This window comes from Lynx canadensis, chromosome C1 (genome assembly GCF_007474595.2).
Source record: "Lynx canadensis isolate LIC74 chromosome C1, mLynCan4.pri.v2, whole genome shotgun sequence".
In the NCBI taxonomy this organism is placed as follows: Eukaryota; Metazoa; Chordata; class Mammalia; order Carnivora; family Felidae; genus Lynx; species Lynx canadensis.
This window is the reverse complement of record NC_044310.1, coordinates 131,685,094-132,838,526: the sequence shown is the minus strand read 5'-3', so window position 1 is coordinate 132,838,526 and position 1,153,433 is coordinate 131,685,094. Positions and strand designations below refer to the sequence as shown.

Here is a 1,153,433-nt window from a genome sequence, read left to right as displayed (position 1 = left end):
AGTTTCTAAAAGCATATTCATTGCAAAAGGTCTTACTCAATTTTTTTTTTCTTTTGATAGCCTTTGCCTTGTATAGCTTTATTGGCTTTTAGACCACTTCCATCTGTCTAAAAGACAGTTAAGTAATGACTGCAGCTCTCTATGTATTGTAAATTCATGACAATTAATTACTTTAAACAAATTTTATACTGAGAAATGGAGAACGCCAACTTTGTATTCAATTCTTGATATGTTGTCATCTAGAAAATGAAGACAATAATAATACATGATATATACATACATATAAATAGTGAATACATGGAATTTGTGAAATACATATTTGTTGTTACTCTTCTTTTTTTCAAACACACTTTTTTTTTCAGGTAATACTCCTATATGTTAGATAGAACTAGTATTTTCTGATACTGAACATAATTTTTTCAGGTCCCAAAAAAGATCAACAAAACATAATTTGAAAATATTGAACATTCTCATAATTGAGAACAAAAGTGTTATATTAAAAATATCTGGGTATATGATACTTTTAAATCATACTTGTTTTTCATACCTTTGTAAAGATTGCAAAGCACAGAAATAATATTGACAAATGATATCTTACTCTCATTAAAGGCCCTGTTGTCTGATTATTGTAAATCAAGGAGTTCATTTTACTCAGTACATTCCTTAGGCTGCTTCAAATTTAGTTGTCAAAATTTCGATGTAGTAATTGTCATCAGTTAGTTCACAGGAGCCTAAGTGCTGTGTCATCCCTGATAAATTGTGCTGCCATAAAGTAACATTAATTATTTCTGGTCCACCTAGTAGACATCAACATCAAGATTTTTCCTCAGCTTTCATCTTATGGCTGAAGTAGCCCATTCATCATCTTTTTTAGAAATGAATGGGATTGGATCATGAAATATTTTTATGATTGGCAGGCTTCATGGTGGATGTGAATAGGCAGTGGTCAGCAAAGACCTTGCAGATTTATTTTACTGGTCATACTGCTGCCTCGAATAACTCACTACTTCTTCATGATGGAAGCTTTTAGAGGTCAGAGAGGTGGCAGTATGTGAGTAGAAGCAAGCATGATTTCTAGATCATATCCATAGTCCCTTTGATTTTTTCTGAGCATACAGAGAGCACCTACAGACATAAAAACAATAGCAACCACTTTACCATTCAAGTCCTCTGGATCCAAGTCTGAAGATTGTCCAAGGTCATAGTGTGTAATGGAACCTGTTGGAAGTTTACGTGTGAAGAGCTAAGTTCTTGAATAGAAACCATCTAGGGGAATCACCCCAGCAGATTCTTAACTAATATTTAAGGAGCAACTCGTGGGCAGTAGAAGCAGCACCCTCATCGAAGGTTTTTCTCAATGACAGTCTGCTGTGCCAGAGAGATCCAACAAGGTAAACGTTGATCAAAGTAGGGAGTAATTCCAGATCTCCCAATGTGCCCTCCACAAATTTATTAACCTGAAATTCCCTGTTCTGAACCCAGAAGAGTGAAATTTTTTTGAGGGCTGTGGAAAGCAGCCTAAATGAAGTTCAGTGTTGTAGGTGTGTCTTTTTTGAAATCTATTTGCTATTAAGCTCATAAGACTCATCATCTTTGGCCCTCAAGTTTAAGTAAATACTGAAGAATATACATTGTCAGCCCTGAATTTTTGACTTGATTAAACTTGGACTCCTATTCTAGTATAATAGTCATTTAACTTGATTATGTTAATGCAAAATATATCACAGAGGGTATACTGAAATGCTTTGCATAAATTGAATGTTTTCTAGTGAATTTTACTAATATTTTACAGATGTTTTAGTGCTGCAGGCTTGTCCATGTTCTTTTCCCTGCTTGCTGAACAATATCTTGTATTATGTTCTTTGGTATACATTAATGAGGTTTATGCTTTATTATAGGCATAGTACTTTATCATATTCCCCAGAATTTTTCACTGCATTCCTAATAAATTCTCTATCAGAAATATGAATTCAGGAAGAGACCTGAAGGGTCTCCTATTGAGGGTCCACATTTCCTGGGTAAGAATAAAAATTAGATGAGTTTTGTTCACCTTCTCACTTGATGGTATTCTTTCATTCCAAAACTTAAATGAAAATATTGTCATCACAAGTTCTCCAGACATTTTTGATATACATTTATCCACACAAGCACTCTGAGCACAGATCTGTGCTATTCATCCCGAGTGGCTTTTTAACTCATTGTTTTCTCAAAGTAATGTGAAAAAAATAAAGTATTTCTTAGGGGATATACATTGAATTTGTAAGATAAATTAAGAACGATTCCTGCCAGATGGAATTGAATTTCTCTCCATGTCTTTGTTGTGCTGTTATTCTCCTTGGTATAGTGTTCCTTCCATTCATTAGAATTCTTTTATGTCTCAGGTTCTAACTTCACTTCTGTTCCCTTAAAAGCTCATTCTAGGGCAATACCTCCTTATGAACCCTAATCATAGTTTAATTAGGACCATACCCTGCCATTACTTTATGTCTTATATTTCTCAATGTGCTTATCTGAGTAGGTGTTCAATAAATATTTATTGACAAATTAATTTTTCTATTAACCCAGTTACTTTATTTTAAACTGATTTTACACATTGGCAATTGTACATGTAATTGTGTAATTCATGACTGCCAAAGGAGCAATGATCGCCTCTAAATATGTCTTCTCTTACAATGTAGACACTTTTTCATGAAATAAAAACACACATACAGATTTTCCAAAGGATAACATTCGTTGCAGTATTTTGTCTAGCCAAAGCTATATTACTACCCTCAAGGAGATATAAGACAGCAATGTTACTATTTTTTCTTTGTTAAACAATGAAAAATAAGCCAGAATAATCCAAAAATAAACCCAACTTATACCAGGTTTTAAAATCTTTGACATACCCATCCGCCTCTTATGGATTTTCTAACTTTCAAAGTAAGAGGGAGGATCAGAGAGACAAACTCTGCCGAGCTGGGAGATATAATACTCCTTGACAACAGATTTTTTGCAGTCTCCTCTTTAAAAGCCTTTGAGGTTCTTGCATTTAACCTTTTCAGAGGCAGCGCATTCCTGATGGAGCTCCTCTGACATCCAGCATCTCACAAAAGCACGCAGGCTTAAAAACTCCCAGGTCTGGCACTGCGAGCCCCAACTTATGATATGGAATGGGATCTCCTATCACTAGGAGGGAAGAAACACGATTCATCTCAAACATACGCAGCTGAACCATTTCTCTCTCCTTAATCTCTTTGTAGAAAATGTCTTCTTCAGGAATTTGATTTAGATATTGAATAGAAAAAGTTAGAAGGATTTTAAATGCATTCTGAAATTTTGTTCTGGCAAGAACTCCTGAGATTTTCATCTTCTCTTTAAATTACCTTTTTTTTTAACCTTTCTAAGAAATGGTAAAATGTTTTTGAAAGCATAATATAAAAGAGTGAATACCCTTTTGTAAGTATGGGTAAGGCATTCAACACTCTGTAAATAGGATCTCATTCAACTTTGTACTTCACATAAAGACATATTTTGATGATTTCAAGAAAAATGTAAAATGATTCCAATACTTTTAATGAAAAGGTCCTTCCTTTTAGCTTATAAGGGATATGCTCCTTCTAAAATGTTGTCTATGAATTATGGAGATAATTGATCTTCAGTATCTCTAGCTAGCATCTCTGACTCAGAAATAAAAACAGAGGAGCCATAACAGAAAGAAGGAAAGAAGAGAAGGAAGGAAGGAAGGAAGGAAGGAAGGAAGGAAGGAAGGAAGGTAGTGAAGGTAGCAAAGAAGGGAGGGAGGGAGAGAAAAGGAGAGGAAGGAAGGAAGCAGACATTTCATGGCAAAGAAAAATCTATTTCCTTTTGTTTGTGTCAAATTTTTATTTAAATTATAGATAGTTAACATATAGTGTAATGTTGATTTCAAGAGTATAATTTTAAAAAAATAACATTTTATTTAGTTTTTTGAGAGATAGACACAGAGCATGAGTGGGGGAGGGGCAGAGAGAGAGGGAGACACGGAATCTGAAGCAGACTTCAGTCTCTGAGCTGTCAGCACAGCAGGGCTCGAACCTACAAACTGCAAGGTCATGACCTTAGCTGAAGTCGGAAGCTTAACCGACTGAGCCACCCAGGCACCCCTCAGGAGTAGAATTTAATGATTGATCACTTACATATTATACCCAGTGCTTGTCACAACAAGAGCCCTCCTTAATACCCATCACCCATTTAGTCCATTCCCTGCCCACTTCCTCTCTGATAACCAAGTTTGTTCTCTATAGTTAAGAGTCTTCTTATGGTTTGCTTCCCTCTCTCTCTTTTTTTTACCCCCTTACCCTATGTTCATCTGTCTTGTTTCTTAAATTCCATATATGAATGAAATCGTGTGGTATTTCTCTTTCTCTGACTGACTTATTTTTCTTAGCATAAGACACTCTAGCTCCATCTACGTCATTGCAAATGGCAATATTTTATTCTTTTTGATAGCTGAGTAATATTCCACTGTGTATGTATACCACATCTTCTTTCTCCATTCATCAGTCGAAGGACATTTGGGTTCTTTCCATAATTTAGCTGTTAATAGTTCTGCAAACATCATGGTGCATGTGCCCCTTTGATTCAGTATTTTTTATCCTTTGGGTAAATACCTAGTAGTGCAATTGCTGGATTGTAGGGTAGTTACATTTTTAACTTTTTGAGGAACCTCCATACTGTTTTCCAAAGTGGCTGCACCTGTTTGCATTCCCACCAACAGTGTATGAGGGTAGGTCTTTCTCTGCATCCTTGCAAACATCTGTTATTTCCTATGGTGTTAATTTTAGCCATTCTGACAGGGGTGAAATGGTATCTCATCATGGTTTTGATTTGTATTTCTGTGATGATGAGTGATGTTGAGAATTTTTTCTTGTATCTGTTGGCTATCTGTATGTCTTTGGCCCATTCATGTCTTTTCATGTCTATTCATGTCTTTTGCCCATTTCTTAACTGGAGAAAAATGTATTTCTAATCTATATATAATTTTATAATGGCTTCTCTTAATACATAGACATAAAACAACTGTTAATTCAAATAATAAGAATTTTTTTTTTAATTTTTGTGTCCTCTCTCACAAACAACTAAAATGTTTCCACGATTAGATTAGGTAATTCTATAGCTTACCACCATATTATCTATATTAAGTGCCTTCCTAGAGAGTAACTCTATCATTTATCATGATCAATTTAAACATAAACTTCTCAGGTTTCCTGGGTGGCTCAGTTGGTAGCACATGGGACTCTTGATTCCAGGGTCATGAGTCCAAGCCCCCTGTTGGGTTTGGAACCTCCTTAAAATAAAAAATAAGCAACAACAACAACAACAACAACAACAACATGAACTTCTCATTTTTCTATAAGGAGGTGGCAAAGATAGAATAAAAATTATGTACTTTGAACTCAGACAGACCTGACTTGAATCCTGGTATTATTATTATCATTATTATTATTTTAATTAACAGCTAAATTGAAATATAATTTCCATACCTTATAATGCACCCATTTTTAAGGACAATTGTAAGACTTTAGTATATTTACAGAATAGTGCAACTATCACCACAATCTAATTTTAGAATATTTCCATCACCCCCAGAAGAAACTGTGTACCATTTACAGGCACTCTTCATTCCTACCCCAATCCTAGGCAACCACTAACCTACTTTATGTCTCTATGAATGCTGGTATTGATAACCCTCTTTCAAAAACATGCACATTGTCATTCTGAGAAGTGAGGCAGTCTTCTCAAGAACAAATAGGTAATAAATCCCATATTTTATATGTAGAGAATGCTTGTAGCAACCCCTATAAATCATTCCCTGCTATTTTCCCTATTTTACAAATGAGGAAATTGTGATAGAGAATGGTGAAGTAACTTTCCCAAAGTTACACATTTAGAGAAGAATGAAGGAGTGAGAATAGAAAGACAGATTTCCTATATTCCTAATCATGGTGCTGTTTGCTAAAGCTGATCAATACAAAAGAGGTTATGAAAATGAGAGAGATTTAAATTTGTAAGATTTTAACCTCTAATTTGTTTTTTAAATAAAAATGGACTTGACACCAATTGTATGCAAAGCATTATGCTAGGCATTAAAGAGAAATAGAACTGAGAGTAGAACTAAGGTATATCTCAACAGACAAAGAACAATAGGATAACCACTAAAGCAATGGAATGGGTGAAGACTGATGGAGTCAAGAATAGGGTAGGTGACCTGCTGTGGGATGAGTACAGAAGCAGTCAGACTGGAAACACGAGAGGAAATTTTACTATAGTAAATACCACTTTAAGATCAAATCCCAGTAGCACAAATTATTAACAAAGTTTATCTTCATCTATGAGGCAGGGACAGCTAGCTAACTGGGGTTGCTGAGGGTAGAAAAGGCAGTTCTAAATATTTTAAACATCTTAACAAAATAATGGAAGCATCATTTCTATTCTAAAACTTAAAAGGGGCGTAATAGTGTAATGTAAAAGCAAAAATACATTTTAATCCCCATTTCTGCATTTTAAACACCCTGAATTGTCTTATTGGCCAATTGGGCAAACAACCTTTCATTCCGCAAATATGCACTGAATGCCACTTTGAATAAAAAGAGGTTAAGACTCGGACCTTGCCCTGTAGCAAGTGTTCAACTGTAAGTAACCATGACACTTGCTGTGGAAAGCTGAGTAGACACAGGCATATTTTAAGGAAGGTTTCTTTGAATCTGTGGTAGTGAATAAGTGAATAGGTAAAGATTCTCAGAAAGGAGTTGTTTAAGCTGGATCTTAAAAGATCAAGAAAACAAAAATTCAGGCAAAGGGCTTAAACTGGGACACAAATTTAATGCACTTCATAACTTCATGATACACTAATTCCATCTGTTTATGAGATAATGTCCCACAGCCTAAATAGTGTTATACCCTTAACACTATTCTCAACAGCATTCTTAACAGTATTTTTTAAATAAAAATATGGACAAAGCAGTGTGGGAGTATACTGGAACAAAGCAAAGAGAGATTATTAAAGCACAAAAATCCCAGTTGTTTTTATTTTCCTAAAATTAATCAACAGTTTTGGAATCAGTAGTTTTCCATTTTCCTCAGCAGCATTCAATATCACTAGACTTCAATATGGATGTGAACATTTGGAAGAAATATTGGACCGTCTGTTCTTTTCTCCACTCCCCTTTTATTGCACATAAGAGAATTTGAATTTCCATTGCCATAGAACTTGGATTTTTCAGGTCACTGAAACACACTCTGCTGATTTCATGGCCCTGATCTCTGATTGCTTGGGCACAGGCACTGCTTTCTTACATAAGTGAAACAAGAAATGGTTATTCCCATTCAGGCTTTCTAAATCAGGCCTAGAAATAGGGATTGGGGTAATTAAGGTATAATGTTCACAGTAGAGAAGTATATGAAGCAATAAATAGTGGTTGAGGTTGGTTAAACGCCAAAATGAAGCGGCGATGTTTGATAACCACTAAAGCTATTTATGGTAAATATACTCCTAAACCAGGAACATTAGTCCCATTAGATGACAGAATTTAAAAAGCAATAAGAATCCATAAAAAGTAAAACATGCAATTTTCTTTCTTTGTGAGGGATGTGAAAATGCTGAGTTGTCTGTTTTTTCAATTGATAATGCATTTAGCACATAATTTAGGTGAAAAGGTAACATAGTATAAACAAAAATATTTATTGGCAATAAAAGGTTATTAAATATAAAATAGATTGCTGGGGCTGAAATTATCATAGCTGGAGAAGAGAGGTATGTCAGGAGAAAAAAGAGCAAATATGCAAAAGAGATTTAAATTTTGCTCATATGAAATTTTATAAAATTGAACAACTCCTGATTATAATAATCTCATACATTTTGCAAGGGAAGGGGCCATAAAGTCTTAGCAAGGGAAAGAACACAGATTTTAGCAATTCCTGAAATTTATTTCATCAATGTTTTCTGATAAACAGAGGACCTCCGGGCAGTATTTTTGTCTCTTGGTTTTATGATTATGTTTGTGTTTGTTTTCTACTGAACCATTCCCCATGCAGAATAAAGCTTAAATGCCTTTATATTACATTCAGTCACCTCCAGAGGATGCTCAACCTTTCTTAATAGATTTATATATATTCATATGGTATAAACCATACTCTCAAAATTGTAACGATTAAAGGTTTTACAAATTAGCATGATGGATGTGACTCATTGTATAATTGGTGCAGACTTATTTTATTCTTCGGCAGTGTCTAGGGAAGTTTTAGTTTGCCTTTCAAACTTCTGCCCACCATGTCCTTTCTTTCGGTTCTGTCACACGAGACAGAAGAGAGTTCATTCCTAAAACATTTACAATGACAAAAAGTCCAAACAGTGTTTTCTTGTAGGAAGCAAGGGTACAAAAATCTATTTTAATTTATTGTGAACATTTCTAAAAAATAGTAAATGTTCTACTGACATAAAAATCACTCAAAAACTTTTAGTAAAGTCTTGCAGTATCAGGAGCTGATATTTTTCAGCAAGCTGTGGGTGGGTAATAAAATGTGAGGTGAGCAGAGTCAGTGCTTCATGGACATTTTGGATAATGATGTGAGTAATGTGTCTTCAGGATCCACAGTTGGAGAATGTTAACGATTGTTCTTAGGTTCTGATGCAATGGTACAAACATGGGAAGTTCTTAAAGGTGACTGAGATGTGAAACAATCTCATATAATTAGGTGAACAAGGTGGAAAAAGAATGTATTTAGCAGGGTTATGTGTAAGACTCAAATATCTATATGGAGTAATTAAACAGTCAAGCTTCAGTTATAACTCTAGGAGGTCTCATATCTTTGGCTATTTTTTCTTTATTTCTTCCCATTACAGTTTTTTTCCTTGATATTTATCTTTTCTCCACAAATAGTCTTCTAAAGTCTGTAAACAATATGATGAGCTCTTTAATATGTCATTAGATTATCCTGCTATCCTCAAGTTACAACATTTTTCAGGTCTTGGTTTACATTTTCTATCACAGAGCGTATTTCCTAACCTTCAATCCAAAGTTCCTTCTGCCTCCTATTCTCTGTGTCAATACTCTGTTTATTTCATAATACTTACAAGTATTTGTAAATATCTATATTTACCATGTCTCCCCTATTTGCCTCCAAACTCTAAGCTCCATAATGGAATCTCTTCTATCTCCTTCACTATCATATCCCTAGCACTTAGGATGGTTACTTATGCACGCGAATGGCATAATATATATTTGGTGAGAGAAAGATGGAATGAATGATGTTTTCTCCCACACAATGAGCTTTTCTCCATGGCTCACTAACTCTAGAGACAAGAATTGAGTTACTTGTAAAATTCACTGATGTGAAACATGGTATTTCTTAAACAAGATTATGTAAAAGATTCCAAATTTGAAGGCGAGTTGAGCTTAAAAAATTCATACAACATTTTTTCTGTAAGTGGTTTTGGAGTGAAAAACAGGCCACAAAATCTCAAATTTGAGTTAGACTGAGGAGCTGTTTTACAGGCTGCATGCTAATTCAGTTCAGTTCAGTTTAATTCATTGTTATTTTAAATATCAAATAAAATTCACTCTGTGTTGCATAGAAAGGTGAAGACAGAATTCACTTGCTGTGGGAGCTTCCAATTAGGTGGGCGACTCTGATGATTACATATATAAAATAATATAATGCAAGCCAGAGTTTACTATGTGTCATCAGAAATATGTATGTAAAGAACTGTAATCATCTGACTAAGGGCTTAGAAGTCACTGAGGAGATGGGCCTTATGGAATAAGAGCATAGGCAGAAAGAAGACCATAGCACATGTAAAGATGAAAGAGTAAGAGGTGTTCAGGGGATGGGATGTACAAGAGTTTGCCTAGAATTTATAGCATATTTAGGGAACTACTGAGAAATAAGGCTAGAAGTGGGTTGGAGCAACCTAGGGGAGGATCTTAAATTCTCAATATTCTTGGGTTCCTCTGCAGTTTTAAAGCTGGTACTCCATTCACTCTGTATAACACCCACTATTTTATTTTTATATTGTTTTATATTTTCTCTGGGGGAAGAGGACAAATTAATTTAAACTTTTGTGCTTAAATGGATTTTAAATTAGCATCTACCAGTGTCATTTTTTTAAAAACTTGTTTCTTATAGGATAATGAACTGAATATTTTCTCCTACATTCAGAGACATATTTGTCTTTATTTAAAAATATGACTAAATAGAATCAAAAGTATCTAATGCTCCAACTATTAGCTTGAACTAGATCCAGTGTTTCTTCCCTGAACTCTGGGTCATCCTTCAATCGTCAGTTCAAATTTAGTTTCCTTGGGTTTAATTCCCTTCCCGGATGCACTTGGTGTCCAGCAGAGCTCCCAGTTATGTATACTCTTATATCTGGTCTTTTAGGACACTTTACAACATTGGTAATTGCAATCCTGACTTATTCACTGAATAAGTGAATAAGTGAGCCTTCTTGGTCAGTGCAATATATCCAGCAGCTAACAGAGACTGTGTTACCAAAGACAAGTCAGTAATGGTGTGCCTGGGTGGCTCAGTCAGTTGGGCCTCTGACTTCACCTCAGGGCATGATCTCATGTTTCAAGGGTTTGAGCCCCACGTTGGGGCTCTGTGCTGACAGCTCAGAGTCTGGAGCCTGCTTCGGATTCTGTGTCTCCCTCTCTTTGCCCCTCCCCTGCTTTTCCTCTGTCTCTCTCTCTCTCTTAAAAATAAATAAACATTAAAAAGAATTTTTTTAAAAGACAAGTCAGTATTTTGCATAATTAATGAGTGACCAGTGATTTTTTTTATTAATAATTTTAGGGATATTACTTCTCAAAATTATCAATATCCCGTATAATAATATAGATAAGTTTTTATGAATCAGAGGATCTTAGCATGCAGATCTGCATTTGTACACATTCATTGTTCCAGCTTGAATAGGTGAAATAAAATTTGTGCCTGGAAATCTTTGGTTTTCCAGGTTTTCCTGCAAATCTTTGGTTTTCTATTTTATACACACATGTATGTATGTAGATATATAATCTTCATTTATACAGATCTGCTTTTTAACCCTGGAGTCTAGGAGTGGTATCTTATAGCAGTGATCCTTTGAGTTAATTTCTGCTATGCTTCTTTAGTCCTAATGATAATCTGCATGAAATAGTTATGTGTGCTTCTAAAATACTGAGCCAAATGAAATGAATACATTTTTAAATGGAAGTTGCTAATTGCAACAATGATGTTGTCTTTAACTATTTTCTATATTTAATAACCTCAATTTAGCTAAATAAATATCAGAGTCCTGTTTGAAAGTAATGTTATATATAAGTTTCTGAAATCTGTACATTCAGATACTGCAACCAATTTACCTCTATTTGCAATGTTTCTCAGTGAAGCAAACAAGGGATCCTGTTTTATTTTGTCGGTCTTTATCCTGCAGATTAGAACACTTTTCCTTTTGTCTTATGACACATCTAAGCAACTATCTAAGCAGTTGGATTTAAGATTTAAGTAAGCTCAAAATTTGATTCCTTTTGTGTATTCATTAACTTCATGCAGACAAAGCAGATGGTCACTTGTATGATTGCTTATACATTTATAAAGAAAATCAATTAGCACTACCTCTGTGGAGTTCTTACCTTTTTTCCTCCTTAAATTCTCATCAACAAATGTATTGATAGAGTCAGCTTTTGGCACGTGCAAATTCCCATACTTGTGTGCAAGCAGAGAGATCTTTACACATGTTAAGGAAGCTTGAAAAGAATCAAGAAAAGCACAGGGGAGAGAGTGAATGAGAGGCAAGGGAAAGAATGAGAGTGATAGATAAAAACCCTGAGGGATCAGAGGAGCACCCTACAAGCACACTCAGGAATCTGCCATTAATCATAAGGAGGAACACTTTTTCAGCAATTCCTAAGAAGGCTTAAGAAAGGGTTTATTGGCTGGACTGTACCTGAGCATTTTTAAAAAAATAGGAAAGTAATGTACACAAATACTGAAACTCCGTGAGGATAACTGAGGTGCATGCAGAGACTTGTTCCTGGAAGTTGATCACTAATCAAGCTGTCTGGAGTCAAGGGTAATGGGACTAAGGTTCTCTTTTCAGCTTTTTCTGTGCAGTTCATTTTTGACACAAACCAGCCTGCTACTACTAAAATGTGGGCAAATAGCCTGCCAAGCTCTTTCAAGTGTGACGTGGCTGTGGGGACTTGGGGAAAATGTTTATAGGTGACTAAAAGTTGAGTTTCCATATCCATTTATTATTTTGTTTATACTTATAATGAGGGGGGTGTCATTACTCTAAGATAAGAAAACAAAATAATATTGCATGAGACTTTTTGTTTATTTTTAGTTGCTTAATTCTTTTATCCTGCAAAAATTTAAAAATGAGGGGAAGGACTGATTCTGCTTTTTGTTTGTTTGTTTGTTTGTTTATTTGTTTTTTAGATTCCACATGTAAGTGAAGTCTTAGGGTATTTGTCTTTTTAGTCTAATTTACTGCACTTAGCATAATACTCTCTAGGTTCATCCATGTTTTTACAAATGGCATGATGATCTCATCTTCTGTATGGCTGTGTCATATCCCATTTGTGTGTGTGTGTGTGTGTGTGTGTGTGTGTGTACCACATCTTCCCCATCCATTTGTCTATCAGTGGACACTTAGCTTGCTTTCCTGTCTTGGCTATTGTAAATAATACTACAATAAATATAGGGGTGTTTTTTTCTTTTCATATTAGATAACTACTAGACAGGAGGGGACAGGGAGATGGGTAAAATAAGTGAAGAGAAGTAGAAGATAAAGGCATGAGTAAGTTAACAGTTAAAGCATGAATAAGTCGCGGGAATAAAGGTACAACATAAGTAATATAGTCAATGATATTGTGATAGCATTGTATGGTAGCTATGCTTGTGGTGAGCATAGTATAACATAGAAACGTGTCTAATCACTATGTTGTACACCGGAAACTAATGTAACATTGCATGTCAACTTATACTAAAATTTAAAAAAAAAAGAAAAAAAGGAAACAAAATGAAGGAATGTAGTTCTCCCAAAATATTCATGATCATTTCCATAGGTCCAATATTTAAGTACCGTGAGAGAAATGTTGACAAGTTTATCGCAGTTAGTGGTCCTTCCACTATAAGGATGTAAAGAGCACAGATGCTTATTGTCACAGTTCCAGCATTATTGACTTGTTTGCTAGTATGTTTGAGATGTAGTCATGGTTTCAACCATAACCACATTTCCAAAATAACATTACCTAGAACATGTAACCTCTACTCATATGATTTTAAAATATTTCTAGATACGTAAATTCTGCAAAAATGGCATATCTGCTCTTCATAACTCTTCAGGTTGCAAATGGGTGAAACTCCAAATTTCTCATTCTGCTTTATCTTGTTCTTAAAATCGGTTGTTTTTACCCCATGTTATTATGTTAACAATCAACAAGTATTAATTTTGTTATTAAAAAGTTCCTCCAACAAAATATATATCTATTAACTAAACAATATTGACTTTGTATCTATTATAAAGTATGAATACATCTTTAATAATTTCTGTGTTTGTTGTCAATTAGGATTTTTCCATTATTTCACATGTTGAAACAAGTTTTTAGTGAATTTGATGAAAAACTATAGTTATGCAACTTTGATTATTTGTGTATTTTTGTACTCGAGTTTCCTAAAAGTAAAATTTGCCAGGTTATGGAGATTCCATATGTACAAAAAATTAGTAAATCTAAAGAAAATAAACTAAATTAAAAAAATAGATAAATATTTGATAAGTCTTAATTGCTCTCCAAAATATTGTTATCAGTTTATAAATTCACCAATATTACATATGCTTGTCTTTCCCTCACATTCTCACTCACAATGTACATGTTATAAAGGTGTCTTCATACTTCAACCATTTGGATATCACTATTTTACACTCTCCTACTTAACTATGCTCTCTTCAGATGTTTATATCCTCATTCATGGTCTTAGTGCCAGAACTTAACTTTTCCCTCCCATCTTAAGTGTCATTTTGTGCCTCCTGTATACCCCAAAGTGTGTTTGTTGAGACTTTCTGCACATAATATTTCTTAGAGCCATAACTTAAAACAATTTTTTTAATGTTTATTTATTTTTGAGAGACAGACAGAGTATGGGTGGGGAGGGGCAGAAAGAGAGGGAGACACAAAATCCAAAGCAGGCTCCAGGCCATGAGCTGTCAGCACAGAACCTGACACAGGGATTGAACTCACAAACCGTGAGATCATGACCTGAGCTGAAGTTGGGCGCTTAACCACTTAACTGACGAGCTACCCAAGTGCCCGTAGGGCCATAAGTTTTGTGTTAGTATTACTTTTATTCCTGGGAAGCTTGACTTGGGAATAAACTCATATATTTTCTGAGCACATATTTATTTGTTTGGTAGACTCACATCATGGTGAAAAAAGTATTTAATATAAATAGGTAAAATTTAGAGTGTCTCCTAATATCCTATATAAAATTTATCTGGGAAGGGAGTTCACAAGAAAAAGACTTCCTCAAAGCAAGAGGTAAACAATCTTCACGCTAGTATCCTCAAAATACTGTGTGTTTATGTTGGCGGTGGGGGGGGGGCATAGAGGGATCCTTTACTACATAAGGACTAACTTTTCAATAATTTTTTTCCTGGCCTATTGATAAAAATTGGAATCAAGTAAGCTGAGTCATTTAAAATATTCTCTTCAATTCAACGTAAGCTTCTAAGAGACCTAAGTAGCGAATGATTTTATCTTGACACTGAGATTTTTTTATAGCAAAAGTAGAATTGTAGGAGATTTGATGTTGTGATACTTCCCCCTCATCACTTATTTAGATTGGCAATTATTATATTCTGTACTAAAATAGAACATTTATTGCATAATGGCAGCTGTCAAAATAATGTTTTCCTATTGTTTTAGTATCTTTTATGACCTACATGCAAGCTAGAAGATAAGATTGTATACCTAGATTGGAATGCTTAAGGTTTCAAATGATATTATACTTGTTACAGCACTAGGAATTATTTTTGTTATTTTAAGCTGGTGAGAAGTACAACATTTATTACTATTTTATTGGCAATTGCACATGAATATATATGAGATACATAATGTACATACAGACATAGGCACACACATACCTATAGAAATTAATTATGTAATTTAATAGAAAAGAACTATTAGGACATTGATAAGCATGAGCTTTTTGAAATATTTCAATCAACTAAATATTTTTAAAGCTTTGGAGTCCAAACTGAAAAGAATGGTAAATAATCCTGTTAGACCACATAGGTTTATATCTTTGGAGTTTCCCAGTTTCTTCAAACATAAATCTTAGTCACAGAGCTGGCATTGGCAGCCAGGTAATAGGTGGACTTAATAACTTTTATTGTATAAAGTATTTTATACTTTACTAAGAAAGTAAAAAAAAAATTGCCATAAATATTGCTTACTCTTACCTACTTGACGATAGAATGGATTTTAGACAATCTTAAATGATTTGGTGTTTCAGTAATTGCCTATTTGCTTATCCATCTGTCTTTCTTTCAAATATTTGGTATAAATTGAATGGATAGGGATAGAGATCTCATTCAGAGCAGTAGATAGAATCTTTTCAAGGTATTTGGCAATCCTGAGAATTTTGAAGTGTTGTATTGAATGAAAGAAGAGAAACATTGTCAGTGGAAAGGGCCACCAAACACTGATATAGTCAAACCGTGTAAGTGCCTTGGGAGAACCCAGTATTGGCAGATATGTTTATGTCAATGTAATCTGACAGTGCATAGTTCATATAATGTTTGCCACTCTTACTGCCATTATATTTTGTCTTGAATCTGAATCCTGTCCTGAGGGCGATATATATTGAGTTTCCTTGATACCTTTATAAAAGTTGGAACCAAGCAATGGTAGGATGGGTGGATAAAAGCTATTCCTAAGAGTATAAGGAAGAGAAAGAACAAACATCTGGAGAAAAATATGATGTGGGTTTCCATTAAAAAAAAATCTCTATGATAGTAGAAAAGTTCACTAATTGCATATAATAATGAATGGAATAACTGGTATGATGTTTTTCAGTCTTTTCCTGATTGTTCATGCACTTAGTATGAGGACTTTTCTTAGAAAAAAAAAAGAGTAATTTCTTTTAATAATCAACACTCTTTCTGGTTTCTTAAAACATCATAGCTCCATAAGTTTAATAGAAATGATCTTGGGTCAAATACAACCTTTAGAATTGGACTGATGCTTTGAGATATTTAGAAACTCTTGACTTAAAGTATTCCTACATTAAAAAAAATGAAAACAGTTCCACATTTTAGTAGAATGGAGAATTAGTCACCCAAATTACACATTTTTTTAAAACAGGTTCTGAGGTCTGACAATATATAGTTCCAGGTTTTCAATAAAGGCAGTGAATCTTCTCTCTACAGGTTCATTGCAAATATACTAATCTTTTGAGTATGCTATTTTCATTGCACAATAGTGACTCAAATGAGACCATAAAGTTCTCCTTCATCCACTTTAGTGTCCCATCATCTGCTTGGAAGTGGAGAATGTTGGAGGAACTTTCCATAATAGCAATCTTTAATATGAAATACAATTTTTAAATGCACTACAAATAACAATGGCAGGTACTTCAGGCTGCTATCAAATGTAAATAAACAATTTGAAATTCTGTCATATCTTTGTGACAAAATATTTTGCAAATGGTCAAAAATATTGGCTGTATTCAGTAATATTTAAAGTGTTTAAAAGTCATGTACATGGTGGAGTTTCATCTTTTAAGAAAAAGCTCAGAAAAGAATCATTTTGGCAGTTGCTGAAGCTGCAGAAGTAGGGTAAGTAAAAATCAGTTATTTGCAATTCAGTACTTGTGAGTGGAATCTAGGTGCTTCAACAGGTCTGGAAAACACTAGCAAATACTTTTACAACAGTAAGTAACAATGTACAAAATGCTCATTCATGACAGTAGAATACTGGCACAGAGGAAGGTCTGGGTTTGGACTACTATGTTAACAATAATAGACAAAAATACCTCCCTCACAATTGCATAGAGATTAGATTGTTCAGAGTAGGAAAGTTGCTGTAACAAAGAACCCTAGAATGTCGGTTTCTTGGAATAGGAAATATTTATCTATTTATTGCCTGATGAGTCTAGTGTAGACTCTGGGGGTGCCAGAGACTTCTATTAGCTCTTTTCTCCCCTAGGGCCTTGGTCTTGTCCTGGATTCTCTGCAAAGGTGAGGGAAGGAGCAGAGCATTTCACAATGTGTCTTTATGGGCCCGTTTTAGAGAGATGTCCTCTATTACTTGTGTCCACAATCCATAGGCCAGAACTCATTCAAATTTCCAAACTTAAACAGGCAAATTTGGGGGATATAGTGTAAATTTCTACCCAGAGAGTGAGGAGAAATAGTTTGTGAACACCTAGCCAGTCTCCATCAAAGCTCTTTGTGGTACAGGCATTCATTTCATGCCATTGGATCCTGAAAACCACCATATAACGTTCTTAAGGTGGTCATTTTACTCCAAAGAATTGATAAAAATTAAACACATTAACAGAATTACCAATAATCCAAGCTAGAAACCACTAAAGATCTAACCACTAAAGGTCTATGTTCTGTGAAGAAACCCAACATTTTTTTCCATGCTGCAGTATGTGAACTACCCTTCATAGGAGATTTTTGGTTTAATTGTATGTGACAACATGTTGACCAAGAATGGACAATTGGTCAATATAGTGGCAACACTCTAGGGAACAGATTTCCATAGACCACAATCTGTAGTCTCCTAAGGGTTGGGCCTGAATGTCGTCTATAACTCTGTAAGGCAGCTCTGACCTAAATACAGCAATTTGCACAATTCAGATTTAGGCTAAAAACGATCAATCTCCATGCTAAACTTAAGATTTGAGGTATTGTTAGATCACATACTGGGTCACAAAACAGCCCTTCATAAGTATACAAGAATTGAGATCATACCATGCATACTTTCAGACCACAATGCTATGAAGCTTGAAATCGACCACAGGAAAAAGTCTGGAAAACCTCCAAAAGCATGGAGGCTAAAGAACACCCTACTAAAGAATGAATGGGTCAACCAGGCAATTAGAGAAGAAATTAAAAAATATGGAAACAAACGAAAATGAAAATACAACAATCCAAACGCTTTGGGATGCAGCGAAGGCAGTCCTGAGAGGAAAATACATTGCAATCCAGGCCTATCTCAAGAAACAAGAAAAATCCCAAATACAAAATCTAACAGCACACCTAAAGGAAATAGAAGCAGAGCAGCAAAGACACCCCAAACCCAGCAGAAGAAGAGAAATAATAAAGATCAGAGCAGAAATAAACAATATAGAATCTAAAAAAACTGTAGAGAGCAGATCAATGAAACCAAGAGTTGGTTTTTTGAAAAAATAAACAAAATTGATAAACCTCTAGCCAGGGTTCTCAAAAAGAAAAGGGAGAGGACCCAAATAGATAAAATCATGAATGAAAATGGAATTATTACAACCAATCCCTCAGAGAGACAAGCAATTATCAGGGAATACTATGAAAAACTATATGCCAACAAACTGGACAACCTGGAAGAAATGGACAAATTCCTAAACACCACACACTTCCAAAACTCAAACAGGAGGAAATATAAAGTTTGAACAGACCCATAACCAGCGAAGAAATTGAATCAGTTATCAAAAATCTCCCAACAAATAAGAGTCCAGGACCAGATGGCTTCCCTGGGGAATTCTACCAGACATTTAAAGCAGAGATTATACCTATCCTTCTCAAGCTTTTCCAAAAAATAGAAAGGGAAGGAAAACTTCCAGACTCATTCTATGAAGCCAGTATTACTTTGATTCCTAAACCAGATAGAGACCCCGTAAAAAAAGGGAACTGCAGGCCAATATCCCTGATGAATATGGATGCAAAAATTCTCAATAAGATACTAGCAAATTGAATTCAACAGCTTATAAAAAGAATTATTCACAATGATCAAGTGGGATTCATTCCTGGCATGCAGGGCTGGCTCAATTATCGCAAATCAATCAACGTGATACATCACATTAATAAAAGAAAAGATAAGAACCATATGATGCTGTCAATCGATGCAGAAAAAGCATTCAACAAAATTCAGCATCCTTTCTTAATAAAAACCCTCAAGAAAGTCGGGATAGAAGGAACATACTGAAACATCATGAAAGCTATTTATGAAAAGCCCACAGCTAATATCATCCTCAATGGAGAAAAGCTGAGAGCTTTTCCCCTGAAATCAGGAACACGACAGGGATGTCCACTCTCACTGCTGTTGTTTAACATAGTGTTGGAAGTGCTAGCATCAGCAATCAGACAACAAAAGGAAGTCAAAGGCATCAAAATTGGCAAAAGATGAAGTCAAGCTTTCACTTTTTGCAGATGACATGATATTATACATGGAAAATCCGATAGACTCCACCAAAAGTCTGCTAGAACTGATACATGAATTCAACGAAGTTGCAGGATACAAAATCAATGTACAGAAATCAGTTGCATTCTTATACACTAATAATGAAGCAACAGAAAGACAAATAAAGAAACTGATCCCATTCACAATTGCACCAAGAAGCATAAAACACCTAGGAATAAATCTAACCAAAGATGTAAAAGATCTGTATGCTGAAAACTATAGAAAGCTTATGAAGGAAATTGAAGAAGCTATAAAGAAATGGAAAAACATCCTGTGCTCATGGATTGGAAGAATAAATATTGTTAAAATGTCAATACTACCCAAAGCTATCTACACATTCAATGCAATCCCAATCAAAATTGCACCAGCGTTCTTCTCAAAGCTAGAACAAGCAATCCTAAAATTCATATGGAACCACAAAAGGCCCCCCAAATAGCCAAAGTAATTTTGAAGAAGAAGACCAAAGCAGGAGGCATCACAATCCCAGACTTTGGCCTCTACTACAAAGCTGTCATCATCAAGATAGCATGGTATTGGCACAAAAACAGACACATAGACCAATGGAATAGAATAGAAACCCCAGAACTAGACCCCCAAAAGTATGGCTAACTAATCTTTGACAAAGCAGGAAAGAATATCCAATGGAAAAAAGACAGTCTCTTTAACAAATGGTGCTGGGAGAACTGGACAGCAACATGCAGAAGAATGAAACTAGACCACTTTCTTACACCATTCACAAAAATAAACTCAAAATGGATGAAGGACCTGAATGTGAGACAGGAAACCATCAAAACCCTAGAGGAGAAAGCAGGGAAAGACCCCTCTGACCTCAGCTGCAGCAATTTCTTACTTGATACATCCCCAAAGGCAAGGGAATTAAAAGCAAAAATGAACTACTGGGACCTCATGAAGATAAAAAGCTTCTGCACAGCAAAGGAAACAATCAACAAAACTAAAAGGCAACCAACGGAATGGGAAAAGATATTTGCAAATGACATATCGGACAAAGGGCTAGTATCAAAAATCTATAAAGAGCTCACCAAACTCCACACCCGAAAAACAAATAATCCAGTGAAGAAATGGGCAGAAAACATGAATAGACACTTCTCTAAAGAAGACATCCAGATGGCCAACAGGCACATGAAAAGATGCTCAATACCACTCCTCATCAGGGAAATACAAACCAAAACCACACTCAGATATCACCTCACGCCAGTCAGAGTGGCCAAAATGAACAAATCAGGAGACTATAGATGCTGGCGAGGATGTGGAGAAACAGGAACCCTCTTGCACTGTTGGTGGGAATGCAAACTGGTGCAGCCACTCTGGAAAACAGTGTGGAGGTTCCTCAAAAAATTAAAAATAGACCTACCCTATGACCCAGCAGTAGCACTGCTAGGAATTGACCCAAGGGATACAGGAATACTGATGTATAGGGGCACTTGTACCCCAATGTTTATAGCAGCACTCTCAACAATAGCCAAATTATGGAAAGAGCCTAAATGTCCATCAACTGATGAATGGATAAAGAAATTGTGGTTTATATACACAATGGAGTACTACGTGGCAATGAGAAAGAATGAAATATGGCCCTTTGTAGCCACATGGATGGAACTGGAGAGTGTGATGCTAAGTGAAATAAGCCATACAGAGAAAGACAGATACCATATGATTTCACTCTTATGTGGATCCTGAGAAACTTAACAGGAACCCATGGGGGAGGGGAAGGAAAAAAAAAAGAGGTTAGAGTGGGAGAGAGCCAAAGCATAAGAGACTCTTAAAAACTGAGAACAAACTGAGGGTTGATGGGGGGTGGGAGGGAGGGGAGTGTAGTTGATAGGCATTGAAGAAGGCATCTTTTGGGATGAGCACTGGGTGTTGTATGGAAACCAATTTGACAATAAATTTCATATATTAAAAAATAAATAAAGTTCAGAATCAGCAGAAAAAAAAAAGATTTGAGGTATTGTTTAGAGTGGAAAGAGCCTTTTGTTCAGTGTAAGATGCTTGGGTTTGAATCCCTACTCTGCCAGTTACTAACTGATATTGAGCGTGTTAGTTAATCCATAAGAACTCCACTTTTTCCATCTGAAATATGGGGATGTATAAATTGACATACTTCCAATGTCTGGAAATGAATAGATGTTCAATAATTGCCATATTCCTTTCCTCAACAAGCCAAAAAAATAGAGACAAAACTTTATAGATAATGCCTACTTTTGTAAGATGAATGCAAAGGGGAGTTTGTATGAATTCTGGTAGGACATCATGGTTCCTTAAGCTAATGGAAACTGACAAAGGGGAACACTACATTATATTGAGCATCTTTTAGTATATGTGCTGCCAAAGCAAGCACTATTGAGCATCTTTTAATTCAGTGGTCAAAGAGTTTTGAGAGTCTATAATGCGCCAGAAATTTTTCAGGGCAATTTTATAATATTTTCTATTTTTATTAACTCAGAAATTATATATCATTACTATGTTGTTTTTCTCCCTCCTCTCAAACTTTTACTTAGAGTGGAGAGAAAATCAGTCTATGTATATGAACAAGCTCCATTCCCATCTATGGGCATGGCACCCCTAAAAGTAAAACCCGAATAAACTGTGTCAGTTGCCAGTTTAAACCAGTTTTGTGGTAATGTGTCATAGCTTTTGTTCAGAGTGCTGAAGTCATTCACAGTAGTCCAGATGTTGACATTGGAATGGCCCAGAGTCCAGAAGTTCTTTTCTTTTTCTGTTTGCCATTACTTGGATAAGTATGATCACATGCTTTATTTAATTTGACAGTCTTACAGAAACTGTCCCCCAGCCCTCCAAAAGAGAAAGAAATTCAGTCAATGTCTATAAATACTAATTTTTCATACCAGTAGCTGAAGGGGCAGGGAAAGGAGAATTCTGTAATATCAAGACTCTAAGAACCATGAACACCATGCACATTTTTTTTTCAGTCCTTTCTTGACTGATGTGACATTCTATAAGTATTCAGTGCAGCATTTGACTTCAGTAGTTGGGACTCAACATTACAAATTACCTGTCTTATTTCCTTAACATAATGCAGGAGAAAGTGAGATCAGAAGTCATGCAGTACTTTCTATTTTTTTTGTCTCTTATTCACTGTTATGGTCCTGTTTTACAACTTGTCTGTTTAAGAAATACTTTGTGAAATTGAAGCAAGTCATTCTATCATTACCCTAAATAGTGGCCTTCTGTTTTATCTATATTTCACCTTGAATAATTTCAAAGCAGAAGATAGATTCCATTGGTATTCATATAATGAATGTCAACATGTGTTCCATACTTTTAATTTCCTTTCCTCAAATGTGGACTTTGTTGCCAATGCAATGAAGACTCAAATGCCAGGCTTGACATTTACTGACCATGTGGTCTTGGACAAGGGACAGAATGTCTCTAAAAACCTGTTAACTCTTTTGCAGAATGAAAACAATTAGATCATACTTGTGGGTTGTTTAAAAGTTAAAGATGACATATAGTAAGCAAGATATGTGCATGATCTATTAGATTGCTAAATATTATTCTTGTCAGAAGTTATTATAATGGTTTTGCAATAAATAAGCTTATTTACATTGACCAAATATATCAACATAAGCAGAATCCCATTGATCACTAATTGCCTACCTAATTTTTTTCCTTCAACAATGTTTATAAAGTAAAGGGAAAATTTTGACTCTGAATGCTAGTTAATGCCAGTTAAAAAATATTACAATCCAAATTGATAAAAACAAATACATTGTTTTATCACATTATTTGCAGTTGTAATGAGACTTTTCCTTGAAAAATAAGGATGGTGATGATGGGGGAAGTTCTTTAATTTTTAAAATGAGAAATTAAGATTCAAATTCTCAACCAATTTTGGGAAATGTAATAGGAATAGAAGCAACTTAAAAATAGAAATTTGAAAGACAATCCTGAAGCACTATGAGAATGGTACAATCCTGGGACTGTTCTATTCCTTCTTACTCCTCCACAGGCACTTCCTTTTCTGTTGTTTTTTTCCTTGGGTAGTATTGTAATGTAGAAAATGTATATTTGCATTTATAGAATGTCAGTAATCTTGAAAACTAAAATACATAGTGTTATATGCAAGTTTCATAAAGGAAATTACATTTAAAGACAACTCATTTAAATTTTTTTTTGTTTTTGTTTTTTGTTTTACTTTTTATATAAGTCAATGCATATAGAGATGGAGAAACTAAAAGGTTGCCTATTGAAAATTGGCTCCATCCAGCCACTGTCAGGTATTTTTATATTTAGCACGATATAAATATTACCATGTGTCTCTATGCCCAAGAAAGAAGTAAAATGGGTCAAACCTAAAAGAGATTTTATCAATTTGAAATCTCCTTTCTGTTAGCTGTTACATTTTCATGATAATTATGAGTGTTTCTGTATCAGGATGCCCCTTAATGTCTTTTTATGACTTAGGGTACAGGAGGAAATAGTCATGAAGAGAAAAAATAGAATTGAAGAATGTGCCTGGGGTTTTAGATTTTGTACTCTGGAAAAAAAATCTTGCTTGTTGAAAACTTACTCTGTTAAATTTGGATTTATGTTATGTAAAATAATTGAAATTGTTGGTATGTGTGGATTTATCAAATAACTTAGTACATATAAGTGTTTCATCATTCTCAGACCTTTTTCAGAAACTTACTGTGTGCACATATCTCTGCTCTCCAGAAGCATGCAAAACCCAGCTCTGGAAGAGATCATTGTTCTAAATTATATGGGTGGATTGTCTCCCTAAAGTAGCAGGTACTAGCCAGTTTATTTCTAGACTATGCAACATGGACCAACTCATATTTGGCTTTGTCATGTGAACTAATTATATTGCCTCATTCCCTGACCTAGGACTATGTGAAAATTCACCCATAGATGGAAGAATATAACTCCTTTTGATTTCCATGTGCGTACAAAGGAAAGGGTTGTAGTATCTTGTAGTGTTAGCAAATAAGGACTGTTTGTCAAGTTCTAAATAATGGACATATAAATAATGGACTCTATAAAATTATGATAAAAATTATAGTTAACATTTGTTTCTAATAGTGAAGAAGCAAAATTGTGATAGGCATATATGAAATATAATGCCATATGTATATGTATGTATATATATATGTGTATATATATATATATATAATATTGAAGATTAAAAATACAGCTCAGATAATCATGCATATTTTGGAAACATAATGCTTCCAAATCGGGCTACCAGTGAGCTACTTAGATCACAACTTCACCATATCAGAGAAGTCTATAATTATTATAATTTATTTATTCAAAATATTTATCAAGTATCTGTTGTATGGCAGGCCCTTTAGGTCTAAATTGCATTTTTTCTTTTCCATATGTCTGAATGGTAAAATATGACCCTGCAAAATTACTGCTCCTCTCCATTTGAATGTCAGTGTTAGGGAGGACTTGAAAGAATGAAAGGCTAATTATTTTAACAAAAGGATCTTAGCAAGTGAATAACTCTGCACCTGTATGCTATTTCACACCTTCTGGAGAAAAGACTTAAAATCATTGAGCTGTTGAAAAATGGACTGACAGCTGATTTTTAGAGTAAAGAAAAGGATAGAGTTGGTCAATGTAACAGTTAATAATTTTTGGTTGATATGGTGCCAAATAAAGTGATAATGTATGCTCTCTCTCTTTCACTTATTTGGTGTCTAGTAACTGTCCAGCTGACATCCAGTATATAAATCACTTACTGTTTCTGTTTTAAATTCTTTAGATCTATCTATCCTGCTGTGGTAAAGATATGGAGGTGTTGTTGTTTTTGTTTTCTATGTAAAACTACATGTCAGCTGTGATCAAAGTTTGAAATTGTCATTTAGTTCTAAAAGATGATCAAAGGCCATCTATTGTCATTGCTGTCACACCACAGGAAATCTGAGGAATTGACTTTAATAGTGGTGGACATGAAAAAATGGGAATTATTTTGCGCATTAGTTTAAGTACAGTGCATTCATTATAACAATAATGAATACAGAAAATTCGTATTGATTGTCTTTCAGTTGATGGTATGTCTGGCTCTTGAAAGAAATATTTTTTTTTTATCAGTTTTACACTTGCTTAGCTAAGGAAGTCATTCCAGTTAAATCCAGTTAACCCAGATTAGTGAGCATATGGGAATATTTAAGATGAAGTTTTCAAGTAGATTAAAGTTAGGCAGGGATAAAAAAAAAATCATGTTATTACTAGTCCAATGTTTCCCAAATTTAATTCCATAGACCAATAGTGTCCCTAGAGACACTAAAAATGGAAGGTGATGAGATTAGTTGATATGTGGATTGAATTATATCACCTCCCCCTTGAAAGATCATACTCCATAGAAAGATGAATGAAGAATCCTGGAATGAAGGCACATGCTTAATTTGGTTAATGTACCATTCACCCAAAACAATAAAAGTCACAACAGCCCCTTTCTGTGTAAGCTCATGAAAGAAAAATAAAAAAGAAACTAGAGTCTCCCTTCCCTAGATAAATGTCCACATGACTAATTCCAAATCATGGGGGTTTGGGTATGATTTAGGTGCTTAGGCCAACATATTCCAGTATTTTTACCAGGAGAGACACATTATAGGTTTAGATTTAGAAAGGCTATTCTGGAAGTAGAATATGTATAACTAAGGTAATCCTTGCCAGGCCTGTTGAAACATTGTCCATTACTGTTATTGCTAGTAACGGATCTTTAAATAAAAAAAAAGGGCTTAATTTAGAACCACCTAGGACAGTAGAGGTCAAAAGATATATTGATTAAATATGGAATTATTGAGTATATTATTGCTTTAAGAAGATACAACTTCTGAATTTGCTTGCTTATTCCCGGCCATTCTATTTGGAATGCTCAGAAAAGAAATAATGTATTTCAACTTCCTGTCCTAATTAGCTCAGCCTTCACCAATGAACACAAACATTTTAGAGGTCATTATTATTCTTACCTACGTTTTTACAGCACACTGACCTATGTGCTACTTAAATTCTGGGGTTTTAATTTCATCATCATTATTGCAGCTTTCCAAATGCCACTGGATGTAGATTACTGCCAACTAAGGCTTATTATCAGCAGGCTGGGGTTATGATGTACTGCAGACAGTAGCATTCAGTTAAGGCCAAAGTCATTTATTTCATGTGGCTAGCATACAGCACACATTATGCAGAAGAAACTATTGACAAAACTATAGGAAAAAAAGTGCTCAAGTACAGTATTCTTTTTACCATTTTTCTTTGAAGTTACATCCTCCAGTTTAATACTTCTCCATTTATTTTATCATAATGAAAAAAAATTACCATCTTTTTTCCCCCACAATGAAGAGCAGTGTAATTGTGTTGACTAATTTTAATTTAGATTTATGTTTTCTATAAGTTTAAAAGATGTGTAATATGTAAGTTTTAAATTAAAAAAAATGTACTGAGAAAATTTGGAGAACATATAACTTAAAATCCACATAGTATCTTTGTAAGAGTAAACTCTTGGACACACTTTGTATCTACTTTCACTGAATTTCAGAATTTATCTTCCCCACTCCCCAGTGGGCTGTGTTACTGAAAATTAGAACACTCACAAGCCAGCACAACAAAAGTTCATCCTAAAATTCTTGAGTCCATAAGTTCCTACAGAATTTAGTTCATATCAAGAGACATAGTATTTGTTTAAATAAGTTCTTTGGGTTTCAAATCTAGTCAAATGGAAACATGAAATGAAAAGTAGGATTTTGTTTTATTTTGTTCATACCTAGGATTTGTTTTTCATTTAAAGATAGTTTTCAGGGGCGCCTGGGTGGCTCAGTCGGTTGAGCGTCTGACTTCGGCTCAGGTCACGATCTTGCGGTCCGTGAGTTCGAGCCCCGCGTCAGCCTCTGGGCTGATGGCCCAGAGCCTGGAGCCTGCTTCCGATTCTGTGTCTCCCTCTCTCTCTGCCCCTCCCCCCGTTCATGCTCTGTCTCAAAAATAAATAAATGTTAAAAAAAATTTAAAAAAAAGATAGTTTTCAAAAATTATTGCCTCAATCAATATCATTGACCTTCTTTTCATATAATAGACCTACACTTGCTACCTAATACCTTTTCTTTCTACATCTTCTCTATGTTTATCCCAATGAAAAGTTGTTTTGGTAACATAACTTCATTCAGCTTTCACATAGCTAACTAGTCAGATATGACTGTGCCTTGGAGTGGCCAACTACTCCTCTGAGCTTTTATATAATGGCGTCCTTGTCACCAACAGATCTCAGGGATATTCCACCAGAGGCAAGTTACAAATCTTCTCTCTATCAAAGATGCAGTCTTAACCAAAAGCATGTGAATTTGAATATAGAAGTAAATACAGGCCCGGGAAGAAAATAAATCAGGAGAAAGCAAAGATTGATATTGGTTGTATGACATTTACAAATACATTTTCACGAGCTAAGGAAGTGTCTCAGTAGAAGTGCTCTTCTAATTGTTGAAATATTGAAGTCTGTAGACGTGTCTTATTGGACTCTACATACATGGTGGTACCAGAGAGATTAGCTTAAGGTTGTAGGTACTCACTAAAATCTTTGGGTTTAAGTCTTTTCAGTTAAACAACTAAAAATCCCTCTACTTCTGTCATATATATCTTGACTGTTGATCAGCTAAAGTGCAAGTAATTCATTTGGAAAAGAAAGGAAAAAGAAAAATAGGTCTAACTCATTTGACTGCCAGGCTAAATAGTTCAATCTTCCCTTTTCTTTGAAAATGTGATTGGCATTTTCATAGACATGAATCACTCATAGACATAGGCTATTAAGTAAAAACATTATTTGTTGATTGTTTTATTTTCAGAACAAACTTACCAGGTTATTTAAAAAATTCTCAGTAGAACTTTTTTAAAAAAAATATTTTTTGGGAGATTTCAAGCAGGGGAGGGTCACAGAGAGGTGGACAGAAGATACAAAGCAGGTTCTGCACTTACAGGCTGACAGCAGTGACCGGATGTGGAGCTCAAACTCACGAACCGTGTGATCACTCAACCAACTAAGCCCACCAGGTGCCCCTCAGTAGAGCTTTTAATGTGCATTTTATCCTGGATTTAAAACTGCATCCCTTTGATTCCATGGGATGATACATAATTGTTTTTTTGGCCTATTTTGTTTTCATCTCTATCAAAGAGAATACATTTTCAAATGGTAAAGGCAGAACAAATACTCAGGAGGAAATTGAACTAAAAAAAAAAAAAATATGAGGAGCGGTGCCTGGGTTGCTCAGTTAGTTGAGTGCCTGACTCTTGATTTCGGCTCAGGTCAAGATCTCATGTTTGGGAGTTCCAGCCCTGTATCAGGCTTCCTGCTGGCAGTGCAGAGCCTGCTTGGGAATCTCTCTCCCTTTCTCTCTCTGCCCCTCCCCAACTCACTCTCTCATACACACTCGTTCTCTCTCTCTCTTTAAATAAATAAAAACTTTAAAAAAAGAGAGAGGAGGAAATTATAAAAGAACACAGTGTTCCTCTAAATGATTTCAAGCCTTTTCTTCAGAATGAACTACCTCTTAGGACATGTAAATGTTATTTTAGAACCCTTTTATTCTTTGAAGAAAAACACATGGAAGAGATAGAAGAAGACTAGAAACAGAAGTGTTCTGATTTTTTTAAATGTTTTTTATTCAATTTATTTTGAGAGACAGAGACAGAAAAAACATGATCAGGGGATTGGTAGAAAGAGAGGGAGACACCAAATCCGAAGCAGGCTCCAGGCTCTGAGCTGTCAGCATAGAGGCCAACATGGCGCTCAAACCCATGAACTGTGAGATCATGACCTGAGCTGAAGTTGGTCACCTGACTGAGCCACCTAGGTGCCCCAGAAAATTTCCGATTTTTAAAAAATGAAAAATACTATGAACTTAATTATTATTTCTGAGCACACATTTAGGTTGTTCAATAGATGGCTGCAGCATTATAAAAAAAAAAAAAAGAAGTCAATCACTAGAAACCAAATTATGTTCACCAAATGTATAAACAAACAAAAATACATTCTAATCCAATCTCATTTCATTTTTTTATGGTACTAGAGTACTCTGAGGAGAAGAATCAGTATTGGGGAAGATACACTATATCAATTGCATCATCTTCATATTAACAATTAATTTAATGGATCCCAATAGCCCACAAGGATGAACTATGAAAAACAGAATTAGCTAATTTTTATAACTGGTTGAATAGTAAGTTTCTTGAAAGTGCGTGTTGATTGATGGATGAAAATCTATAGGATTGTCCTGTATCCTCTGCTTTAGTCAAGCATTTTCAAAAATTTTAGTAATGATTTAAATGAAAATATTTTTGCCATTTCTAGGTGATACAAAACAATGAGAAATAGTGACTACAATGAATGACAGATGGAAACAGTCAAATATAAAGTAGCTGAATTCAGATTTATAAAAACACATTTTCACATTACTGCCTCTACTTTTTTCTGACCCACCTGTCATCCCCACATTGAGCTCTGAAATGTGCAATCAGACATGCTCTACCACACATACACACATACACACACATGCCACCACCCCTCCCAGTCCCAGGAATTCTTTTTGGTTTGTGTTTGGGTAAGGGTTCTACTTGTTGCCCTTCTTTTAACAGGAGCATTATAAGGAAACCATTGTTCCTCAGCACATATTCTATTCTTTTATTCAGGACCAGAGTCTCTTAACTACTGTTTCCAGTACACCTGGTCTGTCACTTACTCACATACACACATCACACTACATTCTATGGAATTCTAGAAGAATACAGGGATGACTGAGATTGATGTGGCTCACAGGATCACAGGGTTTAGAGATTTTATTGGTATTATGATGCTTATTTGCAATGTAGAAGAGACATCCATTGTTAATCTCCAGCTTGGTTCACTGAGGTACATTTTGACCAAGCTATTTAGTATAGAGAAACTTCCAATGACTGCATATTTTATAATTATTCTCAGTTAAAGTTTCTCCTTCCATGATGAAAAACCCACCTTTCACGATGAGATGAAGGATAGTACTGAGGGAGGGAAGAAAGTATGCCTACTAATCATTGGCTGCATCAGAAATGTTGAATAGAAGTCTTCAGACAAATAATTTCTTCTTGTGGGCTCTTGGTATATTGTAACATAAAGCCTACATACATGAGCAAGAAACAAGCAGCAATTGACCTAGACTTCTTGTAATATCTTGTTATCAAGTCTACACTTGAGTCTTCTCTACCGTCCAGCGTGAAATTATCAGACGAATACCAAAGCTGGAAAAAAAAAAAAAAAGCTACATCTCACTTTAAGTTAAAGGTGGCGAGTAAATATTTGCAGATAAAGAGAAATGGGATATCACTGGGTGATACCCAATTGACAAGGGCACAAAGATGACAGATGGTTTTGATAGGCACAAACCTTTAGATCATAGAGGGAGGGATGCTGTCCATAGTAAATTTAACTACAGACTTGACTTTGTGCAGGATGAAGGGCTGCTTCCCTAAGAACCAGTCCTTCCACAGTAAGTGAGAAAAATCTGTTTTGTCCAATTACCAGTTTTCATTAAATGATGTAAATTATGAAAAGGGCTTGGTATAGTGCCTGACCCTATAACTGTTGAGTATTGTTATTGATGCTTTTTTTGTAGAGTCACTGTCAGTTCTTGAGACTTGCGTGCATCAGATATCAGCCGTTAATGTAGTTTAATCTCCTATGCTTTTCCTTGACTTTGTTAGCAGCTGGGCTTAGAGGGTAAGATTTTTTGTGTCATCTTTGATACTAATCATGTGGGATTATTTAGAATTTGGGGTCCCTGTCTCATCCATTACATTCAGGGTATCACCATTGAAAACAGCTGACAGCTTGAGCCTGTTGAAAAGTCAGCAATCCTTTTGCTTTTCAGGTTCTGACATCATGTAAATGAGCAATAGCTGAAGGAAACAAGAATGTTCATAACCTAGATATAGTAAAACTTAAAGAGATGAAATGTTGTTTTAAATATTTAAAGAGGAAATCTATTTCCTTTATATTATTTGAGTATAGAACTGGATTCAGGGGTAAAAATTGGTAGAAAATGAATAGCAAACATAAGAACACTCCAGATGCAGAATATCTGCCTCATTAGGTGGTGCCTTCTCTCACTGATGTGGAACAGTCTAAGATCTTACACCAACACTCAGGGATGCTGCACAGGAAATTGATGTAACCACTCTAAGTTTCTGTTACAAGCCTATGGTCATTATCTAATGAGTGTCTGATATTCTTCTTTCTTTAGCTCTCTAAAAATGTTTATACTTAGAATTTATAAGCTTTAGAACTGTAGAAAATGCATAATTGCAACTTGTAATCTGCTGTTGTCATTTTAAAGATGGTCCAAAAGAGGGTAAGCAAACTCGTTCAAGTCATACAAGTCAGTGACTGACTAGAACTGGAAGTTAGATGTCTGCATTCAGAGTGCAGTGTCATTTACCCTACACCAGATTTCACCACCTTTTAGTTCTAAGTAACATTCTACAGATCCTGCTTTTTCCAGATTGGGGATTTCAAAGTAGAACTTCAGTATTGTGTCTTGTTTCCAGGCTATGTTGTCACACCAGGGTTTTACCTCAGGTGCTGAACTTTTTCTTTTGCTCTAAACTTCTTATCCTGCTAATTCTCATTAACTCTTAAGTGACTTTCTACCTGCTGTGTGTCTGCAGCTGCGCCCCATCCTTATTTAGTTCTCAACCAGACATAAACAGCGCAATGTACATGGTGTTAAGTCTTTGTAACTCGTTTTCCGGCATTCCCTGGAGGATATGATAGTGGCCAAAACCACTGTGCTGGATGAACTTAGGAAACCCAGGCTTTCTAAAGGGGAAAGCAGTATGGAAGTGAATCCAAAATAAATCTCCACTTTATCATTTTTCTTCAGGAATACAGAATCCAAAATAGCCCTGTGGTTTTGTTTTTGTGTTTGTTTTGAGTATTCCTCCATTTCAGACATTGTGAACATGAAAAAAGAAAAAAAAAAGAAATAGATGACTATCAGCATTAATTAGTCTTTCTTTTTTTCATCCATGTCACAGATAAATATAGTACTCTGTGTGACCCAATATGAGTGCCAAGTTAGCAAATTCTTTGTGAATATGAAGGTGTCCTTGTGTTAAAAAAATAAAAAAATCTGGCTGTGACTGGATGGCTCAGTTGGTTAAGTGACCACCTCTTGATTTTTGACTCAGGTCATGATCTCAAGGTCCTGAGATTGAGCCTTTGCATTGGGCTCCACGCTACAGGGAGCCTGCTTAAGATTCTCTCTCCCTCTCCCCTGCTCGCACTCTCTCTCTCTCTCTCTCTCTCTCTCTCTCTCTCAAAAAAAAAAAAATCTGTTGAACTATGTAGTGCCAATCTGTATTGCAGAACATATAATAGAAGTATTACAATGGGTTAGGAATCTTAATCTCTTTTATTAGGAAAACATGATATATGTAATACTTAGTGATTTCAACACTTTTGAGTCTGTGTGAATAAAACATATATAAAAGAATTTGTGAAAGTTTTTGGATATGCATATTGTTTCTGTGAAAATTTTTAAGTTTCACAATTAAGCCAGAAAACCTCTGTGTCCACTTTAAATTTAATATTTATTACTTTAGTGAAAGAAAATTCAATTTTTTAAATATGGAACACATTTTAATTTATAAGGAGATTGTGGGGAAAATGTTACTACTCTAACATTTTCTTTGTTGATGATAGTTTTGAGAATTTAAAAACTGTACACTCTACACTTCTTAAAAAAATCTTTTAGGCTTCATACTGTATTACCATAGAGTATAACAATAATAGGAATTAGGCATTTGAAATGGTGGATAAAGAGAATTTCAAATATGTAGTATTAAGAAATAAAGTGCAAGGAAGATAAAAAATGTATAGTTCTTCAAAAATGTCTTTTATAGATCTTATGAAAATATCTATACTTATTAACTGAGATCTATACTTATTAACTGAGAATTGTGTTTAGAAATGTCAATGGCCAACATAACTTCCTTATTCTTAAATTGGCCATAAAAAGCTTGGGTTTCTCCCTGTCTGATGACAGATCACATCAAACCGTCCCTAAATGGAAAAATAATAAATTTTGAAGGCTTGTATGTTCACCATCTTTGCTTCTGATTGGGCAGACTGGAAAGGCAGTATTAACAAGGGGTGGTCTGTGGCCATGTTCCCAGCGTGATGTTATATTAGCTGTGGACGATATGGGAAAAAAGTGCAACTGGCCTATAGGTGCAGAGCAAGGAGTTAAAGGAAATTTAAGAGACAAAATCCAAGGATGAAATTCTCACCAAAACAACTGGACCAAATTCTGAGTTGTAGAAACAAAACTCATAAAGCATTGGAGCTTATTCTGACCACATAATTAGAATAAAGGAAGTTGACTTCAAAAGGATGGTCAGAATGTAAAGGTTAAGTGTTACAGTGGTTCTCAGTTTAAGCTACACATTAGAATTATCCATGAAGATTTTAAAAATACAAATGAGTGTGTTCTGTTACCTGAGAATACTGAAATCAGCTTCTCTTGATAATTAGGGCCTAGGCAACTGTATTTTTTTAAACCTCTACCAGTGATTTTGATGAGCAGCCAAAATTTAGAACCACCTGTGCTGGGAAAATTCCTTAAAGTGGCTGGAGTATTGCCATGGTGGTTCTCGATATAACACCTGCACCATTACCCACAGATGAGGAGGAAACCATTAAGGGTGTCCTACCACGGTGTATAGAGAAACTGATTCCATTCAGCATCCAAGTCCATGTGATTAAGGTGTAACTAGGATTTTTTTCTTGGGAAAATAAATCAAAACACAGATGGATTTAAAAAAGAAATGCTGAATCTCATTTGTCAACTTGGTTTTGGATAATAAATGGCATTAATTATTTTACTGAAAAGGAGTAATGCACCCATTTTAAATGATTGATAAGTGAATGGAATGGAGTTTAGATCTTTGCTCATCCATGATTATTTAATTGCATTTCTATAACAGATATTCTTATTCTACCAGTAAATTATTTATTTTCATCATAATTTTATAACTTTTCAAAAATGTGATGTGTTTTAAATATAAATCAGGATGAATTCATTTTAAAAAAGCAGTTATTGAAGTGCTAGTATTTGCTAGACACCGATAGGTTTATAGTTACATTGATTATATGAACAGTCCCTATCCTACTATTACTATAGTGTGGGTGGCTACCCATTATGAATATTATTGATTAATATTATCATAAGTTTGCTTATGGTTTCTTAGATTTCTGAATATAAAGATTTATTTAATAATTTTACATTTGAATAATGAAGATTATAGTATCTATTTGGGAGTTAGTAAAATTGTTCAATACAAGGTAATTCAAACTACAATAATTAATCACTTAAACACTAAAATACAAACGATACATAATATAGTTGTAGTATGAACAAAAAAAATACTTCCCCAAAGGATGATTAATTCAAATTCTAAGGAGTATATGTCCCAAAATGTTTACAAAGGAAGCACCACTGAAAGTAGATTTTGTCAGCTTAATAAGAAAGCATTATGTACAGAGGGAACAATACAAATAATAGCATATTTGTTCCCACAACATATTTAGGGAATGATTAGGAGATAGCTATAGTTAGAGTAAGTATGAATACGTTTAGGGATTAAGCAAAAAGGCAGGTTAATAAGCAAGTTGGATATTATAGCATTAAGAGTTTATTCCAAAAGGCAACAGGAAAAATATATCTGGTAATAATATCCTACAAATATATTTTTTTAATTACTAATTTTTAGAAGCATAACTGTGAAAACAATGGGCAGAGTAGATTAGATAAGCGACAACTGGGTGGTGAGGAGGCACAAATATTCCAGGTAACACTACAGAAAGGATGGTAGATTTGAGAGATGTTTTGCATATAGAATTATCAGGACCTAGGGGCCACCTGGGAAGTGCAATGTAAGGGAGATAGAGATGACTCCAAGTTCCTGGCCTGGATTTATAGATTGTAATCTTGAAACAAACAGCCAAAACAAACTGAAGCAGAATATCAGGTTGAGTTTATGGAACAAAGTGAGTTCTTTTTTGAACAAATTATATTTGGGGTCCAAATTATATTTGAGGGCCAATGGTATTATAGAGCCAGGTAAGAAGAATTTTCTCAGGGAAGGAGAATAGTAGACACAGTCTATGCAGAATAGTGTTAACATTAAAACAAAACAAAACAAAACAAAAACTGTCATCATTTAGCTAGCAATTGAGAGAATAAGGAGTCGATGGCATGAAGTTTCTGTCTCCTATATCTCTGCAGTGTATGTCTTGTCCGCTTTGAGCTGAATGGGGAGATGACCTCAGGTGGGCCCAAACCACAAAGTCAAACAGCCTCCATGTCCTCCACAAAGGAGAGCCCTATGCTGTAGTAGGGCTCAAAGTGCTGTATGTCTACATGTAATTATAAGCAGACAAACAAATAAATAAGAGGGATATTACTGGCAATATATTTGGGGACCAAAAATTGAAAACAGTGAAAAGATGTTTAAGAATGTTTTTTACCGGAAAATTAGGTGACTGCTGATATTTAGGAAAATAATTTCCATAGGTAGGAAGGATGAAAGCCAGATTTTGTTCAATGCTAAGAAAGAAGGAGCAGCAAGTCTCTCTAACCCTTAAGGCCTCTCTAACTTTTAAACAGACAGCCACTTCACCATGACTGTAAGCTGTGGGACAGAATTCAGCAGAGATTGAGATATTGGTGATAAATCATTCAGAAAAAGGAATATAATCGACAGGAGAAGATGGGATGAGGAGCAACGGTGAGGGAGGTTGCATGGTAGGAGAGAAGGATTAACACATGCATCCAAAGAGCAGAGAACAAGCGAAGCTTCAAATGGTGTAATTGCCAGGAAAGAAGTGGACGAGTTGTCTCCTATCTGTTGACGTCTATAGGAATCTTGGTTAGATACTCTATTAGTATGCTAGGGCTGCTATAACAGAGTGCTGCACACTGAGTGACTTAAACAACAGAACTTTATTCTTACCATTTTGGGGGCTTAGCAGTCGAAGATGCACGTCTATGCTCCCTCTGAAGGTGCTAGAGAAGGATCAGTATCAGGCCTCCTCATGGCAGTTCTTTGGCTATGGTAAGGCAATTTCAGTCTTCAGGAAGCATTCTCACCATGTGCTTGCCTGTCTGTTCACGTGACATTCTTTTTTATAAGATTACCAGTTATATTTAACTAGGGACCCACCCTGGTCCAGAATGACTTCATCTTAATTAATTGCATCCATAATGAATATTTCTAAATGAGTTTATATTCTGAGGTACTGGTGGAAAAGGACTTCAACATATGAATTTGGGGGCACAAGTCAACTTGTAACAGATCTGAATAATGGATGAAGGAAACTGTGGAAAAGCAGTTTCAGGGAATGGGAAGAGCAGTTGGCAATATGCCATTTTTCTTTAGAAAATCAATACATTAAGTGAATCCTATCAGTGAATAAGGAAAATCAGTTTTCTCCAAATACATCATCTTTTACCAAATATAGTCAGTTTCGCAATAACATGAGAATACAAATTATTGCAGTGATTTGATGGTATAAGTCTGTCTATCTAGCTTGTACACATTTATCTCATTATAAACACACAAAAAGAAAGTCATATCATATTGTGGGTAAAGTTAACACAGAAACAGAATAAATAGAAGACTGGTGTGCAGACTTGTAAAAAGCCCATATGTGACAAACAGTTAAAGTATATGATTCAGAGTAAAAAATATGTGGTGGTATAAGAAATAACACAAAAAGCTTGAAATTATGCTGCAACCCTAAAAAATTGTCTTTGACAGGTCTATAAGAACAAAATTGCAACATCAGCTGAGATAAAAATAGGTTTGAGCGGGACTGAGGAACATTTGGATTTCAAATATCTAATAAATTGTGGCTGGGAAAAGCTAAAGTACTTCAGTGACACTGCTTGGTACTAAATATTTAGAACAACCAGCTCCAATTCCAAGATAACTAACATCACCAAGGCTTGTCCTCACCATCAAGAGTGATTTCTTTCTAGGTCAGGAGTCCTAGTGATATCAACTCTAATAAAAATCTTATACAAATAATTTTCTTATACTTGTCCTTTACTGCACTCCATCCCTAACACAGATCTATCCTCTGCCTTTATTAGTTCAGTCCCTGGTTTTAATATGTGCTCTGAAGGATAGATTCAGTAATTCAGGATTTAAATTGCCCTCTACTAAAGCTTTTGTTTTTTTTCCAAAGTATTCCTTCATAATATTCTAGCCCCCAGATATCTGCCATCTAATTTTTGTCATTTTCTTTGTATCAACTTAATTGGGAAAATATTCCAGGGTCATTGATCATTTAAAATTTCATATAATGAGCAAAGAATGAAAATCATTACTAAATATATAAGCCCTCTGATAGGCTAGTCCATAAATTTACTTAAATTACAACCATCAATATGTTTAGTAGTGGTTTTTCAATTCACATTTCTTGCCTTAATGAGCATGAGAAGTAAATATTGACTGCTTTTTAATGTGAATCATTCTTTTATAGCCATCTTCATAACTTTGATAAGAAGCATAATTGCAACTGGTTTTATGCAAAATGTCTTAAGGAAGTGCATTCTACCCAGTCAGTCCCTCTAGGAGTTTACCATTTAAGAAATACACATAGAGAAAATACGTGCTCACCACACAGATGCATTCAATTTATATATTTAAGCATAATGCAATTAAAACATGCAGGTTTTTTTTTTTCTGTAGAGAACAGATTATTTTTCAAAGGTTGGGGGAAGAGTAAAAACGGATATAAAAGGAAAAAAGAGTTTAAAAGTCTGTGTCTAGTCATTTGATTAAAGAACAGGTCTTTGTTTCAGGCTCTAATACAGTCACCTCTTTAATCTTCCTGTCACAACAGAATTTAATTGCATCAGGTAGTTTTGAGAACAGCAGAGGAGAAAACACAAATAGGGCAATGTTCAGAAACCAATAGGAATCTAGAGTTAGAGAAGTACGGATTAGAGTTTCATCAAAAAGTATTGCAGAAAAATGGGATGGGCTTCTAGAGGGTCAAATATTCTGGGCATATGTTGTGGTTGGGCATTTTGAAAATGAGAGACATTTGTAGAGTAACTTATGAGCAACTTTGTACTAAAGGACAGGTGTTAATTCTTGTCCTTCCTTTCCCTCCTCCCCCCCCCCACCTTTTTTTTAACTAAATGCTTTTTCTCTTGTAGTTACACTCTCTGAACTGAACTGAAGTAGTTCACTTCTCTGAACCCAAGTTTGTTTGTTGGTTTGTATATGAAAATAAATTGAGAGTAAATGTATTTATCATGTCCATCCCTATCATTATATGTTTAGGTAATTTTAAGAGTAGGATAAAATAAGTCATTGTGATTGTGAGATTAAAATCAACAAAGCTTATATGTTGATTCACTTATACCTTTCAACGTCCAAGAAAGCTTCTCTGTGTCCACACCAGAATTTGATATTTTCACTTTGAAAAAAATAATTATTTTAGCTCTTCTATTAGGAATGTAATGGTATCTTAACATGTTGTTAATTTGCATTTCAACATAGGGAGGTTTTTTTTTTTTTTTTTTAATTTGTGAAATTCACCCTCTGAAGATTCTGACTCAGTAACTCTTGGAACGGGCCAAAAAACTGTGTTGAACAACTTCTCTGGGTGATTTTGATATTTGGTCAATATAGGGACAGGATATGCAGAATCACTCAAGAATTTAGTCATTGCCAATGATGAAGAAGGGAGTTAAAAAGTGGATGAGCCAATAATGTGAAAAAAACAAAAGAAAACCAAAACAACACAAAAAGATTTGGCAGAAGATTTGAACAATACTTCTCCAAAGAAGATATAAGGATAGATAACAGAGTACGAAAATATGCTTACCATCATCATTCATTAAATTAGAACTATAGTGAGATACTAACACACACCTATTAGGGTGGCTGGAGCGGGGGGAGAAAAAACCTATCAATACCAACTGCTCGTAAAAAATGTGAAGAAATTAGAGTTTTCATACATTGCTGATGAGAGTGAACAATGTTATGCTCACTTTGGAAAACAGTTTTATAGCTCCTTATAAAGGTAAGGTGAAGGTAAAGGTAAAGAAAAGGTAAAATTATAATTACCTTATGACCCTGGAATCACACTTGTAAGAATTTACTTAAGTGAGATTAACCTAAGAGTAATTTGATGTTAACACAAAATCTGTTTGTGAATATTTACAGCAGTTTTGTACATGATTACCAAAAATGGGAAAGAATCCAAATCTCCTTCCATTGTGAATGGGTAAAGAAACTGTTGGGTCCATCTATACAATGGAGGAGTAGTACTCAGCAATACAAAGGAATGAACCACTGACATGCAGCAAATCACAAGCATATTAAATTAAGTGAAAGAAACCAGGATCAAAATAGTACATATTCTGTAATTCCATTCATATGACATTCTGGAAAAGACAAAACATAAGAATGAAGAATAGATCAATGTTTGCCAGGGGTTGAGGACAGTGGAAAGGTTGAGTACAGAGGAGTAGCACAAGGGGAGGTAATGGAATTGTTATGTATCCTGATTAAGGATAGCGCAGCTATCTACATAGCTCTACATAGCTCTACATAGCGCAGCTCTATGCATTTGTCAAAATCATAGCACTGTACACTAGAAAGAGAGAGTTTTATTAGAGCCAATTTTATATTTTTTTAAAAAGTCAACCAAAGTATTCCCTCTGTCCAGCTCCTTAAGGACCAGGACAATCTTTGTTTTTGCTCATAGACTAGTACTCAACTTTAGACATGATAGGGACTCAGTAAGTAATTAGTAATGAAATGAATGATTAAGTTGATTTTAAAGGTTAATATGAAGTTAAACTTTTTAAAGTTCTGTGTTATAATTAATAACTAAGCACAATCCACTTAGCCAGTGTTCCCTAACATGAGATAATGAGTCAAAAGTTGAAATAGGTACTAGTCGGCATAATCTAACCCAGACTTCTGAAAAGACAGCTACCCTCAGTCAATGAGCAAAAGGATAGATTTCAAATAAAATAATTGTTGTCACTCTTTGTATCTATTTCAAAGTCACGAGCAGAGAGTGTACATCACTGTGAAGGTATAAACTCTTAAGTTTCATCCTGGATACGACTTTCAAACCAGTTGGTCTTGGAGACATTACTAAACTTGTGTACCCCTACCTGTTTTTTAATCTAAAAAATGGTAGTTATACTACTCACTTCAGTGGGTTATTGCAAGGAATAAATGGATATATACATGTGACGAAGTTAGAACAGGTCCTAGCACATAACAAGCACTTCATAAAGGTCAGCTACTGTGAGACTGTTTGACAGTATAGTAGATGTCTCATTCATATATTTTGGTGCCATTTTCTTGACAGAGAAAGGTAGATATATGTCCTCCCTATTATATTTGCTGTACAATCTCCTTATTTATAGACTATAAATGTATGTCTTGAATGTGTAGTGGAAAGATTAATAAAACAGTACTAATATTTGAGTTTACAGTATTTCCAGCATAGTATTTGAAAAAGGAACAACCTTTAACAAATCTAAATCTCTTTATTTACAAAATGAAATGATTAGACTAGACTGTTGGATCTCTTAAATTCTGGGATTCTCATATATGCATCAACAATAGATGAACACAGCAGTTTGACCAGTCTATAGGAAACAGTGTCACATGGCTAGATATATGTTACTCATTCTCTGCACACAAAACACATGCAAATTCCCTTCATCTGTTTCACCTGAGTAAGGGTGACCTTTCGCAATCTGGTATGAATTACAAAATCTTTTCTAGCCGCAACAAGTGAATAGATCATATTCTTGTAGCACCCATAAAAGTCATGCTTGCTGTCAACTTGAGAAATTTTGGTTCAGTGCTCATGTTTCTCTTTCCCTGTCATAGGAGAAAGGCAATTCTTCTTATGAGGAGGACACGATGTACCATGAGGAAATATCATAAAAAATAACTCACTCCTGGCCCCAATAGCTCCAGAAGCTACATATTTGAAAACAAAAATATTTATATTTTTATGTAAATAGTCAAGCTACATGTTTTGATCTTCTCTGCGATGTTGTTTATTTCAGATAAGATTGAGTTATACCCTTCAGAAAATAGCACCCTCCCCACTCCTACCAAAATATAATTTTTACTGCCTGAAGGACTTTTTATTTGTTTGGCTATAACATAAATGTCAATTCACTTCACTATCTGGGGAAAAGGGTTTTAAGTTAGCCTCTCTGTAAATTTACCTAATTGAATATAGCTTATTAAGTATAATCACTAGGGGTTTGTTGGGATAGAAAAAAATCATGTGTGTGCATATGTGTGTGTGAGAGAGTGTGTGTATGTATTTATATAATGTATTATATATTATATATTATATAATGTATATATGTATATAATATTATATGTATATATGTATGTATATATATATATATATATATATATATATATAAACTCCAAATACATTTCATAAGAAATGATGATTTCAAAAAGACCCAAGGTACTATTTATCACATAGATTTATCCCTGTGGAACGTGACCATTATGACATGACATGGCAGGCCTCATTGTTTTGAGCTATCCTTCAAAACAATGAATATGGCATTGGGCTTTTCCTTTCAGCTGTCTCAATATGGTTTTGCATATGAGCTGAGAGAAAAAAATGGTGTAACTTGATTGAAGCAAAGGCATAAAACTCATATCTTAACAGATGTTTTCTTTAAATTTAAAATGGAAGTAAAAATGTGAATCATCTTCTATCAAAGTTTGTATAGCTGCTGCTATGTTTTAAAGGTGACAGTGTCTTGACAGTTCCCAAGAAATAGGCAAAAAATAAAGCATGAGGGATTTTTTTGGACAAGATTTTGGAATGTTGATCTTTTGAAAGATTTTAATGTGTTTCACGGGCCACATAACTATCAGATCTAGTCAATGTTTTCTTTGCCTCTTGTCTCTTCTCACCCTTGTGAGAGCTGGGCTCAACCTGTTCACTCTCTGTGAGTTGGTAGGGAATGTATGGTGGAAATTTATGGGAGATGCCAGCTATCACTATATTCTATACCTGCTTTAGCCTTACATTAAAAAATGAAACACATTCCTCATCATAGTATGTAAACCTTTTTCCTATTTAGATGTTACTGAAAATCAAGTGACCAATGAACTCATCAATGTATTATCACCTACATTGTGTGAAAGTTATTTCTCGAAATAAATTTGTCTTTTTTAAGGAATTTTTAACCTGAGACACAAACTGCCAAGTGACAGAGGAACCACCCAAGTGACCTCTTCCCAACTCCTCTATGAGGAGTTAGCATCCTATTCTTTGCTGTCACATCACTTTATGTTGTTCCTTTGTAATCAGTTATTGTAACAGCCCTATTATTAAAATCCCAGGTTCTAGAAACACTGCCTGGATTCAAATTTCTGTGACTTCGTAAAATACTTTAGTCTACTCTTTTCTAAATAGGAGTACTAAAAGTACTTGCCTCATAAAATTGGTATGCTGATGGAATAACATTAAGATCCTAAAGTGTTGTTTTTGGTTAAGTATCTTCTATAGGGAATTATGGTGATGGTTAGCTATTAAACTGTTCATAGTTGGGGCGCCTGGGTGGCGCAGTCGGTTAAGCGTCCGACTTCAGCCAGGTCACGATCTCGCGGTCCGTGAGTTCGAGCCCCGCGTCAGGCTCTGGGCTGATGGCTCGGAGCCTGGAGCCTGTTTCCGATTCTGTGTCTCCCTCTCTCTCTGCCCCTCCCCCGCTCATGCTCTGTCTCTCTCTGTCCCAAAAATAAGTAAACGTTGAAAAAAAAATTAAAAAAAAAACAAAAAAAAAAAAAACAAAAAAAACTGTTCATAGTAAAAATTACAAAAAAAAGACCAAAAATGGTTGTAGTAAAACTACATATAGAAAACATTCTGTGGGATTGGAAATTGCATGTTGAGTGACTGAGTGGGGAACCTGTTTGGAGTAGAGAGAAGGTTGTGAAGAAGAAGGAGAGGCAAGTTGGCTGACAGGGTAATAATGGTACTCAATAATAGATAGGAAAATTCTTATTAGGAAAAAAAGAAATTGTATAATTAGAAGCATATCACACACACAAAAAAATCAGTTTCCCTGCTTTATTTTTCTTCCACATGCTACCTAGATTATGTTCAACATTTGTTTTATTCTCATTTTTCCCAACCAGAATATAAGTCCTGTTATAACAGAAACACTATTTGTGTTCTCTTTATCTCCACTTAGAAGATATTTAATAAATAGCTGTTGAATAATTGGGTGGAAGAATGAATTCAAATGTGAATCAAGGAGCAGGTGTAGATTTTGTAGTGGAGTCTCAGAAGAAGAGTTGTACCTCATCTAATAGAAAAGGAAAAACAGATTACAGAGTAGCAGTGAAAATCTGGAAAATTCAATTAACATGAGTTTGTAGATGGCTAAGTAAATAGGTTTTAGTATTTTTTTCCATAAAATTCTGTAGCTTAAGAGCAACCAACCAAAGAGAAACAAAAAGGTTCACCTGATAATTGACTTGACAAGCATACAAGGAAAGTGAAGGAAGTTGGAGAAACTAGATCTTAAGGCAGCTATTCCTCAAGTTTGCTTCCTGGACTAGCAGCATCAGAATTACCTGGGAAATGATGGGACCCCATCGTTTTGGGGGATATCACCCTATATCTACTGAATCAGAAAATCTGAGTTGTGGCCAGCAATCTGTGATTTAATGTCTTCCAAGTGTTTCTGATGCAGGCCAAAATTAAGAAGCAATGCCCTGATTTGTTGGAATTTCTGAAGTGTGAAAGCTTAGCTGAGAAAAGAGTTAGGATACCGGCAGAATAGGGAGGGTTATTAGTCACCATGCTCTGGGAAACCCTGACTGAGGGGCAGATCTGATGTTGGAACAGTGATTGTAAAGTCTAGGGATTACAGTTGTGTTGCTGGATGGTTGTGGGATGAGAGAGGAGACAATAGGCACTCCTGCTCTGGGAATATGGCTAGTGCCTTAGTGGGTGATGTATCTTAAAGTGGCATAGCTAATTAATATGATTATAGTGAAAGTAGAAGCCATCTGCAAAATGGATGTGGAACTGTTCTTTGGTTAACAGCTTCAAGTTGCCACCAAGATCTTCCTTGGTCACTGTTATTTCCCTTTGGCTTTGATGTCAGTCACCAGGATCTCCACCCAGTGCTTCCATATAGCAAAAACATAACTTCCTAAAGAAATAACAACATGAGTTAAATTCATCCAAAATAAATCATGTCCCTCTATATCTGAAATCACCAATGGCATCACTTGCTTAGAAAACAGACTAGATTTTTAGCAAATGCAACAAGGATGACTACAGTTTCCTTCTCATACCATAAAAATCAGTTACTAAGTGTATTTCAATGGTTACACCAAATGATAACCTGATTCTTACAATTAATTCCTTCCTAGCACAATGTAACTCTACCCCCACTATTCATATGGCTACTTAACCTAATAGACAAACAAACCTCTCCCATTCACAGCTGCAATGTGAGGCTAAAGTCATTCACATACTTTTTTTTTTTTTTTTGCATAGCTGCTTCATAGCATATACCAAAATGGAATGTATACTCATATGTGACCATATCCTGTTTTGTTGAAAGTTTGAGAATATGGGGCACATGTGTGGCTCAGTAAGTTAAGTGTCCAACTCTTGATTTCATGGGTTTGAGCCCTACATTGGACTCTGCACTGGCAGATCTTGAATTCTCTCTCTTTCTCTGCCCCTCTCCCACATGTGCTCTCTCTCTCAAAATAAATAAAATAAGCTTTAAAAAAGATGAAGAGTGTATGTCAAAATACATATTAAATAAAAGTCGTGTTTTGGAGAAGCAATAGGATTACTTGAAAAATGGAAACCAACCCTTGAGGAAGAAGGGAACGAAGATACCTACTTGATAACCACATAAATCCTCTGGAGAGACAGGGCTTGACTGGCACACAATAGAAAAAAAGGAAGATACTTACATGGGATGTGAGAATTAAAGGTAACTCTTCAAACCTCAAACTATCTTTTCCTCAGCTTTCAATTTTGCCTGGAATTTTACTATTAGAGATCCATTCATTAAATTGAGGCATGGTGTATCTAGTAGTCTCATGTTAAAATATCAGCAATCCTGGAAGAAGTACTATCTTTCCTTTACACCCAGTCATTGGCCCCATATCGTGAATTAGCTTATTTTACCTTAATAGGGGTATTTTTGCAAAATGAACAAAAGAACAGCTCTGCCAGAGGTTCTAAAGTGCATATACTCTTGGTAAGCATATGACTTTATTGGAATCTTTACTCCAGACATAAAATAGGAATCCCTTATTTAAAAAAAAAAATGAGTACACGAGTTTGAGCCATTTACCTCATGCCCAGGAGCTGAGTTATAAAGTCACCACAAGACAACTGAAATGAAGAGTTAAGGTGAATACTAAGAAAGGAAGAATTGAACTGAAAATAGTTATAGGCCGAGTTGGGACACTGATGCTGGGTTGGGAAGGAGGTAATAATATATTTATTGAGTCAATTTATTATACGTAACAAACTGTAGGAAAGGGTAAACACACAAATCAGATACTATGGAATATTTTAGCTCAAGACTGACACGGAAGTAAAAGTAAGGTTGTTGAAAGAGGCGCAGGCAACAGTAACTTTACAGTAGATTCAGATACAATCCTTCTGATAGGGTATGCTCCCTTTTTGCACTGTTGTAGCACCTGGCATCCATGGATATCTAGCCATGGTCTTTTAGTCACAGCATCATAAAATTATGATATTTGGATACTAAGTGGTCTTAACAGGACTTAATGAGAACCCATTCCATAGAATTAGCTTCAGCCTATAGTAACAGAAAGTTTAAGGAGTATATCTAGAATGTCTTACACTTAAATTAGTTTAGACTTGAAAAGTTCCTTTTAGTATGTGCGATTAAAAAAAAAATGTACCTCTTATAGAGACTACTCACCTTTTAAAGCAAACCACAAAAAAAAATAGTAAATGCCAAGTGTTTCAAATTCATATAATTTACTTTTGAAGTGTAAACACAGCAGAGATTATGCTATCCATTCCTAATTGAAAATTATTTCATTGTTGATTGTTTTACATTATGTTTTTAAAAGTTCATTGTAGAGATGCCTGGGTGGCTCAGTTGGTTAGGCAACAGACTTGGGCTCAGGTCATGAACTCATGGTTTGTGAGTTCGAGGCCCAAGTCAGGCTCTGTGCTGACAGCTCAGAGCCAGTAGCATACTTCGGATTCTGTCTCCCTCTCTCTGCTCTGCCTCACTCACACCTTATCTCTCTCTTGCTCAAAAATAAATAAACATTAAAAAAAATTAAAGAGTTCACTATAGAGTGTTGATTTTCCATCATTTTTTTTCTTTCTCATGTTGGAAAACAAAGTGAGATGATTTCATTGGTCCAGGATTGGCCCCAATATAGTAAACTTTCATTATATGCCTATAAAAATAATAATAAAAATATACACTTTTGATCTGACATTCACAAGTTCTAATATAATAAGAAGAATCTTAGTTTCATGCTTCTTGTGTTCTAAGAGTATAAATCACTTTATGCAAATTTACATTTTTATGAAGTAGAAATTCTGAATATTTTTAGCCTTGAAATGGCTTTAAAATGCAATAATCTTTTGGCACCAGAGCTTAACAAGGACAAATATCATGCAATGAAACAAAAGGTCAACTGATTGAGAGTATTTAAATATGTTCTTCATCTTTATGCAAAAATAGTATATTTTTTTCTGTCTTATAAAAGTAAAACTTATGAACCTTTGTTAATTTTTATTATATTCTATTTTTCCTGTTAAATATCATTGCAACATTCCATAAGGCTGCTAATTTTTTATGAGTAAATTATATATCACCAGAAGTTCTTTATAGGAAGTTATACTCTAATTAGGGCTAGCACCAAATCATGAGTATCAGATTCAGATACATGAAAACTCTCCTTGGAGCAGGAGGTTAAACTTGTGCCTATTTTCCTTAAATATCATTAGCTACTGTGATACTTGCAAAATAAATAGTATATAGTTTATTAGCATCAATATTTAAAACACTAAAACACATTTAAAAATATATTTCTTCAAGTGCTTTTCTTCTCATTAATTTGCTGTATGAATTTTAACATAGGCTCAAAAAGCCAAGTAATACTGTTGTGGATCTTTTCAGTTTCTGGTGTGACACAAAAAAATTGCCAAAAAAGTCCCAAAAAAGCTATTTAAGACTTAATTTACATGAAGTAAATAAACTCAAGTATTTGATAGTACCATGAATAACATTGCTTGCTTCATTGATCCTTGATTGTGAATCATTGTAACTTTAGAATGAAAGGTGCATATAAGAATACCAAGTATTAAAGCCTTGTAAAGAAGAACATGTGTTTTCTGCATTGTCAAACATTTGCTGGTTTGTTTTTTCACCTAAGTTAATGTGAATCTAACATTTACTATGATATTGATATTCAATCACTTTTTATTGGAATGAAATGAGAAAGCTTTATTTTGTGACGCCAGATGTACTTACTGTCACTCACGGAAGTAGATTTTGCAACTTTGCAATTAGTGTCTAGAATGAACATTTACTAGCTGCTTTGCTTTTCTAGCAAGAATCAAGAGAGCGAGAAAGTAAAATTGACCTGAACTTGCAGAAGAGCTCAGATGCTAAATCCTGAAATTAATTAGAAGATGTATGACCACCCTTGATCTTGATTCTAATCCAATTCTAATTAAACCTACACCATAAACCAAAAATTCACACACTGGGAAGGCTTATTTTTTATTTATTTTTTTAAATTTTTCTATTTCATGCAAAGGCTCAAAATAAGTTCTAATTAGCTAAGTTACTCACTGAACATTCTCTGTGGATAGAAGCACAAAATAAAGTTGAGCCAACAAATGGCAGAAAACATGCAATGATTCAGGAGATGGTATGATTTGATAGCAAATACTTTTGTATCCCCAGTTTCATTCTGAATAGTTTTACCAGCTTAGTAGCCTGAACCTATGAGTATGCTATCTTATAGACTATCATAAAGGGAAAAAATAAAACAAATATATATATATATATATATATATATATATATATATATATATATATGAAGTATAAGCTCTCATCCTTGGCATTCAAGACCTTATACCAAATACTTTCAATATGTCTCTGTCATCTTCCAAAACTCCCTTTGGCATCCTCCCGTTCTGGGGGAACTAGACACTTCTGAGCATGCTTTGGGTTTTCCCTACCTATTATACTTTTCTGTCATCCTTCAGGCTTTATGTCAAATGTCACATTCTTTCTACACATTTAAAAAACTGTTTATGACCATTTACTCCTGTGACCCACTGTAGCCCTTTGACTGTACCTACCTATTCTTGATGGGCTGTATGCCAGGCAATTGGGGATACATCAGTGAGCAAAACAAAACAAAAGTATTTGCTCTCTTGGGGACTATATTCTAATGTGGTGAGACAGTCAATAAACATGGTACATAATAAATTACATATTTTAGAAAGGTATAATGGCTGTGGGAAAAATAAAGCAAGGGAAAAGCGAGTGGAGATTTTGGCAATGGGGGGAATTACAATTTTAAATCCGATGTTCCAGGAATACCTCAATGAAAAGGTGACATTTGAGCAGGGATCTGGAGGGTTGTGGGTATTTGGAGAGGAGCACTGGAGTTAGGAGCAGCCATAGAAAGCATTCTGAGGTGGGCGTTGAACTAGGGCATAGTGATCTAGGAGGGGAGTAGGTAGAAGTCCGGGAGTTACCCTGGGTCAGATGTTATAGAGCTTTGCTGGCAATGCAAGGCTCTGCTTTTACACTAGTAAGGTGGAAGCTATTGGAGATTTTGAGCAGGTGAGCACCAAGATCTGAAGTAGGTTTATGAAGCATTGTTCTGGATCCTGTTTTGAGACAGACTATAGTGGGGAAGGATAGAAACAGGAGTCCAGTTGGAATGTACTGTAACAAACAGGAAAGTGACAGTAGTGACTCCAACTGAGTAGTAGCATTGGAAGTGAAACAAAGTAGTCACTTTGTGTTTAAAAATGGAAGATAAGGCAAAACAGTTTTCTGACAGATGGGATGTGCACTGTGAGTGAAAATGAGGAGTCAAAAAACTCCTCAAAGTTATCTTGTATTAGTGAATTTACCTTATTTTTCCTTCTACTACTAAACTATTGAATTAACATATGTAGTTACACACATAATCATACACTTGCATTCCTCTTCAATAATTTAGACTAACTGTTAGTCTATACAATATGGTTAATTTCTCTGTGGATTGTGGAAATTAAAAATGAAATAAGGGTTAGTACCAGTTAAAAGATTTGAGAGGGCTAAAATCTTTTATTTTAATTTTGAATTAGATGTAATTTTGCTTCAGGCTAGCTGGAAGAGTTCTGTAAGTGACAATTTAAACTTAAATTAATTTCACTTTAAAGCCTTTTTAATAAAGCTTTTCTGCAAAGCACTGAAAAGCCAGCAATATGAGGGTTGTAACATTCCCAGGAATATGTAATCTAAAACTATAACTTAATTTGAATTTTACTGTGCTTTTTAATTAAATTCCAGATTTTTACAATTAGTATACATGTATAAGGCATATATATCTGGAAAGTGATGTGAGGTGGAGAATTTAGGCATTTATCTTGATAGTGAAAGCTCCAAATCTGGCTTCTGAGGCAAAATGTGTGACTCAGGCTTAGAATTTCATTAGATAGAAATACTAATTCAGCAATTATTCAATTCTACATTTGACTTAATCTTTCTGGACATGTGCACATTTTCAAGATGGATAAAAGTCTGATTTGTATAGACTTTGTGGCTTAAAAAAAAGAATTATATTATGTCAGGATTGATGCATTTATTTTCAACTTAAACTGGATAAACTTAGACAAAAACAGCTTCATTAAATGTGGGTTGGATTTCATTCTTGGAGAAGCAATCTAAAGATTAAAATATACAATATAAGAAAAATAAAAGTTATAAAATGAACCACAGAAAAATTCTACAGTAAATTCTTTTTTATAATTTTGAATAACATTATATTCTGTAAAGGGAGTTATTACAAATGGATTGACTGCAATTTATACTTCCATCATATGTTATAAAGTTTGAGTCTGTCTAGATCCTAATATGGCTGACTTTTGGTTATTCATTTCCACCTGAAGGGAGATATTTATTTAGAAAATGGCATGGCTATTCCAGGAAAAGGAGACAGCATGATTTAAATATCAACTGCAACTTAAGAAGAATGATGACAATAATGTTATTATAGGCACATTTAATCAGAGAAGGTGACAAACAATTTGTTGTAAAACACATAAATACTAGTTGATAACTCATTCTAGCCACATAAAGGGTATTAACTTTTTCACACCAAGGCAGAGGAAATCTTATGTATAGCACATAATTATTTAGACTACAAATGATAGAGCATTGAAATGCAAGACCCTGCTATCTTGTGTTCATGCTTTGAAGTTAGAATAGCTATGAAAACACTAAAAAAATGACAAAAGCATGTAAATAAATAGATGAGCACAAAGAGAAAAAATGTTTATTCACACCAAACAATTTACAAATATTTTTCTATAATTCAACACAATATTTACTGAGTACCTACCCTGTGTCAGGCTGTTACAAGATGGGGAAAGTTGAAGATTGAAAAATGACAAAAAGCGAGGAATTGCCTCATTTAAAATCACATAAATCTAGAATGTAGTGTGTATTATAATACTGAGAACGAATGGCTTATCACTTAATACATCTTTGATTATCATTTGATATTTGTTATATAAATATATTGATGAATATAGGCTTAATTCTCATTTTAAGTAATATTCACATTATGTTCTAATATTTCCATGTAAATGTTAACTAAAGTGAACTACCTTGTGGAAAGACAAAGATATACACTAAGTTATGGCATCAATTTCATCAAATTTTGGTCTCAGAGGATTAAGTGCCAATCTTTCTAAGGCTAATATTTCTTTTATCTTTACATCACTTCTTGTTAACTCTTTTAAGTATCTATTGACTAGTTTTCATATTTTTAATATTTAATATTCTTCTCTACTTTTTTTTTCCTTTTCACAAACCTTTAGAGGAGCCCAGCCACCTCATCTAGATACTGTCTTCTTGCATTTAGATCCATAACTGTTTTTTCATAAGGGCAATATTCTCTTTGAGTCATGTACTTTAGAACTCCACCGACAGTAATATTTATAAAAGAAACTTTAAGAAGTCATTTATGGTTGCTAACATTTTTGTTTTGCCATAAGAAAACAATTATAAACAATTATATCTCAAAAAACAAACATACAAAACAAAAAACTTTATCTTTCATTACTATAATTTTCTTTAGGAAAACATTTAGCCCCCCCCCCAAAAAAAAAACTAGGCAATAAATATTCATAGAATTTTTTGATTTCTTTTTATTTACCTTTAACTTGTCCTTCTCTCTCTCCAAATTTCACCATGGACATGCGGTGGAAACTATGACCACACATTGGCCAAATCTAGTGACTGTCAGTTTTCATTGTACTCTATGTGCTTCCAGTGTTTGACAGTTAACCATCCATTTGTTTAAAAGTTTTTTGTGAGACTGCTCTAACCTGGTTTTATGCTTTGTACCATCTCCTTTTTTGTTTCCTCTTATTTTCATGTAAAATTGGACATTTAAATTTTTTGACAACAGTTTCTAACTTGACATGCCTTTTCCTTTTCTGAGGTATTCATTTTCAGAGTTTCAACTATTTCTTGAAATTGACTCTAAAAATGTGTTTTCAATAATAATTTCCTTATCATCATTCATAATTCAGTAGTTCGTTTCTAAAAACATGCTACTAAATAGGTGCTAATTAGAATTCCAGACCAAGGCCATCAAAAATGCAAATATATTTCATCATCTTTTCTATTTCAACTTCTTCTACCTACCCGGCATTCCAGATCTTTCTAGTCATGTTTTTTTAATTCAATTAATATTCCTAAAATAATCCATTTACATGATAAATAATAATTTCTGAGATAGTTAGTTCCTCCCTTATTAACCAGCCATCAAGTATTTTTTCTTAAAATGTTTTCATAACTCTCTCTTTCCTTCACCTTCAAGCTATTTGTTGTAATATATTCTGTAAAATGGGTGTGATACTGCATGTCTGAAAAAGTTCCTATACTTTTTTATCCATTGGTGTATGCTAAATGCCTGTAAAGTTCTTTAAATTTTTTTTTTTCAACGTTTATTTATTTTTGGGACAGAGAGAGACAGAGCATGAACGGGGGAGGGGCAGAGAGAGAGGGAGACACAGAATCAGAAACAGGCTCCAGGCTCTGAGCCATCAGCCCAGAGCCTGACGCGGGGCTCGAACTCACGGACCGCGAGATCGTGACCTGGCTGAAGTCGGACGCTTAACCGACTGCGCCACCCAGGCGCCCCAATGCCTGTAAAGTTCTTATTGATAGATGTGTGTTAGTTCCCTCTCTGTCCTGACTCTTTTATAAAATTCTATTACATCTTTTCCTATTATCAGCAAGGTAATTTTTTTTTGTAGATTAGATACCATCATCCATAATAATCTTTCTATACTAGTCTGCGTCTCAGAGCTCTTTTTTTTTCTTAAAAGTATTTAATGGTTTACCATTGCTAGTTTTAAGGACTTCCAGACTATACCTTTCCCACCTGTCTAGTCTTATTCCAGTCTTATCTTATTGAAAGGAAAAGAAAAAAAGGGGCACCTGGGTGGTTCAGTCAATTAAGTGACTAACTCGATTTCAGCTCAGGTCATGATCCCAGGATGGTGGAATCTAGCTCTGTGTTGGGCTCTGTACTGAGTGTGGAGCCTGCTTGGGATTCTCCCCCTCTCTCTCTCTGTCTCTGTCTCTCTCTGTCTCTCTCTCTGACTGTCCCCTGCTTGTGCTCTCTCTCTATGTAAAAAATACAATACAACACCATACAATAATTTTTAAAAAAGAAAAAGAAAATAGTAATGATTTTGAATCCTATTTTCAGCCATATTGGTTAAATGAACTGAACAATTTATTTTTTTAGTGTTTTTATCCTCAGCATGAGCATAGCGATTGGCACATAGTAGGTACTTAATAAAAATATGTATATTATGCATCCATTCTGTTTTTTTTTATTTAAATATGCTGAGGATTTTCCAACCTCAGTGTCTTTCCTAATTGCCTCCACTCAATAGACACGCTAAAAACCACATTGTAGATACCATATTATATAATCCTCCCCAAATTTAGCTTCATTTTACTAATGAAAGGTTGACGCCTAGAGAAATTAAAGACTTGACAGATTAGGGATCTTGTTGACTGTTAACACAGAAAAATGTTTGATCCACTATGGTAGAAACTCTATTGATTTTACTTGTCTTTGTAAAATCTGAAAATTCTGTTTATCTTATCCATTTAATTTCTAAAAGCGGATTGTAAATTCCAATTACAGGAAAGGAAATAAATAATAGTTTTATGAATTTGAATGGTATGGTGGAATACTTAAACTAAGCCAGAAAACCACACTTCATTAAGTTTTGTCACTAAATAACTGTGTGATCTTGAACATGACATTTGATATCTTATGGCATCATTTTTCTTTTCTGTTAAATGATAGTGCTGAAATAAGTAGTCTCCCTAAAGCTCTAAATATTATGACTGTTATTGTCATAGTCTAATGAGGACTAGGTTGCAATTCAATTTCTTTATAAAAACCACAAAGAATATATATCTGATCTATGAGATCATAATTTGACCCTGCATGAAGACTTGAGTGCTAAGAATATAATTTATGAAATGAAGAATATAATCTTGACAAAATGAGAATATGAAGTAAAAATTGATTTAATATAGTCAAACATCTGGATATGTGACTAAAATTTTCAGTTTCCTTACGGATGTTTGACTTTGTGTGAATAATATCAACTTAAAAAAATAGAACTAAATTTATGTCAAAATAATCAGGCTTACCGAATTTGAAAAATAAGCTGTAACAATTTGATCAATTTATTCTCCTCTGGGATTTTGATGGTTTCCTGTCTCACATTCAGGTCTTTTATCTATTTTGAATTTATTTTTGTGTATGGTGTAACAAAGTGGTCCAGTTTCATTCTTTGGCATGCTGCTGTCCAGTTTCATCAACACCATTTGTTGAAGAGACTTTTTTCCATTGAATATTCTTTTCTGTTTTGTTAAAGATTAGTTGACTGTATAGTTGTTGGTTCATTTCTAGGTTTTCTGTTCTGTTTCACTGATCTATGTGTTTGTTTTTATGCCAGGACCATACTGTCTTGATCACTATAGGTTTGTCACATAACTTGAAGTCTGGAATTGTGATGCCTCTGGTTTTGCTTTGCTTTTTAAAGATTGCTTTGGCTATTTGGGGTCTTGTGTGGTTCCATACAAATTTTGGATTGTTTTTTCTAGCTCTGTGAAAAATGCTGATGGTATTTTGATAGGGATTATATTAAATGTGTAGAAGAGAATATGGGCAGTAACCTCTTTGACATCAGCTATAGCAACTTCTTACTAGATATGTCTCCTTAGGCAAGGGAAACAAGCAAAAATGAACTGTTGGGACTTAATCAAGATAAAAGTTTCTGCACAGTGAAGGAAACAATCAACAAAATTAAAAGGCAACCTTCAGAAAGGGAGAAGATATTTGCAAATGACATACCTGATAAAAGGTTAGTATCCAAAATCTATAAAGAACTTATCAAACTCAACACCCAAAAAACAAATAGTCCAGTTAAAAATGTGTAAAATACATGAATAGACATTTTTCCAAAGAAGACATATAGATGGCTAGGACACACATGAGAAGATGCTCAATATCACTCATCATCAGGGAAATGCAAATCAAAACTACAATGAGATACCACCTCATACCTGTCAGAATGACTAAAATTAACAACACAGGAAAGAACGGGTATTAGTGAGGATGCAGAGAAAGGGGAACCCTCTTTTACTATTGGTGGGAATGCAAACTGGTGCTGCCACTCTGGAAAACAGCATGGAGTTTCCTCAAAAAGTTAAAAATAGAACTACCCTACAACTCAGCATTTGCACTACTAGGTATTTACTCAAAGGATACAAAAATACTAATTTGAAGGGAAACATGCACCCCAATGTTTATAGCAGCATTATCAACAATAGCCAAATTGTGGAAAGACCCCAAATGTCCACTGACTGATGACTGGATAAAGAAAATGTGTGTGTGTGTGTGTGTGTGTGTGTGTGTGTGTGTGTGTACAATGAAATATTGCTCAGCCATTAAAAAGTATAAAATCTTGCCATTTGCAATGACGTGGATGGAGCTAGAGGGTATTATGCTAAGTGAAATAAGCCAGAGAGAGACAAATACCATATGATATCACTCTTATGTGGAATTTAAGAAACAAAATGGATTAACACAGGGGAAAAAAAGAGGCAAACCATAAAACAGACTGTTAGCTATAAGAGCAAACTGAGGGCTGATGGAGGGGAGGTGGGCATGGGGATGGGTTAAATGGGTGATGGGTACTAAGGAGGACACTTGTGATGAGCACTGGGTATTATATGTAAGTGATAAGTAACTAAATTCTACACCTGAAATTATATTATTATGCTGTATGTTAACTAACTGGAACTTAAATAAAACCTTGAAGAAAAATTGATTAATTTAGACTTAAAGATAAAGACAATAATAAATTGTCTTTTTTGACCTTTTGACCTCAAGAAATTGACCTTTCTTCATCTTTTTTCTATTATTTAATAGTTAAATATGTTTTAGAAAAATGTACAGGTATTTGCAGAAGGATAAGTGATTCTGCATAAAATACATTTGGTTTTTTGTTTTGCTTTGTTTTGCTGTGTTTTCCTTCTGGTTTACTAAATCCTAGACTTTCATCTTTTCTTGGAATCCGACCTTCTCTGCTGACAAATTTTCACCTAAAACAAAACAAAACAATTCCTGAAATTCAAAAATTGTTAAATGTCACAAAATATGAAATGAAAAAAGAAGACAAAGAGAGTCAAAGTATATTTGTGTATTTCTTGGTTGATACTCTTTTATATTTCATGGATGAGGAAAATTAATAACCCAAGACTTTCATTTCATTTCAGGAGTTGTAGAATGGTGGAGTGAAGTTTCAGGCACCTAGAGTATCAGTAGCTTAAAAATATTGATTACAATGGGGATTAATTTGAAAAGCACAAAGGCAGACCTTTAAACTATTTGGCATAAAGCATCCAGTCTCTATGGTGGAAAGAAGTATAATTAAAAAGCTATCAGTAGTCTTGGATTGTCAAAACTACTCTGTCACCTGAAGCACATTCCTTGTAATTATCTTTTAGGCTTTAAGCTAGATCACCATTAACCTCAGAAAAGAAGGGTTACTATGCTTTCTGGTGTGAGAAATTGTATCATGATGTAAATTAAACCCCATTCGACAGTCAAATTAGATTTGGGAAATGATTGAGTATTAAACCTATTCATGTATATTATCAAATGACACAAAGTCTGAGAGCACGGAGGGAAAAGAAGGCTTCCCTCCTTTTGAGAGATTTTGAGATTCCTTATGTGCATAGAACATGATTTTGATTGTACATTAAAGAAATAAAATTGAAGCAACACAAGGAAAACTCAAAGGTATTTTTAGGCTTTCCCCAACGATTTCTTTTCAGCTCTCAGACAGTACAAAATGAGTCAACACTTAAGTAAGCCAGAAATAATATAACAAATCTGCAAAATTATAGCTACCTACAGCTCAGATCTTCAATCAAGTAATTGTTAAATGCTCACTAGAAGGAAGAACATGTGTTGTCAAGTGAACTTGCTTAATATTTTTAACCTTATTGTCAAAAAAAAGGAGTCATAATTAAGATAGCACAATGCATGAGGCAGAGAGCAGCATGATTGCATCTGATGATTAATGTTTATCCTTGAGGTGGTATCTTCAGTTATGGATCAAGAAAAGCCATGTAGCCTTCTATTCCTGCACAAAATGTTGGTGTCTAATGCCAAATAATCAACCATCGTCATTCTCAGGTGATGGTGAGCTGAGTACAAGTTGTGAAAAGTTATGTCAGTTGATGTAAGTGATTATAAACTGTAGGCAGAATATAGCCTACAGCTAAATGTGTGCTATCATACTAATCTAACCCTGGAGATACAGGGGGCACTGGGATTTTCTATTATGTCCACTATTTGCAAAGAAACCTGTAACTCAAAGTTTCTCAACCTCTATATGGTTGAAGTTTTGGCCAGATAACTCTTTGCTATGGGACTATCCTGTACATAATAAACATAGTAACAAATTCCTGACCTCTATCCAGTAGATGCCAGTAGCAGCCCCTCACTCTTATTTGCAACAAACACAGATGTCTTAATATTGGCAAAATGTCCACTGAGAGGCAAAATTGCCCCCAGTTGAGAACTACTGCCTCAAGAGCTTTGGAAATGACCTACAGCATAGATTATATCTTTATCTTTTTATCTATGTGAATAGGCACAGACACACATTGTCCTCCACACACATATACATACTAACACCTTTTTATATATACCATTATACATATCTACATATGGCCAATAATATACATATATCTATATACACATATGTGCATGTATATACATACATATATATACTCACATGTCTACATATATATCCAATTAAATGTTTTATATTTATAATATGTTTATATATACCATTATATATGTACAGATTTATATATATGTATAGAAACAATATATGCAAATGAATATATAACACACGTGTATATATACATATATCTGAATGCATATATATGTCATAAATGATAAAGTCTGAAAACGTAGATTATATTATTTTAATGTTTTTACAGATTTAAGATGCCTTTGAAAACATCAGGTATATTTGGATATGCTTTCAATTTCATTATGGACACTCTTTAGATTTGAAGTTTTTCAGGAACAACAGAATTGAGTGACAGGATTCCATGTAACACATGCAAAAATAATGAAGGCCTCCAATCTTGTAGAGAAAAATAGAGACTATATGTAGGTCCATGTGTCAGGATATTGGGATGGATATGTGGGGCTAGTGCAAGATAATATACAGACTTTGGCAAGAGCCAACTCATATTTACCAAGTAAAGCTCAGCATGGGTTGGAGAGAGGGATAAAATAGGGTATCTTCTTGGTTGCTCATGGAAACAGTAGGGAACAAATCAGACAAAAGGAGCTCTAAATAACCAACTACATATTACTTTCCATTTTGACATTGTCATCTACTTTGTCCTTAATTCTATGTTTCAGCCATTAAGATACCTTCTCGTTCAGAGACTTTATTTTCAGGTAGAGAATAGAGTTTCTTTCATGCCATGATGTGAGAGACATGAGATTAAGACTTTTCCCAAACCAACCTCAAAAACATGTAGCCTGCAACAAGTTCTCAAATTCTTCCTTTTGAGTGAGTAGAGTTATAAGTTAAAGAATTTAGAGTCCAGGAATGGGAATATATCTTGGCTCACCATCTCTTAATTTTTTTAGTGCAGTGTTTCCCTGATCTTCAGAAGCCTAACAGTTTTAAGAAGTTGGGTTTGGGGTGGCCAAGCTGCAAGGGAGAATAAGATGGATAGATTTGGAATGTGGAGTCTGCACACTGGTGCATGGAAGATAAGAAAACAAAATGTATTAAATAATATATTAAATATCTACTGTGTTCCAGGAACTTTATATATAAAATGTGGGGCAGGGCTCTGTTGAGTAAAAACTGAGATTCCAGTAGACCAGGATGTGGACCTTCTCTACTCCCTGCCCCTTCTGACCAATTCTTTAGAGCACCATGGGGAAAAAAAAATTATATATATATACACACACACACACACATACACATACACACACATATATAATATAAAATATAAATATAAAAATATAAAATATAAAAATTATATATATGTGTGTATATGTGTATATATATATATATATATATATATATATATATATATATCTTCACAGTGATAGTTACATACTTGGTCAGAAATAGGTAGCCAGCAACAATTTCTGATTCTTCTTTGGAAAGGTTGGTCACCAAAAGCGATTTAAAACTTTTAATAACTGGAGTTTTTAGGGTTGAGGTAATGGTGGCCAGGTGGCAGAGAAGGAGAAAGGCCCCCTGAAATAAAGCCAAAACAATCTCACTATATCTACATATAACAGCTGGCAGTATGGGCTACACTCTGCACCTTGACCCATGTGTCCAGAGAAATCAGTAGAGAATCCAATATGAGACTACATTTGACTCTTCAATACATTTGAATCTAGGCTATCCTATCCACTGGGCAGGAGGAGAGGTCTAGGCCATGAAGCAAAGTTGACAGACTTTGTCATTAGTACCCTAGAAGTTGGTGGGGCAACACAGGGAGCCCAGCTATAGAAGACAAAGGATCTTAGTTCAGTAGTGAAACAGGGCTCCAAGTCCAAAGTTAAGTTATGTTACTACTTGGTAGCCTAACATTACCACTGGCGTTAAAGCCCTAGTCATGAATGAATCCCTTTCCTTGTTTCCTTTTAGGATTTCTTGCAAGGATACAAAAATGGGAGAAAGCCACAGTATGTTCAACTGGCCCATAAAGGAAAATGACTAGTGGATTATAAGTAAACTGCATAGAGACTGTACTAGGGTTTGGGCAACTGGATTATACAAACATTTTGTTTAATTATCCTCACAGTCCACTGGTATGGGGATCATTATCTGATTTGTAGATTTGAAGTCAAAATCAGGCTGAGTGAGGTTAAATAATTTAATTAAGTTTACAGACCCTGTAAGGGATAATGGTGGGAATCATACCATTGTCTAATAGCAAAGCTATTACATTATTCTGACCCACAACAGACTCACACAAGCTGTTTAATGAAGAACAAGGGGCCAACAGTGGTTTTCGGATGGATTATGAAAAGAAAGAGGAATTAATTAAAGGCAATTTTGTCTTGTTCTAGCCCTCCCTGAGATCCTTTCCTCCATGAAAGTAAACAGGCCAAATTTCAGTTGTCAGTCAGAGGTACGGAAAATAAATAGGATGTTTCTCTTCTGGATGGCTTTAAGAGTTGATACATAAGGTTCACTTTGGAACAGTTTGTATTTTGTGGCTGAATGCACCCTATTTCTAATTTTGTTTGGCAAATATTAATGCCTAGACAAGCAAATCCTTCTTTTATCAAGATCCATGTATCTTTACAAATGCTTATGAACATTGAATCCTTGTTATTTTATCATCAATTGGACATATCTAGGACTTTGACACTAAATTTTAACAAAAAGCACAAATTCTTTAAAGTTATATTGCTAATGATTTGATCAGTAGCAAGAGAAACTGTCCTACAAGAAAGTTACAGCATTTTGCCTCTAATTATAAAATGAGTAGAGAACTAATTAGATGTTTCAGAACCCAAAGGAAAGAAGATTCCATATCTATTCTAAATTTAAAATCATCTGAGTTTAAAAGACCTGATCTTAATTATTTAAGGCCCGATTTCGTGAGTTTAGATGTTACTATTGTTATTAGAGACAAAAACGCAACTATGAAGGCAAATGTGTTGCCTTGCAGAAATGGTCTAGGACGTTTTTCCTACCTTTTGACATGGATGAGTTAATTGTTGAAAAAATCCAGAAAATTCAGGTTTTTAGGTTCCAGTTATGAACATTTTTATAAATATATTTTAAAACAAATTTTGGAAACACTTTGTAAAGTGATTCTCTACCTCCATTTGTATTGAGAAGACACATTAAAGATAGAGTCTAAAATCCCATGTTCTCAGCATTAGAACTCAGAAACAGCAGCACTGCAGGAAGACAAATCACTTTCCATGGAAAGCATACTAGTATACAACAAAGGGACTAGTCTTTGTATGTATTTAAACAGGAAATAAAAAATCTAACCCCTTTTAAAATCTTTTGGGCAATTATAGAAACCATAATTTAACTAAACATTTTAGCTTTCTGCCAAATTAGTTTAAGTTGATGGCAGCTGGCTGCCAGGAACTCCAGCCTTCCACTTTATTTAGGTTACAGAATGGATAATCAAAGCTGTGAATGCATAAAAGGAGAAGGTGCAAGAAGTTTCACATAAACTTCTAAAAGCATCAAAATGCACAGTAAGTCACAGCGATGTGAATTGCATATGAATGCAATTAATTTGTACATGAAGAGAAGATTTTTAGTGTGCTATTAGCTTCATAACAGCCTAATATACCAGAAGCCAATCATTAGCTAGCTTGCCAGAGTATGACAAACTGCTTGTTACACATTTCTTTAAAGGTTGAATGGATAGATGTTGTTTTCCAGAATGTTTTGATTAACCCTTCTATTGCATATTTTTAATTATGCAAAAAATTAATGTTAATTGAAAAACTTTATTGGGTTACAAATGACATAACAAGAATGCAAGTAATCCTCATTTAGGTGCAACTAGAAATTCATGAAATGCAAGGATTAAAAACAACACATGATTTTTTTCTAATGATGATAATCTTTCTTTACTGATGTCCTCAATTTTTTTTTATTGTTGATGGGAATATTTAGGAAGGAGGGTGGGAAGGAAGGGAAATGAAACAAAAATATTTCAAACAATTTTTATAATGAAAATTTCTCCCCAATTTTCAGAAGGTAAATGTTGTCAGCAGTGCCAATTTAGGTATTCCTTTGTTCTTGTTTTTCCTATTCACTTATTTGAGCAAACTTTTATTAGTTTTAATACTCAGTCTTTTCATGAGGAGAAAAAGAAAGAAAATGAAGAAAAAAAGAGAGAGAAAGAGTTCTTTCCCAAACCCTAAAGTGTCTTCCTGCTTTAGTGGTTTGAGTTTGGGATATATTTTGTCAAGTAAGTTCCAACACCAGACTGAGAAAGATGGAAAATTATAGAATAAAATTAGATTTCACATGTTGAAATGAGTTTACAAATTTGATGAATTATGTTTAATAAATTATTTATGAAAAACAAATGAATTATAGCATTACACTCCTCATAATTAATAATGCTGAGATTAACATTTATTCATGGTTTTCTTTCATTTATCACTATACGAATAAAATAATTAGTAGTGACTTCTTGCTCAGAGTAACTTGGTCTACATTAAACATTGCAAAACCAGACAGGCAGGTCGTATGAAAACTAGGGTGCCTGCTGCCTCATTCATATATTAAGTATACTGCCAATAAAAGGAGAGTAACTTGAAAATATCAACTGGTAACAGAACATAGTCCCTAGGGTTTAAGAGAAAACTGTCTGGCATTTAATAACCCAGTTCTCTCCACCCTGAAAATGCCCAGGTTGTTACAAAACTGTTGCTAGTCAGTTCTCCATGAGTGGCTATTGTTAGCTACCTATGTTATTTGAAAACATAATTGTCTGTGCCAATTCGTCTTATAGCTTTGTGCCCCTTCTACAGCTGATTGTGAGTCCTGAAACCTAGTCATCTGCACTAAATGCTATATAGGGTGTGTGTGTGTGTGTGTGTGTGTGTGTGTGTGTGTGTGTATTTTTTCTCCTCAGCCATTCCACATACACCTTTTCCTCTATTCTAACCTTCAAAATTAGAATAGAGACGTATTCCTTGCTGCTGTAAATCTTTCCTTCAAAGACCTTCTATACAGGCTCACCTGATTAAGTCTGGCCCACCTAAGATAATATCCTCTTTGATTAACTTTTTCTTAATTTTTTTAAAAGTTTATTTATTTTGAGAGAGAGAAAGAGCAGGGGAGTGGCAGAGAGGGAGGAAGAGAGAGCTCCGCACTGTCAGCACAGAGCCAGAGCAGGGCTTGATCTCATGAACCATGAGATCACGACCTGAACCTAAATCAAGATTTAACAGTTAACCCACTGAGCCACCCAGCTGCCCTTAGATTTGTAACTTAATTTCTGTATTTCAATCCCTTGTTTGTAAATGACCATAACAATAACACCTACCACATTACTGGAAAGATTTAAATGAATTTAAGCAGCTATAGCCTGGCACCAAGAAAGCTCTGATCAGTTTTCGTAGCAGTTTGCTCATTTTTTAATATATATGTGTATATATATATATATATATATATATATAGCAACACCTGCTGAAGACAGTTATATGCTGACTACAGTCCCTTGTACAGATGAACCAGAATTGGAAAATTCATTGCAAATATCAAATAGTAAAATGAAAATTCAGGATAAAATCTACAAATGAGAGGGGTTGTATTGCAATGGCTACTGATTTACTTGTTGAAGCAAATATATTTTGTGAAGTAAATATAAACTTCAAATTATAGTTTGGAAAAAAAATTGAAACAACTTAAGGAATTGCTGTTTGAAGCACTGGCAGGACTTACTGTTGTAGCAAAGAGTTTGAACAAGTAATTCGTGAATTTTGTGACTGTATTATAAGTATAAAATAACCAGCTAATTAATAAGGAGTTAATATAAAGAACTTACAGAGCTCAACACACACACACACACACACACACACACACACACACACACTTCAGTTAAAAAATAGAGGGTCTGAATAGATATTTTTCCAAAGAAGACATGCATATGGCCAACAGACACGTGAAAAGATATTAAACAATACTAATCATCAGGGGAATGAACTCAAAACCACAATGAGATATCATGTCACACCAGTCAGAATGGCTACTATCAAACAGGCAAGAAATAGCACGTGTTGGTGAAGATATAGAGAAAAGGGAATCTTTGTGCACTGTTGGTGGGAATCTAAATTGGTGCAACCACTGTGGAAAACAGTATGGAGTTTTCTCAAAAACTTAAAAATACGTGAACCAGTAATTCCACTACTGGATATTTACTCAAAGAAAACAAAAAAACGAACTCATAAAGATACATGTACCCTATGTTTATTGCAGCATTATTTATGATAACCAAGATATGGAAGCAACCCAGGAATCCATCGATAAATGAATGAATAAAGAAGATACGGTGCGTGCACACACACACACACACACACACACACACACACATTAGAATGTTACACAGCCATTAAAAAAATGAGATCTTTCCTTGGATAAATATCTAGTACTGCAATTTCTGGGTCCCAGAAATTGCACTACTAGGTATTTATCCAAGGGATACAGGTGTGCTGTTTCGAAGGGACACATGCACCCCCATGTTTATAGCAGCACTATCAACAATAGCCAAAGTATGGAAACAGCCCAAATGTCCATCGATGGATGAATGAATGGATAAAGAAGATGTGATATATACATACAATGGAGTGTTACTTGGTAATCCAAAAGAATGAAATCTTGCCCTTTACAACTATGTGGATGGAACTGGAGGGTATTATGCTAAGTGAAATTAGTCAGAGAAAGACAAAAATCATATGACTTCACTCATATGAGGACTTTAAGAGACAAAACAGATGAACATAAGGGAAGGGAAACAAAAATAATATAAAAACAGGGAGGGGGACAAAACAAAAGAGACTAATAAATATGGAGAACAAACAGAGGGTTACTGGAGGGGTTGTGGGAGGGGGGATGGGCTAAATGGGTAAGGGACACTAAGGAATCTACTCCTGAAATCATTGTTGCATTATATGCTAACTAATTTGGTTGTAAATCAAAAAATAAAATAAAATAAAAAAATGAGATCTTTCCATTTGCAACAACATGAAAGACCTAGAAAGTATTAGGCTGAGTGAAAGATGTCAGACAACAAAAGAGGAAGACCATATAATTTCACTTATATGTAAGAATCTAAAACAACAAAACAAATGAACAAACAAACAAAAAACAGGCTCTCAAATGCAGAGAACAAACTGGTGATTGCAAGTGGGAAGGGGGTGGGGAGACAGGCAAAATAGGTGAAGGGGATTAAGACTTGCAAACTTCTAGTTTCTTAAAATAATTAAGTCACAGACATGAAAAGTACAGCATCAAGATATAGTCAATAATATTCTAATAATTTTGTATGGTGAAAAAAAAATAATCAGCTCTAAGTAATTCTAGACATTTGTTTTCATTAAGGCATATTTTAAGCAATTAAGAAAAGGTAAAGGGGGGTGCCTGGGTGGTTCAGTTGGTTAACATTGGATTCTTGGTTTCAGCTCAGGTCATGATCTCATGGTTCATGGGATTGAGCCCTGCACTGTGCTCTGAGCTGACAGTGTGGAGCCTGCTTGGGATTCTCTCTCTCCCTCTCTTTCTGCAACTCCCCCACTTTCTCTCTTTCTCTCAAAATAAGTAAATATTTTCTTTTTAAAGAAAAGGTAAAGGGGAGAAAAAGACACTATTGATTACTATAATGACTGATCAGATTACTGTTATGTGTCACAGAGTCATTGTGGCTGAAGAGTCTGTTTGGTAAAGTGACCCTCAAACTTAAGTCAAGGCCTATGCTTGAGTACTCTAAGGTTTCAAGATTTAAATTTCAATTTTTCAGTGAGGAATCTAAATGTCGGGAAAGGAAGACCCAAACCTGAAATAAACCTGCCCTCCCAAACCCAAATGCCACTAGGGAAATTGATGCAGGGAAATTGCAGGTGGAGGCTGGGTCCATCTTACAACTGTCCCAAATACATGCCCCCTTGTTTCATTGTTATTTATTCCAGAATGGTGAAAGGAAACAGCATTCTGAAAGGTGTTTCATATGAAATGCTTGAGATCTTAATATCATAAAACCCCACTAGTTCAGAGATCATCTTTTTCAATATTTCCAAAATGTCTTTGGCCTAAGTTTCTTCTTACACATTGTTTTCTGAAATGAGGATTCTGTGCTCAAATAAGCCTGTACTACATTGCTGTATTTCTCCCTTGGAGATTTAGAGATTTTAGCTTATTAAAAGCCTAATATGTTGGATGTTCTGAGGGGAAAATATTTGGTTTTAAAATGTTGCATTTCAAAGTTTTTTGAATGTAGAACTATTTGTTTACCTTTAGAAATAAATGTATTCTAAGAGACTGGAACTTAAATATTCTCATCAAGCAAAGAAAATAAATAAATATGTGAGGTTACGGAATTAGGTGGAAGAAATCCTTTATAATTATATATATATATATATATATATATATATATATATATATATGTAATATATAATATATATTCAATGTGGACACTTTAAATATTTTATAATTTTATTTGTTAATTATACCTCAATAAAGCTAAGTTTAATTACTTCATGCAGCAAAACATCTTCAACAAACTTAGTGTTTCTTGGAGCACACATGTAATTATGATAGTGATAATAATTGCTACAAGTGGATTTCTAGGCCCTGGGCCCTTTGCGTAAAAAAACTTAAGTTAGTACTCACAGCAATCTGATGATGTAGGAACAATTAATTACTAATCCTACTTCCTGCCATAGATAGGAAACTGAGGTTTGGTGGGCTAGATAACCTGTCAAAAACCATAACATGGTGATTCATTATATTGCATCTCAAATTTGGTAATACTGATATGTTTAAAGTATAAATAAACTGAGACTCAGAACAGTATTGATAACTGTTGCCCACATTTATGTTGTTACTTTGAGGCAGAACAGAGATTACCTAGTTATGTTTATTAGCAGTTAGCTGCATCTCTTGCAACACATCACAGTGATTCATTTGTTTTATTTTTTTTCCCAGTTATTTTTCTTCTATATTACATGATCATCTCATGGGTATATGCATCACCCATCTACACTTCTCTCTGACTTCTAGGAGCATAGGATTAGAATACATATTGATAACTACTATGCATTTAGTATTAGATATATTTCATTAAACAATTTATAGTAACACTTTGTAGAGGGCCTTGTAAGTGTTCAGTAAATTTTTGGAGAATCACATTGATTCATACTGCCCAGTGTCCAAGACCTAGTGCCCTTCAATGACATGTTAGATGTCCATTGAGAGAGTGATGTAGCCTATTGGTATTTTTGTTGCCATAAGTATGCATGATAGCCTTTGATGTGCTCTATAATCAACTGAATTTTTAATAACTGAAAGGTGTTTATCACTTCCTTTCAAAAGAAAGGTGTTGTAAGGACTTGTGAATTAAAATCTGTAAGCATGTTCACATCCTCATTAGAAAGTGCAGCAAGAGTACAAAGACACAATCATTTCTCTAAGTGTCAAGATAAAATTCAGACAGAGAGATTGTATTGCCTCCTGACAAAGAGTGGCTGGAAGAACATCTGTTCCCTACCGCCCACAGCATCTCTCTCTCTCTCTCTTTCTGCTTGGTCTGGCCATTGCCACATGCACGTCTCTTAAAGAGACTTCACGTAAGTTGAATAACAAAATGGAACTCTTACTACTATGGCAAACACTGATGTTAAAGAATTCATAATTGATCTCAGGTAGTTAAAAGAGGTTTCAGAGAATTCCTGCCTGAATGTTATTTCAAATTGTGACATGTATAATTGTACACAGCAATGCAAAATTTAAAGACTTGACAGTCCTCAATGAATTATGTGACATATATAAATCTCCCATATGAGATAGACTTTAAATTGATGGTATCACAGCAAGCAGTGAAAGAAAAGAACTACAAGCACATATCCTTATAGGCTAATAGCTGCAAATGATTTTATGAATCATTAATTAGAGATGTGGTCCCACCCATTTTTAAAGCCCAATGTGAAATTAACATATTTTGTATGTGATCTGATGTTAATAGTTTTTGAGAAAAGAGGCCACCTAATAAAGTAAAAATCTCCCAATTTTGTGCCACTGGATTTTTGATGTTGTAATTAATACAATTGCAACTAATTAGAATTTTTTGACTGTAAAGAACAAAGATTGATTGGTTATTAGACAATACTGCTTACTGACTATCCCAAGATACAGTACTTTTTGAATCATGATACATGAAATATATAGTTAAATAAAAAATCGTTTTATAGTGGTTCCTATTTGTGATATTTTATTAAAGCATAAGAATGTTGAAATTAAACAAAACCAGACAACATCCTTTTGGCTAAGTAATTATTTAAGGGTTAAGTAATTATTTTCCTTTTTTAGTTCAATTATATTGCTTTTTGTTGGGTAGACACAGTTGGGTAAGTGTTCAAAGTGTTTTGTAGTGATTTTACTGTGCAACTACCATTAAAATAAACATGAACTGCATTAGAGCATGCTGCTTTGAAAATGTACCCCACCATTTTCAGCATATTAACCTGTCAAAACTGATAAAATTGGGCTCACATTCCTAATCTGAGAGTATGTTTATAATGCATTTATATCCTTCTCATCCAAAGTTGGTATGCAATATAAATGGTAGAATAACCTAGTAATAGACTCATCTATAGTACATGATACCAATGTATATTTAAAAACCATTCCTGAACACATCAAGGTTTAATGCATCTAGACTGATGAATAGATTGCAAAATATGTCCAACAAGTTCAGAATGATCTGAACTTGTTTCACCGTTTTTGTCGTTATTTAATGTGCATGGCACATTTCTTTACCTTTCTTTGAGCTCGCAAGGGTGTTTTCGCAGTCAGTCCATTGAGTAGCATGCTCACTAATCAATTAACAAATAATTACTAAGCACGGACTGTGAAGCAAAGCAATGTGCTGGCCTTCTCCCTACACTTTACAGAACTCTCTATTTGACACTCTGATGCTCAGTAAATATTTACTGCTTTGCATTTTTCTTTTAAATTGAAGAACAGAATTTCTAACAAGGAGACAACAGTTCTAATGCACAATGAGGATTTGGAGATAGGTTTAGGCAGGCATATCTACCAGAGAAAATAGATGCAATTAAAACCATGGCCTTTGAATCTAAGTCAAATTTAGCTGCAATTTTCATTTGCTCACTTACTTTGGGTGACTTTGGACTAGTTGTTTAACCTTTCTCTAGCTTCTTCAGTGTAAAATGGGAATAATAATCAAATTCCCACACAGTGGTCTTTTGATGGTTAAGTGAATTCATATACTGTACAGAGCTTAAAACTGTTCCTGGCAAAATGTAAGCACAATAAATGTGTTTTGATGTTACTGACACCACCACAGACTCTGATTTTAATTCTCTTCTCCCATTTAATAGCTTAATGTTATTGGGTATAATACTGCAAGGGACCGAGTCTGATCCATATTTGTCTTATTCTTAGTGAATTAATTTTATCATTCTTATTTTTATAGTTCTTTGAAGTTTGCTCTTTCTTCTAAATATTGGTAGAAATAATTACCTCGTAGAAATAGCTACCTCACTGTTGTTCTGAGGAATAAGTGGAAATATGTGGTAAATCATTTAGGATCACATTGGCCTGGTGTAACTCAATCACACAAGATCAGACAATAGGATTTCCCCAGGCCACTTTAATAGGCACCTCATATCAATACCCATAGTGTAAAGGTGATAATCACACTGTTAAGGCAAGGAACAGCACTCAATGGTGAGTCAATATGGCTAACAGTGCCTTCGGGTCATTATTGCTACTGTTTATTTTCAGCTTCGTTACACAATGTTCCTTTCATGGAACCATGTTATTGTACAAAATCCATGTCCCTGGGTCTTTACATTAATCCACGGATTTAATATTAAGTATATCTATTACTATCACTTTGTATTTTAAAATTATTGAAGGTTGTATAGATTAATACATATACACAAATACTTGCATGCATGTCTGTGTGTGTGCTTCTAAATTTTGGGAATTTCTGTAACTTTAATCTAGAATTTCTTAGCAATTTAAAGTCAACACAAAATTGATTGTTTTAATTGCTGAATTAGGGAAACAGTGCATAGTTGATCTTAATTAAGCATTAGGTAATTTTAAGTGAAATTAAAAAAATATATTACAGTTAATAGAAGTAGTTTATGTGTATAAGCATAGAATTGGTTCTCATATATGATTTCTAATGATGTTCTCAGCTAAGAATTCTACATTAAATCAGGAATTTCTTGCTTAAACTTAATGAGAAAGAAATCGATTCATTATCCACATAAGGTTTCATTACATAGTTAAAAAGAAAAAATATTCAGCAAAATTAAATAAAAGCATATGACAAACTATTAACAATCTATACTTTTAATTTTATATGGGTTTATCTTTAAAGCCACACTAAATCTTTATTTCTTTAACAAAACCAACTAAACCTAAATAAGCCACATACTGTATTCTAACATATAAAAATCCTTGAATTTTCATGGAATTATTTAATCTATACCCCTCCTAATCTGGGAGAAGTAATGGGACAATTGACAATTACATAAATTATTAAAAATACTTATAGAAATAATTCATATAAACATACATTTTTTAAAAAGTTATGTTTTGCATCTTTTCTCATTCTAAATCAAATGGAAGACTGAAATTTATAATAATTTTAGAAATATATAATTTATTGGATAAAAATTTATTAGAACTACAGTATCACCAGAGCACATTACTGTAGTTCAGATTTTATCTGGTAATTGTAGCTATTCACCACAAAGTTTTAAAATTTAATATGAGTTCAACGAGCACTTCTGTGGTGAGCCTGAGGTCTCTCAGCCTACCCAACTGGATGGCTCTGGACTGGCCCCCTGGCACTGTTACATCTGCAGAGTATTGTCACCTCCAAATCTTATAGATAAAAACTCTAAGACACTCATACAGTTTGACACATTGAATGCAGGTATACTTATCTCTGTAAGAGAATAAATCATTTATAAGTCAAGATAACTTGGAGTTGAAGAGTGGATCCACTTGTGAGTCCTATTTGTTTCTTCATACATTTCATTAAATAGTAATTGATTTTTTAAATTAAAGTGTATTTATTTATTTTGAGAGAGGCAGAGACAGCTTGATTGACGGATGGGAAGAGAGACGGAGAGAGAGAATCCCAAGCAGGCTCCGCACTGTCAACACAGAGCCAGACATGGCACTCAAACTCACAAAATTGGGAGATCAGTACCTGAGCTAAAACCAAGACTCGGATGTTTAACCAACTGAGACACCCAGTGCCCCAGTAATTGATTTTTTAAAATCCATATTTCAGAGTACTAAAGGCATTCACTATGTGAGAGAATCCTTGCAGTGAATTATTATTTTAAAAATTTTTTTAACGTTTATATATTCTTGAGAGAGAGATATATATAGGGGGAGGAAGAGAGAGAGAGAGGGAGAGAGAGAGAACATGCGGGTGAGGGGCAGAGAGAGAGGGAGATATAGAATCCAAAACAGGCTTGGGCTCCAAGCTGTCACCTCAGAGCCCAACCCGGGGCTCAAACTCACAAACCATGAGGTCATGACCTAAGTCGAAGTCCAAAGCTTAACCTACTGTGCCACCCAGTAACGTGTTTCAGTAACTTGTAGGGAACAAAATAAATTCAAATACAAGAAATGTTTTCAAAAATTAAACATAAATATATTACACATGGTTTGAGCTGCAAATTGGGTACTGTTATGTCATGTCCCACCTTGTCTTTATTAGCCAGAAAATTCAGCATTAGATCCTGTGCAAGTGGCAATAATACTTGTGATAATAAATATTATCAATTGCTACAGTTTATTAAGCACCTGCTTTGTCCCAGATTATTTCCCCATCTTATCTCATTTTACTTAACTATCACCTTGTAAAGTAAAAAGTACTAAATCGCTTTATTAACATGGAAGCTGAGACTTGAAGAGGTTAAGTGATGTTAACGGAGGTCTGGGGAGATAGTTTATAAATGAAATTATTGCATATGCTATTTAACAGGTTAGAGTCAGTGTTGATTCATTCATTTGCAACTATATCATTCAACCACTCTTAGACTTTAGAGATTTTCTTTTAAATTGGAGTATAATTGACACAGGAGGTCTTAGAATGTTGAATAAGAATTTTTTTTTACTATGCCCAAAGGCTATTTAAAATAATATTCATTTACTTCTTAATGGATCCAAAGTCTTAAGTATCCTTTTTTTTCTTTCTCTTTTCCACAAAACTGAAGCTTTTTAAACCCATACTTTAGGCATTTTATGGTTTTCCCAAAAGCAAATACTAGAGTTTCCTTTTAATTTTAATTAATTTTCTTTTTCAGATAAAAAATTTAAATAATTCTAAGGCTTTGTGTTTATAATTCCTAAAAATATGTACCAATAGAAGCTAAAATCCCTAGGATATTATTTCCTCTCTTACAAAATAGAGCAACTACATGCTTTCTGATAGGTTTTTTGAGACAAATAAATGAAACTATGGGAGCATTTATATGTATTGTTACCTTTATTGTCTATGGCAGGAAGAATAATGGTTTCCCCAAAATGGCCATATTCTAATCTAAAGAGCCTGGGAATACATCAGTTAAAAGGCAAAGGGGATTTGAGATTGCAGATGGAATTATGGAATTAAGTTTTTCAATCAGCTGACCTTACAATAGGGAGATTATTCTAGATTATCCAAGTAGGCCCAATGTGATCATAAAGGTCTCAAAAATAGAAGAGAGGCTGAAGAGGGGCGCCTGGGTGGTTCAGTTGGTTAAGCGTCCAACTTTGGCTCAGGTCATGATCTCATGGCTACTGGGTTCAAGCCCAGTGTTGGGCTCTGTGCTGACAGTTCAGAGCTTGGAGCCTGTTTCAGATTCTGTCTCTGTCTCTCTATGCCCCTACTGACCTACTGAATTATAAGAAAATAAATTGGTTTTAAGCTACTATGTGGCTGTTTTTTATATCAGCGATAGAAAACTAATTCACTATCATTACTATATAAATTACTGTTTTCTATGCTTCTCCCAGTAGTAAAATTCCCAGGAGTTTCAAACATGGATTCCTAGAGATTTAGGCTTTCTCCCAACTGTGTCACTCATCAGCTGTTTTATTCTGGCCTAAAGGACTCTACCTCAGTGCTTTAAATGTACAATAATGCCCTTTCAGCTGCCACAACTACTCAGAGATAAGAGCATGATAAAGGCAACTTTGAGATGTCAGTAAAGCTTAATCTTAATCATTATTCATGGGAGCTAATTATTTTCAGTACTTGGCATAAGATTGTAAATGTAAGAAGATCCAAAATGTAAGGCTGAAAGAATTACAGAAGCAGGAGTTAAAAGTAATATGTTATTTTAGTATGTGGACAATTAATTGTACTAGGTCATAATGTCCTACTGTAGGGCAACAGAGGGATGTGTCAAAGTTTCCTTGATGATATCATTAGATTTAGGGTCATTAAAACTATTTCCTTTCTCAGTTTTGCCCAGTTTCTGATACTCCCTATTTCCCTGCCAGTGTGCAAAATCTGTGATATATAACGTGTGTGTGTGTGCGTGTGTGTGTGTGTGTGTGTATACGTATACTTGTATACACGTATATAGACACATACACATTTATTTAATATAATATCTAGACACAGGCATAAAATATTTGTGTGATTCCCTGATTCTATAAGCTCCTTTTTATAATCTACAAAGCACAATAGACTTTTGTAAATTTGCAAAAGAGGCCATGATTGTATTCGTAAAGAGAAAGGATTTATTTCTCTCAATTATGGAATCTTTTTATGGGATGAATCATTCAGAACACACTTCAGGCCATTCACAAATTAGCCTGTTGTTGCTAGCTGGCCGATGATATTACATTAACATCTCAACTACCTGGAGGGTACTTAGCAAACAACCATGCTCTTGAAAATAGAGGAAAAGATAGAATAGACAAAATGGTCTCTGAACAGGTGCACTTACTCATGGGGAAAACCCTCCTCACAGGGATTCATTTAGATTTCCTCTTTGTAAAATCTGACTTTAGAAAATTTGGTTATCTTGGTTCCTGACACATAACAAGTCATTGAAATAAATTGTAAAAAATTAGGAGCTGTAAGGATATTACTAAAAGGGGTATACACGGAAAAGTACACAGAGTTATTGTTGACTTCTTGTCAGTAAGGCATAGAGAAAGAAAACCGGACAACACAAACCTTAAAATAATAGCAGTGTGGAATCCTTAGCATTGGGGCAAACATCATGCTACATCTCAAAACCATTGAAGGCAGTGGTCCCAGTGTAAATGCTGATATTCTAAAGTTAACCTTGAGCCATCAAGAAAAAGTTAAATTATATTTAGTCTCCTTTGTTTCAGAAGGCAAGAAGTATAAATTGATTTTAAAAAGACCTTCACCTATGGTACTGACATTTCTTATATGCCTATATAATGGGCAAAACACTGCCAAAGGCACTTTGTGGGTATCATTTCAATGAATCAATGTAAGAATGAAATAGAATTATAAGATAAAATAAAATAAATTGTGCTGAGTTGTTTCTTTTGCCTCTTGTCTCTATGTTTCCCCTCAAAGCAGGCAACTAAGCTCTCCAGGCTACTTTTCCTAGCTTCCCTATAGACACTGCCAGTTGGAGCCACTGCTGAGAGAGGAAGATGAAGAACATGGAAGGAAGAGGACAGTATTGTTTTTGTCTTCTCCTGGTAGAGCCTCCAACAGCAGCAGACAGTAAAGAGCAACCAGGTGTATTTGTAGACCTCAGTGAGGTCCAAGGTTGTCTGAGCACACTCAGAGGGAAAGTAGGCTCCTAGATTCCTGCTCAGAGGCACTGTGTGTGTCAGTAGTCACAAGGCAGGGACACTCCTGTTAACTTCTGCAGGCCTGCAGCAAATACTGGCTTCTGGTCCAGGAGCAGTATCAGATCCTGGTCTTTATGTATCCAGTCCTGATTTTACAGTTGCTACTCTGGGCCCCTCCCATTTCTTCTTTTTACTCGTTATCTTCTTCTTACTCGTTAAGCCTTTTGAACACCTTTTGAAACCAATTTCCTATCAAAACTCTTTCTGCTCCAATGTCTACATAGTTTCTGGTTTCCTATCAGAACACCAATAAATTTAAAAAATAAGGTGATTTAAAATATAGTTTTGGGGGGCACCTGGGTGGCTCAGTCAGTTGAACATCTGACATTTGGTTTTGGTTCGGGTCATGATCCATGGTTTTGTGGGTTTGGGCCCCATGTTGACCTCTGCTCTGGCAGTGTGGTGCCTGCTTGGAATTCTCTCTCTCTCCCTCTACCTCTGCCTCTCCCCTACATAAGCTGTGTCTGTCTCTCTCAAAATAAATAAACTTGAAACAAAATAGGGGCACCTGGAGGGCTCATTTGGTCAAGTGACCAACTTTGGCTCAGGTCATGGTCTCATGGTTTGTGAGTTTAAGGCCCACATCGGGCTGTCAGCTGTCAACACGAAGCCTGCTTCAGATCCTCTGTACCCCTCTCTCTCTGCCCTTCCCCCGCTTGTGTGCGTGCTCTCTTTCTCTCTTTCTCAAAAATAAGCATTAAAAAATTAAAATAGATAAATAAAATATAGTTTTTTAAAAATAAAATAATAAGATGGTTTAAATATAAATAAAACTGAAATGTGATTTTTTTAATAATTAAGAAGGTTTAACCTGTCCAGGAAATTCAACCATCCAGCAGTGCTCACCAAGTAAAACTTACTGTTCAATCTTAGCATTGGTACTAGCTGAAATTAAAAGAATGATTTACAAAATTGTCAGCAAAAACTCTTCTTAGAAATGAAAACGACTTTGATAGTTTCCTGAGGACTGTAAAGCCCTGAGCATTGACTCCAGTCATTTCATAGTAGGGCCTTGAGGAAAAAGAAGAAAAAGTAGATGTAGGTACAACATCATGCCAGAAGCCTCTGGCACTGCACCCTTAGCAAGTGACAGTGGATAAATAGCTTCGACCCAATTAAGTCAACATTCCACAGACAACATTCATTCCCCAAGCCAAGCAGCATGAAAGTTCAGTAAGCAAGATCCATGACCATAATACTACAAGTGCCTGTGTGGGGCCCTCAGATGTTTCATACTCATGATGCTTCTTTCTTTTCTTGATGTATTTTTTCTCTTCAACAAACTGAAGTGTTTACACACTTAAGTTAACAGAAATGTTAAACAAACATTTATGTAAGAAGCCATTGTATTCATTTTTGCTAAGAATAGCTTTTTCATTGGAGGGGGGCAGTGGGGAGGGAAGTCACTGGGAAAATGATCCATTCTTATTAACAGGAGCAAGGTGAGGCATTAATGTGCTGACTTGGTGCTTGTATAACTAGTTTCCTCTTAGCGGTTTCATCTTTTCTATCTACTCATACCATAGTTTACATTGAAAATATCCCCTTGAGAAGATTGAAATCATCCATTTTGAGAGGCTGAATGTATTAAAATAATGGCAAAGACATATATTGTCACTTTTCTATTGCATATGCAATAGAGAGTTTTTGTCAGTTTTCCTAGAAACCATTCCTGAAGTTTGGAGTAAGCAGTGTGAAAAATCAAATAATACGGAGCAAGTGTTGAGTGACTACCTCATACAGAGAAGCATGGTGAAGTAGAAAGCTATAGGCTTTGTTATCAGTCAGCCTGAGTTTGAATCTTCCCTCTGATTCTTCCTACCTATGTGAATTAGGTCAAGTAATGTTAAGTATTCTAAGTTTGTTTCCTCAGCTCTAAAAGAGGAGCAGAATATTTATTGAGGCAAATGATTAAAGCCGATGTATACAAACTGCTCAGCATTGTGTTCTTAACTCCATAAATAGGTAGGGTGGTTTTGTATTTTAAATATTATAGTCATATAGTATATATATGGATGTATGTATAAATTCATATGTATGTGCATGCATTAGGTTGAAATATTTGAACTTCCTTATATGGAACTGTATTTGACCTACAAAAATATTTTTTTTCCATTAAGGAAATTGTAATACCTTATAAAAGGATTTTCATAGGGCATGGAATTTTTGCCAATCGTTGGCAATAACTGGATATTGTGTTTCCTATGTTAAGGGTGAAAGCAATATACTGGCCATGAGTGTAGCATTAGATGTTAAAGGATTTCAGAGATTTTTCCATTGAATCACCAGGTAAAGGTATGGGGTTTTTTTAGTCATGGTTGACTTAGAAATGTTAAAAATAAATATTTGTGTTACAAATACATTTAGATAGTGACAAAAGGTCTAAACACTATGTGAGAATAAAAGATTCCACTTGTGGGGCGCCTGGGTGGCGCAGTCGGTTAAGCGTCCGACATCAGCCAGGTCAGATCTCGCGGCCCGTGAGTTCGAGCCCCGCGTCGGGCTCTGGGCTGATGGCTCGGAGCCTGGAGCCTGTTTCCAAGTCTGTGTCTCCCTCTCTCTCTGCCCCTCCCCGCGTTCATGCTCTGTCTCTCTCTGTCCCAAAAATAAATAAAAAACGTTGAAAAAAAAATTAAAAAAAAAAAAAGATTCCACTTGTAACTGTTAAATGGAAGATGAAGATAACTCCCCTAGAGTAATCAAACACAAATAAACAAATAATTTGCAGTCTTCATAACGATGTCATGGAAAATTTAGAATATTTACCCTGAAAACTAAAATGCTAAAATTAAATTAAAGATAGGTAGGGGCCAAGATGACAAATACCCAAAGACCACTAAATCTGCAAGTGTTGTTGGAAAGGTAACTGAAAGATTGTATTGAATGATTTAGCTTTAAGTAGAGTTGCACTGATTATAGAAAATTGCCACCTATCTTGGTCTTAAATGAGCTGTTATTAAATGGATTTTCCTTGAAGTGTTATATAAGTCCAAAGGAATGACAACTAATTTAGAACAGCAGTAAGCAACTACACATGCACACACACACATCACTCTTAATTGTTGTGATGTATGTATTTTAAAAAGCACTGCTTTTCAATTTGTTGGCTTAATTGTTGTTACCTTAACCGTGAACATATAACCTCTACTACATTTTTTGGAATATCCTAGCTTTGCATGTGTAAGACTACAAGGATTGTCTGAGACCAAAGTTCAGTTTAGTGGGTTTAAACACTAAGATAATTACTTTATATATAAAGAAGGTGTGTTAATTTCAATGTGTTACAAATAAGGACTGTTGCAGCAAGTAAGAATTAGCAAGTGAAACATTTAGTGTTCAATTTGAGCAAAGATGACTGCTACAAATTAAAATTTTAAAATCATAAGGAGCTGTTTTAACTCTATTGCATACAAATACTCCATGTATGATTAATATTTTTATATGTGAAAGTCTTAGGTATTATTTAATTTACATAAAGTACATATTCTTTCATGGTGCTCTAACTTTTGGTCCAATTGTCTTGTACTACTTTTTTTTTTTTTCAAAAAATTTAAACTTGGGGCGCCTGGGTGGCTCAGTCGGTTAAGCGGCCGACTTCGGCTCAGGTCATGATCTCGCGGTCCGTGAGTTCGAGCCCCGCGTCGGGCTCTGTGCTGACAGCTCGGAGCCTGGAGCCTGTTTCAGATTCTGTGTCTCCCTCTCTCTGACCCTCCCCCGTTCATACTCTGTCTCTCTCTCTGTCTCAAAAATAAAAACTTTAAAAAAAAAAATTAAACTTTATTTATTTTTGAGAGGGACAGAGAGAGAGACAGCATGAACAGGGGAGGGGCAGAGAGAAAGGGAGATACAGAATCTGAAGCAGGCTCCAGGCTCCAAACTTTCAGCACAGAGCCCGACGAGGGACTCGAACCTGCAAACCATGAGATCATGACCTAAGCCAAAGTCAGTTGCTTAACCAACTGAGCCACACAGCTGCCCCTTGAACTACTTTTTTTTTTTTAACAAATATACTATATGTTTAGTATAGTATTTATGATTATAAACCTTATGCAGCTTTTTAATTGCTGTAATGTAGCTATGAAAATTTGTTTCACTTCTGAGGATAAAAGAATATCTTTTGGTGCCTATATTTTAGGACAAATCTTGAAAACAGGTATTGTAATTTAAATTTGTAGTGCTTGGAGAAACACTAGGTATTCACAGCTTTAAATTATAGAATTTCAGCATGTAAGGGAAAATGTAAGCATCTAATCAATAGATTTAATTCCATACGTAAATCTAAAGAAGAGAAAATGGGTTATGATCTATAAATTGATTATTACTGTGGTGTGTCTGCTAAAACTGTAATTGCTAGATGAAAATCAACTAACTCAAAAGAATGTGAAATACAGAAACTGGCATATATTTATATGTCAAAAATAAATTTTCCTCAAAAATATGTGTCTTAGTGATTTCAGTGTTTGGTTTAGTTTTGTTTTCTTGTGAATGGTGACACTTGACTTTCTTCTTTCTCTGATATTGAATTATTTCATCACTCCAACTTTTGAAGTCATCAGAGGAGAAAAACATGGAGCTCATTAAAATAATAATATGAGTAAAGTTACTGAATTTGTAACAAAAAAAATACTAAATGCCATCTATCATGCAAATCATTACCATTTGTAAGTTATTCATCATATGACCAATGGCACCAAAACTGATAAAAAATGGAAGAGCCAAGTAATCTGTTATTTTGTTTTTTAACCGAATGTAAAGAATATTCAGGAAGGTTTCAGAAAGAAGAGGGATGTTGCAAAATATTTAGGTATACTGAAGTGGAGAAACAAGTTTCTCAAATTATTATATGAAATGTATCATTTTGAAGAAAATTAGTTTGTTAATATAGATATTAAAACATGATGACTGCTGAAATTCATATCAAATAGATTTTTAGACATATCCATTCCAAGACTCTAATAGAAATATGCATACAATATATAGGCCCTTATTAATATTGGATAATTATAAAGCTGTTATATTATTAATGAAATGAGAGCATGCCCCAAAGTGGGAGAACAGACTAGAGGGAAATGCGGAGAGTCCCAGAATTTGAGTTCTTTTGTGATTGAGTAATTTTAAGAGGCAATCTTATGCCAATATAGCTCTGTGAAATTATGATTATAATCAAGGGAAATTGGGCTGCTATAACCATGGAGCACCAAATGAGGAACACCAAAGCTCATTGCAGATATTATCAGATCTATATAAGACTACAAGAGTCTTCCAGGGAGATAAGTCAGGCAATTTTGAAGTAAAAGACCTCTTACACCAAGAGATGAAGTGATTCATCAGGGTATATAGGGAATCTGCCAAGATGAACACATACCCCACAGCTGGTTATATACATCAAAAACTAGAATTACTTTGGCCACTTCTACAAACTCCTGTATCACAAGGTAATGTACATAGGGATGCTTGATAAATATTACTCATAAATAAAGTGAATGGATTCTGTTTTTACAATATGTAGATTTTAACATTTTAGAAACCAACAGTCTCTACTAAATATAAATGCCAATTACTGCTTTAATCTCTTCCACAACCTGAATTCTCAAATTTTAATAAAGAGAATAAGAGAAACACACAAGGAACCAATAATGCATTAATAAGCAGAGCAACACTTGTTAGATATGGTCTGTTTTAATTTTTTAAATCACTTTACATTTAAATAATAACTATATTGTTCTTCTTTATAATATTAGAGTTTGGCAGAACTAATCTTTCCTCTCAGCTCCTTATTTTGTATAGTTAAATTTCAAGGGCAGGAGTTGTAATTTGATTTCCAGAGTGGGATATTGATTCTACACCCTTAAGCTTTTTTTTAGATATAGGAGTAATTGATCAGTGACATTTAACTGATGTACTCTGGGGCAGATAATCAACAAAGCAATAAGAAAGGTAAGGGATGAAAACTAAAAGTAATACCTGTTCATAGACCACTTACGTAACATACATGTTTGATTAACTATGAGATTATTACTTTGCATGCAAATCATATTTTGTCCTGTTCATTATGATTAGAGAGTCTAAAAGAAAATTAGTATATTTACTTTGCCTGAAAATAATGGTAGTGTTGATCATATGCAAACAGTGAAATAAGAAATCTTATGCATCAATTAAATAAAGTACCCAATTCAGAAAGCAGGGATATGATAAGTATTATTTTTGTCAAAACTTTATGAAATAATAGGGAAAATAAATCTTATGTAAAACATCCATTGGATTTGTCGTAAGTGTATTAAAGAAAAATCCCTGCAGACTGAACTTTTTCACAAACCCTAGGCTATAAAGGTACAAAGAGAGGGGAAAAAAAAAAGAAAAAGAAAAAGAAGAGCTTAAATCAGCTTTTTATCAGTTTTCTATAAGGTTAATCAATTGTTGCTAATTGCAGCATGCCACAACAAGAGACAGAAGCTTTGTCAAAGATAATGCAGTGGGGAAGAACAGGGAGAAAAGAGAAGTGTCTGTAAATTTGAACTTTTAGAACTTACTTTCTCTTCTCTTGTGCTTAAGATGCAAAAAAAAAAAAAAAATTGCCACTTTGTTTATTTGATCAATGTAATAATCAAATTCTATACTTCAGTTTCCTGAATTCATTTTGAGCATAATAGACACAGTCATTACCTAAATGTATTATCATTAGCTTTTTCACACCGATAAGAGTAATGGTGAATAACATTTATAAAAGCTAACGCTGTGTCTGACATTGTTCTAAGAGAGCTTTAACTCATTTAATCTCCTCCAAAACTAATGAAGTAATTAATACTATCATCCCTGGTTTACAAGTGACACAGAAGAGTTAAATAGTTACTCAGGGTCATGAATGATAAGTGGTAGAGAAGAGACTGGAACCACTATACCATGCTGTGGTAACAACTTCATTGCTTGCATCTCAAAAACACGTATTGGAAGAGATGCCTTTATTTTCATGAAGATCAACTATAATTGAAGAACTGTTGCTAGTTTTCCAGTTTGGCCAATTATCACTCAGGGAAATTGTAGAGAAGTAGATTCAGAAAGGAACTCACTTTTTGAGTCCACACTTATTTGCATAATCATACTTGAAGCGATACATTGTTCTGAAAAGGACCAGGGATAATTATAGACTTACAAAAAAAGGGGTAAACCTAAAGGAAAAAAGTATCCAACTCAAAAGACTGTTAACTATTTTTTTCTCTAGTGGGTGAAGTAACTCTTGAAACACAGACTTTAGGATAAATGGCTTATTACATATATATATATATATATATATATATATATATATATTTGCAATGCTTATTTCTATATGATTAGAAATAGAAATCATAAAAATATCTATGATTCTAGAGGATATCTATAGATATTTATTAGGTATTTATATGTAAGTATAAATGTAAGGAAAGCAACATATACTTTTTTTTTTTTATATATATGAAATTTATTGACAAATTGGTTTCCATACAACACCCAGTGCTCATCCCAAAAGGTGCCCTCCTCAATACCCATCACCCACCCTCCCCTCCCTCCCACCCCCCATCAACCCTCAAGCAACATATACTTTTAAAAAATTATTGTAGGTGGCTCAGTCGGTTGAGTGTCCAACTTTGGCTCAGGTCATGATCTCACAGTTTGTGAGTTTGAGCCCCACATTGGGCTCATTGCTGTCAGCACGGAGCCCACTTTGGATCCTCTGTCCTTCTTTCTCTCTGCTTCTCCCCTGCTTGCACTCTCTCTCTCAAAAAACATAAAATGTTTTGATAAAATATACATAACAAGATCATTTAAGCCACTTGTAAGTAAATATTTAGTGGTATTAGGTACATTCACATTGTACAACCATCACCACTATTGTCTCCAAACATTTTTCATTAACATCGACTTTTAAAAAAAATTCCTTTTTACATTTATTTATTTTTGAGAGACAGAGAGAGACAGAGCACAAGTGGGGGAGGGGCAGAGAGAGACTGAGACACATAATCCAAAGCAGGCTCCAGGATCCAAGCTGTCAGCACAGAGCCCAATGTGGGGCTCGAACCCACAAACCGTGAAATCATGACTTGAGCCAAAGTTGGACACTTAACTGACTGAGCCACCCAGGTGCCCCAATTAACATCTAATTTTAAAGATGAAAGAACTAAGAATTTAAGTATTAAGAATCTAAGGCCTCAGGCAGTTAGCTCCAAATTATAGATATAAGCATTCATTTTCATTTCCCCGATGAAGTAGAAACCTAAATTAATTATGTCTACATGATCTCCACTGTTTCCTACATTCTCTGCTATGAGGTCATTTATCCTTTACAAACAAGAAATGAAATATCTACTTAGAGTTTTTCTATTTTCATAATTGTAAAATGCTCCCGGAACTTCATATCAAAGTTATATTCATTTAAATTCAGAAGAAGCAATTCTAATTCATTACAGTCGCAAATCATTTGGGGGATTCATTGAGGTGAAACATTTTCTGTATACAGGAAAATATAATAAGAAAGCTCCTTAAAATATTATGCTTTTTGAAAGGTGTGTTCTGTGTTTTAGATGACCTGAACTCGGGTTAGCTATCTGTCCTTGAACAGATAAAAGTTTGTTGGTAGGAATAAGGAAATGAGTAATAATGATAGTGTATTACATGGTTAACTATGTCAACATGTGAGAACCTGAAAATCTCATTGAATTTTTACCTGTCTGATCTAATTTACCTCAAAGAAAACAAATTTGAAGAATCCTACTAGGGAAAAAATGGTGCTTTTTGTTTCATTTTTCTTGTGAGTAGCATATTTCTGACTTGAATATTTTTAAAATGAGACACAAAACATGTAAATTATCTATTTTCACCTTTGAAAATAATTTGACATGTCCATTAGAGTTTCTTGAAATTGTCTTTTGTAAAGTACTCTGAAGGACAAAGTGTTGAAATCACATTACTGTTGCTCAACCAGAGTATAAAATTGTGATACTTTTTGATATGTCCTGGCACAAAATTCCAAAGTTTTTAATCTCCTCTGCATCTTTGGAGTGAAAATTGGTCATTTGCCAATACTCATGTTGCCAAAACTCAAACTGTTAACCTAATTTGCTATTTGTCTAAATGATAACAATTAAAAGTCATTCAGCCACATGCCATCTTGGTATTTTTAACTAAATAAAGAACATTTGATTCTTTCATCATGGCCCTCAACCTCCTTGTAGACATTGCCAATTCCCTTAGCTCAGATATAAATCATATTTCAGTCTTCAGAGTGGCTCTATATTTGTTCTGCTTCTTTGTTAATGTATGAATGAAAACTAGAATATTCATTCACATTTAAATTAATAATTCGTGTTAATAGTAAATTATATTTTTCAAATGTTTTCCCAAAGAGAATCTTGCACTAAATCTCAGCAAAACATCAATATGTTCCCAAGAACCCAAGAGTCTTTAGTAAGTTTTTGTGCCAAATAATGTAATAAAACCAGTATTTTAGACCTCAAAAGGTAGCCTGCTTTAGGCTACCTAAATGCATACATAATACAAAACAAGATTCACAGATAATATATTTATAAATCCATTAATTAAATAATGGCCTCCACTTTCTTGTGTAGACTGTATCCTGAAGTAATACTTTAGATAAATGCTTTAAAAGTTACATTCTATTGATCTTATGCTTTAATACTTGTGTTTTTATCAATAGCAAAACCTTGATTAAAAGCATTAAAAGAAAATACCACCATAGCAAAATTCCCCACATAGGCATTGTATGAATGGGCATTCAGCTTTCTAAAGACTTAACAGTGGCAGAGTGGAAGGATAGGATTAAAAGTCTACTTTGTTGTGGTGGTGGTTATTAATGATTTCTTTTTCTTGGTTGGATATACCCTCTTAACATATCTATTTAAACCAACATCACAATACTCATTTGCCAACATACTATAATTAACCATTGTTTTTTTGAGCTGGTCCTTTCAAAAAATCTTGCTCCTTCCAAACAATCAAAACCTATCTATAAGAGGTATTTACTAGCACTCTTGAACCATATTATTCCTTTTTTCCCCCTCCTCTTCCAATGTTTTTTCTTTGCCATTGTTGATCTAAATAACTCCTAGTAATAATTCAAAACTCAGTTTAGATGTTTCTTTTTCAACAAGCCCTTCTTTTCCCATCTTCCACCCACCATTTTGGCAGGCTAGGCTAAATGGGCATGTGTATCTTTTTTATTGTCATTGTCACATTGTGTTTGTTTAGTAGTTATTTTCTACCTGCCTTTCCCATATCTGGTAGTGAATGCCATCAAGCATGTTTTAAACTTTTATAGTTTGTTTTCACTGTTTTAAGATATTTTAAAAACAAAAGTCCCTTGAAAGGATTATTTATTTCATTAATTTGTTTATTGAAGTAAATTCGTTACCTTAAGACACTAACATACAAATTCTGACAATAGGTAGTGGATGCCTAAAGTGTATTGTGTTATGATAGATTGAGTCAGTACCTTGGGCTCAACAGGAGATTGTTATAACCAACTGCGATGGCTGTCATTGAAATGGAAGAGAGGTGAGATGGGTTGCATGGGTATCCCTGACCTGATGAAAGAATCAGATTAGATCATGTATTGGGGATAAAAGTAATAATGATAATGGGAGAACAATTTATGTTAGAGAATGGAATATATAGAGTAGAAGAGTGAAACCCAGTGAAGAACTGTGGGCATCCAGGAAATAACATGAGGGGTGTGTGTGTGTGGGTGTGTGTGTGTGTGTGTGTGTGTAACAAGAGATGGGGAAAGGAAATCGCAAAGTATCTGTAGGAAAACTAGCTATTTCCCAATTTGTCCTCAATTTTTTCAACCTCTGTCTACTTATTTTTGCTGCACCATGCAAATACTATCTCGACCAAAAATGTCTCCCGCAATAGTCCTGTGATTTAAAAAATCTTCTACATTAGATTGCTGCAGGAAATCATTGTCTTTTCTGTTCCCTATTCTAGAACACCATTTAGTGTTTTAATTTTTTCCCTCTCAGACTACATTTATTCTTAAATGTGAATGAAATTAGTCATAACATCAGCTCTCTGAACATATAATCTTGCTGAAATGTGGCAGAAATGCAAATGAAATGTAAAGCTTGTTTAGCATAAAAGAAAATGGGTGCTCTTTTTCAAATACTGTATTGTTCTAAATAAAACCTTGCTGTTCATAAATCTTCTCAAAGTAAGTTTTGAAGTCAGTCTGTCTCGTCCATTGAATTGCCTTTATTTTCAGTCAAACATAATTCTGTTATGTGAATAACTAAGGTGAAAGACTGTGAGACAGTGCAGGTTCTGATGATTGTTCAAACAATTTAAATTTTTTTTTTTTCAGCGTTTATTTATTTTTGGGACAGAGAGAGACAGAGCATGAACGGGGGAGGGGCAGAGAGAGAGGGAGACACAGAATCAGAAACAGGCTCCAGGCTCTGAGCCATCAGCCCAGAGCCTGACGCGGGGCTCGAACCCACGGACCGCGAGATCGTGACCTGGCTGAAGTCGGACGCTTAACCGACTGCGCCACCCAGGCGCCCCTGTAATGCAAATTGGGGTTAAAGTACAAGTTTGTTCCCTGAGATTACAAATACATAATACTTGAATATTTCCTACTGCATTCTTTCTATAAGAAGATCATGATAACAGAGTTGTTCCCATATATAAAGAAAAATTAGCTGTGATTTTAGTGTTCAAACATAATTAAGAATGGAAATATTTTAAGTGGCCACTGCAATTTGCACTCGTGGAGTTTACATTATCTAAAGTTACCTAAAGTATTGCCTAATGACTTCCTCCTAGATAGATATATAGATAGATAGATAAAAATTCTTATCGCTAATGCTTTGGTTTTATCACGAATCAGTCAATTTCTATATTATGTGTTTTTTGTGGCTTCATACAGATCTGCATAATAAATTTTTCAAGCTCTACTTTTTGACAATTAAAAAAAGTGATCCTCTTTGGTGTCTTTTTTTAAACTAGATCTCCAAAGAATTTGTACCATGGGTTTAGATTTCAGTCAGCCATTAGCCCAGTAGTGTCTTAAGATTAATTTCCACTTGCACATATGAAGAATTATACTGGGTGAAAAGTATGTATAACATGTGGCCCAGGCATTGGTATATAGGGGTTCTTGGTTAATTAGGGAAAGTCTAGCTACGGTAAAAAAAAAATCAGAAGCATAATACCAAACAGTTTATTTGGCCAAGTAACATTCTAACATGAGTATTTCTAGTTGTTGGGTCTGTGGGAGGCTCTCCTCGTGCAGTTATTCAAAGACCCAGGAGAATAGAGGTTCTGCAATTTTCAAAGACATGAATTTTAGGGTCTCCCTAATGGAGGTGGGAGACATCCAGCAAACAAGGGAAAGGGGAAAAAGCATGAAGGCACACCTGTGTCTTAATCACATTGACCCAGAAGAGAGAAGCATCACTTATGCTCGTGTTCTTTTTATGAAAACTACTCATGAAGCTGTACCTACATACAAAGGAAACTTGGAAATTCAGTCTTTGGCTGAGCAGCCACTTCCCAGTATTAACTCTGCATCATGAAAGGAGAATAAAAAGCTTTGATTGATGGTTAGATATTTTGTCACATTCCCTTATTTGAATAAATCTATGTGATCTCTTTGAGAAACCAGAATAATATCCTGATAATACTAGTTACCCAACTAGATTATATATTCAGACATGATTAAATGTTGCAACAGCATTCTGTGAGATTTCCATGCTTCCACATTTGTTCTTTCTATTGTCTATTCACCAAATAGCAACTAGAATTTTACTTGAAAAAATATGAATCATTTTATTAAGTCCCTGTTTTTGATCTTTTTTGGCCTTTTTGGACATGGAATAAGATGCATACTTCTAATCAAGGTTATCAGGAGTAATTATCCGATAATCAATAATAACAGTGGTCCTGCTTAACTCTCTACTCTGATATCCTATTCCTATCTCCTTTATTCTCCATATTTTAGCTACACTTCTTTCTGACTCATGCCCATTTCAGAAACTATGCACTTACTGTGATTTTTGCCTAACTGCTCTTCCTCCAGATTATCCCATGGTAGACTTCTCATTTAGGTTGCAGCTCTAATGTTGGATCCTCAGAGAGGTCCATTCTGACCACTCCTTAGCTAAAGGAGTAACCTCTCAGTCAGTTACTTTATACCATGACCTTGCTTGATTCTCTTCCTAATACCTATCAGTTCTATTATACATATATACATACATCCTGTGATACCTATAAAAATAATGAATATTTTTATAACTGATTTTGGCCTTAGATGGTCTATTCTGACCTCTCATTTTATGATGAGGAAACTAAGACTCAAATTAGTACTGACTTTCTTAAGGTCATATAGCTATTAATGGCAGAGCTGAGTCCCAGAAACCATTAGGTATTTCCAACATTTGCTTTATAAAATAACTTGGAGAATGCAAGATGTGATAACCTTGTATTTGCTTGAATGGATTGGTATTTTTTTTTCAAAGAAGGAAACTTGCTGCTTGTTAATAGATAATAGGTAGAATATAGCTTTTTAATAAATACCGGGTTGAGAGACAAGTGAAATGTAAAAGTGGACATAGAATATAGCTGTGTTTTCCAATATAGTAGTCTTTAGCTATATGAGGCCATTTGAATTTAAATTAATTAAAATTAGCAATTCTTCAGTCACACTAGCCAGATCTCAGTTCTTCATAGCCACATGTGGGAATGTGTACTGTATGGGATAGTTCAGAGAACATTTGAAACATCCAGAAAGTTCCATCTGATAGTGCTAATCTATAAGTTTGTCTTATGCTCCTACCTGGCTGTTTTTTCTTGATTCTGAATTCCATAATTCCCTTTTTCTTCCTAATAATTTATATTTAAAACCAAAGTTCCATTTTCTCTACTCACTGTCAGAGGCCAGCTTTCAAAAAAGTAGTTGAGGTGAGATGGAGAGTGGCATAAATGCAGTTCACTATAAATCGCTATGAAAGATGGTACTCATAATTTGTATTTATTTTAATTTATGTATTGATGGTAGTTTATAGTTGATGGTTTTTGTAGAAAAAAACAGGACTGCAAGAACTTAAACTCACATGGTTGTACAAAACCTTTCTAGGGCATTATTTTATAACATGGGGGAGCTGCCTAATAAGATTGCCCACTGTGAGGTGGGAAGGGATTTTTCATGCTATTCCCTTCTACCTTTGTTCTACTTCCTGGGTGCCAGGGACACAATTACCAATTTATTACCTATTTCTAAGGTTATGAGTATCATCCCTGACCTCTCAAGGGCACTTGCTAGTAGATCAAGAATAAGCAGCCCAGCGTCATTCTCTTAGGCTCTGTAAAGGGTGATGCTCCTGTTTGTCTCACTTAACTAGAAAGGAATAATTTAGGATATTCAATGATTTGGACTATGGTTTTAATCATGCAAGGTGACCTCAAATATGAAGTGGTTTTGTTTATTCTTGTTGAGCAAAATAGATTAATGAGGTCATATGGGGGGCACAGATGACAGAGTAAAAACCAATTACAAGAACTGGAAAATCATGTCAAACTTAATGTTCTTCTGATAATGGGCATGATGATCACTGTCATTTCTGAAGCTTGGATTTGTGTGGCTTGCACTCCAGATTCATTTTTTCCTGATTCAATTTAGTAAAGAGTTCTAAGGCAATTTCTGAATTGTAGCATTTTTATTCCAATAGTTAGACTTTGCCTAAGTATGTTAAGGTGACTCAAATCAAAGATTCCCTAGGTTGTCACTTATAAACAAATGGATATTATATTTCCCAATATGTAATTTAAAATGGAACATTGACTAATTGCAGAGGAAATACCCACAATGTTGAGAGAGCTGATAAGGGAATTAAATATGAATATGAAGACACATAGAAGGAGACAAGGGCACTTATCAAGGATAAGAGAAATCTGAGAGGGGACATAAGGTTTTTAACATGTTTGTGAGCCCATGATGAAAAGGTGGTTCTACTTAATCTTTATAATTTCAAACATCTAAACTGCGACAAATGGATGAAAATTCCATGAAGATAGATTTTACATTAATATAAGCATTCAATGTTGGTAGGGTCATCTTCCTACAAAACTTGCTTTTTTTTTTTTTAGTGTTTATTTTTGAGACAGAGAGAGACAGAGCATGAATGGGGGAGGGTCAGAGAGAGGGAGACACAGAATCCGAAGCAGGCTCCAGGCTTTGAGCTGTCAGCACAGAGCCCAACGTGGGGCTCCAACTCACGGACCGTGAGATCATGACCTGAGCCGAAGTCGGATGCTTAACTGACTGAGGCACCCAGGCGTCCCCAAAACTTGTTTTTAAAACTATTTTTGTTTAAGCAGAAATTAAGTTCCAAGCAATTAGGAAATGTTGAAGTATTCATTTTGGGGAGAAGTGGTTTTCTCTTAGAAATTTCTATCTCTACACTTCCTTCAAATTGCAAGATACTATGTTTAATAGATAATTGTGAGTTGATGGAAAATCTAGGGTGAGATTTAAAGAAATATAAATACTTAGGTGGACTTTATTGCTGATAGGTAATGTTATCCATTAAAGTATCATCTATCCTTAATATTTCATAGTGAGTAGTCTCAAGAATAACTACTTCATAGAAATAATTGTTTGACACTTTATGTGACTCTCTTAGATCTTTTCTCATCATTTTCAGGAATCATAAAGTTTAGTTCATTGGTTTGCTAGAGTTTCCTATTGTTTCAATCTTCATTCAGTTAAGAATATTGGCCTTTTATGACTTACCAGGAAAAAAAGAAAAAAAAACACACTTTATTTTGCTCTTTAGATTTCCTCTATTATCAGAAGAAAATTAGACAAAAATCGCATATGTACACATGTATTCACACATACTCCCATACCACATACACAAAAGAGCACATATACAAAAAAAAAAAGCAATGTATAATTTTGGAAAACAGCTAGCATTAATGAAAAATGGTAATGATCCTTCATGAGACAAAAAATCATTTTACAACCGTTCTACCCCTTTATATTCCACACAAGTACCTCTCATTGGGTATTTTGAGATATGTATTGATTGCCTTTATCAAAAGCTTTGAAAGCTTTTAATATCTATGATTAACCTGTCCTGTATTTTGATATTTTGAGTATTAGTTTCCTTTTAAAAGCACATTTTAAGACAATAAGATTTTGAAATTATACATAAAGTGATTTGTCTCAATTTAATCTCTCCTTTTCTCTTACTTGAAGAAAATAAATTGTTTATGTTTTAGACACTTGTTAAACTCTTCAAGTTACTCATATGGTCCATACCTCCTTGTTTGGGACTTTGAGGAAAATGTAAATTTCCCAAGAATTATATTGAGAATTTTACCCCCAAATACTATTTTAATGTGAACAAAATTCATAGATTGCTTGGCTTTCCTCTGACATTCCAACATAATTTACTGGAAATTGATGAGCAAAATCACATTGGATTTTTTAGTAATTGGCAGCAGTCCCCAATGACCCAATTAATCATAGAAGGTATGTTTTTCAGAAATGTAAGTTTAGCGAAGAGATAAGGGAATAAATTTAAGCACTACTTGTATCACAATTGTAAACTTTTATCTTATTAGTATTGAAAAGAATCTACTAAGGTGAGGATAAATAAAGTAACAACATAATCAAATACCGTATCCTCACGTAAAAACACTATTTAGTTTTAGGGGCACCTGGATGGCTCAGTCAGTTGACTGACTCTTGATTTCAACTCAGGTTTTGATCTCAGGATCATGAGTTCAAGCCCTGAGTTGGGGTCCATGCTGGGTGTGAGGCCTCCTTAAAAAAAAAAAATGTATGATATACATTATAAGGTAAACAGAGTTGTTCAAAATATTTTTTTTTAATTTTTTTTAATGTTTATTTATTTTTGAGACAGAGACAGAGCACGAACAGGGGGAGGGTTAGAGACAGAGGGAGACACAGAATCAGAAGCAGGCTCCAGGTTCAGAGAGAGAGGGAGACACAGAATCAGAAGCAGGCTCCAGGTTCTGAGCTGTCAGCACAGAGCCCGACGCGGGGCTCGAACTCACGGACCGCGAGATCACGACCTGAGCCGAAGTCGGACGTTTAACCGACTGAGCCACCCAGGCGCCCCTAAACAGAGTTGTTCAAATGATATTTTCAATATAAAATATATATTGTATTTCTACTAATACTAAAATATGGAAAATGCAAAATGCACATATAATCTTCTTACATATTATAGTTTTTGATTGATATTGCAGTAAAATAGGAATAATGAATACTTTAAATTAGCCCTGTATGAATCACAGACAGAATAGAAAAAATGCATCCTGGTATGTATAACACTGAGGTTGAAAAAAGACTATTCTTCACTGTATAAAAATTTTATGATTCGATGATATGTTGATCTTCCTTGTTTCTTGTGCTGCTAGCTTCAGTTCCTTTTTGAAATGTATTTAGTTATTAAACCCAAAATGATATTTAATATTGATTGTTTAACCAATGTCCAAATAGTCAATAACAATCAGAAGATATATAAGGTAGCAATAATTAAAAAAATAATATTTGAGGGGCGCCTGGGTGGCGCAGTCGGTTAAGCGTCCCACTTCAGCCAGGTCACGATCTCACTGTCCGTGAGTTCGAGCCCCGCGTCGGGCTCTGGGCTGATGGCTCGGAGCCTGGAGCCTGTTTCCGATTCTGTGTCTCCCTCTCTCTCTGCCCCTCCCCCGTTCATGCTCTGTCTCTCTCTGTCCCAAAAATAAATAAAAACGTTGAAAAAAAAAATTTAAAAAAAATAAAAAAAAAATAATAATATTTGAAAGGTAGGAGCCACTTTCAATATAATGGGTGAACAATATGGGTTATAGAGTTAATAGATATAAATGAATACCACAGCTTATTGGATAATTTTAGTATGATAGAAAGGTGATTTTGAATTCAAATATAGTTACTTCCTCTCCAAGAGATTAAAAATTAATTCTTAAAGTTGATTTATTTCTGAATATACTGAATTAATTATATGAAAGAATAAAATTCCTTGAAACTTTGTGTAGCTTTTTTACCACCCACCCACCCACTTGGTGGCCCCATCTCAGCATCATGCAACACTAAAACAATTAAGTCAAAATATTCCAATATTCAAAAATGTTTTGAAAAATAATACTATTTTTGGTCATAATGCACAGCTTGCCTTCTTTAAATCGCCTCTCCTCATCTTAGCTCCTATTCTTTATTTTCAACCATTGTCACAGTATCTTTATCTTCTCAACTTAGGAACTCCCTCAAACAATTCCACTACAGTAGTCCTGACAGGTTCTTGAGTTTCACTTCCTGCTCTTTCACAAACACGCTCCTTCCCATCATTAACTATATACTCCTCCCACTGTACATCAATTCCACTCATGGAGATGGCTATCAGTGCTTCCACTCATCCTTAGACCTGTATACTGAAGTCCCAGACAAAGAATACTTACTCTGTATCTGGTCTAGACATAGAAAATAACAGTGGATACAAACAAGTCATTATTTGTTACTTATAACCACACATGTCCAATATATACACTTTGTCGAGTCCAGGGGAGTGGTTGGTTCTGCTAAGGCAATTTTCATTGTCTAGACCAGATTCAGAGGGTTATGAACCCCACTGGAGCAGAGAGCTCCTTGCAGGCGACTTATATTTCCTTTGTTCCAGATGAGTTCTTGAGTTTGCAGAAATGTGTGATTTGAAGATTGAGTATATGAATGGATGGCTATTGATAAAATTAATACATGCTCCTTTTAATAATTTTTTTAATGTTTTTATTTATTTTTGAGATAGAGCATGAGCAGGGGAGGGGCAGAGAGAGAGGGAGACACAGAATCTGAAACAGGCTCCAGGCTCTGATCTGTCAGCACAGTGCCCGGCACAGGGTGCAAACCCACAAACTGTGAGATCGTGACCTGAACCAAAGTCGGACGCTTAACCGATGTAGGACGCTTAACTGACTGAGCCAACCAGGTGCCCCAATACATGCTCCTTTTAAAGCAGGAAATGAAAACTCTACAATAAAGAAATGTATTTAATTTAGCACTTTCCAGCCCTCTTTAGCCACACATTTACCTTTTTTTCTCTGAAACCTATTAACCTCTTGCAAAGTTTAGTGCATATTTTGCATTTTGTACAAAAAAATGTTTACAAGGTGTTGTAAAAGTTGTGTTAGGTGATAAAGTTGACAATCGGAAAATTGTCTCTACATATAGCAATCTTTTTCATTTCTCTGACTTGAGGCAGATGCAGGAGAAATAGGAACGAGTGGACAAAAGAATAATAAGTATATTTAATTTCTACTTTAATAAATGAGACTAAAATAATAGGGATACATTAAAATTATACTTTTTTAGACCTCAATGTTGGCTGTTAGCATTCCTTAAAAAATAGTATATTAAATATTTTAGCATTTAAAAAAGCACCGCACATAACACAGAACAATGAGTGGATTTTATATGGAATAGTGATTGCATTATATCCTCACTCAATGAAAAGAGAATAAAAATCTTTCAAAAACATGGACCTACAGAAACTACAGTTTCCCTGGACTAAGGTCTTAACAGTTGAATGCTTAAGAGATTGTCTAATGCCTTCAAGAGGCCTAATAGATACATGGCTTCATTTCTTTCATTGCTGAATATGCTTAGGATAATCCTGACTCACCACAGCTTAATGCCTGGTCACTCTCAAGCATCAAACACAAGTGGTAGAGATGAAGAGAAAAAGACAAAATAGCCACCTACTCTACAGCTTTGAAAGTGGGTCAACGAACTGTGTTAATGCATTAGAGCTGCAGTGTCCCTAAGACACTTAAAAGGAGAGAAAGGAATAAAAAGAATTAGAGCATGCTATCCTATGGTCTCTCTTCCTTCATACATTTATATGGTCTGTTCTGTTGCTCTGCTTGGGCTGGGACCTGCTGAAAATTGAAACCAGCTGCAGAGTTTTAAAAGGTGATGGTTGTCTTCATCTTTCCTTGGAGGAGAAGGCTAGTGTTACTTTACCAACAAGCAGACAAGGGAAATTCTATAACTCTTAAATAAATCTATTTAAACAAACAAGCAAATAAATAAATAGGGCATACACACAAACAAAACTATTTCCTTTAAATGCACGTTAAGTTTTTACTAGATGTTAATATCAGAGGATAATGTCATTTTGGTCAAAAATTTCACAGCAAGTGACCGGTATCATATATAGCAGTCTGTGTATCAGTCAAATTCAATCAGTGATGTAAAACATGACTAGATATAGGCCAAACTTCTCTAATTTAATTCCGATAGGTGGACAAGTGTAGCACCTGTGCGGATGCGATGCACATGATGCAATGTCACAATAGATTAGCTTGAATCACATTATAATGAGATGTGAGGGAATATAATACGCCACATTAAAATAGAATGAAAAAAATGGATATACAGCATAGCTTTTTATGGGAAACAAATTATGGAAGTCTGGGCAAACAAACTGTGAAAGCAAGTCATTTCAATCTATTTACAGGTCAAATCTTCACTCTAGTAACACTCAGCAGAGGTACCATCATCAATAGTCAAAGCTTAATATTACTGCCATTTCTAATTGCATCGGTTGGAGAATTGGGACGTTAGTTGTCAGGCCTAGATGTCACTGTTTTTTCCTTTGAAAATTACTGATATTGGTTCAGGTTTATTCACTGAACCAGGAGGCTAGTTTTCTAAGTAAAATATTTTCTAATTATATTCTTTCTGTATTTTCCTGTATAACATATGTTTGAATTTAAATATATTGTCTTAATGGTGTATTAATATTCATCCTCAGACCCCAGCCCAGCAGCTCCCTCTTACTACCACGTTTATTTTGGTCTTAGCAATCAGAAGCTATAGTGTTTAACTTATCATGGGCTCTCTGAAAACTTGAAAGTTTAGAGGCCTGTTTTGCATACTGTATTTGAAATCACTCACTAGGCACACTAAATCCTCATGAATCAATTTCTTAGACTGTTCCTTGATCACTGACCCTAGCTGAAAATGATACGGGGTAGAGAGAGGAAGTAACAGTTGGTATTCCCTATCTTCCTGTCATAGAATTCTGGTGTCTTTCTATTGGAAGGTCTCAAATCTACAACACGATAAATGGTATTGTAATCACAGCCAAAAAAGTAGCATTGTACTCATCTCTTCTGGGTATAGAGTTCCTCAACCAGCTCTTTCTAATTTCCAAAAGGAGTTCCTGAATATATAGTTTAGAGTAGCTTGTTCCAGAGATTTTGTTTAAAAATATATGTTGAGTGCGTTGGGTGACTTCTTATAAGCAGTAAGTGTGGCATAATTAATTCATGTCTCTTAATGGGAGTTTATCAAGGCATGTTTGGTACATTTTAGAGTAGGAGTGGAAAGCCAAATTAGATTATATTTTTGAGAAATAAAAATTACGAGTTGAGAAGATTGAGTTTCATCCATTTGCCTTGAAGAGTCATTCAAGCCTTCTGTGCAAAAGACTGACATGTAAATAGAGTTTTATGAAGGACAATTTGATACTCTTAGAATAAGTTGGAGTTAGGCACATGCTTAGAACAAATGTATCATAGAATGTTTTATCAAAGTATTCATCCATAATTTGTAATATTTCAATAATTAAAAACTTTACAACAGTATTTACCTAAAAACTTTACAAAAGCCTTATTTTCTCCCTAATCTGGAGGAGTTTAACTACTTTGCCCAAACAATTATATAATATATATTCATCTATCTCGTAATTTTATGATGACAAGAGTTGAGGTAAAATATGCACTCCTTGAAAGGATGGATCATCAATGTATTGATCACCTTGTACTGCCAGTACCTACCACTGTGCCTGAAATGATTTGGAGTATTAACACAGGTTAACTGTCAATAAATGCAAAATAAGCGAATATAAGACTTGCTTTGCTTTTCTTCTAATATGGTATGTATGGTATGGGAGGATTTTTTATTCTTGTTTTACATACACACTGTATATATGTGTGTGTATGTGTGTGTTTGTGTGTGTGTGTGTGTGTGTGTGTGTGTGTGTGTGTATGGACAAAAATCAAGTCCTACTTGTTCTCAAAGGTACTCCTACTAAATTCCTATCATTCTGAATTATAAATCAATAGAAAGTAGCTAAAAACACAGTTTCCTGTGGCTAAAATGTCCTTATTTTTTACTTGGCAATGATGTTGATTTTAATCAATAGAAAGTTATTAAAATACATTTTATTAGACTTGCTAATAGGATTTAAAATGAAAAAGATATTAAATAAGCACAATATTAGATTCTATTCATTCTTGGTCTTTTCACATGTTAATTCCCACTACAGTTAGAAATGAATTTCTTGTTTACTTCCATGATTTGTGAGTCAATGAAATATATTGATAGAGCACTACATAGTAGATACAATATGAAGTTTAAAGTAGTATAAAAAATTTGAGATGAGAAATATCTTTAGTATAATGATACATCTGAAATTTGTCAATTGTAGAAGTAGTATTTAAGTATTGCTCTGATTAAAAAATTCAATTAAATTATTAATTTATGAGGATTCATCTATCTGGAAGTAGAAAAATAGAGCTTATTAAAATTATAGAAGGCATAATTTTTATCAGATTTCAATGTTGATACTCATGGATTCAAGTTAAATTCAAGTACTAAATTTCTTATAAACTATAATTTTAAAGTAAAACCATACAAGATACAATTTCCCATTGAAATGGTGAAATATGAATTTTTTAAAAGATCTAGAAACATTTTGTTTCAAGAGAGAAAACTTAGAATCAACATTTTAAAAGCTCAGCTTTTTTCTCATAGGCTAAATATTTTACAGGTGTGATTAATTTCAGACACAATTTTCTGCCCCTGCTCTCACCTGCTGGTGGATTTAATTAGTCATCGGTGCCTAACTTTGAGAAGACAGAACTTGAAAATAACACCTGGAGACTTCCACTTCATTTGACATAAAATTAGAAGAATGTGTCCTTAGTAAAATGCTTAGAAACTTCAGTAATAGATATTATTTTCCTAAAAGAGAGTGGGAGGGTATATCGTGTAAAGAGGCAGTTTTGAAAATGTTTCTGCTAAGATAAATACCATATGATTTCACTCATATGTGGAATTTAAGAAACAAAACAGATGAACATAGGGAAAAGAAAAAGAGAGAGAGAGAGAGAGAGAGAGAGAGAGAGAGAGAGAGAGGCATTGTATAAAATAGACTCTTAACTATACAAAACAAACTGAGGGTTGTTGGAGGGGAGTTGGGTGGGGTAATGGGTTAAATAGGTGATGGGGATTAAGGAGAGCACTTGTGATAAGCAATGGGTGTTGTATGTGATGAATCACTAAATTCTACAACTGAAACTAATATAAAACTGTTTGTTAACTAGAATTTAAATCAAAACTCGGAACATTAAAAGAAAAAGAATGGTTTGTATTTGGAGAACGATTCACATTTGTTTGTTTACATATTTAAGTTTAGGTATTAAAACATGAGACACATATTTCCACCAGCTTAATCTTATCATTTTAATAAATCTGTCTCAATTATGGTGATGGTATGAATGAAGAGAAAAAGAGATGAGTAAAGTTTTAAAGAAAGAAAGAACAGCATTGAGGACAGAAGTGGTATAAAGGTGTGGAGTGATTGACTTCCCTCTGAGAAAGTGAGTGGCACTGACACATCGTCGGTTCCCCAAAAAAGAACTGTATGAAGTTCAGTCAATATAAGAAAGAGTTTTGGGAGGGACGGAGGAAGCAGAGGCTAGAGGAAGAATAGGAAAAAAGTGAAAATTTTTATTTAAGATAATAACTATAGCTGTGAGGTACACCATTTTTACTGGTAACCTATTGCTAGGTTCTAACAACATCTTTTACTAATGCCTTATGGGCCCTCTTTATAATATAAATCATCATACCAATTCATTCACTTATTAATTTTTAATGTTACCATTGACAAAATCCCTCTGGGTGCCTATACGTAATTACCAAAATGGAGTACGATCATAAAATGAATAGAAACTAAATTCAAAATTAAATAAAAGCAGGTCACCTACACATTAGGAAATGCCCTGATACTGAACAAGCTAAGCCATTATCAAACTGGAAACAGATGGCCTAAAACAAAGGGTGTATGAAGACAAGGATGTCCTCAGGACAAGGTGTCTTTTATTGAGGAGAGAGGGAGCTTTCATAATATAAGAAATTTTTCTTCTGGGTAACCTTAAGGGAAATGATATTTTCAAAGATATTTTATTCATTTTAAATTTACCAGTGAGCATATCCTTCTAATTCATCCCAGGATTCATGTGTGAAATATCAGTAAGAACAACAAAGATACTTGGGATGTTTTAACCTGTGTCAGTTTATTGGGCAGCTGTTCATTTTTCTAGAACCTTGCTTTAAACCGGTTGGTCCACGCGCAAAAGGATTTTGGCACTTCAAAGTTTCTAAATTGTCTGCAGCAATCTAAGGCCATCCTCCCCTGATATTTACAATGCATTGCCTGGCCAGACACTGGATTCACTCTTTCAGATAACTAAATCACAGAGAAGGATTTTTTTTTTAATTGTTGCTTTATCTTTTAATAATTGGTAGCTTTTGAGTTTTCGTTCAGATTCTCAGGAACTTTGGCTTTTCTATGAGACTGAGATTTCTAGCACAAATATAGATATAGACATTTTTGCCTAGCATGAGTTTTCATAAACTGAAGTCATTATAGTGTGATTTTCCTTATTCTTTATTAGTTTTTAAACATCATCCAAATCTGGAGCTAGATCTTCAAGAGCAGAGGGAGACTGTGGTCACCAGGTAAACATGGAAGTTTTCACTTACTGTAAGGGGCTGACTGCTCTGTTGGCTGAGATCTCTTTAATTTAGTTGCACTTTCTCTTCTTTCTTTATTCTTTGGAGATATGAACTGTACTGCAGACAAGATTCTAAGGAAGGGGCTAAAGGTGATGAAGGAGAAGGAGAGGACCTTGTAAATGTAGAATGAAGGAATCATATTTGTGGTGTTTTCCCAAATTTGATCAGGCTATTTATTGCTTTGAGCTAGAAATATATACTGTACTTATAACTATAAATACATTTACCAGTGACATTTCTTTAGAATAAAAAAAGCAGATCTGAAAGTCTGTAGCACCAAATTTTGCTTTTCACTAAAATATATTGTTTTCATAACTAGACATAAAGTCTGTCCAGAACAGAATGATTAATGTAGGCCTCTGGCATAACAGGCAAAAACACACACTTACCTGTGGATGTCTCACATCCTCAACTATCATGTCACTGGGTTTCTGCTTCTCCAGATGCACATGTTAATATCTCTGTATTATTCAATTCAATACATTGTTGATAATAAAAAAATGGATATATTGGTAAAAAAGACATTTTTCATTTTATATTTACTTATATATTGGTATGTAAAATGTTCCCTTCAGAATCAATCTGAGGAAAAAAAAAGGTTTACTCTGAAATTTTGAAGGATAGGGATTTAAATGTGTTTGGCCCTTAAACATTTAATAATCTTGGATGATGAGGGGCACCTGGGTGGTTACGTTGGTTAAGCTTCTGACTTCAGCTCAGGTCATGATCTCATGGTTTGTGAGTTCGAGCCCCGCATTGGGCTCTCTGCTGTCAGCCCAGAGACTGCTTCATATCTTCTGTTCCCCCATCACATTGCTCCTCCCTTGCTTACTCTCTCTCGCTCTCAAATGAATAAACATAAAATAATAATAATAATAAACTTGTTTAATAATCTTGGGTGATGAAATTAAAACTCATGAAATGAAGGGTAGCACAACACAGTATATACAATGAGCACTAAGTTGACTGATACAGATAGAATGTCCCCGAAAATAAGTGAAATTGGAAGGAGATCAGTGATTGCTAGTAGGGCCACAGAAGGCTGGAGTGGAACTCCAAATTGGTACTGACATAGTTAATATTTGAATAGATACAGGAAAAAAAGAGGTATTATTTCAAAAAGGAAATATTCATGAAACATCTGTGGTTGAGCTGAACCAACCTTTGTCAAGTATATATTCTACCAGATCTGTGAAGGCTAAAAACATGAACAAGTTTCCTCCTTACCCTTAATGAGTTTATAACCTCAAGGTGGGAACAGACATACCAAAGTAAAGAGTGGGATAGCTGTGATAAGTGTGTTAAAAAAGACATTATTTTAATGTGCTAAGGGATAAAAAATAATATAAAAATAATGACTAAAATATTTTTGAACTGGGAAAACTTCAAGGATGCAGTGACTTGAATGAGTAAGAACTCAAAAGGTAAGAAAAGGGAGAATTATCCTAGGCAGAAGGGACTGCAGGGAAAGAAGGGACACGAAAATGTACTAAAAGGGTCATGGTAATGAATGAGATCAGGGCATAACTGCCCAGCATGGCTGGGATTTAAAATTCATGAGAGGCTATGGTGGGAAAGAGAAGTCTACATTGGAGTAGAGAAGATGCAGAAAGCTTGTAGACCCCTTAGATACCTTGAGTAGTTGTCTGGATGTGAACTGGGGAGTGGCCATTATCATAGATAAGATGGCAGAAGTGCAAGACCGGCTGCAAACTGGGCAACTTGCGATGACCAGTAGAAGATAAGGAGGAACTGAATATTATCCCATAGCTATAGAAGTTGGTTCGGGTTAGTTATAAAATCATGTTCAAGGTGAGGAAGTAAATAAGAAACACATTTAGTGAAAAGATAATAAACTTAATTTTGGTCAGTTGGCCAAGTTGTCACAAAAATCAAAGATAATTGTATGTTAATAAATACTGTTTAAAGTAACAAAATCCCTCATTATTATTTTTTTTCTAAATATCTCAAGGCCACTTGGGCTGTGAACAAACACAGAATTAGTCGAGCAGTGAAACATAAAACAAACTAGAATAGGTAGCCAAGTAGAGATAGTGACTATAGAACATAATGCAGACAAAGTTTAGAAGGTATGGGATGAAGGTATGTACCTGTGAGACAGAGAAAAGAATTGAAAAAGAAAACTGACGATGATAATTCTGGAAGAGTGGGGAATCATGATTGACTGAAACATTGAGGTCCCATTTTTGAGAACCTATTAATAATTCAGGAGAGATTAAGCAACTCTGGAACTTGTTAAAGTAGTGGTATTGAAAATAATATAGTGAACAATTAAGGGTGAATTTGTACAGCATAACACCAAACCAGAGCAAGACAGCACATATATAGTGACTGATGTGGAACATATACAGAAAACAGAAAAGTAAGGGCATTTACATCAAAGTACAGTCTTGTGTTATGTAATCTCATTTCTATGTGACCGTACCATTTATTTTCACTTAGAATATTTCTGTATTTTGGGAACTCCTTTTTATTCATGTGTACTCTGCACCTAGAATAGAAATACAAGTCAAGATAAATGAGTCATCTAAAGCAGTCATAAAATCATGTCAGAGGAAAATACTTATTTTACATTTTTTTTCATGCGGCCTAAAGCCTATAGGCTCTAGAAAGGCAAATAAGCCAGGATTGTGGATTATGAGTGAAAAGAATAAAGAAATTCTGGAGCAATATGTACAAAAGATCTCACTTTATGTTGAATTTGAGGCTGCATTTCCAAAGCAGTGAGATTAAAATTATAAAGCACTAAAAGGGCACAGTTAATTTCTCCCACTGATTCATCATGAAAATTACAAAATACGTTTATCATCAAGGAAACGACATTTATGTAAAAAAATGGACAAAGGCTTTCTGTCGGGATGTTGTTAGATCATCTTCCAAGTCAAAACAGTTGTACATTTTGTTAATATGTTACTGGAATAAAACAAGACTTCACATTTAGCACTGGATTATGTGGCCTGCTGCCAAAATTTGTAGCTCTGATTACAAGGTGCAAGTTTAAGTAGTTCCCCATTGATTTATGTCTGATACATTATAATTCACAGAAACAGTAAGCAACTAGATTTGTTAATTAGAGAGTAAAATATATTTTTGTTCTGTTTTAGTACTTTTAAGTTTTGAGGCTAAGGTAAAACAAAAATACACAGTGTGATAAAAACCCACCACATTAAAAAATTCATAGCAACTTAAAATCTTGGATATGGAACTTAGTATAATTTATTTTTTAACTCTTCTTGCCAAACAAGCATAATTAAAGGGATGCAAACTCACCTGTGTAAGTTAACAAAGCTTATAATAAATACCATTTCTGTATTTAGCAAATCAGTTTATATTAAATAAATAATACATACACTTCTGTTTTAGCAAGTAGTGTTATAATCACTGTAAAACCCCAGAGGACACTTCATTTTTAAGTATGCTTAAAAATTACTTACTTACATTACTTACATTACTTTTGGGGGTTTTAACCTCCTATCAATAGTTTAAATACAACCCCCATTCAACATGGATTATTTTAGTAGTTCTTATTTATAACCATCTAAATTATATTTTTCAGAAGATAAAATGCTCAGGTCATTATCTCATGGCTCGTGGGTTCTAGCCCAGCATTTGGCTCTGGGCTGACAGCTCAGAGGTTGGAGCCTGCTTTGGATTCTGTGTCTCTCTCTCTTTTTCTCTGTCCCCACCTGCTCGCACATTTTTTTTTCTCTCTCTCTCTCAAAAATAAACAAACATTAAAAAATAAAAAAAAAATAGATCAAAATGAAAGAGAACCTAGTGCATGAATACGAAATATGTTGAAATTTTTATTTTAAATATTGCCATCATATGCTACATTTCATCCAGTAATTCTTAATTATACTCTTAAAATGAATTCAGCCGAGCATTTTTTTAGAGGTGAAATTTTACAATACCACTGATATTTTTACTTCAGAGACTTTCCTCCATTAATCCATGTTATTGTGACACCAGAAGATATCCCCATTTTTAGTAAAGCACTTATGATTTACTGTGTTGGCCAATAGCAACTAATAGCTTGACCATGGGGAATTTGTTTAACTGTCTGGACAGTTAAACCACATATTTTTGCGTGCAGCCATCTAGTCTGAATACCCAAGATGTAGAGAAAATAAGAAGCAGTGAGAGACGAGCAAGAGCCCCAAAACAGATAATAAGAAAAAAATGAAATTTATGTGGTACAACTTGGGGCCGATTCTAACCAGCTTCAACTATTTAGGAGCGAGTGAGAGCTGGAAATGAGGCAGTCATCTTCAAGGAGCAGGACAGGGTCAGTGTAATAGGTGGAATTGGAACAGTTGGCCATGGGACACTACGGATGTAAGTGGAATTTGCCTACCCCAGGGAAACTCAATTAGCATGAGTATGGAGGCTAGCACCTTTCTGTCTAATGGCTGAAATACAAAGAATTTCTCTCTTTGCTTTTCTGCATACAGGACCCAGGGGACATAGAAAGAGAATGAATCCAAGAGACATGGAAACAAATGTATTGGAATGGGTTGTATGGGGTGCTGTTATCTGACAGTGTTACAGAAATATAGAGGGGTCAGATAGACTCCAAGACCTTTGACTTTCCCTGTGGAAGACTATTTCAGAATCTTACTGGTGAGACAAGGATACCAGAGGCCTCCTAGGATACATTCCTGGGTCAGTTAGGGGCAGATAGGTAGGAACACTCGTAGATGACTAGGTATTCTTTACAGAGACAACCTCATGATGAAATGTGTCATCAGGAAAAAACCTGAATTCTAATGCTGATTATTTTCCATTTTACTTTGAATTAAATTGAAATCCGCCCTCGTCTGCTAGATGCTGTATGAACTCACCCCCTGCTCTTTGCTTGACCTCATCACCTAAAATGCCCTTAGAGCTCTCTGCTCCAGTTACTCTGGCCCTTTGTTCCAGGTGTTTGTTCACCAGAGGACTTCCCTAATCACCCTATCTAAAAATAGAGCACAACCCCCTCCTCATTACTCACCCTGACTTGCTCTATAACATTTAGCACTTCCTAGAATATTATATATTGCTTTGCTTGCTACCTGGTTTTAGTAGATTGTAAAATTCCATGAAAGAAAAATAATTGAGTCCTGTTTTATTACATGTTGTATGCTGTAGATGCGGAAGTATTCACTGAATGAAATAATGAATAAAAGCCTCATTCTACTTAGCTACTATTATCCTTCTTTACCGTAATAAAATGTATTAAGTATACTGATGTGAAAACATAGTTGAAAGTTGGTAGGTAGGAGATATGTGTATGGGTATTGATTTAAAACCAATTTTGGGGAAGGAGGCACCTGGGTAGTTCAGTCAGTTTAGCATCCTACTTCGGCTCAGGTCATGATCTCACAGTTACTGGGTTCGAGCCCCACATTGGGCTCTGTTTGGACACCTCAGAGCCTGGAGCCTGCTTTGGATTCTGTGTCTCCCTCTCTCCGCCCCTCCCCTTCTCTCACTCTCTCTCTCTCTCTGTCTCTTTCAAAAATAAATTAACATAAAAAAATAGTCTTGGGTGACAAAGATACTATTTGGCAGAATTACTCGGAGGGGTTAAACAGTATATCCATTCCTCTCTACTCAATAGTTTAGCACCTAAATATTCCAGCAATTGGATTATAACATAAAATTTGTCTCCGTAAATAGAATAATATCACTTGTAAGTTGGCAAAATCTTTACATTTCCAAAAAAAAAAAAAAGGAATGTTCTTCCTTAGTCTGACATCTTACCTTAATATAAGTAGGTCAAAAGAAGACCCCCAGAGGGTTGGTTGATTATTCTCAAGCAATATTAAAATGTACTAATTGCAGATTAAAACAATTAAATGTACTTGATGTGTTTAGATTTCATTATACCTCCATAATAAAAGAAGAAAAATATTTCCTTCATCCCTATCACCTGTGGTAAGAGAGTTCAAATAGGAGGAAAGTATTCTATCTAAAATAATATCCTATATACCTAATATTTGGAAAATATTAAATAATCCTTTGATAAGTATATAAATATCCCAGTTCTTTGGCCTAATCTATTTTTAGATAGAAAAGCATCCTATATTATCCAAGGTCACTTTAGCTTAATATAACTTTCAATGTTTAGAAACCATATTTTAAATCAAAAACTATATTTATCTTTGTATCTGTTACACAGTGACTTGCTGGAAAAGCATGACTTACAGTATGCTATTCTAGATCATGAAAAGAATATGAAAAATGAATAAATAATAGCCCCTAAAAGATTGTGAAGGAAAATGTATCATATTTTCTTCAGCTATCATTGCACAGGAAAGAGGAGAGGATAGATAATAGAAATACATAAGACTATGTCATTCTCATTCCCAAATAATATATAAAACAATCATCTTGACCTAACTTTTTTAGCTTATAGTTCAGTATTGTATGTTGATAAATTATTAGATACTTTTATAGTTAATCTTTATTCATTCTCTTTTGGGTACAATCAGATCTCTTGGAATATAGTTTTTATGGATTACACATATGTTGGAATCCAGTTACACTTTTGAGTACTTAAATCTTTATTTGATTTTAGGAAAAACACAGTGTAGGCACCTGCATTCACTCTTAGAACTCTGCTATGGACTGTCCTTTGATAATTTATATAATTTTATCATCATTGACTAAAGAACACTTTCACAATCTAATCCTGAAACATCTTCACTCCAATGCAGATATGTCTAAATGGACAACATCAGTAATTTTCTAACTAATTTTAGAACTATGGTGGGAGAAGTTGAATGATCCAAACAAACATCTTTCTAACCATTAGGAGGAATGTGTTGACATCTTTTACATTCCAAACAAAAGATACCTGTGTTGAAATGAAACTTTGACTTATTTTTTCTCCACATGTGCTTTCTTCGAAAATATTTTGGCCCTATGATTATTAGATAATGCTATCATCTGTGAGGAGAACTGATGGATAGTGAAGGAAGACGGATATCCTTATTACTTCAGAGTGAACTGTGAATTGTACACAACAAATGAGCTGTGCCTTTCCACACAAAAAACTATTAGTCTGAACCATATAAAATTGTCATTTTTGTAGGTTGAAAGTTGTATACCAGCAATTTCATATGGTTCACTGAAATAACTTGTTACCTGCCTCTATGAAGGTTAACCATCATCTACTAAAGATCTTCAATATTTCATAGGCAATATGAATAATCTATTGAGAAATCTATTTTAAATGATCTTGAAAGATACCACATGTTAAGTATAGTTTTTCAGTTGTAAACACAGTGCAAAGGCTGAATCTAGACATAAATATCATTATTTGCTTTACCTTCATGTAATGATTACCTTCATGTAATTGACCTTCATGTAATTGACCAAATTAATTAACTTTCAAGGGGGCATTGATGACTTCATCTGTTAAATAACAAGGGAGATGTAAAAAAAAGTTAAGGTAGATAAGAGGAAGCAACAAAATACTGGATTTTCATGAATGAATATTATAGTTACCTGAAAATATTGGTATTTCTTACATTCTCGGAAATCATACCACTTCAAGTTTCATTATGAAGACATACTAAAAAGAACTGGATAATTTCCAGTTTTTCCTAATCTTTTCTTCTCACTATTTTCCACTACTGTCTCCCATACAATAGAGAGAAGATACCACTCTCAGGTTAATGGAAAACTCAAAATAAAAACAAAAATAAACACAGGGTAGTGTACATCTTATTTTCCTTCTGTTGTCGGAAGCAATTATATATTTTAATTTAAAGGATATTTAGTTGAGCTGTTGACCATGTCAGCTGAAGACATCAAAAACCTGTAAGACATACTAAAATAAATTTTCTTTTAACAAATATACCTTATAAGATAGTTTAAAATGGAAAACCACTATCATGTATTTTCAGAGTTTTGAATCTACTGGTCAAACTTTTGTCCTGCCCCCTGTCTTTAAACAGTCAAAATGGAAGAGAGGGACAGAAAGAAAGAGACAGAGAGAGAGAGAGAGAGAGAGAGAGAGGAGAGGAGAGAGAGAGAGACTGCTTGTTAAAACGTGGACTAGTTTTTGTACATTTAAACTAATGTCAAAGAGCAGGATCCAACACAATGAGCCGAGAGTTCATATTTACCCAGAAATTCTTTGTTCTAATGACTCATTGAAAAGAAGGATTATAAGTTTAGGATATTCATATAAATTTAATTTGACCACATTACCTCTTAGTTGGCTCATAATTATCTCCAAGTAATATTATAAATAATTACTTGAAATGCTTCATTTTGCTATACATCATGAACTAACTAAATTAAGAATTTAAATTATGCTGCTTTAGTATTTATAGTTAATCATATTTTCACTTCATGAACAGCTAATTGGGAATTTGAGTTTAAATTTAATAAAAGCTGAGCTGATTCGAGTTATTGTTGAAAGAGCTCTTCAATTTAACTATTAATTAAGATAATATAGTTTTTAAGTAGTGTCCCTTAAATGATTTTGAGCCCTAGTAAATTTTATGTGATCTATCATCTTTAGATTATTATAAAGATTGTTCAGGTTTTTTTTGTTTTGTTTTGTTTTGTTTTGTTTTTACTTAATGTATAGGAAGGTAGTATTTATTTTTTTTCCAGATCCACTCATTGGAAATTAAAGTGAATTATAATATGAGAATGGTAATATTATAATTCCTTTTACCAAATAAATAGGAAGCGAACTTGAGAATTAAACATTTCTGATGCCTTAAAATTTAAAAAAAATTTGGAAGCATTTAGAAGATGCATGTGATGGGCTTGTTAGCTGTAGCATTTTAGAAAACTCAGTTCATGTCTACCAATCCCAGTGTCTTCACCATATCCAAATTACATGCTTACCTCTTCCATTAAGCATGTTTTAATTCCCACAGCTAACCTTTCTCTCGCCTACAAAATCCCAAAACATATGTTTTTGTGAATCCCATTGCATTTGTCACTTTCAACTTGTATTGTACTTCTCTATGCATGTGTCTACATACATATGACTCCAGTGGACAACGAACTTCCTGAGAGGAAGATCTATTTTTACACACCTTTATGCTCTCTAAAATACTTAGCAATTTCCTCAGAGAAAATTTATGACTATCTGCTGTAGAAGTAATTTTATTACTTACTTAAAATGTAGATTCCAGAGATCACTCTTTAGTGCTATGCTGTGAAACACAGTACCTACTACCACATGAGTCTGTTGTGGACTTGGCATATGCTCAGTCTTATTGGTGATATTCTATAATTGTGAAGTGCACAACTTTTAAAGACTTAGTACAAAATATGTAAAATTTCTCATTAGTAATATTTATGTATTGACTGTGTTGCAATGATAATAATCCATTTAATATATTGGCTTAAGTAAATTTTTTTAATTAATTTCATTTGTTTCTTAATGTGGCTTTTGGAAGACTTAAATTACCTATGTGTTTCACATTGTATATCTTTGGACATTATTGTTTTAGATATTTTTATTCAATTAAATTCTGTGTAGTACAGAAATCTATATAATTTTTTTAAGACCCTCAAGTGGGGTGCCTACATGGCTCAGCTGGTTAAGCATCCGACTCTTGATTTTGGCTCAGGTCATGATCTCCTGGTTTGTGGCTTGAACCCTGCATGGGGCTCAGCACTGACAGTGTGAAGCCTACTTGGGATTCTCTTTCCCTATCTGCCCCTCTCCCACTCATGCTCATCTGCCCACACACTCTGTCTCTTAAAATGAATAAATAAACATTAAAAAAAAAAGAAAATAAGAATACACATGCGCTCTTTCTCTTTCTCTCTCAAAATAAATAAATAGGGCGCCTGGGTGGCGCAGTCGGTTAAGCGTCCGACTTCAGCCAGGTCACGATCTCGCGGTCCGGGAGTTCGAGCCCCGCGTCAGGTTCTGGGCTGATGGCTCAGAGCCTGGAGCCTGTTTCCGATTCTGTGTCTCCCTCTCTCTCTGCCCCTCCCCCATTCATGCTCTGTCTCTCTCTGTCCCAAAAATAAATAAACGTTGAAAAAAAAAAATAAATAAATAAACATTAAAAAAAAAAAGACCCTCAAGGGATTATCTTGTATTTAAAAGTTTAAAAATGATCAGGTTGGTAAATTCTATCAATGAAGAAAAGTCCTTGCATTAGGCAGTGCTGGCTTGATATACTTGTAAGGCAAAAAATAGAAAAGGTTGCCACCTTTCTGAATGGCATACTTAATGAATAACAAAGCTTACTTGAGGTCATTAGAAACAATTAGCACCTTGTCTGCTATAGTAAACAGGAGCTCTGTTTTCAGTAAATGATGTTTCTTGCCAGGTTCAAATGAGGCTAGTATCCTAGGAAAAGACCAGGCAGGGGAACATAGAACTAGAAAAATTGTGCTTGAGGGTTTGGCTGTTAATGTTAGGTGGTGAGTAAGCTTGATTAATTTACTTATTGATCCATTATTGTTGTAAATTGAACATATTTGAATGGATTGTTGGAAGAGTAGAGAATACAGATAAGAGACATTAAATTTTTGATTCGAGAAAAATCAAGAATGCATTACTTTCCCTATATGGAGGGAGTAATAAAATGGAATATTTAAACAAAAATACCTTTAGAATTAATTTAATGAAAAGCAGAGTTTTACTCTAGCCTGAATTTATAAAGACACAGCTGCAATTCATCCTACCATTCAGATATAACAGAATGGACAATATTGTAAAGCAGAATGTCGATAATGATGCTTTTAGGGAAGGAAACACATCTATTTTAAAGCATTTCACTTTATTCTGATTTTACCCTACAGACGAAAAAACAAAACTTATGTTCTTGAAAAGCAGCTTGATTAAAAATCACCCACAGGACAGTTATATTCTTCCTGAGATCCTGGCTAAAGCACAGCAGATAGATTTTTAAAAATATAAACAACAATATGTATTCATATCAGTTGATTAGTCGAGCCTATCTTCTTCCCTTTAAACAATCCCTTTAAGAAAAATAAACTACTTTGGCATCTTTGCAAACACAAGTGGGTGTTGCACTGCAAAGAACCCTTTAGTGTTTTAGATTCTCGACAAGGCTTACTGCGAATGACTTAATAGCCTTCTGAGAGAACTGAGGTTGCATTTTGTGCCACTGTGAATTTAAATCCAGGTCACAGAGATGTTAAATAGCAAATGACACATTTACTGTGCCACCCAGCTGCCTCCTCTAATGCACCAGGACTGCCTCCTGAACAAAGTCAGCATGCCAATGCTAGAATGTGTGCAAGTGGTTTTGTTGATCAGAGTAATGCTAAAAGAAGAAATTCTGCCCACAATTAGAAAGCTACTTAGCTCAATTGCTAATTCACCCCTGAAGTGTCAAATAAATGACTTGCCTCTCTGAAGGAGCTATAACCCTGCACCTCATGAGTGAAAAATTTTCAAGCTGTTCAGTGAGTCAGCCTTGAGATTGAAATACTCGTAGAGAATGTTCCCTATGTTAGAAGACAGAGGTCACAGGCTATCGTCATCAAGCTACTGTAATTAATCTTTTTAAAAGATGTTTTGCCTCAAGGAAAACTTGTTAAATTATAATCATGCTTATTTTGTGGTTGTGTATGAAGGATTATCCATGTTGATGAAATCCTAAAAGATTATCTCTTTAATCATGCTACAATTTCACAAATGCTTTCTTCAAAATACTCTCTCTGGTTGGTATAGCTCCCTTCTGCGAATCAATGCCATATCATTGATTAATTTCAAAGTTAAAATTGAGAGGCAGATAATCTGTGAAGGGCAAGAGCTGGAGGCATTCATTCTTGATGTCCTCTGAGAGCCATAGCATCATAGGAATCATAGGAAGAGAACATGGAATGTGTCTGTCAACTGGGAAGAAGACAAATCACCTACCTGAAGATATTTTTCACTTGTCAGACCCGTTAATATAGCTCAATTGTGAATGATATCTCTTGACGAGGCATGTATTTGAATCCTAATAAAAGTGTTTCTTGATATGGGTACATGGGAATGAGCTGGGGAATGCCATATACACAGGCCTGGCACTCATCCTATTTGCTGACCTGTGATTTCTGAGTTTAAGGCCTTGTTTATAAAATTTTCAAATTCTGAGATTCAGCTAGATTAGGGAAATGCCAAGTGTGTGTCGTATGACTGTTGTTCATTCACAAAGACACATGAGCTGTCTCATTGTTTAAACCAAGCTCACATTTCCTGAACCTGTAGGACCAAAGTTATTTTGCAAGATAAAGTTAAAAAAAAATAATATATTGTGAAAAAGTAAGCATACATTTATTTAGATTCAAAACACCTGCTCTTCAAGTATACTGAGGTGTATTGTATACAAATTTGTATTCCAAATCAGAGAACATCTTCAAAAGTGTCTTCCAAAAAAAAAAATAATAATTAAAACAAAAGTGTCTTCCAGACTAATCACACTCGTTCCCATTAAAAATAGGAGAGGAAGAAATATTTTTTCCACTGATATATACTCTTCTCTGTTTCTTCATTATCTTTGGGGTATTTCAGGATACCAAAGAGATTACTGCATGTTGGGAAATTATTCTAAATAGAATCCTGGTATTAGTTTTTTACTGAGAACTGGGGAGATACGGTAAAGTGGTAAGCTCATTTTCACTCATTCTTTGGACACTATTTCTCTGCATTCTGTTTCTTCTGTGTGCAAAGCATGAAGCCAAGTGTTTTGAGAAACATAAAGGTGAATCAGATATTTATATATTTATCCTGCCCACACAGAATTTATAGCACTTTAGAAGAGATAAGCTATATACATAAATATCTATACTACAACACAAAGTATAAACCATGAAGGAAAAGCCTTATCAATTTAACTACATTAATATGTAAAAATTCTAGGCATCAAAAGTTATCATTTTATTATAGTGAAAATATAAATCACAGAATGTAAGAAAGTATTTTCAATGGATATTGCTGACATAGTAATAAAATCTAGAATATGTAAAGGACTTTCAAAAAAAAATCCAAACCAAGATTAGAAAATAAGGTAAAAATATGATCAGGTAATTAATGAAAACCGAATTGCCAATAAAACATGAAAGGTTACTCTAACTCAATAATCATCAGATAAATGTAAATTGAAACCATGAGATAAAATAAACATTAATTCCACAAAAATTTTAGGTCTGATAACACCAGCATTAGAATGTAATGCTATGGGAAATCATAATCACAATCACAAATATATATACATATATGTGTATATATATATGAATGTGTATATATATATACACATATGATTACATATGAATGTATACATTCATATATATACACATATATATAAATTCGTATATACATATATATTCATATAAATACATGACTATATATGTATATATATAGCCATACACACACACATATATATATATATATATATAAATATATATGTGTATATATATATATATACATACATACTTCTGGTGGAACCATAAACTAAGGAGAGCAGTTTGCCATTATCTAGATAAATTGAGGGCATACATACGCCAAAAAGAAATTCCATTCCTGGGCTTATGCCTATATTAACTAGTGTTCTAGCTGGAAACAGGTGGGAAAAATAGATCATCTACAAAAGTTTGAGTAGGCTTTAGAAAAATCAACAAAGAATTGTAGTATATCCCAAGGACAAATGTCAGCAGGGAGTCACTACCAGTTCTAGGCTGGAAGATGCAGAGGGGTTACTGGAAGCAGAAGAGAGTGCGATGGCTGTAAAACAAGGCTATCCAACAGGAGCTGTGGTTCTCAAGAATCAAAAAGGCAGCCAAATGAAGTGATTCAGGTGGGAAGTAGCCTGAGGTATAAATAACCCACACTCATTCTCCTTTTGTCTTCTGATAACCTATGAATGCGACCTAGCGAACCACAAGACCGAGTAAGAGAGCCTCTGGGTTAAGTCACTAAATGTCAGACACCCAGGGCACAAAGCAGAATGGGGACCCGGAGAAGGCAAATGGATATATTCGGTATAATGTATAAGAAAACTCTTGCTAATATACATAAAGAACCTTCATCCTAGCACTATTTATAAAGGTAAAAAATAGAAATAACCTAAGTATCCATAAACATGGTACAATCTCACAAAAAGGTTCTGAGAAAAAAAGGAAGCAAATACATACAGCAAATACCATTTATCATCTAAAACATGTAAAAATATCATGTAGTTAATGATACACATAGTAAAAGTGTAAATAAATTCAGGGAAGTGATGAATGGCAAGTTTATGAGAGAGGTTACCTAGCAGAATTCAGTATTTGGTACATACTTACACTAAAAAATTATGTGTTGTTTACCTGAAATTCAAATTTGACTGGTTATCCCAGATTTTATATGGCAACACTAGTCAGGGAAGGATATATAGCAGTTTCAGAGGACTGTGAGAATTGCTAATATTTTCTCCCAGTCTGTGGTTTGTCTTTTCCAATGTTCTGTTGTTATAGTGTCTCTTGATGGACAGAAGTTATATTTCTTTAGTTGGGCAGTGGGAACACAGGTATTCATTTTGTTATTCTTTATAGCTTTCAGTATGTCTGAAATATCCCATAAGTAATATTGAAAATTTCTATGCAACAAAATGAGAACTGAAGCATGTCATAAGAAAGGTCCTCTGGATAAAGTACTTTAGGAGGTTAGAAAAGATAACTCATAGCTAGCTGAGGGGCTCACAGAGGCTCAAAACCTCGAGCTATGAATAAGATAGAGAAAGAAGGCCAGTTTATTCTAAGCAAAGGAACTATATGAAGAAAAGCATGAAAACATGAATGTCTAATGTATATTAGGAGGAAAATGAAAATAGTAATTATAATCATAATGATTATAAACAATGTATACTACATATGTTTTAAATAGCATTTCTGGAGTGCTATGTGCCAGACAATATTTGATTTTTTGTATGTTTCACTTAATCCTCTCAAAAAATCTTTGACATAAGTACTGTAATTTTCTACTTTAAAAATAAGCTTTAAAGATAGGTAATTTATGCAAGTACACATAGCTAGTAAGTGGTAGAGACAAAGTTTGAACCCCTGTTGTATGGGTTCAATTCACACATAATTGTACATTTACCCATAATAAGTACTACATCCAGCGCTGAGATATCCAATGCATCTGTCCTATACTAGCTTTTATGTGCTTTGTGTTTCCTTATTTGATCTTGCAACAATCTTATGAGTTAGGTACCATCCAACTTTATAAGATGAAGCAAAGTAAGTTGCTGAAGAGTCACTGGCTACAAAGTAACGTAATTGGTATTTTAAACCAGTCCTGTAAGACTCCAAACCTGTTTACCAAGCAACCTGTTCAATGTGGAAAATACGAATGGTAAGGTAAAGGGGAATAATAGAAAATAATGCCAGAAAGTAAGATACTGGACATAAAATCATGAAATAAAAGCTAGACTTTCTTCTCTCAGTAATTGCTTGTGGCAAGGGTTGTAGAAGTGATCATTGGGAGTTTTTGAATAAGGAAATTAAAGGATCTGATCTATAATTCAAGAAGATTAATATTAAATTAATATGGATTTCAGTTGACATGTTATTACCATACATTTGGGTCAGTGAGGTTTATTTAATTCACCATGCCCTTAATTCATTGTTGTCTTGCCTTAACACTTACCAGAATGTTTTACATATGTCGAGTACTCAATATTTACATATGACAGGTAATCAATAATCGCATCTTGCCTGAATAAGTAAATGAATGAATGGGATGTATAATCTAATTAATGATTAAGCCAACATGCTATTTTGTGGTTTAGAGATGTTGGGATGCAGGAACTCTAACGGGGGTTCCGAAAGACTTTCCAGATCTGCCGCTCTTGCTTTGTTAGCATAGTGTCTGATTCTAGAACTGGGTGACTCCCGAGGGTTCTTGTGAGATTATCATTACGAGATGTTAAAAGAAACATTTCCTGAGTACCCACAAAGTAAAGCTCTCCCAACCCCCACCAAAGCAGATAGTCAAAAATACAGGGCTTTGGACTTAAATTTTCTTTATAACAATGCTGTTTGTTGTCTAGTTTAATTCTCTCCCAGTAGAAGGGCGGAAGTGGTTTGCTTTTTTTCCAGTTTAACAGCCTTGCTTCAGTTGAGTTTTAAATACATCTGGACCTATAGGCAGTTGGTATTCATTTCAGATCAATGCATTGAATTTGAGTTCACTCAATAAAAAGGTAATTATATGAATAGGGAAGGAAAATGAATTATTGTTTGTGGTTCTATTCTAAGACAGGATTCTGGTGAAGTATAAGTTTTAGAATGATTGATGACATACATTTCTTTCCACAGTGTTTACCGAATCTGACTCTCATTTAAGTGTTTTTCACACACTCAAAAAGCTTATTCATGAAGAACCATCTAATGATATGTACACAGACACACACTCCCAATCACCTTCAGCAAAGTCTAAAACAAAAATGATACCACCAAAGTCTCTACTGAATTCCTTCAATACATTCAAAAATTGAATTTCTTTCCATGAAATTGTCAACCTCTAGAGTTAATGAATTTATATAATTTAAATGTTTCCAAGTGAACGGGCTCATCTGAGTACATGGGGGGAAAAAAATCTTAGCTCAAGTCTCTGACGACAGGCTGTTCTCTAAGAATATTTCTTCATGGAGAGAATACTTTTATTGAAACTTTAAAACTACCATATGCAATAGCCTTATTTTTTCAGTAGTAAGCCAAATACTGACTAAATTTGAAATGAAATGTATCTTAGCTAAATATCAATGTATATATGAGCAAGTGTTTATTTGTTTTAATAGTACTTTTTAACGTGCTATTTGCAAGTCCCTGCTCTTCTTAGGAAACACATTTCAAGATTTTTATATCCAGAACTTCCACTTATCATCTGTCACTTCAAAGTATTTCTCCTAAAGCCTCTATCTTGAAACTGATGTCTTTAGTCCCAGTGATTTCCACACCAGTTTTCAGAAGCAGTTTCTACACTTAAAATTCTAAGTGATGAAAACAAGAAAAACCATGTTCCACTATATACTGTATCAAAACTACACATTAATTTGCAGTTCTGTCTCAAGGTTCTTGTGGCATAGTTCTTTAATAAGCATGTTTTCTTCTGTACAATACTTCAGTTGTTTCTAATGAAGACTCATCTAGTGTTAGGTTAGTATAACTACCCCCATGTTTTAGAGATATTTTCACTTTCTAGCTAATAAAAAAAATAATGATAGTACAGTTGTCTTTACATATATATAATGTGAAGGAAGTAATATTAATTTAGTTTTTAACCTTGAGCTGCAATGATAACTATTCAGATTATTTAGCAATTATTCAAAAACTCAGGTTTGTGTCTTCATTTTGTTCAATTCTTAAATGCTCTACTTCACCTATATAAACAAGAATCAAAAGCATCACTTCAAATTTTTAATTTTTTTACTTATTGTGGCAATGTGTTATAGGAAAATCAATTTTGATGCTCAAGTTATTGAGTTAAGTAATGAAAGGAATTACCCATGGGGGGGTGGACAAACCTATTAAATAAAAGAGAAATATGGACATCTTGGGATTATCACAAAGTGACAAGAACAAACATTTCCAGAGGTGGTGACTTTCTGTCTTGGCAATATTTACATTTTAGGCTTTATTCGACAGAAATAAGATCTGGAATTCACATATTTGGCTTTAGGTACCTCACCTCACATTTGGCCCTTGCTCAACTCAACCTTCAGACTTCAAGTAGACGAATTTTACAGAGGTGGGGAGGGAGACCAATTTGTTGCCTTGCCTATCAAAGAATTAGGCTTTCTGTACATCTCTGCATAATCAATCTCCAAATATTTGTTGACTCTCATTACTCCTTTAGAATTTTTCTTTTTGTCCTCTCTTAAAAATACTGGTTATGTAAAGTTAAATATTTAGCATACTATTTTTAAATCCAAAAGGAGAGGAAATAAAGTGGAAAGAAGTAATGGAAGAAAATATGACTGTTCAAAGCTGGGACAGAAGTAGGATAAAGTTTCTACAGAAAAAAATATATTTAATATTTATTTTGTTATCCAAAATTCTACCAAGTGCTATGAATGTCCATCAAAGTGATATTCTCTTTACTTATTTGTGTTTCTGTTTTTGAAGTTTTCATTAAAGTACCCACAAGATGCCTTCGTTTTCAAAGGCTATAACTCACCTAATCAAAGATATGTTTAAATTTTTTCTTTATTGAAAAAGAAATAACCCTGGGGCGTCTGGGTGGCTCAGTCAGTTAAGCGTCCGACTTTGGCTCAGGTCATGATCTCACCGTCTGTGAGTTCGGGCCCCGCGTCGGGCTCTGTGCTGACAGCTCGGAGCCTGGAGCCTGTTTCGGATTCTGTGTCTCCCTCTTCCTTGGCTCCTCCCCCGCTCATGCTCTGTCTCTCTCTTTCAAAAATAAATAAAAACATTAAAAAAAAAAAGAAAAAGAAATAACCCATACCTTTCTTAATGAATATCAACTACTCATTTCATTCAGAATTTGTGAAAAATGTTCAGTTACCTGACAACCATTAATTTTTAAAAATTACAAGTGAATTTTTAGCGAGTGAAATTTTCTTTAACATCAATCACTATCTACAAAAAAAGTCAGCCTAAAAATTAGATGGATTTTCTTTAAACACCATACAGAGCTGGAATTATATTGTTAAATATTTTCAGAAGTTTCATTTGGAAAATGAGATAAATTATTTAAAATTAAATCCTACCTAGAAAATATGTTTGTTATACAGAATTATAAGCAAATATTATATTTTTTTAATTTTGTAAACATAGACACATTGAAAGATTACAGTCATATCTAGTCATTACCCAAAATTACAGCTAAATTTGATATCTAAATTTAAACATGCAAGTATACATTTTAACCATATAGTTCCTTAACAGAGTCTATTAGCTCTTTTTTAAATAATCAGATTCTTGTATTTCACTTAGAGAATTTTAATTTGCTGAGTTCCAATCTTATTGAAATAGTGGTTTATTCATAGGAAGGAGAAATTATATTGTCTCTCTCTTTTTTGTTTGTTTTTTTTTTTTACAGGGTTTAAAATAAACCTCTTATTCATTCTCCACTAACATGAAGTTAAAGGCATATCTTTATTATGGATTAGGAAAGAGAACAGAGGATGAGGTGTAAAATATGGAGAGATCTAGTCCTCTATTTTTTATGCTTCCATCATAAATCCTGGCAGAATTGGCTTTTCAATGGCATGGAATTATAAGGTATATGATTTGTTAAAAGATAAACAGTCATATTACATATTTTAAAAGTTTATTTGAACAAAAATATAGTTTTATACACTTATAGGCTGAAGGGAGCAGGAACAAGGAAATTATACTAGACAAAAAGAGGGTTGTTTGTTGCTAGTTCAGTTCTTTTTGAGGATGGCAAGGTCTATAAGGCAGATTACCTAGCTGGTACTGATCAGGTGATTACTGAGTGGTTTGAGATTCCACTTCTGGGAGGGCTTAAGTTGTGATTAAGTCTCAGTGTTGTGACATAGGACTTAGCATAAGTGACTCCGTTTCAGGCATGTTTCCTTGTTTTTAACACATTCTTTTAGCAACTTCATTTGAATTAGATGGAGGAGCAGTTTCCTTTATGTTAGTAGCTGGACGACTAAGTTTTAAATCCAAGTCTGTATAATGACTTTACATTTAAATTTTGGTAAATTTCTGAGTAACAGAATGAATGCTGACATAAAATGAGCAGGAATTTGGAGGTGGTGGGGATAGTCAAGAAAGAAAGGGTGTGCCTTACATACTTGTAAATAGGTCTGTAACTTTCCTCAATAGTGCTGTGGATATTTGGACACTAACACCTATTTTATTAAGGAAATGTTTTTGTAGGTCTTGTTTGCAATGTGCAACAAATCAATTAGCAGAAATTACATACTATGAGTGGGAACAGTGATAACATGAGCATTTGCCTTCAGAACATCTATAATTTTCCTTGAAATACCTTGGTTTTGAATTTTTGTTTACCTTTATGTAATTAAATATGTATGTGTGTGTATATATACATATATATGTATATATATATATATATATATATATATATGCTTTTTGTGTTTGTGTGCATGTAATTTATACTTTTATTTATACTTTTATTTCTCCAATTATCAATAATGAAGTTTAAGTTGAATCTTTAAAATTCTTTCCATGTAATATGAAAAATTTACATTAATTTTTTTCTTCCCCATCATTTTCAAATATTTGTAAATATAATCTGGGGTTTTAGTACCTACTATTTTTATTAAATTGTTATTTTTGTATTTTATGTCTTCTCTTTAGGAATGATTTTGACACAATAAATTTCATTTCACAATGAAATTTATAGCTTGTAGTATATACCTAACATTTGGTTAATTTACTAAAGACCTTTTCCTAACCAGTTCCTCTATTACATGATGTTTCTATTTTTGCACTCTTAAATTTAATTATTCCTTTAGCGAGATGAATATATTATTTTTCAAGAAGTGTAAATGAATGACAGGTTTTGCAAGCTGTTGAGACTCAGAATGTTATTCCACTGATACAGAAAGCATCTGGGTCTGGCATAATGTTATTGGGTCAAAACTCTCTTTGTGCTATAGTGATTACTATCAGATATGTGCGAAGAATTATGCCAGTCATTTCTAGTCATTATCTATATTGCTTATCAGTAATGGTACCAGATGGAGGACTTTTATTATCATTATATATTATCATACAGATGAGAAACTGAGGCTTAGAGAGGTCAGATGTCTTAATAAAGATTATACATAAATAAATGAATGAGTCAGGTCTTTCAAACACCAGTTCTTTCTACTTTTCCAAAATCACAGCCCAGTCAGTGTGAATTTTACTGTTTTGGGGCAGGGAACTCTGAAGCTGCCCTCTTCAAGCTCTTTTTCCTCTAGTTGGCTTTTTTATTTTTGCCTATGTAGATATGTGTAGTATTTTAAAAAGTATATATTAAAAATACTTACAATATGTAAGCATCTTGCCAGGCTGTTTCTATACGTTTTTCTACTTTCACTGAATTTTTGCCTGGAAGGGGAAGGGACTCTAATAATTATAAGGAATTAAGTATGTACATTGGTTGGATTCAACTGCATCGTGAATACAGCATATGCTAAAGGAAGCTTGCTTTCTCCCTCTCAAGTAGCCTCTTCTTTTTTAGTGTGCTGAAACATACTCTCAGTGGCATTAGTGTTATATGTACCTTTGTAAAATTTTGGTATTTTGGATGCAACTCATTCTCTTTTCCTTTTTTTTTTTTTTTTTTTTTTTGTAAATTGTTCTCATATTGATTGTCTCATCTGTTTCCCACTAATCCCACTACCTCTGTCCAGACTCGATTTCCTCTTATCTCATGTCACTGACATCACAAACTTACTTTACAAATCTGGGACAAAAATTATTAGCTTTAGATTTCAGCTTTACTGTGTTACTTTTTAACCTAAGAAGTGACTTTTGTTATTGTTTTCTTGATATATTTCCCAATTTTTTTTTAATTTTTTTTAAATGTTTATTTTTTGAGAGAGAGAGACAGACAGAGTGTGAGCAGGGGAGGGGCAGAGAGAGAGAGGCAGACACAGAATCCGAAGCAGGCTCCAGGCTCCAAATTGTCAGCACAGAGCCCAATGCAGGGCTTGAACTCACGGACCGTGAGATCATGACCTGAGCCTGAGTCAGACGCTTAACTGGCTGAGCCACACAGGCACCCCGAGATGTTCCCCAATCTTGATGAACGTACTTCCCACCTTTATATATTTTACCATACTACTGATGTTTTTCTCAGTTGATTTACTTTTTTAAAACTCTATTTTAGTCTTTTCTTCTTTTCAGTGAAATACAGATGAAAATAAATACATGGTTATGGCTAAAATGTAATTCTTCACATACTATCTAAATAATAAATCATAGCTTATTTCATTTTATTTTAGGTTGCACGTGTGACAAGCGTTTCAGTGACTGAATCTGTCACTCGCTTCATGCAGTCCATATTTTTCTCACTCAGGAGCAACTTGATCTGCTGCTCACCATCTCTGTCAAACTGCGGTTTACTCCACCCGGTTGGTAGTCAGTATCTTTGGCAGCAGAGATACCTTCAGTTGTTTTCCTTATTGTTTTCTACTTCTTCTCCCCTGTTGCTGCAGCTACCTAGAATTTCTTTCTTCTATATCCTCTTACCCAATTTTGGCATGTGGAAAGTTGCATCATGCCAAGTCCCAGAGCCTTTTGAAGTATTCTCTGAGTGCTCCAGACGATAGGGCATTTTCACTTGAATACACTATATCTCTTATGACAAGTTTTTTTTCCCCCTAAAATATTACATTTAAAAATCCATTTTTGAGTCCTGCAAGAGCAGAGGGGAGGGGATTGGATATGGAAGAGAGCTGTAGTGGGGGAAACATTCAAAAGGAAAGAGCAGGAGCAGACCAGTAGAGCCTTCAGTTGACAGAGCAGGTAGAAGGCCCATGGAAAGGGGAGGGTGAGGAAGTAGGACTGAACAGGAAGGGGATCAGACTGCAGTACAATCATAAGAAAGTCTCAGCCCGGCCAACGGTCCTGTGCACTGGTACCCCCTACATGCTCATTCACTTGATAAAGCCTCCTAGGAGTTTCTCCTCCTCTGCTTGAAGGCTGTGGTAGATCCTGTTGAAAGCAATTACATGAAAAATCTGCTGGTGTCCCATCACCGCATTCTCCCTCAGCAGTGATTCAAATTGGCTGTGAATGGAAGAAAACAGACTGAAACAACATTTTGGAATTTATCCACTTCTAAAATATGGTTTATGACTCAACTAGGCCAAGTTGTTTGATCTACTATTACAAGATTTATGAGACAGATGAAATTCATTGATTTCTGTGTAACTTTGGGACAGAGGAGACAGAGAATGGGGGGGAAGCCTATAATTGAGTTTAAGATGAATTTTTAGTAATGAGTAAAATAGGTTAATCATTATTTTTAAGAATTGTTAAAATGAATACAGAGACAACATTTTGATTTGGATTTATATGTTTAATTTCAACAAATTTCAGCTATTTAGACCAATTAAGGATCTGTAATATCTTAACCTGAACGTAAAATATCAGTCAATTTTGGGGTGCCTGGGTGGCTAAGTGTCCAACTCTGGATTTCGGATCAAGTCATGATCTCATGGTTCCTGGGTTTGAGTCCAGCTTTGTATCTTCTGCCTCCTTCTCTATCTGTTGTTCCCCTGACTAATGCATGCGCGCTCTCTCTCTCCGTCAAAAATAAACATAAAAAAAATTTAAAAATCAGTGAGTTTTGATAAGATGATAATTCTCTGTAAATAATAATTAAATTCAAATGTATAGAAGTGATACTACATCTGAAAAGATGTAAAGTGAGAGTGGGCTTTTAAAGTTTAACTCTACCATTTGAATGGTTAATAAATCATTCTCTGTGTATAAAATACGTTTGGAGGGAAACTACATCTCCTGAAACCTTTGGGATTGTGTATGAGGAACTGCTACTTCAGTGCATTAGCCACGAAGACAATAGTATCTTGCTCATTAAAATACCATAGAAAGCAAAGGATGATAGCGACTTATGAAACTAGAGATGTTAGCTTTAAGACATAAAATAAAGCATGAAAAATGTGGGTAACCAAGAAGGAAGATAATATGGGGCTAAGATAGAGAGAAATTGTTGCCTACTCAAAAGGAGACTTATGTTTTGATCTAATGACAAATGAAATTTGGAATTAAGGACAACAAAAATATAACTGTTACATAGAATACATAAAAATTAAAGACTGGATATAAAGAATCTGCCTCATAAAATGCAAAAGAGGTGAATTGCATGACTTTAAGAAACAATAAAAATATTTTTCAAACATTTACACTTAGTATTTGGTAAGTGACAAAAATTAGTGAAAGCAAATAGGAAAAAAATTAAATGAGGACACATGGTATGTCCGTGTGTGTGTGTGTGTGTGTGTGTGTGTGTGTGTGTGTGTGTTAGAGGCAGATGTAAGGGCATGGCAGATTTCTCAGAATTCAAAAACAAAAAGATGCTACTAATCTCTGTCATCTCAACATCCTGCCAAATATCTACACATCTTCTCATTTTATAGCCCAGGTGACTCCACTTGACCATGTGGTCACATTGCAGATGGAAGGTGACAGCTCCATAGCTCTGAAATTTATATTTTCTCTGAATGACTATTGACTATTTCTCTATTCCTGTTCCAAAGTCAGAGGGAAGAGTATCTGATTGGCCGCGTTTGTGTCAAATATAACATTTTTTTAAAGTTTATTTATTTATTTTGAGAGGGACAGACAGCATGAGTTGAGGGAGGGGCAGAGAGAGAGGAAGAGAGAGAGAATCCCAAGCAGGCTCCATACTGCCAGCACAGAGCCCAATGTGGGGCTCAAACCCACTAAGCCATGAGATCATGACCTGAGTTGAAACCAAGAGTTGGACACTCAACCGACTGGGCCACTGAGGTACGCTTCAAGTCTAACATTCTAGAGCTTAGTAAGTCAATTGCAGTAGCATGCCAGGGCGGGGGTGGGGGGAGCGTTTTCTGTAGAGTATTAAATTGCTATCATAAAGTCCAACTAAAAGTTGCTCTTCTTGTTATCATCATCATCTATGAGAAATTCTAAACAATGGCAGAGATAAATACTTCTCCATACTGAGGTAAAACTCTCCCAACCTCTAACCTCCTTGGTATGCCATTGTCACTTTTAGCAAACCTACCTGAAATGGGACAGAATACCACTACCCTGCTGGGGCAGGAAGACAGAGATGATGTCTATTAAAGGCTTTTCTATTCTATTTAGAGAAATCTATTAATACTACAGTTGACAGAATTGTACCTGTGGTTATAGTAAATGGAAAATGGATCAAGAAACTTTATAATAGATGGTTTTGCCCTAGTGGTTTTCAATAATATGGAGTTTTAATGAGCAGTAACTGAAGGAGTTAGTGCAGGTTGAGGGAATATGTAACAAACTCACAGAGTGTCACTTGGCTAATGGTAAATCATAGTTACCGTTTGGTCCTTTAAATATAAAACTATTATTACTTATGTGAAGAATAGCACTTCAGAAAGTAAACTCTTAAACAGGTCAGAACCCTAATGTGTATCCATTTATTTTACTTAGCAGGGGGCTGAAAGGATAAATGTAACATTAAAAAGCTTTCAGAAAGTGAGATGCAAATTGTAACCATTTTATGAAATTGAAGTCCAGTACTCATTGTTATAACACTTTGGGATATATACAAATGTAGGAAACTGAAGTATTTAGAATCCACACAATAAAAATATAGGCTAATTAAAGGTTACATATCTTAAAAATGCCTATTTTAAGACGATTTCCTCTAAAACAAGTAAAGGTAATAGAGGGGATTCAAATTTAACGTAACATTGAAGCTTCTGAAATTTCTTAGCTACTTACTGCCATTACAAATCTACAAAACTCTCTATTTTTAAAATCTAACGTGTATGCAGAATTACACTGAGTCTAGCTTTATTACATATCATTAGATTCTGGATCTAATTCCAACATACCTTCAGAGGGAAAATTAGAGTGTTAAATTCAAGTAAAAAATAACGTATTCTTGTTTAAGAAAGTGACTCTAAGATATTCTTCAGTAGACCTGTACCGACCCCACCGAATCCCTGAACCTAGTAGTCTGTGTTTTAAAGGCTCTCCCCTCATGTGGAGGAGCCATAAAGCAAGGCTTTGCCCTCTAATAGGAATGTGGTCTGCTATAGGGCTTCCTGCTCCTAGTCTCCAGGAAAGCCAGTGCTGTCCACATTAGTAAAACTTAAAAGTCCCCTGAAGTGCTGGTGCTTAGTAAATGCAGTAAACAGGGGGCACTGTATTAGAAACTGCTGTACAAAATCATTGCAGAAGGTGATGAAATCTTCAGGAAACTTATTGATAAATATATCACTTAAATGAATTGGGATCGATTGAATTGTAATTTAGGTTTCTTTCTCGAGGCAGGGGAGAAGAAAAAAACATGCATCAGAGTAGGGTCTTTAAAAGTTGTGTTCTCTTGTGTGAACAGCAGCGTGTTTTCAGGGAAATTGAGTCTGCACCACTGTACTGTAAAGGAAGTAAGATTGTTGGCAACCAGGAACCACCCAGTTTTGGAGAGAATAAACACACAATTTGCCAACAAAAAGGTTGACTTCAAGCTGCTACTGTCCTTTATATACATTTCGAAGAAATGTCCGTATAGCTGTTTACTTCATTGAACAGAGTTGCCTAAAGAACCTGTTAATCCTGTTATAGAAGAAAAGAAGATGTGTGGGCGGGCAGTGCTGCACATCAAAAACACACCTGTCTGTGTATTTTGATTGAAGAATTTTAACTCAGATGAACTGATTGTTTGCCTGATAGTCAACGAGCAACATCCTTGGAGTGTTTACCAGGAATAGGTTACTGTGCTAGGTGCCTGGGCCAGGTAATAGGTAAGGATGGTCAGCAGATTAAATTCCAGGCTTTAATTATCTTTATAATTCTTGTTCAGAAATTAACATTGCAGAATATTCCAGAAAAGCATTAGCACTTACAAACTAAGTATTATGTAATATTCTATACCCTGAATCCTGCTATAGTCACCATTTTATTGGTAAGGAAATAGATGCAAGTAACTTTTTTAGGTCTGCAGAGACTGTGGTTATTTTTATTTTATTTTTTTTTCAACGTTTATTTATTTTTGGGACAGAGAGAGACAGAGCATGAACGGGGGAGGGGCAGAGAGAGAGGGAGACACAGAATCGGAAACAGGCTCCAGGCTCTGAGCCATCAGCCCAGAGCCTGACGCGGGGCTCGAACTCCCGGACCGCGAGATCGTGACCTGGCTGAAGTCGGACGCTTAACCGACTGCGCCACCCAGGCGCCCCTGTGGTTATTTTTAAATGCATAATTAACACAATCTCATAGTTTTAAATACATTAATGGTTTCTTCTTGCTCTTAAGATAAAAAAAAGTAAAATTCTCAAAATGGTCCTCAAGGTTTACCTCCTACCTTCATATTATTTCATAATCTCCCAGGTTGTATGAGCTCTGGCCTCATTCACCTCCTTATATCTGGCCCTGGAATATTTCTTTCTGCTGTGCTGTAATGAATTCTTATCTTTAAAATTCAGTTTACCTTCCATCTATCTTCCCAGGAGGCCAAGGTACAGGTCAAAGACCTCTGACTCAAGCTTTCCCAAACACTTGGCCCTCTGCTCTAAGCATCTATTACAGTTGGTTGACTGTTGTCCCCCAGTAGACTGAGCTCCCTGAGGCCAGTGACTAGGTCTGTATTTGAATTAACAAATGCACCATCAAGCATGTCCTGTATATACGCATGTCAAACAATATTGTACTTATAACTAGGGCTTGCAAATGCTTTTTTATAAATTTTACCCAGTGAGGTTTTTAATTCCTGTTTTGTGGTTAAACTCATCAGACATACTGTTTTATTTTATTTAAAAATTGTTTATTTTTGAGAGCAATGGGGAGGGGCAGAGAGAGAGAATTTCAAACAGGCTCAGCACTGTCTGTGCAGAGCCAGATATGGGGCTCGAACTCATGAACCGTGAGATCATGACTTGAGCCAAAATCAAGAGTCGGTGCTTAACCAATTGAGCCACCCAGGAGCCCCAGACATAATGTTTTATACCAGAATAAACATAAGTCTGTTTATTTTCTGCAGTCCTGAAATAGTGAATCTTTTATCAGGCTTAACTGGAATAGAAGCTTTACTCTGTCAGGCTACAGCTATCTGTTTTTAAACTGTAGCCATGATGTTCTAAATCATGTTTAACGAATTCAGCTGTGTAAAAAAATCCATCTGGAAATCGGATTTCAATGTGAATTCAAGTTATTTCTTTATAACTCTCACGCTGAAATACATTGATTCATATCGAAAGCTATTACCTTGTCACTGGCTAACAGGGTGACCTTGGATAAGTAACTTCCTCTTTCCAGATGGGGTTTCCACATCTGTAACATGAGGGATTGGGAGAGATCATCCCTAAGGTCTTTTGCAGTTGTTAAATTCTGTCTCTCTTAGTTCCTCTCTAAGGAATTTTAACTCTGAAAACTGCTGCCATCTCATATTCTACGCTCCTTGCAAATGAGAGATTTTCAATTCCCAGTGATGAAATGAATCTGCATACACACTTCTATTTTATTGCACTAGAGTAAAAGGATTTAGGGAAAATATATAAATATATATAATATATTTATATATTTTTTCAAACTCTTCTCCTAAGGAAACAAAATTTAGTTGAATTATGAATAGAAGTCAGGAAATGTGGATTCAACATTTACCTAGAGCTCCTTTTCCCCAACAGTCTGGTTTCAATTTTTAAAACATAGTCACATTTCAGTTAGAAGCCATAGTGACTCCTCTGTAATTTGTGAAGAGTGCAGTGTGAGTTACATCATAGTTAACAGCATTTCAGCACTTTAGATTTCTGCTCCCCCCTTTTTTAGTGGATGTTTATGAGTCCTTTGGGCTTCAACACTCTTATTCATTAGTTAGTGTGACATTGCAGAATAGACTCATGAAAATATTTCTAATTCCGTAAACAATCATATACCTTTGTACACGGCAGATTCTATAGAGAGTAGTTGAATTTTAAGTATTCAAGTTATTTTGGAAAATAAGTCACCTTTGTGAGCTTCCCTCATATCATCTTGTCATTTCTTTTGTTCACATAGGTTTTTTGCAAATCTCCTCTTTTACTCCGTGGTTTGTCTTTTTTCTGCCATTGTGGTGTTGGTGAATAATTCTTGACTGCAATGCAACTGAATTTGTCAAAGATAGTTAGTATTTTATGTGTAGTGTTTAAGAAATCCTTTTTTATACTAAGGATGTATATGCTGCTTGTCTATAGAAATCTAATGTATAAAATTTTTGTATATACATTTTTAAACACAGTAGTCTTGGTAAATTATTTTTCTTAATTCTGATCATTAGGCTATGGTTTCTTTTAGATTTTCTGCCATAATCATATCTGCAAATAATAACAGGCTTGTTTCTTCCTTTCTACTCATATTTTCTTAGTTTTCTTTCCTTATTGTGATGGGTAAGATATTTTTTAATAGAATGTAAATGGATTTGGTATAGAATTAGAGATCCTGACTTGTTTCTGATCTTATAGGGAATTCTTTTAACAGATTCTTCATTAAAGATGATGATTATTATAGTTTCTTTTTTGTAATGATATCTATTTATAGAAATTTCATTCTATTCCTTCTTTGCCTTTATTAAAATCAAGGAAGGATACATGTTGATTTTTACCCATTATTTTCTCTGCATCACTTGAAATGACTTTCACTTATCTCCTTTGGTGTGTTAAGGTAGTAAAATTCATTAATTTATTTTTTAGTATGAAATTTATTGTCAAATTGTTTTCCATACAACACCCAGTGCTCATCCCAATAGGTGCTCTCAATACCCATCACCCACTCTCCCCTCCCTCGCAACCCCCATCAACCCTCAGATTGTTCTGTTTTTTAAGATCTCTTATGGTTTGGCTCCCTCCCTCTCTAACTTTTTTTTTTCCTTCCCCTCTCCCATGGTCTTCTGTTAAGTTTCTCAGGATCCACGTAAGAGTGAAAACATATGGTATCTGTCTTTCTCTGTATGACTTATTTCATTTAGCATAGCACTCTCCAGTTCCATCATCAATTTACTTTTTAATGTCAAACAATCTTTGCATTCCTGGGAAAACCAACTTGGCTATAATTTTATACATTAACTAATTTAGTCAGATAATATTTTATTTAGGATTTGTGCATCTTTGTACATGAGTCAAGTCACTCTACACTCTCTTTTTTTGTCTCCAAAATAATATATTCTTCAGTTTTGGATTCAATGCTAAGATTCACATTATATCAAGTCTAATGTTGTGTTTTTTCAAATCATCCTCTATACCTTTATTGACTTTTTTCTCTGCTGAATCTATTAATTATTGAGAAAACTATATTAAGTTATACAATTATAATGATAGACTTTTACTTTTTGCCTATATTTGCAATTTTGTATTAGATGCAATATTATATTGATGCATGCAAGTTTTGATTTATATCTTCCTGGTGAAATTTTCAGCATTTCATAGTTATCAACGAACTTTAATAATAATTTTTTGAACTTTATGTCCATTTTGATCAGGATTAATATAGAAACAATTGTATGCTTTTATTATCTGCCTACTATCCCCTTTTCCATCACTTTCCTTTCAAAATTTCTTCATCATGACATTTAAGACACATTTCCTGTTAATAGTATATAGCCACATTTGTTTTTAAATCCCACTCTGATCCTTGTCATCTAACTGAATTATTTTTTTCATTTGTATTTTCTAAGTATTAAGTAATAATATTAAGTATTGAGAAGTTTAGATTTATTCTTCTTACTTTTCATTTCTTTTCTTTCCTTTTTATTCTATAATAATAATTATTTTTTTTAGAGAGCTAGAGGGAGAAGGAGAGAGAGCGCCAGCAGGAAAGGGGCAGAGAGAGAGGGAGGGAGAGAATCTTAAGCAGGGTCCATACCCAGTGAGGAGCCCAACTAGGGTTTCAAACTCAGGACCACAAGATCTTGACTTGAGCCAAAATCACGAGTCAGACACTCAACCAACAGAGCCACCCAGGCACCCTGATTTATTTTTCCTTATTATTTTGTGCATGTTGCATTATAATTTATATGCTATATTTTATGCTATTCTATACCTTTTCTTGATTAATTTATATTAGATTAAAAATTATAGTCTATTTCTATAATTTTAATAACCATCTTAGAAATTTAAAAATGCCTACCTAATTTACCAATGTCAAAAATCTCTATTATTAAATTTCTTTTACGTAAAAATAATTTAAAGTACCATTATCAACTCTGTTTTATCTTTTATACCTTAGTAGTCAAATATCTAATTTTTATATTTTTTTAATAAGGTATAATATGTTTATATTTGTTTATGTATAAAATTATGTTCAGTGTTTTTTGGTCATATGTTTAGCTTTCTTTGTCCTAAAATGTTTTACTTTCTTTTTGTTCATAAAGTCTTTTGGATTGATAGTTATTATTTCCCCATACGCTGAATTTCACTCTCTTTGCTTCTCATTTTTGTTGTAGACAATTTATCTGTCTTGTCACTTCTTTATAGGTGGGATCATGATTAGATATATTGTCCTGTGATGGTCTTTACAATGCCAGTTGTGTTGAAGTAGTAATTAATGTTCTTTCTTTCACTCCCAAACTTGCTGCTTTGGACAGTAAATTCTGTGATCTTTTTACCTAATCTGGATTTTTTCTCTGAATTCTTTAAAGAATGTTTCAGATATTTTATTTGGTTGGTTCTATAGATTTGATGTAATATACATAAGGGTGATATTCTTTATATTTTTATTCCTCCTTTGTTTGGGCTTCCTGATTCTGTGTGTTAATATATTTTATCACTTAATGGACATTTCTCACTCATAATCTTTTCTTTTTTCACATTTTTTTAATGTTTATTTATTTTTGAGAGAGACAGTGAGCGGGGGAGGAGCAGAGAGAGAGAGGGAGACATAGAATCTGAGGCAGACTCCAGGCTCTGAGCTGTCAGCACAGAGCCCGACATGGGGCTCAAACTAAGGAACTGTGAGATCGTGACCCGAGCCGAAGTTGGACGCTTAACCAACTGAGTTACCAAGGTGCCCCTCACTAATAATCTTTTCTAAGAATGCATCTGATCCATTCTTTGTTTGCTCTTCTTCTGGTAATTTAATTAGCTTTTTCATCATTACCATAGTCTTCATTGCTCTTAACATCCATTCACTTTAAATATATATGAACTAGTGCTCCCTTTAATTCTCTAATTACCTACATTTCCTTAGTCTTTGACCTCAGAGTATTCCTTATACTTTTACCTGGTCTATTTTAATTTTTTAATGTTTATTTATTTTTTAAAGAGAGAGAGAGAGAGAGAGAGAGTGAGCAGAGGAGAGGGAGGAGAGTGGGAGACACAGAATACAAAGCAGGTCCCAGGCTCCGAGTTGTCATCCATTCATATTTAACATTTCTTTCTCTTTCTTGGCTATATTTGATACAATTCCTAGAGATGTATTTTCCAGTTCACTAATTCTCTCATCAACAGTAATCTGCCATTAATTAGGTTTGACATATTAATATGAAAATTTTCACTTCTAAAGAATCTATATATTTTTTCAAATATGCTTTGTTTTTTTATAGTCAGTTGCTTTTTACGCATTTTTATTCCCTTTTGTCTCAGAATGTAAAATATTGCTTTATTTTGTACCAGATAATTTCACTCTCTGAGTCTATCTTTATAGCTCCAATTCTTCTCTTACTTATTTCTGCCAGTTCTTACTTGTGATGGCTTGTTTTATTGTGAGATTAGTCACTTATTTTTTAACACATGAAATCATATTACTCATAATTTATGTGTAGGAATTCTTTGAGGTCAGGGCTGAAGAGATTAGTCCAGAGAAGATTTTTGGAACCTCTACCAAATGATTACAACTTAGAAATCAAACTTTTAGCTTGAGTTTTTGTTTTTGTTTTTATTTTATTTTAGTTTTCACTCTTAGTAAATATACAGACTGAAAGCCCGAGTCAAGGCAGAATATTTGTTACGAATTTTCACCAGCAATTTTCTTCTCCATCCCCTTGCAGCTGGTGTTTGTTTTAATTAATCTTTTATACTCAAGATGTAGCCCTTTGGTTTAGTCATTCTATCAGAGGAGTAGAATAGTCTTCTTATGTAGGCTTTTACTTTTATCTCTCGACATTTATTCCTGGAGGACCTTTAAAACAAAACCAGCTTCACCTTATTTCCCAAATACTCACTTTAAATGTGTATGAACTAGTGTTCCCTTTAATTCTCTAATTTCCTGCATTTCCTTAGTCTTTGACCTTAGGGTATTCCTTATAGTTTTACCTGCTCTGTTTTTTTTGAAAATTTTTAATGTTTATTTATTTGAGAGAGAGAGAGAGAGAGAGAGAAGCAGATAGAGACAGAGCGTGAGCAGGGGAGACAAAGGGCAGAATCCGAAGTAGGCTTCAGGCTCCGAGTTGTCTGCACAGAGCCCAGTGCAGGGCTAGAACCCACAAACTGCGAGACCATGGACTGAGCCAAAGTTGGATGCTCAGCTGACTGAGCCACCCAGGTACCCTCCCCCTTTTTTTCCAGTTTTCAATGGGGTGATTTTTTTTTTTAGTAAGTAGGTTTTGTTTGTTTGTTTTTGTTTTTGTTTTTATTTTCAAAGCTGAAATGCTAAACTACTAAGAACAAATTAGAAAAATAAAAGTGGTTTGGGGCAGCTGGCTGGCTCAATCTGTAGAGCATGTGGCTCTTGATATCGGGGGTCATGAGTTTGAGCCCCATGTTGGGTGAAGAGATTACTAAACAAATAAATAAATAAGTTTTAAAGACACATATTAAAAGAAAAAAAATGGCAACATTTTCCAAAGAAAATTGCACCTAATGATTTTACTTCTTTTAATTTTTTTTCCCCAAATACTAATTTATGTGTACACTCATCATAGATGTAGGTATTTGGACCTAGTTAAAAAGACAATGGAATAACTACCTGGGAATCCCCTATAAAGATACTCTAGATAATATATCTGAAATAGCCAGCAGATTACATTGATTTTGAAAAGAGGCCCTGATAAAATATATTCCTATTGAATATTCTGATAGATTTTCTTTTTTATACTCAGTGTCATTTTTTTAATTCTACTTGGAAGAATTTAATTCTACGTGGAAGAATGGAAACATAATAGTGAATTAGCTACTACATAAAGAAGCAGGAAATGAAAGGTCAAATTTGCTAGCCGTACATTACAAGTCAAAACAAAAAGGAATTACATTATTCATAAATGATTGAAGGCCTTGGTAATTTAGAAGTGTAAAAGAAAAACTGTAATTTTGGGATAGTTATTTTTCATTTTATATAGATTTGTCACCTAACAGAAATGAAATCACGTATTTCTTAGTTTGTGTAACATTGGTATATTCTTTTCTAAAATACAGTTCCCTTCAAGAAACTGACAAAAGGTAGCTAAACATTTATGACTGGGAAAATTAGAGCCATATAAATATTCTAAGATAGTCATGAATTTAAAGTCTGTATCAAAGTGTATCTGAATTTACATCTTTTTTGAGGTTTGTAGTTAATGCTTTGTAACAACTAATACTTAGAATATAATTTGAAATTTCTTTTTTTCTTATGAAATCTACTTACATAAGCATTACATGGCTTTGCTGAGAAATCTTTTATGTATGAGTCTGAATATATTTTATATGTCTGATAGAAAATGTAAAATTGAGGGCTTACATGGATTAAGGAAGGAGACTCAAATGTTCAGAGGCCCTAAGTCATCACTTTGCTTCTCATGTTAATAAGAGAATATCCTTTGCTTTTATTATAGTGCTTTACAATTGCAAAGTAATGAACAGTGTGTTCTGTCATTTCTTAAAATGTCCTATTTTCTTAGGCTAAAATGCTTTAATACCTTTAATGTTTGAAAACCAGCTATAGCTTTCTTGAAAAGAAACAGTTTTATTTAGGGAGTTGATGGTCTGATAAACTCATGAAATACAAAGTACTACTGAAATACCTACATCTTCGTTTCAGAATTATAACTAAGTGAGATAAAAATTGAAGCTGTCTTTCTCTTCAGTTTCAGATTTAATAAATCATAAGAATGTAACTTTTCTCTCTTCCCCTAACTAGACTATTCCCAAACCAGTCCTGCTACTTCCTTTTTGCTGGCAGTTATCTCCCTAATGGTAAAGCTGATGTTACGTTCCTTCTCAAATACCTAAGTTTCCATTGCTTACAGAAAAAAATAAAATAAAAATAAAAATAAACAAATGCTCTAGATTAGGAAATGATACAATCGGTATCTCCAGATTTTGTTATTGCTGTTTTGTTCACATCACTGTTCATCACATACCCTGTGCCATTGCCCTACTAATCTTCTCAAAGATACTTTTCAACATTTCATTCATTTGAAATTAGGGAGTTTTAGCACAAAATGCATTTCTTTTTGAAATATAGCACCTGGCATTTTTTTCCCAGCTCTTTGTAATGGGATTATTCATGTAATTGTCTAATTACTTTATCACTCTCCACATGCACACCATTAAATTATAGACATGTATTCTAAGATATGTTTCTTGCTCATCCTTATATCCTTCCAAGTACCTGATTCTGCAGTGTGCTCACTGTAGACAGTCTATAATAATCATTTCTACTTGGTACATAGGAAAATATACATTAAATTAGTCATAACAATTATCAGAGTTCTCTAGACTTCTGGGGGAAGAAAAGTATATATATATATATATATATATATATATATATATATATATTCTGATATCCTCATATACTGTAACATATATGTGTTCAAGTGTGTTTGTTTTGGTGATGTAAGCTCCAAGAGCTACATGTAAGCTACATGTAAGCTAAACATGTAAGCCAACATGTTTAATATCTCATAGGTGTGGAAGCACAAATGACTTCTAGGAAACTGAAAGGAAGTTTTTCTTTTAATGAAAAGCAGTTGAAATAGCTTGAAATAGCTTGAAAATCTATTTGGTAAAAATACCAAAATATAAGGGAAAGTGCATAGGGACTGTATCTTAATGAGTATGATAACATTTGATAAATAATTTTCTTTATCATTTTACAGATAAATGAGGGTTTAAAGTTTTTTTTTTTAATTCTTCCACTTTAAAAATGCCATGAGCTTAAATTCATCACATAAGAAGAAAGGAATACTTTTTTTCTAAATTGTAGCCAAATTGATCTAAATCCCAAACCAACAAGATGAGTTGATCCCTGACCAAATTAACCACTTATCCCTTCTTCCTACCCACCATGCTGATTGGTATGCATTTTGGAAGATTGCTAATTTTCTCAAATGATTGATATTTGGACTATCATTACAGAGCATTCTACTGCATAAATCAGTCAGGCAGTTCACTAAATAGTCCCCATGTGTCTTGAAAGGTGATGTAGCTCCGAAGTCCCCAAAGAGTAACTTACTTGGCAGAGTTCTGTGCAATAATTATGGCATTTAGGACAGATAGATGTATTCTGTGCTGCAATGAGTCTCACTTGCTGACTTAAAATGTCAAGTTTTGTTTTTAAAAATGTTAAAATTAAACTAAGGGGAATATAGTCATTATAATGATGCAGCTCAAGTACTTAAAATCATTAATATATTTTATAGAGGAACTGGTTGTTAACTAATACTTAGATTAATATTTAAAAGTCCCAAGATGTTAGCATTGGCCAGAATTTCAGCATTTTACATCCCTAGAGATTTTAAAATCTAAGATGTGGAGACTTGAATATGTCAAAATGTGCCATGTGTTTCTGGAAAGGATGTGGACACTTTGGAAAGCTTTCTTTAGGTAATGGGTAGATAAAACAATTAAATTCCCATTTTCCATAGTCAGCTACTTCTGTGGGTTTTGGGTACTCACAGTACTTTGAAAGTCATCCCTTTCTAGGATGTTTGTGCTGTATTACACTGTTATTTTTCACCTCTGGGTCACCCTGGCTCACCCTATGAGCTTCTAGAAGGTAGAGACTATATTTTACACATCTCTGAAACCCAGATGTTAACACTGTGCTCAGTTCATACAAAATCAGTAAATATTTGAGAAATAAATGAAATGAGTGCTATTTCCACTTGTTTGGACTCTACTGTAAATGTCTACTTAATTTATAGTGTTCTAAGAAAGAAATAACTTAAATAAACCAGTGTATATCTGAGATTTAGGGATTTTTATTTTATATTTTGTTTCCATTATAAGGAAGATAATGGAAATTTCAAATTAAAACTCTAACTTACAAAGTTTGCAGGGATTAAAGTAACTATTTTCCTATGAAACAGCAAACATGCGGACCCCATATGTAAGGATGAGTAGGGAAATGCATACTTGGAATATTGTGATTCTATTTTTTTAATTTTTTAATGTTTATTTAGGTTTGTTTTTGAGAGAGAGAAGAGATAGAATGAGAGCAGAGGAGGGGCAGAGAGAGAAGGAAACACAGATTCAGAAGCAGGCTCCAGGCTCTGAGCTATCAGAACAGAGCCTGACCCAGGGCTCAAACTCATGAACCGTGAGATCATGACCTGAACTGAAGTCAAATGCTTAACCGACTGAGCCACCCAGGTGCCCTGTGATTCTGTCTTTAAAAAAATTGTTCAAAAATTTCTGAAAATCACTTTATATGTATATTATACATGATCAAATGTATGATCAAATGCAGGTAAGTAATTACTGAAATGATAGCTTAGAAAACAGACTGAAAGTTTGGCAAAGCAGATTAAAAAGGAATCAAGAGAATCTTATCACTGATTAGGATAGCTCTGCTGGATGCTTACCATTCATAAGAAGCTAATTGATGAATGTCTGTCACACAATGAGAAAAGTATTATGTGATCAGCAAAATCTGGGAAGGTTTTTTTCTAAAGAACCAAACACTCATTAAAAGATGAAGAAATGTATGGAGACAAAACTTTGTGAAAATGTTTATATTTTAAAAATTCAAAACATTTTTCTTTTGAAACTCTTTTAGAACTCTCTTTTTTAGACTATGGGAAGCCTGGGTTGCTCAGTTGGTTAAGTGTCTGACTCTCGATTTCAGCTCAGGTCGTGATCTCATGGTCGTGAGATCGACTCTCTTGTCCGCCTTCACACTGAGCATGGGGACTGCTTGGGATTCTCTCTCTCCCTCTCTCTCAGCTCTCCCCAACCCGCCAAAATAAAAATAAACATTATAAATAAATAAATAAATAATAAAGATAGAAATTTAGACTATGAGACAGAGGAAGTGGTCCTGAGGATTATTGTATCAATAGACTTTTATTCTCAAAATTCAGGACATTTATCCATGGTTCATACAGTAGGTGACCTTTTACAATGATTTTTCTTTCTTCTATTTTTTTTTTCAATTCCAGGATAGTTAACATACAGTGTGATATTAGATTCAGGTGTACAATATAGTGATTCAATACTTCTGTACATCACCCACTGCTCAATTACAAATGTACTCCTTAATCCTCATCACTCATTTAACCCATCCCTCCCCACCATTGTTAACCATTGTTCTCTATAGTTAACCATTGTTCTCTATAGTTAAGAGTCTGTTTCTTGGTTTTTATCTTTATCTGTCTCTTTTTTTTTCTTTGATGGTTTGTTTTGTTTCTTAAATTTCATATATGAGTGAAATTATATGATATTTGTTTTTCTCCACCTGACTTACTTCACTTAACATTATACTCTCTAGCTCCATCCATGTCATTGCATATGGTAAGATTTCATTCCTTTTTATGGCTGAATATACAATGATTTTTCTTTTTTTTTATTTTCTTTTTTTTAATTTACATCCAAATTAGTTAGCATATAGTGCAACAATGATTTCAGGAGCAGATTCCTTAATGCCACTAACCCATTTAGCCCATCCCCCCTCCTACAGCCCCTCTAGTAACCCTCTGTTTGTTCTTCATATTTAAGAGTCTTTTATGTTTTGTCCGCCTCCCTGTTTTTATATTATTTTTGCTTTCCTTCCTTTATGTGCATCTGTTCTGTGTCTTAAAGTCCTCATACGAGTGAAGTTATATGATATTTGATATTTGTCTTTCTCTGACTAATTTCACTTAGCATAATACCCTTTGGTTTCATCCACATAGTTTTGCAAATGGCAAAATTTCATTCTTTTTGATTGCTGAATAATACTCCATTGTGTATGTGTGTGTGTATGTGTGTGTGTATATATATATATATATATATATATATATATATATATCACATCTTTATCCATTCATCCATCGATGGACATTTGGGCTCTTTCCATACTTTGGCTATTGTTGATAGTGCTGCTATAAACATTGGGGTGCATGTGTCCCTTTGAAACAGCATAGCTATATCCCTTGGATAAATACCTAGTAGTGCAATTGCTGGGTTGTAGGGTAGTTATGGTTTTAATTTTTTGAAGAACTTGCATACTGTTTTCCAGAGTGGCTGCACCAGCTTGCATTCCCACCAGCAATGCAAAAGAGATCCTCTTTCTCTGCATCCTCGCCAACATCTGTTGTTGCCGGAGTTGTTAATGTTAGCCATTCTGACAAGTGTAAGGTGGTACTTCATTGTGATTTTGATTTGTATTTCCCTGATGATGAGTGATGCTGAGCATTTTTTCATCTGTTGGTTGGCCATCTGGATATCTTCCTTGGAGAATTGTCTATTTTTGTCTTTTTTTTCCCATTTCTTTACTGGATTATTTGTTTTTGGGGTGTTGAGTTTGATAAATTCTTTATAGATTTTGGATACTATCCCTTTATCTGATATGTTACAATGATTTTTCTCTCAAACTGATTTATGACTCAGATTATAGAAATGAGTCATAGTATTCCTCCTAAATTTATTGTGATCTAAAGGCTTTTAGGAATCAAGCAATAGCTATTAATTGAATACAGAGTATATACAACATAGTACTTAAGGTACTATATAGAACCCCTACATATAAGGTGTTTATAAATCAGAGGCAAAAGCTATAATTCCAGATCATGAAATAACAATGAACTATCAAAAACAAATTAACTTTTCTAAATAAAGTCATGTTAAAAATGTGACCATTATTCTTGACTTGATTTTGCATCATGTATACATGTATTTCATTACTATTACAGTAAGGAATTTTGAGGAAAAAATAGTTCATGTTGTTAGGAACATCACTATTTGGACTGAAAAGATTCTTTGTATTGAACAAGGTTATTTATGATATAACTCAATGCTTAGAAAGATTGAGCATAAAAAATAAGATGGAATTATATATTTAATAGAAATGCATGTTAATTCCAATGCAGATCTTACCACCACTTATGTATTTTTAATTTTTCTATTAAATAAAGAGAAGTATGTGAATTTTGCTTCAAAATTGAATTCCAATATGGGTAATCAAGGCAATCCTTAAGACACTGGCTTAAGAAGTATGTAAGGTATACATAGAAAGTTGTGTGTGTGGATTATCTAATAGGTGAAAAATGGTGACAGTTAAGAAATGAAGCTGGTTATGGTTTCTGGTTATTATTTGGTTTGTTTGTTTTCTTCAGAGTTTGCAGGTCTGGTATCTTGCAAATAGTTCACTTGGGTATGTAATTTGTAAGAACCGTGCTCATGAATATGATAGAGGAGAAAAAAATCAAACCTTCTCCCTCAAGGAAATGGAACATATTAACCAATATATGCACTCAGCAAGTCACAAAACCTAAGGCTGTGGAGACATTTGTTAAAGTCGCTTCCTCATTGACTTCTGTCATGTGAACCTATAGCTATCTAAGCTTCCTAATCACAGGTTTGGCAGCACTTCTTCAATTATTTTCAGAACAATTTACATTATGCACACTTTTCATGTATTTGTTTTCTCTATGTGTGTTAAGATAGCATTCAATGTAACTGATAAGCAAAACTATTTCATTGTTGATTATTTTGTGTATCAAGATGACATCAGCATGAAACAGGAATGAGCAAAATACTGTGAGTGATAATAATAATTTCCACTTAAATGTCTATTATGCTTAAAACACTCTAATAACTGGTCTCCCTGTGTTGTTTGTTTGTTTGTTTGTTTTTTCATAAATATTCACTATTTTTCTATCAGATAGAAGCTATTATCCTCCAACTGAGACTCAAAGGTGTTAGGTAATTTGCCAAGGTTACTCTAGAAATAAATACAGGGCCAAAATTTATACTCAAGAAGTCCAAAGTCTGTACTCTTTCCACTAGGTTTTGTGGAGGTTACAAATGACCTAATAGATTGCTTTGCCCAGCAGAGCCAGAAATTGCTTCCAGAAGCATATCTATATTAGCAGCATGAAGTTGATCCCTATGTGATAATTGTGCCATTAATGTAATAGAAATATCGAGCAGTTCAGATCTTCCTGACCCCAGGCTAACATGTAAAATGGGAGAGAGATAATAGTTTCCTGCTGGTTTCAACTGGGGTCATTTCCAGGACATTGTCTAGCCTAGACCTTGAGAATCAGATGCAAGATTGTAACCACCTGGTTTGATCTGTATGGCACATATGGGTTTATGAAGTCCTTTCCTTTTAATTTAGTGTTTTATAGAATTCAGATGGATTCTTTTTATCTCAATACTTAGCAGAGCAGTGTTGTCTTGATGGGGTTAGCACGGTCTTCGTGTGACCTATCAGCTTCTTACTGTATAATTTTATAATCTTATAACAGAGAACACAATCTCCTATTCCCAGAGCCAAGTCAACTCTTATCCAGAAGAAAATATATAGTCGTCTTTTTTAGAATGTTTTGGAAAATATTTTCTATCAGTCAATCAAGTTTAGTGAAGTACTTGATATTCAGTAACACACAACATATAGACATATGAACTTAGCATATGAACTTAGATAATACCTCCTATTAAGAAAGGAAAGAATTTATCAAATGGTATAACCTTGATTTATTAATCTGAGTAACACCTTTGCCATTGTAATATCTATTCCATGTTGAAAAAGTCTGCTTGTCAGACTTGTCATATGCTGTTTGTATAACTGGTAATTATGGAATCAAGATGAATTATCCTCTATTTTTAAAGGCTATAAAATAGACACCAACCAATTAATATAACTATTCTCTCACACTTGAAGAAAAAAGAGAAAAATCAATCCCATTTCAAAGTCATTTATCTATTCCCCTCCTTACTTTCTACCTATCTCATAGGATTGTACATTAAAGCTTGTGATTCCACTTGTTACCATTAAAAGAAGCTTCCTTTACACAAGGTGTCACAGAATTCTCACAAAGCATTCTCTTCCTATGAATAGCTAATCGGAAACTTTTTTGCAACCTGAAAGATATTTGGGAGCAATGCTCAAATTTACTTTCTTTAACTTGACACTTTACCGATGAAACACTTGTTTTCCTAAGTTGGCTCATGCTAGAAATAAGATCGAGGGAAAGAAATGTCTGTTTAAACACCAAAAGGCCTAAACTATATTTTTTGCTTATTTTCAGCAAATGACTAACCACAGGTTAGTTCTGGAGTTCCAGATTTAAAAAAAATAATTATTATCTTTCATCATTAAGGAAGGTCTTAACCCATGAATACAAATCATTAAACATGCTATATAATTACTCTTTATAGAATGCATGCACTTAAATCAGTATAAATTCAGGATTTAATTACCATAAAGGGAAACTAAAATTTTGCTTTTGTAGAAAACAGTCCAAATTTTATTTGGATATATTTATATGTATATATGTGTGTATACATTGTTTACGTACATACACTTCATAGTGTCAATGAACAACTCTCTTAGAAATTGATATTAGCAATTTGTCATTATGGCGCTTTGCCAACTGTTCCATAGACATTAAAAAAACTATATGAAAACAAATAGAATAAGGTGAATAGTAGAGATGGCAAGTCACTGTGTCTCTTGAATTATTTTTTCAGAGCTGTTGTAACAATCCCCTCTGTCTTCATTTTTCTGACTTGTCTCCAATTTCTTGACTTCTAAAATGTGTAGAACTCACAATTAGATAAACAATAAAAATAAAATAATAGGAATAAGAAATTAAAAATAATGCTCTTTGATGGAGAAATGATGCTCTTTAACAGGATGCACAGATACGGAGCTTTATGTTCTTTATGTATAACATCTCCCTTAGTTCTCACAGCTAGAAACTGGAAAAGGTGCAGGTATTATTTTTATTATTCATGATTTGCAGCTGCAGAAACAGAGGCAGATGAGAGCACTGGGCTAAATCTGAGTAATTCTAGAGTCGGGTTCTTCACTTTAATGAACGATCATCAATGCTTCTACAGTTGTTGATTTAAAGACAGAATTTTTTAATTTCCTAAATAGTCATTTTATGACATTTAGACAAATGTTTAAATACCGTCTGCATATAAACATATTAAAAACAGGAATGGATACCTGGCACTGAAAAGGCAAAGATCAGGCTAGAGAAGAAAGAAAATGAGTAATAGAAAATACTTTTATACACAATATATAATCTTAATTGCTATAGGGAGGTAATTTTACTGCTGTAAACCATACATTAAGTAGGAGGTGTCATTTTAACTGAAAAGTAAACAATTGTGTATGTTTTTGCCAGGTGGCTAAAGAAAAGGGAACAGAATGTGTAAAGGCATAAATCCTTAGGGTAAATGGTGCATGTAGAGAATAAGGAAAAGTTTGTTGTGCATCATGTGGCTTGGTACAGGCAATTGGGGCTCAGATGATGAGTGCGGTGTTCTGTGTCTGATGTATTTATTTCAACATGTAGTTCACATCATATTACGCTGTCTGTGGACAGCACTTTTTATGACCTAAGATTTTTTCATTAATAATATCCCCTTCACATGGCAATTATGGTCTGTCAGACACCTTAATTCTTAATTCTGACTTTAGATTTCTGGGTTTGCCTTCTGAACACTTTTCTGGATCTTTCTTTATACTGTATTTCTCTTCATGATTTGAGGTGAATCAAAAGATTCTTATGACACTCTTTTGGATGCTAACTGGCTTAGATATTCTTGAGAAGTTTTTATGGTCTTCAAGACTACATTATAAATCCTGAAATGAATCTAAGAAAAAAATATGTATTTTAACACTTCAAATCACCAACTTCTCGACTTTTACATTTTTCTGTAATGATTAGATTTAGAAATTGAGCTAGAGTTTTTCTTTCTCATGATTTTTCCACTGATTTTGAATGGGATATTTGCTTGATATTAAATTACATTATTTTTTAAGAGTAGAAGATATTCATTTTAATTGGCAAATAAAAACAAATTATTTTATAATTAGTGAGAGTCTTTATGTAATGGGATAGGTTTAAAAATGCAAAGTAAATTTCTAAGCTGTAGTGGTTATTCTCTACAGGAGGATAAACATGTAGTTGCAATGCTAGGATGTATAAATGAAAAAAAATTAAACATAAATCAGTACAGTGTTGCAAAGGATAACATTACTTAGAGACTATATTTTTCAGTAGGTGAATACACATCCGCACACACACATACGCACATACACACACACACTGCCCTGCATTTTGTCTACAGACATGTATGAAATTTGATGTAAACAGAATTTTAAAAAATGAGAATCTTCAGATTCTTAAAGATCTATTTTCATAGACTATAATCTACATATACATATACAGTGTTAATTTAAGTTCTGTCAGAAAGCTTGTTGAAACTAAAATATTTTTCTTTAAGCATATGATTTCATTTATTTTTTTCAAAGACTCAAGACAAATGTGAATTACTCAAATTTTATATGCATAAAATATGCCATTACAATGGAGTTCTTTCACTGCAATAAGAAAGACCACCTTACAAGGATGGGAAATTCTAAAGGCATATTCAATGTGGAAGTGATTGTGCAGCCTCAAAGGGAAGTAATTTGCTATTAAAAGAACACAGCTTCCTGAAATAATATTTTAATACAGTTACACACTAGACATTGAAGTTTGGATATTTAGTTCTGCTCTTACAGGCTGGATGAAGGAATGCTCACAGGGCTCAATCAATATATATATATATATATATATGTATATTCTCACAGATATTCTCAATTCATAAATTCTGAAAATGTTCACATTAGGAGTAAAAGTGTGTCATAAAAAAGGAGAGAACAAATACCAAATGTTTAAAGGACAAGTGGTGATTTATATTTTTGTCCTAAGTTTATACATTAGAAAATATGAATCCATACTGTTAAAATGTAGGATTAACACAATATTAATGACAAAGTTCCTATTCATTTTTTGGCATTCATAAATTAATGTAACCAGAATTAATGGAATATCTCTGATGTGTACCTAGTCCTTTAAGCTCTAAGAATACTGTACACACTCATACACACACACACAGTCTATAATCTAAAAGTTTATAAAAATTACGCCACATGTAAATTTCACTTTTGCTCATTCATCTCAGTGTTCTTAGGCGAAGTAGCCAATTGCCTAAGACAAAAACCTAAACCCATCCTTTCTCTTCTGGCACACTGAGTTCACCTCCAAGTTCTGACAAGTCTGTATCTTCATTGTTTCTCATTTTAATCCCCCTTTCCTATTCTCATTGCTGCTGCCAGTGTTTGGAACTTGTAATCTAACACATTTGTTTTCATTCTGTCATGTTTATATGTGATTAAATGGCCAAATGACTGACTTTAAAAGTTTGTTGTTGTTATTGTCACTGACTATTATGGAAATTTGAAGTTTAGAGAGAGGGAAAGAGAGAGAGAGAGAGAGAGAGAGAGAGAGAAGAGATCACCATTCTGGCAATGTTTGATCTAAACAATGCACAGCTGAGAGGGTTTTGATAGAGAATTTTAATAGACAGGGTGGGGAGAAGCAATTGAAAGATGAACAATGTCTTGAGGTGTGGTCCCAGACTTCATGCTAAGAAACCACTTAAAGTACTGGCAGAAGCAAAGGTTGATACTAAGTAGAATTTGAACCTTTGAACAGGGTATATTTTCCAGAAGGAAAATTTAAGACTCTCAAAGTACTTGTTTTAAAATACAAGCTCAGAGGCCAATTAGAAATTAGTGTGAAGAGAGGCGCCTGTGTGGCTCAGTTGGTTAAGCGCCCAACTTCAGCTCAGGTCATGATCTCAAGGTTCATGAATTCAAGCCTCACATCAGGCTCTGTGCTGACAGCTCAGAGCCTGGAGCCTGCTTCAGATTCTGTGTCTCCTTCTCTCTCCACCCCTCCCCTGCTCATGCTCTATCTCTCAAAAAATGAATAAGCATTAAATTTTTTTTTAAAAAAGGAAATTAGTGTGAAGGAAGAGGATTTTGGGCCTTTTTTTTTCATATTTCTCTATTGAACTTTGTTTTGAAATGGTTATATGATCTTACTGTAATGTATTTCATAATCACAATTCACATAGAATAAGTAAGTCACTCGGTACTTTCATATCCTAACAGTAAAATGAGCTATATTACAAGTGAAAGCATTTTACAAACTGTCAAATGGTATTCAAATGTAGTTAATCAAAAACAAAAACACAACAACCAAAACTTATGGGATTCAGCAAAAGCAATTTTAGAAGTATATAGCAATAAATGCCTACATTAAGAATAAAGATCTAGGGGTGCCTGGGTGGCTCAGTCGGTTAAGCGTCTGACTTCAGCTCAGGTCATGATCTCATAGTCCATGAGTTCGAGCCCTGCATTGGGCTCTGTGCTGATAGCTCAGAGCCTGGAGCCTGCTTCAGATTCTGTGACTCTGATCCTCTCTCTGATCCTCCCCCATTCGTGTTCTGTCTTTCTCTGTCTCAAACATAAATAAATATTTAAAAAATGTAAAGAATGGAGATCTCATCTAAACACCCTAAATTCACACTTCAAGGAATTAGAAGGAGAAGGAAAATGCCAGAATTTAGCAGAAGGAAGAAAATGAAGATTAGAACAAAAATAAGTGAAATAGAGACTAGAAAGAAAATAGAAAGAAAAAAAACAACATTGAAACTGAACTGGTTTTTCAAAAGATGAACAAAATTGACAAACCTTTAGCTACACTAACCAAGAAAAAGGCAAAGAGATTTCGAATAAACAAAATTATAAATGAATGAGGGGGCATTACAACTTACACTGAAGAGGTACAAAATATCATAAGAGGCTACTAGGAATAGTTATACACCAACAAATTGGGTAACTTAAAAGAAATTAGTAAATTCCTAGAAACATACAACCTACTGAGAGTAAGTCATGAAGCAACAAAAAAAAATGTGAACAGACCAATAATCACTAAAAAGATTGAAGCAATAATCAACATTCTCCCAACAAAGAAATGGTCAGGGCCAGATGGTTTCACTGGTGAATTCTACCAAATATTTAAAGAATAATTAACACAAATCCTTCTCAAATTCTTCCAAAAAATTGATGAGAATGGAGCTCTATCAAAATAATTTTACAAGGTTACTTGTTACCCTGATACCAAAGTCAGAAATAGGCACTACAAGAAAAATACAGATGAAAAATCCTCAAAAAAATTCAAATTATTGAATTCAGCAGCACATTAAAAGGATTATGAAACATGATCCAGTGGGATTTATCTCTGCAATAAAAGAATGGCTCAATATTAGCAAATCAATCAATGTAATACCCCAAATTAATAGAATAGAAGGATAAAATCATATGACCCTCTAAATAGATGCAGAAAAAGCTTTTGACAATATTCAAAATCTTTTCTTGATAAAAGACTACAACAAATCAGGTAGACAAGGAACATACCTCAACATAATTAAAGCTATCTGTGGCAAGCCCACAGATAACATCATACTGGATGGTGAAACACTGAAAGCTTTTCCTCCAAAATCAGGAAGAAGAAAAGGTTTCCCACTCTCCCCACTCATATTTGGCATAACACTGGAAGCCCTAGCCAGAGAAATTAAGCAAGAAAAAGAAATTAAATGGCATCCACATTAGAAAAGAAAAGGTGAAATTGCCTCTGTTTGAAGATGGCATGATGTTATAGATAGTAAATTATAAATACTCCACCAAAAACTGTTAGAACTAATAAACAAATTCAATAATTTTTCCAGATACAAATCAACATATAAAAATCAGTTGCATTTCTATACTCTAACAATGAAATATCTGGGAGAGAAATAGAGAAAACAATCTGATTTACAATAGCATCTAAAATAGTGAAGTAATTATGAATAAATTTAACCAAAGAGGTGAAAGATCTATGCCCTAAAATCTATAGGACACTGATGAAAGAAACTGAAGAAGGCAAAATAAATGGAAAGGCATTCATGTTTATTGATCAGAAGAATTGATTTGCTAAAATGCCCATAACACCCAAATCCATTTATAGATTCAATGCAATCCATAAAAAAATTCTAATGGCTTTTTTCCCAGACATAAATTTCTGTGAAACCACAAAGGACCTCAAATAACTAAAGCAATTCTGAGAGATAAAAACAAAATCAAAGACATCATACTTACTGATTTCAAACAATACTACAAAGCTGTAGTATTAAAACAGTATGGTTACTAGAATAAAAATAGACACATAGACCAATGGAACAGAATAGAAAGCTCAGAAATATAGTCAAGTAATATTTGACAAAGTAGTCAAGAACACTCATTAGGAAAAGTATAGTCTCTTCAACAAATGGTGCTGGGAAAACGAGATAACCACATGCACAAAAAGGAAATTGGACCCGTATATTACACCAGTTACAAAAATTAACTTGAAATAGATTAAATACTTAAATGTAAAACATAGAACCATAACTCATTGAAGCAAACATAAAGAAAAAAATTCCTTGGCATTAGTTCACAATAATTTTTTGCATATGACACCAAAAGCAAAAGCAACAAAAAAATGGGATTATATAAAACTATAACACTTCTGGATAGTGAGACACACAATCAACAGAATAAAGAGGCAGTCTACAGAATGGTAGAATATAATTGTTAACCGTATATCAGATAGTAGGTTAATTTGCAAACTATATAAGAAACATAATTCAATAGCAAAAAACAAAACAACAACAAAAACCTAAATGATCTGATTTTAAAATGGGCAGAAGAATTGAATAGATTGTTTTCCAAAGAGACATACAAATAGCCAGCGGGTACAAGAAAATATGTTCAATATCACTAATCATCAGGGAGATGAAAATTAAAACTACAATTAGATATCACCTTACACTTATTAGAATGTCTGTTAACAGAAAGATAAGAGGCAACAAGTATTTGGTGAAGATGTGGAGAGGAGGGAAACTTTGATCATTATTGGTGGAAAAGTAAGTTTGTATAACCACTGTAGAAAGCAGTGTGGAGGTTCCTCAAAAAATTAAAAATCGAACTATTATATAATCCATCAATCCCACCTCTGGGTATATATATATATGGAAGAAATGAAATCACTATCTTGAAGAGATATTTGCGCTCCCTTGTTCATTGCAGCATTATTTACAACAGCCGAGATGTGAAAATAGCTTAAGTGTCCACTGACAGAAAAATGGATGAAGAAAATATGGAATGTACAATAAAATATTACTCAACCATAAATGAAGAGAATCCTGTCATTTGTGACTACATGAATGGACTTTGAAAGCATTATGCTAAATGAAATAAATGAGACAGAAAAAGATATACTGTATGATCTCACTAATATGTGGAATCTAAAAAACCCAGACTCATAGAAACAGAGGAGAATAATGGTTGCCAGGAGATTGAGGTGGGGGAAATGTGAACATATTGATCAAAGGGTAAAAACTTCGAATTATAAGAGAAATAAGTTCTGGGGTCTAATATTCAGCATGATGACTATAGTTATTGTATACTATATTCATTATTTTGAAATTTCTAAGAATAAATCTTAAATGATCTCATCACAAAGAAAAATTAATTATCTGAAGTGATGGATGTGTTAACTAAACCTATCATGGCAATCATTTAGCAATATATACCTGTATCAAATTATCACATTGTACACCTTAAACTTACACAATATTATATATCAATTAGATCTTAATGAAATGAGTTGAAGTAGACAAGCGTAGAACTGCCTTTAACTTTATGTCTGTTTATAAGAATTTTATCAAGTTTAGAGTAACTTATTGGTCCAATACTATTTCAAGTGTTGTATTAAAGTACAGGAAATACATTATACATAGGATATATTATTATCAAAACTAAAACCCAAAACCTATTTGGCACTAAGCATTATATATATTTTAATTCACAAAATGTATGTGAAAATTTAGCATTCCAGTTTTGAGAAAATAAAATTCTTTAAGTAATTTCATGCTTTCAAAACATCTGTGTGTGTGTGTGTGTACACATATGCTGATGTTTACACACACACACACACACACGCATATATCTTCCACATGCATGCATGCTAATATATATGAATATTCCAGATACAAGTGTAGAAGTTCATTCTCTTTTACTTACACAAACACACAGATATTCATAGAGGGCATTTATTTAAACTTTTTGATTTCATGCTCCTGGATAGGAAGAGTAAATATTGTTAAAATGTTGATACTACCCAAAGCAATCTACATATTCAACATGATCCCTATCAAAGTAACACCAGCATTCTTCACAGAGCTAGAAGAAATAATCCTAAAATTTGTATGGAACCAGAAAAGACCCCGAATGGCCAAAGCAATCTTGAAAAAGAAAACCAAAGGAGGAGGCATCACAATCCCAGACTTCAAGCTATGCTACAAAGCTGTAATCATCAAGACAGTATGGTACTGGCACAAGCACAGACACTCAGATCAATGGAATAGAACAGAGAACCCAGAAATGGACCCACAAACGTATGGGCAACTAATCTTTGACAAAGCAGGAAAGATATCCAATGAAATAAAGACAGTCTCTTCAGCAAGCGGTGCTGGGAAAACTGGACAGCGACATGCAGAAGAATGAACCTGGACCACTTTCTTACACCATACACAAAAATAAACTCAAAGTGGATGAAAGACCTCAATGTAAGACAGGAAGCCACCAAAATCCTCAAGGAGAAAGCAGGCAAAAACCTTTTTGATCTTGGCCGCAGCAATTTCTTACTCAACCTGTCTCCAGAGGCAAGGGAAACAAAAGCAAAAATGAACTACTGGGACCTCATCAAAATAAAAAGCTTCTGTGCAGCGAAGGAAAAAATCAGCAAAACTAAAAGGCAGCCGATAGAATGGGAGAAGATATTTGCAAATGACATATCAGATAAAGGGTTAGCATCCAAAATCTACAAAAAACTTATCAAACTCAACACCCAAGAAACAAATAATCCAGTGAAAAAATGGGCAAAAGACATGAATAGACACTTCTCCAAAGAAGACATCCAGATGGCCAACCGACACATGAAAAAATGCTCAACATCACTCATCATCAGGGAAATACAAATCAAAACCACAATGAGATACCACCTCACACCTGTCAGAATGGCTCACATTAACAACTCCGGCAACAACAGATGTTGGTGAGGATGCGGAGACAGAGGATCTCTTTTGCGTTGTTGGTGGGAATGCAAGCTGGTGCAGCCACTATGGAAAACAGTATGGGGGTTCCTCAAAAAACTAAAAATAGAACTACCCTACGACTCAGCAATTGCACTACTAGGCATTTATCCAAGGGATACAGGTATGCTGTTTCGAAGGGACACATGCACTCCCATGTTTATAGCAGCACTATCAACAATAGCCAAAGTATGGAAAGAGCCCAAATGTCCATCGATGGATGAATGGGTAAAGAAGATGTGGTATATATATACAATGGAGTATTACTCAGCAATCAAAAATAATGAAATCTTGCCATTTGCAACTATGTGGATGGAACTGGAGGATATTATGCTAAGTGAAATTAGTCAGAGAAAGACAAAAATCATATAACTTCACTCATATGAGGACTTTAAGAGACAAACCAGATGAACATAAGGGAAGAGAAGCAAAAATAATATAAAAACAGGGAGGGGGACAAAACAAAAGAGACTAATAAATATGGAGAACAAACTGAGGGTTGCTGGAGGGGTTGTGGGAGGGGGGATGGGCTAAATGAATGAGGGACATTAAGTACTCTACTGAAATTATTGCTTTACCTATACTAATTTGGATGTAAATTTTAAAAAATAAAAAATAAAGTTAAACTACAAAGTTAAAAAAAAACTTTTTGATTTATTATCTTTTTAAAGTTCCATAATGATCATTATTTCTAAAAAAGTTAAATAATTGTTAATGGTCATCAGATTCAGTTCTTCTAATGTCTTAAATATAACAAGAATGGCGATACCTGGGTTTGGATTTCAAAGCCTTTGCATGAGAAAACAGGGAAAAGAGTGACAACCTCAATATAACTGTTCCTCATTATACCCCCAGCAAACCCTTTTTTTTTTTTAATTTTTTTATTTTTTAACATTTATCTATTTTTGAGACAGAGAGAGACAGAGCATGAACAGGGGAGGGGCAGAGAGAGAGGGAGACACAGAATCTGAAACAGGCTCCAGGCTCTGAGCGGTCAGCACAGATCCCGACGCGGGGCTAGAACTCACGGACCGCGAGATCATGACCTGAGCCGAAGTCGGACACTTAACCCACCGAGCCACCCAGGCGCCCCAGCAAACCCTTTTTTGAAAGAACAAGGTTGGTGGATAGGTTTATCATAACTAATTCAATGGTGACTGCTTGCACTCACTGAGGCATGGGGAAATTTGAAAAGAAGAGATTAGGTGATAAGTAACAAGTATTACTGGGCTATTATCTTGACTATTTTCTATACTCCTAATACATGTCTTTCTTTTGTATTAGAAGGCCAACAGTTAAAGTGAAATAACCAATTCACAAGAAGAAACTAATTCACCAATATAATAGAATAAAATTGATTTGTAAGATAGGAAAACTCTGTGGTTTGTGAAATGGATGTTATTAAATTCCACAGAATGATTTTTTTTTAAGGGTATGCCCTCGTAGCAGCTCCCAGATGTTTGAAGGTTATCTAGTTTCCTTTTCTCTCTTTGCATGGCCCCTGCCTTTCAAAACAACCAAAAAAATCACTCAGGACTGAATGAATACACAAGAAAGATCAGGATGAAAATAGTTTTCCTCCTCAGTAGTGCCAATAGCTGTTATATATTTGAACAGTTTTTAGATACCATAAAACTATGCATATATTTATATGTCATTTTTTTAAAAAAATTAAATTTTCTTAAGTAGCACATGCTCCTTGTAATGTCTCAAATAAAGCAGAAGCATATAAGAAAATTGTAATTTATCCTCCCTTTCTCAGAGTACTATTTTGAAGTCTAACGCCAATAACTGAGTTAATCAAGCTCTTTAGTTTATGGCATTTTATGATCATTGTTTAATTCAGGTTTTCTCTTATGGAGTTTTAGCTTTCCTCTTTCAACTCCATTCATTAGTTCCTTTATCTCTCTTCAACATAAAGTTAGATATGAATATTATATTATATTTTAGTATGTTATATTGTATTTTAGTATAATATACAAATTGTTATTTGTAATAAATATGAACATACCAACTTTTTTCATCTAAACATAACTTTATTCATATAAAGATATCAATTTCTACATCTTTATCTTTTCTTATTGTCTTATTTGACACTTCAGCTCTGCAGTTTATCCTTTGCCTGGGTCTAGGGTATTAGTCAGCCTGTTTAACACATTTGATTTTAGCTATTGTATTTTTCATACTCAGTATTTCTAGTTGGTTTTTGTGAATACTTGCCACAACTTTTAGTTGCCAATACCTTCCTTTGTTTTTTTGAAGATCTATATAATGCTTATTTAGCATTTTTTAAATCATTGATCATTAATTTAGATGTGCATGTTATAGGTGTTCTAGTCTTTTATCTTTTATAAGTACTTCCCTAACCAAATATTACTTTGTGATCTCATATTCTTAGTAGCTGAATGTGGAACTAGGGGTGATGGACAAAAGGCCAGGCTTATTATCCTTTTGGTAAGTTTAGGAGGGAAGAGTTGTTGAGTGCAAGCAATATACTTGGCTTTGCAATCACTCACTGTTAGCATTCAGTTCTCAATGGGAAGCCCTACTCTTATTGGAAACTCCCTTTACCTCAACCTCTGCCATTTCCCTTTGTAAGTTGGGTCTTCTTTGGTTGTCCTCAACAAAGATTGGCTTCTGCTAGGGTAGAGTAGGAAGAAACCCTAGGGGCCAGTGTCTGAACCAGTTGTTGCCAGTTTTCTATCAGAGGGTATTCTGAAGTCTTCATAATTTTAGCCAGCTGACAGTGCTGACCTCGCCAGGCTGTTTTTCAGCCTCACAGTTTAAGGGGGATGGCAAGGATCCCCACACAGATTTCTAGATTGAGAAAAGAAAACATTACATTCATTTTTGCTATTCCGTCCTTTTGCATACAAAAGGATTTTTGTGTGTTCAAATGTAATTTTCCGTCTCCCCAAAACTCAACCAGGGTCTGGTAACCTTCTGTGAGTTTCCTCTAGTATTTATGGAAGTTTCTGAGATCTATCATCCTCCCTCAGGCTTGTGGCTTGTTAGATGATTAATCCACAGCCTATTTTAGTTGCCTTTTTATCTGGAAGTCTCCCTTTTTCTGTGATGATGTTGATCTTTATTGATAAGCTCAACTCTAAATTTCCTAAACACTAACAGATACTACTGACCAAATGTACAAAATGGCTTATTTGGTAGGTGTGGTTAATTTCATAGTTTTAGTACCTACTTTAGTGTTGAGATAATGCATAATGATTGATGCAATTATACATATGATACCCCAGCTTTCACCCTACCAGGAAATAAACACTGCAGGTGAGTATTTAATCTTTGGCATTACTCTGAGAGGGATTTTGACAAAGGAAAATTTATACAGAGATGGCAATCAAAATGATGAAATGCGATACAACTTTTACAAATGTGGAAGAGCTGAAGTAATGATTGTGTTTATTGTGGAAATAAAACTCAAAGGATATAAATAGCTATATTTTGAGATATATAGAGCCCCATTACATGGGAAGGAAAGACATTTCAGAGGGTAAATCAGTTAAAGGTAACAGCCATTAGAATGCAATAATTGTTAAATGAATTTATGTACACATTGCATGCTTGTTGGGTTTTGAGCGATTTGACGCCTGATGAAGGAAAAAGAGAAGACCATGAGGTGGCAGTAGCATGTACAATCTTGGACAGTTTGACATGGTGGCAAGTCCTTAACAGCATGAGACTGTCCAGATACTTAAGACATAGGGTTTATCATCCACTTCAGAGGAGAGCAAGGGAATTTCCAAAGAGAGGGGTTCAGAATCAGAGAAGGTGTTTATGTGTGTTGGTGATGTCACTCAGTGGCACAGTGGGGAGTTTCTGGGTCACCAGAAGCAACAAAGGATAGTAACAGCTTGGAGACTTTATAGTGCCTGGCCTATCTTATCTATGGCCAGCAGATGTTGGGTGCAAGTTCATGGGGTATGCAAAGCAGATAGAGTCTAAATTTCTCAAAATCTGCTTATTTGGGCTTTAAAACAATTGGTTCTGTAAGAAAAAAAAAAAGAATTTGACACCCATGGGCTTTAAGCCAAAGAATCTCAGACTACCTTGAAGAAATAAACAACTGAGGGGCCAGTATACAGAGGCCATGTTTAGCTGGTATCTATAACGTTGATAAAGACTGTATTTACCTAATACAATTTCATTCAGTTTTAAGAAATATAGTTTCAGTCCACAATTACAACTAGAATTTCTCCAAAATGAAATGACCTGCTTTGGAGTTACAAAAGAGGTTAAATGGAGGTTGGATTAAAGGTAGTATAAAATCCATTCCAGGTCACCCTTGTGACAATATTTAACACATGTGGGAGCATAATCCAGCCAAGCTATCCTCGTGAATAGTAAAACATACACATGATTTCATCACTAAAACATTTTTATCACAAAAAGATCCACTTAATATTGTCTTTTGAGTAAACAATTCAGCAATTTCTAGTTCTACGCAAATACAGGTGTGTGTGTGTGTGTGTGTGTGGTAAATTTTATCAAATTGCTCATACTCAAGTATCTTGGCCAAATTTATTATTACGTTTTTGAAGTTTAAAATCCACCTTGTTTGGCAAAATATGGAAACAAAATTCCTTAACATATAATGTTTATTTAATAGTGCTTTTCCATATTTTGTATATATTATGTTGTAGATCCTGACAAAGTGACCCTTAAAGTCTGCTAGTTTTCTTTAAAAATAATGTGAAAAGGGGCGGTTCAGTTAGTTCAGCATCTGATCCTTGATTTCAACCCAGGTCATGATCTCATGGTTCCTGAGATAAAGCCCCACTTAGGGCTCTGTGCTGACAGTGCAGAGCCTCATTGGGATTCTCTCTCTCTCTTTATCTCTCTGACCCTCCCTCAGTCTCTGTCTCTCAAAATAAATAAATAAACTTTAAAAAATAATAATATAAGAAACAACATGTAGATCTATTAGATTATCTTCCTTAGGTGTATTTATGATTCAAGTTATACAGAAAAACCAGAGTGTTTATTTCTCCCTTCGTGGCCTCAAAATATAATATTTTCTACTTTATGGACATATAAAGTATGTATGATATCACTTCTTATTCATGTTGCAAGACAATTCCAGTGTTGTTTTGCAATTGTAATGCAATATAATGAGTAGCCAGCAGTATCCGACCTTACCAAAGTTTGTCAAATTTTAATAATACTGAAAACTATGTGTTTTAGCACATTACAAAAAACTATCTGAGATGTCAGGAATACTAGTAGCAACAAATTGCATATCTTAGTAATACTCATCTTGGTTATAAAAGACTCAGTCTTACCCATGGGTTTGACATAAACATTGTGTAACAGGGTGAATTATCTTAATGGCTGTCAATTTGGCAGTGCATTAGCTAATAATATCTTTCACTTTACCCCAGTACATTTTTGAAAGCACATTGGTTGTTTCTTGGCAGGTAGATTATGACAATCTTGTAATCTGTTGTTGGAAGCCTAAACTGTTAAAAGTGTTGTAGTTGATTAGGAGTAGATGCTGCCTTTAAAAACATGCATAGCTTTGACCCAGTCATTTCATTATTAGGAATCTTACTTGAAGGATATAATTAGAAATGTACACATATATTTATGTAACTAGATGTTTATTGCACTTTATATAAATACTTTTTTTTAAATCACAAGAGAATAAAGGCAAAATAGTGCATACCCCTTCACATCTTTTAGTCACTATCATATTAGCTAATTTTACTAGGAGCACAGCTCTTTTATAAGCCAAGTTTATCTATGTGTTTTTTTCTTTGCTGTCTCTTCAGTTACAGTTTAAGATCTGTAACAGAAGGGATCTTATCTATCTCTTGCTATATCCTCAATGCGTAAAACAGAGATGGCCCCTTAGTAAAACAGTCAATAGACTTCACTATTTATTTAATAAAGGCACAAATATGTAAACATTTAATGAGGTTGTAAATGGCATTTAATCACATAAGAGGGCACTGCAATCGCAGATAAAGAAGGTATAAATAGCATGTGCTGTGGTATCAAATTTGAAATTTTATTTTGCAAATATTTTGTAAATATTAGCAATGCTTATTCCTGAAGATTTTGATGTTCCCCTGTCTTTATTTGCTGCAGTATATTTTATTACTTTTATAAAAGAAAGAGATTAAAATTCAAGTTACAATTTTTGTGCTTTTCCTCATTCCTTCCTCATCTAAATTCATCATTTTTCTCAATTAAGCATTTAACAAGCCTCAAAGGAAGAAGTCAAAGTAGTGAGTTTTAATTAGGGATCAGGAAAAGCTAGAGCTTACCTGGGCAAGCCAAGCTTGGTAGAGGTTCAGTGAAGGCAAACTATTTATGGATCCAAGAGGCCAGCAGAGAAAGAAAATCACTGGCTTTCCAAGGGCTGATGTGGAAATAGGATGTGAGTGAAACTAATGAGTAATTCAACATGTATTTTCTCCCACTGGGGCCATTATTTGAACTCATGACAGTATATAATTCAATATAAGTCCATTATATGATTCAATTGTTTATTGATCACTGACTCTGGGCAAAACACTGTCATAAGCCCTAAGAATAGCAAGATAAAGAGAAGAGAGTTCCTCCTGTCCTAAAAGCTCAAGGTTTGTTTAGAAGGGACAGGGAAAGGAACAACTCACAGGTTTGGTTGTATAAGAGAATATGCACATGTATGCTAAATAGCATGGTAGCACAAAGCAGGAAAGAGAAGCACTGAGACAAACCAACCAAATGTACTTTGTGAAATTAGATCTGTCGTAACATATAAACTTGGCTATCTTAAACCTCCCCTCCAGTTCTTTGGGACTATCATTTATTTTCAGAGGCTTCTGATTGCCAATGGTAAGTACTCAATAAATACACAGGTCAGTTTGAAAGGGACATTTTTTCAAATAGCCTCCTTGCCCTACTTTCTCATCATCCTGAATTTTATCATTTTGGAAATTTGCTTCTTAAACTATTTGCTTTCCTTTTTTTAAGTTTATTTGTTTATTTACTTTTGAGAGAGACACAGTGTGAGTAGAGGAGGGGCAGAGAGAAAGGAGATAGGGAATCTCAAACAGACTCTGCACTGCCAGTGCAGAGCCCAATGAGGGGGCTCGAACCCATGCAACTCCAAGATCATGACCTGAGCCGAAACCAAGAATCGGATGCTTAACGGACTGAGCCACCCAGGCACCCCTCAAACTGTTTCTTTCTTAATAGGATAACCTTCCCGTGCCCCCGACCCCCCATAAAAATTCTTCCCTGGTTCCCAATTCACATGCTAACACATCAAACACTTCTAACTTCCCAATGCATCTCTCAAACCACCAAAACTCCTGAGATAATCTAGGCCAAGTGTCTGCAAACTATAGTCTGCAGGCCAAATTTGGACCTCCTCCTCCTGTTTTTATAAATGGTTTCATTGGGATACAGTGATACCCATTTATGTATTATCTGTGGCTGCTTTAGCACTACACTGGTGGCAGTGTTGAGTAGTTGCCACAGAAACTGAATGGTCCCCAAAGCCCAAAATATTTACTATCTAACCCTTAGAAAATGCTTGTACTCACCTTATCGAGGGCATCTGCTTTTTTAAAAATCATGTTAGATAATTTTTTAACCAAATATAGTTTCCCTTTCCTCCCCTAACGTGACATTAAAGATCAAGATTGTTCCAAGTCCAAAGGATTGAAAGCGTTGCTTTGAGGTAAATGTTTATGTTTTCTTACTCCAATGAAAAATGAGAGAAACAGGAAAAAAGATACAGATGAGTAGTATGAATGCATTACTTTTAAAAATGTGTAAAGGAGAGGTATAAATTTAGAAACTTATGTGAAAATCTGATGACTCTAGTTGACTTTTAAAAGTTATATTCACAGTCAGATTTAAAATTGAGTGGTTATTAGAGTCTCTAAGTGTCAGTATGCCAAGTTAAAACATGAGTGCTTAAAAAGCAATGCTATCACTAAGAATTGAGTTTTGTGAGAAACTTGAACTTCAGTTTATATTCAAAATAAGTTATTTGGCATGCATACATTTGTTAAAAGTCATTTGAATATTGCTCTGGAAATAATTACTCAGGGTTTATTAAAATGCTATAAGTGGAATAGATACACAGTAAAGCAGTTGAGCTAATTTCATGTCCAAAGTTTTGTGTTAACTGTACCATACATTTGATTGTACTGATTTTGAAATACGTCTTTTGCACCACCCCTGTTGAGTTGCACACATCCCTCTATAAATACAATCTGTTTTGAAGGTGTAAGTCGTTTAGTTATTTTCTAAAGTTTGCCAAAGGGGCATGTGCATCTGCCAAAATGAAAAACATGGGACAATTTTTGCGCCTCTAGGTGGCTCTAAAATGGCATGCCACCATCTGCTACTGGGCATGTTCTAACGATAAACATTTAAAATGCTGTATCTAGTTTTACAAGATTACAAGTATTCTGAATTGTCATCTACTTTGGAGCCATAAAGGCAGACTGTTAAAACACACACACACACACACACACACACACACACACACACACACACTTATACAGAACATACAAAATGAAGCTTTTACATCATCTGCTTTACTTACAAAGCTTAAGGAGGAAATTATTTTATCATAATACATTGCTATATGTCTGTGATGATAGCATCATAATTAGTATGCTATCAACAAGAAGATGAATAAAATAAAATTTATACCACCATCTCCTCAGGTAGATGATTTTTATTTAGTCTCTTATTGGTAGATGTTAAAATTTGCAGTGTAAAATTTATAAAAATTGAGATAAGAAGAAACTTTTGTCTGACTACATGCTGATTCAGATTTCTATAATCACACACTAGGTAATCAAAACCTTTTTGAAAAAATGTGTGTCAAAGTTTGAACCACAATTTACATGAGAAAAGCATTTTGCTTCTTATATAAATGATCCAATATAATGAGTTGGATATATGAAGAAGGAAGAATTAAATGCATTCTCATCAGGGATGTTCTGTGACTCAGTGTCCACATTATATATTTCTGGGTTTTTTTTTAAATAAGAACATGAGGTGCATTTTTTTTAATGAAATATGATTGACATACAATACTCTATTGGTTCCCGGTATACATCATACTGGATGATATTTTTGTGTGATGAAATGATCCCCATGATAAGTCTAATTCCCATCTGTTACCATACAAAGTTATTACTGCTGTATATTATAGCCTCATAACTTATTTTAGAACTGGAAATTTGTATCTCTTAGCCCCTTCATCCATTTTGCCTGCTCCTCCAAAAGCTCTCCACTTTAGTAACCAATAGTCTGTTTCTTGTGTAGATGAGTCTACTTCTGTCTTGTTTTGTTTTGTTTGTTCATTTTGGCTTTTTTAGATTCCACATATAAGTGAAATAATAAGGTATTTGTCTTTCTTTGTCTTACTCATTTCACTTAGTGTAATACCCTCTAATTCTGTCCATGTTGTAACTAATGGCAAGATTCATTCTTTATTATAGCTGAGTAATATCCCATTGCCTATATATACCACATCCTCATCCATTCATTTATCGATAGACACAGACTGCTTCCATATCTTGGCTATTGTAAATAATACTGCAATAAACATAAAACTGTATATATATATATTCTTCAAATTTGTGTTTTTGTTTATCTTCAGATAAATACCCAGAAATGGCATTGCTTTTTTGTAAAGTAGTACTATTTTTAATTTTTTGAGGGAACTGCATGCTGTTTCCATAGTGGCTGTACCAGTTTAGAGTCCCATCAACAGTATATTAGGGTTCCCATTTCTCCATATCCTTGCCAACACTAATTTTTGTCCTTTTGATAATAGTTAATCTGATTGGTGTGAGGCGATATGTCATTGTGGTTTTGATTTGCTTTTGCCAATGATTAGTGATGTTAAGCAGCTTTTCATGTGCCTGTTGGCCCTGTATATGTCTTTTTTGGAAAAATGTATATTCAAGTCCTATGCTCATCTTTTAATCAAGTTTATTTTTTTATATCAAGTTGTGTAAATTTTTTTATGTATTGTGGATATTAATCTTTTATTGGATGTATGATTTGCAAATATCTACTCCCATTCAGTAGGTGGCCTTTTTATTTTGTTGATGGTTTCCTTTGCTACACAAAAAGTATTTTTAGTTTGATCTGGTCTCATTTGTTTATTTTATGTTTTTATTGCCCTTGCTTGAGGATACTGGTTCAAGAAATATTGCTAAGACCTATCCAAGAGTTTGCTGCCTATGTTTTCTTCTAGAAGTTTTATAGGTTTAGGTCCTACATTCAAGTCTTTAATCCATTTTGAATTTATTTTTATATAAGGTGTAAAATAGTGGTCCTGTTTTCCTTCCTTCCTTCCTTCCTTCCTTCCTTCCTTCCTTCCTTCCTTCCTTTCTCTTTCTTTCTTTCTTTCTTTCTTTCTTTCTTTCTTTCTTTCTTTCTTTCTTTCTTTCTTTCTTTCTTCATGTAGGTACCCAGTTTTTCAAACACCATTATTGAAGAGGTTGTCTTTTCCCCCTTGTATAGTCTTGCCTCCTTTGCTATAGATAAATTGATCATATATGTGTTGGTTTACTTCTGGGCTTCCTATTGTATTTAATTGATCTTTGTGCCTGTTTTTGTGCCAGTTCTGTACTGTTTTGATTACTATAGCTCTGTAGTATAGTTTGAAATCAGGGACCTCCAGCTTTGTTCTTCTTTCTCCAGATTGCTTTGGCTGTTTGAGGTCTTTTGTGATTCCATGTAAATTCTAGGGTTCTTTGTTCTAGTTCTGTAAAATATGTCATTGGTATTTTGATGGGGTTTGCACTGGTTCTGTAGATTGCTTTGGGTAGTATGAACATTTTAACTATTAATTTTTCCAATCCAGGAGCACAGTGTATCTTTTTGTTTCTATCATCTTCAGTTTCTTTCATCAGTATCTCTTAAGTGAAAGAATACAGGTATTTTACCTCCTTAGTTAAATTTATTCATAGATATTTTAGTCTTTTTTATGCAATTATAAATGAGATTGTTTTCTTAATTTCTTAATTTCATTAGTGTTTAGAAATGCATCCAACTTTTGTATATCAATTTTGTATTCTGCAACTTCACTGAATTCATTTATTAGTTCAAAGAGGTGTATGGTTAAGACTTTAGGGTTTTCAGTATACAGTATCAAGTCATCTACAAAGAGTGAGTTTTTCTCCTTCTTTCCAATTTGGATGCATTTTATTTATTTTTCTTGACTAATTGCTCTGGCTAGGACTTCCAATAACATGTTGAATAAAAGTGGTGAGAGTGGGCATCTTTGTCTTGTTCCTGCTCTTAGAGAAAAAGCTTTCAGCAATTCAGTATTGAGTATGATGTTAGCTGTAGCTTTTTCATAGATGTCCTTTATTATATTGAGATACTTTCATTCTATATATACATTGTTGAGAGTTTTTATCATAAGTGGATGTTGAATTTTATCAAATGCTTTTTCTTCATCTCTTGAGATGATCATGATTTTTATATTTAATTTTGTTTATGTAGTATGTCTTGTTGATTGATTTGCAAATGGTGAACCATCCTTGTATCCCTGGAATAAATGCCACTTGCTCATGATGTATGATCCTTATTATGTATTGTTTAATTTGGTTTGCTAATGTTTTGTTGATGATATTTGCATGAATACTTATCAGTGATACTGAACTGTACTTTTCTTTTCTGTGGGTGTGTAGTGTCTTTGTTTAGTTTGGTTATCATGGTAATCCTGGCCTTGTAAAATTAGTTTGGAATCATTCCTTCCTTTTCAATTTTTTGGAATAATTTTTGAGAAGAATAGGTATTAAATGTTTGATAAAATTTATCTGTGAATCCATCTGGATGTAGGCTTTTGTTTATTTGGAGTTTTTAATTATTTATTCAATTTCATTTCTTGTAATCATTTTGTTCAGATTGTCTCTTTGTTATTTAGTCTTGGAAGGTTGTATGTTTTTAGCAACTTATCCATTTCTCCTAGGTTTTCCAGTTGGTTGCCATATAGTTATTTTAGTATTCTCTCTTTTTTTTTTTTTTTAATTTTTTTTTTCAACGTTTATTTATTTTTGGGACAGAGAGAGACAGAGCATGAACGGGCGAGGGGCAGAGAGAGAGGGAGACACAGAATCGGAAACAGGCTCCAGGCTCTGAGCCATCAGCCCAGAGCCCGACGCGGGGCTCGAACTCGCGGACCGCGAGATCGTGACCTGGCTGAAGTCGGACGCTTAACCGACTGCGCCACCCAGGCGCCCCATTTATTTTAGTATTCTCTTATTCTTTGTATTTCTGTGGTATCATGTGTTAGTTCTCTTATTTCTGATTTTACTCTTTGGGTTTTCTGCCTTTTTTCCCCCTTTCTGAGTCTGGCTAGAGGCTTATCAGTTTTGTTTATTTTTTCTAAGAACCAGCTTTTAGTTTTATTATTCTTTTCCATTGTTTTTCAGTCTCTTTCATTCATTTCTGCTCTTTATTATTACGATCTTTATTATTTCTTTTCTTCTACTAACTTTTGGATTGCTTTGTTGTTTTTCTAGTTCATTTAGGTGTGAGGTTAGATGGTTTATTTGGGATTTTTCTGTTGTTGTTTCTTAAAGTAGGCCTGTACTCTATGAGCTTCCCTCCTAAAGCCACTTTTGCTGTATCCCATAGATTTTGAAAATTCCAGTTTCCATTTTAATTTGTCTTTATGTAGTTTTAAATTTTAATTTTTTTCTTTGATTTCTTTATTGAGCATTGGTTGTTTAGTAGCATGTTGTTTAGCTTCCACATGTTTATTTTATTTTTTTTCAGTTTTCTTCTTGTAATTGATTGCTGGTGTCATATCATTGTGGTCAGAAAAGATATTTGATGTGATTTCATTCTTTTGAAGTTTATTGAGACTTCTTTTGTGGCCTAACATATGGTCTATTCTGGAGAATGTTCCATGTGTACTTGAAAAGAATGTGTATTCTGCAGTTTTTGGATGAATTGTTTTGTATATATCAAGTCTATCAGGTCTGGTGTGTCACTTAAGGCAAAAGTTTCTTTATTGATTTTCTGTCTGAATGATTTATCCATTGGTGTAAGTGGGGTATTAAAGTCCCCTACTATTATTGTATTGCTGTCAATTTCTCCCTTTATGTCTATTAATATTTGCTTTATATATTTAGGTGCCTCTATGTTGGGTGCATAAATATTTACAAATATCGTATCCTCTTGTTGTATTGTATTTTATCACTATGCAATGTCCTGCTTTGTCTTTTGTTACAGTCTTTGTTTTCAAGTCTATTTTGTCTAATGCAAGTATTGGTTCTCTAGCTTTCTTTTCATTTCTATTTTCACATAATAGAATATCTTTTTTTTTCCCTTCACTTTTAGTCTCTGTATGTCTTTGGATCTGAAGTGAGTCTTGTAGGCAGAATAATATAAATGGGTATTTGTTTTTGTTTTTGTTTTATCTATTCATCTGCCCTATGACTTTTGACCATTTCATTTAAAGTAATTATTGATAGATACGCACTTATGACATTTTGTTAATTGTTTTCTGGTTGTTTTTGTGGTTCTCTGTTTCTTTCTTCTCTTAGTCTCTTCCCTTGTAGTTTGATTGTATTTTTAGTTATGTTTTGGTTCTTTCCTCTTTATTTGTGTATATATTGTAGGTTTTTGGTTTGCAGTAACCATGAGGTGTGTATGTACGTGTGTGTGCATGTCTGTGTGTTGCTAGTTGTTAGTTGCTTAAATTTGAATGCATTCTATAAGCATTATATTTTTACTTCTTCCCCATTTGGTTTTATGTTTTCGATGTCTAATTTTACATCTATTTATTTTGTACATTCTTTCACTACTTATTATAGTGGTAGTTGATTTTACTGTTTTGTCATTTAACCTTCACACTGGCTTTTGAAATGGCTGACCCACTGCCTTTACCGTATATTTGCCATTTACTAGTGAGATATTTTTCATTCATATATTTCCTTATTTTTAGCTATGGCCTTTTCTTTTCCACCTAAAGAAGACCCTTTAACATTTCTAAGATTAGTTCTGTGGTGATGAACTCCTTTACTTTTGTTTGTCTGGGATCTCTATCTCCACTTCAATTCTGAATGATAATCTTGTTATCAAGATTGTCTAAGATTTTTCCCTTTCAGCTCTTTAAATACATACTGCCACTTCCTTTTGACCTGCAATGTTTCAGCTGAAAATGAGTTGATTTCTTGGGGTTTCCCTGTATATGAGTATTTTTTTCTCTTGCTGCTTTTAAGGTTCTTTATCATTAACTTTTGCCATTTTAACTGTAATATGTTTTGATGTAGATATCTTTGTTTCTGTATTTGTTTTTTTAATTAACATTTTTTAAGTTTATTTATTTATTTTGAGACAGACAGAGAGAGAAGAAGACCACAAATGAGGAGGGAGTGGCAGAGAGAGAGGGAGAGAAAGAATCCCAAGCAGGCTCTATGTTCTCAGCACAGAGCCCAATGCAGGGTTCGATCCCACTAACAGTGAGATAATGATCTGAGTGGAAATCAAGAGTTGGACGCTTAACTGACAACCACCTACGTGCCCCTGTGTTTGCTTTTATTTGTTTGTTTTGGTGTAGAACTCTTTGGATTCATCTTGTTTGAGACTGTGTTTTCTGGACCTGACTGTATGCTCTCTTCCTCATGTTAGGGATGTTTTCAGTTATTATTTCTGAAAAATAATAATTGAATGATAAAATAATAAGTAAATAATAATAATAATAATAATAATAATAAATAATAAATAAAATAATTTTAAAAATAAGTTTTTTGCCCCCTTATCTCTCTTCTCCTTCTGGGGCCTCTATAATGTGAATGTTAGCATGCTTAATATCCCAGAGGTCCCTTAAGCTATATTCATTTGAAAAAATTCTTTTTTTTTCCTTTTGCTGTTCTGATTATGTGATTGGGTAATATACACTATTCTATCTTCCAGATGACTGATCCATTTTTCTGTATCATCTAATTTGCCACTGATTCCCTCTAGTGTATTTTTCATTTAAGGTGTTGTATTCTTCAACTCTGATTGATTATTCCTCATGTTTTCTAAGTCTTCATTGAAGTTCTCACTGTGTTTTTGTATTTTTCTTCCAAATTTGCAGAACATCTTTATGCTCATTACTTTGAACTCTTTATTAATTAGATTACTTATTTCCAGTTGATTAGGTTTTTTTTTTCCTGGTGTTTTCTCTTGTTCTTTCATTTAGAACATATTCCTGAGTCTCCTCATTTTTTTTGACTTCCTGTATTTATTTCTATGAATTGGGTGGAACAGCTGCCACTCCTGGTCTTGAAGAAGTAACCTTGTATAGGAGCATCCTCTGTGTAGACTGCATACGCCTGGCAGCTTTGGCACATCCGCTTGAATCAGCATAGGCTAAAGGGTTCTCAGGGCACACTGTGCCAGGACTACCTTGGTGGGATAGCCGGAGCTGTAACAGGTGTGGATTAGGGGATTCTGGAGCACACTGCACCTGTGTTGGGATGACTGAGTTGGACACAGGCCAGGGGGCTCTTAGAACACATTATGCTGGAGCAGTCTTCTCAGGATGACTAGAGTTGTTGCAAGCATGGCAGGAAGGTCGGGAGCGTGGTCTGCTAGGCCTCTCAGCAAGGACACCTGGAGTTGGTGTGGTCCAGGGGCCAGGGGCACACTGAGGCAGCCCTAACTAGTCAGCTAGAGTCCCTGTACTGTGCTACCCTCTGTGCTATCAAATTGGAGGTAGAATATAAAAAACAATGTTGCTGGTGCCTCTAACCCCAGTAAGAATTCCAGTAATTCCCTCTCCATTTGGTTGATGCTCTAGGGTTAATGAATAGATTGTCTTCCCTTATAGTCTAGTTGCCCTTTAAGCCACTGTTTCTTTGCTTTGCCCCACTGTGGGCAGGCCTACATGTTGGCCCATCAGTGATATCCCTCACTAAGGCAGGTCACTGCATTGGGGATGGGGTTCTCTTTGTTACTGCATTATTGTCTTTCCTACCCTTCTCTGTGTGGTCTCTCTACATTTGATGTGCAAAAGCTATTCAATCAGCCCTCAGTTCTTCTTCAAGAGGAATTACTCTATTTATAGGATTAAATTTGATGTGTCTGTGGAGGTGAGTTCAGAATCTACCTATATTGCTATCTTGAAACTAATAATACTTTTGATTCTACAATAGCAGTTATGATAGTGTACATGATTTAAACTCAGGCAATTTGACTCCAGAGTCCATGGTTTTTATCATTGCAGATTATTGCTTCTTTGGAATATTAACACTAAACCTTCTTAAACTTAGATCTCTGAAGTTATCAGAGTCTCTGAGAGTCCATTTTTTTAAGGACTATTTTTATAAACTTTTATTTTAGAATATAAACCTAAATGTATATTGTCACAAACTGAACATGTCCATGTAATATCACCAAATTCTAAGACTCAACAAAAGGCAATTGTTATCTTGATGTAACAGCCCAGATGAGTTTTGCCTGGTTTGATACATGAAATAAATGTAATCATACAGTATAAGATGCGATTTCTTTAAATGTTTATAAGAACATATGTCTGTTTTAGAAAGTTTATCATTGCCTTTTTAATGTAATTAATTTATTTATTTTGAGAGAGAGACCAAGCAGGGAAGGGGCAGAGAGAGAGACTCCCAAGGGGTTCCCACGATGTCAGTGCAGAGCCTGATGCAAGGCTCTAACTCACAAAATGTGAGGTCATGACCTGAGTCCTAAATCAGGAGTCGGACATTTAAGCAACTGAACCCTGGAAACTCTAGCATTTAAAAAAAATTATAATATTTATTGTTGAGAGACAGCGAGAGGCAGAGCATAGCAGGAGAGGGGGAGAGAGAGATACAGAATCTGAAGCAGGCTCCAGGCTCTGAGCTGTTTGTTAGCACAGAGCTCGACGTAGGGCTTGAACTAATGAACTTCAAGACTATGACCTGAGCTGAAGTCCGACACTCAACCAACTGAGCCACCCAGGCACCCTTGGAAACTCTATCATTTTAAAATGGATTTTTATGTACCGTTAATTTAACTTTGTTTTTTTTTTTTCTATAGTAAGTAACTAACTGACCCACTAGTGTTTATTGAACGATTATTTACTTGCTCATTATTTAATAATTTAGAAAACAGAAGAATCCTCAAAGGAAAAAAAATAAAATCTCTCTTGATTGGAAGATCTTTACAGCATAATGTCATTTGGTTATAATTCAATTGATAAATTTTAAATGATTATGGTTTTATTTACACTTTCATTTCTTTCTCAAAAATTTCTAGAACTAAATATCCTGTTCTTATTTAATTGTTTTTGATGGTTTTCTTTTGTAACCAGGTAAAGAATAAAGGCTATGATTAACTTTAAAGCCATGACTCTGCAGTGGGAGTAGCTGACACTACTAATTGATGCTTTAGGATGCTCTGGTGGTTAAGAGCCTTATATAAGTGGCATCTCCTTTAGCTCTTCCACAATCCTATGAACACAGGAATAGTACACTACTGGCATAACAAGTGAGGAAACTGAGCCTTTGAGCTAATAGCACTACTAGGATACGAGAGAGAGTAGAAATTGAAAGTCAGGTTTGTCTGATCCAGAGCCAGCCCGGTGCCTAATTTGCATATTTGTGCACTGATACTCAAGTACCATCATTGCAGCTTCCCACATTCATAAGTGATTTGGTAGAAAATAGAAGGGATTTTTGAAGGGCTGCAATCTCCTAACCTTCAAAACTGAAAGCCACTCTATGCTTTCTTGAAATTATTATATTCAATATAATTCATATTCAAAACAATCACATGCATTCAATATAATCAATAGGCAAAAAAATTTATTCATAAATAATAATAATATCACCATACTTTTCAATATTTACATAATTGGAAAATTCATATCATTAGCATTTTTGTATTTAATTATTTTTAGAAAAGGAACTTTGGAAAACATTTTATGATATAAGGTAAGAAAACTGCATATAGCTTTATTTTCTAAACAGAACTCTGATTATCTGGTGGATATTTACAACTCAATTTTATTGAATGCATAGATTTTTCAATACAGAGATGTAATTATGTACTATTCATCTTTTACCTGAAAATTTGCATTAAGTAGTGGTTTAGTTGGAAGTTTGGAATGTTTAATTACTGTTTGTTTGTTTTTTTTTCTTTTATCAGTTGGATACATGTCTTCTTCAAATAAATCCATTCCTCTTTTAACTTCCATCCCTGCTTCCATCTCTCACTTTCTTTCCCTTCTTCCTTGTCTGGTTCTCTTAGTGATATATAAACACAGACACACATATGCACACATCACACCCAAATAGATCTTTTTTTCTACCTTGCAAATGGTTATATGATTGAGATTACCTTGAATTTAACATTTACTCTCTTGTTGATCTTCTTTCCCCCTATATCCCACTTTCCTTCTTATCCATCTCTAGATTTTTGTTGTTGTTAATCACTATCTATATTCACTTTCAAATACCTTTAACTCTCTTTCCAATCTCCCCATCTGTTATAACTTCTACCTGAAAATTGTCTTAAATTTTGCCTGCACCAAGCAGCTGATGTTATTTGGGAAAAAAAAATGTATGAAACCTTGCTGCCTGGACTCATTTCATATTTATGGCCACAGATACTGAATGGACCCTCAATATTGCTCAGTACTCAACCATCTTCTCTAAATAAATTTATCTTTGCACTTCAAAAAAAATAATGTATGTTTGTTTATTTATTTATTTATTTATTTATTTATTTATTTTGAGAGAGGGACAGAGTGTGAGCAGGGGAGGGCAGAGAGAGAGAGGGAGTCACAGAATCCAAAGGAGGCTCCAGGCTCTGAGCTGTCAGCGCAGATCCCAGTGCGGGGCTCGAACTCACAAACCATGAGATCATGACCTGAGCTGAAGTCAGATACTTAACTGACTGAGCCACCCAAATGCCCCTATCTTTACACTTTTTAAGTTAACTCTGCCAGGTTTTCCCTACTTTTCTACATCATCTACACTCACCTATTGAGCCTGTCCAATCATTACCATTAAAGAATACGCCCTTGTGGGTAACTCTAATATTCCGGATCTTATTTTCTTTCTCTCATATTTTGTCTCTACTCTCAAGGGTTTCATTCTAGCCATTATCCTCTTAGTTTTTCTAAGTATCTCTGTGGGATTTTTTGTTTCAGCACACAGGCCTACTGTAGACTATCTTAAAGAAAAACAACTGTTCCTTCGTGTCATAACTCTCATTTCTTTGCTCTCCTACTTAGTTGTACTAAAAAAAAAGTCTATACTCTGTATATTTTCTTCCCTCACTTCTATTTATCTCCTTAATTCACTCTGATAGGGCTCTAGCTTTCAGAACTTAACTGAAAAGTCTTAATGAAACTGAAAAGTCTTAACTGAAAACTCTTAATGAAAATGACTCAGAGTTTTTCAAGTCAGTGGTCAGGTCTCTACCCTTATCTTAGTGGACATCTTAACAGCAATTAAATCAGGTGATATTTCCCTCTTTCTTGAAACTTTTTGTTTTATAATCCCCATGACATGACACTAACTTGGTTTTGTGTTTACCTCTTTGGTCGTTCTCTTTTTAGTTTTTCTAATTTTTTAGAAATTGCTTTGACCTACAAGATTTCTATATGTTCAAGTAACCTAGGCTTTCCCCCAAACCCCTTCCCAGTTATCTTTCCCTTGCTTCATTCTTTCCATAAGTGATAACATTAGACCACAGTTCTCTATGTAATACATTGATGATTCTAAAATTTATATACCAAAGCTGGACCTTATACCTTAGAGTCAGATTCAGTATCCACTGCCTCACTGAGGTCTCCACTTGTATGAAGAAAAAACTTCCAAAACTAACATGAAGAAAGAATATAGATACCCAAGCCCTAAATATCATCTCCTCCACAAGCTCTTCTCATTTTAGGAGTTGGGGCAATTGCCCTCTAATCTACCCTCTAATTCAAGATAAGGCTGAAGGTACATCATTGATTCTTTCCTTCCTTCTTGCTCTATAACCTTGCTATTAGTAAGTGCCATTGGCTGTATCTTTAAAATGCATCCCTGATTTTACCATTTATCAACTTTTCCACTGTTGCAATTATAGACCAAGCCACCATGGTGTTGTCTGGATTACATATACAACTTCTTAACTACAATCCCTGTTTTCTTGCTTGACTCCCTACAACCCATCATTGGTACTACTATCACTAATCTTCTAAAATATGAATTAAATAATTTCATCTGTGTAAGATCTTTCTGCATAAGATCTTTCTGCATAAGATCTCTCCACTCTCACTTAGAGTAAGATATGAGGTTGTACTTTGGCTCCAATATCATATTCTTCCATTATCCTCTTTATTCTGTGTCATTTATTAATTCCTGAGGCTCCTGCCACTGATCTTGTTTCTGCTTGGAATATTCATTCTCCAAATATTTTCATGGGTGCCTGCCCCTCTTCATCTTCATAACAAAGCTCAAATATTGCCTTCTGATTACCTCCAAACAAGTAGCTGGTCCACCAATTATATCTACTAAATTACTTGTTTCATCAATAAGACCATTTGTAATTGAAGTTATTTATTTATCATATTTGTTGTGTGTTTCCGGCCCTTCACCTAAAAATGGATAAACTCTTTGATGGCGAGAACTCTATTTCTAGTTCAGCCCTGTTTCACCAATGCGTGGTACACTGTCTAGAACATAAGAAATACTCAATAAATTTAATTTCTTGACTGACTGGAATGAAGTAGATTTGTTATTTCTGGTATTTTTTTAATTAAAAATTCCATCTTTACTCACAGTCTTCCAGAAAATAAGATATTAATTGCCTTTTCTTTCCGGTACTTACCTAATTTTGCTTATGCTAACGAAGGCTCTAATAATTTGCTTTTGTGAATATTTTGTTCATGGAGTACTAGTTGAGTGACAAAATTATGTGTTTTAAAATAGTAGAATTTCATAAGGAAGACACAAGTCTAGAGTTAGATATGGATCTATGAGCTGGAAGCCCAGAATCCAATATGAACTTAACAATGGCTTGTTTTATGGTAGAGAGAAGTTACTTTACCTTCCTGTAATTGTTTCTCCTCTAATCTATAATATAGATTCAGTAACACCCAGTTCCCAACCTCACAGAAAGAGATGCTTGAGGATTAATTAAAGAATGTCTGTAAGATTCTTTGATTTTACTTTGAAATGTGTCATTAAAGTAGCAAAAAATAATTTGCACATTACTATAATTAGGATTTTTTTCCATCTCTTACTGCTAGTTTACACTGTCAATATTGAAGACTAATAAACAACATTGGTGTACCGAGGATGGGGGGGTAGAAGCAATCACCTCCTTGTGCAGGCAATAAGGGAAGGGATAGTCTATAGAGAATTAAAAATAGAATAAAGTTGGCTCAAAGTTAGCCTTTTTTTATTATCAATTTGTACTAGCAATTCTGAACAATGGCAAGGATAGAACATTCTTCCCTGAAAATCTTTTTTGATCTAATAGACAATTGCCACAGATACAGCAATTTTAATAATATAAACGTAAGCTTCATATTTTATGCCAATTTAATATATATTGTAATCTATATGGAAGTTAATATGGAAAACTCCCAGTTATGTAGTGAGACAAAGCTACACCTATATATTCATTTTGAAAATGAGTTCTTGTCAGCTCAAAATCAATCTAACTCCTCGCAGGGGAGGGGCAGTTTGAATGTGCTACATGTGGTTACACATACTTGCATTTAAACAATAGATTTGAAATAAACAATAGTAGCACAGAATTGTCAATGTGAAGTGAAAGAATTTGACTTTTATCAATTCTACTCTTCTCTATGACCTCTGGAATTTTTTGTTTGTTTGTTTAAAATGTTTCAACTATGAAGACAATTGAAAGCTAGAACTAGCTTACATAAAACAATATGTAAGATTTCAAAAAGGTGTAAATCTAATTAATACACATTAAAAATTGCTTTTCTGCACTGTAATATTTATTTTTTAATTGTTATGATCATTTGATTTTATCAAAAATTCAGTAACAGAACATTTTACTATGTCTTTTGGCCACTATTATTTGTTTTATTTCAAGATTATTGTTAAAAAACAATTTTGTTTATAGAGAAAGAATATAAAAAATAATCCACTGTAGACATCTGATATTTTAGGTATACCACACACGCACACACACATACACACACACACACATACATTTATGTATTTCATTTAATATCACTTTCTCTCTATGAAATTCTCCCAATTGCATACACATTTGTCTTCTTGCTAATCACCAGTTTTTAGTTTTCAAATCTAGAGAAAAAAAATGAAGTCTTTCAAATCATTATGATTTTTTTTTTTTTATGAAATTTATTGACAAATTGGTTTCCATACAACACCCAGTGCTCATCCCAAAAGGTGCCCTCCTCAATACCCATCACCCACCCTCCCCTCCCTCCCACCCCCCATCAACCCTCAGTTTGTTCTCAGTTTTTAACAGTCTCTTATGCTTTGGCTCTCAAATCATTATGATTAATCAATGTCTTACACTTGTATTAAGTTTAGAATAAACATATATCAGTAAAAGTGGGGACTTTGCCTTTGCCTTATAAACTTGATAAATACTGATTTTTGACATTAAAAAATGAGCTCATTAATTTCTCATCCTGATTTACTTCCTCTTATTTACAATAATGGCAAATCTTTTGAGGTGTTTATTTTTTTTTAACGTTTATTTTTTTATTTTTGAGACAGAGAGAGACAAAGCATGAACGGGGGAGGGTCAGAGAGAGGGAGACACAGAATCTGAAACAGGCTCCAGGCTCTGAGCTGTCAGCACAGAGCCCGACAGGGGGCTCGAACTCACGGACCGCGAGATCATGACCTGAGCGGAAGTCGGCTGCTCAACCGATTGGGCCACCCAGGCACCCCTCTTTTGAGGTGTTTAAATCACATGGCTTGATCTGATCTGATTATTAGGTTTGCAATTCTCTATACCTATAAGTATGATTGAAATATGTATAAAGAAGTGCTGATCACATTGTCATCTTAGATACATATTAGAAACAAAAACAAATAATAAAAACAGTGTAAATGGATACCCTAAATACCTGAAATTATCCATGGTAAATTGTCATGTTTTCCAATATTATCACCTAAAATTATCCTTCAACGGACATTATTATATAGTTGGTTAACTAGGTTACACCATCGGATTTTGCTACATATTATAAAACTTGATTTTTCTTTTCTCATCTTACTCTTATAAGGAAAAAAAATACATCTGTCTTTTAATGTAATACAATTTCAATACAATAATCTCTTCTTTCAAATGGTTAGTCTTCTCTATTCCTGCCCATCACTGGGGGATTGAGTTCGTTCTCTAATATTTTGTTTTGGCTTGTATCAGTGTGTTGGAAAAATCTGTGATGCATTTTCTGCTGCATGAAAGAAGAAAGAAAGAGAGAAAGTAAGAAAAAGAAAGAAATTCCTTAGTGCATTTATACTGTGAGCAAGTAATATAGTATGAGCTCAGTGAATATCTATGTACTGGATGGATACATATAGCCTAGAAAATGTATTCAGAGGTCAGTTACATTAGTCACTTTGCTCACTCTTTTCCTGACCATCATAGCACATTCTCAAGGCACAATCTAGAGTGAGTATCTGAAGCCGAAGAAGGCTGCCAACAGCATGCCTATGCAATTCCATTTGCTTCTTCTCCATCTCTGTGTGCCTTAAGGAAAAATAAGTTTTTGGACTTAGAAGGTTCCTGGCAGGTAACAGATGGAACACTCAAGTTCTGATAATTTGAAAAGATTATTTGTAAAGGGATTACTGAGAAAGGGATTATTTAAAAATGTAAAATTTTAATGTAATAATTAAAATAAATTGGGTTACATTTAAAACTAGAAATATTATAATAGTTTAAATTTGTTTTTAAAATGTTTGTATGTATAATACATAAAGTTAATAATATTTAAAACTTTTTAAAAAATGTTTTATTTTTATCTTTAAGAGAGAGTGAGGGAGAGAGAGCCAGCACTAGCAGGGGAGGGGCAGAGAAAGGGGGAGACACAGTATCCGAAGCAGGATCCAGGCTCCGTCTGAGCTGTCACCACAGAGCCCAATGTGGGGCTGGAACTCAAGAACCATGAGATCATGACCTGAGCTGAAGTCAGATGCTTCACTGACTGAGCTACCCAGGTGTTCCAAAGTCAGTAATCTTTCATTTGCAACATGATTTTGATTTTAGGAAGTTATTTAGTAAAGTTTCCCTGTAATTAAATGGAAATGGTCATTTCTGAACTTCCCAGGTTTGCCATGAGAAAATGAAATAATCTAGGTATTAAATTGCTTTGAAACTATAAAGATTTATATTGAAGGAGAGGATGATAATGTGGTGTATATTATAACTGTTATTTTAAAGGTAAGGATTTATTTATGAGGCACCTGGGTGGCTCAGTCAGGTAAGTGTCTGACTGTTGATTTTGGCTCAGGTCATGATCTCAGGATTGTCAGTTGTGAGATCGAACCCTTCTGCGCTGGGCATGGAGCCTGCTTAAGATTCTGTCTTTCCCTCTCCCTCCCCCTGCTTGCATTCACTCTCTCTCTTAAAATAAAGGTAAGGATTTATTTAAAAATATTAGTTCACACATGCAACTTTTGAGGAACATGCATTGTGTAACTGGAAGGATAACAAGATTGCTAATTTTCATCTACAAAAAACAAGTCACACAGTTTTAGAAGTCAGGTTATGATGGAAGAGCTAATGACCCTTTTCAAAGGAATACTTTCATTATTTTGGTTGAATAATTATATCCTGTGTCCACCATTAATTCTATTACTTTGACTTGTGGACAGTACACGCCGCATTGTGGTTACTTTTTCTTGACAAGCATCAGTTTATTAATGCATATAGTTTTCCAAATCAATTGGAGTTGAACTAAATCAGTCAATCACCGATGTAAGTCACAAAAAAATATTCTGGCACTTGGAGACAGCAAACTATATGTCACACAAATTGCCCCATGTAATTCTAGGGAGCGTGTTCATCTGCTCAAGTATTATCACGGAGACATCCCAGGATGTACTTTGTACTTCTCAGCCCAGTAAGACATTTGACTGCACAGTCAGTACAATGCTGCACAGGCAGGGGGTAGGGATTTCACTTAAAATGCAGGGAGTTGTCAATGGAAACTCAGGGGGTGGCCAGATACCCACAGCGTATCAGGGCAAAGCTGAAGTGTTCTTCGAAATGAAATCCATGTCTGAGGTGCAGTGTCATATTTTGATATTATTCTCTATTTTTGTTATCAAGAAGGAGCTCTTCTGTTTTACTTTTAATTTTCCAAAAACAAAAACAAAAGAACTTGAAAACAAATGAGGGGGAAAAAATAAACTTAATGAAGCCTAGGTCTACAAAGTAGATTATTTGCCTGTATTTTTCAGAAGTACAGAGACAAGTCCAATTTATAGCAGTAAAGGAGTGTTGTAATTGGAAATGTTTCAAACGCTAGCTCTCACCTGAATCCCAGAGGCCCAGAGTGTTTATAGAGAGTGCTGCATGCTCAGCTCTCATTTATAAACTTGGCAATTTCTTCTAACAGAAAAGTAGGCAAAGAGGCAGGTGTATGATTCCGATTGCCTGGAGTTTATTTAAATAGTCTATTTACTTTTCTGTTGAATGTAATAAAAGATATTTACCACAGCATATGCCACATGACAGGGCACTTTTGATGTCTTAGAAATTGTTATGTTTTGGGGAGAGACAGACTTTGGGAACTAAATCTTCATTAAATCTGTGATTTAACTAGCAGGTTTTGTCGGCGTGCAAGCAGTCTCAATTAAAGCTAGATGAAAGCGTTTTATTAGCGTGTCTCTTTAGATTTCAAAGAAATAGTACCTGCACCACCACCCTCCATAGATTAGAATGAAATAATTTCAGCTTCAGCTTAGCATCAATATTTTTGAGAAGGTGATTCTTTTTGAGTAATTCGTTCGGCTCTCATAAATCATGAACACACACATGGTAGTGATGGAGGACAATTTGGCTAACACGTTTCTGTACTGAAGGCTGTGGCCTGATAATAATGCAGTTGGACAGTGGGCTTCAACCATTATTTGAATATACTACACTAAGGCAATAAATTATTTTCATTTTGAAATGACAGGGTTGCACATCTTCCACGCTGTGCCTCACCTGGTTGTTGTTATCACAAACCCCTTTATTCTCTAACAAATTATGGCAAATGGAAAGGGCTTTATAGTGATGACATTCAGGTAATATCTCCTGATAATAAGGATGTAACACTTGCTGCCACAACAAATGTACTTCCTGCTGGTATTTTTTATGTGATGTTGCCTGCCGTTTTGCTCATTGCCCTTAGATGCAGGAGGCTTTCGTATATGGTCTGACAGGTGGACAAAGATAATATATCCTGTGAAGCACTTTTAATGTGAAGAATACATCATCTATCATATGTGGACTTTAATTGGTTTCATTCTCATTTTCTTCTTCCTGGTATAATTAATCTTCTGCAATTAAGAATGTGTCAGATTGATCATTGACTTTTAAGCAGGAGAATTTACCACCCTAAAACAACGTTAAATATGATATTCTAGCCCAGGAGCCAAAGACTTGACTTCAGTGAGTTTTAGCCAATCTCAGAGACCGCAGAAATATTTTCATAGTATTAAAGTGATTCGGTGCTCTGTTTTTACCACCTGTGGGAGCCCTTTGTAGCTCTGGGCATCCTTCTAGAGGGGGAGTCTGTTCCTAAGACCTGGCTCCCTCACTCCCCACAACCTTTGAGGAAGGGAATGCCAGAAGCAATGGAGGGTAGAGACAACATATCAAGGATTTGTTTGAACCAGGTAAATGCCATAGCTTGATCAGGAAATCTCAGAAGGGAAGGAATCTGACTTGTGTCATAAGGAAAAGAAATAGAAAAATCAAACAGATCAAGCTAAAAGCTTAACCCCAAAAGCCTGTTTCGAATAAATGTTTTTATTCAGTTAATTTGAAATTGGATAGAATGTGAGATATTTGCATTTAGTGACATGGCCATTTGAATGAGACATCATCTATGAAATCCCAACTTGTCACAGTGGTTATATTTAGATTCTTATGTACACATATGTGTACATATGTGTATATGTGTGTGTGCACATGGCGTGTGTGTGTGTGTGTGTGTGTGTGATCCTTTTGGTATATATACAGCTAACAGAAAAAATGAAAACTTTGTTTGAGGAGAGTTTTAGAAATGTGCTGGTCTGTTCTGGATATCTTTGTGAATTATTAGACAAACTAAGCTAAAGTATCCTATTTGTCAAATAAGTCTGGATATTTTAAACAAATAATGAATTTCTTTATATTGGACTGTTTTCTACCTCAAAAAACATCAGTTAGACTTCCTGATGGTTCTTCAACATGTGTCACTTCTGATGTGACACATACACACATATATATAATTGGAATATAGATATAATTTGAATATATATAATTAGAGTATATATAAATGGAAATATATAATTGGAATATATATAAGTGTATATGTAAATATATATATATATATATATATACACACACACATAGAGAGAGAGAGAGAGAGAGAAAGAGAGAGAGAGAGAGAGTTGGGGGGGGAGACCTTTCTGTGTTAGTGTAGAGGTAGCACTAGAAGAAGCAAACTCAATTCCTTTTCATACTTTTGAAAAAGATTCTCACCTTTTATTCTGACTTTTTCATCTAGTGCAAAGATTAGATATTGCTAACTTGGTCTTACTTGATGATGCAGTATCAGCCCCGAGTAATATTCTCCATGCTGATTTTCACAAAAGTAATCACTTGACAAGCCTAGACATCCCAACAACTGAGTGAGAGCCTCAGCTACCTGTTCACTTTATTTTGTGTCCTTCTCCTCCCTTAAAACTTTTAAAAAATATTTCCTTTGCTTTATCTTATATGTTTTTCCTGAATGACCTTTTGAGTTTGTTTGACAAGATTAGACAGCTACTTATACTGAATGGTTTGGATTTTTACTGACCTAAAACCAGAGGACAGAGATTATATTTTAAGATCTGTCCTCAATTTGGGGTGCCTCTTTGGCTTAGTTGGTTCAGCATCCGAGTTTTGATTTTGGCTGAAGTCATGATGCCAGGGTCATGAGACTGAGGCCATTGTCAGACGGCTTTGTGTTGCGTGTGGAACCTGTTTGGTTCTCTCTCTCTCTCTCTCTCTCTCTCTCTCTTTCTCTCTCTCTCTCTCTCCTTTTGCACCTCACCCCCACTTATGCTTTCTCTCTCTAAAAATAAATTAATTAATTAAGTAAAAAAGATCTATCCTCTCTTTAACTCTTCATGATTTATTGATTTTAGAATAGGGAGTATATAACCTAATAGCATGTAATTTATGGGCCAACTTCATAGGAAATCAAGCAGTGATGTAGCATGTGTCTAGGGCCTGTCTCTAACTTGTAATGACATCAAATAGGAAAGGTTGATTAGAAAGGGCTCTTGGGTTCTGCAGATATAGCAACTTACTAAGGGACAAGTCCAGTATTGTGATTATCCCCACGTCCATTCCCGAGACACTAAATGTGCATCAAATGATCTATTTTTAGATTTGGAATTCACTTTCCTTCACAAATAATGTTTTAGATCAGGGTTTTAAAAACTGGCCCGGAGAGGCCCCTGGGTGGCTCAGTCTGTTAAGCATCCGACTTCAGCTCAGGTCATGATCTCACGGTTCGTGAGTTCCAGCCCTGAGTCGGGCTCTGTGCTGACAGCTCAGAGCCTGGAGCCTGCTTCAGATTCTGTGTCTCCCTCTCTCTGCCCCTCCGCCTTTTGCACTCTGTCTCTAGCATTGTCTCAAAAATAAACTAAACACTAAAAACACTAAAAAAAACCACTAAAAAAAATTTTTTTAAACTGGCCCAGAAACTGGAAGTTCAACGATTGACTCTGGTAATTTTCATTTTGAGCTCCTATGTCAATAACAATCTAAAAATATTATAATGAAATAAGGCCAACAATTCCAGTGCCTGCATTTCTGTTGGTATTTGTGATAATTTTGGTATCATATCTTAAATATCTTGGGCTTATTTGTTCCATCCATATCAAATGAAGGCTGAATAATTTTAAATGATTCTATATCAATAAGGGTTTAAAATGTTTGGAAAGATGAGATGATGTTAATATTGCTGTTTATATACACATGTACATATGTAGTATATATTATGACATATAGAGCCATATGCATGTTAGAGAAGCAATATAGTTTCAGGTAAGCAGCATCATTTGCCACTTGAGTTAGAGTTAATTTGGATTTTGTTGTCATTGTTCCATTTTTATTTAATTTTAAAATTTACAAGAACTATAATATGTTGAGATTTTACCTAGTTTTTAATTTGTATGCAGTTAGTACAAGGTGATTAAGAAGTGTTTTAGGTCAGGGGCACCTGAGTGGCTCAGGCAGTTAATTTTCAAACTCTTGATTCTGGCTCAGGTTATGATCTCATGGTCTATGGGATGGAGCCCCGCCTGCATCAGGCTCCACCCTGACAGCACAGAACTTGCTTAAGATTTTCTCTCTCCCTCTCTCTCTCTCTATCCCTCCTCTGCTTGTGCTCTCTCTCTCTCTCAAAATAAACATTAAATTTTTTTAAAATAAACATTTTTTTAACTTTAAGTCAGTCCTAGGAATTTGAAAGGGTTTTTTTTTTTTTTAATGTTTATTTATTTTCGAGACAGAGAGAGACAGAGCATGAATGGGGGAGGGTCAGAGAGAGAGGGAGACACAGAATCTGAAGCAGGCTCCAGGCTCTGAGCTGTCAGCACAGAGCCCGATGCAGGGCTCGAACTCACGGACCCTGAGATAATGACCTGAGCCGAAGTCGGACACTTAACCGGCTGAGCCACCCAGGCGCCCCAAAAGGCTTTTCTTTTCCTTAAAACTTTTTATGTATTACTCACATTTTAAAAATACTAGCCTCGATGATATTCAGAGTAAGATACTTTAAATATTTTTTGGCATCAGTAGGCATTTGAGGGTTATACGGATGCTCTAAATACCTTTTAGAATGCTACTTCTGTTGGAAAATAATATTCAAACTTTTGTGCTGATCCTAATGGAAACAACATACATTTCTGTTTCGTTTTATCCAATCTGAATCATAGAAAATAAGAATTAAAAAAGGAAAAGAGGAGTTGTCTGTCTCAGTGAGATACTCTAATTAAAAAAAAAAAAAAGACTTCTTGGCTTGGGAGTGTAAAATGAATGATGATGTAAAATCTAATTTGCTTAGAGAGATAGTAAGCAGTACTTTATTGGAGTATAATGGAGGAGCCACTTGCACTAAATATTTTTTTCCTTTACTTCAATCCTCACTAACATTGGTCTGCTATTCTGACCCTTACTGTCAAGTGTGACCCACAGTATTTTTCTCCATATACTAAAAAGAAACTAACAAACCAAATGAAAAGGTCATAGCATTTACCAAATATATTTGTTTGCATGTTTATCATGTTTCTCTCCCAAGTTGATCATGCATTTTCCATATTAACCAGATTTTTAAAAAATGTTTCTGTATTTATTTTGAAGGGGGAGGAGCAGAGAGAGAGGGAGAGAGAATCCCAGGCAGGCTCTGCACTGTCAGCATGGAGACCAATGTGGGACCTATCTCACAACCTGAGATCATGACCTGAGCCAAAATCAAGAGTTGATTCTTAACTGACTAAGCCACCCAAAAACCCCAATAATGGCCAGATTTTTTTGTCCATGACTATAATCTCATTGTCACTGATAGGGTATTTGCTGCCTGACAGTTAGGTCATGGGAACTAGCCACATCATAAACCTAGCCTTTGTCCACACTTCACACAAACTCCAACCCCTTTCCAACCAGAATGTTTTCATTACCAAGTAATGTGCAAAAGTTTCTATAGTTTGCTAAAAGTTAAACATTTGTTAATTTTGTTTTCTTTGTTTTTAATGATTCTTGTCTATATATGTTTCCTCATATTAAATGAGTCAAATTTTTATGTACTGGTTAGGCTTTATTTGGGGACATAGATTTATAAAGTGTTTGTTGCCACCTTTGACGATCCAGATGAAATATAGATAAGCTTTATTTAAAGTATATTCTTGTTTATTTGTGTTTTCCTCATGGTTACCAACATGAGCTTCACTCATGGTTTTACAATTTCCTAAGTGCTATGTCTGTATAGGTGTAAGTGCATTACTATGAGGTGGTCTTGGTCAAATCGAACTCACAGTTCATTCGTGACAATTAAATAATCCAATATATATTTGAAACCCAGTAGCAAGGTGTCTAGTATAGGGTCTCCCTGAAGCACGCTCTGACAAAATGATTCAAGTTCAAGTAGTTTATTTGAGAGTTGATCCCAGAAATAGTGCTAGCCAAATTGAAATATTGAGACAGTAAAGTCATCAGTAAAGCTCAAAAAATGAAGTCTGCTATCACAGTGGAGGACTGGAGCTCACTTCCAAAAGCAAATCTTGAGAAAATATATTAGTACATGCTTCAGAATTATCCCACTCAGAGGGCAAGGGGGCTGAGGGGTTTGTGTACAGACCTCTGCCAGCCCACAATTGAGGTCTGTTTGCGGAAGGTTTTAATTTCCTGGCAGGTCTAGATTCCCTGGGTGGTGGAATAACTCTGTGGTTCCAATAATCAAGGGCTTTGACACAGAGATGCACATAGGTAACAACTGGAAGTTGGGAGAACACTGAATGGTTCAAGTGATGTAAGTGGGGCACTGATAGTGATTACCATGGTTGGTTTCTGGGATATAATAAGTGTTCATTGTAATTAACTCATTGTTATTCATTGTATGCCCTCGTACCAGCTTAAATGAGAATTCCCAAGTGACTTCCCAGGAAAAAAAGAAAGAAAAGAGAAAAAGGAAAGAATGGAGGGAGAGAGGGAGGAAGGAAGGAAGGAAGGAAGGCAGGCTAGAACAAATGAATAAATGAATGAACTCAACTTTTCACAACTTAGGGAGTATGTTAAGACTTGGAGAAAATATTTTATACGTTTTATACATTTTTAATGTAATTATTTTAAAACCATATAAATACATATAAATGCAAACCCTAACATCTGTTAATAAATTGTTTTCATGAATATGGCCTTTTTGTTAAGTCACATGGCTTCTTAATCATGAGATAATTTATTCCTTAGTTTTTTTGACATAATTTGTAAAGACAATGATACAAAATATTCGTATTCCAATGCAAAAGTTCCATAAAGGTCTAATTACAACTGTTGAAGGGATGGCAGAGAACTCAAACATCCACTCACTAGGTATTCGTTCTTAAGAAAAAGAGAGGTCTATGAAAAGCAAAAAAACAAAAAAAAAACAAAAAGCAAAACAAACAAACAAATAAAACCCAGGAGTAAGAAGCCATGTTTTTCTGTTTTCCCTTTAATTATTCACAGATAGCCAAGTTATTTTAGCTCTTGGCATGTAAGGCTTATTTATTTTCATTGCTACTTCTTAGCTCATTCCAAATAAACAGAGAATACCAAATAGATTTTAAATGATTACATTTATTTTGAAACCCACATGCTTGGTAAACATAGTGGTTGTACAGCCCGCTACCTCAGAATGATTTTGTCTACTGGACAACTTACAAGCAAATACTCCATGGCTAACCTGCTTCTTGGATTCTGTCACTTTATCCACTTTGTAATAACTACCAAAAGAGTGGCTTCTTAGCATAGACTTTTTGTATTTCTTCAAAGTGTGACATATTTATAAAAAGTTTGGTTTACAAATTAGAAAATGAGAAGCAAGCATATCAAAATCACTTGCTCAAACTGACACATTACTTAGAGAATTGGAAGTCTAGTAGATAACATGGTTTGACTTAGAAAAAAATTTTTAAATATCTTTGAATTTTCTTATTTATGAATTATTGAAAATGAATCAGCAGGTTTAAATAAACCCAGTTGGAAAATGAAATCAAAGATCTGTATGAGATTTTAATACAGAGGAGTATTTTCAAAAGTAAAATTAAGACAACAATATGGGTTAAGATTTAAATGCCTTGTCTGAGGCAACTGGGTGGCTCAGTTGGTTGGGTGTCTGACTTTGGCTCAGGTCATGATCTTGCTGTTTGTGAGTTTGAGCCCCACTTCAGGCTCTGTGCTGGGCTCTGTGCTGATAGTTCAGAGACTGGAGCCTGCTTTGGATTCTGTGTCTCCCTCTCTCAGTGCTCCTCCCCAACTCATGTCTGTCTGTCTGTCTCTCTCTAAAATAAATGAATACAAAAAAAAAAAACACACAACTTTTTAAAAAAATCTCTTTTCTAGCTACTAAAGCAAATGAACCAAAAACAATAGTTCACATTTATCGGATGAGGAGGAGGCTCAGATTGTCATGTCAAAGTGGTGGTAAATTTCTCAAGCTTGTATGTAAATTTCACATAGATGTAACTTCACATAATGCTTATGTAACTGTAAAATTCTCAGTGTTATTAAGCTCTTTAGCAACTGGGAAATAGATTCTTGAACATAGAATCAAGAGAAAGATTGCTTATTGTTTTCAGTTCCGTAATCATCTCCAAGTCATATTTTATCTCAAACTGTTTACTCATCTGTAAGATAGACATCATAGTAGCTTACCTCCAGGGTTAATATGAATATTGAATGAGTTAATGAGTATAAGGATGAATTGCAAATTGTAAATTATATAAAAATGTAGAAATTATTATTATTATTATTACTACTACTACTACTGATTTCCTGTTTTAGGAGTTACTTCTCTATAGGGATTAGGCCTGGAGTCTCAATGTATTATTTTTTATTTCTGTAAGCAAGACACCAAAGTGTGTGTCACTGAGTCACATATAATAGCTTTCTTAATATAGATCTCATTTCTTCATTTTAAATGCAAGAGTTCTATGACTTATTTTATTTTTTTAAACTTCCACTTAACATGGATAAGAAAGACCTTATCCATGTATTTTTATTGTTGCCATATTTCACTTTTATAATCAATCAATTTAAATCCTCACTTTGATTTCCTGGATAAAATGTCAGAACCTAAACATATTTAGTATAATTTTCAATATCATATTTAACTTCTATTATTAAAACCTTCGCAGTGTATATACATTTTTTTCTTAGCTTTTTCCGTCATGTTTTATATCTGATTCTTTGTTATGGTTATTTATGGAATAATGTATATATATGAACTACATGTGATAGAAATAATAGTGGGTTCTAGTAACCATTTGGTTTCATGACTTTTCCTAGATACCTCAGCATAACAAATAGCTTTTTCAGATCAATAATTTTTAGTGAATGTTACCATTGTTTTCAGAGTGATGTACTTGGTAGGGATGTGTGAATTTTGTTTTGTGTCATTTTTTAAAGATCCAATCTTTTTTAAAACACTTATACTGTACTAAAGGTCACATTGCAAATACATAAACTAGTTGTGGACTAGCAATAATAATAACTAATATAAAACAAATTTTGACAGGAACTTTCAATAATTTTCTTCCCCAATGTGATATCTAACTTAATATCTACCATCACCTGTTACAAATTTCCCACTTCATTTTTTGGTCTATGTTTTAATAACAAATGATCTGTACATTACTACATATATTTACACAATTTTCACCTTCGAATCCTCTTGGACATTGTTTAAGTTTCACTTTTCCTTCAAATCTCAACTTACAAGGTAGTTCTTCAAGAATATTTCTCAAATTAGTGCATTCTTCAGCATTGGAAATCTTTTATTCTATTTATCTCTGGTTTTTATTTTTTTAATCTTTATTATTTATTTTTGAGAGACAGAGAGAGCGAGAGAGAGAGTATGAGCAGGGGAGGGGAAGAGAAAGAGGGAGACACAGAATCCGAAGACTCCAGGCTCCGAGCTGGTAGCCCAGAGCCCGACGCGGGACTCAAACCCACCAACCGTGAGCTCATGAACTGAGCCGAAGTCAGACACTCAACCGACTGAGCCACCCAGGCGCCCCTATTCTGTTTATCTTTATGTATATGTTCATTTTCCCTAAATATAAATATGCCTTTGCATGGTAGAGGTTGTGTTTTATAATTATTTTTATTCTTAGCAATACTTTGTACAAAGGGATATCACTCTTCATATGTCTTTGATTAACTTTTTTATTGAAAGTTTTAAAAGCGTTTTAGGTGTCCAAATCAAAAGTGTATAGCTCAAGAAAATTTTCTCAAAGTGAACACACCTATGTAACTCACACCAAGATCAGGAAATACAACACTATCAGGGCATCTGAGTGGCTCAATTAAATGTCTGACTTTGATTCAGGTCATGACTTCATGGTTCCTGAATTCAAGCCCCACATCGGGCTCTGTGCTGACATGCATTGGGCTCTTCTCTGACAACTCGGAAACTGCTTCAGATTCTCTGCCTCTCTCTCTCTCTCTCTCTCTCTCTCTGTCTCTGCCCTTCTCCTGCTTGTTCTCTCTCTTTCTCTCAAAAATAAATACATAAACATTAAAAACAAGAAATAGAACATTATCAGTAAACCGTATCCTTTTTCTGGTTCATTTATGTTTTATATGAAAAAGGATGTCTATGCTTCAGTCATATATATGATATATATGTGTATATATATCAGAAAGTAAATATTGTTTATTTTATGTTATCATATGGAATTATTCATGTTATCATTAATTTACTTATTATTTGATCAAACATATTGAACACATGCTTTTTAACACTAAAGATATGGAAAGAAAGGGCAGTCTCTGGCCTCACCATTTATGAGATCTGTGATGAAGAGTAGATGATTCTGCCCTTCTTTACCTGCAGATATATTCAGATATGCCACCCAGAGTGATATTATTCTTTGGTAGAGTTTATGCCTTTGTTCTTGGAGACCAATATCATGGTGTGTGTAGAATAACACAGGAAAAATATCAAGGCAGTATTGTGAGGTGAAAAGTAATAAGAAGATGAAATTTTCCACTGGACTCATTCAAGGCTTTTTACCCTGGTGGTTATTGATAAAAGGGAATAGTTACATGCATTTCTGTAACTGCAGAAACAGGAAAAAATATTTTGCAAAATATTGGTAGCTTAAATTCACAGAATGCTTTGGGGTTTCCACTAAGTAACATTAACACTGACATTACCCTATTATATTTCATAATAGAACATTCTGAAATAATAAACCCTCATAGAGCTATTGGAAGGGTAAAGATAAAAGATATTATTTTAAATCATCTTAATATTTTAAGAGAAGTACACATAAAATTTTAGCTAGTTTTATTACTTTTATTGGATTTGGGGGGATGTATATGTCACTTTTGCTCGAGGACTCAGGATAAGATGTAGGCCTGAGTGGGAAGATGCACTCATGCATGACGAACAATAATTTAGTATAGGGGCAGCGATGTTGACAGTCAGGATCTGTAAATCATTAGGTAAGAAGAATTTTTTTTTTTTTCTCACATGGGCCCTTCATTTATTTTATTTATTTATTTAAAAAAAATTTTTTTAACGTTTATTTATTTTTGAGACAGAGAGAGACAGAGCATGAACGGGGGAGGGTCAGAGAGAGGGAGACACAGAACCTGAAACAGGCTCCAGGCTCTGAGCTGTCAGCACAGAGCCCGATGCGGGGCTCGAACTCACGGACCCTGAGATCATGACCTGAGCCGAAGTCGGCCGCTTAACAAACTGAGCCACCCAGGTGCCCCGTGGGCCCTTCATTTAATGCACATGTTTTTCTTACCCAACCAGTTGCCTTAAATGTTTGCAATGAAATAGTTGACCTTGAGGAATTCATTTGTCTTTGAATATTTTCATTTCTCTCTCTGCTTTTTCCAGTTCATTCCCACCCAACACTCCTTGGTCATTAAGCCTTCTGTTTTTTTCATCTGGTGAATGTTGTTTAAAAAAAAAAAAAAGAAAGAAAAGAGAAAAGAGTTTCTGTGATTATTTCATCCAATGGAATATTGTAAAGTGTAGAAGGTTAGATCTCAAGAGAGGTAATCTTTGTCAAATTAAAAAAAAAAAAAAGAAAAAAATAGGTCATTCCCTCAAAATGGCTGCTTAGTCCCAGGCTTTTAAACTTGATTTAAAGAATGGGTACAGGATTGTATGGCTGCTTGCAGAGAAATTCCATAGCTATTATTTTGTAAAGGTGTGTAAACAGTGCTTTTCATTGGTAAATAAATCATGAATGGGTTCAAGGAAAACAGTGTAGTATTCCATGGATGGATTCCCTTGAGCTTCATAAATATCCTTTATAATACAGCAACATATAAGAGTATGGTAGGATTAGATACTAGTATCGTTAATACAATGTTTGTCTTATTTACCAATGTGTATTAGTACATAATGTGCTTAGCATCAGAAATCTGTGTTGATAGAACCACAGAAATGATTGATCATCTATGCTGTGGTGTTCTTTTGTACATATTCATGAGCAAGAGTTACAGTTGAGTTGCCAGTTCATGACCCATGAGATAAGCTTCTGGGTAAAAACATCATACCTTCTACTATTTGCTAACTTCTGTTGGCTATGACATACACTTGTAAATAGAAACATGTAATTACTTGAGAAGAACATTTTTCTCAGTAGGATCCAATGAAAATATTTGATTTCAATTTAGCATTTATTTATTGAGCATCTACTTTATGACAACCACTGTGCTGAGTCCTTAGAGTATAGTGTAAACAGTAGGGATACGGCTGCTGATTTCTAGGAGCTCACTGAGCAGTGGATTAATTTTGTGAGGAAAAAGCTATTAAATTAGTGCTGTAAGTGCTATCAATTCTGTGTAAGCACCTAAACTATAGAAAGTTTTCAAAAGAAATTCACACCTAAAGTTAGATGTAAATGATGACTTATAGTTCGTTAGCCAGGCTAAGAGGATGGAGATGCCTAGAGACAGATGGGTGGGAATGGAAGACTGGCAAGGGTAATGTGCCAGTAGAGGCAGCTTGTGCAAATATCAGTAGGAAGGAGAGATAATGACATCTTCGCATTACAGAGAAGTGGCATATCCTGTCTCATTTGGTGATGGAGATGTGCCACTAAGTAAAGACTGCATGTCAGGCTAATGAGGTAAAACAAAGTTGGCTGCAGAAATGAGCAGATTTCTTACTAAAAGTCCAATTTTTGGCGTTCTGTCTTAGATTTCTTTACTTTTTCAGGGATTAGTGCAGTGTTCTGCTTCAGTGTATTAATATTTACAAATTGTTTACTTTTTAAAGATAAAACTGGAATATTGTAAGTTTGGCTTGCCTTCCTTACACCATAATGAAAAATAATTAATATTCATGGGGATAATAGTAATTATGTAAAGTGTGATAGTCACTGGGCTAAACCCTGAAGGTATAAAGATATAGGCATGATCTATGCTCTTTAGTAACTTATGGCCTATACAATATGCAGAAGTCTAATTAGCCCTATTCTTTACTACTCATAGACCTTTCCAAGCATATCATTGTAGGTATACCTAGGTAGAGGAGCTCTATCCTTGCTCGAACTCCAGAGTCTCGTGTTATGTCTTCAAAACTTTGCTACTCTTTTATGATTGTTCTGCATAAAAACACATAAAGTCAGAAGGAGAAACATGAGGAACTGAAAATCGTTTGAATGATGATATTCGTTGACATAATTACAGAATTGCATTTTAAAATGGCATTCTTAGGGCGCCTGGGTGGCTCTGTCAGTGAAGTGTCTGACTTTGGCTCAAATCATGACCTCATGTTTCCCGAGCTCAAGCCCCGCATCAGGCTGTCTCCTCTCAGCACAGAACTTGCTTCAGATCCCCTCTCTCTCTCTGCAACCTCCCCTGCTCTCTCTCTCTCTCAAAAATAAAATAAACGTTAAAAAATAAAAAAAAAATTAAAATGGCATTCTTATTACTACAATGCCTTCTTAGATATTTCTGGGAATAATATTTATTTTGCCTGAGGTAAGTTTTACTATCGGTTTATCTCTTTCTCTCTCATGCTAAAGGTTTTCTTCACATGTTTGGTAATCTTGTTTCCACATTGTTGAAGAGAGGAACAGATTGCATGGGAGTTGTCATGCTTATCAGCACAGTGTATAGATTGGAAAACTTTGACAGGAAACTAAGCATAATACAATTGTCTGGAAAATACTATAGTGACAGAGGATCTATTCTGGGGTATCCCAAACCCACTGGTTTCTCTGGTTCTTTCCAGATTATTCAATTATTATAAATTTCTTAATTTTTTGCAGTTAAATATTTTACTTTTTTTTTTTTTTTTCCTGAAGAAGATATCTCTAGCAGTCTGGTAGTTCACAGCTTTGAATATACACAATAGACACAAGCAGATGTGGAGATGAAATGCTTAGCCTTTAAAACATGACTCTGTTTTCTGATTGATTTTTCACTCCTGTCCTGCATCCTACTTTCTGTTTCCTAATCCAAAATTCCTGTCATTGTTTTGTCTCAGCAATCACCTTCCTTTCTAGTTCCTCCACATACCCTTTGATCTCAACTCTCCACTTCACTTCCTCTCTTGCTGTTTATTCTTCAGTCTCCTTTCTGTTGTCCAGAATTTTGTGAAATTTTCTTGTCTGCTGATATTCTTTCGCCTGCCTTCCTCCTTTTTTTTTTTAATGTTTATTTATTTTTGAGACAGAGAGAAACAGAGTGCAAGTGGGGGAGGGTCAGAGAGAGAGGGAGACACAGAATCTGAAACAGGCTCCAGGCTCTGAGCTGTCAGCACAGAGCCCAATGCGGGGCTCGAACCCACAGGCTCGAACCCACGAACCGTAAGATCATGGCCTGAGCCGAAGTCTGACGCTTAACCGACTGAGCCACCCAGGCGCCCCGCCTTCCTCCTTTCTATAATAAGCCTTTCTACCTCCCCAATTCTCCTTTTTTATTTTTTTATTTTTTTTTTAACGTTTATTTATTTTTGAGACAGAGAGAGACAGAGCATGAACGGGGGGAGGGGCAGAGAGAGAGGGAGACACAGAATCAGAAACAGGCTCCAGGCTCTGAGCCATCAGCCCAGAGCCTGACGCGGGGCTCGAACTCACGGACCGCGAGATCGTGACCTGGCTGAAGTCGGCCGCTTAACCAACTGCGCCACCCAGGCGCCCCATCCCAATTCTCCTTTAAAGAGCCTAAATGTCCATCAACTGATGAATGGATAAAGAAATTGTGGTATATATACACAATGGAGTACTATGTGGCAATGAGAAAAAATGAAATATGGCCCTTTGTAGCAACGTGGATGGAACTGGAGAGTGTAATGCTAAGTGAAATAAGCCATACAGAGAAAGACAGATACCATATGGTTTCACTCTTATGTGGATCCTGAGAAACTTAACAGGAACCCATGGGGGAGGGGAAGGAAAAAAAAAAAAAAAGAGGTTAGAGTGGGAGAGAGCCAAAGCATAAGAGACTGTTAAAAACTGAGAACAAACTGAGGGTTGATGGGGGGTGGGAGGGAGGGGAGGGTGGGTGATGGGTATTGAGGAGGGCACCTTTTGGGATGAGCACTGGGTGTTGTATGGAAACCAATTTGTCAATAAATTTCATAAAAAAAAAAAAAAGGGCAGAGGAGAATATAATGGCAAAGGAAGTGACCTTTGACCTCTGTCCTGGTAAAAGGGCAAGAGTCTGGATATATGGAGGTGGAGGAAAACATCATCTGAAGAAGTATGAAGAAGCTGGCCTTAGGCAAGCAGATAGCACAAAGTGCAAAGTATGGTAAGTTTAATGGCTTGGCCAAAGAGAAGGGAGAGTAAGAAGAAAAAATGAGTGATTAAGCTACAGATTTAAGTTAGGCCACAATCTGTAGAAAAAAGTAAAGCAAGGGTTTTAAAAATAGGAAAAAATATTCTGTACATTTTCTTAGGTTGACCAAAAATAAAAATTTTCAATGAAAAAAAAAAAATAAATAAAGATCAGATAATCTCAGAAACAGAGCTACAGAGAGTGGATTTAGCCCTGATTAAAAAACAAAAACAAACAAACAAACAAACAATTTAGTCTGCCCCAGAAAGACAGATGGTCTAAAAATTACTGCACAATCTTTGTGCACAATGCTGTTTAGTTGGGCCCAGGCTTCTTCTAGATTGCAGGACCTCAATGTTTTCTACCAACTGATGCCTGCTCCTTTAGCCTTTGCTCAGGGATGAAGTAGGAGATTGGTTTCTCAGATCATCATATTGAATCAGAAGCTGGCACAGTTTGGAAGGAATATATAGAAGACTGGACAGTGTATAATTTTGAAATAGCAATATTATTCTTTTTTTAACTTAATGTAAACTCTACTCTGTTCTTCCTGAGGAAGCTCTGTACCTGTGGACTTCAGGAGAGTAAATCAGATGAAAATTTGGACCAGTTATTAGGGTAGAGTCCATACAATTTCTGGAGGAATTCACTGCCACCCCCAGCCCCACAAGGAAAGAAGGGCATTGTAAGTTTAAAAAATGACTCATTATAGGGTAGATTAAATTTCCAATTCATGATACTGCCAAAATCTTTGAATTCCAAAGATACAGACATATGAGAGTGATAAGAGGAAACATGCCTTCAGTTTTTAGTGGGTGTTATACCTGAATTTCTTACTGTGGCTGAAAATCAAATCTAAATTTTTTCATAGTTGTTTGTTTGTTTGTTTGCTTGTTTTGAGAAGATAATGTTCACATAGAAGAAGAAGGCAAATTCGTTCTTTTGGTGGCTTTAATTGATTCCCATGGCAATTATAACAAGTGTGAGTATGATTTTGTGACAATAGGTGATGATTGATATGCTTGGACAAGAATCTTTACTGAAATCTTTTACTTATGGAGAAAACCACAACTTAACCTTTCTTCGTGGAAAAACATCTCATTTAGAACCCCAGATAGATTGCACAATCAAATGTAATCATACATTCTGGTACTTAACAGAACTCTTTTAACCAGTGTCCTGCCTTCAATTTGATTGCTTTATATGCATGTATTTTTGGCACCAGAAAGACCCATGTTTTTAAATAATAGATTTAGGGGTGTCCGGGTGGCTCAGTCAGTTAAGTGTCTGACTCTTGATTTTGGCTCAGGTCATAATCTCACGGTTTTTGACGTTGAGAGCCCCGTGGGTGGTTCCATGCTGATGGTGTAGAGACTGCTTCGGGTTCTCTCTCTCCCCTCTTTCTGCCTCTCTCTCTCTCTTCCTCAGAATAAATAAATAAATATTTAAAAATATGGGGCGCCTGGGTGGCGCAGTCGGTTAAGCGGCCGACTTCAGCCAGGTCACGATCTCGCGGTCCGTGAGTTCGAGCCCCGCGTCAGGCTCTGGGCGGATGGCTCGGAGCCTGGAGCCTGTTTCCGATTCTGTGTCTCCCTCTCTCTCTGCCCCTCCCCCGTTCATGCTCTGTCTCTCTCTGTCCCAAAAATAAATAAACGTTGAAAAAAAAATTTAAAAAAAAATAAAATAAATACAATAACATAAAATAAAATAATAAATTTCATAGTAATATCCTGAGTATAGTCAAGGGTGGAGACAATACAGTATCTCTGGCAAAGCCCTGAGATACAGGAGTTGCACTTGCTAGCAAAAGGAGTTGTGCAGATGACAGCATTCCCAAATAGAAACAACTTTTCCTGCTCATTCAAAACAGAGGTGCAGTTTTACACAGATAAGAGCCTATCCTTATCCTCCTCTCACACAAGAATTAATAGTTATTCGGCAAGCTCAACCAACATCTGCAAGAAATAGGAGGTTAGCATAGGTCACCTATAAATGTTAGCACTTGTAACTTATATAATTTGAAGAGGAAGGCAGAATGTATGGAAAGTGATGAAGGCAAAAGCACAGCATAGAAGTTAGATACAAGTTAGAGGGAAAAATCCACAAAAATGAGTATTTTCTGTTTTGGTTATTAAATGAAGAAAACAATAATAATTTGACTTATTTTAATGTCATTCTTTCACTGTGGTCAGATACCTATGTGTAGTAGATATATTGGAAAGTATTGGTACTGGGCTTGAATTCCAAGGACAGCATATTCGAATAAGCAGGAGATTTTTATTACAAAGTAACGTTACACTAATGCACTCAGCCTACAAAGTGCATGGAATGAGGCCTTATTAGATCTAAGTTATTTATGAAGATGAAAAGTCTGAGAAAATCACTGTTACCTATTGCATATGATTAAAAGAAACTGATCCCCTTTATTCAGGTCAAAAGCAATTTAACTCACCCATTTTCAATGGAAGAACTCAGAAAATCATGTCTTGAGTATAATTCTTAAAATATGTAAACTTATTTTATATGCCATTAATGTGTTTGTTTGCTTTTTTGGAGAAAAATGTAAGGCAAATGTCCTTTCCAAGGGGAAAAGTACTAATAATATTTTTAATAAATATGTAGCCCTACCTTATAATTATAGTCATGACAGTAGGAACCTTTACACAATATCCTATGTTTAGGCAATTGTGATTACTATCTTACATACCTATCTCAGTGACCTTCTAAATATACGACTTAATGTCCTGGTATAAATTCTTCAGAAAGTTTGTAGAAATTTTAGTATATTTTTAATTGGAACAAGCCCTCGTTCTATTTATCTTCTTCTGTTATATTAATTTATCCCTTATTTCTTGGTCTTCAGAAATCTAGTGCTGGTGACAGGAACCCATTGACCTAGATCACATATATCCATTAACAATTATTTCTTGCTAGACACCATAGAGCATATGGTTATATGCTCTTTGTTTTACTATAAGCTTTCAATTCTTCCCTTGAATTAGATTGATCCTAAATTCTTTCATTGGGCAAAGATATCTATGGTTTGAGAAAATAGAAAAGATGGAGATAATTTTCTCTTGTCACTAGGTCTTCAAATTCAATCGCAAGTTAACGGTAACCCACTGTGTCTATATATCATAAATCTGCCGCCTGCTTATGGCGATGCTTGATGATCCACAACAGGATTCTCATATAGACACTGGTCATCACTCCTTGGTAGTAGCTGTTTTACCAAAACTACAACAGTGAAATACTAACACTTCTCTGTCATCCTCTCCATTCATAGCATTTCCTTTGAAATAAGATAGCATCATTAACTTACAGAGTGAGAAGGAGCTTATATTATTTTTTCTCTCTTTACATTGTCTATATCAAGTAGATACTCCTCTCCATATTTAAACAATTCTTAGTTTCAGCTCCACACTCTCTATTAGCCATGCCCCAATGCCAATAGCAGTTCTAATATTGGTAGCCCATCTCTGGTAAGAGAATGAGCCTGTCATTATTCTTTATGATCCTGTATTGTAATTTTCTGTTATCTCTTCTCTATTCATACTGTATAAGAAATTTCACTAATAAAAAAATGAACCAGCCTGCTATTATTGTCAATTTAAAAGCAATATCCTCATATACTTCATAAAATTATATTTCATAAGCACATAACAATTTGAATATTTAATATGAAACTTTAATATCAATTCATAAGCATATAACAATTTGAATATTTAATATGAAAACTTCATATTAACCTGAGATGATAATGAGTTACCTACTGCTGCATAACACATTGACCTTGTAAAATTTATCAACTGCTTTTTCTGAGCCAATCAATCAATCCACATACATTTTCAAGTAATTTTTTTTCTCTGATGAATCACTTTTCAACTGATTTCCTACTCACTAAGTCGGTGTGACCTCAAAGCTGATGTACTTTCTCTTGTAAATTAAAATACTTTATGGAACATGCAGCTGGGAGTTGGCTTAGGGGCAGTAATCTCCACAGAGTCAAAGTAATTTGTAGAAAATCTCCCATATTCCACATTTTCCCATTCATGGTACCTTCAGGTTATGACATTGCAAACAGATGATAAATGTATTCAGACATTATCAGCTGCTGCTATTTTAGCATGAGTTGGTTTAAACAATTACTCTGATAACAAGTCTATGAAGTGCAGAGAAAGTCTGTCTTCTAAAATACTGTATGGCAAGTTAGTAAGAAAATATAAAAGGAAAGGGGGAAAAAAACAATGTGGAAAGACAATTGCAATATTAGTGATGTAAATAATTTTTTTGAAATATAACTTTCTCATGTGTCTTACCATAGGTTCTTTTGATTTTTAGTGTTTCTTGGATCCAGTTTCCCTGTCAAGAAGTAGAATTACCTTGCCTCTTGACTATATTATTGTACATTTTTTAAGAAGTAAATTTTAGATAGGACTCCTCTTATCCCAAATGCTAAACATAAACAATGAATCCTAAATTTGAGGGGTGCCTGGGTGGCTCAGTCAGTTAAGTGTCCGACTTCAGCTCAGGTAATGATCTCATGGTTTGTGAGTTTGAGCCCTGCGTTGGATTCTCTGCTGTCAGCTCAGAGCCTGAAGCCTGCTTCCTAGTCTGTCTCCCTCTCTCTCTGCCCCTCCCTTACCCACACTCTGTCTCTCTTTCTCTCTCAAAAATAAATAAACATTAAAAAAATGAAAAAAAAATTAAAGTAAAAGCAATTTGGTTGTTGGAAATTATAAGTGGTCATTTTTCTTCCTATTATATATAATTTAGACAAGATAACATTTCAACTTAAGTCTAGTAAAAAATACTTTTATTATTGGTGCTGATATTTTGTTAGTTTTCTTTTTCATCAATTCTGAGTAACTGTGGGTTTAGAGAATTTTTATATTAAAATAATTCAATCGAATTACTTCATCATCATCATTTTTATTATTTAACTACTTATGGTCACTCAAATACAATTTCTGAAGGGAAAAAATTGTTTCTTTTCTTTGAAATAGCTTGACATAATTTTGAATTACTATTTAGTGGTTTTTATTATTTTTTTTAGCTCTAGCAAACTAGTGAATTGCATCTTCTACTTTAAATCCTTTTTCTCCCCACCTAATTAAAAGATATCAAGAACGCTATTCCTATCCCTCCTTTTAACTCCTTCTTTGTTTTATTGTAGTGCTATTATAAATACAAAGAATACTGAAGCAAAAAAAAAAATTACATGCCTTTACCTATAAATACATCTTTCTGAACATCATACAAAGAATAATTCTCCCTCTTGGCCTGTTCAGTTTGAGACTGGCTGGGTGGTCATTTAACAGCTAGTGGCACTGTTAAACTTTGCAAATACTATTTATTTTCTTTCTTCTCTTATTCCGTCCTTCCTTTCTATACTATTTTATTTATTTAATTTATTTTAAAGTTTTTATTTATTTATTTTGAGAGGGAGAGAAAGCACCCAAGTGGCAGAGGGGCAGAGAGAGAGGAAGAGAGAGAAAATCCCAAGCAGGCTCCACACTGTCAGTGCAGAGTCCAATGTAGGGCTTGAACCCAAGAACCATGAGATCATGACCTGAGCCAAAACCAAGAGTGTTAAGCCACCCAGGCGCCCTTATTTTATGTTATTTTAGAGAGAGAGAGACAGAGAGAGAGAGAGAGAGAGAGCACAAGCTGGGGAGAGGGGCAGAGTGAGAGGGAGAGAGAATCTTAAGCAGGCTCCATGGTGAGTATGGAGTCCAGTGTTGGGTTCATTCCCACAACCCTAGGATCATGACCTGAACAGAAATCAAGAGCCCAATGGTCAACCAACTCAGCCATCCTGAAGCCCCTACTTACTATTTAAAATAAAATTTATTAAGTTTCAAATTTTAATTATAGTACAGTTAATATACAGTGTTATATTAGTTTCAGGTATAGAATACAATGACTCAACAATTCTATACCTCATTACTCAGTGCTCATCAGGTAAGTATATTCTTAATCCCCTTTACCTATTTCACCTATCCATCCACCCACCTCCCCTCTGATATGGTTTATTTAAAAGGAGTACCCTCAGTTAAAGTTATTTTTTTTTTCTAACAAGAAGCATATTTCAGAATACATGGTTCTAAAAGATATATATAAAAATTCCATCTGAGAAAAAAAGAGTATGCCGTTTCTTCAAGTACACACAGAAGAATCCCCTAGGTAAATCACATAAAAATAAACATAAAAAATATTACAAATTTAGGAAGACTGAAATCATACCAAGTATATTTTCCAACTACAGTGGTACAAAATGAAAGATCTACAATCAAACAAACCTGGAAAATCTACAATGTAAATATTAAATATTTAATATTTAAATATTAAACAGACACTATGCGCAAACAATGGGCCAAATAAGTAACCAAATGGCAAGACAAAATGTATCTCAAACAAAATTAAAAGAAAACATAATATTCCCAAACCTATGGGATGCAGCAAAAGCACATGTTAGAGTGAAATTTATGCTACAAATGTTTGTGTTAAGAAAAAGCGTTGAAATAAACAACTTAACATTACAACACAAAGAACTAGAAAAAAAGAAACTTAGCTGAAATTTAGAAGAGGAAGGAAATAGCAAAGAGAAACCAGAAATAAGTAAAATAGAGAAAAGAATTAATAACGTAACACTGAAAGTAATGACTAATTCTTCAAAACAAAAACAAAAACTGAATTGGCAATGCTTTAACTACATTAACTAAGAAGAAAAAGAGAAGACACAAAAGCCAAAATGAGAAATGGAAGAGAAAAACAATACAACAGATAACTACAGAAATACATAGTGTGATAACAGATTACTATAAGCAATTATACACTAAAAACTCAGATAAATTAGAACAAAAAAACAGATAATTCCTAAAAACACACAAGTTACCGTGATTGAATCATGAAATTTGAATCCAAGAAATAGGAAATCTTCTTAGACCAATAGCAAGAATGACAACTGAATTAGTAAGACAAAATCTCCCAGCACAGAAAAACCAAGACCATATTATTTTGCTGATGAATTCTACCAAACATTTATTTACTATGAATTTAACCCACAGATGGGGAGGTGGGCCATTACCTATTTTGGAAGTAGGTCACTTTTTGTCCAACTACTTTAACCATAAGCCAGCTGAATCTGTATAGTTTTATAGTTTTGTACTTTTATTTCACTTTGTATTATATTGTCTGTCTCCATCCACATCATTGCAAATGGCAAGATTTCATTCTTTCTTTATGGCTGAGTAATATTCCATTATATATACCACATCTTCTTGGTTATATATATATATATATATATCTCCCACATTTTCTTTATCCATCTCTCAATGGACACTTGGGCTGCTTATCTTGGCCATTGTAAATAATGCTGCTATAAACATATGGGTGCATTGGGGGCACCTGGGTGGCTCAGTTGGTTAAGCTTCCAACTCTTAATTTCAGGTCATGTCATGATTTCACAGTTACTGAGTTTAAGCCCCACTTTAGGCTCTGCACCTACAGCAAGGAGCCTGCTTAGGATTCCATCTTTCCTTCTCTTGCTGCCCCTCTTCCACTCATGAACATGCTCTCTTTCTCAAATAAATAAACATTAAATAAAAAGAAATATATTTTCCAATTAGTGTTTTTATTTTCTTTGAGTAAATACCCAGCCATGTGACTACTGGATTATGGGGTAGTTCTATCTTTAACTTTTTGAGGAGCCTCAATACTGTTTCCCAAAGTGTCTGCACCAGTTTGCATTCCATCCAACAGTGCACAAGGGTTCCTTTTTTCTCCACATCCTTGCCAGAACCTGTTGTTTCTTGTGTTTTTAATTTTAGCATTTCTAATAGGATTGAGCTGATATCTCATTGTAGTTTTGCTTTGAATTTCCCTGGTGATAAGTGATGATGAACATCTTTTCATGTGCCTGTTGGCCATCTGTATGTCTTCTTTGGATAAATGTCTGTTCATGTCTTCTGCCCATTTCTTAGCTGCATTCTTTATTTTTGGGGTGTTGAGTTTGATAAGTTCTTTATAGATTTTGGAAACTAGCCTTTTATCTGATATGTCATTTGTAAATATCTTCTCACATTCCATAGGCTTCCTTGAGTTTTGTGGATTGTTTCCTTCACTGTGCAGAGGCTTTTTTATCTTGATGAAGTCCCAATAGTTCATTTTTGCTTTTGTTTCCCTTGCCTGAGGAGAGATATCTAGAAAGAAGTTGCTATGGCCAATGTCAGAGATATTAGTGCCTATGCTCTTTTCTAGGATTTTTATGGTTTCAGGCCTCACATTTAAGTGTGTAGTCAATTTTGAATTTATTTCTGTGTATGGTGTAAGAAAGTGGTTCAATTTCATTCTTTCATCCAGTTTTTCCAACACCATTTATTGAAGACACTATATTTTTCCCATTGGATATTCTTTCACGCTTTCCTAAAGATTAATTGACCATATTTCTGGATTTTCTATTCTGTTATATTGATCTTTGTGTCAAGGAACTTTTAATAATATATTTAATATATTTGTTTTTTCTGTCATAAGATAGTCATATCTCTACCTTTCTTCCTCTTCTTCCATGTGATTTCACTAATACCTTTACTTTTATACCAACAAGGATGACAATTTTTCTCTTTTTTTTAAAGCCATGATTAAGTTTCTCTGCTTTGTCTTTATATTGACATCCATTAAAAATTTTTATTTTGTTTTATAGATTTAAATGTTGTCAATTTAAACCTTAGTACCATGCCAAGGTTTAATTTTCTTGTCCCCAGATTCATTGCCATAACCACAGTATCTTTTAAAGGAATAGCCCTGTGTGGAAATTTAATTCCTTCAATTTTTAAAGTATTAGTTGCTCAAAAACTGTGTTTTGTTTCAGTTTGTTCAGCATACTGTCTTGAATTAAAAAAGAAAAAGAATAAGTTATCTTCATAATTTTTGTATACTATTTCATACTGTGGATATACCACGATGTAATCACATTAAATGTATACCTTTATTGATGACATCACATTTTGAGAAGGAAAATTCATTTAGAATGGCTACTGTCTTTCATCCCTATATACAGTAAGGGTGTGAGTACCACACATAGTAATTTGCTTACTTAGTAATTACTATACATAGTAATAGTATAAAACATATATATATAAATATAAACATATTTATATTTATAAACATGTAAACATATATATACACACATATATATACATACATATATGTGTATATATATATATATACAACATATATATATATATTTCTTTTTTTGTGGGGCAGAGATATACTGAGACCACTCTTTTTAGTCTATAATTTTAGATTTGAATTTTTAAGACAACAGCCAGTATTTATATATTACCTTTATGATAAAAAAGAAAAAATATTATTTTTAAAATTTGTCTTAACCAATTTGAACTGTGTTGAGGTTCTAGAGTTATCAGATACATTTTTTTATTTATAAAATAGTTTTTCAAAAATACTAATTTTAAGTTGCTTATTTTATCTCTGCAATCATAATTATGAAATGGTTTACTAATCAGGGAAATTGACAAGGTTTTTGTTTTTGTTGTTTAATTCCAGTTTACTCTTTTTTGTCTTTTTACTTTCCTGTTTTTTTTTTTTCAAAAACAATTGAAAAGTAAGCTAAATTACTATATGTGGTACTCACATCCTTACCTTATATAGGGATGAAAGACAGTATCCATTCTAAATGAATTTTCCTTCTCAAAATGTGATGAAATCTACTGAAACTTTCTGTGATGAAGATCTTGGGTAGAGAAATTACTTAAATTTTATATGCTTTATGCAGAGTTTCAAACAAAGACATTCCTTTTTCTTTGAAGTTGTAAAAACTGACTTTGTTTACAGTCTATGTTATGACATAAGAAATTTGTTATTTATGCATGTAAATTTTCATATATCAGAATCATACCTCTGTTATTGGCTAACACACACAAAAAATCAATACTTAATGAATTTTTTTCTAAAATATGTTATATGGGTCCTTACAAAGTAATGGCATTTCTTGCCAAAAATAAATATTCCTGAATTTACATATATAAATAAATTTAATTCCTTGATGTTATGTAATAGTATTAAAAGAGCTGAATATATTTTTAGAAATCTCATTTTATAATTTACTTTGAAGTAAGTCAGAATCAAATATCTTTGTTACAAGCATGATATAAATACTTCTCTCCCCAAAAGTTAAAGTTATCAAAAAAGGATGGCAGTGATAGGTGGGCTTGGAGGGTTTGTTTTTTATTTCCTATACTTTAGAACACATTAGGATTATGAGAGTGAGGAGGACTGAGGAAGGGAGTGATAGTTCTTCTGTTCCATAAACTTTAAAGAGTTCCAAAAAGATTTGAAGATCTTTTCACACTTTTAAGTGCAGTTAGACCATTACTTAAAATGTAGAACTTACAAACATTTGTTCTATTTTTATTTAAATCATTCATTCATGATTTACTACTTTACTGTTTTCATAAACTACTTCTGAAAAAAAATTAAAAGAGTTAATTTATTTACTCTTAATATATAGCTTTATCAAAACCTCAAAACAGGAAATATTTCTTTCTTTTGAAATATGTCAAAAGATAAAGCCCTTTGTTTTCTTTCCGTGCTTCCTGTTTTTCTTCTATCTTCTGTCGGTGTATCTATCTCTCTGTATCATCTATCTGTCTATCTATCTATCTATCTATCTATAGTGTGGTTCTGTCAGAAGTTACCCCTATTTACTTTTCCTTTCTTCACACATTTTGTCAATTGCTCTGGGGCTTCTTTGCTAATGCCTTAGAATCTGCTCACTGTTTGATAGAAAAGGAGCCCTTTACAGTTATGTTTACCCAGAAATAGCCTGTTGTTTGAATTCCTTTATATCTCAGCTCTCTGGTGTCTTCTTAACCCACTCAACGGCTGTGGTGAGGAGTCTGGCTGGTAGCCATATTGTGATCTACAGCTCTTGCCTAGAGGAACATTCTAAAGAATGTGTGAGGGGAACAAAAAAACCCAAAACCAAAACAAAAAACCCAAACACCTCTCACTGTTTGATTTTTTAAGAAGTAGATTTGTAAAGATTTTGAGGAAGGCGATTTATTTTATTTTATTTTATTTTATTTTAGTCTTCACCAGTGTTCCAAAAGTGAGTTGTTAGAGAATTTATTTTTAAGAATGCAAACATTTGAAGCAATGAATGTCAAAACAAAATTTGACATATGCCAAGGAATATGGGCCTCTTCTATCTTTTTCTTAGTTAAAAATATGTCCAAATAAATTGCACTACAAGCCCAGGTACATGACTCTGGTTTTAAATATCCATTTTATAAGTAACTGCTTAACTTCATTTTATGTGTTTCTATTGCCTTAACTGAGTCCTTTTATGGACCATTCCAAATGCATTTTTCAGTGAAAACACTGACTTTCCCCAGAAACCAGAAAAATCTTCCCATTCAATACCCCATCTCCCCATCCCTGCTGAACACCATATGTATCAGTTTGAGTATCATCAACTGCTATAGAAAATATAACCTTCAGTTTCAGGGTTTTACAAAGGAGAAGTTTGTGACAATAAAATATGGGTGTTCTTGGCCAGTTGGTCTTTGTCCTCTACATAGAGATTCAGGGACCCAGACTCTTTCATATTTTGACTCTTGGAGTGTCAAAGCTTCTTGTATTTACCCTGAATATGAGAGAACAATGGAAAAGGCACACTTTCTTTTTAATTAATTTGAACTACAAGTGAGTGATACATATCACTTCCACTCGTGTCCCATTGCAAAAAGTAGCCAAAATGGCTTTACAAAGATGCAGTAAAGATTCAGAAATGAAATTCTTTTCCTGGACTATTGCTTTTCAGGAACATTTCCATCCAATAGCTGGCAACAGAAACAGTAGACAGTTAATTATCTTGCTATCCCAGAATGAAACCACATCTCTTTATCTGTTTATCACCAAAGTTTGGGAAATTCTTCATAGTTGAAAAAAAAAAAAAGATGTTTCACTCTCCACAGCATATTAAAGAAAGCTTCATGTTAATTTCTGCTTGCTTTGATTATACCGTAGATAGAAAGCTTTAAGTCATGGTATAAAACTTTAATATTGCAACTTTGAATTATACTAAAAAATAAATTTATTTAAAAAATCTTCATTAAAAGATGAAAATATTTCTTTCCTGTTCATTCTTATTTTTAATTTACAAATTGCATAACCTTTTAAAAAGAACAATTTTACTTTCTAATATAATACAAGGTTGTTTTAGCTTGATGCAATACTATTATCTGTGGTAGAACTGGAATTTGATAAAGTAATTATGGCTATACATTAATTTTGAAGTCATGCTCTGTGATAAAGACATTTGTAACTTGGAAGAGAAGATGCTTATCAAAGTTTCTAATTACCATCCCATAATAACAAATGTATATGTAAAGCAAAAGTAGTAAATGGTTATTTATATGCCATATGAACAACTTTATTTTTTTTTTATTTATTATATTCTCTTAACACTCAGCATGCTTGAATTGAATTAAATCATAATGCCAGCTTCTATGATTAAACAGAAAAAAAAGGAGGGGAGGTTTCCTGGGTGGCTCAATCAGTTAAGTGTCAGTCTTTGGCTCAGGTCATGATCTCACAGTTCATGAGTTTGAGCCCCACATCAGGCTGTCTGCTGTCAGTGCAGAGCCCGCTTCAGATCCTCCCTCCCCCTCTCTCTGTCTCTCTGTCCTTCCCTCGTTCATTCTCTCACTCTCTCCAAAATAAATAAAAACATTAAAATAATTTTTTTTAAAAAAGGAATGGTAATATTCCATGTAAGAAAGATTAGAAATTAATGGAGTGCCTAGAATTAAAAGAAATAGCACCAGCCCCTATGAAATGAATTTTAGGGGAGGTCAGAGTAACTACATAATCTGTCACATAATCTTTTTGTAAAAGAAAAAGAATAACTTTGTATGGAGAACAGTTGATGTATCTCTTAGTTACTGAATATTTTCTATTATTTGAACCATGGCTACTTTGAGTTCATTCTTTTCCAAGTCTTAGACTCATTAACTGGTCTCATTTACTGTCTTATTCTAATATCACTGCTACTGTAAAGATAATTGCCTGTTTGGTGTCAAGGCAAAAATTGTAAATAATTATTTTTTTTAATATATGAAATTTATTGTCAAATTGGTTTCCATACAACACCCAGTGCTCATCCCAAAAGATGCCCTCTTCAATACCCATCACCCACCCTCCTCCCCTCCCACCCCCCATCAGCCCTAAGTTTGTTCTCATTTTTTAAGAGTCTCTTATGCTTTGGCTCTCTCCCACTCTAACCTCTCTCTTTTTTTTTTTTTCCTTCCCCTCCCCCATGGGTTTCTGTTAAGTTTCTCAGGATCCACATAAGAGTAAAAACATATGGTATCTGTCTTTCTCTGTATGGTTTATTTCACTTAGCATACTACGTGGCAATGAGAAAGAATGAAATATGGCCCTTTGTAGCAACGTGGATGGAACTGGAGAGTGTGATGCTAAGTGAAATAATTATTTTTTTAAAGTCAAGAAAATGATATGGATATTTGGAAATGATGCAAAATAAAGGTAAATATTTCTATTTGAGACCAACATTTGTAACTATGTCAGATTTGAAAGAATTGAGGCTTTTGGGAAATTATCATATTCTCTAACCATAAGTTATTCCTGACTGGTAAAATAGAAAACTTTTACATCTTCTATTATTCATGTGTCCTTCCAAAAGAAGTTAAATAAATATCTACTTTCTAATTTTCATGAATAAACTAAGTAACCTAGGTCTCTGTAAAGACCACCTTTGTTAGGATATTTCCTCTACATTAGTAAGTAATTTTTCTTCATTCTCTGAGGGAAAATGCTAATGGATAGGATTTAATCATAATTTTATCAAATTGTGTAATTTTCAAAATATTATTTATTGATGTGAAAGCATTGCTCAAGATTTTACAGGAGTCCTTCCTGTCCCGAACTTTTAGAGATACTAGAGATGTATCCTATAGGATAAATTCATAATAATAGAAAACAAATATGTGGTGTCAATAGTAATTATATTCTCAAATACACATTTCATGAGAAAAACAGAAAATTGTATGGATTTATATGTTAACACTGTTAAACATGTGATATGGAAGGATGAATTTCTTCAAAAATATATATGACAGGGGCGCGTGGGTGGCTCAGTCGGATAAGCATCCGACTTCAGCTCAGGTCATGATCTCATGGTTCATGAGTTCAAGCCCCACATCGGGGTCTGCGCTGACAGCTCAGAACCTGGGGCCTGCTTCAGATTTTGTGTCTCCCTCTCTCTCTGCCCCTCCTCTACTCATGCTCTGTCTCTCTCTTTCTCAAGAATAAATAAACATTAAAAAATATATATGACAAATATTAAGATTTGAAGATTTCTCTATCGTGTGTGGTAATGTGAAGGAGAAGCCACACTTTAACTCTTAGGGTCTCCAGCTAGAGCTTGAAAAATTAAATTGATATAAAACATTAATAGGATAAAATCATGCAGATTTATTTAATATAAACTTTACATGACATGGAAGCTCAAATAAGAACATGATGACCTAAATGCTTTTATACCAGGTTGAAAAAAAGAGAGGCAGTTGTGGAAAAGTCACTAAATATACAAGAAAACTAAAGGGAAATAATTAATTTAACTAAGTTTGTGTCAGAATTCTTTTGGCCTGAGCTCTGTGTGTGGTGATAAGAATGTTTCTTTCTTCCTGGTATAGGAAGGGCATCTTTCACACAAGAGTTTTGTCTTCTGCTTTATGGAAGAAAAGACCAGGTCAGAGTGCCCTTCTTTTGCCTGCTGTTTTTTAAGTGCCTGTAGCTCGAAACAATCCTTGTGCCAAAGTGGTATATTTTAGAGTGGCATACTCTTCAGATGGTATTTTTTCATACTATTGATGTTTAAATTTGCAATAATGTCATCTTCACTAGGATGCAAATATGCAATATCTATTATTATAATATCTATGTAAGGGTTTATGTAAGTTTCATTTGCCTTTAAAAGAAAAATATATATGGGCAAATTTATAGTTATTTTCAAATAATCCATTGAATATTAAGCTCCTCAATGTCAGGTAAAAGTGCTTTTTTAATCTTATAGGAAATTATCAATAAGAATTAAATATTACATGTCATTTTCTTATTTTTTTAAGTTAGACATAGTTTATTGCTAGTTTATTGTGACCATTAATGACTTTGAATTGTGGTTTCTATCATTTAAAGTTATAGAACACTTTTAAGTTTTTTTTTTATACACAGTTTGCTAAAACCATGATCCAATTAGTGATTCTTAAAAGATTTGTTTGCTTTCTCCAAAAGCAATATTGGTGTATTCTTTTTTTGAAGGGGGGGTTGGAAGGAGGGAATGGTTTTATAAAATAAATTATATATTGTTTTGGCAAGCAGTAGCTAATATCATGGGAATATTAGCTCTTGAGTAGAGCTAATGAAAAATATAAGTTTAAAGTTGCCATGGAGTCTTATTTGTTTGCCATTTGATGAAACTTCAAAAAAAGAATTTACCCAGAACCATGTTTTTCATGAATAATAGTGATTTATAAATTTGTGATATATAAGGAGAATAATATAATCGATGTAAAATAAAAATTTAAGGTTATTTTAAATAATCTAAAACTCATGATATATCTGTATATTTATTCTATAATGAATATATGCTAACTAATAAGTCAATTAAAGTTAGATTTGAAATTCAGAAACTGGGTAAAGAGATGTTTTTTGATTTACACGTTTAAACTATGAAAAGACAATGTTAATTGGTGGTTCATCTTTTTTTTACTATATTGAATTTTAAAAACAATCTTGAATCTTTGAAAATGTTAAGATAAATGTGTTTTGGTCTCATCTTTCAAATCTACAGAAAAATTAAAAGAATAGCACAAATTATTACCTCTATATCTTTATCTGATTTCCATTCTCAACAGCTATATTTATTTTTCTTTCTTTTCCTCTGATTTACGTAAAAAAATTGGAAGTTACAGGTTCTGGAATACTCCTTCTAAATACTTTCTAACTAAGACATTCTCTACACAAATTTAATACCACTATCACACCCAAGAAGTTCAACATTGATAAAATTATCTTATCTAATAAATGTTCTATATTTAAATATCTCCCTAATTTCCCAGTTGTCCTTGAGTTTTTGTTGCTGTTGTTCTAAGATCCAAGCAGGATTACAAAGTTGCACGTAGTTGTTACATCTTTTTACATCTAGAATAGCAGCTCCGAAACTACTTTGTCCTTTTTTTCATGACATTGAAAAAATTTAAATGTCTAGGCCAGCTGTCTTATACAATGCCTCACAATCTAGATTTGTCTAATTGATTCATCATATTTAGATATAGGTTTAACATCTTTGGCAAGGATACTATTTACATGATATTGCATAGAATCATGAAATGTATTATTTATAATTCTGGTTTTGACGATTGCAAGATCTCTCCATTATAAGGTTGCCACATTTCCTTTGTTATTACTAAGTGATATGCAGGCTGATACTTTTGTATTATGTGAATTATGTGAATTATGTGAATAACCTGTTCTCCATTAGCATTTGACCCAGTGATTTTAGATTCATTGGTGATCTTTTTTTGAATAGATTATTACTTTGATGGTTACACTATGGCCATTTTCTCATTCTGTCATTCTTTGTACACTTATTTGCCTGTATAATTTTGTGAATAATATCTCATTCTCCCATCTGCACTTGTTAGTGTGTCACTATAGACTTAGGGATTAAAAAAAAACCAATTTCTTATACATATATTTTTACTCAAGTCATCCAAAATTTAAATTGTGATATGTACTTACAGTAGAATACAATATTGCAATCAGAATGAATAATTCCAATATACAACAATAGGGGTGAATCTCACAAAAATAATACTCTTTAAAATAAGTCTGAGACAAAAGAGTATATTCTGTGATTCCATAAGTTACAAGACAGACAAAAAAAAAACTATGCTGTTAGAAGTCAGGAGAATGGTGGCTTTTGATGATGTATGAATGTGGCTTCTAATGTTTTTATAATGTTCTATTTCTTGATCTGGGTCTGGTTAAGAAAGTGTGTTCTTACAATGAAAATTCACCAAATAATGCCCTTATTTTTAAGTTGGTATTTTTCTGTTTATGTGTCATACATCAATAAAAAGTTAGAAAAAAATTGACCCCAATTTGCTCAATTAGGCGAAGTTAGCTCCTTTGATTTTCTGACATGTTCCCACTAGTCATTAAGAAGTTCTTTGATTATCTGGCCCTAGAATATATCCCATTTTCAGTTTGTACTTTTACTCCCCAGACTTGAAATCATCATTTCTCTAAATTAGAGTCCTGATTGTTTTCAGAATCAAGAACTGGGCACTAAGTATGTTAATTGCTAGTGGAGAATCATTACCTTTTAGATTCTTTCAAGGGCTGGAGACAGCTAATACTCACACACATGCATACATACATACATACACACACATACCATGTTTGTGGGACTTTTGTCTAATTAGGGGGTCATACTCTTATTTCCAATTCAAATTCTACCTCGGGGTTTTTCTCAACTTTCCTCTCATTTGTACTTCCCTTTCCCACAGTGATAACTCTGATCCAAGAATATCAATGTTCTTTTCTTACTTAGCTTTTCCTACAATACACACAAAATAATTTTAGAATGATTCTACCAATAAAACTACCATAAAAAAGCCTACAAGGGAGAGTTCAAAGTTCGAAGCAATATTCAGTGAGGTCATACTAATTTATCTTTTTCTCTCTCTGTTATTTTAATTGTTTCTATTTTGTCAGGACATGTGATAATTGTATATTATTCTTTCACCTTGTCCCCACCTATATTTTGATGATAAATCTGAAATTAACACAATAAGTGCTCACTGCTAGTCATTTACCAGGTTCTTCCCAATTGTCCTTGGAATATATGAAATCAGTTTTCTAGTAGATTTCTTAGGAAGGACTTGACTCCAGCATTCCCTGAATTCTCGAATGTCTTGAACTTGTTTTGGATATCCATGGAACTTGAAGGAAACATTGGCTGGGCAATAGGGCTTTGGCTGGCTCTTTCCTTAAATTTTTAAAGTGTATTAATCCCATGTATCTTATTTTGTATGTTGCTATAAAGAAATGATACCTCATGATTTTGATCTATTTATTATTATTTTTTTATTTTATGTTAGAGAGAAAGAGAAAGAGCATGAGCAGAAGAGAGGGACAGAGGAAGAGAGAGAGAATCTCAAGCAGGCTCCACACTCAGCATGGATCCCAACATAGGGCTTGATCCCATCCATGGCCCTGGGATCATGACCTGAGTGAAAATCAAGAGTCAGATGCACAACTGACTGAGCCACCTAGCCATCCTGATTTTCATCACTTTAAAAAAAATTTTTTTAAGTTTATTTATTTATTTTGAGAAGACAGAGACAGTGTGAGTTGGGGAGGGGCAGAAAGCAAGGGAAAGAGAATTCCAAGCAGTGTCTGCGCTGATGTGGGGCTGGAATCCACAAAACCGTGACATGATGACCTGATCTGAAATCAAGAGTTGCATACTTAACCAACTGAGCCACCCAGGCACCCCATCCGAAGCTTTTATCTCTTTATAAGTCACTTGCTTCTTTTACTACATAACACAGATTTTTTTCTTTATTTTTATCATTTAATTAGTCTATTAGAATATTAGTCCCAGAGTTGGACTTTCTGGGTAAATTTTTCCAGTGATATTTAGGCTATTTAAAATGCTAAATTAGAGCTTTTGTATTTCCAGAAAAATTTGTTAGATTATGATTTAAATTTTTTTAATATTTTATTTATTTGAGAGAGAGAGAGAGAGAGAGCGAGCACAAATGGGGGAGAGGCAGAGGGAGAGGGAGACACAGAATCCGAGGCAGGCTCCAGGCTCTGAGCTGTCAGCACAGAGCCCGACACAGGGCTCGAACTCACAAACGGTGATATCATGACCTGAGCCGAAGTTGGATGCTCAACCAACTGAGCCACCCGGGGGCTCCAGATTATGATTAAATATTAGTTCTCTTTTATTTTCTTCAAAGAAGCCAATATTTTAAATATTAGTTCTCTTTTCTTTTCTTCAAAAAAATACGTATATATGTACATATACATATATATGTATGTATAGAGTCATTTATATCTATCTTTTTATATCTATCTTTTGTATCTATCATTTTTCTCTCTAATTATTCTCTGCCCTTTTTTTAACGTTTATTTATTTTTGGGACAGAGAGAGACAGAGCATGAACGGGGGAGGGGCAGAGAGAGAGGGAGACACAGAATCGGAAACAGGCTCCAGGCTCTGAGCCATCAGCCCAGAGCCCGACGCGGGGCTCGAACTCACAGACCGCGAGATCGTGACCTGGCTGAAGTTGGACGCTTAACCGACTGCGCCACCCAGGCGCCCCTCTGCCCTTTTTTTAAAGGTAGTTTTTGTTTTCTCCCTTGTCTCCATTATGTTACTAAATGCTCTTTGTTATAGTTTAAGTCAAATATACCTTTTTTGGGGAACCTTGGATTTAGTCTTCATTTCAGAAGGTTTTTTTGTTTTGTTTTGTTTTGTTTTGTTTTGTTTTTTTTGCTTTCCTACCTAAATTCAGTCAAGTCATATCATGACTTACTTTTTAAAATCCAATTTTGTTCTGATATTTTGAATTTCAGATTCAAGGTAATAAACATACATACATAAGTGAATATTTACTCTTTGCTTTCCAGATGTTCAGGGAGACTTTATTTCTCCTAGAAGTAAGTGATGCTTACAAGACTGACACTCCAAGACCATTTATAGTTCTGTGTTCTTTAGAGCGCTGTCTTTCAGTTCCAGAATAGCTAATGCTGTCATCCATCAAGTTTCTGACATGGTCTTATGTATTCTGAGAATCTCTCTTTGTCAGAATGAGTCTGTGTTCTAACTCTTAGGTTTTGTTCCCCTCTCTTTTTTCCCCATATACTCTGTTTTAATGTATACTTCAATTGATTGTTCTTGTTAGGGTATTTTTCCCCCTGTTTGGACATCATTTGAAATGTTTAGTATTTTTAATCTCCCCCTTATATGCAACTGCAGGTGAAGGATAGTTTTCATTTCTTTTCTGATCTATATGACGTTTGGAGGATGAGTGAAGCTATTCAGATCTCTATGGCCTCTATCATCCTACATAGATGAAACACTTAAGATTAAAATGATAGATTCATCTATTTTCAGTTACGATTTTTTGTATGCATGCTGTGTAGCATTATGTATAGTCTCACATGATTTAACATTTGAAGATCATGTATTAAGAACCTATTATGTGCCAAGCACATGGATTGTTTCTTTTAACTGGAATCTTTAAAGCCTTTTCATGGGTATAATTCCTTATCTTTGAGCAAAGGCATAAGGGTTATTCTCATTTGTTGGTAGACTATGTTCATAAAGTGCTTTGAAATAACTTTATTCATTCCCACAATAACCACTATTAGGAAAGCAGTCTTTGCCTATTACATTTAAGAAAAAAAAATGACCTGAGCAATGTTCACTTAGTAAATGAAAACATGCAAGAAATGGGATTAAAAATAATCCCTATTGTAACCTGAGCAAGTGTGGAAACCTAGAGAAAAGGAACAGTTCATAGAAAGTATAATTTAAGGCTCTACATGCCAAACACCATCCCTTTAATAAGGCTGAGAAACTGATAACACATGGAACAAGAGTAAACCATGCAAGATTCTAACTGAGTATTCAGTAAACCTCAGAAGAGGTCAAGTAGAGAGAGCACTGCATGTCAAACTGGGTGGGTGTAGAAGGATTTTGTTGATAGTTTTATATTGTTAGAAGAATACAAATGACTAGAAATTTTATTCACCTTTAAAATCTAGAAGGATCATTGTTTATGCATTAGCTAGTGAGGGATGGGTTTGCCTACTTGAATGATGGGAGGTTTTGTGAGGAAGTTAGAAAACTGTAAGGTCAAAGGGGGACTAGTATACTGACAACCTTGAAAGTGAAAATGAGATGAAATTAATACAATGAGAAATAGAAAATATTTGGTTCTTAACCTGGAGATGCTATGATCAAAGCTGTTAATTAAGAAGAAATGAAAATATTTTATATCAGGGATGCTTTAATATGTTTTCCACTGTGAAATCTGACATAAAAGTTTTTCAAAAGAGGCACATCCCCACCTATGTTTTCTGTAGCAGAGGTAAAAATGGTGTGGCCTTGACCTTATTCCTGTGCCAGGGCAACAACTTGTTTCCTTTTTCTCCTTTTCTGGAGAGAAAATGCAAATGCAAGCAAATAAGAGCAACACTTCTATTCTACATTAATAAATTTATAAAACTTGAAGTTTATTTATGTTTGAAAACAGAGCAAGGGGCACCTGGGTGGCTCAGTTGGTTAAGCGTCCAACTCTTGGTTTCAGCTCAGCTTCATGATTCTGTGCCCCACATCGGGCTCTGTGCTGGCAGCATGGAACTTACTTGGGATTTTCTCTTTCTCTCTCTCTCTGCCCCTCCCCCACTCATACTGTCTCTGTCTCTCTCAAATAAATAAACTTAAAAAAAAAAAAGAAAACAGAGCAAAAGCACAGCTCCCCTACTTCAGATGTGAATACTTTCATAAATATATACCTACGTGCATTTGCATCTAAAATATTTACAAATATCGATCCCCCTTTATGGGTAATAATTACTGCTGCCTCCATACCACTGAACTTGTTGCCACCCACTGGAGAATGGTTTGCTTCTACAGAAGATAGTGTTGATGGTGAAACTAGCTGTCAGCTAGTAGTTACTGCATTTATTTGTATAGGTCATCAGGATAGAGAATTTGCATTATTAGTGGAGAGGAAGAGTGAAAATGAAAGGCATTTAGAAAGAAAAGTAACAAAATTAAGAGACACTGGTTATGAGCAAGAAGGGAGAATAACTAAAGCTATATTCTGAGTTTAAATCAGACTTTGAGATGGTGAAATCTAAAAAACTTAATGGAGTATGATTACACATTTGCTTACACCTTCTTTACTCAACAAATGTAGTGAATGGCTAATATACAGCAGTAACTTCTCTAAACACAAGAATTTAATGATTAACAAAGCAGAACGAATTCATGCTCTCTCATTTAAAAAAACTTATAGTTGTTATTAACTGTAATTTTTATAGTTACAATTAGCAAAAAAATGATATTGGGCTAAAGTTCTTCATCTCTTTGATTAAAATATTTAAACTTTCTTTTAGAGGGATGAAAAGAGGAACTTTTGTGTGTGATAAAAGTTTGTGTAATTAATATACTTTGAGAATTGAGAAATTTATCTAAAACCTATTATGTGCCTAGAATTCTGCCCAATATCTGTATATATACATTATCTCATTTAGTCATTATAACACTGTTGTAATGTTAGAATTATTTCAACCTCTCACAGGTAATGAAAAATGAGCCTTAACACAATGGATAGCTTGCTGAGGCACATAGTGAAAAACTGGATGAGAAACTGAATGCAGAACTGATTCTATGAATTCGTATATTTTTTTATTAAACTGGGTTTTTATGGTAAGGCACATACCATAAGTCACCTAGGCAGCTTTCCTTATTTGATTATATGCATTTGAAAATCTTAAAAAATGTGTTAGTCTGGATTTCTTTTCAGTTAATAATATAATTTTAGTTAAATATACCTTTTCTTTCTTTCTTTTTTTAAGTAAGCTCTACACCCAAGATGAAGCTTGGACTCATGTCCCTGAGATCAAGACTAGTGTGGCTTTACTGACTCAGCCAGTCAGGTGCCCCCAAAATATGCTTTTTCTTTGAAGTTTGAGACTATGTTAGAATCCTTATTCTAACCTTGAATATTATCATACATAACAATAGATAAAAACAGTATAGAACTGCACTGCACTTATACTACAAAGCTATAGTAATCAAAACATTATGGTATTGGCACAGATATAAATACATGGATCAATGGGAAAGAGTGGAGAGCCCAGAACACACTCATATTTCTATGGTCAGTTAATCTGTGACAAAGAAGGTAATAATATACAATGGGGGAAAGATAGTCTTTTCAATAAATGGTGCTGGGGAAACTGGACATGAAAAAGAATGGCTACTGAACCACTTTCTTACAGCATATACAAAAATAAACTCAAAATGAATAAAATACCTAAACACGAAACCTGAAAAAATGAAAATCCTAAAGAAAAACATAGTAATGTCTTAGACATCAGCCTTAGCAACATTGATAGAAAGTAAAACAAAAACAAGGGAAGGGAAACAAAAGCAAAAATAAACTACTGGGACTACACCAAAACAAAAAACTTTTCTATAGTAAAGGAAACCAACAAAATGAAAAAGCAGCTTACTGAATGGGAGAAGATATTTGCAAATTATATACCAAAAAGGGCTATTATCCTAAACAAAGACCTTATAAAATGCAATACCCTCCCCCCAAACCAAATAGTCTGGTTAAAAAATGGGTAGAGGAAATAAACCAATATTTTCCCAAAGAAGACATATAGATGACTAACAGGCAAATGAAAAAAAAAAATGCTCATAATCACTAATCATCAGGGAAATGTAAATCAAAACCACAATGAGTTGTCACCTCATATCATCAGAAGTATGAAGAAATGAAGAAATAACAGTGTTGGAGAAAATGTGGAGGAAAGGGAACCTTTGTGCCTGCTTGGTGGAAGTGTAAATTGGTGCAGCCATATTAGAAAACGGTAATGAGTTTCTTCAAAAAATTGAAAATGGAGGTTTGCCTGGGTGTCTCTGTTGGTTCAGCGTCTGACTTCAGCTCAGGTCATGATCTCACAGTTTGTGGATTTGAGCCCCATGTTGGGCTGTGTGCTGACAGCTCAGAGCCTGAAGCCTGCTTCAGATTCTGTGTCTCCTAAAGCCTACTTCAGATTCTGTGTCTCCGTCTCTTCCACTCCCCAGCTTGTGGTCTGTCTCTCAAAAATAAATAAACATTAAAAAAATTGAAAATGGAAATGCCATACAATCTAGTAATTCCACTTCTGGGTAATGACCCAAAGAAAACAAAAACACTAATTCAAAAAGATATATGTGCCCCCATGTTTATTGCGGTATTATTTACAATAGCCAAGATATGGAACCAACCTAAAGTGTCCATCACTACATGAAAAGATACAGAAGATGTGATATATATATAGGGAATACCACACAGCCATAAAAAAGAATTGAGAAGCCATTAGCATCAACATGGATGGACCTAGAGGGTATGATGTTGAGTAAGGTTAATCAGAAATGAAAGACAAATACCATATGATTTCACTTAATGGAATCTAAAGACACAAACAAAAAACAAACGAAAAAAAACAGAAGCAGATTCATAATTCAGAAAACAAACTGGTGGTTGCCAGAAGGGTGGAGAGTACAGGTATAGGAAAAACAGGTAAAGGGTGTCAAGAGGTACAAACTTCAAGTTATAGGGGCACCTGGGTGGCTCAGTCGATTAAGCATCTGACTTAGGCTCAGGTCATGATCTTGCGGTCCGTGAGTTCAAGTCCCGCGTTGGGCTCTGTGCTGACAGCTCAGAGCCTGCGGCCTGTTTCAGATTCTCTGTCTCCCTCTCTCTCTGACCCTCTCCTGTTCATGCTCTGTCTCTGTCTCAAAAATAAATAAACATAAAAAAAATTAAAAAAAAAAACTTCAAGTTATAAAATAAATTAGTCAAAGATATGGAAACTACAGCATATGGTATATAGTCAGTAATATTATAGTAACACTATATGGTGACAGATGGTGACTACACTTATCATGGTGAGCCCTGAGTAATGTATAGAATTGTTGAATCACTATGTTATACACTGGAAACTAATATGATGTTGTATGTCAACTGTAATTTAAAAATCATATGGTCATTTCAATGGTTACAGAAAAAGGCTTTGACAAAATTTAACATCATTGCATGATAAAATTCAACAAATGAATATAGAAAGAATGTACGCAATATTATAAAGGCCATTTATGATAATCCCACCAGTGACACCATATTCAATAGTGAAAAGCTGAAACCTATTTTCTCTAAGACCAGGAATGAGACAAGATGTCCACTGTTGTTATTTCTGTTGAACATAATAGTAGAAGTCCTGGCCAGAGCAATTAAGCAAGAAAAAGAAGTTAAGACTTCCAAGTCAGAAAGGAAGAAAATTACAAAATTTTGTAAAAATTTATAAAATTTTTATAAAAGCTATGCAGTTGTCTCTATTTGCATAGCACAAGCTGTGTCCCACATACAGAAAGATGTAGTCTCTACTTAAAAAAAAAACTGTTAAAATTAATAAACAAGTACAATTTGTAGAATAAAAAATCAACGTACAAAAATCAGTTATATTTGCATATACTAATCCAGAACTACTTAAAATAGAAATTAAGAAAACACGTTCACACATAATAGCATCAAAATAATAAAATACTAGGAATTAATATTTTTAAGGAGGTGAAAGGTCTATAAAGACCTATAAACTTAAACATTGATGAAAGAAATTGAAGAACACTAATAAATAGAAAGATATCCCATCTTTGTGAAATGGAAGAATTAATATTAATATTGTTAAAACCATAAACTCCCAGGCGAAACCATAGGGGGAAAGCTCCTTGACACTTATTTTTTTGGATATGACACCAAAAAGACAGGCACCAAAAACAAACCAAACAAACAAAACCCCAAAACCAAAACCAAACCAAACCAAAAACAAATGACACTACATCAAACTAAAAAGTTCTTCACAGCAATGAAAGCAATCAATAAAATGAAAAGGCAATCTACTGAATGGGGGAAATGTCTGCAAATGAAATATCTGGTAAGGAGTTAAAATCCAAAGCGTATAAGGAACTCATACAACACAGTAGCAATAAATTAAATAACTTGATTAAAAAAATGCTCTAGGACCTTAATAGATATTTTTCCAAAAAGTCATACAAATGATCAGTGGGTGTATGAAAGATGCTCCACACACTAATCATCAAAGAAATACAAATCAAAGCCACAATGAAGTATCACTTCCCACCTGTTAGGATGTCTATTACCAAAAATATAAGAGAACAATTTTTTGGCTAGGTTGTAGAATAAAAGGAAAACATGTACACTGTTGGTGGGGTCATTATGAAAAAAATATGGAGTTTCCTCAAAAAATAAAAAATAGAGGGGCGCCTGGGTGCTCAGTCGGTTAAGCGTGCAACTTCAGCTCAGGTCATGATCTCACGGTTCGTGGGTTCAAGCCTAGCATTGGGCTTTGTGCTGACAGCTCGGAGCCTGGAGCCTGCTACAGATTCTATGTCTCCTTCTCTGTCTGCCCCTCCCCTGCTCACACTCTGTCTCTGTCTCTCTCAAAAATAAATAAAACATTAAAATAAATAAATAAATAAATAAATACACAGATACATAGATCGATAAAATTAAAAATAGAAATACCATGTGATACAACAGTTCTACTTCTAGGTATATATTCATAGTAAATTAAATCACTATCTTGAAGAGGTAATCTGCACTCCTGTGTTTATTGCAACATTATTCATGACAGCAATGACATGGAAGCAATCTAAGTGTCCTTTGTCAGAAAAATGGATAAAAAAAATGTGTAATATACAAGTGTAATATTATTCAGGCATAGAGAAGAAGGAGATCCTGCCATTTGTGACTACATAATTGGAGCTTGAGGGCCTTATGGTAAATATAATAAATCAGAGAGATATAGGTATTACTTATATGTGGAAAGTAAACAACAACAACAATAACAACAACAAAGTAGAAAACAGCATGGACACTCCTCAAAAAAAAGTAAAAACAGAAATACCATATGATCCAATAATTCTACTACTGGTTGTTTACCCAAAGGAAACAAAAACACTAAGTTGAAAAGATATATGCACCCCTGTGGTTATTGCAGCAGTATTTACAATCGCCAAGATATGGAAGCAACTTAAATGTCCAACAAATGATGAATGGATAAAAAAGATTATATATATTTACTACTCTGCCATAAAAACAATGGGATCTTGCCATTTGTGACAACATGGAAGGACCTAGAAGGTATAATGCTAAGTGAAATAAGTCAGACTGAGAAAGACAAATTCCTATATTATTTCATTCATCTGTAGAATCTGAAAGCAAAACAAATTAATAACAAACAAGCAGCAGAATCAGACCTGTAAATACTAAGAATTCCCTGATGGTTGCCAAAGGGGAGAGAGGTGGGGGAACGGGCAAAATGGGTGAATGGAAATTGGAGATACAAGCTTCTAGTTAATGGAATGAATAAGTCAAGGGAATAAATGGTTACAGCCTAGGGAAAATAATCAATGACATTGTAATAGATGTTGTATGGGGAGAGATGTATGTATGTAGCGTTGTATGCTACTTGTGACGGTAGCATAGTGTGTAAAGATGTCAAATCAGTATGCTGTGCACCTGAAACTAATGTAACATTGTGTCAACTATATTTAAATAAAAAAAATAAAACATAAAATAAAATATTACACACACATATGTAGAAAGTTGAACTTATATAACAGGCAGTGGAAAGGTAGTTGCTAAAAGGTAGGGCACAGGCAAAATGGAGAGCTATTGATCAGATGGTACAGAATTTCAGTTATAAGATGAATATGATTTTAGGATTCAACACACAGTGTGATGATTCTAGTTAATAACAATGTATTGTATACTTGAAATTTGCTAAGTGATTAGATCTAAAATGTTCTCACCACACACGCACACACACACACACACACACACAGGCAACTATATGAGGCAATGGATTTGTTAATTAATTTGATCGTCATGTATCTTTTACAACATAAACGTGAATCAAATAGGAATATTGTATTCGTTAAATATATTGCAACTTTATTTGTCAATTATACCTAAATAAAGCTGAGAAACAATTCAGTTTCTCAGTTGCATTAACCAAATTTCAGCTGATCGATACCTACATATGAATAGTGGCTGCTGTAAATAACAGTTGAGATACGGATCATTTCCATAATCACAGAAAGTTTTATTGAACAGTGCTGGTATAGTATAGAAAATTAGATAAATACCAGTTGTGGTTTAAACACTGAATGATTTTTGTTTCATCTATATTTGACTAACTCTTTAACCAAACTTTATTTATTTTATATTCTTGCCTCCTTCAAGAGGAGTATAACAAAACCCAATTGATGGTTCCTATTAATTAAAGCCTGCATATTTAACACATAGCCTTCTCGTCTAAAGTTGATAGTAAGTTTCAGTCATCTCTAAGATTTCTGTCCATCAGTGATTGAAAGGCCTCAAGTTATCAGTCGGTAAAAGATGTTAACTGCGTTGACATTTTGCTCCTGTATACCTCTGAGCCTGGCTGCTGAATTCATCAACTTACAGACATTTAACATTTGAGCATTACCATAATGCGTACTAGTTACTTTAAGAAAGGAGAAAAAAAAATACATGGTTAAATCCTTAGTTTGCTTGACTTGACAAATCCAGTTTTTTTTTTTTTAATTTTTTTTTTCAACGTTTATTTATTTTCGGGACAGAGAGAGACAGAGCATGAACAGGGGAGGGGCAGAGAGAGAGGGAGACACAGAATCGGAAACAGGCTCCAGGCTCTGAGCCATCAGCCCAGAGCCCTACGCGGGGCTCGAACTCGCGGACCGCGAGATCGTGACCTGGCTGAAGTCGGACGCTTAACCGACTGCGCCACCCAGGCGCCCCGACAAATCCAGTTTTAATTTAACAAAATCATATTTCCTAGGTCTCCGATTCAATAACAGTAACAGAAACAGATAAAGATCAGGTCAGTACTTTTCCCCCACTAGTCTTGTTATCAACAATATCCAACAACCTCATCCTGTCAATCTAAAATTGTGAATAAATAATTAAGTTTCTGTTGTGTGGTATTACATTGTGCAAAAACGACGGGTAGATTTTACCAAATTTGGAATAGCTGGAACTGAGGTACAACAAAAGGCCTGCATGAATATTACTTTTGGAGACACCTGCCATATGGATTTTGATGCTTTGAAAAGAGAAAACAAATAGTTTCAAATTGAAATCTAAATCAAAAGCCACAAGTGCAGATGGTTGAAATAGTAAAAAATGTGACTGTCAATTGGACTGCTTTTCACCTGGGAAGTTCTCGGTAGCCGGTTCCTGAGTGAGTACCACTAGAGGCTGGGTTATTTAATAATGTTAAGAGATTTTCCAAGCAAGTCTTATGCCATAGTTACCAAAACTTCCTCTGGCCATAAATAAGGAAATGGGGTATATAGGGTATAGTATTTGGATAAAGACATTTCTAATTGTACTTCTCAAGGATTTGGCCGTCAGAATAACGTTGGCAGATGATTCACGAGACTAGGAAGAACCATATTAAGTGACTGCCTACTTGGAGATGATGGTGAGAGAACATCTGTGGGTTAATGTTTAAATTATTTCCCAAATCATCTGATGTTTATTTCCTTGGCAAGCTCTGGGGTATCCAAATAAGCCTTGCTTTCTTACCCTCCACAAAGAGAATTAAACTTCAATTTGTGAGACTTGTCTTAATCTTCTCTTTAAATCACTTAATAAATTTACACATGCAGATGGAGACAAGTAAGGTTCTGGCACTGAAATAAATGGAATATACTGCTGTTCATGCCTGTCTGAAAAGTAAGAAGAATATTATACCTAGAAAAAGTCTTAGTTTTCTATTTGCATATCAGTCATATGACAAGATGACTTAAAGGGATGTGTCTTAAATCTCATTGGAAGTATAATGCTGATAAAAATGTAAATGCTGACACTTTACAACTGAATGGTAAATGATTAGATAATCTTATTTCCCTCTAGTCTCCTCTGATTTGTAAACTCGCAAAGAGTGAGTCAATATGACAGATTCAGGAATCTTAAGCATTATATAAGTTCATGGCTTTTTATTTGAAAACATACAGTGTAATGGAAATAGTCACTTCTGTAGATACTATCTCTTTTTTTTCCCATGGGAGAAAATACGGTTAGGAAAATTAATTTTGCTCCAGTGGAGTAAAAGGTAGATTTTTAAAACTGGAAGTAACTCTTGGGAACATACTGTATGTACCCATCATTTCAGGACATAAAACCAAGATTCATAGAAGTTGAGTAAATTACACAGTATATTAATTAAATAGGAGATCAGTATTTCTGGGACTGGGTCCCAAAACTTTATGGTTGCCAGATGCTTTTCATTAGACTTCATTTCTTCTTTTTCTGAATTTTCTTACATTATTTCCTCTAAGAACTTTTCAGTTCCTTAAGTTTTATGTAATATTTCTTCTCATTGACTAGTAGATATGTGAGGGCTACTTTTATTAATCTAAGGGAAGTAATGGAAGTTGGGATCCATGGAAAACCTGTTTCCAGCCACACCTATCCATTCCACAAATACCCCATAGCAAAAACAGTGAGTTTGATTCATACCTCCTTTCTTTCCTTCCTCCTCTCCCCTCCTCTTCTTTCTTTTCATGTCTTTTTAATTTCCTCTTTTTCCTTTTCCTCTCTTTTACCTCTTTCCCAACTATCAAATACGAACTAGCATTGTGTTAAGTCCCTAAAACATGAAGAAGTCAAGACAAGTTCTCTTTTCCTATGGAGTTAACAGTCTCCTAGAAGTTCTACTGGCAAAGTAACTGTGGATCAAATAGTACTAATATTTTAGCATTTGTTTATTATTTATTCATTATTTATATTATTTTTATTTCAGTTTTACTGAGATATGACTGACATCTAAAATTTTAAGATATTTAAAGTATACATCATGACAATTTGGTATGAGTACCCCCCTCCAGTTTGATATGAGGATTCCCCCCTAGTTAATTAACACATCCATCACCTCACTTTTCTTTTTCTTTTTTTTTTTCTTTTCTTTTTTTTTTGGTGACAACACTTAAGTTCTACTCTCTCAAGAAATTTCAAATATGCAATACAGTGTTATCAACTACCGCTACCATGCTTTACTCTTGTTCATCTTATAGCTGAGATTTTGTACTGTTTTACCAGCCTTTCCCAATCCCCACCCACCACCCCCTGGCCTTTGGCCATGATTATTTTTCTACTCTTGGTTTCTGTGGATACCAGGCAATATATGTCTTTCTCTGTCTAACTTATTTCACTTAGCGAAATGCCCTCAAAGCCTATCCATGTTGTCACAAATGATAAGATTTCCTTCTTTCTCATGGCTGAATAGTACTCCATTGGGTTTACATACAATATCTTCTTAATCCATTCATCTGTTGATGGCCACTTAAGTTGTTTTCATTTTAAAATGCAGGCACTGAAATTACTGTTCTATTATTTTCTACCTTTCTTAAACAAGTGATATCTCTTCTGTACATACCAGTTTCATTACATGGAATGAATGTGAAGACTATGACCTCTTCCCATTGTTGTTAACTGATACATCTTGGAATACATGAAATTTGGTAGTTATTTTCACTTCTATAGTTAATTGTTCTTCATGAATAGCTTAAATATCACTTTTATGTATTTGACCATATTAACTAGAAAGTAATCAAGAAGTCCTAGAGTCTAGGGAGCCTTTAGTAGTGCAGAAGTGGGGAAGAAAGCTTTTTATTTTTCTTCATTCCCCACTTTTGTGTTTTTCTCTGCAGAGACTTAGCGAATGGAAACAATATTCTACATAATTGCTGAGGGAAGAAATTTCTATTCATACATCAAAGTAACATATTTTGAAATTTTTGACAGAGGTGTCACTATGGATAAAAACATGGCCTGTGGCCCACTACCCAGGTGGTCACTACAATCTTTAGGGACACAACTTCTCACCTGTCTCTGTTCTCCAAACCTACTCAATGGAACTGAATAAAGAATCATTCTTTGGGGCGCCTGGGTGGCTCAGTCAGTTGAGCGTCCGACTTCGGCTCAGGTCATGATCTCGCGGTCTGTGAGTTCGAGCCCTGCATCGGGCTCTGTGCTGACAGCTCGGAGCCTGGAGCCTGCTAGGGATTCTGTGTCTTCCTCTCTCTCTGCTCCTCCCCTGCTCGTGCTCTGTCTCTCTCTCAAAAATAAATAAATAAACATTAAAAATAATTAAAAAAAAAAAAAAGAATCATTCTTCATTCTTGGAAATGCTGGAGCCAAAATGGGAAAACTTTAAAGTTATATCCACTATGCCAGAAGATTTGAGTGCTGTCAAGTCCAGAAGAACACAACACATTTTGTTGGAGAACAACTTAATGTAGAGGAAAACTAGATTCTGAAATTAGAGTTCACATCCCAGGTCTACCATTTTCTTTCAATATGACCTTGGATAAACTCATTTTGCCTAAGTGTCAAATCACCATCTGAGAAATGAATATCATGTCTTTCTCACAGGATAAGTTTGGGATTAAATGGAATCATTTACATGTAAATTTCTTAACATAGGACTTACTAGATATTCCATAAAATAGTTCCTCCTGTTGTAGGAACTATTGCCCTCTCTTTTTTTGGACTAAACTTCTACCTTGATACATCCTTGATAAGTCCTAAATGGGTCTTTTCGTAAATTCCTTGGAAGGAATAATTCTGGTTATAATTAATCACAAAGTGGAGTGGTAAAGGAGGAGAGAGCATAACCATAATGCTGAAGGAAAAAAAAAACATACAAATAACAACAAAGAAAAGGAGGCAATAAGACTCAGGCACAGGAAACATAGTGCCTCTTTTCCCAGTGCTTTGTCAGTCTGATAGAAGAGTAGTGTTTCATATGTAAAATGGAGATGTCTGCATTATTATAATCATCCCAATTTTCATTAGCAAACATAGGTGTCCTGTAAGAAGATTCACTGCCAATATAGAGAAATAAAGAAACTGTGTTTTGTCATGTGCTATATTAATGGTATACCACCACATTCCTCCTTTTTGACTATATATATAGTCATACACACACACACACACACACACACACACACACACCCTCATGATTTTAACACAAAACAAATGAGATTGGGTAGAAGGAAGAATGTATGCCTGTTTTACTAATTTCTGAACATTGTTGTTGAGTGTACATTGCAGACTCCTTTCTAGCTTGTTCTGGGCCTTGTCTCAGATCTCCAAGGAATTAAATGAGACAGTAATATAAATATTGGTGTTATGATAATTATGAACATGTTTTATCAAAGCAGACATATTTTAAAATAAACAAGATACACATTTCTAATCCTAGGAAATTAAAAGTAGTTTCTATTGTTCCATGAACTTGAGGATTTAATTATTAGTTTTAATCTCAAAAGCCTGTTTTAAATGAATTAAAATTCAATTTGGTTCTTCAGCACAGTCTTGCTAACCTCTTTCATCATTTACAATAATTACATGACTCATTGTTTATACTTGGGACTGGTCGGATTTTTTACACTTGATTGCTTACCCCAAACTTAGTTATAGTTGCTGTTTATCCAAAGCATCAAAATTCTATAACTTATAGTTTCTTGCTTATTACTGGCACTGAAGTTCTCTCCTTTTGACAACTGTTTGCATTTGGAAATTCTGAAAGTTACCTAGGCTATGATTATATGTTTTCATTAAATTAGGTCAACTACTTTTCCCCTTTAGATTAAGTAAATATATTGTGTTGGACTCTTGATAGCCATGGTCTTCCTCTATTACAATAATAGTTGTTATGAAGTACCAAGCATACCATTATACTATTTGTATGGTGTAGTGTGAGGGGAAGAAAATGAAATCTGAAGGCTGGTGGATTTATGTTTAATTGACAGCTCAACAAGGAGTGGCCTCTTGTTGATTCTTCTGGAGACCACTTTGGATACTTCTCTAAGACTGAGTTTCATAATCCATTCAGTGAGGGGAATTGGTGCCCATTCACACTGTTTATATGATTTCATGGTATAATAGCCTCCAAAATAAAAATTATTTGATCTCCTATCACAAAAATAGGCAGTACAGTTTATCTGTACTCTAAGAGGTACTATGCTATTGGAAGACATAATTGACAAATGAATATTATAAGTACAATTTAAAGCTGAAACTAGATTCTACTGTTCTTTGCTCATGTGCCTCCTTCTCAGCCAGACCTTCCTGGCAAACTACAGTAGCCTCTTTGATATTCCCCATACCAGTCTTCATTTTTGTATCATCACTTACAACCATCAGGAATTATGTCACATATTTGCTTTATAATTCTTTCCTCACCCAAATATAAAGTCCTTGAGGGCAAAGAGTATATAATTTTTCCACCACTATGTTCAGTGCCTACTGGTACTGGATATATTGTAGGGGCTCAATAAATTTTGAGGGGTAAATGAATTCATAGCTAAATATCTAACAGATACAAATCACTGTGTTTGGTGTCATGGGAGTTTTAAATATGATTATTTAAATTATATATATAAATATTTAACCTAGAACTAAGTGTAGGTACTAATCCAGTTGGCAGGAATAGAAGTTCAACATACAAAGAAAATAATATATGTACAGCTCACCACTATACTTAAGGCTCAAAGATTGATAGAGCTTAAGACACAGGAGGGAGCACAGAATAGGAAGGTGTATTTAGTCATCATGGAACCATCTACTACAGTTTATTTTTGTGATGGTGAGAGATATCAGGGTGCTACTACAGAAATATAGGCTTGTGTTTCTCCAGTGTTGCTCTGCGGACTATCAAGGGTGGAGTTAGTGAATATAGTCTCTATGAGAATGCTTCAAAGTGTGTTTTCATTTGTATTATATCAAAATTAACACGTCTATTCTAAGTTATCTGTTTGACTCTGTTATAACCCAAGTGTTTTTACATGATTTCAGTGGCTGAAATTTTATTGGCATTTATGGTACATAGATATCCAACTCTAGTATCTTAATGTTGTAGATGAATGAGTAAACAACAGTGGTGCTAATGTGTAAATAATGCATAGTAACCAAAGGAAGTTTCAGGCAAGTTTCTATAGAGAAATTAGAGGAATACAAGGTTGTGGGGGTGCTTACAAATTCAAGAGAATTTATACTATGGCAGCTAATTCATATTTTCATCTCATGATGAGAATGTTTTAGCAGTGTATTGTCATTTCGCATACTATATTAACATCATTGTTAAAGTTCTGTTTTGCACTTTAGTTTGTATTCATTTGCAAATGTATTTTGGCTTTTGATTGTACAGCTATCCACAGAGATATTTTACAACTAGGTTTGGATATGTTTAAGTTATAGTTAAGTTACAATATGAAAATATATTTGGGGGTCAACACTAGGTGTATGTAACATTTTTACATTAGAAAATTTGTACATTTGTGCATACCATTTGAGAAGTAATGGCAGGCAACTCTAATTTGGTCCTTCCTTGCTTTCTTCTATGACAATTCTTCAGTGCCTACATGTTGATGATGAAAACCCTATTAGTGGCAGTAGGAAAAGAAATGGTGAAAAGAACTAGTCACACATTGGAGGAGTCTTGGTTGCTTGGCCTGGAATGATTTCCAGTTCTAGACGTTGTGGGAATGACCAGACCATTTTCCAAAATATGGAAATGCCACGTGGGGAGAGTTTAATTAGTTCCTCTGCTTGGTGCATGCTGAGTGTGAAACCCAGTATATTTCATGGTGGAGTTTTATAGATCTAGGACTCAAACAAAACAAAACAAAACAAAACAAACAAAAAGGAATTACGATTTAAGAAGAGAGGGTTTAAGGGACATTTGTGAAGAGAAGACAGTTGAGGTCATGACAATAGATAAATCTGCCAAAAAGAGCCAAAGGCAGAACTTTGATGAAAACTGCATTTAGGACTGTGAATGAGAAAAAAAGAAATCAGATTACCAGACATTTCTTATTCAGGATTTATATCCATTCTAGGAATTTTTTAAATGTTATTTTTAAATTTTTCTATATACAATGTTATTTTTTTAAATACAAAATCAAACCTGTTTACCTAGAGGAAAGCAGGGAGAAGAATTGAATGTTATAGGGAGTGGCATTTGAAATGGGAAGGAAATAATGTAGTAAGAGAAAAAGAAACAGAGAACATACAAAGGACATATTTACCATATACATTGGTCCTAGGTCAGCCTTTACTTTCCTTGGAGATTTTTTCTTTTTTCTGTAGGATATAAAAAATATGTATATTACCAGGTTGCTATGAAGATCAAATGTAATGTTACATATCAAAATGCTCTGGAAAACTGTTATTACTGTAGAAATGTTTATTACAATTTTCTCTGGGCAAGCTTCTTAAAAGTGATACATTACCATGCAAACATTTTTTTCATGTTTCATTATTTTTATTTATATTTCTATTTTTACCATCTAATTATTTTTCAACATTTAATATTCATGAACGTAAAGAATATTCTATATCATCTGCTTTTATTATATAGATTGCACAATGTGAATTACACAGCATGATGAAGCCATTAACTTCATTACTAGCAAAATGGCTCAGGTTTGAAATATAGATGATTTGCAAGTGGTAGGAGAAAGAACGGTAAAGGTAAATTGCTTCTCCTTGCCATCTTTAAAGATCTAACTCGTACTTTCTAGAAAGCTTAAAGAATTAAATAATTACTTTGAATTTTTAGAGCCAAGATGAATAATTCCATCAATATGGTAGGATTATGTAAGAATTTGACATGTACTGCATATAAATACAAAAGTACAGTGAATATAGCCTTACTGGAAAAATAGCTAACTTTTGGGACAGTGGTAAAAATTGGTGCACAATTACAAGAATATGTATCTTATTTTTAGAAGACCATCTAAATTTCTTTTTTAAGTTTTACAGTTTTCTACTCCCACCCCAAAAGCCACGTGTAGATTTGTCTCTAAAACTCTCAGCAGGCATCAGTCTGAAAGATAAATTGAGTAATGAACTAAAATATAGGAATACAACATTACTGTAGAGTCAGAGTGATGTTTTCAAGATGTGTATGATACATGAATAAAACTTTGTTTTTTTTTTTTAGAAAACAAACATATAAATAAGAAACACAAGACTATTTGGTATTTAGCTATAAATTCTAACATTGTGAAACATTATGTTCTTATGCTAACGCGAAAAGGATGGTTAAGTACTGCACATTGCAAGTGAGAGAAATGTACAAAAAGAAGAAAAGGATCTCACACAAAACACCTGCCAACTTCCCTTTGCCGTATCATGTTTTAGAAGTAATATTTGTACTGAAAATATATCTTTTAACTATTCCTCTGCAAGTTTTGTGTTCCCCAACCCTCTACATAATTTATAAACTATCTTGGCAACCATTTGAGGACCTAATTTTGCATTTCCATTTCTAAATTATTAATATTTTCATGTTTAAGAGGAAACCAAAAGATAATTCTATTTCCTGTGATATTTATATTAAATATGAATATGCTGACTTATTTGTGGCCTTGGAATGCTAAGGCTTTAGCACAATGGCTTTTGTGATCCCCAATATTTTCAAGAGGTTGAAATGTGAGGAGGAAGAGAATGATGCCCAGGTTGCTAGTTCTTACCTGACTCAAGGATGTAGTGCAACAAATTCCAAAGAATAATGGTAAGCAACAACAACAAATTGAAAGACAACACAACATGGTAGACCCTAGGAATATTTAAAAGAAAACAAATATATGAGGGGAAAAAGACAATTTATTTCAGGAAGAGTCTTCTTTTTTTTTTCTTTTTTTGTCTTATATAGTAAGTTCAAAGTTATTAGAAGAGTTTGTAAAGCAAAAAAGCAAAACTTAAATGTACCAGATGGATTAAATTAACCCTAGGGAGGAGAAAAGAGAAGGTAATCAGTCTTTGAATGACTGATTGCTGTGTTAGAAATCATTCCAGGGGCTTTCTGTGATACTCTCTCTTCCCCTATGTCCCGTTAATCTATCTATCCTCTTGTTTGCCTCTGACCACCACTCTGTTGTTTTTTTTCCCTCTTCCTCCTATCTTATTGTTTTAATAGTAATAATTGTCTTCATTTCTTATAGTTATGTCATCCTGAGAAAATTTCTTAATCTCTTATAGCATCAGATTTCTCATTCATAAAGGGAGATCATAAACTATAGCATGGACTTGTTGGTATTAGTATGCAAAGCACACAGTACAGTGCCTGATACATTTCTTCGTGTATGATTTAGTATGTGTTGGGAAACTGGTGTGTGTTTACTATTATTGTTAATGTTATTATTATTGGACAGTTCATCAAGACAACATCCAAATTAAATTTAACAGCAATATTCCCTGTCGGTAAGTTCTCTGAGGAAGAAAAGGAGATTTTTTAATTTATCCTTAATTTTCTGTCTTTGGCTGTGTCTGTTTCAATATTTGCATGTGACTTTGTATCTATATTTGGATCTATCTTTATATATCTGAATTGGTATCAGCATGAATTCATTCATTCAACCAGCATTTACTAATCATTGAAAATGATTGAAGATGCAAATGGGAAGTAGTTTGTAACCTTAAGGTATTTTCAATATAGAGAGAAGAAATATATAAATAAGTAGATTCCATAAGTTATGGAAATTTGTAAGGTAAAAATCTATACAAATTACACTGGTGAAGAATAACAACAAACAATTATCAATTTTACAGGAGAGTAAAAATAAATGACAATTAGGAAAAGCTATCCAAAGATTCTGACTGACTAAAATTTGGGCCGTCAAAATATGATGCACTTTTTTCTTCTGGTTATCCTAAAGAAAAGATAATATGAAATGGTAAAAGTATGGCCAAAATTAGAGGAACAGTTTGAATTAAGTTACCTCCTTGGGTCATTTCTAACTAAATTTCACAATTAGATGTAAAAACGAAGCCTTGCTCAAAAATTCCAGCAATACTTATTTTATTTAAGTATTGCTGTGGGCTAGATATTGTGGAAATACAAATACAGAAAAGTAACATGGATTTTTATTCAGAGGTCTCAAGTATAGTATGGAAGATTTATGGACAATAATTTAGTTTTACATTTAATAATATAGATGGTACAAAATGGGAAATGACTTATTCTCCCCGGGGTAGGGAAGGGGTTTGAGTAACACTTAAGGTAGACTGTAAATATACATAGTAGCAGGCGAAGGGTATCCTCCTGTGAAAGAGTGCAAAGAAGACCAGTGCCCTGTAATTATGAATTAGGCAGAGTCTTGCTAGTCTGTGAAGGCCTTACATAATGTCAAATAACTTGAACTTTACTTGGTAGGAAAAAAGACTTACATGTAGTTATATTCTGTTTTTAAAGTCTGGAGTTGACTTGCATTTTCTAAAATGGGGATAGAAGAAGGTAGAGGAAAGAAAACTAGTTAGAAATTTACTGCAATTTTCCTATTGAATAACAATAAGGCTTGAGATAATATTGTAGGGATGGAAGGGGAAGAAATAACTGGATATGGAAGCTGAGAATGAAGGAACAATGAAGGTTGGCTTTCGTATTCGTAATATATGATCAGGCAGGGACTATTGCAAGAAGAAGCAATTTAGGGTAGAAAAATTGCTCTAGTTGAGCAATGGCTATTATATAACATACACTGTAGTGGGTACTTTACATGTAGCTTGTAAGACAGAACCACAAATAATCTAGAAATGTAGAGAATAATTTTTCCATTTAACAATTAAGAAAACTGTAGTCCAGTCCATACAACTAACAGGGATTCATACCCAAGACGCTAAGCAAATTTAAACAGCGTTGATTAAAAACAAACAAACTTGAACAGATGACAGGTTTTGCAAAAACTAACTGGAGATCATTGAAATGGGGAACGAAATCTTATTTTCATCACGAACCTCAAGATATCCCCAAGTCTGCATTACGGGAGCTACTGTGAAAGAAGTAAAATCCATTTTGTAAGAAGATATTCTGTCAATTTTTTTTTTAAAGTTTACTTACCTATTTTGACAGAGAAGGAGAAAAAGTGTGACAGGGGCAGAGAAAGAGGGTGAGAGCAAATCCCAAGCAGGCTCCGTGCTGTTAGTGCAGAGCCTGACACAGGACTCGATCTCACAAACCATGAGACCATGGCCTGAGCCAAAATCAAGAGTTAGATGCTTAACCCACTGAACTACCCAGGCACCTAAGAAGATATACTCTCTATTCTAATTTGTATCACCTTCCCCTTTTTTACAGTGTTTTGTATACTCTGGGTTTTCACATTTAAAAATTATTTAAAAAAGAAATTTCAATTCTCCAGAAAATAGTAACAAAAATACCTTTTGTTCAGTGAGGAAAGGGCTAAAGATTTTGTGTTCAGATTTGAGAAGAGTGATCTATTGGTTGCTTTCAAACACTTTGATGGTTGCTAGGTGAAATATGTTTAATGGTCGTTCTCCATATCTGAGGAAGCACAAATACAAAAGAATAAACGGGCTTCCTACTGTCTAGAATACTTTGACAAACTCTTGCCTTAATGCTGGATCAGATGATACCTTTGAGATCCCTTCCAGCAATACTTTGAAACTCAGACTATGGAATTGCCAGAATAAAATTATTTCATTTTTGAGCAGCAATTTGTGCACTTTATATAAATGGAAGATTTTTGGATAGGCTATACTTTTCTTTTGCCAATAGCTAAGAAGCTTTGGTATATATTTGTAAACACATCAAATGTAATTCAAGAAGGTTGCATAAAATGAAAAACATTTATCACGAGAAGACATTTTTTTTTATGTGTGGTATTTGCTTCTACATAGTTTAAGCAAATTCACTTTTGGATGAGAAAGGGAAGCACTTAAGGTAATTGTTATTGCATCTATATAGCACCTTCAGTTAAGACACCTGGGTATTTCATGCTATTGATATTGGCATCTTGTTTTGTTTAAACTGATTTTAATTTGTGTTATAAAGTATGATTATTATAGTAGTAGTTTTTGCTTCCAAGATTAATTAACACTGGAAGATCCTTTATCTCACGAATTGTCATGAATGCAATTGTCATGAATGCAAATTTTTTCTCTGTTTTCTTTAGTTATCAACTCAGCAAGTACTTATGGAGTATTCTATGCCAAGAACTGATATTGCAAATGAATGTATTTTTAAACCAAAACATCAGATATTTGGGTGTGGGAGGAGGGGGGAATCACTTGCTTCTTGATATCCATGTGATTTTTGCTTTAACCTATTCAGTACTATGGTGAAGGTAAATCTTAAACTTCCAACAATCTTCGCCAGTGCCAACTGGTGGATGGGGGTGGTGGCATAGGTTTATTCTTGGAATGTTCCTTTAGTTCCAAATCACAAAATATCTAATATGAAGCAAGCCTTCTTTTAAAATTCGCATTACTGGAAGTCACTTATACCAAGCAGACATGAGGGTAGCAGATTTTGTTGGAAATTTTGGGGATCACAATGCCTTTGCCCTCGTATTTCTTCCCACTCACCTCTGCTACAATCTCATTCTAGGATTGTACTCAAGTATGCCCAATCCTTTTAATTCTGTTACACCAGCAGGTCATGGCTCTTCAATTTCATTTTCCAAATTTGGACATCTTACCCCATCCAGGCACTAAACGCTTACTGTTCTTAGAAGGCAATTTTGTTTATAAACTGCAGAAACAAGAAAATCAGTTAAACCTCTTTCTATCAAAATTAAAATTCTTAATGAATTGCTATAGTTCAATGGTCATTGCAAGCTTTGAATGGCTGCCTCATATTTAAAACCAATTCTCTGTTTATACAAACCTGTCAAATAAAGGTCACCTATTGGTCACCCCTTACTTTCTCCCTGATACCTCCACCTACTTTTGCCTTTTCAATTAAGGAAAACAAATAAACAAACAAAAAAAGAAACAAACTTAGGTCATCTTTTTCTTCCTCTACAGAATTAGAATTTATACTTCATTTGCTATATTATTTATCACATTACTCATGTTTATATAAATTGATGTATGTCCTTCTTGAGGAGGTCTGTCCTCCCTAGAAATTACAAAGGCTAGGCCCATTTTTTAAGCTCTTTTTTCCTAAGTAAAAAAAAAATGAGGCCTATTTCAATAAAGATGAAAACATGTCTGAACAATATTTTTTAAAATTGTTATCAAGAAGGAAAAATTAGTCACATAACATTGTTTACAATTCATTTTATTTATATACAATTCATTTCTAGTTTGTTTTCTTTCCAGATTTTTTCAGTGTTAGATATTTGTGTTTTCAATTTTCCTACTTATTATATCATTGCATCCATAATGTTAGAAACTAAGGATAAAGGGAATATTTTAGTTAACATTCCAAATGATGGACGATGGATTAGTTTATCTTTCCTGCAAATTGAACTTCAACAGATGTGTAATGCAGGTGTAGGTCATCAACACTTCATGATATGCCTGCTTTTAATTTTCATATAATGCCTTGATTGCTTATGAGTTAGTCATGTGTGATGTTAGAAAGATTTTGAAATGCTGCCTAATCAGTTGTTAATTAAGAATAAATCATCACATTTTAAAGAGATGATAAAATACCCTTTTCTGATGAAATGTCAGTTGGTTGTTTTTTTTTTTTGCTTTTGTTATACAAAATTGAGATTTGGATGATGTGAGATTACCAACCACAATTATGACGATGTTCTGATTTAACATTTTCCTCCTGTTTGTGAGAGAGCAGGAACTTGTTGATGTATTTTAAAAATATAAGTGCTTCCTCAATGTTTATATGATGAATATAAGTTGTGATTGATATTTGGAAATTAGTTCACAGAAGGATTTACATGAATGTAACATAATTGCATTTCTTTTTGTCCCAATTGATTTTATTGCTATGTTTAATGATTTGTTTTATACTTTTCAGGATAATGAATTTCATTTCCTTGTATTATCCTATAAATAACCTGGCAATTGTTAAATTAGTATTATAATATTACCTGCCTTAACTCTTGCAAACATGTACTATTCCATGCATTTAAGAACTGGAATATATATCTGCCTCAAGCCAGGCCAGATACAACATAATGTGTATATCTGCAAATGTACATATTTACATATGTGTGTCGTGTGTGTGTGTGTGTGTGTGTGTGTCTGAAATGTTTTCTCAGAAATGTTCTTTTTTACTGTGTTCTGTCTTAAACTTGTGTACTTACATGATTGGAGATATCATTTTATATTAACTTCCTCATTAATTTTTACCAATTCATTAGACAAGGGCATAACTCCAATTGATTTTTTTAAATGAGTCAAAAACTTCAGTGTAAATATGAAGCCTGTTGGCACTCTTAACTGGTGGGTTCATAGTGTATAGTTTGTATTGATAATTAGCATTAAGACAGATTTTTTTTTTTCTTTTTGGCCTTGGTAACTAAACTGACACTTTGCAATGTGCATGTACATGTTAAATTTTTGATTAATAGCAAAGAAAGTAATACTTTTCTCTGTGAAGTACTTGAAAACATATAAAACATTTATCTGTGTGACTTGACAAAACACTAACCTAAACAGAACAGGCACAATTGAAATTCAGCATTAACAATTAAAGTGCTTTTCATTATCTTTCATGTGCATGATCCTTCATAATTATCATTTCTTGGTAAGTGGTGGTGATAGTCAGATTTTCAAAAACATACTGTTTGCAGGGTATTTACAATCCACATGTTCCAGGTATTTCAAGGTATGATCCTCCTCACCGTTTATAGTCCTTAATACTAGGATTTGAGGGAGTGAAATGCTTGGTAGAATGTATATATTTTAAATCTATGAATTTATTTGTTCATTTTAATTATTCTTTGGATGGAAAACTAACAATCACCAGAAATATCAATATTGATATAATAAAAAAGCATATTTTAATGCATATTATATCTCTGGGAAGCAGCATAAATTATTATTTTTCTTTTTTTTCTTATTTTCACTATTTATACAGCCTTTACTAGAACACCTCTATATTACCTAAACTAGAATTAATAAGTTCATCCAGTTATTAAACAAATATTTATTTCTCATTATATGGCAATAGTATGTTCATCATTTACTCTGACCTCATTTTTTAAAAATTGTACCTACAATGGCTTTCTTTTCTGTAAAAAAAATTAAAAATCATATCTTCCAGTTTTCTTTTGATATTTTAATTTTCATATTTTTATTAAAATATTTGATGCATTTATAATTTAGTTTTGTGTGGGTTAGCTTTTTTTTTTTAATTAACAACTAGCTCAGTAGTAGAACCAACATGCTGTATGGAATAATTTTTATTTTCCCAAATGATCTAAAATACCTCCTTTATTGTATACTAAATTTCCACACGTGTATGTGAGCATCTTCTCACTTCTAATCCACTGACCTATTTATTATTTTCTTCACTGCTAAAATTGTTTATTTTTCACTATTTTATGAAAATTATTGTATCTCAAATTTTAATAATTCTTACATTGTCAGGCACTACATTACTATTTTAATTTACCTAATTGATTAATTAATTTATTTTTATTTATTTTTTTCAGAAAGAGAGGCAGCAAGCAGGGAAGAGGGGCAGAGGGAGAGAGAGAATCTTAAGCAAGTTCCACACTCAGCACAGATTACAATGTTGGACTCAGTCCCGTGACCCTGGGAATATGACCTGAACCCAAATCAAGAGATGGATGGTTGGGGCACCTGGGTGGCTCAGTCGGTTAAGCATCTGACTCCAGCTTAGATCATGACCTCACATTTCATGGGTTTGAGCCCCATGTCAGGCTCTGTGCTGACAACTCTCAGAGACTGCAGCCTGCTTCGGATTCTGTCTCTCTCTGCCCCTCCCTTACTCGTGTTATGTGTCTCTCTCTCAAAAATAAACATTAAAAAAAATTTTTTTAAAGAAAAAAAAGTTGAATGCTCAACCGATTAAGCCACTTAAGCGCCCCTATTTTTATTGCAAAATAATTTTAAGTATTCTCACCTATTTGCCTGACTTATATCAACACGTTTTAAGGTTACTGTATATGTACATGTATATATGTGTATATATATACAGGACTATATATATGTGCATATATATACAATACTATGTATGTGTATATATATATATATACACAGTACTGTATATATGTATATACATATATACATACATATGTATGCTGTATATATATATATATATATATATATACAGCTATATGTGTATATATAATTTTTGCTATTAAAATAAATTTGAAATTTAAAAATCAATTTAAAAATCCCCCTATCAAATAAATGTTGAATATATATTTGAAGAATATTCATTTCAAGGGATGCCAAGTCAATAACTTCTCAAGCCTCAGGATGCAAACATAGGTATTTTATAATTAACAAAAGATTAACTTTTTGTTATAAGAAACCATCTAATAAAAATATCATGGTTTTATTACATTTTGAAACTGAATTCAATGGAAATCAGGCATATTGGCACTCTGTCTCTTTAATTACAATAATTATCTTTTCTGGGACCCTGTTTTAAAAGGTTAATTTATCAATTTTTGTCTGGTTCAAGGGAGGTGAAAATGAGAATTTGGGGGGCATCCCCACTTGATAGATTGTGGCTAATCCCTCAAGTATGTTTGGATTTTAGGGCCATTTTTTTAAAGTGAATTTTGCTGTATGAAATTCAGAAAAATCAACCCAAGTTACCAGTGCACACTCTCTTAGTGGGAATTGTTAGTTAGGAAAGTCTAGTGTATTTTAGATTTTGTTTACAGGGACATGTGACTGTCCATATATGTATGTCTACCTGGCAATAGCTAGGCTGACCTTGCTGATGTGGTAAAAGGTACTTAGGTAAATTCAAATTCCTTATTGTTATTCTTTGGAACTTCATTGGAAAACTAAAAGAGTAACAGACTACTCTCTAATTTGGAACTGTTATACTGCCTTTAAAGATATCTAAGTAAGGTACTCAAATGCCCATCTGATGTTTTCACTGCTTTACTTAATATGCATATTTCCTGGGAGATCTAACTGTATTCACACATCGCTAATGCATTGCATTTCAAGCTGTGTTTTCATTTCTCAAACTGGCAAATTTTCACACAGCTATCTATTTTTTTTTTATTCAGAGGAATAGCTATAGAATAAAGCCTAATATGAATATTCCTGAACACAATTTAAGTATGTGGCAGAAAAGAAAATAACATTTGTGAAACATCTGCAAACTAAATTTGGAAAAAGGGGGAGATATGTTGTATATAACTAGAGGAGGTGATATCACTAAGGTGACCAACCTTCTCATTCCTGCCAAATGTAATATTATCAATTTATTATTCATATATTCCTTTGGGAGCAGAACTTTCACATCTTTTTTTTTATCTTTTAAACATTTGCATAATGAATATATGCTAGTGATTTTCATGCTTTTTTATCCACCTATGTGAAGCCTGAAAACAACTGTAGCAAGGGAATTCAAGTCAACCTGTTAATCAAAATTCATTGTTGAGGGCTTCCAGATTCTTTCTACTAACCTCTCACTCCTTGTGAAGGGATTTTATTGTAAGTAGTTAATATTTTATGGGAATGCTGTCAGCTTCTTACAGAGCCCAAAGGAGTTATATATTTTTCTGACATATGATCATAATTCTCATCAGTATGTTTAATGTCAGCATTGGTAGGATTCCTTTGATTTTTAAGGAGAAAAAAAATAAAGAATTCCAAACTCGTCAAGTAAGAATAACTATGCATGCTTCAGGAAATTCTTATTACTCTGGGCGAATGCTTGGGGACCAGAGGGACAGAAAGGCAATGGATAGCTCTTAGTGGTTTGCTGGTTAATTCTTTTTTCCTCTGCCTATTAAACTGTTCCTGGAGTGAGGATTTTGAGGATTGTTTTTGCACATACTCACATACATAATTTATTGTAGGGTGAAACACACACAGATACACACACAAAATAGTATAGGGTATTATATTACCTGAAATTCGATCATAATTTAAAAGTAAAATGAGAGTTTTGTTAAAAAAAAATTGACAAGGGGCGCCTGGGTCGCTCAAGTCGGTTAAGCATCTGACTCTTGATTTTGGCTCAGGTCATGATATTACTGTCTGTGGGATCCAGCCCTGTGTTGTGCTCTGTGCTAAGCAGCGCAGAGCCTGCTTAGGATTCTCTCTCACCCTCTCTCTCTATCTCTCTGCCCCCCATTCTTTCTCTCTCTCTCTCTCTCAAATAAGTAAATGAACATTTTAAAAATAACAACAACAAAAACATATTGACAAGATATTAAAAAAATGGAGTAAATCTGAAATGTTTAAGGTTATGGATGATGAATGCTTCTATAATTATTGTATAAAAATAAAATCTCTCCAGAACACTATCCATGTCACAAAAGACAAGACCAGAGAAGAGTCTTGGATTTTTTTTTTCCACTCAGACTGGTTTTTAATTCAAACAGGTTCTAATCAATTTGTTTTGCTAAGTACCATTTTTTTCTCATTCTTCTTACCCAGAACCATGAAAATGATCTGTACTGGCAAAGAGATAGTTGGCTTGATAATTAACCTTTGCAAAGAAAACAAAACAAAAAAACAAACAAACAAAAAAAAAACAGCAACTAGTTTAAAAGTGAAAAATTATTCAATTTATGAATTATCCAGTTTGGGCACTAAGTAAACTCAGGAGCTAAGCATATACTAAATACTTGATCCATTGATGGATTTTGCTGTTGGGAATACATTTACCTAGTTTATCTTTGGGAAAGGTGTTATCTTTTGTTTTCTTCTAAAAAACATGTAAAACCTTCACTTATACTAAAAGAACTCCATCAAAAGTGGATTATTGGCCATCCTTTGACTATGATTTCTTAGAATCAGAGGTTTAAAGAAATTTTTTTTTTGTAATTGGTATGTGCTTTCCGGATAGAATTTTAAAAATATTAAGATCTGACTACAAAGTTTTGATGTGGCTATGTAATCATTAAATTTGACTTTCTAATGAAAAGTAGGAAGTTTACAGTATATTAATTCTGTTCTATATAGAGCCTTTATATATTTTGTTTTAATTGCTTACAGTCGTATTTAGCACATTCCCTAAGTTTGGCCCAGCAACTTTATTTTTTCATGTAAAATCCTATTTCCTTTTGTCACTTGATAACATGTTCCATAGTGATTATTGTGAGATGTTTTAAATCATGAGCATGTATTTCCTTAGAAAGGTTGTAGAAGGCAGTAGGAATGAAATGAAGAAAGCTCCAATGTAAAACATCTAGAACTAGTTTCTCCCTTCCTACCTTCCTTCCTTCCTTCCTTCCTTTCCTTCTTTTCCTTCCTCCCTTTCCCTCTTTTCCTTCCTCCCTTTCTCTCCCTCCCTCCCTCTCTCTCCTTCTCTCTCTCTCTTTCTCTTCCTTCCTTTTCTCCCTTTCTTTCTTTCTTGCTTTCTTGCTTTCTTTCTTCCTGACTTTATATTTAGGTAATCTCTACACCCAACGTGGGGCTCCAACTTACAACCAAGATCAAGAGTCACATGTTCTATGTACTCAGCCAGCCAGGTGACACTGGAACTAGTTTCTAATTAAAAAAAAAATCCTCAGAATTTGGGAATAGTATACTTCTTTGACATGTTTAAGATCTGCTAAGCCAAAGCAAAAACCATAATGAAAGATGTAAAAAACTAGTAATAATTTGATTATGCTCAACAAGAACAACAACAAAAAAAAACATACTATCACAATTAATATTCTGACAAAACAAGGCAATGAAATGATTAAGAGACAAAATTTTCATTATTTGTAGACAATGTGATTATACACCAAGAAAACTCAAGAGAATTTGCTGAAAAACTTTTAGACGTAATGAGAAAATTTAGTTAAGTGTTAGATACAAGACATTGTAAGCCTGAGTAATTAAAACAGTTGATATTAGCACAAAAATGGACAGTTCGATAGACTAGCCCCCATAATCATGTTTTATAGTACGCTAATTTTTTTATTACTGTGCATTAAACATTAATAAAACAAAATGAAGAAACCAAAGTATTTATTTTAATTACTCTTTTTAGCACCTATGGCATACAAAACTTCTTTTATTATAGTCCTTTTTCAGTCATATTTACTGAGCCCTTACTATGTGTCACATACTCCCCTAGGCATCTAGATGGCATCAGTAAAGATAATTGGCAAAAGCCCATGTCCTTAGAGATTTCACCGTCTACTCAGGCAAAACCCTTTGGTTATTTAATTCTGTTTTATTGTTTCCTCTTGTTTTCATATCCTGATCACATTGCCCTCCCTGCATGGATGTCCATTCTAATTTCTACACTATATATTCTCTTAATTTACCATAAATTGTTAATGTATTTGTATGTGTCTTCTTGAAACTGTATAGTGTTCATGTGGGCACATTTATTTTTTAATGTACCCGAATGGTATTGTTATAAACTTAACTCTCCGAGAGACAGAAATAACTTAGAAGTTTAATAGTTTCAAAAACTTAGAATTTTTTTTCTGCATTTTATTTTTTAGATCTATCATTTGGCCGTGTTTCTCCTGGATGTAATTCCATCATATGCGTATGCATACACCACATATAATTTATAGTTTTCCCAAGTGATGAACACCAGAGTTGAATCCAACACATTCTGAAATAAACATTTGTTATCATGAATTATGAATAGCTTTTATATATGGCATGGCCAGGCAGTATTAGGTTCACCTGAGACATCTGTGGCTCATGCCTGTGTCCCAGCATGATATTGAATCTCCCTTTATGCTCCTCCAGTGTTCTCCAAGACACCTGTCTGGGTGTGCATACCCAGTGTTAGAATTGCTTAATACAGGATATATGTGAAAAATACTATTCTTCAGAATACCTTTACCAGTTTTTTTTGTTTATTTTATTTTTGAGAGAGAGAATATGTGTATGCACATGCATGTGGGGGAGGGGCAGAGAGAGAGGGAGACAGAGGATCCAAAGCAGGCTCTGCACTGGCAACAGAGAGCATGACACAGGGCTCAAACTCAGGAACCACAAGATCATGACCTAAACTGAAATCTGACACTGAACCAACTGAGCCATCCAGGCATCCCTGTGAGTTTTTATTCCATCCAGTTTATCATGGCTTTCCGTTTTCCCAATCCTCACAAATAATTGATATTTGTCATTTGCTTTTTGATAGAAATAATCCATAGGCATTAAAATTGCAATTTTTTTTTCTTACTAGTGAAGTACATCATCTCTCTATATTTTTCTTGTCCCATTTTAGCTTCTTCTTTTATGAATCATTCATATTTTTTGCTCATTCCATATTGACATGGCCTTTATTTTGCTAATTTGAAGGATTCTGTATGTATTAAAGACATACATCATTCCCTTTTTAGATTTAGAAAAGTGCAAAATAGCTTTCCTAGTTTGTTTCTGTAATCTTCACACTAAAATCCTTAATTACACTCAGATATATTAATTCCTTTAATTAACACAAAAGCATTCTCATATTTAAAAAAAAATTAATTTTTTTTTTTTTTTTTTTTTTTTTTTTTTTTTTTTTTTTTTTTGAGAGGAGAGACAGTGCGAACGAGGGAGAGGCAGTGAGAGGGAGACAGAATCCGAAGCAGGCTCCAGTCTCCGAGCTGTCAGCACAGAGCCCATTGCTGGGCTCGAATCCATGAACCATGAGATCATGACCTGAGCCTAAGTCGGACCCTTAGCCAACTGAAACACCCAGGCTGCCACCGCCCCCCTCATGTTTTAAGCTTTAGTAACTTCACATTTGGGTGAGGATTTGGAGCTGCTTCTTAAACATGGTGTTAGAGAATTTTCCATGCATTGAGTCGTTTTCTACCACACATCTTTTACTAATTTAATGCTTAAAAAATAATCCATTCCAGTTTTTAATACCATCTCTACCTCAAGTTGCCTTATGCATACAAATATGTTTCAGGGCTTTCTATTTTGTTTCATTACATTATATGGTTTTCTGCATCTGCCCTACACTCTTTTTGTGACTTAGTGATCTAATATCTGGTAGGGAAAAGTTGATAATTTTTGTCATTTTCAAAAGTAGTTTTAGCTATCTATAGACCTGTTTGCTTCCATAATTTTTTTTTGGTTCTTTTTTGTTGTTGTTAAATCAATTTTCAAGTTTCAAAAAAATATGTGGGATTATGAGTAGACTTGATTTGGATTTATAAATTGCTTTCATGAGAATTTACTTTTTTTCATAGTATTTAGTCATATCACTCATAAAAGGTATATCTTTATACTTACTCAGCACTATTTAAAAGTTTATTTATGATGGCCTTGTGCATTTATTGTTAGGTTAATTCCTAGATAGTATATATTTTGTTGTTATGGTAAACGGAATCTTATTTTCTAGTAACTGTTGTAATTGGCTTCAGCTGTAATAATCTCACAAAATTGCCGAGTTCACTTATAAATTATGATAGTTTTTAAAATGCATTCCCTTAGGGCTTTTTATGTAAATGATCATATAATTTGCAAAAATAAAACAAAATACAACCACAAACCATCAGACTTCTTTCTATTTCATGTTTATACTTCTTTCTTTTTGTGTCTTACTAGGTTACCTATAATCTTGGGTAGCACATGAACATTAATGGTGATTGGAAGCATCCTTATGGTATCTTAAACTTCAAGAAATATATTAAAATTTTATTCTTCAAGTATGGGATTTGTGATAGAATTTTATAAGTAACATTGTCTAGTTAAGAGAAATGCTATTTTTAGATTTCAAAAAGTTTTTATTTTTGTTGTGAAAAGATATTGTACACTATTGACTACTTTTTATGCCATTCTAGGTGATAATGTAATTGTGTTGTCCTTTAGTTCATTAACACAAATAATTGCATTAATGGATTTTCTGACATTAAATAACTAACTCTTGAAGTGAATTCTAATAATCTATTATTTTTAATATTCTGTTGGATTAGTTTAATTATTATTACATTTAAGATCTTTATTGCTCTTGTCCTAAGTGAAATATACTGTAATTTACTTTTCTTGTACAGTCTTTACCTTGTTTGATTCAAGGAAAGATAGATTTTTCCTTTTCTTTTTTTAAGAAAAATTTATGTAATTTAGAGATAACTTGTTCCAAAAATGCTAGTAAAAAAATGTCTATAAAACTGTGGAAATAATGTGAGAAATCTGGGTAGAGACTTGATTGTCATTTCAAATTATTTTGTGATTAATGGTTTATGTGCATTATCTAATTTTTTGTAACTTATCACATATTTTCCTAGAAACTTATTGTTTTTAGCTAGGTTTTTAACTGTAATAATGCACAGTTTACTTTATTCTTTCATAAATATTTTATATTTTATTCTTTCATAAAATAAGTTTTTAGCAACATCTATAGCTATTTCTTATTTTTCTCTCTGTATTCTTTGGCCTACTAATCTTTTTCTTTTCTTTTTTTTCAGTTTTGGCAGGAATTTCTCTTTGCTAAGCTCGTAGTTTTGTTTATTATTCCTATTATTTTTTGCTGTTTATTTCATTAATTTTTACCTTTATTTTCTTTTCTATTCTTTACATCATTGACTATTCTCTGTCTTCTTTTTAATCTCCTTTTGATACCTTCTAGGAAAAATAATACCTGATGTATCAGCTCATTATTTTTTTTCCTCAGGTTAATCTGTCCTACTATTCAACCGATGCATTGATTTTTTTATTTCATTGATTACATTTATAATTTTACCCTCTCTATTTAAAAAAAATAACTTTTCTATTTGTTTTATATTTTCCAACCCTTCTATATCTTTCTGGGGGTATTTATAATGTTTGTTTTATATTCTTATTATTCTTGCTGCCTTCAAATCCGTATTTTTGTATCTGCTTCTGGTATAAGTTATGTTCACTGTCTTCCCTTTAGTTTTTGCATTCCTCTGATATGTCCTACTTTTTCCTTTTGAAGAATCAGCCTTGGCTAAAAATATTTACCCTCAAGGAGGCGGAAAAGACTAGGATCTTTAACATTTTTTTTTTCTTCTAAGATTTTATTTTAATGCAAGTTAGTTAACGTATAGTGTAGTATTGTTTTCAGGAGTAGAATTTAGTGATTCATCACTTACATATAACATCCAGTGCTCATCACAACAAGTGCTCTTCTTAATGCCCATCACCCATTTAGCCTACCCCCCACCCAACACCCCCTAAACCCTCAGTGCATTCTCTGTATTTAAAAGTCTTTTATGGTTTGCCTCCCTCTTAGTTTTTATCTTATTTTATTTTTCCTTCCCTTCCCCTATGTTCATCTGTTTTATTTCTTAAATTCCACGTATGAGTGAAATCCTATGGTATTTGCCTTTCTCTGACTGACTTATTTTGCTTAGCATAAACACTTCAGCTCCATCCATGTCGATGCAAATGGCAAGATTTCATTCTTTTGGATGGCTGAGTAATATTCTGATATATATGTATATATGCGTGTATATATATATATATACATATGTATATATATATATATGTACATATACATATACATATACCACATTTTCTTTATCCATTCATCAGTTGATGAGCATTTGGGTTCTTTCCATAGTTTGGCTAGTGTTGACAGTGCTGCTATAAACATTGGGGTGCATGTTTCCCTTCAAATCCGTATTTTTGTATCCTTTGGATAAATACCTAGTAGTGCAATTGCTGGGTCGTAAGGTAGTTACATTTTTAATTTTTTGAGGAAACTCCATGCTGTTTTCCAGAGTGGCTGCACCAGTTTGCATTCTTACCAATGGTATAAGAGGGTTCCCCTTTCTACACATCCTCACCAGCATCTGTTGTTTCTTGAGTTGTTAATTTGAGCCATTCTGATAGATATATGGTGGTATCTCATTGTGGTTTTGATTTATGTTTCCCCAATGATGAGTGATGTTTAGCATTTTTTCATGTGTCTATTCGTCATTTGTATGTCTTCTTTGGAGAAATGTCTGTTCATGTCTTCTGCCCATTTCTTAACTGCATTATTTATTTTGGGGATGTTGAGTTTGATAAGTTCTTCATAGATTTTGAATACTAGCCTTTTATGTGATATGCTATTTGCAAATATCTTCTCGCATTCTGTAGGTTGCCTTTTAGTTTTTTGGATTATTTCCTTCACTGTGTGGAAGATTTTTATCTTGATGAAGTCCCAATAGTTCATTTTTGCTTTTGTTTCCCTTCTGGATATGTGTCTAGTAAGAAGTTGCTGCGACCAAGGTCAAAATGGTTGCTGCCTGTGTTCTCCTTTGAATTTTGATGTTTTCCTGTCTCACATTTAAGTCTTTCATCCATTTTCACTTTATATTTGTATATGGTGTCAGAAAGTGGTCCTGTTTCATTCTTTTGCATGTTGCCATCCAGTTTTCCCAGCACCATTTGCTGAAAGACTGTCTTTTTTCCATTGGATATTCTTTCCTGTTTTGTTGAAGATTAGTTGACCATGTAGGTGTGAGTTCATTTTGGGATTCTCTGTTTTGTTCCATTGATTTATGGATCTGTTTTTGTGCCAGTACCATACTGTCTTGATGATTACAGCTTTGTAATATAGCTTCAAGTCTGGGATTATGATGCCTCCTGCTTTGCTTTTCTTTTCAACATGGCTTTGGCTATTTGGGGTCTTTTCTGGTTCCATACAAATTTTAGAATTGTTTGTTAGAGCTCTGTGAAAAACGCTATTATTTTGATAGGGATTGCATTGAATCTGTAGATTGCTTTGGGAAGTATAGACGTTTTAACAATATTTACTCTTCCAATCCATGGGAATGGAATGTTTTTTCATTTCTGTGTGTATTCTTCAATTTCTTTTATAAACTTTCTAGAGTTTCAGTGTATAGATCTTTTACCTCTTTGGTAAGGTTTATTCCTAGGTATCTTATTTTATTTATTTATTTATTTATTTATTTGGTGCAATTGTAAATGGGGTTGATTCCTTGATTTCTCTTTCTGCCACTTCATCATTGGTGTATAGAAATGCAACAGATTTCTTACATTGATTTCATATCCTGCAACTTTGCTGAATTTTTATAACATTTCTAGCTATTTTGTGGTATACTCTTTTGGATCTTCTGCATCGAATATCATGTCATCCATGAAGAGTGAAAGTTTGACTTCTTTCTTGCTGATTTGGATGCATTTTACTTCTTTTTGTTATCTGATTGCTGAGGATAGGACTTCCAATACTATGTTGAACAACAGTGGTGAGAGTGGACATCCCTGCCCTGTTCAAAACCTTATGGGAAAAGCTCTCAGGTGTTCCCCATTGAGGATGATATTAGCTATGACTTTTTCATATATCGCCTTTATGATGTTGAGGTATGTTTCTTCGATTCTGACCTTCTTGAGGGTTTTTGTCAAACAGCTGTATTGTGTCAAATACTTTTCCTCCATCTGTTGAGAGGATCATATGATTGATTTGTGGATATTGAACCACCCCTGCAGCCCAGGAATAAATCCCACTTGCCTGTGGTGAATAATTCTTTTAATATACTCTTTGACTTGATTTGCTAGTATCTTGTTGAGATTTTTTGCATCCATGTTCATCAGGGATATTGGTCTGCAGTTCTTTTTAGTGGGGTCTTCATCTGGTTTTCAAATCAAGGTAATGCTGGCATCATAGAATGAGTTTGGAAGTTTTCCTTCAATTTTATTTTTTTGAACAGATTCAGAAAGAATGGGTATCAGGTATTCTTTAAATGTTTGGTAGAAGTCCCCTGTGAAGCCATCTGGCCCTGGACTCTTGTTTGTTGGGAGATTTTTGATTACTGATTCAATTTCTTTACTGGTATGTGTCTGTTCAAATTTTCTATTTCTTCCTGTTTCAGTTTTGGTAGTTTATATATTTCTAGGAATTTATTCATTTCTTCCAGATTGCCCAATTTGTTGGTCTATAATTGCTCATAATATTCTCTTACTATTGTTTATAGTTATGTGGTGTTGGTTGTGATCTCTCCTCTTTCATTTGTGATTTTATTTATTTAGGACCTTTCTCTTTTCTTCTTGATAAGTCTGGCTAAGAGTTTATCAATTTTGTTAATTCTTTCAAAGGACCAACCCCTACTTTTGCTGATCTGTTCTACTTTTTTTTTCAATTTCTATATCATTTATTTTTGCCCTAATTTTATTATTTTCCTTCTTCTGCTGGTTTTAGGTTTTATTTGCTGTTTTTTTTTTCTAGCTCTTTTAGGTGTAAGGTTAAGTTGTGTATTTGAGACTTTTCTACTTTCTTAAGGAAGACCTGGATTGTTATATATTTCCTTTTATGACTGCCTTTGCTGCATCCCAAAGGTTTTGGACTGTTGTGTTTTTCATTTTCATTTGCTTCCATATGTGTGTGTGTGTGTGTGTGTGGACAAAATATATAATTTTGTCTTTAATTTCTTGTTTAACACATTCATCCTTTTTTTAATTGAGAGAGAGAGCACGTGAGCAGAGGAAGAGCAGAGAGAGAGGGAGAGAGAGAATCCCAAGCAGTCTCTATGTGCTCAGTCCCACGAAGTGTGAGATCATGACCTGAGCCAAGGTCAAGAGTCAGATGCTTAACTGACTGAGCCACCCAGGCACCCCACCTCCCTTCATTCTTTAGTAGGATGCTCTTTAAACTCCATGTATTTGTGGTCTTTCCAATTGTTTTTTCTTGTGGTTGACTAAAGTTTTATAGCATTGTGGTCTGAAAATATGCATGGTATGATCTCAGTCTTTTTGTACTGGTTGAGGCCTGATTTATGACCCAGTAAGTGATCTATTCTGGAGAATGTTCCATGTACACTTGAAAAGGATGTGTATTCTGCTGCTTTAGGATGAAATGCTCTGAATATATCTGTTAAGTCTATCTGGTCCAGTGTGTCATTCAGAGCCATTGTTTCCAGGGTGCTTGGGTGGCTCAGTCAGTTAAGTGCCCAACCCTTGATTTCAGGTCAAGTCATGATCTCACGGTTCATGAGTTCAGGCCCTGCATTGGGGCTTGAGATTCTCTCTCTCCCTTTCTTTCTGCCACTCCCTGCTCATGCACTATCTCTCTCTAAATAAATAAATAAACTTAACATAACAAATCCATTGTTTCCTCATTGATCTTCTGTTTAGACGATTAGTCCATCACTATAAGTGGGGTGTTAAAGTTCTCTACTATGATCGTATTACTATCAATGTGTTTCTTTAAGTTTGTTATTAGTTGATTTATATATTTGGATGTTATTAAGTTAGGGGCATAAATGTTTACAATTGTTAGATCTTCTCATTGGATAGACCCCTATGTCTTTTTAAATTTTCTCCTCCAGGGGCACCTGAGTGACTCAGTCAGTTAAGTGTCTGACTTTGGCTCAAGTCATGATGTTCCAGTCCATGTGTTCAAGCCCCGTGTCAGGCTCTGTGCTGACAGCTCAGAGCCTGGAGCCTGCTTCAGATTCTGTGTCTCCCTCTCTTTCTGACCCTCCCCCGTTCATGCTCTGTCTCTCACTGTCTCAAAAATAAAATAAATATTAAAAAAATAATAATAAACTTAAAAAAATCTTTTCTCCTCCATATTGCTTTAGTAGGAAATGTGGCTTAAAGGAAGAAGCCCTCAAGTATGACATTCTGGCCTCAACACCTTGCTATCACCTTCTCCCTATTGCTCTACAGTTTTACACTAGTATTTTCATAGATTTTTATCTACCTGAAGACAAGCAGGACTATCAACTTATAGGAAAATATACAATATGCTGCATTTGTTTAAATGAACCAGAAGCTTCTTTGACATTTCCAAAGATCATTGTATTTTTTTCTATGAATGCTCAACCATATCTATGTAGAGTTTTTATTCATATTTAACTTTAATCCTATTTGCTTTCAGTTTTTAAGCTATATAATTGGTTTATTATAAATTACTGAAGAGATCTTATAAGGAAAAGAGAAGTTGATATTACATTGATAAATTTAGTCATGTCTTTTTATCTAAAAAGAACTGTGAAGATGAAAGATTACCAAAATACCCATTAGTGGGTTTTATCACTTTTTCTGGACATGATGAGTATAACAGTGCTGAATTTTTTACAGGAAATTTTTGCCATAAATTAGTTAAGATTACTTAATTGTGAAGCTGATGAAAGACAGAATATTTAAATAGAGTAAAAGAGGTAAATTTCTTGACTAGAGAAAAATTCAAGATGTGGAGAAAGTGCCAAATATTTGTAAGGCAAACATGAAGAAATTCTGGTAATTCCATCCTAATTAGATAAGAATCCATTCTTCCATATTATCACAGAATCTAATGTTTTTAGAATAAGGTATCTTTGGTCTATTATTAAAGATATCTAGCAAGCAAATCACTAAGTTCTCATTATAATTTAGCACCTTAAACAATCATGGAGTTTCCAATATCTATCAAATTATTACTTAATTATATAACTTTATAACAGTTTAACGCTATGAAGATACTCTCCAATGATACTTTAAGTGATAAAGTTGGATAAAAAATGATCCAAGACAAAGGTTTCACTGTATGTGAGTCTTCTATATTTTTGTCATATACATTTTAACTTGATAGGCAAGATTGACACTGTTTTTATTACATTTCTTTATTTTTGAGAGGCAGAGAAAGACAGAGTGCAAGTAGGAGAGGGGCAGAAAGAGAGGGAGACAGAATCAGAAGTAGGCTCCAGACTCTGAGCTGTGAGCACAGAGCCCAATGTGGGGCTGGAACTCAGGAACCATGAGGTCATGACCTGAACCCAAGTCAGATGCTCAACCAACTGAGCCACCCAGGTGCCCCAGTACTGTTTTTAAATCAGGCATAAATGAGTGTGTTCATTCACTTATTTGTCTGAAAAATGTTTATTGCACATCTACCATATGTATATGTATGGTATACTATTGTAAGTGCTGGCTTATTAAAAGTGCAATTAGAGAAAATCACTGCTGTCACAGGATTTGTAAGTTAGTAAGAAAGATAGTCACTCACAGTTAATTATACCCAGAGTTATTTAATTTCAGTTTTCATAGTAGCAAAAGTGGAAAGTTTTGGAGTCCTATAAAAGCATGTGGGAGTGGAGGTGTGAAGAGATTAACTAACTCTGAGTGAGCAGGGAGTGCTTTCCTGAAAGAGTAAAATTTAAACTTGGACCTGAAAGATGAGTGAGGTATATCCAGGAGTTAGGGTAGGGGAGAAGGGGAAAGAAAATTTTTTAGTCTCCGGAATGTCTTTATCCATACTTCTAGCTGATTCTTAGAGTGAGGTCAAAATCTAATGGAAGCTATTAGCTTTTCTTTCTGGTTTCAGTTTTTCATTGCTCATAAGTGCATGGGAAGGGAGGATGTGATTAAATAGGATCTAAGGCAATCTGCAAGGAAAGAGTGAATGAAAGCCTTACGATCCCCATTTGTATTGGTAGATTTAAATTGTCATCCCTGCTGGCTGATGTTATTGTTTCCTGGGTAAAGCATTTGTTGAGTAAATGAGGTGAAGAGCAGACACCATTGCCTGTGGCCTCTCTACCCATACTGACTGCCTCAGCATGGAAGCCAGTGATTAAAAGGATATGGAAATTTGCTGCTTCCAACCCTGAGAAGGCTCAGTGCAATAACTTGCAGCATGATAGAATATACCTTGTCTTCTCGTTAAACTCTTATACTGGGGAATATCTGGTTCAGGCTGTTCCTATATTATCTCTGAAATGCATTCTAATTTGGAATTATTAAAAGGGTAGTAATCTATAGAGAAAATATTTTACCAATTGTGTTTTTGAGATTGGCCTAGGTGTTTATTTGTAGGTTATTTTTAGTCATTCAAACAAAAGTTTTGCAATTGAGTAGAACATAGATGAGCTGTGCCCTCACAACGTTATATTCTCACTCTGCACAGCTTCGTTTGTGATCATGCATTTAATTAAAATACAGACATTAGCCATGGTATTATCTTGTATACAATCTGGTTAACAATTTCTAAAAGCTTCACTGGAATTACAGAGTGACCTCTTTAAATGAATGAAGTTCAGAATGGCATCATTCTATAACACTGATGGATTATATATAACCAACTTCTATTTTACTAATGTATTAAATGCATGCTTCATTTTGGAGCATTGTACTGTATGAAAATTACTGCTAAAGCTTTGCCACAAAGGTCAATATCAAAGATATTTCAAGCAGGTTTCTAAAAATAGCTAAAATAGTATGTGCAAAATATTCATTAAAAAAACAGAAAAAGAATGGAAGAAACCTACTGATTAACGTGCTAAGTTTCTTCATGAGATTTCTAGCAATATATTCAAGTAGACCAAAAACATTAGAAGAGTTGAGGTCTAATTGTTCCTCTTATTTTGATAATGATTAAATATTTTAATAGCTTTAGATACATAAATATGCTCATTTTTAAATGATCTGCATTTGACATGAACTATTTCTGGGATTTTACTTGCAGCATTTACTGTAACCCTCTAACAAAATGTGGTAAATATAATTGATCCGAATCAGTTGTTCACCCAAACCTTCTAAATATATTTGGTAGATCTGTTAAATGAGATATGTATTGAACTAAATGGGCAATGTTTTTTGGTAAAATATTTGAACTTTAAAAACTGTTTCTCTTGGGGCGCCTGGGTGGCGCAGTCGGTTAAGCGTCCGACTTCAGCCCGGGTCACGATCTCGCGGTCCGTGAGTTCGAGCCCCGCGTCAGGCTCTGGGCTGATGGCTCGGAGCCTGGAGCCTGTTTCCGATTCTGTGTCTCCCTCTCTCTCTGCCCCTCCCCCGTTCATCCTCTGTCTCTCTCTGTCCCAAAAATAAATAAACGTTGAAAAAAAAAATTTAAAAAAAAAAACAAAAAAACAAAACTGTTTCTCTTTCAGATTGTTTTTATCCATCCATCCATTTACCCAAGAATGAAGAGTTTCTCCTACAAGGCATAAAAACTCTCATTTTAGGATTTCTTTCTTTTCTTTTTGTTTTGGTTTTGATTTGATTGTTTTGTTTTGTTTTGTTTTCTTTAACCAATGCTGGAAGGGCATATGTGTGAGGATTGTTGTAATACATAATTATTAATGTCTTTCATTTAGATATATTTCATTAGAGGAGGATTTGAAGTAAACAATTGAAATGTGCTTTATATTAGGGTAAATCTATTGTGACTTATTTTTTAGCAAATTAGGCTAATTACCAACTAGGATTAAACAGTGCAATTATTTTTCATTAGTTAATATCTATAGGGTTTCATTCAGGTTCACTTCCCTTTCAGCAGAATGTAAGGTAGATTTTCTTTTCTTTCAGCGGTCTTACTAAAGTTGCAATACAATCTTGGGTATTTGGTGTCTAAAAATAGTCAAGAAAAGGAACCACTGCTTAGGCCTGTTATAGAATAATAGGGTGGATGGATGTACAGGCCTCATTTATCTGTTTATAATGGCCAGTAGCAAAAGAAAATCCCCATGAGAATCTAAATTTTGTGTTTTGTTTTATAATCTAAATTAATTCGGAATAACCTCTGACATAAATCCTTGTGTCAGCATTTGGGTTGCAGTTATAATATTTAAGCATGCTTAATGATGCATGTATGGGTGTATACATATGAAAATTAAGTTACTTGAAGACTTGTAATTCTGGCTTTATATAAGTAATATGTAAGCAATAATCTATTTTTCCTATTTGACTGGCGTTTCCATTATGAAAAGGTACATAGGTAGCAGTAATGCCTCATCATTTGCTTCGTTTATAGCGTCTTCTCCCATATAATTAAATTGCTCAGAGACATAGGAAATACAATTTGGGCTTCTCTTAAATCCAGTAAGAACAGCATGAAGTCCTCTTCAAACATAAAACATCTTTGTCGCGCCATAATTCGTGTTGTATTTACCAATATAGGCACCTTAAAGAGAAACAAAACAAGACAACAATCAATATTCTTCCTTTATCTAAATTCAGGAGTCTTAGCTCCTATGACTCAGTAGTTCCCCTAAAGCACACTACTAGTCAAGTTATTCAGTTTCTGCATGATAATATCCCTAACAGAGAGTGGAGAGTGCAAATACTAATATCAATTTCAAGTTTCACAATCAATTTTCTCTGTTCTATAAAATTGAAAAAAAATAAAATTCCAATTAAAAATACTATTCTATATGCTATAGAAGCATCTGCAATCCAGCTCAAACATAAAACATTTAGTGTCCTAGAAAGTGAATGGATTTCTGGCCTGAATAAATTCAGCCTGCCTTAAAAAATACTTTCTCCACTGAGAGAGTGAATAAGTGAAATTCATCCTGAAAGGTTACAATTTGTGTATCAGTGCTCAATTATCAAGTCATTGAGGCATGCTGAAGCATTCAACCAAAATATAAGGAAATGTCTTCTACACAAGGATCATTGAATATGTACATGAGGAGTCAAATGTCCAAATATATTGACTACCAATGTGCTTATCATTTATTTAACGTGCTTATCATTTATTCTCTAATTTTGTCTTCCCAAATGCCAAAAGGAATGCAGACTATCATAGTTCAGCAGAATGATGGGAGGGAGGAAACCAATAATCACTAAATTAATAGCTGAGAGATGGAAAAAATAGGACAGGGAAAGTTTGGCAAATAACATCAACCACAACTTCTATCAATTCTGTAAGTTATGTCCCTGGTACATACAACGTGATGGCTATAGCTGACAGCAATGTGTGGTGTATAGGAAACATGTTAAAAGAGTAAATCCTAAAAGTTCTTATCACAAGAATTGTTTTTTTTTCCTTTTTTTCCTAATTATGTGAAAAGATGGATGATAGCTGAACCTATTGTGATCATCATTACACCTGATTAAATCAAACCATCATGGCTATATACTTTAAACATATACAGTGATATATGTCAATTATTCTTAATAAAACTGGAAAGAAGTAAAAAATCTCCAAGGTAAATGTGTTGACCTGTAGATCAGGAGTTGTTCATTATCTTTTTGGTACACTGCATTTTGTTCTTACCTCCAGTGGCAGTAATTTGATTTGTTTGTGGTTTGGTCTCTGTATCCACCAGACTGTGATAGAGTTTAGGTTGTAGATTATTATAACTTTGCATTTCGGTATCCTCCACTTCTAGCCCAGGATCTACTATATAATAGATGCCCAACAGGACGTGCTTAGTAAATAAAAAAGTAATGTGAAATGGGCGGTTAGATTAATAAACCACACTCTTTGTTTTCCTAAGCCTATGGGGACCTACTTGGGTAACATTTGCTCCTAACTATTTCCCTGCTTTGTGCTCTGTGCTTCAGTTTTCTTTGACTGTATTTGCAACTACATGCCATAAGTTTTTAATCATATCTAGCACATAAATATTGTAGACATTTGATGTATGAAAATTAATTTCTTAGTTGCATTTTGATGGAAGAACATTCAGGTTTAATGTGTTGGTGAGGTTTAAGAGTCTGATAATACAAAAAAGAAACATTCTTGGTTCATCCATCTTGGCTTTATTATTCATTAATTTACTCATTCCAACAGCATTTATTGACTTCCACTTACTATGTACAAAACATGGTACTAGATTCACAGCTCCACAGATGAAGAAAAATTCTATTTTTATAAAAAACTTTCAAAGTAGCGGGTTCATTTGATCTGTCCTTGTAAAAATCACTTTATTATAAATTATATGATTGAAATGTAAAGATAACAAACCAGTTCTTCTGGTCTTTCTAAGGTCAGGGATGCCTTTAAGATTGTGATGAAAGCTGAGGGTCTTATCATAATTACATATTGTACATACATAAAAAAAATATGTGTTGTTTCAGATGGTTTACAGAAAAAAGAAAGTCTACCTGTGGGTTCAACATTAAGAGAAATCCTCTAATTTAATCTAAAACTATATATCTTAAAGATATGTTAAAAATGCAATCAGAAAAGAAAAAAAAAGTATTTTTTCTTGGTCCATCACTGTTAATTTCAGTGCTCTTCCTTTTAATGGCAATTTCTATCCATTCACCTTTAAAGATTCTCTCCTTCCTGTTTTTCATTACCCTTAGAATAAACATCACCTGTACTAATTTTGCCTGACCGTGTATTTCCTGATGATATTCTCCAAAGTTCCAGTCATTCTAACTTTGGTTGTGTTTTTCAACCCTGCATTACTACTGTTCTGAATAATGTTAACCTCAGGTAAAATTCCTTTTCTCGATCCTCAACCACCCCTACTAACCTAAAATAATAAATTAGTTGTTGAAGACCCAAGACTATCTACTGCCATTGTGGTGGTATTTAATTTACATAAATTAATATTTTATGGAAAATCACTAAGCACAAATATATTCTTAATGTGCAAATCAGACAAAATTACTTTGTTATGTAATACAAGTAAATAGCATAACTGCACTATAGATTCTAAAGATTATTTATAAATAAGATAAAAAAAACTTTCTACTATTAGATTTATAGACTTCTAATAAATTTCACCAAACAGCTTAGATGTATTTCTTATAGGACATATTTTGATCTTCAGATAGTCATGTTCAGAACACATACATAGCAATTAAGATAGCAGCATGAAGAAATATTGTTAGCTGTTAGTGTCATGTGTGACAGTAATATAAAATTAGTTGATATATGAGTTACAAAATTATACTGCAGGTTATTGCTTGAAGGCCTAATGGTGATCCCCATCTTCTACCAGGTGACGGTTTTAATATCTGCCAGTTGATGCTCATTTTATCTGTAGCAGCTGCTTGATTCTTTCTGCTTAGAGGAAGGATTTCAAAGAATAAAACATCATGAAGTATTTGGAAGAAAGGAGAAAAAATTATAACAGTCAGAGGATATAAATTTTATTTATAGAAATGTATCATAGATATACTACTGACATTGCACATTTTTTCATTCTGTTTATATGATTGAAAAGCTAAATGCTTTTAGTTATAAAAATTAACAACACTATATAAGCACTTCCAAATAGTTTTTAAACATGAAATTTTTGTAATGTTTTATTTTTATTTTTGAGAGAGAGAGAGACAGACAGAGACAGAGGATCTGAAGTGGGTTCCACACTGACAGCAGAGAGCCTGATGCAGGGCTTGAACTCATGAAGCACGAAGTCATGACCTGAGCTGAAGTCAGATGTTTAACCAACTAAACCACCTAGGCACCCCTAAATATAAGTGTTTGGTGCCACATTTAATCATCCTAATAAATGGTAAATTTCATCAATATAATTTTTAGCATAATAGCTATAGTATTTTGACGTATCATTCTACAATCATTTCAATTCAAGATGCTTACAGGCTTCAGATATTTTACTTTCCCAATGGGTAAATTAATATAGAGGGTTCTTTTCCCAGTACACAAAATTTGTTAGGTAAATGCCTTAGCATATATACAGGATTTTTTTATTGTATGTAACCTGAAAAATACCATGTCAAACAAATTACCAATGTTTTTGATTCTATACTGCATGATCAACAGTTGCATCTCTAATTAAAATATATTTATAATTTCTTAATCTAATTGGAATCTAACAAATTCTCACATGTTCATATATGTGTGTATATATATATATATATAGGTACACATGTATGTATATATATATGTGTGTGTGTGTGTGTGTGTGTGTGTGTGTGTATTGTGGTCATATTTGCTTCAAACATGTACTATTTATACATATAAATCAACACTTACTACTTTGTAATCATATAGTAAGTTTTGTTTTTGAATGAGTGCATCTCACTATCCCTTCAGTACTATGCTAAATTTGCTTTTAAAAAAAATCAGTTTCTTTAAATAAAATATGTCAGTAAAAGAAGAAATAAATAGAAAATTTAGTTATAGAACTGAAGAGACTTTAATCCCCATATCATAAGTCTTCTGTTATACTCTTTCACTTATCCAAGGACTTAACATACTCATATCTTTTTGTTTTGTTTTGTTTTGTTTTATAGGCAATTTTAAAAAATTATATATTAAGGGGCGCCTGGGTGGCTTAGTTAAGCGTCTGACTTTGGCTCAGGTTAGAGCCCCACATCAGGCACTGTGCAACAGTCCAGAACCTGGACCCTGTTTCAGATTCTCTGTCACCTTGCTTTCTGCCCCTCCCTGGCTCTCACTCTGTCTGTGTCTCCCAAGAATGAATAAATGTTAAAAATTAAAAATATAAAAAAGTTATATATTAATTGTCACCCTCACTCCTCTTTGGTAAGTCTTTTGTATGGTGAAGTGTCTTTCATTTGGGTGAAGGATTTCCATGAGAAACCCTGGGAATTTTATAGATGAATATTTGATAAAGGATTTTTCTGGGTTGGAGTTTGGAGCCAGATAACGTAACCGATTTAGACTCTATTGATTTACCAATAATAAGTCAGTTCCATGTTTACTCCACAGCTGATTCTCACACAAGCATTTCCATCAAAGACTTAGAAAATGATGATTGATTTAGATCAGTGGACACTATCTAATTTAGAGAAATTAGTTACTTTGTGTCCTACCAGTTCAGGATAAGTGTAATATTGTTCCAAAGTTCGTAATATTTTCTGCTTCCATGTAATGTGTCCAGTGCTTAGACGCATCACATAGACAATTAGGTAAAGGCTATTTTTATGACCTGATGAGAAGAGTAGTATGACAACATGGTACCTAGTTTCATTCAAAGAAATAACTAATTTTCAAAAAAAATTGAAAAATAATTTTAATCTGTACTGGATCCTTTGAAAAGGGGTTGAAGAGAATCCGTTACCTAAAATAGAGCAAATGGTACTAAATATCTTAACATTTTCTCCAACAATTTCTACAACGTGGCAGTTACTCAAAACTCCTATTTCTCTTCTCATTCTTCCTAGTACCAATTTTTCCCTTCCTTCATTCACCTTCTGAATCTTTTCTGCCCTTCATCTAGTGACTTTTCTAATGTAAATCAATTGTACTGTTTTTGGTTTCTTCAATTTGGCACATTTAGTGATTTCCATGATGACCAAAAAGACAGGAACAGAGCATGACACTCACGTCTTAGATAGATGGGAGTGGATAAAGTGAGGCATCAGTGAATGCTAAATAGGGATACAATAATACTTTGTCCCAGTAAAATGTACCAAAAAAACATCTGCAAAAAGCTTATATCTCCTCCTTATGTATCAGCCTGTATATTTCACGTACATTCTTTAGCTCACTTGATTTTTCCGATAGCCAGTATACCTATAATTCCTAGTAATGGGAAAGCAATTTAAAGAGACAAAAAGATGCAGAACAAGTAAATATACGGACTAAATGTAAACATAGGTCCCCTGTCCTGGACACCACACAGTCCATGCCAAACAATGTCCAATGATGATATCAACATTTTTCCAAGGATGATATGAATCATATCATTAACCATTAGAATAATTTGTTCTATGATAGACAACACTTAATGATTCCCAAAACAATGTGAAAGGAAGAGGAAATATTGATGACGAAATGAAGATTTTGATAAGAGCCCAATGTAATAATATAGTTCAAACTATGGGTAAGTGTTATTAGAGTTTGCTGAGCTATATGTGAGAAAGATTAATATGACTTTGTGAACAAATGCCATCTCTGAGATCTTGTTTCTATCTATTAACTTTATCATTATCTTCCCCTATAAAATTATCATGATTTTACTCTATAATATACCTATTAATCTTTACACATCCTTGGATTTATTTCCTCAGTCTATGGTCTTTTTCCATGTTTATCTTCTGTGAAAAAACAACAAACATAACAAATGAGCAAATATACCCCTTCTAACCTCAACTCTCACTTTCTCACTTTCCTACAGGTTCTTCCTTTATTCTGGAAATATCACTCTACAGTTTCTTTACTGTCTTAACCTCCTCTGGCTATTGTAACTATTTGTCATACAGACACCATGAACAACCATGGTGTCTCAATCCTTCCACTTTTGTCATGGAATAACATTTCTACTGCTTTTGGACACCTTTCCCCAGATCTCATATTATTCCTTTAAACTCCGTATGCTCAAAGCATAATTCATTGTCTTTCTCACTGAATTTTCCTGCCCTATCCCCCTTATTTAATGTGTATCCACTCAGGAAGACACTTGCGTCAGATATAACTCTGTGTCCTGCAGTCTTTTTATACTGATCTATCTGGTGCCATCCATTTTACCTCAGAAATGGCCACTTTGTTTCTTTCTCTCCTTTCTTTTCGTTGTCTGAGTTTAGACCCTCTTTGTTATATGGCTAAGAAGATATTATAGTTCTTAATTAGTTTGTCTATATGAGATTTTCTATCTCTGACTCATTATCCAAGCTACTGACTGAGGTCTCCTTCCATAGCATAATGAGATGCTTCTTCTTTAAAACACCGTTTAAGGGGCGCCTGGGTGGCTCAGTCGGTTAAGCGTTCGACTTCCGCTCAGGTCATGATCTCACAGCTTGTGAGTTCGAGCCCCGCGTCGGGCTGTGTGCTGACAGCTCAGAGCCTGGAGCCTCTTCAGATTCTGTGTCTTTCACTCTCTCTCTGTCCCTCCCCTGCTCACACGCTGTCTCTCTCTCTGTCTTTCAAAAATAAATAAACATTAGAAAATAAATAAATAAAACACTGTTTAAAACCTTCGTTAAAATATTCAGTATCTTCCCCCTACTGACAAAGTGTAGTCCAGACACTTGAGCACATTAACTACAGCCTTTCGAGAAATAATTGCACAATCACTGTCCAGCCACATTTTTAAACTCCCTATCAGGCACCCTATAATAAAGTAGCCCTGGACTACATACATGGTGGACAGATTGTGTGGCTTTTATCTGTATGCCTTTTATTTAAGTTATTTATTCTTCCTGAAATACCCTTTCTTTTCCTAATCCTCTCTGAGTGGTAAATACCACTTCTTCCATCATTCTCTTCTATGCCTGGGAAATCCATATCTATCCTTGAAGCCCTGTTAAGGATTTTCTCTTTTGAGAATTGCCTTATCTCATTCTGCCTTCGTCTACTCTTGAAGTAAGGGAACGGTACTTCCTCTTTTTCTTCTTAGACCCTTGTGCCTATTTCTCTTAAAATAAACATTCATTATTTTTTTTCCAGTAATATTTATTGAATCTGTATTATGTGCTAGAAGCCAGTATAGCTAGGAGATACAACAGTGTCATTTCTAGTCTAATGACTTTGCCCTGGGACACTTGCATTGTCATTTTTAGTTTATGCTTAATCCTTTATCTAAATTGTTGTTGTCTTGAGGTCCATCAGGTTTGTGTGAGTGTAGGGAAGACACTTGACTCCAAAAAAGTTATACAAATTTTTATCAGTTAATGAATATAGTATTCCTTTCACTCTGTCACTGTTTTACTCTGAAATATTTTTGATGAGACTCTTCCTGTAATATTCATATTGCATTGAATCTACTTCTTCATGAGGCCCCAAAATATATTCATTGTCCTATAATTTCCTGAATTGTGACAAAGAACAAACTTAAGCTAGTAACATACTGTAAGTCAGACAAATTTTTGTTTAAGTTTAAGTTCTAGAGACAATGTCTAACCTGATATTTTTTATACTTCATCAAAAAATTAAATAATTTTAGAGAGGAAGATATTTATATACTTAATGGTGCAAGACTAAATACAGAGGAAGAAATTACATATATATTAAATTATTATCATTTAATTGACTTAGTGGAGCTACCTTATTTGATTTAACTGGAACAGCATAAAGAATAATAATAATCAAGAAACCTTATTAATTAAGTATTTTAGTATGTGCATCTTGCTTTTTCTTCAAGACATTCTGTTTTCTTTTTAGGGAGAGAATTTTTGCCCATATTTAAAGACATGGTTGAAATTCAAAATAATATTTGTAGTAAAATTACGTATATAAAATTTGTGGGAGAATATTGAGATGATGTAAAAAAAACACTCAGCATTTTTTCCTAGAGTTGTGAAATTAAAGGTAATTTTTTAAATATTTATTTATTTTTAAGAGAGAGAGAGCATGAGCAGGGGAGGAGCAGAGAGAGAGGGGGACAGAGGATCTGAAGTGGGCTCCGTGCTGTGCTGACACAAGCGAGCTCAATGTGGGGCTCAAACTCAGGAGCTGTGAGATCATGACCTGAGCTGGTCAGACACTCAACTGACTGAGCTACCCAGGTGCCCCAAAAAGCACTATTTTTAAATGCCTGGCTTAATTCATTTTCATAATAAAAATAGAAAAAAAACTTTTAATTTGAATGAATGATTGCAAGTTTGTTTCCACAGTCTTAACTATATACATTTTATTTGATTTCATGGAGGGAAAACAAGAAAACAAGTCTTGGTAGCTGAAATATAGTGTATCTTTACTATTATTTAGATCCAGTATGTTTTTTGAAAATTGCATGAGGATTCTTGTTTTATGGCATTTGAATGTCTCTATGACTGTGATTCTACCAGGGAGTCTAGTAGTCACAGAATGATTGGACTGTTTGATTGCATTGTCAAAATAGTCAACACAGTAATTCCAATTTAACCAAACAGCACAACCTTTTCAAGTTCCAGAAAGACCATTTGGATGAAAGAAAATTGGTATTTTTGTGAAAGACTATATTGCCATCCACTTATATCTATTTACATGCTACTGCTTTCATTTGCCTATTCACTCCTTTTATATAAGTCATTTGTTCACTTAACAAATTGTGTGTGTGTGTGTGTGCACGCAAATAATTATTGCCCACCAAAGGCAACCATTTTTATGGCAATTTCAGCTGTCAGAATTTGATTTGAAAGAAAACTATAATTGTGAAAATGGATTAGTTCTTAAGGAAGAGAAATAAACCAGAGAAAAAGGATTTGTTTTTTAATTTTAGTGATAGTCATTCTAACAGCACTCTCAACAGAGGTTGTTATTCCCTGTAAAAGTAATGTGGACAAGAAAATCCTGGTCAAGAACAGAAGAGCATATGAGAACAGAGAAAAGAATTAGTGTAAGCATAGAACGAGACTTTACCACTGGTCATTGTGCCAGTCCCATCAAGTGACTGTTGGCCAAATATTACCAGGGCAGAGAGTCCTTGAACCAGGGGAAAAACGAGAAGACTTAGGATTCCTTGTACAGTGTTTTGACAAATGAAATCATGGATACTGTTTTCAGCTAACCAAAGTTAAAACACTTTAAAGGAATGCAGATATAAATCCAATTTTTTTACAGTAAATAATAATAATATCTTTCATTTTTTGAGTGCTGCCAGTGTGTATGCCACATACTGTGTTAATGATTACTATATCATTTTATATAATTTTCACAATGCAACCCTGAAATGTATACTCTTATTCCTGTTTTATACATGAGAGAACTGATTTATGGGAAATGTAAATAACTTTACTGAAGCCATAAAAATTTCCCAGTATGTCTGATTCCAAATATTTTTCATTATTTCAGTTTCTTTATTCCAATAACTACTTACTGAGTTTATATAAATTTGGCAAGGAATGATGAATAAGACAGAGCTCCTGCCTTCACTTAGCCTTATAGTCTAGGGAGAAGGAGAACTGAACAAGGTATGAAAGGAAACAAATTAATATCGTCAGAGTAGAAATACAGAGAGTCATTGCAAAGCACAGTAGTCAGCTGTCCTGAAAGATCTGACTTTTAAATTGAAACATAAGGTAGATCTGATATAAGAAATGGGTGAGGAGAGAAAAGTGGTGCAAGCAGACGGTACAGAATCAGTCAAGAAACTGAGGCAAGGAAATACATGTAGTGAAAGACCAAAAATAAATCAGTTTGGGCTGGATCCCAGAGTTTGCAGGAGGAGGAGGTGAATGGTGAACAAAGGTTCAATCCTGGAGAGCCTATATATATATATATATATATACCTATACATATACACTGTGTTTACTGAAATCATAAATTTTATGGTAAGTGTAAGTTTTTGAAGAATGTAAGCAATGATTTAAAATTATTAGATGTATTCTAAAAGTGGATCACACCTGGAAAATGAATTGGAGAAAAACAAAGCTTAATGCAGAAAGAGGCAAGAGATACTCATAGCTTGGACTGAAATTCCAATCAAAATGGAAGAAGAGATGATACTCTAGTGCCATGTAGGAAATAGAAAATAAAATTACCAAAATTCAATGATTCATCTGATGTGTGAGTTGACTGAGAAGCAGAGGTTTAGAAACAGCCCTATGTCCCGGGCTAGAAATAATAATAGAATGCAGGTGAAATTTCAACTTCTAAGAATACACTTCTTGGTCTGTCTCCCCAGTACCAAACCAAGTAGATATATGTAGTTAAAACTGTGAAAATAAAGTTTGAGCAATGGGTTAATGGTGGTACTTACTACTGAGAAAGGTGAGAAAAGAGATGAGAATGAGTCAGGTGTTGGGGTGACTAAGCATTTTTGGAGTCTGATTTCAGCGAATCGAGTGCACAGTATATTTAATTTGTGTTTAGTGAGATAATTTATGTGTGATTCACAGTCACTTCTAAGGATAGTTATTTGTAACCACTGTAGTGTATGTTTGGCTTCCAATCATTGTGTTGATATATCCAACATCATGATAAATGAGTGCAGAGCTAAGGGGCATATCACTATATGAGTGTGCTTAATGACATTTGAAGTATGTAGGTAGTACAAAACAAGAAACTAGTCAATGGAAAAGTATGGTTCAGATTTTTGACTTTCAGTCTATTTTGCTGACATTCAGTGCAATATTTTGCTGCCACTGTTGGTAGCATCCTTTTGTATATTGTCTATAATATTTAGTATATTCTAGCTGCCCATGAAGGAACTGAAAATTCCTTTATTCAGTTTTTTAAATTTGTAAATTTGTAAGCTGAATTACAATCCTGCTACCATTTAAATATTGATAAGTGTGTTACTCTCTTTTCTGTGTTTTTCCTCAGTAAATTTTTTTAATAATTCTTTTACCATGATTAATTAATCTATTCATTAAAGAATGTCTAAGACATATAATGATATTTACAAAATTGTGTTCAGAATTCATATCAAAGAAACCACAAATACCCTTTGGAAACAAGAGCATGAATGTATATAATGAATAGTAATTAACAGGTAGATAATTAAAAACATGATGAGATATTGTGTTAATATACCTACTTTAAAATTGTAATAATTGGAATCCATTTAGTCTTCTTTGAATATAGAACATAGTTGGGGAAGCTAAAAATTTAACAAATATGAGATGGCAGGTTCTTGTATATATATTTTAAGTCTTCGTTGTCCAAATGTTAATTTGTTCTTAAGTTTAATTCATTTTTTAATATATTTTAAAGTAGCTTAAACATTTAAGTACTTCAGAAAAGTTATTTAATCTAGTGGAATATATCAACTTTAATTGTATAGTTGTCAGGACTTATTCATAGTTAACATCAGTAAAAGACCAGAGTCCTTAAAATTTGTTTGTTTTCCTCATGTTTGCCTACACTTTTATCTTCCCAATAATCTGCTAATAGTCTCTCAAAAGATATATATTATCTCAAAAGGTATGTATTATCTCAAAAGATATCTATATATCTATATATCTATATATCTATATCTATATCTATATCTATATCTATATCTATATCTATACATATATCTTCGCTCATTCTTAAGAAGAATATCCTCATCCATTACAATGTTATAAAATTGCAGCAATTCAGTCACATCTTCAGACTCCACTTCTAATTCTAGTTCTCTTGCTATTTCCACCACATCTGTAGTTAATTCCTACAGTGAAGTCTTGAACCTTTCAAAGTCATCCAGGAGGATTGGAATCAACTTCTTCCAAACTCCTGCTAATATTAATATATTGATCTCTTTCTACAAATCAAAAATGTTATTAATGTCATCATGAATGGTGAATGCTTTCCAGAAGGATTTTGATTGACTTTGCCCCGACCTAGCAGAAAAATTACTTTCTATAGCAGCTATAGCTTTATGAAATGTATTTCTTAAATAATAAGACTTGAAAGCCAAAATTACTCCTTGATCCATGGGCTGTAGAATGGATGTTGTGTTAGCAAGCACGAAACATTAATCTCATTGTACATCTCCACAGAGCTTTTGGGTGACCACCAGGTACGTTGTCAAATGAGCAGTAATGTTTTGAAAGGAATTTTTTTTTTTCTGAGTAGGTCTCAACCGTGGCTTAAACTATTCAGTAAACCATATAGTAAGCACATGTGTTGTTACTCAGGCTTTGTTGTTCCATTTGTAGAACACAGACAACATAGATTTAGCGTAATTTTCAAGGGCCCATGGATTTTTGGAATGTAAATGAGCAGACTTGAACTTCAAGGCATCAGCTACATTAGCCCCTAACAAGACAGTCAGCTTATCTTTTGAAGGTTTGAAGCCAGTCATTGACTTCTCCTTTCTAGCCACAAAAATCATACATGACATCTTCTTCCAAAAAGGACTGTTTTGTCTACATAAAATATCTGTTAGTTAGTGTAGCCACCTTCATTATTAATTAATGATCTTAGCCAGATCTTCTGGATAACTTGCTGCAGCTTCTACTTCAGCACTTGCTTCACCTTTTACTTTAATATTTTGGAGATGTCTTTTTTCATCAAACCTCATGAACCAACCTTGGCTGGCTTTAGATTTTGCTTCTGCAGCGTCCTCACCTCTCTCAGCCTTTGGGCTTTTCTCTGGTTTAGGCTTGGACTTAATGGAATGTTGGAGCTGGTTTGATCTTCTCTCCAGTCCACTAAAACCTTCTCCGTATCAGCATTAAGGCTGTTTTTCTTTTTTATCATTTATGTGTACACTGGAATAGCACTTTTACTTTCCTTCAGGAACTTTTCCTTTGCAATGCATCAGGGGCGCCTGGGTGGCTCAGTTGGTTAAGCATCTGACTTCGGCTCAGGTCATGATCTCATGGTCTGTGAGTTTGAGCCTCGCGTCGGGCTCTGGTGCTGATGGCTCGGAGACTGGAACCTGCTTTGGATTCTGTGTCTCCCTCTCTCTCTGCCCCTAACCCACTTGCATTCTGTCTCTGTCTCTCTCAAAAATAAATAAACATTAAAACTGGTCAACCAAACAGCAAACTGGCTGATCACTTCTGCAAAATGGTTATTCAACAAAGGAACTTTAAACCACAGGATTGCATAGGTACTTCATTCTTCCTCATGGCAAATCTGGAGCTGTCTTTCTGGGAAGGATGCTGCATCTTAAGAGTACAGCTTAAGAATGAAGCCACAACTCACTTAAAACTCATACTTCCTGAAAAACGGGCAAGCACCAGGATGTCCACGCTTCATGGAATTTTTCCAAGTTCTATTATCATGGGGTCTCTTAAAATTAACAAGCTTTTGAAAATGGTCAGAAAATATGCAGAATATGTTTGAGGTCAAAAGAAATAGAAATATCACAATGATACAATCTCTTGTACTGACATTCAAAAACAATAAGAAGTATAGTTTAGGGTGTGGGGAAAAAAGTAAGGTTGGGGCTTAATTTGACACTATATTTGGAGGGCAGTGCAAGCAGGGGAGGGGCAGAGATAGAGGGAGACAGAATCCCAAGCAGAATCCCTGATGTGGGGCTCCAATTCATGAACCTTGAGATCATGACCTTAGCAGAAATAAAGAGTTGGATGCTTAACCGACTGAGCCACCCAGGTGCCCTATCACGAAGTATTTTTGAGTAAAACCAAAAAGAACAATATTTTGAATATTTAAAAAAATCCAACAATTTATATGTATAGAAAAACCAACAGAAACATTTTTAAAAGTAGTTGCAGTTATTGTCTATGAGTGGTGAACTTCAGAATATTTGATTTTTGTCCCGTTATTATCTTCCATTTTGTTTTGTTTTACTTAAATATAACTTGTGTAATTATAATATCACCAAAATTTGAATGATAGAAAATAATAACAGTCTAATACAGAGTCAGGTAATATGATTTAATACATGTTTTATTAAATTATATTGTTTGTCAGTAATTTCTTAATTTGGGGGAAAAATGTAAAATCATTGGCATAATGTGAGAACATGTATGCATTTATATCTCTTCCTGAAAACATTATGAGGCTTGATTTATATTCCTTTTGGCCCCCATGGCTACCTTTTCTAATTTCCTATTAACATTAAAATGTTACATTAGACCTTTCCTTTTGATAGAGTGATAATTACTTTCACAAGGATTCATTTAAATTCTCATGACATGTGTCTTCTGCAGAGAAGTACTTAATTATCTCTGTTACTTATAGTTATGTTTAGGAAACCCATTGAACTTTCATTCATATTTCACAATTATCCAAATAACATAAGCCCGCCTAGCTGGGACCTCTGTCCTCTACCACATTAACTAATAAAGATGCTCTTCTCATTTGATAGTTTGGGGTTTAGACATATATCTACAAAAGGGTAACCATTCTATGAAAACCACTATCTCACCATATTTTAATTTCCCCCCTAGAGGACTTTCATACATTTTAAGTATTTGTTTGATGATGGAGATAAAATACAAGGAGCTGGAAAGTTCATTTATTCCATGCTTTTGATTGTGGAGAATACTAAAGAAGGAAATTCTTGACAATATCCAACCTTTTGTGTTCTTAATATTCAGTCTTTTCATCTGTGGTACACCTTCATGATTGCCTCTATCTCCACAAATGCCTTCTTTTTTATTTTTTATTCACAAAGCTGTAAATAAATTATAAACAAAGATTCATTCTTTCTAGGGACAGTTGCTGCCTTTATAGATCTGAGACTCAAACACACCGAATTTTAGGTATCAGCCAGAACTTGGGTAAGGTTTGAGAAGAAGGAAGCACTGAGGCCTATTTTGGAAGTGCAAATTTGGTGCAAAGTCACAACATTTAAAAAGAGGGTGAATACCAATGGTTTATATGACTTCCAGGTAGATTTTTAGTGCAACATCTGTAGTGCCTGCACATGTATGTGTGGAATGTTTGGGGCTGTTGCAATGACTGAAGGCACTGCTGGCATTTAATCTCTAGAAGTCAGTGATGCTAAATATACTCACAGTGCAAAAATTGTTGCTCTCAAAATGCCAGTAATCTCCAAACTGAGAAAAAAACTCCTTTAGTGGTAATGAGAGCAGCTTTGTGTCAGTCAGATGAGTATTTGTGTTCTGCTTCCTAGTTGGGTAATATTAAGAAAGTCTTTCAACTTTCTAAACAGTCTCGTATCTGATTCGTTGAACATAAATAACAAGTTTTTGTGAGTATTAAATAAAATAGATAGATTGTTTATTTTAGTATGTGGCAGATAGTGTACATTCAATGACTATTGCCATTTATAGTATTATTATCTTCCCCACAAGAAAGTCTTTTAAAAAATGTATCAACTTAAAATAACAAAAAGTCAAGGGTGCCTGGCTCAGTCATTTAAGCATCCAACTTTGGTTCAGGTCATGATCTCATAGTCCGTGGGTTTGAGCCCTGCGTCGGGCTCTGTGCTGACAGCTCAGAGCCTGAAGCCTGCTTTCAGATTCTGTGTTTCCCTCTCTCTCTGCTCCTCCACTGCTCGTGCTTTGCCTCTCTCTGTCTCTCAAAAATGAATAAACATTAAAATTATTTTAAAAAAATAGCAAAAAGTAAGAAGGCTTACTGCATGAAGAACATATTAAAATATTGACTGCACTCAAGTCAAACAATGTGAATATTCAACCTATTTTCCAGGCTATCTTTGACACATAAACTAAACTTCAGCCATAGGAATCACTTGATGTTCTAGTAATATACCATGTGTTCCCTGTATGATCTTCCTTTTGTTTGGAATGTTATTCTTCCACCTAGTGAGCTTGGCAATCTCACTTTTTTATATTAAAATGACTTTAACATACCTTTTTTGGGGGGAACTTCCCTGATACCTGTATCAATTTCTTCTGGTTGGTAGTGAAATTATGCAACATGCCATGGCCAAGTAATAAGGATATTTGTTGCATAACATGACAAAATGTGTACAGATCCATGGGATGGAGTGCAAAGGCACCTCAGGGTAGTCCAACACTATCTTCTAAAACCTAGTGATGAATGTCTTTCTGCTATTGTCATCCTCACTGTATTAGCCTTTGTCCTCAGGCTTATTTATTCTCATGCTCTGATTATGGCTGTGGCTGCTTCAGATTTCAAATGCTGACAACCTAAAGCAATGCAGAAAGCTCTTCCTCTCCTCCTCTCAAGTCTTTTTTTTTTTTTCTTTTTAATAGAAAGAAAATTGTTTCCTGGGAAAGTCTTAGCAGACTCTCAACCTTGGTTGTCACTGATGAACTCTAGGACACGTGTCCATGCCCTCGCCACAAGGGAGACAGGGAAAGTAAGCAAATGGTTTTCCCTGCCTCTACAGTGGGATATGGGGTTTTTCAAAAGTGGTAAAAGTAGCTGTTGTGTAGGTCACAAAAAAGGTTTCCTGCCTGCCTTCTCTGCATCTCTGCTGCAGCTGTCTACAACACAACTCTCAGCTGTCCACAGCACAAGTTCCTCCGTTTGCAATGCTTTTCCAATACCCTCCACACCTATATTAACACTTATTTCACATTACTGTAAATATTTCTACATTTGCCTCCCCCTCAGCAACTTATGGGTAGAAATCCTGTTGTCTTCATCATTATATTCCTATTTTGGTTCACCATAAATGAGTACTAATTAAATGAGTAAGTTTAAAGTCTTTTAAAATAGGAAACAAGAAATTATCGTTGAGAAATATATTTTAAAATCAAAGTTGGAACTTGAGATAAGTGAAATTTTAGTCTTTGAAGAGCCCTTAATGGTTAAAACACAGCATAACAGATAGGAGATATTGCATCATCCCCGAAAGAGCCAAAGCCTAACCATCTGCTTCATATCTCACTAAGCCTAGAGATGAGAAAAAAGATGTGAATTTTGGTACCCCCTGGGAGATTGGAAGAGGATCACACAGGATTTAGAGAATAGAACTTGCAAGGAAATGTCAATAATTTAGGCTTTTTCTTTTACATTTACGAAGGAGACCTGTCAAAATTTTCCCTTTCCTTAACAATGTAGTATATGAAATAACTCTGCAGATTCATTTCACAGGGCTTTTGAGAAAGGGCAGGTAAAAAGGAAATAGAACATTTCTACTGAAATTTCAGAAAAGAACACTGAACTGCAAAGCTTTAGTCCAATGATAATAAAAAGTGGAGTCGACCATGTTGAATGTATCAGTTTTATTCCACTGAAAAATACAACTTTTGTCTCTTGCTAAATAAAAGACAGTGTTTTTACTTTGGTACTTTTTTGTTTTTTTCTTGATAAAAAAAGCAGTTCTACGCTGAGTGTGTTACAATTTTCCATATCACTTCCTGAGGAAAAACAGAACAAAACAAAACAACAACAACAACAACAGGGAGGCTAAGAATATTTAAATGATCAAGGGAACAACAAAACAAAACAAAAAAAACAAAACAAAACCAACTTTCTGAAAATTAAATGTCAAATTGGATTTGAAATGTTTACAGAGATACTTTTCATTTGCTCATTATGATAGAAATGATAAATGAGCAAAGCTTCTTCTGAAGATAATGTACTTCTTTAAATTTCCAACTTTGTCCTGGTTTTACATAAGGTGTTTTGTAAATACAAATTGCCATTTGCAGCACCAAATCCACTTGGCGTTTAATAAGGCATAGGGTGATTGCAAATTTGGTAGCCAGCAGAAAACATAAAAATATACAATTCAGTTACAATTTTCTCATAATACAAATATATCACATTTTGGCATTTTCTCATCTCATGAGAATAAAAACATGCATGCGCGCGCGCACACACACACACACACACACTCTTCCTAATTCATATATTTCCCAGAGATGGCATTTACTTGAGCATTTATACTGTATTTTTCATAAAGTCTTGTCATGTGTTTCTAGTTATTATTGTTGGCCTTAGTCCTGTCATTTGACATCAAGGAGGAGAGGCATTTTACTTAAGCAGGTAGCGTTGAAATGAACAGAACGCAACTTAGGAGAAAATGGCCTTAAAGTAATGGGAAAGTACCTGACAGCTTGGCTAATCAGACTTGAAAAAAAGTGATGTTTGGGCTGTGAGATGTAATGGTTCTAGTATTAGTTTCCTATTGCTATTGTAACAAATTATTGCAAACTCAGTGGGTTAAAGCAACACAGTTTTTCTTATCTTGCAGTCATGGCGGTCAGAAGCCTAAATCCTGTCCTTAGGACTGAGTCTTTATGCAGTCTCTGGATGAAAATCTGTTTCCTTGCCTTTTTCAGCTTCTAGAGGCTGTCCCACATTGCTTGGTGTGGGACATCAGATCGTTCCAACTTGTGTTTCTGTTTTCGCATCTTCTCTCCTCTCTGACTTCCCTTTTATAAAAACTCTAAAGATTGCATTGGGCTCACATGGATAATCGAGGCTAGTCTCCCTACCTCATGATCCTTAGCTTAATCACATCTGCCCAGTCCCGTTTACTATGTAAGGTGACATTCTCAGGTGTGGGAGTTAGGATATGAACATTTTTGGGGTGCCATTATTCAGCCTGCCAAAGGACTCTTATTCAAACATTTGGTTTGTCTGTCTTAATCAGTCTTCGCTTCAGGGATAACAGAGTTCTAGGTGGAGTTGTATGCTCATTTTAAAATACCATAATATATGTACATACTGTATGAGTGTATGTGCACATATGTCTGTACTTAGAGTAATTAAGTGTCTAAATTTTCAATAATGACTCAGCAGGACAATGGGAATTATTAACTAAAATTCATGTTATTATTGAAAGGTGGGTACTCTTGTAAAAAGTTCAGGAAAGAAAAAAGAAGTAAAAACCAATGAATTACTGAAGTGGCGGTTAGTAAAAGTTTATTGTGCCTACACCAAAAAGATAGTTTGCAAACTGAGAGTTGTATTCCATGTGGAATGAGGCTTAGAGCTATATTGTTATAAAGCAGCTTATATAGTATGGAGGCAAGGACTATTCTTCACAGTGATTGTTTACAATATTATGATTTTCTTAAATATAAGGTAATTGGTTAGCAGTTACTTCATATCCATTTTGGGGAACAATTTAAGTTTTGCTTAAATTTTCAGAGGCATAAGCAAGAAGTGACCCAGGTCAAATTAGTCTCCTTTGTCTTGCCTCGCAAATAAGCTAAATTAAGCTTTGCTTGTATGACTAAAGTAGTTTGTCTGTTCAGGGAATTTTCAAGTCTGGTCTCTTGTTTGATTTTAGCACTCTTCATTACTAACTGTCCCTCTAATTTAAGCTTGGGCAGATTGTTAAGATGGATTTAAGAAAGACAAATAATACTATGAATTATATAGTCTTATAGTGTATAATATGGTTTATTTTTAATCAACCAGGCTTTTTGTGGAGGAAAACTAAGTACTTGGTAAAATTAAACTGCCAGGTTTGACCATTTTTGACCGACCTTTCTTCACACAAACCTTCTTAATATAATCCAAATATATTTTCCTATTTCTATTAAACATAGACTTAAAATGATGAGTTACATTTTATCTTACACTTACAAAGATGGTATTTTTAAAAGAATTATCTTAAAAAATACCACTATCATAATATATTTGGCTAAGTTAGCATTGCATAACCAGGTATTGTAAAAGTGTAATTTTCAGTATAGTCTTTAAGAGACTCTGGAGGATAACACTGAATCTCTCTCAAGTTTGATTTTTAGTTTTCATGGATGCTTTAATTTCATATGGTATAAACTTTAGTATTCAGGTTATTTTATTTTAACCAGGGGATAACTTCGTTTTAATTTTGGTGATTAACTAAATAAAGCTATTTATCATTTTGATAATAAAATATAAAACACAGTATTGCTTTGTTTTTTATCCCCCACCCTTTATCAAAAAAAAAAAAAAAAGAAAAAAGAAACAAAGAAAGAAAGACAGAAAGAAAGAAAGAAAGAAAGAAAGAAAGAAAGAATAATTCTTTTCAGAAAATGTGAGATTTTTCCATTAAAGTCACCTTGTTGGGGCAAATATAAAGTCTTAAGACAGAACCTTCAGCCCCCCAGGAGCTCATTACCAGTAGCTACAATACATACGGTAAAATACAATAGGAGCTTTTTGGATGGAGTGTTATAGAACTGGTGATGGAGGAAGAAAAAAGTTTCTTGGGGAAGTTTTGATTAAAGGAGGTAAAATGTCATTGACTTTAGAGGAGAGACTAGAATTTCATTGTACGGGAAAGGGCATTCCAAGCAAAGCAATAAAACAGTAAAGACACATAAAAGTATATATTTAGGGAAAGTGAATAGAAGAGCATAGAGAACTAAAAGTGTTTGTTGGACCAAGAACGGATAGTAGAAGAAAGCATTGAAGAAGAAATACTTTTGCCATATTATGAAAAAATAATTCGTATGGAATTCTAAAGGATTTTTCTTCATCTATATATGCACATTTTTCTGGAGAAGGGGTAAATATAAAGGCAAAAGATTTAAGGTACTTCCTAATAACTCGATAACTAACACCACTCCTTTAATTTTACATGAGCTTAATCAAAATTTGAAGTTGAGTTAGTAATACTAGTAATATCTGTAATACAGTAAGAATTTCTCAGGGCGCCTGGGTGGCACAGTCGGTTAAGTGTCCGACTTCAGCCAGGTCACGATCTCGCGGTCCGTGAGTTCGAGCCCCGCGTCAGGCTCTGGGCTGATGGCTCGGAGCCTGGAGCCTGTTTCCGATTCTGTGTCTCCCTCTCTCTCTGCCCCTCCCCCGTTCATGCTCTGTCTCTCCCTGTCCCAAAAATAAATAAACGTTGAAAAAAAAAATTTTTTTTTAATACAGTAAGAATTTCTGTAGATCTCTACAAGAATTCTATTCTGGTAATGGAATCATTACTTCTTATGTGGGAAGAAAGGAAATGTAGCTATATTTCTCTTTTAGCAATTATAGATGGTATATTATTAACCATTATATGACTGTCAGTGATGATATATAGATATACTAGATTTAGTAGATATACTAAATAAATATTTATGATGTTAACTAACTTCTGAAAATCTAAGTCACAGACCTTCCCTAATGCTTAGCTAGTGCAGGAGGTTGTAGCAATTCTTTAACTTAGCTAGGATCAATATTGCATTCCTTAGGAATTTAGCTGTTGAATGGGTGCTACCCTTCCTTTTACCTTTAATATGCAGTTACCAGAGTTCATCATTTATACTTCCTTTAAAATGTTTTTAATGTTTATTCATTTTTGAGACAGAGACCGAGCATAAGCAGGGGAGGGGCAGAGAGAGGGAGACACAGAATCCAAAACAGGCTTCAGGCTCTGAGCTGTCAGCACAGAGCCCAACGCAGGCCTGGAACCCATGAGCTGTGAGATCATGACCTGAGCCGAAGTCAGACATTTAACTGACTGAGCCACCCAGGCGCCCCTATCCTTCCTTTAAATGTCCCCATAATGTCCTATTGTGCATTTAGTAGGCAATTATCTTTTTTTTTTTTTTGTAAACTAACATTCTCATTAGTATTTAAATAGCAAGTTGACATCTAAGGGAAATGGCATCACATTATTATAAATTAATCATGGTTAAAAACTCAAGGAGCTGGAGTCTACATAATTTTTTCAATAGATGCCTATTGGGGGATATTAGTTTTAGTATTTGACTGTGATACTTCCTGTCTTTCTAAAAGATAAAAAATAGTTCATTGTGACATTAAAATGAGGAAATACAAATTAGATAAGTCTGTGGCAACTCATGTATCTAAAATCTTTTGTTTAAGACCATCTACATGCAACTTCCAAAAATGTTACTCTTAATTTTTATTAAAATGAGCAATTATATGCTTTCATATAAATGTAGCAAGATTACCATACTAATCTAGGGTGAATCCAAACTTAGTAAAAGTCTATAGGCTATGGTTGTCCTAATCTTTTCATGTCTTTTTATTGCAAGAGACTATTATTATAAAGAGATAGACATGGTCCTAGCTTTGATCTTCTTCCTTAGGGATGTAAGTGAAACTGCCTACACATTCTCATAAGCTTCTTGTTTTAATTACAGTGTATAACAGTACCTTTCATACAATATGAAGATATTTAAAATAAGATTAGTTTGAATATCTCAGAAGTGTGGCATGAAGCATTAAATAGGATAAATGGAAAATACATATATACACAGAACATATTTAGCTTCTGATTCAAGGAACTCAATCCGGTGGATATCTTTTAAAATAATCACCTTGAAGTAGTGAACATTCATTCATTTGGATCATATAATCAGTGCTTTTAAAAACCAACCTTGAAATGGAATATCTGGTTGAAAAATAAATAGGTGAGTTGTAGAAAGCTATTCTTAACTGCTACTCCTTAGAGAGATAATATAAACCTGTCCTCAAAATTGCAACAGTACAAGTTGTCTTTCAAGGTTGGATCTTGCTTAGAAGCTGATAACACAGGCTCATTAGGTAAATCCCCGTAAGTCTGTCTTACTCCTAATATGTATCTATTTTGAATTAGGATGGATTTGGGTACATATCTATACATGTGAATATGTATTGAGGGTGGTTTGCATATTTTCCCAAGGGATTTTCTTCTGAGATTTTCCCCAAGGGATTATTCTGTATCTGTGTTCAATGTAGGTGAACGTTTGGACATTAATACAACACAAAATGAACAAAACATGATAATTGTCAACTGCACACTTTTCAGCCTTAGCTGGATCCTCATCGCTGTTAGAAAGAAATCCTTTCACAAATTCCTAGTTGAGTCCTGCTCCAACTCCCTCAGCAGTTATCCTAAATCTTTACCACTTTTTCCAGTTCCATCCTTTGCAAATTGTAAAAAAAATAATATTGCTTTTCAGTTCTTTGAGAAAACACAACCAGCAAGAAAGCAGCTTCCTACCAGGTAATTACTTATCTATTTCATGTCTATTTCATTTCTCTCTCCTTTCTTCCTCTGGGCAGGTGCTCCTACTAGTGTTTAGGTTCTTATTCCAGGCACATGAGTTCTCCTTGGGAAACTGTTCCACTTCCACATCCTTGGGCTCCAGTCTCTCTTCCTTCAGTGGTATCTTTTCCTCAGCCTACACATTTGCTCCATCTTTTCAGAACTCATCGTATTGAGTGTTGTCACAGACCCCGTTCCTCATTACAATTCTTGAAATTTCACATGGTTTTAGTGAAACTCCTTTTCCTTTGCCTTCCTCCTTTTGTATCTCTGGATAAACTTTCTGTCCCCTCTGTCCCCTTGCCTGACCTACTCCTATTTCTTTGCCTCTACCCGTTTCCCCCCACCTCACTTAAATTTCATCTACATCTATTCCTACAGTTTTTTTGCTGTTTCCTTTACAGCTCCAGTTCTGTTCCATGTTTCCAGTTTTGATTATTCTCCTAAATTTCAGACTTAAAATGCATCTCTGCCTGATGCATATTTATTCTTGAATCTCCCACAAGCATCTCATACTCATTATATTCAAAAGCTGTTGAGAAGTTCTACATTTAGGGTCAAAGATCTGAACTTAAGATTCTGACATTTAATGAGATGGCGAGCAGGATATTTGACTTCAGTTTCCTCATCAAACACTGTCTTGAAACTCTATTTCACCGATATATTTATCCACCAACCATCCTTTCTCAGATACATTATTGCAATAACATCCTAATTGATCCCCTTGTTTCCACCTTCACTTCACTGAAGTTTTTTCTCAACACAGTAGTCAGAATTATACTTTAAAACAGTAAGTTATATCATCTCTTTATTCAGAACCTTCCAACGGTTTGTCGTCTTGACTTTTAATAAAAATCAAGCTTTCCTGTGTCCTCCTCAACCCTGTATATACTGATTCCTTGTCCCAACTCTTTCTACTCTCTCTTTTTCTCCAGCTATTCTGACTTCCTCAGTATTCCTTAAATTTTACTGGACACCCTCCTGCCTCAGGTCCATAGTATATGAATCTTACTACATTACCTTTTATTCAAATGGATGTCACCCTCCCCTTCATTTCAAATGTCATTGTCTGCGATGTATTCTCTGACCACCTTATTTAAAATTGTACATCCATATCCCCAGCCTCCAATTCTTAGTCCCCTTCTCTGTTTTATTTTTCTCCATAAAGTTTTATCTTCTTATATATTATACACATAACTCATTTATTTTGTTTTTGTTTCTATCCTGCCACTATTAATATAAGCTTCATGATGCCAAGGATTTCTACTTAAAAAAAAAAGTTATCTTCAGTGCCTAGAGCATAGTAGAAACTCATTAGTGATTGTTGACTAAGTAAATGAATGAAAAAATTAAGATTGGGGGAGGGGAGAATGGAAGTGCTTTTGAGGTAAAAAAAAAAAAAAACACTATAAAATACTTATTATTCCCTCTGTTACACCTATTATTATTATCCCACTGCCTGCATGACCAGGGTCATGTGTACATTACTTTTTTTGTTCATATCCATATGTTTTATTTTGGTTTTGAGATGCCATCCAGTTAATTTTTGAGGCTATTCACTTGGAGATATATTTGAGCCTTTCAACCATTTGGTCACCAGTTATTAATTCTTACATCACTTGGAACAGAGTCTCCATTTTAGTTCCCAGTACTTTAGTCCAATCATCTGGAGCTTTTCTCTAGACAATTGCAAGAGTGTCCTGACAGATGACTTTGTCGCATATATTATCATAAATAGCCTTTCTTAAGTACTTTTGTATGACTTCAAATTATCTACAAAACATTTCCTATGATAATCAAAGTCCTTCATTACTGACTCTGACCTATGTTTTGAGATACTATTTCCAACACCCTAAATAGTTCTTTATGGCTCTTTTTTGTTTCTTTATACTTTCAATAAGTACTTATTGATTATTTACTGAGTCAGGAATTATACAATGGCATTTAGCAAGGCACCATCTCTTTTCCCTTATTCTCATAGCAATTTGTTATAGTTTGGGAGGAAAGAAAGTGGGAAACAGTCTAGCATCTCAAGATCATAAATCAAATGCAGAGTAGCTATAGGTACAAAGAACATCCATTCTGATTTTTCTGGAAGAAATTTGGTTTATACCTGTTTCCCAGTATAATTCTTAATAAGCCTTCCTTAATCTTCAGAACTCTCCCAGTTTGATGACAAATTATGTGGTCTCTTTTACTATAAGCAAAACAATGTGAATTTTATCCCATGCTCTTTTCCTATATAAAAGTTATGTGGTAGTCTAAAGCAAAACATATATTCTCCTCCTCTAGCTTTGGAACGTACTTATACATATGGTGGGGAAAAAAAAAAAAAAACAACAGTTTTATAACCTGAATGTCATTCCAATTTTAGCAATTGTTTTTGTTTCAAATGGATTTTAATAATTAGTGCCTTACAATAAAAAAGAATGAAACCTTCCCATTTGCAACCACATGGATGGAACTAGAGGGTATTAGGCTAAGCAAAATTAGTCAGAGAAAGACAAATATCATACATATGACTTCACTCATAGGTGGAGTTTAAGATACAAAACAGATGAACATAAGGGAAGGGAAGGAAAAGTAGTATAAAAACAGAGAGGGGAACAAAACATGTGAGGCTCTTAAATACAGAAAACAAACTGAGGGTTGCTGGAGGGGTTGGGGGTGAGGGGATGGGCTAAATGGGTAAGGGGCATTAAGGAAGACACTTGTTGCTAACCATGCTAACTAACTTGGATGTAAATAAATAAATAAATACATAAATAATTTTTTTTTGTTTTTAAAGAAAAAGTGATTAGTGCCTTGGACATATTTTTACTCTACTCCTTGTCTGGAATATCTTATATTTACTCTCTATCTAAGTCCTACCCATTTTTATTTAAAGTACATCTTCAAACGGTTCTTTGCTTTTGTCTCCATCTCTATGTGTGGTCTCTTTTAGCAGTCATTTTCTATATCATTTATTTGGCAACTTTTTGTATACACTAAGTACTTTTTTCCTCCGGGAACTGTTGGCACAAGTAGTCTGCTGGATCCTCAAAGCCAAAGATCGTGACTTCTACATTTTTGTAGCAACAGTTCGAGCTAAATACAGAGTATGCTCAATTAAGTTAATCTTAAAAAACAAGTTATGATAACAGTGGTAATAAGTGTGATATTGACGGTAGATTTGTTGAAAAATATAATATGGTAAGATAAAACAATAGGGACTTTCAGGAAATATCTATAGTATGAGAACGGGAAAAATTTAATTATGTACCACATCCATTGGTTAAAGATGTGTGTATGTTTGTGTGTGTTTGTAATGTATATTTATTGAAAATTATGTGGGGGTTGGGAGGGAGAGAAAGGAAAGATATACCATATTTTATCCAACCATTGTGTGGAAAATGCACCATCATTTTGTATATTACTAGGGGAAAAAATGTCAGTGAAGTTATGGTCTAATGCTTTCATATCATTTAGAATTTTTATTTGATAACATATTGAAAGACCTACTTATTGATAGATTTTTAAAATTTTGAATCATTCCTGTATATACATAAACAAAAGTATAAGTGATATCAAATAGTTAAGATGTTCCTAACACTCTTTCACATTCAGAGATTATCGATTGTAAGAAACATTCCTATTTCAGACATTTAAAATATGTAAAAAAGTAAATATTGTATTGAGTGGATTCACAGTGTGTAAGTAAGTATATTGCAAAAAAAAAAAAAAAAACAAAACAGAAACAAAAACAAAGCAAGATATATAATAAATTTACTAGGACTTGAAGAAAGACTACAGATCCTAAATATTCTGAAGCCACGGAAGGAAAATAATGTAATTTTTGGATACAACCAATTGTAGAAACCCAAATTAGAGCAAAGCTTTACAGAAGTTTGCGGTCCGGTAGCAGAAGCTATCATATGGGAAGTTGTAGCAAAAAAGGAAAGAGAAGAAAAAGAAAAAGAAAAAAGAAAAGAAAAGAAATATTATGATATTGGGTATTCAACTGACATGAATCCCCAGTATCAGGATGGATGATTAGGAACTGAATTCTCAGAGATGGAGTTTAAGTACAATATTTAATTTTTATTACTGATTTTTCTTTCTCTTAGAGCAGAGGAGGAAACTAAAATTTCTGTACTCAGGACTTCTGGTTTGGATCAATATCTTCTATAAAACCCACTGACTGTGATAGCCATATGTCTTGTCCAATATGACCAAACCTCTAGTCATAAACACAAACAGAATTCTTAACTATTTTCAGAACAGAATGTGTGAGACCACAACATAGTCACTTCTATCAAAAATGTGTGCTTGAGACAAGTGGCCAAAATTAAGACAAATACTTGGTTTAGTTTTGCTCCTGAAGAGAAAATGTGGATCACACTCATGTACCTTTTATGTATTGCTTTCCACATTTCATCTTTGTACTGCTCTCGTGTTCACGTTCAGATCATTCATATTTTATTTCGAAACATTTTCATTTTCAGATCAGCAGTTGTGTGATCCTGGTGAATTTCTTTGCCACGATCATGTGACTTGTGTCTCCCAGAGCTGGCTGTGTGATGGGGACCCTGACTGCCCTGATGATTCAGACGAATCTTTAGATACCTGTGAGTAGAAAGGTTCTCATGCCATTCAGCTTTACCTTACATGTGAAACTAAATGTCAGTTGTTTTCACGGATGACTGCTGTTCTAGTTTATTCTTTTTTCCCCCCAAATAGCCTAAGAAACTTGAAACCTCTTCTTTGTGTTTTCTTTAAAATGACTATGTGAATGAGAGCATAAAATGCAGTTTTGTACTGTGCATTAATTTTTGAAGGGAAGAAAATGCAAGGTTAATTATTTCAATGTGATTGTGTTATTACTAGAAAAAATATAACTTGAGAGGAAAAAAAATTTAAAACATAGCACTAAAAGGGAATAAGACCCTCTCCCATAATATATTTCACTCATTTTGAGACAGAAGAACATAGAGAAAGAATGGTAGAGTAACCAAGTTGAGCTTCCATATTATCTCTGTTAATATTTTGGGGCACTACACAAATTATTGAACATGCTTTCTTTTGAAACAGAAAGACTGAAATTATTTTTATTCATCCCTACAGTGAGTATCTTTGCCTTTATAATATTAGATTCAGAAGCTCTTCATACACATGGATCTCAGTTGTAATAGTACCACTGTATCTAACTTGGGAGTCCACTGAGGGCTTTGCATGCATGAAAAATGCCCCTACAGCAAAATTGTAAATAATAGGACCACAGCTAAATCTGCTATACTTTTTTTTAAATACTGACTATTATATAGTATCTGAATACTCCTCTAATTTTGCTATTGATATTTCTAGCACTTCTAGTTTGTGCACCCCCTGTCCCCTGACAACCAGGTGTGCCAGCTTATCAGTATTCTCAAAGCAACTACGTAATGCTGTTGGGTTGAAGTGAGAAAAAAAAATCCATCATCCTTAGTGCTTGATATTGTAAGAGATAACAATTATTGGTTACATTTTCCATTTTTATTTACTTGTTTACAAGTCTTGCAGGCAGTGCCAATATAAGTTTTGATGACAATCTTGCCATTAGAAAGCAGAGGCAATGCTTATTCATTTTCTTTATGTTTGCTAGTGTTTTTAAAGTTTCTCAGCATATGGGTTCTTGAATATTTGCATTAATTGTTCTTTGAACAGATCACTGCTTCTATAGGAAGAGGTTGTAGTTGTTTACTACTACATTTGTAATTTTCACCAGTTTAATTCAGAAAACCTTTACTAGACACTCTATAGCATAGAAAAGTTTCAAGGCATGATAAAACAAACAAAAAAAGTAGGTTAATGGGAAAAAACTCTAATGGATAAATAAATGTAGTAAAGCCATACAAAAGAATATTATTTGGCAATAAAAAAGTAATGACATACTTATACATGCCACATGGATAAACCTTTAACACATTATGCTTAAGAAGAGAAGCGAGTCACAAAAGGCCAGGTATTTTATGATTTCATTCACATGGAAGATCTCAAATAGGCAAATTCATAGAAACAGAAAGTAGTTTCTCAAGTCCAGGTGGCGTTGAAGGCAATGAAGAATGATTGCTAATGAGTATGGGATCTCTTCCAAAGGTGAAACTATTCTCAAGTTAGATCACAGTCATGGTTGCACAACACTGTTAATATATTTAAAATCATTGACTTGTACATATTAAAATGGGTGAATTGTATGGTATGTGAATTATGTTATAATGAAGTTGTTATAATAAAATGAAAAAGAAGAAAAAAATCTCAATATTATGCTTATGGGCACAGATAGCATAGTAATGAGAAAAGACAACCATAATAAATAAATGCATTGGCCATGAAATATATAAGTAGTGGGACCCTCCCCTATATAAGTACCATCTAGGAGTAGTCTCCTTCTTAGCTGCAAGGGATGGTTGCCATGGCACAATCAAAATAAAAAAGTTAGAGTTTTGAGTTTTGGTACTGGAATCTTTTGTTTCTGCCTTGTTTATTCTGCAAAATTGCTGATGGGAAAAATGACAGAGATGCGAGATAGCTCTTTGAAATGTGTATGCAGGAAGGCCAAGTTGAGGGGAAATTTCCATGGAACTGTGTACCAGGCACAATGCAAAAGCAACTGAGAAGAAATGGAAGGAGAACCTATAAGGGAAGAGTTTTCTTTATGCTGGTGAAGAATAGAGAATAATGATGTTCTTTTTGTGCTAAAGAGGGAATTCGATAGGAGATTCACACTGGAGAAGCTTTGTGGTATAGAGAAGTAGCAAGGATCTGTGTGGTCACAACTAAAGTCCAGAGAGTAAAGAGACCTTGCAGTGAATGTCAAAGTGGATGGATGGCAAATATTCTTCTCCCCCTCCCATGCCCAGTCCACACTTCTAGGAACATGGCTGATACCCATTAAGGCCATACCAATGGACTCGACCTGAGTTTGCCAGCCAGCCTCCACTGCGAATGATTGGGCATTTGCTGTGAATAGTTTGTGTATCTACCACCGTGTTGTTAAATATTTGAATGCCCACCCTGCCCATAAAGTAGACAGCACCTGGGGCTTAGGAAAAGGTAGGTCCTTCATTCACAGAGATTAGGGGCTTGAGGCCTGAGGCTGTAAGTTAGAAATTACATATGGTTAATTAGAAATAGAGATAGACTGTCTGCTTTCTTACAATATTTTTAACATGCAATTTCATACCTGCTCAAGATATTCTTGGCAGTATAGTTATTTTCTTCTCCAATAAAATTTGATGAATTCTGTTTAAAAATGTTTCTTCACTTTGGCCATTCTTACTCTATCTTTTAACATCAAAATTGCTGAATATCCTTAAAGGAGATGCTAAAACTATTATTGTAGTTACATAACAAAAACAGAGAAATGGCTATTTTTCTACCTGGGCACTCGATCTGGAAAACATTTTTGGATCTACATTAAATTAGCCTAGTCCAGATAAATGGATTCAGTCAGTACCCATTGAAATATGGACAAGCAAGGGAAAAAGCTTTATGAAAAATATGAGACTTTTTCAAATTTAAATTTCTCAATCCAGATGTTCACAATTACATTTTCCCTAATCATAGTGCTTTGTAATGTGTTGTTTTATGGCATTCATATGCAGTCATCACTAATCTACATAAAATAATTGCATAATTTTATAATTATATGGATGCATCCATTCAATGTGAAAGATAAATACCAGAAATCGAAAACCTTGAAGACTGATTTTTAGGAAGGGTAATTTTGTGCTCACTGTATGGACAAAAGTGTGTTACCATCTTTGATTTGAAGGCAAAGTGTGTTGTATCTACAAAATATTAGATGAAAACAGCTGATGCTATACACTTATTTTTCCTAAATCCACTTAGCCTTTAAAATGATAAGAAGAGAAATATAGCACCAAATTTATAATGATAGTGGGAAATCTCTGCAAGGACACGATTCTATAGGGATAAAAAATGAGTATTTTCGGGGGGGGGAAAAAGACAGGAATTACTTGTGAAATGCCAATGATTGAAATGCTTTGAACATAAATGCACATACAGAAAAACAAGAAATTTTGAACTTACATGAAATTTATATATTTGGGGATCTGAGAGGTTAACATGCATATATATTCCTCTTCTGTGTGTGTTTAGGCCCAGGTTCTAGGGACATTCTCTAGTATCCATGAGGTGAGAGTCAAGACTTCAGTGAAAAAAAAGCAAAGAACTCCCCCATAAACTTTTGTGTGAGGTTGATTTACCACTAAGCTGATTGCATGTTGAGATGAGTTTTCTTAAATATGAAATTGGAGAAATTTAATAATTTATACCCTTACGTTGAATGTCAGAAATGATTCTTTAGCCTTTGATTAAAAATGAAACTCCTTATTTCTCTACATTATTTGAAGTAATTTTTCAAGTGTCTAAATGGCTAATCATCTTTAGGTCCTATGAGGCAATGAGAATAGAAAATCAGGAAAATCACCATCTTTCAACTCAGTGCTTTCAATCCAGTTAGTCTGGCGTCATGTGTTAGGAGGATTTAAGTGAATGGTGGTAATGTTTATTTGTGGAATGAAAGCTTAGCACCACCTGTGGCAGGGAAGTCTTCTTGAAAGGCACTTTTATTCTGAGGTATTCAAAATTTAATTCCTTCTAGGATTTTCTGTTGAGTGCTTAATGATACTTCCTTCCAACAATTAGCTTCAGCTGATGTATGATGTTTTCTGCCAATCTGATGTTAATGTACTTAAAACTTAATCCTTCCTTTTTAAGTCAGGAAGGTATTAGTTCTGCTGCTTCTTTTCCTTCCCTATTGCCCTACACTGTTGTTCTTCAGAAAATCATTTACTGTGTCCTTCAATTACATATCATGCTTTGGATGTAATGACTCACTGTCCAACAAAGGAGAATAAAAATGGCCATGGGGTACCTTGGTGACTCAGTTCGTTAAGCAACCAACTTCGGCTTAGGTCATGATCTCACAATTCATAGATCAAGCCCCATGTGGGACTGGTTGCTGTCAGCAAAAGCCCACTTCAGATCCTCTGTCCCCTGTCTCTGTCCCTCCCTGGCTTGTGCTCTCTCAAAAATAAACATTAAGAAAAAAAAGTCCTTAGAGGATGGTAAGATTTGCAACCTTGACAGTTGTGATAATTGGTACATTGACTCTATCTTGATGCAAACTTTTTCTGTAAAGGACTAGATGGTAAATATTTTAGGTTTTGTGTCCCATGCGATTAAAACTGCATGTTCTTCTCTGTTTTTTGTTTGTTTCTTTGCAAAACACTTTATTTAAAATGGCAAACAAAACCAAAAAACTTTCTCAGCTCACAGTTTATACAACACAGGACTCGGGTGGGATTTGGCCAGCGGGCTGTAGTTTGCCACCCCCTGTTGCAGTGTCAGAACTGAACCATATCCACTTTCCACTGTGGTAGTGGTTCTGTGCCAGGTACTGCTGCCACAGGGGACAGGATACCCCTTCCCCATAGAAGTATGTGGCACAGAGCTCAGTGTGTACCCACTACCATATGGAGCCAGACTCGGGCAATATAGTGCCATCTACAAATGATGGGTTCTTTCTTCTACTTTTGCATAATCACCTTATTGGTTAAGATTGCATTTACAATGAAACAGAAACAATAACTTAACCAGATAGGGGTTTGTTGTTCCCATATAAAAAAGTTGCAAAAGTGGACCACTTAGGATTGATATGATAGCTCCACTTTCTGCTCTGCCATCCTTAGCATGGAGATGTCAGTCTTACAGGCAACCCCTGACTGCTTGAACTCTGCCAGTAGATAATTTCATTTCAGGCAGTCAGAAGGGAAAAGGGAAAGGGAAAAGGCAAGTGCTAGTTGAGTCTCTCTGTTTAACAAAAAACAAACTCAGTGGATTTTTGCTTAGATGTCCTTGGCCAGAAGTGAACATATGAGGTATGGGGCAACGAGTATTTTCAATGGGGCCCATTGCTCTCCAAAATAGAATTAGTGGCTCTGCTATTAAAAGAAAAGGGGAGCACAGCTATTGGGTAGGCGGAGGCACCAGGCAGCATGTGCCACTGTGTCCTTTCACCCCCTTCCTTCTCTCCGTCCACTGCACGGGAAGGGGAAGAGGAAGGCACAGTGCATGATCAGGACTTCTGAATCCCAGCTGCTTGGCTGTAAAGCCAGTTCCTCTCTGAATATCTTTGCTCTCTGGCAGCTGACTTAACCTTTCTAGGCTTTTATCACCTCATCTGAACAATGGACATGATAGTACCTGCCCCACAGTAAAGTGCTTAAAATAATGTTTGTTGCATAGTAAGACTCTTCACTGCACACGTCACCCTGCTTTTCAGATGCTCAGAGCTCTGAGTGAGCAAGCGCCTTATCCTGCGGGGCTTTTGATAGAACATCTTTACTGCCCCCTCTCTTGCTTTTACAGAAAATCAGTTTTATTCTTTAAGGGTGTGACTAGGAATAGGATTAATTTACCACATGCACTCATTCACGTTAAGTTGTTAACAGTTTTTAATAATTAGGTATATTACACACAAACATTAGGACAGATTTTGTATCAAGATTATTTTGGGACAGGTGGCTTTTTCTAGGAACTCTTCCAAAAACATCACGTTAACTAATTGACTAAAGTTAAAATACATGGCTAAAAAACACATTAGTGAATAATCATATTTAATCAATGCTACAGTCCTGAAAGGTAGAGGTTATCTCATTTTAAGAAAGGAAGAAATTGAATTTATGGTCCTCTGTACTCCTATACATTGGCAGTTATTGGTAAATGCAGAATTTATATTTCTTTGAAGTTGCCTTATTTTTTTGAAATACTGAGGTAAAGAAGGATCCAACTCATAGCAGGGCTCCTAAAACCACCTAATTTAAATATATGATGTCATTTGAAAAACACAGAAAGCTCCCAACAGGGTTATATCATGCTGACTTTGGGAGTGATCAGTTCTAATTGAATAATGTAGTAAAAATAACAAGTCTTCTGGGTAGTAGGAATAGAAGCATTTATGAAAAAATGAAAATAACTGTGAGTTATTAGGGTCAGATGGGCCTCTGCATGAGTTGACCATTTCTTCTATTGTGTTTCTAGTGTATGCGATTTTTAACCTTTATTTAGATAGGATGATATTAATGAACTTCTTATATTTATACAATGGCCTTTCCCCTAGGATATAAGGTGGGAATCCTTTTATGGTTTCCTTCTAAATTTTCTTTCTTTGACAGAGGTCAGAGAAATAAAATGAAATTCAAGTGGGAGGTTATTAGCAAACAGATCCTGCCCTTTAAAAATATATAGTAGAATAGGGCACTGAAACTAGACTATAGGAACAATAAAATGAATGGAAGTGTGGTGCTTGTTTCTAAGTAATAGTGATTTAGAGGTCACTTTGCAATGAGCTAATATATGGGAGCCACACAGCTAAGCTTTTCGTTAGGTAGAGAAGCTGAAATGATCTTACAGATTAAATGGAAAGCATATGAGACCCATGAGGACAGTTTATGTCTCTTCCAATTCTTTTTGTTTTGCTCTTCATTTTATTCTTATAGTCTTCTCTTTAGCATTGGAGAGGCCAAAAACATTGACCCTTCTTTAATAATAAAAAGACTGCCACTTAAGAGTTGATATGGAGGGGTGACAGAAAGGTGGGGAAAAAGTGTAATTTTGAGTTGAAAGAGCCTGTCTAATGTTGGTTCTTTTTCCTAGCACAGTGGGGATGGGTGGAGGGTGACGTTTCTCTTCATTCTGCCCCACGATGTACTAATGGATCTCTGAAAGTCAGCCTCTGCAATTTTAAGAAAGCTTGATTGGAGGCATAGGTGATAAAACTGAGAGCACTATAGTTCACACAGGCAGAGCAAGAACAGCATTGAAAAAAAGCCTCACTTTTTGACTCAAGGAGTTACTGCTTGTTGGTTTTCTGATCCTAGATCACAGGTCAAAGGATAAAAAGCGACTCATGTCCCTCAGCCTAGACTGGAAACTATAGGGAATGCAAACTTTGAAATGTTGTAAAATAAAGAGGGTAAAACAAAATAGATGAATTCCACAGACAACTCTGATAAAATCTCCTTGGCTTAAGGGATGATGTACTGTAAACAAATGCTCTTTCAGAGCTCTATAGGGACAAAGCTGAAGGCTGAACAAGGAGTCTTCTTAGAAACTATTCAATCCATCATTTATCCACAACTAATCTTGCATTTGGGGTTGAGGATGAAGGCTTTCTACCTTTCATGGGTGAGCAAATTTCTTCCCGGAGGACGTTTTATTCTTTATAGTCAGTGTATAAAATTTACATTTGACTTTCACTCAGAAGTGCTTCTAAAATGACATATTTTGTTAAATGAAGCACTAAAGGATGCTGTGTTCTAAGAACTTATTTTAATGGCAGTGCCATTCTTTTTCTCTCCCTTTCCCCACATATTCCATCATCCTTTCCTGAAAGCGAGATATGAACCCCAACTATAATATGCCTAGGGAATTTTCAGCAGGACAAAGAGTATCATCATTTGGCTAATTGCTATATAGGCCCTGTTCAGATTCAGGCAGCATAATTAACTTTGTGTTGAATTTTTTTTAATTAAAATCTTTGTAACATTAACTTTCCTGATTTAGGGGATGAGATAAATTGCTCACAAAAGAGTTAAGTTCTTGAGAAGATGGATAGACTAAAGAGGGTTTAGGTGAGAACATACCAGTTGAGTGAATGTGGCTTATAACATCTACTCAGGTTGCATGCAGGGTTTGTTGTTTGTTTGTTTCTTTGTTTATTGGGTGGAGGGGGGAAGATGCCTTGGAAGGGAAGAGTTTGCTGGAATTATTCACTGGTTAACATTGAAGAATCAGATACAACAGGGAAAATCCTTCAAATGGCACAGATCTTTCTTGATACTCAATAGCAATAAAGAAAACAAATACTCCCCAATACTCGTGGCTGACTTGCCAAGAGCGAAGTAAATCCTAATGTAAAATATTTGTCTTCAGGGTACCTGAGTGATTCAGTTGGTTGAGCATCTGACTCTTGATTTTGGGTCAGGTTATGATCTCACAGTTCTTGAGTTCAAGCCCCACATCGGGTTCTGTGTTGACAGTATGGAGCCTGCTTGGGATTCTCTCCCTCCCTCTCAAAATAAATAAATAAACTTAAAAAAAATACTTGTCTTAGGATTCAGCATACAGTCATGAGACTAATAATTTCATCTTTAATAAATAGAAATTATAAAAATAACTTGTATAATGTTTTGATAATTTGTTAAGAATATGTACATTGGAATCAGTTAATACCTTTTGATCATTACAGCTCTGTTTTTTTGTTTTGTTTTGTTTTTAGAAAGATAAGGCAGATATTGTTACCATTAAAAAAAAAAAAAAAGAGAAATCAGAGGCTAGGCACAGATGGATTGCCTGGTCAAGAGTCTCATAGCTAGACTATTCCCTAGCTTCTATTCTATTTCCTAGCTTCCTGTTATAGCATCAACTCTGCATTGAATTGTGGCCCCTCCAAACTCATGTGTTGAAGCCCAAAACTCATGTTGTACTCATCTGTTGAAGCCCAGTAGCTCAGAATGTGCCTGCATTTGGAGATAGGACCTTAAAAGAGGTAATTAACTTAAAATGAGGCTATGAGAGTTGGTCTGAATTTCATGGTGGCCTCATAAGTAGAAGAAATTTAGACATACTAATGGACACTCAGGGCAAGCATACACAGATAGAAGACCATGTGATGAAGCAGAAAGATGGTAACCATCTGCAACCCAAAGAATAGGCTCCCAGGAAACAATTCTCACAACATCTGACCTTACTTCCAGCTTCCAGAACTTTGAATCAATACATTTCTGTTGTTTAAGACAACTAGTCTATGGCATTTTGTTAGGGAAGCTCTAGCAGGCTGATACAGCAACCTACTATATACATCTATTAAATTTTATCTATTTTTATACCAGCCTAAGAATAAATTAGCAATTAAAAAATGCCTCCTTGGGACACCTTGGTAGCTCAGTCAGTTAAGCCTCCAATTCATGATTTCAACTCAGGTCATGATCTCATGATTCATGGATTCAAGTCCCACATCAGGATCTGCACTGACTGTGTGAAGCCTACTTGAGATTCTCTCTCTCTCTCTCTCTGTCTCTCTCTCTCTCTCTCTCCCCCTTTCTGCCCCTCCCATGCTCTTTTTCTCTCTCTCAAAATAAATATACTAAAAATACATAAACAAACAAACAAATAAATAAATATAAATTTTTTTATGTGAAATGAAATCAGTCAGTTTCTGATGGAATAAAGGGCCCATTCCTACAGTAGTGTTTATAATACTATAGCCTAATTTAACTGTAAATGCTATTCTTAAGCAAATGAAAAAATATGTATACATATAAAATATTTATTTTCAGAGAGAGACTGTGCACACACATGTCGGGGAGGGGCAAGAGAGAGAGGGAGAGAGAATCATAAGCAGGCTGCATGCTGTAAGAGTGGAGCCCAACATGAGGCCCAGTTGAGATCATGACCTGAGCTGAAATCAAGAATTGGACACTTAAAACAACTGAGCCACCCAGGAGCCCCTGAAAAAATATTTTTGATAAAAATCAGTATATAATTAAAATTTTTAAATGTTTTTATTTATTTTTGAGATAGACAGACACAGAGCATGAGCAGGGGAGGGGCAGAGAGAGGGGGAGACACAGAATCCGAAGAGGGCTCCAGGCTCTGAGCTGTCAGCACAGAGCCCAACGCAGGGCTCTAACTCACAGAGTGTGAGATCATGACCTGAGCTGAAGTCGGACTCTCAACCGACTGAGCCACCCAGGTGCCCTAAAAGTCAGTATGTAATTATTACAGATTTATTTTTTTCAAATGTTTATGAATTATGAGTTGCTCCAAAATTTGACAGTAAAAAGAGATGCTTCTTTCTCCACATGGACCTTTGGGGAATTTTGTTATATTTTACTTCCAAATTTGCACATATTAGACAATTCAAGTTTTTAAATAAATGGCATACTATGTATTTTCATTTAAATAGTGAGGACAATTTTGGCACCAGACCAGAATTCTCGTAATATATAGGTTCATTTTCTTTAAGAAAACTAAAACCATCCAATCAGTCAGCAGCTATTTACTGAGGAACTACTGTGTTCAAGGTATTTACTAGGGGTGGCCATTTATGCATGTCCTACCATGTGCTAAGGCTTTAGCCTATGCTAATATAGTTCTCTACTCTGGTTATATGCTACTATATCTATACTAAGGAAGATGATGTTTGGATAAATGTGATAATGATGATTACTGACACAAAAGGGATAATCAGTATGAGCCAGATTCTGTGCCATGAGCCTTGTATGGACTCTTTTTTGATTCTGACAACAACCCTGAACAGGACATCAGGTACAGTTGTTCACATCGAACAGGGCACCTGGGTAGCATAAATATCACAGTCAGCATGGTTGTACATATATTCCCACAAAAGGAAATGAATTATCTCAAAAAGGGGGGGGGGGACATTTTCTAATTTGTGTGATGACACTATATGAGCTAATAGTGGCCCTGCCTGTGATACTAACTATGGTCTTCTTTTATAGATAAAGAAAATAAATCATGAGGGAAGTTATTTGTCAGAGGTCTTAAAGCAATTAAGTGATAGAACTACAATTGAACACTGTACCATGCTATACAGACTTCTAGATAGGAAAATGAAGCTGAGAGAAGTTAAATAGATGCCTCTAGGATTCCCTCTTAGTGGAGGCAAAATTTCATGCAGGCTCATCTTGCATTATATTCAAGTCAGCATGCTTTCTGTCCCACAACACAACCTCCTGTACATACTCCATTATACCCCACAGTCTTCCTATATATACTCCAATTGTTTCGCTCTTCAATTTACACATAACAAATTTTAATTGAGTGACTTCTATGTGACAGATCCTGTGGTAGATGTTGGGAATCACAAGATCAATATGCTAAATATGAAAGATAGGTATACTAACAATTGGAGAGAAAATTTTGCTCATTTATTATTCCAACTAAAAAGGTTTTGTTTAAATATGTATGTGTTACTTTGGGGAGCCTGGGTGGCTCAGTCAGTTGGGCGTCCGACTTCGGCTCAGGTCATGATCACGCGGTCCATGAGTTCGAGCCCCGCGTCGGGCTCTGTGCTGACAGCTCAGAGCCTGGAGCCTGTTTCAGATTCTGTATCTCCCTCTCTCTCTCTGACCTTCCCCCATTCCTGCTCTGTCTCTCTCTCTGTCTCAAAAATGAATAAACGTTAAAAAAAACATTTAAAAAATATGTATATGTTACTTGGTTAATCATTATGAAAGGTTAAGCATTTTAAAAAGTTAATCATATACAAGGTATAAAAATCATTAACATTGATATATGCATGTATATAAAATTTTGTGTGTGCATATGAACAATTTGAACCTGGAAAAATAATTAATATTCTCTTAAACTTTATTGCTTACACCTACAAACCCCACATACTAATTTGAAAATACATATCGAGCATAACTATGTATGTTATGAGGAAATACTTACTAATTTTCTATTGCTGTGTAAAAAACTACCATAAACTGAGCATGTTAAAACATGCTTATTTTAAATGCACATTTATTTAAATAAACATTTTATTTAAATAAGCATTTTTTATTTTATTTAAATAAGCATTTTTACTTTAAATAAGCATTTATTTAAATAAACATTTCTTATTTTACAGATCTGTAGGTCAGAAGTCTAGGCAGGATCAAATGAATTCTCTGCTTAAAGACTTGCAAAGCTGAGATCAAGGTTTTCCTCACGTTGGGCTCCTATCTGGAGGGTCTAAGGAATAATTCTCTTCCACGCCCGTGAATGAATGCAGTTTCTTGCGGTTGTTGGACTGGGGCCACAATTTTTTGATAGTTGTCAGTCTCAGCCACTCTTAACAACCAAAGCCCACCTACATTCCTTGAAATGGTGACCCCCTGCATTCCCCAAATCAGCAATAGTATGTCAAAACTCCCTCATGTTTTTATGCTTTAAATCTCTAACTTCCTTTTCATTACACAATGGAAAGAACTCCACTTTTAACAACCTCATGTGATTATATCAGGAACACTTGGATGATTTCCCCTTTTGCCATATAAGCTTTGAAGTGATATCTCATCATATTCACATGTTCACCCATATTCAGAAGACAAGGGATTGTACAAGGGTGAGGGTCATTGGTCTTAGAATTCTGTGTTAGTGTACTAGCACTGCCATAAAAAAAGCAAACAAATAAACAAACCACACTGAGTGACTTAACAGAAATTTATTTCCTCACAGTTCTGGAGGCTAGAAGTCTAACACAAAGGTGTTGTCAGGGTTGGTTACAACGCTAAAGTCTCTTTCCTTGGCTTTAGTTGGTTGTCTTCCTCTGGTGTCTTCACCTGGTCTTCCCCTGTGTGTTTAGTCCCAGTCCCTTCTTTTTGAAGACAATAGTCATATTGGATTAGGGCCCAGATGACCTCCTTTTACCTTAATCACTTTTTTAAAGACCCTGTCTTTAAACACAGACACCTTCTGAGGTACTTACAGTTAAGACTTCAATATATAAAATTTGGACTGACACGATTCAACCCATAACACACAGAATTACTTTGGTTTTCTTTTTTGAGATTTTAAGACATCATTAGTTATTAGCTTACCTAATAAATGTTTAAGTTATTGTTTAAAAAGTTGAATTATTCCCTTTATTGTTGTGAACAATTTTAAGCTGACAGAGAAGTTGAAAGATTGGTATAGTAAACACCTATATACCTTTCATTTATTAATCATTAATATTCTGAGACATTTGCTTCATCTTTCTCTCTTTCTGGATTATGTATTCATATACATAATATTTACACACATATACATATATATGTTCATATATGTATTTTTGCAGACGTCATGATGCTTTACCCCTAAATGAGTCCAAGAACAAGACATCCTCTTACATAAACACAATACCATAATCACACCTATGAAATTTGACATTGTTGTAATATCCAGTCCATAATTAGGTTTCTCCAGTGGTACCCAAGATACCTCTTATAGTTATTTTTTTTTTCCCAGGCCAGGAGCCAAACAAACATAATGCATTGCATATGGTTGTTATAGCTCTTTAATCTACTTTAATCTAGAATATTTCTAAACTTTCCTTTTTTCTATTGTATCACTGACATTTTCTCATAGGATGTCATGCAATCTGAATTTTCTGTTTACTTGATGATGATTACACTCCATGTAAATATTTTACCAAGAATACCTCATAGGTTATGATACATCTTTCACATTGTGTTAACTCAAAAGATAGGTTAGATTGATGATAGCTAAATAACTTGGTTACCAAAACTGAAGTGCAGCAAAGTGTTTTTTGGAACATAAGGTACACCTCTGAACTATGCAGCTAAGAAATTACAGATGGAGCAATCTTTTATAGTCTTAACTATTCCATTAGGAAAAAGAGTTAGAAAAAGATTAAAATTAAGACATAATTTAAACAAAAGATAAGATTAAGATCTTAAAATCATGACATATCCTTATGTTATTTGAACTTGAAAATAGAAATCAACTGAAGAGTGAGGCTATCATAGAAATCAACTGAAGAGTGAGGCTATCAAGCTTGAACTTTGTATCTCTTGATTTGAGTATCACTCCCTACTTAAAATAATCTAATTTTGGTTGTTCACTTTGCTCTAGGTGTAGCTAAGTATAAATGTAACATAGAATTACTATAATGTTGTTTAAGTAACAAGTAGTTTAAATCCCTCCTTATATTGTTAGGATTCTTAAGGACAGGGATCTTTTTTTCATTCTTCGTATATCCATGAATTGTTCTGCACACAGTGAACAGCAAATACATATTTTGTCTGTCAGAGATTTCAGAGATTGATATGTAGGTAGGTAGTTTAAGATATGATGCAAGGCAACTGAGAATAGTCTCATTATTTGTAAGAACTCTGTGCATATATATGCATATAGATATATACTGTAATTATATATAGGATTATTTTCAAAGTCAAACTTTAACTGGCAGTTTATTGAATAGTACCTTCTATATAGATTTCACAAATTACAGAATTATATGTAAAACCTTCAAGAAATTTACACAATTGCTTTATTAACTTGCTTTCTTCACATTAATAAAGAAAATGCTCCTTGAGGCAGGGACTCAGTCTACTATTTAGATTTTTTTACCCCGCCTTTCTTTTAGTACTGTCAACAAGTTTCTATTTAATTAGATCACCAATGGAATGATTGATTTTAAAAGGGAAAGTAGACTGAAATTTTAAAAGGGAAAGTAGACTGAAAACTGTATTTTCATTTACTATTAAAAAATCAAAAGAATTCTTCCCAAAGTTGGCCATCATGTGTGCTACTTTTTGGTGTTAGTGAGAGAAAACATATGAATCTGTTTTACAATTGCAAATGCAAGAGAAAATGTTTCCAGTTCAAGAAACTTAAAATATACCACCTCTATTATGTTTAACAACTGTCAGGATTTCAGCCAAATAGAGTAATGATGACTCTGCACTCCCACTGGAACATTTTCATATGTCATCCAAAGTAAAACAAAACAAAACAAAAAAACAAAAAAAAAAAAAAACAAAAAACACACACACAAACACAGAATAGAATAGAAGAGAATAGAATAGAATGGTATCTGTGCATTCAGGTTGAAACTGAGTTTAAAAATAAAAGAGAAAAAAAAGAAACGAAGGACAAGAAAAATCCACACCAATCCTAGTAACATAAAACAAAAAACAAAACAAACAAACAAAAAAAAAACCCTGCCTAAAATAGCATCCAAATTAAGGCAAAGCAGGGCGGATACATAGCAACAAAGAAAAACCAGAAGGCAGTTTATACATTCAAGATAATGATACGTTGTTTACTAGTGATAGGCATGTGTTTGGAAACAATTGACCTTGAGGTGAGGGAACTCTCCAGATATGGATGTAGAACTGCTGCACTCTGACTGGAATCAAATAATTGAGTTTGCATTACTACTCAATTGTTTTTCTGATAATCTGTATTTTTTTTTTTCCATTGATGAATAGGGCTAGTATGAGTAAGTTTGTTTTATTTTAAACTTTTTAGGCCTGACAGAGTGGAAGAATTTGTTATTCCTTAAATGGAACTGATTTAACAAATCCGATATAGGTTAATTCTAGTCTCAAGGAATCACAGTGATCTGATTGGCTATCTAGGATGTACCCTTAAATCAAGGAGATTGAGTTCTATTTAAGATTTAACTCAAGGAGGGATGCCTGGGTGGCTCAGTCAGATAAGCATCTGACTCTTGGTTTTGGCTCAGATCATGATCTCATGGTTTGTAGTATTGATCCCCCTGCCGGGTTCTGATCTGAGAGCGCGGAGACTGCTTGGGATTCTATCTCTCTCCCTCTCTCTCTGCCTCTTCCCTGCTTACTATCTCCCTCTCTCAAAATAAATAATAAATATTAAAAATAAAAAAGGTTCAACTCAAGGATAAATTGGACCTGGGTGATGCATCATGAGCCACATACTTTGTGACAAGGATTCAGACTGTCAGGTTCTTATTAAATTTTGTTTCAAGAGATATTTTTGCTCAACTTTTATTCTTTGTTTCTAAATAATAATAGTTAGGTTTATTGGACATTTGTAGATGCTAGGAAGTGAAAAAAGTTGAACCAACAATCTCCAGATGAAACACACACACACACACACACACACACACAGAAAACCTATAGTTACTGAAGTAAAACAACTGGCCTAAGGACACATAGTTAATAAATCTCACAACTGTGACTGAAATTTAGATCATATTCGTGTGCATCCTCTTTTTCTTTTTTTTTTTTTTACAATTTGCATGTGTGTTTCCCAGTAATATTGTTCTAGAAGCCTTCCATATTGATTGTATCTCATCATTTATCAAAGAAATAACAACAAAATACAAAGCAGGATCTGAAATACTAACTTAAACTAAATTTCTAAATTGAACATAAAAATAGAGGTGTATCCCCACACTAGCTTTGCAATTATGTCTATCTTCCCTCAAGATCTGGTGTGTTTGGGCATAAGTGTGCATGTGTGGTTGTGTGTACACACACACAGTGCGATATTTTTCTGTTAAAGGCAAGTGGTGTTTTTACTTACTTGGGTCCTTTCTTTTCTATAATATCATGGGAAATGGAAGAGTATGGTCTGTAGGGGAAATAAGTATAAATGATAAAATAAGTATAAATAAATATGTATGGATAAGTTAAATATAACATCACTGTAAATATAAATTCCCTTTGCTTACCTTCCAGTAAGACATCCTAATATAAGGGATGAATATTTGTGCTAAAAGCAACTAGGTCCCCATTATGCCTGCCAACTATTTTTTCAAACTGTTATTAACTTAACATTCAACACTCCAGAAAACAGTGTAGATCAATTAACTTTTTTCAAAATAGTCTTCAGTAAACTAAAAGTAACCATATCAATCTCATGAAAAATCTTTAAATATTTAATTACACTGAACCCAAAGTACTATTGTGAGATTTTTGCTCAAAGCAGTATTTTTACAACTCCACTTATTTCACCAATCAACAAGCCTGTGATAGAAATACTGCTGGGCCTTTAAGAAAACATTCCCAGGTTCTGGTAAAAATAATACAACCCCAATACTTATGTGTACTTTCCCAAATATGGAATGTTCCTTACACAATGAAAAAAGATGACTTTGAATTTTTGATGTAGCATTCCCTGAAGACTGCATTATTATTCTTTTGACTTGTCACAGGACTTAATTTTGCTGGTACTCTGGTACCATAAGATACAAATTATATACTTCATTAAAATATATTTGGAGTTTCAGGAAAGGCATATAAAAGATTCTGTTATACCTTTCTTAAAAATATAGAATATTTCTTAAGCATATTATTACTGACATACCCTATGATGTACTTTCTACTATAAACCTTCAGTGGTGAACAAAGTAATTAATCAGCAATTTTAAAGAAGAGATATGTTGATTTTAAAAAAAATAGGTGAGTTCATTCAGATGAATTTACACTTGAAGAGCTGATTAGGGTAGATTTTGGCAAGGACGGCAGCCTTCCAGTCTGAACAGATTTTAATCAGGTTTGACAGCCAAAGAGCTTCACCTGGTGGTTCATTTAATTTGAGATTTGTAATCAGATGATTTATAGGAGTTTAGGTTTTACAAAATGTAAAGTATTTGTCTTTATATAATAGTAAGCCTCCCCAGTTGTCAATTGGAATCAGTAATCTCCTGTTTTCCTTACCTCAGAGATGAAGGGCTGCAAAGGGAACATATTTCGATTACCAACTCTTGCAGCTTGACCCATGATCTTTAATGGAATTTTACATTAGTCAAGGTTAACAAACATTCATGAGTACTACACAAGATACAGAGAGACAGTTAATTTGTTCCAGACTAAAATATCTGTTCCAAGGATGGGAGTAATTTTTTTTTTAAAGGTGATGAGTAGATGATCTAACAACTAGACCTACAGAACTCTATAGAGATTTTTGAGGGAGCAGCTTTTGTATTGCTGTTTGCCAAATATCTATCATGGCAGCATTGCCTTCTTTATATTCTATATCTTTTTTCAATTCTTTCATTTTTTTCTGTCCTTTTCCTTGTATTCATGCCATTTTCATCTTCCTATTCATTCTGACAGTCCTTGTGCTACACATGATTCCAGTCTTAATGTTTTCCTTTGAGTAAGTATACTACTGAAGGGTTAAATCCTTATTCTCCATGGCCTTGTTTCTCTCCCCTCCCCCATCCCATTTCTTCTCTCTCTTACTTGAAAATTTTTTTTTATTTAATAGTATTCATCACATGCTTACTTGCAATGCAATTTTAAAATTATTTTTTTCCTTTACTATATTCTTAACTTTTACTTCCCTCAACTATTCTCACTCCATATAACAAAGAAACCGTAACTACTTAATCAACTACTGGAATTTCAGTAATATTCCAAGTTAATTAGAATCAGAAGGAATGAAAGGCCCTCTCTGTCTCTGAAATAAATTAATAAATTAATTAATAAAAAAGTCTAAATTCCAAAAAGCTGTCTAAAACTCTGATATAATTGAGGCACTATATTAAAATAAATATAAATAAAGAATTTAAAATTTCAAAAACAAATGACTCTAAACAACTGTAATAAGACAAAACAAAATAGAGTAAGATGTATATGTATTTCAACAAGTGATTCATACACTTATCATTAAAACTTTATATGTTGTAGGGTTTCATTTGCTATTCTCTATAATTAAAAAACAAACAAAAGTAGAGATTTTTTAATTTGGTAGCATTAATTTTGTATGAAAATAAGTTTGATAACTATGAATGATTTTTAAATTACAATATTTTTTACTTTTTTTCCTTTAGTGTGGTGATCCTGTCACTTAAGCTTAGAACCTGGAACCAGAGAAATCTGTAATTGAAACCCTTATTACAGTAGTGACAGTTTGGCCTTTAAGTACTATGCAAAAAGTGCTCAATATATTTAAATAGTAATTGAATGTTATCCTTTATTCTAGCAAAAATCTGTTAAAGTGTAATAACTGTGTTTCTCCTTAGAATTAGTCATGAAAACCATTGTCATTTGAAAGCAGATGGTCTTTTGGAAAGAAAAGCATATCACTCTTTAAAAACAAACAAAAAAAAGTTGTGATTTAAAACAAGTATTTAGAGGTTTCATGAAGCATGCAATATGAAGCCATTAAATCAGCAAAAAAAAGATCTTTGACTGTGAACAGGAAAGAAAGAATCAGTTATTGACAATGTGTACAGTATAACCATGAAAGAGGATAATGTGTTGTAAGCAGCAGGCAAAACAACCCAATTGGAATTTAACTTTTTTAACAAGGCAGCTGATAATGCATCTAAAATGAAAGGCAAGTAAATCGCCTTTTTGAAACTGTATTTAAAATTGTTCAAAATTATCAATGCATTTCTATCACAGAGGCATGCCATACAGATGTTCATTTCCTTTTAAAGTATCTTTTCAAAGTTTAGAAAAATTAACAATATATTTCTCTGGAATTCTTCTTTCCCCTCTACTTTGATATAATAATGTAAGCAGATCTAAAATTTGTTAAGTGAACTGTCACTGTATCATTTGTTTCCTGGGGTGTGAGACCGACCACATTCCCAATTGGTGTATCATTGTATAGGCATCATAGAAATAGAAATGGAGGGGGCGGCTGGGTGTCCCTGGGTGGTTCAGACAGTTAAGCATCTGACTTCAGCTCAGGTCATGATTTCGCAGTTTGTAAGCTCGAGCCCGGTGTCTGGCTCTGTGCTCACAGCTTGGAGCCTAGAGCCTGCTTTGGATCCTGTGTGTCTCTCTCTCTCTCTGCCCCTCCCTTGCTTATGCTCTGTCTCTCTCGCTGTCAAAAATAAATAAACATTAAAATTAAATTTAAAAAAAAGAATTAGAAGTGAAGTATTTAGTTTTACAATAACCAGAAGTGAGTGCTATTTATTTAGTCTTTTAGAGCATAATCTTGACAGAATTTTAGGAAGCTTATTAGAGACTAGCAAAGAAAGTTAACTCTATCTACTTATATTAACCATAATATAGCCACAGAACAGTGTGTGTATCTGCCCATCAACGCTATGCTACACAACTAATGATTAATTTAGATTAAGTAATTGACTCTCAAGTGGAGTCTTTCACTGGTAATTTTTCATGATAAAACATATATGAAGATAAATGCAGGGTGGTACACCACTAGTTCTTCCCTTATATCACTGACCACCTGCATTTTCTTTATAAGGAAATGGAAATAAGGATTCAAAAATTATTATTTCAATAACCACTAAGAAGATTCTGAAGTTTCTATGTCATAGTGTGAATTTGAGATCAATGGCTCTGCCACTATATTTATTTCCTTTTTTTTTTTTTGGTCCTTAGTTTATTCTTGCTTCTGATTTTGTGTTCTTATTCTGTTGCCTGGGTCTTGATAGGGATATTTCCTTCGTTGCAATTATGATTTCCAAGACTTTTTATAATATAGACGAAATGAATACTAAAAGGAAGTTTTGAGGAGCTGAATTTTGTTTAAGTCTCACGATTTGTCATTGATACCAGAGGAAAACATGCAAAGTAAATTGAACATTAAAGTAATTATCATGGAAAATGTCTCCAACAGAAAGCAATAGCCACATATATCAAATTATTGAATTAAGTGGTTATTTTCACTGATTCAAATCCATGAAACTCTATAGGAAAAGACTAGAAAACAGGAATGTAGTGCTTTAGCCAGGATTCATTGACAAGCTTGGTGATCTTTTATGGAGTTATCCTTCTTGAAATATAATGTAATTAATTAATAAACCATTAAAACTTGAAGACTCAACAGAAGAGGGCAGATAGCTAGCATGCTATGTTTGCCACAGTTTTTAGAGCCTACATCTGTTCTGTATTTCCTTTCTCATTGTTTTCCATGCCTTCATGTTGGTTATAATCAATCTGAAAATCACCCATGGGGTGGAGAAAGATTTTTCAACCTTAGTGTTGCAATTTGGATTTTTTTTTCTGACAATTCCCCAAATTAAAGTGGAGCTAGGGGAACACTTTACAAATATTAAGCATTACTAAAGTCTGATCTGTGATTATTTGGTTGACTGTGTAACAATACAGTAAAAACTAAAATATATTTATTTAGAAAATTTATTTTCCATAATATTTGTCATTGACAGAGTACTAAGAAAAACTTTTAAAGTATTTATGTGCTATCTTTAAACAGTTCTCCAGGTGTTATACATGTATATGGCTTCAATCAATATAAGTAGAATTCTAATATGGTTGGAAAAATCATTTTTCTATTATTTGTTTTAAAGTTTATTTAATTAGTTTGTGGAGTATGTGAGCATTCAAAAAGGAGAACAAATAGTGTATTCATCTACATATATACGATTCAGTGTGTTTTCCTAATTTTCTAAATGTCTTGGAGCTGTAATTCCTTCATTTTGTTATTTTTGCCAGAAGTTTTTTGTTTAACATACTTCATTGCTTGTAATATTTGGAATTTTTACACTAAAATTCTTTAGAATAATTTCAGTGAAAATTATACTATGGATAGAGATGATATATAAAAATAATTAAAATATTACTTTTAAAAAAAAACTTCACTTATTAATAATTTTATACAAATGACAATGTCTTAGAAAATTTACTGATACATTTCAAGTTTTCTATCACATCAATTCTCTATGCTTCTTTAATATCTTATTACTTTGCATATAAAATTAGTATCTTTAGATTTTTAAAACCATTTTTAAATACAATGAATAAAATATAGAACACATTTTTTTCCCTAAGAATCTCATTATCATGGTTTGTAAAATAGTTTTTTTATTATTAAAGGCAATTAATAAAGGAGGATGCAAGATGGTACTGGCTGGTGATTCAGCTTCCAAAATATTTGCTTTTTTAGTTGAGAAACATGTTCACTTTTTAGTGGTGATTCTACTATATAAATTAGATAGAATCTTGATTACTATTCCAGCTGGGTGTAAATGAGGGCCCTGATCACTTGTCACCTACCTATACTCCATCCCACGGCAGCCCCCAGAAAGCTTTTCCAGAATTCCCAGGGCACAGTAGAACACAGCTGCTCTAAAGTATATCTAAGATCAGAAGAATTATACATAGGATAATTAATTCTTTGGGGAATTAAAAAAAACAACAACAACTTTAAATACAAATAAAATCAAAGAGTGTGTATTGTAGGCTTAATTCTATTCATTAACAGAATACATTTATTTTAATTAAATGGCTGAATCTCTACTGGAGTCTTTCCCTGGTAATTTTTCATGATAAAACATACATGAAGATAAATGCAGGGTTCATCTCCAGAGACAAACTATGCATCAATAACAATGAGGTAATGATTCAAACTGTGTGTGTCCAAGCTATTAACACCTGAAAAATGAATCTGAAGAAGCAGTAGGAGGACATTGTTAATGTGGAAAACTACTAGGCTTCAACTATTTCTTTATTCGTTAACTTGAATCCTTTAATGGATCTTAGCCATTCAACTTCAAGGACTATAGTGTACTTGAAGTTATAATGTCGCATATCAACATCAGTTAAGGCATCAATAAACGGAAAAGAATGAAGGGCGTTTGGAGTCTTTTTTGTCCTCTCCAAGTAGAATGCTCCTATTTGAAGCAGAGCAGAGGGAGGCTGCAGAGCCTTGAAAATATTATTTCAAAAGTTATTAGGCCACCTAATTGCAAAATTGGCACACATTTCCTTGGCCTTGTTCACATCACCAGTACCACCTGATGAGCTATTCTTACTGCTTTCTCCTCTTCCCACTTCATGAAAATGGAAAATACAAGCAGCTCTCTTGAGCTAAAACACTCAGAGATCCCTATAAAAGCATTTCTATTCTATGCCAACCCAGAAGAAAACAGAGTAAAGCTGGTGCATTTCTTAGTAATCCAAGGGACGATTTTATCAATTTATCTTTATTTCTTTCACTTAACACTTCAGGCCTGCAATGAGTCATTAAATTAACCACAAAACTACCATTCTTATCCTTCTTGATAAATGATATGTGGGCCATTTTTGCTGTTGTTATTATTTTATAAAAATAAAATATTATTTTGGGGCGCCTGGGTGGCTCAGTCAGTTAAAGCATCCGACTTCAGCTCAGGTCATGATCTCACAGTTCGTGAGTTCGAGCCCTGCATCAGGCTCTGTGCTGACAGCTAGGAGCCTGGAGCCTGCTTCTCCCTCTGTGTCTCCCTCTATCTCTGTGTCTCCCTCTATCTCTGCCCCTCCCCTGCTTGTGCTCAGTCTCTCTCTGCCTCTCAAAAATAAATAAATGTTAAAAATTGTTTAATAAAATATTATTTTTATTTTATCTTATTTATGTATTTTGAGTGAGAGAGGAAGAGGCAGAGAAGGGGGGGAGAGAGAATTGAAAGCAGGCCCTGCACTGTCAGTGCAGAGCCTGACACATGACTTGCTCATGAACGTGAGATCATGGCCTGCCTGAGCCTAAATCAAAAATTGGACACTCAACTGTCTAAGCCATCCAGGCTCCCTAATAACAAAATATTATTTTTAAAAAGTTAAAATTTATCAAGGTCTTACCATGTGCAGCTAGTATACTCAGGGTACTACTTAATTATTTGATTGTTTTCTAAGAATACTCTGAAGTCCTAATTAAAGAACTGGAATCCACCCCACCCATTATAAAACCTAGATTTCTTCATCAATATTTATCTAGAAGTTGTATATTAATTCTTTCTAAAAAATAACAGTACAATTAGGAGCCACCATTTAATGAGTACTAAGTTCCAGGTACCAGTTTAATAGTTTTACATAATTTCTAATCACCTCATTTAATTGTTAATATAAGATGACAGCAATATTACTATAATTCCTGCTTTTAAACAATTTACATTATGAGACTCAAGCAGAAATATGTAAGAGTAGCTCATAAAATAATACCATGTTAGAAATCATCACATCAGTGTGAACATTACATCAGTATGATTGTCAGGGGAGCTGACAATTAGACCTCAGTAATTCAAAAACTTCTGTAAAATGATTTCAGAATGTACATAGCTCAAATCCTGGGTTTATTAAGAATGACCACAACAAAATTCTAGTTTTATCTGTTTTTGAAGAGTTACAAATGTGGGCTTGTCACATGAATCTTATAGAGGCAAATGTGCTATATTAAAGAGTATTTCACAGAGAAGAGGAAAACATGTTTCTATTTCAGAGACCAGGTACTTCCTACCACTTATGAAAAACTAACCAAATAATAGGTCTTCAATAGCCCAAATTTAGGACAGAATTCTGTTTATAGAGTAGCTTTAAGTAAACTTACTGCTAAGTAGGAAAGCTGTGGAGAAAACTAAGAAAGACTACTGTATTTTTATTAGAAATAAGTAGTTTAATTTTGAGTAATATTTTTAGATTATGTAGCCAAGAATAGTACTTTATATCATTTTCAGGAACAGTAGTTTGTTTTTCAGTCAAGTTTATTGAGGTATAGCTTATATGCAGTAAAACTCATAATTTTTAGTGTATAGTTCTATGAGTTTTGACAAATGTGTATCATTATTGAACACCGATTCATTCAAGAGAGAATATTTCCATCACCCTCAAAGAGTTCCCTTTTCCCAGTTATTTAAAAAAATTTTTTTCTTTAATATTTATTTTATTTTTGAGACAGAGCATGAGTGGGGGAGGGGCAGAGTGAGAGAGAAGCAGAATCTGAAGCAGGCTCCAGGCTCTGAACTGTCAGCACAGAGCCTGATACGGGGCTCAAACTCATCAACCACGAGATCATGACCTGAGCCAAAGTCAGACTCATAATCGACTGAGCCACCCAGGAGCCCTGAACACTTCTTTTTCCCAGTTATAAACAAACCCTTTTCCTATTCTTGGCCTCTGAGACTGGTTTGTCTTTTGTGTTTATTATTTTACCATTTCCAGGATGACATTTAAGTGAATCATATAGCATTTTATGTGAAGAGTTTTTGTCTGACTTATTTCATACAACATAATACGTTTGAGATTGATCTATGTTGTGTAAATCACTTGTTTATTCTTTTTATGTATCCTATTGTATAGATGTATCATTGTTTACCCATTTTCCAATTGATAGACATTTGGGTTGTTCCCAGGTTGGGGTGATTATGAATAAAACTATTCTAGAATTTTATGAATGAATTTTAAGAAAAGTTTGCCTTACTCATAGTGAAATTTCTAGGGGTTGGCTTTCTGAATTATGCAAAGCAAATGTATAAATTTATAACAAAGAGCCAAACTGTTTTTTGAAGTGACTGTATTATTTTGTTTTCTTAGTGGAAATATAAATGTTCCAATTGCTTTGCATCCTCATTAGTACTTGATAATGTCCTTCATAAACAAAGATGCAATAAAATCATCAACAAATATCTACAAATTGAATCCAATGGTATATAAAAATGATTAATACATCATGACCAATTGATGGTGATACTGGAATATAAAGTTGCTTCAATATTCAGAATCAATCAATATAATTCACCATACCAAAAGACTAAAGAAGAAAACTATGTTATCATCTAAATTGATGTAGAAAAGGTATTTGACAAAAAAATCAACATGTATTCATAACAACACCAAGAGTAGCAATAACCACAACAAAACCTCTCAGAAATGTAGGAATTAAAATGAAATTCTGCAACATGATAAAAGTCATTTCACAAAATCCTATAGCTAACAACATTATTAAAGGGTGAAAGATTAAATACTTTTCCTGTAAGATCAGGAACGAGACAAGGATATATGTGCTCCCCATGAAAATTCAACATTGTATTGGAGGTCTTAGCCAGTCCAATAAGGCAAGAAAACAAATTCAAAGGTGGACAGGTTGGAAAAATGGAAATAAAATATCTCATTTTCAGACAACATGATAGTCTAAGTAGAAAAATCACCAAAGAAATTATTAATAAAAGCTAGTAAAACTTGTGAATTTAGCAAGGTTGCAAGATAAAAGATCAATGTCATATTTCCATATTCAAACTGATTTTGACCATCAGTTAAAACCACACTAGACTTCTCTATTGGGGCAATCATCTAAAGAGTAAATCTCGTCCTTAGGCTTCTAATCTTTCTGTCCTTTTTCATTTCTCTACAATCCTCATAGCACAAGCACACAGACACACTTGAGGTTACTCCAATGTGTCATTTATAATTTGGTAACTGATATTGAAACCTTTCTTTTTGTCTTTTTATTTTAGAAGGAAGAAAATATTTTATGTTGAATTAAAGAGTAAAGATTGCCATTATAAGTATTCCTTATTCAAAGCATTTGGTTTTCCTCTTTCACATAAATACAACATAGTAATTACACAATGGAGAAGTAGCCTCTTAGAATATTTTCACTGCCAAATGGAAGGCAAATACTATTTATCCCTCTTTCCAGAGATTGTGAAGGAATATAGTGCATAGAAGTCATCTCCAAAATATCAATATGGTGTTTTGCTTAGGTTTTATAATTTTCAAATATTAGTGAAGTACATTGAATTTACCTGCCACATAAACTTCATCTTCTCTATGTCTTTGAAGCTAAATAAAAATTTTCTTATCTCTCTCCTTGAAATTTAGATGTTAAAATGAATGCAGTATTCTATATGGTCAAAGTTTATGATCTTGGAGATACTCTTATCTCATGTGCAAAACTTATATGTCCCATTTTTCCACAGGCAAGCATTATGATGATCATCATATATAGACCTTGAGCTATGTCAGCTCCAAAAATAGATTTAACTATAAAATGAAGAAGTACAATAAATTTCTGCTCCATATCCCCTAAATTAAAAACACATTAAGTACACTGGATATGAAAGAAAATGTATCTTTTTCTATTTTGGACATTCTAAGTTTTTGACCATCATTATTCCTGCCATCCCTAGGATAAAAAGACCTTCATCTTATTGGCTTGTTTAGCTTCTCTGTGTTTCTTATATGGAGTTGCAGTTGTGAACCACATTTTGATACAGTGAAGGAATCACCTTTATAGTTTGTTTTCCAGAGCCAATACAGTGATGCATAGCTATATGTTAGGTGTGACTTTTTCCCCTATGCTATCACACATCTCTCACAGATGGCCATAGATGTTTAGCCCAGGGTATTTAACTAACTAGGTGCTGTAGCAGACAAACCCTGAAACTCAATGGCTTAGTTGTTTCTTGCTGACACAAAGTCTGATTACCCTCAGAAAATGTGCTTTGCCATCTGGTGACTCCTTTTAGTGACATTGCCATCTTAACAAATGGCTTCCGAGGTCATCATTTGTAGGGGAAAAGGGAACATGGAAATAGTACACTGGCTTTTAAGAGTTTCAGCCAGAAGTGATGTTTGTCATTTGCTAGACTAGTCATATATCTTGTCCTGAAATCAAAGGGGCTAAAAAAATTTGTTTTCCTGTAAACCCAGGAAGGAGAAGGAAATCAGAAATGGGTGAGCACTAGAAGTCTCTATTATGCCAGGGAACTCTTGACCTATCTGATCTCCAACGATATAAACACTCCTATATCTATTCACCCATCAATAACTTGACTATCTGCATATCTTCCCCAACTCACATCAAAGATTTAAGAAAAATCAAAGGTAGTGCACTGTCTATAAGAGAAATTGGTCTGGAATTAAGAAAACTTTGACTTTTATGGGTGACAAACAATTTTAAAAGTGACATAAATAACCATTTGGATGTGAATGCCATATTATTAATTTAAAGATGATGAATTATCATACTTTATTTAAGAGACTGGACAGAAAATAAGTTATGTATTCTCCATATTCCTATTGTTTAAGTTTAGGAAGAAAAAGGAGTGACAAATATTTGACATTCAGTTGTGTGGTGTAAGAAAACCAGATTTTTTGTTCTTGTTGTCTCTAAAGTCAAACTACATTCTAAAGGGGTTAGATACAGACTTTTGAAAAGAAATCAAAGATAAGATTTTTAAGCCACTTTTTTAAATATGAAAATGTTACTGTTTTTGCTTGAATATATTACACTATTGATCAAAAGACTGGATTAAGCAATTTGATAAAGATCACATAGCTCATGGCATAAAGCCGAGACAATGATCCAAACATATTTGCACAACTTTTCAATAAAATATCTATTTCACAGTATAAAGAAATGTGAATTTTTTCATCTTTCCTGTGCAAAGGAAGTTTAAAAGTATATGTGCACATCATATGTAGGTTTAATCTGATCACTATGTAAATATTAAGTGTCTAGTCCGTATGTAATTATCACCAGCATATGTAATTATTTCCACTTTGGGAAGATAAAGTTAGCAAATGAAATTAGTCACATTTGTTATTTGCTTCAGTTTTGCTTTCACTCTTTGTGTATGTGCGTATCTTGTGTATCTCACTATAAGATAGATATACATATATCTTGGTAATTTGAATAATTTCTTGTGTGTAAAATTGTGCACAATAACTTTTAAGTACCAACAGATGTGATCACTTTTAAAAATAACTAGAGCTAAATAGATCAATTTTATCACAGTAATTGTGCTAAGTACACATTTGAGGATCCTAGTATCTAATCTTCAAGAGATTGATTTTTTTAAAGTCCATTAATGAAATGTTAAAAGAATAAACATTTGTCTAACATATTCTCGTAAAAATAACACTGAGGATAATTTTAAAGTATTTAACCCATTTCTTGGTAATTATATGTAAATGGTTATTGATATTTTGTTATTAATTGAATATTCACTATAATAGCTAATCTAATTCCAAAGAGCCTAATACCAATATTACTTGATATACAAAATCTATTATTTAATCTAACTTACCATGTTTTTTCCATTTGCATAATGGGATATTTTCTTAAGTCTGCTGGAGGACTCATGCTTCACAAAATGCTATAAGTTTCAGATAACACAAATATTTCAAAAGTAGGTGAAATAATAAAGATATAACACTAAACAAAATTCATAGATTTAGAGACTAGGAAACTAGTGTGAACACAACAGTAGGTCTATTTCTTTAGTAATAGAATTGGGTATACTAGGAAAAGAGTCAGCATGTCAATCCAATAATTCAAAACACGCAGTCAAAGGAATTTTCATTGTGACAAAGGAGATTTGGTTCACATCTTCTCAAGTAAGATCCTGGGCCATTTTAGAGTATAGTAGTATAGAATTCTTCCTTCATTTTATGCTGATTCTTCCCAGCAAGCCCAGAAATGAACTCTGTTCTTTCCCTGATCTTCTATTCTAGATATCTCAAGTGACAGATCTGCCTACTTTAAAGGAAATATGTTTATATTTTGTGCACCTAACAGCAAGAGTGCTAATGTGCATCTGGGGATAAATTAAATCCCTTAATTTGTGCAGCAGGGACTGACTATATCTTTCAACCATTTGCTATTATGCCATTCTTTGCCTCATATAAATCTTGGCACATAAAAAGTACACAATAAATATTTGTTGGATATATAAATAAATGAGCCAAGAAGTAAAATAAATGATATCTGCATTTCTTCCAGATGTAACCTTCTCTGGTTCTGCAATTGCTTGGGAGAAACCACTGACTGCCCCAAATCGATTGCCACCTGTTTCTACATCTGCCCCCATTTGCATCCTTTCTTGGAGGAAGCATCTCTCCATTCCCTTCAGAAAAGCTTTTCTAACACGGTGCCTTACACAGAGTAAATGTACAGTAAAATTTGTTGATCTGAATTGAAATGGGGAAAAAAGCTTCTGTGAAAAGCTGACAGTGCAATTACTTTACCTCGATCACACATTCTTCATTGACCATATGCTCAATGTTCATGAACATATGTTGTGTTTGTTTTTGGTAATCTTACTCTCTATTTCACAATGGTGAGCTTTGCACAATCCCCATACGATCAGTGTCTAAAACACTGTAATTCTTCTTTTTGTCTCCCTCCCTGTCTCTCTCTCACCATCTCTCTTTTTAAATGAGTGCTTGTTATTCCAGTTATATAGTTGAATATCATTTAGGACATTATGTTATACACACACACACACAACCACACAAATGAGAAAAGTAGGACATCCAAAGAAATGCCATTACAGACCAAAGCAAGTGAACTTTACAAGTATAAAAGAAATTAAATGATAGTCTCAGATAATGGAGGTTAAATGGGTAAAGGATAATGTCATCTTGTCATAAACATGCATAAAGTGCAAAGTGGGGCAAAGTTTTATTAATTAGAAATAATGGATTCTGAGCTAAAAATCTATTAATTTTTAAATGAGCAAGAGTGGATTTCAGTCTGATATTTTATCCTCTAGAAAATTCAAAGACACTTTTAAAAAATACTTAAAAATTCAGTCTTCACCTATGACATTATAAGCATCTTTCAATCATGTCTGGCAAATATACAATGATTATGAATGACCCAGTGGGGGTTGGGTACTATTACATAACTTATGGCAACATTTTTCAGCCTGAACAATTGAATCTATAACTGTCAAAAGACAAGCAAAATCTACATATCTCTAGCCACCCTTAGATATTGATAATTAGATAATATTCCCCAACCTTGATGTTGTTTTTTGTATTATAAAATGACTTAGGGACCATATCCAATAGAAAACACTATGAAAATGAGAGATAGGGAAATAGTTGCTCAGATAGGAGAAACAAAACAAAAAGATTGGTTTATATTTTAAGATTTATATGAAAAAAATGTTTTCAATCAGCTGAAGGAAAAAACCATCATGATCACCATGTTCATCATATCACTGAAAGCAGCTTGCTTGTTTTGCAAGCAAGAATAGTTGTTCTAGCTCTCTTGGAGAATTTTGGAAAATGTACATAGGTCTCTTTTGCCTCTGTCTGTGTGACTACAAAGAGACTTTCTGAATTCTGAATAAAGCCAACTACTGCTATTTATAACTCACAAGAAGGGAAGTTTAAAGAATTTGTTAACATTTCTTTAAATGATATACTCTTCTTCCAAACTGCCTCAAACAAATGTGGCCTTATAATTTTTCAAGATTTTTTTTTAGGTTTATTTATTTATTTTGAGAGAAAACAAGTGGGGAAAGGGCAGAGAGAGAGGGGGTGGAGAGAGAGAATCTTAAACAGGCTCCACGCTGTCAGCACAGACCCCAAAGGGAGGTTCAGACTCACAAACTGTAAGATCATGATGTGAGCCAAAATCAAGAGTCTCACACTCCACGAGCTGAGCCACCCAGGTGCTCTTCTATTTTGTTTTAATGCTGCTTTGTTGACCAAACCTGTGAGTAGAGGAAAGGATGGCTTGACTTTCAGGAACACCTAGAGTGCTCTTTTCTTTATTTTTATACTGATTTCAATTCTGTCTACAGAAGATACCACACATTATATACAGAAATGCCACAGAAAATTCAGTTAGTTGAGTAAAGAACAATAGTAGTTAACTAAGTCAATAGCAGGGAAGCAGATTGAATATCATTTCTTCAAACTTCCTCCTCACAAAAATAGGGTTTAATAGCTTTAACATCATTATATTCATAGCATAATGTCTAACTGGCCAGTTTTAAAGGTTTGTTTAAATCCTCTTGCATCTAAATATCTTATCTGAAAAACAAAGAGCCTTTAAGCATACAGTGTCAGTTAAGTGCAGGACTTAGCAGCCAATGGCACGTGGACAAAGACCCTAGGAAGCCCATATTGGTTTTCTAAGGAGCATTGGAACTCGAGTTCTAGAAAAACTGAAGAAGTATGTAGAATTTTTTTAAGCCACCCTTTCTACCATCAGTGCTACATTTTCTTCTCTGGAACTTTGTTTTCTTATGTTATCTGCAAACGACCTTCATCTCTATGTCCAATTTCCTCATTCTTCCCTGTCCCTCCACAGTGGCTTGTAGTTCAAAATGACAGATTTTAACTGCCACCCACCCCCATTTCCCCAACTCAAAATACCTCTTACCTAAGTTAATATCCTACTAATGTGAAATAAAATGCCTTGAAAACCTAAAAATACGATCTGATAAGATGAAATGGACATAAACTCTCTAGGAACATTTCATTTGTAGTGTTGTTACTGTTACTTGCTCATTCAAATAGATTTCTAGTACAGTTAAGAGAATGAGAGGAAATTAAAACATAAGGTGCATCTTGGGGCGCCTGGGTGGCGCAGTCGGTTAAGCGTCCGACTTCAGCCAGGTCACGATCTCGCGGTCCGTGAGTTCGAGCCCCGCGTCGGGCTCTGGGCTGATGGCTCGGAGCCTGGAGCCTGTTTCCGATTCTGTGTCTCCCTCTCTCTCTGCCCCTCCCCCGTTCATGCTCTGTCTCTCTCTGTCCCAAAAATAAATAAACGTTGAAAAAAAAAAAAATTTAAAAAAAAAAAAAAAAAAAAAAAAAAAACAAAAAAAAAAACATAAGGTGCATCTTAGGGACCATTTCCCTTGACCCGGGTGAATTCGGGAGGATGCTGGACCTGGCTTATAATGACATGGGAGAATGGACTCTGTGCAACTCTGAGCAACTCCAGTTTGGTGATATACTACAGGTTAAACATGGTGGGAGTATTTATACCATGAAAATCAGCAAATGTTACAGACCCAGAATTTTTTTTTTCCCGGAGAGTTGATTGATAAACATTTGTTAACCCTTATTGAATGAGTTAGATAATAAATGTTCACATTGTTGGGAAATAATTGTAGTGTTAGTGAAGAATCAGAGTGTTATAGAATCCCAGAGTGATCAGCACCCTCACTCATTCACCAAAAACAAATATATGTGATTTCCACATGAAATTTCATTTTAAAAACAAAGACTGTACCGATAGTTAAGAAAAAGTTGAAAGGTACGAGTTTTTACATCTCTGAAAAGTAAGTCCCTAAGCCCCATTGTTTGATGTTTCCCATAACCAATATCTTTTGGATAAGTGACTTAGAAAGTTCCTTCTTATATTTTCTGCATTGTTTCCGGATGTTTGTTAGTATTTACACTACTTCTAAACATGCTTTAAACATAAATACATTGCATTTGGAAATCCACTTTTTCTATCAGTTGTATACAAACTACCCACTATTGGGAAGGGGATTTTTTCATCTGTAAAATGGAAACAATATCTACCACACTAGGTTGTTTCTAGGATTCAATAGGATGATATATGAAAAGTGCCTAGTAATGTCATGCATTAGGATAAGTATTTTATATGTTTTAAAATGTTTTTATAGGTATGTATGCAGGTATGCAAATATATGTATACACACACACACACACACACACATACATCCACATACATAGATATGTAGTCTCAGCATTTGGGGATATTTCATGCTGGAGGACCTGTATATATGGTTTAAAAGTCTTTTTGGAGGGAAATAATTTGAATATAGCTAATCTGAAGCAGTAATACGAGAAAACTAACTCTGGCTCAGATTAACACACATTAGAAAACATTTCATGGAATCATGGAAGTTTAAAATCAGAAAGAATAATAGGAATGAACTACCCCAATCAGCTCATTTGACAGATGATGAACCAGACAGTTAAGGAATCAATTAATGTAAATACAAATCTAAGTTAAGTGATTTGGCCATGAGCATGTTACATAATTTCCCTAACTTCAATTTCCTCTTTAGTAAAGTGGGACATAACAGGTGTATTTCTCAGATTAAATGAGATAAACCAAGTAGTCAAGCAACAACCAGAGCCCTGAGATATCGGAATACTGAAGTACAATAAGAGATAAAGGTTATGAAGTGTTTTTACACTTGTCCACCTGCTTGTAACCAAATAGTATTTAGATGCAGTGTGGGACTTGTACTTAATAATTTACTTCTAAGACATTCAACTGTGAAAGCCTTCTTTCCTATAGATGATGATGTCGCTGTTGATCTAGTTTCTCTCTCTCTGTGTGTATTGTTTTTCTATCATACAGAAAAATAAAGATGAAGAAAACAGAAATGTTTGTCGTTCCTAGTCTCAAAGGCTGCTAGAGCAAGGAAGGGTAAATTCCAAATGTGTAGGAGGCAAAATGATGTGCATCTGCATTTTCTGCCCCATTACATTTTGTAGTTCATGATCATGCCATAAATTTGTTTTGAGCTATATGACACACCATGGTGGAAAATGCAGTCAGCTCTTTGGTGTTCTGAGATAGGAAATGACTGTGACTAACCACAAAATCCTGAATACATACAGCCAGTTTCCACTTGGCCCATAATGCTCTGTTGCCATCATAGCAACTGCTCTCTGCCTATGTCTGAGATGCAGGTGATAGAGTGAGAAGGGCAGACACAGTGCCTACAAGGTGGAGAGTCTACTGTAGATAAGAGTATACTGAGAGCAAAGATTTCAGAAGCATATCAGGTGTGTGCCTGACCCTTCAGAATCTCTTAGAGTCCTCAGAATCTCTGAGATGGTATGTAAACGTGCCTAGATCTCAAACTCCTTTCATAAAAACTAACAATGGAAAGAGTATCTTTAACTTCATGTATGGAAAGTGGATGGAAGTGAACTAAACTACGCAGTCTAATAACCTGTTCTTATTCATACTATAATATTAAAAACAAGGGGCGCCTGGGTGGCTCAGTTGGTTGAGCGGCCGACTTCGGCTCAGGTCATGATCTCGCGGTCTGTGAGCTGGAGCCCTGCGTCGGGCTCTGTGCTGACAGCTCAGAGCCTGGAGCCTGTTTCAGATTCTGTGTCTCCTCTCTCTGACCCTCCCCTGTTCATGCTCTGTCTCTTTCTGTCTCAAAAATAAATAAACGTTAAAAAAATTAAAAAAAAATAAAATTACTAAAGGTGTAACTTTTTAAAAGATGGTGAATATATAGGGGTGCCTGGGTGGCTCAGTTGGTTAAGCATCCGACTATGACTCAGGTCATGATCTCACTGTTTGTGGGTTTGAGGGCCACATTGGGCTCTATGTTGACAGCTTAGAGCGTGTGTCTCCCTCTCTCTCTGCCCCTCCCCCGCTCATGTTCTGTCTCTGTTTCTGAAACATAAATAAACATTAAACATTTTTTAAAAGATGATGAATATATAAAAATAAAGACAAGACAAAATATAACAGCAAACTTAAATACAGAATGAACACAAAATGGTTCCTAATTCTCTTAATGCTGTCCAGGTCCCCAAATGATCCCACTTTTAACTCTGCCACAACTCATCTGTATTTAGCTTACTTAATATTTTTTGTAACTCCTTAGTTGAATGTGTTATGCTATATCTATACAAGTGGAATACATACATTTGCATATATTTAATTTTGTATGTATGTATGCACTATTAACAGATTGAAATTTTGCTCACTGGAAATTTTTAGTATTTATTTTAAGAAAACAATTAAGTCATAAAAGTATATAACTTGCATATTTTGGATATCAAATCTTTAACCTCAATATTCAAATATTTTGTTGCAATTAATAACCCAGTGAGATTATGGAAGGTGCTAGTTGTCTTCTTGAACCCATCCTTACCCGTTTTTAAAAGTAATTACTTGCTTCACTTTTTATAAATTTGACAAAACTCTTTTTGTCGTACTCTTCTTTCCTACCTCCCCATATCTTGGCATACTCTATTTAATAGCTTCTCTATCTACTATTTGAAGTTGGATTTTCTTTATTCATTTTAAAATTACCTTGCCCACATGTCAAAAGGTGCCCCTCATTCTCGTAGTTCAGGATTTAATGAACAAGTCCATGTTCACCATATCTGCACCACTTGTGATTAAGTAGATGTCAATCATGTCTTTTTTTTTTTTTTTTTACCCTCTGCTACTCCAAAATCTTTTTGTCAGGGCTAGTCCTTCTGGTCTGTTGTCATATAGTAGTCCTAACCCCTCCTCCACTTCGCTTATCATTCGAATTACACTTTTCTGAACATTTTGAATTTTACTCATGGTTTCAGAGGTAACAAGAACTGTGCATGGTAACCCAGGGAAGAAACAGCATAGTTAGATTCTTTATAACACCCTAGATAATGACAATAATGATAATAACATAATACATAATAATAATTGTAGCGTGGCTGGTATCCAACACAGTAAACAGCCAATAAGTGTAAGATGTTACAATCTGTTATTAGTTATAGTTTATTAGGTCCTATTCCTCTCCAACACTGCATATATAGCGTCTCATTTAATCAGGGACCTCATGTACACTATAGTATTCCTAGGACTCTTCTAAAATAGGTACTACTTGGGGTGCCTGGGTAGCTCAGTCAGTTGAGCATCTGATTCTTGATTTTGGCTCAGATCTTGATCCCAGGGTCATGGGATCAAACTCCACATTTGGCTCCACACTCAGTGTGGAGCCTGCTTAAGATTCTTTCCTTCTCCCTCTTCCCCTCGCCCTACTCATGACCTCTCTCTCTCTGTCTAAAATAAAATAAAGAAACAAAAATAAAGAAAATAAAATAGTTATTACTTAACGAGGTTAAGTGACTTGAGTCACACAGCTAGAAATTCCAGAAAGTGTTCAAAACCTGGACTTCCTGATTCCCCAAGACTAAACATGCTCTTTTGATGCCATCATTACCGTACCAACACTGATCTACTAATCAGTCAACAATCAGGTATTGTTGATCATTTACTATGTTTAATGTACAGTTTACAAAAAGGATGGTCTCTCCTCTGCTCTTAGAGAGTACAGAACCTATTTGGGGAGCATGAGATAAACATATAAAAACAATAGCATGTTGATAAAAATTCTGTATAGCATGAAATATTGCATGGTATAAATTCTAAAGGTCTGTTGCAATTAGCAAGGATATGTGAAATGACTTGCTAAAATGCTTTAAATAAGGTCAAATTCAGCTTTGTAGAATTTGGAGAAGAAAGTAAATCTTCAATATTTTTTTCATTTTCAGTGTTTTTTCAGTGAACAATTATTTGTAAATAAAGAACATTGCTATGTAACATTAACACTTATTATACATTAAGACTTATGGAATTAAAATATCAAGCCTTAGATTGCAAATGAGGCAAAAGATAGGACAAGTTGATGAATACATTATGTATATATATGTATATATATATATATATACACACATATCTACATATATATGTATATATATACACATATCTACATATATATGTAGATATATATATATATATATACACACACACACACATATCTAGATACAGCTATCTAGATAGCTCTAGATAGATAGATAGATAGATAGATATAGATGGACAGATATCTAGATTCCGTATTACAATGTTTGGGTAACTTTTGAAATGAGTTTTTAGGATATTCAAAAGGACAGTTATCTAATTAGGAAAAAGGCAATTAGCCCTTTTTACATTCCTTATCTTTCAAACACCCTATCTACATTTAAAGTTGGTATCATTTGTTCAAGTGCAAACTTGTTTCCAATCCCTGAGACTAGGATTTCTGTGTCAGCTGGCATTTAATCAAAAGGAGTATTAAAGATGTTTTAAAGGTATAATCATACTCTCCCACTGATAAACAATAATGCATGTCAAGGATTTTATTTAAGTCATTGGTTAGTGAGTGAAAGAATCAGTGAGATGTTACAGCTGGTTCAAGGAACATTCAAAGAACCACACAGATGTAGGCAAGTAAAGAATGCTGAATTGAATTTACAAACATAGGCAAAATAGGTCTATCAGCAGGGCAAAAATCAACTGCATTCCACACTACTAATTTGAATATATATGGACAAGAATCATTTTCATTAATTATTAATTTTCTATAATTTGCAAAGCTGTGAAATAGACAATAAAAGGTTGAGATAACCCACAAGTATACACTAGGCAGACTATGTGGCAATGTTTTCTTGGTTCATCACAATGTACTTTGCATTTCTCTACCTGTCAGGGGGGTAGAGAAAGACTCTTCCTACATGGCCTGTGGTTATCAACAGAGCATAAGTGTTAAGATTATCCTTAAGGTGTTATAAAACTACTTCAAACCAAACTGTGATTCCCTTCTCCACATTTTTATTTCATTGGAATCAGGTTTATTTTAAAAGGGTAGGAGAATTGGCAAAAAGAATGTGGCCTACGGATGTAGTGTGGATAGGTGGGTTAGACTCCCCTCCACTGAGAGATTTGATGAATAGACCTGACCCTCCCTGGCTGCAGCAAAAGGCAAATCAAGGCCACAGTGAGGGTCGAATCTCTTTCCTGGATCTCTTGGGAAGATTCTTCATGTAGTGTCAAGAACATTTTCTATACAAGATCTATGAAGGGTTACTGACTGCTGGAAGAGGTTGGGTGAAGTAATATCAATATGTTTTAAGTAAGGTAGCATTTGAAAGGATAGTGCTGTCTCAGAGTTCCACACTGTAAAAAAGATTGTTACTTTTCAGGTCTACTGAAGAAAAGTCCATGCTTTTCTACCCTACATATCTTTTTGAGCACTTCTTTCATCCTCATGAGCAAAGATTCTTATTTAGTTTTTAAAAATATGATTATGTCTGCCAAAGTATGGAGGAAGTGCTACAAATTCTTGGAACAAGAAGGCTTATGCTAAAACTGAAATAATGTCACCAACATAATTTTGTTTTTGGTAGTCTTTGACTACTGTGTCTTTCAATACATTTTTGAGAATAACAAAAGGCTTAGACATGGATACCTGCATTTTTATTTTTCTCTTTGATTTTTAAAGCAAGAAAGCTTAAGCTACTTCCACATGTTTTGTTTTGTTTTTCAATATTCTCTGTTTCTACTTGAGTGCACACTCATAACCCATCATGCTACCTTTATATTTCGTGTACCCTGCAAAACTCTGTTCCTCTGTAGATGTAGTTTTTCTTTTTTTTTCTTTTTCTTTTGTTTTATTTTCAAGACTTCAGTCCAAAACAGATTTTTAAAGTCTTGTGATTAAATACTCTCCACTGATAATCAGAGCAGACCAGGTTTCAGCGAGTTAGCAGAGACAAAGGCTAAGTTTAATGCCAGGAAATTTAAAAGATATGCCTGATCTTGAGTTCCCACCAGCTTGGGTCATGCTCTTTCATTCAAGAACATCCTTAGGTAGTCACCTTGTCCTCTAATCCTTTCCTCCTTTATGATGATGACTAGTCTCCCTCATTTGGAGTATCTTGAAGCTTTAAAATCTCCTTGACTTCCCTTCCAGCAAAACACATTTGGCATTGCTTTTGTTACTGCAGCATCTGGCTCTGTGATTGGCTACCTATTGATGAACTAATTAAATCTGGGGCAATACATGTTTAATGGTATATTTCCCAGAATGTTGGATTTCATGGAATAATTAAATTAAAACATAAAACTGTGGCACAGATATAGGATTGTCTACTTTTAATTGTAACAAACTGTAATATAAAAAATAAAATCAACCCTAAATTATGCTATTTCTCGAGTACCATAACATGAAGGATAAACACATGGAAGAAGAAATTACCTAAAATCCAACAACTAATAGTATTTAGTATTTTAAGTTAAATAAAAATTTATTTGGGGAAAATAATCTTAGCTATTTCCTAATTTACTCTGGTTAAAATATTACCACCACCTAGATATTCATATTTCAGTGGTTGCTCTTCATGGCCTTTACACCAAAAATGTCTTTTGGCAAAGGAAGTGTGAGGATGCTATGTGAAAACAGGGGAACAATGAATACCCTGAAGACCAGCCCTGATAGTTAGAAATAACAGAGACCTTCTTGAACTTTCTTACTTAGGAACATCTAGGGCCAAAAAAGAATGGATGAATATGCCTAGGGGATCTAGGAGCCCAATATGAGGTAGAAGACTCCAACAAATTTTAACTAGGTACCTTACCCCTCTTCTTTGTACCCCAAGGCTGTGACTATCCCATGTTGAAAAATTCCAGGGATTTTTCTAACATTATATTTATGATGAGTAGCCTGTGTTTTATACAAACTCAAAAAACAGTAAACTCTAAAACAGTGTTTCTCAAACTTTAGCATGCATCACAATCAACTAGGGGTCTTGTTAAAACACCAGTACTGCACCCCACGCAGACTTACTAAATTACTGGGTTTGGGGTACAGCCAGAGAATTTGCATTTTCAACAAATTCCAGGAGAAACTGATGCTGTGGATCAGGAGTCCACACTTTGAGAATACTTAATTTAATGGAATATTTTATTCTTGTGCAAACACAAAATCATATATATCCTTAGACACAAATTTGTACAACTATAGTAGTAGTTTTAGTGGAGAAATGTGAACAAATTAAGCTAAACCAGTATCTTAGTTCAGGCTGCTATAGCAAGTTACTGCAGACTAGGTAGCTTAAACCACAGAAATGTACTTCTCACAGTCCTAGAAGCTGAGAAGTCCAAGATCAGGGCACTGACAGATTCAGTGTCTGGTGAGGATCTGCTTCCTGGTTTGTAGAAAGCCATCTTCTCATTGTATTCTCACATCTCCCTATTGTCTCTTCTTAAAAAGGCACTAATTCCATTCATCAGGGTTCCACCCTCATGACCTACTTACTCCCAAAGGCCCCACTTCCTAATACCATTCCATTAGGGATTAGGGCCTCAACATACAGATTTGGAGGAGACACAAATATTCAGTCCATACCAACAGAGAATGAAATTAATGTGTTAAGAAGATATGTCCTAATAATATGCAATAGTTCTTCCAAATAATGTTTTTATTGCCAGATTATTTCTGATGCAGTTACCAACACAGTTTTTTAAATTTATTTTCTAACTTGGTTAGACTTCTCTTTTACTTAGACTAATTGTTCCATGCCTGTTTACAGTCCCCAATGGAGAAATAGTTAATGGATTAACAAAACAACTGACTTGGGTGAATTTAACATGCATAAAAAAAATCAATTAAGTTCATGTAAAGATGTAAGAACATCACAGTTTTCCAATCAGGCCCTGGAACTCTGGGGAAGTTAGGCACTTACCTTGTACTATGTCTGTCCAACTAGTTTGTCAGTTAATTAAGTAGTAATAATAAAAACACTTAAGGTTTTTAAGGGTTAATGATCAGCTGGGAGGAGTCACTCCTTACTTGCTCCAAAAGTCATTTAACTCTCCCAGTCAGTCAGTAACTCTTAGAAAACCTGGTTATAACTGGTAAATGAAAATAATCAGAAAGGAAAGGGCATATATCAGTTTTTGAGCAGATAATGTTTTGTTATTTTTAAGGATGATAAAATAAGACTAGAAGTCAGTCCAGTGCTTAATACATGACTTAGTATTTCATTCTGTTTATAATTAAGCAAGAGTGACCTGCAGGTTAGTCTTCTCTTAGCTATTAACAACCAGCTGGAGAAGCTAAGGGCTATTTTTGCAATTATAATCTGTGAAGACTGAAAAACATTAAGATAAAGTGTCTACCTTATTAACAGGCAACTCATTTCCACACTTGAATACATATCAATAGGGGTCCCAGGTTCAATCTCCCTCACTGACCTCTTCCAACTCTTTAAGGACAGACAATAGTGAGGTGGCCCCTCACTGCACTTTCTGCTGGGCTTTACACTCTATTTTCAAGAGGCTGGGAGACAGGAGGATGGTTCTTGAAATAATGGCATGATACTAAAAACTTTCAAACTCACTTTGAAAGAAAACATGTTCATAGAAAGACAAATGCATTTCTGGCAATAAGAAAAGAATACTTCTCTATATGTATAGCTGTGACAGTTATGATGCTGAGTTTATAGCCAGAAGTCTAAATATTAGTGAAACGCTGTGACCTTGGATGAAAATTAGTTCACGGTTATTAAATACTCATGGGAGCATGCCATTTGTCAGATGTGAGAAACATTCTCAAATCTCAGCTTTGAAGTAATATTTTGTCCAATTCTCTCTGATCTGACCATTGAAGAAGAGAGAATAGTGATGCTTATGCATAACTACTTGACAGATTTTGAGAAGTAAGGATTTGAAATTAGCACAGGAGAATCTATTGTTTTGGTGAAATTGAATAAGAGATACATAACAATACATAGAAGCAAAACACAAGAGGAACACATGTTGACATACACGCAGCTATTGTAGAGAGGGGTGAAAGAAAAGTTAACTAGATTTTCTGGGAAGTAAAACCAAACTTTAAAATTGAGGGTGGGGAAAACTATAACCATTCAGAAATCAACTCAGCTTGATATTTAAGGCCTGAGCTGCCTTTTTTTCCCTCCTGACTTCCATTCCATACGTTGATAATTGTGCTCTTTATCTGCAAGTGGTCTTCGGTAAATGGAGAGGAATTGGATTTGCATCCAGCATTTTGCCAGTAAGACATTCGGTGACTTGAACTCATCACTTAACCTTTCTACACATTAGCTTCTCTGTCTCTTCATTAAAGGAATAGGATTAGAGCATTCTTGAGGTTCGATCTTGCTCTAACCATCTCTGCCTTAACCACCTCTAAGACAGATAGTGAGAATTGAGAGCTTGAAAGACAGTAGCACAGCACGTGCAAAAGGTGACTCCAAGTGAAAGGTCATTGGTAAAAGTACCAGCTGCAGAGTTATGAAAAAAATGCCTACTTTAACTCCCCAGGTTTGTTAGCATTATCCTATCAGGAATGAGTGTGGAAGGTGACCATGATCTTCATGGCTCAGTACCATATTTAACTTCAGTCCAGTGTCTCATTGTCCAAACCATACAAAGTCACCTAGCACTGTATTCCACCTGGGTCCTAACCTCCAGTGTTCATCAGCCAAATTCTACAGCAGCCCTGAATCTCTTCTCTGAGCCAAACTAGTACCTTGTATGTACCATTTATTTATGGCACTTCTCTCTCTGCTTTGCAAGAACTACAGAATCTCAGAAGTAAATTCTCTGTTGACTTTATTCTGTTGTTATCTCTTGGAGAAAATACATGCTAATTTTTACAGAGGGCTTTGAAAGATAATGTCTTAGCTTCAATAACCAGCAGTGGCATTGATTTTGGGAATTTCAGTTAGCATTGTAGAGTAGTGAAGAGATGATTTGCACAGTGGAGCAGGCAGATACCCCCTGTGCTATCTATCCCTTAACTCATAAAGTTTAAATGACCAAGGGCTCCATGCCAGACCTAATTCCTATCATAAGAGATTTGAATTACCTAACAAAAACAAAGTGGTTTAAATATGGGATCTGGAATAAGGTTCTAGAGTTTGAATTCCATCTTCACCTATGAATAGCTGTGTGATCTTGGGTTACAGATGGTTGTAATCTCTCATATAAAAAAAATCTCTCAGTTTTTCTTCATCTGTTTGATGAGGATAATACCAGTTTCTAGCTCTTAGAATTTGGTGGAAGAGTTAATTATATAATACATATTAAATATTTATTATATTTGTAGGTTTATATTTATATAAATATATGTTATACTTAGGATAGTGGTGGTAAGTACTGTAACCCTGGTAATTGTTAATATAACTAATTCAGTCACATATAATAGAAATCTTGATAAATTTTCAGTTGAAATAAAATATTATGGACAAAGCATTCTTCTGAAGTATATGGCTTCAATTTGATTATTTTTCTGGGTGGATAAATCATGGAACATGGTGATGATTAACCATGGACAGTTTCCACTGGAAGGAAAATGGTGGCCTTCTTTAAATAAGGAATAATAAAATTTTGCCTCTCCTTTCTGAACTGGAAAATCGTGCAATTAATATGCCCTGATCGAAATTAATGAAATAAGGAAGATAAATTTTCTTTAAAGATTACACTGAACACACTACCTTTTAAATGGAAAACAAAGTGAAATTCTAAGTTGCCTGTGTCTGTTGGATGAGGGATAAAGAAATACAATATTGGAAAATAAGGGGAAAAAAGCCTCAGCATAAAAAAGATTGGCTTGGAAATCTCCTCCATTTAGATTCAAGTATAAACACTGAGAAACTATTTTTAAAACAAAACAACAACAAAATAAATACATGACAAGCTATTGAAAGCTAAAATACATGTAAATAATATTTAATGATTTTCAATATGTAGAAACTTTTGAAACATGTCACTGACACAATACACACACTCTTTTTTTCAAGGCTCCTTAAACCCTGAAAATACTTACTTTGACGTTTGTTGGATTATTTACAATGGGGATTATGAATACACTGGGGTAAGCGTCTCAGGGAGATCAAAAAGTTATATTGTCCCCAGATCCTTCTTTCCTACTGTTCTCTGGCTGGTAACTTATTGTCTTCTTTTGATTTTGTGAATAGAATAACCAGCCATGCAAATGATTTTTGAAAATGTGCCAATTTGGACCTCACAGAAGTTTAACAAATTAGCTTCTTTTGATTCCATGGAAATTGCCATGGAAGACAAAAATGGGACATATTTTCACCCAGGGAGTGGAATTCCTGTTTAATCTTCTTGCCCCTGTGGATTGAACTTGAAATAGGCAAAATCTGGGGAACCATGTTTTCTCAATTCTCTGGTTCCCATAGGCCATAGGTTTAATGTCAAGCTTGCCTGTCCATTCACTGAACTCACACTCTTATCCAAATAGAGCACTCTCAGAATCTTGCAGTTCAACCATTTATTTTATATTTAGTAACCTGGGGGAAAGAATGAGTGATAGAATAAAGCTATAAAATTAAGGGCAGGATAGAAAGTACAGCAACCCCTGAGGGAAAGAAAAGGAACAGTCTATTCATCAAATCTGACAATATGTATACATCTTAAGAGAAGATAAAAATGTGAAATCACTTGAGGAGATTTAAGGAACATAGACCATTTTACCTGAACCTCCCCAATAAGTTCAGCAATTAAATGCAATTGCTTTCTCCTGCTTGCTTTACAAGTAGCTGCAGACAAAATCCACAGGTTTTTTGAATGAAAGTGCTTATGTAAGCTTGGTCTTAAAATAAAAATGGTGACTCATGTAACTTTGCCTAATACTATAGCTCATTAAACTTAGCTCATCTAGCTTTCCTTCAAAGTCTAGTCAGCTTTTAGAGATTGAAGGCATGAGTCCTTTAGATCCTTGTGGTCAGTTCTTTCCCTGGGCCAAATGTTGGTGGGTTTCTGTTTGCTATTTGTGTGTATGTGCTATTATTATTATTTTTTTCTATCTAGGCTTTTTGCCTTAAAGCTTTATTATTTCTGTAGATTGACTCTAGTGGAAATTTTGTCCATCATTTTCCCTTAGGTAAAGTCCAACTCATAACAATAACAGTTCTGTTGTTTTGAGTAAAGAAGTAAATAATTAATCAAACTGTTTTCAAGGGGTTTATTTTATTCTCTATACTCCTTCTGTGGTTCAAACAATTGGGGCAGGTTGGAAAGGAGGATCAAACACAGCATATGTACAAAGCAAAAGGCTTCCTGTTGTCATGGTAGTTGTTATGTGGTTTAAAAAGTAGTCAGAAAGAGAGATAATGACTTTCCTACTATTGGAGGAAAAAAAAAAAGCAAGAGAAAGATGGAAAAGACATTCACACAAAGCCTAAAGGATTATTCTGTGCCATGATTGAAACCCCTTGTAAGCATCGAAGCAGGTCTTTGTAAAGGCAGTTTTCTCTGTCCTATTGGTGCATTAGTTTTGATTTGCTTCTCTCCATCTGAAAATGGAGAGAAGCATCTCTGTTCTTGAGGACTCTTGAAGGGAAACTGAAAGACTGCTATCATTCTTGCTTGGAAGATGAGTTTTAAATGAAGTCCTCTAGAAAGCTAGTCCCTGCTTTCTGCTCGGATTCTTCTGTGCTAACCACTTCAGATGCCTTTCAGTGCTGAGAACATTAGCAGTAATACAATACTAGCCTTGAAAATTCACCTGCATCCATTTAAGTAAAAATAGTGCCTGTTACAGAGTAGCTGCTTCCATAATCAGAGAATCACTAGAGACTTCACATATCCCAGGATACCAAGAAGACAGCCTTTTGTAGTCTGTCGGTACACTCGTATATAATCAGTTACACCAAAGTTTGCTGATTATTCTAGGCTTTCCTTGTTTTCTTGTTTGTTTGTTTTGTTTTCTTTACTTTATCCCAAGAAAATTTGACCAAGTTTAAGCTACCTAAAAACCTATACTTCTTTATTTTTCTTTTTTTATTTCTTGGTATTCTCTTCTATCCCTGACTATTTTTGGTGAAAAAAAAAAAGTTCTAGCTAATTATCTATACTATAATTTTAATTGTAGATAATAAGCACAGGGAAGAAATCCATAATAGGAAGTAACAAGGGAGTGCTATAGGACAAAGGGGATTAAAAAAAAAAGAAAAAAAGAAAAAAAATAGGGTGTTTCCAAAAGCTTCTTTAAAAACAGGGATTTGGCCCCAGGAAAATTCAATTAAGGTAGTGCTTCTCAAATTGGAGCATGAATTAGGTTCACCTGGAGGACTTGTTAAAACACCGAAAGGTAGACTCCACCCCCAGTTTCTGATTCTTTAAGTAGGGGGTAGGGTTGAAGAATTTGTTTTGTTACAAGTTTCTAGGAGATGCTGTTTGTTGGTGGTGGCCTGAAAATCAGTGACTTTGGAAGTCACTGAAATAAGGGGCAAAAGCCTCACCAGTTATAAATTCCTCTTGAAGAAGATGCTCTCCTGCAAAGCTTCCTTTTGGAACTGAACAGCTTGGATGACACTGGGAAAATGTGAGTCAAAGTTTCTCTCTGGGGGAAATGGCAACTCTGCCAAAATCCTAAGTTTACCCTTTGTCTTACTTCGAATTAGTTCCAGGGATATGTTTTGTAAGATTTTTAGGTATTTTTTTCCAAACATTATTTAAAATTTTACCAAGTCTTTTTTTTGTTTTTTCTTCAGTTTTATTGAGGCTAATTGACATACATCACTGTTTAAGATATACAGCATGATGGTGTGATTTATATACATTGTGAAATGATTACCACGATAAGTTTAGTTAACAAGGATCATCTCCTATGGATACAAAGAAATTCCCCTTGCAGTCACAGCTCTTATTAGAGTTTATTCTTAACTTTTCCTGTATATCCTACAGTGGTATTAGCTGAAGTCATCATGTCATACATTATATCTCTAATATATATTTCTCAGATAACTGGAAATTTGTACCTTTTATTTGTACCACCTTCCTCCAATGCCACCCCCTACCCTCCGGTAACCACAAGTCTGATAATCTGATTTTTTTTTTTTTCCGGTAAGTTTGGGTTTGTTTATTATTTGTAGATTCCACATATAAGTGAGATTATACAGTATTTGTCTTTCTCTGTCTTACTTCACTTAGCATAATGTTTTCAAGGTTCATCCATGTTGTTGCAAAGAGTAGTCTTTCCTTTTCTTACGGCTAAATAATAGTCCTTTGTATATATATCTGCTATTTGTATTGTTGCCACCTGTTGCCAGCAGATTCCAAATGCTCCAGAAGCGAAGAATTGAGCAAGCTGGCTTCAATTAAGTGCATGTGAATGAATTGGAGATAGTTTGAAACAGTATCTATAAAACAAGAAAAATCCGTAAATATTAACTTAGCTATTTGTAAATTTTTTTAATGTTTACTTATTTCTGAGAGAGTGAGCGAGAGAGTGAGAGAGCATGAGCAGGGGTGGGGCAGAGGGAGAGAGGGAGACAAGGAATCAGAAGCAGGGTCCAGACTCTGAGCTGTCATCACAGAGCTCTTCACAGGGCTCGATCTGACAGACCGAGAGATCATGACCTGAGTGGAACTCAGATACTCAACTGGCTGAGCCAACTCAGGTGTCTTAAACTAGCTGTTTGTAAGTGAAACCCTATTGGAGCAGAGTAATGGTAATTAATAAATTAAAAGAAAAAATTGTATTTTTAAACTTGGATGCTTCTAAAATGTTTTAAATATATTTTCTTGTCAGCTCTTTACTATAATTACTAAACATGATCTTCGAAATCAACTTCTCAGATGTTATAATAAAATTTTTTCCACCTGTGGGGGAAAAAAACCTGCTTCATAAGCCCTGGTTCCTGGTATAAAATGGCAGCCTCGACATCCTCCTCTCAGGCAGGACTGCCTCTAGTTACTAAAGAGCTTTCCCAAATAACTTCTTTTATAATTTAATAGGAGTATGATAGTTTGTAGCCAACTATAATAGTATTATTCCCTGGGCACCAATTTCTTAAGATAACATTATTGATAAAATATAAACAGTATATAAAAACAGAAAAAATAGAAAATGGATCTGATACGGTAACTTATTTTCTATTATCTAGTTATGTTGTCAATCTCTGTGAGTTGTAGTGATATATATGTACACCATTATGGGTACTATTTCTTTCATCTAAACTTGATTATAACATTTTCATCTTTATAGTTCTAAACACTTTGGTTAACTGCATTCATTTGCTTCAGCTACAATAACAAAATATAGTCCAGGTAGCTTAGAAAACAAATTTATTTTCTCAGTTTTTGGAGGCTGGGAGTTCACGATAAAGGTATCAGCAGGGTTGGTATTTCTGGTAAGACCTCTTTTCCTGGGCTACAGACGGCCACCTTCTTGGTGTCTTCACATAGCCTTATATCTGTGGACAGGAGGAAGGGGATACTGGGGTCTCTTTCTCTTATAAGGGCTCAGTCCCATGGGGTTCTTAAAGGCTGTATCGCCAAAAACAGTCACATTGGGAGTTAGGGCCAACAAGTAAATTTGAGGGGGCATGTATAATTCAGTCCACAAAATCAACTCAAGAACTTTTTTCTTATTGTAAAAGCAATATATGACAGTAATAGTGAACTTTAAAAGTTCTGAAAAAGCATGCAGAAGCAAATGAAAATAATGTATAGTACCATCACCCAGAGGTAATCACTGTTACTGTTCTATATTCCTCCAGCAGTTTCAAGTATATTCAGTGTTTTATAATTGAAATTTATAATTGAAATTTTGCCTAAATGTAGCTAGTCCATCCTATGTTCTTGCCATGATATATAATTTTTAATGTTAAACATCTAGATTTTTAAAAATTATTTTTGCTATTATACATCATGCTGTGATAAGTCTCTTTTACATCGATTCTTTAGAGAAATTTTGAGAAGTGAAATTATTTGCTCCAAATTATGAAAACACAATTTCTTACACTAACAGTATTTAAAATTGTATGCCACACTTCAACCTGTTTCATTAAAACAAATAAACAAAAACACAAACAAATCTTATGGTTATATTTAAGTGATATAGAGATACTTGTTTGCTAGGGTCAGTTTTGGTTTTTATTTTTCTTCTTTTCCTCCAAAAATCTGCACCCTCTCTAGGGCATTTAGCCTAAGTGCTTCTTCATAGTATCATCTGTATGAATTCCAAAATATTTTCTCCTATAAATGTTCCGTTAACACTAGGGAAGAGTGCATAAAGGGGGGGGGGGAAACCTACTCAGGCCAGAATGTATCCTTCTCATCCTCAACTCCAGCATATGCATACAGATGGTCAAAGAAATATACCTGAGACCAACAGATACACTTGACAAACTTCTCATCAAGAGTTGTTTAGAACCTCTGTCATTCTCTGTTCTTCCTTCCTGGATATACCCTTTGTCTCTCTGATATATGCTTAATATGAGGTTAACAAAATATAATAAAATATCCACAAAATTGATAGCCATTACTATGGGAGAGTATGTACAATTCTAGAAAATGAAGGTAATCTCTTGCATGCTTTCCCCATCCCAGGTTTTGAGTGGATTGGGGCTTCTTTCCTTTCTGTTGACTACTCCCCTGACATCATCCATTGTCGTCTTTTCCTGACCTGACCTGGACTTTAGTTAATGTAATATTCAGATCTCAACGGCAGCCAATTTATAAGATGTGAAAGGCTTGTAAAAATACAGCACACTGAGAAAGGCTGTTTTTCCCACTCTTTTCTCACACAATTAGTATCGGCTTCACCTAATCAGTGAACATTATCTTTAATTAAAAATAAAAAAAAGAAAAAGAGAAAATAGGACAGCAATCATAAAGAAAACACCTTGAGGAAAGTGCTGTAAACATGAGGAAAAAGAGAGTGCTGTGCAAATAATACCTCTCAGAGAATTTGATTTTTGTAACCTTAGAACACAGCCCATGGCCACAATTCCCAATCTGTGTGCCAAAGAATCCTAGAGTACTGAGGAAACTTGTGGAGATGCTCTGAGATACTTAACTTTTCAGGGAAAGGAGTGAGAGTAGCCAACTGTCAGATCCAGTGTAAACTAGTAACTTGAGATAGCTCGTGGTTTCAATATTCCATCAGCCTGCATTTCTTTTGATGGGGTCTCATTTTATGAAGTTGGGTTTCTGATATTTTCAGTGATGAAGACACAGGTGGCATGAAAATCCATGTGGATCATGAATAAGGCTGATTGTGTCCATTCTAATTCCAAAGCTTTAGAAAACATGCAGTGTTCAACAGGTACATATATCCTATTACAAAGTCATTGTGGTTGTATAAGAATGCATAAAAGTATCTTTTCAGTTTCCGTATATTTGTATTTCCAGTGACTTCTAAGGTAGATATACATAGGTTGTTTGACCCTCTATTTAGTAAACAGAATGGCAGCATCTTATTTTTGACCAGGGAGTACTGTAAAAATAATGGAGACGTTGCAGGACACACAAAGTTGGGCAATGTACTCCGTTTCTTCCCAAACACAGTTTAGATTTAATGAAGAGTGAGTGTGTGTGTGTGTGTGTGTGTGTGTGTGTGTGTGTGATTTTTTTTTATTTTTTTTTGCTCAGCTGCAAACAAAACAAAAAACCAGGATCAACTGATGATAAATAAACATTCTGTTTCTCACTGAAAGACAGATATCCCTGCAGTTAATGAAGTATGACCTCTAATAATGAAATCAACCTACTTTGTGTTCCTAAACGATATTTAGCACTATAAAGCGTATATGCTCATGTGACCTATTTAGGGATCACTTACTCTTCAAACCCATACTCCTTAAATAGAAGAGTAAAAGAATGGGCACTTTACAAAAATAATTTGCCTACGAGTACAGTGAACTTGGTTTTTTTGTGTGTGTGATTTAAAGATCCTTTTCTTAAAGGGAAACTTGAGATACTAATCACTTTCTGAAAGTTGAATAATTACTCTTCTGGGATAAATTATATTTAAAGGCCAGGCAGGCTCCATGTGACAAGTTATACTTACTGCTAACAGGTTAAGCATTGTTGTTCAAAAACAACCTTCAAATTTTGTTTTGTGCACTGTGTTGATTATCCTTAGGACTATACTTAGACAACAGCGGGGAGGGGAGAGAGACAATATATATAGATTTGCTTCCAAAAGGAATCAGTCATATAAGGTTCTTGAAGGAAACAATACAGAATATTTCAGAAATTGGAAACTGAATAATAACAGGTGCAAAGCTAATTTTAAAGTGCTTTTGCTTTCTTTTGTTAAATGTATACTGTGGTAAAATATACATCATTCTATATTCACCTTCCAAACTTTTTATCACAATGACCTGTTGGGCAAGTGGATTATAATAGCTCTACCTAAAAATATAAAGTATCTGTGCTCGTTTAAAATAACTTTGTTGAGCAGGTTTTTTTTTTTTTCCCCAGACCATGAAGTATTTTTTCTGATCATGAAGTATTTGTTTCTTAAATATTTTGAAAATACCTAGAAAGTAAAGGTCAGCCATAACCTCTTACTGACAAATAACATCAATAGCATAGGAATACATCTATTGAGACATCTTTTTCGCAAAATGAGATGACTCCTAACGAAGACTTTTTTTTTTTTAACTTAACAGTGATTCATGAAGATTTACTTAAATATTCTTTTATGCCATTTTGTTATCTCTTTAGTATGCCATCAAATGTCACTTATTTCACCCACGTTATAGATGGGCAAGCATTTTTGTCCAATAATTTTCAATTCCATAATAGACATTATAAGATGTATAGGATTATAGGATTGTATTTATGATATTTTTTGAAATAATCTTGAAGTAGATCACCACATCAAACAGGAGTAAATTTTTATAAATTACCAAAGTAATATCTAGCAATATGAATGGTATCATGGCACTTCATAAAAGTTACCTCCTTCATCAATATTGTCAATTCTGTATGGAGAATATCTTTTTTTGAATGATCTGTCTTCTGATGATTAAAGGTCAACTAGTATTTACTCTTAATTTTTAAAAATCCTATTATCTATTCTCTAATTCTCATAATCAAATGTTGTAATTTTTGGAGTCTTCTATTTGAAACATGGATTTAGAAAATTCTTTTCTTCCATAGTCTATTTCTGGTGTTTATTAACATAATTGGGATTTGGGAATAAATGCATATGTGAAAAATATTTTTACTTCATATATCTTCAAAAATCTTAACATTTTTTTGTAGCTATATTTATAATATATTTAGAATTCAATGCATAAATGATTACAGGGCATACCATTATCCAGTAGCATTACCTTTACCCAAACTCTCAATTTTTGTAGGTTTTTTCCTTTATTTTCTTGATTTTTTTTTAAGTACACATATAATTTTATTTCTTCTCTAATATCCTACTGTAGTTTTCTGCTGATTTTTGATTGAAATGTTTTTCTCTAAAAGTCCTTTGATCATATTGTTTCCCCCTCAGAAATGTAAAGATTTTACTTGTGGTATAAATGTTTCAGAAGGCCATTCATTTACTTATTTATTTTTTCCCTACCTGATAATTTCCTCTCATTTTTCACCTAGGTGTGTGTGTTTTTTGTTGTTGTTGTTGTTTTTGTTTTTGTGTTTTTTTTTTTTTTTTAAGATTGGTTGTCTCCTTGATTATTTTGCTTATTTGGGTCTTTCAATTGCAGATTGTTGTTGTTAAACTTAGGTAGTTTTCTTCTATTATATCACTGAAATTTTCCATTGTCCAATGTGTCCAATCACTTTATCAAAATGCTAATCCACAAGTTGGATCTCCTATCCCTGTCACTCATAACTTTTATCTACTTCCTTAATTTTTTATTTTTTTCGCTTTCCTCTCTGCATTCTAATAGAAATCTCAAGGTTATCTTTTATATCCATATTTTGTTATTCTAAGATTTTGTCCTAGCATCAAAATTTTGAGTTTAGAACTTCCTTGTACTCCAACTAATTTCATTCATTTCATTCTATCCTTTCATATTGTCTTTCATCTCAACGTCTTTCATTATGCATTACTGTGCTTTAAGAGTCTCTGGGTTGTTTTCATTCTATTAAAGCCTGCAAACACTCTTCAGAGGAGTTGTTCATTCTTCAGGGTGAGGGCACTTTTCCTTGTCTAATGTTTACTTATCTTTTTTCAAAGCCCTCTCCTTGGATTTTTATCAACATAGTTAACTATTATGATTTGGCTTACTGCAACGGACCAAGGTTTAATTTAAATCCTGCTCTTTGAAAATAAAATCCTCTTTTACTTTCTAGATCAAAAGTTGAAGGGTAGAATGATTTTCTCAGCTCTTATTTAAAATCCATTGTCCAGTGGGTATTTATCTACTTTCCTATAAATGTTTCAGAAGAGACACATTTGTCATCCTAAGAGGGAAAATATATAAAAAAAAAAATGTTAAACATCAAATGAAACACACATTTATCTCCCCCACTAGACTATACATTTCTCAAAGGTAAGGCCTTTCTTTTTCCCATTTCTGTGTATCCTGTGTCCAGAAGAGTATCTGGCTTATAAGAAGCAATCAATAAATGAAAAGATTAGCAAATATGAACTTGTTAAACTATTGTCGAATACTAGAATTTAAGATTTCTTTTAGGGATTATATATTTATGTCCCATTTTTATCACCTCCTTTTATAATCATATTTGGATATTTTATTTTTCAGTATGTTGTGTATATATACACATATATGTATACTTATAGATATGTGTATATATAGGTACAGGTTTAGAATGGACTTGTGATGAACTTAAGGTCTGATTTAAGTAAAAAAAAAAATGCTTTTTGATATTCAGCTTTGAACATTCTCTTAGACTTCTAGATTTTTATCTATGGTTCTGAAACTAAGAACTGAAGCTAAAATAGTATTAATTAATAAGATGGATTATGCAAATTATTTTATTTTGTTTAAAAGGCATACAAAACATTGAGTTGTACAAATAAAATACTGTTACAATTCTGGTTTAAAAAAGCAAAAAAGAGAAATTGTGCTCTTGTATGAATATTCCCAAGGGACATATGTAGGCTAATGACACACTTAAGGGGCTTACACATGATTTGCATAAACTGCAGCTGTTTAATTTGCATAATTTATAAATACAGCTATAACCTGTTTTGTCCATTTTCTGGCCCTGAAGAAGGTTAAAACCATGTTAAATTTTTGTTTTTGAATTTTTTCTTCTTAAGCTTTTTGCAATCTCATATTATCCTTCTGGTATAGATTGCAACGACTTGGAAAATACTAAAGTACAAACAAAAAGCAAAACAAAAAACAACCCATTAAGCTGTGGGAAACTGTTAAGGGGGGGGGAGGAGCCTAAAGAATCAGTAAAAGAAAGATTACTCCTTGACCAATAAATGTACCAAATCTTACCATGAATTTATTCTTAAATTTAATTTCATTGTTATTCCTATCATTTATTATTTTTCAACCATTAATGTACATGTGATTTCCCTGGGGATCTTATAAAATGCAGATTCTGATTTGGTAGGTTGCTGATGAAGGAACCATACTCAGAATGAGGCTCTAGGTCACATAAAATGTCATATCAAATGGCCAGTGACATAAAGAGTAAAAATAACTTCCTTTTCTTGTCCACACCAAGGAATGAATGTATGTACATATGCATTTGTGGGTGTGTAGGTATGAAGAAATAGATGTATAGGAGTATGTGTAAATTGAGAGAGATTTAATCATAATTCATCTAAGAACTAAAATATTTTTAATCCTATAACCTTGCTTATCTCATTCCAACATGCTTAAAATAAAATTTAACACTTGGGTGAATACTTTTGGGAAATTGGACTTAATTCCTGTTGAATTCAACATACTTTTGAATTGCATGGTTCTGGTCAAATCATTTAAACTCATTAAAATCAAGAACCCTTGTATTGGGTAGCACTGAGTGGTTGGGTTGTTAGGAAAAAGGAATATATTTAAATAGCCACAGTTTTATAATTCAGCTAAGCTTGTTTTCAAACATTCATACTGAGTCAAACACTTGACATTTATGGAGACCTTAATAATCCCGAAGATTCCAGTAAAAGGGACACAGAAGAAGGTAAAAGGGAGACCATCATTAACAGGGATTTTGGGAGATAAGATATTTTGTTGACTAACAGCTATCATGTTGTTGTTATCAATAATGTGGAGAAACGATTGTGATGAACTGTGTGATACTGAACATTTTACTTTTTGTGTGTGTCTTTTTTCTATGCATATTTACTTGTATCTATCAATTATGTTTTAAAATTAATCACATAGTATATGCTATATTTACGTTGCTTTTTTTTATTTAACCATGTGTGATTTCCCCACATTATTAAATTATTAAAGAGGCAATAAATATGTAAATTTGGAATCCACACTTTGGATTCCACTATATGAATTCTACTCAATGGGTAGAATAGAATTAGTCAATCACTTATTTGTAGATATTTATATATATTCAAATTTTTATTATGAATAATGCTACAGTGAATATTCTTGTTCAACATCATTTTTTAAATACCTGTATATTACTTGAGAATGAAATCCTAATAAGAAAATGTGACTTGGAATGTAAGCACTTTTAATATATAGGGCTGAATTTTTGTTCTCCAGGAAGTTTTTACCAAGTGATCTTTTTCCATAGCAATGTATACGTTTTTCCCTGTATTCTTGCCAAGGCTAAGTAGTAGTATTAAAGTAATTTTTTTCCTCACTTTTGACAATATAATATTTGAAATAAGATACAGTTGTATTAATTTGAATTTTTTACTATTTAAATATTTTCATGAAAGGTTTATAGTTCCTTTGTATTTTCTGATTTTTTTAAAGGATTATCACCTTCAATTGGGTATTTAAATGGAAATACTTATTTTATTGGTTTGTGAGAACCTGTTAGGCATTAAGGAGACTAATTGTCCTGTCTTTTATATAGCCTTTATTCCCTGTGTATCATTAGCCTTTTTAAAAGCTATTTATAGTGTTTCATCATGTAATATTTTTAAACTATAGGAAGTAAATTTCACAAATCTTTTCCACTGGAATGACTTTCTTCTGAAAGGCCTCTTTCATAAATGAGAAAATATCCAATATGAGGAATGATCCAAATACAACCATTGTACTACTTGGAATTATGAGACAACTATTAAACTACCCTCTTCATTTTTTTTTATTTTTATAAAAACATAGCAGGGTTTGGTATGGTTATCCCCCCAAAGAAATTGCTTTAGAAATTTCACCTTTCATCATGGATATTAGATAATTTTGGGGAAATCTTATTAGCCTTAAAGTCAAATTTCTAGGTTCCCAATTCCTAAATTTCTAGAATATTTAACCTACTGTCTGTCAAAATATATTTTCTTAGGTTCCACTATTAAAAAAAAAAAAAAAAAAAAAAAAAAAAAAAAAAAAAAAAAAAAAAAAAAAAAAAAAACAGAGGCAAAAGAAAACTCCAAACATGAATGGTTTAATGCTAGGTCTACTTCAAGTTCTTATGTGTGAGAGTGGATAAGTCTGGTTATTTCCTATTAGTCTTTCAAGTTATATCATTAATGGAAGCTGGATATCTCAATTTGTTTCATACCAACAAGCAATTGCACGCTAGAGTTACTGGCATTTTTGTGTAATTTAATTACAGCTATTAGCTTAAAAGAGATCCTATTGGTGCCAATAAAGAGAGGAACTGCTGGTTTAGCTCCTTATCTTTGGAGAAATTCTGGTAAACTAGGTCAGCATGGTCAATTTTGAAGGGGGTTATACCAAAAGCCAATTCACTTACACATTCCATGTATTAATTGCCACTCATGGTCTGGAAGGTGTTATAAACAGTCTTATAAATAGGTCAATATTAGTTGATAAGTAGATATTTTGAGAGATGCATAAACGTCTCCTAATTGTCCAGATACCAATCCATTCCTTGAAATACTTGTTTTCTACCTGGCTCCTTTGAAAATTCTGTTTGTAACATTTTTTAAATTGCTTAAAGAAAGTAACTTGCTCACCTGAAAAGATAAGTGCCTTGTTAACTCTCAATTATCTATGCTAATGGAAAGTAATCTGTCTGGGGATTTTATTCACTGTCGTAGAAATCTTTGAGGTTGAACATAAAAGCTTGGTCACAGTATCCAGGAAATGAAAGTCTTAGGAAGACTCTGGGGACATGGCTTACGAGTTTAGTTTCTTTTGCACTCATGGATGAGAATGAAAGATGAAAAACTTCTGTATAGACTTTCTGTGGTGGCCAACATGTAACTTTTTGCAATAGTTCTGAGCATGCTAGAGGCGCTGCCACTACATAGCTACGTCCTGACATGGAGAAGCTGAGTTCCAAGTGAGTTATTCTTCCTTTTGGAAATTATCAAATTTCACGCACAGTCCTGAGCGTTAGGATAACAAGGTAAATAAGATGGACAAGTTACCTCATTCCATGGTGCTGAAATTCTATATTGAGACTGTGGTGGGGAAAGCAAAGAAGAAATGTTTACTTAGAGATAAGTGCTATGAAGAAAATAAAACCCTGATTTGATAAAGGCTGATAGCAGCTAAGAGACAACTTTATTCAGTGGGTCAGGGAAAGTATCATTTGTGTGGAGTCTGTGGAATTGAGGTCTTAATGGAATGTTATTTAGAGACTTTTCAGTAAGTGACACTATTTTCATATTAATGTTATCCTGACTGCCGTGGGGGAACAGTGGGGTAAGGCAAGAGTGGATAGAGGCAAGTTACTGAGCTATTGTGGTAGTCCAAAGAAGACTGCTAAAAGTAAGAAGGAATTAGTGGCTTTTGTGGGCTTAATAAACCATCTTGATCCACACCTGCTCTCAGGATATAGACAAAATGAGTGTTCATATGAAAACTGATAGGCACATGTGGTGCAGGCAAGAAAATGAGGCAGGTTATGAGGTTTGAGGAGAGTATAACCGGAGCAGCGGAAATGAAAACAAAAACAAGAAACTGGATTGTCTAGGGGAATGATTCTGAACCTGGGTTGCACTTTGGAATCATCTGGAATATTTTAAAAATACTGATTCCTGGGGCACCTGGGTGGCTTTGTCAGTTAAGTGTCTCCTGGCTTCAGGTCAGGTCTTGATCAAGCCCTGTGTGTCAGGCTCAGTACAGAGCCTGCTTGGGATTCTCTCTCTCACTCTGCCTCTCCCCTGCTCATGCTGTCTCTCTCAAAATAAACTTTAAAAAGTGACTGATGCCTGACCTTTTTGGCCCTACCAGAATCACTGCCACCAATGTACACACTGTACACAGAGCCCATAGTATACATAGTATTCTGATGTATTTGGTTTGGAGTGTGGTCTGGACGGAGTTTTAAAAAGCTACCCAGATCATGCTAAAACATGGCTCCCTCTGAGAAACCTTGGCCTGGGCAGAACCCAGAAAATAGGCACTAAGGCTGAGGGAGGAGGGGTAGAACAAATTAAACTAAGTGGGGATCTGAGTAGTGCCTCATCAAGTGCTTAAACTTGCTTAGGACAGCCGTCAGGTGTCTCATTCTTAGCAAGAAAGCTGCTTCTTTAGTATACTAGGACTCCAGACTCAAGCAAATGATTGGAGTTTTTTACAAAAAGGTTTCTCCACTTTAGGGGCTTTTATATTTATGTAAATAACACCTTTAAATTTTCTTCTGCCCTTTTAAAACTCCCTATGTACTTAAAAATGCATTTGTAACTACAGCACAAAAATTAAACTTCCTACATAAAGACATTTATGGATGCCATTAAGTATAAAATTAGTATTGATTTGTAAATACTTAGGTCAAGACTAGTATGAATATAAAAACAAATTATACACCTCTGTTATATATAAAATACCAGCTCATTTGATTTTTACTGAGCTTAATGTATATTGGGGGAAAAGTCTTCTGTAATTTTTTTTTTTTTAAATTATAAGGCCCATTTTAATCAGTTACAAAGATGACTGCTTACTGTAGAATTTGAAAATGTTGGAAGGAAAAGGACCGTGTCCTAAATACAAAAGTTAATTTGCAATAATTTAAATCACACACAAGAAACTGCTCTTTAAAAAAGTCAGTAAAGCTTGATGTTAAAATATGAAACTATTGCATTCCTAATTTTCAAGGCCATGCAACTGCTGTGCTTAGATTCTTGCTAGCAAATATTCAAATCCTTTTCCTCTTCCTAAAGTATTTGTTTTTGAGACCAACTTTGAAGAGATAGAGTACTAATGTATATATATTTCCCTCTTCTGGATAATGTGTTCAAGAGTAATTGACAATGAAAATACTTTGGAGTAGGGTGGGGACAATGACAGGGAACCTTTCATTTGATAGATTTCAGTTCTGCCATATTTAGTTTGCTATATTAGTTTATGAAGCCTTCCAATTAGCACATCACTCATAACCTCCATTTCTTAGAAATATTAAATATCACTTTCTGCAGTGGTTAAACTTATTCACAACACATGTATCTTGGTATTCATGTATTCTAAGTCTCCATTGATTCCAAAAGATCATAAGAGGTAAGCTTGGAATAAAGAAAGTCATTTTATAAGCATTCATTTAATGTTACTTTTAATATTTCAAGCATAGTTATATTTTCTGTAGTTTAAAAAAAATTCTGACATTTTAAAAATGCTACAAATTCAATAACTGTACGATATCTTCTCCTGTTTCCTCTATTAATATTATTTCTAGAGAAAGAAACTCGGACAAGTATATTGTGTTTATTTTCCAGTATGTTTTGTTAACTCTTTCTTCCAGTATATCCTCTAGTCTATTAAAAACAAATGCCAAAAATAGTTTCTCCCAGGTAGAAAGGGAGAGTACAGAAAAAAATTTCATTGTGATAAATCCAGTTAACAGTTTAAATATTTAGTAAGTGGTGTGTTATAATATTAGTGATTATAATAAAATAATTATTGAGACAAGTATATACTATAAAATTTTTAACATGGACTTCATCTATAATTTCTGAAAATACTACCTAATTACTTAATTACTATTTTTAACTCTAAATCTTTTCATTATATTTCCTTATGTTTTTCTCATCTTTCATAACTGATTTTCTTATATTTTCTGTAAAGAAAATAGATGAAAAAAGAAACCTAGATTCATAAAATTATTTTCATCTTCGGTACCATCATACAACATAATTTAAAACTCCTTATTTTAAAATAAGTATGATTATAATCTATATAACTCAGATACATTGCTTTACCTCAAACAATAGCAATAAAATAGAAAAATAGAACATTTGTGGTGCTTTGAGAGAGCATGGCAGGTTTTCTTTTTTTTTTTTTTTTTTTTTTCTTTAGAAGTGTGAATGCAATAACAAAATACTTAAGACTTGAATGTCTTGAGGAAAGGACTGGTGGCAGACTCCAGGGGCCAGGAGAGATGAGAAACTTTCTTTTATCTTTTGAATTTCAGTGGGGAAAAGCTACATAAAGACTGGATTGGGAATTAATCTCCACCTTCAGTTTTTGAGGATAGGAAATCACTTGAAAATACAAGGATGCTTGATACAACCTGAAAACTTATTTTTAATCAAAAACCTCTTTCTAGGACTAGAAGACTAACCATTATCACATATGGACCTAGGGTATCTTCCAGGTAGCATGAGTATGAACCCTGGAGTTAGAGAAGAGAATGACCCAGTGAAGATGTCCCCAAGTTATAAATATGGAAGTTCCACAAAGAACTGTTGCCTCACTCTGGAAATGAGCAAACCACAGTGTATAGCTCTACAGAGAAATATACCGGACATGTATTAGCTGTTCTCAGAATCAGTTTAAAAAAACAAAACAAGGGGCGCCTGGGTGGCGCAGTCGGTTAAGCGTCCGACTTCAGCCAGGTCACGATCTCGCGGTCCATGAGTTCGAGCCCGGCGTCGGGCTCTGGGCTGATGGCTCGGAGCCTGGAGCCTGTTTCCGATGCTGTGTCTCCCTCTCTCTCTGCCCCTCCCCCGTTCATGCTCTGTCTCTCTCTGTCCCAAAAATAAACGTTGAAAAAAACAAAACAAGATGGGGTGCCTAGGTGGCTCAGTTGGTTAAGTGTTCAATTTCAGCTCAGGTCATAATCTTGTGGTCCATGGCTTCAAGCCTCAGAGCTTGGAGCCTGCTTTGGTTTTATGTCTCCTTCTCTTTCTACCCCTCCCCCACTCAGGCTCTCTCTTGCGCGCGCGCTCTCTCTCTCAAAAATAAACATTAAAAAATACAAATAAAAAAACAAAACAAACAAACAAAAAAAAGACAAAAAACTAACATGACCTAATCCCAAATCCTATCTGTTGACTTGCTATACTGGTTGATTTGCTATACTGGTTTACCAACCCTTAGTCTCCTTTGAGTTACTATTTCAAGATCGTGAGTGTTACACAGTAGCCTCATTTCATACCTTTATGGTAATGAAATCTATCACCCAAACTTAGAACCTCAAAGCCAACCTTTTCTCTGTTGTATACTAAGCAAATTTTCCATCATACATTCCATCATGTGGATCTGATTCATTTCTTTCTCCATAGTATCCTCTTATCCCTACTGTTCTCACTTGTTATCCTGTTTAAACCCTTATGGGTTTGTGATGCCTCATAAGTCAATCTGACTAGTTTACACCCACTCTGTTGGATGCTGTCATTCAAGTTTAGGTTTGATAAGTACTCCTATATTTAGCCATATTTATTTATAGTTACCAATCTATTTACATACTGTATACTCATGAATAATGCCATTTCTTTGTGTCAATATGGGCCTTAGGCTAATCTGATAACATTCTAGATTTGTGTTGTTTTCATCTCTGGAGTCAATTTCCTAATCTATGTCAATGGAGTGAATTAAAATCTAGGACAAAAGGGTTCCCTTTATAAATTGTTACACATATACACATTAGAAAATCTGGTTAAACTTTAAAAGGCCTAGAATGTGATTTCAAGGTTTTCACATTCATTTCAGTAACTTCCCAACTGTATAATGGGAGGGGGGGGGGAGGGTTGGGGATTTATTCTTTGGAATAAATTCTTTGGAAAACTTACTATAAAGGGCTGAGGTTTTTTTTTTTTTTTTTTTTTTTTTCCCCTCCATATAAACAAGTTTTCTTCTAAACTTGTTTCATAAAAATATTCCCAACCCATTCTCAGATTGATTACAGATTTAAACAATAAAATTAAGCATAAAGATTTTCGTATAAAGGTTTGAGCATTCATGTCTGTGTTGGAATTATTCCTTCTTTCTAAAAGAATACAGCAGGCCTTAGCTCTAAACCACTGTTTCTGGGAGGTAATTGATTATCAGATCAAGGCAGAAGTGATTTCAGTAATTTGTTACATTCCCAGAAGTCAGGGCCTTCAAAAGCCTGGTTGTTTTCTTCTATTTGGAGGTCTACAGCCCAAGGCTGCCTTCTTTAGAAAAGGCCAGAGTGCTTCTACCTGGAAACTTAGTGTATCCTCCCTGTTCATGATAAATAATTGAACTGTCACCAGCCCCTGTGAACTTGTCCCAGTGGTGCCACATAGCCAAGTTATAAGGGCTAAACTTGAGAATAACAGAGTGAGTGATGGCCAAAGGACAATACCTGGGTGAGGTGGGTGGGACTAGAGTTCCTTCTATCACAGATAGTGTATAGGCTCCTGGACTATGTTCACATTTGGTGCCTAATGACCATTGATAAGTAGTACTTGTCCAGAGAAAAAAATTACTTCTTGAAATCTCTTCTGTGACCTATAATAGGGGATAAAATAGGAAATTTTTGTTAGAAAATAATATTTAGAGAATTATGGGAAAAAGCCATTTCTCTCAAACAACACCAGATGATTATAGTCCTTGATCTAGGCCTTTTTGTATATTATTTCTAATGAGCTTAAATACTGTACATGGTAAGCTTGTTTCCAGATAAGGAATTAAAGTTCAATGATGTGTTATAATTTTCCCCAAGGTCACACTGTTAAAATTGTGTTGGTACTTTGGGAATAGATTCTGTCTAGCTCACTCAGCATGTGAAATGTAGGACAGAGATACTTTAAGCTCTTAGTTGTAAATGAGCCATAGAATCATAAGATACTTTGACCTGTAAACTGAACTATGCTGTGTGTTCTTACTGGAAAGTGATTGGGGCACATGGGTGGCTCAGTTGGTTGGACATCAGACTCTTGGTTTCAGCTCAGGTCACAATCCCAGGGTCATGAAATTGAGCCCCATGTTTGGAGCCTGCTTAATCTTGTCTCCTCTCACTGCCCCTCTCTGGCTCACATGCTCTAAGATTTAAAAAAAAAAAAAAAAAGATTAAGAATTTAAACTTTAGAGGTAAACAGATTGTGAATCCAAGAGTCACTACTAGGTATTACTAATAATATTGAATGTGTACAATCATTAACCTAGATGGGTTCATGCATCTCAATTTCCCTAACTATAAAAGAACTAGTTCATGATCTCTTTGGGTGAGATAACGCAAGTAGAGCAACAAATATAGTATGTATCAATAGTAATTAATACATATTGTTGTTATCATCTCCTGACAAAGAGAAATTTGGAAAATACGTAAAAGCAAAACAAAGGTCCCTCCTTGCTAACAAACCAAACACAGGCTTTTGAAGGTTATAGAGTATTTCCTTTCAAAATACTTCTAGAAAGTTTCTCCTAAAAGAGAAACTATTCTAGCAGAATTGCAATCATAGTCACATAGAATTTGTAGCCCGTTTTATGTTGATAATGTTACCTGAGTAATTTCAATGTTCTTCTGTAGTCTTCAAACCATCCTTTATATTCATTACAAAATACTAGATTGGATAAAACATTTTTTGATCAATTGGTGGCGTTGAGCTTTTAGACTGGTTTTAACATTTCACTTTAATACATAATGTAACCAAAGAGCTTTTTGCAGCAAGTGGCTTTCTGTATTTAGGACAGAGGTTTTGTTTTTGTTTTTGACTCTGTATCCACTTGTGGTCATTGACCTAAAGCTCCTCTATGTGTTTCGTTCCACTTAGTGTTTAATCTTTGGCAGTATTCTAGCCTGATACAGCTGTGGCAAGGACAAATAAAGGGAGGTTTTCCTTCTTGGGATAGACTTTTATCTTCAATTCCACAAACTTTTGGCTTCTGGGTTTCTCCAACATAAAGGATGCTCGGCAAAATTATTTTCAGTGCTTTTAAGCAAACTGTGTTGGAGTTAGGGTCATTGTTATTTGAGCGGGAGGGGAGTCCTTTCTATCCATATGTAGTTTTGCAGCTATGCCTCTAGGTATAAATCTCACATTTGTTATACTTTTTAAGTTAGGTGCAAAAATTTACATTTATTTCTTTGTTTAGCCTCATTTTTGGCTTCTCTAGTTTTGGGGATTAAAAAAACATCCTAGTTCTCCTTAATTTTTTATTTTAATCCCAGTTAACATACAATGTTACATTAGTTTCAGGTGTACAGTATAGTAATCCAATACTTCAATACATCACCCTGTGCTCATCAAAATCATAATTATTTTATTCTGTACCCTATTGCCCTAGTGTTCTATTATTTGCAAATCTTAGCATATTTTCTGTATTATCAGCAACATTATTATGTATATTGATAACTGTTTACATGGAAATTTAAAACAGTGAAATGAGCCTCCTAAGGGAGCTTCCATAAGAGGGCCACTAATCAACCATTATCAACCTTGTCACTCTGATTTCATGGGAACCTTTACTGAGTATCATCTTAAAGAGAAAATAGAACAATATGTGATTTTCATGATCTACCAATGCAGTTGTACTACCAAAAAGGAGAGGGCATTATATTGACCTGAAAGAAATTAATGAAACAATGATGCTTTTCAGGAGCCCAACTACCCCTCTTCCAAGTATTCACAAACTGATTTATCTTTTTTTTTTTTTTTTTTTTTTTTTTTTTTACTTTTCCACCTTTTTTCAAAATTTATTTGCAGTGAATTTTAAAATGAATTGTTCATATACATTCTAGGAGTCCCACCATCATAATTTGATTCATACACTATTTAGTCTGGACAGATTACATAAAGTAAATGAATCTTGAGCTATGCTTTGAGGAGGAAAGACATATAGTTTGTTAAGCACAGTCAGAAAAATGTACTTTGGGAAGGTGAACAATGTGGGTTCAGTAGAGTCCAGGGATGTGAGTAAGTTATTTTCCAGGGATAAGCCTTTCCCTTGTTATAGCACATGTTTTAATAAATTGCTGCATATCCTTTATTCTTCAGCATTGGTCAAAACTTTTATATTAATAGTAAAAATGCCAGAAAAATTTCATATTCTTTTTAATATGTTCATTTTTTTAAGTTTATTTATTTTGAGAGAGACTGAGACACAAGTATGGGGAGGGCACAAAAAGGGAGACAGAGAATCCCAAGCAGGCTCTGTGCTGCCAGTGCACCCCCAGGAGCCCCTCGTGTTATGCTCTTTAAACAACCTCACAAGTGAAGGGAGTGTTTTATCTCAGTTGTTAGATAATTAAACTGATGTCTAGATAGGCTAAGTTATTTGCTGAGGGGGTCTCACGGGTGATACAGATGTGAATCAGAATGGAAACCCAGTACCGACACTCTCTGGAGTCCATGTTCTTTCCACAGTGCCACACTTGTTGCTACAAAACAATATCCACGTATTTGCCACTTGAAACAAGATGATGAGAAATCATATTCAAGTAGGTATGTATCTGTGTGTTTTTATTTGTCCATTTATTTTGGATTTAGGTGTTACTTGGTTTTTCTGTACTGGAGCTTTTATTTAATAAAGTGTTTAGCAATAGTAGAAGCATTGCACTGCCGGCCTCCTAGGAGATTATCAATCTGGTTAGCACTTCGAGAAAGAAAAGATAACAAAAAGGCAAAAAATTTGAATCACTTTATCTTCAGTTACCATCTAAAATTTGGGGATTATTTGAATCCTATCCTGAAATTGTTGTTGTTGTATCAATTTCAACCAAGGTCATAGATGCTACTTTAGCTTTTTGTTTTTGTTGCCCCTCAGAGGTCTGAGTAAGAAGTAGACATTTATTTACATTCTCACCATCTATGTGAGTGTGCATGTTTCTGTGTGGATGTATCTGTAATAAAAACTATATGTTGTAGTTTCTTTTAAATTGGAAAAAACTTGTTTTAAAATGGGGGGAAAAAGCAGACCCTAGTTTTTCATATTTTGTTTTCTTTTACACAAATGTAGGCATTTCCTAGACCTATCATTGAAAAGGATTGAATAAGGCAAAAGGGAGTATTTCAGTATTTTTCTGTATAGTTTTTGTAGCTGTAGCCAATTAGCAGTTTTAGGAGACTGCTTATGAGGAATAAAAAATGAGAAGTTGAACTGTTGAGTCTTGTCCTGGTTAGCAGTGGTGTTTTCTATAAAACTAAACTCTGTTTTTAGAATAGGATATAGCTTCTTAACTTAGAAAGTGTGTCATAAAATTAATCAGTTCTGAAAAAAATGTAAGAGTCATCAGAGTCTTATTTTCCTCTATGTCCAGCTATATATTTCAGAAGGCCACTGCATCCTGCCTGTGGGGTGTTTGTGTCACTCCCACGGAAAGTGATACTGTTTTCACTGACTGTGATAAGAATGTGCACTGGAGTTGTGCGGTGTAAAATCTGTCTAGCTGATACACAGAGGTCTGCATGGTTGGGGGGAGGGTTTATAATATGATATACAAATGAAATCAGTGTTCTGATTTCACCTGGTGATTAAAGTATTGATATTTTTATATATGTTAAAAGTAGGTCTCTGTTATTGGAAGAATAGGACAGCCAGAAATAAAGACTTGCCAGTTGTGAGACAATTTGGCTTAATTTAGCATAGTTTAACTTTTTTTTTTTTCTTTTACCATTTTTTACGTACTCAATTCCAGGGCTAATGTAGAAATCTGTAATGCCCATATATATATATATATATATATATATATATATATATATATATATATATATATAGTGTAACTTTGTATTTCCTAAAATGAGTAGTGATTTTGGGGTAATATTTTATACAGTATAACTTTTCCTTCCTGGAAATTATGTGTGTCTTTGTAAGAAAGGATCAACTGGTTAAAAAAAATACAGTAATTCTTCTAATTGAATTTTAGAGCCTGAAGGAACTAACCAGGGATATGAAATCTAGCTCAGATACATTAAGAGGACAGCAAGTCCTTTATCATTATAATCCAAAGCAGTGGGTTCCCTGTGGGAAATAAATGGAACTGAGATTTTAAAATAGGTGCCTCCCACTAAAGAGTCTTAGTGAAGCACTGGAAGAAAGTTAGCTTCTCAGAATGACTTAATGTGAGCCACTGTCAATAACTAGAGCATCATCAGCATCAGCCAGAAGAACTCTGACATGATTTACAATTGATATATTGTATTATGAATGTGAGAAAGCATGAGACAAATTCAAGTTGCCTAAAAACTATGTACTCCCACAGCTGTTGGTTTTCTTATACCATGGCAGAGTAAATTAGATCAACCTGAGTGCCTACCAGCCCAATTACATGCATTTTCCTCCTTTAAGGCAAACATTTATTGTCTTTCTTGAAGTTGAAACTGTATTTTCTATTTTAAGACCAACTCCCAGAGCCCCCAATGAGGGATTTTTTGTGGCTCTTGTTTAAGAAGCTCTATCGTAAGAAGCATCAAGTCCTTATTAGTAAGCCATAGCTGGGCTAGTGACAACTTCTGCAACCAGTAAAGTCTATCCACCTTGGGGAACATGGTTCCCTCCCTTCCTAAGAGAAGCGTGGCCCTTTGGTAAGATTTGGTTGAAGACTTCACCAATCTGAGACCCAGAGGAAATCTAAATACCCTTTCCAAGCCGTTTCTATTCTGCATCTTGTTTCTTTATTAGAAAGAATGTTGTCTCTCCTCCTTGGGGTCATCCCTCCTACGATAATTATCAGGCCTCCTCTGGTGTCACTGGAATTAATAGGAGTTCCCTTTGAAGAAGGCAGATGCTTTAACTGCTATCTAATGTTCCCAGGAGAGCTGATGCAAATGATTGCTGGGAAGTTCAAAGTTCAAAGAGCTTTCTTTACTGAGCTCTACTGTTGCCACTGTAGTGAGTTGCTGTTGATCCTGTGATGATATTGGCATCAGGATTAGTTTTCTGCTGCTGCCATAGCAAAGTACTACAAACTGGGTGTCTTAAAACAACAGAAATTTATAACCTCACACTTCTGGAGGTTACAGTCTGAAATCAAGGTGTTGGCAGGTCCACATTCCTCCAAAGTTAAGAAAGGAACCTCCTTACCTCTTCCAGCTTCTAGTAACCCCAGATGTGCCTTAGATTATGGCAGCATAACTCCAATCTCAGCTTTCCTATTTGTATGGCCTCCTTCCCTTTGTGTCTTCACATGATCTCCTTTCTGTGTGTCTCTGTGTCCAAATTTCCCTCTTATAAAGACATCAGTATAGTGGATTAGGTCTCATCCTAATTATTTCATCTTAACTTGATTACATCTATAAAGATCAATTTCCAAATGAGATCACATTCACAGGTGTGAGGGTTAAGACTTCAACATATTTTCCTGTGAAACAAAACTCAGCCTATAAGATCCTCCATGAACTCCATTCAGTGCCATTGTCACTAGTGCATATTACAACCCCATCTAGAGGCATTATGCAGGGAAGGAGACAGTTTTATACTCAGCCTGGGCAATGCTCACTATGTGTAGGTTTCTAGGGTTCTGTTCTTTAAATCATCTTACTAAGTCTCTGTTTCAGGAACAGCCTACCCCTAGAGAGGCTGAGTGAGGAGCCTTCCCCATGTCTCCAGTGCCATAAACCCAGATGCCCTGCTCTCTCTCAATCTTTGCTTGGGATGTGAGTCCATACGTAGCTGCTGTCTGTTTCTTCCATCATATAATTTGATTAAACAAAACAAAACATTTCTCTACAGATCTGAATTCTGGCTGAAAGTTAACATTCTTTTCAAACTGCTCTTGTTTTTAGTTCCATTTTGGCCTTCACAGCAACTGAGTCTGGATCCTGCTGACCTGCAGCTTCAGCTAGCGTTCTATAACTTTGGAATGGGACTTAGGGTTTCTAAACATATCAATATTTACTCAACCCCTAATAAGTCAAATTCTGCAGAAGGAAACAAAAAATTCTACTTTGCTGAATATTCTGCTATATGAAATTCTAATAGGATTAATAATATAGTAATAATGGTCCAATTTTATTTCCCACTGAAAGACAGTAGAGTGCTAGCACTAAATCCTTTCTCTAAACTGCATTCTTGCAAGTTTTGAAATCATTTATTCAAAAACAACTCTTTGAGTTCTGATCCTACTTTAATCCTTGCCTTGATTTGTGTAGAGCTCCATCTTTTAACTGGAAAATATTCTATGGATCCTACTCACAAACTTTCTCCTAATGTCTTACTCAGACTTCCTTTTATGGGCTCAGAGAAACTGGGCAAATTCCCCTTTACTATCTTCTGGTAATGGTATTTCCACTCTGACTTCCGAGTATTTTACCTATTCCTGCCTTATCCTACCTGTATTTCATTGCTACACCCATAGATCTAAGTGGAGATAGCAACACATCTGTGTGTTATGCTTTGTCTTTCAGATGGATCATTTTCATTTCTTAAACAACCCTTAGCACTCTTAGCATGGAAAGTGATTTTTAATGCTTCTCCAAGGTCAAAGCCTTTCATACCTATAAAGGTGTATGGCTACAATAGAATCAGGTATGTGATGAGATTTCAACATTCAAATGGGTGTTGGGGGACAGTAACATATTTCATTTGCAGTAATTTAAGTTAATTTAGTTGTAAAGAGCAAACACACACAGTTTCTCTATAGACCTCAATTCTGGCCAAAAGTTAGCATCCATCCTTTTCAAAACAGCTCCAGTTTAGGAACTGGGCTGCAGGTGCTTAATAACATATTCATAAGGACTCCCCAGTCTGTATCTTTGTTATTATAAAATGCTTTCCTTTGCTGTTTGTGCAATTCTAAGGCCCATTCACCTGCAGTTTGGAGTACTTGTTATCATCCAAACAGCTCTCAGGAGCATTTCACAATGCCAAGGAGATAGGCAGAGGGGCCCTTAAGAAATATTTTAAAAAACAGAAGAACTGAAATGCATCACAAACACGAATGCCCGGAAACCAAAAGAAAAGTAAATGCCATTTTAAAAATAAAATAAAATCATGATCTCATTAAAAATAATTGCTAAGATAAAGTACACTGACAACAGAAATTACCTTTTAACTGTTTTCCTTAAATATCTTTTTTCCTTCTCTCTTGCTCTGTTTTTAATAGAAGGTTTTAAATATGTTTTGTATGGAAAGAGATTCTGGTGTGAAGATAAATATAACTGCTAAATATAGAATCATGAATCTACAATTTATATAGCTTAAATATTTTCATTTAATTAAATTTATTGCTCTTCTTGTTAGTGTTTATTTCAGTTTACCAGATTCCCAAAGTTGATTATATTATTAGAATTTTTATTCACCGTATTTATTTCTTCCTGTCCACTCTCTGCCCAGATAATCTAGAGATTAATTCATCAGTTAATTAAAATGTATTCAGTAATGCCTTTGGCTTATAGTAAGCACTTAATAAAGGTTTTTGTTATTTTTTTTTTCTTTTCAAGATCTAATTGACAACCTCCCTGGTTATTGTAGTCAACAATTACTGAGTGCTTACTGTAGGCAAAATATTATGATAAATATTGGGACTACCCAGATGAGTAAGACATGGTCCCTAAACAGAGTATGGCATAATAAAACAGATAAAGGCAGATATACAAAGTAGTAAGTGCAATTATATAAAGTATAGGTATACAAAGTAGTAAGTACATTTCAGCACATCCAGCAAAGACACAGAGAAAAGAAGGGTCTGGTAGTAGAGTATTCATAGTGGTCTTCATTATTACTCTAAAACCAGAATGCTGACCTATTTTTAGGCAAGTAGAAAGGAGAGGAAGGTCATTTCAAGCAGTACGAACTGCATGCTCAAAAGCATGAAGTTGTGAAAAAGCACAACACCTTTGAGAACCTCCAAGAAAGATAATGATGATGGTGTGGGAGTTATTTCAGGAGATGTAAATGAAAGGTAAGCGATAGATGGATCAGGAAGAGCCTTGAGCCCAGCTAAGCAATTTAAACTTTATTCCTTAGGCTGTGGGGAGACATTAAAGGAATTTAAGCAAGTGGATAAAATGACAAGATTTACATTTGAAGAAGGTCATTTTGAAAACATTGTGAATGATGGATTGGAAGGAGTAAGACTATAGACAAGAAGCTAGAAGGTGGTTACTGTAGTCCACGGGAGAAATACTAAGGCTCTCAGCTAAGAACTAAGGTTCTACAGTGGATCTGTGTTAATTTTGTGTTATGTAAAGAAAGTCTATAGGACTACTGCATTCTCTTCTGTGGACAGACCTTTACAGGAAAACCATGATAAAATCAAATATTAACCCATAATTATAAATGTTAGTTCAGGGAACTTGAACATGGTGTTCTCATGGCCAAACTATTTTCTTGCTATGGAAGAAAAATCAAATCCTAAGCAGATTGTTTCTCTGAAATCCGTATAAGTGGAGCTAAAATAGAACATTTAATAGCTTCAGGAAAGCATAGGCTGATACAACTGTCTTGGCAAAAGTATCAGAATATTTGGCTATAGCTCCCACCATCCATATTAGGGATGGCCTTGCCACTGGAACTGGAATATAAAATATTCTGAGACCAACATCTGAGACACTTGTTTTTTTTGTATAGAATGGAGGTTAGTGATGTCCAAGATTGGCCACTTTGAATATTTTTTCCTCTGCTCCCACTGATCTTAATCCACTTTATGATTGATAGTTTTGGGTTTTTTTGTTTTTGTTTTTAGTTACTTTATAATCAGGTTATATACTCAAGTCTTCAGAGCCTGTAATCTAAATGACATGTTAAGGCAACTTTATGTATATCTCTACTGCAAGAGCTATAATATCGTCTGCCTCATAATAAAGGCAGCTCTATTTTAAACTTTCTGAGGAAAACTATTGTGGTTATCCTTCTCCTTTCCCTTCCCCCTTCAAATTATGCCAACCTTTTCACTATCATTCTCTGGTGAAATCTTTGTGTGTATGTGCTTCTTACTGTTATTTCTGTGGATTGACTCTGCAAGCAGAAATTAGTTACAGGGGTAAGCTACTTGAACTAAATATAAAACCTCAGTTGATGATGCTTAAACAGCATTTGTCCAAAAATACTACAGCTTACGGAAATAGAAAGAGTTGGTAGAACCAGGCTTTTGATGAATCAAATGAAAATTTGTTCGCCTTAATTTTAGCATCATGTAATGGATTTATCACCATGTTAAATGAACTAAAGGCCAGGTCTCTCCCATGTGAAAAAAGAAAACATTTTTATAAATGCATTAGATTTGATTTTAAGATTCTGGGTGATGTCTATATTTTAGAAGAGTTGCAGATTTAAAAAAAATACATATATACTTTTGGTGGTAATTCCCCAACATTGTAGCTGACAGCTTTTACTGATAGATTATAAGATAGGAACAGAGCTAGGAGAAAAGATCATGGTTTTGGATATTCTATAATAAGATGAATAGTTGAGTCTGCAACTCCATCACGTGAGAATGTCATTAACATTTAGGTAGTTGGTGAGATTACCTTAAAGAATACCACATTGGATGGGTGAGAGAACCCTTCTCCTGGAAAACATTGTGCATAAAAAATGAGAAATACTGGAGATGAGCCAGGGTATAATGTTGTCATGGAAACTAGAGGAGTAGAAAGACTCAAAAGGGGAGTAGATGACATTGCCAAATGCCACTGAAAAATCAAAATCTAGACTGAAGCGTGATGTGAGAAAAATGTTCAGAAACTGTTGAAATGCTTTACATGTTGTAATTATTTCCCACAATAGACTAATGAGGTTTGTGTCTCCATTTCATAGATGAGGGAGCTAAGATTCAGAGGAGTTAATTAATCTTGTTTTAGACCATGCAGTTGGTAAGTGGTAGAGCCTAACTTTGAACTAGATAGTTGGTCTCCAGAGGATGGAAACCAGGATGTTAGGCTGAGTGTCTGGTCAGAGAGATAATGGGCTTGGCTACTAAGAAAGCATAAGTGAATGCTTTCCTCCACCTTTCCTGAGGGCTTTCGGTGGGGGACGGGGGTAGTGGTGGAATAGGTGAATTATCCTGATTCAGAAGAGTATGGAGGAATAGAATGGATGATGTAGTTTTCACCTGACATCTTAAATGTTCATGTCTAAGTAGGAGATAGATTGAGCAGGAACCATGGAGGAGAGTAGGAGAGTTGCAGAGGGTACAGGAGGCCCTCTGGTAAGGCCTAAAGAAAAGTAAGCAGCTATAACATTATTCTTAACTAGGGATGTGCTTCTGAGCCTCCTACAAGCTTTTTCAAAATGTTCAAGCCAGTCTAAATACCATCCCTGGAAATCGAGTCATTGTGAGCTAGGGCCTGGGGAATTTGAATTAGGGGAAGTTCTCTAGGTGATTGTGAATTATTCTCTCATTTAAAAACCCTACATCCATAAATCTATAGATAAAATGTTTGTTTAGTATTAAGTGAGGACCCTGGGGTGCCTGCATGGCTCAGTCTGTTGTGTCCGATTTCAGCTCAAGTCATGATCTTGTGGTTCGTGGGTTTGAGCCCCATATTGGGCTCTGTGCTGACAGCTCAGAGCCTGGACCCTGCTTCGGATTCATTCTCTCAATCTCTCTCTCTCTCTCTCTCTCTCTCTCTCCCTCCCTCCCTCCCTCCCTCCCTCCCTCCCTCCCCCCCCATCTCTCCCCCATCTCTCCCTCTCCCCCCCATCTCTCCCTCTCCCCCCCATCTCTCCCTCTCCCCCCCATCTCTCCCTCTCCCCCCCATCTCCCCCTCTCCCCCCCATCCCTCCCTCTCCCCCCATCTCTCCCTCTCCCCCCATCTCTCCCTCTCCCCCCCATCTCTCCCTCTCCCCCCCATCTCTCCCTCTCTCCCCCCCTCTCTCCCTCTCCCCCCATCTCTCCCTCTCCCCCCCATCTCTCCCTCTCCCCCCCATCTCTCCCTCTCCCCCCCATCTCTCCCTCTCCCCCCATCTCTCCCTCTCCCCCCATCTCTCCCTCTCCCCCCCATCTCTCCCTCCCCCCCCCATCTCTCCCTCTCCCCCCCCATCTCTCCCTCTCCCCCCATCTCTCCCTCTCCCCCCCCATCTCTCCCTCTCCACCCCCTCTCTCCTCTCCCCCCATCTCTCCCTCTCCCCCCCATCTCTCCCTCTCCCCCCCATCTCTCCCTCTCCCCCCCATCTCTCCCTCTCCCCCCCACCCCCCTCCCTCTCCCCCCCCATCTCTCCCCCTCCCCCCCCCCTCTCTCCCTCTCCCCCCCCATCTCTCCCTCTCCCCCCCCATCTCTCCCTCTCCCCCCCATCTCTCCCTCTCCCCCCCCATCTCTCCCTCTCCCCCCCATCTCTCCCTCTCCCCCCCATCTCTCCCTCTCCCCCCCATCTCTCCCTCTCCCCCCCATCTCTCCCTCTCCCCCCCATCTCTCCCTCCCCCCCCTCTCTCCCTCCCCCCCCCATCTCTCCCTCTCCCCCCCATCTCTCCCTCTCCCCCCATCTCCCCCCCCCCCCCCCCCTCTCCCTCTCCCCCCCCCCCATCTCTCCCTCCCCCCCCCATCTCTCCCTCTCCCCCCATCTCTCCCTCCCCCCATCTCTCCCTCCCCCCCATCTCTCCCTCCCCCCCATCTCTCCCTCTCCCCCCTATCTCTCCCTCTCCCCCCTATCTCTCCCTCTCCCCCCATCTCTCTCTCTCTCCCCCATCTCTCTCCCTCTCCCCCATCTCTCCCTCTCTCCCCCATCTCTCCCCCTTCCCCCCATCTCTCCCTCTCCCCCCATCTCTCCCTCTCCCCCCATCTCTCTCCTCTCCCCCCATCTCTTCCCTCACCCCCCATCTCTCCCTCTCCCCCCCATCTCTCCCTCTCCCCCCATCTCTCCCTCTCCCCCCATCTCTCCCTCTCCCCCCCATCTCTCCCTCCTCCCCCCCATCTCTCCCTCTCCCCCCCCTCTCTCCCTCTCCCCCCCATCTCTCCTCGTCCCCACCCTCATTCCTCTCACCCCCATCTACTCCTCTCCCCCCATTAGCTCTCCCTCGTCCGCCCCACCATCTCTCTCCCTCTCCCCCCCATCTCTCCCTCTCCCCCCCATCTCTCCTCTCCCCCCATCTCTCCCTCTCTCCCCCCATCTCTCCTCTCCCCCCTCTCTCCCCCTCTCCCCCCACCATCTCTCCCTCTCCCCCCCATCTCTCCCTCTCCCCCCCATCTCTCCCTCTCCCCCCCATCTCTCTCCCCCCCTGCCCTGTTCACACTCGGTCTCTCTCTCGAAAATAAACATTAAAAAAAGGAAAATAAATAAAGGAGGACCCTTAGGCAAATGGACTGTTTTTTACTTTGTGCCATAATTCCCTGTTCCTTCCTTCCTTTTTTATCCCCATGTTCTCCTTGGGGATGCCTAGACTTTATCTGGTTCTTGTGTTCAAGTTGTTATTTCCTGACTCCTGACAAACTATTACCTCCTAGTTTAATGCTTGACCCACTCCACAAGAATTTACATATCGAAAAGAAGTCCTTACCCATAGGAAAACCAGGTTTCCCCACATGAAACCGTTTCTGCAGAGTTGAGGGGTCCTAAGCTTGATGGTTGGGAAGGGAGTGTCCATTTCAGCTCATGTGACTGAGTATAGGCAGTCAGCTATGAATAAGAGAATTTCTGAATCTAAAAACTACATAGCTCATGTATAAATCACCTTTTAAATCACCCTTAATAATGAAACAAGTTTACTTTGAGTCAACTGTATTTAGTGGTACTGTTTAAGGCTGGATTTACATTTCCAAGCACACATTGTACCTATAAAATCTTTATAGGCATAGTAACCAGTTGGGGGTGGAGGGACAGAAGAATGCTAGAAATATCCAGTTTGGAAAAGCAAAAAAGGGGTAAATTTAAACCATGGATAAGGAAGTACATATTATGACATTAAATGAGTTAAAGCAGCATTTCCAAGTACTTAAGGAAAGCACTTTCTTCCTTTTCCTCCCTGGTGTTCGGATATGATTCAAATCTGCGGACGGCTCCACTTTTTCCCTTGGCAGCTCCTCAGTACTCCTTGTGCAGCATGAATCAGTAATGATGATGCCAGCAAGGATGTGTCTGACATTCTGTGCCCAGACCCCGGGTCCCACTCAGACAATTAGAAGACTCTCCCATCTGGACACCGGGCTCCCTGTTCCACGTCTTCTCACAGCATGGTGGCTGAGACTGAGGCTGTGTTCCTTGGGCTTCAGATTCTACTAGGAAAGCCAAAACTGGCCAAGCCACATGATGTTAGACAAAAATTGGCTCAGCTGGAAATTGCTCTTCACATGTTTTTCAAATGCCCTCCCACGGTTCCCTGAGACAGTTTTGCCTTTGTGTCTGCTGGGAGGGGCCCCCTAGACTTCAAACCTCAATTAAATAAAAATGCTTTTATTTAACACACACTGTCATCCAGACCTTCCTGCTTATTCTGTGAAAGAACAGGACTTGGACCTACTCTGTTCTTTGCTAGTTATCAGACCCTTGCTGGATTGGATCCCACATGAAGAATTTCTAATGATTTTCTATAGAAAGAGGGTTGGTTTTTCCCCTTCATGTTACTCCACCAAGCATGAACAGAATAGGAATAGAAAATGAAAAGAATAAAATGTGCTTGGAGAACTCTTTGAAATGGAAGTTCATTTTGAGAAAATATCTGAACCTGACATAAAATATGCAAGTAGTCTAAATCATTATTTTAGGGTTGGCACAGACAGTCTGCACAATGACCTTTACAAAATGTGAATTTCCCCCCCTTCAGTCGTCTTGTCTATCATACTTTTGAATTATTGCCAACCAATGAAACCACATCCTGAGAATGCACAACCACTAATGGACCATCTAACCCTGTGACATAGGATTTCTGATTCCAGATTTCTTTATACGATAGTTCAATGAACTTAACATTGGCTTTCCTTGGTAAGATGTGATTTTCGTCAAAGTCTCTGTACTAAGGACTCTCCTTCACAACCAATTATGCTTAAGCCAGGATGTTGACAGTAGCCAAACTTTTTAAACTCAAGAAACAAAGCCTTAAAAATAGTATGGTGTTTTGGTTGAAAATATCAAGTATCATCCCTATGTCTGGTTGATGCCCCAATGAAGTCCTGTGGTAAGCTATCAGGGGAAGCTGTAGGCAGGCATTTTGAAAAACATAAGAAAAAGTGATTCCAGCTGAGGCCATCTTAACACATCTTCTAATGGCCAGACTCCCTTTGGCTCACCTTGTTAAGCATCTGCCTGAAACCCACAAAGAAACCAGTTTGAGGCTCAGCTGCTATAATAAACAGAACAAACACATGGAGACACCAGCTAGCAGATGGGGTCTTGCTTATTGAGAGAGACTGATCTAGTGTCTGGCCACCTGTTGGCAGACACAGTACTCCTGGCATCCCCTTCCCAGAAAATTCAGACAGAAGGGAGGCAGGAAGAGAAGTGATTATTTATTTATTTATTCAGAGAAATGATTCTTTAAAGGACTAGAAATAAAACACTTCTTAAGCCAAGTGTTGCCTATGAGAGCAGATAGTCAATCAAGGATGTTGCTTTGCAACAGCCTATGGGAACACAGGTCTTTCCAGTCTAAAGGGAAATAAAAATGGTATGTATGCAATATTTCAAGTGTGAATTTAAAATCGCGACCACAAATGGCCTTTTAATAGTGATGCTAGCGAGACACCAAAGTATTGAATTTGCTTCCCACTGCTTTGCATTGCTACCGTCAAATTAACTTCTGAGTAGCAAGTGGATACAAAAGACAAATTTCAGGAATAAGTTTGTAAGTCTTTCTGATTTACTCCCATGGTGATTATATCTGTAGTTTTTCTTAACTTTAGGGCAATAGAAACAATTAGCTTAACTTGGATTTTATCATTCTTCTTCAGAGCCTTGGATTTTGGCTTGCTGGGAAAAAAAAGAAAGAAAAAGGAAAGGGAAAAGGAAAAAAAAAAATCATTCCCTAGGCACTTTTCTTTTATTATAACATTGTGGAGGCTCCCAACTCCAGGCAGGCTTAAATTTGGAGGGTACGATCATGCCCAGGGGACTGACGTGCCTCAGAAGAAAGCAGGAGGTACAGGCAGTTGCCCCAGCTACTGCCTCATGTTCTAGCCCTTTTGAAGAGTGAGTGAGAATCTTCAGCTTGAACACAATACTAGGTAGAGAGGCACAGGGCCGCTGCGGTGACCTTATCTTACAAGCTCCTACCTCCTTTATCTCTACACTCTTCTTTGCAAGTTCCTCTTCCTAAGATTTTCCCCCAGCTATGCCACCCTCAGAAGCTGTGTTACATCTCTTGGAAAATACTGCTATTCTCTAGAATATGGGCTTTTTCTTTCACCCTATTATATAGTGCTAAAAGTACTGTTTTATAGGAGAAAAATCATAGAGTAGAAGTTTCAGAATAGAAAAAGACAAGAAAAAGAAAAAGCCCAATGCTCCTCCCCTTCAAGCCTCTCTTACTATGACAACTTGGTAGTTTTTGCACAAGGTGAGGAGTCTCTGTGGACAGCCCACATCATAGTGTCTTGTCAGATTCAATTCAGAACTTTTTTTTCTTTCATAACCCTTCTCTAGGAGTTAGAATACATTTTAAAAGTTGCTTAAAGGTACATGAAGTAATGGCTTTGAGATGAGAATCACATATTAGACCTGGAAAGAAGAGTAGAAATTATCCTGTTTTTACTTTGGGGACATAGAAACTGACATCAGATTTTAATTAAGTGGTTTGACCAAGACCACACATCTTGTGGGTGGAATTAATAGGACTGAAATCCCAAGTCTATGTCAATATCTTTAAATTATGTTGTCTCAGTCAATATAGCTCCTCAGATGTACTGGAAAGGTAGAAACGTGGTAGGCAGGTTAGGTAGTTAGTCATACTGCAAACCTGTATCCAATTACTGCTGCATGATGCAAGGAACTATAGAAATTTGGTATGAGAGGTATTCCAGTTAGACCAGATTTTGGCTCTCCCTCTAACTGTGTGACCTTGGGCCGATTATATAACCTCTCTGTTCCTCAGGGTCCTCATCAATAAAATGGAGAGAATAAAACCTTCATAGGAGCAATCTAAGTATTGATGCATCTGTGCAGGTGTGGTTCATACAGTAATTACCTATTGACAGCTATTACCTTTCTCAAAGCTAAGCCATTTTTTTTTTTCATGATTGCTTTTCTCTGCTTCCTTTTGAAAACGACACCTTAGATCATTTAATTCTCCTTGTATATTACTAGTTTTGTAGGGGTAACTTTTTCCCTCTGTCAGTTGTAAGGCTTTTCAAATTAGTGTAAACTGCTTTTTTATAAGCATACTACTTACTCCCCAATTTTAAATCACAAATACAGATATGGAATCAGATTGTGTACAGTACATTACATGACAGTTCTGTCAAATAATTCTGCATTCTTCAAAATAGTTGCCTGTATTCTTACTGTCCGTCTTCAGCTTATGGGGTAGAGAATTGCATCCACTTCAACTTTGAACCAATTCTATGAACAAACCTCATAAGTTATCCCATCACATGCTTTGTTTAACTGTTTCTATTATCCACTAATTCTGTCACTACTGTAAGGGAAAATTTGTTGAATTTGGTTGGGTTTATTTTTTTTTTCATAAGCCATATTACTTTATTTCTTTTGATTCCAGTATTCTCTTGGTAGTTACAGATTTTCTTTTATAACACGTATTCATTAATCTACTAAGGTTTGATGTTATTCAGGAGCGATTTCCACACTTGTTCTTCTAATGATGTTTGAAATAGATTGCAACGTTTGACCTCACATATTACCCCAATTCACTATAACTTCACAAAGAATGAATAACATTTCCAAATTAACCAACTGACATGTTCCCTAAAATGAATACTATAGGAAGCCTCATATTTCAGAACCTTAATTAAAAACATAGCATATATGATATATTCTTGTTACAAAAGTAACATTATTGAAGTATAATTTGGAAAATCAAGATAAGGAAAACTTTTAAAATAAATCCCCTCTTACCCAGAGATAATTACAAATACTTATAGTTCATATATTTTCAATTGTACATATGTATATTCATATTATTTAAAGTGATACTGGGATCATATATCTTATAGCATTTTTTTTACCTAACAATACATCATGAAAATATGTCAATGACATTTAAATATTTTTTCTGACATGATTTTTAATGACTATTCAATGTTTTCTTGTACAGAAGTCATACTTACTTTAGACACTTTACCTTTTTAAATTTTTCTTTTTTATAAATTATGCTTTGTATAATAAATGATAAATTGTAGCCTACGTACAGAAGAGTAATAACTTTTATTGAGCACCTATTATGAGCTAGGAATTTTACTTACATGTTCTTAGTTCACACAGATTCTTCAATTTGCAAAGTAAGAATTACGACCTTGCTACAGGTGAGGAAATGTTACAAATTAAAAATAACGACATTGTGGTTTACAAATTAATCAATGCCAAATACTTAGAAAGTAGTTAAAATTCAAAATCAGGTAGGCAGATGACAAAGCTTAAATTCCTTGTTTCCTCAAATTTGCCCTTAGACTAAATCTCTAGAAGTAAAATAATTAAAAAAAAAAAAAAGGGGGGGGGAGGGGGGAAACCCATTCTAAATCATTTGCTGTATCACAAAGAGACTATTCATATTCTTGTCTACATTCCAAGCTTACTCTTTTTTATTTTTTTCAATTTTATTTACCCACCCAAAAAATCATTTACCAAGTTGCAAAATCCCCATTAGTGCTAATAAAATTAAAACTCCTCTTGGGGCGCCTGGGTGGCTCAGCTGGTTAAGTGACCGACCAACTCAGGTCATGATCTCACAGTTTGGGTGATAGGGCTCTGCACTTGACAGTGTGACACCTGCTTAGTGTTCTCTCTCCCTGTGTCTGTCCCTCCACCGGATTGCCTCATGCACGCACTCTGTCTCAAAGTAAACATTTAAAAAGATTCAAAATTCTTCTTCATTACTTGTTGCAAGTTTAATTAATCACTACACTTTAATAACTTTAATGAACATTTTCTCTTGATTAATGAAACTCCTGAAACGTTTACCATTCTGACCTCTGATAACCTTTTAGTCAGCATTTCACACTGAATAGATTACTTCTTGGATAATCATTACTGCAATGACATGGCAATTCAGAAGATTTCTCCTAAAATTTGAAGAAACTAAGTTTTTTCTTAAAAGGCTGATTTGTAGTTAAAAAAAAAAAAATAAATAAAACGAAATCTTAAATTCAACCCCATGGAAAAATGCTTTAAGATCGACTGTCAGTAATTTGCAGGGTATTTTTGTTTTCGTTTGATCTTTAACCAGCAATGTTAACAGTGCCAACTCTGACTTATATGTACTAACATAACTAAAAGGGTAACTCAAAGTTCAAGAATTTCCAATTACTTAAATTCAATTTAGGAATGAATTTTATGATACAGGTGTCAAGTTTTCTTCATAACTGTTCTTAAACTATATGTAATTTTCTGTAACTTATTACCAGGAGACCTAAAATGTTACAGGGAGGGCATGGGGAAGAGTTTATAGAGCTGGGATTATCTTCCTATCTTGTCTAGAAATATAATTGGTTTAAAATTAGTAGTGTTTATCTCTTAATTCAACTTTTTAATTTAAAAGAAAGGCTCTTCTTGGGGTGCCTGGGTGGCTCAGTTGGTTAAGCAACCAACTCTTGGTTTCAGCTCAGGTCATAATCTCATGGTTTCGTGGGTTCAAGCCCTCGGGTTCTGAGCTGGCAGCACAGAGGCTGCTTGGGATATTCATTCTCCCTCTCCCTCCTCCTCCCTCCTCCTCCCTCCCCCACTCCTGCTGTTCTTTCTCAAAATAAATAAATAAACTTATAAAAGAAGGGCTCTTCTGAATGTGAAAAGTACAAATGCATGATTTCCTTTTTTTTAAAAAAAATTTTTTTAACGTTTATTTATTTTTGAGACAGAGACAGACCATGAATGGGGGAGGGGCAGAGAGAGAGGGAGACACAGAATCGGAAGCAGGCTCCACGCTCTGAGCCATCAGCCCAGAGCCCGACGCGGGGCTCGAACTCACAGACTGTGAGATCGTGACCTGAAGTCGGACGCGCAACCGACTGAGCCACCCAGGTGCCCCCAAATGCATGATTTTCAAAAGCATATTTTTTAACAAATTCAGAATATTTTGATGAATACAAGACAATAGTCAATCTAAATTAAACTGAAATCCATTCCTTTTTATCATTTTTACTCTGCTCCTATCCTGTCATTGTATAAGTTAAATGAAAAAAAAGAAAATTCCATTCTGCTTGTCATTGTATAAGGCAAATGAAAAAAAGAAAATTCCCAGAAAGAGTTTATAATTTTATACTTTCATGCGTTATATGTATAAACTTGAGTTTTCAGCGTTACAATTCCTTGAATCACTTCAAATTTGTTGGTTCTTTGCCTGAAATTTGAATACTTTTCTAAGAGTTGTATTTCCATTAAGGAACCCATTAGTGATACTTTTGCATAATTTCTTGCTCAACTGTATACATTATTAAAATACAACTTTATTAAAGAATCTTCTATGTCAATTCTTCATATTCCCAAATGTCATTAACAGGGTCATATTTATAAGTCAATATTAAGACCTTGGTCAAAACAGACATCTACCTTAAATCTCTCGTTAGTTCTTAAGTTTTATCCATTGTTCCTTATCTAAATATTCCTTTACCTCCAATTCAAAGGAATCCAATCTCTTATTTAACCTAGGTTGAGAGATATTTGCTCTACCTTATCCCAGACATTGTTACTTTGGCACTATATCAAATGTCAAAAGCCCCTCACCCTCTTTGTTTCAGCTTTCAACTCTTTGAGAAAGGGGTAGAGTTTAATTCTAATGCTCATTTTCACTTAACCCATGGCAGTCATTGACATCTCCCCATTTCCTGATTCTTTTCTTGTCCCTGACTTTCTTTGATACTTAAGGAAAACAGTTTCTCCTAACTAAAAAAAAGGTTAGAAGGAAAGATCAACTACACTGGTGACATTTAATAGCCTGAATGCCATGACTGTTTCCAAACCAGAAATTTTCTTTCCACTTCATTACTCCTCGTCCTTGCTTTCCAATCTTAATTTGGTTTATTTTTTGTATTCCTTACTATCTGCCCTATATGTTTAAGAATTAAATATTTCCCAGTATCTTCATTTCCTCCACATTAATATATTTAAGGATTGTGCTTTGTTTTGTTTTTGTTTTATTTATTTATTTTATCTTTTTAGAAAAACTATACTATATATTTGGTCTTTCCACAGCCACTAGAGCAAAAGTATCAGCCTTGGATTTTCAGGCTTAGAGGGTGACTTTAACCAAATTCACTAGACATGGAGTGTCTATCAGTTTTAGACATTATCTGTATTATAACTATTTGTTGTCTGGCACAGAGCAGGCACTAGATAAATGTTAAAGGATGATGTGTGGTGAAAAATTTCTTTTCAGTATTCAGACTTTTGGTCTTCTAAGTTTTACATGCCTTTCATATGTAAAGATTCAATTCCTGATTTTGGTTTGCCTACTTTTACCTTGAATTCCATAGTACTAGAAATTATAACAAATCAAAGCTTCCTTTTTTTTTTTAAGTTATTTATTTTAAGAGTATGTGCCCAGGTGTGGAGGGGCAGAGAGAGAGAAAGAGAGAGAGAGAGAGAGAGAGAGAGAGAGAATCCCAAGCAGGTTCCATGCTGTCAGTGCAGAGCCAGATGCATGGCTGGACACCAGGAACCATTGACATTATGACCTGAGCTGAAATTGAAAGTTAGATGCTTAACTGACTGAGCCACCCAGGCACCCCTGCAAATCAAAGCTTCTAAAAAGTAATTTATGTAGAAAACTTTACCTTTCCAAATAAAGGTAAAAGGTGATTTTATCAAAATTTTAAGGCAGAGGAACAGTCATATGTAGTTTTCTGTTAGTATATGTCTTTTTTTTTTTTTTCCCGTGTCTGGAATGGAAAACATGAGGACTGGCCATAACTGGAGGCTTTACAAAGATAAACTTACTTACTGTGTCACTTGGCCTGATGGCTTTTGACACTTTTGGTGAATTTTAAGTGGATGGTGTAAGAATGTGTTGATGTTGTTGTTGTTGTTGTTTTGTTGTCGTGTTTTGGTTTGCCTCTCATGCTCATTCATATTTTAGTCAATTAGGAAATTTTCCAGATGGCCTGAAGGTGATAATTTGAAGAGAGACATTAGGTCATGAAATACAATTCTAAGAGAAAAATATTGTTTCTCTACAGAAGAATTCGAGAGTCCTATCATTTTTTGTGAATACATTTTTCTTTTCTTTTTTTTTTAATATATGAAATTTATTGTCAAATTGGTTTCCATACAACACCCAGTGCTCATCCCAAAAGATGCCCTCTTCAATACCCATCACCAACCCTCCCCTCCCTCCCACCCCCCCCAAGTGAATACATTTTTCAGCAGGGCATTTAAATAATACTTTTAAGAAACAGCTTTTAAAATATATTTTTAAAAAATCAAGGCTACCCTTCACATAAAAGAAACATAGCTATCCCAAACTATTTAGTTTACCTTTTCAATTTAGTTTCTGTTTATTCATAAATACTTCATTTGGGTTAGGATACTGTTTATAAATGATCCTGGAGAATGTTCCTTAGTTACACAGTTATATCCAAATGAACCCAAAGAGTTAAGAAAATTTGCGTCTGTGCAACATATATTTTTTTACATTGTTTTTACCAGTTATAATGAACATGCATTGCTCTAAAGAGAAAGTGGTAAAGATCAGGAATAAAATAAACACATACACAATCAGCTAAGTATAAATCGCTTGTACTAATGTGATGCAAATAGGCAGGCACCAAAGATGTCTAATTATTGTACAGCCTGCATGAGACATCTGGGTATTCTCCAGAAACTTTGAGTTTTACTTAAAAATTAAAGGGAGAGCTTCTTTTTTTTTTTTTTTTTTTTTTTTAATGCAAGTAAAACCACAGGAGTAGATTCCTCAGGGCGCTAGCACACTAGGACCTGTGGCTGGTCTGCTGGAACAGAAAGATGGCAAGTCTGGTTTGGTTGTTGTATTGATGGTCTGGATGGAAGATGTGGTTGACTCAGCAGACAGCCATATAGAGGGAAAGGGTATTTTGCACTATGTCAGCGATTTTTCACAATTTGTTTGCAGCCACGAAAATTTGGTAATCTCAGATCAGTTCAGTATTTTCATCATAGTTTTGCCAGGTAATTTATTTTGAACACATGTATGGTTTTGCTGACTTTTCCTGAGGAACAGAGTTCACTGACTTTGAAGGGGAAAAATAGTATTTTAAAGAATTATCTCTAAATTGTGTTATCTAAAATGGAAAAATATGGTTTTATATTAAGTGGTATACATTGATCCAGATTAAAAACGGTAACTTTATAGATTGAAATGAGAATATGCAACATATTGAAGTACAGGAAATCTAATATCTTAAAGGATTCTAGCTTATTTTGATCTTGTCCTGGGGACTTTTTATAGTCTGCCTGATCGTTAGGAACCCAATAGCAATAACTCAATCATTATTAGTGAATGAATACTAAGTAATAACTATTTATCTAAATATAGGAGTACTTGGAAACTTATTTAAGAATAAAATATAAGATCAATAATGACATGATAGATTATTTTGTCATGTTTAAAAATTATGCAAATTTTTTGGGGCGCCTGGATGGCGCAGTCGGTTAAGCGTCCGACTTCAGCCAGGTCACGATCTCGCGGTCTGTGAGTTCGAGCCCCGCGTCGGGCTCTGGGCTGATGGCTCAGAGCCTGGAGCCTGTTTCCGATTCTGTGTCTCCCTCTCTCTCTGCCCCTCGCCCATTCATGCTCTGTCTCTCTCTGTCCCCAAAATAAATAAACGTTGGAAAAAATAAATAAATAAAAATTATGCAAATTTTGGATTAAAAGCACAAGATAATTATTTTTGGTAAATAAACATGATAAATAAAACATTAACAAGAAACATACCCTTGAAGATTAATCTACAATCAGTTTCAGCATCCTCTTGGGTTGTGAAGTATAATAGGTAAATGTTGGGTATAGACAGATGCCATGTGCATGACTGAATAGAGTTGGAATGGAAACAAAGAGGCAGCTAAGCTTAAAAAAGTTCTTTCAAATAACACAATCAAAGAATGCATATTAATGTGCCTCATAGGTTAATTTCATTCTTAGAGCGATGACAGGGTAGAAGTTAACAATGTAACAAATGTATCTTTATGATCAAAATAACTTAGGAGTCTGATCAAATATTCAAGTAGATTTTTTTTTTGTAAGAATGACTTTAAAAAATAGTGTAACCTTGTATATAGATGGGTACAGTTCTATCAGAAGGAAAATTCTGGGAGTGATAGCCAGTCTATACCCTGAATGCCTGAACAACTAATGTAGCCTCACTGGAGAGAATGTGTCAAGAGTATCCACTTGATTTTCTTTCAATGACTTAATGCGATAATTAAACTGTAAATTCACAGATATGAATTACCAAGCAAGAGAAATGTACTGAAAACAGTCTTCCAACTCACCATCGATTTATTACTATGTGTATGGGAGAAGGGAGGAATATAAGTATTTACAACCCTGAATCAACAAATTTATAGTTCATGATAAAAACTGGCTCATTTGGTAAGTATTTTTTCAAGCCAACTGCAAATAAATCAACAACTTGAAGCCAAACATTGTGACAATGATCGACAGCAGTGGAAATGAAGCTTGAGAGCTAGGTGATGAGGTCATGTATATTCTAAGTCACAGGACACTAGCCATTTGTATGTGATTATGGTTAGTAATGATGGGAAAATAGGGAAAAATGTAATTAGCCATCTTTCCATACTGGAAAAAAAAGAGTCTTTGGATGAACTACTTAATAAACGGAGCAGTGAAAAGTATAGGGTGACAGATTTGAGACAGTTTGTGTCCACTGAATAACAAGCAGTCTTGCCATTCAGTAAGAAACAACTTAAAATTGCCAACAACAGTAGTTCTGGAAATGTTCTACCATACATTTCCCCCCTCTATTCACATCCTCTCTCTGCAGTGAAATAGTTTACAATACAGTTTTTAAATAGTATTGCTGTCGCCTGTTTCATGCATGTATGTAAACCAAGGTTCTAAAAAAAAATGTACTACAGAGAAGAGTAGGGAACTTAACACTGCCCCAATTTTTGGTAATAGCTCTCTTTCCTCTAGCACAATTCTCTAAAATTACTTGTTCAGCATTGGAGGGGAAAAAAGATTTCAGGGTTTGTTTTTTTTTTTTTTTTTATAGAGGTGATATGAAACACTTTATTTTCATACTCCAATATATTGAAGAGATAAATGTAAATTTTATGTGAGATATTAAAGAACTTGCCTTTCATTAATTCGGTTATTTTTGGCTTACTTCTTATTTTTCTTCCTTCTGAAATCACTGGGTCTCTTATACCATGGTGTAGACATATGTTGCTAAGTGTTTGAAAACATTGGCATGGTTCTTACTTAGCCTTTTGTGAATGAGCAAAGCCCACAGAAGCGAAGTGACTGGTCTGAGACCTTAGGATTAGCCAACTGCTGAGTTGGAACCCTATTACATGTTCCTGGCTCACATAGTTTATTACTTTTCAATTCCTTCTCTTAACACAGAATCACTGGTAAGGCTAGATGAATTTTCAAACACTACACTAAAATTAAAGAGTGCCAAGAAACAGAGCAAAGAGAAATGTAGGATTAAGTTTAGGTTAGTAAACTGTTGCCTTTAAATCTACCTTAAAAACTACTCAACTCCTCCAATTATACCTGTATACCCTTGTACCACTAGATTTAATGTTAGAAATAATAGTAATGTCTGCCTGAGGTAATATGCTGCAAGGCTGAGTGATGTTGACTCAAAAACTAAAGAAAATCTTGGGGAAAGGATAGTTTATATTATTTTAATTAAACTTATTTTTGAACTTCGATTAAAGTTGCCTTAATTTCTTTAGTCCCCTAGGCAAAATACCCAATACTTTTTTTCTATCATATTGAAAATTCTAAACATATTTAGTCTTTAAGTCATTGACCAAATTCACCTTTTGGGTGTTTTTTTTACCTTTTTACTGTGTGCCCCTCCCTCAACTTCTTTCTAATAAGATAGACAAATTGTTGAATTTCCTTTTTCTAGAAGTAATTGACACAATGTGAAATATTTGATCATTTCTTATCATGGGTCACTCTCCTATTCCTCTACTCTGCTGGAAGGTAGCTTGTACCCAGACTAATGTTTTGAATATCAAAAGAAGTGTTCTTTCTCTTATCTCGGACCCCACACACTATACTACAACAGATACAACACAGTTGTGGCATTTTGGACATTTCTTTTTCCACAACTCGGTGCTTTGGATCCCAAGTCTCAGCCCACACCATGAGGTTGAAAAAATGTTTTAATAAATGTCATTGAGTACCTGAGGGCACAGATAAAATTGTCACAAATGTTAGAAGTGCTACAGGTGTGCAAGAGCATCCCTATATGGAATCTGAGACTGAGGGCACAAAGATTTTATTCTCCCTTGGGCCACCTGGGTGGCTCAGTCAGTTAAGTGTCTGACTTCAGCTCAGGTCATGATCTCGCAGTTCATGAGTTCGAGCCTCATGTCGGGCTCTGTGCTGTCAGCTCAGAGCCTGGAGCCTGTTTCGGGTTCTGTGTCTCCCTCTCTCTCTGCCCCACCCCTGCTTGCACTCTGTCTCTGTCTCTCAAAAATACATAAAAACTTCAAAAAAAATTTTTATTCTCTCTTTGAATGTATAGTTAGTGCCACACACTAGTCCGAACACATTAGGTAAAAGTGTATCTGAGATGGATGGGTTAAGCTATCCCCAAGGAAGTCAAGTAAGGAGAAAGAACAGCCAGAGAGCTAGGACATGAAAAGAGTGCCAATCGGCCTGAGGTCGAGGGAGGAAAAGGAGAATCGGTCCTCAGCAGTTTGTAAGGTTGTGGCCAGCGGTTCCTAGTTTCTCCTTTTATCTGAAAAGCTCCAGTAACACTCCGTCCTCTGACCATTCACCTCCACCCCCAAGATGCATGGCTGGGCTTATGATTTACAAGCTCTGATAACTTCTTAGACTGTATCTCTTTATACTTCATCCTTGGCCGCAGCATCCATTTCCTATGTGTAGCCCTGACGGGATGATAATATCAGCATATATTTGTTTACCTTCTTTCTATTTTACCCCCCATCTTCTTTACTCTTAGGTGCACTCAAATGGTTTTCCAAAGAGGCTAAAAACTGTCCCCTATGTCTCCCAAAAGGAGCCAGATCAGTCATACTTTTGTTTTAACATTAGCCATGATTGTATCCTTTCTTTAAAGCCTTTACTTATTTTGAAATTAGCCATGATTGTATCCTTTCCTCAAAGCCTTTACTTATTTTGAAATCACTCGTTTTCAATATTAACAATAGACTATATTCTTTGCTTATAATTAATAGTATACAGATATGCCAAAAGCAAATTGAAGTTAGTGTATCTGTCCCATGACCTGGGGCAAATGTGTTGATCAGCATCTCCTTTAGAGAGAGCAGCTGTCCTCAGTCCTAACCCAAGGTGACATTTAGCATTTGTGGACTCCTTTATCGACAGTCTCGGAAGAGTGGCTTTAGATTGAATCAGCTTTTCACTGCTGTTTCCATTTAAGATCCACTGTGTTATATTGGCAAACCAAGGTAGCATGAGCTGATGCTGCCACTAAGTGTGGCAACTGGTATTTGAATACCACAGGGGTTCTGCCACTGGATCAGTCAATTCACCACTGATCAGCTTGCAATGCTCTAGAGGAAAATCTATATTTTCCACCATAAACAGCAGTATTTGACATAACAGCAATCATTCAAGTACACTAGTCTTACCTATCGCATAACATTTGACTTTTCAGCAACTTAAAAAAAGATTGCCTTAGTCTAGAATAATATTAATATTTAGTTAATAAAGAGTTACAAATTAGTTGAGAGAAAATTGCTTTCTGGGCCGTTAAGATAGAAAAGGTCCTTTGAGGTTGTACTGGTCAGAGATTAATTTTTGACATTTATAGCCTACCTCTGAGCTTTAAGAAAATAAAAATGGAATCAAATCGGGTCAAGCAAGTACAAATGAGAAGATATTGCTGAGAACTGCATGAGCACCTAAAACACCTAAACCCAAATTAAACAGCAGCAACTCTGAATTGCAACCCCACCTGTGAATCACGCGGGGGAGGAAAATACAGAGGGTTTATTTAGAAAGTCTTGGCAGTAGGAAAGTAGGGAGGAAAAGCTTCAAGATTGCTAATTTATTTTGCTAAGGGGCTCATCAAGACTAGTAGACACAGGAAAGATTTCAGACTGTCTCATAAAGTGGCTTACAATCAATTGCAGACCTAGACATATTAGTCTAGAATCAAAACATTATTGCTTTTAGTCACTGAACATAACTGAGCACAGCATGCTATATAGAAAGATTGCAGGCGGCCAAAACCACTTGGCTTTGGCAGATTTTTTAGCTTTTGCAAATGACAAAAACATATGCAGAGCAGTAGCCTTCCTTTCAAGCAAGTTCCTGTTAGCTGATCACCTTAAATTGCAACTTAAAACTTTGTTGCTGATAGTTTATTTTCCTCTTGATCCTTCCTGAAACGCTCCTTTATTACTTTAAATGATGGATTTCTCACCAAGCATCATATTCTATACTGGAGTTCTAGCACTAAAACAAGAGGCCTTTCCCTGGAGGGTGGGGTGTGGTGGGGGGGAACATACGTATTGTCACTTTTGCAAAAGAAATTTTCATTAAAACCTTAGCATCCGTGACTCTCAAAAGTGAAATAAAATGTAAAGCTTGCTAAGGCATAAAAATACCTGTTCTCCAAATAACAGGACTTAAGCATGACGATTTTGCTGCTGAGGCTGTTGAACGTTTTAAGGAGTACTTCTAATCCCCTTTATAGCTCTGTGCTGAATGCAGAAACACTGTTCTCTGGTGAGAGGGTGATCTTAGAAGTGTTAAAAGTGTTGGCTTTTGCAAGGTTATGGAGAACCTTCTGACCTTCTTTTATTATTCTGTGTTCTACCCCAGAGATGTGTGCTTTATCAGCATTGGTTGATGGATCAAGTGTAATTCAAACCCAGATTGCCATCACCGGAAGTGATCTCCTGAGTTCTACTTGAATTCAGTTTCTTGACTTTGACCATCAAACAAATAGTTCCTGGCTAGCTCTGCAGCCCCATACACAAAGTAAACTTTCCACATTGTTGGTAAACTCTTTTAGCAGCCCTGTCTTTGAAACAAAAACTAGTTCTTGACTGTAGTACTATCAGGGGTAGGTTGTTTGCTTGTAAAGGAAGAAAGCATGGAAATTGCTAACTTTGTTCATTGTGAGTGAGGCAAACACGGATATCTCTGAAATAATCTACTTGTCCACTTTGGTCACTACTATGAAGAGTGATTCCAGAAACAAACTCGGGTCATGCTAATCCAATATTCTCTATTGCACTGAAGCTATTAGTGAAGAATTGTTTTTTAAAAAGTATAAAACAAAAATCATAAAATGCTTTGGCTATCTTGGAATTATTCAAGTTTGTTGAGACTTCTAGCTGCCTGAGTCAAGATGTTTGTTGTTATTATTTGTATCTTTATTTCTCTTTGTTTTACTACCATACAAAACCAAACCAAAACAAAAAACCTGTGTCTTTCACAAATATAATACATTAGTTAGAGAGGCAATACTGCCAAAATGTTTATGCAGAAATAGTAGTGAGATTTTGAATGTAATTGAATTATTCATATAAGTACATTCTAGGTCATAAGTTCCTTTTTTTGTTTGTTTTATTATTGTTAAATATAATTTATTAAGTTGGTTTCCATACAACACCCAGTGTTTATCCCAACAGGTGCCCTCCTCAATGCCCATCACCCACTTTCCCCTCTCCCCCTCACCCCCCATCAACCCTCAGTTTGTTCTCAGTTTTTAAGAGTCTCTTATGTTTTGCCTCCCTCCCTCTCTCACTTTTTTTTCCCTCCTTCCCCTCCCCCATGGTCTCTGTTAAGTTTCTCGGGGTCCACATATGAGTGAAAACATCTGGTATCTGTCTTTCTCTGCCTGACTTATTTCACTTAGCATAATACCCTCCAGTTCCATCCACGTTGCTGCGAATGGCCGGATTTCATTCTTTCTCATTGCCAAGTAGTATTCCATTGTATGTATAAACCACATCTTCTTTATCCATTCACCAGTTGATGGACATTTAGGCTCTTTCCATAATTTGGCTATTGTTGAGAGTGCTGCTGTAAACATTGGGGTACAAGTGCCCCTGTGCATCAGCACTCCTGTATCCCTTTGGTAAATTCCTAGCAGTGCTATTGCTGGGTCATAGGGTAGCTCTATTTAATTTTTTGAGGAACCTCCATGCTGTTTTCCAGAGCGGCTGTACCAGTTTGCATTCCCACCAACCATGCAAGAGGGTTCCTGTTTCTCCACATCCTCTCCAGCATCTACAGTCTCCTGATTTGCTCATTTTAGCCACTCTGACTGGCATGAGGTGGTATCTCAGTGTGGTTTTGATTTGTATTTCCCTGATGAGGAGTGACGTTGAGCATCTTTTCATGTGCCTGTTGGCCATCTGGATGTCTTCTTTAGAAAAGTGTCTATTCGTGTCTTCTGTCCTTTTTTCACTGAATTATTTGTTTTTCAGGTGTGGAGTTTGGTGAGCTCTTTATAGAGTTTAGGCACTAGCCCTTTATCCGATATGTCATTTGCAAATATATTTTCCCATTCCATCAGTTGCCTTTTGGTTTGTTGATTGTTTCCTTTGCTGTGCAGGAGCTTTTTATCTTCATGAGGTCCCAATAGTTCACTTTTGCTTTTAATTCTCTTGCCTTTGGAGATGTGTCCAGTAAGAAATTGCTGCAGTTGAGTCAAAGAGGTTTTTTCCTGCTTTCTCCTCTAGGGTTTTGATGCTTTCCTTTCTCACATTAGGGTCCTTCATCCATTTTGAGTTTATTTTTGTATATGGTGTAAGAAGTGGTCTAGTTTCATTCTTCATGGATTGGAAGAATAAATATTGTTAAAATGTCAATAGTACCCAAAGCAATCTACACATTCAATGCACCCCAATCAAAATTGCACCAGAATTCTTCTCTAAGTTCAAGCAAACAATCCTAAATTTGTACAGAACCACAAAAGACCCCAAATAGCCAAAATAATATTGAAGAAGAAAACCAAAGCAGGAAGCATCACAATCCCAGACTTTAGCCTCTACTACAAAGCTGTAATTATCAAGACAGTATGGTATTGGCACAAAAACAGACACATAGACCAATGGAATAGAATAGAGATCCAGAATTGGACCCACAAATGCATGGCTGACTAATCTTTGACAAAGCAGGAGAGAGTATCCGATGGAAAAAAGGCAGTGTCTTTAACAAGTGGTGCTGGGAGAATTGGACCGTATCTTTGCTTTTTAGTCAATTCTCTCATCTGAACCCATCACACTACTCTGTGTATTTCTAGCTTTATTTTGATTTAGGAAAGCAAGCCTGCATTTAATCCTCTGCTAATATTCTAGATGGTTTGTGCTCTGTCCTAGTTCACCTGTCTGAAAGTACTTCTCACTTTGCTCAAACTCTGATCCCTGCTCACAGGGCAGCTTCCTGCCAGCTCGTCAGTGGTTTCTCAGTTTCTGCCTACAGAAAGTCATCTGAAGCCAGAAGCTAAAACACGAACGTTTATTTGGAAAGAAAAGTATAAATAAATAGGTATATTAAGATAAAAAAGTAACAATAGGAAAATAAGCCATTTTACCTTTAAAAAAAAAAAAAAGTTTATGTATTCTGAGGCGAAAGCAGGGGGAGCAGAGAGAGGGAGAGAGAGAATCCCAAGCAGGCTCTGTGCTGTCGACATGGGGCTCAAACCCATGAACTGTAAGATCATGATGTGAGTGAACCACCTAACCGAGTGAACCACCCAGGCGCCCCAACCCATTTTACCTTTCAGTGTGAGCTTTTAAAACCTAAATAAATACAATAGAATTAAACTGCCTAGGGAGATAAGCTACTTCTAGATTGATTTTTTTTTTTTAAATGCCATTGAAGCAAAGGAAGCAGCACCACTTCTTAAGAGAGCACATTGTATTCTGAGTAGTAGTGGTCATAGCAATAACATTCCTCAACTTATCTCCTCCAACAAGTGCCTATTAAGAATAATTTTTCATTTTATTTCATTTAGTGCTTCCAAATATAATGGGTGAAACTTAGATGCAAAAACACAAAGTTCACATTCCTAGTGTATTCACATTGAGTGCTGAGCTACTTTTATTCTACACTTTATCTTGCTTTCTCCTAACTTTATTCACATCTTTGGTGATTCCATAAGTTCACAGTGGTACTTGCATACCAAAGGAGGAGGAAAAGAAACTGGAGTAACCTTGGAATGACAGTGGCCATAGACAGGCTCCAACACTCCACTGATAAATCTTACTGCTCCGTGTTAAAGACAGCAAATCAGGAAATCCTCATGACTGAATAATGTCTGGACCCAAAATCTCTATAGCTAATGATGCCAAGATGGGAAAAGACATGGCATATGGCTGAGAAGGATAAACTAATTGATAACTTGATTGATCTTCAAACGTAAAATAGGACAAAAATATTTATCATTTATAAATATATCACTAAAAATATTTTCACTTACTATTTATATTTATAAGAATATAAATACATTTATTTGAAATCTATTCCTTTTTATTCTGTTTTTATATTGTGAAATCTCACTCTATTCAATTTAAAATTAAATGTTATTTGGGTGGCTTTATTCCAGCAATTTGGCAATTTACTAAGGTAATAAAAGAATTCATTTTAACTAATAACTGCTCACAAAAGGCTTTCTACATTAGAGCTGAGTTTTATTGAATTTGAACCTGGTCTGGCAAACATTGCTGTTTAACCGATATAGCATTTATTATGCTATATTATACTCATTGTCTGAACATTAGCCCTACCATTTCCTCAGATGGACTTTGGAGAAGTATTTAAAGAAGTGTTCACTTACATAAAATGTATGTTTATTTCACTAATACTTTTTTCATTGAATTAAAACTATATTTTAAAACATACACAAACTTAAGAATGACTTGGCTATTTCACAAACTGGTCTTTAGACCTCAAGAAAATTCACAGTCAATTAAAAGCTGGATTAGAATCAGCCTCTTCTTAGAACTCATCACTTCTGTCATCACTTTGACTCTTAGAAAGACTTTAAAAAAATTGATAGTAAAAACATTTAAAAGAGTGTTAATAGTAAGATTTATTGTTACTCCAAATGAAATTAAGATAATACCTGTCTACATGTCCTATAATACCTTGAGGACATGTAATAACAATAGTTAACACCACTTATTATGGACAATCAGCTGTTATATGATTTACATAAATTATCTAACTTAGTCTTTATTATATCGTAATTATGTAGGTCCCAATATTCCCATTTACAAGTGAGAACAATTGTATATAAAAGAAGGCTAATGGTAGCTTGCTCAAGATAACATAGCCATATTTTTTTTGTGTGTGCTGAAGATAACATGATTTGTCCTTAGTACAATCATACATTATGTAAATAACAACTCCGTTTTGGCATTGTTAAATAACATTTAATTAAATTGAAAAAGGTGTTATTTAGGGTAGTAACCACCTATAGGATTCCCAGGAAACTTAAATTTTCTGTTTATAAATTTTCTGAGTTCCAGTTGGCATCATATTGAAAATTAATGTTCCCAGAGACAGTTACTTTTCACATTAATTATAATAAATTAAAAATAAACGCCATCCATATGCATTTGGTTTTTAAGTGAATTTGGCAGTCCTATCTTTTTGTGTGGGTGTGGTAAGCAATTTTATATAGCCTATGATTTCAAAGGAACTAATTAGAGCTCAGTTTTTCCCCACAGTTCTAAAAGCGTGAGTGTGTGTATGTTAGCTGCATTTAAAATGTAAATGCTCTTGAGACAGGTAAAGTTGGTTTAACTTTATATCAAACTATATCTGATAATGGATCGAGTATGTTTTAAATGGAGGAAAGGTAAACTGAATAATATGTCCCTGGGTATCTGAATGGGAAGATCTGAGGGAGAATTAGAAAACTGTGAGTGGGACTTCAGTTCCTGAGAGAAAGGGACCTGGGAATATCACTAAGAATTTTTGCGGATTTTATATTCTTATCTAAGTTTGACATCTATGATAAGGGGAATTTTGTTTAAAGCTTCTGAGGTACTGCAGGGAATTTGATGAAGAACAGAGATCTCTCAAGGCCAGGGATGAGAGCTTGAGGCAGCTCCTTTCTCTGTCTGGTCTTGCTCTCTTACTCTCATTCTTGCTGTCTCTCTTTGTCTCTACCTGCTCTCTCCTCTGTTTTTCTCTGCTGTTCTGCTTCATCCATGTAACTCTGCAGGTTGGCTTTCTCTACTTCTGCACATTTGGTAACCAAAGTAACCCAGCCAGCAGAATTCATCAGTGGCTTAGTCAAGCTACTTAATCTCTCCTGCTTTTAATTCCAATATTCCTTGGAAAGAATGCAATTGGTTAGCTAGGGTCAGATGTATAGTACTTTTCAAATTAGCTATGTGTGGCTGGGTTGGCAGAGGTATTGGGTGGTGCCACAGTGCCCCCCCCCCCCCAAGGAGGTTGGGTTGCCGAAGTATCTCAGTATAATTTGCCATTGGTATTAATGTCCAGATCAAATCACACGAATACATAAGAGATGGTAAGATTTGGATAATTGACAGGTAATTGTCCTAAAGACCAGGGATGAAAAGTTAGGAATAATTCCTAGGTCATCCTGGCAAAGACAGTCAAGTAGATTTAGTAGGTGTAAATATGGCATAAACTATATACTTCCCTGGTTACTCCTGGGACTTAATATAACATAAAATTTAATGACAAAATATAGATAACATATTTTCCCTACCTTTGCTGATAGTTTGAGAGTTTATTGAACATTAGATCAAGTCAGTCTTTGTGAAGCTCTCAAATTAATGAATTTCCAATTGTTCTGTTTGTAGCCATATTCAAAGATTACTTGTAGATTAATTCTGTATCCTCTGTAATCTGTATGTGTGGATCTCAGCTTGAGCTAGAAACTTTTTTACTTTAAATAATTACCAGTAAGCTTTATTCTAGAAAACATAAGTATTTATGATACAGGTCTTGTCACAATGTTCATGACTCTTGCTCTGGTTGTCTCAGAGCTGAGTTATTTTAACCCTTCTAGCTAGAACAACAGATGATGCAATTGAGTGGAAAAAATGGGTCCTGAAATATTTCACATTTCCATACTTAGAAACCACCTGGAATTCTATACTTTATTGTGATTATCACAGGATAGCTGCTTTTTGCTTTTTAATCATTGAAAGTATTTTGTAAAGAGAAATAAAGGTGTTTAGAGTTTTCTGAGAGAATTGTCTCTTATAGATTCTTTTTTTTTTAAGTTTATTTATTTTGAAAGCGAGAGCATGTGCACATGAGTGTGGGGGAAGGACAGGGAGAAAGAATCCTGAGCAGGTTCCATGCTGTCAGCACGGGGCCCGATGCAGAGCTGGATCCCAGGAACCATGAGATCATGACCTGAGCCAAAAACCAAGAGTCAGACGCTCAACCCACTGAGTCACCCAGGTGCCCCCTCTTTGAGAATCTTGTCAATGATCATCATCCATCTACCTGGTTATATTTAACAGATAGTGTAGAGGGAAACTTTTAAAAAATGATTTATTTTCAGATGAGTAAAGAATAGAAAAATATCCAATAGGCTAAAGAGGATCGTTATAGTAGTGTAAGAAGAATAGTATTCAATTCGAATTTTAGAAAATTGCCAAAGCAATGCCAGTATTATTGAAAACACTCAAGTTGCAGAAATTTGCCTGCTAGTCTTTTGATGCCTCGTTCTCTTATCCTTTTAGGCCTCTTACCTCAACCGTGATGGCAACATGACTGTCCACTTTCTTCTTTCAGGTCTTGTCCCATAAATCCAGCCTTGGAAAAGGATACTCTGATGTATTCAATCATAGCTTACCTATAATTTGTAATACTTTTCCCATCCCAGTACATGTCAATCAAAGGCTTTGAAATCCAAAGGCTTTGGAATCAAAGCCTGAAACCAAAAAGGAACTCCAGTCTTATGTTTACCTATCAAATAGATACTTTGAGAAGTTATTAGTCCTTTCTCAGTAGCTCTACAGAATGTATACCTGCCAACTTGTACCAGAACTATAGTTGAGATGAGAACAGAGAACGTTCTCATTTCCCAAAGAACGTACTCCAAAAGGAGTCACTTTTTGAAAACTTTTCAAAAGTTACACATTGATAGGATGATGTATTAGCTTGTTAATGCAGCCCTAAAAAATACCACACACTGAGTCGCTTAAATAATAGAACTTTATTGTCTCACAGTTCAGGAGAACACAAGTCTAGGTCAAGGCGTCAACAGGTTTGGTTTCTTTGGGCTGACTTGCCAACGGCCATTCCCCACTGTGTCCTCACATGGTCTTTTCTCTTTGTATGTGCACGCCTCGTGTCTGTGTGTCCAAATGTCCTCTTCTTATCAGTTCACCAGTGAAGTTGGATTAAGGCCCACTTTGAAGATTTCATTTTAATATAATCACTTCTTTAAAGTTCCTATCCCCAATTACAGTCATACTCTGAAGTATTAGGAGTTAAGAATTTTAAGGGGACACAATTCAGTGCCTAACAAGATGGTCATTAAAACCATGATGAAAAGCAATAAGAAGAAGCAGTGTGGAAAACTGGAAATATCATTTGGAGGATGGTTGATTCTTCAGAAAAGCTGTCCAGAAATTGTGTCATTTATTTTATTATTTTTAAGTAGTTTTTAAAACTGTGTGTAGCTCTTATTGGAGCCATGGGTGAATTCAACAAATTCTGCTCTGCCCTCAGGAAGAGCCTACTATTCCTGAAGACAGAAGCCAGCTCCTCCTGCTGGTTATTTGACCCCGGTGGAGAGTAGCTGTGAAAAAGGGGTCTTTCTGGCATCCTGATGAGATCTATGTTGTGTTTTTGCTCCTATGGTATCATCAGTAAAATGAGGTAGTAGAAAAAATGGGAGCTAATATATTTTATTTTTTATTTTTTAAGTAATTTATTAAGTACTAATGTAAGTAATCTCTGCCCTCAACATGGGGCTCAAACTCACAACCCCAACATCAAGAGTTGCATGCTCTTCTGTCTGAGCCAGCCAGGCAGGCACCCCCATTTTATATTTTAGAGATTGTTGTTTATTCAGGGAAATATCAGCAGAAACAGGTCAACAAAAATGAATCCTCCACCCCCCTTTTTTTCCCTCCTTTACCTCCCCATTTTATTAACATTGAGGCTGAAAACTGCTTAAACTAACATACCAGTTACATCACACTTTTCTTCAGTATTTCAAAAACATTAGTTGACGCAACACAAAGATTTTCATAAATGAGGGGAAAAAAAAGACTCCAGCAAATGTTGGAAGGTCTTCGTTTTCTAGTATAAAAATATTTTTGTGTAAAATTTGGCACCTAGAACAATACATAACACTGTTAGATTTCCGTAAATACCTGTTGAGTAAATCAGCCAAGCTCTCTCTCACACTTCCAGGGGATTTTACATCTGCCTCTATCATAGCATCCATTTCATTGCATAACTGTTACATGGTCCCCATGTTTGTCAACATAGCTACACCGCAGCTTGGTTCATTTCTATATCCACAGTACCTAACAGACACTGAGTAAATATTTTTTCACTAAAGGACATTAACAAAAACATATTTTCAACAGCAGTGCTGACACAACTAGCTTTCCATGAATGGGTGTGTGCATACAGTAATTACAGGAGTGCCTCCAGGAACTTGACAAAACTTCTCTCTGATATCCCAAATCCTTTAAACAGGACATTTCTAGTATTAGAGATGGGTTTCAAGGACCAAACATTCCCAGGAATGAAAATACTGTACTATAAATCACAATAGGGTATAGATGATTGGTATCAAATCCTTTCTAGGAATGGATTTTGATGGCTCACTTGTGGGGATGTTGAGAATGAATGGTAAGACATTTTGTGTCTAGCCACTGACTGTTCAGAATGAGGAGCAGAAAGGCGTGATCCTTGGTCTTGGTCTTTGCCTTTCTCACTGTCCCTGTAGCATTTAGCATAGATAATGTCTAGCGATGATATATATGAGACAGTGACAAATAAGCAAAACTGCCACCATTCCAGAAGTGTGTATGTATATCTATCTTTATTAATGCAAATGCATTTTAAAAATGTTAATGTTTCTTTATTTCTTGTGAGAGAGAGAGAGAGAGAGAGAGAGAGCGCATGTGCGAACCCGGGAGGGGCAGAGAGAGAGGAAGACACAGAATCCAAAGCAGGGTCCAGGCTCTGGGCTGTCAGCACAGAGCCCTATGTGGGGCTGGAACCCATGAACCATGAGATCATGACCTGAGCAAAAGTTGGATGCTTAACCATAGCCATTCAGGTGACCCTAATGCAAATACATTTAAATTGCACTGATTTTACCAATACTGATATGTATTCAAAGACCTGTAATTTATGACTTATCCATATTTGTTTGGTCCCTATATTTCTTTTGTTGCTTACATTTGATAATCTATTTTCTGTTGATAATGGAATAGGATAGGAAAAGTAGAGATAATGGAAATTAAATCTCTACAGTATATGACTTAACCACTTAAAACTCTGGTAATAAAGGATATATATTGACTAATTAAAAAAATAAAAATTATTTATAGAATAGAATCCAGTATTCTAAGCATTGAAGCAGTGTTTGGAGTTAAATGTTAGTATAATTGATATAATGGATTTAGAGGTGATTAAAAAAATTTTCCCTAATTTTTTGAGGTTATGCAAATTTTACATAATGCATGCTTTTCTTAGCCTAATAGCATATTAGGAAGCAATGTCAAAAAATTGAAAATCATAACTGTTAAGATTTCATTGCTTTCTGTATTTAAATACTTTTCTTAACAACTCCAGGGATCAGCTAGGATGTTTTTCAGTTTAAGAAGTTGAGGCACAATCAAAAAGAATGAAATCTCGCCATTTGCAATTACGTGGCTGGACCTAGAATGTATTATGGTAAGTGAAATAATCAGAGAAAGACAAATGCCAAGTGATTTCACTCATGTGGAATTTAAGAAACAAAACAGATGAACATATGGGAAGGAGGGGGGAAGAGGAGAGGGAAACAAGCCACAAGAGACTCAATGTTAGAGAACAAATAGTGTTGATGGAGGGAGGTGGGTGGGAGATGGGCTAGATGGGTGGAAGGATATTAAGGAGGGCACTTGTGATATGACCACTGGATGTTGCATGTAAGTGATGAATCACTGAATTCTCCTGAAACCAATATTGCTTTGCATATTAACTAACTACAATTTAAATCTTAAAATGTCATGAAAATAAGTAAAAACAGAAGTTTTCTTGAAATTAAAAAAAAAAAAATGAGGCACAAGGAATGTCATCTGCCCTTCTTAAAGGATGTGATGGTGGGGAAGACAACCCAGTCAACAGGTACACATGGCCAAAGTCATTAAGACTTGAAATTGTCCTAATTTATTGCTCAGTGTTGGGGTCAAATAAGTATTCCATTGGAAATGGAAAGTAGTATGTAGTTGAAAAGATTGTGTTGTAGTTTGGTAGCATGAAAGATTATCAGAGTTATTTTAAAGATTTTGGACTGTATTCACTCAAGCACACTAAAATTTCAATATGAATATCTCCTGCTATGTACATTGCCATGTTTTATTTATTTATTTAATTTTATTTATTTTTGAGACAGAGACAGAGCACGAGTGGGGGAGGGGCAGAGAGAGTGGGAGACACAGAATCAGAAGCAGGCTCCAGCCTCCGAGCTGTCAGCACAGAGCCCGACGCGGGGCTCGAACTCACAGACCGTGAGATCATGACCTGAGCTGAAGTCGGACGCTCAACCGACTGAGCCACTCAGGCGCCCCTGTTCTATTTATTTTTAAAAAATTGTTGGGGCGCCTGGGTGGCGCAGTCGGTTAAGCGTCGGACTTCAGCCAGGTCACGATCTCGCGGTCCGCGAGTTCGAGCCCCGCGTCGGGCTCTGGGCTGATGGCTCAGAGCCTGGAGCCTGTTTCCGATTCTGTGTCTCCCTCTCTCTCTGCCCCTCCCCCGTTCATGCTCTGTCTCTCTCTGTCCCAAAAATGAATAAACGTTGAAAAAAAAATTAAAAAAATTGTTATTGAAGGATAGTTGACATTAGTTTCCAGTGTACAACATAGTGATTTGACAATTCTATACTCAGTGCTCACCACAATAAGTATAGTTACCATCTATCACCATACAACATTTTTACAGTATTATTGACTGTACTCTTCTCCATACTGTATTTTGCATCTCTAGGACTTATTTTACAACTGGAATTTTGTACCTCTTAATCATATTCACCAATTTTGCCCATCCCTTACCCCTCTTTTCTCTGGGAACCACAAGTTCTTTATATTTATGAGTCTGTTTTTGTTTTTTGTTCCTTTGTTTTTCAGATTCCACATGTAAGGGAAATCATATGGTATTGGTCTTCCTCTGTCTGACTTACCTGGCACAATACCCTCTAGGCCATCCATGTTGTCCGTTACTACTAAATTAAAGAAAAAATGAAGCTGACAGTGTAGCTCGGGGACAGGTGGTAATATGCCTTGAATGCCAGTTATCAGTTATATTATTTAGGTATCCATTAAACGTTTTGAGAACAGACCTGTCATGATTAGCTCAACAGAATCATGGTAAATATGGAGGAAGTTTAAAAGCATGGAATCTGTTTGGAGTCCAACAGACTTCCTTTCAGTTCCTGCTTCATCACTTATTAGATGTGTAGCCTTGGAAGAGACACTGGAGTTCTTCAAAGTTTTGTATCTCATCTGTGAAATATAATATTTGAGTTAATGAAGAGTGCCTAGCACCCAGTAACCCACTAACTAAATGGCAGTTATAAAGTTATCTTTCCTGAAGCAATAACTGTGGGAATAGAGGAAATTGGTGGAAGGACTTACAGAAGTAGCATTACCACAGTGTTAGTAAAATGAATTTGAGTAGGAAAAACAATCCATTAAACACTACCCATATGTAGAGTATCTTCCAGTTTTGTCCAAGTCTCAGAAGGTTCTTGAGACATAGGACATTTAGTGCTGAAACTGGGAAAGTCTCAGAATAGGAAGGGGATAATCATCCGAAATAAGGGGCTTTCCTCATATCAACTCCGTAGGGAAATCTGATTATCCATAGTAAATAGCAGACATTAGTTTTCAAGCTCAGGTTCTCCTGATTATGGCAAGGAATTTAGAGTGTTAAATACAGTGATTCCAGAGTCAAACTACTTGGTTTAAATACTGGCACAACTGTCTACTATAAATACGGCTTTCAGAATGCTACTTAACAGCTATGCCTCAGTTGTCCCTATAAAATGAGGTTATGTAAGGCATTTTCTTGTAAGTTGTTGTAAGAATTAAATGAGATAGTATATATATATAAGCACTTTAGATTGCTACTTGGCACATGGTAAACGACCAATAGAACAGGTGTTATGGTTAAGCAATATATGCTTTTACATAATTAGTACTCTACACGATACATCTGTAAAATGAGAGAGTAAAAGGGGCTCTATTTTATGTCCTTTGAGTTTGACTTATCAAATGGGTATTAAATGATCGTGTCCAATAGGCAATTGAAAATATGAATTTGGAGGTCATATGAGCAGCCTAAAATAGAGATCTAACCCATTATACTAGATAATGGTTAATGACATGATAAGCTATGGGTGGATCCTTAAAGAGAGAGTCACGTAGTGAGAAGAGCCAACTGACAGGACAATAATGATGTTGGGAAGAAAATATCAATTGGATGCTTTCAGGCATCTAATCTGGAAGGACTACTAAGCTTATTTTTAACAAGGGAGATAAAATGCATGCTCAATATGCATTATGCATGTTACATAATGCCTAGGGGATGAAGAGGTGGTCTGCAACTGGGTAGCAGTGGGGAGCAAGAAGCAGTTGAACTTATATGGTTCTCTAAGGGCCTTAAGAAAAGTTTAAAGCTTAAATTTCAAATTCAAGTACCTGGAGGGTTTTCTATGTTACGCTGAATAAAATGGATTAGATAATAAAAGTACACATACTTCTTGGATAATTCAGAAGGCACTTCAAAACATGGTATTGTGTTTCTAGTTGATTTTTTTTTTTTTAAACCACTGTTACATGCTCAGTTTAGAAGTTCTGGTTAATAAAGCATTTTAATTGATACCATTTTGAATAAAAGAAAAGTTAGTAAATGAAACAGAACAGAAATGTGATGGAATAAAATCTCAACATGTCATGGTACTACATGGACTTTCAAAAATATTCCTGATCTAAGCATTAATGCAAATAAGTTACTCACCAAGAACATCATGTTATCATAGGAGTTCATCATTTTTAATTTTCTCTCATCAAAAATGGACTATTTAACTTGGTTTCCTTTTAATTGAACTTGAGTGTCTGCCATTAAACTATGTGTAAAATCTCTCATCAGAATCACTAGGGAACCAGAAGGAATTGGTAAAATACGAAGGAGGAAATATGAAGCAGTAGAATGGGTGTGGCAACTTCAAATATCCTTTGTAATGAGAAATTTTCTTACATCAGAGTATATCAGGATAGCTTAGGAAGAATAGTTTGAGGAAATTGAGTTGCTCTCCCCAAACCAACATAACCAGCCCTTTTACAAATGAACATGGTGTTAGGTCAGTAGAACCCCATTTCCCACATTGTACTTTGTTATATGTGCATTCCCAGCAACACCATTGTGGGAAGTGCCAAAGGGATGGAATGATTTCAGTGTATTTTTCTGGCTGCAGAATTCATTTCAAGAGACCCAAGACAGGGATAAGTGCGTGGGAGTTGAATGAAAGGACTTCAAAATTAAAAATGATAACTCTCTCAAACTCAGGGAGCCAGCAAAGCAAAGTGCCTTGGCATACATCCATAATGGTGTTCTCTCTGTATTGGGAGCAATGCAAACCATTGAGTCGAATGATGTTCCTGTGAAAGTTTTAATTTCATAAGAAAGAGAATTACCCATAATCAGTGTGTTATTAATTCATAAAAACAGACTAACAGAAACCATAGATTAACCATTGCTTTGTAATTTAACACCCTGGAGAAAGAAAGCCAGGTAATTATGCTTTATCACTGAACAGTAAACACAGAATTGTCTTTTGTAGATGTCTTTGCAACAACATGCAAAATCTTTAGTCAAGAGGTCCCTTATAATACCTTGTATATACTCCAATATGATATTCTGCCCTTAGGTTGGAAATGATAGCTGCTTATTTGTACTCCTCTAACTTTCAAAAGCCTGAGTGCAAAGACTTTTACTGAGAATCCTAAGTAATTGTACTTACTTGAGTATATATAAGAAGCATTCAGGACTGCTTAGCATAGATGTTGAAAATGTTCTGTTTATCCTATTATGTATAATCAGATTAACCTTTCCTTTTGTGCTATAATTATTGCACAAAATGGCAAGGTTCATTTGGTGAGACAGGGTTTCCTTTTAATGAGCTCACTTAGGTAAATCTCATGATTAAAGGAGAAATAAGAGAAATGGGAGCAATTTTTTGTCTGCCCAAGTTGTGCTAATTTGAATCCGCTAAAATTAGAGAGGGGCTTAAGTGGTTTGCTTTGAACCTTAGATCACTCTCTTCATAGTTCTACACTAACACTGAAGTTTTGGCTGTAATACTTTGACATGTAATTTTCAACATTAATTTCTAAACTGGACATGTTGCTTGACTTTTTTTCCTCAGTAATCCATCTTACAAACAATTTCCTGGAAATATCTGTTTAAAATATTCCTGAGCATGTAACACTTCTCAAAAAACCTTTGATGGCTCCTTCCTAACCCGTGGATTATAAACATCTCACCTGGCAATTAGACCAGGACATGCAACTTCAAACTTTTCCAGAGGTTACCAATTGGCAGCCGAAGCCAGCAGTCTCTGGCAAGCATAATTTGTTTCATCTACACAGTGTTTTTTAAAATGTTAAAAATAGTTGCTCCTACTTAAAAATTAGAAGGTATCTCATTTTTTTTTAAAACACATTCTAGTAACATTGTTCTTCATCTCCATGAAACAATAGTTATAACTGGGGGTTTGCTGTTTCTGGTACTCAGAGGAGAAGACCATCTAGTTTGCCATAACCTCATATTCATGCCTTATACCTGGTCCATTTGACTCACTCATTTCACCTGCCTATAAGCATTGGAGTTCGCAAACCCTGAGTTTTACTGTTCTCCTATAAGAACCTTCATAAGCCACGTTGATCTTACCCTGATCGTCCCTATCTCCATGCCATTTTATCCAGTGTTGTTCACTTAAAGCCTTCATTAATACATACCACCATTTTAACATCCCTTCCAAGGTCTTCTGTTCAAGAATATTCCTCAGTTCTTTCTATCCTTGAATATTGTGCTTGCCTTCACCTTACACATTGTCTTTGGTCTGTGGAACTAATTCAGCATTGGGTCTTGAAATCAGCATAATTCCCAATGTTTTATATGTGATTTACTTCCCCAAATACACTATAAGCTACTTAATGATTGGAACAATTTATCTTTTTATAAATTCAGGTGAGGCACCAAATTATGTAAGTAACAGGAATTCAATAAATGTTGAAAATTGAATTATGCCAGATACTGTTGTGGGTACTAGAAATCTAAGAAGAAAATATTGCCCTTTCCAATGTTACGGTCTAGCATGGAAAGACTATCTAACAGGCTGAAAATTACAGGGTGATATGGTATGAAAGAAGATGTAAATTATTTTTTAAAATATTAATGTCATCTATTAAATAGCTTCCAGGCCCTGCTCTAAGTACTTTCCTTGAATTAATGCCTGTAATCCTCACAATTCTATGAGGCATATTCTTGGGGAAACTGAGGTTTAGGTACTTTCACAAGAATGTCTAGGTTACAAATGATGGGGTCAAGATGTGAATCCAGACTCTTTGAGTGAAGTGGCATAAGAATGGAGTGCATGATTTGTGAATACAAGGTGACTTCCTAGAAGGGCTGGCACATGGCTTTTCTCTTGTAACGGAATCCATCACATAGAGAAGGGCATAGTGTGTACAATACAATTAAATGCATACTAGGTGAAAAGTACATGATGTGTTCAGGGCTTAGTGAGTAGCTGTGATTAGAACACCAGATGTGGCAGAATTGAGAGATGTAAAAGAATTTAAACCTGTTCCTCTGGACAGTGGAGAAATTGGCAGTTTTTATAGGTATGATGTGGTCAGATTAACTTCTTCTAAGGTCTGGCTGATACATTGGAGCTGGACCAACCATAAAGATGCAGCAGTCCAAGTCAGACTTGGGGAAGATTTGATCCAGGCAGTAAACTCAGATGTCAATCAGGGAACAAAGGAAAGAGATATAGAAAACTTGAGAAAAGGATATGATACAACATAAAAATTTCAATCTTAGTTGCTGATGTCATTACTAGAAAGTCAGGGGGAGAAGATTCGAAGCAATAGGAGATAGGGAGTAGACTTTGTAAATGCATCTCAGGTACCTTATCTGTTTTTTTTTTCTTTTATGCTCATTAGCTCAAATTGAACTGATAAGTCGATGAGAAAATTCTAGTTCTTTTGCCATCAAGCACAAGTTCTTCTTAAAAGCTGTCAGCCCCTCTCGATCAATTATTTTTATTTTCTTTGCACTATTCTCTAAGTACCCAGGTGCACATGTTGGTAACTTCAGAATGTTTTAATAGTCTTCTATATTACACAACTGATAACACATTTATTTTATTTACTCCCCTCCATTATGAAGTCTGTTGCCAGTATTTCAAGAGAGACTTTTACTGGCTTTCTGGTTGTAGAACCCCAGGAAGAGGAGGCTGACCTTCCTTGTTATCAGATATGTATCTTAAGATGTGCATGGAAGTCAAATATCTAAAGGTTTAGAAATAGACTTATGTAAGGGGATTTGGCATACAAAACGTTATTTCAAGTTATAGTATAATTTTCCCATATGTATGTACATAATATCCTAGATTAAAGTAAAAATGAGAATAAATTGCTAAAGAATTTTTAGCTCAATATATTAGGCCATTTGAGGTTGCAATTTTAGGAAAACTAAATCTTAACACCAAAGGTAATGCTTCCTTTTGTGTTTTGCTTTATTCATTCAATGAATGTTTGCTCAGCACATGCTCTGTGATAGGAGCTGCTCTAGGCACTGGGAATATGGATATAAATAAAATCAACAAGGTATCTCTTCTTATGAGTTTATTCTGCTAGTGAAGACAGGCAACAAAGACCAGCCTTTGCAAGGGGCTTGAGTAGAATGTTGCAGTCATGTTGAAGGTGATGGTATCTTAATGTTATATTTTAGTATCAATAGAAATTTAATAACTATACTATTTTTTAAAAGTTTTCCCTAGTATGCTATATTCTTACCAAAAGTTAAATGAGGGGGCACCTGGGTGGTTCAGTCGGTTAAGTGTCTCACTTTTGGTTGTGACTCAGGTCATGATCTCACAGTTCATGAGTTTGAGCCCCACATCGGGCTCTGCACTGACAGTGCAGAATTTGCTTGGGATTCTCTCTCTCCCTCTATGTCTTCCCCTCCCCTGCTTGTTCTGTCTCTCTTAAATAAACTTAAAAATTAAAAAAAAATTGACAGGAGTACTTTAGATTGCAGGAAAGTTATGGTTAAAGCAATAACTTCAAGGATCTCTTTAGTTCTTCACACAGTAAACCACACATTTATACACAAGCTTCAATGGTATAGTTCTACAATACAATGATTATTCTTTGGTTTAGTCTTCTTCCTAACAGCTTTCCTAACATACAATAAATTAGCAAGTGTCAAAACAATGGGCACTAGAAAGAGCATATTCTTCATTTGATCCATGTAATAATGCCATCTTTGCTTCCATTTTACCATCTCTAGTATCAAGTTTCATTTTTTCTATTTGTAATATTTTTAGAATGCAACGAAATTCAAAATACAACAAAATCCATATTCTTGCAAAAAAAAAAAAAAAAAAAACACCACCACGAGAGATGCCATTTACATTTCTGCCATTACTGGGGTGCGTGTGTGGCTTGGTAAGCATCTGACTTCAACTCAGGTCATAATCTCATGGTTCATGAGTTCGAGCCCTGCGTTGGGCTCTGTGCTGACAGTTCAGAGACGGTAGCCTGCTTCAGATTCTGTGTCTCCTCTCTCCGTGCCTCCTCCATGCATGCTCTGTCTCTCTCTCTCTCAAAATAAAAAAACCTAAATAAATTTTTAAAAAATCTGACATTTCTGAGTACATGTCAAGTACTATGCAACAGAAAAATATATAACCTCTCTAAAGCAGAAAACTTTTGACTGGTAAGCCATGCCACCATGTAAAAGCATATCTCAGCACGGGAGAGGTGATCTAGGGTGGTAGCAGATTACAGGTTAAATATTTTTTAAAAAATCAAGAATGGTTTGTCTTGGGGTTAGAAACAAAACAAACTAAAAATAAACAAGAGCATTAAATTAACCAGCTCAAAATTATCATCCTGACTCTGTACCTTTTGAGTAATCAACCTTTAGGCTTATTAATAATACTATAAATGATGTGAATATTAAAATAAAACTTCTAGTAAAGAAACTATCGCATAATGAACGCTGATCGGTTTCCCTTACCTTTTGCTTGTGTTTTGCTCCCCATCCCCAACACCATACATATTAAAATCAGCACAGGGCAACTTAAAATACTGCTGGGGACCTACACAGACCAGTCTCCAGGGATAGAGCCAGAGTATCCGTCTGCTTTTATAACTCTCCAGGTTATTCTTAGGTGCATCAGGGCTTGGGAAGTACTGCTCTTTCTCTCTTTCCTATGAATAGGGTTTAGGGTATGTAAAAAGAAAGAGAAACATCTCAATTCCTATGGGTTTGCCTAGGATTTTGACGAAAGAGAGGAGAAAAGGAGCGACTACATTGTCTTAACTTCTACCTCTATATGTAGCATATCCTCTCATTTCTCAAGGTGTGGATTTGGAACACACACATCAAAATAATTCTTAAGTTTTAGTGAAAAGTGCAAAGGATTGAGCCCAGCCCCAGATTGCCAGAATCAGAATTTCAGTAAGAGTGGTGGTTTGAGATTCACGGCTCCAAGTTAATGCCCTGAGCCTTTTTTGAATAATTTTTTCCCCTCAAATTTTCCTAAAATTTGGAAGATCTGCTGTGTGGGCACAAACGTATTTCATTTACTATTGAATAATTTCTGATTACAATATGATCTAGCTCGGTGAAGTAATCAGAGAAATTTAAATAAGGTATCTGTAGAGTATTGAAAGCCTCTAGCTATTACTTAAAGCTCAGAGGTAAGTGTATTTCATAACCCAGTTACCATCTGATTGGCCTAACTGGTTAAATATGTCATAAGCAAACTCTGACGGACTATTTTGTTAGAACAAAATCTGTTAGATTCAAACACATTTTATTTCCCTCCCTCGCTCCCTTCCTTCTTCCCTTTTTATAGTACTCTTAACAGATTTTATACCTGGGTCTCACTTCGACAGCCAGTGAGTCCTTTTGGTTTCTACTTTGTCAGCATTTTTTTTCAGGTAGGCCTTCCCTGATCATTGGATTTACAAAGCTAACTTGATGTAGGTTTTTGAGCACCCTATACCATACTCATCATTCCTTATTGTTATCCTTTGTTTAATTGTCTGAACTCCCTACTAAGCGGGAAGATGTGTGAGTGCACATTCTCATTTGCCTTGCTCACCACAGTTTTCCCAGCTCTATGGGGGTTCCAAACCCCAGGGAGGCACTCTTTGAATAAAAATTACTGTCAACCCCTACCAAAAATTTGAATGTGTTCAAAAATGTAGGCACAAAGTAAAAATGTTTTCATGAGGCTGCTGGTCTTTGAGCATTTCTGCAGAGAAGCCCCTATTCCTCTAAGAGAGAAATTACTGTCATTCTATGTAATAGTGTGCTATCTCTTCACCACATTCTGGGCCATTGTGGTTTTTGCCACTTAATCTTCTACTGGTTTTGAATGCCATTTGTAGCCAGTTTTATGTTAATTGTGCCAATTCTTTCTTGTAGAAGAATATCGGTAGTTCTGTAGTCTTATTGATTCTGGACTTTTTTCCAAGCATGGTTGATGTTCAGGTGGCCACAACAAACTGACACAGTCTGAGTTGTGTATTCGTGCAACATTACCAATAAGGCCTAAGGCATCTAGGAAGTAACCAGGTATATAAGCCCTGTGTTACATTACCAATTTTGCTATAATCTTTTATGACAAGCATTTTAATTTGTTTTCACATTTCCCTTTCCATCAGTACTTTACAATACTACTTTGGGTAACTTAATATTTTTTGAATAAATCATAATCCCTACATACATGTCAAATGCAATATGAAAGTAACAACTGCCACTTTTACCATCTCTTCCCAGAACATTAAAAGAGAGAGCAAATGAGAACAGAGCTAACAGCACCCCATACCTCTGAGAAAGAAATGCTTGACTGATTCGGTGGCCTACTGTGTTTTATGAACCTTAGTTTACAAACCATTAGCCAATAGTCCAACTAGCACACCTTCACTTTTTTTTTCCACACCTTCATTTTTAAGCCTAAATGTGAGGCATGACAAATTTATGCTGATTACAGTGTTTATTTGTGGTTTACTAAAATAAAGTAGAAATGAAATGGCCAAGTTATTATTAACTATAAATGTTTAATCTTGAAAGAATGCCATGTTAAATTTTAATATAACAAAGTAAAACTGTTAGGTGTAATGTTTAAACATGCCTGATTATCAAGAAAGAGAAAAAAATGTTTATTTATAAAATGACCGCTTATGAAATTGAGAAAACTTGACCCAGGCAAGAATGTTACATTACTCAATTTTAATTTTTTCTAAGTATAGTTTTACAACACACATATGAAATTATCATAAAATTACTTATTAATGATTTTTGTTTGAATGTTTCCTTTAATTTCTATTGCCTGTCACCATGAGGTAAACAATTTCTATTTTTTGAAGATCTTGTTCAAATATGACAACAATTACTCGTATCCCTCTCAGTTGTTTTGACTAAGCCAAGTTATACGTTTAGTTTCTTAATCATCCCTCATAATTTAATCTCTCCCAGTTGTTTATTTATTGTAGTGGCACCTCCAATTTTTCTGCTAAGAAGTGGTGGTGGTAGGGGGAATTAATGTATTATATCTTAATTGTCTTCTAAAGTTGCAGAATGGGAGGTTGAAGTGTGACTGTGTACAGCGCTCGCTCGCGCTCTCTCTCTCTCTCTCTCTCTCTATATATATATATATATATATATGGAGTTTCTAGTGTTCAGAGTTCTGAGTTTTCAGTTGCCTGCTCCCATCCATTAATAACTTAAAGTGCCCAGAATGCTGAACCAGAATTAATAATGTAGTGTTAAAAATCATAATTAAAAGACAATGCAAAATTAAACTTAAAGCAAGAACACAAAGTATGCTTTATTTATGGTTGCAGAATTATTTTTATAAAATAATTGCAATAATTAAAAGTAATATCAATTTCTGTTTTATATCATGATTTGCTGATTTCATGTAATTCTTATGATTATTATACATTCATATTTATATTTTAAACATCAGAATGCTCCGTATTTGATTCTGAGTTTAACAATATTATACTCATGTTCCAAACCTACTTTTTGGTAGCAATTTGTCTTTTTCCCAGGGTTATACAGAGTCTTAATTTTAATAGAGGAAAAATAAATTAATAAAGTTGTATCTGGATCATGTATGCAAATAGAGCTTGAGTTGTGTTCTTGGATTTAAAATATGCATATATATCTCAAAGGGCATTTGTGAATTATAGCTTTATAAAGAACAAGACTTAGATATAAGGAAGAGTTTATCAAAAGATGGAAATATATGTAGTTCAAGGAGAACTAACTACTCTATCTTATATCAATCTATAAAAACAAAAATTCTGTTTATAAACTGGGAGTTACTTTATTTATAGTACAAAACAAATGAAAGAATATATAAGCCGCATCTTGTTTTCCCCCTAGAATTTGGCAGTAACTGAATCACTGTAACATTGGCTCAACAATTTTTGCAATGTTTTCAACAGACCTTGGTCCTGGGCCTTTGTATAGGACATTTAGGACCTCAATATGTATTTTTTTTTTTTAACACTACAGTGGCATTACTGTTATCAAGCAGATATATGTACCTGTGAGAACAATCCCAAGAGGTGGTCCTTGTTTGAGGCAGGTTATTCATAACATCTGGAGGAAGTTAGACCTAATTCAAACCACTGTTCCAAGAGCATGATAATGTCAAGTTAAAACATCTAAGACTTACCTTCTCAACTTCAAACTGGAGATGATAATGCTTACTTTATAACCTTGTGAAGATTAAGTAAATTTGCACAAGAAATTTATTATAGTGTCTGAGACTATATCATCATCATCATCATCATCATCCCCATCCCAAGACAGTGTTGCAGCAATCTTTCAAGGCAGACCCAGTGTATTTTCTACTGAGCAATTTCCAAAGGGTAGAAGAAAGCTGGTCTTTTTCATGTCTTGTTAGAAGTACAATGGATTCATCCCAGAAGGCATCAGAAAAATGACAAATTACTTTTTATTCATTATACATCTTTCCAAATGACAAGAACAGTTCTTAACCTGAGTTAGGTTAAATGGTAAATCATACAGTTTTAGAGAATTATACTCAGTAGGGATAGTATAGCATAATCATGTTGTTGAGGAAAAATAAACTAGACACAAAAGAGAGATAATTTGTATGGTGCAAACCCAGCTATGAAGAGTTCATAGTTCATTGTTGACAGTCCTTCCCACATGTGCCAATACTGGCATAAAAAAATCAAACATTGTTAAAAGTGTTATAAAATGGGTAATCCATTTTTGTTCAATTTTGTTAAAAGACTCTTAAAAAATATCAAAAGAGTATCAAAGATGATGAGTATGCATAACAAGGTGTAGGAAAAATTGGCAAGAAAAATAAAAGGCAGAGATGTGATATAATCATCTACAGAAATATGTAGGCCTAGAAAAGAAGAAACAAGATGCTTTTCTCGTCTTTCATCATATAATATCTCCTTTCCTGTTTGAATTTTATGAGAATTGTATCTTTATGATTGTGGTTTCTAAAGAGCACCTCTTGTTCCCTAAGGATGTCTAGGAGAGAAGATTATGCTATTTTTCTTTGTTTTTCAGGAAGAATTCAGTGGTAATGAGCCCATATTCTTCAGTCTGTAATTTTAGAAATTTCCTAATCCTGTAGACCCAGGAAAAGCACGAGGTCAAATGGAATGATTTAAAATCCTGAATCTATCACTAGGCATGTCATTTAATTTCCCAGATCTATAAAATGTGGATGAGAGTAGGATTTTGGGGATGAGTAAATGATTTATACGTTAAGCTCTTAGAACAGCACCTGGTGCTTAATTTAAGCACTTGGACAGGTTTCCTAAACTATGGCTGGGGCAGTAGGGCCAGTCTCTGGTGCACATGGTTTCTGTTTTGGCCAGGTCGTGTTCAGTGTTCTCCCTCCTTTCCTTCTAATTATCTGCATTCTGCTTTCTTCCACGGCCCAGTCTTTTCTAGTCTGAGAGGCAGGTAAGGAAGCGGAACATTTGCAAGAACCATGGAAGTTACAGAACACCATATGCTGGAATGATGAATAGGAATTAGGCAAGTCAAGAGAGAATAGGAGCAAGGAGTTACAAGGAGAGAGAGTAGTTTATGCAGAGCATCTGTGTTGAACAAGAGCATGGGGAATTCACAGGTTAGTGCTCTTTAACTTTAGAGTGAAGGGTAAGGACGAGAGATGAAGAGGAGCACAGATCATAGAAAAGAACCATGCAAGTCATTGATACAGATATACTCCTATTATCCTGAAAGATTTGCAGTCATTGACTGAATGTAGGTGGGGGAGAGAGTTTATCAAATGTCTGTTTTAGAAAAATTACTCTGTTGCTTTGTAGAAAAATCAATGGAGATGACATTTTCATTAATCTAAGCAAGGAAAGATGAGTTGAATCAAGGATCTGATGGGGAGGTAGATAATTTGGATAAAATGCTGGTTGATGGCATATCTAAAAGGAAGGGATGAGGAGTCTGAGATAATGACTGTATTTTCAGATGAGAAAATGAGTTAATGTTCATAATGTTTGCTGAGATACCAACTCTAGGACACAGCAGTCTTATACAGAAGATCATGATTTCTATGTTAGAAATGCTGAACTCAGGTTGTCTATATGATATTCACATGGAGAGCTTCAGGAGTATAAAGGATAAAAGAGTGTGGAGTACAGAAGACATTCATGTTAAGAATGGAGTTTGGGGAGGAAATAGAAGCCATGTGAGTAGAGAAGTTTATACAGGTTGCCTGAAAACAAATTTGGAAACAACCAAAGACATATATCCAAGCATTCCAGTGCAGAGAATGATGAAGAGTTTCAAATGCTGTTAAGAAATCCAGTAATTCAGTGGGGTGCCTGTGTGTTTCAGTTAGTTAAACATCTGACTCTTGATTTCAGCTGAGGTCCTAATCTCATTGTTTGTGAGCTCAAGCCCTGCATCAAGCTCTGTCCGTGCTGACAACATGGACCCTGCTTGGGATCTTTCTTTCTCTCTGTGCCTCCCCTGCTCATGCGCGCGCACGCGCTCTCTCTCTCTCTCTCTCTCTCTCTCTCTCTCTCTCTCTCTCGTTCTCTCGCACTCTTTCAAAAATAAATAAATAAAACTTAACAAATTAAAAAATATACAGTAATTTGAATACCTAAGTGTGTTCTGGTGTATATAGAGTTAGTGTAGGAATTGATGCCTGCATATGCATTTACTTTGGAAAAGTATAAATCCTCAGGATTAGTGTCCTGCCTTATTCTACGGTAGACCTCAAAGTATCCAGCAAAATGCTTTGTGACATATACATGTGTGTGTTGGCTGATCGTTGGGTTTTCTTTTTCTTCTAACTTGAGCAGGAAAGGGATTCTGTTTCCATCTGGTCACTGGAACAGTTCAGCTGACAACCATTGAGGCACAGAGCCATAAATTCTAGCCCTAAACCAGAGGGAAATTAGAGAATATCTCGTTTCCTTATGTTCCTATACTGAAATTCACTGTAGAAGTATACATTTTCCCCAAATAGATGAGTCATTCCTAGCTATCCAATATTTATTCAGTTGCCATCTCCTATGTGTATAAATGAACCAGGTTAATTAATGCCTGCTAGTCTATCAGGTGAAACCAATGGCAACAAAGTCATTTCAGCAGTTACTTACTGTCTTCCCTGAACCATGGGTTTTCCCATGTTTTATTTCAGAAATCAGTTTGTTATTTAATATTCCATTCCTAGAAATGCCATAATTTCATTTCTTGTTGTTGGCTTTCCTTTGAGGAACTTAAATTATCTTTACTCTTAGAATGTATCTTTTTCCCTCCATTTGTCTCATGTGGTCTTGATGGTGTACCCCATAGTAAACCAAACTATAATACAAGGGAGGCACCCTGGAACGGGGGGAAATAATACACCATTTCATTTTGTATGACAGAAGTTAACTGAATGCAAATGAACTTGGAATGAACTGCTAGGAAATGTTTGTTTTTGTTTGGTTAAAATTTGTCTCTAGAATTTAATGTTTGATATCCAAATTTCACACCATGTGACACCAGAATTCGGTATCAGAATTAGAGTTCTGTCAGTGCACCTGAGTGGCTCAGTCAGGTTGAGCATCTAACTTTTGATCTCGGCTCAAATCATGATCTCACTGTTGGTGGAATCAGGCCCCACAATGGGTTTCATGCTGTCAGCATGAGGCCTACTCAAGATTCTCTCTCTCTGCTCCTCCCCTGCTTGTGTGCATGCTCTCTCTCTCAAAATAAATAAACCTAAAATCTTTAAAAGGAATTAGAGTTCTGTGATTTTTAGGCTCAAAAATAATTATGACATTTTCAAAAAGTAAAGTCCCTGGTTATTGATGTCAGCTATGCAAATCTATACCATAGTTACCTAGTATAATAGTTCTTAATTTATTTGCAACTGACTCCAATTTTACCATGCCTTCTTAAAAAAAAAAAAAGTTTGTAAATTTGAAATACAAACTGCTGTTAAAAAAAGGAAAAGAGAAGGTAGAGTCCCCATGATCAATTCCATATATAAATGTATAGATGTAATTCTTTCTCTGGATTTGGCATATTTTTCCTTGTAAAAATACAATTAACTTGAATATATGGGACATTCATACCACAGCATGGACTAAGAAATTCAAAGGGACATAATTGGAATACAAGGAAACAGCATGCTTGTGTAAGCATAGTAAAATTCAAGATAATAATTTTAGCCTAATTTATGTTCTAAACATTTAAAAGATGAAGTTGACTGAAAAAACCATTGGAATTCAAACTTTTGCCTCTAAGCAATGCATTGAAATTTATTGATAAAGCAAATCTTGTAAAGGCATAAATCATATTTATAAAATAGGAAAGAATGAACTAAATAATGGCAGAAATTCCATTTTTCCTATTGCATTACTATGGTTACCTTGTGAAAGACTTGAAGCCTTTTTAAAATTGAAGTCTTTCAAGTGTTTACAGGAGAAGATAATGCTGTTAATACCTCCATATTTTATATTTTTTGTGGCTATCAGAAATCATATAGAAATTTACATTTCAATCAGTCTTTTGTACTGGAGACAGGGATGATATTTTCATAATAAATTTTCACAGCTGATTGAAAAATAAGTCAGCTGACTGGTATCTATTCTATTGCTAAAATAGACATTTATGAGGTAGAAAAACTGCTGGTTTAAAATTTAAAAGTGTGCTAACTTAAACTTTGATCAAAGGAGGTTTTCTAATTTAAAAGAAAAAAATTTTTGTTCATTTTTGAGAGTGCAAGCAGGGGTGGGGGCGGAGAGAGAGGGGGATACAGAATCTGAAGCAGGCTTCAGGATCTGAGCTGTCAGCACAGAGCCCGACGCGGGGCTCGTACTCATGAACTGTGAGACCATGACCTGAGCTGAAGTAGGATGCTCAACCAACCGAGCCACCCAGGTGCCCCTTTAAATTTTTTTTTTTATGTTTGGTTTTCTAGGTTGTTGAGAAATACTTCATTTCTAGCATAAATTGGAGCCATACACACACACACAAAGACCTATTATATCATTTTAAATCTGGACTTTAAAGATCTCAAGCTGTTTAACATTATAGTGAGTTTTGTTTTTCTAAATAAATTCCCTTATCTACACATAACCTGTATAAGCAAATGATGTGCAACAAAAGTAATACGTATCAAAGGATACATATCGTGTGTGCTTTTGATTGATACACATACATTATTTTCAGCCTTATCTATACATGCAGAATGGTATGTGTTGGTGTTTTTGTGGAGCTGTGTGATTAAGTGAACATAGGATACTCTTTTGAGGCAAACTGACCTTAATTTGAATCCTGGATCTGCCACTTACTAGTCAGTCTTGGAAAACGTGCCTGTAATTTCCAATATTGCTTATACAGAAAAGGAAATGCATCCTTAGCTAGATTGTATGGTGAGGAAAAGCTATGATATATGCAAAGTGCCTAGAATAGTGATTAGCACATATAATGCATCTTATTTATATATACAAAGGTGGCTTCTAAGAACAAGGCAAATAACAGAAGTTAGTTTTTGCCACACCTGTGGTTAGGCCAGGAAATTCCTTGGGGAAGAGTTGGGGTGCAAAGAGGGTGAGCCACTTTAAGAAACAGCAACTACAGTAGATTCTATCATTTTTTAATGAGAATAGTCAAGGGAGAAGGAATTGGAAATAATCAACAGGTGACACATTATCTTGAAGTATATGTTTATTGGGGGTAATGGTTTGGCTGAGGAAGGTAATAGATTAAGATTTTATCATTTAGTAGATTAGCATTTAATCATTACTTGCCCAAAGGATGGAGAGGTATTTGACAGCCATGTTTCTTTTTAGGAGATCTCGATTGAAACGTTTTTTGATACATAGACATAATGGCTTTGTGTAGTCAATGGTTCTAAAAAGGCAAATTTCTAACGAGGTGGCGATGTATTGAAATAGGACTGTGGTTTCTGGAATTAGATACCATGGACTGACATTCTTACAGCGCTGCATCCTAATTGTTTGACTCTCCATAAATTAAACTCTTATGTGCCTCAGTTTAATTATGAAATGAAGTATGTGCCTTCATTTTCATCATTGCGAAGATTAAATGACGACTTCTGTCTTCGGGTTGTTTTGGCTCAAATTCTTGTGGCACCAATTACTTTTTATTTGATTTTGGAAAAGTTACTTAATATCTGTGTCTCAGTTTTTGTGTGTGTTTTATTCTGTTTTGTTCTGCCAATCTATACAATTGAGATATTAATAGAACATTTGTAAGGAATGTACAAATTGGGACAGAAACATTTGTGTTAGGAAGAAAATTGACATGAGAAAAACTGAAATTCTTATGTTATACATCACCGTGTTTTTTAAAATATTTTTTCTCACATTTATTTATTTTTGAGAGACAGAGACAGCGTGAATGGGAGGAGGGCAAAGAGAAAGGGAGACACAGAATCTGAAGCAGGCTCCAGGTTCCAAGCTGTCCACACAGAGCCGATGCAGGGCTCAAACTCACAGATCATGGTATCATGACCTGAGCTCAAGTCGGATGCTTAAGTGACTAAGCCACCCAGGTGCCCCTATATCATAGTGGTTTTTTTTTTTTTTAATTTTTTTAATGTTTATTATTATTTTTTTTTTTTTATTTTTGAGAGAGAGAGAGAGAGCGAGCAGGGTAGGGGCAGAGAGAGAGGGAGATACAGAATCCAAAGCAGGCTCCTGGCTCTGAGCTGTCAGCACAGAGCCAGATGCAGGGCTCAAACCCACAAACTGTGAGATCATGACCTGAGCCGAAGTTGGATGCTCAATGGACTGAGCCACCTAGGCACCCCACATCACAGTGTTTTTATAGAGAACTCACGTACATAGAACCCAGTAGTAAGTACCTCTATTTAAAAATGTCTACATTCCTGAATCATTCTGTGACTATGCTTTAAATCTTTGAACCATGAACTGTAAATATGCCAAGTCAGTTCTAAACCAGAGGTCTTACTATTGATGTGTAATTGGTAGAACTGATCATTTCAGACTCTTTTTAAGAGCATTCTCTTTCTAAAAGAGACTTAAAAAAAAAATAAAAGAGACTTAAATATAGAGAACAAACTGAAGGTTGCTGGAGGGGTATTGGGAGGGAGAATGGGCTGAATGGGAGATGGGCATTGAGGGCACTTGTTGGGATGAGCACTGGGTGTTATATGTAAGTGATGAATCACTAAATTCTACTCCCGAAACCATTATTACACTACCATTAACTAACTTGGATTTAAATAAAAATTTTTAAAAATAAATAATAATAAAAAATAAACACAGTTAAGACAGAAAACAAATATGAGCATTATCCTTTAGAGTTGGTGAAATGCTTTACATGGAAAAAATATTGATCTGTATCTCAAAGTTAGAAATTTATATTTTAAGATATTAAATGGAGACATTGAATGGGAAAGGTTTACAATCAATATGTTGACACATTACTCCTCCACCTTAAAACAAACAAAACTTTATGTGATCACTTTATGTGATCAAGGGCCAACAGCTATGGAAATCAAAATATTCTAAAAGTGCAAAATAATTTAAGACCTTTTCTGGTGAAAATTATAAGTTGAATGTATGGCTATGTAGTAAAAGAAGAATATATAATTACTTATAAGTTTTGAAACCATTAATTTATCTTTGAAATCAGAATGTTTGACTTATTAGTCTCACAAATTGTTTTGAGATTTAATAGGGCAATTATTATAAAATCAGATTTTCTGTAAGAAAATGTAGAAAATCTTGAAATTGATGGACTATATTGTCCCAGCTATGGCTTCCCTTTCTATGACAAAATAGAACTAAAGTTTAGGACTGAGTTTTGTTGAGTGTCTTCTCCCATTGGCCCATAATGTTGTAGAACAGAATGAACATTGGTATATTGTTATGACATTTAATCACAAGTAGAGTGTTGATCTTTTTTTTTTTCTTTAATTACACTCCTTATCCATATTGGGGAAAATACGAATTTTTTTTTAGATGACAGAACCCCTTTCTCTCCAGATTCAGAGAGAAACAGCAAAATAGATAATCTGTGAGCTTTAATGGTAGTGGTCTATTGCTGAGCACTACCATAGATACCTAAAGGCCACGAGAATATTACTAAAATTCCCTTTGTAACAGCTATAATATTTGTATTGTAGACCATTATTATAACTAGCAATAGGTGTATATATACCACAGAGAAATTTCTGGGGCACAGGAGTAGTCTTCAACATAATTATTAAAACCAGACTGGCCCAAACCATTCAAGTATTTTTTTATTTCTGCATTTTTATCTCCTATATATTCATACTACAACATGACTTGTGGCATGTATTTATGCTATAAATTTAGGTGAATTACAATGTTTTTGATATTTAAGAATCTTATTTTAAGATAGCTAAAATATTTGGGGTTCTGAAAATCAGATATAGGGTATTTCTTTTATAGGAGATAAAGAATATATAATCATAATGAAAAACACTTTAGATGACAGCTCAGAGAGTTAATTATTTAATGTGAACTTAAAAAATATATAGTCTGGTAATTCTTGATTCTAGATATAACTGAACCAATCTTCATTTATTTTTCCTTGTGGGACCATTTGATACAGATATCTTTGGGGGAGGGGGCATTATTCAGCCTAGCATAGTCCATTCTCTGGCCCCCAAAGATTTACATCCATCCACTTATAAAATACACTCAACCCACCCAAACATTCTCAAAGGTCTCAATCCATTACATCATCAACTCAAAATCTAAAATCTCATCTAAATATCATCAGTTAAAAAGATCCAAATCTTACATCTAAATCCTCTAACTCAGGTATAATTGTGACTATGTATGATCCATCCTGGAGCAGAATAAGTCTCCATCTGTGAACCTGTGAAACTAGAAAACAAATTATCTGTTCTCCAAACCCAATGGTGTGACAAAAGTAAGATACAAGTTATAAATATTCCTATTAAAAAAGAAATAAAAGGAATTAAAACAAAAAAAAAAAAAAAGGAGTCACTGATCCCAAGCAAGTTACAAAATACTAGTAATAAACTCCATTAGGTTTCAAGACCTGGGAATAATCTATGGCTGTTGATTCCACCATCTGGGCCCACAGCTCAGCCCTTTGAGTCATTCCTTCTTTTCCTTGAAGAATAGTGTGTGTTTCTAGTTGAGTAATTCTATCAGTCTTTTTTCTGTCATTATAATTTTGGGAGTTGGACCACCTTCCTTCATTTTATCCTGTCTCTGTCTCTTTTAGTTTAAGCTGGCGGAGTTTCTGTTGATATAACATCCTCAAAGACCTTGTGGGTCTCCCATGTATATCACAGGGATTCACTTCATTAGACAAGAGGCTTCTCCACAGATCTGTCCTGACAAATCCCATCCCTCTTTCTGGCTTCCTCTGAGATGGCTGAGCCACATGCCTAATCTCTTTAAAGAGTCCTCTGTGTGATTTTATACTCTGCAAATTTGATCCTTTCAAGCACTAGCAAAACCCCACACCCTTGGCTTTCTCTTCTAGAGCACACTTTGCTGGCAGTTAGTCTCCTAATTTTAGCATCTATTGAAATCAAGATAAGCTGATTTTTCCAAATCTTTTTATTTTATTTTATGTTTTATTTTTCCAAATCTTAAGTACTGGTTCTATTTGGCTAAACATTCCTTCTTCAATTTATCTCTGTCCTTTTGCATTTTTTAATACAAGCAGCAGGAAGAAACAAGGCATACCTTCAATGCTTTGCTTGAAAATCTCCGCTCAATATGCAAGTTCATTGTTGGAAATTCAGTTTCCACATGATCACAGGGCACAATACAGCTAAGCTTCCTGCTACTATATAACAAGGATCTTCTTTTTTCCGATTTCAATAACATGTTTCTCCTTTCCTTCTCACCTCTTACCAGGAGCACATTTAACATCTGTATTTCTAAGTATTTGTGATGATTTAAGTATTCTCTAAGATGATACAGGTTTTCTCTAGTATACTCTTCACTTCTTTCTGAGTCTTTACCAGTAGCATCTTGAACATATTTCTAAGAGTTCAAGGAAACTGGAGCTTTTCCTATCATGTTTCTCAAAATTCTTCCAGCTTCTTCCTGCTACCTAATTTAAAGTCACTTGCACATTTTTCAGTATTTATTCTAGTAACACCCCACTTTTAAGTACAAAAGTCTGTATCAGTTTTGGTTCTGGACACTCCAAGGAAGACATTTTACTTTCTCTTTTCCAGCTTCTAGGGCCTCCTAGGATTCTTGGGTTTGTGCCCATAACACACATGCAGAGTGAAAGACCAAGAAAGTATCCCATCCATATTTTCCCAGGAATAATATTTTGTAGGTAATATAAACAAACACTGAATCTGACTCAAAAAAAAAAGGGGGGGTGCAGGGAATGGGGAGAAGCTACTGTAAAATCAAGTTTATCATTATTCTCATAACTTAAATGAGGAAGAGATTTCAGGTTTAAAAAAATAATCTTCTCCCATGATTTCATATTTAAAATAGTTTACCATTGTCCTAATGTACTGATAAGCAGTACTTCTGTTACATATCCCATTAAATATATTATCAAATCAGCTAAGTTATAGAAGAAAATGCTATCACAGAAATCCCAAGACAAGTTGTATTCAATTATGCCATTTTGAAATAATATATACTTTAAAAGTTTTCTAATCATTCAATCCTTTTCTGACTTTGGCATTGAGCCTGGTTATATGACATCTGAGGGAAAGTTTTACATTAGTTTAATAGAGATATATTTTATGAAAGGGAGTATTATTTGAGATGAACGAAAATAGGACATGTATGATTATTTTTCTCATACTTCATTTAATTTATTAATGTCAGGTCAATTATTACTGTTGCATATCAACAAGGTAATTATAAGGCCAGTTGCATAGTGTTTCTTTAGAAATCCTTTTATGCCATCTACTTTTGAATTTCCCAACATCCTCTTCTATGATTTATCCAAAACTGTTTTTCTAGCAGATTAAATAGTAGTTGTAAGCAGTGCTAGTTAGTTGATTTAAAAAAAAAAAATGTGAGCTAAGAAGACTGCAAACACTACTGCTTGTTGCCTCTCAATCCAATCTCTTGACATTCTAGTTCATTGTCATCTCTCTTTCAAGAAATTTACCCCCAAATGTGAAGGAGCACCCAGTGCTATTGATAGGCACCAAATTGAACACAAGCACACATATTTTTCCCCTTAACTTCACTCTGATTTTTACTTTTTTCCACTTTTGCTTCTGATTCTTCTTCATCTAAACTTGAAAGGAAGGAACCAGGTTAGAGAGAACAAGCATTGAGAGTATAAAGCAGTGATGTCAAAGAGATGTTGTTAATCCCCCAAACAGCCTGGCCCTGTTGAGGACACCTCTCATTGTGTAGTTGAAAATTGGAAATATCTATGAGTTTATTACAACTCTTCTTTCCCAATTCTATTGAACTGAAGGAGAGTAGGAAGCTTAGATATGGTAGGATTTGGGAGATCATTTAATTTAATCCTCTGCTTTTATATACTTACCCAAAATAGCACCAGTACTAGAATTTGAGCTTAATAATTCAATTGAGAGTTCTTCATGCCACATTGTATATCCTCAGTCAAGAATAAAATAAACTTTGTTCTGATGTTCCGCCTTAGATGATTTGTTCCTAATTCTTAAGGTGATCCAAATGTCATATATACAAGAACAGTTTGTTTTTTAGTGATTGATCTTAATGCTCTGATAAAACATACACAAGGACATAGGATAGAATAAAGGAAAAAAATAAATGGTAAAATAATAAATTATTAAAAGATAGGTTTTTTTTCTCCTATATTATTTGGAAAATTCTATGGTTAATTTGTTATCTCAGCTATGTTCCCAAGACTCAAATTTCTTAAAGTTTAAAATATTATGAAACACTTCAAACTGAAAAGGAGAAAATAATATAACTCATAACCATGTACACACTCTTGGATTTAATTAATGTTGATCCTTTGGCATATTTACCTTGGATCTTTTTTTTTCTCAAAGAAATATTATATTATGGATACAATTAAATCACTTCTCATTTAATACCCATCCCTTAATTCTAGAAGGTGGACTAATTAAGTGTATACCATTCCCACTCCAATTTTTATATTTTATTATATTTGTATCCATTTATAAATTATTTATAATTGTTATTGTTTATCTTTTATATCTACCCAAATCATATCCAAGTATTAATATACTTTTGTACATTATGTGAATACACGAAGATAATGTTCATTTACATTAACTTTTTTGTTCCACAGCATGAATATATCACAATTGATTCACCTTATATCAATGAGCATTTAGGTTGTCCAGTTTTTATTCTTGTAAACAATTGTGTAATAATCATGTCTGTTTATATTTCTTTGCTTTCAAAAAATTTCTTAGAAGGAGTATTGATGGCCAGAAGGTACAGCATCTTCAGTTTGCTAAGGGTAATCAATTGTTTATCAAAGTCATTGACCAAGTTTGCACCCACATCAGTAGAACATGCATATTCCCTTATTTTCCACATTTTTAACAGCATTTGTTTTAATCAGAATGTTAGATTACTGCTTGTTTGAGGCATACAAAGTGATTGTGGCTTAAAATAGCAAACATCTATAGTTTCTTATGATTACAGACTTAGCTGGTTATCTCTGCCTCAAGTGTGTTGAGAGGCAGCAAATAGGTATTACCAGGGCTGTGTTTTTATCTGAAGGCTTTATTGGGGAAGACTCACTTCTAACCTTACTCATGGTTATTAGCAGGATTCATTTCTGTGCTATTATACTGAAGTTCATGTATAATATTCCTCACTGGCTGTTGGTAAGAGACCTTCCTCAGTTCTTTACTACATGTGCGTTTCTATAGGGCAGCTGACAGTATAACAACTAGTTTCACTCAAAGCAAGCGAGAAAATAAGCATGAGTTCCAGGGAAAGAAAAGTCTTGTTGCCTTATATCTTGAAGGAGACATCTCATTACTTTGTCATATTTTACTCATTAGCAGTAAGTTATTAGGTCCAGCCCAGACTCAAGGGACTTGTACAGGGGCATGAACACCAGGAAGTAGGTATCATTGAAACTCATCTGAGAGGCTGACTGCCACAGTATTTCATTGTAGTGTTTACATTTTCTGATCATTACTTGGCCATCTTTTCATAGGTATTTGACCATCAAGATTTCTGTTTTATAAACATCCTGTTCAAATTCTTTCCCGTTTTCCTATTGAGTTATAGGTTTCTTTGCTTTACTTATAATATACTACATACACATATATGTTCTGGGTACTGATCTTGGTTAATCTTATGAGCTGGAGACCATTCATTTCTCACCCAGCTTTGATCTGATATCCTTTTCCACCCATTTTCCTTACCCCCATTACCAGAACTGCTCTTGTGAGGTCATCATTGATTTTCATATTGTTAAATTCACTGGATGCTTTTCAGTGCCCGTCTTAATTGACTTGTTGGCAGCATTCAATACAGATGAGTAGTTTCACTCATTTATCTCAAAAATGCTTCTCGAGTTGCAACTTTGTCAGGTATACTATTTGTTCTTGGCTTTTGTGACACTATCATATATTGGGTTTTCACCTTCCACTATGGCTGCTATTTGTCATAGCCTTTTGCCAGTTTTTCTACCTTTACTTGACCTCAAGATGTTGAATTTATTGGGATTACTTCTGACATTCTCTCCCTGGTGATTTTCAGTCCTATGGATTTACATATATCATTATGCCAACAGTTCTCACATTTATATTTCCAGAACCGTATCATCAACCTCCTATATATTCACTTGGGTTTCTCAAACTTAATCAGTTTAAGTCTGAAATTTTGATCATTTTTGTTCCTCAGTTGCATCACAAATTTCACCCAGTCGGTGATACCAGAAAACCAGAAATTATGACACCTTCCTATTTTAATAAACATGAAGTCCTGTGTATACTACCAACCCAAACCTCTTATGGTCTCTCTTACCACTCTGTCTCTATAGCTATTACCCTTAAACAAGCTACTTTCTTCTATCCCTTATGTTTCCTCACTTTTTTTTTTAACATAAAATCCATAACAGGATATTTTTAATGTAAAAATAATAGCATAACTCCCCTGTAATAACTTCCTAAAGGATTTCTATTAAGATTGAGTCTTCAGTGAGAGATTTCATTGTAGACATTGCACACAGTGCTTAAGCTAGGCTTCCTGCCATATGTGTTCTGTTTTCCCTCTGTTGGTCTAGTCATACTGGGTTTCTGTCTTTTTCTGTAAAATCCTAAACTACTCCCAGTGTCAATTTTTTTGAACTCACAATTCTTTGCACATGAAGAAATCTTCCACTCTGCCTGCCTAACTTGTACTCATTCTTCAGATTTCAGTGAAATGTCACTGCTTTGAAAAAATTTTCCCTGCTTTTCCAGTCCAAAATTAAATAGTTTAGTTTTCTATTTCATGACATTATTTTTTATAACACATCAAAATTTTAACAATACAGTGATTTACAGTTATTTTGGTAATTGTTTACTTAACATCTGCTTCATCCATAGACAATGATTATATAAAAGCCAGGCATATATATGTAGTGGTTTTGCATTTCTAGATTCCAGAATATTGTTTGGCCCATAGTTTGCACTTAATTAATGTTTGTTCAATGAATTGCTGAATGTACTGCTAGCTCTAACTCCAGAGGAGCTTTTAATCCCATTGGTACAAAATTAAAGAGAAATACAAAATTGAAAACTAAAATATGAGCCATGGTCATTAAAAATACTCTGAGGGGAAGTTTCATAACCTTGTTAGCCATTCGGTTCCTCATTATTAAATGAGGGGTTTAACCTAGATCAAGTCTAAGATGGATTTTACCTCTAAAATTAAACAATTCTAACTGCTGGTTCAGGAAGAAAGATCAATGTGGTCAAGGAAAATTTCATGAAGTTTTGATGATAAAAGCTATAACAGAGAAGAAGTAGAAATCAACCTATGTATTCTGAGATAGTGAGATGGACCAGCTGCCTGGAGTAAAGGACTATTTGGGGTTTTAGTAGAAGAGAAAATTACATGAAGCCATTTTCTAAGGTATCTAAACATGAGGACAAGGGTTTGAAATTTGAAAAGCCACAACACAATGCAGGATTTTGACTGCAATGTGGACTGCACATTATTTTATTTTATTTTATTTTATTTTATTTTATTTTATTTTATTTTATTATTTTATTTTTTTAATGTTTTTATTTTTGAGAGAGAGAGAGAGCGAGAGCGCGAGCATGAGTGGGAGAAGGGGCAGAGAGAGAGGGAGTCACATAATCCTAAGCAGGCTCTAGGCTTTGAGCTGTCAGCACAAAGCCCAACGTGGGCTTGAGCCCACAAGTCTTGAGACCATGACCTGAGCCAAAGTCAGACTCCCAACCCACTGAGCCACCCAGGTGCCCCTGTACATTATTTTAAAAATAAAATTCTATTTGATTCAGTAAACATATTGATTTTTGGCTATGTGCTGGGCCCTACTAAGCCCTAGGAATACAAACATGAATGAGACATGGCCTTTACCCTTGTGTACCTCAGAATAGTGGGGTGACAGTCTTAAAAATGAATAATTATAATATTTCATCAAAAAAGAATGTATAAAAAATATATACATAACTAAAAACACAATGTGTTCATGAGTATTTTGTAACAAAAGGCAGTATTGTTTGGTGGAAAGATTATGTTTCATGTGTGTGTACTTTGAAGAGGTAAAACCAATTTTAGGAATCTAGCCATTTTGGAGAGGAGAAATTATAAATCCAGGATCATTTACAACTGGGTAACTTTATCTCCTTACAACCCTTCTCCAGGTCTGTTTCTTCACATGTAAGATGAACACACATACTAAAAAATTGATGAAAGAACTGAAAACATAAGTATTTCTAATGTTGGAAAACAGCCCAGTATGCAAAAGGAATTTGAGTATACAACTGATGTGAGTCAGTGAGGAAATGATGCAAAATTTAACTGAAAATGTAAGGACAATTGTGTCCTCGTTTCAGAAAAAGAATAGATTTCTAACTTAGGCTAAAATGTGAATATACAATGAATTTAAAATAGTTAAAGGCTAATACTTGAGTGCTTACTCAGAGTCAGGTGTTTTAAATGCCATATGTGCATTAATTTCATTTAATACTCACAAAATCCCTATGATAGGTGCTGTTATTAGTACCATTTTAAATACAAGGAATTGAGATACTTGACAGATTGAATACCTTACCCATAGTAGCCCATCTCTTTGTAATAGGAACTCAAGGACTCTGGATGATGAACATGGCTTCTTAATACCGTGTTCTATAGGCTCTATAAAGATTGAATTAAAAGTCTATAAATGTTAGATTAAAATCATAACATTAGAAATAATCTTGGAAAATTGTTTTCATAACTTTGTGGATGAAAACCTCCCTAAAGCAATAGCCAAAGCCACAAGTAAAAATACGTATTTATACTTTTATATAAAAAATACAATTTTTAATTTTTTTAATTTAAAAATACAATTTTTAATTTTTTTTAATTTAAAGATATAATTTTTTATTATATGTATTTCCAAAATTCAAGAAGTATTTTGTTATGATGCTAGAAATATAAAAATTCAAGAAAAAAGAAAATATTTTCAGTGCATATAGTATAAAATGTATTAATATACAAAGAGTTTCCACAAATCAATAAGAACACAAATCTCCGTGAGAAAAATAGTGAAAGAACAAAAAGGCAGCAATTTGCAAAAAAAATCCCAAAAATCCATGAAATTATTTTAAAATGCATGCTGAAATTAAAGTGAGTAAAAATACAAGTCAAAACAAAAAATGATTGGCAAAAATAAAATGTTAACAGTAGCCAATGTTGTTGAAGGCACTAACAAACATTACTGATGTGTTTATAAATACCCCATGCTTTCAGGAGGGCAGTTTGTTTTATCAAAATGTTTAATGCAAATTTTCTTTAATATCACAAATTCTTTACAAGAAATCTACCCAGTATGGCATAGTGGTTAAGGACTTTGGTTTCAGAAAAACGTGGATTCAGTTTCCTCTGAAACCATTATTGTATGTGTACCCTTGAAGAAATTCCTCACTTTCATAAGCTTCAAATTACTCATTTGAAAACAAGATAGCGATAGCAAAATTGCCTCACAGGGCTGTTCTGTAGATTAAATGAAATCATGCATGTAAAGCAATTAACACATTTTAGGAGTTGATAAATGTTAAATATTATGATTATTATTAATTATACTATAGATAGGTCTCCAGTGTGAAGGGATAGCTTTATGAGAATGTTTATTGTACTATAAAAGCAATAATTTCTATTAAGTGTTTGACACAGGCTCAGAATCACTGCAAGTAGTATTGTAAAATTGTGGAGAATAAATTGGTCCTCAGAAGACAGGAGATGGGGAAACATTGTTCTGTGTGAGTAAAGTAACATATGCAATGGGTACAAATGCAGAAATTTTGTAATAATTGATAATCCTTAAAATGGTTATTAGGTAGATACCTTTAAATCTAAAAGAAAAGAAAAAGTCAACTTCTCTCTCTACATGAAAGAAATGTTGAGTTGGCATTTTAAAACCTCATTTAGGGGCGCCTGGGTGGCGCAGTTGGTTAAGCGTCCGACTTCAGCCAGGTCATGATCTCGCGGTCCGTGAGTTTGAGCCCCGCGTCAGGCTCTGGGCTGATGGCTCAGAGCCTGGAGCCTGTTTCCGATTCTGTGTCTCCCTCTCTCTCTGACCCTCCCCTGTTCATGCTCTGTCTCTCTCTGTCCCAAAAATAAATAAACGTTGAAAAAAAAAATTAAAAAAAAAAAAAACACCTCATTTACTTGTATTGCAAAAAAAAAAAAAAAAAAACATAGGCCATTTTTCCTGTTTGTGGGTAAGATTGTGAAATATGACTGGGCAACAGTATGCAATGGGGACTCCGATGTATTACTAACAATAGAGAAGATGGCATTTAAACACATGGCAATTAGTTTGAATGTCTCATGGACTGACCAAAGGTTCTGCTAATGGATACATCTGCTTAATATTTTTATGAATGATTTAGGAGTTATTAGAAGTGTGATTCCTCAATTTGCAGATTTCACAAAATTGCATAGGTAAGTTATATAGGTGATGTGATCAAGATTTGAAATGATCTAGGGAATTTAAGTCACTGTATTAAAATCAAGATACTAGTTAACAAAGAAAACTAAGTTGCTTCAAGTTCAAAATACCAACTGCATATAACAAATTATTAAAGAAGTTCATATAACAAATTATTCGCAAAAACCATGATCCATACATACATATATATATATATATATATATATATATATATATATATATAGTTTTTCAGTGTTCAGATTACTGTATTCCATTTTGGATAGCATATTTTAAGAGAAACATTGGCATATTGAAATAATGTCTAGAGGGCATGAAAATATTTTAGATTTCACAGTCGAAGGAACTAGGGATGGTTTCCCTAGTGAAAATGAAATTGAAGGGAGACATGATTGGTCTATTCAAACATCTGAAGGTTTTCCTGGAAGAACGGGGAACAGTATTGTGGTACTTAGTTTAGAGAGCATCCAAAAGCTGGGTGAAATTGATTTTAGAACATACTTTCTCACAATTAGAGATGTTCAACACTGCAGTGAACTTTTGTTTGTTTTCTGTATTAAAATCCTGGGTGGACTTGAGTAGGAAAACTGCCTTTAGAGTTGTGGAAGAGACCTTGGTTATCAGAGAAAGCTGGAATAAGTTACTTCTAAGATATCTTTAAAAAAAATAAGCATGGCAAAAAAAAAAAAATTCATTAAAAAAAATAAGCATGGCAAAGTGAAAAATAACAATCTTGAAGGCAAAAGACTTCCAGGTGAAACTTACTGTATTACTCACCTGTATTTCAAGGACTCTAAGATTTTGTTTAGAGTAAGAGTAGGTAATGATACCCAAAAGAAAACTGTTACAGTAACTCTGCAAAACTAGCTTTTTGATCTAGAGTGTCCCACAGGACTCTTCTTAACTCAGGCGAGAAAGGGAATTTCAGAGACAGGAATCCTTCATGATGAACACAACTTCTTCCACTGTTGTATCTTTGGTTAAATTTTTTTTAAGTCCTATTCATTTCCCCTCAGCTGTGCCCCGATTATTTTGTAGTTTTTTTAATAGTAAGATCATAGAATCAAAGGGATACAAAAAAGTTTTTGTGTTTCAACTTAATCTCATTTCAGTCATCACCCATCTTATTTTTAAGCATTTTTCCTGAGTCTGTGCACTTGTTAAGCTTTCTCTAGAGAACACTTTGCTGGCCTGTGGATATACCTAACTGATATAGAATGGATATACCTAATTCTAGATGTTTTTACAAATGATCTTACATGAATCTAGGTATAGAAAATTTTCATGAGACCCAAGCATTATTTCAGCCCTTAAATCACAAAGAATTTTTCCTGTTTGATTTTGTAACCTCTGTTTCAGAAAGAAGCTCAGAAAACTGGAAATAACATAGAATGGGCTAAATTTGAACTGTAAGCACCTTCATCCATCTCATGATGACTTCCCTTACCTTTGCGGCCACTTGGTTCCACCCCCCACAAACCCTGGGTACCCCCCAACTGTATCAAAAATCTTACTGAGTAGTTGCTGGGATGAGAAGCAGAATTATTTTTCAACTAAAGCTTGTTTCTCTTTTCTTTCTTCATGTAAACTTTATTATTCTCTACCTCAATATAGTAGAAGCTGCCTCAGACCCTGAAACACTTGGAGTTTTGAAAATTGAGAGAATATTCTTAGTATTTCTGAAGGTCCTTCTGTCACCTTTTGTACAAAGCTAGGTCCTAGTTCATTATAGGCCCTTGTCCTATACTCTTATTTTTAGCACTTAATTACAACTAGATTTTATTAGCTGTTTATATCAATATAATTTTTAATATCTGCATCTCTGCATTGCATAAGTGTTTAATGGAAACAGACACTGTTATCTGGCTTAATGCTATAATTCTAAGATCTATTCCTATGTCTGGGACACAAGAGACATAGAAGATACTCAGTGGTCTTTTTACTGAATAAATAGCATTTTGCTTGTGAAAAATATATTGGATTGGCTAAGAAAGGAGTTGTATGTTTACTTGTGTGTGTCGGGGGGGGTATATTTATTGACTATTTTATGCCAGGTACTGTTTTATTTTATGCCAACTACTGCTAGATGTTAAGAACAGAATATTAAGTAAGTTTTTGATTTCACCTCCTTAGTGATGGTTTAAGATCAGGTTCATATCAAAGAATTCTAGAGAAAACACAGTGGCAAATTGGTTTTTAAGTATATAACACCCAGAAGTGTCTTATTACTTTTTCCCACCCACCACACACTTGCAAACCCCTATCCATACCCTTAACCACTGACAGGTATAAGTGAACCTCAGAAATCTTGCCTTGGATAAACATCACTTGAGGCTTAACTTAGATTTCTGAGTTCCCCTGCAGGACATTGTCTGAGAGACATCCTTGCTTGACTTTCTCCCCTTCCCTTCCAACCTCCTTCACTTTTACCAGTCTCTGAAGGGAGGACTTCCTCTATCAAACATTTGGACGTGGATCCTCATCTCCTGATCCGCTTCTAGTATCGCTGACCTTAGATAAATCTTTTCTCCTCCTGTTTGCAACATGTTGATGATTACCTTACACTCAGTTGTTTTCAGTAGCAATTATGAATAAAATGATTACCTCTCAAGGACCATTTTAACTCAAGAAGTAGATTTCAGAATTCCTAACCTCACTAATTGTTGTATAACCCCTTTAAATCCCAAGTATTTCTATAGTTCTATTTGCAACACTAGACGTTGCAAAATTAGTAGAAAAGAGTTGATCAAGATTCACCTTCTGTTAAATTTGAAGGCCTCAAACTTTACTGTGAACAAAGTATACTAACCATAGCACATGACAATATTATGTATTAGTTTTAGTCTAATTGAGATACCTTTTAAGAGTCCAATTATGAATAGATTTGGACAGTAATGTTGAAGTATGAGACTATAATACTGCAGATATCCTCAGCCATGGTTTTAAGCAGAGTCTAACAAATTTATGAATTTATGAGAATAAGAAATGATCCATTGGAACTGAATGGAGAAACTTCACACCTAATTTCATTTGGGAAGTAAATGCCAATGATGCCAAGTACAAGATTTATTTTGTCTTCCACTATGAGAACAAGCTGAACTTTTAATTGGAAAATATTTAGTGTTTCAATATATCTGTAAAAAGCTTTGATTTTACCAAAAGAGTCCTGCTCTTCATCCAAAATATAAAAGGCATACTAGCTAATCACACCAGTAGACAGGATATTAAAATATTAAAGGGCTATTTCCAATCCATTATGTCCGACCCCTCCCGCATCATCTCCACTCACTATTTGTCCCCAACCAATATTAAGTGAAAATGATCTGAAGCCTTTGGCATGAAGCTGTAGAAAATTCTTCCTATAATCTACCTACCTAATTTTTTGCATTACAGAGGATTTACATACATTTTTAAAATCAACTATTCTGTTTTCTCATACACAATTAACTTGTGCAGTTAAAAAGTCGTTTACTCATTTATTTATTGATTCAATACCAAATATTTTGTACACCTAAGTTCCTTGCACTGTGCTAGGTGGTGGGTTAAAGTGATATAAATGAGACACAAAGTCTACTCTCAAGGAGCTTGTTTTTATTTGTTTTGTTTTTTATTTGAGTATAGTTGACACAGAATGTTACTTTACATGGTACAGGTATACAACATAGTGTTTCAACATTTCTATATGTTATGCTATTCAAGGAGATCAAGGTTTTTATTTTTTTTAAGTTTTATTCATTCATTCATTCAAAGAGAAAGAGAGCACAAGCCAGGGAGAGACAGAGATAGAGGAAGAGAGGGTGTCCCAAACAGGCTCTGTCTGCATTACTAGCACAGAGCCTGATGCCATGCTCCAGCTCACAAACTGTGAGATCATGACCTGAGCCCAAACCAAGAGTCAGCTGCTTAATGAGCTGAGCCACCCAGGCACCCCTTAAGTTTTAATGAAAAGGCTGATGTGTATAAAAGCAACACAAAGACTGAATTAAGAAAAAAATATATATGTGTATATATAGAATGCATGCAGACTACAGATTTGTTGTTTATCCACTGAAAGTAGATATATTGAGTTCTTTTAACTTGGCCGATTAATGTTATCCAATACAAGAATGGCAGTGAACACATGACAGTATCTTATAACCACCAAATTATACTGGATATATCATAGAAATAATGCTTTTAAAGCAATTTCTCCTCTTCTACCTGGAAGTTAGATCTCAGGCCTTATTGTGGAGTTCAGCCTGATTGTCTTTAGGTAAATGGATAATTACAATGAAACACAGTAGGTCTCATAGTGGTGATAAGAACAGGTGCACTGGAGACCAGAAGATGGTAGATCATCTTCTCTGCCTAAGCACTGACTTGCCAGGGGAGAATCGTGATTTGGGATTTGCAGGATATGCATGTAGAGCTATAAGTCAGAAGATGGGCAAGGGTATTCCAACAGGAGCTACAGATTGTGCAAAGATAAGGTGAAGTAAAAGGGTGTATGTATTCATAAAGGGTGAAACACTGAATGCTGGTGAAGCCTAGAACTGTGGCTAAGTGACATTCCATAACTGGCATGAAGCTTTGAGTCAGATGATTTATTGAAAATACATGTCATGCTTCATAGCTATCATTTTAACCACATTTCGTGCTAAATGCTTTCTATATCATCTCTAATACCAAAACGCTTCCAGCTAAGTTTTGTTTTCTCAATTTAGATAAGGGAATGAAAGCACAGAGAGGTTACTTTGTTTTCTCCTTAATTTAGATAAGATAAAGGAAAGCTCAGGAGGGTTCGTTCATCCGTCTGTCCATCCATCCTTCAACAAATATTTACCGATGCTTTGGTGCAGGTACTAGATGATGGTGCTAAAGTAGAGAAAAGAGAAGTGCTTCCCCTGTTTTCACAGAACTTAGGCGCTAGAGTAAAAAACCCAATATTATTAAATAAGTAATTCACTAAAATGTGATGTGATGAAGAGGAAGTGGAGATTTCTATGGGTGAAAATAGAAGGGTCCAGTAAGAAGTGACACTGAGAACGAAAACATGTTTCTCAGGCTTAAAATCTGTTCTCTTTTTGTAATGCTGTCCATCTCAGTTCCCATAAGCAATGCTTTGTTTCTGAATGTGGGGGCCCAGAAACATTGTTAGGTGGTACCAAAAAACCCCACAAAACTTGTTTTTAGTAAGCACATACTCAATTTACCTTCTATTTTTGTCAGGTGATAAATGTTTTCCATTTATGGAGGTAATATAATATCTTCTTCAAAAATACATATATTTAGGGGCGCCTGGGTGGCGCAGTCGGTTAAGCATCCGACTTCAGCCAGGTCACGATCTTGCGGTCCGTGAGTTCGAGCCCCGCGTCGGGCTCTGGGCTGATGGCTCAGAGCCTGGAGCCTGTTTCCGATTCTGTGTCTCCCTCTCTCTCTGCCCCTCCCCCGTTCATGCTCTGTCTCTCTCTGTCCCAAAAATAAATAAACGTTGAAAAAAAAAATTTAAAAATACATATATTTAAGCTAACATAGTGATCCAGTTTAGAGAAACATACTAAATAAATAACAATCCAAGAATACACATGACTCTAATGGAAATCCTAATTGAAATATAAAAATTTTCTGGTCCTGCCAATTGTGTAGAAGCTGTAGTTCGTTCTCATTCTGATTATTGCTTGTTTCGGATTCCTAAAATGAGACCTCTACTATTGACCCACTAAGCATTTGGTAAGTACAGTGTGGTAGTTCATTAAAATGTAAATTATGTTAAGTGTTTCTTTGGAAACATACAGGGGAATATGTAAATAATGAAGAACAATGAGAAGCGGCCTCTTTCCCTTAGGAACTTTGCTTCTCTAATAATTTGAACCTTATCCATAGTCATGAATCTAACGAAGAAACCGTCTCAATATAAAAAAAAAAAAATCTGGAAGTAAAGCAAATGAGCTGAGGGCAGCAGTGTGAGACTTCAAATGACATCTAACTTAGAAGAAAGCCATCAAGGAATGCTATTGTATTTAATGAAGAAAACTGTACCAGGGTTAAATGGCTTCAGTGTTTACCCCTAATTGGATCTTGTGGCACATTAATGTGTTTCTCATAGAGTTTGTCTTTCTGGAGATGTACAAGTCAGGGTTAGATTACTTCAAGAAACAGAAACCTGACTACGGGTAATTTAAGCAAAAGAGGCAATAGAGTGTTCCCCACTGGTTTCAAAAGAACATTTCCAGGAAGTATTGTTATTGGGTCATACAGCCATATCTAGATCATTCCCTGAGACCAGGGATTGATTTGTCTCAGCCTGGATCACTCGTTACATAGACAAATTGAAAGGTATTAGTGGAAGGTCATGGAAGTATATTGGCAGATTAAAAGAAAAAGTTCCTTAGTTAAGTCCATTATGAAAGTAACTAAAAAGGATGGAACGACTGGCAAACCATGAGATTTACCACCATGAGATAAAGTTTCAAATCTGTGGGCTTGGGTTATAATCAAACCCCCATTCTTCTCACAGTGGTCTTTCCCAAGTCATTCAAGACAACACTGTTGCCTACAAAGAGCTTGTCTCAGGCTTCATCCTATTGGAATCTTCCATAGCATTGGACATCAACATATGTCCCCCTTTTTTTTTTTTTTAAATATACTCCTCCTCCTTAATCCAGGATAATATTTTCCATGGGGGATTATCCTCTGATAACTCTTCTGGTCTCTTCTGATTTCTTGTCCACGCCTTTACATTTTAAATAACACTTTCCTCAAGGGCTTTATTTTCAATCCTCACATTCTCTCATTCAGCACTCTCCCTTACTGTAATATAATTAAAACCAGAAGCATAGCTGACTTGTGATTTTTTTTTTCTTTTGCTGTTGAGTACTTCCTACATACCAAGTATTGTAATAGCAGTTTAGAAAGCTGATTTGATTTTTTTTTTTTACTCTTCGCTTTAAATTCCACCTATATGTTATTGACTCCCAAATATATGCCCCGAAGATCCAGTCCTGAATACTTATATTTCCAAGGAAGGAGTATACTCCTCTCACTAGTGGCTTACTTCAAACTCAAATTGTCCCAAACTAAACATACTCCAAACCTTCTTTGTCCCTGTATTTCCTGTGTCAGTAACTACCAGTGTCATCTGCTTGATCATCAAACTACTAGTCATCATCAATTCTTCCTTCTTCCTCACTGGCCACTGCACATTAATTTTAACTACAAATGTTCTCTGTCTTTTGTGTTTAGTCCCTCAGCTTTTTCTTGAGTGTAGATTGAGCCCAATGACAGTTTTTGCAAATATAGTTTTATTAGAATGCAGCCACACTCATTAATTTATGTATATTCTATAGTAGCTTTCTTGATACAGTAGAGGAATTGAGTATTTTTAACAGAGACCTTATAATTAGAAAATCCTAAAAATGTTTACTTACCTACCTCTTCACAGGAAAAGTTTGTTGAATCTTGCTCTGGATAAACACTCAATATCTCTTACTTGGACCAATGCATTGGTGTTCCATATTGTTTCCCAGTATCCATTCACCTAAGCCCAACTTGTCTTTCACGTCTACCACCATTAATATTTGCCATATGACAGCCCTAGTTTAAAAAGAGGTAATGCAAAAACTTTGATGACTATCCATTGGCCAGATGAAAATTGTTAACCCCCACATAAGTTATGTGTTGGTACATAGCAAACAACTCTAAAACTTAGTGACTCTGTGGATTGACTGAGAAGTTCTAGTACTATTCTCACATGATGGAGCTTGTGTGTGTGACTGTGCTCACCTGACAGGTAAGATCAGAACTAGGATGCTAGGATACCTGAATCCATCCTTCCATGTAGTTCCTACAAACAGACCAGCCTAAATTAACAATGGATTCTAAGAGGTGAGCCTTGATGCACATTCATTTATCAACTCTAATAACATACTTGCTAGTGGCCCAATGTCTAAAAGAAGTCAGATGGTCAAGTCCAGAATCAATATGAATGACCATACAAGAGTGACAGTCCCAGGAGGTACGATTGGGAGATAGCCAACATTAGTCTGCTGTAACCCCTTGGCATGCCTTCAAGGATTTCCCCAATCTGGCTCCAGATTATAGTTTTCAGTTCCATTTATGATTTATTCTACCAAGCATTCATTTTTCGGGGGCTATCAGCTCTTATTTGAGCAAAATCCCTGAATATGTTATGCCTTTTCTTACTTTCATGTGATGTGATGAAGAGGAAGTAGAGATTTACTCATTCTTTCTTCTTTCTTGATTTTCTTTCCTCCTTATAGCTTGCTCTCACGTGTCATGCCAATCCTAAGAATTCTTCAAGACATACTTCAAATCTCCCTGCCTCTCTCAGGCCCCTTCTGATTGTGCAGACGTGATCTTGTCTCTCTACCAGCATGTAACCACTCATAGCAAAGCAAGACAATCATCACCTCTTATACCTTTCTATGTGTCTGTCTCCTGCTACCTTGTGAAAAAAAAATTCAGGAAAGTAACTTTGTCTCAATCAAAATTTTGTATGTTCAAAACCTAAAATGATATCATCTATTTTAACACATCTTGAACGCTCCATTGGTGACTGGGTCAGAAGTGCAGTAGGGACCTGACATTAAATCATTTAACATCCTGAAGACCATTTAGAGAAGAAAAATTCCAGTTTCTCTTGCAGAATAATTTCTAATTATGTTGATTTTTTTTTTAGGGTATATAATACCTGGTGGTGACAGAGGGTAAAATTCTCAGCTTTATTTCAAATCTCAGGAAACAGAGATGAGGCCAAAAGCATTTGCACATAAAATAGAATGGGATTATGAGCTTATTCGAGCAGGGAAGAAGGTTTTACCTGTGATAATGCCTTAGTGCTGAGGAAAATAAAAGTGATTTCTTGTTAAGCAACATGGACATTGAGAAAGCATGGTATTTTTAAACCCGTAGTAGTTTCTGCTTTTATTACATTAAGTATGAGCAGATAGCTTCAACTCAGCAAGTGTTGTTAAGCACTTTCTGTTGAGTGTGTGGCAATGAGACAATGCCTTGGACAAAACGAAAGTGTGCTTATCTATGGTCACACAAACACACTCATAGAAATCTAAAGTTTTCTTTCTACTTAACAGTTTATCTGGGAGAGAAAATATATATGTATTAGATATGACACAAAGCAGAAGGTGACCAGTTATTGCCTCAAAAGAGCAGCAAGTTTTGAGAACAAAGAGGAAGGAAGAAGTTCCAGATAAGATTTAGTCAATGGCTGCATTTCTAAACATCTGACTTTAAGAGTTGCAAAAACACAAATTATGACATTTTGGCTAAATAATAACTTTAAATCAGATCTCATACATGATCAGTTTTCAGGTCAAATATAGTCTAAAGACATGTCTGGCCTGGATAACTTTTATCCATTTAATTGCTAACATTTAAAAACTAGGAAATTGCAAGTAAAAACGTAGACTTCTAAGTTACTGCAAAGTATTAGAAAATTTGGAAACACAGCAGCTATGTTACATTATGCCAATGAATGGCTTGAGCTGAGTGTTAGTTGTCTTTAGGCTGGACATGACCTGCCCAGCTCCCCTCCTCCACTACACAATTACACCTGCCCACAATTATATGCTGTCTGTTGAGGTCTTATAAACATTGGAGTTATTAGCAAGCCCTGAAATGTTTAAATGTATTCTGTTTTGACAACAGACTAACTCCTGGGGATACTGACATTAACAAAATCTCTTATGTTGAAACACTGTTGACTACATTTCCTTTACCAGTTAACTGTTGTCTCCAGTGTTATGTGTCCAGTTTACCAGAGCTGAGAAGCTGTTTATTGCCAACAGTTTTTTTTTTTCTTTTAAATAGTACCTACTAAATTTTCCTTCCCATGAAATGAAATAATTTCTTTGACCAGTTGCTCGGGTGTGATGTAAAAAATAGAATCATACCGGAAGAAGAAAATTAGCGTTTCAACAAGAATATTTTCACTTGTACTGTATTTAAGGCAGTTGCTAGGCAGATTTATGGGCGATGAAATCTTCTAGGACCTCATTTAAACCCCAGTTAATGGCAGGAGTTGGGGCAGAAGGTATCATGTGAGAAGGTAATTCCTAGAATGCTAATTTGAATAAAGGAGGATGCTTTGTTAACAAAAGATTATTTCAGAAAGAAAATAATACATGGAAAGTCACATGGAAACTTACAGTGCTTTTAAAGCTACAGATAGATCAGTTGCCCACAATAACATAAATATATAACACACAGGTAATTCCTGAATTCACCAAAAATGACACTACTTTTGCATAGCCTCCAGTGATGTTCAAGTTGGACTCATATATGCCTTTAAAATTTGGCCCTTGTTTCAGCTCAAATTCATTAGTTATAAATTACTGAAAAGAGAGACATATAATTGAAGCAACGATGACAGGCTTTTACTAACAATAGTGTGAATAACTTAACAGAGGCCCTTGAAATTTAGTTAATTTGAACTCTAATGGATCATCATACCTATAGAATATAATTCATTAGATGGAAATTGCTATTCATAATAGGAACTCTTTATGAAAATTGGATATTTGAGGTAAAGTACATTCATAGCCAAGAATAAAATTTATTTGATCCATAAGACAGACTTCATCAAGAATTAAATGTTCAGTCCTGAGAAATGTACATTAGAAGATGAATTATGAATGGTCATTCAAGATTGAATGTATTATCTTACGTTTAACTTTACATTTCTTTTGGCCATTTCCTATGTAATTTCTATAACGTTAGATACAAACATTTTGTGTTAAATAAAATGTATACTTCATTTTAGTTAAGTAGTACACTATAATTATTTGGGGGCTCAAAGAACTTCTTCCTAAAATTAGTAGGACTACAAAAATTTACTTTGAAAAGTTTCCTTAAAACAGCAGTGTTATATAAAGAATACTGGGCTTTAAGTTCATTGTCCAAAATGGCTTAGAAATCCTGACTAATTTGGTATTAAGATTTGTAATATTTATATAAATTGTTTTTGTCGTACATTGAAGTACTTTATCTTTGTGTTGAATTATATATGCTTCTAAGTCCCCATTCTATCACTTCACCCCTGTATGAATTTAAATTACGTATCTAGTATTCGATTTATATGAATATGATGCATAGAACCAAGCACATAGTAGATACTCAAAAGTGGATTGTCCGAATTCAATGGCTATGTAGTATGTGCTTTATATACGTACATATGGATTTTGTAAAGTTCTCAGCTCATGTAAACTTTAATCACATGTTAATGAAATATGAACAATTTTGAAATGTTATTTAAAAGCAAACATTGATATTTAAACCTTGAACATTAAATAATTGCACTGCTTTGCACACAATGTAATCTGGTAATTACTGAGAGGATAAAACTGTCCTTTAATTAGCAACATTTAAGTCATTACTAGATGTAGAAAGAAAAAAAAAATATTCTTTACTTTGAAATGCATTGATTATTTCTCCTATAACATCTGATGTTCAAGTTTCAATGTTGAGATACGCATGTTTGAACAGTGCCCAAGAATAATTTTAATGATTACAATACTTGCAGTCTGTGGATCAGAGATAGAAGAAACGTTTATCTGCAATATCCTATGAGGGATACCTTCATATAACAGGAAATTAAACTGAGTAATACTTCAGTGTCCTCCAACTTGAACCTGTGATAGGAAGAGTAGTTGTATCCAATCATCATTATTTATATGACATCCACACATTGCAGCTAAAAACTGCTGTTTAACATTAAGGGAGGCAACATCATGTTGTGTTGAAAACTATAGTTTCTGAAGCTAGAATGCCTGGCTTCAGTTCCTGGCTCAGCTTTGTATTAGCTATGCAACTTTAACAAGTCACATAACCCCTTTGTGTCTTGCTTCTACGTTTACAAAATATGCGTAAGTTTCTCATAATAATTAAATGAGTTAATATATGTAAAATTCTTAGAATAGCACCTGGTCGTTACTAAGCTCCATGGAAATGTTTCATGAAAAAATAAGTTTTTTTTTTGAATTCTATATTAGTATAAATAGCACCTATTTTCATCCTCAGAACTGTATATGTGTGTATGCATACAATAATTTAAAAACATATCTCCTACTAGACAGTAATAATGAAAGCCTTAGGGCAAATGGCTGTGTGTCCTTGTGCAAGTCCTGACCTGCATTTCTTCCAGCTGTGAAGTGGCAAAGTCAGTCTACATGATTTCTGAAGAACCTTCCATCCTCATAAAAATCTATGGTTCCATAGATTTGTTCTGATGCATTAAAGCAGAATATTTTATATTGACAGTAGACCAATACAATTAAAGCAAATAAATAATAGATGATTAAAACTATTGAAAGGAATATCAGCTCATATCTATCTTTGTTTTCTTATATTTCAATGTCCATAGACAGGGACCCCAGATCATGTGGATTAATTAGGTATAAAACTGGGCCCAACAATGTATCGATTTGAATAGTCATTAGTTTTATGCAAATTGAAAGCTTTCAATATAGTCTGATAGCATCAAGAGGGCTCTATAAAATTCACATTTGTCTTAGCTATAATTGCAACTTCCCTTCATTATTACTCTATGAACATGTATACTAATGGGAGTAAAAGATATCAGATCTTGTAAAAATCTGGTTTTACTTTATTTTGTTTGGTATAAAAAGGCTGAATATAAAGATATTTGAGAAAATAGTGGCAAATGAGATTAAATTTAGAGAATGTGATAAACATAAATATATTACTCAATATACAATAAATCCAGACCCTTCCCTTCCAACTTATTGATACATAGGATTTGGAGTTTGGGTTATTAACATTGGTTATTAGTAACAGCACAACCTTGTATTTCTATAAAACTCTTTTAGGTCGTCTCCAATCTGGCTTCTGCACTGAGAATATTATTGCATTGTAGGTTTGTAATTTATCAGCATTGAATATATCCCTAACATGTAACCGTTTTATTTCGATACTTACCTATATAGAACCAAAACAATCTATCATAACTTAAAGATTGAAAGAGAAGCTTGATTATACTCTTGTAGCCCTGCATATGGGGGGAACAGAATTAGGTAGTAATTCTATCCTTAGAATTACAAAATATGATAAGTGTGTGTCCTAAAGTATGATGCTTAATGACTCCCAAGAGTACTTTTAAACCTGAGTATACATTGGTCCAGGCCTAGACTGACAACATCTTTCCCAGACCTAGTGAACTGGGAGAGCACTAGATGCAAATGGTGGTTATGTTCCACTCTGGGCCTGAGAACAAATGCAAGTAAGATGGAAGGGGAAAGCAGCCGAGCATAGGAAACACATGTGACAGATGGAGAGAGAGTTTCTCAGGATCACTGGACCCCTCCAGCCCCTGAATATGCTCCCAGCAGCACACCTGTTCCCAGCATCTTTCCAATAAATTTCCCCTTTATCTTAAGGCAGCCCAAATAAGGTTTCCGTTACCTTTCAGTCAAAGGAGTCCTAACTCGGGTCCTATTTGTCAAGACACTACTCCTTTGAGATTATAGAGATTTTGTAGCCTCCCCAAATTTTCTGCTTTTTGTAAAACTATCAAATGTCTGATTTATATATTCCATGACAAATACATAACCCGTTTGAGAAAACCTAATGTAATAAAATACTTAGGCTTAACTACCTTTTCCCCCTTGCAATTTAAAGCCTTATTTCCAACTTTATACCTCATCCTGCCTACAATAATTGTAGGAGTTTGCATGCCGGTTCCTATGTCGAATGGTTCTAATTCTCAGGGGGTATTTCAGTTCTTTCCCAAAAGGATTTGACTGACTCCTTTCTATCATGCTTGGAGTATCTCTGTGAAATAGTCACAATGAGGATCCAGTATCCAAAAGGAACTCTCTTTTTGTTGTAAACTTTAAGAATATATGATGTCTTAACAACTGTACGGAGATTCTTGTGAGAAAGCCTGGTGAAAAGTAGCTTTAAAAATTAGTACAAACTACTAGTGCTGTGAATTTCCCCCTCGTTTCTCTATGCCTAGTACTCATTGGATTCTCAGTCTTCGTTTATTGATTGATTGACCTGAGGCTCCATCAAATGCATTGGTTATCTTGAGGTAACTTAGCCTCAGCCATCTGAGTTTGATTCACTGCCACAGAATCAAGATCACTTAATATCATGAGAAGTGCCTGGGATATCTTGAACTTCATTCAAATTCACAGTGTAATCTCAGTGGTACGTTCCTTTGCAAAGCCTGTATACTAGCATATGTAAGTAGAGCTTCTGGAATTTGACAAAGAATTAATATGTCTGACTGAATCTGTTGATATTACAGAACGTGCATTTGCAGTGTCCTACTGATTCCAAGAGTGCTCTGCCTGTGTCAAGAGCAGAATTCGTATTAGAAGTTGCTGCTTTCATTTCTATGACACATACTGATACAATCTCTCTGGCCTGGGCTCTTTCCTGGGTCATTATAAATTGTCAATTTGGTTCAGTCTCTAGTCCCCATTGGAAGGCTTCATCATGACTCCACACACGATGATCTTGCAACATGCCTGCTAATAAATCCTCTAAATTACAGCATTAAGAAAAATGGCACAGCTCTGAAATATCAGCAGCAATGTCTTCACCAAGCTGAGGATTCAGTTGGTGGAATTTAAGTCTCAGAACAATAACTAATAGTGCTGCTTAAGAGTGAACTTCCAATAACCTTACAGATTCATCAGATGCCTTATTCATGATATACCTGAGGCAGGGATATTGACGGATCATGTTGTACATTGTACAATTCTGATTAAAACTTTCTATTTTCTTATTATATAAATATATTATTAAAAAGTAGAGAAGAAACACCAGTTCTCACAACCTAATAAGTATTCCACTTCCCTGCAGACACCTCTGGCATTTTGTATATAGTGTCCTTTAGCATATAAAGGAACTACAGGAATCCATCTGTCAAGAAACCCTTATATATGACCAAAAACAAAACAAAACAAACAAAAAAAAGCGTCATTCTTTAGATTACACAGTAGTTGGAAGTGTAATGAGGTAGTGACAAAATGGTGGGTTGGGAGGTTTGGATTCTACCTGCCAATTTTATGATCTCAAAAAAAAAAATTACTTTGGATTCAAACTGGCTGTCTTAATTTAAAAGAAAAAAATGGAGTTGAAGATTTTTAAAGTTTTCTTCTAACATTCTGTGAATAGAAAAATGTTAGCAGCTTGATAAGTTGTCATCCTCCTCAGACTCTGTGTGTCTTGTCTTAATCTGAATCCTACTCATCAATATGACTGAGCCTCAATAGTACTTGTCTATCAATGACACTGATAAGACATCAAGGAAACAAATGTGTCACTATGTTTATCCATATTCTGTCTTGAAATCCATTTACCCAGTCACATACAACACTATTCTAATAAATCACATTATCAAAACAAAGGCTAGAGTAAATAACTACTTTTTCTGTTTGCATCCCCTTCATTAAAATTACCATGCTTTATTTATGTATATATTTCTCCAAGAAATAGCTTCCAAATTAAGTATTTTTTTTCTGGAGTCAAATTTTTCTTTATAATTTCTCTTTTAAGAGGTTAAAGAGAATGTTCTCAATGGGAAAGCAAATGAAAATTCAATAAGGAGACTGTAGCCAAAAGCCATATAATGTCACTGTCATGCTAAACAGAACTCAGATTGAATAGGGAGAGATATCTCCTTGGTACTTGTATTTGGTAAAATTGAGGGAGGTTGTATGTTGTGATGCTATGCTCATATTATTAATATATAATGGAAATAAAACCTGACTTAAAATATAAATGGAAGCAGAAAACACTTTAATACTGATACTTTAAACTAGTATATAAATACTACATACTTGTAAAAAAGAATCAGCTCTCGGCTTGATTTTAAAACATGTAACATTTTTTCATTACATTTTTCATTACACTCTGCATGCTCAAAATATTTAAAATGTCATTTGATCAAAAGTATTTTATTCCACTTTTTTTTTTTTTTTTATTTTTTTTTTTTATTTTTTTTTTTTAAATTTTTTTTTTTTTCAACGTTTATTTATTTTTGGGACAGAGAGAGACAGAGCATGAACGGGGGAGGGGCAGAGAGAGAGGGAGACACAGAATCGGAAACAGGCTCCAGGCTCTGAGCCATCAGCCCAGAGCCCGACGCGGGGCTCGAACTCACGGACCGCGAGATCGTGACCTGGCTGAAGTCGGACGCTTAACCGACTGCGCCACCCAGGCGCCCCTCCACTTTTAAATAGTATGTCTATTGTGAAAAATTATACAGACTAGTAATATAAGGTAAATATATCAGTTAAATACTTCAGTCATATTAGGGTTATCATATTTAGCAAATAAAAATCCAAGACACCCAGTTAATTTTGAATTTTGAGTAAACAATAAATAATTTTAGTGGAAGAATTTATCACGTAATATTTCTGAAATTCTTATACTAAAAATTGTTCTTTATCTGGGATTCAAATTTAAGTAGGTGTTTTGTATTATAAATGACAACCCTTCTTATATTATTTAGAGATCGTTTATTTTTTGTTAATTTTACTTTTATGGATTCATGTATATAAAAATCTTGGGAGTTATGCATTAGCTTTAACACCATAATACAGTAAACATACTATCAACAAATCAGATACTATGAATAAAACATGAATTTAATGAATGAAGATTTTGGTTTTTGAGAAGGGAATATTTGTTGGATATAATGTTCTACAAGTCTTGGAATTCCAATTTAGTTTCTCTTCTCCATAGTACAGTCTAGCATTGATAATATTTGAACAGTTAATATCATTTAAAACTATAATTAATAGCTCTTGAAAGTGCCTAGCCCCTACAGAATGGCAGGGATAAGCATCTATCTGCATGCCTAAGTGGACTTGAGTGGACAATCAATATCCATATTTGGAAATATTCTCTTACCCTATAAATCAAAGTAGAACATTATGGGAGATATTTGAAGAAATCAGAGATTAGTGGCAAAACAGAACAAATCTGAAAGACATTGAAGGTTACATCTTATGAGTGTGGTTTTGGAGTATGTACTTTTTCAAACTGGCTCACTGGATGTTTGTCTTAATCTCAATATGTTTCCCATGGTTTTATTAGATTCTTTGAATATGTTCTAACATCAAATGTTCTTGGAACATTTTGCTCTTAATAATTTCTAAGTTGGATGAATTGAAAGAACCATTGCAATAAAAATCTGTTTTTCATGTCCCCCCCCCATTACTTCCCCATCCCAGTCCCTTTTATGCATGGCAACCATAGTAATGTTTGAAATACCCAAATATGATCTTGCTAATACATTACTTGAAAGTCTCTCAAAGCATTCTTTTGTTCTTAGGACAAAATCCAAAGGTTTAACATGACTTGGACCACTTGGCTGTCCTGTTTCTCTAGACTTATTACCTGTACCTCTTCTATTCTTCACTGTGTCCACTCCTCTTGGACAACTCTCCATAGATGCCAAACCCACCAGGAAGCTGACTAAATCATCTCCATTTCCCCATTTTAGATTGATACTAGAATCTCAAGTCATAGTGATTTCAGCAATCAGGGTTATGGCCACAGGTAATGGGATGGGGATCTAGGCAAGAATGTACATGAATGCTTCTTAATAGATTTCACCTTGAGAAAGAGTGACAGTATGTCTTCTGCATTGACATTATTGATTCCTTAATGCGTTTGCTGCATTCCTCAATTTTTTTTTTTAATTTTAGATTGGCTACCTAATTATTGTATCTTACTATTTATTTTGGTATTCTTGATCTCAGATTGTTCTCTAACTCAAATTATCTGGTCAACTATTTGGCAAATGCTATTTTAGGCAATGCGGGTTCTCCTCATGTGTAGTTTTCCTTAAGACCAAGTTTCAGCCTAGCCTAAACAAGTGGTTTTCAAACTTGAGCATGCATCAGAAATAAATGGCCTGTGAAAATGCAGATTGCCTGCCTGTACCCCCCCCCAGAGTTTCTAATTCCACAAGTGTGGATTAGGGCCTGAGAATTTCTAAACTCCTGAGTGATGCTAAAGCCATTGGTATAGGACCAGAATTTGAAAACTTCATTGCTCTAAGTAAATTCAAACCCAAGAAGTGTGGGAAGGCAAAATATCTCCTTAGCATAGAACTGATTCACCGAACCCTATTTTTTTTTTTCCTTAGATACCTAAATTCCATTCAGAGAATGCTTAAGATACATTAAGTAGTATTAATGCCCTTTTACCTGCAACTGTTTCTATAAGATCACTTCTTTCTACTTTCAAGTGAACTTATGGGAACGGATGCAAATATCTCTATGCATATGGTCAGCATTTTCACCCTTTTACCTCATCAACTTATTTTTAAACCTAACTGACATCCTCATGCAGTACAGGGCAAAAAAAGCAAAATGGTGCCTTCTGCTGCTTCATCCTCAGCAATCCCCACCTCAGATCACATGCAACCTCCCTCTCTGTCTTTCTCCCACAAGGCTCTCACTTTTCCTCAGGATAACTCTGCAAACACAGTCCTAAATTCAGTTTCGAATTGCTATAAATGATGTGCAATTTGTGCCGAGAATTGACCCAAGAATGAGTCCTAGTTAGGGGCGCCTGGGTGGCGCAGTCGGTTAAGCATCCGACTTCAGCCAGGTCACGATCTCGCGCGGTCCGTGAGTTCGAGCCCCGCGTCAGGCTCTGGGCTGATGGCTCAGAGCCTGGAGCCTGCTTCCGATTCTGTGTCTCCCTCTCTCTCTGCCCCTCCCCCGTTCATGCTCTGTCTCTCTCTGTCCCAAAAATAAATAAACGTTAAAAAAAAAATTAAAAAAAAAAAATGAGTCCTAGTTAAACACCATCCCTCCTGGAGGAATGCATTAGAATTTTAGCCTACCCTTGCTTTTCAATTAATCACATCTGAAGACTTTATCTGCCTACAACTAAATTCCTTTGTTTCTAATTCTTAGGTGGTTTGGTTTTCCTTGTCAATGACTCAAAAAACTAAAAAGTGGGGGGTAGAAATCATCATTGAAAGACTGATTAAATGCTGCTGCTAGCAGAACTGGGTAGAGCAGGAAATGGCAACAGGAATCCAGTCCCGACTCAGTTCAGGCATGACTAGAATTGATCCAAAGAGACAGAACACATCCAGGGAGAGAGTACCTGAAGGCTTTGGCAATCTTAGCTGTATCCAAGGATTTCTCCTCCACTCAGCTCCCACTTCCAAATTAATCTCTTTCTGCCAAAACTACCTGCTCAGCTGTAACATCTGAATAAGCACATTCAGTCATTCTTTAACCTGACAAAAATTTATTGAACACATTCTATGCCCTACAGAGTAAACTAGCAACTTGTAATATAACAACTAGATATGATCCTTGACTTCAAGAAACTCGCCGAATAAAATGGGGAACAAACATATAAAGAGATGAGATGCCAAAATTTAGTGCTATGATAGACCTCTGAACAGGAGAGTGTAGGATCATAAAGGAGAGGATAATTCATTTTTTGGGGGGGAGTCAGGTTTCAAGCAAAGAGGGTACTTGTACAAGACCTTGAAAGCGGGTCTGCTGCTGGTAGAGGGAGGAGAAGGGGTGGTTACTATAAACATCACAAGGTAAACAAAGCAAGACATATATAATATATGAGAAAGAGGAGGAAAGGACAGAGGGGTAAAGAATGGAGGAAGAGAAATACACACACACACACACACACACACACACACACACACACACACATACACACAGACACACAGTATGGGAAAAGTGAAATACCTCGATATTGTAAGATTATTCGACTCAACAGATGTCATGAGCTTAATTAGCGATGGTGTTCTGTCAAGAACTCTGGCATTCTCATTTCAGGTCCAACCTTGTTATACAATCCCAAGTTGGATGTTTTCTCTCAGCACAAAAGTCAAGATTATCGTGTTTAATTTAGAACTTGCTGGCTGCAGAATTCTGTTTTTTTTTTTTTTTTCCTGAATTGGATGATTAGTTGTACTATAAAATCTTCCAAGTCAAAGATGAGCAATCTCTCAGGATAGTATGCCAGAATTTCACACATCTTTGTATTTAGGCACTTTTTAGTTAGAATTTCTGTTTGCATAGAGGGAAGAACATTTATGTATGTATATTTATTTATTGTCACTTAAACCCACCTATGTTTGTTCCATGAGCTCTTATTTGCAAACTTCAAATAATAACCTGAAATTAATTTCCTATTTACATTAAAATTTTGATCATTTCTAACTGGAAAGTTTCATACTTTTACTTCAGGCAAAAATTTTAGCTTATGGAAACCAATGATAATTAAAGATCACCATGAAGATACTTAGCCATGCGGTTTAAGGAAGAAAATTGGAGCAGATTATTGTCTGTTCTAAAACTCTGAACTTTTCAGCTAAATGCAATTATTGTGAACTCCTAGGTTTACTTACAAGTGAATAGAACAATAAATAATAGTAACACAAAGTAAGACCTTAGAAGGTAGAATTTGAGGGTTTTAATAGTTATACTCTGTTAGCATAAATGACCTTGCATGCCTGTTTTCAACCATAATATACCTTGCTAAAATAATCTTAGTAAATAAGTTCACTAGAAAAGCAATATTGCTTTTAGAAAAGACAACACTAGATTGTAGAAACGAATTAACCCCCAACACTCAGTGACTTAAAGGCTTTCTCCTGGTGTGATAGGCTTCATCTGTCTTTTAGCTATATTATAAGGAACACTGGGCTTCCAAGGTACCTAGGGCAGGGAAAAGAGGTCTGGAGGTTTCCTTGGACATTTTTTAAAACTCTTCTGCCCACAAGATTGACTGGAATGCAATCTTATAATTCCAACCTAGCTTCAAAGGAATGTGGAAAAGGAAAATGGTTAAGTACATAGCATTCCCCTAGCTAAAACCTTCACTTAACAATGGCACAAAATCAATACCCTTCTCATACTCACCCCTTCCTCTACTTGGGTCCTTCTTCCCCAACCTGCAACTTGTCTTCACTATTACTTGACTACCATTACCTCTTTGAAGATTTATCAACAATATTAAAGAGAAAGAAGAAAAGGACAGAGGGTTCAGGGGAGGAGAAGGAGGAGAAACAGCTATATTAAAATCAGAATATTCATTGCATTTTCTCATGATACCCACTGCTACTATCCTGATGAAGGGAGTGTTCTGTTACCGTTGGGGGCCTGACCATAGTTTTCCTGCATGATCCTTCACTAACTGTGCCTGATGACTTTTAATCTTCTCTACCGTGGTTCTCCTTTCACCTAATAAACAAGTCAACCTATTCTTACAGCCTTGTTCAGGCTTCCCTGATTTGTGAAGTCTCCCTGAATTTTAGGGCTGACAAGGAAGTACATTTCTTATTCTCTTGATTACATGACCTTTTTACTACCTAATTATTGTTTAGATTGTTCCCCACATTTCTCTGAGTTCTCTTCAGAGCTGAATTAATAGACTTCTTCATGAGTTGTAACCTGTCCTACTTAATGCTATATTCCCAATGCCTAGAAAAGTGCTTGGTATATAGAAGGTGGTCAGTAAGGATTAATTAATTCATTATTTTACACAAATCATTTTCCTCCTGTCACCACAACACTGTGTATATAACATGGTCTCCATGAGTATTTCCAGATTGACTGGTTCCCCTTTTTAAGTGCTTCAAGATAAAACAATGCCCACGGAAGGGGATGTGTAGGTTGGATCTTAAACACATTTTATAATAGAAAATTTTTGTTTTATAATTTGAATTTACTCATAATGAATCATATCTACATTGTACACATTTGGTTTTCAAATACATACACACAAATTTTCAATGCAAACATGGAATTCCCTTCTGCAGTTTGGCAAAATAAATATAAAAGCTAAGATGTGACTCCTTGGAAACTTTTCCCTGATTTTCCATCATAATCATTTGCAAACAGGAACACAAGAAAAAATTTGGGATATTTTGGTTGATGTTAAAAGAATTGTACAAGTTAACTGCACAAACAAAAGTTACAGTGTGTTGCATGTAGTATGTATAATGCCAGCGAAAAAATTTAAATGTGTTTAAATCTCCAGGGGTTATATCTCTTAAATTGATAAAAAATGTATAATTCCAAACAACTTTCTTGGCATAAAATTTCTTATTTTTTTAACTAAAATGGACTAAATCTTAGTAAATATAAAGCTGTGTTCTAGTCATTAATTTATATACATATGTGTGTGTGCTTTCTCTTTTTAGTATTTATCTCTGAGGTTGTCTGGAGACAACTCACTTTCTGGAATGTCTTGGAATCCATATAGCGGAGGACTCTAAAACCTCAGTCTCTAAGGATTTATCTATAGAAGACATATGTAGTAGACTCAGATTATCAAAGAATTTTGCTAATAAGACTTGGAAAAAATCATGTTGATGTACGGTTTGTTAGGAATTGATGTTTGCTTCCTGGAAGATTAGTTGTTTCAAATCTGATTCTTAAACCAATAAGCGATACTCTCATTGTGGAGAAATAGAGTAGTGATGATACAATAAAGTTAAAACTATGAAAAAAAGCCTGTCTTCTCTGGAGAATCCTAATGATCTCATGTCTGCCAGTGACTACTTTTCTTTCTGCATCTGCAGACGTTGTCAGTAACTATCAGGCTCAGACCTGGGGCTTCTAGTGCTGCGGGAATAGATTTCCTCTCACAAGGAAATCAATCCAAGGAAGTTTGGAGTCCAGTCGAAGAGTTCTAGAGAAGCTGAAGGCAATGCAGTTCACTGCTCTCTGCTTTCTATTCAAAGAGTAAATTGTCATGAAAATCAAAAGGGGGGTTATCCTAATCCTAAATCTTCCCAGAAAAGATTTTTTTTTTCCTTAGCAACCTACTGCAACTTTGTATAGTCCTCACCTTCTTACAGCTCATCTTGAAACCTTCTACCCCATATTACCCACTGTGTGTAGTTAACTTTTAAAAGAGCACTTACAAAAAAAAAAAAAAAATAATAAAAAAAATAGCACTTAGGTTTATTTGAAAGGTGGTCATTATATCATCAACTTAAATGTTCTCTCTTTTACACACTGAACACAGTTTACTTCTTTGACTTTCTCTTAAAGGCCATATGATTTCCTAAATTTGCCCTGCCCCCCTTAAATCCAGCCAAAGTACTGTATTTTCTGTTAAAGTTAGTACTGTCTCTAAATGATTGTGCTGAGTTCAGTAGTGACATAAATGGATGTATTGGGAAAAAAATGAGTGTCAGTAGTTTTGGGTTTTTTTTTTTTTTTGGGTCTCCTCCCTGCCAGGGGTGGGAAAGACTTCTTCCTTTTGTGACTTACGAACATTTATCAGGCAACTGGTTAGTTTCATACTGACTGTGGTCAAGGAAGACATGTCTTTTCTGTGAACAGAAAATAGCCCTTGAGAGAATGGAATTTACTATGACTACTAAATGCCACACAATAACATAAAAATATATAAAATCTTTCCCAACAATTTCAATGTATTTATTATAGTAAAAAATTGCCAATAGGAAGAAAATGATTTTGTGGGAGATGTGTGTGTATACATATATACAAATATACACATACATACACATACATATACATACATGTACATGCATATGCACACACAAGTATTTATTGAGCCCCTATCATGTACAGTGTGCCATAAATTTTCCTGGGAACATATTTAATCTTTTAAACTGATTCTAATCCTTCCAATAGCCATATGAGGTAGCTGTTGTTGTTTCTATTTTGCTCACAGTTAACCTACAAATCAGAGAAGTTAGATATTTTCCTAATGTCATATAACTAGCTTGTGTGCAAATTAGGGACATGGCAGTGTCCCCTATCCAGTACTCATCCCACCACATCAAAAATACCTCCTGATAATCTCTGTAAAAGAAGTATGAATTCAATATCTAATGCATTCCTCTGTGATCCTTTTAAGCTCAATTTTCTACCTCAGTACTTTTGTGGGACAAAATACTGGAAACTTCTCTTTCCTGGGTATATCAATTTATGATTTCCAGTACCTTGCACATATGTGTGTATAGGTAGAGACCTAGATGAAAAAATGAACAAGTTATGATATTGAGGTGGCTTTTCCCACAAACCTACACTTATGAAAGTGGTTTATAATAGAATTTCCATGTCCATCTCTTAAAAAAATAAAAATTATAGACCACTGTCTCATTATCTCAAACATTTGTGTTCCCCAGTTTATACATGTGAATGGAATATCCTTTACTGCTTGACTCCTTTCTTTTAGCCAACCTGTAAGATGCATCCTGGTAAATACAATTTTCTGAAGTCTGTAGGCTGAGGAAGGTACTTCTGTTACCGTAGTTATTGCCATCACCTGTAAATCAAAGTAATTTAAAGAAGGCCAGCCTTCCAGTCATGCCATTGCCGAGTTCCAGATTAGTGGTGCTGCAAGTGTGGCCAAATAATGTGGCAGATGTTAGAATAATGTGTCAGCTTTTGCTCAGCAAATTGATAATTGTCAGATGTCTACTTTTTAATTTCCCATACATTTCAGATCGACATTTCCCCCCCTTAACACTATTCTTTCAGCAAAATTTTCATGTCTTTTTCAATAACTTGACCCTTATGTTTGTCTTCTAACTGTGAGGTTAACATTGTTCTCACCTCACCCTTTAATTGTAGTGCTGATCAGTGCTTTTACTGCATGATTTATTTAGGTTTTATATGGCCTGAACCAGAGTTGACTCAGTTTAGGTAGAAAAGACCTGCTACAAAATGGACTTTGTCATTTTAATCTCCCTAAGAACAGTTTTATTATCTGCTATTTCATTTTGTGGTTAGTGCCACTAAACCTTATTTTGTGTTCCAAGGGACTTTGCTTATCCTTCCCATATGAGATGTGAGAACTACGAAGCACTGCCTTTCATTCTTTATTTTTCCTTCAAGTTTTTCTCATGCCATCCCTCTTCTTTTTCACAGTCTCTATGATTTTTTTCTTTCTAAAATAAATAGCTTGCCCAGGATTGTGCTACCTAGGAAAATATCCACCTCCAAGTGATTTGAGAAAGTCTATATATTCTGTCCATGACACTTCTATTAGGATTGTAGTCCCTTTCTTATGTGGAGATTGTCATGGAGGTAATCAGAAAAGTACCCCCCACATGCCAATTTCCTTTGTGCTTTGTTTTATCTATAAGCATATACACCCAAGTTGATATGCTTGGAAATTTGTAGACCCTCTTGCAGTCTGGAAAACACTTACTTAAATGTATGTAATCCCCACAACAACACTTTGAGATTGGCAAGAATATGCTGCTTCCTTCATTTTGTACATGAGGAAACAGACTCAGAGTGAAGTGAACTATCATCTAGGGTCACATAACAAGTAAATGGCAGAGTGGAAATTCTGTTGTGATTTCAAATCTGGACTTTTTTTTATGCTACATCAACAGATTAGACTTGTTAAAATGATCTTCTAGGTTGAATTGAACACATACTTCAGGAATCTAGCTTCATATCAAAGTAAAATAATTCATTATTTTAACCTAAAACAACTTTTCAGTAGTAATACGGATGGGGCATCTGGTGGCTCAGTCAGTTAAGTGTCCAACTTTGGCTCAGGTCATGATCTTACAATTCAGGGGTTTGGGTTTGAGTCCTACGTGAGGCTCTGTGCTGACAGCTCAGAGCCTGGATCTGCTCCAGATTCTGTGCCTCCCTCTGTCTCTGCCCCTCACCTGCTCACACTCTGTCTGTCTCTCTCAAAAAGAAATACACATCTTTTTTTTTTTAATAGTAATACGGACAATTAAAATGTAAGATCATTGAACGGTGTTGATTCTTACCTAGGTCACCTGCACAGGCATTCAGGGCAAGATAATCGCCTGTTTCAATTTTGCCATTTCTCACCCAAGCATGTTACCTTTCATTGTCTAGTAATATTAGAGGCTGTAGCATGTACATGAAAAATGTCTATGGAATATAAGCCTTCATAATGCCACTTTATAGGGTAGCTTCCATGGGAGATAGTTAACTGCTATGGGTTATTAGAATTATAGCACTGCATTTAAAAGTTGAAAGTGAGTTTTAAAGTGTTTGGGAAGCATCCCTAATTCAAAGGCAGCTTTATTATGTTTTAAAATAGATGCTACAGTTCACTAATCTAAAATACAAACCACATACTCTAGTGAAAGTAAAATGAATATTTAGTGTAGTACTTAATTTTTAAGTTAATTACTGGACATTCATTCCTTTTTAAATAATTCATTATCAAACTATGTATATCAGTGTTGGGGACAACTGAAAGTTAATGTCAGAAACTCCAATACATAGTATCTGAGTAGATTTCAGAAAAAAATGAGATGCATTAGATCTCCGTAAAATACATTTAATGCTAGAATTATTATTCCTGGTACTTTAAATAAATGGAATTTAAATTATTGCAGAGGACTCTAATTTTCTCCATAGTGAGGAGGAAAAGATAATTGAAAGTTAATGAATAATAGAAAGTATACCTCCATGCAAAGTGTTTATAGCTATCGTTTGCCTCAGTGGATATTTAGTAAACTAACTCCGCTCTCTTTTTGACTAACAATTTAACAAACATTTGTTGGGCAAATACTACTAGGCACCAGACCCTGAAGATACAAAGACAAACTCTGCTCCCACCATTAAAAACAAAACAAACAAACAACACCTCTCATTTGGGTCCCCAGTAAGGTCTGTAAAAGAATGAAATGAGTGAAATATACTGTGAGGACACCAATGGAGTACAGGGATTCATTCTGATTATATTAGCAGTGGGTTGAGGTATTTTGGGGGGGAAATATAGAAGGTATCATGTGATTGAAGCTGAAGGATGAATGGGAAGGACCAACATGATAGAATGGAAAGTTAGATTTCGGTATCTGAAAGCCTGTATAAATCCATTTTTATTCATAAGGACATTAACCCTTTTGTCAAAAGCAAAGTATGTTTAGTATACTCAAAATCAAAATAGTTATATTAGTACCATATTTAGACATTTGGGGGTCTTGGATGATTATATCTGTAATTATTGTGTTTGTCAGCAACTCATCAGGGAAACACATTGTTGTTTGTAGAAGCTTTGTTTTGACTTCAGGAGGGAATACAGGGTTAGGAGCGCATGGGTGGCTCAGCTGGTTAAGCATCTGACTTTGGCTCAGGTCATAATGTCATGGTTCATGGGTCCAAGTCCCGTGTTGGGCTTTGTGCTGACAGCTCAGAGCCTGGGGCCTGCTTCAGATTCTGTGTCTCCTTCTTCTCTTTCTCTACCCCTCCCCACCTCTCAAAAATAAACATCAATTTTTTTTTTTTTTTTAAGGAGAGAATACAGGGATATGGGCATGGATTTCTCTGTGGTGTTCTGTTTGTGCTGTGATTGATGCTGTCAAAGCCCAAGTAAATTATTGCAGGTAATTAAAATTATTAGTTTACAATTCAATTTGGTTCAAAGCTTTTTTCCTGACTCATCATTTAAAACGTTAAAAAAAAAAAAAATCATTGTGAGTTTCCAGGACTGGGAACTATGGTTGCATTTTCCTTTCCTCATTGCATATGTTTGTCCTGTGAACTTACAAGGCAAGACTTAGAATGTAAATTTGTAGCAGTGTAAATATGTAACAGAAAGGAGATTACAAGGGAAGGGAGCTTAGTTAAAGCACATTGTATAAAAAAATGTTGCCTATTAAAAATTTTTTATTTATTTGCTTGGATCTTTACTATAGCAAGTAGGAAGAGGATGTTTTTCTGTAATAATCCTGAAGGGATTCTTTAGTTGGAGAGGTAAGAAAGATAACAAAAGGATCATTTGAGAATGACAAGCCACACAATTAATTGAGATAAAGCAAGCAATAAATATATTTCAATTATATTTAACAAGCAAAAATAGATGAAAAAAATTTAGGAAATTGTTCAATAGAATTCTGGTATTGGGATTCCTGGTCAGTTAGAAACCTGTGGGGGCAAGGGGAACTGCGTTCAAAATACGACTATCATAGAGTCTCCCTTTTGATCCAGACTATATTCTTGCTCCTCTGGTGTTGTCCTACTTCCACTGATGCTGTCCCCTGTCTAGTGCTAGTACTATCCCATTCTTACCTAAAGTTTGCTTTAAATATATTTATGTTTTCAATATCACCTAAGCTTTCAAACTGCTCGCTGATACTGACTCACAAGCCCAGGAACCATTGCTCTGTGTCACTTTGCATGTAACTTCTCTGCCTTTGTGTGGCCTTTGTCTGTTGTGTGTTGCCTAAACTCTAGTCATTTGTTCATGTCTTCAACTTTCAAAATGTAGAAAAGAGAGTCTCAGATCCACCTGCATTCTTTTGCACAAGAGTCACAGTAGGTACTTCGCTGGCCCAGTGACTTCACCCTTTTATCATACACCATATAACGATTTGTATGTTTCCAAATAGTTTATCTTCTTTTTTTCTGTTTTTTTTTTATTTAATTTTTGAGAAACAGAGATAGAACATGAGTGAGGGTGGAGCAGAGAGAGAGTTAGACACAGAATCTGAAGCAGGCTCCAGGCTCCAAGCTGTCAGCCCAGAGCCCTACGTGAAGCTCAAACCCGTAAACCTTGTGAGATCATGACCTGAGCTGAAGTCACATGCTTAACAGACTGTGCCACGCAGGTGCCCCCGCAAATAGCTTAACTACCATATTCTTTTACTTACACTGAAGACCTAATCTCTAATAGTGGTTTCCATAATTTTATACAAGAATTATGTGCATTTCTTGATGCTCTTTTTTGATTGCCTTAGATTTTTCGTTCTCAAAAAACTTGTGTCCTATACATAATATTTCTAATTATTTTGATAAGCTTTTTATTTTTCCTACCACTGAATAACCCATAATCTGTCTCTCATTCTTACCCCAATACTTTGACCATGTGACTTTATCAATTCCATGCATTCTCTGTCATTATATACATCTTGCCTTACAACAAGTTGACGTGAATAAATACACAAGGCAAAAATTCTAAGCAGTAGGGAGTTTATACAAAACATTCCAGTCTCCACCTCTTTCCAACCTCTTGTTCCCTTTCTCAGAACTAACCATTTTCTAGTTTGGAATATGTTTCTCCAGACATCTTTCTGTGCATTTGCATATATATATATATATATATATATATATATATATATATAGATGCAATATGAAGTAGACACAGACATGTTAATTTACATAAACATATGTATTGTTCTGCGATGTACTTTATTCATATCTCCATATGCTTGTTAGGTGATTATGATAATAAATTAATTCCTGCTTCACTCTTTTCAACAACTTGAAACGTTCCATAATAGAAATCATGCATTTTTTAGCCACTTTCATACTGTGAGATCTTTAGTTGGGTTCACATTTTTTGCCATTTATATGGTAAAGTGATGAGCAGTCTTGTCAGAATATGTTGGTATTATATATGACACACATTCTGATAATTTCAAAACTAAATCCCTACAATTGGAATTCTTCTGTCAAATAATCTATAATTCTAATTTTGATAGACACTGTCAGTTATCTTCCAAAAAGACTTTACCAATTTACACAGAAACTGTAGGTTTCAACATTTGATGTTATTAATCAGCTAATCTCAGATTTTGCCAAATTTGTGAATGAAAATGTATTTATTATTCACATGTGCATTTTCTTGTTGTTACTGAGGTTGAATTCATTTGTTTTGTACATTCAATGTATTCTATGAATTCCTTAAAACCTAGGTTCTATTTTTCTACCTAGTTGGTTCTAATTTAATAAAAGAGTTTATATATTTCTAATATTTATTTGTATATACCACCAATTCAGTGGTGACTTCAAAATAGTAGTAGGTATTTATGACTTATTTTTATATTTCTTCTTTACACAAGTAGAATTTAAACTTCATTAGTTTATAGTCCTTTTATATCTTTTGTAACATGCTCAATGCTCAACATATACACAAATAGGCACTTAATATTGTCAATTGACAATAAAGACTACAGTGGAAAAATTAAGACTCAGCAGCAAAATGCTGCTGGCTCAATGTAGCTCTGGGTTATCAGGTGAGTTGTCAGTCCTGAATGTGTAAGACTAGAGGAAGGGACCTGTATACCCAGAAATATGACTACTCATTTGGTGTGTTCAGTTTATTCGTATATAGTTCATTAGTTTGCACACTTACTTATCAATGTGTTTATCTTTACTCATTTGGTTAGCTATTCCCCTGATGATGCACATGGAAAGGTGGGTTCAAAAAATACTTCAATGGCTTCTCTCAGGAAGCCATGTCCTGAATGTTATTCTATAAGGTGGCATGCAAAAACCAACTAAAACATTTGGAGGCATTTAATTTCTCAAGTCACTTCTTTTGCATAGTTTTTTTTTTTTAATTTTTAATTCAGCCTTTATTTAAAAAACTTCTCCTCCATACATATTTATAAGCACATGATGTTATGCAGATGTTGCACATAGATGTCGAGATTAAGTGAACAGAGAACTAGTTTCCTCAAGGAGGGATATATTCAAAATTCAAGCAAATATAGTAGTGGCTTTTTTTATACGTCACCATTTCTCTTACTCTCCGCTAGAATATACGTCACTTCTGAACCTTTAATCACATATTGCTGGGTTCTAAGGTAATACCTGATGTGTTTCTATCTCGAGTCAAGGAGACATGAAGAATATGGTTTCCTCTAAATTATGTTTTTAAAACCTTTTAATAGGTATTATCATGTAGATTGCCAGAGGAACTATCTTTCTCACCCATCTTGTCACATAGAGTCCTAAAGCAGTAATTTTTTATTTCTTTTTCTAGGAGGGGAAGGAGGTTGGGGAGATGAATGGGAAGTACATTTTTCTCTCACAGCCATCCTTGAATAGTGCATGTGGTGTGCGGTGTGCATGTGTGGTTTTGGCTAGAGAGAGCTAAATACATGTTCTACATCAAGTTCAAGTCGTTCCTCTTAATTAAAATCTTGAGAGATTCACAAATATCAAGACACTAAAATGGTCATTTTACAATAGTAACAATATATTAATGAATGAATGATAAATGTTTTAGAATCTTTCTACTTTCAATGGGAAATCTATTGACAGGAAAAATCAAGGATCCAGTCATACTTTCCTGGGTTATTCGTAATTAAAATGGGCCATTCCAATCATACCACCAAAAGTCTGTCAAAATTCGAGAAAGATAAGCACTTTATTAATTTAATATAAATATAGCAAGAATATTAATTGTATACAACTTTTATATATGAAAAGTACATTTCTATTGCATGTATACTCCATTTAGTATTTATAATGTATAATTGATGTAAAACCATAATTGCTGAAATATTAAAAGCATTGAAGTATGTGGGAGGGATAATAGATTGAAATGAAGAAATCTTCAGTTCTTAGTGCCTATTGCTATAAATTACTTTAGTGCATTAAAAGAGTGTCACTCATCTTTTCTAGACCGAGGTTTTGGTTTTGTTGTTATTGTTGTTTTTCCATCCATAAAAAAAGGAGCTTGAACTTGGCAGTATTCTCAAATTCCTTCTAGCTGTTAACTTCTATAAAGGAGTATAATTTTACTATTTAAATGATTACAAAGGTTTATAGTTTTTATAGCTTTGCTTTTATGATATCTTGTGGTCATATCTGTGATTTATTCCATGCAAAGTCCTGCTCAGGAATATAACTCCCCACTTATAAACATTGTTTTGATGGAAAGAGAACAATATGTTTTAAGATGCACCTTTTTTTTTGATAGAATTTATATGAGCACATTATATAAGAATGGGGACTGCTAGTGTATTTCAGTTTCCTCTGAGCTGTTCTCCCAGTGGGCTTATTTGTTTTCTGAATACTCTTTATCCTGAGAATGTGTTGGGGGGGAGGAAGTGTATAGGAAATAATTACTCATGTTTATGATTTTAACCAAGTTCTGTAGTTAATCTCTTTGGGATTGTGATCAAGGGAATTAATTATTGGTACCCTTTTCCTTTCCTTTTCTTCTTTTTTTTTCTCCCTGACACAAATGTTTAAATGGAACAGTGTGTAACATGAATTCTATATTGCTCTCTGCTGTGCCAATCCAATAACTTTAGCACATGTGAATAATTTTTTTTAGATTGCTTGTTTTTTATAGTTTTCCTGCAGACCTTCAGCAGTCATCTAATGTAGCTGGAGTGTGCATGTGAATATTCATAAAATAAGTATATGTTTTAATGGGTACAACATTTCTGTTTGAGATGATGGAAAAGTTCCTCGAAATGGTAGTGATACACAACATTGGGAATGTACTTGCTCCTACTGAATTGTACATTTAAAAGTGTTTAAAATGATAAATTTTATGTTAGTGTATTTTGCTACAATAAAAAAAAGTATAGCAAGACAATTGCATTAATTATTTCTGGAGTTATATTGGTGAATTTAAAGGAAAGCACTACCCTGGAAAAGAAAGACTCAGAAAATACTTCATATTTAATAGTTGAGGCTAACTTTTTTTAATGCTGGATTCTAGATACGTAACTATCCCCAAGCAAGTCTGCCGTAATAATGATTTGAAAGTAATATCTCTGTCTCAAGGGTGTGATGACCTCTGTGGGGCTATTAATTCCATATCCATATACATGTTTATAGTTCTTTCCTTATAACCAGAATATTCACCTCTGTCATTTTGATGATATGGATGTGAATGGAATACACAATTAGAATTGCTAGAGCAAGAACAGACCAGCTCCTCATACTAGCATCCCCACAGTTTTGCAAAGCTTTCTCCTTTGAGTTATTATGTTTTACACAGTTTTCCTGTGTTTACAAGAGGCTAATCATCACCTTATTCTCAGGGATGACAAAAGCAATAAATATATAAATGAAGGGGTGCAGAGGAATATCCAAAATACTGTTCTGGTGGAAAGTTCTTAATTTGAAGATGAAAGTCAATTTGATAGTGGGAAATGTCAAAATCATAAACAGATTTGATCCTTATTAAACCCAGAACATATTTAGAAGTTTATGGTGTAGGCTACTGTTTTCCTGTATGATGATGTGGAAAAAGCTTTTATGTCCTGTCCAAAAGAAAGGCTTTATGCTATTTTTGAACTCCTGTAGCATTTAACATAATACATTATCATAGTACACTGTACATGCTTCATTATTGAGACTAATTGACACAGAGCTAGACCAACTTTGAGCAACTTTGATCAATTTTTATGTCATGGCTGACTGCTGTCTCCCTAACATCATTAGTCTTCATCCTGCATTAGATGCCCAACTCTGGTGTTATGTCCAATGAAAAAAATTATAATAATTAAATTAAAAAAATATTTTTATTTTGGGAGAGAGAGGATCCCAAGCAGGCTCCATGCTGTCAGCTTGGAACCTAACATGGGACTCAATGCCATGAAATATGATCATGACCTGAGATGAAACCAAGAGTTGGATGCTACACTGACTGAGCCACCTAGGCACCCCTAATTTTGTTTTTTTTGGTATTAAAAACCTCCCTCTGCTCTCAAGCAGCTTATTTGTAACTCAAAAGTGTGTGTTTTAAACCAGACTCAGGAAATACTTCCAAATTAAATTTGTATTTTGTGTAAATGTAGAATAGTATGGCACTGACAACTCTTATCAGTCTGAATTTCTTCAGGAAGTATTTAGGATATAGAAATAATATAATGAACAAGTCAGGATTTCATTGACAGATTATAATAGAGTAGCCACAGTAGGAGAATCATTCATAAGAAGTGCATTGATGGTAAGGAGTAATAGATACTAAAGAAAATAATAACATAAGCCAGATGTCTGAATTGAGTGGTGGAGAATTAGAAATACTCACTTGCTAATAATTCACTTGCTTTAAGTGCTGGGTCTTTATTCATTTTATAAATACTAGATAATTATTTTTTTTTCATTAACAAGTTTTCTCAAATATTTCGACAGTTTACTACAATGTACTTACAATTTGGTATTTGTAGCCTATAGGTAATATCAAAAGATAAGATAGATGATGATTGTAATATATTAGTAACTATTTAAGAGAAGTAGAGTATTGTATAAAGGCATCTTAAGAACAAATGTAAAGATGCAGCAAAGTAAGGCATAATTAGGAAAAGTTAAAAGAGATTTGAAAGCACTTCAAAAAGGTAATACAATAGGCACGTTTGATAGTAAACTGCACAGTAGGGGAAATAATGACTGGTAATTCAAAACGTGTCTGGAGATAGTGATTTCAACATCCCTACTTTGTGTTCTGTCATGGTAGTTACTAATTAACCAGTGACTTTTTCTACTTTTGTCTTGACAGTATGATTTGCTATAGCTTTTAGATTATATTTTACTTGATTATCTGGGGTAGGGGGTTGGGGGAAATCTTTCCTAATTTAAAATGAAAAAGCAAACAAAAACTATAAAAGACTAGGTTGGAATTCAAATAGGAACTGGTAGTTCAAGATGTAAGGAAGTTCTGAGTATGACAGTAAAAGTGTGTTAAAGGCTCCACTATGAGGAATTTTGTCTGGAAGTTTGATTTTATTTCTGCAGGTTTGCTTAAGAGACTTTCTGTTCCTTTATGCTAGTGACTTAGTATTTTTTTCTAACAGTCTCCTTTTCCCCTTTGCCTTGAGCACTGTGGAAATCAATATAGTTGGCACTCTCTGTTCTGTGCTCAACACCTGTAGTTTCCTGCATGTGATGGTTTGAGATTCTGTAGATGCTTCTTAATCCGATAGCCACAGTGTGGCCCGTTTGTCCAATATAACATTTTCCACAGCAGCGGGGAACATTAAGCTACTGCTGTGGGTGGTAGAATATTGCCTTTTGTTAGCCATAGGGTGCAAGAGAACTTGGATGAGTTTAGAATATTATTTTTGTTTTTGTGGGTGCTTTTGAAGATTGTATTGATCCAACTTATGAATGCCTTGACATGGGGTGGGATTGCTCTTCTCTCATGCCTTTTTTCCTTAGCTTGTTAGTGACTTCCCTCTTGGTGGGAACAGAGGATTTAATCAAATAGCTGGCTGGGAATCCATTCTCTGCAAGGGTCATATGAAGGATATGGATTGTCTATAGGAAGAAAGAGGATTTGGCCATAGCCTTGGTTTGATATATTAACCTTAGATTCACTTCTCTCAGTTTGAAGTCCAATTACCAAAACGGTTGGTTAAGCAGACCTAGGTTACATTTAGAGTTAAATGCTAAAAATATCAACCATGTAAGATTTGCAGAAGGTAGAATGGATGGAGGCAGGGCAAAAATCTTGCTCAGAACATATACTAAAAGTGGAGGCAGCACTACTTACATGACTACAAATATTTATTTATTTTTTTTTATTTTTAATATTTGTTTATTTTTGAAAGAGAGAGACAGAGAACAAGTGGGGAAGGACCAGAGAGAGAGGGAGGCAAAGAATCTGAAGCAGGCTCCAGACTCTGAGCTGTCAGCACAGAGCCTGACGCAGGGCTCAAACCCACGAACCATGAGATCATGACCTGACCCGAATTTGGATGCTTAATGACTGAGCCACCCAGGCGCCCATGATTACAAATGTTTCTTATTATAGTACCAAATATTTAGAAAGTGTTCCAGGTACTGGGAATAAAGTCATTGGTGGTGGATTTGTGACTTCATGGAAGAGTCTTGATCCCTCACCTCAAGAGTTACTACTTAGAAAGTGCTGTTGCCAAACAGCACTTGAAAGTATTGCAAGGGAGTGATGACTAACCTAGTCTGGGTGATCAGGGAAAACTCTACGAGAAATGATGTTGAAATTGAGAGATGTGGATATGGTAGGAGAATTTCAAGTAGCTTACTGCATTTAGTTTTGGTGGTTTCCTACCATTTCTCTCATACCACCCTCTCCTTTTTTTCCCTCACTGCAAATGACTTTAGCAAATGGAGGGTAAAATGCCACTGGGCATGTAATATATTAGGAAAATGTGAATCTTGGTTTTCCAGAGGACTTCAAAAGTCATTGGTCATAGAAAGTTTGAAAAAGTTTAGTTTTCACTTGGAGATCTAAGTCTCCGATGGAATATGTGACCTTTGGGCACCATGTTTCTCATCTGTAAATGATAGTAATACTTCTCTTAATGATTGGTTAAATGAGATAGTCTGACATTATAAAATACTTGTTCATGATAGACAATTATTATAGATTCTGCCTTACCTCTCCCACTGCATACAACCTTGTTTGAGCACTGAGGGATACTTATCTTACCCTGTTCACATATTTATTATCCTTAAAGGCCAGCCTCTTAAATTCTGATGGGTCACCCAGCAGGAGAGTTCTGTTGAAAGCATCAACTTTCCCATCAAGAAATTTGTTTTCTTAAGTTCTAATCATCTCATACCTAATATTAAGGAAGTGAATGAAGTTTACTTTTCTAGTTACCAATAAGGAAATAGAAACACTAAGCTCAAGAAGGCTGCTAATGACATTTCTGAGACCCATATTCTGAGTGCTAATGTCCTTTCTGAATCCCATATAATGTTTATATCCATTGATCCATCGAATCAAGCAGAAGATTAAGTTGTATGGACAATTTAGTTTCCATCATCTTTTCTTACCAACATCACAAAAAATGTTAAAAAATGGCATTTGCTTGTGGTGCTTTGACTCTGAAATCAAGATGAGTCTAGATGAAGATTCTTAAGTAAGTCTGCAGGTTAGAGTCCTAGAATCCTATTCCCTGATCATTCCTTTGTTGTTTTTTTTTCTTCTAGCTACCTACTGTAGGCTACCTCTAAACCATCAAAAATATCACATTGTTGCCATATTGCCTTATAATTTATTTTTTAAATAGACTTTATTTTTTACAGCAGATTTAGGTTTGTAGCAAAATTAAGAGGAAGGTGCAGAGATTTCCCATGTACTCCCTACTCCCAGATATGCATAGTGTACTCCATTATCAACATTCTCCAAGAGTGTGGCACATTTGCTAGCATTGATGAACCTGCTTTGACTCATCATCATCTCCCAAAGTCCATATTTTTCCTTGGGGTTTACTCTTGGTGTTATACATCATCCGTCTGGCTTCCTTCCTTCCTCTCTCCCTCCCTCTCTCCCTCCCTTCCTTTTTAATATTATTGTATGGGTTTTGAGCGATGTAAAATGACATGTGTCCGTTATTGTATTGTCATCCAGAATAGTTTAACTGCTCTAAAAATCCTCTCTGCTCTACCTTTTTATCCACGCCCCCACCACCTTACCTATGGCAGCCATTGATCTTTTTACTATCCCCATGATTTTTAGTTGGAATCATACAGTGTATAGCCTTTTCAGATTGACTTTTTCAGTAAGAGAATGTTTGGTTGTATAAAGACAAAAGTTTGCCAAACTGTCTTTCAAAGTTGTATCATTTTGTGTTCCTAGCAGCAAAGTAAGAAAGTTCCTTACTTCATATCCTCACCAGCATTTGCTATTGTTGGTGTTGTAGATTTTGGTCATTCTAGTACATGTGTAGTAGTATCTCACTGGTTTAATTTTCAGTTTCCTAATTATGTATGCCATGGAGCAGTTCCCTAATATCCTATGCTTAGTTGCTATCTGTGTATTTTCTTTGATGAGGTAGGTGTCTGTTTGGGTCCTTTGCCCATTTCTTAAGTAGGTTTTTTTTTTCCTATTTTTGAATTGTAAGAGATTTTTGTGAATTTTGGATTAACAGTCCTTTGAGATATATCTTTTGTGAATAGTGTCTCCCAATCTTTGGCTTATCTTCCCATTCTCTTGATACTTTCAGAGAGCAGATTTTTTTTTTTTTAAATTTTAATGAAGTACAACTTATTTTCTTTCATAGATTATAACATTAGCGTTGTATCTGAGACATCATTGCCATACCCAAGGCCATCTAAATTTTCTCCTATGTTGTCTTTTAGGAGTTTTATAATTTTGCATTTTACATTTAGGCCTATGATCTATTTTGAGTAAATTTTTTAAAAAACAAATTTCTGTTTGAGAGAAGGTGAGAGAGCATGAGTAGGGGAGGGACAGAGAGAGAGGGAGAGAAAGAATCTGAAGCAGGCTCTGTGCTCTCAGCAGAGAGCCCAATATGGGGCTAGAACTCACGAACCATGAGATCATGACCTGAGCCGATATCAAGAGTTGGACGCTTAACCAATTGAGCCATCCAGGCACTCCTTATTTTGAGTAAATTTTTGTATTGAGTGTAAAGTTTGAATCTAGATTCCATATTTTTGCATGTGAAAGGCCAGTTGTTGAAAATAATATCTTTGTCCCATTATATGGCCTTTGCTCCTTTGCCAAACATCAGTTGACTATATTTATTTGGGTCTGTTTCTGGGCTCTCATGATTTATTTTTGCATGTTTGTTTTCTTCCTGTGTTGTGAGTTTTATAAAGCCTCATACCATGCAATAAATCTCTGTATGCCTAGGACTCTAATATAGGAACTAGATAAATATATGTGATATGAATCTCCGTATAAAATTAGAATACATGATTAATTTCTCTATTCAAAATATAAACAATATAAATTTAAAAGCGTTTTCTTAATATTTTTGAAATATGCAACATAGACATGAAATTTTCTAGATTATCCCAGACTACCTGATCACACAAAACTCTCTTGGGACACTTTTGATCTTAAAGTTTCCCAAAACTGCTCAAGGGTGGGTGCTGGGAATCTGTTTTCTTAGTAAGAATCCCAGGTGATTTTTATGCTCATTTACAATTAGGTAGCAATAATGAATGTGAAAAGTAATTGCAAAGTTCAAGATACCTAATGTTGCATGTAAGGGAATACTACACTTATTCAGTTTATTCATTCATTTGCTTAGCAAACATGTACTGAGCTCTGAGTACATCAAGTACTATGTCTGGGGAGAAAAGGTAAATTATAGTGACAGGTAAACAGTTAAAAGAAGTGGGCAAAATTAAAGCACAACGGAAAGAGTCTTTGGAAAGATTAGAGAAGATTGCACAGATTGGATAATATTTTTATAATATCCTTAGTATGTTCTTCATCTGACTTTCTTCTGACTTTTCCTTAGCCCTAATTAGGATTCATATATGATCCAACATACTTTAAAAAAATCCATTATCTCAGACAATTGAAATATCCTATCATTGAGTATAACATTAATTACATCACTCAAGGTACCATTCCAGGTTTTAATAATTACATTTCTGCTGAATCATGTTGGCATTGCCTTGGTGCCCTGTTGAAGACTTAATCAGCTGAATAAATTCTCTGACTTGAAAAGGGTGAAAGGAAGGGCCAACAAACAACATTTTAATTTGAATTACTATAAAAAGAGCTAAGAAAAAGAAAATTGCTACTAGGAGCAAAACACTTTTTTGGGGGGGGGCTCTTTGATGAGTTACACCTTTGAAAATGAGATAGAACACATAGTATTGAAGTAAACTTTGACTTTGAAAATCATAATTATATTTAAATTGTAAATATGGCAATATCACCCGACATATATGTATATATCAAACATATATATATATATATTCCACACACACATATATATATAATATTCTTACATATTACCAAACATATATACATACACACACAAGAAAATTAATTCACCAACAATATTTTTATTACTATTTCATTACAAAGGTAAGAATCTTCTACATAGTTCTAAAAAGCATACATTATCTACCTCCAAATGAAGACAAATCATGGTTTTGTGGAAAGACCATAACATCAGTAGTCTAGTCCTCTTCTATTAAACTAGCTGTTGATACTTTTGGATGTGTTACTTAACCTCCCTGAGTATCGCTGTTTTCATGTATAAAATGTTACCAGATTGCTGACATTTTTCCTGCTTCGAAGTTCTATGATATGATATTTACTGAGTATGTATGGCATTATGCATATGACTGGTCTTCAATAAAAATTCTGTTTGAATGAATAGAAAGCAACTTATGCTCTACTCGCCATCTTTAAGGCATCTTGAATGGAGATTTACTGGGTAGATAGCTTCCTGTAGACTACATACATATATATTATACAAATTTTATTCCTTACATTATGTGTATATATTATGTCCTAATAGTGTTTCTGTATGCATTATACATCAAACGTCTGTATATAGCCCTATTGAAGAGGGAATCAGAACTGTGTTACCATTTGCATTGCACACTGAGTTGGGGAGGTCTAAGGTAAAACAATGATATTTTCAGGTAAAATTGGTATTTTAATGTGATTCTACCTGAGACCAAATTACAAAAAGCTGTGCTGCAGGAAGAGAGGGGATCACTACCACAAGATTAGGAAAGATAAAACATAGGCAGTGTTTTAAGCAATAACAAGAGATGCATGTGTGTGTAAATTACTCCTTTCTCAGGGTATTCCTTTCTCTGGAATTCTCCTTGATTCAAATAATAAGAAAGGATTGCTTACATTTCTGGGTGCCATTATCTACCACTACTGTCTTATTTTTACCATCTTCACAACAACTTCTTCATATCAGTCATTCAGTTTATTAGGAAGAATTTATTGGAATAATGTGGCACTTCATTAATTCAGAATTTATTTAGACATGGCCAATGTAAGTTAGCATTAATGTTTTCCTAAAAAGTAATTTAAAAAATTAAGTAACCATAGTTTTGAAAATAGATTTTAAAATGCATATTCTTGATTGTTTGGTAAAGTATCCTTAGAAAACTGGGAACTTGCATTTACAGTTACTTTTTTGAGTAATCTTTGCCAATTCCAGCTGGACTTGCCATAGTCTTCAAGGGCAAGTTGATGTCACACTGAACTGTATGTGTTATGCCGATAATCAGCATCATTGGACCTGAAATTCTGCCATCTTTCTTTTGTGTGATTGACCTTGTTATTTTAAAGGTGGCAGGGATAGGAGGAGGAATTTGGCAAAGCATCGAAAAATCAGAACACTTCATAGCTCAGCAGTTCATTTTAGACATTAAGGTCAGACCAGGTGCCAAATAACCTGACAAATTTGGAATGAGCAGCAGGACAGCTACCTGAAGAACGTCAGAAGTTCACAATGTCACCATAGCAGCACAAAAATAGGATAGCTACTAGCAATCCTTTTCATGATTTGGCTAATATTACTTGTGGAAACAATGAACTCTTCCTGTTTATTTTCCAAAGAGACTGTATGGATATAGATCATGTCAATAAAAATGGATTCTTACATAGTCTGGGAATAGTTAATGCCTCCATTTGTAATGGGAATCACTTTACTGATGTGATAGCAAGAAGTTGAAGTTCAAAGGGCAGTTTCTAAGTAGATATATTGAAAGATATGCAGCAGAACTCCATACTACCTGCTGATGTGCAAGTTCTAACAAGGAAGTTAAGTACAGTAATTGACATGAAAGTCACACAAATCAAAAAGAATCCATTGTATCTTTATTCAACTTTTTAAAAAAGGTACCATTCTAAGGCCTATAAAGGTATTTTAAAAATTGGGTACTTGACCGTGATGTTCATGGATGAGCAAATTTAAACATATACGTTTGAATTCACATTTTTTTTTTCTAAACAGAAACATAGTGGAGGTCATCCATTAATTTTTTTTTCAATATATGAAGTTTATTGTCGAATTGGTTTCCATACAACACCCAGTGCTCATCCCAAAATGGGCCCTCCTCAATACCCATCACCCACCCTCCCCTCCCTCCCACCCCCCATCAACCCTCAGTTTGTTCTCAGTTTTTAAGAGTCTCTGTCATCCATTAATTAAATCCCTTGATATGAAATGAGGCAGATGAATATTTCAGTTATTTGGGGGAAGTATTGATCCATCCCCATGTTTGCTTCTTTTTCATTCCCCTAAGTATTTTCTCCATTCCTTCATTTTCACATCAGCTCCACAAACTCAAAATTGTGAGAGGAACACCTTTCATAAAACTGTCAGAGTAACTTTTTCATTTTCTGCCCTCCCCCAGAATAAAGACCTGACTAAACCTAAATATTTAATTTGGTAAATATTTGACTAGTCTAGGAAAGTATTGAGATTTATTAATCACTGTCCATATAACCCTTAATTTTGACATAACTGAAGTAGTTCTACCATTAAATCCTACTTGTAGTTTGAGAAAATATGAGATAGTTAATATCTGGAAAATTCACTTTATGGAACAAGACTTTGCATAATGTTCATGATAAAAAAAATTTGCCTAAATTCATCTGATCATATAATTCTAACTTAGGTGTTCTAGTATTTTCTTCCTTGTCAAATCATTTATGGACCATACGATAGGAAATGGTCAGAATTGACCATTATTTATTTTAATTGTATTGCCAGAAATAATTACAATTATCTTAAGGTCATAAATGTTAGTTTCTCCCCTTTTGCTTAATCTCTGAGAAAGAACCTCAAAATACTGTATTGACTCAGTGGCATTGTTGTGAGCACTAATGATCATTATGGAGTATTATAACATAAATACTTACACACGTATATGAAGGTATGAAGGATGGCGGTAACCATTTATTGACTATAGAGACAATCCAAACATTTTATTTTTCCAAATATAAACCTTGATGTAAATAAAGATCATTGTGCTATGGTCTAGCTATTTTGTTCCTCTGGGAATACATGGCCTTAGACTTGAACAAATGAGAAATACACCTCCTCTTACTGAAAGGTTAATGAAATTCTTCCTGACTTTTTGGAGGAAAGTTCAATTTGGGTTTTTGCCAAGGTCTGGAAACTTTCCCAGTATGTCCAACTAACCTAAATGATATAAGTCACTTTAAAAATCAATATTATAACCAACAGTTCAGCTGAATGGGTTCTCAAAGGGTGTCTTCGTTTAAATGTGTCAAAAAAAAAGTGGCAAAACTGGGGTAGGAGAAAGAGAGATAACAATTATGAATGCAATAAAGATTCTAAGTTTTTATATTTCTAATAGTTCAGTATATTTGAATTTGTGACAGTGTTATTGTATCATGAGTGATTCCAACACAAAATAATTTCATCAAATGTGTAAATATATTCAATGTGATTATTTATGTAAAGTAAGAATTCTTTTTAACTCACTACAGTATTTTAATAGTAAAAAAAAATATGTATGATGTATTTCCCTCTAGTATCTAATGTGTCTGGAATGAACTTAAGGGAAAGAGAAATTTTATTGATTCTTCCATGTGCCACTTCTGTTTGTTTCATGGTCTAAGGGAATTAAAATTATCATCTTTAAGGGATGCAGCCAGTCATGCCTTTATCAATTCAGTTGTTAGCATAATCAATATTACATAACAGCTGTTTGAGAGGCTCCACCTAGAAAGGCAAAGTATATGTCACAAATTATTCCTCTGCTAATCTTTACTGTAGTCCTTTCATGGATATATAAAGTATATTGACTTTGAACAACAGCCAATTATAAATAGCTTGAAGTAATTATGTTAGACAGTCATCAACGTTAGCCCCTTAATCTGCTAATAGGATAGTTTTAGAGTGGGTGTCACTTGTTCTCAGTTTTAGGGTACTAACAGAAGTTTTGTTTCCCTAAGAGAGAAATAAAAGCTATACCTCTCTCTCTTCTACCAGTTTAATCTCCTGTCCCAAAGGAATCCCTCCATCCTCTAATCTTATATGGTATTTGTGGAGTGAAATTTCTGTTTTGCCACTCTTATTGAACTAAGCTCCAGATAATTTGAGATCATTAATTCACAAACCCTCTTAGGGTTCTTAAGAACTTATATTTTTAATATGTGGCAGATTATTATACTTATTAAAAAGCGGGAAACTTCCTAATACATATTTAAATGAAACCAATCAGTCAGGTTATAATGCAAATTAATCATATTGCAGAATCATTTTTGGCTTCTTTTCATCTAATATCATTCCCCCTAGATTCTATCTCCCCAGTGTCTCTCATATGCATTATTTATTTATTAAAGATTTAGTATGCCCAGTACTATCCCAATCTATAAACTGGATGTAAGAATGCAACACTACATGCTAGCCCCTCTGGCTGTTAAAGAGTTCATAGGTTACAGGGAGAAACAACTATGAAAATAAATGAGTACTAAGTACAGTAGCAGAAGCAGATAATCAGTTGAGCAAATATTGTCTATTGGAACCTAGGCTTTTGATTTTAAGAAATACATTCCCCTAAAAGTTCAAAAAAAGGTCGAGGTGAGGGGTAAGGTGAAGGTTGTAAGTATTCAGAAGTCAATCGAGACAGGAACCCCTAGGAGAAAATAAGTGGGGTTCTACTTAGGAGATTAATTCTGGATTCAGGACCACAGAAGATGAAATCCTTGAATGTTTCCTATGATAATTACTTTAAATTCAATTTACTTGAACTTTACAAGTTTATTTTTGTTATGCTACCTATTCAAATTCTAGAGAGAAAACAAAACAAAAAAAAACTGGCATAGCTCAGCCTCTAGCTGGATGCCCTTAATTCAGATGTCCAATTTAATCCTATTGTACTGGGTGAAGAGTGACATCAGCCACCTAGGTCCATACATTGAGCTACAGGCTATGTGGGCGGGCTCAGGTAAGCTTAGCAGGCCAAAATATATCAAGTGTAATATCCTTTCCACTCCCACTGTTATTCTCATAGTTCAATTCTTATTTTTAGACTATCATAATAGCATCCTACCATAGACAGAGAGACATCAAAGAGCATGCAAATAATATTAATTTTTATAGATATTCTCTTGGCACTTACTTTTGATTTCTGTTATAGTGTCATTAACTAACAAGTCCACTGTGAGATGAACCTAAGGAGAGCTAAATAAATATTGAATGAATAAAGGGATGGAAGGAATAACTAAATAACGAAAATGATTTTGCTTGCCTTGCAATATAAAAGACATTAAACTATTTTTGTTGTAATTGAAATAATTAGAACTTTCATTAATTACTGAATCCAAGGCAGAGGGGATATCCCACTTTTAGAGGAACGTGGAAGGCAGTAGGCCTTGCCAATTGTTTATTCTGATAATTGTTACCATCACAGATTTGCTAAAGATGTGATGCGGTGACAATTACTGACTGGAGGGAAAAGTACCAGAGAGAGGGCAATAATTTCATTTTTAAGGGCAGGTCCTGATCATCACTCTGTAGACTTGAAGATAAATGCGTGCCCACAGGTGCATGCATACCCCCACGCCAGGCAGACACATGACTTCCCTCTGGGCCTTAAGCAAGCTGGTTTTATTTCTCTGATGCTCACTGTAGCAGGTCTGAAGCAGGTCTTTGCTCTCTTGAAAGCCTATACTCCCTATAAAGCTACTAATAATTACCTTTTAGTTCTTTTCTGCTGTGTTGTTGTTGTTATTTAAGCTTTATTTAAAAATTTTTTTTTCATGTTTGTTTATTTTGAAAGAGAGAGTGTGAGAGGGGAGAGAGAGGGAGGGAGACAGAATCTGAAGCAGACTCCATGCTCTGAGGTGTCAGCACAGGGCTTGGCGCAGGACTCGAACCCACAAACCAGGAGGTCATGACCTGAGCCAAAGTCGAGTGCTTAACCTACTGAGCCACCCAGGTGCCCCTGAGCTTTACTTTAAAACAATTAGGGTAAAACACTAGAACACTAATAATTGTTGAAACTAATTAGTGGTAGGACTTTTTAATACTAATCTCTCTACATTTGGAATGTTTAAAATTTTACATTAGAAAGTAAATTAAGAAAAATGACAAAACAAGTGTAGTAATTAACTTTAAAAATATTTAACTTTTGGGGCTACTGGGTGGCTCAGTTGGTTACCATCCAACTTCAGCTCTGTTCATGATCTCACAGTTTGTGAGTTCGAGCCCCACATCGAGTTCTGTACTTACAGCTCAGGGCCTGGAGCCTACTTCAGATTCTGTGTCTTCCTCTTTCTCTGCCCCTCTGCCCTGCTCACACTCTGTCTCTCTGTCTGTCTCTCAAAAATAAATAAAACTTAATTTTTTTAAAAAAATTTAAAAAATAAAATTGTTAACATTTTAAATTGACCTTCCCTACCATGATAATCCATCTATTAGGATTGGTTTTCAACCTCTTTTACTGAAGAACTTGTATTATCTGAAAAGAAAAGCTCATATTCTCTTAACATAATTGTATGAGAGAAGACTAAGAAGAGGCTGGCTAAGTAAGGAAAGCAGGAAGGGTGTGAGAAATTTAGGGAGACTTTTAGAGAAATAAAAATAGCCACATTAATTTCTGAACATCATTTAATTCTTGCTTTTTTTTTTCTTTTTTTTTTTTTTTTTTAGAGAGAGAGAGAGAGAGAGAGAGAGAGAGAATGAGAGTGTGTGTGAGCAGGAGAGAGGGGCAGGGGGAGAGACAGAATCTTAAATAGGCTCCATCCAGCTCATCGGGGAGCCTGACATGGGGCTGGATCACATGATCCTGGGATCATGACCTGACCTGAAATCAAGTCAGACAGACACTCAACTGACTGAGCCATCCAGGTGCCCCTCTGCAGATTACTTTATAGGCTAACGTGCAAAAATCTCTTCTGTACTTCTGCCAAATGTTATCTCACCATATTAAAATAGATCCCAAAAGTTGCACCAGGAGAAATAAAGATGATCGTATAAGTCTATCTATTTTCCACAGTGCTTTGACTTAGTATAACAATACCACGAATAACTACTGACTTGATTTTTCTTTTGCTTTTTTTTATTTTTAAAGTTTATTTATTTTGAGAGAGAGAGTGCATGTGTACACACATATGGGCCAGGGGCAGAGAGAGAGAGAGAGGAGAGAGGGAGAGAGAATCCCAAGCAGGCTCCACACTGCCAGCATGCCACCAGATGTGGGGCTCCATCACATAAACCTTAAGATCATGCCCTGAGCTGAAATGAAGAGTCTGACGCCCAACTGTCTGAGCCACCCAGGCACCCATTCTTTTGCTTTCTCAACTTCTCTTATTCGGTATGTTCATTAATACTTACTGAGGCTGTAAGTTGTGTCAGGTATTGGTCAAAGCTCTGGAGGTGAAAGTGTAAAAAATTACAGTCCATGCTTTGGAGAGTACACAATTTTATTAAGGAGGCAGTCCTCCAAATGTAATTTTGATACAATAAGCTTTTCACAAAGACATGGCTCAGATGCTAAAATGAAAATAAAATAAAGGGAGGGAGTAACTCCACCTGCAGGAGTTGGGGAGGACATGGCAGATGTAAGAACATTTTGTAGGACTTGAGGAATGAGTCTGATTGCCCAAGCAGGAAACTGGGGAGAGGCCCGCTTTTGAAACTCAACTTAGGGGTGATGAGTAGTGGGGAAAAGAAGGCAGAGAGATTAGTGTGACGACTTAATAGCCTTCATAAAATGATATATGCAGGTGATAGGCAGCAAAAGCAGGATCACAGAGAGCAGAGGTATATAAGAAATCTGCAAGGAGATTAATTTGAGAAGTCTTAGCATGTGAAACTGGAAGCCAATGAGTGGCATAAAGCATGTGTATAGTAAACATTAACTTGATATCTTGTATTTGCAAAAATTAAAAAAAAAAACAACTTGGTTATAAATCTGAGGAACATAAGGAAATGTTTCCTAGATGTACATGTTTTTACATGAATTAAAATTATAACGACATTTAGTTATTTTGCATCTATAAAAATACTTTTTAAATAGTGTATTTAAAGATCTCTATTGCCATAAAATGGGATATATGCAAATATAATAATGAAGAGGATGATAAAACTTTTAACTAATTGATAGCAGAGTATCAACTATTCTTAAAAGACTAGTTGTATGGAAACTGAGCAGAGAAGGGGGTGGGCAATGTCAATTTGGTTATTGTTTTCATTGCCTAACATATTGGATTGTTCAAATAAAGTCTATATCATTTTATGCAGCATTCTAAAAACAACAGGGATTTAAGGTGGCAGTTTGATTAACTTAAAAATAAAGGCAGTCATCATTTTTTATGGTTTTAATGTATTCTTTGGAGGCTTAGATCTTTGTTTGCCATTACTGTTTATAGGATTTATGCTATTAAAGTCTACCCAGCTGTTACCAAATCTCATCCTAAGAATAAAATGCTAAGACCTTACTTGAGAACCAATTTCATATGTGGCCTCAAATTTGCATCTGTAGAAAATAAAATGTTCTTTATCTGGAACTCCTTAATTGTTCTTCAGAAAAGTTAAATAAAAGTCCCTGTTTTGAGTCCTGTTATCAAGTGAATTTTGATTTATTTTATGTCAATTTTTCTGTTGTAATACCCAGGATAGTCATATAAATAGTTCTCATTTAGAGATGAGGATATTAAATTTTTCTAATTACAAAAACTAAGAAGTATGAATCTTTTATAAGCCTGTTGGAAAACTTAGGCATGAGAATACTTGGGGCTAATTTGAGATTTTCAGCCCCATGCATTAGTTTTATTCATTCCTTAATGCTTATTGAGCATCTCTGAGCATCTGAGCAGTTGGGAAATATCAGCAAACAGAACAGACTAGGATACTTGCCCTTGTAGGGTTATATTCTAGTAGAAGGAAAGAGATCCTATACAGTTAATAATAAACATGGTATGTTAAGCTGAATTTTGAGGTAATCTTGAGACAGAATTCCTTCAATGCCTCTCTTTCCTCTCACATTTGCTATAAACAGCAACAAGAAACCAGGTTATGCCTTCCACACTTTGCCTGGAGACCTCCTCAGCTTAATTAAATACCTAAGTTCATCCCTGATAAGTGTGACTTGCCTCCCAGCAGTAAAAATAACTCAGTTGAGTTCTCTGCCATTATGTAACAAGGAATGCCTTTCTTCCCCTTTCTGATAATAATGCATTCCTCATTTTTGTCTGAGTTACCACCAAAAGCACCTTTCATATCCATATTTCTACCAACACTTTCTTAAAGGCAAGCTAGGCTCTTTCTATTAAGTATGCCAAAACTCTTCCCAATTCCAGAACCACTTCCACATTTTTAGATGTTTGTTACAGAGGCACCCCACTTCATACTAGCAAAATCTGTATTCATTTCCTCTGCCAAAGATGACAAACTGAAGGTTTGAGGTTAGACATCGCAAATCAGGGTGTCAACAGTTCTGATTCCTTCTGAGGAAAAATTTGTTTACTGCATCCCTCCTAGCTTCTGGTGGAAGCCAGCAGTCTTTGATGTTCCTTGGCTGGTAGATGCATCACTCCATTTTCACATCATATTCTACCTGCATGCCTTTATGTTACTCTCCTCTGTGTGTGCCTGTCTCTGCATCCAAATTCCCCTCTTCTTACAAGGAGACCAGTCATACTGGATTAAGACCTACCCTAACAACCACATTGTAACCTGATTAAATGTACAAAGACCATATTTCCAACGAAGGTCACATTTAGAGATAAGGTACCACAGGACTTCAACATACAAGCTTACTTCAGAGATAGAGCAGGTTCAGTTTCAGACCACCACAATAAAGGGAACATCACAATGAAGCAAGCAAAGGGAATTTATTGGTTTCTCAGTGTATTTATATGTTATGTTTACACTATACTCCAATTAGGTGTGAAATAGCATTATGTCTAAAAAAATAATGTATATACCTTAATTTAAAAATACTTCATTGCTGGGGCACCTTGGTGGCTCAGTCAGTTAAGTGCCTGAGTCTTGAGTTCAGCTCAGGTCACAATCTCAGTTTGTGAGATGGAGCCCAACATCGGGCTCTGCACAGACAGTGTGGAGCCTGCTTCGGATTCTCTCTCCCTGTCTCTCTGCCCCTCCCTCCCTCCCTCCTTCCTTCTCTCTTAAAGTAAACTGAAAAAAAAAAAAACACTTTGTTGCTTAAAAATGCCAACCATCATCTGAGCTTTCAGTGAGTCATTATCTTTTTACTAGTAGGGTCTTACCTCTGTGTTGATGACTGCTGACTAACCAGGGTGATGGTTGCTGAAGGTTGGGGTAGCTGTGGCCATTTCTTAAGATAACGGTGAAGTCTGTAGCATTAACTGACTTTTCCTTTCACAAATGATTTCTCTGTAGCATGCACTACTGCTCGATAGCATATTACCCACAGAAGAACTTTTTTCAAAATTGGAAGCAATCCTCACAAACCCTGCTGCTGCTTTACCAACTAAGTTTGTCTTATTCTAAATGCTTTGTTGTCACTTCAACAATTTTCCTAGCATCTTAACCAGGAGCAGTTTCCATCTCAAGACAACCACTTTCTTTGTTCATCCATGAAAAGCAGCTCCTTGTCTATTGAAACTGTATCATGAAATTGTAGCAGTTCTATCTCATCTTCAGACTCCATTTCTAATTTAGTTCTAATGTGATTTCCACCACATTCAGTTACTTGTTCCACCGAAGTCTTGATCTCTTAATCATCCATGAAGGTTGGAATCAACTTCTTCCAAACTTGTGTTACATGTTGACATTTTGACCTCTTCTCATGAATAATGAGTGTTCTGAATGGCATCTAGAACAGTGAATCCTTTTCAGAAGCTTTTCAATGGACTTTTCCCAGATCCATTAGAGAATTACTACCTATGCCAGCTTTAGCCTTATGAAATGTATTATTTCTTAAATAATAAGACTTGAAAGTTGAAATGACTCCTTGATCCATAGACTACAGAATGGATGTTGTGTTAGCAGGCATGAAAACAACATTAATTTCATTGTTCATCTCCATCAATGCTCTTGAGTGACCAGGTGCATTGTCAATGAGTAGTAATATTTTGAAAGGAATCTATCTTGCCCCCACCCCCCAGCAGATCTCAACAGTGGGCTTAAAATATTCAGTAACCATTTTGCAAACAGATACACTGTCATCCAGACTTTGTTGTTCTATTATAGAAGCACAGGTAGAGTAAGATTTAGCATAATTCTTAAAGGTCTTAGGATTTGGGGAATGGTAAATGAACATTGGCTTTCACCAAATGTCACCAGCTGCATCAGCCCCTAACAAGGGATTCAGCCTGTCCTTTCTTTGAACCTAGGCATTGACTTCTCCTCTTTAGCTATGGAAGTCCTAGATGGCTGCCACTTTCAATAGAAAGCTGTTTCATCTACATTGGAGGTCTGTTGTTTAGCGTAGCCACCTTTGTTAATGATCATAGCTAGATCTCTTGGGTAACCTATAGCAGGTTCTACATTAGCACTTCCTGTTTCACTTTACACTTTGATGATATAAAGACAGACTGTTTCCAATAACCTTATGGAGCCAACCTCTGCTAGCTTCACACTTTGTTCTGCAGCTTCCTCTCGTCTCTTAGCCTTCATAGAATTAAAGAGGTTCTAATCGAGCTGGATTAGGCTTTGGCTGGAGCAAATGTTGTGGCTCATTTTATCTACTCTCCAGACCACTAAAAACTTTTCTCCATGTCAGCAAGAAGGCCTTTTGCTTTCTTATCATTTGTGTGTTCACGAGAGTGGCACTTTTAATTCCTTCAAGAATGTTTCCTTGGCATTCTCAACTTGGCTAACTGGCTGCAGGAGGCCTAGGTTTTGGCCTTTCTCAGCCTTTAGTGTGCCTTCCAAACTAAACTTGATCAATTTTAGTTTTGACTTAGATGAGAGACGTAGGACTTTTCCTTTGAGCACTTACAGGCCAGTGTATGGTTACTAATAGGCCTAACTTCAATGTTCTTGTGGAAATAGGGAGGCCAAGGAGAAGGAGAGAGACATGGAAATGGCTGTTAGGTTGACAGCTGTTGGACTTATCAAAACACATACGTTGGACCATTGACTTTGTCTTACATGGTCATGGTTCATGGCACTCCAAAACAATGATAATATCAAATATTATTGATCACAGATTACCATAAAAATAAAACAATAAAAGGGGCGCCTGGGTAGCTCAGTCGGTTGAGCGTTCAACTTCGGCTCAGGTCATGATCTCACAGCTCGTGAATTTGAGCCCTGCTTCGGGCTCTGCTGACAGCTCAGAGCCTGTAGCCTGCTTCGGATTCTGTGTCTCCCTCTCTCTCTGCCCCTAACCCACTCACATTCTGTCTCTATCTCTCTCAAAAATAAATAAACATTAAAAAAAAAATTTTTAAATATAACAATAATGAAGAATTTTAAAATATTCCAAGAATTAAAATGTGACACAAAGTGAACAAATGCTGTTGGAGAAATGGTGCTGATAGATTTCGTTGATGCAAGGTTGCTACAAACCTTCAATTTGTTTAAAAATATATATCTGTAAAGCAATACAAAGTGAAGCACAATAAAATGTGAGAGCCCAATTAACCCATCACATGTGATATATTAGTGAATTTAGCATATTAGAAGTGAGGAGAGGATACAATGCTGTCACCCTCCTCAACACAAGCCTGGTCACACTGATTTTTACCAGAATACTTGCAATGAAGTAGAATTTTCCAAAATGTGTTGTGTGTGTGAAGAACTGGTGTGTAAAATTATTGTCCAAGAAAGATTCCATGATCAAGTAAATTTGTTTTATATGGGATTCTGTATTCCCTCTAGTGCCTCACAACGTCCATTAACCTATTAAGGATTCTGAGAATTCCTACAGTAAAGAAAAAAAACCCAAACTAATTTTCGAAATGAATTTGGCCATGGGACTCTTTATCTAAACACTTGTTGAAAGTAGTCTATTACTTGGAAATACTTGATACAAACACTGCAATGAAAGCACAGATTTATTTTTCCTAATGTGTTGTGGGCATATTTAAGAAGGTTAACCACATGGAAAACAGAATGAACTCCAATGTACAATTTCCAAATTAATTTATTATTGATAGTAAGAATACAGGTACACTTAGCTATAGAGCTTACCAGAATTTGAGTCCAGAATTTCCAAAATCTATATCTCAATCCATTCAGATTAATAATTAAAAATAAATGAGCAAAAATATGGAAGTGCTTGTAGGGGTGTAAAAATACGGAGGCAATCCAGTATTATTATAGGGATTTTTTTCTTAAAAAGTTGTGTAACTTTCAGGTCACTTCGTGGTCACTTTCCAAAGGTCAGAGCAGTATTGATGTTAGTATTACAAGAATGGGTCATGTTCTCCTATATGCTGAGTACCACTAGAGAGAAAGACAGTAAGTGGGCAGGCAAAAAAAAAGCTGAGAAATGTAGCAGGTGATTGTCACCAGAGGAGTAGAGAAGGGTAGGAAGGCAGAGAATTTCCCTATAAAGTAAAGAAAAAACCAAAAAAACAACAAACAAAAAAAACAAACTAACACCTATAATGGACTACAGACATTTTCTAACCTTCGCACTCTTCCCTGCGAAAGGCCAGACTAAAGTAAAGGAGACTTTATGAGTTGTATCTGTGGTACCTGCGAATCTGATCCTCATTGGTTACCTACTACATTACCGTGAAGAATCTTTCAGAAAATGGAAAACTTCCCTTTACATATCCCATAGGACTGTGAAACCTCTGATATCCTTGGGTGCATTACTATAAACCATTTCAGGGATCCCTGGTACCATTTACAAATATCCCAATGCTGATAATTAGTTAGGAGTGTTATCTTTTTGAGTTTAAATCCCGAGTATTATCACCTATAAAAATACTTACTTTGTACACATCTCTGCCTTCAGCTTGTCCTGTGCTTACAACTGTATCCTACATACTTTAATTTTTAAGAGAGAGAAAGAAAAATGTCCAGGGTATCACTGATAATGTTATCTCATACCTGAAGCTTGCTTTGAGGACAGAAACAAGATCCCTGAAATGCAGTCTCCTACTTAGCCCATTTTATACAGGCACTTCTAGTCTCATGGCAATTAGTAACACATTCCCATTTAAATCTGCTTTAACATGGAGTTTCACCTATTATGGGTGGCTGATTCTAAAGCAGTCATTTAATGAAGTCTTATTTCAGGGGTAATAGAAAGCTTGTTGTTTGTGTCTTAAAAATTCTACTTCCTGTTCAGGCAGACAGTTAAAGCTACAGGTAATAAAATGTTACCATTCTAGTTTCATACTTTCCTCATCCATTTCCCCAGATAACCTAGGGCATGAACTGCATTTGGAAAAGAAGAAATCACCAAAATGGCTGATATTATCCAGTAGCTTACCAGTTTTACCAATCTCTGAAGAAAATCCCATTAATAGGGCTGTGCCCTGTTTCCCCAAATAAAAATAATACCATCCAGCAGAGGCTTATCAGAGCTTACCATTTTGAGGCCATTAATTAAGCAAATTTACTCCCGGTAAAAATGTTTCCCAGAAATCTTTCTTGGATTGACATTTATTTTGTGTAACCACTCTGCCTGGCTTGGCTCTGCACCACATGTAGAGGCCATTTAAACAATATTAAGATAACAGCATTAATTCACTGTTCTTCCCTTAATCATAGAGAAGCAGATCCGCTTGTTATAAATAATGATCTTTCCTTGCCTGAAGCTCAACTCTTAGCACTTGTTCTAATGCAAATCCCTGTCCTTTGTACTAGCTGCTAGTAATAGTATTTAATAGTGTGCTGTTCTTTTCTTAGGTTTCATCACTGTAAGGAGGGGAGAAAGTGGCTTCAGTTTAAATTTCAATAGAATCGCCTTCCAAAAGATTGCGAGGAGGAGGACACAACCTTTTTGACTTGGCTTTGATCAAAAGCATCATTTTTCTCTTTCCAGTAATGGTTACCGGAATAGAGATTCAAATTAAGCAGTGTGTCTGACAGATGATGTAATGTGTCGTAACTTTTCCTTATCTACAAAATAAGTCTATCAGGTTGGAAAGTCAGGAAGTTTGTCAAGATTTCATTATTTTCACATCTGGCTCACACTCACTACAGAAGAGAAGTAGCTACTTTATTCCTGGCAAACCGTGGTTAAAAGACTCTGTCATTAGCTTATGTGGAGTGTTGGGATTTTCTCAAGCTGATGGAATAAGGCAGGCAAATGTGCCATTGGATTCTAGTGACTCGAGAGTCTTCTTTGCTTGCTTGTATAATTAGGCATGGCTTTTTAACAACTTTCTGTATCCCCCGGGGCACTTTCAGGAATATAGAAGGTAGTGTTCCAGGAAGCCGGTTCTGCAGCAGTGTATTAGTTGTTCCTCCAATCAAATTCAGTCAAGTACAATGTATCTTCCTTAAAAGACCTTCACAATAATACAGTTATATCTGAGGGAGAAACAAACAGACAGCATGTTCATCCTATCAGTGCTGTGGTTTTTCCTCCCCAGAATCATCATCAGCGTGGAGATCCCACCACTATGTGCCCTGGGGCACCAAAGTGCTTGGGTGTTGTTCTATCAGAAAACGCTGATGACAAAGTAACCTCTGTTCCCTGTGTGTGTGTGTGTGTGTGTGGTGTGTGAAATTCCCAGCCAAATGGTGTAGAAAAGTTACAACACATTTACATCAATGAGACAAGAATAGCACAGGATGCTCTAAGGTACCCAAGAGGGGCTTGCCAATTCAGAAAGAGGGGAGGAAGGGTGGAAGATGGGGGGGGAGGGGGGAGAGAGAGGGAGGGAGGTGTTCTCAGGGACAGTTCTTGCTACCGAACAAAGGAATATCTGAAGGTAAGCTCAAGGAGTAAGGATACAGAAGGGCCTTACTGTAGGTAGAGATAATAATTTAAGCAAACACCTGGAGGCTAAAGGGAACTTGACATTCTTAGGGAAATGTAGCTCACAATGGCTAGACCACAGCGAGCAAAGTGGAGTAATGGTGGAATGGTTTTAGACTGGATTAGTAAAAAGAAGATTAATTATTTAGGATTGTTAATTCCAAAGTTATATAAGAGATTTGCAAATACTTATACCAACTATCACAGAATATGCTAACCACAAAAATACTTATATCAGGTACATGATATAATCTGAAGGATCTGCCCCCAAAATCTTTGGGTTACTGGTATACCGTTAAAATTTGCCATTAGAGATTCATTTATTTGGAGTCCTTATTATAACAGTTATTGAAGAGGACATAAATTAGCTAGTGTTGACACATACTACATTAGTGTGAACTATATTATGTTCTTTCTAATGTTATCAAGATCAGATTGTGGAAAGACTGAGAAATGCAGTCAGAGAAGAACATTTTGGTAGAAGAAACGCTGGAAGAATTACTCAGGGGAAAGGTGGAGTTGTGTGGACACTTAGAATAAAATCATCATGAGAGAAGAGAAAAATAGTTTGAAAGAAAAAAGGTGCCTGACAGAATATTGGGTGTTAGGCCATCTTATACAACTCATGAGAGCTGATTGTGTTAATTTCATAAATTTTGAGAGCCAATTGTTAAACACAGTTATAGTTAAAAATTTAACACACATGTAAATTGCAGTTAAATTATATGAAAACAAAGGTAATATTCGAAACTTACTACTTTCTATTTGCTTTATTACATTTACTAATTATGTTTGCCCTTGGAAATATTTAAACCTTTGGTAATTTCATGGTGGAAATACTATAGAGAATATTCTCTTGGGGTGCCTGGGTGGTTTATTTGGTTAAACAATCCACCTCTTGATTTCGGCTCAGGTCATGATCTCACAGTTCACGAGACGGAGCCCCACATCAGGCTCTGACAGCACAGATCCTGTTTGGGATTCTCTCATCACTCTCTGCCCCTCATCCCACTTGTGCACAAGTATGTGTGCTCTCTCTCTCTCTCTCTCTCTCAAAAGAAATAAAATTTTTAAAAATCTTAAAAGAATATTTTCTTGTGTGTCTCTTACCAACTGCTTGTTCAATAACATCATATTGGTACTTAAAATAGGCCAGATGAGAGTATTTATGCTATGAAAAATGGCAAACAAAAGAAAGCAGAATTTGGTTTATTGCTTTGTTGATTGTCTACTGTAGACTAAAGAAAGTCGTAAATAAGAAACATTAAAAATGTAGATTGAGGGGCACCTGGGTGGCTCCGTTGGTCAGGTGTCAGACTTCGACTCAGGTCATGATCTTGTGGTTAATGGGTTCGAGCCCCGCGTCCCAGCTTTGTGTTGACAGCTAGAGCCTGGAGCCTGCTTCAGGTTCTGTGTCTCCTCTCTCTGCCTTTCCCGTGCTTGTGCTCTATCTCATCCTCTCCCAAAAATAAACATTAAAAAATATTATTAAAATGTAGATTGAACTTAAAAGTGTGTCATGGCTGTAACTGCTATATTATGAATAGCACAATAAATGGAGAAACTTTTTCCAACACTCAAAAATTCCTGTTCAATAAAGAAAACTCCAGTCATTGACAAACCAGTGAAACCAACATGTACATTTATTGTTACATTTCTGTGTACACTGTTTTTCCAGAGTGGCTGTGCCAGTTGCATTCCCACCAGCACTGCAAAGAGATCTAGGGGAAATGTTTTTAGATGCGAGGTCTAACGTAGTGAAAGCAGGATGGGGGAGAGATAGGGAGTGATCTGTAAAGAAAATAGCACTGCATTCCTAGAAATAATATGTGGCTGCTATTGCCCTAATGATCAGTAACTTTAATTATTGTTCAAGTGTACCAAAAACTTTAAGGACTTATGTCACAAAGTGACCTGAGATGATCTCCTTGGGTTACACATAACTTTGATACAAGTAGCTTAAATCAAACTGGAAAACATAAATGTCCTTTGTTATGGTAGGAATAATTAGCAATGTTTTTATATAATTCCTACTGTGTGTGTGTATGTGTATTGGGAGATGTTGAGATGGATTTTTCCATTTTCTTCTTTTGTCAAAGTAACTCATAGTTAACATCTACCAGATGTAATTTTGTAAAAGATAGGAATCAAATCATGCTTTGCCTACCTTAGTACTTAGATATTCACAAACTGTCCATACCATTTGGCCCTCAAACTTTTTTCAAAGAAAAACAAAAACGGAAGGAAAAGGAAAGAAACAGAGAGGTGGGGTGAGGGATTAGGGAAAGTAATGAGTTAAGTAGAATAAGTATAAAGACATAAAACTCAGGCATAATTTCACCAACAAAATATTATAATATCATATAATATTTATCTTATTCATTTGCTGGGGCTGCCATAACAAAATATCACACACTGGGTGGCTTAAACAACAAAAAATTTATTTCTCATAATTCTGGAGGTTAGAAATCCATGGTCAAGGTGTAGGCAGGTTCCTATACCTTGAGGCTTCTTTCCTTGGTTTGCAAATGTCTGTCTTGTCCCTTGTCCTCATGTGGTCTTTCTTTGTACCAGAGCTCCTGGCATCTCTTTGTGTCCAATTTCCTCTTCTAAGGACACCATTCAGGTTAGATTAAGGCTTACCATAATGGCTTCATATTAATGTAATCACATCTTTACAGACCTGTTTTTAGAAAATCACATTCTGAGTTACTCAGGTAAATGTTTCAACAAATGAATTTGGGGCAGAGGGTACAATTCAGCCTATATGGGCTGGTTTCAGTGCTTTTTTCTTTTTTTTCTTTTTTTTTTTTTTTGAGCATGCATTTTTTTTTAATTTCAGTGTAAATAATATACAGTGTTATATTAGTTCAGGTGTACAATATAGTGATTCAACATTCTATACTCCTTGCTCATGGAGATAAATGTACTCTTAATCCCTTCACCTATTCCACCAACCCCACATGCACCTTCTCTCTGGTAACCACCAGTTCTCTCTATATATTCAATGTTCTTTTCATAGCATAGTTGACATATAATTTTTAAACTTTGTTATTACCTTAACATTTTTATTTTAAGTATTTTACCATACCACTAACATTTGCAAATACTAATGTGACAACTTAAATACTGTTAATTACATACATTAACCAATTCCCCCTTTTGGTCATATAAGTTGTCTCAGTGTTGACTCATAATGATACACGTGTATGAGTATTTGCTGAATTTTCATATTCTTGATGCTGGGGAGGGGTCCTTAGAATTCAAATAATGTGGTCAGGTTTATTTTTTACTTCCCATCAAGGAGCATTATGATATTCTTAATAAAGCTGAAATATGGAAAGTATCCTTCTCTAACATAGATGTGTGTGAAAGAAATAAATTGCTACAGATGTGTACAAAGAACCATTCAGAGGCTTTTGATGAAGTAATATCATGCTGAAGGTTATTTACTTGGGTTCAATTTTTTTTTCTTTTACATTTTACCACCCTGAAATTGGACTTTATTATTATAATAAAAATGAAAGGAGTTGAATGATGTAGCAGCTTTAAAAAAAAAAGAAAAACATAATAGACTATCTTCTGACATTGAACATGGGTATAGCAAGGACAGGATATATATTCTATTTGATGCACCAAAAAAAAAAAAAAAAAAAAAAAAAAAAAACAACAAAGAAAAACAAAAAAACCCACAAACAACATTTCTGAGCTGGGCTGAGACGACCTTTCCAAAGTCTTGCTTGGCATATTGAAAGTGTATTTTTCTATTTAGCGGTAACAGCTGCTGAAAATGTGCTCGGCCTTTACCTGTGTGTTTATGGTGGCAGAGCTCACTGGATCATGTAATGGACTCAGTGTTTGAGCTACAAACCTATCTCTGCTTCTGTAGGCTATTCTTTTTAAAGGGACCTGGCCTGAGGCCTAGAGTTCCAGGTGGTCTTACCTGATTTAGCTAAGAGGTGTCAGGTCTTTAATGATCCCATACACCTGAAATACAGAGGAAACTCCAGGCTTATCTAATTCTGTCCCATGATGAATCCATTCAAATAGGATATTATTATCATTATTATTAGTATTATTATTATTTTATTGTCAGTAAACTTTTTTTTTCTGAAAAGGGCTAGATAGTAAATGTTTTAGGTGCTATAGGCCACATATATATCAGTTCAATATTTCTTTTTTCTGTTTGTTTTTAAACCCTTTAAACCTGCAAAAACATGTTTATCTCAAGTCACAAAATAGTCCATGGGCTAGATTTGGCCAGTGGGCTATAGTTTTCTTTTGTCCTCCAAGTTGCACAGATAGAGACGGCAAATCTAGATATCCTCTATAGTAGTGTTTTGTTTTTTTTCCTTTCCATTTTTAAATCCGTTGCTTACTTTATTTTGGCTAGACCATGTCCTTTGTATACAGACCTTGTGTTATAAAGGAGAACAAATTTTCCCTCTGGCATAACATTTCAGAAGTTTTGAAAAATACTTAATTGAAAAATTACTTAATATCATACCAGAAATGAATGGATGCAACAAGCTGAAATGGACCGTCCATTTGTAATGTGGTAGCAGAAAACAAAAATGTGGCTCAAGTGACTTGTGTTTGATGTCATCAACATTTTCAGAAAATTCTACAGTGTAGAATGTTTTTGATACTAAACTGTGCATTATACAGAGTTTTAATGCATTGTATTAACCACTAATATACCTATAATGGTAGATTGTGCACTCAGACTTAAGCACTAAAGCATAAATAACTTCTAAAAAAAGTCTAAAAACCGTTTCTTCATCTGTCTTATCTGATCATCTGCTCATCTGTCTTATATGAACAGCCATTTAATTTATAAAATTTATATAATGTCAATATATAAATTGACATTATATAAAATTTATATAATGTCAATATATAAAATTGACATTATATAACAAAAGGTTTTAATCCCTTTTTTAAAACGACATTCTATGGAAAGCTATGTGTAGCTGTTTGCATTGGAAAGTTAATCATCTTCAATGCCCTTGAGGGCAGTGGCTACAAGAAATTTTGGTATGAGCAGGAATAATACCCAGACTGATCAGGAGACTGAGGCATAAAAACCACGTTTCTTCCATGTCCTCTTCTTCCCTAGTGTGGGTGCCCTTCTTTCACATGAGTGACAGTGGCCTCACCAACAATTTTCAGTTATCTACCATATATCTGTATGTGTTTGTTCACACACATAGTTTTTGTTTGCTTACTCTTGCTAGCACTTTCTACTTAGAGTTCGAGAGATTGTATTCATTTGAAACCTCTGTGAAAAATTAGGAAAATGTAATGCAATTACCTCACTGGAACCTAGCCAAACTCCTAAGGCATTCACCTTACAAAATTGGATCTTAAAATCTGTAATGGCCATTTTTGGTAAGAACTTCAATTTTAGGCCTCATCGTAAGAAAATATTTTAAATTGGAGAGTTACCCTCAAGGAGTTTTTTGGTTTTTTGGTTTTTTTTTTCCCAAAAGACATGTTTTATAATTGCTCTTTTTGGGTAAGTTTTGAAAAAGGAAACTTACTTAACTGGAACTATAGAAAGATCTATTTTTAGATAAATAATGGTATCACAACTATGAACATAAATTGTTGACTCATAGTATTTTACTTAAAAGCAGCATGTATCCTGAAATTTTGAGTAGAATGCATTACTTACAGGTCAGTTATGATATTGTAACATGAATATATTAGCTACTGAATATATCAGCTCAGTAGAATATGTAAGTGAACTAAGTTCTAAGGTAGTCCATTACACTTTTTTGAAATTGGAAAATTCTATTATGTATACTCTCTGATGCAAGATACAGGCAAATGGAATTATGGAAATATGAAATACCCCATCAAGCATAAAACTCCAAGCAGGACACCTTTAAGTGTCAAACCTAAGATTGACTTAAACATTAGTAACTACTTTAACCTTTTACACAAATATACACACATTCAACTGAGCTTATTGGGACTACCATAATTTTTTTCAAAAGTTCAGTAACACAGCCTTTTTTCTGAAATGATAGGTCTCTTCCAGCAGACCATTTTTTCATCTCTTGCCTTCCAACGGAAATATTGAAGAATATCCTTGGGTTGTATAAACTTAACTTACTTTAGTCAGGTACTGGTTTTATTTCCAGACGTCTAAAAGTGACACAGCTATGCTTTAACATAGACCACTCATAAACCAGAGCATTTGATCTAGATTATTCCATGTCTTTTACATTTCTGGAATTGTGCAACAGAATTAAGTTTTTCAATTTAATGTGTTTCAAAATATGTTAGAAACAGTGAGATAATATTCAGTACTTGGTACATGGAAGTTTCCCAATAAATGTTTATTGACATTTTAACCCATACTAAAATAGTCAATATATTAATATTAACCAATTAGTTTTAGGACTGCCAGACCTCATTTTAATCTGTATTTCTTATGTGTATTACCTATAGATTGGATGTACTGATTTCCTTTTAAAAGTAAAATAGTTAATGTGAGAACAGTGTTAGGTTTAGACCTTGCCTGTTCTTCCTTTGAACTTAGCTATATTAGGAGAAACCAATCCAAGTAGAATGTCCAAATGGATTGTTTGAAGAGAGAGTTTTAGGAAGTTTAGAGTGAAGGAGAAATATTTTGGGAACAACTACTGTGAAAAGATGACACAGATTTTAGGAGTTGAACAATATATTATGAATAAGATCCTCTTTATAATAGTCTGAGAGGATCATAAAATGCTCAGATTACTTTATAAATATATTTGCGTGTTTTGACTTCAGCCACATAGGCCTGGGAGGACGTTTGACTAACTCCATATGGATTATGTTTTTGGAAGCTAGGCTTTACAGTTCAATACTCAGCTATATTTCAGACAAAAGTCAATTACCAAAGCACATTTTCATGGTGGTTGCAATGCCACTAGACTCATGGTGCAAAGGGTAAAGATCTACCTTAGACCACTGCACAGAGAAGCACTAGAGACCACTCAGAGACCTAATGACTTCCTTGTGAAATTGAAAACTGGAAGCATGTTTGAAACTCAGCCTTCATGGGCATAGACTGTCTCAAATTGGCCCTTTGTGGATGATAGAATTCATAATAGCCATGTTTAGTCTAGTTCAAGGCATTTGTTCAGGTCCAATGATGGAAGATTCTCTAAGAAATTGGCTGGCACCCTGAATCTTACTTTAAAACTACTGACACTGGGGCGCCTGGGTGGCTCAGTCGGTTAAGCGTTCCGACTTCGGCTCAGGTCACGATCTCACGGTCCGTGAGTTCGAGCCCCGCGTCGGGCTCTGTGCTGACAGCTCAGAGCCTGGAGCCTGTTTGGATTCTGTGTCTCTCCCTCTCTCTGACCCTCCCCCGTTCATGCTCTGTCTCTCTCTGTCTCAAAAAGAATAAACATTAAAAAAAATAAAAATAAATAAAACTGACACTGGCTATTATAAACTTGAGAATTTGGGTGGAGTTCTTTGTAGATGCCACTAGAATAGTGGTACTCATGGTCCTGATTAGAGCATACTATTAAAATGGCCTAGATATGATGGTATGAAGGCAGGAGGAAAAAATAAAAAACAAAAAACACTAGGTGAAGTTCTCCAGTTAAACAGTAGGGATAACTTGTCATCTGAAGTCACCCACCTCTGTTTGTATTACAACCTGCTTCACATTGGCATTAAAACTAGTGCAAGGTTATTTGTCTTTATTCATACATTGAATACATGTTTGCATGTCAACAAGATAAGGTACTTAAATGTAGAGAATGGAGAGGTTTCAACAAGAATCTGTGAGGAGAAGGTATAGGTACTTTGGTAATAAAAGTAAGACCACCCATCATAATCAACAAAGCAGGCCAACACCTATGGTAAATAATTTGCAAAATATAGCATAAAGAAAAAAGTAAAATCAGCAAGGGAACTTGTAAGGAAGAGCCCTAAGGCTAGCCGCAGATTCCTCCACAGAACTTTGCAAGCCAGAGGGAGTGGATGATGTATTTCAAGGTGCTGATGGGGAAAAATCTGCAGCCAGAATACTCTATCCAGTAAGGCTATCATTAAGAACGGAAGGGAGATAGTTTCCAGACAAAAACTAAAGGAGTTGTCCTTAAACCAGACCTGCAAGAAATATAAAGGGGACTCTTTGAGTGGAAAGGAAAGACCAAACATTGACAAAGACAAGAAAGGAAACAGAGAAAATCTCCCAAAAACAACAAAACAAGTAATAAAATGGCACAAACACATATGTATCAGTAATTACTCTGAATGTAAATGGACAAAACACCTCTAATCAAAAGTCAGGGTGTCAGAATGGATAAAAAAAAGAGACCCATCTATATGCTGCCAATTAAAGAATCATTTTAGACATAAAGACACCTGCAGATTGGAAGTGATGGGGTTGAGAACATAATACAAATGGACATCAAAAGAAAGCTAGGCTAGCAATACTTGTATCAGACACAAACTAGATTTTGAGAAAATCTAATAATTTCAAATATTTATGTACCCAACTTGGAATAACCCAAATATATAAACAATAACAAACATAGACTCATTGCTAATTACACAATAATAGTAGAGGACTTAAACACTCCACTTACCTCAATGGACATATCATAGAAAATCAACAAAGAAACAATGGCTTTGAATGACACACTGGACCAGATGGGCCTAACAGATACATTCAGAACATTCCATCCTAAAGCAGCAGAATACACATTCTTTTCGGGTACACGTGGGACATTCTCCAGAATAGATTGCATACTAAGTCATAAAATCAGGCTTCAACCAAGTACAAAAATTTCCCAACAGACAAAAGTCCAGTGCCGGATGGCTACACAGGCAAATTCTACCAAACATTTTAAACAGGAGTTAATACCTATTCTTCTCAAACTGTTCCCCAAAATAAAATGGAAAATATCTAAATTCATTCTTTAAGGCCAGCATTACCCTGATTCCAAACCAGATAAAGACAACACAGAAAAGAGAACTGGAAGCCAATATCCCTGATGAACATGAATGCAAGAATTCTCAATAAAATCCTAGCAAACCAAAATGAAACGGTACATTACAAGAATCAGTCACCATGATCAAATGGGATATATTGCTGGGCTGCAAGGATGGCTCAATATTCACAAATCAATCAGTGTGATATACCACTTAATAAAAGAAATGATAAGAACTCTATGATTCTTTGAGTAGATGCAGAGAAAGCATTTGACAAGTACAACATCCATATTGATAAAAAACCAACAAAGTAGGTTTAGAGGGAACATACCTCAACATAATGACGGCAGTATACAAAAACCCACAGCTAATATCCTCAATGGGGGAAAAACTCAGAGCTTTTCCTCTATGGTCAGGAACAAGATAGGGATGTCCACTTTCTCCACTGTCATTTAACATAGTATTGGAAGTCCTAGCCACAGCAATCAGGCAACAAAAGAAAACCAAAAAGTGGCAAGGAAGAAGGTAAACTTTCACTATTTGAAAATGGCATGGTACTTTAAATAGAAAAACCTGAAAGACTCCACAATAAAATTGCTAGAACTAATATATGAATTTAGTAAAGTTGCAGGTTACAAAACAAACATATAGAAATCTGCATTTCTGTACACTAGTAATGAAGCAACAGAAAGAGAAATCAAGGAATCAATCCCACTTACAATTGCACCAAAAACCATAAGATACCTAGGAATAATCCTAACCAAAGTGGTTAAAGACCTGTACTCTGAAAGTTTCAAACAGTGATGAAAGAAATTAGAGGACACAACGGAATGGAAAGACGTTTCATGCTCATGGATTAGAAAAACAAACATTGTTAAAATGTTCATAGTACTTAAAGCAATCTACACATTTAATGTAATCCCTATCAAAATACCAACAAATTTTTCACAGAACTAGAACAATCTTGAAGTTTGTGTGGAACCACAAAAGACCCCCAAATAGCCGAAGTAACCTTGAAAAAGAAGAGTAAGCTTGAGGTACCACAGTTCTGAAATTCAAGTTATATTACAAAGCTGTAGTGATCAAGACAGTATGGTCCTGGCACAAATTTGACATACAGATCAATAGAACAGAATAGAAAACCCAGAAATGAACCCACAACTAACTGTATGGTCAATTAATCTTTGATAAAGTAGGGAAGAATATCCAGTGGAAATAAAGCTCTTCAACAAATGATGTCGGGAAAACTGGACCACTTTCTTACACCATACACAAACATAAATTCAACATGAATTAAGGTCTTAAATATGAGACGGGAAGCCATCAAAATCGTAGAGAACAGAGGCAGTAACCACTTTTACATCAGTCATGACAGCTTCTTACTAGATATATCTTCTGAGGCAATGGACGCAAAAGCAAAAATGAACTATTGGGACTTCATCAAAATAAAAACCTTATGCACAGTGTAGGAAACAATACACAAAACTAAAAACACAACCATCAAATGGGAGAAGATACTTGCAAATGATGTTTCTGATAAAGGGTTAGTATTCCAAAATCATTAAAGAACTTACCAAACTTAACATTCAAAAAATGAATAGTCCAATTAAAAATGTTTAGAAGACATGAATAGACATTTTTCCAAAGAAGACATACAGAGGCCACCAGACACATGAAAAGATGCTCAACATCACTCATCATCAGGGAAATACAAATCAAAACCACAATGAGATACCATGTCCCACCCGTCACAATGGCTAAAATTAACTCACAAAGCAACAGATTTTGGCAAGATGCAGAGAAAGGGGAGCCCTCTTGCACTGTTGGTGGGAATGCAAACTGGTGCAGCTACTCTGAAAAATAGTATGGAGCTTCTTGAAAAAGTTAAAAAATAGAACTACTCTACCCTCCAACAATTGCACTACTATTTACCCAAAGGATTCAAAAATACTATTTTGAAGGGAGACGTTAACCCTGATGTTTATAGCAGCATTATCCACAATAACTGAATTATGGGAAGAGACCAAATAGCCATTGACTGATGAATGGAGAAGATGTGATGTGTGTACACACACACACACACAATGTGGAATATTAGTCATAAAAATCAATAGATCAATAGATATTTTTCATAAAAAGATGAAATTTTGCCATTTGCAATGATGTGGGTGGAACTAAAGAGTATTATGCCAAGTGTAATCAGAGAGCTAAAAATACCATATGATTTAGCTCATATGTGGAATTTAAGAAACAGGACAAATGATCATGGTGGTAAAAAAAGAGGCAAACCAAGAAAGAGTCTGTTAATTATAGAGAACAAATTGATGGTTACTAGAGGGGAGGTGTGTGGCTCAGATGGGTTAAATAGGTGATATGGTTAAGGAGGGCACTTGTGATGAGCACTGGGTGTTGTATGTATGTGATGAATCACTAAATTGTACACCTGAAACTAATACATGTTAATTGGAATTTCAAAAAAGGTGCCTGAGTGACTCAGTTGGTCAAGTGTCCGACTGTTAATTTTTGTCATGTCATGGTCTCACAGTTCATGGGACCGAGCCCCACGCTGGGCTCTGCACTGACAGCATGAAAACTGGTTGGGATTCTCTCCCTCTCTCTCTGCCCCTCTTCTGTTTGTGCTCTCCCTCTCTCTCTCTCTCAAAATAAACATTTAAAACACACACACACACACACACACACACACACACACACACTAAGACCAAAGTATAGAGCTCATAGTTTGCTCATAGCAGGAAGATAGATTGAATGTGTCTGTATGGATGCCAGTGTGTTTCTGTCTCTTGTTAGTGAATTATCAACAAAAAAGTCTCTGACTTGTGTGGATAAATGGACACCTTGACCTTAATCAGGAGCTTCCAGCAGCTAACCCAAGGTTCTGTAGGGAGGTCTTGCCAACTTAACTTTTTCCCTGTAACAGTATCAGACAACAGACTTGCTGTAATTTCCTAATCTTCTAAGCCCTGGTGTTGTGTAGGCCCAAGCGGGAGTGCACATAGACCTATGTTGCTGGAAGAACATCTAGTTGCAATCTTAATACCTAAGGAAAAAAAAAATCCAGTGAATGACAAACCTTTCTTAGTTTTTGTAGAGAGCCTGAAATTAGGTGGTAGGTGAAAGAGTTAACTGATGCTTTTCCTTCTCAGAGTGCACTAGTTGGAGACTTGAGGTCGCCCTAGAGTCTAATAATGGCCAAAGTGTGCAGGGGATTCAGGTTACAGGTTCTGCTAGTTTACCCATGTGTAAACCCATAGTTTACACATTATATACCCACCCATGACTGTCACCACTCACCTACCCTCCTCTTCCCAACACTATCACCATCACTCTTCTATGATCAAATCCTTTAGGAAAAAAAAAAATATGGTGCCTGCCTTCATGGAACACAAAAATATCCAGAACAGTGTTTCTCAACTTTGGCTGTGATTAAGTTTACCCAGAAAGGGCTAAATTGTCAGGGATCCACCCCAGATATACTTTATATTGGTTTGGGGCTCCAGCATTGAATCTTATTAAAAAGCTCTCCAAGTGATTCCAAGGCAGACATAAGACTGCTCTAACCAAAGCACTTAAATGGGAAGGAGGTTGGGGCTGGGAAGGAGCTAATTATTGACTATTGAAATCTTTTCTGCCTCCTTTACCACTCCCTACTTGGCTCTTGTTTTTCTATGATGTTAAATCAGAGTCCTAGGTAATGTAGGAAATTAGAAATTTTAGAGAAGACTGATTTGCACTGGAATGTGAAAACTGCTCTGGAGAAGCAAGAACGAATAGATTACAAGGTGGTTGGGAAGAGGGAAAGCTAGAAAATACCATCACGGAAGTGGTCCAGGCTAGAGACTTAAGGAAGTTTAGGTAGAAGAAACAGAATTTGGGGACATCTCGAGGTAAATGAGTTACAAGATCAGGAAGTCAGATTACAGAAGGATTTATTTTGTTTTATGAATCAAACTTCCCTAAGATATTTTTTGTTCTTTTGTTTTGTTTTTGAGAAACTAACAAAATTAAATTGGTAGTCTAATGTTTCTTAAATGTGACACAGACCTGACATGGAGCCATAATGTAATTTACATTTATGTAGCTTATAATTTGTAACATTTATCTCTGGGTCAGTTTGTACATAGCCTAAAATTAGGAGATTCACATTAAATGTTAAAAAACAAAACAAAAGAACCTTCTATTTGACCAAGTGCTCTGATTGTTAATAGTTGCAAGCCCCAGCCAGAGTTATCCTAAATGAAAGGTTTAAGTGAGCATTCAACTGAAATGCTATTTAATGTTCAAGTTTAAAACTTCCTGCAATGGCCAGGGTTAGATTTTATTACTCAGAAGGGAGTTTTTGGATCCGGACCTCCTGAAATCTGCATTATCAACATAACCAATAGGGAAATCCTTTTCTGAGGCAAAACAAGGTATAGATCTGAAATGAAGTAGATAATCAAAACGCCGAAGAGGGAAATAAAAAAGAAAACCAAAGGGAGAAATAGGATTTTTTTTCTTTTCATGAGCGATATCTCCAATGCTGTTTTTCAGTATCCAAGACCAATTTGAAAGTAACACAGTAGCTATGAACGAAAGTGGTATGACTTCTTGAGTTGCTGATTGCAAAGTGACAAAACACAGCCCTCTGCGGAGTTGATCTGAAACAGCAACCTTCCAAAATTAGAGCGCTTGACAGGAAAGCTGAAGAGAAAGGGGGGGAAAATTGAGCAAAATAAAAGCAAGTCAATTTTTATGGACTTCGTTTCCCTTTGTAGTGGAGAGTGCCACAGCCAGAAGGGCTATTACCAGGGTGGCTATCACATCAGATGTTGTCTGATCAGCTATCTTTTAGTTGAGTTTCTGCTTCTAGGTCTGATACTGCTCTTCACCTTCTGGGTTGCATGGTACTGCAGCCTCTTGAAAGAAATTGTGTCGTGTTTTCTCTTGCTTCTGTTTACCCCTGTAAGGCACATAATCTCATTTCATCTTCCATTCATTCAGACAACCATATTTAAATTGGATTCACCGTGAATGTACCATACACTACTGCCATGCTTAGTTTTTAAAAGCACAATAACGTAAATAGCCAATTCTTCTTTTTTCTGTTGTCATTTGCCTTTTCTTGATTGTCTGTTATCCTTTGCACATTTTTTTAATCCTTTACAGGATTAATGCAGGACACACTGCAACAATTCAGCAGATACAAAAATACATTATATCATTACTGTTCTGGTAGAGTTTTCAATTTAGAATGTGAACTAAGGCAAGAAATGAAGAGCTCAGTAAACTACATAAGCTTTTCAAGGACCTGTAAGCTATGCAATCAAGTCCTAAAATAGTCTGCTTGTAGTATTTTCACATTTAGAAATAATAATTTATTTGATTTCCACAATTTTTTCCATTTCAGATTTTATGGCTGTTTAGACAGCCTTATTACATTTTATTCAAAGTCTCAAAAACATGTGTTAAGTGCCAAGTATGTGTAAGGTACTACTAAGGACACTATTGCATTGAGATGAATAGTTCACCTTCCTGATTATAATGCCCATTAAAGTAATGAAACAAAAATATACATAAGCATAAATATGCAGACTCTTAGCCATGAGTTGGGTCTTAAGGGCAGTCATTAATGTGCTAATCATGTAAAGATCATCTTTTAGAATTTCATAAATTGCTCCTGGATTGCTGTGTACTTGGGTTATGTGTGTTGCATACTCCAAATGTAGTCCATTGTCTTTTGAATAGAATGTTATTTGTTTGGTTGGGTCCCAGATAAGGTCATTGGCTTGTTTATAAAGTATTTTAGTAACAAAACAAGGCAAAGTAAAATAAGACACTACCTAAAACAAACACAAAACTATTCTTGCTGTTAGGCCTGATGTGTTTAATTGATACTCATAATTTAAATGCTATATAATGCACCTCTACTGTATTAAAATACTAAGATAAATACCTTAGCAGAATTAGAAACACAGGCTTTGGACTTTAAAGGAGAAAAAGCTCCTGCCATAATAAAGGGTTCAGAAAGAAACTTGAGAAAATAAATTGAATTTCATATTTTGCACTCTGGGCAGGGCACACATAGTACAAATACAATTAAAATTAAAATATATTTAAATGAATTGTTAAGCAAGCCATTCTATCAGTTGTTTAGAGTATGAGTTGGGCATTAGGAGGTGATGGTGTCCAGAAGGGCAGGTTGGACACTGCTATAAGGGCAAGTTGCATTTAACTGCGAAGTCCACTGAGCCAGAAAAGCGATTGGGAGCAGAACGTCTTAGTTGTGGTTTGATTGTATCAGTCAGCCGTGGTCTCAACAGAGACTCAAGAAGAGAATGAATTTGAGACAGAAGCAGAGCGTGGTTGGTAGATTACGAAGGTAATAAAAAGAAATGGAACTGGGAGAATGATATTGGAAACAAGAAAATAGACAAAAGACCTAAGAAATATTGTTGTGTGCATTTTGCCTCATATTGATATAATTGACACAATGGGAGAAAAAGCTGTGTCTGAATCACTTTAGGGTAACTAAAGTTTCCAGAGTAATGGCAAACAATTATTTGGATAGGTAGATACATATATGCACAGATAACTACTAAACTTGGTAATAGAGATTAACCTTTCTTCATAAAACTTTTCCCTTTACCTAGAATTCACTGAAGACATGAATTAAGTAATGTTCCAAATGTTTTATCCTTAATAGCATATAACACATTCCTTTTGCCATATTATGAGAATCTCATCTAGAATTATCTCAGCCCATCTTATATCTGCACTGTATCTAGGTTATGTGGTTTGCACTACAGTTTCTTCAGTGAAAGGAAGTTAAATTTCTACAAAGAGACTTAATCCTTCTTATGTGATGAAGTTTGTTAGCAAACCTTTCAAATCTAGAATGTAATAAGTTAATCACAATTACTTTAGATCAGTAATTCATCTGTGGTTATGTTGAATGTGCTTTAGGAATGTATTGTGACATTATTATTAATAATTGTATATGTTACCTGGGAGAGAAAGAAAGTCATTATGAATGCATGCTTGCATACATTCATCCATTGGTTCAAATTTACCTCATCTTTTCACTTTTGATCAAATCAGTTGTATTTGGAGCTTTCAGAACAACAACAACAAAAATCATACTCATTTAAAAGAGCAGTCTCTTCCCATTATTTATGAAGATTATAAGTTCTCACATTTTTATTAAGTAATTTTTTTCAGAAAGTCATTTCAGGTGGTGCCTGGGTGGCTTAGTCGGTTAAGCCTCCTACTTCGGCTCAGGTCATGATCTCACACTTCGTGAGTTCAAGCCCTGTGTCAGGCTCAGTGCTGACAGCTCAGCTCAGAGCCTGTTTCAGTTTCTGAGTCTCCCTCTCTCTCTGCCCCTCCCCAGCTCAAGCTCTGTCTCTCCTTCAAAAATAAATATAGCATTAAAAAAAAAAAATTAGAAAGTCAATTCAGGATCTTGTTTGAGTCTCACTCAACTCCAAACATTGTTTTTTCATTATTGACAATAATGGTTTGTAGTAACTTTAAGATATAATTGAATAAAATCAACTTTTGCCATTATTTTTCTTACACAAAACTCAGTGAAAGTCAAATAGCCTGGAGAAGTGTTAGAGCAGTTGACAATAGAATTTAAACCTAGATAAGATAAAGCAAACTTTTGTCATAGCTCACTATATAAATTTCCACTCCCTATGGTTTGGTAAGTCAGGAAAATGCAGTCATTTTTATGTATGAAACATCTCATTCTGCAAATACCTGTTAATAGTTACTCACTTAGAAGTACTGCAATACCAGTGTTCACATGAAAAACAAAAAATAGAATAACCTGTAAATGATGTACTATATGTAGTACTTTTTTTTTACCATTATCTCAGTAAATACAGATCATCTACAGTTGGATTCAAGCAATGTATGAATTATACTTTACTATTACTCCAATTGTATCATCTTTTTTTATGTTTATTTTTGAGACAGAGTATGAATGGGGGAGGGGCAGAGAGAGGAGAGAGAGAGGGAGACCCAGAATCTGAAAAAGGCTCCAGGCTCTGAGCTGTCAGCACAGAGCCTGACGCGGGGCTTAAACCCATGGACAGTGAGGTCATGACCTGAGCTGAATCAGATGCTCAACAGACTGAGCCACCCAGGTTCCCCAATTGTATCATCTTCTAAATGGATAAAGTAAATTTTGATTAACTTTCAGTGGCTAGTGTTTTCTCCATGTACCTCTAGAGCTCACCACGTAACATGGGATGTTCTTCCAACATGAGCTGAAGTTTCTAATATATGTAAGGCACTTAAATAACATATTTTCATGAATTTGATAATTTTCCAGTGCTGTGATGGCAATGGAAACCTGTGACTTCTGTTTACCCATATGGCCCTTAAGTACCAGATGCTTAGAGAAAGTGATGAAAGGTGTGAGTCATATTATCTGCAGGATTTTCCTAATTTTTTCCCCAGTTTGTCAAAACATTACATAAAGGATGATAGTTTATGGGTAACAAAATATATTCTACATTTCAAAAGTCTGTCATATTTTTATGCTTAGTATAATAGCTCTTTTCTGCCAAAGGCTGTTAACACTTAAATTAAAAAACTGATAGGGTGTTGTCTCATTGTTTACAACTGTCTAATATGTGAAACAGTCTTAGTTATTTTCCTATCTCATTATAGAATTTCACGTAAACAAGTCTAGAAACCAGCATCTTGAAAGTGTATTACACTGTAACATAATTAAACTAGCTCTTACACATTGTGACTCTCAGTAAGAAAATATTTAAATCACGATCCAGTTACTACAGGTGTACATTTTCTTTTTTTTTATTATTTTTTAATGTTTATTTATGAGACAGAGACAGCATGAGTGGGGGAGGGGCAGAGAGAGAGAGGGAGACACAGAATCAGAAGCAGGTTCCAGGCTCTGAGCCATCAGCACAGAGACTGACAGGGGGCTTGAACTCAAGAACTGTGAGATCATGACCTGAGCCAAAGTTGGACACTTAACTGACACAGCCATCCAGGTGCCCCTATTCTTTTGTGTTAAATTTTTTTTTTTTTTACATTTATTTATTTTTGAGAGAGAGAGAGACAGAGCATGAACGGGGGAGGGTCAGAGAGAGAGGGAGACACAGAATCGGAAACAGGCTCCAGGCTCTGAGCCATCAGCCCAGAGCCTGATGCGGGGCTCGAACTCCCGGACCGCAAGATCGTGACCTGGCTGAAGTCGGACGCTTAACCGACTGCGCCACCCAGGCGCCCTAGACATGTTTCTTAAGAAAAAATATTCAGAATATCTCTTTAGCACAGTGTTTTTTTTTCTTTTTTTTCATAAATTGGAAAGAATATGGGTGCATAGGTGGCTTAGTTGGTTGAGAGTCCGATTCTTGATTTTGGCTTAGGTCATGGTACCAGGGTCATGGGATTGGGCTCTGTGCTGAACGTGGAGTCTGCTTGGGATTCTCTCTCTCCCTCTGCCCCTGTCCCATGCTTACATTCTTTCTCTCTCACATAAATAAACAAATAAATAAAGGAAGGAATAAACACATTTTTATTAGGCAAATTATATCTATCTATAAATATATCTATGTAAAAAAATCTCCCTCTCTCTCTCTCTCTCTCTCTCTCTCTCCCTCTCTCTCTCTCTCTCATTTATCTAAACACTGAAATGAAATGTTCCCCTGGCAGGAATACCCTGAGGATTGTTCATCTTTCACCCATCCAGGTGAAATCTATGTTTTTTCTATTCTAACAGACTTAAGGGTTTCATGGATTCCCTAGAATGTAAAATTTCCTTCACCCTCTGAAATCTCTAATAATATTTATTTCCAGGAATATTGTTAATCTGGTCATGTTATGTTATCTGTGCTCTAGAGTTCTGCTTATACATTTGTTTCTTGTTTCATATATTTTGGTAAAGCTTAACTCCAGAAAATTGTCCTGAATTGACTTTCTAACATTTCTACATACTAGCAACATTCCAATTACAGGAATAAAAGAGACTGCCTTAGGATTTTAAAGGAATTTTCTATTATATGCTATGAATGACTTGGTTCATCAAAGAGTTGTTGATTTAAATAGGCTTTTCTTGAACACTATAATATACTTCAAATCACCAAGGATTCTTCCTACTTGTAAAATAAGTTTGGGAGGAATAAAGAAGTTTCATAAAGCAGCATTAAAAGTATAAAATCTCTTTATTTGTAATGAGTCATCTATCCACAACTTATGCCATGGAAGTTCTAAAGCACAATAAGCACAATATTACACACACACTATACCATATATAATCTCACTATGCCATACATATGTATATATATATGAAATATACATATGAAAGCAAAGCTTAAAGCTTTCAGGTAAATAGATTCCCTGTCTTCAGGAAGCTTATAAATCAGATGGAAGAAAGTCTGAAGAAATGAATGAGTGGTTGGGAGAACAGAGAGTTACATGAGTATTGGTGGGAACACTGTTGGATATGGGGTGAGCGGAGTAGTAAAGGCATCAGAGATATTCTTCAGGGGGAAGTTGTACTGAGTTGTGGTATAGGGAGCATTCAAGGTCATGCAATTTGAAAGTGAGAATTTTTCACAAATCTACATAAGCCCTCAAAAGTTGAATCACTAGAAGATTCTGGACTATGTTATTTCAGACATTTTTGCCTGGTCCTGATGTAGAGCTAGCTAAGCAACAGATGGCTTTTGTTTTCTGAATACTCTTGTATTCAGGGACTCTTGTATTCTAGGGACTCTTGTCCCTAGGAAAAAAAAGGGACACCTGGGTGGCTCAGTCAATTGAGCATCCAACTTCAGCTCAGGTTATAATCTCACAGTTTGTGAGTTCAAGCCTCTCGTCGGGCTCTCTCTCTGCTGACAACTCAGAGCCTGGAGCCTGCTACAGATTCTGTGCCTCCCCCCCTCCCTGCCCCTCCCCAGCTCACACTCTGTCTAAAGTTTAAACATTAAACTTTAATGTTTAATAAACATTAAAAAAATTAAAAACAAAAAAGAAAAAATTACTAAAAGGACAATATAAACTATGTAGTCAGTATTCTTTATGGACTTGATTTTTCTTATCAAACCAAATAAAGCCTATAGACATTTACGTGGTATGAACTGAGAACTGTGTTTAGGTCTACCTAAATTGCCTCATATCAAATACCATTTTCCCCACACAAAACACACATGGGGACATTACACACACACCACTCAGCAATGGCCTGACAGTAACCTTAAAATTTCCTCCTTAATCAAAATCTCAATTAAAATATTATATTGCTAGATAGTATCTGCTACAGACATCTGCATCACCTTGGAGTGGTGATTCAAAAATATATTTTCTCTCTTAACATGCAATTATTAATAATTTCCTTTTATTTGTATTTCCTGGTCAGCAGCTTTCCTACCTGACATGAATGAAGGAATGAGAACTAAAACCAAATTTTTGATAGCAGGTAGTGTTTTAGGACATTTAGATCTTTCCTAAAGAGAAAACCCTGAGTGTGCAATGCTGGAGTTAGAGGCCTGGGGAAACAGGAAGCTCTAAGAAAATTTGTAGCAATTAGGAATCATAAGAGAGGAGAGCAAAAATGAGCCAAGGACATCAGGAGATACTGAAGACCTACTTCTTGGAGCCTTTCAGTTTAATCCTTTATCTACTTGGCTTCAGAGAATCACTGCCAGAAATATAATAGGGCAGAGGTGGGATGAGTCAAGCCTTAGGCTATTTACTGTGGCTGAGGCTTCATAAACAGCCAAGTAGGTAAAGAAAGGAGAAAATGTGTCAAAGACTTTTTGAAGGGATATGTTTGTGTGAGGACACAGAGCCTGAGGGGAGAGACAAAAGGTAGAGGATCTTTGGAAAGGACTTCTGTAACTTTTAGTTGGTGTCCTTGACTGAGGAGCTGGAGAACTGCAGCCCTGAGCAGTCACTGTCATGTGGCAATGATTTTACATCAGCAGCCCGACATATCTGGTAGCAGCAGGAGGGCAAAATAAAATATCTCCTCTGATTGAAACTGTTCGGGGATTCATGGAAGAGGAGAACAAGTGCCTGAATTGGAAGGAGATCGTCAGTTGAAATTTGTTCTCTTTAGGGAAAAAAAAAAAAAATTCTCTGATGAGTGCAAGGAACTGGGGCCTTGCTTCACTCTTTTATAGCTCATCTTAGAAATGATACCCTTGCTTGCCTATAAAAAAAAAAAGGCGTTTGAGGCTTAATTCAGAATGACATCCCCATTTAGGCCATAAATGTTTGAAGCTTAAACTTAAAATCAAACTCGTCTTCTGTCTCTCCGCAACATGAACAGCCCCTAGGGCACTCCAAGTATTTTTATATGTATAAATTGCTTTTGCTGTACAAAAGTTTTTAAAATTCAGCCTTTGTGTCACAAAGGAATAGGAGAAGGTATTAAAAGGGTGGTAATCTCAGCAAGAGCTTTAAATTCAGCTTATGTCAGGCAAACACAATTTAGTTCGTATGTCTCATGTATCTAAGTCTCTCTCTAAAAAAAAAAAAAAAAAGGAAAGACGAAAGAAAACTCATTATGCCCATGGAAAGCAATTTATAATGAGACCATCACCAATAATTGTTTGTTTTAGCTGTGAAGTGTTGGGGCACTTTCCTGCCTGAATGGAATGAACTAAAAATAACCATGCTTTTTCCACACTTGCAAACAGGATAGGTTGCAGCGAAAAAGCTGCTGATATAAGCCCTTCCATTCCAAAACAGGCATTCAGGTGAAGTAATAACATGGAATACGGCAATGTTTTTCAAGTTCGACAACTAGGGCAATTTAGTCACTTTAAATCAAATATCAAAGAGTACTATTTATTTTAATAATACTGTTTAATTTTGAATAATTTTATTGCCTTCCTCCAGCTGGGCATCCCAACTTTTCCAGTCATGACCTACCTCGTCTGATTAACAGTGGCTGTGGCCAGCTGTCTACATAATTTAATAAACAGTTCACATTCCACCTCTCAGGTCTCAGCTATCTGGCAACCCATCTTTCTTGCCAGAACTGAGAAGCAAGATTTAAGCAATAAAATATGCACAATCAAAATCACAACAACCACAAAGCCCATGAAACAAAGTGGATACACTTTTCTCTTAGGAGTGTTCCCTTAGAACGTACAAAATCTTATTTTACTGACAATTTTAACAAGCTTAGTTATCTGGTTGCCAAACCCACTGCCTATTAGGAAACAGCAAATTAGACAAGGGAGTGGGCTGTTAGTACTGGCACAAGGATAGCAGTGAAGAGTGACAACAAGGGAGTTGACAGGTAATCTATAAAAAGCCCACACAGAAACTCAAAAAGCGCAGGAACCTAGCTATTTAACAAGGGTAAACAGACCTACAAACTTTTAGAATCCCTGAGGGCATCACCATACAATAATTGGTACTCCTAATGATGGGCATGGGTCATTAAGGAAATGTTATATTAGGTTCTGTAGTTTGATCAGTTAAAAAAAATATATATATATATGTATATATATGTATAAATTTACTTTAGAAAGATTTTCTAAATCTTTCTAAAGCTGGAGTAACCATGTTTAATAAAAACAAAAGTTTGGAAGGCTAAACCTTTAGCTGTCATGCTGTTTTGTTCATTTCTCCTACTCATTATCCAGTATTGCCGGTAAAAAATTAAGCAGTAGCATAAACATATATGCTAGCATTATATATATATATAATATATATATATAGAGAGAGAGAGAGAGAGAGAGAGAGAGAGAGAGATGTAAATATATGTAAACTGTTCAATATATTTTATATATTTAATATATACCAAACTTCAAAACCATCATTTAAAATTGTTAATAAATGTCTTAACATGGCTTCTTGTGGTGGCTTCTAGGTGACTATAATATTTTTTCTGGCATGACTAAGGTTGCAGGTTCAATTCCCATGTGAGTCTTTTGTCTTTATCTTATATCTTGACCTCCATTTATCACCCCAAATGGCACAAAAATTAAATCCATCTCTGCTTCCAGAGGAACAAACAAATAATTACTGGAATGACATTATGTGCGTATTTTAAAACATATTAAAATGGTAAACACATTCATTCCATGAGTTTTTATATCCACAATGAAGAGAGAAAGAAGTGGCCCCCAGTTTGCACCTACTTGTGGCAAAGGAGCACAGTGCTAGTGTCACACTTATATTAGCATGCAATAAGTGTGCAACAAACCCAGAAGACCAATTTTCATATAAAGAAATCGAAGCCCACAGAGGGAGCCTGTATCAAATGAAGGATGTTCTTATTCCCACTAACTCACTGCTAGGGAGCAGCTGAAACAATCCCTATAAATATTTGTTAGTTGTTAACATTATGGTAAAAATTAACTTGAGTGAGTTTCAATATGGTGCTCTCATCCTATTTCAGTTGATTTGGTGACTGAGCCATTGAAATAAAGGGGGAAAAAGAATAGTCATAGTTTTAGTTTTATATCTAACTAGCTCCGGGATCTTGGGCCAGTATTAAATTGGGCTTTTCAGGCCTTTGGTATCCTCTTTTTTTTTTTTGCCTTTTTTTTCTTTTCTTTTTTTCTTTTCTTTTCTTTTTCTTTTCTTCTTTTCTTTCCTCTTCCCCACTCTGAGAGAGATTACGCATGTGGGAGAAGGGCAGCAGAGAGAGAGAAAAGAGAGAATCCCGAGCAGTCTTGATGCTCAGCACAGAGTCCATCGTGGGGCTTGATCCCAGGTGTCCTGTTATCTTCTTTTGTAAAAAATTAAGAGTGGGGCGCCTGGGTGGCGCAGTCGGTTAAGCGTCCGACTTCAGCCAGGTCATGATCTCGCGGTCCGTGAGTTCGAGCCCCGCGTCAGGCTCTGGGCTGATGGCTCGGAGCCTGGAGCCTGTTTCCGATTCTGTGTCTCCCCTCTCTCTGCCCCTCCCCCGTTCATGCTCTGTCTCTCTCTGTCCCAAAAATAAATAAACGTTAAAAAAAAAAAAAATTAAGAGTAGCCTTCACCTACCTCTTCCTAGAAGCAACACATTCTTATATATTATAAACTGTGAGCATAGGTTCTGTAATACCATCAGTGATTACTAGAGTGTGTCTGAGACAATGAAGTTAAAATCAAGCGAAGAACTTTCTTTTTCTTAGGTCAGTCACTCCTGCTGTAGCCTTCTGTGTCTCCCCGCTACTCTTAGCGGGGAGGGGGAGGAAGCTGTCCAATGGAAGGGGTTAATGAATGTACATTTTGACAACTTTGTTTCTTAGGTGTTGTGAATACATTTTAGTGTTTGGACAGGGATGTGTATATTGTAAGAAACTACATTTTTGATTTTCCATAGTTAAAAGCTTTGGGAAAGAGATTTATCAGATTTCAATTGACAAATTCTAAGATAAGCCCAACTTAATAAAGAGTTTAATAGGTCTATTTCAGTTTAACAAGGTATTAGCATTTAGAGGACCAACTTGGATTTCCCACATCTTGTAAACAACTGAGCACAGAGAAAGGAATGAAATCTGGTGTATGTTCAATGTGTTATGATTTACATTTCTTATCAAACACTATTGGATAGATAGCTAGTTTATAATAGTGATAACTTAGTACATCACCTACATTGTTTCCATTTATTTCTTTTTTCTTCCCAGTGTTTTGTTTTGTTATACATTTCAATTACTAGAGTATTAACTATCCCACATGTGTTTTAACTATTAAAGTAATTACATACCATTCTTCTGAACCATAATTATGTTTTTAAATTCTAATAATTGCCCTAGGTATTCCAAGACTGTATAGATATTTCAGTGTGTATTTTAGTATGCTGTGTTTAAAAGGAAAGGAATTTCACATATTATTCATAGAATAGCCTAATTAGAGAAGGAAAAGTTACTAATATTTATTGAGAAACTACTGTGCACCAGATACTCTTTAGTTGGTTTACAGATGCTATTTAATGTTTTCATCATAACAATTCTTTGAGATAGACATTATCCCACTTAAAAAGAAAGACTAAGAATCTCTATTTATAGAAAGTAGCACACTTAGGATATAAGGCCATGTCTGTCCACAAAGTGGGTGCTTTTTCAACTATATGATGCTGTATCCTGGCATTAATTGTTAATTATCCTATGTGGTAGACTATTGACTAGCATAATTTAAATTATTCAGTATCTCTTAAGTCTGCTAGATACAGGAAATGGGGTTAGATGACACATACATACTTTTTACTCAAAAATAATCAGATATTTTATTTGCTTTACAGTCCAAGTTCTTTGCATATTTGTTACTAATTATATATTTCTCTTTATTTTTTTTCCTGAATACACAAATAGTTGTAGGTGCATATTGCAGAATGAGTTTGTTTACCTGCCATTTTTACAAATTGATGAATTTTTACATACAGTCTGCCATACAGGACCATTTCCTCTCCCTTTCTGTCTTTAATACATACTTGGAATTTGTCAATGGCATTTGAGCATGTTTGTTTGTGGAGTGTGGATACAAATATCATCCTATAGCTAAATTTTCCATCACTTCATTTGTTGTAGAGTGTACTCAACTGTGACTTAATGGGAAATTAAAATGCTTTCTTGCTGGTTTAACCATTAAATGCTTTAGATTTATTTCAGGGCACAGCTAGTCCTGGACCAATGCTAGCTCCAGTCTAATGGAGTCCAGCCTTTCATTTTTTTCATAATTTCTCCATATTTCTACAAAGTAGAAAAAAAAGCTAAGTAGTGCTGCAAAGAAAAAAAATGGGTATCTCTGTAAGACCATAACTGATGTTAAGAATCTATCCATAAGTGGGTACCAATATTAGTTCTGAAGGCTTATTTTTTTTTCTACGTAGTTTAGATATGTTTGCAATGCAAAAATAAAGGGATCTTGATAAACTAAAAGGTTCTATACCATACATTGGAGTTCACATCCAACATATTATAAAAACAAAAGAAAAACATCATGGATTAAAAAGTTTTAAGATTTAGCCAGACTGTTTTATTTCTAGGACATGACTAATTCCTCAGATGCATTTTATGTTGTATCAAAGCCCATTTTTTTTAATTTTAATTTTTTAGTGTTTCTTTTTTTGAGAGAGAGAAAACATGAGCTGGGAAGGGGCAGAGAGAAGGAGACAGAGAATCCCAAGCAGACTCAGCACTGTCAGCACAGAGCTGGACACGGGGCTCCATCTTACCAACAGTGAGATAGTGACCTGAGCGGAAACCAAGAGTTGGATGCTTAACCAACTGAGCCACCCAGGTGCCCCATATCAAAGCCTTTTTGTTTTGAAATGTAAAAATGTATTGCTAGAAACAAATTAATGCTTCTATGTTAATTTAAGGAGTGGACACAGGAATTTTAAATATACCTAAAATCAAAGCCCATTTTAAAGTTACTTGTTTGGAGTAATGGAATTGACAGCATTTCTCTTAAAATATCTTGATGATTATCTCCTTGATTTGAAAGGATTTCCTGATGTTATATTTGAATTATTTTATCCTAATTTCAGAATTAGGGGTTAAGAGTAGCTTCACTGTCACCATCCGGGACAGTAACATCTCCCCCACTCCCGCCCCAGACCCATCCATAAACATTTAGAAGGTAAACTCATATATGGCTAGCATTTCTTCAACTGCTAACCCCTACAGAAATAGGGTGTCTAATTTGAACCCTTTCTTTCCAAATAAACTGACTACTCCCTTTCTCCCAATTCCACTCCATTACACACTTGCTCAATATTGTGAGATACTCACAAATACTTCTCTACTGCCTGTTGTTATTGACATGAGTATTTTTTGCATTGGGTAAGGGGTTCTTCTTCAAGAATCCTTTGTGACAGGCTTATTCAATTAAAGGACAACATATTGAAAATTTATCTTAGAAAAATTGGTATAGGAAAAATGTCTTGGTATAAATGCCTTAGTAAAATCAATGGGTTATCAATCTATAAGACAATTGTATTCAAAGTGAAGAGATCTTGCGTTAGAAAACTGGAGACAGATTTATCACACAGGCCTCCCTAGAGGAATAAAGGAGGGCTGTATGGAACCAGTAAGATGAAGGGCAAAAGGATAAATTAGGGGATTGGGAATCTATTGTGCCTATTTGCAGAGATTAGCAGAGGTTGTGAGTGGGAAAACAAAATACACATCGAAGATACTTAATTTCACAATTTTGTCTATTTTTCTTTTACTTTTTAAATTGTGGTAAAAACCACATCTTAATTTACCATCTTAAACATTTAAGTAAGTATATTCATGCTTTTGTAACAATAGTTCTTAGAATTTTTTGATCTTGCAAAAGTAAACCTCTAAACCCTTTAAACAACCTCTGTTCTTCCTTTTGCCAGCCCTTGACAATCACCATCCTACTTTCTGTATCTCTCAATTTGACTACTTTAGGTACTTTATATAGGTGAAATCATATAGTATTTGTCTTCTTATGACTGACTTTTTTCATTACTATATGTTCTCAAGTTTTATCCACGTTGTAGAATTTTGTCTAATTTTAACATTAGCTATACCTAAATCATCTGACTTGACTTAAATCTTGTTAAACATTCCATGGCAGGTGTGTATGGGTGTGTGTGTGTTCACGCATGGGTGTGTGCATATGCTGTACAATTTAATTTGGATAATTTGATTGATAATTGGATTATATTGATAATTGGATTGATAATTTGGATTATAAAACTTTCCACTAGGAAAATTATACATATATGATAGTATTAAAAGTTATAAACACTCAACAGACTTTTCCCTTCTAATGTCTGAAATTTTCCTTGTGGATAAAGTAGGAATGGATTGTGACTCTTTGTCTAGTATCATCAATTCTCAGCATTATTGGTCCTTTGCCTAACATGGATCTCTTTTTACAAATGTGGTCCCTTTTTGTTCTGCAAGAAACATTAAGGAAAGACTCTATCATCTAACTTTTATGTAATGACTTGGCTATTCCATCCCAGTTCTTTCCTAATCTGTAGGCACAAACTTTTTTTTTTAATTTTTTTAAACGTTTTATTTATTTTTGAGACAGGGAGAGACAGAGCATGAACAGGGGAGGGTCAGAGAGAGGGAGACACAGAATCTGAAACAGGCTCCAGGCTCTGAGCTGTCAGCACAGAGCTCAATGCGGGGCTCGAGCTCACGGACCGTGAGATCATGACCCGAGCCGAAGTTGGCCGCTCAACCGACTGAGCCACCCAGGCGCCCCACAAACTTTTTTATAATGGCTTAACCTCCTCAATAAGCCTACTCTCACAATATTTTTAGATTTAACCTGAAAGCTGTTTCATTAATCTAGTTTCATTTATGTTTACCTGTTATAAAAATGGAAATGCAATACCTTTAGTAAGAATTTATCAGATTACCTACATTGATAACAGTAGTTTTATTTCTGTCTCATCTTTTAAACTGCCTACTGATTTTTCTTATACTGGTCTTCTTAGGTCCCCTATGATTTCTTCATTTCTTGTTTCTTCCACCACTTGAATATTGATATTTCATTGATTTTGTCATGAGCAAACCCTCTTGTATTTTTCCAAGTACCATTTCATTCTGTGTCTAATACCTCTGTTTGCAACTCCTTGGTCTATAATATATATATATATTTTTTTCTCAATACTTAGCCTTTTATCATTTCCTAAACTAAGTTGTATTCAGCTTACTACCCATTCTAGGTTTCCATTGCCATTTTTAAGTTACTACTAAGTCTTCTTTTCTTCAAGCTGTATAACATTAGAAGTTCACTCACTTGACTTGAGTTTATAAAAATGATTATTGTTAACATTATCATCAAGATTTCAGGTACTGGTTTTGATCAGAAACCTCAAACTAATTTTTCTGAAATGCTTCACTATGTTTTTTTTTTTTTACTAAAATTCTTATCTTTTGCTACACAATTAGATTTACTTTAATGATTTTCACAATTCTCTAACATGTATAGTATATTTCATCTTTGAACCTTCCTAGAATAAAGTTTGCAGGAAAAAAATATCTTTGAGGCCTGTGTCATGATGAGAAGATTTTAGAGCGTAACTAATATACCTACTTGCTTTCTTGTTGAGAATTACTTATAATTTTATCTCATGTAAAACTAGCCATCTGTTTGCTGCTCTCAACTATTCATCTTTATATGCTGCCCACTCATACTAGAAAGCATGTGGCCAATTCAGAACACTGTATTAACATCACAACACAACACGACCATAACAGCCACACAACATTACCCATAATGACAGCACAAAGAGCAACATAAATACTTGCGGATCATATTAACTGTGTTTCTCTTCAGGTTACTTTAAGTTAATTCTTGAATGCAAAAACCCTATCATTGCCTCAGTAGTTTTGTCAGTCACTGAGGCACAGGACATGAAATAGACAAAGATAAGGAATATAAGCTTACCTCTTAGATGAAAATCATTTTAAAAAGTCTAGGTAGGATGATAAACTCCTAAGATGAGTTAATGAGGAAATCTTAACTTCTGTTTCAGAACTTATTTAATTCTTAGATTTCTCTTTTGGGAAAAAGGGTTGAGGAATAAATGAGGTTCATATTTTTTGACATTGTTATTTTGAATCAGAAACTTACAACAATGACTGCAGTACATATTTTCCATACTGTTTCTTTATCTTGGGCCATCCTTTTGGTAAAATTTTAGCTAGCAAATCAAGGGATGAAATATTTAAAAAGTAAAGCAGGAATTGCTATAGGATAGGCACATTTGGCTTTTCAGAGCTAAGAATAATTATAAAGCCAGTTGTCCTACATAGATTGTAGGACACAAATGTTTGGAGTGTAATGAATGATAAAGGGAAAAACTGCTGAACCTAGTGTCTCTGAATGTCATTATAAAGACATGATATGCCAAGCATATGAATTAAAAGCTTGAGACTCCTTGGAGGTTTGAAACATTGTAATTATCTATAACCTAGTGTTGAGAAGACTGTTTTTCAGACCCAATTTTTTGGTGAATAGATTATTCTTAAAGATATATTTTATGTTTTAGAGAAAGCTATTTTAAACTGTGTTTGCCCACAATTTGGTAGTTGAACTGGAAATACAATTATTTGCTTTCTCTCTCCCTTTGAAGATATTTTACTTAGCCATTATTTTAAAGGTTAATCTATGTCCACCCACCCAAATGGGTGTATTGATGTGAAAAATATCAGGTAATCAATATCTGTATGTATCAGAAAAATAAAACTGTAAGTCAAGAAACACGATGGGATAAGTTATGTGGGGAGCTTAAAGCATATTAGATAAGGTAAAATTGTTTTCAAACAGTTTTCACATGGAAGTAGGTAAGCTACAGTTTGTGGAGATTATCCTTATAGTAGAAATCTTTTCGATTATTGGAAGCATTTTTAGGGAGATAACTGAGGTTTCAGTAGAAAGAAGATGCAGGTTTCTGAAAGTTCATAGAGAGTGCTGTACCCTGGAAAATAAAAAGCCTTATTTGCCTACAATGCTTGTTTGAGACTTTGAATATCATACAGCCCATGACCATGATCAGTTCTCAAACAGTTTTATGTGACAGGTATGCTTTCATTAGACTACCTCTGGTATATTTTATGGGAGATACACTCGCATTTGAGCAGAAGCATCCCAGTAACCAATAAGCAGTAATTCCTGATGAGTTTATCTCTGCTCTGGGAGCCCAAAGGCTAATCTTTTCACATTTCAATGTATAATCACTGCCTTCTCCCATTTTGATAAGCATCATTGAGAACTGGAGAGCAAATTCTCTTTATCTGTGAAACTTCAGTGACTTCAGTATAAACAACAAATGTCTTATTTTCAAAAGTCAATGGTGTTTGTTTGGTAGTAAAGTTTTGTGCATTGTGCAGTAAGTTGTGTTTAAGGTTGACTTTATGTTTACAGAATCCATAATAGAAGAAGTGAATTGGGTATGTTCAAGAAGTGTTCTTACCACTCTTAATGTTCCCATATTTTTTATGGCCTTTAAAAGGGCCTGAGAATTTGTAGGTATCATTCAGGGAATGTTAGAACATGGGAAATTTCTTAGCTTGCGAAAACCCAGCTTTGTCCTGACATACTTGGGCCATTATGTCAGTAGATATCAAATTGGGCAGTAGATATCAAATTAATTTGCAAATACTGATATTTCTCAGTCTGTGCCAGAATACTCTAAAATGTTGGTATAAAGATAAAAATGCATATTAAATAAATCATAGTATGTAAAGATCACGTATTTTTGCTTCTATTATAAGCAGGTAATGTTCTGCGAAATTTTGGTTTTATTACATCTAAAAACTTACCTTTGTAGTTCGTGAATGACATAGTTTCTGGTTCATCATTTACTGCAGAAGAAACGGTCAGGTCTTTCTTTAGGACATCCATGCAGTATATTTTATTTTACCTTTCAAAAACTGTTCAGGTATGTATTACGTATATAGCAGGTCTAAATCAGTGCCTGGAAATAACAGTTTTTAAAATTTTTGACATTTCTAATTGTTGGAGTTGTGGACAGTAATTGAGGTTTCCTAGGCAAAATATCTTGACCACTGTTGTTTGAGACCAAAGGAATTTGATGAGAAGGTCAAATGTTTCCTATTCCTAAAATGGAAACAATAAGAGAAAGAGGCAAAACTGATTGTAAAACCTGATTTGTTTTTCCCACGGGCTTAAGAATACACTTAAGTAAACAACAAGTTGTTGAGGAAGAAAATGACTAAATTCAATTCCATGTTAAAGTCTAATTGCTTGTCCATTGATTTCAATCTTATGTAGAAGAGATGATTATGATAATGTGCACATAAACATAAACATGTAATAAAAAATCGTGAGTTGAGAACAATATGAAAACAACAAGTTATTTAATAGTTTAGCTTGTCTTGCGTAAGGAAAGAAGCATAAAGACTGAAACTAAGCAAGAGGTGAATACTGAGTGTGACGCAATTGAAATTTAAAATCGTTCCCAAAGTTTTATTTAATGCCAATCTGTTCTCTTACTCCCATCCCCCAGGTTTTGGTTTATTAGCTATATGCCATATAAATGCAGTCTTTAAGGATGCATAATGCCCTTAGGTCTGAATGTACTATGGAATTATCTTGAAACTGACCATTGACTTCTCTAGACTTTTGACTTTCCTTCAAACACATAGAGTCTGGAGAGCCTCTTCTTAAATACTTGAAATGTTCATTGGCTCACTCTCTTGGAGGAAAATGAGGGAGTCAGAGTCCCTTTAGTTGATGATTTCATTTTACTATGGTTGTGAGTGTGATAAATGCACCTGTCTCTAGAGAATGAAATGCCAGCTTTGGGGAGAGCAAATGTGACTGTAACTGCCTCAATTTCAATGAGATTATTCTCTGAATCTGTTCTTGTACTGGGATAGTTGGTGCAGGGATTGTTTACAGCTATATTTAGGAATAAGAGGAATAAATAAAATGGCATCCATGTAAGGGAAAAAAATATGACCTATGTATAGATAGATCCGAATTAGTTTTGTTTCTAGTTAATATTCAGAATGTCACTGATTAAAGAAAAAAATATATAGGCTTATAGTTAATAACTTAGATTATTTCATGACTACACCATAACAAGGATCTCATGAGACTGGTCTGGGTTTTCTGGAAACTCACACCAACATGTATCACAAACAGATTGCTTGCAAACTTAGTTCCCCAAAATGTTGCCCTGGGAATTACAGAATTACATTACAACGCACTGGTTCATTTTACTTATGGGTACTTTTGCACATACACAGAAACCTTAACCTAAGTTCTTTCTTGTCTCCAGGGCTTCCATTTCAAATGTTTCTTACTTATTACTTCTTTAGGCAGGGTGTGCTTTGTTCTTCCTGTTATAATCTAAAATTACATCAGTCAATAGGGAATTGAAGTAAATGAATTTGAGTTCCAAAATGAAATATTTTTAGTTTTGGAATTTTTCATTTTTCCACTATAGCTTTTGAGTATGTATAAATTGGGAACATTTCTAATATTTCATTTATGAACTCCATATCAAGTACCAGTGCCTAAGCCTTTGGGTACACACATATATAAGAGGTAATGGAATATACACAGTCACTTCTGATCTAACCATTCTTTGTGCTCTGGGAGATTTTTCCAGCAAGCATGGTGAGCAGTGACTGATTTGTTTAGAGTTCTTTTCATTCAGCTAATCATTTGAATAGATGGCTTATTTTCCCCCTTTTTATTATGCTATTAGCACGAAGGAAGTTCTGAGTTTCTACACTTGGTAGCATGGACAGAAACTTCATTTTAAATATGTGGGCTCTGAGGGATAAACTGTAAGATCCTGGAAATCATTATGCATAAGGCTGGGAAGTCAGAAGATTCGTAGTTCTTTCCTACCTTGGTTTTACTAGCTGTAAAAGGAGCATAACAATGGTAAAGTGATAGGAAGATTTACTAAAGTACTACTTATATACTGGAGATTATGTTAATGATGCTTTGGAAACACTTTATTCTTTGAAGTTGCAAAACTAGTTTAATTCATGGATGTAGTATGTTATTGAATGATGCCCTTAAATTTTGTAAGATGTAGTATGTCCCAGGTTTTGATAGGAAAAGAATCCTAGAATCTCCTGGGTGAAGAGAGTAGAGGGAATCTGTATGAATGTGTCGTTCAGGTGCTTGGATCCCCTCCATTCCATCCAGTCCTGAGACTCTCTCTCCAGGTATGGAGAGCAGTACTCTTCACGGCAACTCAGTCCACTTTTAGAGTGTTCTAATCATGAAATAATTATTTTCTTAATGATTCCATTTCCCACCTATTAGTTTATAAGAGATGTATTAAAAACTGACCATATTCTAGGAACAGGGCTTAATGAAGAGGAGTAACACACAATGCAAATATAGTCCTTGACTTCATGGAATATTCGTTCTGCTAGTACAGGTCACACCTGCTACAATAATTCTCCTAGGCATATATCAAAAAAAAAAACAAAAACAAAAACCCAGTCCTCTTATTCTTTCTTGAATGCTTTCCTTCAAATATTTGAATGATCTTCTTGTCCCAAAAGAATCTGAGATAAACCTAAAATTTTCTTTATTCATCCTATGAAGTCTGGGTTATGCTGCCACTTTTAAAGTTGAAAATATCTGTTAAAAAACCTCAAACTTTGAATAGCCATCGATAATCAATATTCCAGCTGCAAGTATGATTAGGAATTGAAGGAGACACATGTAATTTAAATTTACCATCCGAATCTTACATCTTGAATTGGAATAAACATTATAATAGGTGTGTGATTAGGTTTTATATTATTAGAAAATATTTTCCTCAATCATTTACTTGAACCAAATGGCTATTACTTTTTAACATAAGCAGATCTTGTATTTATTTGGGTTCCAGAGTCTCTATATGAACTATAAATGTTTCTTGAATTTATTTCTTTCATATATCACATTACTATTTTTGCTACATTTACATACTACTGGTATAATGCATTTCTACATATTTTTTATTTAAATCCATTTATTTTAAAATAACGGCATATGTCACAATAAAGGTTTAAATTACTATTTATATTTTTTTATAATACACTTTAAAATAAAATGACTATAAACATTTTAAGATTTCTCTTTTATCACAGTTTGTAAAGCACTGAGCAAGACACTTTCTAATTCTATTCCTTCACAGGTAGTCAATGACTTTTTCACTGTTTCTGACTCTTTCCATTTAGGTATTATATAATTTGCAAGTTATATGGCCTATAAAATATAGTGCCTATATTTAAAAGTATGCATACCTATAATTGTATAAATCCAGTCATTTTATCTCATATTAGGCACTTGAAAATGCGTGTGTTGTGAAGTCACGTGCATGTGTGTATAAAAGGGATATTATTAATGATACCAGAAGAAAACAAAACAACTTAATTTGTATTTAAAGCAACTTCCTTTAAATGATTGAGGGTTAATGTGTGTTTTGGGGTCAAACTACTAGATCGAAACTACTTTTTAAAAAATACAGTTAAAATGTTTTAAAATACCATCTGTAAGGACATATGTGAAACATTAAACTGGAAGAGTTGTGTTCTTAATTTCTCTCACATTCTTGGGTATGCCTGATCTCACACGCTTTTCAGAGTAGCCCTTGATTAAAAAAAATTAGAAAAAAGTGATAACATCAAATAAGAGGAGATAAAGTTCAAGCCAGACTAGTTAACACTCGTTACTTTGGCATTTTCTGCCCAGCCAACTTAAAAAAAATGCTTTGAATTATTAGTCAGTCTAAATATCTTCAGCATAAAAAAGGGAATCTGAGCCCAACTTGTTCTGGTCTAGTACTTTAATGTTGCTTAAAATAGACTTCCATTGTATAGTACACAGGACATTGTCCATCAAACAATGAAATTAGGACATTACCGAAGCTAAAATTTTGGCCTACTTTTCTATAATTATCTATGTGATCAATCCCTCCCTCCAAGACCCAAATAATCCTTACCTGACATTTTAGGGATATTTTGAGGCTTCATTAGATAATAACTGTTGTTTTTCAAATATATGACTTGTAATCTACATTTTATTTTCTCTACTGGAAATGCTTTCTTTTCTTTCTGAATATGCACTTTTCTCATCCTTCTAAAGGCCTGCTCAAAACCTATCTGTTAATTAAGTCTTCCTTAATTTCCCTGTCTTAACATAAGCCAGAAATAGCCTCCCCCTTTTTGAGACATTTAGCAATTGATCTCTACCTCAGGTAGAAAGATATATGCTAAATTACTTACAATAGTATCTAAACTTCCTTTTTAAATAGTCACATGTATAGTGGTCTTTTATTTAAAGACCGTTTTTAACTCTCATGAGAAAATCTGTGCAAGATTATTTTGAGAGATTCCTGGGTATCTCAGCCTGTTAAGTGCTGAGCTCTTAATTTCTACTCAGGTCATGATCTCATGGTTGGTAAAATCTAGCTCTGTGTTGGGCATTGTGCTGACAGCTCAGAGCCTGCATAGGATTCTCTCTCTACCTTTCACTCTCTCTCAGAATAAATAAACATTTTTTAAAAAGGCTATTTTGAAACTTATAAGTGCCATAAAATCATGATATCATTCCTTCCTAAATACTCCAGATTTACCCCATACTTAAAGCTTCACTCTTTATTTAGTTACATTTCTGTTTGTACATATATTAGAATGGGAGGTCCTTAGGCAGGAAGCATGTGTTGAATATTTGTTTTTGTGCCTTTAACAACATGCATAGTTCTGGGTAACTGGTCTGCTTTCAGTAAATGCTGGTTGAATGCCTGGATAATGAATAAATGTATGTGGGATTGGGAGGAATAAACAACTAGACCAATACCAGGCACAAATTTGGACAATCATCATTGGTTCCTCTGTCATTCACTTTGGCTAAAGCTACAACAGAAGATGAGAAACTGTCAAAGAGAAAGTTTTACCTCCTTTAGTGCTTCCTATTATAAATGTAGGCCAAGCCTCTAATGGGCAACTGATTTCCCAATGTTCCTTCCAAAATTAACCCTTGAGAGTTTTTTTTTTGTTTTTTTTTTTTTTTTTTTTTTTTTAAACCAAGGTGAACTTTTAATCCTCCAGGCTGAAGGGTATTTAGTTTCCCAGGTAAAATGACTGACTCTGAAAGAGTTCATCTGCAGGTTCAACACATACCTAAGTTATTCTCTGAGAAGAGTGTAAACACAGTCTTCTATAACCTATGGTAGTAGTCACCTATTTTCTTTTTCTATTACTTATCATGTGAAAGTGAATGACTTCACAACAGAAGTTGGTTTTACTTATTCAAATCTGAAAATTAATCCGGATTATATTTTGGATGCTTTAAGAAATCATTATGAAACGAGAAAGAGTTAGAAATAAAATCAGAAATTTAGTAACTGGATATCTTGAAGATTATTCAAAAGCAAATGTTTCTCATATTTATTTTCATTGTTTGAAAACAAAAATGTTAACTCATGAATTAGGTAGTTATTTTTAGGGAAATTTTTTTCTTCCCTAAACAATTTTCCAAACAAGTATTGACATTCTCCTTATATAATATTATCTTCAAAATGGAAAAAAATATATATATATATATATTTAAGTTACAGCAGAGTGGGCTTATTAAATTGCCTTTATTTAGGCCTGTGATGATATTGGATAGTCAGGTAATCGGAGGTTTATTCAATCAAATATGCTTCTTTAAAAACTTTCATTTATAATAACTAAGTGGATTTAATATTTAATTATACTTAAATTGCATACTCTTTCTCTAATTCTCAGGGTATTTTTATCTTATCTAAAAATGATAGGTATTACTGGACAGGTTGATTAAAGCAAATTAAGATGACTTTTTCTGAACTATAATTGTTAATAATGATGCTATGACCTTAATGTTAAGTAAATTTCTTTCAACATGCTTTTGTATCTAGAAATTTATTTTTCATCAGTGAGACGTATGAGAAAAGGGTTTTGATATTTCTGTTTCCTAGATGAGAAAACAAAAGCAAAGAAAGGTTGGGGAATGTATATTTATAAGATAGTCACCTTCTTAAAAAATGTTTATTTTTAGAGACAGAGTACAAGTGGGGGGGGCAGAGAGAGAGTGAGACACATGGTCCGAGGCAGGTTCTAGGCTCTGAGCTATCAGCACAGAGCCCGACATGGGACTCAGACTCATGAACCACAAATCATGACCTGAGCCGAAGTCACATGCTTAACCAATTGAGCCACCCAGGCACCCCTAACATGGTCACTTTTTAATGCAAAGGTACTCATACTGGAAAACTAAAAATAATTCAATACAAATATGGATAAAGAATAGTGGATATATTTGCATTCCAGTTAAGCTGATAGGAGATATCTAATTATCCATAATTCAGGCTTTCAAATTTAAATTATGCAGTTATATTTTTATTTTTTTAATTTTTTAAATTGAATTTACATATGTTAAAAAAAACTGACTCATTTTTTTCTATCTTCCACCTCCCACCTCTGTCAATCACCAATCCATTCTCTGTGAGCTTGTTTTTAAATTGATCACATGACTAAGATTACACAGAATTTGTCTATTTTTAATTCACTTAGCATAATTCCCTTGATCCATGTTGTTGGAAAGATTTCATTCTTTATGGCTGAACAATATTCCATTGTATATATGTAACACGTTTTCTTTGTTCATCCTTCTGTGGACCCTTAGGTTGTTTTGATATCTTGGTTATTGTAAATAATTCTGCAATGAACAGGAGGGTACATATGTCTTTTCAAGTTAGTGTTTTTTCTTTACTTCAGATAAATACCCAGAAGTAGAATTGCTGAATCATATGGTAAATATATTTTTAATATTTTGAGGAACCTCCTTACTGTTTTCCATAGTGGTGAACAATTTCACATTACCACCAACAGCATGTGAGGATTCCCTTTTCTCTGTATCTCCACCAACACTTGTTTTATCTAGTCATTTTGACAATAGCCATCCTAACAAGCGTGAGGTAATATCTCATTGTGGTTTTGATTTTCATTTCCTTGATCATTAGTAATGAAGAACATATTTTCATGTGCTTGTTAGCCATTCGTGTGTGTTGTTTGGAAAAGTGTCTATTTGGATATTCTGCCCATTTTTAATTGGATTTTTGGGTTTTTTAAATTTATTTTGTCGTTTTGCTATTGAGTTGTGCAATTTTTTTAATATATTTTGGATATTAGCTCCATATCAGACATATGATTTGCACATCTTTTCTCCTGAGTAAGTTGCCTTTTCATTTTGTTGGTGTTTACTTCGCTGTGCAGAACCTTTGGAGTTTGATGTAGTCCCACCTATTTTTGCTTTTGTTGCTTTTGGTATCAGATTAAAAAAATGATCTCCCTGACCTATATCAAGGAACTTACTGCCTATGTTTTTCTTCTAGGGGTTTTATGGACTCTGTTCTCCATTTACTGATTAAACTGTCATTTCCCTATTGCATATTCTTGGCTCCTTTGTCATAAATTAATTGATCATATATGTGTGAGTTTATTTCTGGGGTCTCTGGTCCATTGATCTGTTTTTATGTCAAAGCCATACTGTTTTAATTACTATTACTAAACTCAGGGAGTGTAATGCCTTGGGCTTTGTTCTGCTTTGTGAAGATTTCTTTGGCTATATTGAGTCTTTTATGGTTTCATACAAATTTTAGAATTATTTGTTAAATTTCTGTGAAAAATGTCATTGAATGTTTCATATAAATTGCAATGAATCTATAGGTTGCTTTGGATAGTGTGGACATTTTAACAGTATTGAGTTTTTTAATCCATGAGAAGAAAATATCTTTGCATGCATTTTGTCTTCAATTTCTTTTATTAATGTCTTAGAGTTTTTATGTCATCTGCTGGTAGGGACACTTTTACTTCTTCCTTTCCAATTGGGAAACTTTATTTCTTTTTCTTGCCGTAATTTCCCTGGTTATGACCCTAACACTATATTGTATAAAAGTGGTTGAAAGTGGGCATTCTTGTCTTATTCTTTATCTTAGAGGAAAAGCTTTCAGCTTTTCACCATTGAGTATGATGTTAGCTGTGGGCTTGTCATGTATGGTTTTTACTATGTTGAAATAGCCTCTGTACCTGCTTTGTTGACAGTTTTTTTTTTTTTAAATGAATGCTGAGTTTTCTCAGATGCTTTTTCTGCATCTTACAATATCATATGATTTTTATCCCTAATTTTGTTAATGTGATATATTATATTGACTGATTTTCAGATGAACCATCCTTGCATCCATGAAATAAATCCCACTTCATCATGTATTAATGTATTGTTGCATTTGGTTTGCTAATATTTTGTTGAGGATTTATTGTATCTATATTCATCAAGGGCATTGGCCTGTATTTTTAAATTAGGTAATTCTTGATTAATTTTTAAATATTATTGTAATGATCTTAATTCTGTTTGTATGTACAAAGCTAATAGTTCTATGTTTTTGCCATGTCTAATTTTATATCATTTATTTTTTCTATAAGTATAAATTACATTGTTAAAATTATTCCTTCTCTTCAACTTCAGTGTGTATTTGGGCAAAGCTCTAATTTCCTAATCTGCCCATTTATTTTTTGTGATTTATCAGAATCCAGGCAGATGTTGATGGACTTACTTTACTAGTTCCTTTTTTATTGAAATATGTCTCGGTGGGTGGGCAAAGAACACTGAGTTTCAAAGTATTTAAATATTTTTTGCCTAGCATGTTACTAGTGGAAAAGACACTTAGTACCAGAAAGACCTAAATTTGAATCCCTGTAAGGTTACTCCTTAGGCCTTATGCAAGTTACAGCCTCTCCATAAAGTAATAAAAGCAACTCATGGCTTGGAAAAGTGTTGGAGAATTTAGATACAATAAAAAAGCATAAAGTACCAGAAAGAGTACAAAAAATTGGTGCTTAATAAAGTTAGTTATATTTTCAATTACGCTTGATCTTAAAGAACTGGTGTTTGTGGAAGCAAAGCAGGGAAAAAAATGTGATGAAAGTCAATAGTCATTGAATCTTAAATGAATTAAGATTTCATTTACTGATTAAGTATAATAAACTGTGTACCTATTAATTTATCATTATGTAACTTGGTATAATCTTGAGTTCTGTTTACCCCTGGATTGTTATATTTTCTCATTTCATACACACGTATGCAATAAAGCATAAAATAGTGCAGGGACGTTAAGTGTGGAATGCCATTAACTTTATTACTAAAAGTTTGGGATAAATGAACTATATAGGTAGAAATATGAGTAAGATAGGGTGTTCGTCCCAATAAAATGATAATAAAATCTTTATTGCGTCCATATTATTACTTGCTATATTTTGCTTATGTTAGATATAAAGTAAAAAAAAAAAAAGATACTGCAGATTTTTATCTCTGTAGCTCTTAAAAGCATTGATTGATCATTTTTTGCCCCTTACCACTTACAACGTCGTGTTCTTTAGGCTTCAGATGAAAGGACAGAAGATAAAAAGGTAATGGAAAAATGTATTCTAATTTAATCTGAATAGTATCTCCTGGGATCGGGTAAAGAAGCTAAGCCCTGTAGAATATACTGTAGCCATAAGCAACCGAGAGACACTATACCAGAAAACAAAACAAAACAAAAATGTCCTCTTTCATTCTTGCTATGCTGTTGCTTGAACTCCCAGTATCCTACATAAGTGTACTCTTGCTAAAACTCTGGACCTCAATGGATTCTTAAATTACAGATGTAACTAACAATTATTTAGGTAGCTCTAATAGTGGACCTATGCAATAGAGCCAAGTGCCGCAGCTTGAAAATGACAAGCTTTGCTCTATACCAAAAAATGCTTTTCTGGACCACCTAACCATTACCGTGGTGAATACAAATGAATTGTTAATTTAAGATGTTTTGGCATCTTATTCTTTCATATTCTTCTATTAGTTATCAATGATTGCATTACGCTTGTTATAACATCCTTATTGGTAGGTTTGACTTAAAAAATGTATTACTTCAGAGTACAAGTCACTATTCTTAGTTATTTACTAAAATGAACTCCTACTTCTTTTTTTGACCTCTTGCCACAGTATAAATTATTAGAGTTGCACTACTTTCCTATTGCTCTCTGCTTGATGAAACATAGAAGAAGCCCATTTGATTAAAAAAAAAAAAAAAAACTTTCTTCCTTCAGTTTCTATCATCTCGCATGTCCTTTTCCTGACACACAGTATTACCAGCAGCTTCTGGTCCTGATATCCCATCTTCCTTTCAAATGTATTGTGCATATCCCTTTAACACACATGAAAACCACCAGGGCCATGAGAGGAGAATTAACAGGGATAAAACGATGATTAAACAGGCTTAATGATCTACCAGATGGGTCACAACACTTTGATTCAAATCCCAATATTTTCTACTCTACTCATGCCCCAATCTAACTCTGTTCATCCCTTCTCACTCATTCTGAACTAGTGGCCTGACTTGTTACTTCTTTGGAATCAAGGCTATCCTGAATAAAATCCTCAAGCTTGCCTATTCTCCAAATGAACATTGTTCCATATCTTGACTTGTTCTTTCCTTTTTTCTTCTGGTTCAGAGAAAAAGACATTCGTTTTGTTTTCCAAATGTAGCCCCTAAACTTGCATCCCTTGTTCCAGGTTTTTCCCATTATTGCCTTAGGAAACATGTTCCATATTATCTCCTTTATATTCAGCATTTTCAGGTTTTGGTTATTTACTAGATCATTCTGCAGAAACTGTTAACACACTCAAGACCCTCATGTATCAAAGAAAGACTTCACTCAGTGTTCTATCTAGATATATAATTCTCTTTTATTTCCTGAATTCTGCAAATTACAACATATATTTCCTCCTCCATTTTATTCATCACCCATTTACTGTATATACTCAACTCTAAATCTTGGTCCTACCTATCCTATTCTATAGAAGATACACAGGTTATTAATTTCCCTCATACTTCTTACTTCTTCAGTCATATTTGAAAATGTCAATTGCCCCCTTGTTTTATCCTTTCCTTGTTGATTTGTCTGCTGTCCTTTATTCATTGTCCTCTGGTTTCCCTGATTAATATTTTTCTGTTTCCTTCATGGATTTCTGTTATCTTGCTTTCCTAAAGTTAGGTGTCCTCTGGATTTTGCCTCATTTCTATTTTCTCTGCATTTTTTTTTTTTAATTTACTCATTCCTACTGCTATGCAGGAAGTTATCATTTCGGAAGCCCAAGTGCTTGCTTCTTCCTCCAGATTCTAGATGAATGTTTCTAAATGAATGCTGAACTTTCCACCTGAATATCACATACCATAGCCTAACTACAACTTGTTTAGAGATAATTAGTATCTAAACTAATTGAACTGTTCTGTTATTTTTGCCCTATTACATGCACTGGTTTTATTAAAAGTTCTAACAATCATCTATCCAGGCTTATTTAAAACCTCTTTAACTTCCCTCCACCTCATTATCCAATTTTGCTCAGCCAAGATTTAAAATATTTTACGTCCCTTCCTCAAGCCTAGTCTCCATTCCTACTACTGTTATATGAATACTATTCATATTTTGATTGCCCTATCTTCCTAATTGGTCTTATTATTTATAGTCATTTTTCTCTAATGTTTCAGGATGGATACTTTTAGAAAAAATATCCTACCTCATATTCTTAATGATGAAATTTCATTTTCAAGAACTATGCAACTTCCCCCTATTGTCTAAAGAATGGAGCTTATTCTCCTTGTCCTGAACTCAATGTAACCAGACTATTTGAAGTTCATTTTCTTTATGGTCTAAATTGTTATTATTCTCATATATTTACCATAGTTTATAGACCCAAAACCTCTTGAACAAAAGAGAGATCAGGTCCCCTTGTGGAAGGACGCCAATCACTACCAAACATTATACTGTTAATCATTCTCCTAGCCTTCTCCTAAGGAACCTATGGCCTTTTATCAGAGTAACTGCATTAGGGCAAAGGGAATAATCAGAATACCTGAGGACTGCTAGACACTTGTCTCTGAACTGACACTAATTCCAAAATGTCACTTTGGCCCACCAGAGTAAGGGCTTATAGAGGTCAGGTGATCAATGGAATTTTAGCTCAGATCTGTCTCACAGTAGCCCCAAACTCATTCTGTGGTTATCTTCTCAATTCCAGAATGCATAATTGGAATAGAGATGCTCATCAGCTGGTAGAATACCCACAGCTTTTAAAATATTTCTTATTAACTTGGGGCCAGTGGTTGTGCAGTTTTATTGCCTAAAATGCTCTTTCAGGTCGTCATAAAGATCCAGTCTACACTTTAATGTCTGTCTTGCCTTTCCCATAATGTAGAGCTATGTAGAGATTGCCAGACATAGTATCAGGTATGCAAAAACAGGCTTCAGGTTTAGTGAGTGATCTGGAAAACAGAATCCTACACTTGAAGCAGCAGGTGGGATAGTGAGTAGTAGAGCCATACGGTGGGGGTGAGAAAAGTATAGTCCCTTAGTCACTGAGTTTGTTACTCATGAAAGCAGACAACTGCTAGAGATGGAAAAGAAATGCCTGTTTGGGTCAATTCCAAAACCTTTCTCCAAATCACTGGAATATTGTCTAGTTTTCTCAAAAGAAAGATGCTTTTTAGTCCCGGACGTAGTTCATGAGTCATTGTATTCACAAATCCCTCCCTGAAACCTCTCAGTTCAGATTGCATCCACTTCTCAACCTCCAATATATCATTTTTTTTCCTCTTTAATATGACTGATCACCTTGATCCAATGTTAAAAGTAATTCTGTGTGTTACTCTTCAATTATATTGAGAATTCCTGGAGATTGGAAGCTTTGTTTTATTTACACTTGTATCCTCATTTATACCCTGTATAATCCCTTGTTGCAAAGCAGAAAGGCACTAGTAAACATTTATTACATGGATTTATAAATAAAGCATAGAAGACAATTATCCTACTGGCAATCTATTCTGGAAATAATAATAATATATAATAATAATAATAATGGTAAACCAATAGTTACTATGAAGTTTAAACTTGCAGTGAGTAAATATTCAAGAATTCACTTACTCTTTTTGCCTAAGTTTCTAGATAAGACAAATGCATTCAGGTTATATTAAAAGGAGGTTGTCATTGCACTATAAAATGTAGCTGTTATCACTTTAATTACAGATTAGAGGGAGAAAGGAGGGTTTGTGAAAGGTGAAGAAAATTGACAATCTGTGTTTTCAATCTCAGGCTAAACTCTGAAATGTTTAAACAAAGACATTTATTTTTTCTGAAATAATTTAGTGTGAGTGTACTTGGGAGTGAAAATGGCCATATCATTATAAAAAGGTGAAATTGATAATGCAGCTGGTAATAATGGGGATAGTCACAGAGACAAGATGTTTAAATTGCCAAGATTCACATCTTTGCTCCCTTCCTGCCCTGAGGCACAAATTGTCCTAGTTTGCTACATAAACTTTTAAATTAATTTTAAACACAGATAAACCGACATATTGACATACAATAGGCCCAGATCTTTCTCTATAAATGCTAATGTATTTGAAAAAGCATTTGGGATTTATGGAAGTTGGTTCAAATTCTGGTGTAGGTCATTTCAATATTAGGAGATGCTTTATTACATGGAGTTCCATTTCGGGAACATGATGCCATATGGCATATCTGAATCATTGCCACAGCAAATAATGCTGTGGATATCACCCCACAAGAACTGTATTTAACATTTGTTGTCTGCTGTGGTCTATGGTGTTAGCAATTTAAAAATAAAGCATTACTTTCCTCATTTCAAAAAGCTTATACTCATTGACCAAGTTCTATCCTGCTTATAGCCCATAAACTAGACCAGTAATTCACAGTATGATTCATCAGCTTGAATTGCAAATGCCCACCTTTTTCTGGAGGTCTTAGTTATAGCAAACTTATCATAAGTGAGAAGAAAAAGAGTAGTGGTCTCCATATTCCGAAAACACTACAATGAGTTTCTTGTAACTCAAGAGTTAACGATTATGAGTAAAGTATAGCTTATATTCCCTGACACTATTTCCTAACTCATATTTAGTTCTATAGATTATGCTTGGTTGTTACTCAATCTTCTGACCTTCAACTAGTCAATGGGTTTTCTATAGAAAGTCTTAATCTAAAGGCACTTATTTTTTTAAGGAATGTATAGGTTTTTTTTAATGTCCACAATTTATCAAATCATGTTGATTGCATCACCTATAAAAATCTTCCTCCTTTATTGCCTCCTCTAAAGAGTAATCCGTTATCTGTGTGCTAAAACATAAACAGACTTTCATCTAGACTTAGGCCTAAATTCCCTATAATCCACTGATCCAAGCTAGCTAAGTGAGCCACAGAATGGATCAGTTGAATTATTATATAAATTCCCTTTGGAAAAGTTGAATAAAATGCAATGTCTCCAGGATGTGTACTCTGCATGAGCCTTGTAGAAAACCCACAAGCCTAGTAAATTGGAAAAGCAATCCAGCGGCTTAGCAATTTAAGTACTAATGCAGAGATAAGATTGCTTTTAAAAAGTATCACACCCTCTTCCCAAGTGCACTTTTGTTTATTCCCTATTCAGGCTGCCTTGGGGAAAGGAGAATGAAGTTAATGTTCCTTTGACATAAATGCACCATAATGTTGGATACATTAAATATCTGAAAGTGGATGGAATAGTTAGGTAGCTAATTTAGTATATCGTGAATGGTTGTAGATAATGCATCTTCTAGTATTTTTCTTAACTATCCTTTTGCCTTTTTGCATGTCTCAGGTGTCAGAAGAATAAACACAAAGATTCAAAGCTGTTAAGATAAGAAGACAGGATGGTTGAGCAAAGAAAACTTAGCCAAGTTATGGTTATGGTTCAAAGTTTTGACCTGAGAGTCTTTTATATTCTCTGGGATCTCTTTTTGTCTATGTGAAGTAAGGGAGTTAGACTAAATTATTTTGTTTCCACCTTGAACCTGCCATGTATTTATAGTGTCCTAAATTTAACAATAAAACAAACATTAATACTGCATAGTATTACACAAGTATGTAGAAAAATGTGGTTTTCTAATGAGTTTATCATAAGTCCTTAGAAGGTAGTTGAGAGCAATTATGCATCTAGTTCCAATGTCTTCCTTATCCTCATGGTCATTAAAATTTATTATTTATTATGCACCTACAGTGTTCACTGTAGTGTTCTGGCAATAATAATACTTTTTCCGTTTGGAACAAATTTGCTTTGTGATACCAAGGCAGTTCATCTTAAAATTACAAAAGGTATCTATTATCCAAGTTAAGGTTGACTCCTCACCATAGAAAAGCATTTCAAAAATAACATATATACAATAGCACAAAGTGATATTACTTCTAAGTGGGATCTGGTAATCTGTCAATCTGACTTGACAAATAGTGACACCTCATTTTCAGCATCACTTTCATTTGGCTTACATATGTCTTCTCAGTTCTGATATTGGGCATGTGGTCAGGATTCTTACTCACCGACAAGCTAAATAACAAGGATGTTGTCAGATGTATTGCTGATGGAAATCAGTCAGAGTCTGTTGATAGAACTAACATTTGTCTCTGAGAGTGGACATTTAACAACTTTCTAGGAAAAAAAATCACCATTCTTGAAAGAAGTAAAAAATATTTAAGTTTGAGAAATGAAAAGACCATAATAGTGATGGAGATAATATTTTTAAATCACTGTTTAAAGTTTGACCAAGCTTAAAATATTAATAGCTAATTAATATGCATGAAAATAATCTATCAAAACTGCAAAATTTCAGATTAAAAAATAATCACTTTTTTCTCTCAAGCTTCTTAAGATCAGTAATAGGTAATATTAAGAATTTAAGGCTAAAATTAGGAGGAAGATTTTTCTTAATGTATTTATTTTGAGAGAGAGAGAGAAAGAGAGCACACATGAGCAGGGGTGGGGGAGTAGTAGAGGGAAAGAGAGAAAGAGAATCCCAAGCAGTCTCCACTGTGTCAGTGCAGAGCCTGATGTGGGGCTCAAATTAACAAACTGTGGGATCATGACCTGAGCCAAAGTCAGATGTTTAACCAACTGAGCCACCCAGGTGCCCCAGGAGGAAGAATATTAATAAAAAATACTCAGATTTGTAGACTTGAGACAAAATGAGTTAGCTCTATTTATTAAGTCTTATTTTTATCCCTATGACCTTGAATTGACTCATAGAGCACTGTTAAAAATTTAAGAACTGAACAGTGTATTGATTTTTGATATTTTGATCTTATGCTGAGGACGATTTCCTATTTTTCATGCTGTGACCTTCTTAGGTCTTGAAGATATTGAATAGAGATTGCCTGTATCCATTAGTGCATAAACTTGGTCTAAAGTTAAAATTGACCTTAGAAGAGTTACTTCTTAGTTGCATTGCTATTGTGTCTGTGCTTTAATTTTGGATATTGTAGCCATGTTATAACAGAGCAAAGTGTCTGAGATTTATACATTCAAGGTGCATTTAAATTGCAGGTTAATATACTGTATAGGGCTAGCCAAGACTTGGTTTACAAATTCACTGTGAAGTTTGTTGTTGAGGAAGAGGTACAGAGAGCCCCATTTTATGTGAAGAGGAGGAAGTCAATGTGATTTAATGGGGGGCGGGGTGATAGTATGGTTGATCCTTGACCAACTTGGGTTTGAGCTGCATAGGTCCACTTGTACATGTATTTTTTCATGATACAGTACTATAAATGTGTTTTCACTTATGATTTTCTTAATATACCTTTCTCTAGCTTTATTGTAAGAATACAGTATATGTAATACATACAATATACAAACTATGTATTAATCGACTGTTATTGGTAAGGCTTCTGATCAAGAGTAGGCTTTTAGTCGTTAAGTTTTTGGGGAGTCAAAAGTTGTATGTGGCTATTTGACTGCATGGGGGTCAGCACTCCTTACCCCTATTGTTGTTCAAGGGTCAGCTGTACTTCAATTAAGAATTATTTTGGCTTTTTGTGACTGACCTATTTTAGCTTGCTCAGGGAAAAATTATCTGCCTCATTTTCCTGATGAGGCCTAAATGATTGAGAAGATGTCAAATGACCTTTCCTAAGATAGCTTCACCCCATTATAGGTTTCTAGCGAAGCAAATTACCATCTTAAGGTTAGGTATCTCCTACTGGTTCATTTCTATTGAACCTTGGAGACCTACTAGTTCACATCTGCTTCTCACATTTAAAAGTACTCTAAAGGCTAAGTGAATAGAAGAAGGCTGATTAAAAAAGAAGAATTTGGATTCTAAAGAGCAATGGACTCAGGGAAGTGAAGAGTTTTGATGAGCAACAAGTCATAACCTGCAAATCCTCACATTTCCAAATTCCTGGTTAATTTAGGTTAATTTAGGTCATGAGTAAAGAGTACTCTTTTAGAGAAGCTGTATCCATTCCTGTATCTGCTTGCAAGCAAGTTAATTTTAATTCTTGCCCGATTTTATCTGAGACTCGCTTAGTAAGCAGCAAGTGGAAACCAACACACTTCCACATTCTGGTCAAAAGCAACTGTGTTACTGTGTGTGTGTGGCCATGACTGAATAGAGATCATTGTTTTCTCAGTACCCACAGCCCAACTAATAATAAGTTTTGGTTTTGAGAGTTCTCCATTTGGAGGTATCTTTACACATTAGTCATGGTATAGGTAAAACTGCTGTAATGAAAAGGTCCAAAAACTTGAATGGTTCAAACAAAATAAAAATTTCTCTCTATGCAACAATCCAGAAGTATGCAGGCTCTCTGGAGGAGATAGGTTTGTCATGTAAGGTTACCCCTTGTTCTTTTTGTCAAGGCTCAATATTTCTGAGGATTTCTAGGTCAGCTCTGTACCATATCTGCATTCCAGCCCATGGCAAATGGAGGAAGCTTTTGAAAGACATGGATTTTCTTTTAAGGAACTGATGTGGAAGTTCCATATATCACATTTGCTCACATTCCATTCATGAGAACTTAGGTTGCCACATCTAACTGCCAAGGAGACTGGGAAATGTAGTGCCTCTCTGCAATTATTTATAAATACTTGATTTAAAAATCTTAAACTTCAAGCACTCAAGGTTTTCCCAGTATATCACTATAGTAACCCATACAATACTGAAATGTTGGTTTATTTTCTTCAATGAATTATCTCCATACGATGTGGACTTGAGCCGAAGAATTACTTTTTCTTTTTGTGTACTGTCTTCTCTTTTGTTTTGGGTGTTGTTTATTTGTTTAATCTTTTAAAATGTTATTTCTTTAGTCAGCTCAGGCATTTGGTTAGGGACAAAATAAGGGCTTTCTACTGCATAGAAATCAATAGGTGTATGAAACGTTCTCTAAGTATTCCTTTCTTTATCACAGGTATTTGCTACTTAAACTCTGTTTTTGTTGTTGAGTAACATCAGTGGAGAGTAGTAGAGTGGTTGGGAAATAAGCATCTTATTTACAGCCAATCCTCTGGAAGAAGTAATGGAAGAAAATAGAGAAAGGAGTGGTACTGAAGAAAATGGTGGGTACAGAGCAGTATTGATCTGACCCACCTGTTAATGGAAAAGGTCTAAAGATGTGTACTTCAACCTAGCAGTGGTGAGTGAAAAGAATAAGGGCAGACTTTCTTATCCTGTTTTACAAACCTGTTGGTTGTTTGGATATTTTCAATGAACACACACTATCTTTTTCATTTTTAGAATATCAGTAATTTAAAACAAATGAAAATCAAGTAGCCTGGTTTCTGAAATATGGAAGAAGAAGACACAGATTCCAAATAGCTTCCTACACCCTCTTTTTCCCTAAATGTGGTGGTCACATTTCTTCTTTGATGCTTATTCAGTATCTGTTCATCCTTATTTTATATACTTTTTTCCCCTCTTTTACATCTGCTGTTCAGCACAGTGAGGTGAGAGTAGGAGATAGAGCCAAAGTACATTAAGGAATCAGCTATAATAGGTTTGTGGCCTAGAACTTCTGTTTATTTACTATGGGACTTGGAACAGATCATTGAATTTCTCAGACTTTGGTTCCTCATCTGTAAAATGGAGATACTGTTGAGTGTTTACTTCTGCTCATCTGATCCTTAACAATACCCTTGGATAGAAATGAACCTCTCCATGTACAGCCAAGTAAAGAACAGCACTAAAAATTGAACACATCTTATCTGATTCCAAACTTCATTTGTTTAATGTCTGAAAGTTTTCTGGAAATTTGGTATTTGTTTCTGAAATATATAACGTTCTATTCTCATCTCCATAAAAGAGTTTCTAGTAGATATTTGCACAAACCTAGTAACCACCATCCCCCCATCAAATCATTCAGATAATACCTGGATTTGGTAGAGATGTAACCAAGTCTCTATGAGGGTTAATTCATTATCCTACAAATGGAGAATGTACCTCATTTGGAGAGATTCCCTATTTTTGAAAACTCAAAATCAGAACATTTACAGTGATCAAATTTTACTAACAGTGGATGCCCTATTTCTAAATTCTTCCTGGAAAATGGCTGCTTTATCAAAAGATACTTGCCAAACTGGCATTATTATGAATTTGTTCTGTTATTCATCTTGGGTAGCTTCTGGAAGGTAATTCAGTGTTGATGCTTCAATGCCTGTACATTCTTACAAGGACGTACAGCTAATTGTCTTCATTTTTACCTAATGTAATCCTGGCAGCAGACACATAAACCTATTTGTGGTAGTCCCAAGTGAACCACAAGAATTAATATTAATGGATATCATGAAAGCATTGAGTTTATTCCAGTGCACTGGTCATCACCAATAATGATTATTATGATAAACATTAGTTTAGATAAAGATGTGGATTAGGTCATAAAACTCTAGAATGTGTGCAATAGCCACAAACCAAAAGAAAATGGAATGGCTTAACAACAACAACAACAACAACAACAAAACATTGCAGAAGTAAGAAAATGAAAAATTGGTTTACTTATACTTTAACTCACTTTAGTATCCGGTATAGAAAATGTTTTTAGAAGTGCCTATGATTTGGAATTCTGAACTGCCTTTTTGAAGACTATTGTAGTCTACAAAAATATATGGAATATATATAAAATAGTGTCCTATATCCAGCAAGAACTTCAAAAACGATGCTTGCTATAAACCAGTGTAGGAGGTTTTAATAAAAGATTTTAACAGGTATTCAGAATTTTATAAAACAGGAAGACAATTTTTCACAATACACGAATAATTCAGATGATGGCAAGTTTATCCCTCTGATTGTAGAAATTCTAGGCAGGATGACATTTTAAAACTACTTCTTTTCTATGAAGAATTTAACCAAATATATGGTATTTCCTTATTTATTCATTTATTGAACCAGAGATTTAGTGAACGCCTAGGATGTGCTTGCTATTCTCCTTTGACCTAGAAATGATTATCTTGTATCTTTAGGCCTCTGGGCCCAGAATCACGGCTTGGTACGTAATAAATGTTCACTAAGTATTGGCTTTGATTTTTCAATTTATTTTTATTACTTTCACACAGAGTGATTAAAAGTTTTAACAATACTTGCTTTGTATGTCACGACTACTTTGGAGCATTTACTGACTTCCACTGATTAACCTGATTGCTATAGCTTCTGTGTGCTACCAGCTCCTTGTTTGTAGTTTATTAAATATATATATGTGTATATATGCACATATACATACACCTATATAAACACACATTTGCTTATATATATGCAAATAAATATTATAAGTTGTACACTTTTTCAGAGAGAATTTTGTGTACATCTGTGTGGGTAGGCATCTTTCCATCAAGCATTCTGTCTATTCAGTCTTTAACATGGTACATGACAACTGATAGATATGGCATACCTGGTCATATTCCCCTTGGGGGCTTTGTGTCCTGGTTCTGGGACAGTCACTACCAACAGATGGTGCTGTTAGGTTGTAAAGTTCTCAAGAATAAAACTTGAGAACAAGGTTTCTCAGACTTAAGTATGCGTTGAAATTGCCTAAAGGTGATTAACTATGCATTGAAATTGCCTTGATATAACACAGATTCCTGGGTCATACCCCTAAAGATTCTGATTCAGTAGTTTTGGGTGGGGCCCAAGAATATGCATTTCTAACAAGCATGGAGGTGCTGCAGTTCTGTAGACTACATTGTGTTAGCACGACTCTAGGACCACTAAGTGTTGAGGAATAAAGGGGTATTTATTCAGAGCAGTCTATTTTTTTTAAGCTAAAATAAACCTAATTAGGTGTTTGTAAGACTATATGTTTGGTGCTTAGAAAGATTATAGGTTATAGTAAATATTATCTTTCAGAGAAATTTAAAATGTAATTAAGCCAATTTGAAATTCCCTGGCAGTGTTCCTGCTTTTATCCATATCATTTGTCTTAATCTAAGTATATGTTTCCTTTCATATACAAATGGTATAAAGTGATAGGAAAAACTTAAACCCAATTCTCCATCCCATTATTCAAGAAAACCACTATTAATAGTTTCTTATTTGTTCCATCAGCATTCTATGCAATACAAATATATATTGATGTGTTTCTTTACACAGATGGGATCTGAAATTTTCTTACACTAAATATGTCAGATCATTTTCCATATATGTATTTGAAACCCTTGTAAATAAATTAATTTTAGTCAGTTTTGTTCATGACTTCTGTCATACAACAAATATTAAGCACCCTGCTAAATGTCAGATATAGCTGGGTACTGGGTAAAGTCATATAGTAAGATGAATAAAATATGGTCTGACTTCCAATGCGAGAGATGGATTCATCCCTCCCCTCTGTTCCTTCCTTTTTTTCGAATATATATATATATATATATATATATATATATATATATATATATTCTAAGGAAATATAAATAAATATATATATTACATATATTTATGTAATATAAATGCCAGGCAGGCACTCTGTCAGGCATCATGAATACAATTGAATAGGCTGTTGACTGTTCGTTCAAGTAGGTCCCTAGACAGTGGTAGAGACAGAGAAATGTAAATAGTTATAATGCAGTGCAATAAATGTATAATATAGCCAGGTGCAAGCTATTCTAGAATGGTCACCTCAGCTTCAGAGATAAAGTCTACCAAAAAGGAAAATTATCTGACATTGTACTCAGAAGGTGAGCATGGAGTCCTGACTGTTCTATGTGGAATCTCAGAGAGAATTCCCTTTGGGTTGTTGGTGTAGATTCCCTTTGGGTTGTTGGTGTAGATTTCAAAAGGTATGTGGTCCTTGTACTATACCTTAAAGGGCAAGTGGAATTTAACCAGATAAAGAAGGCAGTAAGTGAACTACAAGTAGGAAAAAAGAAGAAGAAGAAGAATTTTAGGTAGAGGCCAAGTTACAAAGAATCTTAGACATTGCAATGAAAAAATTGAGTTTTACCCTTAGGAAGCACTAGCCTTTTCAAATAGGGAAAGCCTGTTAAAATTTTTGGTGGTGGGTTTGTTGTTGTTAAAGAGTTACTTCTTTCAGCTTTGTAGAAGATAGACTGGTGTAGGGAGCACTTGAAAGAATGGAGATTGGTTTTGTAGAGATGTGTCAGTAATAGAAGCAAGAGAGTTTGAGATCATGAACTAGGCTGTAAACACTACAAATGTATAGGTGGTGGGTCTCTTCTTGCTCACTCAATCCCTAGTGCCTAGCACCTAAACTGTCACTTAGTAGGTACTCAGGAAATATGTGTTGACTCAAGGGATGGTGATTTACTGTTGCGTTTTGAGAAACAAACATACGTAATGTGATAGAAGGGTATTTGAAAGAGAAGAGAATGAACTTGGTCTTGGCATCTAGGTACAGATGGCTTTAGAATGGATTCTTCAGCTTTTATGTGACAAGCTTCTGGGTTTCAGAGCTTCCTTCTCTTCTCTTCCTTCTCTTTTGGACTGCCTATAGAAAATTTTATCTATACTCTTAGTATGATTTCTCACCAACATGTCTTAGTGTGAATATCACTCTTACCATTATTACTTATTGATTCAGTTAGTGAGACATGGCTCAGTTCAAAGTCATGGTGTCCACTCTTATTTGTTGAGCATCTAAAGTTCTCCTTAGGCCCACTCATTCTTCCTTATGAAACATCTACAGTGTCACATCTGTAGATTTGCTAATCATACATAATAGGACCACTTTCCTCCCAGAAACTTGGCTTTTGAAACCCTAGCTAGTTTCTAAAAGAAATTATTTTTAAAAAGAGTTCTTTTAAGTAAACATCCTATTTCAAAATGAACATGGTAGCCTGATTTTAAAATAGCAACATGAAAGTTTTCTCAACTTTACTGTGCTTTTTATCTGGGTTTTTACTTGTTGACTGAGAAAAAAACTTGGAATAATTTGTCAAATATGCACATATGGTCGAGACTTTTTGTATACTCAAAAGAGAACTAATGAAGATACCCTGGAGACTTACCTTTTTTAGTATCCTCCTTTCCCTATACCTCTTTCTTTGGTATTCATATCTTAATACTGAATTTCTCATAAAGCTCAGGTACCCTCAAGATTTTAATTACAAAATCTTTGCTTGATAACTTGCATAATTATGCAACAACATTACATTTCTTAAATTGAAATAGATTTTAGAAACTTGCCCTGTTCTTATCCCTCATTTTGCCTTACCTTGGACATTGTCAATTATAGGTAGCGTTCTGCATCAGAAGGGAAGACAGTCATTATCTTGGGAAGATAGTCCTCATCCAGTAGACAAGGTAAACTTGACATTTCCGAGGGAAATCACCATGTCTGCCTTCAACTCATACTAACTCTCCTCATTGCTTTTTGTACATGTTTACCTTACTTTGACCTTCTCTCAAAGTTTTTCATGTGACATCGTTTCTGAATCCCTTCATCATCCAAGTATTTTTATTTGTTCTAATATGTTAGTATTCTTTCCATGGTATCATGGAAACAGGGACTTTCTTCTCTTTTTTAAATGTTGTCACTTCTCCACCATCCAACAGACTTTTTCTATTAAACACACAGAATGAATCTGAGAATACATTTTCCCCATGATCTGACAATTTTTTTCAAGTTAGTTAACTGTGTGTTTTCTTAAGAGCTTCTGTTTATTATGAAGGGAATTTTTAAACTGCTACAATGATAATTGCATATTAACATCATTATATGCACTAATTCACAATGTGAGTCTCCTATTACTAGAAGTGTTAAAGCACGGCTGTACAGCCAGACGTTAGATAATTTAGGGAGAACTTTGTGTAGCTAGTAGTTAGTTCAGGTAGATAGCCTTTAATTCCTTTCATGGTCATTTCTGCTATGATTATACTTCAAATTAAATTTGAATTTTTCTTTTTTTAAATATGAAATTTATTGTCAAATTGGTTTCCATACAACACTCATTGCTCATCCCAACAGGTGCCCCTCTCAATGCCCATCACCCACATTCCCCCCTCCCACCCCCATCAACCCTCAGTTTATTCTCAGTTTTTGAATCTTTTATGGTTTGCCTCCCTCCCTCTCTAACTTCCCCATTCCCCCATAGTCTTCTGTTAAGTTTCTCAGGATCCACATAAGAGTGAAAACATATGGTATCTGTCTTTCTCTGACTGACTTATTTCATTTAGCATAATACCCTCCAGTTCCATCCATGTTGCTACAAAGGGCCATATTTCATTCTTTCCCATTGCCATGTAGTACTCCATTGTGTATATAAACCACAGTTTCTTTATCCATTTATCAGTTGATGGACATTTACGCTCTTTCCATAATTTGGCTATTGTTGAAACCACTACTGTAAACAGTAGGGTACATGTGCCCCTATGCATCAGCACTCCTTTATCCCTTGGGTAAATTCCGAGCAGTGCTATTGCTGGGTTATAGGGTAGATGTACTTTTAATTTTTTGAGGAATCTCCACACTGTTTTCCAGAGCGGCTGCACCAGTTTGCATTCCCACCAACAGTGCAAGAGGGTTCCCGTTTCTCCTCATCGTCTCCAGCATCTATAGTCTCCTGATTTGTTCATTTTAGCCACTCTGACCAGCGTGAGGTGGTATCTGAGTGTGGTTTTGGTTTCTATTTCCCTGATGAGAGTGACATTGAGCATCTTTTCATGTGCCTGTTGGCCATCTGGATGTCTTCTTTAGAGAAGTGTCTATTCATGTTTTCTGCCCATTTCTTCACTGGATTATTTGTTTTTTTGGGTGTGGAGTTTGGTGAGCTCTTTATAGATTTTGGATACTAGCCCTTTGTCTGATGTGTCATTTGCAAATATCTTTTCCCATTCCTTCGGTTGCCTTTAGTCTTGTTGATTGTTTCCTTTGTAGTTCAGGAGATTTTATCTTCATGAAGTCCCAAAAGTTCATTTTTGCTTTGAATTCCCTTGCCTTTGGAGATGTGTCAAGTAAGATATTGCTGCGGCTGAGGTCAAAGAGGTTTTTTCCTGCTTTCTCCTCTAGGGTTTTGATGGTTTCCTGTCTCACATTCAGGTCCTTTATTCATCTTGAGTTTGTTTTTGTGAATGGCGTAAGAAACTGGTCTAGTTTCATTCTTCTGCATGTTGCTGTCCGGTTCTCCTAGCACCATTTGCTATAGAGACTGTCTTTTTTCCATTGGATATTGTTTCCTGCTTTATGAAAGATTAGTTGGCCGTACTTTTTTGGGTCTAATTCTGGAGTCTCTATTCCATTGGTCTATGTGTCTGTTTTTGTGCCAATACCATTCTGTCTTGATGATGACAGCTTTGTGGTAGAGGCTAAAGTCTGGGATTGTGATGCCTCCTGTTTAGGTCATCTTCTTCACAATTACTTTGGCTATTTGGGGCCTTCTGTGTTTCCATACAAATTTTAGGATTACTTGTTCTAGCTTCAAGAAGAATGCTGGTGCAATTTTGATTGGGATTGCATTGAATGTGTATATTACTTTGGATAGTATTGACATTTTAACAATATTTATTTTTCCAATCCATGAGGATGGGATGTTTTTCCATTTCTTTGTATCTTCTCAATTTCCTTCATAAGCTTTGTATAGTTTTCAGCATACAGATCTTTTACATCTTTGGTTAGGTTTATTCCTAGGTATTTTTTGCTTCTTGGTGCAATTGTGAATGGGATCAGTTTCTTTATTTGTCTTTCTGTTGCTTCATTGTTACTGTATAAGAATGCAACTGATTTCTGTACATTAATTTTGTATCCTGTGACATTGCTGAATTCTTGTATCAATTCTAGCAGACTTTTGGTGGAGTCTGTCGGGTTTTCCACATATAATATCGTGTCATCTGCAAAAAGTGAAAGCTTGACTTCCTCTTTGCCAATTTTGATGCCTTGGATTTCATTTTGTCTGCTGATGCTAAAACTTCCAACACTATGTTAAACAACAGTGGTGAGAGTGGACATCCCTGTTGTGTTCCTGATCTCAGGGAGAAAGCTCTCGGTTTTTCCCCATTGAGCTTTTTGGGCTTTGTGAGCATTGGGGGCTTTTCATAAATTGCTTTTATGATGTTTAAGTATGTTCCTTCTATCCCGACTTTCTTGAGGGTTTTATTAAAAAACAATGCTGAATTTTGTCAAATGCTTTCTCTGCATCAATTGCCAGGATCATATGGTTCTTATCTTTTCTTTTATTAGTGTGATGTATCACATTGATTGATTTGTGAATGTTGAACCAGCCCTGCATCCCAGGAATGAATCCCACTTGATCATGGTGAATAATTATTTTTATATGCTGTTGAATTCGATTTTCTAGTATTTTGTTGAGAATTTTTGCATCCATATTCATCAGGGATATTGGCCTGTAGTTCTCCTTTTTGCTGGGTTTCTGTCTGGTTTGGGAATCAAAGTAATGCTTGCTTCATATGACGAGTCTGGAAGTTTTCCTATACTTACTATTTTTTGGAAGAGCTTGAGATGGATAGCTATCTCTGCTTTACGTGTCTGGGAGAATTCCCCAGGGAAGCCATCTGGTCCTGGACTCTTATTTGTTGGGAGATTTTTCGTAACTGATTCAATTTCTTCGCTGGTTATGGGTCTGTTTAAGTTTTATTTCTTCCTGTTTGGGTTTTGGAAGTGTGTGGGTGCTTAGGAATTTGTCCATTTCTTCCAGGATGTGCAGTTTGTTGGCATATAATTTTTCATAGTATTCCCTGATAATTGCTTGTATTTCTGAGGGATTGGTTGTAATAATTCCATTTTCATTCATGATTTTATCTATTTGGGTCTCCCTTTTCTTTTTGAGACACCTGGTGAGAGGTTTGTCAATTTTGTTTATGTTTTCAAAAAAACCAACTCTTGGTTTCATTGATCTGCTTTACGGTTTTTTTAGATTATATATTGTTTATTTCTGCTCTGATTTATTATTTCTCCTCTTCTGCTGGTTTTGGGGTGTCTTTGCTGCTCTGCTTCTATTTCCTTTTGGGGTGCTGTTAGATTTTGTATTTGGGATTTTTCTTGTTTCTTGAGATAGGCCTGGATTGCAATGCATTTTCCTATCAGGACTGCCTTTGCTGCATCTCAAAGCGTTTGGTTTGTTGTATTTTCATTTTCATTTGTTTCCATATATTTTTTAATTTCTTCTCTAATTGCCTGATTGACCCATTCATCCTTTAGTAGGTGTTCTTTACCTCTGTGCTTTTGGAGGTTTTCCAGACTTTTTCCTGTGGTTGATTTCAAATTTCATACAAAGCATTGTGGTCTGAAAGTGTGCATGGTATGATTTCAATTCCTTTATACTTATGAAGGGCTGTTTATATCTGTCAAGTCCATCTGATCCAATGTATCATTCAGGGCCCTTGTTTCTTTATTGATCCTGTGTCTAGATGATCTATCCATTGCTGAAAGTAGAGTGTTAAAGTCCCCTGCAATTACCACATTCTTATCAATAAGGTGCTTATGTTTATGATTAGTTGTTTTATATTTGAGGAGCTCCCATATTCAGCACATAGACATTTATAATTGTTAGTCCTGATGGGTAGACCCTATAATTATTATATAATGCCCTTCTTCATCTCTTGTTACAGCCTTTAATTTAAAGTCTAGTTTGTCTGATATAAGTATGGCTACTCCAGCTTTCTTTTGATTTCCAGTAGCATGATAGATAGTTTTCCATCCCCTCACTTTCAATCTGAAGATGTCCTTAGGTCTAAAATGAGTCTCTTGTAGACAGCCAATAGATGGGTCTTGTTTTTTATTCATTCTGATATCCTATGTCTTTTGGTTGGAGCATTTAGTCCATTTACATTCAGGTAGTTTGTGGTCCTGGCAACATTTCACTCACAGAATCCCCCTTAGGATCTCTTGTAGGGCTGGCTTAGTGGTGATGAATTCCTTCAGTTTTTGTTTGTTTGGGAAAATGTTTATCTCTCCTTCTATTCTGATTGATAGACTTGTTGGAATAAAGGATTCTCGGCTGCATATTTTTTTCTGTTCCTCACATTGAAGATTTCCTGCTATTCCTTTCTGGCCTGCCAAGTTTCAGTAGATAGGTCTGCTACTCTTATGTGTCTACCTTTGTAAGTTAGAGCCTGTTTATCCTAGCCGCTTTCAGAAGTTTTTCTTTATCCTTGTATTTTGCCAGTTTCACTGTGATATGTCATGCAGAAGATTGATTCCAGTTACGTCTGAAGGGAGTTCTCTGTGCCTCGTGGATTACAATGCCTTTTTCCTTCCCCAGATTAGGGAAGTTCTGAGCTAATTTGTTCAAGTACACCTTCAGCCCCTTCTCTCTCTCTTCCTCTTCTGGAATTCCTGTTATACGGATATTGTTCTGTTTGATTGCATCACTTTGTTCTCTAATTCTCCCCTTATACTCCTGGATATTTTTATCTCTTTTTTTCTCAGCTTCCTCTTTTTCCCTAATTTTATCTTCTAATTTACCTATTCTCTCCTCTGCCTCTTCATCCGTGCTATGGCCAACTCCATTTTATTTTGCACCTCATTTATAGCAATTTTTAGTTCCTCATGACTATTTCTTAGTCCCTTGATCTCTGTAGCAATAGATTCTCTGCTGTCCTCTATGCTTTCTTCAAGCCCAGCAATTAATTTTATGGCTATTATTCTGATTCTTGTTCCATATATTGCTTTAATCAGTTTTGATCAATTCGTTAGCTGTTGCTATTTCCTGGAGTTTCTTTTGAGGAGTGTTTTTCCATTTCAGTATTTTGGTTAGTCCCTGCAGTAGCTCCCAACTGCAGGGCACTTTCCCTGTGCTGTTGGGAGTAACTTGTGTTGGTGGGCAGGGCCGCAGTCAGACCCGATGTCTGCCCACAGCCCACCACTGGGGCCACAGTCAGACTGGTGTGTACTTTATCTTCCCCTCTCCCAGGGGCAGGACTCACTGTGGACTGGTATGGCCCCTTTCTGGGCTACTTGGACACTGCCAGGCTTATGGTGCTGCTTCAATAGTATCTGGCCAAGGGTGTATTAGCCTGGGTGGATCACAAGTTGCACAGGGGCTGGATGGGCAGGCTTAGCTTGCTTTGATATGGGTGGTCCCCTGTGGGAGGGGCCATGCAGCACCCAGAGGGAGGCAGGCCCATTTTGGAGGGATGGATCCTCAGAAGCACAGCATTGGGTGTTTGTTTGGTGCAAGCAAGTTCGGTGATGGGAACTGGTTCCTTTTGGAATTTCAGCTGGGGGATGGGAGAGGGAAATGGTGCTTGCCAGCGCCTTTGTTCCCTGCTGAGCTGAGCTCTATCTTCTGGGGTTCAACAACTCTCCCTCTTGGAGTTCTCTCACCCTCTCCACTCTCTGAGAGCAGAGCTGTTGACTTTTAATATCCCAGATGTTAAGTCCTGCTGGATATCAGAACTCATGCAGTCTGGCCCCTCCACTTTTGCAAGTCAGATTTGGGGCTCTGCCTTGCCGGTGGGCTGCCCCTCCACCGCCCCAGCTCCCTCCCGCCAGTCCGGGTAGCGCACACAGCCTCTCCGACCTTCCTACCCTCTTCTGTGGGCCTCTTGTCTATGCTTGGATCCGGAGAGTCCATTCTGCTAGACTTCTGGTGGTTCTCTGGGTTGTTTAGGCTGATGTGGGTGGAATCTAAGCCATCAGCAGGACACAGTGAGCTCAGAGTCCTCCTATGTTGCCATCTTCACACCACCTCTCTAAATTTGAATTTTTAAACACATTATCAAGACTGTCTTGAATTCATAAAACTGTGTTTCACTAAATACTGACAATGCAAGAATGCATTGTGTCACTCAGAGATGCTGAGACACTGGACCTCTTAGGCTCCAAAAATGTAAGTGGTAGGGAATGAAGGGATTTTTATTTTCTAGAAGAGATAATTCTTGGCACCAATCTAGGACTTAAGTATACTTAGGGGAAATTTAAAAAAATCTTTGTCCTCTAGCCTGATTGGTTTCCTTGATAGCAATGATAATGTATTCCTGAGAAAGAAAAAAAATGATAGGAATGTAGTTATCCTGATGATAGGTTTCTAATGAATTACTGATAGTTTTATTAAAAATAAGACTTAGAGTTTTTATTAAATATCATACTGTGATTAGACTCACAATAATATAAAATACATTGGAAACCCAGTTGGTGCCAATAGTCAAATAATGAACTATTTAAAGGGCACAGACCTCTTAAGTTTAAGTACTTATTAATTATTATAAGTGCATGAAATCTATAATGAAAAAAAACTGAGGGATATTCATGAATAATAAATTGGTTCAGAAAGATAATGGCGTGTTTGTCATTTTTATTAAATGAGAGCATTAGGATATATCAGTCCTCAGATTGAATAACCAGTATCTTTCCATGGGATTGTCATATTTCACTTAGGTATTTTTAATAGGGGTAAACTCTGGGAGTCAAACTAGGGTTCAGGGGTTGTTATGAGCTATGTGGCTTCTTTCTGTGCATTTGAAAGTGCTCTAGCCAATTACGAGTATGGTACAGTGGAGGTTTGGATATATTCCAGGGAAAGCAACACAGGCATCTTTTGTTGTGCTTAATCTGAACAAAAATTTTTAACCAGTAAGTTTGTATTTGGTGATTTGGGGACTTCTGATGTATGAAAAAAATTCTTAATGAAGAATTCAATAACATTTACTCATTTAACAGAGATTTTTGGTATTAACTTGGATGGTATTTATTCATTTCTACAATGGATAATCAAGAGCTAAATCAAGTGCATAACAGTATCATTCGCTGGCAGTTTGTAGAAAGAAAATTTGAACAAACTTTTTAGAAACCTTTTGGGTATCTATTGACCATGAATTAGCCTTAGCTTATTGGAAGCCACACTTAAGAAAAAACAAAAGTCTCTCAATATGTGTTGTCTATACACTTGTTTTTATTTCAAATCTCAAAGTTAACTACTAGCTACAGTGTCCAAGGGCACCCTTATCAACAAATTTAAAGAGCTATGTAATATTTATCTGAAATTAGCATTAATTGCTAAGATTTCAAACTGTAACTTTTTTGCTGTCTCCAGCACCGAAGCTTAAAAGTAATATAAAAAAGTATTTGCAATGTGTTTGTAGGTAAAATTTAGTTATTCAGTGTGAGAATATTAATAGGAATTATGTTTCTGCTGTATTAGATTGTGTGTTGATGAATAACACGTTCTCCTGGCAAAATTCTATTCCAAAGGGTAAATTAATAAAGTACGACATGAAATAGATCATACCTTTAAAGCACTCTAAGTGGCACATATGGGTCAGGACTTGTTTCTGGAATTTGAGGGAATGGATGTAACACAGAGAAAAATTGTTAGAGGAGTTAGATTATACACTCTAATTTTATTGGGATAAACAACCAGTTTAAATTTAATATGTGTGTGTTTGTATGTTAAGCATCAGGAGGTTTGAGGGAAAATTGTCAGGCAATTTAGAAAAAAAAAAAAAGCAACAGGATATCTAATTTAAAAAGTAGAAAATTATGGAGTTGGAGAGGTTGAAAGAAGACCCAGAATACATCCGTACTGAGGGTAATTTAAAGCTTTTGGATAATACAGAGCCATTAATTCTAATTCTAGATTCACTCTTCTCCATCTCTCTCTCTCTCTCTCTCCTCTCTCTCTCTATATATATATATATATATATTATATGTGTGTGTATATATATATATATATTTAAAATATTGTGAGAAATTCCAAAAAATTTTGCATATGATACTTTAGTGGAGGAGCTAAAATTGTTTACAAATGATAATGTTTCTAAATAGTATAAAATGAAAAGGATTAAACTCTGGATTCAAAGAATTTTTTCCAGTAGGTGAAATGAGGAAGATTCACTTCTAAAGACTTTCAGGAATGTTAAAAGTACTTTTTTAAAAAAATTGACTATCTTTTTCCTTTTTTTGTTATAAAAATTTCATAACCATACATGGTTATGAAAAATTATAAAACATAGACAATTCAAAATTAATAAATTAAAACATCTTATAATCACACAATTCAGAATAGGTTTAGGTTAGAGTTTGACAGTCAGTATTGAATGAGGAGATTCATTTCAAGCCAAACACAAACACACATCAAGTAGTCAAGGACAAAATATATGTACAAGTATTGTCTTAAGTTTTAACTCAAATTTGTGCATTTAAAGGTAGTTTACATAAGATAGGAAAGAACGTTTTTGCTTATTGAAATGATGGCATTCCCTTGCTTTGAAGTCTCAAACAATAGCTACGGAGACTGGTCATAAGATTAAAGGAGAACAAGGGAGTCCAATTGAATAGAAAAAGATAAAACTATCAGAAGATTGTGCTAATGTTGAAGATGTAACTAAAATGAGAAAGAGAGAAATCTACCTGCATGCCTAGTGGAAAGATATGTCCATAAATTAAATAAGGAACACTAAACTTCTGAAATAATTAAAAAATTAAGTACATGTTCAAAAATGTTCAACTCGCATAAGTAGTTTATTTTTACTTTTTTGTTAGTAAAATAATAATAATCAATATTAGAAATGCTCCTTGACTTGAAAACTGCTACTGCCTGAAGACAATATAATTTTTAAACACTCTCTCCCAGAAACAGCCCAACTTTGAGTAGAAGGTGAATGATGCCAAGATGTCATTTCTTTTTTTTTTTTTTTTTTTTATGAAATTTATTGACAAATTGGTTTCCATACAACACCCAGTGCTCATCCCAAAAGGTGCCCTCCTCAATACCCATCACCCACCCTTCCCTCCCTCCACCCCCCATCAACCCTCAGTTTGTTCTCAGTTTTTAACAGTCTCTTATGCTTTGGCTCTCTCCCACTCTAACCTCTTTTTTTTTTTTTCCTTCCCCCTCCCCCATGGGTTCCTGTTAGTTTCTCAGGATCCACATAAGAGTGAAACCATATGGTATCTGTCTTTCTCTGTATGGCTTATTTCACTTAGCATTACACTCTCCAGTTCCATCCACGTTGCTACAAAGGGCCATATTTCATTTTTTCTCATTGCCACATAGTACTCCATTGTGTATATATACCACAATTTCTTTATCCATTCATCAGTTGATGGACATTTAGGCTCTTTCCATAATTTGGCTATTGTTGAGAGTGCTGCTATGAACATTGGGGTACAAGTGCCCCTATGCATCAGTACTCCTGTATCCCTTGGATAAATTCCTAGCAGTGCTATTGCTGGGTCATAGGGTAGGTCTATTTTTAATTTTCTGAGGAACCTCCACACTGCTTTCCAGAGCGGCTGCACCAATTTGCATTCCCACCAACAGTGCAAGAGGGTTCCCTGTTTCTCCACATCCTCTCCAGCATCTATAGTCTCCTGATTTGTTCATTTTGGCCACTCTGACTGGCGTGAGGTGATACCTGAGTGTGGTTTTGATTTGTATTTCCCTGATAAGGAGCGATGCTGAACATCTTTTCATGTGCCTGTTGGCCATCTGGATGTCTTCTTTAGAGAAGTGTCTATTCATGTTTTCTGCCCATTTCTTCACTGGGTTATTTGTTTTTCGGGTGTGGAGTTTGGTGAGCTCTTTATAGATTTTAGATACTAGCCCTTGTCCGATATGTCATTTGCAAATATCTTTTCCCATTCCTATTGGTTGCCTTTTAGTTTTGTTGGTTGTTTCCTTTGCTGTGCAGAAGCTTTTTATCTTCATAAGGTCCCCAGTAATTCACTTTTGCTTTTAATTCCCTTGCCTTTGGGGATGTGTCGAGTAAGAGATTGCTACGGCTGAGGTCAGAGAGATCTTTTCCTGCTTTCTCCTCTAAGGTTTTGATGGTTTCCTGTCTCACATTTAGGTCCTTTATCCATTTTGAGTTTATTTTTGTAAATGGTGTGAGAAAGTGGTCTAGTTTCAACCTTCTGCATGTTGCTGTCCAGTTCTCCCAGCACCATTTGTTAAAGAGGCTGTCTTTTTTCCATTGGATGTTCTTTCCTGCTTTGTCAAAGATGAGTTGGCCATACGTTTGTGGGTCTAGTTCTGGGGTTTCTATTCTATTCCATTGGTCTGTGTGTCTGTTTTTGTGCCAATACCATGCTGTCTTGATGATGACAGCTTTGTAGTAGAGGCTAAAGTCTGGGATTGTGATGCCTCCTGCTTGGTCTTCTTCTTCAAAATTCCTTGGCTATTCAGCGGGGCCTTTTGTGGTTCCATATGAATTTTAGGATTGCTTGTTCTAATTTCGAGAAGAATGCTGGTGCAATTTTGATTGGGATTGCATTGAATGTGTAGATAGCTTTGGGTAGTATTGACATTTTGACAATATTTATTTTTCCAATCCATGAGCAGGGAATGTCTTTCCATTTCTTTAAGTCTTCTTCAATTACCTTCATAAGCTTTCTATAGTTTTCAGCATACAGATCCTTTACATCTTGGTTAGATTCATTCCTAGGTATTTTATGCTTCTTGGTGCAATTGTGAATGGGATCAGTTTCTTTATTTGTCTTTCTGTTGCTTCATTGTTAGTGTATAAGAATGCAACTGATTTCTGACATTGATTTTGTATCCTGCAACTTTGCTGAATTCATGTATCAGTTCTAGCAGACTTTTGGTGGAGTCTATCGGATTTTCCATGTAATATCATGTCATCTGCAAAAAGCGAAAGCTTGACTTCATCTTTGCCAATTTTGATGCCTTTGATTTCCTTTGTTGTCTGATTGCTGATGCTAGAACTTCCAGCACTATGTTAAACAACAGCGGTGAGAGTGGGCATCCCTGTCGTGTTCCTGATCTCAGGGAAAAAGCTCTCAGTTTTTCCCCATTGAGGATGATGTTAGCTGTGGGCTTTTCATAAATGGCTTTGATGATCTTTAAGTATGTTCCTTCTATCCCGACTTTCTCAAGGGTTTTATTAAGAAAGGGTGCTGGATTTTGTCAAAGGCCTTTTCTGCATCGATTGACAGGATCATATGGTTCTTCTCTTTTTTTTTGTTAATGTGATGTATCACGTTGATTGATTTGCGAATGTTGAACCAGCCCTGCATCCCAGGAATGAATCCCACTTGATCATGGTGAATAATTCTTTTATATGCTGTTGAATTCGATTTGCTAGTATCTTATTGAGAATTTTTGCATCCATATTCATCAGGGATATTGGCCTGTAGTTCTCTTTTTTTACTGGGTCTCTGTCTGGTTTAGGAATCAAAGTAATACTGGCTTCATAGAAGGAGTCTGGAAGTTTCCTTCCCTTTCTATTTCTTGGAATAGCTTGAGAAGGATAGGTATTATCTCTGCTTTAAATGTCTGGTAGAACTCCCCTGGAAGCCATCTGGTCCTGGACTCTTATTTGTTGGGAGATTTTTGATAACCGATTCAATTTCTTCGCTGGTTATGGGTCTGTTCAAGCTTTCTATTCCTCCTGATTGAGTTTTGGAAGAGTGTGGGTGTTCAGGAATGTGTCCATTTCTTCCAGGTTGTCCAATTTGTTGGCATATAATTTTTCATAGTATTCCCTGATAATTGTTTGTATCTCTGAGGGATTGGTTGTAATCATTCCATTTTCATTCATGATTTTATCTATTTGGGTCATCTCCCTTTTCTTTTTGAGAAGCCTGGCTAGAGGTTTGTCAATTTTGTTTATTTTTTCAAAAAACCAACTCTTGGTTTCGTTGATCTGCTCTACAGTTTTTTAGATTCTATATTGTTTATTTCTGCTCTGATCTTTATTATTTCTCTTCTTCTGCTGGGTTTAGGCTGCCTTTGCTGTTCTGCTTCTATTTCCTTTAGGTGTGCTGTTAGATTTTGTATTTGGGATTTTTCTTGTTTCTTGAGATAGGCCTGGATTGCAATGTATTTTCCTCTCAGGACTGCCTTCGCTGCGTCCCAAAGCGTTTGGATTGTTGTATTTTCATTTTCGTTTGTTTCCATATATTTTTTGATTTCTTCTCTAATTGCCTGGTTGACCCACTCATTCGTTAGTAGGGTGTTCTTTAACCTCCACGCTTTTGGAGGTTTTCCAGACTTTTTCCTGTGGTTGATTTCAAGCTTCATAGCATTGTGGTCTGAAAGTATGCATGGTATAATTTCAATTCTTGTAAACTTATGAAGGGCTGTTTTGTGACCCAGTATATGATCTATCTTGGAGAATGTTCCATGTGCACTCGAGAAGAAAGTATATTCTGTTGCTTTGGGATGCAGAGTTCTAAATATATCTGTCAAGTCCATCTGATCCAATGTCTCATTCAGGGCCCTTGTTTCTTTATTGACTGTGTGTCTAGATGATCTATCCATTTCTGTAAGTGGGGTGTTAAAGTCCCCAGCACTACCACATTCTTATCAATAAGGTTGCTTCTGTTTATGAGTAATTGTTTTATATACTTGGGGGCTCCGGTATTCGGCGCATAGACATTTATAATTGTTAGCTCTTCCTGATGGATAGACCCTGTAACTATTATATAATGTCCTTCTTCATCTCTTGTTACAGCTTTAATTTAAAGTCTAGTTTGTCTGATATAAGTATGGCTACTCCAGCTTTCTTTGGCTTCCAGTAGCATGATAAATAGTTCTCCATCCCCTCACTCTGAATCTAAAGGTGTCCTCAGGTCTAAAATGAGTCTCTTGTAGACAGCAAATAGATGGGGTCTTGTTTTTTTATCCATTCTGATACCCTATGTCTTTTGGTTGGCGCATTTAATCCGTTTACATTCAGTGTTATTATAGAAAGATACGGGTTTAGAGTCATTGTGATGTCTGTATGTTTTATGCTTGTAGTGATGTCTCTGGTACTTTGTCTCACAGGGTCCCCCTTAGGATCTCTTGTAGGGCTGGTTTAGTGGTGACAAATTCCTTCAGTTTTTGTTTGTTTGGGAAGACCTTTATCTCTCCTTCTATTCTAAATGACAGACTTGCTGGATAAAGGATTCTCGGCTGCATATTTTTGCTGTCTAGCACCCTGAAAATCTCAGTGCCAATTCTTTCTGGCCTGCCAAGTTTCAAAAGAGAGATCAGTCACGAGTCTTATAGGTCTCCCTTTATATGTGAGGGCACGTTTACCCCTTGCTGCTTTCAGAATTTTCTCTTTATCCTGTATTTTGCCAGTTTCACTATGATATGTCGTGCAGAAGATCGATTCAAGTTACGTCTGAAGGGAGTTCTCTGTGCCTCTTGGATTTCAATGCCTTTTCCTTCCCCAGTTCAGGGAAGTTCTCAGCTATTATTCTTCAAGTACCCCTTCAGCACCTTTCCCTCTCTCTTCCTCCTCTGGGATACCAATTATGCGTATATTATTCTTTTTAGTGTATCACTTAGTTCTCTAATTTTCCCCTCATACTCCTGGATTTTTTTATCTCTCTTTTCTCAGCTTCCTCTTTTTCCATAACTTTATCTTCTAGTTCACCTATTCTCTCCTCTGCCTCTTCCATCCGAGCTGTGGTGGTTTGCATTTTGTTTTGCATTTCCTTTAAAGCGTTTTTCAGCTCCTCGTGACTGTTCCTTAGTCCCTTGATCTCTGTAGCAAGAGATTCTCTGCTGTCCTGTATACTGTTTTCCAGCCCAGCGATTAATTTTATGACTATTATTCTAAATTCACTTTCTGTTATATATTTAAATCCTTTTTGATCAGCTCATTAGCTGTTGTTATTTCTGGAGATTCTTCTGAGGGGAATTCTTCCGCTTGTTCATTTTGGATAGTCCCTGGTATGGTGAGGACCTGCAGGGCACTTCCCCTGTGCTGTGGTGTATAACTGGAGTTGGTGGGCGGGGCCGCAGTCAGTACCTGATGTCTGCCCCCAGCCCACCGCTGGGGCCACAGTCAGACTGGTGTGTGCCTTCTTCTTCCCCTCTCCTAGGGGTGGGATTCACTGTGGGGTGGCGTGGCCCGTCTGGGCTACTTGCACACTGCCAGGCTTGTGATGCTGGGGATCTGGCATATTAGCTGGGGTGGGATCGGCAAGGTGCACGAGCGGGAGGGGGGGCAGGCTTAGCTCGATTCTCCTTAGGTGATCCACTTCAGGGGGGCCCTGTGGCAGCCGGAGGGAGTCAGATCCGCTGCCGGAGGTTTGGCTCCGCAGAAGCACAGAGTTGGGTGTTTGCGCTGGAGCGAGCAATTTCCCTGGCCAGGAACCGGTTTCCTTTGGGGTTTTGGGGGGGGGGGGGGGGGGGGGAGATGGCGCTGGTGAGCGCCTTTGTTCCCCGCCAAACTGAGCTCTGTCGTCCGGGGGCTCCGCAGCTCACCCTCCCTTTGTCCTCCAGCCTCCCCGCTTTCCGAGCAGAGCTGTTAACTTATGACCTCCCAGACGCTAAGTCAGTGCTTGCTGTTGGAACACAGTCCGTCAGGCCCCTCCAGCTTTTGCAAGCCGGACCTGAGGGCTCTGTTTGGCTGGCGAGCCGCCCCTCCGCCCCGGCTCCCTCCCGCCAGTAGTGGAGCGCGCACCGCCTCGCCGCCCTTCCTACCCTCTTCCGTGGGCCTCTCGTCTGCACTTGGGTCCGGTGACTCCGTTCTGCTAATCCTCTGGCGGTTTTCTGGGTTATTTAGGCAGGTGTAGGTGGAATCTAAGTGATCAGCAGGACGCGCGGTGAGCCCAGCGTCCTCCTACGCCGCCATCTTCCTGCGCCTCCTCAAAATATGTCCCAAGATGTCATTTCTACTGTATCTTCCTCACTGAACAATTAGATTAAAAGGTAAAATGAAAAAATGTGAAAATATGTAATAAGGGAAATGTTAGAGTTTAGAAGAAGTAGTTTCTACCACATTGTAAAATTTTAACTAGAATATCCACATCAAAGAAGAGGCATGCAGTTGTTGGAAAAAAGTACTTAGCATGAAGGACTGGGAAAGACATTAATCTAGACACCAATGCCTGGTCAGGATCTTGCAAATTAGCATCTGATATATCAGTCATTTGGGGTTAAAAGATGATCTCCTGGGGGATTTCTCCAACGTAAGTTTTAACATTGTAATTGTTGCCTTCTGTTAAATGTATATGTGATAGTACTCTATTTCTATATATCTTGCCTTAGTCATAGCATTAGCTAATATTGAGGGCTTACTCTATGCCAGATTCTTTTTTAGGGGTATAATATGTAATGTCTCATTTTATGTTCATAAAAGCCTCATGAAGTTGACATTATTATCATGCCCATTTCGGGGCGGATGGACACTGAGAGTTGGTGCCCAAGATCACTTAACTTACCAAGTAATGTAATCAATCAAAATTTGATCCATTGCTGTCGAACTCCAAAGCTTGTGCTCTTAACTACCTTACTATTTCTTCTTCTAAATGAAGCAACTGATGCTATATAACATATTTTCCAGTTGAATATGTGCTGTTACATCTTTCTCAAGTACATGATTTGAGATGAATCATTGCAATATTACCCATGTCCTACTGTTAAGTTGGTAACTATATATTTTTATTTTTCTTTGTTTTTAATTTTCTTAACATTAATTTCTTGAGAGATAGAGACATAGTGTGAGTGGGGGTGAGTCAGAGAGAGAGAGAGAGATAGAGAGGGAGACACAGAATCTGAAGCAGGCTCCAGGCTCTGAGCTGTCAGCACAGAACCCAACCTGGGGCTTGAATTCAGGGACTGTGAGATCATGACCTGAGCTGAAGTCAGCTGTTTAACCAACTAAGTCACCCAGGTGCCCTATATCTTTCTAATTACATGCTGTCTTTTTTTTTTTTTCTTTTTTAACCCATCAGTGCTTTAAAGGATACTAAATATTTCATCTTTTAGTAGATTATGGAGTATCATTTTAAAGACTGGACAGAAATTTCTAAGATTTAGGGCGTCAGTCCAAAATGTTATTTCTTTGCTGCTGTAAACAAGTCCATAAATACAGAATTCCTTATTATTCAGCAATAGCATGTGCACCGTATCAAGAAGTATTTTATATGTACCTATCTAATGAATGCACCCTTTTGGTACCTAAACAATATGGCTTGCTAAGTCAGCATGGTGATATGGATTAACAATCAGGCAGAAAAGTCTGGGGTCATGTTCCAAAGAAATCCTATCCAAGGTCAAAGATCTTTATTGGAAATACTGAGCTGAAAGATTTCACCTGAATTTTGTTATCCTCAGCAGTGCACTAACAATGAACACAAGACAAAAACCTCAAAGGTCAGCATGTCTTTTGGGTAGCTAGCAAGCAAGTAAGCATTTCCGAAGCAAGATAGATGGCCTCCAAAGCATGACCCTGTCTAATCCACATCTAATTCATTATGCTTAAGTGCCTTTGCACATGCTGCATGAGACAGAGTCCCCTCCTTTTTATTCACCTGTTTAATTCCCAGTCATCCTTTCAGTCATAGTAACCATATGATAGGGATAATATGACTATAACAGTAATATAACCCACATCTTTGAGCACTAGTCCAGATGCTTGCAAAGCAACACAACATCTCATGGAAATTTCATAACAACCTAAAAGACAGATGATATTATCATCACATTTATGAGAAAATTGAGTTTAGTAATGATAAAATAATTCGCCTAAGACTACATAGCTAATATGTACCATAGCTGGATTTCAAATACAGTCCTCTTGTGTGTGACTTTGTATCTATTTTTCTTTCATGTATATTCAAGACATGAAAGCAAATATTATCTCCTCTATAACTTTTCCTTAATCTCTCCTTCAGGTTTCTATTATGGGAACTGCCCTATTCTCACCTTTTGTGCTCTTTGTTCCTAATACATACTGATATAGGAAAATACTGTATATTGAGACATAATTTTTCACTTCTATCTCTCTACTAAACAGGTCCCTTGAAAGCAGGGACCATCTCTTATCTTTGATCTTTAGTTACTATAAGTAAAGAATGGATGAAGAGTAATTAGAGTGGAGGAGTTAAGGTCTGTTTTAAACAGAGCCTTGAGAAGAGCATGGAGGTAAAGGTACAGGGAAGTTGAGGTAGGAAGGCAAGCACAGGAGCTACATGGAACACATGAACGAAAGCTAGGATCTTGAGAATATGTTGTGCTTGACAAGTACTAAGTAGTCTTTGGTGATTAGAGTCAGAAGCAGACTGATGAAAATGAGAATTCTAAGAAGTAGCGCTGGAAACGTAGCTTGGATCTGCTTCTAAAAGACATTACGTGCCAGGCTAAAGAATGGAGCATTATTATGTGGGCAATGGCAATCATCAAAGAGTTTTGTGTTCGAAAAAGACATGTTCAGATAATTGTTTTAAGATTATCTTTGTTGCAATGTGGAAAAAATGAATTAAAGCAAATTGAGACCAATTAGCCAGGACTGCTTGTAAAAAATTTTTTCTTTTCTTTTCTTTTCTTTTCTTTTCTTTCTTTTCTTTTCTTTTCTTTTCTTTTCTTTTCTTTTCTTTTCTGAGTAGAAATTGAGAGATAGAACCAAGCACTAGACATGAAGATGTAGGATTAAATTGATCTGAGAGACATTACAGAGGTGAAATCAATGGCATGTGTAAGGAGAGGAATGCATTTAAAATATCTCTGAAATAACCTAGTCCATTCTGGATGATGATACCACTGATCAAAAACACTGGGTAAAGCATCAATTTGAGAGCTAAAACCATATCATTTGGGATGTATTTTGTTGTGCTACTTTACAACCATAAGGTATTCCCCTGGGCATATTAGAAATTCAAATTTAAACAAAGTAGTCAAAAGTACCGAGTCCACTTGGGAGCTGTTTGAAAATAAAGGTTGTTGGAACTTGGATATCAATGAGCGAAACTGAAAAGAGCCTATAAAATTTGGTGCTTCAGACCTCAGTGCTAATTTTTAAGATACAGATGTTCTACTTAGGAAAAGGGATCTGCTCTCCTTTCTCTTTCATTATGGTTTATGTGTCTAGCAAATGATACATAATCCCTCACACATAGTAGGTGCTCATATATATTTAGAGTTGCTTTATTAATTTGAAGACACTGAATGAGAGGAAAAGACAATAAGAGACAAGAGATCATGGGATCCATGATACAGCCAGAACAGGTAGCAGTACAAAAGAGACAAAATACTTCTGAGGGAGACACTGTTAAGATCAGGAGGTGACAGCTTGGGTTTAAATTCTACTTCCACATTTACTATCTTTGTGACCATGAACAAATTATTCAAACTCTCTGAGCATGAGTTTCCTCACCTAGGAAGTGGTGCTTTATAATGGCTCCTATACCAGAGGGCTGTAGAGATGACGGTTAGCTCAGTAAGTGATTATATCAGGAAGTGAGATCAGCCACAAGCGACCACAAACTTTGATGGTATTGGCATAGGTGTAACGATAACAAGTTTAATCAGATTCCTCCTTGATGGTGTCAGGGTCAGCACAGAGTAGAACTTACCTAGATTTGGAAGTGTGGAATGGTGGGTGTCTCAAGAGGTGAAGGGAGGCATGACTGAGATGTCTATCTGTATTCATTTTCTGTTGTTGCAGTTACAAATTACCAGAAAACTTGGAGAAGTAAACAACACATATGTATTATTTTACTGTTGTCTAAGAAGTCCAACATAGGTCTTACTCGGCTAAAAATGAAGGTGTCAGCAAGGATGTGTTCCCTTCTAGAAGATGAAAGGGAGAATTTGTTTTCTTGGCTTTTCCAGTTTTTGGAACTGCATACAATTCCTTCCGTGGGTCTTTTTCCTCTCTCTCCAAAGCTATCAGTGACATGCCTCCTTGATCCTTTGTTGTCAAAGTTCTTCTGAATATCCAGACTCCTCCCAGGACACAATCAGTCTTACCAATTTCTTATATTTCGTTCAGAGATGGCAAATATACATATATTTGTGTGTGTGTGTGTGTGTGTGTAATATGTTTATCTTTACTCAAATAATAACAAAATACACTGTTCTGTAACTTTTTTTTTTCTTCTTCACTTAATAAAGTAGCTTAGAAATATGTCTCTAACAGAATATAAAGAACTACCTCTATTTTATATAAATAAAAAGCTAGCTAATCTGGGTAATCTGGGACTCTTTTCAACCTTTTCCATGTAAGTCCTTGTTTTCAGCAGGGCCACAAATAGGCACTAAGAGGGGGATGCTGGTTTAACAGAGCTATTCTATCTCAATTAGTAGGAATAAAAGGGAAAAAAAAAAAAGTCATTCCATATTCTCCTGCCTTGAACTGAAAGAAAGAGAATAGAGTTTGAAGATGTTCTACCTCCTCCAAATGCACTGCTAATTCTATTTAATTGTAGACCTTGGATGATTAGCAATATTCTATTTCAAATTATAGTGCACTCCTTGGAGATCTATTTTTTATAATGTCTTATTTAGGAAAAACATCAGGTAAAAACAAAACAAAAAATAGAGATATGGTGATCTATATCAGAGATATGGTAAAAATCCTTTACTATAAAGATATACTATTTCAAAAAGTTATGGTATTCATTTGCTTAGAGATTGTATGAAGACAAGGAAAATGACATATTTCAGCTACAATATCTTCTGTTAAGAATGATAAAAAGGTTTGAATAGATGTCTTTAACAGTCTTTCTAAATATGAAATTATAATAGGATGAAAAAGTTGACAGTAAAAACCAGAGTGTCTAGTATGTGTGAGAATCCATCCAAATTTTTAATTAAACTCTTGCATTTAATCTTGAGAAAAGTTTTGAAAGATGAGTAGTATTATTATATTCATTTACATAAAATGCCTTTGACCATTATGTTTGACTATTTCTAAGTGTTATGCATGTATTCTATTCTATTTTTAAAAGTAGTATGCATTTACTTTAGCCACAGAAGTACTCCAAGGTAACTCCACATTATAGATTGCAAGGAAGAACAAGTAGATCTTGTTTGAATTCTAACACTTGCCACATGTGTATATTGAAATATCAAAGACTGAGAATTAAAATTGAACTATCAGGATTGTGCTCAATCTGGATGTATGAATGTTTTGTAGCAAAGAGGGACAAAGAGATGAAATTTGATATGGTTATTTTCACCACCAACAAACATTTATGAATCTGCTGGACATAGATTGTGGTGTAGCTACTATAAACATGAATATTTTAGGTTGAATAGGTCTTTCTGAATTACTGGTTTTAAGATGTAGCTCAAATGTCATTTTATCTAAGGGCCACAAGCAGAGTTAGTCATCTGTCTTCTTCTTCAGAACATGTTAAAATTGGAACCTAAATCTGTTTGTAGATCCATCTCAAGTCTCAACAAGAGATGAGTTTCTGGACTGCAAGATCTACTCTCTTGATTATGCTTCTATCCAAATATAACAAATATCTGGGACCTATAGTAACTTTGTGGAAGGAGTGGACATTATTTGGATTATAATAATTTTTCCCTCACCTAACCACTGACTTTAATATTTAAGACTAGGTAAACTTGTGCCTTATGTTTTATAATCAGAAAGTTCCTTGAGTGAGGGAAAAGGTTGGCTTGAATGACTGCCTCTTGGAAATTAAAAGTGCTTTATTAATATATATTTTTAATGTCATGCTGTGACTAGCTACATAGGATGTCCTGTACACATTTTCATTTTACACCAATTACCAAAGTTGACTTCAGTATTTCTCTTGTGAGCACTAAAAACTCAGAGAATAATTCTCCACCTCTGACAACTAAGTTTAATATAATTTTAGAAGAATAGTACTGGCAACTTAATGTATAAGCATGTGTGTTTTTTTTTTTTTTTGCATAGGAAACTGGGAAAAAGTAGAAGGAATCCAGGTAATAACTATATTTTAACAATCTCACAATGGCACAAGTTTATCATAATAACATGGCTGTTATTACAATAATGTTTCCTTCAAATTTTAAAGACATTAAATCCTTGGTATACAAGTTAGAATTTCAAATTGCTGTTGAATTAGAAGTCAAGTGCTACTTTATAACAGAGTTGCCCTCTTAAAAAAAATCAATAAGACCTCAATAATGAAACTAACTTTGGTTTTCTATGGAGCTTCAGTTATTAGTGTAGATAACCGAATTTTTTTATTTTTTATTTTTTTTTTTACTAACTCAATTGTCATTGAAAGTATACTCTTGAAAATTCAAACTTAAAGCTAGCCAAATATGGGCACATTTAAATATTCCTTTAAGAGAACCTAAATTAGAGGGTGCACACTAATACACTTATAATATATCTGATAATCATAATACTTGGAAATGACCAATTTGTATCTGTCAGTCAATATGAGGGTAAATTTTTTTTAAGTTTATTTTTTCAGAAAGAAAGAGAGCAGAGGAGGGGCAGACAGGGAAGGAGGGAGAGAATCCCAAACAGGCTCCATGCTATCAACACAGAGCCCGACATAGGTTTGATCCACAAATTGTGAGATCATGACCTAGGCCGAAATCAAGAAATGACACAACCTACTGAGCCTCCCAGGCACCCCTCTTTTTGTGTTTCTTATACAAAAATGATCTGCATAATCCCCTACATGTGTCAGATTTCCATAGAATTTTGGCTTGTTTCCCCTCCAAGGTTTGTGGTAGATACTACTTGTTTAAAGATTTTGTGTCTCCATTTTTCCATCTCTAGAAAGAGAGGAGTGGAAGAATAACGTATGTGCTAAATTGTTGCAATCTATTAAACAAAAAACAAGATTTAAATATTATTTGAGCAGGCTAGTTTAAGTTAGAGGCTAAAAATATATAACATTTTTTTCCAAGACCCTTTCAAAATATTTTTTTTAATTTTAATTTCTTTTGAGGAGAGAGAGAGAGAGCCGCGCGCACAAATGGGGGAGGAGCAGAGAGAGACAGAGAGAGAGAGAGAGAGAGAGAGAGAGAGTCAGTCAGTCCGTCCAAAGCAGGCTCCAGGCTCTGAGCTGTTAGCACAGAGCCCAATGTGGATCATCACCTGAGCTGAAGTTGGATGCTTAACTGTCTGAGGCACCCAGGCACCCACCAGGACCCTTTTGTTATGGTAACATAATCTTTTGTCCAGAGGACTCATTTAATTTCTGTAATTTTGTGTTTGCCTAACCTAGGGCTTGGCAAACTGTGGTCTGCTGCCCAAATCTGGCCTGTGGCTTACTTTCGTTAAGACCCATAGTTTTTATATTTTGAATGCTTGAAAAAATCAAAATATCATGTGACATGAACTTTATGAAATTCACATTTCGTTATTTTTAAAGTTTTACTGGATCAGGAGTACATTTATTTTCATAATGTGTATGACTGGTTTCATGCTATAATGACAGATTGAACAGTTGCCTTAGAGAGATGGATGATCTACAAAGCCTGAAATACTTACTATCTAGCTCTTAAGGGGAAAGGCTGCAGACTGCTCTTCTAATCCTATAGCCATCATCTTAATTAGAAGCTACACATGAATATGGAAATGGCAAATTTCCTTTATAGGTTTGTAGAAAAGAAATACCAAAAAGATTAGAAGTTAGGAGCACAAAATTACTTATAGGCTTCAGTTGAGAAAATAAAAAATAACTAGAGAATTAGAAGATGGTAACAATGAAATTAGTAATATGTTTTGAGAAAATCACAAGTATACAAGTAATGGTGTGATCATGCACCACTTTGTAATTCATGTCATCAATTGCTTTGGAAATATGCCTGCTTTCAAAAGATCTGAAGGAAAGCCGAATTGTAATATCTCTGTTACCTGTTTTCTCTACATAATGGAAACACATCCCAGTTCTACTGTAGGGCTATATCCTCACCTAAATCTTTGAGAACATCCTGAGTCACCACTATCTCTCTGCACAAATTTGTGATATTAAGAAACAGTTTTGTTTTCAATTTAGGAATGTTTGCATAACATAATTATTGATAACTTTTACTCTTGTGATCATAATTCAACTAGGCTTATAACTCCTCTAAATGTATTGTTTTTATAATCTAACTTTGAATGCCAGGAACATGTGGCTTATTGAACATAACTGTATGTTCACACCAAAGTCTTATTTCTTTAATCCATGACACTAATGGATGAAAGACATTGTGAGTAGATGTGGTTTCATCACTTGCCCACTTGAACTTAGTGTTTTAAATGAAGCATATTCCAAAGTCTAAATGATTTGAGGTTCATAACTCAGTTGTAATAGGTTGCTAGAGTAATGAGTGATGATTTGGTGGAATTAAAAAACCTAAAAGGCTTTTGACTGGTGATTCCAGGAAAGAGCTGTTAAAGCTTTGCACCGTACCAAATTCTTGTCATTTACTATAGAAGCTAGGAAGGGAATTTTTAACGAAAGCTCACATAACAATAATAATTGAAGACAAATGGACTTATCAAATTATTATATCCTATACTTTCCCTTTTTCTGCTGTTTGACAGAACATCTTTGGGATTCCCTGAGATACTAGAGCCTGCAAAAATCATACTCAGAACAACAAGAAATGGTGGTTGCATGAACTTCTTTTACAGGCACACCAGGATTTGTCTTCATCCTATGTATAGTAACACACATGCTCAGATATGTGTGTACAGTAAACACAGAAATAAATTTATATATCAGCACAACCCATTAAATTTAATGAGTGACCAAAAGAGAAAATAGACTACTCTGACTTCAGGACATAGGACACATTTTTCCGAGACATCTTTTATTTTAGAGGGTTCTTGCAGTGGGGTGTGGATGCCTAATGTTGAAGAGCCACAGTGTTAGGGATGGAATTCCACAAAGGGCAATCTGAAAAAAGTATTATGTCTAGTGAGTGACCTTGGACCTAGGTCTACACAGTGTCCCCACTCCAGATAAATGAAGTTCAAGAACACTTCCATAATACAACAGAAACCTCTTATTCTCTCACTTTGATTATTTGTCACAGTGGCAGTAATACCAACATTTATTAATATAATGTGATGATTCTCAAAATACTTGTGACTATACTAAGTTCACTGAAAGCCTGTGAGATACATTATAATGACAATAAATATTTATGCTTTACCATTAAGATTCAAATAGATCCAGTGATGTACCTGAAATTACACTTTCATGTAGAACTGACATTCAAATTAATTTTTCTTTGACTAGTGTTCTTTGTAATATAAAACAATGATTAAAGTCTATTTTTCCTTTTTAAAATCTTGATTCACATCTATCTACATAGAGATGATCAAAAGCCAGTGAAATCTACTTTTTCCATTTTCTTTTCTCATGTTGTTGACTATTACAATAACAATTACGTTCATAGCTCCAAATAAATAATGATGCTACATCTTGCTGACTATGTTTATTACCTAAAATCCCAATAAACCTTGAGCAAGATAACCAGAATTTTGATATGTAGTCTTCTAATGCACGTTTTCATTCATTAAGTTTCACCCACATGTACTTCCAGCATATTGATATATCAGATTATATCCAATGAATCCACACTGTACTCAAAAAAGTTAATTTTTGTAACTCAGTGAAAAGCAATATTTTAAATAAGACTGAAGATACTTTTTCCTAACAGTTTATGATTCTTTTGGAGCAATCATTTACCAGTTTCCATGGAAAAGTGGAGTTTTTATTTTTTTTCTTAAATTGAAGGTTTGTAGCAACCCTGCAGTAAGCAAGTCTACTGGTGCCATTTTTTTTTCGAACAGCCATTGCTTACTTTGTGTCTGTGTGTCACGTTTTGGTAGTTCTTTCAATATTTTAAAACTTTTTTATGATTATATTTGTTTATGGTTAATCTGTGATACATGATCTTTGATGTTGCTATTGTGATTATTTTGGGGCACCATGAAATCACTTCTATAAGATGGCAAACTTAGTTAAGAAGTGTGGGTGTGTTCTGTCTGCTTTACAGTCTAGCCATTACCACATCTCTCTTGCTCTCTTTGGGCTTCCCTATTTCCTAATTCACAATAATATTGAAATTAGGCCAGTTAATAATCTGATAATAGCCTCTAAGTGTTCAAGTGAAAGGAAGAGTCCTACATCCTTTACCTTAAATCAAAGCTAGAAATGATTAAACTTCATGAGGAAGGCACACTGAAGGCCAAGATGGCTGGAATCTAGGCCTCTGGTGTCAAACAGTTAGCCAAGTTGTGAATGCAAAGGACATATCTTGAAGGAAATGAAAAAAAGCTACTCAGCACACAGATTAGAAGAAAGTGAAACAAGCTATTATAGGGAGAATGTTTTAGTGGTCTGTAAGATAGAAGATCAAACCACCCACAACATTGCCTTAAGCCAGAGTAAGACCCTAAATTGCTTCAATTCTGTGAAGGCTGAGAGAGGTGAGAAAGCTAAAGAAAAAAAAGTTTGAAGTGAGTGGAGGTTCATGAGATTTAAAGGAAGAAGACATTTTCCTAACATAAAAGTACAATGTGAAGAAGCAAGGGCTGTTGTAGAAGCTGCAGCAAGTCATCCAAAAGACTTAGTTAAGATCATTGATAGAGGTGGTGACATTAAATAACAGGTTTTTTAAATGTAGACAAAACAACCTTTTGTTGGAAGAAGATGCCATTTAGGACTTTCACAGCTAGAGAGGAGAAGTCCATGTCAGGTTTCAAAGCTCAAAGGACAGACTGTCTTATTAGGAACTAATGTAATTGGTGTCTTTCAGTTAAAGCCAGTGTTCAAAATCCTAGGGCCCTTAAGAATTATACTAAATCTACTCTGTGCTCTATAAATAGAATAAGAAAACCTGGACAGCACATTTGTTTACATTATGGCTTACTGGGTATTTTAAGCCTAATGTTGAGACCTGCTCAGGAAAAAAGATTCTTTCAAAATAGCACTGCTTTCGGGTACCTGGGTGGCTTAGTCAGTTCTTTTGATTTTGGCTCAGGTCATAATCCCAGGGTCATAGGATTGAGCCCCACATTGGGTTCTGTGCTGGGCGTTGAGCCTGCTTAGGATTCCCTCTCTCCCTCTGTTCTCTCCCCTGCTTATGATCTCTTCTCTGTCTCTGTCCCTCACTCTTGTAAAAAAAAAAAAAAAAAAAAAGTCACTGCTCGTCAACGATGCACCTGGTCACTCAAGAGGTCTAATGGAGATGTACAATGAGATTAAGGTTGTTTTCATGTCTGCTAACACACCATCTATTCTGTAACCCACGATCAAAGAGTAGTTTAACTTCATGTCCTATTATTTAAGAAACAGATTTCAGGGGTGCCTGGGCAGTCACTCAGTTGAGTTCAAGCCCTTCATAGGGCTCCACACTGAACAGTGTTGAGTGTGCTTGGAATTCTGTCTCTTCCTTTATCTCTGCCCTGTCCCCACTCTGTCCCCACTCTCTCACTCTCCCTCTCTCCCTCTCTCCCTCCCCTCTCTCCCTCCCTCTCTCCCTCCCTCTCCTCCCTCTCTCTTCCCTCTCCCTCTTCCCCCTCCCCACCTCTTTCAAATAAATTAAGTTGAAAAATTTTAAAAGAAATACATTTTCATAAGGCTATAGCTGCCATAGACAGTAATTCTCTGATGGATCTGGGCAAGGTCCATTGAAACCCTTCACCATTCTAAGTGCCTTTCAGAAAATTCATGATTCATGGGAAGAAGTCAAAATATAAGCATTCACAGCAGTTTGGAAGAAATTGATTCAACCTTCCTGGGTGACTTTGAGGGCTTCAAGACTCAGTGGAGGAAGTAACTGTGGATGTGGTAGATATAGCAAGAGAACTAAATTATAAAGAGACCTGAAGATGTGATGTATTGGTGCAATCTCATAATAGTTTAAATGGCTAAAGATTTGATTCTTATGGATGAACAAAGAAAGTGGTTTTTTAAGATGGAATCCTCCTGATAAAGATGCTGTGAAGATTGCTGAAATGACAATAAAGGATTTAAAATATTACATAAACTTAAATTGATAAAGCAGCAGGAGAGTTTGAGAGGATTGATTCAATTTTGGAAGAAGTTCCTCTTTGGGTACAATTCTATCAAACAGCACTGCATGCTACAGAGAAGTTTTTGTGAAAGGAAAAATCAATCAATGCAACAAACTTCATTGTTATCTTATTTTAAGAAATGGCCATAGCCACCCTAGCCTTTAGCAACCACCACCAGATCAGTCAGCACCCGTTGAGGCAAGACTCTCCACCAGCAAAAAGGTAATGGCTCACTAAAAGCTCAGATGATGGTTAGCATTTTTTATCCATAAAATGTTTTTTTTTTAATTTATGTACATTTATTATTTTTAAAATTTATTTATTATTTAATTTACATCCAAGTTAGTATATGGTGCAACACTGATTTCAGGAATAGATTCCGTAATGCCCCTTACACATTTAGACCATCTCCCCTCCCACAACCCCTCCAGCAATCCTTTGTTTGTTTTCTTTAAGAGTCTGTTATGTTTTGTCCCCTTCCCTGTTTTTATATTCTTTTTGCTTCCTTTCCTTCATGTTCATCTGTTTTGTATCTTAAATTCCTCATATGAGAGAAGTCATATGATATTTGTCCTTTTTCTGACTAATTTCACTTAGCATAATACCCTCTAGTTCCATCCACGTAGTTGCAAATGGGAAGATTTCATTCTTTTTGATTGCCGAGTGATACTCCATTGCGTATACACACACACACCACATCTTCTTTATCCATTCATCCATTGATGGACATTTGGGCTCTTGCCATACTTTGGCTATTGTTGATAGTGCTACTATAAACATGAGGGTGCATGTGCTACTTTGAAACAGCACACCCGTACCCCTTGGATAAATACCTAGTATTGGAATTGCTGGATCATAGGGTAGTTCTATTTTTAATTTTTTGAGGAACCTCCAGACTATTTTCCAAAGTGGCCGCACCAGTTTGCATTCCCACCAGCAGTGTAAAAGAGATCCTCTTTCTCCACATCCTCACCAACATCTGTTGTTGCCTGAGTTGTTAACGTTAGCTAATCTGACAGGTGTGAGGTGGTATCTCATTGTGGTTTTGATTTGTATTTCCCTGATGATAAGTGATGTTGAATATTTTTTATGTGTCTCTTCGCACTCCGGATGTCTTCTTTGGAGAAATATCTATTTATATCTTTTGCCCATGTCTTTGCCTGAGTATTTGTTATTTGGGTGTTGAGTTTGATAAGTTCTTATAGATTTTGGATACTAACACTTTATCTGATATGTCATTTGTGAATATCTTCTTCCATTCCATCAGTTGCCTTTTAGTTTTGCTGTTTGTTTCCTTCACTGCAGAAGCTTTTTATTTTGATTAGGTCCCAAGAGTTCAATTTTGCTTTTGTTTCCCTTGCCTTCAGAGACATGTTGAGTAGGAAGTTGCTGTGGCCAAGGTCAAAGAGGTTTTCGCCTGCTTTCTCCTCCAGGATTTTGATGGCCCCCTGTCTTACATTTAGGTCACTCATCCATTTTGAATTTATTTTTGTGTTTGGTGTGAGAAAGTGGTCCAGTTTCATTCTTCTTCATGTCGCTGTCCAGTTTTCCCAGCACCACTTGCTGAAGAGACTGCCTGTATTTCATTAGATATTCTTTCCTCCTTTGTCAAAGATTAGTTGGCCATATGTTTGTGGGTCTGTTTCTGGGTCCTCTGTTCTGTTCCATTGATCTGACTGTCTGTTTTTGTGCCAATACCATACTGTCTTGATGATTACAGCTTGAAGTCTGGGATTGTGATGCTTCCTGCCTTGGTTTTCTTTTTCAACATTTCTTTGGCTATTCAGGGTCTTTTCTAGTTCCATACAAATTTTGGGATAATTTGTTCTAGCTCTGTGAAGAATACTGGTGTTATTTTGTTAGGGATTGCATTGAATATGTAGATTGCTTTGGGTAGTATTGACAATTGAACAATATTTTTCTTCCTATCCAGACACATAGAATATTTTTCATTTTTTTGTGTCTACTTCCATTTCTTTCATAAGCTTTCTATAGTTTTCAGTGTATAGAATTTTCACCTTTTTGGTTAGATTTATCCCTGGGTCTTTTATTGTTTTTGGTGCAATTGTAAATGGGATTGATTCCTTGATATCTCTTTCTGTTGCTTCATTGTTGGTGTATAGTAATGCAACCGATTTCTGTGCATTGATTTTATATCCTGCAACTTTGCTGAATTCATGAATCAGTTCTAGCAGTTTTTTTTTGTGGAATCTTTTGGGTTTTCCATATAGAGTATCATGTTATCTGCGAAGTGTGAAAGGTTGACTTCCTCCTGGCTGATTTGGATGCCTTTTATTTTATGTGTTGTCTGATTTCTGAGGCTTAGACTTCCAATACTATGTGAATAACAGCAGTGAGAGTGGATATCCCTATCGTGTTCCTGATATTAGGGGGAAAGCTCTCAGTTTTTCCCTATTAAGGGTGGTCTTAGCAGTGGGTCTTTCCTATATGGCTTTTATGATCTTGAGGTATGATTCTTCTATCCCTACTTTCTTGAGAGTTTTTATCATGTTGTTAATGCTTTCTCTGCATCTATTGAGAGGATCGTGTTGTTCTTGTCCTTTCTTTTATTGATGTGATACATAACATTGGTGTTTTGCAGATATTGAACCAGCCCTGAATCCCAGATATAAGTCCCACTTGCTTGTGTTGAATAATTCTTTTAATGTATTGTTGGATCCGGTGGCTAGTATCTTGTTGGGGATGTTTGCATCCATGTTCATCAGGGAAATTGGTCTGTATTTCTCCTTTTTAGTGGGGTCTGTGTCTGGTTTTGGAATCAAGGTAATGCTGGCTTCATAGAAAGAGTTTGGAACTTTTCCTTCCATTTGTATTTTTTGGAACAGCTTCAATAGAGTAGGTGTTAACTCTTCCTGAAATGTTTGGTAGAATTCCGTGTAAAGCCATCCAGCCCTGGACTCTTGTTTTTTGGAAGATTTTTGATTACTAATTCGATTTCTTTACTGGTTATGGGTCTTTTCAGATTTTCTATTTTTTCCGTTTCAGTTTTGGTAGTTTATATGTTTTTAGGAATTTTTCCATTTCTTCCAGATTTCCCATTATTTTGGTGTATAATTGCTCATAATATTCCTATTATTGTTTGTATTTCTGCAGTGTTGGTTGTGATCTCTCCTCTTTCATTCTTGATTTTACTTATTTGGGTCCTTTCCTTTTCTTTTTCATCAAACTGGCTAGTGGTTATCAATTTTGTTAATTCTTTCAATGAATCACCTCCTGGTTGCATTGATTTTTTTTTTTTTTTGGTTTTGATAGCATTGATTACTGCTCTACCTTTATTATTTCCTGTCTTCTGCTGGTTTTGGGTTTTAATTGCTGTATAAGCGATATTTATTTGAGGTGTAAGGTTAGGTTGTGTGTCTGAGACCTTTCTTCCTTCTTGAGGAAGGCCTGGATTGTTATATACTTCCCTTTTATGACCACCTTTGCTGCATCCCAGAGGTTTTGTGCTGTGGTGTTATCATTTTCATTGGCTTTCTGATACTTCTTAATTTCCTCTTTAACTTCTTGGTAAGCCCATTTATTCTTTACTAGGATGGTCTTTAGTCTCCAAGTATTTGTTATCTTTCCAAATTTTTCCTTATAGTTGATTTTGAGTTTCATAATGTTGTGGTCTGAAATAAGTACCGTATAGTATCAATCTTTTTATACTTGGTGAGGGCTGATTTGAGTCCCAGTATGTGATCCATTCTGGAGAATGTTCCATGTGCACTCGAGAAAAATGTGTATTCTGCTGCTTTAGGATCAAGTGTTCTGAATATATCTGTTAATTCCATCCAGTCCAGTGTGTCATTCAAAGCCATTGTTTTCTTGTTTATTTCCTGTTTAGATGATCTGTCCATTGTTGTAAGTGGGGTGTCCCCCACTATTATGGTATTATTATCAATGAGTTTCTTTATGTTTGTGATTATTGATTTATAAATTTGGTTGCCTCATTTTTGGAGCATAAATGATTACAATTGTTAGAACTTCTTGGTGTATAGACCCCTTAATTATGATATAATGCCCTTTTTCTTCCTTTGTTACAGTCTTTATTTTAAAATCTAGGTTGTCTGATATAAGTATGGCCACTCTGGCTTTTTTTGGTGACTATTAGCATGATAGATGGTTCTCCATCCCCTTATTTTCAGTCTGAAGGTGTCTGTAAGTCTAAAATGGGTCTCTTGTAAACAGCATATAGATGAATCTTGTTTTCTTATCCATTCTGGTACCCTATGTCTTTGATTGGAGCATTTAGACCATTGACATCTAGAGTGATTACTGAAAGATATGAATTTATTGCCATTATGTCGTCTGAAGAGTCGGAGTTTCTGTTAGTTCTCTATGGTCCTTTCTAGTCTTTGTAGCTTTTGGTATTTTTGTTTGTTTGATTGTTTGTTTTTTACATCTTTCCTCATTTCACAGAGCCTCCCTTATTATTTCTTGCAGGACTGGTTCAGTGATCACAAACTCCTTTGATTTTTGTCTGGGAAACTTTTTATCTATTCTTGTATTTTGAATGACAGCCTTGCTGGATAAAGAATTCTTGGCTGCATATTTTTCCAATTCAGCACATTGAATACATCCTGCCACTCCTTTCTGGCCTGCCAAGATTCTGTGGCTATGTCTGCTGCAAACCTGATCTGTCTTCTCTTGGAGATTAACGCCTTTTTTTTCCCTTGCTGCTTTCATGATTTTCTCCTTGCCTGACTGTTTTGTGAATTTGATTATGATATGACTTGTTGATGATCAGTTTTTGTTGAATCTAATGGGAGTCCTCTGTGCTTCCTGGATTTGGATGTCTGTGTCTTTGCCCAGGTTAGGAAAGTTTTCCACTATGATTTGCTTACATAAATTTTCTATTCCTTTTTCTCTCTCTTCATCTTCTGGGACCCCTATGATTCTGATGTTATTCCTTTTTAATGAGCCACTGATTTCTCTAATTCTTGAATCATGTTCTTTTGCCTTAGTCTCCCTCTTTTTTTCTGCTTCATTATTCTCCATAGGTTCTGTATATTGCTGATTCGCTGCTCTGCCTAATCCGTACTTGCCACCGTGGCCACCATTCGAGATTGTAGCTCAGTTATAGCATTTTTTTGTTTTGTCGTATCTTTAACTTCTTTTATCTCTACAGCAAGTGATTCTAATCTATTTTTAACCCCAGCTAGTATTCTTCTTATTGTGATTCTAAAATTCTGGTTCACACATCTTGCTTGTATCAGTGTTGCTTCATTCCCTAGCTGTCATTTCTTCCTGTTCTTTCTTTTGGGGTGAATTCCTTCATTTTGTCATTTTGCGGGAAGAAAAAGAATTAAAGTAAAAAGAAATAAAATAAATTAAAAATGAAAACAACACAAAGAAATCAAATAAAGGATGCTACCTCCTACGTGTGTTTTGGTCTGGTTGTTGAAGGAAGCTTGATATATTAGAGAACAAAAGGGAAAGATACAAGAAAAAAAACAAAGAAAAAGAAAAAACGTTTGAAATTTGAAAATGAATACAATAAAATAGAGTAAGATGAAATGATGAAAGTAAAATAGAATTTTAAAAATTTATAAAATAAAAAATATAGAAAAATTAAAGAAAAAAAATTTTAATAAAAATGGTAAATACAGATTTTCTCTTTATTCAAGAATAAGAAAAGGGGAAAAAAGGTTGAATAAAAGGACCAACAAACAGAATGAAATATGATTGAAATTACATCTGGTTTCCCGTAGAAGTCAAGGTATGAAGCACTTTTTGGTCTATAAACTAAACAGGCGGAGAGACCTGTGGTCTCCTGAAGAGTGAGATTGGCCCAGTTAGGCAGGGCTTAGTGTAACAGTTCCATTTTCCAGTAGATGGCACTGCTTAGCTCACTGGGGTGGATTGTTGTGGTACATGTAGGTGTGTATGCACATCGTAGGAGGGGTGAAAATGGCGTCACCCAGCTACCCAGTCTCTAGTATTGGGACTCTGTTCTCTCCACGACTGGCAATCAATCACCTCTTCTTTGTCTCTAGCTTCTGTCCACTCCCTGCTTCTACACTGTCTGTGACCAAGCTGCCAGGTGGCACCTCCACCTAGTTTTATCTCAAATGGGGTTTTGTTTTCCAACCCCACACTTCTGAGGGATTGCGACTTTGACTTGCTCCAACCTTCTGGGGAAGGGTCTTGCTGAGCAATTACCAGGTGGTGGCCCACCCCTAGGAATGTTCGCAATACTGCAATGCTGCAAATGTTCAGAGACTGCGGCTGGGTGCCAGCCTGCCCCAGAAAAAGTTCACACAATCTTGTAGCAGCAGTGTTTCAGTATTTATGGAAAATCACAACACACATCTGGAGCCAGGCTTTCCTCTTACTGTCCTTGTTCTAGCACCAGTGAATGTGGTTATTCTCCAGGGTCCAGTGGGACCTTTATGAGATGGCCACACAGCCTCTACCAAATGTCCTCCCATCAGGGGATCTGCCACTCCTCATGTGGCCTGAGGACCCCTCAGACCTTGCTATCTGATCCTGGGGATTCACCCTTCCCAGCAGAGCACCAACAGGTATCAAGCTGCAGACTTCCAGACTCTGCACTACCCCTGTTTATAGAGTTTTAATGGGATTGAAACCCTCTTCTTTCTCCTTTCTCCCTTTTTTGTTCAGTCTATGCAGCTGTTTCTACTTTTTCACTTTCTCTCCAGAAGTTTTTTTTGGCGGGGGTGCTGTTCTCTTACTCCCCCCCAACCCCTGTCTCCATCCTCTCTCCACAAGCAAAAATAGCTCTTTGCCCTCCGTGGCTTCTCTCTCCCATTTTTCACCTTTCTGTACTGTGTATCTGCCAAGTCCTGTGGTTCAGGCTGTGGAGATTTTTGTGTTAATCCTCAAGTCAGTTTTCTAGGTATGCAAAATGGTTTAGTGTTGATCTGGCTGTATTCAGGGATGAGAGATGCAAAAAAAACACAAAAAACAAAACAAAAAAATCTTTCATGTTTTTCCACCATCTTGGCTCCTCTCTCAGTAAAGTTTTTTTTTTTTAAATTAAGCTATGTGGAGTCTGTTTTTATACATAATGCTATCGTACACTTAATAGACCATAGTACAGTGTAAACATAACTTTTATATGCACTGGGAAACTAAAATTTTATTTGATTTATTGCAATATTTGCTTTACTGTGGTGGTGTAGAACTGAACCCATGATATCTCCAAGATATGTCTGTATACACTATAGCAGGAGCATGCATATGAGGAGAATTGGTGACAAGATCTTCTATTTCAAAATGTGTGTCCTCCTGGCAGCTTAATTTCCTGGTCTCTGGCACAGATACTTTGGGCATGTATTTTCATTGACTCCAATTAAATGTCAGGTTCATAATTTACTGACATTCTTCCCTCTTCTATGGCATGAGAAAAAAATATTGTCACATTTCCTTCAATTGATGTCTTAAATTGCAATTAATTTGTTACAGTGTTGATCAAATAAGTCTATAAGTGTTCAGTGTTCTTCTTAAAATAAACTTTTTATCTTCTAGAGAAGCTTCCAATCAGCATGATTGGATGTCAAACTTGTCCCTCCCATGGGCTTTTAGCAAGTAATTTCTGTTATCTTTATATCTCCTGTATGGCCATCTAGCTTCACTGTGTCTTCACTTCTTTTGTAATTATTGATTCAGTGTTAGTTTCAGTAGAGCATTTGCAAAACATTTTTTTTTTATAATTCCATTATGGAAGCTTATAATGTTCTTTAGAAAGAAGCAAGGCCCATGTGGGGGCACCTGGGTAGTTGAGTGATTTGGTTGAGCATCTGACTCTTGATTTCTGTTCAGGTCATGACCTCATAGTTGTAAGATTAAGCCCAGTGCCGGGCTCCCCACTGAACCTAAAGTCTCTTGGGATACTTTCTCTTGGGCACTGCCCCACTCACATGTGCTCTCTCTCTCTCAAAATAAATAAACATTTAAACAAAAAAAATGAAGAAATAGTCAAGGGCCCATTTAATGACCACAAGCTGAAATTAATAACAATGTAAAAATTTGTTGACTCCTTTTGGAAGTAGTGTGGTAGTCACTAATAAAGTTGTTGCACGTAAATTAAAGAAAAGAGTTTTCTCAGATTTGTTCACTAAAATTATCTTTGATGCTTTATGGAATTTTAACTTACTTTAGTGCTGGTTAATGTATCTTAAAACTCTAGCCATTAGAGCAAAATGTAGGGAAATATAGTTCAACCTTCAGGTTACCAAAATGAATGATCAAATGCTTCATATGACTTAAAGTAATTAAACTAGTTGTTTATGAAACATTACTCCCAGTTCATGAAATGGTTTAATAAAAGTTAGGAAGTGTTGTGCTTTTGTATCAAATGTAGGTTGATCTATTTATTCTTCAACATTTACTTTTTATAAGGAAGTATTACTACACTGAATTTTAAACAATCTTGCATTTATAGTAAGAGTTCTATTTTTGTATGTGTTATTGTGATTATAACTTACTATGTCTAACTGAGTAGATTTTCTGTAAGTATTAGGTATATACTAAGGCTATGCAATTGTCAAATTTGATACTGAATGATTATAGATGTAGAAGTGTTTTTTAGAACTCGTCAAATGGTTTCACATCTAAAGGGAATTTCTTTGTTTTCCCATATGCTTCTTTCTTTTAAAATTTTTATTTAAATTTCAGTTAGTGAACATACAGTGTAGTATTAGTTCATGTGTACAGTTTAGTGATTCAACACTTACATGCAACACCGGGTGCTCATCACAAGTTTTCTCCTTAATCCCCATCCCTGCCCCCATTGCAAGTAACCATCAGTTGTCTGTAGTTAAGAGTCTGTTTCTTGGTTTGCCCCACTTCACCCTGGTCTATTTTTTCCCCCAGTTTTTTTTTTTATTTCTTAAATTCCATATATGAGAGAAATCTCATTTCTCTTCGTCTTTTTCTGACTTATTTTGCTTAGCATAATACTCTCTAGCTCCATCCATGTAGTTGCAAGTGGCAAGATTTCATTCTTTCTTATGGCTGAGTAATATTGCATTGTGTGTATAAACACACACATACATACATACATACATACATACATACATACATACAGTTGATGGAAATTTAGGCCCTTTCCATAATTTGTTGTGGGTCATACTAGTATAAACATCAGTGTGTATGTATTCCTTCGAATTAGTAGTTTTGTTTCCTTTGTATAAATACCTAGTAGTGCAATTGCTGGGTCATAGCATAGCTCTATTTTTAACTTTAACAACCTCCACACTCTTTTCCATAGTGGCTGCATCAGTTTGCATTTCCACCAAGAATGCAAGAGGTTTCCCCTTTCTCCATATCTTCTCTAACACCTGTTGTTTCTTGTGTTATTGATTTTAGCCATTTTGACTCCTGAGGTGATATCTCATTGTAGTTTTTATTTGTATTTCTCTCATAATGAGTGATGTTGAGCATCTCTACATGTGTCTATTGACTACATATATGTCTTCTTTGAAGAAATGTCTATTCATGTCTTCTGCCCATTTCTTAACTAGATTATTCATTTTTGGGTGTTGAGCTGTATAAGTACTTTTTATATTTTGGATACTAATCTTTTATCAGATATGTCATTTGAAAATATATTCTCCCATTCACTACGTTGCCTTTTAGTTTTGTTGATTATTTCCTTCACTGTGCAGAAGCTTTTTATTTTGATGAAGTTCAAATAGTTTAGTTTTGCTTTTGCCTCCCTTGCCTCAGGAGACATCTTGTAAGAGATCGCTATGGCTGGTATAAATATGGTTAACACCTATGTTCTCCTTTAGGATTTTAATGGTTTCCTGTCTCACAATTAGGTCTTTCATCCACTTTTGAACTTTTGTGTATGGTGTAAGAGAGTGGTCCAGTTTCATTTTTTTGCTTGTTACTGTCCAGTTTTTCCAACACCATTGTTGAAAGACTGTCTTTTTCCCATTGGATATTCTTTGTTGCTTTGTCAAAGATTAATTGACTATATAGTTGTGGGTTTATTTCTAAGTTTTCTATTCTGTCCCATTGATCTGTGTCTGTTTTTGTGCCAGTACCATACCATTTTGATCAGTACAATTTTGTAATGTAACTTGAAGTCCAGAATTGTAATGCTTCCAGCTTGCTTTTCTTTTTTAAGAATGCTTTGGCTACTTGGGGTCTTTTGTGGTTTCATACAGTTTTCAGGATTGTTTGTTATAGTTCTTTGAAAAAATGCTGTTGGTATATTGATAGGGATTGCATTAAATGTGCAGATGGCTTGGGGTATTATATACATTTTAACAGTATTTGTTCTTTTGATCCATGAGAATGGAATGTCTTTTCATTTCTTTGTGTCCTCTTCAATTTCTTTCACCAGTATTTTATAGTTTTCAGAGGACAGGCCTTTCACCTCTTTAAATAGGTTTATTCCTAGATATCTTATGGGTTTTTGATGCAATTGGAAATGGTACTGATTCCTTTATTTCTCTTTCTGATGCTTCATTGCTGGTGTATAGAAATGCAACAGATTTCCATAGGTTTGTTTTGTATACCGTGATTTTACTGAATTTGTGTATCAGTTCTAGCAATTTGTTTGGTGGAGTCTTTCAGGTTTTCTAATTAAAGTATCATGCTACCTGCATTGAAAGTGAAAGTTTGACTTCTTCCTTGCTAGTTGGATGCCTCTTATTTCGTTTTGTTGTCTGATTGCTGTGGCTAGGACTTCCAGTACTATGTTAAATAACAGTTGTGAGAGTGGACATCCCTATCTTGTTCTTGACTATAGAGTTCCCCATTGAGGATGATATTAGCTGTGGACTTTTTGTATGTTGCCTTTATTATGTTGGAGTATCTTTCCTCTAAACCTAATTTTGAAAGTTTTTATCATGCATGGATAGTGTACTTTGTCAAATGCTTTTTATACATTTATTGAAATGATCATATTGTTCTTATCCTTTGCTTTATTATGGTTTCACATTGATTAATTTGTGAGTACTATACTGCTGTGAATCCTAGGAATAAATCCCACTTGATCATGTTGAATGATTCTTTTAATGTATTGTTGGATTCAGTTTGCTAGTATTTAATTGATAATTTTTGCATCCATGTTCATTAGGGATTTTGTCCTGTAGTTCTCTTTTTTTAGTGGAGTCTTTGTCTGGTTTTGATATCAGGACAATGCTGGCCTCATAGAATGAATTTGGGGGTTTTCCTTTATTTTCTATTTTTTGGAATAGTTTGTGAATAGGTACTAAATCTTCTTTAAAAGTTTGGCTGAATTCATCTATGAGACTATGCATCCCTGGACTTCTGTTTGCTGGGAGATTTTTTATTACTGATTCAATTTCTTTTCTGATTATCGGCATGTTCAAGTTTTCTTTTTCTTTAAGGGGGTTTCTTAAAAATTCTCCAAGTGGGTTTTGAAGTGATGAAATAGATACCATTGGTTTGTTAATCGTTTTAGACTACTGGGACATCATTAAGTGTTTCAAGAATGGGAGTTTTTTAAATTGCTGCTATGAAGCATATAAGGTTGTTTTGTGGTGTGTGTGTGTGTGTGTGTGTGTGTGTGTGTGTGTGTGTGTAAATGTCAAACTTAGGCCTGGAGAACAGCTTATTTAACAGGAAAAATTCTTCCTTCATTTTGATATCAATTAATCTGCCCTCCTTTTTCACCACAGCATTACAAAAGCCGCAGTCCTACATCTCAGTCCAATGTGCTTCGTTCTTCTTTACTACCCTTTCAATTTCAGGAATCTGAGAAATGGCAGTTCCGTTGGGTAGAAAAGCTCAATGGAGAATCTGGAATCTTATCTCCCTGAGCTCTAACATATTTATAAAACAATAATAGTCTAGGTATTACCCCATGATTTTTCTCTGTGGCAGCTTTTATTTTAGCCACAAACTAATACCGTACTGCAGAGTTTATAGATAGTGACTTTTGCTAGATTTTGTGTGCATAAAGAGTTGAAAGGGAAGTATTCAACAACGTGAAAATAGATTGCTTTCAGAGATGTGTATTAGAAAACATGGGCCAAGCAGAGGAAGAACTGTGGGTCACAGAGAGGTCTGCTCGGTCAAGTCTGCATATTTAAAGTGTTACCACCAGACACTAAAGGGAATGATTCACAAGAAAATAGAGCAGCCGGATAATTATTAGAAGATGGACTAGCAAAAATGAGTCCATGCTAGAGAGACTTGGCCCGAATTGACGGCTGTATAAAAGTTAGAAGCAACCCAGGCCTTGAAAAGGGAAGTCATAATGTTAGAAACCAATTTTAGAAACTAAACGGAAAGTGTTGGTGTTCAAAAAAAGATATACCCAACCACCAGGAGACAAAAAGGGAGTAGAAAAAAATGGAAAGTGTAGTCTCTGTGAGGAGGTCATAGATTTTCTTTTTTAGCTCCATGCCCTGAAGTATACTGGCTTTAGGAACAAAAAGAAAATGCCCTATTTGAAATCTGAAGGGAATTAAAATGCAGTGCAGCATTTCCTCTTCTGTTTTTAGTTGCAGCCTCTGGGCACCTGCCAACCACCAGTAAAAAGCTCCCTATCTCAGGGTATATAATTCTGGTATGAAATAGGTAGCCAGTACAAATGAAAACCTTGACCAGGACTTTTATATTTACGCAAATCTGTTTCCTTGTTTTGTGTGTGTTGAGTTAGAAATATAGTGGAATATTTAGACCTCAGGAGTGATAATTTCTGTTGTCTAAGAGGGAGTTTGAAATTAATATGCTCATACCAAGATAAATGTAGGTACTCTGAAGACACACCAAATGTTTCTTCCATTGGGTTATTTACTTACCAGCCTTTTTTTTTTTTTTTTTTAATTTTTTTTTCCACGTTTATTTATTTTTGGGACAGAGAGAGACAGAGCATGAACGGGGGAGGGGCAGAGAGAGAGGGAGACACAGAATCGGAAACAGGCTCCAGGCTCTGAGCCATCAGCCCAGAGCCCGACGCGGGGCTCGAACTCACGGACCGTGAGATCGTGACCTGGCTGAAGTCGGACGCTTAACCGACTGCGCCACCCAGGCGCCCCCTTACCAGCCTTTTAAAAGAGTAAAAATGCACTGTGAGAAGCCTTTGTAATGTTTTCATATTTGAATATATGAAGGACTGATGTGAATCTTCTGATAGAAATAGAAAGCTACAAATCATTTAGATGAGCTTTAAAAGAACTTTGAATGTATATAATACCCGACATCAATCAGCACAATTTTATGGTCCATTTCATAGTTTCTGGTTTGTGTTCAGTCTCCACTTGAACTCTCAATGACCAGCTTCATCATATAAGTGTGTGTGTGTGTGTGTGTGTGTGTGTGTGTGTGTGATGCATTCAGAGCATCTGTTCTTTGAAGGACTACCCTGTAATTCTCTTTTAATCTTCTGGTTCAGAAAGTACATGAAAACACATGTCTATGTTTGGGACCTAATGAGGTTATGATAAATTTCTGTTTGTGTTTGTGGAGGGCCAGAAGAGAGAGAGCGTGAGAGAAAGCAAGAGTGAGCATATACACTGAAGAATGACTAACCACTTTTGAATATATATGTCTTGCTCCTATCATCTTAAGATATAAGATACAAATTGAGAATTTAAAAAGGAAAAAAAATGCATACCTTTGATGCCTTTATAGCATAAAGCATAAATCTGGGTAGAAAACAAACATTAGATCTGTTTTCCTGGCAAATGGTAGGTGAAAATCAAGATATCTTTCACAATCATGAAGTAATATTGATGATAGAAGCAGGCAAGCAGTTAGGAACCCAAATCCTTAAACCTTGATCTATTGCAACAATGACAAGCAGATGACAGCCTGACTATGTGGACCTCATCCTGAGTAGAAGAGGTTTCTTTTTTAAATTTTTTTTTTCAACGTTTTTTATTTATTTTTGGGACAGTGAGAGACAGAGCATGAACGGGGGAGGGGCAGAGAGAGAGGGAGACACAGAATCGGAAACAGGCTCCAGGCTCCGAGCCATCAGCCCAGAGCCTGACGCGGGGCTCGAACTCACGGACCGCGAGATCGTGACCTGGCTGAAGTTGGACGCTTAACCGACTGCGCCACCCAGGCGCCCCCTGAGTAGAAGAGGTTTCAAGTAGTTAACACAGTCATGTAGCTGTAGTCACTTGTGATAATATCAGTTAATGGTACCCTCATTTGAATAGGGGATTCTGATACATTGTGGTTTAAAATTTGGATTTCAGGTGAGAAAAAGAAAAACAAACTCATTTTCAGGGCTGACTTAATTTTGTTTATTAAAGTTGCAAATAGCATTTACCCATAATTGGTTTATCAAATAAATGTATGAACATATACTTACATAAATGCACCTGTGTACCAAAACAGAGAATGCTTCCTCTCAGCATTTGGTTCTCATGAAAAGATAGAAACAGGTCGGAATATTATTACATATAATTATAAGGAAGAAAACATAAAGACAAGTCTATTTGCTTTCTTTGTCTCTATAAAAAATATGCTCTTTTATTATATACTAATGGATTATGAAAGTATTAATCAACACTTTCCAAGGAAATAATCCTAATATCGAAATTTTCACAGGTTTTGTTTTCAATTAAAGTGTCAGTTGGTTTTTATGAAGCTTCGGAGTCTTATTTTATTTCTTGTTAATGTACATTTGCCCTCTTAGATATAGGACTGTGGGTAAGTCAAGTCTTCATGTTTGTCTGAGGGGAGGAAGCTCAATTGATTTAGGCACTCATCTAATAAGATGACTTTTGTATATGCCACACCTTTACAATATTTTTTGACTGTGGGCTGTTCACCTTCTCTTCTAATCCTAAATAGCTCTTCTGAAAATTTATGTCGTTAGATATGAAGGGTCCCAGAAAAGGTAGCATGTTGTTCTAGAGAAAATCCATTCATATGAAAGAATGATTCAGTGCCCTATTGAGAGTAAAGAGTTACATTCATCTTTGCATATGAACACTCATCCTTTGTGTCAGAAGTTAATACTGTTTTATCTGTTCTCTGATATTACTTAAAAGACCAATACTGTTCATGCTAGGGAAAAAAAAAAAAAGGAAAATGAATTAGAGTGAGTAGTTAAAATGAGTCTTCTATCTTCTCACTTGGACATAGTAATGAAAATGTATCTTTCAAATCACATTGCTAATTCTTGTTATTTCCTAGACTAGAAAATGGTTGGTTAGGCCTGTATCATTGATTAGTAGGATGGCTTAATTGAGCTTAAGACTAATGCAATATTCAGTTCAAAATAAACTATCAGGAGCCCAAAATACATCCGGGAAAATGAGTCCCCAAAATGGCTACATCTTGAAACCTACAAATTCTATTTGATTTCTGAACAGATGGCTTTTATTTAAATGTGAAACCAATGCTACTAATATGATCATCTCTTTGACCAATGAATATGTGGATTATGACCATTCAACTAGTTGAGCTCTTTTAAAGGTATTTACATGATCACAAGGGAAATGATACAGATATTTTAAACACTGTGAATTTATTCCTCCCAAGCTAGTCCAATAAGCAAATTTTTTTTTTTTCTTCTATCAGCCAGTATACCTTATGGGTGAATGGCTGAGGATAAAATTGGCCGCACAAACAGTGACTTTTCTAGTCTGTTACACTCCAGTCAGGGACCAGCAGTTATAATTCCAGTTTCCAAAATAAGGAACATAATTAAGTATAGTGGAATGTCAATGTAAGATCTATAATGTCTCTACCTCACACACTTATCCTATGCTCCACAAAAAAATTTGACATCTCTATACTGAATAGGTTTTATTCTCTTTAGATTTGATTTTAATTATAAACCTCAGTATGTCAGAACAGAAATGGTGCATAATGGTTTGACCATGTTGAATCATTTACATTGTCTAATTCATCCTTATGTAACATGACCAGCTTGCTTTGCAAAACAGATCAAAATTTAATTTCTTTAAATTGTCTTTCTATATTGACTTTGGTGTGCTCTTGGTTAAGCAGCAATCTTTTCTGAGAAATGGTTTATTGTTGCAACATTTTAAGCAAATCAATTACCTTCCTGTAATGCAATAATATTACAATATGCAGGCAACCATAGCTTCCATTGTACATGACACAGTCGATTTTATGAAGCTGTAAACATTCATATCAATGCTATTTAGTCTGTAGTAATACAATTTGAAAAGGAGATATTGGCCAAGTTATGTTAATATGTTATATGAAAAAAGCTTGGTATGTCAGGAGCTCCTTGGAAAACAGACATATAGGTTTCATTCAGGTTTAGAGGTTAAATTAAAGAGTCAGTACTATGTGGGGAAATATTGAGGTGCTAATATCGCATCTTTCTTTGCACTAGGAAATGACTTAGTTCAAGAAGTAGACTCCCTCCTCAATGTGTTCTAATTATTGGTAGGGTAACTCTCCTAGGTATGCTGCTATGTTCTATAGCCAAATCCATCCAATAAAGCTGTGTTCACCGCCTTCTCACCCCATGTTTTTTGGATTTTTTTTTTCTGACATGTCTTGTTAGAAATGCTTAACTAAGTTCATCTCTTTAGACGTAAATCAGATTATGATATTTCTTTGCTTGAAACCCATCAGCGGCTTCCTATCAAACCTAAAACAGAATGTGAACATCTTGATATTGCTATAAGGCCTCACATGGCCCATCCAGTCCTGCCTTGCTTCTCCTAAGTTTTCTCTTCACCTCTCCACTTTCTTCCCTGTGCTCTAGTGGGCTTTCTCTAGTCACCCAAAATACCATATTAATTCCTGCCTCATTAATTCCTACTATGTATTTACTATTCTCTAGGCTTAAAATGCTCTGTTTCACAGGTACTTTTCTTCTGTTGTTTGAGCATCAATTCAAAGGATACTTCCTAAGAGAGATCATCTCCTAATCACCTTGTCTAATATTTATCCCTTCCCTAATACTTAATCTTCTGTATATGGTTATTCTCTTTCATTTTCTTTTTGACACTTGATATTATCAGGGTTTTTTTGTTTGTTTGTTTGTTTTTGCTTGTCTGTTATCTGAAGAGAGTAGAGACATTGACTTGTTCACTGCTGTATCCTTAGCACCTAGAAGAGTGCATATGGGAGATATTCAACAACCATTTATTGACAGAGAAGTGAATGAAGAAAAAATACATATTCTAAGTAAGCATTAGAAGATATCATTACCCAGGGGCCAGAGATGGAATTAGTTGGCAGATGGAAAGAACAATTCTCTCCTGTCCTGACACCTTTCTGCAATAAATCCTATAACTATTAATCAGTCAGCCTTATTTAGAAAATAGTCATAGACATTAGCTATACTTGAAGCCATTACTTCATCACTTATATAATGGTACTTTCTGCTAGAAAATCAATATTCCTGGACTGTTATTACAAAGACCTTGGTTTCCTCTTATATAATTGCAATTCTAAATAATCAGATTGCTATTATTAGAATGACAATACTTTTGAGATTTTATCTTAAAGTTCACAATAACTCCCTTTTATTCACTAGTGGTTTAAATAGTGTTCAGGCAATATATCATTATTTTTCACAGTAAATTGCATGAGATCTTACGCAGTAGCTTTGAAATTACTGCTTGTCGTCACCACTATATACAACCACATAAACAGTATGTGGTTTGTACAGTAGATCATTTTTCTTGTTTATATTCGGCAAGCTCTCAGTGCTACACACTAACACCAGCTGTTAAAAAAATGACAGTAGTATTTTATCTCTTGCTACCAAGATCCTTTATGTAGAGAAGTTTTTTCTAAACAGTATATGTTGCTGAATAATGATAAAGATTGATATGATAAATAGTGGTATATTTTTTCAGAATTCATTTGCAATGTAAATGGAGTGTAAATAGAAAAATTACAGAAAAAATCAAGTATAGGGAAAGTCAGAACCCATACCTAATTTCAAGTTGGTTTTATGATCTGGGAATATCTGAAGGATGGAATAAAGTTCTTATCTCAGAAGTTGTTCAAGGTGAATTCTAAAGAGCTATATGTGTACGTCTTACATATAAGAATCTAAAACAAGGATAAGTTTCAATATCAACAAATCTTCATTGTGGACTCTTTTCACTCTTTGCTCCCTTTCTGCTGTTCTTTTTTCCCCCCCTTTCTCTATGAGAAAACCTCAAAAATAAGAACCATTATCTTTCATATCAAATAGAAGTTCTGAAAAAAATGCATGTGGCCTAAATAAAAATGGAATAACTTTCCCAAAACTGTTGTCTCTGTTTAGAAAGTACAAATATACTTGATTAAGCTAATCACACAAGCACAGTTGGCAAGTTTCTTTAAGTCTTTGTATCTCTCTGATACTTAGGTACTACATCAAAATAATTAAAATATATGTAATCGGTTGACGCAAGGCCATGCCACAGGGCAAGCCTTAAGGTCAATGTCATCAAACATGTTTTAGGGGGGACAAATGTCTGACACAACTCTACAGACAGACTGAGTGCCTTCCAGATAATTTAAAACATTCTACTATGTCAGGATCTAAAATACTTTGTGCTTTAGAAAAACATCTGGGGTTAAGAATTATGCACACTAAAAAATGAAATGTGTTTAAATTATTATTTGTTATAAATATTAGATATTTATATGTGGCTGTAAACAGAAGGGAAATAGTACTTGAATTCAGAAAATTAGTATAAACCTTATGTTATAGATACTTTGTTTTTCTGATAACAACTATAGTCCTGAGTCTTCTAGCTCCCAGTAGCTCAACCAGTGCTCTTACATATACACCTGCATGATTTCAGTTGACTTAGATTTTTTTCCAACTCTAATTTAATCCTGACAACAAAGACTTATTGTAAAGCAAGTTAGAAGGTTTCCATATTATACATACACATATTGACAATTTCTAAATTACATATATTCAAGTCAAATTGCATATCATATATTGAAATGTTTGAATATATTGTTTATATAAATGTTTTTGTACATGTATTTATATAAAAACCTTCCAAAATCAATGACTGTTCCTTTGGTGGAGGGAAGCTCTCTAGAAAGACTTTGGCTCTTTTATATCTATATTAATTATACATTTAAAAATATATTCTCCAACTTCTATGCTATGTTAATGTTCCATTGATATTCTCTAAATAGTGATTTCTTGTAAGTAACACTTAGTCAGAGGTCTTTTAACTAGTTCCCTTATCAGGAATTTGTCCCCAATTCCCCTGGACAACCACAACAGATGTTAATAAAATCTACTTAACACATTATGAGAAGAACCTCATAGCTTGTCTCTTAGACCTATTTCATCTTCGTTTATACCAAAGCTAACACACTTGGATTTCTTGTCTCTAAGTCAAAGCAGTCCAGAAAGCAGCCACTGGATAGAGAAGAGTAAGCAGAGAATCTAGGGCATGAGCCGTGAGAGGTGATAACTAAGAAGGAAGAAAGTCAAATGGTGGAGGTCAGTACCACAACTTTCAAAAAGCACATATCTGCTTTAGCGAGAGACCTCATCTGGGCCTCTGATTTTATCACAATGAGGGATAAATCACAGAGCAGACATCAGAGTAATAAATCCTAGGGGACATATAAATTACATATGTATATAAGGAGAGTTAGATTATAGCCAGTCAAGATTTAATTTATTCAACATACTCTATGTAACGTTGGAAAGTCTATATCATAATATTTAGACATATTTACAATAAAATTAGGTGCAAATTTTTAAAGTTTAGCCTGTAAAGGGATCTATTTTAGTTACCTTTAAAATTGAGTTTTCCAGACGTTTATTCACTTTGGTATGAACAACAAGTAATAAGATGTATGGTGTGTAGGTGTCCAATAACGTTTATTAACTAAATTTAGTTAAATTTATTGACAGATTTATATGGGTGAATGAAATAAATCCATAATAATGAGAAATAAATGAGGAGTTACTACTTTTCCCCCAACAATTGTGACCAGAATTGGAGGAATTTTCTAGAAAATGTCTGTATGCATATTGATGCTGTGAGGGCCAGAAATTTTTTTTCTTTGTTGTATCTTTATGAGGAAGAAACTACAAGCAGAAGATAAAGTAAATAACAAATCTGCCTTAGAATATCCCTTGGAAGACTGATAGAAAATAAACACCTTAGTGTTTCATTCATTTTCGTGTATAGTAAGTAGAGGGATTATTAGTCATAGCTTGGAAAGAAGCAATAAAGTTCTACCCCAAAACAAAGCAAAACAAAACAAAACAAACAAAAACCTCCCATACTTGGTATCTACTCAGTCTGCTATTGAGAATTGTTTAAAATGTATTCATCTTATTCTATTTTCAGTTAACTACCATTCTTGATATTGTAGGACCCAAAAGTGTCTACTCAGTCTGCTATTGAGAAATTGTTTAAAATTTATTCATCCGCTTCTATTTGCAGTTAACTACCATTCTTGATATTGTAGGACCCAAAAGTGGAAGTCACAAATTTCTCCTTGACTCTGATTTCTAAAACCTTCCAGAAACTGTACAAATGCACACACAAATATAATTTAATTTTCTCTACACTGTTAAAATACTCTTATTTTTCTAAATTTTAATTTATAATTGAAGTATAGCTGACATATGCTCATTAGTTTCAGGCACAATTTAGTTACATTAGCGATGTGACATTCATGTATGTTACAAAATGGTCACAACAATTAAGTATAGTCTTAACTCCCATTTCTTTTTTATGTACTATATTCTAAGACAGGCAGGAACTGTAGACACTAGTGACTTTGGAAAAGTAATACTGTTCTGAACAGCTTGGTCACAGAATTAAATGTAGTGATGATTTACTCTTCCAATAACCATTCACTGGACACTGATACTGTTCCAGGTACCTTAAAAACTATACTTTTAGTGGGTTTATGCTGGTAATAGGCCAGAACTACAATTAAATCAAGTAGGAGAGAAAGTAGAAGGCAGTATGAGTAATATTTTAATGAGCACTTGGTTTCTCTAATTCTGAAAAACTTCAGATTCCACCTATTCTAGAGAGATAATGGGGTAGAAAAAGTGGGTATAGGAGAATAGTTTAATTGTTCTCTTTTCAAGGTAGGATTAAGAAGCAGAGTAGAAAACAGACAAACATGGGAATTAGAGAAAAGCAATGAATGCTTAAACATTAGAAAAAGAAGTTAAGAAGAAAAATGAATTGGTAGGAAGCAGGTTGTAGTAAATTTTGGAAGGCTCAAGAAGACAAGTGAAGGAATGCTAAAAGTAAAAGAATAAAGACAAACGGTTTAGAAAAGAGACATGAGCCCCACCAGACTATGAAAAGAGAGTCTTGGGATGTCAGGATGAAACATAATCAAGGCAAGAATGAGGAGTTCAGAACTTGTCAGAGTGACAAAGGGCTTTATAAATGGTAATAAAGATAGTGCAGGACATGGCTGGATAAGAGGTAAAAGCATAAGGAAGAGAACTGGAGAACTGGAGAATCTGAGTTGAAATTAGCAGCTTTATTATTGTCACAATAAAGTAAGTAATATGTGGTTCTTCACTGATAATCAGAATTTATTGGATCAAGAATTTGAAAACTGCTTTGTAGATTAAGTGGATTTATGGGATTTTGCCTTTATACTGTGAGACCTGGAGACAGACTGTCATTGCCTAATTATTTTTGTCTTTTCTTTTAAGTGGGGTCTGCCCATAACTCACCACCAAAAGAAAACTTTTCATATACTGCTAAAGAGAAACACTGATTGAATAGAGTTTTGCTCAAGTCATTTTCATTTAAAGTTGTAGAAATGTCTGTTATTATCTTTAAAACAGCATTTCTTTAAAGAGACAGTGTGGGGACACCTGGGTGGCTCATGTGGTTAATCATCGGACTCTTGATTTTCACTCAGGTTATGATCTCATGGTTTGTGAGGTAAAGCTCTGGGTCAGGCTTTGCACTGAGTGTGGAGCCTGCTTGAGATTCTCTCTCTCCCCTTCTCTGTCTTCCCCTCCCCTGCTTATGCTCTCTGCTTCAAAAAAATAAATTAATTAAAAAAAATAGACTGTATGCACAGCAGTTTAAAACAGCTTTACAGGTGAACTGCTTGGTCTGGAAGACTTGCTTTGACACATGCAAACTGCAGCTTTGGAATACATACTCAAAATCTCTGTCTCATTAAATCTATAAAAATGTGAATAATTATATTTCCCATTGGGTTGTATGAAGATTAAGTGATTTATAGAGTTGCCAGAATTAGGAAAGAAATAGAATGAAAAAAAACCCAGCTAAACTTGAATTTCAGATAAACAGCAGTATTGTCTATCAGTAATACTCATACTTAACACAAGATAAAGTTATACTAAAAAACCATTCTATGAAATTAAAATTGAACTCACTTTTCTATTTCCTTTGCTAAATAAATGTTTGCTATTTTGTTTATTTCTAATATTTTATCTGGCATCTCTACTTAATATATGTAAAGTACTTGTAAAAACGGTCCTGCTACTTAGCACTATATAGGTGTTTGTCTCCCCTCCCCCCGTCCAGTGATCAGTGGGGGGAAAACAAAAACAAAAACTTTATATGGCATATTAGTTCCTTTTCATTTAAATAACTCTATCCAGAAGCAATCCAATATTTAAATTCTTATATTCATTTTCCCTGAAAAGGTGTATGAGTGACCAGGGAATACACAAGCATTTAATCAACTGTTTCCAACTTCCCAGAGTTCCTTGAAAAAATAATGCTACAGGAAGATATATTTTAGCTTTAAAAGACCCTCAGTTGTTGCATCCTATTGGTGACAATGATAGTGACAATGAGAAATCTGTTAAAAATCTTCCACAAAATTTATTGTACAATTACAGCAATAAAGAAGGAAAAATATTTGAGATATAAAAGATCTAAGAGGAAACCTATTCCAGTTAGGAACTACACCTAGGTACTTTCTAACTGAAAGCCAATTGTCCATTAGATAAAAATGAGAATAGCTAAAGTTCCTTCTCTTTTCTTGCAGATCATCTTTCTTCTCTTATGCTCTTGATTTTATTATTGAGACTCTGATTTTTTTTGCCTTAGTTGAATATCACCCCAAACCCACCAATATGCCAGAAATTAACTGATTCTGGGTCATTGTTTTTAGTTCAGTGATAGTAATTTTATGAAGGACCGTTAAATGTGGAAAGTATTCCAGAGCCAAAGAAAGGAGTTAGTTAATATTGATGCTTTAAGTAAGTAGGTATTTTAGGCCAGATGATCTATCTGTATACTTTTGCCTCACATAAGATACATTCAAAACCATGATGTAAAAGCCTAGCTCATTGCTTGATTCTTCCTTTAAAAAGTGAAATTAAAAAACAAAAAGTGAAATAATATCCTGCATCAAATAATACTGTCCTTTTGCATTCTTTTTCTTTTAAAAATTACTTCAAATAATATTTCATTTTGCTTTTAGACATAAACCCTGCTTTTCTTTTTTCTTTTCTTTTTTTCTATAAGAAGAGTCAATAATATTGTTTCAAGTTTATACATGGAGAAATTATAGCATAGAAAAGTAGCTTGACGGTGATTACCCAGATAGAGGCAGGACTTAAACTGAGATCTAATGAACCCTAGTTCATTGTCAATAAGATTCTCTATATGGAAATAATCTGTTGCAATGACAGAAGGAGGGATAGGTTATTAGTAGGGCACTCAGCTGCTTAAAAACAAAGGCAACATAACATGTTCATAGGAACTGAGGATAATTTATATCTATATCTATATATCTATATCTATATCTATATATCTATATATCTATATCTATATCTATATCTATATCTATCTATATCTACTTATAGCTTTCATGGACATAATTCAATGGAATTTAATAGGTATGTATTGAGCACCTACTGTACATAAGACTTTGAGCTAGATGCAGGGAGTCCAAAATATACAGGCCTCACCCTTGATCATTCTACAATAGAACAGAGGTAAGAGAAGTTCAAAAAAGCTATAATAGAAGATAATTCAAGTGCCCTGAAATGGTGCTTTGGGGAGTCAGAGATCACATTTAAAATACTTGGCACTGTAATGAAAAATTTATACTGAAAAATAATTGATACTTAATCTCTTTTACCAGACAAATGATCTTATTGCAGGTTTCACTGGGGACAATTACAAGTGACAGTCATTGGTTTAGTTTTGAGCCTGTGAAGTGACAGCACACAGTGGGTGTTCAATTAGCATGTGCTAAATTTCAGAAAGGATCCATGAATTATAAGATGCTAATGGACCTCACTGAGCCATAATGGCAGCAGAGAGAACATGTAATTCATTTTTGCCTGACACTAACAAAGTATCCTTTTGCTTTCCTGAGCAGCCACTAAAAATGTATAAAACTGCTCTGGATGATTATTTAGAGTTCTCTTGACCTGTTCTTTTTTAGTTTTAAGTGTGAAGTAATTTATATGAAAAAAGAAAAGATACTTTTTTCATAACTTGTCACCTCTTGGTTTTTATTGTGTAGTTTGTCTATAGGGCAAAATACATATATATGACCATACACATTTTTGTTATTATTAATAATGTACTGATTTCTTATCATTGTGTTACCTCATTGGCTTATTAGAATTTTTGGCAATTATTCTCATTATATAGATTTTACATATAAGGGAACTGAGGTTTAGAGAGGCAACATGACTAGAAAATAAGAATTTGAAATTGGTCTCGGGCTGACAAACTCTGTTTAACAGAAAACCCAAATTCATAAGTACTTTGTATTTCCATTCAAAAAATCCAGCACTCAAGGTGCCAGGTGGTTCCGTCCATTGAGCTTCTGACTCTTGATTTTGTCTTAGGTCATCATCCCAGGGTCATGGGATCGAGTGCCACATTGAGTGTGGAGCCTGCTTAATATTATCTTTCTCTCTTTCCTTGTCTTTCTCCCTCTCCCTCTCTCTCCATCTTTCTCTCCCTCCCTCTCCTTCTTCCTCCCCCTTTCCCTCTCTCTCTCTCCTCTCTCCCCTGCTCACATGTGTTCTTTTTCTCTAAAATAAAAATTTTGAAAACGGTCAAGCACTCAATTGAAAATATTTAGATATTCTGAGTCTCTTTACCGTTTTAAAATGTGCTTGCTAATCTCATTTGGACTTGTACTGAATGTCCTTATCATTTCTCTTTCAAGCCCCTAGCACTTTCAAATTCTAAGATTTATGGCACTTCCATCATTATGTTTCTAAATCCCTATTTTAGCTTTGATTTCTACTGTGACATCATGGGGAAAAAGTTGATTGTGTTTAAGAGAAGGAAACAAGCTGGCAGACAGGGATGAAGTCAGAGTCTTCATGACATAGAGCAGTTGTTCTCCAAGGTGGAGAAGATTACTGAAGCCTGAAAAAAATACAGATTCCTGGTAGATCTGACAGTCATTTGGATCTCTGTGCATGTCATTAGCTCAGTGGTTACAAGAGATTCTCTGGCTAGGTGGAAATAGATGTCTAACTAAACTGGTTGCTCACAGATAAGGTGAAAGTACTTTCAAACTGCAAAAACCAGCTTGCAGAAGGCAAAAGACCTTGCCAAATATGGACTTTTTCATTTTTTAAAGCAATTGTTCATTGGTTCAGTACTGGCTCTGGCTTTACCTTGTTGTAGCCTCCCATACGTGGCCTCATACTGACATATTTTACGTTTCCAATATTTGAACCCTTGACTTTTCCTATTGATTCTATTCACCTTTCAAAGATCTCCTTAGGTCTGGCTCTTTCTTAGCTCACAATTGCTTTTCTGAATGTCAGCAGTTTCTCTGACTTATGAGACAAGTAAAATATTTCCAGCCCAAGATAAAGATAAGGTCTGGTTTTTAAGATGCACCTTTGTGAGTGAATTATTCCATCCTACCTTTTTAAAGGTTCAGGGGGAACCTGATGTGTTAGCAACATTCCCCTTCTCCCTTCGTCTGCTACTGAAATCTGACTTCTGTTGTGGATCTTACCCAAACTTTCAACTTGAGAAGATCTTTACTTAATGCACCTGAAACACCTGTGGAGAACAGGGATCTATTCTCATCTTATATTCTATATACAAGTGAGTTAAACCATTTGTTGAGGTCATCACCTGAGAGCATCAGCACTCTCTGCAGGTCTTGTTAAGTTGCAGATTGCTATGCCCCACTCCAGGAGTTTAGTTAGACCTGCATCAGGGCCTGAAGCATTGCATTTCTAACAAGTTCCCAGAAGATACTGCTGGTCCATGAACCACACCTGGAGAAATTCTGATTTGGAGTAATGTATGTTGTGGTCTGATTTTCCTACTTATTAATCAGCTGACAGAAACCCAATCCAAACTAGCTAAAGCAAGAAGAAGAATTTACTGGATCATGTAAATGAAATTTTTAGGATTTGCAGCTTAAAAGGCATATCTGAATCTAGAATCTCAGAATATATTGTCAGTAATTACTTTTTTTTAATCTCTTGGTTCCTCTGCACTTCTTCCTTCTCAGGCTGGTTCTGTACAGAGGGAAAATCTGGCTACCCACAGTTCCGGGCTTGCATTCTAATAGTTTTGTGGGTGTTTGTTTGTTCACCTCATACAGAAGAGAACATTTTCTCAATACCCTTACATCAAATCTTGAGGTTAACTTCTGTACAAACTTAGGTTGTGTGCTAATTCTTTTTTTTTTTTTTTAATTTCAAAAAAATTTTTTTAGGGTTTGTTTATTTTTGAGACAGAGAGAGACAGAGAGAGAGAGCGTGAACAGGGGAGGGAACAGGAGAAAGGGAGACACAGAAACCAAAACAGGCTCCAGGCTCTGAGCTGTCAGCATAGCTGACATAGAGCCCAACACAGGGCTTGAACCTACAGACTGTGAGATCATGACTTGAGTGGAAGTCCTGTGCTTTAACAGACTGAGCCACTCAAGCATCCAGGTTGTGTGCTAACTCGTAAACCAAATACTGAGGCTGAAGGAATAAAATGATTATTCACGGCTTTCCAAAGGAAAGCCAGGGGTTGTAAGAAGATGGAATTGATGTTGTGGCCTTGGCAGGCAAAATCACAACTATTCACTAGATCTTAAAGATGTAAACTATTTGAAGAAAAGGAGAGAACATGCAATTGTTCTCTCCTATAAATAACCAGCATGATGGCACATACATATAACAACCTAGTATATGCTTGTTTGAAAAGTATTATAACTAGTAAAATGAATTAAAAATTTAATTGTAATTACAGTCATTGCTCCTGGTCCTAGATTTAGTATCTTGTCCTTAACGGAAACCACACTTGGTGCGGGGGGGGGGGGGAGGAAAAAAAGCTAAAATTAAATATCTAACAAATGAAGCTATTAGTAATTTATTTATTTAATTTATATATCTAAATGTTAAATTTCTAATTTGGATTTAATACCTGACTTGAGGCAAAGTAACAAATGAAAAGGCAATAGAAAACGGGCGAATGCCTATAATTATGTATGGAGATAATAATATTTTTTATATAATATGTATGTGTATTTAATAATACTTCAATCTGAATACAAACATGAAATCATGAATTTGTCATAATCCATATTATGCATTTAGCTGTTGGCAATGTAAGTATGAAAGCACTTTCAGACAATGATTAAAATGTCACCAGTCTTTGGCCCTGCTGGGTCCTAATATCTGCTAATATAGAAAAAGAAAGAAAGAAAGGAAGGGGAGGAAGGGAGAAAAAGAAGGAAGAAAGAAAGAAGTATAATTTATGTATTTAAGTCACACTTTTACAAATACAGGTAAAAATGCAAAGGATCCATTATTATTATTGATTTGCTAGTTTGAGATTTCTGAAAATCTAAAAATCCGTGTGCATAGGGCTGAATGGAGCAGAGGGTAAAAGGGATAGGAGGTATATAAAACGTGTCAGGCCCAAGAATATGAAACTGCCATCCTTAGAGTAACATTGCTATACACTTCTATCCCTGACTTATTCTGAGCACAGAGGTAGTGTTTAATTTTTATTTATATTCACTGATGTAGTCCTATGTTAAGGTCAGGTGTGTGCCTTGAACAAGATTCATGCCAGGTGGGGAGAGAGCTGCAGATCATGAGCTGTGCGCTGAAGTATTAGAGCTTTAAGTACCCTCCTTCTTTTGCTGAGGGGGAGTCGGGAAGTAGAAAAGTTGCCATCACCAAGGGAATCAGATAAAGGGACAGGGGAGGAGAGCCTGCCAACAGCACACTGACCTGCTTTTTTCCTGTAAAAGCATCCAGGCGACAATAGCAAAAGGCAAAGAGGGGTAAAAAAAGAAAGAAAAAAAAGAAGAGAACCTCAAAAAGCACTCTTTAAGTTTGTATTATTGTAAGGAGTTGTAGATAGTTTAAGTCCGCTTTCCTGGTGACAGTTTGTGATCTTTATCATCAAGGAGACCAGGAATCTTTTGAAAATATAAAGCAGAGGTAAATTTTTCCTTTTAGGTCTTGTCCTCTTCCAGTTTACTTTTGCCATTATAATTGAACCAATTGGTTAGAGATTAGAACATAAAGTGTCTTAAGGTCATTCTGGAACCAAATCCAGGATTTGAGCTTTCTTTAATAAAACTGAACTGAGAAGCAGAATGTAGAATGGATAGAGATTTAAAGAGACAGGGGTACTTCTAAAAATCATCCCCCTTTCCTATGTTGGAATTCATCTATTTTAAATTGCTTTAGTTCAGGACCTTGAGTTTTACGAAGGAATAGTGATGTTTATTTTTGGTGAGGATGCTATGACAGATCCTCTCTGATTCTCCATGGTGAAGCCTTTCACAATTAAGCACCTTGCAGTATTTCCCTTTCTTTGAAATCACTGGTGTTGGCCTTTATCAGAATCCATTTGCTTTATTCTTATTTAGCAATTACTATGTTGCTAAAGTCTCAGAATCTTCCAGACTGAAAATGCCATGAATGAGTTTATTGTCTAAATCCAAATGTACCCTGTCTCTTTATTCTACTTCTACACTGGCCTCCTTGTTGCAGCCCAAAATGGCAGCTGTATCGGGCAAGCAGCAAGAAAAAATGTGACAGCCTCCTTCTGAAATCAAATGAAAAATGCCTTCTGTTTCAGGTTGAGCTAAATATTACATACATATATTTTACAACTTTCCCTTTTGTCTGACTTTCCTAACAGAGGAAATTTAAGGCTCTTCTCTTGTCCCTGAAAGAGTTTGTTTGTTTGTTTGTTTGTTGTTTGTTTGTTTGTTTTAGCCAACAGGATCATCTGATGTGAAAATACCAATCATGAGCCTCCATGTCCTCTTACTGATCCTATTTCTTTGCTTAGGATGCTCTAGTAGATGATGATATTGGCAAGAAAGAATACTTCAAAACTAGGGTATTACTTATTTTCTACTCAATGTGAGTTTCCATTATCTCTATTTCCAACAACCCCATATGTCAGTATACATGTGATCACATGTGTACACAGAAATTTCTAGTGACTTAAGCTTGCCATTGACTTTCAAGATTTCCCCGGTGTTTTAAATTTGGGTTTTAGTAGATCTCTCTTGATTCTCACAATTCAATAAATAGAAATGAAATATGATTGAATCCTTCCGACTGGAAGAACTGCCTGTCATAATTAAAATCCTGTCCTGACACCGGGCATATGTCACTGAAAATTTAGCCATCAATGAATACTGTTTTTTTTAAAAATGCTTAGGTTAGAAGTAGACAAGTAAAACTTAAAAACTGAGTTCAATAAATGCTGCATCGTACCATTGACTGAAGTCTCACAAAGGGTTGGACATTTTCCCACTGTTTTTATCACATCCATTATATTCGACTTAGAGGAGCTGTGGATTTGAGCACATCCTGATTGATAGTTACTGATTTCATTTTTAATTTTTTTAAGAAAGTGCGAGTGGGGGAGGAGCAGAAAGAGAAGGAGGCACAGAATCTGAAGCAGGCTCCAGGATCTGAGCAGTTATCCCAGAGCCCAACGCGGGCTCAAACTCTTGAACCACAAGATCATGACCTCAGCTGAAGTCTGATGCTCAATCCATTGAACCACCAAAGCGCCCCAGATAGTTACTGATTTTAAATGAATACCTATCACTTAAGTTTATTTGGCTCCCTGACTTAAGTAAATATTTTGAATATATCCTTTCTGGATAATGTAAAATAAATAGTCTTGATAGCACTGCTTTTATTAATACTTTTTAGGTTTTCTCTCATGCAGACAAATTTTTTTTTTTAAATAGTAACTTATGAAAAGCCCATGGCTCCTTGACAGGGATAGTTACAAGGAGATTCGTTCACCTACATTCTTACCTTACTTGCAAAGGAAAGATCTGTCTCACTTTCAGCCTACTGGGGGGAAGAATCACACAAACTTTGATTCAGTATTCAGTGACAGGTTCTTTCTGTCTCTCTTCACCCCCAAGCCCCTCAGCTTTTATTATATTACTGACATGTTAGAAGTGATAACTTTGAGAACATTATAAATTTATGGAAAAAACTAAACACTTTAAAAACAAAACATCTTTGGGGCGCCTGGGTGGCGCAGTTGGTTAAGCATCTGACTTCAGCCAGGTCACCATCTCGCGGTCCCTGAGTTCGAGCCCAGCGTCGGGCTCTGGGCTGATGGCTCAGAGCCTGGAGCCTGTTTCCGATTCTGTGTCTCCCTCTCTCTCTGCCCCTCCCCCGTTCATGCTCTGTCTCTCTCTGTCCCAAAAATAAATAAATGTTAAAAAAAAATTAAAAAACAAACAAACAAACAAACAAACCAGGGGCGCCTGGATGGCTCAGTCTTTTTGAGCCACCGACTTCAGCCCAGGTCATGATCCCCCACTTCCTGTGTTTGAGCCCTGCTTGGGGCTCTGTGCTGGCAGTTCCAGGCCTGGAGCCTGCTTTGGATTCTGTGTCTCCCTCTCTCTCTGCCCCTCCTTGACTCTGTCTCTCTGTCTCCCCAAAATAAATAAACATTTAAAAAATTTTTTTAACAAACCAAAATCAAAATTTTAGCCTTTGCTGTAAGTTTCTTATTAAGCATCTGCAGCAACATGGTGTTGTTTGGGGAAAACCGTCCAAGTGGGTTATATTTACATGAAATTTTCTTTCAAATTTTCTGCGAGAATTGAATTAGTCTATTTTCAGAGAAAATGTGCCTTAATTTTAAGAAATCATTAAGGTGATTATAGGTATAACTTACTAACCACTTTGACCCACCTACCTCTCCAACCACACCTCATTTTTTGATGGGAATTTCTTAACTTCCACGTAGTAAGCATCAGCACAACCATAACTGCCCCTACTGTGCCCTGGGACTTGTCTGAGAACAGGCTCCTTCCTTGGTTTTAGGGGTTCTTTGCATCCCTCTTTGTGTAAGTTGTTCCAATACATTTTTTTTTTTGTTTAGTTTCAGAATGCTCTGGAATTTAAAGAACATTTTTTTTTAGATCACCTTGCTCAATTTGGAAGTATAAATTCACTCATCTGATTAATGTCTGTCTTTCCTACAATTTTGTAAGCTCTACATGCCATGTTTTTGTTTCTGTTTTTATTATTTATTTATTTTTGCTTACCTCATTTGTAACAATGTCACACAGTAGCAGATTAGTAAATATTTGTGGAATGAATACATGTCGTGAAGACAGAATTTTTATCAGTACCATGGGTTTGTTCCAAATGAAGACTTATGATTACTTTCTTCTTAATTTACAAAGGCATTCTTATTTCCTTTACATAATATCTGATGATATCAGAATGATAGTATCACATCTTAGGAAATAAAACCTTCTGAATACAAATGAAACATCTTTTGTTAAACCTGATATTTTTGGGATCATCATTCCATACATTTGCTCACTTCTAGAGAGATAAACATTATAGAAGATGGTTTGAAAGCTGGTTTTAAACAAATATACTGGTATGATGTTAGTGGTATGGAAGTTGCTTTTAAACAAATACCCAGGTATGCTATTATTTTCTTTCATTTGATTTACATTGAAGAGCTCAGAATCAAATTTAACTGAGGCTTTCAGAAAATGGGGTCCTAGGAAATCAAAATGTTTCCTGGCTTGGTATGTAGAATATCAAAATCTTCTATGTACACACTGATTTCAATAGATACATTCCTAGCTCTTTGAGAATTTTCAATGGATACTTCTAAGGTGAGGGATAGAGCAGCAGTAAAGCTGAGTAGTTCAACTGGGAACTTGCGTTGGGAGGGGCAAAAATTAGGATTCAACCTAGAGATTTGAGATCAAAATCTAAAGATCTTTTCTCTATACTGTTCAGAGTGAGTGTGTATGTGAGAAGTTCTCTTCCTTCTGTTGTAAAGTAACAGCCATTGGTAGGTTAAGAAAAGAAGAGAGTATCTGTTAATGTTAATGCCGTGATTCATTTGCTACCTTTGCAATTATATTATAGCTGGTCCTTAATATAAACACCATATGAAAGAGTAGACATTTTTATGCTACAGCCATATAAATGTTTGAGAGAATAGACACTTTGACTTATTCTGAAGGAAACAAAAATCAAATTCCACTGATTTTACTTTGCTCTAGTTGAATTTTTGAGATTGGATGAAAATCAGTTATTGGATCAAGCTCATTATTTTTTTCCATTTTTATTAGAATAAATATATTTGTTTAATAAAAGGGACTAAGAAAAAATAATAGCTGGGATCTATGGAATTTAGATCTATGCCAAAAGACTCCTATGATCTAACAGTGTGATTAGTGTTTACGACATCAGTAATGGTTCAAATAATGAAAATAGAAATCCACCACGTATATGTTTAAACAGAAGATCTGAACATAATTAGTATTTCCAATTTTATCTTGCTATAGAGTCTTAGAGATAGAATTCAACACCTTTCAAATTCTTCTGAATATGACAGAAAGAGGAGCATAAAAAGCAAATAACCCTGAAGGCCATCATAGCCTTGGGAAGTTCCTCAGACCAAACCATAGAAATGGCACCAGAATTAGGTTGCTGAGAAATGGATGTAGGTTGGCCTAGATTTTAGGTGAAATCTCTCTAATGACAACTGAAGCATCATGTAACTGTAAACAAAATAGGCCTGCTTCTTGGTGTTTTGTATTTTAACAGCCTTAATTTACTCATTACAGTTAAAATAGGAATCTTAACTGCAAGCTGAATGCATTTTTTTCTTTGCTTTCACATTGTGATAGATATTAATCCCCCCAGTTCTAACCATGAGAACATCCTTAAGTACAGTCCACTTGAGTGTTCATGTTAATGTGATTTCTCATTAACACCTTGTTAAGTTACCCATGATCAACTCTTTAAATTCTTCTTATGAACGTCATGCTAATTATGTACCACTTCATTTCCCCTTGCACAATGGCCTTAAGATGCTTAAGAAATAAATGTTATCTTCATGAATAGTCTTTCTAGTTAGTACTTAAAACCACAGTACAAATTCACTGTCAGAATTTTGAAGTCAACTTTTTTTCAAGACTAACTATTCAAATAGCAAAGCTTGTTCCATAGTTCTTATTGGCTAATTTTCTAGACATTTTTAGTAAATTATAAATTTTTAGCAAATAGCAAATTGTTAGCATTTTACATTTTTAATAAAAGTAACAATAGCTGGTATCCTACTACCAATGGATTTGGCAAATAAAAATTCAAGTTCACCTAGTACAATTTGGAAATTCATGTTTGCTTTTAGGGTGATGCTTAAAGAACTTCCTTCATGACCTCTCCAGCAGGTTCCAGCCTGCATCTGCTAGGACTAAACTTGGGAGATGGTTTTCTTAGTGAACAGAGGCCTTTTCCTGAAAGACCTTGTCTAGAGTCTGATTTTTTTTTTTTAAACCCAGAGAAGCTCTGGGTATCACTATCACTTTCTTAAAAAACAAACAAAACAAAACAAAAAATCAAATAAGGGTCTTGAATTAATTCTTTGAGAATCATCATGCCTACTATTTTGTCTGTTTGCATACCTAAGTCCTTTATCATGCAGATATTAAAAAGACTCAATTTTGGTGTTTTTTTTTTTTTTTTCAACGTTTATTTATTTTTTTGGGACAGAGAGAGACAGAGCATGAACGGGGGAGGGGCAGAGAGAGAGGGAGACACAGAATCGGAAACAGGCTCCAGGCTCTGAGCCATCAGCCCAGAGCCCGACGCGGGGCTCGAACTCACGGACTGCGAGATCGTGACCTGGCTGAAGTCGGACGCTTAACCGACTGCGCCACCCAGGCGCCCCTCAATTTTGGTTTTAAACACCAAAGAGAAATGCAATTGCTGGGAAATAGTAGAATATTTCCCTGACTACATAATTCATTTAAAAGTCAGTGAAATTTAAATCTTATTGCTAATATTAACATAAAATACATATGAATTTAAGTAAGTCAACCTTCTTCTCCTTTAGGAAGTTATTTAACATTTTATCTCTGACAGGCATTCATTTAGTGGAAAAATGAAATTAAAGTAGTTTAAAATTAAAGAACTAATTTCTAGAAAAGCCAAAATTCTGATAAAGTTTACATAATCCTGAGCAAATTGAAGCTGCTGGAGTCCCAACTTTTTCTATTCTAAGTTAGCCCTCTATGATTTTTTTATTTATATGTGAATCATTGATATTCAACGATGCTATTGAATTATATTTTCAAAGGAAAATATCTATCAAGGATATCCTATTCACCAGATACTATGCTAGTTGCTGAGACTAAGGAACTAAGACAATAATAATGGAGGTGAATGCATTTTTGGACAGATATGGGAACAGGTCATTTCAGAGGGGGATTATTTGACAGTTTTGGGAAGATGTTACCTACTCTTGAATGCAGTAATTCATCTATTAAAAGTATTTTTTGTAGCTACTCCCCATCCTTGAATACATAGACAATTGTAGTGTAAGACTGATGAAAAGGTTGGATATGAAAATTAATAATAGTAAAACTGGACAAGTCTACTTTTTTACTTTTCTTTGTCAATTATCCACTTAATTTTTTTTTTTAAACTGAGGATGTACTATGTGTAGGATATGTGGTATGATCTTGAGCAAGTACCTACACTTTGCTCAGCTTCAGTTTTCTCATGTATAATACTGTGTGCATTCCCTAAGGTAAAAACTAATCTGTTATAGCAAAGAGATCCTGGATTACAGAGGTTTAAATGGAATATGTTTCCCTTTTATGTAAGAGTTGGGGCAGACAAGTGTGCTCAGCTCCATGAAGTCATTCAGGAACATAGGCTAGAGGGATCGCTTTGCCATTCTCTGTGCATAATTTCAATACTATTCCAGGCATTATCACTTTCGGACACTGAAAAGGAAGTAAAGAGTGAGTCTTGGGCAAATCTGTTTCAGAAGATGCTTAATAAGTTATGTATATAGCGACTGCTCACACTTGTAGAAATGTAGTAGCATGGCCACATGCACTGTGCTGTACTGGGAAATGTACATGGACATGTGCCCAGGAAAAGGGTGAGAACAGGTGTGGGGGGCTCTTAGTAATCTTCTATGTTAGTATAAAAATATTCACCTCCACTGGATTGTTGTAAGAAGTAAGCTATTATATCTAAGGCATTTAGTGCAGTGCAGAATACATGGTTAGGGCTTAATCTATTATTGTCACCTGCATTATTATTTGGATATGGTACAGAAAGGGTAGGGCATAGGGTGACCAGAACTTGCATTCTACATGGAATAAATAAATGTACTTTTCCAGAGTGATATGAAAGAGAAAACTGAGGAATTATGCATCATTGCATTTCCTCTGTTTGTGATTATTTTTCTTATGTATTCTCTTAACATGTTTGTACCCAGTTGGTCGGAAATTCACTAAGCAGGTGATTCTTTCATTTGTAAGTTACTTGGGGGAAAAATGCCTCATAAGAAAGTTTATTTATGGTGATCACAGGAAAATAAGCTCAAAGTCAACTGGAAATTGTAAAATTATCCCTCTCTTTCTTCTAGAACCACAAATTGAAGCACAGGGTAAAAAGTTGTTTTTTTCTTGGCCAGAATTTCTTATGTCCTAAAATACTCATTAGGACTCCCCACAAATATTAGGAAGCCACAATGGAGGAACTGCAAGTAGTTGACACAGTGAGCAGGCATGGGGAGTTTGGAAGACTAGGCTAACTAAATAAAAGCTATAACTTATTCTGGCAGTGGGAATTCATCATTTAAAACCTTCTGCAAACATAACATATTTTACAATAAACCAAAATTTAGAAATATATCTTCTGCATCCCCCAACTATCCTGATAGATATTTAAGTTTTCAATTTTAAATTAGAGCAGCATTTGAATGGAATTCTCCTTAAAATATTGATGTGGGCAGCTGCTACTAATTTCAAACATAAATCTAAGAAAATATACTTTGCATTGTGATTAACTGAAAATCCTCCTCTAGTTAGGGGGCTGTCTGCAAGAAAGATGGATTATGCTAGATAAGCCAGGTGTTTGTGCTCATAAAATTGTGAAATTTCTGTTTTGATTGAAGAGAAAAGATTGTATCCCTAATTAGTCAGCCACAAAATACATATTAGAGAAATATAAATTATAATTAAGTCAGTGTAAAAAAAGATGTTATATACTTTTATAACTGCTCCACAGATTTTGATTCTCTTCCTAGCCCAACCCCTTGAGGGAAAGACAGTTCTGTACCATGTAACCGAGAAAACCTTAAACTTGGAGTCAGAAAACTTAAGAGTCAAGTTCTAGCTTCTCTGACCTCATTGCCTTGGTGAGACACATCATTCAACTCATATGCTGATAGTCATGTACCAGACTCTATCCTCTGAATTAAACAAAAATGAGAATTTTAGCAGCATATGCTTGTGTATGTGTTTGTGTTTAGACAGTGAAGTTGTGGTGTGGGAGGGGGAAAGAAGGAGGTAACATAAACACAAATAAAAGCATAAGATAAAAATGGTAAAAGTACTAAGAAGTAACAAGTCAGAGTAATGGGCAAAGCCCTTAAATGTCATCACCTTATGTGATGACAATGCTGTTTTAGATAGGTTGATAGAAGAAGCCTCGCTGAGAAGGTGGCTTGAGGAGAGTCCAATATCCAGGGAGCTTCTGAATCTTTGGTACATCTGGGATAAGAGTGCTAGAAAAGGGATCCCATACATAAGGGATAGGTTTTATTTAAGACTTATTTTCCTCGTTCGTAAAATGGAAAGTATATCTGACCTACCCAACATACATGCTGGTAAAAGGGAAAAAAAGCAAGTGATATTTGTAAACGCAAAATATTGCCTAAACCTAAGGTACTGAAGGTTGGATAATGTTTGTTTTACTCTTCAAGAGAAAGATAGGAGTGTTCAAATGTTCTTTCTTTGAGAAGAGACTGCTTTTTGTGGGGAAGAAAAATGGTTTAGGAATAGGGATGCATGGAGTTGTGAAATATATATATATATATATATATATATATATATATATATGTGTGTGTGTGTGTGTGTGTGTGTGTGTGTATATATATATATACACATATATATGTATATATCTCCTCAAATATCAATTGAGCGTATGTGTATGTATTTTGAAACTGATAACCTAACACTGTTTTTAATCAAATAACTTTCTAACACAAATTTATTATCTTCTGCTTTATGGTTGTGATTTCGGACTGATATTAATAGCAATATTATACATATAAATATAAATAGTTTCTTCCTACTCGTGATTTTTTTTGCTAAAATTATTGCAATTGCAGAGACTTTTTCTTTAACATTTTGTATAAATCAGCATCTGCATTATTCATAACTAATTTTCCCATAGAAATAAATGTAAAGAATGGGCATACATTCTTGGAGTACATAATTCTACAACCATTACAGTGTACTTTTACTTTATCATCTTTTATTATTTCTCAGCACTATTGCTTATATTAGTGCATTCACTTTTGAATTAACTGCACAATTGCTTGAATGTGTCGATGGTGTTTTATCGCTTTTAACACCTCTTCCAAAGTTCGATTTGGAAAAACATAGTTTAAGCTCCAGCACCACCACTTAGGACTATCTAGATATTGTTTAGTTAAGAATTTAAAAAAAGAAAAAAGAGAGATTTTAAATTACAGTGACAGTGGGCAGTAGAATAACTCAGCAGTCAGGAACACCACTCACAGGAGCCCTGGTACAAGCAGAAAACGGGTATTGTTTGCCCACTGCTGTCAAAATGCCAAGAGTTAATTATTTACTAGACTAAGTGGTACAACCACAAAACAATAGCATGACTTGACTGTTCTCTAGCCTTCCCAACCCCAGTTTTAAATTTCTGTGCATTTCTTTTGCTTTAGGTGAGACTTTATTATTATATTTATCTCGACCTATTTTAAATGTGCCATATCTCAAGTTTCTGTAAAATGCAAGTAGGCTGTATTTCCTGCTTGAGGCAGTTTTTTATTTCTCTTTTTGTACTCTCTCCTTGTCTGTATTTTTTTCTGAAAGCTCCCTAAATTAGAAACACAGACACCCAGAGTTATAAAGGCAGTCCATACCATTCCCTCTCTTCTGTGCAATAAATGCTTTCTACAAACCGATCAAGTCCTAATCCTGTGACTCATCAGTAAATATACTTTATGTGTCATTGACTGTGAATCGGAATCTCAAGGGGAAGTCAATTCCATTTTATGCTCTTCTAATTGTTAGAGAGGATGCTTTATATCAGGACAAATTATCTTTCCATAACCTCCATTCACTGTGATGGATACAATTGAAGGGGAGAAATGAACCAATCATCATAATGGTTAGTAAACTGTATTTCCCCCTTCAGAATATATAAAACCTGCTTGAATTCTAAAAATAATGAATGTGGTGTTAATTTTTCTTACTCTTTGAAAAGAAAATGTTTTTTTTCCTAATAATTACTGATGCTTTTCGAAAAGTACTCAACTGTCCTTTACTTAAAAAACAACAACAACAACAACAACAACAAAAACAAAACTAGGTAGCATATAGTAGGATCATTGTTTTGTTGTTGTTGTTGTTTTGCATTTACTAGACCAAGAGGCTACTCTTCCAGAGTATGAGGAACCCAAAGTAAAGTTGGAGTATAAAGATCTACATGTGTCACTCATTATTGTGTGAGCTTGAATCAGTTTTTAAACTATTCTGAGCTTCAGTTTTCTCTTTGTATTCTGAAGAGAGGATGGAAGCTAAGTTGTGATGAATGAATTCAACAAGTTCTGGAAAGTACTAAACACACTGAGTGGCACATAGTAGGTATTCAAAAAGCAGTCTTTTTATTTATTTTTATTTTTTTTAAGTTTTATTCATTTTTTAGAAACAGGGACAGAGCATGAGTGGGGGAATGTAGAGAGAGAGAGGGAGACACAGAATCCGAAGCAGGTTCCAGGCTCTGAGCTGTCTGCACAGAGCCCGATGTGGGGCTCGAACCCTTGAACTGTAAGATCATGACCTGAGCTGAAGTCGGACACTCAACCAACTGAGCCACCTAGGCACCCTGTCTTTTTTCTTTTTAAAGCTACATTTAGAATTTCATTAATATGACCCAAATCTATTCATACAGATCCTGTATTGCTGATGTAATTTAATATATGCTATGATGAATGGACCCATAATGTTGGAATGCTAAATTTGTACTCTCCCAAAAAGAATTTGCTAGCAGTTTTACTGCCTGACTGCATAGGAACAAACCTCACACATTATTTTAATGGAAACAGACTTATATTAGATATCCCTTCCTTACTCAGATATGAATAATTTTGTGTTTGGATAATTTTGTAATTGGAAAATATCTATATCATTTTTTAAAACTGTTCACTGAAAACAAAGTCATTACATAGAATTTGTTGTAATTGTTTAGCATAAATTGATCTTTTGCTTTAATAATAAAATCTTTACTTTTTGCTAAACAAATAACATTGACAAAAAAACCTGAGTCTTATTTTTTTTAAATAATTGTAGCATAGGAAACCATATTTCTATAAATGTATGCTTTAAACTCTAAATATCTACAGTTCTATCTTACTTTCAAAATCCCTTGTTAAATGTTTCAGGCAACATGGCTATGAAATTTCTGCATGAATAATGGACTATATTTTTCCAAAGTAACAGCCTAATCTCAATAGCTATTACCTATCTGGTGAACATCCAATTTCAGATGAGTTAAGCATCTTCTGTAAAAGTAACTTTTTATGCTAACATTTATTGAGCACCACCTATATGTGGCATGTCACTAGAATTTGCAAAGGAAGAAAAGGAAGGAGGATTGTGTTTCAAGCAACTTAGAATCTTCATTTAGATAGCATACATTCCAAAGGCACTTGGGACTATATATTTTAATTTTTAGGCATATTATACTTAATAACTTAGTGTTTTATTCCTCTAAGTGTATTGTTTAATAACATACAAAAGATACAGTAAATACTTAAATAGTTCAATGTGTGTTTTGAGAAGGAAAGTATTTTTTTTTCTTGCACATAGCCACAAATGTGCCATGTATGGTACACAACAGATCTGTATTATTTCATACTGATACACAGATCTTGAGTGAACATATTGCCTTATAAAAATTGGCTGGATTGAAACTTTGTAGACACAACCTACAAGCCCCACCATCACCTCTTGCCATAATTTAACTGGGAAATTATAAATAGTGCCAATAGGTATTTTCAACTGAAGATGAATAGCCATTAGAAATGTAAATACAGTAGAGTGTTACATTAGTGTGCATATAAGGCACTTTAATTGCATAGGTAATTAACACTTCTGTTGTTCTTCTCATTATCGTTTTGTTCCAGTTGAAATGCTTGTTAGCAACCTAAGCTGTTGAAGGGAGAGATAGTGTGTCATTACAACAGTTGACACAAGGCAGCCTTCAAGGGTGTGACACTAATTAAATTAGAACTTCAAATTACAAATAGACTTCTTATAACTAATGATGAATGACCATTTTCACGAAACAGCATTTACTTCTTTATTCAAGAGTCACAAGTCCTGCTTTTAATATGTTGCATTAAATCACAAAGAAATCCATTAACAAAGCTCTTATGTCTGTCTTTCCAAAGGGAAAGAATATTAGCATTTGGAGGCTTTTCTGCAGACTAAGGGAATTTTCTTCTCTTCTAATCACAATGAAAAATGATTATGAATTTCTATCATCAGCATAACCAGGAATGTCACCCTCCTCAAGTGGTTAGGTTATGATACAGTCTTTAGCAGGCAGAGCAATATTCTGGAAGTTTGGAAATCAGTATTCTCTTCTAGTTAGATATAGTGGTTGTTGTATAGAGAATGTTCAATAAATAGTACCAATATACTACTATACACTTAGTTATCCTTGAAAGATGCCATCTTGGCAACAACAAGTACACTCTGTGAACTACAGTTAACAGGGACTAGGTACATAGGGAAGCTGACAGGATGTTGAGACAAGTCTTCATGAGAGCACAATACTTTGATATGGTTAAAATATTCAAAGACGACAGGTGAGTTCCTTCAGAATTAACGCACCTAACAGTCGTGAAAGATACTGGTCTGCAAAGGAGAATGTTAATAATTCTCAAAAAAGAAATACTAGATTATGTACATCAGCTGGTTAGCACATATTGTCCATTTAAAGAGCTTACTTTATAATTAGAAAACTAAGCTATAATTATAATTTTGCTTGGTGAGGACAGAACATTAATATTGAGCATGTGGTGAATAATTTTAATGGCTCTTGTTATAAAGTTAAGCCTACTGCAGTATTTTTCAACGAGATTTCAATTTATAGCTTCACTGTGAACATTTGACAAGTATGGGACAAACTTTGAGCAATGTTTGTATGTATGTATGTATGTATGTATGTATGTATTATCTCTTTTTGTTACATACTATAACAAGTGAGTTTACCTAGTGCTACCGCAATGTTACTCACTCTGAGAAAGAATAAGAGGCCAAACATAATGTTAGGAAAGGAAAGGAAAAAAGGCTCAGTGGAACATACAAATATTTTCCTGTGAGTATAGAAGAATGCTTAAAAGGAGAAAGAGCAGTGCTTAACTGAAACTAAAAGGACAGGTGATAGCCATTGGAACTTTGACATACTCAGAAAGGCATTGTTATACTGCATTAGTAAAATAACAGTAAGCTTATTTTAAATTATTGTTGGGACAGAAAAAAAGTGTAAGAGAGGGAAGGTTGTTTTTCTTCTGAAACCTGACAATAATTCTATTCAAAATTGTGCCACAAATGCAGGTAATTCTATGCAAAATTGTGCCACAAATACAAATTTTAAACCTCTGGTAAAATGTACCAGTGTCCAATATAACTTTTGTGATGCAGGAAATGTTCTGTGTCTGTAATAATATATTAGCTACTAGACATGTTTGCCTATTGATCATTTGAAATACAGCCATTCAGAGTTGAAAAACTAATTAGTTTTGTATGAAAAACTAAATCTTTAATTTTATTTCACTTTAATCTATTTTAATTTAAATAGCCACATGTAGTTAGTTGCTATAATATTGGACTGCACAGATCTAAACGTGCATCTGCACTGTAGGAACTAGATACCACAGACTCCACAGTGTTCTTGATCTACTAGTTATAAGAGTATGAGCAGATCGTTGTTCCATTTTACGGATTCCCTGCCAACAGTTTCCCATCTGATAACATAGCATTTTTTGCTGACAAATGGCGAACAGCTTGGTTATTAATTTTAACTTCTTATAGGTTTGTCCCTTGGTTAGAATTCCCATTTTTAAATTATCACTTACTGTCAGTTATTTATAAACATAAGCAATTTAATCAATTAGTATGTGGGAATACATTTTATGGAGTCATTTCTCACAGGGTAAAATTATCCTCTACTTGTAGTGGGATCTATCAGCCAGAGTTGTAAATCAATTACATACTAAATAATGACTAACTAAATTCATTTATAAATATTTAATTATTGCTGAATATCTTATATCCTGTGCTAGTCACTAGTGATCCAAAATGAATAAGCAATTTCACCTACCCTTGAGGAACTTATAGTCTTTCAATGCCATTGCACTGTAAGTAAGCCAATTCATTTTCCAAAGCAGTTTACTTAATTGAGGCCCCTGGAATGGTCTACAATAAAATACGAGTTTCCCAGCAAGCAGAAAGTGTTGTACAATATCCTTCCTCCAGACATGCTCATCACCAGGACCATTGTTAAATTATTAGATGCTCTTTAGAGTTGGCAGAAATCCTCTATATATTCCTAATTGTTTTTTCTCTTTGAGACAAAGACATTATTGCTATTCTATTTATAAGCATATAATAATTTGGGTTCATGCAATTCGTGGGTAAGTTCAGTTCATTTTTACACTACTACCGATAATGTGCAGAATAGCCTTAAAGATTTAAAAATTGACTTTCAAATTAAGTTGAACATAATTACAAGCTTCACGACTTGGAAATTCACTATCCTATTATTTTAATAATGCTGGTAAACTATTTTCTCAAGGCAAAATTTGTTGTTAATAGTGATACCTCAGATCTGTTTGTCCATCTCTATATTTCCACAAGAAATAAAATTTTCTTTTAAATCAGGTCATTGTACTAGGTCTCAAGCATGCTGGAGTATTTTAAAACAAACAAACAAACAAACAAGAGGTTAGGATAGAAATACTAATGAGAAACTAAGTAGCTAAAACTTGAGGGATTCCCCCATTTAGTTAAAGGTGACCAGGACATTAGAATATCAGCTGTTTTGTGCCAAATACAACTACTTGTCTTCTCCTTGGGGAGAATCTAGAAATACTCTCTTGTCTTCACTTTTCATTACTTTAGAAGGATGTTGATTCCTTATAGAATATTTGTAAAAAAAAAAAAACAAAAAAACAAAAAACAAAATCTCCTTAAGTAGTAGTTTCTTATGGAAAGATATGGATATGGAATATTTTGAACTCCCCAATAAGGTAGCTCTACTGTTTGTCTAGTATAAATGAATTTTACATTTGCATGGGATATTTGGATATTAAAGGTGTTTCACATCTGTTATTACATTTATCCTCACAGATTAGGCTGTGAAGTTAGACTGGTGCTTGTTTCTGCCCCCACTTCGTCAACATTTAACAGATGGTGGAATGAGACACAGGTTATTTAAATGACTTTCTTAGAGTCTTAGAGTTAGGGAGTGCTAGAGCCAAGCCTTGGCATCTGACTGCAGGTCTGTAGCTATTTCTACCAGGCCATAAGCTAGAGAATCTGTAAGTTTCAGGTACAGCCAAAATTTGTTCTCAGTTATAACTTTGCATGTCGTAATGCATATTTCTTTTACATCTTTCTCATGACTGCATGAGTACATCCCATGTGATTGCTAATTAGAGTATATAGCTTCATTTGTGTGGAGCAGCTTACCCAATAATTTTAAGGCTACCTTTGCAGAAAATCTTTTAAGTTACTAGAACTACAACTTCAACAATAACAAAAGTTGTAACATCTCTCCTCCAATTTAATTTGTATGGGTCATTAAATTCAAAGTCTAAAATTACTTAATTATACTGTAACACTTTAAATATAAGCCAGAATCAATGACATATGTTGACTGGACCCTGGGAGCTATTTACAGGTCACTGAATTCTTTCTTTCCATGTAATATATATTATGATTTCACATCTCATGCGCTCAGAATTCATGAAAAATAATGCTATTGAACTTCAGTTCTCTAGATTCTTATAGCATGGAACTCCTGGAATCATTTTATAATATTCATATTATATCCATCTGCTTTCTACCTTGAATTTACCCATGCATTTCAAATACAAAGAAAATAGATGAAACATACAATTTACGAACTTCTGCAATTCACTGGAGTCAAAGGAAATGGAAATTTCTTAAATGAGAAAGGAAGATGTTCTATGAGAAAAAGAATAAAGTAGATCATAGACCTTACTGGCCAACTTTGTGAGAAGCCAGTGTACTTAGAAGATTTATTTGGAAACATGTTTTGTTGTTATTTGAAAATGAGATCTGACTTAGAATAAATGGATAATTTGTTTCAAGTATATTATCTGCAAAAAAATAGAGGAAAATGGCAAAGAGAAGGGGAAACAATCCCAAAAGAAGGGATATGTGATGGAAATAGAGGCTCTCAGAATGCTGTTACTGAAAGAAACTGCAGTGATGATTTCGTTTATCACTAAACCAATAGAGGGATTGCCTCCAGCCCATCCTTAAGGATAAGACACCCTCTGCTTGAATTCATCTAGAAATAGTAAGTTACTTTCCTCATGAGATTACCTATGCCTTTGTTTATATAGACCTAGTCTTTCTTATGTGGTTCAAAAACTGCCCCCCCTCTTTTTTAAATTCTAGAGGAACCATAGACCTAAGTCTTACTCTACTGTGACTCCCTTAGGTAGTAATAATCTTCCTAAGGCACCTGGGTGGCTAAGTCAGTTGAGCACCTAACTCTTGATTACGGCTTGGGTCATGATCTCAAGGTTTGTGAGATGGAGTCCCATGTAGGGCTCTGCACTGACAGAGTGGAGTCTGCTTGGGACTCTCTCTCTCTCCATCTCCCTCTGCCCTTCCCCCATTCGTTCTCGCTCTCTTGCAAAGAAATAAACTATAAAAATAATAATTTCCTTAATGATAACCTGCATGACAATAATTTTCTTTCTCTTATCTTCTCCAGTCAAATCTTTCTCAATTTTTCAACCATTGATTTAGAAGCCTAATTCCCAGATGCTACTCATTTTATATTTTTCTGTATGGAATGAAAAGTATTTGTTGAATTTTTAAATAAAAAAAAATTTAATGTTTATTTATTTTTGAGAAAGAGAGAGAGCACGAGCGGGAGAGGGCAGGGAGAGAGGGAGACACAGAATCCGCAGCAGGCTCCAGGCTCTGAGCTGTCAGCACAGATCCTGACACGGGGCTTGAACCCCCGAACCATGAGATCATGACCTAAGCCTAAGTGGGACGTAGGGGTCCATCCCAGGGACCGTGAGATTATGACCTGAGCCAAAGTCTGACACTTAACTGACTGAGCCAGCCAGGTGCCCTGTTGACTTTTTAAATATGGTACCTAGTACTCTAGAGATGTTCTGAAGAAAGGGATAGCTTTGTTTTTCTTAGTAATAAAAAAATTGTGTATGAAAATTTATATCAAGGCAGCCAAGTGATGAGTGCTGAAACAAATTTTATGTATTTTATTTTTTTATTAGAAACTGGAGTGTTATATTATTTTTTGACCGATCATTACAACTTAAAATAACTTAATATCCCAAATATTAGTAATGTTCCCAAGTCTCATTTATTTTGAGAATTTTATAAATAAGACATCTGAGTCCTTATTTAAATTATTGATTGTCATGACCTGTTGCACCAAATCCAGCTCAAACCTTTCTTCATATTACGAACGTTATATTTGCATCAGCATTGATGGACCTTGAGGGCATTATGCTGAGTGCAATAAGTCACACAAAAAGACACATGTTGTATTATATGACTTACATATGGAATCTAAAAAGAAACAAACAAACTCATAGAGAACAGATTGGTGGTTGCCAGCGGTGGGAGTTGAAGGTAAGGGAAATGGGTGAAAGTGGTCAAAAGGCACAACCTTGCAGTTTGTAAACATAGGATTAGGATCAGTGTTAAGGAAAGGAAGAGATTTTACTCTGCCAACATGATTTATAGGCAGTATATCATTGTGGGTAATAGTGTGGTCCCTGAACTGAAAGCCCTGAATTTGAATCCTGATTTCACAAAATGATAGTTGTGACTTTGGACAAGATATTTAACTTCTGGCTCTCTGCTTCCTGACTTATAAAATAGGAATAATAAGTATGCCGAATAAGACTCATCAGAAGGCTGAGTCATTGAATTCCCAAGGGCTCTAGAACACTGCCTGATATATGGGACACATTCAATAAATGTTAGCTATATAATTTTCAAGGGAAACATTTCTTCTGAATTAAACAATACAGTCTCTTCTAGTGGAGAGACATGAAGCCATGTAAGGAGATGTTTCTGGAAATGGAATTTATGATTCCTTTGTTCAGGGCCTGAAAAACCAGAGCCCAGATGGAATAGATTGGGTGTTGGTATTTGCCCATCTAAGTCAAGGACAACTTTGTAGAAGTCGTAACTGAATTTTAAGGATATTTACAACAAAAACACATATAGTAGAGTTACTATTCAATGGCATTGTTCACAGAATGTTGTAAAGGTCACTAGCCACATACCTGTGGGAACTCAACTTAGGGGTGGCTTGGAGAGATTGTTTCTTTCCACCATGCTGTGTCTGGAATGACTGAAAAGATATGGGCCATTATGCAGTTGCTATAGATGCCAGCCAGGAGGCAGCCCTTTTTCAGGGTGGGGTGTGAAGATTACAGACATGATTTGGACTCATATTGAGGAACTGAATCTTTGGTAAAAAACAAAACAAAACAAAACAAACCATACGTGTCTGTGTGTGTGTGTGTGTGTGTATTTTTTCCCCAGCAGTTTCACTCATGCCATTATAGATAGTAAGGATATAGAGGGATACCATTGTGAAAAGCTATTTTACCAGGTAGGAAACTTGCAAGAGGATTTATATTTCAAAATGACAGGACCTAAAACTCACATCAAGAAATGTCTTAAAGAAAAAAAGTACAGAGTTGTAGACTATGGAACTATATTAGTCAGAATCTTATCCAAGAAAATAATGGATTTTGGATTTTAAACATCTGGGATTTTTATTCCTCAATAATAGAACTTTGTACACAGAACAAGTTGTTAAAGTGTTACAGATGAAGACATTTATTTCAGACTAACAAACTCTCTCCCTATTGAAAGAAAAGGATTGCATGTTATTTCACTATTCCTTTTCAGTAATTCAAGCCATTTAATGGCTGAGTTTTATTGTAGTCATAAATTATGCCCTTAGTGTTTGGCGCTTTATAGTATCTTAACATCAAATACTAAAGTTATACAGGTATGTTTGGTTCTAATATTCAACTATTTTTCTATATTATGAAACTAAAAATTTCAAGCATTTAGAGATGTAATTTTGAATAGTCACATGGCTTAGATAGTAACATAATCTTTGGGTAATTGTACATTTTGCTGTACTACTGTGTTAATAGTAACCTGTTAGGTTATTTTCACCTTTTGAAACGTCTTGCAAAATATTGAGAATGAATTTACCTACTAAACATATTAATTTTGTATTTGATTATTTTCATAAAAGTTAAATTTAACTACATTACAGGTGGAATACTCGTAATTATGCAATGCCAATTAAAAAAGTAAAAGCAACAGTTGCCAACTTTTCTTTCTTCAGTATTTTACAGCTTGAACTTTGTTCAGCAGATTTGCTGTAGAGCTCAGGCCTAGTGGGTACTTACTCAATTCTTTAAGCATTTTTTTTTTTTTTAGCAGTTCACTATTAAGGGAAGGTAAAGAGAAGATTGACCGAACAGGAATCATCCTGCAAAATTTATTATTCTGTCCTTTCTCTGGACCCTCCCCATTGCCTTCACTTCACACTAATACATAGGTAAAAGAAAACCCCTGTATCTCCTTAATTAGTTATTCTAGGTCATTTTATAGCTTTAAATTAGGACACCAAGTAAATTCAGACCAGTTCTAACAACTTAATTAAAAATTGAAGAAAGCCCTGCTATTAATGCAGTGGTAGATGTGTAAGCAATTGCAGGTAGCAGAGCAGAGAAGGTAGTTGGCCTAAATAAAGTATTTGAAATGTCCTAGGTGTCCATTTCCTAGAGACCTAAACTAGCCAGTTAACTTCCCCAGAAGTACATTTTGAGAAATTAAAGGAGAAAATGGGGATAGGATGCAGAAGGAAAATAAATAGAGGGGAAATTATATATGTGTGTGTGTGCATTATTTGTATTCATATATAGGACTTGTGAATAAAATGGAAGTAGGTCTTATGCCTTAGCATTTCTCAGGGCTCAAGCTCTGCCTCATAGCAACTAAGGCTGTTCATCTTGACTTACAGTATGTAGTAAATTGAGAAGTGACTAATACGATTTAACCCATCTGTCAAACCTAACAGCGTATGATTAGTTCTCCCTTTGAACTTTCACACTATCAGTTCTCAGTTTCTGAAAACAAATAAGAGAAAACATGGACTTTTTGCATAATTTCTCACATTTTATATCTGGTATCCTTTTCTGTATATTATGCCTTTTTTTTTCTTTTTTCTTTTATTTTTCTTCTCCTCCTCCTCCTCCTCTTCCTCCCCTCCCACTCTTTCTCACCTTCCCCTCCTTCGCCTCCTTCACACACTATATAAGATCACTGGGTAATGTCTAAAAGATTTTAATTTTTTTTAAGGATATGAACACATATGCTGTCCCAAAGACATAATCATTCACAACGATTTGCTGCATATAAGCAATTTTTAGAATGTACCAACATATTGATATTAATACAAAGTTTAAAATTATGTGTTTCTGCCCTGCCTTAAGTGACATTTTATTTAATTTGTGGTTCATTAAAAGTAGATACTCCATTTGTTGAGTCCATTTCAGTGAACACATTTCCAGAAAATGGGCACTAGGTTGTTTTTTTTTTTTTTAATATATACTTGTTTATTGTATTAGCACACAAGCAGGGGAGAGGGACAGAGAGAGAGACAAGGAGAGAATCTTAAGCAGGCTCCATGTTCAGCACAGACCCTGACACAGGACTCAATCCTACTGCCCTGGAATAATGATCTGAGCCAAAATCAAGAGTTGGACATTCAACTGACCCAGCAACCTAGGTACGCTGGACACTAAATTTTAAACCAATTTTTTGGAGTTGTTAGTGCATTGCTACTCAAAATGTAGTCTGTGTAGAATACTAGGCTCACTTGGGAGCTTGAGAAATGCATAATTTTAGCACCAACCAAGATCTACTTGTAATGTAAGAAGACCCCTAAGTGATTCCTATGTACATTAAAGTTTGGAAAGCATTTTCCTGCTATATATAGCATGGCTATGAATGTGGCATTGACAAAATATTAAGTATGAAATGTGGAAAAATGTTCATGAGAGACAATTCATGAAAATCTGATCGGAGTAGTAAAATGGTAAAATATGTTGGATAACATCAAAGAAGATGGAATCCTTCATGCACCCCAGTATAAAATATCAAAATGTTGACATCCTAGGGTAATTTTATGCATTTTTTTAATCTAAGGAAGCTTTTAGATATCTCTTATTTTTAAATAAAATTATCTAATAAAACAATTCTGCAAATAAATGAGGCTTGCTTAAAGAAATTCTATGGATTCCTTTCTAAATACTGTGCTATTTTATCGTAATTGTGGTCATTAATCAACTTCATCAGATAATACCATAATGAGAACATAGGTGGAGCCAAAAGAAAAAATAAATGCTGCAGGGATGGATTTGTATATTGCCCCATACTGACAGATATAATAAATAGTTGCTTATAGCTGAGTAGTATCTTCTCTTTTACCAAATCTGTGTGTGTGTGTGTGTGTGTGTGTACGCTCAAGTCTGCAAAGATCCACCTTAAATGAGGTTTCAGATTCCAGATAGCAAAGGCATTGAATTAATAAATGGCTTATTTAGAAATTATTTACAATATAGATATTAAACTCAAGAATGAAAAACAAATGTGCTTTTGGAATTTTTTCATTTGCATATCCTATTCAAACTTCTACAGAGAAAACCAATTTCAAAAGCCATGTTATAAATTTCAGACCTGATAAAAACTGGGTCTCCTCTGTTACCCAATGCTTGATTTTTCATTCTGTACACTTCTGTTGACCTTTCGTTTTCTTCTTCTTTCCTGTTTCAGGTCCTGTTGACCATTTTCTCTCTTCATTACCATGGGTGTGAAGGGTCAGAAAGGGCAGATGAAACAAAAATAAATCAATGGTTTTCTTTGCAAATATATCTGACAAAAATGATTTGGTGCAGGGGTTGAGACTCACTGAAATTTTGTTACAACAGTATTTACCATAGAGCAGAATTCAGTGTAAGGTTGATCACCTTTGAAGCCCTTAAACAGAATAGAGTGATAGAGTAAAAATGCCTACCTTGGACATGTAGTTGTATGAATACCATTTATTTTTCCCATTTTGTTTTTCATAATCCTCAGCCTGGATAACCAAATAACCAGAAAGTTCCTTTGTTGTTTTATTTTTCTTCTTGAGCCAAGGACATTTTCAGGAGGGTATGGCAATTTTATAAGTCATTACAGTTGTCCGTAAATGTAAGGCCTTCCTCTCTAGTATCCAAATAACAGATAACAATAGTTCATTAATTTTTCAAACCATTCAGATATCATTAAGTAGGTTAGTTTCATTAACACTATTAGATATATTATAGTCCTTGTGTTTGTGTGTTTCAACCACAGCACCATTGTTTACTGTAGTCTTCTTTTACTCATCATAAACCTCCATATCCAGTATTCTGTGAAGGGTGTAATTGCTTTCTAAATTTTGAGAAAACTGGTGATTGCCAGTGATGGTTTACATGAAGAAACAGGAACTTCTTTTGTTGATTCACTATTCACCAAATACTGTTTGTTTAATTGTTCACATAAATTGGAGACATTCAGCTCTATTTAAAACTGGAGAACCAAGGTGCTAATGAACCGAAAGTAGTTAAATGAGCACTCAAATGCCCTATAGTGATTCCTTACAGAGTTCTCCAGGGAGAATTTGGTTGAGTGTTTAATGTTGGCACATTGAACTCAAACTCAACCTTGGCTAAGGCTCTTTTTAAGTATGCAGTTAAATCTTAAGTGGTATCAGTCCTTCCTTTTAGGTATTTGTATTGCTTCGAAGATTCTGACTTGCTCTGTGTCACTTCTAGCATGAAGAGTATATATGAGTAACAGATGTTAGGAGGTAAAATCTGTGGTTGAAAAATAGAAAGGCAGATAATTGTACCATATGGTATTTGAATCTGTGATGTTGACATCCTTCATGCTGGACTCCATCCTGCCAAGCTAACCAGGCGCTGAAGCTGTCCCAAGTGGCAGAAGTCATAGAACTTTACCAGGAAGAGGTATCAACTGACATGTGACCAATCTGATTGATCTAGAGAATAACCTACCAGAGCAGAAATAAGCACATGGTGAAAGACTGATTAAATGGGTAAAGGAAGGGGTTTTTGCTATGGGTAAGTTGGTTGATTACTAGAAGGGGCTTTACCTTAGCACTACATGACATTAAAAACTACATGTCAATGAAAAAAAGACATTAAATTTGTACTTACTGTGAGCAACCTAAACTTACAGTGAGTGAGTATTTTGTCATCAATGCAAAGCCTGTGGGGACTGTATTCACAGTTAGAATTTGCTGGCAATAAACAATAGAAATTCTTCTAAGCATGATTGTTAGTTAGCTGGTGTCCATGACACAACTGTACTGGTTGATGAGCACTTTTATTTGGATTCTGAACACCTGCGACCCAGTGCCCTCCTGAAATGTTTCAAATAGTCCCATGCTATTTCAGTTCAAAGTGGGCAAAGAGGCCATCCTAGCATACCTCAATAGACTTACCTGTCACCCAGCCTGTCCTGCCTCCCATCTTCCCTTCCCTCTTCCTATCTCTCTCTCCCTGGTTGAATAGGTCTGGAAACCTAGAATTGATGAGGGTCCAGAAGCAAGAAATCATGGATCATCCACAGATAGGCAAGATTCCCTTCAAGTTTTCTTCATAAGGCTATAGAAGCTATAGCCTGTACAGTGTTTTACAACCTCTGGTTGTTAAGAGTTAAGTATAGACATAGCATTGCTTCACAGCCTTGACTTCTAACATAATTCTCTTTTCCTCAAGATCCTTATGTAATCTACTTCACAAAGAGAGAAACAGATAGAAATACATACATGTGTTTGTTGCCATATTTGTTTCTTTGTTACAGGGGATTGAGATTGTAGCATAACGTGGTAGTAAAGAAACCAGTGTTTGAAGATATAAGAGACCTGAATTCAAATAATAGTATTACAACTTTGTGACCTGGAAGAAGGTATTTAACCTCTGCAAGCTTCAATTTCTTCATCTGTGTACTAGCAATTGTAATACCTAATTCATAATGTTCTTGTAAGGATTTAATAAGACAATGAACATTATTTGCTTACCACAGATCCTGGAATATAGGAAGTACTCAATAGTCAGCAATTATTCTACTATAATGCTACTTTTATAGAGTGCAATAAAGAATAGTTTGTTTTCATTAAAAGTGCATCATAAAATTTTCCAAGTTAACATTTTGAATGACATGAAAATTAAATTGTGAATAATATCTTTCATCAGTAACATTTCACTTGTGTTCTGAAATGCACAATGTGTATATTCTAGTAAGGATTTAATACTGTTATATTTAAGAATATCTCTATCATCATATGATTTTTAAAATTGGGTTCTTTAACATTCTGTCTTCTTCTCAAGTATAAATTGGCTTATATAAAAATTACTGTGTGATGCAACATGTTTCTTCCAAGGTAAGACATTTCAAACACACCTACTCTAACTAGTCTTTCTCAATGTGAAATCACTTGTATGATAATCAGGTCTCTCAAACAATTGTTTGTTCATTTTAGCATAGAGCAAATAATTCCTTTTGAAATGTGATGGAATGATTCAAAACATATATTCATTTTTTCTTTTCTCTTTTCCATTTTTGTCTTATCCACTCATTCCGAGCAAATAGCAAGGTTTTATCCAAATGGAATAATGAATGAAAAACTCCTATTAAACAATTTTAGTTTGGGCAAATGTACCAGTGGGATCAGAAAGATCTTTCTACTCGTTGTCTACATATATTACATGAAATATGGGTGGTTCCAAGGGTCATGGAACATATTTCTCTCTGAATCAGAAATATACTTTTCTTTTCAATCAGTATATAGAATTTAATGTTGTCTTGAATGAGCAGTAGAAAAAAAAAACAAAACCAAAAAACTTGTTCTTCAATTTTTGTGAAGTTGTTTTCATCTTAATTGTGATGAGATAATTGAATGAGAAATGATGTTTGTCATCTAGTGGATTCTCAAAGTAGTTTTTCTGATTCTTAATCTGAGGACAAGGAAGTACAAGCATAGCATTTACTAGTTGTATTTTCTTACATATTTCGTCATCAAATGTTAGCATTATTCACTAGGTTTTTTTTTGCAGAATTGGAAGTAAACGATGTCTTTCAAGAGTTTGGGTAATGATTTATATTTGTCAAATTCCTTTCACTTTTGACTATTGTCATTTGGGCAGCACACCACCAAAACCCTTTCTTCCATTAATCACCTGATACCAATATGCCTTTGAATTTTTAAACCATAATTGGGGACTTGCATCTGATCTTTTATTATCTTAGCCTCTATAGGAAGAGACTGGAAAAATACTTTTCTTTTTTATATATTTCTCAAAAACAAAAACAAAGAAATTAGAAAGGCAATAGCAATGCCTCTGTGTGCAGAGTTTGGCCCAGAAGCAACATCTAACACATTTGTAGAATCAGAGAGGGAGTGAGGGAATGACTCTCAGCTGTCCTCACATGTGGAAGAGCCAGTTGGCTGCTCCCACTCATTGTCTTTTTATTGCAATAAGACCCCTTTTCTCTGGGAGATGTGTGGAACTGATTTTGGCTTGTTTGTTCCTGCCAGGCATTGATATTTTACCACACTTCTTACCATGGAGCCATCTCTGCTTCAAATTGAGTAGGCTTTCCACACTCTTCTGAACTTCAGAACTGTAATCAGTTGGCCATCACTGTGTTACCATATGTAAAGTAGCTCTGGAGAACACAAGGAAAAAACATTAGGTTTAGAGATGAAACACTTATCTTCTATTCTGTCTTCTAGAAGAGAGAGATATTCCCAAAACGGGACTTTTTATCTTCTGCTTTCTTATTTTATTTGCAAACTGGGTAAATATTTTCACCCAGGTGTTTTAACATGACTAGAATATATATGTTACGTCTTGAGGAATCTATAGTATTCTGTAAGCTAAAGAAGGAAACATGCCTTCTTTCTGGTTGATTAATTACATATGTATCCTCCAATTATTTAAAGAGAGTTGAGGGGTGCCTGCGTGGCTCATTGAGTGAAGTGTCCTACTCTTGGCTTCAGCTCAGGCCATTATCTCATGGTTCATGAGTTTGAGCCTCATGTCGGGCTCTGTACCGGCAGTGTAGAGAGTCTCTCCCTCTCTCTGCCCACTTGCTCTGTCTCTGTCTCTTTCAAAATAAATAAATGAAAACTAAAAAACAAACAACAACAAAGAATTGAGAACCAACTTTACAAGTAAATAAAATTGTCAGCTAGAAATGTGATATGAGTTTCAATCAATGAAATGTCTCTTTTTCTCAAACAGAATACCTTTGTCATTTTTAAGAGCGTAAACTTCTTTTCTTCTGAGTTAATCTATTGTTTCTGTAAGTATCTTTTAAAATGCAAATACATTACCTATGTAAGAGATAGCACCTAGTTTACCCAGTTGACTAGCAAAGAACAGGGCTCTAAGAAAGTTTAAACAAAAAACAAAACAAAAACATACAAATGTGGAGGGAGGGTAAAAGATGGAGGGAAGGGAAAAGGAATTTCTAGACCTTCTGAAAGAGAAAGTGTTGGTGGGAAATGTGATCCAGCAATCAAGCATGTGAAGAATACATGAATGGAGAGAGGAATAAAGAAACACTTAAAACCTCAATAGCGCTGATCTTTTGTAATTAATTTATTTATTGAGCCATCTAAGCTGAGTTCCCTCCATTAGCACTAGGTTTAATGAATAGCAATGCTGAAATGACTCTCCCTAATAAATGATTTCATTTATTTTCTTATCTATTTGCCGGTAAATGAAAGGTCAGAAACCAAGACAGTGGATTGGCTACATAAAGTATTTGTTTCTGAAATTATGAGTAATGGCAACAACACTATAGCTATGTCCATACAGTATTTTTCATTTGCCAGTTTTGGCTGTATTCTAAATGTTTACAGATTCAGTGCAAGGGATTCTATGACTTAACCTCCCTTTGTAGGATTCAGATGCAGACAGTCAGTTGAACTGATAAAAACCAGTTGAGAGATATATTCTAAAGTTAGCAGAACACACACACACACACACAGATCTGTTTTAATATAAGTGTTTCCAGATATGATCCAGAAAGTTTTCAGTATGAGTCTTAACTAGCCATCCATTTATTCATACAGTGGTGTAGACACAGTGGTGACTTTGGTCATAGCAGAATTACTTTAATATGGTACAGTTTTCCTTAGGTGACCAGGCAAGCTTTTCACATATTAAATACATAAATAAAGCTCTTCATGTTAGATGTGAGGAATTTTCCTACACTGAGACTTCTGAAGAGTAAGGACGAAAGAAAAAAAGACTTTTTAAACCTTGGAACAACTTATCAAAGCTGCAAAATCTCCTTCCCGAGGGCGTTTAAAAATAGGACAGATGTTAGAGATGGTTTAAGGGTAATGCAGCTGGACAAAATCAATCACCTTTACATCTCTTCCAGTTCTTGAATTTTCACAACAGCCATTTGAAATATGTAAATGCACAAGCCATTACTGGAACCCATCTTACACAGAAATTATTGGAGTGAGTTACTACTATTAGATTGAGTGCACATGTGTCTTTAGAAGTTCTTATTCATATTCCTGTATCCTCAAGAGTAGTCCTATAGATTACTCTAACAAATGATATCAGTTAATATTATTTTATTTAGAAGTTGAAACTCATAAATCCAATTTTAATTTTCCTTGAAATACTATAAATTTATTTCTCCCATTTAAATTATCAGCTTGTCAGTTGATGTAGCTCACATGCAAAAATAAATTATGATTGAAAATAACAAAATCCTATGAAATACAGAGTTCTAGGAAAGTTATAGTCCTTCTGTAAAAGTATTATGTGATCTAATGTTTAATATTAAATATGTATATGATATTAAATGTGTTTCTATGATATACTAATTTTCCCATGAAATATGGAGGAAAATAATGTGGTCCACATACTTTACAGTTTTTATAAGTGGCTATAACTGTTTTGATTTCTCAGCCATGAGAATTAAAACATTATAATGCAATATTTACATTTACTTAATTGCTTAGGAATTCCCCTTAAAAGATGATAGCTTTTAGTATTTCCAACAAACTGGAGCTGATTGTGTGGAGAAGCATTCTTTCAAAATAAAATGATGAAAATGGGGGAATAGTAATGATTAAGCATTTGCAATCAAGTTAATAACATTCCAGAAATCTTAATATATATTTTTTTAAACTTTTGTTGCATTTTATTTTATTTTTCAACGTTTATTTATTTTTGGGACAGAGAGAGACAGAGCATGAAGGGGGGGAGGGGCAGAGAGAGAGGGAGACACAGAATCGGAAACAGGCTCCAGGCTCTGAGCCATCAGCCCAGAGCCCGACGCGGGGCTCGAACTCCCGGACCGCGAGATCGTGACCTGGCTGAAGTCGGACGCTTAACCGACTGCGCCACCCAGGCACCCCTTAATATATTTCTTTAAGTGACACTAAAAATTTGTTTTTGAATAATTCTAGGAAAGTTAATTTTTAAGGTAGTTTTCACGATTCTTAGAAATCATGAGCTCTTCAATTTATTAAATAGAAACTCTCTACAAGATTCAGTATTCATAAGGTAAATATTATATGACAGCCTAACAATAGAAATAGTCCTGTATTCTTTATACACACACAGATATATGTGTATGTGTGTATTTTTTAATCAGTATTAGGTTTTATTAGAAGTTGAGTTTCAAAAACTATTTATGATATAATCAAATCTCATTCTTGTATGTGAATAGATAGGTATAATTAAATAATATCCAGAAGTGCATAATTTTTAACATCTAATTCAAAGGCATCTTACGGTTTTTGGTGATGACTTTATATAACTATTTTTTACTTGAATTTACATCCAGTAGTAATCAATATGTTTTTATTCCTACATTCCATTTATATTGTGTAGTGGGAATAAAATTAAAAAAAATAAATAAATAAATGAAAGGCTTTGTGCCTCAAGAAATTTATGTGAAACTGCATATATTAGTATAGTTCATAAACTATACACAAAACTATACAAGAAACTATATTGAAAAAATGTGATATAAAAAATGTATGAGTTCATAGAAAATGTGGAATCAGTCTCTCTCTGTCTCTGTCTCTCTCTCTTTCACACACACACACACACATACACACACACCCTCTTAATTTGCATAGTGTTTCCCAAACCATGATTTCATTTGCCTGCTATGATAATCATGTGAGGTAGACCCTATTATGATCCAACTTTTTCAAATTTGAAAGAAGATTCTCACTGAAATTCAGTATTTTACTCAGGTTGAGATAACTAATAAATGGCACACAAAAAACTTAAGAGTTTGGCCTCTAAATTTAATAATTTCTCCATTACATGACTTTATTTTTCACAGAGAAAACTTGAGGGAGAAGCCAGAGTTTGGACTTGAAGCCTTTTGTTGGGTGAAAAAAGAGGTGGTTTGCTCTCCAGATGATGACACTGTTTACAGAAAATTTCAGAGATTGCAAAATTTTGGAGTATTTTAGGGAGGCGAAGTGAAAGATGACTCTGAAAGGAGTAAAAGTACTGAAAATAACTTGTAGATATTAATTATGTTTCGGTTAGATGATAAAATCAGGTCACAGAGTTTGGTTTCGTTGTTGCCAAAATTAAAATGACTATGATTTTGAGAGTAGTCATTGGGTGAAAGTGATATTTGTAAAACCTATTCTGAGAATGGGTTGATGGTGGAAAAAGATAAATCCTAGACTATAGAAGAAAGTAGAATCAGTCAGGAGTTAAAACACACCGGACATTCATTCAACAATTGTATATTGAGCCAGGTAGTGTACTATGTGTGAACTAGATGTTTGTGATTTTCAGGGAGAGATGGAGAGAAGTTATCAAAGAGCATGTGTGATATGCATCCAAGTGTGTTCATGGAATGGTATAAGTAACAACAGCAATAGTGGTGTTAGAGTATGAAAGTCATGACAGATAATTGCCGAAGTATGTCTAGGTGAGAGGAATTCTGGTCTGCTTTCGCAGGATCTTGTTTGCCTCTACTTCACAGTTAGTGGGGTCACCGAGACCTTGGGGGAAAACAGCCCAGTGGTGTTGGGAGCGGAGGCTGGAGGGAGAAGAAATTGGGAATAATGCAGGCATAGTGTATATTTTGAAGAAGTTTAAGAACTAAAAAAAAAAAAATAGGAAAGAAAGGATGCCATTTGCAAGAATGTTCAATCAGCAAAATTAACCTTATTCTTGAGTGTAGGCTAAGAAAATTGAATGAGTTATTGGCAGAGGATTTAGAACCATTGGAAAGACAGAAATGGGAAATGCGGCTAAGTGGCAAATCTTTGTAGGACTCAGAAAGTGGGAAGTGATAAAGTATAAGGTGGAGAGGTTAACTTTGGGAGGAGGGTAGATGCTTGTCCTCAGATATGATATAGTGATAAGGACAGATATCTGACTGTATCTGCCATTATAGAAGAAAAATTTCTATTCCTTCCCAAAATGTGCTTTCACAATTATCTTTAGTCCAAAAAGACATTTGGTGAGGCTTAATATCTTTTTAACCACTATTTTTTTTTTTAGTGAACAGAGTAAGATGTTTATATATAAAAATAATTTTAACATTCAAAACAATACAGACAAGTCACATTGTCCTTGTATTATCCTAGAAGGCTTGTTTGTAAAATGAGGCTCAGTTTGAAAAATGAAGCCTATTTCAACTAATTGGGTAAAGCTTATAAAAAATTTAAAAATATAAAAACTGTTTTCCTGTGTTTATATGTTTTAAATGCTTCTAATGATAGAGTCTTTCTTTCTTGTAATTAATTGCTGTATTTTAAGTTCTGCTACCTTGTTCAGGTCACCTAAAATTACTGGGAGTGTTATGAATATGCGTTACTGAACATTGCAGTCATGTTCTAAGACTACCATGCTCATTTAAATTTTGAAGCATGTTTGTACTATTTTGAAATTCCTCACATGCTCCCCCGTCATATCTGTCCTTCTCTCAGATCTACCAAGTCCTAATGATTTAGTAACTAAAGAGATAATTCCAGATATATCAGGTAGCTTCCGACCCTGCTCCTTGCTATATCCAGATTATGGTTTCTGGTTGTGGAATGTTTTGAATGTGTAAGGTTTTGTGAGATGAAATATTTAATGCAACATTGACATATTCTTAGGGATTCATGTAGTCTCTATTATCACATTCTTCTTGTGACACAGATCAGTGCGTAGAAGTGGTGATCAGGTTGAGTCTTTTCTTCATTTAAAAGATGGACTAAAGGAGCCTCATGGGATATACACACCTTTACTGCACAAATGATAATTGGAAATCAAAGATGGATTATTCCCTAAAGCAACAGTACACTAAATACCCATATTGCCTGGTTTCTGGGATAATTTCAGTTAAGGCAGACATTGCTATTTCTTAACTGCCCCATCTTCTAGAAAGACAACAACAAAATTCTGAATTTTAGTATAGTTTTCCAACTGGAGTATCCCAGCATTAGTCAAAGGGTTTGGAATACTGATTCCCTCAATTTTGACGTTGATTCCAAGACCTGGGGCAATGTCTGCAGAAAATTTCTGCTACTTACTTCTGTGTAACTTGCAAATGTTATCATTTTTTTTAATGTGCTTTGATATGACAATTTGGGAAGAACGGGTTAAGATACAATCCATCCGTTTACCAGCTGTCTTACCAGTGTACTCAATAGTGATAGAAGCTAAGAAAAGAGTATGCTAAAGACAAGGAAGACTATGGTGGCCAGTCTATAAAGAAACTACTTAACTCGTTCTTTATTCCAAACATTTTTTTTTTTTTGTCCCTGCATGTTACCACTGGGAAGAAGCTAATAGTTGTGTATGTTGCTTTTGAAAAATTCAAACTTTTTTTCTGTTTTCTCAAATCTGTAAGTGGCAGATCCTCTCTTGTGAACACCATATGTGCACGTCATTCTTTCTATCTTATCTGTTACCTGACAATTTTAGGAATGAAAACATACTTTGATTAGAGCAAAACATGTATCACTTTAAAAATCTTGCTTTTAATAAGAACTACTGAGTCATCTTCAGTCTCTATAAAATTTCTAAAGTCTCCCAGGTTTGAGGTGTTATTTCTGTGGGCTATTTCTGGAATTTTTACAGAGAGATCTAAATATATCTGGCCTAACACTACTTTGACATTCATGCAAAGATGCATTTCTCAAAATTTTTAAGAATCAGCCAATTAATTTTAAAAAGGACTGCATTATGACTGTTGTTGGTCATAGAAATTTATAGCCTTTCAAATGAATTATATTTTCAAGTTTATTTTTAAAGTGAATTTATGTTAACCTTATAAATTTAAGATTTAATACTAGAAACTCTCACTGAAGAGTTTTACTTTTATCATAAAGTTTGGACTTAAATTTGTGTATTTTTATTTTGATTATATATGTGTGTGTATGCGTATATATATACGTGTGTGTGTGTGTATATATATATATATATATATATATATATACATGGAAGTGTTTATTTTTTTAAATATTGACATTCAAGTTACAGAGACATGTTACAGTAAGAGGAGTTGTGTATTTTGAAGTGACAGGTATTTGACAAAACTAATAGCTTTGTATGGCACTGATGGTATAAATACAAATGAAAAAACACAAGGAAACCATTTAGTGACAATATTCATCTAGTGAAGCAACATCATAACAATTTATTTACATCCTCCACATGCAAAAGGTTGAAAGCTATTTTAGCATCAAACAAAATCACATATACCTATAATTCATTTTGAGAAGATATTCCGAAACATATCTTACTTTTGGCAAGTACAGCCTTTTTTTTTTTTTTTTTTTTTCCTTTTGGGACTTGCAGTGTAAAAAGGATGTTATGAGATAGAAGTGTTTACTAAAAGGCAACTCACCTTCTTGGAACATTCTTTACTTAACTATGATGAAGCAAACACTTTGTTAATGTTTGCCAGGAAAAATGCTAAGAGCTTTGGATATAATCCCTACAACAACCTGATGAAGCATAAAGAAGGTACATAATTTGTTTCAACTCTTATTATAAGTGATGGGACCAAGAATCTGCTCCAGAGTCTATTAACAACTCCACTCTGCTGCATTTATTTACATGATTAACACATGTTGAATTCCAATTCTGAGCCTGCATCTCACAAAACTCACAAAGCTCAGTGTTATGCTGTCAATAACTTTTGACATTCATAACAAGCCTACAAGGTAAACTCAGGTGATCGTATTATTTGCACATGAGAAAACTAATGCTTAGTTGATTTAATAAATCAGCATCCCATGGGTATTAACATAGCTGTGATTAAATTCTAAGTGTGCCTGACTGTAGAATCTGGGCTGTTGTAATAATCAGTGTCAGATTAACATATGATTGCAGTCATATGGTATGACAGTACTCTGGATTTAGGGGAGCTGGGCAAGATTAAGAATCATCATGGGGAATTTGGAGAGTGCCTATTGAAGAAGTCTAGATAGGATTTGGGAATTAGCAACCTGAAATTTAGATATAGCAGTGTGCTATTTGGATGTTTGATGATGATTTGGAATTAGTGAGCTTCAAGAAAGGCTTGACATTCCTACCCAAGTGTATTAAAACACAAAGGGTGATCATATAATGTACTCTATCATCAGTAGGGGAAATCAATGAGTAAACTGTTTATGATAGCCTTTCCACTCCTTAGTAAATTCTACTGTATTAAACTGCTCAGTAAATATTTTTTAAACAAAAGAACCCATATATAAATAAGCGCATAACTAGCGGTTCTTCATAGAGAACAGATTAAAATGAAGTATTTTTTGGATTGACACAACTTTATTAAATTCCACTAAAATATTTTTGTTCATGTTACCTGATTTGATTATAACAAGAGCTCTGCCAAGGAGTTGCCATTGTCCATATTCATAGTTGAGGAAATTGAGACTTACAGGGTTTAAGTACCTTGGCCACTTAATCTCAAGATAAGAGATAGATCAGTGACTCAAATGAACTCTCAGACTTTAAATCTACGCCATTTTAAGGTTGAAAAGAAAATCTGTGTCTTCAATGCATTATTAAAGATAATTTTCTATCCTATGCAATTTGAAGAATTAGGTGTTTAATCACATGGGCTGATGTTGGTGTCTCTGAGAGTCAGAGCTGCCTTCTCTTAGTATTTACTATAGTTTTGTAAATTAAGGGTAATAATTTCATTTTCAATATTTATTTTTGAGAGAGAAGGCATGAGCAGGGGAAGGTCAGAGAAAGAGGGGAGAGAGGGTACCAAGCAGGCTCTATGCTGTCAGCGCAGAGCTGGATGAGGGACTCGAAACCACGAACCATGAGCCCAAACCAAGAGTGGGTCATTTAAGTGACTGAGCCACCCAGGCGCCCCCTAGTAAATAATTTCTTGTGCTTAATAGTTTTTACTATTGGTGCCAAGCTAACCCATTTTTGCCTTTTTTTCAGGTCCCGAAGAAGTAGATATCAAGTGCCCCTTGAATCACATCGCTTGCCTTGGTGCCAACAAATGCATTCATTTATCCCGACTATGCAATGGTGTCTTGGACTGCTCAGATGGGTATGATGAAGGGCTGCACTGTCAGGGTGAGTCCGTCTGTGGAATGATGCAACCACAATATTCAATTTTTCATAGTTTAATGAAAGTTAAAAGAGAACCTATGCCCTGCCTTTCCTTTCACCCATACCCGTATCAGTTATTGAGAAAGGAAGAATTATATTGCCAGACACAATATGGATTTCTACCCTGCAACTGTTGTGCTTTATTTAAAAATGCCATTAGAAGAAGAAATACATTTGGGCTTGAAGTTGGACTCTGAAACATTACAGATTTCATAGGAAACAGTACTTTTTGAGCAAAAGACAAATAAGAAGTCTTTGTCACATAGTGTCATAAGCTTATGTCTTTGAACATTGCTTAAACAAAGAGTATTTCAAGTAAAATTTCTATAACCAAATATTTCAGTATGATGTGTTTATAGGAATTTTTCCTTAATATTACCTCCATGAAGTTATACACACTTTCTTGTAATATTCTTTCTTTTTTTTTCTTAAAGAAAAATTTTTTACATTTATTTGTTTTTGAGAGACAGAGCACAAGTCGGGAGGGGCAGAGAGAGAAGGAGACACAGAATCCAAATCAGGCTCCAGGCTCTGAGCTGTCAGCACAGAGCCCGAAGAGGGCTCAAACTCACAAACCTTGAGATCATCACCTGAGCCAAAGTCAGACGCTTAACCAACTGAGCCACCCAGGCGCCCCTATTCTTCTTTTTAAAAAAATCAAGATCTATGTTCTAGAGCAGTCAGAGTTTTACTTCTATATTAATGATGGGATGAAGAAATAATTAAGATCTCAAAGTTAACAAAAATTAATCAGTACTGGCACATCTCATAAACTGGTAGGGGAAATGAAATGTGGAAAAAAAAAAAAAAAAAAGAAAAAGAAAAACTTGAGGATTAAGGTAAGGACCCAAATCTGGAAACAGAATTGAGGTATCAGTCAAGTAAATTTGGGGCCCAAGGTGAAGCCAGGAAAGAAACCACTGAATCAGACATCTCTCAGATTTCTACTAGCTGAGCATAACAAAAAGGATATGCATTGAAGCTAAGATGCCAAAGGGTAAGTAACTTGTCCTTCGTGTAGAGGTCAGTAAGACAATAAGCATAGAAGGAGCTATAGAAATCTGGAGATGCATGTCTGATCTCTGACCAGAGTCACACAAACTAATTATTGCCATGTGCAAAAATGATCTAGGTCACCAAAAGTCCCAGTTTTGCAGGAGGCACTCTATAACTATATGTGAGCAAATGTTCAAAGTCAGCTACTGCTTTTAAAACATTGTGTAGTCAGCAATGTACAGGCCAAACAAAACTTGTTTGAAGACTGGTTTCCAGTCTCTACTGCTGAACTGAATGAAGGAACTGGATTTAATACCAGAGATGGAGAGATACACTGGAAAAAAGAGTAAATCTTAGAAAGGTAGTCCTTTCTAAGGACCAGTTCTAACATTGGTGAGAATGTGAGAGACCACAGATGAACTGAGTCACTAGGTCTTTCTATCATCCAAAAAGGGAATTACTCTGGCTCTGTGGACAGATTCATATTAAGAAGTTAAAGGTCTTCCTTCTTTGGCTGAGTTTCATTTCGTAGCCTGAATTCTGACAGGCTCATAGAAGAGCAGAAGATTGTTAGTTTAGTTATGAACACATGTGTAACAGTAATTAAGAAGAAACTTTTTTAATTTAAAGACTTTGTGACATGTATTATTTTTGTATAATTGGATATTAAAAGAATGATATTAGCAGGAAAAGTAAAGTATGGAATTATAAAATGATAGGAGTCAAAGAGTTTAATTTTCTTTTCAGAAATTAATTATATTTTCTATAGCCTAATTCTATCTACTTCAGTTGTAATTCAGGCTTCCTATTACATGAAAAAAAAACTTTCAGATAGGCATGTATGACTAAGCTTCTAAAAGAGCGAAATCAACACATTGCCAGATCCTTCCACAGAAGTGGTTACACAAATTGGAATATCTCAAACATATCTCAGTGCTGTGAATCACATGAAAATATTTCTGAATTCTCTAATAAAATTTAGAATTGTGCTCCAAGCAGAACTTTATAAGGAATATGTTAATAGTAAAACAGGGGATTCAAGTAAATACAAAGTATTGGAATAAAAACAGTATAAATTTATTCTGATCTTTGAAAAAGCTGAATGTATACTTTAGACTGAGACATTTAGAGTATATAACTGTTTATGTTTCAGTCGTTTCTGTTCTAATACAGGTCTCTAACAGTTCCAACTTTCACATCTTTGTCATTAGTGATAATTTTTTTTTTTCATTTTGTCAGTAGGAGGCTGATTGTACAATTTTGGCCTTTTGAATATTTCTGGATTTCACCAGAAAAAAAGTGTTTTATAATGCCTAAGTAATTTGTTGTGACATGAGTTGGACTTAGAAATAGCAAGAAGTGTAAGTGGATTTATGCTTGCTATTTACCTTACTAAAGGGTGTATCTTCAACCTTTCTCCTAATTTTAAGTCACAACCAATGAAAAATTGTCTTCTGATGAGTTAATTAGGCATCAGACTGTCAAGTTTCTGAAGAACTTTCTCACTCTATAGACGCATAATAAAGAAGAAACCAGATTAATTCAAACATGGCATTGATTTTTAGAGATGCTTTTCTTTTGCAGAACAGTTTTGCCCAAATCACTTTCTCCCTCTAATTCCATTTCTTTTTGTTGCGTTCTAAGCACATACTCTAAATTAATTATTTATACATGAAGCCAAAGACATGAATCAAAGATGGGTATGTCTTTTTTTGTCTAATAAAGGATCCAAAACACACTCGGTGGTATATTTGTATCCTTTATGAAAATTAATAAGGGGAAAAGTTTAACAGTTTGGAGGTGATGTTCTGGTCTTGGAAATGGTTTTGTATCAACTGAGTTGTTTTCTGAATGTTTCCTAGAAAAAAAATCAATTTCTTCCTGGTGAGGGTAATGAAAAGATATCTATTATTAATGATTTTCTATAACACTGGTATTTTAATCTCCATAATTTAGCTTCATTTGAAGAAAGAAATATGGATTTTTTATATGGGTGTATTTATATATAGGAATGTGCTTGTAAAACTTTTACAATGAGAGTGCTCAAAATCACCACATCGAATTTTAGAGAATTTCATCTCTTCCTACATAGTATTTCATATTGGTAATAATATCACTATATCTAAATTGCATGAGCAATAAAAACACATTCTATACAGTATAAGCTTTCTCAGTACAGGATACTTCCACAAAAATCCCAAAACCATGCACAGAAGGGAACAAATTCAACTAATAGATATCAGATTGACTGAACTATATCAAAACGCTATTTTAAAATTTGACAATCTTAAGGTAATTATGTTAATATTTCAAGTGGCCATGCACAGGAGAGGCCCTCTTTTTGTTCACAGTCCTAGTTAGAGTGCATTTGCAGTGCAAAATGACCAAACATTTCAACGTACAAGGGAACAACAGTTTCTGTGACACTATCTGCTTTTACACGATTCAAAGAATATGGGAACTCTTCCTGTTCCTGCAAAAAGAGATTCTGTCTTCTGTGTCTCAATAAAACGTGATTATGTAATCTATGTGATTGTTTTCCAGCAAACATCCCAATGTCCTTTTAAATTTGAGAAGATAAAGTGTGCGAGGAGTTTACTAAAATGATTAGGGAATGGAACCCGCTGACACCTGAAAAGCTCACCACCCAAACATACAAATATGCACACATAAAACATACTGTTCTTTTTTTATTTCTCTCTTCTATTCTGAACCTGTTCCTACATAATTCTGAACGTATAATATATTCACTTAGTGTATTTGATATGAAGCTTAAGGAAGAATAAGATTCTCTTGTATATCGCCCAACTCCTTAAATAATGCATATTCAGAATTCTTAACATTCCATTTTTTTTACTTGCCAGTTAGAATAGAATTTTCTTAATATGTGGAATTATAATTTTCTCCATCCACCCACAATCTATTCTAATGTATTTATTTTGGATTCCATAATTCTAATGTATTTATTCGAACACCTTTTGGATACTAATACTACTTTATATTTAAAAATTTACACAGCTTTTTCTTTTATATTACTATTCTTAAAAATCTTAGGAGAAAGTACTTAAAAACCCTGAAAGTAATTTACAAATTAGAGCCTTCTCAAAATGGACTGAGGTAAGTTGAAAATCTTATTATCTGTAATGAGTCACCACAGGAAAATTAGTAATCCATAACACTTAAATCTCATATTCTAATTATTCAGAAATTAATCCAGATCAATTAATTAGGTGTCATTAATAGATTTGACAAAATTAAGTGTAATAAATTTAGTTAAAAATGTTAAGAATTCTTAAGCTCAAATGTTCAGGATTATATTTTTCATTCTTCAAGAAAAGAAATGTTTTATCTTGGGTGATGTTTTGTTAGTCATTACAACACTGGTTTCAGATGGACACAGGATTAACTTGTACCCAGAAGGAAGGAAAGAAAGAGGTTGCTGAAGCTGAGGAAGAAGGCAAATAAATTTGGAGCACTTCATTGTGTTTTTACTTACACTTTATTGTGTCAGTGAATCTTACCTATTCCCATTTTAAAAGTTCCTACTGAAAAATATTTCCAATCTCTTTTCTAAATTAAATGGGCCTATCATACTAGAGAAGGGAATTTCGGCATGCAGAATCTAAAAGCAAAGGTACAGAGGAGAGGTACGATTGCAAGCAATGTTAGAGGAAGTACATCTGTCAGCAACATAAAGCTTAAGGCACATGGAGGGAAACTTCACCAGTGTGTTTTCAACTCACTTGAAACATTGATGAGCTGAGAGCTAGAAAACAAACAGCTGTAATTACCCAGGAGGAACAGGGTTTGTGTGCTCAGACCACTTTTGATTGTGAAAGTTTGTGCAACTTAAAAATAGATCCTGCTGTATTCTTTTCTTTGTCTTGAGTTGTGCTAAGGTGATCAGGTAGTCTCAAATCTTTTTCAAGTGTTAGCATTTTCTAAGCAATTAGTTTCAGTAATTGAGTTAGTTTAGTGAAAGGCTATGAGCCTTACCACTGGTTGATTTCAGGGCCAAATTAATGTGTTTTAGAAACAGCACTAATTCTTAGCAAGTGTAGGACTTCTACAAGTATATCATCCTTTTGTAAAGCCATTATAGATATTGTCTGTATTGACAAATGACATCTGTATGAAAATTAGGATGGTATACTTGAAGACAATTCTAATATATGTATGTGTATATATGTATGTGTATTATATATATATGTGTGTATTATATACACACATGTGTATGTGTATTATATATTATATATTACATATGTATTATATATATATATGTATATATATATAAATGTATATTCATTTTCAGTCTTAGTTTTATAAATTCTGTTTAATTAGAAATAGATTGTTGTACAGATATGACTTCTTAACACTGATTTATTCGAAGAGATTGCTTAACTAATCCTGCTCAAGAGACTTGGAGTCCAAATTTCTACTGGTTGTTTGAATAAGTCGACTTCTACCGACAGCTAACTAGCTGAATGACTACCTGTGGGAAAAATATGATTAATTTGGCTCTATATCATAGCTCAGAATGTGGAAGGATAATCTAAAGTAGTTTATTGTTTGCTCGAAGTGAATCTTTTTGTAGTGGATTTCCATCTTTGATTAGTGTTAATATTCTATTAATTCGTGTTCTCTGGCCTCAAACAGACTTATTTTTAAGAATAACTGCAGGGGCGCCTGGGTGGCTCAGTCGGTTGAGCCTCCAACTTCGGCTCAGGTCACGATCTCGCGGTCCGTGAGTTCGAGCCCCGAATCGGGCTCTGGGCTGATGGCTCAGAGCCTAGAGCCTGTTTCAGATTCTGTGTCTCCCTCTCTCTCTGCCCCTCCCCCATTCATGCTCTGTCTCTCTCTGTCTCAAAAAATAAATAAAGGTTAAAAAAAATTATTTTTTTTAAAAAAGAATAACTGCAAACAAGATTTTGAAAATTAAAAATGTCAGATAAGCATACTAATAGCTTAAAATGATTGATCATTGAAGGATCTGTTAAAGATATTCTTTATTAAAACATCATCCAGAATCTATATCTTTCTCTTGATAGATGGTGTTTAAAAAACTAACTTACCATCCAAATTTTCTGATATAGTCTTTTTTTGTGGCAAGAATCCTGGTACATTATGGACTTTTAATTGCTGCTGAATTATACTCTATTTCCAGTTGATTTTGGTTTTAAATAGATGCAAGTCAAAACCACATATCCGCAACATACACTACTAGATTATTTATTCTGTTTGTTAGCTTAACATCTGTAGGAGAAGAAGTAGCAATTGCTTTGGTATAGAGATTTACTACTTAGTTGGAAACAACTCCTGTTATGCCTGTTACTGAGACATGCCAACCTCTTACATAGAAGGGCTGTGCAAAACCACAAAAAAAAAAAAAAAAAGCCAAAGAACTCACCTTTACCAACTCTACCACCAGTAATCACTCCCCAACAGAAGAGACTTGTTAATAATTCTACCAATTTTGGGATTGTTAATTTGTATGAATATTCATGGACACTGGGACTCATCTATCTGGATTTCTCCCTCACAGTTCTCTTCCTGATATGATGGAAAACAAAGAATAGTTTGTAAGAAATAATAATGAGTATGAGGCCAAAATGAACTTTTTAAAAGTGCCAAAATAAGCACAGTAAGGTTTTCCCTATATTTAATTCATTAATTCACTTCAGTAAACTTTTCTTGAGCAGAGACATCATTCTAAACACTTACCTAAGCACTGAAGATGTAGAAAATCCTATTTTCTGCCTTCGTGGAATTCACATGTCGTAATGGAGGTATGTAAAAATTGATAAGGAAGAATAAAACAAAGAGCATCTAATTCTGCTTGAGGTGATGCAAGAAAATTCCCCTGAGATAGCTGATGGTTGACCTGCATCTCACTCTAGGAGTTTGATAGGCAAGTGAGGGAAGGAAGAACACTTCAAAAGTCAAGAACTATATGTAAAGTGACACAAGTGCATAAGAAAACATTGTACAATCCAGAGAACTCTAAAGTTCTTTGATAAGTTTCATGCAGAGGGTTCTGAGTGGTGAGGGATGCGTTTGAAGCTTAAAAAAAAAAAAAGTTCTTGGTGTTAGACCTGGAGGGGTTACATTAGAATAAGGATACAGTATGACCTACTTAAAATGCATTGAATAAAACTATGAGAGGAAGAGAGTGGAAGATGATTCTAGGATGTATTCTCAGTATTATACAGGTATTGTATGATATTTTACTATTAAGCATAAGAAGATTAGAACTGTTGCATATATGTAGCACGTCCTGTGATTTATTCTTAGAAGGTTAATATGTACATTATTACAATCATAAAACTTTGAGCTAAAGGGTCATATTTGTTACATTGATCAGCTCCCAAACAAGGCATGTTAAGTGTTACTCTTTAATGTATCACTTTCATGTAACTAAAGGCAAAATAAATGACAGGGGAACCATATGAAGTGAACTCCTTTTCAGATGAAAGTTAGGAATTTGGAACATGTATTTAGTATTTTAAGCAACCAGAATCCTATCTTTAAGAAGCTACTAAACTACCAACTTAGTTTATATCTAAGTTTTGCCCTCTTGTATCTTAACTTTGGGACATATAAGACTGTTTCAATATTATTCAAAAGTATATAACAAACTGTCACTCAGCTTTGCACTAAACCTCAAACGGGAGGCCAAATCTCCCATAATTCACTTTTTAGTTTTTGACACAAGCAGCTTTATACTTTAAAAATAAGGAATTAAAGCAGGTAGCTGAGGTTGACTGGCATCCCAGGAGTCACACAGAAAAGCAGTGTGAGAGCAGAGTTTAAACACTGGGACCTTGAGTTCTCATTCTCCTATTTTGATTAGTGAGCCTTAACATACCAACTCAGAAATGCACAAAATCGTTATGCTTCAGCATCCTTTCTGACCCATTCTTAAAGCCGTAAGATGGCTTGTAGAAAATCAACTGAAAAACACTTTGAGCTAACTATATTCCCTGTCAGTTTTATTAATTGGTTGAGTAGGGAAAAAATGTGCTGAGTGAACAACAGGCTGAAAAACTATGTAACAAGTTTGCAGAATTGTATGTCCCTATCTGACTATTAGCTTCATCCCTTGAGAAAAATTAGTGCTTTGAGTTGATGAGGGATGTAGAAAGGAAATGGAGAAGTTCATTTTAACCCCTTGAAGTAGATTTACATTTGTTACAGTAGGAAGTTAAAGTAAAACTTTAGGAATCAACCATAATGGAATCTAGAAGGAAAAATGAGACTTCTCAAAATCATTCAATAGAGACTGTTTAAATTTTGAAGGCAAAACCCAACAGCCAATGTTTCTAGTTCTGAATTTCTAGTCTGTCCAAAATTGCAGAAAAATCTGTTTCTACTGCTTTTTCTCTGATCCACTGTTATCACTTATACAGTGATATTCCATTGAATCACATGTATATTAATATCATCATAACTGTATATATCAATATATTAAATACTATTTAGAAAAACAAGATAGCTGTCAGACTGGTGACTTCTGAACTTTCCATAATCAATGCCTTCACAATCAAATCAAGCACTGATTTGTTTTGAAAAACAAATGTGGAGACAGAGAAATGTGCATGTATATTTGAAGTTTTTCCAAAGCTTTCCACATATACTTGCATATTTTGTTTAGACACAAGAAACACATTAAAGATTAATTTTTGAGGAAAAACACACAACCTAGATTTTTTCTATTAGATGAGAATTTGCATTCTAGCTCTGCATTAGGTTTGTGACTTAGAGAAAGCACGGAACCGGCAAGTGAATGCTGTATGCTAAATGGGATTGTAGAACCAGTCCAGAAAACCCACTGTGGTTGTGGAAACCACAGGATGCCAACCAAAGTGAGATCACTGTGCTCTCAGAGCATCTTCTGAATTAGGTCAGTGTGACCATGAGCCAGTGCTTGAGCATCAGATAAAAAGGAGAATGGGAAGGGCAAACCCAAAGAGCACTTTTGAGTTCCATTAGCAGAAATGTGTGGCATGTTCTCATTCAGTCTACAGGTTCAAAACTAAGAGTGCCAAGAGAAAAATCTATGCAGCTCAATAAATGTCTCAGGAAACTATCCAATATTCTCATTAGAAGCACTAAGAAACTGAATTGTGTAATTTTTAATGAAGTCAATTAAATATTAAGAATTTTCGGGGCGCCTGGGTGGCGCAGTCGGTTAAGCGTCCGACTTCAGCCAGGTCACAATCTCGCGGTCCGTGAGTTCAAGCCCCGGGTCAGGCTCTGGGCTCATGGCTCGGAGCCTGGAGCCTGTTTCCAATTCTGTGCCTCCCTCTCTCTCTGCCCCCCCCCGTTCATGCTCTGTCTCTCTTGTCCCAAAAATAAATAAACGTTGAAAAAAAATTTAAAAAAAAAAGAATTTTCAAAGATGTTTGGGGAAAATATTAAAAAGTATAAATTGCTCTTCCGTTTATATGGGATATCTAAGTGTTTATTACCTAAAAAATATACAATTTATGATATCTAAATGAATATAGAAAAATATTGTGTCTAAATTTCTATTAGATTTTCCTAGCCTATGTCTACCGGATATCTAGCTGAATGGTTTATTTCAGGGAATTTAAGCATACATACGATCATGCTGTTCACCTGTATTTTGGTTCATTTTCTCTTCTTTTCAAAATCAGGATTAGGCGATGCTTCCAGTCAAGTTCTCACTATGAGTGCTATGTCGTACTTAAAAATGAGTTCCAATTTTTTCAGTAAGTCAGGTTTTTACCCTACCCATTTAAACTCATTATGCAAAACAAAGTATGCAGAACTGGAGAAGCATGTTTAGAGGGTCAAAGCCTAGGCATTTTGCCTAACACAGTATTAATTATCTTCTGAGGTGAATTTTTCATTGCAAATGTGCCTTGGTGTAATTCATCCTTTTTCTTTCTATGTATGCATCTTCTACCCTAATAGATTGGAAACACCTAAAGAAGTTTGCATTTAACTTCTACCTCGGTCACTTCACTGCAAGGACTGAGTCAACTGGGCAGGGCAGACAAAGGCACAGGAAACAGTGATTAAGTGGGAAAGTGCATGGGGCTCATGTAGAGTAACTCATAGGGTAAAGTACTACACACTATGCCAGAATTACTGGCCTCAAACAAACAATGTGTTCTTTGTCAGGAAGATTCACTCCTGCACTTTGCTTAAAGTGATTTTCTTCTTTACATTTTGTTTCTCCTTATTTACTAGAGATGTCTGCAATATGCAGAGGGAAGCAAAGGTCTCCTGTATGACTATAACTACAAATAGAGAGGCAGCAATAACTTCTCTCAGTATGAAACAGAACTGTAGGATAATAGGGCCAGAAGGGATTTTCAGAGGTCATCCAGTCCATCCATCTGCCTTTAGGCTGGACTGAACCCAAACTTGCCTAGGCAGATTGCTATCTACCCAATTTGGAAGGCCTCCAGGGAGAGAAATTCTAACAGCCATTTTTAGTAACACAGTCAATGCTTAGCAATTTGTACTCTGAGCAATGCTTGCATATCGTGTTATAAAATTCTCCATGCCTTCTCAATTTTAGTCTTTTCCCTCAACATTTTTCTGTAGGTTAATCATGTTTTTCCCGCACCTCTCCAGATAGTTTCAAATTTTCAACATCTATACTTATACTCTGCTCCTACCAACTAACAGAGATACAGTTTAAGTGACTAGTATTCACTATAATTGACTGTCAGAGCTTCTAACTCCTATGATTCTTCTTTACATGTTTCTTACACCTTAACATTGCCTTGTTCACTAATGTTGCATCAGTTAGGAATTGTCTTTGGCTATGAATAATAGAGATCTTTAAAAGGCTGGAAAAAAAAGATAGAAGTTTTCTCTCATGAAAAAATGTCCAGAGATAGAGAAATATATGTTCCATGGCAGGTGAGGTGATCTCATGATGTGTGTTCTAGGTTCTTGTATTTCTGTTCTGCCATCCTTCTCACTTGCCTTCCACCCTCAAGGTAGGCTAATGGCCATAGATGGCCACTGAAACTCTAAATATCACATCTGTGTTCCAGGAAAAGGAAAGAAGGATAAAATATCCCTACCAAGCAAGACAAACCCCTTCACAAGGGACTTTACAGAAGCCTAAGACCCTAATTTCTATCTTTGTGCCATTGGCCAGAATTTTAACACACAACCACCCTTATTTGGATGAAAGGCTGAGAGATGCAGTTTTTCAGTTGTACAAACACTGCCTTAATAAAATCAGACTTGGAAGAAAAGGATAATGGATATATGGTAGCAACTAGAAGTTGATGCTATATGTGTTAATAGAGCAATCCGATAGTTGACTCCTCACCAGATAGGTGTTACAGTTGCATTATGTTTGATGAAATTTTATGGGAAGATTCTAAAGGACAGAGAGCTGGTCATTGACGGGCTTCGTAGTTTTGAAAACCAGTGGAATGAGATGTTCAGACCATATTACTAAGACTCCCTCCAGGTATAAAATTGTATACATTAATAAAAATATTCAGTACACCTTGGGAAATGTAAGAGAAAGGTCAGGTTGTGCTGTAGCAAAGAGTTCCCAAAATTCTAGGCATGATGTCCATACAGCATAGTTACTAGGGAGCCAGTAAGTGCTGGCTGCTGCCTGAGAAAACCCAGATAAATTTGGTTTACAAGAGAAAGATCCTCTATCCTCTGCTCTCCTTCCCATTTTTATTTTTTGCTTCCCTTTTCTTCCCATTTCCTTCCTTCTCCTATTGCTACCTTCACTCTTGTCATATCTCATACTTTTTCAGCATTTACTTTACACTTTTATTCGTTCAAATTTGGGCTTAAACCTGAGATTCTTAAAAAAAACTTACCAGTATTTCAAAAGCTTTACTATTATTTCACTTCTGTGGTCAGCCAATCCTATTTCATACTTTTTTTTTTTTTAACGTTTATTCACTTTTTGACAGACAGAGACAGAGTGTTTGCAGGGCAGGGACAGAGAGAGAGAGAGGGAGACACAGAATCCAAAGCAGGTTCCAGAGTCTGAGCTGTCAGCACAGAGCTCAATGCAGGGCTGGAACTCATGAACCATAAGATCATGACATGAGCCGAAGTCGGACGCTTAACCAACTGAGCCACCCAGGCGCCCCAATAATTTATTTTTACTATGTGGTTTGTCATCATGTATAAATGTTGTTTTATTTAATATTTTGAGATTGCCAAATCATGTTGTACTTTATCTTATTCCTCTCCAATGGTAAATTTCCTGTCTTTTTTATGTTTTGTTTTGCTCCCCTGTCAATTGTTTCCAACCAAATAACTATGTCCCAAATATTTTATTGCTATTGGTTTCTATTTTATTTTGAAGGATCCTTTAACTTCCTTCCTTCCCTCCCCTCCCACCAACACCAACATGTCTGTCCGTCTTCTTCTTTCTTTCTTCTTCTTTCTTTCTTTCTTCTTTCTTTCTTTCTTTCTTTCTTCTCTCTCTCTCTCTCTCTCTCTCTCTCTCTCTTTCTTTTTTCTTTCTTTCTTTCTTTCTTTCTTTCTTTCTTTCTTTCTTCGATTCCAAATCCCATTAGGTGATTACTTCTGCCATTTTTTATACCTAAATAAATTCATATCTGTGAGATCCAAATTAAGAAAGCAACTTTTACCACATCGTCCTCGAAAGTAAGTAGGCATGATGCAGGCACTGAAGCATATTGTAATAAATCTCACAGTAAAAACAACATATGGATAGTTTTATATATATAAAATGTGTGTGTGTGTGTATAATATTATATATAGAGAGAGAGAGAGAGAGAGAGAGAGAGGAAAGAGAAGAGAATATAAAAGAAATGGAGTATGAATATAGTATAGTATCATTTGATACCATTACAGTTCTAAAATTAAATTTCTGACTGCTAAAAGAAGAACAAGATGAAGAATTCTACATACTGAGAGGGATCAAAGTCAGAATGGAAAATCTTGGTGATTGTACCAAATTCCTTCTGCATATAGCTCACTAAGCCTTTCCTCTTCATTATAAAAATGGGTAAATCCACATCAGTGTGGTGGTGTGCTTTCCTTTTGAATGGGAAAGTGAGGAGGTAAAGAACTTCTTGGAATGAAACTAAAAGCCTCTTCCATCTAGCCACTCTGTGTCAGGAATATCTGTGTGGGTTAGCTAGCGAGGACAGTGTGGCTACTCTGGTATTAACAGTTCCTGTTTACGAATCTGGGGTTGAAACAAATGTTAGAGAATTGCAGTCAGCAATATCTGACAAACTGGAATTACTGTATTCTAGTTTATACGTTGTACTGGATTCAGGGCACCTAAAATCAGAAGAAAAAATAACTTGAGGCACACATATAAAACCATAGTGGATTTTTAAATTGCTGTTGTATTATTTACTCCTTGCTCAAATGGAAATGATACTATGAAGAAAGAAATTGCTCTCTTTAAAAAAATCCAGATACAGAGACATCCTTTATTATTGTCAAAGACTGTTTTTATTTGTTTCTTGGCTAACTATCTGTGTTGAAATCTAAAGTTTTTTTTTTTTTCTATTTGATTGTTGGGTTTTTCTCCTAAAGTGATTTAGTTCGCCAGTGTATTTTCCCTTTTTTTTTTCAATAGCTTTTTCTATTTCAAGTGACATTTTATTTTTATTTTGGATGTGTAACAGTTTCTGTGAGAAATATTTCCCGGAGCAAATATAAATATTTCTAATATACTAAATTATAATGATTTTTTGCTATTCAGGTACCCCTGGAATATATAATAATTCTTTTGAAGAGGCAATTAGCACTTAGTTCAGTGACTTGAGTGGCACAACTTTTTGATGTTTACTGCATGCAACCAAGGTACTACATATCTACAAAGGACCAATATTAATATAAACAAGAAATGCCCAAAGGTTTCAGTGTAAGTTTACTAACGTAGAATATTAAAGGATCGTCCAATTACCTTCATGAGGTCATGGAAAGGTTGTTCACTCACTATCTTGTCAGTACAGCTTGTTATTTACCTCTATTCCAGTCTAAATTAACACTGGAAAATTGTGTCAGACAAGTTTCCTAAGTCTTTAGAAAGAAATTACAATATATAGTTGCATCATAGGCACAAATGCTGTGGATGTTTAGGGTCATATTTATGATTGTAATGGTCACTAAAACATAATTTTTGAATTATGTTTGCTTATTTTTCAATTGAAAATGATATGAAAATACATATATATATTTAGAGATAAATATATAATACATACATGTATTTATATATACTTGGCTTTGGAAAACTGGTCACCAGTAAACAAGGCACAGAACAAAAACTGAAATCTGTTTGATATGTTCAGGCCAGTTTTACTTGAAAATTGAAGGGAACAATGGAGTGTTTCCCCTGTTCTTATTGTGTAATGGGAGGAGAATATTATGAACTAAGATTAGGTATGAAGCTATATTTGAACTAATGTGTTAAAGATCAAATAAACGCCACTTTAGGTAGTTATAAATAAATTATTTTTTAATAGTACATCTGTGGAAATCTAATTTAGTAATTAGGGCAGAGTAGGTGCCATTATTGCGATCATAATGGTTAGAATAGACTACAATGGAAGGAGCTATAAAAGAAATATTTATGGGAGGATGATTTAGCAAATAAGACAAAGTGTCATATGTCTGAGAGAAGGCTTTGTGGGGAAAAACTGATTTACACAAACTATTTAAAACGGATTTGAAACCTGATGTATTGGTCTTGGAGACTATGAAATTCCAGTGAATTTAATTGTCAAAGGGCAGAAAAATGGTATAAAATGAACATTAAATGTTTATATGGTCTGCATGTGGTAGATGAACCTGAACTAGGTAAAGAAAAAAAAAACAGTTTGATAGAGAATAATCTCCAAAACTGACTCAGTGTCAACTATTTTGTATGACTGCAAAGAATTCTTCGCTCCAATATTCTATATCACTTTTGTAGTTAGATAACTGCATTTTATTTATTTTTTTAAATTTTTTTTTTCAACGTTTATTATTTTTGGGACAGAGAGAGACAGAGCATGAACGGGGGAGGGGCAGAGAGAGAGGGAGACACAGAATGGGAAACAGGCTCCAGGCTCTGAGCCATCAGCCCAGAGCCCGACGCGGGGCTCGAACTCACGGACCGCGAGATCGTGACCTGGCTGAAGTCGGACGCTCAACCGACTGCGCCACCCAGGGCCCCTAGATAACTGCATTTTAAATTGCAAGGAACTTAATCAGATGTAGAGAAGGAAGTATCATGTCTTCCAAAAGAAAGGAGTATAAAAGAAAGACATATGAAAATATTTTTTTTTAATTCACAAGCATGCCCAAAGACTGTGTCATGGGTAGGGTATACCTCAGATAGCTTTCTTTTTGGCCTTCAGGTTTCAGAAGCATGTTTTCTTTGTAATTCTGTATTTATGCTAGTTAATGTTCTTTATACAATCAGTCTTCAGAAATATGGTTCATTTCTTCAATCTTTTATTTACCTATTATATAAATATTTGCTGAAAATCCAATATAAGCTGGTCACTATGCTTGGCTCTGGAAATACGCAGATGGTTTTTATCCTCAAAGCGTTCCCTTAATTATGTGTGGATACAACTCATTAGCTGAAAATTGCAAACTAATGTAGTTAGAGCACAGATAGAAATACAGTATTGCCTTAGAGAAGTCACAGTTGGATCTAAAGCTTGAGTTCCTGAGAGGAATATGCCATGGATTAATTCTAAGTATACCACTTACAGGGAACATGATCAGAATACACTGAATTTTACTTCAAATCACACATTATTTTTTTAAATCTTTAAATCAGTTTATTTAGGTGTGAAATAATACAAAAATCCACTGAAATGTTTTCCAATACTTATTAGGTTTCTTTCATTTGCAGTTGGCCATATTACTTTCAAATATCTTCACTAAAAAGGAGGATTTATGGGCTCAGATAACTTCATTTGGGACTCACCCGATGGTCCTATTGACTCAGAATTAAATTCTCCTTTCAAGGCCGGGGAAAATGGAGCTGTTTTTTGCCGATATTGCCAGTCAATGTTTTGGGTCTGAATTTCTGTAGCTCCCCCACCGTGTCTTTCATCCCACTCATTAGGAATTAAGTAGAAGTGTTAGGAATCCACTACTTTCTTCTCACTCTGTCTTAAATCCATCACTACTTAATTAGGTGTATATTATTATGTCTTCCTCCATTATGTACATCACCACAGAACTATAATCATTATTTTTTCTTCTTTTCTGAGTCTTCTTTTCTGAGTCTTCACTGTGGTCTCTATAATCCACAGTCCACTATAGAACTCCCTGCATGTTGAACCTCATCTCAAAAATTCATCAACTTCCTGGCTTCTTTGAGTCCTGCAGGTCTCTCAAATGAAAACTGTTTTCCTCACAAAAAATCTAGCATTGGGCCCAAAGCGGTAACTTTCAGGTAATTTTCCCCCTCTCCTCATTATTGCAAGAACAGCACTCCCTCCATCTCTAAAAAATGTTCAGCTTTATAGCTCATGCTATTAGATGATTTTATCCATTCCCTTCATTGCTTTTACACATGATACCCAAGTCATTCCTCCTTCTTTTTCAATCATCGTATTTCTGTCTAATCCAATATACTTCTGTCGTAATTCTTGGAAATTTCAACGTACTTTTAGATAATATTATAATAACTTGGCCTCTCAATTTCTTTCTACAATCTCAGCTACTCATACTAGTTGCCATTCTCTAGAGTCAGAATTTGCTTTGGTAACCATTGCAAACCCTCATTATCACTTTAGTCATCCCTCTTTTTTACCACAACCACCTATCTTTTCTGCTCACTCCTTCCTCTTATGAGATAGTGAGAGTACTATCTAGGACTTCCATCCCAATACTACCAGAATATTATATCCATTATACTCCCAGATTTCACAGTTTAAGACACACTTGATATGTTCACTGCCAATTTTATTATTCCTCAATTCCATGGTCTATCGTTTAATCATTTCACTACATTGTATCTCAACTTCTTTAGCCATTCTCTTACTACCTCATATTCAAGTGGTAAAACCACATCCCTAATCAAATCCAACTTTCCATCTACTCCATGCCTTTATCTGTCTAAGTGAACCTGGCTGAAAACAACCAACCAACCATGTTGACTTTCAGTCCATTACCATAAACTTCAATTTTGTCCTTAATATTATCAGCCAGTCATATTATACAATCCAAACTAACTTCCTGTCCTTGAAGTTTATTTTACATTTTGTCTTTTCTCAGACCAACCCTTTCTTACCCATCATTTCTGAATTAATGATTTTATCTCCCAGAAGGCTGAGGAAACTGAAGGAACCAGAAAAAAAAAATGTGCACTGACTCCCATCACTACACTACAACATATCTACTCTTTGATGTCTACACTTACTACTGACCTGATGCTATAAATGACTTATCTATGGTCTTACCTGATGCCAATACAAGGTCTCATCTGTTCTAGGCTACTCAAATACATTGATCTAGCTTCTTCTCTCTCTCCTACATCATTCATTTCTCACCTTTACGGGATCATTTCTTGAACATTAAGTCATATCTTCTATATTGAAAAAAAATATATAATATATATTTATATGTAAATGATAAATAAGTAAAGTTTCCTAACTCCACTTCCCCTGTCATCTATTATACTATATCTTTGTTTCTCTTATATTATTGTTTCCATTTCTCCTACTCTCATTCTCTAATAAACATGCTATAGTCAGGCTTTCTCTTGCACCACTCCACTAAAACTATCCTCGTCAAGGTCACCTCTGCAATGGTATACCCATTCAGTTTACAATTTGTTCTCTTAATTTCTCTATCATTAATATCTGACATAGCTGATTACATTCTCCTCTTCATTAAATATTGTTCACTTATCTTTCAGGACACCACCACACTTGGTATTCTCCTTAGTGCACTGGTTACTTCTATTCTACTCATTTATTATTCCTTTATATCTTTTATGCAAACCTCAGTCCTTGTTTTGTTTCTCTTCTCTACTTAATTTACAGTTTTGTGCTCTCATTTATTCATAACTTTTGATATCATCTCTGTGCCAATGACTTCCATTTGTTTTCTAGTGCAGACTCTTTTCTAACTCCAGAAATCTACATCCAACTGCTTTCTCTACGTCTCTGATAGATACCTCATAGTCACATGCCCAGGGTCTTCTCCATTCCTCAAAACTATTATAACTGTTATAACAGTTTTTTTTTCTCCCTTATGACAACATTGTCATATCATATTCTGTTCTCAACAGATTCACTAGGTGACCTTTTAAAAATTTGTATAAGGTCATATCAGGACATATCACTGTTTTACTTGAAACCTAATCCATGGTTTTCCCCCATTATATTGAAAATAAAGTCTAAAGTCCCCCAGTGACATGAGAAACTCTATAATCTGGCTTCTTATTGTTTGTGCATATCCCAAACACATGATTGGTTATTCCTTAAAGTATTTTAGTATTTTCACTTTTTCTAAAATGTATGAGGGATGCTTTTGCCTTGATCCTTTGTATGAGTTGTTACATAAAAGGGGGGTATTTTCTTATTATCCTTTTATTCTTTCAGAATGCTTATAGTCGGGAAAGGCTAAAGACTCTAATGGGTGATTGTAATAATGGAAAATTGGTTACCTCGGATCATAATTAGTTTAGCCATATTTTTAAAAGAAAATACTTAACCCTCTGAAGAGAATGCAGTCTGATGTCAACAACTTGCAAGAAGAACATAAAAAAAACAACATGTGAAGTTTTAGTAGCTATATTTAAGAAGAATTAGGTTTGAAAGTAAATTCATGTATCCTAGTTTTATTCTGCTTTAAAAGTCCAAGACCAATATGAGTCAGCTTAGTCTTTCAGAGTTTTTATCTTTGTGGTTGCACAAATTCTCTTCTTCTCCCTTCTATCCGTCCACAGTATTCTGTTTTCCTGGCACTCAAGTAGAGAAAGACAGTGAAGGCCCTTGCCCTTCTTCCTCATCAGGTTCAGAAGAAATTGCAGTCAGCTCCAGGGTTAGGCTAAGGGAACATCTACCTGCATCAACATTTCTAAGACATTTATTAAGTCTCTAACATTAATCAAATCATAGAAGGGACATATGGAGCGTAGCTACACCATACACAGCCTTGTACTGAGAGCTTCCAATTTATTGGGATATGGGCAATTATATAACATGTTTCACATATAAATATATTTAAATATAAATCTATGCATATAAATATATAAATATGAATTTTAGCCAGAGTTAAAGACACTTGTGTACTCTCTTTAATGTACCCTCCTCCCTGAGGAAATCGATTAGAGGTAGATTGCCTGGGAGCTTTTGCAGCTACATAGGTGTTGAGATATGATCCTACCCAGTTTTGTGAGTCAAATGTTAGCTCAGCTTATTAACCAGGAACTCATATTTGAATCAGGGTGCTGCTAGACTGCAATTTTTGTCTGTCTTAGGGCTCTGGACATCAGTTGTGCACTGGTAACTAAACATAGCCCTGAGGCTAATTTCCCCTCAACAGGTTGCTATGCAAGAAAAAGTCAAATGCTTATATCCACTTATATATATGAACCTTTGTATGACAAACAAGAAAGGGAATGAGGAGAAACCAGGACGAGTTTTTTAAATGACTCTTTTCTGGGTGTACTTGGGTGGCTCAGTTGGTTAAGTGACTCTTGATTTCGGCTCAGGTCATGATCTCACAGTACATGAGATTGAGCCCCATGTCTGGCTCTGCGCTGACAGCTTGGAGCCTGCTTGGGATTCTCTCTCTTCCTCCCTTCCCCCTCCCCTCCACTGTGTGTGCCCTCTCTCTCTCTTTCTCAAATAAATAAAGATTTAAAATGACTTTTGTGTATTCAAGAAAAGTTATTTCTAATAGTGGTCAGCTTAGTGTGTATGAATGTTAAAGGCAGCTGCTCTTTAAGTGTGTCATGAAACAAATATTGTCTAAAAATTGATTTGCCTTAGTGTTTCTTTTTTTTTTAAGTGAGTTAGGGATACAGAATACAGTTAGATTTTCTCCTTTGATCATCGGGGAAAATGGCACTGAGTTGACCTTTAAAAAATTACATTTGTTTTGGATATGTACTATGTACACGAACCATAGCAGAATGATGCTATATTTGTGTTGTGTTTGTTTGTTTTTAATCAACTTAGATTAGTCCCTTCTTCTCCTGTCCTGGAAAGGGTATTACTAAGCTAAAAGTCTTGCTGACACACAATGAATTGGGAAAAGCAATAACCTTTCAGGGTTTATTAACCTTGATTTTGAATGTTGTGTCACTGCCTACATGATGATGGCCTAAAAAATCCTCAGCTCATTTTCTCAGTCCTTTTCCTAGTCTGTACAGAGAGTTCCAATGTTGTGCAAGAGGAAGAGAAGCAGAAATTCTTCAAAACACCAAGTGTCTTGGATATTTTTCACAATTATTCTCATTTATTTTTCTAGAAACCTAGGTTAAATGCAAGACCTAGTGCTGAGTCCTGCCTTGGGTATAAGAAGACATTTCACAAAATGGCCCCTCTCTCATTTCTTTTATGGCCATGTTTCTTGTAGCAAAATAAAGCAAGAAGGTCACACAAATTCACTTTTTTATTCACAGTGTATGTGTATCTGTCTAATCTGGAACATTTTGATTCCTGATGTCTCCCTCTATCATACTGTGCTGTCTCCTGAATTGCCTTGAGCCCTGTGGCCGCCTACAATTTCTCCTTCAACACCCCAATCTCCCTTTTCACCACAGCAACTTCCAAACTCTTGTTCTTTCCTGAGTCTACATCTTCTGCCTTCCAATCTTAATTTAAACATCCTATCTTTCTGAGTCATCCTATTTACTTTAGCTACCGCCTACTTACCTGTGACTCCTACCTCTGCTTTTTTTCTCTCCTGAGATCCAGGTGTGTATTTTTGACTGTCTCCTACACACTTCACATGGATGCCCCACAGGCATATCAAACTTATGTCCAAATCGGAACCCATCATTTTACTGTAACCTACTCTTCTCTTCCTTTGGGCATCTTGTTTAATTTTGTCATGATCCATATAATGACCCACACCAGACTCCTGACATCACACTAGAATTCCTTTTCCCTCACCTTACTAAAAATACTCACCAATTCCAGTTTTTCTCACTGTTAGCTAGCTCCAGAATCCATCAACATCTGCCTATCTAAACTGATTCTGTCTGAGTTCTGCTCATAACAACATTTCAACAATGTTAAAGTAATAACCTTAACACTTTTATTTTGGCCATCTGTACTAACCCATTCTGATCCATGATCGGTTAGTCAGCAAGTCTTTCTAAGATGCAGAATTAATAGTGGGTCCCTTCTTAAGCAAAATATATGAATGAAAAACTCCTTAACAAGGTAGACAGTGTCCCCATCTCCAGCCTCCTCTTCTGGACTTGTTGTGCACCTTAGATTTCAGCTAACAAAAACTTACTGGATCCGTTACACTCAGTGGCTTTTTGGTTTTGCATATCTTGTTCCCACTGTTTAAAACATCTTTATTTGTTCCTGTTCATCAGAAAACACTTATCTTTGGAAACTCAGTGTAGGCATTTTATCTCTAGAAAGATATTCTGGAACTAGACTGCACTTTTCATATCTGCCTTTCTATACCTTATTTTGTAGCATTATATGTAATCATCACTTCCTTTATTCAAGAAGTATTTACTGAGCATCTATAATGTATTTGTCCCTGTGCTCGTTAGTAGAGATTGAAAAATAAAACAGTGTCTCTGATCCCAAATGTTCACATGCAAGGATAAAACAGACTTGTAAATAAACAATTACAAATTGATATGAGTAATTGTTCACTCTGTATTTGAAATCATGTGATATGACATGAAGATCATAGTGTGTATCAGTCAGGATCCATATAGAATGACAGAAATAACTCTGAATTTAACAGGGAATTTAAGGCATGGCATTTTTACATAGTTGGGAGAAGAACTTTAAAGTTGGCAGTGGATGATATGGTAAGCTACAAATAAACAATAGCTGGAAACCACTATCACCTCTGGGCTGGAAAACAAAAACAAAAACAAAATAGTAAGATTCTGTAGTACTGATCCCAATGGTCCCAGAACAGTTAGAGCCATGCAGGAGATACAGCTGACGGCAGAGATCCTGAGTAAGGTGAACAGGGAAAAACTCCATTTTGTCTCCTTCTTATCACCACTTCTCACTGCTGAACTCGGAAGCCAGTGGATGTAGGAGTTGTGGAAATGTAACTGTTAGCCTTGTTTTTTTATTTATTTTATGGGGCAGTAAGGCCTCCCTTGTGAGCTAGTGTGATCATGAGTGGTAATGTATAGAAAGCAGCTTGGCAGTGCACTGGGAAAACTTAGTCTTCTCTGCATGAAAGAGAACATCTTTATCAATTTGCACACATTCAAATTTAAATGGCGCCAGTTTCAAAACTAAGTATTTACCTGGCTGCCTCATTGCCTTTATACGTCTCATACTTAACAGAGTATCTGGAAGACAATTCTTATTCAAATAATTACTGATGGTTCCTGTATCTAACAATATTCATGGCTGCATGTGCTAAGTTAGATGATAAGGATATACAATGCATTCTTGCTCCATGATTCAGTGCATCTGTCTAGATTTCATGATGACAGATCCCTTGCTCCCACATGTCCCCATCCCCAGGTGTTTAGTAGTTTCTTTCCAGCTGTGTTCATAAAATAAAAGAAAAATGAATGTCACTATTAATAAGATCTTCTTCAGTGTTTCTGTTACAGCATGGGTTCAAGTTTTCCTGGCTAGGAAACTTCAGGCTGAACTCTTGAGAAGATGCTTACTGCTGAACAAATAACAAAGACTAGAATTCTGTGCCTACTGGGCACGATGCACTCCACCTGTTAAAGCAGAAAAAAAATCTTTAGAAATCCAATCATAGGGAGAGATTTTTTTTTCCTTTAAAAAAAATGGTTCCTTTAAGATATTTATTTAAATAGGTTGACATCAGATACCTTTCATAATCAAGTAAATGGATCAATCTTTTACAAGGTTTTTGACCAGGTGTAGGTTTACTTAGCACATGGGCAGTTCTTCCCTAAAATAAGAGACAGTATAAGTTCTTGGCAATCAATGTTCTACCATGTAAAGTCGAGTGATCATTTGTGACTAGTTATTTTCTGTCCCGTTTTGAATGCAAATATAGTGATGATGGTTTAAAAGAAAGGTATGTTTGAAAAGCCTTGGTCAACATTATTGGTTATTGTGTATAAGGTGATATAGAGGATTTCCATTGCCCTCTTAGTCTTGGACAAAAGCTCTTTGTAGAGATTAGGAGAAGGCTGTCCTGTCAGGTAAAATTGATCAATCTTCATCTACTTCCCAGAGTAGTTCAACTCTGTTCTTCTCTAAGATGTTTACAGGGTAAATATATTGCATTCAAACTTAGAATGGGAAAAGTGTACACCGACTGACTTTCGCTAAAGAAAAAAAGTATAAAGGTTGTATTTTAAATGGAAGGGGAAGATCTTAAATAGCAGTCCTAAGATGCCAGAGCAAAGATATTAGTAAATATGTAGCTAAATCTAAAGCAGTATTCTAGTATATATTAATGAGGTTTTATTTAATTTAGATAGACCTTAAATAAATGTCATCTTAAGTCATGGTGGAGGAGTGATTGGGATCAAGTTTTTCTTGACTCGTCTGTATGAATCATTGAAATGCCCCTTTAGTACTGGTCCCCACAGGGCAGTGGGCACAGGGAAGCACCAGGCTTTAATGAGAGGATGGATTTCCTTCCAGCACATTCCTTATTTTGCTCTGACCCAAGAAGCATCTTTTTCACTCGCTCATGAGACAAAATTTGTGCAATTTCCACCCATTATAAAATTAGAAAGTGCATAGCTAAAATAATATTTTTGATGGTAAAATCTGGGGAGCTCTGGAGAGCTCCATTACAAACAGGCCATTTTCAATTGAGTGGTTTATAAAATTATATTTTGATTTTGAGACAGCCTGTGCACTTTAAGTTCTAATGTTCTTTTTTTTCCTACATGAGGAAAAATAGTTATGTGCCAAATTTCCACTTTTCAACTTTTTTTTAAATAAGTATTTTATTATTTTTAATTTTTTTAATGTTTATTTATTTTTGAGACAGAGAGAGACAGAGCATGAACGAGGGAGGGTCAGAGAGAGGGAGACACAGAATCCGAAGCAGGCTCCAGGCTCTGAGCTGTCAGCACAGAGCCTGACGCGGGGCTTGAACCCACGGACCGTGAGATCATGACCTGAGCCGAAGTCGGACGCTCAACCAACTGAACCACCCAGGCGCCCCTTTAATAAGTATTTTAAACACATAATGAAATACAATAAAATACATGATTCTACTTAAAATATTATCTTAAATATTTGATGAGAAGATGTATGCTAGAAAGAACAGTGGGACTTTTAATACACACATTTCTAAATAATTATGGAAGCAATTTCATGAGGTTATATGAGATTATTTGTCAAATATTAGATGTATCACATAGCGCCTTGCACAGTACTTCAATAAGCATTTGTTGCATTGCTTGTATAAAACTTGTTAGAGTGTGGATGATGGTGACTGTGGAAACTGGATTACTGTGGAGAACTAATACAAATGGGATTTCAGTTGAGAAGTGTGATTGACATTTGTTTTTGAACAATATGAGGAAAGGGAAAAGAAAAAAGCATTCTAGATTGGTTGAATATGAATAAAATCAGAAAATAACAAACAAGCAAACAAACAAAAAAAAACGAGGAAAGCAAATCCATATTCTTTACCTGTACCTCTCAGACTCAGAATAATATGGAACTTTGAAGGAGGACCTATACAAAACAGGCCATTTGGGAAATAATGTAGCTATTCAGTGGTAACATCTAGGAAGTACAAAAGTGGTAAGGATGGTTACATCCAGGACATACAAGAAAATGGGATAGGAAAAGTAGGTTACTTCTGAAAAAGAAGTTACCTCCTAGGAAAACCAGCAAGTGTTCAATGGTATGTTCCAAAAGATCAGATTTATCATCCAGAGGTGACTGAGTTATAGTTGTTGGGAAGCAAGTAGATTCTAGAATGGTGACAAATATAAAAGACAGCATTGCAGACACATGGAAAATTTCATCACTGGGAAGGATTAGAGACTTCTTGGCCTCATTCCAAGATCTCACGTTTGCCATATAGCAGACACTGTGTTTTTGAGAAAACCACGCTAATGAAGATGCATCTGGCACTTTCAACGGAATTTAGAGAAAACAGTGTACAATCAATCCCTAAGGGACTGGATCAAGTTGATGTAGTAATGAGTTTGTACAATTATAAACTAATCAATAGCAAATATACTCTATCTCCAAGAAATACAAGAATTTTCATTTAAAGAAAAATGCCTCCCATCGAGCATTACCAATCTTCTGTCTTAGACCCAGTCATCTTGGTGCTATGTTATTTGTACCAAAATTTGGAGGATGCTCATTCCTGGATGGTGTTACAAATATAGGCATTTTCCTTAGAAAACTTGCCAATTTGGAGAAGTACCCAGCGGTGTTCTACAGTTCTTGCCCTTCTTTCCAGCCTTAATTTGTTTGAAGAATGTTGCAGTTATCTCACACACTCCAAGTGAATCCATCATTTTTGTTTGTTTGTTTTTAACTTTGCACAGCCTTGCATCATGGTATTGAGTTACATAGTTATGGAAAAATTCATTTTATTTTTTTTCTATGCAACTATTTAAATATTCACAATAGAAAAATTTTCATAAATACTTATTAAAGAGGTGAATTAAAGGTAAATGCTTCAGTTTAACTTGGTTAATTTATCCAAGAGAGTCACTAAGGAAAGTTGAGCTCATTACTTGTTGTCCCTACCATCTCTTCAACAGTTGTACTTGAGATTACTTTGGATTTTGGAATTTTTTTGAGTTGTTTCCAAATTAATTTTGGCAAAATATGATGAAAAATTTCTTTTGACAAAAGGTTAACTATGGACAGGTATTTTTTATATCAGACATAAAATACTAGGAGGTAATCAAAGGTCTCAAGTGTGTATTTTATATAAAAGGAGACCTTCTCTTTGTGGCCAGTACTTTTCATAGCTTATAATCTCTTCCAGAAGGAAAATAAAATAGATAATTCACCCAGGAGGTATAATTACATAGGTGAATTCCACAGGGCAGTTTGTTGTGTTCCGTATAGTATCCGCAAGTGTCTAGGGCAACATATAGTAGGCACTCATCATCTATTTTCTGAATTAATTTGTATATTGATATCTATATAATTGCCTAGGTAGCTTTACATTTACTGTATTAGTGGGATTATTGTGTAATGTAAATAATCTGTCTCTGTTCCAAGTAAAAATAATGTTTCTCAATGTTTAGTTTCTAAGAAAACGCTACTGGTTCAGTAAGAGTATAAATTTAGAGCACTTTATGATAAATTACTTGGATTTAAAGCTTACAGATTGTATTCTGTTTAAGGAATGCACAGATGGGTTACTGTTTCAAACATGCACACAATCAGGATCTGCTCTGCAAGTATAATATTCATGCTGGAGAATATGTAGATTATTTTAGTTTAGAAATGCATTTGGATGGCTTGTGAGGGCCAAGTAAACAGTGTGTTAAAGCAATTTTAAACTATTAGTAGGAACATGTTTTGTTGAGATTCAGAATAGTTTGTAAACACTATAGTACTTTTAACCTAGACCATTACTGTCATGCTTAAAGATGTCTAGTTTGAGGGCTGAGTCCTAGAGTTAATAAATATATTATATATGACAAGATTGGAAAAAAACTCAGACTTTAAATTATTTTTCCAGAAAAGTAGACCCAATTACATTTTCACACTCAAATCAGTTTAATGTAAATGAAAATTGACTTAAATGGATACATTAAAAATGTAAATTAATGTTATGAGTCTGTTAGAGTTAAAGAATTATTCTTAGTGATACTTGGAAAACATACTTAAGCATTATAATATTCTCCCTAATTGTATATATTATTTAACGGGCGCCTGGGTGGCACAGTCGGTTAAGCGTCCGACTTCAGCCAGGTCACGATCTCGCGGTCCGTGAGTTCGAGCCCCGCGTCAGGCTCTGGGTGGAGGCTCGGAGCCTGGAGCCTGTTTCTGATTCTGTCTCCCTCTCTCTCTGCCCCTCCCCCGTTCATGCTCTGTCTCTCTCTGTCCCAAAAATAAAAAAAAACGTTGAAAAAAAATTAAAAAAAATAAAATAAAAAATATAACCCATTCAGTTTTAAAAATAAGATTCTGATTCATTAGTGGTGAAGTTGATGATAACAATGATATATACATAAGAAACAGTTTTGAGTTATTCTCCATATACCAAGTACTTTATACACATTAACTCATTTATAATCATAGAAACTCTATATATTAATAGTATTAAAATCTACCTACAAATGAGGAAACTGAAGATTGGATGGGTTAAATATATTTCCCCAAATTAAAGAGTTACAAAACTGGCATATCCTGGAACTGGAGTTTTATCCTTAGCTGGACTCCATAACTTGTGCTCTGATGAACTATTAACTTGTTGGGTACCAAAACTAATTAAATGTGTTTGTCAAGAACTGATGAAAATAGTAGACAGAAAGGGTACAGTGCACTGGTGGTAAGATTTTTCCCTCTGGGCCTAACTCTTACTCTTTCTCTCTCTCCCCTCCCCTTCTCATTTTAAAAATTAATTCTTTGGGATCTTGATATAGCTGTTTAAATCAATAGTACTCAACTGGGTGATTATGCCACCCAGACAGTATTTGGCAATATCTGGAAATACTTTTGTTTGTCATGTTTGGAGAGATGCAATTAGCATCTAGTGGATAGAGGCCAGGAATCCTACTTAACGTCCTATAATATGTAGAACGACCCTGACAACAAAGAAGTATTTGGTCCCAAACTTCCGTAACATTTGAGAAATATTGGTCTAAACTAGGAAAATGATCATATCCTCTCCAGAAAAAAAAAATGTATTTCCGTCCGTATCTTAATAGCAAATATTATTACTGTGTTTAACTTGAAAAAATACGTTTTTTTTGTTTTTGTTTTTTTTTTTTTACCAAAAATGATTCTTCATGTGTGACATTTCAGAGTCAATGCATGTCTATTTATCTAAGTTAACTCCTTTCTTCTGTTATAATTGTCTTGTTGTCTTCATATATCTTGTTCAAAGGATCTCCATTCTTTTGGACTTCTCCAGCCGGTACAATGGGAAAAATATAGGAAGGACAAGGTAGAGATAGGAAGTGATTGGGGAGAAGGGGAAACCAAATGCCAATGGAATCAGGTACAAAAAGATGTAACATTTGAGCGAGTCAGTTGTCTTTATCAAACACCAGTTTCAAGGAAATTTTTCTCTCATGGTAAATAATTTAAATAAATTTGTGGGGGCACCTGGGTGGCTCAGTTGGTTAAGCGTGTGACTTCGGCTCAAGTCATGATCTCGCAGTTTGTGAGTTCAAACCCCACGTCGGGCTCTGTGCTGACAGCTCAGAGCCTGGAGCCTGCTTCACAATCTATGTCTCCCCTCTCTCTCTGCCCCTCCCCTGCTCATGCTCTATCTCTCTCTGTCTCAAAAATAAATAAAACATTAAAAAAATTTTTTTAATAAAAAAAAAATAAATTTGCGTACTCCAAAAATTATTCACATTTCCAGGCATTTTCCCAAATGCTAATTTCAAAACTCATAGCATTTTAATTGAAAGTATAGGCTGAAAAATGTCATAAATGCTTTATACAATGGTGGGCTTCGTATGACAACCAAAAATGCACTTTATAGAGTAGATTAGTTTTAATACACTTTTATTTATCTTTCTCTCTGCAGGAAAAAAGAGTACATCTTACCAAGTAACATATTACTTGATTTAACCAAAAACATATAATGGCTATTAAAATTAAGGAAAAGATGATTTCACATAATTTTGTCAATTACCATGTAAATGTTAACTGAGATAGTTCATTTAAGCCACAGATCTTCATTAACAAAGGTCATAATGTAGTAAGCATATTACTCTAAGGAAAGTTTAGCAGACTTGTTTAGTAAATTAGGTAGCTTTCAAAATCCAGACCTGCTTAAGAAGCAGTTTTGTATATAAGTTTTTTATATAAGTTCCTATAAAAATACAGAGATTAAAACTTCCTAATGTGTGAAGATTAAACATACAGAACTTTCAGAAACAGTAGTGTATTTTCCCATTGTTCTGACCACAGATTTTCATTCTTTATCTATTGAGCTATAAAAATAAATCTTTCAAAAAAAGTAAGATATATGAAAAACCTTAATTTTAGTCTCTTGTAAGTGTATTTTGATAGCTATTTCGCATATATATGAAATATGTACTTTTCCACATAGAATTTTATATAAAGCATCATATTGTACAGCATTGCAGCTTTTCATTCTCAGTTTTATAAAGTGTACAATTTGAAAATAAGAAAGGAAAAGCATTTCCATTCTTTCAGTGGGAGTTCTTATCAGAAGCAGTAACCTAACAGAGGATTTTGCAATGTCTTTCACCAAAGATTTTCAAAATTTGGACAGACTCCCATGTACCTGCAATGGTAGGATAATTGCTCCTGGATGATGCTTTAAGAGCTCTTTTCACACTATCATTTTTACTTATGCTGAGATAAAATTTATGGATTAAATGTCATAGAAACTAATTGAAAACCTTGCTTAACAGGAATTGGATGCTCTGACAAATTGATTTCTCTGGTTAACACAGTTAACTAAAAAAAGTCACTTTTGTTTCAACTTGCTTTATTGAAAATCTTTCTAGGCTGTAATGTTCAATGTCCCTGTTTTCATAATTAGACTGCACTGCTAAAAGTGACTCTCCCCTTGTTAACTAATTCTCTTCAAGTGTCTCAGGTTAATTATTCTATGCATCAGTTCCCATTATAGAAGATTGCAGATGTATACTGTGTACAGGCTAGGACCTGATTAGGCATTGGACTACTATTTAAATGAAAATTGCTGAAGTGAGCTCTTTTAAAACTTACTCATCTTGGTTTTTTTTTTTTAATATAAAGCAGAGAAATATTTTTTAGTAAAGCTAAGACCCCTGAATTAGTTGGTCTGCTGTTATTTGAGGTTTGATGTACTTTGAAGTTGCCTGAGATTTGATAGCGATCAGGTGGAAAGCCAGTAATGACAAGCAGGTGTTTTCATAATTCAGGTTTTGCAGCCTCATACTAACATCGTTGGCCAGATACATGTTTCTCGTGTGTGGTGTATGTGTGTGGGGGGGTGTGTTAAAACATTATGCAATGCATAATGCAGTATTTAACAATATCCCTGTAGGATCCCATCTTCCTTAGTTTTGATAATCAAAAGTGTTTTTCTTCCTTACTTTTGACAACATAGCCCACTTTGAGAAGCACTGCTGCAATCTGTTAAAATTAAACCTAAATCTTCACAAAATCAAGAGATGCATAGACACAATGCATTCTTAAATGGCTCTCTCTTTATTGCGACAGATATGTGATGAAAGAAAATGGGAAAATGCAATGCTCTGTTAATCCAGGTGGAGGTTTTGTCTAAATGTATAAATAGGGCAGGTAGTAAAAGTCTTGAACAGGGTAACAAGGTTGCTGCTTTCCAGGAAGGCCACTGCCGCACACAGATGGCTGACCATGCTTCACCAGAAGTGACTGCAGGGCAAGGCAGGGCTGTGGCCATTCTCCAAATGGTGGCCTGTTGGGAGTCAGTGGACTTGGAAGCTGGCAGACTGGGGACCTCCAGAGACATGAGGGAGATATGAGGTATTGAAGAATGACAGTCTTCTCTTGATAGCCAGATCTCTAAATAAGAATAAGTCATTTCTGTAAAGCCCTTGGAGCAGGAAAGATGGGCTGGGTGGGAGAGCCTGCCTTGTCACTGTGTGACTGTGCTCAAGTCACTAATCTAGGTTTGTCCTGTTGTATAGTGGTACCAAAGATCCTCAAGCCATGAGGAGGGATTTCAGGGACAAATATTATATGTGATGGGACCTCTAATTTTCAACATGCTCTGCTAACAACCATTTTTGAAAATGTTCTTGTCCCTGTTAAGGTGTTGTTGGCTAGAGAAGTGTGTGACTAACATGAGTTCCCCATCACCTCTCCTTTATTTCCATAATGGCTATCCCCCAAGGCTGTGAGGATGAGTGTGTGAAATCCCACCCTGGATGACTGTAAATATTTCTTATTAATCTTCTTAATCTATCAAACAACAGGAAATACAATCTGGCCTCTGGTGTAGGGAAACTGAAGCCTAGAAAAGTTAGCCTTATCATCATGAGATAGGTTGAAAGTTTTTACAGATGGTAGTTCTAGAACTGAATAGGAGATATGGAAGTTCAGACTAAATCACTGGACAGTTGAAGGATCTAAGAAATCAGTGATCTAAGATCATATCGTGATGTTTTTCTCCTGGCGAGTTTTATTTAGGCTGTCATAAAACTGCAGCCTAAGCTAACTCATTTGTTTAATATAAACAGAAACTCCTACAGAATAATTTTTAGAGCACTCTGGCCACATTTTGAATTGAAGCAAGAGATTTAGGTTGGCTTTATTTTCTCAGATTTCCATTATTTTTAAAAGTCTTTCTTACTGTGTGGATATATTTTTGATAGTCAATGTTACATATCAAAGTTATTTTTTTTCCTTTTTTCCCTTTGAATCATATATTTCCTGTCTTGGTTTTGTATTATTATTTTGTTTTATGGGTTTTATTTTTTTTGTTTTGTGTTATTTATTTGTTGTTTATAGAAGACTGAACATAGAAAAAGAGCATAATTAACTGGCAACTCCTTGCACTGATTAATTCTACCTATATTGTGATCTGAGTTTGAGCAACAGATTTTGGCATGTTTTTTATTGATCTATTGAACATGGGCATTGATTTAAGAGTAAGCCATTCAGTTACTGAATAATTAGAGAAAAATATATCATTATAAAGAGCGATTGTTACAATGTTACGTCATTAAATGTAATTCTTGTATAAAATTATTTTAAATTTGTTATTTTTAAAAGTGATTAATTTTGCTTTGAATATATTTATTGCTTCTAGTTCTAAAATGGAGTCATAAAGGCTATCTGCTAGAGTTTTAAGAGAAATATTTTCACTTCAGGAAAAAGTGCGTTTAAAGTTTCCTTTTTGTTGCTTTGGTAAACACTACAAGAAAACTGATAAAGAAAAAAAATAATAATATGGCAAGTTTGCTAAAGCACATGCACTTTTTAAATTTTTATATGTCTACATGTAGCCCATAGTAATTTTTCACAGCCAAAAAAGTGAAGGTGTAAGAAATCCACTTTCTCTCAATATTGCCAAACAATTAGAAATTATAACATTTTAAAATTAGAGTATTTTGTTGTTTGGGTTGGGTTTTTTTTCAGGTTTGTAGAATTTTATAAAGATTATATTAAGTGGTTGAAATTCTAAATTCCATGTTCCAAATATTATAAAAATCGATATTGTTCACACAATTGAATATAGAATATTGAATGCTATTAGCACAATTTCAAGAAGGCCCTTTTTAAAATCCTATAATTCATGCTAAAATATGCCTCTCTTTTTTTTTTATTTTTTTTAATTTTTTTTTTTTTCAACGTTTATTTATTTTTGGGACAGAGAGAGACAGAGCATGAACAGGGGAGGGGCAGAGAGAGAGGGAGACACAGAATCGGAAACAGGCTCCAGGCTCTGAGCCATCAGCCCAGAGCCTGACGCGGGGCTCGAACTCACCGACCGCGAGATTGTGACCTGGCTGAAGTCGGACGCTTAACCGACTGCGCCACCCAGGCGCCCCTATGCTCTCTTTAAGATATGAAGTACATGTACAAAAGTTTTTGACTGGGCCCTTTGCTTGTCTGTGTAACTAAACTTTTAGCTCCCAAGTTTAATTGTACTCTAAGACTAGATCTATTTCCTGTTATTCTTAATGCCTCTTCCTTTTTCGCAGTTCGATTTAAGTCCTTGGCTATCATTTGTGTGCAGTCCTGACCTCTCATGGTGATCTGGCTGCTTCTTCTGGTTCTCAGCCCAGAGTAGATCTTGTCTCTTATCTCTGAGTTTTCTGTATCCCTGGTTGAACCCCAAATTATTGTTCTGTACTAAATGTTGAACCTGTCCTATACATAAGACTTCATCTACTCCCCTTCCAGCTAATTTTCCCCTAATCCATAGCTATCCTCTAGAAATGTCCACCGAAAAATGAAGGAAGCAGAAGGTGTTGAAAGGCATTCTCACAAGTGGCAGGCATTTGTATAATTAAAAATGAATTAATGAATGTGTACTAACCCGGATCTGTAGGTAAATAGGACACAATCTAGTTAGAATTATTCAGATATTCATTCATTCATTCATTAGTTCATTCATTCATTTATTCCCTTAGCATATACCAGGTGGTTGCTATGTTCCAACACATATGCGCACCATACAGAGACACATACAAATCCACTATAGTTAAACATATGTCCAAAAAATACTCTGGAAACCTAGATGAAGGGACTCTAGGGTTGACCTAAAAATCAACTATCTTAATTTAAACCCTTCACAATATGCACCATATACACAGAAGGAAGTTGCCTAGCTCAAGATTAAAAATCTACATTTAGATGTTAATTTGGAAATTTCTACATGCTGTGGAAATGGTTTAATTTAGATGCTTCACTTCCAAATGTTATATGATCAATGCACCCCTGCTGCCCAGAATCCCTATAGTGAGAATTTTATGCATGATGTATAAAGTCAGAGAATACTCCATAATATGTAAATAATTACTTGCATTTTAAATGCAAAATTATTAAGTACACTTAGTGTACATTCTAAATAGTCAACTATCCATGTAGTGTGTATGTAAAAATTGATAAAAGGATTGTTCAGGATTTTGAATGTGCTTGGCATGAGGTACGTTCCCTCCCCCACTTTGGCTTGAATACATTGTGACTGTAAAATAACACACTTAGAATTAAGATGTTAACAAAACAATGCTGCTTTTGTTTTTCATGACAATTCTCATCACCAGTGTAGCCTGAAAAATATATAGCTGTAAGGTGTTTCCTTAGAATGTATTTTTTTAAATTAAACTCATATTATTAACAATTTACATTAAATTGTTATATTTGGAAATATGTTGAAAGCAATGACTAAATGATTCAGAATAAGAATAAAATTATGGTCAAATAAATGCATTCTTTTGACCAAATAGCAATTTCAAAATAATAGAAGTTCTTTACATATAGTTCTTGTATACCATGAGAGATTTTTAAGCCATAGAAACACTTTAAATTTCTACTCTCTTTTCTCTTCATTCCCTTTCTCCAATTCAAACAGCCAGTCAGTCCCTCACTAATCCCTTCAAAATACCACTGAAAACTCCTTCCCCTCCCCTAGCCACTGGTCCTTTGCCCACAAGTCCAACCATTCTTCTGGATTCTAAAATATAAAACTCCCTGAGAGAAATGCATCACGGGCCTTCTTTAGCAGAAAGAGTTACAGGGGTAAAGAAAGAATGAGAATATTCATACATTAATAATTTGCTTCTATTGTCATATATATACATCAGTGAACTTTGATTTATGATAATTTACTGTTCTTATGCTTAGCCAGGGGAGAAAGGTTTTAAATAGCGTGGGTGTGCTTTAGAGATAGAGTATTAGTTTATTTAGGCTCAGTAAAATGGGGGTCATTGATGCATCCATTTCCATTAATGGGAGTTAGCAACTGCTGCATATATCTCATAATTAGATTTACAGAGGTGCCAAGATGAGAAACCCAGTGATGCAGCACAATATATTATCCTCATCCAAAAGGTGCTTTTCATTGTCTGAGAGACAGATGCCATGTTCTGATAAGAACTATGTGTGTAGCATTAGTTTACTAATGTAAATTATTCAATATGAAATCCTGCCAGTAGATGTGGTTTACTTTTTTTTTCTATTAGCCCAAAATGTTCCTTAAAAAGCTAAAACATTTATCAGCAAAATCTAATCATAAACTTATCCCATTCAGTAAATATTTGTACTACTAATTGTCAAAGTAGTTTCACAATGCAAGTAAAATAATAAAGTTTAGTAGATTAAAAAAATACACTTAGGGAAGGCAGGACTTCTGAAGTAACTAGGCAGACCCTCTCCCCAAGACAATAGCAGTTTAACAGATGGAAAAAATGTTTTTAATCCAGTAATTGAAAGTCTCGGAAGTTGTCTTAACAGTGTTAAGCAAATGAAAAAAATATTCATTCAAGAAACTCTAATTCTCCCTAAAGAACAGCATGAAGCTATGACATTTTTTAAACATGACCCACTTTCTTAACGCCATCCTTCCCACTCCTTTAGCTCCATGTTAAGGGAAGCTGTACTCCAAACATATGCAGTCAAGAAGATGGGGTCTTCTTCTCCTCCCCTTTTTCTAGTCCAGGGCCACAGATTTACCCAGGAGGGGCAGGCTGCCAGTGTTCTCATCCCACACAGCATGTTTCAGAAGCTCTGTTAGAGGCAGATATGGCCAGGACTAGTTCTTTTTTCCTCTACCCAGCCGTCACTCATAGCATAGAAACTATACTCCAGGTATATCATGCCAAGTGTATTGAAGGCCTTATCTCCCTGCCCCAGCTTATTCATGGGATGGGAATATCAAACAAGAGGGCTAGGCCAGGATAGTGGTATGCCAACTATCCTGTCCCTTGTGCTCACTCACAGGGAAGGGTGTCAGGTGAAAAGGAAGGCTCCCACCCCTACCACCAGTGCAGTGATTTTGGTGGGTGTAGCAGTCTGGCCAAGGGGAAAGGTCATAGGATGAGTAGGTCTGTAGCTCCACGGAAGGGGACTGACATTTTTTGGAACAGAGTGAGGAGAATCCCATGCCTAAGGATTTTGTCAAGAACAGTGGATGATAGTAGCCAAGATATAGAAACAACCTAAGTGTCCATTAATTGATGGATGACTAAAGATGTAGGGTGTGTGTGTCTGTATATATTTGGCATAAAAATGAAATATTGCCATTTGCAACAACATGGTAGACCTTGAGGTCATTATGCTAAGTGAAATCAAAGAAAGACAGATACAATATGATGCAAGTTAAATGTGAATTTAAATAAACAAAAGAATGTCATAGATATAGGGAACAGATTGGCAGTTGTCAGAAGTGGTGGGAAGGTTTGAGGAATAAATGATGTGGCCAAAGGGTTTGATCAAATAAGTTATGGGGATGTAATATAGAGTATGGTGACTGTAGTTAATAATATTGTATTGCATACTTGAAAGTTACTAAGAAATGAATCTTAAAAGTCCTTATCAGGGGTAAAAAATAGAAACAAAAACAAAAAGGGACACTTGATAGCAATTAAGAGGAAGTATATCACTCCTAGAAAAACAGGAGAGCAGCCAAAAGTTTAATAGAGCCAGGTAAAGAGATAGCATAAAAAGCCTTCCTGTGTGTAACAGTCAGCTTTGGAGATTGGGAAGGTTGTGCATATACATTAGGCAGCATGCATGAATTAAACTCCAGTCAAAGCAGGAGTTGAAAGCTTTCCTGAAAACACACATAGAACCATGAATACAGGGTGGATGTGTCACTGCCACAAGAGGCCGAAACAACCTCTGGTCAAATACTAACTGAACGATAAACTACTGTGACCCAGGGGCAACCCCATGGAAGTCAGCCATAAAAATAAAATCATAGTCAGTTTGGCAGTCTCTAAGACTGCATGCCCTACACTGCATACTCTCAGGAGAAATCTGAGAAGGAACTCCCAAGCTACTAGTCCTTGGCTGAATGTGGGGGGAAAAAACACTGTGACCTGTGATAGCAGCTCTAAGCTAATACACATATCCAATGATAAAGTGTGAAAATCTTACTGCCAGGGGGGGATGAAGCACAACCTTTGACCAAGAAGTATCTTGTCCTGACCTAGGAGTAACCCCTAGGTAGCAATGCTAAAAGTAAAAAATAAATAAATGAATAAAGGGGGAAAACCTGAACAAGATCAACTAAGGTTTCACAGTGGAGAGACACACTTTGCAGAATTAATTCAGCCAAATCATAAAACAGACAAATGCAGCAGCAAACAATAACGACAGCCACCAGTGGGGATTAATATGCAGAATTCTTACAATATGTAAAATGCTCACTTTTCAGCCAAAAGTATTTGTGTTTTATACAAAGAAACAGAAAAATGTCACACACACACACACACACACACACACACACAGCAATAAAACTTTGTTTGAAGGAGTCTAGAGGTTTACTTAAAGACATAGAATTCAAGACAACTACTATAAATATGCTTAAAGACATAAAAGAAACTGCTTAAAATTAAAAGATATGATAACAATGCCTTATCAAATAGAGGATATAAATAAAGAAATTGAATTATTAAAAGAACCAAGTAGAAAATCTAAACTGAAAAGTACAAAAACCAAAATGTGAAATTCACTAGAGGGGTTCAAGTATAGATTTGAGCTACAGATGAAGAAATTAGCAATCTTGATGATATGTTTCAAGTAGAAGTACATGCAAAGCAATTCACACCCAGACACATAATAGTCAAAATAGTGAAAGCCACATATAAAGAGAAAATATTGAAAGCAGTAAGAGGAAAGCCTCTCATCACATAAAAGAGAACCCCAACAAAATAATAGCTGGCTTATCAGAAACAGTAGAGGCCAGAAAGCAGGAGAATATCCTATTCAAAATGCTGGAAATTAAAAATTAACTGACAATTCTATACTCAACAAAAACTGACAGTAGACACTGGAAAATAATAGAAAACTAAACGTAAAGCTAGTAGAAAGAAGGAAATTATACAGACTAGAGAGGGAATTAATGAAATAGGACAGTAGAAAATCAATAGAGCACATGAATGAAGCTAAAAGTTGGTTGTTTGAAACAAATTGAATCAAAAACAATTTAATTTGAACACAAAAAATACTCAAATTATTAAAATCATAGAAGAAATAGGAAACACAGCACCACTCATATTATAGGAATAAAAAGATAAGGCAATACTGTGAACATCTGTATGTCAAGCAATTTTATAACTTAGATGAAATGGATAAATTCCTAGAAAGACACAAATTACCAAAACACAAGAAGAAATAGAACATATGAATAGATGTATAAAATTAAATATATTGAATTACTTCTTTAAATGTCCCCAAAGAGGGGCAGCTCGGTGGCTCAGTCAGTTAAGTGTCTGACTTCAGCTCAGGTAATGATCTCATGGTTTGTGAGTTCGAGCCCCATATCAGGCCCTGTGCTGACAGCCCAGGGCCTGGAACCTGCTTCAGATTCTGTGTCTCCCTCTCTCTCTCTGCTGCTTCCCTGCTCACACTCTGTCTCTCTATGTCTCTCAACAATAAATAAATGTTAAAATTTTTTTAAAAATGTCCCCAAAGAAAAGCCTGGGATCAATGACTTCACTGGTAAATTCTACACATTTAAAGAAGACTTAATGTAAATCCATGACAAACTATTTCAAAAACGATCAAAGGAGAGGACACTTTCCAATTCATTCCATTAGGCCAGTGTTATTCTACTTCCAAAATCACATAAAGATGTTATAAGAAGAGAATGATATACGCCAGTATTGCTTATAAATATAAATACAAAAATCCTTAAAATATTAGCAAATTACATCTACCAACATATAAAAATGATTATGTGCCATAACCAAGTGAGATTTATCATGGGAATACAAAGTTGGTGTAACATTTGAAAATCAATTTATGTTGATATTAATAGAATGAAGAGAAGAAAATGATCATCTCCATAGATGCAGAAAAAAAAAAAAACATTTGACAATATTGAATATTTCTTCATTAAATAAATAAGGAGTAGAAGGGAACATTATCAATTTGATAAAGGACAATTACAGAAAGACTTAGAGCTAAAAACAGACGTAATAGCGACAATTATTTTATACTAAAATCAGGAGAAAGAGAAAAATGTCTGCTCCTACCACTTATATATAACACTATACTGGAGTTTCTAGCAAGGTCAACTAGGGAAAAAATACATAAATAAACAAATGTTTTAAAAATAATAATAAATGAATGAATGCTTTCCAGATCTGAAAGAAGAAGGAAAACTGTCTCTGTTTGCATATGACATGACCTATAAAGGGGGGAAAAAAAACAACTAAGGAAACCACAAAAATCTTTTTAGAAATTGTGAGTTCAGCAAGTAGGGCTCAAGATCAGTTTACAAAAATCAATTGTTTCTCTATATAATGGCAGAGAATATATTACAAATAAAGTTAAGAAAACAAGTTAATAAATACAATTTAAAAATAAGGTGTTGAATACAATTAATGAAAAATGTGAAAGACTTGTACACTGAAAATTACTCATCATTGAAAGAAACTAAAGACTTAAATAAATGGCACGTTGCAGATTCATGGATTAGGAAAAGTAATACTAAGTATTACTAAATACTAAGTATTTCATGATTGAAATGTGTACATAATTTCAGATTGTTTAATTTATATTGATATGTATATATCAGTCTTTTTATAAGATTCAGTCAAATATAGAGTAATATCCTTATTGGTTCTGGCTGGCATTTGATAATTAATTACTTTAAATTTGTTACATCCCATTAATTATTATAAAATTAGATGTCTCATTTTATTTTGGCTTATTTTAATTATTTTTAAGTATAATTGACACATAATATTCTATTAGTTTCATGTGTACATCATATTTATTTTATGTTTTTATACATTTTGAAATGATTCCCATGATAAGTGTATCTGTCAACATACAAAGTTGTTACAATGTTAGTAAGTATATTTCTTATGATGTACTTTAGAACCCCATGACTTATTTTGTACCTGGAAGTTTGTACCTCTTAATTACCTTCACCTGTTTCACCTGAGCATTCAACCACTCCCCCTCTGGTAACTAACACTTTGTTTCATGAGTCTATGAGTCTGTTTCTGTTTTATTTGTTCATTTTTTTTTTTTAATTTTTAGATTTAACATATATGTAAAACCATACAGTATTTGCCTATCATTGTCTGATTTATTTCACTTAGTATGATGCCTTCTAGGTCCATCCATATTGTCACAAATGGAAAGATTTAATTCTTTTTTATGGGTAATTTTCCATTGTGTAATATTCTGTTTTCTTATATATATCACATGTTCTTTATCCATTCATTTATCAGCGGACCCTTAGGTTATATCTGTATCCTTCCTATTTGGAATAATTCTGCTATGAACATAAGGGAGCATATATTAATTAAAATTAATGCTTTTGTTTTCTTTGGATACATATATAGAAATGAAATTGCTGGATGGGCCTCCTGGGTGGCTCAGTCAGTTGAGCATCCAACTTCGGCTCATTTCATGATCTCGCTGTTCATGAGTTTGAGCCCTGTGTGGGGCTCTGTGCTGACAACTCAGAGTCTGGAGCCTGCTTCAGATTCTGTGTCTCTCTTTCTCTCTCTGCCCCTCACCCACTCATGCTCGCTCGGTGTCTCTGTCTCTCTGTCTCTCTCTCTCTCTCTCTCTGTCAAAAATAAACATTAAAAATTTTTTGAAAAGAAATTGCTGGATAATATGGTAATTCTATTTTTAATTTTTCAAGGAAACTCCATTCATTCTGTTTTTTTCTAGTGTTGTACAAATTTATACTGCTACCAATAGTGTACTGTGATTCCCTTTTCTCCACATCCTTGCTAACACTGGTTATTTTTTTTTATTTTTGATAATAGTCTGACTAGTGTGAGGTGATATCTCATGGTTTAGATTTGCATTTCCATGATGATAAATGACGTTGAACATGCTTTATGTGAATGTTGGCCGTTTGTATGTCTTCTCTGAAGATTGTCTATTCAAGTGTTCTGCCTATTTTTTTTTATTTTTTTATGTTTCAAAATATTAAGTTGTATAAGTTCTTTACATATTCTGGATATTAACCCCTTATCAGATGTATAATGTGAAAATATCTTCTCCTATTCAATAAATTGCCTTTTTGTTTTATTATTTTCTTCACTATACAAAAGCTTTCTGGTTTAATATAATCCCATTTGTTTCTTTTAGGTTTTGTTGCCCTTGCCTGTGGAAACAAGTTTTAAAAACTATTGCTAAGACCAATATGAAGGAGCTTATTTCCTGTTTTATTCTAGGAATTTTCTTGTAGTTTTCAGGCCTTACATTCAAATCTTTAATCCATTTGAATTCATTTTTATATATGGTATAAGACAGTGGTCCAGTTTCATTCTCATGCATGTAGCAGTTTAGTATCCACAACACCATTTACTGAAAAGCCTGTGTTTCCCTCATTTTATATTCTTGTCTCCTTTGTCAGAAATTAATTGGCCATATATGTTTGGGCTTATTTCTGGGCTCTTTATTATATTCTATTGGTGTATGTGTCTTTTTTCATGCCAGCACTATACAGTTTTGATTACTATAGCTTTGTACTATAGTTTGAAATTAGGGAGTGTGATATTTTTACCTTCATTCTTTCTCAAGATTGCTTTGGCTATTCAGGGTCTTTGTGGTACATTGACAATTTTATTAAGCTTTGCTCTGAATCTATGAAAAATGCCATTAGTATTTTGGTAGGGATTATATTGAATATGTAGATTACATTAAGTAGTATGGGCAATTTAAAATATTTCTTTCAGTCCATGAACACAGTGCATCTCTCCATTTTTTTGTGTTATCTTTAATTCCTTTTGTCAGTGTCTTATAGTTTCAGTGTACAGGATTTTGGTTGGTTAAATTTATATTTAGTTATTTTATTCTCTTTGATACAATTTTTAATGCAATTGTTTTCTTAATTTTTCTTTCTGATGGTTCATTGTTAGTGTAAAGAGCCTCAACCAATTTCTGTATTTTAATTTTATATCCTACTACTTTACTGAATTTATTAGTTAATTTTAATAGTTTCTTCCTGGAATCCTTAGGGATTTTTACATAAAGTATTAGGTCATCTGCAAATAGTGATAGTTTTACTTCTCCCTTTCCAATTTATGTCTTTTTTTTAAATTGTTGTTGCTAGGACATTAGTAAATAAAAGTGATGAGAATGGGCATCCTTGTCTTATTCCTGATCTTTGAAGAAAAGCTTTCAGGTTTTCACTATTGATTAGAATGTTAGCTATGGTTTTGTCATATATGACCTATTTATATTGAGGCACATTCCTTCTATGACCACTTGGTTGAGAATTTTTATCGTAAATGAAGGTTGAATTTTGTTAAATGTTTTTTTTTTCATCTTTTTAGATGACCAAATAATTTTTATCCATTGGTGTATCAATGTGTATATTACAATGATTGATTTACAGATGTTGAGCGATTCTTTCATTCCCTAGAATAAATCCCACTTAAAATTGTGCTGTATGCTCCTTTAATGTATTTTTGGAATCAATTTCCCAACATTTTGTTGAGGATTTTTGCACTTTTGTTGATCAGGGATATTGGTCTGTAATGTGTGTGTGTGTGTGTGTGTGTGTGTGTGTGTGTGTGTGGTCTGTCTGGTTTTGATATCTGAGTAATGCTGGCTTTGTAAAATGAGCTGGAAGTGTTACTTTCTCTTCAATTTTTAAAACATAATTTGAGAAGACTAGGTATTAAATGTTTGGTAGAATTCACTTGCAAAGCCATCCTGTCCTAGACTTTTGTTCTATATGTAGTTTCAAAATTAATGATTTTTTTTGTCATCAGTGTGTCCAGATTTTCTATTCGTGATTCTGTCTAGGAAAATTGAATGTTTCTTGGAATCTATCCATTTCCTCTAGGTTTTCCAATTTTTTTGTGTATAGCAGTTTGTAGTAATCTCGTATGATCCTTTGTATTTCTCTAGTGTCAGTTATAATTTTTTTAATTTCTCGTTTTATTTATTTGAGGCCCTCTCTTTCTTCTTAATGATTTAAGCATTACTCATTTACATTTAAAGTAATTATTGATAGGTATGTACTTACAGCCATTTTCTTGTTTTCTGGTTGTTTTTTGTAGTAGTTCCTTTCTTATCCTATTGCTCACTTCCCTTGTAGTTTGATGTTTTTCTTTAGTGTTACATTGATATTACTTTCTCTTTATTTGTGTGTGTCTGTTGAAGGTTTTTGGTTTGTGGTTACCATGATGTTCATATATATTGATTTAGATATATTATAGTCTAGTCTATTGTAAACCACTTGTTGCTTAAGATCAGATGCATTCTAAAAGCATTACCATTTTTCTCTGCCTGCCTCTGTATTTGATGTTTAGATGTCATACTCTATACCTTTTTATTTTTGTATATTATTTCATTATATTGTAGTTATGCTTCATTTTACTATCTTGATTTTTTAGTCTTTATATTAACTTTTTAAGTGACTTATCCAGTGCCTTTACTGTATAATCACCTTTACTAATGAGATATTTTTTCTTTCATATATTTTATTTCTAGTTAATACATTTCCAGTTAATACTCTTTAACATTTGTTTTAAAGACAGTTTAATGGTGACGAACTTTTTTAGTTTTTTTTTTTTTTTTAATTTTCTGAGAAACCTTTATCTTTATTTTAATTCTAAATGATAATCTTGCCAGGTAGAGTTATTTCGCATTGTAAGATTTTATCCTTTCAGCACTTTAAATATATCTTGCCTCTACTAATTGCCTGAAAAGTTTCTGCTAAAAAAATCAGCTGATAGTCTTATGGGGTTTTCTTTATATGTGACTGTTTGCATTTTTCTTGCTACTTTTAACATTAAAAAAATATCTTTATATTTTGCCATTTAAATTATGATGTGCATTGGTGTGGATCTCTTTGGGTTCATTTTGTTTGGAACTCCATGATTCCTTGATCTGGATGTCTATTTCCTGCCCCAAATTAGGGAATTTTTCAACTCTTATTCCTTCAAATAATGTTTTGTGGGTCCTTATCTCTCTCTTCTCTTTCTAGGTCTCTACAATACAAATTTTAGTATGCATGATGTTGTCTTAGAGGTCCCTTATTCAGGTATCTTCCTTATCCATTTTTTTTTTCTTTTTACTATTCTGATTGGGTGATTTCTACTACTCTGTCTTCCAGATAACTGATACATTCTTCTGTATCATCTAATCTATTGATTTCCCTGGAGCATATTTTTGTTATTTATTTCTGATTGTTTCTTATATTTTTGACACTTTGTTTAATTTCTCAAAATAATCCTTCATTTTTCTCCTGAGTTTGGTGAGCATCTTTATGACCATTACTTTGAATTCTTAACTCTGCTTTGTTATTTTTTTTTTCCAGTTGTTTTTTCATTTGAAACATATTCCCTTGTCTCTTATTTTGTTTGACTTTCTGTTTTTATTTTTATGAATTTTATAGAACAACTTCCTCTTCAATTCTAAAGAAGATGTCTTATGTAGGAATATCCCATATATCCTGTGTCTGTCTGGGTGCTTTGACAGGCCGGCAGAGCTGTATTGGGCATGGGCTGGGACAATCCCAAGGCATAACTGTGCTGGGATTGCCCTGGCTAGATGATTAGAGGTAGAACAGGCATGGGCCAGGGTTGTTCCATGGAATGCTGCATTGGGGCTGCCTTCATGGGATGACTAGCAATGGAGTGGGCACAGGCCAAGGGGGTATACCTTCAGTGATAACCCTTCCTACTTACAGTCATCACACCAGAAATGGGGTTCTTATTGTTACTTTGTTTCTTTCTCTCCTACCATTCTCTAAGCAGTCCTTCTATCATTTGTTGTGCAAAGGCTGTTCAGTCAGTCCTCAGTTCTTCTTCAGGAGGAATTACTTTTTATTAGGTGTGTATTTTGTATCTCTTTGGGGGTCAGGTACGTTTCTATACCACCAAATCGGACCTATTCCTATTTCAATTCTTGATAGTAAATAATGTCTTGGTTTTACAAGAGATCTTGAACGTTAGTTAAAACTTGAGCATCTACTACAGAAATAGAGACAAGACTGGATTTTATTCATTAAAGTGCTTAGCAATTCTAGTGTATTTATTTTCAGAAACCTGTGGTAAATGCTGCCTAGATAGCATTTTTTTTCTTTTTCCTTTTTGTGTACTTTGCACAGTGACTCTCTTAGATATGTGAATTTTATGCAGGGTTATAGCCAATGCACCTCTACACAGAAAAACATAATTTGCAAAGAGAGAATAATGAAGCAAATAAAGAAGAAAGAAGCAAAAGTGAAAGACCAAAGGGGCTTGCACAGACTGATAGAATGACTGCCCAAGTTCAGCCACTTTCCTTGATACTCTTACTTCCTTTTATCACATTCTACAATTTTACTTACTACAATATTTACAGGCTTCTATCCTTTTCACATAATCAAACTTTAATTAAGAAATAATTTCCTGGGACACCTGGATTACTCAGTCTGTTAAGTATCCGACCAGCTCAGGTCATGTTCTCACTATTTGTGAATTCGAGCCCACACTGGGCTCTGTGCTGACAGCTCAGAGCTTTGAGCCTGCTTTAGATTCTGTGTCTGCCTCTCTCTCTCTCTCTCTCTCCCCATTCCCCCTGTCCTGCTCTCTCTCTGTCTCTCTCAAAAATAAATGTTAAAATTCTTTTTTTAATTATAAAAAGATATAATATCCTTCCCAGAATGATCAAGCTAGATTTTGTGTTAACTTCTAATAAAGTATATGTCATTAGAGTATCATGCAAAATCACTTGATAATTAAGTCTCTATTTTTTTGTGTTTTATTTATTTGATTACTTATGAGTACCAGTAGAAAATAGTATGTGTAGAATATATAGTATATTTATGGTTCATAAGTGAAAACTAATGAGATAGTGTTTTTCAATAGAAAATGAAGTTTTAGAAGTCTGATTGTTTTTAATTACAAGGAAGCAGAAACTATTGGGCAGAAAGAGCCAGAGTTGCTGCCAATTCAACAATCTCGCTATTTCTCATTTTACCCAACTCACTTGGAATACTCAAGAATTGTTCTCACATGTCTCTATGTTTTCTTTGTATGGTAAAAAACCCAATCTTTTAGATGTAAGAGTGAATGCCAATCAAGTATGCCAAAATAATACCAATCATCTGTCAGCCCTGCTAAGAATCCCCAGATCAGCCCAGAGGTCATAGTTTAGAATATCTATGTGTAACCCAAATAGAAAATCACTAGTTCATGGAGCATAAAACAAACTCCAATCTAATCTAAACAGTCATTGATATATGAATTCCTTTGGGAAAGAGTAGCACACAGTTTTGTTGTTGTTCTTGTTGTTTTAATTTTTGAGTGAAGGCAGTTCTAAACATCTAAATAATCAGAATAAGAAATGGAAAAAAAACATGACAAAAGCTCAGATCCATTACTTGTTGGTAGAGTGCCACATCAGTGTTTTGGTCTGTATATATAGAACATTATATATCAACTCTGGGGAGAGCCAAAACAGGGATCAACTCTGGGGATCAACTCTGGGGAGAGCCAAAGTCTCTCAGGATCTAAGCTGAGCCTGTGAAGAAAGGGCTCTGCATTGGATTTTATGTCACTGTATTACCTCTAATGTTTTGATTTATCAAAGGGGAGGTTTGGTCTCAGGAGGTGAATAATAACAATGATTCTGCAAAACTGCAGATTTGTTGCATAAAGTCCAATTGGAGTAATCATTTACAATTCAGTCGGGATGCTATAAAGGAAGCAGTTCAAGCAGTAAGCTACTGAATTTATTTACACATACTAAAGAAAGAGATCATTTTGATGATTGTCAAATGAAAAAAAAAAGAAAATGGGGGTGGCATTATGATTCTACCATGTAAAAAAGCAATGCACTAAAAACAAAAAGAGATGTTAATACTGTTACTAGAGTGATAGCATCCTGAGGTTTGTGTGTGTGTTTGGCAGGGGAGGGGGGAGAATTTTTAAATTTTAAAAGTTTAAATAAAAAAAACATTGAGTATTTTATTTTCATTCACATTATGACTTTCTTCCTCACTTACTTTTGTGTACCATAATTGAAATAATAAAATACTTTATAGCTTTTACATTGAGGGGAATGTACTAATAATAGCAATGAATATTTATTTTAGCCATTTATTTTATTTTATTTATTTTTTTTTAATTTTTATTGAGTTTTGAGGGAGAGTGAGAGAGACAGAGCACAAGAGGGGGAGGGGCAGAGAAAAAGAGGGAGATTCAGAATCTGAAGCAGGCTCCAGGCTCTGAGCTGTCAGCACAGAGCCTGATGTGGGTCTTGAACTCATTAGCTGTGATATCATGACCTGAGCCGAAGTTGGACAGTTAACCAACTAGACACCCAGGTGCCCCAATTTTAGCCATTTATTTTAAAGTACAGAAAATTTTGCAAATGGTAATGATTTTTGGACTTGGGTAATTTCACAGACAATCAACAAACCAAACAAATGAAAGAAAAAACATTTGAGAATAATTCATATATTAAGTAAAACTTTGTATGTTAATATATACACACACAATATTAAACATGTATATTTTATTAAACATATTTTTTGACAAGTGCTGGAGGGTATTGCCACATTTTTTATAATATTACAGAAATAGTAGGTGTATTTTTGGAGGTATTACCACATTTTTATAATATTACAGAAATAGTAGGTGTATTCTGAGTATGGATTTAATCAAGACAGCAATACTGCCATGGACTTCGAAATCTAACAACAATCAAATCAATAATTGTAAGCATCATAATATTACATTCTTGTCAAACATATTGGCTATTTTGCTTTATTCTTTGGTTTGGACTTTTATTGATCTATTGGTTAAAATGAGCTTTTGTGACTTGCCTTGTAATCATTATTCCATCATACCATCATTCTTAAATTATTTAAATATGGATTTATTGCATATTTGTTCAAATTTATACATAAATGTAACACATATAATGTCACACACACACACACACATATATATGTGACATATATATATGTCACACATATAATATATTCTGAAAGTTAAAATCTAATTAGATAACTTTTTTTTTAAGATTGTATTTCCTAAGTTTCTGACATTGGCCAAGGTAAAGAATTTTAGAATAAAAATTTTTACATTAATAAATATTCTTTGCATGAAATTTAATAAGGAAATAAAAGATTAGAAGCATTCTATATAAATCAGATTATCTTTATTTCCGCCTTCATTGTTTCTGATCCCCTAAAGAAATCCAACCCCCAGGTAATTTATTAAATACATATATAAATGGAAAAACAAAAACAAAACAATGTGAAAGTACTTGCTCTCATAAATGAAATGTGCAAATGATGACTGGACGAAAAAGAAGCAGGTGAAAAAATCACTTTCCAACTTCTGCCAGCTAGCCTTAGGTTATTGTTTCTAAACAGAACTTGTATCAATCATTCAGGTAGGTCTTTTCTTTGTCATTGCAAAAAAGCTTTGGTAGTATATTTTTATGACACTAGAATAAGGATATAGGCCTAAACAGGGGCTTGATTATTTCATAAACTTCAGAATACTCAAATTGAATGTCATTTTTCTAAAATCTATTTTGCACATACAAGTAATTTTCATGCTTATTTTATTTGAAAAAACAGCCCCAGAATTTCTTATTTCTGTATTTTCCCAAGCAAATCAGGTTCACTTAAACCTCTACAAGGTTATCCAAGGGCTAACGTCATAAAAATGTATACTGAATAAAATACTGAGAAATTCATATAACGTTTCACTATGTTCATGACACTCTGGCTTTATACTGACTCCTGGTCTATAGAACACTGTTATAGCAAGACTTATAGTCAAGCATAATATTAATGATTAATGCTCTTCTCTAATTGAAGGAATGAAAAAGATGGGAACTTTTAAGTACTCGACATCACTAAAAACCACAAAGGAATATAATATATAAAACATGCATTCCAATTATTTTTAATTTCACTTATTCAGATTGCCTTTCCAAATTGAATGGGTATAGTAATGAAGATTCAGAAATTCCAGTCCTTTAGAGTCACAGGTCTTAAAGATTAAAACTGCTCAAAAGTTAGGTGTCATGTAAGTATTTAATAAGGTGAAGGCCTGTGATAGATAGTTCCATCAAACTTAGCGTCTGCTGCTTAGACTATAATGTATCATCAACCTAACCTGACAGGAGTTGTACTACTAGTGTTCTGTATAAATTATGTCTTTTGATTGAACCATATGTTATTTGTTTTGTTTTAAAATAGAGGTGATCTATGTCACTGATACTGAACCACATGAAAAGTCAGGGTAAATACCTTTTATTTTATTTTGTGTTCTTTCCTCAAAGATCGAAAAGCTCTTTTACGTTTGTAACTAAAATATGTGTGTATGTTAACGTAGGCAGTATTTCATAGGCAGTGAAAAGGATAACCAAAATAATGAGGACAGTAACATATTAAATATAATTTATGGATAGATCATCAGTGTTAATTTGAAAATATAGTTTGTTCCATGAAGTAAGAATGTGCATATTTTGAGAAGAATAAATCTAATGTAGAATTTTTATTTTAAATTTACTATAAACATCATGAATTCTAAGAACCTCTACAAAGACGGCAGTTGTGAGGTTTTGTTGATACCTCTGATGTTACCAAGTTATAAGCCTGTTGTTTTATTTAAATAGATGTTCAGATATCTGAGAAAATTTTAACTGTAGGAACAAGTATGAGTAACCTCTCACTGGAAAGGATGGGCTGAAATATTTTGGGGGATGTAGATGGTGGTAGTGGTGGTGGCTGTTTTCCATTTTATGAAGTTAAATATTCATGAAAGTCTTGATTCAGCAGCCTTTATATTCTCACTTCTTCTAATGGCTGTTATTCCAGTCCTGAGACTGCTGTGGAAGATGATTATTATTATTGCCAGTCAACTGTTCTATCCATCTGTGTATCAACTGTAGAAGATATCTGCCCCAAACAAAAATCCCTGGCTGTTACCTGGTGAGAGGGCAATTATAAACAGCTGCTTTCCAGATAAATATAGTATAGTCTGTGCATCAGCCAGTGCCAATACATGTGCATAGTGCAGTACCACAGAGATGATTGTCTGGCAGGAGGAGGTAGGGATTAGTGAGAGAAGTCATTATGAAAAAAAAAAAAAATGAATAGTACAGTAAAATTAAAACATCCCTCTTCTCTTAACCTTTTACCACCCTGTGTTGTCTCCTTCCAATTTCCCTTTTTTCTCCTTTATAAAAAGAAAATAGTCTAGAATGTGATGGATAGTATCGTTTTCATCTACAGATTTTTTTTACTATAATGAATTTAATTCAATTATCAAGTAGAGTAATTCCTTCTGTTTTAATATATTTAACATCAAGTCTTGTAGGTAAGGAGTCGGTGGAACACTTCCAACTTAATTCTTCATAGATATTTCATGCTTTCAGGAATCCTGTGAATGATAGAATCTGGTTTGCTATATTGAGAAGTAGGGAGTTTAGGAAACATGAAACGCAGAAAGAGAAAGAAAAGGAAACTGGTAAGGGAAGATTATATCATCATTAACAAGTATATAAGCATGAATGCTATGTTTGATTTGATGAGAAAGGATACATACACATAGGTATATGTGAATTTAAAAGTTACAGATAAAAGATGACCCAGGGGCGCCTGGGTGGCGCGGTCGGTTAAGCGTCCGACTTCAGCCAGGTCACGATCTCGCGGTCTGTGGGTTCGAGCCCCGCGTCGGGCTCTGGGCTGATGGCTCGGAGCCTGGAGCCTGTTTCTGATACTGTGACTCCCTCTCTCTCTGCCCCTCCCCTGTTCATGCTCTGTCTCTCTCTGTCCCAAAAATAAATACACGTTGAAAAAAAATTAAAAAAAAAAAAATTAAAAAAAAAAGATGACCCAAAATAGGAAATGAAATTGAGTGTATGTATGTATAAAATATTTAATGCAACTCCATTTTATATTATTATTCTTATAATTTTCATTAAACAAAAAATGTCAACACCCAGAAGATTATCATTTCTAGGTTTCCTAAAATATGTTAATGGTTTAAGCTAAAATCCACAGTAGATGTGAAGACAGGAAGATAGCTCTACATTCTACAGGATGATAGAAAACATTTTTAATAGAAATAAGAACGTAAAATTACAGTGCATTTCCGTTCACAATTTTGGTGTGTAGTTGTATATTTCTCTTCACCTTCCCTCATATTCAGTAAAATTTTTCTGAAATTGAACTATTTTCCAAAGGTGTTCTAAGATTATGTACTATGATGAACATCCATGAATGGGAAAACAATTATAATAAGAGCTAACATTAAATTATTATTTTAAAAAAATTTAACATTTATTCAGTTTAGAGAGAGCATAAGCCGGGGAAGGTCAGAGAGAGAGGGAGACACAGAATCTGAAGCAGGCTCCAGGCTCTGAGCTGTCAGCACAGAGCCTGACACGGGTCTCGAACTCACAAACTGCGAGTTCATGACCTGAGCCAAAGTTGGATGCTTAACCGACTGAGCCACTCAGACTCCTGAGCTAACATTAAATAAGTAGTTCATGTCCATTAACTCAGTTACCTCTTGTCATAACCACAAATGATACATACTATCATTATCTCCATTTCGTAGATGTAAAACATGTTAGTTACTGCACAATTATGTCATTTTCCAGAATCAGTCATTCATTCAAAGATATTTACTGACCATCCTACTATATGGTCGGTTTTATTTTAAATACTTTTGATTATAGTAGTGAACAAAACAAAATCCCTGTGTTTGGAAATTTTTTATTCTGGTGATATGAGGTCTATCCTTAACAACCAAGACAGAAAGTTAAAGATTAAAGAGATTACCTTCAACTGATGAAAACTCAGAAAAGTATTCAGAAAAGGAAATAGTATTTTCTGTGAAATTTCAAAAATGGAAATTATTTGTATATGCAGAGATAAGGAAAAAGCCTATTTGGGAGGGAGAATATCAAAAACAATAGTTTACAGGATCTATTCTAGGCAAAGATCACTTAATCTTAAACATAGAATCAGTGACAGGAAGTAATATAAGATAAAGTTGGAAAGATTCTAATAGTATGATATATTTATTGCATATTATAATCAACCCTTAAAAGTAGATTGATTATTATTTCCAAAAGATCTATTTGGTTGAGCTGAAAGCAAACAAAATCACCGCAACAATGAATGCAAAATTTAATTTTTAATAAATAAATATTAAAGAGATATAGTCAATCCCTATAAGCATGTTAAAATAAATTTCCAATAGTGGTGTCAGAAAAATGGTAGAATAGGAAATTCTAGCCCTTATCTCCCTAAAGAAATATTGATTTAACATTGATACTTGGATCAAAATATCTTTATGAGAATTCTAGAATTCAGTTAAGAAATTGCAATACCCAAGATGGGCACAATGAGCTGAATGGAAACAGGTAAGAAGAGAAATTTTGCTTTACCTGCATCAGCCTCTTTCCCAAACTAGCACAGCTTTTGCTGAGAGTGAACATCCCAGCTCACAATTTCTTCCTCAGGGAAAGAGTAGGCATCCAGCAGTCTACCTTTTTAAAGGATTTCCTGAGGAAGTGGTTTTTGTCTTGCTTCATTCAGAGTGCTGATGAAACTGGGATAATTTGGATGCCTGGAGGTGCTTGTGAACAAAGAAGAATGGTGACACACCTGGGCATGATTAGGAGAAAGAGCAGAACTAGAGACTTCTCCTTCACGAGGGAGACAAAGGAAGCATACGTCCAGAGTTCTTACTTCTGAGAAGGCTACCCAAAAGACTGATATCTGAATTGCCTGACGTGGGATGCTGACAGGGAGATGACATATTTTGGATGCCTGGTGACCACTGAGAACAAGGGAGGGTGGGGTGGCTTGTTGCTAGGGAACCAGACAACTTGAAGTTCCACACAGACATTAGAGGAAATAAGAGATAATGAGCTCCTTTAAAAATAAACCATAAAGCCTCTCTAATAGAGAAATTGCAGTCCTAGGTGAAGTCATAAGCTCCCTCTCCCCAGGAAATGTTTCAGAGGCCCCTGGTATTTCTAGTTGGGTTGATGAATGAGTTATTTTCTTGTATGAAGCCAGTCTTTAAAGAATGGGAGTGGTGTTGTTTTTCAAATATGCAGATCTCAACAGAAAGTTACAAAACACACAGAGAAACAAGACCCAATCAAAGGAAAATAAGTCTCCAGAAACCTACCCTAAGGAAACAGAAATATAAAATTACCTGAAAGTTCAGAATAATCATCATATATATGTACAATTAGCTCAAGAATTTGATGCATTAACAAAATTAGAATATCAACAGAGATAGAAAATTTTAAAAGAACCAAAGAAATTTTGAAACAGTACAGTAATTGCAATAAAATATATTATTAGGGATGTGCAACAGCAGAATTATTCAAGCAGGAAAAAGAATTAGTGAACTTGAAGACAAGGCTTTTGAAATCATCAAGTCATTGGAACAACAACAAGTAAGACTGAAGACCAAAGGACTTTACATGATCCTATCAACTAGACCAGTAAACACATTAAGGAAGTTCCAGAAGGAGGAAAAGAAGAAAGAAAGAAAGAAAGTGATTGGAAGTTTATTTGAAATAAAATGTCTAAAAATTTCCAAAATCTGAAGAAGGAAAAGGAAATCTGGATCCAGAAAGTCACCATATTCACATAAGTTGAATCTAAAGAGATCCACACCAAGACACATTGTAGTCACACTGGCAAGTTGAAAACAAGGAGAGAATTTTAAAAATAGTGTGTGAGGAGCAACTTTTCATTTACAAGGGAATTCCCATAAGATTATCATGGATTTCTCAGCAGAAACTTAGGCTGCAAGACAGTAGGATGGTATTTTCAGAGAGGAAGAGAGGGAGGAAGGGGAGGGGAGATAGGGTGAAGGGACTACATCCAACAAACTATCTTTTAAAAATGAAGAAAAAAATAAATATTTTTCATGATAAAAGCTGATGGAGTTCATTACCATTACACCTACCTAATGAGAAATGCTAAAAGGAGTCCTTAAAGTTAAAGCAAAGGGGTACTAAACAGCAAGATGAAAGCATATGAAACTATAAAGTTTACTGATTAGAGCACAAAAATGTATAAAATAAATACAGAACTGAAGGGATAAACAGAAAACAATATAACAATAGTAGATTTCAAATTCTTTTAATAACTGATATGTCATTTAGACAGAATATCAGTATGGAAACAGAGTACTTTAACCCAAAACTATAGACAAAAGCGACTTAACAGACACAGAACATTCTACACAACAGCTCAGAAAACACATTCTTCTTAAGCTCATGCAACATTCTCCAGGATAGATCACATATTAGGTGACAAAACACCTCTTAACAAATTTAAGATTGAAATCATACCAAATATATGCTCTGATCACACGGAACTAAACTCTAAGTTAACGACAGAAGGAAAACTAGAAAACGCATATATATTGAAGTTAAACAACACACTCTTGAAAAATAAATGGGCAGTAGAAGAAATCTAAAGTAAAACCAGAAGATATCTTTTGATAAAAAAATAAATATATATAAAAGCAAAACATACCAAAATGTATGGGATGCAGCAAAAGCAGTATGAAGAAAAAAGCTTAAAGTGATAAATACCTACATTTAAAAAGAAGATAAAAAATAACCAAACCTTGTACCGCACAGAACTAGAAGTAGAAAAACAAACTAATCTGAAAACAGCAAAAGGAATAAAATAAGAACAGAGAAGAAATGAAAAAAAAATAGATATTAGGAAAATAGCAAAACTAAGAGTTCATTTGTTTGAGATCAAGAAAATTGATAAATCTTTAAGTAAAAAAAAAAAAAAAACCTCGAAACATTACAACTGAGATAGCAGAAATTAAAAGGAATGTAAGAGACTATGGTAAAAAAAAAATATATACCAGCAAACTGCATAACTTAGAAGGAATGGATAAATGTATAGAAATATAAATATATCAAGACTGAAATATGAGGAAATGAAAAATCTAAATAGACTTATAACTAGTAAGTCATATGCTACACCCAAGGTAAACCTTAAAGACATTCTGCTAAATGAAATAAGGTAATTTCAGGACAAATACTGCATGATTCCACATATAGGAGTTATCTCTAAAGCAGTAAAATTCCTGGAAACAGAAGGAATGTGATTGTGTGGGGATAAGGAGAGTGGGACAGTGGAACATTGTTGTGCATTGTGTATAGAGTTTCGTATCTATGCAAGGTGAAAAAGTTTTAGAGATTTGCTGTACAACATTGTGCTTATAGTTACCAATACTGTTGGTTTCCTGTTATGTGTTTTTCGACACAATAAAAAGTAAATCAACTTCAGATTTTTCTTATGTTGGTAAAAACACTTGCACAAGATTTTTTGGTTTTAGAAGTCCATGTCATCACCAACGTCAAGCATGGTAGGCATAGCAGTGATCCTGTGGAGAAGGAGGGCACAGACCTGGAGTGGACAGCATGCTCTGAGTATACCTTGCATCACACTGGGAGAGACTGTTTCCCTTCTTGGAGTGCATTTGGGAGAGTTGGCACTGTCAGGGAATAGAAGAGCCATTGAGTGCCATTAATCTGCCTCATTCATTAGCAGATGAAAAGAGACACCTTCTGAAGGCAGCTCACCTGGATGCTGGCTTTTTGGCTTTTTGCTACACTTTACCATAAAATCACCTGTGCAACCATGTGACTGCTCTTCTGGGATAAACCAGTACAAGCCACTGCTCAGCAAGACCTTCCCTCACAGGATCAGTGTGGTTCCACACTGTGCCAGGTCCCTAAAATTTAGAATTTTGAAACCGAACTGTGTGCCTAAGATAAAATACAGGAGCAGTGTACAGCCAGATGAGCAGATGGCTTAGACACAGGGTGAACACGGGTATCTGTAAGAAGCCTAGAGCACAAAAGGGGAGATTATTTGCTCTTCTGTGGGGTCTTCCTGAACATCAGTGGGCTCAAATTTCCCTCTGTGAGGAAGAGAGCAGGCCAGCGCCATGTTTCACACCTCCTATCAGCATGGACAGACTTCAGCATGCAATGAAGTGCACACTGTGGAGGACTGAGCTTTGTATACCAAGCCCCACCCTCTTGTTCTCTGCAGGTGCATTTTTTAAATAGGGCAAGTGTGATTGAGAACCAAAACAGCAGCAGGTCACTTCCCCAGATCATCACACACACACACCCCCCACCCCAATACGTACCAGATCTACTGAGCGTAGAGTGCTGCAAATCTTCAGCAGCACTGGTGGAAATAGGACCAAGCACAGGCTTTCCTAACACACAAAAGATAGAGATGTAGACAAAATTCCAAGATGGAGATATTCATCCCAAGGGAAAGAACAAGAAGAGGTGATGGCCAGGGAGCTAATCAAAATAGAAATAAATAATATGCTTGAGTCAGAATTTAAAATAACAATCATCAAGATACTACCTGAGCTTGAGAAAGGCATAGAAGAAACCAGAGAGACCTTTACTATAGACATAAAAGACCTAGAAACTAGTCAGGCCAAAATAAAAAATGCTATACTTGAGATTCAAAACTGACTGGATGTAATGATTGCAAAGATGGAAGAATTAGATGAGCAAATAAGTGAAACAGAAGATAAAATTAGTAAAATAATGAAGCTGAAGAGAAGAGGGAAAGAAAAATACTGGATTGTGAAAGTAGAGTTAGAGGATTCAGTGACTCCATAAAGTCACTCCATAAAGTGACTCACCTACTCCGGGGAAAGGAAGAAACATCCAAATGTAGGAGACGCATTGAGCTCCCATGAAAATCAACAAAAGCCAGCCAACATCAAGATATATTGAAATTAAGTTTGCAAAAAACAGAGAAAAGGAAAGAATCATGAAAGCAGCAAGGGAAAAGAAATTCCTAACCTACAAGGGAAGACAAATCAGGTTAGCAGCAGAGTTCTCCACAGAAATCTGGCAGGCCAGAAGGGAGTGGCATGATATATTCAACATGCTGAATGAAAAAATATGCAGGCAAGCATACTTTATCCAGCCATGCTGTCATTCAGAATGGAAGGAGGCATAAAGAGTTTCCCAAACAAAAACTAAAGGAATTAGTGAACACTGAACTAGACTGTGAGAAATACTAAGAAAGAAAGACCAAAAGCAACAAATAGTAAAAAGGAACAGAGAAAATCTCCAGACACAATGAATTTACAGGTAATACAATGGCACTAAATTCACATCTATCAGTAATCACGCTGAATGTAATTGGACTAAATGCTCCAATCAAAAGACATAGGTTATTGAAATGGATTAAAGAAAAAAAACGACCCATCTGTATGCTGCCTGCAAGAGACTCATTTGAGACCTAAAGGCACCTATCATGCTAATGAACAGTAAAAAAAAAAGATGGAGTAGCCATACTTCTATCAGACAAACTAGATTTGAAACCAAAAGACTGTAACAAGAGTCTTGAAGAAAAGCCATGAAGAAGAGTCATGAAAAAAAGCATGATATTATAATCGAAGGGTTTATCCAACAAGAAGATCTAATAATTGTAAATATTTATTACCCAACTTGAAACCACCCAAATATATAAATCAATATAATCAAACGTAATGGAATTCATTGATAATACAGCAATAGTAGGAGACTCTGACACTCTACTTACAACAATGGACAGATCATCAAAGCAGGAAATCAATAAGGAAACAATGGCTTTGAATGACACCCTGGACCAGACGGACTTAACAGATATATTCAAAGCATTTCATCCTAAAGAAGCAGAATACACATTCTATTCAAGTGCACATGGAACATTCTCCAAAATAGATCACATACTGTGTCACAAATCTGGCCTCAACCAGTACAAAGAGACTGAGATCATACTATCCATGTTTCCAGAACACAACAATATGAAACTTAAAGTCAACTACAGGAAAAAAATTTGGAAAGACCACAACTACATGGAGGTTAAAGAACATCCTACTAAAAAATTATGGGTTAACCAGAAAATTAAAGACAAATAATAAAAATACATGAAAGTGAATGAAAATGAAAACATGACATGGGCACTTAGGTGGCTCAAACATCCAACTGTTGGTTTTGGCTCAGGTCATGATCTCATGGTAAGTGGGTTTGAGCCCTGGTTCAGGCTTCACATTGACAGTGTGGAGCCTGGTGAGATTCATTCTCTCTCTCTCTCTCTCTCTCTCTCTCTCTCTCTCTCTCTCTCTCTCTCCTCTCCCATGCTCACAATTCTTTCTCTCTCTCTCTCTCTTTCAAAATAAGTAAACTTTAAAAAGAAAGAATAAAAGAAAATGAAAACATGACAGTCCAAAACCTTTGGGATTCAGAAAAGACCATCATAAGAGGGAACTATATAGCAATAAAGGTCTACCTCAAGAAGAAATAAAAGTTTCAAATATACAACCTAACTTTACACCTAAAGGAGTTAGAAAAGAAGTAGCAAATAAAACCTCAAACTAGCAGAGGAAGGGAAATGAAGATTAAAGCAGAAATAAATGATATAGAAACAAATAACACCAGATAATCAATGAAAAGAAGAGCTGGTTCTTTGGAAGAATTAATAAAATTGATAAATCCCTGCCCAGACTCATCAAAAAAGAAAAGAGAAAGGACTCAAATAAATAAAATCATGAAGGAAAGAGGAGACATCACAACCAGCACCACAGAAATAGAATTATAAGAATATTGTAAAAAATTATATGCCAACAAATTGGGCAATGTGGAAGTAATTGACAAATTCCTAGAAATATATAAACTGACAAAACTAAGACAGGAAGAAATAGAAAACTTGAACAGACTTATAACCCACAAAGAAATTGAATCAATAATCAAAAATCTCCCAGGAAACAAAATTCCAGGGCCAGATGGCTTCCCAGGAGAATTCTACCAAACACTCAAAGGAAATTTAAGACCTTCTATTTTTATACTGTTCTAAGAAAGTAAAAGTGGAAAGAAAACTTCAAAACTCATTCTACAAGCCAATATTACCTTAATTCTCAAAACCAAAAACCCTGATAAAAAGGCCAATATCCTTGATGAAGATAGATGCAAAAATTCTGAAAAAGATACTAGCAAATCGAATCCAATAGTACATTAAAAGAATTATTCACCATGATCAAGTGTGAGTTTTCCCTAGTATACAGGGGTGGTTAAATATTTGCAAATCAATCAACGTTATAGACCCCATTAATAAGAAAGTATAAGAAACATATCCTCCCAGCAGATGCAAAAAAAGCAATTGAGAAAATGTAGCATCCATTCTTGATAAAAACATCAACAAAGTAGGGATAGAGGGAACATACCTCAACACAATAAAAGCTATATATGAAAGACCCACAGCTAATATCACTCTCAATGGGGAAAAACCGAGAGCTTTTCCTGTACAATCAGGAACAAGGTAGGGATGTCCACTCTGATAATTGTTATTTATCATAGTACTAGAAATCTGAGCCTCAGCAATCAGACAACACAAGGAAATAAAAGGCATCCAGGTCATCCAGGAAGAAATCAAATTTTCACTCTTCACAGACAACATGATACTCTGTAGAAAACCTGAAAGACTCCACCAAAAAAACTGCTAGAACTGATACATAAATTCAGCATATTCAACATATAAAATCAATGTAAAGAAATTTGTTGGATTTCTATACACCAATAATGAAGCACAAAAATCAAGGAATTGATCCCATTTACAATAATTGAACCAAAAAATCATAAAATATCTAGGAATAAATGTAACCAAAGAGTTAAAAGATTGGTACTTTGACAATATAGAACACTATTAAAAGAAATTGAAGAGGATGCAAAGAAATGGAAGAACGTTCCACAATCATGGATTGGAAGAGCAAACATTGTTGAAATATCCATACTACCAAATCCAATCTGTACTTTAATGCATTCCCTATCAAAATACCATCAACATTTTTCACGGAGATAGAACAAATAATCCTAAAGTTTGTGTGGAACCACAGGCTCTGAATAGCCGAAGCAATCTTGTAAAAGAACAGCAAAGCTGGAGGTACCACAAAGTTGTAGTCACCAAGACAGTATGCTACTGGCACAAAAGCAGACACATAGATCGATGGAATGGAATAGAAACCCCAGATAGGGACCTACAACTATATGGCCAACTAATTTTCAACAAAGCGGGAAAAAATATCCAATGAAAAGACAGTCTTCAACAAATGGTGTTTGGAAAACTGGACCACAATATGTAGAAGAATGAAACTAGACCACTTCTTACACCGTACACAAAAATAAATTCAAAATGAAGAAAGACCTAAAATAAGATAGGAAATCATCAAAATCTTAGAGGAGAAAACAGCAACTTCTTTAACTTCTGTTGTAGCAATTTCTTAGTAGGCACAGTGTCCAGAGATAAGGGGAACAAAAGCAAAAATGAACTGGGGTTTTATCACAATGAAAAGCCTCTGTACAGTGTAGTAAACAGTCAACAAAACTATAAGGCAACTGGCAGAATGGGAGAAGATATTCAAAAATGACACACCTGGCAAAGAGTATCCAAAATCTTTAAAGAACCTATGAAACTCGATATCCCATGTACAAGTAATCCAGTTAAAGCCAGGGTAGAAGACATGAATAGACATTTGTTCAAAGAAAACATCTAGATGGGCAACAGATATATGACAAGATGCTTACCATCACTTAACATCTGTGAAATGCAAATCAAAAAACACAATAAGATACCACTTACACACATGTCATACTGGCTACATTTAACACAGAAAACAGCAGATGTTGGTTCAGCCACGCTGGAAAACAGTGTGGATGCTTCTCAAAAAATTAAAAATAGAATTACCCTATGGCCGTGCATTTGCACTACTTGGTATTTACCCCAAGGATACAAAAGTACCGGTTCAAAGGGACACATGCACCCTGATGTTTATAGCCACATTATCAATAATAGTCAAATTATGGAAAGAGGCCAAATGTCTGTCAACTAATGAAAGGTTAGAGAAATTGTATATATGCAGTGGAATATTGTTCATCAAAAAGTAAATGCTGCCATTTGCAGTGGTGTGGATGGAGCTAGTATGTCTTATGCTATGTGAAATAAGTCAGAGAAAGACAAATACCATATGATTTTATTCGTATGTGGAATTTAAGAAACAAAGGATGTACTATAGTGGAAAGGAAAAACAGGGAAGCAAATTTTATGTGACTCTTAACTATGGAGAACACACTGAAGGTTGCAGGAGAGGCGTTGGGTGGAGGGTGGCTAAATAGGTGATGGACGATTGTGGTGTTGAATCCTGGGTGCTATGTGTGAGCGATGAATCACAAAATTTTGCTCCTGAAACCAATATTACACTATATCTTAACTAGCTAGAATTTAAATTTAAAAATTGAAAAAAAGAATATAAATACAGCATTTGGTTTTCTTTTTAATCAATTATGGGTTCCTTAGGGGTCATCATGGCATATGAGACTACTAAAATCTGCCCTCACTGTATATTTACTTAGTGCTTGTCATTATGTTCCCTCTCCCCATGCTTTTTTAAAAAATTGTTTTTAAATGTTTATTTATTCTTGAGAGAGAGAGAGAGAGAGAGAGAGAGAGAGAGAGAGAAAGGGAAACACAGAGTCCAAAGCAGGCTCCAGGCTCCTAGCTGTCAGCACAGGGCCCAGTGTGGGGCTTGAACTCACAAACCAGGAGATCATGGCCTGAGCCGAAGTTGGACGCTTAACTGAGCCACCCCAGCACCCCATCTCTCCCCACAGTTTTTATGTTCTAACCACAATGCACTGCAACATTCAGTTTGTTAGAGTGTAAAGATAATATAAAATATTTTTCTTGTCAATTTCGCAAAGTAATGTTATATTAGTAGTTTTTGTATCTAAACATATATTTTCTCTCATTTAGCCAATTACTATTTATTCTTTAAATGTTTGAAGCGTCCGACTTCAGCCAGGTCACGATCTCGCGGTCCGTGAGTTCGAGCCCCGCGTCCGGCTCTGGGCTGATGGCTCAGAGCCTGGAGCCTGTTTCCGATTCTGTGTCTCCCTCTCTCTCTGCCCCTCCCCCGTTCATGCTCTGTCTCTCTCTGTCCCAAAAATAAATAAACATTGAAAAAAAAATGTTTGAATATGTATATCCTCACAAATAACAAAGCTAAGATTATAAGCACAAAAAAAAGGAAACACTATATTAACAAAACTTTAGTTGAGAATGAAAATAATGAATAGGGTAATTTATTTTCAATCAAAATATTAGTATTACTCTTTATAAAGGGAGTTAGAAACTTAGATAGAACTCTGGTAATTAGTACATCATGGCTTTCTGACTTCTTCCCCAGTGGAAACTTTTGATATTCACACTTTGCTGAGAATTCCATTTCAGAAAACAAGTTTTAGTGTTCCTGTCCTTGAAGGACAGGCTAGGGAAAGGGTTAAGGCTATATGGAAAAATTATTTTCATTTTTACTTGCCCCAAAGATTGCTCAGAGCACTGTTTAAAATTTGCTGATGGACATGTAAAGATAATAATGACAAAAGTAATTATCAAATATTGAGAATTTGCTATGGGCCAAGTTTTATGCTAAGCAGTGTATATGTCTTGCCTAAAGATTATGACAGTAATCTTATGAGGGAGAGACTATTATTTTTGTCATGTTATAGTGGAACAAACAGAATCAGTAAGTCAATGGCCAGAGATCACTTAACCCTGTGAGTGGCAGAACCAAAATTTGACCTTAGGCAGTTTTACGGAGTCTAGAGCCTATAATACTTCACTGTTCTATTGCCTGGCAGAAAGCCTCATATGGTAAGTAAAGATTCACAGCTGAATTTTCTGTACTGAATGATGTTTTCATTGCATATATTGATCAGATGGATTGTAAAATTGCCAAATTTTCATTTTGCTCTTGAACCCATAGACCTTTCACTTGAAAAGCAGTGGTAGGTTATAATCATCACTTCAGTATTAGGTCATATTCAAAAGACAGAGAATAGTGTTCAGATTAATTTTAACTGTAATTTCTATATATTTTTAAGGGGTTTTCAACTCTATCTGGTGCTTTTATATTTGTTAAAGTCAACAATCTCAGATTTACGTATTCTTAGTATTAAGATATGGATAGTTTTAGTACCCTGAGAACTCTTTTTAGTGCATGTCCTGTTTCTTTGCAGTTGCATAGGCTCTTGTCTTAGCTCAGGTTGCTGTAACAGATAACCATGGAATGGGTGGCTTAAACAGCAAATATTTATTTCTTACAGTTTTGGAGACTGGAAGTCAGAGAGCAGATTATCAGCATGGTTGCATTGTGGTTAAGGACAGTTTTCCTGGTTTACATATAGCTTTCTTCTTGTTATGTGCTCACAAAGGAGCGAGAGAGGGAGAGAGGGAGAAGGAGAGAGAGGTGGAGGAGAAAGGGAGAGGAGGAGAGAGGAAGAGAGGGAGGGGGGAGGGAGGGGAAAAGGGAGATGGTGAGAGGGAGAGGGACAGAGGGAGAAGGAGGGAGGGAGAGAGACAAGGAGAGGGAGAGAGAGGGAGAGAGGGAAGGAGAGATGGAGGAAGAGAGAGAGGGAAGGAGGGGGAGAGGGCAAGAGGGAGATGGTGACAAGGAGAGGGAGAGAGGGAGAGAGACAAGCAGAGGGAGGGAGAGAGGGAGGGAGAGCTGTCCTGTAATTGTTCTTCTAAAATCATTAGAGGCCTGTGCCCCATGACCTAATTACCTCCCACAGGCTCTATCTCCAAATACCTTCCCATTTGGGGTTAAAGAATATAAGAATTTGAGATCATAAATAAACATGCAGTCCATGTAGCTATTTTTTGAAGTAAGAAAAAAGAAATAATTGAGGGAGGAGAATTCCTTACAAGTTATCTTCAAAATGAAATCAGAGCTCAAATACATACCTGGCAAGCTTCATCTGCTACTATTTGGCCTCATTTATGCATGAATTGCTACATTTCTGAGACTTAAGAAGAAAGACAAGGACTGAACTTCCCTGAGCAAACAGAGTGATTCATATGAGAAGAAATAAAGCTAAATTTTGTTTTAAACATGTTCAAAATACTCCATCACGTCTGCAAGATTATCAACTGTTATTAGTACCATCATTATTGAGCCATGAAAAATATATTTCATATGGAGCTATCTGAGCATAATAGTATATGTATTTAGGATGACCATTATCACCCCTTCATGTGGATTTTTAGATTACCTATTCTCTTGAAGAAATATGAATGACAGAACGGTCCATTTTTATTAGATATAAAATGCAATCTGGGAAAAATCAAATGAATGGTGGATGTTAGAGATAAGTCTAGATGGGATAGGGAAGCACATAGCCAGGAGAAATTGTAAGAAACAACATCATAAGGCGATATACTTCACTTATGCCATACTTGTCAAAATGAATTACTTAAAGGCCCAGCTGTGTGCGTACTCACTGATTCAAGTGCTGTGTAGACCATTTAGGATTCTTCAGTTGCAAAGCATGGAAACAAATTTTGGTTATAAACAATAATATTTGGAGGAATAGCAGATGAATATTCAAGAAAGCTGTGTATTAAGGGTTGTAACACAAAGAGCATAAAAACCACAGTATTTATGAGCATCTGGAATGCAGAAAATACTTCCTCATCTCTTTTCCTTTAGTTCCTGCTGAAGAATTTAAAGTCCCTGAAGGGGGAGCTTTATTTACTTGGTTTGGATGACATGGAAAGGGCTTTTTAGGGGGAGGGGGATACTTGATTTACACTTCTACTAAAAGTTGCACAATGAAGAAGCTCCCCAATTTGGATTTTTTTAAGAATGGAGAGGGGCTGCTGGGGAAACCAAAAATTAAGTGTTAATTTCACAGTGTTTTTCACAATAGAAGTAAAGTCTTCCAATAATAGCATGTGAGCACATCATTATCCACTTCGTTTGTTAAGATCTCCCTAAGAAGAACAGTATAGAGGGAGAGGTTTTTATCTTGTATTAGTTTTCTGTTGCTCCGTAACAAATTATGACAGACTTCATAGTTTTCAACATTAAAATTTTTCACTTCACAGCTCTGTAGGTCAGGAATCCAACACAGTCTCTTGTTGAAGGTGTTGGCAGGGCTGTCTTCCTCTCTGGAGGCTCTAGTTAGAATTCACTTTCTTGTTTTTCCCAGCTTCTATAGATCTACATTGCTTGGCTGATGGCCTCACTCTTCTGTCTTCAAAGCCATCAAGGTTCATCTCTATGACCATTATTCTATAGTTATATCTCCCTCTGACTACAGCTATGTAAGGTTCCCCACTTTTGAGGATTCATGATTAGACTGGGCCTACTTGGATTATCTCTCCATCTCAAGGTCTTTAACCTTAATTACATTTTCAAAGTCCCTTTTGCCTTATAAAGTAAGTTTCATAGGTTCCTGGGATAATGATGTGTATATCTTTTGAGAGCTCTTTTCCCATCTAACACACACCCTAGACTGGGGAAAGGTACACATTTGGGGGATTCAGGATTTATAATCAATACCTACACTGATTTTTTTTCTCTTTCATCACTCTTTTTTTTTGTTTTTATTTTTCCCCTAATTTCTTAGGAAACTTAAGAGAGAGTAGAATGAATAAAATCCTATTGGAAATATGTTGTACATGAGAAAAGTATACTTCAAAAAATCACACAAGTGTGCAAGAAATAGCTTTTCTTGATTAATCTTCTAGCTGTGTTGAGTACAATGCATACACAAGGTCTTGGTAAAACATAATGCTTGATTATGACAGTGACATAGTTAAGAGAAAATATTTAACTCCCTTATATCAGTTAATTGGCGCTAAAGGGGCTCCATGACCAAGGGCTTCTGCTTAGGAAAGTTACTTTTGTATTTATTAAGAATGAATCTTTGCATAAAATAAATTATTGCATAAACCTGTTCAGAACCAAACAGAGACTGCAGGTGGGAAAAGAGCTCATTTGTATGAATTCTCTTTCCTGCTGTGGAACCCCAGTGAGAAAATCTGATTAACTTAAGAAAATGACTTCAGCAGGGCTTTAAGCTATAAAGGTTCTTTCAGATGAAGAGGTCAGTCTGCCTTGGAATTAAAAGTCATAATCTTGGGCTGGGTAAGGACCCTAAATATTTAACTCTTAGAGCCAAAGCTGATAGTTTTTACCCTTTCCAAATAGTTGCCTGTTTTGGTAATGCTGCCTGGTGTTTTCTGATTAGCAGTAGGTGATTTGGGATTGTTAATTTTGCACAACAGAAAATAAATGTAAAAACAGTGTCATGGTTCTTTTCATATTTCAAGGCAATCTGGTATGTTGTACAGTAGTTTATAGAAAACATATTGAAGACCTTTTTCTATTTATATTCTACTTGAAAATCAAATTCTCTGCATGAAAAGGTATTTTTAAAATTCTTATCACGGCGTTCTGTTTATGCTTTTAACGAATCAATACATTCTAGCACTCTTTTGCTCGCTTCCATTTTTCCTCTTGACATATTTAGAGTAATGTTTTGATCAGCTCTGCTTTATATTCCATTATTTTTCTTGTCTCTGATAATAATCAATTTTTGACACTGGAAGTCAGAGGAAGTCAGATGAAAGCCAACTGAATTTGTTGGATCAACTGTATTAGCAGCGCAGGATATGTATACACACTTGCGTGTGTGCACATCCTCATGCACGTGCTCTCTCAGAACAGCTGTCGGTGTTCAAAAGTGGCTGAAGTTTCATATTCCGTCTAGTCAAGTGAGTTTGACGCCTGCAAATGTATCAATTTAAATTCTGTTTTCACACTAATTCTCATATATTATGACTCAATGCCATACCTGTTTCAAGGGGATGAATAGGTAAACAGTTATTTTAAGTTTCTTTTAAGAATCTTGACATTTTCTTGTTTTTCTCCCTGAGAAGTGTTTCTTCACCCTTCTCAAGTTCATATGAAATATAAAGAACAAACATTGGGGATATTTACACCTGACGTTCTATTCCCAAAGTCAGAATAGATGTTACATTTACTTTTTGAATTTTTACTTTCCCTTTAAGTGTTCTGTGGCTTCATTATTTCTTAATTATATCATAGGCTGGAGATACCAAGATCTAACTAACCCTGAGTCCAAATGTCTAATGCCTAATTTGAACTATGAAGATTAAGTATTAATCTATTGGTGTCTATATTATGTTTTAATTTCTGTTTTCTTGTTCAATAGTCACTGATTTATAAGAGCATTAAAATTAGTCTGTCCTCTTAGAAATGAAAGCTAAAACTACAGATCTGCAAAATTCAAATAAAGTTAAAATTTCAGTAAGAAATTCAAAAATTTTTAATGTTTAAAATATTATTTAAAAGAGAAAATATGCATAGCTAAGAGAGTTTCTTTTTTTTTTAAGAAAATCAACATTTTATTTTTTTTATTTTTTTTATATATGAAATTTATTGACAAATTGGTTTCCATTCAACACCCAGTGCTCATCCCAAAAGGTGCCCTACTCAATACCCATCACCCACCCGCCCCTCCCTCCCACCCCCCATCAACCCTCAGTTTGTTCTCAGTTTTTAACAGTCTCTTATGCTTTGGCTCTCTCCCACTCTAACGTCCTTTTTTTTTTTTTTTTTTTTTCCTTCCCCTCCCCCATGGGTTCCTGTTAAGTTTCTCAGGATCCACATAAGAGTGAAACCATATGGTATCTGTCTTTCTCTGTATGGCTTATTTCACTTAGCATCACACTCTCCAGTTCCATCCACGTTGCTACAAAAGGCCATATTTCATTTTTTCTCATTGCCACGTAGTATTCCATTGTGTATATAAACCACAATTTCTTTATCCATTCATCAGTTGATGGACATTTAGGCTCTTTCCATAATTTGGCTATTGTTGAGAGTGCTGCTATGAACATTGGGGTACAAGTGCCCCTATGCATCAGTACTCCTGTATCCCTTGGGTAAATTCCTAGCAGTGCTATTGCTGGGTCATAGAGTAGGTCTATTTTTAATTTTCTGAGGAACCTCCACACTGCTTTCCAGAGCGGCTGCACCAATTTGCATTCCCACCAACAGTGCAAGAGGGTTCCCGTTTCTCCACATCCTCTCCAGCATCTATAGTCTCCTGATTTGTTCATTTTGGCCACTCTGACTGGCGTGAGGTGATACCTGAGTGTGGTTTTAATTTGTATTTCCCTGATAAGGAGCGACGCTGAACATCTTTTCATGTGCCTGTTGGCCATCTGGATGTCTTCTTTAGAGAAGTGTCTATTCATGTTTTCTGCCCATTTCTTCACTGGGTTATTTGTTTTTCAGGTGTGGAGTTTGGTGAGCTCTTTATAGATTTTAGATACTAGCCCTTTGTCCGATATGTCATTTGCAAATATCTTTTCCCATTCCGTTGGTTGCCTTTTAGTTTTGTTGGTTGTTTCCTTTGCTGTGCAGAAGCTTTTAATCTTCATAAGGTCCCAGTAATTCACTTTTGCTTTTAATTCCCTTGCCTTTGGGGATGTGTCGAGGAAGAGATTGCTACGGCTGAGGTCAGAGAGGTCTTTTCCTGCTTTCTCCTCTAAGGTTTTGATGGTTTCCTGTCTCACATTTAGGTCCTTTATCCATTTTGAGTTTATTTTTGTAAATGGTGTGAGAAAGTGGTCTAGTTTCAACCTTCTGCATGTTGCTGTCCAGTTCTCCCAGCACCATTTGTTAAAGAGGCTGTCTTTTTTCCATTGGATGTTCTTTCCTGCTTTCTCAAAGATGAGTTGGCCATACGTTTGTGGGTCTAGTTCTGGGGTTTCTATTCTATTCCATTGGTCTGTGTGTCTGTTTTTGTGCCAATACCATGCTGTCTTGATGATGACAGCTTTGTAGTAGAGGCTAAAGTCTGGGATTGTGATGCCTCCTGCTTTGGTCTTCTTCTTCAAAATTCCTTTGGCTATTCGGGGCCTTTTGTGGTTCCATATGAATTTTAGGATTGCTTGTTCTAATTTCGAGAAGAATGCTGGTGCAATTTTGATTGGGATTGCATTGAATGTGTAGATAGCTTTGGGTAGTATTGACATTTTGACAATATTTATTTTTCCAACCCATGAGCAGGGAATGTCTTTCCATTTCTTTAAATCTTCTTCAATTACCTTCATAAGCTTTCTATAGTTTTCAGCATACAGATCCTTTACATCTTTGGTTAGATTTATTCCTAGGTATTTTATGCTTCTTGGTGCAATTGTGAATGGGATCAGTTTCTTTATTTGTCTTTCTGTTGCTTCGTTGTTAGTGTATAAGAATGCAACTGATTTCTGTACATTGATTTTGTATCCTGCAACTTTGCTGAATTCATGTATCAGTTCTAGCAGACTTTTGGTGGAGTCTATCGGATTTTCCATGTATAATATCATGTCATCTGCAAAAAGCGAAAGCTTGACTTCATCTTTGCCAATTTTGATGCCTTTGATTTCCTTTTGTTGTCTGATTGCTGATGCTAGAACTTCCAGCACTATGTTAAACAACAACGGTGAGAGTGGGCATCCCTGTCGTGTTCCTGATCTCAGGGAAAAAGCTCTCAGTTTTTCCCCATTGAGGATGATGTTAGCTGTGGGCTTTTCATAAATGGCTTTTATGATCTTTAAGTATGTTCCTTCTATCCTGACTTTCTCAAGGGTTTTTATTAAGAAAGGGTGCTGGATTTTGTCAAAGGCCTTTTCTGCATCGATTGACAGGATCATATGGTTCTTCTCTTTTTTTTTGTTAATGTGATGTATCACGTTGATTGATTTGCGAATGTTGAACCAGCCCTGCATCCCAGGAATGAATCCCACTTGATCATGGTGAATAATTCTTTTTATATGCTGTTGAATTCGATTTGCTAGTATCTTATTGAGAATTTTTGCATCCATATTCATCAGGGATATTGGCCTGTAGTTCTCTTTTTTTACTGGGTCTCTGTCTGGTTTAGGAATCAAAGTAATACTGGCTTCATAGAATGAGTCTGGAAGTTTTCCTTCCCTTTCTATTTCTTGGAATAGCTTGAGAAGGACAGGTATTATCTCTGCTTTAAATGTCTGGTAGAACTCCCCTGGGAAGCCATCTGGTCCTGGACTCTTATTTGTTGGGAGATTTTTGATAACCGATTCAATTTCTTCGCTGGTTATGGGTCTGTTCAAGCTTTCTATTTCCTCCTGATTGAGTTTTGGAAGAGTGTGGGTGTTCAGGAATTTGTCCATTTCTTCCAGGTTGTCCAATTTGTTGGCATATAATTTTTCATAGTATTCCCTGATAATTGTTTGTATCTCTAAGGGATTGGTTGTAATAATTCCATTTTCATTCATGATTTTATCTATTTGGGTCATCTCCCTTTTCTTTTTGAGAAGCCTGGCTAGAGGTTTGTCAATTTTGTTTATTTTTTCAAAAAACCAACTCTTGGTTTCGTTGATCTGCTCTACAGTTTTTTTAGATTCTATATTGTTTATTTCTGCTCTGATCTTTATTATTTCTCTTCTTCTGCTGGGTTTGGGGTGTCTTTGCTGTTCTGCTTCTATTTCCTTTAGGTGTGCTGTTAGATTTTGTGTTTGGGATTTTTCTTGTTTCTTGAGATAGGCCTGGATTGCAATGTATTTTCCTCTCAGGACTGCCTTCGCTGCGTCCCAAAGCGTTTGGATTGTTGTATTTTCATTTTCGTTTGTTTCCATATATTTTTTGATTTCTTCTCTAATTGCCTGGTTAACCCACTCATTCGTTAGTAGGGTGTTCTTTAACCTCCACGCTTTTGGAGGTTTTCCAGACTTTTTCCTGTGGTTGATTTCAAGCTTCATAGCATTGTGGTCTGAAAGTATGCATGGTATAATTTCAATTCTTGTAAACTTATGAAGGGCTGTTTTGTGACCCAGTATATGATCTATCTTGGAGAATGTTCCATGTGCACTCGAGAAGAAAGTATATTCTGTTGCTTTGGGATGCAGAGTTCTAAATATATCTGTCAAGTCCATCTGATCCAGTGTCTCATTCAGGGCCCTTGTTTCTTTATTGACCGTGTGTCTAGATGATCTATCCATTTCTGTAAGTGGGGTGTTAAAGTCCCCAGCAATTACCACATTCTTATCAATAAGGTTGCTTATGTTTATGAGTAATTGTTTTATATACTTGGGGGCTCCGGTATTCGGCGCATAGACATTTATAATTGTTAGCTCTTCCTGATGGATAGACCCTGTAATTATTATATAATGCCCTTCTTCATCTCTTGTTACAGCCTTTAATTTAAAGTCTAGTTTGTCTGATATAAGTATGGCTACTCCAGCTTTCTTTTGGCTTCCAGTAGCATGATAAATAGTTATCCATCCCTTCACTCTGAATCTAAAGGTGTCCTCAGGTCTAAAATGAGTCTCTTGTAGACAGCAAATAGATGGGTCTTGTTTTTTTATCCATTCTGATACCCTATGTCTTTTGGTTGGCGCATTTAATCCATTTACATTCAGTGTTATTATAGAAAGATACGGGTTTAGAGTCATTGTGATGTCTGTATGTTTTATGCTTGTAGTGATGTCTCTGGTACTTTGTCTCACAGGGTCCCCCTTAGGATCTCTTGTAGGGCTGGTTTAGTGGTGACAAATTCCTTCAGTTTTTGTTTGTTTGGGAAGACCTTTATCTCTCCTTCTATTCTAAATGACAGACTTGCTGGATAAAGGATTCTCAGCTGCATATTTTTGCTGTCTAGCACCCTGAAAATCTCGTGCCAATTCTTTCTGGCCTGCCAAGTTTCAAAAGAGAGATCAGTCACGAGTCTTATAGGTCTCCCTTTATATGTGAGGGCACGTTTACCCCTTGCTGCTTTCAGAATTTTCTCTTTATCCTTGTATTTTGCCAGTTTCACTATGATATGTCGTGCAGAAGATCGATTCAAGTTACGTCTGAAGGGAGTTCTCTGTGTTTCTTGGATTTCAATGCCTTTTTCCTTCCCCAGTTCAGGGAAGTTCTCAGCTATTATTTCTTCAAGTACCCCTTCAGCACCTTTCCCTCTCTCTTCCTCCTCTGGGATACCAATTATGCGTATATTATTTCTTTTTAGTGTATCACTTAGTTCTCTAATTTTCCCCTCATACTCCTGGATTTTTTTATCTCTCTTTTTCTCAGCTTCCTCTTTTTCCATAACTTTATCTTCTAGTTCACCTATTCTCTCCTCTGCCTCTTCCATCCGAGCCGTGGTGGTTTGCATTTTGTTTTGCATTTCCTTTAAAGCGTTTTTCAGCTCCTTGTGACTGTTCCTTAGTCCCTTGATCTCTGTAGCAAGAGATTCTCTGCTGTCCTGTATACTGTTTTCCAGCCCAGCGATTAATTTTATGACTATTATTCTAAATTCACTTTCTGTTATATTATTTAAATCCTTTTTGATCAGCTCATTAGCTGTTGTTATTTCCTGGAGATTCTTCTGAGGGGAATTCTTCCGCTTGGTCATTTTGGATAGTCCATGGTGTGGTGAGGGCCTGCAGGGCACTTCCCCTGTGCTGTGGTGTATAACTGGAGTTGGTGGGCGGGGCCGCAGTCCGACCTGATGTCTGCCCCCAGCCCACCACTGGGGCCACAGTTAGACTGGTGTGTGCCTTCTCTTCCCCTCTCCTAGGGGTGGGATTCACTGTGGGGTGGCGTGGCCTGTCTGGGCTACTTGCACACTGCCAGGCTTGTGATGCTGGGGATCTGGCGTATTAGCTGGGGTGGGAAGGCAAGGTGCACGGCGGCAGGGGGGGCGGGCTTAGCTCGCTTCTCCTTAGGTGATCCACTTCAGGAGGGGCCCTGTGGCAGCCGGAGGGAGTCAGATCCGCTGCCGGAGGTTTGGCTCTGCAGAAGCACAGAGTTGGGTGTTTGCGGGGAGCGAGCAATTTCCCTGGCCGGAACCGGTTCCCTTTGGGATTTTGGCTGGGGGATGGGCGGGGGAGATGGCGCTGGCGAGCGCCTTTGTTCCCCGCCAAACTGAGCTCTGTCGTCCGGGGGCTCCGCAGCTCACCCTCCCTTTGTCCTCCGGCCTTCCCGCTTTCCGAGCAGAGCTGTTAACTTATGACCTCCCAGACGCTAAGTCGCGCTTGCTGTGGGAACACAGTCCGTCAGGCCCCTCCGCTTTTGCCAGCCAGACTCGGGGGCTCTGCTTGGCTGACGAGCCGCCCCTCCGCCCCGGCTCCCTCCCGCCAGTCCGTGGAGCGCGCACCGCCTCGCCACCCTTCCTACCCTCTTCCGTGGGCCTCTAGTCTGCACTTGGGTCTGGTGACTCCGTTCTGCTAATCCTCTGGCGGTTTTCTGGGTTATTTAGGCAGGTGTAGGTGGAATCTAAGTGATCAGCAGGACGCGCGGTGAGCCCAGCGTCCTCCTACGCCGCCATCTTCCCAGAATCCTCCCTAAGAGAGTTTCTTTTTTTTTTTTTTTTTTTTAATTTTTTTTTTTCAACTTTTTTTTTATTTATTTTTGGGACAGAGAGAGACAGAGCATGAACGGGGGAGGGGCAGAGAGAGAGGGAGACACAGAATCGGAAACAGGCTCCAGGCTCCGAGCCATCAGCCCAGAGCCCGACGCGGGGCTCGAACTCACGGACCGCGAGATCGTGACCTGGCTGAAGTCGGACGCTTAACCGACTGCGCCACCCAGGCGCCCCGAGAGTTTCAAAAATGTATGATGAAAGGACATTTTATAATACTTGCACAATAATAGTTGAAGAAATGTTATCACTGTAACAGACCTTAACATGATGGAAAGCTGTGTCATAGGAGATAAAATTCTGAAAAGTTTTGCTAAGTCACAATGATTTAACTTGAGAAATAAGAGTCAAAATGCTTATTATTAAGATATTTTATGTTAAAATTCAAGGACAATATCCTGTTTTAGCCACATATAATTTTATTGTAAACACAATCACAGTGTAGGGCATAATTTTAGATGTAAGATTCAGTAAAAATGCATTGCCAGAAGTTACCCACAATGAACATGTTATGTCGTTGACTATTCTTCCAGAAATAGGCATATACATCTATGAGTTTACACATATACTAGTATCTGAAGAGACTTGCATAATTTTGCATAAATTGCATTAAACTGCATGTTATATGCAACCTAATATTTTGTTCAATTTGTTGATATTTTCATATTAATATAAATCTCCATCATCTTTTTAAATAGGTATATAATATTCCCTTTTCTGAGTAATTCATTGTTTATTCAACATATTCTATTTTTAAAAATTTTTTAACGTTTGTCTATTTTTGAGAGAGAGAGAGAGAGAGAGAGAGAGCGCTAGCCAGAGCATGAGTGGGGAGGGGCTGAGAGAGAGACGGAGACACAGAATCCAAGCAGGCTTCAGGCTCTGAGCTATCAGCACAGAGCCTGACGTGGGGCTTGAACCCACCAGCTATGAGATCATGACCTGAGCTGAAGTTGGATGCCCAACTGACCACCCATGTGCATCTCAATATATACTTTACCATTAAATATTGAGGTTGTTTTAATCTTTTCTCTTGTAAATGTTACAGGGAAAATCCTTATAAATACATTATTATTTTTTTCCAATGACTTTTACAGCATTATGTTCTAAAATGGAGACAATGTTAAAAAGAAATATAGACCTAAGAAGTGAACTTAGCTTATCAGGTTGCAGTTTAGGTTAAACTATGTAAGGAATTTTCCTGGATTTTGGAAGCCATGTAATTTTATTTTGAGTCTGAAATAAACTGTCCTTATTTTCATAGATTGGTATTAAATGATGTATAAGTCTTACTAATACATTTTTTTTTCTTAGGAATATACATTTCACTTACTCTGGCTCTCAACTGTTTTTTTCAGTCTTGCTACCTTTTGCTTTTCTCTAAACTAAAATTCTCCTACAACAAACTTAGTATAGCCATTTAATCTCTAATCATGGAATACAGCCATATCCCTCTGATTTTTCCTACCAGACACTCTGTTTATCAGAGTTACCATGTGGTTGATCCCTTCTTTTATTGTGCTAAAATATCACCTCTGCAGGGACACCATTCCTTACTCCCCAATTTACTAATTGCATTTCTCTCTCACATAATTATTTTTTAACCACATCATCATCTTTTTCTTTATGGCCCTTATTATCTTCTAAAAGTATTTTATTCATTTATTTACATTGTTGACTTGTAGAATATAAGTTTTATAAGAGTGGGGTATTGTCTCTTTTGCATTACTATATCCATCAATAATAGATATACATCTGTGTATTTTGTACATAGTAGATGTGCCATATTTTTTTTCTTGAATGAATGAATAATTTGCAGGAGTGTGCTATAGGCCAGGGTTTATACTCTACAGAAGGAGAGGGGAAAGAAATTGACCTTATTGAACATCTTTTATGTGCTAGAGCTTTATAGAACTTGTCTCATGTAAATCTCATAATAATTCCTTCATACTGGTTTTATATTCTTCATTAATCTAATGGAAAACTGTATGAATGGAAAACATTATGTAAATGGCCACACAGCTCTGATAAGTAACAGAGCCAAGATTCAAACCCAAATATGCTTGTGTGGAAAATCCTTCATCCTTTTCACTATGTGTATAGCCACCTAATTAACTAGCTAACATATTTTCGAAATGGATTAACATAACTTTTTATATGTCAGGACTATTACATTTTTTTATTTAGTATTGTGTATCCCTTGAATGATAGAGATCACTATTACCATATTTGTATTGAAGAAACTAAATATTTGAAAGATTAGTAACTCTTTCAAGACCATGAGGCTATCAGTAGAAGTTTGGTTTAGATCATTCCAGCCTTAAAACTCTATTTAACTGGATTCCATGTAGAGAAATTTGTTGTAATAGTGCCTGCTGTAATCGAGCTTCATTTATATTGCTATATATTTAAGAAAAAAAAGCCAATGTCTTTTATCAAATGGCTTGCCTAATACAAACGTAAATCCAATGGAAATATACAGAATTTTAACACATTAGTGTTCTGGGGAAGAATAAATACATTTTGATATGCCATTTTGTAAAATGACAAAATGAAAGAGGAAAAAGGGAGCAAATGACATGAGGATTATAGCAAAGGGCATTGAAAGTGGAATAAATCAATTTGCAAGAGAGTAAGCCATTAGAAAGGAATAGAACAAAATGACTACATTTATTTTGAGAATCCATTTATCAATAAAGAGAACTTGTGATAGATATGAAAAAAACATAGATTCATTTTTTATATCATATTTTGTTACCTTACTGACCATTTCTAGAGACGATTTTCTAGTGGTAATAATGAATATGGTCCTAGCTTACTTGACTGATGACCACTTTTTAAGAAGATATTCCTAGAGCCATAGAGGTCTAAAAAATCCTAAAATATTATTGGTCCCAACTCATTGCACCTCAGTTTAAAAACATATGGCCCAAATAATTTAAATGGAACTGACTAAGCCGATATAGATGTTAAAAAAAGTAAAACTGGGTATGAAGATTTCACTTGAATCCCAGCTTTATCTTCTTTCTGGATTCTAGAATGAGTGATTGATAGAACTTATGTTTTGCCATTACCTTGAACTTACCTTCAAAAAATCTCTCTTTAAAAAAAATAACATTTATTCATTTTTGAAAGACAGAGAAAGAGCATGAGTAGGGGAAGGACAGAGAGTGGGGGAGACACAGAATCTGAAGCAGTCTCCAGGCTCTGAGCTGTCAGCACAGAGCCCAATGCCAGGCTTGAATCCATGGACTGCAAGACCATGAACTGAGCTAAAGTTGGATGCTTAACCTACTGAGCCACCCAGGTGCCCCTACCTTCAAAAATCTCTTAAGAGAGGTGGCTGGGTAACTCATTCAGTTGTATGTCCAACTCTTGATTCCCGCTCAAGTCATGATCTCACAGTTTGTGAGATCCCAGTACCAGCCCCCTCAGCATCCAACTCTGCACTGACAGCATGAAGCCTGCTTGGTATTCATTCATTCTCATTCTCATATTCTCTCTCTCTCTCTCTCTCTCTCTCTTCCCCTCTCTGACTCACTCTCTCTCAAAATAAATAAGCATTAAAAAAAATCTCTTAAGATGTTTCCTGTAATAAATGATATGATACAAAGTTTCAGAATTCTATGGTGTGAAGTTTCTCTAGATATTAAGTAGGAACAAACTTAGTGTTTGATTTTTAGTCATTATTTTAGCTTTTCATTTTATGTTTTTTGTTTAACACAAGGGTTGTAGATAGAAAAGTCAAGATAAACAAATTTTTCAAGTACTTCTCCAATTGATTAAATGCATCTTAATTTTTCTATCTCACTGAAAATTGTTATTAAAGTTTTAATGTGATTTATTTAGTGTCACAGTGTATAAAATTCATTTAGAACCAAGGCTACCACCCAAACAAACAGAAATTTTCCAATTATTAATAACCTAAAAATAATATGCTTCCCATGGGAAAATCAAAAGCAAAAAGTCTCATTTCAAATTATCCCTGGAAAATCAATTTTGCTGAATTTTGTGGGAAAGAAATGTTGAACATGTGGTCCTCTTTGTAGAAGGCTTCTCTCAAAATAGCCTTAAAATACTTTATCTAGCCAGGACTGGATTCTAGTTATGGATTTCAAATGCAAGATTATTGTACAATCACTTTCTCTGAGAAGATCCATCATCTGATGAACTGATTTTAAAAATTTACAACAGGAGCGCCTGGTTGGCTCAGTCGGGTAAATGTCCGACTTCAGCTCAGGGCATGAACTCACTTTCCATGAGTTTGAGCCCCAGGTTGGGCTCTGTGCTGATAGCTCATGACCTGGAGCCTGCTTTGGATTCTATATCTCCCTCTCTCTTTGTCCCTCCTCTGCTCTCTCTCTCTCTCTTTCTCTCTCTCTCTCTTTCTCTCTCTCTCTCAAAAATAAGTAAAGATTAAAAAAATTAAAAAAATAAACTTACAACAAATTTAAATATGGGAAGACATATTTAATACAAGTTACTGCATCCATTCACCAGAGTCACTTATAAGCTACACCTAAGATATATACATGGTCATTAAACATACCTGTTGTGGAAGAGTGAGTTGATTTGAAGCAAATAATTTAATATGGCATCCTTAACATGGCAACTGATTTTTGCTCTAATGATTTGGAAACTATGTATTAGCATTTTAGTAAGTATTTTTTTTTATTAATTTTTTTCAACGTTTATTTATTTTTGGGACAGAGAGAGACAGAGCATGAACGGGGGAGGGGCAGAGAGAGAGGGAAACACAGAATCGGAAACAGGCTCCAGGCTCTGAGCCATCAGCCCAGAGCCCGACGCGGGGCTCGAACTCACGGACTGCGAGATCGTGACCTGGCTGAAGTCGGACGCTTAACCGACTGCGCCACCCAGGCGCCCCAAGTATTTCTAATATATAATATATATGTATGTGTGCATTTGTGTGTATATCTGAATTACGGATTGATTGAATGATTGAATGAATGCATTTGTGTGTATATCTGAATTAGGGATTGAGCTAATTACTTGGAACTACTTCTTACATGGAAATACAATAATTCTTATATTCTGCCTGCAAGGGCTAATTATACCTTACTTCATTATACCTAGCGTGATCTATTTTCCCATTTGCCTACATGAAGTCCAATTTGTTCCTATTGTCCCAGAGTGATTTTAAGAAACTTCTTTCTCAGAAATATCTTGATTTAGATAATAAATTATATAATCATAATATTTATAATCCATGTTACCATTTTATATATTCCTATAGTGAACAATTATAACAATAACATCTATTATAGTCAAATAATAAAGCCAACTGATTTATTTTGATGTAAGACCTTCTACATAGTGATTAGTAGTAAACACTCTGTACCTCAGTTTTCTCATTTGTAAAATGAAAATCATAATATATACATCAATTTTTTCTCACAGGGATCAAATTGGTTAGTTTTAAGTATCTACCTAGGAGAAGGCTTATTAAAGAATTAAGTCCATTTTTTTTCTATCCATCTGTTAACCGTATCCCATAAGATGTAACTTCTAAATGCTGATTTTTATAAGAAATAAATATATAAATTGTACTGTACTGTTGGGAAAAGCTATATGGAAAAAAGAATATGAAGATTGGAAAAAGCTGATATTAAAATTATCCATTCCTAACACTTTTGAAATGATCATGATTTACTAACATGTTATATTAATTTGCAATAGGGTAATTAAGTACTGGCTTTATCTAGAATTCTATTTTCTTGTTATACCAAAATTAACAAGACTAGATTCTTATCATGTTCTGGACTTTTAGACTGATTATATTTTTCTGTATCTCCCCTACTCATTTGTAGTCTTGCTCCAGTAAAATGATAAGGAATTAATTTTTCTCTTAAAAAAAGCATTATGCTAATGTCTGTAAGTTTCTTTTATTAAATGAATGACCAAAGAAGTCATGTTCATTATTGGTTTGGCTTCTCCTCAAACAAAAATCCTCTTTTATTGGTACCCAGACTACAAAATTCATAGGTCTATCAATTTGACTACTAAAAATATTGTACCAATCGTTTAAGTGACTAGTTTTCTTTTGTAGGTTGTACCTAATATGTTATAAATTATGCAATTGTTACTAAATTGATATCATTTTATAATGATGCCAATCCTTCCAAGCAATAATAATTGGGTTTTATGTATTGTTGACCAAATGATATTCTCTAGAGCATTCTAACTGTTCTATAATGTAGTGTTTTCCAAAGCACTGAGAACTATTTCCTGGAATAGGGTTGGCAGAGATACAAGAGGGATCTAGTGGGTAATTCTGCTATGATCAGTTATGGCTTAATTTTCTTCTAGGACCTGAAAAATACAAAATAAAGTCTTTCCTTTCTTCAGATTTTTTAAAAGATCAACAAAAGTACCAATGGGGGGAAAATTTCTCTGTTTTAATCAATGTTCTGCCTAAAATGAAGATGAGAAATAGTTTCCATTTTTTAACAGGTTTCATGTTAACTTAATTATTTGTGTTTGATTCATCTTAGAAGTACTCAAGTATGCTGACCCTAAATAAGATACCTATGAGTACCATCTTAATAATCCTGTTGTGACAATAATAATATAACTATAGGAACTGGTAATTTATTCCTTCCTGTTTCAAGTTATATTATTGTTATATTCAACTCAACATATTTTTTTCCAGTAGAATGTCAGAATTAACTTAATCTCATCTCTATACTCTCAAACCTACATTTTAAGAAAAAGAAAATTTAGCTCTTTTACACAAAACATCATTCCAAGCTAAAATGCATAACAAACGCGTATGTTAGATCCTTACAGCTTGCTGTTAGTCTGTCTTTCCTCTCACACATTCTACTTCTCTTTAATTTTGGTATCATATTTCTGAGAATTAACTGTAATTTTATAAATTACCTGGAAGAGCACATGCCAATTGAAAAGCAAGAAAAGTAAAACCGATTTTATTTAGTGTAACTGCCACCATCCTCATCACATTAATGAAACTTATAAATGATTGTTAAAATTTCTAACCAGTTTCTTTGTTCTGAAATCTAGCCTCAGGCCTACATGTTGTGTGCTATTGATTTGAGCTTTGAACAATTAATCACCTATATGTTTGAGATGAAAAGGGATTGGATAATTCTATTGATGAGCAATTTACTGTACTTTTAACTTCTTATTACTTAATGATTTAGACACATCTGGGAACTTTCAGAGTCTCCTTTTTATGTAATTTCTGCACCATATCCATTACGTGATGGATTTGGAGAGCTAAGAAAAAGAATGCAAAAGAGCAAGAGTGTCTTCTCTTTCCTTGGAAGGATTAAGAAAGAGATTATATTCTCAAGAATGGGAGTGATTTTCAGGGTTTATTCAGAAGTAGGGCAGCATAACTGTGATTACCCCAGTGGAGTGATTTGCAGAGATATTTAAAGTCTATGTATACAGAAATGTGGGATGAAACAAAGCCAAACTCAAACTCTTTGAGAGGCTTGAATTAGCCATATCATAAAAGCTCTGTACTTAAGCACTCCAAATTTAAGATAGATATTTATGGAAAATTGTGGAGTCAGGGATTTTGAAAGAATTTGTAGTGAGTATCATAATAGATCATAAGCTCTTGAAAATTTTTAAAGTTAAAATGCAAGTCACCGTCTTGTTTAAGTATCCATTAATTCCAATGTTTCATGAATCAGTAAACAATTGTTTTTAACTCTAGCTAAAATCCCAAGCTGATTTTAATCCTCAAGTAAAATTCAACTTCACATAGTTAAATGACCAGAATTTCACATCCCTAAAATAATTAAAATTATATTTCTTTACTAAGAGAATTTTCCATAAACTTAAAAGTTTGAATTAAACAGGGAAGAAAATGATCCAGTGTTTTTTTTTTTTTTTTTTTTTTTTTTGTTTGTTTGTCTGTTCTTTGTTTTGTTTTTTTTTTTGTTTTGCAGTTTTTGGGTGTCCCTTTTATAGAAGTACAAAATAGAGACTGATAGTGTATCCCTAAAATATTGTAAGCAACTAAGTCTTCTAAAGCATACCAGAAGTAAACACTATTGGCATCACATTAGCTCACTGGATAAATTTGTTTCCCAACTAGACTGAAGAGTTTTAACACAGGGTCTTGATAGTAGGCTTCAATGTATTTTCCTTTGTATTCAGTTCTATAGGGTTCAGATTTGATTAATTCATATTGTAGTCTGAAATCTCAGGAAATGAAGGTGCTCATCTTTTTCTCAATATCTTCATTCAGAGAAACAGCTAGTAATATCTCCCTTTCTCCCCATCTCATGACTAATGGGAAGTCAATTGGGGAAGAAATGGTTGGATATGAGTAAAAGAGAAAGGAGTTCTCATCCAAACCTCATAAAAAAATAACTATTTTCAGTTTCTTAATATGTCTGAAAGCATTATTTAAAAATTTTTAATGTTTATTTTTTTTTATTTTATTTTATTTTTTTTTTAAATTTTTTTTTTTTTCAACGTTTATTTATTTTTGGGACAGAGAGAGACAGAGCATGAACGGGGGAGGGGCAGAGAGAGAGGGAGACACAGAATCGGAAACAGGCTCCAGGCTCCGAGCCATCAGCCCAGAGCCTGACGCGGGGCTCGAACTCACGGACCGCGAGATCGTGACCTGGTGAAGTCGGACGCTTAACCGACTGCGCCACCCAGGCGCCCCTTTAATGTTTATTTTTGAGAGACAGAGAGAGACAGCATGAGCAGGGGATGGGCAGAGAGAGAGGGAGACATGGAACATAAAGCAGGCTCCAGGCTCTGAGATGTCAGCACAGAGCCCAACGCGGGGCTTGAACTCATGGTGAGATTGTGACCTGAGCCAAAGTCAGATGCTTAACCGACTGAGCCACCCAGGTGCCCCTGAAAGCATTTTTTAAAGATTTAGATTTTCTGTAATGGTGTCGATCATTTTGAAATGTCTCAGTAAATCCTCCAAATTTAAGCTAATCCATTCAGAAAGGTCTGAACGATATTTCTTTAAAAATTACAATGATATTGACACCTTTACGATGTTTTAGAATTTGCAAATTTCTTGATCCTATCTATAATCCTGTAACAGACAAACTATCATGTAGAAAATAATAAAGTACACAGATAGATACACCTTTAATTCACCTTTGTTTTCAGTTTCATTGTAAAATATTCCTATAGAGTTAAACTGAGATATTTATATCAGACTGTTAATGCATTGAATATTTATTTGGAAGCTTTGGGCACTATTATTTCTTGATTGGCCTATTTTATATTATAATTGTTTCCATTCTTTTCAGAAGCATTTTGAATCTAGCACATTATTGTATATAGTTTGAAGTTCACATTCATTATATAGTTTTGATATGGTCAGACTAATACATGCATGAAGGACAGTTCTAATATTAGTTAATTGTCTAGTCTGAAAATGGGAGGGAGAAAATAGCTACTGGTTCAAAACAGAACCAAAACATCGTACTCTAAAACTAAAACATATGGGTGCAAACTTAATTTGGTTGAAAGCCAGAAAAAAAAAATTAGACCCTCTGATTCTGATTCAATCTGACATATAGTCCTGGCATGAAAAAAAAGTAAAGTTACACAAGGGTTCAACATTCCATATTGATCCTTTATTATTCACAGCTGCTCACCATTATTTGCAAGACATTTGATTTCCTATAGCTTTTCTAAAAGTTAAAGTATGAAAGGAAGGACACATCCATATATAAATATATATATATATATATATATATATATATATATATGACATAGATACACATATGATAATATGATATTTAGATATGAATACTTATGAAGTATACATATGATACATATGATATAGATTACATAGTTTAAAATTTGAAAGATTGCTTAGTCCAAATAAATCTATTGTAAGTCATTTGATAGCTCGCTGTGTGATATAGAATAGCAGAGAATGGACAACTGAGCAAAAATACAACTGGAAGTCCTATGGCAAAGCAGAGAGTAGTTGAAAAAAAAAAAATGTCTACAGTTCTTGTAACATATGCTAGTACCAGGTCTTTTTCCCTCACTGTCTGAAAATATGACAAAGAAATCTATTATGAGTTACAAAAAATGTCTCTAAAGCTAAGGCTATTGCCAAGTTGATGCTTAACTGAATACGTGCATATTTTTAGAAATCCATGGTTGTCCTTCTTGTCAGAAAATAGGAGAAAATAATGATGACAATGTGAGAATGATTTCCAGTCTCTGAGATGTGGAGCATGATCTGATGATGAATGCTTTGGTAACAGAAGTGAATGCAGTGTAACACTGGCAGGCATGCTGGCTACAGACCTTGACCATCTGCTCAACACAGACCTCCAGAAAAGCATCGTGTCTTGTGATGGATAGATATGATGTATTCAGTATTCTGACAAACCTAGTAAAGCAAAGTAGTTAATGGTCAATAAAAATAATAAAAAAGCCTAGATGCTTTAGTACTTCCTAACATAATTTGTATATAGAGAATTTGTTCTATTCCATAACCATGTTTGTAGAAGAGTAATAACATTAGCAATGACCAGTATTCTTGATAGTTATATCTGCATTTGTGGTAGTTTTTTTTTTCTTACAAGTGTGTTACACAATAGCCAGTTATATAATAATTGTAAGCGACTAATTGCGACTATCAGAAGTATTATCTAAAAGCATCTCAGTATAAATTAAGAGGGTGAATATAAATCAGTGCTTTAATCTTAGGAAGGGGATGTTTTGTCACCTTTTTTGGGCTTGGCAGATAGGTCATAAGATGCTGCAAAACACTGTGCATTTGCAAATCTAATTGCTAATTTTCAAAAAGGTGATTCCAGTAAAGCATTTTCCCCAAATTGAATTTGGATGAACAGAAGCTCAGAGTTAGAACAAAGAATGTTGAAAAAGGATACAGGTCTGTCTGGAGTGAAGCATTTATGTTGGAATTGTGGCATGTAAGCCTTGACTGATAATTAAATGTGGAATGTATTACAGAAGGCATAGATGCTAGGCAATAGAATTTGGATTTGATACTTTGGAACCAAAGGGGGCCATTGAAATATTTATATGCAAAAATGATGGAATTAAATACTTTGATGACTGGTAAGAAGTTTCATTGAAATCATGGAGATATTGAAACCATTAAATTCAAACGAAAATGATGGTGATTTTTTTAAATAAAAGGACCATATTAAGCATTTCAGCTTTTTTCCCTAGGAAGAAAACAAAGTAGGCTCTTTGGTATCACTTATAATGATTCACTGCAATATTTAGAGCCAAATTTAGCTCAGGTGTTATGTGTATCTAAGATAATGTCATCTTTTGTTTCAAACATCACTGATTACGGATAAAATTCTTCCAGTTTGAGTCACCACTACTTAGGTTTTGATAGTTCAGCAATCTAAGGAGAGAACAGAATTTGGATTTCAAAAATGTCTCTACTTGAATCTAAGCTCTAGTATTTCTAACTTTGTAGTCTTTTTTTTTTTTTTTTGGGACAGAGAGAGACAGAGCATGAACGGGGGAGGGGCAGAGAGAGAGGGAGACACAGAATCGGAAACAGGCTCCAGGCTCTGAGCCATCAGCCCAGAGCCCGACGCGGGGCTCGAACTCACAGACCGCGAGATCGTGACCTGGCTGAAGTCGGAGGCTCAACCGACTGCGCCACCCAGGCGCCCCCTAACTTTGTAGTCTTAAGTAAGTTGTATAGCTTAACTCTGAGGCTCACTTTTCTACTCATTTAATTCATGAAAATAATGTTTATACCGTAACTTGATGTGAGGACGAAAAAAGGATAATATAGGTAGACTGCCTGGCATTCGCTCACACATCCCAGGCAGTCAGTAGATGGTAGCTTGCTTCTTACTGTATTATTACTCCATTCTTGTGACAATTATTCTTGTTCTTGGTATATCATCTGCAGGCACTAGAGCACTGGGAATTCTGAAGTCAGACCTGGGTTGTTGTGGGGCTTTTTTGTTTGTTTTTTTGTTTTGTTTTGTTTTGTTTTCCCCTAGCTCTACAGTGTACTGGTCATGCACTTTTAAATAAACCACTTAACTCCTCTGAGCATCCATTGTTTTTTTTAATCTCTGAAATGAGGACAATGCTAATGCTTTCTTCACAGACCTGAGCTGAGGATTAAATGAGAATATGTCTTTAAAGCACTTTGTACAGCTATTACTAACATTGTTTTCGCTACTTCTGGTACCCCCGTTTACTTGCTTCCCACAGATGTGTTTCTCTAAATTTCAGGGCTATAGTCCACATAATCCGTTTGCTTGTCACTTTGTACTTTAAATTTTCTTCTGTCTTACTCATGGTGAGCAGCACCGTGAGCCAGTTTTTAAAAACATTTGATAAATTCTATGACAGTTGACATTATACTGTTTAAACTTTTGAATGTATAAGTGTTATTCACTGGATTTACTTATATTCTCTTTATCCCTATAAGAAGTCTTTCTTGAGCCTTCTCTTTTAATTCAGTGCTCCTCCTCATGGTTCTCGCTGGGTCCTTATATTCATTTATTTAACCTATGTTTATAGACTAGCTTCTATCACTAGGATTCTACATAAGAAAAGGAGACACAAGGCAAAACAAATTAGACATGTTTTCATTCTTGAGCATGTGTGCAGTTTTATTCTCAAGTGAAAATATTTGTCTAGGTGTATGCTTTCCCAACTAAGCTTTAAGCCCATGATGTTTATATATATAACCACTAGCCTGCAACACAATGTCTGTGACTTTGTATATGTAAATGTTTGAACTATTATTTTATTAATAGCATGAGATTGAGCTATGTTATTTCAGAAAGCTTACACATGGAAATTCATTTCTTAGCATCATTTTAAGATACAGCAAAATTAAAAGTCCAAAATATCCCTTGACCTTGTGCAACAGTTGACTTTTATTTCTAGGTTTTCCACTTAGTTTTCTTTAATACATTATTCCCAAATTAATTATTTTCTTCCAAATGTCTATTATGACCCCATATTCTACTGTAGATACCATGAATTATATTTTATAATTTGTGGTATTAAGAAAGAAAAATAGACATGCTAGTAAAATGGATCCAAATGCAATGGATACATAATAGGTGATCATATACTATGCACAATAATATATCATTACTAATTAAACTAAAGAAAACACCCCCCCAATAAAAAAGAAGGGAGATAAATTCAGTCTTATTGGATTTTCTCCCTAGTATTTTTCTGCACAAGTTAGGCTTCAGACAGTAGAAACCACATCTTCTTTTATTTGTATGTCTGACATGGGCATCTGAGTTTTTTTTAGGGTTGTTTTCTGTCAACTATAAATGTATTCATTAAGATAATGTTTATTTGTGTTAATTTTAATATGAATATGATATATCTAGTTTTCTCCTCTATTCAGCATTTATCAAAATGCCAGATGAGCCAATAATACTTGGAAGAGCAAATATACATATACGAGGATGTCCAAATTTTATTTTTGAATAAAGTCAGAGTATCAGAGAGTAACAATGGCTATCCATTTCAATGAAATACCATAATATTATGATTAAAAGTTGTATCATTGACTTTGTCTATAGACACTAAAAGTAATGTTGCATTAATTATAACAATTGCATGAGAATATTACGTAATTCATCACTTAGTAATCCCATTAATAGTGTGAGAAATTTAGGGATGGCTCAGTCAGTTGAGCATCTGACTTTGGCTCAGGTCATGATCTCATGGTTTCTGGGTTTGAGACTTGTGTCAGGCTCTGTGCTGACAACTCAGAGCCTGGAGACAGCTGCTAATTCTGTCTCCTTCTCCCTGAGCCCCATCCCCACTTGTGGTCTGTCTCTCTCTGTCTCTCAAAAATAAATAAACATTAATTTTTTTAAATAATGTGAGAAATTTAAGCTTCAATTCTAAAGGAAGTTCTATTTTTTTTTTCAGTAATGAAAAATAATTGATAATGTGTCCTTCTTTACCTAGATAAAAGGAAGATCAGCTGTAGAAATTGTTAGCCCTACTGTATTCTGTTTTCAGTGACCCTAACTTTTCATATTCAATTGTATTATTTCATCATATGGGGGGGGCTACAAAAATGCACACAGGTGCATATATTCATTTGTGAATCTATAGATTGGACCAAAATAATGGTAAAAATAATACCCCTAAGCTTTCCAGTCTCCAGTATAATTGTATCCTTAATGAGTATCATAGAGGTCGTCTGGAACATTCTCCCAATTAAAAGATAAGGAAACCTAGGTACACAATAGGTAAATGATTTGCCCAAGGATACAACTTCATGTAGCAACTGCATCCCAAATTCTCCTGCAACATAATATCACTGTGGGAAGAATAAAAGAATATCAAATGAAAAGTAAATGAAAAGGACAAACAAATGGAAATACCTGTACGAATAAATTTAATATTTAAAAAGTGTTATAGAAATTATCTGGTTTAGTTCTCTTACCCCTTTCCTCTTGCTTCACGTTTATGCATCAGCATTCTGAAATAGTTATCCTTCCTTAGCGCAAGGTGTGTTATTTTTGTCTCTCTGCCTTTCCCACTGCCTTAAAACCAGACTTTTTTCCCTTCTCTGACCTTAACCTGCCTAGAAATTTTGCAGCTGTCTTTGAACAATCTACTTTTCCTCTGTAGGGGTATTTGAGTTCAAACCGGTCTATGCCATTAATGGCTCTTTTTTTTTTTTTTTGAAGTTCTTATAGTATCTTAGAAATTTTTATGTAAATACTTCCTTAAATGCATTGCAACAAATAGGTTATATGTTTGTGTGTCTCTAGGTAGCTTGTAAGTTCCTTGATTGAAGAGCTTGTGTCTTGAATTAATTTACTTTCTCATAAACAGAGTTTTAGGGTCAGGTGCCTAGTATTAAAGATTGACACCTAGCATGTAAATACAGTTATCCTAGAACAGCAGGAGGACTCTATGTTCTTTTTCAATTTTCTGAGATTTAAAGATCAAACTTTAAAACTCAGACAACTGGAAAAAAGGGTAGATTTGTACCATTAGGACCAATCATCCAGATCCCAAATTCCCTTTAACATGTGCTGACATTGATACATCACTTAGTATTCAAATCCTAGGCACTGCAATGACCACAGCTACTGCAGTTTTGACACTCTGAAGTCTGAGTGGATTCCACTTTGCATGGCTTTGCTAAGGATAACAGATGTTCTGGTACATAAACAAATCAGGAGAAATTTCAAGATACCAAAGCTTTTATTTTTTTATATATTTTTTTATTTTGTTGTTATTGTTTTGTTTTAATTTTTTAAACACATTCTACCAATTGCTATGGTAAAAACATTTTCAGAATTTCTGTATTCTGACTTACGGGGTTTACTATTAAATTCCAGTGCTTGCCAGTGGCAAAGGAAATTTGTTTAAAAGAAATGCTAACTCATTTTCATGATCTTTAAAGACTGAAACTGTCTTATTTCACTTGAAAAGTCCTGACAGTTGACACAGTTATTTGAACATGTATCTTTTAAACAGTATCAGTGGATGCAATTTTATAGTAATAGATTTTACATGAGATGGTTTCTTCTTATTATGCAATTAAAAAGTAAAGAATGCTGATAGTTGAGATTTAAGTTTTAAGTATTGTTCAGTATTCAAAGGTGGTGATCTTAGAAATAAAATGGGGTATACTATGTTTTAACTAGAATTTAGATAAAAAATTGAAAAAGAATAAAAATAAAAAATCAACTGAGGGACATAGTATACCCAGAGTAATGCATCTTAATTTTTTTTCTCCAAATTAAATAATGAAGACAAAATATGGACATTATATACAGAAATTAGGTACTTTACGTGAGGTAAAATTAGTAGTAGTTCATATTTGCAAAAAATAAATACAATCTAATACTATTTCTGTATTTTTGGAAAAACTAGGCTATGGAATGTTTGTCTGGGATGAATAAATATATTGAGCTTTTTCCTGCACATCTTATTTTCCAAAGTAGTGTATAAAGTAAACTTAAATTGGTTTTTATTTCTCAGCCCACCCAAGCCAAGCCTGAACTCAGTAAGTTTTTGTTATAGTTGTCATTATATTTTGATTAAATGAATAAATGTACTCATAGCAGGGAAGGAATGGAGATGAGTACTTGATGAGGGAATACATAATTATTTTTGAAAAGATGAGAAAGGCAGATATGTGTTTATTTCATATAATTCACAGTCAAGAAGCATAGTATATGGAAAACTTTCATGGGGCAAAAATGTAATGGGGTGTGGAAATGGACTTAGAATAAATAAGTTTAGGTAGGAAAAACTAAAAGAAAGTGCTTTATTTATCTGATAATAGTAAACAAGGTATTGCTGACATATTCCTTTGTGGCCTATGGTGGTGTAATCAATTCACATTTCCTGTTGTTAGAGTTCTATCGGTTCTATCTTTTCTAATCATCTCTTTCCAGAGGGGCATGTGTTTGTGTGTGCATGCACGTTGACAGAAGGTATTTGGGGTTTCGCATATAGATGAATTTAATATAGAATTTTACTATACATGGCTATTTTAGGATCTTGACTTTCCATCTTTTGCCCAATATAATCTTGCCTAGTGTTGACCTTTCTTGCAAAATGGGTACTGTAAAAATCCTGCCAAATACTCTACCAGGGGCTTTTGAGTCATAACCAGATGGATAGATTTTCTATTCTAGAAAGGAAAGGCTCATGGTGCCCCCAAAGGCTATAAACTAAATCTATTCAATGGGACTGAAGAAAATGGTGTGAAACTGAGAAATTGCTCATTTTTCTGTGGAGAATATTTGGAATCTCTCTGGAGCTGGCACTGTGTTCTACAGCCCAATTCCTATGTTCTCATCATTCACTTAAATCATACGACTTGACAGGTTAAAGGATCCTTATCTTCTCAGCAGTGTAGACAATCTCAGTAAGTCCTTTTGTAAAACAGGCAGAATTGATCAGTTTTTTCATGTTGAGATTATGACTCAAAAAACACTAGTGAGATTAAAGACAATCTCAAAATTAAGCCCCACTTTAGGCCATCTCATGTCTGTGCCTTGCTTCACTTGGCTTCCAGCAGATATTATGTTCTTTGTACATTTACTAAGAATCACAGAAGTTACACAGGGCCAGACTTACTGTGTCATCTGATCTCCTGCTTCTTTACCCATGGCACACTGTTATGAGTAATGCCCTTCATTATAAGTGAGGACACTGCTGACGATGGCAATGGACTGGTAGGACTTGCAAGTCAAGCAAGATGACTTATTATACCCCTGCATTTGTTCACTCATCCCTTGGGTTCCAACAACACATTCAGAATAAAACTTTGCTCTTCAGGACTTCTACTTATTAAAAATGCAGCCCCACTCCTTAAAGGACAAGTAATTTATTTATCTAAAAATACAACTGGACCATTTATGATAAATGATTTATACATGTATGTAAAACACTTTCTGTGTAATAACCTAAGTAATAGAGACTTTTAAATAATCTCTCTTTGTAAGCTATTTGATAAACTAGGCTGTCATTAGTAATCCATGTTCCAGAGTTTCTGTGAGACAGCAGCTTACCCTGTTATTCAGAGGTCATAGTAACTTTCAGATAGCTGTTAGGTATCCAGACATTATGGTCAGTTGAGTAATTAGCTGCAGAATCAGTGTCTTTCTGATACTTTAAACTAAAATGCATTTACCACAGGCATAATCCCAGGAGGGTATTTTTTTTTTATCTATGCATAAATATAATAGGGTCCATAGTATGGACAAAACCCAAACAGACCCAAGGGACTAATAGAAGCATGTTTATAGCAACTTCTAGAATATCTAGAGAATTTATTTATTTATTCATTCATTCATTCATTCATTCATTCATTTTTGGTTCTGGAATTTTATTCTGTTAATCCTGTCTTTTAAAATCTAAGGTATCTGTTCTTTTCTACCTCTGTTGCCTTGTTTGAGCCCAAACTATCTTTATCTCCTTCCTGGGTGACTGCAATAGCCTTGCAACATTTCTTCTTGTATCTAGTTTTTTTCTTCCAATCATTTCTTTTTAATTTTTTTTGTTTTCTTTTCAGCTTTATTGAGGTATAATGAGGACAAATAAAATTGTAAGATATTTAGCATATATTGTTGTGATTTGATACATACACATTGTGAAAGGATTTCTACCATTTAGTTAATTACCATATCCATCACCAGACATATTTGTCTTTTTTTTTGTTTGCTTGTTTTTTGTAATTTGTTGATACAATGACATCAACTATAGTCACTATGATTTATGTTAGATCCTTAGATCTTATTGATAGCTGAATACTTGTACCCTTTTACAATCCTCTCCCTATTGCCTCCGTTCTGGCTATCACTTTTCTCCTTTTACTTTCTATAACATTATTTTTTTTTTAATATTTCACATATAGGTGATGCCGTTTGTCTTTCTGTCTGGCTCATCTCACTTGGCATAGTGCTTTTCAGATTCATCCATGTTGTTACAAGTGACAAGATTTCCTTTTTGAAATTGTAATATACCATATAATATACATCACATACATAAAATACCTTTATATATATGTATCATATATATATATATATATATATATATATAAAACACATTTATCACCTTGTGTATATAATATACATATGTACGATGGACTCTTATGTAGCTTTCATACCTTGGCTATTGTGAATAAGTCTACAGTGAACATGGGAATATAGATGTCTCTTTGAAATAATTGTTTTGTTTTCTTTGGATTAATACCCAGAAGTAGGATTGTTGGATTATATGGTAATTCTCTTTTTAATTTCCTGAGGAAACTTCTTACTCTTCTCCATAGTGACTGCACCAGTTTATATTCCCACCACATCCTCAATAGCATTTCTTATCTCCTGTCTGTTAATAGCCATCCTAATGGTGTGAGGTGGTATTTCACTGTGGTTTTGATTCGCATTTCCCTGATGATTAGAGATGTTCAGCACGCTTGGTAATTCTAGGTTTAACTTTTTTAGTAACTGCCAAACTTTTCCATTCCGTGCCAGATGAAACATTTTACTCCTTAGTAGCAATGTATAAGTTTTCCTATTCCTCCAAATCCTCACCAATACTTGTATTTTTAATTTTTTATTATAACTATTGTAGAGGATGTAAAGTGGAACCTTACTGTTGTTTTGATTTGTAGTTTCCTAATGACTAATGGTATTGTGCGTATTTTCATTGTTGGTCATTTGTATATCTATTTTGGAGAAAAGTCTACTAAAGTCCTTTGTTAATTTTTTTAGTTGGGATATTTGTCTTGTTGAGTTTTAAGAGCTAGTCATATATTCTGGATGCCAGATCCTTATCAGATATATGATTTGCACAAACACATTCTATAGCTGTGTTTTACTTTTTTGGTAATATCCTTTTATACACCAAAGTTTTAAATTTTGTTGAAATCTAGTTTATCTATTCTCTCTTTTCTGCTGATACTTTTGCTGGCGTATCTAAGAATCCATTGCCAAAGCCAAATTCTTCTTACTCTTACTTACGATTTTTTAAGTAGAAGTCTTACTCTTGTGATTTCTTCTAAGAGTTCTGTGGTTTTAACTATTTTGTATTTAGATCTTTGATCCTTTCTAAGTTAATTTTTGTAAATGGTATGAGGTAGAGGTACACCTTCTTTCTTTTGTTTGTAGATATCCAGTTGTCTCAGGACCATTTGTTGAAAATTGTTTTTCCCCCACTGAATCATCTCAGGACCATTTGTCAAAAACTGCCCACAGATTCATGTTTTTTCCTAGACTCTCAATTCTATTCAATTAAACTATATATTTATCCTATGCTAGTCCCACACTGCTTTGTTCACTGTAGCTTTATAGTAGGTGTTGAAATCAGGAAGTGTGAATTCTTCAAATTTGTTCTTTCTCAAGTTTGTTTTGACTTCTCAGAACCCTTTCAATTCCATATGAATTTGAGGATAATCTTTTCCATTTCTGCCCCAAAAAACAGTGTTGGGGTTTTGATAGGGATTGCATTGAATCTATAGACCTCTTCAGTATCGCCCTCTTAATAATATGGTTTCCCAATCAACAAACATGGATGACTTTGCATTTATTTAGGTCTTCTTTAATCTCTTTCAGCAATGTTTTATGGTTTTTAGTATGCAAATCTTTCACCTCTTTGGTTAAAATTATCCTAATTTTATTGGGATATTTTATTTTTTTGCATGCTATTCTAGATGTAATTATTTTCTCATTTTGTTGTTGTTGTTGTATAATGTTGGTGTATAGAATCCAACCAATATCTGCATGTTGATCATGTACTCTGATAATTTGATGAGTATTTTTGTGGCCATAGTATTTTTTGTGGATTAAATGGGATTTTCTTTCTATTGGATCATATTATCTGTTAATAGGGATAGTTTTTACTTCTTCCTTTCCAATTTAGAAGACTGTTACTTGTTTTTATTTCTTAACTGTTCTGACTGGAACTTTGAGTGCAGTGTTGAATAGGAGCAGTGAAAGTGAGCATACTTGTCTTGTTCCAGATCTTAAGGTGAAAGCTTTTAGTCTTTCAGCATTATGTTACATTAGCTGTGGATTTTCCCCCCATAAATTTCCTTTAGCATATTGAGCTAGTTCCCTTCTATTCCTTGTTTTCTGAATGTTTTTCTAATAAAAGGGTCTTGGCATATACCAGATGCTTTTTCTCAATCAATTGAAATGATAACATTTATTTTACTGATATATATTAATCAAGTGTATTTTACTGATTAATTTCTTTACATTAACCCAAACTTGAATGTTTAGGATAAATGTCATGTGACATTGATGTATAATCTTTTTAATATGCTGTTGGATTTCGTTTGCTAATAATTTATTGAGGATATTAATAATGAATCTTGGTCTGTGGTTTTCTTTTAATGTGCTATATTTGGATTTTATGCCTGGATAATACTTACCTCATTGAATAACTTAGATAGTATTTCTTCCTCTTCTATTATATAGAAGAATAGTGTTTGAGAAGTAAAGGTGTTAATTTTTCTTTAAATGTTTGGTACAATTCATCAGTGATGCCATCTGTTGCTGGACTATTTTTATTAGGAGGTTTTTAAATTATTGATTCAATCTCTTTGTTATACGTCTGTTGAGATTTTTTTTTCCTTAGGTCAGTTTTGATAATTGGTGTGTTTGTAGGGATTTATTATATCTAGGTTATCTAATTTGTTGTACAGTTATTCATGATACTCTTTTATAATTATTTGATTTCTAAAATGTCAGTAATGGGGCACCTGGGTGGCTCAGTCAGTTAAGTGTCCAACTTTGCTCAGATTATGATCTCCCAGTTTGTGAGTTTGAGTTCTGTCTTGGGCTCTGTGCTGATAGCTCAGGGAAGCCTGGAGCCTGCTTTGGATTCTGTGTCTGCCTCTCTCTCTCTGCCTCTCCCTCACTGCCTCTCTCTCTCTTTCTCAAAAATAAATAAACATTAAAAAAATTAAATGCCAGTAACAAGGTCTGATGTTCTAATGTTCATTAATGACTTTATTCATTTTATTCATGTCTTCTTTATTTTTCATCCTAGGTCTGCTATAGGGTTACTAACTTTTTTTTTTTTTTTTCATCTTTTCGAAGAACCAAGTTTTGGTTTCATCAATTCTTTTTATTTTTCAATTTTTTATGTCATTTATCCTTGCTCTAGAAAACACTTGCTTAAGTATTTTCTAATTTCCCTTGGGATTTTTACTTTGACCCATTGGCTAAGAGTGTGTGGTTTAATTTCTACGTATTTGTGAAATTTCTAGTTTCTCTGTTAGTGATTTCTAGCTTCATTCCATTGGGATTAGAGAAGGTAGTTTTCATGATATCAGTCTTTTGAAATTTATCTAAATTTGTTTTGTTGCCTAATATCAGTCCTGGAGAGTGTTCCCTGTGCACTTGAAAATAATGTTTATTCTGTTGGTGGTAGAGTGTTTTATATATGTCTTAGGTCTAGTTGGTGTATAGTGTTTTTCAAGTTCTATATCTCCATGTTGATCTCTTGTCTGGATGCACTATTCGTTATCAAAAGTGGGGTACTGAAGTCTTTGAAAACATCTATTTCTACCTTCAGTTCTGTGTTTGCTTTATAAATCTTGGGATATATGTGGGATATATGGGTTCTGCTGTACAGTGCATGTAGATTTATAATTTGTATATATTATTGATGAATTGTCCCTTTCATTAATATAGATCTATCTTTGCCTTTGGTAAGAGCCTTTGTTTTAAAATCTGTATTGTTTGATACTGATACAGCTGCCAGCAACTCTTCTCTGATTACTATTTGTATGGAATATATTACCCATTCTTTTGCTTTCAATTGATTTGTGTCTTCCTATTTAAAGTAACTCTCTTATAGAGAGCATATAGTTAGATCATGAATTTTTAAAAATCCATTTGGGAACCTCTGGGTTTTGATGGGAGAGTGTAACCATTTTCATTTAAAGTAATTACTAATCAGGGGTACTGCCATTTTATGATTTGTTTTCTGTGTGCCTTCCACCTATTTTATTTCTCTTTTCTTCTATTACTGTCTTCTTTTGTGTTTGATTTTCATTTTTAGTGTATTCTTTTGATTCCCATAACAGCTTTTGTGTGTAGTTTTTAGATATTGTGTGATTATCCAGGAGATTACAATTAATATCTTGAATTTATAGCAATCTAATTTGAATTAATACCAACTTAGCTTTAGTAACAGACAAAAATTTTGTTCCTATACAGCTCTTCATTACTTGCGTTGTTATCAAAAATCACAGTTTTATACATTATTTGCCTGTTAACATAGATTTATATTTTTTTGTATTTTTTCAAATGATACAGAAAATAAAAAGTTATAAACTAATAGTAAATAATACTTGATTTTAGATTACGTTATGCAGTTGACTTTACCACAGTTTTGTTTTGTGTTGTTTTTTCTTCATATGGCTTCAAGTTACTTTCTAGTGAGTGACCTTTCATTTCAGTTTCAAGGACCCTTTATTATTAGAAGTATTTCTACCAGGGCAAATCTGTATCAATGAACATCCTCAGCTTTTGTTTTTCGGGGAATGTCTTAATTTCATTTTTGTAGTGTAGTTCTGCCACATACTGAAATCCAGGTTGACTTTAAAAAAATTAGCACTTTAAATTGTCATCCTAGTCCCTTTTGGCCTCCATAGTTTCTGATGAAAAATATGTTAAATTTATTAATCTCTTATAGGACATGAATGGCTTCTCTCTTAGTCTTTTCAGGATTCTCTCTTTGGTTTGGGCTCTCAATAATTTGATTAAAATGTGCCTAGTGGTGGATCTCTTTGTGTTTATCCTTCTTGGATTTGTTGAGCTTCTAGGATGTATAGATTTTACCAAATTTGGAAAGTTTATGGCAATTATTTCTCTCAGGTGGTAATACATCTAAAAGAATGTATTTTTTATACAGAATATTTTCAGTTGGAGATGACAGAAATATAAACTAACTTAAGGAATAAGGATAATGTATTGACTTATATACCAGAAAAGTGAGGCCTAAATTTTAGGCATGCCTAAATAAAGATGCTCAGGATGCTTTTACTTTCTTTTCTGTTGGTTTCATTTTATGGTAGGTACTTAACATTATAGTATCTAATAAAATGTATTTTACTTTCTCAACTGTTTCATTCATTGTCACTTTAGGTCAGTTTGAACCATATGGTGAAAAGGTTGGGAGGGGGGCTCTTTTTGGTAGAGTGATTTGTTCGACTTACATCAAATGGACTAAAAGTGGAGGGGAAGCGCTTGCCCAAAGGAAAATTATGAGACAGTAGTCAGAAAGAAGAATTTGTACTGATCAGATATAACCATGATTTACATTACATATTTATTTCTTCATTTTTGAACTTTATATTGTACCAAGAAATTGATTCTCATACAATGTTTTTATTAATAAGATAAAAATGTTGACTAGACTGATATCCAAATGGAGTGTTAAAAAATGAGTGTGCTAATCAAACTATCAACTGTGAAAGAAAATATTAGGACTTGCATTTTGATAGAGTTCTTGAAAAGAAATTCTTTTTTACCAGTATTTAATGCATTGGCCTCATGAACTTCTCCACCCCGACCATACATTTTTGACATTCAGGGTTCATGTGTGTTACATAAATTGCCTACTAGAGATGTTGACAATAGCGCTCTTTTTATTCTCTTTTAGGATATTACAAAGCATTGTAATTGTGTTTTATAAACTATTTTAAAGACACTAGTACTTAAGCAAGTGATTCAATGTAATAAATATTCTTATTGATAACCGTAAAATGACAGAGCTGACATGTTTCTTACTCATTGTATGAACACCTTTGTAGAGTTAAGACAGTGACAGTTTAATAAGATCTGACAAAAAATTACCAGAAATTAAAAAGCCTTAAGAACACTTAAGGTATACCTTTATATCCATTATTATTAAAGACACAGTTTATGGTTTATTTATATTATTTCTTAAAAATACTAGCTATTGAAAAAAACTAGCTAATGAGAACATGTAACAATAATGATTTGTAATACTTGTAAAGATAATGTTTACTCCATCTTTATTTAAAAATTGTAATATATTTTTGTTTACATTTTATAATAAAACTAATAAGTTAATATAGTTTGTATTTATTTTTTTTTATTATTTTATTTTATTTTTTTTTTCAACGTTTATTTATTTTTGGGACAGAGAGAGACAGAGCATGAACGGGGGAGGAGCAGAGAGAGAGGGAGACACAGAATCGGAAACAGGCTCCAGGCTCCGAGCCATCAGCCCAGAGCCCGACGCGGGGCTCGAACTCACGGACCGCGAGATCGTGACCTGGCTGAAGTCGGACGCTTAACCGACTGCGCCACCCAGGCGCCCCTATAGTTTGTATTTATATACTTTATAAATCAATACACTTAAATACTAACAGAGGATCATAATCAAAATAGTAGAAACTTTAGTCAAGCCCTGTGCTATCCAATACCATAGTCACTAGCCATATGTGACTATTTATATACAGTTACATCAACTGAAATCAAAATAAAAAAATATTTCTTCAGTCATGCTAGCTATACTTGAAATGCTCTTTAGTCGTATGTAGTTAGTGGCTACCGTGGTATGTTGGACAGCACAGATATAGGACATTTTCTTCATATCTGAAACTTTTAATGAATAGCACTTGCCGACAATACACTTCTCTTTCATGCTGAGAACTCCCTAAAAACACACGCATAGAGAGTAGTTGTTATTGGATCATTACTAACTAAAAAATCAAAACCAATATTAATGTAAAAAGTAGTAATGTAAAAAGTTTTATTTTGAAACTTGATTTGTTTTACATTCATGACTTTAAATACAACTTAAAGATTATGTTTAAAAGTTTTCAAATGCAGTAGAAGGATTAAAGTTGGGAATACATGAAAAGAAAAGTGTTCTTTTGGGTGAAATCAAGAAAACTTAAGTACACACATTTGAAGATTGACTCATAGTAAATTCAATAAACTGGCAGTAAATCAATGAGTTTAATAAAGACAAACTTATTTTCTATGAGTTGCATGTATATTTTGATTTTTTTCTTCACTAAAGCTTCCAGAATTGGGACCAATATAAGACTAGAAGGTAAGTTCCTATCATGCAGCTTCAGATTGGATTAGGAACTTCATGAGAGTGTAAACCAAAGGAAGGCATAGCCAGATATATAATTCTCATTGGAAAAAAAGGAGAAAGAAACTAACAAAAAATTAGCCATTCAGTGAAAACATGGAATGCCCTATTTTCTGATTTGGTGGTATCTTTCTATATAGAAGATATTTAATGATATGGTGGTATCTTTATATATAGAAGACAGTGATATGGTAAACAGAATTCCCCTTAAAACTACAACCAAAATATTTTCAAAATGTCTACATTATAAGCTTTTTGTTAACATTAAAATGCATTTCACCATAAACATATGGAATGCAGGGGCGCCTGGGTGGTGCAGTCGGTTAAGCGTCCGACTTCAGCCAGGTCACGATCTCGCGGTCCGTGAGTTCGAGCCCCGCGTCGGGCTCTGGGCTGATGGCTCAGAGCCTGGAGCCCGTTTCGGATTCTGTGTCTCCCTCTCTCTCTGCCCCTCCCCCATTCATGCTCTGTCTCTCTCTGTCCCAAAAATAAATAAACGTTGAAAAAAGAAAAAAAAAATTAAACATATGGAATGCAGTATTCTGTGAAAGGGAATTCAAAGATATGAAATACATTTTGCCATATACAGTAATTAGATTATTATGCCTCAAACTGTTTATAGTAGATAACAAGGTAACAAATCTTTCAAAATTTAAAATGTGATTTGAGGATCATTCATGCATTTGCCTAAATGCTACATACCTAATGGCGAATTTTCCACCTGGATAGAATTGTAAGTTTCTAATTATTTTTTAAAAAGAGAGATGTGAGGATAACTAAAGAGGTGGGGAGGAAATTATATATTTTAAATCTTACTTTAGCAAGATGGATTATATGCTGTCATTAAACTACTGTTTAATAGGACAATCCATGGGTAGAAAGAAGAAATGCATATGCCAAATAAAAATAAAAGTTTTCATTTATATAAAAAAATAAGGTCATTAAAGCTACTACATATTTTCTTTTTTTAATTAATTAATTTAAATTAATTTAAGTAGTTAATTAGTTAACATACAGTGTAGTATTGGTTTCAGGAGCAGAGCCCAGTGAATCATCTCTCACATATTACGTCCAGTGCTCATCCAAACAAGTGCCCTCCTTTTTTTTTTTGTTCAATATATGAAGTTTATTGTCAAATTGGTTTCCATAAAACACCCAGTGCTCATCCCAAAAGGTGCCCTCCTCATACCCATCACCCACCGTCCCCTCCCTCCCATCCCCCATCAACCCTCAGTTTGTTCTCAGTTTTTAAGAGTCTCTTATGCTTTGGCTCTCTCCCACTCTAACCTCTTTTTTTTTTTTTTTTTTTATTTCCTTCCCCTCCCCCATGGGTTTCTGTTAAGTTTCTCAGGATCAACATAAGAGTGAAACCATATGGTATCTGTCTTTCTCTGTATGGCTTATTTCACTTAGCATCACAACTCTCCAGTTCCATCCATGTTGCTACAAAGGGCCATATTTCATTCTTTCTCATTGCCACGTAGTACTCCATTGTGTATGTAAACCACAATTTCTTTATCCATTCATCAGTTGATGGACATTTAGGCTCTTTCCATAATTTGGCTATTGTTGAGAGTGCTGGTATAAACATTGGGGTACAAGTGCCCCTATGAATCAGTACTCCTGTATCCCTTGGGTCAATTCCTAGCAGTGCTACTGCTGGGTCATAGGGTAGGTCTATTTTTAATTTTCTGAGGAACCTCCACACTGCTTTCCAGAGCGGCTGCACCAATTTGCATCCCCACCAACAGTGCAAGAGGGTTCCCGTTTCTCCACATCCTCTCCAGCATCTATAGTCTCCTGATTTGTTCTTTGGCCACTCTGACTGGCGTGAGGTGATATCTGAGTGTGGTTTTGATTTGTATTTCCCTGATGAGGAGCGATGTTGACATCTTTTCATGTGCCTGTTGGCCATCCGGATGTCTTCTTTAGAGAAGTGTCTATTCATGTGTTCTGCCCATTTCTTCACTGGGTTATTTGTTTCTCGGGCATGGAGTTTGGTGAGCTCTTTATAGATTTTGGATACTAGCCCTTTGTCCGATATGTCATTTGCGAATATCTTTTCCCATTCTGTTGGTTGCCTTTTAGTTTTGTTGATTGTTTCCTTTGCTGTGCAGAAGCTTTTTATCTTCATAAGGTCCCAATAGTTCATTTTTGCTTTTAATTCCCTTGCCTTTGGGGATGTGTCGAGTGAGAGATTGCTACGGCTGAGGTCAGAGAGGTCTTTTCCTGCTTTCTCCTCTAGGGTTTTGATGGTTTCCTGTCTCACATTCAGGTCCTTTATCCATTTTGAGTTTATTTTTGCGAATGGTGTGAGAAAGTGGTCTAGTTTCAACCTTCTGCATGTTGGCGTCCAGTTCTCCCAGGACCATTTGTTAAAGAGACTGTCTTTTTTCCATTGGATGTTCTTTCCTGCTTTGTCAAAGATGAGTTGGCCATACGTTTGTGGGTCTAGTTCTGGGGTTTCTATTCTATTCCATTGGTCTTTGTGTCTGTTTTTGTGCCAATACCATGCTGTCTTGATGATTACAGCTTGGTAGTAGAGGCTAAAGTCTGGGATTGTGATGCCTCCTGTTTAGGTCGTCTTCTTCACAATTCCTTTGGCTATTTGGGGCCTTCTGTGTTTCCAAACAAATTTTAGGATTGCTTGTTCTAGCTTCGAGAAGAATGCTGGTGCAATTTTGATTGGGATTGCATTGAATGTGTATATTGCTTTGGATAGTATTGACATTTTAACAATATTTATATTTCCAATCCATGAGGATGGAATGTTTTTCCATATCTTTGTATCTTCTTCAATTTCCTTTATAAGCTTTCTATAGTTTTCAGCATACAGATCTTTTACATCTTTGGTTAGATTTATTCCTAGGTATTTTATGCTTCTTGGTGCAATTGTGAATGGGATCAGTTTCTTTATTTGTCTTTCTGTTGCTTCGTTGTTAGTGTATAAGAATGCAACTGATTTCTGTACATTGATTTTGTATCCTGCAACTTTGCTGAATTCATTTATCAGTTCTAGCAGACTTCTGGTGGAGTCTTATCGGATTTTCCATGTATAATATCATGTCATCTGTAAAAAGTGAAAGCTTAATTTCATCTTTGCCAATTTTGATGCCTTTGATTTCCTTTTGTTGTCTGATTGCTGATGCTAGAACTTCCAACACTATGTTAAACAAAAGCGGTGAGAGTGGACATCCCTGTCATGTTCCTGATCTCAGGGAAAAAGCTGTCAGTTTTTCCCCATTGAGGATGATGTTAGCTGTGGGCTTTTCATAAATGGATTTTATGATCTTTAAGTATGTTACTTCTATCCTGACTTTCTCGAGGGTTTTTATTAAGAAAGGGTGCTGAATTTTGTCAAAGGCCTTTCTGCATCGATTGACAGGATCATATGGTTCTTCTCTTTTATTTTGTTAATGTGATGTATCACATTGATTGATTTGCGAATACTGAACCAACCCTGCATCCCAGGAATGAATCCCACTTGATCATGGTGAATAATTCTTTTTATATGCTGTTGAATTTGATTTGCTAGTATCTTATTGAGAATTTTTGCATCCATATTCATCATGGATATTGACCTGTAGTTCTCTTTTTTTACTGGGTCTCTGGTTTAGGAATCAAAGTAATACTGGCTTCATAGAATGAGTCTGGAAGTTTTCCTTCCCTTTCTATTTTTTGGAATAGCTTGAGAAGGACAGGTATTATCTCTGCTTTAAACGTCTGGTAGAACTCCCCTGGGAAGCCATCTGGTCCTGGACTCTTATTTGTTGGGAGATTTTTGATGACTGATAAAATTTCTTCGCTGGTTATGGGTCTGTTCAAGCTTTCTATTTCCTCCTGATTGAGTTTGGAAGCGTGTGGGTGCTTAGGAATTTGTCCATTTCTTCCAGGTTGTCCAGCTTGTTGGCATATAATTTTTCATAGTATTCCCTGATAATTGCATGTATCTCTGAGGGATTGGTTGTAATAATTCCATTTTCATTCATGATTTTATCTATTTGGGTCATCTCCCTTTTCTTTTGGAGAAGCCTGGCTAGAGGTTTGTCAATTTTGTTAATTTTTTCAAAAGACCAACTCTTGGTTTCGTTGATCTGCTCTACAGGTTTTTTTAGATTCTATATTGTTTATTTCTGCTCTGATCTTTATTATTTCTCTTCTGCTGGATTTAGGCTGTCTTTGCTGTTCTGCTTCTATTTCCTTTAGGTGTGCTGTTAGATTTTGTATTTGGGATTTTTCTTGTTTCTTGAGATAGGCCTGGATTACAATGTATTTTCCTCTCAGGACTGCCTTCGCTGCATCCCAAAGCGTTTGGATTGTTGTATTTTCATTTTCATTTGTTTCCATATATTTTTTAATTTCTTCTCTAAGTGCCTGGTTGACCCATTCATTGTTTAGTAGGGTGTTCTTTAACCTCCATGCTTTTGGAGGTTTTCCAGACTTTTTCCTGTGGTTGATTTCAAGCTTCATAGCATTGTGGTCTGAAAGTATGCATGGTATAATTTCAATTCTTGTAAACTTATGAAGGGCTGTTTTGTGACCCAGTATGTGATCTATCTTGGAGAATGTTCCATGTGCACTCGAGAAGAAAGTATATTCTGTTGCTTTGGGATGCAGAGTTCTAAATATATCTGTCAAGTCCATCTGATCCAATGTCTCATTCAGGGCCCTTGTTTCTTTATTGACCGTGTGTCTAGATGATCTATCCATTTCTGTAAGTGGAGTGTTAAAGTCCCATGCAATTACCACATTCTTATCAGTAAGGTTGCTTATGTTTATGAGTAATTGTTTTATATATTTGGGGGCTCCTGTATTCGGCACATAGACCTTTATAATCGTTAGCTCTTCCTGATGGATAGACCCTGTGATTATTATATAATACCCTTCTTCATCTCTTGTTACAGCCTTTAATTTAAAGTCTAGTTTGTCTGATATAAGTATGGCTACTCCAGCTTTCTTTTGGCTTCCAGTAGCATGATAAATAGTTCTCCATCCCCTCACTCTGAATCTAAAGGTGTCCTCAGGTCTAAAATGAGTCTCTTGTAGACAGCAAATAGATGGGTCTTGTTTTTTTATCCATTCTGATACCTTATGTCTTTTGGTTGGCACATTTAGTCCATTTACATTCAGTGTTATCATAGAAAGAGATGGGCTTAGAGTCATTGTGATGTCCGTAGGTTTCATGCTTGTAGCAATGTCTCTGGTACTTTGTCTCACAGAATCCCCCTTAGGATCTCTTGTTGGGCTGGTTTTAGTGGTGATGAATTCCTTCAGTTTTTGTTTGTTTGGGAAGAGCTTTATCTCTCCTTCTATTCTAAATGACAGACTTGCTGGATAAAGGATTCTCTGCTGCATATTTTTTTCTGTTCATCACATTGAAGATCTCCTGCCATTCCTTTCTGGCCTGCCAAGTTTCAGTAGAGAGATCAGTCACGAGTCTTATAAGTCTCCCTTTATATGTTAGAGCACGTTTATCTCTAGCTGCTTTCAGAATTTCCTCTTTATCCTTGTATTTTGCCAGTTTCACTATGATATGTCATGCAGAAGATCGACTCAAGTTACATCTGAAGGGAGTTCTCTGTGCCTCTTGGATTTCAATGCCTTTTTCCTTCCCCAGATCTAGTAAGTTCTCAGCTATTATTTCTTCAAGTACCCCTTCAGCACCTTTCCCTCTCTCTTCCTCCTCTGGAATACCAATTATGCGTATATTATTTCTCTTTAGTGCATCACTTAGTTCTCTAATTTTCCCCTCATACTCCTGGATTTTTTTTATCTCTTTCTCAGCTTCTTCTTTTTCCATAATTTTATCTTCTAGTTCACCTATTCTCTCCTCTGCCTCTTCAATCCGAGCGGTAGTTGTGTCCATTTTATTTTGCAGCTCATCGATAGCATTTTTTAGCTCCTCCTGGCTGTTCCTTAGTTCCTTGATCTCTGTAGCAAGAGATTCTCTGCTGTCCTTTATACTGTTTTCAAGTCCAGCGATTAATTTTATGACTAATATTCTAAATTCACTTTCTGTTATATTGTTTAAATCATTTTTGATCAGTTCGTTAGCTGTTGTTATTTCCTGGACATTTTTCTGAGGGGAATTCTTCCGTTTCATCATTTTGGATAGTCCCTGGAGTGGTGCAGGACTGTGGGGCGCTTCTCCTTTGCTGTCTTGAATAACTTGCGTTGGTGGGCGGGGCCGCAGTCAGTCTGATGTCTGCCCCCAGCCCGCAGCTGGGGCCACAGTCAGACTGGTGTGTGCCTTGTCTTCCCCTCTCCTAGGGGCGGGATTCACTGTGGGGTGGCGTGGCCCGTCTGGGCTACTTGCACACTGCCAGGCTTGTGGTGCTGGGGATCTGGCGTATTAGCTGGGGTGGATTGCCAAGGTGCACAGGGGTGGGAGGGGTAGGCTCAGCTTGCTTTTCCTTTGGAGATCCGCTTCAGGAGGGCCTTGCAGCAGTGGGAGGGAGTCAGACTCGCCGGAGGGATGGATCTGCAGAAGCACAGCGTTGGGTGTTTGCACGGTGCAAGCAAGTTCCCTGGCAGGAACTGGTTCCCTTTGGGATTTTGGCTGGTGGATGGGTGAGGGAGATGGCGCTGGCGAGTGCCTTTGTTCCCCGCCAAGCTGAGCTCTGTCGTCTGGGGCTCAACAACTCTCTCGTCCTCCAGCCCTCCCGTTCTCCCAGTAGAGCTGTTAGCTTATAACCTTCCAGATGTCAAGTCCCTCTTGCTGTTGGAACACACTCCATCCAGCCCCTCCGCTTTTGCCAGCCATACTCGGGGTATCTGCTTGGCCTGCGGGCCGCCCCTTCCCCCCGGCTCCCTCCCGCCAGTCCGTGTAGCCTGCACTGCCTCGCCGCTCTTCCTACCCTCTTCCGTGTGCCTCTCGTCTGCGCTTGGCCCCAGAGACTCCATTCTGCTGGACTTCTGGCAGTTTTCTGGGTTATTTAGGCAGGTGTAGGTGGAATCTAAGTGATCAGCAGGAGGGTCGGTGAGCCCAGCGTCCTCCTATGCCGCCATCTTCCCAGGATCCTACAAGTGCCCTCCTTAATGTCCATCACTCATTAGGCTCATCCCTCTACCCACCACCCCTCCAACAACCCTCAGTTTGTTCTCTGTATTTAAGTGTCACTTATGGTTTGCCTCCCTTTGTATTTTTATCTTATTTTTCCTTCCCTTACCCAATGTCAATTTGCGTTGTTAATTAAATTCCACATATGAGTGAAATCACATGACATTTGTCTTTCTCTGACTTATTTTGCTTAGCATAATACAGTGCAGTTACATCCATGTTGTTGCAAATGGCAAGATTTAATTCTTTTTGATCGCTGAGTAGTATATCCCAGTGTGGGGTATGGGTGTGTGGGTGTATGTATGTGTGTGTATATGAATATGTGTGTGTGTGTATATATGTATGTGTGTGTATGTATATATATATATATACATATATATATATATATACATGTGTATATACACACACACATACATATATACATACACACATGTATATATACATGTATATATAAATTTTTTTTTTCAACTTTTTTTTTTTTTTATTTATTTTTGGGACAGAGAGAGACAGAGCATGAACAGGGGAGGGGCAGAGAGAGAGGGAGACACAGAATGGGAAACAGGCTCCAGGCTCTGAGCCATCAGCCCAGAGCCCAACGCGGGGCTCAAACTCACGGACCGCGAGATCGTGACCTGGCTGAAGTCGGACGCTTTAACCTACTGCGCCACCCAGGCGCCCCTATACATGTATATATATATATACATACACACATACATATATACATACACACACACACTACAATTTCTTTATTTATTCATCAGTTGATGGACATTTGGACTCTTTCCATAATTTGGCTATTGTTGACAGTGCTGTTATAAACATTGTGGTGCATGTGCCTGAATCAGCATTTTTTGCAACCTTTGGATAAATACCTTGTACTGCAATTGCTGGGTTGTAGGGTAATTCTATATTTAATTTTTTAAGGAACCTCCATACTGTTTTCCAGAGTGGCTACACCAGTTTGCATTCCCACCAACATTGCAAGAGGGTTCCCCTTTTTCCACAGCCTCACCAACATCTGTTATTTCCTGAGTTGTTAATTATAGCCATTCTGACAGGAGTGAGGTGGTATCTCATTGTGGTTTCAATTTGTACTTATCTGATGATGTGTGATGTTTAACATCTTTTCATGTGTCTGTTAGCCATCTGGGTATCTTCTTTGGAAAAGTGTCTCTTCATGTCTTAACCCATTTCTTCACTGGATTATTTGTTTTTTGGTATTGAGTTTCATAAGTTCTTTATAGATTTTGTATATCAACCCTTTATCTGATATGTCATTTGCAAATATCTTCTCCCATTCTGTTGTTTGACTTTTAGTTTTGTTGATTGTTTCGTTAGCAGTGCAGAAGCTTTTTATGTTGATGAGGTATCAATGGTTCATTTTGTTTTTATTTCCCTTGTCTCTGGAGACCTGTCTAGTAGAAGTTGCTGTGGGCCAAGGTCAAATAGTTTTTTGCCTGTTTTTATCGTCTAGGATTTTTATGGTTTCCTGTCTCACATTTATGTCTTTCATCCATTTTGAATTTATTTTTGTGTGTGGTATCAGAAAGTGATCCAGTTTCATTCTTCTGCATGTCTCTGTCCAGTTTTCATAGCACCAGTGTATATTTTCACACGTACTGCCCAGAAAAGATTGGTCTGTTACATTTTGTAAAAGAAATACAAATCCTGGGGTGCCTGGGTGGCTCACTCTGTTGAGAAGCCAACTCTTGATTTCAGCTTTAGTATTATCCCAGCCCTGGGATGGAACCTCGCATTGGGCTCCATGCTGAGCATGGAACCGGCTTAAGATTCTCCCTCCCTCTCTCTCTCTCCCTCTCTCTCTCCAATTCTCTGTCCCTCCCCTCTACTCACATTGCACTCTCCCTCAAATAAAAAATTAGATTATATTTGTGTGTGTGTATGTGTATAAAATTTCTTTTAAAAAGGAGTTGCTTCTTTGGAGATTTATAGGTAATATATAGATATATTCATATTTAACATAATATATGTTTATATATTTATTTCTTATATTTATTACTTATATGTGTATTACTTATGTATAATATATAATTTATATAATATAAGAATATATTTTTAATCGATCTAACAATGTTTAAATGAAAGTTGACGACATGGGGCACCTGAGTGGTTTAGTCGGCTAAGTCTACAACTCATGATTTCAGCTCAGGTTATTATCTCAGGGTTTGTGGGATTGAGCTCCGCATGGAGCTCTGTGCTGAGATTAAGGAGCCTGCTTGGGATTCTCTGTCTCCCTCTCTGTGTGCTCCATTGCTTGCTCTTTCTCTTCCTAAATAAACGATATATATATATATGGAAGATGAAGACATAGAAGTAAACTCCATAAGGGGGAATACATTAACTTTCTTATGCACTGCTCATATTTCTAAAGTATTGTGTATTTAAAAAGAGATTTTAAAAGAGGTATTGAATGAAAGACATTACCCCTTTTTTCAAGAGTAATAAACCTAATGAGTCCAGTTGGACAAGATCAGAGAATATGAAAACACCCCCTTAGAAAATTTGATGCAAATATAATGGTTGAGACACTCTTTCATTTTCACTTTTTATTGAGAATACAAATCGGTCTTTAAGAATAGATAGATTTTTGATATCTAGGTTTATTAATATAGAAACTGTTAAGGTTCCTTTGGTAAGGTTTTAAATTTTCTTCCAGTTCTATGATTTATACAATTTAGTTTTACTCATGTGAATGTCAAGATAGTTTTTTGACTTAATTAAATCTTTTGAAATAATGTACAGATTTTTTAATTTTCTACATTTAAAATTATATTTTTAGTATTACCATTTATTTAAAAATTTCTATATCAGACTTCCAATATCTAGAAATGTAATCCTTAGATATTTACCCTGCATGTTTTGTAAAAATTTTGCATCTAAAGAAGAGATTGAAAACCATTTGCACTCTAACGATATCTTGGAAGAGTTGTAAAAAGTGATCATGATGACAATATAATAGAAATCTGAAAGTATATGGAATGATAATAAAGAATGAAACCTTGTATGAAAAAAGGACACAAAATTTGAGTTAAAATTAAATTTAACTTTTTAAACACTTTACATTGACTCCTAGATGATATATGAATTCATGGTTTCTGATTCTGTGGCAAAATGTGTTTTTAACAACTTGAAGACAATATAAATCTTGAATTTTACTCCTATTCTTTAAAAAAAATTGTTGTTTAATGTTTATTTATTTTTGAGAGAGAGAGAGAGAGAGAGCGAGCGCACAAGCAGGGGAGGGGCAGAGAGAGAGGGAGACACATAATCCAAAGGAGGCTCCAGGATTTGAGCTGTCAGCACAGAGCCTGATGCAGGGCTTGATTTCATGAACTGTGAGATCATGACCTGAACCGAAGTTGGATGCTTAAGTGACTGAGCCACACAGGAGCCCCTACTCTTATTCTTAAAAAAAAAAAAAATATTTTACCTATAAGTAAAAACTTGAAGAAAGTTATATTTTAGTTATGTTTTTATTTCAATTTTAATACCTGAAAAGTAGGCAGTAGTTTTTGGAGAAAAACTTTCTATTTTCGGTAAAGGTGGTATTCACATAAATGAAATGACCTAAATGAAATTAAATTATATTTTCAGTATTAGAAATATATTTTAAATAACTTTTTCTCCTTTCAGAGAGGTTTTTTTTTGTTTTCTTGTGTATTCTTGTTTATTGTTTGTTTTTAGGAGTATGAGGTTCGGTTTTGATGTTTATTTTATAGTTCCTAAATGACACAATTTGATATTATTAGAGTCTGGGAGAGTTACAAACATAACATTATGATAATCACATTACCAATCACTTTGTATATGATTTTCTTTAAGATCAACATCATATTTCTCTATATTACTTGAAAAAAAACCCCTCATTTTCAGCAATTGAAGATAAATTTGTTTTGGCTGAAATACGTAATTTTACTGAGATTTAGAGGAAAAAATTACCTATCTAGTAACATTTTAAATATTGTTTTAACTGTATGTTAAATAACTAAGTATATTTCAACTGAAGTCGTTCTAAGTAAAATTCATCTATTTTTATATAACATTCTAAATTGATATCTTTATTTTTCTAGTTTAGAAGTTGAAGGTCTGAATTAAATGTTTTATAGGAAATCACAACCGTGGTAGAGTATCATCATTTCACTATCAGCCTGGGTATCATTCTCAAGCGTAAAATCAGCAAAACAAATTAGAATAAAAGCCACATGTGAGATATCCATTATGCATTGACATTTAAAATTTCCCCCTTATTTGTATTCAGAATGCTATATTATACAATGCAATATTTATCTGTGATATTTTCTAACCTGACATGATGTATGCATAGTACAAAAAAAGCCGAGGAACTTCTCTACCAGCAAGGAAAATTTCCCCTCCCTAATATAACATGTTTGATAAATGCTTATCTTCTTTGTGCATCCTCTTCTTCTGCAATGTATTTTTTAGTGTTTTGTATTCTTTTTTGTCTCCCTTTCAAGTAGCATAGCACATTTCCAGGCATGCCTTGTCTGCAAAGCCATGTGTAAATTCCCACATCTCACACATTCACAAATTAATCATAGATACACACACTATAAACAAGAGACCTTGATGAGTAGCTTGAGATGTTCTCTAATTTGTGCTTTGATTAACTGACTTTCCCACTTAATTTTAGACTGCATTAAATATCCTAAAGTAATCATTTTAATCTTAAAATTTGCCAGCTGCAAAAACCTGATTTAAAAAAAAATTGAAGTGCTAATGATTTAGTAGCAAACTAAAGAATCTATAAAGAGACAAAAATTCATATTTAATGGCATGGTGAAGTATAAACATTTAGATTAGCTGTATTATAGTAAAGCTTTTATACCAGTGTTGGCATGAAACATTTCTAGGCTTGTATTAAAATTACATTGTTGTTCTTATTGTATTATGCTGTATTTTGACAAGAGAGTATTTTTCTTTGCTAAATATGGCCCTGCATTTTTCAACCATTTCATACTTACATTAAATGAAGTGTATAAATAGACATTGATGGTTAAGAAAATTCATTTTAAGGTCTAAACGATACCAAAATACGTTCAAAAAATTAGAAAAAAAATTGTTATCCATTAAAACTGGGAAATTTAACTATTTTAGTGAGGCTTCTTATGAGAATTTTCTGGATCTAGTTTAAATCTTAATGTTCATTGCATGTATAAATTACATATGGTTTTTTATTTTCATTTTTGCTGCTACCAAACTATGATTTTGTGAAACTCGCATAATGTTAACTTTAAATAAAGGAATTAGAGTACCAGAAGCCCCAAATTTCCTCTAATTCTACCATTCTATTATATGTTCCATCAGTGATTAATAGAAACAGCAGCATTTTTAGCTATTTTTAGCAGGTGGACAGTTTATGAAGGTTCAGGCAAGTCCCCTATCACACAGCAATAGGACAGCCAACCAAGTCTTCTGTGACATTTAGAACTTATTAGTTCTTGGGGCACCTGTGTGGCTCAGTTAGTTCAGCGTACAACAATGGCTCAGGTCATGATCTCACGGTTCAAGTGTTCCAGCCCTGCGTCCGTCTCTGTGCTGACAGCATCAGAGCCTGGAGTCTGCTTCGAATTCTGTGTCTCCCTCTCTCTCTATGTCTTTGTCTCTGTCTCTTTCTCTCTCTCTTTCTGTTCCTCCCCTACTTGCTCTTTGTCTCTCTCAAAAATAAATAAAGATTAAAAAATAAAAAAGAACATACTAGTTCTTTCCTTCCTCTGCCATCTTTGTCATGCAGTAATTTCAATGGAGTTGAAAGGTGAATCAACTGTGTTGAAATGGAATGCCAAAGATTGAGTCCACCTAAATTTTTGACAGATTGAGAGAAATTACCCAGTATTTTCAATAAGTGAGCTATATATTTGAGTCAGTGAGGATTCACTTCTTCCTATATTAATGATTAAGAAGAAAATAAGGAATTTAAGAACAAAATACAGTCTTATTCTTCATCACGAAGATCTTCCTTGAGCAAGACCCTGACATAGGAGTGGCCAAATCTGTTATCGTTTCCTGAAGGAAACACTAATATGATTGATTTTGAAATTTAAAAAAAAGGAAAAAGGAAAAAGGTTAAGAACAGAGGATAAGTTAAAAGGTAGAGTTCTAATATTTGTTTTCTCCAGTAAATATCTAATACAAATTATAAACTCACTATCTGAGACAAATGGCTAGTTTTCAACTTGCTAGTTTCCTTAAGAATGATTGAACATTCAAAAATGTTTTGAGAAATATGTAAAACAAAGTAGGTTTATTTAACCCTTTATATTGAAAGGTACTCCAGAAGAAATTAGCTAACGTTTATGTATAAAAGCTTAATTCTTGTGTTTATTTCACCTGTATAATTTATATTAAATAGGAGATTTCAGATCGTTGCCATAAGTTACACTATTATGTGATGTGTATGTTTTATGTATGTATGTATGTATGTATTTAGAGAGCGAGAGAGAGAGAGAGAGAGAGAGACTGAGAAAGAGAGAATGCTTGTGGGAGGGGCAGAGGGAGAGATACCGAAGCCTCCTCCAAGCCCCACACTCAGCAAGGACCCCGACTTGGAGCTCAACACAGGGCTTGATCTTAAGACCCTGGAATTATGACCTGCATTGCAATCAGAGTGCGGGATGCTGAAAGACTGAGCTACCCAGGTGCCCCATGTACATTTGCCTTGAGTTTTCTGAAAGGGAAGATTCCAATATTGATACACAAAAGTAACTCCTTGCACTTTTAATTTAGGTAAATTATATCCTTATTTGTACATTTATTCGATTCTTAGTACATTTAAAATCTCGAATCATCAAAATGACTAAATGATTTCTACTTTTGAGGTGTATCCATCTACAGAAAAGATTCTTTGTAACAGTTTGAAAACCACAAGAAAAATACCAAAAAAATAATTAGTAGTTTTATGTTCATTTAACTCAAAACTATGATTATTTAAATTTAAGACTAATGAAAGACTACCATATTTTTAATAGCTGTAGACTATGCAGGTTTTTCCACATATAATTTATTCCCACATGTAATTTATTGAAATATATAAAATATATAATTTTTGCATGTGTGCTGATCATTATATACAGAAGAATAGTCTCCCTTGAACTTGTGTTAAGATAAGGACTGAATGCTGGATGAGGTAGAAGTATAGTATTGAGGGACGAATCAAATTAAGTCCAAAAAGCCCTAGCAATTTGATTCTGCTTCCTTTGAGCTTATCATAATTTGAAAAAGATGTATGCTGAATTTTTGTTCTTTAGAATCATTTATGCGTTAACTGTATATTTTACTAAATGGATTTTTTTCAACATTTAAGGCAGAAATTTTTTAAGTACTCTAACATTTTGTAAGTATTATCTACAAAAAAATTAAACTGATGTAAAATCTTAAGGAAGTAGTTAGAAGATTCCATTGGATTTGTGTTAGATTAGTTTCAGTTACGATTAGGTATAAAAATATTAAATGTCATTTCCTTTTTAAGAACTTCTCTGTTATTCTCAATGTACACTCAGATTCTCTGAAATTTATCAAATATCTATTAAATATATACTTTGCTTAAAATGTTGTGTAAGGCCTGAACTAGAAATTCCTGAAGGAATTCAACTTAGTAACAGAAATAATGGACATTTTTTTTAAAAAAATCAATAACAGATGGAATGTTATGTCATTAAGAAAATTTAAAGATCCTGCCATGAGAATTAGGAGAATCAAGATATGTTCATTTAAAATATTTTAACTGGGTTTGGGAAAACCGTTAATTTGGACACAAATGAGTGGTGGTTCCTGGCTGGCTAAAGAGACAAACATGTATGTTGTATTTGGGAAAGAACAATAAGTATAGAACTTGTACAAAGCAGTTACAGGATATAAGTCTCTAAGATGCTTTCGACAAGATTGTGAAGGACACTAAATGTGGGCTTCGTGATTCGAATTTTGTTGATTGGGACCACAGTAACAAAAAAAGTTTTTTTCAGCTAGAGAGTGAAAAAAATAGAGTTGTTTACTGGAAGATTAATCTAATAGACTATTGGCCTTTTCTCCAAACTTTTTCAGTGAATGAATAAGTCAACTCTTCCATTAGATATGTGTTAAAATGAAGCACATTATTATATTAATGTTTCCTGTTAATGCCAAGGAATGCTTTAAAAGACTCACTTTGGTTTTCTAATTGTGAATTGGAGGTGTCTTGGCCCCAATTTCAAAATTATTATGGGAGTTTGAAGTGCCTAACTGTTTTATGAACCTAAAAAGAGTAACACAACTTGTTAAGGCAGAATTTGTAATATTGTCTGTGAAAACATTGCTGAATTTTGAACCAAATATCATAGGCAGATTTTAAAAATCTCTCTTATGGGTTTGGCCAAACATGTCGTAGTATAAATTCTAGCTGATGCAATGAGCATTCTACCATATGCCAAGTGGCAAAGTTTTACTGCTGGTCTAGCCACTCACTGCTCACATGGAATTGCCTTTCTTCTGCTATATCCATCTGCTGATTTCCTGGTGGTTCTCTCCCACTGCCATGTCCATCTGTTGGCTACTTGCAGATGCCCTCCTATTGCCCCATGCACCTGTTAAGACTATCCTTCCCAAAATGCAATGCATCTCATCATTACCTACCAAGTTGTAAATTAAATATATATGTTCATATTATTGTGGAAGGATAGATATATTTTTCCCATTGAGGGCCAAAAGAAGTTTAAATATTGGTCAAGAAGATCATGCAAACAATTCTGTTTAAAAAAGCAGGTGATCACAGTGTGACTATAAAATGCTCAGCAATAGACCTTATGAAAAAACACATTTGTGTATCACATTAAAAAAGTTACCCTTCTTTTTTTCCCTTAGATTCCAGTCACTCTAATTTCCCTACACAGGTAATAGGGAAAACTGATTTGGCTTCTAGAAGCTATTAAATCTTCATCTCTTAATATTTTCTAGTTTAGTAGGATCGTTGTATGTATCTGAAAATTATCTCTCCCCAGGTCAAACACTTGTGTAGGGGTGTGAAGGTGGCAGAATAAGTGAAAAGATAATGTGTTTGGGTTCTGGATTTGCTCTTACTGAACTAAGTGTGGCAGTTGAATGACACAGTAGAATGAAATGAATATAGACTTTTGAAAAGTAACTATCACCTAAAAAAATGTATATACAGATCCTGCTCAAATAGATCTTTCAAAGAGACTTAGACATTCTTCTTTAGGTAGCTCCACATTATTTTGCAAGATATTAAAAGGCAATTTGGAAGCTTGAAAGAAAAAACACCAGCTTCCTATGGCCAAGAAGTACCTCAGCCCTGAAATAATTAGGTAAAAGAAATGATAAATAATGCTAAAGAAAAGAGTAATTTCCAATATGTCAACACATTTATTTTTGAATACTTTAAATCTTTATGGTTCTTTCAAATTTTTTGCCAACCTTTTTTCACTAAGTGAATCACTCTTGAAGATAATTTGCATGAATAGAATTTATATCTGTGTATAGCAACGTATCTTCTTAAATATGTTAATGTGATTTTAAAGTTTTCAATGAGTAAGAAATAAAATCACTCTGACAGAAAGAATAGAAATAGTTATTTCTTAAATGGGCTAAGAAAACCTGTATTTAAACATTTCTTTAAAACATGAATGAAAAGTTTTGTGTATGTGGTAGTGGTCTCTACTATGTACTTCCTTATGTAGGACAAATGTCCAGAGTTTCCTGTTGTAGCTGAAGTTGTCATCTGGTTTGGTACCATGTTTATAGTACATTCTAGAAATGAAACTGTCATCATTTTAGTATCTTGTTTTGTAATTAAAAATAAAAGTGAGATCAAGTTATGAGTGGTCTACTTTTTAGCATCCATTATCTAATCTAACAACTTTAGAAATAATCATCTTAAAATCAATCAAATTGTGTGTTTTATCACTCTACTTTTCTGTTTTTGAAGGTGCGTATTTAATGGTTTGTATTGCTTAATTTGCTAAACGAACACATTTAAATAATCTACTATATATGCTTGTATATTTGGGTCTGTCTGAAGTTTTATCTTTTTTCATCACTGTAGACTTTTCTTCGTATACACTGAATGCAAAGGATATTTCAATATGCTTACTACAGTATGTGTAGACACTATAGATAGCCACAGAACATCTGACAGGGATGTCCTTGTCTGAGCACCATCGTGATTTTTTTCTTTCCATTTCAGTCTGAACTTTGATACTGAGGTAAAGTGGTTCAGTTATATTATCACTTTTACATTCCCCGGAGTATATTTTTGTTCTTTTTGACTTGAGGAAATTTTTAAAAGAAGAAAAAAGTAAAAGTGGAGAAGCAGTAAACCAGTACTGAGGAATACATTACATATTAATTTGGTAACATTTATATCCATACCATATACTTTCATACATATATATATACATATATATATATATATATATATACACATATGTATTTATATACAAGTATCAATTTACAAATAATACACAGTATGCCTTCAAGGTAATTTTGGCATTAATTTGCAATACTGAGTAGAATAAATGCCTTAGCTTGGAGACAACATGTTTCACTCGTGGCTTTGGCTATTTGTCTTCTTCCCTTATTCTAATAATCATAAACTGTTCTTCTTTACCCCATATTGATCTACATCATTCAAGCTCAGAAGGGTCATTTTTTCAGGTCAGAGCTGAAATGGTAATCATCACTAAAGCCGTGCCTACTACATTTGCTCAAAATTTAGTTCCTATACCTACGTGACTTTAAAAATTGACTATACAAACTTCTAATTCATTCATTTCTATTGCTAGATATTTTTCTCTTCCTATTTGCTATGTGCATAAATTCTGCCACAGCAGGCAAAGTAGTTTGTTTCTACTCCTAATGTGAATGTGTTTTGCTTAAATTTTCTGTAAAGTTTCTGGGGAATACCTTTCATAAAAGACCTCTGATATTTATAAAAGACCTTTGGCAGTTCTTGCAGAAAGCGTTGTTATGAAGTATTCTGGCTAATGCATGAAATTAATTATCTTAGGCCAAGTGCTACCTGGAAGACTGTCTCCAGTTACTTTTCATCTCTTTCAGTGGCTTTCTGGATTTTACGTTTGAAGATCTCCTTGGATTCAGACTATAGAAATACAAATTATCAGCTTGGGATGCCTGGATTTTACTATTTAAATACATATGGGTTTTACAAAAGGCTTCCCCAAATCAGTTACATATCAGTCATTCCTGGATTTGGGGAAAGGTTAAAGAGCATATGTCCCATCTATCCCAGGCACAAATGGTGACTTTTTAGACTCTGTTCAGAAGGTATTGTTACTAGTAAATGTTTAATAAATATAATTGTTCTTAATAAGTCCTATAATAATTATAATAATATAATTAATATTAACCTCATTGTTCGAATCATAAATTAGAAAAGCTTTAAAATAATTTTCATAGTGTGGGTTTTTTTTTTAATGTCACTATGTGTGTGCCATGTGGACACTGCCTGTGTCAAAAAAAGTCGTAATAAGGTAATAAGTAATTGAGAGAGTAAAGTTAGCACTCTAATTTTACATAAAACACTTTTCTCAGAAAAATCATGTCCAAATAATTAAATTCAGTCACTATGCTTATGAATGAGGAATTTAAGTTAGTGTGTGAAGAAAGTTTCATCCGCGTGTATTGGATATGTAACTGAAATACAAAGAAAATAAATATTAGCGACAACAGTAACAACAAAATATCAATTAAGATGACAGTATAAAAGTATTTACAAAGTCAGGGAAAGAATGGATATGCTGTCACCTACTAGAGCCAGAATAAATTATTAGATCTATTACATTATTTTATAATTTTGAAATTTGTCATATTTCTAAACCTTTCTGTCTACATTTTACATACAAAGATCTAGAAAAATAGTTGTGATATCTAGATATATAGATATGTACTTTACAAAACAACACATATACTCTTTGAAAAATTTCAGTATTTATCATATAGAGTAATATGCATTAGTGACATCATTGGTATGTTCCCATTTTTGCATGTTACAAGCGTGTGTGTGTGTGTGTGTGTGTGTGTGTGTGTGTAATTACCCCTTCAATTTAAACCATACCTTGTAATCTTGAGCTAAGGGTGTGCTACTAAAAGTTCTCTAAATTAATCTCATAAATTGAATCTGAATGACAGGTCCCCAATGTATATGATTAACAGATTTACTTATTTGTTTGTTTGTTTATTGTATTTGAGTATAGTTGACACACAACGTTACGTTAGTTTCAGGTGTGTAACACAGCAATCCAACTTCCCTATACATCATGCTGTGCTCGCCACAAGTCTACCTACCATCTGTTGCCATAAAACATTGTTGCAATACCATTGACTCTATTCCCTATGCTGTACCTTTGATTCTTGTGACTTATTCCATTACTGGAAACCTATATCTCCCACACTCTGTCACTCGTTTTGCCAGTCCTTCTGTTCCCCTTCCCTCTGGCACCATCAGTTCTCTTTATTTATTGGTCTGGTCTACTTTTTGTTTGTTTATTCATTTGTTTTTTTGTTGTTGTTGTGTTTTGTTTCTAGATTCCACATGAGTGAAATCATATGGTATTTGTTTTTGTCTGTCTGAATTACTTAGCATAATATCCTCTGGATCCATCAGTGTTGCAAATGGCAAGATCTCATAAATTTTTTATGGTTATGCAATATCCCATGATATGTATATACCATATCTTCTTCATCCATTTATCTGTTGACAGACATGTACTTTGCTTCCATATCTCAGATGTTGTAAATAATGCTGCAATAAACATTGGGGTGCATATATACTTTCTAAGTAGTGTGTTTGTTTTCTTTGGTCAATACCCAGTAGTGCAATTACTGGATCATATGGTATTTCAGTTTTTAATTTTTTGAAAAATCCATATTGTTTTCCACAATGGCTGTGTCAATTTGCATGCCCACCGACAATGCACAAGGGTTTCTTTTTCTCCACATTCTCACCAACACTTGTTATTCCTTGTCTTTTTGATTTTAGCCATTCTGGCAGGTGTAAGATAATATCTCATTATGGTTTTGATTTGCATTTGTCTGATGATTAGTCATGTTGAGCATCTTTTCATGTGTCTTTTGACACATGTCTGTGGAGAAATGTCAGTTGGGTTCCTCTGCTCAATTTTTAATCAGATGGTTTGTGGTTTTGCTGTTGAGGTAGAGGTGTGTGTGTGTGTGTGTGTGTGTGTGTGTGTGTGTAAATTCTTATTGGATATATCACTTGCAAATATCCCCTCCCATTCATTATGTTGTCTGCTTTTTGTTTTGTGGTTGGTTTCCTTTGTTGTGCAAATGCTTTTTATTTTGATGTAGTCTCAGTAGTTTATTTTTGCTTTTGTTTCCCTTGCCTTAGAAGACATATCTAGAGATAGGTTGCTACAGCCAATGTCAGAGAAATTACTGCCAGTGCTCTCTTCTAGGATTTTTATGGTGTCAGGTATCACATTTAAGTCTTTAATCCATTTTGAGTTTATTTTGTGTATGATGTGAGAAAGTGGTCTGGTTTCATTCTTTTTACCTAGCTGTCCAGTTTTCCCAGGATCGTTTGTTGAAGACACTGTCTTTCCCTATTGTATTTTCTTTTCCTCCTTTGTTGTAGATGAATTGACCATCTAAGTGTGGATTTATTTATGGGTTATCTGTTCTGTTCTATTGATCTATGTGTCTATTTTTGTGCCAGTACAATACTGTTTTGATTGCTAGAGCTTTGTAGTATTCTAAGAGGCCCACATTACCCTGATACCAAACTAGACAAAGACACCATAAAAAAAGAAAACTACAGGCCTGTACCCCTAATATTGCGTAACTTGAAAGTAATTGAGACAAAAAAGAATTACAAAAACCGGAAATGTAACTGCTTTGTGTCAGTGGCATAAGAACAGTTTATTAGTAATTCTTTCTACAGCTATGATAGTATGTGATTCTTGATCAGTATTTAATTTTGAGTATAGTTGCATTGTTTCAAAGCTTACTAAATGATTTTAACTTTTACATAAAATGAAGTTGCATTTAAATATAGAATCCTACTTATTCCTACTCTTTTCTCTGCCTCCCATTCTGCTCCAAGTTCTTTCCTGCTATTTCCACTTACATCATATCCTGATGAATAAATGTACTATCTACTTCACATCATGCCTCACTGCCATCTCATTATTATATGTAAATATAATCAAAGTCTTCATTTCCTACAAAATAAGAGATAAGAGTCACTATTCCTTAGAGAACTTCATTAATCTATCATTTTGCAACCTGGACAAATTTGAAAGACCAGAAGCATCAATCACTTGTGCTCATGTTTGGTATATGCTGTAGTTTTTATAGAGCAATCCAGCCTTCAGTTGCCAGTCTATATTTTCCTACTTAAGCATCTAGAGAGAAAAAAAAAAGATTATACACCTACTAGGAACACACACGAGTTGCCTGGGTGGCTCAGTTGGTTAAGCATCCAACTTCGGCTTAGGTCAGGAGCTCACAGTTCATGAGTTCACGCCCCACGTTGGGCTCAGTGCTGACTGCTGGGAGCCTGGTGCTTTCTTCGGATTCTGTGTCTCCTTCTCTCTCTGCCCCTTCCCTGCTCATACTCTGTCTTTCTGTGTCTTAAAAATAAAAAAAAAAAAACATTAAAATAATTTTGAAAGAAACGAGCGTGCGCGCGCGCGCGCACACACACACACACACACACACACACACAGAAATCTATACCTCTAAATATATATGTAAATATTTTAGATATATTTCATACCCTTCCCAAAGTATTTTATTTCGGTAAAGTTGGATACCTCATCAATAATGCAGTTGTAGCCTTAAGCACCTTTAAAAAAATAGGGTAAAAATGAACGAATTTAAAATATGTACACTTTGTGTTCTAGCAATCTAAAATGTCTCAATTTACTCTTTCTCCTTTATTTTTCAATAGGAATTCTATTTGAGGTTATTTAAATAGGTCTTGAAATCCTAATTCATCCATGAATGTTGTGAAAATATTAAGTAGTATCTTTATTCATTCAAAAACTAAATGAACTAAGCATAAACACAGCTAAAATTTAATTTTTAAACATGTCTTAAAAGATAAACTAGTGTATTGCGTTTGTTTTAAAAAATGAATTCTAATGTTTTATTTTTGGTCCTAACCAATATTGTGTTCCATGTTTTATGAGTTAAGTATCAGAGGTAATTTAGGTACTTAGAATCAAAGGATATCATAGATATTTATTGTTTTGTAATGAGGTGGTCTAAGTATAAAAGGTCTTCTGCAAACCTGTGCAAGCAATCGTCTGAGACAGTTAAAATTGTCACAGTTTGAATTTGATGTATTTATATATATCATATACATTATTTTCTATTTTATACACTAATATATGTCAGTAGTCTTTTTTAAAATCTTATTTCCAGTGCAGGTAACTTACAGTGTTACATTGGTTCCAGGCGTACAGTGTAGTGATTTCAACAGTTTATGTGTTACTCACTGCTCATCATAAGGGTACTTTTAATCCCCTTTATTTCACCCATCTCCTCCCCCCTTAAATTAACCATCTGTTTCTTCTGTCCAGTTAAGAGTCTGTTTCTCTGTGTGTGTGTGTGTGTGTGTTTTCCCTTTGTTTACCCTTTTGTTTCTGAAGTTTCATATATGAGTGAAATTATATGGTATTTGTCTTTGTCTCAGTGGCTTATTTCACTTAGCATTATACTCTCTAGATCTACCCATGTTGTTGGAAATAGCAAGATTTCATTCTTATGGCTGAATAATATTCCATTGTGGTGTGTGTGTGTGTGTGTGTCTGTGTGTGTGTCTGTGTGTGTGTGTGTACACACCATATCTTCTTTATCCATTCATCTACCAGTGGACACTAGGGCCACTTGCATAATTAGGCTATTGTAAATAGTGCTACAGTAAATGTAGTATACATATATTCCTTCACAATAGTGTTTTTGTATTTGTAAATAGTAGTGTGATTACTAACTTGTAGGGTTGTTTTATTTTTAACTTTTTGAGGAATCTCCATAGTGTTTTCCAAAGTGGCTGCTCCAGTTTGCATTCCCACCAATAGTACACAAGGGTTTGTTTTTCTCCACATCCTCGTAAATACTTGCTCTTTCTTGAGTTTTTGATTTTAGCCATTCCGGCAGGTGTGAGGTGATAACTCAGTGTAATTTTGATTTTCATTTCTCTGATGATAAGTGATGATGAAAATCTTTTCATGTGTCTGTTTGCCATGTGTATGTCTTCTTTGAAGAAATGTCTGTTCGTGTCTTCCACCCATTTTGTAAGTGGATTATTATTTTTTTTGGTATACAGTTGTATGAGTTGTTTAAATATTTCTGATATATTTGGATATTAACCCCTTATCGGATTTATCATTGCAAATACCTTCTCTCATTCGGTAGATTGTCTTTTTGTTTTGTTGGTTGTTTCCTCTGCTGTGCAGAAGCTTTTTGTTTGGATGTAGTCCTGATAGTTTACTTTTGTTTTTGTTTTTTCTCTTGCCTCAGGAGACCTATCTAGAAAGATGTTGTTATGGCCAATGGCCAATGTCTGAGAAATTACTAACTGTGCTCTCTTCTAGGCTTTTATGGTTTCAGGTCGCACATTTAGGTCCTTATTCGATTTCAACTTTATTTTTGTGTATGATGTAAGAAAGTGGTCCAGTTTCATTCTTTTGCATGTAGCTGTACAGTTTTCCCAGCATCATTTGTTGCACAGGCTTTTTCACATTGCCATCTTGCCTCTTTTATTTAAAGATTAATTGACCATATAATTGTGGGTTTATTTCTGGGATTTCTATTTTGTTTTAAATCTCTGTGTCCGTTTTTGTGCCAGTACCATATTGTTTTGATTACTCTAGCTTCATAATACAACTTGAAATCTGGAATTATGATACCTCCAGTTTTTTTTTTTTTTTCAAGATTGCTTTGTTTGTTAAGGGTCTGTTGTGGTTCTATACTCCTTTAGGATTGTTCTAGTTATGTGAAAAATGTTATTGGTATTTTGATAGAGATTAAATTAAATCTATAAATTGCTTTGGTCACTATAGACATTTTAACAATGTTTGCTCTTCCAATCCGTAAGCATGGAATACCTTTCCATTTGTTTGGGTCATCTTGAATTTCTTTCATCAATGTTTAGTAGTTTTCAGAGTACAAGTCCTTCACCTCTTTGGTTATGTGTATTCCTAGGTATTTTCTTATTTTTGGTATAATTGTAAATGGGATTGTTTTCTTAATTTCTCCTTCTGCTTCATTATTAGTGTTCAGAAATGCTATGGGTTTCTGTACATTGATTTGTACCCTGTGACTTTACTGAATTAATTTATCAGTTCTAGTAGTTTTCTGGTGGAGTCTTAGGGTGTTCTATCTATACTATCATATCTACAAATAGTGAAATTTTTACTTCTTCCTTACCAATTTGGATGCTTTTCGTTTTGTTGTGTGATTGCTGTGACTAGGACTTCCAGTACTATATTGAATAAAAGTGGTGAGAGTGGACATCCTTCTCCTGTTCCTGACCTTTTGGGAAAAACTCTTAGTTTTTCTCCAGTGAGTATGATATTTGCTGTGGGTTTTTGATATAAGGCCTTTATCATGTTGAGGTATTTTTCTCTAAGCCTACTTTGTTGAGGGCTTTTTATCATGAATCAGTGTTATACTTTGTCAAATACTTTTTCTGCATCTACTGAAAGAATCACATGGGTTATATCCTTTTTCCTTTGATGTGTCGTATCGTATTTATTGATTTATGAATATTGAACCACACTTGCGTCTCAGGAATAAATCCAACTTGATTGTGGTGACTGTATTTTTAAATGTATTGTTGGATTCAGTTAGCCAAAATTGCGTCAGGGATTTTGTCATCTATGTTCATCAGTGATATTAGCCTATAGTTCTCTTTTTTTGCGGTATCTTTATTTGGTTTTAGTGTCAGGGTAATGTAGGCATCAAAGAATGAATTTGAAAGTTTTCCTTCATCTTTTAATATTTGAAATAGTTTGAGAAGATTAGGTATTCACTCTTTAAATGTTTGGTAAAATTCATCTGTGAAGCCATTTGGTTCTGTACTTTTGTTTTTTGGGAGTTTATTGGTTACTGAATCAGTTTTATTGCTGGTAATCAATCTGTTCAAATTTTCTTTCTTCCTGCTTTGGTTTTGGTAGGTTATATGTTTCTATGGTTTCATTCTTTTCCCCTAGGTTGTCCAATTTTTTGGCATGTAATTTGTCATACTATTCTCTTACAATCGTCTATAATTCTGTGGTATCTGTAGTTATTTCTCCTCTTCCATTTATGATTTTATTTGAATCCTCTCTCTCATTATTTGTTTGTTTGTTTGTTTGTTTGTTTAGTCCAGCTAAAGGTTTACCAATTTGTTGATCTTTTCAAAGAACCAGCTCCTGATTTCATGTGTGTATGTGTGTGTGTGTGTGTGTGTATATATATCATATATATATATATATATCATATATATCATATGTATATACACACACACACACATATATTAGCTTCTGTATCATTTATTTCTGCTCTCATCTTTATTATTTCCTTCCTTCTGGTTTTAGGGTTTTTTTTCCCCCCTAGCTCTTTTAGATGTAAGGTTAGGTGTATATTTAATATTTTCTTGCTTCTTTATGTAAGCCTGTATTACTATAAACTTCCTGTTTAGAACAGCTTTTGCTTTATCCCAGAAATTTTGTACCATTATGTTTTCATAAGTAGTCTTTGTTGAAGTAGATCATCTAGTTACAGAATTATGAAGAATATTATTAACCAAGTCCAAATGCTCTGATACTTATTATTGATTTTCTATAATCATTTTGCATATTACGTATTTATCACATATAATAATATAATATGTTTACATATCAATAGAACAATATTAATAGTTTTAATTATTTTATATAATAGATTTATTACTATTCTATATACTTATTACTGATTTGGTTTTGTGTGCATGTCTTCCTATATTTCTAATTGTCTTGTGTATTTATGTTTACATATGGGCCCAGAATCATGATGTGTACTATTAGAGAAAGTGTGTTAGATTGTTCAGTAGGGAAAATATTTTCTACCCCTTGTAGAACTAAAAAACATGTCAATGGGCTACTCATGTATTGCTTATATTTCAGTGACACAAATATTTTATACATTCCCATTTATTTACCCCATTGCTTGGTAAATCTATTCATTGTCTTTAGGCCCAATTTAACACTGTTTTCAGCTGAAAGTTACAACTTGGTACAACAGTAGGTTACTTGTTGTTTCTTGATATGGTGATGCAAGGTATTTGGGAATTTAGTCATGGTTTAACTCTTGACTTCCTTAATGCAATGGCTTGTTCTTCAGGTTTGACTCCATATAGTTACAAAGGGGTTAATATGGTTTCAGGAATCACATTGTAACAAAAATAACCAGCTGAAGACCACAGATATTTCTTCTTGAAAGTCTCATTTTACTTAGAAGGAAAAGCTTTACCTAAAGATAAACACATATTCCACATCATGTCTTATTCTTCTATAGTGGGCCAGATGATCATTTCCTGTTATGCCAGAACTAAAGAGGAGGTTGGTGAATCAAATATTTGGCTTCTTAACCTCTGTGTTTGGAGATAGGTTGGGATAATAAGAAGGAAGCTTTGGGTGGGTTCCAAAACAAGTTCACAGTATTTTGGTTCACAATCAAGAGTACATGCCACTGTTCTTTCCGTTGACCCTGTACATGTACTACACTGTTTGTACTTGCAAAAAACATTTTTATTGTTAAAATGAGACAAACGAAAATGCTATTTAATCACTACATTCAGCTTTAGTATCGAATTTTTATTTGAAAGCCAACTAAAAGAATTCTAGAAAATTTCAGAAAAAAAATGTTTTAAAAGTATATGTGGTATATTAAAGTGTTTCTAAGAGGAGAGAATCATGGTTGAAAATCATGCAGGCTAGAACAGTGCCTCAAAGCATATCACAGAACTGGTCCAGTAAAGACATCACTGTTTTCACTCGGCTGAACATACAGCTGCAATTATCAGCACTAGATACTGTTTTCTGCCATTCAGAGAGCTACCATTGATATCTTGGAACCTGTATGTCTGTATTGCCTCTCAGAGCAGCATTCTCACAGGGTATGCATGGAGTGCATGCTCTTTCTGTTCGCCAAAACTAAGCTTCTGAGCAAAAGCCTCAGGTGGTCGAACCTAAATGTACTACCCAAGAAGTGTGCTTCTGCTATGCTACAAGAGGTTGGGAAAATGAGTAGTTGGAATTTTCAGAGTATATATTATGAGGAGTGTTCTTTATAATGGGGGATAAACATATGGACAATCAAAAAATATGACAGGTATCTACGACAGTGGGATTGAGAAGTAATGTTAATGAAAGATATGATAGTATCTGAGAAAGGGTAGTAGTATTCAAGATCAATAATATGACAGTCTCTTTAAAATTCATTTAATGACTAATTCAGGTGTAAAAGTCTAGGAGACAAGGATGCCTTTTATAATACTACCTACAAGGAATTATATTTTGCTTTGTTCATTAATTTAGAGTCTGGCATGATGTTCAGGATTTTAATTATTATTTTACCTCATATGCAAAAATAATACTATAAACCAGTCTATAGTTAGTTGCATCCATCCTTTAGACAATTTAAAATTGACCAATTCTTAAGAATATTACATTTAAAGGTTGGTGGAGGGGGGTAGATGACATAGGTTAAGAGGATTAAGAATGCACTAATCATGATGAGCAGTGATAAGGATAGATGTTGAATTGTTATGTTTTAAATTTTAAATATTTATTTATTTTTGAAAGAGAAACAGCACTTGAGCAGGGAGGGGCAGAGACAGAGGGAGACACAGAATCCGAAACAGGCTCCAGGTTCTGAGGTGTCAGCACAGAGCCTGGCGTGGTCTTGATCTCAGAACCGTGTGATCATCTTCTGAGCCAAAGTCAGATGCTTAACTGACTGAGCCACCCAGGAGCCCCTAGAATTGTTGAATTATTATATTGTACACCTGAAACAATATATAACACTGCAATGTTATTTGAATTAAAAAAATAAAATTAATATCACCTAAGATTATAATAATCAATATAAATTAAAAGATTCCTATGTTAAAAAGTAGGTTATTGATTACTGATGAAGTATGTTTTTGAATAACAATATTATTTAAAAATGTAAAAAAAGTAGTACATTTGGAAAAGAGTATATTGATACAAAATAAAATCAAGAATACTTATAGATAGCAAATTGGTAGACAGATGGTCACAAGACTGGTTATATTTATCTGGGCCATTCACTTAGTGCATGATGGTACTTGTCAAAATTGTATCAACACTCTAATAATACACAAATGTGAAATAAAAAAAAAATTACTACCCATCATTAATCTCCCTTACCAATAAATAAGTGTCCAATCAGACTTGTGAAAGGTGTGTAATACCTCCAGAATGCATTTCAATATAAAGTAAAATGAGTTCTATAAAAAAGAAAATTTCTATTTTTCTATTTTGCTACTAGTGATTAATTAAATGTAGAATTTGGCTCAACTCCGCTAAAATGTTCTCTAGAGATCTTATTAAAGATTTATGGTATAGAGTGATGTTTAAGTAATGCATTTCTAAGTTTATTGTTCTAGGGTTTTCAGATTCCCATGTTAATTTTTTTTCAATTTTTTAAACTCACAGTAGCAGGGTTGATTGCACATTGCTGTGCCGAAGCTGTTTCTAGTGAGGTAGTGAATACTGCCACTATGTTCAACAATATTTTTCACATTCTGAAGTTCACATTTTCACTTCTCCATGTTTTCATATCACATCTTTTTCTTCTAGTGACTATTAAGAAATAATGCTAACAAAGCAACCATGTGTGAACACATTTCCTAGTTTGTAATAACATCTATAATACATCAAAAAATGAGTTAATGTTTTGGTGTGCTACTTTATTTTAATTTATTTTGGGTCCCTAAAAAGGTACTTCTGCTGCTCAAGGTTGGCATTAATAATGCTTTTTTGTATGTAAATACTTAGTAAGATTTTTCTGTGTAACGGGTTTTGGTTTGGTCAGTATACCTATTTATGCATTGTCTCAATGACCTCCCTCAGTGACGATTCTGCTTAACTTTTCCAAGATAATTTCATCTGTGTTCTCATATGATGCCATCTCTGAAGGTTTCCTGGGCGCATTCTCTACAAACTTTTTTAATTTTTTTTACTGTTTGTTTATTTTTGAGACAGAGAGAGACTGAGCATGAATGGGGGAGGGGCAGAGAGAGAGGGAGACACAGAATCGGAAGCAGGCTCCAGGCTCTGAGCCATCAGCCCAGAGCCTGACGCGGGACTCGAACTCACGAACCGTGAGATCGTGACCTGAGCTGAAGTCGGACCCTCAACCGACTGAGACACCCAGGCGCCCCTCTACAAACTATTTTGATGTGACTTAATTGGGAAAGAGGTGAAAATAGTACTTTTTAACTATGTCTTCAATTATCAATTACTTTCTGAAGTTCATTATTTTTCCCTTTTGTAATTGTGATCTCTTCAGAAATTAGACTCTCAACTTTTATTGAGAGTCAATACATGAAAATAGCTATACTGAGATTTTTCTTAATATTCAGATTTAGAGTCTTAAATATTTAGTATAGTAGATCTATGGATGAAGATAAGAAAGACTATTAGGAAGGAAAAAAGTTGATAGAAAAGACCATTTATTAAACACTTATTGTAAGAAAGATTATATGATTTACCTTAAGGTCACATGATATTTCTGGGAATTAAACTAAAACAAACAAAATATCAATATCTGGAGCTTTTTCTTCTGTGTCATTTTATAGTAACTTAGACATGAACTTCTATTTGCACGTCTGTAGACATATGTTGTTCATTTAATAGTTCCGTACACTCAAAAGATGATCAGAATGTTTCCTAAGTTGAATGATGTTTGGAAATAATGTAAGAACAACAACCACCAAAAAAAAGAGCAACTAGAATCTTTTTCTTCATGAAATATGGAGTATTATAATATGAAATTGGATCAGTTAAAACCCCGAGAATTTCAAGGTTTGGCAGAAGAGTTTAATTCTCTTTCATTCTATAGTCCTATGTTAATTGGATGGCAGGTAGCCTCCCCTTAAATCATTACTTAATGATGACCCAGACACCTTCCATTATAAATACTTGGTCTTTTAGGTTATAATGGAATGGCAAATGTAAAGATCATAATGCAGTGAGGTTAATGACCATCTCTGGAATTAGTGTGCACCCCTTCTGCCCACATCTTATTGTCTAGAACCCAATCATGTGGCCCCAATATAAATACACGGAATGTTGGGAAATATGGGCTTCCTATGTGTCCAAGAGAAAAAGGCTGATGTACTATTTTTGTCTACCATATATGGCTAACAAAGTTACTTAAAAATAAGGATTATCTCTGTATGATCTATAACCTATTTGTTTATATTAGTAAATTGAATATAGATTGACTTAAAAAAATGGCATTACCTCTATGGAATGTTTCATAAAATCTTAATCACATTTAATATAAAAATAATAAAGTATTTAATTCCTAAGTCTGCTGCCATTCTGCTTCTTCCACGATTACTGTTAAGACTCTGCACCAGATACTGTGGTTATTGGGTGACCAAATTTCCTAGTACAAATTATAGACCAGGATTTACTAGATAGTATTTCCTGTATGATGGAGACTGTAAGACTGCTATTTTAATAAATATCTCTTGATATTGTTTTAGTGTAAAATGTGACGACCATGATTTTATGGGATAGTATTTTTTCACTCAATAGTAATATATAAATTTGTATCACTTTTTGGCCAGCATATGTTTAAGTATTTTCTGAGTTTTAAATCAATTAACCAAGGGTCAGTTCCACATCATCATAAGGAAATAAAAGCTATCAATTCATTAGAATTACATCTTTTCTGGAATCAAAGCAGTGTTTAAGCCATGCTTATATAAGATGTTAACATTAGGAGAAACTGAGTAAGTAATAAATGGAAATTCTCTGTACTATCATTGTAACTTTTTTATAAATCTGAAATTATTCCAAATTATAAGTTTTATTGAAGAAAAAATGGTGCTTAAAGTAATACCACAATCTTAAATACATTTTAAAGCACATTTCTATTCATAAGTATTTATTGACTACTTATAGAGAATAGCACAATACCAGTAGTTAAAAATGTCTTCAGACATTCCTTTAGCTTTTTGATAACGTGTTTTGTAAGCTGGAAAAGAAAACTAATACAAAAGTGTATCAAGGATCTAATAACTTATCTTTCTAACTTGATTTTTCTAATTTTAATGAATCATTCAAAAAGAATCCAAAAGAATCTTTCTAAAGTATGACATTATTAGATTATTTATAATCTTCCTGCTTACCTCCCCAGTCATCATCTTGCCACTTTTTCCTTAAACACTCTCCTCTATGGCAATGAATACGTTCATTTCCCCAAATACCCCCATGCTTCCTCATGTCTCTGATCTGTTAGTTCTCCATCTGTGATGCTATGCTTTTCTCCCTACTGTCACTACGTAGCCTGCCTCACATCCATTTTCACTGGTCTTTGGCTGTTTTCTGTACATCATTTGAGGCTGAGTTTTCACATTACCTTTCTAATCAACACAATCTCCTCTTGAACTGCTTCAGGGTGAGATTATATATGTTCTCCCTCAGTTTCTTTCAAGCATGTTTTATCATATTATGAAAGTGAGTATTGATTATATTCGACTTTCCCACTGGACTAGGCACTTTATGTAAAAGGAGTCTACATTATTGTGTTCCCAGTGGGTAGCACAGTCTCTGCTACATAGTAGGAGGTTAGTAACTGATTTGATTACTAAATGAATGAATGAAAAATTGCAGAATGTGCAGTGGATTTTTGATCTTGAAGGAAAATGTTCTGAAAGACATACATGTTGTACTGATGAATTAAGGTTTAGAGACAATGTACTTTGTATCCTCTGTATCTAAGGCATCTTGATCAAAAGCTCCGAAGCAAGTAATGGTAATAAATCAATATTGGGAAGTTCAGGAGAAGAATAAAATACAAAGGAATAAAAGAAAGTGATGTTTGAGGCATAATAGAAAGGGTAGAATAGGAGTTTAATAAAAGAATATATTTTTGAGTTAAACCTTAGAAACCATATTTATATATAAGAACATTTTGATTCAGAAATATTCAGTGACATCACATATATATTTGTATATCATATATATATATATATATATATATATATATATGTATATATATAATTTTTTCATTCTACCAGAAGTTGTTGGTAGAATGAAAGAATGATACTGGTTCCCAATGCACTTGAGGTTTTGATTCTCATTCCCCTGTTCATTTGCATTATCTCAAGCTGACAGAAGTTCACTTTATGGCTTTTATCATGGATAGTTTGAGGAAAGGAATTACATGAAAATGACCTGAGCAGACAAGTAAATACTTAAACTGAGACTTAATTTTTCCAAGATTACCTATTTGTATTATGAAACATTTCTCAACCTGGTAAGATTTGAACATGTGATGAAAGCCCCTTTCGTTGCAAGTGTGAAATGTGATAGTTTGAATTCATTCATAATTTAATGTTTAAATTGGAGCTATCGAGAATTTTACCACATAGACTTCATCTTTGATTTCTGATTCCAAGTCAGTTCAAAAGACCAACAGGCCTCAAGACTTACTATCTATAAGTGACCATCCAGAATTGAGAGAAAAAGAGTCAGTCCAGTCCAGACAAAGGTGCACACTGGAAAACTTTTGCAATAGCCAAATTTTACTTTCATCTCTTTACTCTGAGTAGTTTTTCTTGTTCCTTGTAACTTTCTTCTCACTTTCCCCTTACATCTCAAAAAATACTCAACACCATACCCCTTCAATTAGAACCATACCCTGACATTCTCTGTCCTCATGTTAACCCCTTTGAAGTGTTATCCCTAATCCAAAATTGCTTTCTTTACACAGCCTTCACATTTCCCACATCTTTGCTATATAGCTATTAGGAAGAAATTGAGTTAAGGCCTTAAAGTAGGTTTTAATGATTTGTATATCTTTACCCTATCCTCCACAGTATCTCCTGCCCCAGAAAGTCATATTTAAAATTTTGTTTAGTGTTTATTTATTTTTGAGAGAGAGACAAAGTGTGAGCATGGGAGGGGCAGAGAGAGTGGAGACACAGAATTGGAAGCAGGTTCCAGGCTCTGAGCTGTCAGCACAGAGCCCAATGTGGGACTCAAAGTCACAAACCATGAGATCATGACCTGAGCCCAAGTGGGGATGCTCAACTGACTGAGCTACCCAAGCGCCCCAGAAAGTCATGTTTTAAATAGAGTATGCATGTAACTTAGGGGAATTTCTAACTAGTTCAATTTCAGAAAGAGAAATACAGTATTAGGAAAAAAAAAACATTTTGGATACCAGTGCAACCATATGTATAGACCTCCCTTGCATGGGAGTTTACCTGTAGGGTAATTTCTCCTAAGGTAGCTGTTCTGATTTGAGGGAATGGACAGGATTTGAATCAACAGTATTGATAGGGTCCTAGTCTACTAGGATACCACATGAAAACTTACAGGGGTTTGAGGTTCAACTTCCTCAGTGTTTCAAGATTAAAAACTGTCCTCTGTTAAAAATCACTTTTTGAAAATAATTCTTCATATTAGATTTTTCTCTCCATATACTTCAAAAAACACTGGTTCTTGCATTGACTAAGATGACTTTTTTTTTAAAGTTTATGTATTTATTTTGCGAGAAACACAGATACCATGAGTTGTGGGAGGGAGTAGAGCCTGAGACAGGGCTTGAACTCCCCGAAACATGTGATTATGACCTACAATGAAACCAAGAGTCAGACCCTTCACTAACTGATCCACCCAGGCACCCCTGACAAAAATGACTTTTAAACAGACCTTTGAGATAGTGGTACAATGGCCTCTGGTGTGTGTGTGTGTGTGTGTGTGTGTGTGTGTGTGTGTGTGTGTGTTGTATGCATGGGGATAGGGAATATTACACTGAGGAGGAATGGGAAATTGTGTGGAAATGTGTATTAGTTTTTTATGATCAATATTGGTGAGGAAGTCCTTGAAACTTGAGAGTTTCTTATCAAAAAGTCTGGATACTTGCCAGTATTCTACAGTTTGATTTCCTTATAAAAAGGCCATTTGTCACATTCAATAGCAAATCTCTTATGGATGACCACTCAGCCAGAGACCTCTTGCATTTAATTGTGTCTACAACTCATATTGTTAAACCTCCAATACAAGCCAACAGAAAAACCATTCTGATGAATCCTCTAAGTCATTACTACAAAACAAGATAGTACATTCTATTTCTGCCTCCTCCTGTGGGGAGATTTAAAGTAATTTTTCCAATATATAACGATGTTTTTGAAGTTATATTTTACATTATTAGTTGTTTTTTTTATTTTTTTACTCTTTGACCATTCTGTTACTTGGTACGCCTTTGCTTTGAAATGTGATTAATTAAATGAAAACAGAATAATTATGTACTTAGAAAATAATATGTTTTCCAGTGCTCATTTTACAATCTAATTGTGCTGTGTACTAAATTTGTTTTCCTCCATGCCTTTCCCACTTTACTTAAGATTTCTTGCCTTTTCTTTATATTATGGGCACATATGTTTCAATTTTACCTGGACAGTGGGAAAAGCTAATGCATAGACATGGCTGTTAGCAAGAATTTTAGACTGAAACATTTTGTGCTAAAACCACCCAGGGTACGAAGAGCACTCTGAGATGTGTGTGACCATTTCTAGGTTTCTATAATCCAGTCTAATGTGGGTATAATGGACTACATTTTACTAGATTGGTGTTCAGGGCCTGGTCCGATTTGATATCCCATTCTGTTTTTGAAGTGCCTGTCATTATCTCAAGAAATGTTTTAGACATGTTATTTTAACCACTTATTTCCACTCAACTTCTGGAAGTTAAGGTTTCAGAGTAAAAATTTTAAATATTTCATCTCATGGCTTTTACTTTTAATTCTCCATTCTTTGTTTTACAGTGAAAAAATGTTGCTAGATCCTGACTGTAACCAAGAGTGTAAATACACTTGATGAAAACATAAGTAGCTGCATGATTACTCTTCATCAGAATTAAATCATTGTATAGTATTCTAGGGTAGTGCTACTTTCTTGCCCTATCTGAAAAGTAAATGAAATGTTTTATAGTAGTTGTTTGAACTGAATTGATTTTACTAAAACTTAAAAATACATTAAATTATATCTGATTTACATGGACATCTGAAAGCAAATATGCCTTTATGTAAATAAAGGAATATGTTTTGTATAACTCAATATCTCTTATATTTCCTTAAATTATTTTTTTCTTGTAATTCCCTGTTTCTGTATTCAGAGAATGGTAAGAGGTTACCATATGGTTAACTTAACACATACCTACACATCCCGCTGGGTAATCAGAACTCTTTAACCTACTGGGTGAAGTACCTGTTCTATTTTTTTGAAAGAACTCAGATTGCATTGTGCTAAATTTTGATTTCTCTTGAAATTTTTTTGTGATTACAATTAGCACTTAATTCTTACTATAGTATTAGAAGACAAATAAAGTGCAAACAATTACACCTTACTTAGAAAAGGGTGTGTGTAAAAGGCAAGCCAGAATTATATGTAATATAATAAGATGGTTTAAAAGGTGTGTGTTTGTGTGTGTGTATGTGTGTGCACATGTGAACTAAGAAGAAAAATGAAGGGCAATGAGGAGCATCATATTTAGGTTGTAAATTTAGATAAGATGACCACAGAATTCCTTGATGAGAATGTAATATTTGAAGAGCCAGCCATATCAGTATCTAGGAAAAAGAACATTCCAGACAGAGGAACCATCAAGGGCTAGGACCCAGAGAAGAGAGCACACCTAACTTATTTAACAAAAGGCAAGGGTGTCACTGTGGCCAGAGCAGATAAGTGAATGGGAAAAGTAGTCATGAATGAGTTCAGAATGATAACCTTCCAGTTACTGTAGAGACTTGTTAGACCTGTGTTAGAACTTAGGCTGTCAAGTTGAAATGGGAAGTGAAGATTTTCAAGCAGAGTGGTATAATTGAATTTAAATTTTAATAACAGGCTTCCACTTCCAGGCAAGGTGAAGTGACAGGGATGCAACTTACCCTTTAACCTAAAACAACAACAGTAACACTGACAAAATATATGAAGCAACTATTTTTACGGCATTGGTCATTGAGTCACAAAGGGCAATATTCCCTGATAGTGAAGAAAATGAAGTGAGAGCCCTTTGATTTGCCCACCTGTCACACATGGAGGCTCCTCTAGGAAGACTCCAGCTACCTCTCTAGTTGAGTTGAAGAGAGAAAGCTAGGCATGAGGGGAGGTAGAGGCAGCTAGATTTCACGGGGAAGCAGAACTGGGGAGAACAGAGCTGCACAAGGGTATCTGGAGACCACAGAGAAGTCCTCTCTATTATTTACATGAGAACACTGATGAGCACATACACTGAGGAAACTACACAAGGCCAGGCAAAGAGCTGCCTATAAAAGAGGGGAAATATTCACAGAATTTATATAAGACCGGGAATTGTACTTGTTCATATCAGCCAGAGTGAAAACTTCAGAATTCACAGGTCACAGATTAGAAGTATTTTGCCTTAGTAGTTCAGAAACATTAGTCCTAGCCTACATGCTGTTCTGATCAGCATTAACAGACGTAAAATAAAGACCAGAAAGTATCACACCACTAGCATGTAACCACTTTACAAAACAAAACTCAAGTTTATTTATAAGCATATAAAAATATCTAGCACAAAATAGTGTAAAATGACAATATCTGATGTCAAATCAAAAATTGCCAGCTATCCAAACCAGCAGGAAAACATCCATATTTAGGATAAATATCAGTTGGAACTAACCAAGCAAATGACATTGATGATAGAAATTAGTAGAAAAGACACTTAAAATAGTTGCTATAACTGTATTCCATGAGTTCAAGAAACTAAAGGATAGATTGGATATGTTAAGTAAACATATAGAAATTATTAAAAAGACCTCCTTGGAATTTCTAGTGACATAATTTATAATGCTTAGGTGAAAAATACAGTTCATGGGAATTATGAAAGATTATACATTGAAGAATAGAGGAATAGAACATTTGAAAATACAGGAATAGAAATCCAAAATATAGAGGAAAAAATGACTTTAAAAATATAAACAAAGTATCAATGAGTTAAGGAACAAATTCAAGCATCCTAACATATAGGTAACTGTGTGCTCCCTGAAGGAGATGGAAGAGAGAAAAGAACATTTGAACAATTATTGGCCAAATCTTTTCCACATTCAATGAAAACTATGAAACCACAAATTTAAGAAATTCAGTGAAACTCAAATATGAGGAACATGAAGAAAATTGTGAGGCATTTGATAACCAATTAATAAAAATTGATAAAAATCTTCAAAGTAGCCAGATTTTTTTAAAAGACAAATTATGTGGGGCGCCTGGGTGGCTCAGTCGGTTAAGTGTCCGACTTTGGCTCAGGTCACGATCTCACGGTCCGTGGGTTCGAGCCCCGCGTCAGGCTCTGTGCTGACCGCTCAGAGCCTGGAGCCTGTTTCAGATTCTGTGTCTCTCTCTCTAGCTGACTCTTCCCCATTCATGCTCTCTTTATGTCTCAAAAATAAATAAAAGTTAATTTTTTTTTAAATAAAAGACAAATTATGTATAGATGAACAAAAATGAAGAATGAAAACAGATTTGTCATCACAAGCAACCCATGCCATGAAACAGTGGCCTAACATCTTTAGTTGGAAAAAAAACAAACCTTAATGTAGAATTCTTTGCCCAGTAAAAATAACGTTTAAAAAAGGACAAAGATATTTTCAGACATAAAAAATTGAAAGAATCCATCTCTAGCAGACTCCAGTTATAAAAAATGACAGAGAACCTTAATGAGATGGAAGATGGGAACTTGAAACCACACAAAGGAAAGGAATGACAACTACATGGGTTAAAAAAGTTTTTATTATTATTAAGTTTTTAAAAATTGATTAATAATTGGTTGATAACACATGTTAAAGTAAAATGTATAACAACAATAGCAAAAAGGATAGAGAAATGGAAGTATACTATTGTAAAGTTTTTGTACTCTGAGCGATGTGGTCCAATATTACTTGAAAGTAGATTGCAGTAAGTTAAAGATGTATATTTGTAATGCCCAAAGAAACAAACACACAGAATTATAGTCAATCAACCAATAATAGAAAATGGATCACAAAAATAGTACTTGATCCAAAAGAAGGCAAAAAACGTGAAACAATGGGAGCCAGAATAGATGGGTAAAAATAAAATGCAAGAGCAAGATAATAGATATAAGTCCAACAATATCAGAAATCACATGGAATAACTTCTAAATGCTTTAATTAAAATAGACAAAGATGGGGGCACCTGTGTGGCCCAGTCGGTTAAGCTTACAACTCTCAATTGTGGCTCAGGTTTTGATATCACAGTTCCTCAGATGGAACCCCACCTAGGGGCTGACAGTGTGGAGCCTGCTTGTTATTGTCTCTCTTCTTTCTCTCTGCCCCTACCCTGCTCAGGCGTACCTGCTCTCTGTCTCAAAATAAATAAATTAACATTTTATTTTTTTTTTATTTTTTTTTTTTATTTTTTTTTTCAACGTTTATTTATTTTTGGGACAGAGAGAGACAGAGCATGAACAGGGGAGGGGCAGAGAGAGAGGGAGACACAGAATCGGAAACAGGCTCCAGGCTCTGAGCCAGCAGCCCAGAGCCCGACGCGGGGCTCGAACTCACGGAGCGCGAGATCGTGACCTGGCTGAAGTCGGACGCTTAACCGACTGCGCCACCCAGGCGCCCCTATAAATTAACATTTTAAAAAATAGCCAAAGATTGGCAGAATGGATAAAAAAGCAAGAGCCAAATATATACTTCTTCCAAGAAATCTGATTAAAATATAAAGGCAAAAATAGGTTAAGAGTAAAAGCATTATAGTAAAAAAAAATAAAAAAAAAAAAAAAGAGAAAGAGAAAGAAAGAGAAAGAAAGAAAAAGAAAGAAAGAAAGAAAGAAAGAAAGAAAGAAAGAAAGAAAGAAAGAAAGAAAGAAAGAAAAGGCTGGGGTACCTATGTTACCATCAAACAAAGCAGGTTACAAAGAATATTGCCAGCAATAAAAGGGAGCATTTTCTAATAAAAGTGTGAGTTCATCAAGAGAGTATAATAATCCGAAACATTTATACACCTAAGAACAGTGCTTCAAAATACATGAGGGGTAGGGGGGCAGTGTTAATGAATCATAAGCAGAAATAGACAAATCCACAATTATAGTTGAAGACTTCAAACCCACTTTTCAGTAATTGATTGAAAACTAAACAACATCATAAATACCTGACCAATGTTATCAACTAACTTAACCTACTTAGTATTAATATTCATAGAACACTGCATCAAAAGGAAGCAGAACCTATATTCTTTTTGAGTGCAGAGGAAAATTTCCCAGGGTATACAATTCATAAGACAAGTTTCAACAAATGTAAAAAAAAAAAAAAAAAAAAAAAAAAAAAAGATTTGTTATTGAAATTTGTTTAAAAATTAAAACTAAATTAGAAATCATATAGGATCAGTGGAAAATCTCCAAATTTTGGGAAACTAAATTGCACACTTATAAATAACCTAGATATAAAGAAGAGGTCAAAAGAAATGTTAGTATTTGAGCTGAATAAAATATATATACAAAAATGTAGCACTGAACGTGTATATTAAAAATGAGATCTAAACAGATGACATAGCACTCATCTGACAAATCTAGAAAAAGAACAAATAAAACCCAAAGTAAGCACAGTATAAGAAATAGAAAGATTACAGATGATAAAAGATTAAAGTACTGGGAGGAAAAAAAAAACAGTAAATAAGTGAAAATGAAGCCATTTCTTTGAGAAGATTAGTAAAATTTGTAAACCTCTGGCCAGACTATTACAAGAAAAAGAGGGATATACAAATGATCAAAATCAGGAATGAGAAAATGTCATCAGTAAGGATACAATGTATATTGAAAAGGTAACAGGATATTACAAACAATATTTCACCAATGAATATGATGAACTTGACTGAAATGGACAAATAGTTTGAAAGACACAATTCCAAAGCTCACTCAAAGGAATGGATAACTGGAATAGCCCTATATTAAGAAAAATTACTATGTAGTAAATATCTTCACACAAAACCACAGGCTTAGATGGTTTCACTGGTGACTTTCAATAGACATTTAAGAGATAAATATGTCAATTATACACAAACTCTTAAAAATATCAAAGTGAGAATTATTTCCATACTCATTCTATAAGGCCAGCCTCAGTGTGACACCAAAACTAGACAAAAACATTACACAAAAAGAAGACCACAGAGAAACATCACTCATGCATGTACATGCCAAATTTCTTAAACTTTTGGCAAAATAAATTCAATATATTTTAAAAGTTAATGCTTCGTGTCAAGGTTGGTTAAATATTCAAAAAGTAGTCAGGGTGATTCCACATAGTAACAGAGCAAAATAGAAACACAATGTTATCTTCTCAATTGCTGAAAAAGCATTTGGCAATAGCTATCATCTATTCCTTATAAAAGTTCTCAACAAACTGAGAAGGGAGTTTCCTCAGTCTAATATAGGGGGCTTGCAAAAAACTTAACAGCTAATATCATAATGGCCAGAAACAGTGCTTTCCCTCTAGAATCATGAAAAAGGCAAAGGTGCTTGCTCTCACCATCTCTATTCAATTTTGTACTAGATAGTCTAACCAATGCCAAAAAAAGGGGAAGAAAATAAATAAAAGACATCTAGATTTGAAAATAAGTGAAACTTTCTTTTTTTTCAATCTCATAGTTTATGTAGAATATCTTATCAAATGTACACAAAAATCTTCTAAAATTATTAAGTGATTTTAGCAAGTTTTCAGTCTAGAATATTAATATACAAAAATCATTTCTCCTCAGGGTGCTTGGGTGGCTCAGTCAGTTAAGCGTCTGACTACTCTTGACCTTGGTTCAGGCCATGATCTTAGTTCATGAGTTCCAGCCTGGCATTGGGTTGTGAGCTGGCAATAGAGCCTGCTTGAGATTCTCTCTCTTTCTGTCTCCCCCACACTCACATACTCACACACACTCTCTCTCTCAAGATAAATAAGTAAACTTAAAAAAATCCTTTTCTTCTATGTAATGACAAATAGCAATCAAGTTGAAAATTTTTGAATACCATTTACAATAGCATAAAAAAGATTTCGGTAAATCTGTCCACATATGTGTAAGACTATACTCTGGAAACTACCAAACATTGCTTACAGAAAAAAGACCTAGATAAATGAAGAGGTATACCATATTGAACTAGAAGCTTTAATATTGTTAAATTACGGTATTTTTCAAATTGATCTATGGATGCAATGCAATCCCTATCAAAAGTCAAGTAGGCATTTTTAGGGGGAGTGGGTAGAAAATGACAGGACAGTTCTAAAATTCATATAGAAATGCACAGGGCATACAGTAGTGACAACAGGGTGTCTGGGTGGTTCAGTCAATTGAGAGTCTTACTTTGGCTCGGGTCATGATCTCATGGCTCATGAGGTCAAGCCCCACGTTAGGTTCTGTGCTGACAGCTCAGAGCCTGGAGCCTGCTTCGGATTCTGTGTCTCCTTCTCTCTCTCTGCCCTTCCCCTGCTCATGCTCTGTCTCTCAAAAATGAATAAACATTAAAAAAAAACTGTTTTTAGAAAGAATAGTTACAACAACTTTGAAAAAAAGAACATTGCTTGAGGAATAACCCTACCTGACCTAAAGAATTATTATAAAGCTATAGTAAGTCAGTGAGATATCGGTATGAACATTGACTTTCTGTCATCAAGATTGACAAATAGATCAACTGATCAAAAATGAGAGTCCAGGAAGAGATTGACCTACACGTACACACACACACACATGTGGTTTTTGACCAAGATGCAAGAGCTATTCAGTGGAAAAAAAGGAAAGTCTTCTTGACAACTGGTGCTGGAACAGTTGAATATGTGCAAAAGGTAAACTGATTCAGACCTCATACTATATATAAAATTGTCACAATTTCTATATTCTAATTGATATTATAATTTATTTAAAACTAATATCTGTATTAATGTTAAAAGTATTTTTAAGTACAGATTTTTATAACTAATTTTAGTGGGTCAGTATCTTTGCAGCTTATTTATCCTTTTAGTAACTACTTACTGAGTTTTGATAGGCAATGCAATTAAAACAGAGAACAAGATAAGTACAGTCCCTCTCTGACCTTATTGTGAGGACATGGATTATGTCCTCTGTATCTTCTCACAATTAAAGATTAAATATTTTGGGGCAACTGGGTGTCTCTGTTGGTTAAGCGTCTGACTTTGGCTCAGGTAATGATCTTGCAGTCTGTAAGTTTGAGCCCCACATCAGGCTCTGTGCTGATAGCTCAGAGCCTGGAGCCTGCCTCAGATTGTCTGTCTGCTCCTCTCCTGCTCATGCTCGCTCTCGCTCTCTCTCTCTCTCTCAAAAATAAATAAACATTAAAGAAAAAGGTTAAATAATTGCATGATTAAATCCATTTGTTACAAACACAGGAGTATAATAAAATTTGATATGAAAATAAATATATATCTCCTTCAGAAAACATGCAAAGAATAGATTTATATTAGCTATAGTTGCTTTAGAGCCTAGCACTCTAAGTAGAGGGCTAGTATTGCCATAAATATAGATTTGAATCAGTTTTCAGCAGTGAAACCATATGTACTTCTCTCATATTTAAAATGTGATCTCTACATCCCAAAATAGCATATATAGCTTATTACAAGGCTTACTGTTGAAGAAATTAACATTACATATCTGTTTTCTAATAGTCAACTGCATATGTGTAATTACAAATATTTGACAATAACTATATGGAGAAATAATAAAAATCTGTGAATATAAAATATTGAAAAAAATTTAAAAAATCTGTAAATGGTGGAGAAAAAGTTTCATTTGTTACAGCTTTATTTGATGTTCAAAGTGGGTAAGGCCAAATCTTGTTTCAGTGATTTATTTTAAAATCATGTCTATAGACAAAGGTAACATGGGGACTTTTGAAATGAAATTGTTAATCAGGCTAATGTAGGCTTCAAAATTAGTGTGACAATAAATTGACCCTAAATTGGATCCATAGGTATACATAAGTTATACTTCTGCTTTTAGTTTTCAACTATTTCAACTATTCAACAAATTTTCAACAAATTTCAACTATTTGATTAATCATGGAATTATTGGATGGAAGATAAGTTCTCCCTCCAGCCCCTTTATTCTTTTTTAAAAAGTGAAATATGTTTGAAGTTGCTTCATATTTATGAAGTAGCATGTGTTGTATACATATTATACATACACAGTACACATACACATAAACACAAAGGGTGAGTGTAGGTAAATAAATTTTAATAAAATGAACAGACCTGTAACTATGACCCAGGTTAGGAAACAGGCCGTTACCAACATTCTTGGATACTGCCGTCTGCCTCCTCCCCATGAAAGATAACCAGTCTTCTTCTGGTTTCAGGAAGACAATGGCTATATGTGGAACAAAGCATGGCAAATCAGCTGAGCCTAGATCAGTTGATTACCAGATAAATGAGTGATTTCAGAATGAAATCAGAAAAGCCACATGATAACTTCCACGTAACCCTCAGCAATGTCACATTCAAAAGCAATTGGCAATCATGTCATCAAATTTTGTTGATCAACAAATACATGCAACATCTCCTTCTCCTGAAATAGTGTACAGTAGAGAAATGGAATAATGAAGTTTGTTGCAATTTAAAAAAATGAGGTTCACATACAGAGCTCTGATGACATGATTGTAGTGAAAAAGGGGAGCTAACCAGCATCCATGGGAGTATAGTACTCGTCTTACAAGGCTACTCTTAGCAACCAAAATAAATAGCTCTAGACCCCGATGGGCTTAAAAAAACATTGTTTTTTGTTGTTTGTTGTTTGTTTTATTTATTTTGGCTATAAAATATTTACTGAAGTGAATATATTTAATTCACTTAGAGCTTGAGAATGCCAACCCAGAGGCAATATAAAATGACACACTGTGTCTGCACGATCAAAGAGCAACAAGTGTCAAATGACTTGAGATCAATAAAAATTTTGCAATATAGACAATAAAGGGAAAACCAAAGTCTTTTTATTTCAGTTACAATTGGGACCATGCAAAATTGTAAATCTGAGATCTATCACTCCTTTTTACTCTGATAGTAATGGCCTACCAAATTCTTCTATTCCTGGGAAGATTTTCTGACATTCCACTTTCTTTTTCCAGACTTGCCACCCTGAAACCTAACCTCTGAGGATATATTTTTCTTTTTCTGTTTTTTCCCTCAATACAGAAAAAAAACTGCTGAAAATAAAAATGTGCTTCATGCAAATAAAATTTTACAGTTTGCATTTTTATCAGTTTTTCACTTTTTTCCCAAGAGTATGGTACATGACTAGATGAATTAGGAATTTTCAAAAGATGAGGAAATTTTTTAGGTTGCCCAATGTCAAACAGCAAAGAACTGACAGAAGTGGTAACACAGCTCAGACTTTATAGCTTGATCTTTTTGTTATTTCTATCAAATACTGGTAAGATGATAATCATTTGATGAGTTACTGTTTTGCCATAACGTATTTTCATTTATTGAGGGGACACAGCAGTGACAGGCCAGTGACAGATATTGGACAAAGGTACATTTCAATGGCCTTAACATACTTTATTATTCAGGGTAATAATATTGGCTACTATCATAAACATCCTTCAGATACCGTTACCCTTTATATAGCCAAAGTTTTTATCTGGGCAGTTCCTTCCTAAATGGTGACGTCTCCATGTCCAGGATTCTCCCATCTTATGATGTTGACATTTTTAAAACATGAAGAAGAGGGAAAACGTGTGAATAATCCCACAGATGGTTTTATGGCAAGGTCTGGACATAGTCTGCATTATTTTCTTCCCTATTCGTTGATGCTGAGTTATATGGCCGATACCCAAGCCCAAGAAAAAACAGAAGATGTAGTACTGCTAGGTACCCAGGAAAAGAAAACAGTATCAGTTAATAACAGGCCAGTCCCTGTCATGTCTCTGAAACATGAAGAGAAGTATATTGGGAATAAGACATCATGTTGTGAGAGAAAATCGTGAGTCTACTATCGAGAGAAAGCAATGAAAGAGCAAGAGAGAAACAAAGATTCAAAATCAAACAGATGTGAGCTAATATTCATTATTCCTTTAATGAGGTGAAATTAGAAAATGATCTGAACATTAGATGTATGTGCTTGTGCTCACATGTGAAATTTTCATGATGGAATGTAGGTTAAGGTATTCTAAATGTTGTTTTTATAAAGTTCACCATTAAAAAAAAATCCTTGTAGGAATTGTTACAGGGACACAGAATGAGAATTCCCTACATGATTATTAAGTTCAATGTCCTGATGCCCCAAATGGTCCAAATCAGACTTTGTTTAAAATCATTCATTTCTATCTGGGTATTTGCTAAACATTACTGCAGCTACTGATTCTGTCTGTGCTTTATTTTCCTCAGTTGTACCATGAGAATATGCCATTAGTACCAAACTCATAGTGAGGGTTATAAATTAATATGTGTAATTCATGTATAAATGCTACAATTTTTTTGTTTGACATGGATAGACATCTTAAAATGGAAAGCCTATATCATTGTAATCACTGGATCAATTTGACCACCTGGACTTGGTTTTTTTTTTTTTTAATTTTTTTTTCAACATTTATTTATTTTTTGGGACAGAGAGAGACAGAGCATGAACGGGGGAGGGGCAGAGAGAGAAGGAGACACAGAATCGGAAACAGGCTCCAGGCTCTGAGCCATCAGCCCAGAGCCCGATGCGGGGCTCGAACTCACCGACCGCGAGATCGTGACCTGGCTGAAGTCGGACGCTTAACCGACTGTATATATATATACACACACACACACATATACATATATATACACATATATATATATATATATATATATGTGTATATATATGTATATATATACATATATATGTGTATATATATATACACATATGTGTGTATATATATATATATATATAGAGAGAGAGAGAGAGAGAGAGTGTCAAACTCTTCACTGAGTTAAAAATGTTGCTTTAGCAGTTTTTCTAAGTGTCTGCGTTTTTGATTTTTGGGTTTTTTTTTTTTTTTTTTGCTTGTTTGTTTGTTTGTTTTCCTGTTCAAAATGGCATCTGGATCAAAGGTTAAATTATTTAAGCTTGAAATGGTTATTACAGAAAAATCAGCATTCTCCACGTGACGCTGTTTTGAATTCCTGTCCTTGACAAATACTAGAGAACTAACATAATTCCAACATTACCATCTCTTCTTTGGTGGGTCAGCAATAAGATTTTGATAGTGAAATAGCTTGAGTTCCTTATTATAGAAATCACTCCAATTAGTCAAGTACTGCGTAAAACATTTTAGATTATTTGCAAAGGTATGTATATAGTAATCTTGTCTTTACATCAGGGGCACTGTATTTATTGAAGGCATTTTTGCTTTTATAAGAATTTATAGAAGTGTTAAAGTTGCTTTTAATATATTAACAATAGTATTATTCTGCCAGTTTCAAGGGGGGTCATTTCCTAAAGACATATATACCCTTTCCTCACCCTCATGTTAAAACAACAACAATAAGAAAAAAGCAAGGAATTGCGAGCTAACTCTGAAATGGGTTGAACAATTTGAGAAAGAATTGATGTCATTAGTAAACAGAACTGCCTGGTGCTTCTCATGTTGGGCTTGTAATAAAACGGGCAAGTAGATTGCAAGTGACGAGGAGAAATAATGTTGAGTGTTCTTTCCATTTTAACAGGCATTATATTAAAGTATTCAAACGTTGAAGGGGATTTTTCTTCACCCATATCTACACAAAAGTCACAGAAGTTAGTTACAAAACTGTAAATGGGATAGAGTGATCAAAGAGAAAATGAGTGGCGGTTTGAGAAGGTTTACATTGTAGTTACTTCATGCTGTTAAATTGTAGCTCAGGAGAAAAGTTATTTGGAAGTAAATATTTTATTTTGTTTTGTTTTAAAGTGAAAGCCTGTCAATTTTGGGGTGCCTGAGTGGCTTAGTCAGTTAAGGGTTCAGCTCTTGATTTCAGTTCAGGTCATGATCTCGAAGTTCCTGGCTTTAAGCCCCATGTGAGGTTCTGTGATCTCTCCCTCTCTCTATGCTCTTCCCCCTCTCACCCTCTTTTTCCACCCTCAAAAATAAAGAAACAAAAAAAAAATAAGAAAGAAAGCATATCAATTTCAAATTTAAACTGGTTCTTCCAGTGTTGTGGATTATGCAGGGAATGCTACCTTGTATCACTGCCCAATCCTATTGCTCTCTGCTTATGATTTCTGTGGAGATCTGGCTGATTATTACTAAGACTTTTATGTCTATTTGAAATTTTTTGCCTATAACCATTGCCTAGTGCTTCTCAAATTTTAAGGCCTGGAAAACATCTGGGGGTGTTGCTAAAATGCAGACTCTAATTCTACAGGTCCGGGTTAGGGCCTGAGGTTAACTCATTATAACAAATTCTCAGGGGATGCTAATGCTGTTCCTCCCTGGGCCACACTTTGAGCCATGAAACCTTAGCCTCAATGGCATGTAAGCTTTCTTGGTCTCTGTATCTTAATTTCTCAGGTCTCCTAGCTCAAATTCATGATTCGTCCTACTTAATCTATTTGGACCTCTGTCTCTGATTGCCTAAAATACTCTTGGCAAATATGTCTCCTCTTTTTTTTTTTTTTTTTTTAACTCTAGTGACCCACTGTTTTCACCAGATGCAGTCTATTCATAAAACTTTTGTCCAAAACTCCTCCATTCTATGCCCATTTTTTTTAATTTTTTTTTAATGTTTATTTATTTTTGGGACAGAGAGAGACACAGCATGAACAGGGGAGGGGCAGAGAGAGAGGGAGACACAGAATCGGAAGCAGGCTCCAGGCTCCGAGCCATCAGCCCAGAGCCCGACGCGGGGCTCGAACTCACTGACCGCGAGATCGTGACCTGAGCTGAAGTCGGATGCTTAACTGACTTAGCCACCCAGGCGCCCCTCTATGCCCATTTTTTTTTATATATATGAAATTTATTGACAAATTGGTTTCCATACAACACCCAGTGCTCATCCCAAAAGGAGCCCTCCTCAATACCCATCACCCACCCTCCCCTCCCTCCCACCCCCCATCAACCCTCAGTTTGTTCTCAGTTTTTAACAGTCTCTTATGCTTTGGCTCTCTCCCACTCTAACCTCTTTTTTTTTTTTTTTTCCTTCCCCTCCCCCATGGGTTCCTGTTAAGTTTCTCAGGATCCACATAAGAGTGAAACCATATGGTATCTGTCTTTCTCTGTATGGCTTATTTCACTTAGCATTATACTCTCCAGTTCCATCCACGTTGCTACAAAAGGCCATATTTCATTTTTTCTCATTGCCACATAGTATTCCATTGTGTATATATACCACAATTTCTTTATCCATTCATCAGTTGATGGACATTTAGGCTCTTTCCATAATTTGGCTATTGTTGAGAGTGCTGCTATGAACATTGGGGTACAAGTGCCCCTATGCATCAGTACTCCTGTATCCCGCACTGCTAGGAATTTATCTATGCCCATTTTTAACGTAGCACCAAGAAAGAAAAAAAAAAACAATGAAAAGGACAGATGTAAAGCTATTAAAAACATGATGTAAGTAGTATGACATAGTTGGAAATTGCATGGAGTTCTGGAAGTCAGACTGATCTGTTCAAATCCTGAGTTTGTACTTTTCAGGTATATGAACTTTAGCACCTGATCTCTGGCACTCAGTTATGCCATTGAGAAAACTGATATATGGAAGCAAAGTTAATAAGTGTACCTCATAGATTTGTCTAATAGGTGTACTTAATAGGTGTTCTTGTTAAAAATATATATGGCAATCATAATAATAATTCAACCCCTCACCATTATTACTTTTTAATGTTTACAAGCAACTGACAGAAGAACAAAATCAATACCTGGTTAATTTAAAGTTAAAAATAGGATTTTGTGTCCTCTAGACAAAATGTCTTTGTCTTAACACCTGGATTGATGGCTTCTCCCACTTCCCTTTGAGGTCTTATATTTCTTCTTCCCAAAAGTCAGAAGCTGTTAATTATAAAACATAAAACATTTCTATTCATTTTCTCCCCAAAGTATCTTTTGAAGTGGGTGAAAACTATTTCAGAGTAACTTAACTCATCCCGTATAGCTAATATTTGATAAAGAATATTCTACAAATAAAAAAGAGACAAGCATGAGAAAATAAAAACGAAATCAACACAAATAATTTCAGTGAGGTCTTGACACCTTTTATGTAGTGTAGACATTTTAACAATATTATTTTTTTAATTTTTTAATGTTTTATATACGTTTTTGAGAGAGGGAGCATGAGTGGGGGAGGGACAGAGAGAGATGGAAACAGAAGATCAGAAGTAGGCTCTACCATGACAGTAGCAACCTCGATGCAGGGCTCAAACTCAAAAGCTGTGAGATTATGACATGAACCGATGTTGGCTGCTCAACCAAGGTGCCCCAACGATATTAATGTTTTAATCCATGAGCACAGCATATCTCTCCACTTATTTGTTCTCTCGTCTTCTTTCATCAGTGTCTTATAGTTTTCAGTGTATAGATCTTTCATCTCCTTGATTAATTTTTCCTAGATTTTTGTGTTTTATTTCTAAAGTAAATGGGATTGTTTTCTTAATTTCTCTTTCTGATAATTTGTTATTAGTGTATGGAAACACAACTGATTTTCATATATCGATTTTGTATCCTGTGACTTCGCTGAATTTGTTCTAATAGTTTTTTGGTGGAGCCTTTAGGGTTTTCTACTATATAATATGTCATATACAAATAGAGACATTTTTACTTCTTCCCTTCTGATTTAGAATCTTATTATTCATTTTTCTTGCCTATATTCTCTGAGTCTTCCAATACTATGTTGAATAAAATAGAGTGGGTATTTTTGTCTTATTTCTGATCTTAGACAAAAAGCATTTAGCTCTTCACCATTGACTATGATGCTAGCTTTGCGTTTGTCATATTTAGCCTGTATTATGTTGAGCTACATTTTTTTTATACCTACTTTGCTGGGAGTTTTTTATATGAATGGATGCTGAATTTTGTCCATTTTCTGTAACTCACCATAGCAGCAGATTCAAGAATAAATTTGCAAGAGGGAAAAATTGGCCTCACAGATGATTTAACAAAGACTGTGGCAATAGTCCAGATAAGAAATGATGTAGATTAAACTAAAGTGGCTGGTTCTGTTTCTGGGTGAGACAGAATAAGGACACTTTACCTTCTCTCTCCCCGAATGCAGCTAAAATCTGGTTAGAATGCATGGAGCAGCTAATTAGGACTCTGAAAAGTTAAAAAGGTAGGAGGTATATTGAAGAAGACCAGAATTCCAAATGCTGCTGAATTGGATTGCAGTTTATCACTTTTACTTCTAAATCTCCTGACCTGAACTCAAGGCAGCATGACACTCATGTGGAACCTTGATGCAGACAGAAAGAATTCTAGAAGAACCCCTGTAATTCTTGGTACAGAAGCAGGGAAGGGAACTTTTAATACTCAAAGAGCAGATAGCCCTTGCCTGTTCTTTTTCTATTTCTTTTCTCCATTATCTTGTTTTCTAGCCCCAGTCAGTCTCATGGTGGCCACCGGCAGTGGCAGCCGTGCAGTGAGATCCCACTGAAACCAAAACTGTGAGGGAGGAGAAGAGAGAATTCCAAGAAGACTCCACACTGTCAGTACAGAGCTTGACATGGGGCTCAAACTCATGAACTATTAGATCCTGACCTGAGTTGAGATCAAGAGTTGGATGTTTAACTGGCTGAGCCACCCAGGCAAACTGAACCAGGAATATCTTAACTGGCTTGATACATATGTTGTCATTATCTAAAAGGGACTTGAGGGCAACTTTTAAAAATAGTGTTTGGCAATCAAACATGAACATTTTTCAAATGCATGGGAAACTAGAAAGAAATAGAAAAGAAATTCAGACAAGAAATATGATATATAAAGAAAAAACAGGTGGGAATTTAAAAGCTAAATAATAAAATAAATTGATAACTCACATGCTTTGTTTAATAGAGAAGGGAGTTACAGAGGGGGAAAAATCATAACCTGGGGATAAGCAAAATGTTCTTAGACATGACACCAGTGAGGAAACAAGACATAAAAATTTTAAAATGGATAAATTGGGCCTTTTCAAAATTTAAAACCATTGCTCTGCAAAAAAAATATTGTTCTATATCCTTCTATGTATTTTATGTATGCACACAAGCAAACACACACACACATGCATGCCAGCACGCAGATAGATAGATAGATCCTTTTTCCATCTCTCTGTGCCCTTCCCTTCCTGAAATGTACAATAGAAATTCCACACTATTCTAAATAGTATATGAAAGACTGTTCAACATTATCAACTGTTAGAAGAATGCAAATAAAATCCAGTGAGATATACAAGTATAAACCTATTACACTGACTGAGTGAAATATTTATGTATATATGACAATGCCAAATGCTGACAAGGAGCAACAGGAACTCTTAATATTTTTCTGTTAGGAATGGAAAATGGTATAGCCACTCCCAAGAAATATTTTGGTAGTTTCTTATAAACATACACATCATATGACCTAGAAATCCTACTCCTGGGCATTTACCCTAGAAAAATGGAAACTTGGTTACATGAAAGCCCATACATGAATGTTTATAGCAAAACTCCTCTCATAATTGCCATACACTGGAAATAAACCAGATGACTTTCAATGGATAAACAAATTGTGGCACGTCCATGTAATGAAACTCTACTTAGTATTTAAATGTAATGAATTACTGATACACATAATATAGGATATTAAAACATAAGGCATTTTGCTGAGTCATAAATCCACTATCAAAATGTTACATATTGCACGATTCCTTTTTCTATAAGATTTTCACAAACTTATGGAGAAGGACATCACACCAGTGATTGCCAGTGCCTAGGGGTAGGGAGAAGGTATGACTTTAAAGGAATAACACTAAAGACATTGTTGGAATGATGTAACTGTTCTATATCCTGATTGTAGTGATGGTTACATAAATCTACATGTATATGAAAGTTCATAGGACTGTACAGCAAAAATAGTTTTTATATGGCAATTTAAAACACAAAAATAAAAAAATCTAAAATTGTAAGTTTAAGTAGGTAACATGTTTGAGAAATTTTTAGGCAAAAATTGATGAGATATGGTTATGAGTTTCATGAAAGTGAGAGAGTAGGGAAAAGAAGGGATTTAGGATGACCCCCATGCTTCTGACTTAGATGATTGAACACAAAGTAGTAACTTTATAATACAAAAGAGGAACAGGTGTTTTGGGAAACCAAGTTCAGTTTTGCTATATGGAGCTTGAGGTGTCCATAGGGCATCTCAGGCAAAAATGAAAATGGCCATCTGGGTGGCTCAGTCGGTTAAGCACCCATCTTCGGCTCAAGTTATGATCTCATGGTGGGAACTCTCAATGTGGGTTTGAGCCCCGCATTGGACTCTGCACTGACAGCATGGAGCCTGCTTGGGATTCTCTCTCTCCCTCCCTCTTTCTCTCTCTCTGCCCCTCCCCCATGTCCTCTCTCTTTCTGTCTCTCAAAATAAGTAAATAAAGTTTTAAAAATATTGAAAACTATAGAAGAGCAAGAGGAACTGTGGCCTAGGTGGAGTCGTGAGCTTAACATTTTGAGGAATATCATCATTTAAGAAGCAGGAAGGAGCAAGCCTCCAAAAAAGTGATGTCAGGATCATTCCACCATTTTCACTCTTTTCACACATCCAGATTTGTTTGGCTCCCAATTCTTTCCAGTTCTGGAACACCCAATTGTGGTACTCCCTTACTTAAACATCTTTTGGGACTTCTCATCATTTGCATGATGACTTTGAACTATCTGAGGGTGGTATTGAGACTGCCCCACACTCCCAGACTAACGAAGGCACAGAAACATGTGGAAATATATGTTCTGTATCCTAGTATTTTTTTAATAAAATCAATCAGTAGCAGTTGAATTAACAACTTTATGTAGTAGCTAACACCATCTTTATCTAAGCCTATATATGTATGTATTTTATTTGATGTACACAGGTACTCATACATATGTATCTCTCTCCTTTTTCCATCTTCGTGTCCCTCCCTTTCTGGAATGTATAATGGAAATTCCACACTGTTCAGTTGGCCCATGTTGACTTCCTTTTCCTCTAAGGTCCTATGATATGTCCTGTTTAGGGAAGGTATCTCAAAGTACTCAAAATCTATTTGTATTATTAATTTCTTTTTATCTCTTCGCATATAAGGGTATCATTCCTTCCTTTGGCTTCTATCTCTTCTTGTTATAGTTATATATCATCTTGTACTATGCTTATGCTTTGTGTCTGTCCTCCCTATCACATTATGGATTTTTGATAGGAAAAACTGGTTTTAACTTCTCTTTGAAGATATAGAACCTATTTTATTGCCATGTAAAAACAAAGATACAGAATAAATAGCTTTGAATAATGAAATTAATGATTTTCTTCCAGTGCTTAGCAAAGTGTCTTCTCATTCAGTCTCTTACTCAAAATAAGGTAATGGAAGACAGCATAAGATATAATAGAAAGGTATCAAATATTTCATGTAGATGTAAATTTGAATCCAGTTAAACTTCTTTAACAAATACTCTTGGTAGTTTTGATTTCTAATGATTAAAAAAATGGATATGTATGGATACCATTAATCTAGAAAGTTCAGTAATTATGTATATTAATTCCTTTTGTAGGATGTTAAATAAGGAACCAGAGATAGAAATGAATTAAGTTATTTAACTAGAGCTTTTGCATTTTCTTTAGCAATAATCCCATTTCCTAATAAAATCCTCCTTAGAACCCCAATTTTGGGGGAGGCCAAGGAGAACAGGAGATCAGGAATGTCATTTTACTCCCATATGCACACATATATACATACACATATGCATACCCTGGTGTTCCTTGAGGCAGTTCTCCTAAAATATGAGGAACATAGATAAAAAGTTATTCCTTCAAATCACAGAAAATAAAACACAAAGCAAATCATATATAGGAAAGCAGGTGATAAAATAAATGCTAACTTTCTTTTTTTTATTATTAATATGAAATTTATTGTCAAACTGGTTTCCATATAACACTCAATGCTCATCCCAACAGGTGCCCTCCTCAATACCCATCACCCATCCTCCAACCCCTCCCACCATTCATTAACTTTCGAATCAGAAAGAGTGGATTGATCACTTGGTCTTAATTAGAGTTATAGTTGGTAATTGGATCTTTCCAATTCACCTAGGCTTCTTAACTTCACTTTTTAAATCTTTTAAATGGATGTCCCCCTTACATAGGCCCTACTATCCTAAGTGTGAGATTAAGTGTAATTTTTAAATTACAGAAGATTTTACTAATATGAGGTACTATTTTATTGTTAATAGGACTTAGACAATATGGTTTGCAATTACTTATAATTTAGGTTTGTGAATATTTGAAGACTGTGTTGAAGAAGATGTAATGAAAGTTGTACCCACTGGCTGCCAATAGCAGCACCTATGTTCTTTCAAATGAAGAAGAAAATAGAAAGACATGTGGTAAATCATTGGATCATAATCGTAATTTGCCTAGATGAAATAAATGATTTTATCATCAGATTAGAAATATCCTAATCCACAAGGTTGGAAGGATGAAATAATTCTATCTTAGTGATGTGGCATTTATCCCCTTCTAAACAACCAGTATAATTGTCAAGCTAGATGACATTTGTACAAAGTACTCAAATTAATTTGTATATTTGGTAGTGTTTATGTCTTCAAGGACAAATGCTTATACTTTTGATGATTAGTCTTTATGGTTCTATTATTAACCAGAAAGAGAAGTAAAGTGTTGTATTTGCAGTCTTTTGTTTACTTTGAAGACATAAACATTATTTTTTTTAAGAGAGTACGGTGAAGATCATGGGAGAAACAGATACTAAGAGCTAAAAAAGAATTCTACTAAACAGTATGAAAATCAAGATGGGTTGCCTACTAACAAATGAAAAGAAATGCAGTAAAGGACTCTGAAATAAATCTGTGATTTTTACCATGCCTCGGTAGTTACTGTACCCTGAGAAGCAATCTTTTTTTCATTGTTAAAAGACAGTATGGAATACAAAAAGACTTTCAAGGACAACAGGAAATAGCTGCAACACTCTCCTTTATATTTCTCAAAAAAGAAAATGGAAAAAAAAATCAGACCAACAACAAAAAACAACCCACTACAGTGACCTGATTGAGAAATGCTGGTTAGGGCTGGTAGTGTCTTTGACCCATTCTTTTTCAGTAGAAAAGTGGTAGTCTGAACTGAAAGATCACAGACAGTAAGAGTATTCTCTTAATCATTTTCAGAACACAGTCTTTGGCAGAAAACTAGGCAATGAGCTTTTCTACAAGAATTAATTTAAAAAGGTCAAGGGCCTAATATAGGAAAACAATCCATGCTTTTTCCTTTCCCTTAGATATAGGAGAAATGATCTACATGATTGAAGCACATTGCTGAAAAAATTCATAGCAAAATTGGTCATTGGGTAAGCATTACCAGACATCACCTAGGAAAGAGAAATGGGAATCTAGGTATGACACCATATCCAAATTTTATGGAATGTATTTCATGGTAAGCTAAGTGATAATAGGTTCATTTCACAGAGGAAAAACAGATTCAAGAAAGTAATCAAGTTATCAAACTCTGTGCTAAGAAATAGGTTTACATAGTTAAATCTGTGAAATGAGATTTGTACTCAAGGATCCTATGGTCTAGGGGAGAAGACAGACAAAAAAAATCAACAGTTATGGAATTCTGTCATTGCCAGAATAGACATATAGGCAGGATAGGATGTAAAGAATATAGAAGTGAAATGAGTCAACCTGAGTAGCTTCTCTAGGAAATGCTCACCAGAGAAGGATGACCTCTGAGATGAGTTTTGAACTATGCAAGAGTTTGTTAGATGAAGTAGAGGTGAAATCACCTGTAGCATAGAGATATGTAATGGGTCTAGGGAGCTACAAGTAGGGGACTTTGGAAAGAACAAAGGTATTCTAACAAAGATTAGAGAAGAGAGTACAGGTTTGGAGATAATTCTCCGTTAACCTTACACATACTCCCTCCTCTTAGAAACCAGCCAAGGGATATATACATAGAAATAGGCTGGTGGAACAAGGATCTCATTGTGCTGTAAAGAACATTTATATTCTGAGGAATACAGATGTGGGTTTGAAACTACTCCTGTAACCTTTGAAATTTATTAAGGCTTTCTGAGCCTCAGTTTGCTTTCCTATACCTAACACCTATAAGTGCTATTTTAAGAAGTTCTGATTTATCCCTATTTACTCCTCAGTGCCTTACAGTTTTCACAACATCCACACATCCACTCCTATAGCCATCACCGCTAATACTACTACACCGAGAATGTTCTTGCAATTTCCTGCCTGCATTTAGTAATTTCTAGCACTTTACTTTGCTCAAATTCTTGTATCCAGCTACTTGCTGGTAAATTCCTTATGTCTTTCAGGTACCTCAGTTTAAGAAACCTAAAACCAGAGTCATCGTCTTTGTTCTCCAACACTGCTGTCTTTCCTTTGTTGCCTGTTTGAATAGCATTACTTTTATTCCAGTTACTCATCTGGATGTCAGAGAATCATTCCATATTCTTTCCTTTCATAGTCATGCATAGCTACATCTCACTGTTTCTTTCTTTTTACTCTCCGTTCTGCCACCATTATTTTTCTACTGTATTGATACATTAGGTTAAGTACAGGTCCCCCTGCTGTGATATTTCCCCTTACTTTTCTGATTCACCTGTGACACAACTGCCAGGATGATGCATATAAATGAAAATCATGTTACTGCAGAGCCTAAAACCCTTCAATGATTTGTCAGAGCTTTCTAGATAAAGTTCCAACTTCCTGGTTTACCACACATCAGAATTCCTTAACCTTGTCACTGTGGACTTTTGGGCCAGATAATTTGGGGAGAATCTTGAGGTAGAGGGGTGGGGACTATCTTGTACATTGTAAGAACTTTAGTAGCATCTCTGGCCTTTATTAGATGCAGTTGTACTTCCTTGCCCATTGTGAAAACTAAAATATGTGTCATGGCATTGCTAAATGTTTTCCAGAGGTTGAGAACTTCTGGTATACCTGATCTGGCTACTGCATTTCCACTTTTCTGCGAAAATATGCACCACACATATTTTGTAACTTTTCCCTAACACAGACTCTTCATTCCAGGCATCCCAACTTCTTCCATTTTTTCTAAGCCTATTTTCCTTTTCCACTCCCCCAAGCATTCCCATGATTCTGCTCAGAGTGATCTTTGAGCTTATAATGTCTTTTTCTTCATTTAGGTAACTCCTACCTATCAACTTAAAAACTCAGCTCAGGCATTGCTCTGTTTTTGGATATCTTTCTTCCTGTTGATCTAGGTGAATTCTGAGAATATCTTCATTAAAGTACTTAAATCATTTTGTACTAAAACAAACAAAAACATTGGTTTCTATCATAGTATATGTTCTCAACAATAAATATCATATCTTGTTTGGTTTATGTTCCCAATGTCTTGCAATAGATGGCAACCTGACTGATGTTTGCTTTTGTGAATGAATATACTCCTCATAGGAATAAAGGAAACACTTACGTAAAACATCATGTTCAGTGTCTTGCACATAGTAGTCATGAGGTTAATGATAATTGTTTTAATCATTTCCTAAACCTCCTAATAGAATTATTTATATTAAGTTAATAAAAAAAATAAGTCTTTGTTTTAGAGTTTTCAGATTTTGAAATATGGGATAAGGTGTTACAGACTGGTAGCTCATGATTTAGCCCCATACACTATCAATTCAGTAAGATGGGTCTTTATATAGTCATCTTTTCATGACTGGTGAAGTCATTCTGGTGCTTTCTAACACCAGCCTTTCCCCATCTCTCCTACATAGCCCTCTGACCTCTCCAGATACATAAATCCTTAGCGGCCAACATCATCCCCATTACTTCCATGAAGCCTTCTCGTGATTCTGTAGTTGATGTCATTTTTCCCCTATATCAAGAGATATATGCCTTTTTGGCCTTTAATCACAAAATTCTAAACAAATTTAGTTCATTCCCCCTTTTCTCTAAATTAGAGGGAAAATACTGTAAAGAAGACCCATTAAAGACAACCTGAAAATACAGGTAACAAAAAAATCTGAACATCAAAATGGAAGTATGCTATACAGTAAAGTCTGACTGTTTGCAATGACTTTATTATTTCAAGAGATAAATGTTGAATAAACACATTATTTGGGAAATCATGGTAATATATGATACGCTGTAGAAGATTTCCAGCCAAAATTGGTAAAAGACAGATTTAATCCTTGAAGAGACATTTAATAACAGAAATAATTTCACTTTTCTGCAGCTCTTTATTATCCTAGAATGCAAGAAAAAACAGATACCTGTGAAAGTTGGTTTGTTTTCCAAATGGTGTCTGCATAAAGCTGTGTCTATGAAGTCTTCCTGTTATACAGAATTTAGAAACCTGTCTTATCAGATCATGATATTAGCTCTGAAACTGCAACAATGGCACTGCCTCTATAACCTCATTTGCAAAAGAAAAAAGACTTTAATATTCAATCTGAATTTAATGGCATGATTGGTATTTTTTAACCCATTTTCTATGGAGCTGCAAGGTTATAAATACTCTATTTGTAAGAAGAGTTCTTTATAATTCAGTTTTCTATTCCCCAAGTTGAATGGAGGCCTTTGTCTTTACAATAGATTGCTCACTAGGGAAGGGAAAAGCAACACCATGCTGAATAAAAGATTTTGCTCTGGAACTGTATATGGGAAATTTTTAAATGAAAGGAAACTTACTGTGCTATTTTATATTTGCCATGGCTTTTAGATTATCAATAAGCAGTTAATAATTTCTTTCTATATAAAGAACCAGTACCTGTGCTTTTGGTTATTGACATTATCTTTCTTTATTATTTAGACTTTTAAATACAAGAAAAGTGTCCTCAAAATCAGGCTTCATGCTTTTGTCTTGAATCCGTAATTTAGTCCCATTTATTACAAAGATTTAACAGTATCAAATGCATAGAGCCTTTGTAAAAATTAAATGATAAGCACAAATAATAAAATGAAACCTATTTCCCTCCCAACCTCTTAGCCTGAAGTAAATATATTTTCATTTTTAGATCTCTTGGTAAAAATGATTTTAAAAATTGAGATATAGAAGGGAAATGGAAAGAAGATAGTTGTTTGGCAAGTAAGGATCCAAAATCCTTACTTGATAGAAACATGATAGAAACAAAAAGTATTTACTATAACCACACACACACACACACACACACACACACACACACAAACACACTCTGAAGGGGAAGTAGGAGGGGGAGGCAGAGGAAGAGGAGAAGAAAACCAATAAGTGTTTGCACAAGGACATTGAGTATATTTTGAGAAGGTTCTTTCTCTTTTGTCTTTTCCTTGTAATTCAGTGTATAAAGCCAAGAACATTTGTTTTACGCATTTTTTTATGATTAGTGTCACTTGGTTGCTACTTCTGCTTATGCTATTGTTTGCAGGAGATTTTGCTTTTATTTGTATTTGTTTGTTTGTTTGTTTGTTTTTATCTTGTGCTACTGTGGCATCTATTTCTCCCCTCTCATCCAGGCTTTGTGTTTATAGAAAGCTTGGGAAGAAGTTATGTAATGCTCCACCGGACCAGAAAATTAGTGATGAGTGAAACTCTTACGAGGTCTAGAGGTCCAGCCAAGTTGGGGTTAACATCTACGAGTCTGGATGTTTATTAGGAGTGGCAAAAGACCTCTTGAGTCTACATAAATGACCTGTGAATTTTGTGATAGACGGAATTTTTGACAAGGTTTTCAGGATTTCTTGCATTCACAGAGAACAGGAACCTTTGAGAAGACCCATTATGCCTTAGGTTGGAATATAGGAGTTTAGGAAACATAAATATGAGGATGGAAAAAAATAAAGTTCTTACATTACAAGAGTTGGGGTTTAAATTTCAAGACAATGTTTGCAGGTTTTGTATTTTTTCTTTAAAATAACTTGTTTATTGGGTCATTAAAAATAAAGATTTATTGCATACTTGGCTTTTGGATTTGAGAAATATGCCAGGAGATTTATACTGGAGTTTCTATTACTATTATTTTTTTTTTCCTTTGAGGGGTGAGATTGAAAGCATTGTGGAACTACATAGAGTGTTAGTTTTTTTTGTTTTTTAGTTTTTGTTTTTTTAAGAGTGTTAGGTTTTAAGTTAGGAAATAGGTAAGGGAACAGCTCAAAGTTTTCATGTGTATCGAGGATTCGTGTTTTGTCATAGCTAGTTCCCTTATCTCAGGAAGAAGTAGCTAAGCCAGAAGGGATGTTAGAAGCAGTAGTAGTAGTGGCAGCAGCAGCAGCAACTATAATAATATTAAAATATATATAAAATATATAAAATATATATATAAATATATATAAAAATATATAAAATATATATAATATATATAATATATATAAATATATATAAATATATATATTATATAAAATATATAAAATATATATATAAAATATATATATATGTATATTGTTGCCGCTGCTGTTGTAGTTGTTGTCATTATAATCTCCAGAATATCACACGCTGTGCTAAGCATTTTATATGTATCATTTAATCTTCTTTATAACTTGCTGAGGAATATATTATTGTCTTTGCTTGACAAGGAGTAAACATATACAAAAATTTTCTGGAGCTAAAATAACAAGTGATAGAGCTGAGACTTTAATGTAGAATGTTGAGACTCTACAAGCCATGTTTTTCCAGATACATTATAAGTAACTTGGAAGGGGAGATGCCATAGCTTTTGAATTTCTGAAATTAAATTGAAAATGTTTGCCAATCTGTATTTTTGACTCTAGAAATAACAGCATAAGAAGGGAAAGATGAGAAATTGTGGTGTAGAGGAAAGATTTTAAATTCACATTACCACTTCTCCTATGCTCTTTAGCAAGATGTTATTTAATATATTGGGAAATATGCCATCTTTTAACTCGGTCTCATATCAAAGAGGGACATTATTAATAGTTCAAGGGATGGTCCATATTGTTTCAAGAATCACCCTTTGCAGCTGCTGCTTACAAGATTTCAAAATGAGAATGAAGTACTATCTTCTTTGCCTGCAGGTTATCCCTCAAACAATATACATACCTGGCTTGGGCTTGGTGAAATCTGTGGCACAGCCTGTTTTGTCTCTCTTTCTCCGCAAAATATTCCTGAACCACACAAACAGATTTTCTCTTGCTTCTCTTTATTAAACATTTATTAGATTATAAGGAAGCACACCTATAGCTTGGTATTTGCTGTGATATTCCGTATTTGAAAAAAATATTTTACCCACTCATAAAGACTGTTGTTTTGTTTAAAGAGAAACATGTCTGACCTCTCTTGATCTGGATTGATAAAATTCAGGACTCAGGCTCAAAAGTAGAAAACTTCTAAGGAATAAGATGTAAGGTGTAAAAAATGCACTGGCTTAATATTTTCCAATATTATAATATTAATTCCAAAAATGTCCAAGCTTCAATAGTCAATGCCACTGATGACAAGGAGATCCCTGCAGAAGGGAGCATTTCCTCCTCTGAGCCCATGAAATGAGGCAATTTCCTTTAACGGACTAGAAACCAGAATAACTTATTGCTAGGACTAGTTGTGTGGCTCTGAATAAGTCATTTCTCTGTATTTAAGTTTTCTTCCTTATAAAATGTACCAGAATAGCTGTTTTTCCTACCATATGTCTAAATAACAGAGTGAGATTGCTTAGTAATCTATAAACTTTATAAGGTTTTAAAACTCACTTTCATATTTTCTGAGAAAAAAAGACCAATGAGGGGGGGAAATACTGTTTCATTTACCCACATCCTTTATAGCTACACAAAAGGTTAGGGAGGTTTTAATTGTTTTCTTCAAGAACACTTTCTTCTCACACTTCTTAGGATAATTCAAAACCGACAGAAAAATCCCAGGTGTGAGCAGTAAGAGAGATCTAAATAAAATGCTTGCCAAGATAACCTTACAACCTGGAACGGATGCTTTATCATAGGTATTTTGGAGGAAAAAAAGGCTATTGAGTGATTTATTAATCCATGGTATCTTCCACATAAATGAAGGCCATGAGCATTTATATTGTAACTTATCATTGCTATGGTTGCAAAAAGGTTTACAGGGAAACAAAGACATATAATTCTAATCTCAGGGAGACCTAATACAAGCAGAAGTTGTTTGATATGTGGAGAAAATTCGTGAAAACATATACTATGGGAAACAAATAGTTATTTAAACCACAAGAGGTTATTTTATGTTATTTTTGTCTCCTGGGTTCTACTCACCATTTTCTTGCTAAAATAACCCATTTCTTTTAAACAATCATTTCTTTATATACTCTGACGTTACTTTAGGTCTTCCAGGAAACTGAGGTAATTTAGGCCTCCAGGCACTAAGACAAGATTAAATACGCCAGAGATTTAGTGGAGGCGGGTACAAGAAAAATGAAGGAGAGCTTTCAGGCTGCCATCAGTTCTGACACTTGCGGTGAGAGAGAGCGGAGAGAAGAATGGAATAGGAGGAGTTTCAGATTGTGGCACAATTTTAAGAAAGGTTAAGCTAGGAGAGTGGGGATCCTTGGGCCAATGTCATCCATTGAAAGAGTCCCTGCATCCTGGAAATGGGACTGCATAGTCCTTTGCCCACTGTGTGTAAGTGTCTAGGATCAGCACACATGAAGCAAGGACACAGCGTAAATGCAGTGACAGGTAGAGCCAAAGGGGAAGCATCTGGGATTCTAAGTCAGTTATGATCCTCTCATTAAGAAGTCTGAGTGGTCAAGCTTCATGGCTGTCACAACTCCGAACCCACCTATTTCTGGTGGATTTTACTTCACTTCTGCCTCCAGGGGATGGACATATGGATCAGTGTCTGGCCAATCAAAACATATTTACAGTGACCAGATCTGTTGGTTCGGAGATGGGTCTATGAGGGGCTTCTAGCTAATGAAAAACAATGGGTATTGCTTTGGGTTTTGTTGTAAGGGGAGCTTATATTCTTTTTTAAGACAAACTAACCATATAGCTATTGGAAAATCTTTTATGGAGTGCAACCACTAAATCAGTACAACAAACTCAGAGCTATGAAATAGAGAGGCTGAGCTCTGATGACATTTTTTCACCCCTTGAATAAAGCTGTGCCTTTCTTGACTTTTTAGTTTTATGACCGATGAATTTATTCAATACTAGCTGATACAGCTAAGGATTGCTGAAATGATTTGGGTGACTACATGAATACCGACTATTAAGAGGCTTCAACTAAGAATGCTATGTTCTCCAGCACCACGACTGCCTTACATGTTCCTATGCACAGATCCTAAGACCAACTTTCCACATGATACATTTATACCACATACTTTGTTAATAAAGATTTGCTTAATGCATTAACAGGGTTTTCACCAAAGAACAAAGTTTTAGGAAAAGAAAGAGAGAACTCTATAACAAAAGCATTTTCTTTTGTCTCATAAGCCCTCAGGAAATGAAGTTCTTTAGATAGTGTTCTTAAAAACAATTCTCACTCTAAATCCTTAGAAGAGCACAGTGCAAAAGGCCCTTGTTATACTTTACCTGTGTGGAAACAAAGGTCTCCTATGTCATTCCATCGAATCCTTTAATAATAAACAATGGAGAAGCAGGTGTAGGTAGGGATGTGTATGTTCTCTGTAATTTTAGTTGGAACACCAAGCCCTGTAAGTAGAATGTCAAGAGAATGAGAAAGTACATCATAACTTTCTCAGTTGAAAGTAAAAATACTGAACAGCCAGTTACTTGGTGACATCCCTCCTTAAAGCATCTTAACAAACGGCCAACATACAATTGCCTGGACAGATCCACACTGCAGGTTTCTGTGGGTCAGATGCACCACTGATCATTGCCTGTACTGGCTTCAAGGGACAAGGGAGTCCAAATGAGGTAGGAGTGTTAGCCCACAGTAGGTAGCATCATTGATTTTAAATCACACTTTTATTTGTTTTCCTTTTCTATGCCTCACAAGATTGAGAATGAGGAATTCAAAGCCTAAATCATAAACATTCTCAATAGATTTTTTTTGGTTTGTTTGTTTGTTTTTTGTCATCTGTAAGAATTTGTGACCCTACACTTTGTTATTTTATTCTTCTGTACAGTTAGAAAAAAAGCGATTCTAGGAGAACCAAAAAATCCACTTGAAAGGGTGATCACAGTGAAGTCAAGAGGTTATCGTAACTATCATCAAATTAAATAAAAATGAATTGGCAGCCACTATTATGGCCATTTAGGAGGGCCACACTTCCTTTACTATGAAGATGGTTTTGAAATTTCATGATGAATTGTATAAAATTTTGATGAAGAACCTGGCCATTTAAGTTATGGCCCTTAGTCTAGTAGAAGCATTGGAAGCATCTGAGAACTTAATAAAACAGAATTTCAGACTCCATCCCAACCTACTGAATCAGAATCTGTCTTTCAGAAAATCCCCAGGTAATTTCTATGCTCATTAAAGTTTGAAAAAAGCACTGCTCTGGATCAGAATATCATAGGTTCCAGAAATATTATTTCATATTAAAGTTAAAAGTCTAGTTGCTTAGGATTTAGGTTTTGTAACCTATAACATTGTTGAGTGTTTGCATTCCAATTTTTCTTCTCCCTTTCTTGTAACCCAGCAAGACAGATTTGACTCATGTATTACTGTTGCTATATAAAATTGAAACAAGAAAAGCACGGCAGGTTCCAGTGTGATACACAGTGACAGACTATGGATCAAGAAGACTACACTTGACAACTGTTTTATCTACCTGAATATGCATGCAACAATTTGGCTAATCCCTAAAGTCAATGTCGGTTACAGTTGATTGATAAAAATGTGCTTCCTTATTCAAGGTCAAATTAATTTGTAAGAATTTTCTTTTGCTTACCGAGCAGCTTCCGTGAGGAATCCCAGTCTGGTATTATAGCTGTGCATGCACTTTCTAGATGTATAAAACTAAATATATAAACCTCCCCTCATTTTTAGTGTATCTGATACATTATATGAACACACACACTCATACACACACACACACACACACACACACACACACTCAGGAAAATTTCAGCTTATTCAGATTTGCCTCTCATGACCTGAAATAATTTAAAATTACAGATGGTACTTGAAAATGTCCTGAGAGTACTTTTATCCAAGAGTGGAAAACAAAACTACCTTTTGGGGACTACCTAATGTGCCTGATTTGACAATGTTGATGACTGAAGAATAAAGATATTTTAGGTTCATGATAAACAATGAAAAATAGACCTTTTTAGCCTCAAGAATAACCATCTTTGTTTATTGTATTATAAAATTGTCAGTTTGTTCTACTAAAGTACACAATATGGCCCTTTGATGATAGAATTAAGAGCCCTCTGTTGAAATATATGTCAATATCATTTGATCTAGGGTAAGACATAGAACACTTTTTTTTAATCTCTTTCAATATGATGCCTTGTCCTGTTAAGCAGAAGGATAACTGAAACAGTTTAATTTTGCTGAACTGTTTTGCATTATAAGAAAACTATAGCAATACTGAAAAGTTGCTCTCCCCTTGAGATTATAATGAATATCATTTTATTACAGTGATACAGTTTTTTAAATACAAACATATGGATACCTTTTCCAGTTATAGTTTCGAAGATCTGAATGAGCAGGGGCTTTATTTTTTTTAATGAAGCATTTGTAAAATATGTCACCTAATCTCAACAAATAAAAATGGATGAGATTTAACAGTTTGTTTAGAATATTTTGGATTTGTCCCTGAAAGGAGCTCTTTTTTAAAGTTTATTTATTCTGAGAGAGAGAGAGACAGAGAGAGAGAGAGAACAAGTGGAGAAAGGGCTGAGAGAGAAAGGGAGAGAGAGAATCCAAAGCACATTCTGTGCTGTCAGCTCAGACCCCAAGACAAAGCTTGAACTCACAAACTGTGAGAACATTACCTGAGCTAAAATCAAGAGTGGGATGCTTAGTGGATTAAGCCACCAAGGTGCCCCTCAGAGGAGATCTTGATTACTTAAATTAACCTTGGAAGTAGCATTCTTATTTTCATATGCAAACTTCTCAAACATTTTTTGTTGTACTTCTTCCAAGTCTTAATCATGACCTCCATTTCTTGAGTGTTGGAAGAGAGACCCAATATCTGCACTTTCTGAAAGAGTGACATGAGAGAGAGTAAAGGCTTCTGCAGGTTTTTGTAGGTCAGATGCACCTATTTATGTGAGAAGAATTTTCAAAGAATTCTTCCTTCCTTTCCTGGCCTCTCTCTACCACTTCCTATTTGTTAAAAAAAATTGTCCATACGTAGGGTTATTTTAAATTTGATCTCTTTATGAAAAGCAACCCTAAATCGTGTATATAAAAATGATCCTTCTTTACTTCATTCTAATAAGACAGTTCTTATCTCTAACCCTCATAATTTGTTATTGCCTTGTGTATATTTCTGTTCATGGTACATTTTTCTAACTTGACTGAGAACAATTAATTTATGAATGTTTGTATTAATATAATTCCTAGGACAGTATCTCACACATTACTGATTCAATTAATGTCAGTCAAATGTTTCAGTAATGAAATAGATGAATCCAGTTGATCAACATAAATCCTATTTAGAAAATCCAGGTTTAGCCTGGCAAATATCCGCAATTAACTGTTAGTGCTTTTTGATGGCCTGAGGTATCTACAGTGTGAGAGTTGCTCAGATTGATTAAAATATTAAGTTTAAACAGTTCAAGATATATGCCACAAAGAAAGCTACTCAGCTTTCAGAGTAATGCTGAGATTTCACCACGTAAAAAGTAAACCTCAAAGAGAAATTTTTACAACTGTTAACAATGAAGTACTATGTTGGGGTATTTTTCATCGTTTAGCTTCCTAATAAGTATTTCCAACAAACTTGCTATGCAATTATTAATATCCCCATTTTTATAGAGAAGAACTTAACATTATCTTGTCCAAGGTCGATCTAGAATAATAAACAGCTAGCCAGAATTCACTCTCTGTTTTGACACCCAAGTACATCCTCTTTCCAATATACTCTTCTGCTTTGAAGATCATCTTCAAAGGACACTGTTGTGGACTAAATCAGGCCCTCATCCTATGCTCTCCAACTCTTATGTTAAAGTGCCCCAATATGACTGTATTTAGAAATATCACCTTTAAAGAAGTATCTAAGGTTAAGTGAAATCATAGAGGTAAAGCTATAATCGAATATGACTGGCGTCCTTATAAGAAGAGGAAAAGACCGCAAAGATGTGTGTGAACACTTAAAAGGACCTGTGAGGACACAATGAGTAAGAGGCCAAATGCAAAGAAGAGAGGCCTTAAGAGAAACAAACCCTGCCGGGACCTTGATTTTGGCCTTCCAGCCTGTAGAACTGTGAGGAGATAAACTTCTGTTGTTTAAACCACACAGTCTGTGGTATCTTGTTATGGCAGTCTTGGCTGAGTAATACAGAGATAGTGTTAATAATTAAAATTGTGCAATAAGGGAAACATTGTTGGGTCTAGAGACTAAGAAATGATCTCGAGATACAATGTCTCTGCTTTGTGTGGCAGCCTCATGCAATCATATCAAGCAAGAGGTAGTCGAGTACTTACAGTGTCCCTGCCAAGTCACTGCCAAGTGTAGGCAGCAAGGCTTCTGAGGCTGTAGAGTTGGCATCTCTTCTTAATCTCTACAATCCCCTTTTGTAGAACCTCCTCTCTAGTTTATGGCTTAATAAAACTTGGCGTTATTGTGCTTTGCCAAATATAAACACTGCCAATTCCTAAATCCGAACTGCCCAGTACGTGCTGTGAACTCTGTTTTCCTAGGAGTGTGATGAATTGCAAATGAACAGTGTGGCAGATTCTGCTTACTGAGGTGATATTACAGTTTCCCATTTATTTCTTTCCCTGTTTTTCTCTATATACCACTGCCCTGCCCAGACATTTTTTGAGGTTATGTGTGTTACTTTTTTTCCTCAATTCTGGGAGATTGGAAAAATATTTAATACAAATGACTGGCCAATCGTTGTTTCTAAGAAGGGGTTCCCTTTCCTCCTTTTGGCCCTTAGCTCTTTAGTTTTCTGGGTGCTACATTTTTTATTTTTTTGTTTATTTTTGAGTGAGAGAGAGACAGAATGCAAGAGGAGGAGGAGTAGAGAGAGAGAGACACACACAGATTCCGAAGCAGGCTCCAGGCTCTGAGCTGTCAACACAGAGCCCTACATGAAGCTTGAACCCACAAGCCCTGAGATCATGACCTGAGCTGAAGTTGGATGCTTCACCCACTGAGGCACCCAAGCACCCCTGGGTACTGCATTTTTAAATGATTTTATTTACATAATATTTCTTCAAAGGTATTGCTCTCTTTGGAAGTGATATGATGAAAATGAAGACTATTGAGAACTCAGAGTTGAAAAATGTATTGCTTTCTTGTTTCAACCTGAGTAGTGGGATAAAAAGTTTCTCATGGTAATAATGCCATTAAATGACAAGGCAATCAAGCCCTCAAACTTCATTTTTCATTTGAGAAGACAAACTTACAACTAGTATTGTGGGAGGCATGACATCTGTAATCAAAGGAGCTTGACTTTAAAAGGAAAAGAATCTTATTAGGCTATCCAAGACAGGAGATTATTCTTGTCAAAATCATTAGCTCCCCATTAAGTTCAAATAGAATAAAGCCTTTGTTAAATTACTGGGAGATGATTCTCTTGTCAGAATCTGATCTCCTGTCCAAATCCGCTGGGAAGGAACAACAGTAATACAATGGAGTTTAAGGTTTGTTACCATTGAGCATTATGGTGGATAGTCTTTTTTTTTAAATATGAATTTTGGTCATAATCGGAAAAAGTACAATAGCCAGAGAGTCTTACCGATGCTAATGCCAAGATGGGAAAGGAAGGCAGCAGCTAGAGGATTTTCTGCATTTTGCAGAGGTATCTTTAGAATTTTGCTACACCAGGTAATCCCAGGAGCAGGTAAAATAAAAAATTCCGAAAGGCCCTCTTCAGGGTAAGTGTCAGGACAGTGAATTTAATCTCTGATCAAATTTGAATGACCATCAAGGCCACAGAGCTTTATTAGACCATTTCCTTTTAGATGGAATATTTAGAAAAATATTCTAGGTATTGGATTTATAGGGATTTGTATGTAATGATAACAATTTATGCATAAAATACATTAATGATATATACTACTTCTATAATTCATAAGAGTCTTGAGTGGTAGTCTCTTTTGTGATCTTTTTCCTCATTTGTGCAATTGAAAGCTCAAAAAGGTTATATCTCTTTTCAAATAAGTGTCAGAAATAAGGCTAAACCTGTGTTCCTTTGATTCTAAATCCAGCACCCTTTGTGAGAATACCATAATAGTTTCTACATGTTTATTCGGTAATCATGCCACAGCTAACAACCATTTTCCACCCCTTCTTTTTTCTTTTTTCTTCTCCTTCTCCCCACTCTCTTTGCTTTTCTTCCCTTTCTCCTCCATCAATTGGTTAATTGATTGTATTTTTTTTTTTTAATTCCATATGTAATCATTAAGTCTTAGGCTATTGGGGATAGGTCTGAATTTCGTGAAGTTGTCTTATGGATCATTTTTTTACAGTCCTGTGAAATTTAATCGCTTTGCAAGGAAAAAAAAAGTCTTCTGATTTTCCTTTAACTATACATCTGCTAGAGGACACATTTTTTTTTCACAACTTAAGCAAAATGTAGTTGATTTGCAGTTATATGAAAGCGTTAGTAACTGTGAGATTGTGTACTAGCATGTATAAGAGAATTTACCTCTCTAGAGAGCTACAAAAAGAATGTCTTATATTGAAAACACAAAGTCTTAGAAAAAGTTTCATTTGAAGAGAGATAAACCAAGTAGCCTCTGTAAGGTCTTTCAAATTCACTGTTCTTAAGAATATGTTTTTTTTTTTAAAGAATCCATAATACAGAATATAGGAATGATTATAGTCACTGTACAGCAGCTTTTTTCTTTCAATTAAAGCAGAAGCAAAAATATAAAATTGCTGATAAAAAGTAACAGTTTTGTTTTCTTTATGCTAACCCAAAAGGTAACAAGTAAAAATTTAACGAGAAATCTAAAGAGTGGAGAAGTGCCCTAACAGAGTCAAGGCAGAATTAATTTGGAAATAATATAGGAAGACTTGCAGAGAAGTTGGCAGGGGTTGGGTGGGGGGGGGGGTGGTGGCAAAAAGAAAAGAATACTGGAAGGAAAACAACAGGAGTAAAATATGGAAAATAAAAACATAAAAATTAAAATTAAAAAAAAACATACTGAGACTAGATAGAAAGAAGTAAAGGCAGAAGGAATGCAGGGAGGAAATTGTGCAAATATTGTTACCAAGAGCTTAGTTCTTGGAGTTATTTTTATGCAGGTTGCTGCTTCCACCATAACCACCTACTTCCAGTGACCACTGAATGTTCTGGCTGAGAGTGATTTTTCCCTGAAGTGCCACCTTTGGAAGCTTAAGCTGACAGTTAATTGAGTTCTGATGTTTTCTCATTCCAAGAATATTCAGAATCCAGGAAAGAGTAAAAGAGGGCAAGAAAAGAGTATTTCTTGGCTCCTGGGTTTTGACCTAAATTCCCTCAGCTAAGTATGCACTGCCTATTTTAAAAGAAGCAAAACAGAGCAAACTGTTCTTTGCTGATTCCGAAAATGTCTCCATTCTATTTTGCATCCTTCCCATCCCTGAAAGCTTTCAATGTTCTTGTAATTTTAAATTACGTTTCTTTCAAGTGTCTGTTCTTTTTATAAAATAGTGAGAAAGTAAAAATTTCTAGGGAGCATGCAAGTGCCAAACTGTAGCATGTATAACATTTTATAATCAAAGGAATAACCTAATCAAGGGGAGAAACAGAGTAGACCAGTAAGGGATTCATTTATGGTTACTACCCTAGGAAAATAGAAATAACTTCTATGTTGGTTAGTCATAAAGAACAAGGCAAGATAAATCTCTTGATTTGTAAGATAAAACTGATACAAAGTTGTATTAGTTTCAGGTATACAACATAATGATTTCATATATGTATACATTACAAAATGATCACCACTAATATTTAGTTAACATCCATCAGCACACAGTTATATATATTTTTTTCTTCTCATGAGAATTTTTAAGATTCACTGTCTTAGCAACTTTCAAATATGCAATGTACTATTATGTAAAATAGTTACCTTACTGTAAATCACAACTCCTGGACTTATTTATTTTGTAACTGGAAGTTTGTACTGGTTAGTCACCTTCACCCATTTGTCATACCCTCATGCCCCACCTCTTTCAAGCACCAATCAATTCTATCTACAAGGTTTTTTGCTTTGTTTTGTTTTGTTTTTCAGATTCTACATATAAATGAGATCCTACACTATCTGCCTTTCCCTAAATGACTTATTTCACTTAGCATATCACTCTCAAGTTCTATCCATGTTGTTGTAAATGTCAGGATTTCCTTCTTTTTTTATGTCTGAGTAATATTCCATTGCATATATACAAAATTCTCTTTATCAACTCATTCATCTATGAACACTTAGGTTGTTTCCGTGTCTTGGCTATTAGAAATAAATTTAACAGGGGAGCCTGGGTGGCTCAGTTGGTTGAGCATCTGGCTTTGGCTCAGGTCGTGATCTCAGTTTGTGGGTTCAAGCCCCACATTGGGCTCTGTGCTGACAGCTTAGAGCCTGGAGCCTACTTCAAATTCTATGTCTCTCTCTCTCTCTGTTCCTCCCCCACTCATGTTCTGTTTCTCTCTCTCCTTCAAAAATAAATAAAAACATTAAAAAATTTTAGAAAAAAGAAATAAACTAACAAAACCATGGGGGAATGGAAGGGGAAAAAGTAGTTATAAACAGAGAGGGAGAGAGGCAAACCATAAGAGACTCTTTAAGAGAACAAACTGAGGGTTCCTGGGGGGTATGGGGGGAGAGGAAAAAATGGATAATGGGCATTGAGGAGGGCACTTGTTGGAATGAGCACTGGGTGTTGTATGTAAGTGATGAATCAGGAAAATCTACCCCCAAACCAAGAGTACACTGTGAACACTGTATGTTAGCCAACTTGACAATAAATTACATTTAAAAAAAAAAGAAATAATGTTGCAATGCAAATGAGGGTGGGGATGAAATATCTTCATGAGTGAGTGTTTTTATTTCCTTCAGATGACTATCCATAAGTGGATTGCTGGATCATATGGTGGTAATATTTTTAATTTTTGAGGAACTTTAATGCTGTTTTCCATAATGGCTGAACCAATTTACATTTCTACCACAGAACACTAGGGTTCCTTTTTCTACACATTCTCACCAGCATTTGTTATTTCTTGTGTTTTTGATACTAGCCATTCTGATAGGTCTGAGACAATAATTTTTCATTGTGGCTTTGATTTGCACTTCCCTGATGATTATTGATGCTGAGAATCTTTTCATGTGTTTGTTGGTTATTTGTATGTCTTCATTGGAAAAATGTCTATTCCAATCCTCTGCCCATTTTTTAAATTGGATTTTTTTTTTTTTTTGGCTACTGAGTCTTATCAGTTCTTTTATATATTTTTGATATTAACCCTGTAACAGATATATGATTTGCAAATATTTTCTCCTATTCCAATTGTTAATAGTTTTCTATACAGAAGCTTTTTAGTATGGTGTAGTCCCACTTGTTTGTTTTTACTTTTGGCGTTAAAAAATTTTCAATAAGAACAATGTCAAAGAATTCACTGCTTCTAGGAGTTTTATGGTTTCAGGTCTTACATTTAAGTCTTTAATCTATTTTGAGTTAATTTTGGTGTATGGTAGAAGATAGTGAGCCAAAAGAATTTCATTCTTTTGCATGTGTCTATCCAGTTTTCCTAACATTTATTGAAGACACTGTCTTACCTCCTGCCCCCATCCCACACCCATTGTATATTCTTGGCTTTCTGTCTTAAATTAATTGACCGTGTATGAATGGGTTTATTTCTGGACTCTTTATTCTGTTGTACTTATCTGTGTATTTGTTTCTATGCCAGTACCATACAGACTGGTTATTACAGGTTTGTCATATATCTTGAAGTTAGGAAGCATGGTATCTCCCAACTTTCTTCTTTCTCAAGATTGTTTTGACTATCAAGTCTTTTATGGTTCTATTCTCATTTTAGGAGTGTTTCTTGTATTTCTGTGGAAAACACCATGGGGATTTGGTAGGGATTACATTGAATCTGTAGATTGCTTTGGATAGTATGGACATTTTAACCATATTAATTCTTCTGATCCAGAAGTACAGAATATCTTTCCATTTACTAGTGTCTTTTTCAATTTCTTTCATTAACACATTTTATAGCATTCAGGGTACAAATCTTTCATCTCATTGATTAAATTTATTCTTAAGTATTTTATTATTTTTGATGTAATTGTAAATAAGATTTTTAAAATTTTCTCTGACAGATCTTTATTAATGCAAAGAAATTCAACTGCTTTTTGTATTGATTTTGTATCCTATAACCTTACTGAATCCATTCTAACAATTTTGTGGTGAAATCTTTTTTAATTTTTATCATTACTATTATTATTTTTTTTTTTTTGAGAGAGAGAGAGATAGTAAGCACAAGCTGGTGGAGAGGGAGGAGCAGAGGCAGAGGGAGGGAGAGAATTTTAAGCAGGCTACATGCTCAGCACTCAGTGGCCCAATGTGGGGCTCAGTATCACAACTGTGAGATCATGACCTGATCCAAAATCGAGGGTTGGACATTTAACCAGCTAAGCCCCTCAGATGCCCCTTGGTGAAATTTTTAAGTGTTTGTCTATATAATATAATGTCCTCTACAAATGGACACAGTTTTACTTCATCCTACATGACTTGGATGCCTTTTATTTCTCTTTCTTGCCTAATCGTTCTGGGTAGGATGTCCAATTCCATTTTGAATTAAAGTGGTAAGAGTGAGCATCCCTGTCCTGTTCCTCATATTAAAGGAATGACTTTCAGTTTTTCACTTTGAGTTTGATGTTAGCTGTGGGATTATCATATATGTATTATGTTGAGGTACCTTTCCTCTCTACCCACTTTGATGAGAATTTTTTATCATGAATGAATGTTGAATTTTGTCAAAATCTATTCCATTTTTGAGATGATCATAGGATTTTTTTCCTTAATTTTGTTAATGTAGTATATAACACTGACTGATTTGTGGATGTTTAACCAGCCTTGCATCCCTGGAATAAATCCTGTAAAATCATGGGTTATGACCCTTTCATTGTATAGCTGAATTCAGTTTGCTAATATTTTGTTGAGAATTATTGCATCTATGTTTATCAGGAATATTGATTTTCTTTTCAAATAGAATAATCTATTTTCATCTGTTATAGCACTTAAACTATAATGAGAAACACCTCTATATAGTTATCATCTGCAGTAGAAATTTGTATAGGAAGCTATTTTATTTTAATGTATTTTAATAATAGAATTAACAATAATCTTCACAACCTTGAAAAATGATTAAATAGATTACATCTCAGAAAGGAAATACTAATATAACTATTCAGTCTATGCCTCAACTTTGGGAGAAAAAATTCAATTTACTTTATAAAATTTTGGTAAAACCACGGAAGTACCCAGTCCACCCATCTTCCTAAAGGATATCCAATAATTGTGAAATCATGTAAGAGGAAGAACAGTGACCCTCTCAAGAGATTTGTTCTAAGATCTAGAATTAATTTAATTTAAATTAAACTAGAGAAAACAGATGATAAAAAAGAAAAGCAGTGTGTGTGTGCCTTGGTGTGCTACAGAGGTATCAGAACTGACAATAGAGACAAATTAGTCAACGCATTTTATTTTGTATATGTAAACACAGTAGCCTACCTAGTAAGATAGATAAATAAAGTGCATAGAGCCCAGAATTTCTTTATGCAGTCAAATCCTTCTTAGAAGAGAAATGCTGGTAAGAAAGAGTGTTCAGACACTAGAATACCTTTAAGAAAAGGACTGTGTGAATCATAAAGAGCGTGAGATAGTCTTGCTATATGCTTTTAATTTTTTTAATTGTTTTTCATTTACTTTTGGGACAGAGAACATGAGTGGAGAAGGGGCAGAGAGACAGAGACACACACAGTATCCCAAGCAGACTCCAGGCTCTGAGCTGTCAGCACGGAGCCCGACATAGGGTTCCAACCCATGAACTGTGAGATCATGACCTGAGCCAAAGTCAGACGCTTAACCAACTGAGCCACCCAGTAGCCCCTCGATATGTTTCTTAATAGATGTAATGTTTTCTGTTAAGTGACCAAAATGGAGAGCAAGATTCGGTTTTCATCCGCGAAGAAGTGGAAATGAAAGAATGATAGAAAGACTGGGAGGTAGTAAATAATACTATGTAGCAATATTAGTAATACAAATAGTAATAATAGTAAAGAATATTAAAATAAAATATTCACCCTCCCTCTCTACCTTCCTTCTTCCCTTCCTTCCCTCTTCCCTCTGTCTTTCACTTTCTTCTCCCTTCCCTTCCCCTCCCCTCCCCTTCCTTTCTCCAAACATCAAACTTTTCATTGCTTTTCATGCAGTCACAGGCATCAATGTTTTCCATAAATCTGTCATTTTTGTCTTTCTTCGTCACATCAGTTTATTTTGCTGAAGGCATATTAACAAAGCATGATAACTACTTCTGGTCATGAAGTTTAAAACCTCATTATTTATTATTCAGTTGTGCGTTTGTGTGTGTATGTATCTATGTGACCGAAACAGAGAGTTATCTAGCAGTTTCTCAGGGTCATTCATAATTATTTATGTTATAATCTCCAAGTGTCACTTACTAGAATTTTGCCTCTGCAGCCATCATATAAAAGACAGTAAATGGAGGGGATAGCTCACTATATGCTAGACACTATGTTAAGTGTTTTAAACAGATGCTTGTGATTCATCTTTACAATAAGCCTATTAAGTATATACTAATGCTATGTTATTATACAATTGAGGAAAATGAGTCATGGAAAAGTCAAGTACTTTGTGTAAGATCATAGTTTTAATAAAACTACCCAAATGGACTGTCTTTAATGACAGAGCTCAGTTTCTTACCTACTATAATTATTAACATAAGAAATGAAAATGCAGTAAAATGCTTGGATTTTATGTCGTGAGTCTCATTTCTTCTATACAATCTTTTATGTTGTTGTAAATTGAGATTATAGTGACTGTCTTGTCTCCCTAGTATACCAAATTTTCTTCATCAAGTTTCCATTACCACCTTTTGGAAAGGTGCTCCCTCTACCAACGACATCCAGTTCTATCTCTTTTCCATCTTTGGTAAGTGAAGATAGCAAATGATGAAAATCAAGCCAATCAGAATCTTTTTGTGGAATTTTTAAAAGTAGAAAAAAGAGAAATTACTGATGTCCTTATTTCCTGATGTTTAAAGGAAGCTAATCTATAGTTGAAGATAAATGAAGTGGGAGGCAACAAAAATGGACAGAGTATCATGGCTGTGTCCTACATGTGTTTTTAGCCAATATGCTAAGATTTGGCAGAAATAGTATCATGTGGCAGAGAATAAATTCTCAATTGCAAGTTGGATGACCTGGATTTATATTTCACTTCTTACACCTTCTTAGTTTTGATCATCACTATTGGATATCTTAAAATGATAATGGGAATGATAGCATCTCATGTTGTGTTTAGGGAAGGTTAAACAATATAAACGTAAAGGTTCCTAGCACATATTATATAATCAATAAAAAATATTATCTTAGTTACATGTGGGTGAACAAGACTGTTTGTTAGCAGGTTGATGAACAGATCTATGTGAAGGAGAGGTATGCTGAGATGGTAATTTTAAAAAGCAACAATTTTACCCCTTTCATGTTGAATGTTTCAGAAGTTTTGTGGTATAGTTGAAGGATACTCAACAAATAAGAAATGTGTCTAGTTTTTTGGCCCAATTTTTCTCCCAAATTTGTGTAATATCAACAGCACATGTTAGACCAATGCAGCAGTTTTCAGTAAAATATATGTTGATGTTGGTGATAAGAATTTTTATGATCTGAACATATTAACAAATAAGAAATTGTTGAGTTTATTATGTTTTTCTCATTGAATATGAAAAGAAGAAATTATAATGGCTGTTGACCCATATAAAGGCCCAGATGCCTATTGAAACTGTAGAATGAACATACATATGCGGCTTTACTGATAACTCCTATTATCCTTTAGAAATAACTTGTGTGCAAGAAAACTCAAACTGTTTTAAACATAAAAGAATTTTTGACTCACATTATAGGAAATCCAGAGGTGTGTTTGGACTCAAAAGATATCACCAAGGCCCAATTTATCTTTAAAGTTTTCTATAGTGTTGGCCTAATTCTCCATCCCAGTAGCCCAGCATTCATCTTGGCCTCAAGTCCTCTTTGCATGCGTTTGCGATTGCTTTTCACTGAATTTCATAGGATAATATGCCCATCATAGAGCTAGTCGCTATGATCAGAAGAGTGTCACCTTTTTACACTGGACTATCTGGGGAGCCAAACAGGAAGCACGTGTTCCAGAAGGAGAGTACTTCACTAGATAAAAACGTTATCAAATAATGAGCACTATATTGGAGGAATCTACAATTGCCAAGTGTCCACTACCTCATTTGTTCCAAGAAGTATCAATACATATTATAAAAACATGCAATATCACTTTGAATCATTCACTTATGAAAAGATAGATCTACAGTTATCATATGGGAATTGAGGTGAATATGGAGCATGTCTAAGTTTGTCCTTAGCAATCATCTGTTGGTGGAATTTTGATTACCAGTTAAAGAGCATTTACCTAATTCTTAGCATTCATTATATGCTTATCTCTCCCTACTCATTCTTCAATTAAAAACGTGTGGTAAAAATTCAGTTATTGGATTGCAATATTTTTTTCTTTATTAATAAACTAGCAGTTCTCCAGGTAGGGCTAAAGCCACTTTATCTGAAATGTTTAAATCATGTATAACAGGGATCATCTAAGTAATACATGCAATCAATCGGAATAGATTTGATGTTGATGTATGGCACTTGTATTTAAATTTATGGATTCTGGTTTATTTATAAAGGTTTTGAAGAAGAATCCGTTGAAAATGAAACAAATGACATAAGTCAACATGAAATATTGAGAAAGAAAAGAGATTTGTAACAATGAAGCTCTCGTGTTTTCAACATAATTAATAAACATTGTACCTGTTCTGTGACCAAACTGTGAGCAGTTAGGGAAAAGAGAGTTACCATTTTGGAAGAGACTAATTATATAATCGCCAGAGCAAAGTTAATTTTGGGGGTAGACTTGAGAAAATAAAATATTTTGAATAACTTGATATTGCATACCTCACCCAAAGTTCTAATTGTATTTCTATTTATGAATAATTTAAGAATCCTTTTGAGTTAACATAGCTATGTTTTTCATTGTTATTATTTCTATGTATTTGTTGTGTACCAAATATGTAAAAGGATGACAGAGCTGTGATTTTCTCTCCTACCTGTGAGAGAATGATCGACTTAGATTGTTCTAGTAGTTGCTCACACCTTTATTTATTTCCAAGCTGTTTTGTTTATTTTTTTCCAGAAGTGTTCTAGTGCTCAGTTTTGCTTTGTTGGTATGAATGATTTGGGGGGCTTGTTTTATCATTCTTGTAGCTGTTTGTCCCTTTTATGTTCAGCCAAGAGAATTAGCACAAGCAAAGGGACTAATCCTTGAAAACATATCAGACTTCAGGCAAGTAAGAGTTCTAATTTTTTTTGTCTTGAAAGGGTCTGTTCTCGTAGGCACTGATTTATTACTTTGCCAGAGGCCTAGTGATTAGGCCCCTGAGTTGTGTGGGGGTCCATGAAAATGCTGCAAGCTACTCACATGTCTGCAAAATGTGAAGTATGTGGAAACAATCAGGCATCCATGTCAATGCATGTAGGTGATAGATAACCAGAGATACTCTCCTGAGGCAACAGCCTTGTTCGCGAAGTGAACTAATATAGACCCAAACTGGCCACTTGTTTTCTGGCAGTGGCAAGTCATTCAATTTCTATAGATCTCAGCTCTTCTGTTTGGAAAATGAGAATAATAAAGTATGTCTCATAGAGACATCATATACACTTAGAAACACAGTGAGACACTATATACTACAGAACAGAATTATATTTCAGCCATTTGCCCTTTTAGGATGTTTTCTAGAGATATTTTGGAAGGCAGAGTTGATTTCCCACAGTGGGTTTATCTCTAGGATACCCTGACCAATGTTTGAGCACTGGAAATCCAAAAGTGATAATAAAGGTGCCCTAGTGAATGTGGAATAATAAGGTAGATGAAAAAATTTGAGGGATCATTTTTCTAGCCTATGTTAAAACAAAACAAAACAAACTTTCTACACAATCTCTATCTCCCATCTATACCAATGATCCCAAGTCTTCTTTCACTTGGAGAATAATAAGCATGGACAAATTCTTACTCTGACTCATTTTTATTCAGGCATCCTTACAGTAGAATAATCTTTTTTCAGGCACCACTTAATACTATTGATGAGTTTCAATTCACTTACTTACAATCCCATTTCATACAATGAGTGATTCCAGAGAAGTGTTTTCCTGTATTCACATCTGTCCCTCACCCCAAAACATAACCTCAATTGACTAAAAGTCAAAGGGAAGATGTTAAAATTTATATGAATTCATTCTAATGATCTGGTGATTCTGTCAGTCTTTGGGCATCTATTGGTATGGGGAGGGTTCTCTAGAGCCATGCTATGCAATTCAATTACCTGTGAGTTTTTAAAAACATCAAAATCTTGAGCCCGCAAACCAAACATTCTGATTGATCCATGCAAGTATTATTATCACTATTTTCAGTTTGCTAATTAGGTAATACACAGGGATGTTAGATTGACTAATTATAGAATGAGCTTTTTGGGGTTTTAGAATTTTATTTCTCAGAAAAGATTTAAATATGAGATTCATTCTGTTCTGAGATATTGTACATACAGTCATTGCCAGGAGAGAAGATGATGTATGGCATTTCAGTGACCTATGATTCTGCAACGGTTTCATTGACTAAATTCATAATTAAATGGAAATTTTGATCTGACCACAGAAGGGGCTATCTAAATTACAAAGCTATGTAAAAGTGAATACAATCATTAAATTTTAAGCACCAGTTCTTAGAGAGGGTCACACATTTAAAATAAATAGTAGCATTCTATTTCCTATCATATGGTACCTAGATATTCTGTAATTAGGACAGTCTGCATTCTCTTATTAGGACAGGTGTTACATAGTAATTAGTTCATAATATGTATTTTTCCAAATAGCTTTATGAGGTGATCTAATATTATTTTAAAATTATGGATAGTGAAATTGAAACCCAAGAGGTTAAATGACTTTTCCCAGAATTATAACACATTTGTTGAGAAGGCATATCACACCATAAGATGTAATGTTACCTCCTCTGACCTTTGTGCTACACGGATTATTTAGGTTCCTACCCAGAGTTAGCCAAACTGTGAAAGTCGAGGGTAAAATTCTCCAGAAGACCACCCTTACTTCTGACTCTAAGGAGAAAGTTTGGGGAATTCCCAAGCCCTCCCTCCACTTTGATAATTCACATTAAGGACTTACAGAACTTACTGAAAATTATTATACTCACAGTTACAGTGTATTGTAAGGAAAGGCTTTAGATTAAAATCAGGCAAAGGAAGAGACCCATAGAATAGAGTTTGGGAGGATTCTTATTGTGAAGCTTCTGTTGTCATCCCCTGTGAGATTGACTCCCCCCCCCCCCCAGCATCAGTGTGAGACAATAGAGTATTGTCAACCAGGGATGCTCACCTGAGCTTCAGGGTCCAGAATTTGTACTGGATCTTCATTACAAAGTCCTGATTGAGTGCCCATATAGTTGATCTCACTCTCCAGATCAACTGATACCACCAGACCCAAAATTCTACCCTAAATTACAGAGATCTTCTGGAATGGCTAGTCCCTGACCTAAAAGTACAATCCTATCAAGTATGCATTTATTTCCTTCCAGAAGACAAAGACAAAGGCAAAACTTTCTTTGGATAAGGCCAAATTCTTTGTTAGATACCTCCAAATGTTTCATACAGCCTCTTATTTCCATTTATTTATTCAAGAGCTGTTCATTTAATAACTATGACAGACACTTTGCTAGATTCTGGAAATCAGCGAATAAAAGACAAATGGCCCTTTCCCCTGATACAGTTTATAAGAGTAAATATTACAATATAATCATATAAATCATCATATAATTAACACCACTGGCAAAGTAGATGAAAGAAAGTATAGTATTTTATGACTAAAAAAGGTTGGGACCTAATATAGATGCAAAACTCAAGGAAGGCCTCATTGAGAAAAAGACCATATGAAGTACTGTTTAATAACTTGGATTAGCTAAATCAAAATCAGATTCAGTAATGTTGACCATAGACTATTGTCATAGTATACTTAATAGTTGACTTTTAATTTTTTTTTCAAAAATAATGTTTCTGGTTCTCAACTAAAACCAAGAATTATAAAGCATTTCAACAGCAGATACCTAATGCTATTTCATATATTTTAATTCCATAATCATATATAGAACACCTATCATAATCACTATTCTAAGCCTTGAGTTGATAACCAGCAGTGAACAAAATAGAACAAAACCTTTGTTCTAAGTAGCTAACATTGTACGGATTTAACTAACTGAGTTTAAACTCTGCAGGTAGTTATAGAATAGTAGTTTAGAATGTTGGATCCTGGATTAGGCTGCCTATTTAATACCTCAAAGTTAGCTGTGTGATATAAATAAGTCACAATCTTCCTGTGCTAAATTTCTTTATATGTAATATATGGATAGTGAAAATTTTTACATCTTACGGTTGTGAAGACTATAATTTCAGTACTTAAAAAGCACTTTGACTTGAGGTGACTGGGTGGCTCAGTCAGTTAAGCATCTGACTTCAGCTCAGGTCAAGATCTCCTGTGAGTACTAGCCCTGCATTGGGCTCTGTGCTGACAGCTTAGAGCCTGGAGCCTGCTTCAGATTCTGTGTCGCCCTCTCTCTCTCTGACCCTCCTCTGCTCAAGCTCTGTCTGTCTCCCTTAAAAATAAAAGGTAAAATTTTTTAAAAAGCACTTTGACTAGCACATAAAAACTTCTCAATCAATGTTGAATATTGTTATTTTTAGGTAGGAAGTATGATTTGTTACTAAGGCTATTGCAAAATGGGTGAAGGAGAGTGGGAGATACAGGTTTCCAGTTATGGACTGAATACACTTTGTGAATGAAAAGCACAACATAGGAGTGCCTGGGTGATTGAGTTGGTTAAGCGTCTGACTCTTGGTTTCACTCAGGTCATGATCTCATGGTACCGGTTCATGAGATCGAGCCCTGTTCAGACTCCATGCTGTCAGCGCGAAGCCTGCTTGTGATTCTCTATCTCCCTATCTCTCTGCCCCTCCCCCATATTTTTAAAACACAGCATAAAAATATAATCAATGATACTGTAATAGTGTTGTATGGTGACAGATGGTAGCTACATTTGTGGTAAGCATAGTATGTTTAAACTTGACAAGTTACTATCTTGTACACCTGAAACTAATATAACATTGTATGTCAACCACACTCAAATAAAATTTTTTTCTTAGAAAAAGAATTTATGCAAAAAAGAAAGATAAGCTGCTGCATAAGTCAGTCCAATATTATATAAATATCAATATAGAATTCAGTTTGATATAGCTTTGGTTTTTCATTAACTTACAGAATGGCTATGGTGTACTTCACTCTGTTTCCTCATTGAGGTAGGACAGCCTAACACTAAAATCTTTTCGGTCTATATCCAATTCCATGATTGCTATGACATTAAGTGAGCTCTTAAAGGAAAGGTCAGGCTTATTTTTACTTAACTTTGTACATTACTTTTTTATTACATTTATTGAAAACTTAAAATTATTCCTTTGCTAAAATTTCCATATATACCGAGATAGAGTTAACCTTGTTGTCTAAAGTAGAAATCAACCAAGAACATAGTCTCAGCTTATGAGTTCTCATGCAGAAAGACATTAAGCTGCTACAAGAAAGCTGTACTTTGAAAAAAGCCTTGTGAAGTCAGCAACAGAAAATAGAGCTTGGCTGAAATGAATGGCCAGGTGCTTCATTGTTTTTTGTTGTTGTTGTTGTTGTTTCCTTCCCTCATTGTAAAAGCTGGGGCTAGTTGGTTGACAGTTCCCTCTTGACAGGAGATGACTCCAAAGAAAAAGACATCTAGAAATCGCTTTCCTATAAAGATAAAGTAAAAGCTAATTTACCATTGTCCTACTGAATGCCATGCCTCACTTCAATAGATCAAGGCAGAGTTAAGTGATCAGAGGAATCAAATGCTAAAGACATGTCAGAGAGACAGTAAGCAATTGCCCTATTGACTGCTGATTCCAATAAAATTATTTCAGACCACTGATAGGTTTTTTTTCTTCTTTCCTAAATTGTGAGATGAGTTAAAGTCCAAGCCAGATTTTAGATCGTCAGTGCAATGTAAAGAAGACTTGTTGTTTACAAGAGAAGTGATGAAATAGGTCATAAACTAAACAATTGAAACAAAACAAACTTACTTCTTCTGGAAACAAAAAAGTGAGCATTTTTAGAATTGCTCAAAATATTAGAAACATACGAGTTTGACATGAGATGGAATAGGAATTACATCAGGATAATTTAAGGCACCACCAAAGTGGGATGCTTGGAAAATGCATCAATAGAAATACATAATAAACATTGACTATGAGACTAGAAGATTTGGGAACCCTAGGAAAGAAATATAATTTAATATTAGCCCAATTTCATAAAAATATTGAACAAAGATCCTTGAACGTAGATGGAATAAGGAATATTAATAAGTCATTCTGATAAATATATATGTATAAGATTACCAAAGCCAATAGAAAACTGAGGAAAACATTTAAAAGGAATTTTTAAAAGATTTTCTTTTACAAAAATAAGTAAATAGCATTTATTGGCCAAATTTATTTAACAAGCGCATTTCATTTTAAAAGTCATCTCACTGAGGACAAAGAAAAATTATACAAAAGATCTTATATATAAATTATATTTCTGAGAAATCTTGTAATACATCTTCATTCTGGGAAATCAAATTTTCTTTTAGATTCCATAGCAACTGAATTTAATATTTTTATGATAATCTCTATTATAAAATTAAAACATTTTGTTTTAAACCTCTTTTTCATTTTCCTTAAGGCAGAATATGTCCATTAATACTAATTCAGAGTAAATTTTACCTGACTTGTGTTTAAAGTTTATTTATTTATTTTGATAGAGAGAGAGAATGGGGGTGGAGGGGCAGAGAGAGAGGGAGACAGAATCCCAAGCAGGCCCCAGGCTGTCAGCGCAGAGCTTGATTTGGGGCTCAGACCCACGAACTGTGACATCATGAGCTGAACTAAAGTGAGACACTTAACCGACTGAGCCAATCAGGCGTCCCTTTTACCTAACTCTTAAATATTGGAATCCGAATTGTGTGATTATTCAACATGTGTCTTTTCTGTATATTTTCAGATCAGTGTTTAATCACAGGTCAAGAACCTCTTTTTTTTATTTTATTTTTTTTATTTTTTGAGTGTTTTCTCCCTTTTACCTAAAACACATTCTGGATTTAGGTGTATTTAAATAATATACAAAACTAAGTTAGAAAAAGTAATTTTCTTTTTAGAACAAAAAGCATGTAGTGATTATTGGAGTCTATAGTTTAAATTTATAAAAGTAATTTCCAGGGTATCTTTTCATTTTTCTGAGTAGCACAGTTTCAATGCATGCATGGCAACTATTCACTACACTCTCTCAGATGTCCAAAAGTTGTGCTGCATTCTACAGACGATATCTGATTCTTACAACAGCACTTCTAGGCAGGCATTGTTGCCCGTGTTTCACAGATAATGACAGGAATCAAAATCTCAAAGAGAACAAATTACTTGCCCAAAACCACATAATTATTGAGTGGTAACGCCAGAGAAATAACATACTTTTGAGCTTAATGTGAAAAAAGTTTAAGATACCAGATGTACGTTGCTATGTATGAAATTTGAGTCACATCAGCCTACTTGTTATTTCTTGGAATAGTCATTCTTACTCTCTGCTGTGAATTTATACATTTCTTCCTTCTGGACCTATTCCGTTATACGAGAAAGTCTTACATACCAGAAGCCCCCTCTTCTTCATCTGACAGCTTCTCACCATTTAAAACTCTGACTTAGAGATACCCTTAAAAAAAGACTTCATTTTGGAGAACGATGCAGTGAATTGTTACCAGAGCATATATTGAAATAATGTATCATTGTTAATTGAAGTCGATGGTTCATGAAGATTTCCTTAGTTTTTACCCAATGTTTATCTGTTCAGGATCCCATCCAGGATTCTGCACTGCACTTAGTTGTCATGTCTACTTAGGTGCCTCTTGGCTGTGACAGTTTCCTAGCCTTTGATGATATTGACACTTTTGAGAAATACTGATCACATGTTTTATAGGAAGTCTTTTATTTTTTAAATTTATTTTGAGAGACAGAGAGCAAGCAGGGAAGAGGCAGAGAAATAGGGAGACAGAATCCCAAGCAGGCTCCATGCTTTCAGTGCACAGCCTCATGTGAGGCTCAAACTCACAACCTGAGATCATGTCCTAAGCCAAAATCAAGAGCTGGACGCTTAACCAACTGAACAACCCAGGCACCCCTATAGGAAGTATTACTATAGGAATATGTCTGATGATGATCTTCTCATCATACTGGAGTTATAGGTTATTGGGAGGAAGACCACAAAGAGAAAGTGCCATTTTCACCACATTATTTCCAAAGTCCACACTAAACATAATTTATGACTGTTGATATTAATTTTGATCATCTGGCTCTGTAGTAAACTTATTCTTTTGGTTCCCTTTGCATCATGTACTGTCTTCAGTTAGATAGCTCTCCTCTTCATCTCCAAGAAACTTTATTATTGTTTAATGGGAAATAAGGTCTGATTTTCTTTTCTCATTATACGGAATTACTGTTAGACACAAGGAGGACTGATTATCTCTATACTCTAAGCATCTATCATACAGTGTGTTGTATAAGAGGCATCCATGTAAATATTTGTTGAATAAAGAGATGTTTTGTAATAAAAATTTTTTATTACAGCTCATAAGTTTTAATGAGCTGATATGGCATAATGGGCAGTATCTTGAAACAGATTTGGCATAGGGACTCTTGGGTGTCTCAGTCAGTTAAGTGTCTGACTCTTGATCTCAGTTCATGTCTTGATCTCAGGGTCTCATGCCTCTGTGTTAGGCTCCACACTCCTGGAGGCTACCAAAAAAAAAAAAAAAAGATCTTTTTCCCGTAAAATTGGGATAGAGCCTTAAATGTTACTTTAGTTTCCACATCTTTATAATTAAAGAATGTTGATAGAAAAGAGTCTGCTAATATTTTTAAACAATGGATGATTTATAAAATAAACCAAAAATGCAACAATAAACAAATACAAAACCCCACAAAAATTCAAAATATAAAACAGGAAAAATTGTACATCTGTTCTTGTCATAGTAGAAGTGCATTTTCATAAAGATTAAAAGATGTAGAAAAATTCTACAAAATTATTCATCAAAAGAAAATACCTTAACATTGATCCTATTCAGCATAATTTTCTCACAAAAAGTATTTTAATTATATCATAAAATACACCCTGAAATAATCATTTTACACGTAGAATAGAAAGTTTCTCTAATGTTGCTTTCTCTGGCAAGGAATTTCACATCTAAATGTTATGTATATTCCTAATACAAGTGTTCCTTGTTTTTTTGCATTTCAATTTTGATTCCAAAATTACACTTGGAAGAAATTTTTTCCCTTCTCAGAAATGAGGAGATACGACTTTGAGATAAGTGATCTTAAAGAGAGAAATGGTTTACCTTATACTCATGAATTGAGATAAAGTTCCTTAGAGGCTTTTCTGTTTCACTTGGCTTGAAACATGGCATTATGCATTTGTTAGAAAGCAGGCACATAGTGAAGATAATATTTGGCCTTATTCTTTTGTGGACTTAGAAATTAATCACCTGGTACATAGTAAAAACTCTTTTTAACATTAAATCCTTATTCATTCCCAAAATGAAAATTAAAAATGTCCATGTGTCATAAATATGAGGAAACTGGCTCTATTTTTTTTTTTGAGTTGTTCCTTTTTGTTTGTTTGCTTCCATTGGTCCACTGATACCTGTTTAATATTTGCAGGTCCTAATATTTCAAATTAAATCTTAGAGTTTGGATTGTACCCTTGCTGAAACCGAATGAATTAGAACTGTTATCCACATAAAACTGCTTCCTCAGAATTGTACTTCACTGCTTGTCAAGGCTGTGGAATTTATTGTTATTCAATAGCCTCATACCCTATAATAAATATAGCACAGAGTAATGGCAAAAAAACAATAGCCATTACTTATTACTAGAGTTATATGCCACATAAACAACCCATTATTAAATTAATACTTGCCTCCTATCTAAAATGTACATTTTTAATTAAAATATAAATAATACTAACATTTTCTGAAATTATTTTAGAATGCTTGGTAGATGATACTTTATTTTAAAATTCTTTCCATTATAGGTATGTAATGTGTTAGATCCTTCATATCTGTTGAAATTTCCACTATGAAATCGAGCCATTGCTTTCTAAATACAAAAGAGATTTTCACCCAAGGTTATCTTTAGATACCCTTTCTCTCCTCTCTTCCTCTTCTGAAGCAGGATGTAGAACCATATTGAATGTGCATGAGCATAGACTGTGAAATCTTATAGAACTTAGCCTGAATCCTACCTCCTTCATTATGAGCTTGGATAAAGACAAATTATTTAAACTCTCTGAGCCTCGATTTCTTCCTCCATTAAATGGGAAAAAATGAGCTCCCCATATAGATTTGCACTGAAGGTTAAATGCAAATATGCATGGAAAAAAAAAACAGGACTTGACACACTGGTAGCACTAGTAAGTAGGAAGCACATAAAATGAGAGTAAGAGGAAAATAAACAAGCAAAGAAAAACTCATATATTCACATTTTCTCCAGGCTCTACAGAGAACCCTTGTTCCTGTAACCATAAATATGTTGTTCCCCTTGGGCTTTACTGTTCTATCTTTGCTCAGTGTAAGTCTTATCCTTTAGAATCTTTAAAACATAAAGAGTGAATACATACTATGTATACTATGTATACATAAGAGAGAGAGTATTCCAGAGTAGTATTTTTTCTTAAGCAGAGCCCTTTTCCTTTGCCCACATAATCAAATATGTGAAACTGTGTGATCAAGATATGTCTCCATATTAAAAATGAAATTCAAAAGTAAACTCAATGAGAGGATGTAATAAACATAAAAAATTATGGAAGTAATACTCCATATTGCATACAAAATATCCACAACTACTTACTTATCTCATTTCTTGTTGCTTCAATGTGTTATTATCCAAATATTATCCAGATGTAATGAAGTAAAAAAATAAAAATAATAGTAGAAAGCCACTTAATTTCCAAATTGCATGTGTAAACATGTGAGTTGTAAGTGGTTTGGATCTCATGAATTTTAAAGCAACTTTTTAGTGGCCCTAGAGCTTAAAACTGAACCTACATGGATAACTAATTTGAGTCAAATGTGGTAAGGAAATACAAATGGGAGCCTTCCCTTTGTAAGGCAGGCCATAAGAGTTAAACCTCTTGTTTTTCTGTCCCAATGAAGTGAATTCTGCTAGGGAAGAAAAAGTTGTAGATACATGATACAGATATCTGAGAATTGTGTGTGTCTAATTACCTTACATCAAATATCCTGATTAGGTGAAATTAGAAAAAAATGTCAAAGACAGAAATTGAGATCATTGAATGTAGTCAGTTTCAGACAACACTGAGAACTCAGGCAGCAACATGCTTGTTTACAGAACTTTCACTTCTTTATGCCCCCCCAAACACCTACCATAGTAACTTGATCTCTAATATAAACACAACGAAGGCAAATAAAAGTTCATTGAGAAGTTACTGAAGTTAAAAAAAAAAGTAAGATAAGAAGGTTGTTTTCCTTTTGTGTTTTCTTTCCTCCACTCATTTGAAGTTTTCATATATGGAAATCAATTTTTTTCCCTGCTATGTGAAAGAAAAAGATGACTGTGCATTTAATTAGGATTAATGTTATCTTTTACCCCCTGGTCTTAATATTTTGGTACATGTAAATTGTTTTGTTTTGTTTTCCTCTTAGTTTCTGAAAAATACACAAGGCAGTTGAAAGCAAAAATTACAACATTGTCCTTTCAGGTTTATCACAAATGTAGATGTAATATATCTTCAAGTGTAGCATTAAGTATTGGGAAGTAGGGAGAGTTGATGAACCTATTGAGTTGCAAGATTTCATATGAACTGGTACAATATTAACTCTAAGTAAACTGTGAAAACTTAAGTATATGCTGTATCTGTAGAGTATCTGTCTCTCTCTCTCTCTCTCTCTCTCTCTCTCTCTGACTCACACACAAACAAATTAGGTATAGTTAAAAAATAAATGGAAGTTTTAAAAAATTCATAAAATCCAGAAGGAGTTAAGTGTTGAAGAACACAGGAAGAACATTCTGAGGAGACAAACAAAACCCAAATAATATGATGGTAGACCTTAATGCAATTATATCCATAATAATCTTAAATTTCAATATATTAAACACTACCATTAAAATTATTAGAAAGCTAAAAAATGAAGGACCCAGCTATGTGCTACCTACAAGTAATGCATTTTATTTATATTTATTTGTTTTTAAGTTTTTATTTTTATGTAATCTCTCTACCCGCTGTGGGGCTCAAACTCACATCCTCAATATCAAGAGTTGCAGTCTCCACTGACTGACTAGCCAGGTACCCCACAATTGATGCATTTTAAATATAAAGTTAAAGAGAGGTTGAAATTAAATTTATGGAAAAGGTATATCAAAATTATTATCATCATTGTCATCACAAGAAGGCTAGCTACCGTGGCTGAATAAGTATCAGATAAATATACTTCAGTGGAAGAGTCTTACTACACATAAAAGGGAGAATTTCTTAATGATAAAGTCAGTTAAGCAGGAGAACATAGTTAGAAATATTTTGTGCCCAGTAACAGAGCTTCAAAACACATGGAACAAAATTGGCAACATTAAAGGTAGAGATAGACAATATCCAATCATAGATGAAGATTTTAATACCCTTTTCTCATCAATTGATAGAAAATTAGAGAAAAAAAAAACACCTAGTAGTTGTATAATTCACATTTGCAGCGATAAGGCATGTACAGGTCCTTAAAAAATATCTTAATGTATTTCAAAGGTTAAATCATTCAGAATATATTCTCTGACCACAATTGAGAGAAATTGAAAGCAATAACAATATTTTGTTATGTGTGCCCCAGTATTTGATAATTAAATCATATGTTTCTAAATGATCTAATGACTAAAGAAGAATTCAAAAGAAGAATTATGAAATAAACTAAAAAAAATCATAATTTGGTTGTAAGTAAAAGGGTATAGAGGAACACTCAAAGTTTTAAATGCTTCCCTTAGAAATAAGAAAGTCTAAAATTAATAATCTAAATTCTCCCCTAAGACTCTAGACAAGGAATAGCAAAGTAAAATCAATATGAGTAGAAGGAACAAAGTTACAAATGTAAGAATGGAAATCAAGGAAATTAAAACAAGCAATAGAGAATATTAACAAAACCAACAGATGGTTCCTTGAAGAGATCAATAAAATTGATAAACTAATGAAGACAAAAATAGAACATAAATTTTCAGCATCAGGAGTGAAAAAGAGGTTATCATTAGAGATTTACAAATCTTTGCTGTTCAACATGATTTGTCCTAAGCATATGTAGCTATTTAAATTACAATTAACTAAAATGAAATAAAATTAAAAGTTCAATTTTTCTCTCCCTCTAACCTCATTTCAAGTTCTCACTAGTCACATATGGCCAATGGCTACCATTCTGGGCTGTGCAGAAATAGAACATTTCTATCATCACAGAAATTTTCTTTTGGATAACATTAACATTGCCCATTGGAAGAAAAAGACAATGCTACAAACAAGTTTATATCAACAAATTTGACAACTCAGGGGAAATGGGCAAATTCCTTGAAAAATACAATTTACCAAAACTGACACAAGATGGAAGAAAATCTGAAATGCAATATATTAGAGATGTGAAATTTGTTATCTCAAAACCTCTTACAAAGAAAACTCTAGGCCAAATTGCTCAATTTTATCAACATTTAAGGAAGACAATGCAATCTTATACAAACTCTTTCAGAAAATAGGAAAGGAAACACATCCTAACTCATTTTTATCCAAATAGCAAAACCTAGTAGAGACATTGAGAAAAAAAAATTACAGGAAAATCATCCTTATGAACTTAGATGTAAAAATCCTTCAATATGTATGAAGAATAATACATTAAATAACAGTTTGTCCTAGAATAACAAGGTTGGTTTAAAATGTGAAAAATCATGCAAAACAGTTCTGTCTATTAAGATGTTTAAAAAATGAACATTTCAAAGGTGCAGAGAAACAACTTGACCAAATTCAATCCATGATGATAAATATCTCAGAAAACCAGAAATGTAACTTTCTCTTCCTATCACTAACATCACAACAACTATTCCAAACCACGTAACTAATCCGTGTACATTCTACATGTTCTTCTAATCTTTTTGTCACTTTGACAGTGGATAAATCTTTCTAAAGTATTGCTTTATTGAAGTTATGTTTTTTAGTGGTGCCTCTTTTCCTCCAGGTCAGATTGTTATTCTTCACTAAAACCCAGTGCCTAATGTAGTTAATGATTTCATTCATTCATTTATTCATTCAAACAATTGAGTTTCCTAGCCTTGATTAATCCATCTGTGTGCTAGTTCTTGCTTTTCTATTGCACTGCTAAAGAAAATAAAAACTAAAATACACAAAATGTACAGTGTGAAATCATACAGAAAGCATTCATACAATTAGGACCATTTCTATTTTTTTTTATTTTCCAACCTCAAAGAAATTCTTCAGTCTTTTCTGACTCAGCTATATTTGTGTTCTCCACAAAGGTTATTTCTAACCTCATTCTTTGTAAATCCCTGACTTTGTCACCTCTTCCTTAATTGTCAGGATATGACCTTGTCTACTCTGTCCAAGAGAAAAGTAAAAGTCAAACAGGGAAAACTTCAATAATTTAGCATTATCTAAACCACTGAAAGTAACTGAAGCCATGCCTGTATTTTTTTCTCATTCTTTTTTTTTTCTTGAAATGTGTTTTTCTTAGGCTACGCTCTTTCCCCATTCTCATTTCCCCTAGACCTCTAATATGTCATGACACCCTCCAAATCCTTCAATGATTCTTTGTTACGCTTAAGATAATTTCTAACTTCTTTAACATAGTTTACAAGCTTATCTAGCTTTTTTCTCCCTAAAAATCTATTTTTGTCAACCCAAACTTCCCTTAGTTTCCTGATTACACTGTGTCCTTTCTCACTTTTTCAATTCCTCTTTCTCTTTATAGAGCACTCTTTCCCCTGACTCTACCTGATGAACTTTTGTGTACCATGTAGCTCTCAATTTAGATGTAATTTACTTGAAATCTTTCAAAACAACACTGATATATAAATTGTTTCCCCACTGAACCCTGTATTTCCCCTATCTTAACACATGCCATTTGGTATTATAATTACTTATTTACTTGTCTTTATCCCTTGAGTCTGAACATGCCATTAGTATAGATATCTTGTGGATGAAGTGGAATAAATGAATAGTGCATGGTTAAAGAAGACATACACTATGCTTGGCATCTGGATAATGAGATAAAAGGAAGAATCTCTGCTCTCAATGCCTTAATAGTCTAATGAAGAGACAGGTAATTTAAACCAATAATGATCATATATTAAATACTATACTATGGCATTTGGCCCCAGTTCCCTTTCAATTATATTTCCAATCACTTAGAAATAAACCCATTAGGTATTTGTACTAATCATACTTGAACATATTTTATGCCTTTTATTCCTATGTTTTGCTTATGCCTTTGAATCTTCCCAAAAATTATGAATACTTCAACAATCATAAAGGACATTCATGAGATTTTCCCAAGCTACTCTGGACCACAGTGTTGTCTCCTTCCTCCGAACTTCAGTAGCACTTCTAGTACCACTGTCCACTTGACAATTATGTAGTAAGGCTCAGTTAATTATTTATATATAATTATACCTCCTTTCAGATTTAGAACTCTTAGAAGACAGAGATATTATATAACGGTGTATATATATAAAACCCTTGAAGACCCATCAAGGAATAAAAAAATACCTTGCTCATTGAAGTTTTGTTATAATTGATTTTTAAAAAAAAGGGGGCGCCTGGGTGGCTCGGCTTGGGTCATGATCTCGCGGTCCGTGAGTTCGAGCCCCGCGTGGCGCTCTGTGCTGACAGCTCAGAGCCTGGAGCCTGTTTCAGATTCTGTGTCTCCCTCTCTCTGACCCTCCGCTGTTCATGCTCTGTCTCTCCCTGTCTCAAAAATAAATAAAACGTTAAAAAAAATTAAAAAAAAATATATGAGCTAGGCTATTATCACTCCTCTCTCTTTTCATTGTATTGAATCCTATGGATTATCTTTTCTCCAGATTTGCTTTGCAAAATATAGATCCAATTTCCTGAACCATTGAAGACTAGTGTTTTGTATATAATACTTACTAGCTTTACATATTCTAAGAATTATCCAGGTTATTGATATGTATTGTGGCATTTAATCCTCCCAATAATCCCATGAGACATGAACAATGATAGCTCTATTGTTGTTCCTCTTGGGGGAAAAATGGTTTAAATAGGTACTTTTAAAAGAGTATCCAATTAATAAGTAAAAGCCATAGGATAAGTCTCAACTTTGATTTCTAACTCCTTAACCACCACCATATTCTATAAGGTATATAGCTCTCCAGATCCTTGCAAATCAAGATGAACAAGTATCACTAGATAATTGCACAGACTCAAGGAAATTGTACAGGTTCTATGATATACCTTTTTAAAATCCTACAAATTTAAGAAGGTATATTTTTTCAGAAAGCAATTATTATTTACAAGAATTAGAACATACTTGGTACTTTGCTAATACTATCTTAATTTTTTTCCCTGAAAAACGTGTAAATTAATATTCCTATGATCACTTCATAGATGAGAAACCCCAGAATTAGCTCACATAGCTAGTGAATCACAAACTGTGGATGTGAACAAATCTGTTTCTCATCAAGGATTATGTTTTTGCATACTATACAACACTACTGTGTTAACCCCTTGTTTTTGTGCTTCATAGTTTAATATCTCTTGATCATCGTGTTAGAGTGAAAAATAGGGAGGTGCACAGAGTTCTGTTATCAAAATTTACTGGTTGGGTTCTGGATAACTGGCATAATAGTATTTTCACTTTCTACTGTTTATAAAAACTGCCTGAGATCTATAATTTTATCACATTTCAAAGACTTTTTCTAAATAAAAATGTTAACATATTTTAATTCTTTATTGAGTATATGTGGTTAAATGCATGGCATCCTGGCATACCTATCTTATCTAGAATTAGTGAATAGTCAGCTTACACTGGACTCATTTTATATTTTTATCCATTTCTACATTGTAAGTCTTATCCAGAATTCTCAGATTCTCTTCCTGCAAAGTCTATATTCTATCATGTAGACAGAGTTATAGGCCCAGGTGGGATACCTAAAATCATTACATTTTTGTCACATTCTTTCTCATGTAATAGGTAAAACTAATAAAAGGATGTACTAATGTAAGATAAAAGCCAGCTGCATTATTTCAACCCAGCAATTGAATTCTATCAATCAAGATACCCTTTGCTGTCAGAAAAGAAAGCTAGAAGGTTCTGTGTGGATGAAAATAAGGCTTAGGGTAAATTAAAATAAAAAACTTGATCTATAAGAGAAATATACTTCTAAAATTTGGGAATATAAATTAGGAAAAGAAAACACCATTTGATAAGGCCTGTCTAGACATTGGTATCTTGAATGTGAATATTGAATATAAAATTGAAATGAATAACATTATGATATGATCAGGTAAATTCATGAAAATATAAATCAGCAAGAGAGAACAAAAATGCTGTGGTACCTTCATTTTAAGGGCTGCATACAAATATGGGCTGGATCTTTATTTGGCAAACTGTCTAATCATCTGACTGCCTTGTAATGCCTACAATGAATATGACTGTTCCTTTTTTCTTTGGTGTTATTGTGAATTTTAGAAACCACCTCCATCATTTTGCATTCTTAATAACATTCACTTTTTTACTATTGCAAAATATAACATGCTTATTACAGAAATGTAGAAAATTCAGGAATGTGCAAAAAAAAATAGTACATTTCAGGTAGCAGTTATTCTTAGTGAATCATTTTCAATGTTTTCGAAAACTCTTGGGACTGTAAACAAGTTGATATCAAGTGCTGTCTATTCTAAAACTATAATGAAAAACTCTTTATAAGCTCATCATTTCTGGCAAGATTTGTTTTTAATTTTTTATGTGTATTAATTTTTGAGAGAGAGAGAGAGTTAGAGTGTGAGTGGGGGAGGGGCAGAGAGAGGGAGACAAAAATCTAAAACAGGAAAATTATCATTATGTTAGAGACCATGTTCTCTTTTTTTATTTAAAAAATTTTTCTTTAACATTTATTCATTTTTGAGAGACAGAGTGTGAGTGGGCTAGGGGCAGAGAGAGAGAGTGGGACACAGAATCTGAAGCAGGCTCCAGATTCTGAACTGTCAGCACAGAGTTCTACCTGGGTCTTCAACTCATGGACCTCGAGATCATGACCTGAGCTGAAGTCGGATGCTTAACCGACTGAGCTACCAAGGTGCCCCTTTTTAATTTTTTTTAAAGTTTATTTATTTTGAGAGAAAGAGACAGGGAGCAGGGAAGGGGCAGAGAGAGAGGAAGAGAGAGAATCCCAAGCATGACCCCCAGCACAGAGCCCAAGGCAGGGGTCGAACTCACAAACCGCAAGATCATGACCCCAGCTGAAACCAAGAGTCAGACACTTAACTGAGCCACTCAGGCACCCCTATTCTTAACTTAATATATTTTATGTGTATAATATACACATATGTCTATGTTTGCAGAGAGAAATATTAGTGACAAAAAGGCGTATTCAAAACCTCAAAGTATGAGAGAATACTAATTTTCATGTCATTTAGTCTGTGTCTTCCACATTTACATGAAACTAAGTAATTGGCCTAATTAAAGCAGGGAGGTTTGCTCTCATTTCATTAAGCCTGTCCTACTGGGGCTATGTGGCCACTTTGGGGAAAGGGAATGTGGTTAAGGGCCTATGCATGTATGGATATTGGAATCACAATTTGAAAAAGTGACATGAGCTATTGAAAGGTAACACTGATTGCCTTTTTTTTTTTTTTTTTTTTTGAAAATTGACCTCAGTCATGGTTTCCTTTCATCTAAAAGGATTTATACATGCTTACTTGAGTTTTTGCTGCTAAACTCTGGAGAAGTCCATATCCACTCTAATGGAAGAGACAGGGACCCACGGTTTGTGAACTTACATCCACAAAGGAAACATGAATTGCTAACGGAAACTATAGTTTTCAATTGGTATAGTGTATGGTTTACCTTGAAACATTACCTTTATCTTCACCATTTTTTTTTTGTAAGGAACCATATATGCTACTATCCATCCCCTCCAAAAATCAAAGCTACTCAAAGTGTAGTACATGAATTATCAGCATGGACCTCTCCAGAGGGCTTGTTAGAATGCCGAATCTCAGGCATCACTCCAGATGTTCTGAATCACAATCTACAGTACATTTTAACAAGTTCCCTTGATAATTTGCTCTATGTTACGTTTACCCGGCTAAACCAGGTTTCAATTTGTATTGCCTTCTTCAGGAAATCTTCAGTGATATCCCTAATTGTGTCCAAGCCCTTATCTAATCCTCTCATGGAACTAAGTCTCTCTCAGCTGTGGTTTTTATAGCACAATTTTATATTTATCAGTCTATCGTTTGTCTCTCCAGTAGACCATCAATCGAGGATGGTTGACACTTGTTTTTGATTATCCTAGTATTCTTGGTACAGTGTTATTACCCATAGTATTTAATTAATAACGAATTAAGCTTGCTTGGACAATAAGAAATTGTCCAAGATTTATAGTCTATTCCAATTAAAAAAATAGCTTTCAGGATTGTTATTGTTTTTATAAACATCACCTATTTTTTTGAATTGCTAATATAAGAAAGCATTGTGCTGGAAGTTGAACTTATACATAAATATAGTAAAATATCACCTTTGTGATTCATGAGTTTATAATCTGGTAAAGATGTCAGAATTTTCACATGAAAGGACAAATTGTAACTCCTAGCTTGTATATGTTAAGAGGCAAAGGTATGAACAATATATTCATTGAGAGAACTGATTTTTCTAGGCTCTAAACAAGAAATGAAATATTTTAGAAATATATTTTAATTTTTGTTTTATTTGAGTATAGTTGACACACAATGTTACATTATGTACACAACATAGTGATCCAGCAACTGTAAATATTACACTATTCTCACCACAAGTGTACCTGCCATTTGTCACCATACAGTGCTATTATAATATCTTTGACTGTATTTCCTATGCTGTGCCTTTTATTCCTATGACTTACTCATTTCATAAGTGGAAGCTTGTATCTCCTACTTCCCTTCACTCATTTTGCCTCCCTATTCCCCCTCCCCTCTCACAACCATCAATTTGTTCTCTGTATTTATAGATATGATACTTTTTAAAAATTTATTCATTTATTTTCTTTTTTAGCTTTCACATGAGTGAAATCATATGTCTTTTTCAGTTTGACTTATCTCATTTAGCAAAATATCCTCTAGATCCGTTCATATTGTCATAAATAGCAAGATCTCATCCTTTTTATAGTTGCATAATATTCCATTTTATTTACCTGTTCATCCATTGAAAGACATGAGTTGTTTACAAGGTTTTGGCTATTATAAATAATGTTGCTATGAATGTTTATATAAAAGTTTTTAGGTGTTCTACTTTGTCCTGGATGTATGTACAGGAGTAGAATTGCTGGAACATATCATAACTTGACATGTAATTTTTGAGAAACAGCCAAAATCATTTGCAAAATGGCTGGATCATTTATATTTCCACCAGGAGTGTAATGATGGTCTAATTTCCCTATATCCTCACTGTCCCCTGTTATTGTCTGTTGTTATGATTATAAGCATTCTTATAAGTATGAAGTCTTTTCATTGCGGTTTAATTTGTATTAGCCTAATGAATACAGATGAATATTTATGAGTTGTTGGCCATTTGTGTAACTTCTTTGGAGACACGTGCATTCATATCCTTTCCCTGTTTTTACATTAGGTTATTTGTGTATTCGTTAATGAATTATAGGATTTATTTATAACAATTATTAAAATTATGAATTATCTCAATATAAATCCCTTACAGGTCTTTCTTTATAGTTTAGTTATTTTGAGAGAGAGACGGTGCATGCATGTGTACACAAAAGAGAGTGGGGGGGGGGGCAGAGAGCGAGAGGGAGAGAGAATCCCAAGCAGGCTCCACACTGACAGAGGAGAGCAGAGCTGAGCCTGATGTGGGGCTCGATCCTATGAACTGTGATATTATCACCTGACCTGAGATCAAGAGTTGGATGCTTGATCTTACAGGCTTTTATTTGCAATTGTTTTTCCCTTTGTGTGGGTTATCTTTTTCACTTTCTCAATGCTGTTTTTTGAAGGATAAAATATTTTAGTTATGTTGAGCACAGTATATCTGGCTTTTCCTTTGTCACTTGTGCTTTTTAAATTTGTTTTAACATTTATTTATTTTTGAGTCAGAGACAGAGCATGAACGAGGGAGGGTCAGAGAGAGAGAGGGATACATAGAATCCAAAACAGGCTCCAGGCTCTGAGCGGTCAGCACAGAGCCCGACGCGGGGCTCGAACCCATGGATCGCGAGATCATGACCCGAGTGGAAGTCGGATGCCCAACCTACTGAGCCACCCAGGTACCCCTGTCACTTGTGCTTTTGATGATCCATCAAGCAAAGCTTTGCTTAACCCGAAGACTTGAAAATTTACTCCTATGTTTTCTTCTATGAGTTTTGTCATTTTAGGTCTTATATTTAAACCTGTGATCGTGTTTAAGTTAATTTTTGGATGTTGTATAAAGCAAGAATTCAACTTTTTCTTGTTGCATGTGAATTTCAGTTGGCTTAGAGCCATATACTGAAGGAAGAACAAAACAAAACAGAAGCAAAGGCAAAACATTATACCTTCCCCATTTAATTTTTTGGAACCTTATTAAATGTCTATTGAACATAGCTGTGAGAGTTTATTTCTGGTCTCTCAATTCTATTATGCTGAACTATATACTCCAGTCTTCTTGCCAGTATCACACTCTCTCGATTATTGTAGCTTTGTAGTAAGTTGTGAAGTGGGGAAGTATCGTTTGTCTTCCATTTTGAGTTTTTTTTCTGGCTATTCTGGTCCCTAGCTTTTCCATTTGAATTTTAGATCATCTTGTCAATTTATGCAAGAAAGACAGATTAGGGATTTCTTGGAATCTGTAGATCAATTTGGAAAGCATTGGCATCTTAACAGTATTGTCTTCTAATCCATGAACGTAGATTTCCTTTCCATTGATTAAATATTCTTTAATTTATGTAAATATTATTTAGGTCTTACAATTCTTTTTTTTTTTAATACATTCCTAAGCATTTTATTGTTTGGTGCTATTTTAAATGAAATTTTTCTTTTTTTCAATGAAATCCTTCTTAATTTCACTCTTTCACTTTCAGATTGTTCATTGCTAGTGGATAAAAATGCTATATATTTCTATATAAAATGTATACAAATACTATATATTTCTGTATAAAATGTCTAGGAATATATTTTTGCCATTCTCTGATGCATAGTCACATTAACTAGGTATTCTGTTAGCTAGCTCAAATGTATTATGGAACAGTTCTAGTAATTTTTTTTTTCATTTTGGCTATTTTTATTTTTAAATCAGGCGTTTCCCACTTGATTCATTGTAATAAATTATTTTTCTGTTTATATGTTTTTTTTTTAAATAAGCATTGTCAGAACTTGCTTTTTTGTCATTTTTTATTGTGGTAACATACACTTGACATCCAATTTACTATTTTAACCATTTTTTAGTGTCTAGTTCAGTGGCATTGAGTACATCAAAATTGTACAAACATCACCACCATCCATGTCACAAATTTTTCAACTCTCCAAACTTGAAATGGCATATAAATTATGAAGTAAGTCCTCATCCGCTCCCCCAGCCCCGGCAGTTACCATCATGCTTTGTCTCTATGAATTTGAGCACTCTAATTACCTCATTTAAGTGGAATCAAACCATATTTATCTTTTTGTGACTGGCTTATTTCACTGAGCATTATATGGTTAAGGTTTATCGATGTTGGAGCATGTGCCAGAATTTCCTTCCTTTTTAAGGCTGAATAATATTCTATTTTATGTACTTATCACATTTGGTTTATTTATTCATCATCATGTAATGGTGATGTACATTTAGGTTGCTTTTATCTTCTGGTTATTTTGAACAATACTACCATACACATGGGTGTACAAATAGATGTTCAAATACCTGCTTTCAATTATGTTGGGTAAATACCCAGGAATAGAATTGCAGATTGTATGGTAATTCTATATTTAACATTCTAAGAAACCACCATACTGTTTTCCCTAGTGACTGCACCATTTTACATTCCTAACAGCGATACACAAGAGTTCTAATTTCTCTAAATCCTTGCCAACACTTTTTATTTTCTATTATCTCACCTTTTTTTTTTTATAACAGACATTCTAATGGATATGAAGTTGTATCTCATTGTGGTTTTGTGCATTTCTCTGATGATTAGTGATTTTGAACATCTTTTCATGCGACTGTTGGGAATTTATTTATTTTCTTTGGAGAAATATCTATTTAAGTTCTTGGCCCATTTTTTAATTGGATTGTTTGGTTTTTTTTGTTGTTGAATTGTAGAAGTCTTTATAAATTATGCGTATTAATCCCTTATCATGTATATAATTTTAAAATATATTTATATGTATTTTCTCCATTCCACAGGTTGCCTTTCTACACTGATAGTCTCCTTTGATATACAAAAGTTCTTAATTTTGATGTAGCCCATTTATCTGCTTTTATTTTTGACACCTACTCTATCTGTATCCTTCCCTTACTTCTTCTTTAATTTTTTTTTCTTTTGTTCTGTGAGTATATTTACAATAGTTGCTTTGAAATCTTTGTTGTGGTGCCTGGGTGCCTCGTTGGTTAAGTGTCCAACTCTTATTTTCCACTTGGGACATGATCTCATGGTTTCATGAATTCGCACCCTCCTTTAGGCTCTGTGCTAACAGTGTGGAGCCTGCTTGGGATTCTCTTTCTCCCTCTCTCTCTGCTCCTCCCTCATTCTCCCTGTCTCTGTCTCTCTCAAAATAAATAAACAAACTTTAAAAAAAGAGGAATCTTTATCTGTTTACTTTCACATTTGGGCCCTCTGAAAGGCAATTTCTATTACCTGCTTTTTTTTTTTTTTTTCTTGTGCGTGAATTATAGGTCCCTGGTTTTTTGGCATGTCTTATAATATTGTGGTTGAATACTGGAAATTTTAGTTAATATATTTTAACAACTGTGGACACTACTGTAATCTGTCCCTAACTGTAGTGATTAATGGGTTTTGTTTGTTTTGTATAATTTTTTATTACCTTGACTATTTTGTGAAGTTTATTTCCCCCACAGTATGCAGTCTCTGATGTCACCTTTCACAGGGAATAGCTTTGGTCAAGTGTACAGTTATCCTGGGATGACACTGGCCTTCTAAGGGCACTCTTTGATTGTCTGTTTACCTTATCAGTTAAGCTATGTGCCTCTGTTGGTAGCACACTCAGCAGTTAGCATTCACCAATTATCAGCTTATTATTGTTTTATTTTTTAAAAGCCATTTTGGCACAAAATGCTCCACAGTTTTATTCAATAAAATTTTGTTGACCTTTCAGAAATAGACATTGAACTTTGTTCCAACTAGAAAGTTCTTCTTCTTAGCCATCTTTTCCCCCCAATTCTAGCTGACTTATGTTTTAGTTTGCTGTCCCTATGGAGCCAACATATTTATTTTAATTAATTGCTACCAAAATCTCCATTGTTTTTGACACCACGTTTAGGCTTGAACTTCCCCATATTCTGTTCCAAATAAAGACAGTTCCCTTGCGAAGAATAACAAAGCTCATTGTTCTTTATTTCTGGCTTTCTTCCTGGGCATTATCCCTGTATCACTAATCTGGAGCAGACGATGGGGGCAGTGCACCGCTTTCTTCAGAGTTATAGCTCTGTATTACTAGTGACTTTCTAGTGGGTGTGATTGCCTGTGGTTTTCTCGGTTTAGGACTTCTGCCCTGTGAGTGATAGGGATGAAAGCAATTATAGCCCAGTATACTTTATCTGTTCACCTTAAGAGTGTTTTATTCCTGTTTTTAATACTGTGCCTATTGTTCTCCAGGTAAGAATTAGTCTAGTTCTCTTCAGAGAATAGACCTTCAGTGTTCTGCTGCAAGTATTAGAAGAGAAGATATAGAAGATTTAGCTTTTCCTTTCAATCAATTCTCTTTACATCCACACCCCAGCTTATTCCTATTCCCACTCCTTTTTGGGCTATGAAGTGTTCAGGTTTTGAGCCTTTCCAGGATTTCGGTGTTATGTACACTTGTGTTTTGGCTCTCTTCTGAGGGCTTCTATGCTGCACAACTTGAGTTCAATATAAATCAAAGGTTATTTTAGTAATGCCCCCTTGGAGCTGTGCAGTACACAGTCTCTTTAGAATGCAGCAGCCTTGATCATCATCCCTCTCATCTCCTCAGTCTTTGCTTAGAAGATTTTATTTCCTTAGTACTAGAAAAGGGCTAAATCTGTGAACACTCATTTATTGCTTCTTTGCTTCTAAAGTTTTGTTGACATCATTTGTTTTAGTCTTCTTTCTTATTCTCTTTCTTCTTGTGGGCTTTTCCCTTTCTTATCACTTTAATTTCATTAAGGATTTTGCAAAGTGCAAAGGTGAATAGATGTGCTTAATTGAGGTGTTTAGCATAGAGAGAACTTTTTGACCTGATATGTGTCATGCATTGTGTTGCATTTTCCTTTGTTCCTTCTTATAGTGCTGAACTTGTGTTGAACATTCCCAAAGCTATTGGTACCTCCTATGGTCTTAGATTAGTATAAAGATTTAAGATAACAATGTTTGCCATTCAAAGATGACTTCTGTCTTTACTTTCCAAAAATATTTAGTCACAGGTGCTTTTTACCTACTAAGCGTGCAGAAATTGCTAGAAGTTATGAATTCCCTGTACAAAGGGTGTTTCCCTATTCCTGCTGCCTCACCTCTTCTAACTCATTTGCTACTAACACCTCCATCTTATTATATTTGTCTTATATAGGTGTGTAATACACTTATATAATTTATATGTATATTGTCCTTTCACTGTATATTGAGACTTTTTATACTCTTCTACCTCTAGAATAAAAAAAAACATTACCAGATATCTGCAATTGCTTCTTGGTAAATGTATTTTTCTCTGGCCTAGGTGGTAAATTTGCTTAATTTGTTTCCTCGAGGATAGTTTTCTGTGGTTATCATTAAATATATTGAATCAGGAAAGACATGATAGTAGTTAGCTTATTGTTAACAAATCTAGCATACCATCCTTACTATAAAATCAAATGCAAAACACTAAAACAAGATGTCTAAACCACAAAATAGTTTGACTTCCCCAATCTAATGCACCTGCCACTCTCAGGTTTCTCTCCCTTATCTCTATACTGGTCCAAATCTCACTATTTATATGATAGTCTACAAATTATAGAGCATTTTTACCTTTACTGTCCCTTTGAACATTCCTAAAATCTTATCAGACATTTACTAGCTTGGAAGCTAGCACTCAGAAAAGTTAAGAATCTAGGCAATAATTAAACATCTGGTAAACGATATCGCAAATAGATCTAGGCTTCCCACCTTTAAGATTAAAACACATTTCAAGATACTGTATGTCTTCAGTCTATTCTTCTACAGAAATAAAAGATGGAAGTGAAAATTCCTGGATTTTATTGATGGAGATGTTGTTGATGATTATAATGGCAATTAATATAACTGCCAACCTGTGATGGGTATTTACAATGTGTCAGACACTAAGTGCTTCTATTGAATCACTGTGTTTAAACTTCACACCATCCCTATGAAGTTAGTAATGTCATTATCCTCCTATAATTTGTTCTGAGAAGAAAACCCCACAGAAGCATATGTTGCTTTATCTTCTCGTATCCTCTTATTGATAAACTGAGGTAAACTTTTCCTTTTGTGTACAAACCCTGCAGATTGTAGGTTAATTATTTAGCAAATTTTGTCAATGGATATTGAAATCAAGTCTGTCTTTTCATAAAATAAAACAAATTAATCTCTTCTTATTTGATTGTGCCTTGATAACTAGAGTTTAGTTTTGTATGTAAAAAAAAAAAGTTTAAAAGTTTTGCATATTGAATTTCAGAACACTGAATGCCATTTACAATGAAGAGTTTCTTCAGAAATCGGTACCTACTATTGGTAAATTGTTAGAAATGGTTTTATTTGGAGATCCAAAATAAGCAGTTCTTTATCCAGTGTTAGCCAATGAGTTGGGATGGTTGCACCTCCTTTTTTATGTAAACCCTTGGTTTGCAGACATAACATAAAACAGAAAAATCTCTTAGCACTGGTGCAGTATGCTCTCAGGTTGTTGCTGTTGTTGTTGTTACTTTGGTTTAGCTTTTGTTTCTACATTTCAAAGCATATGAGGCAGCATATCTCAAAGTTGTATTCCTAGCGTAGATGGAGAAATATATTAGAAAACAGCATGAAAAGCAGAACAGTAAACAGTACTTTCCAGAAAGTAAATAAGAGAGTGAAAGAATGTTTGTGGGGAGAAGACATGCACTCTTAATCTTCCTGATATAGAAGTAATACAGATCATGTCCACACATGGTCCAGTGAGAACTAGTTATAAGGCCCTAACCATGTGAAAGGAGAGCAAAAGTTACTCTGGCAGGGTAACCACTTCGTAGAAACATCTCAGAGTATAGAAAGAGAGTAAAACCATGTTTTACACAGATAGCTATGTTTACCATACAAACTAGATGTGTTTCAGCAGGTAATTGTCTCGTTAAATTACTAATTATTTATTAATGGAATAATATACAACTGCCAAAAATGATGGCGGTTCTGCATGTTTTGAGTGTGCATGCATACTCACAAAAGTTATAAGAAAAAAAAAAGTATGCCATCTGTTATAAACCCCAGACTCAGTCCACAGAATACTTCATCAAACTACATGATTAGCCTACAGCTTCCACCTCATAATAGTGCATCAAATGATAAAGAATTTTGCTTCTTGTCAAAAGAGGAGTAAATCCTTATGCAATACTAATATGCAAAATGAAAACTATGAAATGACAGCTTTGTCATTTAAATAGGATGGGGACATGTGTGTATACACACACACACACACACACACACACACATGTATATATATAATTTCTTCTCAAAACTCAATAAGAAAACAACCTAATAAAAAAGTGGGCAAAGGATTAAACAGACATATCACCAAAAATATCATTGTTTGACACATAAACACATGAAAAGATGTTCAATATCATTAGCCATTAGGAAATGCAAATTAAAACCATAGGTTAACATTACATAACAATTAGAGTGACTAAAAAGTTAAAATTAAAGCTGATGATAAGAAGTATTGGTCAGAAGGCCAAGCAGTTAGATGATTCATATATTGGTAGTTGGAATGCAAATTGGTACAGCTACTTAGGAAAACAATTTGATAATTTCCTGTAAAGCAAAACACGATTTTACCGTATAAACCATCAATCTCAGATTTACTCAAATGAAATGATAACCTGTATTTAATTTGTGTGCGAATATTTATAGCAAATTTATTCAACACCAGAAGTAACTTAAATGTCTGTCATTTGTGAAATAGGTAGGTAAATTGAGATACATTCATACAATGGAATACTATTCAGCAATAAAAAGGAGAGAACTACTGATAAGGTAACATGGATGAGTCTGAAATACATTATGCTAACTAAAGGTGCTATAGGCTGGATTACTCCATTTACATAATATTCTGGAAAAGGCAGAACCATTGAGACAGAAAACAGACCAGTGATTGCTAAATCTGTCAGTGGGGAAATGAGTTGACTATAGAAGGGCAGAGGAAAATATTTGGGGATAACGATCCTGTTCTTTATCTTGATGGTGGTATTAGTCATACAACTATATGCATTTCTTAAAACTCACAGAACTGTACATAAAAAGAATGAACTTTACTGTATGTAAATTTATACCATAATAACAAAAATAGAGCCAAAAACAATAACTAAAAATTGTCTTAATGTTGTATCTTTATATATGAGAACACACTGAAAATTTGAAGCTAGCACTGTAGTTTAGTACTAAGCAAAGAATTCTGAAGAAATCACATTAGTAGTCATAAGCAGCAGCCTAATCTCAACAAGCCAGCTCACACTGCATTTTACTAGGCCAAGGAAACAGGGGTGAGAGAATGAATGATATGACACAAATTATCGCCATTCTAAATATGTCAAGCTTTCGTCCTGCTGACAAGAGGGACTGGCTGGCATGGTAAGTAGCTGCATCAGCTTTTTCAATCCCCAAGTATAAAAACAGAGTGAAATACTTTTTTAATGTGCTACATAAGAAAATGATATTTTTTCCTAATTACTGTGATTATAGTTGTTGCTTAAAAGGCATTTTTATAAGCCAAATTCAAAGAGTGATTTGATTACTAAAATTGAGAATTAAACACTATCCCATTTTATAAAATATTGTCTTAGCTTAAGTTTTGAGAAAGTGCCTATATTTTTTGGTATTTCCAAATAGTTGATAAAAGTTCTAATTTCCTCTCCGGGAGAAACATATAACCTAGAAGCCCATGAATAAAATAGTGCAGTTGTGTTCTCACTGTACTGCTAAGTCCAATACATCGATGTGAATCGTGATCAATGTGAATTGTTCAATTATAGGTCATAAAGGCAGCCAGCATAATGGTATTGACTGCAGCTTGGATAAGTCATAGCTACACATATAAGACAGTGGTTCTCTGGCTTAGAAATATTTATATAAACTAAACTAATGAGGGGAGATACCTCCTAACAGTAATAACTTGTAATGGTTGGAATCTGGTCATCAACTTCAAATCAACCTTCTTTACTGTCCTGTTTTTACTCTGTGGCAGGTTAGCAAAATGTATCTGTGTATGTTTCCTAAATCATAAACCTGTATACATTTGTGGAAATGTGTTTTAAATCCCAATGCTGTTAACAATCCCTAAGCTTAGGCAGACTACCATAGTATTAGGTAAAAATTTCTTAGCCGATTTATCAATTGGTCTGTGCTTATATAGCAAATGAAATGTGGGTGTACATTGCTTCAGAGAGTAATAGTCATATTTTATAGAAAATAGTTAGTACAGAAAAATCTTCATTTCCTATGGTTTGGTATTTCCCTGTTGGGGATTTTTCATTCAGGTAAAGATTTCAGGAGAATTTATCAAAACATAAGATCTCTGCCAAAAAGTGTCAAAAGATGCACCAAGTTATTTGGGAATAAAACTGGAACACCCAAAAGTAAGGAGAGAAAGAGAAAAGAAACGTTATCTCCCAATTGCTTGGAGATTATGTAAATTATTTCAAGAATACTGACAGTAGATATTTTCTTGTACTGAACAGATGATTAAACCAAAATGGTAACATGATTGTAAAAAGTAATAATAGATGCAAAGAATTATATGTGCCAGGAAATATTTTAAGAACTTTGCATGATATACCTCATTTAAGTCTCCCAACATCCCTATGAGGTAGTTTCTATCATTATCCCCATTTTATTTTATTTTTTTTAAATTTTATTTATTTATTTTTGAGGGAGAGGGAGAGGGAGAGGGAGAGGGAGAGGGAGAGGGAGAGGGAGAGGGAGAGGGAGGGAGGGAGAGAGAGAGAGAGAGAGAGAGAGAGAGAGAGAGAGAGAATGCCCACAAGCCGGGCAGGGGCAGAAATAGAGGGGGATACAGAAACTAAAGCAGGATCCAGGTTCTGAGCTGCCAGTGCAGAGCCAAACGCAGGGTCTGAACCCATGAACTGTCTGATGATGACCTGAACCAAAGTCAGATGCCTTACCAACTGAGCCACCCAGGTGCCCCATATTATCCCCATTTTAGACATAAGGAAAAGTAGGTATAGAGAGCTTAAATCATGTGCCCATCACCATAGAATTCTTTAAAAACCCGGGTACCTCAGGGGTTGAATGCAACAGACAGACACTTTTTCACTCACATCACCATCCAGTTGGGTCATCAGGGGATGTGGATGCTTGCTCTTTCAGGCTCCCTCCAGTTTAGACCAGTGCCATCCCAAGGTCCTTGGAATCTTCTGTTGACCTCTCTGCATCCAGAAGGCTGACAAGTAAAGAGAGAGTTCATCATCAGAATGCTTTAGAGCCCAGGTCAGGAAGTGGCACACACTAATTTTGCATATATTATATTATCCAGAGCCAGATTTATGGCTCCAACCTAATGCATGTCCACTCAGAAAAAAAAGTAATCTTTTCATTTTCTCAGGAAGAGAAAATAACATTGGTGAATATTAGCTATTTTTTTGCCATGCTTATAGCCTAAAATTAGCAAATCTGGGGTTGGAACCTAAGTACCCTGGCTCCAGTGCTTAAGACCTTAATGATGTCTTGTACCACTCAGGAAAATGAAACAAAGTGGTAAAAGAGATACAAGATTTAGTATGAAATGAATTTCTATCCTTCTAGGATCCTGTTACTATTTATTAGTAACACAAATCCAGAAATCTGTTTCTAAGTTAAAGGATGGCTTGAGAAGCTTAGTGCCTCAAAGTTACCCATTTCTTGTTAGCTGTTCACTTGCATTTGATAGAGAGGATATAGTCACATTTTGGTAATCTCCTATACAACTTGGAAAAGAGCATAAAAAAGATTCCTTAAATATCACAGAATGTAGTGGGTCTTTGTTGGGAGAGTCTTCATCAGTTGAATTAGATTTGATTCCTGAAATAATAGCTTCTCTTTTTCCATTAAAAAAGACATTTTTATGATAATGCTGAGAAATACAGATCAAAAACCATATTACATATCTGTATTCTGACTTGTTTATTTCATCCCTTTAGATAGTAGTGGTCTTCCTACTTCAGTCTAAGATCCAAACCAACGAGAATGTTACATGAACATATGACCGTGCTTCAGAATGTAAAGCACTCTGTGAAGACTGATAATTCCAGTACAAAATTTCTGTTCTACCCAAATAAGCTTTCTAACAAAATTAGTCTGATGTACTTTTAATTATCTTTGTAAGCATTATAGTGTTGCATGTAATTAAGCATAAATGGTAAGCAGCTCAAATAGATAATGTTACAGTAATTGGTATTGCTTTTCCAGAGTTAAGCCAAATTTTAAAATTTAGTTTTTCATGTTGTTAGTTCTTCATAATTCTTCATGATCTATTAGAATAATCCGTTTTTACCATTTTGCTTGATATCATACTTTCAATCTCTCCACACATACACAAATTCTAATAGAGGATAAATTTGATTAATCAAAAGCTGAATTTCCCTCTCATATCTTTGGCTGTTTTCAACCACTAGACACCCCCCCCCCCCCCCCCCCCCCCGCCCAACACAGAAAACCATGTGTGAGGTCCAGTGTTTCATATCCATTTCCTCCATTTTCTCTCATTTTCCTCAGTTTTCCACATCACTACCCCCAAATTGGTAACTATTTTCAGCGGGTATACTCCAGATATTTCAAGATTGGTGAGAGCAGAAATATGAAACCAATGGTCTGTGGATTTTGTAGTTATAATTGAAAGGGAAAACAAGGAATTGGGTAGTGAAATTAAGTGGAAAAAAAATAAAGCACTTAAAGTACTGAGTTAACATGCTTGCCTTAAGGTAGAGACTAAATAAATTAGTTCAAATCTATACCTTTATTCTGTTTATCTCATAATATAGTTAATTCTTTTCTGTAAGAAACCTTTCCTATTTCCTCTTTCTGTCCCAACCCCTGACTACACTTCCTCTATCCTCTCTCTTCCACTGAAACCTTTTTTAAAGGTCTTAATTGATCCTATTAAAAAAACCAATGCATTTTTTAGGCTTCTTCCAATAACATTTCTCAAAGGTTTTAACCTTTATTCCTCTGCTTACTTCCATGAAGTGTTCTTTCTCCTTAGATTTTGTGAAGCTCTTCAACTTCTCCATCTATATATTTGATATTTTTTCTCAATTTTCTTTGTTGAGAACTCTTCTTCTGCTTGCCTTTCACATAGAAAAGTTCTGTGAGTTGGGGCACCTGGGTGGTTCAGTCAGCTGAACCTCAGACTCTTGGATTTGGCTTAGGTCATGATGTCATGTTTCGTGGGATCGACTACAGGTCAGGCTCTGTGCTGACAACAGGAAGCCTGCTTGTGATTCTCTCTCTCTCCCTTTCTGCCCCTTCCCTGTGTATGAGCTCTCTCTCTCTCTCTCTCTCTCTCTCTCACACACACACTCTCTCTCTTTCTAAAAATAAATAAACTTAAAAAAAAGTTTTCTATGTTTATTTGTAGTATAAATATTCTTTATAGAGGATGATTCTATTCTGTTTTGGGCTTTAGTTACCTACTTTTCCTTTGTAATTTCCAAAGCTAAATCTCCAGTACAGACTTCCTTTCTTAGTTAGACTCAAATTCTCAACTTTCTCTTGGCCATTATCTTATCAACATTTGAAACTAAGTAGTCAAAAGGCAAATTTAGTATTTTCCCCCAAACTTCCAGCCTTTTTGTTATTCTTAATTCATTTTATTGTTACTGTTAACTTCCTGTCATTATGCTTTCACCAAGTATTTGGCCATCCATTCATCTAAATCTTCATAGTTCTAATTTCTGTCTTTGCTATGTTTAGTCTTATAGATAGCTTTTCTTCTTTCTAGGTCTTTCACTCATCTTTCTCCCTGATATTAGGTACCATCAAACACTTCTGTCCTCAATAACTCACTGTGACCCTCATTATTAAAACAGAAAAGTCTACTTAAGCTAAAAATTAATCCACTCTGATCTAGCCCAAAACAATAATTCCAGCCCCATTTCCTACCACATCAAACACTACCATTTAGCCACACACAGTTATTTATCATTGTACTTATTTCTTGTAGGCTTTCGTGTCTTTTAATTTATTTTATCATGTTGTCTGCTTTATCTGGAACGCACTTTCATAAATTTTGTCTACTGAACTCTTCTTATCTTTTAAATTTCAGCTTAAATTAAACTTTTTTCACAACTAGTTTCCATATTGTCTGTGCTCATTTCCAGTCTCTGGAGGATTCCTTCTGTTTCCAGCTCATGTCACTTGTATTTTTATTTAGCATATGTATTTTTCTGCTTTAAAGTATACTGTTGCTTACATTGTCATCCTTCCCACCTAACCCTACCCACTTCAACACTCATGTTGTAATTCCTTAATTTGTCAAAAGCAATTTTGTATGTGTGGAACCCTGGCAGAGTGCTTAGCATTGACTAGGTGCTCAATCAATGTTATCTAAAGTAGCATATATATTCAGGGCAATTTTGGACTGATTCCACCATAATCAAACAGGATTTGACAAGTCTATTACCTAATTTGAAGATGTAAATGAACTATCTTTAGGACCTAGTTTAATTTAATGGACTAGAAATGACACCTGAGAGTGTTAATCCTCATCCTAGAATTAAGCTATTTTATTGATTCATTCGTCCTATAAAAATTATAAAATGCTTTATCAATAGCACAGTACTAAGCCTAGAATGAAAAACAAAAATAAAAATATATGTATACCATGTTTCCAACCATCTCTATATTGTACATTGGGAATTAGAGGCAATACTGAAAACTTGGGCTCTGTATGCAGGGTGACATTACATGGTAGCTCTCCCATATATTTACTGCGCAATCTTCGGTTAATATCTACAAGTTTAACTGTTACAGGATTTCAAAGAGATTGCATATTTAAGGAACTTGGCATATGTTAGGTTTATAAATTGTAGTTATAGATACTAGTAAAGGAAACTATAATGTAAATAACTACCATATGCAAAGCAAAAATGCCATAATTTCCAAAGAACCATTTGTTCTATATTTTTGTTAATGTATTTTTACATATGCAATTACTGGTCTTTGTACAGCACATGAATATTAACATTTTATTAGCATATAATTAACAATGACCCAAAATCCAAGCCTAGAAATCAGATAGTTCATCTATATATTGGTTGAATATGTATCAAGGAAATAGAAATTGTTCCAGCTATTTCAAGGAGAATGAAATCTAATAAATTATTGATTGTGATCGAAGCAGTGAAAATTAGAAGTTGAAGAGAGCACAAGTAGCTTTCAAGTTATGGTACTGTGATTCTGTTGCAGGGAGAGGGGAAGCCATGGTACTTGATGAGTTCACTAGTAGCAATTGGATCAGTAAGAGACAAAGATCAAGGTTTCTGCCCTGGGCACTTCAGCCTAAGTGGTTCACTAGAATGGAAAGAAGCCTTCAAAGGGGGCTGTGAAATAGGAGTAACATCAAGACTGTGAAGCTATGGAAGCAACATGATGAATGTGTATCAGTTAGTAGTTAACTGCCAAATGCTGCTGAGATGTCAAGTAAGATGAGGACTGAAAATGGCCATTGTACTTCTCAACATCATGGTTATCAGAGACATTTATGTAACCAGTTTCTATGGAGTAGTGGAGGTGAGACCTCGATGGAGTGGGTTTAATATAGAAACAGGAGAAGAGAGAGGCAGTGAGTATGGATTATTTTTTTAATTATTGTTATAAAGAGGAACAGGGAAATTAGGCAAAGTTGACTAGTAGGGGAAGTGAGGTCAAGGTTTTTTGTTTTTAAGTTGAGGAAAAATAAGAGCATGTTTGATGCTGAGAACAAGCTAGTCAGGGATCTGAAAACTGTCTGTAAGTCCCTCTAGTAAATCGTTTAGGCTTTGTGGGTCTTACGTCTCTTAGGAAATAGTCACCTATTCCTTTGTAGTGTAAAAATAGCCATAGACAATATGTAAACAAATGGGCATGACTGTGTTCCAAAAATATTTTAATTGTCGGAAAGAGATGGGCTCTGGGGTGATCTAATATAAACTGTTAACAAATGATTATGAGAGGAAGCAGAGAATAGGTGAAGTTATATCCTCGAATAGGTGAGAGGGGATAGGATTTGTGCACAAGGATTGGAGGGAGTTGGGCTTTGATTAAGGGTAAATGTGGATTTGGGTAAATGTGGATAAATGTGAAGCATAAACTTGTAGAAAATCTCTTTGATTGCTTTAGTCATCTGTGAAAATTAGGAAGCAAGACCATAATATGTGACTGACCAGTAGGAAGAAAATTTGGGATTCTAAAAAGGGAAGATGCATGAAATAATTGCATGAAAGAGCTGAAAAATATTTGGGATAAGAAAATAGTTATATAGGTAGTAAATTGCAAAATTTCAATTTTGAATGTTCTAGCTGTTCTTTTCTACATTGGAGCATTCATATATTTTTACTGTAATTTATATATATATATATTTTTCTGAAGCACCAGCTAACCTTGCAGCAAATATCAACATATTTTGAATCATTTAACTTTAATCTTCAAAACACTTATTTTTCTCCCCAGGGGAAAAAAGAGATTGTTGCAATCTATTAATACTTCTATTTTCAGACAGCAAAATCAGTTACACATTCTATCCATATATTTTTCTAGTTTAGCAAATCTTATTCCTGTTAGAAATTATTTGTGCAATGAATATGCTTCTGTCACTTCATCTCTGTTTCATACATTTATCATATTGAATTCTAATTTACTCTGAGGTTTTACTAACTTTTGCTTCAATGATGTATTTGCTCTGAAAGAGTTCAGATATAATGAAATATATTATGTCCAGTATTTGTCTTATATTTTGCCACCAATGAAAGACAAATTATTGAAATGGAATATATTCACATTGATTGCTATGAAGGTTACACATGGATTGTAAATCAAAACAAGCCCTTAAAAGATAGAAAATCAATTAGTGTGTCAGATAAGAAATGCATAAATGTTGAAATCAACCACTGGGTTGACATTTTTCCTCTTGAAATAATTTAATTTATCAGAATTTGAAAAGATTTGTGACTTTGAACATCCATAATAAGCTAAAAAGTAAACGACCAAACAAATCTAAAATTTTGTTAACAATACTTCAGACAAATACAAGCCAACATATTTTAGAGGGAATAGGTATTGTTTGTTTTCTCAACCAACCACAGAAAGTTTTGAGGAGACCAATGAGAACTATATTATCGTGGTCATGCACAGAGTAAATATTAACAATATTTAAATTTAAAACAGTACACATGTGTGCACAGTTGTATTGACATAGTGTCTTTGATTTTCTTTCACAGAACTATTACCCAATTGCCAGGAGTTGAATTGTCAGTATAAATGTGCAGTGGTCAGAAATAGTACACGATGTTACTGTGAGGATGGGTTTGAAGTGAAAGAAGATGGGAGAAGCTGTAGAGGTAAGTATGATACATGACTTTATTACTGTTTCTTTTCCCTTTTTCTTTTTTCTTTTTTTTTTTTTTTTACAAAGGCTTAGTTAATAGAAATTTAATAAAGTATCTTAGAGCACTTACCATATACTTCACACACTGTTTATGTTATTTTTGTTTCCTTCGATTTAAAATATGATACTGCCCCATAAACCATATACATAAACATAACAAATATGCATTTTTTGCCAATCAATTTTCAATTCATATTGCAATAATGTCAAACATGGGAAATGTCAACAATAGGAAGTGGTTTGGGGTTAACTGTGCAAACACTGGATTCATTGTTTTCTTTTAATTTTTTTTAATCTTTATTTTTGAAAGCGAGACAGAGTGCAAGTGGAGGAGGAACAGAGAGATAGACACAGAATGTGAAGCAGGCTTCAGGCTCCGAGCTGTCAGCATAGAGCCCAATGTGGGACTTGAACTCACAAACTGTGAGATGACCTGAGCTGAAGTCGGATGCTTAACTGACTGAGCCACAAATGGTTTTAACTTCCTAAATGTTTTCTGCTAGTTATATAGCTGCAGGGAAGTAGACATTTGTTACTAACTGAGGTAGGTTAATGATGTCATGTAACATTCTTTACAATTTTTACTTTTTTTGGATTAGTGATTCTGGCAGTTGGCATTTTACCAATAGCAATAATGATGAACATAAAAATATTTATGTGTGTTTTTAATGTCTTAATCCTTGCTTTTGTGAATGCTCTATAGCACATGTTTACTCTCTGAAATGACTCCACTCTGCCATACCAAACAATTCTAGGTTACTTCTCGATTCTATTCATTTCCATTATTTATAGGTTAATATATACATATAAATCTGATATATTCACAATATAAGTAACACATTATTTTATATAGTATTTAGAATCTATATATAGAAAATATAAAATGTAGAATCTATATATATGATCAAACAATATCTGCATTGCCAGAGCCACTAATAAACAAACTATTTTGTAAAGAAAGTGGTGCTTTGCCGATTACATTAAACCTTTGCTTTAAAATTATCACTTGCCCCTAGTAACAGAATCTTAAAGTTGAAAGAGTTCTCAGAGAGAATATTGTTCAAATTTCTAATGACAGAAGTGAGAAAAGTGAGACCCTGAGAAATTAAGTGACTTATTTAAGTCTTACACATCTTCTTAGTAATAGACTTGGGACTAAAACTTTGGTCTACAGAGCTTACTTATTCTTGCCTTGAAAAGGCTCATTGCTTTTTAATGTACATCTGGGCTTGAATTTTTCATTTGTTGTTTGTTTATTTTCTGTATAATACAAATATTACAGAAACATTTATTATTAAATATTTGTCACACACAGAGGCTATTTAATCTGACTATAGGTGGACCAAATAGTCCATGTTTATTTGACTCACCATTTTTAAACCAAAATTAAAAAATCAGAAGATTACACACAAAATCTCAGACTTTATGAAAAAAAAACAGAAGATCTGGCAACATTAGACACTGTATAATCATTAATGTCAGCCATATATGAATAGTACTTTTGCTTGAATGCATACATGCATGCAATTTCCAGTTCAAAACAGCTCTTTCCATTCACACAGGGTAGGCTAATATACCTATACAGCATCCTTACTCTTTTGCTACATCTGAGTCCTGTAGTAGTCAGGATTTTCAGCTGCTTTTGCATGGATCTGTTTCTCCCCAATCTCCTAATTAAATCCATAAAAAAAAAAAAACATAATCAATATCTTCTTTTGAATGTTAGTGAGGACTTAGGCATCAATCAGTATGGAAGGTCACCAATGAAAGAGGAACTCTTTTTACTTTCTCTGCACTCCTGGATGGCCATATCTGAGCATCATTTATGCCTTCCTGAAGCCTATTTCCAGGGTAATTTCTGTCCTTAAAGGGAGAAAGAAAGCAACATTATAAGTAATGACATGCCTATTCCTTTGCAGCCAATTTTGTGAAGTTACATGAATGTTATAGCAGTGCATTCTGGTTAAGAAGAACAACAACAAAAAAATGATTAATCATATTGCTATCCTGGATAGCACAATCATGTCAGAAAAACTAAAATAGAAACCAATAAAATTAAGGTTGAAAAATCTGAAAATTGATAAGAATCATTTCTGCCACTAGGGGCTGGATTTTACCAAATAGAATGTTTAATTTCTTTTATTATCAGTGGAAACTTAGCTTCAAATTCTATTTTTTTTTTATCCCCAAAGCAACTTACTTCAAACAAACTGTCCATGAATGCAAGCTGTTATATGAAGACAAAGAAATCTCAGAAAAGTGCAAATTAATGACATACAAATGCAGTTTCCCAATTTAAATGGCCCCTTAGTTACTCAGGAATATTTTTGCTTTTCCTTAGTAAACTCTTTTCTTAGTTCGGTGTTCAGAGGGTTGGCTGAGAGTTCCCACCCTTTAATTGTGTGTTTGAGGGGCGCCTGGGTGGCGCAGTCGGTTAAGCGTCCGACTTCAGCCAGGTCACGATGTCGCGGTCCGCGAGTTCGAGCCCCGCGTCAGGCTCTGGGCTGACGGCTCGGAGCCTGGAGCCTGTTTCCGATTCTGTGTCTCCCTCTCTCTCTGCCCCTCCCCCGTTCATGCTCTGTCTCTCTCTGTCCCAAAAATAAATAAACGTTGAAAAAAAAAATTTTAATTGTGTGTTTGATCTTTCTGGTGATGCCATCCTGGCATTATCTGGTGGTCCCACCCTGAGTCACCTCATTGGCCTAGACTAAGGTATATTCTGAAGGGACTCCTAAATAACAAAAGACACTGCTATTGCTCAGAAAATTATAAAGATTTTAGGAACTCTGTGCCAGACACTGAGGATAAGGAATAAATACATATTTTTATCATACCACTGATTTTAGTGTACCACCACTCATTTCCATCTATCCAGTCTTCACATGTAGTCTGTTGTGTTTCTTAAACATTTCAGTCCATTCCCTTTCCTCCATCCCCCCACCACTTTGTTTGAAGTATAATGGCATCAAAATACAATTTCTTGTGTGAAATTAGCACATAGCTAATTTTTCAGGATCTCTTCCCTACATTCACCAATCCAGTTTTATATATGTTTATTTAGTTTTAAAATATAAAGTTGATTAGATAGCTCTAATGATGCTTTCCCAATTCCTGTGTATAATGTACAACCCTTTAGCATACAAATAACTTCATTATCTGACCCCAAAACTACTTACTCAGTGCCATCTCTTACCACTTCTCCTTATGTGCCCTTATTCCACTTGACCCCTTATGCTCCTTTGAAATCCCCACTATGCTGTTTTAACTGGAGTGCCACTTTCCATCTTATCCTATCTTACTTAATCTGAGAAAGTCCACATCATCCTTTAAACTCAGTATGCAGCCTTCACTTAATATTCTACCTCTAATTCCAAGCCAGTTCACTTCCCTGTGTTTCTATCATAACCAGACTGTGCCTCTATTATAAGGAAATGCATAGAATCGAAATTATATTTCATTAGACTTATTTCACTTAGAGGTAGGAACCATGTTGCATCAAAAAAATTTTTTTTGTTTCTTCAGGGATTAGTACCATACATGTACACAGGACAGGCTGAATGTACATTTGCCAAAGTTATTAGCTGACACAATTTTTTTTAATTTTATTTTCCTGGTTGGTTAAGAATCATTAAGTACTTGCTGTTTATAGAGATTTGAACAAGATGCAGGAAGAAGGAGTATAGGGAGAGGAAGAATGTAAAGAATAGAAAGAGGACCCTAGATATGAAAATAAAATTTAAGATGATTTTTTTCTTTTAAACACTGTTTAATAGTTTCCTCTTTTTGATTTAGTGAGGGTGGTTTGCATAGTTTGGCTCAGAACTCTTAATCTGTTCATTTAAAACCATGTTACTAGACTAATTTCTTTGTTACAATAGTGAAAAAGTCTGTCATGAACACTAGATCTATTCAGCAAATATTCTTTGGAATGCATTTTTGTCTTTGAAAAGGATATAGGGACTTCTATCCCGCCCATGAGAAATGCAAATAAATTCTCTTTTAAAATAAAATATTAGGTATTAAGTTTGATCTTGCATCTCTGTAACTATTAAAGCAATATTGAATTTTGACTTTCAGTTAGTGTGGTTTTGAAAAGACTTTTGGACTTGGCTCTTCCTTTCTAAAATAATAATCTCCTTCCAAAATTTGAAAAAGAAAATTTCTTTCAGGAGAAACAAAATGCCCAACAATAAATCTGCTTACAAATGATGCCCATTTTCCTTGTAGATCAAGATGAATGTGCTATTTATGGTGCATGCAGCCAGACCTGCATAAATACATACGGATCCTATGCTTGCAGTTGTGTGGAGGGCTACATAATGCAGCCAGACAACAGATCTTGCAAAGCCAAAAACGGTAAGTTATGGTTTTTGTCCTTCTATAATTTATTTCCTTTTTTCAGTTCCTTTTTGTTAGAAATGTAGTAGAGTAATATGGACTTGAAAGAAATCGATTTTTTCCCCTTCATTTTAATTCCCTGATCCATACTTAAAAATCCAGAGTAGTTATTTCGGTTGTCACTGGTCATCGCAGAACTCCTTCCATTAAAAGGAAGTTTCTAATTTTTGACAAAACCTGTTGAAAAGAAATGAATTGATGTTAATCATCCATCTCTCTCCTAGACTAGGAAATAGATTCTCAACTGGTTTCTTTGAGCTCCTGCTTTCTCACCAAAATTCATACTCAGCATAATAAAGTGATCTGCTAAAATAGAAACCAAGTCACTTCATTCTCCAGCTTAAAATCTTCCATTACTTTCACTCATCTTAATATAATCCAAACTTCTCACAAGACATGTAAGAACCTAATGGTCTGGCAACATTTACCTTTCCAGTCTCACTTAGTGCTACTCTCTCCTTTCATCACACACCAGCTATAATGTTTTTGTTGTTGTTGTTGTTCTTCAACAGCATTGCTCTTGCCTTGAGGTCTTTCCACTTAATGTTTTATTTGCCTGCAGTGCTTTTCCCTATGATATGCACATTCTTACCATTCAAAGCTTAGCTAAAATGGCTACATTCAGAATGCCTTTGCTGCCCATTCTGCTTAACAGTATGTACCCTCTCCATCACTATCTTGTTTCCCATATTTATTTATTTATGTATTCTTCCTCAATCACTATGATTTTTCATTTTTATTTTTTTATACCACTATCATTTGAAATGAACCCCATTATGCATTTGCTTATCATGATTTCTTCAGAATAATGGAAGTGTTATGAGAGTATGGAACTTGTGAGTTTTGTTTTTTGTTATTTACTGAATTCTGATCTAGCCTGGAACACATAGGTACTCAGTGAATATTTGTGGGAAGAAGGAAGGAAGCAAAGGATAAAGCAAAGAAAAAAAAAAGAAGGAATGAACTTTTCTTTCTGGTTAAAATTACTAAGATGAATGTTCCACTCTTTTTTAAAAAATGTTTTTAATATTTATTTAGTTTTGAGAAAAAGAGCGACAGAGACAGAGGATGAGTGGGGAGGGACAGAGAGAGAGGGAGACATAGAATCCAAAGCAGGCTTCAGGCTCTGAGCTGTTGTCACAGATCCCCACATAGGGCTCGAACTCACAGACTGCAAGATCATGACCTGAGCTCAAGTCAGCCGCTCAACCAACTGAGCCACCCAGGAGCCCCATGAATGCTACACTCTTAAGTATTTGGAATTCTTGTTTCAAAACTGCCTTCCTATTACCTTGTCCCTGGTGGGGGAGGGGGGTGGGGAGAAGCCTATTGTTTCAGCACAGTATTCAGTCTATTGTAAACACTCAGTAAGTGTAGATGATTTACTAATGAAATAGCCTCGAGATATGTTAGTAACAATAGGATAATGCTAATATTTTGTGGGCTGAATTAAGAATAATACAAGGAAATATTGTACATGCTATTCCATTTAGCTTCTAAGTTTTCTCAAATCTGGTTTCATTTTATGGGTTTTCAAATTATGATGTTTTGATGAATTACTGAGTGCCCCTTTATCCCCTTTTATTAGCAATTATAAAATGAAGCATGGGATAGGATTCCATTCCCTTTTTTGAAGATAGATTGAGCAAAGCATTGGATTTGCTTCGCAAACAGCCACAGCTGTCTCCCTCTACAACATAACCTCATGCTATACTTTCAACCATTTCCCTGAGACAGTGTGTTAAATTATTTACAAGACATTTGTGTACCAAATTAGACAGAAACTCTTTTACTTCTTAGTTTACTTCTTTGAATTATTGACTTGGTTTATGAGACCACATTTATTTTGGGGGGGCAATCCTTGAGAAAAATTAAATCAGGTCGCATATTCTTTTTTCCCACCACTGAGAGTTCTGACTTAAAATATTGATGGGCTGAAGAAGTAGAAGGCTTGTTCTTTACGGTTTCTATTGATCCACACAATATTGCTGTGGCTTTACAGGGAGGGTGTAATGTAATAAACCCTATACAAAGAGGCACTTCCTTTCTTTGTGTGGAGAAGGTATCTGCCAATAACAATGTAACCAGAGAGGGATGGTACATGATAATATAATGCTGAATCAAGGAGATTTGATGAATCTAGAATTGATAATGGAACATATAAAAGCCTTCACCTTTTGGTGGTTGGCTTGATGACAATATTAGCCTACAGAGTTTGAAAGATACAGTTTTTATGAGAATGTTCCTGGGGTTTATAGTTTTAGAAAAATGAGTTGCTAGTAATATAGTAAATGATACAAGTCTATACCATATATTGACTAGTTCTAAAGGTCACATAGATGTTTGAACCAATGTATTTGTACAAATTCTAAAGGAAAACGATCACTTTTGCTTTGGTTTTCTCAAATTGATAACAAATGAACCAGAGGATACTTTTGGCTTCAGTTATATGTAAAATGTTAGTTAATGCATCAGCCTTACATTATTGTGGCGATGTTATACTGTAGTGTTGCCATGACTGATGAGTGCTAGGAAAATGTTTTGAATTAAACCACATTTGTTTTAAGGCTTTGCTATTCCTTATTTCCTTTACCTGGCTGCTTAGATTGGCCCCTCTTTTTTCTTCCTTTACAATCCTACCCTACTGGACTCTAAAACCTATTTTTTTCTACAAGCCAGAGTTCCAGACATCTCAGAATATGGGAGCATGAGAAACTATGGGAGGTTAGAATGGGCTGGTCCAGAACAGTGGATGTGTGTAAAAGATTTATAGACAAAAGAAAGAAAGAGAGAAAGGGAGAAAGAAATATCAAGCCCAAGGGATACATGGGAAATTAAAACTAGATCCAAGGGCAGGGTTCTGCAAAAGGCTTGCTAAATAATAGATGGGAAAACTAAAAAGTTCTTGAAAGAATAGCCTTTTCTGTGAAGTCAGAGAGAGGCAGATTCAGTTGGCTAGGAAGCTGCTTATAGCTTTCAGCACAGAATAACAACATGGTCATTCCTCAGCTATTCATCCCAAAATGTGTCTGTGGGGTCTTATTTTCAATATGACAATTAACTTAGATTAATTTACCTAATTACTATTAATTGATTATCCCACCTTTGTAATATACTGTCTTTGTAATATAGTGTCTGAATCCAAGTAAAATTCACAAGCCTTAAAAGCACCTTTAATAAATAACTAATAAGGGGTAGGAGATTTTAGACCTTTTGGTAGATGGGGGAAGAAATTAATGTTAGGCAAGAGTCCTTTTCATTCCTGTTAATTCATGCAACAGGGACAATTTCTTTTCTATGCGTGGTAAGATTGACCTGATTCCTGAAATGTAGAATCAATAATTTCAAGGTTGGAAGTAACTCAAAGGTAATCTAGTCCAAATATCCATTTGATATCAAAGTGAATAATTTCCAAATGGAAGAAAGTTTATAATGTACATTAAACAATAATTTTATATAATAGTTACAGTACTATGTAGTGGGAGACATACTGGAGTATGAATGTCATAATGGAATGTTCATAACTTTGGAATGGGACACACATTAAAAGCTAGTAATTTTTAAAAACAATTTGTAAGTTTATTTACTTTGAGAGAGAGAGAGAGAGAGAGAGAGAGATTGAGATTGAGAGAGAATATGAATCCCAAGCAGGCTCTGTGCTGTTAGCCCAAAGCCCAATGCAGGCCTTGAACTCACACACCATGAGATCATTGACCTGAGCCGAGATCAAGAGTCCCACGCTCAACTGACTGAGTCACTCAGGTGACCCAAAAGCTAGTAAATTTTTAGTATATGTGCTGCCGAAGCGAGCACAAAAAGCTAGTAAATTTTTAATTCAACGTAAGGACTTGTCATTTGAAAAAATGTTTTAGGGGCACCTGGGTGGCTCAGTTGGTTAAGCATTCGACTTTGGCTTGGGTCATGACCTCACAGTTCATGAGTTTGAGCTTCGTGTCCAGCTCTGTGCTAACAGCTCAGAGCCTGGAGCCTGCTTCAGATTGTCTCCCTTTCTCTCTGCCCCTCCCCTGCTTGTGCTCTGTCTTTCAAAAATAAATGTTAAAATGTTTTTTTAAAAATGTTTTAAACATAATCATTAAAATATCTATGCAGGGGCGCCTGGGTGGCTCAGTTGGTTAAGCGTCCAACTTTAGCTCAGGTCATGGTCTCACAGTTCGTGAGTTCGAGCCCCGCATCGGGCTCTGTGCTGACAGCCCAGAGCCTGAAGCCTGCTTTGGATTCTGTGTCTCCCTCTCTCTCTGCCCCTCCCCACTCCTGCTCTGTCAGTCTTAAAAATAAATAAAACATTAAAAAATATTTAAAAAAAAAATATCTATGCATATCCATTTAAGCTCACTGTATACTTTTTTTTTGAGATTAGAGTTCTAGAGTTGTCAAATCTGAAAATGAAAAGGTTTTTTTTTTAATTTACTTTCTTTTAAATGATTTAGACAAATTTTAATGTAGAATTAAGCATTAAATGTGGGCACCTAAGGCTTTATAAAAGTGGGCTCCTGCAGAACCTGTAAAAATGAAATAGCCAAGGGTGTTTAACTTATGAACTGTTGCCAGGTTTACTCCTGATAAAGTCAGGCTCATTGGACTGTACTTTTCAGTCTCCTGACCATTTGCTGAAGACAGGCACTTAACCCAGTTTACAGTTCTACAGTACCAGTAGGACCCTACTGATTGCGCTAAAGCAGTCCCAGAATAAAGAGCACTGAATAATTGTATCATCAGTGTAGAGACACTGTAATAAGTGGCACCATGAGAGAGAGAGTGTACCTCTTTGCCATGTAGTGAACTAGAGTAGTGAGTCAAGAGAGTCCATTAAATAACTTTAGGATTCCATTACAGTTTATACTATGCTATTCACTGATTGGGACGGTGGGGAGACCATTTAGGCAATGGAACTCTTAGGCGTAAGAAACACAAATCATAATTCCTATATAATCCACAGAATCACAACCTTAGACAATGCTAGGGAATGTTTTCATACCACTCACTGTTTTCTTTGCTGCAATTCTTAGAAAAAGAAATAAAACAAAGTATAATGTCCTATAACTCCTATGTCTACCTCCAATTCTGTTATTATCTAATGTATAGTTTAAATTTTTCCTTTAGAAGGTAGAGGGATCATTCAACATTTTATGCAGGTGCTGGTTCAGCTTGTGTGGAAATAGGCAAGTGGCAGTATAGCGAAGGAAGAGTACCTTGTTCATAGTGTCATAGCCTCATCAGCCACTTGAAATGCTTGGAATTCAGTTATTACAATGTAATTGCCTTGTTCTCTTTGTTTTTTTTTAAGCACTCTATATTAAAATGTGAGTATTCTTAGGGAGGGTGACATATTAAATCTTAGTAACTTTGATAATTTATGAGACTAAGTAGGTCAGATCTATTTCACTATGCCATCTGGATAAGAATGGCTTCCTTCAGAATGATATGTGATTATGTCTTGACATCTGAAGATTCACTATCCATAGGTTTTGCTATTTTTAGGTAGTCCAAAGGTCTAGTTCCTGTCCAAGTTGTCATTTTATTGTGGGGTAGGTAACTGAGAATGGCATTGGATGACATGATGGTATATGAGACTCTGAGCTAGGAGTGAGCCTAGTGGACCATAACCAGCATAGGTACCCAAATTTGCTGTTCTTTACTCAGTCACATATACATGGAAGAAATTATGTATACTATGGTAAATAGTAAGTGGCAGAGAAGTAAGTCAGTGCCTAATTCAGAGTATGTGCTTGGTAATTTTTTTTTTTTTTTTTGATGCTTTAAGCAATTTTGTGAACATCCAGGAAGCAGAATAGGGGACTGGGATTTTGAGGATTGGTAAAAGGAATGCCAAAAGGCTGGAAAAGATGAAAACAAAAAACAGTGGGGTATTTTCCCAGTTTTATCCTGTTAATCAGGGCTCATGCTACCTTTGCTGTAGTAGTGACATTGAACTGATTGGTGAAAATATGCATAATGTCCACAAATGTGCCCTCTAGCCCAAGCCCTTCTCAGACTGACATTAATCCTAGTGTGCTGACTATGCAGATATAGCTGTAGACCAAGCCACTCTGCCTGCAATCATGTGGTATTGCCTAAAGCTCTGTCCTAGAGAAATGCTAGAGTTTCACGGGCTGCCTTTGAAAACCTAGCCTGACCAATCAACATATTTCTCTATTTCCTGGACTATTCATACCCTACTTCTTTTCTGGCTCTTAGTTGGAAATCACATTCCATGACAGACCAGGGCAATGATTTCAGATAGAATTTCCATTACCCAAATTAAATATCACACATTTTTTTCCCCACCCAAACCCTATTAATGAGTATGCTGTGTTGAGTTATTAAACTGCGCATGAATATTCTATGTGTGTTTTTTCTATTTTGTTTTGATTTTTTTTTTCTAAGAGGACATCATTTTCACAGTGTTGCACCTTTCTTGACATCTTAGAGAACATAACCATGGTGTCTTATGTGTCATGACACCTTTGATTTATCCAGAGTGTAAGAAAATACCAGATGTAGGAAAAAAAGAAAAGCATGTTTTCACTTGCTTTACTACTTAACATCATAATTGCAAGTTAGCTAAGGACTTCTTTGTATGGTTATGAAGAATCACATGGCCACAATTATGGGCTCTACTCTAGATTTGAGAATTGATAAACTTTATTTTTACAAGTGACGTAACATCTAGGTGTAAATTTCTATCTATATTTCTATATTTAATTTTTTGTAGAATAGCTATTGAACTATTAATTAAATTCTCAATTTGGAACATGTGATAGATCATATCATGCACTACAATTATAGGTCAAATGCACTCCCTTTTTTGTCTTAAGTTGGACATATAATGAAAATTAAAAACAAATGAAGCACATTTTAATTCATAGAAATTATGAGTTATTCAATTTGAAAGTAAGGCAAGGATATACATATGTATATAACTTCTCTATTACTTTGGGAGAAGTAGAAGTATACAACTATTGAAATTCTCAGGGAAAAATAAAGCTGAGAAAAAGATAATATTTTGTCATTTCTAATAAGAAAAATTTTTTTTTCTTCCAGAGTGCCTTCAAGGCATCCCCTGTATCAATAGCAATCAACAAAGAAATAACCATAGTTAGAGAGTACCTCTCCTGCACTCCTCCCTCTAGAGAACATACTTGCCCTTGACTTTGATGACTGGTAGTCTGCATATTCTTCCAAGTCAAGCTGCTTAGAGTTATGTTAGTCCTGAGAAAAGAAAATGCATCGTATTGATTACAGTTTTAAATGTATGTGAGCGTTTCTTGGTAACACTAGGACTCACAGAGCCTCCATCTGTGTTTTCCATGACAGGTTACATGTGTAAAATTGTTAGATAAATTATATTTTAATAGTCTTTAGAAGTTTCAAACAACATACCATCAAATTGCCAAGAATATATCTGGTAAAGTACCTAGAAGTTTGGTATATAATCACTGTTGAGTACCTACCTAGAACTAATCTGTCTTTTTAATAACAAAGTAAAAAATTGCAATCTTAAGTATAGGTTGTATGTTTATGTCCTTTGGCAGCCTGGTCAGAAAACAGTGAAATAGATTAAATGACCTTTTCCTTTTCCACCCCTAGATAATGAATTTTCGTATGTCTCCTTATTCTAATGTGATGATTTTGTGTCATATTTACTTGAGAAAATAGAAGCAATCAGAAGAGAACTTTCTCGCCCTGAAGTTTATTAAATGTACCAATCTATCTGTATCTAGAACTAATCACTTCACCATCCTCTTGTTTGAGTGAAAGAACACACTGTGCTAGTACCTAAGGCCTCTCTCTGCAATTGTGGACCAATCCCAAATTCTCTCTCCTACTCAAGAATTAGTCTCATATAATTGTTTTCTATTTTCACTTCTGCTGGATCATCCCACCAGCATATAAGCTTGTTGTAAAGATAATAGTAAACAGCTTTCTTTGAACCTACATTCCTCTTCAGCTACCACTCCATTTTTCTTCTCTCTTTATAGAAAAACTCACAGAATGTGTTTTTTTTTCCTTTATTTACTTTCTCCCCTTCTGTCTTGAGCCCACTTAAATCAGTCTTATATTTAAAAAAAGTTTTTTTGAATATTTGTTTATTTCTAGAGAGAGAGAGTGAGATAGCACATTATCGGGGGAGGGCCAGAGAGAGGGAGACACAGAATCAGAAGCATGCTCCAGGCTCTGAACTTTCAGCACAGAGCCTGACACTGGGCTCGAACTACAGATTGTGAGAACATAACCTGAGCTGAAGTTGGATGCCCAATCAAAAGAGCCACCTAGGCGCCCCTATTAGTCTTATATTCTTATGAATCACTTAAACTTCTACTGTCAGGAGTACCAGTGACCTCCAGTTGCCTAATTACTTAGTTATAGGGCTTACCACACAACTAATCGTTGTCTCCTTTTTGAATACTTTTCCTTTTTAAAGCAATACATTTTAGAGTTTTCCTTTTACCTTACTGGGAATTTTTTTTTCTCTTTTTTTTTTTTTTTTTTTGCTACATTATCCTCATTATTTTGGCATGATCAGTGTTCAGTTCTTTGGACGTCTCTATTGATTTCCTAAGTGCTCTCATCTTGTATCATGACTTTAAAAACACATCTTTGATGGTTGTATAAAACATCTAGAGACTGAGATTTGTAAGTTTGCATCATCAGACCTGGCTTCTCTGTTCAACACCAAACTCACTTGGATATTAAAATCCAATTCAATATCTCCATTGGAAATATAATAGAAATATCAATTTGTTTGTGTCGCACAGTCTTGATTCTCTCCCTGACAGTGGTAAACATCAGCCCCTACTCATTCACCCAGTTGTCCAAGGCAAAACATTGGAATCATCCTTGACACCATTCTTTCTCTCAAACCCTTTGTTTCAAACTTTTAGATATATAATGAATTGAACTATTGTCTTTAAGGAGCATCTTGCATCCCAATTACTACTAATGCTTTACATTTCTTCACAGAATTTATCACTGTCAAACAATATGAAATATTATTTGTTTGCTTATTGTCTGCTTTCTTCACTAAAATGTAAGCTCTATGAAAACAGGAGTTTTATACTTTTGTTAACTGCTTTGTCCCTAGCATCTAGAGCAGTACCTGACATCAGCTGGCTGTGCTCAAAAGAACATTTGTTAAATGAATACATAAACATGCAAATACTGAGACAGTATATTCTTTTTAGGGAACAAATTAAATGTGGCTTTTTTACAGACCCATCTTTCAAACAGGAACTATTTGTGAATAGGAGTTATTGTTTCTTTATTCATTCTCTCTCTAGATGATCTTTCCATTGTTATAAGTGGAGTATTAAAGTGCCCTGCAGTTACCACATTCTCATCAATAAGATTGTTTATGTTTGTGTTTAATTGTTCTGTATATTTGGGTGCCACCAAATTCGGTGTATAGACATGTATAATTGTTATCTCTTCCTGATGGGTAGACCCTGAAATTATTATATAATGCTCTTCTTCATCTCTTGTTACAGCCTTTAATTTAAAGTCTTGTTTGTCTGATATAAGTATGGCTACTCCAGCTTTCTTTTGACTTCAAGTAGCATGATAGATACTTCTCTAGCCCCTCACTTTCAATCTGAAGGTGTCCTCAGGTCTAAAATGAGTCTCTTGCAGATGGGTCTTGTTTTTTTTTTTTTTTTTTATCCATTCTGATACCCTATGTCTTTTGGTTGGAGCATTTAGTCCATTTACATTCAGTGTTATTATTGAAAGATAGGGGTTTAGAGTCATTGTGATATCTGTAGGTTTCATGCTTGTAGTGATATCTCTGGTACTTTGTGGTCCTTGCAGCATTTCACTCACAGAGTCCCCCTTAGGATCTCTTGTAGGGCTGGTTTAGTGGTGATGAATTCCTCCACTTTTTGTTTGTTTAAGAAAACCTTTCTCTCTCACTCTATACTGAATGACAGGCTTGCTGTATAAAGGATTCTTGGCTGCATATTTTTCTTGTTCATCACATTGAAGATTTCCTGCCATTCCTTTCTGGCCTGCCAAGTTTCAGTAGATAGGTCTGCTACTATTCTTATATGTCTACCTTTGTATGCTAAGGCCTGTTTATCCCTAGCTGCTTTCAGAATTCTCTCTTTATCTTTGTATTTTGTCAGTTTCACTTTGATATGTCATGTACATGATCGATTCAAGTTACGTCTGAAGGGAGTTCTCTGTGCCTCTTGAATTTAAATGCCTGTTTCCTTCCCCAAATTGTGGAAGTTCTCAACTATGATTTGTTCGAGTATACCTTCAGCCCCTCTCTCTCTCTTCTTCTTCTGGAATTCCTGTGATATGGATATTGTTCCATTTGATTGAATCACTTTGTTCTCTAATTCTCCCCTTGTGATCCTGGATTTTTTTTCTCGCTCTTTTTCTCAGCTTTCTCTTTCTCCATATTTGTATTTTCTAATTCACCTATTCTCACCTCTGCCTCTTTAATCCATGCTGTGGCCGCATCCATTTTTTTCTTTTTTGGACCTCATTTATAGCATTTTGTAATTCATCAGACTATTTTCTAGTACCTTGATCTTTGTAGCAATAGATTCTCTACTGTCTTCTATGCTTTTTTCAAGCCCAGCTGTTAATTTTATGACTATTATTCTAATTTTTTTTCCAATTATGTTGCTTAAATCTCTTTTGATCAATTCTTTAGCTGTCACTTCTTCCATGAATTTCTTTTGAGGAGAATTCTTTGGTTTCATCATTTTGCCTAGTTTTCTGTCCCTTATGACTTTTAAAAGCTTGTTATGTGCTCTGCACCTGCGAGCAATGCTATAATAAAGGGGGGTTATACTCTGTCTGTGGCCTGGCCCTTCAGGAGGTGTTTTTTGGAGAGTGTTACTTGCTTTCTGTTGTTGTGACTTTGGTTATTTTATTTCCCTACTTGTAGTGATGTTTTGGACCCTCCACTAGGTGTGCTTTGATTTGCTCCTTGAAGTAGCCCTGGAAAGGAAAACAGACATACAGACAAACAAAACAAATACACAAACACAGAAACAAATAAAGCAAACAAAGAAAAACAAAAGACAAAAAACTAAAAACAATCCAAAAGCAAAAAAAAAAAAAAACAGAAACACCAGCTACGGGTAAAAAACAGGGTGGAGGCAGTGCTGATGGAAGAACATATAGAAAGAGAGAAATGACAGGGGTGGGGAAAAAGAAAAAAGAAACATTGACTAGGCAGAGAGACTAAAAGGCTTAATTCGGAGAGAGAGAAAGGAATGTAAAGAAGGTGTAGAACATGTATCAAGAGAATGGATTAAATATATCTATTTAAACAAACCAATAACCAGAGTAACAGCCTAGAGGAGCGAAGAGATAAGAAGGAGAAATTGGGGGGGAGAATAAATCTATACGTCAAGAATTGTCCTAGAATTAATCTAGGCAATGCAGCAGCACTGGTAAGGAGGAGGGGTTCTTCTGGTTCAACAGCATCTATCTCACTCCAGAAGATATGTAGTTACCCAGAGCTGAGAGGTGTGGTTTGGTGTAGGATGGTCCTGCCTCCACTGTGGGCCCTGCAGACCATCCCTGAGGCCCTGTTTTTGGTGGTGGTGGGGAGAAACATGGCAATGCCCCAGTCTCTTCTCCATGACCCGGTGTCCCAAATCACTCCTGTGGAGCCATCCTCACTGTGCTGCAGGCATAGATGAGGCTGTCTGTCTTGCTCCATTGACTCCTTTGCCCTGGTGCTTGGCTGGGAATTAAACTCCCGCTCTGTGCGCCCCGGTACTGGGGGAACACCTCCTGATATGAGGTTCCAGCTGGTTTTGTCCTGTGCTGCGGCCCTTCAGGGGAAGGGACCGGTTTTTCCTGCTGAGGACTGCACTGCTGATCTACCACTGAACCCTAAGGTGACTCCCCACCTCCCCAGGTGTGTGAACAGGGCAGCTGGCCCCAGTCTGAAGATGGAATCTGCAGTTAAAGTTGGGATCCCTCTCCATCCTGGTCCCAGGTTTTTTCTCTTGTCCAGATACAGTCCTATGCTTCCCTAGTCGCTCTTTCTCTTCCCTTTGTCTCTTGGCAGAGGGGAATCCCTCCCCTTCATGCCTATGCAGCTGGTTTTATCTACCCCAGTTCGCAATCATTCACCTATGCTCCCTCAAGTTGTTCCGTTTTCTCCCTGGTAGACTCAGTCTCTTTTCCTCCCAGACTCTTGGGGTTCAAAGTCCTTTAGCTTCAGCCCTTCTTTGTTTGGGAGACGCAGGAAGTCCCCCTACTTCTCCACCATGTTGGCCATCAGCTCAGTACAGTTTATAAAGCACTTTGATGTTTCCACATTTGGCTCATATTTTATTTTACTTTTTATAAAATACTATACAATAGTTTAATATATGGCATGATATTATAAATGTTATTCAGTTCAGTAAATAAATTTTTCCATTAAAAAGTAGTTGAGGAAACCAGAGAAAAAAATTTGGCTATATATGTTTTTGACAGGAAAAGAAAAATTTTCAACCATATATCTTTTTTCCTTCCACTTATATTAACTTCATTCATATTTTTAGTTTGGCTTATTTGAGTCTGACCTATAATTTATAATATTATTTGAATACTTCTTTTTCTTATTTTTTAAACTAGATACTTCATATTTATATTCATAAGTAAGATTTCACATTCAACAATTTCTATTTTATTGCCCACTGTTAGATGATATTTTTAATACTTTTTTTTAAATGTTTTTATTTTTTTTTATTTTTGAGACAGAGACAGAGCATGAGCAGGGGAGGGGCAGAGAGAGAGGGAGACACAGAATCTGAAGCAGGCTTCCATCTCTGAGCTGTGAGCACAGAGCCCTATGGGGCTCAAACCCATGAACCGTGAGATTATGACCTGAGCCAAAGTCGGACGTTTAGCCAGCTGAGCCACCCAGGTGCCCCAAGATGATTTTTTTGTAATTTAGTATCTTTACACAGATTGCTCTTCATTTTGTTTCATATAGTAGTTTACCTTCCTATGGAGGTTGTGTGATTTTTATTATAATTGTCAACATTGTTCTCATTTCTAACTGCATCCCATTTTTCTTATTTTTAGAGACTTTATGTAATTTGCATATGATGTATTAAAAGTAAAGTTTAAAAATTCCTGTTTCAATTATTTTACATTTGTATTGGTTAACAACCACTCTTTGGGCTGCATAGATGATAGTTTTCTGTTTGATTGCACATTTAGTCTTACTCTGACCCTTCATTTTATATACTTTACATGTGAGTCATTATTTAACCTTTCATTGAGTTGAACCTAGGAATCTTTTTGTTTTTGTTGTTTTTATCTTTGGCTCAACACATATTAAGGTGTACCTACTGAACTTTATTAGTGGAGATAATTGCTCACAATTACAGGAAAATTAGAACATAATATAAAAAATGATAAACATTTATATATGTGTATATCCATATATATACACATATTTGTTATAAGTATTTATGAGGTTTATATTTATTTGTAAGTACCTGAATTCATAATTCTAATCATCTGAAAGGAAAATAACTGATATATTATTCTTAGAATTGAATGGAAGAATAAGAAGTTTAAATGAAACCTTAAAAATAAGTTGTAAGTTTTATTCACTCTGAGAACATTCATTTAGCATCAACTGTCTGTCAAAACATATTATAAGTATATACATACACATTCAGTATACTCTTGGCTATGAGAGGATAAGGGTATGTTTGCAAGGGCATAGTTATAGTGGCCTGGCATTTAAATAGGCATTATTATGATATCTAGTCAAATGATCTTCTCCATGTTTTCAAGTTTCTCCTTCTAATTCAGTTTTCTAATCAGTCTTCAAAAGTTTTAGCACTGGTTAATATATATGATAGGAAAAAACTAACTTTTGGCCATAGAGAGCATAAATACACATCTTTATAACTGGGAGAGAAAATACCTATTTTTTATGCTGTTCGCATATGGGGAATGGTGGGGAAGATGAGGGTACTTTTCCTCCCCCAGCATGACTCAACTGACAGCCTGTTGGAAAGGTTTATTCAATCTAAGTCTTGGTTCTCTAAGTATAGTCATTGAGTGCTTTCTTGTTTCTATGTTTCTATGTTTCAGTCTCTTCTATGTGGAGAGTTAGTCTTGATTACTTCACATGAAGTGTTGATGTAGGTATTCCTATGACTAAAGTCATCTAAAATGTGCTTTGCAACTGTTCCTTTGGGAACTGTCCACTGACTCTAAGAATGGCATTTGATAAGATCACATTTATTCTGGCGAGACTTATCCTCATTACCCAAGATAATGATGTTCTTCCATTGGCATGTGGGAACTTGAGGTAATGATGCAACTGGAGATCAGACATAGTACAGGTTGAGGCAGATTACATATGCCAGTTTTCATGAAATAGAAAAAAAAAAAAGATTTATACACTTAGCCCCTGATTTTTTTATGGGTTTTGCGTTTCACTGGGTTCCTCCCACCCCCATAAGTACGCTCTATGTTTATTTGTATAAAGGGGGAAACCATAGTTAATAGCTGAGACATATGAATATTATCACACTAACAAGCGTCCTTCCTCTAGTACATCATTTGAATTTTTAAAGTCACCATTATCAAATCAAACCATGTCAAATTATGAAGAACCTGACTTTATTGGTTTTCTGTTTATGAGAAGTAATAAAATCAGTAGTTGCTATATTTTGCATTAAAACAATCACCTGATTTACTCAAAAAGCAACTACAAAAATCAAATAGATTTATCAGTTACATCAAGTAAGCATTACCTGTGTTGACCAGTAATTCATTTTCATCTCAGTTTCTAAGGGGAATCTTGGTGTTCTTTCATATTCTAGCCTTACTCCAAAGAATGTTTATTACATAAGTAAATTTACTGACTGGTAGCCAGTTAAGAAATTATCGTCTACATCTGGACTTCTCATAAAGCTTGGAAGCAAAGAAGCTTTCAGTCGTAGTTCACTTTTTAAAAAGAGGCAATGTCACCAAAGGTCATTTCAGTTGTCAAAAGATGACAGTAAGTACTAACAGACTGGCAGTGTGTCTTTGTTAACATGATAACACAGTCATCTAAGACCTCTTCATAACCTGAGAAATCTATGATCCAACAGGTTTCAGGAGCGCTCAGGTCAACTGGAAAACAACAGAGCTAGGAGTGTTGAAAAGGGACCAAGTCTGGACTTCTAAATTAGAGAATGGCAAGAGCAAGCATTGCATAGTTCAAAGGGGCTTTAAAAAGTTAAGAGAGAAGCCAACCAGCTAAGCAAGCTTCAGTGTGGTCCCTAGACAAGGTTATGTTAAGCATAGATAATTCACAATTTTCACAATACTTTATCGTGGAAATGATCTTAGCATTTTCAAGACTTCATTTTTATTGGCTTATAGTAGGTGGTTCAGGGAAAGTCTGTTTATTGGGAAGAAACTCTTAGGCTAATTAATTTTATAATCTCATTGAGACTTTTTATTATTGTTTATTTTTGTTTTTTAGAAGTTTTTATTAAGTCAAAAACTTTAGGGTCTTTCTAAAGGTGGACAAGAATTTTATACCTGGATTGAGTTAATTCCTCAGAGGATAAAAATTCAAATGCCGTTCTATCTGAGTAAAACACAAGGAACCTGATATCCCTACTCACATCAGAAATGATGGGGCGCCTGGGTGGCGCAGTCGGTTAAGCGTCCGACTTCAGCCGGGTCACGATCTCGCGGTCCGGGAGTTCGAGCCCCACGTAAGGCTCTGGGCTGATGGCTCAGAGCCTGGAGCCTGTTTCCGATTCTGTGTCTCCCTCTCTCTCTGCCCCTCCCCCATTCATGCTCTGTCTCTCTCTGTCCCAAAAATAAATAAACGTTGAAAAAAAATAAAAAAAAAGAAATGATTAAAACCATTAAATAATTGTTTAAAAGTTTAGGCTTATTATATTACCCGTAGCATACTCATCTGCTTTTTTTTTTCCTTTCTTTGCAATGCTGTTTCCTGAATGATCAAATGATGTTTATGAAATTTCCTGTTAGCCAGTTTTTCTCTGTATTCCATTCATCAGTTAGAAAACGAAATTATTTTGTCACATTTCACAGAATGCTTCTAAAAGAACTGTACTCTGCAAGAATTCCATGTTACCATTTTACATGTTCAGAAAATTTGTATTGAATAAACACTAGATTCTAAATGCTAGAGGTACAGTGACAGAAGGAGAAAATAATAAACCAGAAAAAAAAAAAAAAGATACATGCAATGTTTGGTGGTGATATGGGAAAAATAAAGCAGGGAAAGCTTATAGAGAGTTAGTATATAGAGTTTGTAGGGGCTTGCAATTTTCACAAAATAAAGTAGTAAGAGAAGTCATTGCTGAAAAGGTAGCTTTCAAATACTACCCTAACAGAGGTGAACAAGTCAGGCATTCTGATATATGGGGGGGGGGGGGGGCGCGGTGGTGGTGATTACGAAGAAGGAAGAGCCTCTGAGACAGAGGCTTACTTGGCTTGTTGGTTAAGGAACAGTAAGAAGGGCGGTGTGTCTGGAGGAATATGACAAGGGTGAGATTAATAAGGAGATAAAGGAAATGACGTCAAACAGGTAATGAGAATACAGTTAATGGAGGGGTTTAGAGGCTATTATAAAGGCTTTGACTTTTACTGTGAGTGAAATGGGGAGGGTGGGTGATGGGCGTTGGGGAGGGCACCTTTTGGGATGAACACTGGGTGTTGTATGGAAACCAATTTGACAATAAATTTCATATATTGAAAAAAAATGAAATGGGAACCCTTTGAGGAATTGGGCAGAAAACTGATTCACGTTAACATTTTAAAGGTATCACTCTGGCCATTGTGTTGAGAAAGACTAAAAGAGGAGGAAGGCATCAATAAAAGCAGAGAAACCAGTTAGAAGGCTCTAGTACCATTTGGGTTGAGAGATGATGGCAGCTTGGAGCAGGGTGGTAGTAACAGTTACTGAGATGTGGTGGGATTCCTGATATGTTTTGACATCAGAATCAAAGATATTTATTGACACTTTGGATGAAGGACGGGAAAAAAAGAGGAATTGAGGATTTCCAAATTCATCCTATTTCCTAATTAGCACAAAAGCTACTCTGATTATGATTGTATAGCTAAACTCTTTCAACACTAATTTTGTATGGCATATTACTGTTACCTTTACATCTTAACAAGCATTGAAATTTTGGTCAATTAGTGCATATTCATCAAAAACTCACCAATCTTCACAAAAGCAAGGATGCATTGTTCTAAAAATAGTATCGAGCAAGTTTCTTTTACTTCTACAATCTTATTTTCTTGACTATAAAAAAAGAAGCAGCTCAGTAATCATAAGCTAGTCATGATCTAGTGATTATTTGACTCCTGGAGTCAGTCAAGGAGCCACTAAGGCTGAAGTCACAGGTGCTGTTTGTATGGGCTTCTGAGTTTGCATGTTCTACTCCAGAAAATTCACTTCTGGCCTCATGCATCCACCTCAAAAAAGTACACCCTTGCTCACAAGGGAAGCTGTAAAACTGTAGGGTGAGGTCAGTCCACCTCAATCCTCATTGCTAAAACAACAACAACAACAACAACAACAAAATTAAAACAATAACAACAACAAAACAATCTCACAGAACTTCCTTTATTTACCAACAGTGAAAGTAAATAGTATTGTACTAACATTTACACAATACATTATTTTTAAGGAAATAAAGCATACAAATGCTCAGTGGACTATGTTTTCTTTAGAGAAGCCAACTACAATATATAGTCAGTGAAGCATATATGAGTTATTAATAAATACTTTTGCAAGCATTTTTAAAAAATTTTAAAGATGCGTTAAAAATATAGGAATAAATTGTAGTAAGTAATTCAAAATTATGAAAAAAATGGACTCACTTTTACTAAACTCACTTCTCTTTTTCTCTTATTCCAGAACCGACAGATAGGCCACCTATGCTATTAATTGCAAATTCTGAAACAATTGAGGTTTTCTATCTTAATGGCAGTAAAATGGCAACCCTGAGCTCGGTCAATGGAAATGAAATTCATACTCTGGATTTTATTTACAATGAAGACATGATTTGTTGGATTGAATCAAGAGAATCTTCAAATCAGCTCAAATGTATCCAGATAACAAAAACAGGAAGATTAACAGAGGAATGGACCATTAATATTCTTCAGTCCTTCCACAGTGAGTATTTCAACTCATATGAAATGTCACCCTTGAAGGATTTCGTTTACAGATCAGTAAACAGGATTCTTAGATTTTTCTAACATAGTTTATGGCTATTGGAAATCTATATATGTAAATATGAATAGACGAATAAATGTGTTCACTACCTGTTCTGAATAAACACACACATACACATGTAGTTTCACTGTTCATACAAGTAACAAGTTAGGAGTTAATTTTAATTCTTTCTTTAATGATTATTACAGTGTCACCTAAATGAGAATTGTAATTTGCCACTCAGTGATAGTTCACAATGTGAGAGTGAAGGTGGAAATTTTAAAAAGCAAGAAACAGAGTTGATAATTATAAGCTCATCAACTGTAGTGTTTGTTAAAATGCCTTGAAAACTATTAGATTTATGCTAATTGGTAACAACTACCTGTGTTTGTTGACTTTTTTCTTAGCAAATCAGAGTTTTTATGCATCTTCCAAAGGACTGATTTGTGGTTTTGATTTATTTTGATTTCTTGGTCCAGAAATTCACAAACTAGTAGCTGTGCTTTTCTTCCTGAATATTGCTGTAAATTGAAGTCACATCGTTACACAGACACGAATACATTCATTCCATCTTTCACGCTGATGTTTGCTGTCTCCCTTTCTCTCTCTTTCTCCTTCCCTCCATCTCTCCAGCACAGGAGTATTTGTGCTTTCCTGGGGAAACCGTGTGCATGGGAATTTCAAGACATGTCCATTTATTTTTTTGATTTACAGAAAATTATTCTTGCAAATGCTGCTAACATAAAAATTGGTAGAAAAGTAAAGAAAAACTGTAGTCAAGTTAAGAAAAGAAAAGACAGTCCTGTGATAGAATAAATGTAGCTTTCAGACAGAATGTTTGGTGATTTTGATTCAATAATTATATTTTATTAATATTTTTGACATACAATTAGAAGGATTGATTATTAATCTTTATTAAACATAAGAAAAATAATATGTAATGTTTGATAAGTATGATGATATTGAATGAACCAATGGCAAAAATTATAAAAAATGGAATATAAAGTATGATGTGTACAGTTTAGTAAAAATAAATAAATGTTTAACAAATAGAATCCAACACTTTGAAAATCCTCTTAACATAAGTAAAATAATTGCTAAAGCCACTTATTTTGATACTGGACCAAAATGCCTTGTAAAAGCAAAGGTCCCTGGCTGTTTTTAAGGATTTTATAGGAAATGATAATTCCTAATAAATAGTAAATAACAAGTAGTACCAGCACAAGGAGTGCTGCCGTGTGATTTGAGTATTTCAGACCTTGGCTGAGCCAGCTGTTGGAAAGTGTTCAAACAAAAGGTCCCAGTCCCTGCCATGTTAGTAATTACCTCAAGTAATCCAAATGCATTTGTCCCTAGCAAATGGAATGGTGACAGTCAAATAGCTAGGCTATTCAAAGTTGCCAGGTAAATTTACTTTCCAAATTTACTTAAGCAACTTTTCTACATTTAATATGTCCTAATAATATTATTAATTTCTCTTGTAACATGTATTTTTAAAACAACTACTTTTTTTTAGTACATCTGGGTATGGCAAAGCGTTTGCACATTAGAATATCGGAAGAATATAATTTGTATCTTAGGTTTCTTTTGATTTATAAGGCAATGCTTGGCCAATCTAGAAAACGAAAGAGATTTTTGTTAAGCAATTCACTGAAATGCTGAAAAGAACATTCATTTTGAACTATAAGCAATAAATGCAATGGAAATCTTTTAATTAGAATAAATATTTTGTTGACAAAGTCAGGTTTAAGCTGTGCAATTTCAGTCAATGTAGAATAAAGATTAAATGTGTAGAAGTAAGTTAATGATGGGACTGGGGCAGAGGTGTGAGCAGGTCCGGGCTCCTCTGTCACTGCTTGTAATCCATGCATTTTATCACCATGCCAGAGAATAGCTTCCATTGGATATGGTGAGCTCTTCATTCACCATGACACTCTGTGAGCTGATAATGAAGTTGGAATATTTCTTGCATGTATAATTACATAAAATCTCTTGTACCACATAAGCAAAAATAATGAACCAATGAGACTATGCCTGAATAACTGGCACTGTTCCTTCTTCCATAGATGCTTTTCTCTGAATTTGCCTGAAGAAAGCATTCTTTTTATGAAAAAAATAATATATATTTTTTTAATTTACTGTGAGGAGAAAAGCAATCATTACAGGTCAAACTGACTTGCATTTAAAATTTGCATAATGGTATATTTAAATAATTTAGTTCAGTATTAAAATTTATATTTTCTGTCTCATCTCATTGGATACCCACTACATTCCTGTATGCTCTTCAAGTTTTGTAATATAAAAAAAATTAGCTACAGATCTCAGATATGTTAGACAATACTGATTGGCGAAAACAAAGGCAGAGATGGGACAACTAAATCTTGTGTTCTTCTACATTAGAAATGCAAATACTGGTGCTTTCAGAGAACCTCCCAAATCTACTAAAAATAACAACTACAACTTATGGAATGTGTTAAGTGACTGTATGCATTAGGAAGGCATAGCTGTGTCTCTTATGATGAGGGGAAAATTGGGACAGTGAGAAATTGGGTAACAGGACACAATGAGTATTGGCTATAGGTGTGAGTTGGGTCTGACTTTATCAGCTTTTGCTAAACACCACACTGCCCCTGTGGGTCTCAACTTTTGTTGTTCATTTTAGTGAGCCAAAAATGATTAGACACACTAATGTTAGGGACAATGGCTCAAAAAGACAGTCTCTAAATAGGAGAGAAGTATACAAATCTTGGAAGGGAAATGGACAAGGTGAATTGTGGAAGGCTGTATTGTTTGAGAAGACCCACCTCTTAGGGTGCCTTGGTGGCTCAGTCGTTTAAGCGTCTGACTTTGGCTCAGGCATGATCCCAAGGTTCGTGGGTTTTGAGGCCCATGTTGAGCTCTGCTGACAACCTGGAGCCTGGAGCCTGCTTCAGATTCTGAGTCTCCCTCTCTCTCTGCCCCTACTCGCCCTCTCTGTCTCTCAACAATATATAAAGACTTTAAAAAAGGCCCACCAATTGATTCTAATATAGCCGCTTAGAGAAGCCTATTTTTTGTTTTAAATTTTTTAATGTTTGTTTATTTTTTGAGAGAGAGACAGTGACAGAGAGTGTGAGTGGGCGATGGGCAGAGAGAGAAGGAGTCACAGAATCTGAAATAGGCTCCAGGCTTTGAGCTGTCAGTACAGAGCCTAATGGTGGGGCTTTAACTCATGAACTGCGAGATCATAACCTGAGCCGAAGTCAGACGCTTAACTGACGAGCCACTTGGGTGACCCTAGAGGCCTACTTTTAACATTAAGAATCACTCCTAAGCAATATTGTGAGAGAATAAAGACTAATAATAATATGCTCAATAAAGTATAGTAACCAAAGCACATTGGGCAAAGTATGATTATATTTCTTATTCAATGTTACTATTTTTTTAAAAGATACCTGATGTTTAATATCTAGGGATTTAGCCAGAAAATTGTAGACTTTGAAGAAAATTTTGGAAGTGTTTTGTAAGCAAAATTGATTCTCCAATTAAGTATTCATACAAAGTACATTTGCAACAACTAATTATTTCCCCCAGTCTTTCTTGGAGAGTACTGTGGTAGGGACACAAATGCCCCAAATCAACAAGAATGATGGGATTCAAAAAAATGGTGATGTCCAGCTGTTTTCTGAGGACAAAGTACACAAAGATAATTGAGATAGGTAGAATACTCACTGTGTTAATCCCTTGATAACAAGATGATTCAGGACCAGACTGTTCATTCCTAGGTATAGAGTAGATACTTTCATTCCATTTCCACGTGTGATTTTTCAATATTCTGCAAAATTTGAGTATGAGTTTTAGGATTCTAATATGGACTTGCCCAGCTTGTTTTGATCCATTCAGTGTGCTCAGTTCTGGTCCAGCAGAAAATTCCTGGACAAAAATAAAAAGATTGCTTATTCTTTATAAACTTTGCTTCAGAATTAACCCCAATCACTGATTTTTATTATCCCCATTCCTGGTTTTGTTTTTTGTTTTTGTTTTTGTTTTTTTGCCTCTTTCGATGTCAACCTTAGCTCATTTTCCATTTAAAACTCTGCCTAGATCCATTAAATTAAATCTTTGATTGGATAACTTTGGGATTTTGGCACTTTGCCTCTGTCTTAGCAATTTCACTTCTTTTTCTTGAATTAGAGCTCTCTAATAATCACATAATATTATTAGGCAACATTTCCTGAATGTTTTGTTTATCCATTAAAAATTCTACATATATAATACATTACCATCATAAAAATGAAATCTGCATACTGTTTATATTCATCAGTTTATAGGTGAGAAAATGAGTTTAACAAAAGGAAATATTTTTTGAAGTTGATAAGAAATCTTTAAGTCTTGGTCTCAATACACACAAATAATGACTTTTAATTTTGAAATAGGCCCTTTGCCTCAGCCCAGCCTAGGAATTTCATAGCCTTTATGGTTTCACAAACGTCCTCCACTAGGATATGGTAGGATAAGCATGACCAGTTTGTGACTCTATTGTCAATACAAGCATAATCTTGGGACAAAATAATCCACCTGTAGCAGTGGAAATACTGGTCTCAAACTGTGTCAGCTCAGTGAGTCTGCATGTTAGAATATGATTATAGAACTTTTCAGCAGTATCCCAAGATTACATAATGTCACATAGTGATGAAGAGATCATCATAGAACCTTGTTGTACTTATTTATAAGACATGTGCTCAAGTATTGAATTTTTATGAACTTGAACTTTACAATTATTTCTTCACCTGACTGGTTACAAGCCATTCATGTTGTTTTAATTTGTCTTTTTGAAATGGTTACTAGTGAAATTGTCCACTCCATGGGAACTTCTCCAATGTCTATTATTCTGCTAGAGTGACCATGATACTCCATTACTTAAAATCAAAATCATTTGATGTAGCTTCCTATTTATCTTAAGAGATAAAATAAAACTTCATTATCTGGCTTCTCTGCAAGCAGCTGACGTACCTTGCCTCTACTTACTCAAATCACACGTTCTACCTAAAAATAGTACTTATACTTCCTTCAACATACTTTATTTTCCCATTTCCATGCATGTTTGTGTATGTTGCTTCTTCATCATAGATCATAGGTTCTCATTCCCTCTAACCAGGTATCTCTTACTCATTCTTCATGGCATCATATTGTTTCCAAAAGTTTTCCAATTGAGTTTAGCAGCCCTTACTATGCGACCTTATCACAAATGCATTATATTTCGGGGCACATGGGTGACTGAGTCAGTTAAGCTACTTCCACTCAGGTCATGATCTCATGGTTCATGGGTTCAAGCCCCACTTCTGGCTCTGCGCTGACAGCTGAGCCTGGAGCCTACTTCAGATTCTGTGTCATCTACGCTCTCTGCCTCTCCCCCGCTCACACCCTGTCTCTCTCTGTCTCTGTCTCTGTCTCTCTCTCTCTCTCTCTCTCAAAAAAGGAAATAAACATTACATTTTTTAAAAGAAAAAATATGCATTATATTTCAATTTTATGTTTATCTGTTTTTCCAAATAAAAAATGATTCATTGGCTTTAGGATGTGAGGAAGGGTGAGCACAGAATTAGAGTTAGAGACACAGTTAGAGGCAACTTCCAGAGAAACTCTGTCAGATCACTACTAGAGACATTTAGAAAAACAGGCTGAATGATGGCTAAGTAAGATCTGATCTATGTCTAGCTAATAGTCTCACATGTCAGTCTTAAATGTTTCTAAGGTACTGGGTCTACTCAATGACTGTTGACTTTTATGGACTTAGCGTCTGACTTTCCCTGGGTATGTGCTTATAGATTTATTTTGGGTCCTAACCTCAATGACCATAGAAGCAACTTGATTCAAACCTTTTAGAGTCTCCCCATCCTAAGGCAGCTCAATTAAACAGTATTGGAGCCAAAGCTCTTAAAACAGAGGTCAATTAATTTTTAGTGCAGAGATTAAATTGAACAAAGCAGTGTGGACTTTTTAACTCTTCTCCTTTCTGGGCGTGATTAGATTTTTTTCTTTTGAAGGAAGTTCTGCTATCTCATATTTAGATCCTTGAATGCATAAAATGGTGAATGTGCTTATGATCTCAATCATATATACGTAGTTGTTATTATTAAGGTTTCAGATGCCTTTTATAATAAAGGTAAAGGGGAGGGTCAGGATTTCTCTGTAATTCTCATCCCCTGAGAAACACTGTAAGCTACTTCAAACTTGGGGTTGTATGCTTTTCATTCATTCAACAATCAATCAATTCTGGTTCTAGGATTCCATTAGAAAAGGTTCAGGAATTGTTCATCTCTGAACTGAAGAGCTGAAGAAGAAATGACTAAGACCATCATTTTTGTATAAATTAATGAGCTTTTTAAAAGAAAATTTCTTATCTACATTTCCAACTCTCCCACAGAAACAAACAAAAAAATGTTGTAAATTTGTTTTTGGCTGCGATAACTGGTTTTATATTACTCCCTAAGAAACATCTGTGACGGATGTAAAGCACATCCTCCATGAGGATGTTATAACTCTTTATTTCCAGAGATACATTTTTATTCACTGTTGTTCTATAAGCAAATACATGTTTTATTCAACTCTTTATACTTCTTACAAAGTTTTCATTTTATATTTAGTATATTTACATAAGATGACTTTTTTTCTGAGACGTGTGTGCAGCTAATTAATATAATGCATTCCTTCTGGGATCTGGAATTTTAGCAAAATGATCAGGCTATTCATTGAGTGCAAAAAAATAAATAGAGACAGAGGCAGAGTTAGCAAAGATGTTGATCTGAGGATCTCAGGATACATTTCTGGAGAACTTTCAGAATTCCCTTTTTGATACCGTATGCTTAATGGTGTGGGCAGTGATGTTAAATTATATCTTAATTTTTACATTAGCATTAGATTAATTTATACTTTGAAGAGTAAATAACCCATTTTGATTTACAATCAGAGCACAATCATAAAAGACTGTCCTGAATGCCTAGTAAAAAGGGAAGAAAAAAACACTCTCAGCACTCTGTTCCTCTATAAATTTGTCGTTATTGTTAGTTCAGTTGTCAGGCTGCAAAGAACTAAATTACTATTTATTGTCATTTGGCAACTTGCTTGAAACTCACCAAAGCCAGTATTCAACATGTGCTAAGCTTCAATTTTTGGTATTTTTTCCCCATGAATTTGGTGAAATATACTTTACTTACACAGTGTACATGTATTCCCCTACAGAGTCTGCTTCATCATATAGAGAATTTTTAAATCATTATCCTCATAGTATTTTTTTTTGTCCAGATTCACATGTCTGCTTGTTTCATTATGGATTTTAATAATCAAAGTGGGATTCTCTTGATGATCCTATCATGATGCCATATACCAAGTAGATCAAAATGTTTGGCAGGATTTCTTTATCTACCAATCTGAAACTTGGAATATAAAAGCTCTTTTCATAATGACTAAATAAGCTGCATCATATATTTGAAATCCATGATGTCTAATTACGAAAACCTGTGTTTCTGTCTGGATAAACTTGATCGTGGTAGAAGAAAGAAGGAAATAAGGAGAGAAAAGAAAAGGAAAAAAGAGAAGCTATTACTTTACAGCAATTAGCCTTGCAAAATAATTTCTGACTTAGTATTTATTTGGTATTTTTTTAAGTATAATACCATAATTGTCTACTTCAATTCTTTCATTTTATTTTGCATTTCATTAAATAATTTATGTCAAGTAAAATTGGCATTTTTCTCTTCATATTCCTCGATCATTAGAAAATGTTAATGTTGTAAACACATTTACAATAGGAATGTAGCATCAAATCTAAAGGCAGTGAGCAGAAGTGTAATTAAGCAAAGTAATAAAACTGGCACGTATCATTTCAGTGTCTGATTAAGATTCTTGTTTGTTTTTATTTTTATTGTTTTCAGGCTATAACATCTTGTGACTTGTACATTTATTTTAACCCTGATTTATATTTCTATCACCACAATGTTTGGGGTGAAAGTATGGTGACTTGGTATGGTCCTAGCTTTGTCATTAACTGGCTATATGACCTTATACAAATCATTTTAAAATGAATGATCTTATTCACTTAATCGCTGAGATCCCACCCAGTTTTAAACATACCTTCCCCTTCCATTACTTTGTATTTGCTTTTCTTGTAATTTGAGATATTCCTGTGTGTGTGTGTGTGTGTGTGTGTGTTCGTGTTCTGAGGGGAGGAATATTGTTTCTTCTCCTCATTTATGCCTTTTTCATTTTCTCCTACCTAATAACTCACAATAGGTACACTTCAGTCCTTTAAAGAACCAGTTCCTAAAAAAACATTCCTTGGGACACCAGTTTGTATGATATTTGGGAAAATTGTTTTTGTGGTCAAACAAGTTTAGGAAATTTTTAATGTTATGGAACCTTATTGGAGATTTATGTGTATATAGCATGCTAAAGATTATTCAAAGTCCTCCAGTAAAGTACCTATTTTACTTAGTGTATCCCAGGATTTCCTTTGTTTGTTTGAGTACCAAACACTCGATTGATATTTTTGTGGGTATGCCTGTGGGTGTTTCTGTGGATACATGATTATAAGGAGGTGACATGAGTGTGTATACATGCCTAATATGGTATTAATACCTATCTTGGGTTTTATGTTATCTATTTTGAGAAATATTGTTTTTTTTTTATTTTAATGTTTGTTTATTTTTGAGAGAGACAGAGACAGAATGTGAGTGGGTTAGGGGCAGAGAGAGAGGGAGACACAGAATCCAAAGCAGGCTCCAGGCTCTGAGCTATCAGCACAGAGCCCACCACAGGGCTTGAACTCAAGAACCACAAGATCATGATCTGAGCCAAAGTCGGACTCAACTGACTGAGCCAGCCAGGCACCCCAAGAAATATTGTTTTCAAGGTCTGAAGGAGAATCTCACATTGAATTCTCCCATCACTTTTTTATATATTTACTATCTATGTGGCTAAACCTATACAAGCTATGTGTATAGGAATATATAGAGACTTACAGTAATCACAGTTTTCTAGCTATTTCTTCCTAATGGCCCACTACTTTTAGTCTGTACACAAAGGATATAGGATCCACATACTACATACTCTGACCCTCTGATAACAACACCAGAATCAGTTTCAGAATTGGAGCTGACAGGAATCAGATGTGCAATAAAGATTTGTACATATGTGGAATTCATTCCAGGAAAAGGCCTAGCCCAAAAGATAATTTGTGGTTGAGGATGGTAGTGAAGAGTAACTTCAAAATATAGACTGTCAGGGAACTTCCCATTTAATTTTAACAATTTTTTCCAGAGTTAGGTAAGAGTATGGTGACAAAACCTTTTTTGATGATAGAAGAGCACTGTCAAATGATGAAATGGTAATTTAGATGATGAAAGATTGTTAAAATGTTTGTGAAATACAGGTCTAGATTCAATATGCATACACACACACTGGATTGGGGGCACATTAATAGGTATTCCAGTTGTCAAAATGGTAGAATTCTAAAGTGCAGTCCTGATGATTTTCTAAACCCCTCATAAAACTCAGAAGGCCTCAACTCCATTATATGGAATGCCTTTTGCTTTGACTCTATGCTTAACAAGTAGATTTCAGGTTTGATTTCTCACATACCATATTTCAGGGAGGAATTTGTTAGGATGGTACCTGTTAGTAATTGTGCCACTGGAGCATCCTGTCAGTAGTTATAAATTAACAAATTGACCCTCTGGTTGATCCCTTAGTGTCCTGGGAGTCTGGTAAGCATGACATAATTCTCCAAAGCCTGCTAATCCTTTGGTGAAAAACTCAAAAGAGTTCCCAAAATTGCAAATCTAATGATTAAATCTCTGCTTCAAATATTCTGCACATCTTTGTCATCTTAATGACATTTACTTGATAAGATTATATAAATTTTCTTAGCAACTTTTGTTATTTTAATGTGAGAATCCAAATCCGTTTAATCTCCCTGTTTTAAGGTAATGCTAAGGAAAATGTATCTATCTCTACTGTTATTTTCCAGTCCAGTTTCACTAATAAATGAATGGTTATAGGGCACCTGGGAGGCTCAGTTGGTTAAGCATCTGACTTTGGCTCATGTCATGATCTCATGGTTCTTGAATTCGAGCCCTACTTCAGGTGAGCCCCACCTCTCTCTACCCCTTGTGGGATTATCTCTTCCCTCGCCCTCGCCCTCCCCCATGCCCTCGCCCTCAGCTAGCCCCTCTGCCTCTCCCCCCTCTCCCTCCCCCCCTCCTCCCTCCCTCTCCCTGCTCTGCCTATCCCCCATCCCCTCTCCCCCATCCCATCTCCCCCACTCCCTCTTCTCCCTCTCCCCCTCCCTTTCTCCACCCTCACTCATTTGTAGTGTTTCTCTGTCAAAAAAAAAAAAAATCAAAAATTGTTATACTATGTTTCTAAAACTGAATGGTAAGGAAGCCCTATGTACTACTAATCAACAATGAGACTCATTTCCCAACAAATCCATATAATAGAACATGTCCCAAAATTATGCTAAAAAAGGTTGTTAATCTTGTAACCTCACAAAAAAAGGCAATACTTCTATAGCCAAATAAGCTTCTATTTATTTCTTGTTATTGTTGTTGTTGTTGTTGTTGTTGTTGGGAGATACTATTTTGCTTACTAAAAACAGCAGCAATAACAGCAACAAAAATGTTACTTTTTCCCTTGTGGCTTGGTAGAACAGTTCAGCTGATCTGAACAGGTAAGAACAATTTCTTATCCATGTGAAATAATACCTCACCTGGCCTTAAGACTTAGTTGGTTGTTCGTGTTGTTTAAAAATATATTGATAATTTGTTTGGAGTTGTGAGAGGTAGAGACTTCTCCCTTATAGAACGTCCACTGTGTCTGAAAGAATAATTTTTGGTACATCAGTCCCAGTTCTGTCCAGAGAACAGACACCTTGGTGTTTGCATCAAGAAGTGCTTTTGTACAGAATGCTCTCAGAATTGTTGGAGGAGATAAAGGAGAGAATTCTAGGCTGTGCCTTGAAAATGGCATCCAAAATAACACAGAGCGTTAGGAGCTATCATAGTTCTCTTTTCTAGAACTATGCTGGAAATAAGATCCCACTCTACTGCTACCACTGCAGTTGCAGCTGCCCTTGAACACGCTGGTAACTGGAGATCAGACTTCCACAGCTGCAGTGCAGGAAGCAGGAAGGCTTTTGATGATGCCATGGCCACTGTTGCTGTGCCCACACTGCTTCCCCTAAGGAAGCTGGATGATGGACACTGAGCACCACTCCAAGCACATGTCTTATTTACAACAGTCGTGCTTCCCAGGTGAAAATGTTACAATGGGCAGGAAAATGGCCTCACAGTTTTTCTTCCACATTTCTGAGTACACATCAGTTAGCATCCAAAAACTGAGCTTCCAGTTTGTGTGGAAGATAGCTTAATGGTTTTTAGTCTCTTTGAGCAGACAGAAAACAGAATGAGATTGATAGAGCAAATCCAGAGTATCCAGCATAGGTTTTTTTTTTTTTGTTGTTGTTGTTATCTTTTATCTATAGAAATAGTTCATATCAGTTCTTCTGTAGTTGAAATTATGCATTTGCTTCATCATAGTTGCTTACAAGTGCAGTAAAACCAGTACAGGAGCTGATTATTACTGTGTTTTATTCTGCTCCTTTGATAATTAACATTTAGTTAAATTCACGTTGTGTCAGACTGTGCTTTCCACAATTTCATTCCTTTCTCTGGAATCATCAATTTACTTAAAAAAAACTCCCATTTTTCTCCAAGGTGGCCCATTAGATCCCGTCTATTATTTGTTTCCTCTCAACCGATTTCAGGAACTCATCAAATATTTCCTCTTCCTTCATGAAGATCTGAAAGAGGGTAATGTATGGCGGGAAGAAAGATGGCATCATTGAATTCTACATAAGCATGCAGGTTTTGAAAATAAATTATCTTTTTATTGTTTGGTTTTGTTATCACGAAGAGAGATATTTAGCTGCTTATGAAGTTCTGAACAGGAACATAAGTTTTAAAAAAGACATTTTAAAATGAAATAAACCATTCCTTTAAACTTTTTGCTGTATCAGATGCAAGTTTTCCTCTTTCAGCTTTGAGGATTTGATTTGTAAGAACAATACAACTGACTAAATTAAAATTGTCATGGGTATCTCCACAAAAATTTTGAACTGGAAGGACTACATTATGATTGTGATTACTCACACAATAGTCCATTGGGAATTAAAGCAGGTACTTTGGTAATTTGTGCAGAAAGACGTTTGTTCCTAAACTGCAGATAATTGAGGCAAAATGCTTCTAATATGTGAATTATGCAAATAATCATCTCAGTGTTCCATCCCATTCTATGTTAAGCCTGAGCTTTTATTTTGGGACTCTCAATTAGTGTTGTCCATCCTATTTCCATGGGATGAAATTCACACAAAATTACATGGTGAATCAAGGTAATTATTTTAATAAACACAAGCTCTGTTTTCCAACTCTTTCCCCTTGAATTACACAGGCTTACTTGGAGATATCTGGTTCTGTCCCAGACTACCACAATAAAATAAATATCACAACAAAGCAAGCCAAGTTATTTTTTTTTGTTTCCCAGTGCATAGAAATATTATTTTTACACTATACTATAGTCTATTAAGTGTGCAATAGCATTATGTCTAAAAAACAATGTATATACCTTAATTGAAACATACTTTATTGCCCCAAAATGCTAACTCACACATAAGCTTTCAGTGAGTCATAACTTTTGCTGGCAGAGAGTCTTTCTTCGATGTTGATGGCTGCTGACTTATCAGGGTGGTGGTTGCTAAAGGCCAAGTGGCTGCGGCCATCTCTTAAAATAATGCAGCGATGAAGTTTGTGATATCAATGGACTCTTCCCTTTACCAACAACTTCTCTGTAGCATGCAATGCTATTTGATAGAATTTTATGCACATTAGAACTTCTTTAAAAATTGGAGTCAATCCTCTCAAACCCTGTTGCTGCTTTATCACCTAAGTTTATGTACTATGCTAGACATTTTGTTGACATTTCAACAGTCTTTGCAGCATCTTCACCAGGACTAGATTCCATCTCAAGAAACCATTTTCTTTGCTCATCCATAGGAAGAAACTCTTCATCCAGTCAGGTTTTATCATAAGAATGCAGTTCTTCAGTCACATCTTCAGGCTCTGTTTCTTAATAGCATACAAAATGGTGAGTCCTTCCCAGAAGGTTTCCAATTGCTTTGCTCAGATCCATCAGAGGAAGCACTGTCTATGGAAACTATAGCCTTAATGAATATATTTCTTAAATAATAAGACTTGAAAATCAAAATTACTCCTTGATCCATGGGCTGCAGAATGGGTGTTGTGCTAACAAGCATGAAAACAATATTAATCCTCTTGCACATCCCTATCAGAGCTCTTTTGTGATGAGGTGCATTGTCAATGAGCAGTAATATTTTGAAAGAAATCTTTTCGTTTGTTTGTTTTTGAGCAGTAGTTCCCCACAGTGGTTTTAAAATATTCAGTAAGTCCCATTGTAAACAGATGTACTGTCATCCAGGATTTGTTGTTTTATTTATACAGCACAGGCAGAGTAGTGTAGCATAATTCTTAAGGACTTTAGGATTTTTAGAATAGTGAATAAGTATTAGATTTAACTGAAAGTCACCAACTACATTAACCTAATGAGAAAGTCAGCCTGTCCCTTGAAGTTTTGAAGCCGGGCATTGACTTCTCCTCTGTAGCTATGCAACTCCTAGATGGCATCTTCTTCTAATAGAAGGCTGTTTTGTCTACAATGAAAATCTGTTGTTTAGTGTAGCTACCTCCATTAGTGATATTAGCTAAATCTTCTGGATAATTTGCTACAGCTTCTACTCAGTACTTGCTCCTTTATCTTGCATTTTGCAGCTTCCTTACCCCCTCAGTCTTCATAGAATTAAACAGAGTTAGGTTCTGGGGTGCCTGGGTAGCTCAGTCAGTTAAGCATCTGACTTCAGACCAGTTCATGATCTCATGGTGCGTGAGTTCAACCCTGCATCGTGCTCTGTGCTGACAGCTCAGAGCCTGGATCCTAATTCAGATTCTGAGTCTCCCTCTCTCTCTGCCCCTCCCCCATTAGCACACTGTTTCTCTCTCTCTCTCTCTCTCTCTCTCTCTCACTCTCTCTCTCTCTCTTTCAAAAATAAATAAACCTTTAAAAAAAAAGAGAGAGAGTTAGGTTCTTGTTCTGACCTAAGCATTAGTTTAAGGGAATGTTGTAGATTGCTTGATCTTTTATCTAGGCAACTAAAACTTTCTCTATATCAGGAATAAGGTTGTTTTATATTCTTATCTTTTATGCGTTCATGGGGTAGTACTTTCCATTTCTGCCAAGAACTTGTCCTTTTCATTTACAACTTGGCTAACTGGTACAAAAATCCTAGCTTTGAGCCACTCTTGGCCTTTGACATGCCTTCCTCACTAAGCTTAATCATTTCCAGCTTTTGATTTAAAGTGAGAGACACATGACATCATCCTTTCACTTGAATTTAGAGGCCATTATAGGATTATTTATTGCACTAATCTCAATACTGGTATGTCTCAGAGAATAGGGAAGCTTGAGGAAAGAGAGAGAGAGAGAGATGGGGGAATGGTTAGCTGGTAGAGCAGTCAGAACATACACAACATTTATCAATTAAGATCACTGTCTTATATGGTTGTGATTCATCATGCCCCAAAACTATAATGATAGCACACCAAAGATCATTGATTACAGATCACCATAACAAATATAAGAATAATGACAAACTTTGAAATACTGAAAGAATTACCAAAATGTGAGACAGAGACATGAAGTGAGGAAATGCAGTTGAAAAACTGGCAACTAGAAATTGTTTGACATAGGTTTGCCACTGAACTTCAGTTTGTAAAAAAGGAAATCTATTCAAAGTGCAATAAAGCAAAGCACAATAAAATAAGGTATGCCTGTAAATTGAAAATCTTCTGGAAAGGATTTATTAATCTGAATGCCATTAAAAACATTTGTGATTCATGGGAAGAGGTGAAAATATCAACACTTACAGAAGTTTGGAAGAGCTTGATTCTAACTCACATGGATGACTTTGAACGTTTCAACACATCAGTAGAGGAAGTAACTACAGATGTGATGGAAACAGCGAGACTAGAATTAGAAATGAAGCCTGAAGATTTGACTGAAGAGCTGCATTCTTATGATAAAACTTGAATGGATGAATAGTTGCTTCCTATGGATGAGCAAAGAAAATAGTTTCTTGAGATGGAATCTAGTCCTGCTGAGATGCTGCAAAGATTGTTGAAATGTCAACAAAATATCTAGAATAGTACATAAACTTAGGTTATAAAGCAGCAACAGAAGATGGTATCTGAGCTATCACTAGATACAGAATCTGCTGGCACCTTGATTTTGGACTTTCCACAATTTTCCAGAATTGTGGGAATTAAATGTTGTTTAAGTTTCCCAGTCTATGGAATTTAGTTATACCTACTCAAACTCATTAAGACATTCTCTTTTCTTTACTCTAAAAATAGAAGTACATTTATTTCTTGGTATATCCCTCTGGAGTATAATGGGACAAATCCCTAGAAAAACAGACAAACAAAAAACACGCTTCCTCCATGTGTACACATCTTAGACTTACTTTAGAATCAGATGTCTGAGGTGTAGGACTATAAATTTGTCACTACATTGATTGAGTAAATCTGGATTTCTTCTGAGCTATTCTTTAATTCAGAGATGATGTAACACCTTCAGAATACTTCAGTGTAAATCCTAAAAATAATCTCCACCCATGGTCAAATACATTAAATTGAATCACTTGTGATTGTTTTTGACTCTTGGGCTTGACTCTTAAAATTTTTTAATAAAATAAATAAAAACAGTCCAAAAGCATTTATTGTTTTATGTTATGTATATGTTTCCATGAATTCATGTCATTCCATTACTGTTGTGTAATTAATCCAAACAGCAGAGTAAGTTTAATTTAAAATGTTTGCCAATAGCAAATATGGCTAAGGAAGCATCTTAACAAATATTTGGTCTTTGGGTTAATCACTTGATTTTTTTTTAACCAGACCCAATGCAACAGATAGCATTGGTTCAATTGAACCACTCTTTATTTGCAGAATCAATCCACTAGAAATACATCAGTATATTCTCTTCTTCTCTTATTGTACATCAAAACCAATAACCAAAATCACATCATTTTTTATTTGTTTTGTTTCAGATTCTGGGTCTGTAACTTGGGTAGAATAAGAGATATGACAAATATGAACAATAAACAATAATATTGTAATATATTAAATATAAAGTGCTATGTATATTATATAATGTAATTATCATAATATGTAATGAAAAGTTTGTGTTTTTAGTGATATGAATCAAAAGGTAATCTAAAGTAAGATAATATTTGCAAACAGAAAAAGTCAAGGTAACCAGTAGTGTCTGAAACAAACCATGGCCAAAGTGTCAATAAATTCTTAATAATAGCTACAAAGCTGTGAGAGTCATAAAATGATTCTTGGTAGGAATAGACAGCAAAGAAGGGCTGTAAAGAATTGTAAGCAGTAAGGCTGTAGAAGTCAAGATATGGCAGTTTTAATGCAAAAGTGAATGTGGCAGCATTTCATCCCCAGTACAACATTTTGTCAGGACATCCTTCTGATCTTTGCTTTATTATCTCTTTTTATTCACTTAGGCTCACCAGTTGTCACTATTCTTCCAACAGTTATATGGCACTATCATCCCTCACACTATTGTTACTCCCCCTGGGTACTCATTCCAGCAAATTGCTATTCTGCCCAATTATGCTTTTGTAAAATTACTTGTCCACAGTAAGTAAAACAAATCCTTCTTATGTACATCTTTCCTGGGTAAAGAATAGTGATTTGCAAAATTTGAGCTCACAGGTAAAATCAAGGAAAATATTTCAGCTGATTGAAGAACAAAGGGGCTATGACTTAAGATGATCCCCTACCTGATTGATTTAGAGGTGAGGGCACCGAGTGTAGGCAGGAGGTTCTTGAGCAAAGACTAGCATGAAAAGAAGAGTAGTATTGATTTGGAAATATTTGCTGGGCACTTACCATGAGCTAAACACAATTCTGTTTGAGAAATTTAGCAGTGAATTAGTTATACAGAATCTGCTGGCATGGGGCTTACATTCTAGTGTGGGGAGGCAGTGAGCTACTAAATAGTTAATTTCTATCACTGATGAATGCTACAAAGAAAATGAAATTAGCCAATAGTACTGACTGGTGGGGATGCGCTGTGTGTGGAAAGGGAATGAAGTGGTATTTTTTAATATCCATTGGTCAAGAGAGGCCTTTCTGAGAAACTGACATTGGAGCAGATACCTGATTGAAGTGAGAACACGAGCCATGCACATTCAGATACTCTTCTCTTGAAGATCAAATACAAATATCCTAAGGTGGAAGCTTTCTTTGCAGGTTCCAGAAAAAGTAAGGAGGCTAGTGTGACTGGAATAGAGTGAGCACGGAAGAAATGAGTTGGAAAAGGGTTTAAAGACTTTCTAAGTCATGTTAAGTACTTTGGATTTTATGCTAACTATGGTGAGAAGTCATTGGATATTCTATGCATATGAGTGATATTTTGGAAAGTGAGACTATAGACTGAATTTTTATAATAAAGCCTGTTGTTTACTAAAGCCCTGAGGAAGAAACAACACAAATGGAAGTTGGAAGGCCACTACACCTCATCCCCTGAGTTGTTCATGGTAAGCTGTTACAAAGAGAACTATACCATAAAATTTTGACTTAAAATTGAGCTGAAGTTCATCAAACTTAAATATTTATAAAAATATCAATGATATCGTTTTGAAAGCATTAGCACAGGAGAGTAAATATCAAGAGTTTTACCAATTTTTAAGACTTTTTTTTTCCACTGACAATCAACCATAACATAGATTCAGACTATAAAGAGCACTATTTTCTTCTTTGGTGTCACAGTATACTTAGGGTTTTACTGTGTTCCCTTAGTTGAAGTATCAGTGAAGAAGCTATTGCAGCCATCCAAAGGAGAGAAAACAGTCTCTTGACCAAAGAAAGTAATAGTAGAGATGGAAAGAAGTGTATAGTTTCAGGTGAATGTTTAAGATTAAGATTTGTGATGAATTTACTACAGGATTAAGTGAGGTGAGCTAAACTAAAACGAAGGATCAATCATTTGAGTCAGGAGTCAAATAAGAATGCAAAGTTTTGCAAGTGGGAAAAACACTTTTGTGTAAACTGGTTTTGTTTTTTGTTTGTGTGTTTTGTTTTGTTTTTGCTGTAGAGATAATAACACTTGCATCTTTTCTAAGTGCATCCACCATGGGAAATAAGATTGGCTTGTAGCATAGTTTGGAAGATGGAATTGTGAAATTGTAGAACATTGAAATATCAGTGATCTCTTGTGCCTTCCTTCCAACAGAAAACATAAGAACACTCAAGACTGGGGGTGCCTAGGTGGCTCAGTCGGGTTAAGAGTCTGACTCTTGATTTCAGCTCAGGTCATGATATCACAGTTATGAGATTGAGCCCTAGGTCAAATTCCGCTCTGAGTGTGGAGCCTGTTTTGAATTCTCTCTCTCTCTCTCTCTCTCTCTCTCTCTCTCTCTGCTCCTCCACTGCTCACACTCTCTTTCTCTCTCTCAAAATAAACAAATAAACATTAAAAAAAACACAACATTCAAGACTTATGCAACTATCTAATACTGGCCTACCATCTGCGTCAGAAGCACCTTCCTTGTCTTTTCTCATAAAGGCATGCACAAATTGTATGTAGAACATTGTGACTATTCATATAAAGAACGAGCCTTGATGTTCATTTTGACTTACATTTCGTGTGTTTGAAAAACAGAATTGGAGACTGGGAAGAGGCAGTGTTTCATTAGTTAAGGGGAAAGGAAAGGGCTCTGTAATGTGCCAGAGTCTATTCTTGACTAAGGATGGGCCTGCCCACAGTACACCCAAACTGAACTTCTGTAATACCATTTTAATTATTACACCAAGCAGATAGAGGTTTTGTTTACTCAGTTCAGTTTATTTAATATCATCTAGGGATAAAGTGAGTACATGCTTCTTGATAAAGATTACAGTGCCATATAAAAATAAATGCAATTGCATCTTATTCAGCAAGCATTTTTAAATGTCTGGCAAAGAAATGTGATATAAAACTTAAATGTTAATTTCCCACTTAAACCAAGAGACACATAAATCGAAGAAAGCAGATCATTTCCTTACAATTTTACCATGTTTTAAATTTTATTTTTACCTGCTCTTCTCTATATTTGCATTAGAAACACTATAACTGTCTTTAGTGAAGGCAGCATCACAGCTTGAGGGACAATATTTGAATGGAAATAAAAATGCTAAGTTAAAATGTTTATAATATATAACAAGAATAGACATGTGGATAGATGCAATCTGTGGAATGTTTCTGATTTTCTGTGATGTCTTCAAGTTTACTATCATTCGTGGCTTCTTCACCTAAGCTAGAATATAACTTAAATGTATTCCTTTAAACATGATTATATATTTAATGTTGACAAAGGATGTATAGGTAGTATATGCCACATGGTCTCACCTTTGCTCTGATAGTCTTTGATGTCACTATTTCTCTCCTGGAATTTGCAGAATCTTCCTAACTGGTCACCTGCTAACTTCCTAACTGGTCACTGTAGTTGAGTCACACCTGCTAGTCTCTGTTACCTCATCTCTTCACATTCATTTATATTTTAGCTATGATAGAGCTCCTCACACCCCTGCTCTTCATTTTGAGCATATGCCAGGTTCAGTCCTGCTTGGTAGGTTATGCCCCCAGATGTCTACATGGTTAACCACCTTATTTTGAACTTAGTTAAAATATCATCCTTCTAAAGATACCCTCTCGGACCAGTCATTCTGCAGGCCATTAATACTATCTGACACTGCCTTTCTTGGGAAGGGGACCGTATAAGGGATCCACACCTTGATCATGCCCAGATATAGTTGTTTCAGCACAGAGCCACACTTTGTAAAAGTAAAGTAGACATTTTCAAGAGAAAGAAGAAAAATTATCTTTACATCTCCCAGGTTTTATTTATAAGCAGTGACAGAGTACCCTCTGTATTTTAGCATTAATCTGCACTACACGTAATTTAAATGAACCAAAACAGTTGTCTGTAGAGACAGTTTAGTTCAGATATACTCCTATAAATGACATCCAAGTGATAGAAAGCCAATAAAATCTATCTTAAAGAACTACAGGATTTGACTTCTGTATTAGTTATGTATTGCTGCATAACAAATTACCCCAAAACTTAGTCACGTAAAAAGAGCACCTATTATCTTAACACTTTCTGTGTGTTAGAAATTCGGGAGTTGCTTAGCTAGGTGATTGACGTAGAGTTTCTCTTGAGGTTGTAATTAAGGTATTAGCCAAGACTGCTGACAGCTAGTGATTTAACTGGGCTGGAAGATATGCTTCCAAGCTCATTCTTGTGACTGTTGGCAATAGGTCTTTGTTCCTTGCAAAATGGGCTTTTGCATGGGGTTGCTTGACTATCCTCATAGCATGGCATCTGGTTTCCACCAGAGTGATTCAAACAGAGAGCGCAAAATGGAAGTTATGATGCCTTGTATGGCTTTTCCTTGGAAATCACACTCTCATTTCTACCACATTCTACTCAGTACAAAAAGTCACAAAGAACAGCCTGCACTGAGGGGGAAGAGAATTAAGCTTCACTTCCTGAAAAGAAAAGTATCAAAACATTTGATGTGTTTTGCCCACATAAAATGTGGGCACATTTTAAAATTATCAAACCCATTAAGTGTCTATGTTATCATTAGTTATTTATGGTTTTATCTAGTACTGCGGCATTCCCTAGTAATAAATATTATAAGAAATCATAAATACATAAACTAAAGGGCAACCTTTAAGTCCTTCTGTCCCTGGAAAGGCAACTAATATTCATGGGAAACTTACTACATTTCTTTGTACTGCATTCTTAATGTTTGTTTTCTAATTTAAGCCCCTCACCACCTTGTGAATTGGATATTATGTTTATTGAATATAAGAACAATGGCTTTTACAAATATTAGTGACATTCCCAAGAACATATTTTTAAGTAGAGCATTACACTAAAATAGATGAGAGGTGCCTGGGTGGCTCAGTCAGTTAAGTGTCTGGCTTCAACTCAGGTCAGATCAGTCTTATAAGTTCCAGCCCCGTTTTATCCCCTGGGCTGACAGCTCAGAGCCTGGAGCCTGGTTCAGATTCCATCTTACTCTCTCTGCCCCTCCCCTGCTTGTGATCTGTTTCTCTCTCTCTCTTTCAAAAATAAACACATATTATATATATATATATGTGTGTGTGTGTGTGTGTGTGTGTGTGTGTGTGTAATGTAATAAATAGTATATACTGTTTACTTCGGTGTAATTACACTAGTGAGTCGATTTAGTTTGAAGACAAATTTTGTTTGATAGACAAAATGCTTTATAATTTTTATTAATTAGTTTACTATATTTAAAAATTGGGAGACCACCAGAATTTGGCTCAGGTCATGATCTACAGTTCATGGGTCTGTACCCTGCATCAAGCTCTGTGCTGATAGCTCAGAGCCTGGAGCTTGCTTTGGATTCTTTGTCTGACTTTCTTTCCTTCCCTGTTCACACTCTCTGTCTCTCTCTCAAAATAAGTAAATAAACATTTTTTAAAATTGGGAGACTTCAAATGAAATCCAGAAATCTGTATTTTGGGCTTCTTTGTTATTTTTATTTATTCATTTTTTTATTCTTGTTTTTCCTTTTATTTGAAGAATACTTGATATGCAGTATGTGTTAGTTTTAGGTGACATAGTACATATTTATATGCAAACACAGTGGTCACCACAGTAAGTCTGCTTACCATCTGTCACCATACAAAGTTGTTATATTATTGACTGTATACCCTATGCTGTACATTACATTGCATCCTTGTGTCTTATTTATTTTATGACTGGATTACTGTACCTCTTAATCTCCTTCACCTGTTTCGTCCAACCTCCCATCTCCCTAACCTTCTGGCAACCATCATTTTATTCTCTGTATCTAAGAGTATGTTTCTGTTTTGTTTGTTCATCTGTTTTGTTTTTTAGACTCTACATTTCAATGAAGTCATGTGATAATGATTTTTCTCTGATTTATTTCACTTAGTACATCATAAGATGTACTTATGCTAAGATATACTCTAGGTCCATCCATGTTGTCACAAATGGCAAGATCTGTTTTTTTTTTTTTATAGCTGAGTAATATTACATTGCATGTATATACCATGTCTTCTTTACCCATTCATCTACTGATGGATGTGTAGCTTGTTTCCATGTCATGACTATTGTAAATAATGTTGCAATGAACACAGGGTGCATATGCTTTTCAAATCACTATTTTCATTTTCTTTGCATAAATACCGAAAAGTGGAATCGCTACATCATATGGTAGTTCCATTTTTAATTTTTTGAAAAACCCCAATACTATTTTTTGTAGTGACAGCACAAATTTACATTCTTACAAACAGTGCACAAGGATTCCCTTTTCCCCACATCTTTCCTAACCTTGTTATTTTTTTCCTTTTGATAATAGCCATTCAGACAGTTATGAGGAGATGTCTTATTGTGGTTTTGATTTGTATTTCCTGTTGTTAGTGATGTTGAGCATCTTTTCATGTGTCTGTTGGCCAACTCTAAGTCTTTGGGAAAATGTCTGTTTAGATCCTTTGCCCATTTTTTAATTAGATTGGTTGCTAATTTGAAATTCAGTTTTATGAGGTCTTTATACATTTTGGATGTTAATCCTTTTATTGGATATATCATTTGCAAATAACTTCTCCCATTCAATACATTACCTTTTCTGCTGGTCGATGGATTCCTTTGCTGTGCAAAATCATTTTCTTTGATGTGGTCCCACTTATTTATTTTTGCTTTTATTGCCCTAGCCTGAGGATAGAGAGTTAAAAAATATTTATATCATAGAGGCACCTGGGTAGCTCAGTAGGTTAAGCATCTAACTTTGGCTCAGGTCGTGATCTCCAGGTTAGTGAGTTTGAGCCTTACTTTGGGCTCTGTGCTCACAGATCAGAACCTGAAGCCTTCTTCAGATTCTCTCTCTCTCTCTCTCTCTCTCTCTCTCTCTCTGTCTCCCTCCCTCCATCCCTCTCCTTCTGCCCATCCCCTGCTCACACTCTGTTTTTCTCTGTCTCTCTCTCAAAAATAAGTAAAAATTTTAAAAAGTTTGAAAAAATATTTATTATCACTAAGACCAATGTCAAAGACCTTATTACCTATGTTGCCCCCCCGCCTTGGAGTCTGATGGCTTCAGGTTTTATTTCTAAGTCTTTAATCAATTGTGAGTTTATTTTTATATATGATGTTGGAAACTAGTCCACTTTCCGTTTTTTGCATGTAGCTGTGTATTTCTCTCAACACCATTTATTGAAGACACTGTTTTTCTCGTTGTATATTCTTCCATCCTTTGTCATAGGCCAATTGACTTTATAAGTGTGGGTTTATTTCTGATCTCTCTATTCTGTTCCATTGACCTATTGGGTCTGTTTTTGTGCCAATACTATTATGTTTTGATTATGATAGCTTTGTAGTATAGTATGATATTCAGGATTATGATAACTCCGGCTTTGTTCTTCATTTCCAAGATTGCTTAAGCTATTTGGTGTTGTTTCTTTTTCGGGGGGGTGGTCCATATAAATTTTGGTATTATTTATTCTAGTTTTGTGAAAAAGTATGTTGGTAGATTGATAGGGATTATATTGAACCTATAGATTGCGTAGGTAGTATGGCCATTTCAATAGTGTTCTATTAAATAGTATGTGAGCACAATAAATCTTCCCATTTATTTGTGTCATCTTCAGTTTCTTTCTCCAGCCTCATAGTTTTCAGACTATACATAGTTCACTTTGTTGATTCAATTTATTCCTACACATTTTATTCTTTATGTTATTATAAGTGGGATAATTTTCTAATTTATTGTTCAGGTACCTCATTATTAGAATACAGAAATACAACAGATAGCATTAGTCTTTAATACACTAATACATTAATACAACAGCATTAATACAACAGATTTTGTATTATTAAGTTTTACTTAATTCATTTATTAGTTTTAATAGTTTTGGGGCAGAGGTTTAGGATTTTTTTAACGTATAGCATTATGTTATCTATGAAGAGTGACAGTTTTATGTTTTCTTTAACAGATTTTTTTTTAATTCCAGTGTAGTTAACATACAGAATTATATTAGTTTCAGGTGTGCAATATAGTGATTCAACAATATACATTACTTAGTGCTCCTCATTATAACTGTATTCTTAATCCCCTTCACCTATTTCACTCACCCCCTACTACCTTCCCTCTTTAACCATCTATTTGTTTTCTATAGTTAAGTCTATAAAACTTAAGTTTTGGTTTGAATCATTTGTCTTCCTTTTTGTTTGTTTTGTTTCTTAATTTCCACCTATGAGTGAATTCATATGGTATTTGCCTTTCTCTGACTGGCTTCTTTGCTTAGCATTATAATCTCTAGATCCATCCATGTTGCATGTGGAAAGATTTCATTCTTTTTTATTGCTGAGTAGTATTCCATCGTGTGTATGTATGTATGTATGTATGTGTATTCACACACACACGCACACACACACACACACACACTACATCTTCTTTGTCCATTCATCATTGATGGGAATTTGGACTGCTGCCATAATTTGGCTATTACAAATAAGGCTGCAATAAATAGGGGTTCATATATCTTTTTGAAATAGTGTTTTTATATTCTTTGGTACATACTCAGTGGTGGAATTATTGGATCATATAGTAATTATATTTTTCATTTTTTGAACCCCCATATTGTTTTCACAGTGACTGCACCAGTATGCATTCCCAGCAACAATGCACAAGTTTGTGCCCCCCAACACACACACCCTTGCCAACACTTGTTTCTTGTGTTTTTTGATGTCAGCCATTCTAACAGGTGTCAGGTGATATCTCATTGTGTTTCTGACTTGTATTTCCCTGGTGATTAGTGATGTTTAACATCTATTCATGTGATTCTTGGACATCTATGCACCTTCTTTGGAGAAATGCATGTTCACGTCTTCTGCCCATTTTAATTGAACTATTTCTGTTTTTTTTTTTTCAGACTTGAGTTGCAAAAGTTCTTTATATATTTTGAATACTAATTATCAGTTATTTCATTTGAAAATATGTTCTCCCCTTCAGCAGGGAGTATTAGTATTATTTAGTTTTATTTTTAGTATTGTTTCCTTCATTGTTCAGAAGCTTTTTATTTTGATACAGTGCCAATAGTTTATTTATCCTTTTGTTTCCCTCACTTCAGAAGACATATCTAGAAAAATGTTGCTATAGCCAATATCAAAGAAATTGCTGCCTGTGCTCTCTTGTAAGATTTTTATGCTTTTGGGTCTTATATTTTGATCCTTAATCCATTTTGAGTTTATTTTTGTGTATGATTAAGAAAGTGATCCAGTTTCATTCTTTTGCATGTAGCTGTCCACTTTCTTAACACTATTTGTTGAAGAGACTTTATCCCATTGTCTGTCCTTGCCTCCTTTGTGGAAGATTAAGTGAGCATATATCACAGGCTTATTTCTGGGCTCTGTGTTCTGTTCCACTGATCTGTATGTCTGTTTTTGTGCCAGTGCCATATTGTTTTGATTACTATAGCTTTATAGTATAACTTGGAATCTGGGATTGTGATAACTCCAACTTCGTTCTTCACTTTCAAGATTGCTTTGGGCGTTTGGGGTCTTTTGTGCTTCCATACAAATTTTAGGATTAGTAATTATAGTTCTGTGAAAAATGCTGTTGGTGTTTTGATAGGGAATTGATTAAATGTGTAAATCATTTTGAGTAGTATAAACGTTTTAACGATATTTGTTCTTTCAATCCATGAGCATGGGAAGTCTTTCCATTTCTTGGTTTTGTCTTCAATTTCTTTCATCAATTTTTTTATTTTTTTTTAATTTTTGTTTATTTTAGAGACAGAGAGAGAGAGAGAGAGAGAGAGAGAGAGAGAGAGAGAGAGAGAGAGAGAGAAGGAGGGAGAGGGAGGGCATGAGTGGAGGAAAGGGGCAGAGAGAGAGAGAGAATCCCAAGAAGGTTCCATGCTCAGCATGGAGCCAAACATGGTGCTTGATCCCATGACCCTGTGACCATGAACTGAGCCAAAATGAAGAGTCAGTTGCTTAATCAAGTGAGTCACCCAGGCACCCCTCTTTCATAAATGTTTTATAGTTTTCAGAGTATAGGTATTTTACCTCTTTGGTTAAGTTTATTCATAGGTTTTTTATCATTTTTGGTGTATTTGTAAATGGGTTGTTTTCTTAAATTCTCTTTCTGCTGCTTCTTTAGTGTACAGAAATGCGATAGATTTCTGTAGATTGATTTTGTATCCCACAACCTTACTGAATTCATTTATCAGTTCTTTTTTTTTTTTTGGTGGAGTCTTCAGGATTTATATATATATATATATATATATATATATACACACACACACACACATATATATACATATACACACACACACATATATATATACATATATACATATATATATACATATATATATATACATATATATACATATATATATATATATATATATATGTATATATATATATATAGTATCTTCCTGCCTGCAAATGGCGAATGTTTTATTTTTTCCTTAATAATTTGGATGGATTTGTTTCTTTTTGTTATCTGATTGCTGTGGTTAGGAGTTACCACATTACATTGAATAAAACTGGTGAGAATGGACACCCTTGTTTTGTTCCTGATGATAGGGGGAACGCTTTCAGTTTTTCTCCATTGAGTATGATAATAGGTATGGGATTTTCATATATGACCTCTGTTGTGTTGAGATATGTTCCTTCTAAACCTACTTTATTGAGGGTTTTACCATGAATGGATACACTTTGTCAAATGCTTTTTCTGCTTTAATTTACATGGTTATATGATTTTTTTTATATTTTCTCTTGTTGATTTGATGTGTCACTTTGAGTGATTTGCAAATTTTGAACCACTCTTACAGAAATAAATCCCTCTCGATTACAGGGAATAATTATTTTAATGTAATGTTGGATTGGGTTTGCCAATATTTTGTTGAGGATTTTTGCATGTAGGATCATCAGAAATATTGGCCTATAGTCCTCTATTTTATTGGTGTCTTTATCTGGTTTTGGTATCAGGGTAATACTGGCCTCACAGAATGAATTTGGAAATTTCCCTTCCTCTTCTACTTTTTGGAATACTTTGAGAAGAATAGGTAGAGTTGTCTGGCTAAAGGTTTATCATTTTCAGTGATGTCTTTTCAAATGTTTTCATTTAAATTCGAGTTAGTTAACATACAGTGTAATATTGGTTTTCAAGAGTAGATTTTAGTAATCAATTACTTACATAGAACACCCAGTGCTCATCATAACAAGTGCCATCCTTAATTCCCATCACCCATTTAGCCCATTCCCCACCTATGTCCCTCCATCAACCCTGTTTGTTCTCTGTCATTAAGAGCCTTTTTTACAATTTTTTTTTAATATTTATTTTTAGAGAGACAGAAACAGAGTGTGATTGGGGGAGGGGCAGACAGAGAGGGAGACACAGAATCCGAAGGAGGCTCCAGGCTCTGGGCTGTCAGCACAGAGCCTGATGCTAGGCCTGAACTCATGAGCCATGAGATCCTGACCTGAGTGGGAGTCAGATGTTCAACCCACTGAGTCACCCAGCCTCCCTATTAAGAGTCTTTTATAGTTTGCTTCCCTCTGTCTTTTATTCCCTTTCCATATGTTCATCTGTTTTGTTTCTTAAATTCTACATATGAGTGAAATCATATGGTATTTGTCCTTCTCTGACTGACTTATTTTGCTTAGCATAATACACTTTACCTCCATCCATGTTGTTGCAAATGGAAAGATTTCATTCTTTTTAAAAGTTTTTTAAAATGTTTGTTTGTTTATTTATTTATTTTGAAGGAGAGAGAGACAGAGAGAGAGAGAGAGAGAGAGAGAGAGAGAGAGACAGAGCATGAGCAAGGGAGAGGCAGAGAAAGAGGAAGACACAGAATCCAAAGCACACTTCAGGCTCTGAGCTGTCAGCACAGAGCCTGATGTGGGGCTTGAACTCACAAACTGTGAGATCATAACCTGAGACAAAGTCAGATGCTTAACCAACCACACCACCCAGGCACCACTGTTTCTTGGGTGATCTTTTCAAAGAACTATCAGCTCCTGGTTTTAGTGATCTGTTACATTGTTGTTAGTTTGTTTGTCTGAGTTTTGTTTTGTTTTGTTTTGATTTCTAGTTATTTACTTCTGCTCTAATCTTTATTATTTCCCTCCTTCTGATTTTGGATTTTTTTTCTATATCCTTTAGGTATAAGGTTAAAAGGTTTTGTTTGTTTTTTAAGATTTTTCTTATTTATTGAAGTGGGCCTGTATCTCTATAAAATTCCTTCTTAGAACTGCTTTTACTGTATCCCAGGGATTTTGAAAAACTGTGTTTCCATTTTCATTTTTCTCAGGTATTTTTTAATTTTACTTTTTTTATTTCTTCATTGACACATTGATTGTCTAGTGGCTTGCTGTTCATCTCCATATGTTTGTTTTGTTCTTTGCTTTTTGGTTTTCTTTTCTTTTTTATTTTCTTCTTTAATTGATTTCTAATTATATACTGTTAAGGTCAGAAAAGATACTTGATATGATTTCAGTCTTCTTAAATTTATTGAGATTTATTTTGTAGCAAAACATGTGATTTATCCTATAAAACATTCCATGAATACTTGAGAAAGATATGTATTCTGCTGTGTTAGGATGGAGAATTCTGGTAACTTTACCTGGTCTAATTCAGGATATTGTTTTCTCATTAATTTGCTGTCTGGACATCCAGTGATGCAAGTAGACTATTAAAGTTCCCTACTATTATTGTATTTCTATCAGTTATTCCCTTTGTATCTGTTAATATTTGCTTTATATATTTAAATGTTCCTATGTTGGATGAGTTAATATTTACAAGTGTTACATCTTCTTGTTGAATTTGCCCTTTATCATTATGTAATGCCCTTCTTTGTTTCTTGTTGCAACATTTGTTTTAGAGTCTAGTTGGTCTGATATAAACATTGCTACCTCAGCTTTCTATCCTTTCCATTTGCATGGAATATCTTTTCCTATCCCTTCACTCTCTGTCCATGTGTGTCTTTGGATCTGAAGTGAGTCTTTCTTATAGGCAGCAATAGACTGTATTTTTGGCCCCTTTGAAATAATGAAGCATTTCTATGTCAAAACAATCAGCTGAAATCAATCCCACCTTTTTATGTAAATGTATAACTTCAGGCTATCTTCTAGTTTAGTCATAGTTCCTTCCAAAAAGTTTTGCCTATTTATGTTATTTTTCTCGTTCTTGTGGACATTTACCTTTTCTATTTCTGGCTAGTTGAAGACTATATAGCAAATAATTTGAAAAAGAAATCAAGAGGTAAATTTTGTCAACGTGTAACTTTCAAAAAGTTAAAAACATGACTCATATGATATATAGTATTCACTATAGTATTCATATATTAACTATATGTTAAGGAGTCATTTATCTCACTAATGAGAGAACCAGAAGGATGGTAAATCCGGTTCAGAGGAGCGCAGAAGAGACTGTAGAATTTATAATCACTGAAATAAAAACATGCTAATTTAAAATTGTAAAGTTAGATATAAAACCACTTAATGTCATATAGCAATAAAAAGGGGTATCTTTACTACGTGATGGAAATCATTTGCATCTCTATTAGACAAAAAAATTATAATCAATGTATAAATTAATATCTAAATTCATAGATATTTGGACTGAATCAGTAGTAAGCTATAAGTTAAACAAAGGTATATTACTTAGGAAAATTAACTAGTTATTGAAGGTGCCTATTAGACAATGGTTCAGTGTGACATTGAAGGCACATATAGACATTCCTTTATATTTTTTTAACAGGATTTTGACCTTTTTTCTCAATAATTTTGTGGCATGGACTACTCTATTAAACAATACTGGAGTAAATGTGTCCTTCTGCTAGAGTACCATAACAAAATGCCACAGGCTATATGGCTCAAAGAATAGTAATTCATTTTCTCACAATTCTGAAGATTAGAGGTTCCAGATCAAGGATTCAACAGGTTTGGATTTCTCTGAGGCCTCTCAGTGGCTTACAAATAGCCTCTCTTCTCTGTGTAGGGATCCTTGGTATCTCTCTTTGTATGTCATAACCTCTTTTTATAAGTATAGGGTAAGGTTAGATTAGGGCTCACCTTAATGGCATTGATTTAATCATCCCTTTGAAAACTTGAGCTCCAAATGCAGTCACATTCTGGGGCAATGGAGGATAGGACTAGAAAATATAATAGGAATATATTTAAATTTTTGTTCTGGTACAGTAATAAAGCCCTGAACTAAATATTTATGATTTTTTTTAATATGTCATAAAATGATTATAATTATCTTCAGCAACTTCCTATGATCTTGGTTGTATTTCAGCAAAATGAAGATGAAATACTGAATCCATTGTCTAGAAGATTTACCTATCTTCTGAAATGTGTAAATAATTCTGGTCAGATTTACTTATTTATGTACCTTTATATCTGTCAGCTTGCTTACTTGAACTTTTTGTCTAATTTCCTCCAATCTTAATAAAAGATTACATTAAAACTAGACAGAAACTTCAAATATAAGAAAAGGAAACAAAGCCAATTCCCACAATAACTGAGTGTTTGGCTAATTATTAGGTTCTTTCCTGAGACCTTGTTGCTTCAAACTTGGATGGTTGTTAACAATACCTATTGTTTCAGTAGCAGAGGATATTTCTGTAATGATACAGACTTGAAAAAAAGGTGTGAATGCTGTCAAACAGCTCTTTTGTCCGAAATTTCACTTGCATAGACTACATCAACTACACAGTTGAATGGACTCTGATACATACTTTATCTGAACCGCAGGTATTTAAAATGGCATTTGAAACAGTGGGTTCTGTTCTCTAGTTGATATAATAATGTAAAAAGAATAAAAACAAACAAAGCATACATTTCCAGATTTCTGGAGACAGAAATATTTCAGCTTTTTAAAAATCCTCACTGCTGAACTGGTTGAGAAAAGCTTCATGTAGTTTGTGGAAATTTAAATGGTTATATTTCCATAAAGACTGTGCAATTCAGGAATGAAACTGTAATCGATAGCTTGAAAATGTGTGTCCAATGAATTGCAGTATCTGCTTTCTGCTTGTCCTTGTAAAGCATGATAGAAATTCCACAAAGTTGCTACTTTCCGTACCTTGCTTTGACAATATACCATTACGAGTGACAATAATGACACATGCATCTATATTAGTCTTTTTGTTGAAAGGGTATCATTCACTGAAACAGCATGTTACTAAGGAAGTATTTTGAAGCATAGAGCAAGAAGAATGTTTAGGTTCAGATTGCAGAAGGAAACTCTGCTTTGTCAATGAATCAGAGATCCATAGTAAGTTTGAACAAGAAGGTGTCAAAGTATAATTTCTAATAGATAAAAACATGACTGTCATGAAATTCAAGAATAAATATAAACCAGAAACTTATTTATGGAATTATTGAGGTAACCAGCACAGTAGTGCTGATCTAAGAGCATTAGTGGAATTGGATAATTACAAGCATTTTAAGGAAAAAGAATGTATAAATAAAATTTGTCGGTAAGTATAAAAATGGTTAATGCCTCACAGGGCAGTACAACCATAACCTTTGAGGTTATCTTTTCTACAAGATAATTATTCACAAATTAACATGAAATTTCACAGTATAAAGGTCTGATCAAATGGAAAATATTCAAGTCAAACACAGACACATTCTCCTAGAGCTGCTCTATCCCTTGTAGCCACTAACTACCTACCTAAATTTTTAAATTTAAATTTGAGTGAATTAAAATGAAATACAACACAGATTTAGTTTCCCTGTCAAACTAGCCACATTTTAAGTGGTCCTAGACACATTTGGCTAATGGCTACTTTATTGGACAGCATGGATGTAGAATATTTCCTTCTTCACAGAAAGTACTATTGAATAACACTTCTGTGGAAAATTAATATTTGATCAGGCCTGTTTTATAATGCATATGCATGCCACTGAAAAACATCACCACTCCTTTGGCTTAATTTCCAAGTTTTGAGTATTGTTTGTAAACAAAGAGACTTTACAGATCTATTTTTCCAGCTCCTTTTTTTAATGGAAGAGGATTTGAAAATATAAATTTACCTTAGATTCATAAAAAGTTTACTCCTCTTACTACTGAAGAGTTTAGCTGTGTCATTGAACCAATTTTCACATTGGGTTGAGTGAACTATTTAGTATAAATAAGAAAACTGGGAGAAAATTTTATTGTAAATACTTACATTTTGGGATTTAGAAATCATTTGTCCATTTGTCTAGATCATTCTTAGTCCTTAAATAGCAAGAAGAAAGGTATCAAAAGGTAGTCATTACTTTATAGAATAATTAAATCACCTATTTTGACCTAGCAAGAAATTAATTATCTGTGTAGTTTTGTTTTTTTGTTTTTTGATGTTGTTGGTTTTTTGTTTTTTTGTTTTGTTTTTTGTTTTTTTGTTTTTTTTTTTTTTTTAATCATGAAACCATCTATACTTGTGAAATGCTTTCTCTGATGGTTTGGGCAGACTTACATAGTCTTTGGCTTATGATACTAAATTTGCATGTGTAACACAATGATTTTGTTTTTAATGTGTGTTTTTCAGATGTGCAACAAATGGCGATTGACTGGCTTACCAGAAATCTCTATTTTGTGGACCATGTCAGTGACCGGATCTTTGTTTGTACTTACAACGGGTCTGTGTGTGTCACCCTGATTGACCTGGAGCTTCACAATCCTAAGTCAATAGCCATAGATCCAATAGCGGGGTAAGAAGTTCTGTTTTATAATGTTTGATATGAAATAGTTTCCATTAAAATAAGTAATGCATCCAAAAATTGTATAATAGATCGGTCTCTGACAGGAGCTGTGGAATATAAGATTGCAGGCTCAGAGTATTTTTAAATGTTGATATTAACAACTGCATTGCAAGGAGAAAAGAAGGGCTATAATTTACCATGCAGAAGCTGGGTAATACCAGTTCCTTAACACATTTATATTGCTGGCCTAACCTGAGATACAAACAACCCTCTTCACAATTGCTTTGGGGTCACCAGACAAGAGCCTCAGGATAGTTTTAGGTTAAAGAGAGGAGAACTTTAAGTTCCCTTAGCAGTAGACCTTGTAGTCAGCAAGCTTCAGAAACACCACTTGAAAGATGTGCTGAGAACAAACTTACGTTCAACACATTTGGTATTTATAAAAGGTGTATGATGCATGTTCACGGGTACTACTAAAACATTAAAGTCATCCTTGTTAGTTGAAACCATCTTTTTTTTTCCCCTCCAACTACTGATATGTAAATACTATATAATTATGGAGTTACTGAATTCTTTATCAGAATTCATCTTCACTTTTTTTTTTTGATTTTCTAATTTTGCAAGCCACTTTGTTGGTTAAAAGTATGTCTTATCTGACCTTCTTTTATCTAATAGGCTCATTAATCTTTTTAAATATTTCACAATTTGTCAAATACAGTCATAAATGTTTAAATTCCCATCAACTTTGTTCACATGATTAGAAAATCAATATAGAAATTATGCTTCAGTTTTACAAATGCTATGGTATTGTTGAGTGGGAGGGGCAAAAACTATATAGAGTACTATAAATTCAGTTTTTTCACCAGTGCGTACTGGGCAAGGATACTCTCACATTACTGACATAGTGTATAATTTTAATCGGAGGAACTGTTGTTTTTTTCAGATGTAAGTTGTAGCAAAGATTTGAAAACTGAAATTTAGCTTGTTACTGGTTTAATCGTCCCCAAGCAGTTGAGGCTGAAATGTCTGATGGAACGTATCCTAAACTGCCATAAGCCTCCATTCAATAAATGGGAAAATATTTACTGAAGAAACAGCTGTCCTCCATATGTGGACTTTTGTCACTCTTTACTTAAAGTCTGATTGAATATTAAGATGCATCATCACAATGGTTCTGATTTTGACAAGAACAGCTTGCACGTAAGAACTTTGCTAGGAAGGCTGTGTAATATAATTCTTGAATGTAGCTCTATTTGTATTGCAGCAGATGGTGACTTGACTCAATCTGACTGCAGTGATGCTTCAAAAGACATTAGTAAAAGAAGTTGTATTTAAACTGATTTGTTTGGGTTGTTGGATAAGGGTAGTAAGAAAGAATTGGAAATTTACAAATGTGGTAACAACATTCTTTTGGAATTATTTTGGAATTCTGTCTAGAAATATATTTGCTTGCATGTTTTTCCCTGGATTTGCTAACCGAATTTCAAAGTAGCCTTTAGACAGTCTTATTTATCAAAAATGTTAAGAGGTGAAGCTACTGTCTTTCTCCCCTCATTCTACCATCTTATCTTCCCCCATTTTTAAAAACTAAGATCCAGAGACCCTTTTTAAATAAAACTGTCCATCTCGAATATAATATATATGAGTACCATCTCTCTTTCAGGACAGCAACATAGTTTATATTCTCAAGCTTCCTGTTTCTCTCTGTCATTACACGAAAGAACCATATTTTGTTACTTTTGTCAAAGGAATTAGGAGTACAAAACCCCCATATTGTTTGCACTTATTCTCTGCAGGATTCCTTGGGGCCTAGTAACTGTTTAAATGTAATTTTGTCATGTATCATTTATCACAATAGGTTCTTTGGAATTTTTCGTTTGAGTTTGCTCTGTGTCTCAAGCAGTTTTTCAATCATGAATTGCAGAAATCAGAGAAAGCAGAGCTCTGTTCTTTTATAAATATAAGCCTGTTTGGAGTATAACACTTTCAAATATATTCTACTTTTCCCTTATTATCAGAAATTTGGCTAGGATTAATACAATGCTATCTAGGAAAGGAACAGTAGGTTTTTTCCTTTAACTTTTACTTCTGGGCCTGCTCCAGCGTAATTTGAATAGCCAAAGCTGGAACAACTGTGCATGACCTACCAAAGGGGATATGTGCCACCAGTGAAATTTCTCCTACCTTTTCCTAAGTGTATGGACTGAGTGATTATCTTTGGCTCATTCTCTTAACTTCTGAAATCATTGGAATACATTAAAAGTCAAATCTGATTTTTAGAGCTTGACCTTAATAGCAGTAGAAATGGAGGGAGATTTGCCTTACTTCTTTCAAAGCTGCATTGAAAAAGAAATCTTTTACTTGGCTATACTTTTAACTTTCACTTCTAGTGATGGTAATGACATTGGAATTGAGAATTTGGGAAAAAATCTATTTGCGGGGATGTGTGGTACCGTGTATGAAACCCAAACATAGTAGAGTTATATGAGATGGATAACCTGAAGGACAGGGGAAATCTCCTTAGTCATGAGAAAAAGCAGGAATTGAATATTTCTTGAGTATACCATTTTTCTATGTAGGATGGACTTCTGACTTGTAGAGAATGAACGGCAGAGTGATATGTAGGATTTATGTGTGAATCCATGACCTCATGAGTGAAATGAATAAAAAGTATATCGTCTTTGTTCTCTATGAGAGCAGGCCAACTGCTAGGAGGAGAAAGTCTCAAAGTTGAGTACACACAGAAGTGATTGACAGTATTTGAATATTTAATACACTTTTTCCCATCACCTACCTGGATCCCCACTGCTGGCAAAACCAATCATAGATGAGACATTAGAGATAGAATCGAAGTTAGAGATAGATCAGGGAATAGGATGGGCTTATGAAATTCTAATCTAAGAATTTAGAATTCTGTATGAATGTGGGACACCAGAAAATAAGGTAGGTTTCCCTATGACCATGAAAGGGCTTTTGTAACAAGGGAATCCTTGGGGTAGATATCAGGTTTTTCAATTCTGTCAGGTGGCTCCCAGAGCCAGCCTAAGTTCCAAATTAGAGCCTGCACTCACTAGTCACTTTTTTATAGGACATAAGTAGAATTGTTGAGGACCTTTGGCTGTTAATCCCCTCATAGTGCACTGTGGATAAATTAAATCTGTAGATTGTACTCCCACAACTAACCACTATCTATTAGTTTGGGGATTCAGATGGTTCAGAAGTTGCTATGGGTTTGAAAATTAGGAAGCACCTAAAAACATGCCACTCTGTGCTCTTATTGTCCTCATGGAAGTATCAATGTGGATGAGTCATATACTCTTCTGCAATTCATAAGTGCCCCTAATATTCTGACATTTATATTCACATTTTGATAGGTTGCAAATTGTGAGTCCTAATTTTTTTGAGGAAGAACTACCCTCTACACATACCCACAAAAATGTTTCTTTAAAATGATGTGAACTTAGTCTCCCTGAGAATCTTTTTGCATATTTCTCTTTATTAGAAGAAAATTCAGAGAATGGAGGTAATTCAATACCTTCAATAATCATTCTATTGAGTTTATGTTTCGACTTGCTTTAAAATTCCTCTTGGAGATCCTGAACTTAAAGTTTCTTTCTTCTTTTTTTTAATGATTATTTATTTTGAGGAGACTGTGAGCAAGCAGGGAAGGGAGAGAGAGAGACAGACAGACAGACAGACAGACAGACACTCCCAAGCAGGCTACATGCTCTCAGTACAGAGGCCAATACAGAGCTCAAAACCGCGAACCGTGAGATCATGACGTGAGCCAAAACCAAGAGTCACATGCTTAACTGACCGAGCCACCCAAGTGCTCACTCTTGAATTTAAAGTTTTTTAATGTGTTTTCTTATCTTAGCAACAAATTCAAGTGAATATCCATTATATTAGCTGTATTTTAATTTTTTATCTGTTCATAGTCTAAATATCTATATGCTGATTTCCTATTTGCACCACTACTACCTTTTCGGAGTGAGTCCAACACTCTTAGATAACATTTAGATTCATAGAGAATTATCTGAACAATAGGCATTTGTCTAAATTGGCCATTTTACAAGGTTTTTCAGGAGAGTTTATCATAGCCACTTTTCAATCCAAAGTTCCTTTCAGGAGTTGCTGATGTGATTAGGCAAGACAACATGGAAATGCAAGTTCATGTTTCCCGGTCTGAATTATTTTAAGTGAAGCTAGTTGTTCAAAGACTCACTCAAGGGTATAAATCCATATTAGCTGTTTTGTGTATGACTCAAATTATTCTCATTAATTCATTTTGTCTAGGGTCAAACTCTCCAAATTACTCTCCAAACCTTTCTGTAAGTGGAGGTTCACGTATGGCATTGCCTTTAATCACTGTCTCCTTCCAATATAATTTATATTGTGATTACCCTGGGAATACAGAAAAGTAATTTGGAGTGGTGTATGTTCATTACACCTTTTACTGGAAACTTAACCCAAATTGACTCAACTTTCACTGTGTTCTTAGCTCACATTATTCATAATAGTAACTCAGAATAATGCAAAACATTTTACATCTCTATTTGCCCTCTTTGCTGTTCTTTCTCTCTCTTTTTACTCTATATGTTTTAAATGTTTGTTAAACTTATACCCAAATTACTGACTTCATAGTTCTATTTCTAGTAATTATATTTAGTATCTTCCCAATCTTGCACCCACTCTCTATAAAAGAGATTTCTTTGAGTTATCACTCTGATAAATGCTGTCCACTCAAATAAAGGAATAGGAAAAAAGCACAATTATGAAGGAATTTATTATTTCACTTTTAAATCTAAATATAGGATAGTCTCTGAGTTGATTATTTTAGTGGCTCAACAATATCATTCAGGATCTGGGTCCATTTACCTCTTTGTGATATTATTATGATTAGTGTATGGTTTTTAGGTTAATTCTCTTGCCATCATAAGATGAAGTTCTAGGGATCTTGTGTAGAAACATGGTACTCCACTCAAAAGAAGAAAAAACATTTTTTTGTTTTTGTTTTGTTTTTTTTCCTTAGATGTTCATGTCTTCTTAGGCAGAAATGGGGTAGATGCCTTCCTGAATGGGACAAAACCCACTTTTTTTTTTCCACCATTGATATGTGAAAGAGTGAAATTAGGGCCAAGCAAAGATGGAAAAATAAATGGACTAAGAACCAACATCATCTACTACATCCCCTGTCATATAACAGTTCTCTCTTATGTGCAGTTCTTCGAATTTCTTTTCCCAGGCACTGAGGGGGTCTCTTTGTACTTACCTTAACTTGTTTGGAATATGGACAAATACTTTATTCCAATTCTTTAGTCCCTTTTCTAGGAGAACCCTTCCATTTCCTTTTAGCCAAGGCCATTCAAACTCATTTCAAGGAGTATTTTTCTTATCTCTTTTCAAGGCAAATGACATTTCTTTCCAGTAATATTTTATTTTTTATTTAAAAAATTTTTAATGTTTATTTATTTTTGACAGAGAGAGAGAGAGAGAGCAAGAGAGCGAGCGTGAGTGGGGGAGGAGCAGAGAGAGAGAGGGAGACATAGAATCCGAGGCAGGCTCCAGGCTCTGAGCTGTCAGCACAGAGCCTGATGCGGGGCTTGAACTCACCAACCATGAGATCATGACCTGAGCTGAAGTTGGACGCTCTACTGACTGAGCCACCCAGGTGTCCCTCCAGTAATGTTTTATATGATACAAAGAAGAGATTGGGTTGGGAGTTCTCTCCTAGTGTTCCTATTTTTATCTTTAAAGATATACTTTAAGAAACTGATGGGAGCTTTTATTCTATTCAGATTCTTCAATGGTTTTGCAATCTATGTGAATATTCTAAGCCTAATGCTACTGGGGTAGCATTAAATACATTATTGTTTCATTTATAAAGCAATTCTCAAGTGGCATGAAAGTTTTGTATTCTCTGCCATAGAATAGTTTGCACACTGGAAGAATCTATGCCATTTTTAGACAAGAATAATTTTATATTTCCAATTAATGTAAAATTATTTCTAATTGTTTCTTACATAGAATTGTATGAAAACAAGAAGCAGATATGAGCAAATGGTATTGCTTTTGAAAATATATGGACAGATTTCCTATTTCACTCAGTTATAATAAGGGCATGAAAGATAATGGTATGATATATTTTCTTATGGAGCTTTGAGTATAACAGAATTATGCATTAAATATCAAATATTACAACCAAAAGATATAGTTATTATAGTTTACAAAAAAACATACATTCTAAACAACAAATTCTAAGCAGTAATTTATTTGAAGTTTATGAGCTAAATAGTGGGTTAGGCACAAATATTATTTTCAAAAAACAAAACAAAACAGAAAATGTTGGTTTGTAAACACCACAAGGGAAAAGACAAAAATTAAAAACAATAAAATACATACTTGACACCATTCGCCTTTTAAGTTACCACTCTTTCATATATAACATAAATTCAGGATTTTATTGTAGGCCATATAATCATATTCAACTAAAAAAAAGAATCAGAAGTAAAAAAAAAAGTCAGCTTTTATGCTGGGTTATATTTTGTTCTGCTTGACTGCTGAGCCTTGAAGGGTATTGATCGAAAATTGATATTTTCCCTTGAGCCAGATTCACAGTGGTTTGACTAGGGAGAAATTGGCTTGGCTTTAGGGTCAAGTTGGATGTTTTATAGTGTCAAATAGTGTTTACTCAATATTTTTTTTTTTAATCATGAAAAGGAAAAAGTCAAATGTTGAGGGTAGCTGGTCTTCTGTCAGTTTTACTGAGGTAATTGTCTCTGTAATCTCTTGTAAAAATTGTTTATGCGGGAGGCAGCGCACTGCCTGATTACGAGATATACTACAAATCTGTAGTCGGGGCACCCGGTTGGCTCTCAGTCTGTTAAGCACCGTACTTCAGCTCCGGTCATGATCAAATGATCCGTGAGTTAGAGCCCTGCGTCCGGCTCTGTGCTGACAACTCAGAGCCTGGAGCCTGCTTCAAATTCTGTGTCTTCCTCTCTCTGCCCCTCCCCTGCTTGCATATGCGCTCTCTCGCTCGCTCTCTCTCAAAAATAATGAATAAACATTAATTTTTTTAAATATAAAAAAATAAATCTATAGTCATCAAAATAGTATGGTACTGACATTAAAATATACAAATAGCCCAGTGAGTGGAAAAGAATTGAAAGCCCAGAAATAAACCCAAACATATTTGGTCAACTAATATTTGACACCAGAGCCAAAATACTCAACAGAAAAAAGACAATCTCTTTGTACATTGTGCTGAGATAATTGAATATTCACATGTAAAAGAAGGAAACTAGCCTTATATCTTCTACCACTCACAAAAATTAAGTTGTAATGGGTCGAAGATTTAAGTATAAGACATGAACCCATGAAACTCCTAGAAGAAAACAGGAATAAAACTCTTTGACATGGGTGCTGGTAATTAATTAATTAATTTTCGAATGTGACATCTAAAGCACAGGCAACTAAACAAATAAATAGATTAACAAACCAACCAGTGGGACCATATCAAAATAAAAAGCTTCTGAACACCAAAAAAAAATCAACAAAGTTAAAAGGCAACATCTGGGATGGCAAAAAATTTTGCAAACTATGTACCCAATAAGAGATTAATTTCCAAAGTATATAAAGAACTCATACAACCCAGTAGCAAAAAAAAAAAAAAAAGACATCAACCCCATTAAAAAATGGGCTAAAGATACAAATAGATGCTTTCCAAAGAAGATATATGAAGGCCAACAGGTACATGAAAAGATGCTTAGTATTATTAGTTATTAGGAAAATGCAAATTAATAGCACAATGAGGGATCACCTTATGCCTGTTAAATGGCCATCATCAAAAAGACAAGAAATAATGCTGGCATAGATGTGGAGTAAAGGGAACCCTTGTGCATATAAATTGGATACAGGGAATGTAAATTGATACAGCCATGATGGAAGACAGTATGGAAGATACTAAAAAATTAAAAATATGATTACCATATGATACAGTAATTCCATTTCCAAGAATATATCCAAAGAAAACAAAAACACTAACTCAAAAAGATATCTGCACCTCCATGTTCATAACAACATTATTTAGAAGAACCATGACATAGAAAGATACTAAGTGTCTATCAATGTATCATTGCATTTTTATACAAAGAATTTGTGATACACACATGCATGCATGTGCTCACACGTGTACACACACACACACGCACACACACACACACACACACACTGGAATATTATTCAACCACTAAAGAAAAAAATGAGGAAACCCCATCATTTTTGACAATATAGAAGGACTTTGAAGGCATTATGCTAAGTGAAATAAGTCAGACCAAGAAAGACAGGTACTGTATGAACTCATTTATATGTGACATGTAAACAAAAAGCAAAAAAAAAAAAAAAAACTCTCAGAAAAAGAGATCAGATTTGTGATTACCAGTGGCAAAAGTTGGAAGATGGGAGAAAAGATACAAACTTCCAGTTATTAATAAGTACTGGGGATATAATGTACAGCATGGTGAGAATAGCTAACACTGCTGTTTGATACATAGGAAAATTATTAGGGGATTAAATCCTGTGAGTTCTCATCACAAGGAAAAATATTTTTCCTTTTATTTCTTTTTTTTTGTTATTGTATCTATATGAGAAGATAGGTAGATGTAAGCTGAATCCATTATACTATATGTAAATCAAACTATCATGCTGCATGATTTAAACTTTTACAAACATATATGCCAATAATTTCTCAGTAACACTGGAAAAAACATGGAATAAAAAAAACTTGTGTTTAGGGGCGCCTGGGTGGCGCAGTCGGTTAAGCGTCCGACTTCAGCCAGGTCACGATCTCACCGTCCGTGGGTTCGAGCCCCGCGTCGGGCTCTGGGCTGATGGCTCAGAGCCTGGAGCCTGTTTCCGATTCTGTGTCTCCCTCTCTCTCTGCCCCTCCCCCATTCATGCTCTGTCTCTCTCTGTCCCAAAAATAAATAAACGTTGAAAAAAAAAATTTAAAAAAAAAAACAAAAAAAACAAAAAAAACCTTGTGTTTAGATAAACAACTGCTCATAAAATGTGCCTCTATGTCATCTTAAACTAATTTAATGTTTTTTGATAAAAGCAAAACAAATGATTTTTGTCATTGTTCTTCATGATTGAATATAGGTTATAGTAACATTATCAGCAACCAAACTATTAGTAAATCTCTATAATTACATTCTATATCTGGTTTAGTGTGGCATAAAATGAGATTAAAAAGCAACATATAAAAAGAAAATAGTCCTACTTTCTGGAGGGTTTCAGTCTAAGTCTCATATTGAATTTATATTTGGGAGTCTCATTAATTTGAAGGTATAGCTAAATAATTGATTCATCCCATGAACTTAATGTGGAACATGTCTAAAGTGTTTGGAATTCTCCAGTGATTTAAAAATCTCTGAATTGCTAAGATTTCTCATTTTTTAAGTGAAAACAAAGATATTCTGTTTTATTTTTTAAATGATTTATTATTATGAACTCGATTTGAGAAAGATATTTCAAGTGTATATAATTTTATTTATTAATTGAAATGACTGCATAAGACCAATGTAATTTTCACAGGATATACACTGAAGTTTGAAGGAATATCAATACAGTAATCTCATAACAACTGTATTAGGATAATGGTAGTCACTTTTATAAACCAAAATGATGACATCACACAATAAAATTATATTTCATACCCGTATGAATCTGATGAGTGTGTTAGAGGTTGGTAGGTATCTTCCTCCTTGTGGTTATTCTGAGATAAGGGTTCCTTCCATTTTGTGGCTATAGAATCTCATACGGCCTGTTCGCAACTAGTAGAAGGGGGAAAATGTTGAATATCTGTAGACAAGTTGGATGCAAGGGGATCAGGGAAATGTAGCATCAGGCAGTTTCTTGCCCATGACATCACCATACTATGGAAATGGGAACATGCATTTTGAATAAACATTTTGCCATTTCTGTCCCAGTCTTCTCTTCTGGCTACCAAATATCCATATATGCCCTTCTTCTCATAGAATATAGTACATGAGTTCAAAGTGGAGGACCTCCAGGTGATGTGCAGTCCTCTCCATCACGTCCTTTTGTACTTCCTTGTATACAGCAAATTATGAACCAAAAGACAAGATATCTGTCCCGACTGTCCCCTCCATACTCTATATAAATCAGTGGAACAGTGATAGAATAATAAAAACAAGAATCATCATCTAGAAAATAGAAGATTGGAGGCACACAGTAGTCATTGGCATAGAGAAATAATGAAATCCTACCAGGAAAGTAAAGGAAAGACCCTCTGTCCTGGTAGTTTAGAAATTCCCTTGTCTAGATGGTACTTCTTTCCTTGTAACATCTCCCCTTGTTCATTGTTCTTTACCTGTGCTTCCCCAGGGAGATTCTTTCTAGTCTGTTGTGCTAAATACTACATCTGAAGTTGGCAATGGGGCATCCTCCCCCTGTGGACTCTATATATTTCACAGACTGTTTCTTGTTCCTTTCAAGTTGTTTTAAGGTTTGAAGAAACAAAGAATTTTGTAAGATAGGCTCATGGCTTTTGAAGTTATAAATTCCCTTGAAAATTAGTAGAATTTTGATTTCTTTGCTTCCCATTACTTCTATATACCAATATCCTCACTCAAAGTTATACTCTACAAATAATTATCAAACCCAAATTATTTCTTTGCACCTCACTCTCTTGGTTTTCTCTTTCAACCTGTTTGTGGTCACTTCGAAGCCTGAAAACAACACGCCAGTGGGAAGCAAACACCTTTATCTAAAGCTGAAACTCTTCTATTCAGTTGAGAAGTTAATTGGCTTTTGTTGTTCAAAGTAATTCCGGCAATTTTTCTTAGTATTCACATCTTAGAAACAACTGGATCTCCAAAGCTGGAAGACCTCAATTTTGGACTTGGTCTATTCCCTTTCAGTTTTTGTTGTCAGTCAGCCAGTTCTTACCTATACTCATTTTTCCCCATAATATCTTGCCAACGAAGGCATGTAGTAACTAACACAATTACTAATATTAGACTTTTAAACTTCTTCCCTTAAATACATAGGCTCAAAAAGCACTTGTTTTTTCTTCCAATATATTTATCAAGATACTGCAAATGACATTTTTTATCAAGTATTTTTAACCTTTAATATTTTCAGTCCTGAACATTAGTTACCCTGATGCTGCTGCCTTAACCATGAGGCCAATGTTATGCATTAAAGAAAAAAAAAATAATGTTTATTTTTGAGAGAGAAGAGGGTCAGAGAGAGAGAGGGAGACACAAAACCTGAAACAGGCTCTAGGCTCCGAGTTGTCAGCACAGAGCCTGACTCAGGGCTCAAACTTACTAGCCATGAGATCATGACCTGAGCTGAAGTAGGACACTCAACTGACTGAGCCACCAAGGCGACCCATGGTCATCTGACAATGTTATGCATTTTTAAATGTTTATTTATTTATTGGGGGGGAGGGGCAGACCGAGAGGGAGAGAGAGCCTGATGGGGGACTCAATCTCATGAACCATAAAATCATGACATGAGCCAAAATCAAGAATTGGATGCTTAACTGAGCCACCAGGCACCCCTTCAATGTAGTAATTTACAATCTTATTATATTTAATGTATTTTAAATTTTTATTAAGGTAGTTTTGTACTTGTGCTACCAACTTTTTTTTTTAATTTTTTTTTTAACGTTTATTTATTTTTTTGAGACGGAGACAGAGCATGAACGGGGGAGGGGCAGAGAGAGAGGGAGACACAGAATCGGAAGCAGGCTCCAGGCTCTGAGCCATCAGCCCACAGCCCTATGCCAGCCTCAAACTCACGGACCGCAAGATCATGACTGGAGCTGAAGTCGGACGCCCAACCGACTGAGCCACCCAGTCGCCCCTGTGCTACCAACTTTTGAATTTGTTATGATAATACTCACTGCGTAAATTTCAGTGGATAGCACAGTAGAAATTTTGTCAATTTGTTTTCTGTTTTATTGCTCAAGGTCGAGTCCAATGTATGCATTCTGAACTATCAAGCAGCTTTTATCCTTGTGATGATTCAAAGATGGAGGTTCCTTCCATCTTGTGGTTCCTACATCCTTTAGGGTCTGAGAATCCTCTGATTTTTGACCAGAGAGAGGAATGACATGTCTGCCTTTTTTCTTTTTCCTAATTCCAGCTCAGTAATGACCATCATTATTTCAGTTACATTCCAATTAGTGACATCTAGTCACTTGGTCACATCTGATGACAAGAGGGCTAGAAAATATGGTTTCTAACTGGGAAGTTGTCAGCCATTCCACATTTTGGAAAGGAAGGGGTGTGAGCTATGAGCTTCTGGTGACAGATGAGTGCTTCTGCCACTATGACCACCATCTGATTTTATTATTTTTTTTTCTTTTTGGGTAATAAAAAATTAAACGTAGTAGAGGATAACATGTGAAAGCCCTATTTCTAAAATGTATTTTAAATTGAGTAGATTCATATTTTTCCAATTTTTTTATAATCTCCTGAATGCTTAGAATTCAAGTTTATCATTTTACTTTGAATGAGTCACTTTCATTATTAGGTTTGTATCACCTCTTGCAACATTCACAAATCCAAACAACTTTTAATCAGAGAAACTTTTAATCAGAGAAACAAGTACATTATGCTCTGGCCAGTAAATGAAATAATAGGCATTTTCAGATTTGGGCAATTTCTCCTAATAACTGGTGCCTAATTCCTAGAACCTAAATATCCTCTTTTTTGGAAAGGCTGGAAACACCATGAATACTCCCAACTCTATTTCCTACTCTTTTCAGACATTCGAATGATAATTATTCTTTTGTTTGTACTTCTTAAGATCTCACTACTAGTACCAGCCCATAGACTTGCTTGTTTGTTTTAGAACATGCTTTGAATAAATGTAACGTTTGCAGAAATTCAATCTGAGAGTGGAAGACATAATGGATTATTGGTGGGCATAACATTAGAAGTAGAAAAGAAAGAGAAAATAGTTGAAACAGTGTAAATATAGTGTAATAATGGTTGGTGTGTTGAATAATACTTCAGATACTAAAAACCCCCTCCTAACTCTAACTGGCTTAAATGATAAGTTAATTCATTTTCTAACTTAGAGGAAGGCCAGAGAAGAGCAAGCTTGGTTGGATGTAGGCTTGGTTGAAATGATGCCTCATTGACATCTTGAAGGAGCCATATCCCTTCTATTTCCCTGCTCTCCCATCCACAGCTACAGCCTTTTCCCCCTTGGTCATAAGTTTGTTGCCACTACCAACTGAGGAAAATTGTGTACTATTCTCATGCAGCAAGAAAAAGTAAGAAACCTGACCCCTTACTATGGACTATAAATCCATTATTTCAGTTTGAATGGGCTAAATAAGGTTGCTTTCTCACACCTGGAGCAGTCTCAGTTGCTGGGGAAATACCATGTACTGTTTGGATTTGTATTAATTGGAGTCCACCCCAAGATCTGGAAGTGTATTCAATTTCCCCCAGTCATTTGAAAATTTGGTAGTGGTGAGGGAGCATGGTTGGGAAGGTCACTGGGAATGATGGTTCTCTGAACATAATCAAGTTTCTGTTAGGAAAAGAACTAGAAGAAGCAAAACATAATTTCACTGAGAATGGGAGAGAGAGATGTATTGATTCACTGCCATGAGAATATTTGCTGTAGAATGCGAATTACTGTACTTGAGAGCAAATCATGTTCTTCATGATGGATATTTTGAGGTTCTTTATCAAAACCCTGCAAGCAGTAGATAAGGATGGTAATGGAGGTGATGATGATGATGATGACGACTACAACCATGACAGTGAAAACTGCATCGATAATACCTGTGATGATTTAACAAGGCAATTACTCAAACTGTCACTACCAAGCATGTTTTTTTTGGTGCTGAATCATGCTAAATTTACAGAGAAAGCCCTAATTTATTCCACAGAGAAAGATACATTTGGGATCTATAGTTGCTTCCCAGTAAATAAGACAAACATAGGTTTAGATGATTGAAGATAAGGAAATTTCTAGTGAGAAATAGAACTAGCTGCTGGAAACTCTGCCTTCCTTAAATGCTCTTACTCTTTGGATCTGTGTATGTTTCTATTTTTTAAAGACAAGTACCTGGGTAAGATAAGCAGACTAATAACATATACATTTGAGGTTGCTTAATAAAGAAAATATTTTTTAAGCTATGCCTTATTTTTATTTATTTTTATTTTTTGTTGACTTATTTCATATTTCAGATTCCACTTATCAGACAACTTAATATTGCATGGTTAAAAAATAATTTTAGGGGCATCTGGGTGGTTTGGTCCAGTTAAGTGTCCAACTCTTGGTTTTATTTCAGATCATGATCTCACGGTTTGTGAATTCAAGCTTCACATAGGGCTCCATGCTGACAGCATGGAGCCTGCTTGGGATTCTGCCTCCCTCTCTCTGCCCCTCACCTACTCATGCTCACTCACTCTCTCAAAATAAATACATAAACTAAAATATTTAAAAGGCAATTTTAAATTATTTTATTACAATTAATTATATTAAGATGAATAATACTAAATAGCTCATAAAACTTCTTTGTTTTGTAATCTATAGGATTAACAGCTAACATATGATTAATTGTAATTAAAACCAAAATCCCATTTTTCCCAAATGAAATAAGAATATTTACTTTAGCCTAGAATATTGTAAGTAAATTGACAGGATCAAAATCTCTTCCAAAAACACCTGTAATTAATAGTATTTTTCAAAACTTATATCAGAGCTATGACATTTTTCGGGGAGGTAGCTTTATTAAAGATGTGCATTGGAAAGATCTTTACATTATATATTTTTCATAATAATATTCTTAATGTTCATAATGTAGAGCCATATATAAACTACCTGAGACAAATGATTATGCAACACTTTATAGAGTGTCCTGTTCTGCCCCTTTGTCTTGCTTGGATAGATGGTGACTACATCACATAGAATTCATATAGTGAGGCCATCTGTGCAAAAATGGAGGTGATTTTACCTCCATCGGAAGTGAGCATGTTCTCATAAATGGTCTCAAGTACTCCAGAACTTCAAGTCACTCTATCATCATTTACCTAGAGACTAAACTCTTTTACATAAGGATAAGTAAAGTCAATTAACTAGTTTTGCATTATTTATCTTATTTTCTTTGTGCTTTGTGCTACATCAGAATGTGAAGTTGCAGTTCTGATAGGGCCCATTTTTTTGAGAGACAGAGAAAGAAAGAGATTAATATCAACAGCATTACTGACTGTTTTCTGTGGCCAGTCGTTGTCCTCAGCACTCCCTCTACACTTTTCAATTTAATCTACAGAGTTATCTTGTGAGGTACTTGATACCTCTATATTCTTTTACATATGAAGCTTTGGGAAGGTAAATTACTTGCCCATAGTCAAAAACCCAGTAAGTGTTGCAATCAGGGTTCAAACTGAAGCAATGTGCACTCTTAATCCACTACACTACACCCATGAGTCAGCTTTAAGCTGGGAGAATGGGGGTTAAGATGAGGTATGTGGGGGTTTGTGGTATACTACCATTCATGCACAAGACTAGGTACTCAGCCCTGAGGAAAATGACACTTGGGAATATGCAGGGTGGTAATTTTATACCTTAACATGGGCACCTATAAGTTTGTATATCTGTTAGTTCCATGAAGATGAGTAGAAATGACACACAGAATTTGTTCTAAAATTTTAAAGGAAGTAACTGTATGGCATTCTGAAAAAGAAAACAAAATACAGAGAAAGCAGAAAGATCAGCAGTTGCCAGAGTTTGGGGGAGGGGATTGGGTGGAGGGGGGATGAACAGATGGAATAAATATAATTTTTAGGGCAGTGAAACTCTTCCATATGATATTGCAACGTGAATACATGTCATTATGTATTGGCCAAACCCAAATAATTAACTGTACAACACAAAGAGTGAACCGTAGTGTAAACTATGGACTTTAGTTAATAGCAACGCAGTAATATTGTTTCATTAATTGTAACAAGGGTAACACAGTAATGCAAGATATTAATAATAGGACAAACCATGCGTTAGGAAGAAAGGGGATGTATGGAAGCTCTATAGCTGCTCAATTTTCTATAAACCTACTGCTTTAAAAATAAAACCTATTTACTTTTTGGAAAAGGAAGAAAAAAGAAACTGAGTGATTATAGGACTATAATTGTGAATCAATCAGGAAATAGGTGACTCATTTCAGAATAATTGTATCTTTTCTTCAATAGTGTTGAAATCTAGGACTTCCACATTTTCACTTAGATTCAGTCAAATTCCAAAAAAGTTTTCTGTGCTCTCTGTATACCACTAGGCTATGAATTCTGGATGAGCCCAAGTCTACTTGCCAGGATTACTCCCTAAATAGCAAAGAAGCACATTTAGAAAGCATTAATCTTGTAAAGCCACAGGGCCACAATTAAAGAGTGGTTCAATGGTTTTCCTAAATGTATAACTTACAAGGACAGATTTTCCCCTGCATCTTTTACCCTGATTATAATGATGGGCTCAATTTCCCCATGTATAGTCAGCCATTGTTAACATGCTGGCATTTGAAAGGAGTATTTACTCTTGATTTTAAACATAAAAGAGCTTGTATGAGCAGAGAAAGAGGAAGTAGGTAAATGCTAACATTTCTTGTGGAGTGGAAAGCAGTTCCCCTGCACTTTTCTCACCATTCAAGTCACAGTTTGAGAAGGAAATAGCTTTAGAAATTGAGAGGGCCAATGGATCCCTTAACTGTGCTTTCTCCACACAGTTAAAGCTCAGTGTGAGACTGGCTGGCAAATAAACAATGAGGAAGAAGTCACATGAGGAGGGGTTATTAGAGAAAGAGTAAGGAGAGTCACATTTTGGTTATAACTAAGGACTAGCTGACTCACCCATGCATGAAAAATCCTTCCTCAGGTGTCATTTTTTAGGGATGGTGGCTTAATTGCCCCCCCAAAAGGCAGCTTTTTTTAATTCAGAAATGACTTATGCCTTATTATCATATCTACCATGTCAGGATGGTGGGGTTTATTTGGTCCTCATATCTCTTCATAAAAAAATGGGACTTTTTTAAAGATAGCACAATTTTAGAAGAAACGATTGAAATCCATACCACAGAATAGGTTTTGCTATATACCATTTGATAGGAATAGGAGTATGTAAACATATTCCCAAAAATATATATAGGTACTCTATAATTAAGAGTTTGTATAATGGGGAACGAAATTCCAACATGGATATAATGTTAATAACTTAGGTAAACAACAGTTTTTGTCTGTTTAGATTTTGATTATACTGGGGTGAGAGGAGTGAGAGGGAGTGGTATCTTTCTCAGTGCCAGTCTGTGTGCAAATCCTGTCTTCACTTCCACATTTGAACATGGTTGATGTTGAACTTGTTGCTTCCTGTTATCAGTTTTGATACATCAAGTGATGACATCTCAAACTTTTGTCCTTAGGACAATTTCTTCTTTAATACATAACAACTATAATTTTATTGCTATTGTTCTTATAAGGTCTGTTCCTGGAAGCTACTATACCTTGTAATGCAGGATTAATAATAGTGCAATTGTGCTAAAACACTTACTTCGATTATTTGTGGCTATCCTGAAAAACTGTGCAATAGAAGCCCTTGGTGTAGTTTTGGAAAAACTCCATTGATTTTAAATGAGTGGGGAAACACAGAAATGTCAAGATAAATTACTAATCAGAAGTTTTTTTTTTCCTATTATTTACCTATATATGCCCCATCTTTCCGAACCAACTTTGTACTACTAAGGGTATTTATATCAAAATGCCAGTGAGCACTATGTCTATTATGATTACTAATTTGCTCTATCTGTCATGCACTTACTATATCATACTATTTTATAAGCTATTGTATCATTTATTTGGTCTTCACAAGAGCCTGTGAGATTTGCATTATTTATTATACCCATTATACAGATCAGGAGACTGAAGCAGCAATAGAAAAGCACTTGCTACATGTCACATAGTTACTAATTAATGAAGTCAGGTTTTGAACCCAGAAAATCTTGCTGTAGTGTTCCTGATTAGTAATACATTTAAGCAGAAACAACTCTACTAAATGAAGACCATACGGATAAAAGTTGCTAACAAACACGATCATTGTTATTATTACAGTTATTTATTGTAATTATTTTCTCTCATGTCCTTTTCTGTTTTGACAAACTGAACTGCAAAAATCTGTCTATAATTTGGTAGTTCAGGATTTTAAATTTCAATAGTGATTGAATATGATTGTTTAATAGTTCACTGTCTTACACAGTGCACTTCACTACTCTAGGTAACTGACTCATTTTCTTTCTAAACACAGTTATAATAGAAAGCAGTGCCTCACTTTCTAGCAGATGGAGAGCAATCTTGTTTTAATGCACATCATTTATAATAGATACAAGCTGTCAGATAACTTCTGGTAAAATAGGATGCTGAATCAGACATTTATTTTTAGTGGCAATTGTTGACACATACTAGCCCACCCAAATGAAAGTATGCCATATTACTTGGCTCTATAGATAAACTATGTTATAATATTCTTTGTCATGTTTCATTTTAGGTTTCTGCTTTAGACTTCCTACCATACACCACCATTTCCATCACTTATCTTTAAACAGCTTGTCGTCCTAAAACCATTATACATTATTTTAGATAGTTATATTTTAGCTTTTATTTCTAAAATAAGAATCATCTAAAACCTGGTAGTTTTAAGTAGTTACATCATAGTTAGAAAAATGTGCTCTGGAATCCAACAGACCTAGATTTTAATCTCAGCATTGCTCCTTATTAACTGAATGGAAAATATGTTTTAATCCCTGAAAACCTCCATTTTTAAAAAAAATTATGATTTTTCTATCAAAGATTATTATATGAATCAAATAAGTTAGTGTTTCTACAGTGGTAGTTATTTACCATATATATCATTAACTGTAGTTCACTAATATGAGGCATCAAATAAACAATGCAAGCCCCCAACAAAAACAGATTTTACAAAAAGTGAAGGAGCTGAATGAACACCTACATGACCATGTTGGTCATATATCAACTGTGTCTGTTCCACTTAGTTAATGTCTATCTTGTATTGTTTGGTAAGTATTTTAATATTGCTACTGGAAAAAAAAAAACAAAAGAAATATTGACATTTATCATGTACAATGCCTCTTTTGGTTAATTCATGTAGATGTGATATTTGGAAAATATAATGGTAGCTAGATTTGGGTAAAATTAAAAATGCTTAGTGTACATTTTAGCTGCACATATACTAAATATGGAACAATACCGAGATTACCCTGACTACTGCATAAGGATGACATTTGTGAAGCATTTCTTATTACATAATTTTAGAAAAAATACATTTTATATGTTGTTTGTATATTCAATGATAAAGCAAGTATGGTAAAATTATACTAAATGGGGATTCTGGGTAAAAGTTTATTGGAGTCCTTTGAACCATTTTTATGACTTTTCTACAAGTCTCAAATTATTTAAAAAATTAAAACAAATAATATCTTGGGAAATAAAAAAGTAAAAATAAAGTAGCAACCAGTCTTTTAAATTAGTATGTTTCCACTATATCTAGATGAAGCCATGCAGGATAGGTGCTTTTGAAGTATAAGAGGTTTTATGTATTATGTGTGTACATTTTAATTTTTGGATTTGCTAGTACTACTCTACACTAAAATAATGTATTTTTTTAATCAAGTTGTTAAAAAGCCATATGAGCTTAATTGATACATCATATAAAAACAAATTCTTGGGGCGCCTGGGTGGCTTATTTGATTGAGCATCGGACTTTGGCTCAGGTCATGAACTCACCGTCTGTAAGTTTGAGCCTGCATCGGGCTCTGTGCTGAAAGCTCAGATCCTGGAGCCTGCTTCATATTCTGTGTCTCTCTCTCTCTCTGCCCCTCCCCTGCTCATGCTCTGTCTCTCTCTCTGTAAAAAGTAAACATTAAAGGGGCGCCTGGGTGGCGCAGTCGGTTAAGAGTCCGACATCAGCCAGGTCACGATCTCGCGGTCCGTGAGTTCGAGCCCCGCGTCAGGCTCTGGGCTGATGGCTCAGAGCCTGGAGCCTGTTTCCGATTCTGTGTCTCCCTCTCTCTCTGCCCCTCCCCCGTTCATGCTCTGTCTCTCTCTGTCCCAAAAATAAATAAACGTTGAAAAAAAAAATAAACATTAAAAAAAAATCTTAAGACTATTATTTATTTTTTTACTCCAGTGCAACAAATAAATGCTTTCATACATACATTGATAAATACAAATTATGGTAAGTTCTATGTGAATATACTTTGTTATTTTCAAGAGTGACAGAGAAGACATTAGTTAGATTACTTGGTTAGTGAAAGTCTCACTGAGGAGATGACATTTAAAATGTTACTTAAAGGATAAGAGAAGAAAATTATGGAAAGAAAGTGGGAATGTTGACAGGGAGCACAAGGAGTCTTTCAGAGAGAAACCAAGTCTAATGCCTCGAGAAATAAGAGAGTGGAGCATGTTTGAGAGGTGGAAAAAAGATAGCATGGTTGGCGTACAATAACCAAGGAGAAGAGTGGCTCAAATTGAATGTGAAGAGAGAGGCTGGGGGTATATCATCCAGAGAGGCTGGGGGTATATCATCCAGAAACTTGATAGTCAAGTTGGAAAATTTAAAGTGTCACTAGGCCAGATTTATAATCTATGCAACTCTGTTACTGTGAAATATAGTGTGTATACTGTGTGTGTTTGTTCATAAGGGTCAAATGGAAATGGAAGATTAGTGAAGAGCCAATTTCAATAGCTTAAGATGGGTAGTGGTTGCTTGGACTAGGGTATTACCTGCATAAAAGGAGGAAACATCATTTTGTAATATATTATGTGTATGTATTATGAATGTGTTATGTGTAGAAGACATTTAATTTACAAATAGCTATGCCTTAAGACTTCAAGTGAAAGCATGCTAATAATAATGGTATGCTTAACACTTAAGAAAATATTAGAAGCTTGTGGCATTGTGTTAACTAAGACTTCTAACTAAAAATGATATTTTTAAATAAGAATTTAATCATGATTATTCATATAATCACAAATTATATGAAACTTTTAATTTTTTATTTTCCTTTATATACTCATATTTAAATGGATATAACTACTGAGAATGTACTATTGTTCCTATTTTTCTTAACGGTTCAATTATACTTAAAATATTAATGACACAATTTGTATTATATTGGTAGAGGATGATGATGCCCTTCTCAAATGAACGGAGTAATAATAAGTGAATAATGAATTGTTAATCCTGGATATTGTGAGTTTGTAGGAGGTACATGTATATCTAATAGATGATGAAAAATTTTTAGCAGATATTATTTGAAATCATAATATCCATGTGGATAGTGAACTTGTCATAGTTATAATTATACAAACATTTAATCAATGCTATCAATATTTCACCATGAAGAGTTAACAGAAAAAAGACAACCAAAAATAAAGAAAGAAAAACGAGAGTTCGTGGTGTAGAAGGTTATACATAGTATATTAGGAAGAGTGCTGCCTAAGTCAAAAGATTTGGCTTCCAGTTCTGGATTCAGGTAACCTTGGTTAATTCATAACTGATGATTTGTAGGTTTCCTTTCAATTCCCACATTCTTTGATTTTTTCTGAAATATACCAGGGATGGAGCTCTCCAGCTCCTTGTATTTAAGTGTTTTATTCATTTTGCCTTCTTTCAGCACAACTTGTTTAAAAATCAGAACTTAATATCAGTGAAAATATTTCATTGTCTGTCACTGTTACTTGAGTTTGTTGAGACACTGGGTTGTTGGGAAAAATGGAAACATTAGATGAAGGGTGGTGTTTTTATAGCAAGAATGAGATGATTAAAACACTGAGCCATTGAGATAGCGGGTCCAATAGAAAGAAGGAAATAATAGTAACCAGTTTTAGTGGTTGGGTAGGAAAACATTATAAAAGCTAATCAGTAAAAGAATTCTGGACCAGCTGCTACTATATTCCAATTGCATATTCCTTCTTAGAGTGACTCTGTATCCTCCAAATTCCAAAGCTTATTTTCTCTCTAATGAGGATATGGGGGATTTAAAGCTGGCTTCTCCAAATCTGGATTTCAGCAAAATCTGTTTGTTACTATCACAAAAAGAAATATGTCCCAAAGCAAGCATATCATAAGGACTACAAAGAGAAAAAAGCCCACAATTTGGGTTAGACTACCTAGGGTTAGAGTTCTAGTTTAGTGTCCTACTAGTTGTTTTATGAAACTGTGAAAAATCATCATCTGACGTTCAAAAGCAGCATTTATAAAATGTGAACAATTTTGTCTGTTTTCATTCATCCCTAGTAGGAAAATAAGTGTTGAATATGACAACTTAAAGTGCTTGTTATCTGGAGACTGATATATGCTTGTGAGCTAATTTTTATATTCATCAGTTTAGCCAGTCTAGTATGACCATTGATGGATATAGATGAAAATTGAGGAAAATTGGGGAATTGAGTTGTGTTCCCAAACCCGATGCTAATTAAGAAAAAAGCAAAAAATTCCACAAAACTCTTAGTTCCTCCAGCTTCAGAATAGATCATCACAGGAACATTAACTTCTCTGTAAGATGCTGTTCACTCTTCTAACTTCCATCTCCACCTTCTGCTTCTTTGTAATCACTGCTTCTCTCACTCACATTACGAGTTCTCTAAATGCCATCCAACTCATGATACAATTGGAACTGAATTCAATATCTAATGTATACAATGCAGATTAATGCTTTTCTTTTGTCATTGTTCTTATCAGGTCTAATGTTGATTTCCTACAAAAACATCAAGTAGCATCAATGTTTCAATGTTTTTTTTTAGAGTACCCCCAAATATTTAATATTATACAAGTCCAAGATGTAATGATCTTCTGCAGCGCATATGATTTTTAGTTAGTGCCAAACCAGGGGTTGTAATCCTAATTTTGTACAGACATCTTCCTAATGCCTCCCAATGTAAATTCAGAAATTGTCATATATCCAAATGGTCATCAGTCAGTAGGAATCATCTTGCAGTGCAAAACATTATTATTACCAGGTTGAAGAGTTTTCATTCATTTTATAAAATTCATTTCAAACTATACCTTGTAATATAAACCTCTAATTTCATTTTATGGAAATAAGTGAATTTGCTTAAACAGAGAAGGAAAGTTTGTAAATATGCAGCCTAAACATATCTATTGTGAAATTGTGTGTAATTCCCAACAGAAGAGCTTCAGACCACGTTTTTGTGTTTACTTAGGCTATTAAATGGTTATGCCAGGAAGCAAGAGTGTGGGGTGAGGACGAGTAAAGAAAGGATATAAAGAAATATGAAGCATGTTACTGTGGCAACTGTGGCCAACTGGGGCTGATTCTCCTTAGAACTTTCTGAGAAGTGTATGGAGTGCTTGACAGAACTGCCTACCTGAAGGTAGATCATGACAAAACTCCTTTCCTTATTGGTTGAGTACCGCCCTTGGTGTGTTAATTTCCTAGGCTTATGCGTGCCTACTGAACAAGATTTACTTTGCTCAAGGTGAAATGTTGTCAATATTTTGAAAATCAAAGCTCAATTTTTACTGTCCACCATAGATTCCACAAGAATTAGGAGCCAAGAGGATGCATGGTGGGACATTAGACACATTATTATGAATGCGTTTTGTGAACTTCAGTGATAAACCACCTATACATACACTGTTTAAATCATGCAGAACCCAGTATTATTATTTTTATACCTACACTTCCAATTATATTTTCAGATTTGGAAAACCAGAATATACATAAACTGGATCCTCTTATTTATGTTTATGTCAAAACTGCAAATTAATGTGAGATTTTATTCTATTTGCAAGCCAAGTTTGCCTGCAGAGCTTCCTAGATCTGAGAAGACATGAGACTTTGGGTCATAGATAAACTACTTTATTACTCACAGGACTGCAGGCAGCATGAGCTCCACACTCAAATTGGTTCCTCTCTTTTTTCAAAAATCATTGAAAGATAAAGAGCAGCACAAGGGTGTTTATATTCTGGAGAAATCCTCTAGGGCAGTTCTGAAAGATCATTAATGTCCCTTCCTTCCTCATACCTCCCATAGTCTAAGGTTATCTCCTCCAAGTACAGGATTTTTGCTCTCCGTCCAGCTCATAAGTCTGAAGTGCTATAACTTCATCTTTTTTTCTTCCCGGTGGTCTCCTATTTCACCCAGAGATTATCTAGAAGAGTCAAATGAAAGAGGTGCCAAAGTATATTTATAAACTGTAACTATAACTAGTTTTAATGTCCTACTTCTCATCCTGAACAGGTTGCCATCCAGAGACTATAGACATTTAGATGGGTCTGGGATCGGGGCGCCTGGGTGGCGCAGTCGGTTAAGCGTCCGACTTCAGCCAGGTCACGATCTCGCGGTCCGTGAGTTCGAGCCCGCGTCAGGCTCTGGGCTGATGGCCTCGGAGCCTGGAGCCTGTTTCGATTCTGTGTCTCCCTCTCTCTCTGCCCCTCCCCCGTTCATGCTCTGTCTCTCTCTGTCCCAAAAATAATAAACGTTGAAAAAAAAAAAAATTTATAAAAAAAAAAAAAAAAAAATAGATGGGTGTGGGATTGCCATTATAGGGTAAAGAAAGACACATTGTGCTGAGAAACTGTCAGGAAGAAATCCTGGAATTTCTAAAGTCTATATATAATGCCCTATAACCCTCAACCCCCTTTCCCCTTAGACTGTATCATAGTCACAGCCAACAAGTTAAGTGTTCTAGTGTATGTATTCTAGGTCACAAGAAATTTATCATCACAGCATAGGCTCCCCTAAGTTTCAAGTAAGCAATGTAAAGGTGGCCCCAGGTGGATGATATGCACATAGTAAGTCTGTATTATAGCTGAACAACTCTGAGTTTAGGAAACCACAATTTTATAAGGCCACAGGTTAGCCACTGGCTCAACTTTTACCCTGGAGAGAGGGATTATCTTTATTATTCTGATCAAGCAGTGAATCTGCCCCCTGCCCCAGAGGGAGACACTTATCTCTGTCTTCTCAGGCTGTTTGCTTTACAAACATCCTTGAAAGGTAGTACAAATAAAGGTTGTCAATGCCTTTGCTTAAAACAAAGAGAAGAAATTTCAGAGATTAAAAAAAAAAAAAAAAAAAAAAAGGTGAGAGTTCCAATAGAGAATTGTGTCCATATATGTTGTTGATTTTGGTAGTGGCAAGCTAGTCCTTCCAACTGAAATGACTATCTGTCCTGTCAGCTATGTTTCAAAATAATACAGCCTGAGAAGAACTTGCAAATGAATATTGAATTAGAAATAAAAGATGGCTATTTGACAAATTTACTTCTGTTCATTTATATTTTTATCTTATTTATCCCTAGTGTTTATAGTAAGAAGGAAAGTGGAACTTCCATTTCATAATTTTTTATGAGTACATGTACAAATAGTAACAGCTAAGTTGGAAATAAATCAAAGGTAATAGAGAAAACCATTGAACTGTATTACTAATTTGCCTCTATTTTAGGCAAATAATTAAATTAAAAGTATCTTTTATTGTATTGTATTTAATACTTTTATTTGAAATACTTTGACTCTCTAAAAATTGGAAGATTAGTAGAAAGCTCCCATAAACCATTCATGCTACTTCTGCTAATGATAACATCTTACATAACATAAGAAATAATTAAAACCAGGAAATTTATTTTGGTACGATATTATTAACTCAACTATGCAACTTATTCAGATCTCATATGCACACTTTTTTAGTGTATAGTTCTTTGAAATTCCATATATGTATATGGAATATAATACAACCATCACCAAAATCAGGATACAGAACACATCCATCACCACTTTATAACTCTCCTTTCTTTTTTTTCCTTTCCCTGGCCCTAACCTCTGGCAACCACTGATCTGTTCTGATCACTATACTTGTGACTTCAACAAATATTGCTAAATGGGAGGTTACTTCAGCTAAAAACTTTGAGACTGTTTTTTTTGTTTGTTTGTTTTCATTCAACACGAGTTCTCTCAAGATCCATTCATGTTGTGCATATTGGTGGTACATTCTTTTCTATTGCTGAATAGTATTCCATTGTAGATATATAACACATGTTATTTACCCAGTCACATGTAAAATAACCTTTGGGTGGCTTTCAGTTTGAGGCTATTGCAAATAAAGCTACCATGAACATCCATGCACAGGTTTTCATATGAACATAACTTTTCATTTTTTCTGGGATAGATACCCAGGAGTATGACTGCTGAGTAAATGCATGGTAAATTCATGTTTAATTTTATTCTAAAACAAAAAAACAAACAACAACAACAAGAAACCCTGCCAAACTGTTTTCCAGAGTCTGTACGATTTTCCTACTGTATGAGATCCAGTTGCTCAACATCGTTTTCAGCACTTGAATTACCAATATTTTTCTTAAATTTATTTTAATAATTCTGGTAGGTATGGAGTGAGATCTTATAATAGCCTTAATTTGCATTTCTCAAATGGCTAGCGATTTTAACATCTTTTATTTGCTATATTCCTATATTTTTAAGTGTAATGCTATTTATTTGTTATAACCAAGCTACATTGTGACTCTAAACAATAGGACTTCTTTTGCCCAACTGATTGATTGATTTCTTATCCTTTAAGAGGCTGTATTTAATTTTGTTCTTATTTGGGAAGTTTATACTTTTCAAGCATTTTAATTGCCCCAAAACATTGGACTAACACACAGTTGCCTTTTGATTTCATTACTTTCACTTTTTTTGTACCCTACGGTCTCTTATGTTCCTTTAAATACTGCCCTGATTTAGATTGGGTTAGCACAATTTATGATCATGTACTGCTTAAATTATTTTCCTTCTCATCCTCTTCTTATCTGTTCTAATAAACTATAACGTTACATTAGAGGTTTACAATAATGTGGAAAGAAGAAGACTATATTAGTTTACTAAAGTGAGACCTATTTAAAAATATGTGAAAAACATTACTGTTTTTAATGAAATAGGAGATTAGCCAGGGGTCAAGTAGGTAAGTACTTTCTGTAGAAAAGAGCCTGACTTTATGCATTCATTTCCTTCTTCATTCAATCATTCTGCAACTACTTTACTAAGCACTGATTTTGTCACAACACGCTATGGAAAATACCAGTGTGTAGGACCTTTATATCCTTCAAGGACTTTACAAGGAATTTGGGGTGGAACTGGTTATAAGAAGTAATTAAAGGGGCGCCTGGGTGCGCAGTCGGTTAAGCGTCCGACTTCAGCCAGGTCACGATCTCGTGGTCCATGAGTTCGAGCCCCGCGTCGGGCTCTGGGCTGATGGCCCAGAGCCTGGAGGCCTGTTTCCGATTCTGTGTCTCCCTCTCTCTGACCCTCCCCCGTTCATGCTCTGTCTCTCTCTGTCCCAAAAATAAATAAATGTTGAAAAAAAAATTTTTTTTTAAAAAAAGACAGTAATTAAAAAGTAACACCAGACACTATGGACTATAGATAAAGACTCCAGGTTGATGTTACTAACTGCCTTACACTTTACCAATTTAGGCGTTATTGTGTGTTTTTTTTAATGTTTTATTTATTTTTAGGAAGAGAGGACAGAGCATGAGCAGGGGAAGAGCAGAGAGGAGAGGGTGACACAGAATCCGAAGCAGGCTCAGGCTGTGAGCTGTCAGCACAGAGCCTGATGAGGGCTCAAACTCACGAACTGTGAGATCATGATCTGAGCTCAAGGTCAGATGCTTAACCGACTAAGCCACCCAGGCGCCCCACCCCCACTTTTTTTTTAATCTGTAAACAAAGTACCTGAATGAAAAATTTCAATATTCACATCCTAATATTCAGAAACTGGAAGTCAGCGAAGTTGATAGTCAGGAGTCTTATAGCTGACAGTTAGGATTCCCTACTGTTCAAAAAAGCATAAAAAGAATTATGTTGTGGCTGCTTAGCACCACAGCAAGAAAAGGAAAAGAGATGTGCGTTAAGCCATGACATGGATTATCTTTGTACGTACTTAAAAGAAGCTCATAATAAGTGATAGGTTGCTCTCTCATGATGGACCACGAAAGAACAAAATTGAAAAGCAAGTATCTTGCAGAAAGGTTGAACATGACTCAAGAAAGACCTGGGTTGATGTCAGTAGTAGTATTTCGGTCACAAGCTTTCTCTATGTTTCACTAATTTGGTCTATAAAGGAACAGAATTTATCTTTTCTATGTACTTAAAAAATAAGACAACATGACATTGATTTTAATTATGTTGAATACCTGCTAAGCAGTATATTTATATATTTTGCATTCTATGTTGTGATTCGAATTCAGCTGACCCTTGCCATCATATTGCACAAAACTGCACTGATATTATAAAATTATTTCAGAGAAAAAAAATAACCATTGTGTATTAGAAGCAGGAAAGCAAAAAGATGTGGGATAAAATATAGGTTTAATTTAACAGGTTAAAAAGAAAAACATGTATTGATATAATTCGTGTGAGTTTAGTCATTTAATGACTATATTCAAACATCAGTTCTTCTGTATTCAGTGAGAAAATAGGAATATCCTATCCTCTATTTCACACAGTTAACATAGCTAGTCATTAATAGAATATATTAAAACATGTTTAATAGCTAGACAAAGTGATTGGCTAGTTATGAGAGCTGGTGTATTTGCAAGTCTAAGTAAACAACATGCATGCACAATATGAAAACAATAGTTTTTTTGTTTTTTGTTTTTTTGTTTCCTGTGCAGACTTCAATAACTGTCATTTACCCCTGCCTAACCAATGACAATAACATGAGTTACATCAATGGGAGTTTTAAAGATAAAATAACTTAATGATTTTTGTTAGCTGATCCTATGTTCATAGAATAAGTTCTTACATAAGTTTTTGCCTGAGGTCACTCAGTAAGATTTAACAAATGATATCTAGGTTATTGATGAGGAAATTTTTTTCTAGCACGCTATTTTTATGCTTAATTAATGAAAGGAATATGCCTAAGTGAGATTTGTTAGCTTTTGTTGACAAAGATCTTGCTCATGATAGGTTTTTGTTATATGTCTGAATGAATAAAAATGTCAAAAAATCTATGTCTACACACTTATATGTATCATTAAAATTTTTATATTATACTAAACAGTAGGTGGTAAAAATGTTAAGTTTCTATTTCTGATTCTGTAGCAACTATCCATGTGACCTTGGTTCATTAGGTCTTCTCTCCTGACATCCCTTTTTCCTCATTCCACCAAAGGAGGCAAGACCATTCTCCAAAATGTCTTTTCAGTTTAAAGATTTTTTCCTATTAATTTGTAAATTTTATAGAAAATATGTAAAAGAAAAATATACATAAAATTAATAATTAGACATTATTTATGTCCCAGAATAAACTGTTAATATACTGTATTGCCATCACAATTTTTTATATATAATGAATAAACTTTTATATGCATGTTTTATAAATTTCCAAAGCAAATTAAATTGGATGTTATGAATACTGTATATATCCGTATAATTTTATAAATTTAAAAGCAAATCATAGGTGACAAAAGCACCATTGTTATTAACTACCTATACAATATAATGCTCTATACAGTGAAATGCAACAATAATTATTTTCCTATTTGTTAGACTTGTGTAGGGTGGATGAAGTTGGGACTGAGAACAAGATTTTCATTGGGCAGGATTGTCAAGTATTCTGTTACATTTTACCAGTCCAAAATGATAACTGATGTTGAGATTTTTTCTAGCAGATATTTATTCACTGTGACTCTGCTTTAAAATTTGCATTTACTTCAACTACCTTGTTTGCAACTTTGACTTTTAAACAGAAAAAAAGAATTATCAAAATTCCTAATTGCGTATCTACCAGTGGGTTTCTTACAATAACTTTTGCTTTTACATTTATCTGTGAGAACTCTTCATTCAGCATTGCAGTGTAGTATTTTGGTGTTTGTTTCTAATTCCTACTCAGAAGTATGGTTTGTGAATTGATTTGGGAGGGGATGGAGGGAAGGACCAGCACTCTGAGTCCTTCAAAGTCCAGCTCTCATCCCTAGAAGGGCCACCTGCTGGGTTTTCTTTTGACATGGACCTGGGGTTTCTGAGTGAGGTGACAAATAGGTCAGGAGACACAGAACCTGCTTCTATTTTCTCTCTGGTTCCTGGTTGTTTTAGTTTTGGTCAGAATATGTAGGTTGGTCATTTTGTTTCTCATTCAGTTTTATCAGTCATATGGCAATTTTTTTAAGTTTATTTACTTATTTTGAGAGAGAGAGAAGAGAGCACATGATTGGGGGGGAGAGAGAGAGAGAGAGAGAGGGAGAGGAGAGGGAGAGAGGAGAGAGAGAGAGAGAGAGAGAGGAGGAGAGAAAGAGAGAGAGACACTCCCACGCAGGTTCTGCACTGTCAGTGCAGAGCCTCATGCGGGGCCTCAAACTCACAAACCACAAATCATGACCCGAGGCGAAATCAAGTCAGACACTTAACTGACTGAGCCAACCAGGCATCCCAAGAAAAGTAGTATTTAAAAGTATGTTTCCAGCATTGGTCATAGTTAAGCATTTAAACAATTCGAAGAGATGATTCTGGTTCCAAATGGTAGGATGTGGGATATTTGTTTCTGGTTGAGTTGCATGAGAAATTCTGTGGTGTGTCGGTAACAGGGTTGCAGACAATATACCCCGTTGTAGTAGTAAGTAGTAGTAGTAGTAGTAGTAGTAGTAGTGGTATTTAATGTATTTTTTTTCAGTCCTACTAGCTTATAACCAATTGAGCTGAATAAGTGAACAAAGAGAAAACAACACCACCAAGAGTTTGTGTTCCCTGGGTATACCATGCAGCCTAATATGGAGGACCTGTCTCCTCATTTCCATTTCAGCCTGTTTCTGGACCATAACTGCATTTATTTCAACCTTTTCTGGTGTGTGTGTGTGTGTGTGTGTGTTTTGCCTCACAAAGACCAGGTAGCAAATTAACAGCACTAACCATTAAATGGATGGCAGATATCTCCATTCCTTAACTCTATTCTTCTACTTGAAGAAGTTTCCAATTCATTTTGCTTCTTTTGTTTGCTTGTCATTCTCCCTTCTCCTATATATATTACCAGAGATTCCTCATTTCCTTGTTCACAAATTCATCTTAAATCCTAGGACTAAGACTATACATATATTGATTTTGCAGCTCTTTCCTGATTTTCCCATGTGCCACAAATATGTCCAATTTTTAATCATTTAACAAATTTAGAGTGACTCAGCTATATGAGGAATAGAAGATGTAAAAAAAACTACCTATCTGCTTTCTAAAAATTATATTCTTGTAGCAAGCATAAAATATGCAAAGAAATAACTGAAATGTTTTGGTAATATAAGAAAGAATATAAGAGCTATAAGAAAAACTATTTAAAGATAGGTGAATTTTTGTTGCTACTACTTAAATCTTGATTTCATAATAGTCTTTAAGCTGATCCTTAAATAATGTCTAGGATTCAATCTTATCATCATCTCTTTTTGGGTTAAAAGTCTTTAAATATTTGAGGTAAAAACTAGAAAAGTCTTATGTGAAAGTAGATACACTCTACCTAGATTCCTGAGGTTTAGATTCTAGAAAGAAAGTATTAAATTCTAATATGACAAGAACAATACTAAACTTATTAAGAAACCTTTGGAAACAGTGTATATGTGTCTGCTTGTGTGTACTAGAATACAATAGGCACACAAAAATGTGCTCTGTCCATACATAACACCATAATTCCATCTGTTTATTTATTAAAGATGATATGTTAAGAGATTTGAGAATGAACCTGTTGGAGTAGTTTTAGTTTAGGGCAAAATCTGACTGGAACAATGAGGCATAGAGTATTGCTCTGGGGTTGAAACTGACAAAACCTGAGCCTGGCTTATTTGCAAAGTCCCTGCTATTCCTCTCTAGCCAGCGCACGCGCTCTCTCTCCATGGTCTCTCTCTGTCTCTCTCTCAGCCGTGATGATATTTGCATGGACATCATTGTGAGTCTGGCAATTTGTCTTTCACTCTGTTTGTATTTTCTATTTACTGGTGATGCTTACATTCCTCACTCAGAACATGTGTCCTTTGGGGGAAGAGAAATGGAGTGGTTATTTAGAATAATTATTCCTAAGTGATTTTTTCCCCAAAATATTGTTAGCCTTCTCAAAACTCCACAGCTACTTCAGTGTAGAGAATATAAAAGAAAAACTTTGAAAAGCTAGCACTAAAGGCTAATATTGTGCTAGATTTTCTATAGATATCCTTCTTACAATTCTGTGAGAGAGCTTTTATTATTTGTTTTATAAAATCAAAAGTTCAAAGAGTTTGCACAGGTTTATAAGTGCTGCATATATTAATTAAGTAACCCATGTTTCTCCTCTATAATGTTTCATAAATAATGAGAAATGATTTGAAGAAGTTAGCAAAACATATATCAGAAGCAATTAGATCTCTTCTTTCTGTGTCACACATTTGGACAGACCAAATTTATTCTAATCTTTCAAAACAGATTTATACACTGAAAAAAAGCTTGACAATAACATAGTCTATTTAAATTAGAATTTGTTTCTATGTTTGTGCCAACATTAAAATGACCTCTTGCCATAGGTCTAAGCTTCAATTAAATCAGTCAAAAACAGATTTTTTTTCTCCATATCTTGTTTCCTTTAATGCTTGTTTGAGAAAGGGCACTAACTAGATTATGTTCTGATGACAGAAGTTAGAAATGAAAACAATTAGTTGTCCACGATGTGCCAAGTCTAGATGTCAAGCAAGGATGGATGTATAACCAAAAAGGGGATATTAAAAGACATTGAGCTGATACTAACTAGTGAAGACCCAGCATATATGGCAGCAGTATAATTTATTGTTTTTTGAGGGATTGAATCATAGGACTAAAAATGAAGCAATGAAGTGTGATTTAGGTGATATGTAGTGCTAAAAAAGTTAATGAAAAATGAAAATAGGAAGCCATTGTTTCCTAGGAATACCCATTAGGTAGGTTATAAGACATTTGGGTAGAATAATATACTTGACTATGATATAGGACCAGCTGACAATTTCATAGCGTGATGTACGTGGTGAAAATAGAATAACATTGACAAATATGCTTATTAGTAAGTCCTGCCTCCTCAGAGTGTTATTGTACATGTATGACTTGTTCTGGCCAATGAATTGTGAGAATTATATCAATTATAATTTTTAGAACTAGTGTGTGATTTACCGCATTCCCTTTTTCTGTCTTAGCAATTATGGAAGCATGAATTTAAATGGAACACCCATCTCTCTAAGAATCTAAATGACTACAATGTATAGATCCTCAAGAGCCTTCATGTAGCCTCAGCTAGAAACAAACTTTTGTTTTAAGGCATTGATAATATGAAGTTGTTTGTTACTGCAGCATAACTGTGCCTGTTCTGTCTAATATTTATATTGTGAATTCCTTCCTTACCACTGTATCTCTACTATCTAAAATAGTATCCAATATAAATATTTATGGAATTAGTGACCGACTTAATAAATGATAACATATAAATATTTGTTGCCTTCTTTGTGTGTGCAAGCTAAGGATAGCCTAGCAAAAACAAAAAACATATAAAAGCCATCTGGAAATAAGGAAAAATTATTTACATAATTTATGGGCTAGAAGTAAGTGCATTTTACTGGTAGAAGGCAAAGGTTAACACTAATTGAGCTAAGGAGCAGGAATAAGAATCTTGGGACCTCCATTAGTGAAGTAACTTGAGGCTCTTGCCAATCACAGGGCTAGCACTAGGGATTTGTGAGGTGAAAAGATTCATTTTTTTTTCTTTTACATAGAAAATGCTGCATTAGGAATTTAGTTGTGCTTTGTGTGATTCTAGGTGTGAAACTTTTACATAGCAAGGAAACATGAAATGGAATTGTAAATTGCTGAGTAGTCTTTCTTATTCAGACAGATTTTTTTGTCTTTGTGTTAGAAAAAAGGAGATTTGGCAGCCAGCCATATAATTAGAATTAACCTTGGCTGTGAAAGCATGACAGATGAACTAGCCTGGTCACTCTAATATTTGCCTTTCTGCATGTGGAATTCCTTTCTTAGACCATGGCATAGAAGGAAATGTTCCTCTTTTGAAATTTTTCTCTGTATACCAGTCATGTTGTTTCCTCAGGACACATCATAAAGATATGCCACTGAATACTCTAATTGTGGCCTTCACCAGAGCTATGAAAAACCACCCCCCCCCAAAAAAAACCTAATCTATACCTCATTGGTCAGAATCTCAGATTTTAATAAAAAACAGAATTCTAGTCAGTTGAGTGATTTTTCCAATATTTTTCAGCTTACTTTTCTTTGACAGTCATGGGCCCTGTAAATTGAAAATATATTCAAAACATTTGAGCTAAATTAGTTTAGCATTTTACAGTTAAAATAAAAAACTGCTGTTTTCTCAGAGGACCACATACCACCACTGACAACACTCTCCCTCCCCATACACCAACATCACCTCACCAAAATACTTTTTTTCCCCTCTCTCTACTGAGTATTACTCCAAATTATCTGAAAGTTTAAAATTCAAACTCAGCAGGTGTCAAACTCCCAGGAGAGGAAATTATGCAGAATTTAAAGAAAGTCATTTATGGGGTGCCTTGGTGGCTCAGTCCGTTAAGCATCTGACTCTTGATTTCAGCTCAGTTCAGGATCTCATGGTTCATTGGATTGAGCCCTGCATCAGGCTCTGTGCTGCTGGAGTAGAGCTTGCTTGGGATTCTCTCTCTCCCTCCTATTCTCTCTCTCTCTCTCTCTCTCTCTCTCTCTCTCTCTCTCACACACACACACACACACACACACACAATAAATAAACTTAAAAAATAAAAATAAAGAAAGGAATTGGCCTGGCAATTGTTTTGACTATAGGTAACAGAGCATTTTCTGTTTCGGTCCAACTCCATCAATGAAACTTGAGTCGATGGAAGTCATGTCCAATGACATTGAGAAGGCTCTCAGATTTAAGGAAGGGGTTTGAATACTAGTTAGAACTGAAAACTGCCTTTAGGATAGGTTCTATTTCCTTTCATTTCCTGCTGTAGATAAATGAGGACCAAATATAGGAAACTATGAGGTCATTTCAGCAAATAAAAACTAACCCTCTCCTCTGAGTATCAGATACTGTGGTTATTGGTGCTAGAAATTTGCTCACTGTAATGGCTTTAAAGCATGGCTGCAAATTCTTTGACACTTTGATACTCCTCTCTCATTCCTCAGAGTGGGCTTGTCACTGCTTCAACCAAGATATTAGGAACGGAATTATACTAGGTGACTTCCGAGGCCAAATTCTAAGAGGTCAGGAAGCTTCCACCTTGTTCACTGTAACACTCAGTCCTGGGGCCCTGAGAGCCAGGCAGTAACTCTGAGTACCCTGAGGACGCCACACTGGAGAGGATGTCATAATGTACTGGTTAAGAACAAATGCTAGAGTCAGACTGTGTGGGTTTAAATCCTACTCTCCCAACAATCAGATATATAATCTTGGGGCAGTTAATTTCTATGTGTCTCGGTTTCTTCATTTATAAAATAGGGAGTAACAGTAGTCTGGAATCTGTTGCTTTACTAGTAGTTTATACAGTTGTTTAAAGGGCCAAATGTGTGGGATTTTTAAAACTTTTTATTCAATTTATTTAAACTAAAGATACAATCTTCCCATTCCTCCCACCACCCCACCCCTTGCAACCATTAATCTATCTCTGTATCTATTAGCTTGTGTTTTTTTTGTTTGTTTTTTAGATTCCACATGTAAGGGAGATGGGAGATCATATGGTGTTTGTCTTTTTATATCTGACTTATTTTACATAGCATAATACCGTAAAGGCCCATCCATGTCACTGCAAATGGCAAGATTTTGTTCTTTTTTATGGCTGAATAATATTCTAATGTTTATTTATTTTTGACAGAGTGGGGGGAGGGGCAAGAGAGGGAGACACAGAATCTGCAGCAGGTTCCAGGCTCCGAGCTGTCAGCACAGAGCCCAATGTGGGGGCTTGAACTCACACACCGTGAGATCATGGCCTGAGCTTAAGTCAGACGCTCAGCTGAGCCATCCAGGCGCCCCATGGGATTTTTTTATTTCTAAAAAAACACATGTCATCTGTTCACTAGAACATACTTACTTTTGAACAATTTTTAACATGTGAAACTGTGAACTTGAATATAAACAAAATCTTTAAAATAAGTGTTCCTATTGCTTCTACTATCCAGCTAAAACAACAGGAAAACAACTATTTTTACCCTTTTAGAATGGGATCTTGTATCAGTCAGGGTCCTGACAGGAACCTTACATGGTTTAAGAATTTAATAAAGCACCTGCTTGCAAAACAGAACATTTTAAAGGAGGCAATAAACGATGTTGACCTACTTAAGATGCAAGAAACAACAGGATGCTAGTACCACCCCTAAGCCTGAATGGCAAGAGGAGGAAGTAGGACCTTCAGAGCCCAGCGAAACCAGAAACCATGTGGACAGAGCTGCCTGAGACTGAGCTATAAACCTGGGGGGAGGTAGTCTCTACTGGAAAATGTGTCCCAGAGCAGAAAAGGAGAGTGGAAGAGAAAGTTCAAATCTCTATTTCTGTCTTCAAATCTCTCACTGGTGATCCTGATTGGTTGAACTCAAACAGAGGCTAGCTAGGGAAGGTTGGGGGTAGGGGCGCGATAGTATTTTGGTTCACTGGATTCAGCATCATGGGGCAAAGAGCAGAGCAGGAAAAAAGTGGGAATTGAGGCCCGAAAAGGGTTAAAAAAAATTAGCACAGCTCTTACTTTTTGTTTCTGTTTTCATATTTCAAACAAACGGTAGTAATTTCAGGCCCTTTCGAAAAGTAAAGTATAGCTGTAATTCTGTTGATGAAAAAGTATCTTCTGTGCTATCGATGTCATATTGCTGCCAAGAGAATGGAGGACAAAATATGTATTCACAAATATACATACACATGTGTTGTATCTACACACAGCCATATGTATTGTATCTTCTTGTTATCTCTACTTATCACGTGGCCTTCAACAAGACACGAATATTCCCCATGTGCTTAATCACTTTCTTTATATTTGTGAAATAAGAAATAGCTTTTTCTACAATATTCTCTGCAGTATGTTTTAAAGTAATTTCATTTATTGCTCTCTGACTTCTAAAATTTTTTAGGGAAACTAAAAAATTGTTACTTGACTTTTATAAATAGAACCAGTAACGTGGTAATATTGGTTTGCACGAAAAAACTGCTTATGCAATTATTCCAATTTAATGTGCTTTCATTGTATTTAAGAAAAATAGATATTCCCCCAAGCTTAGTGAGTATAAAAAAGAAATGTAAAAAAATTTGAAGCCCATGAAGGCCACTGAGGAAGGAGAATGAGCCAGGCATTAGAGAAAACAAAGAAAACAGAAAGAGTAATAGGTTGCTAGTGGGATGAAATAATGGTGAAACCTCGTAGAGGACATATTTTGTGCATCCTGTAATCCAAATGCCAATGTGACAAAAATTTAAAAAGAAAAAAAATGTAAAAAAAAAAAATCAATACTTTATGATTAGCAAACCAGCATGTTATATTTACTATACAGAGCTTTACACATCTTAAAAAATAGTTTATTACAACAATAATTGTGTATGTAGTATAGTCTAAATATCTGAGGAAAGGAGAGGTGCATTATTTCTGTGATGAGAAACTTTTTGGTAATCAGTACCTTTTACACAGTATAGTTCAACTTCTCAGCACAAACTGGAGGACTGTTAATAAAAGAAGGATATATTCTCAAAATGTTATTCATTTATATTATTAATTTATAATATTTTAATTGCTTATAATTTTGTTTTTATCGAGGTATCATTAGCATATAATAGTTTCAAGTGTACTGCTTATAATTTTCATAGCAAAAACTTGTTAGAATGAACTAATAGAGGTTGAAGGACATTATTAACATATCATTAGTTTATGTAAATCTAATACTGTCTGCATTAAAATAATAGCCATAGTGAGACTCTGAAAGCAAAAGGGAAAGTTATTTTCTTAACTTTTTTTAACAGTTAAATGAAGAAATCACTTGTGTAATATAAGTTAGAAAAGAGCTCAGGTTCTCTTTGGAGGCACAGTTAATTTGTCTGTTTGCTCAGCACTCAATGATTTTGGAGATATTAGTCAACAAAAAAAGTACTAATAGCTTTTACAAACATTAGGCTGAGAACCATTTTCCATTTAGTCTGTAGTTAGTTAATCGAGTGTATGTTCATTTGTCCATATAAGCTATAAAATCCTACAATGGAGATGTAATTATAATTAACATTGCTGACCAGTTAAAAGGCATAAACAGTAGTATGCCCATCAACATGCACTCTCTATTTGCTGACATTTCCAGTTATGCCAGATGGTGAATTTAATGATGGTGCCTTGTGGTGCTTCTAATGATTTTTGTGCCTGATGGTACTTTTATAGGGCCCGTCACATCATAGAAGGCTGAAGGGTGACTTAATAATGATCCTCAAGCATATGAAGGGTCATGAAGTATGGTTATGAAGTGACCAGCTGTTATTCATTCAAACGAGAAGGAATAGATTTTTGCTGTAACAAGAGCAATTGAACTTAGATGTTAAGTAGAACTTCCCAATAATAAAAGATATTTAATGAGAGGGGTGATGAAAGATGCTAGAGAATATTTTCTTTTTTTCTTGAGAAAAAATGTGCTCACTTGTATTAAAGCCAAGTTTGCTCTTATTTTGTAGATAATATTTCAGCTTCCTTTCACATCTATGACTATATTTTCATACTCCAATACAAAATGTATTCAAATACTGACTCTAACGTATTACTTGATGTCTAGTATATTAGTTGCTTAAATATTTTAGATCTTGATTTACTAATCTGCAAAATGGAAATTAAATTTTATATAGACATTTGGGGACAAGTGTAAAATGTGTTAGCTATAAGGCAGGGTTGAATTTGTTTCTTTCATTTCTCCTCCATGAAAATGAGGCCAGATAGGTCAAAGATGTCCTTTTAGTCAGATTTTTTTTTTTTTTTAACTTTAGAGGACCAGAATAGTGGAGACCTGTGTAATGGTAGGGAGTATTATAAAACCCAACATCTTTCCTATACAGACACTAATTAGGGATAGTTATCCTTCATAACATTAAATGTACCGTGTTCGAAAAGGTAGAGGAACTTTTTCTAGTTTAGGCTCCTGTAATTACTAGTAATATAACCCCCAAATAACTCATTTAAAGCCTCTGATTTTTATATTGCTCCCTTTGTAAAATATGTTAGGGAACCTGGCATTGACAGATAAATTTTGATACCACCCTTGTCATGGGGAAACAAAAGACAGTGTTAGAAGGTTGGAAGAGATATAGCTCAAAAGGTCCAGAGTAGAATTTTCTGCTTCAGTGGTTTATTTGACCTTGTGTATCAAAAGAATAAAGACAGTTGTAACCAATGTGAAGAGAAGGAAATGACACCAAACCTCAGTGTACTCACTTAGAAACTCTTTGACAAATAATATGTTCCAGGCACTGTTCAAGATACTAAGAATTTGTCACTAAGTCCAAAAAATTCTGTCTTCATGGGGTATTGAGGGAAAAAAAATCAACAAATAACCACAAAATAATAAGAGAATTTCAAGGGATGATGTACTGGGGGAAAAAAAATCAGACAGTTGAGGAGATGATAAGATAATGAGTACAGGGAAGGAGGGAAGTGAGTCTATGGTCCATGAAGGCTTCTAGGCTCACATATGATACTTGTTATCTGTATAGCAGGAAGAATTCAACTATGCAGAGTTAGATAATGGGCCAAGTTAAAGGCTAGACGTAAGGATTCAGTCTATTGCCACATTTCTCAATCAAATTTGTGGAGCTTTAAGGTATAACATTGGCAAAGTTTGGTTACATTCTGTTCCTGGCTTTATTAGTTACTAATTGGTCCCTGCTTATCGATTCCGTATTAGGTAAAATGTAGGAGAGGGAGCAGAAATGTTATGAAAAATTTATTATTTTCACTTTTCTCCTCTCAAACACTATGATTCATTCCTATCTTGTCTATTTCTTGTTCTTATAGATTTAAAGATGAAATGAGATAATGGATAGGTAACCAGTTCACTTAGGATTACTCAGTGGGATATTATGAAACGATTTTATTTTTTTCTAATGCTTTCAGTCATGCTCTGTTTTGATGTCTACTTTCCTTGTCTCGTAATGATATTGTAGGCAGATACCACAATTTCTCTGATCTCTTTCAGTTATTAAAACCTAACCCACTCTAGTTAAATATTCAAATCCCATGACTTTTTAAAAACTTCATTGTCGGGGCACCTGGGTGGCTCAGTGGGTTGGGTGTCGGACTTCAGCTCAGGTCATGATCTCGTGGTTCCTGAGTTCAAGTCCCTCACTGGGCTCTGTGATGATAGCTCAGAGCCTGGAGCCTGCTTCGGATTCTGTGTCTCCCTCTCTCTGCTCCTCCCTTGCTCGCATTCTCTCTCTCTCTCTCTCTCTCTCTCTCTCTCTTCTCTCTCAAAAATAAATAAACAGTAAAAAATTAAAAAAAACAAACCTTCATTGTCTTCTACTCTGGGCCTTAGTCTGCAATTCTAGTACAACAGGGAAATTCCCAGTCGATACCTAGACTATATTTGAGTTTTTAGACACCTAAAAAATTTGATTTTTTTTTTAGGGCACCTGGGTAGCTCAGCAACCAACTCTTGATTTTGGCTTAGGTCACAATCTTGCTGTTCTGGAGTTTGACCCTTCATCTGTCTCTGTGCTGTTTGGGCTTCTGTCCTCTATCTCCCTCTCTCTCTCTGTCCCTCCCCTACTTGTGCTTGCTCGCCCGCTCTCTCTCTCTCTCTCTCTCAAAAATAAACACATAAACATTAAAAAAAGGGCTGTTAGCACTATAAAATGAAAGGTATAGTAGTTATTAAAGATGGCATTTTCAATTCATGAGTTACTGTATGCCAAAGCTTAGAAAAGAGAGAACGTACCATGATGGTAGTCAACCAGGAAGCCTAATTCTGTGCAAATGACTGCAGGAGCTTAAAGTCAAAACTGAAGCCCATGTTTATAGACAGAGGAGGAGAACTGCTAGAATAAGTCCAGTCATTATATTTTACCTAAAAGTCTAGAACAGCTGTCAAAATGGCAACCTCTTTTCAGCATTGAGAGGCCTATAATGAATGAGACAAGTATCTAGTGAGAAAATGGCAAGATTCTTTCACATCTCAAATGTGGAAATCAGGACATGGCAGGTAAAGGAGTTTGGAAGGTAATTCGCATATTAAAAAAATGGATTTTTGTTATAACGTGCCAGATTGTTAATGCTTTATAATCAATTTCGAAAGAAAATCAATAACGGTTGTTTCTACTGCATTTAAAAAAAATGTACCATTTTGTGTTTATTACACACTATAACATTTATAATCCTATTGGTTGGTATGTTCCTACATACACTGAGAAGCACCTAACAAATGCATTGAATGGTGAATTATTTCATTTCTGAAAAAAGAAAGTGGTTTAAATTAACCCAGCTATTTGTTTACATGCAGATTGCCATTTTTTCTGCTCATTAAAAATAGACTAAATGAGTTTTAAAAATTTTGTCTAGAATTAAAGATATAAAAAAGCAAGGTTTTTTTTTGAGACAGTTTGAGAAAATATGCATTTGAAAACTTTTCGCATATTATCATTTCTTTTTTTTTAAATGTTTTATTTATTTTTTGAGAGAAAGACAGAGTATGAGCTGGGGAAGGGCAGAGAGAGAGGGAAACACAGAATCTGAAGCAGGCTCCAGGCTCTGAGCTGTCAACACAAAGCGCGACGCGGGGCTGGAACTCTAAACCGCGAGATCGTGACCTGAGACAATGTTGGATGCTTAACGGACTGAACCACTCAGGCGCCCCTGCATACTATCATTTCTACAAACACTTTTCTTTCTATAAAAAGAGTAATCCAAATGTCAAGTTTATCATTTAAGTTAATAACCCATATGTATTTTTTACAGTACATATTTGCAGTATTTTTTTCTATTTTCTAAAAAGAGGGACTTTTATGTTTATTAAGACATTTTTTCTCTTCATTTAATGGATATGTGATTATTGTTCTGGAAATAAACAGGGAAAATTTTATTCTAGGTAATATCATTAGTAGATATATTCAAAAGTCTGAAAGCAATATCTTTATAGAGGAGATTGGGAAACTATATTTATCAAGATATGGTGTCACTGACCATGGCTTTCTTTCCTTGTGAGTGAAAAATACTCATTCCCTCTATATATCTCAAGGAGAAACATTCTCAAAGTTCAGTGTTTTATTAGTGTGAATAAGATAAATGAAACACAGCCAATTGTATGTATGTATGAATGTATGTACACATACATTTATGTACATATGTGCATAGTACAGATGAAGAAATCAGCTTTAGAAGAATGAAACAATGTATAGATATTTAAACAGAGGTAAAGTTACTTAAAACATTAGGAAATAGTACCAAGAAAGAAAATGAAAGTCATATAATTAATTATCTCAAACAGAATAAAAAATTAAATGTTACTGTAGTAACTAACATGGTCACCAAAACTTTGTAGCTAAAATTTCTTTGTCCTTGGAAACTGGCATGATCAGCTCCCAGATTATCAAGAACTTTTAAAGTATAAATAAAAATTTGAACTTCATTACGAAAATCTATTAGTTTTATTTGCCATGCTAATGTTATTTAAACAAAATTAATCCACATAACCTATGTATGATTATAAGGAAATAATTACTACTGAGACCATTTTTGCGCCTTCCAGGGTAGAGAATATGATCTTAAAAATCATAAGGAATCCCTGCTTTATTTTATGCAAAATAAGAAGCATTTATAGAAATGTAAAACATAATTTACAAAAATGTGAGTTTGGAGTAGAATGAGGGATGAAGAACAACATGATGAAGAGAAACATTTTGTTGCTTTTTTAAAAGTCTCTGGCACAACCAGTTCATAGCTTACTACTCTGCTTTGAAGTTTAAATTTATAAAACTTGTCACCAGATCCCAGGAATATAGTCAAGGTGGATCCAAGGTAGTGTTATATGTGCATTAAATGTCATCTGACTACTAGGAATATTTAAAAATCCCTGGGACAAGCATCAACCAAGGAGGTAGTAGATGAAGTCACTCAATACTGCTCTTGTATTATTGTTAACTACATTATTTTTAAGCAGCTTTTATATTAGTACCTTAAATATTTTTTTAATTTAATTCAAAATAACCTTGTGAGGTAGGTAGGATATTCTTTATGTTACCATTAAGAAAATTGAAGCTTAGAAAAGCTGTTGACTTCTTTCCAGGTTTTAGAACTACAGAAAGAGGTAAATGTTAGCCTTCATTCTGTCTGTTTCTAATTCTAAACCCTGTGCTAACTGTAGAGTAGAAAAGCTATACACCCTATAGTCTTTCACTTGATATGGGAATTGGATTTCCAATCTAATATTTTGTACTTTTGGAAATGCTCACCATGTAAGAGTTGCCTTGGATACACATGTAACAGAGATCTTCTTAGGTTTATCAAAGACAAAATTCATGGATAATTTATGATCCCTTGGTGAATGTTTTTTTCCCCTGTTTTCAAAAAAAGCATAATTCAAAGAACCTTACTTTCAGAACTATAGGATCCCAGAATAAAAAATAGTTTATTGTACCACTCTTGACAATTCTGATTAGATAACTTTTAGGTTGGTTTTGAGAAGTTGTAAGTTCTTGTGTTTGATAATAATTATAAGTGACAAAAAGATTTTTTTGCAAGATGTACATGTTTTAAGATGATGAAGTAATTCATTGTTTTCTCTTGTAATGCAAAGAATTTATAAATAAAGATCTTTTTTGGTTTGTGATATATTCATGTCAGAAAGAAAATACATTTTAGTTTTCAGTTCCTCTTTAGCTTAGCTTTATTTCCTTTGGCATAGATTTGTCCAAATAAATGTGCTCAGCATTATTAACTTGCTGTTTTGTTCCATTTATACTTTATTACTCTCAGTGCTTCAACAAGAGGTAATGATTATTCATACACAGAGAACTTGTTTTAGGTTCAACAAAAGTAGAGCCATAAGACAGAGTTAACCTCTCACTAGAGACTTTGTGAGTCCCTAGTATATTTTTTATCATCTTTATAGAGTAAGAAATATTCTTACTGCCTTTATCAGTTCCTGAATTTCAAGGCTAGAAACCAAGAACACCAACCACTTCTACTCTATAGACTTTGCCAACAGTTCCTAAAATTCTATGTTTATTCTGTTTTCTGAAGTCCTTAAGTATTCTAATATTTCCGGGCAGCCAGGAAGTGACATAATGACATTCTTTATCACCTGAAAGACTCTAGTCCTTAAGTCAGAAAGCAGGCACCAGATCAGTTTCTAGTAGGACTTTGTATTGTTTCCACATAAGAAAAGTACTTATTTATTAATTGTTGGCCTAGCATGTATAATTACATAGTACCTTTAAACATGACATTTTTGTCAAGGTCATGATTATTAAACTTATACAATAAAGTAAAACAAAACAAAAATTACATTGCCATTAAGTATATAGATTTAGTAAAGGTGGTTTATATTATTTAATATTTCTATATAATTTAACAAGGCAAATATGAATATATGTCATATTTTCAAAATAATCAAGATCGCAATTCTTTTGATGAATCACTATCTTATAACTTATATTAAGTTTTCCCATGAGATTTATTCTCCTCGGTTTGGGGGATAAGGTAGAAAAATGAACCATTCAAAGTGTATCTCATTCCAGATTACACAAATACAGTGTTGCTGCATTGAGAGCCAGAGGCTATGAAGAAAACAAAAAGATTTCCTAATATGTTCATGAAAGTTATAATCTTATCCACATTCACATTTCTCTTATCAATGCAATTCAGTCCTCTTCTCAAATTTTTTTTTTTTCTTTTGCCAGGTCTCGGATCAGTAGTCTTCTTTTTCATAGTCATCTGCTTTTGGACTAATGGAATCTTGGTTTGATCTCCTCTTAGAGTGTGACAGGTGTCTACTCATGGCACCAAATCAAATTAAATCACAAACTCAGTACCCAGAACTGGAGTGTGTATTTTCTCCAGTACCAAGTCAAGAACAGTTTGTACAGTCCTGTGTGAAGACTCATCTTTTGATATTAATTCAGAGGTCTCCACACCTGATCTAAAACACAAACCAGGACCCTTTATTCAAGTAAAAGGGAAGGGGAGGGACTGTGTGTTATAAAATTACATAGCTCAGTTTAAATTATTACAATAAACAGTATAATTAAGCACAGTGAATCTTCTATTGGAATATAATATGTAACTATTTCATGAAGATTTGGTCAATGATTATACATATGGTGAGAACATATTATGGAATACGAGGGCATTAACAGATCTCTAACACCTACCAGCCTATCCAGAGAAGTATATGTCCCCATCCTAATTAGAGCTTTACAAAGAAGCATATACAGTTTCATTGGCAAGAATATAAGTAAAAACTATTCTTAGTGACTCAATTTATTTCATTTTCTCTCTTTATGGATGCTAATGTGTTTAGAAGTTGTTTTGTAATCAATATTATTTCCTAATTAATATCCATAAAAATCTTTAAGTTAATTAAGGATGTGGGAATTGATTTAGGTTGACATTAGAGAGTAATATAATCACTACCCACGTAGTGTACTGGAGTGAGTCCAAAAAATATATCACATCATCTAAAGTTCAAATAAATACGGGTGCCTGGGTGGCACAGTTGGTTAAGCATCTGACTCTTGATCTCCGCTCAGGTCATGATTTCAAGGTTCGTGAGTTCGAGCTCTTTAATGGGCTCTGAGCTGATGGCATGGAGCCTGCTTGGGATTCTGATTGTCATCTCTGCTTCTCCCCCACTTGTGCTCTCTGTCTCTCTCTCTCTCTCTCTCTAAAAATGAATAATTAAACCTAAGAAATTAAAACGAAAGTAGGTGCGCCTGGGTGGCGCAGCCGGTTAAGCATCCGACTTCAGCCAGGTCACGATCTCGCGGTCCGTGAGTTCGAGCCCCGCGTCGGGCTCTGGGCTGATGGCTCAGAGCCTGGAGCCTGTTTCTGATTCTGTGTCTCCCTCTCTCTCTGCCCCTCGCCCGTTCATGCTCTGTCTCTCTCTGTCCCAAAAATAAATAAACGTTGAAAAAAAAAAAATTAAAAAAAAAACGAAAGTAAAGTTCAAATAAATCCTTTTAAAAGACCTAATTTATTACAATTCCATTTGGTTGAACGTATGCCTACATTCTTGGTTATCTAAAATATTTATGGAAATTTGATACATAAAATCAAATTAGGAAAATCAAAATAATAAACACTTCATAAAAATAACAAAACTATATAGATAAATTATGCTTGTATAATATTTCAATATGCCATAACATTAAGAGAAACAGATGGCATTGTTAAAAAAAATAACCCGGTCCAGTTTGTCTAAGGATTAACCTTATGTAAATTTATTGCATAAAGTTAGATCTTTAATTCCTTTGTAGTAATTTACTAAAGAGTTTCAGAAATATTAATGAATACATTTTTAATTATTTCTTGCTATCCAAATGTCCATTTGCAATTTTTTGTTGTTTCTTATCTAGCAATTAGATGTTGCCAACCCAGCTAAACTAAAAGTTTGTGTGAGAGAGTGATCATTCTCCCCCACCAACCTTAAGGGAAAACCTAATTAAGTTCTAAACATATATATTTTCATTGTTTGGGGGGATTATTGAATTCTCTGTTAGATTTATATAACTATTTTTTAATCTTAACCAAACAGATTAAGGGCTTCTTCAAATTTTTTAGGCACCATTATTAGGCTGTTTGGGCTGTCATAACAAAATGCCAAAGACTGGTGGTTTAAAAAACATGAATGTATTTTCTCACAATTCTGAACAGACTATTAGTCCAGGATCAAAGTGTTGGCAAATTCGCTTTATCTGAGGCTCTTCTTGGCTTGCAGACTACTGCCTTCTTACCATGTCCTCACATTGCCTTCTGTGTGTGTGTGTGTGTGTGTGTGTGTGTGTGTGTGTGAGTATCTCTTGTGTCTCTTCCTTTTCTCATGAGGACATCAGAGTTAGTGGAGCAGAGCCTCACATTTATGACCTCATTTAACCTTTACTAAAGGTCCTGTCCCTACATACAGTCACGTTGGGTGCTAAAGCTTCATCATGAGAATTTGAAGAGGATGTGATTCAGCAGGTAACAACACCCAACTTATATTATTTAATCTTTGTATGAACCCTATTAGTAGGGTTATTTTATCATCTCAATTTCTTAAAACAGTTATGTTGTGATATAATTAACATGTGATAAGCAGCACATATTTGGAAGATACCAACATATGTATATATCAGTGGAACCATTACTGTGATCAAGATAGAGTACATATCCATCACAAACCAGATGTTTACTTGTGTGCTGTATACTCCCATTCTTCCCCACCCTTCCATGAAATAATTTATCTGTTTCCTATCACCACAGATCAACTTGTATTATTTTATAATTTTATATAAATGGCATTGTACAGTATATACACTTTTTTGTCTGGCTTCTTTTACTCAGCATAATATTTTGAAATACACTTACAATGTTTCATTTATCAACAGGTAATCTCTTTTTATCACTGAGTATTTCATGTTATGGATATACCAAAATTTGTTGATTCTTGCACTTCTTGATGTACATTTGGCTCCAAGTTTGGGCTAATACAGGTAAAGATGCTCTAAGCATTTGTGTACACATTTTTCTTTTGCTATAAATTTCTTTTTCTTTTGGAAAAATACCTATGGATAGAAGGGCTGGATCATATGGTAGATGTATATTTACCTTTTTAAGGAACTGCACAACTGTTTTCCAAAGGGGTGTGCCATTTTACATTTCTAGCAGTAATGCATGAGAACTCAAGTTTTTCTACATTTTTGTCAACACTTTGTCCAGTGATTTTATTTTTAGCCATTCTAATTGATACATAGTTGTGACTGTCATTTTACTTTGTATTTGCCCGCATTTAACTAAAGATATTGAACATTTTCTCTTGTACTTGTTCGTCCTTCTTTCTTCTTTGGTGAAGTTTGATTTGAAGACATTTTTGCCCTTTTTGTATGGGATTATTTTCTTATTTGTGAGTTCTGAGAGTTTTTTTATGTTCTGTATACAAATCCTTTATCAGCTGTCTATTTGGTAAAGATTTATCCTTTTGTGGCTTCTCTTTTACTCTCTTAATGTCTTTTGGAGAGCAGAAGTTTGATAAAATTCTAATTTAACTGTTTTTTTATGAAATGTCATTTTGGTGTCACACCGAAGAAATCTTTGTCTGATCCAAGGTCACAGAGGTTTTTTCTTATGATGTCTTCTCTGAGTTTTATACTTTTAGGCTTCACATTTCAGTCTGTGATCCCTCTTGAGTTAATTGTATATGAGATGAGGTATGGATTCAAAATTATTTCTTTGCATATAGATATCCATTTTTTTCAGTACCACTTGTAAAAGCTATATTCTTTTTTCACTACATTGCCTTTACACCTCCATCAAAAATCAATTTTTATAGGTATGAGTTTATTTTGAGAGTTTTAATTCTGTTCTACTGATCTATTCACACCTCTTTATACCATACCATGTTTTGATTACTGTAGTTGTATACTAATTCTTTAAATCACATACTGCTAGCCTTCATTTTTGTTCTGTTAAAGTTGATTTGACTCTATGAGATCTTTTAAATTTCCTAGTGAATTTTATAATCAGTTTCCCAATTTGTACAGAAAGTATTCCAGGGCTTAATTTAATTGAAATGATAAATTTGGGGAGAATTAACATCTTCATGATATTATGTCTTCCAACACATAAACAAGGCATATCTTTCATTCATTCATTCATTTATTCTTTATAACTCTTTACAATGCATGTTATCATGTACACATATTTTTCACATTTTTCAGATATTTCACATAGTTATTATGCATTTAATACCACTATTTTAAACTTGAATTTTCAATTGTTTGTTGCTAGTATATAGATATAAATGTAGGTTGCATATTGACATTATATCCTTCAACCTTGCTAAAGTCACTAATTCTAGTATCTTTTTAATAGGTTCCACTGGATTTCTATATAAGCAACCATATAATCTGCAAACCAGGTTTCCTTTTTTTCTCTCTAATCTGGTTGTTTTTTATTTCTTTTTCTTGTCTAAGGGAAGTGACCAGAGTTTTAAGTACTGTGTTGAATAGAAGTGATGAGAGCAGATAACTGTCTTGTCTTGTTCCTGCTCTTAATGGGAAAACATTCAGTTTTTCACAATTAAGTATGTTACTTATAGGGTTTTTCATAGACACCCATTATCAGATTGAAGAATCCCCTTCTATTCCTAGTTTGCTGAGAATTTTTATAAATAGTGGACATTAGATTTTGTCAAATAATTTTTCAAATGTAAATATATTATTTACTTATTATATTTAATTATATTTAATTATATTAATATATTTAATTTATATATTTATATATATTTAATTATTATCTTATATATAGTATCTTATATATAATATCTTATAATTATTAATTATATTATTTAAGTAAATTAATATATATCATATATATCTTATATAATATATATTATATAATTATATTTAATTATATTATTTAATTAAATTCATATATGTTGAATTTGATTTGATTTGTCAAATTTTGATTACAATATTTGTGTCTTTGTTTTATGAGGGATTTGTAGTTTGCCCTTTTTGGAAGGTCTATGTTTGTATTTCAAATCAGGGTAATGCTCACCTCATAGAATAAGTTGGAATTACTTACTCCTCTTTATATATTTTTTAAATGGTATATTTTCTTTATTAATTATTTAGTAGAATTTACCAATGTAGCCACTTGAGACTGGAGTTTTCTTTATGGAAATATGTTTTTAGTTACAATTATGTATATTTTTTCATACATTTAGCCTATTAAATTACCTACGTTTTCTTGAGTGAGTTTTGGTATTTGTGTTTTTCAAAGACTATGTCTTTTTTGTGTGTGGGGGATGGTGGATTTTAATTTAATTTAATTTATTTATTTTTTAATATAATTTATTGTCAAGTTGGCTAACATACAGAATATACAGTGTGCTCTTGTTTCGGGGGGTAGATTCCCGCAATTCTTTTTTTCATCAGAGTTGTTGAATTCATTGGCCTAAAGGTATTTATAACATTCCCTTATTATCCTTTTACTCTGTGGAATGTGTTAGTGATACCATTTCTTCTATTCCTAACTTTTGGAATTTATATCTTCTCTCTCTTTGCTCATATTGGCTAGAGTTTTATCAATTTTATTTTATTTTTTGAAGAATCAGCTTTTTGTTTTTATTTTTCCTCTATTTTTCTATATTCTTTTTCATTGCTTTTGGGTTCTGTCTCTAATTTACTTTCTTCTGCTCATTTTGTGTTTAGTTTGGATTTATTTTGTAAGTAATAAAGGTGAAAGCTGAGACCATTGGTTTTAGACCTTCCTATTAGAGGTGTTTAGTGCTAAAGATTTTCACTATATTTAGTGGGGTCCCATTCTGTCATGCTTTTTACTTTTTAAAATTTTTGTATTGTTCAAATGTTTCTATACTCACTTCTTTGATTTATGGATAACTTAAAGTATGTTAGTTTCAAAATATTACAGACTTTTTCTAGAGATTTTGTTATTGATATCTAACTTAATTCCATTGTGATCAGAGCAGATATTTACATTACTTAATTCATTTTAAATGTATGTTTTATGTCAATAACCAGCACATGGTCTATCTTAGTAAATCTTCACATGCTAAGTGTCTATCATACATTTGAGAAGAGTAAGTTTTTGGTTAGATATTCCATTAGAATCATTGAGGTCAAGTCAGTTGATTGTGTTATTCAAGATTACTGTATCTTTGCTGATTTCCTGTCTACTTGATCTATCAATTGTTGGAAGAGGTATGTTAGGATCCCTGATAAAATTGTGGATTTATCTCTTTGTTATTGCAGTATTATCAGTTATTGTTTACCGCATTTTATTTTATTTTTAAATGTTTATTCATTTTTGAGACAGAGAGACAGAGCATGAATGGGGGAGGGGCAGAGGAGAGGGAGACACAGAATCGGAAGCAGGCTCCAGGCTCTGAGCCATCAGCCCAGAGCCTGACGCAGGGCTCGAACTCACAAACCGCGTGATCGTGACCTGAGGTGAAGTCGGACGCTCAACCAACTGAGTCACCCAGGCGCCCCTGTTTACCGCATTTTAAAGCTCTGCTGTTAGATACATAAACATTAAGTATTATAATGTTCTCTTGATGAGCTGATCTTTTTATATCATTTATTGGTATTAACAATAATTCTTTGGTTATTTTAGTGGTTAATTTAGTATTCATGCTATATGTCTTTAATTTATTTGCAGGTATATCTTGAGATTATATTAAACCACTCTACGTGTAGTATAAGCACATAAAAGTAGACTTCTCAGATTTTTGATATTATTTGTCATGCATTTTACTTGTACATATGGTATATTGTTATAATTTCTGCTAAAGTAGTCCATTATCATTTAAAGAGTTTGAAATAATATCTTTTTAAAAGTGTATGTATTAACTCTTATAGTTATCATTTTTGGTGTTCTTCATTCCTTTGGTAAATTCAGATTTTACACTCCTACTATTTTAATTCTGCATGATGGGCTTCCTTTAATGTTTTTGTTTTTTGTTTGTTTTTGTTTTATTTATTCATTTTTTTTGTAATGCTGGTGATGAATTCTTCTAGCCTCTGTAGGTCTAAGAACATATTTTTTATCTTTGTTTTAGAAAGATATTTTGTTGACTATAGGTTTCCAAGTTGACAGGTTTTTTTTTTTCTTTTTGTTTTTTCTAAATGTTTTTTATTATTGAGAGACAGAGAGAGACAGAGCATGAGAATGGGAGGGGCAGAGAGAGGGGGAGACACAGAATCAGAAGCAGGCTCCAGGCTCTGAGCTCTCAGCACAGAGCCTGATGTGGGGCTCAAACTCACAAACTGCGAGATCATGACCTGAGCCGAAGTCAGATGCTCAACCGACTGAGCCACCGAGGCGCCCCGACAGGTTTTTACAAATGCCCCCCTGCCATTTTGCTTGCATTTTTCTAAAAAAATATGATGTTATTCTTATATTTTCTTCTCTGTATACATATCCTTATTCTCTGGCTGCTTATTTTTTTTTTCTTATTGTGGTAAAATTTACACAACAAAATTAACCTCTGGCTGCTTTTACAATTTTCCGTTTACCACTGGCTTTGAGCAATTTAATTATAAAGTAATTTTGACAGTTTATTTTTTTTTTACCTAAATTCCAATTAGGCAGCATATAGTGCAATATTAATTGAAGAACTAGAATTTTCATTCATCACATATATAACACCCAGCGATCATCATTGCCCTCCTTAACACCCATCACCCTTTTAAACCATCCCTCCATCCACCTCCTATCCAGAAACCTTTAGTTTGTTCGCTACAGTTAAGGGTCTGTTTATATGGTTCACTTCTTTTTCCCTCCTATGTTTATTTTAAACTGTACATATGAGTGAAATCACAGGTGTTTGCCTTTCTTTGACTGACATTTTTGCTTAACATGAGAAACTCTACCTCCCTCCACATCATTATGAATGGAAAAATTTCATTTTTTTTCATGGGTGAGTAATATTCCATTATGTGTATCTATAAATATACCACATCTCTTTTATTCATTCATTATGTTATGGACATTTGGGACTCTTTACATAATTTGACTATTGCTAACAATGGCCGCTATAAACATGGGCTGCTGTGTGCCCCTTCAAATCAGTATTTTTGTAGGTTTTGGGTAAATACACTCGTAGTGCAATTGCTGAGTCGTGGGGTTCTATGTAATTTTTTTAAGGAACGTCCATAATGTTTTCAACCCGTTGCATTCCCACCAACAGTGTAACAGGGTTCCCCTTTCTCTGCTCCTCACCGACAAGCTGTTGTTTTCTGTGTTGTTAATTTAGCCACTGGACAGTGCGAGGTGTTATTGAGTTTTGATTTGTATTTCTTTGATGATGAATAATATTGAGCATCTTTTCATATGTCTGTTAGCCATCTGCATATTTTGTTGATTTCATGGTAATTCTCTGTGCCTCCTGGATTTGAATGTCTGTTTCTTTCCACAGATTAGGGAAAGTTTTAAGCTATAATTTCCTCAAATAAACTGTCTGCTCATTTTTCTCTTTTTTCTTCTGGGACTTCCTACTATGACATGAATGTTATGTGCTTTTGTGTGCATGTTGTGCACAATATTGTGATCCAATATTTTTTTTTCCCTCTTCTTTTCAGCTTCATTATTTTCTGTAATTTTATCTTTTTTTTTTTTTTGTTTTTTTTTTTAATGAGAGAGACCACAATTGAGGGAGAGGGGCAGAGGAAGGGAGAATCTTAAGCAGGCTCCATGCTCAGCACAGAGCCCAATTGGAGGCTCAATCCCATGATGCTGGGATCAAGACCTGAGCCAAAATCAAGATTTGGATGCTCAACCAACTAAACCACCCAGGCAGCCTCATAATTTTATCTTCTATATCACCTATTTGTTCCTCTGATTCTTTCGTCCTTGTGGTCATTACATCGGTTTTGCATCTCAGTTATAGGATATTTTATTTTGGCCTGACTAGTTTTTTATATCTTTTATCTCTGTGATAAGGTACCCCCTGATGTCTTCTATGCTTTTCTCAAGCCTGCATAGCATCCTTATGATCATTGCTTTACATTCTGGACAAGGCATATTACTTTTATCTGTTTCCGTTAGAACCTTGTCCATGACCTTATCTTATTCTTTCTTTTGGGATGTATTCCTCTCTTGGCATTTTATCTGGGTCTCTGTCTTCTGTGCATTGGGTAAGCCTTTTATGTTTCCTGCTCCTGAGAGTAATGGATTTGTAATGAAGAGGTTATATATTGTCCAGGGCATGGAGCTTCAGGAACAATCTCTGGTGTATGCTGTGTGCATTCTGCTGCTGTGTTTTGGCTGCTTTTTCCCCATTTGATCCTCTGAAGCATTTCTCCTTGCCTGCAGTGGGGAGTGCTTGGGCCTTGGCCAGAGTGTGGCAAGTTGTAACTAGCTGTGGTCTGGTCTGCTCTGGTCTGCTTGTTAAAAAAAAATACCTGATACTATTTCCACTAGAGTGCAAGTTTTACAGAAGCCTATTGTCAGTAGACATGGTGAAAGTGGGGGATTTGTGCTGGTCTTCTGGGGGATGGGCCCAATGCTCTTGCTCTTAGGCAACTTGTGCTAGAAAAACAGCACCTGCAGAGCACAGGGGAGGAGGGGCTTAAAATAAGCTGTTTAGGACACCATTTTTGGTACTGTACTTCTCACTGGAGTTAGTTTATGCTGAGGCGTGGGGGAGAGAAATGGCACCACCCCCCTCCATTGTCTCTAATAGGGAAATTCCCACCCTCTGCTGTCTGAGAAGTCCTCCCACAAGAACAAACAATCCCAGGCTTCTGTCAGATCACTGCCTTGACACTGTCTGTGCCCAGGCCTTCTGCCAGCCTGGCAGTGCCTTGAAAGTGTGTTCTATCCCAGGCAGATCAGTTGACATTTAAAACTAAACTTTAGAGACCTGGTGTGGTGGGGACCCACACTGGGGGAGGGTTTCACCACTCTGGGACTGATGCAGGTTTGTCCCACCAGGGCAGTCTCACCAAAGCACAAGTGGATGGATTTTGAAGTAAAGCTCAGTAAAGTGCCAGAGTCCATGTTACTCACCCTCAGCAGGTATTTCTGTACCTTTGTTGAGGTGCATTCACTGGCTCTTTTGTCCCTGGAGAGGCAATGTCACCTCTCTCACATGTGCTCCAAGAAAGAAAAATCATCTCTCCCACTGCATCCCAGGGGATCCTCAGGTTGTGCATCTGCTACCAGTTTCTGTCTTCTGCCCAGGAGTACTGAGGCACCTGTCAGGCTCCACACCAGCCACACCATGGACCTCTAAAACTCCAGTCTTTGAGCCCTGCTGGTTGTAAAAATTCACAAAAATCAGTCCTTCTCATTTTCCCAATCATAGTCTTTGGGGGAAGTGTTTTCCTTGTGATTCCCTGGGCACTGCACTCTCTTCCTCTCGCTTCTCCCCATAAACAGTGCTCCCTTCCTTCAGCAGCATCTATGATCATTTTCTCCCCCAAATCACATCTCTACATCTCCTACCACCTAGTATATAGCTTCTTCTCTGCCGTTAGTTGTGCATTTTGCTCTGCAGTCCTCAGATAAATTTTTGGGTTCATAATGATTTGTTATTTATCTAGCTGTGTTTGAGGGATGAGGCAAGTCTTGGGTCCCCTATTAGCTTTTCCTCTGCTTTTTATAGTTTCTTTCATGTTATTACATGTTATATTTGAGGGTTTTTTTAAATAGGTGGGATTATAGTTCTCTTTAAATTTGTAAATATTTTAAGCCATTTTTTAATAAATATCCCCACCATCCTGGTAGACACTAATTACCCATATATTGAGCCGAGTTGTCCCTTAGCTTCACTTATGCCTTTTTTGTCCCTTTTTCTGTTCTTTTTTCTCTGTATGTTTTATTTTTAATAAGTTGTATTATTATGTCTTCAAATTCATTGATCGTTTCTCCCACCATTTGTAATCGTCCATTAATATCAACTAGAGTATTTTTCATCTGATATATAGTATTCATCTCTGAAAGTTTTTTTTATGTCTTAAAGATACTTTTCTGCATGTAATTACCTCCTATGCAAATTCTAACATCTGTGTCAGTTCTGGGTCACATTTGATTAATTATTATTCTCATTATGAGCCATGTCTTCCTTCCTAATAATTTTGATTGGATGTCAGGCATTGTGAATTTCACTTTGTTATTTGCTGAACATTTTTATATTCCCATAATTTTTTTTTATCTTTGTTCTCAGATGCAACTGATTACTTGAAAGCAGTTTGATCCTTTTGGTTCTTACATGTATGATTGTTTGTTGGGTCTGGAACAATGTTCATTTGGGGGCTAATTATACCCAATGATTGAGGCAAGGTATTCTGGAGTACCCTATTCAAATGTTATGAATTATGGATTTTCCATTCTGGCTGGTGAGAAAAAGGTATTATTTCGGGTCCTCTATGAGCACATGAAATGTTCCCTGTCCTTTTTTTAAAGGATCCTTTCCTACGTTTTGGTCAGTTTCCTCAGATGTGTGTCTTATGCTGAGGACTTGAAAAGAACTGTCTGAGGATCTGTGGGGCTCTCTGTGCACCCTCTTTCTTTGGAAGTCTTAACTACCTTGTTCTTCCTAGACAAAGCCTATCTCGTCAAGGTGTCTGATGGGATCCATCTCAGTTTTCCTTTCCTGAACTAGGGCCTAGAAATACTGTAAAGGCAGTGGCTGGAGTAAAAATAGAGCTCATGTCATTTGCTTCTCATTTCTCATGATCACTGTCTTTTAATATCTGATGTTTATTGTTTAAAAAAAAACAACCTCTTACACTGTTGGTGAGAATGCAAACTGATGCAGCCACTATGGAAAACAGTATGGAGGCTCCTCAAAAAGTTAAAAATAGAACCACCTTATCATCCAGAAATTACATTACTGGGTATATACCCAAAGGATATGAAAATAATATTATAGGGATACATTTACCCTGATGTTTAAAGAAGCCTTATCTATAATAGCCAAATTATGGAAAAAGTACCCAACGACTGATGAATGGATAGAGAAGATGTGTTATATATATACATAGACACAACAATGGAATATTATTCAGCCATAAAATTGAATGAAATCTTGTCATTTGCAATGACATGAATGTAGCCAGAGTGTATTATCCTAAGCAAAATATGTTAGTCAGAAAAAGACAAATACCATATGGTTTAACTCATATGTGGAATTTAGGAAACAAAGAAAACAGATACTAAGAAAGATATAACCATATGTGTTAAGATAAAGTACATGAAAAAAAAGATAAAGTACACTGGCTGTAATTACTGCTAAACATTAAAAGATACAAACATTAAAGACACAGATTTTAGCAGTGAAAATTAAGTTCCTTGAATAAACATTTAACGGTAATTAAGCAAAAGAGTTATATTACTAGCTAACTCTAGTTGATCAATAAAATAAAATGAAATTTCGAAAAATCTACAGCCACTAGGGGGAAAAAAAGGAATGTATTTTCTAAGTAAAAATAAAAACACAACTTTGTATCATTTTTTCCTAGAATAAATGCAAACCAGTAGTTAAAATATGAATAAATTTTTAATGCATTGATAAAATTATACATGTACATTTTCACCTTATGATTTCACATAGACAAAATATATGTTTGCTCATTAAATGTCCACTGCCTTTTCTTCTGAAAATAACCATTAAATTCTATTTTTGGGGAAAACATCTCTCTTTTTTTTTAAAGTTTATGAATCTTGGCTCTCTCTTTATTTATTTTTTGTAATATGAAATTTATTGTCAAACTGGTTTCCATACAACTCCAGTGCTCATCCCAACAGGTGCCCTCCTCAATACCCATCACCCACCCTTCCCTCCTCCAACCCCCCATCAACCCTTAGTTTGTTCTCAGGTTTCAGAGTCTCTTATGTTTTGGCTCCCTCCCTCTCTAACCTTTCTTTTTTTTTTTTTTTTTTTTTCTTCTTCCCCTCCCCATGGTCTTCTGGTAAGTTTCTCAGGATCCACATAAGAGTGAAACATATGGTATCTGTCTTTCTCTGACTGACTTATTTCATTTAGCATAATACCCTCCAGTTCCATCCATATTGCTGCAAATGGACAGATTTCATTCTTTCTCACTGCCAAGCAGTATTCCATTGTATATATAAACCACATCTTCTTATCCATTCATCAGATGATGGATATTTTGGCTCTTTCCATAATTTGACTATTGTTGAAAGCACTACTGTAAACAGTGGGTACATGTGCCCCTATGCATCAGCAGTCCTTTATCCCTTGGGTAAATTCCTAGCAGTGCTATTGCTGGGTCCTAGGGTAGTTCTATTTTTAGTTTTTTGAGGAACCACCACACCGTTTTCCAGAGTGACTGCACCAGTTTGCATTCCCACCAACCATGCAAGAGGGTTCCCGTTTCTCCACATCCTCACCAGCATCTATAGTCTCCTGATTTGTTCATTTTAGCCACTCTGACCGGCGTGAGGTGATATCTGAGTGTGGTTTTGATTTGTATTTCCCTGATGAGGAGGGACTTTGAGCATCTTTTCATGTGCCTTTTGGCCATCTGGATGTCTTTAGAGAAGTGTCTTTAGAGAAGTGTCTATTTCTTCACAGGATTATTTGTTGTGGTTGCTTTTAGTTTTGTTGTTTCCTTTGCAGTGCAGAAGCTTTTTATCTTGATGAGGGTCCCAATAGTTCATTTTTGCTTTTAATTCCCTTGCCTTTGGAGATGTGTCAAGTAAGAAATTGCTGAGGTTGAGGTCAGAGAGGTTTTTTTTCCCTGCTTTCTCCTCTAGGGATTTGATGGTTTCCTGTCTCATATTCAGGTTCTGTATCCATTTTGACTTTATTTTTGTGAATGGTGTCAGAAAGTGGTCTAGTTTCATGCTTCTGCATGTTGGTGTCCAGTTCTCCCAGCACCATTTGTTAAAGAGACTGTCTTTTTTCCACTGGATATTTTTTCCTGCTTTGTCAAACATTAGTTGGCCATACTTTTGTGGGTCTAGTTCTCGGGTTTCTATTCTATTCCATTGGTTTATGTGTCTGTTTTTGTGCCAATACCATCCTGTCTTGATGATTACAACTTTGTAGTAGAGGCTAAAGTCTAGGATTGTGATGCCTCCTGCTTTGGTCTTCTTCTTCAAATTACTTTGGCTATCCGGGGCCTTTTTGTGGTTACATACAAATTTTAGGATTGTTTATTCTAGCTTTTAGAAGAATGCTGGTGCAATTTTGATTGAGATTGCACTGAATGTGTAGATAACTTTGGGTAGTATTCACATTTCAACAATATTTATTCTTCCAATCCATGAGCATGGAATGTTTTTCCATTTCTTTATATCTTCTTCAATTTCCTCCATAAGCTTTCTATAGTTTTGTGCATACAGATCTTTTACATCTTTGGTTAGGTTTATTCCTAGGTATTTTATGCTTCTTGGTGCAATTGTGAATGGGATCAGTTTCTTTCTTTGTCTTTCTGTTGCTTCATTATTAGTGTGTAAGAATGCAACTGATTTCTGTACATTGATTTTGTATCCTGCAACTTTGCTGAATTCTTTATCAGTTCTAGCAGACTTTTGGTGGAATCTTTCGGGTTTTCCATGTATAACATCATGTCATCTGCAAAAAGTGAAAGCTTGACTTCATCTTTGCCAATTTTGATGCCTTTGATTTCCTTTTGTTGTCTGATTACTGATGCTAGAACTTCCAACCTCTGTTAAACAACAGCGGTGAGAGTGGACATCCCTGTCATGTTCCTGACCTCAGGGGGAAAGCTCTCAGTTTTCCCCATTGAGAATGATATTAGCTGTGGGCTTTTCATAAATGGATTTTATCATGTTTAAGTATGTTCCTTCTATCCCAACTTCTCAAGAGTTTTTATTAAGAAAGGATGCTGAATTTTGTCAAATGCTTTTTCTGCATAGATTCACAGGATCATATGATTCTTATCTTTTCTTTTATTAGTGTGATGTATCACATTTATTGATTTGTGAATGTTGAACCAGCCCTGCATTCCAGGAATGAATCCACTTGATCATGGTGAATAATTCTTTTTATATGCTGTTGAATTTGATTTGCTAGTATCTTATTGAGAATTTTTGCATCCATATTCATCAGGGATATTGTCCTATAGTTCTCTCTTTTTTTTTTTTTTTTTTTTTTTTTTGCTGGGTGTCTGCCTGGTTTAGGAATCAAAGTAATGCTGGCTTCATAGAATGAGTCTCAAAGTTTTCCTTCCCTTTCTATTTTTGGAACATCTTGAGAATGATAGGTATTATCTCTGCTTTAAATGTCTGGTAGAATTCCCCTGGGAAGCCATCTGGTCCTGGACTCTTATTTGTTGGGAGATTTTCGATAACTGATTTAATTTCTTAGCTGGTTATGGGTCTGTACAAGTTTTCTATTTATTCCTGTGTGAGTTCTGGAAGTGTTTGGGTGCTTAGGAATTTGTCCATTTCTTCCAGGTTGTCCAGTTTGTTAGCATATAATTTTTCATAGTATTCCCTGATAACTGCTTGTATTTCTGAGGGATTGGTTGTAATAATTCCATTTTCATTCATGATTTTATCTATTTGGGTCATCCCCCTTTTCTTTAAAAATTTCTTTAACATTTATTTTTGAGACAGAGAGAGACAGAGCATGAACAGGGGAGGGTCAGAGAGAGAGGGAGGCACAGAATCCAAAACAGGCTCCAGGCTCTGAGCTGTCAGCACAGAGCCCGACACGGGGCTCGAACTCACGGACTGCGAGATCATGACCTGAGTCGAAGTCAGACGCCCATCCGACTGACCCACTCAGGCACCCCTTGTCATCCCCCTTTTGTTTTTGAGAAGCCTGGCTAGAGGTTTATCAATTTTGTTCATTTAAAAAAAAAAAAAAAACAACTCTTGGTTTCATTTATCTGCTGTACAGTTTTTTTAGATTCTATATTTATTTCTGAGCCCAGGAAGATGGCAGCAGAGGAGGGCGCTGGGCTCACTGCATCCTGCTGATCAGTTAGATTCCACCCACATCTGCCTAAATAACCCAGAAAATGGCCAGAAGACTAGCAGAACATACTCTCCAGAGCCAAGCGTAGACATATCTCTATACAATATAGATTTGGGTGGAAATGACATTAACCTTATTTTCTCCAGAATTTACTTGGTTAACTCTAACACAATTTAATCAGAATATTCCAATATTCTAACTACAATGATTTAGGCAAAGGTTTTATTCAATTTAGGTCAATGGTATAAAGTCTTATTTAGAAAAAAATATTATTAGCTAATGCTTTATGCGATAGGAATTCTTCAAAGAGGTTTGACTATGTTAACTAATCATTCAAAAATCCTGGTTGTAGAGACTGGCCTTTTATAGATGAAGAAGTTATGACATTTTTTGAGCACCTGGCTAGCTCAGTCAGAAGAGCACCCAACTGTTGTTCTCAGTTCGAGCCCCACATTGGATGTAGAGATAAGGAAAACTAAATAACTAAATAAACATAAAAAGAAGTTCTGACACTTTAGATATTATGAAGCTAAACTCATAATTGGTCAAATTGAGGCCCGTAGCCAGGCAAATCTGACTCACTACTGTGATAATCTCAAAAACTTTGTAATACTGGAACAGTTGGGAGAAGATAACTCTCTTCTCTCTGGATGTGGAAGCTAAGGTAAAACCCTGGAGCTTCCAGGAGCCAAGATTTAGAATCTGAGACTAAAGTCAATTTAGAGGAAAAGAGAAGTCGAGAAAAGGATAGTGGACCCTAGTTTCTTCCAATGATACAATGTGAGCTTCTGTGTTCAGTTGTACAACACCGATCTCTGGAATTTCAGTTAGTGAGCCAATAAATTTTCCATCATTTTATTTGATACCATCCTATTCCACCAGTTTAAATTGGGGTTCTGCACTTGAAACTGGAGTTTTGACAAGCACACCAAATAAAATTTCCCCTCAATTCTAGAAAGCCCTTGTTTCATTATTGGATTATCTCTGGTGAGCCACTCATGTGCACAGTAGTTAAACCTAAATTCCTCTTGTGTCCTGGTATTTGTTCTGTATCTTCTTACTCTTATGTTGCTTATACCACCAGCAAATATTCCCCGTGAGTATCAAAGCCAACTTTTCAACTATGCGGGACACAACTGACCTCATTTTTTAAAAAAATATCTGGGAGATAGGTGTTCTGCTTGGTCTTATAAAGTGAGCTTTTCATCTTCTGGCTTCCTGACCAGCTATAAGCCTAACACTTTATGAGACATGAAAAAGCTTTATTTTCTCTACATATACTACTACTGAGTAAAGAAAATGAGAGCAATCTTAATAAATGAGTGCATGAATAGAATGTAGTTTTTTTTTTATTAAAAGATTTTAAAATACAGAATAACTTGAAAACATCATTAAAATCACATATCCCAAAAGAAGGATTGGTTTCAGTGACCTGGGTATTTGTTGTCAGTTTTAAGATCCAAAGTGATATTCAAAAATTTTAATGGTATCTAGGTTGATCCATAATTTATTAGGACTTATTGGTAGCACCATCAGGAACACAAAGGCTCCATTCTTTGTGTAAGTGAATATGCAATAGTATTTGTATATGTATTGCATGTGTGTATATGTGGGTTTTTGAGATTATTTCTAGGTATTATATCTTATAAATTTGTAAAAATCCATTTAACATAAAGTAACAGATGTGAAACAGTTATTATAGCAATATGTATCTAGTAAAATATCCATTTGGATATTTTCCAGGCATAGTATTTAAAAGCCTAAGTTCAGAACTTGCAACTTGGGTTCAAATCTCAACATTGTTCCTTATTGTTTGTTGCTGCATAAGATATTTTTATGTGTACCATATATATATTTTTTAAGTGGAGGACCAAGACATTTAGCCTTTTCTTTTTTTCTTTTTTTACTTCAATAAATCTTTCAATATTAAGGCAGGCAGTTCCTGGAAGCCCTTGCATCTTGCCTGCAAGAAGCACAACTTCGAATCTTATCAAGGGATCAGAAATTCTGGTAAGCTGGTTGGTTCTTCTAAGTCCAGGAAGTGCCATGTTCTCTGGCCGGTATTCCAGGAATGATGATGACATATATGCAGCAGTTCTGAGAACCTACAGAGATGTGGGCACTTTTCTCCCATCTATAACTAACATATAACCTAATTTCCTAATACTAAGTCTATTAGGCTGATGTGCCTTAGACCTTTTGCTTGAGTCTTTTTAAAACTGAATTTGACAAAGTATTTAAAATTGTAACAGTGGGGAAGATATTCTATGACAGAGGAATTGACAGGGTTATCCAATAAGTCTCATTTCATATGGTTTTAAAGCTGGCCTAATTTAATATTCATAGTAGATTATTCTTTAAAAACAATGAAAAAGTGCTAATTTTGTTAGCATCATTATTTAGACATTTTGTAGTATCTCATAATTCAATATTTTCTGCTTTCAGCTGGAAGCAAAAATGTATCCATAGAATTGAATACCAGCTATAAATGCAGTTTGCATTTTATTTTTATTTATAGATATTTATGAACTCTTCCATCATTGTGCCATGTACATCTTTAATTTTTCTTTTTTAAAATTTCTTTAAGTTTATTTATTGAGAGAGAGAGAGAGAGAGAGAGAGAGAGAGAGAGAGATTGATTGACAGAGAGAGAGGGAGAGAGATAATCCCCAGCAGGCTCCTCACTGAGCCCCAATGTGGTACTCAAACGCATGAACGTGTGAGATCATGCCCTGAGTGAAAATCAAGAGTCCAACTCTTAATCAACTGAGCTACCCAGGCACCCCTTCTTTAATGTATCTTTGATAGAGGTTCTGCTACTCTGAAATTCCAACTCAAGTTTGTGATTTAAGCTATATATCTTCTCCTTACCTAACTGGCAGTTTCGGGGCATTAAGAAATTATATTGATGATTATTTTGGTAGATATCTGCAAACAGATGCATTTTTCTTAACTAATTTACCATCAGATCAGTTATGTTTTTGCTCATCATTTATTTCAAAACCCCACTATGTGTATTGTGTGACACATAGTTAAAACTCATTAAATTGTTTTGAATAAATGAATGATATTAGATACACATTAAAATGGAAAGGGAAATAAAATTGAAAATCCCATGCCTTTAAAAAAGTGAATCTCTCTTTTATAGATGGGGAATTGAGGATAGGAAAGAGTTTCTTTTGTGCAGATTAATTGCTACTTTGTTGAAATGCATTATTACTATGCAATTTAGGAATCTAAGACATTTATATGCAAGCTTTGAAACAGTAGTATTAATGAAAGGGAACAGTGAAGATTCAAAATCAGTACAATCAAAATTTGTCAAATTCCTTAAGGACATACATTTTTACCTATAACCTATTTTATTCTACTTTCTAGTTAAAATTCTTCTACATTCTCAGCAATAACCCCTGCACACAGACACACTGTAAATTGGCAAAATATCTAACCATACACATGGAGCTTTGTAGAAACTTAAATATCTAGTGTATGTTATTTTTTTTATATTTCATAAAAGCACCTTAATGTCTTCTAAATGAATTTTTTGTGAGGCTTTCTAGTTTCATTTGATCTTTATTAGTAATAATTAATATAATCCAGTCTCCATTATCTGCACATGTTGTACACAGTAGTAATGAATCATGCAAAGTGTAATTCAGAAATAATTTTTATTTGTATGTGGGAAGTATTATGTGATATTTTGGAGTAAATTTCCCTCCCTAATTATGTTTTGCTTAAGGTAATTAGTTTGCACTCCCTGAGCACACGTCAATTGACAGTGGGGGAAATAGAGCCCTGACGTATTCTGGGAAAATGTTTTTAAATATTGCAGCTGAACAACATGCAGACACTCAGTACTTGTATATAACCTGGGAAAAGTCCAAGGAGGCTAGTACCGTCTGGAGGATTATTCTGTCTTGGTGATCAAATCATATTCCTCAAAAATAGCTGCATACATCTCTAATTTAACTCGGTCAATCTGTTCTCACCATGCCAATTTAATAAAGGAGATCCAGTAAACTAGATAGCTTAATGGACAGAACTCAACACCAAATGGACATTCAGTTTATTGTCCTATTAGGTCTGCTTGTCTCTCTGTGTGTGTATAGATGATTACTTAAAATGTTATTTCATTTTCTCCCTATAACAGTATATTCTTGTTTGTTTGTTTGTTGTTTCAATACTTTGAGTCATAGCTAAAAGTCACACTTCCACAGACATTGTATAGAAAATCATTGCTGGAGCACTCTTGGTGCTCATAATTCATTATAGTTTAGACAATAGAAGGAAATAAATTCTAAGGACAACTATACTACACAGACAAAATGAAATTTTATTCTACAGTGTTTCTAGGTAGCAAATGTGTCTATGCTGTGTGCTAATAAGTACGTATTTTCATTACATTTTTAAAGGACTTGGTTGGATCATATTAATAAGAGGAATGAGAGGTTTATACTAAATGTGAATCTTTGTACATATCTTTTTTCTACTAACCTCTCCCTTCAGAGAATCTCTTTTTCTCTCTTCCCGATGCACGCGTGCGCGCACACACACACACACGTGCACACACACACACACACGCGCGCGCGCGCACACACACACACATACACACACACACACACCTTTTTACATTAGGCAAGTATTTGAAATCTAACCTTCAGTTTCTTTAATTTTGAGTATTAAAAAACATATTGATTGTAGCTAGTGATAATATTTCTGTTTTAATGTTAAAATTTCTAATCTTACTCTTGATACACTGATGGGGCAACATATATACCTGGGATTTATGGAGTGTGGTTTCTTTAACTATAGTTTACATGAATGTTAATAACCCATGCAGCAAAGACATAATAGTAAATGAAATGCAATAATATAGACTATGAATACTAATGCATGCACCAGAGACCCTGGCCCATGATAGATCTATAATAATGTTTCTCTTTATCTTGCTGGTTTTTTTATTGGTGATTGTCAATACGTTGACTCCTATTTTCCTAAAGGTAAATAGTGATCTGTACTTTACTTATTCCTGTTCGCAATGCACTGCATACTTTATTTAGAAAACTTTTTTCTTCTCTTCCAGTTAATAAATTTAAGCTGGGCCTACTAAATCCTCTAAGGGACAGATAAGAATCCAAAAAAGAAGGGTCTATAGTTAATATGAGCTTGGAAGAACTACTGTAGATTAATCAGGTATTGCACCATTGGAAGAGGGATTTAACTGGTAGGGAATGCTAAATGCAGATGCACAGAAAGGACAGAGAGATGGGGTGGTGGAGTCTTATCTAGAGAGAGAAAGAGAGGGAGAGATGAAGGGAAGAAAAGGAAAAAGAGAATTTGAAGAAACTTCAAGTAGTTAAATATGGTCTGAGCATAGCACTCAATGGGGGAACTGGTAAGAAAAAACATACTAGATAGGAAACCAGGGCTCAACTAGCAGATGGTCTTCTATGCCAGGTAAAGATATTCATCGGGTTTTGTGGGACATGCCATCAAAGACTTTGATGAGAAGTTACAGAGTGAGATTTCATTTTAAAAGATGATTCTGATGGAACATAAAGAATGGTTTATATTAGTAAAACTTGAAGTTTCTTCAGTAGGGAGACCTGGCTGAAATCTGTGGCTGCATTCCAACTGAGGTAGATTAGGGAGGTCAATGTACATGAGGAGAGGAGGATAATTTAAATGTATTAATGCAGTAGAACTATGGTTGTACAGGGAAAGGGATAACATGGTGACTTTCTTGTTTCTTGTCTGGGTGATTCAGTGGATTCAGGTGCAAACACTGAAATAGAAAGTGACAGAGTAGAAGATTTGAATGTTTCTCTCTGGTGTGTGTGTGTGTCGGGGGTGGTTTTCTGTGTGTTTGGGAAGACATTATGCATTCCGTTATAAATCATTGAGCTTGAGATACCGGAGATGTCTAACTGGAATTGCATAGTAGGAGTTAGGAATATGCCTAATTAGGAATATGCAACTGGATTTTAGGAAAGATATCTGAATTTCAGGTTTTATTTTTTTTATTTTTTTAACATTTATTTATTTTTGAGACAGAGAGAGAGAGAGACAGAGCATGAACGGGGGAGGGGCAGAGAGAGAGGGAGACACAGAATCGGAAGCAGGCTCCAGGCTCTGAGCCATCAGCCCAGAGCCGGATGCGGGGCTCGAACTCACTGACCGCGAGATCGCGAGATCGTGACCTGAGCTGAAGTCGGTTGTTCAACCGACTCAGCCACCCAGGCTCCCCTGAATTTCAGGTTTTAAAAACAGAGTGGCCATCAGTAGTTGGAGCCACTGGGGACTGGTAAAATCATCCATCTATCCATTCACTGACTACTAATGCAACACATATAAAAGGACATATTGCATGCCTGTTGTGGTAAATAATAAGTGAAGTCAGTGAATAATAAGTTATCAATGGTTTTGGAGTGAGTATTTTCAGAGAAAGAAAAAGTGTAACTGAGCATTTATGGGGTATTTATTATGAACCAGAGAAGTCCAAAATGATTGCTTTTTTTCATCTTCAAAATAATCTTATGCGGTAGGTACTACTCTCATTTTACAGAAAAAGAAATAGAGGAAGTGAATAGTTGAAAAAATTAGCTAACATTACACATCTAATAAGTCTCCAGATCTTATTGTACTTTGAATGTTGTTCGAATTTTCTTATTAGAATATTTCCTTAACAGATTTTTTTACAGGAGAGAAAATTAAGACAGATGATACCAATATATCAAAAGACATACAGTATGTGAGAAAAGACATATTACAGGTAGCTATGAAAACTGCTATGATTAAATTTGGGAATAACATGAAAGAGATTCTGGAGAGAATAATTTGAAATGTGGATTATCTATCTCAGGAGCCTTTCCTGTAGCACCAGGGACCTTCAAGAATCACTTTATTCTGGGTAGACATTCTGTCATGTTCAAAGTTAGATGGAAATTAAAGCAATAATAGTAAAAACAAGTAACTTAAGTCAAAATGCATGTTGTTGAAAAATTTTATTACTGTAAAACACATCAGGGTGTATTTTTCCACAGGATATGTGGAATGATTTTTGTTACCCAACATGGAATCATTATTGATCGTTGATTGGAAGTCACTGGCCCTGTTGTTGTTGATGATGTTGTTATTGTCATTTTAATTATTGAAGTATACTTGACGTACAATGTTATATTAATATAACAAGGTGATTAGACACTTCATCACTTAATGCTCACCATAATAAGTGTTGTCATCATTCGCCACCATACAACGTTTACTACACTATTACTGACTATATTCTCTGTGCTGTACATTTTATCTCTATGACTTATTTATCTTATACCTGGATGTTTGTACCTCTTAATACCCTTTCCCCAACCCACCTCCTCTCTGGCAACCACCAGTTCTCTATATTTGAGAGTCTACTTGTTTTCAGTTATTTTGTTTGTTCATTTGTTTTTCTTTAGATTCCACATATAAGTGAAATTATATGGTATTTGTCCTTCTCTGACATATTACACTTAGCATAACATCCTCTAGGTCCATCCATATTGTCACAAATGGCAAGGTTTCATTTACTTTTATCTCTGAGTAATATTTTATTATGTAGACATGCACACACATAAACACACCATATCTTCTTTATTCATTCACCTATTGATGGAATTATGTTGGTTCCATATCTTGGTGATTGTAAATAATGGTGCAACAACAGCATATATCTTTTTGATTTAGAGACATAGATCAATAAAATAGACACATAGATCAACAGAATAGACACACAGATCAACAGAAAAGAGAATTTTCATTTTCTTTGTGTAATACTCAGTAGTGTGATTGCTGGATCATATGATATTTCTATTTTCATTTTTTGAGTAACGCCCATACTGTTTTCTACAGTGACTGCACCAATTTACATTCCTGCCAACAGTGCACAAGGGTTTCCCTTTCACCACATCCTATCCAATACTTGTTATTTCTTGTCCTTTTGATTTTAGCCATTCTGACAGGTGTGAGGTGATATCTCATTGTAATTTTGACTTGCATTCTCCTAATGATTAGTGATATTGAGCATTTTTGTTGTGTTGGCCATCTGTAGGTCTTGTTTTGAAAAAGTTTACTCAGGTTCTCTGCCCATTTTTACTCTGATTATTATTATTATTTTTGGGTGGTGTTGGGTTCTATAAGTTCTTTGTATATTTTGGATATTAATCTTTTATTGGATATATCATTTGTACATATATTCTCCCAATCAATAGGTTGCCTTTTTGTTTTATTGATTGTGCCTTTGCTGTGCAAAAGCTTTTTATTTTGATACCATTCCAATAGTTTATTTTTTGTTTTTGTTCCCCTTGCCTGAGGAGAAAAATCTATAAATATGTTGCTAAGGCTAGTGTCCAAGAGATTACTGCCTGTTTTGTTTTGCTTTTTAGGAGTTTTGTGGTTTGAGGTTTCACATTTAGGTCTCTCAATCCATTTTGAGCTTTTGGGTATTGTGTAAAAAAGTGGTGCAGTTTCAGTCTTTGCATGCAGCTATTCAGTTTTCTCAACAACATTATTGAAAAGACTGTATTTTTCTCATTGGATATTCTTGCCTCTTTTATCATAGATTAATTGACCGTATAAGCATGGATTTATTTCTGGGCTCTCTATACTATTGATCTGTGTGTCTGTTTATTTGGGTTTTTTTGGTGTTTGTATTTTGTGCTGTGCCATACTCTTTGATTTCCACAGCTTTGTAGTATATCTTGAAATCTGGGATTGTGATACCTCCAATTTTGTTCTTTCTTAAGATTGCTTTGGCTATTTGATGTCCTTTGTGGTATCATACAAATTTGAGGATTATTTGTTGTAGGTCTGTGAAAATACTATTACTTATTTGATAGGGTTTGCATTGAATCTGGAGATTGCTTATAATTCTTCCAATCCATGAGCATGGTACCTCTTTCCATTTATTGTATCATCTTCTTCTTTTTTTTTTAATGTTTATTTATTTATTTATTTATTTATTTATTTGAGCAAGAGAGAGAGAGAGAGGGAGAGAGAGAGAGCGAGCGAGCACACAAGCAGGGGGAATGGCAAAGAGAGAGGGAGACACAGAATCCAAAGCATGCTCCAGGCTCCGAGCTGTCAGCACAGAGCCCAGTGCAGGGCTCAAACCCACAAACCATGAGATCATGACCTGAGCTTAAATTGGACACTTAACTGACTGGGCCCCCTCCCCAGGTGCCCCAATTGTTTGTATCATCATCAAAATTTCTTTTTTCATCAATGTCTTAGAGTTTTCAGAGTACAAGTCTTTCATCTCCTTGATTAATTTATTCCTGGGCATTTTATTATTTCAGTGCAATTGTAAATAGAATTGTTTTCTTAATTTCTCTTCCTGCTGCTTCATTATTAATATATAGAAACACAAAAGATTTCTGTACATAAATTTTATATCTTGTAGTTTACTGAATTTATTAGTTCTAATAGTTTTATCAGTGGAATCTTGAGGGTTTTCTATATATAATATCATGTCATCTGCAAATAGTGACAGTTTACTTCTTCCTTACCGATTTGGATGCCTTTTATCTAATTGTTAATTTATTCTAATTCCAGTGATATGTTAAATGAAAGTGGTAGCGTGGACATCTTTTCTTGGTCCTGACCTCAGGGAAAAGCTCTCACTTTTTCCCTATTAAGGATGAGTTTAGCTGTGGGTTTTTCATATATGGCCTTTATTATGTTGAGGTGTGTTCCCTCTAAGCCCACTTTGTTGGAAGTCTGTATCATGAACAAATGTTGTATTTTTCAATATTTTTTATGCATCTATTGATGTTTTTTACTTTTCCTCTTACTAAATATATGTATCATATTGATTTAAAATAATTTTTATTATGTAAGAATAATGCCTTCTACTTTCATAGTATATTTATATTTTCAATGTTTCCAGAATTTTAAAATATATAAAAGACTATGACCTTTGTATACTTGTATATTTTAAATAACTTACCAATCATCAAAAGAAAACAACAGATTTACAAGCACTGAATATGGATTACCTTATTAATCTAATAATTTGTTTTATTAATACCTTGGTATACACATTTCACAAAAGTGCAACTCTGTTGGATAATTTCCTAGAACTTGGAACAGTGGGATAAAATTTATTCATCTTTTAGATTTAATATACATTTCTAATATTTCTGTATAGAGGTTGGAACAGTTAACTTTACAAACATTGCATGGATGTGTTTACCTATACTCGTTGGATCTCTGTGTTAACAACGTTTAGTCTTTAGTAGTCTGCTAAGTGTAAAAGTATTTAAGTATAATTTTAACTTTCATTTCTCTCATGATAAAAGGTCAGCAACCTTTCATAGGTTTGACAATCACTGGTATTTGCCCATTTTTCTATTGTTTTAAAAATTTGTTCTATTAATATGTTAAAGAAATAGTATTTGCTATATGAGTTGTAAATGTATACCAGGTTTGGCTGTATTAATTGTGATTCTTTTTTCCTTATAATTTTTTTTTAGTTTTTAAATTTATTTTAAAAATTTATGGTCATTCTAGTTGCTTTCAAAATAAAAATGAAACATCTCCATGACAATGTTATTATTTTTAAAATTATTCCATATTTTTCTAATACTTTAATGACTCATTTGTAGGATAAATTCTATATCTATTTCTTTTAATTACTATATTTAAAATTAATTTTAACGACTTATTAGGTCTAGTGCATAATAATTCTGTCATCTTTTCTAGAAATATTTATAGAATTTGTTGATTATATCTTGTTTATTTAACTATATGAACCTTATTTTGTTTTGTTTTTTTGAAAGAAAACTTTTTATTACCTTTATGTACAGAAAATCCAGTAGCATACACTGAGCCCAGTTTGGTGGCCAGGTCTTTAGCTGTTGTCTTTTCCAACTTGGCAATGTGAGCCACCGACTTTGGACCCAGGTCATTGCCTCCCCAGTGACAGCAGATCTCATCATATCTGTCCTTGTAATTGGTCCTGATTGCTTCTACCAGCTAGCCAGAGCTCCTTTGTCTTCTGAGTTAAATACTGTAAAGGTGACTGTGGTGTAGGTCTTCTTGGGAATAGGTGCCCCACCTGGCCTTGTCCTTGATATGTAGCAGGGAATCCCTATCTTTCGATTTAGGGCAGGCAGGAAGACAACCAGTTTGGGATCCACATCGTGTGCAGTCGCTACCAGTTGAACCTCCTTGTTTTCCACCAAGGTGGTAACAGTATTATCTGCAGCTCAAAGGACAGGTGCCTTCTTAGTAGGGACATCCCCTTTGCTGGCAGCTTTCTTCTCAGCCCAGGTCCAACAGTCTCTGCTTCTCTTGCTTTGTCTCTGGTCTGTATTTGTGAGCCAGCTTAAGTAGTTGAGTAGCTGTTTGGTGGTCCAAGATCTGGGTGACCTGATTAAACATGGAAGACACTCGTAGACTGTTTTTAGACCTTTGTCGCTGCAGCCAGATGTAGTGGGTCATTTGACAAAGTGGGTAAAGTCCCTTTTATGCTGAAGGTAGTCTCCACTGCCAAAATTCTTGCACCTTTTTTCAAATAGGGGATTGACCACCTTCTTGGCCTCCTGCTTCTTGACAACACCAGGAACCAAGGCCACCTTCTTCCCTTTAGTCTTCTTTGTTTTGGGCATCTTGGATGGCTACAGGAGAGAGAAAGCAACCATATGAACTTCATAATTAGCTTTTCCCACTTTAAAAAACATTTTATCATTTTCCTGTTAGTATATTGTAAATTTTCTAACTCTTTGTTATTTGTATATTGGAAGGATTTTCCCTTACTAGGTTAACCTTGTGCCTGCTTATTTATTGAATTCTCTTCTTATTTATAATACTTTTTAGTTGAGTCTCTTGGGTTGTCTAGATATAAAATAAAACTGAAAATAATTACAATTTTACAGATTTATATCAAGTGTTATGCCTATCATTTTGTTCCCTTTTTAAATTGCATTAGTTTTTAGCCCCAGAAAAATGTTAAATATCAGTAGTAATAATAGACATCTTTTATCTTTAATTTGAATGTTTCCATTGTACTTCCGTGAGTATAGTCCTCATATTAAGTTTTAATATCTTTCTTTACACGTTTTTCCTTTGAAAAGTAAACTTTTCAAAAGATCTTTATAATTTCTTAGTTATCTATTTGTCATTCTGAACTTAAAATCTTCAATCAAATCCACTTGGGGATCTTTATTGGAGTTGCATTAAGTATGTTTATTAATTTGTAATACCTTTTACTTTGTGACGGTAATACATTGTTTTTCTTCCTATGATTATTTTTCCATTTATTAAGCGATTATGTAAAGCTATTCATTGAAACTGTGGTGTGTGTGGGGGGGGCTTGCTTTGTTTTTTTCTCTTCTTTTTTATAGTTGAGGTACCATTTTGTATGAGACATTTTTATTTTCATTTACACTCTAATTAAGTTAATATGTAGGAAAAGTATAGACTTTGTAAATTTATCATATTCTTGTGCATCTTACTGAATCATCTGTTAATTCAAGCATCTTTTCATAGTTGCATGTAAACATTTTTATGTCTTCTTTTTCAATATAGATACTTTAGGCATTTACTGAAGTAATTAGAAATAATAAAGCATTGTTATTTTTGTAGTGATAATAGGTATCCTTAATTCTGGATTTTAATAGAAGCAGATTTTATTCATCACTGTATAATGTTGGTTATTGTATTTTCTTAAAGCATCTGTATTATGTTTAATTTGCTTATAGTCCTGTTTTGCTTCATATTTTTTTCTGTCAAATAGCTGCTGTGTATGTGCAATGAATGAAACAAGTAACAATTTCTTGCCTTATGAACTTTATATTCCAAAAAGAGAGGGTGCAGGTAATGATAATGATAGTGATAATAAAATAACAACCACAAAACAATTACAGCAGCAGCAGCAAGAAAACTAATTATGTAATGTAATATATACATATATATGATAATATACATGTGTATGAAACATGTAATAATTTTTGTTTGAAGGAGTATTGTGGGTTTAAGTAAGTCCCTCAATGACAAAGTGATCTCTTTGTTAATAACTTAAGGAAAAGAAGGAGCTAGTATGCAGCTATGAAGAACAGTCAAGACAGAAGAGTAAATGCTAAGGTTATGAAAATAGAAGAAACTTGGCATGGTTTAAGGAATAGCATGGGAGAACATTATGGCTAGAGCCGAGTCAATGAGGGAGAGAAAGAATGAAATCAGAAACATACATTTGGGGAACAGATTACGTATAGTCTGAATGGAATGACATCAAGAGAGGTTGAATGAGAGGAGAGAAATTGTTGACAAAAATTCAAATAGCTATTTTGTGGAGTTCTGCCATAATAGGGAAGAAAAGAAAGAGAAAAATGGTAGCTGGAAAAAAATGGAGTAAAGAGAAATTATTTTTTTTAAGGTGAAGAAATTGTGGTACATGTATACATCATTGGACAAGATCCTGTGAAGGCTGATAATGTGGTGATAAAGTCACCTTGGAAGTCTTGCTGGAGCAATGTCTATGAGCAGACCAGATGCTAGGGGTTCTAGTGCACAATGGAAGAGTTGTACTCTACCAGTGATAGGTAGTTGAAGCACGATATCACAAGAAAAGTTTACAGACAGTGGTAGGTGAGTAGATCTGGTGGTGGTGGAAATCTACTTCGTATTGCATAGGAAGCTGGGGCCAAGTATAGGAAAGTGAAGCCATAGCTGTTTGAGACAGAGGAGTATCAAAAATAAATCTAAGATAGTATATCTCAAATTATCTGTGGTGAAGGACCAGATTCTTTCTGTTTCTTTTGATTCCTAATATGTGGTGGGATACATTTGAAATTGTAACAAAAATTATTCAAAAAGTTAAAATGTAAGCGGTCATAAAATATAAATCCAATTTAAAAAATATTCATCAGACGTAAATGAGTATGTCAAATTATAACTGAACCAATGTAAGTTCACTTCTTGGTAAGTCAGACACTGCACTAGGTTGATTCGTCACACAAACTTTATTTTCAGCGAATAAAGAGATCACGGGGGTGGTTTCCAAAGCTGACTCATCAAGCAAGGGAATCCTTTTGTTGAGGGGTGGGATGAATATTTAGATAGAGAAGCCTTGTCATCATATATAGAGACAGGCATATAGTCACACATGTACCCAAAGGAAGCATGTCTCTACATACGTTGATTGTTATGTAAATGAAGCTGGTGCGACTCTTTGGGTAGAGATTTTAGTATTATAAAGAGATAAAGGTGGCCATTCGAGAGGTCACTCCATGGTCCATCTCCACAGGTTGCATTCACGCGTTGAGCTTAAACTGTACTGGGTGGTCTGTGAGGTCTGGGCAGCCTGGAGGTCTTGTCAGGGCAGTTGCTGTCACTGGAGGGATGGTTTCACTTTCCATCTGCCTGAATTAAGAGATAGGCTAGAAATAGCTTAAAGAAAAATGTGGCACAAAGGTCAGTGAGTATAAGCAGGTGGGGAGTAAAGATCAGGTCTTGGGGTCTAGCTGATGAGCAAATTGGTATAAATATCGCAAATGCTTTCTTTAAACTCCATTACATATCTTGCAAGTTGGTAGCAAACATTTCAGACTGTCTGTAGGCCAGGGACCATGTTTTAAATAGCACTACCCAAAAGAGTAAGAGAGAGAGTAAACTAGAGAAATACAGTATAATTTCTGTGATTACTGAGATTATGATCATAAATGTAAAATGAGACTATTAGGAAGGAAAAAAAAAAATATTTTCCTTCTACCCTTCCAGGTTTTGCCTGGGCTCTGTAACAAAAGACAGGTTAAGAAGAGCAAAAGGGAAGTTTATTAACCTGTGTATCTTATATCCATGTGAGAGAACTCAGGGTTGAGTAACTGAGGGTTGGTTAAAATTTGAGTTTATAATAACATTTTAGCAATATAACAATACATTTTTATACAAGAGATAAGACAAAGGAAAAATACTTTGAGTATTTGAGGTAGCATGTTGTGGGAAGGCAAATGTATGGAAGATAAGGGCTAGTTAGTAAAGTTTGTTATGTAGAATCCTCTGTTGTTGTCTCTCAAGCTGATAAAGGCCTAAAGTCTCCTGTAATAAATTTATGCTTCTTGGTAGAGAAGAGTAGACAGGGGAGGGAAGACCCTTTGCAAACTTATCTCCTGGTTTTAGGTAAATAGAGGGAAGTCAAAGAACTTTCCTTGTATCTACTTCTTAATAGCCTCCAGGTCAAAATAATCCTTATGCCAAAGTGGCATATTTTGGAATGACACATTTTGCTAGCTTATACTATTTAGCTTGATTTGGTATTTTTTTTTTCTTCCAACCATATTCACTTGTTGCATAACTGAAGCACAGAGATATGGAAGTTGAGGGTGTATTCAATGGAGTAAATAAATGATTGGGCATAGGATTTAAACTGGTTATCAAAGGAAGTAAGGGTATAGGGGAAGTAAGGACAGGACAATTGAAAATGGATTAGTGTGGGGATCCTGGATGGCTCAGTCAGTTACTTGTCCAACTTTGGCTCAGGTCTGTGAGTTTGAGCCCTGCATTGGGCTCTGTGCTAACAACTTGGAGCCTGGAGACTGCTTCAGATTCTATCTCCTTCTCTCTCTGTTCCTCCCCCCACTTGCTCTCGTGCTCTCTCTTTCTCTCTCTCTCAAAAATAAATAAGCATTTAAAAAATTAAAAGAAAATGGATTAACTATCTCAAGGGTTGAAGGCTTGTAGAGGTGAAGTACTAAATTAACTAAGCTGAAAGAATGGAAGATTGTGTTCATAAAATGGGATACTGGAAATTAAAATTGTAGAGAGATTACATATTTTAGTAATGACAAGTTCAGAGTATAATCATGAGAGAGACTGATTGAGATATGGGGGAGAAAGTGATCATTTGAGGGGAAAAGGTCAAAGATCCAAGGCACTAGTGTATTGGAAAAATTATCTTCATATGTACTGAAATCATTGGAGAACTGGTAGGGAAAGAAAAAGAAATATCAAGGACATTCCTGACCTGAGTCAGGAAAGAACTGCAACAAGGATAATGGATAACTTAATCAGAGGACAGATCAAAGGGTGTGTACCTTTTAGGGATGGAGAAGGGAAAATTATCTGGAAATTGCAGATTGCAGAAATTAAAAATCGCCAGACTCAAATAGTAAGGGGGAAAAGAAGGGTGTGGATAGAAAACAGTTATCAATTGAAAAAGCTCAGGGGAGCCAATGTCCTCAAGGGAGAATCAGGTTTCAGGAAGAATAAAATGCTGAAAGAAATGTTAGGAGGTTAAAAACACAGAGAATGTTATTGATGACAGACCAATATTGCAGTTTAAAAACTCAGTAGAGACTTTTCCTGGGTTCAAATAGGGACAGAAAAATGGTATGGGCAGAATATTATGGGCTGAGAGCCTAGGTTTGTGAAATTTGAGTTTTTTGCAGATACTCGACCTAAATAGTAATAAAGTGCATAGTGAACAGGTCTATATATGCATCAGTATTAAATCAGCTCCACTTTTCTGTTTTTCCTCCACCCACATGGAATGAGGTACTCTATTTGGTGGTTATATCCTATCTGCTAGCTACAATATCAGTGCGGGACACAATACCCCTGGGTTGTTACATTGCAGCCAGTTCATAGAACTTATCAGGAAAGATAGCATGTGCCTCCATTGTGCAAGGACAAATCAGTGGAGGAAGTAAATAGATATGTTAAAGGGTCATTCTGGCTGGAGGCTAAATGATATCCACAAAATTGAAGACAACAAGAATAAAAGAATGACTAGCAATAGAAGCCATGAGCTTTGAAGTGCAGTTCCTTTCTTCTGTGTGTTTCCATCTTAGAATATTTCAACATTCTAGAATAACCTGCCCATGCATAGGTTTACCTTCCTTGTCAAAGGAAAATGCACTAGGTACACACTCTGCTGTAACTGTGCCTATGTCCTATCCTTATTACATAACATTTTCAAGGAAGAGGAAGGAGAGAAATAAGGCATGACTCTTGTAAGCTCTGGACAGGTGCTTCTAGCATCCTGCTAGTATGAAGGAGTCAGCACAGCAAATTTGTTATAACACAGTTGTTCAGGTATTTTCATTCCTGTTCTTAACTTTAAGGTAATTCTTTCCATTTTCTCCCAAGAAGATTGTTGTCCTGGGCATTCATATGTTTTTCATGATTTCTCATTCTCTAGCTACTTTGATTTAAACTGTATTCCTTCACCACTATTTAATTCCTTAGAAAAATCATTTCCCCTTTTCCTTTCCATGTCCTTAATTTTTTTCTTTACTCAAGCACCTAGGTGGTGATTGTGACAAATATATATTTGATTTTCTGGCTCACTAGACTTACAACCTAGAAAAGGGGAAAACTGAAAAAATTAGTGATCCAGAAAACAGATATTGCTTATTTTGTGACCTTACTGAGTGTGTGTATATAATCCATCGCTCCCACCTTTCTGAAGATATGTATAGCAATAAAAATAGAAACAACATGGGTCCTTTCCTTACATATTAAATTCACAAAGCTGTTTTTAAATATCCTGCAAATATGTAAAAGTATGGTTCAATATAAGGTTGAATGGGATCATTTTGTGCCTTTTAAATTTGTTCTTTCAAGGTGTCTGTTATGTCTTTTCATTTGTCCCTTCACTTCTTCAGTCATATAATAGGGTTTCTTGATCCCAGTCTAAACAATATAAAGAGAAGAAAAATAGGGAGGCTGGGGACATTCTCTAAGCTACAATGGGACCGAAATAGGTGAGTCATATCACATAGTAAGGTTTAATGCAATGAAAAGGATGACCTCGGAACTATAAACTGGGTATAAAAGTAAGAGGAACTATAAAACTGGGTATAAAGTAAGAGGAAACTGCACTATCATAGAACATCTACATAAAGATAAACTAACAGGGCTAGATACCTCAAAGGATAGAGAAGTACTATATTCTGTCTTATATTTGTTTGAGTTTCACAAAAGCCTTCTTTCCTACATTTGGTGGGTAGTATATCATTTTGGCATCTACAAATCACAAAATACACAAGAAAGCTGAGTGAGATAGTGTGGCGCTTCCCAGTTAACTGTTAGACTGTGTAGAATTGTCCTGGAATTTCATATACCTAAAGGGAGAGAAGGAAGAGAAACTTCCAGCTATTATAATTTCTCAGGGAGGGAGAAAGAAGAAAGGGAGAAAGAAGTAAGCAAAAGTGACATTTGTAAGTCGTATTAGTGACTCAGGAATCAAATTTACATAAATAATGAATACATATTCCTAAATTTGGTGAGATTACCAAACTGTATTTTGTTTCACTGACCTTTCTTGGCTCTTTCTTTGCCACCACTTCTATTTATGCTTTCATATTTTAGGAAAATTTTGTTTTGTTTCTAAATAGACTTAAAATGGAAACAAAAAAAAGAAATGTGCTTTATTTTCTGTTTTCTCTGTCCTTCTGTCCCTCTGTTCCTTTGTCCCTCCTTCCCTCTCCCTTTTCATTTTCTCTCCTCCAGTTATTTTCTGTTGGAAAAAAATAAATAAAACAGGTACAATTGTCTTAAGATTCTGAAAAGAGCTAAGAATTTATTCCATTACTTTTAGAATAATCCCAACTGAGACATGCCACATCAAGTTTGCCAGATCATTAGGAAATATGTCTATATCTTATTCAAACTTTTTCTCTTCCATTATTTCAAATAGTAAAATGTAGGGAACCAGGGCAGGCTACCCCCCAAATGTGCCATTTTGGCATAAAGACTATTTCAAGTTAAAAGTAAGGAAAACCCAGCAGATGCAGGAAAGGCTCTTTCTCTGCCTTCCCCATAACTATGTAATTTTACCTGGTAAGGAGATCCTGATACATTAAGAGATGTATTAACAAAGGACCCTTTTACTGAAGGAATTCATCTTAGAATTCCTTCATAGAACATAAGGACATAATAGAACAATCTTGTTTTTTCAAATATCTCTTTCCCTCTTCTTGTTAATAAGCTTTCTCCCCTGTATTATCTTCAGGCCCCCACCCATTTCCTTAGCTCATATAAGCTTCATGTTGCCTCCTTGGCTTGGAATTTCATGTCTGTGTGAATTCCCCAACACACCCCCCCCACACACACACCTCCCCAACTCCCTGTGCATATGACTATTAAATTTGATTTTCTCCTGTTATCTATCTCCTGTCAATTTGATTCTTAGTCCAACTAGAGGGGACCATGGGACAGAGGAAGATCTTTTTCCTTGGCAAAAGCATTTAAGAAGGGATTAAAGAGAAAAAAGCAGTTTAAGTGAAGCTAGAAAATTATGAGGAAAAGCAGTTAAAGTGCCTATCTCCAAAATATGTAACAATTAAAATTATGCAAGTAAACTATTGGTTTGCTGTCACAGACTATGAGTCTGGAGTTGTCTCTTGTCCAGGAAGAGAGTGGATGCAGAATTGAATATGAGACAGGCTAAGGTCTGGGAGGAGACAAGAGCACTGAACAGAACTTTCATCTCCATATTTATTGAGCTCTCAAGATCTTACACATGTGGTGAATGTGAAGAAAACAAGATCTTAGACACGTGGTGAACGTGAAGAAAACAATCATTGTGTGTAAGCAAAAGCTCTGGGGGGCAGAGTTTCTGATCAAGGTATATTGACACCAGATGGAAAGTAATTTCCTGCAGGTGATATAACAAGTTACTCGTGATTCCATTACCATATCTCGCTACTTGACCTCAGGCGCTTTCAACCCATGGTGGAGTCTTTCTGCCCTAAGCTTTTTTTCTAACCCTTATCTAAGTAGAACCTATTTCCCCACAGTTCTCCCTTTTTCGTTTTTCTTCATCTTAAGTTTACATACAAGGACTGTCATGACAAGCTTCCGATCCTTTTTTGCTGTTGGGTAGTTTGGTGGGTGATTTTGTAAAAGACATAAAAAGAGGCACAGTAGAAGTATTCCACTTCCCAGAGTTATCCAGAATTTGAGATGGGCATTAGCCAAGAGAGAGAGAGTTAAAGTCTTTCCAAAAGGACCAGGAGTCGACCCATTTATTTCTTAGTTCTTCAGAGTATTGTAGTTGTTGGTGTAATGTTACATCTAACATTTCTATCACAGGGCAGCTTAGAATGGAGGATTTGACCATAAATTGATTAAGTACATGTTCAATTTGATAGTGTAGTGAAGACTAATTCCAGCAATGGTAGCAGAGGCTATAATGCTTATCACAGCTAGGATCCCCATGATTAAGAAGCCTATGATTTAACTTTGCCTGGTTAATGAATACCAGTGATGGAGATCATGGTCATCAGATGCAAATCAGGGTATATGCAATACCACTGTGTTCTAAGAGGATGCTGGCCTAGTTAAACAGGCATTTAAGGCTTCCCCATATACCAGAGGCAAGGACTTGCATTGGTCGAGTGGCTTCAGGATGTGGAGTCTGTGAAGAGGCTTCCTCCATCTTGGAAAATGGGAGCGGTGGTCGCTCATTCAGAGTCATTCTCCGGAAGTCCTGGTTGATTGGAAGATATTCTGAGGGTCTCCACCATACCATGTTATAGCTTCACCAACCAAGAGGAAATCCTCAGAGGTCTGGAATCTGAAAGAACACACGTATCCTCGACCCAGGTGAGAATTTTGAACCAGCACGATAGGGTGATAGGTTTTATCTAATTTAGAAGAAGGTAGCTCAGATGCGGTTAGTCCTTGAGGGTCAAAATTTGAAAATTTAAGAGTGATTATAGCACAATTGAGGAGAAGTTAAGGTTGTAATGTAGACAGCTATGGATAATCCTCCCATCTTTGTTTTTTTAACATATTTTTAATTTGTGTGCTTCGTTCTACAATTTCTTGGCTTTGTGGGTTATAAGGAAATTTAATTTTATCTGCCATTTCCTTCTGCCTTTGTTTCCCACATCATTTCCCCCCTGAACAATTTTGACCCTTAAAATCTTTGAGGTTGCTGAAGGTGGGTAGTCTTCTCTTCTGTAACTTCTTCCTGCTGAATAGGGGTGTAAAGATGTCCCTACTTATGGGTCAACATTGCTTTGCTGGGGTAGATATAGGGGAGTCATGAAAGGGGACAGTCCAGGGGAAACAGAGCCTCCTTGAATAGAAAGGATCATCTCTGTCTACTGAAAGTTATAGCTGTGAAGAAATATTCCAACAAGAGGCAAAACTATGACAAAAAGACTCATGCATGAACATGATTAAAGATCTAATGCAATTGACAAGGAAATTCAGTTATGTCTGTGGCACATAACACTTCAGTAATCAAAATATCAAATGATGACCTCATACTAAAAAATATTAAAGCTAGGAATTGCATATAATCTCTAGAATGGTTACAACATTACTCAAATGTAACCAAAGGCTTATTTGTTTGACTGTGCTTCCAGAGTAACTTAACATACCAAAGAAACCTAATTGGTCAAAAAGATTTCATTTAAAATTTATTGGGAAATTTGTTTACTAAAGTCTTTGAAAGCTATCCTAACAATTACCCATGAAAAGTTTGAGACAAAGTTAATTATTACTTTCAGTCATAACGTGAGCTTGTTTGACCTTTGATAAACAGGTCTATTTCAAACCAACAAACTTATGTTTGGGTCCACCTAAACCAATTTGCCCCCCATGGTTAATTTTACCTGGAACACTGGTGGAGAAATCTGAAGCGGGTGGTCTTTACTCCTTGACATCTTGGAGACAATGTTTAAGGGTTGGGAGAAGGTTTTTTATAGCTAATAATATAGCTCAAAGTTCTGAATGTTGAGTAGAGCCAAATCCAGCATATATGTTCCCAGTTTTTCCAGTTTTCCAAAGGCAAGAATCCTTGTAAGTTTCCCCCAAAGCATCTGTAAACACTGTAAGGGCATTCTTAATAGGTTGTAGCATCAGGGTAAGGATGTCAGAGGAAAACTTTTGTTCCTTTAAAAGGTTAGATTTTTCCCAATGACAAAAGGGGGAGCCAGTGTTCTCTGGATGTTGGGGTGCCAAAGGGACTAGCTGACAATAAGGAGGCTTAGGTTCCTTGGAAAAATTTTTTTATTTACTTTGGGTGGGTCTATATCTTCATAAACATCTGAACTCAGGGGGAGAGTAGTCATATGAAATACAGAGCATGTAAAAATGACCTCCAGCAGAACATTGGTGATTTCCATACGGTGTTCCTTTAGTGTTTTACCTGTTCATTTCCAAATATCTAGATCAAAGTTTCCTTGCTCTGGAAACCAAGGGCAGTATTGCTGGATAATCATTAATAATTTAAGGAGTGCTATATGAATGTATTGTTTCTGTTCTAGGGATAGGGAATCTCCCATAGTGACTCTCTCAAAAATTCTATGGCAGCAAATCCTAATATAGTTTTGCTTTTCTCTTACCTCGTCAGTAGAGACTGTAATCCAGTGCACTTTTTCTGTTTTAAAGCTCTAGTTGTTCCCCAGTGTTCTGTAGTCCTTGAGTTACATCGGCTTCTTGGCCACGTCGGCTTCTTGGCCACGTCGGCTTCTTGGCCACGTCGGCTTCTTGGCCACGTCGGCTTCTTGGCCACGTCGGCTTCTTGGCCACGTCGGCTTCCCTTTTGATGCAGACTATGAGTCTGGAGTCCTCTCTTGCCCAACAGGAGATCAGATACAGAAGAAAAACAAAACCTCTGACTTCAGGTCATGATCTCAAAGTTCATGGGCTCGAGCACTGCATCTGGCTCTGTGCTAACAGCTCAGAGTCTGGAGACTGCTTTGGATTCTGTGCCTCCAGATCTTTCTCTGCCCCTACCTCCACTCATGCTCTGTCTCTTTCAAGAATAAATAAGCATTAAAAAAACATTTTAACAGGGAACCTATCCACTGACACTTGCTTTTGCCTCCTTTTGAGTATTTTGCAGAAATATGACATTGTATTGAAAATCACTTGCAATTCCAAAGCAAGGAAAGAGAGAATAACATTTGGCTCAGTTGTGATAATGTAAATTCCACATCACCTACTCATATTGCAAGATATTGCTTCTTTGTTAAGTTAAATTTATTAGAAATGTTTGCTCATCTTGTGGAAACTCACAGAACAAGTTACTCGCAATCCATTGTTTTACTGTATTTACTTTCTTTGACTGTATTATTAATCATAAGTCGTCAAGTGATCCTTTCCGAGACAGAGTTTAGATGGGATGATGTTTGTAAATCCTTCAGATATGGTCTACCATGGTAACTCTGAAATATCCAATTTACAATAGGATTTAGAGGCTGTTAACCAAGGCATAGTTTAACACTCATGGATTATTGCTTTTCAATCTGAAAAGAAATCTGTTAAGCTTTACTCTTCACTTTTCCATTTCACAGATGAGAAACTGAGGTTTCTTAACCTCTTAGACAAGGTTTAATACGTTGCCAATATCTCATAGCTGATGAACACATTTTTGGATGTGATTCCAAACCAACTCTCTTTAAGGGGCTGTGCTCTCTAAAATATATAATTGCTTAACTCAGAAGTAACCCTTAAAAAGTCCCAATAAAGCAATTAACATTATGTTTTCCTCTTTGTCCAAAAGCTATTTGGTCAAAATTCCAGTGTATAATCATGGTAGACTCTATAATGTGAAGTTAAGTGAGGGGCATCTTAATTAATATCTGGTGTTTTCCGACTATAACTACTTGTTCTGAAGCCCTGGTCAGGATTCTCAAAGCTTAGCCTAGACTGATGAAGCAAATAAGTAAAGTAAATAAAACAATTTCTGTCTGAAGAAGGAGTTGCCTTGGTTTCACATTTTCTTCATTTCAGATCCAAAAAGCAAAATGATGAGCCTACTTTAGAATCATAAAATTATAAAACTTTAGAGTTAAAAGTAAAAATACTAGATAGTAATATCTAGATAATATGACAATTTATGCCAGTTTTATTTCATAACCTAATTTATACCAGATAGCTACAGAGTTTAGAAAATTGTCAGAAAAGATTATTATTTGATATAATCAAATCAAATATTGCCCTTTGTGTATGTTTAAAAATGGTCAAATCTGGTCAATTTCATGTTTCAATCGAAATATGATACCCATTGTAGAGATGAGTGAATCCAGCATTAAAGAAAAAAGATCTATTTGACCCTTCAATTCACTTTCAAAAGGAAATAGGCCCAAAAGTCACATCCCCAAAGCCTTTTCCATTAGATTCTCAATAGAGAATAATGAAGCAAAATCTACTTGTTTCATTGAGGGTTGATTACATTATAGAAGCCAGTAATTTTGGTTGATTTCTTTAAAATTTATAATACTATATCCACTCGTCTACAGTGGGTTAAATGCTTGTTTTTCTAGAATGTCTATTACTCTATGGAGAGCATGTATAACGTGAAAAGGATCAGTATTTATTGCAGAATACTTCTAAGAATTGAGTATTTCTCCCTGTTTTGTTGTTTTAAATAAGTAACCATTCCCCTTTCTAAGTCATGAAGAGTAATTTTTGGTGATCATTTTCCATAACACAAAGTTATGATTATTATGGTCTTCAGCTGATAGATATCCATTTGCTTATTGAAAGGGATATGTAAGACCCTCCTTAGGCCAGGACTATACTGTATACATCTCAGTAAGTTCGGCTCTGTAGCACAGTTCTTTGCAGATAGTAGACACCTAATGGCCTTTCCTGGTCTAAATTGCATTGGAAGAAATAATGAAAGGTCTCTTGGGTTTAAAATTGACGGGTGTTCTGGGTCTTTAATATCTTAACAGAATATGTATAAATTACTTTTTGATTTATTGCTTTAGATTTCTCTAGGACAGTGTACTTTTCCTTTGCAATTAAAGTACTTTGATTCAGTAATCTTAAAACTATGATAGAGTATATTCATGGAGATGGCCTACTTGACTCAGGTCTTTGGGAAGAGGATACAATAATCTAATCTCCCAAGTGTCAGTGTGAAGCTATACTCTGCTCTCTCCCTTTATAAAGAGAATATGTCTGCCATCTTATTTTTAATTGTAAACTCCTAGAATATCAAGTGTTTTGAAAGATTATGCATAGAGACCTCTAAATAAAATGTATAGAAAGACTCTGTAGGGGAAGTTTGTCGATTTGGAAAAGCCCTTGGGCCTCTTTTGTTTGTTTGTTTGTTTGTTTGTTTGTTTGTAATCTTTTTCAATTTAGAGGGCCTGGTTTCTGTTTCAGAACAAATGAGTGAAAGAACTTTCATTTAATTTTAACAGTTCACAAATGTGTTACCTGGTTTTGACAAGGGCGTCTGCAATATCTCAAAACTATGTTAAAGATAGAGCATTTAGCAACCCAGGAAGACAATGACTATAAAACACAAAATTAACTCATCAAGTTACTGTAATTTTCTTTCCCTTTGTCTCCAGCTGATTAGTGCAAATTAACCGCCTGAGCAGTTAGCATGCAATATGGAAATCTTTGATATCTGCTGAGAAGGCAGGCTTTTTTTTTTCCTGCTTTCAATTACATCTATGTAAAATTCCAGAATTCCCTATAGACATTGCTCTATTGTGATCATTAATATTTTTTGAACTTTAAGGGCATGTTTATATGTTTGTTTTTAGAATTTCTTACCTTAATTTATTAAAACATTTATAATCTTTATAAATTCCTATATAGGAATTCCAAAAGAAAAAAGAGAGAAGAGGAAAAAAAAAACTGAGATACCTAGGTATCTCATCTCTTCATGGAGATAATAAATATCTCACTGGATTGTTGTGAGACTGAAAATTCAATGATGTATGTTTTAAAAATTTAGAAGATAGTCTAATCCATACTTTACATTTAGTGTGGACTGTAAAATTATTTTTATTAAACACATAGAATTTGATCAGTGAAATATGCTACTTATTTCAATCTCTTCACTCTCAGGAAAAGAGATATTTAGGTAATTTATATTGATTGCATTCCATATAGTCTGAGAGAGAGGTTAACAAATGTGAATTGCTATACAAAGAAAAGTGAACTCTTGGCTAGCTATTGAAAAAGAATGACGAGTTAGGTTAAAAAGAGGTTAAAAAGGGCATCAGTCATGGAAAGGAAACAAGTCATATACTTGGTCAGAAGTCAACTTATTTTTGGGAGAATGTATCTGGAAGAGTTTGTAGTTATGTGGTAGTGGGATATGATTGTCAGAACTACCTAAAAGTAAACATCAGGAGCTTTTTACCCCCTTTGTCTATCAAATAGTTGGCAGCTCTTTCAAGGAGAAAAACATTTAATATAAATTGTTCATTCAGTATATTTGAATTCTTAAATCCTTATATTTTATTTCTGAATGCATTAAAATATTCCCATTATAGAACAGTTTCTCTACATAGTAATTAATGCATCCTTTTAACAGAAAGTTTTTTTATTTTATTTTTTATGTTATTTATTTTGAGAGAGAACATGAGCAGGGGATGTGCAGAAAGAGAAGGAGAGAGAGAATCCTTAGCAGATTTCATGCTGTCAGTGCAAAGCCCAACGTGCACTCAAACTCACAAACAGTGAATTCATGACCTGAGCTGAAATCAAGAATTGGCTGCTTAACTGCCTGAGCCACCCAGGCACCCCATTTAGTAGAAAGTTTTGATCAAGGATCACCAAGTTCTAGATTTTTGTGTTGGGAGTTAAGCACTGAACAAGGACAGCCTAGTTTCTGTACTAAAGGAACTTAATGCAGAGAGGAAGGAATACCCAAGCATGAATTTTATGAATGACAAATTCAAGAAAGTCTGACTTATTTTTATGATTCAAACCAAAATATTATTTTTACTTTAAAATGTAGTGACATGGGGCGCCTGGGTGGCTCAGTCGGTTAAGCGTCTGACTTCAGCCAGGTCACGATCTCGCGGTCCGTGAGTTCGAGCCCCGCGTCAGGCTCTGGGCTGATGGCTCGGAGCCTGGAGCCTGTTTCTGATTCTGTGTCTCCCTCTCTCTCTGCCCCTCCCCCGTTCATGCTCTGTCTCTGTCCCAAAAATAAATAAACGTTGAAAAAAAAATTAAAAAATAAAATAAAATGTAGTGACAGCCAAGTTCGGATTTAGAAACAAATGATATATCTCAAGAACATGTTCCCATGCCAGGAACTGACCCATTGGCTCAGTGTTTCTCATCCTTCTCTGATGTGATGTAGGGAACTTAATTAAAAATGGTACTATCTTGGTACTGTCTCTGAATCTGTATGTTGAACAAGAACCAATGCACTTCTTTTTAAATTAGTTAATTCAAGAAACACTAGTATATCTCAGAAACTAGTCATTTGTTTGGCTCTTTAGGTTTTTGTTTATTTATTGGTGGAGTTACATAGAATATTAATTAATTCAGTTTAATCTTGAAAGCCAACAGCTTGAATCTAAGATATCTATAGAAACCCATTACTTCCTGTCATTGGAATAAGCCTATATCACCCTTATTGGAACCATAGTATGGTATGTTCTTCAATTTTATCTCTTTGAACTAGTTTTTCTCCTAATAACTCCGATGTTTTAAATGTGTTCACCTATTCAATACTTCAAAGTTATGAATCACTGTATAATTGAGAGAAATCAGTGAGGTAGTCTAATATGTTAGTCTCATGATAAATCAAACCATGGAATGTTTAAGCCTTCCAATTTTGTGTTATTCTTTTCTCATTCTCTTTCCTTTTCTTCACTTTCTATTAGCTTGGAGTTAAAACTACTTACCATCTGTCCTTAGTATCTGATATGATTTGATTTAAGAATACTTTTAAAAGATCACATCACAAGTGTTTTAAAACAAACTCCGCTAAAAGTAACAGAAAACACAAAGAACTGTCTCCAATAGTAGTAGTAGCATTTAAATTCAAAAGCATCTAAAATCTGTTATTTTTTAATATTAAAAAATTGAAATAAATTAATATGTAATTCTTATCCTACAAGGACCACATTATCTTTCTATTCATAAAATAGATGAAATTACTTTAGTTGTATTGATTTGGAGATAGGAAAGGGATAGCTGAAAAAGTCAACAATGAAAATGTATGTCAGTTCCTAGGTTTGCTTGTCATCTTTATTAATAATCTACAAAAAGGATTAAGTAAAATTTTAATAAAATGTGTTAGATATATGAAATTGAGAGATGTAAGCATGAATGGCAGCTTAATGTTACAAGCCAACAAGGTTATGTAATTGATCAGGGAATAACAAAATGAGCTCAATATTAAAATGGACCACCTCATAAAATAGGCAATCAGAGGAAAATCAGGATGGTGATTCACTGTATGGAAAGAACATGGAAATAGCAGAGTGCATATGTATAATAAAATTGACATTCTTCATTGGACAAGCAATTTGTGTCAAGGTGGAATATTAGAAAAGGCACTGAATTTATGATTAAAAAGAAATCATTGTCATGGTCCTAGTTCTGTTCCTCCCTATACTATCTTGAGGAAATCACATAAACTCTCCAGGCCTCAATTTGCTTTAGTGTAAAGATGATGATTATACTGGTTTATATGCTACTTTCAAGGGATCCCTCGGATTTGTTAGCTCTTCAGGAGCTGTAAGGGATATGGGTGGGCCTACAGAATTCTTAATTAAAATTGGAGTTCTGGGCATGTAACATATAACTGGAAAAATGTTTTGTTTAATGTTTGTTAATTTTTGAGAGAGAGAGGCAAACAGACAGACCAGCGCGAGCAGGGGAAGGGGGGTTGGGGAGGGGGAGACAGAGAATCCCGAGCAGGCTGTGCATCATCAGCACAGAGCCTGATGTGAGGCTCAAATTCACAAACCATGAGATCATGACCTAAGCCAAAATTAAGAGGCAGGACCTCTTAACCCACTAAGCCACCCTGAAACCCCTAACTGTAAAAATCTTATTTAAAGTTTAAGCAAAAGATGAGAATGATATTCCAATTAGAAGGAGCATAACAGCAATTATCTAGATAATTCAATTTCTACATCATATTTACCTAAATTGCCTAGAAATGTTAACAGAAATGATTAAAAAAAGAGGAGAGAAATACTGATTATTAGCTTCAATTCTTTGTGAATATAAAGAACTCATTTTAATTCAATTTCCATAATTTAATCAATTTATATAATCTATATAAATTCTTATATTCCTATTTTGAATGAAATATGAATATAGTATTCGTAGTTCATATATAATGAAAGTGATGATTTTTTCTCTTCAAAATTGTATAGCTTTTAATAAACTAATGGTAAATCACTGTAATAAGACAAAATTATATAAATGTGACACAATTATTTTGCTTTAGGAATAAAACAAATGATCACATTTGCCATCACATTGTTAAAATAAACATATTTTTATTTACAGAACTCGTTCTTAAACATGTTTCATAGGAAAAAAGAAAATTCTCCATCATTTTCACTTAGAATAGAATTGCATTTTGATGCCATGATCAGAATTATTATTCTTAGTACCCAAGTGCAGTAATACAGGCAAAACATGGAGAATATGTATAGATTCTACTTAGACATTTTCTTTTAGAATGTTATGTATGTTATTTCAGAATGTAGGAGAGTCCTTGATCAATGTATTTAGTTAGGTTTTATTATAACCTCATAAAAATTCTGTTTTTCTGGCTCCCAAAGATCTGAAGTAAAGCAGTATCCCCCAAATGACCTATAGGCCTCTAGTTTCCTTCTTCCTGAGCCCATTCCCAGTCTCTCCTTCATACTTTTGCTAGAGGTCCTTTTAGAACCCTTCTAACCAGGTAAATCTTATTACTAAAATCTTTAGTTGCCATTCCATTTCTTAGATAAAATACTAATGACTAATAAGGTTATTTTCAGCTTTTCACAGGCTGCATCCAAACTTACTGCTTTGTGTATCCCCTCAAATTCATATATTGAAGCCTAACCCCCACTGTGATAATATTGGAAAGGAGACCTTTGGGGAGTAATTAGATTTAGATGAGGTCGTGGGGTGGAGTTCCCTGATGGTATCCATGCCTTTATAAGGATATGAAGAGCCCAGAGCTCTTTTTTTTTTTTCCCCACCATGTGAGGACACAGTGAGAACATGGTCATCTATGAACCAGGAAGTGGGTTCTCATCAGACACTGAATCTGTGACACCTTGATCTTAGAGTTTCTAGTCTAAGATAAATAAATATTTGGTAGGATAAATAAATGTTTGGTGTTTAACCCACACAGTCTATAGTATTCTTTTGTTATTGCAGCCCAAACTGATGAAGACCTATGTTTTCCAGATTTTCTTCTGTCACTCATCTGTCAGAATTCTATCCCTGCTATACCTGAACTGGCTGTAGAATGAACCCTTCATGCGCTCACATGTGGAACATCCATTAGCTTCTATCACACCCTATTTCTGCTGTTCAGAATTCTACTTGTTATGCAAGTCCAAGTACTCTATGTCCAACTAGTCTGTGGAACCTTTTTCTTTATATTCTAGGGGTAGGATATTCCTCTATTACAATGGTTTTTCATAGCTAAATATCCCTGTGTAATACCTTGAAACAGTAGTCAAGAGATGCTAAATAATTGAGGACTGTTATCCATTTTTTTGTGGTTATCCCTTGAGGTCACCTAAGTCCTTAGCCCAATCATTCCCCTCATTTGCTGCATCATACTTGTATTTTATACTCGTATTTGTATTTGTTTCTTTTCAGACACTAAACACTTTGAGGGTAGAAAGGTCAGGTGTAATACTCCCACTATGTTTATCACACCATTTATCTATTGCATCCATTTATCTATTGCATTTATCTATTGCATCCATTAATAGAAGATGATAGGACTGAAAGTATAGGTTTGTCTCCTATGAATTTCACAAAATTTTTCACCCCAGTTTAGGGTCCTACCTGTGACTCATGCTATCTGTTTGGAGTATCCCACTCTTGTTTCCTGTTTTTTTTGTTCTTCTGTGTCTCATCCAGTATCCTGTTGAAATGTATGTTATATCATAGTACCCTGTTGAAATGTATGTTAGATCATAGTACTTTGCTTCTGTGACTTGTCAATGGCTTCACATATCCCTCAAAGTAAAACTAAAGTCTTCTCAATAGCTAAAGTTCTTATATAATTCTCCCTTTTTTTTTTATCTCTCTGACTTGATGACCCATACATAGCTCTTCCTTTCTTCATACCACTCCATAGCTCCCATAGCCATGTTGCTGCTCCTGAATACGAAGTGTACATATTTACTTAAGGGACGGAGGTAATATAGGGCTGGAATGCTTTTTTCTCAGATGTTACATGGGACACTGTCCTACCTCTGAGTAGTATTCACCTCTTAGTAAGGTCTTCCTTGACTCTGCAATTCAAAGTGAATCCCTGTCCTACTGTTCTTCAATTCCTTTCCTTTTATATATTTCTTCATAGCATTATCAGCATATAAGATTCTAAAGGTTTTACTCATTTATTTTATGATTCCACCCACTCCTCTAGAATTTAAGCACTAAAGGGGTAGGGTTATTTTGTACATTGTAGTCAGAGTTGTGTGTTCAGTTCCTAGAACAGTCCCTGCTGCTTTAAGTAGCTATTAAGAAAATGTCTTCGTGGGAAAAAATTAATATTTCGAATTTCATCTTTATTGCAGGATTTATTATAGACTACATTAAATCACTTGCTGAAAATATATGTTCAAATAAATGTCAGAAAGAGCTGAAATGTTTTAGGTGTCAAGAGACAGAAGTTGTAGTGTCATTAAGGAGATTGGACTAGGCTATTTTTGTTGCAAATACCTTACTTTCATGCAAAGCCTTCTCATATTTTTATAATGTTTATTTATTTTGAGAGAGACAGAGTGTGAGCAGGGGAGGGGCAGAGAGAAAGGGAGACAGAATCTGAAGCAGGCTCCAGGCTCTGAGCAAGCTGTCAGCACAGAGCCTGATGCAGGGCTCGAACTCACAAACTGTGAGATTATGACCCGAGCCAAAGTCAGATACTTAACCGACTGAGCTACCCAGGTGCCCCCAAAGGCTACTCATATTATAACCTTAATCATAAGGCATAAATATAGAAGTACCTTGTAAAAGATAGCCTCTAGCATATACAAAATGGCAACCCTGCATGGAATGAAAAAAAAATTAATTAAATAAAAATAAAAAGCTAAAAAAATAGACTAAAGCATAATGTTAATGGAACTATCAATGTTTTTTTTTATTAATGAAAGAAAAATTTTCAATCCCTTCATATAACAGTCTGGTACTTTGAACTAGACTGGGTAGATGCATAGCATCTAGGTTGCATTGCCTGCCTTTCAGAAGCATTGTCTAGTGGGAGAGACAGACCTTAAAACAATAGCAATTAAATAAGTGTTTTAGGAGAGATGGATCTTATAATGTCTTAGAAGTCCATCACACTTCCTAGAAGCAGTAATCTGAGCTGAGTCTTGAATAACGAGTAGGAACTGGAAAGGAAGACAAAAGAAGGGAAAATATTTAGGAAAAAAGAAGAATGTGAATTGTTACAGAAGACAGAACAATAAGTCAGGGAAATTGAAGTCGATTGGCTTCACCACAATCTTGGATGTGGGCTAGTGACTAGGGTAAAATCCAGAGGGATCATTAGAGAATGTCCTATTTCAACAAGGAATAAGCAGATTTTTAGTACATATGCCTTTCTAGACAGATATATTGTAGTGGAGGGAAATGTTTGCCTTGTCTTCCTTTGAAAATTAAACTGACAAAGACAATAGGAAAAAAAAAAACCATGAATTTAATTGTATTTTAACATGTACATGGGAGCCTTTAAAAGAAAATGAAGACTCAAGAGGTGACCAGAAGACAAAGCTTCTATACCTTTTGAATGAAGAATCAATTCATTTGTTGAGGAATTGACAAAACAGCATAATTTAGGCTTGGGTCAATAAATGGTAAAGAGGAAACTAGGAATATAATGGTTAGTTTAACAAGATTTGTTTACAGATTTCCCAGCCCCAAATACCCATAGGTGATGATTAGAATATTGTCCTTCCCTTCTGGTAAATGGAGGGTACCTTTCTTGTGGAAGTTTTATGACCTGTTTCAAGAGAGACAGGTGAGGGGACTGTTAAATAACAAAAATTCAACTGGGAAAACTTGAAGATCTATTCACCTTTATTCAGTGATTCATGAATTAGTCACAATTTCATCTAGCAATTGAAGGAGCTCCAAAGGGCTACAGAGAGGGAAGGTGTTTAAAGAAAGGACAAGAAAGTCATAAGCACAAAAGGTTTATTTGGGGCAAAATCATCTCCCTTTGGGGGATAAAAGTGTCTTAATAGGTGGATTACCTTACCAGTGCTGACCAGGAAATTCCAGGCTGAGTGGTTAAAGTTATGTTCCTTGAGGAAGGTTGAAACTGCAGTTAGGTTATGTGTTAAACCCTGATTTGGTGACATGGGGTTAGCACACATGACTCCATTTGGGGCCTGTGTTTTGTTCTTATCATTGTTGTTGTTGTCAGAGTGATCTTTCTGCTTCTGCTTTTATCTCAAATTCCTTTAGCTTAAGATACTCAGTATGCCAAGATGCCATATTTTGAAGTAGTGTGTCCTGAACCCCATAAATATCATTTATCTGATTTTTTTTTTCATCGTGCATTTATTAAACTCTAAATTTGGTTTGGTCTTGGGTCACATCCTCTAAGTTATCTTAAACACAGAAAACAGTTCTTGTACATAGAAAATCTCTGGATGATTACATGAGAAAATAACTGGTTCTCTTTAGGAAGGAGAACTAAAAGCTAAAAAAAAAATATCTGTGTTTGGAGAATATGTGATCTATGATGATTTAAGTATTTGGAAGAGAATATTTCTTACAGTAATAAGTATTTCTCATACTAACAAATGAGTCATCTTCATTGGATTGCCAATCCTAAATCTTTTCTCGTGAGCCATAGAGTCAGAAGTTTTAGGATTGACAGAGAAAGCAGCCACCTGGGCAAGCGAGATTAAGTGACCGGCCCACAACCTAAGGAACTTAGTAGTAGCAGAGCCTGGAATGTGATCTTTTTTTTTTTTTTTTTTTTTTTAATTTTAGTACATTTCTATGATACCTGAGTGCCAAGTCGATGTGTGCTTGTCTTTATCCTACTCTTGGACTGTACAGTAAAAACAGTCTGGATATGGAAAAAGTAGGGTAGAATCACAAGGCAAGCATTTAAAATCTGACTTCAAATAAATGTAATGCTTACAAGTCCATGTAATTTTGTGAGAGAAAAACATGAAGGACAAAGATTATTGTTATTGGCCATGAATAACCATAATTTTGTTTCAAAATCTGTGAGAGTCCTATAAAATTTGTAGTTTTACTTCATTGGTTTTAGTCTCCCTCATGTTTGTAATGCAAGTTCGGAAGTAATATGCACAGAGCTGTGGGATACCCCCTTATTTAGAAATAAAACATTTCCTTGGCATTAATATGCCTGTCTTCTTGAAATGTGTGTGCATACGCACGTGCACACACACACCCACACACACACCCACACATTTAGTTAATTTTGAGTATTCCTTGACAATAATTTTAGTGTCTGTTTTCTTAATTTTTCTTTAATGTTTCATAATAGTTCTATGGAACCACCTGTTACATAACCACTTTTTAAGATTTCAGGGAATAGATGATGTTGCTTTAAAATAGCATGTATTTTCTGGGGCACCTGGGTAGCTCAGTCAGTTAACCATTTGACTTAGGCTAGGATCATGATCTAGGTTCCTGGATTCCAGCTCCCTTCCTCTCTGCCCTTCCCCCACTTGTACTCTGTCTCTTTCTCTCTCTCAAAAATAAATGAACATTAAAAAAAAAGCATGTATTTTCAACTTATACTAGATGTATTTATATAACTGTATTTAACATCTGAATATCACAGTAGTGACTGCTATAAATTTGTAATATATGTGTGTGAGAAAGAGATATGACAACATAAATATCCTGGATGCTTCTATTGGGGGATATCTAATATCTTCTTACATGTAAAATTAGTATAAATTACCATTAAAACATAAAATAATTTTGTCTGCCATGAATTCAAGTGTAAAACATTTGAATTTTAAACATATTTCCGGGGCGTCTGGGTGGCTCAGCTGGTTGAGCATCGGACTTCAGCTCAGGTCATGATCTCACTGTTTGTGAGTTCGAGCCCTGTGTGGGGCCCTGTGCCGACAGCTCAGAGCTTGGAGTCTGCTTGGGATTCTGTGTCTCCCTCTCTCTCGCTGCCCCTCCCCCCGCTGTTCTCTGTCTCTCAAAAATGAATAAATGTAAAAAAAAATTTAAACATTTCCTAATATCCCAATATCTATCCCCAGAGGTGAAGCATCAGCGTTGGTATTCCTTGGTAGTAAGGATCTTTCCTAAAACAGAACTTAAAAATTAATAATAACAAATTTATGGGGCGCCTGGGTGGCGCAGTCGGTTGGACGTCCGACTTCAGCCAGGTCACGATCTCGCGGTCAGTGAGTTCGAGCCCCGCGTCAGGCTCTGGGCTGATGGCTCAGAGCCTGGAGCCTGTTTCTGATTCTGTGTCTCCCTCTCTCTCTGCCCCTCCCCTGTTCATGCTCTGTCTCTCTCTGTCCCAAAAATAAATAAACGTGAAAAAAAAATTAAAAAAATTAATAATAACAAATTTAAAAATATATTTAAAAAGGAAGAGAGGGAGAGAAGTTTAAAAGAAGAAAACAAAGTAAAACCTTGAAATGTACACTGTGTATAGAATGAACTATTCTGTAGTTGAGACTTGAGCAGCCATTCAAACTAAGAAAAGGAGCTGAAAGTGTTCTTAAGGGACCAAACTAATCAATTGTTATTTAAAAGATTCTTTAGTCAGCATCCTGTTAGCCAAACACTTTATGAGAATTCTTGTTTGAAGGTAAGTCACCTTCATTTTTGTCCATTGTTTGTTCAAAAAGATTCTTAGTGGATCTTTATTTGAGAAACATCCATTATTTTCTTTCGTTTTCCTTTCTTCCTTTTTATTTTCCTTCCTTCCTTCCTCCCCTCCCCTCCCCCCTACTCCCTCCCTCTCCCCTTCCTTCCTTCCTTCCTTCCTTCCTTCCTTCCTTCCTTCCTTCCTTCCTTCCTTCCTATTGATCTATCATCTATCTATCTTTCTATCTTTTTGGTTCATTCTCTTTGAAAGAATTTTTTTTTCCTTGCCACCAATTTCCTCTTTTCTGTCTGTGAAAAGACCAACGACGTACTTCCGCTTAAATGTTGGCTTGAAAAAAATTAGAAATTTAATGTTATATGTCTTTTTAAGAATAGCATTAATTAATAACATTCTAGGGAAAATTTGTCCACAGATTTAGTGACATAGTGATTTACATAATAACAGTACCAATTCCTAAAGAATTACAGGATCACTAGGTATGAACAAGTTTAAGGCTGTTTATCAATAGTGTCAATTTACTTTTCAAAAGCAGTGTCAATCTCTATTGCTGTTACACACTTGATTTATCAATCCTTGTCTCAACACTGATGCTCTTTTTTTTTAAAGATCTTTACAAATCTGACAGGTTAAAAAGATACATTTTAATATTATTTGATTTGGCTTTCTCTGATTAGTAATCAGAATTTTCATTTTTCAAATACAGTTGATTTCCATTATTCTTCTAATTATATTCTGTAGAGTTTCATTGAACAGTGAATTAGTGGATATTAAACCATTGCTCCTAGGGGAAATAGAAGGCTATGTTCTTGAGAGCCTCTTATAACATTTTCATCAACCAATCAATATATAACTTTCTTTCTTTTTAAAAAGACCTTATTAAATATAAATTGTTGATTCACTAACATTGAACTCATGGCCAGTAGCACTATAATTCATGCCTGAATAAAGCTTACTTAATTTTTTTTTTCGTTTCATAAGTCACATCACAGCATTCTTGAGCTTAGACATACTAGACAACATTCAGCACTATAGTGGGGATCATTTTAAAACTAAAAATCACAGGAGTGCCTGGGTGGCTCAGTCAATTAAGTATCAGGTCATGATCTCACAATTCTCGAGTTTGAGCCCCATGTTGGGCTCTGTGCTGACAGCTGGGAGCCTGGAGCCTGCTTCAGATTGTGTCTCCCACTCTCTCTGCCTTCACCTGCTCAAGTTCTGTCTCTCTCTCAAAAATAAATAAACATCAAAAGAAATAAAAATCACCAACAATAGAAAAATGAGGAAAAAATGTGGTACTAAAAAGACCATGAAAAGATCATTTGTATATGCTATGAGAATGGAAAGAACAAAGGAGAGGCTAGCCTCTTTTGACCTCAGCTGGGAAGGTGATTTTCAGGCAACTCAAACTTTTTGCTTACCAAAAACACTCAGAGTATTGCTTTTGTGTTACAAATATATTTTAGCAAGTAGACAAATTCACAAATACGGAAACTGCACATAAAAATGACTAACTACACTTGCTTTTTGCATTTCCTTTTCTGCTTCCCTTGTCTTTGTTTTTCTGTTGGGGTTTTAGAATTACTATTGGGGTGTCTGGCTGGCTTAGTTGGTAGAGCATTTGACTCTTGATCTTTGGGTCATTAGTGTGAGCCCCACATTGGGGGTAGAGATTACACAAAAGTATTTTAAAAAGTGAAACCTCAAAAAAATTACTTGTATTAAATTATACAAGAATTGTCTGTTAATTGCCTTACACAAAAGAATTTTAAAAAGTGAAATCTCAAAAAAAATTACTTGTATTAAATTATACAAGAATTATCTGTTAATTGCCATTTGTGTTACATGCTTATTTGCCTTTTAACTTATTCATATTAAAAAATTTACATGCTAAATATATTGCTTGGATTTTAGTTTCAGTGTATTGTGGTCAGAGAGTGCAATCCTTAAATATGAGTGTTGTTTTGTTTGTTTGTTTGTTTGTTTCTGTGATATCTGTTACCTAGAAACCACTGGGATGAATTAATCTTAATTCACTGATGACTGTTCCTTCTCCTAACTATTCTATTATGTTGAGTGAATTTGCTTATCTTTGACCTAACAGACTATTTGTTGTTATTATGAAAAATCCCTAAATGTGGCTATATATTTAATGTGTTGGCCCACTTGGAAGCCCAGAGTACATATGAAAATTATTTTAAGCTAACAACATCTAAGATTCAATAGATGAAGAAAGAAGACTTCTCGGAACTTCACTTATCTAACTAAATGCAGAAACTTCTGGGAAATGAGGTTGCCATAAATCCTCTCTTTGGGGTAGCTTCACTCCCAGTAAAGAAACCAACAGTAAAACTATCATAAATTCCCTTCCAGAAAAGACTACTTGAACCTGCATTAACAAACATTATCTTAGATTTTCTCCTATTTTTTTTTTCTGCAAAGAACAATTTGTCTTTCCTAAAACCCATCTGTTCTTACCATAAAAGCCTTTTCTCCTTTCTCTGTTTTCCCTATTACCTTAAATATTTAAGCCTCTAACTTTAGCCATTTAATGGTGGATGTCTTTTGTTAGCTTCCATATGCATATGAATAAAGTTTTACTTTTTTCCGTTAATCTGTCGTTTGTCAATTTAATAGCTCCCCAGGAAGAAACTTAAAAGGGTAAAGGAAATTTTTTTTTCTCCCCAACATTAGTGTTTTCTGAAAATTTTTGTTTTGCATATTATTTGTGGCTTAATAAATAGTGTGGAGTATTCCATGGTGATTTAAATTAAATTAGAAAGATAAAAAAAGTAATTTATATCCTGTGGTTTTATATGTAGACACATAGACACACCCAGACTAAATCCTCATGACTTCACACTCTTTTTATTTCGTATATATGTTCTGTTAAGGACAGAGATTTTTGTAATTTTACTGTATGTATCTACTATTTTATTGTTTTATACCTTTGTTCTTTTACATGTGTTTGCCATTTAGTTCAGAAACTTACAAGAATGTTATATTTTCATGCAGGTAGTTTCCCCCATTCTTCAGTTCCTCTCTGGAACTTTCCTTCCCATATCACCATCACAGCTCCTCTTTTATTTTGGGCTTCTATAGGCTATTGAGTTGTCCACTCACAGTACTCTTAATCATCCTACCCATGTAGGCTTGAGCACTATGCAGTTAACTGTTGATAGAAGGCCCTTAGTCACTACCAAAGGTGACAGGGTTTATTTGCACTTTTAATGTGACTCCAAATGCTCCCTATATAGACAACATAAGGATGGGCTTGGGTAGCTTTCTTAGCTCCTTGCCTTGACTACCTATTAGGCTTTTTTGAGATCAAGTCATCTTTTCGTTTCTTTTTGATGCCCCAGCTCCGACTGAGGTCTCATATTTTATTTTGTCCCCATGACCTTTTGTGGAAAGTTGTAATCCCTTTGTCTGCCCTGTTCATGACTGACTCTTATCTCTTCTCCTGGAGGTAGGATTGCAAGGTCTTCCCTCTGTCCTTATACAGTTTCACTGCTTTGTTATGGTATGTTTGAGTCTTCCTTTTGAGTTCCTCCAGGAATTTTTACTTAATTTTTAATTAATTCCCATTTGGAATTCAAATAACTGAAGATGGGCCTGTTCTTACTTTTTGAAATTTAGCTAGAACACTCTGATTTTTCCTTTATTCCTTAGGGTTTCTTTGAAAGATTGCAAAAGGTTATAGAAATGTAGAAAAGAAGGAGAAAGTATAAAGCTTAATATTACATGGTTTTATCTGTCTCCATTCCTTTAAAGGAATCTATTTCACTCTTTTAAATTTGTTATTGACATTTAATTCTTCTTTGCCCAAAAGTAACACAACTATACCTAATTTCTTTATTTTGTAAACTTTGTGTGTGTGTGTGTGTGTGTATAATTTTTAAACCTTATGTGTCTTTATATTTTGAGTTCATCTCTTATAAAAATATAAAATTATCTTTGAGATTTGGCTTTGCTTTAGAAGTTTTTTTTTAATTTAATGTTTTTACTTTTATCATTGTTTTATACTGTTAGGATTTTGTGTGCTTATTAACACTTCTTTTGTGTTTTATCTGTTATTAGGTGCACCCTGTTTTATGTAGGTTTTCAGTGTTTGTAAAAGTATGTTTTCTATTTTTCATTTGATAGTTTAAATTTTTCAAATTATTAAATTTTTAGTTTCTAATTATTAAAGTAAAAAATACAAAATGAATAATGTTTATATACCAGATTTATTACTATTGTTTAGATTTATCTCTCTTATTAAAATTCTCCTACAGTTTTTTATTTAAATTTTCCATTCCAGAGCTTTTAATTTAATTCATCACTGTTTAAGTGCTATATCTATCGAAGGATGTTTTCTCATTAGTTGCATGTGGTGGTATGTTTTTAAAATATTTTTGTATCTGATAATTACTTTTGATATAGTCACATGTGAAGGACATCTTGTCCGGATATAAAATTCAAACTTTGTAGTATTCTAGTGTTTAGTCATGAAAAAAGTCTGAAACTGAACCAAGGTCTCATGTATAACATCTTCTTATTGGATGATTCAAATATCTTTGATGTTAAATTTCTACCTTGTACTTTAATCTGGAACTTATTTAATGACCTTTTGTACTTATCGGAGGTTCTCCCCACTCCTTGCTCCCACTGTATCTGTAGTTTTTATATAAGTTATTTTCTTTTTTTTTAATTTTTTAATGTTTATTTTTGAGAGAGAGACACACAGAGTGTGAGCAGGGGAAGGGCAGAGAAAAGGAGGCACAGAATCTGAAGCAGGCTGCATACTCTGAGCTGTTAGCACAGAGTCCCTCAGGGGGCTCAAACCCAGGAACCATGAGATCATGACTTGGGCCAAAGTTGGACACTTAAATGACTGAGCCACCCAGGCAACGCTGATATAAGTTGTAAAGGAGCCACATTTAGTGTCATGGATTTCATGGGAGAAAAATAAATTGTGATTCCTGTTTCAGTGTTGACTTAAATATCAACGCTAGCTTGCTGAGGGATAATCAGAAAATCCAGTACTTCCTGATAATATCTTAATTGATTATTTTTGTGTTTAAGTAAAATAAAATGAGCATTTGTCACTTTTCAAGCTGATATAATAAGTGCTTGGTAGCACTAAACTTTTCTTCCAACTGTGCATTGAAAATGTATTGTTTTTCAAGGCTGAAAAGCAAAGTTCACTCAGTTATGTAAGGAAAATAATAATGTTTTATGATTCTAATGTTAAAAATTGTTTAATAGAATTGGGATCATGTAATCAATCACAAGCATAAGCAAAGATTGTCCAATTTTAACCAATATCTATATTCAATAAAATTTTTAACAAAAATGGATGTTTTTATATAAAAAGTCATGCAACTCTAATGCCCTCTGATCAAATGAAACTGAAATATTATCTTTCAAAGTTGGTTTTTAATTTCTTTTTTAAAGATAGATAATAACATATGCTTAAAATCACTGTAGAAATGTAACTACAGACTTATTTTCATCTCCATAATTTGAAGCACCACATGAAAAACTATCAGTGATATATTATCTACTAAATCTTCTAAGGCACAAATAGAAACATTTGCCATTTGCCTATTGTTTAATTTTTGTTATGAATACCATCAGGATGAATATTAAGGAATATAATTTTCTCAAAAGTCCTATCAAAATGCTTGAACACAATTTTAGAAAATAATGGAATTAGTGACAGCATCTATTGGCTCAAAAGATAATAGTATAATATTAAAAGAAAACAGTGGTCTTACCTTGCAAAAATCACAATTCACAAAATAATTTGTTTTTAAAAGTAATAAAATTTTACAAATATTCTTCCTTTTGAGGTAAATGTATTATACGGTTCATTTTATTCTTTTTAAATGTTTTTTTTTTAATGTTTATGTGATTAAAGGTTTTTAAAGTACTACTTAAAAGTATCTAGTCTTGGGGCACCTGGGTGGTTTAGTCGGTTAAGTGTCCGACTTCAGCTCAGGTCATTATCTTAAAGTTTGTGAGTTCAAGCCCACATCAGGCTCTCTGCTGACAGCTCAGAGCCTAGAGCCTGTTTCAGATTCTGTGTCTCCCTCTCTCTCTGCCCCTCGCCTGCTCAAGCCCTGTCTCTCAAAAATAAACGTTAAAAAAATTTTTTTTTAAAATATCTAGTCTTATGAACCTAGGTATTTTTCTTAGCTCACTAGTTCTTGTAGGCACCTTGGTATCGCAAAACTAAAGTGGAACATTCTCTCTTACTACTTTTCTTCTATTAACTAACGTGTTTAGGATATGAGAAGTCTCAAAGAAAAAAAATATTTAACTTTCAGGAAATTTGGTTTGAAGGTAATAAGGCCTTGACATTTTGTCAAATTTACAAATATGAGAATGAAGCATATTATTAAGTAAAGCAAGATGAAGTACCAAATCATGAGCTTTAGTAAAAAAAATAAAGTAGTGAAATAACAACTTTTAGAAACCAACTTAGTGTTCAAACAACTTTCAAGTTGGGATAGGAAGGGGGAAGTTGTCAGTGTTTGGCTCCCTGTGGTTTCCCATCTCTTTGCAACTTTTTACTTTTGCTGCCCTCAGGGTCACCAGCTTTATTTTATAGGATTGCTTGCTCCCTCTGGAGATTTTCTTGTGAGCTGTTATGTTTCCGCATACTTATGCATTGATGTCAGTGAAATAGCTTGCTACTATGTGACCAAAAAAAAAAAAAAATGTATTTTGAAAACCAGTTTAATTCCAGTGCAAATTTTATAAAAGTCCTAAAGTTTAAAACGTGAATATATTCCTAGAAAAGCCATATCATTACTTCATTTGTTACCTAATAGCATTCTCAGGGACTTTTTGTAAGCTTATTTCAACAAATTCACTAAAAGTTGCTTTACTGTAGAAACCAGAACAAAATATTTTCATTTTCTTCCTTTTATTTTTCAGCAGCATTGACAAAGTTCAAGTTAAACTTTTTTTTTTGTGTTATACAGTAGCATAACTAGGGATTTATCGACTAAGATTTAAAGTGTTATCTAATGTTGAGATATATAGTCTAGAAAATAATTTCATTAAAGGAGAAGAGGTGGAAAACAATAATAAAAGTAAAAACAGCACCAAAATTTAAAAGCAGTTATATTTTTAGGGAAAAAAAAAAAAACCTATGAATTTAAAAAACAAAAGCATACTTAAGTGTTATGTCTTTTCTAAAGCATCAAAAACTTATATGTCTAAATTGATTTAAATCAAACATTATCTGGATATATGAAATATTGTTGATCTAAAGAGGTCTGTTGATTTCTGCCCACATTATGACAAGCCACAGGTTTATAAATTATCCATAAAAATGATGATCATTTTGGGGCGCCTGGGTGGCGCAGTCGGTTAAGCGTCCGACTTCAGCCAGGTCACGATCTCGCGGTCCGTGAGTTCGAGCCCCGCGTCAGGCTCTGGGCTGATGGCTCAGAGCCTGGAGCCTGTTTCTGATTCTGTGTCTCCCTCTCTGCCTCTCCCCCGTTCATGCTCTGTCTCTCTCTGTCCCAAAAATAAATAAATAAACGTTGAAAAAAAAAATTTAAAAAAAAATGATGATCATTTTTATCTCAGCTGTGTGAACAATTCTGATACTATTACTATTCTGCTAAGGTAATTATAATATATTATCTACTGAATATTACTACAATCAGGCACCATTCTATATCATTTTATTCATTTTTTATTTATTCATCATAATGTCCTTGTAAAGGACTGTTATTACTATATATACACTTTGTAATTGAGGATACTGAGGTTTAGAGAGATTCACATCCATGGTTTTATTTCACAAATTGATCTCTTAATAATGCATTTTATTGCTAAGAGAGAGGTCAGAAGCCCAAAATCCTACTAAAAGCCAGCAAATGTGGTTAATAAGTAAATTAGCTGCAGGATAATCTAAAAAGGAAAAAAGCTTCATGTGTGGAAGCTGGATAGTGCCATTCTTATCCAAAGTGGAGAAGCAGGAAATCAATTCCAGTTGACTGTTGTTTTGGAAATAATTCAGATCCTTGGTTTCAAGAAATTTTAAAGGCAAAACATGTTTAGATTTTTATACTGTTCATTTTTAAAAATTTTAACAAGCAATTAAAATTAACTATAGACCAAAAAAACCTTATCTGCAGGCTGAATCCCGCAGATACGAGGTGGCATAATAAATGATTATACCATTCATTTCGTTTTAAATGATTCAGTTGAAATCAAGTCATTTTTAAAACTTGGCATTTGAGGCGCAAAGTGAAAGAGCTTGATGACCCTCTTTCTTTTTTTTTTTTGTTTTTTAATTGAATTGTAATTGATATACAATATGTTATTAGTTTTAGGCATGCATCATTGTGATTCAGTATTTTATACATAATGAAATGATCCTCACAATATGTTGCCATTTGTCACCATACAAAGTTATTACATCTCTATGCTATATGTTACATCCCCCTATCTGAATTATTTTATGACTGGACATTTTTAGCTCTTAATTCCCTTCATCTATTTTATTTGACACTGTGCCCTCTCACTGCTTTTGTCACCAACAGTTTGTTTCTTATATTGGTGAGTCTGTTTCTGTTTTATTTTGCTTGCTCATTCGTTTTTTAGATCCCCCACACAAGTGAGATCATAAATTATTTGTCTGTCTTGGTCTGACTTATTTCATTTACCATAATACACTCTCGGTCCATTCATGCTGTCTTAAAAGGCGAGATTTCATTATTTGTTATGAATGAGTTAATACCCCATTGTATGTACATACCACATCTTTTCTTAATCCATTCATGTACAGATGGACACTTGGATTGGTTCATATCTTGGCTATTGTAAGTAATGCTGCAACAAAACACAGGGGTGCATTTATCTCTTTGAATTGGTGCTCTTGTTTTCTTCAGATAAATACCCAGAAGTGAAATTTATGGATTGCATGATAGTTCTATTTTCAAAGCAATTCATGCTATTTTCCATGGTGGCTGCACCAATTTATATTCCTACCAACTGCGTACTAGGGTTTCCTTGTTTCCCTATCCTTGCCAACACCTTTTTATTTTTTGTCTTTTTGGTAAGAGTCCATCTGGCAAATGGAAGGTGATATGTCATTGTGGGTTTTTCTGTTTGTTTTAAAATTTATTTACTTTGAGAGAGAGAAAAAGCATGTGAATTGGGGAGGGACAGAGAGAGACTGAGAGAGAGAGAATCCCAAGCAGGCTCAGCTCTGACAGCACAGAGCCTGATGTAAGCCCACAAACTGTGAGATATGACCCAAGCTGAAGTCAACAGCTGGAGGCTTAATCGCTTAACTGAGACACACAGGTGCCTCTGTCTTGTGGTTTTGATTTGCATTTCTGTGATGATTAGTAATGTTGAGCATCATTTAATATGCTATTTTTAACTGGGTTGTTTGTTTCTTTGATATTAAGCTTTTAAGTTCTTTATATATTTTGGTTATCAACCACTTATTTGGATATAGGATTTGCAAATATCTTCTCCAGTTCAGTAGGTTGCATTTTCATTTTGTCAACTTTTTTTTTCATTGTAAAAAACTTTTTAGTTTGATTTAATCCCATTTGTTTAGTTTAGCTGTTGTCACCCTTCCCTGAGTAGACTGGTCCAAAAAAAGAATTGCTAAGACTGATGTTCAAGAGCTTACTATCTATAATTTCTTCTAAGAATTTCATGTTTCAAGTTTTACATGCAAGCCTTCGCTATATTTTGAATTTATTTTCATGTACAGTATGAGATAGTGGGCCAGTTTCATTGTTTTGCATATAGCTGTCCAGTTTTCCCAACACCATTTAGAGAAGAGACTCTTTTCCCCATCGTGTGTTCTTGCCTCCTTTGTCATAGATTAATTGATCATATAAGCATGGGCTTATTTCTGGGCTGTCTATTCTATTCCATTGATTTTTGTGTCTGTTTTTGTGTTAGTACCATACTGTTTTGATTACTAAAGCTTTGTAATGAGATACCTTCTTTCTTTCACAGTTGCACAAATCACCAGTGTTAATAGTGCCTGGTTGACATATGCCGGAGTTTTCCTAAGAAGTTCAAATTCCATTTTGTGAGTGTACGTTGGTCTTACTTGTGTCCTCGTATATGAAACAGTCCCTCCCCGCCACCAATTTGGCTTTTGTCAAAGATCATAACAAATTGAGAGGACATTTACTACATTAATCCTCTTTAAAAACTTATATTAATTGGTTGCCAACCTAACAGATTCTGAAGATATCAAGAATTAGTGATTAATTTACTGATTTTTTCTGTGTGTGTGTGTGTGTGTGTGTGTGTGTTTCTCAGTTTTGTCATGAATAAGGAGTACCGACTAAGAAGCCATGCAGTTAGTAATCAGTTTAAGATCTAACATTTCTAACATTCCAGGATGAAAAAGTACTGTCATCTAAGCTCAAACAATGCATTAAGTGTTACAGTTTTTAAACTACAGCAAGATACTAAGGAGACAGTAAACGTGCTGACAACAAAAAAGCATGAAGGAATTGTTCTCAGTGGAATTGACAGTCTTTATGTCAATGCTGAGTGTCCTTGATATAAAATGATTTGCTTATCAAAATACCACCTTGAAGAAAGATTTTGCTATAAGGGAAAAGGAGAAACCAATGCAATTTTGTTCAGCTTAAAAATAGTGTTTACAAAACCTCTATTATATATTGCTTATTTAGGTCAGTTCTATTAGTAAATATATTTATTAAAAAAAAAAGGTTTACGGGGCGCCTGGGTGGCGCAGTCGGTTAAGCGTCCGACTTCAGCCAGGTCACGATCTCGCGGTCCGTGAGTTCGAGCCCCGCATCGGGCTCTGGGCTGATGGCTCAGAGCCTGGAGCCTGTTTCCAATTCTGTGTCTCCCTCTCTCTCTGCCCCTCCCCCGTTCATGCTCTGTCTCTCTCTGTCCCAAAAATAAATAAATGTTGAAAAAAAAATTTTTTTTAAAAATTAAAAAAAAAAAAAAAGGTTTACTCCTGAAGAAAAGCTTCCCATTAAATTATCTTTCTTTCACAACTTCATTGTCAAGAATTGAGTAAATCTACCCCTTTAAAAATGCTGAATTTTGGTAAAAGGTAAAAACTATTAGTAAAGAAGTAAACCTTTAAGGAAAATCTTTACTGCTCTCTATCTCTGCTGAACTATCAGAAAGAGAGAAAAATTGAAAGAGAGAGTCAGAGTGAGCATGTGTGTGGCCCAGCTTCCTAGAGCGTACTTATACCCCAATTTAATTAGTTGATCTGTGAATGAAGCCAAGACTAAACTCTGTTCCTGCCATAAGTGAAACAAGCCAATCTGATGAACCACACTGAGTGAGCAGCCAAGAAATGACATTGCATAAAACAAATCTTTAAATAATCCCTCTCTTATCAAGAGCAAACCAATTATGCTTATTACTTTTAGTTTAATGATTATAGTAAAGTAAAAGAGGCTTTTCTTGTTGTTGTTAAATTGCAACTCTACTCTGGATAATTTTCAAAGAACTTGAAGTTTCTTTAAAATTTTCAAGTCCCATAACTTACAGATTTGTGCATAATGTAATATAATCCTTATAAGAAAGATAGAGTTGCATTTTCTGCATGAGATGGATGAAGCAGCCTTTCAAATACCAGCCATTGCTGACATTTACTTCATCATAGATCATAAAAAGTCGAGGTTAAAAATATTTCTAAAATTTGGTTTTAATAAAGGTTGAAATAAATTAAAATGAGAAAAAATAGTGTTACCTTTAGCTTGCTTTATCATAAGATAAGCATGATAATATTATCATAAAATTAATAGATCAGAATGTGGTTAGAATTTCAAACTTGTGCTAATTAAGAAGAAAAATAATCCACCCTTGGTATAACTACTAGTCCATAGAAAAAGTTGTGTTTTTCTTCTTAATGTTATCAATGGTTTGCAAGTAATCCTTAAGACAAGTTAAACTGGGTAGCTATAAACATTTAAGTGGCTCAAGTATGCAAAATATTAATTTTATATATACTTGGTAGAACTCATTTATGACCTACCGACACAAAAGCATTGTTGTATGAACTGGTGTGTTTATCATAGTCGTGCATTCCCTTTCCTAGACTACGGAGACCTGAATTGGTTTGCCTTTTTTCATGCTTTTCCAACAAACAAACAGCTACCAGCCACATATAACTCCTTCCCTGTGGCCATATTTGCAACAGTTTAGGGCAACAAGTAGAAGCCAAGAATGATAGGATTTCAGAGCTGACTGTATGCTGTTATAGCAGCAAGAAAGGTATGAAAACAACTGTGTTTTTAGTAGAGGTAGTCCTTTTACTCTCTAGTTTGCTCTGCTCCTCAATGATTGTGCAATTTAGGGTTGATTTCCAATAAAACTTTTAGTGTAATATAAACTCGATTCTAAATAGAAGTTTATTTAAGAAATACATCTTCTCTGTTGCTCCATGGCTGTGTTCATAGATATATGAGATTTGCAGACCTAACTTATAATACCTATCCTATATTCACTAATTCGTAAGACTCTACTACTGCTAAGATGGCAAGGAGGAAGAATTTAGACATGCTTGGGACCTTAGAATTTAATTTAACCTCTTTGAAATTTCATCTTCTATACCTTTAAAAAATGGATGAAATTTCTACATACATTCTTTCCTCATAAATTTTATGATACTAGATTGCAAAATCATTAAAGAAGTTGCATAGCTTTGTGATTTTTAATTCATCCTTAGTTATAGCTATTGTGTATGTCATCTTATATAATTTAGTGAAATGCATCTTAAGTCATGACAAGAGAATCTTTTAGCCTTGTGAAACTATTTTTATGTGCACTATCACATTTGCCATTGGAAAGTATCATTCTCTTTATTGTAGAGATGCTAAGACAAGTAATTATTCTCATGCATCATTGATACAGGGTCCCGCTTTGGGGATCACAACCCTTTGGAAATTTGGGATAAATTAAATAAACTCAGTCTGGTTAAGAGAATGGAAGTGCATTTATTAATGCAGTGAGGCTCACAGAACACTAAATAACTAGCATACTTTTGCTTCCTAGGGACTTCTAAAACAGAAATCCTGAAAAAGGTTAAAATAAAAAATGCCACCCTCTATGTTTCCATTTACTTATTCATAGATTTGTGCATTCATATTTCATTCATTCGTTCAAATACATAATCAATTTATTGAGCAGTCTTACTCCAGTGGGGATATAAATATAAATAAGTTTTATTATTTTCTGATCATTGAATTCAACTGTGCCCTGTCAAATATGCCCTTTCATTCTCTTACTAACATCTTAAGAAGACTGCATGTTTTTTTTCAGTATCCTTACATTATTAAAAGTCTAGCCTTATCAAAACTACAATTTAATGTCAGATTTAAACATTTTCTTCCACTCCCCTTTTCCCAGCATGTGTCAGGCATGTGGCTATAGAGAGCTGACATAAAGATGGGTATAGTTCATGAGTTTATTTTCTTTCCTTGATCAGCGTGTTGTAAAGGAAGTAGTGGTTTTGTCCTGCAATCTTTCTCCCTAGCCTTTTTTTTCTTGATTGTGGGGTGAGGAGTGGGATTGGGTGGGATGACAAGGAAGACAGGAAAATTATATAACTAGTCATCTCTTGGTGTAGCATCTTCCCTGGTTTTTCTTTGTATTGGTCTAATTTCATTTTCTGGTATTGCCTCTGATAATATGATTGTTTCTGCAAAGTTGGTTCATTTGCATTTCACTGTGGTCCTCTAAGTCAGTGAGGGCTCCTTTAGAGAGAAGTAATAGCATGCATGACATCTCCAAAGGTTATTTCTATCCCTGTTACTTCCAAACCTCTTCACAAAGAGTCATAGAAACTAACGAAGACTCTTACATAATCTCAGCAATCCCTCATAAAAATTACATGTAGAGGGAGTGTTTTACCATAATGCTTTTAGCAGGCACACTATCCATGGAAATCTTAGCAAGCCTCTTGTGTCTGTGTATATTCCAAACTGCAGGGGGCATGGCTTCAAGTGCTGTGAGAACTCTTACACCATGCCCTTCTCTAATGTGTGAGAAGAAGCCCCATGTGGACCTAAAGATTTCTAGTTCGACAAGTATTCAGTCAAGGGATAAGAGGCCAGATATCCTTCTAGGTACTCTTGATCTTTCAAGTGATTCTGTTGAGTTACCTCTTTCTCATATTTATCTTGGAAAAGGAGGAATACACACCTGTATTCTCCCCTATGGGTTCAGAGAGAGTAGCTTCTAACACTGACATGATGATTTAAGTATTGTCTGTTGACTCCTTCTTATCCCTTTCCAGTCTTTGTATTTAGGATGAGGGAAAAGGTGTTAGTGGGAAATGATGTTTGTTTGGAAACCTCTTATGAGGCCTTCAATTAGACATATACCCCAAATGTTTCTTGGTTTTAGAATTTGCTTACTCCTTAGTTTATAACTGCTGGTTTAAGGAAAAGCTCTATTCATTATCCCATTACCTGTGATTATTGAGCACTTACTCTATGTGAGGCACTGCGCTTACCTCTGCAATGTTTACTCTTAACTCAGCACTGTTGGTCCTACACGGTTCCTTTCCATTTCTCCTTATGAGCTTTTAGAGTCTGGTAATATTTGGTTTTACTACATTTGGCTTCCTTTTAGGAAATTCAGTATTAAGAGATACATAATCCAGGATAAAGGATCATGAGATTGGCTTCCAGAGTACATGCCTCATCCTGGGAAATAAAGGAAAAGTAGTGATGATTGGTCAGGCAAATCCATGTAAATGGGAGTCTGGTATATCTTTTTGGTAAAATAGAATACTAATGTTACCCATTCAGTGTTGAAATTATGACACGTAAGCAGACAATATTTTTTTTTTATTTTTTTTCCAATGTTTATTTATTTTTTTTGGGACAGAGAGAGACAGAGCATGAACGGGGGAGGGGCAGAGAGAGAGAGGGAGACACAGAATCGGAAACAGGCTCCAGGCTCTGAGCCATCAGCCCAGAGCCCGACGCGGGGCTCGAACTCACAGACCGCGAGATCCTGACCTGGCTGAAGTCGGATGCTTAACCGACTGAGCCACCCAGGCGCCCCAGGCAGACAATATTTAAATTTCAAATTTAAATTAAATTTCAAAAAAGTGTTAACTGCAACCATTGAAAGCTTCAGAAAGTGTAATTGAGGCTTACTCTCCATTCAACAAGAGTTACATAGTTTTCATTTCACCATCTTCTTGCACGTACCATGTAGGCTCACAGTTCTAAGTTTGTTCCTTCCTTAAGGGATGTATCTACGTACTAGAAATACTTAGGCCGACTTCTTCAACATGTAGTGATGAATTTTTCCTAGTGTCTTGTACATTTATTTCAAATAATAGCAGTCTTTTGAGATCTAGTATATTTGGAGGAGGTCCCAAACTCAAAATATGGATTTCAGATAGATAGGAGTTTTTAACATTTTTGCTTTTTATTTGCTAGTAATGTAATTTCAAGCAAGTTCAATGATCTTGGAAAATCACAACTTATTTGTAATAAAATGGTGGCTACTGATACTCATTCTCTAGTTTGTTGTCATTGTTGTTTTTAGGAGATGAAATACACAGAGAGATATATACTCAGTAAACCTAGACTTTGGCATGTTGAAAGATTCACAAAAGAGTGACTCCTATTAGCAATAACAGGACAATATACTACTTGGTATATAAATGCAATCACTGGTCTTGTGTTTTCTGTTTCTGTGAACTACTTGATTTAGTCACTTCTCAAAGTTTGCTTTCATATAAATCTCTAGTTGGTCTATATTTTTAGAATATCTGAACTTAGAATTCTGATGGCATTATCCAGTGTACCTGATTTTTTTACATCAGGTGCAGTGCCCTCTGCATCTACAGGAATAGTTTCCATGGGACTACCTGGTTGTAAAAATCTCAGTTTTCATTTGTTGTTGGAATGTTACCAGTAACAGCTAACATAACTTTTCCTGAGCAGAAGAGCTGTGTGGGTGTAGGTGTGTACATGTGTGTGAGATGTATGTGTGATGTTTAGGTGTGTGCACATGTGTATGGATGTGCAGGTCCAAATGTATGTGTGTGTGTGTGCACTCATGTGCAGGTTTTCTACAGAAAAGTATGAAGTCTATCCCCTTCATAAAAAGCCAGAAAATAACAGATGTCCAGTCTTCATGTGTATTTGGAGTTGAACTATTAGAGAAAGCCCTGTCCTCTTCTTGCTGTATCTGCATTAAACAGATTTCTCCAGTGCAATTAAAATGCTATTTATCACTTTTTAACAAAAGATTAAAGGAGATTTCACTAGAAAGAAATTAATGTGCTGGTGTAAATTGCTTGATCTATTTGTGCTTTACCTGCATTTTAAAGAGCTGCTCCTATAAGGAAAACAAGATATATTAAGAACTCTTTCAGTCAAAGAATAAATTACAAATATTTACTGAGAGCCGATTATGGGTGAGACAGTGTGTTAAGTGCTATACTTAGGCAAGTCCTTTGGCACTAAATTTTCTAAAGTGGGTTTTAGAATGTTAATATTTTTTACAATTGTGGTGTATTTGGAGAGAGTACTATTTTCTGTGTCCCCTGGACTTATGTTTTTACCTGAAATCAAATGATCCTTAATTTTTTTAAATGGCCTTTGTTCATCTAGAAACTGAGCAGCTAAATAAGCTCTTAATGAGACATATTTTAATGGCTCTTGAAAATATCAATTAGTAGTCTTATTAAATTCATAGGTGAGGAGAATATCATATTAAACATGTTAGATTTTTTTCCCTTAATTACCATGGCGCACTGAGGTCTGAGGTCCTCATATTAACTAAGATGCTATTTCATTACTGAGTTGGAGTTAATAACCTGAAGAAAAACAGTTGAGAAGACTGAGCATCAGTTATGGGCAAATAGCAGTTTTTAAAGTACTCTAGAATATATTTAATGTTTCTGGTGCCATATGCCATTTTTAATAATGCCCGAAATAAAAAAAAATAGTACCACTTGATACTGTACAATGATTATCTAAGGAGAAATTCACATTAGCTGATTTCAAAGAAGCACTTTAGCATTTACAGGATAACTGCAGGGCATAATTGAATGCAGATATTCAGATAATAATAAATAATTGTTTTTCTTGTTTGAATCCTTGTGTTTTATTTTCCTGTCCTACCAAAACATTGTTGTAAGCAGTTTTAAAAATATAAAATCATATAAATTAGCAGTACACTTTAATATGGATTTATAATTCTCAAAAGGCTTTCATGTTTATCTCCCTTGATCTTCACAATAATCCTATGAAATATGAAGCATATTTTTATTATGACCATTTAAAGGATGAGTAAAGGAAGGCTAACAAACAATGTATTGTCTGCTCAAGGCCATGCAATTAACTCCCACCATTATCCCCCATGAATTTTCAGTTTAAAATATTTAGTAGAGGAAAACTATCATTGACAATGTATTATTTAACAAACATAGTTCTTGGCTCATTTAATTTGTTAATTAGTAATCACAATATCTCTCACAAAAGAGATTTTATCTTTGTCATTTTATAAACTAAAACAAAACAAAACAAAAACTAGTTTAAGAGCCTCAGTAATTTGTTCTTATATGAACCAGCCTGTTCATAACATGCAAACACTAAAAATATCCTTTTTATTGTATTTCTCAGGAAGAAAATATCATTTGGCATTTCAGCCTATCATGTAAGGGAGAAAAAAATCTCCATCTTTAAAATAATTTTGAAATTTTATGATAGAAACGCAAATTGTTTCCACCATTTTAAATTTAAGTTGTTAGGTGGACAAGATAAAGTATTACTACATGACATTTCTAAAATTAACTGTATGCCACCTGCCAATTAATTTAAAGTTGCTGTTTTTTTCTTTCTTCTCCTTCTTCTTTTCCTCTTTTTTTCTTCTTTTTTGACGCAACATCAATTGACAGATATTTGCTTAATAGAGACTATGATAGATACTTAGTAAAGAAAATAAGAGGTGTTGGAAAAACTTCAAATTTTCAGAATTGAGAAATTATTATTTGTCACTGCAGTTTTTGTTTAAACGTTTCATGAACACACAGTCTTCTGATTATGAATAAATCAATAAAGATTGATTCTCCATGTTCTGTTGAAAGATTATCTTTGAACAGTTCAGTGGTTAACTCTGTAATCAGAGAATGAGATTAGAAGGTTAAGAAATATATACTATATAAAAAACTGACAACTTTTCATTTTCTTGCAAATATTGAGAGCCCACTGTGTGTCAGCTGCTATGATAGGAAGTTCAGGATTTTAATAATGTACCAATGTACCTATCATCAATAATTGACTAGTGAACAATGGCTTTCCCCTCTCATGAACATATATTCAAAGAGGTCTTCTGCTGGACTGTTCTCAGTGAGAGGTCAACTTAATTTTCTCAATTCACATGAACTGTCATTCCTAGAAACTATCCAAAGACCTCCAGAAGTAGATTTCTTTCTACAGGCCTTATTTCACAAGACAAATTTTAAGCCAGAATCACTTAATTAGAATGGATGTCAGCATTGACTCAAGGGTATGTTCTCAAAAACAAAGTCCAAGTTTTCTACATTTAAAATGTTACTTGATTATATAGTTAATCTCACTTCTGAGAATTTTCCCATTAAAAGAGGGGTTTTGGGAAAAAAAAAAGAAATGTATCACACCTTGTTTTGTATGGCTGTCTTATCTCTAGAAACTTTGCTGGTTGGATTCCATTTTTCCTTATAAGAGTTTCAATAACTAACATCGGAACATAATTGGATTGAGCATATTTGATATTGGGCAGGTATAATAGGAAAGAGAGGTTTATTATTCAAGGTCCAAGTCTAAATTAAACTCTCAGCTTTAAATGGCACAGAAAAAAAACTCAGCAAATAAATTAGTAGCAGTTACTGACACCTGAAAATAAATCATGAAGAAATGAGAAGACAGTAATGGAATGGTTTGTTGAATATAGCAGGGTAGAATTGGTTCATATCTCTTCTTGACCACAAGGTCCTCCTCAATCTGGGAAGAGTACCCTCCTGAACTTGCAGGCTTTTTGTGAGCAGTCCAGAAAGAATTGATGGAGGAGAGAACCAGCAAGGGGACACTTGCCTAACCAACAACACCTGCTGAAACAATAAGATCAAAGGGCAACTGGGTGGCACAGGCAAATCACTTGAAGGTCTGTGAAAGACACTTCTTAATCATACAATAACGCAATTAGTATATAAGGAAGACAGTCTGGGTTAAGAGTTGAAATAGAATAGAAGTGAATTTGGTCAATATGAGAGGAGAATAAAAAAGTAGAAAGATCCTAGTGAAAGTTTACCATGGACAGAGATCCTCAAGGTCTCATTAGGAAAATAATTTAGAAAAATAATAAGAGAACCTAGTCTATGTTACATATTTTTTTATGTCATTTTCAAATATGGCATTATTTATCTTCATTATAAACCTTGTTTCAGTTAGTTCATTGGGCACACGTTTGTTTTTTAGTAGCCAACTTTTTCTAGTGAGCACTTATCTGCCCTACCTTTGGGACTAATAAATAGCCTAACATATTTCAGCTCTTATAGATTATTCCTCATAATCTGCTCAAAGCTTTCCTTCAAAAGACTTCCTCTTTTTTTTTTTTTGTAGTGGTTATCACTGATTCCTTTTTTTTTTTTTTTTTTTTTTTTATTTTTGCGACAGAGAGAGACAGAACATGAGCAGGGGAGGGCCAGAGAGAGAGGGAGACACAGAATCGGAAGCAGGCTCCAGGCTCTGAGCTGTCAGCACAGAGCCCGATGCGGGGCTTGAACCCACAGACTGTGAGATCATGACCTGAGCCGAAGTCGGACGCTCAACCGACGAGCCACCCAGGCGCCCCGACTGATTCCTTTTTTAATTTTTTTAAAATTTATTTTGAGAGACACAGAGTATAAGCAGGGGAGGGGCAGAGAGAGAAGGAGACAGAGAATCCCAAGCAGGCTCTGAGAGGTCAGCACAGAGCCCCACGCAGGGCTCGAACTGGTAAAACCATGAAATCATGACCTGGGCCGAAATGAAGAGTCAGACACTCAACCCACTTAGCCACCCAGACGCCCCATGAGTGATTCTTTATTATAGCTAGTTTGCCGTTGTCCACAACATAATTGAATCACTAGAAGCTGAGCATAGTTTTGTCCTTGTAGTGTCCCTCTATCTTTTCCAATTTAAAATCCTTATTGGAGTTCTTAGGCAACGTTGCATGTCCTGAGACTCTGGTCCTGTAATAATGAATGTCTTTCTGAACATAGTCCAGAACAACAGTGAGATGGGTGTTGTGTGTAATCTAGCAATTCCACATTGTCAGAGAGAATACTTGTTAAGCATAGAGATGAGTTGGGAAGTTCTAATTGTTTTAGTTACTCATTTTTTTGTTATGAACACAAATGAGCGACTTATATATAAGATCTAGTCTCTGGTCTGCCTGTATAGCTTTAGTCGTGTCCTTAGACTTCATTTGTGTCCTACTTCATCTCAAAAATCTGCAAGCCAATGAGAAATGTAGTTGGTCTCTAAGATCTTTTTATACACTAAAATTAGGTGATTTAAGATATTTTGTCCCATAAGCATAGGTTTTAGATATAATATTATAGTTATAAGCCTTGGGTAGGATCATTCTGTTTTAAAATTAATGCTAACATTAAAAAATAGTTAAATATAGGGGGGCCTGGGTGAGTTAGTCAGTTAAGTGTCCAACTTTGGCTCAGGTCATGATCTCCTGGTTCATGGGTTTGAGCCCTATGTCAGGTTCTGTATTGACAGCTCAGAGCCTGGAACCCGCTTCATATTCTGTCTCCCTTTCTTTGTGGCCCTCTTCTGTTCATACTTTGTCTCTGTCTCTCTCTGTCAAAAGTAAATAAACATTAAAAAACATTTAAAAATAGTTTAATAGGGGCGCCTGGGTGGCACAGTCGGTTAAGAGTCCGACATCAGCCAGGTCACGATCTCGCGGTCCGTGAGCTCGAGCCCCGCGTCGGGCTCTGGGCTGATGGCTCAGAGCCTGGAGCCTGTTTCCGATTCTGTGTCTCCCTCTCTCTCTCTGCCCCTCCCCCGTTCATGCTCTGTCTCTCTCTGTCCCAAAAATAAATAAAAAACGTTGAAAAAAAAATTAAAAAAAAATAAAAATAGTTAAATAGGTTATTTGTTATATTTAATACATAGTATTTTAGATTTTTTTATAGTAAACATAATGACAGTTTAACACATGTTTAAATGATTATATTTAGTACTTATAAGTCTTTGGACCTATCCTACAGGCACCAGAATGTGTGTAAAGTATTTTGGACCTTTATAATATATTTTAATGTCCTCTCTTTGTAACCAACCCAACATAAGTTTGTTCCTTGGTAAGTCAGAAACTGCACCAAGTTGAGTTGTCGCCCAAAGAAAACTTATTTGCAGCAAATAAGGAGATTATGGGAATGGCTTCCAAAGCTGTGACTCCCTGAGAGAGGGTGAATGGGTTCCTTTTGTTCAGGGTTAGGATGAATGGTTACATAGGGAAGCTTTGTCATCTGATGTAGAGGTGGGAATAAGGTCACACATGTGCCTTAAAAAACATGCCCATACATACATTGTGTGTTATGTAAATGAAACTGATCCTCCTCCTTGAGGAGAGATTTGTAGTATTATAATGAGGTAAAAGTAATGGTAGGTAATTCCAGAGGTCACTACATGGTCCATCTATGTAGGCATAGAGTCAGGTTTAGCTCAAAAGGTCTGGGTGGTCTGGGCTGTGGGGGGGTCTTGGCAGGGCAGTCACCATCACTTGGGGATGGTTTGGGGGTTCATTTGCCTGGATCAGGAAGAAAGCTGGACAGAAGAGTATAGTGGAAAATGTAGGACAAAGGTTAGGAAATAGAAACAAATGGGCAGTCAGGGCCAGGTCTTGGGGTCTAGCTGGTGGCATCTTCATCCCCCCACCCACCTTTGAGGGTATTGTTAAATTCAGTTCTCGCTGTATGTATAATTTTTTTGAAAAATATATCACAAGGAAACTTTTCAAATATTAATAATAAATTGATTGTTTTCAGTCACAAATTATTCCATCTTACTTGTACCTTCAACTCTCTTGTCCCTCTCTTCATTTATTCCGTTCTCTTGGCAAGACAACAGACTTGGTTAAATTCAACTCTCCACATCTCTACACTTGTACCCAGGCAAGACAGAAGAAGCAAACAGCACACAAACAGAAAAACAGCAAGCAAAATACAAATAACAATAATGATCATTACTCTCATTTAAAATTCCTAAACACTATTGTCTGAGTGGTTGATATTAGAGCCCAAAAATTTTGCTGTATATTTTTCTTCTACTACATTTTTTCACAACATCTCTTCTCTTTTCAATCTTCTACCTCCTCCCCAAGTTTTTATTCTCTGAGTGAGTTTTCCTCTTATTTTAGTGAGAAAATACGTGCCACACAACAAAACTTCCATATGCAACTACCTCCCATCAACCATCTCTATTATATCTAAATTGCTCTGCTTTTCTCCTTGTTACTTTGAGAGCACTGTCTATCCCCCTGTCTAAAGCCAGATTCTTTCCTTCTTCACTAGTTTTCTTCCTTTCCTGGCCCCTTAAAACCATTATTCCCTCTTTTTATTGCACTGTATTTATTCTTTTTCTCTCCCATTCTTATAGATTACTAGCATGCCTGATTTTTCCTAATGTGTTAGCTGCCCCCGCCAAAAAAAGGGATCCTGACTTGTTACTTTTCTCCTTTACTTCATAGAAAAACAGAGTACAAGAGTTGTCTCTACTCAATACCAATTCTTCTCATTCCAGTTCTTTCTTAAATGACTTCAGTCATGATTACTCCCTTACTTCTTCACTGAAAGCACTCTTACTAAGGTCAAGAATCAGCTGAATATGTCTAAATTAAAAGATCAATTTTCATTTCACATTTTACTTGAACTCTCATCAGTGTTGGTCACAGCTGATTATTTTCTTTCCTCCTTGAAACATTTACTTTCTTTAACTTCAGGAACCTCACTTGTTCTTCATTCTTCTTCTGCTTTACTGACTGAATCTTCACAGCCTCCTGGCTGTTCTTATATTTCTGAACCCCAAGCCTTGGGGTGCCCCAGGATCATCCTTTCCTCACCCTTCTCTGCCTATACTCCGTAGGTGAACCCATCTAGTCATTGGCTTTAAAAAACACTTACATACTATTTACTCCCAAACTGTGTCTCTTACCAGGACCTCTTTCTTGAACTTCAGACTTACATATCCAACTACCTAGACAACATTTTCTCTTGGATATCTTACAGGCATAACAAACAATAAATCCAAATTTGAACTTCCCTGCTCAAATATAGTAATTCAATTTGTCATGATGTCTGAGTCAACGTTCTTGATTTCTCTCTTCCTTTCATACCCTGACTCTAATAAAACAACAAATTGTGCCATCAAGAACTTCAAAATGTTAAGACTCTAACTTCTTCCCACCACTACCTATAACTCTTTGGTGGAAACTATCATTATCATCTTGACTGCATCATGCCTCCTTAACTAGTCTCCTAAACCCCACCCTTACCCTATTTTTTGCATCACCATAGTCAGACTGATCATTTTTAAACTTAAGCAGATCACTTATGTTGAGGTATGGCTTCTCAGCTAAGAACTTTCCAGTAGCTTTCCATTATGTTCAGAGAAAAAGCCAGAGTTCTGCAAATGGCTTACAAATCTCTGCATTATCTGGCTCTGATCATTCTCCCTTTCTGTGTTTATCTGAGCTTATTTCATACTCTTCCATTCTACCTTAATTATGTGGGAGACACAAATTGAGATTCTTGATTGGAGGAGAAAATTATTATTGACTAAACCTCACTTATCCAGCAGCTCTAGCTTATCTACTATCCTCCAAACAAAATTGGCTTAACTTAGTTTTTCTTTTCTACTAAAAACTAACATTATGAGAAACTGGAAATTCAATCAAAGGAACTAGATATGCAATCTTCCATCATTTTATTCTGCCTTTTCATATTCAATATTTGCAGTCAAATGTCTTTGTTCATTCAGCATAGGCCATGTTGTTCATATGTCTAATATTTATCATGACAGGATGAATAATTCAGTCTAACCTAACCCCACTTCCACCAAGCAAAGGTACACATTCAGATCAAATCAACATTTTAAAAAAGTGACTGGGAGACCACTTCCAAATATTTCATGTAATTCTTTTGTAAAGTATTAATTTACTTAAGAGTGGATTCAATTATTTCTCATGCAGATATACTACTTTGCATTTATTGAGTTCTAACTTGGAACAAAACATAAATTGTTTTGAATTTAGATTTGAACCTACTTTTGTTCCAGGATACATCAAATCTATAAAATCCACATAAAAGAAATTTGGAATATTGAAACCATTGGAGAAAGACTTTTGACATTTATATAGTGATGATTTAAAAAAATCTAGCATTTGTCACAATTCTACCTAGTTGGCATAATAGTAAAGCAGTTTAGAGCAAGGAAGTGTTCACTGTCTATAGATTTTATAACTAGTTCAAATTTATACATTCACAAACTTTAACTTGCTTATGGACTAAGTTTCTCAACATAAGAAAGGGTATAAATTTCCTAATTTGTTCAGAGTTTTGTCTTTTAACCAGTATTTATAGCTTTCTTAGCTAGATACAGCAATTTTCTTGCTTCTGTTTTTAGTATTCTTTCTATCAAGACTAAGCTGATGGATTATTCTTTCCGATAAGTAAGGATTGGCAGATTTTCTAAACAAGGAATGGAACATACACGGCAAATGCATTACCAGTAAGCCCTGTGGGGCTCATGACCAAAATTTCCAATTTAGGTATGTTTGCTGACCAGGCATAAGGGCTTAGAAGCCTTCTTTAAATAGGGCTCCAGCATTAGGAAGGGTACTATCAATTGATTTCAGTTGGCACTTAATTTGTATTCTTCCTTAGGATATCCCAATTACAAGAATTTAATCTCCTTTTACTATCATATTATTGCAGACACTGTAGGGGTCCCACACATGTCCCTTTGCTATTATCACTTTGATGAACAGTGGCCCAACGTTCAACCACCTGCACCTGTACTTCTTTGCCTGTGGGCTTTCTTTCACAGCTGTGACTCCTTTGCAGCCCTGTGATCAGCCACACATGGCAGAGAATTAACCCTAAGAGCTCTCCTCAACCGTGATGAACTGGGGAGGTGGGTGGGTACTATATACATATCCCTTGCCCTATGAGATAACACTGAGGTGAGATTTTACCCTATTCCCAAAGTTTGTCCAGTGGAATTGAACTCCAGTCACTCACAGTGGGACCTGGCTTCATGGCATACACTTCCATGGCTGCTTTCCTTTCCTTCTTTGACTCGCCCATTTTCTGGTGTTTTTCTTTAACTCCTAACTTCCGCTCTAATCTTTGTGCCTACATTTGCTTCTGAGGAAACCCCAAATAAGATACACATACCAGAATACATTCAAAAGTTGCTAAGCCTGTGCACAACTTAGAGTATAAAACCAACCATAGTTGGAAGAAGGGTAGCCTATATGTTTCCTGTAAAATATAATCTCATGCTTTCATTTTCTGGATTTGGAATGATTTACACAAACGGCTTTATGTTTCCTTTCTTCAAATGCTATGTAAAATAGCATATTTTGGTTTACATTGTTATGTGTTTAATTATTTTCAGACAGTGAACTAGATTACAGAAGAGTATATTTGCTAATTATTGGGATTCAGATATTTAGAATTGGTTCTAACAAATATACTAATTTTAGCCAGGTAAAAAGGAATGGAATGTGTTAGTGAAATGAGAGATACTCACACACTGAGAAAGACATTCAGAGGTATTCAAATTATAGAAAACAATACTCAGCATTTAGCCTCCAGAAATAACAGCCCACTGTGCCTCAAGGGTTGCTGTGAATATTGTTGCTGCTATTAGCCTTCCGTTCAAACTGTAATGGATTTTAGACTATACATGACTGCATAGCATTTTAAGGATATCCAGATGTTGAGAGAATACTGCCAAGTAGTCACTTAAAGTGTTAGATGTCTTTCATGGCATTCCATTTTCTCTGAGACTGTCTATAAAAGTCAGGAAAAAAAGCTTTGTAATATCACTAAAGATATAACATGTATTACTTTTTTAAAAAAAAATTTTAAGGTCTAGACAGATCCCTTTTATGTGATCTCAGAGGGCTATGCATCAGGCTGGCTATGGCCCTTGGGTGTTGTCTTCTAGCATAAGTTGTAAAGGCAAAGGCTGATATCCCTAGCCATTTTGACATTGATTTGAAAGGACCAACAAGTTTATTGTCCCACTTGGAGCACCCTAGTGCTGTGTCTCTTTCTGCCAGCACCTGAAACAAGGGCAGAGACCACATCTTCTTTTTACCTTGCACTTCCCAGCAACACCTATTATAGTGCCCTCCAAAGAGTAGGTACTCAATAAATGTGCCTATCGACAAAGGCAAAATGACATTAGTCATCCCCTGGCCTATGACCTTGTGAAGGGAATGTAAGTCCCTCTCATCCTCCATAATAAAAAGCTGAGTATGGCCACTAATGGATGAAAAGTTTTCAGAAGCTACATTTCAGGTGTTTCCAGGTCTTGGGTCTTCATTTTCAAGCAGAACTTTTTTAAAAAGGTGGCCTTAGAACAATAGTTTCTTTAAAATTTTGTTACCTTTAGGGGCGCCTGGGTGGCGCAGTCGGTTAAGCGTCCGACTTCAGCCAGGTCACGATCTCGCGGTCCGTGAGTTCGAGCCCCGCGTCAGGCTCTGGGCTGATGGCTCAGAGCCTGGAGCCTGTTTCCGATTCTGTGTCTCCCTCTCTCTCTGCCCCTCCCCCGTTCATGCTCTGTCTCTCTCTGTCCCAAAAATAAATAAACGTTGAAAAAAAAAATTAAAAAAAAAAAAAAAATAAAATAAAATTTTGTTACCTTTAGAATTTAAAAGGGTTCAAAAAACTTCTCTCTGTTAATAAGAAGAGCCCCTTTGATGCTATTTATTGGATTGCATAAGGACTTCTATTTGCACATACCTAGTACAGTCTACCAGTCTACCCAAAGGCAAATTCCACTCTATGTAGATTAAACATGTGATAAGAAGATGCCTTCTCACCCCCTTCCTCCATAGGAAGGTAATTTGTTGGACTAGAATGATACCTGGGTTTAGAATCAGAAAACTGGAGTTTAAGTCTACCTCTATTTTAATTACATAATTCTAGACAAATTATTTAATTTCCTTGAAGTTCCGTTTCCTTAAGAATTACAATGTCTAACATCAAAAGTGTGTCACAGGATTAAAAATAAGGCATACGAGAGAACATCCCCAGGATCTCATCTCTGATAGTAACTCTGTGAATAGAATTGACATCTGAAGTGCCATGTGCTTAGTCATTTTCTGGACTTTGCATGCACTTCCAGATCATCTTAAATCAACCTGGCAAACTCTAGCTCTTCCTTCAGACCTCCACTCAAGCTTCACATCTAAAATTTTCCTTAATTCCTCCTGGCTGAGGAAGGCATTCCCACCACTTTAGAATCATGTTCATCTCAAGTGCTAATTGTTTGTTTGCATAAATAATTCCTATTGCTCTCTGAGCTCCTGAGTGGCAGCAACTGTGTCTTCTCTAACTCTCCTGTAGCTTGTTGTCCCCTAGTATGCACTATAGGAATTTCTGTTAATTGAATGAACATCACACAGGCAAATATGCCTCAATCTGGATAAAGATGTTTATAAATTTTACACCAAGATACTAAAATTCAGCATTATATAGGCAGAATACATGCATTTTGGGAATTCTGATCCAAATGGAGAAATTTTCCCTTTTTATAGAAAGTCTTGGTAAAATGTCCAAGTACTCTTTTCCTTGCTTTATTTTGGTGTGTGATAGGAAGATTGATCATGTCTATACTACCCAAAGCAATCTACGCATTCATTGCCATCCCTATCAAAATAACACAAATATCCTTCACAGAGCCAGGACAGTTTTAACTTTTGTATGGAAGCAGAAAAGACCCCCAAATAGCCAAAGTAGTGTTGAAAAAGAAAACCAAAGCAGAAGGAATCACAATTTCAGACTCCAAGCTACATTAGAGAAACCAGAAATGAACCCACAAATATATGGCCAACTAACCTTTGACAAAGTAGAAAGAATATCCAATGGAAAAAAAGATAGTCTCTTCAGCAAATTGTGTTGAGAAAACTGGACAGTGACCTGCAGAAAAACGAAACTGGACAAATCTCTTAGACCATACACAAAATGGTGTAATTCAAAATGGTGAAAGACCTAAATGTAAGGCAGGAAACCTTCAAAATCCTAGAGGAGAAAACCTCTTTAACATCAGCCTCAGCTACTTCTTACTAGACATGTCTCCAGAGGCAAGAGAAATAAAAGCAAAAATGAACTATTGGGACCTCATCAAGATAAAAAGCTTCTGCACAGTGAAGGAAATAATCAAAAAAACTAAAAGGCAACTGATGGAATTGGAGAAGATATTGCAAATGACATATTGGATAAAGGGTTAATATCCCAAATCTATAAAGAACATATCAAACTCAATACCCAAAAAACAAATTAATCCAGTGAAGAAATGGGCACAAGGCATGAACATTCTTCCAAGAAGATATCCAGATGGCTAACAGACACATGAAAAAACACTCAACGTCACTTAACATCAGGGAACTACAAATCAAGACTACAATGAGATACCATGTCACACCTGTCAGAATAGCTAAAATTAACAATTCAGGAAACAACAGATGTTGGTGAGGATGTGAAGAAAGGGGAATCCTTTTGCACTGTTGATGGGAAGGCAAACTGGTGTACCTACCCTGAAAAACAATATGGAGGTTCTTCAAAATACTAAAACAAACAAACAAACGAAATACCTACCCTACGACCCAGCAATTGCACTACTAGGTATTTACCCAAAGGAAACAAAAATGCTGATTCGAAGGTGCATATGAACCCAATGTTTATAGCAGTACTATCAGCAATAACCCAATTATGGAAAGAGCCCAGATGTCCATTGACTGATGAATGGACAAAGAAGATGAGTTATATGTACAATGGAATATTATTGACAGTCAAAAAGAATGAAACCTTACCATTTACAACAATGTGGATGGAACTAAAATGTATTATGCTAAGCAGAATAAGTCAGAGAAAGACAAATATAGGATTTCACTCATATGTGGAATTTAAGAAACAAAAGAGATGGACATAGGTAAAGAGAAGGAAAAGTAAGATAAAATCAGAGAGGGAGGCAAACCATAAGAGGCTTTTTCTCAAGAGAAATAATTTGATTAATTGGGGTCATTAGTTTACACTGAAGACATTTATTGGTTACTCTTAGGTAAAATTCCTATCCCCAATTAGTACTTGTGATTGAGTATGGTGATTGGGAAGGAGTAGTGTGGGGGTCATGTAACATAAAGTATGGCCATTTTGGCACACTCCTTATTGGAAAAACTATGAGAAGAGAGTCACAATGAACTGTTACTGGAAAAGCCTTTTAAACCTCAGTGTTTTTATAGGTTTTGTTCAGAGATTTTTTAAGCTTTGTCTTTTCTATCAGAAATGCAATCATTTTATTCCATTTCTATGAAGATGACTCACCTGCCTATCCTAATACTGCCCCTACCCTGCCACTATTACTATCACCACATCTGATCATGGACTATGTTGAAAGCTTCACTGAGGTTTCTAGACGCACTAGAAACTTTCTAAAAGCACTGAAACTAGAACTAAACAGAGAATTCCACTTAAAATTCTCCATAAGAGTTAATATGAGTAGGATAATAGTTTTCATTTTGTTTCTAATATTCCTCTTGATTATCTCTGCCTATTTTGGCCACTGCAGCACACTGGGTCAATGTCCTCAGAAAATCATCTATGCTGACAGCAGTCTCAACAAACCATTTGGAATAAAGACAGTAAGATGAGTTCACCTGTGTGGACCAATTGAATAAGTAATAAGAACATGGCCCAGCTTCCTATCCAAATAATGTTAAATATTTTTCTGTAATCCATTCCCTTAAGCTCGTTCGTTTGATGCTTATGCCATTGTTCTGCCAAGCAGTAGCCTCTGGAGATTTTCCTATAGTTTATGCACATTGACTTGGCATTTCACTACTCTTTTTGTAAAAGCTTAGTATGATTTTCTAACTTGGAGATTTTAGCATGCTGTTTCTCCAATTATTTATACCAAATGTAAAATAAGAATTGTCATGAAATGGATCTATAGAGTTTTGGTTTTTTTCTTTTTTCTTTTTACATTTCATTTAGAGACATGTTCATTTATCTTTTCGTTTTCCTTCGTCATTACTAAATCAGGTTTTTATTCAGAGAGATAGGTAATTTTAAATGCAGGACTTTACAAAAGTATGACTATCTTAACTGTATTATAGCTATCAGTGACTTTTATTTGAAAAAAAGAATCTGTATTTGCCCAAAGAGTTCTCAAAATATCCAATTTATAGCTAGTTTCTAGTGAATCTGTGAGAGAATATGAGAACCTTGATGGCAGATGAATGGCCCTTCTTCAACTTTTATCATCATAACCTCTCACTTTGCACATTATTCAAGTTCAGGAAATGTTGGTTCCACTGAAGTTGGACTGTGCCTCTAAACAGCATCTCACATTTTCTTCTGTAGCCTAAAATTTTCAATCAATATGGAGTTCATTACCTCATGTAGTGTGAAAGTGAGGATCACCAAGTACCTACCTGTACACCACTCTTACCCTTGCCAAAGCCAGATCTTTTGGCAAGAATTTATTCCTCCAGCAAACTGACATTTACAACTTTGAACGCTGTGTAAAATTACCTCTGTTTCCAGTCATCATCCCCAAACTCTCCGCTAAAAAAGAAACAGAACATCATATAAAATAAGAAGCATTGGACAGAGGAAGGAGAGAAACCTATTCATGTTGAGTATCTTCAATATACTAACCATCTCATTTCACCTCATTTAACTCAAAAATGTATCTTCAGGCATTATTTTTCTAATTTCCCTGATAAATATGAAGTTGGGGCTTGGAAGTTAAACAGCTTGCTTAGAATCAAAAAGTTGAAATCAGATAATTCTGACTGTGTCTTTGTATCATCCAATATCAAGGTTGACAATAGCACAAGTTTGACAGTGTCTGACAAAATGGATGTTCAGTAAGTATTTGTTGAATGAAAGTATAAATGAATAATTCTCTCTTAAGTTTGTACTACTTCTGCATGTACTACCACCAAAGTCCAAAGGATTGTTCTGAATTACAACATCAAAGGTAGTCAGAATCAGTCTACCATTTACTTCTAGGACACAACAGTTATGTTATAAAACTAAAATAATGGTAAGAGCCAGAGGCAGGTCACCATGTTGGAATAAAAACTGCAATTAAGGATCTGGAGAGAATAAAAGCAGCCCCTGAGGAACAAAATCAGGAATATTTTAACTATCCAAGGGTAGGAACACCAGACAGTAGAGTTTGGACTTTAAGAGCAAACACCAAAGCACAACCTCAACAGGTCAAGGCATGAGAGACAAATGTCTAGCAGGGAAGGATATGCCTGAAATCCTCAAAGTCCTGGTCTCACCCCCTCTATTGTTGACTTGATCAATTTTTTTGTGCCCAGTCATTTTTCTGTCCAATAGAATTTTATACCTGAATATGAGCTGACCATTTCTAAAGTGTGAGCTTTCTTTAGCATTTAGGGTATGTTGAAGTAATCTGTTTCTGTCAAGCCATTTGCTTTTGGCACTTAACAAATATTGGTTGGGTATTTTGGGATGAAAACACAGACATAATGATATTGGATGGGTACCTAAAAGTTTTGAAGTGATTTGTATCTAGCTGATTTTATGATTATTCCATGAAGATGATAGTCCTTGATTTCAAATTACTTACAATTTAATGCTGGATTCCAAACTATTTAAGTGGTATATCTCATGTTAAGTGAGATCACCTTCCATGGAATTTTACAAATTCTTCATAAAATTAATTTACTTGAATTCTGCATTCTGACTTTAACCTATTAATTTTAACTTTAATGATCATACTCAAATGAACATTTATGTGCCTGCTAATGTAGGTTCTAACTTAAATGCAGAAATCTGTCTTCTAAACGTTGCTTATAACTAAAAGGGGAAGGAAGAAACTAAAAGAGGAAGAAGGAAGGGAAAGAAACTTGGGTTATGGGTTTGTAAAGTGTAAGTTTTTAGACCATTGTTATTTGCATTGTTATATAGTGTATGAAAAAGCTTGAGTCTGTTGCACTTGCTTTGAGTTAGCATTTTGAAGCACTTTACATATGAGCGTTTTCATCTCTCTATTTGCATACATAGAAAAGGTGATGAAAAATGCACATACATCGAATAGCCTTTCACAGTATCTCAGCACATTACAGCTTTACATATAAGTATTTCAATGGTCCAAATACTGCAGAAAAAACTCACGTTCAGTGTTGTTATTGCTATCATTTGTTTATCAGACATAGAAAATATTTCATATACTCCAGACAAAACAGACTCCTTTTTCAGAATGCTTACTGTCTAATTGAAAAAACAAATAGGAAATCTGAATACTATTTTGATACTTATAAATGATAGTTAAAATGGAATATAATTAGAACTATAAGAATGTGTGGTTTTATAAGCCTATAACACTATATTGGAGAACAGGGAAATATTGGGAAGAAATTGAGCACAGCACATTTCCATGAATGAAGAGACCTGGAGTTTTAAACCAAACCCTCTAATTGCTTTTTCTTGTATGATCCTGGGCAAAGCAATTTATTTTTCTAGGTCTCTATTATGACTTAATAATCCTACTATCTCAGGTGGAGAGAAGATAATTTCACCATGGTAGTACAGAGGTTAACATTAGATCAAATTCATTTTCATTTGGTACATTTTTTTTTATTGATAGCATCACTTGAAGTAAATCTTTATTATTCCTAAATTCTGGTTAGCAAACCCAGTACTTAACATAATAGTTTAAAAGGAGCCTTAACACATTTCCTGTGAGAAGTTTAAGAACATATATGAGCAAAAGGAGAATAATTCTTTCTTTATGATTGCTTCATTTCTCTCCCACTCCCCTCCCCTCTCCTTCCCCCCTCCCCTCTCTTTCTTTCCCCTACCCTCCTCTCTAACCCATCTCCTCTCTAATTTTTTCTTTCCCTGCACCCCCTTTCTGTCTTATTCTCATCTTTATCTATATCATCTTTGTATCTATCTTCCCCTCTCCTGACAAGCTTTTCCTTTTGCACGACTACATGCTTCAAACACAGCTAAACAAAGCCCTGACTTCATAGGTCTATTCCATCCAAAAGTCACTGAGAGGTTTCTCTGTCATAATTTTAAAAATCTAAGTCAGAGATCCTGATTGACACAATGCAAACACTTTATTGGATGCTGTATGGTTGGTGTCCACTGCTGGTCTAATAAGCTAGGGAAAAGGGGACGAGGGTGGAGATACTGCAGTATAAGGGCAAATGTGCTATAAGTGCTAAATCCTGTGGAGGAAGAGCTTCTTCCTGGGAAACAAAACGAAACAAAGCAAAAAACAGATAATGAACCAGACAGATATTTCAAACTGAATTTCCTAACTATGCATTCTATGCATTCTATATTTTATGAGGAATATCAATGTCAGAGACTGCTGATTAGGTTCATGGTGGATAATACAGTTTATTTAGAATATCTTAGTCACCAGCCAATTGGGCATTAGGCCATAAAGGCCAAACCCAATAGGTCATTACCTTGTTTTTATTCAACTAAGTAATTTTCATCTTTCTTTTATAAATAGTTAGAAACACTTTTGCCTCACAATTTAACTTGAGAATAGGCAAAATCCTATTATACTGAATATCTAAAACTCGTTATTTGGATAATTTATCTTATGGAATATATATATGTGTATATATATATATATATATATATATATATAAAATTTGGAACAGGTTGGCTGATAGAAATTCTATATATTTCTAATGGTTTCATTGCTTTTATTCTTCTGTGAATGTTGTTCTTTTACTTTTGCTGTTTCCTGTGGCAAAACAAAGTAAAGACTAAGCATTTATTGAAGGAAATTATGGATATTGTATTTCTAGACTTATGAATTTTTTGAGATATTGATCAAATCATTGACTATTTAAAATAACTTTTTAGGAAAAATAAAATTACCTTATAATAGTTCATATTTGTTTTTTTAAATTGCTGATTTTAATAAGCAATATTTGCTCAATATATTTGTTGTCAGGAGAACATTTGACTTCTATTTCTCTTTCTGTGATGATGATAGGTATTCCAGTGACCATTTGTCTTAACCATGTGATCTTTATCACATAAGAATTTTCCAGTTGCAAATGTTAGAAAACTCCATTCAAATCAGCTTAAGCAAAAAAGAGAAATTTAATGGTTCACATTACTAAATAAAACAAGCAGTACTGATTTTGGCATGGCTGGATTTAGGGCTTCAATAGGTCCCCAGGACCTGTGTTTTCTCCATTTGGCTTGCTAAATAAGTCTGGTTCACTTTTATGCTAATTACAATTACCTGAACTGTCAAATATCTGTTTTAAATTCTTACTCAATGGAGAGGCAGTCTTCTAAATAGTTTTTGGGCATTGTATAACCAGAGTTCCCTCAGAAAAAATAGAACAAGTAAGATTCATAAATATATACAAATTTCTTGAAAGGATTGATATGTGGTTGAGGGAGCTAGCTAATTAGATGAAAATACTTCGGGCTGGCAGTTGGAAAGGGAAGGCTGAAAATCTTGGACAGGAGCTCATGGTCCTGTCCACAAGTGGAATTTCTTCTTCATGGAGACTTTGGCTTTTCTCTTAAACTATTCAACTGAGTAGAATAAACCCACCTAGCTTATGAAGAATAATCTCCTTTATTAAAGTTAGCTGATTGTATGTGTTAATCACATATACAAAGCATCTTCACAGTAACACCTAAGTTAGCATTAAATTGAATCACTTAGAGACTATAACTTGTTAAATTGACATGTAAAGCTGAATATTATAGGCACTGATACTAGATGGAAAAAGACATGGAGATTGAGCAGCAAATGATAACTTAAGACCTTTGTGAGAAAAATCCTAATAGAAGTGTGATTCAAACAATCTGTTCTCTGAAAAATTAATTGCCCTCCATGTAACAAATTGCTAATATTAGGGCAAGATTACCTTTACTAAATAGTCCATTGTTTCTAATTCTTTGACATGACACTAAGAAGAGCTTGTTGTAAGACAGTGCTTCTCTCAATTAACAATCAACAGAGCTTCCCTACCAACGTTTCCTGAGTATTCATAAATTGTAATGTACATTTATCTTCAATGATCTTGCTCCCTATTCCCTCTAGAGGCATAAGCTACATGCGTTAGAATACCCTGTTGTATTCCCAGAACATTGAGAACACTAAATGCTAAATTAATATTTCTGAGGAAGAAAATAATGGATAGGGAAGGAAAGGGAAGGGAGAACTAGATACAAAAATATTTTCCATATTTTTCTGTTACTAATAATGTTATGGTGATAATTTAGTACATGCATTGTCTCTTGTTTATGAAGATGTCTCTTCAAGATAAATTTTCAGAATAGAGATTGCTGGATTAAAGGGAAAATGCATATTTAAATTTTTTTAGATACTATCCAAATTTGTACCACAGTGATTATAGGAATTAGAGAGTTCAGCAAGCTCCCCAGGTGATTATTGTGCCCAGTAAAGCTTAAGAATAACTATTTTAGAACATGGATATTTACTTTTTTGAGTATTAACTCTCCTGTCATAAAAACATTTGGTCATACATATTTGCCGTCTTACCTTCCAATTTCCACAGCCCTACACAATTGGTAGTTGATAGAACACCTGAAGCTCATCCTGGTCAAGAAACTCTGGTCTAGAAGCATCTCAAAATTATAAAAATGCTTATGTTTCTAACTCAGGACAGTTGTTTCCCTTCACTAGCTTCATTTGGCCTTAACCACACTTAGCCTAAGCTTCTTTGTGCATTTCTGCTTAAAACTAAACCAAGAGGGGTGCCTGGGTGGCTCACTCATTTAAGTGTCTGACTCTTTGTTTCCACTCAAGTCTTGATCTCATGGTTCATGAGTTCGAGCCCACACTGGGCTCAGCGCTGCCAGCATGGAGAGCCTGACCCCATGCTCTCTTTCTCCCCCTACGCTGCTCACTCTCTCTGTCATTCTCCCTCTCAAAATAAAGTCAAAACAAAACAAACAAAACTAAACCAAGAAATTTGGGTAATATTGCTTATGAAGAAGTTGATTTACAGAACTTTTGTCTTCCTTTTTCTATATCTGTCCTTCACAGCTAGGAAAGTGAACAAAGAAATCTTTATCTTTTCACATGTAATTTTATCTGTGTAACCATATGATTTTGTCATCATTGCAATAGTATTGGACAATCTATTCCAACAGCAAACTGAGATGTGCACAAGTATAAACAATAAATAATATACAAGAAAAGTGAGAGGTAAATTTCGTATTTCTACATCCTGTTTTTCCTCCATTTAGTAAGAATTTAAAATAGAAATTGACAGTTCAGCTAACTGGCAATTAACATAGCAGTGAACCAGATTTGTTCAGGAGTCCACAGCTTCATGGATACTTATCTTAGTCACTTCTGAGACAGTCATCTGTGTTCTTTTTTAGCTCAGAAAAATGCCTCCATAAACCAAAAGGACTTCCTTAAGTGTGGAAATTAGGTTATACATCTCTGCGTATCTCAAAGAGCAACTTTTTGACATCTAATATATTACTGCCAATATTCTACCGTTCCACATGAATCAAGTATATTGAGCATGAGACTTTGAGTATTGACATCCTGCAAACTGACCCCTGAAGGACTCCTAAGATAGCAATGCCCTTGGTCATGAAGGTAATATACCTAGACTGTAAAATCATTCTTTTTATTAAATGGAGTGATCCTTGAGATCTTATAAGACAGGTAGACTTTCTGAGAAAAGTCCAAAGACAAAACATACTTAAGAAATATTTTTATGAAAGTTATACTACAATGCTATTCTGTACTCATCCTTGTCCCTAGTCAATGAATTAAATATCAAGTCCTATCTACTAAGACCCAAAATATTTCTGAACTGCCTTTTTTTCCATTTTCAGCCCCTGTACTAATGCATAACTACCAAACTAATATCTCTTTATGTAGACTACTAATACTTTCAAACCATCCTACTCATAGGTGACAATACTCTTAAAATTATATTAATGTTGATTATATTAACTTCCTACTTTAAGGCAAACAAAGGAGCAAGCTTTTGCTGGATACTACATGTAGGTTGTCTGACCCCCTTAGAAATACAACCATGTGTTATAATCTGGTAACTGTAGTTTAATACAAAGGAATGTTGAGGACATGCCAATAAAAATGAAAATTGGCCAGGCACAGGAAAACCATATCTTACCATGAACTAGTCACTAATCCCTACAATTCTTGAAAGGGAACTATATGAAAAAGGGACAGTGCAATCAAACTAAAACAAAGCAATAATTTATCATTAGCTAATGATTTGGATCCAAAGAAGAGTTCCAATGAGCTGTGCTGGATAATTAGGAACATTAATTTATTTTCCTATGGTAGAATAGCCTTATCCATATTTTCACCCTTGAACCTAATTTCAAGTCTGATTTAGATTTTATTATCCAATCTTAGGAAGTCAGTCCAGAGCCTTTGTGTGTGTGTTGGGGGCAGGTAGAGGGAGAGAGTAGGGAAGGGAAGGGAACTGGAAAGACCACGAATGAATGGCAGGTACATGAGTAAGTCCTGAGCATGCAATCCTGAATAAAGCAGATGTATCTTCTTATGTTCTCTTGGAGATTATAGTGTACATAATAAACAGATCTTAAGCATATTGTGTGTGTGTGTCTGTATCTTTCATGCAAGTGAAATAAAGAAGAATGTTATAAAATATACAGAATGACATGAGATTATATCAGAGAGACCTAACATATTGGAAAAGCAGGAAAGATTTTCCACAGGAATTGACAGTTATGTTAAAAATTAAAGCCAAGATTTAGATACCATGGCAGAAATTACTTTTCAGACTGGGGGACTGGATATAAGAAGAGCAAGAACGGAGGAAAACACATGGATTGTTTAAGGAATTGGAAAATGGCCAAAGTATTCGAAGTACAGAAGGATACCACTAGATGGCCAAGGTATTAGAAGTGGGGAAGTATACCAGTAGATAAAGCTGGATAGGTAGGCAGAGACTAGATTGTGCTTCCTATTGTTGGCATTGTTGGCAATTATCATCTGTTGGAGGGTTTTATAATACGTAATCCCCTTTTTATTTTAATAAGATCCCATTGGCAACTATGAGCAGAGTAGTTTAAAAGGAACAAGAAAAAGAGATGAGATAGGAGTTCCCAGGCAAAAGATGATGGTGACTTGGTTTAGGAAAGAGAAACAGAGAAAGAAATAAATATATGAATTTGAGATATAGTTTTAAGCTAGAAGTGGCAGGATATGGTGATGAATTAGATGTATAGGATATAAGGTAGAAGTTAGAGAGGGTGAGTGCCTGGTTTCTAGAATGAGTCATTGGGCAGAAAGTGACCCTATTTGCCAAAGAGGAGAAAAAAGAAGGGATAAATTTGGCAAGAAAAAACAATGTAGTACTAGATATATTATATTTGAGATGCCTAAAAGAATTTAAACACAAATATTAAAAATGCAACTGTATTTATGAATTATAATCTCAGAAGACAGGTTAGAATGAATGTAAGAAAGTTACTGTAGGGGCACATGGGTCGCCGTCGGTTAAGCGTCCGACATCAGCTCAGGTCATGATCTCGCAATTCATGAGTTCAAGCCCTGCATCAAGCCCTGTACTGACAGCCTGGAGCCTGCTTCGGATTCTGAGTCTCCGTGTGTCTCTGCCTCTTCCCTGTTCGCACTCTGTCTCTCTCTCTCTCAAAAATAAACAAATGTTAAAAATTTTTGTTTAAAGCAAGTTAATGTAATATTAATGAAATTCATGGAAACTTTAAAGGTTTTTCAAGAGAAAATTTAGAGATTCTACGGCTGATCCTGGTAAAGTCCAGTTATAATATTCTGGGCATGATACAGAAAAAGGAGGTGGAAAATGTAGCTGAGAAAAAGCAGTCAGGTAGGAAGAATATCAAAAGAAGGCAAAGAGAAAAAATAATAATCAAAAGGAAGGAAGGGATTTACTTGGTCTGATGCTACAGAGAGGTTAGTGAAATGAGGACTGAGAAAGGTTTAGCCACATGTAAGTAGTTGCCTATCTCTGTAAGTTAGGAGAAAAAAAAGTGGCATGGTGTAGGGTGGAATATTTATCAGTTTGGTATAAAGAGTGATTGAGGGGAAAAATAAAGTCAGCTTGTATGAACAAATTCTTTGGAGAATATTGGATGCAAATGAAACATGGAGAGAAAGGGCTAGAAATGGAGGGTGTTTTGAGGTTAAGATTTGTTTCAGGATGGTAAATAGTAGAGCAAGTTCATACGTTGAAGGTAAGACTTGGAAAAGGAGAGGTTGAAAATGTAGAAAGAAGTGGGAATTATTGAAGACAAGTTACAGAGGAGATGGGATGAGTATGGAGTTTTGCTTTGTACTGCTCTAAAAGATGTGAGGGTGCTTCCTTCTGTACTACAAAAGGAGAAGGTGGAGAAGAATTGAAGTAGATGTAGATGGGTTTTAGCTAGGATTGTAAGAAAAGAAATGGGGTGCTTTTGATGTGTTCTCACTTTTGTGTTCAGTAAGAGGCAAGATCATCACTTGAGGGTGGAGTGGAGTGAATTAGAAAGCTGTGGACAGTGGAGAAGAAAAGAGAAATAAAAGCTGAAGGTTGGTTGATAGAGAATGGAGAAGGTCATGGGGACAAGGTCTCAATGGAGTCAAAAAGTTATTGCAATGAGATTACCTTAGCAATACAGATAGTAAACATACAGTCAGATGGAAGAATAAGATGCTCGTGTGTGTGTGTGGGGGGATCTCTTTTGATACAAGTATAATTTCTGGTGATGACAAATAACATACTGTTTATCATGGAAATTTGTGGTTGAAGTGTACTGGAAATATAAGTGCATATGCAGAGAGGTCAAGAAAGCAAGGGAGACACTGTGGGTCCATTGTCCTGCAGATATTGGAGTTACTGACTTTCCCAGTTTCAAGCAGTCAGAAAGAAAGCTAGATGTTGAATCTTAAATAAAAATAATGATCTAAGAAAACCAGAAGGTTGGCAGGTGATTCTTTGAAGATGGGTGCTATTTGTGAGACCCTCAAAAAAGTAGGGGATGTTATAAGAGGAAAATAATAATCTAGAATAAATATTGAGGAGGGCACTGATTTTATATCTACCCCTGAGGTTCTTGTTAGGAGCCCATGTTTTCAATGACTGCTGGGAAAAGATGACCTCAGGAGATGTTACGTTTCAGAAAAGGTAAAAAGTTGGAAAGAACATTAAGAGGATGGTCTTAGAATATTGGGAAATTTATGGTCATGGAGTAGAAGTCTCAGATCAGATAGGTTTTAGTAAGAAGAGAGGAGGTTGTTATTATTGGATAGAAAGTTACGCTGTACTGCACTTTAAGTAGAGACCTGCATAAACAAGGGTAACAATGTTGAAAGATTTTGTCTTAAAGATGAGTTATAAGGGTTCCAATTACAGTCTGAGAGTAAGGGCTATCAGCTAGTCAAATTGTGAAGCCAAGTGTGTCATTATCTTTCAGGCAGTTATATCTGGCAGTTGCAGTTAAGTGGAGTCATGGGTAGGAGGAATGAGAGAATGAACAGAAACCAAGTGGTTCTTTTCTTGGAGAATAGAGGAAGTGATGGATCATAAGCAAGTCAAGTTGGATCAACTTTTCTTTTGCTATTAGGGCCAATACTTCCCCCTCAGGCATTAACAATCCAGAAAAAGATGATTAGGTGTTTTTTCTCCATGGTGTCCCAATCTATGTTAAACAGTGATGAAATACCTATGTGACAAAGATAAAAAGAATAATAAAAAAATGTGCAAATCTTGGTTTCTCTACTTTTTTTAAACTGCTCTCTTTTTACAATGGCAAGTTTATTACTTGCTGAACTGAATTCTGACTCTCAGAGTATAGAAAATACAAAACAGAAGAAAAGCCTAAAACACTAAGATTTATTACTTTTTTATTATTAGGTAAAAATAATAAAAAAGATGAGTTCAAGGCAGTATTGGGGTGAAGTACAGTTTGAGGTAGGCTGTATTTGAGTTTGTAAGTGAGTTTAGCCAGCTGAAATTAGGGAAGGACATTTGGAAATCTATGACTTGAGTAATATATTCAGTTTAAAAAAAATGAAAGATGGCTTTTTTTTAAGGTGCTCTTTGCTAGTATCCTTCTTTGTCTTTTCATTGGAGATTGCAAGATTTATGCAAGATTGATATAATTTTTTAATGTGATCCAGTGCCAAGATGGGAGTTATTTGAGGATTACATGTGACAATTATAAAATGATTCTTTCTTTATTCGTAATCAACATACAATGTTATATTAGTTTCAGGTGTGCAACATAGTGATTCAACAATTCTATACATCATGAAATATTCACCACAATAGGTATAGTCTCTATTACCATACACAGCATATTATTGATCATATTTCCTGTGTTACACTTTTTATCTTAGTGACTTATTTATTTTCTAGGTGGAAGTTTATACCTCTTAATCCCTTTGATTTATTTCACTTATCCCCATTCTCCTCCCCTCCTACAACCATCAATTTGTTCTCTGTATTGGAGAGTTTGTTTTTGTTTTAGATTCCATTTATAAGTGAAATCGCATGGTATTTGTCTTTCTCTGACTTACTACACCTATCATAATACCCTCTAGGTCCATCTTTGTTGTTAGAAGTGGGAAACTCTCATCATTTTTAAGGCTGAGTAATGTTCCAGCGTGTGTGTGTGTATGTGTCTATGTATACCACATCTTTATTGATTCATCTATTGATGGACACCGGGGTTGTTTTCGTATCTTTACTATTGTAAATAGTGCGGCAATAAATGTAGGGGTGCACATATCTTCTCAAATACCCAATAGTGGAATTACTGGATCATATGGCGTTTTTATTTTTAAGTTTCTCAGGAATTTCCGTACTGTTTTCTACCATGGTTACACCAGTTGACATTCCCACCAACAGTACACAAGTGTTCCCTTTTTTCCACATTCTCTCCAACACTTGTTATTTCTTGTCTTTTTAATTTTAGCCATTCAAATTGGTGTGAAGTGGTATCTCATTGTAGTTATAATTTGCATTTCCTTGACGATTGATGATGTTAAGCGTCTTTTCATGTGTCTGTTGGCTATCTATATGTCTTCTTTGGAAAAATATCTATTGAGGTTCTCTGTCCATTTTTTTTTATCAGACTATTTCTTTTTGGTGTTGAGTGTATAAGTTCTTTAGATATTTTGGATATTAACCCCTTAACACATATATCACTTGCCAATATCTTCTCCCATTGATTATTTTATTTAGAGTTAACATTTCAATGTAAAATGCCTTCTAAAGTGGTATGATTTTTATTTGTTCAGTTACTTCAGAACAAGAATTATCTGAATCTTAAAACAGAATATTAAACAATGTAATTTCTCAATGGACTTTAGCTTCCATGTAAAGAAACCCACTGAAGCTAGCTCAAATGTATAGAGATTTCCTGAGATGATATGGAAAATCTTAGGTGTTTACACAACTAACAGCAAGAGGTAAATATAAGCTTTATGGGGTCTGGCAAATTCCTCACTCAAGAATTACATGGGTACTTTGATCCCAGTTCCGTGTCTCATATCTTGCTCACTTCTGTGTACATGTTCCAGTATTCCTCCTCTCGTACTGCCCCCATCCCTGTCACCACCTGTTCCTCTTACCCATGTTAGGACAGCTTCCAACTAAATTTTGATTTAGAATATGGAGAGAAAGGATTTGGGTGATTCAGCTAGGCCTATGGTTTGTTTTCATTTATATCACATTTTCCTCATTGGTCTAATTATCTGTAAACAGGAAAGAGAAGGATGCTATTGTCACATAAGGCTATCTCTCTCAGGAACACTAACTGGGTGGAACAGGTTTAGGTGAATAAGGGTGTTGAATGGGCCAGCCACATTGACTGACATGTCTAATACATGTACACTTCTGGGAGAATCATTAGTGGGAATGTTTCCAGAATACAGAGTAGCCAGCTCAGAGCAGGAGTCTATATGTCAAGTTTAATTTCTGTGTGTTTATGTATGAACTAAAAACCAAGTTTGAGAGAGATTTTTCAAACAATGAAAGCAAAAACCTCAACAAGTAAAAATCAATAAATAACTGTCTTGAACAGTCTTGGCTAGGCAGAGGAAATAGTTTGTTTATCATCCACATCCCTTAAGTAGCAGAAGCTAATAGAATTTGAATTTAAACCTCTTACTCCAAAGACTCATTACTCTTTCAGATTTACGATTGCATTTTAGAATTGCAATGCTAAATATTTAATATTCCTACTTTGGTTCTGAATGTACTTTAATTACTCTATATAATGTGGAAAATTGCTTTCTTGTTCAATATTTGTATACACAATAGAAGGAAAAAGCTGTATTACTATTGATGCTATTTGAATAACAATTATTTTAAAAATAAGGCTGAAAAATGAAGTTCCTAATGTAATCCTTGCCAAAGAAAATACATATTATTTTTCTAAAATGTAAAGAAACGCAGTTACCTTCTTTAACACATGATTAACAAATGTGGATGGTTTGCTAGGCCCTAATCATAACAATGATTTTTTTTTTTGATCTGGTAATATATGGCCCACTAGTTTTATGTCTTACTCCCCTCACCCTTACTCCCTAACCCAAATCTCGCCATGTAAACTTATTTTTAAGCAGTTGAAATGAATAGTAGGTAATTTCATTGTGAGAACTCTGAAAATTTCTAAATTCTATCATTATGCTATAACCAAATGTTAGGGGTAAGAATGTGACATAAAACCAAGGCTGACCATGCAGTTGAAAGATGTGGATAGGACTGTAATGTGTTAAAATTCCCCTTTGTCCGTTTGGACAAAGTATAAAACTACAGAAGCATCATTTAGCATGTATATCACTGGCAAAAGTAAGACTTATTTTTATCAGCTAAAGAAAATAAAATACATGTTTTAAGATGCCAGGACTTGTAACAATTGCTTTGCTTTAAAGTGTAGGGATGATTGGAGCCATAACTCTATAAGCACAGTACTTTATCACTGTCTGTGAGGGCTCCCTCTGTGACTTTTGATTTATGTCAGGCTAGTTTACCAACAATGCTCAAAGTTTCTTACTATCTCCAATGGTATAAAACTTATGTATCTATAGTAAAACAGGACTACTCATATAATCAACAAAGATGTTAGGTAAACTCAGTTTCCCATATCTGATGAGATAAGGAAGCCTAAATGAAAAAGTCTTTATTTACTACAGATGCTGAATCATAGGAATAATGACCTGGATGAATAATTGAAAATAGGAAATACATATATCCTTTATGAACTAATCATGAAACATGGCATAGAAATACAGACAGTAGTAGGAGTATTGTTTTATTTTAATTTAAATATTTTTTTAGCGGGGATCAAATAGAATCATTCAAAAAATAAGTGAAGAACAAGAGAATAGCAATCTCAATTGCTATTGAGAATGTTAGACAATAAAAAGCAATTGATGTCACATAAATGAACAGAGAGAGAAGAAATGTCACTATTGTAATCCTGAGGGAATTGAGCATAGGACAGATTTTAGAATGGTCCCTAATATCCACCATGAGTTCAACAGACATAGTACTATACTGTGGGCTTTGCTGTAGTTCAAGCAGCATAAGATACTTGGTTCCTGGTAGGAGAAGATATGGAAAGGGGAAGTGAGAGCCCTGGAAGTTAAAGAGAGTTACGTGTTCAGAAAATACTGAATAAAATGGAATTAAGAGATTCCAAACTACCATCTGTGTTCCTTTCTATGGAGTTTCTGGGGTAGAGTATAGATTTACCCATAGTCTCTAAACCCAGGGGCAGTAAGAAGAAAGTATAAAAGTATTGCATTTCAGTTCAAATGGCATGACATGATATAGTTTCAAGAAAAATCATGCAAACTTAGCATAAAGATTTCTTTAAAACAAAGTGTTTACCCTTCAGAAATGGTAACATTGTGAACAACAAAGGAAGGTTGAAAAACTGTTCAGAATTAAGAGTCTAGAGATAAAAGATGGTTCAATGCAACAAATGATGGTGGGTTAGATCCTCATCAGAAGAAAAGGAAAGTTTACTATATAGAATGTTGTTAGTCAACAGGCAAAATTTGAATAAGAACTGTATATTTTATCAGTGCTAAAAGTATTTATTTTGATGGGTGTACTATGGTTATGCATGAGAATTCCTTGTGCTTAGGAGGTACAGGCTAAAGTATTTAGGTGTAATGGGTCACAATGTTTGCAATGTACTGTCAGAAGGTACTAGACAATATTAGAAATGGCCAGAGGGACGAAAGGTGAACTGATGAATCTAAGTGAAGGATATAGGTCTTCATGCTACTGTTCCTATATTTTTTCTTTAAGTTTCAAATTATTTTACAATAATTAGTTAAAAAATAAAGGCATGACAAACATTCATGTTAAGGCTCTGATAGTGAATAATCATGTGGACTTTGAACTTGTTTCCTCTGTAATATAATCTGCCCCTTCTATCTCACAGGTAATCAGTGAGATCATGGGGTTCACAAAGCATTATTTACTTTTTCTAAGATTTGGACAGATATTTTCATTGGAAAGAAAAGAGTGATTTTTCAACCTAGCTACACTGATATAACAAATGAAATTTAGATAGATTTTAGATACAAACTTTAGCTTTTGTTTATCAATTATAATACAATTATGCCTCAATTAAAGAATGTCCTGAGAATGAAGCTTTTCTCTGTAACAGTAGTAGATTTAAATTTTTTTAACATTTTTTATTTATTCATGAGAGAGAGGGAGACAGAGTGTGAGCTGGGGAGAGGCGGAAGGAGAGGGAGACACAGAATCTGAAGCAGGCTCCAGGCTCTGAGCTGTCAGCACAGAGCCCAATGCAGGGCTGGAACCCAGGAACTGTGAGATCGTTACCTGAAACGAAGTTGGCCGCTTTACTGACTGAGCCACCCAGGTGCCCCAACAGTAGATTTTAAACTAAAGTTAAACATTACTAAAACAAGCAAATAAACAAAAAAAAAATATAATCCTGTGACTATGGGTATTTACTGCTTGCAGTTTTGTGATGTTAGTGCTATTATCCTTCACTTACAAGTAAACAGAGCTCATCATAGCCAGTATTCTGAAGTCTGAGAAGGTTTGATTTAGTGTAAGCATCTTTCATGTCTCCATTGGGTACTATTTTTATTTTGTTTTTGTTTTTGTTTTTCTATGTGTTGGGGATATAAGGCAAATTCTTTACTGTTTCTTTTGCACATACTATACGTCCTCCTGTTCTTTTGATTTTACTCCTCATTGAAACAGTAGAATTTTGATAATCATATTTTTTATATTTTCCCCCCATATTTTGGTTGAAACTTAGTTACCTCAACCACTTTTATTATGACCTGGAATAAATATGAGACTCAGTTGCATCATTCCTGCCACAGTTGGTCAGTATCACTGAAAATCTTGGAAAAATAAATTACATTTTACTGACCCATCATCAGCTGATTCACTCTTTCTCCATAACTAAATCTCTCAAGGAGAAGAATCAAAAAATTACTAATATGTTAACAAATACCAAATTCAATGACATTTTCTTAACCCTTATTATTATTATTTTTTTTCATTTTTGTGATTGGCCCAGCCAGCCACTGCAATCCTTTATCCTAGAACTTTTCTCCTTTAGACTTCTATGAAAGTCTGTGTGATCTTTCTGACCATAGCCTCTGATATTTATTTTTTTTATTTTTATTTTTATTTGTTTTCTCTGATAGCATACCTCCACAGTTCTGGTCTTGGCATACTTCTCTCCTTTCCCTTTGGGATCACATGTAATTTAAGCCAACACGAGATAACTTCCAAGAAGTCTCTAACTCTGGACTCATTTTTTCTCTTCAACACTGTGTAGTTGGTACAATCATCTGCTTTATATTACTATCTATGCATGGTCTATACATATCATATCATCCATAGTGTGCCAGAGCCTCCAACTCTCTGTGCCTGAAGCTAATCTACCCATACACAAGCATCTCTTCTCCATAAAATGGACCCATCATAAAAGGAAAGTAGAAAAGGAGAGTCATTTTTGTATGAGATGAAAAAGAGAGCTTGATATAACAGGAATAGTGGGCAGTGTTCTAGAGTAAGAAATAGGAAAGCTAGGTACTCCTTATAGTAGTTTAACTTGGTGTAGCTGTGAACAAATTGACTTAAAGAGAAGAAAGAGAAGATGAAAGATAGAAGCAGGAAAAGAGAGAGAGAGCGGTTAAGAGCATAGGAGTAGAAGTTTGAGCATTACGTATGATAATAAAACACAGGACCTTATGCCCTTTTATTTATTCTTTACTAGAGTAGAAAAGTTCTTCATCTGAATAGAATGTCTCGTGAAAAATAATTTTTAACTTAGTGTGATAAATCAATTTTTAAGAACATTTGGGGAAATATATACTAAGAATAAAATCTGGCTTACACTATTACAGAAGAGTGTGCATTAATGTTTAAAAATTAGTCAAAACCTCCTCAGGAGAAAGAGCCAAATTAAAGTTTAAATAATAGTTTTTAGCTTGAAATATACCTCATACTGTTAGATGAAGCAAGGATGTTGAGAAAAGTAACTAAACACTAATTCACCAAGTTGGTAAAATCAAATATTCTATACTCTAGGTAATCTTAATATTGCTCAGTCACTGTAAATCAGATTATTCTTGAGATTGTATTTAAGTCAAAGCAAAATTGTCTTCTATTTACAAATGTAATTTAGTCTCCTGAGTAAGTAATCTTGTTAAAATATTGTCAGGTTAACTGAAATTGATTTGTGTTTACTAAACATAGTGAATACTAATCAAATATTAGACACTGAAGTGTTGGAGGTATTTAAACCTTTGATAGACACAGTGCTTCATGGAAGGATTATTATTATTTTTCTTTTCTTTTTTTTTTGTTTTTGTTTTTTTTGTTTTATCTTGGAGGTCAACGCTGCTCTTTAGACTATTCTTTAAAATAAAGAGAAAATGAGGAGAAATAGCCTGCATTTGCTTTATGAAATTTTGCGATTTGGGAATATTTGGGAGAATTTGGGATTGGATTTTTGGAGGGGTAGTTATTTGTGTTTTATTTCCAGTGCTACAAACACCACATTTGCTTTTCCATCTGCTTAATTCCATTCCAGGTTTGCTATTCTCTACCACTCATAGCATCATTGAGCTCCACATAATAGCTTTTATAGGAAACAGACATTACTAGGCAATTTGAAAAGCAGGTTGAAGATAAAGCCTGATAGCTCACGTGCCCTGGCCTGGTGACTTGGCTCACTTCTGAAGCTTCTAGCAAATGGGCTGCATGCATTCCTGTGGTGTCTGTGTATCGGCTCTATGAGGCTTAAAGAAACATTTCCCCTAATACAAAAATAAACCCACCATAATCATTCGTTTTGGGGAAATTTTACAGTTGTTAGTTAACCTGCTCCCTTATGCCCTGCAATATTCATTAGCAGATTTCTCTGTTTATGAGTGATATTATATGGAAATGGTTATGGGAAGCTAACAGATGTAACTGCTGAAATAAATTAGAAGGAAAAGTTCTGTTTTTTACAGATGGTTCTATTGAATATGCTTCCCCCCCCCCCCCCCACACTTTAACATTTAGTTTTCTTTCAACAGAAAACTTTTCTTTACTGACTACGGGAATGTGGCCAAAGTGGAGCGATGTGACATGGATGGGCTGAACAGAACAAGGATAATTGATTCAAAGACAGAACAGCCAGCTGCATTGGCACTAGACTTAGTCAACAAATTGGTTTACTGGGTAGATCTTTACTTGGACTATGTGGAAGTCGTGGACTATCAAGGAAAAAACAGACATACTATCATTCAAGGCAGACAAGTAAGTGCAATTCTGTTAGAAAATGTAACTAAGGTAATGAAATGAATGGTATCATACTAGGAAGAAGACCCAAAATTTGAATTTCAATGTTGGAAATTTCTTACAAAGTCAAGGTGCAAAGGGCCGTAAAAATTATGATGTATTTCCTATATGGGAAAATGTTCTTCTCACAGTACGTTCCATAATGTCAGAGATGCCTCCACCCCCCTCCTTTGCTCTATTAAAAGCAAATCACACCAAAACAAGAAACAACAAAAATAGAACAAAAACAGCAAACAAAAATAAAAGTACCATACTATTAAGAAAGGTGTTGGAATAGGACAGATGTTTTGATGTATTAAAATTAAAACTTGCTAAAAACTAATTTAAGTAGTTTATTCATAAAGAGCTAGACTATCCTCTATCTCATGTGGCCCTGGAGATACTTTGCTTACAAAAGCAAATGCCTGCTCACAAAAGTATTTTTATTAATTTAATAGGCTGGACTAAATTTTGCCTTCTGATATATTCACGTACTTCCTAGAATGAGAATTCCATGAATGTCATTGAGGTCAACCAGTTTCCCATCTGTAAAAGTTTTCCCTTGTTGAATTAAAAGTTTTGCAGATAACACTCAGTAAACACCTAAAGGACATCTTTCAGTAGAAATAAGCCTTATTCACTAGTGTACTTACTCAAATTCAATTTTACCTCAGTGATTGAACTAATTTCATGTAAGATTCTTATTGTGGGAAGCTGAAATACATGAATCTCTTTTCTTTCTTTTGTAATCTGAGAAAAAATATTCTATAATTATCCCTTAAGGGTACTTTTCCTTTCTAATCAGTTTTTTGACAATGAGATTCTTTTTCCTTCCTTGACAGACAAGCAAATGCACTAATCAGGGTAATTAAAAGTGTTCAATATTAGAGATGAGGCCAGTTGTTTCTCTCTTAATTTCACATGTCCTAAAAACCTTGATTTTTTTTTTGAAAGCCCTAGTAATGACTTTCAGAGGATCTAATTACTAAAATGATTATGATGGGCCTTCTTTTCACCTATATGTCATGACGATATTAAACCTTGAAACAAGGGTAAGAAATTCAAATGATTCTCCTCATGACTACTTTTATAAAGTTTTTTAATATCTGAAGCTTTTAATTGTTCATTTTTTTCCATTTCTATTTCCTATGTTTTTTTTTCTATTCCCTAAACATATGCTTTCTCTGCCATTAAGTAATCCAACATAGATAATTTTTCAAAATATTCAGGCTATAGGCAAAATGGTCTATCAACCACTCTCAGCTCCTCCCACATCTGTCAGAGGTAGCAGAGCAAGAAACAGTGTACTTACTTTCTGGGAAACAGGCTCTTCTGAAGGAAGACACGGGGTCAGGGAGTAGTACGATTAGATCTTTACCATGTGAACATGTTCTCTACTCTGCCCAATGGCCCCCTCTATGATTATGCTTTCTTTCCTGAATGTTGAAGAGCAATGTAAGTATGCCATAAATCACACACTCCTAGATGAAATGCTCTAAACTTCAGGCAAAACATGCATGATATTAATGGTGTTGGGAATAATACAGTACACTTGGAATTTTTATAGGAAAAAGTATTGCTCAAGTCAAAATTGGACCATAGATTTATCTAGTGAGTATGATGTCAGCTTTCGTGGAAATGATATTAGTAAATAAACACATGTCATCCCCACCCCTGTTCTCTGGTGCGTGCACACGTGCACACACACATTAGGGAATAACCCTTAATTAGAAAAACATTATTATTTGGGCTTTAACATGGAATGATTCTCCTTGTTGATTCTTGTCTTTGATTTCTAGCCTGGACATGAAGAAATGAGATATGATCACCACCACCCCAAAAACAAAAAAAAACATGCAAGAGCCAGTCTTCTTTTAATTACAGTTCATATGAGAGGACAAGAGATAGTAATAATGAGTCACATAGGTTGGAGAGATAATAAATCAAATGCTTTTGCTTAAAGTACAAAATTTATAAAATTTCTTGCTTAAAATAAAAAACTTGGGGGCACCTGGGTGGCTCAGTGGGTTGAGCATCTGACTTCGGCTCAGGTCATGATCTCACAGTTTGTGGGTTCAAGCCCCGAGCCGGGATGTGTGCTGACAGCTCAGAGCCTGGAGCCTGCTTCAGATTCTGCGTCTCCCTCTCTCTCTGCCCCTCCCCCATTTGTGCAATGTCTCTCTTGCTCTCAAAAATAAACATTTAAAAATTATTTAAAAAACAATTTAAAAAATTATAATTTTGTTCCATAAAATATCTTACAAACCATACATAGTTTTTTTTTCAAATTCTCTTAACTACATTTTGTGCTAAAACTGCACTAAAAGTGCACTATAATGCCAGAGAATTGTGACAGATTTTTTTCAATGAAATCTCTAGAGCAAATCAAATGATAGCCTCACCCTACCCCGAGGCAGAACCATTGTAAATTAAATATAATACAAGGAATACTCAAATGCATTGTGCACAGCTTGTAGTCATTTGTATGGGAAAATCAGTAAACCCATTCTCTCTCTGCTTTACTAGCAGCTTTCTGTGAATGAAACTTGTCCCTACCTGCACTCAGTCCCCAGGACCTCTGCTAAGGAGAGTTTGCTGTTAAAGTGTCATGGATAGCAAAGCAAACAGCTCCATTTCTGTTACAAATATGGTTTACGAAAAAAAAAGTGATTTCTGAGTAGAATTTTTTTTTACATTTATTTAAATATGTTGTTTCATTATTTATTGTTTTCCATGCTGGGGCAATTATTCATCTAAATGTAACATGTGATTTAAAAATTTTTAATTAAAAAATGGCACCTGGGTGGCTCAGGCTGATAAGCCTCCGACTTCAGCTGAGGTCATGATCTCAAGGTCCCATGATTTTGAGCCCTATGTCAGGCTCTGTACCAAAAGCTCTGAGCCTGGAACCTGCTTCAGATCCTGTGTCTCCCTGTCTATGCCCCTCCCTCAATTGCACTCTGTCTCTCTCTCTCTTTCTCTCTCTCAAAAATAAAATAAGAACATAAAGATGAACATTTAGGCTCTTTCCATAATTTGGCTATTGTTGAGAGTGCTGCTATGAACATTGGGTGGGAGAGAGCCAAAGCATAAGAGACTGTTAAAAACTAAGAACAAACTGAGGGTTGATGGGGGGTGGGAGGGAGGGGAGGGTGGGTGATGGGTATTGAGGAGGGCACCTTTTGGGATGAGCACTGGGTGTTGTATGGAAACCAATTTGTCAATAAATTTCATATATATAAAAATAAAATAAAATTAAATTAAATTAGATCACAAAAAAAAACTTTTATGTCAAATTTGAGTGGTTTAAGATGCAAATAATACATAATATATATATATATAATTAAAACTCTTGATTATTGTATGACTATAAAATGCTTAGTTATTTTTAAAAAAAAGGATAAATTGTGTAATAAAAATGACTAGAATAAACATAAAAAAAAGATGAATTTTAAAAATGGGATTTTGAACTTATAAAATAAATTTTCAAAGGTGTTTTCTCATCAGTCCATACAGCCAGAGCTACACTGTTTTAAATTCCGTATTTCCCAACTGTATGAACAAACAGCCCCTAAAAACATCTGAAATTTTATATAACAGTGTCTTAAGCACATTATTGAATATGCTTGGAAGTTTGGTTCTCACTAGCCTTTGAAAAGTAGCTACTCAACATGTTTTCTTAATGAATCATGTATAAAATTCTTCATATATTCGGAACTGCTTTATCTACTATTGCATAATGTTTTCTATTCAGAGGAAAAAATTTAAATTAGTGAAGTGTTGAATTCTTGAAGAGAAAATAAATGATAAGATGTGTGTGACTCTTCTATGGGGATTTTCCACAATAGTAAATAGCAATCAGTTTTTCTTTCAAGTTAAAAGCAGCATAATTAAAAATCATAGTTATTTTTGTTCCTCCATATAGGTCAGACATCTTTATGGAATAACTGTGTTTGAAGACTATTTGTATGCAACCAATTCTGATAACTTCAGTATCATAAGGATAAACCGATTTAATGGCACTGATATTCAATCATTAATTAAAATGGAAAATGCTCGAGGAATCAGAATTTATCAAAAAAGAACTCAACCAACAGGTAAGACTCAAGACTTCTTCATTGCCTTTATAATGGTGGGTTGAATGGGGAAATGGTCCTTGTGCTCTGTATGGAGTTAAAGTGGGTGAGTCATAAATTCTGTTTGATCGCAAAAGTGTACATGTCTGCTTGATAAAATGGAAGAGCTCTCCCTGCACAAGTCTAAATGACAAATTGTTCAGTTCCTAGTGAATTGTTTCTACAACCATAGAATTGAAATGATGGCTAGATTTAGATTCAGGAAAGAGCTTTCAATCATCATGTGTGTAGACAGGGAACCCAGATACTAAGATGCTAAGGATGTTTTTTGGTATCATTCTGAAAGACAAATTTCAAATCAGATGACTTCCTTACAGTATCTGTTCAGTTTTTATTGTAGTCATTTGGGTCTCTTAACTTTTCCTAATTATTCTTTAATACAAGTTAATTAAAAATAACTTTTAATGAGAAGGCTATAATGTTTCCAAGTATTTCTTAGAAACACAAACTAGTTATTTTTGCATAGTAGGTTAATGATGCTTGTTCATCAGTACAATTTACATTCAGTCATATATAGAATAATGTAACATGCCAGAATCACCACTCCAAATTTTCATCATCTTTTTGTGCTTCAAAATGAAAATAATTTAGAATTATGTAAACACTAACATAGATTTAGTTGAGGCAATATATTGTCACAAATCTGTTTACAGTCAATTTAAATTTGGGATTCTGTAAATAAACCTTATTAGAGTTTGATGTTAGTATACATTTATTTGCCAATTATTCACTGAGCATTTACTATGTGCCAGGAACTGTTGTATGTACACTGGGATTGTAGCAGTAAATAAAACAGACAAAAATTCTTGTATTTATGATATTTGTATCCTAGTAGAGAAGACATAATTTTAAAGCGATCAAGTATATTAGAAGATAATAAGTGCAATAAAGAAAAAATAAAGCAGATAGGGCATCTCAGGGATGGGGCTACTTTGCAATTTTATATTGAATGGTTTGAGGAAGTTCCAGTGAACAAATGAAATTAAATGAAGACTTGAAGTAATTGAAGGAGTGAGGCACAAACATGGCAGGTAGAGAGATGAGCAGGCACAAAGACCTTAAGGAAGAGCATGTTTAGAGTTTTCAAGAAACATCAAGGAGATGTATGTGTTGAGAGAAGAGCAAAAAAGGGTAATAGAAGTAATAGGGGAGGTTGGAGAAATGAAGGAGGACCATAGCAAGTAGGGTCCTCTAGACAATTGCAAAATCTTTTCCTTACAGAGATGAGGATTCCCTAGGAAGCATTAGACAGAGTCTCATGATATGACTTACTTTTTAAAGCAATCACTGTGGCTACTATTTTGACAAAAGGCTATTGGGGACAAAGGTAGAAGGTAGGGGTATTTTCATTTTGAAAATAGGAATACAAAATGAACATGGCAGAATTTTTAAAGCATAACCATTTTAGTATTAAAAGAAAATTGCCATGTTATTTGTCACAATCTCAAGTAAGTGATGATCAAAAAGAAATATAACCACAATAGTATATAAAATCTTAGTGACATTATTCCTACCACAGCCTTTTTTTCTTTGACTCATCTTTTTCTCATTCTCTTCATACGTCATGGGGTACTTTTTTTTTTCTTTTTGTAACTTCTACACTCATGAAATGTTCTGTTCCTCAATCTCTACATGCAAAGTAGCCTCTACATTTTGGAAATTTCTCTCTCTCTCTCTCTCTCTCTCTCTCTCTCTCTCTCTCTCTCTCACACACACACACACACACACACACACACACACACACACACACACGTTCATTTTGTGGTAGGGTTCTCAAAATGGCAGTTGACTCAAAATTGAAAAAAACAGTGTTGTGTCAGCACTTCTCAGTAAAGATAGTTCCTGAATCATGTTTCTTCCACGTTAAGTGCCCACCTAATGGATTTCAAAAGAAATCCTTTCTCTGCTTAATTACCTAACCTGGCATATCTTTATAGTATCTTTTTATATTTGTAAGAAATATGTATTTTAAGAAAGAGCAACAAGCGTGAATCAGAAATACCAAGTTACTTTTTGTGCCTACATGTAAACAGTTTAATATAAAAGCAGAATTTTTTTCGAAATAACCTTAGGAGGGCTTTGAAAAATTCCTACCTCTTCTTTGATGAGGTTTAAACTCTTTTTTTCCAATTGATTATGGTAATAAATCATAGGGTATAAAGATTTGGGGGAGGATTCCCTCTTCATGCACTATAAAAGTTTCGACATACTGATGCACATAATTATCTTGTCTTTGGAAATTTTCAAGTGTGCTGTTTTTTATTTGTTGTAGTCAGAAGCCATGCATGTGAAGTGGATCCATATGGAATGCCAGGAGGATGCTCACACATCTGTCTGCTCAGCAGCAGTTACAAAACACGGACCTGTCGCTGCAGGACGGGCTTCAACTTGGGAAGTGATGGCAGGTCGTGCAAAAGTATGTTGTTAAAATCAAACACTTTGCCAGCAGCTACTGCTTCAGAATAGGTTTTTTTAGTATTAATTAGCTATGTCAACATCAGCAATAACATAAGACTTAACAGGTGGAATTTGCCTACACAATGTACCAGCCATTTTTCCTTAGTATTTAGGAGTTTTGTTTTTGTTTGTTTTGTTTTGTTTTTGTGAGAATGTAAATGAGAAACTGAATCAGGCTATAGAGTCACTAAATTTATGAGTCCCTGGGGAAATATATTTCAGGGAAGATTTTTAGGAAGATCTTTCTTTAATTCCCTAAAGAAGGTTTTTGGTCTAATGAGCCTGAATTATTGGTTGACCATATTTTCTCTTATCTGAACCAAGAAGCTGCTCCTAGTAATAGGTGTGTTGTTTAGTCCAATAAAAATCCACATAAAGCAATGTTTCACCTTATCCAGCATCACTGGGGAGTGAAATTCATTTCATTATTTAATTTTCCAGGTAACTGGAGCTATACTAATTAAATATCAATCTCTTTAACAATTTTATTGAAAAGCTTTCCAACAGACTTATCTTTGCTTTATTTTTGAGATATGCTGAATAACATAATTGTTCTTTATTTAAAAAGATGATTAATAACTATATGCATGACTTTTGCAAATTTAGATTTTTGCCCCCGTATCAATTAAAGTCTTTACTTGGAGTCTTCATAAGCAAATAGACTAGAATGGCCCTTGTAGGAATGGTGTCCCTGTGGAGATTACTGTCTGTTAAATGTCTCCCAAATACCATAATTTTTAAAGTTATGATGACTGCTTTTTACAGTGTCCATTGTGTCTCCATTTTGTTATAACAATGGCTTTTTATTTCTGTCAGTGTTCCTTCTCTGGTCACTGTCCTGCCATGTCTTTGACTTTCTTGTCATTGCTTACTGAGGACTATGAAATTAGATCACTAAATTTGTTATAAGTTAAGTCCAAATGGTTTGAATTAGTAGTACAAATACTTTTAAATTGACAATCCAGGAGGCTCTACTGTGATAAAATATATGTCTTAGTATTTTGTTTTCATTTCTAACTTTGTATTAATTGCTGGGTTTCGTGTTCAAGATATCCTCTGGATAATTGAAAGTTAGGAGACTCAAGATATGCAAAGTTGTGCATGCATGTGTGTATGTGTTGCCAACTTTTAAACTAGTGTGGTGACCACTTGAAAAGTGATGGCATGTCACGCAAAAATGCAATCATACTCACTTATACGTGCATATTTTCATCCATACTCACATAAATACATATGTTTGGAGAAAAACATAGGATGACAATTGCATAAACTTCAATCACCCGTAATGTAGTGTATCAGTCAAGGCACATTTACATTAACAAAGACCATTGTAGCTATTTTAAGCAGAAAATATAGGTGCTTATACAATCATTGAAAAGTCTGAAGCAATAGCTCCTAGACTCAGTCTTCAGAACATCCCTCAAAACCACCATCAAACTACCCTGGCTTAAAACCAGAAAACTGTCACAATTAGAAGCTTGGGCATCAGGAAGCCACAATGGCCATGGTAAGTCCAAAAGTCCACCATTTTGGTTGAGATCCAGGATCTCCACAACTTGCAACAAAGCTATTAGCGCCAGATATGTGTCACAACTGATAGTTCCTTACTGGCAAACAACACAAAACACAACAAAACTAAACCCTCTTCCTTGCCTTTTGATATACACAAAGGAAGAACACTAATGTGGAAAAATTCAATTTCTCCTTTAGATGAATAATGACAGAAGTAACAAAAGACAGCCTCATTTCCACATTCCAAACTTGAGCTAGTACATATGATTGTGGTACTTAAAATCAGACCCATCTCTATTTGAGTGTCTCTGAAATGAAGTTTTTAGTTTCAATTGTCTTCTAGTGTCTGGACAATGTCAAGTGTCAAGACACTAGAAGAGATTTTAAAGTAGGTATTGAATGACTAAAATAAGTAGCCAAGTAAACAATGGGGACAATGGCTACTCTTATTTAAAGCACACACACACAAACACATACATTAAACAAATGAAGTGTTATGTTTACCAATTACCAATTAAAACATTAATGAAAAATGTTATCAAAATTTGATATAGTGAAAACAGTATTCTTATGCATTGCTAACAGAAATTGGAAATTTATGTCACTGTTGGAAAGACATTTGATAAAACATACAAAGACATAAAACTGAAAGTATCCTGTAAGAAATTATTCCTCGTTTGACTGTAGAAATTCATTATAAAAGTATTTATAATAACAAAGACCCAGAAACAATCTAAATACCCAGCAATAAGTAAGTAGCTGACTTACCATATTGCCTCTCTAGCAGGGAACATGTTGCTGCCATTGAGAGTAATGTTTTGAAGACCTTTTAATGGCACAATAAGATATCATTAATTTAAAAAAATGAGGTAGTAAAATGCATATGTAAGATTCCTATTTTTTTATTTCATTGTTTTTTTTTAAGATTCCTATTTTTAAAAACAAAAGTATATGTGCACGTAAAATTTGTAGGAAATGTCACTTTTGAAAGAAATACTCATTTTTAAATAATATGTAATATTATTATTAAAAGATATTCTTGGGGCACCTGGTGGCTCAGTAGGTTAAGCATCCCACTCTTGATTTCAGTTCAGGTCATGATCTCATGGTTTGTGAGATAGAGCCCTGTGTCAGGCTCCACACTGAGAGTGGGGAGCCTGCTTAGGATTCTTTCTCTCCTCTCCTCTCTCTCTGCCCTTCTACCACTTGCACTTTTTTTCTCTCTCAAAATAAATAAACATTCAGAAAAATAAAAACGGTACTTTTGAAAATAGATACAGTGAGAGACGGTGAAGGCAATGAGGAAGATGGATGTTAATATTCTTTACCAGTAATTCCATTTCTAGAAATGTATACTTAGAGATCATCATAAAAATATATAAAATTCTAGGTTAAAAAATGCTTATCTCAGTATTATTATAATAATGAAAAGATAAAATCAACCCTAGCGAATAGTTTGACAAATTATCATATAGGATACAGATCATACTCAAAGAATGTGAAGCTTAAATAATGGATCAACATGGGACATAATTTTGATGCTAATATTGAGTAATAAAAGCAGAATATAAAATTTTCCTCTTATATATAATTGTGCATTAGAAAAATTAATTAATTTTGAAATAGTCACATAAAGGAATATAATACAACAGTGGAAATAAATGAAAAATGACTACAACAACCATGGATGAATGTCACAAATATAGTAAAAATAAAGATAACTCAGAAGAATTCACACATGCAATTCAAACATGAAAAATCATGTTTGGAATACATACCACATATACACTGAAACTTGAAAAAAAAAAAACATGGTAAACAATATAATTAGGATATTGGACATCTCTGAGATGAAAGGGGAATAGGAAAAAAGGGGGAGGAATAGGTTTAGGGCACATGAATCCCTTCCAGTGTTCTGGAAATATTTTTAAGATGTGTGTGGGGTACATGCAATTTGTTTTATTTTTCTTTGTGATAAAATGTAATAAATATTTGCTTACATACATTTAATATTCAATAACACTAATTTTGAAAGAAAACAAGGGAAAGAATATATAAACTGATAATATAGTTTGTATTAAGAGTGTTGAGTTTATGAGTAATACTCATTTTTTCTTTTTTCTCCAGATTTTCAATAGGTTAGTTATTTTACTTTGCTAACAAGTTGACTTATGGTACTGTCATCCAATGAAACTGAATCATTTGTAACCTCAGTTTTATTTATAAAACTCAATATGTTTTCCCTTTTATATAAAAATATTTTCTTCAAATTATGTAGACTAAGTCAATTGCTCTAGCAATTGAAGAGCCTGGAATATATTTCCATATGAAAGTCTGTAGGAGTCAGTTCACTCTATAGTAAAAGCTACATTGAATTTGGCATTTTTAACCTGGGGAATTCTTTTTGTTTGGGGTGTTCATTTTGTTTTGTTTTTATAAGGGCTATGTTGTACATCAGAGTTACTGGAGGACAGCATCAACCTCTAACATTCTTATTAATATTTAAAAAAAAAGTGATGTAACTGACATTTTATTTCATTTCTTAAACAAATAAATCACTTGTTTAGGCATCTGTAATATATTCACATGCAAGTGTGTGATACTGTGTGAATCTATTTTTTTTGCCTCTGACAGCCTTCCATGCAGACTCTGAGGAGGGGTGTTTTAAATATTGTAAAGTTTGTAGCATTGTCAGACATAATGAATGCTACAGTTTGTATCTACAGAATGTGCTAGATTGTAATGAATTGTAAAATTAAATGTGCCGGATGTTTTAATAAATGTCCATTTTACTGTTACCAGTTATCCAATGATCTGTCATGTTTTTGCTATACAGACAGTTACAGACAAAAGAATAATTAACTAAATATAACCCATTCACGGAAGTAATTTCGGTTTTAATTAAAGTAATGCAATTAGCTGGCCTTCTTGCATCGAGATACATTTGGCATATTTTAGAGTTTAATTTTTGGTATTGAATTTTAAAAAAGCTAATTGTGCCAGTTAATTAAACAGTGGCATTATGCAGTGTAAAGAAGATTAGGCAGCATCAGTTGTTTATGTTTGTAATCTTTCTTCTGCAGGACCAAAGAATGAGTTGTTCCTCTTTTATGGGAAAGGACGCCCAGGAATTGTTAGAGGAATGGACTTGAATACCAAGATAGCTGATGAATACATGATCCCCATAGAGAATCTGGTAAACCCTCGTGCTTTAGATTTCCATGCAGAAACCAATTATATCTACTTTGCTGACACCACCAGTTTCCTGATTGGCCGGCAGAAGATAGATGGCACTGAGCGAGAAACCATCCTGAAAGATGGTAAGTGACAATGAGTAATATTGACATCAAACTGCTCACAGATAAAGCACTGTGAAAGGATCAATCCAACATACGTAGAACTTATTTTAACCAGAACCTAAGTTGCTGTTTATTTAAAAATATTTGTTAATGTAATTTTCTTCAGTAACATTATTTCTACGTTTTTTCACGTACTAGTGTATTAAAACCATCATTATAAAATGGAACTTGGAATTGTCCAATCCATTTTAAACATTACAGGAATTAAACTAAATTATTTATTCACCTTTGTGGAAAAGGCAGATTTTCAGCTATATGTCTATAGTGCTCTATGGCAGAACATAAGATTTAGCAGGACATTAGAACTTGTGTAATATTTGATTCTTACAAGCATATTGGTCATGTCAAAGTGCATTAAAGATATCAATGTCCCACTGTCATTGCATTTCTTGCATATTGTTTCTTACTTTATAAATCATTAAAATTGAGTTCTCTAGGGATGCCCTTGAAATATCTGTAGTCTCAGATAAACTTTGTACCTAGTTTTGCTTATAGAAACTTTGCACCTAGTTTTACTACTTATATGCAACCATATACTTGCAAACATCTATGTATAAACTTTGTTAAAATGGTTTATTTTATAAATGACATGGCTTGGAAACAACCAGTCAAGTAATTAAGTGTGTAACTTTGGTATCAGTAGAAAATAACTTCAATAACCAAGCAAACCTTGGAGCGCCTGTGTGGTTCAGTTGCTTAACTGTCCACCTTTGGTTCAGGTTATATTTTCATGGTTCCTGAGTTCAAGCCCCGCATCAGGCTGGTGATTCTCTCTGTCTCCCCTCTCCTACTTACTTTCTCTCTCTCTCTCTCTCTCTCTCTCTCTCCCTCCCGCTCTCCCTCCCTCCCCCTCCCTCCCTCCCTCCCTCCCTCCCTCTCTCTCTCTTTCTCTCTCTGCAGATAAATAAACTGTGTAAAAAAATGATCAAACCAAGTCTTTGACTACTAGTCACTTTTAAACATGTTCACTAATGATTCAGGGATCATGTTTCCTCACACATACAATCTACTTACTTCTTAAATATTTTAAAAATCCTTGATTTAGAGAACCTTAATTATATGCTTATTATATGAAGAACAAAGTACTAGCTATCTCGGGAGATAAAAAGAATTTTAAAAGTGACCACTGCCTTCAAGGAGTTCATAATCTACCTTTGGATAGATAGAATATAAACACATAAAAATGTAAATGCTTTGCAGCATTTAATAAGTTCAAAACTGGCCCAAAGAAATACATGATTCATGGAGAATGTCCATGTGGTGGGAATCCACAGGGAGGAGGAGATATCTTTATGTGATTATTCTTAGAGAACTTTCTGTGCAGGAGGTGATGTTTGGGCTGGATCTTAAAGGAAGAATATTATAAGGGAGGGAAAAATATTTTGGAACCAAGAACTCCATTGAACCAAGAAAAAAAAATATGTACTCCAGAAAGAGGATGAGATGAACTTAAGTGGATCACTTAAGATTTTAGTCACAGGGAAGAGGGTCCGAGGAGAGGTGGAAAGTGGAAGGTGATGAAATAAAAGACCTGGGATATGAGGTGAAGGGGCTTGGATGAAATCCTGAAGGGCTAAGAGGCAGGCAATGCTTTTGAGCCAAAGAATCATGTGAATGAAAACATATGTTTTAGGAGAATCAAACCAGAGGGTGGAATGCAGAATGAATCAGAGAGGAAGGAGAGAAAATAAGAGCAGAGACACATTAAAATTATTTATAGCATGAGTGGTAATGAGTGGTGGTCTCTCCTGTCTTTTAGTGGGAACAGGGAAGCATAAGGAGATTATTCATTTAACTCAGGTTCACTTTAAATCAAACCTTGAATGACAAAATGAACACTTTCCACGAGTGACAAATGAAGTGTTAAAATGAAAATCTCCCTGTTTTTTTTTTTTTTTTTTTTGTAGTTTACTGATTAAGGCAATATGAAGCCACCATAGCATTTTTAGAGTTGCTAATTAGAGTTACGATTTTTATCTTAAATTGGACATGGCAGAGGCTGTCTTCCTACATTTCTTTGTAATGTGATTTCACATGATGGAGAATTGACAATTTTAGAAGGACAATAGACTTTCACATTCTGTGTCAGTAGATTCATTTGGATTGCTCTGATTTTGAACGAGAAATTTTCAAGGACTAAAATGTAACATAGAAGGGTCTTGGTTTCCTTTAAAAAAAAATGTCAGTTCCTGTGCTGTGACTGAATGTTCCAGTTAATAATTCTAACTTTGATAACAATATCTTATCAGTGACATTGGTGCGTCTTTGCATTTCAGCACAGCAACAGAGATCAGCTCTAATAGCCACTTGACTGCCAGGCACATCTGTACATTGTTGTTTTGGCAGTATGAAGGTTATGAGAACATTTTGTAGATTTCACACCTGAAATATACTTAACATTTTGATATTGCTGTGCAAAGACTGTTTCATACTTTTTTCTTAATCTTTCTCCTCACCATTAAAGAGAACAATAATAGACATTATGATATAAGATTAAGATGTCAAAACAGAGCTTACATTTGGCAAATGACAATTCATCATTCTTAGAATTGAAACAAAATAAATTCTGTATGTATTCACTAATTTAGCTAGACTATCTATCCACCATCCAACCTGAAGACTAGAGGTAATGCTTGGTTTGACAAATTATTTTGTAAGCTTGGTAGAAATTCTGAATCTCAGATATATTTGTATAGTTTGAAGTACAAGGCTATAAAGATTTTTGCTGTTTGTAAATAAAACATCAATATCTTGAATATCTTTCATGTAAGCTCAGATCCTTTCTATAAAGAAAGAAAAACAGCATTTCAGAAAATTCCCATCTCTATTTATTCTTTGATTTTTTTTTTTCTCTCAGAGGTTGATGGAAAACTTCCTAAATGTGGTGTATCCTATAGTCTGTAGAATCTTGTGGGCTGAAACTGTAGCTAAATAAAAGATAAAGGACGGGCACCTGGCTGGCTCAGTTGGTTAAGCCTCTGACTTCAGCTCAGGTCATGATCTCACAGTTCGTCGGTTCGAGCTCCACATCGGGCTCTGTGCTATCAGCTCAGAGCCTGGATCCTGTTTTGGATTCTGTGTCTCCCTCTCTCTCTGCCCCTCCCCTGCTCATGATCTGTCTCTCAAAAATAAATAAACGTTTAAAAATATTTTTAAAAAAGATAAAGGAAAATTGTCTCTTTGAAATACTTATATCTACTTCAATAAGTACTGAAAACATCTGTGAAATAAAGACATATTAATGATGTAATTAAAAATAGACTTCCATAAAGACAAATCTGTACCAATCTGTAAGTTTTTTTATTCTCCAGAATTCTTGCCATAATTTTGTAAAATTCATACTATTTATTTTAATTAATTATTTATTTATTCATCCAGTCAATAAACATCCAGCAAATGCCTTTGCTGGGCCAGGTGCCATTGTAAATGATGGGACTATTGCAGTAAACAGGACAAAGCTTTATATTTAGTTTGTATCTAAATAGTAGGAGGCAGATAATAAACACACGCATAAATGAACAAGATAATAATAAGTGCCATAAAGAAAATAAAGTAGGACACTGTGGTCAAAAGTAAAAAGAGATATCAACAGGAGGCAAATTTAGACTAAGTGGTTAGCGAATTTAATTACTTATTCTTGCTAGGTATAATTGTTATACCATCTAAGAGAACAAGATGGATATTCTTTATAAGATCAAATTCACTTTTATCTTCTTGGGTGTCTTGTCCAAGATCCATTTTTCATTGCAGGATGAATTATAATTCTCAGCAGAAAGGAAAAAAGTAGAAAACTGATAGCTTACTATTAAATTTATTATTGTATGCATTCTGTTAATGCAGTACTTGTTTCTAAACTGTATAAATTAATTCTACTGGGATATGTATATCCAAATAGAAGACATGTTAAAACAATCTTTCATATCGTTCCATATCTTTAAAGTACTAAAAAAAAACCACTCAAAGCATTTTTCCTGAATTTGAAAGTTATTAATGCCTGCAGCTATAACAGAAAAACTGTAATTTCAAAAGCTCCCATAATTAAACTGGAGATTTGAGGTCACCAAGTTTGTGGTAATTTGTTACAATAGCCAAAGGAACTAAAAGAAAGCGTGTGCTCTTAACCACTTTATATATTGGGGGGGGTCTCTCTCTCTCTCCCCCCATATATACACATACATATATTCATATACATATATTCATATACATATATATACATACATACATATATCATGGTGGGTTCTATTTGATTGAGATCTGGAGTAGGTACATGTTTCCACACCTCAGACTCTTCCTTTTGCAAAAGGTATTTGTAAAAGCCTTTAAATTGGAGAATAAAGAATAACTTTGGACAGGATTGCAACATAGGATGTCTTTTCTGATAATATGAAGAGAAGTGTAGCCAGGAGGAAAGAGCAGTCTGTCTGTGCTGAACATATTCTCTAAATAACATGTTTGAAGATAATCTGTTGACTACCAAATCATAGTACCTTATTTGTGTGTTTGCTTGTCTAGCATCTGAAGGATCTTCAGCTCAATTCTATCCCTGGCATCTCCATTCTCCCTCCATGGATTTTAGAATCCAACAGTTTTTCCAGTTTTTCAGTTTGAAATATATGGTATTATACCCGGGGCATGAATTATTATTCATCATTGTAAATCTTAAAATACTCACTACCAGCACCACCACTGCCAGCACCACCCACACCCCCACAGCCCCCCACTCCCCCCCCACCCCCCACTCCCCACACTTACACACAAATGATGACCAACTTAAGACCTACTTCATAACTCCAGAAACATTTCCAGGCCTCTCCTCTAACTGGTCCTAGGGCACCTACTTACAACAGATTACAGGATATAATCTGTTCCCAAAGGACACCAATCTTAGTGTAAGATTATCATTTTCTAGAGATCACCGTTTGTTCTTGGATGTCAATGAACTTCACCATTGTATAAAGCTGTATGAATTTCTGGTATGTCCTAAAGGTCCATTTTGTGTGTGTGTGTGTGTGTGTGTGTGTGTGTGTGTGTGTATTTTATTTTTATTCCATGTACATAACATAGTATTATATTACTTTCAGGTATACAATTAGAGTGATTTAACATTCTCATATAATTCCCAGTGCTCATCAAGATAGGTGTACTCTTAATCTTCACCTGTTTCACCCATCTTCCTATCTACCTCCCATCTGGTAACCCTCTGTTGTTTTCTATAGTTAAGAGTCTGTTTCTTGGTTTGTCTCAACTTTTTCCTTTGTTCTTTTTTTGTTTTTTGTTTTTTGTTTTTTTGCTTTATTTCCTAAATTCCACATATAAGTGAAATCATAGGGTATTTATCTTTCTCTGACTGGTTTATTTCACGTACCATTATACTCTCTTGCTTTATCCATGTCATTGCAAATGCTAAGATTTCATTCTTTTTTATGTGTGAATAATACCCCATTGCGTGTGTGTGTGTGTGTGTGTGTGAGTGTGTGAGTGTGTGTGTGTGTGTGCACATGCATCCCATCTTATTCATCCATTCATCTATCAATGGACACTTAGACTGCTTTAATAATTTGTCTATTATAAATAATGCTGCAATAAACATAGGGGTGCATATATCCCTTCAAATTGTATTTTTTTTATTCTTTGGATAAATACAAGTAGCATGATTCATGGATCATAAGATAGTCCTATTTTTTTATTTTTTTATTTTTTGAGTAGCCTCCATACTGTCTTCCACAGTGGCTGCACCAGTTGGCATTCCCACCAACAGTGCATGAGGGTTCCTTTTTCTCTACATCCTTGCCAATACTTGCTGTTTCTTGAGCTTTTGATTTTAGCCATTCTGACAAGAATGAGGTAATATCTCATTGTGGTTTTGATGTTCTTTTTCCTCATGATGAGTAATGTTGAGCATCTTTTTTGTGTCTATTGGCCATCTGTATGTCTTCTTAGGAGAAATGCTTGTTCATGTCTTCTGTCCATTTTTAATTGGATTATTTATTTGGGGGTGTTGAGCTATATAAACTCTTTACATATTTTGGATACTAACCCCTTATTGGATATGTCATTTGCAAATATCTTCTCCCATTCAGTAGGTTGCCTTTTAGTTTTGTTTGTTGTTACCATACTGTTTTGATTACTACAGCTTTGTAATATAACTTGAAGTCTGGAATTGTGATATGTCCTGTTTTGTTTATCTTTTTCAAGGTTGTTTTGGCTATTTAAGTTCTTTTGTGATTCCATACACAGTTTAGAATTGTTTGTCCTAGGTCGGTTGATATTTTGGTAGAGAGCGCATGAATCTGTAGACTTCTTTGGATAGTATAAACATTTTAACAATATTTGTTCTTCTAATCCATGACCATGGAATATCTTTCCATTTGTGTCATCTTGAATTTCTTTCATCAGTGTTTTATGGTTTTCAGAGTATAGGTCTTTCACCTTTTTGATTAAGTTTATTCCTAGGTATTTTTTTTTTTGGTGCAATTGTAAATGGGATTGTGTTCTTAATTTCTCTTTCTGCTGCTTCATTATTAGTGTATAGAAATGCAATAGATTTCTCTATATTCATTTTTTATCCTGCAATCTTACTGAATTTATTTATCAGTTTTAATAGTTTTTTGGTGGAATCTTCAGTTTTCTATGTATAGTCATGCCATCTGCAAATAGTGAGTTTTACTTCTTTGTTACCAATTTGGATCCCTTTTATTTTATTTTGTTGTCTGAGTGCTGTGACTACGACTTCACTACTATGTTGAATAAAAGTAGCAAGAGTGAATATCTTTGTCTTGTTCCTGATATAAGGGAAAAGGTCACCATTTGTTTTTGAATGTCAGTGAACCTCAGCATTGTATAACTCTCTAGGAAATTCTAGTGTGTCTAACGAACTAATTTTATGGTGATGAAACTAACATATTGAGATATCAGTAATGAATTTTGTTAGAAAGTTCCCATGTACTTTAAGGAGTGATTATGCCTTGGAAAACATTTTAAAATTAAGAACAACTTTTTACTCTCTGCTCTTAGATTCCAGGTGCATATCAGTCTCATTTTTCTGACATTGACTCTGAACTTTCTCATAAGGGAATGCTCAAAGATTCTGAGAGATATAGATTCTGACCAACCATTAAAGAAAATAATGGACACATTTGTCAGTCATCAGACATTTCCTAATTAAAACTGTTAAGAAGAGATTTGTGAGCATTTGCAATTCCTGAGATTCTAATAGATATTGCCCCACTGAGTAGCAAGGTTATAGCCTGTTAGCACGTACTAACTTCCATTGTCTGTCAATAAGATGTTTTTGTTTCCAGAATTCAGTGGATATTTGAGTCCGAAAATATGGGCTCAGTTTCATAGTTAATTTGCAAACATATATTTCTCATATTTTTTTATGTTTCTCATGGAGTATATGAGATATTTGGGGAAAAAAAACCTTTAAGCGAATATATATGTCTTCTGTGAAAAGTTGACATGAATAGGAGTAGCTTGAAATCTGGATTCCAAAGTACATTGTCATTAAAAAAAATGTAATTGGCCATGTGGCTAATGAATTTTGGTGAACATAAAGATATCTTTCCCCTTATTTATTTCCACACAACATAGGCATATATACCTAGGCATAAGCATGGACAAATGTGTGCTACTTGTGCTGCAAATGCATGCATACAATGAACTACAAATACATGCATATACATAATAGCTGAGATAGCTCTAGAACTTCTATAAAGACATGTCTTATCTTGTAAATTCTAAATTGCTGGTAAGATCAAAAGAGAGAATGTGAAAATACTTGGTAATCTCCAAAATATATTAGAGTATTATTACAAATATAACCATTATATCAATAGATATTCTGATCAGTATAATTTTTTGCACATTTTAACTAAATTTCCAGTTTTCATGATAAATTAAAATAAAGAAATGTGTTCTACCCAGTTTCTTAATTATTCTTAGCATTATGTGATTTTTATTTGTTACTTAAGAAATCACTTGGGAATCCTTTATTAACCTAGGGCTACTATTGTGAACATTGACTATAATTGTAATGTTGCTTAGTTTAATACAGATTTCTGAGTAAAAGACAAGTTTGACAAATCATACTTGGCTGACATGACTTTAAGGTCTTAGACTAGGAAATGCTAGCTCAAATTGTGGGGAAAGATAATATCCATGATGCAAGCTGAACAAGTTCCCATGACACTCTCCATTTTGAGGGGATTTTAGGGGAATGGTAATAGTCATTGTCTGTGTAACCAATACATCAAAAATGTGGCTCTGACCTATCTAAAGCATAACTTTATTTTTGTCTCCCATTTGGTCTTGAAAATTTATTTTGTAGCGTAAGTCTCTTATTGGCAGAACTTTCCACAGCAAAACTTGAAAACTTGTGTTGTCTTCTGGCTAGAAGCCTGGAAAAGGAAAGGAGGACATATTTGGTTCCTTATCTTTCTCTGCCATGCATTTATTTATTTTCCCTGCTACCCATCCCAACTTGCTGGTCAACTACCAGTGCTGACTCATTGCTTAGCATTGGTGGGAACTGGTGAAAGGGGTACAGTGATACAGAGACAGCAAGGGTCTTATTTGAATTAATCCCTTTGTAAACTGACCTCTCTATGAGCATTACAAGTCTTTAAAATTTACTCTCTTGAGGAGTTTAGGTATGTGTGTCTGTATGTTTGTGTGTGCATGTGCAAGATTTTGGGGAGTTTTCTGTTAGATCTAATTTAATTTCCCTTGGGCAAAGTGTATGAGATTTTATGCTTGTGACTTTGCATTCTGAATATCCAGTTCATATCCATTTTGTTACTGTTTGAGTCCTTGTACCCAGCTGAGCTACGTTGTGCTGGACAGAATACATTCCTATGCCAACATTCTCTCCTGTGTGGTCTACACAATAATCTGAAAAACTTCTGCCCTGGTAAACTCTGGGAATACAGATATAGTGCAAATCAACCACCACTTAGCTTTTTCAGATACAAGACTTTCTCAGGCATGAGTTATGTGCATTTGGGAAAACTGACAATTGAGAACTCAATTCAAACATCTCTCAGGGGTGCCTGCATGGCTCAGTATGTTGAGTGTATGACTATTGATTTTGGTTCAGGTCATGATCTCCTATTTCATGAGATCAAGCCCCAAATCGGGCTCCACACTAGGTATGGAGCCTGCTTGGGATTCTCCCTCTCCCTCTCTGTCTCTGCCTGCCCCCTCACCCCCCCGCTCTTCTCATTCTCATATTCTCTCTCTCTCTCAATAAATAAATAAATAAATAAATAAATAAATAAATAAATAAACAAACAAACAAACATTAAAAAAAAAGTCACATGGAAGCTCCATCACTAGAGTTGAGGTGAAGGGCATTCCTTCGATCTCTCTTTCCTATAGCCTTAGGAGATTGAAGGGCAAGGACTAGAGAATTACAGAAAAGCAGTCTCTCCAAAGTTCTCTTCCCTTTACATTGTCTTCCCTTTACACCATTGATCCTGTTGAGGTACCCAAGAGCTGTGTAAACAGTTCTGATATAGTTCTTTGTAAAATATGAGAACTATTTTTTTTCTCACACTTGCTTTGATTTTTTTCATCATTTTGGCTCATAATCCAAGCTTTAATTTTAACATCCCATTACAAATGTCACAGTGAGTTACTATTGCTCCTAATTTTGCAACCAAATTGCTGATGTTCTAATAGTCATTAGGCAGTTGTCCAAATGACACCTGGGGAATAAAAAGCAATAGTAAAACTGTTCTGAAACTTCATTTAAACATACAGGTGATAACAAATAATATTTTCACTCACCTTTATGCTCCTAGTTCTTTTTTTCATTATTTTATTTTAATATCACTTTTGTTCTTTTTATTTGAAACACTTTAAGCATTTTGCAAGGCTTAGAATTATGTCTTTTCAAACTATAAAAGTGTTTAAAAATAAGAATAAAAGCTCTTGAGAGGTTCCAAGACAACACTATCCCTAGACAAGAGGTACAAGAGCACCTCTTCACCTCTCATCATTTTTCTCCAATTGTAACAACTCAAATGGCACTTTTGCCTATCATTTATATTTTTAAGTGTAAGGAGTACTGGGTGTGGCATGATTTCTAAAATGTTATATTTCTGGCCATTGAACAATATCATCTGAGTTAATTTTCTGTCCAAATTCTCCAGAATCACAAAATACATAGACATTAAAATTATTTCCAGTCATAGCACTGGCTCTCAAGATAAATGAAAACATTTCTTATTTGCTGTGTATCGCAAGTCATAAAACTGTTGCTATTAAATAATTTCCATTGCAAATACTATTTTACGTTATGCCAAAGAGAAAATTATGTCACTTTTGGATACCACAGTCATGATTTGTGAAGTGAACAAAACTAGATAACCTAGCCGTGAGTATATATATTCTATACCCTCTTTACCATGGATTAGTTTGATGATGACCATTACCAGATATATTGAAATATATTTAGAGTCAAAAATATTAGATTAAATGTGACTCACATTAGTTATTTGGTATCATATAGACAAAAATCTTTAGGTAATGGATCTTTTTCTCTTTCTTTTTTTCCTAACAAAAATGGTTGAATTAAATGATATTCTTTTGTTCTATCTAAAAATGGCTACAAATTTTATTCTGAACCTCTGTATTTTTCTTCTGATAAACTCTAGCCATTTTTATAACTTTATTTTTAAAAATCATCTTTATTGCATCATAATTTGCATATAGTAAAATTCACCTTTTTAAATATTTTTTTAATGTTTAGTTATATTTGAAAGAGAGAGAGAGAGAGAGAGAGAGAGACAGTGTGTGAATGGGGAAGGGGCTGAGAGAGGGAGACACAGAATCTGAAACAGGCTCCAGGCTCTGAGCCATCAGCATAGATTCTGACACAGGACTTGAACTCATGAGCCGTGAGATCATGACCTAGGTCGAAGGCAAGATGCTTAACTGATTGAGACACCCAGACGCCCCAAAATTCAACTTTTTTTAAGGGAATAGTTCAATGTATCCAGATGAATAATCATCACCACAATCAAATTAGAATATTTCCATCTCCCCACAATGTTCCCTCACATTCCTAAAAACGAATAGTCTAATTTCTATTCTGCTGTTTTTTTTTTTTTCTGTAGTTTTATCTTTTCTGAAATGTCAGAAAAAAATGATCATATAGTGAATAGCTATTGAGTTTGGCTTTCATCTCTTAGATAATGCTTTTGAGATTTCTCCATGTTGTTGCATATATCTATTAAATTTTTTGTTAGGTTATATTACGCTGTATGGATGTACCCCAAATTTTTTATGTTTACCAGTTGATGTTCATTTGGGTTGTTTCAAGTTTAGTCAGTTATGAAGGAAGCTATTATAAACACTTGTGTATAGTACACTGTGTAGACATGTGTTTTTGTTTATACAAGTGGATTGCCTGGTAATATGATAAGATCTTGTATAACTTTATAAGAAACTACTAAACTGTAAACTGTTCAGTCTGTCCAAACTATTTTTCACTGTGGCTGGGTAATTTGCTTTCCCAACATCCAGTGTGAGAGTTCCAGTTTTTCTGCCTTTTCACCAATGCACAGTATTATCAGTCTTTTCGTTTGAGCCATTGAGGTAGATATTGATAACTCATAGTTTTATTTTGAAGGTTTACACATCAAGGTTATCTTCGGGTCGGATTCTATTGATAGCTGTACCTCTTCTGTTGGTCATTTTATCTCAATGAGTTAGGTGTATGGATTTTGTTCTTATTATAGTTACCTTTGGTAAACCAAAGCTTTCATATCTCTCCAGTGATGGGTTGATGCTACCTTGTTCTTTATATGGAGATTTGAGTATGCCTGCTCATTCCTCAGCTTTTAATACTCCATTCTCAGCTGCCTTAATGCCTTTGTCTACACTCTCACCTTTCCCTCAGTGAGATTATTGTGATATGTTATTAAGTGAGAAACTCCTGGGGCGTGGAAGAGGGGTTCTCCATTTTCTTGGTTCAGTTTTGGTCTTAGGTATCTGGGGTTTTGAGGCGAGTCTTCCTGTGCCTCTTCTCCCTTAGCAGCCAGTGTCCACCATGTGCTGTGGGAACACTTGGCCTGGAGATGATGTTCTGCTACAGCCCCAGAGTGGCAAACACCCGTGTTGTTTGTTTGTCTGGGTTTTGTTTGTTTATTTGGTTGTTGTTTTGTTTTGTTTTTGTATCTAGGAGGAAACAGCTTTGCTTCCAGGGGCAAACAGTTTTGTTTCTCCTGTTCCATCAACATCAGTGTACCTGTGCTTTGGACCTGTGGCAGTACAGATTCTTACCTTTCTCCAAGACTAGTGTTGCTTGTTATGAGTAGCAAAGTTATGGTAGGACCAAGGGTGTTATGACTCCTCCTTCAGGTTCCCTGTGGCTTTGGCTTCTACCCCTCCCTCAAGGGCAGCTAATCTTTTTTTTTTTTTTTTTTAATTTTTTTTTTTTAACGTTTATTTATTTTTGAGACAGAGAGAGACAGAGCATGAACGGGGGAGGGTCAGAGAGAGGGAGACACAGAATCTAAAACAGGCTCCAGGCTCTGAGCTGTCAACACAGAGCCCAACGCGGGGCTCGAACTCACAGACCGCGAGATCATGACCTGAGCCAAAGTTGGCCACTTAACCGACTGAGCCACCCAGGCGCCCCAAGGGCAGCTAATCTTGATAACTCACTTTACGTTTGAGGAAGGAAAGCTTTCCTTCCCCCTTTCTAGTGGCAGGTGGTTTTTGTTTCTATACACCCTTCACAGTCAGTGGAACTTTTGTCCTGCTTCTAGGAGTGGGAAAGTCTCTCTCCCCATCCCCAGTGGTTTAAGGAATTTCTTTTGTATGAGAGAAAAATCTAGGGGATAGAGTGGGTTTCATATATGTGAGACACATAAGGATTTCTCTCAGGTTTCCTGCTACGCCTTCAATATTTTTCATGAATTCAGTGAAAGAAATTTCTTGTGCCAGTTTCCCAGGGATTCTAAATTTTCCCTTTAAACCAAACTTAGTTTTAACAATTCTTTACCATTTTGGCTTTCTTAAAATTCTATTTTTATGGCACTTTGCTTTTCCTCCTATGCTTTGCCAATGGTATGACACTTCATTGGTCTCATTTTTTCCTGAAAGAGGCCTATCACTCTTTGGATTTTTCATCTTGTTGCCTTGGGATTTCAGCTTTTATTTGGACCCAAGGAAAGTTATGATCTTGTAGATTATTGGACTTTCACTTATTGTTGTGTTTCAATATTCTTTTGTAGCTTTCTTCATCCTAAACAAAGCCCAATTCTACATGTCTATAATTCACAAATGCAAATGGGAATTTTAAGAGCAAGATTGAAATATTTTTAAAAACTGCTTTGTCTCTCTTTACCTTAGCATTAGAAGTAATTCTTAAAAATACTGACTACTACTTATGAATACATGTGAATGCCTTGTGATATTTTTAAACATTCACAGTTTACACACACACAAAAATTCACTTGATGCAAAAAGATTTGTGTTTCAACTTTCAGTAAGCTCATTTTGTATTTCTTTTTAACCATAAAAAATATATATACTAAAAGTATTGGTGGGAGTTTACACTTTTCAAAAAGGAAAAAAATAGCTTAAAACATTATGTTATCAGGAAAAAAATATGTTGGGGTGCCTGGGTGGCTCTTTCAGCTAAGTAACCAACTCTTGATTTTGACTAAGGTCATGATCTCATGGTTGTAGGATCAATCCCCGCATCAGGCTCTGCTTGGGATTCTCTCTCTGCCTTCGCCCCCACTTGTGTGTGTGTGCGTAGGTGGTCTCTTTCTCTCAAAGTAAATAATTAAACTTAAAAATCTTTTATTAAAAAGATGGTACAGGATGATATGATTAAAGGCTATCTAAAAATCTGATTCTTATTTATTGCCCAGATTTCCATTTATTTATCTACATTAAACATTATTTAATTACCAAAGATCTGCTAGATAGCAGGCAAGGTATTCATCTAGAATTATGATCCGTTCTCAAAGAATTTGCATTCTAGTTCAATGCATCTGTCATATTACAAATGAGTCAAAGGAGCAAGCAGACAATTAAGCCAGACATTGCCCTCTATATTCATAAAAAGCAATGGAAAATATTAACAAAAGAAATTGATAACAGCACTGAAAAATTGAAAGGTATTCATGAGTGATTAGAAATAATGAGAAATTTCTAGCCAGAATGCAGATTGGACTATATTGACCAGAGAGCAAGAAACCATAGCCTAAAACATCACAGGTATAAACTTCAAATATAAGAGTTGAAAAGGAGAACGCTATGGTCTTAAAAACCAAAAGAGATGAAAAAAGCCTTAAGGCAATGTTTAAAGCAGTTTAGTAATTACGTGAATTAAAAACAGTGGTTCCAGGTCAATCCATCGCCCCTGGCATTAATTATACCCCTAAAAAGCACACACAAAGAAGGGGTTGGGATGTGTCTACTCATTTATGGGGGAGAAAAAAAGATAGAGTTCTACCTCCAAAGCATATGAAAATAAAGCTTAAAGAGCACAAAAAATTTAAAATTTAGGAAAAAAAATATTTTATGGTTTTGGGGTATGGAACATTTTTTAAGGCACAAAACCCAGAAACTATTAAATAAATGTAATATATTTATAAATATATATATAATATTTAAATTTATTTATTAAATCAATATGTATAAGCTTATAAATCAAGCTTATATATATGTATAAGATATATAAATCGATATATATAAGCTTATGTATAAGCTTATATATATTAAATAATATATAAATAGAAGCTGTGTAAAAATGTTTTATTTTTTATGACAAGGGACATGATAAGCAAGTGAATACAGAAAATAAACTAAGCAAAAGTCTTTAGAGCATATATATCAGAAAAAAGTGATTATTTTACTGAATAAAGACAATGTCAGAAAAAAAAATTAGTCAAGGTAATTCACAAAAGAATACAAATTTCCTAATTAGGCATATAGAGAGATGCTCAACATTATACTAATCATGAAAATCTAAATTAGCACAATAATATATGACTTTTCCACTTGTATAAAAATAAAAATTAAAAGACTGATAATAGGTAATATTAATGACATAATAAGAAAATAAAATATTTTCTACACTATTGGGTAAAATGTAAATTGTTACAGTGGCTTTGAAGCATTATTTGGTAATATCTATTAAAATTAAATTACTTGTAATATTAAGCCCAACAATCCCATGATCAGTTATTTATCCAAGTAATGTGTACACATGTTTAAAAATGTACATTACCTGTAATAACAATAAAATTGGAAATAACATAGATGTTCATCAAAAGAGGTATGATGTATTTTTGCTATGAATGATAGTAAGTAGTGGTTAAAATGCATGAAGTAGAAATATATCCTTAAATGAACAAACTCTAAGATAAACTGATAAGTAAACAAAGTGAGTTGAAAATATTTTTCTGCAGGCAGACTGATCCCATTTATGTGAATATATTAATTTTTTAAGAAAGATGAGAAAACTTTATAGTGACTATCTTTAGGGAGGGCCATGTGAATTATTTTACTCACATATGACTGTACTTATAAAGTATGTACAACATGAAATGCATTGATATCTTCCCTTTTGTGGCAAAATAATTTAATGTTTAAAAAGGTAAATGTTACATGGGGTGCCAGGAGAGGGAGTACTCAGCATTGGACGGATTGATTAAGCATTGGACTCTTGATTTCAGCTCAGGTCATGATCTCAAGGTTCCTGGGTTCTGCCGCTGCGTTGGACTCTGCACTGACAGTGTGGAGTCTGCTTGGGATATTCTCTCTCTCTCTCTCTCTCTCTCTCTCTCTCCCTCCCTCCCTCTCCCTCTCCCTCTCCCTCTCCCTCTCCCTCTCCCTTCTCTCTGTCCATCCCCCGATCCCTCTTTCAAAATGAATAAAGTTACAAAAATAGTAAAATTACATTTGACACACAAACCCTCATTTTAATTTTTTAATATTATTTAAAATGTTGATTTTATATATGACAGAGAAAGAGAACAAGGGGGATAGTGCTGACAGAGGGGGGGAGATCTGGAGGGGCTTGAACTGGCAAACTGCGAGATTATAACCTGAGCCAAAGTCAGAGACCTAACCAACTAAGCCATTGAGGTATCCCCAAAAGGTCATTTTATTTTTTTTTTAATTTTTTTTAATGTTTATTTATTTTTGAAACAGAGACAGAGCATGAATGGGGGGAGGGTCAGAGAGAGAGGGAGACACAGATTCGAAAGCAGGCTCCAGGCTCCCAGCTGTCAGCACAGAGCCCAACGCGGGCTCCAACTCGTGAACCACAAGATCATGACCTGAACCGAAGTCGGACACTTAACCGACTGAACCACCCAGGCACCCCGAAAAGGTCATTTTAAAAACTGTTCTGGGGCACCTCAGTGGTTTGGTTGGTTAAACATCCACCTAACTCTTGGTTTTGGCTCAGGTCATGATCTCAGGGTTTCATGAATTGCAGCCCCATCGGGCTGTGCGCTGGCAGCGCAGAGCCTACTTAGATTTCTCGCTCTGTTTGCCCCTTCCTTGCTCATGCTGTCTCAGTCTGTCTCAAAACAAATAAGTAAACCTAGAAATTTAAAAACCGTGTTCTGAATATGTCTCACTGTCTGAGGCATCTGTAAGTGTCTACTATTTCCATAAAAACCAGGCATAGTTTCTTCTTGTGCAAAAAGGCAATGCACATTCCTGCTTCTTGGCAGAGAGGAGTTTCCATACCCATTGTCTCCCTACAGGGAGTCTCAGACAGTCTGTCTGAGATAGATGTTTCACTCTCTTTTCTTGCCTGACAGAAGCCCAGTACTGAAATGCCCAGCATGGGACAGAGAATGCCTGAACATGGTGTTACTGCAATACACCCTGCCTTCATTGCTGTCCCCACACCCCCATCTAGTTCTCTTGATGGCACTAGACCAAATTGTTCTATTTTAAAAGAAAGCAAATATCACTAAATAAATACAGTTATGGGTGAGTGGATTTAAAACAAGAGGAGTTTCAATACAACTAGTGAAATAATGATTACTTTTGTTCACATTAATGTAAGTTAGTCTCTTCAAACATGGATAAAAACAAACAAAAACAGCCCTAACTGTTCATCTTACCTCTTAGATGGATGTTGTTCTAGTTTAGTTTGCTCTTTGCCTACTAAGTAATTCCCCCAAATTTCATACCATTGAATTTTTTCATTTTATATTACATGAGGGATTTTTTTTCTAACCAAATGTATGTTTTATTGTTGTCTAGTTGTGCTATAAACTTTTCTTCTTATACCTCCATAAACATCCATCTACTTCAGTTATGACTTAATCAGTTATTTAAAAAATAGTTTCAGGACTGATTTCTTTACCTAAACATATTGTTTTCGCAAGTCCTATATAGTATTTCACATTGAGACTACTTCAAGGATTATACAGTTAAAATGAAAATTTATCTCCTAATTACCTTTTAAAAAGTTTCAAGGTAGAATACTGACTCATACATTTAAAGTAGTAAGTAGAGAATTAAAATGATCGAAATTCTCAATTTCAGATAGCAAAGTAGTGGTCTTCAATTCTGAAATTTGCCAAATATTTTATAATTTTTATTTCTTTGAATATATATATATGTATATATACATATATACGCCATTATATATAGCCCCCCATGTTAATGATTATTTTGACAAATTTTGTAGTTTCAGTACTTAAAATAATATTTTAAACCAATTTAAATGTGATCTGATTGTGAAAATATTTATTGTATTATACTAGTAGCATTTACTTAAACTCCTAATATGTACCAGACATTTCATTATAAATTATTCTGGATCCTTTTAATATGAAATTTATTTTCAAACTGGTTTCCATGCAACACCTAGTATTGATCCCAACAGGTGCCCTCCTCAATGCCCATCACCCACTTTCCCTTCTCCCCCTCACCCCCCATCAACCCTCAGTTTCTTCTCAGTTTTTAAGAGTCTCTTATGGTTTGGCTCCCTCCCTCTCTAACTTTTTTTCTCCCTGCCCCTCCCCATGGTCTTCTGTCAAGTTTCTCAGGATCCATATAAGAGAAAAAAAAATATGGTGTCTTTCTCTGTATGACTTATTTCGCTTAGCATAACATTCTACAGTTCCATGCACGTTGCTACAAAAGGCCATATTTCATTCTTTCTCATTGCCACGTAGTATTCCATTATGTATATAAACCACAACTTCTTTATCCATTCATCAGTTGTTGGACATTGAGGCTCTTTCCATAATTTGGCTATTGTTGAAAGTGCTGCTATAAACATTGGGGTACAAGTGCCCCTATCTATCAGCACTCCTGTATCCCTTGGTAAATTCCTGGCAGTGCTATTACTGGGTCATAGGGTAGATCTATTTTTAATTTTTTGAGGAACCTCCATACTTTTTTCCAGAGTGGCTGCACCAGTTTGCATTCCAACTAACCGTACAAGAGGGTCCCCGTTTCTCCACATCCTCTCCAGCATCTATAGTCTCCTGATTTGCTTATTTTAGCCACTCTGTCTGGCGTGAGGTGATAACTGAGTGTGGTTTTGATTTGTATTTCCCTGATGAGGAGTGACAGTGAGCATCTTTTTATGTGTCTGTTGGCCATCTGGTTGTCTTCTTTAGAGAAGTGTCTATTCATGTCTTCTGCCCATTTCTTCACCGGATTATTTGTTTTTGGCGTGTGGAGTTTGGTGAGTTCTTTATAGAGTTTGGATACTAGCCCTTTGTCCGATATGTCATTTGTAAATATCTTTTCCCATTCCATCCATTGCCTTTTAGTTTTGTTGATTGTTTCCTTTGCAGTGCAGAAGCTTTTTGTCTTCGTGAGGTCCCAATAGTTCATTTTTGCTTTGAATTCACTTGCCTTTGGAGATGTGTCAAGTAAGAAATTGCTGCAGCTGAGGTCAGAGAGGTTTTTTCCTGCTTTCTTTCTAGGGTTTTGATGGTTTTCTGTCTCACATTCAGATCCTTCACCCATTTTGAGTTTATTTTTGTGAATGGTTGTAGAGAGTGGTCTAGTTTCATCCTTCTGCATGTTGCTGTCCAGTTCTCCCAGCACCATTTGTTAAAGAGACCGTCTTTTTTCCATTGGATATTCTTTCCTGCTTTGTCAAAGATTAGTTGGCCATACTTTTGTGGGTCTATTTCTGGGGTTTCTATTCTATTCCATTGGCCTATGTGTCTGTTTTTGTGCCAATAGCATGTTGTCTTGATGATTACAGCTTTGTAGTAGAGGCTAAAGTCTGGGATTGTGATGCCTCCTGCTTTGGTCTTCTTCTTCAAAATTACTTTTGCTACCTGGGGCCTTTTGTGGTTCCAGACAAATTTTAGGATTGCTTGTTGTAGCTTTTAGGAGAATGCTGGTGCAATTTTGACTGGGACTGCATTGAATGTGCAGATTGCTTTGGGTACTATTGACATTTTAACAATATTTATTTTTACAATTCATGAGCGCAGAATGTTTTTCCAGTTCTTTGTATCTTCTTCAGTTTCTTTCATAAGGTTTCTTTAGTTGTCAGCATACAGATCTTTTACTTCTTTGGTTAAGTTTGTTCCTAGGTATTTTATGATTCTTGGTGCAATTGTGAATGGGATCAGTTTCTTTATTTGTCTTTCTGTTGCTTCATTATTGGTGTATAAGAATGCAGCTGATTTCTGTACATTAATTTTGTATACTGCTACTTTGCTGAATTCATGTATCAGTTCTAGCAGACCTTTGGTGGAGTCTATCGGGTTTTCCATGTATAATATCATATCATCTGCAGAAAGTGAAAGCTTGCCTTCCTCTTGGCCAATTTTGATGCCTTTGATTTCCTTTTGTTATCTGATTGCTGTTGCTAGAACTTCTAACACTATGTTAAACAACAGTGATGAGAGTGGACATCCCTGTCATGTTCCTGATCTCAGGGGGAAAGCTCTCAGTTTTTCCCCATTGAGGATGATATTAGCTGTGGGCTTTTCATAAATGGCCTTTATGATGTTTAAATACGTTCCTTCTATCCAACTTTCTCGATGGTTTTTATTAATTAAAGATGCTGAATTTTGTCAAATGATTTTTCTGCATCGATTGACAGGATCATATGGTTCTTTATTTTTTCTTTTATTAATGTGATGCATCACGTTGATTGATTTGCGAATATTGAACCAGCCCTGCAGTCCAGGAATGAATCCCACTTGATTATGGTGAATAATTCTTTTCATACGCTATTGAATTCTATTTTCTAGTATCTTTTGAGATTTTTTGCATTCATATTCATCAGGAATATTGGCCTGTAGTTCTCTTTTTTTTTTGCTGGGTCTCTGTCTGGTTTAGGAATCAAAGTAATGCTGGCTTCATAGAATGAGTGTGGAAGTTTTCCTTCCCTTTCTATTTTTAGGAACAGCTTGAGAAGGATAGGTATAATCTCTGCTTTAAAAGTCTGGTAGAATTCTCCAGGGAAGCCATCTGGTCCTAGAGTTTTATTTTTTGGGAAATTTTTGATAACTGATTCAATTTCTTCACTGGTTATGGGTCTGTTCAAATTTTCTATTTCCTCCTGTTTGAGTTCTGGAAGTGTGTGGGTGTTTAGGAATTTGTCCATTTCTTCCAGGTTGTTCAGTTTGTTGGCATATAATTTTTCATAGTATTCCCTGATAATTGCTTGTATTTCTGAGGCAATGGTTGTAATAACTCCATTTTCCTTGATGATTTTATCTTATTGGGTCATCTCCGTTTTCTTTTTGAGAAGCCTGGCTAGAGGTTATCAATTTTGTTTATTTTTTCAAAAAACCAGCTCTTGGTTTCATTGATCTGCCCTACAATTTTTGCAGATTCTCTATTGTTTATTTCTGCTCTGACTTTTATTATTTCTCTTTTTTTACTGGGTTTGGGGTGTCTTTGCTGTTCTGCTTCTATTTCCTTTAGGTGTGCTGTTAGATTTTGTATTTGGGATTTTTCCTGTTTCTTGAGATAGGCCTGGATTACAATGCATTTTCCTCTCAGGACTGCCTTCGCTGCATCCCAAAGCGTTTGGATTGTTTTATTTTCATTTTCATTTGTTTCCATATATTTTTTAATTTCTTCTCTAATTGCCTTGTTGGCCCATTCATCCTTTATTAGGGTGTTCTTTAACCTTCACGCTTTTGGAGGTTTTCCAGACTTTTTCCTGTGGTCAATTTCAAGTTTAATACAAAGCATTGGGGTCTGAAAGTGTGCATGGTATGATCTCAATTCTTGTATACTTATGAAGGGCTGTATGTGACCCAGTATGTGATCTATCTTGGAGAATATTCCATGTGCACTCAAGAAGAAAGTATATTCTGTTGCTTTGGGATGCAGAGTTCTACCTATATCTGTCAAGTCCATCTGATCGAATGTATCATTCAGGGCGTTTGTTTCTTTATCCATTGTAAGTAGGGAATTAAAGTCCCCTGCAGTTACCACATTCTTACCAATAAGGTTGCTTATGTTATTAATTGTTTTATATATTTGGGGGCTCATATTTTCGTTGCATAGACATTTAGAATTGTTAGTTCTTCCTGATGGATAGACTCTGTAACTACTATATACTGCCCTTCTTCATGTCTTTTTACAGCTTTTTAATTTTTTTTCTTAATGTTTATTTTTGAGAGAGATAGAGACAGAATGATATTGGGTTAGGGGCAGAGAGAGAGTGAGACACAGAATCTGAAGCAGGCTCCATGCTCCAAGCTGTCAGCACAGAAACTGACACAGGGCTCGAACTCTCGAGCTGTGAGATGATGACCTGAGCCAAAGTCAGACACTCAACCAACTGAGCCACTCAGGTGCCCCCTTTTACAGCCTTTAATTTAACGTCTAGTTTGTCCGATATAAGTATGGCTACTCCAGCTTTCTTTTGACTTCCAGTAGCATGATGGATAGTTCTCCATCCCCTCACTCTCAATCTGAAGGTGTCCTCAGGTCTAAAATGAGTCTCTTATAGGCAGCAAAGAAATGGGTCTTGTTTTTTTTTTTTTTTATCCATTCTGATACCCTATGTCTTTTGTTTGGAGCATTTCGTCCATTAACATCCAGTGTTATTATCAAAAGATATGGGTTTAGAGTCATTGTGATGTCTGTAGGTTTCATGCTTGTAGTGATGTCTCTGGTACTTTGTGGTCCTTGTAACATTTCACTCACAGAGTTCCCTTAGGATTTCTTGTAGGGCTGATTTAGTGGTGATGAATTCCCTCAGTTTTTGTTTGTGAAAATGTTTATCTCTTCTTCTATTCTGAATGATAGACTTGCTGGATAAAGGATTCTCAGCTGAATATTTTTTTCTGTTCATCACATTGAAGATTTCCTGCCATTCCTTTCTGGCCTGCCTGTTTTCATTAGATAGGTCTGCCACTAGTCTTATCAGTCTCCCTTTGTAGGTTAGAGCCTATTTATCCCAAGCTGCTTTCAGAATTTTCTCCTTATCCTTGTATGTTGCCAGTTTCACTATGATATGTTGTGTAGAAGATCGATTCCAGTTACGTTTGAAGGGAGTTCTCTGTGCCTCTTGGATTTCAATGTATTTTTCCTTACACAAATCAGGAAATTTCTCAGCTATGATTTGTTCAAGTACACCTTCAGCCCCTTTCTCTCTTCCTCTTCTGTAATTCCTGTTATATGGATATTGTTCTGTTTGATGGCATCACTTAGTTCTCTAATTCTTCCCTCATACTCCTGGATTTTTTTATCTCTCTTTTTCTCAGCTTCCTCTTTTTCCATAATTTTATCTTTTAATTCACCTATTCTCTCCTCTGCCTTTTCTATCCATGCTGTGTCCACCTCCTTCTTATTTTGCACCTCATTTATAGTGTTTTTTAGGTCCTCATGACTATTTCTTAGTTCCTTGATCTTTGTAACAATAGATTGTCTGCTGTCCTCTATGCTTTTTTCAAGCCCAGTGATTAGTTCTATGACTATTATTCTAAATTCTTGTTCCGTTATATTGGTTAAATCGTTTTTGATCAACTTGTTGGCTGTCACTACTTCCTGGAGTTTCTTTTGAGGAGAATTATTCTGTTTTGTCATTTTGGGTAGTCCCAGTGGTATCTCCAAACTGCAGGGTACTTCCCCTGTGCTGTTGGGAGAAACTTGTGTTGGTGGGCAGGGCCGCAGTCAGACCTGATGTCTGCCCCCAGCCCAACATTGGGGCCACAGTCAGACGGGTGTGTACCTTATCTTCCCCTCTCCCAGGGGCAGAGTGGAGTGGTATGGCCCCTGTGTGGGCTGTTTGCACACTGCCAGGCTTGTGGTGCTGCTTTGATGGGATCTGGCATATTAGTGAGGGTGCAGGGGTGGATCCGCAATGTGCACAGCGGTGGGAGGGGCAGACTTAGATCACTTTGCCATCAGTGGTCCCCTGCAGGAGGGGCCGTGCGGCACCAGGAGGGAGGCAGACCTGTTGGAGGGATGGATCCACAGAAGCACAGTGTTGGGCGTTTGCGTGGTGCAAGTAGGTTTGGTGACAGGAACTGCTTCCCTTTGGAATTTTAGCTGGGGGATGGGAGAGGGAGATGGTGCTTGCCAGCACCTTTGTTCTTCCTTGGAGCTCTGTCCTTCTGGGACTCAACAACTCTTCCTCCCGGCTCTTGCCCTCCCCGCTCTCTGAGAGCAGAGCTATTGACTTTTAGCATTCCAGATGTTAAATCCCCATGGCAGAACTCAAGGAGTGCGGCCCCTCCACCCTTGCAAGCCAGATTTTGGGGGCTCTGCCATGCCCAGCGGGCTGCCCCTCTATTGCTCTGGCTCCCTCCTGACAGTCCGTGTAGCACACACCACCTCTCTGCCCTTCCTATCCTCTTCCATGGGCCTCTTGTCTATGCTTGTCTCCAGAGAATCAGTTCTGCTAGTCTACTGGTGGTTTTCTGGGTTATTTAGGCCAGTGTGGGTGGAATCTATGTGATGAGCAGGGCGAGGTGAGCCCAGCATCCTCCTAATCTGCCATCTTCTGAGCATCCCTCCTAAGTTATTCTGGATCTTTAAACTTAACCTTGAAAGTGGGAGAATTTGTGTTTTTTACATGAGTTAGGAAGCTTGGTCTTAGGAGTTAAGGAATATTCTCTTATAACTCAATTAGTTATGTTATATGTTAGGATTTGGACCTGTTTCTCTGATCGCTGAACTCCCAACTGCCATACTTTTTCTAACATGCCATAATACCTCCCTTCATTAAATTTGTTTAGTTTGGAGATGATTACAAACAGTTATAGAAATTTGGAAATGAACATGTCCTTGAAGATCATAATAACACACTGTAGAGTTTACATGAGCAGGTGCAGGAGTAGTGTCAAAATGTCTGAGTTTGAATTCTGCTCCATACTTTATTAGCTGTGTAACCTCGGACAAATTATGTAACCTTTCCAAAGTTTTGTCAACTACATATGTGAGGTAGGAATAATAATTGTTGTCATTTGCTTTCAGAATCAGGAGCCATCATGTTTTTGCAAGGTATTTAGTACATGGTAGGTATAATATATGCATAGGATTCTCTAATTTTGCATGGGAAGACAAATGGGTTCAGAGAGGCTGTGTCATTTGCCCAATGTCTAACGGATAGTTAGCATAGAATTTTAATCAATATCCCCAAGTTCCAATTTATATTCTTACACTCTTTCCACTATTTGGTATGTTGGGCCATCATTTGTAAAATGCATAAATTCTGTGGCATGTGGGTGGCTCAGTCAGTTAAGTGACAGACTCTTAATTTCATCTCAGGTCATATCAGGCATGAGATGAGTCCTGTGAATGGGCCTCAGCGCTAGGAGTGGAGTCTGCTGAAGGTCCTCTCTCTGCCCCTCCCCACTTGTGCACCCACATGCTCCCTCTCCAAAAAAAAAATTAAGTAAGTTCTGCAGTAATAATGTTCTGGAAGAATTGTGAAATTCAGATCAACTTCAACATGTAAATATATGAAGAAGAAAGCATCTTTCCTGGTAGATATTTCACTGTTTTGCCAGGAATTCTGGGGGCTATAAACCAGATGAGATAGAAAAAAAAAGCCCTATTGAAATGCGGCATGGTTTTTAGAAAATATCATCTGTGATCCAGAAGGATGTATTTATTACATAATTATTTCAAACTGTAAGCAAATTAATTGTAGAAAGGCAATCTGTTTCTTATTAAACAGCTCTTTAAAATGTTCTTGATATATTAGAACATTTACTGTAACATTTATAATAAATTTTGTATTCAATTTCAGAGATTCCCCCCTTACTCTTTGCAGTTATGGTTGTTTCCATCTTTATTTATTTATTTTTGAGAGAGAGAGAGAGAGAGAGAGAGAGAGAGAGAGAGAGAGAGAGAAACCATGCAGTCTTGAGCAGGGGAAGGGCGGGGGGGGGGGGCTACAGAGAATCCCAAGGAGGCTCCATGCTGTTAGCACAGAGACTGATGTGGGGGCTTGAACTCATGAACCAACCATGATATCATGACCTGAGCAGAAGCCAAGAGTCTACACTTAACCGATTGAGCCATCCAGGTACCCGGAACCCCTTACTGTTTGAATTAAGAGATACTGCTCTATGGTAGCAGAGTGTGAATTATGCTTTATTTAATATAATTTACCTATCTGTAGGCTACTGATATTCCAAATTTTGTAGCACATTCAACATTACAGTGACAAGGAAGGAAAAATTTTTTTATTGACTTTTTACATTGCATAATACTTTTCAAGTAGTAAAAATTTTCATCTAGCATATTTATTTAAATTAAAACTTGGCAAAATTTGCTTTTGATGCCTCTTAGAGTAGTGATGGCATATGTCAAACACTGAGATGTGAAATTTTTAGCCTGATTAAGTGATATGTCTCCATGTGAAAATCTGGGTATACATGTCTGTGTGATTTTTTTTTTCTGTGATTTGTTTGATTTGTAGGTGTTATCTATAAAAATGTTTTCCATAATCTAAATATGAGTATTTTTAAGGATCTAGTAGTCAAACTAAGGATATGATATTTCTTCTAGGTATTCAGCAGTATATGAAAATACTGGGATGATATCATATTGAAACAATAGGAGAGTACTCTCACTAGAATTCTGGAATGAATAGGCTACCCACACATCTCCAATTATGTTTCTTCTTTCCTTTACCCAGAAAGAATATTACTTACTTTCATTCATTATTTTTTTTCATTTTAGAAATATTTACTAACCCTTTATTACCAATGTCTACTAGGGGTTTTAAGCACAAAGTATATTTCTACCTGCACTCATATTCTACGGATACAACTGGAAAAGATAGCGTGTCCGTAGTTCAGTAAACTTAACAGGACAGTAAGTGATACGTGTTAGGAATGAGATACAAATATAGTACTAAGGGAGTTCAGAGGACAGGTGAATTTTACAGAGAGAAAGATAACATTTGTGTAGCAAAGAGAATATTCTTATGGCCTTGCAAGACGGAAAGGAATTAGAAAGATGAAAAAAGAGAGGAAATGGAAAATAAATATGCATACAAATGGGAAAGTAAAATATGTATATGGGAGTGGGAAATGAGCTAACATTGCTAACGATTATTAAAACCTATTTTCAGGGGCGCCTGGGTGGCGCAGTCGGTTAAGCGTCCGACTTCAGCCAGGTCACGATCTCGCGGTCCGTGAGTTCGAGCCCCGCGTCAGGCTCTGGGCTGATGGCTCAGAGCCTGGAGCCTGTTTCCGATTCTGTGTCTCCCTCTCTCTCTGCCCCTCCCCCGTTCATGCTCTGTCTCTCTCTGTCCCAAAAATAAATAAAAAGGTTGAAAAAAAAAAAACAACCTATTTTCATATGAACCTCATGTGTTATTTTATTTGACCTTCTCAAAAACCTAATAAAGGGAAGTCATAAAAATTCTTATAAAGGCTAAAATGAAAGAGAGCTCGAAAGTAAAGATGCCCTTTTTTCTCTGACATCAAAGCCCATTTTCTCCCCAAAACAGCACATCAATTAGCTAAAAGGAGTATAATCTAGCACAGATGCTTGGATCACAGGGCTTATAAAGGAGGTTAGAGGCAGATAATTGTGGATGGTCTTCTATATCAATGGGACGAAAATTGGAATTATTCATGAGGTGATGGTGAGCCATTCATTTATATATCCACCCAGACAAGCAGTATTTGTTGAGATCATGTTATAGATAGGCAATGTTCTACGTCCTGGAGATACACCAGTGACCAAGTCAGACAGTGTCTTGGAAACAATATATTGGAAAATATCTTGAAAATGAAAGTTTCATACATGACTAAAAGAAGGGAAAAAATAACAATAAGCTCTTGTAAACATTTTATTGTTGAACAGAATTTACATTTATTTCCTAGATTTACAATGGCAAACAAGCTTATGGTATCTCTATCCCAGACCACATTTATATTAGACTCATAAACTAGAATAGGAAACTGTTACATGCTTTTTGCCTGTCCCCCTTCCTCCAAAAAGAAACAGGAATGATGACTACTTCATACCTTCCTTAAACATCTATTCTCTTTTCTCTTTCTTTTTCTCTTAAACATCTTTTCTCTGTATCTATTAACTTTTTTTCCTTCACTATTCTTATGTAAATGGAAAGAATCAAAGTTCTCATCAAATTATGCATTTCAGCTCTCAGTTTTTTATATACAAAACAACAAATTAGCTGTCATCTAGTGTAATGTGCAATATTTAGATAACTTGCATGAATATATTGCAGTGGCATTAGCATATTTAATGTGTGGGGACAGTCTGATAGCTATATGAAATATTTTAATGCACATCTGTTTTCTTCTTTGATTTGTACACATCTGCCTCCCAAGGATCTCAGTGTGTTCCTGGCACCAGAATTAACACTTTTATCTCTGTTACCAAAATGAATTTTGATAAACCTTTATTGTACATCAAAGAAGAATGTGCATATTTTGAGTCAGAGTTACCTTGATGTTTTAGCTATTAGGGTTTTTGTAACTTGTCCCACAAAGAGTAATTTAAAATTGTAAAATATAGCTATTATTTCACGTTTAAACAGGTACCCTTTTTAGAGATGAAAAAGATATCTAGAGATATACATGGGAAATAAACCATTCTGAGACAAATACTTCCAAATATTTGTCACTGTGATTAACCATGAAACATTTAGCTTTTCTCTCTTTAAAGTATTTTACATGTATGGAATTTCAATAAAATGTAAGCCAGTCTGAGACTACCTATTTGAAAAAGTTATAGTCGTTTATATTTACTGCAAAATAACTAGTCATACAGCTGTACTCTACTAGGTATAGATACCTAATTTAGTATTCTTAGTAGATTTTGCCAAAAAAATTACAAAGAACTCTTTGTTTAATGGCAGGAAATTCATATTTTGGGAAATTGAAATGGATTAGAATGAGTTTGAGAAATATCACTCATTTTAAAGGTAGAACTTCAGCCGTGTAGAGCAAGAGTAATTGGGTCTTCCACAGGACGTTTGGTAATATCTGGAATCGTTGGTTGTCACAACTGGGGAGGGAGGTGCTACTGGAATTAGTAGAGAGAAACTGGTGTGCTAAACGTCATGCAATGCGCAGGACAGTCCCTCATGACACAGAATTATGTCCATACTGTCATCAGTGCCAGTTTGAGAAACCCTGTCATGGAGGATGACAGGGAGTCAACCTGGCACCATCGTATAAGTGTCAAAAATATAAATTAAAAAAAAATGAGACTTTAGTTAATTACTCACAGCATAGCAGACAGCATGATTGTAAGCATAGTGACACTCTTCCCTGTCCCCAGGTCTCACAGGGTGAAGTGATGGCCCCACATGGGTGCTGAGCAAGCAATGAATTGTGACATAGTTGAGAGTCCCATGGCCTGATGATCAGTACCTTTAGAGCAAAGAGCCAATTTTGTTCCAAACAGAAAGTTCCCTAGTTTCTCTGCTTTGTAGAGTAAACAGTTATTCAGTTGTAACCGTGTACTTTCCTTGATTTAGTTGCCTATGTGACTAGCTTTAGAAAATGTTCAGTGTGAGAAGACAAAGAAGCCTTAAATTCAGCACATTCAGCAAGAAAGTTCAGGGACACTCAAGATCCCTTGAGGACTGCCTCTCCCAATACCCACAGATAAGACCCTGGAAATAAGCACAAGTCATATCAAGGACTCATTTATCTCTACTGTTCATGAGCCTTTTACATATAACTACCTGAAGAATCTTCCACCTAAGGACTTTTAAATTCATAGAGAAAAAAACTGAACACCCTGGGTGTGGTGCCACCACAGGGCACTTACATATGTAGTAGTTACTTGTGTCTGCAATGCTGTTCCACCAGGTGTCCCCATGTGTCTCTCCTGTACCTCTCAGAAGTCTGTATTTATAGATTACCTCCTCACTTAGCCTTTTCTGGTCACCCCATCTAAACCCATTATCTATACATATTCCTGGCCCAAAGGGATTCCCTTATCCTTTTTCTCAGGATACTTTTAGTAATTATCCTAGACATATTTTGCTTGTGTGTTGCCTTGCTGCAAAAACATAAGCTTCAAGATATCAGAGGTTTGGGTCACGTGGGTGGCTCAGTTGGTTAAGGGTCCAACTCTTGATTTTGGCTCAGGTCATGCTCTCACATTGGTGAGATCAAGCCCCGTGTCGGGCTCTGCGCTGATAGCGCAGAACCTGCTTGGAATTCTCTCTCTCTCCTCTCTTTCAGCCCTTCCCCTGCTCATGTGCCAATTCTCTCTCTCAAAATAAATACATAAACATTAAAAAAAAAGATGTCAGAGGTTTTAGTTTCACTCATTAATAGATCCTTAGTGCCTGGCTAAATGGAAGCTGTACAATAAACTTTTACTGACTACGTTCTTTACTTTGGCTATCATTACTTTTAAATAGTAACTAAGGTGATTACACAAAGTTAAGAGTGATTGAAGAATGATTTTTTTTTATTCTAAAATGGGGAACAACATAGGGGCACCTGGGTGACTCAATTTGTTAAGTGACTGACTCTTGCTTTCAGCTCAGGTCATGATCTCAATTTGAGACCCTTGTAGGTCTCTTTGCTAACAGTGCAGAGCCTGCTTGGGATATTCTCTCTCTCTCCTCAAAATAAATAAACAAACTTAAAAATAAAAAAAAAACACTTTAAAAAATAAATTGAAGAAAAATAAGATCCATTATTTTTTTCATCAGTATTATCTGAAGTTATTTTGGTGTTTATGGATATTGTTCTTATAATGAGTTTCCCTGATATTTCTTTTTTTGTTTTAATTTTATTTTTTAAATTTATATCCAAATTAGTTAGCATATAGTGTTACATTGATTTCAGGAGTAGATTCCTTAATGCCCCTTACCCATTTAGCTCATCCTCCCTCCCACAACCCCTCTAGTAACCCTTTGTAGTAATCTTGTGAAATTGTACATATTCTCGTGATTCATTTGAACTTCAACAACATTCTTAGTGAAAAAATTAATTACAATTTTTATTGAATCCACATGTAAGAATCATCTTCATTGGGCCACACATTCTGACTCTCTGAATCAGTGTCTCCTTTTTCTACACAGCTTTGTTATTATTAATTATTATTGTTTTGCAGAGTCACATGCGTACCTTGAATGATTTCATACTATATACTTATGTATATAAATTATTCTGCACAAATTTTCTTTGTGGTTTTGTTGTGGAATTGTAAGGATTAATTTAATTTACTGCATCCAAATTGTTATAAAACATAGCATTAATATCATTTTTTAAAAAATGTTTTAATGTTTATTTTTGAGGGAGAGAGAGAGAGAGCCAGAGCATGAGCAGGGGGAGGGCAGAGAGAGAGGGAGACATAGAATCCGAAGCAGGCTCAGCATTAATGTCATTTTTAACTACCTCCGTTTTTGTTCTACAGATTATGCTACATCGAACCTTTGACATCTGCTGGATATAAACACTAATGCATTTCTAAAGCCATTCATTTATGTATTTCATTATAAATATAATTATAAAGCTAATATAAAAAATTAATGAACTATTTTTATTTAGTTTGGTAGAAAAATTGCAAAATAGTGCTATTTCCATATATTCCTCACACTTTCCACTAATAATGATATCTCAAATAACAATACCAAAGTTACCCAAACCAGAAAAGTAATTATGATACAATGCCATTAACTAAAGACCGTGCCCAAATTCTACCAATTTTTCTACAATGTATATAGTACTTAAGTCTTCTCAGTCTCTTGTATCCCATACGAGTGCCTCAATTTTTCCTTTAATTTTAATATTTGACCTCCTTTAATGTATAAGTGTGTTGAATATCTACATTGTCAGCCATCAAATATATTTTGCTAAGAAAATGAAGCTATAGTTTATTGCCAATAATGACTTTTCATTGGAAAGTTGGTAAACCATCCTTTGCTTCAGTGTACGTAATCTGTCTCCCTTTTCCTTTATGTCCCACTTCCCACGCCGCCCCCCCCCCACCCCATGAAGCCTTGCTTGTATTAACTGTCTGACTCTTGCTTTTATGATTTTTTTCTTTAACAATTCTGGGGATCAAACTTTAACATAAAGTAGATGTATTGACTACCAACTAAATGGGACCCTTGTGAGTCAGTTTATTTTTCTGGGGCTTTGTTTCATTATTTATAGAATATAGACACTGGACTATAGGGGTCTTTAAGTCCCTTTAATCTGTAAAATACTGACTTTATATGTATGTCCCTGCCTAATTTTATTATTATATTTTTCCCTGACTCACTGCTTCAGTTTTGGAAGGCTACCTGTGGACCAGTGAGGGTTGTTACTATGTGTCTTTTTTTAGATATTTATAGAAGGGTTTCTGCAAGATAAATTTTAAGGACTTAATCTCCTTTTTCTCTTTTACCTGTTACTCACACATGTATTTTGCCTATCTTGTTTTTCCGCTGGGAATTAATGTGGGTCTGAAACAAGTATACTTTTGTTCAATTTAGGATAATAAGGTAAGTTCCAGGAGGATGTCCCACATCTGTTTTTTATCATGGTAATTATAAATATAATGAAGACTTACATCCTCTGGCTTTTATTTTTTTTTTTTTAATTTTTTTTTTCAACGTTTTATTTATTTTTGAGACAGAGAGAGACAGAGCATGAACGGGGGAGGGGCAGAGAGAGAGGGAGACACAGAATCGGAAACAGGCTCCAGGTCCGAGCCATCAGCCCAGAGCCTGACGCGGGGCTCGAACTCCCGGACCGCGAGATCGTGACCTGGCTGAAGTCGGACGCTTAACCGACTGCGCCACCCAGGCGCCCCATCCTCTGGCTTTTAAACTCAACTTGGAATTTAATAGTGGGTATCTTCCCCTAAAACCTAAGCAAAGTATGTGTCACCTTGTTTCTTTTAAAAGTTGCTTGAAAAATATCAATTAAAGTGGTACAACTGTTTGAATGTTTAAGTGACCAAATGCAAAACTATGAAACATATTATCATACATAGCTAATAAAAAAGTTACTTCATATGAAATTAAATTGCTCAGGGAACTTCTAAGGGACTTACCTTTTCATCTACTATGAAAGAGAATGAGTAATTGCGTATTAATGCAATGAGTTCCAAAATGTTTTATGTTTATAAATTATAACTTATTTCATGGGACTAACAAGAATATTCAAGAATAGGTATATTATTTTGTGTTCAGAAGTTAAAGCTATTTTTGCTCTGTTCTCTCTTAGTAAATAGGCAAAATTGGGTAGTAAAAGCACATTAATGGAAATTACTTTCTCTCTCTCCCATCCACAATGAGGATGCATATTTTGTATTCTTTCATGAGATATTTCATCACGTGCAGCCACAACAGGAGACAGAGGAGAGGCTCAGGAAAACAAAGTTGATTACATTTACAGGCCTGAGAGAAAGAAGGCACAGCACAACATACTGGGCAACATAAGAAAGACAGCGTGGTGGTCAGGAGGTCAAAAATAGGAATGAAGGGAAAGCTTTAGCTAACATCCTTTATTGGCATTTCTGTGGGAAAGGCAAGCAGGTAGGATAAACACGTTAGAACTGGCTTGTGTGAATACTTACACTGGATTTTAAATGATAGAAGTGATAGTTTGTTGGTACCTCGCCCTGGGATGATTTTAAGGCAGAGGAGTATTCTCTCCTAGGCTGTGGACCAGATAGAGGAGGTATGGCTTTGGATTGGTCAGTTTTTTGTTTGTTTCATTTTGTTTTAATGCACAATGTTACATTAATTTTAGGGGTACAATATAGTGATTGAGCGACTCTATGTATTGTGCTATGTTCACCGTAAGTATAACTATTCTCATACAATGCTATTACATTGTTATTGACCATATTCCCTATTTTGTACCTTTCATCCGTGTAATTTACTCATTTGATAACTGGAAGCCTGTATCTCTCACTCCCCTTCACCCATTTTGCCCATATCCTACCCATCTGCCCTGTGGCAAACATCAGTTCTATGTGTTTACGGGTCTGGTTCTGCTTTTGTTTTATTCTTTCTTCATTTCCTTTTTTAAATTTTATTTATTTTATTTTTTCATTTTTAGACTCCACATATAAGTGAAATCATATGGTACTTGTTTTTCTCTAACATATCACTTAGCATAACACCCATTAGGTCCATTCATGTTGTTGCAATGGCAAGATCTCATTCCCTTCCCTTTTATGGCTGAGTAATATGCCTGTGTGTGTGTGTGTGTGTGTGTGTGTGTGTGTGTGTGTGTGTGTGATCTTTTTTATCCATTCATCAATTGATGTACATGTGAGTTGCTTCCATATCTTTTCTATTTTACATAATGCTGCAATAAACATAGGGGTGCATATAATGTTTTGAATTTGTGTTTTTGTCTTCTTTGGATAAATACTGAGTAACAGAATTGCTATATCATATGGTATTTCTATTTTTAATTTTTTTGAAAAACCTCCATACTGTTTTTCATAGCGACTGCATCAGTTTGCATTCCCACCAACAGTGCAAGAGGGTTGATTTTTCTCCACATCCTCACCAACACTTGTTTTTTCTTGTCTTTTTGCTTATAGCTATTCTGACACGTGTGAAGTGATGGTTCATTGTGGTTTTGATTTGTATTTCCCTGATGCTTAGTGATACTGAACATCTTTTCATGTGTCTGTTAGCTATCTGAATTATGTACATCTTCTTTGGAAAAATGCCTATTCAGGTCCTCTGCCCACTTTTAATCAGATTATTTGGGGATTTTTTTTTTTTTTTGGTGTTGAGTTGTAAAAGTTCTTTTTATATTTTGAATATGAATGCCCTTATCAGATATATCATTTCTGTATATCTTCCCTGCTCAGTAAATTGTCATTTTTTTGTTGTTGTTGTTGTTGATGCTTTTCTTTGCTGTGTACAACCATTTTTATTTTAGGCTAGTCCCACTAGTTTAGTTTTGTATTTGATTCTTTTTCCTGAGGAGATATATCTAGAAAAATACTGCTAAAGCCGGTATCAAAGAAATTACTGACTTTGTTTTACTTTAGGAGTTTTATGGTTTTATGCCTCATATTTAAGTCTTTAATCCATTTTTAATTTGTTTTTATGTATGGTATTAGAAAGTGGTCCAGTTTAATTCTTTTTCATGTAGCTGTCCAATTTTTCCACAATATTTATTGAACAGACTGTCTTTTCCCCATTATATATTCTTGCCTCCTTTGATATAGGTAGATCATATAAGTGTGGGTTTATTTCTGGGCTCTCTATTAGGTTCAGTTTATTTATGTGTCTGATTTTATGCTAGTACCATATTGTTTGATTACTACAATTTTGTAGTGTATCTTAAAATACAGGATTGTGATCCTTCAGGTTTCTCTTTCTAAAGATGGCTTTGGCCATCTGGGGTCTTCGGCGATTCCATGCATATTTTAGTTTTATTTGTTACAGTTCAGTAAAAAATGCTGTTGGGGGGCGCCTGGGTGGCGCAGTCGGTTAAGCCTCCAACTTCAGCCAGGTCACGATCTCGCGGTCCGGGTCACGATCTCGGGGTCCGTGAGTTGGAGCCCCGCGTCAGGCTCTGGGCTGATGGCTCAGAGCCTGGAGCCTGTTTCCGATTCTGTGTCTCCCTCTCTCTATGCCCCTCCCCCGTTCATGCTCTGTCTCTCTCTGTCCCAAAAATAAATAAAAACGTTGAAAAAAATTAAAAAAAAAATGCTGTTGGTATTCTGATAAGGATTGCATCGAATCTGTAGATTGCTTTGGGAAATATGAACATTTTAACGAATCAGTTCTTCCAAATGGGTTGGTTAGTTTTCACATCAAAGTCATATTCCTGGCTGGGCCCTTTGCTGTCTCTAAGAATTGGCTATCCCTAGAAGAGGCAGTCTCCTCCTAGCTGGAAAGGTTCTTGTAAAGATGTGAAAATATCATAATTTACAAAAAATAAAAACATTTAAAAATATTTAGAACACAACTCTGATATTATTTACAACTTTTAGTGTAGTATGTAAAAATGAGCTATATACCCACTGCTGATTTGTAAGGCAATTCTTAAAATGAAATTATCTCTGCCCTTCAATCGTGTGTACTTTCCAGTTTCATTTGAAAGGAATAAGGAATGAATGTGAAGAGTGTATTTCTTTTGCTTAAAGCATTTAGCAAAATCATTTCCAGATGACTGGCACGGTAATGGTATATTAGGTTCTTCATGGAAACAGATCCAATAGGATGTGCACATAAAGAGTAAGAGAGAAAAATGTAATTTGAAGAACTGGCTTGCATGAATGTGGTGGATGGCAAGTCAAAAATCTGCGGGATGGTCAGCTAGGTTGTAGACCCAGGGAAAAGTTGAAGTCTGAAGATAATTTAGAAACTTAATTCCCTCTTCCTCAGGGGACTTCAGTCTTTTTGTGTTTGTTTTTGTTTTTGTTTTTTTTCTAATGTCATATGAGTGGATGACACCAACCCACAATATGGAGGGTAATATGCCTTACTGCAAGTATATGGATTTAAATGTTAATCACCTAAAAAATTACCTTGACAGCAATATCTAGACTTAAGTTTAAACAGGTATCTGTATATCTTGGCCTATTCGAATTGACTCATAAAATTAACGATCACATATGGCTGGCTGAACAAAATACTTCAAGATGTGGTAGTATAAATCAATAAATAATTCCCATAAGAGCAATAATAGCACAGAACGCTAAAATGTTTGTTAGTGGTGGTCATTTTCATGCTAACCTGTTTGCTCATCTGTCTACATTTATTAAAGATTACCAATTTATGACTTCTGTGACTTTCCTTGGGAGATATTTCTCTGTGAATCACTCACATTTCTGCATGTCTTAGAGTGAGACAATTATTGCCTTTTATTCAGAAATATTCTTTCAAGGACTTTTGTATAGAAAAGAGCTTTGGAATAAGAGTTAGTTTATCCCTACAGTATACAGGACAGTCCTGTTTATTGCCCTTTAGAAAAGATTTGGGTTTCCTAACTTCAGAATTATTTCACAAACTCACTGTTTGTGAACACATCTATGTGGGCTGAACCCAGTCATCCCCACGGGACTTTGGAGTAAAAGAAACTGGTATCAGTTTGCTCATGACCATGCTACTTTCTATGCTGTGAGTAATAAAGTCCTTTATTTTGACTTACACGTCTTGTGTCTTCTAGCATCATCCACGAAACAGTACTGGGCTAAGTTGTGAGCTTGAAAGTAGGGGAAAAAACTCAGTTCTTAATAATTCTTGAAACCTTCCATTTGATTATCATTTAGATAGATTATCATTTATTAGTAACTATGATGAATACTGTGGTGCTTTCTTTACTCTCTTCTATGCTCATCACTGCATCAAAGATGAAATATCTGAATGCCATAGAGAGACAGTCTGTGACACTCTCCTCCTAAATTGAAACCAACAATATGCTTTTGATAATAAAAAAAGGAAACCGCTATATTTTAATACATTCTTTTCATCTTAAAATAAGACCCTATATGCAATTTACATTTCTCTTTAAATACATCAGTAAAGTATTTTATTCTGATTGAGAGTAGTTTGTGTATTTATTCTCTCTGACCTCTAAACTGACCCGAGAAAGGACCTGGAATGAAAATGAGGATGAGAACATCAGCCTCAGCTGGCCATGGAGGGCAGGTGATAAAGAGAACTTCAGTCTAGCCAAAGATTCCTGCATCTCCAGGAGATAGGGAATTTAGCAGGCAAAATTTATTGCCACGCTATAATTAAATCAACTTCATTCACTCATGTCAGAAACATAAAAGTTGAGATGCCTCAGGCCACACTGAAATACACAAAGAGGATGTTGATTAATTGAACTACATGAATAGGAGGCAGGAGAATTGTCCAAGTGCTGACTCTGAGGCAAGGTAAGGCACCTTCGGCCCTAGGCAGATCTACGTTACATGCTGCACATGCAGTTATTTAAGGCACATGATCATCCTCTGCACTCGCACACTCTTGTAATGCTTCATTCCAACCCCAAAAAATAATGTTCGCATTAAGAATAGAAAATCTTGGCTATATTGGGAAAATATAGGCATTGTCTTTTTATGATGGCAATTGTGTATAATTTCCAATTCCTTATTACGTTAATCCCAATTCTCTTGTAAAAGATCAAGACTCATGGATTATTCTGGAGATTCCATCTATGCACCTTAACAAAACTAACATCACTGACCACACCCATTGCGTTTCTTTAAAAAAAAATTGGACCCAATTTTAAAAGTAAACAATTTTAAGTATATAAAACTTGAATCCTCTTCTGTTCCATAAATGTGTAAAATCTAAAAATCAGGCCTGCAATGATGTTAGTGTTAGAAATTTTTCTCTAGTCTTTTAAAAATGTTTATTTTATCTAATTCTGGGTATTAATTGAAATAACTTACCTAATTATTTCTTTAAAATCCAAATAATTATTTAATTTACATAAATTGTATTATCCTTTATTCATCCTCATTATCTTAGTGGTAGATATCACCTATAGGAAATATTCAAGAATTTTTCACTTAAGTGAAAAGTCTAGTTTTTGATGAGTGCATGTTTTTTAGCAGACTAGTCATATATTACACCCATTTATAAAAATTATTCTTAAAATACCAGAACAAAGTTTCCAAAAGAAAAATGATGGGAAGTTGAATAATTGGAACCAAAACAATATGTTAATCTTAAGTATTTACAGAGTATATTAAAAGGTCCATTTTTAATCTGAAGTATATGGATAAATATCTCAATTCTTTACTTAGAATGGAACATGTAGATATGTTAATAAAAAAATTATAAGAAAACATTATCTGAAATCTTTTTTGAAGGAGTACAAGCATGTTGAGAGTCCTCTCTTGTTGATAAATGAAAATGAGCATTTTGTTAAACTTAAGGGAAATTTTGGCAGATTAAAAAATACATTTGTAATCTTTGTTTGATATTAGTTATATAATAACAATAACAATATAGTAGTGAATGTTGATTTTACAATGTAGAATACTTGAACTCTACCCAAAGATATCAAGGCAATTTACTCTAGCAAATTTTACCAACTTCACCTTTCTTACATCTGAACAGCCATATGTTTCCTCAAGCTGGTAATTCATATCTCTGTAGTCATCTATGTTTGTTTGAAATTTGAGTGACATTAACCTTCATATGTCCTGATCACCTTGTTGAAATATTTTTGGTCTTAAAGTCCTTAGTAGTCCATCTCAGATTCCAACCAATGCTTCTTGAAATAAAAAAATGTACATTAAACCAATATTCTCGGTCTTAGTGTTCCATCAGTCTTAGTTTAATTAAAGATACGATATGATATGGAGTCAGAATACTTTCTTCATGAATGTATATTTGTTGAGAAATGGATTCACTTTGAGGCTCTTACAAAAGAACACCCTGTTAAAGACAGGCTAAAAAAATCTCCAATTTGCACGTAGACTCTTAGGAATTTCTTTATTTTAAAATTTGTATTCAACCTCATTTTCACCCACATGGGAAAGAAAAACAAAACACACACATCCAAACATCTTTAAAAAACATTAAGCTAATAATTTCCTTGCTATCTTAATAGATTAGGTAGTTAGCTAAAGGGACGGATATAGTGAAAATTATGCTATTAGTAATATATTAATAATAATATTTATGTAACATTGACTATGTGCCAACCATTATTTTATGTATTTTACATATATTAATTAATGTTAAAACCATCCTATGAATTAAACACTAACATTACACCTATTTTAAAGATTAGGAAATTGAAGAGTAGAAAGGTTAAGCAATTTAGAGATAACATTAGTGGCAGAGCCTAGGCCCTGTAATTCCAGAACTTGTAATTTTAATCACTACTTTATGCTGTTCAAGAATTTCATTTTCCAAAGAAAAAGCAAACAACACAATTGGGAACAGGATTCACTCAGTTTTGAAATTCAATTCCATTTCACTCTCACTATGTATTCACAACTGACTCTACGTATACTATTTCTAGTTAAAGTTGGCCACTGGTCACAATGCAAGGAAATATTAAATCATAATTTTAAGGGAGATAAACATAAAGTATATTTCTATCAAGTAACAGTCATAAGGAAAAGAGTCAGGACATATATAGAATATTGTTTTTATCCGCTAAATGAGTAAAAACTATCATATACTGAGAATTTACAATATTGCAGGTATGCTAAGTGCTTTACATGCAGTAGCTAGGTTACCCCTTGTTATCATCCTCTGGTGTAGGTGCTATTATCTTCACTTAATGAGTGTAGAAATTAAAGATCAGAGTGACTGAGGTGCTTACCCAAGTGTCAGCAACAAAATTTCAATCCAGATAGTACTGCAACTGCATCCAATGAAAAATGAATAAAAATTGTTAAGTTAGATGTCAAAAGGAAAAGTTATAAAAATAATAGGGCTATTGAAGATGGAAATGTCCATGCTGGAATGGATTTCAAATGTAATACAGTTTTTGAAAACCAACTAACAAGATAAAAATCAACCACAAACTACGATAGATATAAAGGAAAAGAATAAACAGCTATTATTTTCCCATTATTCCAGAGCTGGAAAGTGCTCAGGAAAATTAAGTGTCGATATGGCAAAGACAAAATTAAAGTTTTTTTTTTTTTTCTAAGCATAGACACAATTAACCTGTGAAAATGACTCATCCTGGATGGTAATGAAGCAGATAGCTTAGTGAAATTGAGAAAACATATCTGATTCACTATAATGGGATTTTCAGTTAGATCAAATCACACATTGTATTAGTCATCCTCAGTCAGGGCCTATGCTGATGAGCAGAAAGGGTCACATAAGAAAATCTTATTTTCCTCCAAGTCCAGAAGGGTCGTGATTAAAAAATATGATAATAGTAAACATTTACTTCATGTTCAAATGAGGGAATGGCATGTAGATGTGCCAGTGGTGTGTGAAGGCACAGTTCTGTCTCTAGTGTATTACTATGTACTGCTTTGCCCCATGAGTTGCAGTTCTCTACCTCATACCAGGGAGGAAAAAGAGACAAAGGTTTCCTTGGTTTCAAGAGAAGAAAAGGAGTTCCCGGTAATTTCTCATGCATTAGAAAAGTGAACTATCCTTAGAATGTCGTGAACAGTTCGGAATGTGGTTCATAAAATGGCAAAAAGCAAGGGCAGGACTCACCACAGGAATTAAAGATCTCGCAGTTTTAAAGATCTCTATGCTGAGGATCACTGACTTGTATTTTTATTCTAATTCTGCCACTACTTAAGTGATGAAGGACAATCAGCTTTGAGTATAAAGTGTTGGCATTTCCCTTTCTGTAAAGCGTTTGAATTAGTTGAACTCGTATAAGTTTATATATGAATAATATTCCTTTGGATTATCACTGCCTGTATCTTACAGAAGGCTGTAATAGTATCCTTTGTAGTATAAGTCTAGGATATAGAGAAATATTTTAGTGTTTCTTTGAGATTTACTGTTCATGCAGTTCCATGATGAAAGCCTGTTCTGGGCTTTCAGAGATGTGCTTCTGCTGGACCTGTTCATCTCTTGGCAAGAGGGCATTCCTATTATTTTATTTTTTATAAATAATTTTTAAGTGTATCCATTTAAAAAAAATTAACAGTTTATTTTTGAGAGACAGAGAAAAACAGAGTGCAAGCAGGGATGGGCAGAGACACAGAATCTGAAGCAGGCTTGAGTCTCTAGGCTCTAAGCTGTCAGCACAGAACCCCACACAGGGCTCGAACTCACCAACTGCGATATCATGACCTGAATCAAAGTCAGAAGCTCAACAAACTGAGCCACCCAAGCATCCCAAAAATTTGTCCAGTTTTGTGTGAGTGAGAGAGAGAGAGGGAACGTGCATGCATATACACACAAATGAGGGAAAGGCAGAGAGAGAGGCAGGGAATCCCAAGCAGTCTCCACAGTGTCAGCACAGAACCCAAGGTGGGGCTTGACCTCATGAAACTGTGAGATCATGACCTAAAACAAAATCAAGAGTGGGATACTCAATCAACTGAGCCACCCAGGTGCCACCCCCTTATTATTTTGATTATTCAGATTACATATTGCAAGATTGAATATGTTTACTTTTTGAACATAGTCCTTGTTCCTATTACTAGATTTTCCCCTAAATAGTCTGTATCTATGTTCTGAGAATGTTTACCCTTTTGTGCTCTCATCACTTACAGCAAGGGCAGGACTCACCAGAGGAATAATGCAGTTTTAAAGATCTCTACACTGAGGATAATGTGACTTGGATTTTTATTCTAATCCAACCACTTCTTGCGTGATAATAGACAATAAGCCTTCATTTTAAAGTGTTGGCATTTCCCTTTTTTCACTTCAAAGTGTTGGCACTTCCCGTTTTCTCCAGATCACTATTTCAATTAAAATATAGAGGATCTGCTGTTCACATAAAATGGCGTTCAAAGTAAAATTGAAAAATATTATGTGGAATGGTGATGTTTTCCAAAACAACCTATAAAGAATCCAAGAATCAGAATTCATTCCTCTTTAAATTAAACATTTTATTAAGTAGAACATAAGTAGTGGGCACTGTTGTAAAATGTGTTGTTCTCTTGTTTTTGCTTTTTACAGATCTTGATAATGTGGAAGGAATTGCTGTGGACTGGATCGGAAATAACCTTTACTGGACAAATGATGGCCATAGGAAGACCATTAATGTGGCCAGGCTAGAAAAAGCTTCTCAGAGTCGGAAGACTCTTTTAGAGGGAGAAATGTCCCATCCCAGAGGGATTGTGGTGGATCCTGTTAATGGGTACGTAATATTTGATTAGCCTAATAGGAGGAAGATATATATATATTTATTTATATATATTTATTTATTTATATTTAGTTTATATTTATATATATTTATATATAATATATTTATATTTATATAAGTAGCGGAAGATAAATATATTTATTTATTTATATTTAGTAGCGGTAAGTTTGATTTAAATTCACACATGAATGGCCTGATTGGGAAAGCTACTCATTTAATGATTTTCTCTTACAGAAAATATGCTAACTAAATGTGCCAAAATACATTTAACTGAAATAAACAGATTATTTGTATAAAGGATATATTTACTTGATGTACTCAGATAAAGACCATACTTCTCCATTTTAGACTGCCTGACACCAAGATAAATAATCGATTGAAAGAATCAATCAATTTAATTTTTAAAGGGCATTAAAATTTAATGTATTCATAAAATAGCAAAGATTTTTATTTATATTTTTTGATACATTTACTGTGAGCCAGGCATTTTGTTAGATAGGTTCACTATACTCCTTTCCTTTAATTCTCACAATAATCCTTTGAATTAGTTGCAATTTTCATCCTTGATTTATAAAGAAGAAAAAGGTAATTGATTTGCAAAAGATTATTCAATTATTAAGTGACCAACTAGATATTTAAACTCAAGCAGTATATCCCAGAATTTACTCATAACCTCTATACTGCACTAATTTTTACTAGTCTAGGTTAGTAATCACATAATTTTAGCATTATCATAGTTTTCATAGAGTGAAATCATTTTGAGGTATGTACCACGTGTTTTAGGATGGAATAGTTTATGCAATACTCACGTAAATTTATTTCCTTTTATTTGTATTCAGAGCTATTACCTGAACACAAACAACACTGTACATATAGAAATATTAAAAAACTATGAACATTCCTAACAGAATGTCAGAATTAAATTAATAGATTACATATTTTAAAAGTGCAGTTGTTATATGTGACATTTATAACCCCATGTCTTATATTTCACTGTTTGAGACTAGCATCACAAAATGAACATACCTTACACCTTACTACACACATACAAAAAATACTTCATTGAATAGGAAACATGTGGCTTCCTTATAAACTGTGATCACCAGATTATAGTTCCTAGAATTGTTTGTGTTGAGAATAGCTCCAAACACAATTATGGTGCTTCCTTTGACTGACATTTAAACAGTGGCTGAACTCATTGTATGTGTTTTTATAAGACATAATTATAATTTCAGTGATTTTATGTGTGAATTCTGTAATTATCTGTCCTATTCCTGGCCTTTAAAACCAAACCATCTATCTGACCTTTAAATCAAGGCAATCTGAGAAACTATTTATTACACACATCTTCTACATCTTCCTGAAGCAAGATATCTTAAAACAGCATCTTTGTTCTCAGTATTCTGTTAGAGAAATACTTTGTGATAGTTAGAGTCTTCATGGTGTTCAGATGACACAAAAATGGAAGTCATAGAATCATATGATTTAGGAGGAAATTTAGAGGCCACTAGTCCCATCTCTCAATTCCTATTCAGGAATCTCATCCAGTATTTCTCTAATAGACAAGCATCCAACTTAGATTTGAAACCTATAGCATCTACATAGTTGACAGTATTTGGGGGCAACTCAAATTGACTCATTGACGCAATGTCTGCATCTCTGTAATATCTACTAGCTGACTCTGTATTTGCTCTAGTGCTACAAAGAATGACTCTTCTACCTCTTCCATCAGACATTTTCTAATAGAACACTGCTATTATGCACCAACCTGAAAACCACATATATTTGTACACACTCACACACGCACACATTTTTTTTTTCTCCTAGCAATATACTACACCAGACTTTTGCACTGGGTATACAGTGGTTAATAAAACAGGCATAACCTTAATCCTTATGAAGCGTTTTCTGTTGTCTATGAGGTGGAGGGTAGGTAGATAGAATGAGAAATAAGTGCCCAATGGGCAACTAACATAATTTCAACAGTCCAGAATGGAGGAGGAAAACAAACGGGATGACATGATGGAGACTAATAGGTAGAGATTGATTTCAGTAGGTTTGCTGAAAGGCCTGAGGAGGCATCATTTAAACCAAGATTTAATCGTAGAGAAGGACTTGGCAATGGAGAGTGAGGGAAAGAGGATTTCAGATCAAGAAAATGGTGCATTTGAAGATCTTAATTTGGGTAAAAGCTTGAATGTGAGGAATGGCAACGAGGACAGTGGAGCTGCACCATTGATAACAAGGGGAGAAGTGACGGAGATGCACTTATCCACCAGGATGACAGCTTTGTACTTTGTCTTCGGTGCAGGGTAAAATGTGGAAGTGAGAATCAGATTTATATTTTAAAAAATCGAATCTGACTTTCCTGGGGAGAATGGATTGGAACATAGAAGTAGAATTGGGATCATGTGAATTTAATTGTCCCAATTATTGCTTGAGCATAATATAATTTTTTTTTTAAAAAAGAAGAAACTTTAGTTTGGAAAAGTCCATTTAAAATAGCACAGTGTAGGGGCGCCTGGGTGGTGCAGTCGGTTAAGCGTCCGACTTCAGCCAGGTCACGATCTCGCGGTCTGTGAGTTCGAGCCCCGCGTCGGGCTCTGGGCTGATGGCTCAGAGCCTGGAGCCTGTTTCCGATTCTGTGTCTCCCTCTCTCTCTGCCCCTCCCCCGTTCATGCTCTGTCTCTCTCTGTCCCAAAAATAAATAAACGTTGAAAAAAAAAATAAAAAAAAATAAAATAGCACAGTGTAACTTTATACAAAACATTACAAAATAAGACGCTTGATTTATTAACATGTTTTTCTACCATAATATCTATTTGCAGCCATACACAGAAGGAGAGCATTACAGGGTTTCTCTACCATAATAGCCTATTAACAAAATTACTCATTCTAGAGATTTACTTCATCCAGAGATTTATAAACAATTACAGAATCGGTAATGAACATGTTCATATAATTCTTTATTCAAATATACTATTAACTGCCATGTAGGAAATCTAATGTGCTTGGTGTGCATGCACACACACATTACCTGTATTATAAAATAGAATTGAAATAATGTTCTTCAAAAATACTTGAGGTTTTTAATTCAGAATTGAGCTTTACACAATGAATAGGATTCGCAGATAAGTAGATTTGGTCTCAGAGTCTTAGGATGTGCAGTCATAAGGTTAGTCACTGTCCTCTGAAGGGACAGTGTAAATACTTGTTTAGAGGCAGGGACGTTAATGGCCATTTTGAGATGAGATAAGTTCATTAAGCCTAAAGCAGAGGGCATGTGAAGGAACATAGAGAATAAATTAGAAATATGCAGAAACCTTCAATGTTGGGATTAAAAGATGGGATTTTCTTTTCTGACAACAGAGTAATCAGATGGTTTTGAGAATAAAAGTCACATTTTTTTTAATTCGTGACCTAGGAAGACAAGTGATAGCAATATGACAGGCATATGTGAACAACCTGTTAGGAGTTCCCTTTGAAAAGGGATAAGAGACAGACTGTGGCATTTGTAATAGGAACAGAAAAGAGACACTGGAAGAATACAGTTGGCAGGTCTCAACAATTGTTGAAATGGGGATAAAGCTGGAGGAGGAATTGGTTATGATGGCATGTTTCTCAAGCTGATAGCTACAGGTGAATTCCCTCTGTTCCAATAATTTCACCCTTCATAATTAAAGTCAATAACTTAGAAAACTGCATCTTCAGTTCTGACTCATCAAAATATTATCTATAGTAAATGTGTCCAAAGCTGAGCACATATTTTCCCTCAAACATGATCTCCAGTATCCCTATCTCAATTAATAGTACCTGCTCTCTAGTTAACTGCTAGATGTTATGGCAACACTAAATTGAGTTTTTTAACTGCGAAATTTATGGCAGAGAAGTGCTTAAGGACTTAAATATTTCTAGGGTCCACCACATAATACTGTTTAATTGGGGTACATTATTAACATCAATAGTCCAAGCTTAGTGTGTAGGATACAATTATGAATAAGAAATAATCCCTGACCTTAATTATTTTAATTTTTAATTGAAAGCATATGACATGTGACACGTCAAATATAATACAGGGCATAAGTGCAATAAATACTATAAAATAACTAAAAAATGTCACAAGGAAACAATGGAAAGACCTTATTTTGACAGAGAGGCTAGAGATAGACTTCATCAAATAATTGTATTTGAACAGGAGTTGAAAAATAGAGGTGCAATTTTTCTTGCCATATTAGCAGAAGGCTCGCTTAATCTAATATTTATTTAATGAATACCCAAGTCACACATATAAAAATAATTTATATTAGTTACTGCTTGCTATAGTTCCTATTTTCTGTGTTTAGGAATCATCACATTTCATACTGATTATAAGTCTTCTACAATATAACTTTTCATTGCATAATGAAATTGATAATCACATACGTAGCTTTTGTTACATTGGCACTCTTATTTAAATATTTATCTTATATTTTATTTGAATAAAGATAATCTTAGATAATGGATCAGATCACAACAATTTCTTCAAATAGCAAAACAACATAAAATATGCTTGTGTTATCCAGAATTACCCATACTTGTGTCTGCATGTATGTGTAATTTGGGTTGGAGAATCAAAGAAAAAGAGTGTCACTATGGTCAAAAGAAAAACTAGAGGGGAAGATAATTGCAGTTTTAACAAGTTGTAAATTAGCAACAACAATAAAACTGCATTGACTAACCATATTTAATATTTCAAGAAAGTATTAACAGAAATATAAAAAGTTGCATATTTCTCATTCGCATACTCGATTTATGCAGTTGAAGTCAACCACTCATACCAAACTAGCATAGGACTAGAGCAACTAGAATGACTGCTTCATTTGTTCCTAATTTTGTCCCAATATTGAGACCACTTGAAGAACATGCAAGCAAGATAAACATATTTCCATGTTTATTTCTAGGATTAGAATGTATTTTGACTTAATAAAATTCACCAATATCAATAATTTTCATGTCTAAAAGGACATATCAACATAATTGTAAACTGTCACGGGAATTTTAAACACTTGAACTGGAACAAAATAATGGATGGTGGGGGCGCCTGGGTGGCGCAGTCGGTTAAGCGTCCGACTTCAGCCAGGTCACGATCTCGCGGTCTGTGAGTTCGAGCCCCGCGTCAGGCTCTGGGCTGATGGCTCAGAGCCTGGAGCCTGTTTCCGATTCTGTGTCTCCTTCTCTCTCTGCCCCTCCCCCGTTCATGCTCTGTCTCTCTCTGTCCCAAAAATGAATAAACGTTGAAAAAAAAAATTAAAAAAAAATAATGGATGGTGTGTTATATCCTCACTTGTTCCAAATCTTCCTGTTTAGATCTCAATTGGATTTTTAGTCATGGATACAGATTTTTCCCAAATGACCTCTGAAATTCTTTAGGGTCCACAAAATGTGGAAGGAAGAGGATCTACTATGGACATTTTTAAGGTCAGCAGCTTAGAAAAGCTTTAGAGCTTTATAAAGTTGTATATGAGGCAACTGAATTGAAACCTACACTTTAATTAATAACTACGGAACTTTCACATGACCCTAGAATAACACATGTGGAGGGTTTTAACCTTAATCATGAAGGAATTGGAACATTCCCTCAAGGCCCCCTCTCCCACTATTATAGCTTACACAAAAGACTTGTTTTTAAAGGCAGAAGCTTTTTTTTTTTGAGATAGAAATTAAAGCTCAAAATCTCAAGGTCAGTCAACCTGATGTTATTAAACTTATGTGCAGCTAAATCATCTTCTGTGGATTTTGAGGTAATAATAAGCAGCAATAAAGCACAGATAATTTGCATCAGGAAGACAAATTAGGCTTGACCAGATAAACCCAGTATGGTCATACTTTTTAGTACAAAGGCAATCCAATTGCCTGTCTTACAAAAATAATAATTCATCTGAGATTAAATAAAGCCTGGAGTAGATCATTAATAGCACCATGCATTCTCATGTCAGTCAATCTGCTTTTCAATCACACAATTGATTGTATGTTTTATGAAAGGGGCAACATTTAAAAATAGTAACACCTCAAAGATCAATTTCCAAACTTGGTACCGACACCAAAGAAAATCAATATTTGGTACTTACTCTTAGATTAAACAATGAATGAGGCCAGTAATTATGGTCATCGTGGTAGTGGTTTTCTCTAGTGTGTCTAAATGGACTGGCTTCACTGAACACATCTGTACTTCCCTGAGTACCTCACAGATGTGCCCTCCCTTTGGCAGATGAGCATTTGGTTGGAAAACAAATCAGAATGTAGTTAGATTTTATGGAAGTGCCCAGGCTTAAGAAGGGTCCCTCTATAAGGTGGCTCGTTGAAATAACATGTGTGCACTCTCGTTTGTAATGTCTTAGTTGGATGTATTGGACAGACTGGGAGGAAGATGAAATAGATGACAGCGTGGGAAGGATCGAGAAGGCCTGGATGGATGGCTTCAATCGGCAGATTTTTGTGACTTCAAAGATGCTGTGGCCAAACGGTTTAACTCTGGACTTTCACACCAACACATTATACTGGTGTGACGCCTATTATGATCATATTGAAAAAGTGTTTTTGAATGGAACTCACAGGAAGGTAAAAGACAAATGCTGCTGTTTTTTTTAACTCACAGGCTGCTTCTTCACAGAGCCTTGTTGTGCTGTGTTAAAAATACTTTCAAGTTTATTTTTACCCCTCTGAGGTGGCTGCCAGTAGTCTCTGTGGGGTGGCTAAAGGAGGCTGAGCATTAAGTAGTGCAGCTGGCACTTGCCTCCGGGAGACCAAGGCCAGCTCACTGTGGTATGCCAGGATTTGTGGGATTTTAAAAAGAAGCTCTCAGGATATCAGGGCTGTTTTAAAATGCAGTTTTTCTACATTATTGATGAGTTTGCTATGACCGAGCAACCAACTCTATTCAAATATCTTTAATATTTGCAGCTGAAAATTAACCTATATATTATGAAAAAGTAATTATAGTGCATTTATTTGAATAAAGAACTTCATGACATTGGAATTGAAACTGAACTGAACTTCAGGGTTATTGCTGTGAATAAACATCAACTTCCTCTTGCCTCTTTTGGTAAGACCATTGCAAAGTGATTTTTAAATTCTTGGGTAAATTGAAGATGGAGTTGACTGTCTGACAGAGGCAGTGTTGACAAAACATCACCTCTACTTTTCATCTTATAATAACCTGCATGCATATAACATTATGAACTGACTTCACCTGTTTAGTTAAATAACAGAAAATGGAATGCTAGAAATTATCAAAATGCTTCCATTGATAACATAATAATAGTATGATACCATACTTCCTTCTTTTTGGAAAGGAAGATTGCGCGATGGGCCAAGCCTCCACATTATGAATTCTGTTTGACAAATAAATATTACATTAATCAGCTAAGACCATTTCAATCTTTGGTTGACTCTAACCATGCTTTTAATATTTTTCCCCAATAGTAAAATTGATTGGCATTTAACCTAATGTCACATACTTTAAGAGGTGCCAAGTAAATATTTATGATTCCTTTGAAGGAATTGATATATACACCATGTAGATAACATTTTAATGGCTAGCATATTTTAACATTCATGGATGTGACAAAATAAAAGTAAGAATCTGTCTCGATTATTCAATAAATGAAAATGTGATATGAAGAATTAAGATAAAAGTAGCAAAAATGGAATTTCCAACCCCACATTATTTAGATAAATTCAATTCTTTAATATTAAGTGGAGTACAAAATTATTTTTCATACTGTATACAGTATCATTTTATAAATGGTGAAAGGTGGAAAGGTAGTATGTTCGGAGGTGTTACTCCTTATTCCTCTTCTACAAACCTACATGTGAAAACAGCACTTATCACATGAGTGCTCCAGTTAAACAACAACAAAATGCCAACTAGAACATAAAGGATATACTAAGAAAATCAAAACTGAAGTTAGTGAATCTTGTTTAGCTACTTACTACTAATAAATGTTTCTGTGTTCAAAATTAAAATCTTTACCTCCCTCCCTGTCATTTCCTAGATTTCTTCAATTTGCATTAGCCCAATTAGGTAGGAGAATCCCTTTCACTCCCAATTTTGTAAGACTCTGTTTTATTCCTTGGGTATGGATAAGCAATATCACAATATTCATAATGACACTAATTACTCGGATCAGTTTCTGTTCCAGGTTATGATACTGGAATATCATAAAGAACAGAGACAAGGAAGAGTGTCAGGCAGTCCTTTTAATGTTTGCACTTTGTCACCATATAAGTAATGTCGTATATGAGAGCATTTGAATGGGTGAAATACAAATGGAATCTCCCTAAAATAACATGTCCTAAAAATAGGAAAATATGCTCACATTGTGAAATCCATTTTTCAAATATACTGAAGGAAAATATATTAAGATGTTAGATCATTATGTTTTATACTTATTTGAATGCCATTTTCTCTAAATAGTTATGTTTCTAAAGGTCAGTTTAGATTTTTCACAATGTGTTTATATTTTACAGATTGTTTACAGTGGGAAAGAGTTGAACCATCCTTTTGGACTGTCGCATCATGGGAATTATGTGTTCTGGACTGATTATATGAATGGTTCCATTTTTCAATTAGATTTGGTAACGAATGAGGTGACATTACTGAGACACGAAAGACCACCCCTGTTTGGGCTTCAGATTTATGATCCACGGAAGCAACAAGGTATTAAAAACCATATAAAATTGCTTCTGAATTTTACATAAAATAATACTTCACAGTATTTGCAAAAGCTTTTATTTTGACAGTGTTACTGATGTTTTATGATAAAAGGTGTCTAGTCACTCCAAAGTCAATCAAATCTTGGACTTTGTTACCATAAACATTTATTATTTATTGTTCAAAACAGCCTAAGCAAGTAACAGGGAATTTTATTTGAGTGAAGCTCAAGGTTTTTGCCAAATGCTTTCTTTTTCATGTCCTTTTCACAAAAGATATATTCAAAGTATTTAAAGTAAAAAAAAAATGCACTTAATGTTTTTCAAGAGTATTGTGAGAAGTGAGAAAAACTTTTAGTGGGAATGGAATGTTATTTGAAAATATTTTAAAATATGTGATAAATGAAAAGAGTTTTGCAAACTGCATCGTACTGTATTTATCTGATTAGTTTCATATTGATTTAAAGAATGTTTAATTATTTTAAAGGGTATGAAAGTGAAATAATCTACCACGATATGCATGTCTACTTAAAATCACATAATATCATTGTGTATTTTATCTACATGAGTTATTAATATTTATTAGGCCATCTACAAATCACATGACTCAGAATTTAGGTATTAAGCAAAGAAAAAAGCTTAGTAAATTATGTGGAAGACTTTTTGTTATGAATCTAGATAGTTACTTTTTCTTTTATTTAGAGATATTCTTGTGGAAGTTAAATGAACATACATTTCAATAAATTTATGCAACATGTGAGAGAAGAAATACCTGGCTTACTGTAAAATGGACTTGGGCTTAAATCCAGGTTCCAACACTTTTTCTTCTGAAACTTTAGACATACCATGAAAGATTTAACAAAGAAATGTTTTCTTCATAAAATTCCCGTAAGAATTAAATCACTGTTGTGATTACTTAGAGCAGTGCCACCCACACATTTTTAATTAATTTCTTCTTATCATTTCTCTATAAGGAGGCATATTTTTAATGTTTCCTTCCATAGAAGAATGTTAAGTAAATATTCAAAGGAATAATGTGTCACAATTAACAAAGCACATGCCTCTAATAAAAATATATGGAACTTATTGCTATGTTTCATGAGGAAATATACCTGGTGTTCTAGACGATCCCATTGACATATAATTGTTCAGAGCTATCTCTTAGATGGACAAAGCTTTTAAAGTGCTTTATAAAAATTTTCAATTAAAGGCACATTAAAATGGAAATCTAGCCTTAATTACTCACCTGTTTATACAACCTTTATTGTAGAAACCATTATGTTCCGTCTTACTGAGAGAATGTGTTTGGGCAAATTGATTATTTTTCATAAACTTAGGTGAAAAAATCAATTATTCTTAGATTCCTACCCAGTCTTCTGGTAGCCAAGGATTGACTGTTAGTTAGGCAAATCTTTTGAATAGTAATATGGTATGGAAAGGATGCTGGACAACATATTTTTCGTTTAGTCAGTAGACATTGAAATTGGATAACTGACTTAGCATCTAAATTTTTAATATTTTTTTCCTAAATTAATCAAAGTAAGTAAAAAGTTTTCAGATGTTCAAATGCAGACATGTTATCTTACCATGTTATAATTTCAGTGAAAATTATGAGAGAGAAAATGGCATTTCTCTTTATAATTTGTGAATATTAAATATTAATAAGTATTTAGAAACACATAATCAGTGGTACACAAACTTGGTTATATACTGTCTTGTTAGACTATTTTTCTAAGAATAAAATAGCTGCATTTGAATAAAAAAATCAATTTCCTCCATAGGGACAGATCACTATTTCTTCATGGAATGTAATAAACTAGTATTATATAGCCTTATATTTTCTCTCTCTGAAAGACTATAGTATATGATTGTTTACATTGTATAAACTTTTGTAGTATTTATACATGTATCTGTGAAAAAAAATATATATACACTCAATAGATACTAACACACACACACACACACACACACACACACACACACACACACCACCCCTCAGAAATACCATGAGTAATATCCAGGAATGTCATTAATGTACCATCTAAACTCTTTTAGACTTGGTGTCAGAAAATTAGTCAGCTAATTTGACCTCTCCAGATCAGAAGAGACTCTTATCAAATTACTTGTTAATAAAGCAGCTAATTTCAGGAAGGTAGATATATAATCACACTAAACAGAAAGCTACCCCTAGAAATGAATTCCTAAGTAATGCATAGGGATTTAGGGCCAAAACTTTTTTTTTTCTTATATGCTACTGTTGTTTCTTCTGATTTAATTAATAAACTTTAATTCTTTTTCACTTATATTAGATATCTAGAAAAATTTTTATAATCCTCTCCTGAAATTCCTCATATAAAGTAGAACAATTGTATACTACAAACATACTTTTACCTGTTTATTCTCTAGGTTCAGAAGCACACTTTTATTTTTCCCCATGTTTAAGAGAATGAGATCATCAAAACTAAGTGCAATATCTAAAAAGGGTTGATGACTAGTTTCCTATATGGAATTAAAAATAATTGATTAGCTTCTATGTTAAATATATGAAATTTATTAACTAATAACTAACTAATTCTAACTTCCAGGAGATGGGTCAAACATTATTTAAGTCTCACAAGAGATGTTTAATGTAGATACTATAGATTCCTGTTGTGCATATGAAAATCCCAAGGATCAGGCATGTGTGCCCTTTGCTCTCAGGAAACAATGAGCCAGGGATAAACTGAGATTCAAATTCAGGTTTGTCTAACCACAAAGTGTTTTTATGTGATTAATTTATGTGGCCAATTTTATGAAAAGTATATACCTACTATACATTTACAGTTTATTTAGCTCTGAGAGAGACAGAAAGGCAGAGAGAGAAGGAGATAGAGAATTCCAAGCAGGCTCTGTGCCATCAGTGCAGAGCCCAATGAGGGATTCTAATTCACCAACAAGTGAGAACATGACCTGAGCCAAAATCAAGAGCTAGACACTTAACCAACTGAGCCAGCCAAGCACCCCATATAACTACTATACTTTTAGATAGAAGGAAACGAGTGTGTCTGTTCTGCCGTCATTGTAGTTTTGTCATTGATAAATGTATGCAAAACTTTATATATAAAGTTCTTGACTACATTCTACAACCCAGCATTCAGAGATTTTATATTACAAAGCACTAGTATAAAGACACAGTAATCTTGAATTAATGCATGACATGTTTATTAACAACTTTGCTGTGTAGGTTTAGTAAGATATTTATTTATTTTTGTTATTTTTTTTCTAATGCCCATTTCTATATATTTTTATTTTTTTTAATTTTATTTTTTATTTTTTTAAATATTTACATCCAAATTAGTTAGCATATAGTGAAGCAATGATTTCAGGAATAGATTCCTTACTGCCCCTTACCCATTTAGCCCCCCCCAACCCCTCCAGCAACCCTCAGTTTGTTCTCCATATTTATGGGTCTCTTCTGTTTTATCCCCCTCCCTGTTTTTATATTATTTTTATTTTCCTTCCCTTATGTTCATCTGTTTTGTCTCTTAAAGTCCTCATATGAGTGAAGTCATATGATTTTTGTCTTTCTCTGACTAATTTCACTTACCATAATAGCCTCCTGTTCCATTCACGCAGTTGCAAATGGCAAGATTTCATTCTTTTTGATTGGCAAGTAATACTCCATTGTGTGTGTGTGTGTGTGTGTGTGTGTGTGTGTGTATGTATGTATATATATATATATATATACATATATATATATATATATATATATATATATATATATATATATATCACATCTTCTTTATCCGTTTATCCATCAATGGACATTGGGGCTCTTTACATACTTTGGCTATTGTGGTAGTGCTGCTAAAAGACATAAATAGACACTTCTCCAAGGAAGACATCCAGATGGCCAACTGACACATGAAAAAATGCTCAACATCGCTCATCATCAGGGAAATATAAATCAAAACCACAGTGAGATACCACCTTACACCTGTCAGAATGGCTAACATTAGCAACTCAGGCAACAACAGATATTGGTGAGGATGCAGAGAAAGAGGATCTCTTTTGCATTGTTGGTGGCAATGCAAGCTGGTGCAGCCACTCTGAAAAACAGTATGGAGGTTCCTCAAAACTAAAAATAGAACTACCCTACAACCCAGCAATTGCACTACTAGGCATTTATCCAAGGGATACAGGTATGCTGTTTTGAAGGGACGCATGCACCCCCATGTTTGTATATTTTTTTCTAATGTTTGTTTATTTTTGAGAGAGGTGGAGAGAGAGAGAGAGACTGCAAGCGGGAGAAGGCAGAGAGACAGTCAGACACAGAATCTGAAACAGGCTCCAGGCTCTGAGCTGTGCACACAGAGCCAGATATGAGGCTCAAACTCACAAACTGTGAGATCATGACCTGAGCCAAAAGCAGACAACTAACCGACTCAGCCACCCAGGTGCCCTAAGATTTATATTTAGTGGTAGGGTCATCATCACAAATTGTATCTTTCCAAAATTTCCATTTTGGAAATAATCACTACCAAAAAATAACCCAGAAGGCTAATTAAGGCCTTAATGCAGTTAACATGCGTGTGTGCATGCACACACATGCATGCATCCCACACACAAAGTAACATCAAAGCAAGGCAAATTTTCAATGAGCATATAACTCTAAAGAGAGAAAGGAAACATTTTATCCTTTCCTCTGATTGATTGACATTATTCAAAGTTGACTCCTCTGAAAGTATCCTAGATGAAATCAGTATCTGGACTTAGGATCCCACTTTACTGTTTTTTTTTCCAACTTTTAGGATGAATGCGAAGTCTAATTTCTCTTCCAAACTGTAAGTCAGACTGTCTATCCATCCAATAGGAAAAACAAAATCTCCATTAGTTTATATATTTCATATTAGGTATAGAGACTTCTTACTTCACATATGATAAAACTTGGAGAAGTGAAGAGTCTAAGAAGCATGTAGAAAAGGGGATTTCTTCCCTCCTATCCTTCTGATGAAAATTTAGATAAAATAGAACAGTAGTATTCCTTTGTGGTGACGATTTATGTATTTTGTTATTTGCTAGAAATAAAAGATACTTTATTAACAAATGTTAAGTTACTAAAGTTTGTAAACACTTATATTTTATTATTTTGAGTATAGCTGACACATTGTTACATTATTTTCAGGTGTACAACTTAGCGAGTTGAGAAGTTTATATACATTATGCTGTGTTCCCCACAAGTATAGCTGTCATCTGTCCCCTAGCATTGCTATTGAAATATCATTGACTGTACTCCTCATGCTCTGCTTCTTATTCCCATGACTTACTCATTCCGTAACTGGAGACCTGTATCTCCCTTTCCCCTTCACCCATGGTCCCAACCCCCAACCTCCTCCTATCTGACAACCATCAGTTTGTTCTCTGTATTTATAGTTCTCATTCTGCTTTTTGTTTATTCATTTTTTAAAGATTCCATTTATGAGTGGAATCATATGGTACTTGGTTTTCTCAGTCTTATTTATTTCACTTAGCATAATACCCTTTAAGTCCATTCATGTTGTTGCAAATGGCAAGATCTCATCCTTTTAATGGTTGTGTAATATTCCAGTGTGTGTGTGTGTGTGTGTGTCTGTGTGTGTGTGTGTGTGTGTGTAGATCATATTTTTCTTATCCACTTTTCTGTTGATGGACATTTAGGTTGATTCCATTCTTGGCTATTATAAATAATGCTGTAATAAACATGGGAGCATATATCCTTTCAAGTAATTAAGCACTAATATTTTAATATAAGCTTGTGAAATGTTTTCATATATCATCTACATCTTTATTACTATTCTTTGAGAATTGTAATATGCCTTTAAATAATCTACCTTGAAATGAAATGTATGTAGACAGAGTATATGCGTACTTACCTGCAAATGAGAAAAGCCCCTTTATCTTCTTAAAATGGACTTAGATATAACAACATACAGGTACCTTGTATCTGCACACCCAAATGATTGTTTCTGTCATATTGCTAACTAAAATTCATTCATTCACTCATCAACTAAAATTCATTAATTCATTCATTCATTCATTCATTCATTCATCAACTAACTAATATTTATCAAACACTCATCTGTTCGAGACTCTATAGGGGGTAGAGTAATTCCACTTCTCTTAACTAACATATTAGGTTGGGGGGAAAGACAAAGATTTTGGCCCAGACAGACCACTATCTTGAACTTATTTTTAAAAGATACTCCTTATTTGTTTTCCTTCATTATTTGATTTTTTCAAAAGTAATTACTTCCAAAGTAATTTAATCTAGGATTTCATTGTGTTGTTTTCACTGTGTTATTTCTCTGTCCTTTATTGATTTAATTTTATTTTGTCATATATAAAAGAGTTAAGAGTATAAGAGCATAAATTTTAGATTAAAAAAATCCTTGTTTTCAATTATTTAGAAATAATTATAGTAATCCTTATTCTACTTTATTTGTTTTTTAATAAGCACTATTTATTTCTAGACATTAGAAAAGTCATTTAAACCCTATCTCTTCAGTAGTCACATTTGCATATGAGATAAGCCTACCTTAAAAGCTTATTATAAAAATTGAATTAAATATATGGTATAAATAACAAACAAATAAATAAATAAGGTAACTATCCCTGACATCAATGCACTGTGAATTTTCAAAACGATAGCTATCGATTGTTAATAGGCACTCATTCATTAATATTGGTATATAATTTTTTTAATGTTTATTTATTTTGAGAGAGAGAGAGAAAGACAGCATGAGCAGGGGAGGGGAAGAGAGAGAGGGAGACACAGAATCTGAAACAGGCTCCAGGATCTGAGCTGTCAGCACAAGCCTGACGTGGGGCTCAAACCCACAAACCACAAGATCGTGACCTAAGCCAAAGTCGGATGTTTAACCAACTGAGCCACCGAGGCGCCCCTGTGTATAAAAATTTTAATGCTGTTTGTCATTAAATCATATTTTTAAGAGAATATTTTTACATGAAAAGTTTTGCAACCTGCTAGAAATTCAATAAAAACTGCCACATGAGCTGTATCTGAAATATGTTGAAGTAAACTGAAGAATATATATGATTTAGGCAATTCTCATGAGAGATATGAAATTATTCAAATTAATTTAGATTTTGGATTTCTATCATGACAAGAGAAATATCACTTCCTCTTTTTAATGTATAGAATTCATTGAAAGGAATATATTTAAAAGTTCAAGTAATGGTAATTTATTTTTAAATACTTACATTTCATATTGAATAAGAATTGTAAGCACGAATCATGCTATTGAAAAAATAATAATGTGATATTTAGCATATATTTTCTTTTATTTTAAGGTTTTATTTATTTTTGAGACAGAGAGAGACAGAGCATGAACGGGGGAGGGTCAGAGAGAGAGGGAGACACAGAATCAGAAGCAGGCTCCAGGCTCCGAGCTGTCAGCACAGAGCCCGACGTGGGGCTCGAACTCACGGACCGTGAGATCATGACCTGAGCCGAAGTCGAACGCTTAACCGACCGAGCCACCCTGGCCCCCCATAGCATATATTTTCAATATGAAAATGTGACATGATATACTGCTTTCAGTACTTCCTTTTTACTGTTTTAAATTCTTCATATATTTCTCAAAATCCTTTGGTTAAATCAAAATTTCAATAATCTGAATGTTACTAAAGTAATGAATATACAGTTAGACTGTACATAATATTCATAAAATATTGAGAACACCTATTTCCCTATGAAGTATTACATTTTTAGTCTATGGTTATGGAAGAAGCATGGCTGTATCTGAACACTGCTTAAAAAAATTGCTACATCTCTTGGTACCTGGGTGCCTCAGTCCATTAAGCAACCAGCTCTTGATTTTGGCTTAGGTCATGATCTCAAGGTCATGAGATGAAGCCCTGCTTCGGTCTGTGTGCTAAATGTGGAGGGATTCTCTCCTCCCCCCCCTCTCTCTGCCCCTGCCCACCCTCCACAAAATAAATAAATAAACTTTAAAAGAAAAAGTTCTACATCTCTTGTTGGAAAAAGTTTGAACTAAGCTTCATTATCCTCTGAGTTCAGAAATTGATACTAAAACCTGAATTAGGGGCGCCTGGGTGGCGCAGTCGGTTAAGCGTCCGACTTCAGCCAGGTCACCATCTCGCGGTCCGTGAGTTCGAGCCCCGCGTCAGGCTCTGGGCTGATGGCTCGGAGCCTGGAGCCTGTTTCTGATTCTGTGTCTCCCTCTCTCTCTGCCCCTCCCCCGTTCATGCTCTGTCTCTCTCTGTCCCCAAAATAAATAAAAAACGTTGAAAAAAAAATTTAAAACCTGAATTATTAGTTTCCATAGCTTTCAAGTATATTTTTACCTTTTATAAACATGCAAAATTTAATTTACTTCTCAGAGTAATGAAAAGAAATGAATATATAATTCAGATTGTTTCTTGCAATCTGTAGACACACAAAATGATCTATGAGAATGAGTTAAATATTGTATATAGCACCATTTTGAGGGTTTTTGTTTTTGTTTTTAAAGTCATTCCTTAATATTCGCTATATAGCACACCTAACCCAGTACAATAGTCTCATCTGTCACACCAGTCACATTTTTTGGCACTGTGCTTCAACTGCCAATACAACTTTAATGATTACATTATTTTAGTGTAGTCATTCTAAGTAATTAAAAACTATTTTTTAGTGTTTGAGTTAGAGTTTCTGATATAATCAAATGTTACTTATTGATACCTTGAAAACTGCAACATAATGTTAAATAGCCTGGACATTTACTTTGCCAATTAGATTGCTAGTATTATAGACTTCTTTGTAACATTATATAGGTATATTTAGAAGTAAATATGCTTTATTTCTTGCCTTTCCATCTTCTAGGAATAAATGTCATCAAAATGATGATTACCCAGATTGTATAGAATCTCCAACCCTTTCAAAATTTTATGTCAGATTTATCTTAGTTTCCGAGGGTGTCTCACAGATGTTTATGGATAATACCTTTGTGAATCTCCCCTGCTTTATTGATATCTATTGCTTACCTTATCAGTGCTTCTGCTGGCTAGGTCTACTGGGATGGTCCACTGGGACAACATTTCTACCCTTGTGCGTTATACATTCTACTGGCACTACAAGACCATTCATTTTTAAAGTTTCATAGTAAAACCTGTGTTTCTTGGACTCATCAATGCACTAACATGTCAATGTGCTCCTTGAACAAGAGGGAAGTATATTCCACTCCTTTCCCTTGTGCTCATTTGCTTTCTGTTCACTTAATATCCAAAGTCACATTCTAAGTGTTAATGATCCAATTTAGAAAGAAATCAGAATTGAATATACCAGGCCTAATCTGCTATCCTGGACAGACATCATCATGTCCTGTAACCTTGCTGTCTCCTGGTACTTCTCTGCACACATACCTCTATATCTTCTAACCAACATGCAAATTCCTTTTATCTCCCAGTGTGTCATATATTTTTAAATGTTTCTGAATTTTACTTAGTGTTCAGAAGATATCCTGACTACATTAATGAATATGTAATATACATATGCTTGTATATGTGTACATTCTTATGCCTACATACATAGCTTAGAATGTGAACCTTAACCTGGCTAATTTTGGATGGAATCACAGTTCTCTGACATATTCACTTCCTTCCTCTTACAGGTGACAACATGTGCCGAGTAAATAACGGCGGCTGTAGTACATTGTGCTTAGCCATTCCAGGAGGCCGAGTATGTGCATGTGCCGACAATCAACTTTTAGATGAAAATGGGACAACTTGCATATGTAAGTTTTCTTTGTGTTTTTGTATTTGTTACACTTATTGTTTGTCCATATATTTTTGAAGAACAGAAGCATATGAAACCAAGGGGGAAAAAATCAAACTTGGAAAGAGAAAATTCAGATAATCACTTAGGTATAATTCTTTTTAAACTACAAATAATTAACTGAATTAATTTAATTTAAAAACATGACCAGTGATGAAGTTTTCCAGAGTATTTGTCATTGCTGCATAATAGTTTAGTAAAATATATATACCACAGAAGACTATTTCATAAAATAGGGAACCTCACTGTTAGGAGGTTAGTTGTTAGTTATATAGATGATAGTGTAGTTGTGTGTTATATAGATGTGTAGTTGTTAGTTATATAGATGATAGTTGATGCACATTGTAAGACCTTCAACTAAATAGTTAATAAGGTTGATTATCTATCTTTGTTGTGAAGTGAAAAGAAGCAGACAAAAGAAGAGACTTAGGGAAATCCTAGACTTTATCAAAGTAGTGAATTAGTTGGATTAATTGATCTGGATTAAAGGCACTTTATTAACTTTTACTGACCGTCCTCAGTTTGTTGCATCTTGTTATTCTCATGTGGCCCTTTTGAAATTTGTTCTGTCTATACATATCAAGTCCCTTGCCACAATAATAGGAGCAATGATATGTATGTATTGAATACTATATAAATGCTTCTGGAATGATTTGAATTCGTTGCATGTTACTCATGATTCTCCAGAAAAAGAGAACCAATAGCATGTATGTGTATAGAAAGAGATTTGTTATGAGGAATTGGCTCATGCAAGTACGGAGGCTGACAACTCCCCATATTTGCAGTCAGCAAGTTAGAAACTGAGGAGCACCAATAGCGTAGTTCCAGTCCAAATGCTGGTTAGGCTGAAGACCCATGAAGAGCAGCCAGTGTTTTAGTTGGAGTCTTAAGCCAGGGGAAAACAAAACAAAACAATATCCTAGTTCAAGGCAGTCAGGCAGGAAGAATCCCTCTTATGTGCAAGAAGGTAGGCCTTGTCATTCAATTCAGGCCTTCAACTGACTGGATGAGAAGCACTCACATCTGAGAGGGTGATCTGCTTAATATAGTCTATAGATTCCAATGTTAATCTCATGTAAAACACTGACAGACACACCCAGAATGATATTTGACCAAATGTCTGGGCCCTTTATAGCCTACTCAACTTGACACATAAAATTAACTGTCACAAATTGTTAAAGAATACACAAATAAATGGATTTTTCCATCAGTGATAATGATTGTCTCTGGGGAGGCAGGAGAAATAAGTATAATGAAGAAGACTTCAACTTAACTGAAATATTTGATTTCTTCTGAAGAAGAAATAATGTGAATAAAGGATTTTTTTAAAGTTTTTATTTATTGATTTTGAGAGAGATAGAGACAGTGCAGGTATGAGTGGGGGGAGGCAGAGAGAGAGAGGGAGACAGAGAATCCCAAGCAGACTCCAGGCTGTCAGTGCTGAGGCCTATGCAGGGCTTGATATCACAAACTGTGAAATCATGACCTGAGCTGAGATCAAGAGTCAGATGCTCAACTGACTGAGCCACCCAGGTGCCGCAAGGATTTTTTAAATGATTTAATATGTGGTAATACTTGAGAAATATATAGAAAAAATTTAAATGAAAAATCTACCCGTAATGCTACAATCCAGCAATAAACTACTAAAACATTTTGATGTTGTTCCTTTTAATTATATATCCCTGGAGGTTATTATTTTTTACTAGTACTAATGATAATCATAGGCAAAATGTATTGAATTCTTGTATAGATTTCATGATTCTCATTAGCTGTTAATAACCGTATAAGGAAGATACTTTTACTTCTTCACTTTATTATTCAGAATGAAGACTTGAGAGTTAATAACTTTTCAAAATTCATATAATTAGCAATCAGGACATTTGGAATTTAGCCCCTAAATTATTTTATTTTGGAGACCAAATTCTTAATTATGTTGCAGTGTTACAAATTTTAGATCATACCTTGGTATAATTTATCTTGTGCTTTATTTTTACTTAATTGGAGCATAAGTGTCTTATCATGTGACTACATCTTCTTTGTAAACATGACTTTTAAACCATTTATCCTCATTTTTCTACTTGATTTTTGATGTTACTTCTGATCTATTTTTACACACCATTTGTGCGTTTCCTTACTGTTTATGATCCCTTCTATATTTTAGCACATAGTCCATGGTCAATTTGTTGCATCTTCTTTACATCTTTTTTAAGCATTTGGAATAATAACACCAGCTTTAAATTCTATTACTTTTGAATTTTAACTATTTGAGATGAGGACTTTGGCTTTCTTTGTATTATTCTCTTTATCTTCCTAAATTTCATTCCTTATTATAATTTAGTATTTCTGACAAAAAATATTTTGAATCATTAATCATTGTCTTTATATAACAGGTTTTGACATATATAGCTAGTTTGTTGATCAATTTTATAATGTTTTCTTTTTGACCTGAATCAGTGCTTCACTAGTTGTATTGCTCAGTATTCAAACTTTAGCTCCTCATTGTTTAATTATTAATTTTCACTGAAGTGTAGGATAAAGTATTAAAGTTGCTTCTTTAGAAGAAAAGAGTACAAAGATTCTATACTGTGGAGTTGTTTTGTTTTCTAAATAAGTCTCCTTTGCATTTATATGTGATTAACAATTCTTCTGAATATTAATTCTTGGGCAGACAAAAATTTTCTTCAAACTTCTAGAAATACTATTTAATTTAATAAATACTATTTAATTTATTCTGGGATAATATACTTGAGAGCACAAATATGAATTTTACTTCTCTGGGAAAGCCTTTTTCATTACTAGTGGGATTTTTAAATTGCCTGTAAGACAATTCCTGTGGAACAAAATTATTTGAAGTATACTTTCTTTGAGTAATCAGGTGGTTTTCCTTCCTTTGTTCTGTGGTAATATTTTGTAATTCCTATTTTGTTGTTGTTTATTTATCATCAGAAAAGAAGAGATCTATCGAGACCCCTAGTTTGTCAACAGACAAGAATTAAGCATTGCTTTGAACAGCGTAAAGTCTGTATAGCCTAAATCATAACTTAGCTATTGAGAGAATACGTATAGTTTATATGCAGATTTCTAATTCAGTTTTTAGTGTCTACCACACGTTCATCGAAAATTATTTTTCTGGTATAAAATGAGATATTTTGTTATGCCCTCTGAATAAATCTGACACTTTGAATGGTGAACACACACACACACATACATACAGTATGTGTGGACATCCACCAAGTCTCATCCTGACCTTGGTCTGTCCCCAGACTTCCTCCTAAGGATGGAAGGTAACAGTGCAAGTATCTCCTTTTTTGGTAAGCACAGACCTCACAGTCAGTACTGCGGGAGCAAAGGGTTTGTCTAAAGATAGCCTTGGAGCGCATGGGTGGCTCAGTCTGTTAAGCTTCAGACTCATGATTTCAACTCAAGTCATGATCTCATGGTTTGTGAGATGAAGCCCTACATTGGGCTATGCACTCACAGTGTGGAGCCTGCTTGGGTTGTCTCTCTCCCTCCTTCTCTCTCTACCCCTCCCCACTCTCAAAATAAATAAATAAACATGAAAAAAAACAGGTTTATTCCATTTTTAGTGATATGAATCAGAGAAACTTTTGGCTGAATATTTAAATCAAGTCCTATTGGTCTTGTAATAAAGTCAAAATTCCCTTAAGATGGTGTCAGTCAAGTTATCAAGGGACTGAGTTTTCAGGGATCTTGTGAGTTTTTATCCTTCATCTTAATTTTCATACTGAAGAGTTAAACAGAAGGTCTATACATCAGATACTGATATCTTGATGACTTTTTAAGCTTGAAATGTTCTAATTAGTTATTTAATTTTAATTGTGTGAATCATAATTATCTGGGTCATTGACTTCCAGATTATTTTTTCTTTTTCCTTCACTCTATGCCCCACTAAAAACTTAGGGATTCCTTATGAGGTGGCATATCTATACCTATATCAATATTGAAGTAGAAAAAATACTAGCCATTGGAAATCTTTGTGTAAGTAAAAATTGGGAGAATTTGGCTTGTAAGGAAACACTGTACACGGAATTGGTCATGCAGTCATGTTAGGAAATTTGTTTTCATGACCGGACACATGTAATTATACATTTGGTGAAAGATAGAAATGTTTCTGTATTCTTGGTGTCTTTCTAATCTCTACAATTCACTGATGATATAACGTCAATGCAATATAAAGATATAAGAAAGAAGATTATATTATCTATACTTGTTAGACTAAACAATGTTAAATCAACAAAACCATGTGAGATGTTCTTTGACAATTTGTTGTTGCATTTGACTGTTTAAAACTCTACTATATGTCTAATATGTCATGCAACTTGCCTAGGTTTCTTTCCAATGTAATGGGAAAAGTTAGGATAGACCATAAAATTACTCATTTCTTACACAGAACTCAAAGTGTGTTTATATAAATTATTCCATTTCTCATATTTAATGGCAAAGGTTTTCAAAGGATATGTTAACCTTCTTAGTTTTCAGATGAGGAAATTCAAACGCGAAAGAAGTACACACAGAGTTTATGGTTGCCGAGTATGGTATAAAACAAATATGAGTGTGTGACTGACGTCTTATTAATACTGATTCCTCTGAGCTTCTCATCTAGTTCAGGCTAGATTACAGTTTTATGAATTTATCTCAGCTGGATTAACTCTGTAATCTGAGTTAACAAAATACATATTGCAACCATTGAGATATGATTGTTCTGGTTCCAGTCATCCTCATTGAATTGACATCAAATGAACAAAAACCCATTGGAAGTTGGTCAGGACAGAATTAAACACCAATGGTTGTTTCTCAGTGAATTTGCAGCATAAGGCTATGCCAGAGAGGCATTCACCCAGCAGAAAAATATTGGCATGCTACATGATTGATTAAGGATGAATTCTAATTCCATGCCTGGAAGGAATCAAGAATGAGAGTAGGCTGGAGTCTTTGTCCTTGTGAATATTGTGTGGCATGGGCAAATCGTGTCACAGTTAGAAATGATGCCTGGTGTAGCATAGGCACCTGGAACTGACTGCCCCAGAGAGACATATGTAAAGCCCATTGATCAATTATCAAGTGAGATTTTTTGTTTGTTTGTTTGTTTGTTTGTTTTAATTTATTTGATGCCTTTGTGGGGGGAAATACTACATACAAAATTAATAAATGAGGACATGAATAATCCCAAGAAAGTAAGCTCCTGGAAAAAAAAAAAGATAGTCACTATTTTTTTTTTCAATAGGATATTTTTGCCTAGAGTAATAAGACAGTAATTCTTTAAATTCTTCTTTAGTGGCCTGAAAGAAAAGACAGGATTTTCCAATGTGCTTTTCCTAAGAGAGCAACTTAAACGTATTGATCATCCAAGGGTAGCCTTGCACAATTATATGTCAGTGGTACTCTGTGACCTTCTTTACCTTGTGGAACACCAGATATATTCCTCTGTCAAAAACAGTGCTCCACTATGGCTAAGCCATTTATCTGTTCAGCTGTGACAAGCCTTATGTTCTAGGATATATGCAATCTAATGTGTAGTAAAAAGTTTAAGGCACTAAAAAGTTTAGAAGCCCCATCCAGATGAATATTTATGGCCTTCTGTGCATAGGAACTCACAGAAGATTATGTACCACTTAGGTTGGCTGCTCAGAAGACCACTCTATCTAATGAAAGGTCATCCTGCTGTGATATAAAGGAGAAAATTCAAAACCCATGGCAGCATTATTTGCACTGCCTTCCTATATAGGCAAGCTCATATACATCAAAACCACTACAACTTGAAGTTTTCTTTTAGTTTTTTTTTTGTCTACCTGCCTAAATAAAGGGATAGTTAGAAATTCTCTCAAAATACAAAACCAATTTGTAAATAAATATGTTGTGATGTGAGATGTACAAGGACAATAGAAATTTTATTTTTTGTAATGGGATTCATGCTTTTATGGCTTAGTTATAATGATTTTGATATAGTTTGCAGCTAAACATTAGTTGACAGAAGAGACAGTATTACTTTATATCTATGTTACCAGACTAGGATTAAAAAGAAGATAAATGAAATTAGAAACATAGACACTTGTTCATGGGCACCATAGCTTATTAAACCAAGGTTAGGAACATATGTATCAAGTTCAATTGCTGAGCTGAGATCCAAATCTGAGATTATTCCAAATTAAAATAAAATAAACCAGTTTATTAGTAAAGTTTCTCCCTTTAATTCTTTTTTTTTTTTTGATTTTTTTAATGTTTATTTATTTTTGGACAGAGACAGACAGAACATGAATGGGGGAGGGTCAGTGAGAGGGAGACACAGAATCCGAAGCAGGCTCCAGGCTCTGAGCTGTCAGCACAGAGCCCTACGCGGGGCTCGAACTCACAAACTGTGAGATCATGACCTGAGCCGAAGTCGGAGGCTCAACTGACTGAGCCACTCAGGCGCCCCTCCCTTTACTTTTTTATAATCTGGACATTTACTCCTGCCATCCCATTTTTTCTGGGAAGTAATTCTAGAGTGCATATTTCCCTTTGTAGTGTGTGGAAGGGTCATGTGGAGACCTTCTAATTTCAATGTTCTAACAGCAGGTATCATAGGATGTATGAAACCTGATAGTTCCTTGCTGGGAATATTGTGATTCATGTCATTTTAGCTTTGATCCTGGTTAAATTAAAGGATTATTTATGACTTTGTCAGTTTTCTGGTGAGATCATGTTGTAATATTTTTATAAGAAGTGACCCTAGCAGTAGAATTACGGATTCTCCATCAGTTTTCAAATTCATAGTGCAAAGCACAGCTCTAAAGCAAAGCTTGCATTTCTAGCACTTGTTAATATACTGAAAGCAATGTATGTGTCTGCCCAAACACACAAGTGCTATATAGGTTCAGTTACATTAAACACCAGAAAAGAGTGACTTTCATGGAGGTTTCCTATATGTTCACTGTTTTGGTGTGGGGGAAACTTTATCACTCCCTCTTTCTGTTTATCTACATATAAATCTTTTTCTCATCAATTAAATTCACTTCATCAATGATCTTGGGTGATGGTAGAAGGCTATTAGCTTTTTTAGCCACTTGAAATGAAATTGTTTTCATGAAGTATTTATACAATCCCCAGAGATAGAATTTCTCCCTATAATAAGGCTGTGACATAGGATTATCCATCTCTGCTAATTCCAGTAATTTAGGCAGCAAGTAATTTTTAACATCTCCTCAATGCCTGGTTCTATTCTAGGTTAATACCTCTATTCTGTATGTGACATTCCCTTCCTACATTCAAGGATTTCAAATGGACACATTAGATGTATAAAAATTAATTATAAAATTACTCCTTTATAGAGGTTTTTGCAAGGTAATAGAATACTATTCTTATTTTTTCTAGATACTATTGGCTCCCTTAATGTGATGCCAAATATATTTGCTTCATCATATAATTGATTCTCACAAAAGTATGTAGATTGCCTGGTCATCAACTGGGGTGCTATGATATATGACTTTGCCATCCAATTCCACAGAGTTAGGTCAATGCTGGGAAAAAATGCTGGGAAAAAAAGCCCATGCTTTTTGAATGTCTAAATTGCCATCTTATCCAGATTATCACCTATCACATTAGATGTCTTCTTTTTGTTTTACTTTTTAAATGTTTATTTATTAGAGAAAGAAAGAGAGAGAGAAAGAGATCGTGAGTGGGGGAGTGGTAGAGAGAGGCAGAGACACAGAATCAGAAACAGGTTCCAGGCTCTGAACTGTCAGACAGAGTCCGACACAGGTCTCGAACTCATAAGCAGTGAGATCATGACCTGAGCTGAAGTCAGATACTCAACCAACTGAACCACCCAGGCGCCCCTAAATGTTTTCTTGATAATGGACATTGTTAGCTCCAAAATAATCTGTCTTCTATCATTAAAAATCCTGCCCATACCCAATTGATAGCATTCATAACATGGTTTCTGTGTGACATAGAAACTACTGACTTGTAACTTCTGTCTACATCTGGAAGACTTGGGTTAGGACTAGAAAAAACTAATGATGTCAAATACTCAGTATGTTTTTTTTTGTTTGTTTTTTTAATATTTACTAGTATGTCAACAATTCTGAAGGGTCTGAGATTTTTACCCTAGGCAAGCTAAAATGTGAACCTGTTAAAGCTTCTTAGATTCTGACAGAAGACCCACAACTCCTGGATCAGACACAGATGATGTTATTAGTCATGTCACAGCAGGCAGCATGAGTTTCCTGTTCATATTCTTCTCCTTGTCCTACTCACCCCCAAATCATGTGGGGGCAATGCACAGGCAGGTCTAGGTGGAAGCTACATACACAGTGAATTTGTATTCACACTGAGGAACCTCAAGCTTGAATCTACTAAAAAATCTTCCCAAACTCTGCCCCTAAGGAAGACATTATCTTTACAATTTTGGCCAAGAGAAAAAAATACTCTCTGCTCTAGAAGGTGGCATTATCTCTGTCTTCCAAGGCTGTGAGCTATATAAATATTCTTGAAGAAAAGTCCAGAATAAAAACTGACACAAGAAGTATAGAAATGCAGTGGAGAAATGCCTCTTGTTCAACAAATTGCAGGGCCTACAAGAGGACTTGCAGACACTCTTTAAAATGTCAAATGTATTTGTATATATTTCATTATATCTGTTCTTACAGATATAAGCAATGCCTAACAGCTATTACGAATGATAATGATATACAGTAATGACATTGATGTAGATCAATAACAGCAGTAAATATAACAAGATGAAATTATCCCAGGAGGTTGGCTCTATTGGTTTTCAAACAATTGTTCACAGTCTGTCATGAAAAATGAGAATAAAACTTTGGACATTGTCATCATGTATTTTTGAAAAGTGCCAACTTTGTATTTGCAAATATCATTTAAAAATAACCAACTACCACACATATTTGAAACTATGTTTAAAACCAGTTTGGAAATTTTGCCTATTGCATTCATTCCATAATGATCTAAATATCACTTGAAAAACATTTGAACTCTTAACAGACGTAAAGACCTTATCTCTAAATTGATTATGTTAAAGAATATTTAGTTTAAAAATACTAATTTGGGGGAGAGCAGTTTGTCCTTCCCTAGACACCTTGCTCTTCTTTAATATAATTGTAATTGTGCAGAAGCAGCTATAATTTCACCCTTGTATATGGATATCCTTGATCATTTCTTAAAACTGTCAATTGGGTTTATTTGATCAAATAACCATATGAAAGCCAAGTTTTTTAAATTGGTGGGATTTTATCAGGAAAAAAAGAAGATGGTTTCTGGGATTTTCTAGTCCTCAAGCTATCAACCAATTTGATGTGATACATTATAGAAGTAAACTATAGAGAGACTACAGGAAATCTTAAAGCTGAACTTAAGTTTGGGAGAAAACTGATTGCATCTCAAATTAGTTTTCTTATCTGATTAGATTTTTTTAACTGAGATTGTTGACCATTAGGCTTAATCACTATAGAATAGAAATTAATCAAACCACTCTTCATTAAATGCCCAGTTCTAAGCTGAGCTTATATGGAGTCAAAGAAGAAATTATACCACCCTCAACAATCTTAGGGTCCAATTGACCAAATTTGGGACTCAAGTTAGGAAAGTTTGCATGCTATCGGTGATCGATTGTAGAGATTTTGAGAGGAGAGTTCTGTTGTAGAAAAGACCAGACATATCCCAGTACTTCCACTTTGCTTTGGTTACTAACCCTCACAACTAGTTGCTCCTCAGAGTTCAATGGGAGAACCAATGATTTGCCCTCTTTGGTTTTAAATTGTTGTCGTTTCCTATTTGGAACTTGTTCTATATAGATAACAATTTACTTTTTTTTTCTTTTTTTTTTTTTTTTTACTTTCAAGTGACCTTAAAGAAATGACATCATTAGAGAAATTGCTGCTTCAGCATTTTGTTTTGAAAAAGGATTAGAATTAAAAAGGAGATAAAATTACTCTCAGTTCCTGCATATAGTGTCTGCCTGTCTGAGAGGGGATAGAAGAAACACAGGCTTACCTTTATTTGAATTGAATATTTCATTCACTGTACTGATTAGTTTTTACACTTACAGCCTTAAGCAAGAGTCTGAATTTAATGGGCAGTTTTTCTTTTCCAACCACAGGAAACCTCATGTCTTGTGCTTCACTGCATAACTCTCTGAAGCAGATTCTCCACAGTTAAGGTTGAAGGGTCGTATTCCCTCTTCCATTCTTTGGAGCAGGGAAAATGCAAGGATTAAGGGAGTGCTGACACCAAGTGTTCTGGAAATGTCATATATGTTTTCCCAATATCCCATATTATTGACTTGTATATAGGTTTTGTGATCATTTATCAGTTCAAATGAGTTGTCCAAAATAAAGTTTAAAGCCATCAGGTGGAAAGATTGGGTTTGTTTCTCCTAACAATAATCTAACTTTTGATAATTCAACACCTTTTTTGGTCCATGAAACATAAACCATTTACTTTAACCATTGCTACACATTCCTGTCTCTTTGTAAACTCTATTGAATCCAGTCAAAGTGAACAATAACAATCATCATAATACTTTGTTTTTAAAATTTTTTAGTGTTTATGTTTGGAAGAGAAAGACGGGGGTGGGGGAGGCAAGGGGGAGAGGTAGAGAGAGAGGGAGACACAGAATCCAAAGCAGGCTCCAGGCTCTAAACAGTCAGTACAGAGCCCAACACGGGGCTCAATCTCAAGAGCAGTGACATCATGACCTGAGCCGAGATCTGACATTCAACACTCTGAGCCACCCAGGTGTCCCTAACACTTACAATTTGTGAATAAATCGCAATGAACTGAATTCCTAACACTTGATTAGAGAACATGGAGTATTCAGAGAAAATACTGCATAGAATCTGGATGTACAATGAGATGATTTTGATTAATAGTTCCATGGATACCTAACCAGACTTGAGTTTTTCTCCCACTTGCAGACCAGCAAAGTAAATGTGACTACCATGGCTGTGTTATTGCCTTGTCTTTTCACTTTGATTAATTTGGGGTGCACTTATCTGTAAAATGAAGGTAGTAAAATTTTTTGCCATGCCTACCCTGTCAAGGGTCATGAAGATAATTGAGATTATGAATGAATGCCCTTTAAAAAGTAAAACTACATGCTCAACATGAATATGAGGTGGTATTATGTTATTATTATTGTTATTAGTGATTATTTTGGTGACAGTTTAAAATCTTTAAAATTCTTAGTAGAATAATTATTTTCATAAAAACTTACCTTTTTCTCATTTTTAGAGATGGTTGTCACTACAATGTTAAGATGTCTTTATATTTTCAATAAAATGAATCAATATTTTTGTTATTAAAATGAAGTTTGCATTGTAATGAACTGAACATGGCTAGTATTGTTCTTATGACTTTGATTTTTTTTTAACCCTAGTTAATTCTGGAGAAGTATTGCCTCACATATGCAAAGCTGGAGAGTTCCGCTGTAAAAACAGACACTGTATCCAAGCTCGCTGGAAATGTGATGGTGATGATGACTGTCTAGACGGAAGTGATGAAGATTCAGTAAATTGCTGTATGTTTTCCTTCAAATAATATTACATTTTCCTGAGTCTTTTGAAAAATCTAAAAATATCTTTGATAAAGAATTGAACTCAGCTTTTTTTTCCCTTAGTCTACAGAGAGTAGATTTTAGGTTGTCTTCTTGCATGGTTTTAAAGCACTGTTTTTCTCATCCTTTTCCATCTTTAATATTACCATTTTAACTAGAAGTCCTTATTACCATGTTACCATATTACCATATTATAATATTTTATATAGTAATAATTTATTGTAATATATTTTATTACAATATATTGTAAAATATATTTATTGTAAAATAATATATTGTAATAATAATTACAATATTACCATCATACCATATTACCATATGGACCAGAAGTCCATATTACCAGAAGTCCTTCCTTCCCTCCTTTATACTGTCAGTGCCACCACACCATTGTTAGAAAGTTGCTATAGGAGATCCTTCTGGATCTCTGAATTCGAAGATGTGGAAAATCAATTGAAACTCCCTCAAGTCAGAACTACTCACACAGAAGGTCACGATCTACTCCATTGCCCCTTGGCAGCAGAGCCTTGAAGAAGATCCAAGGACACAGACATGGTTTTGGAACATGTCATTACCTAACTTCACTGGCTCAGTACATGGTAGGAGACACATATGGGGCACTCCGATGGAAATTGAAGGTTTGATTTTCTTCCCTTTGGCTTCTATTTAGCTGCTTATCATTTCCCATAGTCGGAATAATTTTATGTTTCTGGTTAGAATAAGGAATTGTCCCACATATATGAAAGTAAAACACTTTGAGAAACATATTTAAAAAATGTTTTGACAATATATTTGATTAGAGTCATACTGGAATGGCTTTGAGATATATAAGATCTTTTCACAGGGAGAGAGGTATGTGATTTATATATGTTATCTTTGGTCTTTTTTTTAAAATTTTTTTTTTTCAACGTTTATTTATTTTTGGGACAGAGAGAGACAGAGCATGAACGGGGGAGGGGCAGAGAGAGAGGGAGACACAGAATCGGAAGCAGGCTCCAGGCTCTGGGCCATCATCAGCCCAGAGCCCGACGCGGGGCTCAAACCCACGGACCGCGAGATCGTGACCTGGCTGAAGTCGGACGCTTAACCGACTGCGCCACCCAGGCGCCCCTGTTATCTTTGGTCTTTTAATTTGACCCAGATAAATTATTTTAAAAAGAAAATTATTTTCCTTTCAATTGATGACATTTTCCAGGGTAAAATAGTTGAGCTAATTGAGTTAATTAACAGTCCATTTTCTTTTCTTTCTTTCTTTTTCTTCTGTTTTTTTTTTTTTTAAATCAAGACTAAAAATAACGTTTTAATGATTCTTTGTTAATAATGGACAGAATTGGTCTGGGCGTCTGTATAATGCAACTATCTGCATTTAGGGATAAAACCCAAATATGAGCTCTTAAAAAATATTGTGTGTGCATAATATAGAAATTGTATTTAATACATGAATTGAACACTATTTTCCCTTAATTTTCAAACATGGACTCTGACTTCAACATTATGTGCTTCATATTTTCAACCTTATTAATATCTACATTATAAAGTGTGAAACCATAAATAACACATCAAATACTAAGTTGATACAATTATACAAAAACTTCAGAATGGAGGAGCATTTCATCTAAGGAGAAAGTGTTTTTTCTCTACTTTTTGACACAAATGGTGTAGTATTTATTGAGTAAATTGATTGCCTCATTCCTTCTGACTCGTAATGTTTATTCATGGCTTTAGTGAATGCTCCCTGCATATCAGCTTCCAGCATAGTCACAGAGCACCTGTACAGAACACGAGTATTTCATCACGATAGTCATGCAGTAGTCCTTAGGTCCATGCTTCCCTCTGTGTGATTGTTCTTTTCACCAACTCACAAAGAAACTAATTTCCTCTATGAGCATATGGGGCATTACATTTGTACTGTTAATTGTAGTGTTAAAATTCCTCGTCAGGATTTTTTTCTTGATTATTTTCATAACTTTCCATACCACCACCCAAGCCTATGCTGTGGGCTTTTCCTACAGTCCTTTATTTCACATATAATCCATATTCAACTCTAAATAATTAATTTTTATCTTTACCATCTCTCAATCCTCACTGGCTAAATTAGCCTCCTATCCTAGATTAACTCAGCACGTGCCCTGCTATTATTCCTACCACTATTGCTCCCTTAATTAAAGCCCACTTTCCATTCTGTTTCCTGAGTTACCAGTATTTATAGAATGAAGTCTAATCTCATTATTTCAGTAAATCTATAACTAACAAAAAAATCCACCGACTCATATATAAAGCACTGCATGTCATGACTCATAATTACATTTTCAGCCTTACATGCGTATCATCATACACTTACAATCTTTGTTCTTATCAATTTGGACTACAAGTAGGTCTCTAAAAAAATGTCCACCTGTTTCTCTCCTGTGTAACACTCTAATCTATGGAAATCACCATAGTTTCACATTACCTTTATAGGGAAGTCTCTTGTGAACATCAAAAAATCTTCTCTATATAGCCCAGTTGGAGTTAAACATCTCATGTGTATTTCTTTATCATGTTAGTTAACCAACAGTATCACAATCATATGCTTCCTTATCTTGGTGAATATCTTTATGAGGAGACACATTATGTGGTAACATCTTTGTAGTCTCAGAGTGTAACACAGCACCTCACACCTGGAGAAGAGATCACTAAACAAATGGGGCAATGGAGCACTAAACCTCTCAGGCCTCCTTCCAGCGAGATGGTATCTTTTCTAAACTTGCAGTGATTCAGACCAGCATTATAATCCTGAGATTCCATGGTTAATATTCCAACACTGTGTAATTCATTTCAGAAGATTATTTATATTTTAAATACTCATAAGGTTTGACTTTGAATTCTGTTATCATTCAATTTTCTATCATTTAGCTTCTCAATTCAAATTGCAGGACTATGAGTTGTATTTATGCCTCCTTTTTGAACTCTGATTTACATCATTGATGAAAACTGCAAAGGTCCTTGATCAAGCTTCACTGAAATATTTTTGCATAATCTTGGTACTTTAAAATGTTGACCATCTAACATATTGAATGACTTTCATTCTCATGAGCAACTATTCTTGCTCAACTCCCTGAAGTGAGTAGAAAATGTTAACCGTGCTCAAATGCCAGGAAACATAAGGCTTTTCCCCCTATTTTTTTCACTATGCATAATAAAAACTTTCTAAAAAGTGATAAAACCACTCTCTCACCTAAGGTACTTTAAGATACAGTGTTTTATAGAAACTGGCTGGAAAGGCATACATTTGCTATGCAACAGCATGATAAAATGGCTATTTTTCAAATTCTAAGTAAAACTAATACCAAAATTCATTTTTATCATACAGAAGTGCAACTACTGGGCACAAGGAAAATTACTTCAAAAAGAAAGTGAAGTGGTGAAACAAATACTGAGGAGCATGCCAATTCAGTTAGGAATTTAGCCTCCAGGATGCAGGAAAATAATCACAGAAGGTTAACTTTAAGATGGCCTCCTGCTGTGTTTAGATATTGGAGGTTTAATCCTTAGCTGTGCACAGCTTCCCATATGAGGATTGGTCTTGTCCTCAGTATATCTTGCGGATGCATGTTTATTTTTTGTACTAGGGATAAAAACTCATGATGCTCATTTTCATTATTAAAATTATGCAGGATCTCATATTTCGCATCAACTCCAAGTCACAAATGATGCATTTTTTTCTTCCTTCCAGTCCTAAGAAACATTGGACAAAGCATAACCAAATTGGGCTTATTTAATATTTCAATAAGTACTGAGTGGATGTGTGGCTTAAGAAAATGTATTTTTAATATATGATTGAATTATTTGATACATATTTGTTATGTTTCATATTAAAATATGAGGTATTTCAAATATGTTTGGCAAAAATTCTGAAATTGAGTCACTGTGATAAGGGATGGAAAACAAACTTAGTGAGATAGTTGATTTTAGTGAAGACATAAATTAATATATTTCCTTTTATGTGAGATTTAATTTCTTGGTGTCTTCATAAAAGTATTATATTTTAACACAGCCTAGAATGTTAATACTTTCCTCAAAATATGAAACAATGAATGAAAGAAGCTGTGGCATTTATTATACTATAACAATTACTATGACTTTTCTGTAACTATAACTTAATCATAATTTATCCAATTTTAAATTAATAACCTTGTTTCTTCTCTTCCTACACCCCTCCCTTCCTTCCCAGTCAATCATAGCTGTCCTGATGATCAGTTTAAATGCAAAAATAATCGCTGTATCCCCAAGAGATGGCTCTGTGATGGAGCTAATGACTGTGGAAGCAATGAAGATGAATCCAATCAAACCTGTGCAGGTAAAGGTTTGCTTGAATATATACATAGATCCCTTCCAAAGTTAGTCTCCATAAAAATGGAGGTCAGTGCTTTGAACTAAGCTGAACCTTCCTAGGGCTGATGATCTTATTATTGTTGTAGTAAATGAATTCAGAGTTGGATGCCACAAAAGCTAGAATACAAATTAACTTTTACTTAATTCTTGGGCATGACTCTGCTTTCCAAAGTAATTTGGCACTTTATCTATCCATATTGGTTGAGTGTCAATATACTACTTGGGCAAGACTTGTTCCTGCTAAATCTTAATTGGCATTGGAGGTTAAGGTTTGTTAGCATGCTGTGATATAGGCCATCTCACAAGGAGAACTGGTGTGTGTGTGTGTGTGTGTGTGTGTGTGTGTGTGTTGTTTTGTTTTGTTTTACATTAAAAATTATGTATTTATTTTATTTAGTCTGCTACAGAATACCTCTGTAAATAGTTTTCTTTTCCTGGGACATTATTTATGTGGGGATAATTTTTTTTTTCATGAAAGTCCCGAGATCATGAAGCCTATTTACATTGCCATATAATTTATCCCACTGTAATAAATCTGTGAATCCCTAATCAAATTCTCTTTGAATGAGAATATATAGCTTGTGGTACAGGTTACAGCAGATTGCCAGAAAGGTCATGATTAGTCAGATAAGTGTTGAAAAATAATATTGACTAGCAGCAGCCTAGAGCTTCTTTTGAAACAATGAAAAGAACTGTATTTGATGACTCATGTTGATACGATTAGTAAATTTTTTTTCAATCATTGCATACTGCAATGTCAAAATGTATCAACTCTTCCCCTCCTCTATTTTCCAAAATAAGTCTCACTAAATAAAAATTATTACAACCAATTACTGAAAGATGTAAAGGCAGCATGTGGAGAAAAGACCCGAAGCTCTTGAAGCCTGGTTTGTACTCTAGGTTGGGCCACTGGTTTTCTCTTGGGAAAGCTTGTACTTTTGTGCAGTGCTATTTCCCTGTATACTTCTCTCTGCTCTCCCAGAGTATGAATTAACTAGAAAATATTTCCTTAACAGATTTTCATCATTTACTAAACAACAATGAAAGAGCAAAACAGTTGCCATTCCATAATCCTAACCTGCATCTTATATTCAGTTCTTTATCCACAGTTACATATTAGTGAGGATCCTGGGCGATTCTCTTGTCCCTATTGTCTCTGCTTCAGTATTTTAGAGTGATTATTTTCAAGACATTTTGTGTGTCATGGAAGGCTGTTTTACAAAGGACTACCTAATCAGAAGGAACCCCTAGAGACCCTCTAGTCCTAGCCTCTCCCTTCGAACCCATTCATTTCATAGCCAAGGCATGGGAGAAAGCACTTGCCTTAACTCACATCATTGGTAAGAGTTTAGGGGAAACTCGATGTATGATTAATTCTCCAAGCCTATAATTTTGTTATCAAACTATATTATTCTATCAGTTAGAATTTTAGGTATGGTCAATTTGATTTTGCCCAGATTGTTCTTACAATTATGACTATGATTTATAATGAAGCGTCTTTCCAAGCTGGTACAATTTTATTATTTTTTAAGGTTAAGGTATAATTCTGAGACTATGTTTCATTACATCCTAAACAGATAGGTCTGTTTTCACTTTAAAAGAAAAAGCATTGCTGACTCAATTCATAATACCATGTCTTTTTCATTTCTACTAGACTTTTAGAATCTGCTTGTTTCTACATGAGTCTTAAAGGCACGTTTGGGATTCACTAGCTACTTATAAATCAATCTTATTTAATCTTAATTTGTGAGATTTCTAGGAAACCCTATACCTGTAGTCCACTAGGAAATAGGGCACAATCTTTTTGCACCTCAAGTGCCACTTTTAGTGATGCCAGCTGAAGTCTGCCAGTCAGGACCAGGTCTTCTTTACAGTATATTTATAGTGGATATTATGGTCTCTGTATGCCTTAAGAAACTGAATAAGAAGAGAAACAAATATGCCTTTTAGCTTTGAAAATTAAGTATGTTGTTATGTTACAATATATTTTCATTTTGTATGACCAAAATAAATAAATATGTCACATAGTTAATCATACTGAAAAAAAAATATATGGCAAATTCATTAGATAATTTCCCTGTCTGGGCCATTACTATATATAGTTACATACATGGAAAAAATATCATAGATAAAGGATTTTCCAAAGGGTGGGATTATTTTGTAATTGAATCCATTGTCCTGTACCTTTTATCATTGTGAGTACTTTATATCTAAAATAAAATCCTCTCCTATAAGAAGCTAATTTCTTGTTTTGTTCCTTTGGTATTTCTCCATGAATCTGCTACTTCAATAAATATCTATCATGACATTAGATATAAAATAAGGAAAATATCTTTCCTTAAAAAGCTGAATGAAGATGGGGAGAAAACATGTAAACAGGTCATTCTAATGCAAAATTCAAAATGAGCTACAAATAGAAGCACAAGGAAACTAATTTAGTCTTTGTCTATCTGGGATCACTTCCTGAGGGAGGTGATATCCAGGCTAAGCCTTAGAAAGAAAAAAAAGAAAGAGAGAAAAAGGAAAAGGAAGACAAAGAGAAAGAGATGTGTATAATAGTTCAAGCCATTTAAGGAGGAAAAATAATCTGATAAAATTAACCATTGACAAGATTGTGGAATAAAAGGAACCATCATACACTCTTGGTGGTTATATAAATTGTTTTTCTACATTGAAAAGCATTTGATCAAATCCATAAATGCAGACACATACATACCTTCAAGTCTATAATCCCATTTCTAGATTTATACTCTTAATACCTATGTACAAAGCAATTCAAGTAAGAATTTCATTGTTCTAATGCTGGTAATATTGAGAAATTAGAAACAATTTAAATGACCATTATCAGGAAAAACAAATATATGTATATCCACTATATATGAAACTATAAAACTATATGTATATATATATATATATTTATATATGGCTATATAACACCAAATATATGTACATTCACATATATAACACATATAGTTTTATATTCACATAATACAATACCCTTCATACTTAAAATGAATGAACAAGAGCTTAAATATCAACAGAAATTAATTTCAAAATGAACGTTAACCGAAAGTTGACAGATTATAAGTGATTTAGTACCATTTATATGAAATATAAAAATATAAAACAAATCTATATGTGTTTATTGCTTTATAAATGGAAATATGGAAATAACGATATGGATTATTAAATATGGAAATAAAAATGGAAATATGGAAATAAAAAAGAAATTAAGAACAGTAGTTACATATAAAAAGAGAGAGAGGGAGATATATGATTGGAAAAAATTACATAGGAGATTTTAAATATAACTATAATACATTTTTCTGAAAAAAAAAAAACCAAAAAATAGTCTGTAGTAAACATAGGAAAAAAAAGATTTGATAGAGCTATATGATTGTAGACAGGTGTTAATATTATTATGTCTTATATTTTTCTATGTGATAGAAATATTTCACTGTGAAAAAAAAAGGAACGATTGATTGGCATAGTTGCTGAGGATGAGGTCAAGTCCTACTTGGTAGGGCTTGGAGGGTATGCCTGGAAGAGGAAACAGCCTATGTACAGCAGGCAGAAAAGAGCTGACAGGCAGGAGCTTGGTGCTTGTTCTTCCTCACAAAAAGAAAATATGTTTCTGTACTTATGAGAGAGACCCAGAGGCCAAAGATGAGAAGTAGTTTCAAGTCTTTTTCCTCATAGCCGCTGATGATGATACTTAGATGAAAGCCTAGCCAATTTCAGATGAGATTTTTTTCCCCACAGTATGGAATTGTAATTAGATTACATAATATTTATTCTTCTCACATCTTTCACAAATTTTGAGTAAACTTAAACTAAATAGATACAATTGAATTAAGAAAACCTGATATATTAAAGATGAAACTTCTTTACAAGATAAATTGAAAAGTATGTTTTGATATGACATATGTTTTGTTTAAGTAGAATGCTTTGATTAAAATACAGCAAAGGTTAGGAATAATGTGTGAAGCTCTCTTGTCTTCTTCCTCCTTATTGTTCCTCTGCATTGTGGGATTTCTCACTGCTACAGGACAGCAGGAGAAGTATAATTAGTGATGAGTAGAAAAAAATCACGTTGTGTCAGTGGATTTCTCACTCACTGCTAGATAAACAATTCCACTGAAGAAGTGTAAATTTCCTCTTCATTACAGCAGCATTTGCTACAAAATTAGATTGCTCTGGGGCTGCTCTGCTAATCTCACCTCCAAACTAATTTAGAAATGATGGTGACAAGAACTGAAAAAGTAAAGGTTGTATCTTTATGATATAAATCCAGTGATTAGAAAGTGATGTTTTAGTCAATCTGATTATATCATAGAGACAGACAGTACTTATAGATTTATAGAATGAAGCATTTTTTTTTCTTATGTGAAATTACTTAAATTTCCTTGGTGGACTAAGCAGAGGATTTGTCCATGATTAGAATGGACAAAAAATTCATATATTCTCAGGGCATACTATTCCTCAATAATAAGCCAGAAAATACTCTTTGGTGTAATAGGTCATAACCGTTCCTTAAGCTTCTGAGTTAGTGAGGTGACACATACATTCCCACACCACACACAATGTGAAACAGGTCCTTAGGAGTTCTCATTTTCCTCTATAATCATCTTAGCGATCCTCATGAAAGAAATCTGAGAAAACTTTACTAAAATGAAGCCTGAATGACAAGGAGTACTGTGACATGAAAAAAAAAATCAGATAAAAGAATGTTGGAATATTGGGATATTTAATATATTCTTATTATGAGTCAATTAGAATTTAATGGAGATGAAATGAAACTATGTAATTCTATATCCTTCTTTAAAGCAAAAACACAAGAAAGACTGAGGAATGAAATAGGTTGGGAATGAGGGACGACAGGAGAGTTGTAGGAAAGAATGAAAAGTAGAGAAAAGAGAGAGAAAGGAGAGAAAAAAGGAAAGAAGAAGGAAGAAGGGAAAGAGGGAAATAATGAGGGAGAGCTGGAAGAAAAAGGGAGAAAGAATTGGAAAAAAACGGAACAAAACAAAACAAACCTTTCTTATTAAATTTCTCCTGAATCTCAAAAGGTAAAGAGTATTTACTGCAATCAGTGAAACAATACAGACATCTAAGAAACATGAATCTTCCTCATACTTCCATGCCCTCTCTTCCCACTAAGTGAACTAAATGCCAACGTCTTCATTCTTCTCTAGGCTAATCCATATCTATATATGGACTATGTACGTGTGTGTGTGTGTGTGTATTTCAAGTAGATATAGTTTTATTGAAATTACCTAGGAACTCTGTTGATTTAGTCTAAATGTTAGAATAATTTCACAGAAAATCTATAGTTAGCCAAATGAGACAACAAATATTTAATCCTGCTTGAAATGTCAACATTGAAAACTTCAGCAGTATACATGTTTGTTGAGATACTTAAAATCTAATAATGTAAAATAAACACTCTACTTGTAAAAAGAGAAAACTCAAATATTATGTGAAATGTTTTAGATTCAGAACCCTTATCCATATAAACAAAGTAGAATACATAGTGTAATAATTTTATGGAATTTCTAATTTATAGACACTGAGGATAGAAATGGTACATTGAATCTAATATGTCCAATCAAACCAGTAATTTTTCATTTTTCTCAAGTGATCCTTTCAGTGTTCACTAATAATATATATACATTTTAACATAGCAATTACACTTTGCTTAAAAGGAGACAACTAGCATATAACTTTTAAGAAATTATTTTATATGACCTCTGAAACCCTGATTTATGGAGACTCTTATTTTATTTTATTTTATTTTATTTTATTTTATTTTATTTTATTTTATTTTAAATTTTTTTTAATGTTTATTTATTTCTGAGACAGAGAGAGACAGAGCATGAGTGAGGGAGGGGCAGAGAGAGAGGGAGACACAGAATCAGAAGCAGGCTCCAGGCTCTGAGCTGTCAGCACAGTGCCCGGGGGGGGGGGGGGGGGGGGGGCTCAAACTCACAAACCACGAGATCACGACCTGAGCCGGAAGTCGGTCTCTCAACCAACAGAGCCACCCAGGCGCCCCATGGAGACTCATTTTAATGTGTTTGGGTGACTTGCCTTTGAACCACTTTCAATTTTATACCTACTGTTAGTTCATTGGAATTTTGATGAAACAGAAACACATCCTTCTGATTCTTAAGCCCCAAAACAGAAGGAAATCTATGAACTAGGTAACGTTCTCTTATCATAGCTATAGAAATTCTGACCCTAATTGTTCCTCATCTGTCCAATCCTCATCTAACCCATATATTAATAAAAGGTGGGAGAATCCCCCTCCTACAATTTCCCACTCTTTTCTCTGATCCAATAAAAAGAAGGGGTGGTAGGAAACCGATACTCATGAAAACAAATTTGTATCTCACACAAAAGAGAATTAAACACTTAAAAATATCTAACTATGTAAGTATGTTACTAAGGCCTGGGAGAAGAGTTAGGGTAGCTATCTAGGATTTCATGGTTTCAAAAGTTGACCTGACTGTAATAGAAAATGGTAACCAATTCCTTGTAGAACAATAACCCCTTCACTGAACAATCAAAATGGCTGCTTTTGGCTAAGGTAGAAAGTTTCCATGTGTATGTTCATTGAAACTTTTGAGAGAGGCCAAAGCAAAGTTTACTAATATACTTTGATTAAAAGGTTATAGATTTTATTATATAAGTGATGAATCACCAAATTCTACTACTGAAACCAATATTACACTATATGTTAACTAACTAGAATTTAAATAAAAACTGGAAGGAAAATAAAGTTACACATTTTTATATAACTATGCTGAAAAGTGAATTTTAAAAGAACATCATAAGGCTAAATGTATGTTTTAGAAAATATTTTCTGCACTCTTGTTTCATATATTGGATCATTTTGAGATGTAGAAATAAATGCATTGAAATGTTAGAGGAAAAGAACAATTCTGACCCCATGATTAGAAACTAGATACCCTAATATAATCTCGAAATCTTTCCTACTACATGACAGCAAGTTTTCTTGGTTTATTGACATAGACTAATTCTTTTTTGTTAATTAAAAGTTGGATGAAATTTAATTCAACTGTATATTCATAAGCATGTGCCAGGCAAAAATTGTGATGTAATGAATTCATAGCTTCATTTGTGGACATGTGTGAGGATTGCTGAATATCTTGTCATTTAGCAGTACCTGAAATTGAAGGGCAAAGCATGTGAACTTTAGAGAAGATGAGCAAGTTGGCAGTATCAAAAAATTAAAATTTACTTTAAAAATATTTTATCTAATAAAGTAATAGAATATCTTATGTGTGAAAGAGTTACTGCATCATTTATTTTACCTGGATGTTATTCAAAAGGCCTTATTTGTACCTTAATGGATTATCTTAGCCAGAACATGCCAGGTGGACCAATTTTCTTGTGGAAATGGGCGCTGCATTCCCAGAGCCTGGCTGTGTGACAGGGAAGACGACTGTGGTGACCAGACAGATGAAATGGCATCTTGTGGTAAGTTGTCTGTGAAACATGCTGTTAGTAGAGGCTATGTCAAAGAGAAAGTTCTGTCATTTTGTCTCTCTTAAGAGGCTCTTTATTTCTTTATAAATACTGGTCAACAAGGCAAAAGATCTGTTAACATTTTATTACTGCCTTTTAGGCCTGAGTGTGTACTTTAGTGATACCTTTGGAATATATCCATTCCATGAGTCAGTAACCATATTCTCAGCCAAAATAAATGGATCCCAACTTTGAGGATTATATTATGAAGTAGTTATAAACCCAATATGATATTCTCAAATGTTCATTATTATCAATCTTATGTCCGTAATGATTATTTTTTTTTCAAATAGAGTAGTTCATTGGGTAGCATTTGGACTAAATTATGAGTTTCTCATTGACATGCTTATGATATATTCTTGGAGCAATAAACAATACAGGCTGAGATTACATAGTTGGCAATCCATTTGTTTCATTTGCATTGAGTCATATAATTCTGTTATTAGTTTAAGGTATTTTTGTTAATAGCAAAATTTCTAGTCACTTTCAACTGATCCTTCTTTGGGAAAAAAATTTTATTGTTACATAAAATTGCATATTTAATTATTCTCATTTGTACCCATGTATCAATAGATTTTATTATCATTTATCAAAGTGATGTATAGTGAAACATAGTAAGGAAATTAACCAGGTTTTGTAAGAACTTGTGGAATCTTTTAGGCATGGCTATGCATTTTTTAAATTACTAATGGGGAAACATATATTAGATATGCATAGCACATTTATTAGAATATAATGCAATTGAGCATGTATTTTTTTAAATAATTTAACTACATGTCATAATAGTTTTAATAGTTGGGAAATAAGAAGACTTTGTTTTAATCCCTCAATTTAAAAGGCTCTATTTAGGGGTTCCATTATCTAAAATTTTATCTTTAAAATTTTTCTAATACTAGACAATTAAGTCCCTATAGACATTAGAAGTTGTAACCTTTGAATAAAGTATAGATGAGTAAGTTGTACTGATTGACACTGTAAAGAAGACAATAGCAGTTTTGAAGAAGAAAGTAATAGACAGTCACACAATAACAGTCACTTTTATATTTCACATGTAGAATTCTCAAAGCCTGGCCAGTTAAGGGATTCAGAAAAATGTATCCCTTTCCTTTCTAATGTCCAGACTATTCATGTGGCTGGGTCTGCATCTAGGAAGTTCTATCATTTAGGAAAACTTGATTGTTTTTCTGTTCTCAGCATCTCCTTCCAGAATATGCCAAAAGGGTAATGAATAACCTGCAAACAGTAAAGACAGAGAAGTCTAATTCAGATAAGAAAGTCCATGAAAACATAATAGAATAGGAAAATACATAATGAGCTCATTAGAGAACTTCAATTAGGTCTTTGATCTGACTTGTACTTTTCAGGATGTTAGGGGAAAAAAAGGTTGCAGGAAGTTCAGACACATATATCCTATTGAATATTTGCAATACATCTTTGAGAAACATACTATTGTCCAGATTTTACAGATAAAGGAGTAAAAAATTAGGGACATTTAACAACTTGCTTGAGATCACAAGGCTAATAAATAGTAGGACAAGGGTATGAATCCAGCTATACTTGAAACTAAAACTCAGGCATTTCAGGTCGACTTTGTCTGGGAGTCATGGATTGGGTTCAAATTGGGAGTAGAACATGACATGATACATATCCATATTCATGACTATCTAATTAAATGTGCGTATACCTATAATGAGTTTTGTTCATTGTTGGGTTGGTAAATTTTTTAAGATCTCCTGGCGTGGGGGCACCATGATCTAATGTTTACCTATTTTTGTGGGGTAAATACTCCTGTCATGGCCAATATCAAGTTGCTCATGTGACTTTTTGTGTGTGGATTTGGGAAAAGATGTGCATACCAATGCATGGTATTTCCATAATACAGATATAATAGACATAACTAACTTCAAGAGCAAAATAAAATTCATATAGTTTATTTTAAATAATGGATGTATCCTTAATAATTAATTCTTAGAATCCTTGAAAATTTAAAAATTGGTTATTGCAAGCTGGTATAAGATGTTTCCAGTATATCACTGGTTAGGAATAACTGTGAAGTGTAGTTGTCAGTTTGCTTCTGAAATATCGCCAAACTTTATAGAGTATCAGTAAGCCACATGGGGTAGTCTCAGTACTGTTTCCCCTTTATAAGATAAGAAACATGTCCTCTCCAAACTTGTTCCTCTCTGTAGTAACATACATTTATCTTTCAGATTGTCATTATACATCAAAATTTATGTCAGTAAAAGAAGCTGATAGTGAATCTCTAGTAGGCACAATTTTACTTTCAAAGTTTTAAGAGAGGGATGCCTAGATGGCTCAGTCACCCAGAGCATCCAACTTTGGCTCAATTCATGATCTCATGGTTCGTGGGTTCAAGCCCTGTGTTGGGCTCTGTGCTGACAGCTCAGAGCCTGGAGTCTGCTTCTGATCCTCTCTCTCCCTCTCTCTCTGCCCCTCCCCTGCGCTCTCTCTGTCTGTCTCTCTCTCAAAAAAAACAAATAAACACTGAAAAATTAAAAAAAAAATAAAGTTGTAAGAGAGAACAACATGGATTACTCTCAGAAAAGAAATTATCTCTGCATTGAGGCACCTGGGTGGCTCATTTGGTTAAGCGTCAGACTTCAGCTTAGGTCATGATCTCACCGTTTGTGGCTTCAAGGCCTGGATTGGGCTCTTGTGCTGATATCTCAGAGCCTGGAGCCTGCTTTGGATTCTGTGTCTCTGTCTCTCTCTCTGCCCCTCCCCCATTCACACTCTATTTCTCTCTCTGTAAAATATAAATAAATGGTAAAAAATTTAAAAAAAAAATCTCTGCACTAAATGCAAAATGACAAAAATATTATATATTGTTTAATTTACTGCATCATAAAAAGTCATTCTCCTTGGCAGTAATCTAGAAATGAATGTAAGTTCAACTAATTCCCCGTTTTATTAGGCATCATTATAATATTTGGGCTGATCATATTTTACTTTTCCCATTGGAATCAGCCAAGTTCCCATAGGTTTAATCCTACTAGAAGACTCACCATCATTTATTTTGTTTTTATATTTTAGCTCCATGAACAACTTCTGTTTCATTTCATAACTACTATTTTTCAATGAAAATAGTACCAAAATTTGGATTTTAAAACATGAGAATCCAATGGTTAGAAATACTTCTGGTCAGGGGCACCTGGGTAGCTCAGTTGGTTAAGCATCCAACTCTTGGTTTCAGATTGAAGCCATGATCTCACAGTTCATGAGACTGAGCCCCACATCAGACTTCTCGCTGACAGCATGGAGCCTGCTTGGCATTTTTCCTCTCCCTGTCTCTCTCTTCCCCTCCCCCTGCTTGCACCTGCTTGCTCTCTCTCTCTCTCTCTCTCTCTCTCTCTCTCTCTCTCAAAATAAATAGACTTAAAAATAAAAAAGGAACGCTTCTGGTTGTATTTAGGAGTTGAAGCTTTTGCAAATGAGGGTCAAAATTTAGTGGAATTCATTAGCACCTGTTTAAAACCTAATTCATTTTACTTGCATTTGCTTTTACAAGGTAACTGCACATTTTAGGTTGAAACTATATGTAGGCAAACACATAATTAGAAAGGGCCTTGAAGATTCTCACTTCATCTTTAAAGAGCCTTTTAACTTTTTTTGGTAGTCCTCATGTTGGGCAAAAAAGAGACTCTGGAAATTGATTCTGCAAATAAGAACAGATATGTTAAAATAGTGAAGCCTGAGTTAGAAGTGGACTGTGTGTCAAGGAACTAAATGGTCACTTGTTTCAAAGCTATTAGCGTGGATTCTCAACTTTAGCTGTCAGTAAAAAAATCACCTGCCCATGCCTCACCCCAGACTAATTAAATAAGAGTCTCTGGGGATCAGATGCAAGAATCAGTATTGTTAATGCTTTCCAGTGGTATGAAATGTGCCCTCAAGTCTGAGAACTGTCAACTTAAGGCCAAGGTTCTCAAACTTGATCATGCACCAGATCCCCTGGAGAACTTATTAAAAAAGCATAAAGAAAAACATAACACAAACCAGAATGCTGGGCCTGATTCTCAGACTCTATGACCCAATAAGTCTTAGTTTGTCCATGATTTGTATTTATATTTCTAACAGTTGATGCTGATCCTACGTGGTCACGGGACCACACTTTGAGAAGCACCATTCAGGTTTGATTATATCTTACATGTACTTAGTGATGTGATTATGTTTATATATGCAAAATGAATTTAAGATGGAAGCAATTAACCTAGCAAATTTTCTTCCCATTTCCATGTTACAGCATTGAATATAAGAGTACTTCATGATTAAATGTAAGAACATTTCAGACAGGGGCGCCTGGGTGGCGCAGTCGGTTAAGCGTCCGACTTCAGCCAGGTCACGATCTCGCGGTCCGTGAGTTCGAGCCCCGCGTCAGGCTCTGGGCTGATGGCTCAGAGCCTGGAGCCTGTTTCCGATTCTGTGTCTCCTTCTCTCTCTGCCCCTCCCCCGTTCATGCTCTGTCTCTCTCTGTCCCAAAAATAAATAAACGTTGAAAAAAAAAAATTTAATAAAAAAAAAAAAAAAACATTTCAGACAAACTTTTACTTTGCCCCTTGGAAAATTTATCATCAAAAGCAGTACATTTGTTTATTTTAAACTGTAGTTTATTTTGGGAGTGTTCTGTCTTCCCAGTATTTCAATATACCTTTTATTTGTTATTACTTTTTAATAAATACACGTTAATGTGAGTTGTTAGCTTCTGATTTGTTCAGACTGTTTAATTAAAAAAATAAAAATTTATTAACAGATTGAAAGGTAGTTCAATGGAGTCTAATAAAAATCCATTAAAATTTGCAAAGTTAACATGACTTCCTTTTATGAGTGTTAATCTTTTAAATCTATGAAAATAGTAAAATTCTGTCTCATGTAAAGTATAATCTTACTTGTAAAGCTACTTGTAATTTTACTCCACATAATTAAGGAGCAAAGAATTAGAAACAAAACTGGTAAGTATCAGACAGAAAGAGAAGAGACAGAGCTGTCAAAAAGAAATAATTTACCAGTTAAATTAGTGTATGCTTTATATCAAAGATTTGTTCAACTAGTTATTAGAAAACCAAATTTCATGATTAACTATAACATTTTTTTTGAGTTTAGTAAGAAAAAAATGCATATTTGTGTAACCTAATAAATGAAGACTGTTAACCCAATGGGCACTGGCAAAATATGAGTATTGGCAAGCACTGCTTTCAGTTGCTCCCTCATTCCTTAATAACGTCTTGGCAGACACAATGATTCTGCTAACTCGTTATTTCTAGAACTTGATTCAATCCACTTTGAAACTTCATTATTATATCTTAGTCAAAGCTTTCTTCTACCCCACTGCTGGCTAGATGTGAAGTTCTAGGAACATTGATGAGAGGGGACCATGTTTTGTTTTTCCACCCTACATGTCCCCCCTCTTCTAGCCTTGGCTTTTCAGTCAGATGGGAGAGATGGATAAATAGGTAGCATCTTTTAAGTGGGTGTAGTGGTAACCTTCTCTGAAGATCACAGCCCTCTGACACATGTGCAATGCAGCTCTTTGAGAAAATGTGAAATCTTCATAGAGGCGTGAGGTCTCATTTCTCTTTATAGTTCCCTCAGCTCTATCTTCTGTTTCCGCTTCTTCTCCCCCCCACTTCTAGATTTCTTTTGTCCCCATCCCCCATTGTTCCTACCACAGATTTCATATCTCATAGTCCTAAGAGTCTCTTTTGCTTGGTGGACACCTTCTTGGTTTCATTACTGATATGACCCCCCCAAAATAACAGTTTTGGGGCACCTGGATGGCTCAGTGGGTTAAGTGTCTGACTCCTGATTTCAGCTCATGTCATGATCTCATGGTTGTGAGATAAAGCCCCGTATCGCACTCTGCACTGTATATGGAGACTGCTTAAGATTTTCCCTCCCTTTCTCTTTCTTCCCTTCTGCCCCTCTCCCCAACTTGAGCTCTCTCTCTCTTGCATAAATAAATAAATAAATAAATAAATAAATAAATAAATAAATAAAATGGAAAAAAAAAAGTTTTGCTGTCTCTTGTGAGTACACTTTTCCCCCTGCTCTCCCAACTGTGATCAGGCTAGTCTCCTAATGACCCATCAGTTCTTTCTTATCTAGATTCAGCATAAAATGGTTAGTCTACCTCCTGAGCAGCATTAGTTTATTTCTCATGTACCCACAAAATTTCTTGAATTATTCTCATGGAGTCTCTCCTTCCCTTGAGTCTATTGGTCTTTGCATAAAATTGTCTTGTGGGCTACTCTTCTTTTGGAAGGAACAGCTTCAACTATTGGGATTTATGTGTAGCATGTAAGAGTACTTAGATTCTCCTTGTTCTTAGTATTGAGTGGGCCAGTGTCATGTCAAAAGGAAAAATCGTACTATTACATGTTAATTATTATTCATTTTCTTGTTCCTTCTCGCTCTCCTTTCCTTCCTTCCTATTTGCTGTTAAAGCTGGCAGGCACTTGCTGACAAATGCAGACAAATTCTGCGCAATGTGCACAATGCATATTTATTCAATGCATGGACATTTATAAAGAATGAGAAAACCATTCATTTTATCCCCTCACATTATAAATAAGGAAATCAAAACACCAAAACTTGTGTGTCCAAAATTGCAGAATGAGTTAGTAAGTCTGACAAGCACTGGACTCAGGTCCATTCTCTTTGTTTCAGAGATTCACAGGTTTTGGTGGTTGCCTGCACATGTTATCTAATTCAATCCCTCATCCAATGTAAGAATTCTAAAACTGGTCTCAGAGATGCTTACCCAGTCCTTGTTTGGATATTTTCAGGAACAAAGAACTGGTCTTTTCGCAGGGTAGCTAATTCTACTGTTAATCAGTAATTGTTAGAATATTCCTCACTGTTGCAACCAACGTCTGCCTTCCTAAAGATTCTAATCAATGATACTTGTTCTGTTTTCTGAGGCTATACAATCTAAATCTATAACCTTGTCACAGGATCACTCTTTAGATAACCGAAGGCACATTCCTGCCTACCTAACCCTTCTCTTTTACAAGCAAAAAACACCACTTCTTTCAGATTTCCTTACATGAACATTTGTATGTTATTTCCCTCCCAATTGCCCTACTATGAATATACTTGGATTTTTAATGACGTTGGTAAAATTAATGTTCTAAAATGGGGAGTTGATATCTAATGGGTTAGAGTTTCAGTTCTACAGATGAATAACTTCTAGAGATCTGTTGCATAATGATATGAATACAGTTAATGTTACTGAATTATGCACTTAAATATGGCTAGAATGGTAAATTTTATTTTATTTTAATTTATTTTGCCAAAATTAAAAACAAATTCATGGCCTGGATAGAATTAAACAGAACATAGTATCCCATATGAGGTATTTTTGAACAGATTGAAATGGATTTATTACCTTCAGTAATTTCTAGGCTTCTGTTAACGCAATTATAAATGGGAGCCTTATTACATAACTCCTATGTCAAGTGCCCAGCTAATTAAAATAACTAAGCTTCTCTTATGACTTGATCACTCCTTTTGTTCCTTTTGGGTGCTTCTAATGTTTAATTTTCAAATTTTTTTACCTTTTATTTTGATAATCTCCTCATTGTTCCTTATTTACCTATTTCTGAATATGTACATGGGTCTGGTCTTTTCCACTCTATGCTATTACTCTTAGATTTCCATCCTCCTATAACTCTTAACCCTACTGCTGTCTTGCAATTTTGAACCTATGATATTAGTGAAGTCTCCCAGTTTTATGGAATTCAGAGATTTGATAAGCATAATTTTTAAGGCTGTAATCAAATCATAGTAACAAAGGTGTTAAACTTTTGGCAAGTAAATAAAAACATCCTTCAGGGGAAACTGATTTAATAATTAAAACTGTACAGAGACAATTTTGAACCATTAAATTTACCACCATCTTGCATGCATGATACTTTCATTTTTCATCAGAAGATTTACCAAACATTGCCAAAAATATGAGAACGCTTTGTTTATGGCATTTTCATGATACATCCTTATCTAAAAATTGTATCAGCAAATAAATGAATCTCATTTGGCATAAATTTTTATTTTGTTCTTGAGCAAAGAGTCTCTTTAAAAATTCTGACAAAATAATGTTTTAGCAAGTTAATACTAGAATTTTCAGATTATGTATATATATAAAATTATATATATATATAAATATATATATATAAAATATAAATTTTACCTTTCTATTGTTTGCAAATTTTCACTCATTTTTGAAATTGGAACAATATTATTTACCATTTTCCAGTTTCCATACATCTTTCCCATCTTCTATTTATTTCAAAAGCACTGTCAATATTCTGAGATCAAAAATATATGTTTCATAACTTCTTTGATAACTTGTTTCAATGTGGAGATAAATTCATTTTTGGTAAGTAGGTGTTACAATTTTCTCTCTTTGATTTGATTTAGAGCTTTAACTTCCCATCAAACCTGTTTGTTCTTCACCCTCCAATCTGGCAATAATTACTTCCATTCAAATGACAGAAACCAAAGAAATTAAGTTATTTGATTTATGCTTTGTATCCCAGATGGTCGTGTTCTGCTTTCTCATGTTCTATACATTTATATTTAAACAATTTTATTTTGTTTAGAAGTGGCATGCAAGCTTCTGCTAGTTATTCTTATGGGTATGTGACATGCTTTCTCATCGTCTTTGGTTACGGTTCCCTGTTTTATACACATTTGATTAATAAGGCTCTGTATGCAGGAAAGTGGGGAGTTAGGAAGACCCTGGTGAGCATATTGAAAGCCACAGGCAGAAATTATTAAAAACAGCTTTTAGTTCCTTGACCTAACTCAGCATTTCCCCAGCTTCTTGCTTAAGGGTATGAATCACACAGGGTGCTTGGTACTAATAAATATCCTCAGGCCACTACCACCCTCCCCCAAAAGTTCATTCAGTAGGTCTCACATAGAGTCCAGGAATATGTATTTTGGGAAAAGCACCTCCTGTGATTCTTATCCTAGAGCAATTCCAAAAAATTTAATAAGCTATGTGATGTCAACATTCCCTACAAATTAGAATTTGTTAAGGCTACTACAAATCACCACAAACATGATGGCTTCACATAACAGAGATGCATTCTCATAGTTTTAGAGTCCAGAAGTCCAAAATCAGCAGTGCTCCACAAAGAGAATCCTCTGCCTCTTCCAGCTTCTGTTGGCTGCTCCACCTTGGCTCCAATCTCTTGTCTGCATGTTCACATGGCCTTTCTCTGTGTCACTATCACATCTTATAAGGACGCAAGTCCTTGGATATTTAGGGACCTCCTATAATCCAGAATGAAAGAATCTTGAGATCCTTAATTACATAGGCAAAGACCCTATTTCTAAATAAGACATTCACAGGTACCAGGCTTTAGAATGGGACATCTCTTTTTGATACATACATTTCAACCCATAACACCTGAGGAAATGTAGTATGTCCTATACTACCAACTGAAGTATAATAAAGGCTCAAGTATAAGTACTTTTAAAAGCTGTACATGTAATTCTAATATACATCCAGGTTTGTGAAACACTCACAATTCTAATTATTTACTTTTGCCTCCTGGCTAACTTCTTATCCAGACTCTCTGTTACATACCAGGAATCCTCAGATGTTCTTTCTTTTCCATAGTATCTGGAGCTTTGCACTACCAAAAGCCACTGGGCAATAATAATTCTAAGTGCCTCTTGGTGCTGACAAAAATGCAGTCCCTTAAATTTCTGTCAAGAATAAACATGAATTCTTCTGACATTTCAGCAGCATTGATTTTATACACACACACACACACAATCAGAATCAAATGAGAAAGAATATGTAAAATCTCGGTAGTGGTTAGTATCTAGTAGTTATTCAATAAGAGATGAGCTATAGCCTTTTCTTCTTTTTTTTTCCTTCCAAATAATTTTCTTTATCAAATGGAACACACACACACACACACACACACACATACACACACACATTTATTTTTCAAACTAGAGTTGGAATTGGGCCAATTGACATTATTAGAGAAAACAACATTTCCAAACTCTTATTTTTTTTAATATTAAGTTTAATATTTTGAAAGATGTCAGGTTGAAGTATCCTACTGATCCAGGAAACAAATCCCTTCTATCATGTTGAATTGGCATTTTGAAAGCAGAAAGCTGTGTGCATGTCAGCCTTTGAGCCATTTGTTGCTGCCCCTTGCTGGGATGAGATAGTTTCTATAATTTGAGCAGAACTGAGGTGACTGAAGTTGGGGCTTTACCCCAGGGTACGTTGCCAAAAACAATCAGGATGTAACCTCTGTGAGTTAAAGTACATAAGCAATTTCATAAAAATTGCTCTTATTAATAACATGCTAATTTTTTAATGATAAAAATGAAACAGAAAAATAAATCTTAGGCAACCTGACTACTATTTTGTGGCACTGAAGAATCTATTCCTTGTGCCTACACAGTGCTAAAATTACTAATCCTAGAGTATGAATTAGAATGAGAAAAATATGACAGAATACCATATGAGGACAGTTTTAAAAATTCTTGTATTTTTGGGGAGCCTTTGTGGCTCCTTTGGTTAAGTGTCCAACTTTGACTCAGGTCACGATCTCACGGTTCTGTGGGTTCGAGCCCAAATCAGGCTCTGTGCTGGCAGCTTGGAGCCTGGAGCCTGCTTCAGATTCTGTTTTTCCCTCTCTCTATGTCTGCCATTCCCCCACTCATTCATTCTCTCTCTCTCTCTCTCTCTCTCTCTCTCTCTCTCTCCCCCAAAAATGAATGAATGTTAAAAACAAAGAATTTCATTAAAAATTTCTGTATTTTTATTTATTTATTTATTTATTTATTTATTTATTTTTTAAACATTTTATTTATTTTTGAGACAGGGAGAGACAGAGCATGAACAGGGGAGGGTCAGAGAGAGGGAGACACAGAATCTGAAACAGGCTCCAGGCTCTGAGCTGCCAGCACAGAGCCCGATGCAGGGCTCCAACTCCTGGACTGCGAGATCATGACCTGAGCTGAAGTTGGCCGCTTAACCGACTGAGCCACCCAGGCACCCCAAAAATTTCTGTATTTTTAAAATATAGATATTTGAAAATTTGTTTTTTTTTTCTTCTGGAAGATATGGTCGTATATGCACACACACACCAAAATTTCCTGAAATATAGTCTTAAAATAAGTAGAAACCAAAATAAATTTATTTGAGTTACTTTTTATATATTCTGAGTTTTTATAGACATTATAAATCAGTTAATTGTTTATTTCATGTAGTATATTTGTTGGGGAGAGTCTTTTTTTTTTTTAAGTTTATTTATTTTGAGAGAGAGAGAGTGTGTAAGTAGGGAAGGAACAGAGAAAGAGAGGGAGAGAGAGAATCCCAAGCAGGCTCTCTACCACCAGTGTAGAGACCAGTGAGGGGCTCCAGTCACGAATCACGAGATCATGACCTGAGTTGAAGTCAAATGCTTAACCAACTGAGCCACCAAGGTCCCCCTTATCTGGTACATTTCATTGGGAATTTCCAATTTACAAAAGCTATTATTTCTTTATCATTTCTTGAGACAAAAAAAAAAATCTAAGTTCATTGTTTAATTTTTAACTTTTGGACTCAATTGAGTTTAGATTTATTTTAGTACTAATTATTTTAATTGCCAAGGATCCCTATCACTGTTAGATATAAATCTGTCCTTTGGAATTTTTCGCTGTCCTAAAATGTGTAAAAACAGAAAATGTAAATTTTTCCTAATGTTTATTTATTTTTGAGAGAGAGAGAGTGAGCGAGCATGTACACAAGCAGAGGGGTGGGCACACAGTGAGGGAGACACAGAATCAGAAGGCAGACTCCAAGCTCTGAGCTGTCAGCACAGAGCCTGACAAGGGGCTCGAACTCATAAACCATGAGATCATGACTTGAGCTAAACTCAGCCCCTTAACCGACTGAGCCACCCAAGTGCCCTGAAAATGTAATTTTGTATAAAGAGACTATATTTTTAGTCTCATTCACTATTTTCTTCCCATCAATGTTTATGTATGTTCAACTTTCACCTTTCTTTAAAAAGATTAGCACCAACATAACTACTTAACTGTTTTTGATCCTATATGTCTCATCAGCTGTCACATTGATTCTTATGTTCCTCATAGTAAAATGTCTTGGAAAAGTTGCATAAATTTTATGTATCAATGTTCCACTCAGTCTACAATAGACGAAAACTGTTTTTCCCCCTCAAATCATTCCACGAAAACTGTATTTTCCAAGCTCAACAGGAAAAAAATAATGTGGGTAATGCATTTCCATTTGCCTCTCATGTTACCATCATTGTGGTCTTTCTCCTTGAAATATTTCTCTTGTCTTCAGTGACAAGATATTTCTTGGTTTCCCTCCTACATATTTTCTGGTTCCTCTGTCTATGCCTAACTCTGAAATATTCTTTCAGTATTTTCTTTGATAGAGGGAGTTGATTTCTTTGTAGGAAATTCTCATTTTTATTTTATTTTATTTTATTTTATTTTATTTTATTTATTTTATTTTGTTTCTTTTGAGTGGGAGGAGAATAGATTTTTCACTCTTGATTCAATACTGCAAATAATTTATAGGTTACTTTAGTTTTCTTAAATTTCTTCTTGGCATCCTAATATATCACTACAGTGTTTCTATACATGAATTTAGTTTTACTTATCTCGAGTTAAATTGTGGTTCCTTAATCTAAAGTCAGGTCTTTCATAAATTCTGGGAAATTCCAAGAAATCATCTTTTTGATTATTACCTATCCCCATTTTCTCTTTCATGTTTTTGGACTATGAATTTAATATTTTCTCTTTTTAATCTATTCTCCATGATTCTGTATTTATTATAAATTATTTTTTATCTTTAAACTGCAACATTGGATATTTCTTCTGATATGTCTTCTAGTTTAGTAATTCTTCAAACATACTAATTTATAATTTAATCACTCCTTAAACTTTATAATTTCAACACTGGTTTTGATTTCTAAATGCCCTATTTGGTTCCTTTTCAAGTCTGCCTGTTTTTCCTCTGGGTGTATGTATGGTTGTTTTAACTTTATTTATTTTGAGAGAGAGAGCACAAGCAGGGGAGGGCAGAGAGAGAGAGGGAAAGAAAAAGTATCCCAAGCAGGCTCTACATAATCAGTGCGGAGCCCTACCTAAGGCCTGAACTCACAAATGGCAAGATCATGACCTGAGCCAAAACCAAGTGTCAGACACTTAACTGACTGAGCCACCCAGGTGCCCCATTAGGGTGTTTTTTTTTTTTAAGCATGCTTTTGTTTTATCTTTATCTTTATCTTTATTTTATTGTTTATTTTATTATTTTTTTTTTGAGAGAGAGAAAACGCACAAGCAGGACAGGGGCAGAGACAGAGAAGGGGGGGCAGGGGACAGAGACTCCAAAGCGTGCTCCTCCCTGATAGCAGTGAGCCCAAGGTGGAGCTTGAACTCACAAACCTTAAGATCATGACCTGAGCTGAAGTCCGAGGCTCAACCAATTGTGCCACTCAGGCATGCGCCGTTTGCCTTTATTTTTTAAAATATGTTTTGACTTCCTTATTTTATAGTGTTTATTATATTTTAGTCTATAGTCTCTGTCATATACCTGTTATGAGACTGAAGCACTATCTACTGTGCTAATGAGGCATTTAGATACTTTTTAAGTATCTGAAGATCTTATGGATTTAATTCTGCCATTTTTTGGATCTGCTAAATTTCCACTCACCAGATACATATTTTTTCTTTTGCTTGCTTGTTAGCTCTACTTCTTTCCTCCCTCCCTTCCTTATTTCCTCCTCCCTCCTTCCTTTTCCACTTTCTTCCTTCATTCCTTCACCCCTTTTTTATTGTAATTTTTTGAGCCTGTCTTCTATGTTTTTTGGCCCTGTGAAAGTCTTATGAGGCCTGTCTTGAGGCCACAGCTTTCCTGAACAACCTATTGTCTGAAATATTGTATGCCCTGAATTCATCTTTACTTTGATTTTTTTTTTAATTGAGGTTTTTGAACTATAGAAAGTAGAGCGTATGATACAGTTTCACATCTATAAATTTTGGGATATACACACACACACACACACACACACACACACATATACATACACATATATATTTTTTTTCCATTCACAATCCAGGCTGAGACCTCTCTTCATAATGTGAAGGGATATTATCTCCTCCAACCTTCCACTGAGGGTTTAGCCTCTGAGGGTCCTGGGTCTATGCTCAGATCCACACCTTAAGAGCAACTAAGAAATTATCATCTGTTTAGTGTTGATATTAAAACCCAAACATCTAGATTACTGATCCAGCATTCTTCTACTGCCTTTGTGGACAAAATCAGTCTCTCTCTCTCTCTCTCTCTCTCTCTCTCTCTCTCTCTCTCTCTCACTCACTCACACACACACACACACGCATGCCTACACATATTCACAAAGCTATGGAAACTCAATAACCTAGTTTTCAGTTCTCTTTTCACTTCTCAACTCTGGAAATTTGTATTATTTTCTTGCATATGCACTATGTATTAAAATGTTTGGTTATTACTTTTGCATTTTTCATTTGTCTTCCTCATTGCCAGAAGTGTTCTATATGTCTTTCTAGCTCCTCTGTTAATTTCATTCATACATTCCCTGGATGGATGTTCCATTTGACCTCTAAGGGTCTCTTATATCAGTAGTGATTATTTCTAAATCTATCACACCAGCCAATTTGTAGCTCCTAAAATTTCACTACATCTATCTTACACATTACTGCAGCTATTTTGAAAATTTTAGTTTTTTAAACATTTTATCTACTCTGACTTCTGGGCCTTCAGGAATGCTGTCTTTCTAGAATATTCTAAAACATCCCTTCCCCTCCTGTTCTCCTGATTTGATGTCAACATATTATTCATATTGGCTTGTATATAACTTCCTCTGGTGTGCAATAGCTGAGAGTAGTTTTGATGCTTCTGTTCTGGGTTGCAATAACCCTTGTGTTGCTTATATCATAGCATTTATCAGAGATTTATTGAAGTCACTTGTTTAATTATACTACAAATATTTTCTTACTAGATTGTAAGCATGCTTAGAAATGAAAATGGTGAATTTTGTATTCCCAGTATTTAGCACTATTTTATTCATTCATTTATTCTAGGTGACGTATCACTAAGACCTAGATCTCTGTCTTGTATAAAGCTCCCAATATTTTGAATGATTAAAACTTTTGAAACAGTTTTCTACTCTTTTACAGAGGAAACACTTGAGACCAGAGATGTTAAGTAACTATCCCCAATTATATATTAATTAGTGAGAAAATCAGGATTTTAATCCAGGTTTGCCTGCCTACAAACTCTGTTCTTTATATAGGACTTACGTGATGTATAAAATGAGGTTTTATGTAACAACAAAGAAAGAGCAGCAAAATGAAGATTATTTGTGGTACAATGTTTTCTTATGGTTTTCACCAAAGTATATTTACTTTATTGGATCTTTTGAAGTCTGTCCTAAGTAAGTACCAATTCTCAAGAGCCATAGCTAGTATCATTATCAAGAAATGTTATATATTTTCCCAGAGGATATAGTCCTATAATCTATATAATTTTAAAAAGCACTATTTTCCCATAACCACATTTAATTATACCTTAGAATAGTTAATAATCAGAATTAAAATGTAAGTGGAAGGCATAAACGACAGAAAGAAGAATTAAAATTTTCATCCTTCCCCAAATTTTTCTGCACTATGATGTTTTAATAAGTATGGGTATGATCAGCATGGTATGGGGAAAAATAATATATTTTGGAAGCAGTCAGACTAGTATCCAGATTTTACTCTGATACTTACTGGTTATGCAGTATATCCTCAGGCAATTTACGTTGTTTTCTTTTACAATTCAGGTTGGCTATAAAAATTTCAGGGCTGTTGTGAAGAGTATAGGTAATGTATATACATAGCTAGCTTAATATCTCATAATAAATAATAACGTGTAATGTGCATTGTATCATCTCCTTCAGGTTTAGACAACACTTTCCTATCCCTGGACTTCTATAATATTCTTAACTTGTCATTTATTTTAATTTGGATCCTGTATACATTTTCCACATGATGGTCACCTTTATATACATGTAGAATGTGGACTACATACTCTAAAACAAACCTATGATAGCTTTACTTTGAGAGTTCAATAATTAGTTAATTAGAATTATTCATTTTGAGACCAAAAAGGAGAAATAAGTAGGAAGATTCCTAGAGATAGGATAGAAACAAATTGGATCTGAAAACTACCTCTAAGCTTTGTATACTGGATAAATAGAAGTACCATACCAACGATGATTACCCTTGAGAGAGAGAGAAAATTGTTGCCATTTACATAATAGCATACATATAACCTGGCAATAAATTTTAAGTGAAAGATATAATAGATAAATTGAGCACACCACCTGCAACAATAGAAGATTTCTTAACAGTCCATTACTCCACATTAAACATTCTATGAGGTTGAAGTAACTACAGAAATAAAATACAGTTTTCTTTAGTGTAATTTTAATATGAAAAAATGTAAGCCACTTCCATTTATGTATTTTTTTCTCTTTGTCAGAGTTAATCAGGTAATCTCTCCAAGTGTCTTGCAATCTGTGTCTCATGGAAGATCCACAGTCAAAGGATATTTATATAAAGTCAAGAAAGAAAAGATTGTGTTTAACATTTAACTCTTTGTCAAATATAAGAATTCATGCTGGTATTTTAAAAAGAACAAGTACCTAGAAACAGACTGAAATATTCAGAAACTCTTTTTAACTTTTAAATTAATGCTAATAGGGAAGAACAGAGAAAATGTTAAATTTAATTTAAGTAGCTTTTGTTTTATTTTTTAGGAGAAGATGTATATTGTTGTCAGAACTCATTTATCTGTCACTATTAGATACTGGTGATAACATACTAAGAAATTATGGATACATTATTTTCCAACATTAGTGAAAAATGAAGTGTCCTATATTATACTTAAATTTTTGGTGGAACTCCTAAAATGTGTTGCACATTTGACTGCATTAAGTGGAGAAAATCCAAAGATAATTTAACGTTTTAAATGTATTCTTATATTTTTTTTCTGAAATTCAGTTATTATCTTTTATTGGAATACTGTGATAATCCCAGGAGTTATTTGGGAGATATGCCCCATTTTTATGCTAATAAAATGCTTTCAGGGTGTTGTGCACTTGCAGAGGATGTTTCTTCTGACTTCTTGACCTTTAGGATTTAAAGGACCTGAGAGATCAAGTTACAAACCTGACATCTGTCACCAGAGAGGCATTGTGACTTATTCTAGGTCACAGTGCTTTATCAAGGAAACATAAATGAAACATTAGTAATTTCACTCCCTTATATGTGTCCCTTCAATTAATATCTCTGTTCTTTGTAGTGATTTGCCCTATCCTTTCTTCGAGTCCTCATTTTTTTAAAACTTTATATAATTTGCCTCTTGTCCTATACTAAATCAGACAATGTGGTTACCAAGAGAAATAATGTAACTATTATGTAAAAAAATAAATCAGCAATGAGATACAACTATCTAAGTACATATATTCATCATGTGTACGTATGTATGTAGTATTCACTGTGGTCAGGTATATGACTTATTTTCTTAGAGACTGAAGGTATACCAGGTTTTAGATTATTTTATTTATTTTGAAAGTTTTTACCCTTTAGAAGCCAACGTTCATATTTGGGGCACGAAGGGGACTGGATTTTAGACTCAGAATCTGAGAGGTAGAATCCTAAAGGTCACTTGGAAAACTTACTGAACAATGAAGTATTGCCAAATTTCAGATTCTCCAAATGCTTGGGGTGTTTTATCACTTTCCTGGTTAAATGTGTGATTCTGTTTAATACGTTCCTAAATTTACAGAAGAGAGATTAAAAAATGTGAAGTAACCTTTTATAGATTCAACAAGATTTGATGTTATTTTTCAAAACTAGATCTCATCGTATCTTAGAATCTGCATTTTGACTTTATTCATTTTAACCATAACTTACACTGATGTTTGGTTTAAAGTCACTATTCATATCTACTGTACATCTTCTAAACATTAAACATTTATGCAAAGAAGAAAACATATTTTGGACAACATTCCTGTTGATTCTTGAAACATAAACACATAAGTTTTCATTATCTTGTCAGGTAACAAGAGAAAACTCTGTTAGAAGTATTGATTAAAGGATGCCTTGGGCATTTTCACTTCTTTTGAGCACTTCCCCTTCAGAAAATTTGTTGAGTCACATCATGGATAGCTTTTGATACAGTCTTTTCTCTCTTCATATCAGTGATTGCCTCTTTTTTACTGCTGTCTTTGAATAATGTTTAGGCTCTGATCACATTTTGGGGGTTTAAAAAATTAAATTTATTCTAAAATTTGTATCTTGAAGCATGTCTTTGGTAATCATAAAATTTAATGGAGATTTGTTCAGTTTTAGAATAATTTTGATTCATATTCCAATACCTCGCATGTATATACTCAAATGTGACCACACAAAGAAATAGCTTTTTAAGAAGCGAAAAGCAGATAATCAATGCCATATCAACCAGATCTGGTATGAGCCCACCACTTTCCCTACATGTTATTTATGAAGTAATATCAATTTATGTTGTCATTTGGGTAAATTACCAGTAGTAAAGATGGCTGTCACTTGTCGTCTGCTCACTGGTTGCTACTGCTGGTCAGTCTGCCTGATTCTCTTTTCCCAGCTCAGCTACACACTAGAGAGAATTCTCATGGGCTCCAAAGTTGACTTACTGTTTCACCATTTTAAGAGTGAGGATGAATATTTTAGCCTCCAATGTAATTTGAAATATTATTGAAAAGATACGGCACAGGATATGTCTTTGACACTATCATGCAAAATTAATTTGCTCACATTTTACTATTCTAGCTAGTTGTGACTTGCCAAAAACTATACATCAATATACACTTTTAACTTAACAATTTCATAGTTTTTAATAAAGGAAAAAATGCAAATCATTCTATAAAAGTTCTAGCAGTGCCATTAAAAATTCTTACTTTCTGACAATACCATCACGCATGTGATTCACTGGTTAAAATAGTATGAAAGTACTCAGTAACATAATTTTGGGTATTCTGTAAAGTCCTAACTCTTAGGGATGATCCAGAATAGGCCTGCAGGGGACCTTTGGGAAACATAACTGTTAGGCCCAAGTCCCATAAGAAGAACAGGTCCAATATGAGGTCTGATTGTAACTGCTATTCAAACCTTCTTATCAGTAGTGCAGTGCAGGGAACTGCTGTCCCCAGGAAGAGAGCATGATGGATGAGAGCATCCTTTCCAATAGGCGAGAGGGCCTAAAGATGGAGGGCAAGGGCATGGAGCAAACTGCCCATGTGTGAGCCCCATGACTCAGCCTTCAGGCTACCTGGGATTGGTACTTAAAATATTAAAAGATTTTTTGTATTCCAAGATTTTATTTAAATCCAAGTTAGTAGTAGAAGTTATTGATTCATCACTTACATATAAAACCCAGTGTTCATTACAGGTACCCTCCTTAATGCCCATCACCCATTTTAAAAGAAAAATGGAGGATAGACCTAAAGATGCATGACCAAAATCATTAGGTAAATCTTGCATGTTCTTCTCTATAAAAAATAAATTAAATATTGATAGTGTTGTAGAATTTAAAGTTAAAAAACTTTAGTTTTTAATTTTTTTAAAGTTTAATTATTATTGAGAGAGAGAGCACAAGCTGGGGAGAGGCAGAGAGAGACAGAATACGAAGCAGGATCCAAGTCTGAGCTGTCAGCACAGAGCCTGATGTGGGGCCTGAACCCACAGACCATGAGATCATGACCTGAGCTGAAAGCAGACATTTAACTTACTGAGCCACCCAAGCTCCCCCAAAGTTAAAAAAAACTTTAAATTATTGCTAACAGACACATGAAAAGTTGTTCAGTATCACTCATCAGGGAAATATAAATCAAGAGTACAATGAAATACCACCTCATACCTGTCAGACTGATTCAAATTAACAACACAGGAAACAACAGATGTTGGCGAGGATACAGAGAAAGGGAACCCCCACTCTTGGTGGGAACACAAAATGGTACAGCCACTGTGGAAAACAGTATGCAGGCTTCTCAAACATTAAATAGAACTACTCTAAGACCCAGCAATTGCACTACTAGGTATTTACCCAAAGGATACAAAAATACAGGTTCGAAAGGGTATATGTACCCTGATGTTTATAGCAGCATTATCAATAATAGCTAAATTATAGAAAGAGCCCAAATGTCCATCGACTGGTGAATAAAGAAGTTGTGGTATATATACACAATAAAATATTACTCAGGTATAAAAGAGAATGAAATCTTGCCATTTGTAATGACGTGGATGGAGCTAGAGTGTATTAGACTAAGCTAAATAAGTTAGAGAAAGACAAATACCATATGGTTTCATTCATATGTGGAATTTAAGAAAGAAAACAGGCAAACATAGGGGAAGGGACAAAAAAGAAAAAGGGAGGAAAACCATAAGAGACTCTTAACCATAGATAACAAACTGAGGGTCCTCAGGGGGAGGTGGGCAAGGGATGGGTTAAATGGGTGATGGATAATAAGGAGACCACTTGCTGTAATGAGCACTGGGTGTTATATGTAAGTGATGAATCACTAAATTCTACTCTTGAAACCAATACTACACTGTATGTTAACTAGAATTTAAATAAAAACTTGAAACAATAAAAAATGATAGTGTTATAGAATTTAAAGATAAAAAAACTTTAAATGATTGAAATCTCCAACATTGTAAAATTATGAAGTAGTGACTAGTATGGAAACCAAATGCTAAAACTGTGGAAGTATTTAAAGACACATTTCTAATAAATACAAGGAAGTCTGTTATACATAATGAAACAATTTATGAGAAATACTTAAACTTCAAGTTGAATACATCTATATACTAAAAACATAGGTATAGTAAAAGCAGCTTAAGTACATTCATGGATAGTAAATGAAAATAATATAGGAAATTGGTGATGGAATAAAGAATGGAGGGAGAGTTTGATGAAGTGAACTCTAAAGTCCTGTTTTTTTATTAAGGAAATAATGGCCAGTTTTAGGCAAGCGTAACTTTTCAGACTTTATTTTCTTACGGCTAAAATGATTGGATATAGTCAGTGTTTTGTTTTAAGCTAGGAAAGATATTGTTATTATTCATATATTTTCCTCTAAATAGTATTCAAAACTCCAAAAAAAACTATAGATAAATATTTGTGTATTTAAATAAGAGGTTAATAATTTGGCTGAAGAAGTTTGGACAGCCAAACACTAGCCTGCTCAGCCATCTTGGTAGCCTTGAGACAGAGCCTGCAGAGTACAAGTTGAAAATATTTATGGTCTCCCTCCCACCAAATATAGACCATGATTGTAAGCCACTTGTTTTAAGGAGAAGAGCAGCCATTTGCTACAAAATGGCTTTGTCCCCAGCTGTCAAAAGAACAATATAAAAGAATGTGGGGCACAGATCTATCTCCATGTGGCAATTTCTTTGTATCAGTGAACTGATGGAGGGTTTTTTTTTTCTTCTTTTTCTATTTTTTGATGTCTGTTAAATGAGCTCTTGTGGGTGATGGTTTTATAATTCCATGAATATTGTGCTAAGAGCTAAAATACCTGGTATTAAGCACATTATGTAAACTATGTGAATTGCTTTCACCATAAATGAAAGTCTTTTTCCTGGCAATTGTATTCTTTGATTACTACTACCTTTTGCCTTTTATTTTCTTTTTCCAATCAGTCTAGATTATTTTCTTTTCTTTTTCCAATCAGTCTAGATTATCTGATCATTTTATGACACTTTGCTGAATTGACTACTCCTTTGAATTAGCAAGTTACCTCTTTGTAGAATCTTTTTCTATGCTAATTCTATGTTTGTCTATGTTTAAATTTTTTGTTATAGATATTTAGGGGTTAGGAAAGGAGGTCTTTGGATTTAATAGAGTAAAATTTCATTTTGAATTCTAATTCTTTACTGTTGTCGATTTTCGGAGAATTCTTGTGTTTTGTGTTTTTTTTGTTTTTACCTTAGAACTCACTCCTCGAAACATTTATAACTGTATGATATCCATGAACTGATTTTATTGAGATGTTTTGTTTGTTTGTTTTTACTTTCACTTTTTGATGTTGACATCTCTAAAAGGCAAACTTAGATCTTACTTTCCTACTTGGTTCTCTGTATTCAGAAAAGGCCTTTCTGTTTAAAGTATGCACGCATTACTTTGAGTATAATTAATACACACGGTCTTTCACCAAATGATTCTCCTTGCCTTTCAGTCCCTGTACAGTATTCATTTAAAAATATTAAAAGTATGGGTGTCCTATGTCCTCAGGAAGTTTATGTCACTATATTTGTATACTGCTTCCTCTGTGCCTTTTGTCGAAGACAGGGGTGGAGTTCTGGTCCCATTAGCAAATGAGATACAATTTAAGCCAAGCATAGTCAGTAACATCTTACCTATTGAATGTTTTTATACCTTTCCTAGAATTTCCAACTTGTGAGCCACTAACTCAATTTATATGCAAAAGTGGAAGATGCATTAGCAGCAAATGGCACTGCGACTCTGGCAAGTACTACTGTTCACTGTATTGCACTGATTTGATTGGGGGCCTGACTGTTGGTGAGACATAGTTCATAAGAGAAGCTTGCAGAGCCAACAAAATGGCTAAGACAAGTGGTAAGAGGGCACCTGGCACTTCAGCGGGGATTAGCATTAAGAGTAATGGAGGTCAACATCTGTCCCATGGGGCAATGAAGAGATTTGTGTTCAGACATTATGCTGGACATCGTCTAATTCGACAGATGTGAAGTAAAGGGGATAATTGAGGAAATGACCTGGACAATTTGAGTTCCCCAAAGCATTTATGTAAAGTGCTCTGTACTCTCAGGACAGAGGAGTTTATAAATTATTATGGAATTATCCAAATGGTCTCATTCCTGCCACCTTGCTATTTATGTACAAATGATGTTTTTTTTTCTTATACTCAATTGTATCCCTATGCTGAATTATACCGAACACAGGTAAATGAATTATGTATAAATCATACATTCTCAGCCACTGATTTCAATTTAATCTATTTCCGCTTCACATTTCTCTCACCTCCCTCCTGCAATGGTTGTTAATAAAGAATATAAATCATTGCTAATGATAGTGACAATTTCCCAGTATAAATACACACTTATCAGTTAGTAGGGGAAGGGGAGTACGTAGTCACTCTTCATGTTGGAGAATGGAGAAGAAAGGTCTGAATTAAAGATATGGTTATACACTGTGGGGTGTAGAGAGATTGTGGGTCTGAACAGTTTTCCACAATAATTATATCACCAGCTGTATCATTTCATGAAATTCCTGCACTCATCATTGTCCTCTCATTTTATAATTATTTCATGTCGCATAGATTTGTTGTCAATGGTTAGTCATTTCTGAGTGAAATGGAAATTAAATTTTAAAATCCAAGTCAAGGATTTCTTTTTTCCTCTTTGGTTAGTAGTTGATGTGAAAGCACAAGGGAAGCAATGTCAAAATGAAAATAGTTCCCCCACTGTCCATGGGAAAGTTGATCATTGATTCCTTTATCAAAAACAAAAGAATGCTCTATGTACAAAAAAGAAACGTTAGAGATTTTGGAAGAAAAATTTTCTTCCTGGGTCAGTTTTCACTCCCTTGATGTTGGTGCTTCTTTCCAGATGATGACTGTGGGGACGGCAGTGATGAAGTTGGCTGTGTTCACTCTTGCTTTGATAATCAGTTCAGGTGTTCCAATGGCAGATGTATCCCAGGCCATTGGGCCTGTGATGGTGACAATGACTGTGGAGACTTCAGTGATGAAGCCCAAACCAATTGTACCAGAGAAGGTCAGTAATTTTGTGACTCTATGAACTATCATTTTAATATATATATATTTGAATATTTCAGAATGGATATTATATTTTACTCAGCAGTTAAAAACATATATATTTGGAACAGTGTAAAACAATTTACAGATCACTTTCACTCTTTTATTTCTCTGGTTTCTCATTTTAATACCTCCTTGTACTCCGATACCTTCTGTGGTTTTGCTTCCTACTTTCATTAGATGCTTTAGTTACTACGACTTTAATCCTCTCCAACTTCTAAATTGCCAAACCCCAAACCCATCCCCAAGGAAAACAAACAAGCAAACTAAACAAAGAAACAAGAAAGGCATAATTTTTATTTTATTTGAACACCAAATTTGTTTCCTTAAGGCTTGAAATAACCTCCTATTGATTGTTGATTCATTCCAACTGAATAACTCCTAGAATGCAAGCTGCAAGAAGGAAACTGTGACAACGGGTCGCAGCATATCCATGGGCAGCCATACCCTGTCATTTGCATGCGTTACTTTGCAAAATTTGATCATCCATAGGGCATGTTAACAAATTAGAAATCATGTCGGAAATATCATAGGAAAAAATCATTAGGCTGCCAAACATTCATACAATCAGTAACATTTTTTTTTAAGTATAAGTTTTCTTTCTGCTTAAGAATTTGGAAGAATTTGTCATTCACTCATTCATTTATTCTACTGATATTTATTGAAGACTTTCTATGTGCCAGTCACTGTGCTTGTAGAAAAAGATAGATAAAAGGATAAAGAAATGTGGTCCCCATTCAGCATTTAAAATCTAGCAGGCAAGCAGAGAATAAAGTGATCTATTTAATGAGTTGGGTATTGGAGTGGGAGGCATATATTGAATGATAATAAGAAAGGAATCATTTTCAAAGTGTTTTCAAGGGCATATATTTGTCTTCTGCAACATTTAATAACTTAGAAATTTTCTATAGTTTTTTTCCTCTGATGTGATTCCTTTTGTCGTTTTTGTTTGTTTGTTTCCTGTCTGTGTCCCTCCCTCCCTCTCCTCTTTCCCTTTTTCTTTCTCATTCCCTTTCTCATTCTCTCTCTCCCCCACCCCTTTCTTTATCTATATCTCATTCTTTTGTCAGTTTCTCTCTTATTTCAGTTGGTCCACTAATACATATGAACTAGAGCTTTTTTCATCAACAACCTTGCATGGAAACAGAAATGCTGTAAAAAAAATACTTTTTTTCCCTTTTTTCTTTCTATATTGGAAGCATTCATCTGGGGTGTGGTTGGTATGTCATTACTAAGTTACACTATGAATATAAACTGCATTTCCCCCCACCTCACAGATGTCTTTATAGGCTCCTCATGAGGTGTACATCTGTGGCCTGCTGGCACTGCCCCCAATATGCTGTGAAAGATAAATTTCCCCAAAGTTAATTTACTTTCATCTCAGAAGTGAGATCCTATCCCTCTTTTCTATGTTTATTTGTCCCTAAATTAAAATAATTATGGCACACTAAGAAGTTTTTAAGAGATTGCTTTAGCTTCATGAGTATCCAGAGTAAGTGATACACAACCCTTTGTAGCCTCACTAGGTAGTTTCTCAGGTTTGGAGTATAATAGAATCGGTGACTATTGAATGTTAATGACCTTCACTTCTAGAGCACCTCACTTTCACTTATATATTACTCTAAAGAATATACTGTCAATGTGAACATCATGCATTTCTTATATGATTATGGTAATACACTAAGGAAATGATCCAGAGAATCTACATGATTCTTGGACATGTTTCAAACACAGAATGAGAAGAACATCCTGAACTAATTTATATTTATCAGATTATAAATTCCGTAATCAAATATTCCACTTGGTGAATACAAGTTGCAGGAACTGAAGAAAGGGAACAGTCTAGGATGACTTTGCTATAAGACAGAGTATTTCAGAGGACATTTACATATTTTTATCCATCATTATTTTATATATTCTGATACAGAAGTTGTAAAATAATCATGGCACATAGAATTGTTAAAGCTGATCAGGAAAGTCATTTTGCACATGCAGGTTTTGTGAGACCATTGCCAAGGTAAAGTAGAAATTTGATGCAATTAGTCATATGATTTAGTCTCAAAACCTGCTGTGGAAGAAAGAGCAGGGGATTCTGGCTTGAGTTTCAAGACTGGCTGTCAAAACTGATCAAATCCACCGTATAATTGCTCAGCACTTTGCTGTACATTGCCTGGGTTAAAAGAGCATATGGTGTAGTTTCTCTCAACTTAAATTGATTTCAAAAGGGCAAAAACACTCTTGAATTCACTTTTAATTGTAAAGAAGCAGAAGAAACCAGGAAATGGAACATTCCATATATAACCCCCATATTTAGAAAATTTCTGCATTTATGTTCAATGCATATTCTCTCTGAGGAATTTCTATAGTGATGATCATTTTTTTCATCATTAGTATGATTAATATATGGGGAAAGTATTAATTGCTAATCCCTTTCTAGATTATACTTCTCTCCTTCCCCCTCATGTTGTGATGGTCTTTCCTCTCACTTCCAAGCTCACATACTAGGCACACAATGTGCAATATCTTTGAAAAGCACTGTACACACACACACACACACACACACACACACACACACAGGGTCTACGAGCAAGAGTAGAATAGAAAGACAATCCATAGCAGACTGATTTCCTTCCTTTGTCTCATTGCCTGTTTATCATTAATTTAGCTCTGATTTGTTTTTGGTTGTGACAGCTTTGGTTGGTACATATTTCTATAGTGAACCATTAGTAAAGCTACTGGGTGTATAGTTTTTTTTTTCCAAGTGGAGGAATAGTTTGTTTTTCAAGTGGAAGAATTTGGTAGAAGGGAACACCCTCTAGAGCCTTAGGTCTGGCCATTTAATAAGTATCAAAAGGTTTTGTAAAGAAATGTTTTTACCTGTAAAAACATCAAGAATAAAGTTAAAATGAGACTTTGGTCTTTTCTTACAAGTGTTTAGCTCTCTGGATATCATGTAAAAAAAAAAAAAACAGAGGAAGAGAGAGAGACAGACAGATTCTGGACAAATGCATCTATAAAATACCAAATGTATACAATTAATCTTATCTCATTGTTGACAGTTTAATTCATTTGAATTATGTATGCTTTCATTCTTCTACTCTTAAGGGGAATAGTCACAACCATATTTCCCCCAAGGAATAAAGCATTTCTAAAGTAAACATATGCATTTTTGGGGGGTATCTTTAGACAGCTATTCATCAGGTCAATTTCCATTCATAAATTGTTGTAAAAATTTATACCGAATAATTTCAGCATGGATTTGATGGATAATGGAATAGGTTTCTCTAGAATTGATTTTGTCTCAATTTTGCAAAGTAAAGAAATCATTTGACCCTAATTTATGGTGATTGTCCTTTAACTTTCTGTATGGCTGTCTAAAAAAGGGAGCATTTACAGCCAGCTGTACTAAGTGAATAGGCTGGGTGACGATAGAACATATGTGATCTCTTATTTACATCACAAATACAAATGAAATACAAATTTAAAATTAAGCATGCATTGACCTTCAGTTTTGATTTATTATGAATAATCTTTAACAAGTTCTCAAATCCATTAGGGAATTAAATGCATAACGTTATTAATATTATTTCTACAAATGGTCATATTCTTCTGTTTTAACTGTTTAACTTTCCTTCTTCTTTGGAAACTTTCACATTTCTTTGGGGATTTGTATTCATTCATTCATTCATTCATTCATTCATTCATTTTACCTACTACTTCCCTGTTCACAGATATAAGAAGGAAGCTAGGATAATTTCATTTTATCTTTGTAATTACATAGTCAAGTACAGTATTTGATACACAATGAATGCTAAATAAATTATTATTGAGTGAAAGAGTTTATTTCTTCACTACAAAATTTGATTATACTCTCAGAATCCAACCCTTATTTGTTTTATATTATATATCTAATAACTTTTTCTGTTCCTTTGACTTACTCCCAGATCCTGGAGTTTATGTTTACAATGATGCACAAGAAAGACTAGCTGTGCTGATCTATTCATGTACATCTCCTTAATAAAGTCATTTTCATTTATCAAAAAAATACTGGCATTTTCAACCCATGACTTAATAAAATAAAGTAGACAAGACATCTCCCTTATCTTTTATTATTGTTTATTTATTTTTATTTTCTGTCCAAAACAGAGTAAATTCCAGAAAGATAGGAAGAGTTAGTCTGTTTGTTTGTTTGTTTCTGGTATCTATTATTTGATAGTAAATGCCAGTGAAGAGATTCCATTAGTAATAATTTAGTAGGGGCAGGGGGAGGAGTTAGTATATATTAACACTATATATATATATATATATATATATATATATATATATGTGTGTGTGTGTGTGTGTGTGTGTGTGTGTGTGTGTGTGTGTGTGTGTTAACACTAGTATATGTTAACACTAATTGCCAGGCACTTTACATTTGTTATTCCATTTAATCCTCACAATAAAGATTACTCTATAGGTTAAGACGTTTGCCTAGGATTACACAGCTGGAGTTTCAAATAAAGATTTCTGTTTTCTATTCTTCCATCCAGCTCCCTGCTTCTGCAGCTGTGCAATATAACCTACCCCTGCCCTTTTTTCTAACTCTTAATGCATTAACATTTATATGATCTCCCAATAATTACAATATTTTTCTCAAGTGCATTCTCATTTTTTAACTTTAAGAGAAAAGAAAGAACTTTCTACTTGTTACAGGTCATTATAATGAAATATTCCAAAGGACACTAGAAGGAACGTGGACCATTATATTAAATAAGCTCAGTAAATCTGCCTCTTTTGTTTGTTTGCTTCTGTTCTACTTTTACTTCCACAATTCATCTTGATAAACTGGATTCTAAAGCTTTGTCATTAGAATAGCTGTGGACTTTCCCACAAAGGCAATTTCTTCAGTTGCCCAAAGAATATGTTAGTCTGCCATAAAAATTTCACCTCATAGATTTAAAAAATATTTTAAACTGAAAGAAAATGAAAAGATCATTTAGCTCAGTTTTTTTATAGTGCAGATGAGGAAAAGGGCTCATCTCCATAAAATTATTCTTCTGTGTATGTAACAGTAACAAAAACATGCTGCTTCCTGGAAGGAGCTGATAATGTTCTGTGTTAGAGATTTGAGACTGAGAACTTTGTTCCATAAAGACATTTCTAGAAGAGGTTTTGGATTCAAGTGATTATGCTGAATTCTTTGTGGAAAATTCAGAAAGGTCAGACGGTACAGCCAACCAAAAAGGGATAGCATCCTCCCTAGGGACATTGAATCCACTCCAATCAGTGCCGGTATGAAAACTTGACTTGTGACTGAAGAATTGGGTTACATATTTAAGCATTGAGAGAATGGAAATTAAAACCAATATTTCCTGAATTCCAGTCCGTGTATTATCCATATCAGCTGAACCCATCATCATGTTTTTAGCAGCATAGTTTCCTAACCACATAGAAAACAAGGTACCAACATGCCTCAGTTTGTTAAACAACCAACCCGTGATTTTGGCTCAAGTCATGATTTCACAGTTTGTGAGATCTAGCCCTGTGTCAGTCTCTGTGCCAATAGTGTGGAGACTGCTTGGGCTTCTCTCTCTCCCTCTCTTCCCCTTCCTCGCTTGTGCTAGCTTGCTCGCTCTCTCCCTCTCTCAAAGTAAATAAATAAACATTAAAAAAAAAACAAGATAATAATAAATACTATACACAATGAGACTCAATCATCTGTTTGTTTTTCTCTTATAAAGATATTCTGAAGATATTTTCAATTAATTTTTACTGAAACAAAAAATGCTATTATTTCTCAATCACTGAATTTTCTTGACAATCAAATATTGTCTTTGAATTTGAGGAAATTAGCAAATTGTGTACTCAGAAAAATCATATAATCCTTTCTTCTAATGGTTTTTAATTATTCTTC

At 34.9% G+C, this 1,153,433-nt stretch overlaps 1 protein-coding gene and 1 non-coding gene across 2 annotated transcripts; both read left to right on the top strand.

The window, feature by feature from the left end:
- The first annotated feature begins 280,543 nt into the window (after positions 1-280,543).
- Positions 280,544-1,148,029, top strand: LOC116738220 (low-density lipoprotein receptor-related protein 1B-like). The gene is made up of 20 exons (XM_032594108.1): positions 280,544-280,571; positions 280,660-280,782; positions 612,838-612,975; positions 826,819-826,938; positions 831,213-831,341; positions 849,277-849,534; positions 882,349-882,511; positions 1,027,773-1,027,995; positions 1,031,942-1,032,113; positions 1,034,425-1,034,568; positions 1,039,205-1,039,441; positions 1,081,422-1,081,602; positions 1,087,986-1,088,205; positions 1,090,117-1,090,306; positions 1,099,950-1,100,072; positions 1,111,506-1,111,646; positions 1,115,893-1,116,018; positions 1,123,440-1,123,556; positions 1,147,329-1,147,496; positions 1,147,923-1,148,029. The coding sequence occupies exons 1-20, from the start codon at positions 280,544-280,546 to the stop codon at positions 1,148,027-1,148,029; spliced, it is 3,108 nt and encodes a 1,035-aa protein (XP_032449999.1).
- Positions 901,763-901,867, top strand: LOC115522606. The gene has a single exon (XR_003971497.1). It is a non-coding gene; the product is annotated as a U6 spliceosomal RNA (small nuclear RNA).
- Positions 1,148,030-1,153,433: the final 5,404 nt, after the last annotated feature.

Excerpts from the sequence above, each read along its gene's own strand:
- LOC116738220 (XM_032594108.1), top strand. The coding sequence starts at position 280,544 with ATGTGGATCACACTCATGTACCTTTTAT. Across the intron at positions 1,081,603-1,087,985 it reads GTGGTGGATCCTGTTAATGG|TTGGATGTATTGGACAGACT; the intron begins GTACGTAATATT and ends GTAATGTCTTAG. Across the intron at positions 1,100,073-1,111,505 it reads AAATGGGACAACTTGCATAT|TTAATTCTGGAGAAGTATTG; the intron begins GTAAGTTTTCTT and ends TTTTAACCCTAG.